Source organism: Pan paniscus, chromosome 10 (genome assembly GCF_029289425.2).
Source record: "Pan paniscus chromosome 10, NHGRI_mPanPan1-v2.0_pri, whole genome shotgun sequence".
In the NCBI taxonomy this organism is placed as follows: domain Eukaryota; kingdom Metazoa; phylum Chordata; class Mammalia; order Primates; family Hominidae; genus Pan; species Pan paniscus.
Window position 1 is genome coordinate 49,669,272 of NC_073259.2, and position 1,153,433 is coordinate 50,822,704.

General features: G+C 37.1%; 5 protein-coding genes and 4 pseudogenes across 22 annotated transcripts; 6 read left to right on the forward strand and 3 right to left on the reverse strand.

Moving 5' to 3' along the window:
- Positions 1-114,407: 114,407 nt before the first annotated feature.
- Positions 114,408-668,694, reverse strand: TMEM117 (transmembrane protein 117). Of its 4 annotated transcripts, XM_063593086.1 has the most exons (9): positions 668,247-668,690; positions 659,524-659,828; positions 576,014-576,076; positions 560,084-560,216; positions 366,433-366,532; positions 295,197-295,294; positions 204,361-204,520; positions 127,399-127,528; positions 114,408-116,141 (listed from the first exon to the last, which is right to left on the reverse strand). In XM_063593086.1, exons 2-9 carry the CDS (start codon positions 659,798-659,800, stop codon positions 115,495-115,497), a joined length of 1,608 nt encoding a protein of 535 aa, XP_063449156.1. In that variant the 5' UTR covers positions 659,801-659,828; positions 668,247-668,690; the 3' UTR covers positions 114,408-115,494. The 4 variants fall into 4 exon arrangements, with proteins under 4 accessions (XP_063449156.1, XP_003825795.1, XP_003825796.1 ...); XM_003825747.4 differs by lacking the exon at positions 576,014-576,076 and having other exon boundaries at positions 668,247-668,694; XM_003825748.6 differs by lacking the exons at positions 366,433-366,532; positions 576,014-576,076.
- On the forward strand, positions 494,270-495,787 carry LOC103782857 (zinc finger protein 75D-like; annotated as a pseudogene).
- Positions 668,695-695,869: 27,175 nt separating the features above from the next.
- On the forward strand, positions 695,870-711,105 carry TWF1 (twinfilin actin binding protein 1). 2 transcript variants are annotated; one of them, XM_034935996.3, is made up of 10 exons: positions 695,870-698,618; positions 700,258-700,335; positions 702,364-702,542; positions 704,299-704,394; positions 705,327-705,431; positions 706,242-706,262; positions 706,994-707,119; positions 707,375-707,525; positions 707,730-707,851; positions 709,074-711,105. In XM_034935996.3, exons 1-10 carry the CDS (start codon positions 698,492-698,494, stop codon positions 709,242-709,244), a joined length of 1,176 nt encoding a protein of 391 aa, XP_034791887.1. In that variant the 5' UTR covers positions 695,870-698,491; the 3' UTR covers positions 709,245-711,105. The 2 variants fall into 2 exon arrangements, with proteins under 2 accessions (XP_034791887.1, XP_003825793.1); XM_003825745.5 differs by lacking the exon at positions 706,242-706,262 and having other exon boundaries at positions 695,895-698,618.
- A 3,519-nt stretch (positions 711,106-714,624) lies between these two features.
- Positions 714,625-745,300, reverse strand: IRAK4 (interleukin 1 receptor associated kinase 4). Of its 10 annotated transcripts, none has more exons than XM_003825743.4 (13): positions 745,147-745,229; positions 743,176-743,223; positions 735,867-736,036; positions 732,774-732,919; positions 731,781-731,963; positions 731,071-731,231; positions 730,116-730,180; positions 726,414-726,528; positions 725,856-725,965; positions 721,684-721,867; positions 720,448-720,510; positions 717,615-717,773; positions 714,625-717,495 (listed from the first exon to the last, which is right to left on the reverse strand). In XM_003825743.4, the coding sequence occupies exons 3-13, from the start codon at positions 736,025-736,027 to the stop codon at positions 717,460-717,462; spliced, it is 1,383 nt and encodes a 460-aa protein (XP_003825791.1). In that variant the 5' UTR covers positions 736,028-736,036; positions 743,176-743,223; positions 745,147-745,229; the 3' UTR covers positions 714,625-717,459. The 10 variants fall into 10 exon arrangements, with proteins under 10 accessions (XP_003825791.1, XP_034791890.1, XP_003825790.1 ...); XM_034935999.3 differs by lacking the exon at positions 745,147-745,229 and adding an exon at positions 744,178-744,311; XM_003825742.4 differs by lacking the exon at positions 743,176-743,223 and having other exon boundaries at positions 745,147-745,300.
- Positions 745,301-745,334: 34 nt separating this feature from the next.
- On the forward strand, positions 745,335-782,982 carry PUS7L (pseudouridine synthase 7 like). 5 transcript variants are annotated; one of them, XM_003825740.5, is made up of 9 exons: positions 745,335-745,433; positions 748,892-749,817; positions 755,550-755,709; positions 758,432-758,624; positions 762,116-762,214; positions 766,279-766,360; positions 768,009-768,289; positions 772,893-772,946; positions 773,950-782,982. In XM_003825740.5, exons 1-9 carry the CDS (start codon positions 745,414-745,416, stop codon positions 774,274-774,276), a joined length of 2,142 nt encoding a protein of 713 aa, XP_003825788.1. In that variant the 5' UTR covers positions 745,335-745,413; the 3' UTR covers positions 774,277-782,982. The 5 variants fall into 5 exon arrangements, with proteins under 5 accessions (XP_003825788.1, XP_003825789.2, XP_008949322.1 ...); XM_003825741.6 differs by having other exon boundaries at positions 745,368-745,867; XM_008951074.4 differs by having other exon boundaries at positions 745,385-745,462.
- A 60,777-nt stretch (positions 782,983-843,759) lies between these two features.
- Positions 843,760-845,503, reverse strand: LOC100987285 (putative elongation factor 1-alpha-like 3; annotated as a pseudogene).
- Positions 845,504-907,526: 62,023 nt separating this feature from the next.
- LOC100986947 (52 kDa repressor of the inhibitor of the protein kinase-like) lies at positions 907,527-933,910 on the forward strand (annotated as a pseudogene).
- Positions 933,911-941,572: 7,662 nt separating this feature from the next.
- On the forward strand, positions 941,573-942,057 carry LOC112441394 (large ribosomal subunit protein eL21-like; annotated as a pseudogene).
- An 8,766-nt stretch (positions 942,058-950,823) lies between these two features.
- Positions 950,824-1,142,548, forward strand: ADAMTS20 (ADAM metallopeptidase with thrombospondin type 1 motif 20). Its single transcript, XM_055095736.2, has 36 exons — positions 950,824-951,021; positions 951,582-951,943; positions 968,855-969,014; positions 999,567-999,826; positions 1,011,317-1,011,400; positions 1,011,941-1,012,065; positions 1,014,130-1,014,170; positions 1,029,836-1,029,941; positions 1,031,743-1,031,886; positions 1,033,801-1,033,942; positions 1,035,535-1,035,639; positions 1,044,470-1,044,615; positions 1,045,826-1,046,007; positions 1,046,111-1,046,247; positions 1,051,806-1,051,923; positions 1,054,630-1,054,722; positions 1,058,422-1,058,594; positions 1,058,742-1,058,871; positions 1,064,150-1,064,276; positions 1,065,688-1,065,898; positions 1,066,031-1,066,195; positions 1,067,637-1,067,801; positions 1,067,905-1,068,195; positions 1,068,967-1,069,128; positions 1,070,752-1,070,928; positions 1,096,864-1,097,031; positions 1,111,987-1,112,160; positions 1,112,236-1,112,406; positions 1,118,403-1,118,600; positions 1,119,311-1,119,440; positions 1,119,634-1,119,728; positions 1,119,816-1,119,907; positions 1,120,451-1,120,584; positions 1,126,249-1,126,340; positions 1,138,708-1,138,812; positions 1,141,018-1,142,548. The coding sequence occupies exons 1-36, from the start codon at positions 950,931-950,933 to the stop codon at positions 1,141,105-1,141,107; spliced, it is 5,346 nt and encodes a 1,781-aa protein (XP_054951711.1). The 5' UTR covers positions 950,824-950,930; the 3' UTR covers positions 1,141,108-1,142,548.
- Positions 1,142,549-1,153,433: the final 10,885 nt, after the last annotated feature.

Genomic DNA, 1,153,433 nt, shown 5'->3' on the forward strand with positions numbered 1-1,153,433 from the left:
AAGTTACACTGAGCGAGGCTGTGAAATTGATTATGGGAAAGCAAAAACATAGACATTGATCCTTATTTCATAAAAATAAATTCCACATAGGTGAAAGACCAAAATGTGAAAAATAAAATAAATTTATGAAAAAAAATTAGAATTGTTTTTGGCTTTAGAATATTTTTAAATAAACTCAAAAAGCATATATATATGCATATATATATGTATATGTGCATGTGTGTGTATATATATATGTCCTAAAAAGAAGAAAAGTACAATGCATCCAACAGAAAAATGATCAGAAGCAATGCCTAGGTATGCTACAAGAAAGGAAATCCCAGAATGACTAACAAGCATGTAAAATTTGCCTAGGGTCACTAGTAATCAAGTAAATGTATATTAAAACCACAATGACGCAATAGGGAAAAATGACAAAATTAAAAAGTAATATAACACCAGATATTGGTGAGCATATGAAACAACAGGAATACTGTGCTTGTACACTATACACACACCTCCAAACCAGTTTGGAGGGTAACTTTGCAGTGCAGAAAGTTGAAGATGTGCACCCCTCATGAATCAGTATATACTCCTAAGTACATGATCTAGAACTGCACTGTTCAATGCAGTAGCCACTGGCCATTTGTAGCTATTAAATTAAAATGTATTAAAATTAAATTACATTCAGTTCTCCATTTGCATGAGCCACATTTCAAGAGCTCAGTAGCTACTCTGTGACTAGTGACTACTCTATTGGGCAGCACAATGAACTTTTCTATAATTGTAAAATGTTCTATTCAACAGAAGTGATATAGAAGAATTCTCATACACATGGACAAGAAGATGTTTATAACAGCTTTATTTGTAATAACGGAATACTGGAAACCACTCAAATGTTAATACAGTCATTGATAAACAAAATGTGGTATGTTTATTTGGAATACTCAAATGAAAATAAATAAAACTACATATACCAACATGAATGAGTCTCACAAACAATGTTTAGAAAAATTGAGAGGTAACAACGTGCTAGCAGCCCTCGCTTGCTCTCTGCGCCTCTTCAGCCTCAGGGTCCACTCTGGCCATGCTCGAGGAGCCCTTAAGCCGGCCGCTGTGCTGTGGGGGCCCCTCTCTGGGGCTGGCAGAGGCTGGAGCCGACTCCCTCTGCTCGCAGGGAGGTGTGGAGGGAGAGGCACAGGTGGGAGCTGGGACTGCAAGCCGCTCTGGCAGGCTGGCCTGGGTTCTGGGTGGGCGCAGCTTGGTGGGCCCCACACTCCACGTGGCCAGCCTGCGCCTGCTGGGCTTGATCAGAGGCTGGGTCCGGTGCATGAACTGCCAAGTTCCCTCTTCGCAGGGTTGTTGGCCAGGATGGTGGGTCTCTGTCTCTTTCTCGCTTCCCCTCTTTTCCTCTTGGTTGTCTGGGGCAACCTCTCTCTGGGCTGCCGGAGTGCCAGAGCTAGGAGCCACAAAGTCTGGCAGAGAGTGCCAGTGAAAGGTGAAGTTGGCTGGGCTTCTTGGATGGGTGAGGACTTGGGGAACTTTTCCCTCTAGCTGAAGGATTGTAAATGCACCAATCATCACTCTGTCTAGCTAAAGGTTTGTAAACGCACCAATCAGCACTCTGTCAAAATGGACCAATAAGCTCTCTGTAAAACGGACCAATCAGCTCTCTGTAAAGTGGACCAATCAGCAGAATGTAGGTGGGGCCAGATAAGGGAATAAAAGCAGGCCACCCGAGCAAGTAGCAGCAACCTCCTCAGGTCCCCTTCCACGCAATGGAAGCTTTGTTCTTTCTCTCTTCACGATACATGTTGCTGCTGCTCACTCTTTGGGTCTGTGCTGTGTTTTAAGAGCTGTAACACTCACCACGAAGGTCTGCAGCTTCACTCCTGAAGCCAGTGAGACCATGAACCCACCAGGAGGAAGAAACAACTCTGGGTGCACCACCTTTATGAACTGTAACAGTCACCATGAAGGTCTGCAGCTTCACTCCTGAGGCTGGCAAGACCACGAACACACAGGAAGGAATGAACAACTCCAGACGCGCCGCCTTTAAGAGCTGTAACACTCGCCGTGAAGGTCTGCAGCTTCACTCCTGAAGTCAGTGATACCACAAACCCACTGTGTCCATAATTGGTGGGTTCTTGGTCTCACTGACTTCAAGAATGAAGCCGCAGACCCTCACGGTGAGTGTTACAGTTCTTAAAGGCAGCGTGTCCGGAGTTTGTTCCTTCTGATGTTCAGATGTGTTCAGAGTTTCTTCCTTCTGGTGGGTTCGTGGTCTCACTGGCTTCCAGAGTGAAGCTGGTCTCTTCGCTGTGAGCGTTACAGCTCTTAAGGTGGCGCGTCTGGAGTTGTTCGTTCCTTCCATCTGGAGTTGTTCATTCCTCCTGGTGGGTTCGTGGTCTCACTGGCTTCAGGAGTGAGGCTGCACACCTTTGTGGTGAGTGTTACAGCTCATAAAGGCAGTGCGGACCCAAAGAGTGAGCAGCAGCAAGATTTATTGCAAAGAGCAAAAGAACAAAGCTTCCACAGTGTGGAAGGGGACCCAAGCGGGTTGCCACTACTGGCTGGGGCAGCCTTCTTTTATTCCCTTATCTGGTCTCACCCACATCCTGCTGATTGATCCATTTTATAGAGAGCTGATTGGCCCATTTTACAGAGAGCTGATTGGTCCATCTTACAGAAGGCTGATTGGTCCATTTTGACAGGGTGCTGATTGGTGCATTTACAATCCCTGAGGTAGACACAGAGTGCTGATTGGTACATTTGCAATCCTTTAGCTAGACACAAAAGTTCTCCAAGTCCCCACTAGATTAGCTAGACACAGAGCACTGATTGGTGCGTTTACAAACCTTGGGCTAGACACAGAGTGCTGATTGGTGCATTTACAATCCTTTAGCTAGACACAAAAGTTCTCCAAGTCCCCACTAGATTAGCTAGACACAGAGCACTGATTGGTGCATTTACAAACCTTGAGCTAGACACAGGGTGCTGATTGGTGCATTTACAAACATTTAGCTAGGCATAAAATTCTCCAAGTCCTCACTAGAATAGCTAGACACAGAGCACTGATTGGTGCATTTACAAACCTTTAGCTAGACACAGAGTGCTGATTGGTGCATTTACAATCCTCTAGCTAGACATAAAAGTTCTCCAAGTCCCCACTAGAACAGCTAGACACAGAGCACTGATTGGTGCATTTACAAACCTTGAGCTAGATACGGGGGTGCTGATTGGTGTGTTTACAAACCTTGAGCTAGAGTGCTGATTGATGTATTTACAATCCCTTAGCTAGACATAAAGGTTCTCCAAGTCCCCGCTAGACTCAGGAGCCCAGCTGGCTTCACCTAGTGAATCCTGCAGCAGGGCCACAGGTGGAGCTGCCCACCAGTCCCACGCCACACGCCCACACTCGTCAGCCCTTGGGTGGTCGAAGGGCCTGGGCGCCATGGAGCAGGGGGCGGCACTCATCGGGGAGGCTTGGGCCATGCAGGAGCCCACGGCAGTGGGAGGCTCGGCCATGGCAGGCTGCAGGTCCCGAGCCCTGCCCCACAGGGAGGCAGCTAAGGCCCGGTGAGAATTCGAGTGAAGTGCCGGCCCGGCACTGCTGGGGAACCCGGCGCACCCTCCACAGCTACTGGCCCAGGTGCTAAGCCTCTCACTGCCTGGGGTGGCGCCAGCCGGCTGCTCCGAGTGCAGGGCCCATGGAGCCCATCCCAACCCAGAACTCGCAGTGGCCCACAAGCACCACACGCATCCCCAGTTCCCGCCCCCGCCTCTCCCTCCACGCCTCCCCGCAAGCAGAGGGAACCAGCTCCGACCTCAGCCAGCCCAGAGAGGGGCTCCCACAGTGCAGTGGCGGGCTGAAGGGCTCCTCAAGCATGGCCAGAGTGGGTGCCAAGGCTGAGGAGGCGCTGAGAGAGACCGAGGGCTTCAAGGGCTGCCAGCATGCTGTCACCTCTCACCACCAGAAGGAAGAAACTCTGGACCCATCTGAACATCTGACAGAACAAACTCTGGACACACCATCTTTAAGAACTGTAACACCACGAGGGTCTGTGGCTTCATTCTTGAAGTCAGCGAGACCAAGAACCCACCAATTCCAGACACAAAATTACGATGCAGAATATACATGTATAACAAGGAATAAATTTTTAAAATGTTATAATTTTGATAATTTATAAAATTTTAAAATGGGAAAAACAACCTATATGTGGTGTAGACATATATTATGCAAGTGTAAGTACATTAAATTGCGTGGGAATAACAGACATCAAATTAGGATAGTAGTTATCCTAAGAAGTGGACGAGGGGTGCCAGGTACACGGATGCATAACTGTTGCCAATATGTATCATATTAGGCCATATATTCCAGTTATTTCAAAATAATGCTATTTCTAACATTCAAAAAATGAGTTTACAAATTGATTAAACATGTTTATATTTTATGTTTTTATATTTCTACTTTATAAATACATATATTTAATAATATATATATAATTTACCCTAAATATATATACCTATATTTTCCTAACTAAGCCAGTTAGTTTTTCACAGGCATGTAAAAATACCACAAGCTTTATCAAAGCACGACTTTAAAAAGTATACACAGAATTGTCTAAATAATTTTCATTCCTAATTCTTTATTTAAATAAATACAGTACTACTCCTTTAAAGACAAATTGTGAAGGGAAGAAAATCACCACTGTAATTTCACCACCTTTGCTACTGTTTTTATTTATCTTCTCTTGGCTCACATGCCTACACATTTTGCCTTGTTGCAGTCATGGTGTGTATCATTTTATCTCCACCTTTGCATGAAATTTTGGAGAAACAATTGTTCCAATGAAATTATTAGATGTTAGTAAAAGTTTAATGGCTGGTACATATTTCACCGATTTGTTGTAAGTATAGTTTATTTCCTTCTAACTTTTTTACTACTATAAATGCCACTGTAATTTATATCACGTGAGCTGTTTCTTTAGACAATATCATGAAGAATAGATTTAATGAAGCAAGTTATGAATGGTTTATATGATGTGTTTTAACTTGTTTTCTTGCTTGTGCAAAGGCTATACCAATGTACAATGCCACCAGCAATGTATGGAGTTCATTTTAAAACACCCTTTTGCCACCATTGAATATTACCAATTTAGTTTTTGTCCTCCATTTTGTTTATTTTATTTGTATAACATGGTATATTTGTTTTAATTTGAATTTCTTTAAATAACTGTGAAGGTAAACATTTATAGTTGTTTATTCCCCATGTATGAATTATCTACTTATGTCTTATGTTCATATATTTGGTGTTTTGATATTTTATACGTGAGAATTAGATATCCCTTATAATTGTTAGAAATCCTTTAACACATTTCTGCAATTTTTTCAATTATATTGTTATGTTTAGAGCTTATTTTCATTATAATGAATTTTAATATGTATCATTGATGATTTCTTTTATAACCTCTTATATTTTTTCAAAATTCAGAATACTGTCTCTCCAAATAGCTGCTTATGGACATTCCAGAAATAAAGAATGTCACCACCTCCAGAAACCATTCATTCCTTTTCTTGAATTCTGTATTTGAATTCTTCTGAACATGATTCAACTAAAATCTGTTTTCCTTACATTTCAACTGAATTTACATAATGTTGGTCCTGATTTTAGTCACTGGGCCATACTGACAAACTCCTTTTCAAATATCTTTCCAGCACACTCTTCTTCAGTGCTAGATTTCTCCCAAACTGTATCAGTTGTTCCCTTCTAGAAGTTCTGGAGTTGTTTATGTGCCTCTGTATGTGTCATGCCCAGAACCACACACCATGTTCCAGGAGAAATCTCTTCAGCCAAAGACATACTTGGTTTAGAATCTGAGGCTATAAATTGGGACTCTTTTACTGGACTTCTCTGTCTTACAGAGAAGAAAAATATATTTTCCTCCCAATTCGCCAAGTGATCTCTTCTGATATATTTGAAATTCATAAATACTGTAAAATGCTAAATAAGAGTACATTTGTATTCAAATTATATTCTCCCAAGTGTGTTTACAAAATTATCGTTCTAAGAGCATATTCAACATTGTGAAAAATCACATTCTATTCAGTGGTATTGTTACTATTCCATGAAGAATCCAACAGCATGTATTTTCTACTTCGAATTGAATTTTTCTAGTAATTTAGATTTTTGATCTGTAGTAAATACATTTCTCAGCACAGGTCTTCATACATCTTTTCGTCATCTCTAAAAGATATTCCAAAAGAAGATAACTTTGGCTTGTTATGAATAAAACAGCTTGATTTTATTTTAATAATTTGAATCATTTTAACTGCAAAATAAAGCCAATAGACATGGAATTGGTATCACTTTGGTTACATTCTCTCTGTACCTAGGACAGGACACTAGTAAAATAGTGCACCAAGTTATGATTAACAATAAAGCAGAATTATTACATTGACAAATTTGACACGTTTTCTGAATGTTCATTTTTATTATTCTGTATATGACACCTGTTAACATTTCCAGAATTTGATCAGTTTTTTTCTTTAACTGCTAAAACTTCTACTTTGACTTTATCAAACACGAAATATTTTATGTATTACTTTATGCATTTTTATCACATCTTTTGTAGTTACTCTCCATCCTATTACTCTTACTGTCTGATAACCATCACTTTGTCATTAATGTAAGACTACTTAAGCAGCTGTGCTCCAAGCCTTAGAGAAACTCTTTGAACACTTGTTCTGATGAAAGGACAAAAATCATAGTGATGGGTTTGAGTAAGGAAGCCATGAAGGCCAGGAAAGCCTGTTAGCTGGCTTCTAGCTTAGGCCTTAAAGAGGAAAATAGAAGTTCTAGCTCACATTAGGTCCAAGGAGTTTGACCAAAAGTAGGTTTTGCGGCCAAAGCCCCACCTAGGGGCCAAAGAGTAAATATTTTGGGCTCACATTCTCTGTTGCAATTACTCAACTCTGCATTTGTAGGACTAAAGCAGACATTCATAATACATAAATAAATGAACATGACTGTGTCTCAATAAAACCTTGTTTGCAGAACAAGATGGCAGGCCATTTTTGGCCCATGGGCCATAGTTTGTCAACCTCTACTCTAAGTTATAGATACCCTGGGAAGTTGCAATGGCAATATATACAGCCTGCTTGATATTCAGGAATGTGTTGTTCTAAACTTATTTTTCCATTTCTTATATTTAAATATAGAGGAAATTCGTGATTGAAATCCTAAAAGCCTTTTGGGAAATGCAAAGTAAAAAAGACCACATTTTAGAGCCTTTACTCCAAATATAGTCAAGCTGCCCACCCTAGTAAATCTTGCCTCTGTCTTTCCTTAGCCTCCAAACTCTCTGCCTGTTCACTCTGAACTAATTAAAGCTGAGAATGCATGACCACAGAAAGACCTTTGCCTTTCCAGTGACCTACAAATAGATGTATTTTTACTGCATACATTAAGAACTCAAGGCTCCAGAAACAGATTCTTAGAATTTACCAGGCATAAAAGATACAGACAACCAAACCTAGCATCAAGGATTTTATTTGACCTATATAAGCAAGTGAATATACTTTCTTTAATCCATAGGGCTGGGTGGCATTGCCACTTTGGAACCCAGGGAGACAAACCCATATATCTTTTATAAGCCTGGAAGCCTAAGTATGCTCACCTATAAAATGGAATTAACAATATTACCTACTTCATAGGGCTTTTGCGAAGTTTTAATAAGATTATTCATGAGTACCTAGTACAGTGCTTAGCATAAGTACTTTTAAATGTTACCTATTATTATTAATACTTATTCTCAGTGCCAAAGAGGCTGGTAGGAGGACCTCACCCTAATCCCTTTACAAAAAGCCACTAACAGCTAACTAAAAGCCACAAGTTTGCTAATAATTAGCTTGCTGAATTTTCTTCCCAAGATATATTCATTTATTCAGGTCCCCAAAATGAGTCAGTCATATCCCTAATAGCAAAGATATATACTACACATTCTACATTTCTCCTCTTGAGCCCATTATATGGATCATTATTCAAGCACACAACTCTTTCCTTCTGAACCTAGAGGCAGCCAAAAAATCTAGCTCATTAGGGATCTAGGAAATCCAGTCTTGTCCTAGCATCTCTGAATTCACTATAGCCATATCAGAGGGCTGTCTCATGAAAGCTTCTTTAGCTCAAACCCTGCAGAGAAATATGAGGCATCAGTTCAGAAAAGTTTGGGGAAAATTGTAAAAGCAACCTGATTTCTTTTCTAACCACCAAAACTGTAAGACAGGAATAGATTTAGACTTTGTGAGATCTCTAAAAGTAGCATCAGAATTCATCTTCATTTGGAGCAAAAGGATATGTAGAGAGATCGACAGAGAAGCATATAGACAGATATCAATCTATGTTAGTATATAGATATCTTTATGACAAGTGCTAAATAATATTGCCTATTGATATGGTTTGTATCTGTGTCCCTACTCACCCTCATGTTCAGTTGTAATCTAATGGTTGGAGGCAGGCCCTGGTAGGAGGTGATTGTGAAGGGGGACAAGGAAGTGCTGTGTAGAGAAGGGCAGGTCCCTGTCTAGGGCTCCACCAGCGGACCTGTGCACACTGACCTAGGTGAGGACAGTCATTTCTGTTTTTGTGCCCAAATGTTGAATTTTCCAAGACCACCCTGGCCCACCATGCCCCCATCCTGTGCCTATAAAAACCCTGAGACCCTAGTGGGCATTTCCACAAGCAGCTGGACATCAAGAGGAACACACCAGTGGAAGAACACACAAGCAGCTGAACGTCAGGAGGACAATGAGAGGGGCACACCGGCAGAAGAACACACTGGCAGACACCAGCAGATGCTGGCAGGCCAGCTGGTGGAACGACATTGATTTTGGCCGGGGCAGTTGGAGGAGAACCTGGCCACTGGTCAGCCCAACTCCAGGGGAAAACCACCTTCCTACTCCACCCACTTTCTGGCTCCTGCATCTGCTGAGAGCTACCACCACTCAGTAAGAAACCTTGCATCCATCCTCCAAGCCCATGTGTGATCCTATTTTTCAGGCACACCGAGGCAAGAACCTAGGATACAGAAAGCCCTCTGTCCTTATGATAAGGCAGGGGGGCCAATTGAGCTGATAAACACAAGCTGCCTATGGACGGCTGAACTGAAAGAGCACATTGTAACACATGCCGACTGAAGTTTCAGCTGTAAACACTCACCCGTAGACACTGCTGTAGGATCGAAGCCTCACAACCTGACCGTCTGCATGCTCCCAGAGGTTTGAGCAGCGGGGCACCAAAGAAGCAAGCCACACCCCCGTCACGCACCCTGTGAGAGGGATAAGGGAACTTTCCTTCTTTCAATTGGATCATGAGAGCAGTTTCTCATGAATGGTTTAACATCACCCCCTTGGTGCTGTTCTTGTGATAGCGAGTGAGTTCTCGTGAGATCTGGTTGTTTAAAAGTGTGTAGCACCCCCTCACTCTCTCTCTTCCTCCTGCTCCAGCCATGTGAAGTGCTTGTTTCCCCTTTGCCTTCCACCACGATTGTAAGTCTCCTGAGGCCTCCCTAGAAGCCCAGCAGATGCCAGCATCATGCTTCCTGTACAGTATGTGGAACTATGAGCCAATTAAAGCTTTTTTCTTTAGAAATTACCCAGTCTTAGGTATTTTTTCAAAGCAGTGAGAAAGTGGACTAATACACCTACTTAGGGCCACTCCTACTCACTGCCCCCTGAAGTGGTCCATGCTCCATCTGGCTGGTTCAGTATAGGATCCCAAGCCTTTACTTCAACTCAAGAATATGCCAGAGTTTACAGGCATTTTTTTTAGTCTGAGCCACCAAAAATATCTGTGTCTTTGGATTATTGGAGGGATATCAATATTAGTTATCCAAAATTTCCCAAAACATTCTGAAACATTTGAAAGTTTTTAGAAACAAGGAATGTGTTTTTAAACATCTTTACACCCCTGCTCTGTCACTTACTAACTTAGTCTTGGTGAACTTCATTTTCTAAAAAATGTGTATATATCCTAACACATAGTGTATTTTATTAATAATGTCTAACATGTAAAATTATCTAAGAAATTACATTCTTTTATTTAGTTAGTTATATTTATTTAGTCATTGAGACTAGTGGCTTTAACTGGAAAATAAATAAATCCAAAGAAGGTTAATCATAAAATGGAATACATAACAAACCCTGATATAAATAATTTTGTGGGGTCCAAAACAAAACAAAAGAAGTTGAAAAGTTATTCCTGAGCTTTAAATCAATTCCCAAAATTACAATGAAAGTGATGATCAATATAAAGAAATAGTGACAATTCCCACTGTGAAAGTAGGAGCTCTCCCTAGGTCCTAGTTATTTCATATGCCATGCTGGGTGCCCTTAGGAGGAAGGATATAACATCTGCCTGGTGTCCTTTTTCTGCCTTTCTCTGGCTCCTACAGCAGAGGCCAATATATGCCTACCTGCTGATTGGGCTTTCTTGATCAATCCTAGTCATGGGAGAACCCCAGGAAACACTTTAAGAGCTTTAACCCAATTCTCTGGGACTGGGCTTCTAGTGATTCTTGCTCTTCATCTGGTTCTAATATTTGGTTTACTGTTTCCTAAGTTGCTCTAATGGTCTTCTAATACCTAAATTCCTATTTTATTGCCTATAGTATATTCCCAGAATCTTTAGATTTGGAACCTTAAATTACTTTCTAAAGTCCCCTCTCAAAGACTAGATTCTGAATCATTGCATAGCAAGCTTCTCAATGAACATCAAAATGGACTAAGGCACGAATGAGAAGTGAAATGTAATTGTGTTAAGCTACTGAGATTTTAGTGTTGTTTGCTACAGCACTTAGTCTGTACCTAGATTTTCTAATTGATATTGGAGATTCTGGCTTCTAAGTAGGAAGGTGGTCAGCAGGCTGAAAATCAAAAAAAGTGTTCTTCTATGGAAAATACATTTGCAAAAAAAATGTGTTGCCAACAATAATTTGGTAGGCAGGTCATGTGCCTACTGAATTATACCTCTAGGGGAAGAGGTTGGAAAACAATGGTAGTAGTATATGCTAGCTAGTGTTGTCTGCATTTGTCAGGGTGTTCGAAGAAAGAGATGAGCTCAGGAAAGAGTTGTCCATGTTGCAAGCAGAAATGAGACAAACCTGAAAAAGTCTAAAAATTTGGGCCATGAACAGGTTGGAAACGTCTATGACTACAGCTTCCGGATCCCAAACAGTAAGTGATGTGATTGGGAGAGACTTTGGGTAATCAAAAAACATCTGTGGGTTAAAGTGACTAAACCTAGCATCAAATACCACATTAATCACCAGTTTTAGCCACCTTAAAATCATTTCAGGTGTTTTAGCCACCTTAAATTAAGAAAAAGAAAAATAGGGAAATTAAGCAATAAAATCAAGCTGATTAGAGACCAATGTCTGGAAAGCAACTTGGATGTGGTTACAGGCACATGGTATTGATTGCAAGCAAACAAATCTCAAACTTTGTGGAAATTGCATGGCAGATAAAAGCAGGAGGGTAGTCTAAAGGAACGTGTAACTAAAGAACATTTTAAAAACCTTTAGGTGGGCAGTGCACTGGCAAAGCTCCACAGCCCTAAGGAAGTCTTCAATCACTTCAGATATGCCAAGTAAGACATGATAAGGAGGTCCCTCCCAGAGGGTAGAGTCAGGGGGCCATAGAAAATAATGTGTAAAGGAGTTCCTTACAGAGAGCAGATCCAAGGAAGAATCAAGGATCTTCCTCTGCTCTCAGGACTGACAGCCTTCACAGTGTTTGAATTACCCTTAAACAGTAACTGCTGTGTCTCTTTTTTTCATCCTTACCAAATGGGACTGTTTGATATGGTGGATATCAGGGACAGATACTAAGTTTACAAGTCATAGGACTATGCGGAACTATGTGTGATATGATGATGTAGAGGACATATTGAGGCCCAAGACTTTGAGCAAGATTTTGAAAATGAGTGTAATCTATGTGTGGAAAAAAAAAAGAAGAAACTGAAAATTTGGTTACCAGGAGGAGTAGATTATGGTGGAAATGCTAGTGTTCACCAATATCCGTGTTCCCTTTTCTTGGACACACAGAAAAACTATATTTTCCAGCCTTTCTTGCAATTAGATATGGTCAAGTGATTAGATTCCAGTTAAAGGAATGTAGTCAGAAGTGTATCCTAATTCTAGGTATAGCGTGCAAAGCCTTCTGCAATGGAGGACTCTGAGAGTCCTAGAAAGGTTAGAATACTACAGCACATATCTGGCTCACTGACTATCTTTGTGTAGTCCACAAATAAAATGGTTTTGCATTTTTAATAAATTATTGGAATAATATTTTATGACATGTAAAACTACATAAAATTTAAATTTCAATGTCACAAATAAAGTTTTATTAAAAACATTCATGTTCACATTCATTCATATTGTCTATGTCTACTTTTATACTGCAATGGCAGAGTTGAATTGGTGCAATAGACAGCATATGTGACAATCTCATTGCTGTAACATGCTGACTCAATACACTACACACTGCAATGATGTTATTATAATTTGACAGCATTTGAGCCATGTATATTATTGTACCATGGCATTTTACACATAAGTATTTTTTTCTATGAGTGCATGTCCATCAGGTAAAAAAAAAAAAAAAAGACGAAGAGAGGCAGAGAGAATAGGACTTTAAATGGCACACTTGTAAGGTAGAGTAACATGTGGATTATTTTGTTATCAAATTAGGTAGCAAAACATTATGTTTTTTATGAAATGACAGTATACTTGTGGTAGACAAAATAATGGCCTCCCAAAGATATCCAAATCAAGACCTGTGAAATCTGTGAATATGTTACCTTACATCCCAAAAGGGAGTTTTCAGATGTGATTAAGTAAAGGATCTTGAGATAAGATTTTTCTAGTGGTCTCAATGTAATTACAGTGGTCCTTATAAAAGGGAGGCAGGAGAGTTAGAGTCAGAAGAGAAAACTGGAAAATGGAAGCAAAGATTGGAAAGATGTGATTGCTGACTGGAGCCTATAAGTCAAGGAGTTCAGAAACACTATAGAATCTGGGAAAGCAAAACAAACAAACAACAAAACATTATTCCTTAGATCCTCCGGAATGCTTTGGTTTTAACCCAGTAATATCCCCTTTGGGGTATTCTATACTCCAGAATTATAAGAAAATAAATTTGTGTTAAGTCCCTACATTTGTTACAGCAAAAATAGGAAAGTAAGACAACACACATGGGTATTATCAAACTAAGCCTTCATCACAACATTCTCAACTCATAGGTAAGCAATGTCCAGAAAAATTAGAAAATTTAAAACAAAATATCTCATGGTAAAATTTCTTCACAAAAGTAAAAAATGAAAATGAGGCTGCACCCTCAGTAAGCTTCCAAGTGGCTTGTTAGCCAAGCAAAGAAAGCTGTTACCTGATGATGAGTTAATTAAATCATATTTGACTGTAGTAGTAGAAGAAATGTACCCAGAGAAAATGAATCTAAAACTATTAGCCTTTTGATGCAAAGAAGTTGCTCAAAGAGTTAAGGATATGAGAGCGATATCAATAGGCAACAAAAAAATAAGGCAAATGATTTTGAATGGTTTGTCTTAGTTCTTCATGAGTAGATGTTATATGTACTGCTCATTGTTATTGTTTATTCAATGCTGAGTTTGAAGTTACTGAATAATCTGTGTGGAACAACTACAGGTGAGCTTATTTTCAAAGAAGTTGAGAAAACTTTAATTCAGTACACCCTGAAGTGGGATCTGCTAAGATGTGTTTCAACTGATGGTGGTAAAAATATGTGTACAGCAGAAAAAGACTTAGTTGGACAAATTCATAAAGGCAGTGAAAAAATGAGGTATTTAAAGGCTGTGATCATCATCAGGTACTTTGCAGAAAAAATTTTACTCTATCATGTGTTATTGAACCAGAGTCATCAACAGTGAACTTCATTTGCTCTCATGGACTTACTTATCATCAATTCCATGAATTTTGGTCAGGAATAGAAGCTAGATATCTTGACTTGTTTTACCCCACAGGAGATCAAGGGCCTGTCAGTGGTAAAATTTTTTTGTGTTTTTTTGAGCTTCTGGTCAAAATTGAAATTTTTCTGAACAAGGAAAATTTCACTCAGCTGTGATTAGCAAACACTAAATAGCTTTGGAAAACAGCTTTTTCCACAGAATTGATCATGTTTAAGAAATCCAACCTAAAAATTTGAGGTAAAATAGCACTTACAAGTAAAACTTTATAAAGTTATTTTCATAACAACTTGACTCACAAGTCATGTCAAGCTGCTTTACACACTTTCTGTTCTGTAAATTTAAAGGAAGAAAAAAAATCTCCATTTCCACACAAATTTGCAGCAATGTTTTTGGACCTCAAGACAAGTGCAAAAGAATTTCCCATTTATAAAAACCTATACTTACTTCCATATTTCAAAACTGTTCTATTGAGGAGCTTCCTCTTAATCTTCAATTAAAAGTGATTAGCCTGCGATGCAATGACATATAACAAGAGAAGAATCTAATAGAATTCTGCAAATGTTTTCTTTTTTATTTTATTTTATTTATTTATTTATTTATTTATTTATTTATTTTGAGACAGAGTCTCGCTCTGTCACCCAGGCTGGAGTGCAGTGACACAATCTCGGCTCACTGCAAGCTCCGCCTCCCGGGTTCACGCCATTCTCCTTCCTCAGCCTCCTGAGTAGCTGGGACTACAGGCGCATGCCACCACACCTGTCTAATTTTTTGTATTTTTTTAGTAGAGACGGGGTTTCACCGTGTTAGCCAGGGTGATCTCGATCTCCTGACTTCGTGATCCGCCCGCCTCGGCCTCCCAAAGTGCTGGGATTACAGGCGTGAGCCACCGTGCCTGGCCTCCTGCAAATGTTTTCTAAGAGATGAATATGGTCAATTAAATTTGTATGCTCACAGATTGATATCAATATTGAGCAGAATTTATCTATTTAAAAAGACATATACCTGTAATCCCAGCACTTTGGGAGGCCGAGGAGGGCAGATCACGAGGTCGGGAGCTCAAGACCACGGTGAAACCCCGTCTCTACTAAAAATACAAAAAATTAGCCAGGCGCAGTGGTGGGCGCCTGTAGTCCCAGCTACTCGGGAGGCTGAGGAAGAATGGCGTGAACCCGGGAGGCGGAGCTTGCAGTGAGCCAAGATCGTGTTACTGCACTCCAGCCTGGGCGACAGAGGGAGACTCCGTCTCAAAAAAAAAAAAAAAAAAAAAAAGACATACAAAAGATAAAATATATAAAATTGTATTACAGATCAGCATTATCCAGTGAACATTTGCAATCATTTTGATGATAAGGAAACTAATTCTGAATCCCAATTAAGCCAAAGTGTATCCCCCTAAAAGAACTATTCAATTTTTCTCATTAGTACATCTGTATTACAGAGAATTTCATTGTTATTATATTTCTAATTTCATCAAAATAATACTTGCCAAAATTTGTTTTCTCTCTTGTTACATAAGTACCTAGATAATATATTTGATTTTGTCTATTGGCTGGCAGGCCTAAAATATTTACTATCCAGCCTTTACAAAAAAATATTTTCTAATCCCTGCTCTAGCAGATGGTGGAGGGAGCCATTACATACAAGGGGACTGTATTTCTAATCACTATGTGGGAGGCTGATTACCAAACATCCCACTGAATCACAACACAAGTGAGAAATTAACCCTTGTTGCGGTAAGCCGCTAACAAGGTTGTAGGTTGTTTGTTACAGCAGCCAATATTATTTACCATGACTAAAACAACCTCTTAATTACATGACTGAAATTCACATTTCAGGAAATCTCAGAAACCACAAGTATTTCCACGAAAAACTGTCACTTCAGGAAATGGCTACAGATATATTACCTTAGCAAAGTAAATCAGCATAATTTGGTTTTTTTTAATTCAGCCAACATTCTTTTGAGGCGCTGTGATTAAGGCAGTATGCAAGGTTGATTTGATATTTTCCTTTGAAGCTACAAATTTCCACTTATTTTTAAATTGAGCAATTAAATGTATTTATTATTAAGTCAATAAATTGTAGAAGCCCCATGCAATCATTTGTTCAATGAAAGTCTTTACTAAGACAAAGAACATGTATTTTTGCTTTCCTAAAAGAGGAATTTCTCTTCTCTTTAGAATACTATGCTGTTTTCCACTGGCAAATTAGAAAAGAATAAATTTCAAGGTCTGAATTGGACATTACTTCGAAATATCCACAGAGAGAACATTTAAAATACTCCTATAATAAAATGCAGTCATCAAATTGCCAAAATTTGTCCCAATTGCATGAAGAACTACAGAAAGCAAAACACTAAGGAGAGAAATGTTCTCCTATTTGGCATTATAGAGTGAAAAATTACCTGAAGTGAAAAGCATTTCACTTTCTGATTCTGAGTAGAATCAGGTCTATAAAATTAAATGATATAAGTGTGGCCCAATTTTAATTTTTTTAAATTACATTTTAAAAATATTTTCTGGATACCTATATGACAGTGTATCCTAGATCACACTTTGATAATCTTAAGCAATGTTTTCTAAATGTTCCAAAGCATGAGAATTACTTAGGGTGAGGAGGTGATTGTTAACATGCTGGTTCTCCTATCCCAGAATCAGATTCATTAAGTGTAGTGAGGGACCAAGGGTCTGCACTTTCACCAGTTCACCTTGGAGGTTAAAATGTTCACTTTGAAAGTTAGAATGTATGCTAGATATCAGGAACTGGCTAATTTAACCTCTTTTCTGCCTTCTTAGACTCCCTTGCAGCTAGGGTTCTGTCTGCAAATTAATTCTGTTAACTAGATGCACTTGTGGGAAACATGGAAGACAAAACAGGCTGGAAGCCATCTTTTTGCCCTCTTTTTGGCTATGTCTGCTTTAGCATGGTTATGGTCATGGATTTTCTCAAGTAATGTTTTAGTGTGCATGATCCAGTTTTCTGTGTGCTAAACAGTGGCTGTTTTAGAAGTAGCAGTAGTCCTTTTTTTCTGGCATAGTTACAGTTATTACCTATTGTTCTAGAATTGTTCCTGGAGGTTCAGAGAGGAAATAAACTTTTAAAATAACTTCCAACTGTTTTGTAAGCACCTAATTCCCAATATCATGTCAGTTCCTGCTTAAAATAGAGTGGTTTCTGTTTATTGAACTGAACTGTAACTAATAAGGAATGTGACACCAATGATAACGTGATACAGCAGTGGGCTCTAGAGCGGTACCGTCACTTGTACCTCTTGAAACCTATTCTTTCCTCATCATATAGGAATGTGTTTGTGAGAAAAAGTCAGTAACTGTATCAAGATACCCTTGAATTTCCTTGATTGATGCTTGGACAGCAAGTATGCTTGCCCACTGCTATACTACCTCATCCCTTGCCCCCTACCACACACACATCAAAAGACAAGGATCACAGAAAGTGTTTAATCACTGCTTCTCCAGGTGGAGACATCCTCAGGCTAGGACCACAAAGCCCTCCTGGTAGGGCTGGAAGCATGTGTTTGTTGAGAGACGGGATCTACCAGACTGTAAATTTCATGAGCATAGATGCTTTTGCTTGTTTTCATTTTTCTCTTCAGTGCTACTATTACAAAACCCAGGACAATGCCTGACAATCAATTATTATTATATAACACATTTAATAAACATTCAAAATGTTTTGAATGATGAATTAACCTAGGATAATCTAAAGAAGTTATCACTTCTTAGTAAGTTAAGGCTTCCATAGCTATGTGCTGCCTCAGGGGTAGAATGGGATATTAAGACATTTTTTAAAAAGTTTCCAAGGTCTAGAAACAAGGATAGGATCTAAATGGTCTGAAACTTTGCCAACCAACCCCTACATTTATGAATACTATGATTCTCACCTTTATGCTTTGTTGACTGGGTAGGCCACTATGTGACCCCATGTTGTGCTCTCACATGTTGTTCTGAGCTAATACTTGTCTACAACTAGACCCTCAAATTATGCCCTAGAAACAACTCTGCTATTTCCCGTTAGAATGCAGAGCCTGGCCTTGCACTTCCTTGATTTTCTAACCCCTTGCAAAACTGGGTGCTGAGATGAAAGCTATGTCTTAGTAATAGAAGCAAAATCTAAGTTATCAAAATTATCAGCCACATGTAAAGACAAGTAATCATAAGGTGGCTTAAAGTTGAGCCCAAAGGCACTGGGCTGATATTATGTACATGTCCCTTCCTACAGTCAAGATTGGTCCCAGAAATTTTGAAATAGTTGATGACTGGTGGTAGACATCAAGGTGTAAGAGCTATGAGGAGTTATTTATATAAGTTAAGATAAACTCTGCTGAGGGAAATTTTATTTTATTCATTTGTATCACTTGCTGATCTTTGTAATCAAGCAGGAAATTCCTAATGTTTGAAAAGATGGAATCTCTGTGGAGACAATATTCAAACAGTATTTTGTCAAACTCATGGCTGGTACCTTTCTGCAGGATTCTCTCACTTTCATTATTACTGCCACTATTCACTCTTTAAAACTGATCCAATAATGGGAAAAATCTTAACATTATTAAACTTCAGCATAACTGAGCTATGTGAGAATTTTTTTAAATTGCCAGTGGTTCTAAAGTATATAACATTAAACAGTAATATATAAACAGCATGAACATTCTTTTCCTAAGAATAGCTACAATCCTATAAAAACTCCCTTCTAGTATCCAAAAAGACCTTATACATTATCACCTGTTTCTAGCATGGCTTTCAGCCCTTTTTGATTTTTGCCTATTTCCATGAGACAGGTGTCATCTTAACTCTGTCTCAAATTTACTGATAAATTTCCCAACCTTGTCTCTTATATGGAAATATCTTCTATTCTAGTGTATATTGAAATTGCTCTCCCACAACTCAAATACTGTTTCTAAATCACCAAATCTAAATCATTTAGCTCACATTAGAGCAAAAGACAAAACTGTATTTTGATTATTTATTCTTCAATAACTGCTTGAACTTTGTACAGAAACTCATTTATTTAATACAGCAAACATATATGGAAAGCCTCTCATGTACTAAGCACCGTGCAAGGCTCTAGGCATACAAAGAAGAACAGTCACTGCCTTCCCTTTCAAAAACCTGTGTGGTACCATGGATAGGTCCACAAACTATCAACTAGATTGCAAAGCATGATATAACTTGAACTGAACTATAAAACGGAATTATCAAAGTGAACACTTAATTGAGCAAGCATGGAGAAAAATGAAGGTTGGGATTCATCCAATATAGCAAATAGCCACTGGAGTCATTTAAGAGAGTAATCTTAGTTGAACTGTGATATGGTTTAGATTTGTGCTCCCACCCAAATCTCATCCTGAAATTTAGTTCCCATAATTTTGTGTCATGGGAGGGACCCAGTGGGAGGTAAATGAATCATGGGGACAGTTACCTCCATGTTGTTCTCGTGATAGTGAGTGGGTTCTCACAAGATCTGATGGTTTTATAAGGAGCTTCCCCACCTTCACTCTGCACTTCTCCTTGCTGTAGCTGTGTGAAGAAGGATATGTTTGCTTCCCCTTCTGCCATGATTGTAAGTCTCCTGAGGCCTCCCCAGCCATGCTGAACTATGAGTCAATTAAACCTCTTTCTTTTATAAATTACCCAGTCTCAGGTATGTCATTATTAGCAGTGTGAGAATGAACTAATACAGTAAATTGGTACTGGGTAGTGGGGCGCTGCTATAAAGATACCAAAAACGTGAAATTGACTTTGGAATTGGGTAACAGGCAGAGGCTGGAACAGTTTGGAGGGCTCAGAAGAAGACAGAAAAAAATGTGGGAAAATTTAGAACTTCCTACAGACTTGGAGAACTCAAAAGACAGGAAGCTATGGGAATGTTTGGAACTTCCTGGAGACTTGTTGAATGGCTTTAACCAAAATGCTGATAGTGATATGAACAATGAATTCCAGGCTGAGGTGGTCTCAGATGAAGATAAGCAACTTCTTGGAAAGTGAAGTAAAGGTGACTCTTGCTATACTTTAGCAAAGAGATTGGTGGCATTTTGCCTCTGCCCTTGAAATCTGTGGAACTTCTTGAACTTGAGAGAGATGGTTTAGGGTATCTGGTGGAAGAAATTTCTAAGTGGCAAAGCATTCAAGAAGAAGCAGAGCATAAAAGTTTGGAAGATTTCCAAACTGATGATGTGGTACAAAAGAAAAAGTCATTTTCTGGGGAGAAATTCAAGCCAGCTGCAGAAATTTGCATAAGTAATGAGGAATCAAATGTTAATCACCAAGACATTGGGGAAAATGTCTTCTGGGCATGTCACGGACATTCTGGCCAGCCCCTCTCACAGGCCCAGAGGCCTAGGAGGGAAAAATGGTTTTCTGGGCCAGGTCCAGGGCCCCCCTGCTGTGTGCAGCCTCAGAACTGCATCTCAACTGCTCCAGCCATGACTAAAGTGAGCCAAGGTACAGCTCAGACTATTGCTTCAGAGGGTGCAAGCTTCAAGCCTTGGCAGCTTTCATGTGATGTTGGTCCTGTGGATACACAGAAGACAGGAATTGAGGTCAGGGAACCTTTGCCTAGATTTCAGACAATATATGGAAATGCGTGAATGTCCAGGCAGAAGTTTGCTGCAGGGGCAGATCCCTCGTGGAGAACCTCTGCTAGGGCAGTGCAGAAGGGAAATGTGAGGTTGGAACCCCCATACAGAGTCCCTACTGGGACACTGCCTAGTGGAGCTGTGAGAAAAGGACCATTGTCCTCCAGACCCCAGAATGGTAGATCCACAAACACGTTGCACTGTGCACCTGGAAAAGCCATAGACACTCAATGCCAGCCTGTGAAAACAGCCAGGAGGGGGCTGTACCCTGCCAAGCCACAAGGGTGGAGATGCCCAAGGCCATGGGAGCCCATTTCTTATATAAATGTGCCTGGGATGGGCACATTTGGAACTTCAGGGTTGAATTACTGCCCTATTGAATACTGGACTTACATGGGGCCTGAGGCCCCTTTGTTTTGGCCAATTTCTCTCTTTTGGAAAGGTTGTATTTGCCCAAGGCCTGTACCTGCATTGTGTCTAGGAAGTAACTAACTTGCTTTTGATTTTGCAGGTTCATAGGCAGAAGGGAGTTGACTTTTCTCTGATGAGACTTTGAGCTATGGACTTTTGAGTTAATGCTAGAATGAGTTAAGACTTTGGGGAACTGTTGGGAAGGCATGTTGTGTTTGGAAATGTGAGGACATGAGATTTGGGAGGGGCCAGGGGAAGAATGATGTAGTTTGGCTTTGTGTCCAAATCTCATCTTGAATTTTAGTTCCTGTAATCCTCATATGTCATGGGAGGGACCCGGTGGGAGGTAATTGAATCATGGGGACATTTACCTCCTTACTGTTCTGGTGAGATTGAGTGAGTTCTCATGAGATCTGATGGTTTTATAAAGGACTTTCCCCGTCTTCATTCTGCACTTCTTCTTGCTGCCACCATGTGAAGAAGGACGTGTTTGCTTCCCCTTCCATCATGATTGTAAGTTTCCTGAGGCCTCTCCAGCCATGCTGAATTGTGAGTCAATTAAACCTCTTTCTTTTATAAATTAGCTAGTCTCAGGAATGTCCTCATTAGCAGTGTATGAGCAGACTAATACAGATTGGATTGTACTGTCTGTGAGATATACCTTTTTTCTCAACCAGATTACATCAATTCTAAAGGTCCTTCCTTACTTGTCAAAAAAAAAGGGGGGGTTAGATAGGAGGGGCAGAAAAAGATGGCAGAATGGAAGGCTTTGCCAATCATTCCCCCCTGCCCCACAAGACCAATTTAACAAATATGTACACGCACCAAAAGTACCTTCAAAAGAACCAAAAATAAGGTGAGCATTCACATTACCTGGTTTTAACTTCATATTGCTGAAAGAGGCACTAAGACGGAAAAAACATTCTTGAATCACTGAAGCCATTGATCTCCAACCCCTGGTGGCTACAGCATGGTGTAGAGAGAGCTTCTGTGTGCTGAGGAGAGGGAGAGTGCAGAAATTGTAATGCATTGAACTCAGTGCTGCTCTGTTATAGCAGAAAGCAAAATTGGACCAAACTCAGCTAATGCCCATCCACAGAGGGCATTTAAGCCAGCCCTAGCCAGAGGAGAATCATTGATTCCAGCAGTTGGAACTTGAGTTCCTGCAAGCCTCACCACCACAGGCTAAAGTGAGTTGGGGCCCTAAATAAACTTGAAAGACATTCTAGGCCACATGGACTGCATTTTCTCAGCAAGTCCTAGCGCTGAACTGGGCTGACATATGACCTAGTGAGATACAAGCTGGGATAGCTAAAGGAGTGCTGACATCACCCCTCCTCTAACCCCAGGAAAACAGCTCATGGCTCCAAAAGAGACCACTTCTTCCCGCTTGAAGAGAGAAGAGAGAAGAGTGGAGAGGACTTTGTCTTGCACCTTGTATATCAGCTTAGCCACAGCAGGATAGGGCACTGGTCAGAGTTGCAAGAATCTCTTTCTTATTAGATTTCTTGGTCTAATAAGAAATCATCAGTGAGGAAAGGCCATCCATACAGTATCTCAGAAGGGCTTAGACCTAACTTTGAAGGGGTGTTTATTACTCACTGTAAAGCCATGGAAAGAAGGATAACCCAAGGAAGGTGAGTTTCTTGGGACAGTTTTCTGAGGTGTCTTTTGATGATATCATTTGTCTTCTCCTCTTTTCCTGAGGACTGGGGTCTCCAAGCACAATGGAGATGATACCGTATGCCTAGTGCCTTTGAGACCACCTGAAAAATGGCTGCCTTAAATGAGGGGTAGTTGTCAATTTGGAGGTACTTAAGAAGACCAAAACGGGGAATGATTTCATTAACTAACACCTTTACTACCTCAGAGGCCTTTTCTATATGGCATAGAAATGCTTCCACCCAGTTAGTGGAAGTATCTACCCATACCAGGAGGTATTGCATGCCCTTTGTCTTTGGCATGTGAATGAAGTCTATCTGCCAGTCCTTCCCTGGATAGCTTCCCATCCTTTGGGTTTGAGGAGGAAGGAGCCATCTTCTCAGGAGATTATTTTTAAGACAGATTTCACAAGCATAACAACTGTTTTACTGTGCTTAGTAAGTTCTTTCCTGAAAACGATCTCTGGGCACATTGTTAAGTTTTATCCTTTCCCAAGTGAAAAGCTTGGTGAAGGAATTTAAGTACTTTCCACTGGCTAGAGGCTGGCAAGGGGAGCTTGCCATCCTCTGACTACAGCCATCCAGAGGGCTGGAAGGTGTACCCTCGAGAAGAGGCCCATTCTATTTCTGCAGGGGAGTACTGAGGCTTGATTTCTCTTGTGGAGCCTTCCCACATTAGAGGAGATTCAAGTGTGTTGATGTCATGAGGCTTCCTTGTTGCTGACTTGGCTGCCTGACCACCTAACTTGTTTCCTTTGGCTATTTAATCTACTCCCTTCTGATGTCCCTTACAATGCATCACTGCTACTTCTCATGGAAGAAAAACTAAGGATAGTAACCTGTTAATTTCCTGATGGTATTTTATAGGCGATCCATTGGTGGTGGGTAGTAAGAAAATACCTTTCCTTCCAAATGGTAGCATGAGCATGGAGAACTAGGAAAGCACACTTGGAGTCAGTGTAAATGTTAGCCACTTTTCCCTTGCTTAATTCAAGTGCTCTTGTAAGAGCTATCAACTGGGCTAGTTGGGCGCTTGTGCCTGGAAAGAGAGATACACTTTCAATAACATTATTCAGAGTGACTACTGCATATCCTGCCTTACAGACTCCTTAGTCTACAAAGGAGCTTCCATCTGTGAAGAGGGTCCAATCTGGATTTTCCAGGTTAGTTTCCTTGAGATCTTCCCTGGCCACATAGGTCTGTACCACAACTTGTTCATGGTCATGTTCAAGTTCCCCAGCTCCCTCAGGTAGGAAAGTAGCTGGATTTAAGTGAGAGCAAGTTTTTAACTGGATTGTAGAACTCTCTAACAGTAGAACTTGATATTTAAGGAGGCTGCTGTGTGTTAACCAAAGGCTTCCCTTAGAGGACAGTAATCCCACCACATTACATGGGGTATAAACAGTTAAGTCATTTCTCAGGGTTAATTTGGATGTTTCTGGGACCAGTAGGACCACTGTGGCAATAGTTTGGAGACATGCTAGCCATTCTTTAACCACCAAATCAAGTTCCTTACTCAAGTAACCCACTGGCTATTGAACTGGTCCTTGGGCCTGTGTTAAGACTCCAGAGCCATTCCCTTCCTTTCTGATACATAAAGATTGAAGCCCTTCCTACAGGAAGGCAGAGAGCTGGTTCCTTAAGTAGGGCCTGCGTTAGCTGGATAAAGGCCTTTTGAGCTTCAGGTTCCCAGGTTAGGAGATAAGTTTTAGCCACTTGAGTTTCTCTTATGTGATGATACCGGGGATGAGCTATCTCACCATACCCAGGTATCCATAGCCTAAAAATTATTGTCCATGTATTGCAAAACTTTGGCCTGAACATGGGAAAACTCAGAGAGGTCTTTTGACAATGCCTGTCCAAACAAATCAGGGCTATCTCAAAATCCTTGAGTCATCCTTTAAATCTAGGACTATAAACCATTTAGTTCCCTCAAGTATTTGGGTCAGCAAGGTATAGGGATTAAGTACTATTGGGTGGATTGGGACTACAGCTTTATTAATGAGATGGAGGTACTGAACTAGTCTCCATTCCTCATTGGGTTTTTGCAGTCTCCTAATATTGGGGTGTTGCAGGGGCTGTTGCAGGGTTTGCAGAGGCCCTGTATCTTTAGGTTATTAATAATGGCTTCTAGCTGTCTCTTAGCCTCTGGCTCTAGAGGATATTGTTTCTGGTTAGGAAAAAAAGTGGGGTCTTTAAGATGAATTTGGATTGACCTAACAGTTACAGCTGAACCTATTCTTCCTTGAGTTGCCCACACTTCTGGATTGATATTAGCTTCCACCAGGGGGAGACAAAAAGATTGTCCTGGGGCTATAAAGATATTGGCCCCCATGTAAGCTAAAATGTCTCTACCTAATAAAGGTAAAAATAAAAACCTAATAAGGTTTTCTAGCATGATTAAAAAGGCATGTGTAAATAGTAGGTTTCCCCATCAGCAACTAATGGGTTGAAAAAAGTATATCAAATGTAAGTCTTTCCTGAGACTCCCCTCATGGTTGTGCTATAAGAATAGGGAAGACCTGTATTAGAGAGGAGCAGAGAGAGGCTGACTCCAGTGTCCAGAAGGAGATCCACCTTCCTTACTCCAATTTCCAGAATCACAAAGGGCTCCTGTGCTGTAATGGCAGTATGAGCCACTGAAGCTGTGGGTCTGAGCCCCGGGATGCATCAGTCCAGTTGTACTATCTGAAAGACTGATTCTGAACCTGCTGACCTTTGTTTCTGGGGGCAGTCCAATTTCCAGTGGTCCCCTGCCACATGCTGGACAGGGTCATGGTGATTTCTTCTTGCTGCCTGGGCACTCCTTCTTAAAGTACCCTGACATGCCGCACCAGTAGCAACTAGTGGATGCACCTCAGGGATCCTGGATTTTGCAAGTGTGCAAAGCAGCTACTAGATACTCTGTCCTTCTCTTTTGCTTTCTCTCTTTCTCATGGTCCTCCTCCTTGTCCCTATTATAAAAGACTGAAGTGGCCACCTTCAGGAGGTTCTCTAAGGTGCTATCTGGTCCTATAGCCTGCTTCTGTAGTTTCCTTCTAATATCAGGAGCTCCCTGTATAATAAACTTGTCCTTTAGGATGAGCTGTCCCTCCATTGATTCAGGGGATAGGTAAGTGTGCTTTATTAGCCTCTCTAAGTCTTTCCATAAAAGCTGCGGGACTCTCATCCAGCTTTTGGTCTATCATGGACAGTTTAGAGTAATTAAGATGTTTGGCCCTAGTTCTTAGTAGGCCCTCCAATATGCACATTTAAAAATGTTTCTTTTTCCATTCATCTGTAGCATCATTGGGGTTCCAATTAGGGTTTTCAAGAGAAACTGCTTCCCTTCCTATTGGGAATGGTGTTTCCATTATTTCTTGGCCTTCCCTATTTCCCCTTTTCCTTTCAGGCCTACTATAGGAGACATATTACTCATTTTTGAATCTCTCTGCTGCCTGCAGAGCTGCCTGCTTCTCAGCTGCAATTAGAGTTTGGCTTAGGAGCAGTATAACATCTTTCCATGAGAGGTCAAATACCTGAGTTAAATTTTGGAAGTCTTCTATATATCTCTCAGGGTCATCAGAAAACCGACCTAATCTCTTTACTTGCCTACGGTCCTGCAGTAATTAGGGGACTAGAGGAGTTAGGGAACTGAATAAGGGGGATTCACAGATTGTTCCCCTGGAAGTTGATTCTCTAACTTGGGAGAATCATTCTCTATAGGCCTGCCTGACATGACTGCTAAAAGTGCTGGGTTGATTGTGCAACACTTGCGATGGTCTAGTAAGAAGGTCAAGTTCTTGTGCAAAAGCAAATGAGCCCCTTTTTCATTAAAGTCTCAGGGTCAAAGGAGTCCTTGTGCTACAGAATGCACTCCAGAGGTGTGCAAGCTGAAGATAATGTGTTACCCATTTAGAAAGAGATGTGAGAAAAAGGTGTCTATTTAGTCTCCTTCCTTTTGATGTGACACAAAGTGGAGGGGAAGACAGTGGGGGTGTCCCCTCTGCTGTATTCACTCCATGGTTCCTGGGTCCTGGCACCTTGTTGAACGTGCCACCCATGGTTTCAGGCTTGACCCCCAGACGTGGAACCAGAAGAACTAAGCGATTGGAATTAGTCACACTCACCCACATGACTATAGTCCTCTGCCTGTGATTGCCCTTTGACTTCCTAGACTTATGTGACCTGCCTGGCTCCCCAAAAAATGGATCTCAGGAGAGACTATGTGACAGTTGCATTTGGGCAACTTTTCTACTTCCCTCCTTAATGGAGAAAGAGTGCTGGTTTGAGCTCTATATCTTGCTATTATGGCCCATGCTAAAACGTTTACCATTAGAGAATGGGTCCAGTTAACTTCTGAACTTAAAATCCACTCACTAATTAAGTACCATTCTAATTGGAAGCAGAATAGGTGCCCTTAAAGAATGGAGGGACCAAATGGCCATTTTCCTGCTGATAAGACAGTATTGATACTAAAATTTCACTTCTTAGGATATTTTACTCCTAGTTGTTGAAGGTAGAATTTTCCCATTTACAGAAGCAGCATGAAGCCTGGTTTCAAGTACAGAGGCACAAAAAGGGAAGGGAATTGGGGAGCTAGAGTGTTTCGGTAGAGGACCAACAATGAACCACATGGAGAGGATCCCCTGGGTGGTGCTGTTGACCTTGAAATGTCATATGCTCTCCAGACCAAGGGCAGAGAGACCTGGAAATGCCATGTTCTCTCCAAACCAAGGGCAGAGAGTGACCTGGAAGTGCCATGTACTCTCTAGACCAAGGACAGAGAGAGATCTGGAAATGTCATATGCTCTCCAGACCAAGGGCAGAGAGTGACGCTCACTGTGGGCTGGGGACCCTGTGTTCCTAGAAAATCACAAAGACGCCTTCCCTTGAGCTATATTCCTGGTTACTATAACATTTCCTGATCTTGCTAAACAAGATTACTTCACTGAACTGTAAAACTTCCTGTACATTGCATACACAGAGAGGGCAGGAGATATGGTGGTCATGAAAAGAAAAGGAGGAAATTATGATAGAAAATTTGGAGATCTTGTTGCCAACACCCCATTGGGCAGTTGGAGGCTGGAGTCAGTCCAGAAGCCTTCAGATAACATTGGGGGGTATCCCCAGCCAGAAATCCTCAGTTGCTCCAAAACCTCTTCCAGCCGCATGTGACAGCTAAGTCCTCTGTGAAAGGAAGCTTAAAATATGGCCAATATGTCCAACAACCTGTAGGTGCTGTGGGATTCTCCATGTTCTCCCCAGTGAGCCTCTCATCTGAGTCTTCAAAAACTGGAGCCATGCTGTTTTTAACTGGCTGATGAATGCCTGTTACTGATTTTATGTCATTCTAAAGTGGAGGTGAGAGCCCTGAAATGAAAGGACAGAGTTTGAGTCTGCTCCTCTACTCACCATTTCAATGAATGTTGTACCTTGGTATCTTGGATGAGGTCCCCAATATGAAGCAGCTATGTTGTCTGGGGTATATATCCGGGTTTCATCATCTCATGCCAGGAAAAGTTAGGACACAGACCCACATGATGAGTTTAGGAGCATAAGTTTAATAGGCAGAAGAAAAGAGAAAGAAAAATAGCTCTCTCTGTAGAGAGAGAGGTGTCCTCTGAGTGAAAAAGATCAGCTGGTGGTGGATATGCTGGATTTTATAGTTCAGCTTGAGAAGGCAGTGTCTGATTTACATAGGGCTCACAGATTGGTTCAATCAGGTATGACATTTACCTAGTGTGCAGGGAAGGCTAGTTGCCCCTCCTAATCTTATTATGCAAATAAACTTTCTTTGGCCAGTGCCATTTTTATCTGCTCCTTACTGTACATATGGCTGGCAGGGAAGGGAAGATGGAGCCACCATCTTGAACATGTCTAGTCCCTAGTTCCTGCCGGCATTCACCTGTGCAAGCTCCTAGCTTGCTTGTCTATGCCTGCAACTTGACTTTACAGGCTACTTTTGTTAGAAAATGGTTTGGAGCTGCTTTTTATTAAAAAGTAAAGCCTTACCAAGATTACCATGCCCTTACTATCTGCCTAAGTGATTACTTCTTAATTCCTATATCAAAGGGAATGGAAGAGCCCTTGGTCCTTAAGGAAACATCAGTGGTCATCTGACAGTACTCCCTGTAAGCCTGTGGTGGCAGTAGCTATGGAGTGAGGTTCCTCAGCCTTTGGAAAGGGGAGGGAAGAGTAGGAAGGACTGCATATTGTGGGTTGAGTGCCAGCTCAGCTGCAATACAATAGAAAACCAAGTAGACATCTAAGGTTTTTGACTCTAGTCCCTGACTTCTGGATGGCACTTCTGGACCCACTCAAGACCTTGGGGTCCTCACTGCCCTGAAAAGAAGGACACAGACCTGGCTGGCTTTGCCATTTGCTAATTGTAGAGCACCAGGTCCCTGATGGAACATAGATGGTAGTCAGGGAGTTGTTACCGCAGCCCTTGGGTGAGACTCAGTACTGTGCTGGCTTTAGCTCTGATGAATATGGCAAATACAGTCATAGTGCTGGTGGCCACAGGGGTGCCTGCATCACTCCATCCCTAGTTTTAAGTGGCTCAGGACAGAGAGGGAGACTATATATTTTGAAAAAAGGAAGAAAAGAGGACAAGAGTCTCTGTCTGATAATCCAGAGAATTCTGGATAAATTTAACAAAGAGATTTAAATAATTAAAAAGAATCAAGCAGAAATTCTGGAGCTGAAAAATTCAATTGGCATACTGAAGAATGCATCAGAGTCTTTTAATAGCAGAATCAAACAAGGAGAAGAAAGAATTAGTCAGCTTGAAGATAGGCTATTTGAAATACACAGTTGGAGGAGACAAAAGAAAAAAAAGAATAGAAAACAATGATGCCTACAGGATCTATAAAATAGCTTCAAATGGGGAACTCTAAGAGTTACTTACCTTAAAGAAGTAAAGAAACAGACAGGGTAGAAAGTTTATGCAAAGGGATAATAACAATTCAAAGGGAAGAGAACTTTCCAAAGCTAGTCAAAGATATAAATATCCAAGTACAAGAAGGTAATAGAACACCAAGCAGATTTAACCCAAATAAGACTACATCAAGGCATAATAGTCAAACTCCCAAAGGTCAAGGATAAAGAAAGGATGCTAAAAGCAGCAAAAGTAAAGAAATAACATACAGCCAAGTGCAGTGGCTCACACCTGTAATACCAGCACTTTAGGAGGCCGAGGCAGGCAGATCCTGAGGTCAGGAGTTCGAGACCAGACTGGCCAACATGGTGAAACCCCAACTCTACTAAAAATACAAACAGATTAGCCAGGTGTGGTGGCAGGCACCTGTAATCCCAGCTACTCAGGAGGCTGAGGCAGGAGAATTGTTTGAACTGGAGAGGCGGAGATTGCAGTGAGCCAAGAACTCACAGAAAGAAAAAAGAAATAAATAACATACAATGGAGCAAGCTTTTCAGTGGAAACCTTACAGGCCAGGAAAGAATGGCGTGACATACTAAGGTAAAAGAAAAAAAAAACTTTAACCTTAGAATAGTATATCCAGGAAAAATATTCTTCAAGCTTAAAGGAAAAATAAAAACTTTCCCAGACAAACAAAAACTGATAGACTTCAGCAACACCAGACCTGTCCTACAAGAAATGCTGAAGGGAGTACTTCAATCAGAAAGAAAAGGACATTAATGAGCAATGAGAAATCATCTGAAGGTAAAAAAAACTCACTGGTAATAGTAAGTACATAGAGAAACATAGACTATTATAACACTGTAACTGTGGTGTGTAAACTATCCTTACTCTAATTAAAAATAATAAACAACAAAACAATAAAAAATAATATATAATTACAACTTTTCACGACATAGACAGTACAATAAGATATAAATAGAAACAACAAAAGTTAAAAAGACCTGATAGTGCTGAAAAATACACTACATCAATTTCATAATACAATCACAAATATTAATAGCAGAATAGACCAAGCTGAGGAAACATTCTCAAACTTTACACACTGGATTTCTAAAATAAGACAGTCAAAAAAGAGTAGAGAAAAAAAGAATAGAGAGGAGTAAACAAAACCTTCAAGAATTATGGGATTATTATGCACAAAATTATCACATTCTCCAAAGTCAAAATGAAAAAAAAATTAAAGATAGAAAGACAGAGAGGCCAGGTTGCCTACAAAGGGAAGTCCATCGGACTAACAGCAGACCTCTCAGCAGAAACCCCACAAGCCAGAAGAGATTGGGAGCCAATATTCAACATTCTTAAAGAAAAGAAATCCCAACACAGAATTTCGTATCTGGCCAAACTAAGCTACATAAGTGAAAAAGAAATAATATCCTTTCCAGACAAGCAAATGCTGAGGGAGTTCATCATCACCAGACCTGCCTTACAAGAGCTGCTGAAAGAAGCACTAAACATGGAAAGGAAAGATTATTAGCCACTACAAAAACATACTAAACTACACTGACTAGTGACACTATAAAGCAACCACACAAACAAATCTCCATAACAACCAGCTAACATCATGGTGACAGGATGAAATCTACACATATCAATACTATCCTTGGATGTAAATGGGCTAAATGCCCCCAATTAAATGGCACAGAGTGGCAAGCTGGATAAAGAACCAAGACCCTTGGCATGCTGTCTTCAAGAGAACAATCTCCCATGCAATGACATTCATAGCTTCAAAATAAAGGGATGGAGGACAGTCTACCAAGAAAATGGAAAACAGAAAAAGGCAGGGGAGGCAATCCTAATTTTAGGAAAGACAGGCTTTAAATCAACAGAGATTTTTAAAAAGACAAAGAAGAGCATTACATATTGGTAAAGGGTTCAATTCAACAAGAAGACCTAACTATTATAAATATATATTGCACCCAACACAGGAGCACCAAGATTCATAAAGCAAGTTCTTAGAGACCTTCCAAGAGACTTAGACTCCCACACAATAATAATGGGAGAATTCAACACTCCACTGACAGTATTAGACAGATTATTAATACAGAAAAGTAACAAAGATATTAAGGACCTGAACTCAACATTGGATCAAATGGACCTGGCAAATCAGAACTACAATGAGATACCCTCTCACACCAGTCAGGATGGCTATTATTAAAAAGTCAAAAAATAACAGGTGCTGGTGAGGTTGTAGAAAGTAGTGTGGTGATTCCTCAAAGACCTAAAAAAAGAAATGTCATTCAACCCAGCAATCCCATTACTGGAATAATACCCACAAGAATATAAAGTATTCTATCACAAAGACACATGTACAAATATGTTCATTGCAGCACTATTCACAATAGCAAAGACATGGAATCAATGTAAATGCCCATCAGAAGTAGATTGGATAAAGAAAATGTGGTATATATACACCATGGAATGCTATGCCTCCATAAAGAAGAACAAGATCATGTCCTTTGCAGAAACATAGATGGAGCTGGAGACCATTAACCTTAGCAAACTAATACAGGAACAGAAAACCAAATACTGCATGTTCTCACTTATAAGTAGGAGATACATGATGAGAACACATGGACACATAGAGAGGAATGACAGACACTGGGGCCTGCTGGAGGGTGGAGGGTGGCAGAGAGGATAGAATTAAGAAAAATGACTAATTGGTACTAGGCTTAATACTTAGGTGACTAAATAATCTGTAAAACAAACCTCCATGACAAGAGTTTACCTATATAACAAACCTGCACATATGCCCCTGAACTTAAAAGTTACAACAGAAAAGAAACAAAAAAATGTTAGAAAGAGGGAGGATTAAAGTTACGTGTAGCATTTTTATTAGTTTTCTTTTTGCTTGTTTGTTTATGCAAACATTGTTAAGCTGTTATTAGCTTGAAATAATGAGTTATAAGATAATATTTACAAGGCCCATGGTGACCTCAAACCACAAAACACACAATGGATACACACAAAATAAAAAGCAAGAAACTAAGTCACATCACCAGAGTAAATCACCTTCACTAAATGGAAGACAGGAAGGAAAGCAGGAAGAGACCACAAAACAACCAGAAAACACATAATGAAGTGGCAGGAGTAAGTTATTACTTATCAATAATAACATTGAATGTAAATGGACTAAACTCTTTAATCAAAAGACATAGATTAGCTGAATGTGAAATAAAAATTTATGCCAAAAAAGAGCTGAAATAGCCATATCTATACCAAAGTAGATTTCAATACAAAAACTATAAGAAGGGACAAAAAGGTCATTAAAGGTCACTGTGTAATAATAAAGGGGTCAATTCAGCAAGAGAATATAACAGTTTTAAATGTATATGGGCCCAACACTGAAGCACCCAGATATATAAAGCAAATATTATTAGAGCTAAAGAGAGAGATGCCAATAAAATATTCTCTGGAGACTTCAACACCCCACTTTGTGCATTAGACAGATCTTCCAGACAGAAAATCAACAAAAAAAAACACACTTAATTTGCATTATGGACCTAAAAAACAAAGAAAAACACACTTAATTTGCATTATGGACCTAAAAAACAAAGACAGAGTTATAGTTTCATATTATATTATTTTTTATTTCTAGTACAGTTCTAAGTCTTTATTGCATGTAACTAGTACACATATTATGGAACACTTACCCAAAAAAATTCTGCTACATTGAATAATATTAATGGTATATGGGAACAAGTTCTCTCAGGAAAAACAGGAATTTCCTGTTCTTTTCTTTGGTATGCACTAGTAATTTTCTGCTTTGTACAAAAGTAGAACTTTGTACCAGTACAAATTTTAACTTTGTGCTGGTATACACTCTTTTTCAACTATAGCAGTAATCATTTTGAGGAGATCATTGCACATATTGGGAGAAAGATTACAATCTTTTTCATTCATTAATTTGTTTTTGACCTGCTGAAAGGCAAGACTACCTAAAATCATATATATATATATATATATGCCACATATATATGTGCCACATATATATATATGCCACATATATATATGCCACATATATATATATGCCACATATATATATGCCACATATATATATGCCACATATATATATATGCCACATATATATGTGTATGTGTGTGTTTTTGACCTGCTGAAAGGTAAGACTACCTAAAAGTCACATATACATATATATGTATGCATATGTATATATACACGTATATATATACATATATATGTGTGCATATATATACACCTATGCATATATGTGTGTGTGTATATATATGCACACATATATATGTGTGTGTGTGTGTATATATATATTACTTTAAGTTCTGGGATACATGTGCAGAATGCGCAGGTTTGTTACATAGGCATATGTGTGTCATGGTGGTTTGCTGCACCTATCAACCTGTCATCTAGGTTTTAAACCTCACATGCATTAGCTATTTGTCCGGATGCTGTCCTTCCTCTTGCCAACCCCCACCCACAGGCCCTGGTGTGTGTTATTCCTTTCCGTGTGTCCATGTGTTCTCATTGTTCAACTCCCACTTATGAGTGAGAACATGCAGTGTTTGGTTTTCTGTTCTTGTGTTAGTTTGCTGAGGATGATGGCTTCCAGCCTCATCCATTAACTTTTATTTTTCAAACTCTGATTTACTGACTTTTAAAACACACTTGACTATAAGTATACAAAATATTTGAATGTTAAATTTTAATAACATACAGGTTCTATTTACCTTACTATTTCTAAATCACAAGAAATCAGGAATTGCAGGACACAGCCAATTCTATTCATTTTTATTAAATATTCTTATATACTGTTTATCATTTTTCTATATTCTACAATAGACATTTATGCTTTCATTTTTTTAAAAAAATTACTTTAAAATAATTCTCATAAAATTTCTAACTTGGGGACTACATGTGTCCTCTGAATATAACTAATCCTAAAACCTTTTCCCTTGTATTTGACAAGACAGAGAAAAGTAATGGATCTTATTAGAAGTAACTGTGTGAATCCACACAATTGTTCAAATGTTCTTGAAACATTTGCATTTGCTGTCAGTACTTGCGTAGTTTCACCTAAAAAATAATCCCGAGATTTAGTGAATCCAGTTCCCTCATTTCACTAATGAGACTCAGAGAAGAGAACTGAGGTACCCAGGACCATACACTCACTTAGTTTATGGCAAAAATGAGAATAAGAAACAGAATTTTAGGTTTCTATTTTAGGACACTTTCATTATAGCACAGCTGCCTTCTTAATTAGCTATAAAATAATAAAAGGTCACTTTTGAAATAAAAGTTGTAAGTAAAAGATTATTATACCCCTGATATTTAAATATATCTGTAATAAATAGTGCTATGAAATACCAGTTTCATAATTGAGAGCATTTCAGAAATTTTCACTTAAAGTCAGTGTTCAGCTTGAGCTATAAGCAGTGTGGCATGTAGTTTTAAGTCAAGATAGTGCTGTACTATATACAGTCATATGCCACATAATGACCTTTAGGTCAATGGCAGAATACATATACAATGGTAGTAGTCCCGTGACATTATAATATTATATTTTTACCATACCTCTTCTATGTTTAGATATGCAAATACTTACTATTGTGTTATAATTGCCTACAGTATTCAGTACAGTAACATGCTATAATAATCAGTTCTCACATTGCTATAAAGAAATGCCTGAGACCAGGTGATTTATAAAGAAAAGAGGTGTGATTGGCTCACATTTCTGCAAGCTGTACAGGAAGCATGATGTTGGCATCTGCTGGGCTTCTGGGGAGGCCTCAGGAAACTTAAAATTATGGCAGAAGGCTAAGGGGAAGCAGCCACATCTTACATGGCCTGAGCAGCAACAAGAGACGGGGGAAGTGCTATACTTTTAAACAACCAGATCTAATAAGAACTCACTATTGCAACAAAAGCACCAAGGCAGATGGTGTTAAACCACGAGAAACTGCTTCTATGATCCAGTCCGCCTCACAAGCCCCTACCTCCAACATTGGGGATTACAATTTGACATGAAATTTGCATCAGAGCATGTCTCCAAACCATATCATTCTACCCTCTTCTCCTCCCAAATCTCGTGTTCTTCTCACATTTCAAAACACTATCATGCATTCCCAACAGTCGCCCAGAGTCTTATCTCATTTCAGCATTAACTCGAAAGTCCAAATATCAAAGTCTCATCTGAGACAAGGTTAGTCCCTTCCTACTATGAACCTGTAAAATAAGAAACAATTTAGTTACTTCCAAGATACAATGGGGATAAAAGCACTAAGTAAATATTCCTGTTCCAAAAGGGAGAAATTGGCCAAAGCAAAGTGACTATAATCCTCATGCAAGTCCAAAACGCAGTAGGGAAGTCATTGAATCTTAAAGCTCCAAAATAATCTTCTTTGACTCCATTTCCCACATCCAGGGTAGACTGGTGTCAGAGTTGAGTTCCCAAGGCCTTGGGAAGCTCTGCCCTGTGGCTTTGTAGGGTTCAGCCTCTGTGGCTGCTCTCATGGTAGTGTTGAGTGCCTGTGGCTGTTCCAGGTGCAGGGTGGATCTACCATTTTGCTGCTGGTGGATCTACCATTCTGGAGTCTGGAGGACGATGGCCCTCTTCTCACAGTTCTACTAGGCAGTGCAGCAATGGGAACTCTGCCTGGGGGCTCCAACCTCATATTTCCCCTCCACACTGTTCTAGAAGAGGTTCTCCATGAAGGTTCTGCCCCTGAAGCAGGATTATTTCTGGACACCCAGGCTTCTCCATACATCCTCTGAAATCTAGGCAGAGGCTCCCAAGCCTCAACTCTTACACTCTATGTACCTGTAGACTTAACATCATGTGGCAGCCACCAAGGTTTACAGCTTGCACCCTCTAAAGCAGCAGCCTGAGCTGTACTTAGGCCTGTGTGAGCCATGTCTGGAGTGACTGGGATATGAGGAGCAGTGTCCCTAGGCCTGGCCCATAAAACCATTTTTCCCTCCTAGGCATCTGGGACTGTGATGGGAGCAGCTGCTGCAAAGGTCCCAGACATGCCTTCTAGGCCTTTTCCCCATCGTCTTGGCTATTAGCACTTGGCTCCTTTTGACTTAGGCAAATTTCTGCAGTCTGCTTGAATTCTTCCTCCTGAAAATTGGTTTTTATTGTCTACCACATGGCCATGCTGTAAATTTTTTAAACTTTTTACATTCTGCTTCCCTTTTAAATATAACTTCCAATTTCAGATCATTTCTTTGCTCATGCATATGAGCATAGGTTTATAGGTTTATAGAAGCAGCAAGGCTACATCTTGAACCCTTTGCTCCTTAGAAATTTCTTCTGCCAGATACCCTAAAGTATCACTCTCAAGTCCAAAGTCTGCATATCCCTAGAGCAGGGGCACAACGCAGCCAGGCTGTTTGCTAAGGTATAGCAAAAGTGATCATTACTCCAGTTCCCAATAGTTTCCTCATTTCCATCTGAGACCTCATCAGCCTGGTCTTCATTGTCCATATCACTATCACCATTTTGGTCACAACCATTGAACAAGTCTCTAGTAAGTTCCAAATTTTTATCATCTGTCTGTCTTTTTCTGAAACTTCTAAACTCTTTCAATCTCTGTCCATTACCCAATTTCAAAGTCACTTAAACATTTGTAGGTACCTTTATAACAATGACCCACTCCTTGCTACCAATTTTCTGTAATAGTCAGTTCTCACATTGCTATAAAGAAATACCTGAGACTGGGTAATTTATAAAGAAAAGAGGTGTAATTGGCTCATGGTTCTGCGGGCTGTACAGGAAGCATTGTGCTGGCATCTGCTCGACTTCTGGGGAGACCTCAGAAACCATACAATCATGGTAGAAGGTAAAGGGGAAGCAGGCATATCTTACATGGCTGGAGTAGGAGCAAGAGAGAAAGGGTGAGGACCTACACACTTTTAAACAATCAGATCTCACAAGAACTCATTATTGCAACAACAGCACCAAGGAGGATGGTGTTAAACCATGAGAAACGTCCTCCATAATCCAGTCACCTCCCCTGAAGCCTCACCTCCAGCAATGGAGATTACAATTTGACATGAGATTTCGGTAGGAATGCAAATCCAAACCATATCAGTTGCTGTACAAATTTGTAGCATAGCAGCAATAGGCTGTGCCATCTAGCCTAGGTATAGAGTAGGCTATACCACATAGGCTTCTGTAAGTACACTCTGATATTTGTACAACAATGAAATTGCCTAATGACTGATTTCTTAGAAAAGTATCCCTGTTAAGTGACACGTGACTAAATTGTTACACATCTTTTCAATCAACAAACCCCTTTTGTACATTCCTATTTGCAAAGCACTGTCTTTGTTCCCAGGGAAAATTGTTGGAGAAGTTAGAGAGGACTAAAGAGAAGTAAAGGATTTGGTTCTTATATTTCAATAAAATCTTCAATCTAAAAGTGGGGGAAATCCAAGAACAAATAAAGTAGCTTTTTGATTAATTTTTTACATTTTTATTATTTTACATTTTTTATTTGCTAAGCTATAGTGAAAGGGGGAATTATCCTTACCTTCTACCTCTCTTACCCCCCAAATCCCATTCCAGTTATAAATATTATACCTCTTTCTTAAAAAAAGTAGTTCCAGAATCTGATACCTCTTGTTATCTCCACCATTGTATAAAAGCCTGGCTTCATTTGTTCATATTTTGAAGCCTCACCCCTCCCTGTTTGCCTTCTGCTCTACATCAGAGAAGCTGATGAGAAAGTCCTAGATACTCCCTCCTTTGGCAGTAGCAGGAAGTTCAAAGCATGCGTGGGAACTCTCAATCCATCCCCAATTTCTAACTACCATCAAAACTCCAAGTCAGTCTGCTTTCCCTGCTCTCTCTCAAGGGCAGATTTGGCCCTCTTTGGACCAACTTGGGAGGCTTGCCTTGTTTTCCCTCAAGCCTTAATATGTGAGTAATAAATCTTTTTATGCCCTGTTTGTATGAGTGTGTGTCAACATCAGTCTCAATATCTAAATGAAACTTTGGTTGGAAGAACATCCTGTTTGTCTGAAGTGGTCAAAACATGTTATCACACTAGTTTAAGCTACCATCACCACTTGCCTGGATTATTACAATAGCCTTCTACATTTTTGATCTCCCAGCTTTAGCTCTTGTTCCAATTTTGTCTGTTTTCTGTTGGGCAACCAGGTTGATCATTTTAAAATGTACATCATATCATGTCACTTCTCATTCAAAATCCATCAATGGACTCACACAGAATAAGAGCTGACATTTTTACCATGGACTCCAAGGCACCTTGTGATTATTCCTCTGTATCACTCGGAGACATTCTCTTTCCCTCTTGTCTCTCCCTTTATCATTTCACTCTGGCTAGCCCTGGTGGCTTTTTCATTGTTCCTTACACACACTAAACATACTTCACCTCATTTTCACTTACTATGCCCTCTGCTGGACTTCTGGTCCTTTTCTGTGTCTACAGATATCCTAATGGTTGGTTCCTTCATTTTCTTCACAACTCTTCAAATCTCACTTTATCAATGGGGCCTTCTCTGACAATCTCTTTATGTAAAAATAGTAACTACCTCACTGTCTGTCACTCTCAATCTCTATTACTCTGTTTTATTTTTTCTTTATAGCATGGATCACTCCCAACATATTATATATTATCAATTTATCTGCTTACTGTTTTCACCTAGAAATTAAGTTCCCAAAGGTCAGAAATTTTGTTGTGTTCATTGTGACACATCTTCCTCTCCATGTGTGTATGGGTGTGTATGTGTGTGCATACACATACACACACACACAGAGAGAGAGAGAGAGACCAGAATCCCCAGAATCCATAGTTTAAAAACATATCTTGCTTGTGTAACTAAGCTAATTAATTAATCTCTCCTTCTCTCTATAGACACACAGATATACAGTAAACAACATCAAGAATCTTTTCTGATTCTTACTCCAAATCTCTATTTTCCCTGGATAAGCAGACAAGGGCAATATGCAGAATTAAAGAGTAACATTAAAAGAACTTAGTTTTGCCTCTTGGTCCTATTTCGGACATGCTGTTCACTATAAATGAGTTTCAATTGGCCTGTCATTTATGCAAGGAATATAAGGCTAAGTCTTAAACCCAGAGCTGTGGTTCAGCTTATGTCCAAGTGCATGAAAAAAACAGGATGCTGGAATCTGCTGGGCCTGGTCTATGACCACTTTAGCCCAGTTTACATTAGGGATGATGAAAATTAAACAGACAATTCTCTGAACTCCCTTGTTTTATTTTTTTCTTTTTAGAATCCTGCCCTGCAACTTCCAGGTGGAGGGGCTTGCAGGATGCTATTTGGAAGGCTGCAGCTTGTCTCACTTTGTTCTTTTTGTCCTATTGAGTTGACTTAGCATGGCAGCCCTTTGAAGACAGTGAGAGCTCTCTGTTTGTATTCCCTCCAAAGAGATGCACACTTACTGAAGGCTCAGCAGAGAATGTAGAAATCAGACTCCTCGGCCAAGCAAGCCAGTTCCCATGGAAAGCTGTGTGAGGCAAGGTTCTCATAGGTGCCTTCGTGTTTTTACATTTTGATTCTCTACATCTTTTTATGTTAAATCACAATTTTAAAAGTAGATCTAAACTATACTTAAATGCAAATATTGAGAGGATGGGATGCCTGACTAGTAGGACCCATGGAGATCTGATATTCTTATTGTTGCATTTTATCTTTGTGATGATTCTGGCACTAAATGGAAAATAAAATTCTGACTTACTCTCATGTTGCATTTGAGTTAGCAACTTTGAATTCGTTTTTTTGATACTTGAGTTTTGCCTTTATTTCTAACTTTCTTTAGAATATATAACATCTTATGCCTTTTATACATTTTTTTGTTTCTACCATTCTTACCACATTTATCATACCATGCCTTGTATTTTAGTCACTTTTAAAGGTTGGTCTTCCCCAAAGTAAATGTTGCTTGAAAGCAAGGAAGATATTTTCATGTAAGCTCTATAACCATGGGCCATATCCTTTGCCAGAAATCGGATGGTCTGGATACAATTTAAAATCTTGCTACCTAGTGTGAGTCAGCATGCAGGACATCTGTCTAGTGAGAAATAGTCTAAAAACAAAATAAAATAAAAACAACAATAATCTTTAGCTACTTCCCAGACATCAAAGGTCACTCATATTAAAAGGGCAGAGAGGATCAGGGACTACCAATGATAAGACTGCCATACCTGTCCTTGATCCTGGTTCCAACAGCAGTTTCTAGTTAGTGGGGGTTTCCAGCCAAGTTCTCAATCAGAAAAGGCAGTTGCCTGTTCTCATTATATCATTGGATTCATATAGATTTAAAGTTGTACGGTATTCTTAGTAGATTAATATTTTATCCTTGTAGGATGTCTCTTTATCTCAAATAATACTGTTTTCCTTACAGTCTTACATTGCCTCATGGTGATGCCTTAATTTTTCTTAAAGTGTTTGTATTATACGTCTTTTCTCTACCTTTGGTTTTTAATCTTATTTTTAATGCATGATTCTGGTAAGCTGCATATACTTGCTTTTTCCCTTTATGTCCAGTGTAATGATTTATTATGGAATAATAAAAATGATTACTTTTCCCATTTCCCTAGCAATTTAGAACTGCAGAACTTTTATTAGCCCTCCCCTCCCCTTTTTTGTGTTATTCTCTTCTGTGAAAGGTATCATTCCAATATCCTCTGACTTTTGTCATTGCTCTGCTATATTACAATAGTCCTATTTCTTCTGGCTGCCTTAATGCTTTCCTCTCATTTTTGCTTTTAAGCAGTTTCACTATGAAGTACCTGTTTTTACTGTTTATTCTGATTGGTGTTTGTAGCCGTTCTTGAATCAGTAGCTTGATGTCTTTCATCAATTTTGGAAAATTTTTATTCCTTATCTATTAAAATATTGTCTCTATTCTCTTTCTTCTTTCCTATGGAAACTCCCTCCATCGTACAATGCTTTTCTCTAGCCTGTTTAGTACCTTTAACCCTAACTTCCATTTTGACTGATTTTAATATTGATGCTCTTATTTTCTTTTTGTTTGCATTTGCCTAGTGGTTTTTATCTATCAGTCTTCTTTTTAAATAAGAATTTCATTATTAATTATTTTGTGCAGGTTACTTATGAGCAATATAGAAGTCTTTTTGCCGTGTTTTCAGGAAAATATGACAGTTTCTGTCTTTAAATTTTTCATGTGCATGTAGCAGAATAACCTGTATACTTGATTTTATTTCCCCCTTTTAACTTTATTGGTTATTTAACCAATAAATAATATTTATTATTTATTATTGGTTAAATAGCCAATAAATAATATTTATTGGTTAAATAACCAATAAATCACAGCAGCTGCTTGATTCCAGATAGCAAAGCACCTTGGAGTTGTTAAGGAGAGGAAAGAGGCTGCATTCAGGCAGCCATGTTTCCAGAAACCTTTCTAACATGCCTCTCATATACATCTCATTTAATCCTCCTACAAAACATTTTCAATGAATTTATTCATTTCCCCCAGGTCTGCATTTAGGATAGATAACCTGCATAACACTGCATAGTGACTCATGCCTATCTTTGAAGATGAGCTGAAGAACTGATGCCTAGCTGGATCCAATTTGAAGCCTATTTATACCTTCAGAACATGAAATGTGGGCAGCAACAAATATACAAACTATATCAGCTTACTAAGGACCCCTCATTTCCTTCATCTTACTAACCTTGGCCTTGAAATAATAAAATTCATATTCTGGCATTCCTCCATTCCATATAATAGAATAGACAGAGTAAGATTGAGACTAAACATTAAGTGATGTCTGCGTTCCTGCTAATGGCTGTCACTGGCTAGTAATTTATATAATTATGTTTTCATTTAACTATTCATTTATGCTTTATAATTTAAATATATTAAGAACTAAATGAAATATTTCCTGGAGTCCTTTCCTGGTGTGTGAGTATATATGTATGTTTTTAAAGCAGAGTCATGTTTATGCCCCAAAGTTGTCAGAGCTGACATAAAAACGAAATCACTGCTTCAGACTCCAGGCCTAAAAATATCAGGGTGGGTCCTAGTACACACTTACTATCCTTAATCAAACTTTTCTTACTTACTTTCTTTCTTTCTTTCTTCCTTCCTTCCTTTCTCTCTCTTCCTTCCTTCTTTTCTTTCCTTCCTTCCTTTCTCTCTCTCTCTTTCTTTCTTTCTCTTTCTTTCTTTCCTTCTTTGTTTCTTCTTTCTTTCTTCCTGCACTTACCACAAGTGTCTTCTACAACCATTCAAATGTTTTCTGCAGCAAGCCAAGTGCTTCTTCTCCAGGCCTACATTTTTCCTGGGGGAGAAAAGACATCTCTCCTCAGTTTCAGATTACAGCAAAGACACCATGAACTATCTCAGTTTTATGTTACCCAGTCAAATGGAAGACAGTAATATTTGCTACGATTTTTGGTTGCAAGTAACAAAAATTAACTTTCGGTAACTTCAAATGGACTTCGAATCTCCAACATTGACCTTCATGCCTACTGTATATGAATGCTCAATAAATGTTTCTTGAGTGACTACTAATAGGGGATCTTTTTATTTGGTATGTAGCTATGCACCAGGCACTGTGAAGAACAATTTATATGTATTATCTAACTTAAATGTCACAGTTATTATCCGTATTTTACAAATGAGGCAACAGAAATTGTTCAGTGTCATAGAGCTAATAAGTGGTAACATCACCAGAACTGTGGCTTATCTAGAGAAAGCCAGCAAATGGGATAATTCCTTAAACACGTGATCTACTCTGTGCTACAAAGAAAGGGCTGCTGCCACTTTTATTTTAGTTCAATTGTCTTTGAACTACATTTTATCAGCAATCTAAACATATCATAAACTAGAAACAGAACAGAAATGGGAAATTGTTTCTCTACCTATTACATCTATATCTATTTACTTAAACAGTTTATCCACACCTATATTTTTTCTCTTGAGGTCAGGGAAACTTTTGAAGGGAGCAAATACTATCACCTACAAGATGGACTAGGGCTTTGGCACTCAGTCAGAGTCTATGATTTTAGGGAGCAGGAGGAAATAGAATTTTACATCTATATTTTATTTACGAATATAGCATTTCCACATGCATAAGCCAATTCCTAGACAGAAATGTAACATTGAAATACATCCATGAATCCTTTTCTTTAAAAAGAAAGGGAAAAAATTTGACAATTGCTAATTGGTTAATTAGTGCTTAACTAAAGTGACTCCAAATTTGAGCACTCCCAGATGAACAGTAGGAAAAGCAAGCAGGAAACAAATGTAATGCCTTGAAGTGAAATGCACACGGCTGTTAGTCAGACAAGCAGCTGGCCTGTTTTCTTGCCCATCCTTTTTGAGGAGTGATTTCCTAAAATAACATGTGAAAATGCCCTGAACAAAGGAGATACCCAATAAATATTAATTCACTTGCCTCTTCCAACCCGCCTCCATCCCCTGTGTGCAAAGATCTGAGGCTACTCCATTTCTGATCAGAAAGAATGCAAGTTGTGCATTCATTTGTTCAACAGGATTTCCTGGGTGTCTGCTACATATCAGACACCATGCTACACACTGAGAAATAGCAATAAACCAAACAGGCATGGTCCTTGTTCTTGGTGAACTCACAGGAATAGACTTTAAGTAAATGATTACTTAACAACTTTCATGATGTGAAGATGCAACAAAGATGAAGGGGCAACCATGCAGAATCTAATGAGTGGAAAAAATTCCAGATCCAGAAATAGTCTCCCTTTTCTTTCATCTCCCTCCTTCCTCAGACAGGTATGCCACACCTGGCATTATTGGGTGAGATTTGAAGAGTAGGGTGTGGTATTGTCAGCGTTTGCATAAATCAGGTTGTACTTGACTGCAGCTCAGACACAGACCAAAGCCTCTAGAAAAACATGTGATGAGTTCAATCCCGCGTTCCTACTGGGCATGCATGTGTTCAGCCACTTTGAGATTGCCTCATTCCCCAGGGAAGCTCCTGGCAACATACTCTTAGTCAGAATCTCAGGTATCCTAAAATAGGCCAGCAAAGATACCTGTGATGGCAGATGCTCTTGTTTTAATGTCAGTAAAAGATGATGGGGTTGCATAGTTGCCTCACATTCCCAGTGTCCTTAAATTTCCCTGTGGCTTCACAGCTAAGCAATTGTTCTTGTTGAGGCACTGAGCTTTGGAAGGTGTTTCTGTCATAAAAGTCCAAGCATATTAGAGATGTCTAATGTTTGAGAAGAGCTGAAAATTATTTCATAACAATAATAACTAATGTTTATTAAGCACTTACATGCCAAACACATTTCATACATGATCTTTTGGATGAATGATTATCCTACTTCATGAAAACCATTAAACTGCAGCAAACCAGGACTGAGAGTTTTGAAATTTAGTTCATTCCCTAAGAGCTTAAATATTTCATTTCAAAGAGAAGACTTCAAATCAGAATCTCAAACTCATATTTAATTTCAGGGCAATGCTTTTTTACTATGCCACTTAGGTCAAATTATGTAACCCTTTGGGCATTGGTTCTTAAAGGGATGAGGTTAAACTATATCAGCTCTAAGTTCCTTTCCAGTTGTGCCATTTTTCTAATTCAACCTGATGAATCCTGCCTTCTAAATAGCAGACGGTGGTAGTGAGTTTAAAATCATTTGCTTTTACTATATTCAAGGGAATACCTTCAAAAAAGAAAAAGAGAAGCATAATTGAATGTTATCTAGACTGAGGCAGTGTTGTTTCTATTTTTTTTTTCAAAAATGTTTTCTGATTCCCCATGGGTATTCTTTCTAGCTGGTTAGACAGAAACTTCAGAAGTGAAAACCCAGTCCTTTCCAATGAATCTGAAATGAAATCCTAATGAGGCTATGTTCTATTTATATAAGAGTGAGAATGGGGAGGGGAATGATTTTCCCTACCACATTTTCAGCAAGCTTTTGAAAAATGGCAATTTAGATAAGGTTTGTCAGTCTTCCCACAATGGCTAGAATTCAAACCTCCGGGAAGTTGGAAATGACTATTGTCCTCTCAACCAGAGCACAGGACCAAGTTTGATTTTCTGTTTTAGCCTTGATTTTTGGGGCAATCATTAAAAAAGGTACTTAATATGACTCTTGCAAATGTCTCTGCCTCCAAATAAAGAAAAATAAAATATTTCATGCCTCTCCAGAGAGCTGTTAGAACTCATTTTTGTTTGTAAATGTTAATAAAATGATAGGCATGGATACTTGCAAAGTATGGTTTCTCTGTAATGTAAAATTGGCCAGGTTATTGACTGAGGTCTGAGTAATTACTATAACTTGAGTTTGGTGTGTAATTTGGTGCCATTCTTCCCTTTGCATTAATTTGGAGCTAGGTGGGAGCTTTAGGGCTTTTCATGGAGACTGTCTATAATGATTTATTTAAATTCTGACCATGCTTTCTAATTATGAAAATATTTCAATCACCTCTCTTGCTGACTTGACTTTTAAGATGATAGAACATTTTCTATACATAATATTTGGTGAAGTTTCCCGGCTCCTGTACATTAAATGCTATGAGAAAATATGTGTTACTGGGAAAGAAGAATGAAGCTGAGTGCTTTTCAATAATTCATCATTCTTCCAAGGTGAAAAATCCAGCACTTACATTTAGAAGCACTATCCACACACCCAACAATGTTGAAATTGCTTTTGTTCACTGGAAGAGCTGGCTGTGTCATCAGATCTTTCATTTATTCAGGTGTGCTAAAAGCTGTGTGCTAGCATTCAAGGTAGCTGTCCAACTCCTTGGCCTTTCCACAATGGGAAATGTACACCTGGCTCTTGACGGACTTCATAGTGGTCATCTTGAGGTGGCCTCACCTTTTCGTGTGCAATCCCAAGAGAAAAGAACCCAGAGTTAGCAATTCTAATTATTTCTCATTGTCATACCCTGTTATCTCCCACCTCCTGGCAAACTCTTTCATCTCCTCAAACTCTCCCTTCTGCTCACTGCAAGACAGCTGCAATGACTTCCTTCTTGTTCCCTCAAACACCATAAGGCAAACACCACTCCCACCACCCCCACCCCTGGGGCCAGAACTGCTAATCCTGCAAATACTGCAAGGCTTGCTCCTGGATTCCTGCTGATCTCAAATGATACTTAAAAGAGACAACTTTCCTGATCACCCTCCTCAAATAACACATCCCGCTCTGCTCCTTTCCCCTCTGTTGAACTCTCTGTCTCCTCAAACTGCCTGGTTTATTTTTCTTCAGTTGATGTCATTATTTGACATATATTTATTTCTCTATCTTCCCCAGTTATTACCCTCACTCTTTTCCTCCTCAACAATCATTGCAATATAAAATTCATTTGTTTATTTTATGTGTTTATTGTCTCTCACCCCCTACTTTATCCTCAATGCCTAGAACAATGAAGTAGTTACACAGTATTTGTTGATTAAATAAATGATTGAATCATGACTGATAATATTCTCCATAGCTTAACAAGGTGGGAAATGTCCCTATTACTTAGAACAAAAATCCTAGCTTTTCAGCAAGACAGGTGAGAACTGTTTATAATCAGGCTCAAAGCTTTTCATATCATCTTAACTTCTGCCATATATTTGCCCCTAGCCCATGCAGCATCTTTTCCACTCCTGAGGAGCATGGACTGCTCCCAGGGCTCACTCACCATTCTTCCCTTTGTTCAAGCTGTATTGTGCTTCCCAATGTTTTCCTGATGAATTCTTACCCTTCCATATTAGCTTAATAGGCTCCCATACCAAAGTACCACAGACTGGTGGCTTCAATAAGAGAGATTTATTATCTCTCCATTCTGCAGGCTATATGTCTGAAATTAGGTGTCAGTGGGGTTGGTTCTTCCGGAGGGCTGCAAGGAAGAATTTGCTTCGTGCTTCTCCCTCCTAGCTTTGGTGTTTTGCTGGCAATCTTTGACATTCCTTGGCCTTTGCCCTATCTTCATGTGGCATTCTCCAAAATTCCCCCTTTTTTAACAGACACCTGTCTTCTGGATTAGGGTCTCGTTCTACTCAGTATGACGTCATCTTAACTAATTGCATCTGCTATGGCCCTATTTCTAAATAAGGTCGCATTCTGAGGTACTGGGGATTAGAACTTCAATATATGGATTTGGGGGACACAATTCACCTCATAGCACCTTTCTTCAAAGTCTAGAGAAAATATCGCCTTCTCCAAAATGCTTTTCTTGATACGTTTAGTTGGAGTCCCTTTTTCTTCTTTGTTTTCATGGTGCTGGATTTATATCCATATTTTTCCTTTTACAATACTTATTTCACTAACTTATTCATTTACTCTTCAATACCTATGGGTGAGTAGGGCAGAATAACATTTTCTTTCATCAACAATAGGGCCTTAGTTGGAATGGGCCCCTATAATAAAAGACAGATCAGCAAGAGGAAAACAGAAGTCTAATTTCACATATACATGGAGATGACCAGGGAATATGTAGTCCTCCAAGAGGTGGCTTCGAATTCCAGCTTATATAGCATCTTAACAATGAACAACAAATTTTAGAGAAGTGATGAGACTAAGTAAAAGGACTTTGAGTTCCAGGGGTGAGAACATGTGAGTAGAAAAATAAATGGCAGATAAAGGCTCTTTAATACAGCTTGTTCATGTAGATTCCTCTGGTATCTTTCACGGGCATCCATGTGAAGAGACCACCAAACAGGCTTTGTGTGAACAACAAGGCTGTTTATTTCACCTGGGTGCAGGCGGGCTGAGTCCGAAAAGAGAGTCAGAGAAGGGAGATAGGGGTGGGGCCATTTTATAAGATTTGGATAGGTAAAGGAAAATTACAGTCAAAGGGGGGTTGTTCTCTGGCGGGCAGGTGTGGGGGTCACAAGGTGCTCAGTAGGGGAGCTTTTGAGCCAGGATGAGCCAGGAGAAGGAATTTCACAAGGTAATGTCATCAGTTAAGGCAGGAACAGGCCATTTTCACTTCTTTTGTGGTGAAATGTCATCAGTTAAGGCAGGAACTGGCCATCTGGATGTGTACGTGCAGGTCACAGGGGATATGATGGCTTAGCTTGGCCTCAGAGGCCTGACATTCCTGTCTTCTTATATTAATAAGAAAAATAAAATGAAATAGTGGTAAAATGCTGGGACAGTGAAAATTTTGGGGGGTGGTATGGAGAGATAATGGGCGATGTTTCTCAGGGCTGCTTTGAGCGGGATTAGGGGCGGCACGGGAACCAAGAGTGGGAGAGATTAAGCTGAAGGAAGATTTTGTAGTAAGGGGTGATATCGTGGGGTTGTTAGAAGAAACATTTGTCATTTAGAATTATTGGTGATGGCCTGGATACGGTTTTGCATGAATTGAAAAACTAAATGGAATAAGAGAAGGAGAAAAACAGGTATTAAATGTCTAAGAATTGGGAGGACCTAGGACATTTAATTAGAGAGTGCGTAAGGAGATTCAGCATAGTCCTGCCAGCTAAGATTATTTATTTACTTTAAGAGTTAAGAGTGGCAGTTTGGGGATAGCACCAGGAGATATCAGCTGTGATGGCTTGCAGAAACAGTGTAAACTGGCAGTGTAAACAAGAGCGCAGTGTAAACAAGAGCAGGGCATGTATGAGTAGTTGAGAATGGTGAATAGGAGTATGACTAGACAGAAGATAGTAGGGATGACAAGTTTTTTGGGGCACAGTCCAAGTTGGTCTGGTGTCTGGAATGAGACTGGGGCCTAATAAAAAGGAGATCTACATAGGAGCTCAAATGGGCTATACCCTGTAGCATTCCGAGGACAGTCCTGAATTCTGAGAAGGGAAAGTGGTAAAAGTATTGTCTAGTCATTTTTAAGTTGGTGGCCGAGCTTGGTGAGGTGTGTTTTTAAAAGACTATTAGTCTGTTCTACTTTTCCTGAAGATTGAGGACTGTAAGGGGTATAAAGGTTTCACTGAATACTAAGAGCCTGAAAAAATGCTTGGCTGATTTGACTAATAAAGGCCGGTCTCCTATCAGACTGTACAGAGGTGGGAAGGCCAAACTGAGGAATTATGTCTGACAGAAGGGAAAAAATGACCACGGTGGCCTTCTCAGACCCTGTGGGAAAGGCCTCTACCTATCCAGTGAAAGTGTCTACCTAGACTAAGAGGTTTAGTTTTCTGACTAGGGGCATGTGAGTAAAGTCAATTTGCCAGTCTTGGGCAGGGGCAAATCCTCGAGCTTGATGTGTAGGAAAGGGAGGGGGCCTGAACAATCCCTGAGGGGTGGTAGAATAGTAGATGGAACACTGAGAAGTGATTTCTTTGAGGATAGATTTCCAGGATGGAAAGGAAATGAGAGGTTCTAAGAGATGGGCTAGCAGCTTGCAACTTATAAGGAAGAGGTTATGAAATGACGACAGAATAGAATGGGCCATGAGGCTGGAAGGAGATATTTTCCTTGGTCTAAAAACTATTTGTCTTGTGTGGGAAGCGATTGATAGGTGAAGTTTCAGTGGGCTAGTAGGTGGGAGTGACCGATGTGAAGGAGAAAAACTGGCCATGAGGGACGGAAGTTGGAAAGCTAACTGCTTGTCTAGCCACTTTATCAACATAAGTGTTGCCTAGAGCAATGGGATCTGATGCCTTCTGATGGCCTTTGCAGTAAACGGCTCCAGCTTCCTTTGGAAGTAAAGCGGCCTCGAGCAGTTTTTATCAAAGAGGCATTAATGATGGAGGACCTTTGCAGTGAAGGAACCTCTTTCAGCCTATATAACAGCATGGTGCTGCAGAATACAAAAGGCATATTTAGAGTCAGTATAAATATTGATGCGTAGTCCTTTTGCAAGAGTGAGGGCTTGAGTTAAGGCAACTAGTTTGGCTTACTGAGAGGTAGTGGAGGGGGGCAGAGTGGTAGCCTCAATGATAGATGTGGAAGATACTATAGCATAGCCTGCTTTTGCTGGTGAATGGCAATTAGGCCTGGTGGGACTGCCATCAATAAACTAAATGTGATCAGGGTGAGGAACAGGAAATAAAGAAATATGGGGATCAGGTGGATCAGAGAGATACAGTCATGAGGGTCAGGTGTAATATCCAGAATAATGTGGGAGGCCAGACTGAAGTCCATGCCAGGAACAATGGTAATTGTGGGAGACTCAACAAGGAGTGAGTATAGCTGAAGGAGCCAGGAAGCAGAAAGTATATGCATCAGGTATGAGGAGGAAAATAGATTTTGGAAGTTATGAGAACTGTAGAGAGTGAGTTGAGCATAGTTTGTGATTTTTAGGGCCTCTAAAAGTATTAAAGCAGCAGCAGCTGCTGCACGCAGACATGAGGGCTAGGCTAAAACAGTAAGGTCAAGTTGTTTGGACAGAAAGGCTACAGGGTGCGGTCTTGGCTCTCATGTAAGAATTCTTACTGCACTAACCATGCCTAGGAAGGAAAGGAGTTGTTGTTTTGTAGAAGGGATTGAGGTTTGGGAGATTAGTCAAACACGATCAGCAGGGAGAGCACGTGTGTTTTTATGAGAATTATGCCGAGATAGGTAACAGATGAGGATGAAATTTGGGCTTGACTGAAGTAATGGGGGCTGTCTGTGAAGACTTGTGGCAGTACAGCGTAGATAATTTGCTGAGCCTGATGGGTGTCAGGGTCAGTCCAAGTGAAAGCAAAGAGAGGCTGGGATGAAGGGTGCAAAGGAATAGTAAAGAAAGCATGTTTGAGATCCAGAACAGAATAATGGATTGTGGAGGGAGGTATTGAGGATAGGAGAGTATATGGGTTTGGCACTATGGGGTGGATAGGTAAAACAATTTGGTTGATAAGGTGCAGATCCTGAACTAACTTGTAAGGCTTGTCTGGTTTTAGGACAGGTAAAATGGGGGAATTGTAAGGAGAATTTATAGGCTTTAAAAGGCCATGCTGTAGCAGTCGAGTGATAAACAGGCTTTAATCTTTTTAAACATGCTGCGGGATGGGATATTGGCGTTGAGCGGGGTAAGGGTGATTAGGTTTTAATGAGATGGTAAGGGGTGCATGATCAGTCACCAAGGAGGGAGTAGAGGTATCCTATACTTGTGGGTTAAGGTTAGGGGATACAAGAGGAGGATGCAAAGGAGGCTTTGGATTGGGAAGAAGGGTGGCAATGAGATGTGGCTGTAGTCCAGGAATAGTCAGGGAAGCAGATAATTTAAAGTGTCTCAGCCTAATAAGGGAACTGGGCAGGTGGGGATAACTAAAAAGGAGTGCTTAAAAAAGTACTGTCTAAGTTGGCACCAGAGTTGGGGAGTTTTAAGAGGTCTAGAAGCATGGCTGTCAATACCCACAACAGTTATGGAAGCAAGAGAAACAGGCCTTTGAAAAGAAGGTAATGTGGAGTGGGTAGCCTCCATACTGATTAAGAAGGGGACGGACTTACTTTCCACTGTGAGACTTACTCGAAGCTCGGTGTCCATGATGGTCTAGGGGGCTTCCGAGGCGATCAGGCCGTGTCAATCTTCAGCAGCTAAGCTGAGAAGATCTGGGAAGGAGTTAGTCAGAGAGCCTTGGGCCAGAGTTCCAGGGGTTCTGGGAGTGGCTGCCAGGTGAGTTGGACAGTCCGATTTCCAGTAGGGTCCCACACAGATGGGACATGGCTTAGGAGGAATCCCAGGCTGTGGGCATTCCTTGGCCTGGTGGCCAGATTTCTGGCACTTGTAGCAAGCTCCTGGGGGAGGCGGGCCTGAAGGAACACCTGGCCACTGCAGTTTAGGGGTTGGAAGTTCTTGTGTGCTGGAGATGTGGCTGGGGTTTGTCTCACAGTGGAAGCAAGGAATTGCAACTCAGAAATATGTTGCTAATTGGCTGCCTCTACTCTATTATTGTACACTTTGAAGGCAAGGTTAATTAAGTCCTGTTGTGGGGTTTGAGGGCCGGAATTTAATTTTTGGAGTTTTATTTAATGTTGCGAGCAGATTGGGTAATAAAATGTATATTGAGAATAAGATGCCTTTTGACATTTTAGGGTCTAGGGCTGTAAAGCATCTCAGGGTTGCTGCCAAATGAGCCATGAACTGGGCTGGGTTGTTAGATTTGATGAAAAAGAGCCTAAATGCTATCTGATTTGGGATAAAGAAAAAGGAGCATTAACCTTGACTATGCCTTTAGCTCCAGCCACCTTTTTAAGAGGAAATTGCTGGGCAGGTAGGGGAGGGCTAGTCACAGAACGAAACTGTAAGTCGGACCGGGTGTGAGGAGGGGAGGTGATAAAAGGATTATAGGGTGGAGGAGCAGAGGCTGAGGAACAATTGGGACCTAGCTCGGCCTGGAGAGTAGGGGAGAAGTCAGATGGGTCTGTAGAAAAGGAAGATTAGAAAGACTCAGCGATGCTTGGGGTTGTGACTGAGGGGACACGTGGGAAGGAAGGAAGATTTGGGACAAGTTGCATTGAGAACAGAGACTAGGGAGGGACCAATGTGTAAAAGAATGCCTGGATGTCAGGCACCTCAGACCGTTTGCCTATTTTACGACAAGAATTATTTAGATCTTGTAGGATGGAAAAATTGAAAGTGCCATTTTCTGGCTATTTGGAACTACTGTTGAGTTTGTATTGGGGTCAAGCAGCATTGCAGAAGAAAATAAGATGCTTAGATTTTAGGTCAGGTGAGAATTGAAGAGGTTTCAAGTTCTTAAGAACACAGGCTAAGGGAGAAGAAGGAGGAATGGAGGGTGGAAGTTTACCTATAGTGAAGGAGGCAAGTTTAAAGAGGAGGGTAGAGACACGGAGAAGGGGGTGGGGAGAAGCCCTGGGCTCCAACGTGGGTGAGCAGCCAAAGCAGGCATCCCCGCAATTGACTTGCCACCAAGGGAACGTGGGTGAATGATCAAGGCAGGCGTCCCCGCAGAGATCAGACACCAATGGAACATAAGTGAATAATCACAGAGTCATCCCTGCAATGGTTAAACACCAAGGGAAGGCTGCCTTCCTGAGTCCGTGATGGGCGCCAGAGTTTTGGGTCCACAGATAAAATGTGTCTCCTTTGTCTCTACCAGAAAATGAAAGGAATTGAAATTAAGAGAAGGGAGAGATTGAAGTGTGGCGCCAAGATTGAAAGGAGAAAGAGGTTGAGGGATAGTGAGGGAGGTTGGAGAAGAGAGTAAAACGAGGCCACTTACCGGATTTGAAATTTGTGAGATGTTCCTAGGGCTGGTCGGTCTGAGGACCCGAGGTCGTAGGTGGATCTTTCTCACCGAGCAAAGAGCAGGAGGACCGGGGATTGATCTCCCAAGGGAGGTCCCCCAATCCAAGTCATGGCACCAAATTTCATGCACATCCGCGTTAAGAGACCACCAAACAGGCTTTGTGTGAGCAACAAGGCTGTTTATTTCACCCGGGTGCAGGTGGGCTGAGTCCAAAAAGACAGCAAAGAGAGATAGGGGTGGGGCCATTTTATAAGATTTGGGTAGGTAAAGGAAAATTACAGTCAAAGGGGGGTCGTTCTCTGGCGGGCAGGTGTTCTCTGGGGTCACAAGGTGCTCAGTAGGGGAGCTTTTGAGCCAGGATGAGCCAGGAGAAGGAATTTCACAAGATAATGTCATCAGTTAAGGCAGGAATTGGCCATTTTCACTTCTTTTGTGGTAGAATGTCATCAGTTAAGGCAGGAACTGGCCATCTGGATGTGTACGTGCAGGTCACAGGGGCTATGATGGCTTAGCTTGGACTCAGAGGCCTGACAGTATCATCTCTAGATGATAAAGGTCTAAAGTTGTCTTCAGTGATTGACCTATGTTCTCTGCGGTAGGAGAAGGGGGCAGAAAACCTTTTGCCTTTGTAAATATGTGTCCTGCTTTTAGGTAAATAGAGGGAGGGCAGAGAACTTTCCTGTATCTGTTTCTTTTTAATTGCCTTCAACTCAACAACCCTTCATATTTTGGGGTGGCATTGTCTTGTCTCCTACAGATGTTTACATTGGTCTGGGAACATAATGTAAATAAGGCATACCCTCTGGCCTCATGGAGCTCCTAGAATAATGAGAATAATTTTCATCTCTTGGAAGATACTCAATAAATTTTGATTGAATTCAATAATTACCTTTCAATTTAGTATCTTTTGTTATAAACACACACGAAGAAGCAATGGGATAATGAAGGAAAAATGTTTCCACAGAAGAGATGTTTGCTTTTGTTTGGAGAAATGGATGGGTATTTGGAACACCAAGTGGGGAACAACAGAGATTTGAAGGAGTTTAGGAGAGGCATGAAATAACAAGACATGTTTGAGATGTTGCAAGTAGTTGAGAACACTTGGAATGTGTTCCAAGTATGGGGAAAGGCATGAGAGGTAATCAATCAGGAGTCATACCATGAATGTCTTTTGGCATAATTAGGAAATCAAATGTGCCTGGATATTGAACACAATTCTTCTTGTTCTTTATAAGTTTGTCTAAAATCCCAAAGTTAAGGACAATTTCTTTTAAGAGGTACAACACACACCTCATTAAGTCTTATCAAGAACAGTCCAAAACATCTTTTTCCTCTTCTCTTCACCCCTCCTTCTGGCTTATATAAGAATTCAGTTTGTTAAAGAGGAGATTAATAGAGGTGGTGAATCTTATGCTTGGGGAAAAAATACTTGGCATTTCACATTACTTCCCTTCCTCTTTCTAAGTCAAGAGGAGAGGGGAGGACTTAGAATGAAGGGTGAGAGAGAGAGGGAGAAATTGGGAGAGAGGGAGAGAGAGAGAACAAGACATTCAGAGAAACTGAGGGCGCCTGCAAAGAGGCAAGGCCAGCATTTCACCCCTGAGTTCATGCTTGTTCAGCTGTAGAAACTCTTGTGTTCTTCCCAGCAGAGCTGCAAGAATGGAAGGCAGCGAGGGAGTCCCTGGGAAACACACATGGACCTGGGGGTTGTATATATTTCTTGACCAGAGAATCCTGAAGGTGGGAAGCTGAGTCAAGAGCTACACTAGGAGTAGGAGAAGCAAGGCTGAGAAACAGGGCAGCAACAGGGCAGTTTCCTTTCTCGGCCTTATGGTGTCCAAGTGTGTCTCCTAGATGGTCACCAAGGAAGAACTGCCCTCAGGGTAAGAGTGCCTCAGGGACAAGACACAGTGGGTTGTGTTCCTGGGGCAGAAGTGGTTGCATGGGGATGGGAGCTGTGGAAGGGTGCAAAACAGACTCACCAGAGAATACTTCACCCACTGCATGAATTGTACAGTGTGGAAATGCCCCTAAGGAGCTCACAAATATGCACCACAAGGAAGCCAGAACTTGAATGCAGCTGTTGGAAGATCACTTGTGACTAAGAGAGAAGTTGATGCAGCCCCATCTGATTAAATGACTACCTCTTTTTTTCTTAGTCTTTTTTTTTTTCTCTAGCTCAGATCCTAAAAGCTAGGGGGCAAGAGATTGAGAGGGGGAATCAGAGAAAAGAAAACCAGACCATGCTCCCATATCACTTCCTTGCTGCAGGAACCGCTAGCTTTAAATTGTATGGTAAATTAAAGTATTAATTTAGACTTAATTAATTTAATTTAATTCTACATCTAGCTGAAAAATGATTGTACCTTCTGATTCAGTAAATTTAATAAGCCTGTTACACAGACATTATCATATAGTGGATCCAGAGTCACTACAGGTTTGAAGTCAAGGAGTCATGTATTCAAGCTATTATTTAGAAGATAACACCAGTAAAATCCTATGCTTTGTTCTTAGCCCAATCATTACTTTCTCAGATGAGCCACTCCTTCCATCACCTCGGTCAATTTTCCCTATTTCTAATGTTTACCCTTATAGTGATATTTGCCTCTAAATGCCTCTTTCTTATGCTTGCTCGGAAGCTAATGGGGATAGAGATTTCCCTTACCTTTTTCTTTCTTTGCTCTTTTATTCTACCAGTCCTTGCATAAAAACATAACAAATAAAAGAGAAAAACTGCATCCATATTTTCTATGTCTTTAATTTTCCTGAAAGTAGAGAATATAACCTATTTGTATTTATATCCTTGAATTTATCTAGACTAGTACTAGATAAATTCTAGTTGAAATAAAATTAATTTTAAATTATTTTTAGTGACTTTGAAATCTAATAATTCCTACTTGATATCTGCAGCTTCTGAATGTTTCCTGTCGTCTGTATTTTTCTGCTGGTTCTCATTCATGTTGTCTTATCTCCTCATGGGCTTGGTTATATCATTGACTGTGTGCAGGACTTTGGTTTGAAAAAAACATTCCTAGATATAATTTGAGGCATAAAATAATATTATATTCCTCTAGGAGAATTTTTATTTGCTTCTATAGGTACCTGGGGGGCATTAAAAAACAAGGATTTTTTTTTTTAACAGGGGTTACTATGTCACTCAGACTGGAGTACAGTGGCATGATTTTGGCTCACTACAACCTCAGCCTCCCAGGCTCAAGCGATCCTCCTAAACCTCCTGAGTAGATGAGACCACAGGTGCGCACCACCATGCCTGGCAATTTTTTTTTTTTAATTTCTTGGTAAAGACTGGGATTTGCCATGTTGTCCAAGCTGGTCTCAAACTCCTGAGCTAAGGTGACCCTCATGCCTCAGCCTCCCAAAGTGCTGGGATTACAGGCATGAGCCACAGCACCAGGCCAACAAGGATTATTTTAATCCAATTTCAGGGTGAGATTGTTCTGGGTGATCTGGGCCAGGCTAGAGCTAGGGAGAAGGCTAGTTTACTTCTGGGTTACCCTTACTCCTGAAGCATAGCCTTTTGAGTCCCAATCCAAGATAAAGGTGGTTTACCAAACTCAGTGTTCAGCCCTGTACCCTTTTTAAGGTTGTGAAAACTCTAGTTAGTCTTAGCAGCCTCATCTGGATCAGCAAATATTCCCGGGGCAAAACCAGCCCCAATTGCTGGGTTAACATCATTAGGGTAGGAGTCCCTTTCTTCTTCCAATCTTGGCCCGATATTCCTCATTGTTCTGTTATCTCTCTGATGTCCTCAAATGGATGATTTTTTATCTCTTGTCCATATTTTCTAGTTGTCCTCAGTGACAGGGTTACTCCAAATTACGCAGTCCATCGTTACTGGATGCTGAAGTCTTGAAAACCACAATGTTGAACTGACTTATTGATTTTTTTTTCTAACTTTAGAAGAATGACCATTGACTTTGGCGGATTTTAAATTAGCCATAGCAGGAATCCTGGATTGTTGCCTGAGCACTGGATAACATTTTGAAAGCTACCAGGAAATGTTAATGAAATACTACATTCTATACCTCTGGAGTTCAGCCAAGTGCGTCCTCAGTTTTAGACTGATACAGAATACATTTAAACTTTCATGCAAGTCAGTCTTAATTTCCTATGAATCTGCATCATTTTGACTACAATACAATGTAAGAATTAACCTTGTGGTAATTTAAATTGTTTTTATAGCACCCACTTATCAAAACAACAGGACTTGTGAAAAAGCAAAAAGAGAGAAATAGAACAATGAAGCCTGGCAAATCAGACCCGAAGGACAAGACTTGTTTCTGCAGTGACTTTAAGATTATTTGTCCATTGCTACTTATCCAAACATTTATTAGAACCCTGTGGTATGCCAGGTATGATAATGGATGCTACAGGCAGGAAGCAAAAATTTAAAAAGAAAGCCATGGTTCCTGTCCTCCCATTATATTGTCCGTGCCTGGCAACTGCTTAATATACTATTACTCTAAAAACTTTCCAAACACAATCAGAAAGGTGTTTTATTTGTTCTACTGCCCAAACACATTTGCAGTGGGTCAAAAAATAATGGAAGCTTCATGGTAACAAGAGGTGATCATTTGCTCAATGTGTAATGAAGCGGGAAAGAGAGTGAGAAAGAGTTGGCATGTTGGGAGGATAGTTTTTGGCTGTGCTGGTTGGGAATGGGGTGGGCAAGGAAACTGACAGGTACAGTGACCCTGAGTCTCAGCTTCTCTTTTAATATTTTCCCTTTGTGTTGCATGTCCACTCCCAGGATGAGACTCCTACCTCACCTCTCTTCTGACTATGACCAAGCAAAGTACAGTGAGAGTTCTGCTCAGATGAATCAGCAGCTGTCTGTAACAGGGCCAAAGTCAAGACACAGCACTGCCCTCACCAATTTTCTAGATCAGAGGCTTTATTTAAAGGCTGAGGGAGAACTGAAAAACTTCCAACTCAGTAACCTTACTTACTCCCTAGACCCTTTCCAGGAATTGCTAACAATCCTAAAGAAAGGAACTACTAGGCCAAGCACATTTTCTAAGTACGAAAGAGAATTCGAAAATTAAGCAGACTAACAAAATGCTGTGAAAATTAATCAAGCTTCTCACATTAGTTTTTCATAAGTCTTTTTGTTTGTTTGTTTGTTTTTGTTTTGTTTTTGTTTTTTGAGACGGAGTCTCTCTCTGTCACCAGGCTGGAATGCAGTGGCACGATGTCGGCTCACTGCAACCTCCAACTCCCTGGTTCAAGCGATTCTCCTGCCTCAGTTTCCTGAGTAGCTGGGATTTTCCTAAGTCTTAAAACCAGAGCTGTGACTATGAGTCATAATGTCACACCACCTTCTCTGTCTCTGTTGTAAATCATTCAACCAAAACTACACACTTTGGTGAAGTTCAAATATTTATGAATAAGCTGGCTGAACAAACCCACCTTGGAGCTTGGATGTGAAAGCTAAAGACAAACATGTCAAGACTGCACTTGACAGAGTTAGGAGATAGGAAGTTCAAAGGTTACAAATGTGAAACATTTGAGAATTAAAGGGTTAAAAAATGAAAGTAAATGCAACTGCATGAAGACTGCAGTAATTCATATGTCCTGGGGAAGCTAATCTGATACTAGCAGTCATAATTGTAAAATTGCACTGTATTTACTGTTCATTTTCTATTATGTTATTTAGTTAATTAATTAATTAAGCTTGGTTGTTCAATTAAATTTTAATTAATACAGTAATTGGAACTAGGCAAACAAAGCCCTGCTTACCAGCCGTCCTTTGGAACCTGCTTTGATGAACAGATCAAAATGATTTATAATTAGGTGTCAATTATTTATATGCAAATTATATTGTTAAAGGGCCTGAGGGCATCTTGAAAAGTTTATTTTCAAGAGCTTTAAACTTTCTTTCTACCTATAATCTTATTTACATATGTGAATTTTCTTAGCTTGATAGATATTCACGGAGAGTAAAACATGACTATACAACAGTATTTCTTTGCTTTTACAAATTCTAAGCCCATGGCAAGTGAATTAGTAGTGTTTTCTTACGTTTTGTTTGGTTTAGTACTTCTAATAGGAGCTCATCAGTGGAGAGCATGATGTCTATTCACAAGAGTCAATAGGACTAAATTCAGGGTTTTTTTTTTTTTTTTTAGAGAAAATGTGTCTTAAACAGATTGGCTGATTTATTCCTTCCCTTCCCTTCCCTTTCCTCTTCCCTCCCTCCCTCTATCCCTTCCTTTTTTACTGCTACTTTGCAAGAAGTTTCTGGATCTTTATGTTTATTTGTACATGGAGACACACTGATCACGTGTTTGTTAAATGTAATGTTCATCAAAGATACTTTACATTTATATAGAACTTGCATGAATATTTTCTCTTTTAATCCTCACAATTCTAAGATGTTTACAAAAAACCTATTTTTTCCCTTTTACAGATGGGAAACTAAGTCTAAGAAAAGCAAAGTATTAGACTTAAGATCAACAATTAGTAAGTAATGGAATTGCTATTATTATAACACACTCACGATATTGACCAATTTTATGTGCCATAAAATTAGAGTAAAATATTAATATCTATGAAATGTTTTATGGTTTTGATACACAGGCATAGGGCAGAACCTGAACTATGTGCAAATATTCTGTTTGTCTGTCTTCTAAAGCTAAGAGAATACCAGCCTCTCTCCACATCAAGTAAACTTAGATCCCCCCACCAGTTTTGCTCTCCAAACACGGAGTCCTCTGAAATACAATCTGCAGTACTCGGAATATTTTAAGTGGTCTTCTCACTCACTAATTTTGCCTGCAAATGTCCTTTTTGGCCCTAGGTCAAGACTACTTTTTATATTTCCTATAAGACCTGGGTCCTTATCTAATTTTTTTCCATGAAACTAGACAAAAGGGTCACGCAATCTGGATGTAACTGTGACTTGTGATTTTGGTTAATGTACCTATGTTGAACCAGAGTCACCTTGCCCATTATAATTTTACATTTGTAGTTGTGTAAATGCCCAGAAATAGCATTTTTCATTTTTAAAATGTCTAAAGCAATTTTCTTTAATAAGCACATGATCTCTACATCTCTTCCTGTAACCTTTCTGAAAACATTAAAATTTTCTAACTGGATAGATTTATGAATTTTAAAAAATGACCAGTAGGACAACACATCCTCCATTAACCTTGGACAAAAGTGGCTCATCCATTTAAGAAGAAAAATCAACAATATTCCATGGAAATATTTATGAAAAATCAAATACAGTCACTACTGAAGAGCTGATAAAGAAAATAAGGCATATGAAGCAAAAATACCTACTAATATATATATGTATGTATGTACATATAAGTAAAATATATGTAAACATGTACCTATACAATAAAATATAAAATGTTGAATATATGTATACATGTAGTTTTTACACAAATAACATATATACGTACACCAGAAATACTCTACCTCATTATTCCTTAGGTAGAGAAAAAATATATATATATATGTGTATATATATAGAAAGAGAGAGAGAGACTGATTTTCTTTGTCACAGATTAGCTGAAGATGAAATGTTTTGAGTGAGGCTCCTACCTGCTTTACTGTTACATTTACATTTTGTCCTCTCTCTGCAATTGACTAAAGTCCTAGTAGAAATGGGCACAGGAACTGGAATACATGACAGAATGCTGAAATTGCATTGACAATTACTGGATGTAGGCTGCTGCATATATTATACTGACATCAATTACAATTACATTACAATTAAATAACCTTACTATATTGGAGCATGGGAATATGTTGCCAACTTATTCCTGCCTCATCCCTATCCCACCCTCTGTAGTCCTACACATTCAATTGACAGAAGCTGAAGAAGGGTAAAATCCAATCTGAGTTTCTGATGTAAGGCTTTGCAATGTTCACCACCAAATATTTCCACAAAACCCAAAAGGGTTCCTAATGTGTTCTCATAAACAGTTATGCCCTTTTGGGACTCTGCTATTGCTCCATTAGCTTTCAACGATTACCTTGGGCACCATAACCTTCTAGTAGGCTCTCCCACTGCTCCCCCAGGCATCAATGAATATGTGCTCAAGTCTCACAGTGGTTAAATGGGGAAAGGTAGCATGCCTTTCTTCCCTTTGTGTTATAATTTGTCCGAGAGATCACCAAGCAGCACTGCCTCTACACCAACACTTTCAGAGCTTTTGTGTAAAACTGCTCTTTCTATTTTAGTTAAATTTTTCTCATTCTAGACATGCATCTGGGTGAGACATGTATTTGAGTGACGGCCACTATGTTATGCTGAAATTTCTTATTCCCTTTCAATGACAAAGACTTTGTTATAAATATGCATTCCTCGTTCCTTCTTCCCTTTAGGTGAACTCTTTTTCCAGGAGGCTTCTCAGTCCCTGTGAAAAGAGACTTGAGTTGGGGCCATACCAAAGTTTTCTAGATGAATCAGAATGTCAGCAGAAGACATAGATTGTACTAAAGATGAAATCCCTGCTGCAGAAATAAGAACACGTTTATAGACTAGCAGAACTTAAAGATCAGTTGATACTCTGAAGTTTCATTCAAAAAATGTAAAAACTAATGATAAATTCAGAGGAAAGCAACTTAATGCACAAAATTCATTTGAGTAAAGGAGCCTGAGCCAATGCTATGTATCAAGAGTCCTCTTGAAGTTTCAAAATTGACAAAAAAAAAAAAAAAAAAAATGAGGAAGACAATTCTGGAGATGGAGGTTTGGTTTTACTACCTATTTGTCATTAAATCTCTTAGATCTTTAATTTTCTTATCTGTGAAATGGAAAGTCCTAACAGAAAATGGAGAAAATTGTGGATTTAGGTGTTATACTCCTCCTCCTTGGATACAAAACCATGTAATATTTTTCACCTTCTTTTTAATTAGTGAATATATATATATTATTTTTTTAATGTGAGGTTTTAAAAATCTTTTGTAGAACACTCTTTGTAATGCATGAATATCACGAGCAGGTTATTTTAATATTTTACAATTAGGATAAGACAGCCTGGACAGAGGTTCCTTTTGATGTGAGTCCTCCTAACCTAGTTGCAGTTTTCTCAAGGTTGTTCAGGGGCCAGGCCTGGATAGAAAGGGAGAAGAAAGGGTCCCATCAGTGCTGGCTGTATCATATTGAATTTTTCTTTCCTTTCTCTTGGGGCTTTAATGGTACCCTACCACAGTAGGGGAAAGGTAAGAGCGAAATTATTTGTACATGCTAAGCACCGTGAGAAGCTTTGCCCTTAAGCACTGAATTTCTCAGTCTGACTAAGAAGAATGAAGAATTAAAGTGAAAGTACATGACTTCCCTCAGAGTTCACTGAGCTCCTTCCCTAGGACCCAAACTTTACTCTCATTATTGAATTGCTGAGATGGTTTGGTTGTGTACACTGTAAAGAACTGTATGAATATTGTTAGAGTAGTCATCATATGAGGCAAAATTCAGAGCTGATTCATTAAGCAGCATTTATTGCTAATACTAAGGACAAAAGTCCCAAAGAACACTGAAGTTATATATTAAGGATGCAATGCCTATGACCTAGTACACCAGCCTGGAACTAAAAATTAAAATTTCAACAATAGAATCCATTCCTTTCTTAGCAGATCACGTTAATTAAACCCATATAATTTCAGGAGTCTTTGGGGGGATATTTCTTGGCTGACATGTCCTTTTCTCCACTGACATAATGACTTGCTACCATAGAAGCCAGAGGTGAATAAAGTCACAAAGATAAGATGTCCCCCCCTGTGGTATCTCCATTCCAGACGTCTGTTCTGGTTTGCTGCTGGGACTCTGGGTCCACACTGTGCTCCAACAGGAATGGCAAATTGGAAACCCTCGTTTGCTGTCCTGTGGTCTTCACTCCTCCCAGACTACAGAGAAGAGTTGCTTCTACCCCAGCTGTCTCCACAGATCACAGTAAAATAGCTCTTTAGGGTGCCTTTGGATTTTTTGATGTAGTCCCTTCTTCTTTCAGGGACAGGGGTAAGAAACTTTGTGTTCCATCATAAATTGCTCTTCCCTTTTGTAATTAGTTTGCCCCCTAAAATGGTCCATTTCCCTTTGTTCAAACTTATGAACCTCAGTCCTTCATTCTTTAGATTAACTTCACCCACCCCAGGTCCACACTCTCAGTCCCTAAAGCAAATAAGCTGGTGGCATACCCATTTCCACTAGTCTTCTAGAAGTATTTAGTCAAGTCTGAATTCAAGTGAAATAAAAGAGACATATGTTGCCAAATGGAGTTCTCCTGCTTTAAGAATAATATCCTAGCCATAAAGTATTGGCAGTGACACATAGATTCTATACTTCATGGTATTTTTTACAGAAAAATATGCAACTAGTTGTCTGAGAAGGTATATTTTTTTTTTGCTTAGAAATGAGATGGAGTGGAATCTGTGATTCAATCAGTGGACTATAAACTGAATTTCTACTAAAACTTTAGCGTTTCATCCCTCAGGTAATGTTCTTTAAAGAAAACATCACATCTGGAAAAAGTATCTCATCTGTGCATCATTGCTCATTTATTCAGAAATTGCTAGTGAGTATCTACTATACATTGTCAGTCAGTGTTCCAGTTTCTGGGTTATGGCAATGAACAAGATGACAACATCCTGGCCCTTAAGAATTAAAACAAGATGGTGAAGTCCTGGCTCTTACAGAGCTAAATAAAGAAATAAGAGCAATCCAGATTGCACTACATGCTATACAGGAAATTGTGTTGGCTTGGGCTGCCATAACAAAATACCACAGACTGGGTGGCTTAAACAAGATAAATTTATTTCTCATAGTTCTGGAGACTGGAAAATCCAAGATAAATTTCTGCTAGAGTTCAGTTCTGGTGAGGTCTGTCTTCCTGGCTTGCAGATGAGTATCTCCCTCTGTGTCCTCACATAGTAGAGAGAGAACAATCTCTATAGTCTCTGACTATAAGGACACTGATTCCAACATGAAGTTGCTACCCTCGTTCCCTCATCTCAATATAATTACCTACCAAATACCCCATCTCCAAATACTATCACATTAGAGGTTAGAGCTTTAACATATGCATTTTGAGAGGACATAATTCAGTCCATAGCAGAAATAAATAGGGTGATGTAATAGAGAGTACTGGGGTAGATGAGAAACTTTAGGATAACAGAACTCTCTGAGGAAGAGCTAGCTGAGCTAAGAGATGAGAGCCGAGAAAGTAGCAATCTTGTGTGATGCTTAGGTTGAAATCATTTCAGACACAGGAACAGCAAATGCAAAAGCCCCAAATATCTAAAGAGCATAGAAGGCAGATTTGGCTTAAGATAAAGGAGAAAGAGATAATGTCAGCTTGGACTAGGATAGTGGCTCTGGAGGTACAGGAATGTGGATGAATCAGAAACATAGAACTATAAGAACTTACAGATTTGATGTGGAAGATGAGAAGAGGATGGAATCAAGCTCATTTCTGGGCAATTGGATGTACCGTTTACCATTTCCTATAATCGAGGAAAGTAAAAGCAACTCCTTATAAATTCAAAAAATTGATAAACCATTGACACAAATGACCTCATAAAGATAGCAGTATTGATCATTCTGGAATATAATAAAATTATCTTCAAAATAAGTTCTTATCCAGAATCAGTCTCAGAGACTTCAAAACTGGTAATATGGAAACCAAAAGATGGAACTGACTAAAATCAAGTAACAGATCATGAATTAACATATTACATTTGGATTTGCCTTCCCATTGTTTATTTCACTTTTATGATTATCTGTGCCTGTGAGAAACAAATTATTTTCTGTGTTAAAATAATAATGAATAATAAAATAATATTTATGTAGTGCTTACTATATTCTACTTTCTAGATGCTTCACGTGTGTTAACCAAGTTAATTAACAAGTTAAATTTACTAATTTATTTCTTATAGCAGTGCTATCATTAGGCCCATGGTACAGATAGTAAAACTGAAGCACAACCAACTAAAATGATCTTCATGATATCATAGCTATTAAGTGGGCAAAGCCAACGTTCAAGCCCAGCAATCTGAAAACATAGTTCATGCTTTTATCCACCTCAGTATAATACTCCTCATTCATGATTAAGAGGGCCAAGGAGGATGGGACAATGCTAAATTAATGGGTTAAATACACTTGCCTGTAGGACTAATGATTTTGTAAGAAAGCATTTGTAAAGATACCCTTATGTACCAGATAGACCCGAAGAAAACATAACTTTCAAGGGTTTTAAGGTCTTTATAACACAATAAGGATTTTTTTCAGAACAATCCAATGAGCTAGCCATGAGAGAAATCTAGTCTATACTGTGGTTTCTCTTCTGGAATTTGAAAATCGTCACCCTCGTCCTCTAGAAGAGATTGTATCCATTGCACTATAAGCTTTTAAATTCATGCCAATTAATAAAAGTTGCCTATTTGTGAACTGTAAACAGATGTATTGCAATAAATATTGTGATCTGACAAATCAAAAACAACAAAAAAACAATTTATTTCTTCACTGCAGAATAATTTATTGACTTTCCACCATGTACCAGCCACTCTCCTCAGCACTGGGGCCTTTCACAGTTTTACTTGCTCCTTAGTGAACAAAAGGCTTAGTTTTCCGATTTAGAAACATAGAAAGATAAATCTTTTATTGTGACATTTTAGACCCAAAAGTTGCTTCCTATTCACTTTTTTTTTTTTTTTTTTTTTTTTTTGCATCATGGTACTGCTTCTTTTCTAATGAGTAATACATCAGTGCCTCTGAAATGATCTGTCTTTAGCGATTTTCTGGAAGAATATATTTTCAAAGACATCATTTATTTGCAGAGAAGGAGGCACTATTAATAGTTAGCATGCCAGTCCAGCATTGCAATTAATGACGGAACAACCTGAGATAAGTTTTGGGCCACCAACCTTTAAATGTTTTATATAATGGTAACTTGCTTTGTTTTTTGAGTGGTGCTTTCTAATTAGTTCTATGTGTTGTCAAAACTTTTCCAACATCTCATTTTTATAGCATAGTAACATTGGCCTACTTCTTCCTGAGATTGTACCTTTGCTAGTTTCCTCAACAGATTGTATGGTATGAGGGAAATCAATTGCTCATTTTTAACATCAGGTGAGATGGACAAGCCCAGAAGAGTTTCAGTCAAGTTTTGCATCCTCCTGACAAGGTAATACATGTTTTTCTTGTTCCAAGCTGTACAGTTTACAAGCAGCAACTGACGGTTTGGCAGAACTTCCTGAAGTCAGATCTGTCACGGTAGCTCCTTAAAGTCTTACTGAATGTGCTGTGAGTGTATCTATAACCACCCTTTTCCGCCAAGTTTAATTCCATAAGAGCTTTCTATCTTTGAACGTGCTCAATAAATGTTAAGGCTGGTTAAGTAACTGGAAGAAAGCTGTTAATCACCTCTAAAGCCAGATGGTGGTGTTTGAACCAGTCTGAACAATTTCTATATGCTGAAAGGTACAAGTATAGTGTGATTTTTTTTCATTTTAAATACCTATCAAAGGTAGCAGGGACTGTGTTTTAGTCCATTTGTGTTGCTATCACAGAATACCTGAGACTGGGTAATTTATAAAGAAACGAGTTCATTTGCCTCACGATTCTGGTGGCTGGAAAATCGAAGAGCATGGTGCCAGCATCTGCTGGACCTCCGGTGAGGGCTTTCCTGTTGCATCATAACATGACCAAAGGTCAAAGGGGAAGTGACCTGTATGAAAAAGGACCAAACACAAGGGGGAACGTCACTTTATAACAACCAGTTCTCACCAGAATTAATCAATTCCTGAAAGAGTAATAACCCACTCACTTCTGAGAGATGATGCCAATCTATTCATGAGGGATCGGCCCCCCCAAACCCAAACAACCACACCTCCCAACACTGCCACACTGGGAATAGACTTTCAACATGACTTTTAGTGGGGACGAGCCACATTCAAATCATAGCAAACTGTAACCTACTTTGTTTTGCTGACCTTTAGAGAAAGAAATGGTGGCAAGTTGATTTATTCAGAGCTGGAAGCCACTTTTGTGCCCTTGAACATAATTAATTCATACATATATTCTTATGGGATTATGGCTATTGCTACTTTTTAGAACATACTAGTGGAAAATTACCTGAACAAAAACTCTGTATTTTTTATACTACTTATTATAGTAGGATGCATCTTTATTAAAAATCATGACTCCTACAGAGAAATAGTAAAAATAGTCATGATCTGGAATATCATTCAAATGAACACTGCTGGGAATAAGCAAATCCAAGAAGAACCAGACTTTACTTCTTGGTTTCACTGCCCACTCACACCTTCCCAAGAAGAATGCCATCTACAGTTCCATATTGCCTTTTTTTTTTTAATTTCTAGAGCGTTTTCATTTTAATCATGTACACACCCCTTCCCACTAAACTCTTCTTCTTTAGGGTTGCAGACATTAAAGTGTTTTAATAATCATTTACAGAATGTTTTGCATCTTCTAAAGAATATCTGAGGAATTCAACAATTTTTTTACATTTTTCATTTATCTTTATTTTTAACTTTTATGGGTACATGGTAAGCATATAAATTTGTGGGGTACATGAGATATTTTGATATAAGAATATAATGTGCAATAATCACATTGGGAAAATGGGATAGTCATCACTTCTAGAATCTATCATTTATTTGTGTTACAAATGTTACAATTATACTCTTGTAGTTATTTTTCTTTTTATTATTTTTAAGCTATGGCATTTTATTTTTTTTCAGCTTATATTTTAGATTCAAGGGGTATATGTGCAGATTTGTTACCTGGATATATTGCGTGATGCTGAGATTTAGGGTATAAATGATCCTGTTACCCAGGTACTAGCACAGTATCCAACAGTTAGTTTTCCAACCTTGCCCCCCTTCCTGCCTCCTCAGTCTAGTAGTTCCCAGTGTCTATTGCTATCATCCTTATATCCATGAGTATCCATTGTTTAGCGTCCACTTCTTATAAGTGGGAACATGTGGTATTTGGTTTTCTGATCCTATGCTAATTGGCTTAGGATAATGGCCTCTAGCTACATCCATGTTGCTGCAAAGGACATGAATTTGTTCTTTTTGGTGGCTGCATAGTATTCCATGGTGTATATGTACCATGTTTTCTTTCCCCAATCCACCACTGATGGGCACCTAGGTTGATTCCATGTCTTTGCTATTGTGAATAGTGCTGCAATGAGCATGCAAGTGCATGTGTCTTTTTGGTAGACTGATTGGTTTTCTTTTGGATATATACCCAGTAATGGGATTGCTGGGCAAATGGTAGTTCTGTTTTAAGTTCTTTGAGAAATCTCCAGATTGCTTTCCACAGTGGCTGAACTAATTTACATTCCCACCAGCAGTGTATAAACATTCCATTTTCTACATAGCATCACTAGTAGATGTGACTATAGAGAATGTTGTGTAGGGTCTTTTGACTTTACTTCTATAGACCTATGCACTTCTCTCAGGTACAGGTTTATGGTACAAGCATGGTGCCAGCATCTTGGCTTCTGATGAGGCCTCAGGGAGCTTTCACTCATGGCAGAAGGTGAAGAGGGGAGCAGGCATGTCACATGGTGAGAGAGGAAGCAAGAGAGAGATGAGAGAGGTCTCAGACTCTTTAACAATCAGATCTCATGGCAACTCATTAGCATGGGGAGGGCACCAAGTCATTCATGAAGGATCTGTTTCATGACCCAAACACCCCCTACCATGCCTCACCTCCAATATTAGGGATCACATTTCAATATGAGATTTGGAGGGAACATCAAAACTATATCAACAATTGTCTGATATTGGGGACATACATTATTTTGCTGAATTCTTTATTTTTAGAGAAGCCTAAAGGTAGAAAGGAGGTTCAACCAGCCTGCCTTAACAGGGATTCAAAAGCAAGGAGGCATGAGAGAGCAAGAAGGCATGAGTTTCCACATTCCAGGTGAATGCTAGGGGAGGTAGCTGTACTGGAGCTGTTTTGATGTGACCAGTAGTAAAGGGCGAGGGACAGGAGCTTAGGGAGAATCACAGGAGTCAGTTGAGAGTGCACAATGCACATCAGTCCCTGGGCTCTGCATCGAGATTTCCTGAGGGATCTTCGCCAGTCATCTCTTCTGTGTGAGCTCTCTATGCCCAGCATTGGTATACTGCTTTCTCTTTCTTTCAATGTCCTATCCTTTGTCTCTCCTCCCCAAATGATATCCTTCCTAACCTTCCAAATTCTCCCGAATTGCTTAAGGAGAGCAGGTTAACTCTCTGCCTTTCTTCTTACCTATCCCCGGTAAGTTGTTTCTAGATTCAGAACCCCTTAATACCTGTTAAAAAGTGCAGAACATAGCAACTCATTTTTATTTATTGTCAGTTTATACTATTTATTCAAAATTATTTGTTGATACTTTCAAGAAAAGTTATAAAAAGAAGACAATCCCTTACATTTCAGAAGTAAAGGAATTCAGTGTTATCAGTTACCCAAGATGATTTGATTACCATAATTAGGTCTTAAATTTAGCTGAATTAAATTTCCTGGCAGTAAAGAAAAGAAAGAAGATGTGAGTTATGAAGCATTGACTTTCTGGCAGAAGAAAACATTCAAATTTGTTAGTAGAGAAACTTCTTTCATAAACTAAATCCAAACATGAATTTATTGTATGAGTCATTAAATAAGATGCTATGACTTTCAAAAGATGCTTAAGTGCTGCTAGTTTGCAGCAACATTACTGCAGCTGGAGGCCATTATCCTAAGTGAAATAACACAGAAACAGAAAATGAAATACCACATGTTCTCACTTATAAGTGAGAGCTAAACACTGGGTACACACGTGGATATAAAGATTGAAACACTAGACACTGGGACTCCAAAAGTTGAGAGGGAGGAAAGGATGGGGGCAAGGGTTGAAAAACTACCTATTGGATAATACCTTCACTATTTGGATGAAGGGTTCCCTAAAGGCCAAACCCAGCATTGTACAATATACCCATGTAACAAACCTGCACATACACCCCTGAATCTATAGTTTCAATAGATAAATAATGCTGTGAGCATGGATGGCTCTTGAATTGATACTCTGTAAAGCCTGAGGACATAGTATCACATTGTAAGGGCAATTCTGTGGAATAGTGGAAAGCACATTGGAACTAGAGTTCAAAGGCCTGGATTTGAATCCTGGTCCTACAACTTTTGGGGATTTTGTAAAAGTTTACTGAGTTCTCTGAGCAACATTTTTCTTATCTACAAAGAATAATACTTGCTTTAAGTCTGTTTTATGGAAATTAAATAAATTAATAGACATGAACTTGTATAAATTTGTCTGTCTGAAGCTAGAAGATTAAATGTTTTTAACATTTTAATCTGAGAATAAGAAGAGAAATTACAACTACCAATACTTTTCTCACAGCATTTACTTTTATTTTTGCATTTGGCATACATCATTTTCTTCTATCAGAAATCTTTTTCCCATTTTAGAGGGAGAAAGTGAGGCTTTTGGATCCTGGACTGAGTTTGGCCCATAGATATCCATAGACTCTTTAAAACAACACAGAACAAAGCAACAGTGGTACCATTCTGCTTGACTGTTCTTTGAGGACCTGCTGGCATCCTTGTCTTCTAAGGCATTTCAGGAGAGTTCCGTAGTGGGCTGAGCACGGTCTTTCTCTGAAGTGGGGAGACCAGTTGGCTTTATACCTTGATAGGCAGCAAAGCAGAGTTTTTTCCTGGAGTCCCAGTGGGGAACTGACAATTTTCCAAATTAGCCCACAAGAACAGAAACTGCTATATCTTCACCAGCACCCAAGGGAATGCTGATGTTCCAGGAGTATCAGAAGCACATTTTGAGCCCCAGTGATAAATCTAAGTGTGGGCAAAAAACTAGAATAATCCTCTGAGGGAACCCAAGTGTCTTTAAAAACATTCAATTATAACTCCTCAAAGGACTGATCTTCAACCTAAAACATTTAATAAATTCACTTTTAAAAATAATTACCACTATTAAGGCTCAAATTTGAAGTCCAAATGATTAAATGGAAGAAATATTTGAAAATATAGAGAAAAAAATACAAACAGATAAAACCATCATGGAATATGTAAAAAGCTTAGGATGCAGATCTAATTGGCATAACTTACAAATAATGAGAATTCCAAAAGAAGTAAAAAGAATATATGTAAGAGGGGCTATAATTTTTGTAAAGGGAAGGACATTTATCTAAGTTAAAGGATAACTGGAATCTGAATCTGCAAATTAGAGGGTTTGCTGGAATCCAGAGAGAAATAAATTAAAAAGAAAGACACAAAACTAGGCTTATCTAGATAACATTTCTGAACTCTAAGAATAAGAGGAAGAACACTTACAAATTACCAGGAGGAATGAAAATGACTTACAAAGGAAAAACAGTTTTGTATCAGAGCTTTCAGTAGTGACAATAAAAACTAGACACTCGAAAAAAACCCTACAGACTGATGGAAAAAAAGAACTGCAGCCTAAGAATCTCATATCTTGGGATAATATTCTTTATCAGTTAGGATGAAAGATATTTGAGAACGTGCAAGAATTCACATAATGTCTATGCTACTATCTTGTCTGAGCAAAACTCACTTATGAGAAATTATGTCTGAGAAAAACACTCATATTATGAGAAAGACATACTAAATGAAACGTAACAGAAACTTCACTATCAGCAGTAGGAGGAAGTGAGAGACATTGGTTACATGCCAGTAATTCTGCTCCTTGTATAGTTAAATTTAAATGGATAATATAATGATAGAGTGATTGGGACCATGCAAAAGGAATGCTAAATAATAATTAGAAAGAAGAGATGCACGGCAATCAGGACAATCTCTAAGAGACTGAGTCGCTCGGGGCACCTCAGCCAGGTGTGGTGGGGTGAATAATGCACCCCCCCCCCAAAAGAAGTCCACAGCCTATTTCCAGGAACCTACGAATGTGCTATGTTATGTGACAAAGGGACTTTGCAAATGTGACTAAATCATGAACCTGGAGATGGGGAGATTATGTTCGATTATCTGTGTGGGATTATTCTTATCATATGAGTTCTTACAGGCATAGAAACTTTCCCAAGTATGGTCAGTGGGAAATTTGACTACAGAAGTGTGATAAGAAAGGTGAAATGTTGCTGGCTTTGTAAAAGAAGTACGAAGCATGAGCTAATGAATGCAGGAGGCCTCTAGAAACTGAAAAAAGCAAGGAAACAAATACTCCCCCAGAGCTCCAGAAACATATGTCTACTGACACCCCGATTTTAACCCAGTGACATCCATGTTGAACCCTAGCCAACAGAGCTCTAAAATAATAAGTATGCTTTGCTTTAAGTCACTAAGTTTGTGGTTATTTGTTGCAGCAGTAATAGGAAATTAATACTGTATATATATTTTATATGTATTATATATTATACATATATACATTATGTATACATATATATGTACTTTAAGTTCTGGGATACATGTGCAGAATGTGCAGTTTTGTTACATAGGTATGTGCAGGTTTGTTATGAAGGTATGCACGTGCCATATATGTATAATATATGTACTTTAAGTTCTGGGATACATGTGCAGAATGTGCAGGTTTGTCACGTAGGTATACACGTGCCATGGCACGTGTATAATATATAATACATATAATATCTATATATATACACACACACACACACACACCAGTAAGTTCCCAAACTGGAGACTTTCCTTCCTTTTGTCCTAACTCTGGTGATTTCAATGTCTATATAGATGATCCCTCCAATATTTCGGTCTCTCAGCCCCTTAACCTCCTCTGCAATAATTTCACCGTCATCAATACTGAAAGAATGCCTTCTCTCATAGCAAACCCTAGGACACACTAGTATTGATAACCAGACAACCTCCATGATATGAATTCTAGCCTTTCTTGTCTCTGATTACAACCTCCTATTAATCAGTTTATTATCTAAATTTCAAACTTCTTTGACCATACTCACCGAGACAAATACAATCAAATGATCACCTTGACATTATCTCTCAATTTTTCAAATGTCTTCTCTTTCCTTCTTATCTATTTATTCTCAATATCTTCTCACTTTAATTGTTGTTTTCATATATGTTCATCTTCTATGCCTTTCTCTCCCTGAATCACATTTGTCTGGCAAAACCCAGTTTAACTCAAACTCACAGCCTATTCTCAACCTACACTCACACAGTTTATTTCATGTTTGGAGAAAAAGACAAAAACGATCTTAACTTTTCTCTCTCTAAATCCCAAACTTACCTCTGTGTTGCCTGCCAATCCGATAGCATTTCACTGGTATAGCCTTCCTCCTATCCTCTGGAACAACTATGTCACAATGTATGTCAGACCTCTAGCATCTTTTTCCCTATTCTTAGCTGATGATCCTGTTTCCTCCTTCACTGAAAAAAAAAAAAATTGAACCAATGAGAACTTCCACAAGCTCACATCCCATCTACCACTTTGCTAGACCTAAATCCTACCTTCCCACCTGCACCTATGGCTCTGAGGCCACTCTCTCTACCTGTGTCCTGAATACTTTGCTCTCTCACCTCTTCAAGAACCTCACCCTGCAATTATCCCTTATCTTTCACTCTCCACTAAATCATGGCTATTGACATACACCTTACATTAATAATTCCCATTATAAAAATTATTTCCATGATCTTGCATTTATCTACATCTCAGTCTCTGCTCTTTATTATAGCAAAGCTCCACCAAAGAGCTGTAGGAGCTCACTGTTTCCACTTCCTCCTCTCTTATTCTTTCTAAAACTCATTCTAATCAGTCTTTCACACCCACCATTCTAGCAAAACAGTACTTGTCAAGGTCACCAGTGGTCCCTCCCTACCTTGCCAAATCCATTGAGCATTCTCAGGTCCATCTTCATCAACTTATTGGTAGATTCCACACAATGATCACTCTTTTCTTGAAAAACTATCATGATTTTGCATCTGGGACACCATGTACTTGATTCACACACCTCACTGGCCACTTATCCTCAGTCTCCTTTACTGGTGCCACCTAATCTCCTAAATTTCAGAGTTCACCCAGGGTCAGTGTTAGGACATCTCCTCTCTACACTGAGTTCGTGATCTCACCTCATTCCATGGCAACAAGTACCATCCATACCCTCACTGCTCCTAAATTTATATCCCAACCTTGGAGCTTTTCCCTGAACTATAGACTCATATAATATTTCACTTGCTAGAATCAAATCCTTGGTGTAATTCTTGACCTCTCTCTTACTCTCATGTGGCAAATTTAATTTGTTGGAAAAGCCCACTCAGCTTCATTTTTAAAATATATCAAAATTTTAACATTTTCTTGTTGCCTCCTCCATAGCCATCCTAGTCCAAACCACTATAATCTCTTGAATGTATTTCGATAGCCTCCCGTTTTCCCCTACTCTGCCTTGCTACCCTAGACAGAGCTGGCAGATGATGCTAATCCTTAAGGTATCCTCCAAGGCCTTACAATTTGTCTACATAAAAAGTGTCACAGCAAGCATTACATTGCCTGTGAGCTTGTTAGAAACGCAAAATCTCAGGCCCTACTCCCAGATCTGCTGAGTCAACTTTGCAGATGAATAAGATCCCCAGGTGGTTCATGTTACATGCTAATAAGAAGCACCACCCTATGAGCTCTGCCTTCGCCTACAATCCCCACTACTTTCCAGATGTGTTGCCTTCTCCTTGTTCCTGTTCTGGAGCCACTACATCCTCCCTTGCTCACTGCAGTTCCCCAAATACGCTAGTCATGCTCCCTCTTCAAGGCTTGTGCTTTTCCTTCATCTGAAATGTACTTTCTCCAGATATCTGCAGTGCTTTGTCTTACTTTATTCCTGATTCTGCTCAAATGTCACCCTCTCAGAGAGAACTTTGCTGGCTACCTTATCTAACAGAGCTATCCCACACCCATCCCTGTATGTTCTCTCCCCTTTGCCCAGCTTTATAGTGCACTAGCTGATATTTGATGTTTATTTCACATATGTCTCTCCACATTAGAATATAAGAGCCACGAAAACAGGTACTTCATTTTGTCTCTTAAGGGAGTGCCTACTTCTAGCAGGCTATCAGTAAAATATTTGCTGAATCGACTAAGGAATTTAGGATGCACCCCAGCCATACTTGATTCTTTGTTATCCCCTATACACACTCTATCTGTGCTCTTTCCATCATCTAATATTGAAATGCCATCCAGACCTGAGCCTCTGCTCAAACACCATGTCTCCCATGAGGCTTTTGCAGACTTCCCCAGATGAAAATAATTTCTTCCCTCCATTTCCATGTAAATTTCTATCAGTCATTGAGTAGCTTCTACCACATTCTGCCTCATGCTTTTTGTATTCAAACAATCTATCTGCTTCTTTATCAACTTTATTGAGATGGGTATTATTTGCATATAATACAGCACACACATTCCAAGTTTACATTTTAGGAGCTTGACAAATATATACTTCGTCTAATCACTAACCCAGTCAAGTTATCCATTATTTCCACCACCACAGAGATTTCTGCCATGTTTTTTGCAGTCAGCCCATTCTTGCCCTACTGATTCCTGCATCAGGTAACCAAAATCCCGTTTCCATCACTACAGATTAGTTTTGCTGATTCTAGGACTAGAATGAATTGTATAGCACAAACTCTTTTGCGTTTGGTTTATTTTACTCAGCATAATGTTTTGAAATTTATCCATGTTGATTTAGTATCAGTAGTTCCATTTTTATTGCTGGGTAGTATTCCACCACATAGATACACTACAATTTGTGTATCCTTTTACCTGTTAGTAAACCATTTGGTTGTTTTCAGCTTGGACTATGTTGAATACAGCTGCAGTGAACATTTTTGTGTATGCCTTTTGTAGACACATACTTTTATTTATTTGGGGTGCATACCTAAGAGTAGAAGCAGTGAGCTTTAAAATAATATCTTTATAAAACTTGATAACATGTTTTTGAAAGTGACTGTATAATTTGCAAGCCTACTAGCAGGTATGAGCATTTATTTTGCATTTCCCTGATGACTTTATGACCTTTTCATGTACTTAGTGGCATTCGTATGTCTTCTTTGGTAAAAGTACTATGCAAGACTTTTGCCCATATTTACAATTGGCTTTTTTGTCTTCTTTTTATTGAGTTGTAAGAGTCCTTTATATATTCTTTATATTGACATAAATTCATAATTATATACATGTATCTGTTCTTTATATATTCTGGATATAAGTCCTTTGTTAGAAATTGCAAATATTTTCTCCCATTGTTGCTTGCCTTTTCATTTTCTTAAAATTATATTTTAAAGAGCAGAAATTTAAATCATTTTCTCATTTGTTAGTATTTTTTATGACATGAAAAGTTTTTTTGCCTTTTCCAATCTCACCATTTTAAAGACAAGGATTATCTCTGATCAAGGAATTGCTCACAGGTGTCTCCAGTGATGTTTATGTGATTGTTGAACTTATGGTTATTACAGCAGAAGAAGTATGATTTTAATGCATCTAATTGCCTTTCCAGTTGTTTAGTTGATGTTTAAGCCTATAGGTGGTTAGCTCAAGCCATATGTGACCCCATCAAAATGAGACTGCATCTGTCATAATGTTCCCACTAGCTCTGAGTTTAGCAGTTACTCTCTTCTACTGGCACTGAACAAGCATCAATTCAGCATCAGCCACATAGTTGCAAAAAGAGAAACCAGACTTGTTTAAAGAAATAAATGAACATATACAAAGAGTGTCAGGTAGCTTCCAAGATTTGGGGGAATCTGCAAAAGCAGTTTTGGGAAACAAGCAGGAATCAAGAGGGCTCTGGAGTCTAAAAGACAGGAAGATCCTGGCATGATGCTTCATCTCATAGTACTCAATGGTTCTGCCAGCCTGCATCTCAACTATTATTGTCTGCCAGCTAGAGTGAATTTGAACTCTGTCTTAATTTTTGCATTTTTTGTTCACAACTCAATATTTTGGAGAGCAGTATCAAATTTATTCAACATATATTCTTGATTATCTCTTTTAGTGTCAGGCAGTGTTCTAGATGCTGAAAATATATTAATTAACAAAATAGATTAAAATGCCTGTCTTTATGAAGCTTATAGTATTGGAGAAAAGAAATATAATAAAAATAAATATGATAAATAAGTAAAATATATTATATAATTATATACCTGGTCCTGGTTTCTCTGAAGTAAGTAGAGGGTGTATGTCTTTATTTGGCTTCTATACTCATCAAAATGGACAATTTATTACATATATACAACTCCCCATTGCATATATGTAATAAATTGTCCATTTTGATGAGTGTGAGGGAGAAATTGGATTGGGGGAAATTGGATTTTGGGGAAATTGGATTTTAAAAATGTGATGTGAGGGAGAAATTGGATTTTGAGGGGTCAAAAATATAGAAAAAAATAGTACAATATAGATATATTTAATTTAAAGTATAGATACTTTCTATTAGTTCATATTTACCTAATAATATATATTGAGCCCTTTGTTCCAGGCACTGTACCAGCCAGTTACACATATATTATCCCATTTTATCCTTATAACAATCATATAACCCTAAATTACCATCCATCTTTTTTTTGAGATAAGGTAATTGGAAGTTCAGGGTGATAATTTAACTTTTTTGAGGTTGGATAACAGGATTGATATCCAAGTGCTTTTATTCTATGTGCTGTGTTTCTTTCACAAGGCCATTCTCCAATTAATAGAGAGGTTTATTTACTGGGATTTTAAAAAATGAGAAGTTTATTGTGTTCTCATCAACCAACACATGGCTGCAGTTCCCCACCCCCACATATGATAAATTACACAAATGTCCCCTATCCACAGAATAAGCCTTAAGGATTTTTACCTATGGCCCTTACCAATATTTCAAAATAATGACTGACCCCTACTAAAGTTCAGGGCTGATTATTTCCTCTTCTGGGGATAAGAAATTAGAGGAAGAGGTGCAATTGTTGCATCTTGCTCTAATTGATGAAATGCATCTCATCCATATGAAGTTAGATCATAAAATACATAAAACTGTATGAAAAAGTACCAGCAAATAGAAAAATGTCTTCACTGAACTTTTCAAAAACACTTGGAGTCACTGAGCTTGGGGTCACAAGAAGGATCATTACTGCAGCTTTTTTTCCTTTCATTAAATGTTTACTCTTGGCGTTCTATTTGGCAACAAGCTCAAGGTTATGCTGTCAGTGCAAGATCATTAGCTTTACAATTTTTCAAAAAGTGTTTGCCTTAGGAAATGTTCATCCCAACCTGAGTGAATATGTTTATGTCCAGGTGTAAATCCTGTTGCTGGAGGAACCGCTTGCTAATTAGAGTGGCTGCTGTTCTTTATTTCTCTGTGTGTGAATTAAGCAGCAGAAATTCATCAGAAATTTTTTCTTCCTGAACAACATTAGCTTAAGTTTTTAGCATAAGCTTTGGTTGTTGCACCTTGGTAAGCACTTTTCTCCTCTCATTTATCCAATAAAAGGTCTAAAGAGCTATGTCCCCTTCACTCCAACATCATCAAGGCAACTAGAAAAAAGTGACAAATGTCTAGTTATTTTTGGTTAAAGAGGTGACAGCTTGATGTCAGAAAATATTCTGGCTAATGGATATATATTCTTTTGTTTTCTCTCTCTGAACATTCCTTGAAAAAAGAAGAGTGTCTGGTTTGGTGAGGGTGGGGAAATTGGGAGGCGCACATGAAACTTTATACAGCAACTAGAAGATGGTAGGCACTATGCTCAAGACTTGAGCTACTAGGATAACACTGCCCTTCTTTCAACAAAACAAAACAAATGCAAAACTCTCAGTCTAGGGGAAAGAAGAACATGTAAAGAAATAATTGCAATTGTGTATGATAATTGATATGAGAATGACATTTTTCTACAGAGAAAAGGATGCAGAGTCAAAAGAAATTGCTTCTTTGGGGACCAGATTGCTAAGGCTTCACAAAAGAGGTGAGATTTTTGTTGGTCTCACAGGTAACAGAGTTCAACAGATTTGGTTTTAAAATCCATTATACATTTTACATTTCCAATGTTAAATTTGAATTATGGAGTTACACATACTTCTTTTTCTTACTTGTGCCTTCAGTGACTCTTGAAATATGATTTGTACTTTTATGTATCATTAAATTAAAATTGTATATACTTATATTTTTAATTGATAGCTCCTAGCCATAGGCAACAATGACTAGGAAGCAATTAATTGAGTAGTTGTCCTTCTTCTTGCAGATTTTGGGCAAAATGATAAATGGAGGCAGGACTGAGACAGAGCTGGAGGGGTTGGTTTGGGAGCTCTTGAATCTGATGCCAAGGAAATCTTTAGGCACATTTGAAGAGTACACAACTTTATAAAGCCATCCAACAATCTTGCTACCAGTTGGTATGTTACTCTGAAAGCAAATATTAGACAAAATTCTACTAAATGTCCGAAGTGGTTAGCAAGAGGGCGCTAAAACAGGACTTTCTAGAGTCTTCTGACTTGGGTTCTCTTTCTGGTTTGACCACATTGAAGATATGTGACTTTATATCAAACCATCTATCCCTCCTGTACTTCAAAGTTGTGATGAGAATTAAGCCAAATAAGGGAGGTGTATTATTTAGGGTTCTCCAGAAGAACAGAACCAATAGGGGAAAGAGAAATTAGTTCACACAATAATGGAAGCTGTAAATTCCAAAGCTCTCCAGTCGGCAAGTTGGAGACCCGGAAGAGCTTATGGTGTAGTACTAGTCTGATGGGCTCTAGGCTTAAGATCCAGGAAGAGCCAATATTTCATTTTGAGTCTGAAGGCAAGAAAAGACCAATTTCCCAGCTCAAAACAGCCAATCAGGAGGAGTTCCATCCCTCTTACTCATGGAAATCAACCTTTTTATTTTACTCAAGCCTTTAGCTGATTGGATGAGGTCCATGCACATTAGAGAGAGCTATCCGCTTTACCAAGTCTACTAGTGTCAATGTTAACCTTATCCAAGGACACCCTCACAGAAACACCAGATAATATTGATGTCTGACCAATTATCTGGGTACACTGTGGCCCAGTCAGCTGACACACAAAATTATCCATCATGGTAGGTAAACTTGCTAAGTAAATTAAAGCATCACATGACTCTAAGATATTCATATGTGGAGTTCATATGAGCCTTACCTATTTACTGCCTGCTGAATATAAGGGGATACTCATTCCTTTATCTCCAATCATTCATTATCCATTTGTATTCCAGGCCTTTCACATACCCACCAGTGTGCTTGGCCTGGGGATAAAATGATGAGCAAAACAATTCCCATCCTCACAGACATTATCACCTGCTGGATAAACACATTAATCAAGTACTCACAAACATAAACACTGATAAATTGTACTTAGTGCTAAGGAGAAAAAATAACCAGGGGACTACATAGTCTTGGGCTAGGAGTGGAGTGGGGTTGTCAGAGGTTTCCTTGCAAAAGTGAAGCTAAACTGAAGTTGGAGGATAAGAAGGGGCTAAAATGTATGAAGATAGGTGATGGAAAAGAGCTTTCATTCATTAAACTAGTATTTGTTGAGTGCGTCTCCATGTGAGGCACTGTTTTAGGTGGTTGGGCTAAATCTCTAAATAAACCAGATACGGAGCTTACAGTCCAGCCAGGGGAGACAGACAATCAACACATAATAAATAAATTATATAGTTGCTAGAAGATGACCCCATGACCTGGAAAGATGAGCAAAACAGAGCAAGGTAAGAAGTCTCAGTAGTGCAGGAAAGGAAGGTAGTGTTGCCATTTTAAATACAGTTCTCAGGTTTGGCTTTGCTGAGGAGGCAGTATCCAAGCAAAGATTTACAGATGGCTACAGGGCTGGCCATGTGGGCATCTGGAAGGACAGGAGGGAATATCTTATGCAAATGTCCTAAGGTATGCACAAGCCTGTGAGGTGTGTTGGAGGAAATGCAAGGAGGCCAGGGACTAGAGCAGAGACAGCCAGGGCAGAGGAAGTAGAAGGCAACAATATAATAAGCAGGGCACAGAGTAAAATGCTATGATTCTATAAGGAATCATCTCATGTAGTTCTCATAGAACTTTGTGAGGCAGGCACAATTACCTCCACTTACTGAATGAGAATCAGGTTCAGAGATGTGAAGTGTCTGATTCAAAATTCTGTTAACCATGAATTCCATCTGTCCCAAAGGCTGCAAAAGACTGCAGAGCGTAATGGTTAGAAATACCACCTCTGGGGCCTGACTGCCAGTTTGAATCCTGGTTCTGTTAACTACAACCAGTGTGGCATTGGTATTTAACCTCTCTGTGCTTCAGTTTTCCCATTTGTAAAAATGGAATGGTTACAATACTACCTTATAGTGTTCTGAGAAGTGAACGAATTAATTCATATGGAGTGCTTATGAATAGTGTCTGGCACATAGTAATTACTGTACTCAAAAATTGTTAGCTATTATATTGAATTCTATTCTAAGTAGTTACTCAGAAAACTACTGTGTTTCTCTTTCTTCTAGCAAATTTGAATTGAGCAACCCTCTGGCTGTTGATGATAAAGAGATGAATGAGAGAAAATTACCATGAGGTTCTATAAGTCTAGAACATAGGAGCAAGATCTGACCAGGGACAGAGACTTCCCAGGTGGAAGAAAAAATGATGGATGTAAGCAAAGTGTTCAGACTTCACTATGTTGATAATGCAAATTTTCAAAAGCTTTTAGGCAGAGGAATAGGAATAAGGTTATACTTGTGGATATATTACTGTGACTGCAATATGGAAGGTGTTAGAAGGTATAGCAAGATGAGGGGGAGGGACAGTTAGAAAGCATTTTTAGTATTCCAGGAAGAAGACAGAGGGTCTGAACTAGGGTACAGTTAATAAGGATTTACTCAAAGAGATGCCCTGGAGAGACTGTAAGTATGTCAACTATGGGAATGGGTGAGGTGAAGAAAAGAAAATAATCTAGGGTAAATTCTACAGGTCTGATTTAGGCATCTGGGTGAACCATAGGGCCAACCATCAGACAGGAAATTCACGGAAACTGTTCTAAAGCTAATTTAGCAGATCAGAAGATGCCAGATTATTTGGTAAATACAGTAGCCACTGATGGGGCAGAAGTAGGTGTGGTCTATGCTTCCTTTTCCTTACAATTTGTAACAAGATGGAGTGTTATCCTGAAAGCAAGTCCCAAAAATATTACTAAAAATGCACAAAACCAGTGCCACACTCTGCACTAGGCACCTGACCAACACCTTGCAGTAAAGGCTAGTGAGAACTGATTCCAGGACTTTGTTAATGAAGGGCCAGACAACTTTTTGGTTGAGTTAGGTTGCAAGGTTCTTTGTGGAGTCAGGGGTGGCTTGTGTTGGGGACTGGCGGTCAGGGGTTGGCTGGGGAATGCTGAACCATGGAACCATTGTGTTCCTGCAAGGGTAGTGGAGCCTGTAGAACATTCCTAGCCAGTCACCTTTCTTAAACACATTCATTTACTTAATAATTTTTAAATTATTTTATTATTAAAATATTGCTAATATTTTAAAGATAATTACAAACTCTAGGGTCTCAGATTTTGATAATGGTAATTCAAATGTTTAGTAACCATCTTTGGAGCATTGATTTCTGATAGATTACTTCAAATACTTCCTAATTACCCCCACCTGCCTTCCCCCAGGCATTTTTTAGGATTAATCTGTACAACTGTTTAAAATTTAAACTTACTTCACACCACTTATACAGAAATAAGAAATTTTTTTAAATAAATTACCAATATATCAGGAAAGTCTGTCAGAAAGTTCTACATACACTAAATATAAAATGCCAGTGGAGTCTAAGTATATATGTTTAGTGGGCATTTGCATATTTAAATTTAAAGTTCGAGAGAGGGCTCAAAAACATAGAATTAGTCATTATTAATACAAAAGGCATAGATCAAAAAGAGTGGCAATTTAAGTGGCTTGGGCAGTCAGTATACATATAATTAGAAATTTGTTTGCATAATTACCCTGGGTAGATTGCTTGATTTCTTTTTCTCATGGATAGTATCATAGTAGCCACTCTAGTTGCATGTATTAACTTATTTAATCCTCACAATAACCCTGTGAGGTAGGTATTGTTGTTATTCCATTTATATAGAAGAGGAAACCAAGGCACAATTAGGTTAAGTAACTTGTCCAAGATCATACACACACACACACACAATACAACACCTGGGACTTTCATCACTAAAAGGAAAATAAAATCTTATTATTAGGTTGTTTTACTAGATGAGTGAAATGCAGAGGTTTTCTTTATTTTTTATATTTATTTATTTATTTATTTTGAGACAGAGTCTCGCTCTGTCGCCCAGGCTGGAGTGCAGTGGCACAATCTCAGCTCACTGCAAGCTCTGCCTCCCAGGTTCACGCCATTCTCCTGCCTCAGCCTCCTGAGTAGCTGGGACTACAGGCGCCCGCCACCATGCCTGGCTAATTTTTTGTATTTTTAGTAGAGACAGGGTTTCACCGTGTTAGCCAGGATGGTCTTGATCTCCTGACCTTGTGATCTGCCCACCTCGGCCTCCCAAAGTGCTGGGATTACAGGCGTGAGCCACCGCGCCTGGCCGGTTTTCTTTATTTTTAAAATAGAAAGTCAGGTTACTGCCACTAAATAAAAACTATGGAAATATTTTGTTGCTTCCTGTAAGGCCCACCTCAGTGTTAGAGTTAAAGGAAGCTTCTTAATTAAATAATGTGGTCACTGGGAAGCAGCACTTCCAAGCTGTAGGTTGAAAGGAAGCACAACCAGTGCCAGTAATCAGAGTCAGGGAATTCCAGAAATGGGATGCTCCCTTTTCTCTCCTCCATGAGGGTAATTGGATGTTTCGCTCCTCAGTAGGGTCAGGCAACTGTGAGGAACAATATTTGCATAACTCTCTCCCATGGACTGCAGGGCAAATGTCCTCACTGATTGTACCTCTCTGGAGAGCTATCACAACTTTTTGTGGTACTGTTTTGATCCATCCTTATTTTTTAAATATCTAGAAGCTTCAGGAAATGGAAGTGGTCAGGGTTGTTTACCATTTCTGAAGGCTTTGTTTTCATTGTGATGATCGTCATTAAAGTGGGCTCCATTTTCTATTGCTCATGGAGCATGGGGAGGATATTTATTTTTTATATATAGTCTATATAACAACCAACCTAAAAAAGATGATAGAAGAATAAAATCCTCATATGTCAATATTAACCTTGAATGTAAACAGGCTAAATGCACCACTTAAAAGACAGAGTGGCAAGTTGGATAAAGAAGCAAGACCCAACTGTCTGTTATCTTCAAGATACTCATCTCACATGCAATGACACCCATAGGTCCAAAGTAACGGGATGGAGAAAAATCTACCAAAAACTCAACAATGATCAAAAAGGACACAGAAGGGCATTACATATGAAGAAAGGTTCAAATCAACAAGAAGATTTAATTATCCTACATATGTATGCACCCAGTGTTGGACCACCTAGATTCATAAAACAAGTTCTTAGACCTATGAAGGTATTTAGATAACCACACAATAATATTGGGAGACTTCGACAACCCACAGATGCTATTAGACAGATCATTGAGGCAGAAAACTAATAGATATTTGAGACCTAAACTCGATACTTGACCAGATGGACCTAACAGACATCTACAGAATAGTCCACCCAACAACAGAATACTTATTCTTCTCATCTTCACATGCCACGTACTCCAATATCAGCCACATACTTGATCATAAAGCAATTCTCAACAAATTAAAAAAACTGGAATCAACAACCACACTCTCAGACAACAGCACAATAAAAATATCAATCAATATCAGGATGATCTCTCAATACCATACAATGACATGAAAATTTTAAAAGTTTGCTCTTGAATGACTTTTGGGTAAAGAACAAAAATTAGCAGAAATCACAAAATTATTTGAAACTAATGAAAACAAAGATATATGCCAGAATCTCTAGGAAATAGTTACAGCATGTTTAGAGGAAAGTTTATAGCTAAATGCCTACATCAAAAAGACAAAGATCTCAAATTAACACCCTAACATCACACATAGGACTAGTAAAACAAGAGTAAACCAACTCCCAAAGCTAAAAGAAGAAAGTAAATAACAAAAATCAGAGTTGAACTGAACAAAATTGAGACATGAAAATCTATACAAAAGATCAACGGGTCCAAAAGTTGTTTATTTGAAAGAATAAATAAGATTGACCTAGTGGGCAAAGGGTATGAACAGACACTTTTCAGAAGAAGGCATACAGATGGCCAATGAACCTGTGGAAAAATTCTCTAATCATTAGAGAAATGCAAATCAAAACCGCAGTGAAATACCATCTCACACACGAGAATGGCTATTATTAAGAACTCAAAAAATTAACAAATGTTGGTGAGGTTGTTGAAAAAAGGGAACACTTTTACACTGCTGGTGTAAATGTAAATTAGTTCAGCCATTGGGGAAAACAGTTTGGTGATTTCTCAAATAAATTAAATCAGAATTACCATTTGACCCAACTATCCCATTATTGGGTATATACCCAAAAGAATATAAATTATTCTACCATAAGGACACATGCATACGTAGGTTCATCACAGCACTATTCACAACAGTAGAGATGTGGAGTCAACTTTGATGCCTATCAGCGGTGGACTAGATAAAGAAAATGTGATACATATACACCATGGAATATTATGCAGCCATAAAAAGAACAAGATCATGTCCTTTGCAGCAACATGAATAGAGTTGGAGGCCATTATTCTAAGCAAACTAGCACAGAATATTAAATACCACATGTTCTGTTTTATAAGTGGGAGCTAAATTTTGAGTACATATGGACACAAAGAAGGGAACAACAGACACTGGACCTATTTGAAGGTGGAGGCTGGGAGGAGGGAGAGGATTGAAAAACTACCTATCAAGTGCATAATTATGCCTATACCTGGATGACAAAATAATCTGTATACCAAACCCCTGCAACACACAATTTACCTATATAACAAACCTGCACATGTAGCCCTGAACCTAAAATAAAAGTTAAAAAAAAACACAATTAGAAATGACAAAGCAGATATTACCACCAACCCACATAAATACAAAAGTCCTTCACAGACTATTATGAACACTTCTGTGCACACAAATGAGAAAGACTAGAAGAAATGGATAAATTCCTGGAAACATATCACCTCCCAAGATTGAACTAAGAAGAAAGAAATCCAAACCAATAGCAAGTTCTGAAATTGAATCAGTAATGAGAAACCTACCAACCAGAAAAAAACCCTGAACCAGATGGATTCACAGCTGAATTCTACCAGACATATAAAGAAGAGCTGGTAACAATACTACTGAAATTATTCCAAGGAATCAAGGAGGAGAGACTCCTCCCTAACTCATTCTATGAAGCCAGTATTGCTCTGATACCAAAACCTGGCAAAGACACATGAAAAAAGAAAACTTCAGGTCAGTATCCCAAATAAACATAGGCACAAAAATCATCAACAAAATACTATCAAACCTAACCCAGTAGCGCATCAAAAAGATAATTCACTATGATCAAGTAGACTTTATTCCTGTGACGCAAGGTTGATTCAACATATGCAAATCAATAAATGTGACTGATCACATAAACAACTAATATTTAAAACCCCATGATCATCTCAATAGATGTAGAAAAAACTTTCGATAAAATTCAACATGTCTTCATGTTAAAAACCCTTAGCAAACTGGGCACTGAAGGAACATACCTCAAATAAAAGCCATGTATGACAAACACACAGCCCACATAACACTGAACAGGCAAAAGCTGGAAGAATTTCCCTTGAGAACTGGGATAAACCAAGGATACTCATTCTCACCACTCCTATTCACCATAGTCCTGGAAGTCCTAGCAAGAGCAATCAGATAAGAGAAAGAAATAAAAGACATCCAAATAGGAAGAGAGGAAGTCAAACCATCTCCATTTGCAGACAATATAATTCTGTACCTTGAAAACCCCATAATCTGTACCCGAAGCCTCCTAGAAATGACAAACAACTTCAGTAAACTTTCAGGATATAAAAATCAATGAGTAGCATTTCTTTTTCTTTCTTTTTAATTATATTTTACTTAAAGTTCTGGGATACATGTACTAAACATGCAAGTTTGTTACATCGGTGTATATGTGCCAGGGTGGCTTGCTGCACCTGTCAACCTGTCATCTAGGTTTTGAGCCCCACGTGCATTAGGTATTTGTTCTAATGCTCTCCTTCCCCTTTCCCCCAACCCTCCCGACAGGCCCCAGTGTGTGATGTGCCCTTCCCCGTATCCGTGTGTTCTCATTGTTCAACTCCCACTTATGATTAAGAACATGCAGTGTTTGGTTTTCTGTTTCTGTGTTAGTTTGCTGAGGATGATGGTTTCCAGCTTCACCCATGTCCCTGCAAAGGATATGATCAAAAATGGGTATTTTGGCATTTATATATGCCAATAACATCCAAGCTGAAAGTCAAATCAGGAACAAAATCCCATTTACAATATCCACAAAAAGAACAAAATACTTAGGAATACAGCTTGCCAGGGAGGTGTAAGATGTCTACAAGGAGAATTACAAAACACTGCTGCAATAAATCAGACATTACACAAACAAATGGAAAAACATTCCACTCTCATGGATAGAAAGAATCAATATTGTTAAAATGGCCATATTGCCCATAGCTATTTACGGATTCAGTACTATTTCTATCAAACTGTTAGTGTCATTTTCCACAGAATTAGAAAAATCTTCTAAAATTTATAAAGAACCAAAAAAGAGCCCAAATAGCCAAAGCAATCCTAAGCAAAAAGAACAAAGCCAGAGATATCAAACTACTGACTTCAAACTATACTATAAGGCTACAGTAACCAAAACAGCATGACACTGATACAAAAACAGCCAACAAGTCTATTTTAAAATGTTCAACATCACTAATCAGAGAAATGCAAATAAAAACCACAATGAGACAACAACTCATAATGGCCAGAAAGGCAATTATTAAAATATCAAAATACAGCAGATTTTGGTGAGGCTACGGAGAAAAGAGAACACTTATATACTGCTGGTGGGAATGTAAATGAGTTCAGCCACCAGGAAAAGCAGTTTGAAGATTTCTCAAAAGAACTAAAAACAGAACTACCATTCAACCCAGCAATTCCATTACCTGGTATATACCCAAAGGAATATAAATTATTCATTATAAAGACACATGCATACCTATTTATTGTATTGTAGCAGTATTATTGATTGCTATAGTAGTTTATTGTAGCAATAAATAATAGCAAAAAATAACAATAAACACTAGCAAAAAAGGTGGAATCAACATAGATGACCATCAACGGTGAACTAAATAAAGAAAATGTGGTACATATACAGCATAGAATGCTATGCAGACACAAAAAAAATGAGATCATGTCCTTTGCAGCAACATGGATGGAGCAGGAAGCCATTGTCCTAAGTAAACTTATGGAGAAACAGAAAACCAAATACTACTTGTTCTGACTTGTAGATGGGAGCTAAATGTTGAGTACACCTGCACACAAAGAGGGGAACAATAGACACTGGGGCCTACTTGAGGATGGAAAGTGGAAGGAGGGTGACGATCAAAAAATCACCTATTATGCGCTATACTCACTACCTGAAGGATGAAATCATTTGTATCCCAAACCAAAGTGACATGCAATTTACCCATGTAAAAAATCTTCACGTGTACCCCAAACCTAAAATTAAAGTTGAAAAATCAAGAGTTCTTTATATATTTTCATATCTGTTCTTTATCAGAGATGTTTTGCAAATATTTTCTCTCAGTATGTGGCTCATCTTTTTATTTTCTTAACAGTGTCTTTAGCAAAACAGAAGTTTTTAATTTTAGCAAAGTTTCACTTATCAATTTTTTTTCATAAATCATATTTTTGGTGTTGTGTCTAAAAACTTATCTCTAAACCCAAGGTCTACATTCTTCTGTTTTCTTTAATAAATATTAAATATTTATTTTTAATTGTTCACTTTACATGTAAGTTTATGACTCATTTTTCATTTACTTTTGTGAAGGGTATGTGGTCTGTGTCTAGATTTTTTTTTGCGTAAGTATGTCCAATCTTTCCAGCACCATTTGTTGAAAATGCTATCCTTTCTCCATTTGGTTGCCTTTGTTCCTTTGTCAAAGATTGATTGGCTGTTTTTGTGGGTATATTTCTTGGCTCTCTGTTCTGTTACATTGATCTATGTGTCTGTGTTTTCCACTAATAAGCTTGATTAACTATATAATAACTATAAGTATATAACTACATGATCTGGAAGCTCAGTAATGTCAGCCCTCCAACTTTGTGCTTCCTCTTCAGTATTGTGTTGGCAATTCTAGGTCTTTTGCCTTTCCACACAAACTAGAGTCCAAATTAGTTTGTTGACATCCACAAAACAAAATTTGCTGGACTTTTGATTGGGACTGAGTTGAGTCTGTATATCAAGTTGGGAAGAATAGGCATCTTAACAATATTGAGTCTTCCAATCTTTGAACATGGAATATCTCTCCATTTGCTTATATCTTCTTTGATATCTTTCATCAGAATTTTGTAGCTTCCTACATATAGATCCTATGTGAGTTTTCTTAGATTTATACCTAAGTGTTTAATTTATTTTTGTGCTATTATAAATGGTGGTGTTCTTAATAAAGATAACTATGCTCCTTTGAGAAACAGCTCTTGGCCTGCTGCAGTATACCAAATGTAAACTTTTAAGTCCCTTTTTAATTTTTTTGTCTTATTGCATAGCTGGGCTTCCAGTACAATGTTGAAGAGAGGTGGTAAGAGGGGATATAGTTGCTTTGTTCCTGATCTTAGGGGGACAGCTGTCAGTTTCTTAATATCAAGCATTATGTAGTTTCAGGGTTTTTTGTAAATGTTGTTTATCAGGTTGAGGAAGTCCTCCTCTTATCTTACGTTGCTGAGAGATTTTATTTTTAAGTATATGTTAGATTTTGTCAAATGCTTTTTCTTTATCAATTGCCCATATAATTTATTTTGGCCTATTTATGTGGCGGACTACATTAATTGATTTTCTAATGTTGAGCCAGCATTGCATACCTGTAATAAGTCCCACCTGCTCATGGTGTATAATTATTTTGATACATTGTTGGAGTTGACTGTTAATATTTATATATATATGTTTGTGAGGGATATTGGTCTGTAGTTTTTCTTTCTTGTGATGTCTTTACGTAGTTTTGCTGTTAGGGTAATGCGAGATTTATAGAATAAGTTAGAAAGAATTTCCTCTGTTTCTATTTTCTGGATCATATTATAGAAAATTGGTATTCTCTCTTTGAATGTTTGGTAGAATTTACTAGTAAAACTGTCTGGCCCTGGTACTTTCTGTTTTGGAAGTTTATTATTGATTCAATTTCTTTCAGAGATGTGGATTCTTTTAGATTATCTTTTCCTCCTTGTATGAATTGGGTAGCTTGTGTCTTTAAAAAATTGGTCCACTTCGTCTAAGTTATCAAATCTGTGGAGACAGAGTTGTTCATAATATCTTTTTATTCTCCTTTTGATGACCATGAGATCAGTAATGATGACTCCTCTTTCATTTCTAATACTGGCAATTTTTATCATTTCTTTTCTTTCCTTTGTTGGCCTGGTACTATGATTTGAATCTTTGTCCCTTCCAAAATTTATGTTGAAATTTAATTGCCATTATAACAGTGTTAAGAGGTAGGACCTTTAAGAGGTGATTAGGCCATAAGGGCTCTTCCTTCATTATTAAATTAATGTCAGAGTGAGTTTGCTAAAAAGGGAGAAGTTTGTCTACCCTCCCTGCATCTTGTCCAGTGTTGCCCTTCTACCTTCCATCATCTGGCCCCTCAATTTTAGACTTCCCAGCCTCCTGAACTGTGCGAAATAAATTTCTGTTCATTATAATTTACCCAGTCTCAAGTATTCTGTTGTAGAAGCAAAGTGGATTCAGACACCTGGCTAGCAGTTTATCAATTTTATATTTCTTTTCCAAAAGCCAGAATTTGCTGTTGTTGATTTTTTTCTATTGATTCCCTGTTTTCAATGAAATCAATTCCTTTTCTAGTTTTTATTATTTTATTATTTTGTGCTTGATTTGGGCTTAAATTTATATTTTTTCTATAGTTTCCTAAGGTGTAAGCTTACATTGTTGATTATAAATATTTCTTCTTTTCTAATATGTGCAGCTACTGCTATTGTTTCCTTAAGCTCTGCTTTTGCTACATTCCACAAATTTTGATAAATTGTATTTTAATTTTTATGTATTTCTAAATATTTTTAAATGTCTGAGACTCTTTTTGACCCTTTTTTAGAGTTGTATTTGTGTTTTTGGATTTTTCAGTTATCTTTCTGTCATTGATATTTAATTTCATTGTGATTGAGAACATATTTTGTATAATTTATATTCTTTTAAATATGTTAAGTTGTATTTTACTTAGCTCATATATAGTCTATCTTGCTAAATGTTCTACTTGAGCTTGGGAAGCATAAAAATATTCTACATATGTCAATTAGTTCAAGTTGATTGATGTTATTGTTTATTTTGATTATATCCTTATTGATTCTCTGCCTGCTGAATCATTTTCAATTACTGAAAAAGAGGTATGAGATTCTCCAGCCATAGGAGTGAATTTATCTGTTTCTCCTTTCAGCCCTATCAACTTTTGCCTCATGTATTTTGATGCCCTGTTTGTTCACTGCATACACATTAGGGATTGCTATATCTTCTTGAAGAGTTAGTCCTTTTATTATTATGTAATGTCCTTCTTTATCCCTGATAATTTTCATTATTCTGAAGTCAAGTTTGTCTGAAATTAATATAGGTATTCTAGCATTCACTTGATTAGCATCAGCATTCCATTCCTTTATATATATGTATGTGTGTGTGTGTGTGTGTGCACGCATGTGTGTTTGTATGTGTCAAAGGGTTTCTTGTTGAAAGCATATAATTATAGACTCCTAAACTGTGAGAAAACAAATTTCTGCTGTTTAACCTATCCAGTATATGCTATTTTGTTATAGTAGCCCAAATAAGACCGATACAGTGATTTAACTGGTTTAATAACTACCATGTGTGTAACTGTTTTATATTGGTGGCATTTAAAAATATATTGCTCTCTTTTTCTACCTTCTCTGGCAGGTTTTGATTGAGCATTCAATATAATTCCATTTTCTTAGTATTTTATTTGATTTCCTCTTTATTCCTTCTCTGACACTCTTCCTTTTTTATGTAGATCAAAATTCTGACTTACGTAATTTTTCTTTTCTCTGAAGAAATTCTAATATTTCTTACAGAGAAGGCCTATTTACAATAAACCACTTCAGTTTTTATTTATCTGAGAAAACCTTTATTTTTCCTTTTCTGAAAATAATTTTGTTGGGTATAACATTCTAGGCTGGTGGTATTGTTTTTCTTTTAATACTTTAAATATTTCACTTCACTCTCTTCTGATTTACATGGTTTCTGAGGAGAAGTCCAATATAATTTTCATCTTTATTTTTCTATAGGTGAGGTGAGTATTTTTTTTCCCTCTGGCTTTAAAAAAACCTCTCTCTCTCTCTCTGCAGTTTTAATGTGATATGCCAAGGTGTTGATTATTTCATATTTATCCTGCTTGGTGTTTTTCTAAGCTTCCTTTATTTTGATTTGGTGTCTGTCACTAACTTTTGAAAATCCCAGACATGATTACTTTTAATATTTCTTCTGTTCTCCTCTCCTTCTTCTTTTTCTTTTGTCATTCCAAGTTCGTGAATATTGTACCTTTTGAAATTGCCCCACAGTTCCTGGATGCTCTATTTTTAAAATTGTTATTATCTTTTGTATTTTCTCTTTGTATCTCTGTTTGGAAGTTTCTGTTACCACATTTTCAAGTCCACTGATTCTTTTTTTGCCCATGCCCAGTCTCTTGATCAGTCTCCTGATCAGTCTGTTGATGAGCCCATCAAAGTCATTCTTCGTTTCTATTACAGTGTTTTTGACTAGCATTTCCTGTTCACTCTTTATTAGAGTTTCTGTCTCTCTGCTTACAAACCCATCTGTTCTTACATGTCTACATTTATACTAGAGACTTTGACATAATAATCATAATGTTTAAAATTCCTGTCTAATAATCCCCAAACCTATGTCATATCTGAATTTTGTTATTATATTGCTTTATCTCATTAGGTTCTATTTTTTTTTCTTGCGTTTTAGCATGACTCATAGTATTTTGTCGAAATCTGGACATGTATTGAACAACAGGAACTGAGGGAAATAGGGCTTTAATATAAGGTTTTATGCTTATCCAGCTGGGGATTGGGCCATTTTTATGTTTATGGCAGATGTAGTTGCCAAAGCCTTCACTTTCCTCATTTACGTCTCCCCTCTTGTATTTGGCTTCCCAAGGAGCTACTCCTTAAATAGAATCTGTGTCTTGCAGCACTCCACTCTTATTATACTGAAGCCCTGTTGGTGATAAGGTACAAGAGAAGAAATATTCTGTAATTTTATGATGGTATCTCAGTGTTTTAGTGGGTCTGTGTGTCTGCACTGTGACTTTTACAGTGTTTCTAAACTTGTTTATTCCTCCTTAGGTGAAATAGAAAGGCTGGAGGAAACTGGGATTGGATAAACACATTTCTCACTGGTGTTATAAGCATTTGGTAAAATTGTTTCTCCTAGAGATTAGGCTTTTGTCATAGAGCATGTTCTGGGTTTCTCTCAAAATGATTTATTTTCCCCTCCTCCTACCAAAAATAAGAATTTTTTTGTTTTTAATTTCCATGGCTTGTTCACCATGAGAACCTGAGGATTCCTGGAGATAAAACTCAGAAAAGTGTGAGAACCCCTCTAGGACTGGGTGCCCAAGAAGTCTTACTCTAAGCCAGTTTACACTCGGCCTCTAGCAATTCATCAAAATAATCATTAAAGTGTTTCTACCAGTTTATAGCTCTTGTGGCTTCTGCAGCAGATAAGCTAATCTCAGCTGTGATTCTCTGTATTTGGCTATGATTCTCTGAGTTCGGCCATAACTCTATGTGTTCATCTATTTTTCTAAATTTGAGGGGCACAGTTTTTCCCCTGAACTCAATTATCTGATGAATTGAAGGAAAGTCATTGATTTTCAATATGTTGGGCTTTTTCTTATAAGGATGGAAGTAATGACTTCCAAACTTTTGACATGTTGTAGCTGAAACTGAAGGTGTTTTATACATTTTGATGATCAACTTAACATTTCTTTAGTATAATGCAATTGCTTTATTTACTTATTTACTTATTTATTTGTTTATTGAGATGGAGTCTTGCTCTGTTGCCCAGGCTGGAGTGCAGTGGCATGATCTCAGCTTACTGTACCCTCCATCTCCCGGGTTCAAGCGATTCTCCTGCTTCAGCCTTCTAAGTAGCTGGGACTATGCCTGGTTAATTTTTTTTTTTTTTTTTTTTTTTTTTTTGTATTTTTAGTAGAGGCAGGGTTTAGCCATGTTGGCCAGGCTGGTCTCGAATTCCTGACATTAGAAGATCCACCCGCCTCAGCCTCCCAAAGTGCTGGGATTATAGGCGTGAGCCACCATGCCCAGCCTGCAATTGCATTTAATCAGTTGAATTAGTGATAACAGAAGGACTATCACTGATTGTTGCAAATTGTTTTAGCCTTCAGAGACAGGATTCTATTAGGCTTTCTTTCTACCGTTCCACCCCATCTCCCACTTCCCAGCTCAAATATTACATTCTGTTTGACATCTTCAAGTATGTTATGTTCAAAGTAAGGAAACAATCACCATTGATGAATTCCTGCAGGTGCTCTTTAAGTGTAGTTCAAAAGTATGAATGCTTTTGTAGATCAGTTTGAAAAACAGTGAAACCCTAGGACACTAATTTGGGTTGATTGGCATGATTCCAGGACACAGAACCCAGAGAGCTACCTGCTCTGCCTACTAGCTTCCTTTCCCAGTGCCAGCAAGTCCTCCCAACTCACGTTAGTATTTCCCTGTTCATGCTCTGCCATCGACTCATAGACCAGCATGTGGTCTTGGGACCATCTGTTTCAGGATTACCTGGGATGTGTGTTTAAAAGTTCACGTCCTAGAACTGAGTCAAGATCTTAGGATGTTGGGTGTCAGAATCTGAATATAAATCCCTTTTGCTCCTGCTCCACCACCACAACCACCACGGTTCTCGTATTCACTTAAATTTGAATCCTACTGCTCTTGGAGTAGACATTTAAGAAACCACTAAGTTAGACTGAGTATGTATGCATACTGTACAATTCAAAAGTATTAACTGAATACTATTGTGCTGTAAAGAACATAAAAGGAAGGATATATACGATCAATGCCTTCAAAACACAATTTACTAGGGGAGATAGGATAAAACATCTAATTATAATACGCATCAAATTTAGAGACATGTAGTAATAGAAGCAGCAAGGATTACTTCTACTTAGGGGATCAGGAAAGATTAGTGAAGAAGGTGACATTTACATTAAGCTCTGAGGCATGCAGAAGGAAAGGTGTGCATTCTAGGCAGAGGAAGCCCCAGGAGCAACAGCAAAGACCTTGGCAATGACTGGCATGTGTGTGGCAAATGTCGGAGAACTAAGAGGAAGAGATGAAGCCAAAAAGTAAACTGCGGCTATGACAGTCCTTGAATTCCAACTGCAGGAATTCTGCTTTATTCTGTTATTAAAGGAGGGAATGGTTATTGAAGGTTTCTGAACAGTGGATGACATGGTTACCCTTGAGAAATATTATGGCAGCAATGCGAAAGGAAAGACTAAGGTGAAAGACAGTTGGGGGCTGTGGCAACAGTCCATGTAATAGATAACAAAAAGCTAATCTGTGGAGCAGCAGTGGAGGCAGAGAAGAGGGAATCTGAAGTATACTAGAAAGTTTTAGATTTGCTGCATGGTCCAATTTATTTCCAAAAAAAAAAAAAAAAAAAAAGGTGTACTACAAGCATGGTGGCTCATGCCTATAATCCCAGCACTTTGGGAGGCCAAAGTAGGAGGGTCACTTAAAGCCAGGAGTTTGCGACCGGCCTGGGCAACACAGTGAGACCCTGTCCTTAAAAAAAAAAATCAGCTGGGTGTACTGGCATTTGCCTGTAGACTTATCTACCTAGGAGGCTGAGGCAGGAGGATCACTTGAGCCCAAGAGTTTGAGGCTACAATGAGCTACGATTGTGCACTGCACTCTAACCTGGGTGACAGAGAGAAAGAGAGAGATCCTGCATGTTAAAAAGAAATAGGGTAATGTTGAAGTTGATTCAGTTTTCTAGTTTGTGTAAGTGGATGAGTGGTGACAATAAGCAAGTATAAATAGACTCAAGTCTATTGGAAGGTGTACCCATCTTAGGTGCTTTTGTAGATAAATGTAGCCTCGAAAAATTTGAGGTGATGAAGTTTAGCTATTATGCAATAAGGATAGAATGTATAATGAAAGCAGCTCTCAGACCAAATTGTGCCACACATTTAGACATTTATTAAATATTTTCTAAGTGGGCATAAAATAGTGCATACAACCTGTCTTGTAACCTTGTTGACATCCCATTTGTCTGTCCTTTAAGTAACTGACCCAAGCTTACATTAAATGTTCATTTGAGGCTGACTGAATAATAGAGGCAGGATTCAGGCACCTTTTTATTAACAATCGGGAAACTTGGATCCTCTGATTCAGTGGCTGGACACAGAGGGCCCTCTAGGGATCAAGCCTTGAGTGTCTTTTCATTTTTTTTTTTGAGACAGAGTCTCACTCTGTCGCCCAGGCTGGAGTGCAGTGGCATGATCTTGGCTCACTGCAAGCTCCTCCTCCTGGGTTCATGCCATTCTCCTGCCTCAGCCTCCCGAGTAGCTGGGACTACAGGTGCCCACCACCATGCCTGGCTAATTTTTTTGTATTTTTAGTAGAGACGGGGTTTCACCGTGTTAGCCAGGATGGTCTCGATCTCCTGACCTCGTGATCCGCCCGTCTCGGCCTCCCAAAGTGCTGGGATTACAGGCATAAGCCACCGCACCCGGTCTTTGGGTGTCTTTTCTAAAGTGGGACCAAAGGGCTTGTTAGAACACTTATTCCAGGCTTATGCAAGAATTAGAAGTATCATTAAAGTATCCTCAAATCTTAACTATCATTAATTTCACCAAGGAGGTCTTGTTTCTGAAATTCATTATACTACATAACAATATCATATCCAAGGCCAACATAGCTGGAACAGTATAGAAGGTACTTTATAGAGTGTCACCTTTCTGATATGATGGTAGCTTTCTAATTGACCATCCAAGAAATGAGAGTTCCTATTAGGACAGCTGACTTCCCTAGAGTGTACTTTAAACAAACATGCACATATTTACATCACTCTGTCTAGGGTGAAGTATTTTAAAGTAAGTTGCATACACGGTAACCCCAAGATCTGGGATTCAAGAAGAGAAATGATTTCAAGGAAAGAAGAAAAATTTGCTTATGTAAATCCTGACATTCTACAAAAATATACAACTACCCATAATAGGAGATTTTTTGACCATTAAAAAAATCTCTTTTCAAATCTACTTGTTCTTTGCTTATCTTTGGCACCATGTAAAATCCTCTGCCAATAGAACACAGCAAAAGCCAAAAGTGGCCATTCCACCAGCAATTTTTTTCCTAGGTTCTGTATTTGAGAAAATTGGTTTTTCTAAACAAGCAATAAGGCAAGAGCATATCAGAACAAAGACTGGCCAGAGAAACGACATATTCCAACATGTATGGATTTTAAATGTGTTGATTCTTATAGAATGTTGCAGAAAATGAGAGTATGCAATATATCTGTAATCCAATTTGATTCAGTGAGACTGAGACTTCTTCACCTTAAATTCATTGAAGAGCTTCAGAGGGTACATGAAAAATAATTCTGTCTGTAGAGCCATAGTGAGGGATCATGATGGCAAAAAAGACAGAATGACCCTACCTGCACCAGTAGCCTATCTTTGATCTCTCCCTTCCATGCCTCCTGCTGCCTGCCCACTCTGCTGCTTGCAAAAAGCATGGATGGATAACACAGGACAGGGCTGTCACACAAGCTAGATGCTCTTTATTTGAATCTGGTTTCACCCTTAACTGGTTCTGCAAGTCCAAGGTCCAGAAATTACTTGACCACAGTTTTCCATTCTGTAAAAAGGAGGTAAGAATTGTGCCTATCATGGAAATTGTGTGGGGATTACAGGAGTTAATGCATGTGAGGTGCTTAACAAAGGGCTGGGACACCATACTTAATATATGTTAATGAGACCATTGCGGGATAGTATTGGGTGAGTGAGAACTCTAAATTGTTTTTGCAAAAGAACTAGCTTTTGTATTTTCTTCGTTGGGTAGACTCACATTTTACCTTGCCTCAGGTTTTCTGCATTCAGGCAGGAATCAGTTGAGCAGTATAGTACTTGCTAGTTAGGTAAAAGTAAGGCTGATTTCCTTTGAGGAAGAAAGAGCAGAACATTTGGTAGCCTGACAAGGGAGGTCCCTGTCAACATCCCCTGCTATATAAAGGTGAGTAAATTGGCATACGGGGGCCAAAAAGCCTCCTTAGAGTAAGAGAGACCTTTGTCACCTATTTTGAGGTTCAATATTATCAGAAACTCTATGGTGAACTCCCATAATTTGAGATTAGTCAGCAGTGTCAAACAACCCATGTGACTACAAGGGACCAATTTCCAACAGTAACCATGTATGGCAATGAAGGAATCAATAACAATGATGGACTTACAATTGCTCTTAAATGCCCATGGGATTGAGTGATCCACAGGGTTAATAGTTGAAATGAGAGCACCTCAGGGAGGTATTATTGGATTCTGGGTAATATGGGAAAGCAAATTTTAAGAGATTAGTTAAGAAAATACAAGTGATAAGGCCATGTATTATGAAAAGCTATCATACTACTTACGTTGTATTCATGCATCCATCTATCCATTCATTCATTCCTTTACTCCTTCCTTTATTCACCCATCAACATGCATTTTTACAGGGGCTGTTTAAAACAGAGAGAGAGCTTTATAAGGCATGGTTTTGGTTGCCAAGTGGCCAATAATCATATCAAGGAGACATGTTTAATGGGATAATGCAGGAAGGACTATCATTACATTTGATTTGTTACTATTTTGCTAATAAAACATTGTATACTCAGAAAAGCCTAGCCATCACCTTACTATATGTGCTAAATGTTTCACTCTGTGTATGTGTGTATGTGTGTGTGGGGTGTGTGTGTGTATACAAGCATTTGTGTTTACAGATTCTCAGAATGACAAAGTATGCCAGTCTTTGCTCAGTTTTAGTGTGGTGACTGCTATTTGGTGTGAAAGTTTGTTTTGCAAAACAATATAAAATTTCCAAAATCTACCAGTACTTGGAGAAGAAAACCTCAGAAAGCATGCTCTGGTGGGCTCTCCCTCATCTGTCAATGGAGACATGCATTTTTGCAATTCGGTGTCAGATCTGGCTCCCATGAAACCCCTATTGTCTTTTCTTCTGATGACAAACATAAACTGACCACATCAGAAGAGATACTGATGAAGACAGCTTTTCTTGTCACCAAGTAATGAACACCCACTTCAGCCCTTATGAGTCGAGAATAGATGAATTCCCATCTGTCATGGATTATCAGATATTTCTGCATCTGTTCAACAAAGGTAATTATTAACAATACAATTAAAGTAGGACTGCATCTGTGGATTTGCTATCTTTTTCCTTTGCTAATCTTCTATATTTTGCTTTTTGGTCCCAAGATGATAGAATAAACATGCTTTTTGGATGCAAGAGGGCATCTGATCCAATATTCCTTAATTAATGTAAGCTTTTAAAAATCATTCCAATATCCTTAGATGGTCTTTGAATACCTAGGCAGAATGAGAAAAAAACCTCACCGCACTTATTTAAAAATTCCTATTCATGGCAGCATCTTGTGGAAGTATTCTAACCAGCTGTCAAGCAGGCAGTTCTCCCCATAGCTTCCGGACAGCCCCAAGGCTCCCAGAAAGATAGTGGAGAGGGTCAGGTTGACAGATTGTTTTTGCTGTCTTAATGAGCACAAATTAACCTATTTTGCGGAAAAATCTCTCTGGATTATAACAAACAAACCATCTTTCACAACATGATACGTCTTTAGTGGGCTGCTCTGGTTTCTTCATGTAGGGGCTGACAGTCTAGCTTGCTGATTGTAGTTTGTTCCTAGTTAATTTTTTGCTATTATGACTCAGCCTTAGCATTTTCTGATGACAGATATTGATATCCACTGCTGAGTCATTTTGTCTGTTGGTTGTTTAATTCCTCTTTATAGTGAATGCTTTCTTGCAGGCATTAACATGTGTTGTAAAGATCTTCATATTTTGTGATCACTCGCTTATGTCCATCCATATTCTTCCACAACCCCTGACCAGCCAACTAGGCCACATGTCACAGTCCATAAATTCATATATATTCCAACTTTGGGTTACTTTTCTCTCCACACAAAGGATATGACCAGGTAAACAAACCAAAGCATTGATCATTGGGAAGAATATCCCTTTTCAATGCTTTTCAATGTCATCCCTGAATATGCTATGGTTGCTGTCCATTTTCTGTTGATGTCTGCCTACCAAGCCAAAACATCCATAAACCAAGGTTAATTTTTTTCCTTTCTAGTAGTTGGTCAGTTGGTGACCAGCATATGTTCAGAGGTGTGAGTTGAAAAAGGAATGCTATTATAATAAAGGGGGAAGCTCTGGGTGCCTGGACTTGGACTACCTGCTTATGCAGCTTACTTGTCTTCTCTGGTCCTGCTTGTGATTGATGCTGGATATACCACTTCCATCTTATGATGAACTATTGCTGGTCCTGCCCAACCTTATGACTAGGACTGATAGGACCCAGCCCATGATGAGCAATTGAATTGTATGGTCATGTGTTGTGCCATGGTAAGGTACCCCATCTCTAGCAGGGGCCAGTACTATGTCAGAAGTTGTTTTTCAAAAAACATGTAATTACCTGCTGTAGATTGTATGGCCTTGCTTCAGAAACCCAGACACTTCTGTTGTGATCTCCCACTGCGGCATGACACAGGATCCACCTGGCCTCTTTTCTCAGCACTGACACCTCCAACACCATTGGGTTTACCTGTCTATGGCCCAAGTGGTGGCAGAGTTGCTTGCTGTGCTTCTTGGACTTGCTGTAGAGTCCTCTTCTGTTCTAGATTTAACAATCCCACTAAAACCTGGAAGCCTTTCCCATTGCCCAGTGTATCAACTGGAGAAGTATTTTTTGTGTGTAATGTAGGTGATATGGTTTGGCTGTGTCCCCACCCAAATCTCATCTTGAATTCCCATGTGCTGTGGGAGGGACCTGGTGGGAGGTAATTGAATCATGGAGGCAGGTCTTTCCAGTGCTGTTCTCATGATAGTGAACAAGTCTTATGAGATCTGATGGTTTTAAAAAGGGGAGTTTCCCTGCACAAGTTCTCTTCTCTTATCTGCCACCATGTGAGATGTGCCTTTCACCTTCTGCCATGATTGTGAGGCCTCCCCAGCCACGTGGAACTGTGAGTCCATTAAACCTCTTTTTTTTTGTAAATTGCCCAGTCTTTGGTATGTCTTTATCAGCAGCATGAAAATGAACTAATACAGTAGCTCATTAGGCATTATGTTTCTTTTTATTTTATTTTACTTTTTGGTGGTGGGAAGTGCAAGGTACACTAATTTGGAAGGGATGTCAGCATGTTACTGACCACAGGGGCCCCTGAAATTTTATAAATGTTTCAGGCCTCACAATTTTCTCAGGGTCCATATCCTACCCTGTTGGGCACATATCTACTACCAAGACTTTCTGTATGCTAGCTATCTCTTGCTTATTTGCCCCTATAACTATAGTATCATTGATGATATTGATCAATGTGAAGTTCCCTAGGATGTCTACATGGTCCAGATTTCTTTGGACTATGTTGTGACTGCAGTAGGAAAGTTATCCTTGGGTAAAACTATACATGTATATTTTTGCCTGATTCATGTAAATGCCAGTGGTTTCCAATACTCTTTTTTGATTAAGATAGAAAATAATTTATCTGATAAGTTAATCACTGCATATGCTGTACTTGAGGACATATTATTCTGCTCTAGCAAAAATATTGAAATTGGCACAGCTGCTGTGGTTGGAACTATAATTTGGTTGAATTTGTGGTAATATCCTACCTTCAGGACCCACCTGCTTTTTCCAGAGGTCAGACTGGTAAAATAAGCAGATATATGATAAGGATGACTACCCTGGGATCTAGAGTGGCATTAATTTCCACTCTTCTGCACTCTGGTGCAGTATTTTTTAATTTTCTATCTTGGTTGGGCATAGATGATTGGTTTTAGAGACTTCTGCTTGGCCTTCTTCACTTTGATAGCGTTCAGTCTATAGGCCAAGGACAAAATGTGGAGCTTACTTCAAGTATTAAGTGTGTCAATCTCAACTATACATTCAGGGATGGGAGAAATGACTACAGGGCAGGTCCATGGATCCAGTGAACTTATTGCAAGCCGGATTTTGGCCAGGACTCCATTTATAACTTGGTTTCTGAGTGCTCCTCAATAAAACAACAGACTATTATGACACTGTTGTAGTTTGAACACATCCCCAAATTTAATATGTTGAAACTTAATCCTGAAATTCATATGTTGATTGGAGGTGTGGCCTTTGGAGGTTATTAGGACTAGACAAGGTCATCAAGGTAGAGCCCTATGATGGAACCCTGATGGCTTTATAGGAAGAGGAAGAAAGACCTGAGCTGACACATTCTTGCCCTCTCACGATGTAATGCCCTCTGCCATGTTATGGCACAGACAGAAGTCTCTCATCAGATGCAGGCACCATGTCCTTATACTTCCCAAACTTTCCTCCAAATGGATCTATAGCCATTTATTCAGGTAAGTGTGTAAAATGTGGAAGTTTGGTAGAATCATTGCCATAGTACATGCTATGGTGTTTTAGGATCTTTCTTCCTGAGGACCCAGTTCTCTCTTTGATCAACGGGCTTCAGGTCTTAAATTGGCTCAGGTCTAGAAACTGAACAAGGGTAATGATTTATTCGGGTGATTATGCTTAGTCTGCTGAACCTCTGTACTTAATTTCTTTTGCTGCAGCAGGCTGAGTATTACCCTAGTCCACTGCCCATTTACTTTGCCTGTAAAGACAGGTCTCCTATATTTTCTATAGATCTGACCCACTGGAAGCCACTCTAACCTTGCCAGGAATCACAATTAATCATTACAGCCTGGATTTCATTATTCAAGCACCACCACATGGCCTCAATTGTTTTGGGGTGTTATCAACTCCATTGCTATAAGTCAAGTAAATAGCAACCTTTCTCACCATCAGCTGTGGCCCTCTCTAGCTCTGGTGGTTGCTAGAGCTACCACTGTTCTAACAAAAATACTGCATCTGGCACAGCAGCTGTGATTGGACCTACTATTCGGTTGAGTATGTGGTTGTCTACGTTTAGATTATGCCATTGCCTTTCTTACCAATACATTTATTTGTTCTTGGTCAATGTTCATCTCCTGGGCCTTCCTGTGGAGCTTAATCATCCAGTGGCTCTTCTGGCCTTATGTCATAGTTCCATGACAGGATTTGTGTTGCTCCAGGGAGACTGTGTCCCTGGGCAAGGTGGCTCTCTACAGCTGAGGCAGACCCTAAAGGAGCTGACACCTGGAAGCTGTTCACTGAGTATATCACCTGCTGCTGAATGGAAAGTGCTTTGTAAGGGATCTGGGGCAGCACATCTCCATGTCTACCACAAGTGATTAAGAGGGTTTGTATTGGTATTCTTGCTGTTTTGTGAGAACTCTTTGCAGAACTGAAGTTTTTCTTTTGTTTTGTTTTGATTTAAGGAGCTAGAACTGGGACACTATGAGTACATTTCTACTTTTGTATATTATTTGTACATATAAACCCAGATATATCTGCCTATTGCTTCCCTATGTCTAGGCTTAGGTTAACTTTTTGAAGAACAGAATATATTTCACTTTATTATATGAAATGAAATATTTGCAGGTAATCCTTTTTGTCCTTATAAAGACTTGAGTTACAAGAGCCTTTTCTGAGGTCCTTCAGCTGGGTAGCCCAAGCATCATCTGTCACCATGACCCTGCTGCCTAGAGCAAGTACATGGAAAAAGAATCCCCGGAGCCAGTTTGGTGTGCCATCCTCCCCACAAGCAGGTGGTGAGTAATTTCATCCAGTTGTGGAGAGGGAATCTTGAGACACCAAAGTCAAGCCAAAATTGATTTAATTATTTTATTGTATTGATGGGGCCTTGAAATCTTTTCTTGGTCAGAGTATTTTTTTAAGTATGCTATACCTAATAATGTCATTTTCTGCTTAAAATTCTTTAGTGGTTTCCTGCTATCTTCAGAAGAAAGTACAAAGTTCTCAGCATGGTCAATGAGGCCCAAGCATGAGCTGAACCCTGCTCACCTCTCCCATCTCAGCATATCCTTGTTATAAAAAAAGTTTATTGTAAATAGACAAGTTATAGTTGTATGTATTTATAGAGTACAAAATGATGCTATGATTTTGTAATACAAATGTGGAATAATTAAATCAAGCTAATTAACATATCCATCCTCACAAACATTTATCATATATCCTGAGAGAGGCACTAGATATACAGGATTGAGCCATACAAATAACTAGAGGGAAAGATACACTTAAAACTCATAATGACACAAATAATGATTTAATTATAGCTATAGAAAGGACTACCTTTTTTTGAAGGTAGACTGTTATAAAAACAAATGCAATCCTCCCTGCCTTAGCAAAGCATTATTCTTTGGCGTTATTTCAGTTGGTTTTTGTGCAGGAGCATCCTTAGGTCTGTGGATTCGGCTTTGTTCAATCACTGAGTGACTCCTACCAAAATCCAGCGGTGTCCCAGTAGCCTGCCCCCAGCAGTTAGGTCTGTTCTCAGGAGCCAGCTCCTCCTGTGTGGGGGTGGGGTGGGCACTGAGGTGTTACTTTCCCCCATATGGTGTGTCTGGTGGTTGGGACTAGAATACAGCCTGGTCTCTTGTCTGCAGTCCATTTTCTACCGGTACCCTGCCCAAAACCCAAGACCATTTGATTGGAGGCCAAGTGACTGGTCAATCACAAAATGCAAACTGGTTGACGTCCCAGCTTGGGCTGTCTGTATGGCTTTCCTTTGGCTTCTCCCAGGAATGCTTCCTGCTTCAAACTGGACAGATTTCTCTGGAACAATGACAACATCCTGCCAGCTCCAGCAGTGTCTGCTGCTACACTTCCCTCCATATTGGATCCCTTGCATCATGGGCTCTTCTGCCTTCTTTGGCAGCTACTCCTCAACCCTTTCAAACAGAGGAACCTGCAGCGGAACTGGGCCCCCGGCTCTTGCTCCTGTTTTCTTCAATGTCCAGATTTATTTGTTTTCAGGCTTGGATGATGATACATATTTAAGTCCTTAGGTTTAAAAAAAAACCAAACCAAAACAAACAAAAAAAAACCAACCACCCACAAAAATCCCTCTACTCTGTCCTTCAGAAAGGACAACAGGGTATGGGGCTGGAGTAGGGTGGAGTAGAAAAACAGCTTACACTCACTGCCTTTAGATAAGAGGTAACTGATGGTAAAATGCCAAGCAGGCAGAAAGAGGGGCCGTAAGACACTTCTTGTCTAACGTTTTGCCCTCCCCCCACTGTTATCACTCTGTGTAGAATCCTGGCTGGCAAGGCTGGCTTGGATGGATACTGACGCTTAGACCTCACACTATTGATTTGCTTAGGGCTAGGTGCCAGGCTTCTCTTCCAGCCCATAAACAACTAATCAAATTAATGGATGCTGCTGCTGGTTCTCATCAAATGCCATTAAAATATAACTCTTTCATGAATAATTCTAAACATTGACTCAAAGCAATTGATTACAAGAACTATGTATTTCAAATGGGAGGAATAATTGATGTTTTCAACATGTAAATAAGCTTCTAGGGAGTTCTGAGATACCAGTTATAAAAGTACAGCTATAATCACAGTTCGTCTGAGTTTTAGAGCTTCCGACTTGTGTTTATTTTCCAGTTGTGGCTTTCAGAGAGCAACATGTAAAATGCAAACCTGTTTCATCATCTCAATTTCATTCTGTCTGGTCCTGCCTGTAAACTTACTAAGTGCTATGGGTCTGCACTTAGAGATATGAACTGTAGAAAAACATAAAGAATGGGGACATTATATTTCCTTTCTTTTAAAAGACTGGCATCTCAAGATACAGAGTCAGTCATCACATAACTGCCTTCCCATCAATCACAGTCAATTCACTCATGAAAAGCTCTAGTAGAAGAAGAAACTGAAGAGTCAGGTGAGGATATTGCACTCTTGTTTCAGAAATTAGTGCGGGGGACTTCTAGCTGCCCCCTCTGACTGGCTGCTCTTTGTTTTAACTCTCTCATGCTTTGTCCTGGTTTGCTCTCACTCCCTACCGTGGGCCTCCCTTACTTGATAGTTTTGTTCAAGTTTTTCTGGCTCAACTGGGATACTTGCTTTAAATTGGATTTTTTAAATTTTCTATTCTTACCCCTCATTTCCCATATTGAATGTAAGAAATAATCCTGCCTCCCTCTTAACTGAAAGGATTTGACTGGCAGAGTCATGGAGTCCTCTATCATGGAGAGGATCAGATAATTTGAGAATATTATGCTACACAAATGAGTCAATTCTTTTTCTTTTCTTTCTTTCTTTTTTTTTTTTTTTTTTTTGGAGTCTCACTCTGTTGCCCAGGCTGGAGTGCAAAGGCACAATCTTGGCTCACTGCAACCTCCGCCTCCCTGGTTCAAGTGATTCTCCTGCCTCAGCCTCCTGAGTATCTGGGATTACAGGTGCCCGCCACCACACCAGGCTAATTTTTATATTTTTAGTAGAGACAGAGTTTCACCATGTTGGCTAGGCTGGTCTCGAACTCCTGACCTTAAGTGATCTGCCTGCCTCGGCATCCCAAATTGCTGGGATTACAGGCTTGAGCCACCGCACCCGGCCTAAATAAATCAATTCTAAGTACATTATTTCACTTAATATGTAGTTATTCAGTCAAATTTTATTGAGTCAGAAACTATAAAGCTAATTAATGTATAATTAATTCCTCCCCCCCACACCAAGTCATCATTATAGGCAGGATCAAAATGTTTATAATCTAATAGGAGACACAGATATATAAACATATAGTGGAAGAAATGCTAAAGATACTATAATAGATAAAAGGTAGGTCATATAGGAACACAATAGAGGGGCAGTACATTTTATTTTGGAAGATGAAGAAAGACTTAATAAAAGAGATGATATTTGAATTGGTCTTGCTGGTTATGGTGGAAAAGCAGATTCCAAACAGAAGACACTGAGCAAAAGCAGAGTTGAGTGGTACAAGTGATGCAATGGAGAGCTGTCAGTAGTTCAACATGGCTGCAGGGTTAGAAGTCACTGGACAGGGGAGAGAAAACCAGAGAAGCTGGCATACAGTCTTGAGTGCCAGGCAGTAATATGCATTTTATTAGTGGTTCTCAAATTGATGTTTGTAAGAGAATCACCTATGGAACTTTAAAAACTCAGCTCAGCTCTAGCTCCATCCCAAACCCACTGAATGTACTTCCAAGTGTGAGACATGGCTGGGCATATTTTGCAAATGCTCTTCTGACCAGAAACTCCCGAAACTTGTTCCATGTCCTTTTTGGGCATAGAGCTGAACAGCATTTCCTAGCATTCCTTGCAGCTAGGCAGAGGCTGTAACTGAGTTCTGGCCAATGGAATGCAAGAAGTGATACATGCCACTTCCAAGTCTATTCCTGAAAATTCTTACAGCATCTTCCTCACCTGCTCTCCTTCATCACCAGCCTGCTGAATATGCTGAAGACTGTAAGACCCTAGAAAGTCAAAGAACCTCTTGCTGAAACATGTCTGAGTCCCTGAGTCATTGTATGTAAGGCTACCCAGTGAACACCCAGTTCAGTGGCCATATGAGCAAGGAATTGATTTTTATTGTGTTAAGCCAGTGGGATTTTGGACTTGTACACAATACTTTTGAAAACCACCGCTGGGCAATAACTGGCCACTGAAAGTGTGAAGTGTTACAATCGGATTTACACTTCAGAAATATTATTCTGGTACAAGTGTGGAGAATAGATAGCACTGGAAAAGGTGAGAGCCAGGAAGACCAATTAAGATTAATTGCAGTCATCTTCGGAATAGAATATGAGATTGCAGCATGGCAGTAGTGATAATGATGGGGAATAGGATAGTGGACCAATTATAGGAGACAGAAGTAAATAAAATCTATTCATTTTGGAGACCATTTGGATATGTAAATGACAGAGCCTCTGAGTTTTCTAGTGTATTTGAAGTTCAACATGTTGTGCTTCAAATGCAAAAACATTATAATTTGTTCAAAGATAATTTTATAGTAATTTCATGGTTATCAAGCTTGAAGAGTAATTGTTAGAGTTATCTTTCCTGATATGGCCATTGCTCTTCGTCTCATCTTACACATTTTGTTTCAGTCAAGAGTAACTGTTTTTAAATGCAGATATTTTCTAGTGTGGTTTGGTTGAAGTCAACTGCTATCCAGATAAAATGATGTATTCAAAGCAAATAAGTCTATATGGTGAATGGAAAACCCTGACACTGTTTTAAAATTTTATTCTACAAAGCACTGTGGCTTGGCTGAAGTGTTGCCCTGATTCCACAGGCTGCCAAGGTGAGCTTTCTAAAAGGCAAGGCTAGAGTGACATCCCAATTCAGAAGTGGCTACCTCAACTGCATCCAAATACAGCTGGAAGATCCTAAAGTGCAGGGGCTCAGGTGCATGTGTCAGCTTTCTTTAAATGCTGAAGACACAAGCACTTTCACTTCAGGATTTATGAAAGGTGGTGGATTACTGGCAAGATGAGAGTGTCCTGATAAGAGAAGCTAGTAAAGAAATCATAAAAAGAAGGAAATAATTTAGAACTCTAGAGCCTAGGAAACCTTGAGGAATAAGTTTGGCCCAGCAGCTCCAAGGGATTATGACCATTGATTTCAGACAATATAGCTGCTTGCTTTAAACTAAGGGATCTGAACTTCTGTTACAAGTGAAAAGGGATTACATTGCAGCTTGTAGAGTTCAAAGCAACCAACAGGGACAGAAAATTGGGAGCAAATGGCCTAACCATGTTTAATGGCAGCATCAACTTGGAAGAAGCTGAGGGGGTTCTGTCGAAAGCTGGGCACTAGAGGGGACTGGAGCCCATGCCTGTCATATTCACCTCACATCTGCATGACTTGTTGCAGCTACCTGCATGCTTTCACATATATACAGTCTTCTTTGGTCCTCTTCAAAACCCTGTGAAGAATTTCCATTCCAGGGATGAGAATAGGGCTCATCACGTCAAGGGAAACATCTTCATGGCCAGTCTTGATACCTGGATAAGGATTCTTAAAAATAATAAATTTGGAGTCATCATTTCAAAATATGGTTTTCAAAATATGGTTGTCTCTAGAGCCCATATTCAAATTATGCTTCCTAGAACTGGCCATTAGCTAATCTTTTTTTCCCTTGTTTTAATATTCATAACTACCAGTTCTTCCTCTAACATTCTCCTGGGGATGTGTTCAAAACATGCAGAGCTCCAGTCTCCCTTCCCCAAAGAAAGTGAAATGACAAAAGAAACAAATTCCAGTGCTAGGAATTGCATTGAGACAAATCTTGTGTTGTGGTTTTAAAAATGTAGCTTAAATCAAAACACGGGGCAATGAACTGACTGCTTTTGCCATTTAATTTGACCTTATCTGTTTCAATCATATGCTTTAAATTGTAAATTATATCCAGGCAGCTATTAAAAATTAATATTTAACTTAGATTCTTGAGCGGTAAGAATTGCTAGAAGTTAAGCATATTTATGGCTTTACAACCATTTCCCAGGTTATCCTTACCAAAGATCCCATTTGATACAGATACTCTGGTTTTGATGGGTGTTTATAGATGTTTGTGATGGAAAACTGGAGTCAGACAAGCCTGAATTCCAATCTTGACTTTGCATTTGGCTAGCTTTCAGTCCTTGGGCAAGTCAAAAAAACCTCTCTAAGCCTGAGGTTCACCATCTGTATGGTGAAATTAACCCTACTTAGCTTCAATTGTTAAGGTTAATGTGAGTATTGAATGGAATATTTATTTTCACATAGAAAACATTCAAAATGGTGGTATCATTAATATGAGAATTAAGCAAAGATCTGGATAGGGTGAAAAAGTTTATTAGAGCAAGGAGTATCTATAAATTTGTTTTGTTACTGTGATTCTCAATTATAAATTATCGTGGTCTTTCTCAGTTATGTAAGTCCTTAAAAAGCCCAATAGTACAGTTGGTATTAAGGAATTTAGACCTTAGGAGAGCTTATGTTGGAAGTAGATATATAAACCTGTGAAATATATGTTTTATATTCACTAAAATAATTGATACCTCGCACTAAATTAAAATATTATCAGTAGTAGTTTATACATATTAAATTAGTAATACTTTCCAATTTTGTTTCTCATTAAATTTTTTCAGAATCTCTCTCTAGGAGAAAGTACCTGGAAGATATTTTCATTTACAGGATATCAGCTTTTATATGCTGATAATATGCTTACAAGCCAAATTTGCCCTGATGTTTGTTCTTCCATCAAGGATGTTCCAGTCTCTCTAAATTGATGTGATTTTTCTTTCTCTTCTCATGTTGCCTACTGTAGTTTCTTTCACAGTAACATTTCTCCCCTCCCAGGTCTCATCATGCTCCCTGGGGCAGACTTAGAGTAAGTTCAATGCTAGAATGTTTAAGAAGCCGCATGTTCTCACTCATAGGTGGGAATTGAACAATGAGAACACATGGACACAGGAAGGGGAACATCACACCCCGGGGCCTGTCGTGGGGTGGGGGGAGGGGGGAGGGATAGCATTAGGAGATATGCCTAATGTTAAATGATGAGTTAATGGGTGCAGCACACCAACATGGCACATGTATACATATGTAACTAACCTGCACATTGTGCACATGTACCCTAAAACTTAAAGTATAATAATAATAAAAAAAAGCCAGCTAACCAGCGAAACAACCAACCAACCAACCAGCCTTTTATGTAATACCCTCAGTCAGCTATGTTGAACATAACTTTTGAGTCCTCTACACAACACATAAGAGTACTAGCCTAATGAGAATTTTATGGTAAAGTTCCTTTCATAGAGGCTTCTATTCTCTCCCTGCAGTTTTAAAGCCTGTTTAAAGTAAAATTGCTGTTTTTATTTCTAAGATTTCATTGCTGAAACCTCCACTTGTTCTCCACCATCTGCCTAACCTTCTCTTTTCATTATAAATCCACCTCTTTTTCTAGTTTCTTCAACAAGAGTGACTTGTGAGTTATAAATACTACATCTAAACTTCCCTAGTTGCTCAAGTAAGACAGTTCTAGGCCAGTCTAAATGGAAGCAACCCAAACGTTTCTGAGCTTGACTCTGTTACCTATATTTATACTCACTAATTACAACTCTATGCACACAAACATGTTTAAACGTCTAAATGGGGATAAATGAGGAAAGTGCCAGTTTATCTGCTGCAGAATTAATTGAGTTGCTCTTGCTGTCTTAAAGGTACAGGCTGGCTAATAGGTCAGAGTTGGGTTCTGAGGGACAAAGCTCGAAGAAATCAGGCCAGATAGAGTAGTGAGCCAAGTCAGTCTCAGAGGGAAAAACCAATATAAGCATAATACCCTACTTGTAGCTGCCTAAGAATGAGTTGAAATTTAAAATAAGGGTTAGTTCAGAGTGAAGGCAGATGAGAAACAATGGCAGGGTACTGAGGTCTTAGCTGAATGTCAGATAATCCAGTTGGCCTCCTGAATTATCAGTTATAGAGACAATTAGGATTTATTAGCATTGTCTTTCTCATATTTCATATTGGGCTGTGTTGGTGACCCATGGGGAAGCCAAATAATGTGATAAAATTGCTTACGGAGCCCAGTGGTGAGCTGCCATGTATTGACTCCCTCCTTCAAATCTGAATGCCTGTGTTGGACTTCTTTCCACTGTACTGTCAGCCAGTGGTGCAGTGTTTTTGGACATTACTTGTGTGAAATCTGATACTACAAAAATAAAAAAAAAAATTGTACCTGGTTGACTCTTAGGGCAGATGGAGAAGAAATAATTCTTAACATTTTAAATAGAATTTGCTGGTGATCTCAGCTATGCTAAAAGATAAGGTAACATAAGTAGCTACCATGGGGAGAAAATGGGGTAACTAATTATGATTATACAATACAAATAGACATGTGGTGATGAGATTTATGTCTAAGTGTATATTATCAGGCACAAATTCATAGTGTTTATTTAATTTTCCATTTAAACTACTAATGAAGTACTTTATAAATGTAGGATACTAAAATTATGTCAAATTAGTTCAAATTCTGCACTATGTGGAAGAAAGTACTGTAATTACTGAACAGTAGAAATATAATTGTTTATAGTACTTAAGCATCACTGCAATTAAGACATCACATTTGTTAAGCTTTCTTTAGAATCTGTGCTTAGTAATTTTTTAAATCCTTTTTTTTAACCTCAATTTCTGAGATTGCTACACATCTCTTTTTAAAATGTCCTTAATAGTTTAAAAGTTTTGGTATTCAAAAAGCTCTGTAGAGTCTCAGTCTATTGGTATGACTCAGGATTCAAGACTGAATGTGAATGGATTTAATTTTTACTTTATTTCATTTTAGTATCTTTACTTGGTATAAATGCAATACCCAAAAGAGGCAGCAAAAGAAGAAACTAGATCCATATGTAGGTAAGAAAAGGTCACTATCAGTATATACAGTTCAACAGTGGAAGCCTTAGAAGGCTGAAGTCTTGTTTGACTATTAAAATGTCCTTGGAAATTATTCCATTTGTTACTAAATTTATGAAAATTTAAATATCTTTTTTCATTTTTTTAATAGTTTTTCTAGCTAATCCCTAGAAACACATAAACATGTTGTTCTAGGTTTGTTATTTTTTTTCTGTCTTACTTCTGCTAATTAGATTTTCTCATTAAAACATTTTCCATTAATACCCATGTAAAAATTCTCAAATAATATTTTTATAAGACATGCATATTGATAATAAACATCTACTTTCTAAATCAACTTCTTTCATCATTCTATAAGACAATGACTTTCAGAATAAATAAAAATGTGGTACTAGGTGTTATTATTTACATGTCCCAGAGCTAAAAGTTGAATGTTCTAGGCTGCCAAAATTTAGTAATAGCTAGTGTTGCCACCTTACATAACATGGTAAGTTCCTTTAGATAGTATGGGCAATGGGTTACTATAGTGAGCTTGATCTCTGCATTTGTGTGTGTGTGTGTGTGTGTGTGTGTGTGAGATATGTTTATGATTCTAAGTAGCACCATGCATGGCTATTAAAGGTAAAAGTAACAGCAGGGGCATGGTTCCAAATGCTTAGTAAAGATGTTTATTAAAGCTGGCTCTCAAGTGACAGATAAATGCATAGTTCTATTATGCATGCTAAATTCAGTATGCTGCAAGCTTAAAAGTAGATAGGTCAAAACAAGAGAGACTTAAAAAATCATAAAGAAAAAATGCAGCTATGTCAGTGTGTGACAGGAAAATAATTTTTCCTTAAAAGTGATCTCCCTCACCCCCTCAAGAAACGTAACCACAATTTATGGAACAAAATTGAAAGCAAGTTGGCAGTGTGCCTTTTCTTAACTTGCCTGGCATCAAGCTTTAAAAACCCCATGTAAATGGACTTTTCTTAAGCCAAGATACAATTAAACAAAAAACTACATCACATAATCACTGCTGTATAATTCTTATTTATTAATGTGCAATATTTAGTTCTTAAAAAACAAAAACAAAAAACACACACGCAAAACAAGACATTAAACAAATTCTTTCATGCACGGCTTCTCTACCTGACAAGGTTCCGCTGCATGATTTTTTGAGGAGTTCCCTTGCTCAGGGTTGGCATATGTTTTTCAATTTTCACTATCCAGAGCCATATTTGCAGAAAAATATACGAATATTGTAAATGGTGGGATGTGCTGCTCTCATATGATGAAAACTTCAGTTCCTTGGTTGTCTGGGGCTTTGTGTAAATGCCAATAAATTTGAGAGTTCGCCCAACTGTGTGTCTTAACCTTTGTTCCCAAAGGTGAAGGGCAGGATTTTTAATCAAGTAGCAATTTATCTTTAATTAGGAAAACATAATTAGGTATTATCACCTAATTTCAATTACTGGTGGGAGAAAGTCACATTTCACGAGTAGTGACCCATGTTGGGTTATAGATCTCCTATTACTGAATTTTGCATCTGTATTTATATTTGGCAGACAGCCAATAAAAATTAAAAGGTGATCACCATGTTTCTCTGCAGTCCAGTTGTCAAAGTCACCAACTCTGCTGCTGAATAAGAAACCAAGAGATACTTCCTGAGTCACATTTAGCTATTTCTGTTTTCTGCTCAGACATCAAGTGTAGATCAAAATAGTTGTATACAAAACGCCCATGTGAAATAGGTTAGGTAACTGTTCCACACTTCATTTCTGGTACAGTTAAAAACAGTTTTAATGTCTCAAGGCACCACTATGGTTGAACATCAGATACATGGGTCATCAGCTAATCTTCTACTATGCTGTAAAGTCAGTAATAGCTTGTGCAATTGTGAAAAGCAATCTCTAGAGGACTGTTAAGTATACAGTAGGCACGTGTATTATAATACAAATAGAAAACAATGAATCCTAGAAAAAGCATGTTGAGCACCGTTGTGGCATTGTTCATATTTTTACCTAACACTACGTAAACCTTACATATACAAAAGGAAAGACTAAATTTTTAAAGTTACACTCAAGGTTGCTTTTTGTGCTATCTCCAAGTCTATCTCTGAGTCTAGTTCGTAGGTGTACTTTTAGAAGTCGTTGGGTCTTGATCAGCTTCTGTTGCACTAGTAGATTCGTTCAACTGTGAGCTCAAGTTTTCCGAGGTTAGGTGGGAAGACTTGTAGACGATCTCATTGAAGTCAGACCTGATGCAAACCAAAGAAGGGTCATTCAAGGGGTCTTCTACTGAAGCCTGGGTGTTTTCTCGAGTGATTCCCATGTCTTTGCTATGTTCTGATGGAGATTTTCTTTTCATGCGAGTGTAAGTTTTGTCTTGATTCTCCATGCGTGGTTCATTTTTCAAAAATCGTCCAAAGAACCAAATAAAGAATCCAAACCACACAAAGGCTATCAGGCTTGGAACAAAGGCCAGACACTTGACATCAAGACTGGCTCCTATGAACCTGCTGTGTAAGAACATGTCTCCCTCAACATATGTTTTATTAGTCCGAGGGTTAGTGTGATTGGACCTCCATTCCCAGGATAGCTTGGTTCTGTTCAAATCTTTTAAACTTTCTGAGTCTTTCACTGTATATATCTTCTGCCCTGGACCGATATATTGCCCATATTCATGAGGTTTATAAAATATTTGGTTCTTCCACATATTAAGATCCAAAATCAAGACGAGGAAGATAATTCCATAGTTAAACCATTTGCCTGCATTAAAAAAGAAATACTGCATTAATCAAAGGGCCATAAAATTGCAATAAGGTTTTCTACAATAAAATGAGGATAATGGTATAATAACATCAATTGTTAATGTTTCAGACTGGTTAACAATTAATTTTTTGAGAGTGCTGTGCTGCCATTAAGTGAATTGGCAAAGGGAATTTACTAAATGGATTCTGGGCATATGAAAACACAACTGTAGGTCCCTGAGCCAGTAATTTATGGCATTTATACTAACAAGATTAAGTCTCCTTGTTTTACAGGCACCACAGCTATACTCAAATTTGGTTCCATGTAGGTTATCCTCTAGAACATTTCAATTAATGTGAAAAAACAAAGTCTAATGAAATTCTTAGAAAAGTTCAATGTATGATTGAACATCTCTTACAGTTTTATAATTATGTCTGGGCAAGAAATAAATCATTTTGCAATGCAAGCACAGCAGTATATCAAATTAATTCATATTGCTGTTTGTAGGTGACCTGTTGATTAAACCATTAGTTGATGTGATTCAGATCAATAATCCTTGAGCATTCATTTCAAGACTTTAAAAATAATTACATCAAATTCTCATTGAACAAAATGCATTTATCAGACATAAATGTAACCATACCTTATGAACTGCTTGAAAAGATATATTTGAAGAGATTGCAACTATTATTTCTTTTTTCAATATTTAAAATCTTATATAAATACAATATTTAATGATCTGTTATCAAATGATATTTTTACATTTGCAAATGGAAAGAATGTGGGAAAACTTTTCAGGTATACTAGAAAACTTTTCAGGTATACTAGAGTCCATTATAATTTTTATTATGATTTCTACAAATGGACAAAAGGTGAAAAAACTTTCGAGTGATACTAGATTCCATTATAATTTTTTATTATAAATTATTGCAAGTATCATGTATATTATAATAATACAGTAATACCTGCCTCATAGGTTCCAGAAGCTTTAGTTATAAAAATTTTATGTATTATGCCAAAACTTTTTTCTTTTGTATTTGAAGTAACATTATTTAACGTTATTGTTACTGCTTCATATGATTATGTATTTGGCAATATACAGTCTAACAAAATATCTAGCTACATAAAAATACAAAAGACATAACTGCGAGGGGTTTAGGAAAGTATTTTATCATCATAATTACATATTTTATTAAAGCTCCTATTATATGTAAGGCTAAATACTTTTAATACTGGCTCCAAAATTACTAGCTGTGTGATCTTGAGCCAGTTGTTAAACACTCCAAAGCCCAGTTTCTTTACATGCAGAAAATAATAGTATTTATTAAAGTTGTCAGAATTTCATGCGATTACTAGATGCTAAGGACAGTGCCTGGTACATAATAGGGGCCCAGTAATTGCTATAATTATCATCACGAAAGCCTTGCCTAAACCATGATAATTTTTTTATTTGCATGAGAAGGTGCAACTTGCTCCTCTATGAAGAGAGCTTACCTAAACTATATGAAGGGAAATAGTAACTGCTTGTCCTGACATTGTTCAGCTATATAGAGTTTATAATATTTGAAACGAAAACTCTTGCCTGAATGATTTTTTTGGGCATACCCAACTGGAAAGTAATTTTGAACATTGGGAATGTTGTCTCAGATATGATAAAATATCTATAGTGTCTGGTGCTGTTAAGTTCAAACCACTCATGAGATCTTCAAAACTAAACCAGGTTCATATTAAAGATCAACCATAACAGACTCCGTGTAGAACACACTGGTAGATGCTGAAGACATATGTCTCTGCCTTTCAGAAAGGATTTCATCATCTTGTTAGGGGAACAGGACAGAGATCAACAGATAAATAGTGAGAGGCTACATCTGGAGGTGCCAAATGAGTGATACAAACCATAAATGCTGTAAATATTGAGGAAATGGAAAAAAAACTGAAGGATACTTTCTGCAGCAAAGATTTTGAGGACGGAACAATTCATGTGGTCCTTGAAGAACAAGCAGGACAGAAAACAGTTTGGAAAATTTTGTGTTTTTATTTTCGTTTATACTTTCAGTATGTTGTAGATAGAACAGCATATATAAAAAGATGAGATAACATGGAAGAAAGAGGCTGAGGGGAGAGAAAAGGAAAAGAATGGAGATTATTGTAGAAAAAGGCAGGAAAGGGATGAGAAACAGGAGAAATGAAAAAGTTCAGAGATTCTTATCCAGTATTAAGGAGACACTAATCTGTAGATTCCATGACAGAAAGCAAGTTGAAGGAGGGGCTTTGGGTTCTCCTCTGTTGTCGGAGCTTTATATTTATTCTCTTGCTGTAAACTGTACATGTTACAAAGCCAGACCAGATGGTGGGGGAAGAGGTCCTTGTGCTTGTATGACTGATCACCATCTCCTTATAAAATTTTTATTTTCCTTTTGAGACAGTGTCTCACTCTGTCGCAAGGCTGGAGCACAGTGGTGCAATTATAGCTCACTGCAGCTTTGAACTCCTAGACAAAACAATCCTCCTGCCTCAGCCTCCCAAGTAGCTAGAACTACAAGCTCAAGTCACCATACCTGGCTCCCACTACTTTCTTGACTCCCAAAGGTTTCTTTCTCCCAAAGAACTTTTCCAGCACTATTCAATTATTTTTCTACCAAGTGAATAGTGCTGGGTCAGTTTGACCACTAAACTTGCACACCCAAGGATCACTTTTTATTATTTCTCATGTGTCCTGATGTCTGAACATTTAGATGGGGTGGAGAAGGAGCAAATTAAAACCGTATGGCCTAACATCAGTTAACGGATATCATCACCTACTCCAACACATCTTTACTGGTTTGTAAAAGGGAGCACCATGGCAACAAAGCTGCAGGCTGGAAATCGGCAGATGGGCATCTCATCCCAACACTGAACTTAAAGCATATGACCTTGGGTAACCTGTTTAACCTCTCTAGACCATGGTTATTCTATTTTCAAATTGAGAAAACTGAACTAGATGCCTTCCAGTTCCATAATTCTGCCCTTCTACCCCAAATCTGTCTACTTATTGGTCGTGTATAGAATCCAATTTTTTATTCTGTGAAATGGAGAATAATACCAGTGTAACTACCTCAAAGGATTATTTGTGAGGATAAAATGAGATGTTGTGTTGGAACATTCTGTGAAATATATTGTTTGCCAAAAATGTAGGGTGGTATTATTTCTCCAATTTATTTCTCTACTCCTTCAATCTAGACAATATAGGATCTTGGTGATGGAATAGAGGGAGAGAAGGACACATAAGGATTGTAACAAAGATATATCCTAAAAGTGATCACATTATCTAATTTTTCTGTTGGAATAAAACAGTATGCATTACTAAATACCAACAATAATAGGAAGATGACATGGGACCAGTTATCCAAGAGGACTCAGTGTGTGGCTCTACGTAAATATGCTTTGTAAATCAGCATATTTAACATGCTAAAAATCCTTGGCAATTAGTAGTTTGTCTACTGCTTGCAGTAGTATTGGCCCTGAGGAAAGACCTTTTATATCTATGAATTTTGAGGCTAAAAAACAGGGGATCGTGTCCCTACCTCTCCCCCACAGAAGAGAGGCCATGTGGGGGTGGGGAAGTGCAGAGGGGAAGGGATGCAGTGAGCCAGGCTGCCTATTCATATCACATTTCCCTTCTTCTCCCTCCTGCGGATGCAGCAGTGTCCTTCTCTCACTCAGCTGAAACTTGAAGCTGCTAAAATGGTAGAAAAAATGGCCCTTTTTATTATTTTTGTTTGTTTGTTTCTGCCCATCTGACATGACCTCTAGTTCATTTATCTGTTTACAGAGGAAGGATGTTCATCTTTCTCTGTCATCCATCCTTCCATTTTTCCCACACACTGTGTCGTTACCTTGGTAATGCTTTCTCCTCCTTAAAAAATTCCTTTTGCCCTATCAGATGTGGCAAAGCAGAAGGTGAAGTCAGGCAGGGCAACCCAACCCCTGTGTTCTTGTCTATAAAGTGAGGGAGTTGAGCTAGATAATCCTTAAGATTTCTTCCCAGCCCTAAAAGTTTCTTTGATGAGTCTGTGAAATAAACATTGCCTAAATCTTAGTGTTTTATGCTAGGCCAGGAAATCTCAACATTAGAGCAAAGAAGATGGAATATACAATTTTAGAAGGAGAAAGGTTTTCTGAAAAAAAATTGTATCTTCTGAGAAACAGTGTTTACCATAAAAAATAAATTTTGAGTCCCTGAAATGACGCAGATAGAAAGGATTTAAGACAAAAAAGAACAGAATAGAAAGTGCTTCTATAGCCATTTTCCCAAGTGTGTTGTTGTGAATATACAATCGACAGTAACTAGAGGGTTGGTATTTCAGCATTAATCATATGAGAGCTTTTGCATTTTCCCCTGTTGTTTCAACTACATAGCATAATGTAAATCAGCAAGGAGGTAGGGTAAGAATCCATACATTCTTTCTATTAATCTCCTTGTTGAAATACTTCACTATCTCCTCTAATGAGAAATCACTGCGTGGTGTTGGTGGGATTACCTCTTTTTTGGTTTTTGGGCTTTTAATGAATCTTACCGGTTGTCAGAGATGATATTATAATGAAAATTTTATCTTTTTACTTTGTGGGAGTTTACAGAATCTGAGGATTGATCATTTTAAAAGGATTCTTCATTAAATATCACCCTCACTTAAAAAGCAAATGACAACAATTTGAGGGAAAGTGTTATTTTTTTCAACTAAGGAAAAAGACTATAAGGTACTGATAATTCCACCATATAATGAACTTTTCATGACTGAAATATGCAAATATAATATTTTTAATCTTTTACTCTTCAGAGGTGCCAGTTAGCATTGTGGTTGAGCTGTGCTGTGGGCCCCTCTCTACCACATGGGTGTGCTTACTTGGCCAGACTTTGACATCTAGTGCAGGTGTATGGATGTGCAGTTACGCTCCCCAAAGTCATTCAGCAACCATCATGGGACAGCACAAAACCATGGCCTTGAAGAAGATGAATTTTGGATAAGTAAAAGAAATATGCAATTTGCTGTATCAGTCTTCTTGGCCATCCATCCTAATCTTCCCTCATTCCAGATGTGAGCAGTAAAAACAGGGCTCACGAGTTAGCATCTCTTCATGTCTCTCCCTAGGCAATTTAGGGATATCTAGAAACCACATTAAGTGCTTGGGTCATGAGGAGGCCATTTTGTAAACTGAAAATATTTACTTATTAATTTATGAAGTAGTCATAATTATTTGAGTTATCAAAGTACCTTCTTAAGACTTAAAAACAAACTGATACAACTTCTCAAAGTGCCTCTCTTGTCATTGTTACTTCCTAAGTGGGAGACTATTTCTTAGGAAGCAATCCAATGTGATGAGTACAGGTAGGAACATGTGATCATAAGCATAGAAAGAAGAAGACAAGTGGTTATACTGAATTAGATGACCATTAAACTATGACTTTCTTGAGATTGGGAACTGTGTCGTGTTCATTTCTGTGTTCTCCAGATACCAACTAGTTTTTGACACATATTAACTCAGAAAAATATCTGTTAACCAAGTTGTAAACTCTGAGACAATGTGCCCAGAAAAATACGAAAAGAGAAGTTTTAGCATTTCAAATAAAATGCATGTATCATAATTATCTGATGAATTCCACGATATAGCTAAAATTGCACATAATCTGAAAAACTGTGAAAAGCAAAATGTTCATGTTTCAAGAATTATGAATAATTATATATTTCGAGTCCTTCCTCTGGCTCTGAAGACAATTCCTAAAGGGCATGTAAGTTTTATTACAAAGGTGTTCATGTATGTACAAATGAAGACAGGATACCTCAGGGTGGGCAGGGCAGAAACTCAGGACCAGCAAGAACTGACAGGCCATGGGCAAAATGATGGCCCTGAAGAAGATGAGTTTTGGACAAATAAAAGGAATTGCTGCTTTATATAGAAGTACTTAAGAGCTGAAAATGAAAATTGCTTGAGGAAAGGTTTGGAAAAATTCACAACAACTGAGAGCGGAGCAAGAGGTCTTTGTGTACTTTGGATAAATTCATGATCTTTGGGGACTTTCTTTGTATACAGGATGCAACACATTTCCTTATAACAAGTCCCTTGCTAATTTTGCCAGACAGAACATTCTGCTGGAGGAACCACTGGACGTCCCCTCCCCAGCCTTCTCGTGGCCTGATTCATACAGGAGAGCTCTATAAAAAAAACAGTCTCTGGGAACTCATTTGCTAGAAATCATGCACCTATGAAAATAAAATCCTTCATTTTTACTCATTATTTTCCACATTCTCACCATTGTAAAACACCTGTACCCTCACACAACACAGGAAACTGAAATAGAACAGACACTACACAGGCTTGTTTACTTCTACATGTTCCAGTTTTGCCGAAAGGGTTCCCGTGGGCATCATCGTGCCAACAGTGTGAATTCTTTCCTCAAGGCTGCACAGGCCTTCCTTCTGGCCTTTTGCCCAACCCCCTCCTAATTTACTCAGATGATGGCCACCAATGGGACACTTCCTTTGTCTGGCTGCGATGACAGATGGCAGAGCTTCTACCGGGATTGGCATTAATAGGACTCAGAGGAGCTTCCGAGACTGAATTGAGAGGCCATTCCTCTCTCACCTCCAGAGATTTAGTACGTCGCATTTTCAATCCATCTATGCACTTACCTTACAGGTAAAGGGGAAGAGGGCAGAGAAGATCATTATACAGTTGCTTTTAGGGTTTACTTTTAGGAGGAGAACAATGAACTTGGGCTAAAAGTACCAGTGTGACTTAATCACTAACCATTTATTCCCTTTGTTACTGAAGTCCATAGTCTAAGACAAAATATATTTTAAAACACTCTTGGATAGAAATGATTTATTTTTATAAGCTGTAGCCCAGCTTATAAAATGAAAGCTCATACATACTGCAGCAAGCCATCTGTCAAGGGGGATCCAGATGAGCTAAACAGATGCAACAATTCAAGTTATTTCTGACATGCATAAATAAAACTAGCTTGGAATCAGGATTAAAAAAAATACTCAAATCCTATATGCTTTTAAAATGTCAATGGGAACTCATCAGTGTCATAACCCTCTACATACAGAGTATTTCGTTGGGAGAGAGAATTTTGCATTCTTAGCTTTCTCCTTTTTAAGGACTCAGGACAGCAGATAACAGTAGAAAACTCAGAACAGTGGGTAAGTGGCAAGAGGGCACCCTCTCAAGCTACCCAACATTTCTGAATTAAATAGGAAAGACAATCTCTGGCCAGATGAAAGGAAAAGTTTTAAGTAAAAAACAGTGAAAGCTTACTGAATGCTTACTACATGGCAGGCAGCGTCATAAGTGCCTTACATATATTAATTCTCACAACAACCCTATGGGATAAGTATTATTACTGTGCCCATTAAATAGACGAGAAACTGAGTCTCTGAAAGGCTAAGGAACTCGATGAGGACCACACCACCAGTAAGTAGCAAAGCTAGAGCCCATGTATCCAACCTCTTTGCTCCATTGCTTCACTGTGTGCTGGATGTCTTTTCTAAATCACAGGGACATGGTAGATTGGGGCCAAGTGGAGTCAACTTTTGACTCAGGAGACCCTTCATGGTCCTTGTCCAGGCTCTTCTAGTGCAGAACAAACAAAGCAGATAAAGCAAAAGAGGGAGCCATCTGGGGTTCTACAGTTTCCCTTCCCATCCCTGGCTCCAGCTTCCTCTGTGGTCACTCAGACCAGCACCTTTCCCCAATCATAGTCTCCTCTGCTGGCCCCAGCTCTAAAATTTCAGCTCCTAGGAGGATTCTACCATGTGCCTTTCTCCCTGGTCATCCCACTGCTATTGAATTTGCATTCTACCCCTTGGCTTTTGATTTTAACAGTTGCATATGAAAACAAATTAAAGCTGAGATAAGAGGAATTCTAACTATAGAAAATGTCTCTCAGCAGCAGCATGTCTCAAAGAGCAGTCCTCTGCCAGCCAGCAGACGTATCACTTGCCATGCTTGACAGAAGGGTGGATTCCAAGTCTGCTGCATACCTCAGGCATCAGATTCTGGAGGTGTGGCTAATGCAGCTGTCTTTTAAATAAGTTCTCCAGGTGATTCCAATACACATTAACGTTTGTCATCCCCTGACGGATCTAGAGGGTTTTATGCTTAATAACTCCAGTGGTGACACTGTATTTAGTTATCAAGGAAAGCACTGAAGTCTCCATAAAAAAAGTACCAGGGCTCAGAGGAGCTGATCAGCAAGCTAGAATTTGTAGTTCACATGGAAATTTGTAGGCTGCTAACTATTGAGAATATTGAAATGGAGCATGTAGCACAGTATTTTGGAAATTTTACCTAGTTTTCCACAGAAACAATTGTCTTACAAATGTAGTCAGGTAAAGTAAAAAGCCCTTCACAGATGACTAGATGCTACTCTGGGGTGGCCTCAGCAATCTCTTCAGCCACTTAACAAAACAGAGAGAGTAAAAGAAACAGAACAAAAGCAAGAGAGAAAAGCTCAGACTGCTTCAACCTCCAAACCTGTGCCATTTTCCCAGGTATTTTTATCATGGCTATGTGGATGCATGTGAACAAACTGGGTTTATCACAAATTGGATTTAATTTGTTTATGGTGGAACCCTTCACTCCAAAGTCCTCACCTACCCTATTTTAGCTTATTTTTTGAGACAGGATCTGGCTCTGTTGCCCAGGCTGGAGTGCAGTGGTGCCATCATGGCTCACTGCAGCCTTGACCTCCTGGGCTCAAGAAATCCTCCCACCTCAGCCTCCCAAGTGGCTAGGACCACAGGTGTGTGCCATCATGCCAAACTAACTTCCTTCCTTCCTTCCTTTCTTCCTTCCTTCCCTCCCTCCTCTTTCTTCCTTTCTTTCTATTTTTTGTTAGAGATGAGTTTCCCTATGTTGCCCAGGGTGTCTCAAACCCCTGAGTTCAAGTGATCCTCCTGCCTTGGCCTCCCAAAGTGCCAGGACTATAGGTGTGAGCCACCACGTTCAGCCCCTTATTTTATTAATATTTTGAATTTAAGCTCCAGAATCCTCAAAAGCCTTTTTGGCAAGTCCAGACACCCAATTGTTTGCATGACACATTTCAGGGAGACGCTCTGATCTCATCTGTCATCTCTCAATCAGAAAAGAGACATCCCCAATTATCAACATCACTTGGGGGAGCTTTCCCGAAGTTCGATTCTCTGGCCCTCACCCAGACCTACTGGATCAAAACATTAGTAATGAAACCCAACAATCTGTGTATTTATAAAGTTCCCTGATGACTTGGCCATCACCATCATATGGCAAACACTGCACCAAAGCCTTAATTACAATACATTACCACCTTCGGGCAAACCAGATTAACATGTAGTCTCTGCTATAAAAGTTGAACTAGTCTTTCATCCTTTTAGGTTTTCAGAAAATAATTCTTGGTGGGAAAAGGGTTTTAGTTCAAATGGAAGTCATGTATCTGCTTCTATCTAAATGCACAGTAGGCTTTACCTCAAAGTTAATAACACTGAAGCTTTAGGGACTCTGCATGCATAGCCCCCTTCCAAGGCACTGAATATAATTTTGAGATGTAATTTTATATTCATCTTCTTAAACAGAGTATTCCACATTGTGTAAACTCTGGACACCACAAATCTGAAATCTGTACCATCTATAAATGACAATGTAAATGATAAAGTTATACAAAATAATCCTAAATTAAATATTTTTAGCAGCTCATTTTTTTTCTTACCAATAGGCTCTCCATTTTTTTTTCCTTTTTTAACCTGAAGTTCTGTACTCAAGCAGGATATTTTTGACAAGGCATTCTGATAGTCAGAGACAATATTAGTGTAATGATGGCCTGGGACAAGAGCTGGTAGCAAGAACAGATGGTCTACGCAAAAGCCCCCCCCAAAGGGATATGATGATGCCATGTGTGTGATAGCTGTTTTAGAAGTCCAAGAGGGTAGCATGCTGCAGAGATTAAGTGGGGACTCTGAAACCAGACTATGTGACCTGAACTCAAATTGATTGATTTACCCAGTGAATTTAATAGATGGGCCTCATTCATTTTGAATAGGAAAAGAAACCTGCTGCATCTTCCCTATTCATGAGCTCATTCTCCAATTTAGGAAGGTCGCCTCATGCTTAAAGCAAAAAACAGCCTCCTAGCTGGGAAGCAAAGGTTTTTTGCAGTACTCAGATGTTAATGTTTTCTGGGCTCAGACTATTTTTATTTGGCAGCACAGACGGTAGTGTAAGCACAGATTTCTTCAGCAGATTTTATTATAGCAGGTGTGGGATCCTAGGCCATTGTCCTTAAAACAGACACACACTCATTACCTGCATTTGAACAGCTTTGGAACTAATGCCATCCTTTATCTGTGATCATTCAGCTGTCTGCTTCTTGTCATAAACAAAGAGAGATATAAAACGTAGCTCCGGGAAGCCCTTTTTAGATGAGAATGACTGATATGTCATGAAAGGATATTACAATAAATCATATTTTAGCCATTTCAAAAGCAGAAAATATCTGAAAATAAAATAATCTGAAGATCCACAAGAGAATCACTTAAGACGAACCTGAGCTTTGCCACAGAAGTAGGTTTTCAGAAAATCAAATGAGAAGTGGCCTAACTCCCTAAAGGCATATGTTCTGATTGGGGCTCTAGGATACCATTGTTTTAATTTCAGCAACAAACGAAGAACAAGAGCATAAAGAATATAACACTGAAAATAGATACTGAGTTCTATGTGGTGGAAAATAAACCCATCCAATGAACAAGATCAAGGTAGAGTGGCATATGGAGTATGGCAGAAATGACTCTCCACAGCAAAGATTTGTCTTCCCTCTTTGATAATCCTATACTAGAATACCAGATCTGACACCAGAAGTGGCTGCTCAGCTAAGGACTACATTTCCTTGCTCTCCCTGACTCTAAGTAGGGCTATGTACCAGTTATCATCAATGGAACATGAGGAAAGGTGACATATTTCTTTTCCAAGCCCAAGAGATTAAGGAACAGACAAGCCTTCTTAATCACTTTCCCCATTCTCTGTATTTCCAACTGCCTGCTGGATGCTAACACTGAAATTGTCAAAGCCACCAGTAACTTAGGTCCCAGAATGATAGTACAGAGCCCCTTGTTGATCTGAAAACCACCTTGCACTGTTAAGTGAATGAGAAATAACATTGTATTTATGCCTCTCAAATATTATGGCTTGCTTTTTACAGCAACTAGCATTACCCTAACTAATGTACGAAGATAATCAAATTGTGTTCAAAGATATAACACACCTGTTATGTGAATACGATATTCCTCCTTGAAGATTTTCTGGAAGAAAGGAATCTTGAACTGCATGTGAGGGGTGTGCAAACCAGGGAGATTTACATCAACATCTCCCATGAAATGTGGGAATTCCCAGTCCTGTCAGAGAAAATAAAATAAAAACATTTGTGATTCGTTTCATTCCTAAGCAGCAAAACACCAAAAATTGACTTTTTATAAGCACTTATTTTAAAATCATTTAAATGCAGCCAGCTGTTGGATACATCAGTTTCATTCTGTGATGGTTATTTTATGTACATTAGGTAGCAGTATGCATTCAAAATCAAAATTAAGTAATAACTTATATCTTCAGATTTTCTTTTTAATGTGGTAATAAGAAACCAATACAGAATTGATTTGCATCTACACATGTTTATCTCTTTCATTCTGGAGAACTGCACTTAAATGTTTTCAGGAAGGAAGTGATCCGTATTTAATAAATATGGGGTAAATTTGTTATATTTTGTTTCATGACTTTTAAAAAGTATGAACCTTATAGCATGTTTTCTGTAAGAAGACAAAGTAAAGAGGATCTGATTCACTTAATCAAGTTCTTTGATTTGTATCAAGTGACTTTTATTAATCATGTCTGCTGGCAACCATCCGGAATGTAAAAATGACAGGCTCCTGTCCTGCTCTCTTGCAATTCAGCATCAGTTTGAGCCAAATAATGGAAGACCTGACATGGTAGCATGAGAGATCAACAGTGAATTAATTTCCAAATTGTCATTAGTTATTTCCTGGTTGTCAAGGCAAAACTGGGTGGGCCAACCCTCCTTCTCTGAAGGAAGGGAAACAGATGCAAATGAGGATATTTTTAGGTGTCTCACCTCCTCTTGGTTTTCAGATAGAGGCACCAAAGTAAAGTTCAAAACTAGCATGTGAAGAAAGAATACACAAAAGTTGAAGAAACATTTGAGATAGATCCATAGACATTAGTATACACATTTTCACTTGTAACACCTAAATAATCACCAAATAATCAGTCCTATATTTAGTTAATATTCTTTAAAGAATTTGAATATGAAAAAGTCAGAAACAAAATATTAATTTGAGATTTTGATCTATTACATCAATATAAAGAAATTAAGTCTATTTGAGATTTTTATATATGCAGCTGAGAGGGATGTGCTAGTAACATAGTGCCTAAACTTTTTAGAGGTTTCCATGTCCATTCCACTGTCCTCTCTGTTGGGAGTTCTGGTTAAGAGAGAATGGGCCTTGAAGAAGATAATATGTGAGTGGCAGTAACGAGGAAAGCCTGCAATGTCTACCAGTTTCCGGATCTATGGATCATTTCAAGCTGCTAAAAAGAAATAAATATACAAGAAGTAAAACAGAACGATGCAACATTATCCCTTTCTATCAGTGTACATGTAAATCTCTTGTTGGTCTCACCTCCACTTGTCTTTCAGACATCAGCAGCAAATAGACATGTAATTTGGGAAGTTCATAAAACCCAACGCACTACAGCTGAATTAATTTGGCACATTTTGATCTAAAATATTATGACTTAAGATGCATTAAAGGAGGTAGAAGATGCATCGGTGATAACACATGTGAACTATTGCTGAGGTTAATGTGCATTTGCCTTTTATTTTCCACTAATGCCACCTTTGTTCTTTCTATGTTGCTTGGAAGACGTTTGCAATAATAATAATAATAATAATGATAATAATAATAGACATTGAATTTAGTATTTTGCTAAAACGTAACTCATGAAAAATTATGCTTGACAAAGAAAATGACTGATAACCAGAATATCTTTCACTTGCCCTGGATAAATGACACGAAGCATTATCAATAGAGCACTTCTCTTTTTATTTCTGGGTTTAAGGAGGAGAAGATTTCTTGGTAGTAATTGGGCAAGTGTATTCAGAACTGGCTTCTTTTTAGAAAGACACTTTTGAATGCTCCCATTTAGCTTTTCCTTCAATGAAACTAAAGTTTTCTATTGGGTATGAAATTGGTTTTAGTTTGAAAGCAATCTCTAGAGATTTCTTGTAGACTATGATCAAAATCTCATACACACACACACACAAACACACACACACACACACACACACAAATAGTTCCTTGATTATTTCCCACCTGTACTTTCACAGAGAAAGGTAAGTTACGGAAATGGAGGGTAGAGGAAAGAGGGGGAAGAACAAGTCTTAGTTTTTATCTGGAAGATTACTTTACTTTTTTGTCTTTTTTTAAAGAAAGGGCTCAGAGAAGGTAGTTTGGGCCTGGGGGTGTGAAGTGTGACAGAAGCAGCTGGTGCCATGTAAGAATTTTTTAAAAGAAGATAAATAAAATAGATGATGACTCATTCATAAAGTCTTTCATATCCATCCTTTCTATTTTACTTTTTATAATCAAGATTTTGTTTTTCCAAACCTCTTTTACTTAATCTCTTAAAGCCTTGCCTCCATTCTCTCTCTCTACTACTCTGATTTTTACATTTCAATTCCTACTCTAGATACCTCTTCAGACTCATCATTCTCGAGTGAGTGTAAACTCTGGCCTAATTTGACTTGGAGCAGAAAAGTAATAATGATAATTGCTAATGTTTTGCAGAACATGTGGTGCTCATTTAATAGAAAATGGACATCCTGGCCAGGCGTGTTGGCTCACCCCGGTAATCCCAGCACTTTGGGAGACAGAGGCGGGCAGATTACCTGAGATCAGGAGTTTGAGACCAGCCTGGCTAACATGGTGAAACCCCATCTCTACCAAAAATACAAAAATTAGCCAGGTGTGGAGGCATGTGCCTAAAATCCCAGCTACTCTGGAGGCTGAGGCAGGAGAATTGCTTGAACCCGGGAGACGGAGGTTGTAGTGAGCCGAGATCGCACCACTGTACTCCAGCCTGGGTGACAGAGCGAGACTCCATCTCAAAAAAAAAAAAAAAAAAAAAAAAGGAAATGGACATCCTAGGCTGGTGAAACCTCAGGTATTTAAAGGAGGTAGAAAGCAGAGAGATTTGGGACGGTATTCTGAATCTATCTAGGTTCCAGTCTCTTCATCTATAAATTGGTGTTAAATATGTCAGCCTCACAAGCTCCCTGGGAGGATGAGATAACATTAGCACATTACTGGAGACAGAGGTAAAAGACAGGTGAATGTCCAACAAAAATGGTTTATTTCCTGGCATAATTTCAAGGTCAAGTTTATCCTGACAGTGAAGCAAAGGAAGTGGATAGGTATGTTTCCAGGAGGGTCACACATTGGCTGTTTCAAGGTCCAGGGGAAAAAGGAAGAAAGTCGTGTTCTCCTTTCTGCCCTTATCCATTGCAGAGCACTGGCCCCCTGGGGCCTTTGCCCAGGACTTGGGCCAGAGCACAGTCCTCCCAGAGGGCGCGTGGAACAGGGCTGTTGAGAAGGGCGCCTCCCTCAGAGACATGTAACCATTAGTTTCATGAAGACAGAAGAACAGGAGCTTACTGGTTTCTTGTGCAATGTGGGTCACACTGTGTGTGAAAGACTTTAACAGTGTGAGGGAGACACTGCTGCTATGCAGGTGGGAGGGAGAGCCAGCAACACGTGTAACTGATGGCAGAGGAAATCTGTGGACATTTGGGTTATAAATTATGGAGCACCTGCAACGTTCTATTATAATCCTAGGCTGTATATTCCTGTATATACTTATATACAAAACCATCCTACTTGCTATTATTAGCCCATTTTTTATTGAAGTATAATTGACAAATAAAAATTACATATATTTAAGATCACAATGTGATGTCTTGATATATGCATACATTATAAAATGATAACCACAATCAAGCTAATTAACACGTCCACCTGCAGATGTGAACATCTGCCTCAGGAAAGTTGTCACTTGTCCAAAGTGACATAGGTGCCATGCAGCAGAGCTGAGGTTTTATCTGGCTCCAAAGAATACATACTTTCTGCTAGGTCATGCTGCCTTTAACTATGGAAAGTGACATCATTTCCTGCTTTTAATTCAGAACTGGAATTATTTTTACCTGCTCTATGTTTTCTAATTGAGAATCACTGAAGGCAGTCATCACCAAAAGCCAGTTCCATGAGAGGCTTTAAACTATTTTCTTTCTTTCTTTTGTTTTTTTTTTCATCACAGGGATGTCATTTGATTCATACTATCCGGATGTAAACAAGAAGACCAACTTTAACATTTTCTTCAAGAAACAACTGCCCCAGGGATAGTTGGCTTCTAATCAGACTCTGATGAGTGGAGAGATTTGACTAATGGGTGATTCATAGCAAACACTGAGATTCTCCTGGCATCATAACTATGGATGTATAGCCAGTTTTATATACAGATTGTATAGAAGTGTTATGAGAGTCATGGCTTTCTTTCCTTCTACATAAATGTAAAATATATATTTTGAACACAAGATAAAAATGTTGAATTAAGGGAATGACGAGGCAAGAGGTGTTCAGCTACAAAGCCCATGGTAGAGAGGCTAATCCTGGGATTGTATATTATGAAATATTCATTTATTTTGTTCTTTAAGAAGTGTTATCAGTGTTTAGTAATTCAAAGCTTTCTTATCGTTCTCTGCTATTAAATCTTACAATAACTGCAGAGGTCTATCAGATTTGTGGTTCAGTGATGTGAGAATTACTTAGGCACAAGGTATTACGCTACTCCAATTCTCATCAGTTCAAGGTAATGTACACAGTGTGAACAGACTTCCAACTTTGCATCTTGCTTCATATATGACAGTTAATTTTTATTCATATGGGTGTATTTCCCATATAAAAATAAAAGGACAGTGTCATGACATATATCTAATCTTATTTTTTACATATATGGATGGTTTACTTTTGCCTATGCAATGAAAATCAGTTACTGATCCCTATTATTCATGAGCCACAATAGACACAAAATTTCAGTTCACTGTTAAATATGTAGGCAAGATCGTCTCAGGATATCTTGGATTCATAATTTCCCTATGTTTTCTCATTGAGACCCATGCCTCAGGGTCAAGGAAAATAATTTGGTACTATTCAGGGGAACTCAAACTTGAAACCAACACTGTTTTGAATTCCCTGACTGGCATTCAATTTCCCAAATTAAATGAAGAGACCTCACTTCTATTTAGAGAAGCGTTAGAGGATAAAAATGTAATGATACTGATTACCCTACCCTGCAAAACTAAAGCCATAGTATCAGAACAAAAGTTGTATTTTCTAGGCTAAAAATTAGCCACCTGATTTATGAGGAAATTAAGAGATAGATTAGATTAGATTTTAGTGAAAAGCTATAAATTCTTAAATGTTACTATAAAATACCAACAGTTTTTCAATGTAATAATTTGTATATCTTCTTTTTATAGGCATTAGATTATTAAGCTTGAATGATATCAAAAGTCAACTTTACAGATATATTTATTTCTTTCTAGGTTAATCTCTATGCCCCGTATTTCATAACTGAATTTAGATCTATGAATATCATAACATCATTCTACCAAAAACTTCCCCAGCTTGTAAAGTGTCCTTAGCTTTGCTATGCTTAGCAGTGTCCTAGCAACCGAATTTCAGATGACAGTGAGCAGTGGTGGCCTGAAGAATTGTACTCAGGCTTTGGGTGATATTTTTGTTTCTTATTAAGAAACCTGAGTGCCTGATTTCTTTCAGCAACACTGTACTTCTTCTAATTGGCAAAGTTGTCCTAGTAACACTTGGCCGAATAAATCCTTGGAAACCTTGACATACAGTAGATTTTGCTTATTTATTTGTTTATTAATGTAAGCTCCAGGGAGCTTAGAGGAATTTCTTTCTGTTTTGTTCACTGCTGTATTTTCTATGGCTGAAATAATGCTCAGTATATAGTAAGAACTCAAATATTTGTTGAATTGATGAATGGAGCTCTCTGAAGGTTAAAGATATATAACAATCCCCACCTGTAATCCCAGCACTTTGGGAGGCCAAGGCGGGAGGATCACTTGAGTTCAGGAGTTCGAGACCACCCTGGCCAATGTGACAGAAATCCGTCTCTACTAAAAATACAAAAATTAGCCAGGCATGGTGGCTCATGCCTGTAGTCCCAGCAACTTGGGAGGCGGAGGTAGAAGAATCGCTTGAACCCAGGAGGCGGAGGTTGCAGTCAGCCGAGATTGCACTACTGCATTCCAGCCTGTCCAGCCTGGGCGACACAGTGAGACTCCGTCTCAAAAAAAAAAAAAAAAAAAAAAAAAGAATCTCTGTGGTTTCACATAAATGGAAACACAGGATGGATATAAGTAAACAGAAACAACACAATAAATACTGGTTTTTGTAAATAAACGTTATACATCATCTTACATTAATTATTATTAAAAATTGGTTGTCTTATTTTTTTCCCTATAAACTAGGTGTACTGGAATTATACAGAGAGTGAAACAAAGATTGAGCCATTTGTCATTGATCACAGAGGAAAGGAGTGGACAATTAGAGAGAGTGGAAGTCATTGTAAATATTGTGAGAAGAGGCAGTAAATGTTTGGAGAGTTGGTTAAAAATGTTTGCTGGGTTGAACCAAGTCACCCTTTTAGTCATCATGTAAATACAAAGAAGTTCATGAGACATGTCTAACCAAGTGAGAGAACAAGGAAAGAGAATGTAAACCAACATGTGATTTTAAAGGTCGGGGGATCATTTCACATAGCGGATGACAGCAGGAGGAGCATTAAGGCAAGGTTGAATGTTAAGAGATGCCCTGCCGTAAATTTGAAGGATGAACAATAGAGACATTGCAGGAGGTTACTTTCTAGATGTCCTTTGACAACTCCCCTTTTCTCTTATGTTGTATTCTCACTTTCTCTTAATATTCACTGTTGTTTTTCCCTTCAAGGGCAAATTAATTCTATAACTCTTTGGAGTTTTCTCTCAGGAGGAACTTATGCTATTTAAAGAATTTAAAATCTGTGGAGAAAAACCTAGACTTTCTGGTTCAAGTAGGCTTTTTTCAACAAGTAGTAAAGATGGCAGACCTCATTCATCACTAAAACAGATCCAAGTCAAACTGTAAACCCTTACTTGAAATGTTGTTAAAAACTTCACTTTTTTATGTGCTTTTGTGTATTCTAAAATAGCAATGAACTCTCAAAATTGTTGTTGCTCAAGCAATTTAATTATCCTAAGGATCTATTTTATAGGATTGTTTAATATCTTTTATTCATCAATCATTTTTCTTACTTGCAAAGGCCAATATGAATTTTCCTGGGAAATTCTGAAGTCAACATATATAAATGAAATATAAGTAATAGTTTAGTGCCTATAGAAAAAGCAAATAAGTCAAGCCCAGAAGAGGCCTGAAAAGTAAGTATATAGTCTGTTACTTTTCAGAGGCCTTGCCTTGAGGCTCTGGCAAGATAGCAGCGGGTTTTTAAAACAAACTTCATTACACCTAGACACCTTGAAAACATCGTTCCTTTAAGTGTCAAGGTAGAAATGTGTCTGATGAAACGCACTGGGCCTCATTTAAAGACATCTTGCCCTGGCAGACTGATGTGATGAAAGACAAAATATAAGTCAGTCTTATAAGTGTTTACAACGAATAGAAATGCATCATGTGGCATCTAGGAATAATGGAAAATCAGTACTCCTTCACTAGGCAAATATAGTTAACCAGTACACAGGAAAGAGTGCTTAACATCTTAAAGACACCAATAAAAGGGGAAAGGGGGTACAAATAACTAGCTCTAAAGAGTTGCTGATAACTAAAGTTAGTGCAAAGTCTAAAGAAACACACTCAATGATAAGTCATCTTGGATCATCTTCATCAGTTATCAAACAACTTGATCTAGTGGGCAGTTCTTAAGAAGAATGAAAGTTAACTATATAAATTGGCATATTTCTTACTCAAATGCGTGTTCCTCCAATAAGGAATGAATGAAATCTAGTGGAACAAAGTTATTAGACAACATATTTGTGTTCTTGTTCAGGCTCTGGCTACAGTTCAATAGCACATAGCTCCTACTTATTTGGTGCTTTATTATATTTGCATATTTGGTACAAAATGTCACTGCTCCAGTATCTGTTCTGGCTCCGCACATGCTGCCAGGAATGGTCACATTCAATTGTCTGAATGACTAATTTCTTCTATGGGCTATATAGGAAAATTAATTGCATACTGTCAAGAGTAGGTATTATTGTCCTTGGTAACATTTTTATTTAATATTGAGGTCATTTTTCTCCATGAAAAAATAATGATGATGGAGATCAGTGGGAAAATGTGATTCAGTATAAAAATATTCACTTTACAAATAATGGAGAGAGTACAAGGTTGATCTAAATATTAGATGGTGGGTAGAGGTGAATGACCTCCAGAGTTCTTCACAATGGTTTTAGTTCTATGATTATATGTTTTTTCTGGAATGTCTTATGGAGGATATATTCTATTTGGGGAGACAGACCAAACAGAAAATAGCAAGATAATGTGAAGTCAAATAGTGGTAAGTGCTCTGAAGCAAATAAAGCAGAGAAGGGGGATGGAGAATAGTGAGCTGGGTGTGGCTTCTATTTTAATTATTAAAAAGAAAACTTCTCTGAAGATGACCTTTGTGTGGAGTACTGATTGATATGAAAGAGGAAGCCCTGAGAAGCTCTGGAGGAGGATCATATCAGCTAGAGGAAAGAGCAAGTACAAAGGCCCTGAGGAGGAAATGAGATGATTGTATTGAAGAAACAGCAAGGTAACAATGGTCACGGGAGCGTGAGAGATGTGGACAGTTATAAACTGACTGTAGGAGGGGTAAAAATCTATTAGGAGACTGTTGCAGTAGTTTAGGTGTGAAATGACAGCGATTTAAATAAGGGTGGCCAGGTGGTCAGATCAAGGTGTATTTTGAAGGCATCACCAACTGAATTTCTGAATGGCTGGAGCAACTGGTAAATGGTAATAGCATTTGCTGAGAAGGGAGACATTGGGGAACCAATACACTTGCAGAAAATAGAGAAGTGGGTAAGAAATCCAGAGAGCTCAGTATATGCTAATATGGCAGGGCTTATTAGATATCCAAGTGGAGGTATATTATGTAGGCAGTTGGGAATCTTTGGGGAGAGCACAAGGCTGGAGATACAGATGTGGACTCACCAGTCTATTGATCTAAGGCCACAGAATCGGATAAAATCATTTAGAAAGGGAGCATAGAAAGCCAAGAAAAGAGGCCAGGGACTGACTGAGGCACTCCCTCATTTATAAGCTGGAAGAGAATCCCATAAAGAAGACTGAAAAGAAACGGCATGCAATAGAAGAAGAACAAGAGAAAGTGGTGTCCTAGAAGCCAGGTAAAAAAGTGTTTCACAAGGGAAGGCATGATCAACTTGTGTCTAATGCCCCTGAAGGTTTAAGTAATAAAAAGACTGAATATTAACCATCAGATTTGGCAATATGGGGGTTGTTGATATTGATAAGACCTTTGAGCTCCTGAGGAAGCCGACATTGGGGACAAAGGCCTGACTGGAGTTGGTTCAAGAGAAAATGGGAGGTGAGAAGTAGAGGAAATAAATACAGAACTCTAATGAGGAGCTTTGCTGTTAGTTGAAGTAGGGTGAAGAGGCAGTAACTGGAGAGAGACTATGATTAGATTAGTTTCAAATAATTTTGTTAGCATAAAATAAGTTGAATTTTGGTAGAACAGAGGACTCTGACATGTGAGATTCCCTTTTAATATTTTCAGTAGTTTTTGCAAGGGCAAATGTTAAAAGCCAGTGTGCACCAATATGGATACACTGGTTGTTTACAGCTGGTGTCCATTCTGATTGGGCAGTATCTATTCTCTTTGGTCAGTACCACTGCTGTACCAGTAGTTAAATATTCTGACCATCACTCTTTGTGAAGTCAAGATGGCTGTTCTTCTAAAAAACAAAACAAAACTGGGTTAAGTTCACTGTGTCTTGAATGTAGCAGGCTTTTGGAAACAATAGGCTGGATCCTCACTGCTCTGTACCCAGTGTGGTTTCTTTCTGGTTTCATCTTTTTTAGTAAAGACTTCAGGTTCTGAAACAACCTCCATCTCTGACCCCTTTGGACCACCCAATGATAATATGTAACAGAAAGTAAAACCTTTAGAGCAATGGATTTGAACTGGCAGGCTTTCCATGCCTTTCTTCAATGAGGGTTAGGTCAAGAGCATTCATCCTCTGAGCTCTAGAGAAAAATTATCCATCCTCATGTAAGAGAGGAAAGACTAGGAAAACAAGATACACTGGAGCAGGTTAGAGGGAAGGAAAGAATAAAATACATTTTGTTGTTGGAGAATTATTTCCTCAGTGAATTGAAAAATTTTCTGAAACTATTGTCAGTCCAGAGGTCAATGGCCAAGAAAAGTCTAAAATACATTACTTTCCTTGTTGGACACCTATGGGAGAGAGATTCTATCATCCTCAGGGTCTTTTTGGAAAACAAGTCCACATGCTGGGGTAAAGAACCTTACATGCTTGTTAGCAGTTGCCTATCTTTATACCGACACAATCCATTCAAAGCCTGAGGTGGCTACAGCAAATATGTTTTATAGATTCCACATAGCATGAATAGAGTGAATGTGACGTCTACATTTCTCACAGAAGTTCCCAACGATATACTCAAGTTCCCCATAGGAGGGCATCACACTATTATTGAACTAATTCAACAGTTACTCAATGCTCACTAGATGAAAAACATCTATTCTCAAAGAATATAAAATAACATTGATAAATAAAGAATCAAATTAAACTCTTCCTTTTATAGTTACAGACAATGACAGTCAATGAGGTTACAGGAATCCTCCCATATCATCCAAAAGGTTACTGGTAGAGACCAGATGAAATTCAATCAGTAGCCCCTGAACTATATTCCAATACATTTCCCTCCACATTACTGAGGACTCTTCACAGCACACCAACATGGCACATGTATACATATGTAACAAACCTGCACGTTGTGCACATGTACCCTAGAACTTAAAGTATAATAATAATAATAATAAAAGAAAATCCTATATAGGAGATTGACTGTATTTTCATATTCAATTCAGACTAAGCAAACAAACATTTGTCATGAATTTGCTCTGTGCCAGGCATTTGATATATTTAGTCTATTGTAAACCACACGCAAATATATATGGTAGGTAGGATTTTTCTTAATTTACATGGAAGTAAACTGAGGCTCACAGAGCAGTTAAATAGCTTGTCCAATGCTGCACAATTGATGCCAAAAGGATTTGTACCCAGGACAGTCTGATTGAAAAGACTTCTTTTGTTTACCATAGTAAGATTTTTCATGACATTTTCCCCCATCAGGCCTAATATTGCAATTATCTACCCACTTTAAGCCCAACTATCATGCCGATATGTCCTTCTGTTTGATGCTAAATTATATCTGTAATGAAAGGTTGACTTTCAGTGGTATGTTGCAGCTGATCTTGAAATAATATTTTCTTAGGATTTTTTGCTACCTGGAGCACCTGGGGAGGGAATCCTGTCTAACACACATTGCAAAGTGAAGGAATGGAAGTGGTCCTATGTTTATCCTGCAAGTCATTGACAAAGCCTACAAAATATGCAGGCTGAGATATGCATTTAACTGTAGATGGTTTATGGCCATCTTAGAATTTTTACTGCCAATGCATAGATTTGGCTCTAAACTTATCATATTTCTAGTAATGAATACTATCTCCCTAACTTCTTTGCACTTCGCTTTTCTCACCTGAGGATATTTTTCATCATGTGTAGGTACTCTGATATCAGATTCCTATATCACTGCATGGAAAAACAGAATGGCTTTTGAGATGATTTAGAGCCCACTAGTGATGGCTATCACTTCACAGCTTGCTAAAAAGACACAGCTTTTATGTTTCTTCGGAACTTATGTGATGGTTAAGATTTGTACTCCCAACATACTGCGGCTGTGCATATCATTAAATGGTAAAACTTTTATGTTACGTATATGACTTAAGGCAGTGCAAAAACACAAGAAGATCTATATGGGTAACAATAACATTTTTTGGCATAGAAACCTAACAAACTATTTTATCTTAAGTCTTCCTTGTTTGTATATCAATGGAGTGTTTAAGTTACTGTGTTACAAGAAGCCCTTCACTTAAAGGATTAATTCTTTTTGCTCATAATTATGATCAGAAGATGACACATTGCCTATAAATATAAAAATCATTAATCATTTTATTAAATATCCTTCTTTATATTTGATTTTAAATAGAATTGTCAATGTAACCAACATTAAAAACTAATCTGTAATGTTATTGTGAGGTTGAAGCTTCATATAATATCTCTGCAATATATCATATTTCTAATGAAATGTGTCATATTTAAAAGTATTACAAATTATATCCTTAGGCATATGTGGAAACAAAGTAACAGTGGAGTTCTGAAGGTGGTAAAAATTATCAGAAAATAATTTTATGCTACCTCAGTATAATATCTCATAAAATTTTTACTCATAAAAATTGGTAAACCCATGGTTCTGAAAATGGACTTTTAATGCACAGAGAGAATATATGGAAGCAATCATAAAAACTAAACATAAAACATACAGTTTTGCCTTCAAGCAATGGATTGTACTTGGTGAACCATAGGTAAATGTGAAATTATTACATTTGCCAGTTGCCAAAGGCTTTGCTTTATGGATATCTGCAATGTTATATGCATAAATCAATTAATATGTTTTTCCCCATATAAACCCAGGTACACTTGATTTATTGCCTCTTGCTGGAGGAGAAGTTGGCAAATCGGCATCATGATGAAATTGTTTAGGTGACAGACTATTCAGAAATCAGTTCTCTGAAGAAGGTTCCAAATTATTTTACAAATATATGATTTGTTGACTGCTCTCTGCCCCTAATTCCCAACTCAAAGATTCCTGGACTTTTAATACTATATATATCTTCAAATGAAAAATTCACTCTAACAACTACACACTCAAAACAAATACCTCAACTAATCATTTATCATCTGCCTTTCAATTAGCCTTAGCCCGAAATGGAGAGCTCTTCAAATCTCTTCTTTTAGAACAAAACATAGGAAGAACATTTGGGTGTTTTAATGTAAATACCTGCAAGGTATGCTAATTAACTCAGAATCAGTGAAAGATTTTTTTCAATTTTACTTCCTAAGCCTCAATTATATACAATGAGAAAGAATAATAATTATCATAATTAATGATTTTTCTTTTTCAAGTCAGTAGTTTATGATTAATCATGCCCTGACAATTATATATTATGATCAATTGGTTGCTCATGCAATAATCTAAAATAAAGAGATGTCCTTTAAAGTTACTTAAATGAAAGGAAATACATCTTCCTTTACTAATATGATTAAATATTTTGCTTGCCACCCTTCTAGCTGGGTACTGTAATTGATGCACTGTTCTAACAATGACCACTATTCAATGATCTCCCACATGTAGTAGATTCTGTACTAGGTGCAGCCTTTTACATATATTTCTTTGTTCTATTTTTAAAATGATACTACATGGCAGGTTTTATTTTTCTCATTTTGCAATTGGAGACACTGTGGCTCACAGAAGGCACCTGCCTTACCCACTGTAATACAGCTATAAATAGAAGAGTAAAAGCCAAACCTAGGTCTGTCCAGTCCCATGAGTGTTTTTGCATGATGGCAAGTAATTCAGCTTGTCCTGGCTCTAAATGACCTTACATTACTGTCTTGGTCTAACCATTGGTTCGTTTGTGTCTCTCATTAAACCACAGCTGGGTGTGGTGGCATGCACCTGTAGTTCCAGCTACTCGGGAGGCTGAGGATGGAGAATCACTTGAACCTGGGAGGCAGAGGTTGCAGTGAGCCGAGATCGCACCGCTGCACTCCAGCCTGGGTAACAGAGGGAGACTCCATCTCAAAACAAAGAACCAACCAAAAAAATAAAAAAAAAAAGAAAAGGAAAGAAAAAAAGAAAAAGAAGCTGCCAAATTGTGTAGAGATGTTTGCCCACAGTTGTGTAGAGATAAAGTCTTCAGATTGCTCTTCTGGTTTAGTCCTTGTCACTTCTCTTTACTCTAACTATCTTTGATTTCCAACCATTATTTTTCATTGAAAATAGATCTTGCCTTTACCATCACAATTCTAAGCTAACACTTGTTTTGCTATCCTAGTTAACAACTAATCTCTTTCCTTTGCTTTTTTTTAAAAAATTATTTTGTCTTTTATTTGTGCCATCACCTTTTATTTGCTAAATATTTGCACATTCAAGAACTGTTTGTGTCAGTCCCCCTACTAAGCCTTGATACAGCAATGAATCAGGTAGAAATGGCTCTAGGCTCTGTCCTCATGGGGTTTATAGTTTGAATATGGCATAACTACATACACAGAATAATTTCAGAAAATATTAGTGCTAGAGAGAAAATAAACCACGATAAGGATTGGGAGAAGCTACGTTAGATAGGGTAAGAAAAGACCTCTATGAGGTAAGAGCCTCTGCAGGGAAAGGGTACCAGGTGCTGTGATATGTGCTATGGTTGCAACCAGGACCAAAACAGATGGACAGAGGTTTACCATCAGGTCTGGTGGGAGTGACAGGTAAAAGAATGAGTAAAGAGCCAAATACGTGGTGATATGTTTTGCAAAGGAAATAAACTAGGGATTGAGAAAAGAAATAACAGAGGGCACCCTGCGAGGCATCTTGGAAGAAAGGACACCTAAGCTGGGAGATGAGGATGAGAATGATCTAGCCCTTGAAAAAGTAGAGAATATTGAGCAAAGCAAGTGCTCAATTACCTACTTCATGCCAGTGCTCTGCTAGATCTTAGAAATACAATGGTGAATGAAAACCCATGTGCACTCTGACTTTTTAGAGCACAGTCTAGAAAGGGAGTTGAACACTAATCAAACAATGATGGAAATAGACCTTAGTACTTCTCAGTTAACCTGTATGCCCATGCCTATCTATCACTCACCTATCACAATGGCACAATTTTTTTTTTTGTATATGTAACTCTTCTTGACTATTTTCCTAGTACCAGCACCAAAGAATCTTCTATTACAGCGTCACAACAGACTACCGTGTGGTGTTCATTAACTTCGCATTTATGTATTAATTATACACTCCTTGAAGGTACACTTCTTTATGTCTCTCTCAGTCCTTAGCACAATAGTAGATGCGCGGTGGGAAGTAAAAACCATTTGGTTGTTTGATTATTCACCAATATTTAATAAGTGTTTACCATGTGCCAGAAACTGTGCAACGCCTTGGAATACCAAAGACATCAATCAAAATTCTTGCCTCCAAGAAAGCTCATCCTCTAGTAGAAGAGGCAAACAAGTTAAACAATACTTACAGGATAATATGGAAGCATTGTATTAATAATAGAGTCTTGAAAGAAGTTCCCTATGGACCCATTGGGGAATACATTCCTCATTCAAGCTCTGAGAGAATGAGTAAATTAACCAATCATTCTCTATCTTCCATTTTCTTGGTGACCACAGGTTGTTGAGAGTATGTAGCTCATCACTGTATTACAGGAGTAGGATGTAGCTGTATAAATTGCTCATCTTTGCTATAATTTGAAAACAAATTATAGCGTGGAGTTTTTAGTTTTAAACAGAGACCAAATGAACTTTTCTCAGTGGGTAGCTTTAATTTACCTAACTTTAGATTAATTGTCTTCTAGAGTCTGTGAAAAAATGTCTTTCTTATAATACTTTAAGTCCATTTTTCCCAAGACAGACCCTGCTTGTTAGACTGTGTGGTGAAATAGAAAATGCAATCTCTAGCACTGCTTCAATGCTCAGTTCATATCTTTGAACACTATTGCTAAAGCCATAAAAATGAGAATGGTTTGCAAAATTTCTGTCAGCTAGTAGAAATGTTTTGGTGTCCCATGTTAACTTCAGTCAATTTGCAACATTACTTAAAACCATACAATAGATAAACAGGGGTATGTGACTTCAGATCAGCAAGAATATTATTGAGAACAGTGATTAAAACAAGATCAAGTCCATGGTTAAGGCTGTATGCCTCATTCATATCTAAGCTAGTTTTGACTTCATATTCTTGACATCATTTAGATTGATTGCCATTTGGAAAAACACTGGCCTGACAGTTTCCTTGGTCAGTATTTACCTTACACATCAATATGTTTTTAATGTGTTTTAAATGTTTTTAAAAGCCAGTATTTTTAATCTTTGACTTTTTTTTTTGAGACAGAGTCTCACTTTGTCACCCAGGCTGGAGTGCAGTGGTGTGATCTTGACTCACTGCAACCTTCACCCCTGGAGTTCAGGCAATTCTCCTGCCTCAGCCTCCCGAGTAGCTGGGACTACACCACCACACCCGGCTAATTTTTCTATTTCTAGCAGAGATGGGGCTTCACTATGTTGGCTGGTCTAAAATGCCTGACTTCAGGTGATCCTTCCACCTCGGCCTCCCAAAGTTCTGGGATTACAGGCATGAGCCACTGCGCCCGACCTAATCTTTGACTCTTGAGGTAATCACTTTGGTACATGATACCATGTAACAACCTGTCACCAAAAACAGTAATACACACATGTCATTTTCTCCAGTGCTTCCATAATTAATAAGAAAAATTTACAATTATATTTACTTTCTTAAAATGGGGCTTTAGGTATTAGTATACACACATACACACTTTCCTAATTATTTTCATAGAACATTTGACCATGTAAATTAAAATTAAGAAGAATACAGAGAAATTACATGTTCCAGTCAAGTAAATCTACTTTTAAAAATCAGGTACAAATTTATGTTTTCTTTGAGATTCAACTTTTTATTTTTAATCTGGTTTCATACTACCAAAGAAATTGAATTGAATGACGATGTGATAAAAATAAAATCAAACTACTTGTTTGTGCACAGACAAAAATAATTGCTAACATTTTTACTTTTAAAATAGCTGCCTTGGAAACTTGTAAACATAGTTTGTAACGTGTAAATATAGTTGGTTTTTAGATAATTTTCTTATTCCTTTTTTTCACTTACATGTTAATTTGAGAGTATGTTTATGCAGTCATGTTTAAATGTACTTACATATCCATATTAATCTGGTAATTCTATTCCCGGAAATTTTCTCTGCTAAGGAAATAATTAAAAACATAAAAAATCCATATGCATAAAGATAGACTTTCAATCTATTGTTATTTATTATGGTGAAAATGTGGAAACTGCCTTTTGGTAGAAAAGAGTAAAACAAATTATGGTTTATAATTCCATGGAAAATTATACGGCTACTCAGAATTATAAGTATGCAAACTTTATGATATATAATTAAGTGAAAAATACATAATACGAAATTGAATATATGGTATAATTTTATGTGGAAAATCACAGATGCACAGTAAAAGCAAAACAAAAAGACATAAGGTAATATATCAAATTAGTTTTATTACTGTAGTAAAATTATAGATGGTTTTAAAATCTTGCTTTTCAAATTTTGAAAGTATTTGTATATTATTTTAATTTTGTGCACACATATATATATATACACACTCTAGACACTTTGTTATTTTCTCACAGCAATTCTTTTACTTTTTTTTTTTTGCCTTAAATCTCTCTTTAATTCCAACATAGTCAATATCTTCCTTTAAACTCTAACCTTATATCCTCTTATAAATCTTGCTTTCATTCCATCTTGCTTTTATTTACTTTTGGTTGGAGAAATTCCTTTTCAGCTCCGGGTTCAAAGGGGATATAATATCACCTGCCTTCTTTCAATGTCTCCAGAGTGCTGTGAGATTTAATGGGATAATGTCCACACAGCACTTTATGCTCCTTAGAGAAAGGTGCTATATAAAAACAATGCATCATAATTATATATGTTATTACGAAACCCACAGAGATATTAGAGCTACAATTTAGCACAAGTAGATGGGTTGGACTAACTCCAAGTTAGTTGCAGGCTGGGCCATGTCCCTTTACACCAAACTCCCAGGAGTGGGAGGAGGTTGCTGCTTCTCCCTGCTGGCACTTGAAGTACCAAAAACGCAAAGCCTCAGCTCTTCTCAATGTTACAAACAGAACATTTCAGTTTTCATGTACCATCTTTAAAAAAATCATAGTATGTCATTTATGTTTACTTGATATTCTCATTTTCATTCTCTCCCCCTTCCCTGGCTTAGTTCCAACTGAATACATTTCCAATCTATTTATGGAAGATAAACTTACAGAGCCAGGGTTAAAGGCAGATATCACTGACTACTGGAAATTATCAGGTGACATGAGGGATTGTGTATTAATGAAGAATAACACAATCTCTGAGTAGAATTAGAGGTCATTTAGCATAGCCAACAACTACCTGATGTACATCACCTATCCATTTGTTCACAAGTGGCCAACCATCCTCTGAGAATTTCTAATTAAAGAACACTTGCTACTTCTTTATTTCATTTTTTTCAATTTTATTTTATTTCATTTTAAAATTAATTTCAACTTTTATATTCATGGGTTATATATACAGGTTCATTACCTGGATATATTGTGTGATGCTAGGTTTGTGGTATGATTGATCCTGTCACCATAGTACTGAGCATAGTAGCCCAATAGTTAGTTTTTCAACCTTTGACTGCCTCCCTCCCTCCCTGCCTCTAGGAATCCAGTGTCTTTTGTTGCTTTATGTTCTTGTTTATCCACTGTTTAGCTCCCACTTATAAGTGACAACATGTGGTATTTGGTTTCCTGTTCCTGTGTTAATTCACTTAGGATAATGGCCTCCAGTGGCATCCATTTGCTGAAAAGGACATGGTTTTGTTCTTTGTTATGGCTGCATAGTATTCCATGGTGTAAATGTACCACATTTTCTTTATCCTATCCACCACTGATGGGCACCTAGGTTGATTCCATGTCTTTGCTATTGTGAATAGTGCTGTGATGAACATATGGATGCATGTGTCTTTCTGGAAGAACAATTTACTTTATTTTGAATATACACACCCAGTAATGGAATTTCTGGGTCAAATGGTAGTTCTATTTTTAGTTCCTTGAGAAATCTCCAAACTACTTTCCACAGGGGCTGGATTCATTTGCATTCCTACCAACAGTGTATAAGCATTCTCTTTCCTCTGCAGTCTTGCCAGTATCTGTTAATTTTTTACTTTTTAGTAATAGCCATTCTGACTGGTGTGATGGTATCTTGTTGTGGTTTTGATTTCCATGTCTCTGATGATTAGTAACATGGAAACGCTACCATTTTTAAAAGCTCTGACACTTAGAATGTTCTACTCTACGTATAGCCACACTCTATCCACTTGTAGTTCCACTTTCTGAAGCTGATCTAAGTGTCCCTCCTCTGACTTAGTCACTTCGCTGTGCTTCTTTATTCATTCACTCTGTCAACACTTATTCTATACCCATGGTGTAGTCCCATGTGAGGCTCTGGGGACACAAAGAGAATTGCTAATACCTTTCTGTTCTAGAGGATCACACAGTTTAGTGGGGACACAGACATCTAGATAGAGAAATGATCATAATTGTGGCAGGTGCCATGCTATGGTTAGGAAGGAAAGTGCCAAGGAACAGAAAAGAGGGAGAAACTATTTCTGCCCCTGAGAGCATTCAGGAAAGCTCAAAATCCAAGAGAAGGTGATTTTGTTCTCTGTTGAAAAGATGACTAAGATTTTGCCAACTGAAGACATTTTATGAAAGAATTCTGCATACGAACAAATGTGAATGGGCCAGTTTTATGCAAATGACAGTGAGAAGTCCAATATGGCTGAATCTGGGTGATAGGGATGAAGCTGAAGGAGCCAGTGTGTGAAGGGTTTTATTTTCAGTGCTTACAAATTTGGCTTTATGCCCCATGCAATGAAGGTAACAGGGATTATGAAGAGCAAATTAAATGATCAGATTTGTCCTTAGGAAGATGACTATAACAACGAAGGTAGAGTATTGACTACAGTGGGGAGAGTCTTGTGTTAAGAAGCTATTGCAAAAGTCCAGACAAGACATGGTGAAGACCTATACTCCAGTGGTAGAAAGATAGGAGTGAGACTTCAGAAGTTACTAATGGCACCGACGTTAACATATTGGATAAGAGAACCAAAGGAGTGGGAGAAGGAAAAAGTAAATCTGTTTTCCTTACTTGAGAGACTAAAGGGATGGTGACATCATTAACAACAACATCAACAACAAAATACAGAGGGCAGAAGATTTGGGGAATAATTATAAGGTAATAACATCTTCAGGTGGGAATATACAGAAGACAGCTGGAAACGTGGATCTGCAGCTTGTCAAAGTTGGAAATAAACTGAAAGAAAAACCCCAGACAAAATAAGCAGAACAAAATAGTTCAAAGGAACTCAGTTGAATACCTAGTGAGGTATTACTCTGACCTCTCTTATTCTGTTAATTCCATTATTTTTGCCAAAGATGCTGTTGACACTAGGAACTCATTCAGAAGACAGTAATATAAACAAAATGGATGAAAAGAGCTTAACGGTTTGCTCCTTTACAATTCTGAATTTGGCTTAGTTTTGTAGTTTGCAACAAATGCAGTTCATTTATCTGTTTTACATGTCATATTGTAATTTGTCATTCTTATCATATCAGATTTTTCTATCTTCCCCAAGACATCTTCCTGAGGAAAAGTACTTTAAGGCATTTCAGGACCTTGTATTCTTAAAATAAGGTCCTTCACACACACAAGTTCTGAGAAGTGACCAATGGGTCTCACAATTGCACATAAATCCAGTTCTCTCTTTTACCATGTGGCATCTGCCTTTTTTTCTTTTTTTTCCCTGACTCTAAACAGATATCTACTGCAGAAGACAATGTCCATTAACCTGCTTGGAAGATGCTGGAAAGCCACTGAGTTAGCCACCAATCTTTATGAAACAGTCTCCCTCCAGTGCTAGCATGACTGGTTTTGCCTCCAGCTAACCACTGCCAAAGATGTCTCCTGTCCTGCTTCTTCACTGGGTCAGGTAGTAGGCTGCTCCGGCCTCTTGCTGCCATCACTGTTTTAGTTCTATGTACCCCTGCTTATTCTGGTGCTATATATAGAATACAAAGCAGGAGTCTTCAGTGTTTCCAAAATTGTTCAAAAATTTGGTAAAGGATGCTTTAGGATTTGATCATCAACACACTCAAGCCTACATTTCGGAGGGTGGCAGAATGAACCATGCAACTTCCATGGTTTGGTTCCTTCTACTCTCAAAGCATTGAATTTCTATCAAGCTTCTCCATGTCAACTCTCTATTGCCATAGGATGGACTACTTCCTAAAAGACTCTTCAGTCCATCATGCAAATGGGCTCCTGGCAGGCCCATCCTCTAAGACTCTCCAGATGTATCTAATCATACCTGACTCAAGGTAAATACTGATTGGGTGATCATGTGTTATGCTGTGTATCTCAAGTAGAATAACCAGGATAAAGACTATGTAACCTCCAAATAGGCAATGGAAAGGAAGTGTCAAATCAAAAGGAACTAATGCTATCTCTCAGACATTTATTTTGAGAAACTCAAAACACTATCCCATTATTATATTCAAACACAAATTTGATCAGTCTAAAGCAATATCAGCCAGAAGACAGATATATTTCTAAATAAATATATAGAGCTGAAAAGGCCAACTTGTACAAGGAAAATCCATTTTTCAAATGATTGTGCATCGTTTAATTTTTACAACATCATGCATGAAAGTTTAGCTACCGTAGCCTCTGGAAATAATAATAAAAACAGAATATCATATATCCACTTACTTTGGGTCTGCTAACTTTATTAGTTTTAATATTAATAAAAAGGTATTTATTATGAGTATGCTGGACGGATTAATTCTAACTGTAAGCTTTCCCCAGTGATTATGGTTCTGCATAGAATTTTCAAAAGAATTTAGAAGATATAAAATTTCTTCCTGTGACTAATTTCTTTATAGTTTAACACTACTAAAAATTGTTTTCCGAATTAAAAGCACTTTGTTTTCAGTGATTTTTTTTAATTTTTAAAATTATTTTTTGTTGAATAGGAGTGGTGAGAGAGGACATCCCTGTCTTGTGCCAGTTTTCAAAGGGAATGCTTCCAGTTTTTGTCCATTCAGTATGATATTGGCTGTGGGTTTGTCATAGATAGCTCTTATTATTTTGAGATACGTCCCATCAATACCTAATTTATTGAGAGTTTTTAGCATGAAGGGTTGTTGAATTTTGTCAAAGGCCTTTTCTGCATCTATTGAGATAATCATGTGGTTTTTGACTTTGGTTCTGTTTATATGCTGGATTATGTTTATTGATTTTTGTATGTTGAACCAGCCTTGCATCCCAGGGATGAAGCTCACTTGATCATGATGGATAAGCTTTTTGATGTGCTGCTGGATTCGGTTTGCCAGTATTTTACTGAGGATTTTTGCATCAATGTTCATCAAGAATATTGGTCTAAAATTCTCTTTTTTTGTTGTGTCTCTGCCAGGCTTTGGTATCAGGATGATGCTGGCTGGAAGTTCTGGCCAGGGCAATCAGGCAGAAGAAGGAAATAAAGGGCATTCAATTAGGAAAAGAGGAAGTCAAATTGTCCCTGTTTGCAGATGACATGATTGTATATCTAGAAAACCCATCGCCTCAGCCCAAAATCTCCTTCAGCTGATAAGCAACTTCAGCAAAGTCTCAGGATACAAAATCAATGTGCAAAAATCACAAGCATCCTTCTACATCAATAACAGACAGAGAGCCAAATAATGAGTGAACTCCCATTCACAATTGCTTCAAAGAGAATAAAATACCTAGGAAGCCAACTTACAAGGGATGTGAAGGACCTCTTCAAGGAGAACTACAAACCACTGCTCAATGAAATAAAAGAGGATACAAACAAATGGAAGAACATTCCATGCTCATGGGTAGGAAGAACCAATATCGTGAAAATGGCCATACTGCCCAAGGTAATTTACAGATTCAATGCCATCCCCATCAAGCTACCAATGACATTCTCCACAGAATTGGAAAAAACTACTTTGAAGTTCATATGGAACCAAAAAAGAGCCCACATCGCCAAGTCAATCCTAAGCCAAAAGAACAAAGCTGGAGGCATCATGCTACCTGACTTCAAACTATACTACAAGGCTACAGTAACCAAAACAGCATGGTACTGGTACCAAAACAGACATATAGACCAATGGAACAGAACAGAGCCCTCAGAAATAACGCCACATATCTACAACTATCTGATCTTTGACAAACCTGACAAAAACAAGAAATGGGGAAAGGATTCCCTATTTAATAAATGGTGCTGGGAAAACTGGCTAGCCATATGTAGAAAGCTGAAACTGGATCCCTTCCTTACACCTTATACAAAAATTAATTCAAGATGGATTAAAGACTTAAATGTTAGACCTAAAACCATAAAAACCCTAGAAGAAAACCTAGGCAATACCATTCAGGACATAGGCATGGGCAAGGACTTCATGTCTAAAACACCAAAAGCAATGGCAACAAAAGCCAAAATTGACAAATGGGATCTAATTAAACTAAAGAGCTTCTGCACAGCAAAAGAAACTACCATCAGAGTGAACAGGCAACCTACAGAATGGGAGAAAATTTTCACAACCTACTCATCTGACAAAGGGCTAATATCCAGAATCTACAATGAACTCAAACAAATTTACAAGAAAAAAACAGACAACCCCATCAAAAAGTGGGCGAAGGATATGAACAGACACCACTCAAAAGAAGACATTTATGCAGCCAAAAAACACATGAAAAAATGCTCATCGTCACTGGCCATCAGAGAAATGCAAATCAAAACCACAATGAGATACCATCTCACACCAGTTAGAATGGCGAACATTAAAAAGTCAGGAAACAACAGGTGCTGGAGAGGATGTGGAGAAATAGGAACACTTTTACACTGTTGGTGGGACTGTAAACTAGTTCAACTATTGTGGAAGACAGTGTGGCGATTCCTCATGGATCTAGAACTAGAAATACCATTTGACCCAGCCATCCCATTACTAGGTATATACCCAAAGGATTATAAATCATGCTGCTATAAAGACACATGAACACGTATGTTTATTGCAGCACTATTCATAATAGCAAAGACTTGGAACCAACCCAAATGTCCAACAATGATAGACTGAATTAAGAAAATGTGGCACATATACACCATGGAATACTATGCAGCCATAAAAAATGATGAGTTCATGTCCTTTGTAGGGACATGGATGAAGCTGGAAACCATCACTCACAGCAAACTATCACAGGGACAAAAAACCAAACACTGCATGTTCTCACTCATAGGTGGGAATTGAACAATGAGAACACATGGACACAGGAAGGGGAACGTCACACTCCGGGGACTGTTGTGGGGTGGGGAAAGGGGGGAGGGATAGCATTAGGAGATATACCTAATGCTAAATGATGAGTTAATAGGTGCAGCACACCAACATGGCACAGGTATACGTATGTAACAAACCTGCACGTTGTGCACATGTACCCTAAAACTTAAAGTATAATAATAAAATTTAAAAAAACAAAAAAACAAAACAAAACAAAACAAAATTATTTTTAAAAATGTTTGTGGGTACATAGCAGGTGTATATATTTATGGGGTACATGAGATGTTTTGATACAGGCATGCAATGCCTAATAATCACATAATGAATAATGGGGTGTCCATCCCCTCAAGTATTTATCTTTTTACAGCTTTTACTTACCATGCATATATGTCTGTCTTAAAGAAGAAACAAAAGAGAAAAAGGCAAGAAAAGTGAATAAAAATAAAGGAAGATAAATTTAGTCACCAGCCTTATATCTGACCCTAATGCATAAAGGCTGTACTGAGGGCGATTGCTGGGAAATGCAATTTCAGCTTTTTTTTAAGGTACGTCATGGTGATATATCTACTAATGCCAATGCTGTGTAGAGAATGGGAACCTCATCCCGGAAGCATTTCAGTTTTCAAAAATCACTCAGGAAGAGTTGTCAAAAATATTCTGAACTTTATTATAATTGTTGTAAATCACTTGGATTTTGACAAACACAATAGGTTTGGCTTTTTAAATCATTTTTTAGTCAAACATCCACAAGCAAAATGTAATGAAATTTTCTCTGTGCAACTCAAATCGGATTTCTATATGAATCAGAATATATACGTAGGCCTTGAATGAATAAAAGAGTATGTGCCAAGAACATACACTGGGGAAAAGATAGTCTATTCAATAAATGGTGCTGGGACAACTGGATGTCCATATGCAGAAGAATGAAACTAGAACCCTATCTCTCACTACATACAAAAATCAAATCAAAATGAATTAAAGGTTTAAATCTAAGACCTCAAACTATGAAACTAGTACAAGAAAACATTGGGGAAAATCACCAAGACATTGGTCTGAGAAAAATTTTCTTGAGCAATACCCTGCAAACACAGGAAACCAAAGCAAAAATAGAAAGACGGGATCACATCAATTTAAAAAGCTTCTGCACAGCAAAGGGAATAATCAACAAAGTGAAGAGACAACTCACAGAATGTGAGAAAATATTTGCAAAATGCCGGTCTGACAAGGCATTAATAACCAAAATATATAAAGAGCTCAAATAACTCTATAGGAAAAAATTTAATAATCCAATAAAAAATAGACAAAAGATTTGTATAGACATTTCTCAAAAGAAGACATATGAGTGACAAACAGGCATATGAAAACATCACTGATCATCAGAGAAATGCAAATCAAAATTACAATGAGATATTATCTCACTCCAGTTAAAAATGGTTTTTATTCAAAAGACAGGTGATAGCAAATGCTGGAGAAGATGTGGAGACTAGGGGAACCCTTGTACACGGTTGGTGGGAATGTAAAGTAGTACAACCACTATGGAGAACAGTTTGGAGGTTCCTCAAAATCTAAGAATAGAGCTACCATATGATCCAGGAATCCCACTGCTGGTTATATACCCAAAAGAAAGGAAATCAGTATATCAAAGAGATATCTGCACTCTCATGTTTGTTGCAGCACTGTTCACAGTAGCCAAGATTTGGAAGCAACTTATGTGTCCATTAGCAGATGAATGGATGAAGAAAATGTGGCACATATACACAATAGAGTACTATTCAGCCATAAAACAATGAGATCCTGCCATCTGCAACAACATAGATGGAACTGGGGGTCATTATGTTAAGTGAAATAAGCCAGGCACAGTAAGACAAACATTGCATGTTCTCAATTATTTGTGGGATCTAAAAATCAAAACAGCTGAACTCATGGAGATAGAGAGTAGAAGAATGGTTGCCAGAGAATGGGAAGGATAATGGATACAACAAAAAATAGTTAGAAAGAATGAATAAGAACTAGTTTGACAGCAAAACAGGGTAATTATAGTCAATAATAATTTAATTGTACATTTTGAAATAACTAAAAAATATAGTTGGATTGTGTTTAAAACAAAGGATAAATGCTTGGGGGCACAGATAATCCAATTTCCATGATATGATTATTATGCATTTCATGCCTGTATCAAAAAATCTCATGTACCCCATGATATATATACTTTGCATATGGCAAGTTGGGTGATTTTTGTCTTTCTGCTCTGCTAGATTGTGATAAAGATATATACCTAGTATGTACTCACAAAAATTAAAAATTAAAGAGTATGTAAGACAAGCTTTTCCTAGTGAAGACAGGCTGTTCCCAGAAATTAATTACTTCTGAAAGAGAGAAAATAATTGGAAGATAATTTAAGAAAATATCAATGATATGGGCATATGCTTTGGATAAGAACAGAATCCATTGAAAACATAGTCCATTAACTGGCCACTTCTCTGACGACCCATTCTGTATTTCACTTCCTCGAACTGACATTTGCAAATGAGCCACCTTTGCCTTTCCTGGCTACATCAGGTATACTTTGCATGTGGCAAATTGGCTGATACTTGTCTTTCTCTTCTGCTAGATTGGAGTAACTTGAAGGCAAGGACTAGGTCTCAGTCATCTTTTATGTTTCTAGTACATGGTACAGTGTTTGGAACATAGCAAATGCGTAAAAAATTGTCAAAGGAATGAGTAAGTGAGTGAATGATGAATGAATGACTTTCTATTCCATAAGGCAGCTGCACTTTCCTAAACTGGGAAAAGTTGACAGATTAAGCCCTCAGGGAAAGAAGGATGCTACTTCCAACAGAATGCTCAGCACTTCTCTGGGAACATAAAATGCAGGTTCCAGAATGTATTCTCACATGGAGTGACACAGACCAGCAATCAGCACTCTGAAGTGGATCTGATAGGAATGTCAATGGCCATGTTGTGATTAATAATGGAGGGACAGTACAGGCACTCAGAAAAGAGCAGCTTGCACTGCCTAATTTCCTCCATTATCAATTCAGCTGAAGTACCCAGACAACTTGATTCAAGTTTTCATAGCTGTTAAAATAACTACCTCATTCATATTTTACTGAATGGGTGGCTTTCTTTCAACATGTGGTTATTATAAAGAAACTGACGTATTGTTTGTTTAAACAATAGAAATTCATTGTATGACAGAAGCCCTGGAGAATGAGTTAAATGGGTCTATTAGCTGTTACCTTTCACAGAAAAGAATTAAACATACATCTCTGAAAGTTTGAAGAGGCACACTCCATCAAACTTTACAATCTATGCCTTTGAAAATGTTATCATTGATAACAGTCTATAGTATTTTAAGAGGGGCAAAAATGCAATTTGTTTGAATTCCTGTATCAGTGGATCTTTGTTAGAAATTTATGCTTGATTAATACAAATATAGTTTCAGTACTCACTGTGGTTGGGAAAGGCTTTCAACCAAAGCATGTTGTTTTAATTATCTCACTGGTGTAGAACTTCAAGCCTGGAGATACAGGCTAAGCTATAAAGGAATCATCTCTCTGACAATCACCTCTCTGATTGACATTCAATCAATACTCTTTCAGAATGAAAAAAGAATAAGATCTGTTAAGAAAAACAAACTCTTTTGGGAAAAGGGGCCCGTTCTAAGGGTCCCAACTCTTCACCCTCACACTTCTATGTCTTGAGGTTTTATTAGTTTGATCCTACTTGCCATCACTACCCATTACCCAAAGGTACCAATATCCCCTTTTCTTAGTCTAAAGACAAAACCCACAAATGAAACAAAATGCCCTTCCCATTATTCTTTTTAATATAACTAGGTCTAGCATTAACTTTCTAAAGAAAATTTAAGAAAAAATTCAAGAGCTATAAACACAAAATGTTTTAAAAATTGTTAAAATGTACAGTTCTGAGATAGCAAGTTATGCCATCACCTGCTAGGCACTAAGAACGTATTATCAGAATGTGTTTTGGGCATATTGCTTCATTTGTGGCTCTTGTCTTTGGACTAGGGGGTATTGGTACCTAAGAAAAGGGGGTATTGGTACCTTGGGGTAAAGGGTGATGATGACAGGAAGGGTCAAAGTAATAAAACCCCAAGACATAGTTAGAAGTTTGAGGGTGAAGAGTTGGGATCATTAGAATGAGTCCCTTTTCCCACCAGAGTATATTTCTCTATAGCTCTCTCTTTTTTTTTTCATTCTTAAAGAGTATTGCCCTTGTCAAAGATATTATTCCTTTATATCTTAAACCAGAATGTGTTCTGTTTTAAAGTCAACCTTGGTTAATTTCTGAGATGTTCTTTATGTTACGTGATGTTCCTACTTTATGTTGAGCTCTGTGATAAAACTTTCACATCCTCTTGAAGAGAAACACAACTACCCTTAAAGGTCCCTCAGCTTCTTTTTAAGATGATGTCCAGGTAGGACTCTAACTAGCAGTAGTTTCTATTACTCCATTGGTCACTATTTGTGATTAACCCTCTTCAGCACATACTTCAGCCTATAAGGTCATGGTGCTCAATCCTGACTCACTGGGTTCCACTTTCAGAGTCGCTTCAATTGCTCGACAGCAAGGCCAGGATGTAGAAGTTTTTTAAAAGTCCCAAAATGATAACATGCAGCCAGATTTGAAACTTAAGAGCTGAGTAAAGAAGAGAGGAAAAATTCTGATGACAGGGTACAGTTAGCGGTGTTTGACTATTTCTCTGAGTTTTTAAAAATATGCTGTCCTCTCATTTTGACCCCTTGATTACTAACTCTTGTAAGAAAATCACCTCTGTTAGTAAGCAGAACACAAAGCTTCCCAAGAGAGAAGGGACAGCTGCACTGAAGATTGTTACCATCTTAAATTATTGGGGGAACAGTGTCAGATATAAGAAAATTCATAAATGATCTTGATGATTGTCTCTCCAGAGAGCTCCTATGCTCATGTATGAAAGATTTGGGGTTTATAATGTGAGGAAGTTTCCTACATAACAAAACACATATATACCATTGAAACTGTGAGGTTATGTTGAAAGATAGGAATCATTCGGAGAAACTAATACCTTTGTCCTCTGTGAATTCTTAAAACTTAAGTACCCTTCAACCCTAGAGCATTCTTGGGAACATACTTGAGATTTGTATGATTCTATCACAGGTTGTGAATTTTCTGGCACTCATATTTATTTCTACATCTATGTACCCTAAGTAGAGGTTAAAAATGCATGGCATTTGAGGTCCTTCCAGAATCTGTTACCTGTGGGAAAAACTCCAAACTTTTAATCTAGAAAACTATTCACCATGGAATAAAAGGTTACAATATAGGTAGGATTGATTTAAGTGGAAGATTAGACAATGGGAAAAAGAAGGCTTTTAACTAATTTGCTCTACGTGTGTGTGTGTGTGTGTGTAAAGGCAGATTGGAATAGAAATTACAGGGGAGAAGATTTACAAATGAATTATATTCAGTTGTCTAAACAATAAAAAATAAATGTCCTTATCAGGAAAAAAAGTGGTTAAAACTAATTCATTGGCCTAGAAAAATTAGCTTTTCTCATAGCGCATCCCTCAGAAGAGCATTATTTTCAATAATATGCTTACCTAATACAACCACTTGCAAAGAGACAACCATTATGCCACTTCAGTGAGCTGAAGATTTTAATGATATTTTGGCCTATGGCATCTTTTCCCTTGTGCTGGAAAATTCATCAGTTAAAATCCACATTCAGAGGAAGCACTCAACTCTGAAATCACTCTGCTGACTCAAATTGTGTTCTGAAGGGAATTGGTCAAGCCGCATTTGACACAACGAGGTACAACTTGGCAACATATGCTGAAGTGACACAGTCTGGGGAACAAGGAACAAAGCATGTCCTGCTGCCTATACCATGGGATCGCACAGTATGTGCAAGAGTCTGAAAGACAAATAGACCCACTGAGTACTTTTCCTATTGGGAAAAGGAAAAAGAGGGTGAGAATGAGTGCAAGAACAAGAGTGAGAGAGAGAAAGACTCTTCATTGAGTACTGTGTGTGCTGCATGTTTCCTGTGCATTTTTGAGGAGGAGATTATGAGTAACCACATTGTATATTTTGAAGCAGGATGAAAAACCACATTTATCTGATTTATGAACAACTCACACAGAAAAAGCATCATTATGCAGGAACAGAAAGTTGTATAGGTGAAATAATTCAATCCAACTTTGTAGAACACTGCAGTGGAAAGCAACACACCATTTATAAATTTAGTACCAAGCATTTTGTTCAAAATAATCATTTCAAGAGCTTAATTAAAGGAAAGCAGTGGATACAATAATAGAAGTCTTGTTTCCCAGCTAAGACTTAGACTGAAATGATTTAAGTTAACTTACTTAAAGGTAACCAAATTAAACAAATAAAATGATTTTATTTGTATCGAACTGATAAAACTTCAGGGGAAAATAATTCAATACTTTAAAAGATATAGTTTAACAGATCACAATTTCTTCATCTTTTAAAAGAGGGAATTTTAGTAGATGATCTGTAAGATTTCTTGCAGGTCCAGAAGATTCTGTTTCTATAGAAGTAAAATAAGCAGCCTTTGTGGAGGATAAGAGATTACACTGTGCCTAATTATAATCCTATTTACAGAACCCTGAAAGATAATCTAATAGCTCCAGGGCTCACTATTCAGATATATATTTTCAATTTTAAAAATTAGAATTAATTACATCTGTACATACAAAATAACAATAACAACCAGGAAATAAGTAAATAAATAACAATGATACGTTGACTATGTAAATGAATAGCAATTAGCGTTCTTTTTAACTTAATCTCCACGGATTTTTGTATTAGTCTGTTTGGTATATCTTTAGCTCTTCCCTGTTTGAATAACACTTATAATGCTGATTATAGTAATAACAGATCCAAATCATTTGGGATCTATTTTGTGCTCCACATTTTACATATTTTCTTATTTAATCATCACTATGTATTTAATCAATACTATGAATATGTGTTTTATCTGTTTTACAAAATGAGAAAATATGCACTCATCTCAGAGAGGTAAAGTAACCTACCTAAGGTCTCCCCCATCTATACAGTGACAATTCTAGAAATTGAATCTGTGTCAGACTGAAATCAAGGTGCTGCTATTCCACAAGATAAAGGAACTGAGGGGAATATGCCCTGAAGAAATAGGAGCTGGTGAAATAACCAGAAATTCAGAGCCAACACAATACCCTCAATATTCCCGCCAGAAAACTCAGCTCTGGTGACTTTGCCTGGACAACAGTCCTTCTGACAGTGAGTCCCACTGGCATGGATGGAACCCCCTTTCCACCATGTTATCCCACCAAAGGAGCCCTACTCCTTCTATTCTGGGCCAATCTCTGCTCCTCCACACCAGCCCCCAAGTCCAACCCAGCCTGTAGCTTGGAAATCTCATTCTTCTTCCCAGTCCCCAGTTAGTTGAAATCCCTGTTGTGATTCTTGATGACTGGTTTAATGCACCTTCTCTCGGTAGGCCCACTCTGTTGAGGGGATAAAGATGAAAGATGATAGCAAGGGCAGGAGAAGCAATGCAAACAATCAGATGTCCCAATAGAAGGCATAAGAGACCCTGCAATCCTACTCACTGGGCACAACAGGAGACAGAACCTTGACCTTTTCCTATCCAGGATCTCCTCTATGTAGCAATGACAGCATGAGTAGAAAAGGAGAGGAGCACTGCAGACATGTAACTATGTGACTGGACAATGGTACTGACTGGACACAGGACTCTGTCCCCAACAGTTTACTGACAGGTGAGCTTAGAGTCACAAATTTATGCAATACTACATATTTCTCCATCTGTGTTTTTTCTTCGACTCCACCAAGATTCCCAAATAGTATCTCCACCCAGATTCCCAAATAATATCTAGACCAACCCCAGGTCCTTTCTTTAACACTCCATATCTGCCCAAATTAGGCTTGTGCATCACCTCCTTGCGTGACCACCTGGACAGTAGTTTGATATTCTTATTGGTGCCAACTGGACCAGGTACATGATTTGAGAGGCCTAGCAGAAATGAAAACATGGAGCCCCTTGTTCTAAAGGTATTACAAATATGAAGAATGCAACAACTGTCATTAAACCAAGTACAAAGTTCTTCAGAGCATGGGAAGCAGTGTAACTGCACAAGTGGCATACTTATAAAGCTAGCCCTGGGTGTCTGTTCAGTCTTTACTTGGTGAAAACCATACTCCTAGTTGCTTCTCCTCTAGGGATATAAAAACATATGATGACTCTATTAACAAAACTATGTAAAGCAGCAGATGTTTGCTTTTCATCATACCTTACAGTTCTCAGGTGATGTTAATAGGTTACCTATATTTCCCTGACATAGTAGTTGTGATTTTAAATGCAAGCCTGCTCTCCCTACTTATTTCTCAACAATTTAAGACCAGCTTTGATATTTACCACCCATTACCTTTGTGCTCAGCACTGAACAAGCCAGGCAACCAACCACTATGAGCTGCCCCCACCTGTCTGATCTACCCCAGCTTCCGGCTTCTGGCTCCTTGCCATGAGCAAGACCATAAACTCAACATCATGGTCCACTTCAGTGCCAGCCAAACATAGTCAAAGATGATCAGCTCATTACCAAGCTCCCCAGGCTTGAAATAGTCCAGTGGAGACTCTGACACTGAGGATGTAAAACTGGATTTTTAAAGTTCAGTCACTGTAATATTCCTTCGTCTATGAATATAATTGATTTTAACATTTTATTTTAAACAGTGATAAAATACACACAACATAGAATTTACCATCTTAATCATTTTTAAGTGTATAATTTAATAGTGTTGAGGACATTTAAATTTTGGTCAACCTGATTACCATCTATCTCTACAACTTTTTTAATTGTCTCAAACTTAAACTTCATACCTATTAAACAAGTCCCCATGTCCCCTGTCCCCCAGGCCCCTGGCAACTACCATTTCACTTTTTGTCTCTATAAATTTGACTACTCTAGGTATCTCATAAAAGTGGAATCATACAGTATTTCTCTTTTTGTGACTGCATTATTTAACTTTTGATGTAAATTTTTCAGGTGAGTGTGGAGAACTGGAAGCAAGTCCCTTTAGGGGCATCAATAGACAATCAGTAAGTTTTAGGGAATTTGCTTATTCCCATAGGAAATAACAACTGAAAGGGAGAGTTGGATCTGTTCCCTGGGTTGGAAATATTCTCATCACCACTTCCCCTAGGCAAAGTCTCTTTTCCGGCCGGGTGTGGTGGCTCATGCCTATAATCTCAGCACTTTGGGAGGCCAAGGTGGGCAGATCACTTGAGGTCAGGAGTTTGAAACCAGCCTGGCCAACATGGCGAAACCCCATCTGTACTAAAAATACAAAAAATAAAAAATAAAAAAAAATAGCTGGGCATGGTGGTGGGCACCTGTACTAAAAATACAAAAAAAAATTAGCTGGGTATGGTGGTGGGCACCTGTAAACCCAGCTACTCGGGAGGCTGAGATACCCGAGTCACGAGAATCACTTGAAGAAGGGGAAGGAGGTGGGGGGCAGAGGTTGCAGTGAGCAGAGATTGTGCCACTTCATTCCAGTCTGGGCAACAGAGTGAGACTGTCTCAGAAACAAAAACAAAAACAAAAACAAACCATTCTCTTTTTCCTTTTATTCTTATTTATCAAGAAGAATGTTAAAAACCTTTGAGGTCAAATGTCTCAATCTACATTTGCCAGATGGTCTTTTTAAAAGTTATTACTAAAGAAGAAAAATATGCCTTTTTGTCTCATGATAATAAGACAATAATTTAGGTAACCAAACCTGCAAACTTGCCCACTGTTAGATATTTAATGAGTCTTTTTTTTTTTTTTTTGACTAATCAGCAACTCATTTCTGTTTTACCTCTCCTCAGTTCACCCTTTGTACTGGGAACACTCTGCCTACATATGCAAATTGTTGCAGGCTGACCTTGATAAATGGTCTGTGTTTGTATAATTTAGATTAGTTCAGTAATTGTTTGGAACAGAGGCCAGCAATCTTGCCAGGGGTATTAAACATTCACTTTCAGGACTTGGTGGTCTGTGAGGAAGGAAAGGTCAGACCAAAGCTGCTTTACCACCTTCTCCCAAGGTCATGTCTACTTTTGCTGTCTCTAAGCAGTTGCCCAGAATCCATCAGCTGGAAGCTGGCTGAAAAGAGGGAGGGCAGATTCCCTAGATTTTCCTGGAAGCAGAGATGTAGTAAAGCTGGCCAACTTCAGAAAAAAGTAGAGAGCAAAGCTAAATCGAAAAGGTAATAAAAGTGATCCTATGGCCTTTAGACATGACAAACGACCTTCTGTAGCTCTGCTTTCAAAAGCCAGTACACTGGAATTGTTCCTGAGAAGCTAGATAGCTGACTTGTAGTTTTACAATATACTTTAAGTTTGTTTTATTATATGGAACTATTTTTTTTTGTCTTTTAAAATATCTGGGAACTCCTATGAAGTACAAGTAAGAATATGTACAAGTAAGTACAAGTAAGAGGCTACCGCCTCTAAGAATTCCAGGGTTTGATCTCTGTCCCTTATTCGATCTGACAATACGCTTAGTTCTGAACAGTTTTCATGATGAGAGAACTCACTTGCCACGTCAGCCTCTGCTGGAGTGCCTCACTGCTTAGCGTTCTGTTTCATTAATCCAAAACTGTTTCCTTTAACATATTCTCTGAGCCCATGGCTAATATGTTTACTGACTCTTCTAGATTCAATATCCATGAACACTGCTATAGTTTCTATCCGTTATTCCTTTCCCAGCTATATAACCCAATCAAATGCTTGGATCCTTTGTCATCTGATGTGACTGCAAATTCTCTCATGCCATGGTTGTCTCTCCTAACATGTTCTAGTTGATTTAGAGACCCAAACACAGTCACAGGCCAGGATGAACACCTCAGAGCAGAGCAAGACTAACACCAACCCTACATTCCCATGTTTATTGCAGCACTATTCACAATAACAAAGATACAGAATCAACTGAACAGTCCATCAATGGATGATTAAAGAGAATGCAGCATATATACACAGTGGAATACTATTCAGCCATAGAAAAGAATGAAATCATGTCTTTTACAGCAACATGAATGGAACTGGAGGTCATTATCTTAAGTGAACTAAGTTAGACGCAGGGAAATACCACAGGTCCTTACCCATAAGTGGGAGCTAAACAATGTGTACACTTGGGCTGGGCACTGCACACTTGGGCTGGGCATGGTGGCTCATGTCTGTAATCTCAGCAATTTGGGAGGCTGAGGTGGGAGCATTGCTTGAGCCCAGGAGTTCATGACCAACCTAGGCAACATGGTGAGACTCTGACTTAAAAATTTTTTTTTTCTAATTAGCTGGGCATGGTGGTGTGTATCTGTAGTCCCAGTTACTTGGGAGGCTGAGGTAAGAGGATTGCTTGAGCCCAATAGGTCCAGAGTGCAAAGAACTGTGATCATGCCACTGCACTCCAGCCTGAGTAACAGAGTAAAATCCTGTCTAAAAAAATGTGTACACTTGGACACAGAGAATGGAATGATAGACAATGAAGACTTGGAAGGGTGAGAGATGGGAGGTGGGTGGATGGTGAGAAATTACTTAATAGATGCAAAGTACATTATTCAGGTGATGGGTACCCTAGAAGCCCTGACTTGGCCGTTGCACTATGCATGTAGCAGGACTGCACTTGTATGCTATAAATTGATGCAAATTAAAAATATGTGTACAATGTAAAAAATGTTCACATGATCAGAAATTCAAACATGCCCTGTAAGCATATAGATGCTTATAACACAAAATCAATGATCTATCCTCCTCCACAACCTCCAGCTCCATCTCCTTCTTGTAAAGGCAACTACTAGATATTCTTTCAGTAAATAAATTCTTGACGTGCATAGCTAAGTAGTTAGATGGTTTGGCATGGGAGACTCAGCTGTTTCTTCCCCAAGCCTCATATATTTTTAAGAGGAAAGGGCCTCTGTAGCTGGTGACTGGCTGAAAAGAGCAGGCAGGCACCACAGATGTTACTGAGAACTGAACTGTGGTAATGCTGGCAAACTTTCTCAGGAAAGTAGAAAGCATAGCCAAATCACAGTGTTTATAAACGCAATCCTGTGGCCTTTAGATTTGATAGGTAAGAAGTAAGTACTTCCCTGTTTTGATTGGTTTTCCTTTAATTATAAATGAGGTTGAGCCTTTCTTGGGAAATGTATTAGCCATTTATATTAATCAACTTTCTCTTTATAGTCTTTACTCACTTTTTACCTTCATGCATTTACTTCATTTACGTCATCTTTATTCCTTTGGTGTAAGGAGTCAGGTTGTGATCCAACATTTGTTTTTCACAGACGCCTAGCCAGTGTCTCAAAGGTTACTGAATAATTTACCTTTCCCTGACTGATGTAAAATACCACCTTCATTTTATATTAAATTATTTCTATATGTAGTTATGTTCCAAATCTCTATCCTAATCCAGTTAACTTCTCTATTTCTTTTTAATGCAAAAACTATTTTAGCTGTGGCTTCATTACAATATTTTAATATCTGGCAGTGCATTGCAGACTTTCCATAGCTAACTTTGCATATATATTTCTTCACTTTAAATGTAGAATTGTCAGGTTCGGAAAACACTTCTTGATTTGGATATATTAATATATGTATATTGGATATATTATATATAAAAATCATATATGCGTAATTTAGGGAAAATTAAAAGTATTGATAATATTGAATCCTCCAATTCAAAGCAAAGTACTTTTTATACATTTTTTCTTATATACCTCAGCAGAAATTTTTAAGGGCTTCTTCACAATAAAATCTACATATTTTTAAACTTTATGCCAGCTATTGTATCTTTTTTGATTGCTTATAAATGAGATAACATCTTTCATTGTATTTTCTAATTAGTTACTGATTATAGAAAAGCTATTTGATTTCTGTATAGTATATTAATGTTATAACCATTACCTTTCTGAAACCTAATTTTTCTAATAATATTTGTGCTGATTCTCTTGGTTTTCTGAGTATAGGATCATGTTAACAGCAAGCATGATGATCTTGCTTCCTGCTTTATATCTCTTATTTAATTCCATTGGCTACTACTTCTGATAAATGTCAGGTGTAGGGAATATAATATGGTGGATGTTGTAGATCATTGCAATCAGGGCCATGTCATTTCTCTTTTAGTATGACTTTAGTCTGCTAGAAGCTGGAAAATGAAAAACCACGTTTCCCAGGATTTCTTTGAGCTTGGATTCTACCTGCAATCTAGCAAGCAGATGTTTACCCATGAAATTTGGAGGGTAGAAATGAAGCAGATTGGGCTGTGCTTCTGTTCTATTGATTAGGCAAACCAAGAACATGGTCAGAGAGTTTCTGGAGTTTTCTTAACCACAGCATAGATACCAGTGTTTAATGCCTAGTTTTGTAGGTGTTGAGAAGCAGTGGGTAGGGTAGTCATTTTGCTACTGTAGGTCTTCCCTGAGATGGTGTGGTCATAGAGCCAATAGTTGGGCAGTGGCTGCAAGATTCCGTAGCTTCATAATCACAGCTGATGCAGCAGCTCTCTTGGCAGCTGTTCTACAAGACATACCTGGAAGCTATGCCCAGAGCTTGCTCCACCAACTTTTCCAACAATTTCAAAATGAATTTTGCCACATGGCCCTTTCTACTTAAACTAGCTAGATTGGTTTCTGTTGTCTGCCAAAAACTCTAATGATAAAACATTATTATCTTGCTCCTAACCTTAAAGAAAATATATTGATAATTCTAATATTTCACCACTAAGTATGATGCTGGTTTTTGAATATGTGTGTGTATAAATATATCTCCATGAAATTTAAAAAATACTTTTGAAATTATTCCTTTAATTTCCTTTATACTCATGGATGTTTACGCTTCTCATTTATATATTTTTTTAATCCTTGGATTCCTTAATTTCCCATTGTAATAGCACATTTATATGGACATGCACTATTTTTAAAATGTTTTACACATGTTACTCTTAGGCCTATTTTCCACCATCTTTTTTGTGTGTGTGTGTATGTGCGTATGTGTGTGTAAAGGATTTGGCCTAGAATTTCATAATGCAGTGTATTACCTATACCTTCCAGCTTTGTTTTATTTGTAAATCTGACCGGAATACAAATTTATATAATTTATTTAAAACAAAAAGTTAAACAGGATAGGTCTAAAGATAAAAACTCCTGCAAACCTTTAGAAATCACTTTATAGACTGACATAGATTTATTTATTAACATTTTAAGGTATAATCTTTAATCAGTTTCAAATCCACCAAATTATACTTATTTTTTCTTCATCTTTACCCACATTATCTTAATTTAAAGCAGGACATTGTGTTAAACTTCTCAAATAATTCATCAGTTGTGGAGAGGGTCAAGGTCTGTTTTTAAAAATATTCTGCTTTAATGAACCTTTAAAAATACTTCTTATAAAATATTTTAAAACAAGATTCTGAAAGCTTTAGCTCTAATGTAAAGCCTGTAAGATCCTTAAAATCAGAAATCAATAGTGCTTTTCCTTCTACTTTAAACATTCAGTCAGCATTTCCCCATGTAGGTCAGTGGTTCTTAATCATTCATGGCTGCTCCCTCTGTTCTACAGTTTGCAATGGAAAGAAACACTGTTAGGCTACATTTTTCTTCATCAGCACTTGATTTATACATTTTCCCCCAAATATTCTACATTCCCTAATTCAATTAATGCCAAGATACTTTGAACTACTGACTATGATATGCATTTTAATGTGAAAATATGTGTTTGAGAATGGATTGCATGCCGTCACACTAACCCCCAAGGAGCTCTTTCAAGGTTGGTTATCCTCATCTCTATCAGAAGGTACATCATTTGTTTATTTTCCTCTCACAGCTGTATGACTTAGTCCTTTGCAAATATGGAGTCAGATTGTCAGTCTATTGGAAAGATGTCCCTGAAGGATGAAGGGCGTGGGTCACTGGAAGCAGGATCACCTGTTCATCTCCTGAAATCTCTTTCTCTCCACAAAGCAGCTCTGTGACATTCTTACCTGACCAATGTCACCAGGTACTGCTAGAACCTGAATGTGTCTCCCAAATTAATTTGTTGAAACTTAGTCAACAATGTCATACTATTAATCACCTCACTTTTAGGAGGTGATTAAGTCATGAAGCTATAGTCCTCATGAATGGATTATAAAATCCATCCCTTATAAGAGGGTCAGTTCTTCTGCTCCTTCTACTACATGAGGATACAGCCTTCTTGCTCTCTGGAAGATACAGCAACAACATGCCATCTTGGAAGCAGAGAGCAGCCCTCACTGGATACCAAGACTGTGAGTGCATTGATCTTTAACGTCCCAGCCTCCCTGACTGTAAGGAAATATTTTTGTTCTTATTAATTGCCTAGCCTCAGGTATTTTGTTATGGCAGCACAAATGGACTAAGACAGCTTCTTCTATAAGCTTCCCCAACTGCAAAGGAATATTACACACAAAAGAGGATAAAAGATACCGAAGACACTGAGTTTCAAACACTGTTTTAAAAGATCAGTCTTATTTCTTACACGTTTAACTTCATAATACTGCTCCCGTCAGCAGCATCAATTATTATTATTACTTTTTAGGAATTGCTCTAGCTGACAGTAGGTCTGATTGATGTTTACTCACATCAGTTTGAATGAATAATTGTAAAAGATGTAGATTGTAGCTTGAGTGGAGAAAAGGGAAAGGAAGAACAATCTAGACTTAATCATTTATAAAGTGCTTGCTCTATGACTGATACCATGTTTTACATATATAGCTTTCCAGAAAAACCCCTATGGTTTTTTTTAAAACAGGCTTTAAATGCCAACTTCAGGCACTTTTCCAATGCCTAATGGATTTCTCTAAAACATAAAACCAGGAATCCAGGAATTATTTGTTTCTGGCTTCCCATAAAGCTTCATTAATCACCATGGATCACTAAAAATCAGTAAAATGTCATAAAAGCTTGCTTTCCATTTTCCTGCAAATCTAATGCTGACACTTCTATAGTAAAGGGTTGGAAAACTGAATGGGTTAGACATGTTCTAGAATACAAATTAGTAGCTCATGGCAAATAGAAAATATATATATGTATGTGTCTATGTATGAAATACATGCATAATAGTGGTTTTGCTGGCATGAGAACCTTTTTACTCATTACCATCAATTCACTTCTTTTTTATTTTCCTATTTTAAAAACAATCATAGATAAAATTTACTGAATTATTATTCTCTTCATTTTACAGATAAAGACAATAAGGCTTACAAACTTGCATAAGATCACAGGGTGAGTAAATGCTGGGACTAGGATTTGTACCTCAGCAAAGCTGACTTTAGAATCTGTCCTTTTAAACACAATACTATACAGCTTTCCCTCAAAACATTCTGCAACAAATTATCAAATGTATTTTTATGTGGCTCAAAGTATGAATCAAATAGCCGCACTCATGAAATTAAAAGTTAAACATGGTACTTGCCACATCCTAAATTGATTCTGTTTATGGAAGGTATATCATGTCTCTTCTACAGAAAAACCCATCTTTGCAACAAATCCATATTTCTGGTTTTATTTCTTACAGTTCAAACATTTCCCCCTTTAGATTGTAGTGTATGTAGTTTTAGTGGCAAGAATTGTCACTGATTGCTCATACATAAGACAATTAATGTATTCGACTGTTTAAGCATTATGGTACTTGAGTATTATAAATTTGGGTTAATCCAGCAAAATCTGTTTGATTCTCTTCAATGCTGTTGTGCAGATTTACAAACAGGTATATATTTTTAACAAAAAAGTGAAAAGCTTCACCAACAAAAATCTCTACATGTTTTTACCAAGATTATGTTTTTAGACAATATACATGAAAATCAGGACTACATAGTTATTACCATTAGATACATTTTAACTTTAATGATAGAAAGTTGAAATTCAGGATGTTTTTCTGATAATTCTGGCTCTGCCATTAATTAACTAGATGACCCTGAATATACAACTTAACCTCTCTGAGCATGTACTTCTTCCTTTGTAAAACAGATACAAGTATCATCTTACCTGATTGAACTGCTATGATGATCAATGAGAAAAAAGCAATGAGTGAATTAAAAATACTATTTTCATATAAAGTATTACTTTAAAATGATTTTACTCAGAGACTTATTCTGTTTAGACTTAGTTCATCTGTTGTAATCTAACCTAAATATTTTATTCTAAGCATGTTAGTTTCATGCCAAAAGCTACTAATGTCTCCATATTTCTGACCCCACCTTTCTACACTCCTCTGAATTTTCAAGTGTTTCCATAATCTGACTTCAGGCCACGTATCCAGTGTTAGTTTCCACTGACAATCATCATGGACTCTGTTGCTCTTCTCAAGCCTATCACCATAATGTTCCATATCTCACCTACAGTGCTCCCAATATACCATGTCTGCTTTTCTACTTAGTGAATTCTCTTCCAGTCTCCAAAGTCCCAAATTTTTCATGACAATTTCTGGAGGCTATGAACATACAGAGTATACCTCATGTTATAATGCCCCCCTTACATTCTCTGATTTTTTTGTTTGTGTTTTGGCTTGCTCTCCTTGTGAAATTATAATCTCACAGTGAAAGGCCATTCTATATACTTTTTCAGAAGATTTTTATAGTGTTGAGCATATAACTGAATTTTTTTTCTTAGATCATGAATCAGATACTCATGAAACAGTACTTTTTAAATGTCACTGTGCCAAGAGTTGAGGAGTGTGGTGGCCACTATTCCACTCCTCGTGGAGAGCATCATGTGGTGGAGGATTCCGTCCTACATCCAGGCGTTAAGTAAAGAGTTGCAAGGTTCTCTTAATGGAACCTCCTTTCTGAAGCCCAGTGCCACATAAGCCAAACCTTAAGTAACCATGCCACGTGTCTCAGAAGAGGTGACTCTTAAGCTAAAAATCTCAGAAAGAATAAGAATCATGCAGGTGAAATGTGCACCAACCACATTCTTCAGCTTTCCAAGGTGATTAAAAAAGACTTAGGGTTCACCTGAGGCCCAGAGCTGCACCATGCCTTTTCAAGAGCCTCAATGACAATCATGTACTCCTAATTCTTGGTAAGGTAGCTTTTCCATTAAGTCACATAGCTTTGCTTAGCCAATCTAATGATATCCAGGATGAATGCTATTTTCCTAAAGTCAATGAATCCATTCCCTTAATTATATTACCAAATACTTGACCTGAAATAAAAAGCCCTACATTGAATATAAGTATTTCCACAGCAGATACAATTTTATGTCATAATTACTTGTCTTGACAGTCTTTGTCATGAATAGGATTTGAAATCATACTTAAGAAGAAGAATACAATCTTATTAGGCATGAAGCAAAAGTTTGTCATCAAAAGAGAAGTCCAAGAAAGAACATTATTGTTTACTAAATGCACATTATGTGTCAGCCACCAGGAAATCTATTTTAAAGTCTCTAAAAATTCTATCGAGGTAAATACAATAATTCGTTTTATAAATGAGAAAACAGAGGTTTCAGAGAGGTTTAGCATCGTCCCTCAGGATAACAGCAGACAGATTTGAAACCCAAGCTCATATCCATTTAAAGCCCAGTTCTTTCCTTTCATCAACCTCTTCATGGGGTTGATCAGTCAGATAGGTAAACTCTAACCAGGCTCCCCAGACCATGCCATGTCTCTCCCCTTTTCAGTGTTTTCCTATCTCTCTTTACTTCTCCATAATACAAATCACCACAACTTGTACCTATGTGTATTAGTTTGTTCTCATGCTGCTATCAAAAACTGTCCAAGACTGGGTAATTTATAAAAGAAACAGGTTTAATTGACTCACAGTTCCACAGGGCTGGGGAGGCCTCAGGAAACTTACAATCATGGAGGAAGGGGAAGCAAGCATGTCCTTCTTCACATGGTGGCAGGAAGGAGAAGTGCCAAGCAAAGGGGGAAAGCTGCTTATAAAACTATCAGATCTTGTGAGAACTCACTATCATGATTACAGCATGGGGGTAACTGCCTCCATGATCCAATTTCCGCCCACCATGTCCCTCCCACAACAAGTCAGGCTTATGGGAACTACAATTCAAGATGAGATTTGGGTGGGGACACAGCCAAACCATATCAATATGTATTTATTTCTATAATTCATTAGTTAATATCTACTTCTATCACAAGATTCCAGGCTCCAAAAGGGAAGTTCCAGTTTTATCCACCATATTTTATGCCCAGGGCCTGGCACATTGTTTGGGTTTAAAAAGCTCTTATCAAATAAATGACACTACTCCATGCAGTACACTTACTCCATGCATTCTGAAGCAAGAAACCTGGAGCTGTTGATCAAAGGCACTTCCAGTAAGAACAATGCAGCCTCAAATTGGTGAGAGATCTATAAATTGTCTGGGTGGTTTTGACAACACAATTGCCATCAGTTTTGAAATATTAAGGAACACTCTTCAGTAATCATTTACATCTTATCAAACTGTAATAAAAATATGTAATGTGTTAAGAAACTGTCAATGTACAAAGACATTTAAAATCTCTTAATGTCAGTTGCAACACAATCGGTATAGCTTTATATAAATTATTTTAAAGTAAAAGAGATCTTAAAGATATGGATATTTTCAATCCTTTATATTAATTAAAACTGTGTACACACGCAGAGAGAATTATACTTACTATGAAAATGCTGGGAAATGCTGATATTCAATTTAGGACAGTTTATTTCTAGTCAAGAATTTTTCTAAGTGTAGGGGTGTGTGTGTGTGTGTGTGTGTGTGTAGTAACAGTAGTTTGTTTAATTTGTTTTTATAAGCCCCTAGCTGGAAGCTGGCTCTGAAAAAAAAGTTCATAGACTTATGAAAATTCTATAATAAATTCCATACTTCTCCTAATTCTATGAAATTCTAGAATTGATAGAACTCTCACAGTGCTTGAGAATTTAGACATTAATTATGCCAGGATTATAACTTTTAACTTAGATTACAACAGGGATCTAGAACAATTTTATCAGTGGTCATATTATTATAAAATATTCAAAGGTAGGCTTAAATAAGCCCACTTGGTTTTCTTTTCCTTTGGTCCAGTTGTTTGTCTGATACAGAGCAATTTGGCATAACCCAAAGACTGGCTTTGTTATTCAAAGTAAGAAGATATTTTTTCCACCTTCTAGTAAGAAGTGAAATGCTCTGCACAAACTTATTCCATTCTTACAAAGTGAAGAAGGAAAGCTATTAAAATAAAACTATGCAATTTATTTCTTATAGCAACACTTAGTTTTATTACCCCCATTTTATAGATATGGGAAACTGGAACCCAGAGAGGTTAAATATAGCCAGTGTGCCAGAGCTGGTAACAGATGCAGTCAAGATGTGTCTTCTCTGGGACTTGGTTTACATACATGTAACAGAAAAAGTGGCTGTTCCATCTACATGTGCCTCAGATATGTGATAAATTGATAAATAAGTGTGATGCCTCTAGCACAGAGTTGATGATAGGTAGGCATTCACACATTATTAATAAATCTTAATTAATTAAATTTATTTTTGGCAGCACAGATAAAACCTATGTGCTCAAGGTGACAAGAATAAAGTTTTCTTCATCAGTCAATGAATTAGCAAGTGTCACAAAGTACTGCTGTGAAGTTGGGTGCTTGGGGTACTGAAGGCTAGTAGCAGGCATGGATTCGGTCTCCAGGTATCCACTCCCTAGAGGAAGGGAAAAATTTCCAGTGGACAAGAAAGGGTATTCAAAACTTTGAGCAGTAAAAAATTGTTGAATTCTATAGGAAGCTTGGAAAGATAGTTAATATTGTCCATTAAATGTAAATGAACTTTACTGCATCATTAATTCATGAACAATCACCCTGCTATCTAAACAGTCAACATTTAAGCTTAAATTGATAAACAGTTCCTTCTTATCTTATCTTATCATTTGAAGTTCCTTATCTAACAGATCCTTATCTTATCATTTGAAAGCTCTTTAACTCTTGAGTGTGGAGGCTGTGCACAGAGGAAATAAATATGCCAGCCCAAGAAACACCATCATGGGCTTTTCAGTGACAGTTGGGCCCTGAAGACAACTCTCAGCTTATGAAACACCATGGTTATTAAAGCTGACAAAGCTCTCAGAGGATCTTACCTCTCTTGTGACAATGTCTGATTTGACACCCAGGTTGCTTTATTTACTTTGTAGTGTAGTGCCTTAACTTAAAGAGTCACTTAGATGATCAAAGAGTTTAAATAGTACTACTAAGCTGGCTCACCTGCTGCCAACAAAAAAAAAGAGAAAAAAAGATTTATTTTTTTTTTAAAAAAAGGTCCCACTAGAAGAAATATTAGAGCGGAATTAAAATCCCTTATTGGAGATCTAAATCAAATATTCAGTGGTCACCTCCACACAGAAATTGACCAAATCATAAATGTTGTGATTCTACACTTTGTTTACATATTGATTCCTGGGAAATCAAATAATTTGGGGTTAGGTTCCCAGACTTGCTAAACAATGTTTTTAAACTTATAGTTTAGCTGAAATACTCTCAGTTTTAAATTAAAATGTAAAATAGTATAAAACAATGCCATTACCTTATAGTAATATAACAAAATAGTGAGACCCTGTTGCTACTTCTATCCAGAAGGAGGTTTCCTTCCATGTGTGAGTGTGCATACACATGGTCAATGTGTGGATGTTGGTGAGGTGGAAACGTTACCTCCATGCACAAGCTGCCTATGGACATAGGATTTCTGCAAATCACATATGATCATTGGTTGTTTTTGCCTTCTAATTTGTCACAGGATTAGTGAGTATTCAATTAGAATCAAGATCTTGGACTTGTCCAATACGGTAGTCACTAGCTACATGTGGCTATTAAACACTTGAAATGTGGACAGGTAGAAATGAGATGTGCTATAAGTATAAAATGCACACTAACAACTTAGTATGAAAAAAATGTAAAATATCTCATCAATAATTTTATATTGATTACAGGTAGAATTATAATATTTTAAATATATTGGGTTAAATAAAGATGTTATTAAAATTAATGTTACATGTTCCTTTTTTAATGTGGCTGCTAGAAAACTTACCATTACACATGTAGTTCACAATGTATTTCCATTGGACAGAGCTGCCTTAGAGCATAGTCAGGAGGCTTCTAGGGTTATTAGGAGGAACAGCCCCAAATAACTTAGAAATAAAGGTTTTATTTTAACTTACATAAAAAAGTTAACTTTTTTTAAAAGGTTCCTCATTAAAAAATGCAATCAAAACCACAATGAGATACTACTTCACATTCAGTAAGATGGCTACAATCCAGAAAAATCCAGAAAATAACAGTGTTGGAGAGGATGTGGAGAAATTGGAACCCTTGTGCATTGACAGTGGGAATGTAAATGGTATGGCACTTCCTCAAAAAATTAAAAATAGAATTACCAGATGATCCAGGAATTCTACTTTTGAGTATATTTCCAAAAAAACCCCTGAAAGTAGGAACTTGAACAGACATCTCTATGCCCATCATACAAATGTTCATAGCAGCATTATTCACAAAAGATGGAAGCAACCCAAGTGTCCATGGATAGATCAATGGATAAACAAAATACGGTATATACATACAAAGACATAGTAATTAGCCCTAAAAAGAAAGGAAATTCTGACACCTGCTATGACAGAGATAAACCTTAAAGACATATGCTAAGTGAAATAAGCCAGACACAATAGGATAAATGCTATATGATTGTTCTTGTACGAGGTACATAGAGTAGTCAAATTTATAAAGACAGAAAGTGGAAGAGTGGTTGCTCAGGCACAAGGGGAGAAAGGAATGGGGAGTTACTGTTTAGTGGACACAGAGTTTCAGAGTCACAAGATAAAAAATTTCTGGAGATGCATCGTGAGGTGGTAGTTGTGTTGAAGAAAACAATATTCTGACACTTTTTAAAATGGTAAGGAAGACTTTATTCAGACCATTGTGATAGATGTCAACACTATCACAACAGGAAGAAAGATTGGGTTAAACACCAAATACGGTACAGACAGCTGGGAATTACAGTTTTATGTACATCTTTCTGAAGACTATTCTGGCTAAGTGAAGTTGACCAGTTCAGACTAGTGCTCACCTCCACTGCTTTAAATTCCTTATTTCTTTTAATACAGCTCCAGTTCTTATTAGTTTTGGTGTGTGTGTTTAGTGGGGCAGCCACATCATGGTATTGGTTGATACTGTGCAACAGGATATTTTCACACCTATTGCTGCTGAGCCTCTATTCTGTATGTTTGCACTGTGATTACTCAGAACCCTTACATTCTTCCTATGTAATTTCATATTACATTTGGGCCACTGTTATAGAGCTGTAGCAGTCAAAATATTTTACACAGTGAAACCCTGAGAGATGTTTTATAGGAATCTGCAATAAGATGGAAGGTGTTCTGGTTGTGGTGGGATAGTCCATCTCCCATCCACTACTCACTTCATGGCTTCTGCTTGTCCCTTCTGTGACCCATGTGGCATCTCTGTGGAAGTTAGGGTTCTGAGAAGTATAATTTGTCTTGAGCTATCCAAGACTTATCTTATTTCTGGTATTACATCAGGTCCCTAAACGTTTAAAGCACCTCATCCTGATTCCAGGAATCATTGATGTAACAAGAGACTTGTTTATTGATAAAATCTATATTTAAGAACTATTTATGACACTTTCTTTTCTGCATTACATTGGTTTTTTTGAATGGTATCTGACTTTCCTGGTAATGAAAAGATCTTTCTGCTACAAGAAGATTCTAGAATTCTGTAGAAACAAGCAAATTGAAATGGTAGAAAAAGATAAAGATTTGAAAAATTTTAAATTTGGGGAAAACATCTAAATTCCAACCAAAGATATCTTTTAGTTATAAATTATATCAGTGATTGTAACACGTGCTTTGTCTGGCTAGAATTTGCTGCTGTGGCTGATCCGTGACACTAATTTTCTAAAAGTAGCTGAACGAAGGAACTATAAAAGCTAGCAGTTTTCTTGTAGAGTTATTTACTTACTGGCAGAATAAAATGCACTGTTTCTGTAAATCTTCAACCCCTACACAGAACTGAGAATGTTAACAGTGCTGAAATTCTTAATAGTTTTTATCTTCCATGGCAAATGAAGTTAATTCAATTTGAGTCAGCGCACAATTATGAAAACTCTTACTGCAATACACTGGCCAAATGGTGGCAATACTAAGATATGTACGATGGCTGTGCCTTCAAGGAGTTCATATTCTAGAGGGTTATGCACTGTTTTAGAACTTCCAAAGGAAATCAGCCATAACTAATACAATTAGTATCAACTCTTAGAATGTTCTATAGTGAAAGAATAAAAGGGTCATTAATCAACTGGAGAAAAAGCTAGGGTTTTTGATCAACTAGAGATAACATCAAGCCACATTTGGTTGACAAGTTCACTATTTACAAATTACTTAACTGGCTCACTGCTCCATAGAGAAAAACACATTCGTAATCTGTCACAGAAGTTCAGGCCTGGGTCTGGATGTTTAAGTCACAGTATGTAATGTGGCGGGATGCATTTTCCTTAATGGGCATTCCATGACAGCTCACTAGCCAGCTCAGGAAGTGTGGAGATATGGAATTAAAATATTAGGGGCTTCTGATCTTGGCAATTGTGGAGTTCTTACTGACTCGGAACTTTTCCTGCACAGCACACTTATATCTGAAAGGACTGACTCTAAATGCAATACGCAATACACCTGAGTAACTGATTGCTAGAAAAACTAGAACTCCTGCTTCATATTTCTATGTAACAATAAGAAAAAAAAAGTCATGGAAGTTAAAACTATCCGTTAATGGCCAGAATGAAACATAAATATAACAGATGTTAAAATATATAAAATGTTTATTATCCCAAGATGTTCGGTGGTTAACTATGCACATTCTCTTTTGTTATGCAAAAACATGCAGGCACTTTAATGAACATTATAAGGATTCCTGAGCAAGTAAAAATGAGTGTGTCTTTTAGTTAACATACTGTATAACACCAATCAAATTTTCAATGGAATCATAAACATCTTCTACTTAATCATCTTGGCAAAAATTATGCATTTCGATTCCAAACACAATCCTGTTATTCCTCTACACAACTCAAACAAGTTTAATTCTTTTCCTTTTATTTATCCTCCTAAACACTGTATTACCAAAGATAGTTTTATACCTGAATGTACTATAAATTCATTCAAATTTCAACAATGGCTGAAACATGAATTACAGAGTTGTAATCACCTCTTCAATTTTTAAATATTCACTAATCTTTCCTATTGAATTTTCATTGTTTTTTTGAGATGTTAAGGTTCTTAGAAGAGAGGATATGTATTTAATTACCTTTGTAGCCCCAGTACCTACAGTATAGCTAATAAATAGTAAATACATAAAAATATAGGTAAATATATACAAATATAAGTACTTTATCAAGTTTTTTAATGACTTATCTTTTGTATTAGGTCAAATTGGTGACATTCTGCAGAGAGGCTGTTGAGAAACTGACTTCCAAGGCCTCCGCCTTGACTAGAGCTTAACATACGGCTCAGGCTAGAAAGAAGGAGGCTTCAGTATATAGGTAGCCTGTGAAACTCTACAGTTTGAAAAGGAGGACAGTGTGAACCTACTGAATTTTAAGAAACATCGAAACATTCATTTGGGCGACACATTTGGTGAATAGTGTGGTGAAGTTCCCCAATGAGGCCTGGATTGCAAAGGGCCTCATAGGACATTGAATGTTTTAAAGACAACAAAAGCCACAGAAGTTTTCCAAATAGGGGAGTGATATGATCAGAGCTGTTTTATAAAGGAAAACTCCCAGCGGAAGATGGATTTGATGCCCTGAATTTCAGCACACTGCTCTTCATATGACCTGATGCAACATAGAATAGCTACATTCTCTTTTCCATATGACAGTCTTTCAAATACATGAGGGTAGAGAGCATGTTCCTACTGAAAGTCTATGCTTCAAGCTAAACACCTCCCTTTCCTCCATCAGTCCTCTAATATCATTCTCTAGGTCTCTCAAGATCCTGGATGTTGGTCTCTGGACACACTTTCCAGTTCTTCACTGTCTCATTTGAAACACAGAACATTCAGCTTAACATAAAAAGCAGGTATCACAAAGAAAAAGATTGATACATTTAAAACAACTGTATGTTGAACACACCCTCTCATAAATTAAAATATGGATTTCTGCATTAATAACATATTTGGGCTTTCTAACATTCAGAAGCCAGGGTTCTTTTTTTTAAATAAAAAACAAAAAACAAAAAACAAAAACAAAACCAGGGTCTCACTCTGTTGCCCAGGCTGCTGGAGTGCAGTGTGGCAGGATTTTGGCTCACTGCAACCTCTGCCTCCCAGGTTCAAGCAATTCTCCCACCTCAGCCTCTGGAGGAGCTGGGATGCCAGGCGCACGCCACCACACTCGGCTAATTTTTGTATTTTTTGGTAGAGATGGGGTTTCACCATGTTGGCCAGGCTGGTCTTGAATCCCTGACCTCAAGTGGATCTGCCCCCCTTGGACACCCAGAGTGCTGGAATTATAGGCGTGAGCCACTGCACCCAGCCTTCACATGCCAGAGTTCTATCCTGACCTTTTTTATACGCTTTATATAAAATTTTCTATGAGCAGTGTTCAAGAATTTGTATACACGCATGGACACACCCACTCCACACCACATACAGACATAAACACACACTTATCAGGTGATTCTTGGGTAGATTCAATCTTGAAAACAACTGCTGTAAACAATCTCAACAAATAAAACTCAGAACAAATATGTGTAACATATATAACAGGAAAAGGGGTAATTTCTTTAATGTGCAAGGAGCTATTACAAGACAATGAGAAAAATATTAACCATCCTAAGATAAAATTATGTAAAGGATGTGAACAACCAATTCACAAAAAGAATAAATATAAATAGCTATAAATAATATAAATAGCTATAAATAATATAATATAAATAATATAAATATAAATAGTTGAGAAAAAATATCTCCACTGCACATCTTTCATCCCTTGTCCTCAATTTTGAAATAGAAAAGCTCTGAAAATAAAGATTTTTCATCATTCATTCAGCAGCAAAACTGAACTGGACCTGATGGCAAAACCTGATAATAAGGGAGAATATGAATGGCCAATGTCTGCCCCTACTTAGTGTGGATATTCATAGTTTTCACTGTAGAAAGATGAAGGGGCTTGTTTGTTTGAAGCTTTTAAATCTCAGGTCCCCTGAGGTGGTTGTACAATATGCAGTTCTATATTACCTTGCTAAAAATCTAAACAAAATCCAAATTTTAAAAGAATCATTGAACTAGAGATCATGGACATGTGTAATTAAAGAAATGCATGTCAAAATGAAATATTCTTTTTTGTCAATCAAATTGGAAACTACTAATATAAATACAGTCCTCTTTGTTGGTTTAAGGAATGGTTGCCTTTTTACTCTTACTATGGAATGAGAGATGAAATAACCACTAGAGAAAAATTTGGCTTAGCTTATTATAAGTCATAATGTTCAACCAACAATTCCACTTCCAGGAATTTATCTCAAGAAAATAATCACCATATCTTGTTCATTGCTGCACCATAAATAGTAATAAAATGGAAACAAATATTTAACAATAGAGAATCTGTTAATACAGTTACAGATAAAATTACAATGCATTCATTAAAATGATCTTGGGAAAGAATAGTTAATGACATGAGAAATGTTAGCAACATATTGTGACCTGAAAAAGCAGGTTTGCAAAACAGTAACATAGAAGATAATTCTGTTTTTGTAAAAATATATATGAATTATGTGCACAGATTGAAGCCTAGAATGATGGATTTATCCATAAGGTTGTATCAGGGTCATTTTTGTTTTTTTACTATTTAGTCTTTCAATTTTTTTTCCCAAAGAACCTGTAATGTTTTTGTTACTTAAAATGTCAACACATTTTTAATGTAGTACCCTGAACTCAACATAATTCTGCTGAAATATTCGACCATGAAAAAGTAACATGAAGTTATCATTTCCCTTACCCTGGACACTTCTGTTAATACAGCCCAAGTTTACAGTATAAAGGATTAACTATAATTTAGTGCAGTGTAAACAGGCTCTAATATGTTATAGAGCATAGTAATGATATTGATGATGGTGAAAATAGTACTACTAATAATAGCATCATCATAGGAAAAGAAGGGGAAAGAAAAGAAATTAATGAAATTACAGGCAAGCAGAAGTCACCTTGCCAACAACTCTCCAAAGCAATCCTTTCATATGTCTCACCTCCTTTTCCTTCCATAATTATATGAGAATGGCTCAAGAATGCAAAAGCTTTCTGATTTTAAAAGATGGGGCAGGTTCTACCTCAAAATAACAGTTTGAGATACTATATTTACTTCTCTTTTCTCTCTAAATACCATTAAAATTATTGAAATGATGTCAAAATGAGGTGAAGAAAGAGGATCAGTAATGAGGCAGGAAAAAAATAGAGTATACCACAAATAGCTCCTATATATGTAAATGGTTCTAGAGCACAGCAAAAGACAGAAGGGCTTCAGCTTATTTATAAGACTAACATAACCATGATTTTAAAAATTGCAGGAAAAAAAGAATACACACACCTCATTTATAAATATAGATGCAAAACTGGATTCAGAAGTATCTTAAAAGAATAATGCAGTACCACAAAGTGGGACATACCCTAGTAATGTAAGTTTGGGATAAGGTAAGAAATCTATTCTTAAAGTTTGTTACACTAATAGTTCAAAGTAGAAAACATACTTAAAGAAAGCACATGAAATTACCTAGAATGTAAAAAGGTGCTCTATAAAATTCATCATAAATTCCTGATAAAACAATAAGTTATTTTCTTAATGTTTTAGCAGGTACCAACAGCAAAAGTGATACTACATGGTCAAATGGGTAAGAAAAAACCCTAAAACCTCAATAAAGAAATAGGATGAGCCCATGAGCTGGATGTTCATAAAACAATATGAATATTCATCAAGCATCTAATAGAGGAAATAAGATCCATCTAACTAATAATAATAAAAAAAGAGCAATAGGGTATGTTTGACTATTGGCTAGCAAAAGATTTAAAAAATCAGTTAACACTCAGTGTTGGGAAAGATGTGGAGAAAATCAAGTGTATTAGTTTCCTATTCCTGCTGTAACAAAGTACCACAAACTTAGTGCCTGAAAACAACAGAACTTTATTATTTTAAAGATCTAGAGGACAAAAGTTCAAAATGGGTCTCACTAGTCTAAAATCAAGTTGTTGACAGGGCTGTGTTCCTTCTGGAGGCTCTAAGGAAGAATGTGTTTCTTTGCCTTTTATTGATTGTAGAGGTCACCTACAGTCTCTGGCTTATGGCCTTCACTCCTACCTTTAAAGCCAGCAATGTAGGGCCAAGTCCTTCTCACACTGCTATCTCTCTGGTTGTCTTCTGCTTCCCTCTTCCTCTTTTAAAGACTCCTGTGATTATATTGGGCCCTCCTGGATAAGGAAATTTAAGGAAATCTCCCATTTTACAGTCAGCTGATTAGCAAACCTAATTCTAGTATAACCTTAATTTCCCTTTGCCATGCAACTTAACATATTTGCAGGATCCTGGGAGTAGGGTATGAGTATCTTTTTTGGTGGGGGGCCGGCCAGCGGGGAGCACATTATTCTGCCTACTATACCAGGTATTTCCAGTCACTATTGGTGTGAGTGTACAGTATATTCTTACAACCTATCTGGCAGTTTGGCATTAAAATGTCCATGTAGGTTACTTTGCATCGTGAGACTAAAATTAAATATTAATTAGATTTGCAAGTTCCTTTTTATAGCATAGTTTTAAACCATATCTCAAAGACGTTCAAAAATAGTTACATTGGCTCTCTTTCCTGAAATGTAGTGGTGATGACCTACTATTCATGGTGTCCTCAAGCAAATTCCAGGCCATGCAGAGATGAAAGTAATTTTCTAAAGACATGTTTTAGAATTGGGCTTACTCTTACTGATAGACAAGGGAACCAGGAAACCTTTTAGTAGCGAAATGAAGCTTTCTGCAACTCTGAGAAGAAAACAGAGAGGGTGTATAAACACTCTAGATCTCTGGGAATCAATTTTAAAAAGATGTGCTATCATTCATTTACATTTTGGCCTCGTTAGGTCAGAAAATACACACTTTATGACCTAAGGAATCCTAGAGGTCAAAAGAATATGTCTCAGAGCTACTCACCACGCAGATGCAGAGAGAACTAATACCCGAGCCATGCTACGAAGTAACAACATCTGGGTAAATACCCATGGACAGAGCTGGTTGGCCGTTAGATATCTCTAACATAGCTTCTCTGACATAAGTCGCCAATTCCTTTTATTCAAATGAAATTACGCCCTTGTTACACTTCATTCTCTTTCTCCCATCCCTACCCAGGTCATTATGGCTAGAGAATTTTCCAGTTTAGAAAAAAATCTCATTTTATGAGGATCCCTGTTTCAAGTTCTCTCATTTTATTGTGAAAGCCTACAAACTATCATTCTCTTTCCATCAAATAAACCATGATTTTCATTTTATTACAGAGAGCATAGTAAATACATATTTAAAGATACATTTGCCACGAAGCTTGAAACCTTTAGTGATTCTCTATCTGGATATACAATACACGCTAATGTTATTAATATTGAGTAGTTTGCAGTTGAGAATACATAGTTGTTATTTTTCTAAATTAATAATCTATGACTGAGCTTAAGATTTATGAGCTCTTAAAAGTTGTACTTCGTTAGGCATAGTTTTTTCACCCATCATAATATAAGTTTTTACTCCTAATGTGAAAGTCTGTGATTGCAATTTTCCATCTCTCCATTCTCAAGGAAGCACCTCTGGGTGGGAGTCACCAGATTCATCCCTGTCGGCAGTAGCAAAATGAATCCAGATTTTATCATAATATTTTTACCTCTTTTCCTTCTTCTAGGGATTAGGAAAGACAACATGGGGTCTGCCATGTTCAGAATCTCTTCCTGGTGACTTTGCATTCAGAATTTTCCTAGCTTGCTTCATAATACACGGAAGAACAATCATACTCCCTGATTTTGCTACTCTTTGCAGCTGTCTCTAGGAGATATGCCAATGGCACGCATAGAGGATACCCATTTCAACTAAAAGAGTTACCAGAAGAAAAGCTGGGCTCAGAGATGTATAAAGGAGTCAGCACAAACAATCTACTCTGGGTCTATGATGATTGTGCTTTGTAAAATACTATGAAAAGTGAATTACATCATAAACACTCCTACAGCCTACAGTAAATTTAATGCAGGAATTGTCTAATGTCAACAGGCTTTAAATAATCCCTGTAAAACAAATCTTTCAGTTTCTGATCAATTCAAATACAATTATCACACAGAAAATTTATCTTAAAAATAGCTCATACAAGTACATTGATCCGAAATTCTAAAGAAATGAAAAAATAAAATTGCTCCCAATTGACAATACTCTAAAATCTTCTCTTTAAAATGTGAATATTGAGTCCCAATGACCTGAAAGGAACTAGTTTAGGTGCTGGTCTAAATTCAGCCAACATCTGTTGAATATTATCTGTGTCTGACATGAACTATTCTAGGCAATTCTTACAACTCTTTAGTAAAACAATTAAATACATCCAAACAAATTTAAATGGAACAGTAAAATAACTCTAATCGAAATATTTAAAAATTGCCATGAACAAATAATAAAAGAAGCACTAAAGTTTATTTGAGAGAGGCAGATGAGACTTCACAGAGAGGACAGCATATAAGCTGAGGGTTGGATGGCTGAGGGCAGTGAAGCATGCACACTGGGGAGATGCCCTGGTATTGCACATGCAAAGGTCTGCACTATTTTAAAAAGGCAGAATTCGGTAACCAACAAGTATTTCAAAATTTAATAGAGTGTAAAATGCAAGAGGTGGGGGTAGGAGAGGGAAGGTGGTGATAATGACCAGGAAGAGAAGGTCAGAAGCTAGGCATGAGCTAGATGATAAAAGGCCTTGTATAGATGACATGCAAATGAATTATTATTTAAAGAATTTTGAAGATAAGATTTTGGTGTTAAAAAGATTACTTTGGAATAATGGAGTAAGACCAAAAGAAGAGAAAGGGCTTTGTACTAATATAGGCAAAAGTTGATGGTAACATGAACTGTAAGGTATAGGTGATAACAGTCTAAAGGAGGGGCAGATTCAAAAGATATTTGGCAAGAAGAATATATAGGCATGATGGCTGACTGGAAGATAAGTAGGAAAGAGAAATCTTGGATTTTTAAAAGGTTTTTTGGTGTGAGTGACTGGATAGATAACTGTTTGAAGGGTTGATGATAGCTTGGTTTTAGACATGATGAACCAGAGATGCCCATGTAAACATCCAGGTGGATAGAGCTGGTTGCCAGTTAGATATCCAGGTCTGAAATTCAGCAGAAGTCTTAGGGCTTGAGGAAGATTTGAGAAAGACTAGCCTATTGGGAGGCTGTTAGGCCATGGCAGTGAACAGAACTGCCTTAAAAAATAACTTGGATGAGAAGATAAGGAAACACAGGGCAGAATCACAGAGTATGTATAATGGACAGCTAGAGGAAGGAAATTTGACAAACTGGACTGGAAAGAAAGAGACATATAGTTAGGTTTTGAGCCAAGAAAAAAAAATAGGTAATTTTATGAAAAGCAAAGAAGAATGAATTTTAAATATTGAATTAACTGGTAGTCAGAAGACAAAGTGAATGCAGCCACTAGATCTTATTTCTACACTCATTTAATAAATGTAAGAACTTAGCACTTTTGTATTTACGTCATCAGAAAATGCATTATTTTTCTTCCAAGACAGCAGATTAGAAGCTTGCAGTGTGTCTTAGCCACTTGGAAACAGCAAAATCATACATTTTAATTCAAATGCATGAATTTTAATTCAAAAGGGAAAACGGGAACCCATTAAGACAGTGAAGGATGTCCCAGACCCCAGGGAGGAGAAGGTGGGCAAGCAGCCCCTGGGAAGGCATTTGGTAAATAAAAGTGAGTGAAGACCCAGAACAGGGGGTGGGCAGAGAGCCTCCCTCTGTGAGTCACTTTTCCAATGGGGATCCATGCAACCCAGGACAAGCAAGAGCATTTTGTTTCTCCCAAGCCTTGGGACTAGCTTGGGGTGAGGCTTGGGGACATTGAGAGGAAAAGATACCAGGAATTCCTGCAGGCATTTTCCCAGACTCAGGATGGAGAGCAGGATGCCATTTTTAATCCAGGTGCATACAAAGTCAGTAATTCTTTGACAACCCAGCAGCATGGCCATGCAGGCATTATAGTCTTGGATCAGAGATTGCAGAGCTTGCTCTGGTGCTGAGTAGAGGCCTCCATAGCCAGAATTGAATGGTGCGTGTGGACAGTGCCCCAGTTGTAGGTGCTGGAATTGTGCTCCCCCTGTGTAGTTCTAGGGTGAGAGGGAAGCTGCTACAGCGACAGTTTCTCTTGAGCAATGAGACTTGTAGCCAGGCCTAGCTTGGTGACCTGGAACTGGCCTGTGTGTGACCTTGCTGGGAGCTCCATCCTGCTCACCTGAGATCATGGTGCAGGGGACACTCTCTGCTCCATGCCTAGGCAGATTTCCAGGCATTTGGAGCACCCACTTACATGAATTTGCATCCTGAGTCATCCCACCCTCTCTGTGCCTAGATTGTGGTGCAGCAGGGACCTCTCTGCTCCATGCTTAGGCAGTCAGAGCACCCACTCTCCTGGATCAGTAGGCTGAGCTGCCCCACCCTTCCTGTGCATAGACTGGGATGCAGTGGGGTCCTCTCTGCTCCATACCCTGGCAGATTTCTGGCCATTGAGAACACCTGCTCTTCTGGATTACCAGCCTGAGCCACCCCACCTTTCCTGTGCATAAATTGGCTTGTAGCAGGATTCTCTCCACTTCATGCCCAGGCAAATCTCCATGCAGATGGAGCACCCTGTTGCCTGGATCAGCAACCTTAGCCACCCTACCTTTCCTGTGGATAGATTAGGGTGTAGCAGGGCCCTCTCTGCTACACATCCAGGCAGAACTCCAGGTATTCAGAGCACCTACTCTCCTGGACTAGTAGCCTGAGCCATCTCACCTTCACGTACATAGATTAGAGTGTAGCAGGGCCTCTTCTGTTCCACGCATGCAGGCAGATCTCCAGACAATCAGAGCACTTCTTATCATGGACCAGCAGCCTGAGTCTCCCACCCCTCCTGTGCATAGATTGTGGTGTAACAGGACCCTCTCCACTCCATGCTTAGGCATATCTCCAGGCATCTGAAGTACCCCCTTGCCTGGGTCAGTGGCCTGAGTTGCCCCACACTTTCTGTGGAGAGACTGTGGTGCAGTACGGCCCCCTATGCTACATGCCCAGGAAGATCTCCAGGTGCATCCACTCTACTGGATTAGGAGTTCGGGCAGTCACCCCTCCCCATGCAGAGAACTTAGGGCCAAGCAGGTTACCAAGCTCCATGCCTAGACATACCTCTGGGCGCTAGGTGGCCACGCATTAGGTGCTGGTGCTAGTACCTGCCATTGAGTGGCTGTAGGTGAGCCTGCCCAGTCCAGGCCCTACTCTCTTGGTTCCCTCATGTGGTGGTGAGTAGGGAGCTAAGACCACTGTGCACTAAACAGTTCAGCCCATTGCCTGCAGCATCAGAGACCTCCCAGCAAACAAGGTTGAAATATACACCCATTCACATTGGCCAGAGCTGACTTTTACCCATAAGTGCCATCTACTGGCCTGTATGTAGAACCACACAGTCCAACATAAAACCAGCTGACAGAAGTGCATAGGGCTATAGAAGCAAAGCCAAGGCCAGGCTGGTGGATCACCTGAGGTCAGGAGTTCGAGACCAGCCTGGCCAACATGGTGAAATCCTGTCTCTACTAAAAATACAAAAAATTAGTCAGGTGTAGTGGCAGGCACCTGTAATCCCACCTACTTGGGAGGCTGAGGCAGGAGGATTGCTTGAACCCTGGAGGCAGAGGTTTCAGTAAGCTGAGATTGCGCCATTTGCACTCCAGCCTGGGCAACAAGTGTGAAACTTTGTCTCAAAAACAAAAACAAAAACAAAAAAATGAAGCAAAGCCAAAAGACCCTAGCCAACATTCTTTACAGTTACACCCACTAGGGAGAAAAACAAAGAAAAATAAAAAAAAAATACATATATATATATAATAGGGAAAGAAAGGGGAAAATCCTATTCACATGAAAATATTAATAATTACAAAAATTAGAAGTGCCAGTGTCTCCAGATGAGAAAGAACCAGTGCAACTTTTCTCATACCATGAAAAATCTGAATATTGTGACTCCACCAAAGGATCACACTAGATCTCCAGCAATGGTCCCTGACTAAAACAGACACTCAGAAATGACGGATTAAGAATGCAAAGCTTGGATGGCAAGGAGGCTCAACAAGATTCAAGACAAGCATGAAAGCCAAAAAAAAGAAAAAGAAAAAGAAAAAGAAATTTCTAAAGAAATCCAGGAAATGAAGAAGGAGATAAACATCTTTAAAGAAAATCAGTCAGAGCTTCCAGGATTGAAAAATTCAATTAAAGAATTTCAAAATACAATTGAAGGTTTTATCAATATACTACACCAAACAGAAAAAGAATTACAGAGCTAGAAGACTAGTCTTTTGAATTAATGAAGTCAGACTAAAATAAAGAAAAAAAATTTTAATGAACAAAGTCTGAAAAATATGGGATTATGCAAAGCAAACAAATTTATAAATTACTGGCATTTCTGAGAGAGGAGAAGAAAAAGTAAACAATCTGGAAAACATATTTGAAGCAATAGTACAAAGAGTGTCCCTAGTATTTTTAAAGAGGTAGACACCCAGGAACAAGAAATCCAGAGAACACCTGTGAGATACCATACAAAAAGAACATCATCAAGGCATATAGTCATCAAACTGCCCAAGGACAATGCTAAAGAAAAAATCTTAAAGGCAGCTAGAGAAAAAGTTCAGACCATGCACAAATGGAATCCCATCAATTTAAAAGCATATGTCTCAGCTGAAATATTACAAGCCAGAAGAGATTGGGGGCCTATTTTCAGCATCCTTAAGGGAAAGAAATTTCAACCAAGAATTCCATATCCCATCAAACTAAGCTTTATAAGCAAAGTAGAAATACAATGTTTTCCAGACACCCCCCACAATAAAAAAACGCTAAGAGAATGTATCTCCATTAGACCAGGCTTAAAAGAGGTCCTTAAGGGAATTTTTAAAATGGAAACAAAATAACAATACCTGCTACCACAAAAATACATGTAAGTCTATAGTTCACAGACCCTATAGAGCAATTATATAACAGGAACTACAAAGCAACCAGTTAATAATTTCACCATAGGATTAAAACCACACATGACAATATTAACCTTGAGTGAAAATAGTCTAAATGCTTCACTAAGAAGACACAGAGAGTGGTAAACTGGATTAAAAAGTCTGTCTCCTGTCTTCCAGAGACCCCTCTCACAGGAAATGACACTTACAGGCTCAAAGTAAAGAACTGGAGAAAGAAAGATCTATCATGAAAATGGAAAACAAAAAAGAATAGGGGTTGCTATTTTTATATCATTGCTATTTTTATATCAGATAAAACAGACTTTAAGCCAGCAATAATAAAATAGGGAAAAGAAGGACATTATATAATGATGAAAGGTTCAATTCAACAAGAAGATTTAATAATCCTAAGTATATGTGCACCCAACATTGGAGCACCCACATTAATAATACAAGTACTCCTATATCTATGAAAAGCCTTAGCCCACCACACAATAGTGCTCAGCCATAAAGCAAGTCTCAACAGATTAGAAAAAATAGAAATCATACCCAGCATATGCTCTGACCACAGTGGAATACAAATAAAATCAAAACCAAGAAGGTATCTGAAAACCACACAATTACTTGGAAATTAAACTACTTTTCTCTGAACAATTTTTGGGTAAACAATGAATTTAAGGCAGAAAGTAAAAAATTCTTTGAAAGAAACGAACAGTCAACACAACATAGCAAAATCTCTTGGATGAAGCAAAAACAGTGTTGACAGGAAAATTTATAGCTCTAAACATCTACTTCAAGAAGTTAGGAAGATCTCAAATTTACAATTTGGTATCACAACTAGAGGAACTAGAAAAATAAGAATAAACTAACTCCAAAGCTAGCAGAAGAAAAGAAATTATTAAAATAAGAGCAGAATTGAATGAAATTCAGACCCCAAAATCCATACAAAGCATCAATGAACCCAAAAGTTGGCTCTCTGAAAGACGAAACAAGACAGATAGACTGCTAGCTAGATTAACAAAAAAAAGAGAAGATCCAAAAACGTGCAATTTGAAACAACAAAGGTGATATTACAACCAATTCCACAGAAACACAAAAGATTCTCAGAGAATATTATGAACACCTCTATGCACACAAACTAGAAACTCTAGAAGAAATGGATAAATTCCTGGAAACACACAAGCCCCAACAGTGAATCAGGAAGAAATTGAAACATTGAACATACCAATACCCAGTTACAAAATTGAATTAGTCAAAAAAACCTACATACAAAAAAGCTCTGGATCAGATGGATTCACAGCTGAATTTTACTACATGTACAGAGAAGAGCTCGTACTAATTCTATTGAAACTATTTCAAAAAATGGAGGAGGATGGGCTCCTGCCTAACTCATACTATGAAGCTAGTATCACCCTGATACCATAAACTGATAAAGGCGCAATGTAAAAAGAAAACTAGCCTGTAGTCCCAGCTACTCAGGAGGCTGAGGCAGGAGAATCCCTTGAACCCAGGAGGCAGAGGTTGCAGTGAGCTGAGATTGCGCCACTGCACTCCAACCTTGGCGACAGAGTGAGACTTTGTCTTAAAAAAAAAAAAAAAAAGAAGAAGAAGAAACTACAGGCCAATATCCCTGATAAACATAGACACAAAAATCCTCAAAAAAAGAAAAAAACTGCCAAATGAAATCCAGCAGCATATCAAAAAGTTAAGTCACCACAATCAAGTAGGCTTTATTCCTGAGATGCCAGTTGGTTCAACACACAAAACTAAATAAATGTGATTCACCACAAAACCAGAATTAAAAACCAAAACTGTACGATCATCTTAATAGAAGTATAAAAGGCTTTTGATAAAATCCAACCTCCCTTCATTATAAAACCTCAACAAACAAGCCCTTGAAGGAACATACATCAAAAAAATAAGAGTCATCTATAAAAAATCTACAGTCAACATCATTCTGACTGGGCAAAAGCTGGAAGTATTCCCCATGAGAACAGGAACAAGATAAGGATGCTGTTACCAACCCTATTCAACATAGTGTTGGAAGTCCTAGCCAGAGCAATCAGGCAAGAGAAAGAATAAAACGCATCAATAGGAAAAGAGCAAGTCAAACTATCTCAGTTTTGCAGACAATATGATTCTATGCCTAGAAAACCCTAAAGCCTCTGCCAAAGGCTCCTAGACCAGATAAACAACTTTAGTAAAGTTTCAGGACACAAAATGAGCATATAAAAATCAGTACCATTTCTATACACCAAAGAGGTTCAAGCTGAGAGCCAAATCAAGAACATAATCTCACTTACAATACCCACCCACACAAAAAAGTAACTAGGAATACAACCAACTAAGGATATAAAATATCTCTACAAGGAGAACTACAAAACACTGCTGAAAAAAATCAGAGATGACACAAATGGAAAAACATTCCATGCTCACAGACTGAAAGAATTAATGTCATTAAAACGTCCATACTGCTCAAAGTAATCTGTAGATTCAACACTATTCCTTCAAACTATCAATGTCTTTTTTCACAGAATTATAAAAAATTATTCTAAAACTCATATTGAACCAAAAGAGAGCCTGAATAGCCAAAGCAATGCTAAGCAAAAAGAACAAAGCCAGAGGCATCACACTACCTGACTTCAAACTACACTACATGGCTACAGTAATCAAAATAGCATGATATTGGTACAAAAACAGACAGACAGAATAATAGATCTGAAAAGTGAACCCAGAAACAAGCTGCACACCTACAGCCATCTGACCTTTGACAAAGTCAACAAAAATAAGCAATAAGGAAAGAACTCCATATGTAATAAATGGTGCTGAGATAACTGGATAGTCATATGCAGAAGAATGAAACTGTCCCCCTACTTTTCACCATATAGAAAAACTAACTCAAGATGGGATTAAAGATTTAAATGTAAAATCTCAAGCTATAAAAATCATAAAAGAAAACCTAGAAAATAACATTGTAGATAACAGGATTGGCAAAGAACTTATGACTAAGTCCTCAAAAGCAACTGCAACAAGGCCAAAAATTGACAAGTGAGACCTAATTAAATAAAGAGCTTTCGTACAGCAAAATGAAAAGCAGAGTAAACAGACAGCTCACAGTATTGGAGAAAATATCTGCAAACTATGCATCCAACAGAGGTTTAATATCCAGAATCTGTAATATACTTAAACAACTTAACAAGCAAAACACATATAATCTCATCTAAAAGTGGGCAAAAGAACATGAACAGACACTTCTCAAAAACAAAAGACATACAAGGAGCTAACAAGCATATGAAAAAATGCTCATCATCACTAATCATCAGAGAAATGCAAATCAAAACCACAATGACATACCATCTCACATCTGTCAGAATGGCTGTTATAAAAATAAATAACAGATGCTGATGAGGCTGCAGAGAAAAGGGAATGTTTATGTACTGACGGTAGGAATGTAAATTAGTTCAGCCCCTTTGGAAAGCAGTTTGGAGATTTCTCAAGGAACTTAAACAGAACTGCCATTCAACTCAGCAATCGTATCACTGGGTATATACTCAATAAAAAATAAATCATTCGATCACCAAAAAGACATGTGCACTCACATATGTATCACAGAGCTATTCACAATAGCAAAAGACATGGAATCAATCTAAGGGCCCAACAGCGGTGGATTGGATAAAGAAAATGTGATGCATGTACACCCTGGAATATTACACAGCCATGAAAAAGAACAAAATCATGTCCTTTGCAGCAACATAGATTCATCTGAAGGCCGTCATCCTAAGTAAATTAACATAGGAACAGAAAACCAAATCCTGCATGTTCTCACTTATAAGTGGGAGCTAAACATTGGGTACATATGAACATAAAGATGGCAACAAGAGATATTGGGGATTACTAGAGAGGGAAGGGAAGGGACAAGGGCTGAAAAACTGAAAAACTACTTATTGGGTACTATGCTCACTACCTAGGTGATAGGATGATGCACACCACAGATGATAGGATCATCATCCTATGATCATTCATAGGATCATTCATCAACATCAGCATCACACAATATACTCATGTAACAAACCTGCACAAGTACCTCCTGAATCTAAAATAAAAGTTGAAATTATTAAGAAAAATAATGTACCTTGGCCTCCATGACCTTTTCCTTCCCCTGGCTCTTGCCCAGAAACCCATCTGGCATGTAAAGAGGAGGATTGACCTGGCCATCAAATGCCAAAAGAATGAGAGGAAAAATATAAATATATATACACATATATATATACATATATATACACATATATACATATATACACATATACACATATATACATATATACACATATATACATATATACACATATATACATATATACACATATATACATATATATACATATATACATATATACATATATACATATATACATATATACACATATATACATATATATTTAATATTAACTGAAAATTTATTGGGAAGCTGAAGCTGGATGTAAGATGTAACATTATGTACAATACAGCAAAATTGTTTTGAAAATCCTCTCTGTTACAATTTCTGTTGGCTGTGGCAGCTGTCATCTCTACGTCCTCCCTCTTTCTTTCCCCATAACAAGTCTTCTCAACCTTCTGCATAGGCAGGAATACTCAACTAGGTTCCTGAGCTTCTCCAGTTTGCATCTACACCCACCACCCTATTCATTAAAACAAAAGATCTTTCTTGGCATTCACCCTCTTTAGAAGGCCCAGGAAGGGATTATAAACAACTACTTATCTTTTTTCTAGACACATTTTTGTGTGTAAATTTATTTTGTTATAAAACTGAGATATATGTACCTCCTTGATTTCCTGCTGTTTCTCTGCTTTAGACCTTATTCGACTTGCCAAATGAATGTACTCAGCTACTGAAATCAAAGGTTGAACAAACGGTAATCTCTCAGATACAAATATCGTTTTCAGCATACATATATGTATATACATATATATATACACACATAAAAATTAGAGAAATATGTATCCAGAATATATTTAGTTTTATTTTTCAGCTTTCCACAAATACACAACAGTAGTGATATAGTTTTATAGGAGAAATTCAAAATTCTGAACAATTCCCCAAACATCTTCAAATGCAATAAACTGAGACTATCATCTAGCAGTTTAGAATTTTCTTGCAGTTCTGTCATGTACAGCTATCTGATCAAAGCAATAGCAAACATTCACTTATTACCAGAGTTACATGAGAGCTGAGAAATCATAGTCTAATTTTAAACTCGTATTTCCAGGCAGAATCCCCTAGTGATTCTCATACTACTAGATGTAAGAGGAAGACCCAAGAATCTGCATTTTTAAGCAGAATCCAGGTGCTTCTAATGCAGGTAACTATGATTGCAAGAATCATCTGTAATGATTTAAAGGAACATATATCCCAGGCACCATTACCCACTTACTAAACAAGAAACTCCTGGAGCTCTTCTGATCCAGAGAACTCACATCTCTGTAAAGGTTCCGGTGATTATTTTGTGTGCTTGTGAGAGACGGAGTTTCGCTCTTGTTGCTCAGGCTGCAGTGCAATGGCGCAATCTCAGCTCACCCCAACCTCCGCCTCCAGGGTTCAAACTATTCTCCTGCCTCAGCCTCCAGAGTAGCTGGAATTATAGGCATATGCCACCACACCTGGCTAATTTTGTATTTTTAGTAGAGATGGGGTTTCTCCATGTTGATCAGGCTGGTCTTGAACTCCCGACCTCAGGTGATCCACCCGCCTCGGCCTCCCAAAGTGCTGGGATTAGAGGCATGAGCCACTGTGCCCTGCCCCCAGTGATTCTTATCATCAGATAACAGTGAGAATCACTGCCTTAGAGTATGCCTCTATTTGTAGGTTATGGCTACATTGTTTCTCCTACTCCAAATTCTTTATATACTGTCATATTACTATAGTTTTTCTTAGTTAAAACCAAAGGTCTGAATGATCAATTGTAATTCAAAGAAAAACTGAAACATTTTTCAACTAAATTAATTTTCTTCTATCCACATTATGTACTTTTGACATGCAAAAACATCATACTTCAAGCACTTAAAAAAAATTGACCATCACAAAAAAATCTTGTAACAAGAGGAAGGAAAAAACTGTCATGCTATCAACAAGAAAAGTGGATTCCTAGAAACAAGCTGACTTAACTAAGGTCACACTGCCACTAAGAACTATGCAGCCCTGACTTTAGTCTATTGCAAGAGTGTTCCCGTCATTCACTAAACTTCCTATCACCTGCAATGTGCTTTGTTTTCAACTTTGTATACAGCATATTATTCCATTTTATATGCACAACAGTAAAACAAGTTATGAAAAAAAGTATGGTCTTTGAAGTCAGACAGATCTGTTTTTTTTTTTTTTTTAAATTCTCATTCTGCTGAATCCAGACTGTATCAGTGTGCCTTAGGAAATTCCCATTTTCTTCTCATTTGTAAAATTATAAATAATATTAATAATATTATCCTTATTGGAAAGTTTTGTAAGATTAAATGAAATAAAGTACATCTGAGCATCCAGGACAGTGCCCAGTACATATTAAGTGCTCAATGAATGTTGGCCTTTTAGTTTTTCTGCCTTCTTCTCTCCCTCAACTCCTGTCTTTTTAGTCCAGTAGTGTTTTCATTGCACCATTCTGCCCATCTTAGTAGCTTGTTCCTCATTTCACTGTGCAGTGTTCTCATTATGGTCTCCTGTTACTGGATTCCATATTTAATCTAACTAGACTTGACACTGAGCCTCTTGGACAACATTCTCCAACGTGCCTCTTCACGTCCAACTCCAGAGTTAATAAACCTTGACTTAGAAACTGCCCGTTGGGGTAGTGGGTAGAGGGTCAGAAGACCCAGCTTCTACATCAGGTCCTGCCACTGACTGACTTTATGACCTTAGGCAAATTAAAGAACCTCCCTGGGCTTCAGCTGTAAAACTCAAGATATGAAAAAGTGATCCTAAATTTTCCTCCTGCTCTAAAATTTCATGACTTCATGATATTAATGAACTTGTCGCTCTAACAATAGCTCTTTTTCATTTCTTATTTTAGGCATGAGTTTAAAATGAATGCTCTGAATTATAGAGGATTGTTATACTGGCTTCCATGATTCCATTGCCTACAAAGTTCTTTTGTAATTTGTTCCTTAGCTTTATCATTGTAACTTAAAAAGCTCATAGAGGAGCCCATAGAAATACTTCATATCCCCGACAGCATCCATTAAAAATAGTTACAGGCCGGGCGCAGTGGCTGACGTCTATAATCCCAGCACTTTGGGAGGCCGAGGTGGGCGGATCACAACGTCAGGAGCTCGAGACCATCCTGACTAACACGGTGAAACCCCGTCTCTACTAAAAATACAAAAAATTAGCCCGGCGCGGTGGCGGGCGCCTGTAGTCCCAGCTACTGGGAAGCCTGAAGCAGGAGAATGGCGTGAACCCGGGAGGCGGAGCTTGCAGCGAGCCGAGATGGCGCCACTGCACTCCAGCCTGGGCGACAGAGCAAGAGTCTGTCTCAAAAAAAAAAAAAAAAAAAAAAGTTACAAAGAATCAGTCCATCAGATCTGGGAAAAGCTTGCACCATAGCTTGCATTTAGCATCACCTATACAATTCTGACCTGAAGTACAGCCGTGCTCTGAGTTTGGGTGCCAATAGCATGGCTGAATGTGTCAGTCTTCAATGCTGCACTTTTTTTTACTGGGTACAAGTGAGACAATGACAAGTAGCAACTACTACACAGGACTTCCAGGGCCAACCTTGACACACATGCAAAGATGAGAGTGAGGGATAGGGCTGAAATATTCTTTTCAGAGCGATGGTCAAGCTCTAATTATAAGAAAAAGCACATTCATTGGAAAAATACAAATGCAAATGAGTTATATCTTGCTGCTTCAGGATGGCTTTGAAAAAATTCCTGCCCATCTGCAGTAGTATAGAATTTATATCTTTCCAGTTTTTTAAATCATGTTCTAGCTCTCTTTTAAACGAATACCTCAGGGACCGAAGCATTTTACTTTAAATTGGGATAAAACTTGAATGTCTCTATTTTCCACTTACTTAACCAAATCTTATAATTCCTTCAAACTACATTCTTTCCATGTTATACATAAAAAGCTGAGTGATCTCTCCCGCTCACGATAATCCCTCACAGAATTTACTATCAGTTTCAACTGTCATCTATATCATATGCTAACCAGACTATTAGTTTCATTTTCAAGTGAATGCGTTTGTCACTCCAGTACCCATGATTGAATCCTAAAAGTTTTTGCCTGATAAACCCAATGCTTCCAGCTCACTATTACCTTCTGCCAAATTCCTCTGATACCATGGGCCACCTGTTAGGACATCCTCCTTGGCACTTCATGCAGACTACCCACTTGGCTGGACTCCTTCCTTCTGTATGGACAAACTCACCGTGTTAAGTCTGTCTACTATTTGGAGATCTGTTGCCAGGACTGCTAATAAACATAATGCAGTCCTCCTCCGTGATTCTCCCTGAACAGTCTGTCTCCCCACTGTACTAGCAGTAATGAGGGAAGTGAGAGTAAATAAAGTTGAGATTTAATCCCTTAAGCACATACCATGAGGAGAGTAGGCATTTATGGTTAATCCAGGTATTACCTAAGTGATAAGCCCTTTATTCCACGTCACCACTTGGGACCCTATAACAGAAGCCAGCACTATTGTGTTTTCAAATAGTATTTTTCCTTTAGTAAGGAAAAATGAAGATGTTAAACACATGTAAAGAGGAACTTAAAATAGTTTGAAGAAGTTATAGAAAATACTCCCAAAGCTCAAGGAGATGTTAAATCTAGTGGACAAACATTTAAACAAATCTTTCTTTCTAAGTAGCCTGTAAATGTAATCAGTTGGAATAACTTATCTTGAAAATATATTCCAACTTGTTAAAACACCATGACTATTTAATTAACATAGGTTTATGCTTGTTGCTCTGCCATATGCTCTGAAATGACTGAATCCACTTTCCACAACTGTGACCTCAAAAGAAATGCTGTACTAACGTCAGGTCAATGGGGTTTTAAAATAAAGTCTATCAAGAGTCACAATGTCTATTTTTAAAGTAGTCAACCTACTTCTTAGAGCCAGGCACAAAACAGAATACAAACACACTTTAAATCTGTTACATGGTGAAATGTTTGTGGAATGCAATTTTCATGATTATTTTTTCAGTGCATTAACAATTGCTTTTCAGGAAATATCACTTCTCTCCAAGTGCCTTTTGACTATACCACAGAGTGCTTTTTAACACCTAACTGCAATTTATTCAGATTTATATTTAGATAGTTAATTACTGTAAGATCATACTTCAGTGAAAATGACCAAATGTAATATTATTGATAGTTCATTCTCCTGCTGCTGGTATTTCACCTCTTGAAAAATCACATTATTTGGTGCATGTGAAATAATGTTACATTAATTCCTTTACTCTTTCACAAAGCAAAATATTTATGGTAAAACTGTAATGCACTAACCATGCTGTGGGAATGAAAAAATTGATAAAACATTTCCTCTCCTCAAGGAGCTTACACATTATAGGAGGTATGTATGTACACAGGTGACAAGCAGGTACTTAGATAAATTACAGGAGAGAGAAGTATTGAAAGATATCAATAGTATAAGGATCCAAAACTTGATCTTTGAAACGTTCTTTTTTTAATAGTCTCTCCTCTATTCAGCTTCTGTTATGAACTTGATGCACATAAATCTAAGATATTACACACACACCTGCACACACATATCTATGTATATAGGCACACATATATTTGTATTTATTGATATAGAAATACGAGTAGATTTCTGCTAGGTTTATCATCTACTTTCCATTTTTTTCTTTTTCTTTTTAAAATAATTTCCAATTTTATTATAGACTCAGGGGGTCCAAGTGCAGGTTTGTTACATGGGTATATTATGTGATGCTAAGAATTGGGGTATGGATGGCCCTGTTGCCCAGGAGAGAGCATAGTACCTGATGGGTAGTTTTTCAGTCCATTCCCCTCTCCCCTTCTACCCTCTCCAGTAGTCCCCAGTGTCTGTAGTACCTGTTTTTATGTTCACCTGTACTCAATGTTTAGCTCTCATTTATAAATGAGAACATGTGGTATTTGGTTTTCTGTTCCTCTGTTAATTCACTTAGGATGATGGTCTCCAGATGAATCCATGTTGCTGTAAAGGACATCATTTCATTCTTTTTCATGGCTGTATAGTATGCCATGGTGTTCAGGTACCACATTTTCTTTATCTGATCCACTGTTGATGGGCACCTAGGCTGGATGAACATATGTGTGCATGTGTCTTTTTGGTAGAACAACTTCTTTTCCTTTGGGTATATACTCAGTAATGGGATTGCTGGGTTGAATGCTAGTTCTGTTTAAGCTGTTTGAGAGATCTCCAAACTGCTTTCCACAGTGGTTGAACAATTTACATTCCCACCATTAGTGCATAAGCATTCCCTTTTCTCTGCAGCCTTGCCAGCATCTGTTATTCTTTTTAATCTTTTTTATAATAGGTCAGACTGACAGCTGTGAGATGGTATGTCATTCAGTTTTGATTTGCATTTATCTGATGATTAGTGATGATGAGCATTTTTTCATATGCTTGTTGGCTGCTTGTCTTTTTTTTTTTGAGAAGTGTCTGTTCATGTTCTTTTGCCCAATTTTAGATGGGATTATCTGTTTTTTGCTTGTTGAGTTGTTTAAGTATCTTTTAAATTCTAGATATTAGACCTCTGTTGGATGTATAGTTTGCAGATATTTTCTCCAATACTGTGGGTTGTCTTTTTACTCTCCTATTTCTTTTTCTGTACAAAAGCTCTTTTGTTTAATTAGGTCTCACTTGTCAATTTTTGTTTTTGTTGCAATTGCTTTTGGGGACTTAGTCATAAATTCTTTGCCAAAGCCAATGTCAAGAAGGAAGAGTCTTTCCTCATGGTTACCACTGCCCCAGGCCCATGGCAAATACTGCCTGGCTACTGCTGATGTTCACACAAGATCCAATGGCTGTTTAGTCAGCTTATGGTATATACTGCCAGGCCTGGCTCTCTCCTTTCAAGAATGGGCTCCCCTCTGGCCCAGGATGAGTCCAGATGTGTCATCTAGGAGCCAAGGCCTGGAGTCAGGAACCTCAGGAGCCAACTCTGTGCTCTACCCCACTGCGGCTGAGCTGGTACCCAAGCTGCAAGACAAAGTTCCCTTTACTCTTCACTCTGCTTTCCTCAAGTAGAAGGAATATCTCGCCATGGCCACCACAGGTGGGGATGTTTGGGTTTCACCTGAAACCAACATGGCTCTGGATGTCACTCAAGGCTGCAGTGAGTACTGCCTAGCTACTCCTTATGTTCATTTAAGGCCCAAGGGCCCTTTAGACAATGGGTGATTAATCTTGCCAGAACTGAGTCCTTCCCTTCAAGTCAGTGGGTTCCCTTCTGGCCCAGAAATGTTGTCCAGAGGTAGAACCTGAAATAGGGGCCTCAGGACTCTGTCTGGTGCCCTATTCTACTGTGGTAAGCTAGTATCCAAGTTGCAAGACAAAGTCCTCTTTACTGTCTGCTCTCCTCTCCTGAAGCAGAGGAAAGGAGTCTGTCCTGGAGCTGTGAGCTGCACTACTAGGGATTGAAGAAGGAGTGGTTCAAGCACTCCCTTGGCTACCCTGGCTGGTGTCTCACTAGGTCGCATGACACAAAGTCTACTGCCTCCAAGCTCAGCACAGCACAAGGACTAGCCAAGAAATTCCAAGTCCTTGTGGCCTAGACTGCCTTTCAAATTTATTTGGGATCCCAAAGCACTTTAGCCTGCAGTTGGGAGGCTACCAGAAATTCCCCTCTGGCTAGGGCTGGTCTAGATGCTCTCTATGTGTGCCAGCTGAATTTTGCCCTGTGTTGCATTCTGCTATGACAGGCAGCACTAAGTTCCAATGCAAAGTCCCATAGTCACTGTGCTCTCCTCCCTCCCCTAAGCACATAGATTCTGTGCCACGTGGCCACTGCTGGGGGATGGGGGAAGAGAGGTATCAGCAATTCAAGACTGTCTCTCTTACACTCTTCAGTGCCTCTTTCCTAATATAATGTTAAAACCAAGCACTGTGATCATTCATCTGATTTTTGGTTCTTATGGAGGTGCTTTCTTATATGAATTGTTAAATTTCATGCTCCTATAGGGGGATGATCACTGGAAGGTTCTATCTGGATATTTTGCTCCATTTGTCCCACTTTTTTCCTTTGTTTACAAACATATTTTAACTCTTTTTTTAAAAATTGTGTAAATTTATGGGGTACAAGTGTAATTTTCATACATGGATAGATTGTGTAGTGGTGAAGTCAGCACTTTTAGGATATCCATTACCTGAATCTTTTCCTTAACCTAGCAAAGAAGAAAGGTGGGTGGGATATGCTACAAGTCAAATACTTATGCAAAGAAATAGAGGGATATATATAAATCAAATGACATAATTACAAATACTTAACAGAAACTGAGATAAAGTTTTCCTTAGAAGAATGTTTTCTCTACAATTTATTTCTTGTGTCCTGTACGTAGCATGTGTGAGTCACGTTACACTTTGCTGGTATCTGTTTATGCCCTAGTTCTAGTGAGTTTACTAAAACCACAGAAAAATGTGATACAACAATAAAGGTAGAAAAATCCTATTTAGTAAATATCTATAAAAATTAATGATTTACTTTCTCTAAAAGTATTCAGAACTGGCCTGCTAATTTTATTAAAAATAATAAAAAGAACTTTACAAAAGTAGCACCAAATTCTAATGGTTTCTTTTTAAAAAAAATTACAATACCAGCTGGGCATGGTGGCTCATGCCTGTAATCCCAGCACTTTGGGAGGCTGAGGTGGGCGGATCACCTGAGGTTGGGAGTTCGGGACCAGCCTGACCAACATAGAGAAACCCCATCTCTACTAAAAAAAAAAATACAAAATTAGCCAGGTATGGTGGTGCATGCCTGTAATCCCAGCTACCTGGGAGGCTGAGGCAGGAGAATCGCTTGAACCCAGGAGTCGGAGGTTGCAGTGAGCCGAGATCACGCCATTGCACTCCAGCCTGGGCAACAAGAGTGAAACTCCATCTCAGAAAAAAAAAAAAATTACAATACCTTTCTATAGTATAAGTGGAATTTTCCTACCAATAGAAAACCTAGGATCAACTGCTTTCAAATCATTTAAATAATTCTAATAAGGACAGGTGTTTTAGTGACACTAATTTTACTTCTTTATTTTTCTTTCATCTGGAATATGTAAATATGGGATGAATTAGAACACAGTTTAGTTGGTTGTGAACTTGTTAGGATATTTGTCTTATATATTTTCAAATGTCTTGAGTACATATGCTTTCTGGGGCTCTGTTTCCTTAAATTAACTCTCTTACCACATGTACTAGTTCCTACAACTTCTACATGATGCTCACAAAGAGGGATACAGTTTACACATGACTCAGTGCTTAGCTGTCACTTCTTTATCCTCATCAAGCAGTTATTACTGTGGGCCTACTCCTGCCATGTAAGGCACTTTGCTTGGGAAGCTCCAGGGATATGAAGAGTTATGAGGAAAAAGTGACATATTGATTTGCAGTTCAGGTAAAAAGTGCTACAGGAGTTCTGAAGAGGAAGTGATCACATGACTTTAATGAAGAGAAAGTTGAAATGGTCTCCAATGGTAGGATCTAAATGAGCAGAACAGAAAAGGCACAATCTGTAGAGGAACAAGAGACTCCTGACACTGGGGAATAAGTATGCTGTGGGCAAATGCCCAGCAGCAAATATGTTGATCTGGGTGGAACTAGAGCATAGAAGACGTGGGAGAATACAGAGTCAGGGCCAGACCATGGAGGGCACTCAGAGAGCTCCCAGAGGCTGGACTCTCCTCTCGGACAATGAGGAGTCATGGACAATATCTAGGGCTGAGAAGTGTAAAACATGACATTTCCAACTGGAAGGTTATGAAGAAGAGCTGCATAGGGCATATGGTACGTGGATGTGTGGTGGCAGAAGATCCATAGGAGATTAAATAGTATAGAGGGGAGTCAAGACTGGAATGGTGGCAAGGAAATGAGAAAGAAGAATGATATTAAAGGCATAAAGATAAATCAGTAGGCCTGGCGAGCTGACTTAGTGTTAGGGGAGACAGAAAAGAAGAAGTTAAGAGACCTAAATTTTGGGGCTAATTTTTTACTCATCTTTATATTAGAAACCTACTAATTTGGAGTTATAGCCCAACCTCTCTCCCCTTTTCTTTCAGATGACCTCACCACCATAGCCTCCCATGCTGAGCCCATGAGTTTCTCCAATTCCTTCCTAGGAAATCTGGAATCAGGCCTGACAGCTAGAGGGTGATTGCCCTCTGAGGTGTCGGCAGTAGCCATTTTCTTCTATTTGAACGAGAAACCTGGAAAGGCCATTTTACAATAAGAGAAAAAAAAAGAGAAGGCAAAAACAAAAAAGATAAGAGATGGAAAATAAATGCTAGGTCTGGATTCCCTGTTACACCCTGGTCTCTGCTTTCATGTGTCCCTAGAGGCAACTACATCCCTCCTCTTGAATTGGGTAGGATATCCCTAAAATGCAGCAATACATTCCTCCTTTGATTAAATTAGCTTGGCAGGGTTATTGCTACTTGTAGCCAAAATGGTCCAAACTTAAATATTCCTCAGCATAAACTCTTCATCGTCGGTCATTTGGTGCTCTGACTACTCTCTGAACACTTCAGCATGTTATTAACATTTTACATTGTTATGATATTTTTTCATCTAGAATGTCTTTCCCTTCCCCTTTGCTGACTCTGCCTATGTAAATCCTGACTATCCTTTCTTTCTTCCATCTGTCTTTATTAAGCAGTTTTTGAGTGAATCTATAATATCTGTAAATTACAATGTTATATTTTCCCACTTGAAGTCCTTGATTTTAGTGAACTTATTGGAAGAATACTTAAAACTTACACAAATAAGAGTAGAAGCATGAGGATGGTAATGGACAATCAAAGAATTTATGCTCTCAAATATATGAATGTAAGCAAATTCAATTAGACAACAGTCTACTGGGCTACTAATACCATTGACTTTAAGATGGGTTCAGAGAGGTATCAGTAGGCCATTTGGCCAATGTGGACATTTTACAAGAGAAATTATATTAGTTAGGAAATAGAGGAAGATAAAAATAGCCTTTATATAAGTAATGCATGATACATTATTGCATAAGTGCTAAAAATTCAATTCTGTAGATACCCATGGGACGTCCTACAGCTTAGTGACAGGCAGATCTAGAACCTGCCAGTGCTGTCTAACTCAAAGTCAGATTGGAAAGTTTTTTCCATTGCTATTTCAGGAAATAAGAAATTTATCAATTTTCAAATGCAACAAAAATATTCCATTTTACCTCTTTAAATAATTTTTTTAAATGATAGTGTATTTTAAAATATTATCCATTAAAGTAGTAATATACTCAAAGAACCATCTTGAACCTAATGCCCAAGATATATTATTTAACAAATTAAAAAAAATCAATAAATAAACTGTTATTCTCTTTTGAGACAACACTGAATATCTCTCAAAAAGGCCTCTTTTTGCCTCTAGAAATGAGAAAACCAATCTGCTATCCTGTGAAATCTCACATAAATTCAGAATACAATGGAGTATTCCTTCAGTAATTGTAGTCTTTGGTCTGGTGACTTACAATGCCTCAGGAGGGAAAAAAATTGCCTTATGAAAGCAATAAGAAAATGTCTAACAAATGGATGGATATTTAATGAGCAAGAAATAGCTAGTGTCTCTTTCTGCCCCATTCAAAAGAATAGTCCTAAAACGCCAAACAGTCACACCAGATTACATGAGTAACACTGGTTAGTGTGATGCTATTGTATGAAAAATCTGTTGCTAAGCAGGGCAGAAATATGGTTTACATGAAAATGGAATGATCTCTGGTGAATACTGAAAGAAAGTAACAATTTCCATAACCAGAAAAAGAATTTTTACATCACTCCATTTCAACTGCTATAAAACCCTGAGTTGCTTTGACAATTGCTTTTCCCTGCTTTGCTGCTTTTATATAATCCTCATGTCTGCAGCTTTCCATTTACTAAATGACAAGGATTTTTGGTTTTTGTTTCTGAGTGTGTTTTTTTTCCCCCTAAAGCCTAGGCAGAAAATACCAATGTGCTATATGGTTTCTAGGGGCCCACCTTGCAATGTTCATAAAATACATTTTTGGTGCCCCTCTTATAAAAGTCCAATTGGCTTTCCCTCCCAGTATAATAGCTGAAAATATAAACAGAGAAGGCCCCATCAAAAGTAACTGTAAACGCTGTACTTATTTAGATTTATGGAGCCTGTTGCCATATTGTTTGTTATACTGGGAACAGAGCATGCAGCAGCTTCACTGAGGGGAGGGAAATACACTTACCTGCATCACAATAAGAAGGTCAAAGACCAAGATAAAAGAAGCAAGGAATGCTCTGGAAACTTCATCACTGGGCAAAAATCCCCGATTCAGCTTGTCCCAGCTGATCCAGTCCGTTGTAATCACAAGTACAACCACAGACGTCAGAGTAAAAAGAACTGTCCTGTAAGGAACAAGACACTCATTAAAGAACATAAGGCATAAAATATAGATACTAGAGAGTGCATGTTATCTGTGCTGTATTAAATGTCTGCCCCTTGGCAAGTACCTACCCTAAGGCATATTAGCCAAAAGGAAGATGAAAAAAGTTGGCCGGGCATGGTGGCTCATGCCTGTAGTCCCAGAACTTTGGGAGCCCAAGGCAGGTGGATCACCTGAGGTCAGGAGTTCAAGACAAGCCTGTCCAACATGGTGAATCCCTGTCTCTACTAAAAATACAAAAAAATTAGCCAAACACAGTGGTGTGTGCCTGTAGTCCCAGCTACTTGGGAGGCTGAGGCTGGAGAATCACTTGAACCTGGGAGGTGGAGTTTGCAGTGAGCCGAGATTGCGCCACTGCACTCCAGCCTGGGTGACAGAGCGAGACTCCATCTCAAAAAAAAAAAAAAAAAATTAAATGCCTTCTATCAAAAGCAATTTTCCCCAAAGAACATTAAGATAATAATTATGGAACAAATAATTAACAACAACAATATTAAAAATGACTTTGGTTAGTGCAGTAAGTGTCCCAAGAAAACATTGGTGTGTAGCTCTTAGTAAACCTGTACATTGTTTACCAAGGGTAGTGGACATTCAGTGTAAGAAGATAAGGCAGATGGTGAATGGGTGAGGAAATCTTTGGATTCCATTATCCTTCTACAAAAGAGAGGGATAGTTAGACCAGACTCATCACCACCTCTAAGACTTGATAAGCTCCATACAGGGACCACCTCTAAAAGCCAGTAATGTAGCCTGTTCTCATAGGACATATATCATCCATGGCTTGTGGTCTAGTGACCTCTCTCCATGTCAGAGCAACTGCTCCCTGCTAGATAAGATACTAGGAGCCTGACATTTTCTCTTATCTATCTTTGTAGCCCCCATAAAATCTTGCATAAGTATACACAGATGGAATTCAATGAGGGTTAGTTGAAACTAAAGCATTTTTAAAAATAAGAAAAATACTCAAATTAGTCTTTAATGCTGACTTTTAAAGTAGATCTGAAATGTGGGTGATGAAAATTTGATCTGCCAGAGAATTGTCCATAATGTAGTTAAGCCTGTGCTTTTCAGGGCTATATTGATGGCTAGATATTGTTTAGAATTATAAGAAGAAAAAAAAACAATTATTTGAAATAAATTTAATCAGATAAAAATGCAAGAAAGAAAAGGGAAATAAAGGAAAACAGAAGAAAAAACATAGAGGTGAAATAACATTGTAGAACACATATTCATTTTGGCAATTAACAAAACCGTTTTTGCCCTCTAATGTCTTATAATAATTGAAACTCATAAAAAATAATATGAATCTTCATAGAATTCTCTTTTCAATTGTACATAGTGTAAACCTCTAAGCCAAAAATTTGGTTTTCCTTTTCTCTTTTTTTTTTTTTTTTATAAAACAATTTGAGTTTATTGACATAGATCTAACAATTATATAACACACATCTTTGTCAGGTGTGCACACTTAAGATATATCATACAGTAGGCAACAAAATACATTTTTATACAGTTCAAATTACAGACATTATTAACTATATTATCTGAATACACAGAACTAAATAAGAAGTTAGTAATAATCTAGAAAATCTCCAGATAAATGAAAATTTTATAATAAACTGAAATAATCCATGTGTCAAGAAATCACTAAGAAAATATGAAAATATGTCGAAGTAAATATCAATAAAAATATAGCACATATCAAAGTTTTCAGAATATGGCTAATTCAAAACAGAGAGAGAAAGCTATATTACTACATTTCATATTTTAAAATATTTTAAATTATTTAAATTTCAACTGTTTGAACGCTAAAACACAAAGCAAATTAAAACAAGTGGAAGGAAGAAAAAAATCCATTAGCTAGAATAAGAAGTTGAAATAAAATTAACAAAGAAGAAAGTTTTATTTGAAAAGATGAACAAAATTGATTAACTCCTGTCAAGACTGTTTATATTAGGAAAATATTAGAAAAATACCTTTTATACACACCATCTAAAATAGTATCAAAAACTATAAAATTTTGAGTGACATACTTTTAGAAAGATGTGAAGAAAACCCTTTATATTGAAATGCATAAACAAGATTGAGATAAAATAAAGCACACCTCAGTAAATTAATATGGAATTTTTATGGATTTTATAATCAGTGTTGTAAAGATATCACTTTTTCTAAACTAACCTATAAATTAAAAGCCATACCAATAAACATGCTTAGTGTCTCTTTTTGCAAAAATTGATGTTTTTTCCCTAAAATATATCTATGCAAACCCCCAAAAAACTAGAAAAAAATTTGGAAAGCACAAACCATATTACTTCTATCCTTCCTATAAAGCTCTAATGAAGTATTTACTTGAGGATAAATAAACAAATAAATCAATGGAGCTGAAAGGAAGCCTAGAAAAACAGACATGCACACATAACAGATGCATGCACACGCATACACATAATTGTTTTGACAATGGTGTCAAAAAAATGAAAGTCTTCAAAAAGTAATGGTGGATTCAGTGCAATAGATTGCTAAAGCTTATTCCTCCTGTCTAGCTGCAACTGTGTACCCTCTGATGCACATCTTCTTTATCCATCCTCACCACCCAGCCTCAGCCTCTGATAACCATCATTCTTACCACTCTCAGGAGTTCAATTTATTTACATTCCACATATAGTAAGATCACAAAGTATTTGTTTTTCTATGCCTGGGTTGTTTCACTTAGCATAATGTCCTCAAGTTTATAGTGCATTGTATATTTTTAAATTGCTGAAAGACTAGATTTTGAATGTTATTTTATATATGGCTTCTTTTTCTCCTTAACGTCTTTTTGTTGACTGCATAAATGTTCTTTCTTCCTTTGCTTAGTTTCAACTTGTATGAGTATTTCACAATTTGTTTATACATTATCCTATTAATTGACTTTTGGGTTCCTTCAAGTTGTGGGTGTTATGTTTTAAATTGCCAGGAATATTATTGTAGAAGTGTTGCTGTGGACATATATTATTGGTCTTGAGCAAACGTCTAGGTGTAGAAATTTGGAGTCAGAGGATAGATATACATGAACCTTTACGAAGAAACTGTTAAACATTTTTCCAAAGTGGTTTTTATCACTGTAGGTACTCACCAGCAATGTAGTTCCAACTGCTCTACAACTTAGTTCACATTTGCTGCAGTCTTTTAAATTGTAATCATTCTAGTGAGTGTGATGCGGAAGAAATCTCATCGTTGCTTTAATTTGCAACTTCTTGTGAGTAATGATGTTGACTATATATACGTCTTTCTTTTTTTTCTTTTCTTTTTTCCTAAAATGGCTGTTTCAACATTTTGCCCATTTTTTTTTTGACTAGGTAGTTTGTATTTTTATTGTTAACTGGCAGTTTTTGATATGCACTGGGTAAGATCCATTTTAACAGATTTATATTATGAATATATTCTTCTAGTTTGTGCCTGGCCTTTTAATATTCATAACAGTATCTTTTGAAAAGCAGAAATTTTAAATTTTTGAAATAGTCTAATTTATTAAATGTTCTCTTAATGGGTTTTTGTTGTTGTTCTTCCAGTAAATTCATTGTACAATTCAAAGTTAAAATACATAAACTGATGTTTTCCTTTTTTATAAAAAGATTTGTAGCAGTATTTTTTTTTACATTTAGATCTGCTATTCACATTGAATTAATTTTTGCATGTTATATGAAGTTTTTTATTATTTATTTAAGTTTATACAATTGTTTCAGCATCACTTTAAAAATATTTTATTTTATTTTTAATTGACAATCAATAATTATACATATTTATAGGATATTATGTGATGTTTCCATACATGTTTACCTTTTGGAATAATTCAATCAAGGTAATTAAAATATCCATTACCTCACATACTTAAAATTTTTGTGCTGAGAACATTCAAAATCTAGTCTTTCAGCGGTTTTCCTTTTCACAATTTCTTATTTGAGGCAAGTTATACTTTAATACAATGGATATAAAGAAACACTTCTTATGTTTTTTTTTCTCCTCATGAATGGAAAGATACATTATTTTTTAAAATTTTAGAAAATAAACATTCCTATTAAACCTCATTATTTTATTAAAATTGCAAACTTTCAAAAGAATTTGACTCACGACCTCTAAAATATACAATACAGATTGTCTCCTGCTGTGGTGTAGAGTAACTTTGATCACAAAAATTCAAATGAATTAAATAAGCATGGGAGAAGTTCTAACTAATTATTATAACTCAATAGATAGAAATTGCAAGTATTATGTAATAAGAATAGTGGGATTTAAGCAAAATTTTCTCCAGGTTAAGTCTATGTGTTTTTGATTTTGTTTTCTTGAGCTTGAGAAACCTCAAACAACTCTGAATGAAATCACCACAATTTCTTTTTTCAAGAAGGAATATAGCAACCTTGATGAAGAATAAATATTGATTATTATTCAAAGTTTTTTGGTAGTAAGGGTATTTTCTTATCATTCTTGGCTTTTCAAATGCATTTCCCACAAGGATGCTATAAATATATACACTTTACAGGAATGCACTCATATGGCTGTATAGGTTGGTAAATAGTTGGGGCTCCAATTTCCTTATGTCCCACTTTCTTTTTCTCCCCAGCCTCCTTCACAGAGCCTCTCACCTCCCTGTTATCCAGCACTGCCTGGTTAACCTCTGGTGAAACAAGGGTACTCTAGTACCTCACTCTAATTCTATAGCCAGTGTCTATTCTATTGGTCAGAGCCTGTGCTCTGTGGTATTTTTAATATCATTACTGTATTTTCACCTGGAACCCCCATTAGTAAAGACAGTTGATTAAGAAGAATTAATACTCTAATATTACTTCATAGGTCTAAAAATGTAAACTGATACTGTAAAATTAAATATTTATTCAGAGGCACATTTTTAGGTGTGAAAGTCTAGGAGTTTGGAATAAGTGTCTGCTGAGAAATTAGAAACCTCATCTATTACAATATTTATGAAGGAACTATTCTAGGAGTCAGCAAGATAGCAGAATAGGAGATCCTCTACTCATATCCTCCCACAGAACAATAATTTGGCAGCTATCTATGGAAAAAAGTGCCTTTTTCGAGCTTTGGATTCAGATACGAAGTCCAAGACTGATCAGGGCTGTCTGAGAGGGCAGGCTTGTACCCAGTTGCCAGGCTTATGAACAGTGGTCCTGGATACAGACCCAGAAATAGCCTCAGCCCCCTATGAACTTGGCTACAACTCCATTTGGCCTTTGTCCTGCCACCAGAATCATCCACCAAGGAATGAGGGAGGAGTCATGCCCACATACACTTTGTACAACAGACCGGCTGATCTCAGCCCTAGCTGTCGACCGTAAAGAGGCCCTGTAATTCAGCTCTAGCCATTCTCACCTGTAGTCTGACAGCATTTCTTCCCACACAGGGACCTGCCAGGAGATATGCCCATTCATGCCCTGGTGGCAGTCCCACCAACTTTGGTCCCACTGTAGATGCTGAAAGAGCCCTTTAACTTGGTTCCAGCTCCTCTCAGCTGTGATCTGAGAGCAGTTCGGCCCACCAAGGGACTTTATAGGAAACATGCTTATCCATGCTCCCAGAAATAGGCCTCAGGCTGAATGTAGATCCTGAAGTAGACCTGTGACCCAGCTCCAGCCCTGCTCGGCTGCAGTCAGGGGCAGTCTTGCCCAGTCAAGAACCTGGCAGGAGGTACATTTGTCTGTGACCCTGGAGAGAGACCTAAAAACACTGAACTCAGCTGTGGACCCTGAAGCACACTCTGTAACTCAGTTCTAGCCCCTCTCAGCCATAGTCCAGGACCAGTTCTGCCTGACCAAGGATCCACCTAGTGACCCAGTGGGAGCCCTCTTAAGAACCTGGAGAGAAAGACACCGAATAGTATACCTGGTAATAGGCCTACCATCTGTGGAGCCAACTGTGGAATCTAAAGCACACCCTTGCCCTAGTGTCTGTTCTACTGCCCAAAGTCCAATCTGTCTTGAGACCAGACAGGATCCATATACACTCTGCTCCTCGTAAGAACCAGCAAAAGTCTCGTGACCCAGTTAAAATTCCAGTCGACTGTGGTCCCAAAACCAATCCTAGCAGGCTGGGAACCCTACAGGAGAAGGTCAATATCTGCCAAAGCCAATCTGTAAAGACTTGAACAGGTATTTGTTCCTTCAAATGCAGACACAAATGCAAAGCTACACAGACAATAAAGAATTAGATAAACATGACACCACAGAAGGAAACTAATAAGCACCAGTAACAACCCCAAAGAAATTGAGATCTATGAACTGTCTGACAAAGAATTCAAAACAATCATATTAAAGAAGATCAATGGGATGGAAGAGGAAACAGACAACTAAATGAAATCAGAAAAACAATGCATGAACAAAATTAGAAGCTCATAAAAAATAGAAACCATAAAAAAAACAGAAATCCTGGATTGAAGAATACAATAATAGAACTGAAAAATTCAAAAGAGAGCTACAATATCATATTTAATCATGGAGAAGAAAAAAATATCAAACTTAAAGACAGGTCACGTGAAATTAGCCAGTTAGAGGAATGACAATTAAAAAAGAGTAAAGACAGCATACTAGGCCAAGCGTAGTGGCTTATGCCCGTAATCCCAGCACTTTGGGAGGCCAAGGCAGGTGGATTGCTTGAGGTCAGGAGTTCGAGACCAGCCTGGGCAACACAGTGAAACCCTGTCTCTTAAAAAAAGAAAAAAGAAAATTCAGCCAGGCATAGTGGCCTGCGCCTGCAGTCCCAGCTACTCGGGAGGCTGAGGCAGGAGAATCACTTGAGCCCAGGAGGCAAAGGTTGCAGTAAGCCAAGATCACACCACTGAACTCCAGTCTGGGTGACAGAGCAAGACCCTGTCTCAAATAAATAAATAAATAAATACAATATATATAGAAAGAGAGCATACTAACCTATGGGTACCATCAAGATAATAAATACGCGATTTATGAAAGTCACAGGAGAAGAGAGAAAGAAAGAAACAGAAGGCTTAAAGAAATAACGTCTGAAAACTTCCCAGAGGGATACAGACAGCCAGATTTATGAAGCTCAAAGAATCTAAAGAAGGACCCACCCAGAGAATATTTTTCTGAGACACATTACAGTAATTCCCCTTTATCTGTGGTTTCACTTTCAATGCTTTCATTTACCTACAGTCAGTCAACCACAGTTTGAAAATACTATACGGAAAATTCCAGAAATAAACAATTCACAAGTTTTAAATTGCATTCTGTTCTGAGCAGAGTGATGAAATCTAACTCTGTCCTGCTCTTTCTTGTCCAGGATGTGGATTATCCCTTTTTCCAGGATATGACACTGAGTATGCTAACAGTCATTTAGTCACTTAGTAGCCATCTGTTATCAGATTGACTGTGGTGGTATTGCAGTTTGTGTTCAAGTAATACTTCTTTTACTTAATAATGGCTCCAAAGCACAAGAGTAGTGATGCTGGCAATTTGGATATGCCAAAGAGAAGCCATCAAGTGGAAAGGTGAAAGCTCTTGACTTAGTAAAGAAAGAAAAAAAATGGTATGCTGAGTTTCCCAAGATCCATGGTAAGAACAAATCTTCTACCCATGAAATTAAGAAGAAAAAATGGAAATTCATACTAGTTTCCATTTGCTGTTGCACTTCAGACTGCAGAAGTTATGGTCACAATGTGTGATAAGCAAAGATGGAAAAGGCATTAAATTTGTTTGTAGAAGACATGAACAGAAACAGGTTCCAACTGATGGCAATTGGATTCAGTACTATCCACAGTTTCAGGCATCCACTGGGAATCTTAGAATTTATTCCTCACAGATAGAGAGGGAATACTTTATGATCAAATTGACAAAAGTCTTCAATAAAGAGGGAAACTTTAAAGCAGCAAGAGAAAAGAGACTCATCACAAAGAAGGGTACCCTGATAAAACTATTGGTGAACATCTCCATAAAAAACCTTGAAAACCAGGAGAGAGTGGAATGATATATTCAAAGTGTTCAGGAAACGAAGAGTTAAAAAAGAATGCTATATCCAACAAGGCTGTCTTTCAGAAATGTAGGAGAGAGAAGGACTTTTCCACAGAAGCTAAGGCTAAGGGAATTCATTGCCACTAGATCTGACTTTTAAAAGAATGCTGAAGGTAGAACTTAATGCTAAATTGAACTGAAAAGATGCTAATTAACAAAATAAAAATATCTGAATGTATAAGATTCACTAGTAAAGTTAAAAATATAGTCAAGTTCAGAATATTGTAATAGTTGTATATAAACCACTTGTAACTTTAGAGTAAAAGTTAAAAAACAAAAGTATTAAAAATAACTATAGATACACTAGTTTGTTAAAGATATACAATATAAAGAGATGCACGGTGTGACATCAATAGCATAAAACGTTGACTGGGGAGTAAAAGTGTAGAGTGTTTGTATGCAACTGAAGTCAAGTTCTTATCAACTTAAAATGGAATGTTATAAGATCTTTTACGCAAGCCTCATTGTAACCACAAAGAAAAAACCTCTAGTAGACACACAAAAGACAAAAAGGAATTAAAAATATAAGATTATAGGAAATTATCAAAATACAAAGAAAGACAGCAGGAGAAAAAGAAAGGAACAGAAGCATAGCAAAACATTTTAAAAAGTGGAAGTCATAAGTCTTTACCTATCAATAATTAGTTTAAATGTAAACGGATTACATTCTTCAATCTAAAAATGCAGAGTGGCTGAATAGATTCAAAAAGCAAAAACAAGAGCCCATTATAAGCTGCCTATAAGAGAATCATTTTAGTCTTAAGGACACACATATGCTGAAATGTAGGAATGGGAAAAGATATTCTAATCAAATGGTAACCAAAAGACAGCAGGGGTGGATATATTCAAATTAGACAGAATGGACTTTCAGTCAAAATCTGTTACAAGAAACAAAGATGGTCATTATATAATAACAAATGGTCAATATATAAAGAGAATGTAACAATTTTGAATATATATATATCCAGTACCAGAGCATCTAAACATACAAGGCAACTACTAACAGAACTGAAAAAAAAGAGACAGCAATACAATAATAATAGGGGACTTCAATTTCTATTTGCAATAATGAATAGATCATACAGATCAAAATAAACAACTAAACAATGGACTTGAATAACACCATACACCAAATGACTAACAAATATATTCAAAACATTCCATCTGAAGCAGCAAAATGAACCTTCTTCTCCAGCATACATGGAACATTCTTCAGGATAAGATCATATATTAAGCCACAAAACAGCACTTTATCTTTTCTGACCACAATAGTATGAAACTAGAAATCAGTAACAGGAAGATTTTGTAAAATTCACAAGCATATGAAAATTAAACAACATGCTACCTGAACAACCAATGGGTCAAAGAAGAAATCAAAAGGGAAATCAGAAAGTATCTTGAGACCACAAAAAATAAAAACAGAACGTACCCAAACTGATAGGATGCAGCAAATACAGTTCTAAGAGGGAAGTTTATAATCATAACTGCCTATAATAAGCATAAAGAAAGATCCCAAATAAAACGCTAAATTTTATACCTCAAGGAACTAGGAAAAGAAGAACAAACTAAACTAATGCCAAAGTTAGTAGAAGATAGGATGTAACAAAGATCAGAGCAAAAATAAATCAAATAGAGACTAATAAAACAATGAAATACCAACAAAGCTAAAACTTGGTTTTTTGAAAATGTAAACAAAATTGATAAACATTTAGCCATACCAACCAAGAAAAAAAGAAGGGACTCAAATAAAATTATAAATAAAAGGGAAGACATTACAACTGATACCACAGAAATACAAAGGGTCATAAGAGACTACTCCGAATAATAATATTCCAACAAATTGGATAACCTGGAATAAGGATAAATTCCTAGAAACATACAAGTTACCAAGACTGAATAATGAAGAAGTAGAAAACCTGAACAGACCGATCATGAGTAAAAACCTCTAAAGAAAAGCCTAAAACCTGATAGCTTCACAAGTGAATTATATCAGATATTTAAAGAGGAATTAGTATCAATCCTTCTCAAATTCTTCTAAAAATTCAGAAGGAGAGGATACCTCCAATCTCATTTTAAGAAGCTAGCATTATTCTGATACTAAAGCCAGATATGGATACTATAAAAAAAGAAAATCATAGGTCAATATTCCTAATGAATATAAATACAAACATTTTTAAGAAAATGTAATCAAACCAAATTAACAACACTTTAAAAGAATACCATGATCAAATGACATTTATCCTTGGCAAGCAAGGATATGTTAGCTTACACAAATCAATAAATGTGATGCATCACATTAAGAGAATAAAGGATACAAATCATATGATCATCTCAAATGCAGAGAAAGCATTTGATAAAATTCAACATTATTCCATGATAAAAACTCTCAACTAATAAGGTACAGAAGAAATGTACCTCAAAAGAACTAAGGCTATATATAACAACCTCTCAACCAACATCGTACTTAACAATGAAAAGATGAAAGCTTTTACTTTAAGATCAGGAACAAGAAAAGATGCCCACCCTCATCATTTCTATTTAACATGGTACTGAAAGTCTAGCCAGAGCAATTAGGCAAGAAAATGAAATAAAAGATATCCAAATCAGAAAGGAAGAAAAACTGTTTCTGATTGCAGATAACATGATCTTACATATAGGAAACCCTAAAGACTCCACCAAAAAAAAAAAAAAAAAAAAAACTGTTAGAACTAATAAACAAATTGAGTAAAGTTGCAGGACAAAAAAATCAACATACAAAAGTTAGCTGTGTTTCTACATACTAATAATAAACCATCTAAAAAAGAATCAAAACAATCCACTTTACAAAAGAATAATAAAGAATAAAATTCTTGCAAATAAATTTAACAGACACTGAAAATTGTAAGATGTTGATGAAAGAAACTGAAGAGACAAATAAATGGAATACTTCCTATCTTCAGAGATGGGAATAATTAATACTGCTAAAATATCCATATTACCCAAATAAATCTACAGATTCAATGTAATCCCTATAAAAATTCCAATGGCATTTTTCAAAGAAATCAGAAAAACATTTCTAAAATTAATATAAAACTATAGAAGATGGTGAATAGCCAAACGAATCTTGGGAAAGTACAGCAGGGCCAGGCACAGTAGCTCATGCCTAAAATATCAGTGCTTTGGGAGACCAAGGTAGGAGGATCTTGAGATTGGAAGTTCCAGACCACCCTGGGTAACATAGTGAGACCTCGTTTTTATATATAAAAAATTAATAACCAGCTGGGGCTGATGGTGCATGCTTATAGCCCCAGCAACTCCAGAAGCTGAGGTGGGAGGATTGCTTGAGTCCAGGAGTTTGAGTTTGCAGTGAGCTATGACTAAGCCATTGCACTGCAGCCCAGGTGACAGAGAGAGACACTTGTCCTTAAAAAATAAGAACAAAACTGGAGGTGTCACACCTTCTGATTTCAAATTATGTTACAAAGCTATAGTAATCAAAACAGTATGCTGCTGGCATAAAAATGAGATACATAGACCAATAGAACAGAGAGCCAGAAATAAACCCATACACAGACAGTCAACTAATCTTTGACAAAAGCACTAAGAATACAAAGAGAATGGCATTGTGATAAATGAATATCCACATACAAAAGAAAGAAATTAGACACCTACATCATACACAAATATTAACTCAAAATGGATTAAAGACTTAAATGTAAGGCCTGAAATCATAAAACTCTTATAAGAAAACAGGGAAAAAGCTCCTTGACACTCGTATTGGCAATGATTTTTTGTATATGACACAAAAAGCAGAGGCAAAAAAATAAAAAATAAGCAAATGGGATAACATCAAAGTAAGAAACTTACGTACTGCAAAAGAAACAATCACACTTATGTACTGCAAAAGAAATAAAAAGGCAAGCTATGAAATGGGAGATGGTTTTACAAACCTTGTATCTGACAAGGAGTTAATATTAAAAATATATAAGGAACTCATACAAGTTAATAGCAAAAAATGAAATAACCTGGTTAGAAAATGGGCAAGGGGTGTGAATAAACATTCTTCCAAAGAAAACATACAAATGCCCAACAGGTGTATTAAAAGATGCTTTATCTCACTAATCATGGGAAATGCAAATTAAAACTACAATGACATATTGCTGTTAGAATGGTTATTATCAAAAAGACAAGGGATAACAAGTGTTGGTGATGGTGTTAAGAAAAGGGATCCCTAGACTCAGTGCAGTGGCTGTAATCCCAGCACTTTGGGAAGCTGAGGCGGGCGGATCAGGAAGGAGTTTGAGACCATCCTGGCCAACATAGTGAAACCCTGTCTCTACTAAAAATACAAAAAATTAGCCAGGCATGGTGGCAGGCGCCTGCAATCCCAGTTACTCGGGAGGCTGAGGCGGGAGAATCGCTTGAACCTGAGAGGCGGAGGTTGCAGTGAGCTGAGATTGTGCCACTGCACTCCAGCCTAGGTAACAGAGGGAGACTCTGTCTCAAAAAAAAAAAAAAAAAAAAAAAAAAGAGAAAAGAAAAGAAAACAGATCCCTTTTACATTGTTAGTGGGAATGGTAATGTAAATTGATTCAGCAAGTATGGCAAACAGTAAGGAGGTTCTTCAAAAAATTAAAAATAAAACTACTATACAATCCAGCAAATCCACTTCTGAATATATATCTAAAGGCAATTAAGTCAGTATCTTGATGAGATATCTGCACTCTCTTGTTCATATCATCATTATTCACAACAGCCAAGATGTAGAACCAACCTAAGTACCTATTAATGGATGAATGAAGAAAGAAAATGTTACACACACACACACACACACACACACACACACACACACACACACACACAATGGGATAGTATTCAGCCTTAAAAGAGATGAAATCCTTCCATTTGCAACAACATGGATGCACCTAAAGAACATTATGCTAAATAAAATAAGCCAGATATAGAAATACCCATACTGTATGGTATCACTTACATGTGATATCTGAAAAAGTAGAACTCATAGAAGCAAAGAGTAGAAGAACAGTTATCAGGGATTACGAGTGGGGAAAATTGGGAGATGTTGTTTGAAGTGTACAAACTTTCAGTTATAAGTGAATAGGTTCTGAGGATCTAATGTACAGCATGGTGACTATAATTAATAATACTGAAGTTTTACTTGAAATTCACTAGGAAGGTAGGTATTGAGTGTCTTCACCACATGCATACATACATGCACACACAATGGTTAACTATGTATGATGAATATGTTCATTAATTTGATTGTGTTGATATATGCATATGTATATTAAATCATGTTGTGCACTTTAAACATATACAATTTTGTTAATTATACCTCAATAAAGCTGAAAAAGGGAGTAATTCTTATTCATGCTAATTATTTCATTGTGAATAAAGTAATTAAAATTAGTAATTAAAACTTTTTTATAATTTGATAAGTACTTCGGTAATTAGAATTTATTGTAACATTTTATGTGAGAGATTCCTGAGGCCAAATCAGCACCAATTCACCTCTTGGATGTTTTCATTATTTGACATATTTATATAATATAAAACACTCTTTCTAAGAGCTCTTGATACGTGGTTTTCTGGCTTTATAATGTACTTCCATTTTGACAAAGGGTATTGCTACAGATCTCAGGAAACAGTTACTGGTACCATCTTATTACTCCAAAGGGAAATTAAAGGAGGTATTCTGCCTGATATTTAATATTTAATTCTCCAAAAGGAATAAAAATGGCAATCATTAAATATCAATGCATACAGCTCAGAGGAAAAGACCTAAAAATAAAATCTCAAGAGAATGGAAAACAGAAAAGAGGGAGCAAAATACTTTAATTGGTCATATCACCTCCAAAATTATGCTCAGCGTCTTATGTAGATATAACTGCAGATGCAAATGTATTGCATGCCATTTGTTTTTCTGAGCCACTTCTTGTAAAATTGATAGACTTCACCATGCTATGATAATTCAGCCAAAACCATTACTTTTAAAGAGCCAGGGCTCAGTTAGGTCATATAAAAAGAGTCACTTTTCTGTAAAACTGCCATGCAGGAAATAGTAATAATAGCAAATTACTGTTTCAGACATATGGCACTTAAGCCAAGCACTGGCATAAAGTCTTTATACAAATTAACCACCAATTAACTTATGTAATGTTTACTACTACCCCAATACCATCCCACCCAGTTTAAAAGTGCTGAAACTGAATCACAGAAAGTTTCAATAACTAAACCAAACTTATAACACATATTTTATAAATTATATAACATATAAGATAGAAATGATGTAAGATGGTTCAAGTCCAGGCTGACTCATGACAGTTTTTTGTCATAAGCACTGCACTGCAATGCCTTTCATAGGAAGCACTTGAATATTACCCTCCTGTTATTATGTTTGTAGCTAGGATTTCATTCATTTTCATTTTTCGTTATGAGCATACTATTGTAAAATCATCATCCAGAAGTACTTAACATTGAAAAGTAAAGCTGACAGAGACTGTCAAGGACAGCAGGGAACAGTTAAAAGGAAATTTCACGGCAGTGAAAATGGAACCTCATGGATGTTGGCCATCAGTGCACCATCCTTGGGTTTTTATTTAACCAATATGGTGGAAAAGACGTTTAATCTGACCATACTTCTTGGGGGGTTTCAACTTCTCTTTTTAAGTAGTATCCAATTAAATAATTATCTGGATTACTTTCCTTTCAGGCTGCAGCCACTGCCAGCAAGACACACTGGCTCATCAATTCCACCCTCTCTGGTTTCTGGCCTCTAGTCAAATGGAAAGAACTCATACATAATTATCAGCTTGAGTGGTTGGAATCTTCATTATAATGATTCCATATTTCCAGTTAGTCTATTTCCTTTTCCTCAATTGTTGCTAATACCTCTTAGGTTAATAGAAATTAGAATGTGAGACTAAGAAGGGTTAACAGAGCTTTTATAATCCAATGGTTCCTAACCTCTGGGGTGGGCTCCTGAGAATCACAGAGTTGTTGTTAAAAAAGTGTGAATGCATATGTGCACTAAGATCTCGGTAAAGTGAACAAATAAACTGCTTCCATAGAGGTTAGGCCACCTGCTTGTGTCACAGAGGCTGCCAGTGACAGAACTGATGAGAATTTATATCTATTGACAGTAAGGATTTGCTTTGTAGTAGAGTTCAAGTTTTGTAGTAGACCACCTTTTTTCTGTTCAGCTAAAAAGCTGCACAAATTCTCAAAAATATAATATCATCTTGATATCATTTGTTGGAAACATGCATTTTAGAGCCTACTCAATTGTTTATTATATATGGGATTAGAGACATAGTAGCACATGTAAATAAATCCAGATAATCTCCCAAAACAAGATTTAATTCATAGTCTTAACTGCTCCTTTATTCTAACTCCTGGGTTTTATAAAATACGGAACTTTTACTTTAGATATCTAAATTTATGGATATTGTTTTCTTTCATTCATTACCACTTAAGATAGACTTCTTGAGTAGTCAGCCTGAAAGCAGTCATTAAATCAAAAGAGAGAGGAAGTGGTATTAGGTTTAGACAATCCACAAAGGGCTGACTCATTTATGGTGGTTAACTATCATGCAATTTAATTTTCATTAAACTGGTAGCAAAAATGTGCAGAATTACCTAATATAAGCTGATTGCCAAAATTTGACGATTTTTTTCTATCAAAAATAGAAACTTCATGTGATTCAACACAATAAAACATATTTATTATGTTTATATATATTATATATATAAAACTATGTTTTAATACATTAACCATTATTCATGTTCTAAATGTTTATAATCTTTGATTCCAGTCATGAATATCATATTCCTTATGTTCATGCTGCACAGTTATTATAAAATCTTAAAGGAAATAAAAATAACTTTGATTTCTTTTTATAATACTAATGTTAAAATGTTGGAATGCAACCAAAAAAGTCAAATAATGTATCAGTTTCTTACAGAAAAATAAAAATCTGTGAATCTTATTAAATAGAAAGGTTTAAAGTGAAGTGGGATAGCAAACTTAAATTTACAATTAAATTATGATATAGTGTCACATATGAAAATGCTAAATACATGAAACAAAATACGGCATGACAATGGAATTTAAAACAATTAAATGTCATAATTTCTAACCATGTTGTTCATGAGAAAAAAATAAACAGGCAAAAGCAGAAGAATGCTTTCCTTCATTTTTCACTGCAAAACCAAGAACCAGTTCAAACATTCAGTTGCCTGTGAACACTAAGTACCAGCACACTGAAGTCACAGATGGCCATGAAAGAATGCCAACACTTTTCATTTTCCTTGTTTTAATGATCAATATTGTCACCTCAACTCTGTAACAAAAGCAATCACCACTCATGTACTCAAGCCAGTTTATCCTGAAATATGTGGGTTTACTGAACCCTGAAGCCCAGCTGATGAGGTCAACGTTGCTCTTTAGGAAGTAGGGAAGGAAGTGATTTGGTTCTCTTCTGGTTTCCTACTCTTGAGATCAGGAAACGTCGAGGGAGCACAAAGGTAATGTTTGCCAAGTGACCTAGTGAAAGAGTACAGCTTTTCCATATGGCTTTCAGTCAGTAAATGCTGCTGCTGTTTTTTGGCCAATCTGAACACATTTGTTAAGATAGCATCCTTGAGAACGGAGATGCAGTTATGAACTTATCTTGTTTGTGGCTCCATTGAGATCTGGAGTCTGTAAAGGAAATTACTAGACTCTAATGTTGTCCATTAAAGTACACATTTACGTGTTATTTATCTTTGTATATCTCTTTACTTCAACAAGAAAAGAACCCTGAGCACAGCAGCACCTCAAAAGTGTAAACAAAATAAAATGAAGCAACAACTTGGTAATGCTTGTTCTTGACAGGCCATGAAAGAGGTGGCTGAAAAAGATACCTCTGGGTTGGAGCATTTGGTCACTCAGATTGTAATGTATGTGAACAGTGTGCCAGCATCCTAATCTACGTAAAGTCCCCTGGAGTTCTGCAGTGCCCAGCCACTGCAACTATGTTGGACCCTGCACATTGGCAATCTCCATATAAAAAGTGATGATTGAAATAATTGTATTTATTGTAGTGGCTTGAATTCCTCTACCTATATCTGAAGGATGCTGGTTTACTGAGAGGCACTTAAAAGTAGCTTATTGGTATAGAACATAGTTAATCTTGGTTAGGAAGAACCATTTTAGTTTCTCTGTGTTTCACAGTTTTAGGGTGTAGAATAAAAAATAGAAAAAAAAATACCTAGTAGAATGCAAAGCCATTAGGAGATGGCCTATGCCATTTATTATTGATTACCAATGACTGCTACATTGCTGCTGCTTAATAACTAGTAGAATGAATAAATTCATCTATTTGACCTGAGGTGGAAAATGTTCATCCTTTATCATCCACCAAGCTGAGATGCTACTGCAAATAATGGTACATTCCTCTTTACAAAGCAAAGAGGCCTGTGCATTGCAAAATTAGGTTGGATGCACCTAATGGGCATGTTAATCCTGTGTGTCTCTTAGTAAACTCACCAGCCCCATTTTTCTTACTACTGAATTACCTTGTACATGCTAAATTATTCACCAGTTCAACAGAGGGAAATTGTATTAGTCTGTTTTCACACTGCTACTAAAGACATACCCGAGACTGGGAAGAAAAAGAGATTTAATTGGATTTACAGTTCCACGTGGCTGGGGAGGCTTCAGAATCATGGTGGGAGGTGAAAGTCACTTTTTTTGTTGTTTTTTTTTTTGAGACGGAGTCTCGCTGTGTCACCAGGCTGGAGTGCAGTGGCATGATCTCGGCTCACTGAAACCTCCACCTCTCGGGTTCAAGCAAGTCTCCTGCCTCAGCCTCCTGAGTAGCTGGGACTACAGGCTGCGCCACCATGCCCAGCTAATTTTTGTATTTTCAGTAGAGATGGGGTTTCACCATGTTGGCCAGGATGGTCTCCATCTCTTGACCTCATGGTCTGCCCGCGTCAGCCTCCCAAAGTGCTGGGATTACAGATGTGAGCCACCGCACCCGGCCAAAAGGCACTTCTTACATGGCCCCAGCAAGAGAAAAATGAGAAAGACACAGAAGTGGAAACCCTGATAAACACATCAGATTTCGTGAGACATATTCACCCTATCCTAAGAGTAGCACAGGAAAGACCAGCCCCCATGATTCAATTACCTAGCCCTGAGTCTCTCCCACAACACGTGGGAATTCTAGGAGCTACAATTCAAGTTGAGATTTGGGTAGAGACACAGCCAAACCATATCATTCCGCCCCTGGCTCCTCTAAATCTCATGTCCTCACATTTCAAAACCAATCACGCCTTCCCAACAGTCTCCCAAAGTCTTAACTCACTTCAGCATTAACCCAAAAGTCCACAGTCTAAAGTCTCATCTGAGACAAGGCAAGTCCCTTCCGTCTATGAGCCTGTAAAATCAAAAGCAAGCTAGTTACTTCCTAGATACAATGGGGGTACAGGTATTGGGTAAATACAGCTGTTTGAAATGGGAGAAATTGGCCAAAACAGAGGGGTTGCAGAGCCCATGTAAGTCTGAAATCCAGTGGGGCAGTCAAATTTTAAAGCTCCAGAATGATCTCCTTTGATTCCAAGTCTCAAAATCAGGTCACGCTGATGCAAGAGGTGGGTTCCCATGGTCTTGGGCAGCTCCGCCCCTGTGACTTTGCAGTGGACAGACTCCCTCTTGGCTGCTTTCATGGGCTGGCGTTCAGTGTTTGTGGCTTTTCCAGGTGCATGGTGCAAGCTCTCGGTGGGTCTACCATTCTGGGTTCTGAAGGACGGTGGCCCTCTTCTCACAGCTCTACAAGGCAGTGCCCCAATAGGGACTCTGTGTGCAGGCTCTGACCCCACATTTCCCTTCTGCACTGCCCTAGCAAAGGTTCTCCATGAGGGCCTCGCCCCTGCAGCAAACTTTTGCCTGGGAATCCAGGCATTTCCATACATCTTCTGAAATCTAGGCGGAGTTTCCCAAACCTCAATTCTTGACTTCTGTGTACCCACAGGCTCCACACCACGTGGGAGCTGCCAAAGTTTGGGGCTTCCGCCCTCTGAAGCCACAGCCTGAGCTGGACATTGGCCTCTTTCAGCCATGGCTGGAGTGGCTGGGTCACAGGGCACCAAGTCCCTAGGCTGCACACAGCACGAGGACCCTGGGCCCAGCCCACAAAACCACTTTCCTCCTGGGCTTCCGGACCTGTGATGCGGATGCTGCTGTGAAGGTCTCTGACACAGCCTGGAGATATTTTACACGTGGTCTTGGGGATTCACATTAGGCTCCATGCTACTTATGTAAATTTCTGCAGCTGGCTTGAATTTCTCCCCAGAAAATGGACTTTTCTTTTCTGTCACATAGTCAGGCTGCAAATATTCCAAACTTTTATGCTCTGCTTCCCTTATAAAACTGAATGACAAGTCACCTCTTGAATGCTTTGCTGCTTAGAAATTTCTTCTGCAGATACCCTAAATAATCTTTCTCAAGTTTAAAGTTCCACAGATCTCTAGGGCAGGGGCAAAATGACGCTAGTCTCTTTGCTAAAACATAACAAGAGTCACCTTTACTCCAGTTCCCAACAAGTTCCTCACCTCCCCCTGGACCTTATTGTCCATATCGCTATCAGCATTTTGGGCAAAGCCATTCAGTAAGTCGCTAAGAAGTTCCAAACTTTCCCATATTTTCCTGTCTTCTCCTGAGCCCTCCAAACTGTTCCAACCTCTGCCTGTTACCCAGTTCCAAAGTCACTTCCACATTTTTGGGTGTCTTTTCAGCAACGTCCCACTCTAATGGTACCAATTTACTGTATTAGTCTGACACTGACATACCTGAGACGGGGAAGAAAAAGATGTTTAATTGGACTTACAGTTCCACGTGGCTAGGGAGGCCTCAGAATCATGGTGGGAGGCGAAAGGCACTTCTTACATGGTGGCAACAAGAGAAAAATGAGAAAGAAGCAAAAGTGGAAACCCCGGATAAACCCATCAGTTCTTGTGAGACTTATTCACTGTGATGAGAATAGCAAGGGAAAGACCAGCCCCCGTGATTCAATTACCTCCCCTTGGATCCCTCCTACAACACGTGGGAATTCTAGGAGCTACAATTCAAGTTGACATTTAGGTGGGGACACAGCCAAATCATAACAGAAATACACAAAATATTATCTATTAATCATTACCCCAGGCATAAAATATTACTGCAAGATTGGTAAAGAAAGTCATAATAAAGATATGGCAATAGATTAATGCCCATTAATACAGACAATGCCAGGAAGAACTATATCCATTATTATTCATGCAGTGAAAATAAAATGATACCTACAGTACTCCAAACATTGTCTCAGCTTTTAAAAATACAAAGTAGAATTTTCTTAACTAACTGTATCAAGTTGCATCTTTTACCTGTTGTTAAAAGTACTTTTAAAAAAGAAAAGAAAAAGTAGGATGCTGTCAAATGGCAGTGAACAGGACAAAAGCATGTTTTATTTGATTTCTAAATAGGATGAATTTATATACTGGGTTAAAAATAAGGTTCTGATAAAATTTTGTGACTTTGATGAAGACAAAGTGTTTACATAAATCAAGGCTAAGAACAAGAGTATGTCTGAGTTGCATCTCAAACATCTCTTGAAGAGGATATATCATCATGAGACTTTCCACCAAGAAACATATTTTGATAACGCCCCAAAAGTACCCCTAAAAGAGATAATGTTTTCCATGATAAGGGCCGCATGACATAATGGCTAGGAAGGCAGATATTATAAACATAAAATAATTTTCTGTTGTGAAAGAAAACTATAAAATAAAAGTAACACAAAAATTACCTGAAATTATACGTAAATATTTAAAGGATGTAATGTCATGTCACAATGAAAGATCAAAAAATTAATATTAGGATTCATGTAAGATATTTCACTCTTAAATTCTAAGGGGAAAGATTTTTTAAAGCATCTAATGCTTTATTACTGTAGCAATATACTTAATTTCTCTTGGGAACTTGTGAAGATGCTGACTTATTTAAGACTAATTCAGGAAAAACTGGGAAAACAACCATACTTCACTCAAAAATAAGGAAAATGCATGATAGCACTTGTGATCGGGGCACCCACTCATCAGTTTGACTGAATTAAGAATTGATTGTCGGCATTTTAAAGGCAAATCATCAACCTTGTTTGGTAAACCCAGTGGGGAATTTTAAAGCTATATAAAAAGTATAATTTCATCAGAATTTAGAAATTCTCTTAACCGAAAATGTTACTTCAGGTAATGTAAAAGATTGGAAAATAGGATTGCTTTTTGAATTTGAAAGTTATATTGTCATGTAGGCAAGGGCACAGAGAATTCAGGAAACATGTTTTGAGCAACCACCATGATAAAGACACAGAGCTAAAATATAGAGACATGGGAATGACCTCTGCCCTTAAGTAACTTGCTGCCAATTGAAGGATGCCAATATGTACACAAATAATCATACCTCAGGAAAAAAAAAAGATGCTATAGAAGTTTCTAAGAATATCTGATTGATTTTTATCCATGTATGAGGGGTGGCTGAGAGTTCTGATTAAATTGGACCTAAAAGATCAGTAAATTTCCACAGTAGAAAGGATACTGCAGGCAGGAATACAAATTTGAAAGGAAATGCTGAAATTGTAGCGGGTGGGTAGTAAAACATGGGAGAAGAATGGCAGATATTTCCACAGTTTCTAGACTATGTGAATAAAAGAACTGTGAAACCATTAACTCAACTGAGAAATAGGAAAGAAAATAGAAATGAAATATGAATTTGGTTTTGCGCTGATTGTTAAATTTATGAACTGGCAGGACATCTATACAGGGATTAACAACAGTCAGCTGGAGATAGGAATCTAGACCAAGAAAAGGTCAGGGCCTGAATTTTGAATCTTTCAAATAAAAGTTAAAGTCACAGCGATGAATGAATTTTTTCAGGTAAAAAAAATAAAAATAAAAAGTATATATAGGGAAAAACAAAAATAGAATCTTGAATATTACTGCTTTTTATGGTGTATTCAGAGACAGATTGAGACTAGTAAGGTGTAGCCAGAGATAGCTTAAGAAATCCAGAGAAAACCAGTAAAAATCTAGGGAAGGAGAGAATTTCAGGAACAAACTAGTGGCCCAAAACTCCAAAAACCACATAAAGGTTTCATAGGATAAAAACTGAAGATGGACCACTGTTGAAGACATTTCCTTCTTCAACACGAGATTGCTTTGAAAATTGTAGGCCGGGTGCGCTGGCTCACGCCTGTAATCCCAGCACTTTGGGAGGCCAGGGTGGGCGGATCACCTGAGCCCAGGAGTTCAAGACCAGCCTGGGCAACACAGTGAAACCCCGTTTCTACTAAAATACAAAAAATTAGGCGGGCGTGGTGGCATGCGCCTGTAATCTCAGCTTCTCAGGAGGCTGAGGCAGGAGAATGGCTTGAACCTGGGATGCGGAGGTTGCAGTGAGCCGAGATTATGCCACTGTACTACAGCCTGTGCAACAGAGCAAGACTCCATCTCAAAAAAAAAAAAAGAAGAAAAGAAAAGAAAATTGCAAACTTGGATGTAAATATAGTTTCAGATATTTTCCTTGTAAATTCAGATATGGGCTTAATTTGTGTTCTGCTCCCAGGGTCTCTCTTGGTAAGGGTGAAGAGAAAAAAACATTATTTGGATAATTTATTTAAAACAATTTGGCTGCAACTGGCCAAGTAATTGACAACTTTATTAGCGTTTACCCAAACATCGGAAGCAAAGGTATTTAGTACTTTAATTTTCCATTATGTTCATGAATGGAGAAGGGCATTCAAAGCTCATCCAGGCATATTAAAATGCTACCTAATATCAAGTCATTCCACTTTGTAGAAACATATTTCTCAGTCATAGCTTTTGACTTTGACTTTATCATTTCCTTATTAAGAGAAAGTAGTTGGCATTAATATTTTGAGGAACAATTATATATAGGCACAAAATTATAAGATACAAATATATCTACTCTCAAGCACTTTATAACATAATTTGGAAAATGGGCTATAATTTAATTAGGTAGAGAAGACTATCATGTACTTCTAACTGTAATGAAGAATAAAGGAAAGTCTCAAGAAGGCACTAAAATTATCCATTGCCTTGAAGAAAGAGCAAATAAAATCAAGAGAAAGGATCATGTGATATCTAGGGATAAAATTAGCAGGAATTAACACCATTGTGTTGTGAGGAAGTGGATACATCTGCCTAGACAAGAAAAAGGATAGGGGATATGGACTGGTTTAGATCCATGCTTATCCAAGCAAAATAAGATTAGATATTTATGGGCAAAACCATATTTCTGATGGACTTAAAATTCTTAAATTCTTAAAATTGTTCAATGAAGACTTATTTTAATGTTACAGAAAAGAGATCCCATTGATTGATTTTTAAGTAGTATAATATTCTTTAACATCATTGTTTTTCAGGATGGATTCTGTCACGGAGGGAAGAGAGAGCTCACATTGAGGAACAGCAGAAAGTAGACTGCTGCAGTAATATATGAATGGCATGCTTACAGCTAAATAGCAATGATATAAAGAACAAATATAAAATATGTTTGAAAGGAAAGTTAATGAAACTTATTACTAAACTTGGATGACACTTACAGAAACAGGGAATTTGGAAAGAAAGCTTGTTTGAGAATAAAAGACTATAAGACAGATATTCAGATAGCCTCAAAAACCTATGTTGCTTGCCCCAGATACTAGTACTTTTTAGTAGGCAAAACTCTTAAGATGATCTCCAATGATGCTTGCTCTCGTGTAATCTCTTTTTAATCCTGAGTAGAACCTATGAATACGATGAGGCATCACTCTCATGATTGTGTTACCTTACATGGCAAAGGGATTTTTGCAGCATTAATTAAGATTTCTAATCAGATAACCTTGGGTTCATCAAAAGGGAGATTATCTGTATGGGCCTAACCCAATCACATGAGCCCCTTAAAAGCTCAGAGTTTTGGCCAGGTGCAGTGGCTCACGCCTGTAATCCTAGCACTTTAGGAGGCCGAGGCAGGCAGATCACAAGGTCAGGAGTTCGAGACCAGCCTGACCAACATGGTGAAACCCCATCTCTACTAAAAATACAAAAATTAGCTGGGCATGGTGGCATGCACCTGTAATCCCAGCTACTCAGGAGGCTGAGGCAGGAGAATCGCTTGAACCCGGAAGGTGGAGGTTGCAGTGAGCCGAGATCCCACCACTGCACTCTAGCCTTGGTGACAGAGTGGGACTCTGTCAAAAAAAAAAAAAAAAAGCTCAGAGTTTTGTCTGGCTAGTGGCAGTAGATGCAGCATGGGAGGGAAGTTCTCTGTTGCTGAAATGGCGGGAAATCATGTGGCTTAAATTTGAGAGTGACTCTGGGAGCTGACAGCAGCCCTACGAGACAGACAATAAGAAAATGGGGACTTCAGTTCTATAAGTGCAAGGAACTGAGTTCAGCCAACAATAGAAAAGAGTTTGCAAAGAGCCCCAAGCTCAAGATAAAAATGTATTAAAATAGTCAGCAGACAATTTTACTTAAGCCAAAGCAGAAGACCCAGCCACATCTAAACAAACTTTTGACCTACAGAACTGTGAAATAATAAATGGGTCTTTTTTTTTAAGATATCAAAATTCTTGTAATTTGTTATGCAGTAATAGAAAACTAATACAGCTTTAGAAATTTAGGATACTTGGGATCCTAAAATGATTGTTCATTGGAAACATTTCCTAGTCCAGATGTAGAAAAGAAATCTTTAGCTCTTGACAGCTATAATTAAGATCAACTAAGAAGGATTACCTATACAAACTGGAAAATAAACCTCGGCTTAAGCAAAAACATGTATTCACAGGAAAATGATCATTGAATTAGAAAATAAAAATTAGCATTGAAAGAAAATCTTGTCCAGCTACTTGTCTTCAAATTTATAAATAATTGTTCAAGGAAGGCTGTATCTACCTCTTTTCCCAAAATTTCACGAGAAAGAATAATGCCTTCAAAACCCATCCAGGCATATTAAAATGCTAATATCTAAATGCAATTTCTCTTAGCTAAATTTAACCACCACAGCCTTAGAAGATTGCTAGTCAGGATCTATTACACACACACACACACACACACACACACACACACACACACACACAAACTTTTCATGTATTTAAAAAGAACTTCTCAAAGGAAAAAAAACAGGTCTAGCTAATAGACATAGCTCACACTAATTAATTTTTAAATTGAATTTATTTATTTTATTTATTAGCTTTTAGATTGATAAGTAAAAATTATATATCTTTATGGTATATAACATAATGCTTTGATATATGTATACAATACAATGTAGAATGGCTTAATCAAGCTATTTGACATATGCATTATCTCTCAGACTTATTTTTTGGGGCGACATCATTTAACCTACTCTCTTAGAAATTTTTAAGTATACAACATATTGTTATTAACTATAGGTACCATGGTATACAATAGATCTATTAAACTTCTTCCTCCTGCCTAACTGAAACTTTTTGTCCTTTGACCAACATCTCCCCAGTCCCCTCACCCCCAGCTGCTGATACCCATTTTATTCTCTTTTTCTATGAGTTCAAGTTTTTAGATTTCACTTATAAGTGAGATCATGCTGTATTTGTATTACTGTGCCTAGCTTATTTCACTTAACACATTGTCCTCCAACTTTATCCATATTGTTGCAAATGATAGGATTTCCTTCTTTTTAAAACTTGAATACTATTCCATTCTATATACATGCCACATTTTCTTATCCATTCATCCACTGATGGACACTTAAGTTGATTCCATATCTTGGCTAGTGTGAGTAATGAACACTACTGCAATGAACATGGCAGTGCAGGTATCTTTTTGACATACTCATTTCATATCCTTTGGATATATACCCAGTAGAGGGATTGCTTGATCACATGACAGTTCTATTTTTAATTTTTGTGGGTACATAGTAGGTGTATATATTTATGGGATACATAAGATGTTTTGATACAGGCATGCAATGCATAATAATCACATCATAAAAATTGAACTATCCATCCCCTCAAGCATTTATGCCTTGTCTTACGAACAATGCAATTATACTATTTTAGTTATTTTTAAATATACACTTATTGTTGACTATAGTTACCCTTTTGTGCTATAAAATAGTAGGTCTTATTCATTCTTCCTCACTATCTCTATTGTACCCATTAACCATTCCCACCTCCCCGCCCCTACAAGCCTTTCCAGACTCTGGTAACCATCCTTCTACTCTCTATGTCCATGAGTTCAATTGTTTTGATTTTTGGATCCCAAAAATAAGTGAAAACATGTGATGTTCTTATTTGTGTGCTTGGCTTATTTCACTTAATATAATGATCTCTAGTTCCATCCATGTCATTGCAAATGACAGGATCTCATTCTTTTTAATGGCTGAATAGTACTCCATTATATATATGTACCACATTTTCTTTATCTGTTCATCTGTTGATGAACACTTACATTGCTTCCAAATCGTGGCTATTGTGAACAGTGCTGCAACAAATATGGGACTGCAGATATATCTTTGATATACTGATTTCCTTTCTTTTGGATATATACCTAGTAGTGGGATTGCTTGATCATATGGTAGCTCTATTTTTAGTTTTCTGAAGAACCTCCAAACTGTTCTCCATAATGGTTGCACTAATTTACATTGCCACCAACAGTGTATGAGGGTTCCCTTTGATCCACATCTTCATTATTTGTTATTGTCTGTCGTTTGGATAGAAACCATTTTAACTGGGGTGAGATGACATCTCACTGCAGTTCTGATTTGCATTTCTCTGATGATCAATGATGTTTAGCACCTTTTCATCTGCCTGTTTGCCATTTGCATGTCTTCTTTTGAGAAATGTCTACTCAAAACTTTTGCCCATTTTTTGATCGGGTTATTCAACTTTTTTTCTATAGAGTGGTTTGAACTCCTTATATATTCTAGCCATTCATCGTCAGATGGGTAGTTTGTAAACATTTCCTCCCATTCTGTGGGTTTTTTACTTTGTTGATTGTTTCCACTGCTGTGCAGAAGCTTTTTAACTTCATGTGATCCCATTTGCCAACTTTTCCTTTGGTTGCCTTTGCTTCTGGGGTATTACTCCAGAAAACTTTTTCCCAGACCAATGTTCTGGAGAGTTTCCCCAATGTTTTCTTATTAGTAGTATCATAGGCTGAAGTCTTGGATTTAAATCTTTAATCCATTTTGATATGATTTTAATGTGGTGAGAGATAGGGGTCTAATTTCATTCTTCCGAGTATTTATATCCAGTTTTCCTAGCACCATGTATTGAAGAGACTATCTTTTCCAACGTGTATGTTCCTGGCACGTCTGTTAAAAATGAGTACACTGTAGCTGTATGAATTTGTTTCTGGGTTCTCTATTCTGTTCCATTGGTCTATGTGTCTGTGTTTATGCCAGTAGTATGCTGTTTTGGTTACTATAGCTCTATAGCCTAATTTGAAGACAGGTAATGCAACTACTCCAGTTTAGTTCTTTTTGCTTAATATAGCTTTGGCTGTTCTGGGTCTCTTGTTGTTACATATATTTTTAGAATTGCTTTTCCTATTTTTGTGAAGAATGTCATTAGTATTTTGATAGAGATTGCATTGAATATGTAGATTGCTTTGTGTACTATGGACATTTAAACAATATTGATCCTTCTAATCCATAAACATGGACTCTCTTTCCATTTTTTGGTGTCCTCTTCAATTTCTTTCATTAGTGTTTTATAGTTTTCATTATTAAGATCTTTCACTTCTTTGGTAAAGTTAATTGCTAGGTATTTATTCTTGTGTGTGGCCACTGGGATTACTTTTTAAAATTTCTATTTCACATGGTTCACTGTTGGCACATAGAAATGCTACTGATTTTTGTATGTTGATTTCATATCCTGCAACTTTACTGAATTTATCATTTCTAATAGTTTTTTTGCGGAGTCTTTAGGTTTTTCAAAATATAAGATAATATCATCTGCAAACAAAGATAATTTGACTTATTCCATTCCAATTTGGACACGCTTTCTTTCTTTCTTGTCTGATTTCTCGGACTTCCAGTACTATGTTGACCAACAGTGTTGAAAGTGGGCATTCTTGTCATGTTCCAGATCTTAGAGGAGAGGCTTTCAGTTTTTTCCCATTCAGTATGATACTAGTTTTGGGTCTGTTTGGATGGCTTTTATTACGCTGAGGTGTGTTCCTTCTATACCCAGTTTTTTGAGGATTCCATTTTTTATCATAAAGGAATGTTGAATTTTATCAAATGCATTTTCAGCATCAATTGAAATGATCATATGATTTTGTCCTTCATTCTGTTGACATGATATATCACACTGATTGATTTGCGTATGTTGAACCATCCTGGCATCCCAGGGCTAAATCCCACTTGGTCATGATGAATGATCTTTTTAATTTATTGTTGAATTTGGTTTGCTAGTATTATGTTGAGAATTTTTGCATCAATATTCATCAGATATACTGGCCTGTAGTTTTCTTTTTACAAAGTGTTCTTGTCTGATTTTTGGTGTCAGGGTAATACTGTCCTTGTAGAATGAGTTTGGAAGTATTCCTTCCTCCTCTATTTATCAGAATAATTTGAGTACTATTGGTATTAGTTCTTTTTAAATATATATATATATGTATATTTATTATACTTTAAGTTCTAGGGTACATGTGCACAACATGCAGGTTTGTTCCATATGTATACATGTGCCATGTTGGTGTGCTGCACCCATTAACTCATCATTTACATTAGGTACATCTCCTAATGCTATCCCCCCTCCCCCCACCCCACAACAGGTCCTGGTGTGTGATGTTCCCCTTCCTGTGTCCAAGTGTTCTCATTGTTCAATTCTCACCTGTGAGTGAGAACATGCGGTGTTTGGTTTTCTGTCCTTGTGATAGTTTGCTGAGAATGATGGTTTCCAGCTTCATCCATGTCCCTACAAAGGACATGAACTCATCATTTTTTATGGCTGCATAGTATTCCATGGTGTATATGTGCCACATTTTCTTAATCCAATCTATCATTGTTGGACATTTGGGTTGGTTGCAGGTCTTTGCTATTGTGAATAGCGCCACAATAAACATACGTGTGCATGTGTCTTTATAGCAGCATGATTTATAATCCTTTGGGTATATACCCAGTAATGGGATGGCTGGGTCAAATGGTATTTCTAGTTCTAGATCCCTGAGGAATTGCCACATTGTCTTCCACAGTGGTTGAACTAGTTTACAGTCCCACTAACAGTGTGAAAGTGTTCCTATTTCTGCACATCCTCTTCAGCACCTGTTATTTCCTGACTTTTTAATGATCGCCATTCTAACTGGTGTGAGATGGTATCTCATTGTGGTTTTGATTTGCATTTCTCTGATGGCCAGTGATGATGAGCATTTTTTCATGTGTCTGTTGGCTGCATAAATGTCTTCTTTTGAGAAGTGTCTTGTTCATATCCTTCGCCCACTTGTTGATGGGGTTGTTTTTTTCTTGTAAATTTGTTTGAGTTCTTTGTAGATTCTGGATATTAGCCCTTTGTCAGATAAGTAGATTGCAAAAGTTTTCTCCCATTCTGTAGGTGGGCTGTTCACTCTGATGGTAGCTTCTTTTGCTGTGCAGAAGCTCTTTAGTTGAATTAGATCCCATTTGTCAATTTTGGCTTTTGTTGCCATTGCTTTTGGTGTTTTGGTATTAGTTCTTTAAATGTCTGATAGAATTCAGTGGTGAAGTGATTAGGTCCTGGGCTTTTCTTTATGGGGAGACTTTTATTATGGCTTTGATCTTGTTACTTGTTATTGAGTCTGTTTAGCTTTTGGATTTCTTATTTTTAATTTTTTGAGGAACCTCCATAATGTGTTCCAAAATGGTTGTACCAATATACATACCACCAACAGTGAATAAGGTTCCACTTTTTTCTACATTCTTACCAATACTTATCTTTCATCTTTTTGATTGCAGCCACTCTAACGAGTATGAGGTGATAGCTCAAGGTTTTTATTTGCATTTCCCTGATGATTAGAGATGTTGGGCATTTTTTCACATATGTGTTGGATTTCTGTATGTCTTCTTTTGAGAAATGTCTATTTAGGTCCTTTGTCCATTTCTTTATCAGTCTATTTGTTTTTGTGCTATTGAGCTGTGTGAGTTTCTTATATATTTCATATATTAACCCCTTATCATATATACCGTTTGGAAATATATTCCCTCATTCTATAAGTTATTTATTCTCTATTGATTATTTGCTGTGCAGAAGATTTTTTAGCTCGATGTAATCTCATTTGTCTATTTTTGCTTTTGTTGCCTGTGTTTTGATCATCTTGAGTATTATCCCAGAATATAATGGAACATTTCCCTATGTTTTCTTCTAGTAGTTTTATAGTTTCAGATCTTATCTTTAAGACCTTAAACAATTTTAAGTGGATTTTTAAATATGATATGAGTGGAGGATCAAAAACCATTCTTCAGCATGTGGACTGTCAGTTTTTCTAGCATCACGTATTGAAAAGATGCTTGTTTCCCTATTGTATTTTCTTGGCATCTTTGTCAAAAATTGATTGACCGTAAATGGATGGATTTCTTTCTGGGCTCCCTATTCTGTTCCAGTGGCCTATATGTATATTTTTTGTACTGTTTATGTGTACTTGGAAAAGACAGTTATGCTCTCAGGCCTAATTTCTTAATCTATGAAATGAAGAAGGAGAAGAAGGAAAAGCAGAATGGGCAGAAGGAGACAATGATTATAAAAGCTAAAATTTATTAGGTAGTTAAAATTATATTACTATACCCATATACTCACTTTTCAAACACATCCTATGAGGTAAATACTATCATTTTATGAAGCCAGTATCATCTTAATACCAAAACCAGGAAAGGACATAACAAAAAAACAAAACTACAGACCAATATCCCTGATGAACATAGATGCACAAATCCTCAACAAAATACTAGCTAACCAAATCCAACAGCATATCAAAAAGATAATCCACCATGGTCAGGTGGGTTTCACACCCGGGAAACAGGGATGGTTTAACAAACACAAGTGATCTTTTTAATGTATTGTTTAATGTGAATTAAAACAGAATTAACATAAACAGAATTAAAAACAAAAATTAGATAAACATAATTATAAATAAAAATCACATGATCATCTCAATAGATGCAGAAAAAGCATCCGACAAAATCCAGCAACTCTTTATGATTAAAAACCCTCAGTACAATTGGGATAGAAGGGACATACTTTAATGTAATAAAAGTTGTTTATGACAAACCCACAGCAAACATAATACTGAATGGAGAAAAGTTGAAAGCATTCCCTTTGAGAACTGGAACATGACAAGGATGCCCACTCTCACCACTTCTATTCAAAATAGTACTGGAAGTCCCAGCCAGAGCAATCAGACATGAGAAAGAAATGAAGGGCATCCAAGTCAGTAAAGAGGAAGTAAAACTGTCACTCTTTACCGATGATATGATCGTATACCTGGAAAATCCTAAAGATTCTTCCAAAAAGCTACAGAACTGATAAATGAATTCAGCAAAGTTTCAGGATACAAAATTAATGCACACAAATCAGTAGCTCTGCTGTACACCAACAGCGACCAAGCTGAAAATCAAATCAAGAACACAACCCCTTTTTACAATAGCTGCAAATAAATAAATAAATAAATAAATATATAATACTTAGGAATGTATCTAACCAAGGAGGTGAAAATCCTCTATAGGGAAAACTACAAAACATGGCTGAAAGAAACTATTAACAACCTCTTTCTGTGTAAGGAGCATTATACTTTGAGAGATTAAGTAGCCTGTTTAACATTACAAAGTTATTAAATATGGAGTTTAAATTTAAACCCTAATCTCTATGACTCCAACGCCAAAGCTCTTAGCCACTGTGCTATTTGGGTGTGCCTAATTATGGTTTTGTTGTGAAGGTTAAATGAAATAATAAATGTGAAATAACACTGAAAAATATATTTGTTATTATTGCACTTAAATGACAACAATTTAGTCATTCTTTAGTCTTCTTTTTCCAGGTCGTTTCACAGGTATTCCAAGATAAAGCTACTATAAATTATCCCACTAACAAGTAGTTGGGGAAATTTTCTTTCAAATTATAAGACTGTTAAGATTTCTTTTTATCCAGAGATGATATCTGTAATCCACAAAACCAGATTTCTTATTGACAATAATTTTCTCTGCTTTGTTTGGTAGTATTAAGTGATAAGAAACATATGCTGATATAGAAACATAAGTATCTGTTTTGACCCAATGAGGACTTGGAAAGTATCATTCATCAAATTGAAAAATATAACATAATATAAATATAATTAGTGGATTTACAAATGTTGGGCTGAATCAATAAACAAAATCGAAGGTAATCATAATTCCAATGAGAGAATGTTTAATTTTAACAATGTGAAAACAACATAGCTCATAAAAATGTAGACGATGAGGAAGGGAGACGAGGTAGAGAGAAACATGGAGCTATTATTTAAAGATAAGAATAGAAAAAACAAAACTAAAAAAAAATAATTGCAAAAAGTAGTCTGGGAGGGGCAGTAGAGGGTAGTAATATAAGACAGTAAATTTCCTATCACTGATTGTGTGTTGTTAATAATTACTGTGTGAAACGGATACATTTTTAAAATTAGCATAATAGAATAATTTAGGATTTTAAAACAAAAGGAGTCAATTACAGGAAGGGTTGTGTAGTCATTAAGGAGTGTGGATTGGGGTGGTAATGTTTTCCTTCTAAATTTATGCCTTTTGGTGTTACTTGAATTTTTATTTTTGTTTTTATCATTTGCATGTGTTACTTTTAGAGTAATAAAATTATCACATAGCTAACCCAAAAGCAATCCAGTTTGAATGTCAGACAATAGAGAAAGGAGAAAACTTGCCTTAGATACCAGATACAGGTATAAAAATAACAGAGATGAATCTCTTAAATGTAACGTTGAGTGAAAAAAAGCAAGAGATAAAAGTATGTATTTATTCAGATAAAATTCAGAAATGGATAATCGACTATATTATTTAGGGATCCATGTAAGGTTGGTAAAACTAAAGGAAACCAAGTAACTGATTATTACAAAGCACAAATTATGGCTATCTTAAGGGAGGAGGGAACTGTGATCTGGGAGGGAAACAATAGAGGTTTTTGGGGTCCCTATACTTGTCTATTTCTTGACCTGAGTGGTGGGTACTTGACACTTATTAGAAAAGGAAGACTATGGGCCAATTTCAATATAAAATAGTGCTCATACTTATTAGATTTCAAGGAAATTAAAATTTAAACCACAAAGATATATTTGCATACACCTACTAGTTTGCCAACAATGTGAGAGCTGTTAGTATACCTATATTAAACATAGAAACATATACTGTATAGTATACATATATGTAACAAATATATTTATAATAGTCTTCTATAAATAATAAACTCATACATATGTAATATGTAACAAATATATTTATAATATACTCTTCTATATATGATAAACTCATACATATGTAGTATTTCTCATAATTTTTAAAAATGACTTCATTTCTCCCCTGAACAAAAGACACCATGGGGCCAGGTGCTGTGGCTCATGTCTGTAATCCCAAGACCTGGAGAGGCCGAGGTGGGTGGATCACCTGAGGTCGGGAGTTCGAGACCAGCCTGGGCAACATGGTGAAACCCCATCTCTACTAAAAGTATAAAAAAAAAAATTAGCCAGGCATGGCGGTGCATGTCTGTAGTCCTAGCTACTTGGGAGCCTGAGGCAGAAGAATTGCTTGAACCTGGGAGGCAGAGGTTGCAGTGAGCCGAGATTGCGTCATTGCACTCCAAGCTGGGCAACAGAGCAAGACTCTGTCTCAAAAAAAAAAAAAAGATGTCATGATCAAGTAGAATTTTTTCCAAAGACACTACAACAAAGGAAAATTACAGACCCATAACCTTTATAAAAATCATTAAAAATTAAACATAGAACTACCATATGGTCAAGGAATCCCACTACTGGGTATATATCCAAAGGACATGAAATCAGTATGTTAAAGAGCTATCTGCACTCCCATATTCAATGCAGCATTGTTCACAGTAGCTGAGACACAGAAACAACCTAAATGTCCACTGATGAATAACGGACAAGGAAAACATGGCATACATAATGTCCTCCAGCTTCATCCATGTTATCAAAAATCACAGCATTTCCTTCTTTTTTAAGGTATTCAGGCTTATGTTGAATAAAGTAAGACAGACACAAAAGGACAAATACTACATGATACCAATTATAAGATGAATCCAAAATTGTCAAACTCATAGAGGCAGTGAATGGAATGGTTGCTAGGGACTTGGAGGGAGAAAGGAGGGTCAAAGGTATAAATTTTGGTTATACAAGGTGTGTAAGTCCTAGAGATCTACTGGACAGCATAGTGCCTATAATTAACAATATTGTGTTGTAAACTTACAATTTTGCTAACAAAGTAAATCTTAACATTAATTATTCTTATACAAATAATAATAAAGAAATTGGGAGCAAACTTTTAGAGGGGATGAACAAGTTCATGGCATAGATTGTGGTTGATGGTTTCACAGTGTATTCTTATTTCCAAATTCATTAAGTGGTATATATTAAATATGTACAACTTTTTGTATGTCAATCATACCTTAACTATTTTTAAATAATCAATTTTATTTCTTATACACTAGTAATGAACAATCTAAAAATGCAATTAAGAAAAAGATTTCATTTATGATAACATCAAAAAGAACTAAATATTTAAAAATAAATGTAACATAATAAGTCAAGGCCCATACACGGAAAATTACAAAATATAGTTGAAAAAATTAAAGAAGACAAAAATAAATAGAAATATATTTTATGTTTATGTGTTGAAAGATTTAACACCGTTAAGATGGACATACTCTTCAGATTGATATACATATTCAATATAATCCCTACCAAAATCCCAGCTGCTTTATTGGCAGAAATTGACAAGCTAATCCTAAAATTCATATGGAAATGCAAGGGACCCTTGGCATAAAGAAAGATATATATATAGGCAAAACAGAATTGAGAATCCAAAAAGCAACCCATATATATACATCCATGGTCAATTGATTTCTGACAAGGCTGCCAACACTATACAATGGGGAAAAGAATAATCTTTCCAACAAATGGTGTTGGGACAACTGGAAAATCACATGCAAAATAATGAAGTTGGATAGTATCCTATACCATATATAATAACTCAAAATGGATCAACAACCTAAATATAAGAGCTAAAGCTATAAAACTCATGAAGAAATTATAGGAATAAATCTTTGTCAACTTCAGCTAGACAACTGTTTCTTAAATGTGATACCTGAAGTCTGACCAAAGAAAATACAGATAAATTGAACTTCATCAAAATTAAAAACATATGTGCTTCAAAGGACAGCAAAATAAATTGAAAATGCAAGCCACAAACTAGGAGAAAATACATGCAAATCACTTATCAGATATGTGCCTTATATGCAGAATATATAAAGAACTCTTACAACTCAACCATAAAAAGACAAATAACCCAATTTAAAAATGGGTAAATATTTTAAATAGACATTTCTCCAGGAAAGATATAAACATGGCCAGTAAGCACATAAAAAGATGCTCAGTATAGTCATTAGGAAAATGCAAATCAAAATGAGATAGCAGTTCACATCCACTAGGATGGTTACAATAAAAGTGACAGACGATAATAAATGTTTAAGAGGATAGAGAACAATTAGAACCATCATTCATTGCTGGTAGGATTACAAACTGCTATAGCCAGTTTGGTAAGCAGTTTGGTAGTTCTTCAAAATGTTAAATGTTACTATATTACCCAGGAGTTTTTTCAAAATGTTATAGGTTTACCATACTATTCAGCAATTTCACTTCTAGCTATACACCCAAGAGAAATAAAAACATATATCCATAGATAAAGTATGTGAATGTTCATAGCAGCATTATTGCTAATAGCCCCAAAGTAGAAACAACCCAAATATCTATCAAGTCATGAATGGGTAAATAAAATTTGCTTTATCCATACAATGGAATATTACTTGTGAATAAAAAGTAATGAATGATTAATAAATGCTCCATAATGGACAAACCTTGAAAGCATTATGCTAAGTGAAAGACTAGCTAAAAATACCACATAGTGTATTATTCTATTAATTGAAATATCCAGAATAGGTAAATAAATAAAGAGAGAACACAGACTGGTGTTTTCCAGGGCCTGGGGAAGGGGAGAATGGGAAGCAACTGCATAATGGGTAGGGGGTTTCTTTTGGAGTGATGAAAATGTTTCAGAATCAGATAGAGAGAGTGGTTGTACAGTATTATGAAAGCCCTAAATGCTACTAAATTGTATAGTTTAAAATGGTTAATTTTATGTTATGTCAATTTCACCTCAATAAAAAAATAAAGGTTGGAAAAAAGAAACTATTTCCCAAACAGGTTCACTTGTCTCCATCTTCACTATTCACCTTCTAGTCAAAGCTCTGCCCTCTCTCACCCAAACCACTGACATAGCCTTCTAACTGGAATTACTGCTTTTAGTTTTGCCTCTCTATGATACATGCTCCACAGAGCAGCCAAAAATGACCTTTTAAACTTAAACCAGATCCTATCACTCACTTCTTCCAGTAGTGTGTCATTGCACTTAGAATGAAATCCGAATACCCTACCTTAGCCCCACTACATGATCTACACCTTGTTCCCTTCTCCAAAGTCATGTGGTACCATTTTCACTCTGGCCCTTCCTTTGTTTCTGGATCATAACAGCCTCCTTTCTGCTGTGCAGCCTTTGGATTAGTTGGTCTCTTTCCTTTACTGGCTTCTTGTTATATAGTGTTCCGCTTAAACCTCAGAGAGTTCTCTAAACTCCCAGGCAAAAGTAGCCACCTAAACACTCGTTTCTTTTTGTCATAGTATTTTACTTCTTGACAAGCATCTTCAAAGCTGGTATTTTCTTTGGCTTGTTTCTCATTTGTTTCTTTATCATCTACTATCCCCAGAGCACATATTTTGGAATTATACTGCTAGGTTTCTAATCCCAGCTCTGTCACTTTTGGGACAAATTATAATATCTGTACATAATTCATAAGGTTGTTGTGAAGCTTAGATGTAATTTTTATAGAATGCTTAAAACTTTAGTAAACGCTAAAAAGCTGTAGTATATGCTAGTTATTATTATTATTATTTATTTTCAATTCTTTTAGTGATCATCCATATAAATGATGACATTTGGTATGATTTTCATATATTCAAACCACATCTTTATATTTTTTTCTTTTTCTGTTGGTTTTATGTTACCTAGAAAAAGCATCTGTTTTTTCAGATTTCTATGGTTCTGTGAGCAGTTTCATCCTTCTGACATACATACACTATCAAAATAATAAAAGTTGCTCAGTCCTTTACTTCCCTTGCAGCAATTAGGTGGGACATCTCTGCTGTCCTTATCCCTTCCCTAAGAGCTTCCCATCAACATCCTTCTTATCTGAGGGATCTGTGAGTAGCCTTCTCCAGTCTACATATTCCTTCACAAATACCCACCTCACAGAAACACTGGCTCCAGTGTCCTGAGAGCCACAGAGTTAAGGTAACAAATATGGAGGGGACTAGCATAGCTGATAGGGGATTCTGAAGGTACAATACCACATTCACATTTGTGCTTGGTGAGGGAAAAGTAACTGTCTTAGGGTGAAGCTTCAGTAATAGTTATAAAATCAAGGAAGTGAGAGGGCGCACTGAGAGATGGATTTTGAATTTCCAGCTAGTGGGAGATCATCCAGGTAGACAACAAAGATGAAAAACAATGATCAAATAAATAGACAGAAAAACAAACTTGTCAGAAAAAAATAGGTTATCTCCTAAACACTCATCAACTTATAGTTTTACCATATTCACTGAATCTTTTGTATATGTAGACAGTCATTGCTATTTGTAGGTATACTGAGAACTCTAAAGTCTTTAGAAAACCATGAAACTGACATAGCAACATTTTAAAGCATAAAACAGGGATTCTAATTGAGTAGAACTGTTGTAAAACATTACACAATTCTATTGCTCTGAAAATATTAATATGATCCTCCAGGATACAAATGCACCTTCACTGAAATAAATTATGAACTAAAAGTATTCTTGATTATTTTATCTTACAAAGTGAAGAGACTGTATATTTTATATTTATATTTTCCATGCACAGTGGTCTGTTCTTCCATTATCTTTTCTTATGAGAGGCATAATGACAAATAAGTCCAAAGAATGTGTAGCATTATTATGGCAGATCAATCAAATGGCTAATTACCCCTCTTATCTAAGTGGCATTATCTTGCTTTAAAGGTGATGAAAATAACAAATGAAGAAGTTATTTCGTTTTTTAAAAACAATTCTGTAAGGAACCAGTCTATCACTGATGGGCATTTGGGTTGGTTCCAAGTCTTTGCTATTGTGAATAGTGCTGCAATAAATATATATGTGCTTGTGTCTTTATGGTAGAATGATTTATAATCCTTGGGGTATATACCCAGTAATGGGATTGCTGGGTCAAATGGTATTTCTGATTCTAGATCCTTGATGAATCACCACACTGTCTTCCACAATGGTTGAACTAATTTATACTCCCACCAACACTGTAAAAGCATTCCTATTTCTCCACATCCTCTCCCCAGAATCTGTAGTTTCCTGACTTTTTAATGATCACCATTCTAACTGGCGTGAGACGGTATCTCATTGTGGTTTTGATTTGCATTTCTCTAATGACCAGTGATGATGAGCTTTTTTTCATATGTTTGTTGACCACATTAAAGAAACACCACAGAGAAGCAGATTTCTGAGAAAACTTTGTTATAGATAAAAGCAACAGAATTTATTTCACCATATTATTAACTTTTCAAAGTGAAAATGCTATTTCAAACACCAGCCTATTTAAAGTGTTAACTTATAAATGTCATTGCCTGTCTGTGACATAGCAAAAGAAAAGTCACGGCCTTATAAAAAGCACAATTTCAATAAAGAATTATTGCATAAAAAATAGAGCACAGACTAAAACAAAGTCTGGTTGTGAGAATTTTTCTTACTTAGTTTCCATTCTTAAAGTAACTGCTTCATTTTAGTAAGACAGCAATATTAAAAATGAACCTCGGCGGGGCGCAATGGCTCACGCCTATAATCCCAGCACTTTGGGAGGCCGAGACGGGTGGATCACGAAGTCAGGAGATCGAGACCATCTTGGCTAACATGGTGAAACCCCATCTCTACTAAAAATACAAAAATATTAGCTGGGCGTGGTGGCACGCACCTGTAATCCCAGCTACTCAGGAGGCTGAGGCAGGAGAATCGCTTGAATCCAGGATGCAGAGCGAGATTCCATCTCAAAAATAAATAAATAAGTAAATGAACCTCATGCAATGAAAATCATGGTAGATCACATTAATTTAACTGCTATAGAATTATATGACAGCAAATCACATGAAACTTTTTTACTCTGGTGGCTATCTTAGTATGAAGGTCTTTTATACTTTTATAGTTTGAACAAGATAACCTCTTTCATTTCCATCAAACACGTGGGTTTGTGGAAGCAACACGAATGAACAGACTTCTCTGTTTTACTGGTTCTACCAGAATAACCACAGGATCCTTGGTCATGTTTTAACTCTCTCTTCAGTTTTCTACTTTCTGCCAAGGGAAAATAAAGTTTTCTTGCTATATTTATATTACATAGCTTCCTAAAACTAAACAATGTATGAGTATAGTATATACTAGACACTGGAATTCACACATGTACATACACACTGCATAGTGTGTGTGTACAAATGGAAAAATTTGTGGTACTATCAAAATTTTAGCCTGTTGACTATAGTCAGCATAACCTTTTACACTTTTTTCTCCTTATTTTAAAGGCAGGACTTACTTTTTGCATAAAATATTCAGGAAAGTCTCTGGAGAAGCTGGTTCACACCTACATTAATCCTTACAGGTATTTCTTTTATAAAAACTCCACATGGATTTCCTTTTAATAGCAAAAACATTGGCTGTTTACATTCCATTTCATTAAACAAGGTAATTCTCCACCTTTGAACAAAAGTCACTAACTTGTAATTCATACCCAAATCAATAGAGAATTACAATAAGATGAATCTTGCAGGGTGTAAAGGAAAAGCTAGTTCAGAACTTCATTCAGAAGGGCTTCCTGACTTGCTTTAATTGAATTTCACTCCAGTGCTTTGTTCCAAACACCATTCAAAATGCTGCACATGTGAAGGTTTCTCAGAGATTCCTACTTCTCAATTTACCACTAAACTGGGAAAATTACTGTGGTTTTCTTTATAAGCGAAATGTCATAATAGCAACAGCAGGATTATTCAACACCATCGTACCTTCCATCTATGTTCCTATTATTCAAATTGGACTGTTTCCTTAAGCTTTATTTTTTTAATATGACTTCTCCCCATAGCGATACTATTGATAAGAATCTGTAGCATCAAGTTTTTTAAAAATATAAACCTTGAAGCCAAAGCAGTACCAAGACAGCCCAAATCCTCAGTAATATCAAAAAGCTTTTTATCCATTGTGCAAAAAAATCCAGACTACTGATTTCATAAATACCAAAATTTCAGAATTGTTTTGCATTTTCCACATTATAGTTTGATATTTTAAATCAGATAGCATGTGAGAACATTAGTTTTCCAGTTAGGTAGAGTCGTGTTTGAATCTTTACTATTTACTGATTAAGCAATAATAAAAGCAAGCTATTTACCTTTTCTGAGCCTTAGCTTCTTCATCTGAGATAGCGATAAGCCACCCTTCAGTTGTTTACTGAGTTAATCATGCGAAGTGCCTATAAGATTGCTCCATAAATAATTTCTGTTTTATAGACATTATTGATTTTTTAATTGATTTTTAAAAAAAATGTTTTAAGATGGACCAAAGATCCAATACGCATTAATGTAACTTGTATATACTCACAATTTTAAAATCTATTTTAAAAATCCAAGACATAATTGGATAATGTCCTGTAAAGGACATAGTTATCAGTTAATAGAGATTATTATACAAGAAACATGCTATATAAAGTTCAATGTGCCACTCACAATTACAAAATAGAATATTTTAAAAGCAGCTTGCTAAAAAAATTTGTCTCTCTTTTTACTTGTGGAGTCTGATTAAGATACTTAAATCTCAAGATTTATGCCCATCTGCCTCTCCTCTCACTGCCAGGATCTATGATTTGCACATGGTTTTCCACTGTGAAACTAGCTGGGGTGGGAAGGGGTGGAGGATGGTTTTAAACAAGACAAAACAAAACTAATCTCTATCCGTAAACAGATATTTGTTTTTCCCTTCTAAACTCATGTAGTCTGAAGTACATGCTGGGGCAAATGATAACCAAAGTAACCAACTTTAAAATAATTTTATGACTAGAGCAATTTTCCCTTATATTACCAAATAATAAATACTGTATGTTTCTATTTGTTTTTGTATTTACCATAGAGGTTAATAATAGATATTACCAATGGATTAAAAATAGAGGATATTAGAAAATGGAAAGTTATTTACTAGTAAGTACTTTTTCTTTGTAAGTATGAATTACAGCATCCTTTAGGTACAATTTCATTTGAAATCACACAGCTTCTCATCATGAAAGGAGTCTTTGTACTTGTGCACCTGATGGCTGAGGCAGCATATGAGGAAAGGTTTAGACTCCACTTAGCCAGAGGGCAAGTCAAAAAATCACAAGTGAGTCTGTAAGACACAATCTCATTACCATAAAAATTACCAGTGTAAATACGGTGGTAACTCAAATTGCTGAAGAACATGCTTTCTCACCTTTCACTAACCTGCAGATATCTGTGGCAATAATGGCCTTAGTGGCCAAGGCAGGTCTTCTGGACAGAAGAGCTAAGTGTCATGGAAAGACGCTTCTTGTACCATCGGTCCCTACGTTGGCCTGGGAGCAGTAGGGAAAATGTCCACAGCCAATTCTGACCAGTGAAACCAATTAGCAGAACCTAGTCAAGGGAGGTTTCACATGGTGTTCTAAATGTTCTCAGATATCATATAAATCTCCAAAATTTTTCATGGTGGTTTTCAAAATAAGAAACGATTGGTTCTTAACTAAAAATCATTACATAAACTGATGTCCTTCATTCTTCAACTCATCAAATAGCAGTAGTGCTAAATGTGGGCCAGGTTACAAATAATTTTATAACGAGTTCTTGTTGCTTTTTAAAAATACATGTTTCAAATGCTTTTTTTCTAATTCAAATACATAATTTTAATTCAAAAAGGGTAATTCTATTTTTAATATGGCCACTGTTATTATTTACTCATTATAACAATAAGGATGCATGGAAACATTTAGATAAAGTTCCTATTTCAGTGAATGCCATCACTTACTATTCCTTGTGGAACATACTTAATTACCTACTAAGGTTGGAGAAGTCTTGTGTAACTTTTACCGACAATTACCGTAATGACCATCATCATTCCCAAAGATCAATTTAACATAACTCCTTGAAAGAAGTCCGTATCTTCGTGAATTTCCTGGAAAGTCTTAAAATAGAAAGAAAAGTATTTGCGCAGTGAGACCATAAAGACTGACAAACTTTGCTTTGAATCCTGACTCAGTCCCTTTAGTAAGCTTTGTAATAATCATATTAAACATGTTTTTGAATCATCTGAGATTCAGTTTCCTCATCTTAAAACTGCAGTTATAATAACCACATCATAGAGTATGGTGAAGACTATGTGAGATAATTTATATAATTCACACAGCACATTGTAGGGACTCATATTGTAGGTTGCTATATAGCTGGAACATTTAGTATAATGCTGGCCACCTCAATACCAAGAGAGCTCACTCCATTAGCGGAGCTGCTGTACCTCCTATGCAGTTTAGTAAGAAACAATGACTTGGGAAATGCTAAAGGGATAACAGAACACTAATATGAAAAGTGAAGTACATTTTTATATTTTACTCAAATGTTTTGTATACAAAGGCAGAAATACAACACAAGCCACAAATCAATAAAATCAATTTAAAATTATGAATTTGATATTTTATATTTTTTCTTAATGAATTCTTGACATCCATGGTGACTTTATGCTTACAGCACATCTCAATTCAGAAAAATTTCAAGTGCTCAGTAGCTATATGTAGCTAATGGCTCCTGTATTAGAAAATGAACATTAATGAACATCTGGCTGAATTCATCAATATTCATCTCAATGTTCCAGCAGTCTCTGGACACAGCCACAACTACACATTTGCTAATTCTGTAAAGTTTATATGTGATTCTCAAGGATAGCTATATTCTCCACTGAGATGACTTAAAAGAAACCCTGACTATTGAATTGTGAAAAGCTTTCCAAAATAAAATGTAATTACAAATGTTTTGAACCAATCTTTAATTATTTTTCAAAAGAGTTTGAATAAATATAGATTCTTTCATTTAACAAGGTTGATTTTTCTTCTGTTAAGAATTTAAATAACAGAAATGTCAAAACACTCTAATCTTTTTTTTCCTGGTGATGCTTTAATGTTAAAAATATTTCTCTAGAATACACACCATATGTCATGAGGGAAGAAGAAAAAATGTTTTCCATAAGTGAATGAAACTTCATAATCAGCCATATGAGCTACAAGTCTTTTAAACTCTTGAAAGAAATAGAACAGCCATTACTCAGTGAGGCCACGGCTGCTCATTATACATAGACAGTAATTACCTGAGGTAAGAGGAACTAATGTCAAAAATATATAAAAACATTTTTTAAATGTAATAGAATGAACAGGGAGGTCATTTATGCTTTGGAGGGGTTTGTACTATCTAGCATCAAAAATTACATAAAAAATGCATTTTGTTGATAAATGCCCACCTAATGCTTTGGTAGCTACAGAGTTGAATTCAAAGCTAAGCCAAGATAAAGAAATTCCTTGGGAAAAAATAATTAAATCTCTATTATGAAAAAGGTAATTTTCAAATTATGTTGTCTTCTCATAAAGGTAATAAATATTAATAATCTCCAGGTTTCCTAATCTATTTATTTTAAATATACTGGATTATTAACATTATTCTAAAGAATACTACTGAAATTAACATAGTTATGACTTAATAGCAATGAGTTCAGAAAGATTATGTCAAAAATAATTCTGGCAAAATCCAAAAACATATGTGCATAATATATACTTTATTTAAAAATAGAAACACCATATTTTCTCATAAATTTCCTCCTTATTGCATATGATATATTTTTGTTCCGAGAGGAAAATGTAAAATAAGCTGTGTCTCCTGTATAATGTGTTTTATTCAGGGTGTAGCACCAGAGACATGGGTGTCAAGTGGGATCTATGTTGGAGTAGTTGATTTGGCTTTAGGATGCCAAAGGTAGTGATTTACAATGAAATCTATATGGCAATTTGCCCCAATACCAGTGAAAATTCTGGTCAGGAGAAAAGGTTTTATGTAGAGGAGAAACTCGAAATCATATTAGTAGCAACTATTGTTTCAAGCTACCAGTCCTTTGAAGACACAACCCTAGCAAGTAGTTGAGGATATGACAGGCAAGGTCCTTCCTCTACTGGAGATGGCTAAAAGGACTAGACATTGTGTCAAGATCTGGATTTGAGACAGAGCTCCAATCCCAAAACAGAATGGTAAAGACAAACAACAAATGGAGTGGACACCTATATATATAGCGAGAGTCAACATGTCAAAAGGGTGAGAAGAATCAGCAAATGGATAGGAGTGCAGATGCCTACGGCTCCGCTCAAGCACATAATATTGAGCCCAGGGCAGCAGGACTACTTCTAAACCACCATAAGAGGAAAACTCTTCCCATGGGTGTACAACTTCTCCTTCTCTCTGCCTCTTTCTTCTTTGCTTGAGTGATGTGTGCTCCAGTGACCTAGCATATAGGCTATTTGAGGATTCAACCAAGTCACATACAAATAAACATCTAGTATGCAATAGATATTTCATAAATCCTTTCTTCCTTTATGTGAAGAAGGGTTAACTAGGAGGAATAAAAAAGTCATTTGTCAGGGTCAGCAGGGGCCCAGTCACAGACCAGGAAAAGAGAAGGCAGTAACCATAGAACATATATGTGTAAATAATGGCCAAGTTACAAACCCTTTTAGAAAAGACTTAAAACCAAACAATCATTATATACTGAGACAGGTAAAATCAATAACCTGTAGAAACAATTGCACATATTTAAAAATAATGATGATGCTTCAAGGGTATTGATTTTTTAAAACAAACGTTTCTTTGATTATCCTAAATAATGCTATCCTGAGAAACAGAAATCAAGTAAGATGAAAGCCCATGTTATTTTATACATTTTAATTGCATCTGCAAACACTTTTTGGGGTTTCTGACATCATATCAATTCCTATTGCATTATATTACTACCGGCTATATCTTTCATCATAAAACTCAAGAATGCATAGTAATCTATAGCAGCAAAATTCCACATTGTATAAATCTACATCAAAATTCACATGAAATATCCATGTATTATTTATAAGAGTAATTTCATCTTGTGAATCTGATCAAATTATAAATAATGAGATGAAACCTGAAATGGAATTTAACTTTATTGAAATATGTGATTGCATATTTCTTCCTTCCTTCATATTTAAAAGGTTAAAACATGACATTTTGGGTCCACATTCAATAGTAAGTAGTTTAAATATAATAATGAGATTCCATATATCTGACCAATGCAATAAAAAAGCAGGCAAAAGTCTTGTTCCTTTCAACATACATACATTGTTTTATATGCACATATGTGTAAATATCAAATTTTTATATAAATTTAGGTATACATAAATTTATATATATCCTTATTCTGTGGGTATGCATGTGTATATGTATGCACATAGTGTGTACATATGTGTTTATGTTTATTTTTAATTTAAAGTTTTACAAAAATGCTGACCACAAATGATGTTCCTAACTAGTGTTTTTAGTAATATAACGAGTTATAAATGACTTATATAAATAATTTAGTATAAAATCTGCTTGAGGATATGAGGAATGGTCTGGATTGGCTTTCTGAGTCAGGTTATTAATAATTTGCTTCACTGAACAACAATACTATAGTTATCATCAGTGTCCAGTAATGACATTCTCTTTCTGAAATATGAGGATTGTTTTCCAAAACATATTTTCCATGTTAAAAAATATTTTTTAAATGCTAATAGAAAAACACAGAAAAGGGTATAGCGGAAAATGAAATTATCCCTCCAATAATGCAGTGGTTGATTTTTTGCCAGTATTTTGTTATTCTTTGGCTGTATTTTATTCCTGTATTTTCTCTATACCTATGTATGTATATGTGTATGCATGTGTCTGTGTTACCAAATTGTGATCCTACCATGTCCAAGTTTATATCCTGCTTTTACAATTAACTGCTTACATTGTGGATATTTTTAAGAAAAATCAAACACACTATCATTCAAACATGCTATCTTACACAGCTGTGTAATATTCCATGATATAAATTTATCTAACTTACTTGGACTCGTTATTAGACATTTAGTTACTATATGTCATATATGTCAGTGTTATATGTCAGTATTATAAATCCTAGTTAATATCTGGTACTTTCTATTTGCATTTCTCTGATGGCCAGTGATGATGAGCATTTTTTCATGTGTTTTTTGGCTGCATAAATGTCTTCTTTTGAGAAGTGTCTGTTCATATCCTTTGCCCACTTTTTGATGGGGTTGTTTGTTTTTTTCTTGTAAATTTGTTTGAGACTGTAAACTAGTTCAACCATTGTGGAAGTCAGTGTGGCGATTCCTCAGGGATCTAGAACTAGAAATACCATTTGACCCAGCCATCCAATTACTGGGTATATATCCAAAGGATTATAAATCATGCTGCTATAAAGACACATGCACACGTATGTTTATTGTGGCACTATTCACAATAGCAAAGACTTGGAACCAACCCAAATGTCCAACAACGATAGACTGGATTAAGAAAATGTGGCATATATACACCACGGAATACTATGCAGCCATAAAATATGAACAGTTCATGTCCTTTGTAGGGACATGGATGAAACTGGAAACCATCATTCTCAGCAAACTATCGCAAGGACAAAAAACCAAACACCGCATGTTCTCACTCATAGGTGGGAATTGAACAATGAGAACACATGGACACAGGAAGGGGAACATCACACTCCCGGGACTGTTGTGGGGTGGGGGGAGGGGGGAGGGGGGAGGGATAGCTTTAGGAGATATACCTAATGCTAAATGACGAGTTAATGGGTGCAGCACACCAACATGGCACATGTATACATATGTAACAAACCTGCGCATTGTGCACATGTACCCTAAAACTTAAGTATAATAAAAAATATATATATATATCTGGTACTTTCTTAAGACACACCCCTAGAAGCAGAATAATTACTGAATCAAGGGTATGACTATTTTATGGATATTTTCCATATTATAAAATTTATTTTTTGAAAGGTTGATTCAAATTACACTCTAGCAGTAGAGTATGAGAATGTTTACTTTTATCTTTTCTAGTAAAAACTTTTAAAAAATCTGGGCTAATTTGATAGATGAAAATGGTACTTTGAGTTTTCATTTCATTTTGTGTTATCAATAATGAGGTTTTTATTTTGTATATTTAGAAGTCATTTCTATGCATTTTTCTGTAAACTGTCTACTTCATAGTGTTCTTCTAATTGATTTGATTCTCATCTACTGAGACTATTAATCCTCTTCATACTAATTAAAAACAACTTTCTAGCATGTAAGTCATTTTCAATTTTGTTGATAACTATTTTCTGTCAAGAATATATATATTTTATGTAGTTCAATATATAAATCTTTTTACTTGTGGTGATTTTTCCTTTTAGGCTTAGAAATCTTTTACAGTTCTCAACTCCTCACACATATGCCATTGTAATCTATATTTATTTTTTATTTTTTGCTTCACAGTGGTTATTGTTGTCATTGAGTTGGTTAGCCTGCTTCTATTTTTTTTTTTTTTTTTTTGGTCAAATGAGGTGAAGGGAAAAAAAATGATGATCAAACTTGACTTTTTTCCAAATAGATGATTTTCCAAGTTTCTCTACTGAGGATAGAAATGTTCTCTGCAGTTCTGTAATGTTTCTTTGAGAGAGAGAAGGTGTGTGTGTGTGTGTGTGTGTGTGTGTGTAGGAATTATCAATATAGCACAGTAGCTTTTATGCAAGTTAAGTCACATTGGATTTATAACTGGCTTTACCACTTACTAGTGCATCACCTTGAACAAATGATCTCTGTATGCCCACATTTTCTAAGTGTAAAGCATGGATAACAATAATGTCAGCTTCACTATGATGTGAAAATGGCATAAACTAAGCACACAAGGAACCTAGAGAGCACTAGCTCACCTGCTGAGTTAATGGACCCAATCAAGCAATCCTGGATTCTAATCTCTAGATTTGGCTGTGGGAAAAGGGAGCTCCTTATAACCCACAACTGAAATTCAGCATCTCTGCCCTGTGGCTTTCAATTTGGGGAGGCTCATATCGGGTCTTTTCTTACCCTCTGTCGACCTCAGCTTTAGGATTTTGAGTGGATTACTGATCTCCTTTTAAGGTGTTCCCTTAGGATAGACTGAACTTTGCATAAATCATAAAAGACCACATTTTAAGTTCATCATCCTGAACATCCCTTCAAATATGGTGAAAATTTTAGCAGTATTTATCCTGTCTCTTGATTCTTGGACCAGTAACATAATGTTTTAATTTTTGATCATATAATTTAAAAAATAAATCTAACAGGTTAAATATGTGCTCCCTCCCACACACACTCCCCCTATTCATTAATGTTTAATTAGTTATTCTTTTCCTGTGTTTTGACAGGTGATTACACATAAAGTAGAAAGATAATGTTAGAAACATATCATTTTAAACCACAGTCCAAAAATTCACTTGGCTTATAGACATTTGTGTTTCACACAGCAGTAATATTTCTTAGTTAGAGGGTTGCTTTTTTCCTTTTTTTCTCCTCTTTCTCCTTTCTGTTCCTCCTCTTTTTCCGACCTCTTCTTCTTTTCTTTGCTAAATAATTAATAACCACAACCATAAAATTTTACTTCAGAAGCTTTATTATCCTCATTTTTTCTGTAGTGAAATTTTTCCTGGACAGGGGTGGGACTGACATGTCCATACTGCCCCTTTCACGCCTCCTCTGTGTCAAAAATATCCTGCTAGATACTTTTCACAGTCCTGTGGGGAAAACAACTGAAGCTTGGAGGGTTCAATAAGGTGCTCCAGGTTATGTAACTGATAAAGGGATTCCATCCCAGTATAAATCAAACCTGTGTAAACATCAAAGCCAAATCCTAGACAACTATTCTATAAGACTTAACCAAGGGATGTGCAAATGAAGAGGATAGAGCCCTGATTACATAATAGGGATTGGGAGCAGACTTCACAAAAAATGGCATTCAAGCTGAATCTTTGCTTTTTGTTTTTTGTTTGTTTGTTTGTTTGTTTTTGAGACAGAGTCTCACTCTGTGACCCATGTTGGAGTGCAGCGATGTGATCTCAGCTCACTGCAACCTCCACCTCCCAAGTTCAAGCGATTCTCCTGCCTCAGCCTCCTAAGCAGCAGGGATAACAAGTGTGTGCTGCCACACCTGGCTAATTTTTGTATTTTTAATAGGACGGGGTTTTGCTATGTTGCCCAGGATGGTCTCGAACTCTGGACTTAAGTGATCCGCCTACCTCGGCCTCCCAAAGTGCTGGGATTACAGGTATGAGCCACTGGGCCTGGCCACAGGCTGAATCTTTGGATATGGATAAAGTTTAATAGGTGGAAAAAAAGGAGAAAGGCCTTGTAGGCAAGGGTAGAGCATGATCAGAGTCACCAGAGACGAAGCATGCAGCAAGCTTGTGAAACTGAGAGAAGACTGTAGATAAATTGAAGCATTGATATGTCAAGAGACGAAAAAAGGCTAGCAATGAAGGATGAGCTAGATGCTGTAAAGCCTTGAACATTATGCTAAGAAGTACGCAATTTTCTTCTTTTTTCACCTGTAAGTAAGGAATCTGCAGTAAGGGAGTAGTGAAGGAGGGGTGGGGTGATCTCTGGGTAGGAAGTTACCACTAAGATAGTAACAGTTTCTAAGAGTGATCTGATCCAATCCACATTTTAAGAAGCTAATGCTGAATGTTTTTGTTTGTTGCTTATTTCTTTGTGGCCTCTGAAATTTTTGTTTGACATATGTAGAGGTAAATAAATGACTTTAAATATTTTCTTTGACCACCCAGGGTATAGAGTTACTAACTCAAAGACTAGTTAGGACTGTTGGTAGATTCAGTGTCAGCTAATAAGATTATTTGATATTTCCAATTATTCTGTGGTTTGGGTTATAAATTAATCCAATATATACTTTTTAAAAATCCATCTTACATATAAAGTAATGAGCTGTAAAATGTGTCCTTAGTGACGTAGGACAGTGGTCAAACTACACTTGGCCTCATGTTACTATCACAGATGATTAAATGCCGGTTCTCAGTGAAGCTAAATCTATCATCTTATAAGCTACCCTTAAGATTTCATCAATATAAAAAAAGCATCCAACCGATGGCCTTAGAGGCCTTAAATACCAGTGTCCTGAAAGAGGCTTTGAAAGCAACAAGCTTTCACAGCTCATAAATTGGCATGACAGATCTGTCAGTAACCACATTTTAAATGCCTCCCTGGGATTTCAAGTTTCCATTTTAGAAGACCTGTTTTCATTTTATATCCCATTAAATTATGATGATACTTCAGCTTTTTCCTTTAATAATGTTGTAAATCTAATTCAAAGGTGAATCCCTGGGCTTTGTAGTGCATCCATCAGAGGTGTCATTCACTCTGGAGTATCAGCCCTCAACCCAATGACACAACTGCATCTTGGACAAGACAATATGTAATGCTGAGTCAAGACGTGCACCAGAGCAATCATGTGACCAAGAACCCTCTCAAAATCTTTATTTTTATTTTTATTTTATTTTACTTTAAGATCCGGGATACAAGTGCAGAACGTGTAGGTTTGTTACATAGGTATACATGTGCCATGGTGGTTTGCTGCACCTATCAACCTGTCATCCAGGTTTTAAGCCCCGCATGCATTAACTATTTGTCCTAATGCTATCCCTCCCCTCGCCCCACACTGCCCACACTGGCCTCAGTGTGTGTTGTTCCCCTCTGTGTCCATGTGTTCCCATTGTTCAACTCCCACTTAGGAGCAAGAACATGCAGTGTTTGGTTTTCTGTTCCTGCGTTAGTTTGCTGAGAATGATGGCTTCCAGCTTCATCCATATCCCTGCAAAGGACATGATCTCATTCCTTTTCATGGCTGCATAGTATTCCATGGTGTATATGTACCACATTTTCTTTATCCAGTCTATCATTGATGGGCATTTGGGTTGGTTCCAAGTCTTTGCTATTGTAAATACTGCTGCAATAAACATATGTGTGCATGTGTCTTTATAGTAGAATGATTTATATTCCTCTGGGTATATACCCAGTAATGGGATTGCTGGGTCAAATGGTATTTCTGGTTCTAGATCCTTGAGGAATTGCCACATTGTATTCCACAATGGTTGAACTAATTTACATTCCCATCAGCAGTGTAAAAGCGTTCCTATTTCTCCACAGCCTCGCCAGTATCTACTGTTTCCTGACTTTTTTATAATAGCCATTGTGACTGGTGCGAGCTGGTATTTCATTGTGGTTTTGATTCGCATTTCTCTAATGATTAGTGATGCTGAGCTTTTTTTCATATGTTTGTTGGCCACATAAATGTCTTCTTTTGAGAAGTGTCTGTTCATATCCTTTGCCCACTTTTTGATGGGGTTATTTTTTTTCTGTAAATTTGTTTAAGTTCCTTGTAGTTTCTGAATATTGAACCTTTGTCAGATGGGTAGACTGCAAAAATTTTCTCCCATTCTGTAGGTTGTCTGTTCACTCTGATGATAGTTTCATTTGCTGTGCAGAAGTTCTTTAGTTTAATTAGATCCCATTTGTGAATTTTGGATTTTATTGCAATTGCTTTTGGTATTTTAGTCATGAAGTCTTTGCCCATGCCCATGTCCTGAATCGTATTGCCTAGGTTTTCTTCTAGGGTTTTTATGGTTTTAAGTCCTACAATTAAGTTTTTAATCCATCTTGAGTTAATTTTTGTATAAGGTGTAAGGAAGGGGTCCAGTTTTTGTTTTCTGCATATGGCTAGCCAGTTTACCCAGCACCATTTATTAAATAGAGAATCCTTTCCCCATTGCTTGTTTTTACATGGTTTGTTGAAGATCAGATGGTTGTAGATGTGTAGTGTTACTTCTGAGGTCTCTGTTCAGTTCCATTGATCTATATGTTTCTTTTGGTACCAGTACCACGGTGTTTTAGTTACTATAGCCTTGTAGTATAGTTTGAAGCCGGGTAGTGTGATGCCTCCAGCTTTGTTCTTTTTGCTTAGGATTGTGTTGGCTACACGGGCTCTTTTTTGGTTCCATATGAAATTTAACGTAGTTTTTTCTAATTCTGTGAAGAATTTCAATGGTAGTTTGGATGGCAATAGCATTGAATCTATAAATTACTTTGGAGAGTATATCCATTTTCATGATATTGATTCTTCCTATCCATGGAACCCTCTCAAAATCTTGACCATATTTGGAATTTTACCCATTGTATGGATTCTAGTTGTTTGCTAATTCTATCTCCTGCAGACCTCAGCCTAGAATAATAAACATGTAACTTTGATAAGATATTAGTAGTTGTATACCACATACATTTGAATACAAACCCCTGGAAACACACACACACACACACAAACCCTCCCAACCTTTCCCTACATTAAATATCTTTATTTCCTCTCTTGCTCCTGCTCTGCTATGTGAGATGCCTGCTCCGCTTCACCTTCTGCCATGAGTAAAGGGTCCTTGAGGCCTCTTCAGAAACTGTGCAGATGTCAGCACCATGCTTCCTGTACAACTTGCAGAACAGAATAAGAAGCAGCCTAAAAAAGTGAATAAACCCACACACACAAAAGATGAGCCTCAGCAGAAGGACACGATGGCCCATTTTTCTTCGGGACCATTAACCTCAAAGTTGAAGGCAGAGGCCAAAACTCTGGCTCTGGTTAAGACACAAACAGTGGCTAATGCCAATGAGAAATTTGGAAAACCCCCAGAAAACCAAAAGAAGCTCTCTGACAAAGATATGGCAGTCATCAAGATCCAAGCCTGGTGCTGGGGCACCCTGGTACATCAGGCACTGTGGCACACAGCCCTCAGCACCTGGATCATTCAGTGCTGATGGTGGCTGATACTGTCCAGGATTCTGGAGATGAGGCAGTGGGCAGGCAGCATTGGAGGACTTCTCACGGGAGGAGTGGGCAGCAGTCACACTGCAGTCCCTAGCCCACATGTGCCACATCTGCCAGCGCTAATGTCACATCCTCAATGCTGTCTGCATCATCCAGGGCTACTGGAGGTGCCTCTGTGTTTCCTGGGGGCTCATCAAGGTTCATTATAGAGTGATGGCCAACCGCTGCCTCTTGAGCTGGAGATCTTGAGGAATTGGCAGGGCTTGTCTGCAGCCCCATGTGGAGAAGGACTCTAGTCCTTATCTAAACTGAACATAAACTGTGTTTGATGAGCAATGTCTGCCATAGGAAGGAAAGTTCAGGGTACAGATCGGTCAATTAGCCAACTCCAGGAAGCATCATTCATGTTTGGTCTATGTAAATGGTGCACCCTCCCCAAGACTGGGTATAATGGAAGCCTGGGGGCTGATAGTGATGGCAATAGCATCAAATTCTCCAGAAATTCACCCATCTGGGTCTAGTTGCTCAGGGTTTGTTCCCTGATCCACACGATTGAGAGGAGTCCACCCATCCCAAACCCTGTGATCCTGTCTCCCCGCCCAACTGGGGGCTATATCCTCATACTTGGCTTCTGAGTCAGAATCTGAGACCCAAACTGGAAGCTGTTAGCATAACCCAAGTCCTCATTCTCATCTCAAACCCTATCTTTCCCTTGCCCTCAAGCCCCACATGGAAGCTAGAACTCATTTCCTCCAGACAAGCCTGGCATAAGAGGTTCCACAGGCAAGGGGGTGGGAAAGAGAGCATTCTGCTGCCAGCCCAACCCTCTGGTGAGTGTCAGACCCCAGGCTATCACAGCACCCTCTCCCCAGGACTAACCTCTTCAACGACTGGTCCAGGCAGAGTTGGCTCCTCTGAAAGTTCCTTCCTGTGAAATACTGCCCCCTGGCATGGGGTTGGGGCATAGGTGATGATAAAGGGCCGATTAAGAGGTCAAGGTTTGCGCTGCTCTGGTGATTAGTGATGCTGAACATGGTTTCATACATCTGTTTGCCATTTAGCAAAAAACAGTGTAATGTATATTTCAGGATACTTAGAAGATTTTGAATGTTGTCACCACAAAGAAAGGATAAATGTTTAAAGTGATGGATATGGTAAATACTCCAATTGATCATAATATGATGTATAAATGCACTGAAATATAACATTGCACACCATAAATATGTACAATTGTTGTATCAATTATAAATTTAAAAATAAAACAAGAAAAAATATATCCTTGTTTCTCTGGCATTTAAAAACAAAGCTTGAGCATAAAAGAAAATGTTGCCGTCTCATCCTGTTGCTATTTCCCCGTGAAATTTTTCCATAATTTAATCAGTGGTATTATAACACAGTAGCACCATTATTTCCTAATAGTATAAAGTTCAGCTAGTTAGTACCATACAGACTTCGCTTTTGAGAGAGAAAAGTAATGATCTGAAGATACAGATTGCAGCAATCATACAAGTGAACTGTAATTTGAAGGCCTAAATACCACTGCTGTGAGCAGAAATAGGAGTTTTGCCTATGCCAATACTTTCTATTAAATGGGCTGAAGATTGCCTGACATACTCTTAAGAGTGCCAAATTTATTAATGAGGCAGTGTTGGGTATCTAAATGCAAATCAAAAACTCCCATTCTCCCCTCTCTGCCTGTACTTCTTGAGATGATTAAAAATAACCACTGCTTCTGAGTGACTGTCACTCAAAACTCTGTGCAGGATGCAATAGATGCAGGGCCCAGCAATGTTTTTAGACCATCAAGCATCGGCTCACTGGAAGGTGCTGAATAAATTAAACCACAAATATAAACCCCAGGTTGATGTGTTCGAACTTCTCAGCAAACATTCTTCATACATATTTAATTGCTCCATTGAGACTGTTACTGTTTGGAGAGGTTCCAGGCATTATTTCCATTCCATTAGTAAGCTTGCAGGGTGTCTACTTCTTAACCCAAAATGATTGATTCTATAAATGCCTTTCCACTGACTGACCTGGACGCTAATTGAGTTTGTGTATATATTAAAAGAAAAAGTGTGTTTTCAGAAAATGTTCAACATATATTGCTGTCACTTAAATTCCTTGTAGCAGGAGAAAGTGGCATGTCTAAATGATGACACTAAACATCTTATCTGAATTGGCTTTTTAAAATACAGTGTGCAGCAAATTAAGTTACAATGCTGGAAAAAAGCAGCGAAAAATACATTTTTCAAGGCAAAAGCAAACAGTCTTCTTTAAGAAGAGCATAAACATTTGTGGACATGTTAATACCTTATTCTGGCAGCTTCCAATTCTCCTTGTGGTTAATGTATTTATTGTAAGAAAACATATAAATTTATTTTATTCTATTACATAAAAATAAAACCCAGAATATCTTATTATTTAGTTCTACTAGGGAGGGAAAACTAAATGTTTCTTAAGATCTTTTACAAACATATATCAAAATAGTAAAGTGTCCATTACTGTACTTGCAAAAATAAGACTCCTACCTTTATGCATGGTTCATAAAAATTAGATATACCTAAGCAATGTTAATGTAATATGACTCAGCTTGAGAAACTGAGCTTATAATTCTCATATTTATTTATCTCTTTGTTAGTCTGTAGATGCTGATCAAATTAAAATTCTTAATGCTCTAACCTAATTTAGAACAAGTAAAAGTAGTTTTTAAAAAATGGTTCATATAATAATTGTTTTGGATAATTCCCATACGGAGTTATTTTGATGCTATGTACATTATATATAAAATGTATTTCTTTTAAATGGTCATTTCCAACCAATAACTGTAGGCTAATTTGGGATTATAGAAAGTTCTGTTTTCCTGACTGATTTTTTCCTAACAATCATTCTAATGTCCACCACAAGCACTCTCTTTAGTCATCTTACTATACTATCCAGAGTTCTCAGCAGCATTTTGTTAGTTGCTCCCTAAGCTTTTTCCTTAAATAAGTACATTGAAAGAAATAAAAGGTATCCAAATAGGAAAGGAAGAGGAGAAATTCTTTCTGTTGATGACTTGATCTTATATATAGAAAATACTAAAGACTCCAACAAAAAAAAAACGTTAGAACTGATGAATTCAGTTAAGTTGCAGGACATAAAATCAATATAAACATTAGTAACATTTCTGCATGCTAAAAACAAATTATTTGAAAAATATTTTAAAAAACAATCCCATTTACAATAGCATCAAAAATTAAAATGCTTAGAAGTACATTTAACCAGGAAGGTGAAAAATCTGTATGTTGAAAACTATAAAATATTGATGAAAGAAACTGAAGAAAAGACAAATAAATGGAAAGATATCCAGTGTTCATGGATTGGAATAATTAACATAGTTATAATTTCCATACCACCCAAAACAATCTACAGAGTCAAGGCAATTGCTACTATAATTCCAATGGCATTCTTCACAGAAAGAGAAAAAAAAACTCTAAAATGTGTATGGAATCACAAAAGACTCTGAATAGTCAAAGCAGTCTTGATCCAAAAGAACAAAGCTAGAGGTATCACACTACCTGATTTCAAAATATATTACAAAGTTATAATAATCAAAATAGCATGATACTAACATAAAAATAGACACACCAACCAATGGAACAGAACAGACAGCCTAGGAATAAGCCAACCAATTTATAGTCAATTGATTTTTGACAAAGAAGACAAGAACACACAATAAGGAAATGCATTATCTTCATAAGTGGTGCTGAGGAAACTGATACCAAAATACAGAAGAATAAAATTGGACTCTTATCTCACCTCATATACAAAAGTCAACACAGAGTGAGTTAAAGACTTAAACCTAAGACCTGAAACTATAAAATAATTAGAAGAAAACACTGAGGAAAAGATCCATGACATTGGTCTGGGCAATGATTTTTTGTATACGATCACCAGTTGCCTAAAGACAAAATAGACAAATGAGATGACATCAAATGAAAAGCCTACTGCATAGCCAAGGAAATAATCAACAGAATTAAAAGACAATCTGTGTAATGGAAGAATATACTTGAAATCAATATATTTGATAAGGGGTTAATGTCTAAAGTATATAAAGAACTCAAACTATTCAATATTAAGAAAAAAAAATCTGATTAAAAATGGGCAAAGGACCTGAACAGACATTTATCCAAAAAAGACAAACACATTAGTTTGCCTAATGTTGAATTGTTTTGTGTTGCTAGAATAAAAATTATTGGATTATGGGGGGAGAAAATACATACAAATGGCCAACAGATAGACAAAAAAAAATGCTCAAAATCACTAACCATCAGGGAAATGCAAATTAAAACCGCAGTGAGACATCACCTCACACCTGTTAGAATAGCTATTATCAAGAAGACAAAAGATAAGTGTTGGTGAAGATGTAGAGAAAAGGGAGCCCTTGGACACTGTTGGTGGGAATGCAAATTAGTGCAGCCATTTTGAAAAACCATGTGAAAGTTCCTCAAAACACTAAAAATATAATTACCACATGATCCAGCAATTCCAAGTCTGGATATATATACAAGAGTATTGAAATTAGTATGTCAAAGGTATATGTCACTCCCATGTTTACTGTAGCATTATTCACAATAGCTAAGATATGAAATCAACCTAAGTGCCCATCGATGGATGAATGGATAAAGGAAATGTATATACATACAGCAGAATACTATTCAGCCTTAAAAATGAAAGAAATTCTGTCACTTGACAACATGGATGAATCTGGAGAACATTATGCTAAGTGAAATAAGTCAGGCGCAGAAAGACAAGTACTGCATGGTCTCTCTCACTTATGTGTGGAATCTTAAAAAGTTGAATGTATAGAAGTAGAGAGTAGAAGATTGTTGCCAGAGGTGGGAGGGTGGGGGGTGGATGGGGAAAGAGAAGATGTTAGTCAAAAGGTTCAAAGTTTCAGTTAGGAGGAATAAGTTTTAGCGATCAGAATGGCACAGCACAGTGACTATAGTTAATAATAACATACTTTATATTTCAGAATTTGCTGAAGGAGTTTTAAGTGTATCATCACAAAGAAATAAGTGTGTGAAATAATAGATATGTTAATTTGCCTGATTTAATGATTCTATGATATATGTGTGTATCATAGCACCACATTGTACCTCATAAATATATATAATTATTACTTGTCAATTAAACAAAATTTTAAAAAAGGATAACTGGTTTGAATGCATTTATACTTTAGTTATTATTTATTTAAAATTAGTATTTAATCTAATTTTTAAATTTTCAGGAGTGTGTAAACTCTCAGGTATAGCTTTCTAATTGAGTCTGTTGTTAAAGTATACAAGATAATGACCTATTGACCCATTTCTAGATATTCTATAAAGACATTAGTTCTATTCTGACCTAAATCTGATAATGCTATCATTGAAAAGGTAACATACAAATAAATACAAGAGAGATTCAAAAATCAAAGATCAGTAAACAGGCAACCTACAGAACAGGAGAAAATATCTGTGAACTAGGCATTTGACAAAGGTATAATATCTAGCATCTATAAGGAACTTAAACAAATTTACAAGAGAAAAACAAACAACCCCATTAAAAAGTGGGCAAAGGACATGAACAGACATTTTTCAAAAGAAGACATACATGTGGCCAACAAGGATATGAAAAAATGCTCAATATCAGTGATCATTAGAGAAATGCACATCAAAACCACAGTGAGATACCACACAAGTCAGAATGGCTGTTAATAAAAAGTAAACAACACATGCTCACGAGGTTGCACAAAAAAGGGAACACTTATACACTGTTGGTGGGAGTGTAAATTAGTTCAACCATTATGGAAAGCAGTATGGTGATTCCTCAAAGAGCTAAAAATGAAACTACCATTTGACCCAGCAATCCCATATATATAATACAGAATATAGAATATAATATATAGATAGAATATAATATATAGATAGAATATATCTATATGTATAGATATCTATATACATATATAATATGTATGGATGTCTATATATAGATATAATATAATATATATAGATAGAATATAATTCATTCTATCATAAAGACACATACACACAAATGTTAACTGCAGCACTATTCACAATGGCAAAGGCATGGAATCAACCTAAATGCCCATCAATGACAGATTGAATAAAGAAAATGTGGTACATATACACCATGGAATACTATGTAGCCATAAAAAAAGAATGAGATCATGTCCTTTGCAAGGATGACGATGGAGCTGGAATCCATTATCCTTAGCAAACTAACTCAGGAACAGAAAACCCAATACCACATGTTCTCACTTACAAGTGAGAGCTAAATGATAAGAACTCATGAACACAAAGAAGGGAACAAGACACTGGGGTCTACTTGAGGGTGGAGGGTAGGAGGAGGATGTGGAGTAGAAAAAAAATAACTATTGGGTACTAGGCTTAATACCTGGGTGATGAAAAAATCTGTACAACAAACCCCCATGACACGAGTTTACCTATATAACAAACCTGCACATGTACCCTTGAATCTAAAATAAAAGTTAAAAAAAAAGACAAATTATCTGGGAGTTGACTGGAAAACATGATGAGACTTGAGGAGAATGTTAAATATTCACAAAGAGATTTCTGAACTCCATGCAGAGCAAGAAGGAAGAAACAGAGCCACGTCAACCTTATTTTGTAAGTAACATAAACTTATTCTCAAATTTAAACAGGAAAGAGAAGAATAGCCAAGCAAATTCCGAAAAAGAAAAAATAAATGGGGACCATTCCTCCACATGTTAAAATATTTTATAAAGTTCCACTGATTAAAACAATTTAGTATGCATAGAAAGATTTTTAAAAATGGATCTATAGAGAAGACTAGGAAGTCCAGAGATCAGTATCTAATGCCAATGATATATCAAAACTGTGGGGGAAGATGAATCATTCAACAAATTGTTGTGGGACTACTGTTTTGCCAGCTTTAAAATATCATGGCATGTTTCTTATCTCATAACATATGACAAATTCCAAATGGATCAGAGGCCTCAACACACAAAAATAAAGGCACAAAACTACCAAAAGAAACCAAAGAGAAAATGTTTTTCATAATCTTGGAGTCGGAGAGCGCTCTAATAATAACAAATTCTCGAAGTCATCAACAGAAAGGTTGATAGATTTGATCACGTAAAAATAAAATATTTCTGCATGGCAAAAAATTGTCCACTATCACCAAATAATAAGAAAATTATCAATCTCATTTAAAGTAAGAAAAATACAAATTAAAACAACAAGGAATCACTATGTCTTTTTAATCTATCAAAGACAAGGATTAAAAATTTTGATATTATACTGTTTTGGTAAAAGTGTCTGACAAAGCACAAATTATCAGATATGGTCAGCCCTTCTTATGTGCAGGCTCCACATCTGTGGATACAATTAACATCAGATCAAAAATATTTGGAAAAAAAGCATAAAAAACAACACAATAAAAAATAGTACATCTAAAAAACCAATAAAGTATAACAACTGCTTATATTGTGTTTTACATTGTATTAGATGTTATATATAATCTAGAGATGATTCAGAGTGTAAGGGAGGATGTGCATGGGTTATATGCAAATACTAGGGCATTTTATACAAGGGACTTGATCATTCATGGATTTTGGTATCCACAAGGGCTCTGAAACCAATTCACACGGATAACAAGGGAAGACTCTAATCCAATGCATGATTCAATAGTGGGGAGATTTGGTACAACTTAGAAAAGCAATTTGTCAACACCTATCAAAATTAAAATTGCATATCCCTTTGGCCCAAGAGCTAAATTTCTAGGAACATACCTATAGCTTCATTCAACTGTGAAATAATATATGTAAATTGATATTCACTGCAAACATCTGAAAACAACTTAAATTGGTATTAATAGGGAAGTGGCTTAATAAATTATGTTTTTTTCTATAAAATGTGGAAAGGTCTCCAAAATATATCATTAAATGAAAAGAGTTGTGCAAAACAGTCTCTATGATATACTCCCATATTTATATACAAGAAATAAAAAAGCATTAACATAAACATATGTCTATAAATACATACACATACAAACATATACATACCGATTTCTTAAGTGATACAAAAGAAATTAGCCACAGTTTCTGGGAAGAAGTCGTGGGTAACTGGGAGATAAGGAGAGGATAGCAAAGACCACCAATTGTTGCAATATCTGTTCCCTCTTCTTCCTTAGAACAGAACACTTGATTATTCAATAAGTGTGTGGCAGTCACACCAAGGGCAGGCATGTGACTAGATTTGAGCCAACAGGGTATAAATGAAAGTCATATGTGCAACTTTTGGGAAATGGCCTTAAAAGGAGAAAGAGACATGTTTCATAATCACCTTCCTTCTTCCTACAACCTGGAATGTGAATATTCAAACTGGATTTCAAGCATCTACTGTGACCCATAAATTAGAATGGCAAAGATAGCAGTGCAGCAAAATATAAGGAGGTTGGGAATCTATAAATCATGCAGCAGAATACATGGCTCAATTCTGAACTTTTTAAAGGTCACTGTTGCTGATAGGTTTCTGTCACTCTCAGTTAAATGGAATGCTAATATAGCAGGGCAGTCACTTTTGCCCAAATACCTTTTAATTTCATCTGATCTTTTTTCATCTGCATGCATTTTCTATTCAAAAGTCATTTCTGTAAGTTATTAAATAATAGAATATGTTACTTTATCAAATGGAAAGCAGAAATTACCAGTATTTATTTGGTATATATCAAAAATGATCTTTACAACTGAAATTTTAAAAAAAGTCATATGAGGTAGTATCTCAGCCACTTATAAAGATAAAGAGGAAAATAGAAACTATCTTTTTTTTATAACACTCTTTAGTGTATGAGAGCATGTGTATGTGTGCATGTGGGCATATGACTATATTCTGTGATATTAAATATCTGGCATATAAATTGTCATACTGGTACCATTGATAACTGTTGATAAGACATTATGGACAATAGAAAAGATGCTACAGGCGTGAAAAGCATCAAATGTCCTAATTTCCATTGTATACTTCTGAAAACAATATTCTGGTAAATTTGATACCTCTCATTAGAAAGTTTCTATAACTGAATACTGAACAAATTTGGACTATTTTGAATGAATATTGAGATCGCTAAGAACCAACATGGGTTTAAGAAGAGAAAGGCATACAAAAATAACAATTTCTGTGCTGCTAAAAGGTTTAATCTTGATAAATAAGAGGAATATTGTGACAGGAACATCTTAATTTCAGTGTATTTGATAAAATTTTCTGATAGAACAATCCTTAATGCCACAGGTACAGTTGTAGCTTGTTGAATTACCATTCCCAAAAAGTAACAAATAGTAAGAGTTATGCTGTATACTTGCTGGGAGAACTAATAAGTTGCCAGATCTGTGTTCAATCTTGTTCTGTTCAACATTTTCACCCATTATTTGAATACACACTGAGAAGATACGCTTATGAAATTTGTGACTAATAAAAAGTTGAGAAACATAATACCGTGAAAGACAAAATCACAAAGCGGATTGTGACAAGCTAGAAATTATACTCTGAACCTAGAATAAATAAGGAAATATATTTAACAAAGGCAAATTTAAAACCCTACACTGGGATTGAAAAATGGAGAAACCTATATTAATGCAGATATTTCTGACAATAAGCTCAATTTAAATGCACAATGTGCCATGATTATCACAATAATCTAAAGCAACTTCAGGCAGAATTCAAAGAAATACAGTATCAAGCACAAAAGATAATGAAGAAAAGAAGAAAAGATCACATGTGGTATACCATGATCAATTGAGTGCATTTGTCTTAAAAGATAAGTTGATAAACATTTTTAATCAACTAGTTGAAACCATTTGAGTTTGTTAGTTGAATTCAGGATTGAACTGGTTCTTTGAACTCCACAGATGGTTAAAAGAAAAATACCTTTGTCTTTACATGCTATAAGAATTCCCGTTAAGAAGGGAGTTGCAACTGGGTTGAGTTTTGTTGTTGTTGTTGTTGTTGTTGTTTAGAGACAGGGTCTTGTTATGTTCCCTAGGCTGGAGTGTAGTGGCTATTCACAAGCACGATAATTGCACATAACAGTCTTGAACTCCTGGTTTCAAGCCATCCTCCTGCCTCACGCCTCACCCTCCCAAGTAGCTGGGACTACAGGCACACATCACTGTGCCCAGGTAGGTTGAGTTTTTTCACAGCGATATATGTATAAAATCCCTCGATTTAGTAAAAATGAAACACATTAGTAGCCTGGTTCTCCCCTCCCTCCTTCCTTCTATTTTTCCTTCCATAAAGTTTTACTGAGAGTTTACTATTATGTACAACTAAACCAACATTTAACATACAAAAATCAGTTTGAAAGCTCTTCTCCTTATGTACTTACAATATTTGTAAAGATACTTCACACGAAACTGGTTTATTAAGTAATGCTTCACCCTCTTTCCTATGCTCAACTCTTTTAACTTTTCTAATAAATGTTTTGTTGTTTTGTTGCAAAACACACAGACACACACAGACATTTCTTATCTGTAATTTCCTCACAGTTTTTAAGAGATGTGAGAATTTAATCGTTTCAATGGTGAAGTCAAAGCCATGATGATATGTAAGAAAGAATTACTTTCATGGCTCTTTTTTCTCATGATTCTATTAATGAGTTTTAGTGTCCTAAAACTCTTCACACAGCAGTGCTGAATAAATATCTGCAGATATAACTGTTTTATTGAGTATATTCTCAATGTATACAAAAATAATATTTCTCTACATGCATAATGCAAATGCATTAACTTATTTTCAACTGATACTATTTCATCTGTGCCCTGATGTAATAGGGCATTCATTCATTTATTCAACAGATATGTAACTAATACCTATTATATGCCATGAATTATATCAGATAATGATGATTAAACAATCAAAAATAGCTATAGTGCCAGTTTTTTTTTTTTTAATTGAGACAGGGTCTCACTCTGTCTCCCAGGCGGGAGTGCGGTGGTGGGATCTCAGCTCACATCAACCTCCACCTTCTGGGTTCAACCAATTCTCCTGACTCAGCCTCCCAAGTAGCTGGGATTACAGGTGCATGCCACCATGCCCAGCAAATTTTTGTATTTTTATTAGAGATGGTGTTTCACCATGTTGGCCAAGCTGGTCTTGAACTGAGCTCAAGTGATCTGCCTGCCTTGGCTTCTCAGAGTGCTAGGATTACAGGCGTGAGCCACCACGCCTGGCCTATAGTCCCTGTTTTAAAGGAGCTTGCAGACTAATGGGGGGTATATAAACAAGTGTAAATTACAATGTAGAATATGTGCTGTAATGGAAAGAATTATATTCTATGAAGGTAAAAAAAAAAACCTATTCGAACAACGTCCGGGGGCTTCAGAAGCCTTTACTGAAGAAATGACGTCTGTCACGTCTCGAAGAATAAGAAAAACTAAGCAGATGAAACGTGACTGTTTTAATCAGATGTATCTTGAAACTTCTGCTTCAAGTAACGGGGAACTAGGAAACAGATCAAACCCCTTGCTGAAAAACTAAAAAGCCTGCAAAACATATAGAAAGAATATTCTTTAAAAGCATCAAAGAGCTAACAAGGTAGTGAGGTATTACTGGCCTTGCAAGGAAGCCTAGTTCTGCTTGGAAGGGACCTGCTAACTCTGATTTTAGCAACCTTGAAGCGCTCATGATTCAAAATGAAAGCTGAATTATCCACAAGGGTAGGGGCTCTGATAATTCCTTCCTGACTTTAAGTTGGGAGCATGAAAGACTACATCCTTATGACAGGTGAACTTTGAATAAAGTGGCCCTTGCGTGAACTCCCATCCCAGCTTTATTACTTCATTCTGGGTTGTTCATGATACCTCAAGCCTTGAACTTGTATTGACGAAAATCTGTAGCATCTAGCAAAAGAAACAAAAACCTACTCTGAAAAAGAAGCTATCCTCTTATGCCTGAAATCACCCCTATAAAGTGTTTTTAAAATATAAACCGCCTATTATAGGGCCAGTGATAACTGGGTATGCAAGAAAACAAAATATCAACACTGAGAACCAATAGAAACATTCACTCAAAATGTTCAAATATTAGAATTTGCAGACAAACTATTTAAACAACCACGCTTATTATATTCTAAGAAAGAAAGTCAAGAAATAAAAATTCAGTTTTAAAATTTCAAGAAGGAGATAAAACTTTTTAAAGGATATGGCAGCTTTGACAAAAACACAAATAGAAATTCTAGAAGTAAAAAACAATGGCTGAAATTAAGAACAGGTTTAAGAGAAGAAAAGAAAACTAACTAGAAATAGGCTAGGAGAACCTATTGAAAGCATAGCATGGAGAGACAAAATGTTAAGAGGGGAGAAATCAAAGGAGAGTGTCAGAGAATAGGGTATACACAAAGAAGGCTTAATATGTATTTAACTGGCACCTCAGATAGAAAAGTGGAAGAGAATGGCACAATGGCGCTCTCTCTCTCTCTCTCTCTCTCTATATATATATATATGCTAGAAACTAAAACATTTCTAAAACTGAGGAATGAAAACCAATCTACTATTTCAATAATCCCAAGAAATCACAAGAATGATAAATAAAATTTTCAGAAAATTCACATCTACGCATGCCATTATAAAAGAGAAAGACCAAAAACAGAGAGTAAATGTCAAAAGTAGCTACGGAGAAAGGACAGACTAAGCGGCCATCTCCTTAACAGAAACAATGGAAACCAGAAGAGAGTGAAATGATGTCTTTGAAATGTATATTCAATATGTTTAATGTAAAAAAGAATTTCAAGTTAGAATACTGTAGTCAGCAAAATATTCTTCAAGATTAGAATTCCCAGATACAGACTACCTTGGAATGACTATAGACTATAAGATTAAAGTAAGACATTTTCAAGGAAACAATACCTGGGAATTTGTAACTAACAGACCTGTACTTTAAGGAATAATAAAGAACTTACTTCAAGCAGAAGGAATGATGGAAAATGATCCCAGAGACAAGTTAATGGATGAAGAAAAGAATTAAAATAAAAGAAAGCAAACTGGAAGAAGGGAAAATAAGTGAATGTAAGACTTTAATAAGTTAAGGATACATTTTTAAAAATTCTTATATTAAAGCAGAGTTTATAACTTTTATACTGATAGGGGAGTATAAATGCAAGTGTGGAAAAACACTGATCCAATCAAAAACATCAAAAAAGGTAAAAATTAAAATACAAATTTAGATGATAGATTTAAATCCAAGTATATCAGTGTTTACATTAAATGCACATGGGCCAAATGTCCCAGTCCAAAAAAAAAAAAAAAGATTTTCAGATTGTTTCTAAAAATCTAACTGTGCATTTAACAGGAAACATTTAAAACATAAATATCCTAAATGATTGAAAGTAAAAGAGTAGGCAAAATGATACCCATGACAACAAAAGAAAAAGGGTGTTTCTATATTAATATCAGACAAAACAGACTTTAAAGTCAAAAAAATATATCTAGAGAGAGTACGAAGAGAATCACTTCAAAATGACAAAAAATGATGGCTTACAAATTCTATGCACCACTTAAGATGTCCTCAAAATACTAAGAAAAATTATTAGCATAATAAGAAAAAATGGACTCCATTACTATTTGAGGGTTTTAATACACTTACATGTAGCTCTCAGTAACTAAAAGAAGTAGACACATAAAAATGGTAAAAATATAGATGAATTGAACACAGTTAATAAACATAACCTAATGGATACATAGAAAACATGTACTCCCAAAATACAGAATACACATTTTTAAACATATCAGGAGATTTTCAAAAGGTGGTGATATATAAAGAGGTATAAAGTATGTCTTGACAAATTTCAAAATGTTGAAATTACACACAGTATATAATCTAACACAATTTAATTATGCCAGAAATAAATAATAGATAAGTAAACAATGCTGATATGTAACTAAAGTAATACTTAGATCCTGAAATGCATATATGAAAAAGAAAGTATGCCTGTGAAGTAATTATTTCAGTATTCACTTCAAGGTATAATGAAAAGAAACAGCAAAAAAAATGTAGGAAATAAGGAGAATTAAAAAAGAGCAGAAATTAAGAAAATAAAGAAACATGCAATAAAATGAATCAACAAAGACCAAGATTAGTTTATTTAAATGAATAATTAATTTGAAAAACTATAGAAAATAATAATGAAGAAAAGAAGCACACATAACCAATATTAGGAATGAATGATAAAAAAGCCATCACTAAAAATCCTGCAGACTCTAAAGACACTAAGAGAAAATTAAGAACAACTTCATGCAATAAATTTGAAAATGTAGAAAAAACTGGACAAATGCTGAAAAAGGTATAATTCATCAAAACAAACTGAAGACAGAAATAGAATATGACTATATATCATCCTCTAACAACTAAAGAAAATGAATAATTAATAAAGAAAATTTCTCATAGAAAAAGCTCTTGTCCCAAATGCCTTCATTGAGTTATACCAAATATTCAAGAAATCAATAACTATTTTTATACAAACCCTTCCTGAGAAGGAAAAGAGTATACAATCCCCAACTGATTTTATGATGCCAGCATAATCAGGATAGAGACACAAGGATAGTGCAAGAAAAGAAAAATAGAGGCCAATATCATATATGAACCTAGAGGCAAAAACTCTTAAGAAATATTGGCAATTGAATCTAGCAATATATGGAGAGTAAGATACAAGATTACTAAATTCTGTTTATACCAGATTATGTAGGTTATTTTAATATTAGGAAATTAACATACAAGAATGTTCATAAATGCACTGTTAATAATCACAAAAACTTGAAAGCATACTACATGCTCTTCAAAATGAGAATGAATAACTTGCATATATTCACCTAATAGAATTTTATTCAGCAGTCAAAATCAATGAATTATAGACAAAGACACTAATGTGATAAAATTTGGCAATATAATATCACGTGGAAAAGAAAATGCCACTATGATGCCTTTTCATAAAGATAAATAAAAATGAAAGATACAATAAAATATTTTTAAAGGAAAATAAATGTTTCGGATGATTTTTGCTTTGGTAGGCAGGGAATGAAGGTAAATGTCAATTATTGTCAGTGATGTAGCTATTGTTTTGCATGTTAGTGCCATACATATTTAACATATTATTGGAAATAGTTAACCAAATAATTAAATGTGACCATGAATGAACTAGAGAAGAAACAGCTTCCTGAATCAAGAATTATGATTAATCTAATTCTGTCTACTTGAGTTTCAAAAAAAAATTAAGAAAAAGTAAACAAGAAAATAAATAAATGTGATTTACTATATTAACTGAAATATATATGATCATATGATTATTTCCACAGATGCAGAAAATCATTGTATGAAGTTCAACATCCATACATAATAAAATTCTAAGCAAACTAGAAATGGAGACAACATTAAGCTGATAAAGGTAAACTATGAACTCTCTGCAAACATCATACTTAATAAGGACTTTATTGAAATAAGTAACAACTCAACTCTTCTCATTTCAAGTGTTGTTTGGGTGGTTTTAACCACCACAATAAGGCAAGACAGAGAGAGAAAAGATAAAAGAACTGAAAACAGTGAAAACAAAGCTGTCATTCACAAGAGATATGATATTAATAAGATCAAAAATAAACTGCATATAAATCATTAAAATTAGTATAATAATTTAATAAGCTTGCTGGCTACAAAATCAATATATGAAATTTGAGTGGATTCTTATGTACAAAAGTAAGAAAGAAAACTATTAAAAAAGACTATAACTCACAATAGTATTTAAAAATACCAAGTGCTAGTAATATTTCAAACACGTCTATTGAGAACATATCATTTACTGAGAAACAGTAAAGAAGACACAAATAAAGGAATATGTAATTGAGAACATGATATTGTTTACTGAGAAACATTAAAGACACAAATAAAGGAATATGTATCAATATTCAGAGATTGGAAGGTTCATAATTCTTAAAATGTGAATTCTTCACAAATTGATCTATAGTCTCAATAAAATTGTAGTCGAAATTCCAATTTTATTGTGGAAATTGACATGCTGATTCATAAAGTTAAATGGAAAAATTCTTAAAGTTAAAAATAAAGAACCAAAGAATTATGAAGATACTCTTGAAGAAGCAGAGCAAAGTGGCAGGAACTACTTCAACATATATCAATAATAAATGTGCAGTAATTAAGAGAATGTGATATTGGTACTGAGTAACTAGGCCAATTAAAAAATGGACCCACAAATAAATGTACATTATATGGCAAAGGTAGCACTGCAGACCAGTGGAAAAAAAATAAACTTTTCCATAAATGGTTGTGGGACAATGGTTTATCTATATAAGAAAAAATAAAAGTTTACTTCTGCTGCAACCACTTAACACCAGTTGGATTGTAGACTTAAAAAGCAAAGCAGTAAGCTTGGAAAATAATACAAAGAATATCTTAATAACTTTAGAACCTTTTTGTTCTTAATAAAACACTAAAAGTTACTAAAGTTTAAAAAGTTGACTATATTATAATTAAGAAATCATGATCAAAAAATAAAAATAAAGAATAGCAAATGTTTATTTACATAATACTTCCTAGGTTTCAGGCACTCTTTTTACTGCTTTATATAGGTTAATCAACAACCATGTGAGGTAGGACTACTATTATTCTCATTTTTACAGAAGAGGCATGGAGAAGTTTAATGACTTACCAAAGTTCAAATTGTTAAGGGAGATACAGCCATTATTTGAATCAGACAATTTTGCATCAAAGTTTATGCTTTAACCCATAAGAAGAGTAAAAAGACCAGGTACCAAATGAGCAACATATACAACTGACAAGGAATTAGCATGCAGAAAATATTTAAAAACTCTTCTATTATGAAAATACATATAAACCAACGGAAACATGGGCAAGAAACTTGAACAGGCACTTCAGAAACAAAGATTTTTAATGGTCAATACAATAATCAGGGGAATACAAATTGAAGCCATAATGAGATGTTACTGAACAACCACCGGATTGGCTAAAATGTAAGTCTATAAACATTAGGTGAAGGAAACGGGTAGAACAAAGATAACTTTCATACACTAATTGTGGGGGTGTAAAGTGATATTCCAGAAAGCTGTAGAGATTATCTAGTGAAGGTGAAAATATGTATCTCTCCTTTACTCCTGAATATACATATTCTAGAGTTATGGGGATACCCATCATCCAAGAGACATGTATGCAAGAATGATCCTGAAGACATTATTTCTAATAGCTAAAAATGGGAAATAGCTAAAATGCCCATCGAGAGGAGAATGGATTTTTTTAAAGGCTATGTTCATACAATGTAATACAATGCAATAATGAAAACGAAACTAGAGATACATTCTAAAACATGTATACACATTACAAACATTATGAGTGAAAGAAGGAAAACATAGAGTGTGGTTATTTCAAAAAGAGGAAGAATTGAACTGTATTGCTTGGGAATGCATGTGCAATTGGTGAAATGATAAAGAAAAGCAAGGAAATGATCACCACAAAGCCTGGATAAGTCCTTGGAGTGGAAGAAAGGGGATAAGAAGAATGTAATATAAAAGAGAATTGGAGGAATCTGGAATGTTGATGACATTTTATTTCTTGGCAGTAGAGGATACACAGGGGTTCACTTTGTAATTACTCATTATATAGTACATTGTGTTTAAATCTTTTTCTGTATGTGTGTTTTATTTCACAATTTTTAAAAAAATGCATTGTAAGTGCTTCAGGGAGGAGGGATAAAATATTCAAAGAACCAAAGGCAAATGACAATGTTCAGCCATCTAGGAATTAAAGAAATGTATTATCTCTAGAGCAAAGAATGTCAAAGAGAATTGTAGGTGGAAAGTGACAAGGAATGAAGCTAAAGGCCCAAGAAAAAAGACGCATAATATCAGCTTTGAGATTCTATTAAAATGTTTGGAAGTTATAAGAGCACAGGGGAGCCAATCGATGATTGTAAATAGGGAAGTACCAAAATAAAATTTGTGTTTAAGACATTTTGATCTGTCTTTTAGTGAAGAACAGAAGAGCCTTTACTAAGAGGAAGAAAGGATGTAGGCAGGATGATAAGTAAGTTGGCTGTTGATGTTCTTCAGGAGAAAGAGGGTGAGAATCTGAACAAGGAAATGGCAGGGAGGATAGCAAATAGCTGATTCCACAGTAATGAAAAGAAAGAAAGGAAGAATTTTAAGGACCTGATTGGATGTAGAGGTGAAGAATGGAAAACAAAGTTAAATGAATGACATTGCCATTTCAGAGAGAGAGAGGTGGAGGGGAAGAGGGAAAAGCAGAATTGAGAGGAAAATAGAGTTCCCTTTTGGGTACTCATTTTCAAACCAAGCTAATTTGATCACCATTCAAAAGCAGGAAATAGAAAATATCGAGGGGTCAGCCCCTCTACTGACTGACCACATAATATTCAGCAAGTCACGAACCACTCTAAGCCTGTTTCCTTATGTATAAAACTGGGAAAACAGTATTATTTCACAAAGTTCATGCTCTGATTAAACGAGTCAGTAAAAAAAATACCATACTGAGGTCATAATAGGGGCTTGACTCAGGAATCTGAATCTGAAATGAAGATAATAGGTTGCTTTTACATAACGTGTGAGAAAACACACCATTAGCATATACATCAGAAATGTGACTGCAGAGCTCTCAAAACTGAACAAGAGGATTTTTAAAATGCAAAGTTAGTTTGGTTTATGTTATTTTTATAAGCAAATGTTCCCACTGATTTGTGTGCTTAATGAAGTTCTGTATTAAAATTATTGGAATAAAGAGAAACATTTTTCCCCAAAGCCCATGCATGTAATCTATAACAAATTTTCTTCCAATGTAGTTAAAGCTAACACTTGTTAAATGCTACAGATTAATTATGGCTCCCAAAGGATATCTTAAACAGGGGAATTGGCGGAAATACAAGCATATCTATTGTCTCTATCAGCTTTACAAAGCAAGGAGGCAAATGAGAGGGAAAGTCTTCCAGGGATTAGAAGAAGTCAAAAGATGGTTTCTAGAAAGGTGAGAAATGGGGCAAAGAGAATCTAGAAGTGAATTGTTCCAAAATCCCTGGGCAATGCACATAAGCCGTGCTGTGTGTCTTTTCCTGTAGCATGGTACATTTACCTGGACCCCATGAGCACATGTTCCCCTCTGGCAGCTACTGTGGAACTGTGATCACATCTCAACCAATGGGAGGTCATAGTGGGGTGACTCTAAGGTAAAAATGGTCTTAACTAAGCTAGGACACTTCATTAATATCTCTAACATGATGTTTAATAGGCATCTCAATCTAACATGTAACATTTCATTGCTGGGACCAGAAACCTTGAAGCTCAAACATTTCTCCCCATTTCATTCTCTGATAATCAACTAATTTGGCATCATAACTTGGGTGGCTAGCAGGCATCTGTCCAAAGAGAAATCTTGATCCTCTTCTCCCAACCTGCTCCTCCACCAGTTTTTCCATCTCTAAATGGCACTATTACTAGATGCTCAAGGCCACAAGTTAAGTCATCTTTGGAAATAGCCTCTTTCCATTTCTCCTCATGTCTATTTTCCCTGTAAGACATGTTCCAAATCTATGTACATCTCTCCACCTGTACCACTGCCACTTTCGTCCAAGCCAACATCCCTGTCTTGCCCAGATCCCTGTTTATTGTACTGCCTTCCTATAATCCATTCTCCATACAGCAACTAGAGCAATCATTTTATAAAGTTGCCTAAAATTTCACAATGGCTTTCTGCTACACCCTGTGTGTGGCCCACAGGCTCTACACCACATCTTGCCCACTACTTCTTGGACTGACCATATCTCAAATGACCCTCCACCTTTTTCACTTCCTATAGGATATGCTGGCCTTTCTTTCTATTCTTGGAACATGCCAAGCATATCCCCACCCAGAGCCTTTGCATTAACTATATACTGCACTTGGGATGCTTTGTCCTAGACCTTCACATGGCTCATTCCTTCCAGTCATTCAGTTCTCTGATCAGGTATCCATGGGAATTTTCCTGGCTCATAATTTGAAGTGGTCTCTTCAGATCACCACATTGCTTTATCTTCTTTATGACATATGCCATTATGGGATTTATTGATTGACTGGTGATCTTTTATTTATTTAGGTTTGTATAACTCCACCAGAATGTAAACTGCAGGTCCTGACAGAAGGTACTTTATCTGTTTTTTCCACATATGTTCGATACCTAAAATAGTCACTGACACCTAACAGGTAAAAACTATTTGTCAAATTTATAATTAGGCCCCTCACATACAAAATGTCAGCAAAGTTTTCTTTCCAAAACATTTCTAGAATCTATCTACTTTTTTTCATGTCCTCTGTTTCCTTTATAGTTCAAGTCACCATGATCTCTCTCGGGGTGACTGCAATGCCCTCTTTCCTAATTGGTCTTCTTGCTTCCCTCAGCAGCCAGAACAATCTTTAAAAATGTAATTGAAATCATATTGTGCTTCTATTTAAAACTGTCCATCACTTCCTATCTCTCTTAGAACAAAATTTTTTCACCTGAGATGATCTAACCTCTGACTGCTGCCAACTCTCCCCTATCACTCCCTCCCTCCCAAACCCACCCTACCCTTAACCTCCAGGTTTTGTGTCTCTCTCTAAGTCATCTTGTCAATTAAACTTTCTGGATCTCACGTTCTTCAGCTATAAAAATAGTAGTTCTGGAAAGGCATAAGAGGCTCCACAAACATTTAGTAGACACATGCTGTGTGGCAGAATCTATCCTGGGCCTTGGGAACAGAAATCTAAACAGGCTTAGTCACTGCCCTTGAGGAGATCAACATGTGAAATAAACAACTACAGTGCCATGAATGCTGTACGACAGGGACTTGAAATCACATGGTGCTGAGTCTATTGGAGGAGCCTGGGAAGGCTTCACAGAAGCAGAGACAATGCTCAAAAAGGACCTTTCTACATTGTAAAGCACTATGAAAATGCGACATATATAAAATAAAATTATTGTTCAAATATAGAAGTATGAGATTTCTTTTCAGTAAAGTTTGTTCTGCCTTACCACACGATTAGGCAGAAAGAGCTGTCTAGCCAACCCCAAAACCCATTTTGTTCCAACTTGCAAGTAAAATCAAATAATCCATTTTCTTGCTTTTGTAAGTGTAATAGACTACATATGACAGAATCTTTTTTGAGACAGGGTCTCTCTGTCACCTAGGCTGGAGTGCAGTGGCATGATTTCAGCCTCAACCTCCAAGGCTCAAGTGATCCCCTCACCTCAGCCTCCCAAGTAGTTGGGACTACAGGTACATGCCACCATGCCCGGCTAATTTCTGTAGAGATGGGGTTTTGCCATGTTGTCCAGGCTGGTCTCAAACTCCTGAGCGCAAGCAATCTGCCTGCCTTGGACTCCCAAAGCAGGGTGAATCTTTTCTTTCGTGACTGCAAATAATAAAGTTCCCAGGATCATGTTTTTGCAAATCAAGTTACTGCTATGACCCTGTAATGCAAATAGTGAATATGTGGGAATTAAAGCATAACAAGTCCAATCCTAAGCCATGTCTTGAGCCAAAGGCATGCAGGTCCTAGAAATTGACTTTGTGAAAATCCATGAAATGAAGTTGTGCTTGTATTTCTTGACTCCTTATTTTAAAAAAAAATTTGTTGCTTTGGTGATTGGGATTAATTGGGCCAATTTTTATTGTATTTATATTACACATGTATATGAGCCTGCTAGGGCTGCTCTAACAAAGTACCACAGACTAGATGCCTAAACAACAGATCTTTATTTTCTCTCCATTCCAGGGGCTAGAAGCCTCAAATCAAGGTGTTGGCAGGGTTGGCTTCTTCTGAGGCCTCTCTCCCTGGCTTATAGATGGCTGTCTTTGCCCTGTGTCTTCACATAATCTACACTCTGTGTGTGTCTGTATCCTAATTTCACCTTCTTATACAGACACCAGTCATATCAGACTAGGGCCCACTCTAATGGCTTCATTTTACCTTATCACCTCTTTGAAGTCCCAACCTCCAAATACAGTTACATTCTGAGGCATTAGGACTTCAACATGTGAATTTGGGGGATATAAATTCAGCCCATAACAACATGTATATTATATGTGTACACACACACACACACACACACATATTTATATTTATATTTATAGTTTATTGGGATATAAATGAGGTAAACTCTCCCTACTTCAGGATAGATGAGAAGCTATGATACTGAACCCAGAGGTCTAATGGTTATTATACCTTATTTAAAAGAAATAATTAATTCTATCACCATGCTATTTCAAGGGCATTTCTGGTGACCTTTATCTCTGCCCCAGTGATCCCATTCTTATCCAGAGAGATGACTTCTCAGTCAATAACCACTTACATGGAAAAGATGGCCATGAGACCTGAACAGATTGTGAAACAGGTGCAAGAAGAAAAATTTCTAAATAAATAGTGGTAGCAATTCTGCCTGGTTCTCTAAGAAATCATGGTGGTTCCCCCAAAGGGGGAAAATGCTTTCCTCAGGAGCTGTATTAATTTTTGCTATTTATTTTATTAAACAGTTAGAGCGCCATGTAAATGTAGAGTCTATAAGCTGCATGATGGGGCGAAATGAACATGTGTATGGGTGTTTAAAACTGTTTTTGCGATGTTAGTCAGATAAATTGAGTTTCTTCCTCATACAACAGTGATTGTAACATCTATCTCACAGGGCTGTTACAAGTTAAGTGTGAGTATATATTTAAGGCACCAGTCTTAGTAGAGAGTCTCAGAGATGTTAGTACCCTTCCTTCTCCAAACCCAGTCCAGTAACTTTAATCCACTGTGGACACAAATTTGTTAAATAATACTTCTATAGTGCAGAAAATCATGGACAGCTTAACTGGAATCTGCTACAGCGAGGACGGATTTATAAGAAGCAATGATGCTAAGTGTCCAATTCATTAACCTCAGAGACCTGCAGTTGGCATTACCATATTTTACATTAAAAAATATACTGTGGTAAAGTCACTGATTAAGATGTTTATATACTAAAATTGTTTAATGGGAAAAATGATAAAAGTATCTTCATATAATTTAGGTGTGAAATTAGAATTCAGATTATATGATTCTATATGTAATCATCTTATGCTAAAAGGAAAAAAATCCGTTCATTTATTCATAGAGAAAAAAACATACTAAATTGCCTTTGATAGTTTCAACCTTGGCAACATGCTGTTCTTTTAATTCCAGAAACTGTATCACTGCACTATTTTTGCAATGCAACTGGGGTAATTCAGAAGTATGCCAAGTACATTTTAATGTAGTTTCATGGCAGTTTCTTGGCTCATCATTTCCTCTCTGTGATACTCAAATTTCATTTCATTAAGCACTATGTTACTTCATGGTATATTACAAGAGAATCCCAGCCAACTATATTTTAGAAGTGTGAGGGGAAACCTAAAAGTTGTATGTTCTTTCTCAACTGAATAAAGTATACTAAGTATTTTTCTTTGACATATAGTCTTTGTTCCTTTCTTTACCCCAAATTGCCACTCTAACATGAAGACACATAAAAATACTGTATCAAGAAAATGCAGCATTCAGTGATTCTCATCAAGACTGCAAGTATGAATAAATCATGCCTATCTGCAGGCACTGAGCTCAGCATTCTCATTCCTTATGGAAGGGGAAAAGGGCAGATGCTGCATAGAAGCCTGGAGTTACTGTGGTCTCTCTACCCCAGGCTTTCCAGACGGCTTCGGGGAGGTTGGGAAGAGAGCTGAGGAAGACTGAAATGAATGGGCTTGGGGAGAGCAAAATTATGGTGATTTTTTAAAATTACCAGTTTACCATACAATGACACCTGCACTCACTGATATATTATAGCAAAATCTCATTGCCTCTGGGGTAGTTTATTTACTAAAAGGGTATTCAAAAGCAAAACCTGCTTTACAGATCAAGCGATTGGGGGACCACACTTACATGGCGATAGAGCTTCAGAGACAAAAAATAAGCTCCCAGTGACTTTCACATCCTGCTTCACATGCTTTCTAATACTTGGCATTTTGCCAAAGGTAATTTCCTTTTATATTAACATGAAGGAGGAGGAGGAGGAGGAAGAGAAGGAGGAGAAGGAGGAGAAGGAGAAGAAGAAGACAAAGAAAGCAAAGAAAAACTAAAAAAAAAAAAAAAATCATTACTCATCCCTGGTTCCCCTTTGTGCTAGAGTTGGCACAGATGAAGGATGTAGAGAAGAGTCATCAATGAATCTGCAGATTAAGTATAGATGGGACAAAAAGGTCTAATTTAAAGAACTTGTATATTTTGGGTTCTTGGGCAGATTAACAAATAAAATCTCTAACGCCTAATATTGATACAAAGATGTATAGATAAAAGATGGTCTTGCATGGGCTAATACTAAAACTGTAGTGAATCAAGGCTTATAATCAATCCAATATATGTTTGTATGTGCATGCTTGGGTGTGTGCATATATGAGATTGTGCATGTGTGTGTGTGTGTGTGTGTGTAAGAGAATCAAGGCAGAGACAGGTAAACATGGAATGAGAATGAAGTTAAAGGTCTTTTCTTCATATTAGAAGGGAAGCTATAAGGGCTAGGACATGGTGGGGAAGAATGTTTACCAAAAAAGGAGAGTACAGTAAAAGCCCACACAGAGTTAATAAAATATGGAAGCACAGTAGATTGACAGCCAGGATGATGGATCACATCCCAGAAATTCTTTATCTTCTGGAAGGGCCAAGCCAATTGGCAGAACGAGGCAAACGATTATACTTTTCAGAAGCTTCTCTTGGCAGCTTTGGTATTTTTGCTTATCATTGACCTGAATTTCTGTTTTTTGCATTGGTTTGCTTTAGGACCTCACAAGTCAGCCTGTATAAGCTCTGGTTGGCTGAGTTAGTTAACTGAGGTGAAACTCCAATCTGAATAGCAGGAAACAGGACCCTAAAACTTGGAAAAACTCATAGTTTATATAGAAGAGGGTGCTTTGGTTTAAAATGTGAGCAGCCTATTCTTAGGAGCAAAGGAAGTGCCAATTTGGAGAAAAGCAGAATACTCTTAATAGCCTTTGTTTTGAAACCATGTGTACAAAATAAGTAAATTTCTACTTTGGGGGTAAGAAAGAGACTCCATCAAATAGTCATACAAACTGAGGGATCTAGTTCCAAATGATGATCTAGGTAGAAGCCACCATGAAGGGAGAAGGTCTGGTATGGGGGTTGAGTAAGGTCTGGGGGGTTGAGTAAGGTCTGGTATGGGGGAAAGGCTCAAGTCATCTACAGAAACACTGGGATGATAATGCTGAAAAAGGAGAACTTCATGTAAAGAAATTCATATGGAATGGCCCAAGAACTGAGGACTGAAAAGAAAGTTTAAAAAAAAAAATCTTTCCCTTCTATGCATCTATGTGTTCACACACTGGGGCATTTTGCAGGGTGGAGGGTAGGAAGAGGGAGAGATCAGAAAAAATAACTAATGGATACTAGGCTTAATACCTAGGTGACTGAAATAATCTGTACAACAAACCCCCATGACACAAATTTACCTATGTAACAAACCTGCACTTGTACCCCTGAACTTAAAATAAAAGTTAAAAGAAGAAGACTAGCACTAAAAAAAAAAAAAGGAAAAGTTTTTGAATTCTTGGTTTATGACTTTTTATCAAGGTTCACACTTACTATTAAATAGTTTCAACACCTTCCTGGATCTATAACCACCAAAACATGTGATTTAGAGAATGTAGCATTCTGGAAAGATTATATTGCTAGAAAGCCTAGTTTGTGGCATTATAGCACTACTTGCTATAGAGATGTAATGGGGATTCTGTTTTGGAACTATTAAGCCAATACATTATTCCTTGGTAGTTCCTAATTTCTAACATCTCAGAGCTACTATATCAAGAGGCCTGACTGACCTGACCACAGAGGTGGAGAGAATAGGCAGGATGGACACAATGTAAAAGAAACTCCTGCCCATGAAAATGGAGGAAATCTTCCCTTCCACCTAGAGGCAGCAAAAGAGGGATAGAAGAGTGAGAAAGCCAGACAGCAAGGATCTTATTCCCCTATACCACCAGCATCTACTTTAAGGAGGGAGTGGTGATATGTAGAAGTGACAAGATTCACATGAAGGCACTCAAGGTGCATCAGGGCTTCTCTGACTGTAGCCCAAGGGAGATGGCAGGTCTTTCCTATAAAAGAATGATTATCACAGTCTAGGGCATTTGTAAATGGATATAGGTAGGCACAGGAGACTGAGAAAGCTCCGGATGCCCTCCTTTTCTCTCTGCCAATGCCACAAAGTCCTGCAGATGACCCAGAAGTTCCTGCATTCACTAAGAGGATGCAAAGGTGATGAGAAGACTGTAAAGGCCTGGACTCAAAGACCCTTTAGGTCCCAGCAGTCCAAGACTAAGTCCCTGGACTGTGGGAACCTGAAGGGAGGGGTAGGTGAGTGGAATTCATGACCAGAGACACAAGGCTAGGAATTAAAAGATCAAACAGGAAGCTGGACTTCAACCATCACTGTCCATGAGTAAGGCTAAATGAACAGTTGAGACCATCAAAGATACACAGACTTCCCCTCCTCCATCATTATAAAGTAAGGTAAAGAAGTCAAGAAGATGGAGTGAAAGAGGGAGATCGGCCAGGCACGGTGGCTCACACCTGTAATCCCAACACTTTGGGAGGCTAAGGCGGGCGGATTACCTGAGGTCAGGAGTTCAAGACCAGCCTGGCCAACATGGTGAAATCCCGTCTCTACTAAAAATACAAAAATTAGCTGGGCGTGGTGGCACATGCCTGTAATCGCAGCTACTCGGGAGGCTGAGGTAGGAGAATTGCTTGAGCCTGGGAGATGGAGGTTGCAGTGAGCCGAGATCATGCCACTGTACTCCAGCCTGGTTGACAGAGTGAGACTCTGTCTCAAAAAAAAAAGAAAGAGGGAGATCTAAAAAACTAAACATTTATTCAAAATAGACTTAACCAAATAAGACTGAGTTCTCTGAAAGATACCATTTAGACAAAAGTTTCACAGATATCATTAATTACTAATTTAAAATTTTGTGATGAACCCCTATATCCCACATTATAGAAGCTAGGTGGATGCTCATGAGGAAGACATGATCAACTATAGATCACAAATTTATTCTAACTTTTTGCACATTTGATTTATCCCTATACTGAATGATATCAGTAAAGAAATAGTCCATAGTTAGAAGCTTATGCTAGGGCAAACACACTGGCTATAAGAGAGTGGTTGCTACAGCCTTGAGGTTTATGCATAAGTAGGCAACAACAAAATCTGCTATAAACAACTGAACATTAATGAATAATTTGGGAGAAGGCCCCTTAGATGGCCTTCTCTTTTATCTTTCTATTCTAACTAGGATACAGTATTTTAAAAATTGGGCCCAAATAGATATAAAATATTTATAATGGTACAGCATTTTTATGGTACAGATGTATAACCTACATTCTATCAACATGACTTATCACTGATAACTTTAAGTTTCATCACAAGGTCAAGGTAATGTTTGTCAGATTTCTCTACTGTAAAGCTACTTTCCGCCACTTTCCACAGTCTATTCTTTGGAAGCAAGTCACAAAGTTCAGTTCATACTCAAGGGGTGGGGAGTTAAGCTTCACCATCTTGAGGACAGGAATATCTACATAAATTATGTAAATTCTTCTGTACAGGAGATTTGTCTCTTCTTTCCAATTTACTTATTTATTTAATCATTTTTATCTAAGTATGAACTCATGAGTACTTGATAGTTTGGGTTATAATCTAATACTATGTAATTCATTTTGTTGACCAAATTTCTCTAGCTTTGGCCATTGAGACTTCTTTTGGGTTGACTCTTGCATCCCTTTGAAATGCTCCATCATTCTGTTTTTTGAACACTTCCTTACTTTCTGGCATGACACGATGCTGCAGGATCATCTATATTCTCTACCCCAGATTTAGAATCAGTCATTTCTCCAAAGAGCCCTGGTTCCTTTTATTGGAGAATGATGTCAGAAACCAAGATCTTGGTAGTGGGTGTGCTTATTACCACTGAGGTATTATTCTATCTAAGCTCTCTCAGCAGATAGAGTGAGCTATATACAAACATAGCTAAAATTATCCCTGTAACTATCCATCTTTCTATGTTAGAATGAGCTATATACAAACATAGCTAAAATTATCCTTGTAACTATCCATCTTTCTATGTATTAAGCTAAACATGAATTCATACTGATGTCTCTGTCTCTAATCCAGTACCACATTATTGATTATAGTTTGTCCCCAACCCCTTGCTTCTCTGTTAACTTCAGTCTTTGACAGTGAGAAATCTGGATTCTGTCATCTACCATTCATTTACTCATCAATCAATTCTAGCAAACATGTAAAGCAAGCTCAGAGTTGTTAACTGGTAACCCCATGAGAAATAACTCTACCAACTAGAATACAGTTGTGCATGTCTAGTTGCCTTCATATTAATTCTTAAAATTCCCAGTCAACACACTGTTTTCTAAAGATACCTACATTAGTATCTTTTTTTCTCCACCTCCCATGTCATTAAATATCTTTCCAAAGATAGTGGAAAGATAGTGACTAGATTGTGTTCTATGGAATGAGCATGCTAAAACTAATTTAACATTTTCTTAGGATGTTGAGTTGTTTTAATCATTATACTGAAGACTTCATGTTTGTCTGAACACATAGATGACCTTAGACAAGGAAATAGACTACCCAGAATTATATTATTTTAGAATGCAAAGAACTTTAGATACCAACTGTTCTTGCAACCAATGCTGGAATGTTATCTCCCTAGTAGATGCTTTTGGCAGGAACAATGAACTCATTATTTTCCAAGGAGTACAGTTATTATTTGAGTAGCTATAATGTGTAGTATCTTATTACTTCTAGTGTCCCCAATAAAATGCTGGGCTTTTGTTGTGCTTAATATAGCCAACATTTAGGACATCAACTATAATATTTAATTTCAACCTTGCAAATATGTTTTAAAGAGATTAAGCCCTTGAAAACCCTGAAGATAAACAAAATAAAAATAACTGCAATTGCCTTTTTATATGTGAAATTAAGTGAAGTTTCTGGTAATACATCATGTTTTACTGGCAAATTAAACTATATACTGTACATCTTTTTCTTGCTTAACCTCCATAATTGAGAGAAAATGATATACAATTATATCAAGTTAAACTACACAGAATGTTCTGATTGTTACTACTGACTTAAAAGAGTTGTTATCTCAATATATCTAATCGTCAGCAAATTCTTTTAGTTTCAATTTTATTGACTCTTTCATACAAACAACAACAACAACAAAGAATATAGGGAGGTAATGTGAAATAGTCAAAAGTCTGCTAGACCAGGAATCAGTAGTCCTGGGTGCTCACTGCCACAGAAACATTAATTTTGTGCTTAGACAAGTAACTTATTTTTGTTTCAATTTCTTTGTCAATAATAAAAGGGTAATAGAACATAAGCAGATAAACTCCAAGGGTTTCCTGGATATTTTGTCTTCCTTTACATAACCCAAATTCATTTGCAAGGAGAAAGAAAGGGTTATAGTAAATACATTTGTTGAAAATATGATTAATCATTTTTAAATATGTTAAATATCTTAAAATCTTAGAATAACTGTAGCCATACAGTGCAGAACTGTGCAAGCTCTGCCCACACTAGATTCCCAGGTTCACTAGCTATGCAACTTAAACAGCAGATTTTTGTCTTTAAAATACAGCTAATAATGATAATTACCATGAAGACTGGCAGTGCGGATTAAAGGAAACAACGAATGTGAAAAGCCCAGTACCAGGAATACAGGAAGCACTGAATGATAGTTGCTCTAGAATAGAATTATAAGGAGATTATAAGGAGACTTCACTACAGAGGTAATGACTGATAGGTAATATGTCTCATATGTCTGATAGGTTAAATGTCTTTCTATGTCTGGGTGCAACAATTTGGACTTGTTTCCCTTTTCTTGCCTAATTGCTCTAAGACTTCTAGTACTATGTTGAAAAGAAGTGGGGGAGAGTGAGCAACCTTGGCATGTTCAGAGGAGAAGCTTTCAGGTTTTACCACTGAGTATGATGTTAGCTGTGGGCTTTTCATGTATGACCTTTATCGTGTTGAGGGTACATTCCTTCTATACCAAGTTTGTAGAGTTTTTATCATGAAAAGATGTTGACTTTTGTCAAATGCTTTTTCTGTACTATTGGGATAACTGTGGTTTTTATTCATTCTGTTACTCTAATGTGGTATAATTACATTGATTGATTTACATATGTTGAATCACCCTTATATCACAGAGATAAATCCCACTTGGTCATGGTGCATGATCTTTTTAATGTGCTGTTGAATTTGGTTTGCTAGTATTTTTTTTTTTTTTTTTTTTGACGGAGCCTTACTCTGTCGCCCAGGCTGGAGTGAAGTGGTGCAATCTCGGCTCACTGCAACCTCTGCCTCCCAGGTTCAAGCAATTCTCCTGCCTCAGCCTCCTGAGTAGATGGGATTACAGGCATGTGCCACCACGTCCAGCCAATTTTTGTATTTTTAGTAGAGATGGGGTTTCACCATGTTGGTCAGTCTAGTCTCGAACTCCTGAACTCAAGAGATCTGCCCACCTCGTCCTCCCAAAGTGCTGGGATTACAGGCATGAGCCACTGCACCCCAGCCTGGTTTGCTAGTATTTTTAAACAATTGTTGCATCTCTGTTCATCAGGGTGTATGTTTCTTGTTCCATATTACATTCCCAGAAGGACTAACACAATTGAAAGATATCAATATGAACAAACATATAAATAAGGTAAGCACGTATTTTTCTCTGACTTAATAGCAAAGCTTTGTCCAGCTTACACATAGAGATATTGGTTCCTCTTTGGTTTCTGGAATACGAGTCACTCATATGCCCAGGCATTATAATCAGGTTTTATTTAACTTTTGTGAGAACTAATTCAGAGATTGACTCATCTGACCTGTGACACCTGCCTATAGATTCTACCTCTAGTTTGTCAGAAAACTTCCTTGGTGCAAAAACAAACATCAAAGCATTTCAACCGTCAATATATTTAATGCATTTATCCCTTATTCTAAAGAAAGAAGGCACACACAAAGGGAGCTCTGGACAGCAGGGGAAATGAAGAAAAAAGATATTTTGAAAACAAGAGCTGGCACTATGTAACCAGCACTGCTGAGGGGAATTCACGCTGGATCTGGGCAATGGTAGCAGCCTAATCCCAGAAAGAGACTGCTCATCAATGGGGACTGTCACAGGTCTCAACTTGTCTCAGATGAACCCTCCCCTGCACTCTCCACATCCCTTAGTTTTGAACCATGGCTCATAAAACAAATAATAATTCACTTTCACTTAATAATGGTAAATGAGTTGCTCTGTAGAGGACATCAAACTACTAGTTACTAATACTATTACCAAAACTCTTCTGCCTGACATTTCCCCTGATTCTTAGGTCTTTTTATTACCTTATTGTATTTTTATGATTATTATGTTACTCTCCATACCATATTTAATGTATATTAAGATAATAATCATTTGTTGATTAACTCTTCTCTGGTCAGAGGTAAACAACTAAGTTCCTTTTGTTAAACTTTAATAACTATGATATTCAAAGCAGGAAAAATATCAGCTGCTACATTTGCTTCCCAGTTAAGAATTAAGATAATTACGATTAAGAGATACCCCATCCACACCATTACACTGGTAGAGAAAGTACTTTAAAAAATATACAACATTGCACATCCAAAAGAGAAAACATAAAATTTAATCCTATGGATTTCCATAGGATTTTATGTTCCAGGATGGAACAGAGTACACAACTGCTGTACACAGATACACACAGCAACACACTATGAACATTTTGCTTTCCAACTTCTCCTGGAGCTTCCAAGTCATCACAGACCACAGTTTTTACCAACTGCTTTGCCACTATAATACTCAAATACTATAACACTTGCCACTATAATACTCAGTAATACTCAGATTACCATCTTTCCAGTTTCCAGCATCAATTTCCTTGCCATTTGCTGCCCATCCCTTAATACACAAATTTCAGCTTTCCGTTATGGCAGCACCCCATTTCTAGGGATGACTTTTTGTAAACATCAGAATGGGTTATTTTATGCTACAGTATCAAACAGTCCTTAAATCTCAGTGGATTATTTCTCACTCAAACTACAAGTCTGCAGTGTTATCAAGGATGCTTGTTTTATCCTGGTCATTCAGGGAATCCAAATGACAAGGGCTCCAGCTAGACACAGGCTTCCACAATTGCAACTGAAAAGAGAGCTCCTTTTGGCTGAGAGTGGTGGCTCATGCCTGTAATCCCAGAACTTTGTGAGGCCAAGGCAGGCAGATCGCGAGGTCAGGGGTTCAAGACCAGCCTGACCAACATGGTGAAACTCCCTCTCTTCTAAAAATACAAAAATTAGCCGGGTGTGGTGGTGCATGCCTGTAATTCCAGCTACTCAGGAGGCTGAGGCAGGAGAATCTCTTGCACCCAGGAGGCACAAGTTGCAGTGAGCCAAGATTGTGCCACTGTACTCCAGCCTGGGTGACAGAGCAAGACTCCGTCTCAAAAAAAAAAAAAAAAGAAAGAAAGAAAGAAAGGAGCTCCTTTCAGTGCATCTCATTGAATATTAAATATTTCCACCTAGATATGGCACATGCCAATTTTATTTACATTTGCCTTGATCAAGGCAAGTCATGTAATCAGAGAGGGGAGAAAGGTGAAATCCTCTTACGTGTCTGGAAGGTGAAGACCTGGAGTATTTGTGAAGCCCTAATGACCACTAGATCTCCCAATCCCTTCTTCCACCAATTCCTCTACTAATCATAGAAGTCTATTTTGTCTTTTTTTTTTTTTTTAAAGCTAAGCCTTTGGGAAATATCATCCTAAAATTCTTCCCTTCAAAAGCATACAAATTGTTTCTCTAGAGAGTACACAAATCAGGGGGATAGAAGCTAACATGAATATCATATTACTTGTTCTTTATGTAGCTGTTCTTTTACTTCAGACACAAGTCAGTGAAAATGGTTGTTGGTAGCGCCTCTGAAAAATAGAAGAGCATAAGGCATTCATATAGCATTTAGATTCTTAGATCTTTACTCTTTTTCATTATCAAAAGGACTAGGAAAAGGGCTTTGGAAGAGATCTATACATATTCCTCCCTTTCCGCCTTTCAAATATTGCCACTATTTAGGCTCCCTTGCAATATGAAAGCCCAGGTGCTACAGCAGCCTCATCTTTGCACAACTGCAGAAAGAAATAGGAACCATTTTCTTCAACGTAGAGACACCTATCACTGAAAATTAAGGAAGAACTCAGTTTCTGACAGGTGTTTGTGAGTTAAAGCAGCTACAAGTAGGTAAGAGATATGTTTACTAGAACAAAATTACATGTTGTGCTGCTCAAATTGCTGTGCATAGTCACATTGCAAGTTAAGAAAGATTTCCTTTGCAAAATTTTTTCTCCACCATACATTTTTTTTTCACACTAATCTCTCTTTCCTTAACTAAAGCAAAATCAAAAGAAAATACCCATTTTTGAGTGGGTGACATAAAGTATGTAAATACTGTCTTTTATTTAATCTAAAACCTTGCCAATGAGTTTTGTATTTTATCTCCTAGGGCTAAAAGAACAAAACAAAACCAAACCCCAAATGCCCTTTTTACTTGCTAAATCCCTTTTATGCGAAAAGTATGAATAAAAAGGAAGATTTCTTTACTTCCCACATAATTTCTATATTCAACTTTTTCCATCAGCTTTTCCTTTTTTACAACCATGAATACCATTGTCAAGATAATCTAAATGTATAGAAATGGATAAAATGGAAAAAAATTTTAAAGTGGCATTTAAATTGTTCTTCAGTTACTTTATGCAATGATTTGAAATACTACTTTTGAAATATAACAGTGAAAACAATCTCTCTAATATATTGCCTAATTATTAATAATTTTACAGAAAGAATAACTACAAAAAAAGTGTGAATTTTAGTTGCTCTCTATTTAAGAATATTATCTACTTGCCAGTGACTAATTAAATTATCATTTTTACAACATTTAAACTACGTTTTAGAATACCCACTGGGCTATGTTATCACATATGTTAAAAATAAACCCATTTGAGGCCGGGTGTGGTGGCTCACACCTGTAATCCCAGCGCTTTGGGAGCCCAAGGTGGGTGGATCATCTGTGGTCAGGAGTTTGAGACCAGCCTGGCCAACATGGCAAAACCCTGTCTCTACTAAAAATACAAAAACAAAAAACAACAACAAAAAAAACTAGCTGGGCGTGGTGGTGCGTGCCTGTAATCCCAGCTACTCTGGAGGCTGAGGCAGGAGAATCACTAGAACCTGGGAGGCAGAGGCTGCAGTGAGCTGAGACTGTGCCACTGCACTCCAGCCTGGGCTACAGAGTGAGATTCTGTCTAAAAAAAAAAAAATATATTAAAAAAAAATTTGTAAGACATTGGTGATATATAGACCTGAGTGATAATGTTCAAAGAAAAAATCATATTAATGGATTTCTCTCCTCTGAAACAGCAATCATGATTAAGAACAGCTAATGACAACAATCATAGGGGCCTATAGAATACATGGCTTACCCTTGCAAATAGTATACATGTGACCTTGATAACTAGCAGAGAACAGTCATCAATCAGCTACCTTTGAAGATACATGTATTACTCCATTCTCATGCTGCTGTGAAGAAATACCCAAGAACGGGTAATTTATAAAGAAAAGAGGTTTAAATGACCCACCATTCCGCATGGCTGGGAAGGCGTCAGAAAACTTACAATCACAGCTGAAGGGGAAGCAAACACGTCCTTCTTCACATGGCAGCAGGAGAGAGAAGTGCCAAACAAACGTGGAAAAGCCCCTTATAAAACCATCAGATCTCTTGAGAACTCACTATCACGTGAACAGCAAGGGGGTGACCGCCCCCATGATTCAATTACCTCCCACTGGGTCCCTCCCACGACAAGTGGGGATTATGGGAACTACAATTCAAGATGAGATTTGGGTGGGGACATAGAGTGAGACCGTATCAGTACACTAATAAGAAACATGTGTAAACATAGTAAATAAATATTGTTTTAAGAGAGACCATCTATAAACACATTTGATATTAGTTTACCTCCTTTCAAATTCTGACTTTTAAAACCCATGTAGGGAATTTTGTAGGGAAGAGGGCTCCCAACAACTGTATGTTCTTCTTTAGCACCCTACCTAAACAAGAATGAACATTAATCATTTGGAAATTTGCACACTGATGTATCTTTTGTTCTCCTAGAGGCAGTCCTAGTGTAATAATTACAAACTAGGGCTCTGGAGTCAGAGAACTATGCCTATAACAATAGCACCTATCTTATGGGATTGTCATGATTAAATAAATAAAGATATAGGATGTAAAGTCTTTGGCCTGCTGCCTCAAGCAAAACATACTATCAATAAATATTTCTTATAATCATTAAATTAAATATTATTCAGAAAAGCTATATGGGAAGTTTACAAATAGGAAAAAAGATGGAGGTTAAATAGTACCATAGGCCACATGTGACCCATGAAGATGAGGTGTGAATACACATCTAAAAAATCATATTCATTTTCATAACAGTATTGAAAATCCACTTTTGTTTACCTGCTAAGAATTGAGTTCAAAATGTCCTATATCTCCAGCAACATTTAATGATAGTACTAAAGCACAAAAGATAACATAGAGTGTATATTTTCCTCAAGTACTTAGTTACTATGATTTTTGAAGCTTTTGCATTAAAAAAAAAATCAACCGCCAGAATTAAATCCAAGAATAAACAGATTCTTTTCTCTTTTGTTTCAAAAGGCAGGTATACAGGAAAATATACACCAGAGCCAGCTATAATCAATTACAGTAGTCCCCCTTATCTGGTGGGCATACATTCCAAGACCCCCAGTGGATACTTGAAGTCCTGGATAGTATTAAACCCTATATATCCTATGCACAAACATTTTTCCTTCTTTACAATTGCAGGGACAGAAGATCCATTCTTACCATATTTCTCAGCATACGATATGTTAACCTCAGTGTATGATCTTTTTTCTTTCCTTATTAAGTAGAGAACTTTCACCTTTTCACTTAAAGGAAGCCATATCACTTCTCTTTGGCTTAACCCAAATTGCCAGCATCAATACTCTTGTGCTTTGGGGCCATCATTAACTAAAATAAGGATCACTTGGACACAGCACTGCAATACCTTAACAATAGATCTGATAAGTGAGATAGCTACTAAGTAACTAAAGGGCAGGTAGCATCGACAGCATGGATAGACGCTAGACAAAGAGACGATTGATCTCCCGGGAGGGTATGAGGCTTCATCACACTACTCAGAACAGCACACAATTTAAAATGTATGTATGGTTTATTTCTGGAACATTCCATTTAATATTTTCAGACTGCAGTCGACCAAGGGTAACTGAAACCAGGGAAAGCAAAACCATAGATAAGGGGGAAATACTGTAGAACATTTATAAGTGTTAGTTTACATAACTTTTCTTGGGATTATATAATTATTCAACTGTATATTATATCACACAGAATCATTGTGCTTGGGGAGTGTCCCACAGCCACGTGAAAGTGCCCTTCTTGCTGCCTCTCCATTCCTATCTTTTCTGTTTGAACTTGTTCACATACACATAAATAATGGTGACTTCACAAAAAACAAAGTTCCATAAGACATGGATTGTTTTTTAATTGCAAAGATTGGGCTGGAGAGCTAAATGAAACTACATAAAGAAGAAATGCCAATGTAGAAGATGTGATTTGTAAAGAGGTTCCTTTTCTTTATCACTTCTCAGAGCAAAATCATATCCTGTCAAATATACTAGGCAATTTAGTATTTATAGGAGACATTTTCATCTATCAGATTTTACTGATGAAAATTACAGCTTGTTTTTGCTGAGTCAAGAACTTACCTCTGGTCAAATCTTAGTTCTATCACTATATTAGCAAAACTTCTGTTTTATAAATGTGAATATACACAATATGTAAGAAGAAATTAATTCATAAAATAATTAGGATAATGGTTTTAATGGAGCATAGTAGCTACCAAAAATGTCCCTCTAGATAGAATTCTATAATTGTAAGGAAAATTACATCCAACTAAAGTCCTTCAGTGAATGAGGCAAGGCAGAAATAAATAAGTGAAACAATTTCCTACCAGAATAAAGTGATCCTAACATTTCCTTTCTTCCAGAAAGCTCTTGCTGATTTTCCCCAGTCAGGATAGGGTTTGTCCTGAAGCATCATATCAGTGACCTGAAGCAATGAAAGGAACTTATTCAGCACTTTCAGAAATCTTAAAATCAGATTTAACTATAAGCCTATAATTTACATTCTATTGAGAACAGAATAAGTACACGTTTTAACATTATAACATATGCAGAAACAAAAATTAGGATATACTTCATTCAATTAAAAACTTTAATAGTTTCGTCGACTGTACATACAGAATAAGTACATTTAAAGTCATTCAACATGTCAGATATTAAGAATTTTTTAAATATTAAGATTACCGGATATAAGACGGTACCATAGAAACAAAGCATATGTAACAAATAAAATACTATATTCTTTTAAAGTTTGTCTAAATCCAAAACTCAAGCATTCCCTGATGTCTAGATTTTTAGCGATATCATTAATCAAAATATTATCTTCTCTTTTCCTCTTCCTTACTTCTTCCAGCTATATGTGTGGTAAAGTACTCGTACCCAGTTCTACAGCATATTTATTCTAATTAGCTAGCATTCTCTCACCCACAATTCTGTGCCTTCATCTAAAAATGTTCTTCCTCTTTTCCTCACCTGCACAGATTCTGCCCATCTTCCGAGGCGTAAGTCATATTACTATTGTGATGTCTTCACTGTTCTCTCCCACTTATAGAAAACTTGTGGTTCTTGACCCATCCTTCTCATGTCATGTATCACCTTCTACCTTCTCTTTTACTTACTTACATGCTTTTTTCTCTCTTCACTAGGCTTTGAAATCCTTGCCGGTGAAGATCTTTCTACCCCTTCTAAGAATGTCAAAGGGATTTTTATATACTAGACCAAAATATTTGTTCAAGAAGAAATGATAAAATAAATTAAGATATAAATGCCTGTTTTTAAAGATCCATTAACAAAGTACATTTCTCATCTACCACATCACATATTAATGGTTTCAGCAGAAGCCCAAAGTATTATAAATAGTTAATCTATTAGAAAGGTATTTTAAAAATCCAATGAGGATGGAGAATAAATTTCCTTTAAAAAAGTGTTACATAAATGTGTGTGTATGTTATACACATGCACATTTTTCCCATTCCCAGAAAATCTGCCTTCCCTTCAAGAGAAGAGAACACCATTCCATTACTTATGATTTTAATTAATAATGTTCAAATCCAGACAAGACAGATTCAAAATTATGAAAACAGAAACGAAATGAGGTTTACTGCATTGAGTAAGAGAGAATTTTTGTCATCCACTAAAATAAATTTTTCTCTTGTGCTTAAAGCTTTATCATTGCATTTAAGTATAGCTTTCAACAGTGGCCTTGAAATGGGTGAAATTTAATCATTTATGATGAAAGATTGTGATTCAGTGGGGAGTCCTTTTAGATCAGTGACCGCTTCAATAATACCGGACTTCCTGTGGAAGGCACATCAATTCTCAAGCAGGGTCATCCAAAATGGTCTCTGGAAACATTCACCAGCATGTCAATGCTTCACATCCTCACTTAGGTGACACAATCAGAATGGTGGATAAGGATTCCAGTTTTCAGGAAAAATCTGATTTTAATTCTTCATATTATTTCTCAATGTCATTTCTAGGAATAGAGTTCCCAAGATTCTCTTGGTTGATGAAAACCAAAGTTAGTCCATTCCCCTTCACTGAGTAACACTACAGATTTATGTAGGCTCTATCTAACATAGGGCCTACAATAATTTGTGGCTTCATTGTTGAATCAAAAAAGATTCAACAATCATGCATGGTTTTAATATAAACTTTCAGTTCATTTCTCTTTAAACTGTCAATCACTATATAAATGTGAATGCAACTAATATTAAGAATTCAAAAAGGAAAATACTTTTTGCTTATTTTTAAAGAGAAACTAGTTCATCGATGATTTTTTCAACTGTTTATTTTCTTCTTGATCCTTTTAAATTACAGGATTATATTTTCTCACTCAAACTAATGCCCATGGATTGTATTTTCCATCAAAATGATTCATGATACTTATCAAAAGGAGTAAGGGGAAGATGATAGAATAAAAATTAACCATGAATCAAGTGAATTACATTGTTACTGGAAAAAAAGAATAAAGTTGAAAATAGAGAAATTTAAATCTCACATACTCTTAGGTATAAAAAGAGCTTTATATCATAACTTCTCTAGAGGAAGAAATTGCTGTTTTTTCCAAATACAACAATTTCAGCCACTGTTCCTTTATAACCTTCTTTAATAACAGGTCTAGTGTCAAATATTTTAACAAAACCTAAAGGTTACATGAATAAATAGGTAAATAAATATTTCTTGTTGCATCAGACTTTTAAAAGACTTAATTAATTCTCTTAGGCAATATTTATCCTGTTCCAGAAAGAATCAACATGGTAATAAATATTTCCAAGGAACAGAATGATTGCTGGGTGGGTTTTATTCAATTTTCAATGTTTTCTCCAGGGCACTTTCTGGGAAATACTTATTATATTTTCTAGAAGGAGACAATCTGCTGCTGTATGACCAATTACTACAGCTGCATGTTTTGTAAAAATGACATTCAAGGATAAAGCATTTTCTCAGGAAAATGGTTAGATGAAGAAAAAAAAAAAAAAAAACCATTCTTTCTGATGCCAGGCAGCTGATCTTTGCCACCTCCAGCTCGAACTCTTTATTTTAAGTCATATCATCAGATCAATGTCAGGTCACTTGTAGCTAAATTGGCAGAAGCAGACACAGTCATTAAAGGGATGCATTCCATAAAGAAAAATCCAATTATCTCCTGCATTAGAGAAATCAAATTCATTTCTGGTGTTGGTCAAGGACAGTCTTTGTGGGAAAAGACGCCAGAAAGGGAGACTAAAGACAATGCCATGAGGTTTCTGTGTAGCATAAATACACAAAACCTGTGAATACCTCTCTCACAGGCAGGTATTAGAATTTGAAATTGCAAATCTTTCTATGCTGGGAGAAATGTGCTTAACTCTTTGAGTCTCAGAATCCTTCCCTTCCCCTTTCCTCTCTACTAGGTCTCTGTACAGAACTCAGAACCTCATTATGGCACTCACCGCATCATGGCTTGTCAGATAATCTTTTTCAATAGAATATAACTTTAGAACACATATTGTGCAATCTGAGCAAAAACATGCATTTTGAGGTTTAAAAGTCAGTAAATGATTGTAAAAAACAATTATCTCTACAGAAATCTAAGTGAAATCTTTGCTTTCCTTTGAGGTGAGCCTATATGATGCCAGGCAACAACAGCATGAAAATAGCAATGATGAGAGTTATACTTCACATTTGCTATACAGCTTCATGGATTACAAAGCTCTTAATGGATTTTTCTTATTAAGAGTCACAGCAACTTTGTAAAGTAAGTCATTATTTTCCACCTTTCAGCAATGGAGGAAGAGAAGTCAATGAGGTTAAATAACAGAGCAAGGTCACACATCTATTATACCATTATGTGCACTATTTCCAGAGCCAGCCTGCCTGGGTTCTAACCGTAAATATATTTCTTAGTAGGTTTTTTTTTTTTAATTTAGGGCAAGGTAATTAACCTCTCTGCACCTTGTTTTCTTATTAATCACCTATGAGCACAAAATATGTATATTAGCAGGTGGTATAATAATTATTGGTGTGTTATTGTTCGTATCTGAGATTTCTATCCCATCACTTTGCTTCACATCAGTAATACAACACACAAATGAATTTAGAGTCAAAGGATTTGACAATCAATCTTTTCTATAAAGACAAGACTATCATATACTGAACTATTAGAAAATGATAAAGACATAATTTAATGTTAAACTATGATACAGTCTATAATTGCTATTAAAAATCAGAGGAAGGAGGTCACTGAAGGCTGCAGTCGTCTAAGAGGGCTTCGTAAAATATTTGTGTGACAAAACTGAGTATTAATTGACATTCTGTATGATTCTCTACTTTTGCCATTCTTATCTTCTTAGCCTGATTACAAGCTAATTCCCATGCAGGTACTACCTATACTGTATCTAAAGTCATATTTGATATAGTTGTATGCTAAGCATGTGATATTCATGTAAAATATTGATTTATTAGGGATACAAGGCCAAAATAGAAAAATAACTATGGCTATGTAGTGTCACTCTTGAGGTAGCCACTAATTGGTGGAGTATCATTTAAGATAAACAAATGTTATTCTATCAATAAACAAGCATATACATAAAGGATATTAATGAACATAATAGATAAAATTTTATTTGATAGTATGTCATTTTATTTATTTCTACTTAACAATATACTGACTTCATTCAATATTAGCACATATAAAGCTGTTTAGATAGTTTCTTCTTGCTTTAATCGTCCATCATACCTTTTTAAAATTTTTTTTGACTTTTATTTTCAGTTCAGGGAGTACATGTGCAGGTTTGTTGCATGGGTAGATTGTGTGTCACTGGGGTTTGCTGTACAAGTGATTTCATCACTCAGGTAGTGAGCATAGTATCTGATAGGTGGAAGTTTTTGGTCCTCACCCTCCTCTCACCCTCCCCACTCAAGTAGGCCCTTGTGTCTGTTGTTCCCATCATTGTGCCTCCATATATTCAATGTTTAGATCCCACTTATAAGTGAGAATATGCAGTATTTGGTTTTCTGTTCCTTTATTAATTTGCTTAGGATAATAGTCTCTAGCTGCATCCATGTTGCTGCAAAGGACATGATTTCATTATTTTTTATGGCTGCATAGTACTTGATGGTATTTATGTATTACATTTTCTTTATCCAGTCCACCACTGATAGGCATTTAGGTTGATTCCACATCTTGCTATTGTGAACAGTGCTGCAATAAACATCCATGTGCATTTGTCTTTATGGTACAACAATTTATATCCTTTAGGCATATGCCTGCTGGGAACAGGCCCCCAAATCTGGCCATAAACAGGCCATGAGAAACTGGCCATAAACAAGATCTCTGCAGCACTGTGACATGCTCATGATGGTTATGATGCCCAAGCTGGAGGTTGTTGGTTTACCGGAATGACGGCAAGGAAAACCTGGCCCACCCAGGGCAGAAAACTGCTCAAGGCATTCCTAAACCACAAACAATAGCATGAGTGAGCTGTGTCTTAAGGACATGTTCCTGCTGCAGATAACAAGGCAGAGCCTGTCCCTTTGTTTCCCATAAGGAATGCTTTTAGCTAATCTAATGTTGTGCACATGTACCCTAGAACTTAAAGTATAATAAAAAAATAACAAAATAAAATAAAATTAAAAGAAATAATGCTTACCATTGGCTTGCTGTCAATAAATATGTGGGTCAAACTTTGTTCATGGCTCTCAGCTCTGAAGGCTGTCAGCCCCCTGATTCCCACTTTACACTCCGTTTCTGTGTCTTTGTCTTAATTCCTTTAGCTTCTCTGGGTTAGGGTCTCCACGACAGAGCTGGTCTCAGCATATGCCCAGTAATGGGATTGGAAGGTCAAATATTAGTTCTATTTTAAGTTCTTTGTGAAATCTCCAAACTGCTTCTCACAGTGGCTGAACTCATTTACATTCCCACCATTAGCATATAGGCATTCATTTTTCTCTGCAGCCTAGCTGGCATCTGTCATTTTTTTTCTTTTTAATAGCCATTCTAACTAGTGTGAGATGGTATCTTATTGTGGTTTGATTTGCATTTCTCTAATGATTAGTGATGTTGAGCTTTTTTTTCATATGCTTGTTGGCCATGTGTATGTCTTCCTTTGATAAGTGTCTGTTCATGTCCTTTGCCCATTTTTTAATGAGATTATATATTTGTTTTCTTGCTTGTTGATTTATTTAAGTTCCCTATAAATTCTGGCTATCAGACCTTTGTCAGATGGATATTTTGCAAGTATTTTATCCTATTCTGTAGTGTATTCATCTGTTCTCACACTGCTAATAAAGACATACCCAAGACTGGGTAATTTATAAAGGAAGAGGTTTAATGGACTCACAGTTCCACATGGCTGGGGAGGTCTCACAATCATGGCAGAAGGCAAAGGAGAAGCAAAAGTATGACTTACATAGCAACAAACAAGAGAGCTTGTACAGGGGAACTCCCATTTATAAAACCATCAGGTCTCGTGAGTCTTATTCACTACCACAAGAACAGTATGGGGGAAACTGCCCCCATGATTAATTATCTCCACTGGCACCTCCCTTGACATGTGAGGGTTATTACAATTCAAGGTGAAATTTGGGTGGGCACACAGCAAAACCATATCATGTAGGTTGTTCATTTACTCCACTGATAATTTATTTTGCTGGGCAGAAGCTCTTTAGTTTATGTCCCACATGTCCATTTTTGTTTTGGTTGCAATTGCTTATGGGAACTTCATCATAAAATTTTTGTCAATGCCTATGTTCAGAATGGTGTTTCCAATATTTTCTTCTAGAGTTTTTATAGTTTTAGATCTTATATTTAAGTCTTTAATCCATCTTGAGTTGATTTTTGCATATGGTGAAAGGAAGGGGCGGGTTCCATTCTTCTGCATATGGTTAGCCAGTTATCCCAGCACGATTTATTGAATAGGGAGTCCCTTCCTCATTGCTTATTATTATCAACTTTGTTGAAGATCAGATGGTAGTAGGTGTATGGTTTTATTTCTGGGTTCTCTAACCTGTTCCATTGGTCTCTGTATTTGTTTTTGTACCAATATGCTGTTTTGGTTACAGTAGATTTGTAGTGTAGTTTGAAGTCAGGTAGTGTGATGCCTCTGATTTTGTGCTGTTTGCTTAGGATTGCTTTGGCTATTTGGGCTCCTTTACTGTTCCATATGAATTTTAGAATAGACTATGGGTAATTCTGTGAAAAATGGTAGAAATAGCACTGAATCTGTAAATTGCTGCAGAAAATACGGCAATTTTAATAATATTGATTCTTCCTATTCATGAACATAGAATGTTTATCTATTCATTTGTGTCATCTCTGATTTCTTTCAAAAGTGTTTTCTAATTCTCATTGTAGATACATCTTCCACCTGCCTGGTTAGCTGTATTCCTATGTATTTTTTTCTTTTTGAGGCTATTGTGAATGAGATTGTGTTCTCAATTTGGCTCTCAGCTTGGACATTATTGATATACAGAAATGCTGCTGATTTTTGTACACTGATTTTGTATCCTGAAACTTTACAGAAGTTGTTTATCAGTTTAGGAGCCTTTTAGGGTTTTCTAAGTATAGAATCATATTGTCTGAGAAGAGAGAGAATTTGACTTCCTCTCTTCCTATTTGGGTGTCTTTTATTTCTTTCTCTTCCCTGATTGCTTTGGCTAGGAATTCCAGTACTATTTTGAATAGTAGTCGTGAGAGTGGGTATCTTTGTCTTGTTCCGGTTCTCAGGGGGAATGCATCCACATTTTGCCCCTTAAGCATGAAGTTAGCTGTGGGTTTGCCATAGATGGCTCTTATTACAGAATATACATTATTCTCAGCTGCACATGACACATACTCTAATATCAACCATATGCTTGGCCATAAAGCTATTCTCAACAAATTCAAAAAAAGAAAAATCATACCAACTACACTCTCAAACCACAACATTATACAAATAGAAATCAATATCAAGAAGATGTATCAAAACCATACAATTAAATGAAACTTAAACAATCTGCTCCTGAATGACATTTGGGTACAGAGTGAAATTAAGGCACAAATAAAAAGTTCTATGAAACAAATGAAGACAAAGAAAGAGCATACCGGAATCTCTAGGACAAAGCTAAAGCAGTGTTAACTGGAAATTTCATAGTGCTAATCACCTACATCAAGTTAAAAGGATCTCAGATTAACAACCTAACATCATACCTAGAGGACTAGAAAAACAAGAGCAAACCAACCCCAAAGCTAGCAGGAGAAATGAGTAACCAAAACCAGAGGTGAAATGAACAAATTTGAGACATGAAAATCCATACAGAAGATGAACGAAACAAAAAGTTGGTTCTTCAAGAGAGTAAACAAGATTGATAGAGTGCTACCCAGATTAAGTTAAAAAGAGAGATTTAAATCAACACAATTAGAAATGGCAAAAGGGACATTATCACTGACCCCACAGAAATACAGAAGAACCTCACAGACTGCTGTAAGCATTTCTATGTATAAAAATTAGAAACACTTGAAGAAATGGATAAATTCCTGGAAACATATAACTTCCCAAGATTGAACCGGGAAGAAACTGAAATCCTGAAAAGACCAAAACAAATTTCAACATTGAATCAGTAACAACAACAACAACAACAACAACAACAAAGGCCATGTGTGGTGGCTTACCCCTGTAATCCCAGCACTTTGGGAGGCCAAGATGGTCAGATCACCCGAGGTCAAAAGTTTGAGACAAGCGTGGCCAACATACCAAAACCCTGTCTCTACTAAAAATATGAAAAAGAAAAAAATCCAGGCATGGTGGTACACACCTGCAATCCCAGTTACTCGGGAGGCTGAGGCAGGAGAATTGCTTGAACCCTGGAGGCAGAGGCTGCAGTAGCGGAGATGGTGACACTGCACTCTAGCCTGGGTGACACAGTAAGACTCCATCTAAAAAAAAAAAAAAAATGCTACCACTTCCAAAAGAGTCCTGGACCAGATGGATTCACAGCCAAATTCTATCAGACATACAAGAAGAGCTAGTACCAATCCTACTGAAATTATTCCAAAAATCAAGGAAGAGGAATATCTCCGTAACTCATTCTATGAGGCCGGCATCATTGTGATACCAAAACCTTGAAGAGTCACAATGAAAAAAGAAACTGTAGGCCAGTATCCCTGATGAACATACACACAAACATCTTCAACAAAATACTAGCAAACAAATCCAGCAGAATATCAAAAAGCTAATCCGCCACAATCAAGTAGGCTTTATTCCTAGGATGCAAGTTTGGTTCATTATATGCTAATCAATAAATACGATCCATTTACTAGATCACATGAACAGAATTAAAAACAGTTACCACATGATCATCTTAATAGATGCAGAAATGGCTTTTGATAAAATTCAACATGGCTTCACGTTAAAAATAAACAAACTAGGCATCAAAGAACCATCATACCTTTTTATGTGCATTCTTCTAAAATATGAAAGGTTTCTATTTTGTTCTAATTATTATCTTTATAATTAGACTTCATTTAGGCATGTATTAATATTTTCTATTTATTTAGATTTTACTTACTCCCTACTATGAGCATAGACAAGAAAATTTTATTTCTGCTTCCTCCCCTTTTGTCTTCTTCCCCTTCACTACCCTATTTTATTATTTTTCCTATTAACATATTTAACTCTTTGAATATCTTATATTCCTATTTTATTTATCATCTTTGATATATAAAAGATATCATCTTGATATATAAAGATGATATATATAAAGATATCACATGATATCTTATGATATATCACATGATATAAAGATATCACGATATCTTCTCCCCTCATCTATAAAAAATGAGAAAATAAAAATATTTTACTTTCTTACACTATATTTAATTTTTATGTTCTTAGGGTTTGGGAATATTTCTACATTCTGCTTTATAATTGGGTGTTATGTATTTCTTTTAAACTTGACCCTAAAACTAAATTGGCAAGACAACGATATAGCCTACAACCAAATTGCTTATTTTTAAAACACTTGGCCAATAATTAGGCTGAGTTTAAAATTATTGGGTCACATTTTTTCCCTAAGAAACTGGAGGCATTCCTTTATTGCCTTAACATTGTTGATGCTAAGAAGTGAGAAAACTGAACCTGAAATTATTTTTTTCCATCTTTCCAGGTAGATTAGTTTTATAAAGTATTCTTTTTATAGTTTGAGTAGAATAATTTTGCTAAGTTTACTGACTTGTGTCAATTTTCTAGGCATGATTTGCCCTTTCAATCTAAGAATTCAAGTTTTCCTTTGTTCTGTTCAGTCTTTTTGGAATCTTATCCTAATCCATGACTTTTATTTTCCATTACTTTAGTTATATTTTTTAGGGACAACAATTATGTATATGCTGGTTTTCTCTGTCCTCTGTGTCTACATTCCTTATTAGCTTTCAATTCTGCTCACTGAGTTAGGATCTATACTGAGGATTTTGGAGTGTGTCAAGTAATATTTGTAGAGATTTCAATTTGACCTTTATTTATCTAATTTTCTTTCTTCCATGTTTCTTTCCTGAGTCCACCATCTCTTGTTTCATCTTCTATTGTCTCACATCATCCTCTCTGAATTCTTATGCCATTGCTTTGAAACCTCATTGCTTTGAAACCTCATTTTAAAAGGCAATTACTTCCCTAATTTTAAAAAATTCAATATAATATGTTTGGTCATCATTTTCCTCTCGTCCTTGGTAGCATTTTCTGGTGGAGGACTCTTCCAACTTCTGCTGGATTTTCCTATTATTTTCTTCCTTTTTTCTTCTTGGTAACAAAATTCTCATGCTAGTTCCTTTGGGACTGATTGACATCTGAATGATGTGAGTTTTTTCCAGACTTTTTGTATCCAAGAGGCTCATGTCGAGGGGTGGCAGGACCCACTCAGCCAGCACACTCTACCCGCATTGTGCCAGGGCTTTTAGAGTCTGGCACCTACGTTGAAGAACTGTCCTTTACCAACTTTGCCTTTGATCAGTAACCATCATGTTTCCTCTTTTCATTGTCTTGAAACATAGTTGATCGTCACTGCATTTGGGAACCCTCCATTACAGACTGATTCAGAGTTAGATATGTCACTTAGTCTTGATTCCTGTTCTCTGTGTTCTTTTGGTTGATTGCCAAAACTTCTCTATTTTTAAAAAAAATTTGTGAATTGTTATTTAAAGTGATTTCTAAGAGGCCCATTTACAATAACACAGATTTTTGGCAAATTTGAGCATATATCACCCAAAATAATTAGTATTTCCATGAGAGGCTTGTTTCCTTTTTTAACAGTATCCATCAGATGACCTAAATAACATTTAAGGCCAGTTTTTAATTAACAATGTTTTCTATTAATGTCTTCCCCAAATACAACTTTGTTCAAAATAAAATAAATGTAATAGGAGATTCTGTAGGAGTTTGAACATAAAACCGTTTCAGCTCTTTTGAGAGATAATTTTGAAGAAACATTTTGTTTAATATTCAGTATATGTGGTAAACTAAACATTGGGTTTATCTGACTACCTATCTTTATGACATAAATGAAACATGAAAAGTGTTTCATAAATGGAATGCTAAGGGGTTTGTTTCTTTTGTTTGTTTGTTTGTTTGTGTGTTTTTTGAGATGGAGTCTCGCTCTAATGCCCAGGCCAGAGTGCAGTGGCACGATCTTGGCTCACTGCAACCTCCATCTCTAGGGTTCAAGCCGATTCTCCTCTCTCAGCCTCCTGTGTAGCTGGGATTACAGGTGTGTGCCACCATACTCCACTGATTTTTGTATTTTTAGTAGAGATGGGATTTCACCATGTTGACCAGGCTAGTCTCGAACTCCTGACCTCAGGTGATCCACCTGTCTCGGCCTCCCAATGTGCTGGTATTACAGGCGTGAGCCACCAAGCCCGGCTGCTAAGTATTCTTTAACAGCATTTAGTAGGTAGATTTTTCATCTCTTCTCTTGAAGATAATAGTAATACCATAGTCCCACATTGGTAGTGTCTCCCATCTCATGAAAATTACAGCAAAATATGCCACCAGAAATAGGATTTTCATAGATTTCCTTAATTATCTTTTAAATACTTCAATAAAGGTCCTGGTATAATTGTCATCATGGCCAACATTCTTTTAGTTCCTTGTGCAACTAAGAAAGTCAATTGAGACAATTAGGGAAGAATTTCCCTATCACTGAAATATTATTTTCCTGACTTGGTTGATATTTTATTCAATTTCATTGAGGAAAATGTGGTCATATATTGGTCAGTATATTGTGGTCATATACTGGTTCACATCAGGAACAATATTTTAGGTGAAATTATAAGCAAGTATTTGGCACTTTCTCAGTATGTATAGCCAATTAATGCCAAGCTTTCAATATTAAGAAAACCCATAATTTAACGTATGCTTTGAAATTTCCTATGGTGGTTCATTCAGTGACAGGATGGAAAGATATTGAATTTCTTTTAATTTGTAAAAGCAGATCTAATGTTTGAGAACTTTTACTGCCCATGGAATATGGTTCAGGATATACTGATTTACCAATAGCCAAAGCCAACATCAAAATGAGAACATCTTCACATACACAGGCCAAGAGGAAAGACTCTTTATCATGATGAAGGACATGAGCACTGACTAGGAGTGATGAGACACTGGTTACCAACCAGAAAATGTCAGAATTTAAATTGGAGAGGAGGTGAGGTGAACAACAGGGCTCCAGTATTTCTTCAAGTTGTTCATTTTACTTCTCTGCTTCTAAGCATATTGATATAAAGTCCCAAATACACTACAGTCATATTTCCCAAAGTTTCTCCCAACATCATCATAACTGTAGTATGAAAAATGACTCCATTTTTTTTGATGTTTGATTGCTTACAACGTTTAAGCCTCACCCCTCCTTCTTCCCTTTCTGCCTGACACTTGAGAAAACTGATAAGAAAACTATGGTGCCCCTTCCTTTGGTACCAGCAGGAAGTTGAAACCATGTATGGAAACCCTCACCCTGGTTTCACTCCAAGTACACCATAAAAATTCCAAACCAGTTTCCTTTCTTGGCCCTGGCTCAAGTTATTTTCAGATTTGCCTGGGAGCCTCCATGCTCTCCCCAGAAAGCCTCACTACTTATGAAATAAATCTTTTTATACCCTCTTGGGGTAAGTCAGACAACACTGGTCCCAACATCTGAATGAATTTTGGGTGTGTGTCCATCCTATGTATACAGAATGTTAACAACAGTAATAAACCCAACATCATCATGACAGGTAAAGAGTTTCTGGTTAATTTTTCTCATTTATTATTTGAGGTCCTAACTTTTCTTATGGAACAGGCAATACAAGCATCCTCTGTGGTGGCCCTGCTTTGTTGGTAATTTTGCATCCACTGTAGCATAGCATTATTTTCTTATGCACGCACTTAAATTACTCTGAGATGGAAACAAAATCTAAATTTCATGTCTTTGACACTATGTAAATACTGTACTATATAGGATGTATGTATGTAGTTTTACCCCCCTTTTGCTGCCCTTCCTATTCTAACCTTACACAGCACATCACATACACAGACATATATATATGATCTGTCTTACACAATATCACTTCCAACTGAGATAAAGAACAACCCAAAGGCTAACCAGAAAGGATTATGCATACTCACTGAGGAACATTACCTGAGTATACAGTTAAGTGAATGGAAACTGCAGATGAAAGTTTCCTAAATCACCTAGTGATGCCTTGAATAAATTGCCACAAGAAGTATCTTAAAATCACTGGCAAACACCTACTGGTGAACATTAAACCTGGAATGTATTCTACAGCTTTTTAGAGGCACAACCAGGGTTTCATAATGCATGAATATTAATGCATCTGCTTATTATCTCAATGATAGCCTGCCCTGCTTTTGTGATGTATTGCACCTTATTGCTGGATCCCTACTGATTTACAATGAGTGATGGACTGCTTTATTATTAAGTAAGGAAATTGGGCATGTCTCAGAATAAAGAAGCATTTAGAGAAAGACATCTGAATCATCCAAATACAGAAAAATACACAATCAAAAAGTACCTTTCCAGGCAAGTTCTGCAGAGTTTCAAAAAGTGTGTTAACAAATACAAAATAAATATGACGTGCCCCAGTACAATTTGCTTTCCACCACATTGAATTGTAATTTAGAATAAATGGAAAAAAATGAGAATGATCACTGGTTTTGCTGAGCAAGAAGCCAGCAGAAAAAAAAAAAATTTACACCATCTTCTAGCATGCCATTCCTTATGGGTGGCTAAATTATCAAAGAATATTAGCCCAATATTATATGATTGAGCATTTATTTTTGCCTGAAAGAATGAGTAGCTTTCAGGATGCATACCTTCTCTGCTTTGTTAACATGGATAACTGATCATTACTAGAGAAAGTAATTATGTACAATATACCATAATATAACGGCTCTGAAAATGTATACAGGGATGGAGAGCTAATAGAAAGAAAAATAAAGGATGTGTTCAGAAATGTGATCATAAAAAATATTATCCACAAAGGAGCCCTTGGAACACACAAAAAAGCAAATATTTTCTCAAAGGGAAAATAAATCTCATCTTAAAGATCCTCAGCATTCCAGTTTTCTAAATGAAATGCCTACTACATGCTATCCCTAATGATGGAGCCAAAAGAGTTAGCTCAGTCTCCCAGGTCCTGCACCACTAGGTAGCCTGCTATATTGTTTGCATAATACCACTTATCAAAATGGTTCAGCCAGCTCTATTGGGTGGCAAACCCAAATCTGTAGGCTAATGTGCGGAAGATAACTATAGGCTTGATGTCTGTTTCTAACATTAGGAAATGGCAAGTCCAAGAAAAGACTGGTAACTCAACCATCTGACATAACCATAACCATTTTCAGAATTTGAAAGATTAAGAAGTAAGGGAACTATCCAGTAACATGGTTTGTAAGTTTGAGTAAGCATTGCTTCTATATTTTATTGTTGCTTGAAAGCAGATATAATTATAATGTTATGGAATGAGTGTTTCAGTGATATTCATAATAGAAAACTTAGAAATTTAAAAGCAATGACCTAAATGTGTACCTTTGTAAAAAGAAATCCTACTTAGCATTCAGTGTCTAAAAATAAAGCCAAATACTTTTATTTAAGATATAAGTGAAATATCAGCTTTAGGACATATTTTTAAGATTACATCAAGTAAAAGTGTTTTAGTCAAACCGTTTCATTTTCTGCTGTTTTGTTAATATATCCGATGTAATTACATATCCAAGATATTTTCATTTTACTTTTCTGATATTTTTCTGTATTGAAGCATATGGTTACATCTTTGATCTCTGCTGCATCTGTTGATAGTTTATTTTTTTCACATGGTTTATTTGTACTCTTTTAATCTTGATTAATCTTACATTTGTTAGTTTTATTAGCCTTTCAGATAACAAATTTTGTATATTTCGATCCTCTATATAGTACCTTTATTTTTATTAATTCTGCTCATATCTTTATTTGCTTCCTAATATATTTTTGACTGATTCACCTGTTCTTTTGTTTTTCTAAATTCTTAATGCTTAATGCTTACATCTTCAGTGCTTTTTCTTTTCCACCATAAGCACTATGATGGTGGATTTAACAATTAGCATATTCTGTCAACTTATTCTTTCTTTTATTTTATTTTTTAAAGAGGCATAGTTTTGCTCTGTTGCCCAGGCTGGAGTGCAGTGACACAAATCATAGCTCACTGCAGCCTCGAATTCCTGGGCTCAAGCAATCCTTCTGCCTAAGCCTTCCAAGTAGCTTGGACTACAAAGTATGTGTCACCATGCCCATTTATTTATTTATTTATTTATTTATTTATTTATTTATTTTAGAGACAGGGTCTTGCTATGTTGCACATGCTGGTCTCAAACTCCTGGCCTCAAGTGATCCTTCTGCCTTGGCCTCCCTGGTAGTTGAGATTACAGGCATGAGCTCCCACATCCAGCCTAATTTATTCTTTATAAATTTTGAAAGTATGTTATATGGTACATACAAGTTTAAAATTGTTACATGTTCATTATGTAGTATCTTTCTTTAATCCTAAAAATGCTTCGTTTCCTGTCAAAAGTCTATTTTGCTAGATAGCAATATAACTATATCAACTTTGTTTTAGGTCGTATTTTCCTGGCATATGTTTTCCAGGCATTATTACTTTACGTTTTAAACATGACTCTGAGAACAGTATATGTGAGATGGAATTCCGAGAATGACCTCCTATGGCCCTTGCTCTTGTGTAATCCTCTTTCCTTTAGTTCTGGGTGGAACCTGTGACTATGATGAGCAGCAAAAGAAAGATTATTGGGTGGTACTAATTTACTCATATGAGTCCTTTAAAAAGCAGTAGAAGTCAGCGATATTGGAAGCTAGAGAGGGATTCAATGCAGGGATGCTCTCCTTTGCTGACATGGAAGAGACAATTTGAAAAGATCTAAGGTGGCCAGGGCCATTTCCAGAAAGGAAACAGGGACCTCAGCCCTACAAGCAAAAGGAACTGAATTCTGCCAACAAGCTGAATGAGCTGGGAATCAGGTTCTTCCTGGCTCCTCCAGGAAAGAGCCAAGTCTGGCCAGTAATTGATTTCAGATTTATGAGAACCTAAGTAGAGAACCCAGTGGAACCCACATAGACTTGACCTACAGAAGACTGAGCTATCAAATGTGTCTTGTTTAATGCTGTTAAGTTTATGGTAACTTGTTATGCAGCAGTAGAAAACTAATGCACAGCATATAGATGGAAATGTTTTAAGCTAGCCTGCTAATCTTTGCTCTTTAACAGAAAAATTACATTAATTGTGCTTACTAACATAATTTTTTCTACCACTTCATTTTATATGCTCCTGTGCTCAAACTTTTCTTTGTGCTTTCTTTCAGATTAATTGAGATTTTATTTTTGACAGGGTCTTCCTCTGTCACCCAGGCTGGAGTGCAGTGGCTCAATCCCGGCTCACTGCAACCTCTGCCTCCTGGGCTCAAGTGACCCTCCTGCCTTAGCCTCCCAAGTAGCTGGGACTACAGGTGTGTGCCATGCCACCATGCCCGAATAATATTTGTATCTTTTGTAGACAGGGTTTCCCCATGTTGCCCAGGCTGTTCTCGAACTCCTGAGCTCAAGCAATCTGCCTGCCTCAGCCTCCCAAAATGCTGGGATTACAGGCTGGGATAAAGTGGATTAAGTGCTGGGATTATACCACACCCAGCCCAGAGTTTATTTTCATTTCATTTCTTCCTTTCTTCTATATTGGTTTGGATTTCTATTCACTAGGAAGTTGCCCTAAAAAGTTCACTCTGCATACTTAAATTAGCAAAACGGAACTAATCACTATCACCACTCTACTCCCACCAATTTGAAAAATTTGTGATTATTTAACCCTCCTTCCCAAATGTTATGGAAATTTTTCCAGAATTTCAGTTCCATTTGACTTTTATTAACACTTGCTTAAGCTTTTTCAGAAAGAAATCACTATGGTAGCTGTTTAATATGATAAATGTTTGCTTACATTTAAAAACATATTAAACATATTCTCTATCTTTTTCTGACATGCTCTTTAACCCACAACTGAACTTTTCATTTCAATCATTTAAAATTTTTATTCCTAAAAGTGCTGTTTGGGTCATTTTCAAATGGTTCAGTCTTTCATTCCTCACCCATATTTTCAATTTCCTCTTTATTTATTTGCATATATTACTTTATGTTCTATATAGATAATTCTAATAATTAAAATCTTTGTGGGTCTGATTCTGCTAGTTGTATTTACTGCTGTTTCTCATGACACTTGTTTCTGTGTTTTGTAATTTTTGATTATGCAGTCATATTTATCAGTAATTTATTTGTGGAGATATTTTAAGGACTGATTTGTTAGTGTGTTCCCTCAGAGAGAATTTTTGCTTCGTTCTGTGAAGGGACTAAGGAAACTTCCAACCTGGGATCTCTCCAAAATAAATTTTTATGTGGAGTTTTTTAAGCCTACAGGTAGTGAGACTTTGGGCCATCAGCTCACTTGAGGAACAGAATATTATGAATTCTCAGGGGATACTTCATGTTTTCCTCTCTCTAGGATCTCTGACAAGACAACCAAGTTTCCAAAGCACCTTTTTTATTTAAGGTAGTTTTTTGATTTTTCAGTGAGAGTGTAGCTATTCAAGGTTCCTGGCCTTATATCAGTTGCTTCTGATTTGACAACAGGCTTCGTCTGAGCCCTTGGGTTTTGTTTCACATGAGTGAAAAAACAAGTGCTCTAAGTCACTAGCATTGGCAGATGCCCTCAAGCCAGTCACAGTCCCACTCATTACCTGTCTGGGTTTGAGTCACACTTTATTTTTGGTCTCTAAAGATATCCTTTACTTTTGTACAAAAGACCATGGTTTTGAAAAGATTGCTGTTTTTCTTATCTGTCTGTTTTATTTTAAAAAATTATATAGCCAAAGTGTTTTGTATTGGGAAATTGTTGCTGTTGCTTTTTCCTGGTTATCTTGTCCACTGTATTCTTAGGAACAGTTCAATTTGTCCATACTCTTTCTCTCACCCTCATTTTAGCACTGTAGAACACAAGATGTTTTAACAAAGAATTCAAGTTTTCATCATTAGTCCTAGAAAGATATTCTTAAAGTCCAGAAATAATTAATTATAGAAAGAATACAGATATTTAATGATTTTCAAAGGTGCACAGCCAAATAAACCCTAGAGATTCTAAGTCTGGTTATACTTGAGAAGTGTCTCCCCTCCCAACACATACCTCAATTCTACCTTTATTTCTCTGAAGAAGGGAAAGGCTAATCAAGTTTTCACTTTGTACCTTTTAGGACCTACAATATATTTATTGACAACTAATTAACATATTTTTCCATGATCCAGGCCTTACTATGTTCCCAATTTTATAGAACAGGAAAATATAACCAGACAGCTTGGAGAGGCTTGATAGCTGGTTCAGTGTCACAGTACAGCAGAGCCAGGATGCAGATTAAATACAATCATGCCTGATCCCAAAGTCCAAGCTCTTAGCAAATGGATTATGTGTGTATTTCACTAATGTTAACAATATTTAATGAAGTAATATTTTTTCAAACTAATTATTTTATATTTTCAGATTTTTTGTAAAAACATTTTATTTATTCAGTACATTCAACCAATACTTCACCTATATTAAATATACAATAACTTTCAAAGGACTCTTGGAAACTTCAGTTCATTTGTACTCATTACCATTCAGTGTCACCCCAGTTTTACAATCTTTATTTCACAAATGGTGAAGCAGGCACAGAGAAGTTTCATGATTTGCACAGAACAATTTAGCACTGCAGCCAAATTAGCCCATTTTATTTGGTCTTCTCCCTTTGCTTATACTAGCATTTGGAAAATGGTAATCTCCTTATGCAAACACTGAAAACAGTAAGCATCCAGTAGGTCCTGAAAGGCAGTGCAATCAGAGCAGGAATCACATGTCTAAGCCTCACGTGCAGAGGACCTCGGGTTCTGGGAGTGGACCACTGGCTCAGCTGCTGAAGACCTCACTGATGGAGAAGGAGTGAGGGTGACATTTGACCACCCTGCACCCTTTATCCCAAACCCACTTCCCACATTACTGGTATACTCCTCTAAGATTGAGTATATATCATTAGAGGGAAGTTTATAAAAATAAGTGTTTATCAAAATAAGTGTGATTAGTATCAATCCTACCCTTATACATTAAATTTAATGCTTAAAGCTGACTCTGGTCATACATACATCAATAAAATTTGTGTCCCTTGACCTTTTACATTTGCTCATAGGATTTACAAAATGTCTATATATTTTATAAAAGTATTTATTAAATATTTTCCCATTTAAGGTTTTTTTGACCAGCACACATTGATTATAGAAAAAAATGTAGTAGTTCAATTCAATTTAAAACAATATTCAGTTTACTAAATACTCATGGATTATTAATTCTGTGCCCCTCCACTAAGCATTGTGATAGCTCATTGACTCGCATCCTTGGAACAGTGAGCCCTGCATTCGTGACGTGATTGTTGTGAGACCTGGATGAGGTACTATTTTAAATGACCCAATATGTATGGTCATTATTATATAAGGTGAGCATACAGAGTTTCTGCCCTCAAAAAATTTAGAATCAGTAAAATATATTCAAATCGTCTGAGTAGGACAGAACAAAATGTCAACTGAAGCCATTACTACAACTCTACCATGTCTTATTCAAAACTTATTGAGACCAGATACCCTTTAAGATCTAAAATTCTTTAGATTCTAGAAGAGAAAATGGTATATATACAGCTATATGTATATAGTTTATAGATAAAGGATTGATACATAGATAGATAGATAGATAGATAGATAGATAGATAGATAGACAGACAGACATGGTTTGGCTGTGACCCTACCCAAATTTTATCTTGAATTGTAGTTCCTATAATCCCTACATGCCATGGGAGGGACCAGTTAGAGATAATTGAATCATAGGAGTGGTTTCTCCCATCCTGCTCTCGTGATAGTGAGTTAATTCTCAAGAGATCTGATGGATTTTATAAGAGGCTTCCCCCTCTGCTGGGCACTCATTCTTCTTCTTCCTGCCATCACGTGAAGAAGGATGTGTTTTCTTCCCCTTCCACCATGATTGTAAGTTTCCTGAGGCCTCCCTAGTCACGCTGAGTTGTGAGTTAATTAAACCTCTTTCTTTATAAATTACCCAGTCTCAGGTATGTCTTTATTAGCAGTGTGAGAATAGACTTATATATATATACATATATATATATAATATATTAGCATAGACTACTATATATAGTATATATATTACTAGTATATATATTACATATATACTTTTTATATATATGTATGTATGTATCTCTCTCTATAGAGAGTGCACATATACAGTTTATCAAGTAAAACTTCCATAAGAAATACATTCATGCTTCTGTAACAAAACACGTATCTCTTCACACTTGTTGGGATAAATACAGATCATGAAAAGCCTCATGTCAGTTCAGATATGGTTGTGCCAGAAACTGGATGAGGGCTGGGCAGGTTTCATGAAGCCTTATTTTTTTCTTTTTTGGCTTTCAATGCTTTCAAGATTTCAGAATTGTGAATAAGGAGTTGTAAATCTCAGAAGTGTGTTTAACTGACACAGTTACTTATCCTCTATTTTCTTCTCCACATTTTCTATTTGTCTAGACCTGAAGTTAAGTGGGTTCTCTTTCTGTAGCAACTACAAGTCAGCAACAGGCATCAGAATCACCTGAGCAATGCTCCTGGCACACAGTTGCCGAGCCTCACCCCAGGGCATTTGGGTTCTATGAAGTAGAACCCAGAACTCTGTATTTTTTCTAAATTCCTACAGATGATTTGCTATATACCCTTCATTGAGAAGCATAGCTTGAAGAGACAATATACTAAAATTTATTTTTGCTTTATAGCTATGTGGCTTAATAGCATAAGAAATTCAACAAACAAGATTATTTCATGTAAAATTAACCACTCTCCAAATCCAAAGTTGCCTTTCCCAAAACCTTAGCATTTTGAGTGCTACTAAAAAATATTAGGCTATTACAAAAGTGGCAGAACAAAAATGGCCATTCTTTCAGTGACCATTTTCATTATTACTTTCCCTAGATGGACACTTCCATACTCTGAATCCATACTGTGCGCACAGCTCATGTGGACCAATCCTTGGCCTACAGCTGTTCTTGTTTGTCATCTCTTCTTACTTAATTGAGCAATTTAATCAGATTTTGGCATAGGCCTGTGAACCTTCTGTCAAAAAATCATGCTTGGTTACTACTCATGTAAAAACAGGTAACTCCACAATTTCATATAATTTTCAGCCATCTCATCTAGCATATAATTTCCAAGACTTTAGAAGAAATGACTTAAACTATGTATTTGTATTTATAAAACTATTTTTTTCTATAATCACTACTATATCTCCTTGGAGTGATGCAGAGAAGTTGATTTTACAGGACTTCTAAGTTCTCTCCTTAAGTACTGAGGAATGGCAATATATTGCTGCTTCACTTTGCCTGTTTAAGGCTTCTGAACCTTTTTTCTTTCCCTTTTACGTAAATGATCTTTAAGTTCTGCAGGTTACTGAGGTTTTTGTTTTGTTCTGGAGGAGACACAAGGCAAAAGTTTATTTTTTCTTTCAGATGTAGCATGCTGTCATCTCCTTTTGTACATAATAAGTAAGTTAATAAAATTCATACTCATGATAACATGAGCCTAAGGTAAATACTTTTATTGCCTGGAGGGTACTATTGTATAGAAGCAAATCTAACATTCTTTTAGCATCTCTAGCTTCTCAAAGCCATTCTCACATATCTTTATATTCTTTTTCACTGTGATAGCTAATCCTTTCATACTGAACAGAGAAATATCATTTTCTGCAGTAACACTGGATTAAAAGAAAGATTCTTAGCAAACATATATAGTTGAAATAAGAATTAAGAATGCAAAATAAGTCTATTCTGAATGATGGCAATGATGTGGATATTGGAGTTATTCATTCATATATTTAATAAGTATTAAAAATTAAACATATAGTTAAAAGAAATAAGACATATTGTTTGACAGATCAATAGGGTGACTATAGTTAATAATAATCTAGTGTACATTTCAAAATAGCTAGAAGAGAATAATTCAAATATTCCTAGCATAAAGAAAAGATAAATATTTAAGGTGGTATATATCCCAATTACCCTGATTTGATCTTTACACATTATATGAATGTATCCAATTATGTGTACCCTGAAAATACGTACATCTATTATGTACCAATAAAAAATTAATTTGTTACATGCTAAAGCACTTTTCTAGACTCGGGCTACATCAATAAAAACAAACGAAAATTACAGAGTTTACATTCTAGTGGGAAGAAAATACTTAAACAGTAAACACAATAAATAAGTTCCATAATATGTTACAAGGCAACAAATGACATGAAAAAAAAAGAAAAAGAATTAAGCCTGCTAAGACAAATGGGAGTGCTGTGGGAGGTGGGAGCAGAAGAGGGGGATGGTTGCAATTGTACTTGGGGTGATAAGGCTAAATTTATTGAGAAGATGACATTTGAGCAAAATGGACTGCAGGTGGGAGATATTATATACAAAAAACAGAGCAGTAGGAGCAAGGAAGCTTGTTACTAAAGTGCGTTGATTATCTCTGTCTATCCACTGACCTCTGAAGACAAGAGATAAGATATAACTGGTGCCTGACAAGAACCTCCTTTGCTCTCTGGCCCCCAGGAATGGCATAGTTAGGGCTGACTTACTCTAGAAACCACAATAATCTTCCAATACTCTCAGATCCTGTCTCATTATCAAGTTATGGGCCCCTTGAAACAGTTAAGCAATAAGATGTAGCAAGACTAAAATTGGTACCAGAAAAACAATAAGGAAAAATGGATCAGGATTAGCTGCAAAAGATAAGCAGAAAGGCAAAGCTGAAATCACTTATTGGATGTTCAGATAGAAGATGATCAAAGTCATTGAAAGAGAAAACAGATTTGCAGGCCTAAAAGAGAACCCCAAATCAGCAATAGATAATAGATATGGACATGTAAGTAGCTCACACTGGCCAGCTTATTTAATGTGATCTTTAAGGCTTGTGTTTATGCCTTTCTGCCTCATTAAGGTTATCTACAACTATTTTATTGTATTTTATATCCCCCTTTCAAATGTGTCCTAGAAGAGGCTCTAGGTACATCTTCTTACAAATACCAGGTTGGATTCTCTTAATCCATTCTCAGAGCCACCTGAAAAAAGCTTTTATTTCATCAAATGCTCTTGAAATAGAAAGTCTGCTGTATCCATTCTTCCTTAGAGGTAGTGAATAGATAGATCAATGGTAAGTAAATCATTGGTGGCAGCTTCATATGAGCTACTTAGGATATTACAGAGGGTCTCTAATATCCTAAGAGATATTACAGAGTGTGTACTGTACCCCTTACCTGAAGCAGCCATCTAAAAAAACAAATACTGGTGGCCAAAAGGGTTATTTCAGGAGATGACTGAAACATTAGGACATGGTGCTTTGCCTGAGAAGTGGCTGCTTCCTTGATTTAATCCTGTTTATAACTCAAGACCCAGCACAAATGCAACATATCCATTGTCTCCATTAGACTATGAAATTCCTCCAGGTTAGAGATCCCATCTTATTCAATCTGAATTTCCTTAGCACATAGTATTAATGCAAAAACATTACTGAGTGCTAAGCATTAAAAATATATAGCTGTTGTCCCAGGGACTTTCAAATATTTGATAAGTGATTAAATTAACAAGTGAATATCAGGCTAACAGCACAAGTTCTAAAAGGCATAATATGAAGAACTATACAGTCAGAGCTATGCTTACAGGGAATAATATAAAATAGTATACTTTTTAAAAACAGAGAAATAAGAATTTTGTTTTGATAAGCATATAGATCAAAAAACAGATGAAAATATTAAAGATCATGATGACCTTGATTTTTTTCCCATTTACATTTGTCCATCAGGATTAGACTGATATGGAGGAAATAAATAAGCAAATATAAGTCTGGATATAATGAAAAAGCACATATATATTAAATAGTTATAAGAAGTCTCCCTAGTGAGAGTCCATCTGTGCAAGAAACTAATACGTAGTAGAAAACTTGTCTGCCTTGAGAATTAAGTAAGGATGGCTAAATATAAAATTACGCTGGTTTAGCATAAGATTATTTTATACAAAGTCCCAGGTTCTCCCACTGTTGAAATGACTCCCAAGGAATAGGGTAGGCCTGCTTAAAGGTAGGGTAACTGCTTCAGGGAATCACTACCGTGTAAACTCTCAAGAATTTAAATGTTAATGTGCTTCCAAAGCACCAAGAACACATGCACAGGACAACGATGCTTTGGGACAATGGAGACAAAATCCATTTTGCTTTTTTAGTGCCATTATGGTCTAAATTTTTATGTATAAATTATTAACTTTTATTCCTTTTTTTCTTTCACAGGATCATTATAAAGTGAAGAGTGCTAAGGTAGTCCTAATATTAGACACAGTAAAATTAGTCTTCCAGGATATACCATGTGGTAACTCAAAGTTACATGAAACTGAGCAGAGTTATGACTATTACTAGATTTTTAAACATATGCTCCTTGCAAAAATAGGCTATTGTGAGAGTAAATCGTTCTCATTTTCACCTATCCCTTTCCATAGGAAAACTGGTTACGTGTGACACAACATATGGAGATGTTTGGCAGTAATTCACACATGTATGCTGCCCTCTCTGCATCTTTCCATGTGCATTTAACAGCTCAGAGAGAATTTGCAAAGTTGGCTATCAATTAAACAAACAAGTTGTAGAATGAAGGATATCAGCCTCCCTAGACCAGTCTTGCTCGGTTTGCCAACCCTGGCTTTCTGGAGGAAACAAATCTTCTGATTACTTTCTTTGAGGCATAAGATTCCTTGGAAAGGCAAGTCAAAAGGAGTTCCTGAGCTGTCAGTATTGGTCCTGGAAGGGCTTCCAGTAATATCTTTAAGAGCAGATTTCAAAATCCTAACCACATCTCATTATCAGGACTCCCAATGGCCCTTTTCACAAAAGTGGAGGTTTTGGCAGAGGTTCTAGCCAAATCATTTGCTGATCATTCTGCATTCCACCTGCTGAAATACCTTTAGGAATTTCTATTGGATATGTTATTATTTTCTGTCACAAATTGCTACAGAACATTCTGATTACATGTTTTAAAAGTGCTGCTTTGGGTTAGAATGGGTGGTAGAATGCATGTGAGAAAAGGCACTAATAACACTATAAGAAAGTAGGAGTACGTGTGTGTGTGTGTGTGTGTGTGTGTGTGTGTGTGTGTGTGTGTATGTCTTTTAGGTCTGAAAATGAGCAGAACTATATAAACTGTTTCATCTTAAGCATTAACCAGACCATATTTTCTTGAGCATCATGTTAAAAAGAAGTAAAAAGACCCCAAATCCATGATAGAGCAAAGACCATCTACTTGATTCAGAGAATAGAGCACCACTAAGTCAGTGCTATTCATTGCACATGGTGAACTACTGGAATATTTGTATCATGAAAACTAGGAATAATTTTACCAACTAGTAAAACATGGCTAAATAATATGTATACAATATAAATTCACAACCATAAATAGGAGTTCATGAGAAAAACAAAGGCTTTTTTTAAGCACCAATGTCTTTTCCTAACAATTTTTGCTTTGTTTTGTTATTTTTAATAACTCGCTTTTCTGTTCTGCTTTTTATAGACTAGCTCTTCTTAGAAGATATGCAACAACAGGTGGCAAAATCTGAAATATAACTTAGAGGACAAAGGTTTGAAATTGGGAATTTTTATCACTGTATTTTTTCTATAAATAGGAAAAAATCTTTATCTAATTTTCGTGATGGAACATTTTGATTCAGCTCATGACCTCAGCTTAGAAACCATTGTTCCTTCAACCATTGTTTCAGCAATCATGCTTTGTATTACTACCAGGACTAGATACTAGAAAAGTCACTGATAATGCAAAGTAAGAAAAGATGTCAGCTCTTATCAAAAGGCATTTAAGCCTGAAGGGGAATACAGACAAATAAATCAATGATTACCTGTACATAAATTCAAAGATTGAGCTGTAAACAGGTTTCTATTGCAGTGCAGAGTAAGAGCACCTAAATTACACTCAACCCTATTGAGGGAAGCTTCCTGAAAGAGGTGACATGGTTATTTCAAAGACTGAGTAGGGTTTACCTTAAGGAATAAGAAAAGCACCATCTAGGCAGAGGGAGGCGTACAAGCAAAAAGGTACGAGTACTTGGCATAGGAAGTTATGCTTACATATGTTTGAGATTGCATTAGTTTTCTATTGTTCCTGGAACAAATTACCACAAATTAAATGGCTTAAAACAACATGCATTTTCTAGCTCACAGTTGTGTAGTCAGAAAATGAGGTAAATTATAAAACCAGGAACAGAAAACCAGGAAAGCCACAAAGTGAAACAGGGTATAAGCAGAGCTGAGTTCCTTTCTGGAGGCTCTAGGAAAGGATCGCTTTTAAGACATTCTGGTTGTTGACAGAATTCAGTCCCATGCAGCTGTAGGACTGAGGTCCCCATTTCCTGGTAAGCTGTAAGCTGGGGTTTTTCTCTGCTTCTAGAGGCTGCCTGCTTGGTCCCCTTCTACCATCTTCAAGGCACGTCATGATGAGCCAACTCCCTTTCATGCTTTGAATCTCCCTGGGCTCCCCTCCCCATCTGCCCCATATCTCCTGCTGCATCTCCCTAACTCTTCTGCCTTTTTCTGCTGCATTTCAGGGCTTATGTGATCACAGTGGGCTCATCCAAACAATCCAGGCTAATTTCTCTACTTTTTATTTTACTTTATTTTTGAAATGGAGTCCCATTCTGTCACCCAGTCTGGAGTGCAATGGCATGATCTTTGCTCTTGCAGCCTCCATCTCCCAGGTTCAAGTCATTCTCCTGCCTCAGCTTCCCAGGTAGCTGGGATTACAGGCACCTGCCACCACACTGGGCTAATTTTTGTATTTTTAGTAGAGACGGGATTTCGCCATGTTAGCCAGGCTGTTCTCAAACTCCTGACCTCAAGTGATCCGCCCGCCTCAGCCTCCCAAAGTGCTGGGATTACAGGTGGAAGCCACTGCACCCAGGCCAGTTTCTCTGCTTTAAGGTCAGCTGATTAGTAACCTGAATTCCATCTGCAAAGTCCCTTCCCAGCAGTATCTAGATTGGTGTTTGGTTGAAGAACCAGGGGACAGGAATGCTGGGGGACATGTTTAGAATTCTACCTACTGCAGGAATGTGGATTTTAGGCCTTGGCTTGGGAAGGTCTTGCTGCGTGTGAAATGTGAGGGAAGTAGTCAATCAATGAATATGTAGAAAAGAGGGATTCTATCAAATGGGCTATTAGCTATCAACTCCCTCACTGTTTTATGTGATACACCCAGGCCAAACATGCAGTCCCGCCCCCTTTCCCACCTCTTCTTTCAGCACACTAGGCTACTCAGTTGCATATTAATCCTTTGAGACCTTATTCCTTATGCAGCTTGCCTTTGATCCTATTTTTAAAACCCACTTTCACTTGCACAAAATCATTCTGTGTGATCTCTAGGCTTGCTACTGGTCTCTAAAATAAGTTTTCCCAGCCCCCTTAATGAAGGCCACAGCACAGCACTCTCTAAGATTGTCCAGTTAATGTTTACATCAAACAATATAGTGATAATTGTGCAGGAACCAGGCAAAAACATGTTAAGCACATACCTTTAGTATAGCTAAGGTACTTTATAAAGCACTTTATAATTAATCACACCCAGCTTCATGTCACCTAAAAATGTAAGTATTCTCAATTAACAGCTACGCAAAGTAAGTATCCAAAATTAAGAGAGCAATGCATTTACTAAGATCACACCACAGTGTACTCTCACACATGCAACAACTATATTGACATACATACAATAATAGGGAATGTCCAAATAAACAATGGCATTTTTATATCCTTACTAAATATAGTCATTAGATAATAATTATCCTATATGAATGGAAAATATTAGAAATACACCAAAATTTTTACTGTAATTATCTCTAGCTGAGGATTATTGGCAATTTTTTATTTCTTTATAAATTTCTAAATTTTCTAAATCCAAAATGATTTTACATATATGCCTCTGTATGCATGTGTGAAAGAAAAACAAAACAATTGCTGCTTATAAATGATTATAATGATGTTCATTGGATTATTTTATTATCCTTAAATATGAAAAAATCAAGTAAAGGTACATACTAAGATAGAGAAGGCAACTAATAGATGTAGAAAGTTATTTTAAAGTAACAGTTTGGATTAAAAGGGTTTTTTGTTTAACTACACATCAAATGAAGTTATTTCTGCATACAAGATGGAGGTGCTACTGACCGACTCATCACACTTTTGCCAATCAGTACAACTAAGCTATGAGGTACCTGCATCCACTTGCTGAAATTCAGGTTAACTCTAGATATTGCAGGGGATATATGTCTGAATTATCCACTAGGCGTTTTTTCCTGAGCTTTCATAACAATTCTACAATGGCTGAAAACCTTTAAGTATGTAGAGAGACATGATAAGATGTCAGGTAGTTCTTTCAGTATGATATTGGCTGTGGGTTTGTCATAGATAGCTCTTATTATTTTGAAATACGTCCCATCAATACCTAATTTATTGAGAGTTTTTAGCACGAAGCGTTGTTGAATTTTGTCAAAGGCTTTTTCTGCATCTATTGAGATAATCATGTGGTTTTTGTCTTTGGCTTTGTGCACAAGACAGGGATGCCCTCTCTCACCACTCCTATTCAATATAGTGTTGGAAGTTCTGGCCAGGGCAATTAGGCAGGAGAAGGAAATAAAGGGTATTCAATTAGGAAAAGAGGAAGTCAAATTGTCCCTGTTTGCAGATGACATGATTGTATATCTAGAAAACCCCATTGTCTCAGCCCAAAATCTCCTTAAGCTGATAAGCAACTTCAGCAAAGTCTCAGGATACAAAATCAATGTACAAAAATCACAAGCATTCTTATACACCAACAACAGACAAACAGAGAGCCAAATCATGAGTGAACTCCCATTCACAATTGCTTCAAAGAGAATAAAATACCTAGGAATCCAACTTACAAGGGATGCGAAGGACCTCTTCAAGGAGAACTACAAACCACTGCTCAAGGAAGTAAAAGAGGATACAAACAAATGGAAGAACATTCCATGCTCATGGGTAGGAAGAATCAATATTGTGAAAATGGCCATACTTCCCAAGGTAATTTACAGATTCAATGCCATCCCCATCAAGCTACCAATGCCTTTCTTCACAGAATTGGAAAAAACTACTTTAAAGTTCATATGGAACCAAAAAAGAGCCCGCATCGCCAAGTCAATCCTAAGCCAAAAGAACAAAGCTGGAGGCATCACGCTACCTGACTTCAAACTATACTACAAGGCTACAGTAACCAAAACAGCATGGTACTGGTACCAAAACAGAGATATAGATCAATGGAACAGAACAGAGCCCTCAGAAATAATGCCACATATCTACAACTATCTGATCTTTGACAAACCTGAGAAAAACAAGCAATGGGGAAAGGATTCCCTATTTAATAAATGGTGCTGGGAAAACTGACTAGCCATATGTAGAAAGCTGAAACTGGATCCCTTTCTTACACCTTATACAAAAATCAATTCAAGATGGATTAAAGACTTAAACGTTAGACCTAAAACCATAAAAACCCTAGAAGAAAACCTAGGCATTACCATTCAGGACATAGGCATGGGCAAGGACTTCATGTCTAAAACACCAAAAGCAATGGCAACAAAAGACAAAATTGACAAATGGGATCTAATTAAACTAAAGAGCTTCTGCATAGCAAAAGAAACTACCATCAGAGTGAACAGGCAACCTACAGAATGGGAGAAAATTTTGGCAACCTACTCATCTGACAAAGGGCTAATATCCAGAATCTACAATGAACTCAAACAAATTTACAAGAAAAAAAAACAAACAACCCCATTGAAAAGTGGGCAAAGGACATGAACAGACACTTCTCAAAAGAAGACATTTATGCAGCCAAAAAACACATGAAAAAATGTTCATCATCACTGGCCATCAGAGAAATGCAAATCAAAACCACAATGAGATACCATCTCACACCAGTTAGAATGGCAATCATTAAAAAGTCAGGAAACAACAGGTGCTGGAGAGGATGTGGAGAAATAGGAACACTTTTACACTGTTGGTGGGACTCTAAACTAGTTCAACCCTTGTGGAAGTCAGTGTGGCGATTCCTCAGGGATCTAGAACTGGAAATACGATTTGACCCAGCCATCCCATTACTAGGTATATACCCAAAGGACTATAAATCATGCTGCTATAAAGACACATGCATACATATGTTTATTGCGGCATTATTCACAATATCAAAGACTTGGAACCAACCCAAATGTCCAACGATAGACTGGATTAAGAAAATGTGGCACATATACACCATGGAATACTATGCAGCCATAAAAAATGATGAGTTCATGTCCTTTGTAGGGACATGGGTGAAATTGGAAATCATCATTCTCAGTAAACTATCACAAGAACAAAAAAGCAGACACCGCATATTCTCACTCATAGGTGGGAATTGAACAATGAGATCACATGGACACAGGAAGGGGAATATCACACTCTGTGGACTGTTGTGGGGTGGGGGGAGCGGGGAGGGATAGGATTGGGAGATATACCTAATGCTAGATGATGAGTTAGTGTGTGCAGCGCACCAGCATGGCACATGTATACATATGTAACTAACCTGCACAATGTGCACATGTACCCTAAAACTTAAAGTATAATAAAAAAAAAAAAGATGTCAGGTAGTTCTTTTACATCGTTGTTTACAAAATCTTACTGGACAAGATAGAGGAACATGAGCTGCATGTGGCTTAATGAGGGAATATTAATGATGATGATGATGATCATGATGATGACGATGATGATGATGATGATGGTGATGGTGATCACAGCAGAGATACACTGTCTACCATAAATGTGTGCTCTCACCAACTGTTAACACTGGGAACTGGCTGCCCAGTCAGGGGCCACATTTTTTGGTGCCTTTTTTGAAGCTAGGTGAGGCCATGTGATTAGTGCTCCTCATTGGAATGTGAGTTGAAGTGATTTATTTCACTTCTGATGGTGTTAGTTATAAACCTTCTTTTTTATTTTCTTCTGCCTAGATAAAGAAGACACTGAGGCCCTAAGGGGTGGCAGAGCTACCAAATAAAAAGAGCCTCACCACTGAATCACAACATGGAAGAAAGCCATCTGCCAACCAGGACAGCCCACAATGAATTGTTATATAGCACTGAAATATTTGGGTTATTTGTTATTACAGCTAGTATTTCCCAAACTAACACAATGATAAAGATAGTCAGTAATAATAGACCACTCTGATGGTTAATATTAGGTGTCAACTTGACTGGATTGAGGGATGCCCAGGTGGCTGAAGAAGCGTTGTTCCTGGGTGTGTCTGCGAGGGTACTGCCAGGTGAGATTGGCTTTTGAGTCAGTGGACTAGGAAGAAAGACCCACCAATTGGTGGGCACCATCCAACTGGCTGCCAGCAAGGCTGGAACAAAGCAGGTAGAAGAAGGGAGATAAGCAGCTTGCTGCTGAGTCTTCCCACTCTCCCTCTTCCCTTGCCATGCTGGACACTTGGCTTCCTCTCTTCCTGGTCTTCGACATCAGACTCCAGGTTCCTTGGCCTTTTGAACTGTAGGATTTGCACCAGCAGACTCCCAGAAGCTCTCGGGCCTTCAGCCTCAGACTGATGCTTGCATTGTCAGCTTCCCTGGTTTTGAGGCTTTTGGACTTGGACTGAGCCACACTACTGGCTTCTCTATTTCTCCGGCTTGCAGATGACTTATGATGGGACTTTGCCTTGTAATTGTCTGAGCCAATTGTGTAAGCCAATTCTCCCTAATAAACTCCCTTTATGTATATATATATATATATAAAGCAGTTTTGTTTTGTTTTTTTGAGACAGAGTCTTGCTCTTGTTGCCCAGGCTGGAGGGCAGTGGCGTGATCTCGGCTCACTGCAACTCCACCTCCCAGGTTCAAGTGATTTTTCTGCCTCAGCCTCCTGAGTAGTTGGGATTACAGGCACCCACCACCACACCAGGCTAATTTTTGTACTTTTAGTAAAGATGGGGTTTTCCCATTTTGGCCAGGCTGGTCTCAAACTCCTGACCTCAGGTGATCCGCCCGCCTTGGCCTTCCAAAGTGCTGGGATTACAGGTGTGAGCCATTGCACCCAGCCATATAAAGCAGTTTTTACATATATCCTCTTGGTTCTGTCTCTCTGGAGAACCCTGACTAATACAACTACTTACTATGTGTCAGGTATTATGCTAAGCAATTTATATACATTATCCCATTTAAAGTGTATCCCGGACTCTCAGAAGTAGATATGTTATCTCCTTTTAAAGGGGGAAAAAAACCCATAATGTAGACAATTGCATAATTTATCAAGGGTAATTAAAATATTGTATCTTTTACATAATAGATTTTAGAACCATGTCTAGGATCTCTTTTCAACCCAAACTCTTAACTACAATGTGGTATTTATAGGTTTGAAATTGATAGAATGACCTTATCCAAAGAGCCTGATTAATGAAATGATGCCCACCTAGCGGGAATGCTGAGGTTTAACATATCAATCAATGAACTGGATGAAGATATACAGTTCTGCATATCAAACCTGCAGGTGACAGGGAGCTGACAGAGATAAGTAGACTATATGAGAGAAAAGGATGAAAACGTCTATTAAAAGAATGCAGAAACGACTGGGGTCTTACAAATTAAAAGTAAATAAGGTTAAATATAAGTTTCTGTTATCATAGCCAGTAAACAAATTAGATAGGTACACAATGGGAGTGGCATGGCTTAGTAGTGACAAGAGTTATATGACAAAGTTTAGTTGTCAGTGCATTCAATATGGGTCAATAAATTGATGTGATTATCAGAGACAAATGTAATATTGGGCTAAATTAACAGTGTATCTAAAACATGAGAGGTAACAGCAGAACTCCACATTTTAAGAAAAAGATTGGTAAGTGTCCAAGATACGGAAGCATCTTGAACTCAAGTCAATTAAGAAATAACAAGATGTTGTAGATGCTTGTCCTGAAAAAAAATACTTAGGTGAATTATATTATGTGTCTTTAATTATATAACAGTTTGTCATACGGAAGAGTAAGTTTTGGTATAACTTCAACAGTTGGAACAATAATCACAGAATGTAAGCTCAGGAAAAGTGATTTGGGTGTCACTGTAAGGAGAAACTTTCAAATACTGAGACTTGTCAAGAGCTGGAAGGGGCTTTCCTGTGAGGTAATGAGATTTCCATTATTGGAGGCATCGAAGCGTAGTCTATTTTGCAAGATTAATCCAATGCTGAAATTAACAAAATAATCATGAAATTCTCCTCCCAAACTGAGAAACTACAATTAAATGGATGATTTATAGCTAAATTTTAATCAGTTCATACCCAAATCAGTAACCACTTTATAAGTTGTGAAGATTGAGTTATTAATAACTTTCCTGAAGCATGGTGAATAGAATGAGACAAAAATCTAATAAAAAAAGAAATATGCAGCGTTTCAGCCTTTGTATACCCAGCTCACCACCATTAACTGAATTTTGAACAATCCACTTCACTCTACCTGCAGAGGCACAGCCACAAATAAACACAGAACACAAATAAGCTATAAATAAATAAATATCCCAATTATAGTCTGTGCTTATGATTATGTGTGTGGAAAGAGCTCATTGTTTATAAGACTTGGGTGACAGGATTGCAAAGAGCTTGTTCATTTCGCATTGAGCCTTCAATGAGCTATAACAGTAAATTTTTTGTGTAAAGAAGAAAAGGAAAATGGATGCTCAATAATATTTTGCCCAGCATATACAATTTTTTTATCTAGTGAAATTTACAGACTTAGAGACTTGACCATTTAGTCCAAAAATGTTAGAAATATCTTTCTTTTCTAAAGCAATGTTTCTTTCCTGAAGTGATAGGTACTGCACCGTAAATTGAATGCCCCTACATGAAACCAGTAAGAAATGTCTCTTATATTTCTTTAATGGTTTGTAGCTTGATTTTTGTTAATCTGAAAAATGCAGCTGGGACAGTAGTTTATCAATATGAGTAACATGACTGGCTTGGGTATTTTACAGTCATGCAGAACTTTACCCCTTTCCTTCCTGAGCTAGTCCTCCATGATATAATACTGTACCAAACTTCATTTTTTATATTCTTAACACTGTTACTCTCTTCTTGTGTTGTTTTATAAAATTCTGTGAGGATAGCATTTTAAGGACATTTATATAGAGAGAGAGCATTCTTTCCATCACCAGTAGCAATTCCATAGTACTAGAAACACCTCACAATGCAGAGAATGAAATGGTTATAGTCAAGTGAGAGCCACCAGATTTGATTCTCCATATAGAATTATTTTTAAAGGGAAAAATATTTCCTTTTGGTTTAACTAAACCAGAGCTTAATTGAGAGCTGAAAGCAAGCTCTATGGCCAATTTCCCTTGGACTCTAGGTTAAGTTATTTGAACTCTCATCCTTCTCTCCATATGTAAGGCAAAAAAATAGTTATCTGGCACAACTATGTTTGACAGCCTAAGTGCTAAACTCTATACAACTTTATGGGGATCCATGGATAAACAAATCATAGCTCTTGCCACTGAGGAATTCAGTTTGATAGGGATCTCTATACATGAGATTACTAGTTAACAAAGACTTGCACGCTAAAGCAATACTGAGATAGCACTTCTATACTTCATATTAACAGAGATGTATTATTCACTCGTTCATTCCACAGGTATTTATTGGGCATGTACTATGTGCCAAGCACCATTCTAGGCGCTGGGTATAAAACAAAGAATTAAAGAGAAAAAAAGATCCTTGCCCTAGCAGAGCTTAAATTCTACTAAAAATGATAATGTTCCAGTCTAGTCAACCCTAAGTGAGGCAAGCACTTTCATATGTAGATGGTGTTATTCTTCATAATATTAGTAATAATGTTTGAGAAGAAATTTTGAAATATGTAGAAGATTAAACTTCTTTCTTAAAAATCAGACAAACAAATAATACACCTTCCTTATTCCCATCTCCCCCTTGAGCTTCTATTTTATTTTTCTTCCATTACAAACTTCTTGAATAAATCATCTATACTTGCTGTTCTTTATCTTCACCTCCCACTTAACATGTCTCCAGATTATTTCTACATCATAACATCTACTGAACTGACTTCCTACATATCAACAAAAACCATTTATTCATTTCAATTAAACCAATAAACATCTGTCCAGGATTTTGTATACCTGACTTTCCCACAGCATTTGTTACAGTTGACCACTGCTCCCTTTTACAGTTCTCATGCCTTTGATTTGTGATACTGTTCTTATCTGCTGCCCCTCCTCCATCTCTGTCAATCTACCTTTTCCAGCTCTACCTTCTTCATTTGACAAAAAAAAAAATAAATAACTAAATGGTGGTAATCATTGGGCCTTTACCTTGGCCATAATGTCACCTAACTCCATACTCTCTGCTCAGGTAACTCCCATAACCTCTATAATCATCTGTGGGCAAAAGACGTTTGAATATGTATATCCAACTGTATTCTCCCCTGAGTTATGTGCCCTCAGGCTTGAGCTGATCTAGTTCACCCCTTATTTGACATTTCCACTTATACTTCTTTCAGCCATCTCAAACTCAACATCATTATTCCCATCCCACTCTAAACAAACTGCTCTTCTTCTAGTGCTCCCTCACTCAGTGAATGACACTAACCCAGTTTCATAAGCCTGGGGTCATCCTTGCTTCCTCCCTATTTTCAACTCCCACCACCAGTATCACAAAATCTCGCCAGCTCAACCTCCGAAATATCTGTCAAATATGTCCTCTTCTCTCTTCTCCACCATCAACACCTTAAGCTCCATCTTCTCTGGCCTAAACTCCTAACTGAAATCTCTGCAGCAACTCTTTGTCCTCAAAAAAATTCCCTATTTCCTAGCCAAAGTAGTGATAAAATCTGCTTCAATAGTTTCTTATATCATTAGAATTCAAAATATTTACCATACTTTAAAATCTGTAAAGCCTGGTCCTTCAACCTCTCCAGCTCTTTTCCTCACTCATGCAACTTCAGCCAGAATTGTACAATTTCAAGGTCTTGGTATTTCTAGGAATCTCTTTCTCTTTGGATCTTCAAATACTCTGATCCTTCTCCAGGAGACTCCGTGCCTGTTGCCACTGCCTCTCTTCAACCTGCTGGCCGAGTTTCATTCTTCAGGCATCACCACTTTTTTCGAGAGGTTTTACTTGACCTCCTTCTTTTAAGTCAGGATTTTCTGTTGTGTGATAATCTCACTAGATAAACTCTGTACGAAATGTTCATCAAATGCTCAACACATTTAAATATATTTGTTTTCCCTGCCAAATTGTAAACTCCCTAAAAGAACTCTGTGTATCTTATTTACAAGCGTATTTTAGAAACAAACACAGTGCTAGTTATGAGATAGCTATTCAGTATGTTTTTGTTGAATAAAAGAAGAAATAAATAAATGAATGACTTTATTAAAGGTACTCAAAGTTCTGGCCTAAGAAAACTCAAGATAAGTAACAAATATAATTGATAAAATTTGATCATCATGTTATATATTAAAACAAAAAAATTAAACTACCCAAAGCACAAAACTCAAAAAAATAGTTAAGTATAGCGAGCAGGGATTGGCAACCTTTTTCTGTAAATAACTGGATAGTAAATATTTTTGGCTTTTGGGGCCACAGTGTCTCTCTGTCATAACTTCTAAACTGGCTATTTTATCCCAAAATGAACTATGCACAATATGTTAACAAATGATTGTGGCTGTGTTCCAGTAAACTTTATTTACAAAAAACAATGGTAGGCTGGATATGGCCCAAGGGTCATAGTTCTCTGATCTCTTCATTAAATGTCCACATGATAGTACATTTGGTTTAAAAAAATGATATTCACAAAGTATGTTCTATAATATGCTTAGATTACAGTGTCAAGAAAAGAAATCTGGGGTTCTCCAAATATTACACAGAGAGTTAAACTAATATGGTTAAAATATTTGCATGGAAAAAGCTTAAAAACTTTAAAAAAAAGTTAAAAGCAATTACCAGTGGGTCATGAATGTATGGAGAATTGATTTCTCTTTGAGCTTTTCTGAACTTTCTTAGACATTAACCATTTGTTTTATATTTAGAAATAATTCATCATTTTAATAATTAGGGGAAAATAAGCATTAAAGGTATTTAAGTGTAAAGAAAATTTACCCATAAATAACTAGAAGAAAATATGTGGGAAACATTTATTTGACTTACTGATAAACTTCTATTATTAAAATTTATGAAATATATTTCAAAGAAAAAAACTAAAATACATAATATCGCAATCAAATATTTTATGAAAATAAGTATTTCAAGTACCCAAAACAACCTGGGATGTTTTATGCAGAAAATCTGATAGAGAAACATTAATATATTATCTATATTAAGAACCTATTGGTAATAAGAAAGATTCTAGTGTTTTCAGCAACTAAAGAATAAAAAAATGTCAAACAGGCAATTCATGAAACTACACACATCTCACAAACATATGAAAACCATCCACATCCAAACTCAAAAGAAGGCAATCAAGTTAAACACCAAGGCAAATGGCCCTCAACTGTAAAAATCCATTGAAAACACAATTTTACTTTATATCCTCAGTAAAATGAAGAAAGTTATTAAATTAATAAAATAAGAACAGGTTGCCAGGCATGGTGGCTCATGTCTATAATTCCAGCACTTTGGGAGGACGAGGTGGATGGATTGCCTGAGCTCAGGAGTTTGAGACCAGCCTGGGAAACATGATAAAACCTTGTCTCTACTAAAAATACAAAAAATTAGCCAGGCATGCTGGCACACACCTGTGGTCCCCGCTACTTGGGAGGGTGAGGTGGGAGGATCACTTGACCCTGGGAGGCAGAGGTTGCAGTGAATCAAGATTTCACCACTGCACTCCAACCTGGGTGACAGAGTAAGACCTCATCCCAAAAACAAGAAACAAAACAAAAACAAGCTACTTTAAAAGGTTATAACTTGAAAAAAAGAAAGATTTTGCGGCCGGGCTTGGTGGCCCACGCCTGTAATCCCGGCACTTCTGGAGGCCAAGGTGGGTGGATCACATGAGGTCAGGAGTTCGAGACCAGCCTGGCCAACATGGTGAAACCCCATCTCTACTAAAAATACAAAAATTAGCTGGGCGTGGTGGCATGCACCTGTAATCCTAGCTACTCGGGAGGCTGAGGCAGGAGAAACACTTGAACCCAGGAGACAGAGGTTGCAGTGAGCTGAGATTGCACCACTGCACTCCAGCCTGGGTGACACAGCGAAACTCAGTCTCAAAAAAAAGAGAAAGATTTTGCAAAGAAAACTACCACATGAGTAGGTGTGCTGAAATTAAAAACACATGCACACAATAGAGGCAGTGTTACGGGTTTAACTGTGTTCCTGAAAAGTATATATTGAAATCCTAGCCCCCACAGAATTTGACCTTATTTGGAAATAGGGTCATTTTAGATTTGATTAGTTAAGATGTCATACTGGAATAGGTGAGCCCTTAATCCAATATGACTGGTGTCCTAATAGGAAGAGGAGAGCGATTCAGAAAGAATAACTGCTATGTAAAGACACAGAGACACACAGCGAGAAGAAAGCCATGTGAATGAAGATGGAGGCAGAGGAGTGAATTACGATACCACAAGCCAAAGAATGTCTCAAGCCATCAGAAGCTAAAGAGGCAAGAAAGGATCCTCCTCTAGTGGCTTAGAGGAAGCATGGCCCTGCCAACACCTTGGTTTCAGACTGCTAGCCTCAGAACTGGGAGAGAATACATTTCTGTTGTTTTAAGCCTCTTATTTAATGGTACTTGGTTATGGCAGCCATAGGAATCTAATATAGACAGTAAATAACAGAATGTGCAATCCTAAAAGAACCCATGAAAAATCCTCTCCAGTGGCTTTCCACTGTCCCCAGCGTAAAATCCATTCATCTTAACAAAGTCTTCAAGACTTTTACCTGATGTGGCCACTGCTTACAACCAAACTTCATCTCCCAAGCACTGCTGCCTCACCTACTATGTTTTATTCTGGCCATCTTTGAGTACCTCAGGGATGTTAGCTCCCTTGAGCTAAGGCAAATGCCTTCGCTGTCTTGGGGCTTTGCACATCCTGTTCCCTATGCCTGGAACACTCTTCCCTCCACTTTCTCTCTGCTTGGCTCCTTCTCATACTTCTCTCCTTCTCAGCAAAAATGTTACTTTCTCAAGAGGCATTCCTTAATCATCTCTAAAGTTACCATCCCCTCTCCCAGTCTTGATATTTCCTATTATGGTAATCAGTTTCTGCCATAGAAAACAGCATAGTTAAGAGGAGTCTAACTTAACTTAGATGGGGTACTTAGGGACAGCCTCTTGACGTGTTGGACCACTGAATGGGTAAAACCATTTTACTATGATATTAAATACTATTTCTGAGAAGCATAACTTGGGAGAAATCTTTCAGGAATACATTTGGCTCAATGTATTCAGAGGCTTCAAAAATATGTTCTAAGAAAAAAATGGGGGAAAAGGGACAGTTTTTCATTTCAAAAGAATTCCAGTCAATGAATGTCAAAGGAAAGAGGGAAATACAGTATCACCATTAGGCAAACACCACAGTAATAATTATTGCTGATAAGATCCACTAATGGATGCTAAGATTAATGGGCAAAAGTTGAGGAGAAATAGGATATTTGTGTAAGTCTCAAAGTTATCTCCCTCAAGATATTTATTAATAAAAAGAGAAAATACAGAATACTGGATCAGATCTCAGGACAGAAAAACATGTTGCTGGAAAAATTGGCAAAATTTGAATAAGATCTCTAGTTTTGTCTTTGCACAAATGTCAATTTCCTGATTGCATAATTGAATTGTGATTATGTAAAGCATTAATATTAAGGGAAACTTGTTGAAGGGTACAAGGTACTCCACATCATTTTTGCAACTGTTTTGTCAGACTAAAATTATTTCAAAATAAAGTTAAAAATTTAAAAATTAATTTTAAAAAGTCACAGGGAAAAGAGAACATTGATCTATCAAGATGTAAAATTCACTGGTTCTGCCTCCAGGAGGTAGAAAGAAACTTGCTTGGTTATTTAGACCTTGCTTGGCCTACACTGAATGCATGCATGTCTGTATTGAAAATGCAGGCTTTAAAAAAGTTCATCCAGAAAAGAAAAACAAAGTTGGAGGTCTCACATTTTCTAATTTCAAAACTTACTACAAAGCAGGGAAAAGCTTCATGACATTGAAATTGGTAATGATTTCTTTTATTTAAAAAATTATAAATTTTTTTATTTTACTTTAAGTTCTAGGGTACACATGCACAACGTGCAGGTTTGTTACATATGTATACATGTGCTATGTTGGTGTGCTGCACCCGTTAACTCGTCATTTACATTAGGTATACCTCCTAATGCTATCCCTCCCCCCTCCCCCCAACCCCCAGCAGGCCCCAGTGTGTGATGTTCCCCACCCTGTGTCCATGTGTTCTCATTGTTCAATTCCCACCTATGAGTGAGAACATGTGGTGTTTGGTTTTTTGTCCTTGCGATAGTTTGCTGAGAATGATGGTTTCCAGCTTCATCCATGTCCCTATAAAGGACATGAACGCATCCTTTTTTATGGCTGCATAGTATTCTATGGTGTATATGTGCCACATTTTCTTAATCCATTCTATCATTGATGGGCATTTGGGTTGGTTCCAAGTCTTTGCTATTGTGAATAGTGCTGCAATAAACATACGTGTGCATGTGTCTTTATAGCAGCATGATTTATAATCCTTTGGGTATATGCCCAGTAATGGGATGGCTGGGTCAAATGGTATCTCTAGTTCTAGATCCTTGAGGAATGGCCACACTGACTTCCACAATGGTTGAACTAGTTTAGAGTCCCACCAACAGTGTAAAAGTGTTCCTATTTCTCCACATCCTCTCCAGCACCTGTTGTTTCCTGACTTTTTAATGATTGCCATTCTAATTGGTGTGATTTCTTGATATACTACCAAAAGTACATGCAATAAAATAAAAAATAAATTGAATTTCAAAGTTAGAAACTTTTGTGTATCAAAGAACACCATCCACAGGATGGAAAGGCAACCATGGAATGGAAGAAAATTTTTGTAAATCTTATATTTGATGGGGATTAATGTCCAGAATATATAAATAACTCCTAAAACTTAACAAAAGAAAACAAGTCCGTTAAAAAATGGGAAAAGATCTTTAACAGTCAAAGAATATACCCCAAAGATAAACAGATGGACAATAAGTACATGAGAAGATACTTAACCATCACTAATCTTTAGAGAAATGCAAATCAAAACCATGAAGAGACACGACTTCACACCTGACAGAATAACCATTATTTTTAAAAAGAAAGAAAGAAAATAACTGTTGGTGAGAACATAGAGAAACTGGAATCCTTGTGCATTGCTGGTAGCAATTGTGGAAGCAGTGGAAAACAAAATGGCAGTTCCTCAAAAAATTAAACATAGAATTACCATATGATCCAGCAATTCCACTTCAGGGTATGTACTCAAAGGAAGTGAAAACAGAGACTTGAAGAGATAATGTACACCAATGTTCACAGCAGACTTATTTACAATAGCCAAAAGGTAAAGTAATCCAAATATCCTTCAATGGAGGAATGAATAAACAAAATTTAGTATACATACAAAATAGAATACGAGCCTTAAAAAGGAAGGAAATTCTGACATATGCTACAACATGGATGAAACCTGAAGACATTTATTTAGTAACATGAGTCAACACAAAAGGACAAATATTGTATGATTTCAACTACATAAGGTGCCTAGTGTAGTCAAATTCCTAGAGATGGAAAGTAGAATGCTAGCTGCCAGTGGCTTAGGGGAGGATAAAAAGAGGAATTATCGTTATGAAACAGAGTTTCAGCTTGAAAAGGGGGAAAAGCTCTGGAGATGAATGGTGGTTCCGGTTCCACACAATGTGAATGACCAGCGTCACCAGACTCTACACTTAAAAATGTTTAAAATGGTAAATTTTATGTTACGTACGTTTTATCACAATAAAAAAATATATTTTAGCTCAAAAGTTCTAATTTTGGGAACTTTTATCAAGAAAATAACATGAAAAAATCAAAAAAGCTTCCTGTACAAGATGTATCATTATTTAGAATAGCCCAACACAAGAAAGAGCCTAAATGTCCAACAATAAAAGAATGGTTAATTAAAGTATGTTATGACCACACAGAGTTACGATACAGCCATTAAGAAGATTTTAATAAAAAGGAGTAAATGCTTATGTTATTATGCTTTCATAAAATAATGTACAAATGCATAAGAAGTTATAAAGAAAATAAATCACAAGTTAACCATGGGTTTTCACACTGTGCTAGCAATATTTTCTATTGCTTCAATAAAACAATATTTGGGGGAGGGAAACAGCAGTAGGTTCTCCAAGGTAGCCATCAATCCTACAGATCCAGGATTTCTCTCTTTTTTTTTTTTTGAGATGGGGTCTCACTCTGTTGCTCAGGCTGGAGTCCAGTAGCGCCATCTCAGCTCCCTGCAAACTCCGCCTCCCGGGTTCAAGGATTCTTCTGCCTCAGCCTCCCGAGTAGCTGGGACTACAGGCACTCACCACCACACCCAGGTAATTTTTGTATTTTTAGTAGAGACGGGGTTTCACCATATTGGCCAGGCTGGTCTCGAACTCCTGACCTCGTGATCCGCCCACCTCAGCCTCCCAAAGTGCTGGGATTACAGGCGTGAGCCACCACGCCTGGCCAAATTCCAGGATTTTTCTACTTGGCCTATCTGAATATGGGCACTTAGGAAGTAACAGGACTATATGGAATTTTCAAGAGGAGAGTAAATAACTTCTTGTAGTTCTGACTGTGCTGGGCACTGAATTACACACTAGAGCTGCACTATGTAATGCAGACCTCAGAACTGTGAACCTATAGACATTATTTCCTCTACTCTTCTAGGGAAGAAACTAAGACTCAACAAAGCTAAGCAACTTACTTATCTATTGAAATGGCAGAGCTGAAACCAGAACCCCTCTGATTCTACAGCTTATGTTCTTTTTTTTTGAGACAGACTCTCGCTCTGTCGCCCAAGCTGGAGTGCAGTGGTGCAATCTCAGCTCACTGCAAATTCTGCCTCCCGGGTTCAAGCGATTCTCCTGCCTCAGCCTCCCGAGTAGCTGGACTACAGGCGCGTGCCACCATGCCCAGCTAATTTTTTGTATTTTTAGTAGAGACGGGGTTTCACCGTGTTAGCCAGGATGGTCTCGATCTCCTGGCCTCTTGATCTGCCCGCCTCAGCCTCCCAAAGTGCTGGGATTACAGGCGTGAGCCACCGCGCCCAGCCTACAGCTTATGTTCTTTCTACACTGTAAGTCTCCAGTGTATTCAACTTGGGGCAAAAGGAGTGCAGTGGGCACTGGAATAATTATATTGATCCCTGGGAGGCATTTAATGCAAGGCAACCTCTCTATGTCCAACAGGACTACAATACATTCAGAATCATTTAAACTCAAGGATTTGACAGCAAAACCATCTGTGGAGACGTTCAATATGGTATATAACAAATTATGCTCACGTAGAATGGAGGACGTTTTATTGCATATAATTTCAGGAAAAAATACATATTCTAGGGGCCATCTTAGTGCATGTATACTACACTTCTGTGAAACTCAAGTGGAAAAAAGATGTAATAATCCCACAAGAGACTGGAAATCCTTTAAGAAAGAGCACATTTGACAAATTATTGCAAAATTAGTTTGTTCATTCAACAAATATTTATTAAGGAATAACACTGAGCTACATACAATACTAGTGTGGAACCAAAAATTATAGGTTTTAAATTTTGAGAGACTGGTATATTTTCATATTTGATAACAAGCCTTGTAAATTTGGGTAGAGAGGCTAATTTCAGAGACAGGAATACTTGGAGAATTTAAAATTCTGTGCTGAAATTGCTCTTATCCATTCACAGAGGAAGAAGATTTTGCAGGATGCTTAAATTCATGTGAACATAGATAGGAGTTTGACTAGAGGACTAATAAATATAATCATTTTCCTGCAAGGCTTGTAGCAGCATGATCATTTAAGTAGTAAAACATGTTTATTTTAGAAAATTTTATTTGTCCACTTAGAAACAGAGCAATCTTGTGTAATTCACCCCATAAAGACTGAACTTGATATGAAATTTCAAACGTTTTTAATTTTTATACTGACTCTCCCTCTAAAATGTTTGTATGAAGGAAATCAACTTGTTTTTTAGCATATTTGGTCCAAACACAATGTGAAACTTCATTTCTTTCACAAAACCTATTTTTAATACCCTCCAACAAAATTCATTGTTATAGATTCACCTTTTTAATTAACTCAACTAAAGATGTTAGCACTACTAAACATGTGTGGCTAAGCTATACCATCCAGTTCCTTGAGAGGAGGTCACTGGCCTGTTTATTTGAAATCTTTATACTTTTTTGACGTAGGTATTTATTGCTACAAACTTCCATCTTAGCACTGCTTTTGCTGTATCTCATGGGTTTTGGTATGTTGTGTTTCCATTTTCATTTGTTTCAAGAACTATTTTTATTTCCTTCTTAATTTCTTCTTCAACTCAATGGTCATTCAGGAGCACGCTTTTATTTTCCTTGTATTTGTACAGTTTGTAAAGTTCACGTTATTGATTTCCAGTTTTATTCCATTGCGAGCCAAGAAGATAGTTGATATGATTTCAAATTTTAAAAATTTGTTGAGACTTGTTTTGTGGCCTAATATATGGTCTATCATAGAGAATGTTTCATGTGCTGATGAGAAGAATGTATATTCTGCAGCTGTTGAATAAAATGTTCCATAAAAGTCTGTTAGGTCCATTTGGTCTAAAGTGCAGTTTAAATCCAATGTTTCTTTGTTGATTTTCTGTCTAGATGATCTGTCCAATGCTGAGAGTGGGGTGTTAAAGTCCCCAACTGTTATTGTATTGAAGCCTGTCTCTCCCTTTATATCTAATAATAATTGCTTTATGTATCTGGATGCTCCAGTGTTAGGTGCATATGTAATTAGAATTGTTAAGTCCTCTTGGTCAATTGACCCCTTTATCATTATGTAATGACCTTCTATGTCTCTTTTGACTGTTTTTGACTTAAAGTCTGTTTTATCTAAGTATAGCTACTCCTGTCAGTGTTTAGTTTTCATTTGTGTGGAGTATCTTTTTCCATCATTTCACTTTCAGTGTATACGAGTCTTTACAGGTGAAATAAATTTCTTTAGGCTGCATATAGTTTGGTCATGTTATTATTTTTTCATCCATTCAGCCAATCTATATCGTTTAAGTGGGGAAATTAATCTGTTTTGTAAACAGATTGAAGTTTACTGATAGGTGAGGTCTTATTTCTATCATTTTGTTAATTGTTTTCTGGTTGTTTTATGTATCATCTATTCCTTTCCTTCTCTCATTGTTTATTGTGATTCGGTGGTTTTCTGTAGTGGTAACATTTGATTCCTGTCTCTTTGATATTTGTGTGTCCGCTCAATCAGTGAGTTTTTAAACTTTTGTGTGTTCACACCATATTGTCACTCATATGTGGAGCTAAAAAAGTTGATCTCATGAAGGTAGAGAGTAGAATGATGCTTACCAGAGGCTGAGAAGAGTGTGGGGTGAAGGTGGTGGCAGGGGGGTAGTGACAGAGAGAGGTTGATTAATGGGTACAAACGTACAGATAGAAGAAATAAGTTCTAGTGTTTCACAGAACAGTAAGGTGACTATAGTGAACAATATATTGTATATTTCAAAATAGCTAGAACAGAAGATTTGAGCTGTTCACAACACAAAGAAATGATAAATGTTAGAGGTGCTGGATATCCTAAATACCCTGATTTAATCATTACACATTGCATGCATGTATCAAAATATCACATGTATCCATAAGTATGTACAAATATTGTATAACAATACAAAATATACCATCCAGATCATGGTTTAAGTGATTCTCAGAGTACTGACAGGCTCACACCTTCTGCCTCAATTGCCCCCTCTATCAAGACAAAGGTTGTAGCCCCATAATTCAGAAATCCTCTTATTATATCCCAGGGTTTACAGAATCTTCATAGCCTATTCTTTTCATTTCAAAATTCATGTTCCTGTATTTCCATACTGTTGCCTTTTGCAAGGGTTTTTTTTCCAGCCTCTCATGAAAGTATAGTTTCTGCAATGGCCTTTGTAACAACTTGAATGGAGCTGGAGGCCACTAAACTAAGTGAAGTAACTCAGGAATGGAAAACCAAATATCATATGTTACCACTTATAAGTTGGGGCTAAGTTATGAGGATGAAAAGGCATAAGAATGATAAAATGAACTTTGGGGACTCAGGGGAAGGGGTGGGATGGTGGTGATGGATAAAAGACTACATATTGGGTACAGTGTACACTGCTTGGGTGATGGGTGCACCAAAATCCAGAAATCACCACTAAAGAACTTATCCATGTAACCAAAAACCACTTTACCCCAAAAACTATTTAAATAAATTTAAAATAAGATATTAATAAATTCATTGAAGAAAAAAAGAAGTATGTTTTTCTGACTTTGGCTTATGTCTCAACCCCTTTATGCTGTCTCTCGGGTTTCTCTTATTCCACGGTATAGTCTTCTCATTCCAAGACCACTGCGGATGGAGAAAGCTTTGTCCAATCCCAATCCCACCCTAGCTCCTGCACCAGGCCCCCAGGATCCACTTGGATCCAATCCATTTATTTTAGGATCCCTTTCATCTGGGAAGGGAAAAAAAAGAGGTTTTGCCAATATAGGGCTCAATGCTAGATGAAAATAGAAAATACTTTGGGAAAATCCAGTTGACCTGACATATTATGATGAGTGGCTTCAATATTCTCTAAATGCCATTAGCAGGTTCAATGTTTGTCTTAAAATATAAAAAGTAACCAGGGTGCTACCTAGGATGTTATATTTTAGAAGTCACATTTGTGACACTGGCTAGGCAATGGCAATCCAACAACGCTCTTAAAATTAGTACATTTTGGTGATGTTCACATTTTTATCCTAGGAAGACTCAATGAAATAATTTTTCTAATCATCATTCTGGCTGTAGTGAAACAAGGCCAAATTCTCTTTTGTCCCATAAATAAAACTGATGATGATTAAAAGAAATCTTTATTACAGTGCTTTCCAAAGTGTCACACACTTACCTATTGCTTCTAAGGCAAAGTATGCTTAGGTAAGTTTGGTTAACATTAGGTAAGTCTGCCACCTGATTCTTTTCATACCTTCAGTAAAAGATCATTTCAGAAATGCAGACTTAGCTAAAGATAGAAAATTTATATTATTACTAAATAAATGTTGAACTCGTTCTGGAAAAATAAAATAAAATAAAACAGGTTTTACAGCATTTTAAAGTTCTCCATGTCCCTAAATGTTATGTCATGAGATCATCTTGTAGACAAAAGGTATTAAGAAGGTCTGAAAAGCCTCAGTGAGCAATTTAAAAATAATGCAGTCATTACTGAAGAATTTTAATCTTACTTCTTAAATGTGGCTCGTGCCTAGAAATACCTGTTAAAATGCTAATCTTATGGATTTGCTAAACCATTCTTTCTTCCACCGAAGAATGTGCAAGCTTTGCAGCAAGTCATCTCTAAAGTTTTCTAGCTCAATTTCTTCAAATGGCAAATCCCTTATTTAAGACTCTTCAACAGACATTTAAGTGAGGCAGAAGAACCGAGGCTGACCAGAAGGCCTGATCTTCCTGTTAGTGTTGTAGGAATTTTGCATATGCATTTTTCCAATGTTGGTGACCAGTCAAAATACACTGATCACATCTCTTACGATTTTTCCTAGGGAGCAAAAATCACTTGAAAAGGCTATTTTTAAAAAATCTTTGATTTAATAATAAATTTTGAGAAAGGTCATCATGCAATACCTACTCCAAAGGTCACACAACTACATGTGTTATTAGTCTACTTTTATGAAATGGAGGCAAGACAACATCAGAGACATTTTCAACGGAACAAGTGCAAAGGCCACTGCATCATCAGTATTCATTCAGTCTCATAACTATTACAATCTTATTTATGTATTCATTCATTCAGTCTTAATGCTACAGTAAACAGATACATCTGGAAGGAAGAGGGAGAAAAAGGACAAGATATAATGACTCTTTGTAAAAGCGTTAGGTTTTGACTATGTAAGCTTCTAAACCAAGAAAACCCAAGCAGCCAGTTAATGGATATGCATTAGGTCAGAGCATGAAGGGCTAAGAGACAGGTTAAGTGACAGATGAGGGAGTAGTTTTACTGGAAAAGATCAGAGATGAGTTACTTTGTCCAACACCATTCAGCTCTGTCTGGGGAGGGAGAGAAAATGCACCCTGAGGGCATGGTTTCATGCAGAAGAATATTGAGGAAGCTGAGACAGTGGGGCCAAGAAGTGGCACCCACCCCAAACTTTGCATGAGGGCCTAAAGAAGGGACACTATGTCAACTGTTGTAGAAGTGAATAGGCATTTAAAGACTGGGGTGGACCACAGATTCTCTGTCCACATACAGTGCCCAAAGTTGCTGTGGTTCTCTTCTATGTCTCCAAATATATATCATCATCTTTATTTTTGGGGAGTTCTCTAGAATGTTCACGTTCTCTGGAGCTCCATATGGCATCTCATTCTTTAAACTCACTTTAGTAGTTTCAAATAACAGGCATATTCTGATGATTCCCAAATGACTGCATAAAGTCCAATTTATTTTCTGTATCTGATTGCTGACCATACTCCTCTACCTTGATGTTCCATAGATGCCTCAAGTAACATATATATCTGACCTCACTACCTCTCTCATCACATAATTCTCACCTTCCTGAATTATGGATTTTTGTGATCAGTGTCAACTTGTCACTTGGTACACCTATCCATGTAATAAAAATTAATTAATTAATTAATTTGCCACTACCATAAACCAAGAATAGGGAATAAGTACAATGGGAAAACCAACTGAAATACCAAAACAAAATGATCATATGGTAATAATAATAGATAACATGTGATAAGTCCTTCCTAAATGCCAGGCATATTCTAAGTGCTCTGCCTGCATTAATTCATGTAATCTATATGCTTACTGAATGATAATTACTAAGAACTGTGCTAGGGTATGTCACACACATATGCATTTACAAATGGCATATATAAATTCCATTCGTTTAATTAGCAAAACTCCTATAAGGTGAGCATTAGTCCCTCACTTTCCTTTTAAGGAAATAGGAGCAATAAAATTAATAGCAATAGCTAGCATTTATGAGAACCTATCATGACATAAGTTCCATGCTAAGTGACTTACAAGGATGTAGGGATCAGTTCACTTTACCAATAAGGAAATTAAGACCCAGGTCATACAATTACTAAGTATCAGAATTGAGATTTAAACCCAACTGTATGCAAATTCAACATTCTTTCCATTATTAATATAATAGGTTATCTTTATAATTTTCTGTTTATTAAGATAGGAACAGACGCAAAAATTTTCAGAAAAATTTCATCAAAACACAATTATAGTCACAAACTTCCAGGGTTTAATTTGTGTTTATGTTAACTATTGAGTAAAGAGAAATATGTATTTTGATGTCAAATAAATGAGATGTTACTCAATATCCCTGAAAACCCTATTGCCCAGTGCTCACTGCACTTCGTGATTATAGCCAATTAGTGGCTGTGTAACCTTGACTCAAAATGCCTCTACTTCCTCAGCTATAAAATAGAAATAATCATAATATACCTAATACCATTTGGCTCTAAATAAATCAATAGGTTTAAAACATTTAGAACAGGCTTTAGCACATGGATTCAAATTTTGTATATTACTATTGTAATTACTATGGCAGCTACAATAATTCATTTCAAATCATCAACACGGATCAAGGCATTGATAGGGTAATTTCTTTTTTTAGAAACAGGATCTCACTATGTTGCCCAGGCTGGCATGCAGTGGACCAACCATAGCTCACTGCAGCCTCAAACTCCTAGGCACAAGCGATCCTCTCACCTCAGCCTCCCTAGTAGCTAGGACTACAGGTATGCACCACAGAGCCCAGCTAATTTTAAATTTTTTGTGGAGCCAGTGTCTTGCTATGTTGTGAGGCTGGTTTCAAACTCCTGGCTTCAAGCAATCCTCCCACCTCAGCCTCCCAAAGTGATGAAATCACAGGTGTGAGTTACCACACCCAGTTAATTTTTTAAACTGTATAAGGAAATCCAACATTATTCAATAGTTACATTCCTGAAAAATTATATACAAATCAAATTTTTAATAAAGTAAATAGCATTCTTGCTGAAAATAAGCTTCATTGGTGGATCGTACTGCACTGTAACTAGTAATTTCCTTTTGTCACTTATCTTTTAAAATGGTAAAGTAGAGAAATATGGATATATATTAACTTTTCTGTGAGTTATATGTGTGTGTATATATATACATATATGTATGTGTATGTAATTTACTTAATGCATGAACAAAATAATTTAGATGCTCAATATAACACCACTGAACTGACTTGGTGATCTAAAAGGGCTAATGCAGCTTACAAATACATGAGCCTTTCTCTGTGGATTGGACATCTACACATTCTCAGTACTTATTTTTATCCTTGGAATACCTTCAGGGAATGTCATGTTGCTTTCCAGGCTAGTAGCAGGGTCCTGCTAATTTACAATCTGCCACTTCTCTCTGAGCCCTCCTTTGGCCAGGGTCTTTGTGCTTTCATCCTCTCTCTGATTTGAAACTAGGAACCTGGGTGGAGATGAGCATTATCCTAAATTGCCTACATTTGTTCCTGTGCCTTCTCTGCCATTTCCACACCAGCACTTTGTTTCTCACCAGGCATCTGGTAGCTTAGATTCTTTATTAAAATTATTTTTTGTATTATCAAGAACCATCTGAATTAAGTTCATTCTGCTGATGTTTTCAACAAAGTTACAAAGTAATTAATAATTTTATCAGCATTTTAACTTTTAATGGCATGTTTACGGAGAACCATAAATATACTTATGTTTAGGGTATCAGTGCTAATTCACAGGCACGCAGAAATTATATGCCCCACAGTTTGACACCAAATCTTGTGATTATCTGGCTGCACATTATTATCATGAATTTCAAGCATGAATGGGTAAAGCCTTCATTAGAAATTATGGACACACTGTTTAGGAAAAAAAATGCTAACATCAAAAGTGAGGCTGGCATTTGGTAAGCTTTCAAAAGCACAGCTCTGCAATTGTTTCAGCTTGATTAACCATTCACACCTTTGCATTTGTTTTAGAAAACTAAACCATCTGCAGTTTTTGGTTAAAAAAAAAAAAGTCTTTAAAGAGTAAATAATGCTGTTGGACACTGCAGTCTGTTTTCCCTGTAGGTAAACAGAACAAGAGCTAGAGTCCAACAAGCTGGCAAATAATGTTTTTTCAAAGGAAAGGAAATGCTAAGAAGACAGAGATTTTAAGGCAGTAACAGATATTCCATCTGAAGAAGACTTAACACTTTCAAACTCAGCCTTCCACTTCCCATGGCTGCAACATTTGGTGATTAAGGATTGCCATTCACCATTTCTGCTGCTGAAATATTATCTCAGAACCAATATAATTACCTACCCATAAAATATTTTCCATTTGCCGCCCCCATCTCCAATCAGCCCAGTACCACAGAAATTCTCTGCAGATTTCTTCCTCCCAGCACTAAACATCAAACATGCATCACCCCAGTCTCTGAGGCTGCTGGCGTCTTGTATTCTGCAACCCTTGCTCCTCCTCACCTTTTTTCTCTACTTGCACATTAGCTACAATCTGCCAGCCAGCTGTACCACAGCAAGGATGCCAAAGACCAGGGCAGACACTGATGGCCACTGACAACATGGTCAATAATCACTTTCCTATTGTGTAGAATTCCTATTGTGTAAAATCTTTGTAATTGACTTTTTCAGGGCTGCTATTTTTTTTTAAAGTTCCCAAATGCAATTTAATTTTTGCAATAATGTTTCTAGAGTTTGTTATTTTCCAACTGTACTAAAACACCCTAGACCCAACATTTAAACCCCAACAATATATGATTAAATTTTTTAAGATGCCATGGCAACCAAAGATTAAATTTGAATTTGAATAATAGAACTCAGACTGCCTTAAAAATTGTCTCTCAGCTGAAAAGAATACTAATATAATTTTGTGTGGAGGCTTGTCAAGTGCTTTCAAGAAATGTCAAACTATATTTTTAGCCATGGAGTTTGCTTAATCCCATAAGACACTATCTCGCCTTTATGTTGACAAATGAACAGGACTGAAATATCAGGGATCTGAGCTTCTGTCAGGATCCACTTCACATCAAAAGTTGTTGTCCTTGAGCAGCTGTTTTGTCAAAACTTTCGAATTAAAATCTGCACTTGCCTTTATGATTCCCCTGGGTTTACTATTGAATTCTTTTGTTGTCACACCTGAATTGACTCCAAGCTTTACTTTTATAGACAAGTCAATGAAATGTTGTGGAAACATAACGCAGAGGAGAGGTCCTGATAATTGTCACTGACTAGGAAAATACCATCTTTACTCAGCTGCTTCCCAAATTTGCTTCCTGAATTACATATCTGGCCCAAACTCCCTTTCCTTCATGTTTTTCTGCATATAATCCATTTTAGAGAATATAGCATTCATACTTCAATAAAATCTGCTACTTGGACTCTACTAAAATAAGCAGGACTAAAAGTATACACAAGAAAACTATTTGGATGAGTATCTAATTTTTGCCTCAAATACTCATAGACTTTAGAACTCAGAACTCATCAGGATGGAAAATTATGAGACAAAGTTTTATGGCAAAACTCAAATTATCTACTTTGAGTCAAGATTATATTTTAAAGTTTTGCATTCCTCAATACTTCTTTTTCATCACTTATTTTAATAAATGGGACTATGATTTGCCTGCTCAAGACTGTCTTACCATCTTTTGAAAAGTATACCTAACATATAAGCATTCCTTACAGAACACAAACTTTTTATTGTGTTTTCATCACATAATTCATATAATTCATATTTTAATTTCTATAAGCAGAGAAAATTGTAAAATGACATAACACTAACATCACGTATATTTATAATTCAGAGTGACCTACTTACAGCCGACCTCATTATTTTTTTAAAAAGGCTGTTATGTAAAATAGTGATTATACAGTCTTGGTATCAGTTCCTGTTTGGCTAAGCTTTGGAAATGACACTACAGCAACAATAAAAAGATGTTAAAATTAGTAAAAAGTCTTCATTCAGAAAATCCAAATTGAGAACGATATTTTAAGATGTTCTAATGTATGAAACACTGTAATTTTTTAAATTAAGTAACACTAACAATATTAGCAGTCATAATTCCACATGCTTTATCTTTTATCTCACAGCAGTTCACAGCCATATCCTCTAAGTAATAATTACTAAAAATAAGCCACCCCCTGAGCAAATGGCAACAATACCTATTAATGTTTAATAAGAAGTAAAGAATCAAATTAAAGCACATGAAGAATTGGCGGAGCAGGTCATTTGCTGGTGGGCAGGTATCAGAAGAAAGTTGATGTAGATGACACTTTATTGCAATAGGCAAAATTATAAAAGGATTGTTCTTCATATTATGAACTGAAAGCGGTGGGCTGGCGTGCTTGTCCTGATAACTAGAGAGAGGAAAACTTAAATATTATCTGAGCCAAAGCCTGGGCATAGTAACATCTGTCAGGTTTTCCATGAAGGATGGTAGAATATAGCCTTGGGAAAAGGGGAATACACTGTGAGCATCAAAAGGAACCCAGAGTCAAAGTTGCTCTGTAAGAATCCCACAGCAAGTTCTAGACTTAACTCTGGAGGCTAGGTAACATTTACTGAGCACTTATATTGCCTTGTGGCAATGTACAGGCCCTTGGGGTGCTGCAACCCAAAAAGAAAGCCAACCCTCTTCATATCCATCTTACCCTCATGCCTGCTTGTTGTATAGTCTTCCAGCACCAAAAGATTCTTTCTCCTGGTTTCTCTTCAACCTTAATATCTGATAAGTATGACCCCATAATATCTGATTTTGACATAGAATATGTCCAAATGTTCCCATGCCAAACTTCCTGGAACCACCTTAGAGAAACAGTCCCTACATTTTTCTGCATTTTAGAATCTCTAGGAATCTCTTAAACATTCCAACACCCAGACTACATGCAGACAAGTTAAACCACTATCCCAGAGTGAGACACAGGCATCAGTAGTCTTTGAAACTTCCCAGGTGATTCCAGTATGCAGACAAGTTTGGGAATCACAGTCTTATGAAATTCAGGTAAAAACTGATTAGAGCACCCAACTAAACAATAAGCTCTGTTCCCTAAATCTATATATAAACTGCTTAAGAGATTTACAAATATTGACAGCTTAATGATATTTGTATTCATTTAAGATTTCCACAATGCATATTAAGTACGCATCTGCACACACTTTCCTGATGAGAAACTAAAGCTAGTAAGTTAGTCAACAAATACAGCATGAACTTGAGGTCTCTCTGAATCCATGCTGGTAAGGGCTAACCTGACTACTATAACAAGCATTTAATTAACACTTCAGTAAGTGTTATTATGAAAATGCTTTTTGCCTGCTTGAGCCTTAAATGTTTGGGTGGAATTAGTGCTAAGCAGTACAAAGATTCTGGTTGTTCTTATCAGCTATGATTAACATGCAGACAGTCCTTGTCTCCCCTGAATTTTAGTCGACAGAACAGGGAGAACCAACCTTTTACAGGATGGATAAGTTTAAGGGTGTGATAGAGACATTACAACATGGCACCTGTCCCAAACTCATGCCCTGTGCTGTGCTGTTCTTGCAACATTCATACCATAATCAGTTTCCAGATTAATGTGCCCTGTTTAAAAAGCACAAAGCAGTTTCGATGTGTCGGCTGGGCTGGTCTCCAGCTCCTAACCGCGAGTGATCCGCCAGCCTCGGCCTCCCGAGGTGCCGGGATTGCAGACGGAGTCTCGTTAACTCAGTGCTCAATGGCGCCCAGGCTGGAGTGCAGTGGCGTGATCTCGGCTCGCTACAACCACCTCCCAGCCGCCTGCCTTGGCCTCCCTAAGTGCCGAGATTGCAGCCTCTGCCTGGCAGCCACCCCGTCTGGGAAGTGAGGAGCGTCTCCGCCTGACTGCCCATCGTCTGGGATGTGAGGAGCCCCTCTGCCTGGCTGCCCAGTCTGGAAAGTGAGGAGCATCTCTGCCCGGCCGCCATCCCATCTAGGAAGTGAGGAGCGCCTCTTCCCGGCCGCCATCACATCTGGGAAGTGAGGAGCGTCTCTGCCCGGCCGCCCATCGTCTGAGATGTGGGGAGCACCTCTGCCCTGCCGCCCCGTCCGGGATGTGAGGAGTGTCTCTGCCCGGCCGCCCTGTCTGAGAAGTGAGGAGACCCTCTGCCTGGCAACCGCCCCGTCTGAGAAGTGAGGAGCCCCTCCGCCCGGCAGCCACCCCGTCTGAGAAGTGAGGAGCGTCCTCCCTCCTCGTCTGGGAGGGAGGTGGGGGGGTCAGCCCCCCGCCCGGCCAGCCGCCCCGTCCGGGAGGTGAGGGGCACCTCTGCCCGGCCGCCCCTACCGGGAAGTGAGGAGCCCCTCTGCCCGGCCAGCCGCCCCGTCCGGGGAGGTGGGGGGGTCAGCCCCCCGCCTGGCCAGCCGCCCCGTCCGGGAGGGAGGTGGGGGGATCAGCCCCCTGCCCGGCCAGCCGCCCTGTCCAGGAGGTGGGGGGGGCGCCTCTGCCCGGCCGCCCCTACTGGGAAGTGAGGAGCCCCTCTGCCCGGCCAGCCGCTCTGTCTGGGAGGGAGGTGGGGGGATCAGCCCCCGGCCCGGCCAGCCGCCCCGTCCGGGAGGGAGGTGGGGGGGTTAGCCCCCCGCCTGGCCAGCCGCCCCATCCGGGAGATGAGGGGCGCCTCTGCCCGGCCGCCCCTTCTGGGAAGTGAGGAGCCCCTCTGCCCGGCCAGCCGCCCCGTCCGGGAGGGAGGTGGGGGGGTCAGCCCCCCGCCTGGCCAGCCGCCCCGTCCGGGAGGGAGGTGGGGGGATCAGCCCCCCGCCTGGCCAGCCGCCCGGTCCGGGAGGGAGGTGGGGGGATCAGCCCCCTGCCCGGCCAGCCGCCCTGTCCAGGAGGTGGGGGGGGCGCCTCTGCCCGGCCGCCCCTTCTGGGAAGTGAGGAGCCCCTCTGCCCGGCCAGCCGCCCCGTCCGGGAGGGAGGTGGGGGGGTCAGCCCCCCGCCCGGCCAGCCGCCCCGTCCGGGAGGGAGGTGGGGGGATCAGCCCCCCGCCTGGCCAGCCGCCCCGTCCGGGAGGGAGGTGGGGGGATCAGCCCCCTGCCCGGCCAGCCGCCCTGTCCAGGAGGTGGGGGGGGCGCCTCTGCCCGGCCGCCCCTACTGGGAAGTGAGGAGCCCCTCTGCCCGGCCAGCCGCTCTGTCTGGGAGGGAGGTGGGGGGGTCAGCCCCCGGCCCGGCCAGCCGCCCCGTCCGGGAGGGAGGTGGGGGGGTTAGCCCCCCGCCCGGCCAGCCGCCCCGTCCGGGAGGGAGGTGGGGGGGTCAGCCCCCCACCCGGCCAGCCGCCCCGTCCGGGAGGGAGGTGGGGGGGTCAGCCCCCCGCCCGGCCAGCCGCCCCGTCCGGGAGGGAGGTGGGGGGATCAGCCCCCTGCCTGGCCAGCCACCCTGTCCGGGAGGTGAGGGGCGCCTCTGCCCGGCCGCCCCTTCTGGGAAGTGAGGAGCCCCTCTGCCCGGCCAGCCGCCCCGTCCGGGAGGGAGGTGGGGGGGTCAGCCCCCCGCCTGGCCAGCCGCCCCGTCCGGGAGGGAGGTGGGAGGATCAGCCCCCTGCCCGGCCAGCCGCCCTGTCCAGGAGGTGGGGGGGGCGCCTCTGCCCGGCCGCCCCTACTGGGAAGTGAGGAGCCCCTCTGCCCGGCCAGCCGCTCTGTCTGGGAGGGAGGTGGGGGGGTCAGCCCCCGGCCCGGCCAGCCGCCCCGTCCGGGAGGGAGGTGGGGGGGTTAGCCCCCCGCCCGGCCAGCCGCCCCGTCCGGGAGGGAGGTGGGGGGGTCAGCCCCCCACCCGGCCAGCCGCCCCGTCCGGGAGGGAGGTGGGGGGGTCAGCCCCCCGCCCGGCCAGCCGCCCCGTCCGGGAGGGAGGTGGGGGGATCAGCCCCCTGCCTGGCCAGCCACCCTGTCCGGGAGGTGAGGGGCGCCTCTGCCCGGCCGCCCCTACCGGGAAGTGAGGAGCCCCTCTGCCCGGCCAGCCGCCCCCTCCGGGAGGGAGGTGGGGGGGTCAGCCCCCCGCCGGGCCAGCCGCCCCGTCGGGGAAGTGAGGGGCGCCTCTGCCCGGCCGCCCCTACCGGGAAGTGAGGAGCCCCTCTGCCCGGCCAGCCGCCCTGTCCGGGAGGGAGGTGGGGGGGGTCAGCCCCCCCCCCCGGCCAGCCGCCCCGTCCGGGAGGTGAGGGGCGCTTCTGCCCGGCCGCCCCTACTGGGAAGTGAGGAGCTCCTCTGCCCGGCCACCACCCCATCTGGGAGGTGTACTCAACAGCTCATTGAGAACGGGCCATGAAGACAATGGCGGTTTTGTGGAATAGAAAGGGGGGAAAGGTGGGGAAAAGATTGAGAAATCGGATGGTTGCTGTGTCTGTGTAGAAAGAGGTAGACATGGGAGACTTTTCATTTTGTTCTGTACTAAGAAAAATTCTTCTGCCTTGGGATCCTGTTGATCTGTGACCTTACCCCCAACCCTGTGCTCTCTGAAACATGTGCTGTATCCACTCAGGGTTGAATGGATTAAGGGCGGTGCAAGATGTGCTTTGTTAAACAGATGCTTGAAGGCAGCATGTTCGTTAAGAGTCATCACCACTCCTTAATCTCAAGTACCCAGGGACACAAACACTGCGGAAGGCCGCAGGGTCCTCTGCCTAGGAAAACCAGAGAACTTTGTTCACTTGTTTATCTGCTGACCTTCCCTCCACTATTGTCCTGTGACCCTGCCAAATCCCCCTCTGCGAGAAACACCCAAGAATGATCAATAAAAAAGAAAAAAATAAAAAAATAAAAAAAAATAAATAAATAAAAAATAAAAAGCACAAAGCAGGACTCCCTGTCAGGTGACCAAAGGGCAGAATTTCTGCTGAAGTTATATCCTACTTTGCATTAGTGATATTTTTGTTGTAAACTGATTTTTAATGCTTCTTTACAAGAAACACGATCTCTGGTTCAACGCAGCTCCCCTCAACTCCTCACAGACCCTTTTATCTCATACCAGATGTTTCACACTTTTACTAGATGAGCCTGGCCTTGAGGGCATTTGAATTTGCAATGCTGGTATTTATTATTTATGCAAGTTTAACAGAGAAAGCCACTGTCACTCATTAAGACCTCACCACAAACTGATGACTTAAGCTACTGAAACATGGTTGGTAAGATTTGAACAGACCAAAAGGTATTGCAGAACAAATTATACACAGCATGACCACTTGCCAAACCAGCAAGTCTAGGGAGGGGCTGGCTGGAACAAGACCATTGAGAGATTAATAAGAGAAAGTTAACTTCAAATGCAATGGTATTTTGACTCAATTTTTACCATATTTAATACAGTCCAATGTTTACTCCTTACTAATTTGTTATGACTTTACATGTGTTTTGTATATATTTGTTAAGTGAATAGATTCATGAAGAAGTAAGAGAGACCCTCAGTGGGGTTTTGGAATACCAAAGGTCTGTAATTTTGCAACATCAAAATTTGATAAAATATTTAAAAACTATGTATACAAATACCTTATTTCATGAGTTTTGTTATCTCAAAATGTTTGTTGCAAAAAGGTGGCTGAATGGAGGAAAGAGATGATTATCTTAAGAAATATTTGGACAAAAATAGTAGCAAAAATAAATTTGGACTATTCCTCATTTATTTGTATAAGCTCTGCACTTCACAAATCCCTTGACACCAGAAAAAACATGTTCTCAAAGATATTATGGTCCACAGAGATAGTCAATTGAAGGTGTCACCAATTTTAGAAAGATAGCAATGGCATTACGATAGAGACTTGTAGGGCTAAGAAAGTAAAGTATGCAGAAGTACCAGGAATAAATATTCTGCTTATTTTTTTAAAAAAAACATATAATCAAAACAAGGGGTTTTTTTTTTTTAGATATATAGCATATTGTTTGGGGGAAAACTGGTTCACTTTGCTAAATTTTATTTAAGTAAAATAAAATGCCTTCTTTTTTTTTCAAACTGCAACTTAGATTTGCCAAAAATCTTCCTTGATTCTATGATTTTTCGTTCAAACTGAAAATGTCAAAGAGAAATTAGGATAATTACAACATAAGAAAAAAAGCACTTGGGTTTTGAAAATTATTAGGTTTCATTTTTCTTCAATAGCTACAGGTTCATAGTATTTTTATGATGTATTTTAAAATCTTTACGAGAGGTGCTGTTCTTTCAATGAAAACAGATGGCTTCTCTCTAGGTTTTCTGTTTCATCTCACTCTCACTCACTTGACTCATAGACATTACTTCTCATATATCCTCTGGTCAGTAGTCAAGAACAATTTGGAATTCTTAACATGGCCCACGTGGTGTCCTACTTTCTTTTTGTGAGTCCTTGTCTATAGCATTTAAGAAACTGTTGATGTGGACTTTATCTTCTGTTTTAACTGATATCTTTGGAAATGGCAGAGATATTTATTTGATCTTACACTTGACCAGTAATTTCTATTGCTGTTGCATGCTTAATTGACTCCTTATGCAATATCATGTTCCAAAAGCTACTTAAGATGTTTCACTGAGCAATTTGGTAGACTAGTGAAGGATCGTGGAGGCATGTCCAGGTCTGAGATAAAGCTTAACATATTTTGTCAGCCAGGAAAAAAAGAAGTTATTTATTTCCTAATCAGCTTTCAGATATATAAGAGAAGAATATATCCCAAACTTAGTTTTAGGAAAACTCTTACTTAATCATTTCTTATCAAATATTGTATTCCCTGTGTTCACTCAAATTACTTTAATCTCTTGAAACATAATGAAGCTTTTATGAAGCAACAACAATAAAGCATAAATACAAGATACTTCATTGCTATAAATCTCTTTCTGATGTTTAACTAAATATGGTTAAAACACGTTTAACTAAAAATGTGGCATACTCTATGAATATAAAAAACTTTACTGCTCTAAAAATCCGTGGAGCAAACAACTGCTAAAGAATAGCAATTTCATAAAAACACTTAGCACTTAAGTAACCAGGAACTGCAATATCTATCTTAAACAATAATAAGATAAAACTTATTCTTTTACTTTTTTCCCATTCCAGAAATAAGATGCTTTCCACCATCTTTATCAAAAGGGAATAGGAATATAGGAATTTAGGAATTTTCTAAAGTTGAAAATCAACAGTTTGGCTGAGACGTGATGGTTATATCATTTCGTGCCTAAAAATATACTCACTTCCCCCATCTGATGACAAAATTCAACAAATTCAGTTGACATGTAAGCAGAAAAAAAAATTGAACCAAAATCTATGTCTATATGCCATATTGGATTAAGATCTACTATTAAATATTTGCAAGAAAATTATTCAGTTTATCAGAATAGTATGTGAAAACAATAAAAACTTTGGAACCAGATTGCCTGGGTTATATTCCAAGTTCTGCCATTCATACTGCCGTATCTGTGTGACCTTGGGCAAGGGCAAGACACTTAACCTCCTAAGCTTCAGTGTCTCCACCTATTTCAGGGATTTTATGGATGGAAAATCAGTATGTATCTGATATAAAGTTAATGATACAATAAAATGAGTACTCATTAATATTAGCTGAGATTAGAACTTGAAATATGAAGCTATGTGCTTCTTTTGTAGTACTTCTGGAATTAGTCGAATGACTCCCCTGAACATTTCTTTTACCTTTTAGTTAGCACCTCCTGCAGGCCCAGGATGATTCTAAAATATGTGTGTGTGTGTGTGTGTGTGTGTGTGTATGCACTATTCTTAAGTATATATAAATATATACTTAAGAATATAATTAACGAATCAGGGGTAGGTTGAGGTCAAAATGGTTCCATAAATATAATGTATATATTGTATTTATATAAATATAATATATACATTATATTCATATAAACATAATGTATATATATTTACGTGACACCATATTTATATTTATATTATATACATTATACATATAATTATAAATATAAATATATTTATATTATATATAGTATATATATTTATATAAATATAAATCTTATATATAATATTTATATAAATATAAATCTTATATATAAGATTTATATAAATATAAATCTTATATATAATATTTATATAAATATAAATCTTATATATAATATTTATATGAATACAAATCTTATATATAATATTTATATAAATCTTATATATAACTTTATATATAATATATTATATATAAAATTTATATAAATATAACTATTATATATATAAATTTATATAAATATAAATTTATATATATAAATTTATATAAATATAAATATTAGATATATAAAAATTTATATATAATATAAATATTAGATATATAAAAATTTATATATAATATGAATATTAGATATATAAAAATTTATATATAATATGAATATTAGATATAAAAATTTATATATAATATGAATATTAGATATAAAAATTTATATATAATATAAATATTAGATATAAAAATTTATGTATAATATAAATATTAGATATAAAAATTTATATATAATATAAATATACATAAATATAAAAATTTATATATAATATAAATATAATATATATATAAATTTATATATATAAATATTATATATAAATATATAATATTTATATATAATATAAATATTATATATAAATATATAAATTTATATATAATATAAATATTATATATAAATATATAAATTTATATATAATATAAATATTATAAATATAATTATATATAATATAAATATGATTATACATTTTATATTTATAATTATATATGATAAATATAATTCTATTTATAATATATATTATAAATCTAATTATGTATTCTAAATATAATTATATTTATAATTATATATTCTAAATATAATTATATATTCTAAATATAATTATATTTATAATTATATATTCTAAATATAATTATATTTATAATTATATATTCTAAATATAATTATATTTATTATATATTCTAAATATAATTATATTCATATTTATATACATAAATATAATTATATTCATATTTATATATTATAAATATAATTATATTTATATAATATATTTATATTTTATATAATTATATTTATATATTATATATATATATTATATATATTATATATATATTATATAAATATATTATATATATTATATAAATTTATTTTTATATATATTATGTGAATATAAATATATAAATAATATAAATATATAATATACATTTACATTATATATTATATATTTATGTTTATAATATAAATATATATCTATAATATAAATATATGATTAATATAATATATATTACATATTTAAACATATAATATATATTATATTTATAATAATGTTTATATATAAATATATACTTATATTTATATAATATATAAGGTAATATATTATAATATATAATGTTTATAATATATATTATATATTAAATAATATTAAATATATATTATAATATATAATATATTAAATATAATACAATATATATTATATATAAACATTATTCTAAATATGTGTATTTAGAATAGTTCTCGGCCCACAAGAGGCACTAAATAAAAGGTGAAAGAAATGTTAAGGGAGCCATCCAACTCCTAAACATACTACTAAAAAGCACATAGCTTCTTTTTTCAAGTTCTAATATGAGCCTATATTAACAGCCAGCTCTCATTTCATTATATCATTGACTTTCAAAGAGGAAAAAATCAAGTATCAATGCCTCCTGGGCTTTATTCAAAGTTCTTCAGGTAAATGGTGGATAAATACTGCTTTAAACATGGACACAGGAAGGGGAACATCACACCCGGGGACTGTTGTGGGGTGGGGGGAGGGTGGAGGGATAGCATTAGGAGATATGCCTAATGCTAAATGATGAGTTAATGAGTGCAGCACACCAACATGGCACATATATACATATGTAACAAACCTGCACGTTGTGCACATGTATCCTAAAACTTAAAGTGTAATAATAATGAAAAAAAAAAGAAAATTCCATCAAAAAAAAAGGTGCAGAACTCTACGTTAGAAAAATCATAAAGAATATGTGGACAAAGGAGGTACCCAACTAGAGGAAGTATAAACTAAGTAATAGAAATAAAGTATAATGGAATTGGAAGAAGCTGAAACTAAGTTGGGGATGAAAAAGATGAAAAATGAGCATCCCCTGTCTCTGGTGGGAATGTCTTTCTATAAGAGATGTCCTCAGTTTCTTTCATATCTTAATGTAGTTCATTCAATACCTAGGTGAATTTTCCTAGGTGCCTTTCATATTCTTGGTGAATATGAATATAAAATTTATATTCCATAAATTTTTAATAAATGAATATAAATTGCATACATATACCTATCACATACTATGGAATTATTTGATATTTTGATGGGCATTGGCATTAGGAGACTTACAGTGAAAGCCAGAATTTGTGCCTCTGTTCTTAAGTGTCTATACATTATAGTACAACCTTTTTTACCCGGAAATCCTTTTTTATTCCAGGTCATACTCTATTTTTTTAATTCCAAAAGTCATGAAAATTAAAAGACTCTTGATCATCATTTAGGATGCTATCTGAACACAGGAAGTTAGACTCTCCTGCCTTATTAATTTTTTAGCTGGAACTTATTATTTTGAAGGAACATGAAACACAAAGCTAAAATATTTATAGAGACATTAAAATATTTATACATGCAAAAGCAAAATGACCACATTTACTTCCCTCGAAACTTCCTAATGAGCAAAAAGGAAATGCAAAAAATAATTTCCCTTTTATGCTCTTTGCTTCAATCAAATGATCAAACAAACTGATTATTATTAATTTTTTTTGGCAAGTATGGGTGCCACTAAATCTGCCGTCCTTGGGTTTTGTCTGTGCGATGGTCCATGTTGGTGTCCCACTCACAACCTCTTGACCTACTGGAGCACTCCATTGCCCAAGAGCACAGGCCCAGGAGATCAGGCTGAGGGCAGACTTTATGTGACACCATAGAACTATATCTTTGCTTGCCTCCTTCTCTTTCTCTCTCCTGTTTCTCTCATCTCTTACAGATTCCCCAAGAGTACTTCCTCTTTAAATCTTGTGCCCCTAAATCCCTGATGCATGCTTTTTTTCTTAGAGAACCTCACATAACACGAAATCTTTATAGAAAGATAGTGTAGTAATTAAATGCTTGATCCAGTTTGTATTTTCACTGTATAAGTAATGAAATGGAACATACGAATGTACCAAACATGAGGTTAACTAATCAGGGGTAGGTTGAGGTCAAAATGGTTCCAATGAACAGGCAGAGAAAGACAGCAAAAGAGAAAGACCCAGAGTAATGTTCAGCTCTTAGGTCCAGCTCCCATGGCTAAATATCTGGTTTGCACCCTTCCATTTCTCATATACATGTGTTCAATGAGTTTGCTCATCCTGGCCTTCTATTCCAAGTTTCATGGTTTAAATTTTTTTTCTATTATGAAGTTCAATAAAACTGTTATTGCTACTTTATTTCAAGTGCTAAATCAAATTCAATTATGCTTCTTATTCTGTCATTTTGAAACATCAGTAGAAGAGAAATAATTAGAAAATTGGCACTGATTATAATATGCATTGTCAAAATCAATTCCAGACAGAATAACAAGCTAGATGTTGGTTATATTCCAGGTTACTGTTCATTCACACACTTAGTGTTTGTGAAATAGTCCACAAAATAGTGACATGTATAAACTAGAAAATTTTGAACTAAACTATTTTTAACTTGATAAAATGAAAATAACACAAACAGTTAACTCCTTTCCTAAATAAGTGTGCAATAAGCATAAAATGACAATTAAAAACATCACCACATTTTAGGTTGTATGTTTATATAATTATAAATTTTATTTCATATTATCTATATTTAAGCTAGAAGGAATACTTTATGCTCAAACACTGCAGAAATATTTCCTCCCTCTATTCTGTTCTAGAGTTGTAAATGAATATTAACCCTTGATGTAATGGTATTTACTCTCAAGTATATGCCATTCTTTAATTCTCTCTGTCCACTGAAATTTAACCAATTTTCTATCTTATGTAGTAATCTCTTCTTGCTCACATGACTCAAGGGACATATCTCAACCCAGCTTCCTTCTGCCCCAGAGCTGGGATCAACACAGTGCCACTGAGAGCAGTAATGACCATTCGAAGAATGCACTGGCAGGATCTGCAGAGCTCAATCTTTTCTTTATACTCTTTGCCATTTACACTCAAGAATGACATCACCATTTTGGGAGACTTACACTGGCAATTCATCACTTCCATTCAAGAGTGTTCACAAGCATGTGTCCCTGTGGTTCTGGGAACAAATTTAGTGTGAAGAAGTGCATAGCCTGGTTGAGGTGGGGTAGGGAGAGGAGCAAAGCAGGGTTAATATATATGATACCCTGAACAATATAGCTGACCTCCTTCCACCTTTATAGGATTCTAGAATGCTCATTTTACAATAATAAGTCACAAAACTGAACCAGAAAAAAGAAATGAAACAGTGCTTATGTGCTGTTATGATCTATTTATTCTTTAAATAAATATTTCTTGAGCACCTATTTTATACCTGGTTCTGTGTTGGGTGTTAGGAATATAATTATAAATATTATTGACATTGTAACTCCCCTCAAGAAGCTTCTAGTCAAGTCAGGAAGAGTTTTTAACTTTTTCTCTTAACTAGTATGAACAGTCTTTTGAAGCAAAGATAATAGCAGTATAAATATTAATGATAAAATCTCTCTGAAAAAATACAAAGTGTATGAAAAATAAGACAGCAAAAATTGTCACTCAAATATTTAGACAGATATTGCAGTACTTATACATAAAATAGACACAGTTAAAATAGAAAGGTAAAATATATTTCTAAAAAATACCTTTTTTCTAAAATCAACACATTTTTTCTAAAATCATATTCTTGCTAGATCCTCAATACAGAGAAATAATTCAGCAAAAATTACAACTTATTTCTTACTATATTCCAACTACAAAGGCTATGTTTTATTAATCCAAAAGCATTTTTAGTGGTTAAGCTTGTCTGGCTCTAATGAAACTCCAACTTTCAAGGGGAAAAAAAGTCCATTAAAAATCACACATAATTTTATAAACAGACGGTCACTATAAATGCCTTAAATAAAAGTAAAGCCAACTGGCAAACAACTAAACTGACTTTTTCCTGTTTTATGTGTCTACAACATCACTTTATGGTAAAGCCTTTGCTAGTAGTGGCACATATACATAAATTCCGACAGATAATCCTAGGGCTACTATGTTAAAGCCATGCAATGTCCTGTGACTGTTAGAAGTTGATACACACAGTATATGGTTTTCAGGATGAAGGATGCTTTATGATGACTTCAGTGTTGGCTAACAGAATTGTCTTTTTCTTTTTCTTTTTCTTTTTTTTTGAGACAGAGTCTCGCTCTATCACCCAGGCTGGAGTGCAGTGGCACAATCTCAGCTTACTGCAACCTCCGCCTCCCAGGTTCAAGCCATTCTGCTGCCTCAGCCTCCTGAGCAGCTGGGATTGCAGGCATGTGCCACTATATCCAGCTAATTTTTGTATTTTTAGTAGAGATGGGGTTTCACCATGTTGGCCAGGCTGGTGAGCTCCTGACCTCAAGTGATCCACCCGTCTCAGCCTCCCAAGTGCTGGGGTTACAGGTGTGAGCCACCGCGCCCGGCCTAGAGTTGTCTTCTTAGGTCATGGCTCAGTTTTACCTTATCTATACCCCTCACCCCGACAAGAACCTCAAACCTGGAGTCTGATGCCCTGATTCTATTGTGAGTCATACCATTTACTTCTGTAAGATGGAAGCAACTAGAACAGGATGTACCAGGGGCTAGAACAGGGGATTATTAGGCATAGATCAGCAGAAGTGCTTCTTCTCTCTGGCATTAAATTAAGGGCAGAAGCAAGTGCCATCATGATGTCCTTGGAATCCCCTGCCACCTTAGACCTCATCAGAAGCTGAAGCAGCAATGGCAAAACTGGGGTAATGTGATATGGAACTGGCCAACTCTCCTCCAGCTTCTGACTTAATGGCACAGTGCACGGGCACATAGGTGGATACCTGGAAATGGTGTCTCGTGAGACACCCCATGTTGTTTTATTTACAGCTTCATGACAGAGCTTTTCTCTGATCCTGCCCATAGCAAAGACCCAGCTCAATGTGGATTACATCGCTCAGCACTTTACGTATTTCTTACATATTAACCTATTTTAAAAACCTATTTGACAAAAGAATTAGTACCCTTAACCCTGAGTTATGTATCTCTTGTCCTCTGCATGGGGAGTACCACAGAGCCAGGAAAAGTCAGAGCTGCCTAAGAAATTGGACCCAGTAGAGCTTGAAGCTCTGTAATGTGAGGGCCAAAGATACTTCTCATATTGGTTGACACCATCCTTATCTTTGGGTCACATTAATACTGATATGCCTTTTAAAACTATGAAAAAGTTTTGAATTATTTCCATAAAAGAAAAATCCTCCATTTCAGAAATATATAAAAGACACACTTTGATTGTTAATGTAAATAGTTGCTTTTCCATGACAGTCACCCTCATCATTGATATTCATTTCACGATGAGAATCCTATAGACAGATGAAGGTCAAGGCTACGTTAGACTTCTCTCATGAGGGAAAATATTATTTTTTTAAATGTTATCAATATACACATATGTAGACATATAAATATTTATACAGAAACTCACTGCCCAATCAGTGAATAGAAATGGGAATAGAAATGATGTGCTCTGGGAATCCTCCCTGTGTGACTATATTTTAAAATCAGGAGCACTTGGTATTTCCTTTGCTATTTCTATCCCTGTGACTAATGTGGAAAGGTCAATGTTTCATATAACATAGCATAAAGAGACTTTGGATTCTCTTCCAGCTTACAGAAAGGCCCCAGGGGGTTAGGTGACTTAAGATCACATTGTGAGGTTCAAACTAGAACACGGTTTTCTTGACTCTCAATCCAGTCTTAGTTCTGTGATGTAGCAGTAATCTTTCATATAGAAAAAAGTGAAGTTATCAGGTTAGCTAGTAGAAATATAAGACATTAAAGCAGTAAAATTAGAAGAAACTATGAAGGTCAGCCAGACCTTGAAAGGAGACAAAGATCACAGGCTGAACTGTGGAATTATTTGTACTCCCCTTAGCCAGATGAAAGCGGCAGACAAGTGCAGAATAGAAATCCAACCAGGAAGGGTTAAAGGTCTTTGGTCAAAACTCTACCATGCATTTTCCTCCTAAGGGTGCTGCAGCAATTGGACCCCTCCCTATGGTTAAAAAAGAAAAAATGCTAATTTAAAAAATAATAATGATGAACCAATAAAGAGAGGCAGAGCTGTATATGGTACAGAAAGCAACATCTTGAAGAAATGGCTGGGGAAGAATTGGATAGAATTGGGTTAGAAACAAACAATGTTGCCATAGTGGAAAAGAAAATGATTTATGTAATAAATGGCTGGCATGAGCCTGCAAACTTCAGCTCCTAGGTCCTGCTGGTTCATTGTTTCTCCTCTAACTCTTGTCAGGTTCAGTATAAGAAAAAAGTCAGGAAGCAATGTACCATATCATCTTAGCCTCCTGCAGCATTGGCGATTGAAATAAACTCCAGACACTCTGGACCCCAGGCCTGGGATAAGGTGGGCTGCTCACACTTATGGGGCTCAGGAAGTCTAGGCATCCTGAGGTTTGGATCAATGACTTGGCCTTTGCCATCCCCTCAAAGGACTGAGCCAAGCTAAAGTGATGAGAAGCCCCACAATGTGCACAATGAAGCACTTATGTCTACCTTATACGTTAGCATTTTAAGTCACATCACAGGGCCACACATTTAAGCTTTACAGAAAATATGTAACACAGGAAGGAACTATTAATCCTATTTGATAAATCTGCAAACTGAGCCTCCGAGAACTGTTCATTATTTGTGGAAGGTCGAACCATAGGTGGTCAGGTCAGATAATTCAAATTCCTGGACTCTTAATCTAGTTATCTTTTCCATCTTATTAAGCAGATTTGCCACAAAGTGATGTCAAAATCACGATGCATAATTAATGTCAAAAATTTTTTTAAACATCCCCTCAAATTTCAAGGAAGTTACGTTTTTCAAAGTTTATGTATCTCCTCCTAAAAAGCTTTTTCCAATGGAAAAAAGAAATTTTTCTTTTTTTTTTTCTTTTTGAGATGGAGTCTCGCTCTGTCGCCCAGGCTGGAGTTCAGTGGCGCGATCTCGGCTCACTGCAAGCTCGGCCTCCCGGGTTCACGCCATTCTCCTGCCTCAGCCTCCCGAGTAGCTGGGACTACAGGCGCCCGCCACCACGCCTGGCTAATTTTTTGTATTTTTAGTAGAGACGGAGTTTCACCGTGTTAGCCAGGATGGTCTCAATCTCCTGACCTCGTGATCCGCCCGCCTCGGCCTCCCAAAGTGCTGGGATTACAGGCGTGAGCCACCACGCCCGGCCCGGAAAAAAGAAATTTTTCACGTGAGGCAGCCTGTTCTCAATGTCTAGCTTATTCTAATTGCTATTTCTAGAGATTACAAATAAATCATTTTTCAAGTTTACATTTTAAAGTTAATGGAATAGAATCCATACAGTAATCTGTTCTGTTAACATTCTAAAAATCAACAGAGGTAGGTGGAGGCTCAAAAACAGGCCATACAAACCCTTTGGTAGTTACTTGATACTCTTCCTGGATGTTCTCAGTAGGAGCAGTTAAGCTACAACTGCTTCCTGATCCTGGAAAGCACCTGTTCCAGGTAAGAAGCAATCAATAGAAATGGCAGGAACTCTTTTGTTCCTACCTACAATATCTACCTACAATATCTGGGACATATCTGCAGGGACATGTCCATGCCAAGTCTTGTTTGAGTCAGGCATTATCTGCCTTCTGGTATAACTCCTCATTTTCAAGTGAATAGACTAACAAAGGTAATTAGAATCAACTGCATTTATGAACGGTATTAATGAAGTGCTCCATTTTTATGGGAGTTATGCTCTTTGCATTTTGTGAGTCTCTCATAAATTTATAGAACCCAGAGCCTTCTAGCAACATGCTGTCTTTAAATTTTAACCCAATGATTAAAAACAGAAGATACTTTATTGACAGATGAGCTCAGCAGGAGACATGTTTGTCTGTTTGTTCCAGGCTTATAGTAACAAGGAGTAAGAAAATACAAAAGAGATTAAAAGAGATAATACTCAGAACTCAGTTACCATTATATTAGTAGTTCCAATGAGGAAAATAAATGTAGAAAACGATTTCTTAAATTGCTAAAAAAAATATTTCATATGGTCTTCTGAGACAGGCCAGACCACATTCCTTACCTGAAAATTGTACATGCCTTAAGAAAAAGCCAAAATTATTTAGACAAACAAAATTATTTATAACTTCACAGGGAGAATTTCTATTAATGTTATGACTGTATATGTTTATATGCTCAAACATACATGTGTGTTTAGATAGGTAGATGATAGATAGATAGATAGATCGACAGATTCTGGTGGAGTGCCATTACTTGTATTCTAATTGCATTGATTTTTTTTCTGAGGTCCACAGATATTGGATATAATCTCTGGAATTATCTTTACTCATAAATTTGTTTCACTCAAAGAGAGGTAATTATTTTACTCTACATCATCAAAAGCAGTGTCTGTCCAACACTGTGAACATGTCTTCCGTTTGATGTTTGAAATGGGTGAAGTTAAAATTTTCTTACCATCCAAGCTGTGACAAAGTCCCCCATCCAGGTCCCTACTGCAGCTAATTTCATGAAACTTTCATTTCGGATGCCCATATAGTCTGTAATGATATATGCTCTGTGGAAACAAACACACAAGACATTGTCCGGACTCAGAGAGTCATACAGTTAAGGCTTTCTGGTTCAGCAACAGGCAAAGGGACTTCTCCCATTCTCAACAAGCTGTCTGGCTCTTGTCCCATCACATATGCTTACAAATCTGGAAGTCTAAGAAGAGCTCTCAGGGTGTCTGGGTCATTTTCAATTATACTTGAAGACTGAATGTGGCTCCACCAATTACCATGTGCACTTCATATTTGAGCTGTACGACTAATGACAGCTTTTGAAAAATCAAACAGAAATACTTAGCCAAGGTATTATTGCATGCTCACTCAAGTATGAGCAGAGCAGAAACACTTCCTAAATTGGAGTAACTTCAAAGAGGAGAGAAGAGCTAACTTTCCTTCAGTTCCATCAAATCAAAACAATTGGAAAAATGCTGGGATTAGGCTTTAGATATAACATCATACCTGAATAACGTTCAGAATAATATCGAGATTTAAGAAAAATTTCCATGCATAATAAAGCAGTACGAAATTTGATCCAAATATGTGTGATTTAAATTATTACTGAAATATAAATAAGAAAATGTAATTATACCATTTACTTTTTGTATAGCTAATTCCTATTTCCACTGATCATTAAATATTAGTATTAAGACCATGCTTACTGTTCATCAGGCATTTTCATTTCTACTTTTTCATTTAATATTCAAGAAAACACTAATTATTATTTTTCTAATTTTGCAATTTCTCTGAAAAAACTGGGACTCAGATCACATAACTTGCCCTATTCATATCATATAACTAACGAATGGTAGCTAGGTGACAAATTTCTCTCTCCCTCTTTTAGTTTTTATTTTACTCTTCAGTTTTTGTTCACTTAACTACTTTTATCTTAAATTTTGCTCCTTTTCTTATACATAATAATACCTGTACAATTAGAGTATTGGTAAAACTTAATTCTTCTTAATTTTAAAATACATCTAATAGATAACGATTGTTCATTATTTATCTACTGAAATTATGAAGAAACATGTTTTTGAAGTCACTGAGAGGTAAACTATCTCCAATTCAGTTTTTTCTTTTCTGGAGTTATTTCAGATGGTTCTGTTATCCATAAAATAAACAGATATTTAACTAGTTTTATTTAACAACAAAAGCAAACTTAAAAATTCTTAACATAACTCTTTTTCAACAGACTTCATTCACCTACCTTGGAGGCTCTCTGTAAGTGTTTTAAGGACAACCCCAAAATTCTGGATCTCCAATTCCATGGACTTTGATAGTAGCCCAAAATTTATAGCTACCATAAATTGCATGCTTATAAGGTGCCAAAGATAGTTATTACCACTTTAAATACAGTGTATACATCAACTCTCACACTGGTACAATGAAATGTATTATTATTCCTAATTCACAATATGAAATTGAGATTTACAGAGTTTTTGCAACTTGCTTAAGGTCAAGCATCTGGTAAATGGACAGGATTTAAATTTAAACTTGATTGACTCACAAACGCAGAAATTTAACCACTAAGCAACATCTTCTTCTTATAAGTGTTAGTGAAGATATAAAACACAACAAATATCTACTCTGTCCACAAGTAGCTTAGTAGATGATAAAAATTAAGACTTATTTCCCTTTAAGATAAATCCTAATAAGAAGTCAAGAATAGTATGCAGAACCTTTAGCTCTCCAGAGCAACCATCAAGTCTTGAGTTTCAATTCATGTTGAATTCACCAATCAAAGTGGCGTCCACTTGAAAGCCCCCAAGTTATTCACTTGGACAACTTGGTGTAGCACCATTCAGTACCATGATCACTGAACAGCTCTTGGTCAGTGAACTCAACATTACTATAAAGGATTAGCTCTGGTAATTGCCCAGTTCTTTCAATGATACCTAATTTGAAGAACTTGTTCAATGCCCCACCTGTCCACTTTTCCAATTAGTTCTAGAATATCTTGGGGTAGAGTGGAAATTTTAGGGTATATTCCCTGTAATTGCATACATTTGTATAAGAGAAGGTATCATTCTTTTATTTTACTATCTAAAAATAGAGTCAGGCGGCTGGATACACTTGCAACAGATCAATCATCCAGCTAAGAACTAAAAAAATAAAAACCAAAACCACCACCATACTCTGGGGCTTTTCAGAGGGAAAAGGGTGGGAGAAGAGAGAGGATCAGGAAAAATAATTAATGGGTACTAGGCTTAATACCTGAGTGATGAAACAATCTGCAAAACAAACCCCCATGACACGAGATCATCTATATAGCAAAACTGCACGTGTACTCCTGAACTTAAAAGTTTTTTAAAAATGCAAAAAATGTCACAAATTTGGTATCGTGGAGGTTACTGACAAAAGGAGTTTTAATGAAGTGGTGCTACTGTACATGTGTATACAATTTGAATATATGTTAATCAAAAGTGTTAACACTGTTTAAATAATCAAAAAATTAAAATTGTTGAGGCAATGAAGACTAGAAAAATCAAGATGCCAGATTAGAGAGAACTGTGGAAAGTTAGAACTGTGAAGAACAGACAACATTGGAAATTTAAGGAGCCAAGATCCTAGTGAGGAAGGAGAAACCCAGAAGACAGCATGACACACAGCTGGTTGCCTTTCAAGACACTTGCCAAACCTTTCTGAACTTGTACAGGAAGGAGACTAAAAGACTAAGTAAAATCTCTAAAGAGCATTAGGGAGGTTTGGCAACTTCCTCATATTGAGGACTCTATTAGAGTTCAGAACCAGCTAGAGAATGTGGTCCAAGAGAATACAGCCCTCTGGAGGGCTACAGAAAACCAGAGATGGATGAATCCTTGATGAAAGTATAAACCAGCCCTTACCCAGGCCATTTGATGACCGGATTGTGGTGATCAGCTTCTACTGTCTCCACTTAACAAAGGAAAAAGTAAACGTTTTGTGGAAAAATAAAATTTTGTTTTATCCTCTACACACTTTTATACATAATATCTGTCCATCATTCAAAAATTACTAGGATGTCAAGAAACAAGCTCCTATCACTGAAAACCAAGAGAAAAACTGTCCAGAAGAATAGGAAGCTATTTTGGCTATCTTGTCTACTGTTGATTCTCCAGCGGAGAATTAATAAATATTTGTTTAAATTATGATTTAATAAAGTGACCCAAATCATTCATATTTATTTATATACGGCATGGGTAGATCTCCATACATTAAATCCTAGAAACAGCAATAAAATGAGATTGAATCATGAAAAACTTTTCCATGGAGGAAGATATTAAAAACTTCTAAAAATTGTTTTGTGTGTTCACTTTATCTCTCCAGCTACATTTATAGCTTCTTGACTGACTGGAAGATAACTGTCCTGTATTCACCCAGAGTAATATATCAGCACAAAATAAAGTATCCTTGCCTGTGGCTGTGGACATATGATAAGTGCTAGATGCTATAACAATGCAGATGAGATAGTACTGACAACTTATGAAATAACTAATATACTTAAAAATGAAGAATAATATATAAAGACTAGTCATTATTCAGTAATTATTCTTATTTTTGCTGCTTTGGATAAATATGAAGAAGAATTACAAATATGCAGACCTGTCATAAAAATTTTCAGCTACTATTTCACTCATTTGCATATCCATTAACATTTAACAAGATTTCCTGGTTGGATTGTAAACAACAAGACAGGCATATATTTATATTAGCAATTTTAGCCAGTTTGAATATCACATTGGACTCTAGAAAAGTGAAATTGTGAGGTTTCATATACCTAATGATTTGGGCAAGTAATTCAGAATTAAACTTTATTTGCTAAGAGGCACAATTAAAGTTATTTTGTTTGGTGCATTAGCTGATTATTTTAACAACTCATACATCCTTTGTTTTCTTTTATGCTTTATTTGTTTTCTTTTTTCCACTATCTAGAAAATCTTGCAGTTCTACCAGCCTTCTAAGTAACTATTGATCATTGATATAGGCTTTTAAGATCCTAAATAAATTTTTTCTCAGCCTCTAACTCCAATTATTTTTTCCTCGAGATTTAAACCTTAACCATCAAATCCATAACAAACATGTGGAGATTTCAATATACAAGATCTGGAAAAGGCTAATTATCATAACATCTTGACAATATGAGATACCAAGCCTATTAAAACCTGTTGCAAAATGACTAAACTAAACAGACTCTAACATGAGCAAAATAGTCAATAAAACTATAATATGGTGAATTGGTCTTACAGTAAGGGTCTTGATCACTAGCAACAAAAGTTCCAGTTCACTTCAGTCTATTAGTCATATATAAGTGGTTGCAGTCAATGCCAGGTGATTTAGTGGTTGAGTCTGAATTTTAACAGGAGGCAGTACACACAGATCACCAAACCAATATGGATCCATGCTTCACTGAAAACCCATCTGTGGCCAGCTGGATTCATAATGTCACAGCTGTCTCTCTCAGCCATGTTTGGACAACATAAATAAGATTGGGGGCTTCACACACAAGTAAATCATGGGCGAGGAGTTGACTTGCATGAGTACAGGTCTGCATTAAACACACTAAAACTAAAGCAAAAGCTCTAAGGATTCTTAAGGCATTAAAGTGAAAATTTGTCACTACAAAATGCCAGGAACTAAACCTAGATTTTTAAAATTAACCTTTCCTCAATCATTTTGTGTTTGTAATGAAATGATTAACTAGATTAATGACTCCAGTCACTTACTCGACTATTATCCAAATAACCACATTATAGTATATTTGCTCAAAATCTCCAGTTCTTGATTTAAAATACTTTGATGGAGCTCAATACATGTGTAAGGACCTTCCAGGCCAGACCTATGGTTTGAAGCTATGGGGCAAGATCCCCTGGAATGTCACAAAAAAGCTGCAGACAATTGTTAGCTGTAGCCTGTAATGATTAAAATTGCATCTGAACCTAACAATGGTCACTGATAAAATCCCAACTCAAATTTCATAACTTTAGCCATTAATTCCCTCTAAGTTCTATAAGGAAGACATATCTAAGAAGACTGGAGACAGAGTATCATTAACCAAGCCCACCCTCACTGTGAATACATCCAGCATACATCAATTCTTTCTTCCATTTCTTGCCTTACTTCAGCCCATTCAGTGAAATTCATTTGTGCTGTATACAGAAACATTAGTATTACATCAATTTCTCCCTTTCCTTTACTCTCAACATTAGTGATTAATCACTAATGTTACTTCTGAAAGGCTCTCAAATCTATGCTGTTTTTCTGTCATCACCACTATCAATGTCTAAATTCTGTCCATAATCATCTCTAATCTGAAACTAAAGTAATAATTTCCTATTCTTTTGTAACTATTTCCACCCACAGTAAATTCTTTATTGACACTATGGGGATTTCTAGCAAAGAAACAGGGCATACTGGAGAAGCAGAAGTCCTGGAACCAGAAAAGATTAAGCTTGCAACCCACCCCATACCCCCATGACTTGGGACAAATGATCAACTTTGATAATCATCCATTTCCTTATCTATATAGTGGGAATAAAAATACCTTTCCTTCCCAGGGGTTTATTGGGGAACACATGATATAAAGTATGCAAAGCTTCTAGTACAACTATTTCATAATATGCATGTAAAAAAAGGTAAACTTCTGGCCTACTGGCTTCCATTTTTCAAAATAATATTGTGGTCCCCAATGTCACAGGGTAAAGCATATGATTTGGTTTGGCTGTGTCCCTACCCAAATCTCATCTTGGATTGTAACTTCCACAATTCCCACGTGTTGTGGGAGGGACCCAGTGGTAGGTAGTTGAATAAGTGGGACTGGTCTTTCTTGTGCTCTTCTCGCAATGGTGAGTGGGTCTCATGAGATCTGATGGTTTTAAATAGAGGAGTTCCCCTGCACAAACTCTCTCTTTGCTGGCTGCCATCCATGTAAGATGTGACTTGCTCCTCCTTGCTTTCTGCCATGATTGTGATGCCTCCCAGCCATGTGGAACTGTAAGTCCATTAAACCTCTGTTTCTTCCCAGTATCAGGTATGTCTTGATCAGCAGCGTGAAAATGGACTAAGACAACATGGGTAAGAAGAACCTCCACTCTGCAAGGCATCTTCATTTTTAGACTCATCTCCTTACATTTCAGAATCTCCTTCTTTCAGGCCCTCCTCCTACTAGGAAATCAATCTCACCAATATACCACCATTTCATAATACACTTATAATGGCTGCCCAGAATGCTCTCTTTATTGTCCCATGCCAATCCCTGTCTTCTGGCTTGAGATTACTAACTCAGTCTGTCCACTGAGAAACCTACCGCCATTACTTTTGAAAGTTATCGCTTCCTTAGTGTTGTCATAATACTTTGACTATACCTCTATGTTAAATCATTTTCCCAGAGTATTTTAATGATTTTCTTACATTGCCCCTCTCTCCCATAAGATTTACTTCAAGGGTAAAAAACATGTATCTTTTTTTTTTTTTTTTTTTGGCAAATGGAATTCTTGGCCCAGGGTATAGTATGTTTTAGGAATGCAATAAATAAGTAAATGAATTAAGTAGTAAATTACTTAAATCATTTGACATCAGGGCCAAAGTAGGATGAGTATAAAAGCATAAAAGGTAAAAGCAAGGATTTGCAATACAAGATAAAATAAAAGCAAACATCAAAGACAAATTGTGTGCCATGTAATTATGATGCTCTAACAAAGTTAGAATAGAGCGTTATTGTATCATTTTTATTACCTCTTCTGGAATAAAAAGCTAGAGGCTAGAATATAAATAAATCAAAATAAAGAACATATCTTTGACTTTCTGCAACATATGCTGTAAATTTACTTACTTCGAACGTCAGTTGAATAATTTAAAAAGTAAAATATTGAAAATCTACTTAATCATATTAAAGTATTTTTTTAATGAGATTACTTATCAATACATGATTTAGTGCACCAATTTGCTGGCACAAACAATACCAGAGCTACACAGTAAAACACATTTATTTTATCCATATGTAAAAAAGGAAACAAAATGTATTCCACTGCCCTTCAAATGGATACTGTAAAACTACATTTGTTGTGTGTCTTTTAAAGTCAAAATATAAAGGTCTATAAGGTTAAAAAACAATATAGCCTCAAAACTAATTCTAAAGTCCCAGATTTTGTGTGGTTATATCCCAAGTTTCTTTCATAGTTTAATTCTTTTCTTTTATCAACTTCCCAAACACTCCAGGAATATGCAATCTAATTTGATGCTCTGAATAGTTCTGTCTTCTACCTCTAATGAAGTAAACAAATACAACAAAGAGACTTCATTTATCTTCACTAAAGTTATTAGAAAAATGATACAGATAACCAAGCTTTAAAATCCTGAGCTTGTTGCTAAGAGAACCCCAATAAATCCCCAAAGGAATCCAGAGAGTCACAAATTACCTGAAAGTAATTTCATAATTAATTTAGTCACATTTTAATGTTAAATAAAATTAAGTGTTTAGAACTATTCAAGTAAAATATATACAATGCATTGCCATAAGTTTTTATTATTGTAAAAGGGAATTGTAAGCTAAGCCAGAATGGCATTCATTAATTTACCCTATATAATTATTCTTCTATCTAAACTAATTAGAAGAGCATAAAATAACTTACAAGTTTTGCAAAGATTTTGATGCTGTTCAAAGTAGAACAAAAACCAAGTTCAATTTTAATGGGTATGTGTCAGTGGAGGCAAGTGTTCATGGTTGCAAATGATCAAAATAATGGAATAAAAACAATGGGACATAAATACAATAATTAACATTTACCAGGAACTATAATTTGTCCACTGTATATAATAAAATGAAGAAACCTGAAAAATGAGACTGTTCTTGTATTTCCTACAAAATTTTCAAATTCAAAGCAGTTGTGACAATTTCTTTTCTTTCTCTTCTCTCTCCTCCTCCTTCTTCTTCCCTTTCTTCTTTTCGTCCATCTTCCTCTGGATATGAATTCAACCACCTCTTTTTCTCTTCCCTGTAGCTACTCAACACTATTTCCCAATGATTTACTCCATATTCCTGTTGAAACAATTTTAGGCTCCAGTAATATGGGGAAGGGAGAAGGGAACTGTCTTTACCCAGGAACCTTATTGCAGCATGTAAATTTATATTGGATAAGCACCTATCTTAATTTATATTCATTTATTCATTAAACAAATAATTACTGATGTCTCACTGCATGCTAGACCATGACCCTGATACTTGTAAACTCATAAATTCTCAAGGGAAAGAAAATAGCACCCCAGAGCTAGTGGTCCCATCTTGGATTATCACTCAGTGCCTGTTTTCTAGTAATTTCTTCCTGCCATTGGGGTAATCTTATGGAGACATATATAATGATGCCCAACTCTGCTATTGTTTCCTTTTCTGGTAATTTAGAACCAATACAAAAAGAGAGAAAGAAGGAAATATCTTTCCTGGAGGTTATATGAGAAAATAACCCAGTGATTGTTGGAGACCACAATTTTATCCCCTGTAATCTGCAGACAAAGCAAGAGAAGGAAAGAGAGTGAGAGTGGCAGAGAGTGAGAGGGAAGGCAGAGGATGAAAGCTGGCTGACATATGCAAAGGAGAGAAGACAGGAAAAAACATGGGTGGTGTGGCAGTCTAATTCCAATGCCTTCCTGGGACATGTATACCAGCACTTTGGATTCCATGGGACATCCATGTTGCTTCCTAAGAATCACTGTTCCCTATCTTATCTTTGTTCTTGAGCTAACGTCACTGAGATTATATTCGTTGCAATGAAAAGCATTGTAAATATTCACCCAGGAAAGAGGGTAGAGTCTCAAAATTGTGGTTCTGAGTATTTTGTTCAATTTTAACTGTGCAACCATTCTTCTAGCCTTTTAGAAATAAATGACACTAAATTGGCTATACGAAAAAAGCCATCAGTGTAGTTGGTAGACTGAGGTTGGTTCTCAAATTATTCCTAATTAGAACGAAGATAAACAGATGTGCCCACACTTTGTGGCACTGCTCTAGGAAATGGGGGAAACTTTTGTTTAAATCTAATGTACTGTTTCCGCATATAAATTTCACAGGTGTCCTGAAATTTAGAATAGCACTCCCCTCTCTCTCCAGTTAAAAAATGTGATATATGGTCCAGTTAAGACCAATCTGTTAAGCCTGGGCAACATAGTGCACCACATCTCTACAAAACCAAAAAATTAGCCAGGCTTGGTGGCACATACCTGTAGATCAAGCTACTTAGAGACTGAGCTAGGAGGATTGCTTGAGCCCAGGAGGTCAAGGCTACAGCAAGCAAGCCTTGATCGCACCACTGCACTCAAGCCTGGGCAACAGAGTGATAACCTGTCTCAAAAACACAAAAACAAAAACCCCAAAAGACCAATGTGTCTCCGTTTTGAGAGATGTGGGACAAACGGTGAGTGTGTCAACTGAGTCACAATAAGTGAGGGAATATCTGTGGACTGAATAGATGAAAAGCTAGATTTGACATCACTTAACTAGCTAATATAAAGGGAGCCTGATTTTGAAATATAAAGTGTTGACAAAAGATAAAATAAAGGCAGATAATGTGTAACCTGGAGAGAGTGGAGGCTGCATTTCTGAAGACCAAAGGTATTTTATAGGTCTCTTACAAAGTGTCAGAAAAAGGTAACAAGAAGATAATATTAAGCAGACATCATTTAGTAGTATAGAATAGAGCTGGAGAGAGCAACACAGGAGTTTGGGAGAGGGGCCCTGGAATTGAGTTTGCCAATAATATAGAAGTGGCATATCAGATAAAGGATTATGAAGCACTTTCCCCATTTGTGCTTGGCCATACCTGAACTTGGACCTTCCACGAAGAGCTCTAAAGCCCAAGGGACATCTCTTTAGCCTCACAAAGCCTCATTATCATCAAATGCCCTTCAAATTAGAAGTGAATTAGTTCTCATTGCCCCATAAATTTGTTTCATAATTTTACTAATTATATAGTTTCTCTTGACTTAACCACCAAGAATTTCATGCTCTGCTTTTGAAATGTGTGTTTCAAAAGCTGCACCACACCAGCTATCAGACCATGGTCAAAAAAGAAAAAAGAAAAAGGAAAAGAGAGGAGAGAAGAAAAGCCACAATTCTACCCATCTTGTGAACATTTCAGACCCATCGAGTTCCTCCAAATAACTCAGTAAGTTTTCTGAGAGTTTCCTTTGCGCTGTTGGAACCAGTACTGTTAGCTATTACAGTGCTATTTTCCTCTTGTTCCACTCACTGTCATGAAGGCTAGTTGATTCCAATGTCAAAAGTCGTTCCAGAGATACCCTCTCCTCAACTGATGCCCACCAAAGAGCCTGCTACTGCCACTCATGTTGTCAACATGTGCACCAAGACCAAGGTACTCATGTCTGTGCCAAGGACAATGCAGACATCTTTGCAAATTCTGTTATTACAACAGATGCCTCCCTTATAATGTCTGTAATCAGTCAACGAATACACCCACATCATTGTACCATGCCTGTGCTACCATAAGCCAATAGCAACAGGGACACTGATGCCCTGCAGTCTCAAATTCCCAAAGATATTATGGAAAACTCACTTTTCACTTTTACTTGTTCTTGTACTTGCTCTTACCATCTGATTCGGGTGTAAGTAGTTGGGACCACGAGTAAAATACACTGTGCTTTATTGACAATAATCCTTTCTTTTTCAACACCTGCCCAGTGTCTTTGAACTAGATACCCCTGCTTCAACTGTCTCTTAGATGTTATTTTTTAGGCCTTTTGGTGCCACATGTAAACAGCACCCTAGAAGTAAGATTACACATAAACTTGGTGGAGTGAGAAATTATGTTTCCCTCTTCCAAAATTTACTACAATGACAATGTAGGAATTTAAAAAAAACTGCAGAGTAGGAGAAGAAATGACAGAACATGAGAAATTTTTAATGCAATTTTAGAAAGCAGGTTGAGGAACGGGGATGGTCATAGTTTCAGCTTTCTTTGTTGTATTGACTTTTTCTGGAGCACGTAATAAGAAGGAAGCTAAACTCTACCTCTGGATCCCAATAATGCTCAGGGATGAGAAGCTCAGGATTTCTGAAGGCAAGGGAGAAGAGGAATGAAAGAGAAAAATGATCCTCCAATGGAGGATCAGTAGAAATCTTTCACAATGAGTTGTTAGGCCACCAGGTATCTTCCCTGATGCAATGAAACCTGGAAATGACTTTCACCCCACCTAACTTAGATTTGCTACATGAAGAAGTTCAAGCCTGGAATGAGGTACCTTAATGAGAAGGAGCTTTAAAATACAAAGGGTGTGTGTGTGTGCGTACATACACATATGAGTCCCATCATCCACAATGTTATTTGTCTAGGTTAAAGACAGAAGTTTCATCTAAAAAAAAAAAAAAAAAAAAAAAAACCTGAGCAGCCCCTCCCGCTTAAAAAAGGCTTATTAACAATTGAGGGTCTCCCAGTGAAACGGCCAAATTCCTACACTGCCTCCGTCTCCCTAATTCTTATCCATCAATGAGCCTATCCATGCACAGAGACTTCCCAGTCATCTTTTTATCGCTCAGCCTTAAATATGGATAGACTTCAGGTATTATCATATATTTGAAGAAAATCTCTAACAAGGAAAATAAAAAGCTCAAAATGAAATAAAAACAAGGAACAAAACAGACAATGCAGAAAACAGAAAAAGTGAGAAGAGAATAAAGATATTTTTCAGACCTGCAAAGTAAAAATTCAATTATATGCTGCTATAAAAATACCTAAAACTAAGGCTACATAAAGGTTGAAAATAGTGGGAAAAGATAACATGCAAAAAATTAATATCAATTTTAAAGGTGAATAGTGTTATTATAAATTAAGACAGATTCTTACTAATGATAACAGGGTCAACTTATCAGGAAGATACAGTGTGCTATCAAAATATATAAATTAAAATAAATTGGCAAAACATTAAGGAAAAATAAATTCCCATAGAAAATGTGAAATAACATATTTTACTCAATAATCAATGGAACAAGCAGACAAAAACTAGTAAGGATATAAAGGATTTAAATAAGAGGATGAGCAAACTCTGCCTAATGGATATATAGAGAAAAACTCACCCCACAACTACAGAATGCACATTCTTTTAATGCAACAGAGAACACTTAGAAATATTGATCATCAGCAGGGCCATAAACAAGTCTCAAAAAAATTAAAATGTCTAAATTATACATAGGATATTCTTTGTCCATAATATAACTAAACTATACATCAGTAACATATAATTTGAGAACTCCCAGATCATTGGAAACTAAGAGAGACACTTCCAAATAACAGGAGTCAAAATAGAAACCTCAATGAGGCAGAGTAAATATTTTGAACAGGATAATAATGAAAGCACTGTGAGAAAGAGCTAACACCATGCTTAAACTTTTAATTTTGAATAAATATATTGGAAAATAAGAAATGCTAAAACTGAATGATTAAAAATCCTTGTCAAGGAATTAGAGAAGAAACAGCAAAATTAACCACAAAGAGAGAAATATATAAGTTTTTCAAAGACTTCAATTAAATAAGTAGTAAAGAAAAAAGGAATTATACAATAGACCAACACAGCTAGTCCTATGAAAAGATGTAAAATTAATCAGTCCCTGGCAAGACTGATAAAAATATACAGAAAAAGCACAATGTCAGAAATCAATGTCAGAAATGAAATAGGGGCATTGCTATAGACTCTTCAGAGATTAAACAAATAATCAGCTCTTTTTTGAAATGATATGCAAACTAAAAATGAAAATTTAGGTGAAATCAATGTTTCTAGAAAAAAAAATATTTACAAATTACCAAAATGTACATAGGAATAAAAAGTAGATTTGTAACTACTCACAAAATTCTATCTATATTTAGAAACTTTCCCACAAGAAAAATCCAGGCCCAGATGTGCACATCGGCACCAAGAGAAAGGTACAGGAATGTTTATAGCATCATTATTTACAATAATCTGGAATGGGAAACTACCCAAATGCCTATCAACGGAAGAATGGATGAGCATATTATAGTACAGTCCTACAATGGAGACTGTTCAACAATGAAAACTAGTACTAATTGAAGCCTGGATAGTTCTCAGAAACTGTCACAGAAAAGAAGTCAAAACCCCCTCACCAAAAACATTATATAATTACAAATATATAAAACTCAGAAATAGCCAAAACTAAGCTATGGTGTTAGAGAAGTTGTATAAGTGGTAAAACTATTTAGCAAAGTAAGAAAGCAAAGGGCCTAAAACATGAGATAGTTATTACTTTGGAGGGAAGGGAGAGGTTTATCACTAGGACAGCCAGAGGGCAGCTTCTGGGATCCTGACAATACTCCTTTGATTGACATCAGTGATGATAACATGAGCAACATGAGTGTTCACTTAATAATATTTTATAACAATTTACTCCACAATAATTAAGATATACCTGTGTGCAATCGGCCTTCACATTTATGCAGATAGATTATTTCCACATTTTAAAAATTACCAAAAATATAAAGAACCAATTAGTATAGTAAAGTTTCAACGAATGGTAACTATTAATTTTTTTTATGGGAGAAACACTGGGATAGTAAAAGGTCAACATAGCTTTGGGAGAAAATTATTTTTATGTTGGATCGGATGGTGCCACAAAAGGAAGTAGAAGAACGAAGATTCCTGAAATATGATCGAGGCTGTGCAATTAGTGAAATATCCTGGCTAGAACAAGGGCAAGGTAAAAAAATAATAATCGATGAAGCTAAAAATTAATGATGTAGTGAAGGGTATTGTAATGAGTGCCTACAATGTAATTTAGCCTATATTTTAAAGTATGTGAACAATTCACATTTGGAAACTAGATTGTTTCAGTTTCTTCCATAAGTTGCTACAGTTTAAATATCTTTCTGCATTCTAACTGACTAAGCTTCTTGGTACCTCTTAAGGGGAAAGTGATGGTATAGCTGAATGAAAGGGCTACCATTTTTACATACATAATGCATGACAAGGTAGAGCTTAAATCTAGTGCCATTTGAAAGACCCATAAAAATTTATATTTGCTTCATTTATTTCAAGACAGGGAGGCAGGAAGTCACCTCAAAGCAAATGTTCCCTGGGTTCCATGAGGAATCACTTTGGTAATTTCCCGGTAGTTCTCTGGGTTAAGATAAGAAAGTTACTGAGGAAGGGGAATGGGAAAGAGTGTAATAAACTTCTGTGACTCTAGTAAAGCTCTGCAAGACACTGACATGCAGAGCTGATCACCAGGGAGGAAAAGAGGAGATCTGCTCCCCAAGATGGGAAGCACACAGGCTTCTTGTGAAAGACCTGACAGGCCCAGCGCTACAGAAGAATGATGAGACGTCTCCAAACAAAAACTGTGGGGAAAGTGGATGGCCACACCGCTGACTTGGGCTGCTCACTAAAGGGTATGTGTAGGAGAGCTGTTTTCAGCCCCCGGTATGACTAATGGAAGCTCTTCTGAACTCACCATTCTGGGGTTAGAAACAGCGCTGTGGCCCATGCAGGGTCTGGGCCAGGGACAACACTCATGCTGAGTAGACAGAAGTCTGTGGAACTATGCAGGAGCAAGCTTCAACAATGACACCATGTAGCACACTAACAGTAAGACACACATGAAGTAGAAGAATAATCAGAATGGCACAGCTTTTTCTATAGCTGGTATTTGAAAAACACAGACCCTAGTGACCCTACATAGGACTGGGCAAAGCATCAAGTTTAAAGTTGACTGGGCGGGTATAACTTCAAAAGGGATATTGGATTCCTTGCTAATGAATGCAGGTAAGACTTCAAGACATTAATTAAAAGGTTAAAATATATCAGCCCAAATTTATACTCATTTTGCAAAGCATTCATGCCACCAATATATGATGCCAGATATTTCTACACAATCAGCTTAAATCTGCTGGGCATACATATAATCCCTCACAAATACTGAAAGCATAGGCCTTTGGTGGTAATTAAAGGTCTGTTTGCCTGGGAATTTCTCTTCAAGCAACTCAGGAACAAGAAGCTTAGGAGCATACCCAGCCCTGAAAGAAAAGCCACTTAGGATGCCTCCCAGCCATCTGCAATGGAACTTAAAGGCAGCTGCTTATCCCTGAAGGAGAGGGTCAGCTATTTATTCATTCTTTCAACAATATTGATTGAACACCTCCTGGATGCCAGGAACTGTGCTAGGTGCTGGGAATACCAAGATGAATAAGACACACTCATTACCATTTAGCAAATGAAAAAAGACTTGCAAACAATTCAACAGAGCCCTCTGTGTAAAATGTTGTGCATGAGAGAGGAAGCGGGGATGAGAGAAGCCTAATTCTTCTGGTGTGAAGAGAAGGGGGCAGAGAGAAGAGAAGGCTTTACAGAGAAGGGCAGAGGAGGGCAAAAGTGTTTGAAGTAGAAGAAAACAGACAGACAAAGGAAGAGAAGGCTGGAAGCAGCAGGGCATGAGAGGAGCGGAGAGGGCAGCTCAGGGCTGCTGCTGGAATGCCCAGTGCAGCAGGCAGGCAGGCTGGAGAGGCAGAGGATATGTCCCAGCAGGCTTTGCACAGCCTTAACAAGGCTTGAAATGAGAACTGAAATGGGAACATTAGAAGCACAAACCTGTATCCCAACATCTACCTAATATTATTTATTTCATATCTTTAAAAGGCTTTCCATTTAGGAAATGGTATCAGTCAGAGTTCTCCAGAGAAACAGAACCAGCAGATGATGAAATAGACAGACAGACAGACAGACAGACAGACATTGGCATACACATAAATAGAGATTTATTTCAGGGAACTGGCTTATGCAACTGTGGATCTGGCAACCAGGCTGGAATTTCTTAGGAAGACGCTGATACTGAAAAAATTCAGGAAGAATTTCTTCTTTCTCTGGGAAACATCAATTTTTGCTTCTGCAGCCTTTCAACGGATTGGGTAAGGCCCACCCACATTATCAAGAAGAAACTATTTTACTTAGTCTTTTTTTTTTTGAGACAGAGTTTTGCTCTTGTTGCCCAGGCTGGAGTGCAATGGCACGATCTCAGCTCATCACAACCTCAGCCTCCCATGTTTAAGCAATTCTCCTGCCTCAGCCTCCCGAGTAGCTGGGATTATAGGCATGCACCAACAAACCCAGCTAATTTTGTATTTTTAGTAGAGACGGGGTTTCTCCATGTTGGTCAGGCTGGTCTCAAACTCTTGACCTCAGGTGATTTGCTCCCCTCGGCCTCCCAAAGTTCTGGTGTAACAGGCACGCGCCACCGTGACCAGCCTTACTTAGTCATTTTATTGGAGATGTCGACTATATCTACAAAATACCTTCAAAACAACGCCTAGATTTGTATTTGATTAAATAACTGGGTACTACAGCCTAGCCAAATTGATACATAAAACTATCATAGAAATCATATTAATAATTTACATTTAAAGATACAGTTGTTTTTACATCCAAAAATACAATGCCTATCAACATATGACACAATATTTTAAAATCTCTATGATCCTAATTTTAGAATTCAACACAGAAATCCTGTAAAATTGCCTCCACTTTCCCTAGCTACCTCATCAAGTAGAAATGGTGCTTCTCATCAATATTATCATTGAGAAGTCAACAGACTTACTCATACCTGAATATTTTATCATTTAAACTGTGGGATTTCACAATATTTCTGAAATTTTAACTCAGTTTCCATGAGTTCATACCTGTGCCTTAATCCACGAATTTTGTTGCAACACAGAACTACATGGCTCTCTTTTTCTTCTGGCTCCTTTTTGAAGTTCCTGCACTAGAATTATTTATGCTGTCAAGCATCAACTTTCTGCTTGCATGTTAACAGCTGCAGATAACAGGTAAATTACATGCATGTCCAACCTAAAAAGTGTTCCTCTGAAACCACAAGGTATTCATTTTAAAATCCTCTTGAGAATAGAGGTCATGTTTATGTTGGGTGTTTTTACCAAATGACCTATTTTTTCCCATTAAAAATAGACTATTCCTTGAACAGAGCCAAATACTGCAACTAGCGCACTGTGTACTAAACAGTCATCAGCCTATGAGAAACACTGTACAATGTTAATATCATATGAAATCACCAACTGCTGGAACTTTGAAGGTCAGAAACCATTTCTGAAATCCTGATAGTTTCAAGGCATTATATGAATACAGGTAGAAGAACACAGGTAGAATCTGACATATTGCCTAATGCTGTAGATGTCTAGAGAATATTTGTTAAATCTAAAAAGGAGGGAGAGAAATTCCACCTTATAGAGTTAAATGAGTGAAGAAGAATTGGAAGTTGATATCAAACTAAACCAAGCATTGTATACATTTATACTCAGTTATCTGATATAAAAGCACATACAGTTGACCTTTGAACAAGGGAGGGGTTAGAGAAACTGCAAAAATCTAACAGTTTCAAAAATCTGTGTACATGCATTCATATGTTAATCGCAGCACTATTCACAATAGCAAAGACATGAAATCAACCTAAATGCCCATTAATGGTGGATTGGATAAATATGTGATACATAATTAGAACTAAAACATTCCTCAGCAAATGCAAAGAAAAAAAAAACCTGAAGTCATAACAGTCTCTCAGACTACAGTGCAATCAAATTAGAAGTCAAGATTAAGCAATTCACTCAAACCATATACTACATGGAAACTGAACAACCTTCTCCTAACTGGTTTTTGGGTAAATAATGAAATTAAGCTACAAATCAAGAAGTTCTTTGAAGCTAATGAGAACAAAGCTACAATTAGGAGAATCTCTGTGATACAGCTAAAGCACTATTAAGAGACAAATTTATAGCACTAAATGCCCACATGAAAAAAACTAGAAAGATCTCAAGTTAACAATCTAACATCACAACTAAAAGAATTAGAGAACCAAGAGCAAACAACCGCAAAGCAACCAGAAGACAAGAAATAACCAAGATCAGAGCTGAACTGAAGGAGACAGAGACAGAAAAAGAACTTCAAAAAATAAATGAATCCAGGAGCTGGTTTTCTGAAAACTTAATAAAACAGATAGACCACTAGCTAGACTAATAAAAAAGAAAAGAGAGAAGATTCAAATAAATACAATCAGAAATGATAAGGGGGAATGTCACCACTGACCCCACAAAAATACAAACAACCATCAGAGAATACTATAAATAAATACTTCTAACACATAAACTAGAAAATCTAGAAAAAAAAATGGATAAATTCCTGGACTACACATCTTCCCAAGACTGAACCAGGAGGAAATTGAATCCCAGGCCGGGCGCAGTGGCTCACTCCTGTAATCTCAGCACTTTGGGAGGCCGAGGCGGGCAGATCACAAGGTCAGGAGATCGAGACCATCCTGGCTAACACGGTGAAACCCTGTCTCTACTAAAAATACAAAAAAGAATTAGCCGGGCTTGGTGGCGGACGCCTGTAGTCCCAGGTACTCCGGAGGCTGAGGCAGGAGAATGGCATGAACCCGGCAGGCAGAGGTTGCAGTGAGCCGAGATCACGCCACTGCACTCCAGCCTGGGCGAAAGAGCAAGACTCCGTCTCAAAAAAAAAAAAAAAAAAAAAAAAAAAATTAATCCCATAGTAGACCAATAATGACTTCTGAAATTTAGGCAGTAATAAATAGGCTACCAAACAAAAAAGCCCAGGACAGACAGATTCACAGCTGAATTCTACCAGAGGTACAAAAAAGAGCTGGTACCATTCCTACTAAAACTGTTCCCAAAAATTTGAAAAGGAGGGGCTCCTCCCTAACTCATCCTGAGGCCAGCATCATTCTGGCCTCAAGATATCAAAACCTGGCAGAGATACAACAAAAAAAGAAAACCTCAGGCCAATATCCTTGGTGAACATTGATGCAAAAATCCTCAACAAAATATTGACAAACCGAATCTAGCAGCACATAAAAAACTTATCCACCATGATCAAGCAGGCTTCATCCCTGGGATGCAAGGCTGGTTCAACATATGCAAATCAATAAATGTGATTCATCACATAAACACAACTAAAGACAACAACCACATGATTATCTCAATAGATGCAGAAAAGGCCTTTAATAAAATTCAACATTTCTTCAAGTTAAAAACTCTCAATAAACTAGGTATTGAAGGAACATACCTCAAAATAATAAGAGCCATTTATGACAAACCCACAGCCAATATCATACTGAATGGGCAAAAACTGGAAGCATTCCCCTTGAAAACTGGCACAAGACAAGGTTGCCCTCTCTCATCACTCCTATTCAACATAGTATTGAATGTTCTGGCCAGGGCAGTCAAGCAAGAGAAATAAATAAAGCGTATTCAGATAGAAAGAGAGGAAGTCAAATTGTCTTTGCTTGCAGATGACATGATCCTATATCTAGAAAACCCCATGATCTCAGCCCAAAATCTTTTTAAGCTGATAAGCAACTTCAGCAAAGTCTCAGGATACAAAATCAATGTGAAAAATTGCTAGCACTCTTATACACCACCAACATGGAAGTGGAAAGCTGAATCACAAATGAACTCCCATTCACAATTGTCACAAAAAGAATAAAATACTTAGGAATACAGCTAACAAGGGAAGTGAAGAACATCTTCACAGAGAACCACAAACCACTGCTCAAAGAAATCAGAGATGACTAAAACAAATGGAAAAAAAAATTCCATGCTCATGGATAGAAAGAATCTATATTGTTAAAATGGCCATACTGCCCAAAACAATTTATAGATTAAATTCTATTCCCATTAAATTACCACTGATATTATTCACAGAATTAGAAAAAAACAATTTTAAAGTTCATATAAAACCAAAAAAGATCATGACTAGCCAAGACAATCCTAAGCAAAAAGAACAAAGCTGGAGGCATTACGCTACCTGACTTCAAACTATAATACAGGGCTACAGTAACCAAAACAGCATGGTACCAGTACAAAAACAGACACATATACCAATGTAACAGAATAGAAAACCCAGAAATAAGACCACACACCTACAACCATCTGATCTTTGACAAACCTGACGAAAACAAGCAATGGAGAAAGGATTCCCTATTTAGTAAATGATGTTGGGAGAACTGGCTAGCCATATGCAGAAAATTGAAACTGGACCCCTTCCTTACACCATATACAAAAATCAACTCAAGATGGATTAAAGACTTAAATGTAAAACCCAAAGCTATAAAAACCCTGGAAGGAAATCTAGGCAATACCATTCAGGACATAGGCATGGGCAAAGATTTCATGACAAAAATGCAAAAAGCAATTGCAATGAAAGCAAAAATTGACAAATGGGATCTAATTAAACTAATAAAGAGCTTCTGCACAGCAAAGGAAATGATCATCAGAGTAAACAGACAACCCACAGAATGGGAGAAAATTTTTGCAATCTATCCGTCTGACAAACATCTAATATTCAGCAAACAATACGTAACTTAAACAAATTTACGAGAAAAAAAAACCATTAAAAAGTAGGCAAAGGGCAGACACTTCTCAAAAGAAGAAATACGTACAGCCAACAAACATGAAAAAAAGCTCAACAACGATTATTAGAGAAATGCAAATCAAAACCACAATGAGATACTATCTCATGCCAGTTAGAATGGCTATTACTAAAAAGTCAAAAAACAACAGAGGCTGGTGAGGTTGTGGAGAAAAAGGAACACTTTTATACTGTTGGTGGGAGTATAAATTAGTTCAACCATTGTGGAAGACAATGTGGCAATTCCTCAAAGACCTAGAGGCAGAAATAGCATTTGACCAGCAATCTCATTACTAGGTACATACCAAAAGGGATACCAATTGTTCTATTTTAAGGATACATTGCACATATGTTCACTGCAGCATTATTCACAAAAGCAGACAGGGAATCAACCTAAATGCCCATCAACTATAGGCTGGATAAAGAAAGTATGGTACATATACACCATGGAATACTATGCCACCATAAAAAGGAATGAGATCATGTCCTTTGCAGGGACATGGATGGAGCTGGAGGCCATTATCCTCAGCAAACTAATGCAGGAAGAGAAAATCAAATACTGCGTGTTCTCACTTATTAAGTGGGAGCTGAATGATGAGAATGCATGGACACATGGCAGGGAACAATATGCACTGGGGCCTCTCAGAGGGTGGGAGGTGGGAGAAGAAAAAGCATCAAGAAGAATAGCTAATGGATGCTGGGCTTAATATCTGAGTGATGGGATGATCTGTGCAGCAAACCACCATGGCACATGTTTGCCTATGTAATAAACCTTCACATCCTGCACCTGTACCCCGAACTTAAAAGTTGCAATAAAAAAAGAATATGTGCTACATATAGAACCATGAAATACTACACAGCCACAAAAAAGAAAAAGAGGCTGGGCGTGGTGGCTCATGCCTGTAATCCCAACACTTTGGGAGGCTGAGGCAGGCAGATCACGAGGTCAGGAGATTGAGACCATCCTGGCTAACACAGTGAAACCCCGTCTCTACTAAAAATACAAAAAATTAGCTAGGCATGGTGGTGGGCGCCTGTAATCCCAGCTACTCGGGAGGCTGAGGTAGGAGAATTGTTTGAACCTGGGAGGCAGAGGTTGCAGTGAGTGGAGATTGCGCCACTGCACTCAGCCTGGGCAACAGAGTGAGACTCTGTCTCAAAAAAAAAGAAAAAAAGAAAAGAAAAGAAAAGAATGAAATCATGCCCTTTGCTGCAACATGGATGGAGTTGGAGGCTATTACCCTAAGTGAATTAACACAGGAACAGAAAACCAAATACTGCATGCTCTCACTTACAAGTGGGAGTTAAATATTGAGTACACATGGACACAAAGAAGAGAACAAGAGGCACCAGGGCATACTTGAGGTAAGGGTAGGAGGAGCATGAAGATAAAAAAATTACTATCGGGTACTATGCTTATTACCTGGGTGATAAAATAACCTGTACACCAAACTGCCACAACACCCAACTTACCCATACAACAAACCTGCACATGTATCCCCTGAACCTAAAATAAAAATTGGAAAGAGAAAAATAATCTGTATATAATTTTGACTCCCCTAAAACTTACCTACTAATAGTCTACTGTTGCCTGGAAGCCAAACCAATAACATAAATAATTAATATGTAATTAACCTGTTATACGTATTACATACTACATTTGTACAATATGTTAAGCTAGAGAAAAGAAAATGTTATTAAGAAAATCATAAGGAAAATATATTTACTATTCATTAAGTGGAAATGGATAATTCTAAAGGTCTTCATCCCCGTCATCTTTACACTGACTTGGCTGAGGAGGAGGAATAAGAGGAGGGGTTGGCATTGCAGTATCAGGGGTGGCACAGGTGGGATAAAGTTTGCATAAGAGGATTGATACAGTTCAAACCCATGTTGTTCAATGGTTAACCATATTTATTACAGATTTTAGGTTTACTCATACTCCAAAGATACTTTTAGACATTGATACGGTTTGGCTCTGTGACTCCTCCCCCAAAAATCTCATCTTGTACTCCCATAATTCCCATGTGTTGTGGGAGGGACCCAGTGGGAGAAAATGGAATCATGGAGGCAGGTCTTTCCCATGATGTTATCATGATAGTGAATAAGTCTCACAAGATCTGATGGTTTTAAAAATAGGAGTTTCCCTGCACAAGCTCTCTTCTCTTGCCTGCCACCATGTAACACGTGCCTCTCACCTTCCACCATGATTGTGGGGCCTCTCCAGCCACGTGGAACTGTAAGTCCAATAAACCTCTTTCTTTTGTAAATTGCCCAGTCTTGGGTATGTCTTTATCAGCAGCATGAAAATGGACTAATAAAGACATCTTCATAAAATCTTTAATAGAAATGACTCATTACTTGTGAACAGGTGGCCTCCACAGATGAAGGGGATGGGGAACACACAGTAGGACCTCTTAACTATGGTTGCTATTAAATGTCTGTATTCCAACACCCAGAAACCAGGACGAGGTCCTAAGCAATCAGAGTCTGAACTGTGATCCTGCATCTAATGGTCAGCAGATAAACGAGGCCAAGCTAGAGCTGCTCAGCCAACAGAAAAAGTCAAATCACCAAATCTAGGGAGGAAATTTACTAGAAATGTGGACATCAGGGTATAAAATCAGACAATGTCTACAGGCAGGCACAGGGGAAGCTAGTAGCAACTCCTGAACTGAAAAGCAGGCCCTCTGGTTACATACATGGCTAGCTTTTTACCCAGCTCCTGGAGCTGTGAGCAAGGCCATGCTAGAAGAGCTTAAAATGGGCAGAAGAATAAGCCTACAGGAGGCCTCTAGATAAATACCCAAGTCTGTACCTGGTGAAGCTTATACTATTATTATAGTCAAGCTATGAGTATATAATGCAGGAAAAAATAGGTAGACAGCACCTTTTTAATTAACATTGCTTTGATAAATTTTCAGTGGCCTTAGTTGGCCTAACAATACACATGCAAATCAGCAGCACCCAAAATTAAGAATAGAAGACAGCCATCGGGAAAATGATAATTCCTACTAATTTGAAGTATTTTTTTGTCAACTTAGCTAAATCATCCCCTTTCTTCTGTCATTTCCTCTTCACAATATGATTTTACCTTCTCTGGGCACACACCTTCATGGGCACCAGACAATTGCCCAGGTGCTACCTCCAGGCCCCATCTCTAACCTCTCCTTTGAGTTCTCTCTCTCTTCAAGGCCTAAAGTTCCCATTCTACTGACTTTCAGTGACTTCTTTTAAAAGCCTATCTGGATTTTTCTTTGCCACTTCTCCAAGATACTACTTCCTAGACTCCTGAGCATCCTTCACCACTGCCCATGGTGAGCATGTCCCACAGACCTCTCAGTCCTGATCCATGTTCTACTCATTCTCAACCCTGGTTACACATTAGATTCACCTTAGGGCACTTTAAAGAGGCACTATTGCCTAGCCCACTTCCTAAGAGGTTCTGACTTAATTAAGCTGATGAAAAGCAAATGCATCAGTATTTTTTTTAACCTCCTGGTGATGCTAACACATGGTCAGACTGGGGAGTCACTGACATGGCTAAAGCTCCTACACACAGCCCCAGGTAGTCAGGTAGTCAGGAAGACGATCTGGGGTGTGAGTCACCACACTAAGCCACAAAGGGTCTCAGAAGTCACTACAAAGGACAACTGCAATAAGAATCATGAGCACTGTAAGAATCCTAAGCGCTTAAATGACACAAGCAAGTACCTTTGGATAGATAGGAATGATCAAGGCTGGGGCTCATGAAAACAAAACGTTTACACTCTCCTGACTTCCAACAAATGGCATCATTTATTCATTCAGTTAAGTGTTCACTAGATTAATAATCTCATTCAGAAGAACCAGAACCATGAGCTTCCTGCCATCAAGAGGCATCTAGATTGTGCTGAGGTGGTCAGCTTTTCACTACATAAACTTCCTCTGCAAGCTCATGAAAAAATGATGAAACTATCAAAGAACAGTCTGTTTCAGAATCATTTATTTAAAAAGCACACAGCATATGATGACATAATTATATCTTTGGTGATTAGCACAACCAGAATTTATTTAAATTAGAGACCTTCTGGCTGCAACAAGCTGTCATCATAAGGTGATGTGCTTGGCACACATTGCATTCAAAGTGGAGCATAAGTAAAAGTAATTCCACACAAGCTACTTTTGTTCACTTTGGAGTCAGCCTTCTGAAAAAAAATTAACAGTAAAACTTGAATTATGAGTACAGATGAGCTAAAATACAGTTTCATATTACTTTAGGTTATTTAGGAATTGGGGGAAAGTCTGTTAGCTAATGGCTGCATCATATTCCCAAATGACACCTGAGAACTGGAAAGTAAAATGCAAGAAATGTGTTTTAAACCAGAGATGCAAATAAACCTACTCGTGACAAAGGGTAACAGGATTTCATTGATTAAATGGTGTTATAAAAAATAAACTGCATTAAGTTTAAAGAAGTGAAAAAATACCTCTGCCTGAAAAGTAGAGGCTAAAGAAAAATTGCAATGTGTATTGATTTTAATAAAATAAGATATCATGTAATACTTGAAGAGCTCATCAAAAACACGCACACAAAAATCCTTACTTTCACCAATTTCTACTAAAGTTTTAGGGATAAGCCAATAACATGATATACAATCTCTCTACTTCTCGTCATCTAATAAACATAGTAATATCCAGCCATTCTGAGCTGCCCTTGCTTTGCTATATCTCTGAGGTTATTATACAATTGCTGTTCCCTATGTTTGGAATACCTTCCTTTATCATTTTCAGCAGTTGACCCTTGCTTCTCTTTTAAAATAAAGCTCCAATATCACTTCCTCTTCTTTCCATCCTTCCCCTGCTTTCTAAAGCTGAAATGGATTTCTACCTCTTCTAAACCACAGTTAACGTAGGTACCTAATAGAATTCTTTTGGTTAAATACATGTCATTCTCTTCAAATCAAATCTGGATCATTACTCAATGAGAAAGGGGTTGACCTCAACATAAAATTATTTCCCATGAAAATATTGTCCTTTTATTTATTTGTCTTTCTTCATTTAAAAAGCTTTTTAACCATGAAAGTTTAAAAATGTCATTAATCTATAAAAAGCATTAAAGATTGGAAGGAAAACGTCACCTGATATTCCATCACTCAGAACAACTGCCCCAATTTCCTTCCAATATATTCTCTGTACATGTTTTTTTTTAATAAAGAAGTCAAGGTGTGTATCAGGATAAAATGAGGCAGAAGATTTAGAGAGATGATATTAATAGATAATTAGGTAGCTAGATCACAATTTACAAAAATAAAATTATTTACAAAAAAAACAATTGATAGTCCATATATCTCAATAAATTGGTAACACAAAGATACAGAAAGGAGTTTTGCTGGTAGGATCTCCTTACTCAAAGAAGCAGGAGGTACTTAAAGGAGAGTCAAATAATATCATTCCGACATATATCATGGCAAAACAAACAATAATGGCTGACCACAAAGACAAAAACACAGATGGTTTCCAGGCCAAATATAGATGATATAAAAGTGAAGCTCTAAAGTAAGTGGTAGGTTGTTCTAGAATTACTTTCTTTCTTTCCCCTTCACTGGTCAAAAACAAGATATGGCCTAGTTTCATTCTCAAAACCCCTGATGACTTCAGGATCAAGCTATTGCATATTGCTCACCATAAGCCAATGCAGTGACAAACCCAAGCAGAGGAACTGTGCCAAGGGCATGTCCAGAGCCCCAGGACAGAATGGGAAGACTCTGGGGACAAGACCAATCATGATGCAACTGATTCGATCAACACATCCTGCAAATAGTGAAAGGCATTGCAATAGCTAAAGATCAAAGAGGACAACTGCAACACCTTGAAGAAAATGCTACAATTAAAGAAAAAAAAAACAGTATGCTATGGATTAGATAAAGCTTCCATGTGCAAATGGCATCAGAATTGACATTTAAAAGATGAGTCAGTATAGCTAAGAAAAGAGAGGTGGAAACATTTCAGGTAGAAGAAACAATATATGCAAAAGTAAGGAGGCAAGAGAGATGATGATGAACTCAAGGCACTTAAAATATGCTGAAACTGAAGTCAAAACTAAGGGGTTAGTTGATGGAAAACTAGGGAGTTAGAGTGATGAGCAACAAAAAGTGGAAATGTAGGCGGGAACTGATCCTCAAGAGCCAAGTACAAGGGAGAGAGTTTACTCCAGAATCTAAAGAGAGTTTTCAATGATTCTAAGCTTGGATGCCAGATGATACAGTTTGTGTTTTATTAACATTCAGCTGACAACAACATGGAGATTCATAAGGTTACGATGAGATAAAATTAGATCAGTTAGGAGGCTACTGCAGAGAGTCAAGGAAAGACAAGAGCCTAACTAAGGAACTAGCAGCAGTTATGAGGAGGAGGTGGGGACACAGTTAAAGTCTTTTAAGGGATGAGAACCAATAGAATTTGTAGGATGAGGATGGTAAGAAAAAAGATGGGGTTAAAAGAAATTCAGTATCTCTGCTTCAGCAACTGGTGAACCAGTGGTGCTGCCATGCACCAAATTAGCAAATACAGGAAGTGAGGAAGGTTTGAAGAGAGGAGATACATTCAATTTTGGAAAAGTTGAGTTTTACATGCCTGTGGAACACAAGGACATGCCCAGTAAGTAGTTGAAATACTAGTCTGCACTGGGATCAAGAGAAAGATACAAGAATATTCAGGCTAGAAGTGCAGTTTGCAGTTTGTAGTTTTAAAAGTAGGTGAAATTCCACAGAGAGAAGAAAAGGAAATTGAGGCCATAATCTGAGATTGAGAGAAAGATACAAAAATATTCAGGCTAGAAGTGCAGTTTGCAGTTTGTAGTTTTAATAGTAGGTGAAATTCCACAGAAAGAAGAAAAGGAAATTGAGGTCATAATCCCAGGGAAACCAACCTCAAAGGAATTGGAAGAAGAAAAAGAACCCACACTGTTTAAAGAGAAGGCAGCTTCAGAGAAATGAGAACACATTCGAAGAGTATTGTAAAGCGATATAACAAAGAATACAAGAAAACAGAATATAATAAGAAATTCAAGAAATGAAATGATTGACAGCATGAAATGCTTAAATAAAGAGAGAAAATTAAGAATTGAAATATATCTGTTAAATTTAACATGTAGATGATTATTGACTTCAGCAAGAATATTTTCAGTGATTGAGAAGAGAAAAATACTAACGTGCAGTCAGTTGGGTCATATAAAGAAAGGAGATAGAGACCATAACTGTAGCCATTTATTTTAATGTGAAGCTTGGCTGGAAAGGGACAGAAAGATACACCAATAACTAGGCAACATAGGCTTAAGCAATGAGAAAGACACGATCGTGTTTCTAGTAGATGAAACTGATCCAGAAGGCACTTTATCATGTATGAGGGCTAGCTTTGTAAAGACCTGATTTCTCTATTTAACTCTAAGTTTCTTGAGTGCAGAGACACCAGCCCAGGCATAGTACACATAGTAGCTGTTCCATAAATGCTACTTAATCAAAGAGTAAATGAATGAGTTGATCAATCAGAAAGAATACGAAAATTATAATGACTATAATGAATGCAGACAGGCTTGAAAATTGTAGAAACAGCCTGATGTCACAGAATAAAACTACGGTGGGAACATGCGCATCTGGCTTTTCATTCAAATAATGGCAAAAATAACAAGTTATATGACTTCAGTAAAAAAAAAAATCCCATACTATTTGAGTCTTAGATTCTTTATCTGTAAATAAGAAAGTCAGAGTTGATCAGGAATGGCATAGAGGGTTTTTTTTATTGTACTTTAAGTTCTAGGGTACATGTGTATAACGTGCAGTTTTGGTACATATGTATACATGTGCCATGTTTGTGTGCTGCACCTATTAAGTCAACATTTGCATTAGGTATATCTCCTAATGCTATCCCTCCCCCTTCTCCCCACCCCACAACAGGCCCCGGTGTGTGATGTTCCCCTTCCTGTGTCCAAGTGTTCTCATTGTTCAATTCCCACCTATGAGGGTTTTAACTCATCCTCAACTCTGATGGGTTGGTCATAGCTTCCTGAAACACAGTGCAGAGAATTCTGCAGCTCTGTCTTTATTCAATAGAGTAGAGGATTTTAAAGGATTGGCAATGTCTGCCATGTATGCAGAAGGAGGAACAGATGACGCATATGCTACATATTTGCCAATCCTGAAATAGTTCATGTATACAGCTCTTAAAGATAAAAAATTATATATGATTTACGGTCTTTTTCTGAAAATTCATTCATAATTAAGTTTTTAAAGATATTCTACAGTAAATTGGATTTAAGATTAAAGAGATATTTTATTCATAGCCTGTATCTGATTTTCTTTAAAAACACCAAACTAGAATGTCTAGAATAGAGTCCACATACAGGAAATGTGGAAGTAGTAGCATTTTTATAGGAAACAGTAGTGTTTGTTCTATTAGCTAAACGCACAGAAGAATAATGTGTTCTCCCACCCTCACCCCTTATACTTCTACTAATACTTATGTGGTGACTTTTGAGCATCCCTGATGCTCAGTGAGATTCTTTTCTCTCAGAAGTTTGTCTTGATGGAGGTTGGTGGTAAGTATGATTGGCCTCACTGACTAGATGGAGAAAACAAAGCACAGAGAGAATAAATTACTTTTTCAGAGGCTACTGAACAAACTAGAAATGGATGTGGAAATCTTTCTTTGGCCAAGCAGATGGAAGGCTTGATTTAGGCATTTCCTCAGCCATCCCAGAGCTGTACAGAAAAAGGTTCTCTTGAGATCTGGGTTCAGTACCCCTGAGTTTTACCATTTGTCCAATACTAAGCTAAAATACAGTCCTAAATGCAGAGGTGAGCACCTTAATTTTACTGTATATCTAGTTATAAAATCGTTTTATTTCCATAGCCATTCACTCATTTTTGGTTGCCATTATGAACAGGCACAAGATGGATATAAAGGAGTAAAAAGTTGTCATTTTTCTTTAAAATAAAAATTTAAACTTATTTAAATTTGGTACAAGTGATTAGTGGAACAGGTAAAGAAAGAGATGAAGTAAACTATCCCTTTTAAATTCACTTTAGCAGATGTGCTCATCAAATGTCAACAGATCTGTGGAAGTATAGTCTAAACTGTTGAGAAGATCTTACTCATTTTGCTAAAAAGTGTCAGAATGAAAAATAAGCAAACAAAGTTACAGATGAAAATAAACAAACATACAAAGGGTTTATTTGGTCTGTAGAAGCCAGGTCAGATACTGGTGGCTCTTTTGCTGTGTTATTCAATTGGTTCAGTGCAGGGCATGAGCAACTTTTAAAAGCCCTGTTCCACAATGACTGCATACTACTTTTCCAGAATATGAAAACAAAAAGTTTTGTGGATATAATTTTTGCCATCTGTCCACAAAGAAAACAAAGTTGCTTTCTGAAAAGTTGATTTGAAAATTGTACATTTTAAAATGATCATGAAAGAAGTAAAATAATGTTTCTTGTGGAGTAAATATTATGTAAATTCATAATTGGAGGCTGATTAAATACCATTGAAATATTTTAAATATTCTTCATTAGAAATAGTCGAAAAATTAAAAATTCAGTCTGTGCTGTTTACCCTTCACTACTATATGTTAATTTTTAACATTAAAATTATATGTTTCCTATCTCCATGTCAACTCACATTAAAATACAGTGACACAGTGAATGAGTCTTCAATTAAATGTGACAATGCTCTCAAACCACTGTGCAATAAAGCACGAAGAGTCTAGGTTCTGAGTGAATTTTTATTTCTCTTCTAAAAAAGTAGATAATGTAAACCTGAGACTAATTTTTCCTCTCTTTTGATGCTGGTCACAAATAAATGTTTCTTAAAAGAGAATGTGTTAATTGGACAAATATACATGGAGTTATTTTTAACACTGTGAGCCCTGGAGCCAAGGAGGCTAGGTTCAAATCCTTGCCCCATATCTTACTAACCCTTGGAAATAAGAGAAAGTTAATTTTTAACTTCAATTTTCTTAGTTTTACAGTAGAAATTGATGATAGTTTATATATAAGGTTATTTTGAGAACTAAGTGAGATAATTTATTGTAAAGCACTTAAACTTTGTGCCTGACCTCTACTAAGTACTCAATAAATTGAGTATTGTTGTTCGTTTTTAAAATTATACCATCATCAACTTTATTGACGGACAGCCAAATAATCATTCATCCTCACTGCCGTCTGAAGGATGACCTCTTATGAATGCAATGTTAGTAGTATAATAGCAATAAAACAGAAAAGAGATTAAAAAATAAAAAAGTACTTTATAAACTCTGTTTTACATAGGAAATATATGTATACATTTCCATGAAAGAAACTAAGCTCAAAAATAAGAAAGAAATATTCAATGTACTATTCACTGTAATTGGAATTCATCTTTTATTCCACATGTGAAATACTCAATATCTGTAACTCTGTGGTATCAATTATTAATTTAGATTATGTAATCTATAGAAGAATTTTTCTGTGATTCAGATGTATTTTCCCAGATACATAATTTTGTTTAATTTTTTATTAAAAATTGACAAATTATATTTGTATATATTTATGGAGTACAAAGTGATGTTATATGTATACAATATATTATTGTTAAATACAGTTACTATGCTGTGCAATAGATCTCAAAAATTTATTACTCCTGTTTAACTGAAACTTAATACTCTTTGTACCAATAAGCACCCAGATATATAATTGTTATTCAAAGTAATAACAATATATAATTGTCACTCAGAGCAAAAGACCAATTGTAACAGCTAAAATACATTTTTTAATTGGAGTTCAATTTTTTTAAATTTTAGATTCCATCCCTTATGTTTGTGTTTGACCTCAAGCAAGTTACTCAGCCTTGTTGAAAACTGCCTGCTTTCATATATTTAAATATAAATAATAGACAAGGTTTTCAGTTCACCAGGCTCCTCTTTCAGACTGGAGCTGGGAAGTCATTACACCATCCTAACAGCAAGTTAAAAAAGGTGAACAAGCCAAGAAATCAACAACTCTTCTTGGATTTGTCAGAGAAGTGCAAGCTGCTGCCCCCAAAACTGGAAAGATAGACAGGTGAATACAGAAAATTGCAACTTAGAAGAAACCCTTAAGTAGAAACCTCTGAGGGAACCAGTGCCAGGACAGAAAAACCTGAACTGTAATTGATAAATTGCTAGAGGCTCGGTATGGACACATCTGAGAGTTAAAATCTCCACAGGGAGCAAGTCATAGAAAGGTACCGAAATTTAGAAGTTTTACTTCCTGGAACTCTACCAGGTTCTCAGAGTGAAAATTGCTTTAAAACACCCTTATACTTTCAGCAGGGGAAAACACTCCTTTTGGAATATGACAGAGCGCTCTGCTCTTCACGAGACCTGCCCTCAAGAGAAACTGTTTTATGATGCCTAACCTTATTGGGATTTGATCAGAGCCTATCTGACCTGGGGAAGGGAAATACCCAACTCTAGACCCCTCCACCCATCCTGTCCCACCCAGGGGCCAGGAGGTTGGTGAAGGAGACTAAAAAGCACTTTTCAAGTTCACAGTCCAAAGGCTAAAACACTGAGACCTAACCATAGGGCTATAGAACATTTCCCCTCTTCCCACACCTTACTACCACATTAGTAAAGGCCGATTTACTGCAGTTTCTCTTATCCAATGCATGATTACCAGGTATACTAAAAAGCAAAAAAAAACACACTTTGAAGAAATGGACAAGCATCAGAATCAGAGTCAAATATGGCAGGAACGCTGGAATTATCAAGCCAGAAATTTTCTTTAAGAACTTTGATTAATATTCTAAAGATTCTAATAGAGAAAGTAGACAACATGCAAGAATAAATGTGTAATGTAAGCAGAGAGATAGAAATAATTTAAAAATTCTAGAGATCAAAACCAGTGTAACAGAAATGAAAACTGCCTGTGATGAGCTCCTTAGTAAACTAGGAACACTTGAGGAAAGACTCTCTGTGCTTGAGGCTATGTCAATAGAAACTTACCATATTGAAAATCAAAGGGAAAAAAGACTGAAAAAAAATCAAACAGAACATCCAAAAATTATGGAACAACTATAAAAGGTGTAATGTAAGCTTAGTGGGACTAACAGAAAGAGAAAGAGAGAAAGGAACAGAAGAAATATATGAAGCAATAATGATGGAGAATTTTCCCAAATTAATGTCAGACACCAAACCACAGATCCAGGAAGCTCAGAAAACACCAAGCAGGATCAATGTCAAAAGTCTACATCTAGGCATATCATATTCAAACTATAGAAAATATATTTTTTAAAAATCTTGAAAGAACCCAGGGGAAAAAAATACCTTACCTACAGAGGTGTAAAGATAAGAATTACATCTAACTTCTCCTCAGAAGCCATACAGCAAGAAGATAGTGGAGTGAAATGTTAAAAGCATTGAGAGAGAAAAAATAACACCAGTCTAGAATTCTGTACCCTGCAAAGTTATTCTTCAAAAGTGAATGAGAATAAAGACATTCACAGATGAACAAAAATGGAGGGAATTTGTTGCCAGTAGACCTGCCTTGCAAGAAATGTTAAAAGTTGTTCTTCAGAGAGAAGAAAAAGTATATAGGTCAGAAACTCAGAGCCACATAAAGGAAAAGTGTTGGAGAAAGAAAATAAGTTAAGGAAAATTGGAGATAATAATACCAGTCACAGGACCTTTGTGGGACTTAAATAAGTTTACATAAATAAGGTAATTTACTAACTCACCAGGCGAGCAAATGGTAGGTGCTCAATAAATATTTATGACAGGAAAAAAAACCCTAATTACCAGTTGACTGAAACATTTAAGCTTGATATAATTTTGATTGATGAGATTGTGTATGCTCAAAATATTTGTTAAAAAAATAAAGGGAAGGAGGAGTGGAGAGAGAAAAAACAAGAATGGAGAGATGAAGGGAGGGAGGAAACCCAAAGCTATAATTTAAATGACCTTATATTCCTGTTATAGTTAATATACTAATTAATCATTCTACTTTATAGCAACAATATTTACATTCAATTCCAAATAAGTTTTCCAGGATAGCTTCCATTTAACAGCATCTGTTGAAATAGTAGTAATGAGTGATCATTTACAAACTGTTAACTCCATATCTTGCTTATAATGACCACTGCTCCTCTCTCTTGCTTTCCAGAAGTGCCAATTTCACTCTTCTTATTACAGTTTATACTGTAAAGTTTTAATTCAGGGGTTTGTTGATTCACAATGAAACTGCGATAATGAACATTACATGGTTCTCTTCAACTATGACATGAAAGTTAGTGAGAAAAAAAACAGGAACAAAATTCAATTATCTATATGTTTTAAAAGTGCTTGAGGGGGAAATCTAGTGAAGACTAGATAAAAAGTCAAAGATGAGATATTGTAGCTTCTCAAGAGAAAAGAAAAAGAAAAATGACGGTATCGACTCAGCCATGTGACTTTCCCACAAATAATACAAGTTTAACATTTGTCACCTCATAGTTGTGTGGATTCCAGTAGCAAGTGCTGGGATCCATCAGCATGCCAAGTTTCAGGACTGCATCCTTGAGGAGCCAATCTCAGTAAATGATGAAATCTGCCCCCAAAAGGCTAAACATTAAAAAGGAATGAGAAGAACTGAAAAAAAGTAATAGAGGAGAAATAGGAAGCAAAGTTAATGAGAGACAGATTGCCACCAACATCATCAAAAGAAAGGCAGGAAGTACACACATAGGTAGAAAGATAATATAAGAAACAAGTACAACCTACTAAATGCAATGGTTAGAAATTGAACCTACAAATATATAACTCAAAGTTCAGCAGGGCATTCTGTGGTGCTTCTTGCTCCCCAGAGTAATGGTACTGATTAATGTCCTCTTCCCTCAGACTTCATTACAATACCATGTAATGAAGGAACTTTATAGTTAACTGGCAAAATATGTTGTCCATAAGTTACAGGAAAAATTCCTCTCAAAAAAAAAGATATGGAGTTATGCTGAGAAAAGTGCAGAAGAAAGAAGACCTTATAAAATAATGTAAAGTAAGTGATCATAAAAATGCCTCTCTCCTTAACTCTACAGAAATAAAAATTTTCCTTTGTATTAGTCTATTCTCACACTGCTAATAAAGACATTCCAGGACTGGGTAATTTATAAAGGAAAGAGGTTTAATTGACTCCCAGTTCGGCATGGCTGGGGAGGCCTCAGGAAACTCACAATCATGGTGGAAGGGGAAGCAAACATGTCCTTCTTCACATGGCAGTGGCAAGGAAAAGTGCAGAGCAAAGGAGGGAAAATCTCCGTATAAAACCATCAGATCTCGTGAGAAGTCACTCACTATCACAAGAACAGCATGGAGGTAACCACTCCCAGGATTCAATTACCTCCCACTGGGTCCCTCCCACAACAAGTGGGGATTATGGAAACTACAGTTTAAGATGAGATTTGGGTGGGGACACAGCCAAACCATATCATCCTCTTATCCAAAATATTTACAATGCCAACCAAAAAATATGAGGAACTTAAGACCAAAAAAATGGGTAGAATAGTGGTGTTTGGACTATTTCTGAAACCTTTTGTTTGTACTGCATTTTAGGGCTCGGAGGATAGGAGCTCAAATGAAAAAGTATTCAGGAATGGTGAGAGAAAGGTAAGAGAACAAATGGAAGAAAAAGGAGAGGGAGAAATAGTATTACAGAGATGAAGAGAAAGAAAGCCAGAGAGAGGCATTTAGAGAGATGGATAGAGGAAGAGAGAGACAGAGAATGAAAGAATGACTTACTGAGGGGAAAAAAAAGAACTGCAAGAAATCACCTAACTCACTTCTCCACATTCAGGCCTCTTCATACCTACATGGGTTAGACAGAAGAAAATATATCTTTTTAGATCTACAGATGAACAGATTTGGGGAGTTTAATGAATAAACTATTCTAGATAGCCGATTCCCTTAATGTGGGAAATGTTCCTTACAGCAAGTGTAAATCCTATATGCTTTGCTGTGCTTTCTTCTCAATATTAATGGAGGATGGTCTAAGTCTGTCCTCTAGGAAATAATTTTTCTTTCTTATATCTCCCTTCAGGCTTTTCTTCTCTTGGCTGAATAATTGTTCCTTTTCCTGTTCTTCATTATTCTAATTTTTAAACTTTTAATTATCTTTATTGGTTTCCTGAGTATCCTCCACAAATTCCCCCAAGCCCACCTCAAAGTGATCTAAAAACAAGAACTACATAAATGTGTATAGATCAGTTTATGATGCTTGTAGAAAATAAAGCAGTTACATAGGCCCTATTTCCTTTGACCATCACAATCTTCCCTTAATACAGACATTACAGTTACCCTTGCTGTATCAAAAAGAAAAAGGCATGCAGGGATTAAACACCTTAGATATTGCTAGACAGAGAAAGGAGGACAGCCACATGCTCAGGAACACAAGTGCAGAGGCAACCATTCCAGCTGGTGTAGGGAGGAGAGTGGAAGGACATAAGACAGAAACAGAAAATGACAGCCGGTCTCTGAGGGGGTTTGCATGCCATGCAATAATTTTTTCATTTGATCCATTGTGCAATGGATGTTTTAAGTAATCTAGTGAAAGACCAGGCTTGTTTTAATGGACAGCTGCTCTTCCCACAGTATGTAGTATGATGTGGAACAGGTGGGAGAGGCTTATGCCCAACAAGCTATGAGGATATTGGGAGTCTTCGGAAGTAAACCAGGTGAGAAGTGATGAGTCCCAAACTAAGGCAAAAACTATAAAGACTGAAGATTTGGACCCACATTCAGGGAATGTTAATGGACAGTCCATGAAAGAGACTGAAAGGAAATAGTCAAAGAAGGAGAAAGCAGGTCGGGAGAGTGATACTTAAGGCAAATAGCACTGCCATGGTCTCAATGTTTGTGTCACTCGAAGGCACCATCACCAACCTAAGATGTTGATTAGGTTTCAACATATGATTATGTTGAACATATGTATTAAGCGTATGTTCAACATATGTTCAACATATTCATAAGTTGAAACCTAATCTCTAATTTGGTGGTATTAGGAGGTGGGGCCTTTGGAATCTGATTCAGAATTCTCCTGAATGGGATTAGTGCTCTTCTAAAAGAGTCCCCAGAGAGCTGCCTTTTCCTTTTACTATGTAAGGATGCAGCAAGAAGACACCTTCTAGGAACCAGAAGATGGTCCTCAACAGGCACCAAATCTGCAGGTACCTTAATCTTGAACTTCACACCTCCAGAACTGTGAGAAATAAATTTCTATTGTTTATAATCCACCCAGTGTGTCATGTTTTATTACAGCAAAATACTGCAATGGACCAAGACAAGCACCAAACTGACGGTTGGACAAGCAGTAGCACAGAGGCTGCAAAGACACTCCAGAGCTGGTGTTTAGCAGGTCACCAGTAACGGCTCTGAAGTGAGTACTTTTATTAAGCACTGGAAATGGAGAAGAAAACCTGCAGTGCATTGAGAAGTAAATACTGAGTGATAGAAACTATTATTTCTAGAAATTTTATGGTGATGATGAGAAACAAGATAAAGCAATAACTTGAGGAAAATTTAAGAGGCAGAGAGGAGTTTTGCTTTGGGGGATGTTACAGACAAAAGAGAATAAGCACAATATGAGCAAAGTATCATCAAGCATTATATTTTATGGGTGAAAACACACCATCACTTGGCAATGAGTAAGCTTTAGCTAAAAATAGAATGAACCTGGCATTAAATATTCCCATGATCTGAAGCATTAGGCATTAACATGTGCAGTAAACCTAAGAGACAATTAGGATGTTTAATAGAATTTATTGGTCTCCGCATGCATAGATATCTATATATATTCCAAACTCTCTGCTAGTACTGCCCATAAAAAAATGACCAGTATTCCAAATGAAAAGAATAAATCTCAATTCTTTTATATATATAATGTCACTTTGCAACCTTATCCCACATATTAGTAGATAATAGAATGCTAGTGATTCCCATCTGGCACGTTTATGGGGCATAAAATAACCCGTGTTTTCAGTTTTTAGCTTCAGCATTATTTTCATTACACTACATAATATAAACATACCTAGCACCATGTCCATCCCATTAAAGAGGATAAATGAACTGAATTAAACTTTGTCATTATTTTTGGAGTCCTGATATGCCTGTTTTCTTTGCCCTAAAAGAATCATTCTAATTTTAATACAATTTGAAACACCCCCTAAGGCTTTTTTTAGTCGGATATTACTGTTCCTCTGCAATCTGTAACTAGCATTCCCATTAAAGCAATATCAGGTCATCATTCTTAATGTCCTCACCACTACATGGCTTGCTCAGCTACCAATCTGCTATAGCTTCTAGGCTCATTTTAGCCTTTTTACTAATATCCCACTTGTTTTGGTGGACTTCTCAAAGTGCTCCTCCATATACATATGGCAAAATAATATTCTGCTTCTTATTCTGTTTCTTTCTCATGCTCCTCCTCATTGGTAACATTTGATATTGAAATTCTAAACTCTAGACTTTGAAGTCATGTTTTATGCAGTTCTAAGCCAGGACTCCACCCAATTCGCCAATGCATTCAGGCTTCATCTAGACTATCTCTAGTTTTATCACTTTATTATATCAGGTTCTTTATATTTTATCTGAAAACAAGGTTGTACTGCTAAACCAAAAGTTTGAAAAACAAAACAAAAAGTTTTAAAGTTTTAGACACCCTACTATATCACTATTTTTAAAAAATGTAAATAATTAAACTTCCACATATACCCAAGTATTTTTACCATCTTATGGAAAAGTGTTAAAAGTATAGTGTTACTATTAATTTCTTCAACCAAGTCCATTGTGGCATACCATTTAGGGCATGAAAATCAAAACATCACAGAGATCTGCAAAGGGCAATGGTCACCCGCCAGAAATCTATTTAAGTATTTTGTATGGAATAATTATTTTTTTAAAAAAATTAAAAAACAAAAATGCTGATACCAAGAAAAGGCTGAGGTTGCAAAGCACAGAGGTTGCTATTTTGTTAAAGCATAATTAGCTGTTGATACTTAAGATCTCTTTAGAAAAGTGGAAATAACTTCAGGTTGACTTTAAAAAAAAAATAAAGATAGCCTGAGGTTGGCTTTGCCAGTAATCAAATAATAACAGCAGATTTCTAAGCAGATGGATAAGAACCAGATGTCAAAAGCAAATTAACACATCATGAGACTGCTCCATCCCCTGAACAGTTGAAAGACATCCCATAAGATTATGGGCTGGCCCTTTGCCAGCCATACCTGAGGCAAGAGACGTCTGCCATGAGATCAAGAAATGACACAAGGGAACCACTATAAGGAAACAAGAAAAGATAAACGTATCTATTCCATCACTTGACTGAAAGCAGTATCTCTCAGATATATGTTCAATATTATTTGGAGAGACTAAGACCTATTCCTTTTAGAAATGTTAAGGCAAAACAAGAACAGTTAACACAGATTTTGAGTGTCACCAATGAGCCCAGCTGGTTATTTCTCAAGAAAGTTATGATAGTATAGGATCTGGCTCCCAGCCTTCAAGACTCAAAAATCTGACTTTGGCAGAAGTCTAAGAAGGGGTTTAGCCGTTAGGGATATACCCTTAGTAGACTGATGTAACACACAGAATACTAATGGCCATATTTTAAAAGAGAAATGTAAACATCACCAGGACCAAAGCCCTCATATTTGCTTGACTCTGGTATTCATTCTCATAGGCAGACACATCTAAGAATCCAAATTATGATCAGAAACTTAGAGAGTTAGCATGGTCTCAGAAAAAAAAAGGGCATTTGTGAGATGACTTAAGTCTGTAATGATAGGCAAAAATGCCTGCTGTCTCTGTCTTCAAAGGAGAGATGTCCTGGAAAGTGGAGAACAGTATCACTGGCAGCCTCTCTCCCGGACAATGCTCAGCCACATCACGCCATCACTGACCTCTATGACTGTAAGACCTCTGAGGGGTCAGGGACATTGCCTGTCTTGTTCATCACTATAGCCTCTGTCTGGCACCCAGAAGGCATTCAATATATATTTGTTTGGCTGAATGAATTCAACTCACCTTTTTCTATGTTTGCAATGCTGACCAATGCATATTCTATTTTCAAATATGTTAATGTTCAATCCAGTTACTATAGACCCTACTGACCCTGGGGCCATTTTATACAAAAGCTGACCTTATCCATCTCTGCTCTAACTTATTAAATTGGAATCTTAGAGGAGTCATCCTATATTCCTATTTCAAAATTCATTATAGATACCTATCTGAACTGTCTCCAAGCACCAGCAACACTCATTTTGACCTATTCCAGATTACTGTATTTTTATTTTATTTTATTTTATTATTATTATACTTTAAGTTTTAGGGTACATGTGCACAATGTGCAGGTTTGTTACATATGTATACATGTGCCATGTTGGTGTATTGCACCCATTAACTCGTCATTTAGCATTAGGTATATCTCCTAATGCTATCCCTCCCCCCTCCCCCCACCCCACAACAGTCCACAGAGTGTGATGTTCCCCTTCCTATGTCCATGTGTTCTCGTTGTTCAATTCCCACCTATGAGTGAGAACATGCGGTGTTTGGTTTTTTGTTCTTGCGATAGTTTACTGAGAATGATGATTTCCAATTTCATCCATATCCCTACAAAGAACATGAACTCATCATTTTTTATGGCTGCATAGTATTCCATGGTGTATATGTGCCACATTTTCTTAATCCAATCTATTGTTGTTGGACATTTGGGTTGGTTCCAAGTCTTTGCTATTGTGAATAGTGCTGCAATAAACATACGTGTGCGTGTCTCTTTATTGCAGCATGATTTATAGTCCTTTGGGTATATACCCAGTAATGGGATGGCTGGGTCAAATGGTATTTCTAGTTCTAGATCCCTGAGGAATCGCCACACTGACTTCCACAATGGTTGAACTAGTTTACAGTCCCACCAACAGTGTAAAAGTGTTCCTATTTCTCCACATCCTCTCCAGCACCTGTTGTTTCCTGACTTTTTAATGATTGCCATTCTAACTGGTGTGAGATGGTATCTCATTGTGGTTTTGATTTGCATTTCTCTGATGGCCAGTGATGATGAGCATTTTTTCATGTGTTTTTTGGCTGCATAAATGTCTTCCTTTGAGAAGTGTCTGTTCATATCCTTCACCCACTTTTTGATGAGGTTGTTTGTTTTTTTCTTGTAAATTTGTTTGAGTTCATTGTAGATTCTGGATATTAGCCCTTTGTCAGATGAGTAGGTTGCCAAAATTTTCTCCCATTCTGTAGGTTGCCTGTTCACTCTGATGGTAGTTTCTTTTGCTGTGCAGAAGCTCTTTAGTTTAATTAGATCCCATTTGTCAATTTTGGCTTTTGTTGCCATTGCTTTTGGTGTTTTAGACATGAAGTCCTTGCCCATGCCTATGTCCTGAATGGTAATGCCTAGCTTTTCTTCTAGGGTTTTTACGGTTTTAGGTCTAACATGTAAGTCTTTAATCCATCTTGAATTAATTTTTGTATAAAGTGTAAGGAAGGGATCCAGTTTCAGCTTTCTACATATGGCTAGTCAGTTTTCCCAGCACCATTTATTAAATAGGGAATCCTTTCCCCATTGCTTGTTTTTCTCAGGTTTGTCAAAGATCAGATAGTTGTAGATATGCGGCATTATTTCTGAGGGCTCTGTTCTGTTCCATTGATCTATATCTCTGTTTTGGTACCAGTACCATGCTGTTTTGGTTACTGTAGCCCTGTAGTATAGTTTGAAGTCAGGTAGCGTGATGCCTCCAGCTTTGTTCTTTTGGCTTAGGATTGACTTGGCGATGCGGGCTCTTTTTTGGTTCCATATGAACTTTAAAGTAGTTTTTTCCAATTCTGTGAAGAAAGGCATTGGTAGCTTGATGGGGATGGCATTGAATCTATAAATTACCTTGGGCAGTATGGCCATTTTCACGATATTGATTCTTCCTATCCACAAGCATGCAATGTTCTTCCATTTGTTTATATCCTCTTTTATTTCATTGAGTAATGGTTTGTAGTTCTCCTTGAAGAGGTCCTTCATGTCCCTTGTAAGTTGGATTCCTAGGTATTTTATTCTCTTTGAAGCAATTGTGAATGGGAGTTCACTCGTGATTTGGCTGTTTGTCTGTTATTGGTATATAAGAATGCTTGCGATTTTTGTACATTGATTTTGTATCCTGAGACTTTGCTGAAGTTGCTTATCAGCTTAAGGAGATTTTGGGCTGAGACAATGGGGTTTTCTAGATATACAATCATGTCGTCTACAAACAGGGACAATTTGACTTCCTCTTTTCCTAATTGAATACCCTTTATTTCCTTCTCCTGCCTAATTGCCCTGGCCAGAACTTCCAACACTATGTTGAATAGGAGTGGTGAGGGAGGGCATCCCTGTCTTGTGCCATTTTTCAAAGGGAATGCTTCCAGTTTTTGCCCATTCAGTATTTCTAACTGGTATAATTCCAACTTGGCCACTGGTGAAGATTTGGAAGCTATTATATCTTTGAGTCATGAAAATGAATACCTAACCTGAAAATAAGTGACAACTTTGAACCGAGCCTTTTCTTCTCTCTCTCCTATTCATCTTCCAGGCTTTTTCTCTGCAACTTTCTCTTGAATCCAAAGGCCTACTTTCATTTTTTCTTCTCACTTCTGTACTGATACACACTCACTATCCAGCCTCTATTCAACTAAACTAACACATATCTTCCATTTCTTTCCCCACTTTGCTACTTACTTCCCAGTGGTCCCATCAAATTTCTATTTGCAGAAATTTAGATTTCTATTCAAATCCACTCTCAACATAAGATTCATACAAAATGGCTTCCCAATCCTACTCGTTGAATGAATTTACTTATTTCTCAAAGTTTTTGCCAAAAAATGGTCTGTTTTGAGGATTCCACATACAAAAAGCCAAAAAGAATTAAGAATATTAAACTTAATAAAGCAACTAAAAATGTTAACAAGTGTTAACGCTTCAGGATCAGACTTTCACTAAACTGCTAGTACATGCTTGTGCAATATGCATTGTACATGGGTCATGTGCATGTACAGCACCGACAAGTGTCCTTTCCCTTACAGTGCTTTTCACTACAGAAGCAGCAAGAACAAGTTGTAGTGGTATCATGCATCTTTTTAATGCTCAGACGATTTTTTTTGCCCCGACCCCACCCCTGACAAAAAATGTTGACCAACATGGTAATATTTTAACTAATTAGTCTGGTAGGATCACATTACCAGTGTAAAAATATGACGGTACATACGTATGAAACAATGCCAAATACTTTCAGACAAATAATATTTACTAGTTGTTTATAAATTAGAAAAAGTGTCTAACAAAGTCCTTGGCACACAGTAAGAACTTACATTTTAATTTCTCTCTCCCCTTTTTAGTTGAGTATTCCCCCTACACACACACTAACGCATATGCAAGTTATTTCCCTAATTTGCTCTATTCATTAATTAATAGTGAGTGAATTTTTAGAAATATCGACTTGGATGCCCAGAGTGGATTTTCTTAGTGATAATGGAATTCCTATCTTAATACTAGGAATGGGAAGAATTAAATACTGGACATGAAAGACAAGGTTTAAGGGGATATTTGTGTCGATTGATTTATGCTCTTTTATCAACCATCTGGAATTGCTCCGTGTGCTAGAGATGTCAAAGGTAATTTTTTAATACTTTTCACTAATGCATTTCTTTCATCACTCCTTCTGGGTCTTTCAATATAATCAGAAAGCCAGCCAAAATAAAAATTTAGGAACCATTACTATTAATAAATGCAAGCTCCTGGGTAAAGTGTCAAAACATTTCCAAGGGGCTAGACTTTAACCTCCAATTCATTCCACTCACTTCTGTCCAATTACCAAATGCATGCTGCTCTAACCAAAGTGCACATTTTTTAAGTTTGACATTGACATGCACCACACAGAGATCAGAACTGGGCAGAAGCCCATGACTTACTATGATTTATATTCTGTCATTGGAGCTAATGCATAGTGAATGGTTCAAAATTCTCTTCCCTTTCTTCAGCCCTTTAAATTGAATCAAGCATAGGCACAATATTAATTTTAAAGTTAACTTACTCTAATTGAATGGCAATGCTTTATTATAGTCATGTATCAAACAAGGGTCGTAATACATCATAAGGGACACAGCTAAAGTAGATTCTTCCATGTTTTGCTTTTCATTCTGCTTGATTTTTCATACTCTAGCCCTTTAAATAGTATTAGTTGATTAATATACTCTGTGAGTAAATTAACAATATTAAATTATCCCTGTATAAACCACAGCACTACTAAATCATGCACAATGATATGCAAACCAGTTCATATTTCTTTAAACAGAAGAATTCTTAAGCCACTGAAACACACAGCTAAAGAAATCTTTAGTGGTCATCCAGTCTATCTGCCTTCCTCCAAGAAAGATCAATTTTCTCACATTCCACCTCTGTCCCTTAGATGATTGTCTCTTAGTAGCATCTAAGAAAAAGTAATGAGTAAATATTTCTTAAAAGATCTAAGTAATGCTATTCAATGAAAAAAAGATGATTTCATTGGGATGATTGGTTTATAACTTCCTAGAAATAAGAAAAAGAAACTTCCCACGGTTGGATTGAGAAATCAAACATGGTTTTTTGTTAACATCCATCATCTGATTTTCATTGTAAACATTAGAATTGGTCTAATACAAAACTGTGAGGTTTGTGCCAATGTCCTCCATCCCCCAGAGAGGGATCCTGGACACTGTGATTCTTGTTCATATTAATTGTGAGAACTGAATGAAATTATATATGCAAAACAGGTTAAAAACATTTCAGAAACTTAAAAAATCATACAATTATATTAATAATTATCAAACTGGGATTGATGAAAACAGTATCAATTAGAAATAACAAAGTTAGAGAGACAAAGTCTTTAGCTTTATACTCTGGGGAGCTGTGAATATATAATTTAATTTGAATAATGTTAGTAATTCTGGCATGGTATTCTTTCTTCAGAAAAAAAATCTCCCTTGACCAGACACTGAAAAAAAATAGGATTTAGCCTAATATAACTCCAAGCCCAATTAGCGTTCTTATGGATTCGGAGTATTACCATGCTCATCTCAAACTTTCACAGTCTTATTCCCTATCTCTGAAACACTTGCTCCTTCCTCCCACCCCCATTTCAGTCTAATTTCTATCCTTATGTTTGCAACTTAAATGTCACTGCTTCAAGGGAATTTTTCTGCTCCAAACCCCACTCCAAACTAGGTCAAGTCAATTTCCTGTACTGCAGAAGTGCAGAACACTTTGTACTCTTCCTCCTTTATTGAATTTAAGAAAACTGTATTCACAAGATTATGTGGTCATAATATATGCTCTGTGTTCACAGGAGTTACGTCTGTCTTGTATGGTCCACCCCCTGGCAGAGAGTTGGAGCTCAAAAACTACTAGTGAAAGAATGAATAGTTATTAGCCTCTTAGGATCTACATGGAGACTGCTGATGCTTTTCCATGCCACTTGAGTTCTCTGGGTAGATGTCTGGTTTTCTATAGTGTGTGGCTGCTTTTGAAGGAGTTCAGTATTTTTATTCCCATGAGTTAGCTTCAACAACAGCTATTCCATTGGCAAAGTCACTCCTATGTGTGGGCGAGAGGTGATGTTATTTCAATATGCCTCTGGATGGTCCCTAGATGGTAATAAAAGTAATGTCTTCTACACAAGCTAGCATTAAAGCATTTCATCTCCTACCTCCTAGGCAAGATGATCTCACTGCACTGCACTTAGGAAAGCCCCTAGTTCTAAATGTCAAGCTCTGATTGGTACCCATCAGTACCTGGCCCACTGTACTGAGCTCAGCCAAACACTGCTTTGCTTTTTGAAAGGAACACTCTACTCTGTCAGAGGATGTGACTGGAAATATGCTTTCAGAAATTCTATGATTTTAGCAACATGTGAAGAATCTAGAAGGTAATAAATGCCTACACAAAGTTGAGCATTTAATCCCACACAGTGGCAAGAGAATGACTTATTTCTATACTTAGCTCTGTGTTATTTTATTATAAAGAGATGCAGCTGATACATATCGGATTCTTCACTATGATCAGCATAACCATTCTTTGTTACCAATGAACCATGCTAATTCATATTCCAAGATGAGGCATCTGAGCTGAGTATCTTCTTGTGTCACGTGGGATGGCTATACTTTTCCCCCCCCATCAGTTCTACAAATCATATGGCTTATCATTAATCTACTGACCCCATCTATGTCACCAGAAAATGTGGGTGTAGTATTTGAAATGAACAGCTAACATATCCAAATATATGGTTACAATACAGCATGAATAAAAACCTATGACTGGACTACATTTATCAGAATTTTTCTCGAGGCTAACAGAAAAAAGAAACAACTAGAAACATGCAGTTTTAAATTGTTTCTGTTTTTACACTCCAGTTTCCCTTGGGTAAATATAACATCTAGAATACTGTCCTTTCCAAAGCCTTGAATTTTGAAAAGAATGCAAAGTTGATTGTATTCTGCCCTCTGTTGTGCCAACTGACAATAAAATGCTGAGAATAGAAATATTCCCCCCTTCTGACCTTAATATCAATCAGTAGACACTGTCAAACTTGACATTTTATTGTCCCTTCCTTAGTGGCACGCTGTAAATAGAAACATTATTGTTATAAATTGTTCTTTGAAGTTTGACATTGTACAAATTACACTGTGCACTCTATTTTATTAAATGGCAAAACTCAACAGGCTTTCTATCAGGAGCCCAACCTATGGTACTTTGTTCTCCTAAGAAATGAGTGCTATGTTGGCAGGCTAAGCATGAGGCCTCATCCTAATCATTCTGCCAACAAGTAAGTTGATATGGTTTGGCTGTATCCCCACCCAAATCTCAACTTGAATTGTAGCTCCCAGAATTCCCACGCGTTGTGGGAGGGACCCAGGGGAGGTAATTGAATCATGGGGGCTGGTCTTTCCTGTGTTATTCTCATGATAGCGAATAAGTCTCCTGAGGTCGGATGGGTTTATCAGGGGTTTCCACTTTTGCATCATTCTCTTTTTCTCTTGCCGCCACCATGTAAGAAGTGCCTTTCATCTCCCACCATGAGGTTCTGAGGCCTCCCCAGCCATGTGGAACTGTAAATCCAATTAAATCTCTTTTCGTTATCAGCAGCATGAAAACGGACTAATATGTAAGTCGCAAAATATTTTTCTGAGGATATAACTTAAAGTATTTATCTTGATATGTTTTAATATGTATCTTTGTATACCTTAACATAGAGAGGTAATACACTCTATCAGAGGTAATACGCTCTATCAGCAAGAGGTGATGCCTGCACTCAGCAAAAAAAAAAAAAAAAAAAAAACCAACATATAAATACAGGATTAAGAATTAGTACACAAACAAAAAGGCACAAGAATGGAAGTAAAGAGGAATTAAGTGTTTTTCTTGTCTTTAAAAGGTGTTCTGGGCTGAGGGTGTTGGCTCATGCCTGTAGTCCCAGCACTTTGGGAGGCTGAGGCAAGTGGATCACCTTAGGACGTCAGGGGTTTGAGACCAGCCTGAGCAACATGGTGAAACTGCATCTCTACTAAAAATACAAAAATTAGCTGGGTATGGTGGCACATGCCTGTAATCCCAGCTACTCGAGAGGCCGAGGCAGTAGAACTGCCTGAGCCCGGGAGGCAGAGGTTGCAGTGAGCCGAGATTGTGCCACTGCATTCCACCCTGGGTGACAGAGTGAGACTCAGTCTCAAAATAAATAAATAAATAAATAAATAAAAAGTAAAATAAAAATAAAAGGGGCCCTGCACTCAAAGACAGGAACAATAAACCCTGGAGAATCCAAAAGTGGGAAGGGAGCAAGGGTTGAAAAACCACCTATCAGAGGCTATGTTTACTACTTGAGTGACAAGATAAGTAGAAGCCCAAACCTCAGCATCACACACGTAACAATCCTGCACATGTACCCCCTGAATCTAAAATAAAATTTAAATTAAAAACATTGTTTAAAGGTGGTTAAATCAATCACAAATATCTCTATGTCTGAATATATACCATGTTTAATGTATCAGAATTGATGTGTGGAATAGAAAAAATGCTATGGTTGTCTTCATGAAATTTATAGTCTAGTTGATCAAGTATGGGATAAACACATAAGACAATAAGAAAAGAAGACATTATGTGGTAAGTATTGCTAATCACAATAGATGCTCTAGAAGATGGGTTGGCAAAATATAGCTCCTTTGTTAATAATTATTACAAATTATTTGTAGATAATTTGTTGGAACACAGCCACACCTATTTGTTTAAGAATTGTCTATGGCTGTTTTTATTTACAAGAAGAAGACTCAATATTGCAACTGAAACCTATGGCCCACCAAGGCTAAAATACTTACTGTCTTTAAGAAAAAGTTTGCTATCCCCTACTGTAAAAGGTTAGAGGAAGAAGAAATTGCTATTCACTAGACTGGGAAAGAATGGCTTGAAGAATGGGTAGAAATCAGTGAGGAAAGGTGTTACAGGAGAATTATAGATTCATGATAAGTGTATTCTCATGTGACTGTCTTACGCTGAGAGAGTCACATGAGCAAAAGTGCAGAGATGAAAATCTGTGGGGTGGGACAATACAGAAGCCAACCTGGGTTAAGGTGGTAGGGGCCATTGTTTGGGAAGAGGAGACCAAGTGGAAAAGGTGGTTTTGAGTATGGCACAAGACTGACAAAAAGCACCTAAATGTCAAGTGAAGAAACAGAGACTTTCTCCTCCCAGTCAACAGAGGGGAGCTTTGTGGTTGTCGGGGTGGTGGCTTTATTTATTTTGCTTTATTTTAGCAGCTAAGTAAAACATCAAAGATACAGTTTAGAAGATATTACCATTTTTGTATTTCAATAAAGCATTTATTATATTTCTTCTAACTAGTTCAGTTTGCGGCAGAGCAAAGATTGTCAAGGAGTTTTTTATACCACTTCTATAAATTCATCCTTCCTTTTCATTCATTTCAAAGAACATTTAACATTGTTATTTATAGCTTCTTACCCAGCACATATTTGTGTCCTTTATACCCGTGATCCATATTGTCTTCATGTTTAATACTTGAAGTATCAAAGCCCTGAGCAGCAACAGAGAAAAAGAATGACATTTGACCAGGTCCCTTTTGATGTACAGGGTGTACAGGTGCTGTCATTTTGATTTGCCCAAAGGTTAAAACTTAAAAACAGTATAGAAAGTGCAGTCCTCCAAAGAAATAAATACACTAGGGCCAGCTCCCAGGCATATAGTATTTGATACTTTTGCTCCTGGCTGTTGGCCATTTTACTCTAGTGCTGGAGGCAACAGTTCAGCCCAGGAAAGATTTGGCAAGTCTGTTCAAGTATCCAGTGACCCTGAGTGGTATAGCTCAGTTGTCAACCATTTGTGCCTAAGAGTCCAGGTAAATTCTGCAGCAGAATTATAGGTTCATGATAGGTGTATTCCCAGAACTACCTAAGATCCATCTAAGGAAGTCTCCCGACATCTTCAGGTTAACCTTGAATGAAATTAAACTTTCAGGTGTCACCCAGGACCACATTAGATTTCACAAGATCACTCATAATCTAAATGGAGACATCAGTTCTAATTCAAATCAGCCTCATGCTCCAGAGGCTGTGATAGAACTAGATTTAACTCAACTAACCTTGTTTTATGGAAATTTTTTAAGAGGAAATACAATATAATGGAAAAATCACAAGCTCTAAAATTAGAAGATCTGAGTTAATTTTATTAGTTGAGTACCGCTGAGACAATCACTTAATTTCCCTGAATATAATTTTTTCTTACCTGTAAACTTATATAATATTGTCATGACTATACTAATTAATCTCACAGTGTTATGGGGGAAATCAAAGAGAAAACACTGGTGAAACTACATTGTAAACTTTAAGCTGTTCTGAAAATATTTATTATTACCACTTCATATTTATACAGAAATTCCTAAAGTGTTGCTGGGAAGCCCTGGAGACACCAAGACCCTTTGAGTTCTGCCACAACAAAACTGTTTTTATAACAGAACTAAGCTGTTATTTGACTTTTTCACTCTTAACTATCTAAAGCTACAGTGAAGTGTTCCAGAGGCTAAGGGACATATGATATCATCACACTATCAGCTGACAGAATGCTGTGCTTGTGTATTTTCCAGAATTTTCTAAAGTAAATGTTTGGGGTGCTCAATAAATTTTAAGAATGTAAAAGACTTCTGACATCAAAAAGTTTGAGAACAACTATTTTATATCAGTTTAGAGCTCCTTTTGTACTTTATAAACAAACAATGCACAGATTATATGTTCCTTTGGTAAATACATGTCAAGATTAGAGAGGCAGAGAAAAACATTTTTGAATGCTATACATTTGTGAACTTATCAATTTAAAAATAATAAGGCCAGGTGTGGTGGTTCATGCCTGTAATCCTAGCACTTTGGAAAGCCGAGGAGGGTGGATCACTTGAGCCCAGGAGTTTGAGACCAGTCTGGGCAACATAGCAACACCCCATCCCTACATAAAATAGGGAAATTGGTTGGGCGTGGGGGCACACACGTATAGTCCCAGCTGCTCTCGGCAGGCTGAGGTGGGGGCATCACCAGAGCCTGCAGAGATTGAGGCTACAGTAAGCCATGATCATGCCACTGCACTCCAACCTGATTAAGAAGAGTGAGACTCTGTCTCAATATACATACATACATACATACATACATACATACATACATACACACATAGAAAGAATGGTAAGAAAAAACACTGCAAATTCAGTTATATCAACTAAGGTGCTTATTGAATACTTTTTGTATGTTTAGCACATTGTTCTAAGGCACACACAAGAAAAATCCAACACACTTCCGACTCAAAATACCTTGAAGTAATTAGTGAATAAAAGAGTATTTTTAGGGCAATACGAATATTGATTAAAATTCTGACTGAGCTATTTTATTTTGTGAAATTAATAATATAATTGTACATAATTTGGAACTAAAGTGTACTAATTTTGTGGCACAGATCAAAAGTAAAAACAACTAGGATAGGAATAGATCTATGACAGTGTGTGTAAGAGGCATAAGAAAAAAGGCATCATACTCTTTGGCTTGGTTCTGCAAATTATAATTTATAATTATATAATTTATAATTATTAATTATATAGTATATAATTTATAATTATTAATTATATAGTATATAATTTATAATTATTAATTATATAGTATATAATTTATAATTATTAAGTATATACTATATAATTATTAATTATATAGTATATAGTTTATAATTATTAATTATATAATTTATAATTAATAATTATAAAGTCATGATAATGTAAATAATGACAATGAATTTAATTAAAATGACATCACATTTGCTGTCCGATGGAAACAAGACCAAGGGAAGTCACCCTGGTTGTTGTAATATAAGCCATAAGTATTGTTGGACCTCATGTACTATGCTCATGCATTTCATGGCTAAAAGTAAAAACTGTTTCTAAAAACTAGGCTTTCATACTTTGTTTGATAGCGAAAGAGCCTACCAAAACCTCAAATGCAGCAGCACAGCTGCTTGCAAATGGCCCTTGACCATTTGAATCTCTGATCTATCCAGATAGAATTTTGCTTGGGACTTGAGCCAGAAACTGAGAAAGCAAAGCAGGTCTGGATTTGAATAGAAACAAAGTTGAAGGCCAGCATGCAGAACAAACCTAGATCTGGAATGAAAAACAGGACCAAAGTACAACGGAGGCAGGAATCGAGAGTTGTGGCCGGACGCAGTAGCTCACGCCTGTAATCCCAGCACTTTGGGCGGCTGAGAGGGGCGGATCACGAGGTCAGGAGATCGAGACCATCCTGGCCAACATGGTGAAACCCCATCTCTACTAAAATACAAAAAAAATTAGCTGGGAGTGGTGGCACGCACCTGTAGTCACACTTACTCAGGAAGCTGAGGCGGGGGAATCGCTGGAACCTGCGAGGCACAGGTTGCAGTGAGCTGAGATCATGCCACTGCACTCCAGCCTGACAACAAAGCAAGACTCCATCTCAAAAAAAAAAAAAAAAAAGACTTGGAAGCAACATCCAAGATACTCCAAGCCAAAGCATTTTAATACTCAATATCCTGTTGAAATAAAAGCTCTGGCAAAGTCTAGCATCATTTTCCATTGTTGTTAGCTTTCTTGTTCACTTTTCTTTGTTAAAACTGATGTTGGGAGTAAATTGACCTTAGATGACTTATAGCAAGAAACCTTGGTAAAGGAGAATACTTAAATTTATTTAAAACCCTGTGCTATTCTCTGTATCCTTCCCTCTCTCTCTCCTTTCTCATACTCTTCATCCTCTTCTCTTTTTTCTGAAACCGTGATTCCAGAAGAAATTGTAATTTTAAAAGAAGCTCTGCTTTATTTATTCTTATTCTTCTCTAGAAAAAAAAATAGCTAAAGAAGGAGCCCAAAGAGACAGTGTTTTTATACATTTTGTAATTGTTATGTTCAGTAATGATCAGGCATGGGGATAAAGAAGATAATTTCTGTCTTCCAGGAAGAAAACATGTTCTATAATTTCAAAGTAGTACAGATTTAGTGAGATGGCATATAAGAGTTAAAATGCATTATTAGCAACTACCTTTCACAGGTGAGAAAACATCATTTTGCTTTCCCCTAAACATATGTTTCTCAATGTATTTTCTGCATTGCTGAAAATGGACTCTTGAACCCCTGTAGAGGGGAGCTGAAGGTGATCTGCTTTTGCATGTGTTCTCAGATCAAGCTCCCTATTGATAATTTGGTGATAGCAAACCAGACAGAATGATTATACCAGAGTCCCAGAACCACTAGCCACCTTGATACCAGCTTTATTATTTGGATTCGTACTTTGAAGTTCAAATGAATACATGTTCTGTATCTACATTTCTTAATCTGTGGTTATAATATGCAGATGCCCTGGTAACACTGTTTTAATTTAATCAAACATTTATTGAGCACTATGTAAAGCACATTTCTAGACACTGTAGTAGAAAAAAAAATGAGACAAAGTACCTGTCAAATTAGCTTTAGGTAATTATGGAAATAAAACACATGTAAAAGTAGGCCTCCAAAGACTACAAATGAGAAATGTTTGTACATTCAAAATAAAGGTTTAATGAGGTAGTCTTACGGATTAATAGCAAAACATGGATGATGCCAAATGTGTCAAGATTTCTAACAATACAAAATCACATCATTTTCCTCACTGGTAACATTTAATGAAAACTTCCTATATATCAGGTGCTGTTATTGAATCTTCACAGCAACCCTAGCTGAATGTAGTTTTCAGAAATTCTGCTTATATTAGATGGTACCGAGAAGCAAGCATTTCAGGGAAGTCCTCCCATATAAAGTTTACTTATTCTTCAGAAACTGGATTTCAGATAAACTTTCACACCACCTGGGGAGCACTGGTCTGATGGTACCAGTAGGATTGAGTGCTTTTTTATATAGGAAGCAACAACGTAAGAGTATATTTAGCAGAGAATCCATATGGTCATTGTTATGCCACTATAAATATATGAAGTCAATAAGTAAATTAGGCTTAGCATGGGGGCCTGAGATCCCAGTATGAAGCCCTGAAAAGGACAGATCTTGGGAATTCAAGCCATCTCACCAGGTAGAAAAGGTGAAGTGCATAATTATCCCCAGATCGTGACCTTTTCTGATACAGATGAGGGAAAGAATGAAAGACACAACAGGGAAAGCTCATGCTTCATATAATACATTTGCCTCTTACTGTGAAATATCACTTTAGGACACAATTGGATTTTAAAGTTGTATTTTAAATAATTAAAATAATTAGTATAATGATATTTAAGTACCTTTTTATCGATAGTATGTTATATTGATAATGGCATAATGATAGACTACTGACAAAGGCTTAAAAAAATCTACAGATACGGTAGTAATGGCTTAGGTAGTTATCATTCTGAACTTTTTTGTTCCATGGATATTGGAAGACTTTTCAAAGTACAAGTATAATATAAATGATGTTTAAATAACATAAAAATGTCAACCCAAATTTAGTATTCCCCTTGTTCCAATAATAAATATGTTAGAATCTAAAGGCTTTAGGATAAAGGATCACTCTTAGTTTGGGCTGAAAAAACACAAACATATTTCTACCTATGTATATATATGATTTAGTCTGTCATCTACCTTTAAACCAATATTTAACCAGTTAGACATTTTCTTATTGGAGACCATTTCAATAAATAAAACGTACTGCTTTAGAGAATTCACATAACATTTTGAAACAGTTGTGCTCAAAATATTTTGCTTGTGTTTTTTGTTGTATTTTTAGGAAACTGAATTTAATTTAGGAAAATTAATTTAATACAAATAAATAGGAAAAAAGACAAACAACCTAACTGGGAGGAAAAACTGAACAAAACATGTAACAAGCAAACAATATTTCACACACAAAAAAAGTAATAGTAATAAAAATATAAAAAGATGATCACTCTCATTAGTAATCAAGCAAATGAAAATTAAGACCACAATGAGATCATTTTACACCCAAGAGATTAGCATGAATTATGAAATCTGGCCAGGTGCAGTGGTTTATACCTGTAATCCCAGGGCTTTAGGAGGACAAGGCAGGTGAATCGCTTGAGCCCAGGAGTTCAAGAGCAACCTGAGTAACATGGCGAAAACTCATATCTACAAAAAAATACAAAAAATTAGCCCGGCGTGGTGGTGCATGCCTGTACTCCCAGCTACTCAAGAGACTGAGACAGGAGTGATACCTTGAGCCCAGGAAGTGGAGGTTGCAGTGAGCCAAGATCCCACTACTGCACTCCAGCCTGGGCAACAGAGTGAAACCATGTCTAAAAAAAAAACAAAAACAAAAAAACTAACAATACCCAATACAAATTTAAGTGAGGATATGGATCAAGGGTAATATTGCCAGGAATAGTGTAAACTGGCACAAACATTTTTGAAAACAATTTGTCATTATATGATAATTTAGTATGTTATTTATGTTACTGAACATAAATGTTCAATATCCAAGTTGAACATTTGGATAAACCATGGTCTTGCAACTCTGCTCTTCATTATATGCCTAGAAAAACTTTTGCATATGTTTAAAGGAAGATGTTTACACTAATATTCATAGCAGCACATATAAAATTGGGAAGAAAACTGGAAATGGTCCAAATATCCACCAATAGAAAAATGGATAAATAACTTGTGGTATACTCACACAATGGAATGTTTTACTATGAGAAAATTAATAAAGTATAGTCACAACATCAAAGATGAAAAAAATTACAAAAAGAAGTTCAAAGATAAGCAACATCAGGCAACCTACTTTTGGCTATATATACACATACACACACATACACCCACACATATACATATATACATATGATATAAAACTATTTTAAAATAAAGGCATGGGAGAAATAAGGCCAAAATGCAAAATAATCACTATTTGTGAAGGGATCCAGGGTAAGGCTACTAGTATTGTTCTGACTCCTGATTTGAGTGGTAGAGTTCATTATATTGTTGTGTTGCATAACATACTTTCATGTTGCATGAATTATATTTATAAATTGGTATATTTTAATGTCTTTAAAGGCTTATATGTAAAACTGTTACATAATTATTATTTGATAGTTGTAATTATTTCCAATTTTTCTCCCTTACTTTCTAGAAAGTACTTTTATGTAACATATTTCTCTCAATTCTATTTTATCGATCAATCATTTATATGTGTTTTAAAAACCATAAGAAGAAAAAGTAAGGATATTTACTGTTTTGTTTATGAGAAAAATATTTAGTTATATCTATGCCTATATCCCTATAGATACACTGACTTAGAACAGAAACCTATAGAAAACAGTAGCTATAGAACCCATAGATAATACATCCTTCAAACACAATTAGAAGTCAGTTAAAATACTCAGTAGTATCAATTAAGTTTCATACATTCGTAGAGAAAAAATGTTGAATTTGGACTAAGAAATCCATAAAATTTTTAATTGTTACTTTCTAACTCATACTGAAAATTTCTACACGTCCATAGATGTCATGCTTATAAATAACATGGGTACAATTTTGATTTTATATCAAATTGTGTAAATAAAAATTAATATGGTATCAATGTCATTCTAATAGAATTATTCTATTTTACAGATGAGCAATAGTTGCTGTCCTTTTTGTTGAAACGATCTTATAAATCACAATTATTTGGCTGATAATTTCATAAATATAAATTAAATAATATTTTAATATTATTTACCTAGGGGAGTTTTTCTGTTATACCTGTCTGTCCTAAACTGTTTTGAAAGTTTATCCCATTAACATTTATACAGTTAACTCTCTCTCATAGTAATTGTGGTTCTGGCTCTAAAACCTAATACTGTATATGTGACATTAAATTATGCTGATGAGATTTTATTAATGGAATTGTGGGGCACCATGCTTCTAATTTACAAGGCTTCCAGTAAATAACTTGCTTGATGAGATTGGAGATTTATTTGTTTACTAACTTAGAAGTTTTGCATGTTGGACTTACTTCAGTCTCAAATAAATCCCCAAAGAAGTCATTAACTTTAAAAATAATTATAATCAATAATCATGGAAGCTTCAAACTCAGAACTTAAGACTCTACCAGAAGGAAATCACTGTACAGCAGAAATGTCAAATTTATATTCCAAGGCCATCTAATTATTGATTCTCTACAAATAAGGTTTTTAAATGTATAAACGGATGATCACAGAACACAGACGCTTCTGTCTCTCAGTGTGAATAATTGTAGAGATTTGCATATATGTTTTTTACTGCCTGCACAAAGAAACCACAAAAAATGAACTGAGGAACACAAAAAGCTGGAACACCATGCATCTAATTAGGATCACATTTAGCTGAATTAAATCGGACACAAATATAGTTTGTGATTCCACAACTGTATCATTTTCAAATTTATGGCAACTGATTACTTCAGAGACATGACAAATATTACTAAATTAAACAAGTTTTCAAAAACAGAACTTAAATCAGAAGAAAAAGTGGCTAAAATGGATTATTCTTTTAGTACCAATATTTTTCTGCTTCATGTGTGAATTTATTTATCTATTTCTTCAAAAAATACTTATTGGGGACCTATTTCATGTCATGCAAATGCCAATGGAAAATAATACTATAGTTTAATTAAATCTGTTATAATTATTTGTTCATAATATTAGTACAAAAGTAATTATAACATAAATTCCCATTTAACTACAAAAACACTTACTTTTCATTATGCAATCTTGTATCAAAATCAGAAGATAAGTAATTTAGAACAGAAGTTGGCAAACTTTTTCTGCAAAGGGATAGATAGTGAATATTTTAGGCTTTGTAGGTGAGATAGTCTCTGTTACAACTCTATTCTGCCATGGAAGCACAAAAGTAGCCATATGTAACAGACAATACATCAGACAATACATAAATGAACGAACATGACTGTGTTCCAATAAAACTTTACTTAAGGAAACTGAAATTTACATTTTATATCATCTTCATTGGGTCATAAAATATTCTTCTTCTTTTGATTTTTTTCAACCATTTAAAAACGTGAAAATCATCCTTAGTTCACAGACCATGCCAAAACAGGTAGGAGGCAAGATGTGACCTGTGAGCCACAGTTTGCTGACCCTGATTTAGAACATAAAACTATCCTCTTTAAGAAAAGTTCCTTTCTTAAAAACATCATCTTTATGCATAACATGTGATATGGTTTGGCTGTTTCCCCACCCAAATCTCATCTTGAATTTTAGTTCCCATAATCTCCACGTGTCATGGGAGGGACCTGGTGGGAGGTAATTTAATTATGGGGGCAGTTACCCTCATGCTGTTCTCATGATAGTGAGTTCTCATGAGATCTGATGATTTTATAAGGTTCTTTTCCCCCACTTGCTTGGCACTTCTCCTTGCTGTCGCCATGTGAAGAGGGACGTGTTTGCTTCCCCTTCCACCATGATTGTAAGTTTCCTGAGGCCTCCTCAGCCATGCTGAACTGTGAGTCAATTAAATCTCTTTCCTCTATAAATTACCCAGTCTTAGGTATGTCTTTATTAGCAGTGTGAGAACAGACTAATAAAACATGAGAAAAGAATTTTGTGTTTCTCATATGGTTTTAAAGGTTCTACAATGGTACTTTGGACAGAACTGTCAAACCTCAGTATACGTAGAGAAAGACTCCCATATGCACTCTTTTTTTTTTTTTTTTTTTTTTTTGAGATGGAGTTACTCTGTCGCCCAGGCTGGAATGCAATGGCATCATCTCGGTGCACTACAACCAGTGCCCTCCGGGTTCAAGTGATCCTCTCACCTCAGCCTCTTGAGTGGCTTGGATTACAGGTACCTGCCACCACGCCTAGCTAATTTTTTTGTATTTTTAGTAGAGATGAGGTTTCACCATGTTGGCCAGGCTGGTCTTGAACTCCTGACCTCGGGTGATCCACCTGCCTTGGCCTCCCAAAGTGCTGGACATCAGGCACGAGCCACTGCACCTGGCCCTCATTTTTAATTCCTTTAAAATAGTACCTCTCTGGAGATAAACAATTTTTTGGTTTGCTTCTCCTTAGTCTCATAAAATCTTATGTTGAGATAATCATATCTGCCTTATCTAAAATATCTTGAGATATCTTTACATATTGAAATGTAACTTAAACAAATTTACAAGAAAAAAACAATCCCATCAAAAAGTGGGCAAATGATACGAACAGACACTTCTCAAAAGAAGACATTTATGCAGTCAACAAACATATGAAAAAAAGCTCATCATCACTGGTCATTAGAGAAATGAAAATCAAAACCACAATGAGATACCATCTCATGCCAGTTAGAATGGCGATCATTAAAAAGTCAGAAAACAACAGATGCTGGAGAGGATGTGGAGAAATAGGAATGCTTTTATACTGTTGGTGGGAGTGTAAATTAGTTCAACCATTGTGGAAGACAGTGTGGCAATTCCTCAAGGATCTAGAACTAGAAATACCATTTGACCCAGCAATCCCATTACCGGGTATATACCCAAAGGATTATAAATCATTCTACTATAAAGACCATGCACATATATGTTTATTGCAGCACTATTCACAATAGCAAAGACTTGAAACCAACCCAAATGTCCATCAATGATAGGCTGGATAAGGAAAATGTGGCACATATACACCATGGGATACTATGCAGCCATAAAAAAAGGATGAGTTCATGTCCTTTGCAGGGACATAGATGAAGCTGGAAACCATCATTCTCAACAAACTAACACAAGAACAGAAAACCAAACTCCACATGTTCTCACTTATAAGTGGGAGTTGAACAATGAGAATACATGGACACAGGGAGGGTAACATCACATACTGGGGCCTGTTGGGCGGTGGGGGGGTGCTAGGGGAGGGATAGCATTAGAAGAAATACCTAATGTAGGTGATGGGTTGATGGCTGCAGCAAACCACCATGGCATGTGTATACCTATATAACAAACCTGCACATTCTTCACATGTATCCCAGAACTTAAAGTATAATAAAAATAAATAAATAAAAACAAAACAAAAACAAACAAACAAAATAATAATAATACCTAAGAATTTTACACAATTGTAAGGCACCTCAAATAGAAGATATTAAACTGAGTATCCTCAGGAAAAAAAAAATTGAAATGTAAACATGTAAAAACAGAATATATTGAAAGTTGAGCACCAAAGTGCCTCCTCTGTGGTTCATCCAATCGTGCACTGGTTCTTGTGTCGCCTGCAGAGTATACTCGTGGCTGCAAATGACTCACCAAGGATGAACCAGCTATGTTTGCACACATGCTGTCGAAATGCTGTATCCAGCTGGGGACAGCCACTTTCCTAGAACGTTAAAGAGCTATGTCATGTATGTTGCTTGACATCTATCCTCAACCAACTGATCCAGTTCAAATTACTTGATATGGTTTTATTGTTAACTCCAACAACAAATCAACTAAAATTCTGTGGAATCTTAAATATTTCTGTCGTTGGCATATCTCTCTGCTCTGAAGGTGTGATCCTTCAAAATACTAGTTGAGGGGAACAAAAGTGCACATAATATGAAGATGTCTTTTACATAAATAGTGTTCTATTTCTCAAAATTAAACATTTTGGATAATTACGTCATTTACTTTTTCTGGGTTTTTATCAACACAGAAGTTATGATTACTTAATTCCTGTAATTTGCCTTTCTGAATTCTGTCTCTTTGGTTTTTTGCATTTCTTTTGAGTTACTTGCTTGTAGGAAATGTCAAAAAAATACTGGTATTTTTCCGCCTTCTTTTGAGTTTGTAAAATATAAGTACAACAACATATTTTGGTATCGGAATTTCTAAAGCTATGTCTTTGAGAGGAAAATATTTTCTATAAATAAGAAAATACAAAGTATGAATGAAGAACCTGAACTGTCAGCAAAAGGAATAATAAAATTATGCTGTTGGAATCCTTTGTTTGGTTTGAAGGACTATGCCAAAAGAATGAAGCAGTAACATTTTGCATCTTTTTCAAGGTCACAATTGCAGGTGAAATTATCTTAACATTTCTAAGTTGTTCTTAAGAAGGAACCCCTTCATATAAAAAAAAAGTGATTAGAATATAATTTAGCAATTTAGCAGATGGTATTTCAAAATGAAAGCAAAATCTTCTAGGATTCATGCCCTTCCAATCAACAGAAAGGTGCAATAAATTAACCAAGCTCAGGGCTGACATGTTACATGACGTTTGGCCACGTTAAAGGGCTGGAAAATGTAGTAGTTCAAGCCATTGTTTATGTTTCTAAGTAATAAATTCAGCTCAACGTTTCTAAGTAATAAATTTAGATCAGACCAAAGTAACAAAAAAAAGAGTTCCTTTTGGCAAATATTCTCACACAGGCTATAAACTGAAATGAATCTAACATTAAATGAAAATAAAGATTTTCAAATTCCGCACAACTTTAGAGCAGAATTCTTGACCTGTTTGCAGCAAGTTGTACCTGTGGCAATGCCAGCTGCAAAGTAGCATCTAGTAAAGAAACACAGGCTTGGAAGGCGATAGAAATGTGACTCATTTGAGCAACTGTTCTAATGAGAGCTTTTCACTGCCTTCAGCAGGTTAAGAATATTAAAGCTTTGTTCCTGCTAAGCCTGCGTGGGTATTTTCTATTTGTTAACTCCCCAGGAACTTGTTGTAATGTCTCCTGGTGAGTATGAGACTGTACCACATTCTGTAGTTGCCAGCTGGTAGAAGCAAAAACACCTGGGCAAGGTACTTGTTAAATGGCATATTTCTTCTCCCTGGCAGGCTCTGCAGACTGGGAAATCTGCTTCTTAGTTGGGCCTTCATTCTAACGGCCCAAACTGTCAAATCAATAGTTTAAGGCCTGTCTACTACTGCTCCTGGAAATGGTTGGTGTTTTGATTTTTTCATATCTTCCATTGGGCTATTTTACAGCCTGCTACAATAAATTCCCCATTAGTTCATTATCTACTACCATTCTCAAAGGGCTATATTTATTATAGTAAAGTTCAACGACTAAGGGGACAACTATGTTTATCCATGCATAATCAGAAATTACCATATTGCTGTGGACACTGATTACTCAAATATATATCAGCACTGGTTAATTGGAGATATGTGCTGATTTGCTATCCATATTTAAATCTATGGTATAAATGTAGAATCATGAACAGAATATCTTGCTTACATGCTAAATAGCTTTTAACTTCATAAGCTGGGAGGTGTGAGCAAGATATGAAAACCTTTCTAACACCACAATAATGATCCATTATTAGTTTTTATAAAGAAGAGATGAATTGGTAACCTTTTCATTACAGATTGTTTCTTCCTTGCCTTTGGTGTTCAAGTATGATTTGCTTGAATGTTATGTTGCTATATATGTCATTGAAATCCAATTCTTCCTGTCATTAATTAATAGAAGAAAAAGAGGCTCATATATCAAGGTAACTTTTGTGTCACAGGCCACAGACACTCACAATACAATATAGTTCTTAATGTTATCAATAACCCAAATTTCTCTGATGTCATTTCCTCACTAATTTTTAAAGTACTTCTAGCGCTTTACAAAATCCATTCCAATTATTTCTTAGAGAATGAAGGCAATTTCTCACGTATGTTTTTAATGCAATGCCTGAGGTACTACCTGGCATCTGCCATTTTCCTCTTATGAAAAAGTCAGTTCATTTAGGTGGTGGTAACGGCAGTGATTGCATCAGCTGATTGGCTCTCCGAAGTCCTCAAAAACCTAATAGGGAACTTTGGCCCCACTGTTGTCAGCACTGCTGGGACTCAGACAATGCTAGTCTACCAAGTTATGGCACTGATGCTATCCCAAAACTGTGGTACCAAAGCCCAGTTTTACTGAAGAAAAGAGACCCTCCCCACCATCTTCATATGATACCACCTGGCCACAGTTTCAAAACAAGGCTGCTTTGGCTCCTAATGTCTCCTAGATATTCTCATGTAAAAGAGTACTATAACTTCCCCCCTATACCCCAAGGCACAAGTCTACAGCAAGATAAGCTAAAAAACAACATGAGAGGTGGACACCATATAATAGCCAAGTTCAACCTTCCTTTTTAAATAAATTAGCTTAGATTAAACTCACTGCCTGACCCGACCTTACCACTGGCATATCCTTTCCTAGGAGGATCCTATGTACACAAAGATGAAGAAAATATTACTATCCCTGTTTTACAAGTAAAAAATCTAAGGCTAAGAAACAGAATCAGCTACTTAATTTTTGAGACCCAGTGAAAAAGGAAAATATGGATCTCCTTGTTCAAAAAATATTACACATTTCAAGATAGCAACTACAGAACATTAAACCAAGTGCAGGGCCCTCCTCACCAGGGTGCTGTGCAACTATGCAGATCACATGCCCATGAAGCCAACTCTGCACAAAGAAATGAAGTAACTTACCCAAGGCCACACAGCTACTGCATGCCTGAATCAGGATTTGAACACAGAGGGCTGATTCCAGCTCCTAGATTTGAAGCCACCATGTGCTCTGTTCCTAATACAACATCCCCACCATCCTTCAGATGTACCCAGTCTTGGCCAAAACCTAAGAGGAGAGCATAGCTCAGGTTTAAGGTGGGAATCACAAAATAACCCTGGTCTAGTCTCTTACATGTAGACAAAGTTATGACTAAGCCAGTCTAAAAAAATCAGCATTTACCACTATGGAGAAAGCACAGGGCTTCTTCATATGTTGAAAAAACTCAACTTCTGAGAAAACTGAATAAGCCTCAAACACGAAGGAGAAAATGACAAGAAAAAATAATGCATTCATGTACATTGGGTTACACTAATGCATTAGTGTATAAAGAGTGGGGTTTATATCCTTTCTCAATTTTGTCTAAATTACCACGAAGCAAGAGATGCTAGCATGTTCTTAAGGATTCTAGGAAACAAGATCCCACCTCTCATGAAAAGGGTGAATTTGCCTCCTCCTCTGAAATTCTCTGTTTCTGAGGCATCAATAATTTTTTGTAAGAATTGCAGTTTTTACTTAAACACAGCTATTAAACATCTTTCTGCTTTAGACCAGAACTGCCAAATGTATATGATACATATACATTTGTATCATGATAAAGTCCCAAGTCAGACAAATCTAGAATTAAAGCCTCATTCATCTCTATTACTTACTAGCAACAGAACCTTACAGAAGTTATGTATCTCTCTGAGCTTTATATCTATAATTGAGAGATATAATTGCTTAGCAAATAAGCATTCAACAAATATTAACTTTTATTTATTCATTTTATTTTAATCCCTTAACTTTTCTTAAAGCATTTGCAAGACTGAGACTTCGTAAATTTAATTTCCATAGGAGCTATTAATTTGTTTCTGGTATTAACTAATAAAAGACTAACGAGAAGGGATTTAATAAATAAAAACTATAATCAGGATGCCCAAATGTTCCCATGTACCCAGGACAATTCAAGTTGATACTTAATGTCTTAGTCTAATTATTAATAAAATTCCCCTTTGATTATCAGAAGTGTCCCATTTTGGATGACAAATTGTATGATTACCTTGACTATAATGCAACTGGTATAACTTCAAAGGCTACCAGTTTCTCCATTCCAGGTAAGTTGGTTTTTTTTCAAAAGTTACTTTTATTTGTGGCTTTGTAAAATCAAACAGAAAACAGGGAAGGTACATTGATTCATTAACAAAGGTTGATTAAAAACTTCTTGTGTTAACCCCTCTGTTAGGCATGTGAGGCCAACAAAAATAAAGAACACAATCACTATCACTAGTTTTGTTGTCTTGTATCTTTTTCTTTTTCCTTTCCAAAATGGCTCATGTACTAAAATCATTAAGAACCACATTCCCAGATTAAAATAATCACAATAACTTTAACTTTTCCTTACAGAAATAATTTTCTGTCCTTTTTTTCTGCCACTTACATTTTTCACATTTCTCAATTTGTGTAGCCACAAATAGAACACCGAACACTGGACATCAACTTGCAAATGTAGTAAGAGTGCAGCTTCAGGCTTTGTCTACACCATATCCTCGAGACTGGCTCTTCTAAGAAGTTCCTTCCTGTTAACAACTGCTCTCCTTGCTCCAACCTCCAACAGTACTTCCTCCAACAGCACTCCAACGACCTCCAGTCTCCAGCTTCGACTGACCTGAAACTTGCCACGTTGACTTTCAATACACTTTTAAATAAGGACATATCTGTGTTCCCAGCTGTACTAAAGTCTCCTTGAGAGCAGTTGGAAAACCTCAATAATAGTATGAATTGAAATTCATTAAACACTAAATGTATGCCAAATGCTTTACATTCTTTAGTTATTTAATCTTTAGAAACATACTTGAAGGTATTATATCACCGTTTAAAAAAAAAAAATGTTTGATGGGGTATTGGGGGTGGGGGCAAAGTAACTTGCCCGAGTTCACCCAGCCAATAGGAAGGAAAGCAGAAGCAAAGTGTGACCCACAGTTGGTTGCCTCTTAAATCCTTGCTCTGATATTCTTCTTTACATGGCCTGAAAATAGAGTTATCTGGGCATTAGGCACAATAAGTGGTCAAAAATGATCTACTTATTAATGTTTTAAAAGCTTGTAATATAGAATAGGGAAGCAAATGCTAAAGGTTTTCAACAGAAAACAAAAGACAATGTAGGTTGGTTTTTTTTTGTTTTTTTTTGGGGGGGGCAGAGGACAGTCTCGCTCTGTCGCCAGGCTGGAGTGCAGTAGTACGACCTCAGCTCACTGCAACCTCTGCCTTCTGGGTTCAAACGATTCTCCTGCCTCAGCCTTCTGAGTAACTGGGACTACAGGCACACACCACCACGCCCAGCTAATTTTTGCATTTTTAATACAGACGGGGTTTCACCATGTTGGCCAGGATGGTCTCGATCTCTTGACTTCGTGATCCGCCCACCTCGGCCTCCCAAAGTGCTGGGATTACAGGCGTGAGCCACAGTGCCCGGCCGACAATGTGGTTTTCTAAATCGCTTCTTTTAATCATAAATTATTTACCTGATTGGTCCTTGACACATATCTAACAAACAGTAGCCACTCAATAAACATTTGTGGAATGGAGAAACAAACTTATATTCAGGTTATTTGTTATAGTCAAGCTGTATTCAGGAGGTTTTTTGTTTGTTTTATTTTCTTCTTTTCATTACCAGACTGAGCTCCCTATTTGAAACAAAAGCCCTGCCCAACCTGAGCCCCATATAGGGTCCTATGACTTCCTGAGACCTAAACGCTTGACCTCAATGTGGACTTGGTGTGTCTGGCCAGACAGGCAAGAACTTATCACAAAAGTAACTCAGAACCCAGGGACCTAATTCTTGTCAGAAAGAGACAAAAGACAAAAGCCATCTTTTCTACTGAGGATTCAGGCAGAGAGAGAGCAATGGGAATGTGAAGCCTGTAGTGACAAGAGCAATATTTTTAGCATCCTCTGAGAATCTCTTCTGGTGTGTCTGGCTAGGTAAAAGAAATAAAAAAATTCCAGATCCAAAGTAAAGGGAAAGAGTAAATAAAGCATGCTGTATGTTGCCACTTAATTTTTTTGTTTGTTTGTTTCTCTATTATTACCAAGAAAAGAGCTACTGTGGTTTTTCAATATCTCCTCAAAGTTCTCAATGCCAAACTGGAATAAATGGGAAAAAGTCTCCATTGGAGATAACTTGTTTATCTTTATTAGTGAGAAGTGCATCAATCTACCAACTCCTGGATGTGAAGCTGGAAGCCTCCTGAATGCCTAGTGCCATTCTGGCTATTAAATTTCAATTTAAAGCAATATTTCTTGAAATGTCATTTGCAGAAAATCTACACCAAAGAAGCCTGGATGCTTACTAAACTACAGATTCCCAGGCTTTTCACCACCCCTGCTTAACCAGAACCTCCGGATCGGAGCCTAGAAACCTGCATTTCATAACACTCCTTAGACGAATTTTAAGCACACAGGAATTTGAGAACCAATCACTGGACTTGAACCAGGCCACAACACATGCCATTTATAGGATACGTGTGATATTACCTATCTGTGAAATTAAGGTCCTGAGATGCCCCAGAATTTCATCACCGCTCCTCATTTTTCCCTCGAGTTTTGCTAGGGTGCCCAGGACACTACAGAAAGCTGTTAGCAGCTACATAAGCAGAACACAACTAGATCCAAATCTGTTTTTGGTTGAATACTGATTGTAAGTAGTTTAATTATAGCTCTAAATTTCAGTTTCTTTATCTGTAAAATAGACATTGTAATAAAATAGTCACATCTTTCACACGTTGTTATAAAGATTAAATGTAGTTTACATTTTCAGCATCATAGGTTAAAATTCCCATTCCCTTTAATTTTATTATTTATGCCTAAACCTAGGGGCTTTCTATATTCTTTCATAGCCATTTTGGAGCCTTGGGTCATTCATTATTTCAATCCCAAGGTCTGTTGGATAAAACAGCATCAGTCATGTGCAAGGGAAGGGTGAACGCACACCTGGACATAAGATGGATCTGAAGAGCAGTGTCTCCCAGCTGCATCCACTCAGGCAGGAGGAAAAACACTCGTCTGGCACGAGCGCAGCTGTTCTGCTCCCAGAGCTATTTGGAAACCCAGCTTTAAGCAAATCTTATGAAGAAACCACAGGGTTAGTTAAAAAACAAAGGGCCATTGTTATCTTGATAAAATAATTATGCAATTTATAAAACTAATGAAATATACTTTCTTTACAGACAGAGCTCTTCTGGTGCATTTAAAATGTTTTTCTATAAGAAACATACTCTACCCCTGAATTCTCAGGAACTTTTCCACTGTGTCACAGGCCAGAAGGATGAATCTGCCTCTTCCCTCCAGAGAGTAATGATTTTCCTTACTCCTTGGCTTTCTTCATTGCCTGCGGAAGCTCAGCTCTGGGACAACTAGAGAAAAGCCACAAAGTAATCATAGTCTCTAAACCCTTGCAGAGACCAGGTGACTTCTCTCATTTACTGGAGGAGGCTGAATGCAATTGGTAATGCCTCATACAAGGTATTCATATAATGCTAAAGTTAGGTCCCAGGATATAATAAATGAGAGTTAGTGACATCTATGTTAGTCTCTGCCCTGTCATCAAAAGACCTGTGAGGCAGTCACTTTCCCTCTGGGCCTTGGCTTTCTCATCTCTAAAATGAAGCTTGCCATCTCTTCCTTGCTCTCCCCCAGAGGATCACTGCAGGACCCAAATGAGAAAATGCACATGAAGAGCCTGGTAACATGATAAACCACAACAGGTATCATGAATCATGACTGTCAGACACTGCAGGTTGACTGACCCAATATCCACCCCCAACTTCTTCATTTCTTAACTGCCATTTCTATAGGAGCTAAGAATGAAAATATTTTAACTGTTTCATCTTTCCTTACAGATCCAGATAGCCTGTAACACAGAGGTAAAGCTTTCCAAGTAGATGTGGCTAGTGCTGTCTTTCCCTCCTTTCTGCCTTCAACAAGGATGTGATGTCTGGAGCTGCAGCAGCCATCCTATAACCATGAAACGAAAAGTACAATGTGGACAGCCAACATGTGGAGGATGGTGGAGAAAAAAGATAAAAGGAGTCTGGGGACCAGGTGTGGTGGCTCACGCCTGTAATCCCAGCGTTTTGGGAGGCCAAGGTAGGTGGATCACTTGAGTCCAGGAGTTTAAAACCAGCCTGAACAACATGGCAAGACCCTATCTCTACAAAAAATACAAATAATTAGCCAAGCACGGTGGCATGTACCTGTAGTCCCAGCTACTCAGGAAGGTGAGGTGGGAGGATCACTTGAGCCTGGGAGGCAGAGGTTGCAGTGAGCCAAGCCCGTGCCACTGCACACCAGCCTCAGCAACAGAGCCAGACTCTGTCCCCTGTCTCAAACAGAAAACAACAACAACAACAACAAAAGAGCCTGTATCCCTGATTTCATCATGGAAAGGCTGAATCAATTTCAGAAACCTGCATCAAAGAAAACAATAAGAAAAGCAATTCTCTGTTTGTTTAAATTACTATTAGTCAGATATTTTGTTGCTTACAGCCAAATATATTCCTGAAATAGGGATAGAAGCCAGAATAATCATTTTAAAGCCTAAATCAGATCATGTTCCTCCTCTGCTTTAAAACATTACAGTGGTTTCCCACCTCACACAGGGTACTGTCAGCCTTTCCAAGACCCTAAAGCCCTACTCAATCAGGCCCCCTTATGAACTTTCTGACCTCATCTCCTGCTATCTTCCGAGACGTGGTCCATTCCAGCCAAAATAAGCTTCTTGGTCTTGAATCAACACACCGGGCACACTCCTGCCTTGAGTCTTTTCATTTTTACTGTTTCTTCAATTTGGAACACTCCTCCCTTAAATATTTACCACCCTCTCCCTCTCTACTGCCAGGACTTTGCTGAAATGTCACCTCTCAGTGAGGTCTTTATTTCACCCTCTATCAGACTACCTCCCCAGCCCTCAGCACTGTTTTACTAGTCTATAACCTTTTTAATTAATATAAATCCCATATATATCCTGCAAAGTGTAGGTTTTACATAAAAAGTTGATTTAAGACTTGAGGGTTTATTTTTTCCAGAACCATAAAAATGTAACATTTTAAAAAACATTTTATTATTTATGTCAGGGAAACTACCAAGAGAGATTTGAAGTACCTTATAAAACAAGCAATATGCATAGTCAGTCATTACCTAAATAAACATAACTAAAAACCATAAAGAATAAAGATTTTAATGGTGATTCTCCTTTGTATTTACTCTAAGCTCTTTGAGTGGGCTCAAACTCCTTGGTAAGACCCAGGAAAAAATAATTAACTATGACAACTGGCTGCCATCATTGCTAGAGATGGCAATTTACAGAAGTACCTATACTAAGTAAATACAGGCATGTCTCATTTTATTGTGCTTTACTTCATTGTGCTACACAGATACTGTGTTTTTCACAAATTGAAGGTTTGTGGCAACCCTGAATCAAGCAATCTGTCAGCGCTGTTTTCCCAACAGCATGGGCTCACTTTGTGTCTCTGTATCACATTTTGGTAACTGTCACAATATTTTAAACTTTATCATTATTATTATATCTGTTATAGTAATCTGTGATCAGTGATCTTTGATATTACTCTTGCAATTATTTTGGAGCACCACGAACCACACCTATTTAAGAAAGTGAACTTAATTGATGAATGTTGTGTCTTCTGACTGCCCTACCAACCAGCTGTTCCCCTTTTCTCTCTCTCCTCAGGTCTCCCAATTCCCTGAGACACAACAATAGTGAAATTAGGCCAACTAATAATACTATAATACTAATAACTAATACAATGGCCTCCAAATGTTCAAGTGAAGGGAAGAGTTTCACATCTCTTACTTTAAATCAAAAGCTAGAAATGATTAAGCTTAGTGAAGAAGGCATGTCAAAAGCCAGGATAGGCCAAAAGCTAGGCCCTTAGCACCAGTTAGCCAAGTTGTGAATGCAAAGAAAATGTTCTTGAAGGAAATTAAAAGTGTTACTACAGTGAACACACTAATGATAAGATAGAAAAATAGCCTCTTGCTGATTTGGAGAAAGTTTTAGTGGTCTGGATAGAACATCAAACCAGGCACAACACTCCCCTAAATCAAAGCCTAATCGAGAGCAAGGCCCTAACTCTCTTCAATTCTGTGAAGGCTGAAAAAAGTGACGAAGCTGCAGAAGAAATGTCTGAAGTTAGCAGAGGTTGGATCATGCAGTTTAAGGAAAGAAGTCACCTCTACAACATAAAAGTGCCAGGTGAAGAAGCAAGTGCTAATGGAGAAGCTGCAGTAAGCTATCCAGAAGATCCAGCTCAGATCACTGATGAAAATGGCTACAGTAAACAACAGATTTTCAATGGAAATAAAATGGCCTTCTATTGGAAGAAGATGCCTTCTAAGACTTTCACAGCTCAAGAAGAGAAATAAATGCCTGGCTTCAAAGGACAGGTTGACTCTCTTGTTAGGGGCTAAGGTAGTTGGTGACTTTGGGTTGAAACCAATGCTCATTTACCATTTCAAAAATCCTTGAGCCCTTAAGAATTATGCTATACCTACTCTGCCTGTGCTCTATAAATGAAACAACAAAGCCTGGATGACAGCACATTTGTTTACAGCATGGTTTGCTGAATATTTTAAGCCCACCGTTGAGACATACTGTTCAGAAAAAAATATTCCTTTCAAAATATTACCGCTATAATATTATGAAATATCATTGACAATGACAATCTTGGTCACCCAAGAGCTCTGATGGAGATGTACAAGGAGATTTTCATGCCTATCAACATAGCATCCATTCTGCAACCCATGGATCAAGGAGTAACTTCAACTGTCAAGTCTTATTATTTACGACAGACATTTCATAAGGCTATAGCAGCCATAGATAGTGATTCCTCTGATGTATCTGGGCAAAGTAAATTGAAAATAGTCTGGAAAGGATTCACCATTCTAGATGACATTAAGAACATTTGTGATTCATGGGAGGAGGTAAAAATACCAACATTAACAGGAGTTTGGAAGAAGTTGACTCCAACCCTTGTGGATGGCTTTGAGGGGCTCAAGATTTCAGTTAAAAAAGCAACTGCAGATGTTATAGAAACAGCAAGAGAACTAGAATTAGAAGTAGAGCCTGAAGAGGTGACTAAATTGCTGCAGGTCTCATGATAAAACTAACAGATGATGAGTTGCTTCTTATAAATGAGCAAAGAAAGTATTTTCTTGAGATGGAACCTACTCCTGGTGAAGATGCTGAGAACATTATTAAAATTACAACAAAGGATTTAGAATTTTACGTAAACTTAGTTGACAAAGAAGCAGCAGAATTTGAGAGAACTGACTCCAGTTTTGAAAGAAGCTCTACTGTGGGTATAAGGCTACCAAACAGCATCACATGCTACAGAGAAGTCTTTCATGAAAAGAAGCGTCAATTGATGCAGCAAACTTCATTTTTATTTCAAGAAATTGCCATAGCTCCCTCAACCTTCAGAAACCACCTTCATGATCAGTCAGCAGCCATTATCATCAAGGCAAGACTCTCCACCAGCAAAGATTATAATTCGCTGACAGCTCAAATGATCATTAGCATTTTTTAGCAATTAAGTTTTTTTAACTGAGTTATGCACATCTTTTAGACATAATCCTACTGCACACTTACTAGACTACTGCACACTAACTAGACTACAGCATAGTGTACATATAGCTTTTATACGCATTGGGAAACCAAGAAATTCATGTGACTCACTTTATTGAAATATTTGCTTTATTTTGGCAGTCTAGAACTGAATCTGCATATCTCCCAAGGAAGGGGTTCCTCCAATCAAGCAATAGCTTCAGAATTCAACAGGTGACACAGGTAACCCAAAACATTTAGCTCGTTTACTATGGCTCACAAAGTCAACAGCAAATTCAACAACTCTACAAACAGTTCCAGAGAATGCTTAGTATACTGTCTTTTGCTTCTACAGCCAAAGCCACTCCCATCATCTCACCTATAGTTATCCCTTGTTAAATTAAGTTTGGCCTAAAGTTGCCTCCTTACCTATTTTAAGTTCAGCCCAAAGGTTTCTCTGTACACATTAAACTGTAACTGACTGGATGTGTAAACAGACTGTAACCTACTCTGGTGCCAATCACCAAGTAATCAAGGGCCCAACTGTTCAAATTGTATCAAATAAGGCACTGTTTCTGTACCTCATTTCTATCTTCTGTATGCCACTTTCCTTTTTCTGTCCATAAATTTTCTTGCACCACTGCTGCACTAGTCTCTGAGACTACTCTGGTTCAGGAGTCTGCCTGATTCACAAATCATTCTTTGCTCAATTAAACTCTGCTAAATTTAAACTAAGGTTTTTCTCTTAACACCATCAAACCTATTTACTTCATCTGCAAATGATATTCTCCTTATGCATCATTAACGTAGAGAGAGGAACCACATTATAAGGGTAACTTTAATGTAGCCCTCTACCCCACTTTGCTGAATGTTAGCTAGGTATGTTTTTCTGTACACGAGTGGGATTCTTCATCTCATCTCTGCTGCTCACCATATGAACTCATTCTCCCTTTCTTGTCTATCAGGACAATTTAAGTTCAGCACTTTTTAGAAAGCCCTCAAGCACAACTGCTTTACATGGATTTTTACCAAATAAAATTTGTGATTTGGTGGAGTTTTGATTTTGCCAAATAAAAAATATAATCCTATAATCATACTCACAATTCCCTATGAACTACTGATTGTTTTTAAGAAATATGTAATGAGCTCTAAATATGTCCCAGAAACTGTACTAGGTACTAAGGATATGTAATGTACTAGGCAGTAAGGTATAACCAAAGCCTCCATTTCAGGGAGTTTACAGTTTACTATTATTCCTTTTTTTTTTCTTTTTATTTGAGACAGAGTCTCTGTAGCCCAGGCTGGAGTGCAGTGGTGTGATCTCGGCTCACTGCAACCTCCGCCTCTTGGGTTCAAGCAATTCTCCTGCCTCAGCCTCCCAATTCTCCTCCTCAGCTGGGATTACAGGTGCCCACCACAACTCCTGGAAAATTTTTGTATTTTTAGTAGAAACAGGGTTTCACCATGCTGGCTAGCTGGTCTTGAATGCCTCAAGTGATCTGCCCGCCTCAGCCTCCCAAAGTGCTGGGATTACAGGCGTGAGCCACCATGCCCAGCCAGTTTACTATTATTCTTACATATTAATTTTATCTTTATTTTATCAGATCGTATTACTAAAATTAAACTAAAAGGGCTATTGTATTTTTATTTTATGTATGCAAGGCATACCACATAATATTTTGATATGCAGTGAAATGGTTACTATAGTCAAGCAAATAAAACCTATCATCACACATAGTTACCCCCCCTTTTTTGTATGTGGTAAGAGCACCTAAAATCTACTCTTAGCAATTATCACAAACACAATACAATATTATTAATTATAGTCTGCTGTACATCATAGCTTTAGACTTATTCATCCTATACATATACAACTTTATATAACCTTTGACCTACATCTCTCCATTATAGGGCTATGTTATTGAACGCTAAATTATGCATACAATTCCTAGTGTTCAAAACCAAGGATAGAAACAAAAATTTATCATATCACATTGGTAATCATACCATTCAGGAGAGAAAGCTTTTTTCTTTAAAAAAAAACAGATTTTTAAAAAATTAATCATGAGTCATTATACTAATGACACTGCAAAACATTTCATAGAAGTCTTGACTAACAAAGCTAACAGACGGACAAAGCACACACACACACTCCTTCAAAGAGCCACCTGATAAAATATCCTTTCAATCTGAATAACTTTAGCACCAGTTAGTGGCAGAATCAAAGATTCGATTTTGGTCTAAATTGCAATCCCTAAACTTTATTGAAGTAATAAATTAGTATGAGCTTCCAAACCCTTTTCCAATTAAAAACAAAATACATATATACATATTGCGAATAGCTGAAGTTTAAATGAACTTAAACAGCAATATTTAAGCGGAAACTTTTAAACTTTTTAAAAAACAAAATAGAAATAATGTCAACTGATTCACACTGTCCTTAAGGCTTTTAAGGAGAAAGCATCTCCTCCCTGACTTGCTTAATTTGGGTTTGATTCCTGAAGTCTGTCATCATCTCTCTTTTTAGGGAATCATCTCTTTCTCTGTGGTTGTCTTTTCTGATCCTGCCAGATGTAGGTCTCTCTCCAGAATTGGTTCTCAGTAATCCCTTCAAGGAGACCCCCCAGGAGGCCCATAAATTCACCTAGCATAAAAACATGTTTAGAATCTCCCTAATACTGGAAGAGGTTTTTGCTCTAAGAAATTATTTTAAATTTCCCTCCTGGCTTCTGATTAATGCCATATCTGAAAGGAACAAGCCTATTAATTTACAGCTCCTTCATTGGTTGCCCCTGGCAACCACCTTTAGCCACTTCTCTCCCTCAGAGCCATGCATTCTTTTATATCATCAGAGAACTGCGTATAATTTTAATTGGCTTTATAACATCTTCTAAGTATGAAATGAAATAAGAACAACGTACAGAGGGAAGGACAAAATACCAAATGTCGCATGTTCTCACTCATAGGTGGGAATTGAACAATTAGAACACTTGGACACAGGAAGGGGGACATCACACACCGGGGCCTGTTGTGGGGTGGGGGGAGGGGGTAGGGATAGCATGAGGAGATATACCTAACGTAAATGACGAGTTAATGGGTGCAGCACACCAACATGGCACATGTATACATATGTAACAAACCTGCACGTTGTGCACATGTACCCTAGAACTTAAAGTATAATAATAAAAAAAAAAGAAACAAACCTAGGATTGACAAATTTGGATTCTATTTAACCACATAGGAACTTTCTTTTTTCAACTGGCAAGTGTGTTGGAGGTTACTTTGAGCAGTGAGATTGCATTTCAAAAAGCAAACTGACATTGCTAATAAGATATTCAAGGTTATGCAGAGAATACAAACTGTCAATGAGGGATTTAATGGCTCCACTGCATTCCTTTATACTCTTTAAAAACATCTTCAAGCTTCAAAACAGAAATAATTCTACATTGAAGAAATACACATATACAGTCTTCATGTTTTAGGAAAGAAGATGATAAAAGATTCTTGGGAGAAAGGATTTTCAGTCTTGGTGTCTCTACGTCTCTGAGCAGTCACATTCTGCAGGAGGAGGGAGGGTGTTGTTTCTAAACATTCAGACTGTTCAACTGAGAAGACATTGTGTGTCTCCGTACAGCAGGTGCACGACATCATTTCACCCATGAGGCCGAGAGTTAATGCTCTTCAAAAACAAACTTTTAACATTACATTTTTAGGTTTACATCTTAAAGTCATTTTAGAAACTGGACCTGGACTCATAACTAACCCACCATTATGGCCACAATTAGACTTCAGGACATCCTTTCCATTTCAGTGATCACTTGCAGTTTCTTGTCTTAGCACTTATCAAATCAGATTCCCTAAAGGGAGAATTGTATTGGCCTACCTCGCCTTTTCTTGCCAGGCAATGGTTCATAAGTCACTAACTACTGCTTAGCTCTTTTGTCAGGAGACTCCTGTATTCCAATCCACTGTGGTCTAGGGAAAATTAGGATCATTTGGTTAAGACCATGGCTCCCAGGTGTATCTCCTCAGTGGTAACTTTAATCAAAAAAGTCCTTCTCACAAGGAACAAAGGGTAGAGAAATGCCATGAAACATATCTGATTTAGCCCATCATCAGCAACATTCTGAACCAGTTAATGGGAAAATTAATCATATTTGGACTATTCCACCAAGGTTACAGTCTTGGAGGCAAAATACTGAGCTATTTCATAGATGGTATGGACATCTATATAGATACTTTAATTAGATACCCTGAGACATATAAATTTAGTTAGGCGGACTGTCTCTTTTAAGAAAACTGGTGCATACCTAACCGCCTCTTACAAAGAAAGTGGGGAACAACCCTTCTGATATAATTTGAAGCATAGCTAGTTCTTCCTACCTAAATATATCCTTCAACTTTATTTACTTCTAATGCAAGTGGCAATATTCCTGGAAAAATTTATAAAATGAATCTGATAGCATTCAAACCCTTTCTTGCTCTAGGCAATCATTTTATTCATTGTTCAGTCAGATGGTCCAAAACATTTGCCTTCTTTAAATCTTATGTTTAATGCTGCTTCCTCATCCCTCAAAATGATACTGCTCCCTGCTTGATAGAGAGATTGATATGATGAAGCTGATCTTGGCATAATTCCTCATCTTGAGTGTCTCTCCCAAAATTATCATAGGCTTCACCACCAATTCACTTTAAAAATGCCCTTCTATTTTCCCCAACCTTCTCTTTTTTCCTCTGCCTCTGAGGAAAAGATAACCACCTCTTATTCATGGCCTATAAACCTATTTTTGAGTCCATCTAATCTCACTTTTGAACCTTTAGTCTCTCACTCCCTACTGTTTTCTTCTCCCACCCCATAAATTTATTACCTCAACTATCCTAATCTTAAACCAATATAAAACAACAATGACAAATTAAATCCCCATGAATATGGGTCCTCCTCCATATGGAATGACTGTTTTAGTACTTCACTAACATTGATATAAATCTCATCTCCCTTACAGGCAATCACGAAAAAAAATGCAATCATACCAAGTACATCCTGGATTTTGTAGTGTTACGGAAATGTGTGGGGATAACAGGAGGTGTCATGTACCATGAAGCATAGAGTTTCACTCAGAAAAACCCCCATTAAACACATCTCCTTTCCAGTCTCTCTCCTTGATCCCTAGTCACCATATCTCACCTCACAATCCTCCCACTGCAGAGTGCTGAGACCAGTCTTTTCTCTTTCTCACTTATTTTTCTTGGAGAGCAAAATTTTTGGCTTCCATATAAAACATAGCTCAGCTAAGCTCCAACAGCTCCCTCTTACTGTCTTCTCAGAAATGTTCTTCCCATCCTACAAAGAAATTCTCATGAGTTGCAAAGAAGATAAAATCTTCTTCACATCACAGTCTGAAAATCTCCTCTGACCCCAGATACCAGAGATCTACCATTGTAACATTTTTTCACACCACAAAATTTCTCCAGAAAATATATGTCCTCTGCTGTTTTCTAATCACCAACTCCCTAATCCCCTGCAATAAATATTTTCAACTCAATTGCCACTTAAAATTTGCATGGCCCTATTTAATGACAAAAGCCCACTTTTCTGTTCCATAATTTGGTGAAAATACTGTCTACTTAATTGGGTTGTTATAAAAATAAAATGAGTTAAAACACATAAAGCCACCAAACAGTGCCTAAATCTGAGAGGCAATAAAGAAAAGTAACTCTCCCCCACCAAACATGACTATCTTCACTGTTAACGTCTCCTTTTCTCTCAGTGACCATTCCTTTAACTCTGTTTCTTGCTTGTTTTGTCTCTCCCATCTACAAAATATAAGCATATGTCAAAGTTAGTTAAGAGTTCATACTTCCTCCTGTTCCTCCTCCTCATTGTCTCTCTCTCAGAAAACTCACCAATTTTGTGGCTTCAACATATACAGCTCTAACCTTCCTCCCGTGCTTTTGTGACTTTCTCATCTCTTAAAATTTCTATATGTCTAAAAATAAATCTTGTGTCTGAAACCTGCTCCTCTCCAGACATACTTTTCTCTATAAATGTTGTCATTGTTCTAGCAAGTAAAATTACTCAACAACTTCGCCCAAAGCTTAGAAGATGAAGTCCACAGGCTCCTGAGCTCTCATGTTGAAGCCCTCCACAATCAGCCTCCAATCTTAGCTGTTTCCTGCACTGTTCCCTAGAAACACCAGGTTAAACTCTGCTGCTGAGCCTCTGTTCTTGAGGGCCCTCTTGCCAAGAATACTCTCCCAGTTTCCCGCAACTGTAACTTAAATTCTAAGTTCCTTCAAAGACTAGACAAATTCCACCTCTTCCTGAATCCTTCTACAGTTGCCCCAAACTTTCCCCAGAAAATTTGCAATGATTATTGTTGCTATAACACCTGCTCTTTTCCCATTTATTTCCTTAGATGGTTTGGTAAAAGAAAAGAAAGACAATGCCAGAAGACAAGAAGAAAAAATTAAACATCTATGAAGCTTCCCACGTATCCTAGTCACTGGGCTAGCAGCTTTCACTAATCTTCCCAATAGTCCTGAGAGGTAGATACTACTGTTGCATGTTAAATTCTTCCAGGGATAGAGCCTTCATATTTCTCATATTTGGAAATCATTCGATGATACTTGCTTTCTCATTTTTTGTTCCAAATTCCCAAGGTACTTGGGATAGTTTGTACCTAAACTTCGTTATAGCAGAATCATACAGCTATTCATAAGCTATTTTCACTATATTCTTCTTATTTAGGCTGTCATCCTTTAGCCAAGTGAGAGGCTGGGTCCCTAACTTTAGTCCATAAAGCTGTCACAACAATCCTCATGGACAATTTACAGTGACATGCCCATAGGCATGTCAAAAAGAAATACATATAAATGTCATAGTTAAATACTTGGTGGCAATTTATTCTGCTTTTTCTGCTGCTGTAATTTTAATGAGCACATTGCACATTCTCATATGGGACCTGCAATCCATTAGAGAATGTTGCTGTATACATTATGTAAGCCCTTGCCTGTCAGAGAGATTTGCTGACAAAATGAAAATTATGCCTTATTTCTTCAATGTCACAAGAGGTAGAATGGTGCAAACTTTTGTAAATGACTTACAAAATGGATGCCATAATCCATTTACACTTATTTTTAAAGTAAAGACCACCCCAAAATGAAAGAGTGAGATTATCACACATTCTTAAACAACTAAAATACATCTGCTACAGCAAATGTTGGCAGAATTCTCTCAAAAACTAAGCTTCTCTCCTTGTAACAATGGAGATTCTGGGGAAAAAAGTGATATATAATTTTTCACAATTATTTACACATTTTCTTTTTAATCTTAAAGGGATTTTAATAAAGTGACAAGAAAGCGGGTACCTCTAAGCCACTTTTTATAAATCTATACATTATCCTAATTTATTTCTAAACCATACATCAGGGGTCCCCAATCCCTGAGCTGCAGACCGATACTGCTGCCTGTTAGGAACCAGGCCACAAAGCAGGAGGTGAGCTGCATGCCAACGAGCATTACCACCCAAGCTCCACTTCCTGTCAGATCAGCAGTGGCATTACATTCTCATAGGAGCATGAACCCCGTTGTGAACTGTGCATGTGAGCAATCTAGGTTGCATGCTCCTATGAGAATCTAACTAATGCCTGATGATCTAAGGTGAAAATTTCTTCCCTAAACCATATGCCCACCTCCACCCATCCCCCAATCCATGGAAAAATTGTCTTCCATAAAACCGGTCCCTGGCACCAAAAAGGTTGCGGACCGCTGCTATAGATCCTTTGAATAAACTAAAACATATCATTTCCTTCTTTCAGTTGATTTCTCTGATCTGCAAAGTTCACAGAGAAGAATGTACAAAGTACTTTGACAACAGAGTGAACAAAAAAAGAAACTGAAGACAAAACGTAATAGCAAAATCCATGAGTCTATAGGGCTCAGATTTCATCTTCTTCATATTCACAATACAATTTACTGTAGTAATTACATGTTATGTTGTAGAAACCACTTCCTTCGCACAGAAGAAACCCTTCTAAGAATGAGTATGTCTGTATGGGTATTTTCTTAAGTCACCAAGATAACTTTTACTCCTTCAGTATATGAAATTTGTTAACTGCTTGAAACAGTGCCATGGAAGAACTACAGTAGAACAAGAAGCAGTATTTGGTTCTTTTTTAAATGGATATTGAAGAAAAATACAAAAACCTGAGAAAATGATTACATTGGTATTCACAGCATAGAAAAATTGATCCAGGTAATATCACCTACCAATCCCTTCCTGGGTAACACCTGGTGAAATAGCTTTCTATTGTGATTACAGAAGATCATGTTCAGCCAGAAAATACAGGTTTCAGACTTTTTCATACTGATTTGACTATCCCTTGTGATATACGTAAGCTTTCATTTTTGACTTGAGGCTGCTGAGATTCTTAGCGAATATATTATTTTTGAGAAGGTTAAATTGCCCACTCTCTGATGTCAATAACATGTATGATGATTGTCCCAGAAAAAAAATCTACTTTCTACATCTATTATTTTTTCCAAATTAAATATTGAATAAAAATAAATAATGAAGCACAGCTGCTCTCAAATGGCTTCTTATTAACATAGCTGGAATTTAAAAATGCTTCAGCAATAATTCACTTTTACAGAGAATACTCTTGGTTAAATAAAATTGGGAAAACTGGTGAAATCCTGACTTTGTGAATTGAAGCCTGTACAGGTATTAGGCAACTGGATATAATCACCAGTGCTTTACACATAAACACCATTTCATACAGAAGAAATCAGCTTTACACAGGGTTTGTTATTAAGTTATATTCTGACATACATATTTTTTCTATTTCTAGATAAATAAATCAAGCAACAGAAGTATATGGTTCCCCCAGAGCCACACAGCTTATCAATGTGGCAGAACAGAGCCAGAATCTAGACAGAAACTTTGAATGGTGTTCTTTGGGTTGTCCCTCAACAATTTAAATAACAAGTGACATATTCTTTTTTTTGAGAAATATTGTTTTCTTATCAATTAGCTGGCCACATATTTCCTATTTTTTTTTTTCAAAAAAATCATAGCACAGACTTTCTATGGCAAATTTTCTCTCAGGATCTCTGTAAAATGCTCTGCCACTATATGCTAACTCAGAGAGACAAACCTTTCACTCCCTTTCAGAGACAGAAATGGTATGTGCTTGCGGTTTTTGGGTATTCACAGAACAGTTACTCTATCATATCATGCTGCTATCTCCTCATAGCATTTATACCCAGTCTGTCATTATTTTACGTGTTTGTATATTATTTGTCTCCCACTACAAGTTCCTTAAGGGCAGGGCTGCTATCTTAATCATGTAACCCCAGAAATTCACGGGACCATGACTGACACATAGTAGGTGATCAAGACATTTTTCCTGAATAAATTGACTTATTCATAAGACCCGCTTACCAACTGGGCAATTTAGATACACTGCTTCCTTTTCTAAAGGGAGCTGAAGTTCACAAAACATAGCCACCTCTCAGATTCAACACCTCAAAGTAAAATATAACTTTTAAAGTTACACAAATGGAAGACAGCCATCATTTAAGGCAGTTTCTTTCCGAAGGTCATTAAGCACAAATAAGGTGGAGATCTCTGGCTTTCTCTGAGAGAGTCAGTGACAACTCAAAGGCATGAGACTTGCTGTGATCAGAGCTCAGGTAACCATTTCTTTACCCTACATATAGGTGGGTGCCTGCTCACATCTGTTCTGAATAAAAGGCCTCTCTGTGCCTCAGTTTCTTCATCTGTAAAACTGGGTAATAATATAGCCTGTCCCATAAGGTTAATATATCAATACGAAGATTTGAAAATACATAAAATATATGTTATACACAGAGAAAGACAGAGAGACAGAGAGAGAGAGAGAGATACACACACTATCACAGTGCCTAGCACAGAGGGTTCATAGTAGTAATTGTTATCAGGTGTAATGGGCAGCCTATTACTGGTTTCTCCTCCAAAGTCACCCACTTTCCCACAAATGTATAATTTATGTTAAAATACAAAAGAGAGAGTCAAGTTCTTGCTAGCTTCCAAAGCTGACACATTTTTTTCAAAGCTATATTCTAACACCCATAATTACTATTAATTTTACAAAACTCCTTTCAAAACTCTGTTCAAGTACATATAATTAAAACTTTAAAACACTCTCTAGAAAAGAGATTAAAATAAAAGTTAAAATGTTAATTTGACAAATGAGAAAGTTTTTATTGGGAGCACCTTTCCGAACATAATATAAACAAGTAGTTTGAGAAAAGAGGTTTGGAAAAGTGTGTCAATGTCCCTCATCCTCTGATGGTGGGAAGAACATCAGTGGCACATTACAAAAAGCAATTTGTTAATATATTTTAAAAATGCTTTCAAATGTGTATACAATGGAGTGCAGTGGTGTGTGCCTATGGTCTAAGCTACTCAGGAAGAACCCAGGAGTTCAAGGCTGCAGTAAGCTATGATTATGCCACTGAACTCCAGGCTGGGTGACAGAGCAAGAACGTATCTCTAAATTAAAAAGAAAAAAAGGAAAAGAAGAGAAAACTGTTAAATATAGATGTAAAATTTTAATTAAAAAATACATATGCATCTATATACTTGTAATTCCACTTCTTGTAATTTATTCTAAAATTATAACTGCTACAAACTTAGATATAACAATTATGCTGAGTGTTTAAAAGAATAAAAAGCTGAAAACAAGCTGAAAGTGTAACAGTTTATATAATTGTTGGTAGAAATATACAATAAAATGCTTTAAGCTTTTAATAATAAAATGTTAAAGATGTGGAAAATAATTATAATATACAAAGTTAAAAAAGTAGGTGCGAGACGTATAGGGTAAAATTTTTACTTAAAGAGCCTGTGTATATCTTATTCACAATACATCTGTATAGTATTCAATATGTTTAAGATACTGTTCTAAGCACTTTACAAATATTAACTAATTTAATCTTGATTTTAACCCTATAAGAAAATGATATTATTACCACTTTACAAATGAGGAAAATGGAGACACAAAAAGAGCGGCACACCTACCTGATGCCACACAGCTAGTAAATGGACATATCAGGACTTGAACTCAAGTATTCTGGCTCCACAGTCCATGCTTTTATTCACTGATTATTTTTCCTAAGGTTGATTTTTGCCTATCCATATGTTTAATATGCTACAGTGAATTTGTATTATTTTCATTATAATCAAAGTGATTTTAAGTGTATTGTAAGAGATATATATTTTAAAAGAACATTTCCTGGGTAACTGTTTCCAACAGCTACACGTTTTTTTCTTGCCATAGCATGGTTTTATTTTCATGAAAAATGTCCTAAACATAAATAATCAGTACAGATGTACAAAATTTTTATTTGATACAATTTTATCTAATCTGCATTCTCCTATCTCTTCTTAACTTTAACAGAAAAAGGAGCTTCCTGCTAATTATACAGTTTTTACAGAGTTTTTTTAAAATAAAATAGAGTTTGCATCACAGAACTTTTATACTTTTCTTATCTAAAATGTTTTCTAGGTTAACTGTTTAATTGTGATCATCCATTGCCTACCTATTATAAAGGAAGAAAGTAATAAACATGTAATAAATCTAAAAAATTCTGAGTAGGATTAACACTGAGGTGAGTTTATGGCCGTGGCTAGTCTGATACTATTCCAGTATTTGGGGACATGGACATTCTTTTAGAATAAGACCAGTCTATACACCGGGGCCTGTCGTGGGGTGGGGAAGGTGGGGAGGGATAGCATTAGGAGACATACCTAATGTAAATGATGAGTTAATGGGTGCAACATACCAACATGGCACATGTATACATATGTAACAAACCTGCATGTTGTGCACACGTACCCTAGAACTTAAAGTATAATTAAAAAAAAAAAAGAAAATGAAGATGAGGAAGAAAAAAAATTGAAAAAAAAATAATAATCCTATTGGTATCCATAAGGAAAGTATCACTGACACACACAACCTAACAAATAAGGCAAAAACCTAAAGGAAAGTTGTGCTCCAAATGAGAACAATGTACTTCTGATATTTAAAACACAGTTTGCAAAAAATCCAAAGTTTTCACATTTTATTTATGAGACATCTGTTTTGAAATGTGCCATGTGGGTTTTAAGATAACCTCTCCGTGCAGCTTTCACAATGATCATAACTAACACTGTGACACAGTTCAGTTGAATTTCAAAACCGATTGTTCATATATTCAGGGGGATTTGCAATATAATCTATTTCAGGATTATAAAAAAGAGCAGCCTTTCAAGAAGTCTCAATACGACCCCAAGGTGTTCTTCAAATTCAAAGCATTTTAGTTCCCTCAAACATTTCTGAAAATTTAGAAATTACTAGATAAGTTATTCCTTTCCAATCCTCGATAAAGATTTATAAGCACATAGATTGTAAGTACAAACCTTCCAAAATAGGAAAATATCCTTCTCAATATACGCCATTGCTCTTATGACTTTGATACCCAGGGGATCTCCAACTAAATTGGTTCACTAACGGCAGTACCTCCAGGGTGTATATAACTAACATTAAAAATATGTCACTAGTTATCAGGGATGCAATTTTTCAACAAGTTCTTTGATCTGCGTCACTTCTTTTCACTTACAATTACCTAACCTGGTGCAAAACACTTCCAAGAACATTTAAAACTAATCACACCCAAATTTAAAACTTGTATTTGCCCCATCTGAACTAACATTCATGTTGCAATAGTTCTGTTGCATTTTCATTCTGTAATAAGATGTTAAAATAATATTCTTCCTCTCACTTTTGACTAAGGCCCTTGGATAGGTACCAACCACTCCCAAATTCCATGTTTGTGGTATAATTTTTAAAAGTACATTTGGCCTTTGTCCCGAGTTCTTGGCACAGTGTTTCATAAACCCTTGGAATTTCCTTAATGATAAGAGTGTCTTTTATTATTCATACAAACCCCTTTGGACCATACCTGAATTTATGCCAGCAAAGTGGTTCATGGATGTGGGGTGGGGAGGCTGGCTGCCAGAAAAACCAATTATGTAATTAGGGGGTTGGAACTTTCACCTTCCCAATTTCTGGGCAGAGGAAGGGGACTAGAGATTGAGATCAATCACATGGCCAATGATTTAACCAATTATATCCATAAAATGAAACCTAGATAAAAACTCTCAGCAATAAGGCTTGGAGAGCTTACTGGTTGGTGAACATATTGATATGCTAGAAAGACCAGTTGGAGAGGGCACAGAAGATCTGTACCCAGGACCCCTCCAGACCTTGCTGCGCTGAGTATCTCTTCATCTGGCTGGTCATTTGTAACCTTTATAATAAAATATCATTGTAACTATAGTAACTACAGCGCTTTCCTAAGTCTTGAATCAATTCTAACAAATTTTTGAACCTGATGGGAACTTCCATATTTATAGTCAAATTGAGCAGAAGAGCAGGTAGCATGGGGACCCAGGATGTCCAGCTCGCATCTGAAGGGAAGGCAAGTGTATGAGACTGAGCTTCTTAACCTGTGGTGTCTGCACAAACTCACAGTAGTGTCAGAAGTGAATTGAATTGTAGGACACCCAGTTGGTGTCAGGGACCACCAAAAAAGACCTTAAAGGAGGTGATCAAGAACTTTTGCACCCTGACCTGGACACCACCTCTAAGGTTGGAAAGACTGGGAGGAGAGGTGTGAAGTTATAACAGTTCGTGGTATTCCTTGGGGGCAGGGAGTAATTTTCTGCACCTCATGCCCAAGGAAAGGGATATCAGAGAGATTCATATGTGTCCCCTAGAATGAAAGTGAGCCTACACCTGAGAAATCTAAAGCGGAAGAGACTGTCTGGCAACCTGCTCTGACAACATTGCCAAGAGTGGTCCCTGCACTGGGGGAAGAAAGCAATTACACAATGTGTGGGGCAAAGGGCATGGGACTATTTCCCCTGGGTCAGACGTGGGCCACACTTGACAGGGCCAGCAGTTGTTGCCTTAAATGCTGCCCGAGGGTCCTTGAGACAGGGTAGAGACACCAGCAGTGTCTGGGAAATGAGGGTAGAAACATAAGTGACCAGCCAAAGAGGTTTATTCACCCACATCACGGAACTCAGGGGAGAGATTCCCAGCAACACTACAGAAGGTCTCCAAAGAACCCACAAAAACACCCACAACTGCCTGGAGTGTCCCTGAGGGGCTGTCTGTGACTGCCACACTCAATTATGACTTCTCCTGTTCCTTACCTCCTTGTTCTTTCTTTTCTGCAGGAGCCAGTGCATTGGGAGGCTGGATTATTGCCCTGGACTGGATTGAGACTGCTCTGGGGGCACTAAAAGTAACCAGATAAATAAATGTATTTATACCTAAAAGATGCCAGAAAAGTCATGAGATATGGCCTCTTTTTGGTCAAAGAAGGTGGGAAAGGGCGAACAAGCCCAATAGTACTGAAGCTAAAAATAGAATACTTTGAAGAAATCTAGTTATTCAATGAGATAAAGATCTTCCTCAAATTTGTCAGCATTGCTAATATGTATTGTTTTATTATGTGCCGCACATATTTAATCTACATGATAACCCTATCAACTATAGGTACTATTATCATCTTTGTATTTGATAAGAAAACTAAAACTTAAAGAAATGAAATAGCTTACCAATATTGCACATGACTGAGGAGTAGAGCTGGTATATGAACCCAGACCTTATTGACCCAGAGATAGTGCCCTTATTTAATGCATCATGTTGACTTGCCCACTGCATATAGGTTTTTAAAATCGTATTGACAAATTGCATAACGATGGTTAAGCCCATATGATTCCTTTTGAAGTTGTTATTATATACTTAAGTTCATTAGCTTGTACTTTGAATAATGAGTGGGGTAACTTTCAATAATGAATAGGGTGCATGTGAGACATGGCCATTGAGAAGACAAATTCCCACCTCTCTCTTAGCACTGCCCCTATTCACACAGTCTTGTTACCATTTTATGCATCTCAATTTCTTTATCAAGATGGTGTGATTTCCACTGTCATATAACTTGATCATGGCTAATTTAAATAGATGCCTTTAAATGGTTGCCTGATTTACCATTTGACAGGAGAGGAAATATTTAGTGAAAGAATATATAATGTACAATTTCCCTTACAACATTAGTCTTGTCAGAACCTAGTTTCACAATAATTTTTAATTATATACTTCTGGGCTTCAAGTATATTTTATTATTCATTTATTATTGAGAAATGAAAGGAAGTCTGACATTTCTTGCATACACACATAGTATAGTTTTTGCTACTGTTGTTCAGTAGAACAGATGTGGATATCGTCTATTATTATTACTGTCATTATCATTATTAGTATCCTCCCTCTCACATCAAATTACCATGGCTACTATGAGTTGGAGGAGGGTTTACAACATGTCAAACATTCTACAGGATTTATCATATTTTGAGGCCACAAGGTCCTCTCAGGACTTCAAGGGCATCCATGTGTATGTCTATACACATTTCCTTCACCATTCCTGAGCTTCCCACTCTGAATTTTATATGCAGTTGGCAACACACTTGGGAATGTTTCAAAATGAATGACTCCATACTATGTAACACAAAAAGAGATTATTATTGTTGTCTTCAATTATCTCAAATCCCAAGGATCGTAATAAATGAAGTCTTAGGAATAATGAAATAATAAATTTTCATTTAGAAGGAGCTGCAATCTGAATATCCTTAATACCTGCCATCAGTCTTACTCCTAAACTTCCTAGGACATGGGCGATATTGCCCTTGCATGTCCTCAGGGCTGTCAGTAAGATTAAATCTTCAGTCTTTACTGATGTAAATTCCTAACTCAAGGGAATATAAGACATTCTTTGTGAAACAAAAGGTGACAGACAAAAATGGTTTAAGAAATCACTCTTTAGAACTATATTAGCGATAGATCTCCTAAGGGTTCTTCTACCAGATTGAAAGTTCCTTAAGATCATGTACCTAACAAGCACAATGCCACAACATATGTTTGTTTCATCAATGTTAGATTTTATTTTTAAAGGCAAGGCAGAGAAAGAGACTGAGGCAGAGTTGAGAGAGCTGATGAGGAAAGAGATTCATCTCCATATCAACTTCTCAGTGCCTAGAAGTTGCTCATCACCCTTAAAGTTCTGACCTGCTTAAGAATCTCTGCTATTCTAGCCAGGTACAGTGTCTCATGTCTGTAATCCCAGCACTTTGGGAGGCTGAGGCAGGCGGATCACGTGAGGTCAGGCATTCGAGACCAGCCTGGCCAGCATGGTGAAACCCCGTCACTTCTAAAAATGCAAAAATTAGCCAGGCGTGGTGGTACACGCTTGTAATCCCAGCTACTTGGGAGGCTGGGGCAGGAGGATCACTTAAGCCCAGGAGGCAGAGGTTGCAGTGAGCCAAGATTGTGCCACTGCACTCCAGCCTGGGTGACAGAATGAGACTCCGTCTCAAAAACAAAGAAGCTCTGCTATTTTGAACATCCAATCCAGCAAACAAAGACTGTAGTCTGGATTCCCCACTACCCAAGAGCTTTGCTCACGTGTTGAGCTCCTACCCTTCCAGAGGCCCCACCTCATTTCCCTTCATTCTGCTATAGAATTGTGAATTATTGATTGTTTTGCCTTATCTGTCCCTTGATCCCCCAGGCTAATCAGAATCAAACACTAACTGCAGCTAGCTTTTCTGTAAAATTTGTCAAATAAAACAAAACTTTATTACTCACTAAGTATCAATCATTATTTGCTCTGGGAAAGCTGTTATTTGCAAAGTGGTAGAATCTAAAGTTAATTCCTCGGGCCATTCTCTCCAATTGAAAAACTATTACTAACCCAGCCCTTTATTTTATGGGCACAAATTATTATGCTTCATGTCACTTTTTAAAATGATTGAACCCATTTGTCTTGTGGATAAAAATAGTTTATAGACTATTATAATTTTAGATAAAAGATTTTGTAATTAATGAAAAATCATTATCTTAACACATAAATATAGCATAAACTTGTCTTTTGGTGCTCTCACATAATGTCCCACATGCAAGGAAATAAATGCATAGATAGGGACTAACCCAGGCATTTCTTTTTTTTTTTTTTTTAATGTTTTTTATTTTACTTGAAGTTCTGGGATACACGTGCAGAATGTGCAGGTTTGTTACATAGGTATACCTGTGCCATGGTGGTCTGCAGTACCTATTGACCCATCCTCTAAGTTCCTTCCCCTCACCCCCCACCACCCAACAGGCCCTGGGTGTGTGATGTTCCCCTCCCTGTGTCCATGTGTTCTCATCGTTCAACTTCCACTTATGAGTGAGAACATGTGGTGTTTGGTTTTCTGTTCCTGTGTTAGTTTGCTGAGGATGATGGCTTCCAGCTTCATCCATGTCCCTGCAAAAGACATGATCTCAATACCTTTTTATGGCTGCATAGTATTCCATGGTGTATATGTACCATATTTGCTTTATCCAGTCTATCATTGATGGGCATTTGGGTTGGTTCTGTGACTTTGCTAATGTAAATAGTGCTGCAGTAAACATACGTGTGCATGTGTCTTTGCAGTAGAATGATTTATATTCCTTTGGGTATATACCCAGTAATGGAATTGCTGTAACCCAGGCATTTCTTGACCACCTTTTACACTAGGATAGAATTATCCAACATTTCAGACATATTTCCTAATACCTGCTATATAAATATAAAAAAGTAGTGAGAATTATAGTTATATAATGACAAAAATGATTATAGCATTAAATGCCACTCCCTTGAAGTACCGATTTGTTATAATACTATATTTCCAAAAGCTTTCTTTTATCTTAAAGAAATACTCTGTCCAGTACATGTTTGTATTTCTCATGTTCTGAATACTCACATATATTCACAGTCAATGACACCTAGTGTGACAAATACACCCACGCTGTCTTGGCCAACGGTATTACTCTATCACGCTAAAAATACTCTCACGCAATGGATATGCTAACTTACTAGGAGTTGAACATACTCTGAAACATATACTATTTATTTAATTGTAGCCTCAGTTCTGCCCTTTATTTTGTGCACTGCAAACCATTTTGATCCATAGTAGCCAAAAAAAATTTGCATATGATAGTACACAGAAAAATTTACCAGATTCAGCTAAAGCTTTTATTGAAGTGTATAGGAAAATGTTTAACATTTAATATAATGGAATGGAAGAAAAACTTGAAAATTAATGGCTAAATCCATCTCAAAAATTTACAAAAATAACAGTAAAACAAATGCAAATAAAGTGAAAAAAGAGAGGTGGCAAAGATAAGAACAGAAATTAAAGAAATAGAAAACAAACAAAACTTAGAAAGGATCAATGAAGCTAAAAATTGGATCTTGAAAATGATTGTAAAATTGATAATCCCTTGGCAAGATGAATGAAGAATAAAAGGGAAAAAGAAAAGTAATAATGTTAGAAATGAAAGAGGGACATCACTACAAAATCTCTAACTATAAGAGTGTACTGTAACGTGTGATAAGGAATTTGAAAATGTAAAGAAAATGGATAAATTTCTAAAATACAACAAAATTGATACAATAAACAAAAAATTTCAATAATTTCAATAGTTTTAATAATTTTATAAAGTAAATCTGTGATTTAAAAATTTTTCCCAAAATATTTCAGGCCCAGGTAGCTTCACTGGAAAATACTACCAAATATTTAACAGGAAAACAAAGCCAACTTTGTACACTCTTCCAGTGAACAGATAAAGAGGGAACTTTTCTCAACTTATTTTAGGTCAGCATAACCTTGGTATTACATTCTAACAATAAATTGGTGCAAAAGGAAAATTTCAACTCAGTTTCACTTATGAACATAAATGCAAAAATCCTAAACAAAATATCAGCCAACTATATCCAGTAATATATAAAACAAATGATATATCTTGACTAATTGGGGATTTTTCTCTAAGGGCCTACCATTTTGGGTTTTATGGTCTACAATCATATAAAGGATTAGATGCAAAGTCTATGGACTATTCAATTTAGCTGGTAAAATTATTGACTCCTTACAAAGCAAGAATTTTTTAAAAAGCAATACCTTCTACGAAATAGTGAACTAGAAAATAAAATACACCCTACAGAACAAACTAAGAGAAAAACAATCTCTTTGTCTTGAATATGGATGAAGGTAGGTGATTTGGGGGCTAAATTCACAGGATCTGTGTGGTCAAAAAAATCCAAGCCAAAATATTAATATCTAGTAATCCAAGGTTGCCACAGCCTACAGTTTTAGACAAAGCAAACTCAAATTCTCTCTGCAGTAAAGCACTTTAAATGTGAAGTTCAAAGAATTCCTACAGATAAAATCCCATGGATTATGAGCTCAAATGTAAATACGATCAAACACATGAGGAAATAAGCAACCTGAATGCAGAGAGCAGAAAATAACAGAATCAAAGACTGCTGACACTGCATTTAGCAGATATCTAATATAACTATATTAGTCGGGGCAATCTAGAAGGACAGAACTAATAGAACTATATATATATATATACACACACACACATATATACACTAAAATATTAATCTATTTTGGCAACACCCATACAGACACATCCAGGATTAATACTTTGTATCCCTCAATCCAATCAAGTTGATACTCAGTATTAACCATCACAAGTTCACCCCCGTGTCAACTTGGATCCACACACATCTCTTAAGATCATACATAATCTTCAAATAAAGACAATAATGAGGTCATAATTATGCCTAACATAATACAATTATCCTTCATACAACTGGAAACACACCAATCCCCAACCCAAAAATACTATTACATAAAGGTAGTGATACTTAAATGCTGATATGAAGTCAATAAATCTTATGTCATATGATAAAGGAAAAGGAAATAAAATGAAGATATTTTCTTAGTGCAAGTCTATACATGCACAAACACGTTTTTAACAAAAAAAGGAGGAAATAAACTCATGACAGTTACAGTCCTCATTTCCGTAGCTGGTCACATGGTCATAGCTGGTATTGATGACTACCTTCTTCTACTACCCAGTCTGTATTCCCTTTGCCTTCAGCAAGCACCTTGGCAGGTCGTGGTTTTTTTCCCTGGTGGAGTGACCCAAACCTCCATTCCTGAAGTGTCTAGGTCATTTGTAGTCCTGCCTGATTTGGGCTGTTTTAGTTTCCCATTGACCTTAATCACAGGGCATGGTAATACTAAGAGATGCCCTAATGGATCACCTATATTCCATGCATGCTCTTCCTAACCTCCAATATGGAGTGGTAGACTGATTTCATCTTGATAGTCCAGGTCAATCACCCCAGCCAACACTGAAACTCCCTTGTTAGTCTGTTGACTTAAAGGCAGGAGGAGCCCAAAGTGTCCAGGTGGCAATCTTAACCTGCAGTTTAATGGAATTGTTGTTGTGTCTCCTGGTGGCAGTGTTCCTCCCTCTGGAACTAAGACCTCTAGCCCAGCAGAATGTAACTTGAACAGGGAGCAAAAATTTTGCGAGTGGATCACTGGGGTGACAGTGAGTGGTGCCACTTCCACTTCCACCCCTTGATTCCTGGACCTGTTATTCAGGGATATGGGAGAAATAGTACCATATATTGAACGCTGATTCAGAACATACTTGGCCTTCTGGAGAACTTTGCTCCACCCCTGCAAATTATCGTCACCTAGTTCATGTTGTAATTCTGACCTCAAAGGCCATTCCACCGTTCTATCAATCAAAAGCCATTCCACTGTTCTATCAATCCAGCTGCTTTAGGATGATGGGGAACATGGTAAGACCAGTGAAATCTATTAGCATGAGTTCACTGCTGCACTTTTTGAGTCTTGCATGGTCGCCCAGGCTGGAGTGCAGAGGCACGATCTCGGCTCACTGCAATTTCCGCCTCTCAGGTTCAAGGGATTCTCCTGCCTCAGCCTCCCTAGTGGCTGGGATTACAGATGCCCGCCACCATGCTTGGCTAATTTTTCTATTTTTAGTAGAGACAGGGTTTCACCATGTTGGCCAGGCTGGTCTTGAACTCCTGACCTCGTGATCCAACCGCCTCAAGCCTCCCAAAGTCCTGAGATTACAGGCGTGAATCACTGTGCCCGGCCACTGCTGCACTTCTTTAGCCGTAAAGTGAGTACCTTGGTCAGAGGCAATGCTGTGTGGAATACCATGATGGTGGATAAGGCATTCCGTGAGTCCACGGATGGTAGTCTTGGAGCATTGCATGCAGGATAGGTAAACCCATATCCAGAGTAAGTGTCTATTCTAGCAAGGACAAACCTTTCCATGATGAAAGAGGTCCAATATAGTCAACCTACTACCAGGTAACTAGCTGGCTGATCACCCCGAGGAATGGTGCCATATCAAGGGCTCAGTGTTGGTCTCTACTGCTGGCAAATTGGGCACTCAGCAGTGGCTGTAGCCAGGTCAGCCTTGGTGAGTGGAAGTCGTTGTTGCTGAGCCCATGTGTAACCTCCATCCCTGCCATCATGGCCACTTTGTTCATGGACCCATTGGGCAATGACAGGGGTGACTGGGGAAAGAGGTTGAGTGGTGTCCACAGAATGGGTCATCCTAGCCACTTCATTATTAAAATCCTCCTCTGCTGAGGTCACCTGTTGGTGAGTACTCACATGGGATGCAAATATCTTCACAGTTTCTAACCACTCAGAGAGTTCCATCCACATATCTCTTCCCCAAATTTCTTTGTCACCAATTTTTCCAATCATGCTTCTTCCCAGTCCCTGACCATGCTTCTTCCAAGTTCTAAACCATTGGCTACAGCCCATGAATCAGTATATAACTGCACATCTGGCCATTTCTCCTTTCATGCAAAGTGCACAACCAGGTGCACTGCTCAAAGTTCTGCTCACTGGGAAGATTTCCCTTCACTGTTGACCTTCAGGGACATCCTAGAAAGGGGCTGTAGTGCTGCTGCTGTCCACTTTCAGTTGGTGCCTGTGTATCGTGCAAAGCCATCTGTGAGTCAGCCCCTAGTCTTCTCTTCCTCTGTCAACTGATCATAGAGAACTCCCCATGAAGCCATCTGTGCAGGCTGAGGGAAAGAAGGCAGGGTGGCAGGAGTGGAGACCATGGGCATTTGAGCCACTTCCTCACGTAACTTACTTGTGCCTTCAGGACCTACTTGAGCCCTATTACGTATATACCACTTCCATTTGATGGTGGAATGCTGCTGCGCATTCTCCACATTATGGCGGGATGGGTCAGAAAGCACCCAGTTCATTCAGGTTGCATGGTGACTTGATGATCCATGGTCAAACGTTCAGTTTCCACCAAAGCCCAGAAACAGGCCAAGAGCTGTCTCTCAAAAGGAGAGTAGTTATCTGCAGAAGAATGGCAGGGCCTTGCTCCAAAATCCTAGATGACACTGGTGTGATTCACCTGTGGGGGCCTGCCAAAGGCTCCAAACAGCATCCCTATCTGCCACTGACACCTCAAGAAGAGCAATTACAGGGCTCTTCAAAGACACAGGTGCTGCTCTCACAAATCTGTTTCACAAGGCATTGGTCAACAGTATATCTTCTGGACCTTCCCAGCTGGGATGAGTACGTTTAAAGTGATTAATCCACTCCACCATCCCAATCTCCCTAAGCCTTTGGATTCCTTCCTCTACATTAAAACAAGGGAGGTCAGGCATTTCCAGCTCACTCACAGCAGGCCATCTTTTCAGCTAACAAAGTAAACTATTAGAACCTTTTTTAACTCCCTGAGCTGCAACACTAAATGCAGAGTCCCTACTTAGCGGGCCCAAATCAATAAATTCGGCCCGATCCAACTCTATGTTCCTTCCACCATTATTCCATACCCTTAATATCCATTCCCATGCCTGTTCTCCAGATTTCTGTTTATATAAACTAGAGAACTCAAACAGTTATTTTCAAGTGTAGTGCTCCTCCTCATGGGTCACACTATCAACCTCACTTCCAGGGGCCCGCTGGGACTTTAGTCTAGTTATAGGTCCAGAAGCAAATAGGGGTGTTGGGGGTGACTTCTCAGGAGAATCAACATTATTTTGCCTGGAAACAGGCTCGGGGAGGCCATCACTGTTGTCTCAGGCAGTGCAAGGTTTATCTCCTCAAAAGTGGAAAGGCTGATGGCAGCATGGGTCGGGGAGGGGATGTTGCCACTACGGAGGATGGGGCAGCTGTTCCTTATGGCAAAAAAAGTTTCATCAGCGTTTACAAACTCAGTGCCCCCAGCTTCATCAGGGTCCTCCCACATGTCCCCATTCCAAGTTTCAGGGTCCCGTTCTTTTCCAATCAATGACCTCACTTTAACAGCAGACACCTGGTGAGGCTGTGCATCCATCTTTCATTGCAGATCAGCCACTCACATGATAAGAACTTGTATCTGTTTTTCCACAATTTCAGCTCTTTCTCTACAGAAGATAAAACTCACTGGGGGCAATCTTAGCAGATTTGAGGCTTAGTATCTGCTTCTGAAGCCAGGAAACAAAATCCCTGAGTTCATCATTTTCTTTCATCACTTTGTCCACTAAACTTAGGAGCAACCACCAGCTTCATTACGCTCCTTGGTTCTCCACATACGGTCAAGGAGTCACTAAACTCCTTGCCTCTCACAAGTGGTGAAAGAAGAGTGTCAAATGCATTTATTTTGCATAACTCTCTAAACAATTCACGCTGAGGACTAATCAGTGTTCTCCACACCATTAGAAGTAGAGTCCTTAGCATTTTGGGGTCTAATCATATTAAGAAGCCAATTCCAGAAACCCAAAACCAATGAAAGAACTCCATCCTTAATATTCTGTTCCTCTACAACTACTCCTGGTACCAAAATCAATATTACTCAGGATTCCCTAGAGGGGCAGAATAAGTGTGTGTGTGTGTGTGTGTGTGTGTGTGTGTGTGTGTGTGTGTGTGTGTGTGTGTGTGTGTGTAGTTTATTAAGGATTAACTTACACAATCACAAGGTCCCACAATAGGCTGTCTACAAGTTGAAGAGCAAGGAGAGCCAGTCCGAGTCCCAAAACTGAAGAACCTGGAGTCTGATGTTGGAGGGCAGGAAGCATCCAGCATGGGAGAAAGAGGTAAGCTGGGAGGCTAGGCCAGTCTCTCCTTTTCACATTTTTCTGCCTCTTTTATATCCACTGGATGCTGATTAGATGGTGCCCACCAGATTAAGGGTGGGTCTGCCTTCCCCAGCCCACTGACTCAAATGTTAATCTCTTTTGGCAACAGCCACACAGACACACCCAGGATCAATACTTTGTATCCTTCAATCCAGTCAAGTTGACACTCAGTGTTAACCATCACAATAACTATGCTTAATAATATTTGAAAAAAAATTAAGATTTTAAGTTTTTTTAAATAAATAAGTAAATCCCAGCAGATTAAAAAAAAAACCAAAAACATAATACAACTTCAGACACTGAAAACTGTAATTATCAAACATGAAAAAAATGAATAGGATAAAAGGCAGATTACACATAGCTGAAAAGGGAATTTATGAAATGAAATATGAATATTAAAACACTGATCTTGTATCTTGAAACTTTGCTGAAGTTGTACATCAGATCTATGAGCCTTTGGGCAGAGATTATGGGGTTTTCTAGGTATAGAATCATATCACCTGTAAGAGAGAAGTTTGACTTAATCCCTTTCAATGTGGATGACTTTTTTATTTCTCTCTCTTGCCTGACTGCTCTGGCTAGGACTACCAGAACTGCTGAATTGGAGTAATGAGAGTGAGTATCCTTGTCTTGCTCTGGTTCTCAAGGAAAATGCTTCCAGCTTTTGCCCTTTCAGTATGATGTTGACTGCGGGTTTGTCATAGATGGCTCTTACTATTTTGAGTTATGTTCCTTGAATGCCTAGTTTGTTGAGGGTTTTCAACATGAAGGGATGTTGAATTTTATTGAAAGCCTTTTCTGTGACTACTGAGATGATCATGTGGTTTTTTGTTTTTAGTTCTGTTTATGGGACAGATCACATTTATTGATTTGTATTAACCAACCTTACATCCCAGGAATAAACCCTACTTGATCATGGTGGATTGGCTTTTTGCTGTGCTCCTGGACTCGATTTGCTAATATTTTTTGAGGAATTTTGTATCTATGTTCATCAGGGATATTGGTCTGAAGTTTTCTTTTTTCACTGTGTCTCTGTCAGGTTTTGGTATCAGAATGATGCTGGCACAGGAGGCTGAGGATCGGAAGACTACTGGGTACTATGCTGACAATCTGGGTAATGAAATAATGTGTACACCAAACCCCAGATGCAATTTATCCATGTAACAAACCTGCATATGTACCTCCTAAGCCTAAAATAAAAGTTGGAAGGAAAGGAAAAACATATACGAAAACATTACTGAGAGGTAGTGCAAGCAGCTTAATTGTGGTCAGAGAACATTGCATGCATGATACAGATTCTTTGAAATTTGATGAAAATTGCTTTATAGCTGATCTGCTAAATGGTTAATTTTTGTAAATAATTAATGTAGCTCAAGAATACTGAGAACACATGGACACAGGAAGGGGAACATCACACACTGGGGCCTGTTGTGGGGTGGGGGGAGGGGGGAGGGATAGCATTAGGAGATATACCTAATGCTAAATGACGAGTTAATGGGTGCAGCACACCAACATGGCACATGTATACATATGTAACAAACCTGCATGTTGTGCACATGTACCCTAAAACTTAAAGTATAATTTAAAAAAAGAATACTATGTATTTTTGCATTCACTGGAGTGTTCTGTACTTTTGCAGTAGATCAAGTAGCTAGTCATGCTGTTCACATGTATTTCTTTTTTCCATGTGCTTATTTTTTCATTTGCCATTTACTTCTGTCAATCATTGCTTTTTGCATTTTGGCACTATGTTATTAAGCAAGCCACAAACTATTCTTGGTATGTTGAACATCTTCGTTATATAGTATATGACCATCTCAATGAATACAGAATAATCATGCCATGAAATCCGACACCCACTCATGAATAATAAAAACAAATTTTTATCTAACTATAAATAAAAGAAAACTTATTTTGTCCAACAAGGACAATATCAAAAAGAAACATAAAATCTTAAAGCACTCATTTAAAATCAGAAGCAATACAAGGATGCTTTTCATTACCACTAACATTCATCATTATACTGGAAGTTCATGTCAATGCAATAATACAGGAATAAGATATAAAATATATAAGGATTGGAAGTGAAGAAACAAAACTGTCATTTTTCAGATGATAGAACAGTCCACAAAGAAACCTGGAAAGATGTACATATAAATTATTCAAATTATGAAGAAATTTTAGCCTGTTTGCCAGATGTAAGGACAAATATAAAAGTTAGCTGCATTCCTATAAATCAAGAAGAAACTGTTAGAAAGCTTATATAAGGAAATATATTTATAACAGTCGCACAAAAACATAAAGAAACTAAACAGTGGAATTCTGGATCCAGTTTGTACAGCTCGCAAGAAGTTGCTGTTAAATTTTTAAGAATTTTGTGAGCCAGTTGTTAAATATGATCATAATTAAAAATTAAATTATATAAACTTATAATTACTAATAATTATTATTACATTTTGCAATTATTTACATTGTTGAGGTTACTGGCATCTATTGTTTCTGTTTAGTGGGAATACTATATAACGGCACACTACTCCACATCTCTTCTCAACTCCCCCATTCCGTGATGTCATGTCAATAACTTGATATTGGCCATGGTAGGAGAATTTACAGCATGGAAATCAGCAAATCTACAAGTTGTTCTGCTTCTCCCACTCCCCAGGTAATCTATTGTTAAACATTTACTGGCACATCACCAAACAAAAGAACAAATCTATCACAAGATTTAAAAGACCTTTATGGAAAAAAATTATTTAAAATTAATTTATTGAGCACCTACTATATACCAGAGAGTATTCCAGGAAATAATCAGGCAGATAAAACTCTTTGTTATCATTTATATCAAGGAGAAGCAACATGTAATATGAGGTTAAGAACTATGGTAGTAAAATACAAATATTCTAGAAGAGGGTGGGGTTTCTTTTTAAATAGTCTGGATGGTAAAGATTTCATTGAGAAGGAAAAAGCCAATTAAAAACCTAAATAAACAGAGGAATAAAGCTAAATAAATTGAAAAGTATAATGCATTCACAGATTAAAACCCCAAAATATTTCAAATTTGGGGAATTTTAATCTGTGAATGTGTTATACTTTTGCATTTCATAAAATCTGTAACTTTATCACAAATTTATCTATACATGGATTGCCAGTCAAAATCTCAAAAGTTTTTGGTAGAACTTCATCATCTAATTCTAAAATTTACATGAAAGAACAAAAGCCCAAGAATTGTCAAAGTTTCTGAAGAGCAAAGTTGGGAACTCCTGCCCTAATAATTATTAATATAGTTATATATACAATAATATATAAGAATACTATAGATACAATAATATATGGTATTAATTTATTATAAGGGTATAGTGATTAATAAAATATGGTATTAGCATGAGTACAGAGCCCAGAAACAGATCTCACAGATTTGTAAAATTGATATGCCAGAGATAGCATAAGAAATCTGTGAAAGAATGGGGAAAGGCTATTATAACTAGTGTCTAGGTAAAGCTTTAAAACAGTTAGACAAAAACTTAGGAAATATCTCCACAATCTTTTGCAGAAGAATTTCTTAAATAAGAAACACACAATCCATAGAGGAAAGAAACTTAGGAATTCAACTGCATTAAAATTACAAACTTTTGTTTATCAAAAGAAATACTGAAGAAATGAAAAACAAGCCACAGTAAAATTATATGACGTCTGGCATTTGCTTGGCGGGGAGGTGGTGAATTGTGAGTACCTGCTTGATGAAATAAGAGTAACCATGAATTGATGAAATGGATACTGTTGTAGCTGAGCAGTGGGTACCACTATTCTATCTACTTTTACATGTGTTTGAAATGGCCACAATTTGCAGAAAACATTCACAACACATACTGAAAAAAAGATTAATATTCAAAGCATTTAAACAACTCCTAAAATGTTAACAAGAAAAAAAGGATTCAGTAGAAAAGAAAATGGCCACCAGATATAAATATGTTTTCTACACAGGAGGAATATTGTCACAGGATCCATCAGGTGTTGATTTGCCAGCTGGAAACCTCTGTGGCCAGGGGCACCTTTGCCCAAGTTTTTACTTGAGCCTGCTGGGCTCATTCCACCCACTCAGACTGGCAGACTGTGCTCAGCTCACACTACTGGTCTGACTCTCATGCCTGTCAAGGGCAAGCCAGGCGCGAGTGGTGAGGGGTGTGTGAGCAATTGAGTATGGGGTGCAGTCACTGTGCACAGCCATGCACACTGGCTGTGGTGGGGTGCTTAGCTCCGGGTTCTGAGAAGGGTGCTGGCTCCCTGTGAGGCTGTGACTGGACCAGGTGTACCACAAGCAGCTTCCATGGCTGGCACTGGGGAACATAATGGCACCCAGAAGCTTGAAGATGCCAGGAACTGCAGAGCCCCAGAGAGGGTGTCACAGCCCTGGCTTGGTGAGCTCCTAGGTACAGGCTTCCCAAGGGGCCACAGCTTTTCTCTCCTTCTCTCTTCTCTCCTTCTTGTCACCTGCAACAAGGCAAGCAAGGGGTATGCTTCAGCCCTGTTTGTGTTATTGCTCTTTTAGCCCCACCATTTGGCAGGTCCTGAGTTCTTGTCCTGTGTCCAGGAAAAATGAGGTATGCAGACAAGTGGAAGGTGAGCAAGATAAAGAAGGGCTTTAGTGAGTGACAGAACAGCTAAGAGGAGACCCTCAGTGGGTAGCTCCCATCTGCAGGCAGGGCATCCCGACAAGTATTGAGCTCTCAGTGGAGAGGAGACCCCCAGGGGGTAGCTCCTCTCTGCAGCTGGTACTCCCAATATCTGCCCAACTCTCAGCAGAGGAGACCCTGGAGTGCTCCTCTCTCAGCAGAGAGGAGACCCTGTAGCGGGTAGCTCCTCTCTGCAGCTGGTAGTCCTGACGTCTGCCCAAATCTCAGCAGAGAAGAGACCCTGGAGTGGGTCACTCCTCTCCACAGGCAGGTCTTCCAGTCATCTACTTGAGTCTGGCTGAGTTCAGAGTTTTCATGGGCTTCAAAGAAGAGGAAGTGCGTACTAATTGGTTCATGGGTGGCCATGGGTGGGCCCAGAAAAAGCATCATATGTTCCCATTCTTGTCCGTCAGCCAGGCCCCCAGGCTTCAGGCCCTCCCTGGTTTGAAGATGGGGCTTCACAGGGGACCCACCCCTTTCTGCCTAGGAGCCTATCTGCCTCCTGTCATTGCCCAGGCTCTTTGTGACGAGGAGTGCCTGCAGGCCCCGGCAGCCACCCTTAGCCTCCCTCCCATGGTTGTCAGTGCCTAGCGTCTGGAGGGGCCGAGGCGGCAGGAGCCTAGCATGTTAGCATTATCCCAAATGGCTGGGTTGTGACAGCACCCAGGCTCAGCCTCAACTTTGCTTGAAATGGGAGTGAGCATCAGGAGCGGGGAGAGGCCAGGCAGCAGGAGCAGGCACTTCCAAGCTGCAGGGAACGGGGGGCTTCCCAGGCCGTCAAGAACACAAAGATGCCTCGCCTGCAGCTGTGGCTGGATGGCTATAGCTGTGCCCCAGGACAGCACGGCTCCCGCCTGCTTCCAGCCCCCAAGAGCACAGGGATTTCTGAGTCTGCAGCCACGGCTTGGGTGGCTGCAGCTTCACCTGGGAAGTGCAAGGCTCCTAACCTGCCCACTTGGAAGGGAGCGGGGCTTCCACCTGCTTCCAGCTCCCACCAGCTCCATGGAGCTGCAGCCCTGGCCACACCTCCCCCACTGTAGCCAGTGTGTTTGCAGCGGTCACTCCAGGTGGGCCGCTGCTGCCATCAATATGAAAGATCAATAAATATGAAAAGATATTTCAACCTCATTTGTAATCAGGGAAATTAAAATTAAAACCATGAAGAGATAACATATTACACAGATGGGTAAAAATTGTAGTCTGTTACATAATAAGAACAGACCTGCAGCTGATAAGAGTATAAATTGGTACAACCAACCTGGATAATCATTTGGCATTACGTAACAAAGTTGAAGATACACATAACATATAACCTTAGAATTTGACTCCTAGGTATATTTGTTATCTGTAAATTTGGACATGCTACAAGAATGTTCTTAGCAACAATATTTGAAATGGCAAGAAAACTACAAACAACAAGAATTTCCACTAAGAACAATAAAAGACTTTTTATGTTATTTTCCTTCAACAGAATACGGTAATAAAAGCAAATACCTTAGTCATAAACAGCAACATTGCTATATCTCAGAAAAATAAAGTTGAGTGAAAAAAGCAAGTCTTGGCAGTGTATGAGTATGATATCAAGTTCCACAAATGAAAAATAACATATTAATTGAATGCATTTATACCTGATAAGAAAGGTAAATAATTACAAACACATAATTAATTATACAAGTTTCCACTGGAAGGAGGCAGTAGGGGAGTGGGAGAAGATCAGAGAGATGTCCATAGAAGGCTTCAGGACATTAGTTGCTTAAGCTGAGTGGTAGGTAGAAGACTGTTCCTTTCACTATTATTCTTTAAACTTACAAATATTTTATATACTTCTTTCTATATTTACTTTACATATTTCAAAATGCATATATCATTGTTAAAAAGGATAACATATATAGCAACTTCAGTGGAAGAGATTTATTTTTAATGCAATGTGAGATGACAACCACTGAGATCTGTAATGATCTCTGTGATCTAGAAACTTTCTACTTTTCTACTTTATATTATTAGTGCCCCAAAACTGTGTAGAAAAGCACAGAGCTAAATATCAGAGAACAAAGAGCTAGAAAACACTTAGTGGGAAAGAATGAGATATGTCCTTCTATCATGTCATAAAACATCTGCCATATCTTTCATTTGATAAAAGATACTAAGAAAACTCAGGGGCCCTCAGCAGTCCTGCAGTTGCCTTCCTTTCTCTTCAGGTGTGATTCCCATCATTTTCATCTTGAATCAAATGACAGAAAATTCATGGTCCCATTCTCTCCCTGGTGTAACCTCACATCAATTTGTTATCAAGCATAACCTATTTAGCTAATTGCAAGACCTCAACACTTCAGCACTGTCAGCAGGTAAAAGTCATCTAAAATCCAAGCCAGATTCAATACATTAATAAAGATTATAGACTTTAAGAAAAGAGTACACTCAAGTTAACAACCTAGATTAAGGTAAACAGCAATGAATAGAAAGTATCAACGTTCAATGTTAACCCTAGGCTAATGTAGTCATCTCCTGGCTGGTCTCCTGCTTCAAGTTTATTCAGTCAGTCAATTCTACATATACATCCAGTTAAATAACGTATTGGGTTAATTACTTGCTTACTATTGTTTCTCTCACTAGAACATACGTTTTTTGAGCACAGGAAATGTATTTTATTCATCTTCAAATGTCCAGCATTGGGCATAATAACACTCAATAAATATTAAATAAATGAATGAATAAAGATATAATCACAGAATACATAAGCAGTCATCTACTCAATTCCTTTGTTTCACAGGTGAGAAAAATGAGACCATCCAGATTTCTCAAAATGTCTACAGGGTTGTTTCATTTGCATCCTTACTGTACTAATCAGAGAACTCAATAGAAACAGAGCCAGTAGAAGATACACACACGGAGATTTATTATAGTGGAATTGGCTCACACAATTATGAAGCCTGAGAAGTCCCACAATCTGCCATCTGCAAGCGCAAGACTCAGAAAGCCAGCACTGTAATTCAGTCCAGGTCTGAAAGCCTGACAACCATGGGAGCTGATGGTGGAAATTCCAGTTTGAGGACCAGAGAAGATGAGATGAGATGAGATGTTCCAGCTTAAGGCGAGAAGCAACAGGGGCAAATTCCTCCTTTCTCTCCGTTTTGTTCTATGCAGGACCTCGAAAGACTGACTGGTGCCTGCTCACATTGGAGAGGGCAATCTACTTTACTGAGTCCACTGATTCAAGTGCTAATCTCATCTAAAAACATCCTTACAGACACACCCAGAACTGATAAGTAATCTGGGCATCCTGTGGCCATTCAAGCTGACTCATAAAACTGTCACAATGTTAAAAGGTACTTCATAATAGCATTACCTTCCTACAGAGTACAGGGTTTTCAAAATGTAAAAGAATCATTCATTTTGAATTTTCATTTTCTCAAATTTTAATTTCATTTGAGTTTGATTTATTGAGTGGACAGCTTGTGAGCCCACTCTGAATTCAAGACTGCAATCTAAAAATAGCTAACAAAAATTGTAAATTCTGCATTTGCAGAATTCTAACATGACTTTAGGAGTAATCACCATGGACTTAATTGCATTAAACATCACACATATATTTTAATCTATTTGGACGAATTTAACAACTATTATTTATACTGTTAATATCAATTATTTATATCTAATACCAATGCTATACCATGCAAAGATAAATGTTACTGATTTCCCTATGAGGCCATAAGAACCCGAGGATAGAGCCCCTCACTGCCCTGTTTACATTTCTCTTTTTTCATAGTTTAGTCTCTGTGAATTTCCTTTACTTTCTTGGCTACTAATATAAAAGGATGTTTGTTGTAGCTAACCTAGCATTTCTCTATGTTTGTAGCAGGAGGGTTTTTTCAGATGTAAAATCTATCACAGTGTAATTAAAGGAATTTTAACCTGTTGCCTAAGAAAGAAATTGTTTTCCATCTCCATGTTTTTCTCATCCTGCTTTTGTTGAGGGACTTAGAAATGTATAAAATGCTCTGTGAAAGTAACAGTATCAAGAGTAAATGGATACCACAAGAATGATATACATGATCTTTGCCATTGACTAGGTAGACAAGAATCACAAGAAACAGTCACTACAACTCCACCTCCACTGAACTGAAGAAAACATCAAACTTCATTAATGGTCTTTGATTCTGCTCTGAAAAGATCACCAGCATCTTTAAGCTGAAGGCAGGATGAGTAACATCCAGTGGCAGAATACTGTCTAGTCCACTATCCATCTCCAATCAAGGCACATTATATTAAAAGCATTTTTATTAGATTCTACTCAGTCCTCCTTCAAGAGAAAAAACTTTGAAGATGATGTCAAAATGTGCTTCTACACTTAGAAAATTTTTTCTACTGAAGGGATTAAGATGATTATCCAAAAGCCTGATGACCATCATTAAGGAAATGTTTAGATCCAAATCACATCATGTGTGTGACCTTTGGCAAATCACTCCATAATCCTGGGCCTCTTATTTCATCTGTTAGCTGAGCTTGTTGGCTTTCCAGCTAGGACATATTATGACTCTATCAAGGACATATTATGGAAATAAAGGATCGGTTTTCAAAACTGGCGCATTATTATAAAATCGTTATAGGAAAGGGGTCCCACCTGATCCAGGCTCCCAGAGAGGGTTCTTGGATCTCATGCAAGAAAGAATTCAGAGTGAGTCCATAAAGTGAAAGAAAGTTTATTAAGAGAGTAAAGGAATAAAAGAATGGCTACTCGATAGACAGAGCAGCCCAGAGGGCTGCTAGTTGCTCATTTTTATGGTTATTTCTTGATGATATTCTAATCAAGGGGTGGATTATTCATGTTTCTCCTTTTCAGACCATACAGGGTAATTTCCTGATGTTGCCAAGGCCAAGGCATCTGTAAACTGTCTTGGCACTGGTGAGTGTGTAGCAGTGAGGACAACCAGAGGGTCACTCTGGTCACCATCTTGGTTTTGGTGGGTTTGGGCTGGTTTCTTTACTGCAACTCATTTTATCAGCAAGGTCTTTATGGCCTGTATTTTGTGCCAACCTTCTATCTCATCCTGTGACTTAGAATGCCATAACCATTTGAGAATGCAGCCCGGTAGGTCCCAGCCTCATTTTAACCTGCCCTTATTCAAGACGGAGTTGTTCTGGTTCACACGCCTCTGACATTCCTCCCCTCCCTTTTATAAGAGAACCCTTAATCCTACGGGTTGCAGAGGGATGAAGATCCATCTTCTGTAACTTCTTCAGGCTGAACAGGGGCAGTGATAATCCTACCTCACTATTAGGGTCTCTTGTATTCAAGGTAGAGAGGAGCTCAGTCAGAAAGCATCAGTATGGTGAGGGTCATTCATAACTCTGAGTTTTGACAAAAGGTGCTGTATGAAAGATTAGTAAGTGTTTACGAAAACATTTAATAAGCTTGTCCTTCATTCCTACACCAAGAATACAACAGCAAAATATTCCACAACGGTAAAGTGAAATAAGTAAAATTATCTCAAATAAACTAAATTAGAAGGCTTTCCATGAATTGGACAACTGTTGGAACCAAGCTGATATGGGGTTGCTACATGATTCCAATATGTGGCCACGATTAGAATACTGATCCAGATTTTTACATTACCCATCTCTCTTGTTTCTTTTGAGCTGCTGTCAGAGATTACTGGATGGTTCACAGGAATAAGTAACATTAGCCTAAATTGAAGAAACAAACTTAAAATCAACTGATGAGACTAGAATTTAATAATGTGTACCATAGTTCTTAAAACATAATATTTCTATCTCCAGTTTTCCATCTTTACTAAAGACAAATCACAGTAAGATTGATTTGCTTTATTACACTTGGCCATTTTATTTGTATGAAGTGTAGCAAGAATAATTATTTCTCACATAAGCTCTTTTTAAATTGGCTTTGATGGAACTCTGTTCCATAGAAGCAATCTCAATTAAGACTTTTTTAAAGCTGAGCACAGCCATGGGTTTGTACCATCAAATACCTATGAGTTGAGTAAATTCCTCTCCTTATGAGGTCCCAGGATAACTTTGGGCTCCTGGACTTGTTAGAAAGTGGCATTCTTTGCTTACCACAGGTCAGAAACCCTGTACAGGAACTGTGGAGACAAGGTATGAGACATTTCCCCAAAGGGCTTTTATTGGCTCTACAAGTCAAATTTGATTCCTTAAAGGAAAGCATGCCATTCCAGCCAAAGCCTTGGTAAAATAACCAGTTTTTCCTATTGTGTCCTGTTATAAAAGGAATCAGATTCTTATTGCACTTACGCAAATAACTACATTGCCATAAATTAAGGATACTCACAAATAGTTTCTAAATTATGGACAAATCAGGTAGAGAGAAACAAATATGCTCCAAGTTTTGTTCTTGAGTATACTTTACTCAATTGCTACAAGCTGTAAATAGCTCAAAAGAAAAGTTTTCTCAACTCTGAAAAACAGAACAAAGTATCAGCAGCATTTTAAGCAAAAAGGTAAAAAGATTACTTCAGATTTCTTTAGTTTAGTTTATGTATTTAACTCGTGTTTGATATTCATGAACATTTCAGCTATCAATGAGAGTCCTGAAAGTCGTTTCCTTTATTCTAATGTCACAATTTCCAAAGTTATCAGAAACCTGCATTTAAATGCACCTGTCGAAGTCCTATACCTGACTATAAACCATCTTGTAAAGAGGACCAAAACAAGACAACACGGTTGTCTGTGGATGGCAAAATGTTCTAGGACAGCCCCAGTCAAAAACACAATTGACAAATTTTGGTTACCTCTGTGGCACACAATGATTTTATGTAACAATTATTGTTATTAATATACACTAAGTTATATCAGAATTATAGAAGTTTCCTATAATTTTCAACACATATCAATAGTACATTTATACAAATACAGCCCAAAGAAAGCAAACACTATTTTACATTTGACAATGCTACCTGCATGATTTTTATACCAAATAAGCCAAATGTCACTGTTGCATTAGTGCATTATTGATGTCAAACCCAATTCTTAATAAAACCTTATAGACAAATTTAATCTTAATTAGTTTGACCCTAAGGTAAGATTCTCATAAACCTTTTATAACCCTTTATAAGTTTTGTTAAAGAGCAGATTACAAGCAGGTTTTTGCTTTAAGAAAAACCTGTTGTGCTTTTATTGCAAAATTCAATAAACAGAAAAACTGAGTAATGGCACTTTAACTTTAGCCAATATATTCACACACAGAATTTCTTTTATAATTAACTTCTCACAAACCTTCTATAACTTGCTTAAACCTTCAGCTTTATCCTATTTAACTTAACCCATTTATGCTGGAGGTTACAAATTCTGGGGGGAAAATCAGACCTTGGTGTTGACCTTGAGCAGTAGGATATAAATAACTGCCACAAGCTCCGCGTTCCAATAATGGAACACTAGGCATATGTAGGTTAAAACAATCCTTTAACCCTTTAATTTAGGCAAGAAAAATCCACATTCCCATGCCTTTCTATAATCGTTTCCAAAAACACATTTCACTTTTCTTACACACTTTGCATGTAAAACTGTTTCTTTAAGAGTCTCAAATACACGTTACACTGTTAACTCTTAGTGACTTTTACTTTTGGTGAAAATCCTGGTTAGTAAGCGATTTTAATTATGTACTAGGTGTGGAGCCTATCCTAGGACACACCAGGCAGAAGTGCAGATAAGGGCTGAATCCAGCATAGCTAGACAGCGTGGCTAACTCCACATGTCCCCAGGCTTTATCTAGAATTTAATGCTCCAAGGTAGGTAAATTGAACAATTTTCAAAAGTCAAAGAAGCAGTTTACGACCTTAAAGCATTTAGCAAACCTAATATCGAAACTGCATAACTTAGACCAAATGTTTACATTTTTGAAGATATTTTTATTTTACCAATAATCTTTAAAACTGTCTCTATTTCCTAAAGATTACTTAAGTCACATGAACTAAAAAGCATTACACTTTTTACTTTTCTAATAAAATATTTGATTTAAGCTCTTATTTTTAAGCCAATTAATCAAAGCTCTTTTATATCACACACACAACATATATACATATACATACTGACAGAAGATAAAGGACTCATCTCTAAACCAGGAATTGAACCCTAAATGCAGGCCGCCATTGTGAAAAGAGAAAGCATGGCCACATGGTTACAAGGTCAAGCTCCCAAGGACATACAAGACAAGAAGGAAACCTCATCCAGTTTTTTCAGGGAACTGCAGCAAAGTTTTTAACTGACCAGTTTGCTGGGCTATCTTGAAAAGCGGGCTTACAGGTGTCCTAAGCCTGTGTTCTATCCTAAGGTACCCCTCTCCACTATAGAACACAGAAAGACACACACACCAAATTCACAACAGCTTAAGATTAGCCTCGCAAATCCTTTTTCCCATTAATCAAAACTTTAATAAACAATGATTTTTACCATTCTTTCAACCAGTTTGCAGAAAGAGAGAGAGAGAGAGAGGAGCATTGCCTGTGGCAGAGTGGGGAAAGCGAGGCACTCAGGGAGGCCAGAGAAAGACCCCCCATTGCAGCCGACACTGAAAAGTTCGGGCAGCCGCTTGTCAGTAGTGAAGGACTCTTTTCCAGCAGTCCTAATAGCTCTCAAGTTTCCCCATTTAGGGAGGAAAAAGTTCCCCATGTCCCATGATCCTGAACATGCCTAATCCTGTACATGCCTGTACATGCCTAAGGATTAGGCTTACCATAGTCATAAGCAAAGAGTGCAAAGCAGATTATTCCAAAGAGAATAGCAGTTAACATCCCGTAGTGCCAAACCTATTCTTAGCCGAGAAGGACTTAAACGAGAAGGACTCTACCAAGAGGGACTTTACTAAGAGGGGTCTCTAACCCCCTAAATCTTAGAAGGAACTCCAACCCTCCTAAGTCAGGCCTCTAACACAAGGTCAGTCAAGCATCCTTGCCTTTTATTGAGAGAAGCCTTTAACCCTCTCTGTCTTAGGAGACACTCTAACTCCCCTGAGTTAAGCCTCTAACCTAATTCCATTCTTTTCCTGGGTATGCATATACCCAAAGTCATCCAATCAGTGCTGTCTATTTCCTTTGGGTGAGAGGTCTCTCAGTATCATCCCTTCAGGGTTCTCCAGAAAGAAGTTACTGGACCCCACCACTTACCCAAAGTTAGCATTTGGGTCAGGGGTTTCCGCACTATAGTACCTTCCATGGTCACCAGAAAGATGTTACAAGAAAGGAGTTCCAATCCAGACTCCATTCTTGGATCTTGTGCAATAAAGAATTCAGGGTGAGTCCACAGTGCGAAGTGAAGGCAAGTTTATGAAGAAGGCAGAGGAATAAAAGAATGACTACTCCATAGGCAAAGCAGTCCCAAGGGCTGCTGGTTGCCCATTTTTATGGTTATTTCTTGATGATATGCTAATCAAGGTGTGGATCATTCATGCTTCCCCTTTTTAGACAATATGGGGTAACTTCCTGACGCTGCCATGGCATTTGTAAACTGTCATGGCACTGGTGAGAGTGTAGCAGTGAGGACGACTGAGGCCACCCATCTTGGTTTTGGTGGGTTTTGGCCAGCTTCTTTACTGCAAACTGTTTTATTAGCAAAGTCTTTATGACCTGTATTTTGTGCTGACCTTTGATCTCATCGTGTGACTTAGAATGCCTTAACCATCTGGGAATGCAGCCCAGTAGGTGTCAGTCTTATTTTACCCAGCTCCTATTCAAGATGGAATTGCTCTGGTTCACATGCCTCTGACAAAATAACATTAAGCTTAAACACTGATTTGCTCATTCATTCATTCATTCATTCACCCCATGCCTTTGTTCCAGATACTGGAATGATGGAAGTGTTTTAATACCTTTAAAAAAAAATCTACACTCAGTCAAACAGCTTTTTGTTTTTGAGACGGAGTCTCGCTCTGTCACCCAGGCTGGAGTGCAGTGGTGCGATCTCAGCTCACTGCACGCTCCACCTCCCAGATTCACACCATTCTTCTGCCTCAGCCTCCCGAGTAGCTGGGACTACAGGTGCCCATCACCATGCCCAGCTAATTTTTTGTATTTTTAGTAGAGACGGGGTTTCACCATGGTCTCTATCTCCTGACCTCGTGATCCGCTCACCCGGCCTCCCTAAGTGCTGGGATTACAGGTGTGAGCCACCGCACCCGGCCTCAAACAGCTTTTTGACAGTAAATAATAAGCATATGTTTCAAATACAGAAAACTTAAGAGTGTGTAACAGCTAACTCTAGACTAACACGAGGGGTCCAAAGGCCTGAACTCACACTCATGTCTCCTCTCTATAGTTAAACAATTTATTTAATACTACTTGTAAGGTATCCTAACAATCAAACGATAGGTCTAAAGTCCTAGAATATAACCCTCTACCATCCATTTAGTCACTGTTAAGAAATATGATTTAAACATGACCATCTGACATCATGTGCCTCTTCATGTAATGCAGTAAGAAGGAAACACCTCTCATGTAGTATTCCTCATAAAAATGCAGCATGGAATCCAATCATGTAGCAACATCAGATAACTGCAAATGGAGGAACATTCTACTATATTACTGACCTATTCTATCCTCTTTTAAAATGTCTAGGTTATAAAGGCTAAGAAGGCCAGATGCGATGGCTCATGCCTGTAATCCCAGCATTTTGGGAGGCCAACACGGGCAGATAACTTGAGGTCAGGAGTTCAAGACCAGCCTGGCCAACATGGTGAAACCCCATCTCTACTAAAAATACAAACATTAGCTGGGTATGGTGGTGAATGCTTGTAATCCCAGCTACTTGGGAGGTATCACTTGAGCCCAGGAGGTGGAGGTTGCAATGAGCCAAGATTGTGCCACTGCACTCCAGCCTGGGCAGCGGAGAGAGACTCCATCTCTAATTAAAATAAAATAAAATAAAATAAAATAAAATAAAATAAAATAAAATATAAAATAAAATAATAAGATAAAATAAAATAAAATAAAATAGGCTAAGAAATGGTTTGAGGTTTAAAGAGACCAAAGAAATGAGCTAACTACTAAATGCAACTCATATTGCATCTTGGGCTGGTAAAACAGTTGATAGAACAATCATTAATGAAAGAGTTATCGAAATGTCTATCAAAATCTACATAATAATATAGATTATTAATACCACATCCGTGTTAAATGTCTTGATAATTGTCTTGTGTTTACAAACAAGAATGTTCTTGATCTTAGAAAACACAACTATTTAAGGATATATACAAACAGAAAATAATAGTGCAAATATGATTTTAAAACATGGTGATAATTGCTAAATATGAATATTTGAAAGTTTTTGTACTATCATTTACAACTTTTCTGTAAGTTCTAAATGAGTTCAAATTAAAGATTAACAAAATGATTAAACACATACTTGCCAATTAAGAGATCTGGGAAAATAAAAGTGTTCCAGTCCTACTCTCATAAGTATAACAGAAAGATAAAGAAACAAGTAAATATGTAATAAATAATTATAAATCATAATAAATGCTACAAAAAAACCTACAGTGTTTAATTAAGAAATAATGGGACTGGGAAGGTTTTAACGGGAACCACTGATGAGAAGGTCAGGGACTGTCTCAGTGAGAAGGTGACATGTGAAAACCCGTCTCTTCGGAGGCACGTGGAAACCCAGGGAAAAGCAACAGAGGCATCTGGGCCAGCATGTGCAAAGGTCTTGAAGTGGGTCCCCAGGTTTTTAATCACAGTCTAAATTTACAAGGAAAGACAGAAAAAAATGTGGCAGCAGGGTACCAGAGCAGCAGGGGTATAAAATCAGAACAGCCTATGGAATTATTTTGGACATATGAACATGGTTCCAACAAGATAATACCACTGCAGATGGTTAAAAAACAACCACAGCAAGGAGCAAGCCAAGTCTTTGAAATGAAATTTCTCATTTGAGTGAAAGAATGAGAATAATCACAAGACCAAGATGTGATAATTCATATAACAGGGTCACCTGCTATAGCCACAAACCAGTCAGTATGGTTTCCAGTGCAGAGGGTAGAAAAGATTATTGGTCCACAGCACAAAGATTATTTGTGCTGACAACTACAGTCATCTTTGAATGAGAAGAACGGTGACCTGGCCCACCTAAAATTTCCTCCAAAAGGATATACACATACCTCTATGGGTGGGGGGGGAGCAGATAGGTAATTCTTTGATTATACCAGAAATTCATAAATTCTTCGTCAAGAATTGTAGCTGTGTAATGAATCTAAATTTGGAGTTCTATCACATATGTAATTGACAGAAGATTTGAAATACCATCTGTTATCATATTTAAACTTCAGAAATTTTCTCTAGAAATGTTCCTTTTCTTAAGGAAAGAAGACTCTTTAATACTCATTTAGTAGAATAAAAAATGAGATGTTCCAACAGGCTGCCAGCAACATTTTTTTCCGAAAATACAACAGCTGAATTCACAAATTGTCCCAGCATTTCATTACTACATGTTCCTAAACTTATAAAAAATCCTTTCAACACCAATCAATACAATCGTGAAAAAAGAGGAATAGATCTCTACATTCTTGTTTTTCTATCTTTAAATAGGGTTAATTTAACACTTACCTATTCCTCCATATCTTTCATTAACCTATACAGTTTATTTTCCTAAAATTCCACAAAAGTTTAAACTCTATTTCCACATTAGCAGAAGGAGAAGCCTATTATGAATAATTATTAATTTAAGCAAATCTGGAGTTTATCTAATTCCTTCTTAAATAAAAGTCAGGATGAATCCAATCAGCTGCACACCCACTGCGTATGGTGATTAGGTGCCCCTGAACCGTATCTGTTCAACTTGACATCTGCTTCATTGTGTTACAATTATTATTATTATACAAGATGGAGTCTTTAATTCACATCAACATTTTACAGGCATTGCTTCATTGACTCCTCAAAACAACCATTTGAGCATTATAATCTCCATTCTATACAGGAGCAGACTAAAGCCTAGCAAAGTCAAGTTACTTGCCTAAGGTCAATCACTCAGTTACTATACAGTGAGTCCTATTATGTATGTGGTGGAGCAACTTAGTCACCTTTTGGTTGTAACATGAAATCTAGTTCCTGATTCAAGCACTCCAACCTTCCTACACTTAGGAATAGATGAAGGCGCTCTCTCTCTCTGTATGTATATGTACTTATATGTATGTACATATATGTGTGTGCACACACATATATACATACACAAATATATATGTAGATATACATATATACACATATATGTGTGTATATATACATTCAAAGGCATAATATTTTTATACCTACACTGACTAATTGTTAAAATAATTTTTCCTTATGTTAAGAAAATCTAATATGAAACGTTTGGGTAAATTTGACTTTCAATCACCACAATCCTTCCACTTTGTTTTCATTTGCTGTTTTCCTACTCTCTCTCCCTCCCTCCCTCCCTTCCTGCCTTCTCTCTTCCTCCCACCCCACCTTCCTTGCTACCTTCCTTTCTCCCTTCCTGCCTTCCTTCCATTCTTCCTTTCTTTTGTTTCATTTAGTTATATACCCTGCTTTCTTCCCCAAAAGTTTATGAGATACTAAATAATCCCCCTGCTCTTGTTTCTTAACTTGTTCTCATCAGTACATGCACTCAATCCATGCTCTCTGTACCACTCATCACAGAAATAAGTACTGTAACGGTGAGGACTGCTCCCTTTCATATCTGCCCATACAGCACTCATATTTTTATCCTACACATTGTTGAGGTCACCTTACTTTTATGACTTCATTATCCATCAAAGGCATTTCTGCTGCTCAGCATATAATCTAAGTAGATATATCAACTGACTTGTCTTCATTTTAGCTACATTTTCTTTGCCGTCACACCCTAATGCAGTGCACAAGACAAACTATACACATCTCCTTAGTGCTGCACTTAGCAATATTACGCTTAGGCTCACAAGGAGCAAATGTCTACAGTTCATTGTTTTTTCTGATCTCACGTTACCATGTTAGTCTTCTGAAAAGGGCTTCCTGTCTTCATGTGGAACGAGCAGATGTCAGTTAATCAGTGACATGGAAAAGAATAATAGTTAAATCCATGGGTTTTCCTACTGGATTTTTTTTTTATACTTTAAGTTTTAGGGAACATGTGCACAATGTGCAGATTTGTTACATATGTATACATGTGCCATGTTGGTGTGCTGCACCCATTAACTCGTCATTTAGCATTAGGTATATCTCCTAATGCTATCCCTCGCCCCTCCCGCCACCCCACAACAGTCCCCGGAGTGTGATGTTCCCCTTCCTGTGTCCATGTGTTCTCATTGTAAAATTTTTGCGACCTACTCATCTGACAAAGGGCTAATATCCAGAATCTACAATGAACTCAAACAAATTTACAAGAAAAAAACAAACAACCCCATCAAAAAGTGGGCAAAGGATATGAACAGACACTTCTCAAAAGAAGACATTTATGCAGCCAACAGACACATGAAAAAATGCTCATCATCGCTGGCCATCAGAGAAATGCGAATCAAAACCACAATGAGATACCATCTCACACCAGTTAGAATGGTGATCATTAAAAAGTCAGGAAACAACAGGTGCTGGAGAGGATGTGGAGAAATAGGAACACTTTTACACTGTTGGTGGGACTGTAAACTAGTTCAACCATTGTGGAAGTCAGTGTGGGGATTCCTCAGGGATCTAGAACTAGAAATACCATTTGACCCAGCCATCCCATTACTGGGTATATACCCAGAGGATTATAAATCATGCTGCAATAAAGACAGATGCACACGTATGTTTATTGCGGCACTATTCACAATAGCAAAGACTTGGAACCAACCCAAATGTCCAACAACGATAGACTGGATTAAGAAAATGTGGCACATATACACCATGGAATACTATGCAGCCATAAAAAATGAAGAGTTCATGTCTTCTGTAGGGACATGGATGAAACTGGAAATCATCATTCCTACTGGATTTTAGGGAACTAAGTCACCTTGTTTTCATGCAAGGGCAGTCTTTGCTTTTTTCTGTTAAGAGGGCTGGGTTCATCTGTGTAACATGAATAAAAGCACTCGGCATCATGTTGAAGCCACTGAACTGGAGTCTGATAATTGATCTGCTTCCTTTATTTGCAGTTTTTGATTAGATGCCAGACCTCATTGATGTAATCCACTGTCTGGAAATTAAATTAAAATGAAAACTCCTTGTTTTCCTTTTAAATTCATCTCTGCACTTGGGTAGTATTTTTGTGGTTTGAGTATAATATGTGTGAAGTCTATATCTATGTGAATCATGAGAAAGGAACATACAACAATTATTTTGATGATTTGGGGAAACTTTTATTGCTGAGTGTTATCCCTTCCTAATATTTCACACTTTTCACATCAATACAAAATTACTGCCTAAAGACTTCATGGCTTTTTAAAACTGAGTATCACCCCCTCCTCAACATCATCCTTCTTTATTATGCTCACATTCCTCATGACACCTGTAAATGCTTTAGATGACACTTGTACTTCATTTTACTATTGAAGCACACACATAATATGCATGTCTATGCATTAGAAACATTTAAAGGAGACATCTTTTCATTCTTAGAGTAACCACATGAATGAGGTAGTATTGTTATCCTCATTTGACGGTTAAAAAAACAAGTTCAAAAAGGTTCCCCTTTGGACGCCCAAGTCATGAGGCCAGAATTTCAAAGGAGAGTTCACTCTCTTAATTACACTGTTTTAATTACATTGTTTTACAGCCTTTCTGTCACCTTTGTATTGTAGTTTGGTCAATAAAAATAATTATAGGTAGTATCATCATTATTTTACAGCTCAGAGAGGCTAAATGGCTTGTCTAAGTTCACACAGCTAATGAGTAATCAAGGCTCAAACTCAAGCCTTCTGACTTTAAGTCCTTTAGTGTTTCACTAAATAATGTTGTCTTTAATGTTCACATAAAAACAGGAACCAAATTACAATTTCATACTATGAAGGAACAATTTTTAATGCATCCTTTATGTAGATTTATTTTCTTCATGCCAAGGCAGAAACAAACCTACCTGGCTTATTATTTTTAAATAACATACTCATAGATATATATTACACATATGTGGTAAGTTCAAGGATTTGGGGGTTGACCACAGAAAAGGCAAGACCCCAAGAGGCACTACCACAGAGCATGCTTTATTGCAACTTATGGTTGCATGAGAGAGGAAGTTCCTCCCAGCAAGAGTACTTCCAGAGACAGTGGCAGGTGGTCACTACTCAGAAGGAGAATAGGGCAAGGGATCTCCAGGGGAGGAGAACTTGGAGAGGTGGCTTACATGCCTATGTTAGGGCATTCAGCAGCAAACTATTTGGGTTAGAGGGATCAAAGGGCAGCAGGGTTTCATGTCTTTATTGCTGGAGTTTGTCTTATCTGTGGTTAGCAGATGCTGGGTGCAGATTCACAAACTATGTAAAACAGGCAAGCTCTAAGTGTCTAAAAATATGCTTATTTGGGCTATATTTAAAGCAACTGGATGTGTAAGAATTTGAGTTTGGTTCTAGCTAACCACCCTAGCCTGCTATGAAGAAGTAAACAACGCAGAGGCCAAATCAAGCTAATACACCAGGGCCTTCTTTAGCCCGTTCTATAACACTATACGCAGGAACATGGATGAGGCTGGAGGCTATTATCCTTAGAAAACTAATGCAGAAACAGAAAGCCAAATCGCACGTTCTCACTTATAAGTGGGAACTAAATAATAAGAACTTATGAACAGAAAGAAGGAAACAGCAGACACTAACTAGGTTCTATTTGAGGGTGGAGGATGGGAGGAGAAAGAGGAGCAGAAAAGATAACTATTTGGTACTGGGCTTAATACCTGGGTGATGAAATAATCTGTACAACAAACCCCCGTGACATGAGTTTACCTATGTAACAACCCATCACATGTACCCCCGATCCTAAAATAAGTTTATTTATGTATATACACACACAAATCTCTCATCTACTGACTGAATTTCAGGTAATCTGTGAGACAGTGAAAAACAATAGTTAAATCCATGGGTTTTCCTCCTCTTTATATTTTTAACAAACTACTTCATTACCCTGATTTCACACTACAAGCAGAAAGAAATAAATGCCTGGGTTTTGCAAGCCCTATAGTTATTATCATCAAACTCAGCTAGCATCACAAATCATGGTATATGTTATTTGCTTAACCAACTGATGTATAAACTGGATCTTGGATTTTGCCATTTCTATGTATTGTAGCCTCTATTCTGTCTTTAGCATGTTCTCCAAATGACGTGTAGATTGTGGGCTGAGTTCTGGCTGCTAGCTATTTCTGGCAAACTGTTGACTCCTTAAAATATTTATAAAATACCCTATCAAGAACTACAGAATGTTTATGGAATCACAGAAATTTACATTAAAAATCCCTAGCCCTAGGTTTAAATCAGCATTCATAGCCTTAGTGCATGCCCAAAGTTTTCAACATATTTGCTTAAATACTCACATAAAACTTTAGGGTTAAAAGGCACAAATGATAATGTTAGGGAAGTCCTTTAAATTTGTAGATCAGAATAAATGATGTCCCAGGGACACAAAAGTAGATGACAGTAACAATACACGAGAAGTCAGGAATCCTGGCTCAAACTGAGTTCTTGAACTATGCCATGCTACCACTTTATAAATCCTTCACAGTTGGTCTTTGACCAAGAGAATACATCGAAGGTGGATAGTAAGAGGCATAACCACTGCCCCATGTATACTTTTAGAATGCTGACCCTTGTCAGATAGGGCTCCATATAGTAAAAAAGACATAAAATAACTGTGAGGGAATAATGATCCACTGATAACAATATCTGGATACTGCTAACACAGACTGTATTATTTTCATTGAAAGAGTTATTTCTTTTATTAAAGATATCATAGACCTGATCATTGAATTTGACCAAAAAACCTGGAATTTTTTAATCCTGGTTTGTTCTGAATTTAAAATTTATTTTTAATATGCACAATTGTTAGAAATTTCTAAGAAAACACCATTACTGACTAAACCATTCCCTATGCTACACAGAGGTAGTGGGAGGAAGAATGTCTATTTGCTGAGTATTTTTAACAACCAGATTCTATTACAAAATATGAACAATCAGACCTTTCATTCTGTTTAAAAGAGCTTTTTTCTCAAATTGGGGATTGTCATATGTGGAATGAGGAAAAATCAAAGAAGTTTGGGAGGATTCATTACTCACGTTCATAGAGCCTTTATTAGAATGCTTCCAAAACTTTCTAGAGACAGAATTCCATCTTTTGATAATTAAGAATAAAAGGAAGGACTTCCACATATCTATGTAATATTAAAGGCACCACCTGCATAGTTTATAATCTACACATATTTACACTGATTAATGAACCTGCCAACTAGAATAAATGAAAATTAATCAGAAATTATATTTATGAAATAACATTACATAAAACTTGAAATAATGAGCACATTAAACTTATTTGCCTAAATGTCTTTATCCAGAAGAATAAAAAAGAGGAAGAGGAGAGAAATGTATAGAGAAGAGAGCCCCAGATCAGGAAGCTAAAGATCTGAAACCTGGTCCTACTTCCAGTGCTTATTAATGGTGCAGATTTGAATGAGCCAATACCCTCCTGAAGCCTCTGTTTCTCCCTCTGCCACTCTGTCAGGGCTGCTGTAAGTGAGTGTTTCTGTGAAACTACAATGGGTCTCCTGGGGAGTGAGAATTGACTGTGACTAGTCTTTTCAGGGAAGTGCGCAACCTGCTCTACAGGATTTGCCTGAGATGGTCTTTGTCTCAGGGTTTTGTGTGCATCATATCCTGGGAAAATGATGGTCTGGTCACACTAGATGGCTGCCATTCATCATAAAGCCCCACCCCAGACAACATTCTTTCATACAAACACACAATTAAACAAGCAAAAAACTCTATAGGCAATTTGAATACATAAATCTCCTCCTTCCCTGGCCTCTGCCCAGAGCTGAGAACCACTGACTTAGGTGAAGTCCACTTAGGGTTGAGTGCAGCTACAAGAGTAGAGTTAATCAGCTGGGCACAGTGGCTCATGCCTGTAATCCCAACACTTTGAGAGGCTGAGGCAGGCGGATCAAGACCATCCTGGCCAACACGGTGAAACCCCGTCTCTACTAAAAATACAAACATTAGCTAGGTGTGGTGGTGTGTGCCTGTAATTCCAGCTACTCGGGAGGCTGAGGCAGAAGAATTGCTTTAACCTGGGAAGCGGAGGTTGCAGTGAGCCAAGATTGCGCCACTGCACTCCAGACTGGCGACAGAGCAAGACTTCTTCTAAAAAAAAAAAAAAGAAAAAGAAAAAAAGAAAAAGAAAAACAGTAGAGTTAATTATCAAGAGTACTTTCTGGATAAAATATTGATAAGGTCCTAGGAGTTGCTTAAGACATACTATGTGGTTTAAGGAATTCATAATAGCAGAAGTCTCCATTTATGTAACAACCAATGGAATAAACAGTGCAAAAAGTTAGTTTCATAATCTAAGAAATGTACCATTTTTATTAAAACAATTGTCTCTAAATTACTTTGGCCATTTCTAATTAAAATTACTTCAAATATGTTTCATCTAATATAGTGTAGAGATTTTACATGTTTTTATTGCATGCTTAGAACACTTGCAAATTCAGTAGGTCTAAAATATAATTTTGACCTTTCCTTAAAGCATACATATCATTATCAAATCATCTGAAAGAAAATCTGAAGCATAAAAAAGGAGAAAAAAATGAATTTTTGAATGAAAGAGTCCTTTTTTCATTCAATCAGCAAAAATTCACTTTTGCCTTTTGTAACCATTTTGGAAATCTAGTTGACTAACTAGAGTTAGTTCAATTCTCTACATTTTTATGTTTCTTATCTAATTTCAAGACAAAGGCAGAAAAAGGTTGTGTCTGGGCACAGCTGCAACACACAGCATGAAATGAACCCCAGCAGAGTGGCCTAGTCACCAAGAGCAGCCAGCACATACCAAATTGGGAGTGATTAATGCAAGATGTACCAACTAGATAGTCTAATTAAATAACAGTGGTTAATTACTAATTAGTATGTGACTTATGTAGACAGAAGTACTTAGACTTGTCAGATGTTAAAAAGAACATTGAAAAAAATCAAAACTCTGTCATTTCAATGATCTATTTAAAAATGATGCATTAGAGGTTTTTTCTGCTATCATTTGCCTAGCCAAAACACACATTGAAGAACCTGTTTTCTCTTTCTAAAACAGATGTCCTTATTCTATTTAAATAATAACATTACCTTTGATGTCATGAAAGACTATAAAGCCTAAAATGGTATAATATTTTGAAGTGGTGGAGAGGGTAACATAGTGTCTAATATCCATTTAAACACCAGTATATTTGAAATATATCATTATTAATCAGCTGGATATATTTCGTTCTTACTTCTTACATGCTTATCAAGTGCATACTTAGAAAGCCCTGGTTTCAACTAAAAACCCCTCTAAGTTAGCCAACCCAGTGACAAGCACTCAGAATACACAAATCTATTTTCCAAGTGATTCATGGTCCCTAGTCTTTGGGGTAAGAGGACGGCCAGCAGATCCTTGCTTTTAGAAATCATATAAGATTTCTTTCCACAGCTGTGAGACTTGGTGGGTTTGGGTTTTTTCCTTTTTTGGCATCTATAGAAAAAAATACCATCTGTCTCATCACCAAAAAAAAAAAAAAAAAAAAGGAAAGAAAGAAAAGGAAAAGCTTGATATGGCATAGTGATGCCAACCTTTACTTTCAATTATTTATCACCTAAAACACACACACACACACACACACACACACACACAGAAGGCTTCATAAATAATGCTTTCTCCTTTTGTGAAAAGTGTATGTGGAAATACTACATGTATCCTGCTAAATGAGCAGATCAGATTGATGCTCATCTTTACTAAACATTATTTTTTCACAACCTCACCAAAAATCAAAGTAATCATACCTTTCCCATCTCCTTGGTGATAGTGACACATTTGCCACCTTAAAACAAAAACCCATAAACAAAAGATAACACTCTAAAATCCATGACACATTAGCCTGAAAGGAGGCTTAAGGTTGGAGGGACTATTATATAATTTTATCAATTTATATCTGTGGCCAGAATAACACTCATCAGAATCATCAAGGATACTTAATTAAAATGCACTTTTCTGAGTCCCACCTAACACCTCACAGAATCTGTATTTTTGGCAGGCACCCAGGTGATACTGATGCAACCTAAATTATAAAGGTGGTTTGTGGGGCTCAGGGTACTCCCCCAATACTTTGCATCATCCACAAACCTTCAGGCACTCTGTTCACCATTGACCTCTGACTACATTCCCATTAGCTCGTAAAAGATGAAAGAAAACTGTGACTTTGTATTTCCACTAAAGAATAAAGGGAAGTGTGGCAAGAAATCAGGGCAAATTAACTGTCAAGTCATGTATTGTTTCCCATCTAGTTTAAAACACTCATTGATTGAAATGTAGACTTACGTAGTGAAAGCCCTAGAGAAAAAAAATTAAATAATCCCAAAACAGTAATTAAGTTAGACGGAAGAAAGCTGAAGAAAGAAAGAGGAAAGGGGAACCATTCCTAGGGCAGGTGGGACACAGGGAGAAAGGGAGACTCTGCTGTGGCCATAGGGATGGTCCCGTTTCCACCTGGGAGGTGAACTGAGTGAATTCCCAAAGTTAGGTCTGCAAGCAAACAGTGCTAAATTACCCTTGCTAGCTTGGAACTAGGAGGAATGGCTTCACCCAGAAGCTGGGACTGGCTGTATATCTGGATGCCTTTAAAGAAAAGGGAAAGAAGCCAAACATGCCACTGAACAGCACCAGGAGGAGAAGCAGCAGTAGTGAGAGGTAGTGGACATAAGAACAAAGCAGCCAGGTGGGGTTCAGGGGAGGCAGAACCGTATGAACCCCACTCCACTAAAAACTGAAGGGAGTTGGGAGGAGGGGGTAGTGCTATCAATCCATTCAACGGGGGCGACCCACAGATTAACAGTTTATTCCTGGGTATTTTGTTTTATTCTTGTTTTTGAGACACAGAGATTGCAACTCTGTAATATTTCCAAGCTAGTGGGTTTTTGTAATTAAGCCAGTTCACACCAAAATAAAACTCTCTACATCAAAATTTTCTTAAATCCCATTATATCTAAATGAGTTGTATAGTCTTATTTGTTGTTTGGTAAATCCCATTATATCTCAATGAGGTGTATAATATTTGTTTTTGTTATTGTTGCTTCCCTTCACATAACAAACAAATCTGTGTCATATATATATTTAACAGACTATTAGAGGTCAACTTGGGAAATTATTATACTACTACTTATTTTATTGTTTCTATTAGGAAAATACACTCTGAATCCTGAATTCCGAAGAGTTAATTTATAAGCACATTTTTGGACCAGTACATGTCGGTAATTGAGGACTTCCTGTACAACTAAATTCTGGCAAGTTCTAGCTCCTATAGGTATCTTTGCTACAAATACTTATCCACAGTGCCCTCTAGCGGTTTTAATTCTCATTTCAACATGGACAAAAAAAAATTTGAGCAAAAGCTTTTCCATCTTATGAGATGAACATATGCATGTAAGTCTCAGAATCATACAATCCAAAAATTTTAAGTCCAAAAAATACCAAGAAATCTTATTTGAGTATATTATGGATATATATATTCAAAAATCACTGATCACCATGACACAAAAGAAATATGTTCTTCATGGAATCGATAAATAAAAGCCTTCCTGGGTTTTGTTCTTTTTCAGTTAAGAATATCAATATGGATACAATGACTGACTTAAGACTTCTAATTTACATTTTCTTTTTCACTTATTTTTTTAAGTCCAGCATCCCCTCTTTTAGATGATACACTGTTCTTGGACAGATCTTATAGACAGTACGAGTAATAACAGCCAAAGAGGAAAAAAATTTCCTATGGTAACTACATCATCTGTGTCTCAAATCTCTGATTTATATATTATTACTGTAGCCACCATTTTTTTTTTCTGAACCAAGTTTGCTAAGGTTTTTCAGGTGCCTCTCAACAAATAAAATCCCCTAAGTGAGGCCAATCATAGAAATTACAGCAGGCTTGTGCTGTTCTCAGGCTAGATGCAAGGTAGTGTGCCTTAAAGCTTAATTAAATGATATTATTTTCACATACCGATCACAGTATTTCACAGAACATAGAAAAAAACGGTACAACAAATAGAGGCTATAAGGAAAGATCAGAGTAAGGAGAACAAAGAAAATGAAGGAAGAAAGAAAGAAAAGTGTCAACATAAAAGCACAATACCAAGGGGAAAAAATAGCAGTAACCAACAGATGGGAGATACCAGTGTTCATTTTCCTTGCTACATCTAGGTGATTAACCATATAGTACAAGAAAGTACACCACCTGTGGAATTGGGTAGTGTAACGTATCTTTTGATTATGCATAGATCTACTTATACTTAACAAATAATAGGAGGTTAGGAAGTTTGGAATAAAACAATGCAGTGGTTTTCAAAGTGTTATCCCAGATTTAGGAGCATCAGCATCACCTGGGAACATGTTAGAAATTCTCAGGACATACCCCAGCTATTTCTACCTCGGGCTCATATCCTCTCTGGAAGCAGACACTTCATGTTAGGTTATGAGAAACTCAGCTCCTCAGGCACCTGGCCTACAGTCATCGGCCTCATCTTTCAATCTCATCTTATCCCCCTCATCCTAACCCCAAGGCCTCATCAGGTCTGCTGAGGGAGCATGTCCATACCACCCTCAGTGACAAAGATAAAATGATTCTGTTATTCTCTGCACCACAGTGGGGTGACTGGAACTCTGCAAGGTTGCCATGGCCCCTCTACCTGCAATGGCCTATCTACCTAGAGCCAGTTCAGCTCTATTGCTTTTGTGCTGTGGGAGACAGGGGGACTTCTGAATACGGCTTCCCACTGCCCAGGCTTCACCGTGAAAAGGACACAAGTCTTTCCTTCTCTAGTCCACAGTTGTATCTGAGGTGTCTATTGTTCTCCCTATGCCCCTCCCCTGAAAGTTTGTTAGGTTTCAAACCCTTTTTCAACTTCCAGTATCCACTCCAACATGTCAGGAGTTTAGAAGTTGCCACTCCATCCTAACAGCAAGCAAACAGCTGAGTGATCTGAAAAATCAACAACTCTTCTTAGATCTGTCGGTGAAGTGAAGTCTTAGGGCAAACCCTACACCACAAATTGGAGAGACAGACAGGCAAATACAGAGAATCACAACTTACCAAAGGAGGAATTCATGAGCAGAAACCTCTTCAGGAACCAATGCTGAGGTACAGAAATCTGAGCTGCAATTGATAAACTGATGGAGGCTCAGTGTGGACAAGTCTGAGAGCTAAAACCTCCAGGGAACCCAGCCACGGAGGACCCTCACCCTTCTGTGAGTCTTATCTCCAGGCCCTCACAGCGACTATCAGAGAAAAATTCCCCTGTACTTTCAGCAGTGGGGAAGGAAGAGGAACCATTTGAAATATGAAAGAAAGGATATTCTGTTCTTTGCAAGGCCTGCCCTCCAGACCCTAACTTCTTGGAATTTTATCAGAGCCTAACCTACCTGGGGGAAGGGAAATACCTAACTCCAGACCACTCTAGCCATCATATCCAGCCTAAGTTGGGGAAAAACTGTGAAGCACTGGTGAAGTTCAGAGCCCAGGGCCACAGGCTCATTAAAAGTCTGAGACCTAGACTGTGCGCGGTGACTTACACCTGTAATCCCAGCGCTTTGGGAGGCTGCAGGCTGATCACTTGACCTCAGGAGTTCGAGACCAACCTGGGCAACATGGCGAAACCCCATCTCTACAAAAAATACAAACATTAGCTAGGGTGTGGTGGTGTGAGCCTGTAGACCCAGCTACTTTGGAGGCTGAGGCGGAAGGATCGCTTAAGGCTGGGAGGTTAAGGCAGCGGCAGCAAGCCCTGTTCACGCCATTACTGGACATGAGCTTGGGTGACAAAGTGAGACCCTGTCTAAAAAAAAAAAAAAAGCAAGAAAGAAAGAGAAAAAAGAAAAAAAGTGTGATACCTAATCAGAGGAGTACAAAAGACTTCCCCTCCCCCCACACCCTACCACTGCATCACTGAAGGCCTATTTACTGCACTTCTTTCTACCCAGTACATCATGTCCTCCTTTCAACAAGAAATTACAAGGAAAACAATTATAAAGCAAAAACCCCAGTTTGAAAAAACTGAACTGGTATCAGAACCAGAGTCCCATATGCCAGGAATGTTGGAATTGTCAGACCAGGAATGTTTAAAAACTATCGTTAATATGCTAAGGGCTTTTATCGAAAAAAATAACTTGCAAGAACAGATGGATAACATAAGCAGAAAGATGAAATTCTAAGAAAGGATTTTTTTTAAATGCTACAGATCAAAACAAGTGGATCAGAAATGAAGAATGCTTTTGATGGGCTCATTAATAGATTGGACATGACTGAGGAAAAAAATATCGGAACTTTTATTTTTGAGAATATGTCAATAGAAATCTCCAAAACTAAAAAGCAAAGAGGAAAAAAAAAGAAAATAAAAAAGTAATATATAAGAACCGTGGGTTAACCATGAAAGGTATAACTGTGTAATGGGAATATCAGAAAAAGAAGCAACAGAAAAAAAAAACAAAAACAGAAACAATATTTGAAGCAACAATGACTGAGAATTTTTCCAAATTAATGTTAGACAACAAACCACAGCTTCACGATGCTCACAGAACACCAGGCAGAACAAGTACCAAAAAAAGCACATAACACCTGGGCAAATTGTATTCAAACTGCAGAAAATCAAAGATAAGGAAAAAAATCTTAAAAGAAAACCAGAGGGAAAAAAACACCTTACATATAAAGGAAAAAAGATAAGAAATATATCCAACTTCCCCTCAGAAACCACGCAATAAAAAGAGACTGGGGTGAAATACAGTGTCCCCCTTATCCATGGTTTTGCTTTCCACGATTTCAGTTGCCCTCTGTCAACAGTGGTCTGAAAATATTAAATGAAAAATTCTACAAATAAATAATTCATAAGTTTTAAACTATGCACCATTCTAAGTAGTGTGAAGAAATCTCACACCATCCCATTCCATCCCTCCTGGGAAGTGAATCATCTCTTTGTCCAGTGTATATATGTTTATATGCTATAAATGCATATAGTCACTTAATAGTCTTCTCACTTATCAGAGAACAGACAACAAAACGAAGTTTGGTATAACACCATAAGATATTCTGAGAGAGAAACTATGTTTACATAACTTTTATAACATTATATTGTTGTAATTATTCTATTTCATTAATATTGTTAATATCTTACTATGCCTAACTTATAAAATAAACTTGGTCATACGTATGTATGTATGTATGTATGTATGTATGTATGTATGTATGTATAGTAAGGAATATAGTTATATTACTCTATTTTCATGCTGCTGATAAAGGCATACTCAAGACTGGGATGAAAAAGAGGTTTAATTAAGTTACAGTTCCACATGGCTGGGGAGGCCTCACAATCATGACGGAAGGCAAGGAGAAACAAGTCACGTCTTACATGGATGGGAGCAGGCAAACAGAGAGAGCCTGTGCAGGAGACCTCCTCTTTATCAAACCATCAGATCTCATGACATTTATTCACTATCACAGGAGCAGCAACAGAAAGACCTCCATGTATGATTCAATTACTTCCACTTGGAATGAGAATTGTGGGAGTTACAATTCAAGATGAGATTTGGGTGGGACACAGCCAAACCATAACAATAGTATATACAGGGCTTGGTACTATCCTCAGTTTCAAGCATCCGCTAGAAGTCTTAGAATGTATCCCCTACAGATAGGAGGGACTATTGTAATAAAGGGTTGAGAGAAAGGAACTCTTTTTTCTAGAAAAAAACCTAGAATTCTGTACCCTCTGAAATTATTCTTCAAAAGTGAAAGAAAAATAAAGACTTTCTTAAGCAAGAAAAAAATGACAAAATTTGTTGCTAGTAGACCTATCTTGCAGGAAATGTTAGAAAAAAGTTCTTCAGAGACAAGGGAAATGATATAGGTCAAAACTTCCAATCTTCATGAAGGAGAGCATTGTGAAGGAACAAATGAAGGTAAAATAAAGACTTTTGTTTCTGTTATTCTTAATTGCTCTGACAATTTGTTCAAAATAACAAGAGCAAAAATGTATCTGATTATGTATGCTCATGTGTATATGTTTAGATACAGTTTTGTATAAGTAAAATGAATGATAGCAATTATACAAGGGATGAGAGGGAGGAATTAGGAGTATCTTATTATAAGGTACATGCACTACCCATCAAGTGGTACAGTGTTATTGGAAAAGGGACTTGGATTACTTATAAATGTATATTGTAAACTCTAGGATAAACACCTAAAAAGGTAAGAAAACAAGTATGGTAATATTCTAAGGAGAGAATATAAAATCATATAAAATAATTTAAACCACAAAAGGCAGCAAAAGTGTGGAACACAAAAACAGAAGCAAAGAACGAGCGCAATAAAGAGAAAATAGACAGACGTCGACCGAGGAATAGTGAATCTGGGTAAGGTCTCTGGGAGGTGGAGGGATAGAATGGGAAAACTGGTCTTCCAGGGCCCCTTCCAAGGCTCCGAAAATCTTGGAGCTTCACTTGCCAGGCATAGTGCGCTTTCCTGACACCGCTTCCCCATGTGGCACAGGAACAGAGCTTCAATACCCAGAGCAGCAGGGAGACATGGCAACAGAGGGTAGTCAAGCTGAGAAAGAGGAAAGTGGCCTCCAGGGAAGCCAGAGCCTACTGAAGTGCTCTTAGGAAGATCTACTCATTGATATTGTACCAAACCTGATGCACCCTCATTTGTCAGAGGTGGCCCCAGGTGGGTGTCAGTGTCACACACAGGGTTAAAACTGTTCCTAGAGCAAACAATGATGAGAGAGCTGAAGGCAGATGCATACTTGAACCCCCAGATGGGGGCTATGTGGGAGACTAATGGGTCTGTGAGAGAGAACTCCAGTCCCAGTAAGAAATACACCACATAAATAGAGTATCTCGGCCTGAGGGCACTCACAGGCACTTCCAGACCTTCTGATACGATGAAGCAACTGGAACACCAGAGGCTATCAGCCTACTTTAGAAATTATGCTATCAGTGATTGAGGCCAGAGATCCACCCAAAAGAGTAGATCTTGGAAATATTGATGTTAGAGCAGTTCCTGACCATTTTGCACAAGGATACCCAGAACTGGGTGCAGAAGCAGCATCCACAGAATGTCAAAACAGGCTCTGGTCCTGGTGAAACGCTTGCAGAGAGAACCTGGTCAAACAAAGAATAAGGTCACAGCCCATGAGCTGGGAGAGAAGGCAGTGCTCCTGGGAGGAACAGCAGTGACCCCAGACTTCAAGTATAAACCAGCGGAGCCCCAACCAAAGCGTGTGTTCCAGAAGGAATGTTGGAATATATACTGGGTACTACAAGAACAGCTAGGCTGGAATACTCACAAAGAAACCCAGCCTGTATATGAAAGAGTTTTGTATGCTCAACAGGTTTTAGCCTGTGCTGAGCAGAAAAGCACCAAAGACTGGAAGATGGCATCTCAGCTCATCCTGCCTGAGTCCCAGAGTTTGCTGACATTTGAAGAAGTGGCTGTGTATTTTTCTGAGGAAGAATGTCAATTATTGCATCCTCCTGAGAAGACTTTATGATGTTGTAATGCAGAGTATCTGTGAAGCTGTCATCTCTCTAGGGTTAAAGCTAAAATATGACACTGGAAATGATCATCCTGTATCGGTTTCTGCATCAGAAATACAAATGCTAGGATGCAAAATATCAAAACAGACCAGAATGAAATTGCCCAGAAAACAACAGGCAGGGAAAATCATGGTGATATACACAAGGTACAGAAACAGCACTGAGCTTTTCCAAGGAAGTAAAGAAACTTGCCACTTGTAAACAAGAGCTTCCAAAACTTATGTGTCTTCATGGGAAACACCACACAGGAGAGAAACCTTTTAAATGTCAGGAATGTGGGAAAAGCTTCAGTTAGCTCTGATCTTATTAAGTACCAGAGAATTCACACTCAACAGAAGACCTATAAGCGTCACCAATGTGACACAAGGTTTAGATGGAGTTCAGATCTTAATACGCGCTACATGACACATCAAAGAGTAAAACCATATAGATGCTCATGGTGCGGGAAATGCTTTAGTCATGACACAAATCTGCACACATACCAAATAATTCATATGGGAGAGAAGTCCTTTAAATGTCATGAATGTGGAAAAAGATTCATTCAGAACTTCCACCTTATTAAACACCAGAGAACCCACACAGGTGAACTGCCTTATACTTGTATCATATGCAGAAGAAACTTTAGTAGGCGGTTGAACCGTCTTAGACACCAGAAAAGCCACAGAAGAAGGAAGGCATGTCCAATGTCGCTAAACTGAGGAGTTGCCACATAGAGCTTCACCTTAGAAGTGATGAAAGAATACAAAATTATGAGGCACTCGATGATAGCAATCTGTCATCAACAGAACATTTGGGAGGGACAGATCTTACGCTTCAGAAAAAGGAATCTAAGCTGTCTTATTCAGCATTTCATCTTCAGTGCCTAGCACAAGACTTATATATAATGAGTATCTTATAAACAAAAAAAATGAAAGTATAGCTATGAGATATCTTTACCTATCTATCTATATGTATGTATCTGGTTATTAGAAGCTTCCCCAGCCTCAGTCATCTAAATTCTTCCAGTATCAGGTGTTTGACAGATATATAACAGTCAAGACTCATTCTTTATTCTTTGTCAGGAGAGAGGGAAAGTAAGAGTATTTGGGCCCTCTCAAGGGAGCTCACAGAGAATTACTAAGTTAGAAACAGTATTAACAGCTATCATTCAATCTGGGAGGCAGTCTTGGTCCTCATCCAGGTATCTGTTTCTTTGTAGGAAGCACAGATAAGTGGTGAATGGTCTTTTTCTGACTTTCATTATGTGGACTGGATGGAGGCTTTCAAACTGGTGCCATACTGCTGCAGGGCCTAAGGGGAGGCCTGTATTTATGGCTGATCAGCTACAACTCTATTAGTCCATTTTCATGCTGGTGATAAAGACATAACCGAGACTGGGTAATTTATATGGGAAAAAGGGTTTAGTGGACTTACAGTTCCACGTAGCTGGGGAGGCCTCACAATCATGGCAGAAGACAAGGTGGAGCAAGTCATGACTTACATGGATGGCAGTAGACAAAAAGAGAGAGCTTATGCAGGGGAACTCCTCTTTACAAAACCATCAGATCTCATGAGACTTATTCACTATCACGAGAACAGCACCAGAAATACTAGCCCCCATGATTCAATTACCTCCCACTGGGTCCCTCCCACTACACATGAGAATTGTAGGAGTTACAATTCAAGATGAGATTTGGGTGGGGACACAGCCAAACCATATCAATACTATTTAGAGGGCTTAGTACTATCCTCAGTTTCAGGCATCCACTAGAAGTCTTAGAATGTATCCCCTATGGATAGGAGGGACCATTGTAATGAAGGGTTGAGAGAAAGAAACTCACTTTTTTTCTTGAAAAAAGCTAGAATTCTGTGTCTTGTGAAATTATTTTTCAAAAGTGAAAGAGAAATAAAGACTTTCTTAGGCAAGAAAAAAAAAGAGGAAATTTATTGCCAGTAGACCTATATTGCAAGAAATGTTAGAAAAAAGTTTTTCAGAGACAAGGGAAATGATACAGGTCAGAAACTCTGATCTTCATAAAGAAAAAAGGAGCATCATCAAGAAATAAATGAACATAAAATGAAAACTTCTTTTTCTTATTCTTAATCTGACAATCTGTTCAAAATAAGAGCAAAAACATATTTGATTATCTATGCTCATGTGTATATGCTTAGGTATAGTTTTGTATAAGTAAAACAAATGATAGCCATTATACAAGCGGTGAGAGGGAGGAATTAGGAATATCTTGTTATTATAAGGTACATGCACTACCCATCAAGTGGTATAGTGTTATTTGAAAGGGGACTTGTATTACTTGTAAATGTATACTGCAAACTCTAGGACAAATATCTAAAAAGTAAGAAAACAAGTATGTCTCTAAACTGAGGAAGGTTACCATGTAAAACTTGACCTTAGAAGTGATGAAAGAATACAAAATTATGAGGCTTCTAATGATAGAAGTCTGTCATCAATAGAATATTTGGGAGAGATACATCTTATGCTTCACAAAAAGGAATCCACGCTGTCTTATTCAGCATTGCATCTTCAGTGCTTAGCACAAGACTTACACATAGTGAGTATTTTATAAACAAAAAAAAATGAAAGTGGAGCTATGAGATATCTTTACCTATCTATCTATATGTATGTATCTGGTTATTCAAAGCTTCCCCGCCCCCAGCCATCTAAATTCTTCAGGTATCATATGCTTGACAGATATAATGGTCAATACTTAGTTTCATTATTGATTCTTTGTGAGAGATGGAAAATAAGAGTACCTGGGCCCTCTTCTCAAGGGAGCTCACAGAGAATTACTAAATTAGAGACAGTATTAAAAGCTATCATTCAATCTGCATGAAAAACCAAGCCCAGGCCTCAGGGAATTTTACTCTGTAACAGCAAGAGAGGATTCAATGTTTGCCTTGGGAAAAATGCCCCATTCTAGTTGCTTCTCTCCTAAGTACCCACTACCACAATGTCTTCTGTCAAGGAATTACAAGTAGCAAGGGAATGTCTGAATGCAAGGACAGATCTAGGTACCTTGCAAGCACTTCATATCTCCCTTCTTGCCGACTCTGTCTACACAGACATACAAAATGACATGAAGAAGAAGGCAGTCTTGGTCCTCACCCCGGTATCTGTTTCTTTGCAGAAAGCACAGATGTGGTGAATGTTCTTTTTCTGATTTTCATTATGTGGACTGGATGGAGGCTTTCAAACTGGTGCCATACTGCTGCAGGGCCTAAAGGGAGGCCCATCTTTATAGCTGATCCGCTACAACCCTATGTATTAGTCCGTTTTCATGCTGCTGATAAAGACATACTCGAGACTGGGTAATTTATATAGGAAAAAAAGGTTTATTGACTTACAGTTGCACGTAATTGGGGATGCCTCACAATCATGGCAGAAGGTAAGGAGGAGAAAGCCATGTCTTACACAGATGGCAGCAGGCAAAAAGAGAGATCTTGTACAGGGCAAACTCCCCCTTATATAATCATCAAATCTTGTGAGATTTATTCACTATCACGAGAATAGCATGGTAAAGACCCGCCCCCATTATTCAATGACCTTCCACTGGGTCTCTCCTGTAACATGTGGGCATTGTGGGAGTTACAATTCAAAATGAGATTTGGGTGGGGACACAGCAAAACTATATCACCTATATCACCTTCACCTTCTATGTCTGAATCCTCTGCAAGAAGGCCTGGAGATTTTGCAAAACTGATTTATTGAGAATGGCAAGGACAGCGCTGTGACCTCTTAGCCTTGATGCACAGCTAATACCAGCAGGAAACATCCTGAAGTGTCAGAGCAAAATAAGGCATGTGGCCTAGAGTGATGACCCCAGTCAGAGCAAGGCTGGATGGAATTGTTTTCTGATGTTATTGGTTTTCTTCTTTACCCTATTGGCCAATGTGACTATCTCTTATGAAAAGATAATGTGATGTCAAAGGAAGTTGGAAGGTATGGATTTATGTCAGATTCTGGTTTATAATGTTGGCCAAGGCTTCTAAATATTTAGTATTTCATAAAATTGTACTTTTTAATGAAAATGACGTTTCACGTTAAATTTAGACATTAAACAAAACTTTGTTACCAAATCACCCAGAAATGGCCAATGTTCACTTATTTGAAACAGAGGTCTTCAGGTATTTTTTCTACCAAGAATCCGTTCTAATCTTGTTTACAAATTTGTAAAATGAGCATAATAATTCCTACTTCCTAGGGCTACTGTGAGGATTAAATGCACACATGTGAGCATGCCTGACAATGACTGGCCACAGTAGATGTTTCCTAAACATTTGGAACTTTCTTCATTCTTCTTTCAGCTAGTTATTAGAAAATAAGCTTTGTCTACTTGTCCGGCTTTTAAGCATCCTTCATTAATGAGTTTTCCCACATTTCTAGCTGGTATTTAGGCCCACTAATAATGGTCAGAATGGTAGCCTTCTGCATGATATTTCTTTCTGGAGGTGCTCCTCTCTAGTCAGCCTGAAACAATACACTGATGTCCCAACTCAGCTAGGTATACTGCTCATGAGTAACAAAACAAAAATATACTAGAAACCCCCAACTTGACATTCCTGAAAATGGAGGGGAGGTGATGGCTGGGGGTGGAATTTTTGTAGACAATATTTATGCTCTTAGGTGCATCCTCAAGCCAATAAAGTAGAAATGAAAGAGGAAAGAGGTGATCATATAAACTGGCCACTAAAAAGAATGAAAATGCTAAGCCAAGAGGAGGAAGCGATCTGGGAGGAAAAGATCTCATTATATTCCCAAAGGCTGAAGATTATGACTGTGCCACCATCCTCCCTACAATGATCTGAGATTATGCCCTTGAAATTAAAAGGGGAAATTCAACTTCCTGCAGAGGGCTCCATTCTCTTTGTGTGAATCCATGTTTGCTGGCATCCCGGATAGATGATAGCATACCATCATTCCAAAGAATTTATTCATGTAGCTTTTAGAAAGAAAGGAAGTTAACTCAAAAATTCAAGGATGTACTAGATCAATGGACCCAGCAGTTATTGCTCCTCATGAGGATCAGCAAAGTCCCCAGAAACAAGTCAGCAAAAGAGCACTCCATTTTCCCAAAGCTGCTTACCCCTGTTATAATCCCTGTTAGCTTCAAAGCTTATCGTGCAGGTCCATCTACACTGGCATCATTACCAGCAGGGTTCGAGAGCAGGAAACATGGTTCTATTTGACAGATCAATTATTTATGGCAGGTGGCAGGAAATGATTACCTTTAGATGTGTCTGAGCAGAAACAGAGAATTGAGATTTGTTAGTCCAAGTTCAGATACTCCACCATTATTTGAGTACAAGGGCTCCAGGAAAAAGCATATTCTCATCCCTGAGGTTGTAGAACAGGACCAGAATGTCAGGGCTTCTGACTGACTCATTAGTGCCGAGTCTGCCCTTTCAGCCCTCTGACACAGTCCCCCAGGGCCACATTCCCTATGCATCCTGACTACTCATGTTATTTCCTTGCCATCACAGAAAAAGAGAAAAAACATATGTCCATGGAGACATGGGCAGTAAGGAAAGAAATGGCAAAATGAGATAAAGGAGAAAGATGTCATTCTACTGCATATCTGCCCACCACCTCCTCAGCACATGGCTAAGAGACATAAACTCCATTGCCTTTCTGAGGACACAAGAGAAAGACAGCATACAAAAGCTCAGGAACTAGAGAAATGGACAGATTATTCATGCATGGGACAGAGTGAAGAGGCGGAATGCTCCAACTCCAGATCCCACAGGCAGAGATGGAACTGAAGACCTGAACCAAGTGTGAGGGGGTGTGGGTTCATATTTCAGTCTCCCAGAGAAGATGGGCTGAGCGGAGAAAGACAAGAAAGGGTCTGTGAGAGCAGAGGACTGCAGGCTTTTTCCACCTGTGTGCATTTGTGAGGCCTGAGGTTGGAAGTCAGGAATTCAGGGACAGAATGCCATTGTTTGCGGTGGCTGAGGCACAAGAGCATGTGCGTGTGTCAAGCCTACCCTGTGCTAGATTCAGGTCTCCATCTTTCCCTCCCAGCAGACAATGACATGGCTTCTACCCATGGGCCTTTTAAAGTTTCTTCTAGGTTTTTCTCCACTCCCAAGAAACCTCTTCCTCCTTCATTACCTTGTTCCCTCTGCCACAAGCCAATCTTGCTCCTGCCACTTTGCCACTTCCATTTTCCCAGGGCAGTAGAGGAGGAGGGGGCCAGAGGCAGGGCCTAGTGAGTGTTACTGTGTTCCACTGTTCCCAGAAGAATGGGCACAATAACTGAGAATGGCAGGCAGGGTTGGGGAGAAAAGAATAAACAAACAAGAATGATGGCCTAGTCTTTGTCAAGTAAGTTAAAGGCCCTCCTTGCTACCTCCTCTTTATTCCTTGAAAAATAGTAAATGGCAGGTAGGTGGGCATGGCGATGACCATGTTGGGGAGGAACCTAAAGGAGGGAGCCACCTACAAAGTCCTGTCCCTGGCTCAACAGCAAAGCCCTCCCATTCTCATTCTTGTCTTCTTTAACTTCCTCTTCTCCGTCCATGCTGCCCACTCCTTCCTACCACTGTGGGTTCAGACAAGGGACACTGGTATAGAAGGAAGAAGGGACAGGGAGCCAGGGAAACTCTCAAGGATCGATAATCATGAGATATGAGGGGAGAGGTCAGAAGCCATATTTGAGAGCAGTAGAAGGACAATGTCACCCTTAGATCTGGACAACCCAGGGAAAGGAGGGAGGGAAGGAGGCCAGGTCAGCTTTGGGAAGCAAACTCCCAGCTCCAGGGCTGGGAGTTAGGGATGAAGTAGGGAGGAAGAGCTAGGCAATGCCTAGAAAGATTTCCCTTGTCCCTCCTCAGGCTCTGGGTATCTCAGGGTGAGACTTTGGATGACAAAAAGGAACTGACCCCAACCCGAGAGCTGCAGCAGACACTTCAGAGGGACTCTGAGTTTGGTAGCAAAAGATCTCATCCCTAAAGGGGGTTGTCTCTTCAGATTGTACCCATGCATCTGCCCATCTCCAGGCCTCCATTAGGGAGGCCCTCAGCTTCCATAAAAGGGGTTATTCTAATTTTATTTCTTCACCTTGGGCCCATTCTGCTGTAAGTGACAAGAGTGTAAAGACCTTATTTTGGTGGCATTCTCTATGTTGAAGCCTCGTGCAGGTGTTCTCTTGGCTGTCTCCTATAAGTCCAGGAATCCCTTCTTAGGATGGTCTGGGCTTTTTGTTGTTGTTCCTCTTGGAGGGTTCCAAACCTATTCTCTCAGGATATCCCCTCAGCAGAGGTTTCACTCCTGAATTCTTTAAGAAAGAGCTGGCCTGTTAACAGGTGGTGCCATGTCCTCCAGGAGCACTTCTTGTCCCTGTATACAGTCTGATTGCCCCTCCTCTACCCATTCTGAAGCAGGAGAGTCACAGGAAAGGATGGACACAGGGAAATTCCCCTGGAAAGGCAGAATCCTCAAAACATCCCAGCTTGAGATTTCTGTGCCAAATATTCAGTAATTTTTCTCAAATACAATGGTCACAATGTCACTCTTCCACTCGTAAAGCTGCAACAGCTCCCAGTTCCCATACCCTTGAAGTCCCACTCCCTCCTTCAGCCTCAAGGCCTTACTTCGCCTTGCCCTGGATGATAGCCACTCTCTCTCCTCTGTTCCAGCTCACATATACTAGATGCTGAACCAGGCTGTGAATCTGTCTTCGATTATGCTTTGTTTTTAGCCCCTAATATCGCCTCCTGACCTGTCCAAATCCTTTCTTCGGCATCACACCCTGTTTCCTCCATGTAGCCCCCCCAAACTCACTTCATAGTGTCCTCTTAGAACAGCTTCTGGAATCCAGAATTTGATTAAACACCTATCAGTGGGTCCCTATACCACAGTTTCTACTTCAATTGGTCTGGAGTAGGGCCAGAAAACTGGCATTTCTAACAAGTTCTCAGGTATGCTGATGTTCCAGCAACCCCACTTTGAGAACTACTATCTTAGAGCACCTCTCCTGTACTTTCTCCAGAGGGGAGGGGTTGCCTTAGAAGCCTAGTAATTCTACCAAAGGCTGGCCCAGAGCTAGGTATCTATATACACTCTCTGAATAGATGGGCCTGACCATTTTAGGGTTAAATGTGAACTTAATATGTACCTTATTTTCATCCAATTGGCAAATCTGCACCAATAATTAAGAGTGGTACAAAATCTCCATATGTTCCCTCAATGTAGAAGCTTCCAATGCCTGTCTTCCTAATTTTCCTGATGTCTCCGGGACTGCCAGAAGCCTTCGAGGAGTCGAAGACCTCTGGGTCTCCATGAGCAGGAACTCATGAACTAGCACTTCTTCCATCTGCTTTTCTGGGCCCTTGCACATCAGTCACCACAACTTCAAAGCTGGATACATAGTGAGGACCTCTGGGATCTGGTGACCTCTAAGGGTGGAACTGACCTAAACACCCAGGAATCATCTCTGCAAACTGGTTTTTCTTTATTCTAGTGCTGTATCTCCTCCACTTTGCTACCTGTTGGCCCTCTGCAACTCAGCCCACCTTGCACGCTGTCCCCACTGAAAACCGACCCGGGAAGAGGTCACAGAGAAGCCTGAAATGATGTAGCAGGGAAGCGCAGGGACCTACTTCTCTCCAGGGAGATTCAATTTTCTCTGAACACTCTTAGCCCTTGCTTCATTCTGGAGGTGGGCAGGGGCTAGATCCATCCAGTGTCCCGGAGGTACAGTTGACAGTGTGCTGAGTAAGACTCAGCCCAGTTGCCCAGGCCTGTCCAAAGTCCTCTGAGAAAGTTGGGGCTCCCTCTAGTGGTTTCAGAGAGTCCTCACCTCTGGGGCCTGCAGCTCCTCAGCCCCTACAAGTCAGCAGCTGCACAGGTGTTTAAGACCCAGAGAGGCCTCTGGAGATGCAGTCTGAGGAGCAAGTCCTGAGAAGTCCTTAGTCAGCTGTCTTCAACCAAGGGTCACTTGCCTCTGGGAGTACACAAAGACTGCCCCGGGAATAGTGGGCATGAAGAATTCTAAAGGAATCTATTTTCAAATCCTCAGTTCCATACATACTTCTTCCCCAGACCTATCCAAGAGAAACCTCGAGGGAGGTTCTCTCCTGCCTTCCTTTCACTAACCTCTTCCACCACTTTCTCCTTCCCTGAACTTACCCGGGTACATTGCCCCAGAGTTTACCGCCTCCCAGGAGCCAAAGGGGCTTTCAAAATATCCTAGCCCAGGAAAGGAGGAAAGGCTGGGAAGGAAATCCTGCATAGCAAATGATTTCCTGTGTTTTCCTTTCAACAGAACTGAAGAAGGACTTCATCAATTAGTCAGCTGATCATTGGGCAAAATTGATGATAGTTCAGGATTTAATTTGTGCCATATAACTCTAAAGGAAATTTAAAATTTTGAATGACCTTATTATAAGAAAATTCCTTACATTCCCATTAACATACCATCTCTGAAAATAAGAAATAGAGATTTAATTGGTGGTGAGCCAAGCTTTATTCTGGAAATAACTAATATTAATTCATGGTATGAACTAATTTCAAAAATCCATCTATATCCAGCCGGGCACGGTGGCTCACATCTGTAATCCCAGCACTTTGGGAGGCTGAGGCGAGTGGACTGCTTGAGCTCAGGAGTTTGACACAAGGTTGGGCAACATGGTGAAACCCCGTCTCTACAAAAAAAGAAAAACAAATAACAAAAATACTAGCTGGCTGTGGTGGCGTGTGCCTGTAGTCCCACCTACTTGGGAGGCTGAGGTGGTAGGAAACACTTCCGCCCAGGAGGCAGAGTGAGTGAGCTAAGACTGTAACACTGCACTCCAGCCTGGGCAACACAGCCAGACTCTGTCTCAAACAAACAAAAACCATCTGCATCATTAGAAGTGGGATTTTTAATACATTTTAATTTTTCCCATAATTATTTAAATGTATAACATTTTTCTGGTTTGATCAAAAGCATTTAATAACTGTAATAGCTCAGTCAGAAGAAACATAGCACTTAGCCTCATGGTCACAAGAAAGTTTTTCTATTTATATGCATTTTAAAAGAAACCTTTTTGGAAGCATGACACACAAACAGGAGTATTTAGTGTAAAGCTCAGTGAATTCTTACTAAGTGAACATCCTTGTAATTATCATCCAGATCAAGAAAAATAACATACAGCAGCATTCTAGCATTCCAGGAGCGGAATGACTGGAATATTGATATATGTTCACCTTCTTTATAAACTGCCAAAGTGTTTTTCAAAATGTACCAATTTACATTCCGAATAGCAGTGTATGAGGGTTTCCTTATCCTTGTCAACATTTGAAATTGTCTTTTTCATTTTAGCCTTCCTAGTGAGTGAATTGTAGTACCGTGTTGTGGTTATAATCTGTATTTCCTTGATGATCAATTAAGATGTGTTTTCATGTATTTGGGTATTTGAATATTCTCTTGTGAAGTGCCTGCTAAGTCTCTTGACCATATTTCTATGTCTATCTTTTTTCTTACTGATTTGTTTGATTCTAAATTTGAGTTGTTAGATACATATACTGCAAATATCTTCTCTTACTTCCTGGCTTGCTGTTTCACTCAGTTAATGATGTCCCTTGATGAAGGGAAGTTTCAAGTCATAATGTAGTCCGATTTATCAAATATTTTCTTTCATTATTAGTGCTGTTGGAGTTCTGGTGAAGAAATAACTGTCTACTCAAAATCATGAAAATAATTTCCTATGTTTTAATTTTCCAGTTGTATTATTTTACAAGTTTAGACTTACACTTCATCTGGAATTGATTTCTTAAATAAAATGTGATATGTCCAAAATGAATAAATAGAAAACAGTAACAAATATGGTAGACATTAACCTAACTATAACAATAGTCACTTTAATATCAATGGTCTAGAAACACCAATTAAAAGAAAGATTATCAGGGTGTATCCAAAACCAAGACTCAAATATATGTTGTCTACAAGAAACCCACTTTAAATATAAAGACATATAGATTAAAAGTAAATGGATAGATAAAGATATACTATGCTAACACTAATTAAAAGAAAGTTATATTCTTGGCTGGAGCCCTGACAACATTTCCAGTCCTTGCCTTTCCCTCTACCAATGTCTGGATGATTTTGTTTCTGGAATTCCCAAGCAGTAATTTAAGTCCTGTGCTTGTAGGCAGAACCACTATCCTATCTACAAAATAATCTAGGTATTGCACCAGTTGTGAGGGATTTTTGCTATAGATCTTACCTTCCCTAGTTGATTCCATAGCGCTTTAAACACTGATTTGGACTTATAGCCTAGCAGCCAGACACTCTACTAGACTAGTAAGAACACTATCTGTTTATCTCCCTCTCCCTATGCAGTTGTGAGAACCAGCTCTATCACAGAATCTGGCATAAGTGGTAATATTAGCATGAGTGCATGCATGAACTTTAAACGGAGATTGAACTGGATTCAAATCTGGGCACCAACACTTACTAGGTATGTGATCTTGGGAAAGGTCAGAAAAGCTCTCTGAGGCTCAGTTTCCTCATATACAAAATGGAGAGAACCATAACAACAATGGCATATCAATAATAAGAATGGTAGTAGGAGGCAAAGAGGAGGTGGGCCTACAGGGCTTTATAGTAAAACTTAGATGAGATAATATTGATTTGCCTAATTCATGCCAGGCCCATGCAAGCACTCAGTAAATACAATGCCAGTGACAATGGTAATGATGATAATGAAAATAAGAAATTACAGATTCTATATATGGTGTTCTACATAAGGTGTTCTTATTTTTAGAACTTAAGGGGAATAGAATTGGAGGATGCAAAGGAAGAAGCAGAAAGAAACCAGTCATCTTTAGCAAAGAAACTGATAACTAGTCCCAGTTAAATATGTGTCTGAACTTGATGGACAGGGTATATATTGAAAATAGAAGTGGAGATATTCAAGTAGAAAAAAAGGAAGATCTCCTTACTGTTTCTTATTAAGACCCCTGTCCTTATACCAAAAAAAGAAGAAAAATGGAAACAAAACTAAAACAAGCAGGTACCTATGCATCATTTCACCTGTTCTTGCTGCTATTTCTGTTTGAGAGAACCACATGGAGAGAGAAGTTCCAGAAATACTCTGCTTCAAGACTATGAATCTTAATGGTTGCATATGCAGGTTTTGGAGTCAAATATATCTGGGTTCTATGTTAGTTCTACCACTTTCCAGCTGACCCAATCTCTCAGGGCCTCAGATTTTTAATCTTTACCCTTCTAAAGCAAATGTATTAGAACATTTTGTAAAATGCCACAGAAATCCAACTCAAACTAGCGTCAACAAGAAGAATCTACTGGCTTAAGACTGAGTCGCCAGAACAACTGGAATCACAGGCACTGTCTGGATATTTTTTCTGACTCTTGTATCTGCTCTCTATATTGTCAACTTAATTTCCTCTTACTGACACCAACAAATAGGCCCAGTGAAAGTTCCCACTGCTTCAGCTACCAGGGAGGTTCCAAGTTAAAATTTTTTCCTAAGGTAGTGCTCCACTAAGCTCATTTTGAGTCAAGTGCCCATCTCTGATCCAACTAAAGATTGCCACTGGGATATGGTTATATAAGATGATGGCTGCTCCTATAGTAACCATAGTAGACAACAGAAGAAAGGATCATGCTGGGAGAAAATCCCACAGACATTCCCTAAATTTATTTATTTATTTATTTATTTATTGAGATGGAGTCTTGCTCTGTGGCCCAGGCTGGAGTGCAGTGGCGTGATCTCAGCTCACTGCAAGCTCCTCCTCCCAGGTTCACGCCATTCTCCTGCCTCAGCCTCCCAAGTAGCTGGGACTACAGGCGCCCGCCACCACGCCCGGCTAATTTTTTGTATTTTTAGTAGAGATAGGGTTTCACTGTGTTATCCAGGGTGGTCTTGATCTCCTGACCTTGTGATCTGCCCACCTCGGCCTCCCAAAGGGCTGGGATTACAGGTGTGAGCCACTGGCCCCAGCCAATAATGTTTCTTTAAAATTTTAATGATACGTTTCAGTGAAAATGGATTCATTAACTTTTAAGTGAAAATGAAATAAAACTGTATCTAGGAAACAATCTCAACTTTAGAAAGCATAGTATATACCAAAATCACTGTAAGAAAATGCGCTAAAACATTAATAGTGTTTACTTGGATAATAGAATCATGAATAACTTTCATTTTTTCTAAATGTTTTACTTGTTCTATATTTTTTCTTCAATAAGCTTGTATTACTTTTACAATCAGCATGAAACAGTAAAAGATTTCTGTTGTCATTTTTTTTTAATATTACCTATATTTGTTTCAGGTTAAATTCTGCAGCACATTAAGACAGGCTCATACATAACCCTAGTTAAAATCCAGGGGAATGAGACAAAGTTCTACAAGCTTTCTTGTGACTTCTACAGTAATTGTGAAAGTTGTCCAGAGAATATATTTGGAGTTTATTTGGAGACAAAACTCCAGAACAAGGAGTTTTCAGAGATGATTCATTAAAATCACATCGGTTGTTAATTTTATAATCTGGAAATTTATCATATTACTGTTATTGTTTTGGTAATGTGGGGATTATTAGTCTGTTTTCTTGTAGCCTGTGATATCTGAGCATTCAGTATTCCACAGATCATACAAAGTCCAGATCACTAGCTAGCAATTTCTAATGGGAGGGAGGTGAGAGATGAAAGACTACATATTGGGTACAGTGTATATTGCTCAGGTGATGAGTACACTAAAATCTCAGAAATCACCACTAAGAACTTTTCCATGCAACCAAACACCACCTGTTCCCCAAAAACTATTGACTTAAAAATTTTAAAAAACAAGAAGACAAGTAATCACTAGCGATGGCTTCTTTACAGTGCTTCAAAGAGTATGGAGAGAGAGTTCCAATCTATCTGGTAACAACAATGTCAATCCCTGTGTAAACCCTAAGGCATCTAAAATCAATCACCTTTAGGAGATACCAGGTTTTACAAAAGGTATCTAGTCAGAGGGAAAAAAACCACAGGCTTCAGAGTCAAAGTTTAAAGGCCAGTTTTGCAAGCTCTGCGGGCTTCAGCAAATTCCTTAATTTCCTTTTTTTTTTTTTTTTAAGACAGAGCCTTGCTGGAGTGCAGTGGTGCAATCTCGGCTCACTGCAACCTCCGCCTCCCGGGTCCAAGCGATTCCCCTCCCTGAGCCTCCTGAGTAACTGGGACTACAGGCATGCACCACCACACCCAACTAATTGTATTTCAGTAGAGATGGGGTTTCACCATATTTGCCAGCATGATCTTGATCTCCTGACTTCGTGATCCACCCGCCTCAGCCTCCCAAAGTGCTGGGATTACAAGCATGAGCCACCACACCCTACCGAATTCCTTAATTTCTGAAGCTTCAATTTTCTCACCTATAATAAAGATAATGCTTCTAACATATAAGATTGCTGTTGGATTGGATGAGATAACACATGATATTCTCATTATCACAGGTAGTGCTTCTGGCACACAATAGGCACTCATCAAAAGTTCACTTCTTCCTTCATCTCCCATCCCAATTCCTCTTCCCAGTCCAATGAAGACCATTTTCCATCAAACATAATATGTTAAATAAATAAATGCAAAACATGATTTCTCTTGAGCATATATATTCACTATGAGAAAAGGATAATTATAAACCTTTCTTTCAATTAATTGAAAAGGAATAGTAGCTATAAAATACACTACTAGATAAAAAAGAAAAAACTATATGAAATGTTTGGACCATGTAACTATTGCTAATAAACAAAATCCTGGATTTTACTACTGTTTTGTTGATGTTGTTTATTTGTATGTTTGTTTTGCTTTCCAATCTCTGATCCTCCAAAATAACAAAGCTTAAAGATTGCACAAAAGTTATTCCATGGGAAAAAAATTTTGGCCATCATCAAATGCTAGGCTTAAAATCACTTAGGAAACTCTTTTTTATTATAATGAGAAATAGGAATATAAGATAAAGACTTTTCTTGTTGAATCATGATATTCTATAGTCACCAAATATTTTAAGGGGTCTATTATTAATAAACATGCCTCCATTCCTCAGAGATGTAGCTCACTGCCTTAGTTCTGACTGGAGAAAGCACAAAAATAACAATGTTTCTTTACCTCCGGAAAGAGCATGGAAACTTTTAATATGATGGTCCCTTTCCTCAAAAACAGACAAGTTGCAAGTATGAAATTTGGCATTGCTGACCTGAACCAGAAGACATTTATAGGACTTCCATGGACTCAGGTTGGTCCCTGACTTAGCAGGATTAAGAACATCAAAATATTCTACATTAACATCTCCGTTCTCATGAAAACATTCTCATGAGCTTTGAAAGAAAATAAAAATCTTGTCCAGACACAGTTGCTCACACCCATAATCCCAGCACTATGGCAGGCTGAGGTGGGTGGAACACTTGAGCCCAGGAGTTCAAGACCAGCCTGTACGACATGGCAAAACCTTGTCTCTACAAAAAATACAAAAATTAGGTGAGTATGGTGGCACATGCCTGTAGTCCCATCTACTCAACAGGCTGAGTTGGGAGAATCACTTGAGCCCTGGAGGTTGAGGCTGCAGTGAGCCAAGATTGTACCACTGCACTCCAGCCTGGGCAAAAGAGTGAGACCCTGTCTCAAAACAAATAGAAAAAAGAGAAAAAAAGTCTGAATTATAGGTGGTTTTTAATTTAATATAAACAATTCTATATCTGCTGCCTGCCTGAGATAGATACATAGTGATGTTTTTTTCACCTCCCTCCCATTTTCTCCTCATATCTTCCACCCCCCTCCATCTTCTCCAAGTCTCTCCTCTCAATCCCAAACCCTAACACAAGAGTCTAGTGCACCAGGGATATATGTGTGCTCAATCATTAGGCTTAGGAAATGCTTACATCTATGTAATCTGTCCCTTGAAAGAGTTAAGGATCCCTTGAATTGAGCTGAGGCATATAGTACAAGTGATAATGATAAGTGTAACAAACACCCGTTGTTGAGCATCCATTATGTGCCAGGCACTGTGCCAGGTGTTTCACATTTCATACTATAAAATTCTCTCAACACATCTGTAAAGTAGGTGTTACTATAACATCCATTTTACAGATGTACAATATTTTATAGCCAGGAAGTAGCTCAGTTGGGATTGCATTCTGGCACAAAGACTACAGTTTGTCTAACTGATGCCCTAGAGGTTTACTTGAATGTCTTTATTCCAGAAAGACCAAGCAAAAGACTTTAGCTAAAGTATCACATTTATGTGACCTTTTCTCTGCCTACATAATCAAGGCAGTGTCTACTTTCTGTAGCTTTTCTTGCACTTTTTGTCTGAACTACTGAACATTTGTTCCACACTGCTGTGTATTGTTATTCATTCAATATATATTTAGTGAGTATCTTCCTTGTGCCAAGATTTGGACTCTGGGGAAATACCAGTGAACCAGATGTAGTCTTTAACCTCAAGCCTCTTGGGTTTAAAGATGAACAAGGACATAAAGGTTATTACACCTAAGGGATCAGGGAAGACTTCTTGGAGTTGGCATATAAACCGAACCTTGAATGATGAGTCGAACATAGCCTGAGGAAAGGAAGCAAAATGGGGTCCGATAATGCAACTTGTGCCACAGCTCAAGCAGGAAGTGAAGCTGGGGGCCTGGGCCAGACCTGGACACATGCATACCTGAGAGAGCATGAAGAGCTGGAACACTGTCTATTTCAGAATTTGGACACAAAGTCAGAGGACATATGTGGTATAAACAAGCCTGAAGAAGCAGTCAGGTTGGGCATGGTGGCTTATGCCTATAATCCCAACACTTTGAGAGGCTGAGATGGAAGGATTGCTTGAACCCAGGAGTTCGAAACCAGCCTGGGCAACATGGTGAGACCCCGTGTCTACAAAAAGTTTAAAAAACAAAAAAGAAATTAGCCAGGCAGGATGGCATGCACCTGTAGTCCCAGCTACTTGGGAGGCTGAGGTGGGAGATCACTTGAGCCTGGGAAATGGAGGCTGCAGTTAGAAACACACCACTGCATTCTAACGTGGGCAATACAGTGAGACCTCATCTCTAAATTAAACAAATTAATTAAATTAAGTTAAAATTAAAATAAACTAATTCAGAAGTACATGGAGAGCAATGAATTTTAAGACAGTGGTTATTATGCTCAGACTTGCCTTTTTTTTTTTTGGAGACAGGATCTTACTCATTCACCCAGACTGGAGTGTACTGGAGTGCAGTGGTGCGATCTCACCTCACTGCAACCTCCACCTCCCAGGCTCAAGTGATCCTCCCACCTCAGCCTCCTGAGTAGCTGGGACTACAGGCATGTGCCACCACTCCCAGCTAATTTTTGTATATTTTTTGGTAGAGATGGGGTTTCACCATGTTGCCCAGGCTGGTCTCAAACTCCTGGGCTCAAGCAACCCGTCCGCCTAGGCCTCCCAAACTTGCATTAAGTTCAGTTTGGCTTCAGTGTGGAAAATGGGTCACAAAGGCTGAGACTGGAAACGGAGAGAGCAGTTTGGAGGCTGCTGCCGTCATTCAAATGAGAATGGATGACGGTCTCATTTAAGATGATAGTATGGAAAACAAAATAAGATGTAATAAGCAATCTCTCTCTTGCTCTCACTCTTGCTCTCTCTCTCTCTCTCATTTTGTCCGTAGATAATAATTAGAACTAATATTTACTGAGCATATATTATGTAGCAGTCTCTTTCCTAAGTGCTTTATATTTGATTCCTTTAATCCTCAAAACAAGCCAGTTCCTCATTATATACATTAGGAAACAGATTGAAATCAAGTTACTTGGCCGAGGTCCTTGAGGAGGTCAGGGACAATATCTTATATTTCTTTCATTTTGGACAGATAGATAGACAGAGATAGATAGATAGATAGATAACAATAAATATTTGTGGATTGGTTATTACAATTATTATCCAGTGGAACAAAATTTCTTGGACAATTTCTTATCTCCCAAGGTGCTCAAATGGAGACTATGTGACGATTTGTCAAGGATGTTTTGAAACAAAATCCTATATTGTGTGGAAGTTTTTCTCAGAAAATCCTAAGGCCTCTAATAATACTAACATTCCGACGACTTTATAATTGGAGGAATTTAAAGGATGCATGACTTGATCATTAAAAGAGAAACCTCTGAGCTTGCAAGGTTCTCCACCAGTAAGAAAATCATCGCTAGTGTCACCCACACTTGCAGTCACCATATTCTCTGGCTACTATTTCTGAGGCCCTCTTTCAGTGCTCCCCATATGACAGGGCAAACGGAAATACCTAGCTTTGTGTGACAGGACACTGATCACACATATTTCCCTGAAAACCTAATCAAAGTATAGTAGAGACACAGTGATATTTTATTAAATTCTTAAGTCCACTTTAATTTCCTAAAGCACCAGCATATAATAATATGCTAATTTCCATGGACAATGTAGCATTTTAGAATGGAATTAGGGATATATTCCAAGGAAAGGTTGAAAATCTCTCAAATCAGAGGACTGTGCCTTTATTGCTTTTCTAATATTAACATGCTCGAGGACTTTGGGCAGGTCTCTTATGCCTCTCTCAGCTTCATCTGTACCTCATTTGTAAAATAAGGAATAATACTTAACAGCTACCTCACAGGGACATACTGAAAAAATAATGAGCTAATATAGACAGGCAAGATGCTTTGAGATCTTTGGATGAAAGATCCAGCACACTAAATCCTAATTAATGTTAAAGAATTAAAGAGGCACACAAATCCTATTAAATGTATATATTTCAGAGGAATGGACCATGATATCATAAGTTATATAAAAAATCTTTTACGGTGTGAGGTATGAAAACATTAAAATACAAGATCACTTTATAAATGCCCTCTCCTTTTAGATTAAAAGCCAGTAGTGCTCAATTCCATCTTTTTTCTAAAACTTCAAAGGATAGTGAAATGTCCCATGATAGTATCTTAAAAGGAAATCTGGAGTTACCTTAAAGTCATTTTTGGATAATAAAATAGTGTAAAGTCTAAGTTTTTAAACTGCAAGAAAAAAGACCTCAGATTCATTTGACCCTCAATTCCTGTGCTCATCTACATTTTTCACGTGGGTTGAAAGCAGGCAGATGGTTAACAGCTGCCAGGAATGACAGAGTTCTAGACTAAAGGATGATGATCCGTTGCTCTAATATCCTCTACTTCAAGAACTATCTTTAAGAGTTTTTTAAATCAATTTTCTTATAATTAATATTTCCTAAGGCAGATCAGCTTCCATATTAGGAAATGCTGGCCTTGATTTATGTACTAGTTTAAATCTTACCAAAGGGCATGTTTCCCATTTTAGAAATATAGTCTAAAATGCCATCTGAGAGCTAGTAGATAATACAGTCACTGTCTTATTCAAAGGCATTGTATGGAAGGTATGCAGAAATAACACAGAAATAAACATTTGTTTCAGAGTCAGAAAATGCCACTGATCCACAAGATAAGACAGATTTTAAGATCTAAGTTCTTAAATGAAGATCAATTACTCCAGATTATTGTTTGAGGCTAAAATTTTAGGCATAAATTAAAATAATAACAATAATTAATAATAATTATCTGGAGGAACAGAGGAACAGATTTTATGGATCTAGGATTCCTAACAAGAGCTATGACATTCTCATAAGGCTTAAACAGCTAAGTACAGCATCCCCTAACAGAGAAAACAATTGTCCAGAAAAATAAATACATTTGAATTAAAAGAGGTCATCGATCTCTGATTGGAATCTTGCAATTGAAATTTCTAATATCCAAATGTTACTCTGCTTTCACAGATATCAACCATTCTTTGAAAAAAGAGAGAAACCAGCCACGGGTAGAACAAATTATAGAATGTAGAATAAGATTGCAGTTTTAAAAAAAAATGTAGCAGTAGAGAGATTCTAGGTCTTATATTTATGAAACCAAAACTAAATTTCAAATACAAATGAGTCATCAGGAAAGCATAACTGCAAAACTACCTGTCAGCCTACTTCCCATTCCAGGGAGGTCTGAATCAAGCACAGTGACTAGAAAGCAATGAATAATATAAACATACGCCCAAGAGGAACAGATTCTGAAAACCTGTCCCAGAAATATAAAGTTGGAAGGCATAAAGTTTTATCTATTTGTACACCTACTTTTTAAATATTTCATCAGGACCAATAAAAAATTGAACATGACATGTGCTATCTTATTAGCACTTGGAGAAGAGTCAGTAAATGCCTCATACTGGTACCACCGCTCCCTTTTCCCTTGCCCACAGTAAACATAACTTATTGAAAAATGATAGTTTCTCACTGAGTATAGGGAGGGTTTTTGAATCCTTTTGAAAACATTGCCCCACTTAGTCACTACCTATCAACTGGAGTTGTGTTCTGAGGTGACAGCTATTTCCTATCTACAACTTAGAAACTCATAAGGAAAAGGTGCTTATAATTAAAAAGCAGTGGTTTCTTATTTACGTATTATGTTTAGCAAACACTTAAATACATACTTGTAAAGGTTTTGCAAAATACCAACGATCATTCAGAGCAGCCTCATATTTATTTCATTTTGTTTTTTAATATTTGTATAAATTTATGGGGTAAACATTAATTTTGTTCCATGGATACAGTGCAGCGTGGTGAAATCAGAGGCTTTTAGGGTATCCATCACCCAAATAACATACATTGTACCCACAAAACTCTTACTGACACACCCCAACCTATCACCATGCAATTCCCATTGCTAACCATTGAAATACTTGATGCTGTTCTTTGTAGAATTTTCCAATGCATTACAGTCCATATGTTCTCAAGACTACATACTTTCATTCTAATTTGCTGCAATTTAATAACAGCTTCCCTGAAGGAGAAGAAATAAAGCACTACCATATGAATGTAATTTAATTGTAACACTGCCAAATTTTTGGTCATTAAAATATGAAAAATGTGTGTGATATATATGGACATAAGCAAAACCTTAACACTCACACTTCCACTTCTGTGAGTGGTACTTTTAAGCCAAGGGTTAAATAACACAAATTCACACATGTAGATCTCATTTTACTAGATGCTGCCAGGCATCTAATACATACACACATTTTTTAATATATAGGTGAATCCAACGTGCCCAATTCTGTGAAGGCTTATTACCACACAGTATCTTATTTTACTCTATTATAAAAAGATATTTAAATGAAACCTTTCTATTACAATATTTCAAATTTTCATGTTTTCCATAGGCAGTAATGTCTTTCCTAAGGCTTGTTCTAAGATTCTAAAGGCATTTCAACCAAAAAGAAATATATTATTTTAGTTGATACAAAATTAGAATATGATAACAATACCCTGACAAATTGAAACTGGTGGTTTGCCATGATTAACTGCAGATATTATATAGAGTTAAAAACAAGATCCCACCCCATCTTCAAACATTCATGTGTTTTCCTGACAAATATAGAAATAAATATTAATTTTCAACTTCCTGAAGGAAGCCAAGAAAGACTTATAACTTGCAGATATTACAGAGCTCAGAAATCGATAACACTGAATCATCAGAACAAAATGTAGTCCATGATTAATGTACATGTTTTTATTTTATAGGGATAAATATGAACACTGCTCCTAACTTTACGAAAGAAGAAATGCATATGCTAACAAGCACATGAAAAAGTTCTAACTCATTAGTACCTAAAATAACACAAATTAAAATAATACTCAATTTTTTGTCCATTAGATTAATATGTTTTAAACTGACTCAGGGCACATAAGACTCCCAAGGGGGGAAAAAAACTAACTAAAAGCTTCATTGAGAGGTTAATTCACAGTAAAATGTACATTCTAAACAAGACAATGTGAGTATCATAGGGACAAGATAACAGAAATAAAAAGCTAGAAAATAGATTAAAATATGTTAAACAGAATTAAAGACATCAAAAAATGATAAAAGTCACATTAAAAAATCACTCTAGCATGTGCATGACTTGGTGAGTGTGCCATAAGAAATATCCCATGTACTGGGTAACTAAACCAACAGAAATTTATTTTCTCACAGTTCTGGAGACTAGAAGTCTGAGATCAAGGTGTTGGCAGGTGTGGTTTCTTCTGAGGCTCTCTCCTTGACTGGCAGATGGCCACCTTCTTGGTGTGTGTTCACACTGTCTTCTCTCTATGTGTGCTTGTGTCTGGTGCCTTAACTCTTCTTATAAAGACACAAGTCATATTGGATTGGGGCCTATCCATATGACCTCATTTTACCTTAATCATCTCTTTAAAGACCCTGTAGCCAAATATAATCACATTCTGAGATACTGGGGGCTGGGGCTTCAACAAAAGAATTTGGGAGATGGGGACATGATTTAGCCCTTTAGCCCATAACTGTATAGAAGGGAGAAAATATGACTTAAAAAAGAATAAAATAAAACTTATGGAAATAAAAAAATATAGCCTTAAATTTAAAATCTAATTGGTAGGTTAAACAGCAGAAGTTCAGTTTGGAGTTCTGAAAAGAGAATTAGTGAACTGGAAAACACCTGTGGATAACATCAATATGCACAGAGAAATAGAAAGGTGAAGGATAAGACAGAATGATTAAGAGAAACTGAGAATAGGATGAGATGGTTCAATTTATGTCTCATTGAAATTCCAGAAAGGATGTTACAGAAGTGAGTGAGAGGTAATAGTTAAAGAGATAATGGTTGAGAATTTTCCAATAGTCTGAAAGATATTGATTCTAAAATTTAGGAATACCACGAAGTTCTAAGGAAGACAAATGAAAAGAAATCCACATTTAGATGTACTGTAGTGAAGTGCAGAACTTCAAATACAAGGAGATCTTAAAAGCAGTAATGGAAGGAAAAAAATCATAAAGACATCAGCAATAATAGATGCCATAGGACAACAAAGTAATGTCTTCAAAGTGCTGATGGAAAATAATAGTCAAATTCTAATCCTATATCCAGTTATACTATCATTCAAAAGAGAATGCAAAAGGAAAAGAAAAATACTTTATATCAAAAACTTAATCATGAGTACTTCTAAGTACATTAACTGTAGATGATTTTTATTTCTTCTTTATATTTTTCTGTATTTTCAAAAATTTCTGTAATCAGTTGATTTTTTTAACCTCTATCATTTTAACATTAACAATTTACATTTACACAAAAAAATTAATTAAAACACATTCATCTTTGTTAAGACAACTGAATAGAATAACTTCATAGTCATTTTCTTCACTTTAATCAGTAATTTTTCTTTCCTGGTGTATTACATCTCAGAGCCCACTAGAATAAATATCATTCATTCAGACTTTGATTCTTTCCCAATAAAATGTGTGACCAAAAAAATAATAATAGCAATTTAAGACAAGACGTGGGACTGCAATTTAGAATTCAAGTATAGCAGAATTATAAAATGTAATTAACTCAGCATTGTTGAACCAACAAACATAGAACTTTCAACTTGAAGTATGTCCTCTGGACCCCTCACTGAAGGTTTGTTCTTTCAGCATGACATATTATGTCAGCAGTGACGGGCAAGGCCAATGAACAAAAGCAGAAATCCTGTTGGGATTCCATCCTCAGTTAATCCTAGCTTGTTTCAGAAATTACTTTCTTTTAATCACCTTCATTTTCAGTTTCTAGCATTTGCTTACCAACATCTTGATTAGTTTTTATTAACATATCTGACACTAATTATAAGCTCAGTGATGCTGCTAAATCTTTCCTTCTAAAACAATGTTCCATACACAAACATTTGAAAATAAAATCAGTAAGAAATAATCATCCACAATTATTTTTTGCAAGCACTTTTTAAATGAATAACTATCATAATTAATATGTAAAAAGTTATGCTCTTCATTAATAATTTCTTAAATTTGGGGTAACAATCAAAATATACAATGATGAATAACCCAACTATTTTGTTTTTCAGTGTTTCTTTGGAACAGGCCAAATTTTTTAAAAAGTATATCACCTTTTTTGGTTCAAATATTACTTTCATACAAATATAAAGCTTTGACCTTGTAATTTTCAATGTTTCATTGCAATTTTACTGGCTTTTGGGCTTTGGCAGGATCCTGCTGTTTTTCTTGCAATAAAATGACTTTAAAATAACTTTCTAGCCCACACTTTACTTGGTGAGCACAGAAGATAACGGCTTTAAAAAAATCTCTATTCAATCTATAAAACATTCTTGAGAATTTCAAGCAACCGTTTGACCTCTTTGCATGTAGAGATATGTAGGAACTTATGGACATTTCCCTCCCATTGTTTTCTATCAAATGATTCCCAGTTTATTAATATGCAATCTTTTTGCATGTTAGGTAAGTACAAAAAAAAATCTCAAAGAGAGAAGTTGCAAATAAAGCCATCACACAGGAACTTATTTCAGCTCAAATTTCTATTGGAAATGCTCCCATTTCATTGATATTTCTTTAAAAGAATCTTTCTCCTTCAACATTTAATGGCATGGTTTCATTTTGCAAATAAAAGACATTTCGGTATGTGGGCTGATTTTAAAACAAACGTTCCATTTTGCATGACTGAAGACAAATGAGATTAACAAAAAAAAAAAAATAGATTACAAAATAATACTTTTCCTTTACCTCTTTGGACTAAATATTTGAGTAATAAATGCTTTGGTTCAAACACAAGGCATTACATCCAAATTGTTTAAGTGTCTCTTGTACTAGTTATTGGTTCCTACAAGGGTCTATCAATAGGGGAAATTGATGTTCTAATTTATTCCACCCAGAATTCAAATCTCTCCCTATGATAATGATTTTCTGTAAGTCACAAAGAAATGTTAGCAGATATTGATAAAAGGAGATTAACTGCAGTGGAAAGAGTCAGGTGTTCATCTGATGAAAACACTATCTCAATGTAATATAGTAGTCATGGTACACCTTTCAGCTAAATCAGGATTGGGAAACTAATGATATGCTTTTGTTGTTGTTGTTGTTGTTGTGGTGGTGGTGGTGGTGGTTGTTGTTACGGAGTCTCACTCTGTCGCCCAGGCTGGAGTGCAGTGACGTCATCTCAGCTCACGTCACTCCACATCCCGGGTTTAAGCGATTCTCATGCCTCAGCCTCCCGAATAGCTGGGACTACAGACGTGTACCACTGCACCCGACTAATTTTTGTACTTTTAGTAGAGACGGGGTTTCACCATGTTGGCCAGGCTGGCCTCAAACTCCTGACCTCAAGTGACCCACCCGCCTAGGCCTCCCAAAGTGCTGGGATTACAGGTGTGAGCCACCCCACTCAGCCACGATATACTTTTAATCCCCTCTGGTTCTGACCATTCTGGTTTCACATGCTTATGGGAGTCTATATGGGGTAACAGTGGCTTTCCAGTTTAAAAACAAAAACAAACAATTCATGGCAAGAATTCTATTATGCATTGTGAGCCAACACAAAAAAGCAAATACAGTTTATGAAAAAGTACCTATTATTAATATATGCTTTACTGATATTTTTTATTCTGTTCTTTTTTGATTTTTTTAATGCTTGTTGAGTCCCATAGACTGGAGTGTAAAGTGCTAACTGTGACCTTGGACAAGTTATTTACCTTCCTTGTATCTCAGTTTTTTTCACTCTGAGTTTACAAAATTAAATGAGATAACATATGTAAAGTTCTTGGCATATCATAAGTTCTCAATGTAGATTAATTCCCTCCTGTTCACACTACTCTTTGTTACTTATATATAAAGTAAATCCTCATATTATGTTGATCAAAGCCAAATATTAAATGCCAACCATATATATATATATATACACACACACACACACATACACACACACACACACGGTTGGTCCAAAAGTAACTGCAGTTTTTGCCACTGGAAGTAATGACAAAAACCACAATTACTTTTGCACCAACCTATAAATTCATATGCAAACTGTGATACAGGCTACAGCAGTGACTCCTAGTGTATTACACCTCGCTGTATCCATGACCCTACATGGCCCTCTTCCTCACAGACTGTGAACTTGGCCATGGGACTTACTTTGGCCAAAGAGGTATTAGCCAACATGACACAAACAGAAGTTTAAGAATTGCTCGTGCACTGGATCTTGCCCTCTTGGTGCTGGGAACTCTTTCTTGCTACTTTTAGGAGGCTGCCACCATGTAAACAAACCTGCAAAGCCTACCAGAGACTTGTAGTCCTGCAAACAGCCAGAACCACCAAACATGTGAGTAAGGTCATCTTAAAGCATGTCAGAAAACAGCTGCTTGAGATGGGCAAAAGAATATCCAGCTAAGCCCAGCCTGAATTGCTGGCCCACAGATCAGCAATCAAATAAAATGGCTGCTGTTTCAAGCTTCTAAACATTGAGGTGGTTTATGATGCAACTCCTTTAACTGCATAGTATTTATTCAACTTTATAATAAGAATTTAAAAATGAGATCTGTTAATCTGCTTTAGAATAATAGATTAAGGATATCATTGGCCAGGGAAAATGAGGTAGCATATGGAAGGGGTCAAAATACCTTCTCCGGGAAATTTGTATAGCTCAAGTCTTTGATAGCTGAGCTTCTAAACAAAATACATAATATGTGAATACGCTCTGTGTTCTATTTGGCAATATGACAGAACAAGTAAAAGAAGAGTCATTCTATTCACAGTTTATCTCCCAGGAGAGATTGTGACTGAGGAATTTGTTCTGTGATTTTTCCTGAAAGGGATAAGCACACAAGATAATTTTTAAGAGGAAAAGGTCTTCTCCCAGAATGAGCTAAGCAGAAAATATTAAGATGCCATCTCAATAATTTGTCAAGTATATGTAGGGAAGTAGATTAAATAATTACATAATGTAGAAAAGGTAGAAGGTATTCTTTTTTAATGCATTTAATTTGAAAAAAAAAAAAGGTTAGAAAACAAGAGTATGGGGGTTTCTTAGCAGTAACCATATTTTCCTGTACCTAACGTGAAGCCAGTGTGTAGACTCAGTTTGCCTACCAGACATCTCCCTTTTGTGAACATGGATACATTAGAACCTGATGTCATTAGCCACTCAGTAGTGCACCCATTTCCCTTATTCAGATTCACACTCAACCTGGACCCTTCTGATCATTTTGTATTCCTTGGGGAAACTATTTTAGCTGACCCACACATCTGGTTTCTCTGACATTTGTAGTCTCACCTTAAAAGAATGAACTCACATTCCTATTTATACATTAAAATGAAATTTTTAAATTTTTCATTGGCATATTGTAATTCTACATATTTACAGGGTACAATTTAGTGTTTTGATACATATATATATTGCATAATGATCAAGTCAGGGTATTTGGTGTATCCATCAACTCATGCATTTATCCTTTCTTTGTGATGAGAACATTCAAAGGCTCTCTTCTAGCTATTGTGTAATATACAATACCTTACTGTTAACCATCATCACCCTACTGTGCAATAGAACACCACAACTTACTCCTCCTATCTAATTGTAACTCTCTGATCTTTGACCAACCTCTCCCCATTCTTTCCTCCCCCTATCTCTGGTAATCACTGTTCTACTCTCTGCTTCTATGATACCTACATTTTTTTTCTTTGCAATTCCATATATGAGTGAACATCTCTTGAAAAGGTAATTTTTGTAGTAGAACCCATTTTCTCTTCATTTAGATTTCATTTTGAGGCAATACTTTGCTCTATTGCAAACACTTGTATCTTTTTTGTAATACTAAAGAATTTTGGACTAGGTAGAGGTATTAGAAGTCAGAAGGTTTAACCAATCACTCAAAGCAGAAATCTTATCTATATTCTCCCCGATAGGCAGTCTATCTCACAGTTTCTCAAACACTTCTACCAGTAAGGAACTCATTGCTTTACCAACAAAGCAGGCACTTTAGTTTTACGTGGCTCTAACAGTTAAAAAGTTATTGCTTATATTAAGCCCCAACTGAAGCTCTATAACTATGATCCATTCATCCTTCCTCTTTCTGTGCTCCAGCACTATACAGATTAAGTCTACTCCCAATTATACATGACAGCTCTTCAAGTATTTGAAGATAGTGATAATATTCCCCAAGCTAAAACCCAGATTGAACAATTCCTGAAATAAAATGGTCAGAAAAGCCTTTATTCAAGTGGTCTGGCCTCCAAATATAATCAAATGGCCAATGAACCTTCAAGAATATAGACTTGAGATGTGGTGAAAATGTGCTAGACATGGTGTAGGAGATCGGTCAGGGTTGTGGGAAAAGTTATAAAAATTATAGGGAAAGACACTAACTTTCTTGGAAGGCCGGGAAGCTTTGCAAAGCTTTGGGGAAGAATGAGCTGAAGGCAGCTGTTCTTACCCTGGGGCAAAGGGCGAGGGCAGATAATAAGGGAATGTAAAGAAACCTATCTAGATAAATTTGTTTACTCCTGTCTCCAGAAACCAACCTTTGATCACTCACACTCAGGACTGCTCTCTACTCAGGGAGTCAACAATGTTTGTTACCCACAAATTGTGTTTGCTCCAAGCCTTTGTCATTAAATCTGTACTAAATAAATGTGAGCATCGCCGGCTTGGGGGGCTGCTAACTCTCTTCAGCCCCTAATGCCAGCAGTCCCCTAGCCTGCTCTTTCACTGGATACCTGTGTCTGAGTACTTCTTTCATCTGTTGCTTGGCCAGAGTCTGCAGGACAGACTTGGCAGGTGGTACCCCATGTGAGGAATACTGCAACAGATCACAATGGAACCCTCTAAAATGGAAGTGAAGAGACTGCACAGTCAGTAAGTCAGTAAGTCATTGGTGCCCACTCGGGATTTCCAAGTTTAAGGGAATTATTCAGGCTAGGGTTTCATCATGGGACAACAGTTATCAGCTCAAGAGCAACAGTATATAAAAGTATTGAAGCAGCTGCTTAAAGCTACCACAGCCTCAGTTTCATAGGCTCAATTAAGGGACCTAATGCAAACGGTTGTATCCCATATCCCATGGTTCCTAGAAGAAGGTACGCTAGATGTAGAACTCTGGGAACAAGTGGGAAGAAATCTTAAACAATATCATGCACAAAGGCAAAGGGTCCCAGTAACAACTCTAACATTATGGGCTTTAGTTAGGGCTGCTTTGATCCCACTCCACACAGAAGAGCCTACATGGGAAAGGGAGGAAGAACTATCACCTACCTTACTACCTCCTCCTTCTCCCTCAGCCAAGCCATTACTGGGCAAAAATAACAAAGAGGAAATAGAGGTTTTGCCTAAGCCCCCTCCTCCAATAAATTGGAAAAAAGACAAGGGATACACTACAGCTGTGGGACCCTATCTTAGGCAAGTGTCATTAGAAGGGGAGCTCTTAGCCTGCCCAGTAATACAAGATCAACAAGGCAATCAGTTCTATGAACCCATTTCTTTTGATGCTTATCAAGAGATAAGAAAAAGCATTAGAGAAAATGGAGCCACTAGCCCATTTACAAGAGGGTTAATTGAGGTCACTCTGCAGACCCCTTTCTAATAATGGCCACTGTTATTCCTCCCCTACCCCTGACATAGCTCTCTCAAAATCCTATTTGGATAGAACAGTAGCCTTTAAAGGGAGAGAAATTATGAGCCTATGAATTAGTTGAGGAGCAATTTAAAGCCAGCCATATAGAATATCAAACAGCCTTTGGAATTCGCCCATTTTTGTCATTCCCAAAAGATCTTGCAAATGGAGACTTTTGCATGACTTATGGGCTATCAACGCTAATTTGCAACCTATGGGGCCCCTTCAACAGGCCCTCCCTTCCCCCACAGCGATTCTTCAAGATTGGCCTATAGTTATTGTTGACTTAAAAGACTGCTTTTATACTATTCCCCTTGCAAAACAGGACAGAGAAAAATTTGCATTTACAATACCAACTATCAATAATGAAAGGCCAGCTCGCCAATTTCATTGGAAAGTACTTCCTCAAGGAATGCTAAACAGTCCTACCATGTGTCAGTATCATGTAAATCAGGCTTTGCTCCCCAGTAGAAAAAAAATTTCCTAATTGCAAGATTATTCATTTTATGGATGATATTTTACTAGCAGCCCCAGTGGAGCCAGTACTTTTAAGTTTATATGCCTCTGTCATAAAGAACACACAGTTAGGAAGTTTAATCATAGTACCTGAGAAAGTAAAATTGTCTTCTCCTTGGAAGTATCTTGGACACATATTAACTTCCTGGTCAATAAGACCTCAAAAGGTTAAATACTAGCAACTTACACACCTTAAATGATTATCAAAAATTACTGGGTGATATTAATTGGCTTCGCCCCTCCTTGAACATAACTACTGATAAGTTACAAAACCTGTTTTCTATCCCAAAAGGCAATACAGCCCTAGACTCTCTCAGGCATTTAACTCCTGCAGCAAAAAGGGAAATTAAGGAAATAGAGCATACTATTTCTCAGAGGCAATTAGATTGCACAGACCCAAAATATTCAGTCCAATTGTTTGTTTTTCCTACTAAACATTCCCCAACAAGATTAATAGGACAGATGGCCCCAAGGCTGTACTTCCTAGAATGAGATTTTTGCTCACATACCGGGACTAAAACACTATCTCCCTATATCCAGCTAGGTAGTAAACTCATCTATACAGGCCACAGATGATGCAATCAGTTGCTAGGTTATGACCCTGATGTCATAAGAATTACTTTAAGTAAAAAGCAATTTGAAGCAATAATGCCCCTATCTCTAGATCTTCAGATAACACTCTCTGATTATACAGGCCATATAGAGCATGCCCTTTCTGCTGACAAACTAATTCAGTTCTTATCTCGTACTCCTGTAGTTGTGCCTACAAAAGTAGTTCACTCCCCCATACCTAAAGCTTTAACACCTTTTACTGACAGCTCTGGTAAAAATGGAAAAGTGGCCGTTTGGTGGAGACCACATAATTCCCTCACTCGTTCTGGACTTACTAACACTCAGAGAGCTGAAGTTAGAGCCTTAATATTGGCCCTGGAGACCTTTTCCGTTCAGCCTATCAATATTATTAGTGACTCTGCTTACTCTATTTATTGCAGAACCTTGAAACAGCTCTCATTAAGTCCACTCTTGAGCCCACCCTGTGTGCACTTTTTCTTCAACTTCAGCAATTGCTGGATCAACGTACACGTCCTATTTTTATCACACATATTCAAGCCCACAGCTCACTGCCTGGCCCACTGGCTTACAGTAATAATCAAGCAGACCTGCAAGTTATGACCTCACTGCTTGACCAAGCCACCCAATCACATCAATTTTTCCACCAAAACTGGAGGAACTTAACTGAACAATTTCAACTTACCCAAAGACTAGCTAAGCAAATTATCCTGCAATGCCCAGATTGCCAGCTCACAGGCATGTCCCCTCCTTCAACAAGTGTTAACCCTAGAGGACTAGAACCTAATCAGTTTTGGCAAACAGATGTTACACATGTCCCTGAATTCAGAAAACTAAAACTACATATGTACATGTATCCATTGACACCTATTCTCACCTAATTAGCACACATGCTCTTCCTGGAAAGTCCAACCAATATGTTATTAAACATCTTCTGTCAACTTTTGCATTTATGGGGTGGCCCACAAAAATTAAAACTGGTAATGGTCCGACTTATGCCAGCTCACAATTTCAACAATTTTGCCACATGTGGAACATCCAACATTCCACAGGCATCCCATATAACTCTCAAGGACAGGCCAAAGTAGAATGTGTCCATTCCACTCTTAAAAATATGCTCAGAAAACAAAAAAGGGGGAATATGAGTAAGGACCCTGCAACACTACTAGCACAAGCCTTATTTACCCTTAATTTCTTAAATTTAAATAATAAATTCCAATTAGCTATAGAAAAGCACTTTGCTAAAACCTCTCTAGATATAAAACCCGCAGTTTTATGGAAAGACGTAAACAGTAATGTATGTAGTGGTCCAAACAAATTGCTAACATGGGGAAGAGAATATGCTTGTGTTCATACCCCCTCAGGTCCTCTGTGGATTCCAGCATGACACATCAAACCCATACCATGGTGTGGCTAGGACCCAACCTGGTATCAGAAACGAAGGAAATGTCCCTGCAGAACCTGCAGCCCTGGACGATGCAGCTTCCTTGGATGACACAAGCCCCGGACATTACCTAGGAAATGCTGAAGAAGACAACTCAGGAGGCTGAGTGAATCCTGCTCCAGAAACAGACACCATTCACTTCACATAATCTGTTCCTTGCTATACTCTCTGTTGTACATCACAACTCACATAGGGTATTTATCCTTTTTATGCTCTCGCTTTGCCTGCAACCTGCATCTGCTACACTCTATTAGGCTCATCTCTTAGATCTGCCTTTCTTCCACCCTGTTACTTGGGCAGTCTCTAATAACATAACTGCTTAGCTGAAAGGGGTTAACATACCCTTAGTGGGGGGTTCCTTAGTAACGGCACACATTGAACTGAGGTGCCAAGTAATACTACATGTCACTCCTTGATTAGAAAAGAATGTTACTGATTATACTCATGTTGGTCTTATGTTATTTACTAATTCTAGGATGCAAAGCCAGAACATGAGTTATAACCGTGGCACCTGACAAACCTGTTGCTGCACACATCTATACTCTTCAATCAACAAAACCTGATGCAAAAATCAGAAAAGGGGGAGATGTAGGAGATCAGTCAGGCTGGTAGGAAAAGTTATAAAAATTATAGGGAAAAAGGCAAACCTTCTTGGAAGGCCAGGAGGTTTTGCAAAGCTTCAGGGAAGAATGAGCTGAAGGCGGCTGTTCTTACCCTGGCAAAGGGTGAGGGCAGATAATAAGGGAATGTAAAGAAATCTATCTAGATAAATTTGTTTACTCCTGTCTCCAGAAACCAACCTTTGATGATTCGTGCTCAGGATGCTCTCTACTCAGGGGGTCGACAATGTTTATTACCCACAAATTGTGTTTGCTCCAAGCCTTTGTCATTAAATCTGTACTAAATAAATGTGAGCGTTACCAGCTTAGGGGGGCTGCTAACTCTTGGGCCCCTAGTGCCAGCAGTCCCCTAGCCCACTCTTTTACTGGATACCTGTGTCTGAGAAATCCTTTCATCTGTTGCTCTGCCACAGTCTGCAGGACAGACTCGGCAACATGGTCTGATACTGCAGTGTACTATTAATTTCCTTATTTTAGAAAACAATGCTACCTATGACTCATTAGCTCCTTTAACAGTCATGTCACACTGGTGATTCCCATTTAGCCTCCAGTCGACTAGAAGTGTAAGAGCTTTACTAAAAACAAACTTCTCTATTTTTCGGGGAGATACTTAATACAAGTGTAGAATTTAAAGTTGTCTCTCATTTTAGTCCTGGTACTTTCAAGCCATCACACCATCCTATGGATACTTTTTGTAATTCTGATTCCTTTAGCTACTTCTCTCACCATCATCCCAAAGACTGATAGGCTGAGGAATCTGGCAGATCCAGAGCCCAGTGGCATGCTGCTAGATACTGTGGAGGGTCATCCGGCTATCAGTCTTTTCAGTGTATGTTTTTCCATGTCATCCTAAAGCCATAATGCTTTCTGCTTTTTAGTCCAGCATAATGAATTGTATCACAAAGCCACTGGGTTTCCAGCAAAGATCACCTTTGTTTAATGGATAAAAGCAATGTTCCCTGAGAGTCTGCTAATGCTTGGTGAATAAAAGTTTATTTTAAACAGAAGAGAATGTATTTTTCAGATATTCTATGACTTAATCACCACACTAATCCTATAAAGTAGATACGATAATATCATTTTTACTTTATACCTAGGAAAACTCCATGTAGCCAGTTCTCTGGAGCGAGAAAGCCTGCATTTGAATTCTGACTCTGCCTGACATGATATCAGCTACATGACGGTCAGCAAACTACTTAACCTCTGTTAGTGGTCTGTCTCTCCTCCTAAACTGTCATGAGCATTAAATAAAATGATATACATCAATCATGTAACACAGCACCTGGCAAAGAGTTAGGTCTTGATAACTATTATCTATAATTATTATACCTGGGACAAGAGAGTTTGAGAAGTGGCAGAAGCAGGATTTGAAGCAGAGTTTGTCTGACCCCAAAACCACTACAAATATATAGAGTCAAGGGCACACAGAACTAATTTTATTTTTCCTCTAGCAAATACAATTTGTCTTCCTGACCATACCCTTTGATATAATAATAAATATGAGGTGTTGAAACTAATAAGAGGAACAATGCAACCAAAGATATCTCCCAGTTAGAGATTTTATAGTGACAACTTAAAGACAAAAACCAGATTAAGAACTAGGTCATGGAAAAGATGAGTTACAAGGCAGACAAGTGGTAGCTCAAGGCAGGATATTTGTGAGAAAATGACAAATTCATTTGCTGTCAAATATTGAGGGCAAAGGCTGAATGGCATTTTGATTGTGATAGGTTAAATACATTGTCCTGGTTCTTAACACCTTCCTGACCTTCCTGGGCTTCAGACAGCTCCCTACATTTTCATAGGTAGGGATGTTAGTTATAACATCATGGAAACTATCACTAAGGAAACTAAATTATTCATTAGCATTACATATTATTAACAGATATGTCAATATTATTAAGAATATAAACATAGAAGACATAATTACTTTATAATTTTTAGTAAAAAAGCCTATTTCCATGTTGTAGCAAATGAGGAAATTATATTAAATACATGATAACTGGAATAACAGACATCAAAAATGTACATCTGGAACAAGGTAAGTTGAGATAGAGAGACAGATCATAAATTTTGCCTATCATAGTTATTAGACAAGAGGATAAAGAGAAATTAAAACAGAAATTCCAAGGAGCAGTCTTCTCACTATCAGGTGTTAACCAATCTAAAGTTTATTTAATCAATCATTCAGCACTTTCTTAAAACATGTGAAAGAAACAAGAACTCAGAAATAGAACAAGTCCTTTACAAAACATACTTTCTAAAGGATAATTCCCAGCTATATATCCCTTCATTTTAAATAAATAATATTAATATTCTCCTTTAAAAGGAAAAGTTTTCTGAATAAAGTCAGATTTTAAAATGCTAAAGCCTTTATAATACTTAAAAGCCTTTATAAAATACTTAAAAGACTTTAATATTGGGATTCAACTAGAGAAGTACAATTAGAGTTTCTCTAGACACTGCAGTCCCCAAGAAAAAACAATAACGTGCCACTACTCTGTGTCAAGTGAAGAAATAGGTAGTGAAACAAATAAATCTTTCCAGAACCTGACAAAGGCAGGAAACTGTTCTCTTCCAACTGTGGCTTAAAGTCAAATCACTGAAGGGTATAGAAAAAGTTACTTGATTCAATTTAATCAAGCCCTCTTTCTATGGTCTGATGACTAGAGAAGTTTTGTAGAAAGAGCCAAGTAAATTCTGGTATAATCCAAAAGACTTCTTGTTTAACATAATCTAAACTGACAAAAAAGATACAAAATAGTATTTTTGCTTCTAAAAAGTCTCACTACCCAAGCAAACGTTTCTACTTAAAAGATTTTAAAGTCACTATAATGTGGCATATGAAAATGGGTTATGATCCTGATTTAGGAATAGTCAAAGAAGTTCACATGTGGCTTCCTTGATGGTAGACTTCTAAATAAGTGTCCCAGAAAGAATTATAACATCTGGGAAACCAGTCCAAAGCCAAGAACCCCAAATTGCTGTAGCAGCTTTGAATACCAGGCTCTTGCAACAGTAAGTATATGATAATCTGAAATTACATGCCATTGCAAAGAGCTGCTGGTCTTGTCTCACACTTTCAACCAAATGCAATGACAGTTTCAAAAGCTGCTTATCACCCCTTTGAAAATTCCTTGTACACTCGCAGTTAAGTCATAACCTAATAAAGACTTCTTGGTTTCACCTGTGAGGTTACTCTTTGTAAAGTTCAAAAGCCGAAAATCTTAACTGCTTGGCGTGGCTAAAGTCAAATAACAAGGGATTTAGAAGGATTTTCTTAAAGAGTGCTCAGCTTAATTAAAAGTGGATATCCAAGTTACAAGTATATTTAAAAGGCCTTTACATTTTTCTCTTCTTGAATCTTATTTTTCTGGAAATTTTTTTCTCCTTCTCAGTCGACTGAATTATTTTTCTCCATTTTTTGTCTTGCCACTCTTAAAGCACACATGAGAGGCCTTAAGATAAATTCTGGTAGCCTGGGACTCCTTGGGAAAAACAAAGGAGGTGTCACAGACCCTATTTTGGGAAAAAACCTGTTTTCAGAAAAAAACCTTTTTTCTTCATGAAACCCTAGGAATTAAAAGCAGAGAGTTCCCTCTCAAAATCATAGGCTCTGTTCTGTTTTACACTGTGTTATCTAAGTTTTTAGTTTTGGGGGTATCAAATTACTTCATATTATGAGAGCTTTGATATGTAACAACTAGGTAGGAAATATACTTTAAAAGATAACTAATAGTTAAGGAGGGATACTTAACTCTTTGCATATTTGAATCACAGAAGCATGCTCTTGGTCACCTGAAAGATATGCAAATGAGAGGTGAAGCCAGTTGGACTTCCTGGGTCAAGTGGGGACTTGGAGAACTTTTCTGTCTTACAAGAGGTTTGTAAAACGTACCAATCAGTGCTCTGTAGCTAGCTAGAGGTTTGTAAAATGTACCGATCTGTGCTCTGTAAAAACACAGCCATCAGCGCTCTGTAGCTAGCTAGAGGTTTGTAAAATCCACCAATCTGTGCTCTGTAAAAACGCACCAATCAGCACTCTGTGGCTACCTAGAGGTTTGTAAAATGGACCAATCAGCACACTGTAAAATGGACCAATCAGCGCTCTGTAAAATGGACCAATCAGCACTCTGTAAAACAGACCAATCAGCAGGACGTGAGCAGGGACAAATAAGGAAATAAAAGCTGGCCACCCCAGCCACCAGCGGCAACCCACTTGCATCCCCTTCCATGCTGTGGAAACTTTGTTCTTTCACTCTTCACAATAAATCCTGCTGCTGCTCACTGTTTGGGTCCATGCCACCTTTAAGAGCTGTAACACTCACCGCAAAGGTCCACGGCTTCATTCTTGAAGTCAGTGAGATGAAGAACCCACCGGAAGGAACCAACTCTGGACACAGAAACATCCCCACCCCCCACACTAAGAGATGAGACTCCCATGGGGGATGGGCTGATTACAAAATAAGTTGATTGGCTTTGGGTTGCCTTATTATGAAATGCATGGTATGTGCTGTCTTCTCCCATAGTATCTCCTTCCTGTTGGGGATCTAAGATCCAGTATAAAATGGGACCCTTAATTTTGGGGATTTGTCTTTGCCTTCAGCTGTGCCTATTAGGCCCTAACAATGCATGTTATCCTGGCCCTGTTCCTCCAAGGGCTCCACCCTGAAGCCAATAATCCAATTAACAACTGGCAAATAAAAAAACTTGATTCCACTTATATGAGGTATCTAAAATATTCAAACACATAAAAGCAGGGAGTGCAGTAGTGATTGCCAGGGGCTGGAGGGATGGGGAACTGAGAAGTTACTAATCAATGAGTATAAGGTTTTTGTTATTCAAGATGATTAGGTTCTAGACATCTGCTATACAACATTGTGCCTACAGTTAACAATAATGCATTGTATATTTTAAAATTTGTTAAGAGGACAGATCTCATGTTAAGTGTTCTTGCCACATAAAAAATAATTTTCATCTAGAGTACTGGAGGTGGGAGGGACATGGTGTGCTAAATGTTATGATGTGAGTGACACATGGTTCCATGTGAACACACAGAAGAAACATTTTACCTGACCTTAAGGCGTTAGGAAAGTTTTCCCAGAGGAAGTGATGTCTAAGCAGAGACCTGAATAAGTATGAGCTTGCCAGGGTATAGGCAGTGAAGGCGTGGAGGGTAGGGGCTGAAGGGGTTTATATCAAGACCTAGAGGTTTGAAAAAGAAAGTCCTCTTCATAGAACTAAAAGAAGTTCACTTTGGATGGAACTTAGCCTTTGGGCAAAAATTACAAAAGAGCAGAATAATGAGATAAGCTGGGGTCGTTACTTAGAGTAGTAAAAGTCACGGGAAGGACTTGGACTTAATTTTGAAGACAATGATAAGTTGTTCAGTGAACAGTTAGAAGCCAGGACATAAATGTTTTAGAGGAATTACCACCACATGAACATATTGAACTAGGAAGGGCAATTGTTGCAGTAATCCAAGAAAGAAATAATAAGGAGAGCATCAGTAAGGTAGGACTAATTAAATGGATTTGAGAGATACTTAGCAGGTAGAATCAATAAGCCTTTGTGATTTACTATATGCATGAGGTAAGGGAGAAGAAAAAAAAGAATGAACAACACACGTAAGTCTGCCCTTAGCTACTGGGTACATAACTGTGCTATTTGTTGATATGGAACAGAGAGGGTGGCAACGGTAGGGTGAGAGAAGTGAAGAGTTCAATTTTAGACTATCAGGTTGAATACTGTTGACATATTCAAATGGCTGTTTCTAGTAGCTAGTATGATATTCAGCTGAAAAAAAAATCAAGGGTAGACATACATATTTTAGAATCTCCTGCATAAAGACAGTCAATCAAGCTAGAAAGGTAGGTCCATACAAGTAGCCTAACTACAGTAAGAAAACAAGATTAAACCCTGAGTGATGACAGCCCAAAGAAAACTGAAAAGCAGTACAGCAGTCCCCTCTTGTCCACCAATGGATGCCCGAAACCACAGATAATACTGAACCCTATATATACTGTTTTTTCCTATATATATATACCTATGATAAAGTTTAGTTTGTAAATTAGGCAGAGGAAGAACTTAACAACAATACTTTATAATAAAGTAGAGCAGGCCAGGTGCAGTGGCTCATGTCTGTAATCCCAGCACTTTGAGAGGCCGAGCCAGGCGGATCACAAGGTCAGGAGATTGAGACCATCCTGGTTAACATGGCGAAACCCTGTCTCTACTAAAAATATAAAATATTAGCCAGGTGTGGTGGCAGACGCCTGTAGTCCCAGCTACTCGGGAGGCTGAGGCAGGAGAATGGCATGAACCCAGGAGGCGGAGCTTGCAGTGAGCCGAGATGGAGCCACTGCACTCCAGCCTGGGCAACAGAGCAAGACTCCATCTCAAAAAAAAAATTAATAATAAAAATAAATAAATAAAGGAGAGCAATTATAACAACAGGCCACCATCATTACTCTTGCACACTGAGGTCATTATGAAGTAAAATAAGGGTTACTTGAACACAAGCACTGTTGTACATTGACAGTCAATCTGATAACCAAGATGGTGATAACCGAGACCTGCCTCCTGCATATCCAATGTGGATATGCTGAACAAAGGGATGATTCACATCCCAGGCAGGATGGCACAAGAGTTCATCAAGCTACTAAGAATGACTCACAACTTATAACTTATGAATTCTTCATTTATGGAACTTTCCATTTAATATTCTCAGATCATGGTTGGCCACAGGTAACTGAAACTGCAAAGAAAAACTGGGGATAAGGAGATACTGCTATACCTAGAGGAGAGATTAAAGAGAGGAGGAGAGTGAATGGTGTTAGGAACCAAGGAAATACAGTATTTCCAGGAGGCAGGAATGGTGATAAGTGTCAAGGGATGGAGAGAGAAAGAGGTTAAGGAGAATAATGACTGGGAAGCATCCACTGGATGATTTGACAGAGTCCCTAGGTGACCGTATGGATTTTAGAAACAGCCAAGATGATGGCAAGACTTGAAGCAAAGATCAAGACTGTGAGACAGGCACAGAAACCTTTTAGTGAGAGAGAAGGAATATTCAGCAAGTTGCCAGATGACAGAATGGAAGAAGTACAAGTTGAATGCCAGAAGCCTCCAAGGGTTTTCATACGAGGATGAAAATATAATTTTAAATTATTATTATTTTTTTTTTGATACAGAGTCTCACTCTGTTGCCCAGGCTGGAGTGCAGTGGTGCGATCTTGGCTCACTGCAACCTCCGCCTCCCAGGTTCAAGCAATTCTCTGCCTTAGCTTTCTGAGTAGCTGGGATTACAGGCACCCGCCCCCATGCCTGGCTAATTTTTTTTTTTTTTTTTTTTTTTTTTTTTCAGTAGAGATGGGGTTTCACCATCTTGGCCAGGCTGGTCTTGAACTCCTGACCTCTTGATCCACCCACCTCAGTCTCCCGAAGTGCTGGGATTACAGGCATGAGCCACCGCGCCCGGCCAATTTTAAATTAAGTTTTAAAGGGTCGATAAATCTGTACTGTACACTAACAGATATCTATCACAAACAATATTTTGCTTCTATCTTTTCTTGACAGCAATTAAAGTGCATTTTCTACTTCATTCTGTAAAGTAAAAAGATATTTCTATGGCTCTGTTGTGCTTTCTTTGATTAGTGATACTGTGACATTACCAGCCAAAACAGTTTTATTATATCTTTTTATATTTCCGCTTACAATATAAATCTTACTTCCCAAAGTAAAATTCAAACTCATTTCCTACTAAAAGGACATGCACATAAATCCGCGTGTCACACAAAGCTCATAAGGAAGTGTTAAGTGATTTTAGTAAGAATTATTTCCCCATGTGCAGGCTGCAGTAAAAACTGCCAATTCTGGAAACAGTTTTAAATACGGGTACTTTCTCATAAATAACTGAAACAGCATTACACCACTATTCCTAGATTAATGTGGTATATGGCGTCTATAATCTGATGACTCTAATAATTTGTATTGTGCTAAAGAGATTTTTTTTTTTTTAATTCTGCAAAGGGTTTTAGCTACCCCTATAGCAGAATAGGATGAGATGTAGCCTGGACTTAATCTTCCTTCAGCAGCTTTTCAAGCTGAATATTTACCTTTTTGGAAGAAATAACTTAAAAGTTAAGTTATAGACAACAAATCACAGAACTATATAGCCAGAAAAATGGTGTTACCTGCCAATTATTTTTTCTCCTTTGTCACAAGTAGAACTTAAACCATTCCCAAAAGACAACCATCCGTCTGCAGAAGAAATTTGATGAACTCCTTTGTCATGACACTTGATATTGTTGAAAAAGTCAAATATGCAAGATATTCTCCTTGGAGGCTAGTAAGTTCCACTTGGGTGCCATGTGCTACAATTAGGCTAGTCCTTAAAACTGCAAATAAAGACCATACTGACAGACTTGAAAAGAAAGCCAGCTAAAATTCATTGTTCTGTTTACGGTAAGGATGTTGTTAGGAATGTCACCGAAGGTGTTCTCTACATTTTAGAGAATCCTCTTTATGAAAACTCACAGGAAAAATTTGCATTCAATAAGAAAGATCAATAGTGTTTCTCCCAAATATATGCTGTATAATAAATATCATATGTGGTCTCTATGCCTGAGCCTAAGTCTTCTGTTTATTATTTGCTAATATTCTGTGGAACCATTTTAAAGTCCCCCTACCATAAACATAGAAGAAAATATCCAGAAAAACACATGGCAAAAAATAAAATCAGCGCAGAGAATGCAGGAGAGCATAGGAAAAACTCTTATCCTTCACACATAAGGATTTTGTAGCCATTCTGTGTATGTGTGTGTGTCCACACGCACACGCATGTTTCTGTGTATTTTCATCATTCAGAACACACTATTTTATTTTATATGCAGTGCATTAGTTATCCACTGCTAGGGAATAAATTATCACCAAATGTATCAGTTTAAAACAGAAAGCATTCATTATCTCAGTTTCTGTGGGTCAGGAATCAGAGCACAATTTAGCTGGATCCTCTGGCTGAGGATCTCTCACAAGGCTATAATCACCACATCGGCTGAGGCTATAATCATCTCATGGCTTGATCTGGGAAGGAACTGCTTCCACTCCCTCATGAGGTTGTTGGCAGGCCTCAGGTCCTTCCTGGCTATTATCTGGAGATAGTTGCTTGCCACATAAGCCTCTCCATAGGACGACATACTGACAATGTGGCAGCTTGCTTCCCCCAGAGTAAGGGCTCCCAGAGAGAGGGCAAGAAAGAGCATGCAAGACAGAAGCCACCCTAACCTCAGAAGTAACATGTGGCTGGGTGCAGTGGCTCATGCCTGTAATCCCAGCACTTTAGGAATCCAAGTGGGAGGATCGCTCGAGTCCAGGAGTTCAAGACCAGCCTGGGAAACATGTGAAACCCATTTCTACAAAAAATACAAAAAATTAGCTGGGCATGGTGGCACATGCCTGTAATCCCAGTTACCCAGGAGGCTGAGGTGAGAAGATCATTTGAGCAGGAGGTCAAGGCTGTAGTGAGCTGTGACTGCGCCACCGCACTCCAACCTGGGTGACAGAATGACGCCTCACTCAAAAAAAAAAAAAAAAAGAAGAAGAAGAAGAAGTAACATGGCATTGCTTTTATCAAATTCTATTCATTAGAAGCAGGATCCACTGAGTTCGACCTATACTTAAGGGGAAAAGAATAAAGGATTGGGCTTAATACCAGGAAGTAGGATCACTGAGACCATCTCAGAGGCTGCCCACTACACAGTTATAGTCATTTCTCACATTCTAGGGACTCTTCTTTAGTCCTATTGAAATCTGAGGCAGGGCATGACAGGTTTGCCTTAAGAAAAGTGGAGTTCATTTTAATTTTCTTAAATTATTGTCATGGGCACAGAAAATGCAATCAAATTAGTGAGTTAGTCCTTAATCTGACAATTCTTTTGTCAATCACTAAGACCGTTTCTGAGGCTTCACTATGAATATGGATTTCTATGACTTTATTCTTTGCCTAGTAAGTAACTCATTCTTAAATAGTCAGCCTGATACAAGTTATTCCTGGAAAAGAGCTTTTATCTTAAAATAATTTCATGTTCTCTATTATTAATAGTACTGAACTTGGCTGCAAATTAGTTACAAGTGAGTATGAAAACTCAGTGTGCATCAAGGTGAAGATTTCCCTGTAGAGTATCCCAAGGTAATTCTCCTTCCCTCCTTATCTCTCTGTTCTCTCCTACTGGCTTTAGGTATGGTGACTATATTTTTAAGTTAGGCATGGACATCATAATCTATGTGTTTTCTTCTGTGTTATTATTAACAGTACTTTCTTTCACTTTCAAAGGTGTCCTCATTTGAATAACAAATTAAAAACCATCCTATTTTTAGGTAATGTTGTGTATTATTTTAATTTATTTATGTTATAGTTTTTTTGGGTTCTGTTTCAGGAATTTTAAAGAGTGGAACAGAGGAAGCACCTCTTATACCCTTCTTTTTCTAGTGGGAAAGGTTTAGATAAAGAGAAAACAGATTGAAAGAGTGAAGTACTCAGCTATTCACAATAGCAAAGACATGCAATCAACCTAGGTGCCTATCAATGGTGGATTAGATAAAGAAAATGTGGTACACATATACCATGGAATACTACGCAGCCATAAAAAAGAATGAGATCATGTCCTTTGCAGCAACATGGGTGCAGCTAGAGGCCATTCTCCTAAATGAGTTAACAAAGGAACAGAAACCCAAATACCACTTGTCCTCACTTTTAAGTGGGAGCTAAACATTGAGTATACATGGACATAAAGATGGCAACAGTAGACATTAGGGACTACTAGCGGGTGGAGAGATGGAGTGGGGCTAGGGTTAAAAAACTAACTATTGGTTACTACGCTCACTACCTGGGTGACAAGATCAATTGTACCCGAAACCTCAGTGTCACGCAATACCACGTAACAAACCTGCACATGTACCCCCTGAATCTAAAATAAAAGTCAAAATTATAAAAAGAAAAAACAGTGAAGTGCTCATTGCTTACTCTTCCTAATCTCTGTCCAAGCAGTGGTGTACATTTGACATATATTTAATGAAAGCAAAAAAAGGCTCAGACCATTAAGCAGAATTCGAACAGATACATTTGGCAAGGATACAATATGCCTAAGGACAATATCAAATAGAAAGTAAACAACATTTACAGAAAAATATGAGCAAGCCTGTTTTGACTCCCTCTTGAACCTTTTGGGCAGATGAGAACTTTCTGGGTAACTCTAAGAGAGACAGAGTAATCCACACACAGGTGGCTCTAATCCAAGCCAATTTGCACAGGTTACAATTTTCCAGTCTAGTGCGTCCTCTGGGCTGTGATGGAAGACCTCATAGAGATATACAATCACAGGACTTACTGTCTACCCTGACTTCAACCAAGATCAGGAGAAATGCATGTGATGTGTGGGGCTCTGCTCAGAAAATTTCAAGATAAGGCTCAACTTAATTCTTTTCCTTATTTCCTTTTTAACTCAAATTCGTCCCTTTATGACCTCATCCTTTGCCTTCAGCAAACTCCTAACTTACCCAGAAGTAGGAACTGACTTGAACGCGTATGTCTCTACTGCCAATTATTACCTCACTCACACTGTAACATTACTAGCATAGAAAGGGAGCCCTGTTACTAGGGCAACCAGGACGAGTGCAAAAGTTCAGCCACAGTTGGAGCCTCTATTTTAAATGATCAAATTCCAACTGTGTTCTTGACTTATTTTAAATTTGTAGACATAAGAAGGTATAACATTTTATAATTCCTCTGACTTATTATACATGTTTTATCCATATCTCCATAAAGTTCTGTTGACCTGTTCCTTTTCTTCGAAATTCAATAACTTAACTAATTTATTTCTATTAACTAAGGATGACATTCGAAGTATTTAGAACCAAAATGGCATAAGAAGTACCAATCAGAATGAATGTAGTGACTGTATCAGAATGTATACAGTACTAATTATAGATAAGAACCCAACCAGAGCATAGTAGCCACCAGTCAGTCCAATGTCTAACTAATCCTGACATCTTACCTTCCTCATGAAATAGATTTCTCCTCTGTTCAATTATTGCACACTTATCCTGACTGGCCAACTGGTATCACTATGACGTACAGTTGGAAAAAGAACTAGATTTTGATGTGAAATGCATCCACACCTTTTATGTCAAGCCATAGATGGGATGATTTTTTTAAATATTCTATATATTTCCTTCATAGGAAGAAAGACATTGTGTGTTAGAAGGTGGAGAAGAATTTTAGGAAAGAGAAGTAGGAAAGAAGTAGGAAAGAGAAATTTTAGGAAAGAGATCAGGAAGTATATAATCCCTTTCTAGTTGAGAGGTAGGAGTGGTCTCATGTGGTAGTCTGTAGAGTTGTTCCTGAAAATGCTTCTGGTTCTCCCCCTCCCAGGCCCATGCACTTACCATGCCCTTGTGCTTGGGTGGAGCCAAATAATTAGTTCTTATCAGAGTGTGAGCAGAAGTGATTTATGTCACTTCCAGGCAGAATGTTCAATTACTGACTGCTCTGAGACCTCCCTGAGAGCTACTAGCAACCTTCCACATTACAACTGCTATTTCAGCCTTGATCCCAGAGAGACAGCGACAAGCAGTAGAGCCCTCCAGCTGACTCACAATGAAAATGTAGTGAGAGCAAGAAATAAACTTTGTTGTTTCAGACCACTGAGATGTTGGATTTGTTTGTTACTGAGGCATAATCTAACCTATCCTGATTGATACATATTTCTTTTAAGTGCTTATCATTGAGGTCTCCTGTTTACTCTCCTAATTCAGAGATACTTAGTTCAATGGCTGGGAGTCTGTAAACTCTCTCACATTGTACACAAAATTTGGGAGGCTGGAGGAAGTGGGTCCATGGAGTTCATTAAATTCTCCAAAACTCCTGACTTTAGCTCCATCTTATTGCTAATTCCTAAGTAATCTATGAGTTTAGACTATTACCACAAATGACAATCTTAATGACTTGGATCTCCAATCATGCCAACCTTGACTTGCATCTTCTAGTCGTAAATTCTTACCTTGCCTTTGTAAGCCATCATCACTCATTGTATGGCTATGACAAAATGTGTCAATGACCTACTTCTTGAACCAACTCTGTTTGATGTCAGGGAAATCTGTCTTTAAACTACAGCTAGAGCTGAAATTTCCTAGCTCATCTCTTTTCTGCTGAGCCCTGTATTAACTTGACAGCATCCCAACAGAAATAACACATCTGTTGCTCCTTTAAGATCTATTCTATGAAATGTTGTTGATGTCTCAGTTTTATGAACTATATCTCCACACACTTAAGATGCCTCTGTAGGGTTCAAAATGTATCTCTTTGTTACTCATAACTTGTTATCATCAGTGATTTATTTTGGATACTCAGCTGTAAGTTTGTACATCAAATTCTCTAATAAAAGTAAAATGCTTTAATGACTAGATTTTATTACCTAATAATGGATATTACACATACACATAGAGATATATATATAGTGTATACTAGAATACATTAAGTAATATATTTAAATATAATTTATAATATATTTAAAATAACAGAATATACATATGTAGCTGTATTAACCATATTTAAGCAATCAAATATTGACGCAACATTGAAATCTGAGGCAATACTGAAGCAATAAAAACCAATTGTTTTTTGCTAAAAGAATATAAGCATCTTATATGTTATATATATATAATTTCCTATTACTATATAGGATGCTGAATAATGTATGCTTTGCAATATGCCTAGGAACTATACTCCTAATTTTTTTTTTTTTTAAACGGAGTCTCAGAGTCTCGCTCTCTCACCCAGGCTGGAGTGCAGTGGTGCAATCTCGGCTCACTGCAAGCTCTGCCTCCTGGGTTCACACCATTCTCCTGCCTCAGCCTCCCAACTAGCTGGGACTACAGGTGCCCGCCGCCGTGCCTGGCTAATTTTTTTTTGTTTTCGTATTTTTAGTAGAGACAGGGTTTCTTCACGTTAGCCAGGATGGTCTCTATCTCCTGACCTCGTGATCCGCCCACCTCGGCCTCCCAAAGTGCTGGGTTTACAGGTGTGAGCCACGTGCCCGGCCCCTCCTAATCTTTTAAAATATGTATTTTAGGGAGAGAGAATTAAACTATGTAGGCTACAAAATATATATCAAAATCCAATACTTCCCTTTCTTTCTTCATATTTTGTTTTTATTTTATTGATCTTCTATTGTAAATGACATAAAGTGGTGGTTCTTAAAATTAAATAAGGATATTAATTTAGTATGTTACTTAAATCAGTATCAGTCTTTGAGTGTCCCAATTCTAAAGAACTTTACTATTGTAAATATTTTGCTCTTTCAAGTCCCATAATCCCACGTCTTCTGACACTAACTTAATTATGTTATGCATATTTGCTTCTCCAGAAAAAAAGAAAAAGTAGAGTGTCAGAGTACCCTGGTGGTAGCCTAAAGGCAAATGAAATAGAGAAAAGTTAACCAATTCCAATGTGATGCTCTTCTTAAGAAAGCACAGGCAGCTTACTTAAGTCCACTGTGAAAAAAAGTATTACCTTCCTGACCTGGTACCAGAACGGTAGAAGAGTTTGTAGACATTCCTAACTCAGGAGCAAGGATAATGTATAACAGTTGTACTGTCACTGATGCTACCTTAGGAGGGAAATATTTAAATATTAAAATATTTTCTTAATAGGACTCTGTTAACTGTTTTCATCAATTCCTCAAGAATAACTATGGAGTTAATAACAAATAGGATAACCTGCCACAGAAATATCACTTTCTCAGATGGTGCTGGGCGATCTCTTATTAATTTATTAAATCAGACTATATAACTTTTGGTAAGCCTTGAAACCTCAGGCTATCAATATACATCAATTTTCCATGACTAGAAAGTAATTATTTCCTACATACTCACCACTGGGAAGAAGGAACTCAGATAGATCTAAAGATATTCATTACCGTATGGGCTCTAGATAACGAATACACACACAACATGTGCATACACACAGGCCACTGAGTTATTAATTCCCATGCTATCATCCATAATTGTATCAAATTTTCCCTCTTTTTAAAAAGAATTATCAAATAATCATTTAGTTACTTAATATAACTTGTGAACCCTAATGAAATATTATAGATTTTAATATTTACTTTTCATTTATGGAAAATCAAATAAGGAACTGCTTTACATTCATAAAGATGCATTCCAATACCATTCAAGCCAGGTGCCATATATTCCACGGGCTAATTTCACTCTATAAGTATCTTTAAGATTACACATTAAGTACTATGGCATAAGACATTCCTATTTATTAAAGACCTACTGGAGCCAGGTATTCATTTGGGCATTTTGTATGAAATTAATAATAATTATTACAATTGCATGATAACGTAATAATATTATTGCCATAAATTAGGTCATTTCATTATATTGGCCAAATTACTTATTGTTTTTAATTACAGCAATTAATATTTATTGAGAGCTAAAGTACTTCAACTAAAATATATATTTTCTGTTTTTATAATAGCTACTAATATTTATCAAGAGTTCATTATATGGTGGGCATCATACCAATTGTTTTGCATTTATTATCTTCCTTGATTGTCACAACAACCCTGAAATGGGTACTAACATCCTCATTTTACACTTGAGGAAAATGAGGCTCAGAAAGTATAGTTTACTCAGAGTCACATGGCTAAAGAATGCTGGGACAAAAGTCCATGCTGTTTCTATTATATCACACTGCCTCCCACATAAAATAAAGCCAAAGACAACCAAGATTTTTTGCAACCTTAAAAATTTAGTTTGCCTCTTCACTTTGGAAGCATGCATTTCCCCCAGATTAATGATGATGATGATGTCAGGAATAGTAATATTAATATCACTATTAATATCATTAATTATAAATGATATAACAACTCATTTCTAGAAAATGAGAAAACTGTCTAACGTTTCCGCATTATTTTTGCCTCTATGTAGTTAAGATGGGGCTAACATTCAAGTATTTTATTTGCCAAATCAGAATTTTCCCCCTCTAACAAGCTGATAAAATATTTAATAAGAGAGCTGGAGTAAACAACCATGAATAACGATCACAGAACACCTCTTAAGTGTGTCAAATCAGTGTTCATTCTGAATAGGTAATAAAGCACTCCCACAGAGTAACAAGGATCCAACATTGACTATGTTTTTCACTAATGTTTTAAAACTTCACCAATTCAAACAACACTAACTAAACTCGTGATAATTTGGATATGCTGTGCTATTTTACCTTTGTACTATTAAAACCAAGTAATGCAAAACCAATAGTATTAACAGCAGCAAACTGTGCCCTATTGCTGTTTCCTCTAGCTAAATAAGTCTAGTCTCATTCTCTTTCTTCTTCCTCCCTCTTACCCCCTTCCCTCTCCTTCTCTCTCTCCCCTTACTCAACCCCCCTCTTCAGGGCCTCCCTGGGTCAACCCCCTTGACCAGAATCAGCCATTCATTTCCAGCCTTTCTTGCCACCAGCCCATTCTCGGCAACTGGCTCTGCCCCTTACTCCCAGCCTTAGTAATTAATTGTGCTATTATTGTGAATTAATCGTACAAGCAAGTCAATGTTTAGCCTAATTAAGAGTGAACCCAACAAATTATCTAAAGCACCACTCCAGCAGAATTTGCATCCAGCCTTGTATGAGCAGCCAATCAAGCTTTTCAGCTATTGAATCAAGGAGTTCTGGGCTTCATTAAAACATACAACTCGGCTCTCTTCCCACACCAGCTCCTGAACCCTTTCCCAGTCGTCCATTCTTTACCCACCCCTAAATGCTGTGTTTAGCTACATACCTTTGGAAATCATATTGTATCTCTTTTTTTTAATTTGCTACAGTTGGTAGCTTTGTACTTCAATAGTTTCATCAGTTTAGGTCACTTATATTTTATTAAATTTAAATTTTTTCTTACCACCTCCCAAAATAAATTAAACAAATACCACCTCCCAAAACAAACAAATATCACCTCCCAAAATAAATAAAACAAAGAAGCAAACACACAAACACTCCTTCCTTGGAAGGAAGCTACCGGTGTAAACAATGGAAGCAGGCTGACCACCTTATTACTTGAAGAGCAATAAGAAGTGAAAATCACTGTTCTTATCAGTAAAAATGTGCACCTGGGCTTCTACTACTCAATCAATATTGACTAGAAAAGGAAAAAAGTTTGTGTAAGGGATCAGAAAGCATTACTGAAGGTGTTGAAAATGGTGAACTTAACAAAAATTTTTTAATTAAAAATAAACTACTGCTTAAAGTAAAAGTTCACCCTGATTTTTTTCCACTAAATGATAATTCAGCCTTGAGAAAAATTATGTGCTGAAGCCTACAACTGTGACGACAGAAACTGAAGCTACAAATCAGAGAGTCTTTTCATACTTATGAACCACTGTATTAGTGATTCTTTTAAAAATCAGGATAAATGTAAGAGCTCCAGAGGCTAAGACCTAAGTCAGCTTGGTGCATGGACTTTAATTAGATCTTGAACAATTTCTTTCAGCCTTCGAAGTCTATGCCAGTCTCTCCCTCATTTATTTTTCCTATTTATCCTTGCTTGCTTTTGCTGCCCCCTCAGCACATAGAAACCACGCATTTTGGCCGGGCGCGGTGGCTCACGCCTGTAATGCCAGCACTTTGGGAGGCCAAGGCGGGCGGATCACGAGGTCAGGAGATCGAGACCATCCTGGCGAACATGGTGAAACCCCGTCTCTATTAAAAATACAAAAAAATTAGCCGGGTGTGGTGGTGGGCGCCTGCAGTCCCAGCTACTCGGGAGGCTGAGGCAGGAGAATGGCGTGAACCCGGGAGGCGGAGCTTGCAGTGAGCCGAGATCCCGCCACTGCACTCCAGCCAGGGCGACAGAGTGAGACTCTGTCTCAAAAACAAACAAACAAACAAACAAACAAAGAAACCATGCATTTTACACTTTAGGAAAGTCTCCATTTCAGATATTCTCTCCTGCCACCTCCTTTGGTGCAGTCGTCCTGGTCAGATCACACTTACTCAGGGTACTCACCACACCCAGCCAGATGAGTTCTCCACGTGACTTCTTACTAAAGCTTATCAAAAAGGAAACAGAACAGAGAGACAGAGTCTATTCCATTCTCATTACAGTCACCACCTAACTTTCACCTTCACGTTGTTCAGGTCCTGAATACGTAACATTTATTTTCAAATAAATAGTAACATTTATTTTCAAAATTGCCTGCATCACTTTGTCTTATTTCTCAATTTCTCTCTCTGAAATACTTAACACATAGTGATGTATTAATATTGGTAATTGATTCTCTGGAAAAGGCTTTGTATCAAGAAAAATGGAACTTTTCCTTTTGATTAACACTAAAAAAAATCAGCTTCTTCATATTCTGCCCCAAATAGTATGCGCTCTTTGGAAACATTCCAGTTCACAGAAGGATTTTTACCAGTGAGTCAAATGTCTAATTCCTTCAGTGCTAGACACAGTATTTATCATTATAATATGAAAATAAGTCTATAAACATATAGATGCATATGCAAGCATATAAGTATCTATGCATACTGTTATTTAAACCTGTTTTGGAACATAAAGTAAAAGGGGCCAAGCACATCACAAAATAACAAGTGCTTATTAAAGAGTTCAGTATGTATTTCCTCAAAAAGCCCATTAACAACACAGCAGGAGAATATTTCAACACCAAGTTTCAGAAATTCAGAAGGGGGAAGATACCCTTCTTTTCCTGTGATTCATTAATGAGACAATCAGTGCTGAAAACATGCCTTTTGCTGCCATCAAGTGGCTCTTTTCAGAATATTCTGATCAACGTCATGGTGTGCTAGCACTGCTTCCCCCACCACTTCCTTCCTTGTACATTATACATTATCATCCTTTGGGGAACAGGAATATTTGAAAAGACCAAGCAAGCCTTTCCTAAATTAGGGCTTTATACTATGGATGCTATAAAAATTACATTACTAAGAAATTATTCAGAAAGACAACTTCAAAAAGTGTTTGAAGTACCCAAAACTGAAAAATCCTTCCCAGCCCTGGGTGACCTTTTCAGTTTCTAGTCAGTAAAGATTTTGACCTGAACTTGGGAGCATGCCTCTCTTTATTAATACCAAATAAATAATTTCTAAATAGACTGGTTCAGGGTACATAGTTGAAAAGAGAGGAAATTAGAAAATGTATTTGGAATAATTTTTAATCAAGTCAAATCCCATTACTATGGAAGAAAATAGTTTTGTATTGATGTCTCATTTTCTCAAGGCTTCATTCCTATATATAAATAATGCAGCATATTGTATAGTCACTGCAAAAGTTCAACTGTGATTACTATATAATTCTCATTTTAACATAGTTGATTGCCTAGCCCCTTTTTCTTTGAATATCTTGCCTTTTTTATAGCTTTTTCTTTTTTTAAGTTCTGGGGTACATGTGCAGGATGAGTAGGTTTGTTTCATAGGTAAATGTATGCCATGGTGGTTTGCTGCACCTATCAACCCATCAGCTAGGTATTAAGCCCAGCGTGCATCAGCTCTTTTCTCTAATGCTCTCCCACTCCCACTCTTCCCCAACAGGCCCCAGTGTCTGTTGTTCCCCTCCCTGTGTCCATGTGTTCTCATTGTTCAACTCCCACTTATAAGTGAGAATATGCAATGTTTGGTTTTCTGTTCCTGCATTAGTTTGCTGAGGATGATGGCTTCCATCTTCATCCATCTCCCTACAAAGGACATGATCTCGTTCTTTTTTATGTCTGCATACTATTCCATGGTGTGTATGTACCGCATTTTCTTTATCCATTCTATCACTGATGGGTATTTGGGTTGATTCCATGTCTTTGCTATGGTAAATAGTGCTGCAATGAACATAGGTGTGCATGTGCCTTTATAATAGAATGATTTATAAATCCTTTGGGTGTATACTCAGTAATGGGATTGCTGGGTCGAATGGTATTTCTGGTTCTAAATCTTTGAGGAATCACCACACTGTCTTCCACAATGGTTGAACTAATTTACATTACCAACAGTGTAAAAGTGTTTCTATTTCTCTACAACCTCACCAGCATCTGTTGTTTCCTGACTTTTTAATAACTGCCATTCTGACTGGCATGAGATGGTATCTCATTGTGGTTTTGATTTGCGTTTCTCTAATGATCAGTAACATTGAGCTCTTTTTCATGTGTTTGTTGGTTGCATGTACGTCTTTTTTTTTTTTTTTTGAGAAGTGTCTGTTTATATCCTTTGCCCACTTTTTAACAGGGTTGTGTTTTTACCTTGTAAATTTGCTTAAGTTCCTTATAGATTCTGGATATTAGACCTTAGTCAGATGGATAGATTGCAAAGATTTTCTCCCATTCCATAAGTTGTCTGTTCACTCTGATGATAGTTTCATTCACTGTGCAGAAGCTCTTTAGTTTAATTAGATGCCATTTGTCAATTTTTGCTTTTGTTGCAATTGCTTTCGGCAATTTCATCATAAAGTCTTTGCCCATGCCTATGTCCTGAATAGTATTGCCTAGATTGTCTTCTAGGGTTTTTATAGTTTTGGGTTTTACATTTAAGGCTTTAATCCATCTTGAGATAATTTTTGTATAAGGTTTAAGGAAGAGATCCAGTTTCAATTTTCTGCATATAGCTACCAAGTTCTCCCAGCACCATTTATTAAATAGGAAATCCTTTCCCCATTGCTTGTTTTTGTCATGTTTGTTGAAGATCAGATGGTTGTAGATGTGCGAGTTTATTTCTGAGTTCTCTATTCTGTTCCAATGGTCTACGTGCCTATTTTTGTACCAGTACCATGCTGTTTTGATTACTGTGGTGTTGTAGTAAGTTTAAAGGCATCATAGCGTGATACCTCCAGCTTTGTTCTTCTTGCTTACAACTGTCACTTTAGCTATGCGAGCTCTTTTTTGGTTCCATATGAGTTTTAAAATAGATTTTTCTAATTCTGTGAAGAATGTCAACGGTAGTTTAATGGGAATAGCATTAAATCTATAAATTGCTTTGGGCAGTATGGCCATTTTCATGACATTGATTCTTCCTATCCATGACCATGGAATGTTTTTCCATCTGCCTGTGTCCTTTCTGATTTCCTTGACCGGTCTGTAGTTTTCCTTAAAGAGGTCCTTCACTTCCCTTGTTAGCTGTATTCCAAGATATTTTATTCATTTGTGGCAATTGTGAATGCGACTTCATTCATGATTTGGGTTTCTGCTTGTCTGCAGTAGATGTATGGGAATGCTTGTGATTTCTGCAAATTAACTTTGTATCCTGATACTTCACTAAAGTTGTTTATCAGCTTAAGAAGCTTTTGGGCTGAGATGATAGGGTTTCTACATATAGGATAATGTCATCTGCAAACAAAGACAAATTGACTTCTGCTCTTCTTACCTGAATACCCTTTCTTTCTTTCTCTTGCTTGATTGCCCTGGCCAGAACTTCCAACACCAGGTTGAATAGGAGTAGTGAGACAGGGCATTCTTGTTTTGTGCCAGTTTTCAAGTGCAATGCCTCCAGTTTTTGCCCATTCGGTATGTTATTGATATGTTATTGACTGTTTTTTGTCATAAATGGCTCCTATTATTTTGAGGCATGTTCCTTCAACACCTAGTTTATTGAGTTTTTAACATGAAGTGGTGTTGAATTTTATCAAAAGCCTTTTCTGTGTCTATTGAGATAATTATGTGGTTTTTGTCTTTAGTTCTGCTTATGTGGTGAATTGCATTATTGATTTACGTATGTTGAACCAGCCTTGCATCCTGGGGATGAAGCCAACTTGATCGTGGTGGATAAGCTTTTTGATGTGCTGCTGGATTCAGTCTGCTGCCAATATTTTATTGCGAATTTTTGCATGAATGTTCATCAGGGATATTGGCCTGAAGTTTTCTTTTTTTGTTGTATCTCTGCCAGGTTTTTGTATCAGGATGATGCTGGCCTCATAAAGTGAGTTATGGAGGATTCCCTCCTTTTCAATTGTTTGGAATAGTTTCAGAAGAAATGGTACCAGCTCCTCTTTGTACCTCTGGTAGAACTCTGGACCTGGGCTTTTTTTGGTTGGTAGGCTATTTATTACTCCCTCAATTTCAGAACTTATTATTGCTCTATTCAGGGATTCAACTTCTTCTGGGTTCAGTCTTAGGAGGGTTTATGGGTCCAGGAATTTATCCATTTCTTCTAGATTTTCCAGTTTATGTGCATAGAGTTGCTTATAGTATTCTCTGATGGTTGTCTGTATTTCTGTGGGGTCAGTGGTGGTATCCGCCTTATCATTTCTGATTGTGTTTATTTGAGTCTTCTCTTCTTCTTTATTAGTCTCACTAGCAATCTACTTTATTGATTTTTTTTTCAAAAAACCAGCTCCTGGATTCATTGATTTTTTTGAAGGGTTTTTCATGTCTCTATCTCCTTCAGTTCCACTCTGAGCTTGTTTATTTCCTGTCTTCTGCTAACTATGAGATTTGTTTCCTCTTGGTTCTCTAGTTCTTTTAGTTGTGATGTTAGGGTGTCAATTTGAGATCTTTCTAGCTTTTTCATGTGGGCATTTAGTGCTATACATTTCTCTTAATACTGCTTTAGCTGCATCCCAGAAATTCTGATACATTGTTTCTTTGCTCTTTTTGGTTTCAAACAACTTCTTGATTTCTGCCTTAGTTTCATTATTTACCCAGAAGTCATTCAGGAGCAGGTTGTTCAATTTCCATGTAGTTGTGTGGTTTTGAGTAGGCTTTTAAATCTTGAGTTCCAATTTGATTTCACTGTGGTCTGAGAGACTTTTGTTATGATTTCAGTTCTTTTGCATTTGCTGAGGAGTGTTTTACTTCCAGTTATTTGATCAATTTTAGAGTAAGTGCCATGTGGTGCTAAAACAAAAATGTATATTCTGTTGTTTTGTGGGGGAGAGTTCTGTAGATATCTATCAGGTCCACCTGGTCTAGAGCTGAGTTCAAGTCCTGAATATATTTTTTAATTTTCTGTCTCAATGATCTGTCTAATACTGACAGTGGGGTATTAAAGTCTTCCACTATTATTGTGTGTGGGGGTCTAAGTCTCTTTGTAGGTCTCTAAGAACTTGTTTTATTAATCTGGGTGCTCCTGTATTGGGTGCATATATATTTAGGATAGTTAGCTCTTCTTGTTGAATTGAACCTTTTAACATTATGTAATGCCCTTTTTTGTCTTTTTTGACCTTTGTTGCTTTAAAGTCTATTTTGTCAGAAGCTAGGATTGCAACTCCTGCTATTTTCTGCTTTCCATTTGCTTGGTAAATTTTCCTCCATCCCCTTATTTTGAGTCTCTGTGTGTCTTCGCACATGAGCTATGTCTCTTGAAGACAGCACACCGATGGGTCTTGTCTTTGTATCCAGCTTGCCATTCTGTGTCTTTTAATGGGGCATTTAGCCTATTTACATTTCAGGTTAATATTATTACGTATGAATTTGATCCTGTCATCATGATGGTGGCTGGTTAATTTTGCAGACTTGCTAATGTAGTTGTTTCATAGTGTCATTGGTCTGTGTACTTCAGTGTGTTTTTGTAGTAGCTGGTAATGGTTTTTCCTATCCGTATTTAGTGCTTCCTGAAGGAAGCGCTAAATATGCAAGACAGGCCTGGTGATGACAAAATCCCTCAGCATTTGTTTGTCTGAAAAAGATTTTATTTCTCCTTTGCTTTTGAAGCTCAGTTTGGCTGGATATGAAATTCTGGGTTGGAATTTCTTTTCTTTAAGAATGTTGAATATTGGCCCCCAGTCTCTTCTGGCTTGCAGGGTTTCTGCTTAGGGGTCTGCTGTTAGTCTGATGGGCTTCCCTTTGTAGGTGACCTGGCTTTTTTCTCTTGCTGCCCTTAGCATTTTTTTCTTCATTTCAACTCTGGAGAATCTGGTGATTACGTGTCTTGGAGTAGATCTTTTCATGGAGTATCTTATTGGGGTTCTCTGGATTTCCAGAATTTGAATACTGGTCTGTCTTACTAGGCTGGTGAAGTTCTCCTGGATGATATCCTGAAGTGTGTTTTTCCACTTAGTTCCATTTTCCCCATCTCTTTCAGGTACTTCAATCAGTTGTAAGTTCCATCTTTTTACATAGTCCCATAATTCTTGGAGGTTTTGTTCATTCCTTTTCACATTCTTTATTCTCTAATCTTGTCTGCCTGCCTTATTTCAGCAAGACGGTCTTCAAGCTCTGATATTCTCTCTTCTGCTTGGTCAGTTCAGCTATTGATACTTGTGTCTGCATCACAAAGTTGTCTTGCTGTGTTTTTCAGCCCCATCAGGTCATTTATGTTCCTCTACAGACTGTTTATTCTAGTTAACAGCTCCTGTAATCTTTTATCATGGATCTTAGCTTCTTTGAATTGGGTTAGAACATAATCTTTTGGCACAGTGAAATCAGTTATAACCCACTCTCTAAAGCCTACTTCTGTCAGTTCGTCCATCTCAGCTTCAGCCCTGTTCTGTGCTGTTGCTGGAGAGATATTGTGATCATTTGGAGGAAGAGAGGCATTCTGGCTTCTGGGATTTTCAGGATTTTTGCATTGGTTTTTCCTCATTTTTGTGGATTTATCTACCTTTGATCTTTGTGGCTGATGACCTTTGGATGGGGTTTTTGTGGGGTCTTTTTTGTTGTTGTTGCTGTTGTTATTGTTGCTTTCTGTTTGTTTGTCTTCTAACAGTCAGGCCCCTCTTCTGCAGGTCTGCTGCAGTTTGCTGGGGGTCCACTCCAGACCCTGTTCGCCTGGGTTATCACCAGTGGAGGCTGCAGAACAGCAAAGATTGCGGCCTGCTCCTTCCTCTGAAAGGTTCTTCCCAGAGGGGTACCAACCTGATGTCAGCCAGAGCTCTCCTGCATCAGGTGTCTGCTGACCCCTGTTTGGAGGTCTCACCCAGACAGGAGGCATGGGGTCAGGGACCCTCTTGAGGAGGCAGTCTGTCCTTAACAGAGCTGGTGTGCTGTGCTCAAGGAATCGCCCTCATCAGGATCAGAGCCCTCATCAATCTCTTCAGAGCTGGCAGGCAAGAAAGATTAAGCCTGCTGAACCTGAGACCATGGCCACCCCTCCCCACAGGTGCTCTGTCCCAGGGAGATGAGAGTTCAGTCTGTAAGCCCCTAACTGGAGCTGGTGGACTTTCTACAGGGAGGCCCTGCCTGCTGAGGAAGGATCTAGAGAAGCAGTCTGGTCACAGCTGTTTTGCTGCACTGCGGGGAATTCTGCCCAGTCCAAACCTCCCAAACTGCCTACTGAAGCCACAGTAATGGCGCTTCCCCTCCCCCTGGCAACTTGATCATCCCAGGCAGATTCAAGACTGCTGTGCTGGTAATGGGGATTTCAAGCCAGTGGTTCTTAGCTTACTGGGCTCTATAGGAGTGGGAGCCACTGAGCAAGACCACTTGGCTCCCTGGCTTAAGCCCCTTTTCCAAAGGAGTGGACACTTGCGTCTCACTGGAGTTCCAAGTGTCACTGGAGTATGTAAAAAACTCCTGCAGCTCAGTGCCTGCCTGAACAGCCACCCAGTTTTGTGCTTGAGACCCAGGGCCCTGGTGGTGTAGGCTCACAAGGTAATCTCTTGATTCATGGATTGCAAAAATCCATGGGAAAAGCATAGTAACCCTGGTGGGTAGCACAGTCCCCCGCCACTTCCCTTGGCTGGGGGAGGGAGGTCTCCCCACTCCTCTGGGCTCCATGCACTTCCTGGGTGAAGCAATGCCCCATCCTGCTTCTGCTCACTCTCCATGGGGCGCACCCACTGCCTAGCCAGTCCCAGTAGGATGAACTAGGTACCTCAGCTGGAAATGCAGAAACCACCTGCCTTCTGTGTTGGTCTCCCTGGCAGCTGCAGACCCGAGCTGTTTCTATTCGGCCATCTTGGCCCCTCCCACCATCTTCCCTTTGTTCCACAAGAGATCATTAAACTGATAGTAGAATTTACAAAAATAAGGACAATTGTTACTTCTAAAACAAAGCCAAAATACTGAGGAAAATATTTCTTTTGAGAAAAAAAATTTTGTCTGTTAGTGCACATGCTTGAGCCCACTAGCCCAACTTCTGAGATCTTATCAGGAAGCTGCTGATCACCAGGAATTTGCTATCTAATGGGAGACTGCCTTTCCCTGGCACCGGCTGCGACCAATTATTATTTTGGAGAGACTGTTTAACAAAAGTACACTTTTTTTTTTTGAGAAAAAAAAAATAGTTCAGAGCAGTCTGAGCTATGTGAGGTACTCAGGCCCAGAAAGACATGAGTATGAAACTTCAGTCATTGCCCCCAACCCCACAAGACCCCACCCCCAGCCTCCACCACACCCATCACCCATGCCTGGGGGCAATTGTTTAAAGTCATTTTGTTCCTGACCAGCCGTATAGCCAATCAACAGCTTGTGTTATTTTAATGTAAATTCTTGGTAAACAGCTCAAAATCTGCCTCTTCTTTTCCTTTAACAAAACACTTAATAACTGCTGTTAATTGGAGCATATATTCAGGGCCGTTTGAATCTATGATCCTGGGTTGCAGTCCTCAAGATTGGCCTAAACAAACTCTACTTATATTAATTTTGCCTCAGTTTCTTCCTTTTAGGTCAACACTTTCATATGCTGAGAAAGCAGCAAATCAGAGTATTGGTTCCTTTGATTGGAAAATGCATTAATATGATTTTTTTCACTAAAAGAAAAGCCCTTGATAAATCAAAGTGGATAGAAGTTGAGGCAAAAGGAAAATAAATTGCTCTACATAATAAAACAGGAATTCAAGTTATTTGGGGAGGGGTGTCCAGAGAAAAGTAAGAACCTGAAACTGGGAGAAGAGAATAGCTAGGGATGTTTTGAGGTTCTAAAATCCAAAGGAAACTGTATATTAAAATCACAAAACTGCACCTATGGTAGCAGTTCCCCGGGAGATATTTTTCCCCCAGAGCCCAGTTTAAGTACAAGCTTCCTTGATGCTTGCCTGTGCTAAGTGGTTTTGTTGGAGTAGGTAGCTAGGCAGACATGAGCAGGGCAGGAAAGGGCCCTCCTCAGGAATGTCAGGCTACCATCAGGTGATAGGCAGTCATTAAACAGTCTCTCCAAAATAATAATTAGTCACAGCCAGTGCCAGGGAAAGGCAGTCTCCCAACAGATAGCAAACTCTTGGTGATCAGCAGCTTCCCGATAAGATCTCAGAAGTTGGGCTAGTGGGCTCAAGCATGTGCAGTAACTGACAAAATGGTGGAGTTTAACTAGTATATGACCTTCCTCTGGGAACACTTGACTGCTAAGGGGAAAATGCCTTGAATGAGTATGCACACAACTTCAGTAAACACACTGCACATGCAGCACCTCCCAAGTGCTGACAGGCCACTGAGCATGCAAACAGTCCACTCCAAGGGAAGAATCAGGGGAGAAGAAATGCAAACCTCAGAACCATTCCAACATATAAAAACCCAAGTCAAAGGTTAGATGGGGCACTTGGATCTCTCAAGTTGTCCGCTTGGCCCTCTTCCAAGTGTACTGTACTTCCTTTCATTCTTGCTCTAGAATTTTTAATAAACTCTCACTCTTGCTCTGAAACTTGTCTCAGTCTCTCACTCTGCCTTATGTCCCTTGGCTGAATTCTTTCCTCTAACAAGGCAAAAATCCAGTTTGCTGCAGATCCGATGGATTCAGCGCTGCTAACAGTTACATGTTTTCCATTTCACCTCCCCCTCCCACTATAGCCCATTGCGGGATCATCTGTGTGGAAATTTCTATTTTCAATTTTTCAATTAATATGAGCCAAATCCTTGTTTCTGGTCCCTACATAAAGGTTAAAATTCAAGTGCCTAAGTCACCTCCACTGAGCATCTCAGTATCAATCAGTTGTTAGTCTTACCGCCTGAGTTTTCAGATCCTTCTGCATTTTTGTCCTCTGGGATTTTTCCTGACCTTTGGGTAAACTCAGCTATGCATTTTAAAGGAGTATACCAAGCTGCATTATCTCCTCCAGCTGTTCTAAAGATTTTGTAGTAGGCAAGGCTTCAGGTTACCTAGTCTGCCACCTTGTAAAAAAAAGAAGTTACTCATAAAATGGCTAGATGCAAAACTATGCCCAGGATCAGCACCTTCTCCTCAGCAGAACCCTCAATATTTATAAAATGATGAGTTTAGTTACATCTTGGTGACTTAAAGAATAAAGGAGGTTCTCTTTGGAAGGCTGAGGCGGGCGGATCACGAGGTCAGGAGATCGAGACCATCCTGGCTAATACGGTGAAACCCCGTCTCTATTAAAAATACAAAAAATTAGCTGGGTGTGGTGGCAGGCGCCTGTAGTCCCAGCTACTTAGGAGGCTGAGGCAGGAGAATGGCATGAACCCAGGAGGCAGAGCTTGCAGTGAGCCGAGATCATGCCACTGCACTCCAGCCTGGGCGACAGAGTGAGACTCAGTCTCAAAAAAAAAAGAATAAAGGAGGTTACAATAAGCAGCATTTTAGTGGTATAAGGAACAGAGGTGCAGAAAGAGAGTCAAATTTGAGACAAGGTTTTTCCTCGTGGTGCTACAAATATGGATTGTCTGAGCCTTGATCCTTTTTAGCTCAACCAACTAACTTACCTCTTTCCCTCTCCATCTGACTGCCTTTCAGCTTGGCTCCCCAAAGATGTCTAAAGCCATAAGAGTTAGTGCATACTTCAGGGAATCCACTGTAATGAGAAGAACAGGAGCCAGGCAACTCTGGGCTAAAAACTCTTGAGGTTCCAGTCTAGATAAACCTAGGGATTCTTTTCTCTATAGTAAGAGATCATGAGACCCCAGTTTAGATTAAATTTATACCATTCCTAAAATTGGCATACATGCACACAAAATGCAGACCAGTCTAAGAAAACTCCTTCTTCCCCTTGGAAACCCTACAGCCACTCACCATTCATTCTAGTCCTGAACTCCTCCAGTTTGGAAAGGAATCCTAAAATACATTAACACAGATCTAGCCATCATAGGATATTCTTGAAACCGTTTTGGAAATAATTCTAGGCCAGTATTCCTAGAGAGACCTATAAACAAAGACACATTGGACTCCCCACAAATTCAGTGTAATGCAAATGAGATTCAGTGTAAAGAATCCTGAATTCCTCTTTACTACCAAGAATCTTCTGACATAAAACCAGTTACTTGTGATGTCTGTGTGCTCACTGTCCTTTGTGCACTCCCTGGCTCCATCATTCCCTGTGCTACATGGGATGAAGCAATACCTCAGAAAACATGGTGTCTTCTAGGACAACCCCAATAGCACAGTTGTATCCACTTGCTCTAAGAACTGATTTTCCTCCAAGTTTACACTCCTATTTCAATGTGCTCACTTGATCAAATGATGTGTCATAAAAGTTAATTATACATCTTTTATAAATGGTGATTTAATTTTTATTTTTTATTTTTCTTTTTAGAGGCAGAGTCTTGTTGTTTCACCCAGGCTGGAGTGCAGTAACACAATCATAACTCACTGTAACCTTGAACTCCCAAGCTCAAGCAATCCTCCTGCCTCAGCTTTCCAAGTAGCTAGGACTACAAGGCGTGCCATCACCCCCAGCTAAGTTTTTTTATTTTTTGTAAGAGACAAAGTCTCACTCTGTTGCCCAGACTGGTCTCAAACTTCTGGCCTTAAGTGATCCTGCTGCCTCAGCCTCCCAAAGCACTGGGATTATAGGTATAAGTCACCATGCTCAGCCTTGATTTATTTTTTCTGCAGAACTAAACCATTTGTCCCTTGCTTTGAATTTTTCTAAAATGTGGCATCTTTAATATATCCTCTCAGTAAACGATGCTTTTCCTATGAAGATGAGGCATAATGGTGAAGAGTTCAACAGTTATCTAAAAATCTGCAAGATTGTATTTAGTCTGAGAATAAAAAAGACCACTTTCAATTTTAGTTAGGCTACACATAAATTCTAGGCTAACTATTCTCTTATTTCCTAAGCATATCTCCTGCTTCTTTCATTGTCAAATTCAGCTTGAATAATAAAATACAGAGAAAGGCTAGTAGGATATGGTGAATGAGTAACAGGGTCAACCATCAATCGGACCTGTGTTCTCCTTTAAACAACAAAGTGGCAAAATGTCTCTAGTCCTCAGTTTCTTGATCTGCAAAATGGAGGTAATAACTCCTATTCCATGGAGTCACTGTGAGATTTAATTGAGATAATTCATGCCTGGTGTAAATGTTCAACAACTATTAACTCTCATTTTATTTCCAGCTATTGAGTGCTTCACAGAGTACAAGGAATTATTTATTGCATTTAATTTATTGCTTTCAAATCTGCTCCCTTCCTCAGAATAAGCATTTCCAGTTAGCACAGACCTCATTAGCTCTAGATAAAAAAAAAAACAACAACAAAAACAAAAAAAACAGAATTATCAAAAGTCAGCTTCTGAGCAGAAGATATATTTTATATATTATATCATGTATTATTTCCAGCAATTGCTTTTAAAATGTAGTTTTCACAGAGGTTCCTTCTCCTTCTGCTCTCAGTGCTTTGAGTTCAAAAACAACTCACAGAGAAACCTTTGGCTGTGTTAGCTAACTCCAATCATTACCCATTCTAGTATTACAGGCACTGCTCCAAGGCTGAGACATATTCTGACTAGCCATAGGTTACAGCCTTCAAAACAGACCTGGTATTAAAACTATCATTCTAAGTCCAAGAAATAATTACAAAGTATTTTAATAACTTTCTAAAGCCTGAACATTTTATCTAAAATCACATTCTTGAATTTATCACTTGTTAGTATAAACTAAAATATAAAACATGTGAAATGTATTTTTCCCTTTGCTATTCATCTCCTTTAGTGGTGAGGGAAAAACAATGAAATTCTAAATGAGCTTCCCTCTCAGTACTGAACAATGGTAGCCAAAATCTATACGTAACATCAAAACAGTTCCATGTTTCCCATGGAACTGGACAATAATCCTGCCTAGCCTACATTTAGAAGAAAAGGATATTACCTAGCTTTCTGATCTATTGGGGAAAATGGATCAAAATCTTTCTCAGTAACTATTTCAACACACAACAAATACCTGAAGTGGTTTATTATTGTCACAAATCTAATTTTAATACTAAGCCAATCTCCTTACATTCCGGCCTTAAAACTTACTGAGAGCAGGCCAGACGCAGTGGCTCAAGCCTGTAATCCCAGCACTTTGGGAGGCCAAAGCGGGTGGATCACCTGAGGTCAGGAATTCGAGACCAGCTGAACCAACATGGTGAAATCCCACCTCTACTAAAAAATAACAAAAATTAGCCGGGTGTGGTGGCAGGCGCCTATAATCTCAGCTACTAGGGAGGCTGAGGAAGGAGAATTGCTGGAACCCGGGAGGCAGAGGTTGCAGTGAGTGAGCCGAGATCGCGTCACTGCACTCCAGCCCTGGCCGACAACAGCGAGATTCCTTCTCAAAAAAAACTTACTGAGAACAAACCAAGAGGAAATTATACTGAAAGACCAATCCTTGTGTTTCATTATATAATGAAAGAAAGAAGTGAAGAAAGTTAGAAAAATTATACAACTACTTGTTAGCATATATTCATGTCTTAGTGATTTGATAAGTATATATCACAAGCTAGGAGTTAATACAGGGTGGCCCACTTTATTTTTTATTTATTTATTTATTTATTTATTTATTTATTTTGAGACGGAGTCTTGCTTTGTTGCCAGGCTAGAGTGCAGTGGCACGATCTCGGCTCACTGCAACCTCTGCTTCCTGGGTTCAAGCAATTCTTCTGCCTCAGCCTCCCGAGTAGCTGGGAACACAGGCCTGCACCACCACGCCTACCTAATTTTTATATTTTTAGTAAAGATGGAGTTTCACCATGTTGGCCAGGATGGTCTCCATCTCCTGACCTTGTGATCCGCCGCCTCAGCCTCCCAAAGTACTGGGATTACAACATGAGCCACCATGCCCAGCTGTGGCCCACTTTTAAAACAACCTATTTATAACAAAGGTCTCTCTCTCTCAGGACTGTCAAGAGAGTTAAAGAAAATGCCTCCTGTACCACTTTTATTTAGCCAGGCATTGCAGACCAATGAAATTGCAAACCTGGAAACCTTCACCTTAGCCCCACTCTATGAATCATTTGAATATATGCAAATCAATAAGATTTCCTGATTCTCATACCCCCTTGTCAGTATAATGAAATTAGTACCTGCCCTCCCACCACCCTATATAAAAGTCCTAAAGGATAAAGAACAAAATCTAAATATTGTAATGTACTATATGCTTCCTGGAAAAAAAAATGTTAATGTCTTAGGTAAGAAAAATACACAAAATACTCCTTCTTCTTAGGGTAGAATATTTGTAAAGCAGACTTAGACTACTACAAGTTAAAAAACTCTTAAATTCTTACGAGTTTCAAACATAACACTCACCACAGTAGAAAGGGGAAAGATAACCTACCCCATGTTCCCATCCATTAGAAGAATCGTGTTGTATATGTGAGAAAATATGAAAAGAAAGAGAATTGTGCTGAAGAACATTGTCATCCACGACCCATGATCTTCTCGAAACATTTTTAATCGGAGCAACTGACCTGAAATACAAATATTATTAAAAATTAATGTACATTGTAACTCAAAATTCATGGATCTTTGCTTTATTTTAATGAATCTTTTAATGTCTCACTATATTCTGAAGTCTTTGCCATAAGACTGCCTTATGAGTGAAGCCACAATATAAAGTTCTTTTTGCTTTTTTGTAAATAAATGATCATAAATAAAGTCGAAGACGATCCTCATATCACATTTCATCCTAGAGTAAATAGTACTAATCCAAGAATCTAGTGTTCAGAGATAGTTCATCATGCTAGCATGAAAACAAGATGAATTACAGCCCTACTTACCTGCTATTTTTTATTTTACAAATATGTTTTTGGTTCATAGCAAACGGTAAAGAAGTTGCATGAATCCTATATCGTTTCCCTTTGCTTCTATAGATCCATTCCCAATACTGGCCAGATGATAAAACCAAGGCCAACCTTACTTACAAGGTCTAATTGTTTAAGGTACATGAAAACTTGAAAGAAAAAATTAAGTCTCTGTTATAAAACACGCAGCTTAGCCTCACTCTTAACACACATGCCCCTGTACAAGTACAAACACAAGTGCATATGAGAGGTGACAATGTATGTGTTAATGAAGCTTGGTGTGGCTCCTGGCAAAACATAATTTTCACCCTGATGATAAAATTCCATTTATGAAGACAAATGCTAAAGTTAGAGAGAATGTTAAGAAGCAAACATATATTAAGATGAACACTAAAGTAAAAATTACTAATATCAGAATTCGATCAGAGAAATGTTTTGATTTATGGTAAAGAGAAATGATGGCACCAGTACCCTGAAAGATGAGGAAGGTAAAAAACCTTGGGAGTAAGAAAGAAGTGAGCATAGGTCACCCTGGCTTCTCCCAAGATAAACCGTGTCTATTATACTTACCTCCTTTCCTAAGAATAATAATGGAGATGATGTGCATATAGGAACTACAATTAAAATAGAGTAGAGTAGACCTGAATCTTACAATAATTTTTTTTTTTTTTTTTTTTTTGAGACGGAGTCTTGCTCTGTTGCTGGGCTGGAGTGCAGTGGCGTGATCTCAGCTCACCACAACTTCTGCCTCTCGGGTTCAAGTGATTCCCCTGCCTCAGCCTCCCAGGTAACTGGGATTACAGGCACGCGCCACCATGCCTGGCTAATTTTTTGTATTTTTAGTAGAGGCGGGGTTTCACCGTGTTGGCCAAGATGGTCTCGATCTCCTGACCTCGTGATCTGCCCTCCTCGGCCTCCCAAAGTGCTGGGATTACAGGCCTGAGCCACCATGCCCATCCTAAAATTTCTTACGTTAGAAAATATTCCCTTTTTTAATGATATGTCAGTTATGAAATATATGTATGTATTTCTATCTGGAAATTATCTCTCTAGCGACAAACAGTATCTCTCATATATCTCACTGAGCATAGGAAGAAATAATCTTTTAAGATTTAACTATTGAACTTTTCCTTATATCTCACCTTTATGAAAACAGTACTTTAGATTTCATTTGGAAACTAGGCTAACAGAAACATTATCCTAGCTAAAACTTGAGTAAAAAAAAAAGAGCGGGGAGGAGATTTGGTTACATCATGCCATGGATTCTTGGCCTATACAAGAGAAGCAAAGGTTAAAACTGAAAGTCAGGGAGAATGTGACTGTATAACTAAAAGAAGAATGTGGAAAACGTTCTACTAAAACAAATGATACTAGCCCCCACAAATTATAAGATCACAGAAACTGCTGATTAATTTAATCAATAATTATGAAAAACCAGGGATTTTCAAGCCTCCACACAACATACTGACAAGAATATTAAAAAAAAATTAACCACAGAATGCTTGAGAGTAAAACCACATGCTACAAATATTTTACACTATAAAGAATATTTATTCATTCATTGAACAAATATTTAATGTGTGCCTATTACATGCCAGACACAGTTCTAGGTGCTGGAGATTCAACTGTAAGCAATGCAGGACAGTGCTTGAAGTCAATTATCATCTGAGTATTTAATGGAATTGTGACCTCACTTTGGACTCATGGGCTCTCTTTGTTCAGGGGTCCCTTTGCTGCAAGTCCTTTCAGCTTTAGACCGAGACCTATTTATTTAATTCAGCAGTTGATAATGAAGCACTTCAAAGACCGGCAATTAGAGTTCCTTTAAGATTTAAATGTAAATTTCTTTCTTAACATAAGCATATGTCAAACACATTCACTAGCAAATGTATGTTGAGAGTCAAATAATAATGCTGGTGATTTAACAGTGCTTTGCAAATAAAACATTGTGGACTAACTGTACACAGGTGGAAATAATACAAAGTTAGCAAAAAGAGAGATGTGGCAGTACCATTTATGCTGTCACTGCCAAGCTCATCGTCTGCCACTAATTTCAGCCATTAGTGTCATTAGAACAAAATGGCAGGTTAACATGACTTGAAATTCATTTGAAGAGAACAATAAAAGTGCTGCAAAATATTAAGTCCAGAACTAGTATGACCCAAGTGTTCAGTCAAATTGTACTATAAAAATTTCCCATAAGCTACTTAAAGGTTAACTCTGTAAGTAACCCTCAAATGTTAGAAACATATACACATAGACTGCCCTCAGCTTACTGTTCTCATGAAGGACTTCTCCCATGCAATGTAACCAGACCAAGAACCTTGGAACTGCCTGAAGATGTCAGATGGAAATACACTGTCTCTGCCCTTTAGGGTGACTATATATGTGGTTTCCCTGGGACAGTAGTGGTTTATAATTGTTGTCCTGGCATAATTATTAATAGTAACCCCTTCCTTTCTTAGGTATGCTGGTTTGGAAAATAAATTATGTGCCACTTTTCCTACAGGTCTATAGGTCCCAGAATTCAGAATTTTATGACTTTCTTTTAGAGGAGTTTCAGGAGACAACCAAATGACAACAATCCTTACAGGCCAACAGAAGTGAAAACATCACTAAGAGGGATACATTTCTGACATGGTCAAAAACATGACTATTTTAATCACAGATATATGAATATTTGTAAATCTGAGTGTGTATTTATGTTATTAATAAGATCCATCTTGGAGTATATAGACTGTTACCTTCAATACAGTCAAAGAAATTAGAAAATACAGCTTAGAACAATCAAAAGCATTAAAGTGGGACACAAACCTGTATATGTGAAGAAGGAGAGGGTGGGAGGGCACAGGGATTGATGATTATGAATGTTGGCTAAAGTCAGGTGAAATGGCCTAGAACTTCAGAATTTTTTCTGGAAATACAGTAGGTTTAGGATCACTAAGATGTCATAAAATTCTAACAAGATTAATGATATAAAAGCATATTTAAAAGTATATATTATGGGCCAGGTGCAGTGGCTCATGCCTGTAATCCCAGCACTTTGGGAGGCCGAGGCAGGAGGATCACCTGAGGTCAGGAGTTCGAGACCAGCCTGGCTAACATGGTGAAACCCGGTTTCTACTAAAAATACAAAAATATTAGCCAGGCGTGGTGGTGCACGCCTGTAATCCTAGCTACTTGGGAGGCTGAGGCAGGAGAATCACTTGAACCCAGGAGTTGGAGGTTGCAGTGAGCCAAGATCGCACCATTGCACTCCAGCTTGCACAACAAGAGCAAAACTCCATCTCAAAAAAAAAAGTGTATATAAAATGAGCAAACATATGTTGTGGAAAATAGAGGTAGACAACTGTGACAGGGAGAATTATGGAGAAACTACTTGGTTTCTTGGCCTTTTTGCTGCTGTGTTCTCTTCACCAAAAGAATGGAAAGAAGAATTTCCTTTCTACCTCACTGCTAGACTTTTTAAATTGAGAGTTCTAGGTCCCTTTTCTTTAGGAGTGATTTTCACATGGAGCCTGTGCAAAGAAATACACTAAAGAGTCTCAGAGGAGAAGGAGAAGTGTTTGTGTTTCCAGGTAGGAGATGTGGGGAGCCCTACCTCTGGAAGGTTGTTAAAGCAGGGATCAGATAGACCGAGGGCTTCTGGGTTCATAAAGAATAGAAGGATTTAGGTCTCCAAGGTGGCAGAGACTCATTTGGGGATGACTACATGAATGTTGGTCAAGGCCAAGGTATCAAGGGTCATGTTGATACAGTTTGGCTCTGTGTCCCCACCCAAATCTCACCTTGAATTGTAATAATTCCCAAGTGTTGAAGGAGGGTCCTGGTGAGAGGTAACTGAATCATGGAGGCGAATCTTTCCTGTGCTGTTCTTGTGGTAGTGAATAAGTCTCATGAGAGCTGACGGTTTTATTAATGGGAGTTCCTCTACACAAGCTCTCTCTTGCCTGCTGCCATGCAAGATGTGATTTTGCTCCTCCTTTGCCTTCTGCCATGATTGTGAGGCCTTCCCAGCCATGTGGAATTATGAGTCGATTAAATCTCTTTCCTTTATAAATTACCCAGTCTTAGGTATGTCTTTATTAGCAGAATGAGAACAGACTAATACACATGGCTTTGGAAGTCTGAGTTATCAAACTAAGCTAGTCCCAGGGGAATGGTGCCAGTTAGGGCAGCCACCCACCTCTATTAGGTGCACAATGACGTGAGTAGATCCCAGGCACCTTAGTCTGAGTCATTGTGCCAAAGTGGTAGAAGACCATTACTGAAGTGGCAGTAGGAGAAGGGATGGAGAAGTAAAAACAAGCTAAAGGAGTCTTTTCAGTAACTGTAGCCCTGGAACTCCTATAAAACCTTAGTGATAGAAAAGGTGATGTGAAATATTATTAATATTGTACTCTCTGCTTACCTTGGTAAGCAAAAACTCAGACTAAGATTTAATTTAGAGGAAAAAGTATGGCATTACACATAAGACCCTGACTAGGAAATATAAAAGGACAAATGAAGGGATTCATTCCTCAAGAGGACTCCAAACTGAAATTAACACTACTGTCCATTAAGTCTTCTGCTCTAAAACCTATATATGATTTGGCCAACCTATATATGATTTGGCCCACCCATATATACAAGAAACAAATAGAATCTGCAGCTACTTAAAGGAGTATATTTGGTTTGTTGGAGTCAAAAGATATAATAGTCAAAAAATCAGCATAGCAGGCATTCCACATACCAGTAATATTCCTGTTGCAAGTAACAAAAGCGAAAACAAAAACTAAACTTAAACTAGATTAAATTATAAGGATTCTTTATTGGCTTCCTTCTCACATTTTCTTTTCTTTTATTTTTATTTTTATTTTTATTTTTTTATTTTGAGATGGAGTCTCACTCTGTCACCCTGACTGGAGTGCAATGGAGCAATCTCGGCTCACTGCAACCTCCACCTCCTGGGCTCAAGTGATTCTCCTGCCTCAGCCTCCCGAGTAGCTGGGATTACAGGCACACGCCACCGTGCCTGGCTAATTTTTGTATTTTTTAGTAGAAATGGGGTTTCACCACGTTGGCCAGGCTGGTCTGGAACTCCTGACCTCAGCTATCCATCCACCTTGGCCTTCCAAAGTGCTGGGATTACAGGCGTGAGCCACCATGCCCGGCCCTTCTCACATTTTCCATCTTTTTTTCTCATGTCTGTTCTCTAAACAAAATTTTTGTAGATCTAGTTTAACTAAAGGCATAGAATGACTTCAAGCAAAGCCTGATCCAGCACTCAGATAATACTATCAAGGCTTTATTAATCTCTATTTCCCAGCTCCATTTCCTCAGTGTGGCGTCTTATCCTAGTAGGCTCCCACTACTTTCTCCCCCAAGACACATGCACACACCCTTTGTTGTCCCAAGATGACCATAACAACCTGAGGGCTGCTTCTTCATTGTTGTCCATGGATGAAAAGATAACGCTTTTGCCCTAGCACTTCTAGAGAAAATTATGAGATTCATTCTATTCGGGCTCATTTGGGTCCTGAAGCAATTACCCTAGCCAGAGTTATGAAAAGCAATTTAACTAAGCCTTAGGATTAGCTAATATATATATATATATTATATAATAAATATATAATATAATATATAATAATATATAATATAGCCTTGTTGCCCCCAGCCAGACCACTAGGTGGCCCATTACCTCAAACCATCACAACTAGATATGCTGTCCTGCATACCCCAGCCCTCACATGCTCTACCCAGCCCAGCCTGCACACCCTCCCGCTGATGTCAGTTCCTGCACATTGCCTAATAAAAAATCCCTACGGGCTCTTTTCAGGGAGCCAGACAGAGAATTCTTTTACCTCCACTGTCTCCCTTGAGCTTGAGCACAAGCCGCAAAATAAAGCCTTGTCTGGCTAATCCACTTGGCCTTATGTAAATTTCTATTACACGGGAGCCTAAAAGCCTGTGGTCTATAACACTGAGACCCAAAGATATGTATACTTTTTGTCTACTATATGTGTGCTACACCTGTCTATAAACTGTAGCACAGTAGAGACCAGATTGATCTTCTTTACCACTATGTCCTCATGGCATAGTACCTGGCACACAGTATGTCTTAAGTTATTTGTCCAGTGGATTTTAAAAAAAAAGGCTATACAAATAAATGAACAAATAATATTCCACCGTATGGAATCCTATCTTTCTACATCTAGGTCCTATTATACTTGCCCTCTGAGCCCTTCAGTTCTTTAAGCTGCTCTCCTCCCCAACTTTCTCCCCATCTATAAGCCACCTCCTAAATTCTGTTCCCTCCTATTTGGCGAGAAGCTCCTGCTTCCTTATCAGCCTTTTCATCAACACCACATACATTTCTGTATACCCTATATTTGTCTTACACATCCCCGGCAAACACCCAACTCTGATGTACAGCTACAGTTCGTTTTCTCCAATTTTGACTACTGTGGAAAAAAGTTGCACAACACAGTTGAGAAGCCACTACACAATCATGATCCAGAGTTTAGTTGCTATCACAGCACTGCACATTAATGCATCAATGCTTTCCCCTATCCTTGTCAATTCTCTTTCCTGTTCTCCTTCATATCTATTTCAAATTTCATCTCAAAGCTCCCACTAAGCCCTTTTCACTCTTAGAATATGACTTTGGTCTCAACCTCAAGAAGACATCCTTGTCATCAAACATTATTTTCCCTCAACTTCCTACCTGCTCACATTCATCTACATATCTACCTTCATGACTATCCTAACTTCCTTCCCTTATTCCTCAAAGGATGGAGCACTCCTCCCAAAGAAGACCCTACCTGTGCCTTTTTAAAACCACACCCCCTCCTCTCTTGGGGGACTTGGTCCAGCCATCCTTTCACTCCTTTGTATATCTGATCTCTCCCTCTCTCCTCATTCTTTTTTCTCCACCTCTGAGGCCTCTTAAGTTGATCCTAAAAACAATGTCCTTGAACTTCCACCCATTCTCCTTGTTTTCTCATCTAGACTTCAAGAAAGAGTAATCTTTATCACACCCACTCACCGAGATCTTACTTGCCATGCAAACATTCCACTGAAGTTGTTCTGGCAAATGCATTGACCTCCACCACTCCCAAATCCTCCGGAATAAATATATTGGTCTTTAACTGGCAAGACATCCTGGCTGCATCTGACCTAACAGTTGTTCTCCGTCTCTTTTGACACTACTTCCTTGGGTTCCCTAACACCAAATATGCCATTCTTTTTCTATTTTCCTGATTTTTCTCAGTCACCATTTTAGGCATCCCTTCTTCCAATAAATAATGATGTGCCATGGTCTGTCCTCAGTCCTTGTCTTCATCATATCACTATATGATCTCATCCTCTCCCATGGTTTCAACATCCCATATCTCCAGTAGAAATTTTTCCTCCTGAGCTTCACACTGGAAGTCAGCTGCCCACTATAGTCTTAGATATCCTACCAGCAAATCAAACTCAGTAGACAAAAACAAAGCCAAAATCCCTACCCTCTGCCCCAACATACAATATGCTGCTATTTGCAACTTGACCCATCCCATCCCTAAATCTACTCCTACACACCTTCCATTTCAATCAATTGCCCTATCATTTTATGTCCTTACATCCAAACTCTTCTCTCATAATTTAGGTTCTCACTGTCTTTTGATAAGACCTATTGCGATGCCCTCTTAACTGGCCTGTCTTACTCCAACCTTTTCCATCTCAAATCCATCCACCACAGAGCCAACAGATCTGACTAAAATCCTATGTGGTCAAATCAAGTCACCCCTTCACTTAAAAAAACTTTCAATAATCACAATTCTCCTGTAATATAAAATCCAAGCTCCCTAACATGGTATACAAGGCATGAATTAATTTGACTCATACTTCCCTCTCCTCCCTCACCACTCCCATCCTTTCACTCTGTTTCCATCAACACTAAGCAGTTGCATTTTCTATGCTCATGCTGAACCCTCTGCCTGGGATAACCTTCCTTCCTTCTCCATAACTCAACTAACTGCTCTACTTCCTATAAAGCCTAGAATGCAGGTCAGAAATGATCTCCTCTGGGAAGTTGTCTTCTTTGTTAATATTTTATATCTGGGATTATAGAAAGAGCTTATGGGATGGACTCTTTCAGGAGGTAGTAAGTTCCTTTCAGTGCAGACAAGGAGAAATGGCCATTGCCAAGCATAGTTTAAAGGGCTGGATTACATGACTTTTAAGATCCAGACCAATTCCGAGATTTATGATTTGCTTTGTCAGTGAGAGATTAGCTCAAAATCTGCTATATATATTATCCTTACCCACTAAAAGAAAAAATATTCCTCCTTATATTCTATCTCTCAATGTATGCTTCTCTAATATATAAAATGAACCCGAAGTAACAAACTGATAACATTCTTTAAAGGCCAACTTAATATTTAACATTTTAAATATTAGAATACTTGACAAGAAATGTAATCCCTATTTCTTATGGCTGGAAGAAGAGAATAAAAGATAAAATGAAATTTGATTACAGCAGTTGAAAATTAATTGAAATTCACTTCCGGTCAGACTAAAATAAGTATATTAAGAATTCATCACAAGCTTGTGTAAATTTATAGTTTATAAAAACATGATATGACTATTTTTGTTTAAATTCACTAACTAAAAACTGGTAACAGAAGCCTGGGAAACATGGCAAAACTCTGTCTCTAATACAAAAAAATTAGCCAGGCATGGTGGAGCACCTGTAGTCCCAGCTGCTCCAGAGATTGAGGTGGGAGAATCGACTGAGCCCAAGGAGGTTGAGGCTGCAGTGAGCCATGATCATGCCACTGCATTCCAGCCCGGGTGACAGAGTGAGACCTTGCCTCAAACAAAAAAATAAAAAATAAAAAACGGTAACAGAATAAAAATAACTAAAATATGAGAATTATTCCATGAATGGGACATCAACAAAGTTATCTAACAAACTACACCAGAGTATCATTATGGCAGTTAGGATGGTCTAGTTAGACAAACACGGCTTTATATAATAAATGTAAGATCATAAAACTTTTGTACTCTAAGAGTACCATTACATTAATATTCAGATCAAATCTTATTTCAGGGTACAAAGAGAATTTAAAAACATTGAGCAGATGGTTATCATCTCTTATTAGAAATAGGAGCATACTCAAGAAATGTCGGCTATTCACTGAATTTGACAGAATATCAAACACTGAATATTGAGATACAATCTCATATAATACTAACAAAGATTACAATGTGAAATTCAAAAGAGGTTCTATAAAAAAGAGGAAAATAAAAGCATGGTTAGAAACAGCATGAATAATAGTGTGTTCAGATCTAAAGTTTAATGTCAATTTAACTAAAGTTAATGTCAATTTCAAAAGTGTGCATATTAAAATAAATGTTTAGTAAAATTACTAAATAAACACATGTTGACATAAATTAGTCTCAGTAACACAGTAATAAACCTTCCATTTGAGAGAGTCTGAATATTATATTTTACTATTACTATTTGGCTCTTTCCATTAAACTATCCTCAAGTTTAACTAAATCTAATTGCTTATTGCTCAACATGAAAAAACATGACTCCAAGAGGAAATAAAGGTATTCATTTATTAGAATCTATTAGTTTTCCTTTTAAGGAAAAGTTAACCATCAAATAAAAAGAATGCTATATTAATACTACATATTACCTTGTAGCCCAAGGTAAAATTTATCAGCACACTTAATTTATGCATACATATATTATGTTCTCTAATTTTGACGGAATCAATTTTGCCTATATTTTACTACTAAGTGAAATTATATCAAATAGCATTTTTAAGGTCAAAACCCACCAAATATCAGCAATTTGATATCACTTAACTTAATACGACATAACTAGCTATAATTGGTTTAAAATAATTATATTAGAAACATTATTTCAACATTTAATAATCAAAATTCTTTGAATCTATTTTTATAATTCAAGTAAAAGTAAACAAAATATTTTCTGAACCATTAGAGATTGTCACTATTGAAATTCTGGGCCGGGAGTGGTGGCTCACGCCTGCAATCCCAGCACTTTGTGAGGCTGAAGCCAGCGGATCACAAGGTCAAGAGTTTGAGACCATCCTGGCCAACACGGTGAAACCCCGTCTCTACTAAAAATACAAAAATTAGCTGGGTGGGGTGGCACGTGCCTGTACTCCCAGCTACTCGGGAGGCTGAGGCAGAAGAATAGCTTGAACCCAGGAGGCAGAGGTTGCAGTGAGCCGAGATCACATCACTGAACCCCAGCCTGGCGACAGACTGAGACTCCATCTCAATAAAAAAAGGAAATTCTGTATTTTGAAATGGGCAATGAGATAGAAAGTATAGTTCCCAATTGTTAAAAATTAGTATTACTGGCCTGGCGCAGTGGCTCACGCCTGTAATCCCAGCACTTTGGAAGGCCGAGGCGGGCGGATCACGAGGTCAGGAGATCAAGACCATCTGGCTAACACGGTGAAACCCTGTCTCTACTAAAAATACAAAAAAATTAGCCGGGCGAGGTGGCTGGCGCCTGTAGTCCCAGCTACTCGGGAGGTTGAGGCAGGAGAATGGTGTGAACCCTGGGGGGCGGAGCCTGCAGTGAGCCGAGATCGCGCCACTGCACTCCAACCTGGGCGACAGTGAGACTCCGTCTCAAAAAAAAAAAAAAAAGTTAATATTACTACCATTATTAAATTCTTACATCTTCATCATTATACTGATACCAATATTAAAAAACAAGAATACTTAACAATTTTAAAATAGGTTTTCCTTTAACTTCAGGCATTATATTAATGCAATTAAGAAGGAAAAGTTCAATTGTCAAGAATAGTCCCCTGAAGGCCGATTTCCATGGTCTTAAGCAATCTTGATCAATCACAAGGGGTGGATGCCAAGGCCAAGATTCTGCCATGTCATCCACATTTACAGTATTCCTATTATTTGTACCTATGCATTCAGATCTCTCTGACTCTCCCTTTTCTCCTGAATTTGATTTTCATTCACGACTTTCCACAAGTCCTCTAAGTCTTTCAGACTGGTGTCTTGTACCTGCAAATGTGCTATTGTCTCTACCCATTCCATTTATAGATTTACTAAAATATATTAATAATTCATAAGATACAAGTTTAAATGACAGATTAGGAGTATCATAGACAGGTGTTAATTTTAAGTTGTTATGCTTTTTAATCCCTTAGTAATATCCAAGAATAATGTATTTCAACTCCTTTGATTAATAAATGAGAAAGCTGAGGTGTAAGTAGTTCAAATAACCCACCAATAGTCACAAAACAGTTTGAAGGCAGAGTCCAGGACTCTTTTGATGTACTTTAAGGTGAGTTAGGACAAATCTATCAATCATTATTTCTTTTAAGCCAAGCATAAAGATCTTTCAGACAATTCTCCAATAACTATCCAAGCCCAAGTTAAAGTAGAATCAAAAGAACAGGATGCAGGAATCACTTTGGTGATCACCATCAAAAAGGGTATTTGAAAGGTATTCAAATAAAAGTATCCAGTTCTGAAAAAAAAAAAAAAAACTTATTTAATGAAATCAAAGCAAAGTAAATCTGACTACCAAAGAATTTTTATTAAAAATCTGTTATTTTATATAAATTATTATATGAGGTAGTCATTTTCTCTATTTTATCTAGACTCCTAAGATTTAAAAAATCTAGAAATAAACAATATAATTTTAAACACCATAGGCTTTTGTATTAATGATAGTAACTCATATGGCAAATTCTTAATTCTAACTATGAGCCTGGCCAGTGCTGTGTACTGTAAATATGATGGTAAATAGGGGAAACACAACAAACATAGATTTTCATGCACATCAAAAGGGCTAGAGGCAAGAAGAGTCAGCTAAAATTTAAAGAGTACCAGTAAGCAAACTTAAAATCTAGACTTACTTTCAGACCAAACGCCCATAAAAACACTGAGAAAATAAAAGTGTAAGCTCAAGGACACTGCAAGGTGGAGATGCCAAGCCTGGGTCTCCCAGAATAAATCAGGACCCTTCAAAGAATGTAAAGTTGTCCTTAAACTATTGTATCTCTTGGATTCCAAATTTGGCAAATGTGAATACTCTCTAGAGAAAAACAAGCTTTATTTAAATCCTCAGAATTCAGATAGATTATATTATTAAAATATGAGTTCAAAGTAAAAATTCACTAAACTCAAAAAGAAGTGCTACCATGAGTGAGAGTTGATAGAAATAGCAAATAAAACTTTAGACAATACAAGAACTTTAAATATTGAAATTACCAAATGTAAAATATTTGAAATCTGTTGTATCTCAATTTAACACATGGGCATTTCTCTACCCTCTGAAACATATGGAACATAGTTATAATTTTTGATATCATTGTTACTAACTATATCAACAGTATCATTCCTGGGCTTTTCTTTTGACTTATTTTTCTTCTGGATTATGGGTCATATTTTACTGCATCTTTGTGTGTCTAGTAATTTTTGATTGGATACCAGACATTGTGAATTTTCACTTTATTGGGTGCAGGATATTTCTGTATGCCTATAAGTACTCTTGAGTTTTGTTCTTGGATGCATTTAAATTACTTGGAAATAGTTTGATGCTACTGAATATTTCTATTAAACTTTATTAGGCAGCAGGAGCCCTCAGGTTAATTTTGCCCCACTTCCACCATTCTGACTACTCTACCTGATGGCAAATAAATGACAAGGTTTTGTGTTTTTGCCTTGTAGGGACACACACTATTCTTAGTCCTGTGTGAGCTCTAAGAATTTTTCCTGTGTTCCTTTTGAGTGATACTTTCCCCAGCTTGGGGTGGGTTCTCACATCCCTGTGGTGATCATTACTCAGTGAAGAGTCAAGAGGCATCTTCAGATCTCTAGAGTTATTCCTCTGTGCTCTCTTTTTCACTCTGGTACTCTGACATATGAAATAGCTGTTTTGACCTCCCCACACACCCAGCTCTATCTCCTCCATTCAGGAAGACCCTGGCCTCTGCCTGATTTCCTCCTTCCTGCAATGAGGCCAAAAAACTCTCCAGGAAGTAAGCTGTAGTAACTGCAGGGCTTATTTATCTTAAAAGACAAAAAAGATCTTAAAATCAGACAATAATAAAGGCAGATTATTTGAAAGGAACAATAATTATACTGATTTCTTCCCAACAGCAACAACAGATGTCATAAGACAGTGCCTCAAACTGCTAAGAGGAAATAACTATCAATCTATAGCTGTGTACCTAGCAAGTGTATTTATCATAATGAAGGCCACTGTTTGAAGGCATCAAAAAGCAAGCAAGGCAGGCAAGACTTGAAAGGCCAAGATCACTAAGGAAAGAAAATGCACTTAGATGAGCCAAATTTATTGCATCTTTTTCCCCTTGGGAGATTTGCTGATTTTCAGTGTCATAGGGACCATATGGAAAACTGTGGCTTAGAGCTTGAGGCAGTGTCACTGGGCCAGAGATAAAAATTGAAATTCATGTCTACAAATGCAATCAGGACATGAGGGAACAAAATACCAGAAAAAAAAAGGAAACTCAGGAAATGACCCAAAATTCTAACACAATTTCCCATAGATCATTTGCTGACACCTACTAAACTATGTAGGTGAGAGGTAAGATCAAGCATAGAACTGCTGATAAGCAAAAAAAACTAAGCATAAATTTTAGTCTCATGATGCTGAGTAAACAAAAATTAGAATCCAGGGAACATCAAAGTAGAATAATTATGGGCAGAGTTCAGGCTTTAGGATGTGATATATGAAAGGCAATATTATAGGAGTAAGGACAAATCAGAAACAGATCAAACCAAAGAAAGCCTGAACCCAGTATCTACAGACCAGAAGAAAATAAAATTTTCTCTAGGGAAGATTGTATCATCATGAACCTCTACAATTCTTTAGATATTATCTCTAATATTCAATTTTTAAAATTAGGCACATAAAGAAACAAGACATAAAAAAATTACTGAAAAGCAGGTGAAAAAATTGATAACATAAGCAGACTCAGTGATGATGCAAAGATTGGCATTATAACGTAGAAGTCAGAAAACTGCAATTAGCATGTTCAAAGAAATATATAAAAAGATTATGAATTTTACCAAAGAAATAACCAATGGATAGATTTAATAGCTGTTAAATATGCACATAATATATTATTCCATTTATATAAATTTCTAGAAAATGCAAATAAACAGTGATTGTGTGAATGTATGGAAGGATAAGAGAAGCAGGTTACAAAAGCTCACACAGACATGGTTATCCTGACTGTCATGGTGGTTTTACAGTTATATATATATATTAAAAACTTACAAAACTGTATACTTAAGTATATGAAGTTTGTTATATGTCAATTATACCTCAATAATGCTGTTAAAGACTAAAACAACAGTAATAATATCATTTAGAATTTAAAATGTGGAATTTCAGTTTATGACAAAAATAAGCTACAAGGCAGAAGGGGTCAATAAAGTTAAGTGCTATAAGGTTCTTGGAAATTGTTGGCAATATTAATTAAAGGTAGGCTTTAATGTCAATTATGTGTGTTTTACTCTTTAGGGTAATCACTAAATGAATAAAAGTATGTGTAATTAACAAAGTAGTATAGTAGTAATAATAAAATATTAAAAATATTTTATTTATCCAAAGCAAAGCAAAAAGGAGTAAAGAACTAAAGAAAGAAGGTAAATAAAAAACTAGCATGGTTTACACTGTTGGTGGGACTGTAAACTAGTTCAACCATTGTGGAAATCAGTGTGGCCATTCCTCAGGGATCTAGAACTAGAAATACCATTTGACCCAGCCATCCCATTACTGGGTATATACCCAAAGGACTATAAATCATGCTGCTATAAAGACACATGCACACATATGTTTATTGTGGCACTATTCACAATAGCAAAGACTTGGAACCAACCCAAATGTCCAATAATGATAGACTGGATTAAGAAAATGTGGCACATATACACCATGGAATACTATGCAGCCATAAAAAATGATGAGTTCATGTCCTTTGTAGGGACATGGATGAAATTGGAAATCATCATTCTCAGTAAACTATCGCAAGAACAAAAAACCAAACACCGCATATTCTCACTCATAGGTGGGAATTGAACAATGAGATCACATGGACACAGGAAGGGGAACATCACACTCTGGGGACTGTTGTGGGGTGGGGGAAGTGGGGAGGGATAGCATTGGGAGATATACCTAATGCTAGATGACGAGTTAGTGGGTGCAGCGCACCAGCATGGCACATGTATACATATGTAACTAACCTGCGCATTGTGCACATGTACCCTAAAACTTAAAGTATAATAATAAAAAATAAATAAAACTAGCATGGTAAAGTGATATATTTAAATGCAAATATTTGATAGTTATGTAAGTACAAATGGACTAAATACTCCACTAAAAGACATTTGTCACAGGATTTTAAAAATGAAAAAAACAAAAAGCAAAAACAGAGAGTATACCTCCTATATACCTTCATTTAAAAGTACTTCAAGGAGAATGAACCTGATTCCAGAGGTGATCTCAGAAGACATATCTGAGGCAAAAAGAAATGGTGATAAAATAAACTAGTAAGTAATGTATCAAATCTAGACAAACATTATTTATATAAAATAATAAAAATATTAACATCTACTTTGTGGAGTTGAAACAAAAAAAGAACTAGAACCCTGAACAGCAATCCCATGGAAGTAAGAAGAGGTTGATTACAGTTAAAACGTTCTAGAGAACTTTTATTATTTAGCAGGTGATTAAGATATTGATCAGCTTTAGAATAGCTAGCTTTTTAAATATACATAGTAAAGTATCAAGGGTAGCCACTAAAATAGTAGATATTTAATACATAATTTCTAAACCTAGTAGAGGAGTGAAGGAGGGATAGAAAAAGAATAAACAAAATTCAATCTGTTCAAAAAAAAGGGAAAAAAGAAAGAAGGAAAAGCTGTGCTAACAGAAAACACAAAAAAACTTGGCAGAATCAAGTCCTAATATAAATTCAATATATTGATCTTGCCAGTTAAAAGACAATAATTGTTAGATAGAAGATAGAAAACTGAGAGCAAAACAAATCCAAAGATGTGTGTTTGCAAGAGATATGACTAAGAATGCGGAAGTGTTGGAAGTAATAGGCTGTAAAATTATATACCAGATAAAACTAACAAAAAGAAAGCTAGAATATGTATTAGTTTCAGACAACATGGATTTTAAGTTAAAAAACAATGTTAGGAATAAAGAGAATCATTACATAATAACAAATAATAAATTCTCCAGGTAAATAGAATGATTTTAAAATTGATCAATGAGATAGATTATATAAATAAGATAGATTCAAAATACTGTATGTAAAACAAAATCAGATAAACTACAGGAAGGAATTTAAAAATCTATAATCAGTGTGAGATGTTAGCATTCCTCTCTCATTTAATAAGTCATGCAAACCAAAAAAAAAACCAAAAACAAAAAAAATTAACAAAGATATAGTATATTTAAATACTACAATTAAAACTTGATTTAATGGACTTCATACTGAACCCTGCATGCAACAATTAGAGAACACATATTCTCTTCCAACATGCATTGGAAGCTTTAAAATTGACAAAACAAACCTCAGTGAAGCTCAAAGATTAGATATCACACAGACCACATTTCCAAACAAATGTAATCAATTAGAAATTAGTAACAAAATGTTAAATAATTTTTATACCTCATACTTCAGAATTTAAAAACACATTTCAAAATAATTCATGAATAAAACAAAAATCCCAATGGAGATTAAGAAACATTATCAAGAGACTACATTTCAAACTTTTGGAATGCAACAAAAATAGTTGAAAATAGGAAACTTAGTCTTCAATTGTTTAGATTATAAAAGGCTGAATATCTATAAGCTATATATCCAACTTAAGAAGAAAAAGAACACAAAGTAATAAACTCATAGAAAGCAAAAGAAAGTTGATATTAAAAGATACGAAAAAATAATTAAGTCAAAGGCAAAAATAAAATATAGAGGATCAATGAAGCCAAAAACATTAAAGTTTTATAAAACCAACAAATCTCTTACTAGACTGATGAAGAAAAAAGAGATAAGGTAATACAAGTATTAGAAATGAAAAACTACAAACATAGCAGAGATAAAAAGTGGATAAATACCTTGATAAAGATATTATTTGCCAAAATGATTAAAGAAGTATGAAACCTGAGTTATTCTATTACTAAAAAATATTCTATTCAGTAGTTCAAGCACCTTTCGGTAAAGAGAACACCATGTCAAAATGGTTTGAGAGAGGAGTTCTTTCACAAACATTCAAGTAACAATTAATTCCAATATTTCATAAACTCTTCTTCCCTAAGATTTTATAATTCACTTAAAAAATCAAATTTAAAAGGGTAGATATTTATAAGAATGACTAATGTGAATTTAAATCTGAAATTCTGATGTAAACATTTATTTTTTTCTCAGACTATATTCCCTAGCTTATGAAAATGTTTATCAGAAGACTTTAAGCAATGTAACTCCCGGATTTTACAAAGAGGAGCAGTAAGCTGATTGGAAGAGAGGAGAAGAGTGTTGAATCTACAGTTGCATAGCACTTCACTTTATATAAGGGAGAACAAATCAATTATCCATTAATGGAAAGGATATGCCAGCCAATGTTTTAGGACTAAAGCACCCTGGTGCTTCTGATTTCAGGTAAGAATTTCACTGCCAATTTTGAATTGAATTATTCTATTAAAGTACAAAAGTTCCTTGACAGATGTATGCAACGAATAACTTCAAGATATATAAGACCAAAATTTAGATATATACTCAATTTTTCTAAACATATATTTAATTAGCATACAGATTAACCTCAAACATTATTTATGCAGCTACTAATGGCACTGGTGATATGTATGTTTAATATGTTCTGTGTTGAACATACATGGCAAGTGGCTAGTTTGAGCTTAAAGCTGGGACCCAGACTGGCTTGCTAAACTGAAAGCAAAGAATTCCAATCGTTTCAATAGTCTACTTTCCGACTAAATGTCAAATGAAATAGGCAACACAACATTGCATCTGAAGCACATGATGGTACACGAGGGTCAAGCTCAGCCCATGGATCCTGGTCTAAGCCCCACCAGATATAGAAGCACACTATCTTGTACTAGAGGATAAATATATATAATTCATAGGTAGAAAAGGGAACATTTTTTTCCACTTCTGGGTGGAAATAAGCACAGGTTTTTAAATAGGAAGGATTTCACGTAATTCACCTTCATTTTAGCAGCCTGGGGGCTTATAAATGTGGAAACCCTGGGAAACCATACCATTGGCATGGATGACTGACGAGGTGGAGTCCTAAAGCCCGCAGCTGTGGCGGAGCACTAGCCTCCACCAGCCTCCGGCAAGTCAACATCAATAGAGGGCACAGAACAGAATATGACAGACGACTTTATAAGCCCATATGATACACTCAGAGATAAGAAATAAATGTTTGAGATTTTAAATAAAATTAGAAATTGGAGGTTACAAAGAGTCAGTGAAATTGGGTTGCACATATAATAAATGTGACCATTTAACCCAATTCAATACTTTTAACAAAAAGAAAAAATTTTTTTTTTTGGCAAGTGTGGTAGCCAGCCTACAAGATGGCCCTCAATGAGTCTCACCTCTGGCTAGACACCCCCACACACACTGAATTATGCCTTCCCTGTGTGACCAACAGAATATGGTTGAAATGACATGAGGAACTTCCAAGGGTAGGTTGTGAAAGTTATCGTAGTTTCCACCGTGGTCCCTCTCTCGAGTTGCTGTCTCTGGAGGAAATCAACTATTACGGCACGAGGACAATCAAGTTGCCCTATGAAAAATTCCACTTGAGGAACTGAGGGATCCAGCAAACAGCTAGCACCAACCTGCCATCCATTTGAGAGAACATCTTCCATCCATCTTGGAAGGTAACTTCCCAGTCAAGCCTTCAGATGACTATAGCTCTAGCTGATATAGTCACAACAACCTCATGAGAGATCCCAAGCCAGAACCAGCCAACCTGCTCCCAAACTCCTCAGGCACAGAAACTATGAGATCACAAATGTTTATTCTTGTTTTAAGCCACTGAGTTTTGGATGTGTTTGTTACACAGCAATAAATAACTTTGTGCTTTATAATTATTCTGAAAATGAATAAGAGCCACTTGAGAACTTGAAGCATGGAAATAACATGATAAAAATGTAATATGATAATGCAATTTTTATGAGGAGAGATGTGAGATCACAAACTAGAAATAAAGTACAATATTCATAGGGTAAATATGTATTTTACATTATTAAAATGTTTGACATTTTATTAAGACAGAGCAAAAGAACATTTGTGAAAATAACCTTCACAGCACGAAATACTTGAAATAATTAAATAATTTCAAAGGGCAACTTTTATGTAGTAAATGTCAGTAATGGCATTTTTTATCTCTACTGTAATTCACATAATGTATCATATTTTCTTACCATATTTTATATCCTTTTAGTCAGAATGTTGATGTCTATATTGACAATAAAATAATAGACATAGGAGTTATTTTATATGACCAGTGTCTACGCAAACAATGAATAATAAAGCACTATAATTTAAATGCTTAGGGTTCTTTCATCTTTAAGAATTCAGGCAATATTCCTCCCAAGTTTTAATCTACTGAGATTTGTAACTTGTCTCAGTTATAGAAAGAATAGACAAGGAGCCACACCACACTCTGGAGAGCCAAGAAATTGTATTTACAGAAAAGAGATTAGTATATAAAACCCATTAAGATTCACAGTGCCATTTTTTGTTTGAAATACCACTCCTACAGAATTCATTGTTTTATTTGGTTCCTATTTAACAGGCATTTATATAGTGCTGTGCTCTAGGCTCTGTGTTTTATTAGAGAGTAATTTACTTAGCCACTATTCTAACACTTGATGGTCATAACAATATTTAATATCTATATAGTATAAATTGTGTTTCCTTCCTGAACTTTATAAATAAATCTATGAATTAAACACTGCTGACTATTACTGACATTTATTTTTCTACATATAAGGACATGAAAAATCTGTGGTTAGAATATTAGTATATTACTCAATACTTTCCATTTCCAGCATCGTCTGTACTCAATGGTTTTACATGACTATGTAAAAAGAAATTGATAATTTTTATTGTACACTAACTTGAAATTATGACAGAAAATTATCTTATATATTTTTACTTAACCAAATATGCAAACCTCCAACTTCAGAGAGATTAGTAGGAAAGTCTTTCCAAATATAATATCATTTGAATTAGCCTCTTGTACAGTCTTAGAAATAGTTATCCATTAGTGCCTGGAAGAAGTAATAACGTGATGAGTTTGTGATGAAAAATACTGACTCATTGTAACACACTATATTCTACTGTGGTTCATCATTAACACATAAGATAAAACAGTGATGCCTGTTATAGGAGTATTGTCACATTTGTGAAACTGAAAAATGTGTGACCAGATGCCACCCTGGTCTGTACATCTAACAAATGAAAAATCATTTTTAGGTAGCTATTAAATGCAAAGCATTACTTGAAATCTTGACTGTTCCTTTTAACAAATATGTTGGGATAAATCCATTATAATGGGCCACCTCATTTGTTCTACCAACTAGATTACACAAGAGGATTGGCCCTATTATGCGGAATGTCTATTCCCTAGTCCTAGGTGTTTCCTTCCAGATAAAGAACGGCCCACTCTCCACTTCCAGGGAAGAAGCAACATATCTGATAGACCATTTTGAAAGAATAAATTTGGCATATATAAGTCAACATCTTTTCTCTAGAGACCAAATCTCTCCTGGCAGCGCTCCAAATTCTGCTCTGCTCCTCCAGGAGAGGTGTGTCCAACCTAGTATTGTCAAGGACTAGGGAAATCTATTTAATTTTGGAGTTTAGTATTGGGAAGTCCCATGCCTGCAGATTCTCCAGTATACAGTCTTTTAGGAATAAAGGTGATATTTTGGTAACCACAGGCTTTATTTCTGTCTTATTTCTTTCTATATTTAAAACATAGGCTGAGAAAAGGGGTACTTCTTCTTGGGCCTCCTAAGGGACTTAAAAACATCAGTGGTGAGAAGAACCAAATAGTCCACAAAATGATCAAAGACAACCACCCCAGACACTAACCAGCATTTTCATGAGTTCCAACTTTCATTCTCTTGCAAACTACCTGTGTTGTTTGAAGTTACAATGAAGAGATTCAAATAACTTAATCAAGTGTAAAGTTAGCAAACTATAACATGTTTAACCAAACCTCAAAGCAAAGGTGATTTTAGCCATCAACAGACCTGAGAAGCCAAACGGAACGCCCTAATGAGGCTAAGTCATGCTAACATAAAATCCAAATTTACCAAATATGTCACTCTATTGTAATGCTTTTGCCTTACAAAAGCACATAAATATTTACATTATTCCATATAATTAAACCAAAAGCACAAATAAGGGCTACATTTACCTATATGTTAATTTCATATAACATTCTCCTTTCTTTCACTAAGTCACCAGGGATGGTTTATTTCTTAATGTATCCTTAAATTCAATTTTTAAAAACCTAGAAATAATTACAATTCAATTACTGCTCCAATTTCTAATGTTATATCCCTTTCTATTTAGAGAACCCACTGCACGCGTATTGCCTTCTAATACCAAGAAAGAGAGAGAGAGAGAGAGACAGAGACAGAGAGAAGCAGAGACAGAAAGAGAGACCACACAAGTGTTAAGAGAAACCATAGTTTGTAAGACATATCTGACTCACTGGTTAAATCCAAGGAGTCCTTACTGTGCTTTTTTGCTGGTTCTACTGACAAGAAGGCACCCTAAGGTGGGCAATTTACATGGAGGTTTAATTTGGAGAAAGAAGCTTTAGGACTTTTATGGTAGAGTTCAGGAAGAAAGTCCATTTTTAGAGTTTGACAGTGGACATTTGGGACACCTGGTAATAATTAGAAAGCTGCCAAACAGAGGTAGCAATGGAGAAGTCACCAACATGGAGTCAGTGGAATGGAAAGAATGTCAGCTGAGCAAATGGGGGAATGCATTTATTCAATGAATATTCATTGAGTGACTCTCTATGCAGAACCTAACCTTAACTGCAGCTGTGAACATAAAAACTTTTCCTTCCCTCAGGAAACTTGATATTTAGTTGAGAAGATGAGATACATAGAAACGAAAAGGTAAATAGCATTAAAACAAAATGTGATTAACAGTGGAGTTGTATAACAAATTTAATATATGAGAATAGAGAAAATCAGAAGGAAGAAAGAGAAGGTAGAACAATAAAACTTACTGAGCTCTTCTTTGCAAAGGTCTTTCACATAATACTTCAAATCTCAAAATAAGCAACTAAGTATAATTGCTCCCATTTTGTAGATGAGAGAGTAGAAGCTCAGAGAGATTACTTGATTTCTCTAAGGTCATACAGCTAGCAAGTGGGATATCTAGGATTTAAATCTAGATCTATCAGACTCCAAATCTTATTCTCTCTCTACCAGATACTAATAAAAAAAAATGTAAAGGAAACTGAACACTGGAAAACAAGCAAAACACTTTCCTTCATCCACCAAATATTAATTGACTCTCTGTTTGAGTATATGCATGTTCTGGGGAAAAATAATCAGAAAGAAAAATATTTTTCTACATTTTTGAAGCTTCTAGGCTAGAGATGGGTGGGTAGATAGATAAGACAGATAGAGACAAACCAACAAATAATGCAAAGCTTAGTAAGAAAAGTACCAAAGAAAAATGAGAAAATGCCATGGGCTCAGATAAGAAAAGATCACATTATTTTAAGAGCATCAATAGGGCCACATTAGGAAACACAGAAGGGTAGACAAGTTTATAAGAACGGGAACAAGCTACTCCAGATATAAATGATAAGTAAAAGCGTAGAAGTGGAAAGCACAATGCAGATCAAGGACTAACAAAAAGCAGGAGTGTGACTGAAGTGTAAGATACAGGGAGGGAACCACAGGAGGGTGACGGATTTCAAATATCTGGCTAAGATATTATACTTAATTTTGAGCATAACAAATAACTAGATTGTCAAGCAGAGAAGAGATACTCTGAATTATCCTTTACAGGAAGTAATCCACATTTTAAAGGATGGATTTTAAAATGCTACTGAAATAGTACAGTAAAAAGCAATTTAGAGCCAGGTGTGGTGGTGCACCTATGGTGCCAGCTACTCAGGAGGCTGAGGCAGAGGGATCACTCCTTGAGCCCCAGGAGTTTGAGGCTGCAGTGAGTTGTGATCATGCCACTCCACTCCAGCCTGGGCAAAAGAGTGAGATCCTGTCAAAAAAAAAAAAAAAAAAGGCCCTCTAGGTTTGAACTGCTATGACAAAAAGTCATTTTTTTGAGTCTCAGTCTGTCACCCAGGCTGGAGTGTAGTGGTGTGATCTCGGCTCACTGCAACCTCTGCGTCCCGGGTTCAAGTGATTCTCCTGCCTCAGCCTCCAGAGTAGCTTGGACTACAGGTGCCTGCCACCATGCCCGGCTAATTTTTTGTATTTTTAGTAGAGACGGGGTTTCACCGTGGTCTTGATCTTCTGACCTCGTGATCCGCCCGCCTCGGCATCCCAAAGTGCTGGGATTATAGGCGTGAGCCACCATGCCTGACCAACAAAAAGTAATTTTTAAAGAGAGGAGTGCAAAGATGTTTTAGAGATAAAATCTATAAAATTTGGTAGCTGTTATCCTGTTGAGTGTAAGGAGAGAGAGGTCAGAGAGCAACTTCAGTGTTTCAAACTCAGGAAACTGGGGAAATGGTAAAGCCAGTAAAAAAGGAGAGGCTGCAGAGATTAACTATTGACATGGGTTGTGCCACAGGGAGAAGATTGAATCTGGATTTCCATTAAAGTAACAGAATGAAGAGGTCCTAAAGAGAGATGAAAATATCATGAGTGATGCTGGACCTAGAGATATAAATACGAATTGCATCAATTTAGAGCTGATCAGTCAATTCTTGAGAATAAAGTCACCAAAAGAAAGAACATGCAAATCAAAACCACAATGAGATATCACCTCACACCTGTCAGAATGGCAATTAACAACAACAACAAAAAGTGTTGGAAAGGATGTGGAGAAACTGGAATCCTTACACACTACTGATGAGAATAAAAAATGGTGCTGCCACTGTGTCAGTGTGGAGGTTTCTCAAAAAATTAAAAATAGATACCATATGACCTAGCTATTGAATTTCTGGATATTTATCCAAAAGAACTGAAATCAGGATCTCAAAGTGATATCTGCATCCCCATGTTCACTGCAGTTTCAACAGCCAAGCTATATAAACAAGCTAAATGTCCACAGACAGAGAAATTGATACAATAAATTGATAAAGAAAATGTGGAATATATACACACAATGATATAGTATTCAGCCTTAATAAAGAAGGAAGTCCTGCCATATGAGACAGCATGGATGAACCTTCAGGACATTATGCCAGGTGAAACAAGCCAGTCACAGGACAAAGACAGCATGATTCCACTTATATGAAGTATCTACAACAGTCAAATGCACAGAACAGAGAGTACAATGGTGGTTGTCTGGTTCTGGACGGGGAAATAGAGAAATACTAATCAACGGGCATAAAGTTCCAGTTAAACAACTATGAATCAGCCCTAGACATCTGCTGTACAACGCTATACCTAGAGTCAACAATAACGTATTGTACACTTACAAATTTGTTAAAGAGGGTATACTTCATGTCCAGTGTTATTACCATAATAAAATAAAATTTTTAAAAAGAGAGTGGATGCATGCAATGAGGAGAAAAGGAGAAGAAAGAATGCAGGGCTGGAGATACAACACCGAAGTTTTTGAACTAGGGAAGCAGCTCTCTTATGTGGCTCACTTAATACTTGCAGGAAACTGGAAATTAAAGAAGAGCCAATAAAGGAGACCAAAAAAGCAGAGTATATAGTAGATAATTTTCGTTATGGAAATCAAATGAGAAAACTTCAAGTGCGGTTACAGTATCAAATTGTACAGAGATTAGAGAATTAAGACAGAAAAGCGGATTTGGTATGTGATGGTCAATTGAGACTGAAGAAAGTATTTTCAGAGGCATGGTGAGAATATTAAAATGCTTTTGAGTGTTGGTAAGGCAGACAGCTGTGGAACTCAGTAGAATGCAGGATAATTCCCAGTGTTCAAGAGGCAGGCATAGAGCTAAGGGCTAACAAGACCCACTGGAAGCGTCTGTACGAAGGAAGCATCAAATTAATGTTTTTTAAAAAAGGAAAATAAATTCAAAGAAAAGGCCTACAGACAAGCAAGCATGTATCTTGAAAAATAATATCAGAAGTAGCTTCTAATTGGTTAATTAACTAAGCAGCTAGACAAAGCCATCCAAAAGAATTAGCATGGTGAAATAACCTTTTGCTTAGGCGGTGATTCTCAGGTGAGACTGGTTGTTAACCTTTGTAAACTTTGCTGTTAACCTTGGCAAGAACTGGGTGACAAGTTAAAAAAGACAAGTCAAAAAAAGTATTCAAAACCCCTGCAAGAGATGTTCTAAAAATGAAACAAAAAATTATGATTGCTGATGACATAAAAATAGCCATCAACTTTAATCAGACTAGACCAGATGAAGCCTGCATATACAAAAAGTGTACTGTCAGTAATTATATTAAGAAAAGAAAAAAAGAACTGTTCCAGGCAATGACAGAATGACGTCCCCCTTGTAACAGTTATAATCACAGCACTCTGCAGGCAGTCTGCAGCACCCTGTAGGCTATATTTTTGTCAAATAATGTGTGTGTCTGACAGTTATGTTCCATCTCAGGCTATGTCCTTGATGATAAGAGTGTTCTCGTGGAGCAGAAATAGAAACTGAAGGATTTCCCTATCTACCAGATAATAGCCCTAGGAAATCAATCTAACAAACTAGTAAAGATGACTCAATGCCATAGACCAAGTGACTGGAATAGAGATCAAGTCCTTCTATAGAAACCTAAATCAACCTCAACTGGCCAATGTCTAAAAAAGTATAACCCAAGTCTGTGCAAGAGGGTGACAGGACAAGGGGATTGTAAGGTCACTCACTCCAGCTCCCACCTTCTATGAGTTTATAAATCCTCATAAAAATGTTTGCCTTTTGCTTGATAAAAATCTTTAAAAGAATCCTAAAATTAGACACATATAAAAGAATTGGTTTGAAAATTCAGGTAAGAATTATGAACCCCAATATTGCAGCCCAAGATCTTTTAAAAATAAATGTTACTAAAAGCTAAAAATGTTTATGTTTATGATATGCATAATGGGTAAAGGTGAGGACTTGGGAGACAGATGGCTGAGGCTTAACTCCTGGTTTTGCTACTGCCCACTGGGGTGACAGTTACATAACTTCTCCCTGCTTCTGGTTATATGTAAAATGAGGGTAATAATAGTAACCACTTCATAAGATTGCTGTGAAGATTACACTGTGAATTACATAAACCACTTACTAAAGTGCCCTGACACAGGGCATGCACTCAAGGTGAGTTAGCATTCTTTCTTTGTTTTTAGAGACAAGATCTTGCAGCCTCAAACTACTGAGCTCAAGCGATCCTCCTGCTTTGGCCTCTTGAATAGCTAGGACTACAGGCTCGTGCCACCACAGCACGCCTTTTTTTTTTTTTTTTTTTTTTTTTTTTGTAGAGATGAGGCTCTCACTATCTTGCCCAGGCTGGTCTCAAACTCCTGGCCTCAAGCAATCTTCCCACCATGGCCTCCAAAAGTGTTGGAATTATAGGCATGAGCCACTCTGCCCAGCCATAGTACTATTATTGTATCACTATATCAATAAATCAGATTTGATCTCTGCATGTAACTCATCACATCTAAAACTGGGCATAGGGAGGCCGTAAATAAATGGTTAAGGTAACTAATGGCTTCAGGTAATCTGATTATGCTCTAGGAGGCTGCAACCTTAACATGGATCTGACTGTAGCAGGGGAGAAGGATGGACCACTGGGAGGAGTAGAGAGGGGAGTCTAGGCTCTAACAGTGAGATTGTTAACATCAGAAAAGAAGCCTAGATCTACTTCACGCCAACAAGAAATCAGATATGTCTACCTGGCTTATGTTTAGCCCTTTCAATTCCTAGGATGAAGTAGGAAAACTTTGAGATGCCATTTAATTTTTTAGTCCCAGTAACTGAAGAGAGAACACCATCAGGACTCATCAGTTTCATACTCCAGCAACAGTAATGTAACAACTCTCCATTGTGTTTCTCCTTCTGACAATGTTCAAAGATCTATGGACTAAGACGTTCACATCAGAGTGATATAAGTAGTAAAATAAAGGCAGCATCCTGTGAACATCCTAAATGTTCAACTAAATACGGTGGTACAATAAAGTAATAAAATCATGCAACCATTAAGATGTGTTTATACATGATATTTAATAATCTAGATGGGGTAGAATCATTATAAATATTGAATACACAGAATAAATTCATGTTTTATAAACATATATCCATAAGAAAACTGCCAAAATGTTAATGGTGGTGTTCTCTAGATGACAGATTACTAGAGAATTTTTTCTTCTTTGAACTTTGCTACATTTTCTAAATTCTACACAACGTTCTTGTTTTAGTTTAATAATTTAAACAACATTTTGAAGAAAATAAAGAGGTTACCATGGCTGGCATTAAGTCACTGAAAAATATTAGGCAATGAAGAACAAAGAGGTGGAACAGGGAATCCCTCCCCTCTCTCCATTCCATTTCCCCTTCTAACATTCTCCCTCCATGCCTCCCCTCTTCTGTTGGATTTGAAGGTGGCTCAAAATGTGGCTGGAAAAAGAAGAATAAGTTAGTAGTGACTATGAATTTATCCCCCACTTTTTTCTTGCCCAACCATCACCCTCTCCCTGCCACTATTTACCATAATGGCCACAGCAGTCCTTTTGCTAGATCAGACAAGAGAGTTGTTAGAGTGGGGTTGGGAGGTGAGGTTGAGGGGGGTGCTGAAGCTGTAATATCTGCAACAGTGGCAGTGAAATGTGGTCATAGCCTCCTATATTAAAAATAAAAATAAAAAAAGTGTTCCCTTACCCTTGCCTCCTCTAGTTTGAAAACACTATACTCAGTAAACACCACTGGATTTTTTTTTCCTCTTTCTTTCTTTCTTTTTCCTTCTTCACTCCTTCTTTCCTTCTTCCCCTCCTTTCTTTTTCTTCCTCTTTCTTTTTAATAATAGAAACAAGCCTTCTCTATTCTCCTAGGCCTCGCCTGAGCAGGCCTTTAAATTAGACAATTCTAGAGCCAGCAGACAGTCACTGGCCTGGGACTAAGTGCAATAAACCCTTCTGTGACCAAGCAAGAGTACTTAGCTATGCAAAGTTGGTCACTGAAGGGGATGAAGATCAGTTTGTATAAGAAGCACTGATATTTGAAATTAAGGAAAGTTTCTTACCACTTGACAAGGTCAGGTGGTAAGAAAGGGTAATGAAGCTCTAGAAACAAATAACCTTGAGGCAAGAAGAACTATGACTGATGAACCAGACTCAAGACAGGAAGCCCAAGATCCACAGAGGAGGGTTAACTTCAGTCTGCCCCTCTGTTTCCAGCCACCTGGCACAATGCTTGGATCCTAAGAGGTAATGACTCATCATGGGAATATTAACTGAAGGAGAAGTCTAAAGTGTGGAGCCCCTTTGGTAAATGTCACTGAGGGGTGGCCAAGCCTCTCTCCAAGGGGTATAGGTAAGACCCAGACTTTGAGAACCTGGATGTTTGTATGCCTGGAAAGAACTAACACTCAATACTGATACCATGTGGAAGCAAAGAAGAAACGGCAGTAACACTGTTTAAACATCAGTGCTTTCCCATGGGGAAAGAAAGCAGCCAGATTTTCCTCTCACAGTATAAGCTTCAGGGGTTCTTGGGTAAATCAAGATGAGAAGAAAATCCCAAGAAGATACTAGGCTTTCTGATATGCAGATGTACAGTGAGTTTTAATATAAATTTGCTGAAGGAGGGGGTACCAGAACTTATACCACCAAATATTACAGAACTATTAATAAATACTACACTATGAACAAAATCAAATACCATCAATCTCTACCCTCTGAAGGTTTCAGCTTCCTCTCCCTTTGATCTCAAAGTTTCCACATACCCAAATGCTTTTTGGTCAGCTCCTCAATCCAAAATTTGATTTATTTCATGAATGAAAGAAAGACAGGAAAATAAAGAGCAGGCACGGCTACCATGAAATCTCACCAATCTGACTGTTCTTTTATACGCAGACATATCAGTCAGGGACAGTAAAAGTAACCCATTGTTCCCCACTGTCTTTCTCTCCCATCCTCTCTATCATGCATTTAACTGGAGGCTGAAAGCTCCATTGGCAGGGCCTGTGTCTGTCTTGTTCTCCACTGAATTCCCGGCACAGTGTTTGGCACATAGAAGGGGCACCACGAATATTTGTGAAATGAATTAGTTCATTCAATTGCCAGATCAGACTTAGTGCAGGGATAAAGAAGAATAAAATGTGATCACAATCTAGGGGAAGACTGAGGAGCGGGTTCGTTAGAGCTAAGTTTCTTAGCAGACCTGCAGGTCTGAGAAAATAAGAAAGCAGTAATAGAGGGAAGAGAAGCAAAACCAAAGCAGTATCAGAGAAGTTTAGTAACTCAAGGTTTTCCCCATAGATGAATATTCCTAGTACCAAGCCTTCAAGCACATCCCCTCCCGAACCTGCTGCATGTCCCCCGACTCTCCCATGCATTGGTATACATGGGGTTGTAGGATCACGGTTTCCATTTAATTGATTGAATTTAGCCAAAGACTTCTCCTGTGATACTTTGTCTACCCTCAGATGCACCAGAGGAAATACGGAAAGGATAAAGCATTTCTATCTTTCACATCTGGGCATTTATACCTGATATCCCAAAAACATTAACCGAACTAAGTCAATTAAAATACATCAATATAAATGGAAAAGCCCATGAGAACTTTTGTCCTACTTGACATGATATAGTTAATATTTGGTCACGTGTAATACTTCTATTCTCTGTAAACATAAATTTAAAAATAAAACATATCTTATATTCTGCCATGATGAAAGTGAACAAAATGAATAATTAAAATATGCCAAAATTTTCCTTTATTCTTTTATTAAAGCATGTTGTGTGATTCTGTGCCTTGCATAAATCCAGTTTGTATTGATTTTCTAGAGACAATATAATGCGTACTGTAAAAGCAACTGTCACACAGTGTCAAAAACAGGAATGACTCATAAACTCAGAGAACACCTGGATGTTAGATTTAAATAGAATGCCAGTTGGACATGGTCTGCTTCTCCTCTCTCTGTCCCCAGTTTCTCTGGGATGTCACTCAGATAGCCCCAGCCCTCTATCAGGCAAAAATAGTCCCTCTCTGTTAGTTCCCTTTCCTTCAGGTAAATGGGATCTTTTATCCCATAACATGATGGGACAGATACTTAATACAAACTTTATTAATCTATATGAATATATATACAGTAAGAAGTTCAAAATATGATTATAAAACAATATGACTGTTTTGTTACTAGACATTGTTTCAAGCAATGTTTATTAAATATGAGGCACTTTCCTGTGGTGAAGAATGAAGCAGATGCAGCAGCTATATTCAAGGATTTAGAGCTTGATAGGTATGCCTTTAAAGCCAGACTTCCTACCTGGAGTCCAAGGACCCATAGACAGTCCATGAATGAGCTTCCAGAAGCCTACAAATCCCTTAAATAAATGTAGTGTGTTTACATGTTGGTATGTGCATTTGGCAGGGCCATATGTTCAACAGAGATCAAATTCTCAAAAGGATTGGTAGCCCATGAAGTTAAGAATGACTGCCTTGAGGCTTATAAAGTATTCCACTTCTCAAAACAGTTCCAGATGCTCAAAATATTTTTTTGAACTTTTCCTTTGGAATGTTTCAAAGCCTAGGATAGCTTTTATGAATAATCTCAATAATGACAAGCCTTTCTTGGAGGACTCCAATTTTTAAAGTCATGCAAAAACATGGCAGACAGATACAATAGGAAGATGCCTAAACTGTGTAGTTTATTTTTGGATAAAATGAATATAACTATAAATTAGACTAATTTTCTTGGGGTACATGCATTAAAGGCTACACATATATTAATTGAAAATCACATGGAAAAGCACCAATAAAAACATCAGTACTTTAAGGATAATATTAACCAAGGTGAAAAAAAAGACATATTTCCATTATTTTCATTCATTAAACACATATTTACTGAGTGTGTAATATGTACCAGGCACTCTTAAAAGTGCCAAGGATATAGGAGTTAACAAAACAGATAAAAATCCCTGCCCACATGGAGCTTTCATTCTGCCATATATATATAAATTATTATTATTATCCTTTAAGTTTTAGGGTACATGTGCACAATGCACAGGTTAGTTACATATGTATACATGTGACATGCTGGTGCACTGCACCCACTAACTCGTCATCTATCATTAGGTATATCTCCCAATGCTATCCCTCCCCCCTTCCCCCACCCCACAACAGTCCCCAGAGTGTGATGTTCCCCTTCCTGTGTCCATGTCTTCTCATTGTTCAATTCCCACCTATGAGTGAGAATATGCGGTGTTTGGTTTTTTGTTTTTGCGATAGTTTACTGAGAATGATGATTTCCAATTTCATCCATGTCCCTACAAAGGACATGAACTCATCATTTTTTATGGCTGCATAGTATTCCATGGTGTATATGTGCCACATTTTCTTAATCCAGTCTATCGTTGTTGGATATTTGGGTTGGTTCCAAGTCTTTGCTATTGTGAATAATGCCACAATAAACATACGTGTGCATGTGTCTTTATAGCAGCATGATTTATAGTCCTTTGGGTATATACCCAGTAATGGGATGGCTGGGTCAAATGCTATTTCTAGTTCTAGATCCCTGAGGAATCGCCACACTGACTTCCACAATGGTTGAACTAGTTTACAGTCCCACCAACAGTGTAAAAGTGTTCCTATTTCTCCACAGCCTCTCCAGCACCTGTTCTTTCCTGACTTTTTAATGATTGCCATTCTAACTGGTGTGAAATGGTATCTCATTGTGGTTTTGATTTGAATTTCTCTGATGGCCAGTGATGGTGAGCATTTTTTCATGTGTTTTTTGGCTGCATAAATGTCTTCTTTTGAGAAGTGTCTGTTCATGTCCTTTGCCCACTTTTTGATGGGGTTGTTTGTTTTTTTCTTGTAAATTTGTTTGAGTTCATTGTAGATTCTGGATATTAGCCCTTTGTCAGATGAGTAGCTTGCAAAAATTTTCTCCCATTCTGTAGGTTGCCTGTTCACTCTGATGGTAGTTTCTTTTGCTGTGCAGAAGCTCTTTAGTTTAATTAGATCCCATTTATCAATTTTGGCTTTTGTTGCCATTGCTTTTGGTGTTTTAGACATGAAGTCCTTGCCCATGCCTATGTCCTGAATGGTAATGCCTAGGTTTTCTTCTAGGGTTTTTATGGTTTTGGGTCTAACGTTTAAGTCTTTAATCCATCTTGAATTGATTTTTGTATAAGGTGTAAGAAAGGGATCCAGTTTCAGCTTTCTACATATGGCTAGCCAGTTTTCCCAGCACCATTTATTAAATAGGGAATCCTTTCCCCATTGCTTGTTTTTCTCAGGTTTGTCAAAGATCAGATAGTTGTAGGTAAGCGGCGTTATTTCTGAGGGCTCTGTTCTGTTCCATTGATCTATATTTCTGTTTTGGTACCAGTACCATGCTGTTTTGGTTACTGTAGCCTTGTAGTATAGTTTGAAGTCAGGTAGTGTGATGCCTCCAGCTTTGTTTTTTTGGCTTAGGATTGACTTGGTGATGCGGGCTCCTTTTTGGTTCCCTATGAACTTTAAAGTAGTTTTTTCAATTCTGTGAAGAAAGGCATTGGTAGCTTGATGGGGATGGCATTGAATCTGTAAATTACCTTGGGCAGTATGGCCATTTTCACAATATTGATTCTTCCTACCCATGAGCATGGAATGTTCTTCCATTTGTTTGTATCCTCTTTTATTTCCTTGAGCAGTGGTTTGTAGTTCTCCTTGAAGAGGTCCTTCACGTCCCTTGTAAGTTGGATTCCTAGGTATTTTATTCTCTTTGAAGCAATTGTGAATGGGAGTTCACTCATGATTTGGCTCTCTGTTTGTCTGTTGTTGGTGTATAAGAATGCTTGTGATTTTTGTACATTGATTTTGTATCCTGAGACTTTGCTGAAGTTGCTTATCAGCTGAAGGAGATTTTGGGCTGAGACAACGGGGTTTTCTAGATACACAATCATGTCGTCTGCAAACAGGGACAATTTGACTTCCTCTTTTCCTAATTGAATACCCTTTATTTCCTTCTCCTGCCTAATTGCCCTGGCCAGAACTTCCAACACTATGTTGAATAGGAGTGGTGAGAGAGGGCATCCCTGTCTTGTGCCAGTTTTCAAAGGGAATGCTTCCAGTTTTTGCCCATTCAGTATGATATTGGCTGTGGGTTTGTCATAGATAGCTCTTATTATTTTGAGATATGTCCCATCAATACCTAATTTATTGAGAGTTTTTAGCATGAAGGGTTGTTGAATTTTGTCAAAGGCCTTTTCTGCATCTATTGAGATAATCATGTGGTTTTTGGCTTTGGTTCTGCTTATATGCTGGATTACATTTATTGATTTGCATATATTGAACCAGCCTTGCATCCCAGGGATGAAGCCCACTTGATCATGGTGGATAAGCTTTTTGATGTGCTGCTGGATTCCGTTTGCCAGTATTTTATTAAGGATTTTTGCATCAATGTTCATCAAGAATATTGGTCTAAAATTCTCTTTTTTGGTTGTGTCTCTGCCTGGCTTTGGTATCAGGATGATGCTGGCCTCATAAAATGAGTTAGGGAGGATTCCCTCTTTTTCTATTGATTGGAATAGTTTCAGAAGGAATGGTACCAGTTCCTCCTTGTACCTCTGGTAGAATTCGGCTGTGAATCCATCTGGTCCTGGACTCTTTTTCGTTGGTAAGCTATTGATTATTGCCACAATTTCAGCTCCTGTTATTGGTCTATTCAGAGATTCAACTTCTTCCTGGTTTAGTCTTGGGAGAGTGTATATGTCGAGGAATTTATCCATTTCTTCTAGATTTTCTAGTTTATTTGCGTAGAGGTGTTTGTAGTATTCTCCGATGGTAGTTTGTATTTCTGTGGGAGCAGTGGTGATATCTCCTTTATCATTTTTTATTGCATCTATTTGATTCTTCTTTTTTTCTTTATTAGTCTTGCTAGCGGTCTATCAATTTTGTTGATCCTTTCAAAAAACCAGCTCCTGGATTCATTAATTTTTTGAAGGGTTTTTTGTGTCTCTATTTCCTTCAGTTCTGCTCTGATTTTAGCTATTTCTTGCCTTCTGCTAGCTTTTGAATGTGTTTGGCTTTGCTTTTCTAGTTCTTTTAATTGTGATGTTAGGGTGTCAATTTTGGATCTTTCCTGCTTTCTCTTGTGGGCATTTAGTGCTATAAATTTCCCTCTACACACTGCTTTGAATGCGTCCCAGAGATTCTGGTATGTTGTGTCTTTGTTCTCGTTGGTTTCAAAGAACATCTTTATTTCTGCCTTCATTTCATTATGTACCCAGTAGTCATTCAGGAGCAGGTTGTTCAGTTTCCATGTAGTTGAGCGGTTTTGAGTGAGATTCTTAATTCTGAGTTCTACTTTGATTGCACTGTGGTCTGAGAGATAGTTTGTTATAATTTCTGTTCTTTTACATTTGCTGAGGAGAGCTTTACTTCCAAGTATGTGGTCAATTTTGGAATAGGTGTGGTGTGGTGCTGAAAAAAATGTATATTCTGTTTATTTGGGGTGGAGAGTTCTGTAGATGTCTATTATGTCTGCTTGGTGCAGAGCTGAGTTCAATTCCTGGGTATCCTTGTTGACTTTCTGTCTCGTTGATCTGTCTAATGTTGACAGTGGGGTGTTAAAGTCCCCCATTATTAATGTGTGGGAGTCTAAGTCTCTTTGTAGGTCACTCAGGACTTGCTTTATGAATCTGGGTGCTCCTGTATTGGGTGCATATATATTTAGGATAGTTAGCTCTTCTTGTTGAATTGATCCCTTTACCATTAAGTAATGGCCTTCTTTGTCTGTTTTGATCTTTTTTGGCTTAAAGCCTGTTTTATCAGAGACTAGTATTGTAACCCCTGCCTTTTTTTGTTTTCCATTTGCTTGGTAGATCTTCCTCCATCCTTGTATTTTGAGCCTATGTGTGTCTCTGCCCGTGAGATGGGTTTCCTGAATACAGCACACTGATGGGTCTTGACTCTTTATCCAATTTGCCAGTCTGTGTCTTTTAATTGGAGCATTTAGTCTATTTACATTTTAAAGTTAATATTGTTATGTGTGAATCTGATCCTGTCATTATGATGTTAGCTGGTTATTTTGCTCATTAGTTGATGCAGTTTCTTCCTAGTCTCGATGGTCTTTACATTTTGGCATGATTTTGCAGTGGCTGGTATCGGTTGTTCCTTTCCATGTTTAGTGCTTCCTTCAGGAGCTCTTTTAGGGCAGGCCTGGTGGTGACAAAATCTCTCAGCATTTGCTTGTCTGTAAAGTATTTTATTTCTCCTTCACTTATGAAGCTCAGTTTGGCTGGATATGAAATTCTGGGTTGAAAATTCTTTTCTTTAAGAATGTTGAATATTGGCCCCCACTCTCTTCTGGCTTGTAGAGTTTCTGCTGAGAGATCTGCTGTTAGTCTGATGGGCTTCCCTTTGAGGGTAACCCGACCTTTCTCTCTGGCTGCCCTTAACATTTTTTCCTTCATTTCAACTTTGGTGAATCTGACAATTATGTGTCTTGGTGTTGCTCTTCTCGAGAAGTATCTTTGTGGCGTTGTCTGTATTTCCTGAATCTGAATGTTAGCCTGCCTTGCTAGATTGGGGAAGTTCTCCTGGATAATATCCTGCGGAGTGTTTTCCAACTTGGTTCCATTCTCCCCGTCACTTTCGGGTACACCAATCAGACGTAGATTTGGTCTTTTCACATAGTCCCATATTTCTTGGAGGCTTTGCTCGTTTCTTTTTATTCTTTTTTCTCTAAACTTCCCTTCTCGCTTCATTTCATTCATTTCATCTTCCATCACTGATACTCTTTCTTCCAGTTGATCGCATCAGCTCCAGAGGCTTCTGCATTCTTCATGTAGTTCCTGAGCCTTGGTTTTCAGCTCCATCAGCTCCTTTAAGCACTTCTCTGTATTGGTTATTCTAGTTATACATTCTTCTAAATTTTTTTCAAAGTTTTCAACTTCTTTGCCTTTGGTTTGAATGTCCTCCCGTAGCTCAGAGTAATTTGATCGTCTGAAGCCTTCTTCTCTCAGCTCGTCAAAGTCATTCTCCGTCCAGCTTTGTTCTGTTGCTGGTGAGGAACTGCGTTCCTTTGGAGGAGGAGAGGCGCTCTGCTTTTTAGAGTTTCCAGTTTTTCTGCTCTGTTTTTTCCCCATCTTTGTGGTTTTATCTACTTTTGGTCTTTAATGATGGTGATGTACAGATGGGTTTTTGGTGTGGATGTCCTTTCTGTTTGTTAGTTTTCCTTCTAACAGACAGGACCCTCGGCTGCAGGTCTGTTGGAGTACCCGGCCGTGTGAGGTGTCAGTCTGCTCCTGCTGGGGGGTGCCTCCCAGTTAGGCTGCTCAGGGGTGAGGGGTCAGGGACCCACTTGAGGGGGCAGTCTGCCCGTTCTCAGATCTCCAGCTGCGTGCTGGGAGAACCACTGCTCTCTTCAAAGCTGTCAGACAGGGACATTTAAGTCTGCAGAGGTTACTGCTGTCTTTTTGTTTGTCTGTGTCCTGCCCCCAGAGGTGGAGCCTACAGAGGCAGGCAGGCCTCCTTGAGCTGTGGTGGCCTCCACCCAGTTCAAGCTTCCCAGCTGCTTTGTTTACCTAAGCAAGCCTGGGCAATGGCGGGCGCCCCTCCCCCAGCCTCGCTGCCGCCTTGCAGTTTGATCTCAGACTGCTGTGCTAGCAATCAGCGAGACTCCGTGGGGGTAGGACCCTCCGAGCCATGTGCGGGATATAATCTCCTGGTGCGCCGTTTTTTAAGCCTGTCGGAAAAGTGCAGTATTCCAGTGGGAGTGACCTGATTTTCCAGGTGCTGTCTGTCACCACTTTCTTTGACTAGGAAAGGGAACTCCCTGACCCCTTGCACTTCCTAAGTGAGGCAATGGCTCGCCCTGCTTCGGCTCGTGCATGGTGCGTGCACCCACTGACCTGCGCCCACTGTCTGGCACTCCCTAGTGAGATGAACCCGGTACCTCAGATGGAAATGCAGAAATCACCGGTCTTCTACGTCGCTCACGCTGGGAGCTGTAGACCGGAGCTGTTCCTATTCGGCCATCTTGGCTCCTCCCCCGCTTTCTTTTTTTTTTTTTTGAGACAGCATCTCACTCCCTCACCCAGGCTGAAGAGCAGTAGTGCAATCTCGGCTCACTGCAACCTCTGTCATCCAGGTTCAAGTGATCCTCCTGCCTCAGCCTCCCGAGTAGCTGGGATTACAGGCATGCACCACCATGCCCAGCTAATTTTTGTATTTTTAGTAGAGATGCGGTTTCACCATGTTGGCCAGGCTGGTCTCGAACTCCAGACCTCGAGAGATCCACCCTCCTCAGCCTCCCAAAGTGCTGGAATTTCAGGCATGAGCCATAGCACTAGGTCTCATTCTGCCATCTTTGTTTAACAATTGAACTTATCTAAAATGTATTGCACAAGTATGAATGTGTTAATAGAAATAAAATAGAAAAAATAAAGTAGGAGTTTAAAAAGTATTTTATAGAGAAAATAATGGTTGGGTAGAAAATTATTGACGGCAAAATACAATGTATGTTTAGCATGCTGGTATAAATATTTGGTTAAAATGAACAGAATTATTATAACCAAAACATACAAATAAACAGTAATGATATTAAGTGCTTGACAATTCTTAGAGAATATACAGTACACTTTTAAACTATATTTATTCATGTGATCTAAGCAAAAGCTACAGAAAGATTTGGGGGATTTGGGAGCGCAGGATCACAACATGGAGGAAACAGAAAATAAGGATGTCATCAGACTCAGGACTGAGTTTTCTCCCTTCTCTAAAAATATAAAGATATGCCACATCCAGAAATTCATAGAAAAGGAAGTTCTTGCTCCAAGCCTAAATCATTTTCCTAAGTTAAATGAGCAAATAAGTCTCCATCCTTCTCTAATCTGAACACTTTAGGTTATTTCTAACACTCTCAAGCTGCAGATCAAAGAGCCCAGAAATACAACTTTCTGCTATTACCCATTATGGTTTTAAGAGTCTATGTGAAAATGCAAATAAATAAATAAATATTTAAAAATAAATAAAGTCTAAGTTAATTGACTAACAGTTAATATAATCTAATGGGAGAATGTCTTCAGCCACGGTGTCTGCCAGGAGAAGAAGGGTGATCATCTTCTGGTCCCCACTCCCCATCAAGATTGTCCATCACCCCTCCCACTGAGTGCCTAGAAAATGCAGATGAGTGCATACAGGGAATAAGAGAATGAATAGAAAGAATACTCAAGTATTCTAGATTGAGTACTAAGAAACTCATCTGATGCCTTGCAACTGCAGCTGCCCTTTCTAAGCTTTCTCTGAATAACTTAAGGAGAACTAGAAATCTTCAGGATAGGGGAGACATACACAGGCACAGACATGCTCAAAAACAATTTTTTTTTTTTTTTTTTGAGACCAAGTTTTGCTCTTGTTGCCCAGGGTGGAGTGCAATGGCACCATCTTGGCTCACCGCAACCTCCGCCTCCTGGGTTCAAGCAATCCTCCTGCCTCAGCCTCCCAAGTAGCTGGAATTACAGGCATGCACCACCACGCCCAGCTAATTTTGTATTTTTAGTAGAGACAGGGTTTCTCCTTGTTGGTTAGGCTGGTCTGGAACTCCCAACCTCAGGTGATCTGCCTGCCTTGTCCTCCCAAAGTGCTGGGATTACAGGCGTGAGCCACCACGCCCAGCCAAAAACAGACCGTTTGATAAGCAAATGTTGATGCAAATGTTATTTTGGAGTGAAGAAACTGGAACAACAAGGGACTAAACTGCTTGGTATAACAATGTAAAAAAGTTTTCTTGCGTACAGAGAATATTAGTTCTATAACTGATTTTTCTTCTTCAGATGTAAATGTTTAGGACCAGGGAAATGGAAGCCAGGCACCAACCCGGGAGTGATAAATGATCAACAGATCAATGTAGTGCTATTGAGTACATAAAGGAGTCACTGAGGCAGGGTTAAGCACTTGCTCAAGCACTCTTGGTGGTAGAAAAATTAGAAAGGACAGAATTCTTGTTCCAAAAGAGCTGGCTGGGGCCTCAGGAGAAAGACTGCTTTGTGAAAGGGCCTGATGGAAGGTCTAGGATTGGGGACATTAAAATTTAAATAGATATTAAAAGTTAAATAGAATTTAAAACACTAATATCATTAGGAATCATTTTGTCTGTTTGTTTTAAAAGACAGGATCTTGCTCTGTCCCCTAGGCTGGAGTGCAGTGGTACCATCATAGCTCACTGTAGCCTTAAACTCCTGGGCTCAAGCTATCCTCCCCCATCAGCCTACAAAGTTCTGGGATTACAGGCATGAGCCACCGTGTCTGGCCTAAAAGGTTGTTTTTAAGGAAATAAACTTTCTTCTTGTGAACTATTTAATGAATCTGTTTTATTGTACGATTTTGAGGAAATTAAGAAATCATTCTTTTTAATTTGTGAACATGTCAAGTTGTTCATGCAAACTGATCTTAGAAAAATCAAAATACTTCTTTTCTTAAATGATACCATCTGGCAAAATGACCAGGCATTCACTTATAACACAATACTCTGTGAATGCATGATCATTAAATATGATAGTGATGAAAGTTAAAGAATTGGGCTTTGTTTCTTTTTGCGGAAGAAAAAGTTAAGCCATCAGAATGATGGCATTTGAGTACATAAAGGAGTCATTGAGGCAGGGTTAAACACTTGCTCAGCCATTCTTGGTGGTAGGAAAATTAGAAAGGACAGGATTCTTGTTCCAAGAGGTCAGATAACCAGATAACCATGGGTAGGCATATAAATGGCCCAGGCTGAGCTGCACTGCAAGATCAAGTGTTCCTTGGGTTGAATAATCTCCAAGAGAAAGAGCTCACTAGCAGAAACTCTTTTGTAAAGTGCAGACATATCAAACATTTTAACATTTTCTTTAATGTCAGAGTTCCCCTAAACCCACATCTTAGGCTATAAATGCTCCTTTATCACCTGCCTCTTCATTTTATCTTTATCTAAAAAGAAAGCTGCCAACTTCAGTAGATATTTTTCAAATATTCTAATCAGTTTTAAATGAAATTGAATGTAAATTATTAATGCAACACATAAAAATCATTCTAACAAAATTTTCTGCTGTACTGATATCCCATTTTTTATGTGAGATGACTCATTCTAATGTCCCTTAATCTCTATTTTTCTTTATTCTATATTCAATAAGTCCCTCTTGGACTCAATTGATTTTATATCCTCAACACTCGATTTCTTAGAAAAGTTTTTATTAAAACACCAGCAGAAGCAGTGAATAGTAGTGCTTAGTGACCTTTTCCCATCCAGCACTAGAAAAATCAGATTATACTTTTCATAATTTCATGGTATCCACTTTTCTTGACTTGTACCCAAAAAATATATACAATACTTCTTCTGAAAAGTATATATCAAGTAGCACCAAGAGAGGTCTGATAATATTTTATTCTTTTTCTAAGCATAACTGGACTCTAGAAAATCAAGTAAATTTCAGAAAACTTTAAAACTGGGAAGAGTAAAGTTACTAATGTCACAGTTTAAAAATTCCATCAATACCTCATGAGTTTTCCAGAAAAGGTCAACCAGAAAATAAAGGTCTTCCATTTTTTGGTCTATAATTTTAGGAAAAATAATTTACTTGTAGCATTTTTTTTTCTATTTAAAGGTACTGTTGTGCTTTTGTCCTTGTTAAGCTACTCTTGGGTTTTAATCAGTTGTCCAGTTTTTTAAGATTATGCTGAAATCTTATTTACTAATATGCAAGTAACTATTTTTACTTGATGCCATTTGAGTAACTAATGGCTTGTTCTCTAATCTATCCATTAAATGGAAGTGTTAAATAGCACTGAATCTAGGACTGGCTCCTCTGGGTCATCATGTATCCCTCTTACTTCTAAAACATTAATAGTCACCTTTGGGTGATACTACCATGGTCTGTCTGGTTCCAATACCCTCCTACCCCTATCCCTTCTCTCCCCGCAGTGGAAGCCACTTAAGCTTTCCTGGATGTTCAATCTTATCTCAGGCTTTGGACCAACAGCATCCTCATGAGAAGGGAACTTTAGCTCAATGTAGAGCACTAGATATCAAGTCAACCTTGCTATTAGTTCAATTCTGAAAACTGACTCTTTGGCAAAGTTCTAACAACAGGCTTCTGTCTTGTTTTCCTGAAATCAAGTCCCAGCTGATCCTCTAGATGTGGTAACTGGGTCCCTTGCTCATTTCCTTCTGTGCCTGGGCCTTTGTTCTGATAAAACCATTATGTCAGCTCTCTGGATACCATAAAGTATCTTCCTGAAATAATATTTCCCCCAGTGTCTATAGTTATGCCTTGGTCCCAACCCATCTCCAGCCTCCCTCACTCAAGGACATGTCTAGTTCCAACTTCCAGGTTCCCTAGATCACTTCTGTTCCAGTTAACACCGTCAGGTGTGACTCTGCCTTGCAATATAAGACAACCAGTTGTAAATTCACCAACAGAATGCACAATTGATCAAACAGCGCATTTTCATAGATTTATAAACCTATAAAATTTATGTAGGTTGAGTAAGCAAATGTCTTCCCAAATCCATAAAATGTTAACATTATCATTTTCTCTATGTAATATGCCACCATTATCACCACAGAATAGACCACAAAATGTAAATTTTGTATATTGTTATAAGAAATGGTACAATATTTACTGAATACTAAATCCCATTCTCTCCTAGGCTCTTGAAAAAAACATTAGGCAAACAGATTCATAATTTCATGGAATACATATATTTTACTTCTTTTCTTTTTGAAATAGAGACTTAAAAATGCCTTCAGGTGCTTCATCTATTCTTCGTAATCCTAAAAAGTTGGTTAGTAGCGCTGTGATGCTCTGCTCTATTTTGTACACTAGCAGTTTCACTTTATAATTTTCTTGTTGAGGAAAATGACACATGTAAATAAGTTAAACAGCACCAGCCAGGTGTGATGGCTCACGCCTGTAATCCCAGCAATTTGGGAGGCTGAGATGGTGGATCACTTGAGGTCAGGAGTTCAAGACCAGCCTGGACAACATAGCGAAACCCCCTCTCTTACTAAAAACACAAAAATTACCTGGGCGTGGTGGCACATGCCTATAATCCCAGCTACTCAGGAGGCTGAGGCAGAAGAATGGCTTGAACCCAGGAGGCGGAGGTTGCAGTGAGCCGAGATTACGCTACTGCACTCCAGCCTGGGCAACAGAGCAAGACTCCGTCTCAAAAACAAAAACAAAAACAAAAACAAACAAACAAAAAACGGGGCAAATGAATGATCTATTGTTGAAAAAGAAAGCATCTGGAGAAAAATAACTCTCATATGCTACTAGCAGAAACATAACTTGTTTCATTCTTTTCAGAAAGCCTTTGCACAATTTGTTTCCAGAGCTTTCTTAAAAGTCAACTCATTTTGACCCAATAATTCTCTTTCTAGGAGTCTTTCCAAAAAAATTAGACATTTATTCAAAGATTTATATACAAAAATGTTTCATTTATATCAAAAGAAAAATAGAAACAACCTAAGTAAGCAATGAAGGTTGATTCAATAAATCACAGTACATCTATCTATATGATGGGCTATAATACTTAATGAAATCAGGGAAATCCAGAAAAAAAATTGTGCTCTGGTTAGTCAAGAGTCTTCGAATAGTAGGTGATTTTAATTTTCTTTTCCTTTTTCATTGTTCTTCCTCTTCTTCTTCCTTTCTTTTCTTCCTTCCTCTCTCTCTGTCTCTCTCTCTCTCTGTTCTGTAGTTTCCAAATGTTCTATACTTAACATGCATTGCTCTTTAAATAACCCCTCCCCCAAAAAGAAAGAATTGCAGAGAATGTAAAATAATTTTTTTTTTTTTGAGACAAAGTCTCACTCTGTCGCCCAGGCTGGAGTACAGTGGCGCGATCTCAGCTCACTGCAAACTCCATCTCCTTGGTTCAAGCGATTCTCCTTCCTCAGCCTCCCAAGTAGCTGGGATTACAGGCACGTGCAACCACACCTGGCCAATTTTTGTATTTTTAGTAGAGACAGAGTTTCACCATATTGGCCAGGCTGATCTCGAACTCCTGACCTTGTGATCCACCCGCCTCGGCCTCCCAAAATGCTGGGATTACAGGCGTGAGCCACCGTGCCCAGCCGAGAATGTAAGATAATTTAAGGGCATGAGAGTTTCTTTAGGTATAATAAAGAAAAATCTAATTGATTTATCTTTTTAATTCCTTAATAAATTAATGGGTAATTTTCCAAAAAGCAGTGGTCGCTGCTGTAACTTCCTAAACTACCTCTGGGTAATGACTGCCCCCATCCTCAGAACACTGTCCCAGCAGATCTCTAAAGCAGATGTTAAGGGAAAAGTTAGCAAGCAAATAAACTAAAAAACCCTATATGCAAGTACCCTATTTAAATACAATATGCTGCAGCAAACTCCAGCGGTCTAATCCCACCAGTAGATTTTTACTGTAGTTTGGAGAATCAGATTTGAGAATAAGCTGAGAAAAGAGTTGTGAGTGGGCTCCAAACTTTAAAACTTACCTTCGATTATAAACCACCTTCAATTATAAACCATTAGCAGGAAATGATCATGGATGGTGTGAACACTCACTGAGAGCTTACCAATTTTGTCCCACTTCATAGTAATACACATGAGAATAAAATGAATATATATTAATCTTTATTATAAACCTCTTCAGAGAGAAGAAAAGCAGTTTGCACAAGGTCACATATCTAGGTAGTGGCAAATCCAGCTCTGTCTGCTTCCAAAGCTCATTTTCTTTCTAATACACTACTTAGGACTAAAGATCCTGCCAATTCAAAAGAGGACAATTAAAGAGAATGTATGTAAAGTACTTTGCACTGTGGTGGGTATTGGGCAGGTGCTCAATAAATAGTAGTCATTTTTGTAATTGCTAAAAGTTAGTAACTTGTGTACATTCTCATTTGAAAAAAAAAAAAAATTTAGGGAAACACACCCGAAATGAATCTCAAAGATCTTCTGTTAATTGAAGTGGCTTACTGAGGAAACAAAGCACAACTCCCCAGGACTCCAATATGCAGAATTCACAATATGGCAAACTACTGTTTCTTCAGAATGATCATGATAGGAGGCTGGTTATTATTGCCACTTAAAAATGAATATATGAACTACCAATGTTTTACATTGTACATACAATAAAACCCCCAACCACATACTAAAAATAAGTTTATATTTTTAACGATGAAGAAAGTTCAGAATCTTTTACAAATTATCAACATAAATTGTCACTGTGGTTTATAAACAGTACTCATCAGTAAAGATTTTCAGTAAAAGGAGCCCTAGATAATCCAACTTTCACTACCTTACGAAATTCATTGCTAATAGGCAGCTTTCAATTGCAGCTAAGAAAAATATTTTGGGTTTTGTAATTAAACATATTTAGGATCAGACTTCAAGCAATATGAATCTACAGAAAACAGCTACTTTCATGTGGTTAGATTAGGACTTATATTGAATTCTCAGCAGTAGGAAAGGTTCTTGTGCAAGGGCAGGGGCTGCATTCTCAAGATCTTTCTGATCTTGCCGTAACACTTGGTTATCTGCCTATAACATATATTCGACAGAAATCCACTGACAGACAGCTGCTCCATCCCAACTAGAAAATGACCGCTGTCTTTCTTGGCCGAAGTAAGAATCTGGAAGTTCTCAAGTCTGTCAGATCGGTTACTTTTTCAACAACTTATGGGGCCACTTTTGTCTCAGAGCCAATCCTACTTTCGGTAGATCTTCTTAGACTCTCCGGTTCTGTTGCAAATGCTAATGAATCAGTTCAGGAGTTGAATTTCAAGAAAGTATCATGTAAGAGAAGCACCCTATTACAGTACAACTAACTACTGTGTTGGACATTGTGAAGTAAGTTATTTAACACCGACATCACATGCTGCTCTCAGCCATGGAAAACTGTGCAGGGGACACTATAATAGGTCAATGAGATTAACTCACTCCTGGAACACTGAAGGCACTTTTTTCCTGTATCCTAGATATCTAAAGTGGATTACAGATGAGATGAAAACAGCCTCCCATCCCACAGCCAGATCTAGAATAGATCTAGAAATGTGAGGTTCAAGTAGGGTCTATTATTAATCTATTCTTAATAGAAAGGGTCTATTATTAATCATTACAATATGTCCTGAAGTGTATTATTAATTATTAATATATTATTAATATATATTATTAATAATATATATTAATCACAATATATCCTGAAAGTCCAGCTTGACACTAAAATACCTAAAAGGGCATTCATATGTCTAGCTAGATTACTAAGAGAAAAATTACACCATTAACAGGAAATAAAGTCACAAGAACTCAGATTCATAGGATTAAGAGTGAAGAAGTACTTCAAACATCATCCCAAATCTACAAACTCATCTGGAGGGAAAGATGAGGAATTCTGTTTTGAGCTGTTAAGTTTCAGATGCCAATAAGTAAAGAGCAGAAATTAGGAGAGAAGCTAAAACTGAAGGAAATCGGTGTGTGTGTGTGCGCGCGCGCGCGTGTGTGTGTGTATGCATGTGCATGTGTGTGCAGTATATTAGTCACATTCATAGCCTTGACAGCCGACGCCATGGGAATTAGACAAGGGTCATGAGAGAAAAAGCATGGACAAAGAAAATGAAGGCAAAGGCCAGGCACAATGGCTCATGCCTGTAATCCCAGCATTTTGGGAGGCCAAAGCTGGAGTGGATCACTTGAGGTCAGGAGTTTGAGACCAGCCTGGCCAACATGGTGACACCTCACCTCTGCAAAAAAAATACAAAAATTAGCTGGGCATGGTGGCACGCGCCTGTGGTCAGCTACCCAGGAGGCTGAGGCAGGAGAATGGCTTGAACCCAGGAGGCAGAGGCAACAGTGAGCCAATAACATGCCACTGCACTCCAGCCTGGGAAAGAGAGCAAGACTCTGTCTCTAAAAAAAGAAAAGTCCAGGCGCGGTGGCTCACGCCTATAATTCCAACACTTTGGGAGGCTGAGGCGGGCGGATCACGAGTTCAAGAGATGGAGACACCATCCTGGCCAACATGGTGAAACCCCATCTCTACTAAAAATACAAAAATTAGCTGGGCCATGGTGGTGCATGCCTGTAGTCCCAGCTACTCGGGACACTGAGGCAGGAGAATCACTTGAACCCAGGAGGCGGAAGTTGCAGTGAGCCAAGATCATGCCATTGTACCCCAGCCCAGGCGACAATGTGAGATTCTGTCCCAAAAAAAAAAAAAAGAACGGTTACAAAAGGAAAGTATAGATGGAACTGATAGGTGAGAAAAGAATTGAAATAATTCAGTACCACAAAAGTCCAAGGAAACATTTCAAGAAAGCAGCTCTCGGCAGAAGTTTAAGAATATGGTGAGAGACTGAGGAAAATGTAGACTGAGAAGACTGAATGTGGCAATGTTTTATTCAAAGCATTTTGGGTTGCAAAAGAACACTCAATATAGTTCAAGTGAGGGAGAATTTACTTAATAATCAGAGAGGCAATCTCACAGAGAAAGAAAAAGTTGTCTTATAGGCACTTGACTCAGGCAACTAGGTCTAGTCATTCTCTCGAAGTTTATATGATGAATCTCATCTTCTCTATTTGTTCTCTTGAGCAGCTTCCTCTTCTTGCACACAGACCAATACAGTTGCCTGACACAAAAATATATTAAATTATAGGGCAAACACCCACCATAAACTGAAACCTCCTCATATTAATGCAAACTGATTAGAAAATATGATAAAATGATAAGCTGTGGGTCAGCAATTGAGTTCACCAGCCTCGGATTATGTGCACATTCCTATCCAGTCAACTGTAGTGAGGGAGGAGTCACATGCTTTAACCATGGCCAACAAAGCCTCCAGCAAAGGCCATGGACTGAGAAAAAATTTTAAAAGCATGTATAGGAAGTGTGGACCACAAAAAAAAATGTGTTTATTTCAGGCAACCTAGAAGTGACTGTTACAATGAATCCAATGTTCAAAAACATGGGGTTGCCTACCCTGTACAAGGTGCTATAGACTGAACTCAAATGTTGCGTCTTCCCAAATGTCAGCAGAGGAGGAGACAAAGCAAGTTGAGGACAACCATATAACAACAAACTATGAACAATGTAACTGCCATATAAAAGTGATCAGATGACTAGAGGAAACACAAATGACTTAATAGAAGAGGTGACATTTTTGCTGAGCTCTGAAAAATGACTAAGATTTTAATAAGAGATGGAAACAGGGAGATTGGGAAGGAGAAGGTACAATCTAGAAGACACTGTCTCCACTGCTAGTCTGAGAACCTCCTGAGGGTAAGGAATATTTCCCACGAACCTTTATATCTCCAGTGCCTCATACACTATTGCTGCAAGGTAGGAGCTCAATTAATATTAGTATTTTATTATTAAATATTGTGATGGTCAATACTATGTGTCAACTTGGTTGGATTGAAGGATGCAAAGTATTGTTCTTGGGTGTGTCTTTAAGGGTGCTGCCAAAGGAGACTGACATTTGAGTCAGAGGACTGGGAAAGGCAGACCCACCCTCAATCTGAATGGGCACCATCCCATCTAACCAGCTGCCAGTGTGGCTGGAATAAAGCAGGCAGGAGAAAATGAAATCGCAGATTTGCTGAGTCTTACAGCCTTCATCAGCAAAATTATGAGAATGTTTTGAGCCTATTTAGAAAAAACAATATTCAGTACTTGAAGACTATTGAGACATAAAAGGAAGGGTAAGTTTAAGGACATATTATGAAGGGCCTTGAACATAAACTAAGCATTAGCATTAGCATTAGAATGGACCTTTAGCATGGTGTACTGAATATCACTGCCCTGGAAACAAAGAGACTAAATTATAGCAGCAGATCTGATAAAAGTTTCCTTGACCATTTCTCATGTATAACATGAGACTGGCAAATTTTCTCCACCACTTCAGACAGTTGTTTTGATATGTGAATTAAATAATGTTGTATTGAAGATGGTGTCATTCACCTTTGTATTCCCCACAGCACCCATCACAGAACTTTGCCTAGTAAATGTATAATGGCTTTAATTCATTTATAAACTGTAAAACTATTCAAATATAACAAGACACATGCACGCATATGTTCATTGCAGCACTATTCACAATAGCAAAGCCACAGAATCAACCTAAATGCGTGTCAGTGATAGACTGGATAAAGAAAATGTGGTACATATACACCACAGAACACTATGCAGCCATAAAAAAGAACAAGATCATGTCCTTTGCAAAGACATGGATAGAGATGGAGGCCATTATCCTTAGCAAACTTACACAGGAACACAAAACCAAACACCTCATGTTGTTATTGACAAGCAGGAGCTAAAGGATGAGAACACATCGACACATAAAAAGGAACAGCCCACCACACTAAGGTCTTTTGGAGAGTGGAGAGTGGGAGGAGGAAGAGAATCAGGAAAAATAACTAATGGATACTAGGCTTAATACTGGGTGATGAAATAATCTGCACAACAAACCCCCATGACACAAGTTTACTTACGTAACAAATCTGCACTTATAGCCCTGAACTTAAAATAAAAGTTAAAAAAAGCAAAATGTTCAATCCTCACAATTAATAAACCCATTGAACTTAGTACATATGCAATAATTATGTGTTCAACTGAGTTAGTTTTTATTTCTGTATATATTTTCTAAGAATATTGCCACATAAATTCTATTAAAAAAAAAGGGCATTGAAAATCTGTGATGTCAACAGCAAAGATGTGGAATCAACCAGAATGTCCATCAATGACAGACGGGATAAAGAAAATGTACATACACACCATGGAATACTATGCAGCCACAAAAAGAATGAGATCAAGTCCTTTGCAGGGACATGAATAGAGCTGGGGGCCATTATCCTTAGCAAACTAATGCAGGAACAGAAAACCAAATACCACGAATTCTAGGTGGGAGCTAAATGATGAGAACACACGGACTTACACAGAGGGTAGCAGTATACACTGGGGTCTATTGGAGGGTGGAAGGTGGGAGGGAGAGAAGGAGGAAATATAACTAGTACGTTCCAGGCTTAATACCTGGGTGATGAAATAATCTGTACAACCAACCCCCATGACACATGTTTACCTATGTAACAAACATATGTACCCCCAAACTTAAAAGTTAAATTTTAAAAAAAAGAAAGAAAAAGAAAATCTGTAATGTGACACTAGGGATGCAAAAATGAAGCAGCCACCATTCTCTCCCTCAAATAATTTACAATTTAATAAGGAAGATGAGACATCTGTGAAAATACATTTAATACCAACCAACACCTTGAAAATGGAAATGTGAGTAAGGGAGTATGCTTTGGTAGCTGTCCCCAAGGTGGCTGCCATTAATTTCTTCTCTCCCTGTATGTCCATGCCATGCTCTTGGCAATGAGCAGAGACTTTCTTTCCACTCTTGAATCTGAGCTGGCCTGTGATTTCAGTGACCAATACAGTACCATGGAAGTATTGGTATGTCAGTTCCAGACCTAGCCTTTAAGAGGAATGGCAGCTTCCATCTTGGTCTCCTGATGGCTTTAAGAAGTTGTCATGCTGAGAAAAGCCAAAGCTCAGAAGGATGAGGTGCCATGCAGAGGTGGAGAAAGGCCAAGAAGCACTGAGGTGCCAAACTTGTGAGTGAATAAGCCATCTTGAAAATTGATCCTCTAGTCCCAGCTACTTCAGCTGATGAGTCACGCACCCGAGTCCTTCATGTATTTCTAACCCACAAAATCACAAGCAAGGTAAAATTGATATTCTAAACCAGTAAGTCTGGGTTAGGGTTTTAGGCAGTAATAGATAAGTGAAATATATGGGATAACAGAAGAAAAATTAATTTCAAAGTAGAGAATAGGGAAAGGTTCATGAAAAGGTGGTTTTGAAGAACAGGTAACATTTGGATGGAAAAAATGGCTAAAGGAGATTGTGATTTTTCACAAAGAGAATTGAGTATATAATGAATCATGGAGGTAAAAAAGTCTAGAATGTCTAAGTAATGGACAGAGATTTAGGTTGATTTAAATATGCACTGAAAAAGGCAGAATTTTGAGAAATTTTTAGTGGGAATAAGTGCAAGACTGAAACTTGGTTTCAAAAAATGCCTTGAAGGTATCTGAACTACATACTGTAGCCAACTGAGTGATTTAAGTTTTTAAGCACTAAAGTGTCATAATATCCTCGCCTCTTCACTGCTCTCACCCTAGTCCAAGCCTCCATGATGTCTTAAGACTTCTAGAAAAGCATTTCATTTGTCTCTGTGCTTCCATTCTTGTTCTCTTACAGTTCGTTTTTGACACAGCAACTAATATAATCAATTAAAAATATAAATTAGGTCATCTCCCTTCCTGTTCAAAATGCTTTGAGAATTTTACATTATACTTAGAATAAAATCCAAACTCTTTATCGTGGCCTCCTAAAAGAGCCACCATAATCTGTTTTTTGCCTATTTTACCAAATTCATCTCCTTCCACGCTCTACCTTCCACATTGCACTCCAGCTACGCTGTCCTTCTTGCTGTTTCTGGAACATCATATCCAGCTCATTTCACCTCTGGGCTTTTCACTTGCTATTCCTTCTGCCTAGACATTCCCTTAAGTCTATGATAAAATCTCACCTTTTCAGACAAGCCTCCCTGATGACCTTATCTAAAATAGTGCCTACCCCATCCCTTGTTCTTTTCCCCTTAAACTGCTTTATTTCATAATCTTGACTACCATCTGACATTTACTATTCATTTTTCATTTATCTCTTTATAGTCTATCTTCTCTTATAGATCAAAACATGACAGGATTTTATCTATTTTGTTTATCACTGTAGCCCCAGTATCTAAAATAGTGGCTGATGCATTGCAGATTTCCAATAAATATCTCTGGAATTTCCGGAAGGAAAGAAGGAAGTTAGATTAGAGCTACACTTTAGGAAGACTGTACAGAAAATAGTTAACATAGCAGGCCTAAATTGCTGTCCTTAGAAAAGCCTGCTTGCAAAGTTGGCCCTTGGCTGGCATCTGGGAACTTGGATTTGGGGAAGGTTCCTATCATTCCATAATTTAAAAGCCTGGTTCATTATGCCTAAAATGTTTATATAAACGATATGGCTTACCCTGAACACCTGCTTTCCTTCTGGGAGCCTGGAATTTGGTAACATGCCAGGCAGAGGGTGCCCACAAGACCAGCACCCAATAAGAACCCTGGCCAATGAGTCTCTAACAAGTTTTCCTGGTTGGCAACATTTCCTATGTGTTGTCACAATCCCTTGCTGAGGGAATTAAGTGTGTCTTGTGTGCCTTCACTGGGAAACAATTCTGGAAGTTTGTGCCTAATTTCCCCAGGATTTTGCCCCACACACCTTTTCCCTTAGTTGACTTTCTTTTGGATTCTTTCTCCATAATAAATCCCAGCCATGAGTCCTAATATATGCTGAGGCCTGTGAATTCTCCTCATGAGTCATTAAAACTAGGGGTAGTCTTGACCTCCTGACACCAGGAGTATTTTGACAGCAGCTTATAAGGTAGATTTGATGACTAATTATTGACAAAGAGGCCAGTTTGGAAAAAGGCTATTGCAATGGTCCAAGAGAGAGATATTGACAGTGTAGCAGTGGAGGCAAAAAAAAATGGATTTTTTTAAAGTACATTTTCCACGGGACAGTTTTGCAAACTTCTAATGAAAGACATTGGATCACAAGAGGTTAAGGAATAATAGAGAACTAAGGAAGCTGAGAGTAAGTGCAGACTACTTTAAAACAATAGAGGAAAAAAATATGAGTATGGTAGTTTTAGGGTAGCCTGATAAGGAGAAAATTATATAAAATAAGAGGATATGAGTGTTTTCTAGAAAGCAGTTAGAAAGCTTAAAAATTCAAGAGGTATTTCTGGCTGGGCGCGGTGGCTCATGCCTGTAATCCCAGCACTTTGGGAGGCCAAGGCGGGTGGATCATGAGGTCAGGGGATCGAGACCATCCTGACTGACATGGTGAAACCCTGTCTCTACTAAAAAAAATTAGCCGGGCATGGTGGTGGGTGCCTGTAGTCCCAGCTACTGGGGAGGCTGAGGCAGGAGAATGGCATGAACCTGGGAGGCGGAGCTTGCAGTGAGCTGAGATCACGCCACTGCACTCCAGCCTGGGTGACAGGGCGAGACTCCATCTCAAAAAAAAAAAAAAAAAAAAAAATTCAAGAGGTATTTCCCAAAAGAAATGTTAGAAGATGCCTTAAGAACAGAAACAGAATCTAGAAAAGTTAAGACTGTAAGCTCAATGAGGACAGGTACTTCTGTGTGTTTTGTTCACTGGCATATTCCATGCACCTTGAAGAATACCTAACACATGGTATGCACTCAACAAATACTCGTCAAATGGTAAGGGAAAAGGAAGGGCCATTATTTTAAAAGTAGATAAATCCTGAAATGTGGAGGAATAGAATTGAGACACGTCAAAGATGATTGTATCATATCTGTCAGTAAAGTAAGAAGCTAGTGGGTGGGGAGGAGGATGGCCCTCCACATGCATGACCACCTCTGGGGAAATCATTAGGAATCAATAAGAAAGTAACAAAAATAAGTACTGTTTTTCTGCCGAGATTTCCTCTTTAGAAAAAAAAAAGTCAGATGAATTTTTAAAATACTTTTAGAATATATATAACATGACATCTAAGTGAACTGAGACAAATCAATGTCTTCTTTAAAAGTATTCATAAGAAAATATCCCTTGGGGCTGGGCGCAGTGGCTCACACCTGTAATCCCAGCACTTTGGGAGGCTGAGGCTGGTGGATCACGAGGTCAGGAGTTCAAGACCAGCCTGGCCAAGATGGTGAAACCCCATCTCTACTGAAAATACAAAAACTAGCCGGGTGTGGTGGCGGAGGCCTGTAATCCCAGTTACTCGGGAGGCTGAGGCAGGAGAATCCCTTGAACCCAGGAGGCGGAGGTTGCAGTGAGCCGAGATTGCACCACTACACTCCAGCCTAGGTGATGAGCAAAACTCCGTCTCAAAAACAAAAACAAAAAAAAACAAAAAAGAGGAGAAAATATCCCTTGGATAAATTCTTTCTCTAGCCCTAAAATCTGATGAAAAAGAAAGATGCTACTTTTGTCTTCAAAACCCATCTAGAATGACAGGACATCTAAATGATTCTCATTTGAATGAAGAGAGAAAAGGTACTTTTACACTGCATGGGGTGAGATTTATTGACAGATTTTCACTAACGGTCTTACAGTCCAGACCAAAGTACGATGTCAACCTAACCCAGAAGTTGCAAAAAGAATTGTTAACATTTGAAAGGAAAATACCAAAAATTAAATTTCTATTTATTTTATAACTGCTTCAAAAAGAGAACACTAAAAATAAATCTATATTCCTACATTAAATGTCACTTCTCTCCTTTTTATGAGTTACATATTATAGAACATGTCATGAATACTGGGTGGCACTTCCCAAATACCCCTTTTAAGACCAAATGACTGATTTTCCAAGCTGCTGGGAAGATTGTCAGCTGACTGATCTCAACTCTCAGCCCTCAGCCCTCTCCAAGAACTGCCCTTGCCTGAAGAGAGCTGTCTCTCCCAAGGTCATGCTCCCTTCCCAAACCAGCCCTGATCCAATGGCTGATCTGTGTGACTGTATAAAAGCCCAAGCTCTCATCCCACTCAGGCCTACTCTGAAGGACTATTCTAGTTTCAGAGCTCCCTGTGTGGTGCTCATAGGGACCCTGTTGTGACTATATTGCAACTGAACTGGTGCCTCTGTCTTATCCTGCTCTGCCTTCTTCCCTTCCCAAGACCACTCCCCATTGAACTTCCTGCACCTCCTTCTCAGTCTGCTACCCAATGAACCTGCAAGAAAGATGCAAGAATCACCCATTGTTTTAAGAATTAAATATAAACAAAATCTATGTCTTGCTTTTTTCATAGTTTCAGCAAAGTGGTTATAGTCTGTCCCTCAACAGTTCTCTTATTTATAAGTAAATGCAACATTAGAAAGTAAAAAAAAAGATAAATCCTACTTTCAAACAAAACTATTTCAACCACACCATTTATTATCTACATCGGGGTCCCCAATCTCTGGGTCACAGACTGGTACAGGTCCATGGCCTGTTAGGAACTGGACTGCGCAGCAGATGAGTGGCTGGAGAGCAAGCATTACTGCCTGGGCTCCACCTCCTGTCAGATCAGTGGCAGCATTAGATTCTCATAAGAGTGTGAACCCTATTGTGAACTGCACATGCGAGGGATCTAGGTTGTGTGCTCCTTTTAAGAATCCAGGCCAGGCTCGGTGGCTCATGCCTAATCCCAGCACTTTGGGAGGCCAAAGCAGGTGGATAACTTGAGGTCAGGAGTTCAAGACCTGCCTGGCCAACATGGTGAAACCCCATCTTTACTAAGAATACAAAAATTAGCCAGGCATGGTGGCAGACGCCTGTAATCCCAGCTACTCATGAGGCTGAGGCAGGAGAATTGCTTGAATCCGGGAGGCGGAAGTTGCAGTGAGCCAAGATCATGCCATTGCACTCCAGCTTGGGTGACAAGAGCAAAACTCCATCTCAAAAAAAAAAAAGAATCCAATGTCTGAGGATCTAAAGTGCAAGTTTCATCCCACAACCATCTCCTGCTCCCCTAACCCTGGTCACTGAAAAAACTGTCTTCCACAAAACCCACCCCGGTGCCAAAAAGGTTGGGGACCGCTGATCAACATTACCTTGGGCAACTTAATCTCTGATACTCAGTTTCTTCATGATTTAAAAAAATTGTAATAGTATCTATCTCATTAAGTTGTTGTAATGATTAACTAATGTGGCCAGGTGCGGTGGCTCACGCCTGTAATCCCAGCACTTTGGGAGGCCGAGGTGGGCGGATCATGAGGTCAGGAGATCGAGGCCATCCTGGCTAACGTGGTGAAACCCCATCTCTACTAAAAATACAAAAAAATTAGCCAGGTGTGGTGGCAGGCGCCTGTAGTCCCAGCTACTCGGGAGGCTGAGGCAGGAGAATGGCGTGAACCTGAAAGGCGGAGCTTGCAGTGAGCCGAGATCATGCCACTGCACTCCAGCCTGGGTGACAGAGCAAGACTCCATCTCAAAAAAAAAAGAAAACTAATGTGCACAAAAATACACAATAAGGGCTCAATAAATATCCCCTAACCTCTCTCCATTCATTATCCATGGGGCATGAGTTCACAATTGCTTTTCCATAAGCAATTCATTCGCACTGATGATGCAAACCCCTACTAACAAAGAGCACATAATTATAAAATAGTGTATGGCTAACGGATGGCATATCTGATCAATAAGATATGGGAAAGGATTATTCATACTACATAGAATCACATACAGAATAGTAAATTAGTCTTTACTGCGCCTTTAGAATATATGAAGTACAATGTGGAGTGTTTTGCATTTTATATTTTCTTTAATCCTTGAAACAATACTGTGAGGTAGGTATGCCTATCTCACAGATATGAAACTGGTGATGTTCGGAGAAAGTAAATTATTTAAGGTTACACATCTAGTAAGTGGCACAACCAACATCTGAACTTAGTTTTTCTGCACCTAGACTTTTGTATTATACTATAGAATCTCTTTTGCTTTACTTCTCTTCTACAGATTTGCCCCAAATAGAGGCTAACTTTGGCACACCAGCTATACAAAAACACATAGAGCCATCTTAGCTTCCACAGCATAGCACAGAAAGAAGGGATCTGTAACTGCTATTTTGATCCTCACTATGAAACAAACAAATGGTCTCACCTGCAGCCACATAATTTACTCTTACAGCCACAGCCCCTTTCCTTCCACACCCAGTCCATAAAATCTGTCTTCTCATCACTGTTGTTCTTGAGTAGATTGGTCCTTGTCTGGCTATTGACGCTACCCCAGCCCTCTATCTGATCCTAAATAAGTATAACTTCTGCTGAACTTTCTGCTGTCATAAGTGTAACTTCTGCTGAATTTTTTTCCATCCAGGCCTTGGCAGTGAGATGCATCAGAGCTGTTGGAGTCAGAGTGCTGGCGGTCTTCTGCAGTAGGGGCACCTGTCCTGAGATCAAATGTCTGCACTGGCTGAAGGGCATGGTCACAAACCAGACTAAACCCTAAGTAGACTCCAGTTCCACATTTTAAAGAACATCCTTAGTTTAGTTTCTTGTAAAAGCTGCTATATGTGCCACAATGGTTGTCTTCCAACTGTTTAATTTTTCATGATGCTATTTCAACAACCTACAATAATTTGTTTTACTCAGTTTTGTGTACATTGCACAAAACAGCAGGAAGAGAAGTACCTTCTTCACTTTTAACTGGCATTAATCATTACTCTCCCCAGGGAATAGCTATTTATAAGATTCTCAATAACATTTTATCCTAGGAAACTTCCTGAGCACTGGATTCTAGCTTTGTCCCAAGCAGTACTTCTTCTTCTTGCTTTAGGTAAAAATGACAGCAGGTGCAGCCACCCAACCCCTCACTGAAAATAAGTGAGGCCCAGGCCAGGCACGGTGGCACACACCTGTAATCCCAGCAGTTTGGGAGGCCTAGGCGGGCGGGTCACTTGAGGTCAGGAGCTCGAGACCAGCCTCACCAACATGGTAAAACCCCATCTCTACAGAAACATATAAAAATTAGCTGGGTGTCGTGGCGTGTGCCTGTAGTCCCAGCTACTCCAGAGGCTGAGGCATGAGAATTGCTTGAACCCAGGAGGCAGAAGTTGCAGTGAACCAAGATCACGCCACAGCACACCAGCCTAGACAAGAGAAAGAGACTCTGCCTCCAAAAAAAGAGAAAATAGGTGAGGCGACGGACACATAGAGCGGAACAATTCACACTGGGGCCTTTCTGGGGATGGAGGGTGGGAGGACAGAAAGGATCACGAAAAATAATTAATGGGTACTAGGCTTAATACCTGACTAATGAAATAACATGTACAATAAACCCCCTTGACACACATTTACCTATGTAGCAAACCTGCGCATCCTGCACGTGTACCCCTGAACTTAAAAGTTAAAAAAAAGAAATGGCTACCTCGCCAGAAAAAAAACATTTCTCAAACCTATGTCCCCCTCAGATTATTGCTGTCTCTTTCCTCACCTTCAAAGCCCAATTTTTTAAGCTATGCAAGCTGTTTGAATTTGCCTAAGTACTATTTACTACTGAACCAACTGCAATCTGACTTCTATCCCCACTCCACTGAAATATCTTTTATAAAATCTTAAGTGATCTACATACAAATCTAAGTGAAACATCCCAGTCCTTCCCTACTTGACCATTTTGTTGTTGTTGTTTTTGAAATACTCTCTTGTCTTGATGCCTATGACACCATACTCTCTTAGATATTTCCTCCATCTCTAGCAATTCTTCTTCCTCTTCTTTGCAGGTATACCGCCCTCTATATGTCCCTTATATTCCTTAGTCCCTGTTCTCCTCTCTCTTTACCTCCTTAGATGTTTTCTTGTAATCTTGTCTCCAGGATTTTCCACCATTAATCCTTCTTTCTGCTGCCAAAGTGATCTATACCATCTATCTAAATTATTACTCTACTGCTTAAGATCTTTTAATGCCTCTCTATAGCATATGGGATAGACAATATGATACACAAGGTTCCCCCATGTCATGGTGACTGCCTTTATCTCTATCCCAACTTATGCTCAATATTCTAGAAATACCTCATTAGTTGTAATTATCTGTGCTCAACACACTGTTTCATAGTAAAATGTCTCATACCTGGAACGCTTATTCTCTTGTCCGTACTTAGCTAACTTCTACCTATTCTTTCAATTTAATCTCTTGTGTAACCATCTCCAGGAAGCCTTCACTGGTTACCTCTGGTTGAACTAAATGTCTGTCTTCTGTATTCTGAGAGCTTCCTGTGCATATCTGTATTACTGCTTCTACCATATTATGGTGAAATTTATTGTATACATATTTGTCTCACACGCTAAGGTTAAAGCTTTTTTATTTACACTTGGTCTTAGCCAAAAAGCCAAAAAGTAATAAATCTTCTTTATTTAAAAAAAAATAAAGTATATATTTATGCCTAAAAAGAAAACTCCCAAAAGTATTAACAGTAGTCATCTCAAAATGGTAAATTATAGATACTGTTCTTTTTTTTCCCTCTTGGCTGCGTTTCCCTAATGTTTTACAATGAATTCACATTTGTTTTTTTAAAAAAAGTTCTTTCTCATGAAAATAAACTGTATCTGGATATCAAAAAAAAGAAAAAAGAAAAGAAAAAGAAAATAGGGGAGGCCCTTAAATCTCTATGAAAGCAAGAGAACAAGTCAGGAGGGAAGCTGTACTCTATTCTCTTTGAAGCACTCACATGTTGACAACAAGCCTACACAGGCACAGGGCATGCTGATCTCAAAACAGTGTCCTTACACAGCCCGCCCTGACTAGGACCAATACACACAAAGCTGAATTGTTCACACCAAAAGAGGTCAGGTGGACATCCTGCTCTCAAGAGACGGTGATTGCTACGAATCCATGAAGTGTTTATTGGCTTGCTGCCTCACTTTCATAAATGGGATGGGATAGGTGTCTCGGGTAGCGACTATCTGGGGCCTGTATTGCGCAGGCAGTTAGAATAATTTACCAAGACATTAGTAAGTAAAGAAAAGCAGATTTATTAGAGAAAGCAGAAAGTATGAAAATACATTGTGAGCGTGCCATGGGCAAGTCAGCAAGAGTGGAGCTGACTGCAAGGAGACAAAGGCTTGCTGGGGATTTTATAGGATGGTGCTTGTGCTGTGTGCTGAAGAGGGCTTTGTGCAGTACTGATAATGCCAAGAATGCAGTGTGCTAACTTGTAGGGTCTGGTGGTAAGTTGAATGCAGGAAGATTGTGAGTTATTTGTGCAGGAGGGCTACATGTCCTGGACCAGGAAGAAAGGCAGACTTAGCTTATCTGCTTTTTCTTTTGGCTTTCCCCTGTTCCCACCAGCCTGAGACTTTTTCCCTAATTAGGACTCCACGACAGGCAAACAAAACAGTAAGAGTGGAGCAAGAATATGGAAGATGGTAGAGACAGTTGCTTGGAAGATTCCACTTAAATGAATCCTTCCCTACCAAGAAAAGCCAATTGTCTTTTTTGGACAGACATGGGATCAAAACCCCCTCATCAACAGAAGCCTTTACTGGAGGCCATGAAACAAGCATAGATTTCTGGAAATGCTAGAGAGAACTGAACAGAAGTTATCACTAAAACAAATACTATAAATCTAAAAATAGCCTTTTTGGGAAAATGAGTTTGAATGAATTTTTTTATTCCATTGAGATTTACCTAATAAATAATACAATATAATAATATATACTATTTCATACACTGATCTAAAAGTATATTACCACATATCAACTCATGAAAGCATTTTAATTAATAAGCAAAGACAATATTTTCATACAAGTAAAATAGTCATTTCAGCTCTCTGCTATCAATATGGGTAAATTTTGGCTCCTTTCACTAATAGAGTAATAGAGTAATACAATCTTTCTTTCTTTTTTTTTTTTTTTTTTTTTGAGATGGTATCACTCTGTTGCCCAGGCTGGAGTGCAGTGGTGTGATCATGGCTCACTGCAGCCTTGACCTTCTGTGCCCAAGAGAGCCTCTCACCTCAGCTTCCTGAGTAGCTGGACTACAGGCGTGAGCCATCACGCCCAGCTAATTTTTGTATTTCTTGTAGAGTCAGGGTTTTGCCATGTTGCCAAGGCTGGTCTCATACTCTTGGGCTCAAGCAATCCTCCGACCTCAGCCTCCCAAAGTGTTGAGATTATAGGCATGAGGCACTATGCCTGGCTACAGGCCACTCTTACTATATTTCCTCCCTTAGAATAGAGTTGCTTGGCTAGATCCTTGTTTGGGTTTTTTTTTTTGTTTTTTGGGTTTTTTTTTGTCTTTCATACAAAGAAAGAATGGTATTTGTGTTATGTTTTCATCATCTGAACGTTTTTCACATTTTTACTAGGTTCCAAAGAAGGTAATATGCATAACTAAAGCACAATTTTAGAAATGGGCTGCCAGGGTCTCTACATTAAAAGGAAATCCAACTGATTCATTCCCTTATAACCACTCATAACTATTCTTACATCAGCCTGAAAGGCAATAAGTGGTTTTGGAAATCTTTATTTAGCTGATAGCTGGATGTTGGCTCATATTTTAACTGTCTTACTGTTTCTGGTTAATGTAATTCCAAATTATGAGAAATCTATTTTGTTCTCAGTATTTAAGATCTCAGCTATTTCATAGTTATTTTTGGCAGGTTTTGTATATGAAATGCGGTGATGAAGAGATATGACTTGAATAATCATATGTACTATAATACATCAAGAAGAAACAGAAAAAGACAAGAAATACATGATCCTGAGCCTTTCAACAATGTTTCTCTTTTTAAATGCATTTCTCCAAAATAACTAAAATTACTTCTTGAGAAAATGTAATAGGGCTTATTTATTATACCTCTTATTCCTCATTTATCTAATGAAGCTTACTTGTATATACTAAATAACCTAAACATCCTCAAGTTTTACATTATAAAGAACAAAAATATAGAACTCTTCTCCTTTTTATAATGGATACAAAAACCACCATTGGAAACTTTTGGGAAAAATAACCCAAAAATTCAAATAAGAACTTTGCAATTTTAAAAAGCACTCCAAATCAGAATGCTCTTATTATATTGTCTCAACCTTAGCCTTGTGTAACTAAGAAAAATAAGTCCCAGAACTGAGATGAGCTTCAATTATAAAAGATGCTGCAGAGAAATGAACATCTTTATTGTTAATCTTAGTTTTTTTCCTCCAAACACCTGAAATGAATTTTTTTTGCCAATTCCAGAATCTTAAAGTCTACATCTGATCATCGAATAAGCTGCTATGTTCAGTATATTCCACCAGAAGGTGCCCTCGCCCAAGGAAGAAAGCCTCCTTTCCATACATGCACAGCTAAACTCCACAACATTTATGCTCATTGACCTAAAGTGAATTTAAAATCAACTTTTTATAGATGAAACCTCTTAGAGAAGAGCAAACTCTTCAGGTACTTCTAATGAAATTTTTGATGTGAGACAACAGAAATTAGTGCTTGCAGAATGTGCAGACCTCTTTAAACTGTCTTCAAAATATGGGGTAAAGTGAGGTAATTTGGTAAAGAAGGATAAAGGATATAAACATAATATTTCTTTTTTTTTTTTTTTTTTTTTTTTGAGATGAAGTTTCACTCTTGTCCCCAAAGCTGGAGTGCAATGGTGTGATCTTGGCTCACTGCAACTTCCACCTCCCGGGTTCAAGCGATTTTCCTGCCTCAGCCTCCTGAGTAGCTGGGATTACAGGTGCCTGCCACCAAGCCTGGCTAATGTTTGTATTTTTAGTAGAGACGTGGTTTCACCATGTCGGCCAGGATGATCTTGAACTCCTGACCTCAGGTGATCCGCCCACCTTGGCCTTCCATAATATTTCTATGCCAAGACTGCTTAGAGAAGTACTGTGCAAGAGGAATATAATGCAAGCTTCACACATAATTTTAAATTTTTTAGTAAGTACATTTTTAAAGTCTTTGTTGTTGTTGTTGTTGTTGTTTAGTTTGTTTGTTTTTTTTGAGACGGAGTCTTGCTCTGTCTCCCAGGCTGGAGTGCAGTGGCTCGATCTCGGCTCACTGCAAGCTCCACCTCCTGGGTTCACGCCATTCTCCTGCCTCAGCCTCCTGAGTAGCTGGGACTACAGGCGCTTGCCACCACGCCCAGCTAATTTTTTGTATTTTTAGTAGAGATGGGGTTTCACTGTGTTAGCCAGGATGGTCTGCCCACCTCGCCCTCCCAAAGTGCTGGGATTACAGGCATGAGCCACTGTGCCTGGCCATTTTTTTTTTTTTTTTTTTTTGAGACAAGAGTTTCACTCTTGTTGCCCAGACTGGAGTGCAATGGGGCCATCTCAGCTCACCGCAACCTCCACCTCCTGGGTTCAAGCGATTCTCCTGCCTTAGCCTCCTGAGTAGCTGGGATTACAGGCATGCACCACCACGCCTGGATAATTTTGTAGATTTAGTAGAGATGGGGTTTCTCCATTTTGGTCAGGCTGGTCTCGAACTCCCAACCTTAGGTGATCCGCTGGCCTTGGCCTCCCAAAGTGTTGGGATTACAGGCATGAGCTTCCACGCCCGGACTTAAAGTCTTTCAAGAGTGAAATTGATTTTAATTTCCTATTTTACCTAATCAAATATATCTAAAATATTATCATGTCAACACATAATCAATATAAAAAGTATTAGTAAAATATCTTACATTTTCTTTGTATTCACTGCACTCCAGCCTGGGTGACAGAGAGTTCTTATGCTTACTGACACAAAGGAATGCACAAATGCTTTTCTCTATATATCATATGAAAATAATTGGTCTAATTTCCCTTCATCTCTGTAATCTTTGGACTGCATAATAACCTACAAATATAAAGTAAAATAAATCCTAGCCTTGTTTAATAATATCTATGTTCCTGATAGCACCAAACATAAAATATATAGGCATGTATAATAGACCAAAAATTGCAAGTTCCCATATACATAAGATGAACAGTGAATAGTACATGTCATGTGTATAATAAAATAAACAAGCATTAAAAAGTAGATTTAACAAGCATCTCCTTGTTGTCGGTTTTAGAATTCTCTATTTAACCAGCTCTGTGAGTTAGAATTTTCTGAATCACAGGTAACAAGAACATAAAAGTCCTATTTATCATCCAGATTCTCTTCTTTCATAATAAATTATACTTTTACATGAAGAATGGCAAGTTGATACAAAAGTATTCTTAACAAAAATGAAAAGGGTTGACTTCTTATTAGGCCATAAGGTCCTGAAAGTAGACTGGGTTTTATTTTTCCTGTCAAGCAAGAGCACAGTTTAAAAGACAACCTTGTTTCTTTTACAAGATGTGTTTATGAGAGCAGTGAAATACAATCACTTTGAAATACTGCAGCAGCAAGAGGTCACACCACTCTGGCTCTGTGGAAAATGGCTCAAGGGAGACTGTCTCAGCCTGCAGGAGATCTTTAGGGACCCCTGCACCCAGTTCCAAGGCACCATTAATTGATGCTGGGCAAAACCGGACTTTTACATTAAGAACAACAGTATGCCCAGGAGGAGCTGGCATTCATCTGCAATTCCTTATACTCCCCAAATTTCTACAAAGTCTTAACTGCTTAATTCTGCAAGATAATTTTGAAATTAGACATGAGTAGCTGACAGGCTGATTTTTCTTTCTGCACAGGAAAAATAAAAGGAATAAAAATTGAAGTTAGAAAATTTTTTTTAAAAAGTTATGTAACCATGTAACATGGTTGGTTTTATGTTATTGTATTCAAATAACAGTATATAGTGCAAGTAGTTATGAAAAGTAATAAAAAAGCAAAAGCCACCCTGATAAAGAAAACAATGCCTTACGATAGTGGGTAAATTTATAATTTATAGGAGCCTTTACATCCTCCTATTTGATCTTCATAAATTCGTAGAATTGAGGACAGGCATTATTACTTTATTTTATAAATGAGAAAACTAAAGCTTGGAAAATTTTGCACTAAAAGTTGATGAAGTAGGGAAGTATGAAAAATGCTACCTGAAAAATATTAGAGACACTCCAATGACTTGAAGAAAGCTTTAATTTATATTCCTTACAAATGAATTATTCTTCTGTCTTGGTAGAAACAGATTTCCTTCCTAAAGGTCTATTACAGCCTTCGTGTAATTTTTTCTAGCCAGCTGGAATCACTTTCAATCTTGCTCAAGTGAAGGGAACCTCTTGGAGGCTTAGCAGCATCTTCTGCAGCAATGTGGCTCTTTCTACGAGTACACTCTCAATTATTCAAGATAACACAGGAAGGCCTGGAGATAGATTACTCCAAAGGCAGCAGAAACAAATGAACAGTTAGTTGAATTAGATAAACTTGAATAAATTAGTGTTTCAAACTATGCATGCTGATACAATGTACATTGATGAAATACGTAGAAAGGAGTTGGGGCTCTCCAAAAATACAGCAGGCAGGCACAGTAGGATGGTTTAGAATCAAACTATGGAGATGACATAGCCCTCATTAGACCCAGAATTAGGAGGAGGCACAACTTGTACCTCTACTGGTTAGCTATACGCATTGATACACTTAATCTCATCCAATAGCAAAATATATTTGCATACTACTTTGAGGCCTGCACTGAGAAGACATAAAAGTTTGCTTCAGAGTGATATGGCACTCACACTGACCTCACCAACAGGGAGCAATGGAGTTGCATATGCAATTATACACTGAAATATACAGTAGTCACCAATGACCCCCATGGAAACTTTTGTTTCTATTTTAGTATTTAATTTCATTGACATTGAATACAATGCTTTAAACTGTTTTGATGATAAAGTTTTAGCAAACATAAAATAAAATCTGCCTTATTCATTAACTTATTATCACTTATTTATGATCTATGTCAAAATTATGGTTTGATTTTGAATTCTGAGGCTCGCACAGGAACAGAAAAATTTCAGTATATCCTTTGATAAAACTGTTCATATGTGTATCCAATATCTACCTATATTAAAAATAATATTAACATACAGGGTTTTCAGATCCCTGATCTGATCATGCTTGACAAACTTATTCATTCATCAGCATTTATGACTAGCATTTATCATTTAACGCAAGTATTACTGGCTAATCAAGTATAAATACAGTATTCCAGGAACTTCTTTCACTAGATATTTTCAATATATCATTGGTACACATTTATGAATGGTCACCTGCCATATTTAATTCACTGTGTCAACATCTCTGTTCACAGACATTGAATGATCAAGATTTTTTCCATGAGCAATAACCAATTCTACTTTTCCAAATAAAGTTTTTATTTCACTTTTGTTCTCCAAGTTTCTAAACTTTCTCATTTTAAAATGATTTTACATAGTGCTACTAGGCTTAAAATTTTCTAAGACATACCAAGGTTTTTCCTTTTTAATATTTACTTCTCTCCTTCAGAAAGACAAAATTTTAATCAAAATCACAGCATACATCTAGTGAGTTAATAAAAGCATGCATTTAGCTATACAACCTATTGTTGTCACCTTATTTTATTCTATATTTTTAGCTGTAACAAAAATTGTTCCTTCCTCTTATCAATAGAAAAGTATAGATTATTTCTGAAAACAATTTCTTAAATTGAAACATTTTTGCTATTTCATCCTCTATTTCCTCTTCTAAAAAAATTGGTTGTTTGACATGAACCAGACCAGGATGTAAGCTGACCATATTTTCAGCAGCCTTTCTGAGGATGATTACCTCTGAGAACATCAATGACTTGAGAAATCGCAACAGTTTAGCTGTTATCTTGTGTAAAATAATATACCAATTAAGCTAACTATAAAAGTGATCCTGACTTCAGGACACACTCTTTAAAGCCCTGAAATTCCTCCGAGAACTACAGGAAGCTGTCTAGTTTGAAAGCACAGTTTGCAGAAAAGTCAGAGTGGTTTGTTAAGGCCCTGATTTTTTCTTTGTCTTCCTTATTTACTTTTTTTTACAAAAGCAAAACTTTTTCATTGTAAAACGTGAAACAATCCTAAGATATACATGCACACACTAAGATACAGTTTTAAGAACTTGAGTGTATCCTTTCACAGCTTCCTGTACATTCAAACAAATCATTAACATATATAAAGTATTATTGTGTGTGTGTGTGTGTGTGTGTGTGTGTGTGTGTGTTTTGTTTTTACAAAAAAAGAACCATACTATCCATATTACTTTGCAACTGGTATTTCTCACTTAGTATCATGGGCATTACCATGAGTTAACAGCTCTAAACCAAGGGCTACATAATATTATGTAACATGAATGATCCACATTTTATTCAAACTTTTTCTTATATGAGGTCATTCACACTGATTTCAGCTATTAGCTGCTACAAGCCCTCAAAATATTACATATATGTTTATACAAAAACACTTTTTTTTTTTTTTGAGACCGAGTCGCACTATGTCACCCGGGCTGGAGTGCAGTGACACGATCTCTGCTCACTGCAACCTCCACCTCACGGGTTCAAGTGATTCTCCTGCCTCAGCCTCCCAAGTAGCTAGGATGACAGGCGCCCACCACTATGTCCAGCTAATTTTTTTGTATTTGTAGTAGAGACAGGATTTCACAATGTTGGCCAGGCTGGTCTCGAACTCCTGACCTCAGGTGTTCCACCTGCCTCGGTGTCCCAAAGTGCTGGGATTACAGGCGTGAGCCACCGCACCCAGTCAAAACTACTTATATTTCTATGAGATAGATTCTCTCAATTAGTGGGCCAAAGATTATAGCTTCTTTTCAAAAATTCGTATTTCTCCAAATTGAAGATCAAAGTTCATAGGACAACCTGGAAATATATACCAAGAGAAAAATGTGCACATTCTTTGACTCAAAAATTCTAATTCTAGGCATTTTTCTTAAATATATTGTGCAAATGAGCATAATTTTTAATGTATGTATGTACATGGACATTCTTTGATGCTCTGTTTATAAAAGAGGAAAATAGAAAACACCCCAAATTCAAGAAAACTATGAAATAAATTATGTTAGACACACTCAATGGAACAATAAGCAGACATTAAAATTGGGTTTATACTATACATTACACATTATGAAAATATATGCTTATTGACACAGTAAGATGTTTAAAAATAAGAAAAATTAATTACATGTCACTGTCATAAAATAATTTAAAAGAGAGGGGTATTGAGGGAAAGGATATGACAAAATACTAGTAATACTTATTTCTATATAGTATTTTAAACTAAGTATAATTATTTATTTCATAGGTCTTGTTTATCCAACATTTATTCAACAAATATTTACTGAGTATCTATATATCAGAAACTATGCTAAGCACAGCATTGGAAAACGCAATACCTTAATGAAAATTATCCTGTGTGTCTATGAGGCAGGAAGAAAGTGGAAGCTCAGAAAAGGTGAGGGGAGGGGAGCTTCAGAAGGTAGACAGGACAGGTTAAAGGCTCAAAAAATATTTGAAATTGTATAATCATTCTAACAAAGCTGTGAGATATTACCATATTCAGTGCACTGCAAAATTTCTATAAATTGTCTAAGATTACTGAGCAAATAAGAATGTCTTCTCCATCCTCTTATCCTCCATCTGGCAGCTAGATATGAGCTGAGTTTCCTAGAAAACGACATCTTGAAGATCAACCTAAGCTCTTGAATGACCCTAGAAATGACAAGACAATACCAGAGGAAACCAAGTTGAAAGCCCACAGTCTGGTTGGGCCCCGCATGGCAAGAAGGTGTGTCTCAACTCTAGGAAACAACAGAGACTCAGAGAGCAAAATCAGCCAGAGAATGCCACCACACCTGAACAATCCTAGATAAATCAAATCATGAGTTACACTAGCTGTTGTTCTTCATCATAAATGCAAGGTGAACAATAACCGGAAAGGAAAGGACAAAGTCATGAGAACAGGATGAGCCACTGGATACCATGCAGATCATGAAGGGCACACTTTTCTCTTGTACCTTCAGATGACATCTTGGAGGAGAGGAAGAAGAATTCTGAGATACTAAGTATTTTACTCAAAAGAACTAAGCCAATCAAAACTATCCCAACAAGGTTTTCAATTTTGAAGACTAAAAGTTTAAGCCATCAGAATTATTCCATATGAATAAGTGGACCAAGTGGGACTAAATGCAGGTTTTCCAGATGAAGCTTGTGGACTCATATCATCCCGGGGGAAAAAAAAACGTAATATATAATGGGGAAGAGAGAAGAGTGAGTAGGACATGAGTGCAAGGTAAAGTAGCCTCTGATTTCTTTCCCTTATTCACTGTTAGCCCGGCCCAATAATGGAGTGATAATTTGTCATTCTTCCTATCAATAGTAAATAAAGTAGCCCAACAGGTTTTTGTTCTAGGCCCTGTCCCAAATTTAATTCTTTGAATTTTAGGCAGCTAGATAATCAATCCAACCAAAGTCACAGTCAGAGGAAAAGGCAAAGAAAATAATCAAGACATAGAGAAATGAATTTATGAGAGAAACTTTATTGGACACAGTCCTGCATGACTTTTAGATTACAAATGAGAAACATATAAGCCAAGTTGAATTGCTTAAGCTACTGAAAGCAAAAAGCAACAGCATATCCCAAAAGCTCAGATGTGGATTTCCAGGTATCTCAAAAAAATAAAATAAAAATATATCATGTAAACCTGCTTCAGCGTTCTGAGCCCTCACTACTGTTGATAGTGACATTCAGCTACTGGATCTCCAGTACAAGTCAGATGGCTCCTGGCACACCTTTAGCACAACCCTTTCTACTTATCCTGTTGCCCTACCCAATTCTGACTCTTTTCTCACACACACACACACACACACACACTTCTCCACCATTCTTTTCAACCCCCTGTCCTGAGTTTAACCAAATCTTACTGCTGTAAAGAAGCTGTTTGTATTTAACTTCTTACAAATACATCATTTACAAAATAATTTTGGGCGACTTGTATCTATTACTTGCAGCTCAAAATTATAGAGGCTAACCTGTTTTTTATGGAAGATAATTAACACAGTTTGTATGAACAAGTTCAGCTCCCCTGAACTTAAGAATACTTATCAAATGTCAAATGTTATTTATTAGTGAGAAAATGTAATTCCCACCTGCATCCCCAGAGGGATTTCAGTGACCCTGGCCTCACTTCATCCCAGCGGATCTAATTTGATATCCCCATTACTCTTCCAGAAATGAAGGATTTCAGTGCATATTTAAATGGTAATGAAGTCAGTACATTAGATAGTAGCTCAAATTAATTCAACTGATACAAACGGAGTACTCATTCTGTGCTATATTGACAAAGGACTTAAACTGAAAAACATGTCAAATTAAAAAGAATGCTAAAAGTGCAGGATCAACTATCCTAGAACCTGTGTAGACTAACAAAATGGTTGGGGGAAATAGACTATATGAGGCTATCTCCCAGGATTTAATATGGCTTTTTGTTTGCTTGCTTTTTTGAGATGGAGTCTTGTTCTTGTCGCCCAGGCTGGAGTGCAGTGGCGCAATCTCGGCTCATTGCAACCTCTGCCTCCTGGGTTCAAGCGATTCTCCTGCCTCAGCCTCCTAAGTAACTGGGATTACAGGTGCCTGCCACCAGGCCTGGCTAAATTTTTTTTTTTTTTTTTTTTTTTGTACTTTTAGTAGGGACGAGGTTTCACCATGTTGACCAGGCTGGTCTCAAACTCCTGACCTCAAGTGATCCACCCACCTTGGCCTCCAAAAGTGCTGGGCTAACAGGCATGAGACACCATGCCCAGCCTTAATATGTTTTTTAATAAAACTTTCTGACCTCTTACCCATGAAATGAGGAGACAAATTAAAGTTCCATAATTCCTTCCTATTTATTGTAATGCAAAAGTTAAATGTCCTGTTGTCTTCACTATTTTCATTCCTTCCTACAATGTTATTGAAGTAAGAAATTTATCTAGTCCAAAGAGAAAAAAAGCAATAATTACCAATGTGGGAAAAACTAAGATAGGAAAACAGAACAGAATAAAGAAATGAAAAGAAGGGAGTTAAAATGTAAGACTAGAATATAACAAATGAAAAAAAAACATGGATTTTTCAGCTCAGATTAAAAGCAAGCTACAACAAAAAATAATTATAACTCACTGGCTTTAATAATAAATGATCAAAAGGCGGTTGGAAGAATAAAAGAAATGAAAGAGAAAACAAGTATATGCAGATAGCTTTAAGGTAGAGAAAAAGGAATGCAAAAGACACAAATAAAATAGCAAAGCTTTAAGAGAACTTATCAAAGTATTCTTCTGAGAGCCTTGTTGGTAAAAGGCTCTCAAAATGAAATTTTGAGAAATATAAAAGGAAAAAATGAAATAAAATAAAACGAAAAAATTAAAACTAACTGGAAAGATACAGTAAAAATAGGTAGAAACTGTACAGAAAGAAAGACAAAATGTAAGATTAGAACAAAAGTAAGTACAGTTTTCTTTTTTTAATGACATAAAATTAACAAATGTTTTCCTGCCTCAGCATAAGCCTCAGATTTTTATTAATATTCAGGACAAGCAAGAAGATAGCTAAATGTGTTTTACTGCATTTTGGTATTAAAATTAATTGTTAAATAAGAACGTCATTAGGGTACTAAACCTCTGAATGTTGGATGAATTTGATACCTTTCCATCATATAGTAAAGAGAATTTCAAATATATTTGTAAAATGTAATTATATTCTCACATACTAAAAGGTTTTGATTAAAGTGGATTCTCAAATACTTAACTTTTAAAATAATCTCTGTGCTGCACAACACTTGTTAAGTTTGCCTAATTATACTCTACTAACCCTATTAGAAGAAAAATCAGACTTTCATATTTAAACTGTAAGTCAGTACTTTGAGAACTCAAATTCACTAACTATTATCCTTCCATTAAAAGGAGTTTTAATTAGAAGCAGTTTTAATTAGAAACTATTATTTCTATCACCTTTAATCAGTTTGCAAAATCCTCTGTCTCTCCTCAAGCATCCATCACTATTGAGCATCCTCTTCCTAAGATTTTATTTCTCATGGCACCTTTGATGAAATTCTCTACTGATCTTCCTACATCCTCATATTGCCCCTACATTTTAGAGTCTGACTTCTCTTTTATTTCAAGATATTTTCCAGTGCTATAAAACATCGCATTTGCATCATCATTTTTTATCCTTCTCTCTTTGCCACAAAATAAGAATCAAGAGGGGAAAAAGAAAGCTATAATCTGTGGATTTTACAGAAATTTCATATTGCTATTAAGGTATTAAGAATTCAAAGACTGGTTGAATTTTATTTCATGACAATTTCTTTGTACCATAAGGCACGACACACTACTTGATGGTAGAGTGGTAAAGCACACTATTATCTTAACTGTCATAACTGGAAGATGGAAAGATTCAAAAATACCTTTGTGAGTGGGCATTATCAACAAATTATGCTCAATGTCTTCCTGTACAATATGTCATGTAATGATTTATGATCTTCCATTCTTGAATAAGCTAATTCTCTGGTAACATTAAAATACATACAAAAGCTCTGAAAAAATAAGTATTTGAAATTCTCAGCTAAAAATGAGCAAATTAGATGCCCAAAAGAAAGTATCTTACAGAAAAGTTCCCTATTTCTTAATACCTGCTATGTCACTGAGTTCCACTGGCCGAACAGTCAAAATGCCTTTATCATAGCTTTTCTGTAGTTAGAGGTACAGACACCTTTTTCATTTATTTTTAGAATAGTATTCATGCTCATAATGATGGTCTGTGCCAATATTGTTTTCAAGCCAATCTTTGATTACTACAGGATATAAGCCAAAAATAGAAAATAATGAACCTGCAATTGAGATAGGTAGCAGGTAGTTCTGAAGATAGAGTGCTTTGAAATGCCTTAGTCACATCTCACTCCGCTAAAAAGGCAGGAATAGACCAATGCAGGAATATTACTTGAAGCCAGGAATTCAAGACAGGCCTGAGTAACAAGGCAAGACCCCATCTCTACAAATTAAAAAGTAAAAAAGGAATTAGCTGAGCATGGTGGCTCACTCCTGTAGTCCAAGCTACTGAGGAGGCTGAGGCGGGAGGATCACCTGAACCCAGGGGGTCAAAGCTGCAGTGAGCTATGATTACTCACATCCATAATCTTTGAGCATCTACCATTTAAGGTAAGAGAGCACCCAGAAAACTGATCAACTGATATGTATATTTTTTTGCTATCAGAACAATACTTAGAAAAATTGCTGGACTAAATAGGGCCTAGTACTGTGCTGTGAACAAAGTGAAAAACGTTCCTCAATAATGTTTGAAAAATACTTCCAAATACTCTTTTATGAAACATTATTAGCTTCTTATTAGCATACATCAATTAACAAAAATTATCAAATCAGATCAATAAGTCAATCCAATTCTCAAATATTGCAAAACTGCTCTGTAATGGCTTACCTAGTTGTAATTAAATACTAGTCATTGTTGTGGAGACTGCTAAAGATAGATATTTTATTCAGAGTTGATTTCCAGACACAAAACCATGAACAGACACTTCTCAAAAGAAGACATACATGTGGACAGCAAACAGGAAAAAAGCTCAAGATCACTGATCATTACAGAAATGCAAATCAAAACCACAATGAGATACTATCTCATACCAGTCAGAATGGCTAGTATTAAAAAGTCAAAAAGCCCAGGCACAGTGGCTCATGCCTGCAATCCTAGTACTTTGGGAGGCAGAGGCAGGCAGATCACCTGAGGTCAGGAGTTTAAGACCAGCCTGACCAACATGGCAAAACCCCATCTCTACTAAAAAATACAAAAATTAGCTGGGAGTGGTGGTGCACGCCTGTAATCCCAGCTACTCAGGAGGCTGAGGCAGGAGAATCACTTGAACCCAGGAGGCAGAGGTTGCAGAGAGCTGAGATCGTGCCACTGCACTCCAGCCTAGGCGACAGAGCAAGACTCCATCTCAAAAACAAATAAACAAACAAAAAAAACAAAAAGAAGGCTGGGTGCAGTGGCTCATGCCTGTAATCCCAGCACTTTGACAGGCCAAGGCGGGTGGATCGCCTGAGGTCAGGATTTCGAGACCAGCCTGGCCAACATGGTGAAACCCTGTCTCTACTAGAAATACAAAAACTAGCCAGGCGTGATGGCAGGTGCCTGTAATCTCAGCTACTGGGGAGGCTGAGGCAGGAGAATCGCTTGAACCCAGGAGGCAAAGGTTGCAGTGAGCGGGGATAGCACCATTGCACTCCAGCCCTGGCAACAACAGCGATACTCCGTCTCAAAAAGAAAACAAAAGCAAACAGATGCTGGTGAGGTTGTGGAGAAAAAGGAACACTTTTACACTGTTGGTGGGAGTACAAGTCAGTTCAACCATTGTGGAAGAGAGTGTGGCAATTCCTCAAAGACCTAGAGGCAGAAATACCACTCAACCCAGCAATCCCATTACTGGGTATATAACTGGGTATATACCCAAAAGAATATACATTGTTCTATTATAAAGACACATGCACAAGGCCGGGCACAGTGGCTCACGCCTGTAAACCCAGCACTTTGGGAGGCCGAGGTGGGTGGATCTCCTGAGGTCAGGAGATTGAGACCATCCTGGCCAACATGGTGAAATCTCGTCTCTACTAAAAATACAAAATTAGCTGGGTGTGGCGGTGCATGCCTATAATCCCAGCTACTCGGGAGGCTGAAGCAGGAGAATCACTTGAATCCAGGAGGCGGAGGTTGCAGTTAGCCGAGATCACACCACTGCACTCCAGCCTGGCGACAGGCCTAGACTCCATCTCAAAAAAGAAAAAAAAAAACAAAGACACATGCACACTGCAGCACTATTCACATGTTCACTGCAGCACTATTCACAAAAGCAAAGGCATGGAATCAACCTAAATGTCCACCCATGACTGACTGGATAAAGAAAATACGGTACATACACACCATGGAATACTATGCAACATAAAAAGGAATGAGATCACGTCCTTTGCAGGGACATGGATAGAGCTGGAGCCATTATCCTCAGCAAACTAATGCAGGAACAGAAAACCAAATACCACATGTTCTCACTTATAACTGGGAGCTAAATGATGAAAACACATGGACACATGGAGGGGAACAACACACACTGGGGCCTGTAGGAGGGTATGGGGGGTGGTGGGAGAAGGGAGAGGATCAGGAATAAAAGTTAATGGATGCTGGGCTTAATACCTGGGTGATGGGATAATCTGTGTAACAAACCACCATGGCACACGTTTACCAATGTAACAACCTGCACATCCTGCAGATGTACACCTGAACTCAAAATAAAAAGTTGGAAATAACAAATTTAAAAAAAAATGTAGAGATCCAAGGAAATAGCATGAGCCTGAAAGGCAGAAAATCATGCAGCAAGAACAGGAAAAAGAAAGCATTACAGTTTAGCCTCATATTCCAGGTTTTAACAATTGTTTTCTATTCGGCATACAGAGAGAAAATGAGAGTAAGCCACTGACTGATTGCTCCTGCCATCAGAGTACACATTTAAAGGCATATTCCCATTTGCCCACAAGTTTCTGTCACCAGTGGGTAGAAAACAATTCTGTTAAGTATACATTACTTGCATATATTGTAGAAAATAAACATTCCTGAAATTTTCCTTCATCTCTTCATGTCCTTACTATGAATCACATCTCTGACAGGTAAGTTATTATTTATAAAGTGCTCAGAACAGTAGCTGGCACATCATAAATGCTACAATAGAATTAAATAAAGTAAATAAATAAGTGAAGCCTTGACTCTCCCTTTTGCTTAAGAGAAGGATGGCAGCTACAAGTCCCCAAGAGCACAAAAAAAGGGAACCATTTATGCCAAGGAATCTCTTTCTAAAGAGGTTTTTGATAACGAACTCAATTTCTTATATAAATATATAGCTATGTGGTTTATTTCTTATGTCAGTTTTGTTAAGTTATGACTATCAAGAATTTTTTTCTATTTCGTTAGTGGATTTTTTAGAATTTATTGGCATAAACTGGCATTCCCTGTACTTTTTATCTCTTTAGATCTGTAATGAAATTCCATCTTTAATTCTTGATATTGGTAATTTGTGTTTTCTCTCTTTGCTTCTTAACCAATATTTCTAGAGATTTCTAGTCTTATTAATTTCTCAAATAATCAACATGTGGATTTATTAATTTTCTCTATTGTTTTTCTTTTTCCTTTTCCTTTTTTATTTCTGCTCTTATTTGCTTTATTATTTCCTCCTTCCTACTTACTTTTGATTCGATTTGTTCTTTTCCCAACCCCTCACAATAAAAACAGAGCAATGATTTGCAACTTTTTTCTTTTCTAATATAAGCATTTAAAATATAAATTTACCCTAAGCACTGTTTTGTCACATCCCATACATTTTTATATAACTTAATCATTCAGTTAGAAATATTTTATAATTTATCTTCTAAATTCTTCTTTGATCCATAGGCATTTTGAAGTGTGTGGGGTTTTTTTGGAGAGTGGGGTGGGGTTGTTTATTTTGACACGGTGTCTCGCTCTGTCGCCAGGCTGGAGTGCAGTGGCACCATCTCAGCTCGCTGCAACCTCCGCCTCCAGGTTCAAGCAATTCTCCTGCCTCAGCCTCCAGAGTAGCTGGGACTACAGGCACGGGCCGCCATGCCTGGCTTTTTTTTTTTTTTTTTTTTTTAGTAGAGACAGGGTTTTACCACGTTGCCCAGGCTGGTCTCAAACTCCTGAGCTCAGGCAATCCAACCGCCTTGGCCTCCCAAAGTGCTAGGATAACAGGCATGAGCCACCATGCATGGCCTGAAGTGTGTTTTTTAATTTCTAAATATTTGGAGAGAGAAAGAGAATTGGTGGGGGGCGGGGGTTGGGTGGAGGGAGAGACAGAGAGGGGGGAGAGACAGAAAGAGAGAGAGAGAGGGAGAGAGACAGCAGACAGAGTGTGTGTCTGTGTGTGTGTGTGTCTGTGTGTGTGTATATTTGATTTTTATTTCTAATTTAATTCCTTTGTGGTCAGAGAACATACTTTGTATTATTTTATCTTTTGAAAATTTTTATTATGGATCAATATATGCTCTATCTTGATTAATATTCCATTGCACTTGAAAAAAATGTGTATTCTTTTTCTGGAGTAATGTTCTGTGAACATCAGATCAAGGTGTTTGTGCTAGAATTGTCTATATTCTTACTGATTTTTCTGTATAGCTAATTCTGTCAATTAGTAAGAGAAGGACAATAAATTATCTACCTACGATTATGCCTTTTGCTCTGTTAGTTTTAGTATCAGATATTTTGATTCTCTAGATAGGTATATGACTGTTTTATTGTGCAGATGAATTGACCCTTTTCATTATTTTAAAACATCTTTTTGGTTACTTTGTCTGATATTAACATATTCACACTAGTTTTCTTTTGTTAACTGTTTACAGGATATATTCATTTTCCATCCTGTTGCTTTCAACTGCTCTGTTGTTATATTTAAAATACATCATTTATAAACACTATATACTTGGATCAAACTTTTTAAATTCAGTCTGACAATCTCTGCCTTGTAATTGGAATGTTTAGTTTTTCTGCGTAAAAAATTATACAGTTGGATTTAGGTCTACCACTTTGCTGTTTATCCTTGTCCCATCTATATACTCTTCCTCTGCTCCTCTTTTCCTGCCTTCTTTTGGCATAATATTATTTTATTAGTATAATAATTTACATCCTATTTAGGTTTCTTATGTATCCTCTTTATATTTTTCACTGATTGTTCTAAAGATTGAAACATGCCTTTTTAACTTATCACAGTTTAATTAGGGTTAACATTGTGCCACTTCATACAAAATACAAGAATCTTGCTAAAGTGTAATTCCATTTGCCTCCAATCTGTCATTATTGTCATATATTTTATAGTATCATGTTACAAAATCATGACATACAATATTACAATTTTCCTTTTAAACACTGTTGTCTTTTCTTTTTTTTTTTTTTTTCTCTTGAGATGGAGTTTTTGCTCTTGTTGCCCAGGCTGGAGTGCAATGGCGCAATCTGGCTCACCACAACCTCTGCCTCCTGGGTTCAAGCGATTCTCCTGCTTCAACCTCCCAAGTAGCTGGGATCACAGGCATGCGCCACTACACCCAGCTAATTTTATATTTTTAGTAGAGATGGTGTTTCTCCATGTTGGTCAGGCTGGTCTCGACCTCCCGACCTCAGGTGATCCACCCGCCTCAGCCTCCCAAAGCGTTGGGATTACAGGCGTAAGCCACCGCGCCAACCTAAACATTTTTGTCTTTTAAAAAAATTAAGGAAAAAACAGTCTTTCTAATTGAGCCCTATATTTATGATTTCTAATGCTCTGCATTCTTTCCTGTATATTTGATATTTCTATATGGTTTCACTGATCAGCAGCCTGAAGAACTTTCCTTAGCATTTCTTGTAGAGCAGGTCTGCTATAGATAACTGTCTTGTTGATTTGTTCGAAAAGTGTCTTTTATTTATTTTTGTTTTTTAAGAGACAGGATCTTGCTCTGTCACCCAGGCTGGAGTGCAGTGATGCAATCACAACTCACTGCAGCCTCGACCTCCGAGGCTCTGGTAATCTTCCTGCCTCAGTCTCCCAAGTAGCTGGAACTATAGGTATGCACCGCTTCAAACAACTTTTTTTTTTTTTTTTTTGGTAGAGATGAGGTCTCACTTTGTGTCCCAGGATGGTCTCCAACTCCTTGGCTCAAGCAATCCTCCTGCCTGGAAGTGTCTTTATTTTACCTTCATTTTGTAAGTATATGTTGGCTGGATATAGAATTTTAGGTTGAAATTTTTATTTCTTACAGTACTTTAAAGATATCTTCTGGCCTCCCTTGTTCGTGATAAGAAATTAACCATCATTCATATCATTATTCCCCTATGTGAAATGTGACCTTAGTTCTGACTGCTTTCAAAATTTTCTCTTTATCTTTTATTTCAGCAGTTTGACTATGAAACTGTTGGTGGTTTTCTATGTCCTTGCCCATGAACAAAGTATGAACACTGTTATAAAGTCTTTGCTAATGCCAGCTTCTGGATCATCTAAGTGCTTGTTTCTATTAACTACTTTTTCTCTGGACTATGGGTCACACTGTCCTGGTTTTTTGTATGTACAATAAACTTTAATTTTAAACTGGACTTTATAGATGATACATTGTTTTATTATCTTCCTCTAAGAGTATTAATTTTACTAATTATTATTATTAATTATTGGCTAATCATTTCAAACTGGTGAAGGCCTGATTTGGCTAATCACTAAATTAAATTTAAAATTACTGGCTAATCACTTTGAACTTGTGAAGGCTTTATTTGATACTTGGTATGTATGAGTCTATATTAGTTGTGTTTTTTTTTTTTTTTTTTTTTTGGGACGGAGTCTCATTCTGTCACCCAGGCTGGAGTGCAGTGGTGCGATCTCAGCTCACTGCAACATCCACCTCCCAGGTTCAAGCATCTCTCCTGCCTCAGCCCCTCTAGTAGCTGGAATTACAGACATGCACCACCACGCCCGGCTAATTTTTGTATTTTTAGCAGATATGGAGTTTCATCATGCTGGCCAGGCTGGTCTCAAACTCCTGACCTCAAGTGATCCACCCACCTTGGCCTCCCAAAGTGCTGGGATTACAGGTCTGAGCCACTATACCTGGCCAAATCTACATTAGTTTTTGCCCACAATCCTGAGGCAACTCCTATAGCCCAAGGATGAATTGTTTATTTCTAAGGGGCACCCTTCTGGGGTTTCAATGCCCGTGACTTTACCAATCCTTCTAACTTGGTATGACTCAAACCCCAAACTCTGTCTTTACTGCAGTAGACAGCACTAAAATCTCCGTTCAACCCTTCCCACTGTGTCCGGAATTGGTGGGTTCTTGGTCTCACTGACTTCAAGAATGAAGCCGCGGACCCTCGCAGTGAGTGTTACAGTTCTTAAAGGCAGCGTGTCTGGAGTTTTTTCCTTCTGATGTTCGGATGTGTGCCGAGCTTTTTCCTTCTGGTGGGTTCGTAGTCTCGCTGCCTCAGGAGTGAAGCTGCAGACCTTCACGGTGAGTGTTACAGCTCTTAAGGTAGCGGGTCTGGAATTGTTCGTTCCTCCCGGTGGGTTTGCAGTCTTGTTGGCTTCAGGAGTGAAGCTGCAGACCTTTGCGGTGAGTGTTACAGCTCATAAAGGCAGTGTGGACCCAAACAGTGAGCAGCAGCAAGATTTATTGCAAACAGCAAAATAACAAAGTTCCCACAGTGTGGACCCCCTGCTGGCTCCAGCAGCCTGCTTTTATTCTCTTATCTGGCCCCACCCACATCCTGCTGATTGGTCCATTTTACAGAGAGTCGATTGGTCTGTTTTACAGAGAGCTGATTGGTCTGTTTTGACAGGGTGCTGATTGGTGCTTTTACAATCCCTGAGCTAGACACAAAAGTTCTCCACGTCCCCACTAGATTAGCTAGATACAGTGTCAATTGGTGTATTTACGAACCCTGAGCTAGACACAGAGTGCTGATTGGTGTATTTACAAACCTTGAGCTACATACAGAGTGCCGATTGGTGCATTCACAAACCCTGAGCTAGACACAGGGTGCTGATTGGTGTGTTTACAAACCTTGAGCTAGATACAGAGTGCTGATTGGTGTATTTACAATCCCTTAGCTAGACATAAAGGTTCTCCAAGTCCCCACTAGACTCAGGAGCCCAGCTGGCTTCACCCAGTGGATCTCGCACTGGGGCTGCAGATAGAGCTGCCTGCCAGTCCCGCGCAGTGTGCCTGCACTCCTCAGCCCTTGGGCGGTGGGTGGGACTGGGTGCCATGGAGCAGGGGGCGGTGCTGGTCAGGGAGGCTCAGGCCGCGCAGGAACCCACTGCGGGGGGAGTGGGGGAGACTCAGGCATGGCGGGCTGCAGGTCCTGAGCCCTGCCCCCCAGGGAGGCAACTAAAGCCCCGTGAGAAATCCAGTGCAGCGCTGGTGGGCCAGCACTGCTGGGGGACCCAGCGCACCCTCCACAGCTGCTGGCCCGGGTGCTAAGCCCCTCACTGTCCAGGGCTGGCCGGCTGGCAGCTCCGAGTGTGGGGCCACCAAGCCCATGCCCACCCAGAACTCTAGCTGGCCCGCAAGCGCCGGGTGCAGCCCCGGTTCCCACCTGTGCCTCTCCCTCCACACCTCCCTGCAAGCCGAGGGAGCCGGCTCCAGCCTCGGCCAGCCCAGAGAAGGGCTCCCATGGTGCAGTGGCAGGCTGAAGGGCTCCTCAAGTGCGGCCAGAATGGGCGCTGAGGCCAAGGAGGCACCGAGAGCAAGTGAGGGCTGCGAGGGCTGCCAGCACGCTGTCACCTCTCACCACCTCTCAGCCATTGCTTTTGCTGGGCTTCTTAAAAACTCCCTCAAGTATGAACAGTTCAGGGCCAGTTAAGAATTAAAGGAGAGTTTATACATAAAATTTGGGGCTTCCCTCTGTGGGTCTGCCCTTTCTAAGATTTGCTCTATTACTTTCCAACTGTTTTGTCAGCCCTGAACTCCATGCTCTGAGTCCCCAAATCAAGAGAATTGTGGCTTTCTTCTAGAGTCAGAGATGCCCCATGCGTAATAGTCTGATCTTTTCAAAGAGTCACTCTAAAAATCTAATTCAGATCATATCCATGTTCTGCTGAAAACTATGATGGCTTATTCTTAAAATGAAATACCATGATCTATCAAGTCTAACATCACTAAACTCCTAGCTACCTCCTCCTTCCTTACTCTTTAGGCTCCACTAACTTCCTTGAAGTTTTTTTGTTTGTTTGTTGTTGTTGCTGTTTTTGAGACAGAGTTTCGCTTTGTTGCCCAGGCTGGAGTGCAGTGGCACAATCTTGGCTCACTGCAACCTCTGCTTCCCAGGTTCAAGCAATTCTTGTGCCTCAGGCTCCTGAGTAGCTGGGATTACAGGCACCCACCACCATGCCCAGCTGATTTTCTGTATTTCAGTAGAGACAGGGTTTCACCACAGGCCTCCCGAAATGCTAGAATTACAGGTGTGAGCCACTGTGCCTGGCCAATGTTTTTGTTTTTCTTGGTTTTTTTGTTTGTTTGTTTTTCAGTTTGAGACAGAGTCTCGCAGTGTCACCCGGGCTGGAGTGCAGTGCGTAATCTCAGCTCACTGCAACCTCTGCCTCCCGGGTTCAAGCGATTCTCCTGTCTTGGCCTCCCAGATGTTTTATAAATGTACCAAATGTTTTCACCACTCATATTCTGCATGTGCTATTCCTTCAATTTGAATGCACTTCTTCCAGATTTTCACTTGGCTAGCTCCTTCTCATCATTCAGGTCTTAGTTTCAATATAACCTCCTCTGAGGGAGCTAACCTAACCACTCTAGTTAGAGTATCCTCTGCACTCCACCCCAGGCATTTTCTGTCACAGCTCCCTGTTATGTTTTGTTTATAGACTATATCACTAGCTAGAAGTACTTCTTTTTCTAAAATGTTACTTTTTAAATTTCTATATCAGTCAGGACTTTTTAATTTCTCCCAGTCAGGCATTAAGGACGTTAGGTTATGCCATGCTTGGAGTTATGCCAACTCTAAAATCTCAGTGGCTTCAAAAAATAAACATTTATTTTCCGGGTGCAGCGGCTCACACCTGTAATCCCAGCACTTTGGGAGGCCGAGGCGGGTGGATCATGAGGTCAGAAGATCGAGACCATCCTGGCTAACATGGTGAAACCCTGTCTCTACTAAAAATGCAAAAAATTAGCTAGGCATGGTGGCGGGCGCCTGTAGTCCCAGCTACTCCCGTGGCTGAGGCAGGAGAACGGTGTGAATCCTGGAGGCAGAGCTTGCAGTGAGCTGAGATCACGCCACTGCACTCCAGCCTGGGCAAAGGAACAAGACTCCATCTCAAAAAAAGACAAAAGTTTATTTCCTTCTCATACTATATGTCCATTGAGGATCAGTTAAGGGGCCTACTCCACATTGCCTTCACTCTGGCAGACTCAAGCAGACAGCGAAGCAACTGTCTGGAAAACTGCTGATAGCCAAGGAAGAGAAAAAGAAGCTGGAGGGTCTGGCATGTGCAATCAAATGCTCTAGTTCAGAAATGCCACACATCACCCCTGCTCTGACCTAACCAGCCATAACTAATCACAAGTACAACCTCACCACGTGTCAGACATGATGAGACAAAAATATCTGATGAATTGCAGGAATGACCGACCACAATTGTATATTTTCCCCCATCAGAATACATAACTTATAAGAACAAAAATCTTGAGTATTTTGTTATTATTATTATTCACCACTGTATCCCTAGTGCATAGAATCAATCGTCCCACATAATAGGCACACTAGAAATATATCTCGAATGAATGTATAACATCTCTTTTATTACCCTTTCTTGCATACCTAAAGCTAAAATATGTCTAGACTTGCTCAAAGTATTGTATCTAAAGATCTTCCTCCACCCACTGTGACAGTGTTCCGAAGAAGAGTAAAAATATTCTTCTTTCATATTCAATTTGATCTGTCATCTAGAATTCAGCTGTTAAGCAAATTCTCTGTCCTCTTTTAAACATAGATTGTTAAGCACTTGTGTTTACAAAATTCATTGGATAGCATAGAGTTCAGTAATCTGTTTAAGCTCTAAATAGAAGCAGGGGAGCAACCCAGAAAAAAACAGATAAGAGTCATTTTCATGCGCCTGATCTAGCAGACTCATGGCTGGGGTTATAACAGGGAAAGAATCTGAGAGGTCTGTGAACCTCCATCTCTACAACCCCCTCCCCCACATGGACAGAAAATCTATTCATCCCTAGAGAAAGAAAGATGCTTTTCTTACTCTATGGGGGGATCTGAGAGTTAGAACTTTAAAGACAATCAACTGTGACTTCCCCACATGGCTGCCTCCAGGACCACGCTCCCCACCTCCACTGCTGAAAATACTATTACAAAGTTAGCATTGCCTCCACTACGGACAGGGATGGGGAACAGGCGCAGAGAAGAATCTCTCTTAAAAATTATTAAATAAATCAGCCTTCCTAAAAAGCATCTTCCTTCACTTCTATGTCCCACTGGAGGGAGGGAGGTGAGGTGGACAGCCCCATAAAGGAGCCATAATGGGGAGCTGAGAAGAGTAAAGGAACTGCCAGAATAAAAATCATGGATCCTGCATTCTCTCAGAATAAACTAAGACAATGAGCTCAAGGGCGTCACTAAAACACCAACTTTAAATATACCATATTTAATTTAGAAACTAAATAAAGCTATACAGATTTATGTGTTTATTGGTGTCTCCCTTTTACTTAAGGAGAGAAGGCTTGTTATAAAGCCTTGTTATAAAACCTATGACCGGCTGTCCCGCCTCCCTCCACTTCTCCTCCTACTCTCTTTTCTGTTCCCTCTGCTCCAGCCACTGACCTCCTTGCCACCTTGTTCACTAAACACTCTCAATACACCACTGCTTTGGGGCTTTCAGGGCTGCCCTGCCCTCTTCTTGGGATGTCTTCCCCCAGAAAGCTACATAGGTTGTTCCTTCATCTTCTTCAGATCATCTCATTAGGGAGGGAATTCCGGGAACTCTCTGGACCCCTCCCTAGACTCTCCCTGCTTTATTATTCACCACAGCATTTATCACCCTCTGATATAATATATAATGATTTGTTTGTTTATTATCCATCTTTTCCTACTAGACTGTAAGCTCAGTCACAGCAGGGACCTTGTTGGGTTCAATGCTGGATCCCCAGGGCCTAGAAAATTCTAAGTGTTTATTGAATGAACAAAATCAAGTCCTATATCATTAAGGCTCCTGTACTTTGCAAATGAGACAAATTAATGAGCATGATTCACAAATTCAACAAATGCTAAGCTTCAAAAAAGAAATTCTTCACAAACTGGGCCCTGTCACGGGGTGGGGGGACTAGGGGAGGGATAGCATTAGGAGAAATACCTAATGTAGGTGATGGGTTGATGGGTGCAGCAAACCACCATGGCACGTGTATACCTATGTAACAAAACTGCACATTCTGCACATGTACCCCAGAACTTAAAGTATAATAATAATAAGAAGAAACTCAATGACATTAACACCTTCATAGCTTAGTATCAGTGAGCATAAATCTGTTTTTTCTTAAAGTCTCTTCTAGTGTCACAAATAACCACCAGAACCACACATTTGTTTCTTTCAGCAAACTTGGAGAATAAAGTAAGATGATCTAATGATAATTTAAGTTGCCAATTTTAGAAATAGATTGTTATGCCTTATGTTCAGTATATGATGGGAATGGACTCAGGGAATAGGAGTCCTTAAAATGATGTTATTTAGAATAGAAGAAAACAGTATTTGAACTATCAGTCTTCCTCACATATTCTCTTCCTTCCTTCCCCTCCATTTCATTCTCATTGCCACCACTTCTAAATCAAGCCTTGATCACTTGAGGTCAGGTATACCCCAGCAACTGTGGCACACCTCCCTGCCTCAAGGCCAACTAAGCCTGCATGCATTTTCCTACGATACTGTTTTGATCTTGTCATCTTTTTGATCAAAAAATTTTTCTTCTTTGACTTCATATATTCTGGTTTTTTTCCCACAATAGGTTTATATAACTTTTTACATTTACAAATCAAGAAGGGAGGGATATGCTCCATGGCTTCCTATCATTTTCAGAATGAATTTTAAGCTCCCAAATCTGGAATTCCAGACCCTTCACAATTTGCACTGAAGTTTCTCTTTCCTGCTGCCAGTCTACCCAAAACTACTGATCCAGAAACACTGGCCTGTTCACGCTCTACACTGCAACCATTTTGCCCGTTCCTTCCCCACAACTTTGCGCTTGCCACTTCTCCAGCTTGGAAGGCCCTCCTCCCTCCAACAGAATTCCGCTGGAGTTGTAATGGCAAAGCTCAGGTTCACACACAGGAAATGCAGAAACAGTAATCGAACACAGAGACTTCTTTGGGGATAGTCGCCTTTGTTGGAGGTGCTCAGAGATTGGCTGAAAATGTAACAAGAAAGCTCTCACCAATTCCATTCACTCTGAGATTCTATGATTCCCACAAACTCCTATTTCTCTAGGAAGCTTTATTTGATGATTTCTCTTCGCTTTGACTTCTTGCCCCCTTCAAAAGAGACTGTCCCTTCCACTCCCACTGCAGTGCTGGCAATTATCATATTTGATAATTTTCCCTCCTAAAAGGCAGAGGCTCATGGCACCTGGTGCTTTCCCTTGCAAATAACAGGTATTCAACACATTTGTCAATTATGATGTTGAAAAACAGCACAGTTCAAACAGGAATAAAGTGGAAAGGACATAAAAAACACTCTTCCCTGAGATACTGAAGAGCAAGTTCCAACTCACTCTCTCAGGTTTGTGTGTATTTGCTGGTTACTCTTAGCTAGTCTGTCCATTTCAATGGCTACATGCTCAGCGACACACAAAGTATCATAACAAGCATGGAGTAGCCTAAGAATATCTAGATTTCACTCCTCTGAAATTAAGGGGAAAAAGTATAGTCCAGCCAAGAACATGAGGTTACTGATGGCCACAAGGACAGGAAGCATTGTACTGAGTTTCTCTGGGCTCCACAGCAATGACAGACTTTGCCCTGAAACTATAGAACTTCTTGTGGGGGCGACTAAATGACTTTCTTTAACCAAAAGTGAGAGCTGGTCAGGCAGGAGGTGGTGCCAGAAAAAGATGCCAGAACACAGGCAATGCAGAGCAAAACTGTAGGGAGTGGCCTAGCACAATCCGGTCCTAAGGCAGACAAGGCACACCGGCTGCCAGTTCGCCATCTGGGATGCCTGAAAAGGCGCCTGTCTGGGAATCAGGAGGCTTCGGTTTATGTTCCAATTTTACTGCTGGCTACTGTTATGACCTTGGAGGCAGGCAGATCAACCCTGTACATTTCTATTTACCCATCAACAATAACTCTGGGTCACAGCCACGATAGGAATCCAAATTAAAAACAATAGGACTGCTTGGACCACCTGTGATACTCAAAATCAGATATAGTGTCAAGGCCACCACAGTAAAACAACTAAAGCCTGCCTTGGAGAAGCCCCTTATTCCAGTCTGACCCTCTGCATATCCCTAAATCTTCTAACAGCGTTTCTTTGACCCGTGCTTCTATCCAGAACCGTGCAGGGCAACATAGTTACCGTATCAGCACATTCGCCTACTTCCTCCCACCTACCACCACTTATTTATCCTTTGGGCACAGATCTCTCTATGATGGGATTGTTAACATCCTTGTTAGTTCATCACACCTCTCAAGTAGCATAATATTTTAAACCCAGTGAAAATATCTTCAAGAAATGATTCTAGTTGTAGGAATTAATAAAAGATAAAAGGAAATAAATCAGGGGAAAATTCTGGCAGCATCCTCTCAAATCACAGTACTCTACTCAGCCAGGACTGATTACCCCTTTATTTGAAGAATAAGCAAACTAAGACCTCTATCAATATGGTTTTAAATGAATCAAGTAATCAAGCACTTTTCATTTTCAATTTTACCATATGTTATTTAACCAGCTGTCAAATTCCACCCTGGCTGGTTACATCTCACTAATAGTGAAGTGGTTTCCCTCTGCACCATGTATATGAGTCTGCCTTCTGTAATTCCATGTGATAGCCCCCTTTGTGAAAAAATTCTAGCATTACCTCCCATAGGTAGGAAATGAGAAAAGGACGTGGAGGCAATGATTGGACCTGGTAAGAAAAGAGTCCCTTGGTCCCTGAATGACTCATTTGTATCAAGTACAATAAAAAAAAAAAAAAGTACCTAGAAAGGCACCCTGGTTCATAATTGCTTAATTATAATGCTCTAACCTAAGTTAGTTTATTAAGTCCTTGAGGTATCCTTTTACAGTGTTTGTATCCTCTGTCCTAGGGGAACTAGAGCAGCCAGACGATTCTATCACACTGAAAGCTGCATGCAGCTCATTGCCCTTTAGCGCTAATGGATGTGCAACTGACTGCACTGCAAACTAATGAAGGCACCTAATAAGCAGGTGTGGGAGGAAATGGCCATGTACTTGGGATTTCCAGCCTTACCTTGCTTTCCTGCTCTAGGAGAGAGAACATAACAGGAACATAAAGTAACAAGATCAGCTTTTTGAAAAGGGCTACAAAGTTCAGTAGCTCCAACACACCAAATCTCCCTCTGAAGAAGGGTGTTCCTGGGAATTTTTTAAAACATCAAATATCAATAATTTTCCAGGTTACCTTTCCTAATCTATCTCATGTCTTTTTAAGGAACTGCTTTTTTATGTTTTTTCATGAGTGTTCATAGATTTGTGATATATAAAAACTGAAAAAAATAGAAATGTCTATCAACAGATACCATGGGTAAACAAATTTTGACATAGTCACACAATACCAGTCAGAAATAAAAAGGAATGAAGTATTGATACATAAAACATGAATGAATTTCAAAATTATGCTGAATGAAAGAAGCCTGACAAAAAAGAGTATATACTGTATGTTTTCATTTATATAAAATTCTAGACAATGCAAACTAATTTATAGTTGACAGGAGTGGTTTGGAGAGGGAGGAGGAGGATTGTGATGGGGTATGAGGGACTGTTTCATAGTGATAGACATGAGGAACTGCTTTTTTAAATTCCTTATGCCAGAAGGTCCCTCCAAACTTTGAAATAACATTTTTCTCTAACTTAAATTCTGTTGGTCACTTTGGGCTCTAAAATTACTAACTCTGTGAAAAAGGACTGGGTCTTGACAATTCAAGCACCTAGAAGAAGTATGATTCCAGAACTCCATACAGACTGGTTGAGAATGAAGATGGTGACGCAACATTAAATATTTGTCATGAGTATCAAATATAACATTTTGAGGGGGCAAAGCTTAAAACTATAGATATTCTACATGGCATTTGGCTATATAGACAGCGTCTGTTCAAATAATTTCCCCAAAAAAGTCCTTAGCACTCTGATAATACAATTATTAAAATAATCAGTTGTTGACATTTGCCCTGAGTAGTCATAAATACAGTTTTAATATACTCTCAACGACCATGATAACTTGTTGGTGATTTATACTATTCAGCTATTCAGATCTCAAATTAACACAAAGGAAGTCAAACCATACCCATATCGTTGTATTAAAATAATAGTTTTTTATTCCTAAATGTCGAATTCTTCATGTTTTGATATTCCTGTATTACCATGACTACCTTGACCATGCTTTTCAGAATCTTTTAACCTCTTCTATTTTGAAATGATAAAATCATATGTGCAGTTCAACATATCAAAAAAATTCAAACTAAGCTTAAAGCTAAGAAAATAGAAGACAAACAGGCATTTCACTTTATTAAATTCATTAAATGACAAAATATTGTTGAGTTACTTGGTATTGTATGGGAGATATCCTTTTTGTTACAGTAAAATGAAATATACAAACTAGAATTTGTCTTCCCAAATCTCTGGATATATTGAGAATGCTTTTGTCCCCAAACTTCCTGTTTCAAACTAAAACAGACATAGGTACATAGAAAATAGCAAACCCCTTAATGATTTGCATAATATAAACACAAGAAAAGTACATCTTTAGCATGTATTCATCTATGGCAGATATTTAGTTATCAAATTATTCTATTTTTTTAACTACAGCATTTTTTAAAAATCATGATTTTTATGCAGCTGGCTATCTTGGGGTAAGCAAAGATGTATATGAAATGCTTATCAGGGAGGCTGAGGTAGGAGAATCCCTTGAACCCGGCAGGCGGAGGTTGCAGTGAGCCAAGATCACGCCACTGCACTCCAGCCTGGGCAACAAGAGTGAAACTCCATCTCAAAAAAAAAAAAAGAAAAAAAGAAATGCTTATCATAGTCAAGTACAGGTCCACAATCCAGTTTCCACAGTTCTGAGATCCAAAAGACTCTGATTTTTGTAACTAATTTATTCGCAAAACCTGACCAAACCTGAATCCATTCAGTAGCAACACCTAACCTGAACTTACTTGAGTCTGTCTGTGGTCTTTACTTATCCAACTTCATGTAAATATGTATACATATATACAGAAATATTAACATGTCTGATGATGGGGTATTTAGCAGGGTGACCTTAAATAAAGGCAAATGCTCTAAATTCTGAAATACATCTGGCCTCAAGGTTTTGGATAAGAAGTGGTGGGCCTGGGCCAGGAGCGGTGGCTCACGCCTGTAATCCCAGCACTTTGGGAGGCCAAGGCAGGCAGATCACCTGAAGTCAGGAGTTCGAGACCAACCTGGCCAACATGGTGAAACCCTGTCTCTACCAAAAATACAAAAATTAGCCAGGTGTGGTGGTGGACGCCTGTAATACCAGCTACTCAGGAGGCTGAGGCAGGAGAATCGCTTGAACCTGAGAGGCAGAGGTTGCAGTGAGCCGAGATCACGCCACCGCACTCCAGCCTGGTGACAGAGTGAGGTTCAGAAAAAAAATAATAAATAAATAAATAAATAAAAATAAAATTTTTTAAAAAGTGTGCCTGGACTAAGCTTAGTAACACACACCTTTACTGTTCTGTGAACTGTTCAAGGTAAATGAGCCATCACTTATGTGCTCATGACCTGCTGCCATCACTTCCTTAACTCATTATCTTCTTCTCTAACCAGATTCCACTATGGACTCTTTTTTTTTTTTCAGTAGGATAATCACTCCTCCAGTCTCCCAGCCTAATCTTCCTAGTTACCTTTCATTTCACTCTCACTCTTGCCTACTCATATCCTATCAGTTGTGGAGGTTTCACATCGCCTCACATACCCCAATCTGCTTGCCTTTGCTCCACCCCTTATTTTAGACTGGTCTGAACAAACATAAGCCAGAATTATTGCAGGCAGCCCCCAAAATACCTTCTTACTTCTGTTTTACTCCCCAAATCTCTCCCTTTCCAATTCCCCTTAAATTCTGCTTCAAGATTAATCTTGTCATCATCTCACACATTGTTCAAATATTTTCGTTGACTTAAAGACTGTAATGGAAGAGATAAAGTCTAAAGATAGAAGACTGGCATTTAAAGACCAAAGAATTTTGGCCCAACCTACCTTTTCACTGCAACGCCTCTTTCCTAACATAAATTGTTCTCAGTCAAAATGAGCATGAATTCTTCAGCTTTTACCCCAACTCCAAAAAAAAGCTGAGTTGTCTCCATCTTTGCTCACACTTTCTACCCCATGACCTGAAATCTATAAGGAATACCTTTCATCATATCTGACTATTTTAATCCCACGCACACTTGAGACTCAATTTAGGTCCCACATGGGCAACAAAGCTTTCTTCCCCTGTCCTGGCCCACTATGATCCTCTCTCCTAAATTCTCACAGCACTCACAGTCCATACTATTCATTTGATACTCGATACACATTTTCTTGTATCATCAAGAGTGTTTAATTTTTCATGCATATATATCTTGTCTTTTTAACCAGATTTTAAATTCCTTGAGATCAGAGATCATGTCTTATTTTTTATAAATGAACAAATAAATACCTTTCTATATCTTACAATAAAAAGGCAATACTGGGCCAGCCACCGTGGCTCACGCCTGTAATCCCAGCACTTTAGGAGACCGAGGCAAGGTGGATCACGAGGTCAGGAGATCGAGACCATCCTGGCCAATGTGGTGATACCCTGTCTCTACTATAAATACAAAAATTAGCTGGGTATGGTGGCAGGTGACTGTAATTCCAGCTACTTGGGAGGCTGAGGCAGGAGAAGAGCTTGAACCTGGGAAGCGGAGGTTGTAGTGAGCCAAGATTGCACCACTGCACTCCAGCCTGGCAACAGAGTGAGACTCTGTCTCAAAAAATAAAAAAGGTAACACTGGCAAAGACAACATGTAAAGGATGAAGAAACAAATTTATTTATTCAATCAAATGTATGGAATGCTACTGTGCCAGGCATTGTTTTAGGCACTGAAAATTAAAAGGTAAGCAAGATCAACATAATCTCTCACTCATAGAGTTTCGGGTATAGCTGGGAAATCAGACATTAATGAAACATTATACAAATAACTATATAAGCAAACACATGTTTGGAAAAGGAAGTATGCAGTATTAACAGGTTTAGAATCATTTTCAGATGCAACACCTACCAACTCATTCTGAGGTGGCCTGCCTTCCAACCACTCCAGTTTCAGCTAAGTAATACCTTCAATGAATACAAAGAACATCACTCTTGTTGAGAGACTGACAGTTCCTTATGGTGGAGGTCATCTGACAATGTGTTAAAAGGGCAGTGTTAAAAAGAAAATGGCAACTAATAGAGGATCTCTGCACATGTTGGAAAACAAAAGTAAAAGAGAGAAGGTAAATAATAGGAAAGGAGTTTGTCTGAGAAATACATTATTACAGTCTTCATGTTCTAAAATCCATTCTCAGATAAAGCTATTCAGTCAAAGTAACTTGAACCCTTATCACTTTGCCCTTCATAGAAATGTTTTCATGAAATAAAGCATCACAGGCTTGCTTTCGTGATTAATTGTTTTTGTTTGTTTTTGAGACAGAGTCTCGCTCCGTGCCAGGCTGGAGTGCAGTGGTACAATCTCAGCTCACTGCAACCTCTGCCTCCTGGGTTCAAGTGATTTTGCTGCCTCAGCCTCCCAAGTAGCTGGGACTACAAGCGTGTGCCACCACACCCAGCTAATTTTTGTATTTTGTTTTTTTTGAGATGGAGTCTTGCACTGTCGCCCAGGTTGGAGTGCAGTGGCGTGATCTCGGCTCACTGCAAGCTCCGCCTCCCGGGTTCACGCCAATCTCCTGCCTCAGCCTCCCCACTAGCTGGGACTACAGGCGCCCACCAACACGCCTGGCTAATTTTTTGTACTTTTAGTAGAGACGGAGTTTCACTGTGTTAGCCAGGATGGTCTCAATCTCCTGACCTCGTGATCCGCCCGACTCGGCCTCCCAAAGTGCTGGGATTACAGGCATGAGCCACCGTGCCCAGCCAGTTTTTGTATTCTTAGTACAGACAGGGTTTCACCATGTTGGCCAGGATGGTCTTGATCTCTTGACCTCGTGATCAGCCCATCTCGGCCTCCCAAAGTGCTGGGATTACAGACGTGAGCCACCGCGCCCAGCTGGTTAAATGTTATACTCTACACTTTGATGAAAGTTTGCTTTAAGACACAAGAATATGAAATCCATTTCTGCATTTGCCACTTCACCATTCAGCATCTCTTGTACCAAGCACAAGAAAAAAGAAATGCTTTACCAAAATTTATAGCAAGGAAGTTCTACAATTTGGTGCAAAGAAAAAGACCTCTGTTGAACTTACAATTTTCATCACTGCTGATAACGACAGTGATGTAGTTTCCCCTTGTGCTCAGCTCTGAGGAAGCTCAAAACCAAGCAAGGTTTTGAAACCCATGAAATCAAAACAAATTTGATTCTGCCTTTTCCGTGGTCCTGATTTTCTACTTCTACTGTATTATGCATGTATGTTGCAAATAATTTCAATTCATTTTTGGAATAAAAATTATTTCTTGAATAAGCTCAAGAAATTAAATTCTCCTTGAATATAAGTCCTAATTGTCAGCATAAGAATTTTGGATGTCTCTATTCATGGATATGTCTAAAGTATAATCCCCCCAAAAGCTAGGATGCATTATTAAAACACATTTTTTAAAAAAACTAGAATCATCCAAGCAAATGAGAGAGAGAGGTACTGGAAGAGTATAAACTGACATTCCAATGGAATTTAACTTTTATAAATCCTAATACCCAAAGATTCCATTTTAAACTAAAAAAAATTCTAAACATATCAATTCTGATTTCAGAATTGCTCCTGAATTATGTTACTACCTAAAGAGTCACAAAATCATAACATTTATGTCTCACAGAAAAATTAAATTTATAACCAATGAAGTATATTAAATCATGTGCTCACAGAATCATTCACTCTTTCTCACACATCCCTTAAATTGGCAATACTGTATTGTCCTTCTGGAATCTACTAAGAAGAGACTTCCCATAACAAAATAAATGAAGGAAGACTTACAAGTTGATTAAATGAAAGGGATAGTGGCATTCTATATATTTGTATTTGGTATCTTATTAGAGAATTATATAAAAAAAAGAACCTGTTTAGTTGATCTCAAGAAATGATTGTGATCATTTTTGTAAGGCATTCCAATATTTCTGTAACAAAAATTTCTGTGCTCGTCATTAGCAATCCCACTCCTCCCAACATACACACAACATCATCATCATCATCATCACCATCATCATCACCTATCAGAAGTTTGCATGTACAAATTGTTAAATATGTCCTTTTAAAAATGAATAATGAATAAATGCTAATTATTTGGGAACCAGGGCAGAAACATTTATCATATACCAAGCCAATAAGAACATTAATGTTTGCATTAAATTTTTAATTATTTTCCATATCATTGCATGGCTGTGACTCTTTGGTACAAGTAGTCACAAGCAGGAGCTGAAGAGAAGACAACTGAAGTCTTACGGGAGGGAGTCAGAGAAAGTGTCACAGAGGAGATAATGCTTGAACTGAGATTTGAAGGAAAATGGAAAACTAGCCAAGGTGACAAAGCAGAGAGGAGCATAACGGGCATGGGAGAGCACATACGCAAAAAAACACTGGGACATGAGATAACATGGCAAGTTTGAGAACCAGCAAATATTTCCCTGCAGTATGTGGAATGTGAAAGATCAGGTTTGGAGTGAGGAAGGAGTAGATCATAAATAGCTTCGGATATCAATCAAAGGAGTTTAGCTTTTATTCTGTTGGTGGTTCTGCAGGTCAAAGTAACTCCATCTTAAATGCTAATCCATCATGTTGACTTCTGATCAACCCTAGTTCTGAGAAGGCCTCTAAGATTTTTACTTACCATGAATCCTTCCCTTAGGCAAATTCCCCATGGTGTATAAACCCTGCGTCTGGAGGATAACAGGGCAAGGATCCATCATCTCACAGGTACCGAGACATGGCTTCTGTTAGTAAGGCCCTATTAAATGTTGTTTCCTGTGAAAACGGATGTGTCAGCCTCTTTCTTCAGCCTCTCAGCTCCTCAGTCTTTGGGGATAGGTTTGCACAGACCTGCTCACCACAGAACAGTGGTAGAAGCCATTTAGCAATATGAAAAAAATAATTCCACTAGCAAAATCCATAATGAATTTATGGATATAGCAGATAACTATTAGGAGGAAATGATTAATAGTTCATGAAGTAATGAAGAATCAACTGCCATGAGCAGAGACAGACGAAGAAGACAAGTTCAAAGTTTATTAGGAAATTGGATCAGAGAATGAGAGGTGACAAGTTCGGAGTTCATCAGGAAATTAAATCAAGAGTCCTCACCAAGATTTACAGAAGGTTATGATTCCTTCTCTAATATTCCATATAATTTCATAGGTTTTTAGTAAGAAAAAAAGGAGAAACTGCCAAATAGAAGAAATAAAGCTGACTACATCATATAATCTTTTCTACTGTAAGTAAAAAAAAAAAGAGAGAGAGAGAGAATTCACTTGCATTATTTTAAAATAATTTGTACTCAATAAATCACTTGAAATCGAAAGTGCTTTTTCAGGGCTGATTACTTATACCACCAGGAGAATTAAAATCTAAGCCATAACTGAAATGTGATTTTAGTATAAGAGATAAAAGTTTGCAACAGAATAATTTAACAAAATGTTGCAATTACAAAACCAAATGTCCTGTTTATAATTAATACCATTAGCTTAATGGTGTGATTCTCAATCAATCTTCAATATAGACAGATGACTTTTCTCCAAACTGGATATTTTGGTCTAAATTTGCCTTAGCTTCCTATGCTGAGAAAATTTCTTGAATGGGATCCAAATACATCCAGCCATTGCTTGTAACAGGTATCTACTGTTTTGTCTCCCCAGCACTCTCCATCCATTTTTGGAAAATGACCCACTCCCATTCGCTATCCACCCTTATCCTCTTCTATCCATATAATTACTAGGTAGGACATGATGCTTGTTTAATGTTTGGTGGATGATCCAACTGAGTTCCTAAATATTCTCTGTGTCAATGAGCCATCTCTCCACTCCACTTTAGGACTCACTCTCTAAAGACCACACCCTACTTGGGAATCACTACTAAAGAATGGTTTACTTCTGTTACAACATGTCATGTGACCACACCCACAAATCCTTTCCCCTTTCTTACTCCCATCTCAGCTGTTGAGTTTCATCCAAATCTTTAGGCCCCTGCCCACTCCTCCCAGACTGTTACAGGAAGTCAGGGACTCCGAACAGAGGGACGGGCTAAAGCTGTGGCAGAGGAACATAAATTGTAAAGATTTCATCTTAATATGGACATTTATCAGTTCTCAAATAATACTTTTATAATTCTTATGCCCGTCTTTAATCTCTTAATCCTGTTATCTTCGTAAGCTGAGGATGTATGTCACCTCAGGACCACTGTGATCATTGCGTTAACTGTACAAATTGATTGTGAAACGTGTGTTTGAACAATATGAAATTAGTGCACCTTGAAAAAGAACAGAATAATAGTGATTTTTATGGAACAAGGGAAGACAACCATAAGGTCTGACTGCCTGCGGGGTTGGGCAAAAAGAGCCATATTTTCTTCTTGCAGAGAGCCTATAAACGGACATGCAAGTAGGAAACATATCGTTAAATGCTTTTCCTAGCAAGGAATATTAATATTAATACCCTGGGAAAAGAATGCATTTCTGGGAGGAGGTCTATAAACGGCAGCTCTGGGAATGTCTGTCTTGTGCAGTTGAGATAAGGACTGAGATAAGCCCTGGTCTCCTGAAGAACCCTCAGGCTTACTAGGGTTGAGAAAACTCAACCCTGGTAAATTTGTGGTCAGACCGGTTCTCTACTCTCAAATGCTGTTTTCTGTTGTTTAAGATGTTTATCAAGACAATACGTGCACTGCTGAACATAGACCCTTATCAGTGGTTCTGCTTTTGCCCTTTGCCCTGTGATCTTTGTTGGACCCTTATCAGTGGTTCTGCTTTTGCCCTTTGCCATGTGATCTTTGTTAGACCCTTATCAGTGCTTCTGCTTTTTGCTCTTTGAAGCATGTGATCTTTGTACCTACTCTCTGTTCTTACACCCCCGCCCCTTTTGAAACCCTTAATAAAAACTTGCTGGTCTGAGACTCAGGTAGGCATCACAGTCCTACTGATATGTGATGTCACCCCTGGCGGCCCAGCTGTAAAATTCCTCTCTTTATACTGTCTCTCTTTATTTCTCAGCCGGCCAACACTTATGGAAAATAGAACCTACATTGAAATATTGGGGGCAGGTTCCCCCAATACCAGACCATCATCTCCCTCACCTGTTTTCCATGTCCAACCACAACCCCCTGTCAATCAAATGAATAATGCTTTTACTAGAACTCTCCATTTATTTTCCATCCTTTGTTTCCAATACAGCAAGCCTGAGCAGTCCCCACCCAGATGAATCATGCTGAAATTCTCTTCTGGATGACTGAGCTCTCAAAAAGAACACTGCTCAACAATCCAGATTGGTATCATTCAAATTTATAGTGGCTAACAATCTTCATGATAATCAGCAACCCTTTCATTTGTTCTGAGTCAGTTCACTTCCCAACTCCCTAGGGCCACTGTTCCAAACCTTGACCACTTCCTTAAACCCCTTGCATCATCAAGCCCCTCCATCTTTATCATCGGATCTTCTTTTTCACAGTAAAACAGAGGTTATCAGGTTAAACAGATATCAGGTTATCAGGTTCAACAGAGAGAAGAATATTCACCTTCCTGTTTCTATACCTCAAAAATACCTAATATAGTACCAATCTTTATCTCACCCATGCCTATATTTGAGAAACCAGGGTCTCTCCTCTTGTCCTCTCTAAGCCACCATTTCTACCTGTGTCTTAAGTCCCAGACCACAGAAACCTTCAGAGATGCTATCTTTCATCTATATCTTTTTATCTCCACTTTAATCTAGCTCCTTCTCCCACAAATATCAACAGGTCGATTAATCTTATCCCCCAAATAAAACTATCTGCCCCACCACCAACAACAAAATTTTCCCTTGGCCCTTCTTCCATTTTTAGCACTTCTCCATTTCTTTCTTCTAGTTTCTCACCAAATGTCTAGAAACTATGTGCATCTACACATATGTGTGCATTTTATACATATATGCACAAGACGATATAAAATATGTACATTTTATGTATTTATATAATAGAAACAGATGGCAATAATTTGAGGAACAGAGAAAAATACATACATAATACTACGTGTATGTGTGTGTGTATGGATAGTTATTTATTTATTTATTCCTTAAAACATTGCCATGGTTTCTAACCCAACCTCTAGACCAAAAATACCTTCAGTAAGTCACCTATTTATCTTATCACTGCTAAGTCCAAAGCTCTATTATTACATTCTCTTCCTAATTGACCCAGCTACAGCACTCAAAACTACTTTCTTTTCCCCCATTGCATACAGAGTATACATTTATTTGTTTAGTCTTTCTCTCTCCTGTAGGAAGTAAGTTTTTATGAAGGCAAAGACCTTGCCTGCTTGATTCACTGTCTAGAATTGTGTCTGGCATGTAATAAGCGATGAACATCTATTGAATAAATACCACCTACCTCTAGGCAAAAATCGGTTAGTTCAGAGGTGGGAACCAAACCCTGAGACAACTTCACACTCTTCCCTGAGAGTTTAAACTTGAGACCAGGAAAGTCAACCCAGTCTCTCTAGGTAATAAAAATTCATTTTCAGTGTAAAAGGAGAATAAAGCAGATATTATAGAGAAAGTGAGACAAACAGCATCATAACAGATGTCAAGCCCTTGGTTTCATTTATCCCAATGTCCCAATGTCCCTGTCACTTCATTCTACCCTCAGTCTCTGAAATATCCTAACATCCTTATAGTAAGTTACCTTTTTAACTTAAACTAATTTAGTCTCTTCTTCTGTCATTATCAAGAGATCCCTTACTACTATTCTTTGGTTGGATAGGCTCAAAATAAACATCCTAAAGCCAATGTTCAAAAAAAAAAGAGAGAGAGAGTAAAAGTTTATAGTTCCAACTCCCTGAATGAACAATATGTGTAAAATATATTTAATGAAAATGTGCTGTGATATGGAGGCATTTTTTTATGATTTATAAACTCTCTACAACACTTTGGTACTATTTATGGGGGGAAAAGCTATTTTCATGTTCATATCTTCTCTAAATAAGATTACGTATATATCACCATGGAATACTATGTAGCCATAAGAAAAGATGAGTTCATGTCCTTTGCAGGGACATGGATGCAGCTGGAAACCATCATTCTGAGCAAACTATCACAAGGAAAGAAAACCAAACACCACATGTTCTTGCTCATAGGTGGGAGCTGAACAATGACAACACTTGGACACAGGGTGGGGAACATCATACCCCAGGCCCTGTCATGGGGTTGGGGGAGGGGGGAGGGATAGCATTAGGAGAAATACCTAATGTAAATGTTGAGTTAACGGGTGCAGCAAACCAACATGGCACATGTATACCTATGTAACAAACCTGCACATTGTGCACCTGTACCCTAGAACTTAAAGTATAATAAAAAAATTTTTTTAAATAAAAAAAAGTTTTTAAAAAATGACTAGGTATATATTCATTTTATCTCTAATGCTCTTTTTTTTTTTTTTTTTTTTTTTCAGATGGAGTCGCGCTGTGTCACCCAGGCTGTAGTGCAGCGGTGCAATCTTGGCTCACTGCAACCTCCGCCTCCCAGGTTCAAGCGATTCTCCCACCTCAGCCTCTCGAGTAGCTGGGATTACAAACATGTGCCACCACGCCTGGCTATTTTTTGTATTTTTAGTAGAGATGAGGTTTCACCATGTTCGCCAGGCTGATCTCAAACTTCTGACCTCAAGTGATCTGCCCACCTTGGCCTCCCAAATTGGTGGGATTACTGGCGTGAGCCACCACACCTGGCCTAATGCTATTTTTTTTTAATGAAGTTTGGTACTAATTTTACCTCGTGCTAATTTTCCTTAGACAGTAGGAAAAGTAAACCATTAACAGAGAGTAGTTGAAGAACCCAATTACAACCATGCATAACAACTTAAGGCAGGAGGACAAACTAAAATGCCTCCTACATTGGCACTTAGAAATAGCAAAGTTGTATCTTGGAGAATAGAAATTAAATAATTAGTGATATTACATTTCATGGGTCATGGTACTTACCAAACAAACGCTGATGGAACAGAAATTTGCCAGCTATTAGTCCTGTGAGAATGGCAAGCAGCCATAGAAGCACCTTCAAAATCCTCCAGCCAACTCCTCTAGGGTATTTATTTGTAACAAATGAAAAACAGTTTCCAACAACAATAACATTGGCTTCTGTTTGGCTATGAGAAACTGGGTCCTCCGCAAATATTAAGAAGTTAAAGAAGATCACCAAGTAAGCCACAATCATGCGAGACCAGGGATGCTGGAAATAGTAACGAAAGTCTTTACCCATTCTTCAGAACTCCCAGTTCGTAGTTTACCTGTATAAGAAAAGATAGATAGGGTTAGAGGAGGAAAACAAGTAGTGGCTTTCTTCTTTTTATCAGTTCAGGTTTATAACAGTTCCATAAAAATGTATTTGGAAAAGATGATACCTGTTCCTACTCATGGCTCCAAGACAAGTCTGAGAATGAGGAAAGCGAATACTGTCCCTTCCCTAACATCTAATCATACCTCTGATCATCTGGGGACTTAGGAAAGAAAAACAATGAAAGAGTATGGGGAGACAATGGGATGTGAGAGGGCAGAACACTGTCCAAAATTGGGATGGTGACCAAGATGACATGTAGAGGCCCTCCCAGGCGGAAATGCAGAGGTGGCACAACCATGGCTCATTGCAGCCTCCACCTCCTGGGTTCAAGTGATCCTCCCACCTCAGCCTCCCCAGTAGCTGTGGCCACAGGCATGTGCCACCACGCCTGGTTAACTTTTGTATTTTCTGTAGAGACAGGGTTTCTCCATGTTGGTCTTGAGCTTCTGGGCTCAAATGATCTGCCCACCTAAAGTTGCCAAAGTGCTGGAATTACAGGTGTGAGCCACCATACTCGGCCTCCTCTTTTTGATTATTACAAAATCAAAACAATATAGAGGTAAAATGAGCATATATTAACAAAAGTTAAACAATATTCTCTCCTCTGCCCAAATCCCTCTCCTCAGAGTTATGATTGCTTATGAATTTGGTGTAATTACGTCTTCTAAACATTGACAAATGTATACAGGTGAATAAACTTTTATTAAAATGTTCACAGCCTAATTATCAAATAATTTCAATAGAGAGTAAGTTCTATGAAATAGCTAAGTCTACAGTAGAGTAGTAGCCCACAGAAAGGACTGGGCAACTTTGCATTGGGTGAATGAGAATAAAGAGGAAGATTTCACAAAGGATATCCCCAAGTTTAAGGTTGGAGGATTAGTAGAATTTTTTTACTAGTGAAGAAGGGAAAGATAGAAGGCAAGCCACTCTAGGCAGTGGCTACGGCACATCCAAAGGCACAGAGCACTGCAAAATATGTAATATGCCCACAGTAGTAGGTCCTAACCTGAATATGTGCACTGGAAGTACATAGCTGTCTTAAAATGAAAATGTTCAGGCCCACCTCCAAAGTCTTGCTTAGCTCCTCCTTCTTCCCTCTTTGGGAACCAGCCTGCCCATAAAGAACACAAGCTGTAACTTCCACATGAAGAGATCTGTCTGGGTCCACCAGGGCTTGTAAGTGGATGATTATGTCTATCTAATTCTGGGGTTTGGACTTTGTGAGCCCATTTGGCTCTCAGACTAAACTATGTCTGTTTTTCAGCAATAACACTGATTAAATCTTAGATATCAAAAATAATACAGACAAAAATTTGACTGCCATCTGCCAATTCATTTTTCTTCTCTCCCAGTTTAGTTAGAATTCAGAAAGGGAAGAGGGGGAAGAGGGGGAAGAGGGTCCTTTACAAAGCCTACAGCAGTTTGCATGCCAGGCTCTGTGCTGGATGTCTGCGTGTATCATTGTATCATTTTTGTCATAACAACCCCCTGAAATACTGTTATTATCATTCCTGTCACTTCATTTTACAGGGTGGAAATTGGGGCTGACACAGATTTTGTAACTTGCCCAAAGTCACCTAGCAGGAGAGCTCTGATCTGAGCCTCTGAGGCTGACTCCAGGTGCTGATCACCATTCTCTGCAGACAGCCAGATCAACTCCTTGCACCTTCCTTGCCTAGAGAGCAGGCCCAGGTCCCAGTCCCAGGGATGCCATCCCTTAAATGTCTTCTGGAGACATGTTCTTCTCCAGACACAATTATAATAACTCTGTAATATATCTACTTCTAATGCATAAAAAAAAATTGTGTGTGTGCGTGCACGTGTGTGTGTGTGTGTGTGTTGAGAAAGAATCCTTTATAAACCCTGAACACTTGGTGGGGGGAGTATCCATTAATAAATATTCTCACTTTATACATGACTGAAATCACAAAGACCATGCCACAAGCCTGAAGTAAGTCAATGGAAGATCTGAGATAGCCTCCAAGGCTCCTGAGTCCCAATCCAATATTCTGGGCTGACGAATGCCAATTCAACCCACAATCTTAGTTAATGAGGACTTGTCATGACTATTTTACAAAAGCAATATAAACATTGGCAATATAAACATTGGCAATAGAATTCAGCCAAGCAAATAGTGACTGTGCCTTGGATTCATAAGCCTTCTAAGCAATTTTAAGTCCCTTGTTATCTTTGTGAACACTCTGAAATCTGTCCCCAGGGGCTATAGCTTGGACCACCTAGGAATGGTGACTACCTCAAGAGTCTTGTTTTTGTTTTCATATTTTTCAGTATGAGGCTCATTACCTGCTATAGCAGCAGAAACTTACATGTGTGACTCTCACACCAAAGAGAGCAGAGCAAGTAGTGAAGAACAAAAAAATGAACTTTTATGTGTTTTCATGATATTCAATGTGTAAGAATGCCAGAATAGGTTGGTTTTGAACTCGATTTCACACAACAGTTTTGGAAGTGTCCAAAGACCACCACTACAAAAAAAATTCATCACTGGTCACCAGTGAGTCATGAAAAAGAAATAGTTCCCATATGCCCATCAGAACTAGAAAGGAGTATTATTTAAGAAGCTGTTATTACAGGCTGCTGTTGCTTCTTTCGCCAGTGAAGAATTCTGATATGGTTGCTATCACCACCTCCCCTCCCACCATGAACACACAGAATTAAGGCAGTAGGATTTAGAAATACTACTGAAATACCATTATTATCATTCCTATCACTTCATTTTACAGAGAGGAAACTGAGGCTCACATGGACTTTGTAACTGGCCCAAAGTCACCTCTCAGAAGAGCTGTGATCTGAGCCTCTGAGGCTGACTCCAGGGCCTGATCACCATTTCCTGCAGACGGCCAGATCAATTCCAATACATATAATCTTGACTCTTTTTTTAAATACACGCATTTTGGAGGCTAGCACATACTTATTTTCTTGTTGTTTTTAACTTCGGAAACTTGCTTCGTGGGCTATGTAATGTCCACATGCTCAAGTTAAATTAGAACATTCAAAAAATTTCTGAGACAGCTGTTTCTCTCCAGCATTTATATTATTTAGGGAAGAGAACTATAGCATTGAGCAATAATCCTGCACTAGTACATGATCTTATTTAATTACCACAGTAATGCCATGAATGCTACTATCACTGCCACATTACAGGGAAGAAAACAAAGGCTCAGAGCAGTTGCTGCCTGTTTAATTTACATAACAAGTGGAAACATCAGGATTTGAATCCAGACTTACACCTAGCCCTTAATCTTTCTAATATACCACAAAGCTGGAAGTGTTTCTTCCAGTAAGATATTTCCCATCATGCTTACAGCTCATTCTTTATTTCCACTAACAATTTCAACTAGCAGAACAAAACAGGGCCCCATTATTGATCATTTAAGCTGGCTGGAATTTATTCTTGCCTCATAATTCTGAAGTTGAAGTGATATCTTCTAGAGGGTCCCAAATTTCAAACCCTTACATAATAATTTGAATTAAACCTCTGCTTATCCTCACTTCATGACTTCGTACACAGGCTGCAAATGTTTGCCTAGTCCTCTCAGCCCTACTTTCTAGTTCCTTAGGTGCCCCAATATTATCCAGAGAACCAAAACTGTTTTCACCTCTGTAGTGCACATAAAACATCTTTACAATCAGTGTGATCATTTGGTGTATCTACTGTTAATTTAAATGCAGGCTTGAGGCTGTTCAAATGGACTATGTTACACAGGGCACATAGTCTGCAAAACCTTTCCATTTTTAAAAATTCATTTCTATAACCACAGATGAGAATGAGCTTTTATCTTAGCTCCTGGCTCACTATAGTGAAATTATCTATGTATGTGTTTGTCTCCCTCACTTGATCATAAGCTCCTCAGAGAAGTGGCTGTTTACTGCCAGGGCACAGCACAATACTGGGCTCATATTGGGTGATCAGTAGGCATCTACTGGATGAGCTGAGTGGTACACTCACAAAGAGAAGCTCCCTCATTGTTTAGGTGAGATGAGAAGGTGGAGCAACCTGCCATTCAACTTCCGCTAAGGCAAACAAAGCGAAGAGAAGCAGTGGAGTCCAAGGACTGCATTGATGACGTGGCCAGTAACAATACTAATGCACCCCCCTCAACTCCCTCTCATTTCAGCACGAGGTGTTAAATTAATATTTCTAAGGCTAACATTTATTAAGCACATACTATATACCAGATACTATGCTGATAAGCTTTACAAGCATCTCTTAAATTTCATAGCAACCCAATGAAGAAAATATTATTTTCCTCATTTTACAAATATTGCAACAGAGACTTAGAGTTCCGTACCTTGTAAAGAATAACAAAATTAATTTATATCAGAGCCACAATTTAAATCCAAGCCACTTGGCTTCAACACTCCATGCAATGCCTTCCACACACAGGGACATAAATTCTAAAATCTTACCCTTTACGTTAGTTAGAAAAATAAAGCCATCTGATATTAAAAAAAAAAATCATAGTACTTCTATTTTGTGCAAAGGCACAAAGGAAACCGCCTGGGGCTGATGTAGAGATGTATCACTAGTTCTGTGTAGCTGGAACACTGGGTGCTTGGAGTTATCCTGTGAGAGTTAAGGATAATTTGGAGCCAGTCCAGCAAAGATTATCCAAAAGTGTTGGTCTGTATTTTACTGAAAATAGAGAATTATCAAAAGTTTCAGAGCAAAAGAGTGCTGATCATCATATAAAAGTGATGATGTACAGATTTGTTAATTCCATAATAACATTCATTCATTCATTTGTTCAATATTTACCAGTTGCCTATTTTTTGCCAGGCACTGGCCTATGTGCTAGGGTAACTACCAGACAAAGTCCTGTTGCCATGCATCTGATAGTTTCTTTGAGGGAAACAGATATTAAACAGATAAAAAATAAACACAGTATTTAAGAAAGTTCATAGAGAAAATTAAAGCAAGGAAAAGTTAACAGGGAGTGTCAGGTGTGAGGGAAGTTGAAGACCTCATTATAAGGTGACATTAGAAGACAGGCATGAAAGAAGGGAGAGAAGCCAGCAGCTATCTAGGGAAAGTGTGATCCAGATAGAGGGAACAAAACTGGGAAAGGCCATTGTTGGGTGCACATTTAGAGCAAATTAAGGATCGTTAAGGAGGGCAGTATGACTGGATGGGGAGCAGGTGCAGGGGAGTATGAAAGAGATTAGGTACAGGAGGTAGCATCTGATCATGAGCAGGCCTTGAAGCCCTCGTATGTGGGCTTTCACCCTGAGTGGGATAGGAAGTAGAGGAGGGACACAATCTGACTTATATGACAGAAAGGCCTGTCTGTTTCCTGGTTGAAAATATTTTGTAAGAAAGGAGGGCAAGGAACAGAAGCAGGGAAGCTACTGAGGAAGCCGTTGCCAAAGATGCAGCAACTTGGACCAAGCAGAGAGAAATTAAGGCAGTTTAAACAACTCTGGTTCTGGACACATTCAAAAATAACTAATAAGATTTACTAATACATTGGATGTAGATGTGACCTAGGCAAAATCCAGAATGGAACTGCCATTTCCTGAGATACAAAATGCATTTCCTGAGATGGAAAATGCATTTCCTGAGATGAAGAGGGATGCAGTAGATATAGACAGCAAACTTGTAATTAACACTTTTTAGTGCTTTTAGGGGTTGGGCTCTTGGAAAGCACTATCCATGTATTCTCTCAATTATTCCTGATACCTGCCATTTGGATTTACCAGTGAAGAAACAGAAATTCAGAGAGGTTATCATCTGTCCAGGGTCATAAAGCTACCAGCTGACAGAAACAGGCACGACTACCTCTATATAACCCCGAAGTTATTACTCTTAGTTACCATTGTGTGAAGTATAAAACACAGAATAAAATTCCAATGGGAAGGAAGTAAGAGTAAGTACTAAGTGATGACTTGAATCTAGTAGGCCCTCAATAGATATTTGCTGATGGATGAATAAATGAATAAACAGATGTATGGATAACACATAACAGACCAGCCTGGGCGAGGGAAAAAAAAACAAAAAACAAAACTGGAAGACTCCATTCCAGAGAGAGTAGAGTCTGGATAATACATATCCAAATCTGCAAAAGGATAAATGGAAGAAAGGTGAAAAACCAAATATATGGAATGTCCTCAAAGAGCTACAAACTTTCAAAAGCAATCTCAGGTGGCAAAACATCATTTCTGTTTTTGTCTATTAGTGGTATGGGGATGTGGGGGTGGGGAGAGGCAGAGCCCACAAGGGGTATGAAAAGTCTTATACTTACTTTCCAACCTACCTGGTCTCACACACACACATATGTACACATACACACAGACCAGTCCTGAGGTAATGACAGGTCTGAGTACAATATCTTAAATTGTTAGATAAAAAGGCAGGAAAAGATTATACATAGCATTTTACATAATGCAAGTGCCTAATACAGGTTAAAAAAAAACACAAATAGCAATAATAACAGAAATGAAGTTAGAACTTCTTACTTTTAGTCTAATACAAAAGACCACAGGGGCTTTTAAATAAAAGGCAACCTTTTAAGTCAATCAATAAAACCACCATAAGTGGTTCTGATAGATTCCAGGATAATATTTGTGGTACCTTAGCTAATTTAGAGGTTTACATCTATAAATCACTTCCTAGATTTTCTCTTCACATTGTCTCAACCTTTAAGTGATTTTTCTTCCCTTGTTCCTATCCTGCAGTCCTTGGGTAAACAAACTGCTTAATCAATGCAAGTTTTTAAAACAGCAACTCCAAAAGCAAAGTAGGTCTAGGGGTCCTCTGAACAGAGAAAACTCTCCATTGAAATGGCAAAATATTTACGAGCCCGAGCACATTATAAAGTTAAAATATAATCACTACTATATCCTTTAAAAATCTTTAGACCTCCTTTTCAGTGATTTGTTTGCAATAAGGAATTGCCAGCCCAGAGCAGTGGCTCACACCTGTAATGTCCGCATTTCCGGAGGCCAAGGCGGGTGGATCACGAAGTCAAGAGTTCGAGACCATCCTGACCAACATGGTGAAACCCCATCTCTACTAAAAATACAAAAATTAGCCAGGCATGGTGGCGCGTGCCTGTAATCCCAGCTACTCAGGAGGCTGAGGCAGGAGAATCCCTTGAACCCGGGAGGCGGAGGTTGCAGTGAGCTGGAAATCATGGCACTGCACTCCAGCCTGAGCAACAGAGCCCGACTCCATGAAAGAAAGAAAGTCAGAAATTAAAGAAAAGAAAAGAAATTGCCATGATCATATTCCAAACACAATGCCAAAGAAAAACACATTTAATGAATTAAATAGAATTCATGTGAAAAGTTAATTTTTTAATGACAGCTTAAAGAAACATAGATAAAACTGACAAGAGCCAGTTTCTCATCACACTGATCAGATGCAGGGTGGAATAGGAGGGATAAATGCCTGAGACAAAATGTCAAAATCCATAATTACTTTTAAACTATAAAGACTTGGGGGATAAAAGAAAGTATATCCATGGTCAAATGTCAATACTTTACAAAAAAAAATGGGGTTTACAGGGATTCAACTACTTTTATATTCAATAAATTGGAAGACCTTGTTTCTGAAGCCAAAACAAAACCCTGTAGCTTCCTAGAAGTCCTTCCTTGGATTTCAGACAATACATCATTTATAATTGGGGGCAATACATACCCTTATATTCAACACACTTTTACTCATTTTTTTTTCCTTTTTGGTTCCTGATAAGCACGTGATGTTTACTCCTGTGTGTCTCTCTCTCTCTCTCTCACACGCACACCCACACACACATACACACACTTCATTGTTCCACAGAGGGTAGAACACACTTGTGGGCCTGTGGCATTTTCAAAAATAGGAATGAAAAAAATAGTTTTATTTAGTCACGATGAAGTTAGCAAACACCCAAACACCCAAGTCTTTGTTTTTTTCCCAAGAACAACACCTACGAACTGCAACCTGTTAATTTAATTAAGAAAAATAGGGCTTTTACTCAGTTCCTAGGCTAGGAATCGCTGAAGCAAGGAAAGTTCAAGGTCTGCTCTCCCGCCGTATCTCTGCACCCTGGAGCCGGGAGTTTGAGGACTCCCACCAAGAGCCTTTCGCCCGGGAGTCTCTTCTGCCCTTAGCCAGAGGGCTGGCGCGTCCCCCCTCCCTCCTTGACACTTCACCCTGCCTCTTTGGCTGCCATCCCCAGGAAGGCAGGAGCAGAGGCGCCGGAGAATTCGGGGGCCGGGCCGGGGTTCCGCGGCTGCTTCCGCACTCGCGGGCAGTGACGAGGTGGCAGCCGGGACACGGGCGGCAGGGCCGGGAGGGCTCCGCTGCGGCTGGACCGAACGGCTGGGGAGGCTCGCCCAACGCCCGGGCCCACGTACTCACCCGAAGGGTCGCGCGGGGCGCGGGGCGACTGCACACGGGATTCGCGGTCGAGCACAGCCCTCGGCGCGCCGGCGGCCTCGCTGGGAAGCGCGGCGAGACGGGCCGGCGGCGTCGCTGCCGCTGCTGCTGTCACGGAGCTATAAATACCGGCTCGGCCCACACCCGCCGCCGCCTACGCCGGGCGCCCTCCGCGCCGGTGCTTCACCGCGCCGCGCTCCCGCCGCAAAGTCCGCGGCCGCGGGCCGGGCAACGCGAGCGCAAGGGCACCGGCGCCGCGCAGGTGACCGCGATCATGCCAGCTGTGTGCAACCTCTGCAGCTGGAGGCATGGCTTCTCCCCGCCCCCGCCCTCTCTCCCGCACCACAGGCTGACTCCAGCCCGCGGGCCGCGTGCGCCACGGGCCGAGCCTGCCCGGGCCGGCCCGCCTCTGCAGAGCAGCAGCTGCAGGCGAGGGACGGACTCAGGAACCTGGTGGGGGTTGGGGGGCGGCTGACAGAAAATCCACCGTCCTGCAGGGAACCAATGAGGGTCCCACTGGAATGTCCTCGAAGAGCTACAAACTTTCGAAAGCAATCTCAGGTCGCAAAACATGATTTCTGTTTTTGTCTGTTGGTGGTGTGGGGATGTGGGGGTGGGGAGAGGCAGAGCCCATGAGGAGTATGAGAAGTCTTCCACTTACTTTCCAACCTGCCTGGTATCACACACACACACATATGCACACATACACACATTCATACACACATAGAGATGCACAAATACACTCATGCATACATATGTATACACACATAAGCACACGTATACACATGCATACACACATATGTACATCAGCACACATACTCATGTACAATTTTTAAAGTTTTTGCAGTCTGAGGCTCTCCGGAGCCTGTCATTCTATGATACCTAAATGATACCTCTGCAGCATAGGGCAGGAAGACCCTTTGACTACATCTGACCAATTCCTCTCTTCCTGAATGTAACCTCCTTTCCATCATGTATGTGTGGCCTCTGTTTCCTTCCACACCTAATAGCAACTGCTACCTCAGTTTACCGGTTGCTGAAAATGTGTTAACAGCTGCTATCCAGCATGCTAATATTTTGTGGTAATGGAAGTTATCACTAGTGTGTATAATCAAATGGAAAATAGGATTTCTATATGCCCTATATTAGCAAACTTATGAAGGCAGAGCAAGACCCTCCCCTGTACTGGTAGCCTGATTCAGGAATGGGTGGATGGCAAGAGGGAGAACTGAGGTGTCCGCGGATTTTAAGATGGGATGGAGAGAGCCATGCCCAAGTGCCATAGGGTAGTTTATCTGCATAGGCATAATTGGGAATTCACTGCCATACTTCCCACTAATTTGACATTTTTCTAGCTTCCAAAAATGACCATGTATATATGGATATATATATATATATATATATATATGCGCCTCATATATATGAGAGTGAACTCAATCCACTGCGTAATCAATTGAACTACATGGGTGTCTACTAAAATGAACTTCAGTTCATCAGAACCGAAATGTCATTCAGCAGCTTGTCTTCTGTCTTCTTAATAGAACCCCCACATCCCCACACCACTGGATATATAGTAGTCAATCATTTGTGATCATTTTACAGAACTCTTAACTAGTAAGGTTCTCTTTTGTAATGCTTTAACAAGTTTTGCCAGAAAGAGTTGTTGCCTATGCTAGCACTTGGTACATTTTACTATTACACTTTTGTTGTTCTTTTTTGCAACTTCTTTTTTCTCCCACTACGCTATGAACTCTTCAAGGGCAGAGATTAAATCTTACTCATGATTGTATCCTTAGTACCTAACATAGTAAGTTATAGTAATGGCTCATAGATAGTGGATTAATTCCACATATTAGTCATTATATTCCACTGTGCTTTTATAACTGTAATTAATATTATTCTCTAAAGAATTTTTAAACTGTTACATGTGGGTAACTGTTTAACAAAGATTCCATATGCTATATTTTCCTTGGATCTCCATTTAAAGCAAGGACTCTTCAGTCAGTTAAAACTGAAAAATAGTAAAGCTTCACAAATTATACAGAATACTGAGGTCTGTAATTTATTTCTTTTATTACTACTATTTTCTTTGAGACAGAGTCTCACTCTGTCCCCCAGGCTGGAGTGCAGTGGCACAATTATAGCCTACTGCAGCCTTGACCTGCTGGGCTCAAGTGATCCTCCCACCTCAGCCTCCAGAGTAGATGGGATAACAGGCACACACCACCACACCTGGCTAATTTTTGTATTTTTTGTAGAGACAGGGTTTTGCCACATTGTCCAGGCTGGTCTCAAACTCCTGAGCTCAAGTGATCTGCCCACCTCATCCTCTCAAAGTGCTGAGGTTACAGGTGTGAGCCACCATGCCCAGCCTATTTTTTTTTTCTTTTTTAAAGAGACAGAGTCTTGCTCTGTCACCCAGGCTGGCGTGCAGTGGTGCAATCACAGCTCATTGCAACTTCAAACTCCTGGGCTCAAGCAATCCTGCTGACTCACCCTCCCAAGTAGCTGGGGCCACAGGTGCACACCACCACACCTAGCTAATTTTTTTTAATTCTGTAGAGACAGGGTCTACGTTGCCCACCTGATTGTGAACTCCTGGCCTCAAACCATCCTTCAGCCTCGGCCTCCCAAAGTGCTGGGATTTCAGGGTGAGCCACAGCACTCAGTTGAGGTCTGTAATTTATAACCCCCTGTCACCTCCAGACAAAATAAAATAAGAGAAAATAAAGGAAAAGAGGAGGCACTTTCCTTTTCATTGAGAAAGAGGCTGAAAAATATATTGTATTTCAGGGGATAGTGGGATAAAAATCATTCAGCAGCTTGTCTTCTGTCTCCTTAAGAAATAGAACTCAATCCACTCCATAATCAATTGAACTACATGAGTGTCTACTAAAATGAACTTCAGTTCATCAGAACCGAAATGTCTGGCATCACTTACATGGAACTTGTTAGCCTACCTTTAGACCTTTAGATCTCTCTTCATATAATAATAATTTTAAGAATAAGCTCTACCAATGCTTACTATTTATTGTTGAGAAACCTCAGGACTTAGAGAGTGTAGTTCTCTAGGACCACTTCAAGGCAAAATACTGAAATGGGCAAGGCTTGTTTTCAGCATCAATGTTCCCTTTTTAACCACTGACCAAGAAGCCTGTGCCCTTTGCCTTGGTAGCCAGCCATGATCTCCAGCTCAGCCCTGTTTCAGAACTGGACAGAGGAATAGCCTCTCAGTTTGATCACAATAACAATTAGTGACAAAAGCTCAACTTATTGAAGGCTTATTGTATACCAAGCTCATTACATGTATTAAAGACCTGTGAGATAGCTGCTAAACACGGAGTATCCCTCTCTACATTTACCTTTGAGGAGACAGGCATACTGAGATTGAGTAGTTCATTCAAGATCTCACAAGTAGCCATAGTGGTAGAGTAAGGATCAGAAACCAGGCAATGTGGCTTGTCAGCCCACGTTTTAACCTCTCATCTTACATAATACTTCCTCCCCATATAAGAGGAAAGAGATGTGGCTTTTATGGTTAGGAGACCTGATATAATGAATATTGGTATAAATTCTGGCTCCACTGCTTACTCGCTATAAAGTTATACAAATTGCTACTGAAAAATTACAATAGGAATCCCCAGATCTTCCTTCTTCACCACTGAAGTGGTGAGATGTTAGATCCGGATGTGGACTTAGGAGCTCAAAGTAGGTCACTGAAATCTGTTCACAGAGAGATCTCACTCAGGATTTCAGCTACTGTTCTTCCTATTCTTCAGTCTCCTTCCATCCCAATCACTACCACACAGACCTATTAGGGGTTTTAAATGACCAACATCTATAAAACACCTGTAGTGTCTGCCATGTAATAGGTACTCAGTAAAGGCCATTCTTCCTTCCTATCAAACATTACCGTTCTATGAAAACTTTCCTCTAGGTCAAAATCAATTGGCCCAGTAGCCAGGTGGTGATTGCTTACTCACGCAGAGTTAACCACTTCTTCAGTGTTGGCCAGCAATGATTTTCAAAGGGTACAGATAGAAGTTCCAAAAAGAAACCAAGATAGTAGGGCATAAATCTCCCACTCTTTCATCCATATTTTAGCCCAAACAACTCCATTTCTTTTATATGCAGGAGTTTAGCCAATTGGCCACAGTTTCAGAGTGTCAGGGTAACAATAGAAATAGTTTTTCAAAACTCTCAGATCACACTAGTCAATCATCTGCCTACTCCACCTCCACATCTGAAGTCAACCCTGCAAATAGGCTTAAAATGTGTGTTGTTTACATATCATTCCTTTGTAAAATCTGATCCAAGAGTTAAAAAAACAGAAAGAAGTAAGGCCAGGCACAGTGGCTCACTCCTGTAATGCCAGAACTTTGAAAAAGCTGAGGTGGGCAGATCACAAGGTCAGGAGTTCAAGACCAGCCTGGCCAATATGGTGAAACCCCATCTCTACCAAAAATACAAAAATTAGCCAGGAGTGGTGGTGCGCACCTATAGTCCCAGCTACTTGAAAGGCTGAGGCAGAAGAATCACTTGAACCTGGGAGGTGGAGGTTGCAGTGAGCCAAGATTGTGCCACTGCACTCCAGCCTGGGTGACAGAGTGAGACTTGGTCTAAAAAAAAAAAAAAAAAAAAAATCAGAAGTAACCACATGAGACATGATGTTTTTCCATTCACCTCTCATGTCCCAGTACCTCAATAATACATTTCAGTCTTTATTAAAAAAATAAAAATAAAAAGACAAGATCAATGCTCAATGTACATTTCAAAAATTGGTGAGAGCTTTCATTATGAACCAATTTATCCTCTCTAAATGGCATTTTGAAAGCCAGGGGAAAGTATAGGTGTAATCATCAGTAACCTCTACCAAGTCAATCGGGAAATGCTTTTGTCAGTGATTAGATGGACTCTGAGCAAAACTATTTTTAACTTCCAATAGGTCAGTCGGGATGATGCTAATTACATGCTCTGAATATAAACAGCATAATTTCCTTATTGCCAAAGAGGCAAGAATAGAAATTTGCCAACCAAACACAGACAAATTATGATCCATAATTTTCTTTGGTATTTAAGGGCAATGACTCTACTGCTAGGATTTTCCTCAACAATCCTAATTTCAAGTGTTCATTCTCATTGAGCCCAATGCATGCTGATATATTTTAAGCCCCATATCCTGAATTTTGCTTGTGAAAAGATCCCATCACATGTATGCTGCTTGGAATACTAGAACCCGTGCTCTGAAATCCCCATGATGCCAACTAGTAGCAATATGATATCAAGCAAATTAATTAACCTCTTTGTACTTTAGAAGTAGCTGCTTTGCTGTCTTAGAGGGATTAAAAAATGAATGTTACACTTTTAGCATTTGGTCTGGTACGTATTAAATTTTCTATAAATGTTGGCTCTTTTTATCATCATTATTATTCATTTCACCCCTGCCCTGCTTATATTCTTCATGTCCCACAGAGTTTCTTTTACTAAAAGAACTGGTTCACCTAGCCTTGGCTTAACCCTATAAATGGCTGGGCAAAGGTACTTTTCTAAACAGTTTTCTTTTTTTTTTTTTTTTTTTGAGACAAGTGTCTTGCTCTGTTGCCCAGGCTGGAGTGCAGTGGCATGATCTCGGCTCACTGCAACCTCTGCCTCCTGGGTTCAAGCGATTCTCCTACCTCAGCCTCCTGAGTAGCTGCGATTACAGGCGTGCACCACCACGCCTGGCTAATTTTTTTTGTATTTTTAGTAGAGACAGGGTTTCACCATGTTAGTCAGGCTGGTCTTGAACTCCTGACCTCGTGATCCACCTGCCTCGGCCTCCCAAAGTGCTGGGATTACAGGCATGATCCACCACGCCTGGCTCTAAACAGTTTTCAAAGCAAAGGAGTCATGCAAACAGAGGGTGGGCTAGCAGTCACACCAGAAATACAGCTGTTACTTGCCTGGTGGGGTGGTCAGCATCACTCCTGATTCATACACAGGGCTGTCCTGCAGAATCTATATAAATGCAGCAGTTTCTTCACAGGGCCATTCCTATTACCTTGACAGAGAGGGGCAATTGTGCTGCTGCCCTGTCCCCCTACAGTTCCTTTTTTTTTTTTTTTTTTTTTTGAGACAGAGTCTCGCTCTGTCACCCAGGCTGGAGTGCAGTGGCGCAATCTCGCCTCACTGCAACGTTCGCCTCCCAGGTTCAAGCACATCTCCTGCCTCAGCCTCCAGAGTAGCTGGGACTATCGGCACGCACCACCATGCCCAGCTAATTTTTGTATTTTTGGTAGAGACGGGGTTTCACCATGTTGGTCAGGCTGGTCTCAAACTCCTGACCTCGTGATCCACCCGCCTCAGTCTCCCAAAGTGCTGGGATTACAGGCGTGAGCCACTGCTCCCAGCCTACAGTTCCTTTTACTGCCTCTTGCTTTCTCCTCTGCCCCATGCTCTCTCTCACATGCACTGAGGCTCCCACTTCCAGTGTGCAGTGCTTAGATGACCTCATAAACAGGAATGTGACTGCTGGTTTTAAATGGAAAATTTGCCTTTGGGGAGTTTTGAGCTGACGTTCCCTTTCTTCGTGGTTCAAAAACAAATGATCTTTTTCTTTCTTCAAAACTTTTTTTCTTCAAAACAGACCTCAGACAAGTTTGATAGACCTAACCCAAGGTAGAAGGGAGGCTTAATCTGGGGGAACAGAATAATGTACTGGCTTCGAGAGCTCTTGACTTCATGTAAAGTACCAAATACACCACCCAATCAATGAACATCTCCAAGCAACTAGTCTATCAAGCACTTGAAAATGTTGAGGTTTCTAATATAAATACATTGTGTCTATTTCCTTAGGGTACTCATCATCTAAATGAGCAGACAATAGATGGCTTATAATCACCATAAATAGTAATGCAAGGTTACAGATGATCGGGGCTAAATGCATTGTACTGACCATAAAGGCTACAGAAATCTGAAATGGGAAAATAAAACTATCCCTAAGAATTGCTGTAGAAAGCCAGACAGAAGAAGTTTGAAGCAAACATTGAAGGATAAGGAGAATTCAGATACACAGTAATGGGGGAAGAAAGAAATTCCAGGCAATGAGGAGCAGCACAGAAACAGTAATGATAGCTGGGTACAGTAGCATGCCCTTATAGTCCCAGCTACTTAGGAGGCTGAGGCAGGAGGAAGGCTTGAGCTCAGAAGTTCGAGACCAACCTGGGCAACAAAATAACAAGGTCCTGTCTCTTTAAAAAAACAAAAATAAAAAATCCCAATGCCCAAGGCTCTAATTACCAAAAGGCTCTCAATTAACAAGTGCTGAAGCAGGGGAGAAAGACAGCAAAAAGGGTAGGAAAGAAAGGAGGGAAAGACGAAGAAAAAAAGCCAGAAGGAGCCAGAATGTTGTGGTCCATTCACAAGAGCAGGGACTCATGGGGGATAGTGAAATATATCATTTGTAGTAGTAGGAAAAAACAGATCGTTGAGAATGGACTTCTCAGGTCCAGCCATTTTATCAGTAAGGGGATGGGGGCAGGGACTCAGGATAGAGGAGGATAAAATAGAAGTCAAGGGAAATAATTGGCACCAGGAATTTTAAATAATAAGAAACGAAAATTATTTCTTTGTTTCATGACAAGGGTTATAAGTACCAGTTGCCATGAAATGAAAAACAGTAAGAGCCATCCTCTCCCCATGGACTGGAAGGGCTGGTCTCTCTGCCTCTCAAGGGTTAAGGGGAGCAACCCCCTACCCCTAGTATTTCATATGAAGGAATAAGGTAGGGGGGCTGGAATGCCTTCTTCCAATGAGCTACCTGAGACATGTCTGAGGCCCTTCCTGCATCATAGCTGCTGAGCCCTGAGGCCTGGCTGGCCCATTCTTCTGAGTTTTAGGATGCCATTAAAGAGCTGAATCTCACAGAGTACATTATCTGCTCATAGTGAGCACTCATATGCTTTAGGTATTATAATAATACTCAAAATATTGTAGACTAAGGTACAATTCCCATATCCTCTTTTTCTCAAGTTAGCATATATCTCCTATCCTCACTGTATTCATTTTCCAGGCTGCCCTAACAAATTACCACAAACTTGGTGGTTTAAGAAAACAGAAATGTATTTTCTCACAGTTCTAGGGACTAGAAGTGTAAAATTATCTGTGCCAGTAGGATCACATTCCCTCTGAAGGTTCTAGAAGAGAATATTCCTTGTCTCTTGCAGCTTCTGGTGGTTCCTGGTATTCCTTGACTTGCAGACGCATCACTCCAATTTGTACCTCCATCTTCACGTGTCCTCTCTTCTGTGTCTGTGTGTTCAAATCTCTATCTTCTCTTAGAAAGGCACATTGTTGGGTTTAGGGCTCACTCCAAATCCAGGAAGATTTCTTCTTGAGATTTAACTAATTACATCCGCAAAGACTCTATTTCCAAATAAGATCACATTCTGAGGTTCCAAGTGGACATGAATTTTGGGTGGGGGGCAGGACACTATTCAGCCCACTACATCACATTTTTAAATAAGCAACTGTCCCTCATCTATATGTCATAATTTTACTTATACCAGTCATTTCTTCAATATGGGGTAAAAATACATGAAAGAAGTCTAAAAATACATAAAAGAAGTCATTTACTTAATGATAAAGATAATGTGTTTTTGTAAATATCCCCCCCCAAATAATGTTATTTACATCTCTCACATTTACTCCAGCATTGTACAGCACTGGGTTTTTATTTTGCTTCTATCTGCTGAGGTATGTTAGGCCTCTGAATGCCAAAGTATTGCATGTTAATTATGCTACCATTCCAAAATGTAAAACCATCATTTTCAGGAAGCTCTTCTGTGTCAGGCATTTCAATGTTCTGCCAATTTGGTGGTGAGAAAGATAAAGCTCAAGGCTCAAACAGCTTATTGTAATGAGTGAACAGACAGCAAATACAAAATGCATAATGATGTAATGTTAGACTGTGAGACGTGCTATTAAGAAAAATAGGTAGAATCAGAGCATCAAGAAGGATGTGGGTGACAATTTTAGAAAGGGTGGTCAGGGCAGATTTCCTTTGAGGTGACATTTATGCAGAATAATTAAGTGACCTCCTTGCTACTTAAGTCTATTTTACATCTGTTTCTTCCATTGCATTCTTACTAGAGACAATAAGTAGTCCACATACTAGATTAAATGTATTTTTTTCTATATTTGAATATAACTCAAATAACCATGTTTAGTAATATAAACACATTCTATGTCAAAAGGGTATTTTGGTCATTGCATCGTCAACCAACCATAGACTAATGCATCTGTGATGTATTCCTTCACAGTCACTGCATTCCAGGCACTATTCTAGGTGCAGGCAGATACAGAAATGATCAACACAGACAAACATCCCCAGTATCACGCAACTCTATTAGAACGAGGCTTGCATTCCAGCATGAGATGTGAAGAGAGAAAACCGAGCTTTCCTCCTCAGCTCTCTTACTCCTCTCTTACACTTAGTAAATCACTTTTTAGTTGTAGGCCTCAGTTTCCAAGTCTATAAAGTAAGGAAATTGGACTACACAATCTCTGAATTTTCTTCTTACCCCTGCACTCTATTGTTTTAAGGTAGGCAGCAACCCAATTTACAATAGCTAGCCAGATATGTTAAATAGCTTCCAATTTAGGCAGCCACCAATATCCCTGGAATTATGAGCAGAAAACAGTAGCAGGAATCCCCAACTCTAGAAGTCTATAGTTAGGTGGGTGGTCTCATTGTGGGAAAAAGATGACATTATCTGTTTGAAGCAGCAGTCCCAGCTGGCAATTGGAAATATGGGGAGTAGATCTAGCCTCAGGGGGTACTGAGCTGCCAAAAACTTGGACAGAGAATTCAGTGGCTTCAAGAAAAGATTAAGTTAATACATGTGAAACACTTAAAAGAGTGCCTGGCACAGAGTAAACCTCAATAAATAAAGCTCTTCCTATTATTGGCTTGTCCCAGAAGAATTGGATTACCCTTAGAAAGCCAAGGTAGACTAACTGAGCAGTCATGGCAAAGCCTCAGTGGGCACACTGGTGCCTGCCACATACTGCATGCACCCTGATTGCTGGCATCCACCCACCAAAGGTGCAAATGTAGATTTCTGGCTTGGGCAAGAGAAATATACCTTTGATGGTACATTTCAATGGAGTTTTTTTAAAAGTCTGTGTTCAGGCTTTGGAGGAAAATAATACATTTGGATTCAGACAATGAGAAGTTATCCAGGTAGAGATGGTGGAGATTTCTATTAGGCAGTTGTTTATACAACTCAGGCAAGAAACTAGGGCTGAAATAAGAGATGTGCCAGCCATAAGCATCCATTATGAGTCAGTGTTTCTCAAAGTGTGGTCTCCAGACCATCTGTGTTACAGTAAACTCAGGTGGGTGTTAACAAACAAATTCCAGAACCCTACCTACTAAACCAGAATCTCTTGAGGTGGAGTTTCGTAATCTTCATTGTAATAACTTCCTAAATAACTCTTATGCACATTTAATTCAGAGAAACACATAGGGAATTATTCATGTTACTGCTCTTCCTATATTTGAATAGTATAATATTTAATAATAATATAATCACATAATATTTAATAATAAATACAATCATGTTCTTTATGTCAAAGGGAGTATTCTGGTCATTGGATTTGCCAACCAAACACAGACAGATGCATCTGTGATTTATTCATTCACATGAAGATAAAATCACCTGAGGAGAATAGAGAGAATGAGGAGAGAAGGTAGCCAGGAAAGGCTTATGGATAGGGCCCTGTGGTGCCTAGAATCCAGTCACTTCATACCACCTTTTAAGTGAGTAGGGATCAACCCCTGCTGCATATTGGGATAATCCAGTGCTTGGGGTCCACCCAGTCAGACTAATGAAATCAATATTCCTTAAAAGCAGGTAGGCCAGGCCCCTTCCCTCCATAGTTCCAAATAGCTGCTTCTACGCCAACCCTTGTAAACTAGTGGCAATTTTTCCTGTGGATTATTTTCTTTGATCCTCATACTACTTTAAAACTTCAGCTGAGTTGCAAATATTTAAAAACCAGTAGATTTCACTTTAAACAAAAACAGAATGTTTAGCTTCTCATGAAAACCAAAAGAACTGACCTTACAGGGTCTACACTCTTGAATGGCATACAGTTGCCTAACAAGGTCTTCAGTCATTTAAGTTCCCCACCTGGTTGCCTGGCCTCTGAAGGCATTTGGGGACTATAGTGCACCCTACCACAGGGTTTTCTTTTTGTTTTGTTTTGTTTTGTTTTGAGACGGAGTCTCGCTCTGTCGCCCAGGCTGGGGTGCTGGAGTGTAGTGGCACAATCTTGGCTTACTGCAAGCTTCGCCTCCCGGGTTCACACCATTCTGCCTCAGCCTCCCCAGTAGCTGGGACTACAGGCACCCGCCACCATGCCCGGCTAATTTTTTGTATTTTTAGTAGAGACAGAGTTTCACTGTGTTAGCCAAGGTGGTCTCCTGACCTCATGATCCGCCTGCCTCGGCCTCCCAAAGTGCTAGGATTACAGTCGTGAGCCACTGCGCCCGGCCCTACAGGGCTTTCTTAGCTCAGCAGCTGCCTTCCTGCATCCAAGGCCCCACGCTAGCCTCTCCTTTCACAGATCTCAAGGTTTCCCTGAGCAAGCATGACAATGGTTTGGGAAAATCACATGAAACAGGCTCCACCTTATCTGCTGGTTTTATCCTCTCCTAGAGCCCATTTCCTGGAGCCATAGTTGCCAAAGTCTCATGTCCTCTTGAGAGAACTAGAGCTGCTACCCTGGAAGCGGCACTCACCTCAGGCCAAGTGAAGTCTGACACCAAAACTGATACTTCTGCATTCTACCAACAGGGATAGATTCCCTCCTAATCACAAATTAGCTGGACACCTGGGTCTCCCAGAATGAATCCTGGCAAGTCCCTCAAGCCTTAGTGAAATCACTCTTCTTCAGGAGAAAGCAATGCCACCTCGTTTGACCAGAGAGCCTCCCTAGGACTGTGGAAGGCTGGATTCTGTATTAGAATTCGATAGACATGCTTGGTGAGAGAAATTCAAGAAAATTGCCCCTCCTTCAAGTAATGAACTTTCTCAAGTCTCTTTTGTTTAATTACATCACAATATTAGCTAATGGATTAGCTAACTAATTAGCTAATTAATTATTTTTTAAAATATCAATGCTAGACAGCTGAAATTTTTATTGTTTTCCTGCTGTGAGAATGTATATGTATACTAATGTAAGTAATTTGTCAAACTATTGTTAAAACTATTAAGCTGGCACAAATGTTTCTTATCTACAGTAAAAAGGAAAACAATAGGAAATTAGCATTTGAACTGATATGGAAAGTACTTCAATTTAATCACTATCAGCACACAAAGCTTTTTTTTTTTAAATTACACTCATGGCCAGTGCAGTGGCTCATGCCTAGCACTTTGGGAGGCTGAGGTGGGTGGATCACGAGGTCAACAGATCGAGACCATCCTGGCCAACATGGTGAAACCCCATCTCTACTAAAAATACAAAAATTAGCTGGGTGTGGTGGCGCGTGCCTGTAGTCCCAGCTACTTGGGAGCCTGAGGCAGAAGAGCCTGAGGCTTGAACCTGGGAGGCGGAAGTTGCAGTGAGCCAAGATCACGCCACTGTGCTCCATCCTGGAGACAGAGTGGGACTCTGTCTCAAAAAAATAAATAAATAAATAAATAAAAATGAAGTTACACTCACACAAATTTGTTCTCTCTACTGTGAGATTGTTTTCAGCCTCACCAAAAAATGTAGTTATCCTTTTCTTGATCATCTCATCGTTTAGCCTCAATAAATGTATAGTATAATGGAAAGGAGGTAGATTTTTGGAGTTAGGCCTGGGTTCAAATTCTACTTTGCTACCTTTTCTATCTGTGAACTTGGCCAAGTTGTTTAACCTCTCTGAGACACATACCCATATCTAACATTTTTGGCTAATAACATAAAATGTATGGACTGCAGTGAGGATTAAATGAAATAGTATAAGTAAACACATCCTGGCACATCTCCTATTACCTTCTTAATACATCAAGTTTCATTCCAGTGGATAGTAGGCCTAATAAATGTCCTCAAATTTTTATAATAAAATTTCTGTATAAATGCTTTGCCATAAATTCAATGGAAAAGTATCATCATACCCTCTGGGTCCGTGACTTTGACTTGATATCCCTTAAACGTGTATTGTGGGTTCCATTTGTACAATAGGTCTAATAGTTATAATTATCTCTATTAAAGAGAGAAAAAGGTTTTCAAATTTCAGTAGATTACCCTTTTTTTTTTTTTTTCGAGACAGGGTCTTACTCTGTTGCCCAGGCTGTAGTGCAGTGGCATAATCTCTTCTCATTGCAATGCAACCTCTGCCTCCTGGGCTCTAGTGATCCTCCTACCTCAGCCTCCCAAGTAGCTGGGAATACAGGCAGCTACCACCATGCCTGGCTATTGCCACTTATTTCAATCAATATTTCATTCATCCTCTCAGCAAAAATTTACTGTCTACTATAGGAGCAGCTAAAAGAACATCATCCCTGCTCATCTGATAGAAAAATAATACAGACAGGTAAACATATCATTTATTATACTACCATATAGAAACTGAGGAATAAGTGTCTCATGAGAACACAGAGTACTGGATCACCAGTTTCACCTAGACATATGAAAGGATTCACAGAGTGACAAAGTGAGACTCTATCTAAAAAAAAAAAAAAAAAGATATTTAAAGATTTGATAAATACTAGGCTATGGCCATCTATAAAATTACACAAATTAATTTTGTCACCAAACTGAACTGTGTTAAATCATTACTGGAAAATCATTAATGTAGTGTAATAAATGATACGAATTTACTTAAGTCTGCAAAACCAAAGTTTGTAATGTGTTCTGAGAGTTTCTCTGTCCAATTTAACAACAAGAAAATAAAAATCTTGTTTTAATGTGGATGTTGGGTAATTATCTGGGCTCACGCAAGAGTTAAGTAACTGTCTTCCCAAAGCCAATCTCACATTGAAGTCAACTCACATTTGTGCCTTAGTAAAAATACACATAAAAAATGCACTGGAATACATCTTCAGTACCCTAGAGAAGTCCTGAAATCTTGAATATCGGTTCCATGTCCATAAATGTCTGGACCTCTTAAAGTTATAAAAACTCTTTGAGACTCATCATCTTTTGCTTCCTCGTGAAAGAGACAGGCAAAATTATACATTCACAACAACATGGTCACACCCACAGCTACGTCACCCAACATAGTGTTCTAGGCTATCATGGCTGACACCTTAGAAATGCACAAAATAATACTTTTTTAAAAATGCTTTAAAAACTTACCTTTCTTGAGAGGAACCAAATCCCTGCCCTTCTCCGCTAAAAACAAAACAATGATTTAATATTTGGTATCCTTGCAGATAGTCACATTTGAAGTATAACACAAACAGAATACAAATGGAAATCATGAAAGACGGGCTTATTCAGCTCTGCCACTGCTGATTTGTATCATCCTGGATAAGTTACTTAACTCTGTGCTTTCAGGGCCTCAATGCATTTTCATAAACTTTAGTAGATTCAGGCATTTTGGGGAATATGAAATTAATATACAAAATCTTAAGACTTCTTGGCTGGGCACAGTGGCTCACAATTGTAATCCCAGCACTTTGGGAGGCTAAGGTGGGAGGATTGCTTCAGCCCAGGAGTTTGAGACCAGCCTGGGCAACATGGTGAAAATCTGTTTCTATAAAAAATACAAAAATTAGCCAGGTCTGGTGGTGTGTGCCTGTAGTCCCAGCTACTTGTGAAGCTGAGGTAGGAGAACTGCATAAGCCCAAGAGGTTGAGGCTGCAGCCAGCTATGATCACACCACTGCACTCCAGCCTGTTAAGACCTCTGTGGGCACCCAAGGTTCATCCCATGTGCTTATGTGTATTTTTGCTAAGGCAGAAGATTTCTTCATGATTTCAGTCACACAATAAGGGTATTGGATTAAAAAATATTTGCTTAGTCCCTAAAATTCTATAGTCCTAAATAATTTGTATCAAGTGGTAATGCAAATTTTATTCATTTTGTGTCTTTATGCTTTTTTTTTCTTTTTTTTTTTTTAATTTGAGAGGGAGTCTTGCTTTGTTGCCCAGGCTGGAGTGCAGTGGCGCGATCTCGACTCACTGCAAGCTCCGCCTCCCGGGTTCATGCCATTCTCCTGCCTCAGCCTCCCAAGTAGCTGGGACTGGAGGCGTCCGCCAACACACCTGGCTAATTTTTTGTATTTTTAGAAGAGACGGGGTTTCACCGTGTTAGCCAGGATGGTCTCCTGACCTCGTGATCCGCCTGCCTCGGCCTCCCAAAGTGCTGGGATTACATGCGTGAGCCAACGCGCCCGGCCACTTTATGCTTCTTATAGAAAGACAAAAGGGTTTGGCAAACATTTAACTTATTACTTGTCTATGTGTGTTTGAGACTAATTTCTATTTGTGAGTAAGCAGTGCCCTTCCTGCTGTCTTTTGATTATGAGGACAATAAAGTGGGCAAAATGCATAAAATTGCACACCTGCAGAATAACAATGCTTGCTACATATTTTTCTACAGCAATGTATTGATTCTATAAAAAAAACAAAAATTCGCCTGTGGCCAGGCGTGGTGGCTCATGCCTGTAATCCCAGCACTTTAGGAGGCTGAGGTGGGCGGATCACGAGATCAGGAGATCGAGACCATCCTGGCTAACACGGTGAAACCTCGTCTCTACTAAAAATACAAAAAATTAGCCGGGCGTGGTGGCCGGCGTCTGTAGTCCCAGCTACTCGGGAGGCTGAGGCAGGAGAATGGCGTGAACCCGGGAGGCGGAGCTTGCAGTGAGTGGCGACTGTGCCACTGCACTCCAGCGTGGGCGACAGAGCGAGACTCCATCTCAAATAATAATAAACAAAAATACAAAAATTAGTTGGGCGTGGTGGCGCACGCCTGTAGTCCCAGCTACTTGGGAGCCTGAGGCAGGAGAATCGCTTGAACCGGAGAGGCGGAGGTTGCAGTGAGCCGAGGTTGCGCCACAGCACTCCACCTGGCAAAAACAAAAACAAAAACAAAAACAAAAACAAAAACAAAAAAAATACACCTGTAATTACATCCTGTTAAGAGCTAGAGAGGTAGAATATCTGAAAGCACATGCAATGGATAATAATGTTTTCTTTTCTCTTTTTTTTACAAGTTTAATTTTACCATATTTATTCAACTGCCTTTATGTGGGAAATATAAGCTTAGATCTTTCCATATAGAAGAGAACCACAAAATAATTAGGATGCCAAATACAACTCTTTTGTAGAATTCAGCATCAGCCTACAGAGTTTCATACTGTAATGATGCCCCTTCCTTCCTTCCTTCCTTCCTTCCTTCCTTCCTTCCTTCCTTCCTTCCTCTCTCTCTCCCTCTCTCTCTCTCTCTCTTTTTTTGACAGAGTCTCGCTCTATCACCAGGCTGGAGTGCAGTGGCGCAATCTCGGCTCACTGCAACCTCCGCCTCCTGGGTTCATGCGATTCTCCTGCCTCAGGCTCCAGAGTAGCTGGGACTACAGGCGCGCGCCACCACACCCAGCTAATTTTTGTATTTTTAGTAGAGACGAGGTTTCACCATGTTGGTCAGGATGGCCTCGACCTCTTGACCTTGTGATCCGCCTGCCTCAACCTCCCAAAGTGCTGGGATTACAGGTGTTAGCCATCCCGCCCAGCCGCCTGTTTCAATTTAACCACCCAGTCATGGGTACTATAATAGAGAAAATCAATGCTGTTGGGTCAGACATCTTTTCTGAAATACCATAAGGGGAAATGCAATACTTTTCTGAGAAACAAGATAGGAAAGTTCAGCTTACAGTGGAATCTGCCACCAATCAAACTTTAGAATAAAAAATCAGAAAGATCTACAATAAATAGAAAGACTTGAAGACCGGTGGAGGCCTTCACTCTTTTTTTCCTTTACCAAAACTAAGAAGCAAGAAAGAAAGTAAGAATTTGGCATACACTGTGTCTACAGAACATCATAGAAAGTGGATTTTTAGGTCTACAATCAAACAACTGGTTCAACAAATCCCTCCTTCCCCTCCTCCCCTCCGCCATGTATTTGGTGACTTAATCCCTAGCTGTGGGGTAATGTTGCCTCTCCCTGTACAATTCTGTATCTTTAGTTTCTTATTAACCCTGTGTTCTCAATCTATGCATCACATCATGGAGAATTATGGGAACCCTATTGGTTTTGTTAGAGTGATGTGGCACTGAGATGTATTTAAAATTGAAAGAACAAATGACAAGGAAGGAAAAAGAAAGTTATAGGAAGAAATAAAAAGTGGAAAGAGGTTCCTTTAAAATATTATGGATGTACATACCCCTCTAATTTCTATTTCTGACTCCATTAAAATGTGTATCAAAATCTGAACTGAGACCATAAGGGTAATATTAAAATGTTAAGATTAAAAGAACAGATACAGGCCGGGTGCAGTGGCTCACGCCTGTAATCCCAGCACTTTGAGAAGCCAAGGCAGTCAGATCACGAGGTCAAGAGATCGAGACCATCCTGGCCAACCAACATGGTGAAACCCCGTCTCTACTAAAAATACAAAAATTAGCTGGGCATAATGGCACGCGCCTGTAGTCCCAGCTACTCGGGAGGCTGAGGCAGGAGAATTGCTTGAACCCAGGAGGCAGAGATTGCAGTGAGCCAAGACTGCACCACTACACTCCAGTCCAGGCGACAGAGCGCGATTCCATCTCAAAACAAACAAACAAACAAAAAACAACAACAAAAAAACAGATACAAATTTCAAAGTAAGAAAACTAGGTTAAGGTGGGTGGGGTGTGGGAGTGGGCGGAGCAGATTGTTTATAAATTAGAAAAAAAGGTGTTTAAAAGTTCATTTTATTTTCCAGTAAATAGAAGGGAAAAATGTCAGTACTTACTTATATGTACTTTCTATTCTCACAGGAAATTTGATGCACTCAAACATTTAAAGCTTATCACATATAAATGGGTAGAAGTGAGAATGTATTTGTATAACTTTGTTTGCAAGTTTTAACGTGTATGGAGAGGGGAAAAATCAAAGTCCTTTATTTCAATAACAGTATGAAGGTGGACTTAAATTAACATTCTACAAACTCATCAGAGAGGCATCCTTGAAAAGTTAAACCTCTCCCATATTTTAGAGCTGCTAAATAAGTGCAAGTATATACCTGTGCTATAACTAAGTACATATTTTCAAGCAGTAGAAGTCAAAAGTGGACATGGAGTCTCCTTGTTTCTGTATATTTTTTAAAAATAGCTTCTTCACTCATGAGATAAACTGAGATATGGCTCTAAATTTAGTTCGCAAAACTAAACTCTCTGAAGAATAAAGCTTTTATGCTTGATTAATGTAGCTGATATGAGTAAATTTTATGCAAGTGGAGAATTATGAAATAATTCATAGTCCAATCCTGAGCTTAGAAAAGAAGTGTATTTTTATTTTTTCTGCATTGATGCTAAGTGGAATCAACTAATCTAATAAAGTGTACCTTCAGAAATACTCTAGGATGACTGTGTTCATATACTAACATAATTTATTGCCTGAAAAATAAAAGGTGATTTTTTTCTTAACTCAAAGGAACGATGTAGTTCCTTGTAAGTCCGCTCTGAAATATTTAAATAGTTTCCACTGCCTTCAGTAGTGGAAGAGTTTCTTAGGTGCTGCCTAAATATATAAAAATCCTAAGCTCATTCCAGTCATTTAAGGTCATAAATTCAAGTTTTGCTTTTGTCACTTCAGGACTCCAAATGGAAATAAACAAATGTATATATTCTTTTCAATCATATAATCAAGGGAATATCTCCTAAATCATCCTCATTATTCTCCCAAGAGGAGTTTTTATTCAATCACTATGTTTTCAAAACATAACTCTTATAGCAGAAATATATTTCCCTAACTAGCTCATTATCCCTTCAGGTAAGGCCAACACATTTGACAGAGATCCACAAAGGTTATTTTTCTGAGTGTAGGTTAACAGGCACAGTTTGTACCCAAATTGCTTTTCCTGAAAATTGAAAACCCTATGAATTTTTACTCAATTCTGTGTTACTTATTTCTATTTTAAGAAGAGCATATTAAAACCAGTATTTAGATTCATTTAAATGTGGGCCTTTCAAAGGCCCTACATCTGCTCAGAATGCTGAAGAATCCAGTGTGCTCTTTGATGGCTGAAAGAGCTAGGCAGCCAGGATATTTCTGCATTCTTTCACAGTTCCCAGTTTCCAAATAACTTCAATTTATTCTAAATTCCTAATGCATTCAGGTTGTGTGAAATGTTAATTATACCATCTTGTATAAAATTAATATACATCAGATGTCAGATAAATTAATGCTGGCATCATATTATAGTTTGGGTCTCAGGTAGTTTATTTTCAATAACTTCAACAATATTGATGTTTCATTTTAGAGAATGTTTAGTTCATAGTGCAGTTAATTTTAAAAGCCTGAGAAATTTGGAGGATTCTGCTTGAATCAAATCACCGAGGTGAAACACTGGCATATGATGGCTAAGTATCTTCCTTCTTTGCAGCTAGTTTCCAAATGCAGGGCCTATCAAAATCCCTGTTCTGCCAGCTACTCGACCATCTCTCCAGAGTTTTAGACTGGGTAGTGGACAGGAGGTGAGTAAAGTCATAGGTAGCGGACAGGAGGTGAGTAAAGTCATGAGTAGTGGATAGGAGGTGAGTAATCTTGTGGGTAGTGGACAGGAGGTGAGTAAAGTCATAGGTAGCGGACAGGAGGTGAGTAAAGTCATGAGTAGTGGATAGGAGTGAGTAATCTTGTGGGTAGTGGACAGGAGGTGAGTAAATTTGTGGGTAGTGGACAGGAGGTGAGTTAAGTTGTGGGTAGTGGACAGGAGGTGAGTAACATCGTGCGTAGTGGACAGGAGGTGAGTAAAGTCATAGGTAACGGACAGGAGGTGAGTAAAGTCATGAGTAGTGGATAGGAGGTGAGTAATCTTGTGGGTAGTGGACAGGAGGTGAGTAAATTTGTGGGTAGTGGACAGGAGGTGAGTAAAGTCATGAGTGGATGGGAGGTGAGTAATCTTGTGGGTAGTGGACAGGAGGTGAGTAAAGTCATAGGTAGCGGACAGGAGGTGAGTAAAGTCATGAGTAGTGGATAGGAGGTGAGTAATCTTGTGGGTAGTGGACAGGAGGTGAGTAAATTTGTGGGTAGTGGACAGGAGGTGAGTTAAGTTGTGGGTAGTGGACAGGAGGTGAGTAACATCATGCGTAGTGGACAGGAGGTGAGTAAAGTCAGAAGTGAGCTAACTGTGGTGTGGAAAGAAATGAAGTGGTTTGGAGTATAATGAAGCAGAACAGAACACCTTGCCCACAATTACCCCCAACAAGCCAAATGGCATTTTGTCTACCTCGTCCCTTTCCCCAAACTGACAACCCCAGATAACTGCTCAAATGCCATTTGAAGTGATAGCCAAAGACTTTGAGCTTAGAACCCTTACAATTTGTGCACAAAATAAGTATTTAAAAAAATCTTCACAACACAAAAACTACCTAAGATAATAGAAAGCCTACTCAATATACACGAATATGCAAACAAATGGATGTTTTATTTAGACGTTCCAAAATTTAACGCAAAAAATTTGAAGCCCTAAACATTTGAAAAGTACAACACATTTGAGTGGCAAACAAAAGGAATGGAGTTTTGTCCTCCTTTCTCTTGCACTGCCTTCCTGCCCTTGTGCAGAGCCAGCTATTGGGTCTCAATTTATCATTGTCATCGGTGTTCAAAATGATGCCACTGATGGCTGACGGTGTTGTTTTGCATGTGTGCAAGTGTGGCAAAAAGACAGCTGCATGACCAGCAGTTCTCTCCATCCAGCATATGTGAAAAGGCAGCCCTTTGGTTTATGGCTGCAGTAGCAATTTTTACAGCCTGTTACTGTTTACAGCTTTGGGTTCTTCACCTTGTATGCTACCTGACACCTTGACTCCAAACAAATGACCTACTTTTCACTTCATGATCTGCTGTTGCTGTTTCCTGGTATTTTATCGCCAGGCTGCCTCATTTGAAAATGTACCTCTGTGTATCCTTATAACACCTCTCCTGTGTCTTCAGCAATTCACTCTGCATCAGTTCCTCAGACAGCTGATACTGGGGTATTCTATTGACAGAACTAAGACAACTGGTGTTGGTGAGAGGCAAACAGAAACTTCCCTGACTTCCTAAATAGCTCTTGCCAACTCGTCACAAGACTTAAAATTCTTAACTGTTAAGGCACTGACAATTTGTATCCAAAGTTAAAGCATTAAAGGTCTCCATAAATGATAAATGAGAAAGATAACCAATAATATAATAACAAGAACTATTTACTTAACATCGACTAGGAGCTAGCCACTGAATATACTTGTCCTTAAAACCCAACGTCACCTGCAAGATGTTATTATTGTCCCCAGTTTACAGATGAGGAAAGTGAGATGTCTGGAAAGATTAAGGAATTTTTCCTAGACGACACATCTAGCAAGTGACATGGTAAGATTCAAACCCAGGGCTGGGTGTGGTGGCTCATGCCTGTAATCCCAGCACTTTGGGAGGCCGAGGCGGGCGGACCACCTGAGGTCAGGAGTTCGAGACCAGCCTGGCCAACATGGTGAAACCCCGTCTCTACTAAAAATACAAAAATTAGCTGGGCATGGTGGCGGGTGCCTGTAATCCCAGCTACTCGGGAAGCTGAGGCAGGAGAATCGCTTGAACCTGGGAGGCAGAGGTTGCAGTGAGCCAAGATAGCGCCATTCCACTCCAGCCTGAGGGACAACAGGGAGACTTTGTCTCAAAAAAAAAAAAAAAAAAAGATTCAAACCCAGGACTGTCTGACCCCAAAACCCAAGGTTGCTGCATTGTACACTGGTAATGCAGCAGAACAGCCTTGGTCAGCCATTCACACCTCCACAGGAGCTGCAGTGCTCAATAAATGTTTGATGAATCAGTGAATGAGCTCCTCCTGGTGAATTAGTTTACCAGATTGGCTTCCAGTTACCTGGCAAGTATTCTGAACAAGCGAGAGTCTGGACAAGTTAGCTGTGCTAGGAGAAAGGAAAGATGCAGCCCAGAACAGAGGGTCAGGACGAGCAGGGTTAGGTGAGATAACATCTAGAGAAGCCAGTGGGGAGAAAGTCACAAATATGCTATGATGTTAGAAGGATGGTAGGGAAGAGAATAGAAAGAAAGAGCCCAGCAAAGATGAAACACCAAAACCAATTCTGGGATAATACTGTTGTTCAAAGATGACCCTGCTGCTGTGGTCCCTTCTTTCTCCCTTTGACCATCTCCCATTCAACATCACACAAGTAGGCAGTCGTGGAAGTGAGCTTTTTCCATAGGGGAAACACTGCTTCTCTGATGTGTACTCAAACTTTAAATTCCTCAAAGTGCAATTCAGCTTACTTAGAGTTGTATTTTTTTAATGAAAATTACATATAATTTCAAACATATTCCTGTTCCGGACCAGAGCTGTAGAACAGAAAGGTCTGTGTCCTTTTCAACACGTTAGTCCATCTCCATTATAAACACCTAAGCTGTGCTGTCACAGTATGAATATACCTGAAAATCTACTAGGGATCTTTGCCCTCTATCCCACTTCACTGTTAATGAGCTAGAATAAATAGGAAATATCAGGGCACTGACAATGGTTGTAAAAGAAAGGAAGGGAGGGAGGGAAAAAAAGGAAGGGAGGAGGGAAAAATAGAGTTTAAAATGAAACAAAATTGAGGCTAAAGTGAATTGCAGATTACCTACTAGAGCCAGGGAAAGTGAACTGTGATTTAGCTGGACCTGTGCTATTGTTTGTGAAAGAACAGTTCACGAGGAAACAACAGTCACTGAGTAAGGAAGGGCCTTGAAATGAGCTTCTTTGAGAGTGTAGAAAACACTGCCTAGGGAAATGAACTGATGAGACTCATGTAGGCTGGCACACTGTGTGAAGAAATAAACTGTAATGTTATCTCAGAGAAAGGGAGGGAAAAAGAGTTCAGGATTTGAAAGGTAAGAAAGAAAACCAGTTCAGGGCCGGGTGTGGTGGCTCACACCTGTAATCTCAGCACTTTGGGAGGCCGAGGCCAGGAGTTCGAGACCAGCCTAACCAACATGGTGAAACCCTGTCTCTACTAAAAAATACAAAAATTAGTCAGGCATGGTGGCAGGCGCCTGTAATCCCAGCTACTCTGGAGGCTGAGGCAGGAGAATCGCTTGAACTGGGGAGGCAGAGGTTACAGTGAGCCGAGATTGCGCCATTGTACTCCAGCCTGGGCGACAGAGCAAGACGCTGTCTCAGAAAAAAAAAAAAAAAAAAAACAACAACAGAAAACCAGTTCAGAAAACCTGAATGAAATAGCACCTAGGATCATGAATAAGGCTGGTAGGAGTATGACTATGAAGGCAAGTGGGATGGACCTACGGAGTCAGTGAGTCAGAGGAATCCAAACAGAAAAGTGCTCTTGGGAGCCTGAAGGGAAAATCTAATCTGGAAACTTGAGTGGCAGACTCAGCTGCTGCTGGTGCTGCTGCTGCTTTTTTTTTTTTGGAGACAGGGTCTCACTCTGTTGCCCAGGCTGGAGTATAGTGCACATGATCATAGCTCACTGCAGCCTTGAACTCCTGGGCTCAAGCAATCCTCCCACCTCAGCCTCCCAAGTATCTGGGACTACAGGCTACTTTTTTTTTTTCTTTTTGTACTTTTTGTAGAGATGGGGAGTGGGAGGCCTCACTTTGTTGCCCAGGCTGGTCTCGAACTCCTTCCCTCAAGTAATCCTCCCTCCTCAGCCTCAAAAGTCCTGCGATTACAGGCATGAGCCACCGCACCCGACCTCGGCTTCTCTTAAAAAGAGCCCAGCCTAGTATAGGATCAAAGTCAACTGGCTTAATAAGATTGATCAAAATTGCCAAGTGCAAGGGCTAGTGTGGACCCGGGAGCAGAAACAAGAACCTGGAAGTGTACGGTTAACTTGTGAAACCTTTGCTAACCTGATAATTAAACACCACAAAAACAAGAATTTGACATTTCTCTCACTAGTATGTAAATATATCCTTCACTTTCCTTTCTCTCCAAGGTGCACATTAATTGTAGTAAAATGTGCTGCATTGCAGTGAGTAAAGAGAAAGAACAGAAAGAAAAGGTGGGTCAAGCTCCATGCTTCTGTGGATTCCTTGATCCCAGCCCACCCAATCCTCTAACAAGCTTGATTCTCCATTGACAACAGGTCAAACATAACTGAAATGAAAGGCCAGAGAGAAATTGTTCCCGAGGGTTTTCTCTTTTAGGCGCTGTCTCTGAGAACTCATTTAAGAGAGGATAGTGTCAAGTCTAAGCCTGTAGGTAACAAAGAATGAAGTAGAAACCAGAATTGTAGGATTACATCATAAATTCAGAGACTATTGATGTCTGTTCGCAGTACTATTCAGATGTTTAGCAAAGCTACTCAACAAATAGAATCTTAAACTTTTTTTTTTTTTTTGCAGATGGTGAATACTTTTTGGATTTTTATATAACCTTGGGATGAGTCAATATTTAATAAAAATGCTGAAATTCAGAAGATATATGTATCTCTTACAATGTTTTCATTTACCGTAGTAGTGAATCTCATTAAAGTTTTAAGAATAAAGAAATACATGCTGAAAGATGTACAGTATTTCTAAATCTGATAACCAAGGCATATTTAGCTGCTTTTATGCAAAGGAATATTTTCAGGTCTCAGCTGATTTGCTTCTCTATTTAGCAAACTTATAGGAAACTTTTGCCACTATCTAGTTACATGCAAAGAATGTAGATTAATTTGCTGTAATTTCAACTTTAAAACTATATGTGTCCTTTGCTGCTCAAATTCTCACTAATTGCAATCTAAAATTTAGGAATCAAATGAATTTAGTAACACAGCATCCCTGTTGTACTAACCTGCTATGAAAGATTTCACTCTATGAACCAATGAACTGTATGATGAAGGATATTTTTACTTAACACTCTTGGTAAAACAAGGTGCCTCACTTACAAAATATATTTGGCTGCTGGTAACACAGACTATAATAAACTGTGGCTTAAATAGAATGGAAGTTATTTTTCTTGAATGTAAGACAATTCTAGAAGGAGGCATGCCAGGTCCAGTAGGGGAGAGTGACAATCAACAAGGAGGCAGAAGATTCCTTTCTGTCTTTCTTTTCCACTATCCTAATTTGTGGTTTTCATCATTTAGATAGCCTCAGGTCCAAGACAGCAGCTGGAACTCCAGCCATCCCATCTTCATTCCAACAGAAAACAGGAGGAGGTGGGGAAGGGAAATACAAAAGGATCATCCACTATCTAGCCCCACTTAAGTTCAAGAAGACTCACCCAACAATTTTTCATATCATTGGTTGAAATTTAATCACATGGCCACATCAAGCTGCAAAGGAAGCAGAAATGTGAACTTTTAGCTAAGCACCTTGCCACATCAAATATTAGTTGTTTTGTTAAGGAATAAAAATTATTGTGTAGCAACTGTCTATCTCACCAAAAACTATCATTAAAGCATTACAAACACATATGCGCCAATATAATTATCTTAATAAATTACTTTTGGACAGTTATTTTTCTGGGATCCATTATATTACTGTTCCCATTATTAACATAAAATGTAAGAGTTAACTCCTTCATTGGCACACCCCTAAATAAAGGTCACCATACTGACCTAGCCTATTCTGAAAAAACATAACAGATACATTGATGCTTTATGATAAAGTATTTGTTATGGAGCAGCGCTTAGTGAAAGGGTTAATCTGTTTTGGATCCCAACCATGAGGCTATGATTTTCAGGCAGCTCCAAAGAGTAGTTTAGGCTGGAAGTGAAGGGGCTTTAACTCTCCCATAATCTCACTGAGCATCCCTGCCCTCTCGTCCTGCTTGTCAATTTGCTATGAATGCCTTTCTTGAATTTATTTTAAAAAATACAGCAGATCTGAACAAAACAAACAAACCCTGCTATGCAAGCTCAGCTCACAGTTCCCCTTGCACCATCTTCCCACCAGATTGCAGATTCCAGCCCTAAATTTATCTAATATGGAAAGTCTGGAGTGGCCTGTGTTGCGATTACAGAAATACATAAAGGACAAGGAAGGTTGTCCCCGTTTGTGGACTCAGTATGAGATAATATCTCCTGTACATGCTATTTAAACGTTAGGGAAGGTTTTTGGGTGTTAATTAGCATCACTAGCAAAGACAGAGAAACAGAGAAAGAGAGCAAGCAGTATGTTCAAAGTGATTTGCAAATATTCCTATTAGGCATTTAAACCATCCTACCCCACATGACATGTTAGAGATAATGAGAAAGAGATTCAAGATGCTGTTGCTAAGGCACTTTTCCAACCCAGGGTGAAAATCTCACTATAAATAATACATCAAAAAGCTGGTTGCTTTGTGCTTTCCTGCACTTTGATTCCAATATGCATCCTTATCATTATCAACAATTCTTTTGAACCAAAGTGTTCCCTGTTTCTTTCATTGGAAAGTACGTATCATTTATTAATATTACTTCAGTCTATATTTTACTTGGGAAAATAATAAAGAAATATCATTTGCTTGAACTATTCCTTAACCCAGACTCTCTGTTCTGTTTTCTCAAGCACCACTGAGTCCAATAGGAATGAAAGAATTTTATCTTATATATTCCATTTCGTGAGAAGTTTTAGCAATCTTGTCAGGTGTTTATTGTGAATTGTTGAGGGTTATAATTACATGCATATAATAAAAGGTAATTTCAGTCAAGGTATGTTGCTTAATTCTTGATCCTCATTTTTTATAACCCAAAGGGTTACTTTTCTTATTTAATGCTTTATAAATCTAAGGACGTGTTAACACAAAACACAGCAGTTCACAGGGCCCAGCGATATTGTGGTTTTATGAACCTATATAAGAAATCAACTTTGGATTGTTGCTTTTGAGGTTTGGAAATTCAATCTAACTCCATTTGCTCTGTTTTAAATGACCTTTTATTTTGAATCATACTGTATTGTAAAGTATTGTGTTAGACTTAATTCTAACAAAATATGAAGCCTAACATACATTGAGCATTCATACATGTTAGAGCTTCATAAAGTCATATTTCACTTGATTTTCATGACAACCATGAGACATGGGTATGACATATAACAAGAGAGAAAATGGAGACTTAGGTTAAATAATGTTGTTCATGGTCACACAACTTCTATGTGTTTTTAAAAATTTTACATCAGGGTTTCTTCTCTAGGAAAATCTAACGCAAATAGTGCAGCTCTTTATAATTACCTCACCAAGTAAAGAAGAAATGAATCTATCAAAAAGGTTTCAATTCAGAGAAGAAACAAGATGGATGGATGATTTTTTTAGTTTCCTGTGTATATGCACTATACACAAACATGTATACTGCTCACATTAATGTGGCACACATCATAGTCTCTTCTATGGTAAAAAGACTTTATGGAGGGTGTGATTTTAAAATGTCATTATTTGGCAATTGACCACACAGATGATCTAGGTCAGAAGTCCTAAACTACCATTTCATAGGTCAAACCTGACTTGCAGTTATAGTTCTCTTTTTGTTTTGTTTTCCTACATAATTGAAATAGAGATTATAAATAAAATCCCAGTTTCCGACATCACTTGCAAAACATAAGATTGGTCACCTTGCGCTTGAATTCCCACAGAGCATCAGTCAGTCAGTCAGAATTGAATTGAGTAGTAGTAGCTCCTTTTTTTTTTTTTTTTTTTCCCTTTGAGACAGGGTCTGTTGCCCAGGCTGGAGTGTAGTGGGGTGATCATGGCTCATTGCAGCCTCTACCTCCTGGGCTCAAGTGATCCTCCCACATCAGCCTCCTGAGAGCTGGGACTACAGGTGTCAGCCATCCCACTTGGCCTAGTAGTAGCTCATTTTAGATGGATCCTGTGCTCCCTCTCATTGCCACAGTCTCCATTTATTAGCTTCATTCATTTATGTTATTTAACTGACCCCATAAGCATTTGTGTTTTTTGACCACCATCTTAGGTTCTAAACATTACCTCTACCAAACTGTAAAAAGTAGGAATTCTACACCTGTTTCCCACACCCAAGATCCATCTCCCCTCCTGTGATAATTGCCTTTCACTCATGGGCAGTGTATATTGGGTAAACCAGCCACCTTGGCCAAGAATGATTTGACACAAGCCAAGCAGGGTCATTCACGTGCTTTCTCTTAGGAACTTTAAACTTGGACTTAGAAGAGCTATGTAATCTCTGCATGCAGCTACAACCCTGTCAATTTGGAAAGTGTAGGGTAGCCATATTCAGCCATTTTGACTGCACAAGCAGAGAGATCTTATTTGGAGAAAAAGAAGAGAAAAGCAGAGGTGACAACCAAGTTGTCAAGATCTATAAGAACCTCCAATATCCTTATAATAAACCCTCTTATCTGCATACATTGTTTTCAAATGGTTTGTTTCTTACAGACACTTGTCTTAGCCTTGAAACCTGCTGACTTCCCAACTCTGTGGTTCAATTTCCAAACCTCTTAAAGTTAAAAAACAAAACCTGCTATTTTTTTCAGCTCGTCACACAGGATTATGTTGGTACTCAAAATAAGTCTATTATATATTATTTGTAAACTCTAAACTACCATACAAATCTAAGGTATTATTCTCATGACAGCTCTGGCAAATGTTCACTAAATGGAGACACAATAGATGAAGAAAAGTGGGAAAATATTTGTGGCTAGAGCAGAGCAAGGCACCCAAGACGCTTGCAGCTTTTAAGTCAAACTATTGTACTGGCAGTAAATAAGCACTTTCTGGTGGCTGTCAGGGTGGTCCCAACCTAACTAGACATTCCTCTTCTTCAGGACTGAGAATACAGTGGCCTTTCCCAAGCACGAATATGGAAGGATTATATTTTGCTCAACTGTACTTTTGAGCAACGCCAACTTCCTTAAGCAATTTCCCCGAAGCACTAGGACATGAATCAGTCAAAATACTGCAAGTCAACTCTGCAATTTTCTCTCTGCTCAGCAATGTAGTCAAAAACTGGTAAATCAGGGTGAAGCATTGTGTCAGGAAGAATTTGATTAGAATGAAACTCCTCCCTACATTTCTTAAATCCATACAAGTCATAAAACTCAGATTTAGTTTATTCCTGAATATGAGAATATGTCTGAAAAACAGAGCTCAGATAACAGGCAATAGAACATAACCTTGTTTGCTGTGATTCTTGTAAAGAAAAACAATTGCAGGCCTGTTCATCACTCATGAAAAATACATCGTATAGTATTGGAACAGTGATTAACTTGCACTTATATTATTGACCTGAATAAATTATTTCTTCATTAGCAGATTATAATTTTGTGTATGTGTCACTTCAAGGCCCTAAAAATAAGAACTAGCTTCCCACCTAGTAGCAGTAGAGAAGCAGTACCAAAAAAAACCAAACCCCCCACAAAACTAACATTACCTTTCAGGAAGGAACTACATGTTTGTAAAAGCAGGAAAGGAAAAGATTTTTAAGTAATATCTGCTGCTACCTTACAAATCTGTCCAAGTGAATTTTGAATAATTACTGGATTAAATAATAAACTGCCAACCTAAAGCAGAGCAGGATTTGCAATGGTATAATCGACCACAGAGGGATACTCAAATCAGCTAATCTCTTAGTGGCTGTCTCTTTCCGGAGTGAAGAGAAAGATACACTGCGTCTCTAAATGTGTCCAGCTGAAAAGAAAAGTTAACAGTCTGAGATTAACTTAATTTAAAATCGTGGAAAAATTTGATGAGAGGCAGTCTATATTAATTCTTTCAAAACAATGGAGCAAGGAGAAGGCTTTTCTACACTAAACGGTATCGATTATAGGAAGAGTAAACCAAGAAAAATAATGTGCACATCTTTTTTAAGCTGGAAAATGCCTATTTGGTAAAATGATCACTTCCGTTTTTGAGCACCCCTTTGCTGAGGCAGCGAATGGCGGCGTCGGCGGGGTCGTCAGAGAGCAGACGTCGGAGCACTGAGCTGTCTAGATTCTGCGGCATGTCCCCCCCGGAAGAAGCGGGAGAGGCGGCGGCAAGAGCAGAAGCACGACCCCAAGCAGAGAACTAGGATAGCGAGGCCGGGGGCTGGACCGCAGCCCGGCGGCCAGGAAGGGCGGCGGGGCGGCGGGGACGCTCGGGCACTCAGTCAACCTCACGGGGCGGGGCGGCCGCGGGTCGCGGGCGGATGACGCGCCGGGGCCGGCGGAGGAGCAGCCACTTCCTGGAGCCGCCGGCCGGGGCCGCTGGCTGCACTCAGCGCCGGAGCCGGGAGCTAGCGGCCGCCGCCATGTCCCACCAGACCGGCATCCAAGGTAACAGCGCCCGGCGCGACTCGCAGGGAAGGGGCTTCCGGGAGAGCCGGGAGGGCTGCAGGACGGGCAGGGCTGGAGTCGGGCCGGGAGCTCCGGAAGTCGGTCTCGCGGGGCGAGCCGGGCCTCGGCGCCTCTCCGCGCTCCTGCTTCCCGGGCGCTGCCGGCCTGCGTCCTCCTCCAGCCCGGTCCCTGCTGCCGTCACGTTGCAGATTGATCCGAAATTCGGGGGAGCGAAGGAAATTGGCTTTCGAGGCGGCCTGGTTGAAGGGGGCGTGCCTTCCACCGTCCCCGACAGTCTCCCAACTTTCCCCCTTTTGGTCACGTAGGGAAGAGCTGGGACAGTGGAGGCGACTGGGGCTTCGCTACGCTGTCGAGAGCCAGGCGAGTTTTCTTTTTCATGGTCCAAAGGAGAATATTACAGGACTTTGATTACAAAAAGAACCATGCCAGAATCTTTCTCACATCAGTAGGGGTGCTTCCCAAAACTCTCCCGCATTTTCTCTCCAAATAGGAAAGTGAGAGTTATGTTCTGAGAAATCTCGAGTGTAAGCGTGTGTTTTGATCTTTTTCCTAGATACTCCCCAAGGGAAACTGATCTGTATGGTTGCGTGTAATGCGTGCAGACAGTTCAATATGCAGTTTTATCTGACCTCCATTATTTCCTGGTTTGAAATTGGGCAGCCTGCAGGTACTCGCCTCATCAAGAGTCAAATAATATATCCCCGGGTTACTCGCGATCACTTAACGAGTTCTAGTGTAAACTCAAGCTCTTACTGTTAATAGCGAGTCTTTCTCCCAGATGAACACTTAATTGTATGTTTTATTCGTAAAGATTTTTGACACCACGGCACACATCCTCCTGCACGCACGCAGAAGCAAAATAGTCTCAAATCTGAAAACGTTGTTTTATTTATCCGCATTAATTTCGATATATAAATATGTAGTTATTGACTCTCATGCTTGAGCCTTATAGCAAGCACTACCTACTTACATAGTGGTTCTTGCTGCTAATAGACAACACAGGAACGAAATTAGAACGAAATTGAAGCTTTAATAGGAACACAAGGGTTAGTTATTAAATACATATTTATTCAATGAGTTTAATCTAGCTTTTGAGAAATGCAAGTTAGAAAAATATAACCAGAGTTAAGATTGAATGCATTTTATTGTCTTTTTCTTTAAACAAGTTAGGATATTTGATATATACTGTTGTTTTTAACGGGAAAATACAGAAAGTGAATTGATGAAGGAGTGTCTGTCATAAGCTTGAAACTGAATTAGAGAATGAAAGCAGGTTTTCAATATTTTTCAAAAGAGCAAGAAAAGTTTTTCAAAATTGTAATTTGCTCATTATTGGGTTTGAGTAACTTCAGTATATTCACCCCAGTGTTACTTCTGCACAGAATTATGTAGCTAAAACAGATTAGAATTATTAACATACTTTTAAAATGCTAATATTTATATTTCTTAATTGTATACAGTCTTCGTTATTTTATGCGGTAAAGTTTTATAAGACTGATAATAAGGATGCTACATGCTCCAGATTTTTTCTTTGTATTCTAATTAACTTTTCCAATATAGATAGGAAAGTATTTATATGTAAGTATAAAAAGTTTACTTTCTTTATCTTTTTCCACAGCAAGTGAAGATGTTAAAGAGATCTTTGCCAGAGCCAGAAATGGAAAGTACAGACTTCTGAAAATATCTATTGAAAATGGTTAGTTAAATATTTTAAAATATTTTCTGTTCCTGGATTAGTGGCTGTTGTATTTTTAAACTTACTGTGTGTTGTCAGTGATTTGAACTATTAATTAATGTGAAGCAAGTTCAAATCTTACGGTAACTTGGATTCCTCATATTTTGTGCAGGTCCCTATGGGCCCCTAATTTCATTCTGAATTATGTGACTATCAGGGAAACAAAGATGTTTTTTGATGTGACTTCTTCCTCTTTTACTTTTTGTGTCTCAGTTTCTGCACCACAGTCCATTTCTAATGTCAGTGCTTCCATCTCTGGAATGGAAATCACTAAACAGGTGATTATCAAAAAAAAAAAATAGTTACTTGTGAATTATTCAATAAAGTTTGTTTTTAAATATAAACAAAGGATTTCAAACTCCCATTTTCTCCATTTGATTGCAACCTTTGCCACAGAAATGATCATTTCCCTTTCTTGTTTTGGGAAAGTTCTGAGAATATAACAAACTACAAATTGATTCTTTAAAAATAATTGTGTAAACAGGGAATCTGGTTGAGTGGGAGAATCTTTTAAATCAGGCAGATTTGAATTTGAACAATTACTGTTATAGGTACTCAGTCACAAATGAATATATTAAAATATTCCAGCGGCCTAATTTCTTAAATATCTGAAAATATTTTGCTTTGGAAAAGTAACTTGTTCTTTCACAAACTGGAAGTAAATCTAATTTGTTTTCTATTTTCTGCTTATATAAAAAATACCAGAATAGTTTGTAAAATATGCATTTGTTTACATACAACATTCAATAGGAATATATGTATATTGTAAAACAGCATATTTTAAAAATACTGAGCTAAAATTTTTAATGCCATCACTTCCTAAGTGACTAGTTAAGGAACTAAAATGGAAAAGTTAATCTAACTAGCATCTCTACGGAAGGAAAATGGCACTACTTCCTAAGTTATTATTTTCTGGTTTTACTTTTTTGTTCTGTGAAAATTTTTAAATAAGGAAAATTCCAAAGACTAAAATTGTATCATAAATACCTATATCTCCCCTTTATTAATAACTGCTAACATTTTATCTTATTTACTTCAAGCATTTTAGAAAATTCAGTGTTTTTCTGTTATAAGAGCATCCCCTTTAAACAATTTTGCTTCTGACCTCCTTACCCTGGGGCAGCTACAATTGGGAGTTCTGATACTTGTGCAGTCTGTTTTTACATGTATCCCTAAATAGCATATAGTGCTCTTTGAGTTTACATAAACTGCATGATACCATCTTACTCTGTATCTTTCCTTTTTCTGAAAATGTTACATTTGCAATTAGTTTTGATAGCTCAATAATTCATTTTAAATCTGAACAGAATGTTATATGACTATGCCACACATTATTTTTCCATTGTCTTATTGATGAACATTGAGGCTATAACTTCACTGTTACTGTATAGTGCTGCAATGAACACCTTTGTATTTATGTATAAGAGATTCTGTATGCATAGTAGATTAACAGTTTTACTTGATTCTGCCGAATACCATTTCAAAGTGGCTATACCAGTGTATACATCTAGGCAAATGTTTAAATCTGTAGCATTATGGCCAAATAAAAAGGAGTTAAACATGGTTTTATTTAATATTTCTTACTGTACAATTCATTGTTAATGTCAGAAATTATACTTTTGAATGGTAGTTTAAATATATTTTGTTGATAACTTAAGCACAGACATTTTGGAAAATAGAAATGTAATGACTGTTATAGGTCATTACATTATTTGACCATTCAGTTCAACTGTTATGATCATTTTTATATGTTTCTTTCTTAGGCTGTGTATATTTTAAAAATTTTAACCATGTTCATAAAAAGTTAACAGTTTTTATAATACTCTATGTCATAATTACTTTCTATGTTGCCACATTTTTCTTTTCAACTTTTTGATGTGAATAATAGTAACTGGGAAATGACTATATATTTATTTTTCTAGTCTTCATCACACTACCACTTGATATTTCAAACCATTTACCTATCTTTCTAAAAATAATTTTTCATAGAGCAACTTGTGATTGGATCATATAGTCAGCCTTCAGATTCCTGGGATAAGGATTATGATTCCTTTGTTTTACCCCTGTTGGAGGACAAACAACCATGCTATATATTATTCAGGTTAGATTCTCAGAATGCCCAGGGATATGAATGGATATTCATTGCATGGTCTCCAGATCATTCTCATGTAAGTAACTTTTTTATAGTTTGTTTAACATTAAATGCTAGAAAGATGTTTTTGAAATTTCTAGGTCAAATAAAGGTTAAAAAGCAATAATTATTTCCCATAGAAGGGAATGATCATGAGGAAAATCCTTGGATTGATAACGGAGAATCAGGAATAATGTGCTTAGATTCGGGAGTTTTGCCCTTGAAATCAAAATAATTATTAATGATTTAAGATTTAAAAATTTGTGGCAATGGCAATTTTTTCTTTCTTTTTTAAGGCAGAATCTCACTCTGTCACCCAGACCAGCTTGCAGTAGTGCAGTCTCGGCTCACTGCAACCTCTGCCTCCCAGGCTCAAGTGATTTTCCCACCTCAGCCTCTCGAGTAGCTGGGATTACAGGCATGTGCCACCACGCCCAGCTAATTTTTATATTTTTAGTAGAGACGGGGTTTCACTGTGTTGCCCAGGCTGGTCTCAAACTCGTGGCCTTAAGTGATCCACCCACCTCCGCCTCCCAAAGTGCTGAGATTACAGGTATGAGCCACTGTGTCCAACCTAATTTGTGGTAATTTTAAAATGACTCCATGGGCCTCTGAAAAATGAAGGAAACTGCCTGGCCCTGAGAGTAATAATTGTAATAAATCTGAGAACTAATTGAACATAATATTAAATTTTGTTAGTATTATCATACATTTATTAATCGCTACCATTCAAGTGATGGGCCTGCATACAAACAAGTATTTTAGGAAAGCTGGTAGTAGATTGACTGTATAGAACAATAGACAGAATTAATATATGAATATGGCCCAATATTTAAAAAATTAATTTGAATTTTTCTTATTAAAAAATAATTATTTTTAAAGTTATCTAGATATTGTTCTCAAAAGATCATCCCATTCCTCTTTAATTCCCCATGTTCTATCTGAAAGAAATACTGGGTTTGACCATGCAGGATTATGAAATTATTTGTTAATTGGTAGTTATCTTTAGTAGCTTTCCATAGACACTAGTTGACTCTTGAATTTTTTTTTCCATCTTTGTGTCCCTCCTAGAATGGTATGTGCCATCGGTAAGCCGTGAATTTTGATTCTTAACAACTTAATTCGTAATCTTTGATACAGCTTTGAGAAGAATGTCACTATCAAAGTTACTTCATTTCAGTTTTCCTCATATTTTAATTTTTTATTCTTGAACTTATGAGTTTGAAAAATGAAGAATTTAAACAATTTATATTTTTTTCAGCTTTAAAATGTGGCCAGGCACGGTGGCTCATGCCTGTAATCCCTAAACTTTGGGAAGCCGAGGCGAGTGGATCACCAGAGGTCAGGAGTTTGAGACCAGCTTGACCAACGTGGTGAAAGCCCGTCTGTACTAAAAATAGAAAAAATTAGCTGGGTGTGGTGGCACACACCTATAATCCCAGCTACTCGGGAGGCTGAGGCGGGAGAACCACTTGAACCTGGGAGGCAGAGGTTGCAGTGAGCTGAGATCATGCCATTCCACTCCAGCCTGGGCAACAAGAGCAAATCTGCGTCTCAAAAAACAAAAAAAGTGACATTGTAAATTGAAGTCCATCTTACTAACCATTGATAGTTTAGATGCCCATGTTAATGACGGTTATTTGTACACACGTATTTTAGCATATTATAGTGGGTGGACTTCAGCTCAGTTTTGTTTTTAATGTGATTCAGGATATTAATACATTCAGAATGTGCTTGCTTTTGTAATGTTATGTTTTCATCTATAAACTAAGTAAACTTTCACAACTGAATAGGTTCGTCAAAAAATGTTGTATGCAGCAACAAGAGCAACTCTGAAGAAGGAATTTGGAGGTGGCCACATTAAAGATGAAGTATTTGGAACAGTAAAGGTATTATGTTTGTATGTGGATTCTATATGTTGCAATTAAAATGATTAAAGAGGAACTCCTAGGTAATGGGTAATTGATACGAATTCAGATGGATAATCTGAAAACATGAGAATAAGAGAAATACTGTATTTCATATAATATTAAAGTTAGCTGTAATGAATATGTAACTTTGAGTTTATTCATTTGTATCTATTTGACATTGACAAGTGATATTGAAACATACTGATTCTTCTAAAGTATATGGTAAATATATGTATTTACACATATATATACAAATTGAAACACTGAAATATATTTTTGAACTTTTTTGTTTGTTTAGAGCTTTTCTGATTCAGAAAGTCATATAATCTAGTGGATAGAGCACAAGACTAGATGGGAATATATTGCTTCTTCACCATTAATTGTGAAGTGGGCTGGTTTCTTAATTTCATGAGTCTCAGTCTTCTAAACCACAAAATTTTGATGATAGGTAGACCTCTTTGTAGTATTTTTTTCTTTTGACATGAAAACTATAATAATTTTCCATGAATAATTACAAAGAAATTATATTAAGCATTATAACATAGTATTCAGAATCTGAATATGTTGATTATTGGATAATCATTGGGCAGTTTTCTCCAGAAGGTTAATTACAGTTGTCCTATAGACTTACAGGATGACCAGGTTCAGTATTTCACTTTGCCAGTATGAAACTCATACAAAATATTTAGTAATTATAAAGCTTCATATAAAATGAACAGTGGGTACTCCCCTTAAAAAGTTTTGAAACTTAAAATTGAGGATTAAAGAAAAGTAAAAAGATATTAAAATTCATAATGCTATTTATTTTCATTTAAAATCTTTTCTGTTAATGATTTTGTTTTTCCTAAAGTAACTTCACTGTCGTTTTACTTCTAGAGAATTACTGATTATAGTCTATTCTGTACTTACAGGAAGATGTATCATTACATGGATATAAAAAATACTTGCTGTCACAATCTTCCCCTGCCCCACTGACTGCAGCTGAGGAAGAATTACGACAGATTAAAATCAATGAGGTAAGTTACAACTACAAAGTCTTTGCAAGATTTTAAGTGTTTGAAAATACTGTATTTTTAATTAATAGATGTGGGAGGATAACTAGAGATTAAAGAAGTTAGGTAGCTTAGGTTTATTCCGTTTAGTTTAGAGATAAGGCTATGTGCTTAATGTCTTTTCAGAAAAAAAAAGTTAAAATGAATATTAAACTTTATATGCATTTTATAAATAGCTTTTCCTATAATCTTCCTGTCAGAATAGTAAATCTTCCTTTTGAAGTACAACTGTTGTGAACTTTGTACTTTGAATATTATATAGAGAAAAAGTGTGTGTTACCCATTTAGTGCAAAGAATGTATCTAATAAGGTTGCCTGAAGCAGATTATTGTTTTGTTGGCTTTCTAGAGAGTCTACAAATTAACTTCTATGAACTCTACTTGAATAGAGATATATATGGAAGATTATTATTTGAGTACCTGTTGAGCATATTAGAGTCAATAAATTTCAGCCATATTATTTTGTAGTTTATCATTATTTTTAATGTGTTTTCTACAGCCATTCTAACATACTGGAATAACTACTGTATTTCTACTGGGACTTTACAGAAAAGAACAAGTGGCTGAAACCACTATTCATTAGCTGAAACCACTGTTCATTAGCCTGAGTCACAGACAGTAGGAATCAGTCTGGAGAATGGTTGAATATCATTTAATATTAAACTGGTAGCAAGGATCTATCATATTATTTTAATTCATATTATTTGAGTAGGGCTTTTTATGTGATTTTTTTTTTTTTACGAGTTTGATAGTTTGTTTTATTTCTTGCAATCAGAGCCCAGAGGATCATATTGGGGTATGCATTCGCATATGTTCTATGATGTTTTCATTAACCAATATCATTTATGCTGTAGAATCTCCATTCATTTTTTTAAAAGTAAAATTTCTATTGGACTTTCTGTTGCAACACTGCAAATGAGACTCTCTACTAGCTATCATTTATCAAGTATAAAAATCTTAAACATGTGCATTGAATGCTTTCTTATCTTTCTCCTCTTCCAGTACATGCACACCATGTTCTTAGTAAAGAAATCTCTTAAGTCTGGAACTTCTGCAGTAGTATAACTTGTTGAGCTGTGTTGTCTTTGTACACTGTTTGTACTCCTTTCAATTCAGTGCATGATGTTTGTGTTGCATTTTCTGTCCAACAGAACAAAGTAAAGTTCTATACATATTGTATGTAGATTGTTGTTTATAAATTCTATCAAGTAAAATTTTATAATCAGTGGTGTAATCTGATGACACTCTAAAGAAATTGTGCCAAACCAAACATAAAAACAAACCCACCCAAACCCCACTAACTGTACACTCATTCAAATGTTCACTTCCAACATTGTCGTAAAGATGTGTCATGCACTCTGCATGTTGACAAAATGCTAGCAGGACCGTAAACAAATGTGAAAAATAATTTTAATTATAGGTTGGGCTAGGGTTGAATGATACTATTTTATAGAGGTTGGGTTTTCTTATGTTTGCCATAGGATACTGCTAACTGCTAAACTTGTAAATTAAATCTGTCATACTTAGGTACAGACTGACGTGGGTGTGGACACTAAGCATCAAACACTACAAGGAGTAGCATTTCCCATTTCTCGAGAAGCCTTTCAGGCTTTGGAAAAATTGAATAACAGACAGCTCAACTATGTGCAGTTGGTAAGAGATGTTTAATGATTATTAAGTGGCTGCTCTTTTTGGTAGTTTATGACTCATATAGGGTTTATTATTAATGGATTTTACATTTTAAATAGCTTTCTGATTTCTAAAATTCATTATGTAAATGTTCATTGTGAAAAAGTCAAACCATCCAGAACTAAGTTCCTCCTTTATCTCTTAGTCTTTTTATTATATGTTTTAACTTAATTTCCTTATATCTGGTTTTAATGAACATATTTTGTTTCTTATTGGCAGGAAATAGATATAAAAAATGAAATTATAATTTTGGCCAACACAACAAATACAGAACTGAAAGATTTGCCAAAGAGGATTCCCAAGGATTCAGCTCGTTACCATTTCTTTCTGTATAAACATTCCCATGAAGGAGACTATTTAGAGTCCATAGGTATATGATACATTGTTTTTAACACATTACTTTCAGTTTGTTTATTGGTGTATCAGCCCTATATTCTTACTTATTTCTTGCCCAGAGGGCTTAGCTGTAGTTTTATGAAGTTTCTGTACTTGTTTTTATGAAGTTTATATATGTAGTTTTATGAAGTTTATGTATTGATATGCTAATTATATTTGTTATTATTTGAACTTACAGTTTTTATTTATTCAATGCCTGGATACACATGCAGTATAAGAGAGCGGATGCTGTATTCTAGCTGCAAGAGCCCTCTGCTAGAAATTGTAGAAAGACAACTACAAATGGATGTAATTAGAAAGGTAGCCCACCTATTTTAAAATCTTCAGTTTTTGCTAAATTTTTCTTTTCATTTCTATGTAGTTTATGATGTACTGTGATTTATAAATGAAAATATTTATTTTTCTTGTTATCATCCTAAATCCTTAGGATCTCCTCTAAGTGCCTGGGGACTACCTGTCATGATCCCCATCTCTATATATATCTGTACTTCCTAGTAAGCCACATGTGGCTATTTAACTTTAAATAAGATTTAAAGTTCTGTTTCTTAATTCCACTAGCCTTATGTCAAATTCTCATTAGCTAAATGTGGCTACTGGCTACCGTATTGGTTAGTGCAGAATTTATAGGACATTTCCATCAGTGCAAAAAGTCCTATTGGACAGCGCTGCCAGAGCTGCATACTTGTGATTATTTCTACTGCATATTAATAAGGAATTACAGTCTCCATTATGACTGAATTATGGGATGGTTGGGAGTCTTTCCAGTTTGGGGGAAGGAAGGAATAAGCATAAACATTTGAATTTTGGGAACTAAGCTACCAATTTTCTTAAATTTTCTTAAGTACAGATAAGGCATGGGGAAAGATATATATTCTTGAGCCCTTAAACTCATAAAAATACAGGTCCTTAAAAACTACCAGTGTTTTTAGGGTCTGAACCCTTCATGCTTTTTAAGTTCCTAAGAATCAATCACTTTATCATGGGTAGCACCTTCTATAGCAGGGATCAGCTGACTTTTTCTACAGAGGACCAAATAGTAAGTAAAGGCTTTGCCAAGCCACATATAATCTCTGTCATATATTCTTATTGTTGTTTAACAACCCTTAAAAAATGTAAAACAATCTTGCCTTGGGCAAGATTTGGCCTTCGGGCCATGGTTTGTTTACCTCTCTTGTAGAGGGCTTTCAAGTGACCCAAGTGATGAAAGGGTCATGAGTAAATGTTCCTTGAATAAATAGTGTATCATAGCAACTTGAGAATGTAGTGGTGGCTTCTACTTTTAAACATTATTTAAACTGGAGCACTAAGAAAGAACCAAGAAGGAAGTGAATGTAGCTGATTATATATTCAAGTAACTCATTTAGCCCCTTCCCCCAAAAGAAGAAAGTGAAACTGTTTACATATGGTCCTTGATTCTGCCTTACTGGAAAGGGTATTATTTGTGAGCATTCATATACCTGAAAACCAGCTTGTTGCTTGTATTAGGTTTTGAATGTTGTGCTTCTAATTTTATCTTTTACAGATCGAGATAGACAATGGGGATGAGTTGACTGCAGACTTCCTTTATGAAGAAGTACATCCCAAGCAGCATGCACACAAGCAAAGTTTTGCAAAACCAAAAGGTCCTGCAGGAAAAAGAGGAATTCGAAGACTAATCAGGGGCCCAGCGGAAACTGAAGCTACTACTGATTAAAGTCATCACATTAAACATTGTAATACTAGTTTTTTAAAAGTCCAGCTTTTAGTACAGGAGAACTGAAATCATTCCATGTTGATATAAAGTAGGGAAAAAAATTGTACTTTTTGGAAAATAGCACTTTTCACTTCTGTGTGTTTTTAAAATTAATGTTATAGAAGACTCATGATTTCTATTTTTGAGTTAAAGCTAGAAAAGGGTTCAACATAATGTTTAATTTTGTCACACTGTTTTCATAGTGTTGATTCCACACTTCAAATACTTCTTAAAATTTTATACAGTTGGGCCAGTTCTAGAAAGTCTGATGTCTCAAAGGGTAAACTTACTACTTTCTTGTGGGACAGAAAGACCTTAAAATATTCATATTACTTAATGAATATGTTAAGGACCAGGCTAGAGTATTTTCTAAGCTGGAAACTTAGTGTGCCTTGGAAAAGGCCACAAGTTGCTTACTCCGAGTAGCTGTGCTAGCTCTGTCAGACTGTAGGATCATGTCTGCAACTTTTAGAAATAGTGCTTTATATTGCAGCAGTCTTTTATATTTGACTTTTTTTTAATAGCATTAAAATTGCAGATCAGCTCACTCTGAAACTTTAAGGGTACCAGATATTTTCTATACTGCAGGATTTCTGATGACATTGAAAGACTTTAAACAGCCTTAGTAAATTATCTTTCTAATGCTCTGTGAGGCCAAACATTTATGTTCAGATTGAAATTTAAATTAATATCATTCAAAAGGAAACAAAAAATGTTGAGTTTTAAAAATCAGGATTGACTTTTTTCTCCAAAACCATACATTTATAGGCAAATTGTGTTCTTTATCACTTCCGAGCAAATACTCAGATTTAAAATTACTTTAAAGTCCTGGTACTTAACAGGCTAACGTAGATAAACACCTTAATAATCTCAGTTAATACTGTATTTCAAAACACATTTAACTGTTTTCTAATGCTTTGCATTATCAGTTACAACCTAGAGAGATTTTGAGCCTCATATTTCTTTGATACTTGAAATAGAGGGAGCTAGAACACTTAATGTTTAATCTGTTAAACCTGCTGCAAGAGCCATAACTTTGAGGCATTTTCTAAATGAACTGTGGGGATCCAGGATTTGTAATTTCTTGATCTAAACTTTATGCTGCATAAATCACTTATCGGAAATGCACATTTCATAGTGTGAAGCACTCATTTCTAAACCTTATTATCTAAGGTAATATATGCACCTTTCAGAAATTTGTGTTCGAGTAAGTAAAGCATATTAGAATAATTATGGGTTGACAGATTTTTAAAATAGAATTTAGAGTATTTGTGTGGGGTTTTGTTTGTTTACAAATAATCAGACTATAATATTTAAACATGCAAAATAACTGACAATAATGTTGCACTTGTTTACTAAAGATATAAGTTGTTCCATGGGTGTACACGTAGACAGACACACATACACCCAAATTATTGCATTAAGAATCCTGGAGCAGACCATAGCTGAAGCTGTTATTTTCAGTCAGGAAGACTACCTGTCATGAAGGTATAAAATAATTTAGAAGTGAATGTTTTTCTGTACCATCTATGTGCAATTATACTCTAAATTCCACTACACTAAAGTAAATGGACATTCCAGAATATAGATGTGATTATAGTCTTAAACTAATTATTATTAAACCAATGATTGCTGAAAATCAGTGATGCATTTGTTATAGAGTATAACTCATCGTTTACAGTATGTTTTAGTTGGCAGTATCATACCTAGATGGTGAATAACATATTCCCAGTAAATTTATATAGCAGTGAAGAATTACATGCCTTCTGGTGGACATTTTATAAGTGCATTTTATATCACAATAAAAATTTTTTCTCTTTAAGTCGTGTATGTTCTGTTGGTTTTTCTACTATAGTTTTTTTAATTGTTTGTGTAATGTTTCATAATTCAGTACCTGGTGTTAGGTTAGGAATCCCATTCATTTATTTGTTAATTAGTCTGCCTAAGTCCAAAAAGGATTTTAAGTAGCTTTAAACCTAGGCAAGAATAATTGTGACTATAGAGTGCTTAGATTAAAAATTTGCCACTGTTGTAGCAATAATAAAAATGCCATGAGTTATTCATTTTCTGTAACAGAAGCACCCCAGTACTGATTTACTTGACACTAAACTCAGACTTGCCACTGTATTCATTCATGTGAAAAATGTTGAATGCACTCCTGTTTGCGATTTGGTTTCAAATCCTTTTTATTAGAGATGTGACAAGATGGATGTCTTTGGTAGCAGTTTTACAAAAGATGCTGAAATAGCTTTAGAAAGGCTCATCGTTGGGCCGGGCACGGTGGCTCACGCCTGTAATCCCAGCACTTTGGGAGGCCGAGGCGGAGGTCAGGAGATCGAGACCATCCTGGTTAACACAGTGAAACCCCGTCTCTACTAAAAATACAAGAAATTAGCCGGCTGTGGTGGCGGGCCCCTGTAGTCCCAGCTACAGGCTGGGCAGGAGAATGGCGCGAACCTGGGAGGCAGAGCTTGCAGTGAATCGAGATTGCGCCACTGCACTCCAGCCTGGGCGACAGCGCGAGACTGTCTCAAAAAACAAAAGGCTCATTGTTAAAACTTTTAAACATTTAAGCTAAGGCATTTCTACTCAGAGCTAAAATAATGTACTAATGTGCCTGAGGTACGTACTGTAAACAGTTTGGTGTATATCCTTTCACATTTTCTTTGCAAATAGAGCCATACGTTTCAGGATGGAATTTTTGTTGTTGTTTAGATGGCGTCTTGCTCTGTCACCAGGCTGGAATGCAGTGGCGCAATCTTGGCTCACTGCAACCTCCACCTCCCAGGTTCAAGTGATTCTCCTGCTTCAGCCTCGCCAGTAGCTAGGACTACAGGTGTGCGCCACCACGCCCAGCTAATTTTTGTATTTTTAGTAGAGATGGGGTTTCACCATGTTGGCCAGGATGGTCTTGATCTCTTGACCTCGTGATCCACCCACCTCGGCCTCCCAAAGTGTGGGGATTACAGGTGTGAGCCACTGCACCCGGCCTGGAATGTTCTTTTTTAAATAAAATACTAATTCTGGGCTTCATACTAGATTTTGACCCAGTAGGTGGGTCCAGGAATCAAATAGTTCTACAAATGATTCATGGCTAGCCATGACTGGGAACAGTTTACCTTAAATCATATAAATTGTAGCTCTCCCCCACCCCAATTCAGCCAACAAACTGAAGTTTTACACTGTACTAGTTATGATAGTGGCACTATCTCATAGAAGTTTAGGTCTCACTGTTGCCCAGTAGCTTCTACATGATTTGCCCGTGGCTCTCTACCTTCCTTGGTCAGTGTGCTTCAGTTCATTGACAGCTCTCTGTTCCTCTAGTAGACCAAGCACAGCCTCAAGAGCACTGAATGCGTTCCCCACACTGGATCACTCTAACCCGGTATCTACATGCCTTCCTCACTTACAGGTCTCTGCTCAAGTGTCAGTGTCATCTCCTTAGAGAAGTCTCCCCTAATTTCCCAATCTGATTGTACTCCTTGTTCCTCTCACCTTAATCCTGCTTTATTCCTCCTCATGGCACTTAGGTATTCTATATCTGTGCATATATTGTCTCTTCCACTAAAATACAAGTTCAATGGGGACAAGAAGCTTAGTTTCATTCACTGCTACATCCTTAGCACCTAGAAGTTTTTATGATATAGTGGGCATTTTTCAATTTATTGAATGAATAAATGAATTTGCCTTTCCTTGAAGAACAGCTGTGAAAGGAGCACATGCCAGCAGTGGTAGGTCACCAGAGGATCTAGCCTCCATCATTTTATTTCTGGCCACAGGAAAACTCACTAGCACTGGCAAAATCTCTTGCCCTGCGAAAGCCATGGGTTCTACCACACAAAATGGCAGTACTGACCCATTCCTGAGCATCAAATGCCTTCCAGTAGGGATCTTCATTCAGCTGATTCTGTGCTCCAAAAAGATTGATACCAGCCTACTCAACTGTCAGTGCTGCTGCACTACCACCCTCATTTGCTAGGATTCAGCCAGGCTGTAGTTTCTTAGTGAACTCTGGATGGTTAATGGGAAAGAGGCAAGCCATGAACAGGGGTTAGATTGCATTTCTTAGTTTTCTATTACCAAGCTGTATTTATAATAAGACAAACTGGGCCACATCCTTGTGTGTGTGTGTGTGTTTCTGACTGCCACTTACTGGCTACATGACTAAATCATGATTTAGTCATACTAATGCATAACAAACTAGGTGATTTTCCATGTGATTTTCATGGTAGCTTATACCTGTAATCTTCATACTAACGAATAACAAACCATACCATACTAATGCATAACAAACTAACCCCCAGATGTGATTTTCATGGTAGCTTATACCTGTAATCTCACACTTTGGGAAGCTGAGGCAGGAGAATTGCTTGAATCCAGAAGTTCAAGACCAGCCTCAGCAACAGAGTGAGATCCTGTCTCTACAGAAAATTAAAAAAAAAAAATTAGCTGGGCACAGTAGCACACACCTGTACTCCAACTACTCAAGGTGCTGAGGCAGGAGGATCACTTGAGCCTGAGAGATCAAGGCGGCAGTAAGCCATGATCACACTGCTGCACTCCAGCATGAGTGACCAAGTGAGACTCTACAAAAAAAAAAAAAAAGTAGCAGTTTAAAACAACAGCTACCCTCCCTCACAAATCTACAGTTGGCTGACCTCTCATGTCTCATGTATGTTTGTGATCAGCTGGCAGGTGGGCTGATTAAGGATGACCTCATCTGAGATGCCTTGTCTCTGTTTTGCATGGTCTGTCATCAGCAGCATGTTGCCCTTGGCTTGTTCTCATGTCAGTGGCAGGGTTCCAAATGAGAGAAGTAGTGCATTAGTGCTTTTGAGACCTGGGCTTGGAACTGACCATCACTTTTTCTGTAAGCAAGTTACAAGGCCAGCCCAGATTTAATGGTTGAGGAAATAGACTTTACTTCCTGATGGGAAAAATTACAAAGCCATATTACAAAAGGCATCAAATATAATAAGTGGAGAATTGCAGTCTAATACAATGAACAAGGGAAAGAAGTTATTTAATCATTGGGGGTCTCAAAATTTCCTCAAGAAGTAAAAGAATAGAACCTACATTGTAGATTTATCAAATCAGATCATGCTTCTAAAACTCTTAGCACAATGTTTGGCACAATAACTTTCAACATATGACAGAGAAAATGATTAGGATTAATATGATGCACAGACATCGTGTTAGTGGTAAAGATTGCAAACTGATACCAGATGCTAATTTCTGCCATGCAACTTATTAGCTATATAATCTTGGGTAATTTCCTCATCTGTAAAATGTGATTATTACCAAATTCATAGGATTGTTATAAAAATTAAAGCACTTCAAACAGTATTCATAAGTGTTTAATAAAAACAATCTATAACTTAAAAATTACAAATTTATATAGTTAGCCCGTTTTGCATCACTATAAAGGAATAACTGAAGCTGGGTAATTTATAAAGAAAAAAGGTTTGTTTTGGCTTATGGTTCTGCAGGCCATACTAGCATGGAACCAATATTTGCCTGGCCTTTGATGAAGGCCCCAGGAAGGTTACAATCACAATGGAAGGCAAAGGGGGAGCAGACTCTTTTAAGCCACCAGATCTCACACGAACTGAGTGAGAACTCACTCATCACCAGTGGCTTTAAGCCATTCATGAGGGATCCGCCACCATGACCCAAACACTTCCCATCACGCCCCACCTCCACCCCCAACACTGGGGATTACATTTAAACATGAGATTTGAAGGAGACAAACATCCAAACAATGTCATTCTACCCCCAGCCCCCCAAATCTAATGTCTTTCTCACATTGCAAAATATAATCATCCCTTCCCAAAGTCTTAACTCATTCTAGCATCACTCAAAAGTCCAAAGTCTCATTTGAGACTCAAGGTAAGTTCCTGCCACCTATGAGCCTCTGAAATAAAATATAAGTTATTTATTTCCAAGATACAGTTGGTGGTACAGGCAATGAGTAAAACATTCTTGTCCCAAAAGGGATAAATTGGCTAAAGAAAGGGGCAACAGGATCCTGGCAAGTCTGAAACCCAGCGGGGAAGACATTAAACTTTAAATCCTGGCACTTTGGGAGGCCGAGGCGGGTGGATCACGAGGTCAGGAGATCAAGACCATCCTGGCTAACACAGTGAAACCCCGTCTCTACTAAAAATACAAAAAAATTAGCTGGGCGTGGTGGCGGGCGCCTGTAGTCCCAGCTACTGGGGAGGCTGAGGCAGGGGAATGGCATGAACCTGGGAGGCGGAGCTTGCAGTGAGCCGAGATCGTGCCACTACACTCCAGCCTGGGCAACAGAGCAAGACTCCGTCTCAAAAAAAAAAAAAAGCCCCAACATATTCCTTGATTCCATGTCCCGCATCCTGGCACACTGGTGCAAGGGGTGGGCCTTCGAGGCCGTGGGTAGCTCCACTCCTGTGGCTTTGCAGGGTGCGTGGCTTCCCTCATGGTTGAAGTTGAGTGTTTGTGGCTTTTCCAAGCTCAGAGTGCAAGCTGCTGGTGGCTGTACGATTCTCAAGTCTGGAGGGTGGCAGCACCCTTCCCATAGCTCTACTAGGCAGTGCCCTGCTGGGGTCTCTGTGTTGGGGCTCCAACCCCACATTTCAGTACGTACACTATAAGCCTCCCACTGTACATGCTCTGTATAATTTCCACATACCCCTCAAATGTGGGCAAAACCTGTAAATATCATGGGAAATCATCATGGGAAAAACATCATGGGAGAGTATCTGTATTTGTTTTCTATTACTGCATAATAAATTACCACAAACTTAAAGGCTTAATGTGACCCATTTATTTATTTATTTATTTATTTATTTATTTATGATGGAGTCTCACTCTGTCACCCAGGCTGGAGTGCAGTGGCACGATCTCAGCTCACTGCAACCTCTACCTCCCTGGTTCCAGCAAGTCTCCTGCCTCAGCCTCCCAAGTAGCTGGGACTACAGGCGCCCACCACCACGCTCATCTAATTTTTGTATTTTTAGTAGAGACGGGGTTTCACCATGTTGGCCAGGCTGGTCTTGAACTCTTGACCTCGGGTGATCTGCCCGCCTCGGCCTCCCAAAGTGCTGGGATTTACAGGTATGAGCCACCACATCCAGCCAATGTGACCCATTATCTCACAGTTCTATATATTAGAAATCCAGCACAGAACAGATAGATTCTCATACTGAGGATCACGCAAAGCTGAAATATAGGTGTCAGCCCAGGCTGTGGTTATCATCTGAAGCTTGGAGTACTCTTCTAAGCTGACTCAGATTTTTGGCAGAATTCAGTTCCTTGTGGTTGCAACTGAGGTCCCAATTTTTTTTTCCTGCTTGCTGACAACTGGAAGGTAGGTCTCATCTCCTAGAGGCCACCTTTATGTTTTAGCCAATGTGGCCCTCTCACATACTTCTTCAAGGCTTACAAGGAGAATTCTTCTTGCAAGGGTTCACTTGATTAGGTCAGGCCCTTTCAACAGTCTCAGAGTGAGTTGTTTAGTAACCTTAACTGCATCTGCCAAATTCCTTCAACTTTGTCATGTAACATAATCTAATAATGGACATATCATTATGGCAGTATCATCAAGGGATATTTTATTTGTGGTTAAATGATTGCTGTGAACACAATCTATAAATATATGACTAATAGGATTTTGTAACTGGCTCTATAAACTTTAAATTTTGTATCATTTTACAACTTACAAAGTGCTTGTATATATTCTGCATCATTTGATTTTCATGACTACCTGTCAGAGAAGCACAGCAGATATTAGCCCAATGTTATTAGTGGCTTACAGCAGCTAAGTGTTATGTCCAAAGCTTTACAGCAAATTAGTAGTGGAGTCAGTTGGGCTTCAGATCAGAGTGTTTCCACCCTACATACAGCCCAGGCTCTTTTTGCTAACCCTGTAATTTTCAAACTGTGTTTAGTGATGCTTGAAGGAGATTTCTCAGGGATTACTGTAAGAACTGGGGGTGATACTAATGGGTAGGGCTAAGTGTTGATATGGTGGCTCTATTTCTATATTTTGGAAGTTCAACCCATGCTTTAATAACCACTGTCCTGCAACAGCCTGTGCCTTGTTAAAGGTAAAGAAGAATATTTAGGAAAAAAATCAGTTAAAAAAATGGTTGAGATAGGTGTATATAAAAAGTCAAGAGTCTTTTCCAATAAAGTTTTAAGAAGCTGTCATCTCTTGCAGCAGTTGTTGAACCTTTTAAAAAGAAAGAAAAAAACAAAAGAACATTATACAGTTGCTTTAAAATGTACACTCTGGAAAATATGATGAACCCCACCCCTTTCACTTTTTAAATAAGTATAAAAAATGCATACCTTCTTAATGTCTGGTCTCTTATTTTTCTTTTCATGCAGACATTCACTAGCAACAGAGTACATAGTTTCAACTGAAGTGGAATCAGCATCATTCATCTTTTTATCAATATAATCTTCAATTGTCTTTTCTTCATCTTCAATTTCTTCTTTAATATCTAGCTTTAAAATGAGTGTTAAAACTTTAAGAGCTTCAAATCATAGTGAAAGAAAATAGAATATATATTTTAATTATTTAAATTAATCTACTTTGTAATAACATGTGCTCTCATTTTACTATCTCATCTTAAAACCTTATTAAGAATTGAAGACCCAGCCTGGGCAACATGGTGAAACCCTGTTTCTACTAAAAATACAAAAAATTAGCCAGGCATGGTTGTGCATGCCTGTAATCTTAGCTACTTGGAAGGCTGGCAGGAGAATCGTTTGAACCCAGGAGGCAGAGGTTGCACTGAGCCGAGATCACGCCACTCCAGCCTAGGTGACACAGTGAGACTCTGTCTCAAAAAAAAAAAAAAAAAAAAAATTGAAGACATACAGGACAAATCCTATGTAAATAAGTACAGCCATCTACCACAAAATGACATTTTGGTCAATTGGTCAATGACAGACCACATATAGATGGTGGTCCCATAAAATTATAATACCATATTTTTACTGTACCTCTTTTATGTTTACATACACAAACACTTACCAGTGTGTTACAATTGCTTACAGTATTCAGGAGAGTATTATGCTGTACAGCATATGTTTGTAGCCTAGGAGCAATACCATATAGCCCAGGTATGTAGTAGGTCATATCATCTAGGTTTGTGTAAGTACACTCTATGAGGTTCACATAATGAAACTGCCTAACAACACATTTCTCGGAACGTATTCCTGTCATTAGGCAACACATGACTGGGTATGTGTATATGTATATAAATATATATACATACACACACATATATATATGAATGTATATTTAATTATTTATACCTCCTAGATACTTCCACCCATTTGCCTTCCAATTTTTATATCTATGTTATGAGCTAATTGCTTATATGTTCCCATTAGCAGCATTTACTAGGTGGGCAGCACAGGGTGGTCTGCTTCTTGATGTGCTTCTAATAGCGCAATTCCAACTTTTGGACCCTGACTCCTCCTCCCTGTACCCAACAAATTTCTCTATGGGTACTAAGATTGTTGAATCAAAGAGAAAAAAGGAGGGGAAAAAATAGGGAGCAGGCCATGATAAAAAAAAATTAACAGGGAGAGAAGTGTAGGAATAAGATAGTGGAGTTGGGTGAATCATGGTCCCCCAAAACATGTCTATGTCATAATTCCTGGAACCTGTGAATGTGATCTTATTAGGAAAAGAAGGGCCCTTTTAGGTGTAATTAAGTATCCTGAGATGAGATCATTCCAGATTATGGATAATCCTGGAGGTAAGCCCTACATCCAATGAGCAAGGCAAGATTCTCTCTGGAGCCTCCAGAGAGAGCATAGTCTTGCCCATACCTTGATTTCAGACTCTGGCCTCTGGAACTATGAGCAAATAAATTTCTGTTGCTTTAAGTCACACAGTTTTTGGTATATTTTTATAACAGTCCTAGGAAACTAATACAGATGAAAAAAACTATTCATGAGAGGTAGGATGTAAACTCTTCAAAACCACTTTCAAAGATAAATTCTGAAAATGTTTGACAATGGCAGAATCTAGTGACATAACGGTTCTTCAGATGATCACTTTTTTAAAAACTGTGCTTGTATGAAAATCTTATTACTTTAGAGTCACATCGCAGTCAAACCTTAAGAATGGGTGAAAGAGTAAAACCTTCTCCAAAGATTTATGATTTTCACTATTATATGATGAAATGCAAAACTTGTGACTGAGATACAGCTTATGTTTTTCTGCATTTCATTCTTACTCAAGCCAAAGTTTTGAGGCTTTTATATATTTTGAAGGAAAAAGTCTTAGGCAAAACGATGGAAAACTTAGGTAAAGTATATGCTGCAACTTAGTGAATCAATCTGGGTTCAATCTTGAGCCCTCCATACTCACAGAGGAGGTCATAGGAACTCCATCTTGAAGGCAGTTGGTCAGAAGTTCTGGAGGCCTAAACTTACAACTGGTGTCTGGTGGGATGGCAGTCTCGGGGACTGAGCCCTTAACCTGTGGGATCTGACTCTGATGCTATGTCCAGGAACGTAGTGTCAGAATTAAATTGGAGGAGATCCAGCTGACTTCCGCTGCAAAGTAGATTGCCTGCTTGTTGGTGGGGAGAAACTCTCCCCACTCACATTTGGTCACAGAAATCTTCTGTGTTGATTGTTGTTGTGGTGTGAGAGCAAAGGAAAAACATGATATGAAATTTTCCTAACAATAGCAAATTTGGTATGTTTTTGATTGTAACTCTGTAAATAAAATACCCCATGATAGAAATAAGTGATAACTTTTGCTAGAAATTTTATTCTGAAAGAAATTTGAATGGAAGCCTTTTTTTTTCCCCTTCTGAAAATGCTGGAAACACTGATATTAACAGTAGCCACCCCAAAAGTGACAAAATAAACATAAGCTAAAGAGGACCCCAGAAATCATTTAGTTCTATTCTCATTTTACCCACAAAGAAATCAGAACAAAGAATATATAAGTGACTTTTCTAGGCTTCACAAATACTTCATGGGAGAGCTGAGAATGAAAAATATTTAATGCTTTTTCCATATGCTATCGTGTAATAGCCAATGGAAAGATTGCCAATAGAAAATGTTATTTTTAGATGTCAAATTTATCCATATAAATTTAGACTACAAAAGCAGAGAAAAAAGGATGGAGGAAAATGAATATTTCATTTACCAATAACTGAGGTTCACGGTGTTCATCCACAGCTGGAAGTCCAGTTATTATTTCTAGTAAAACCTATGAAGACAAAAAAAATCATTAATATAATACACAAGATAGGCTTGACACAGTGGCTAATGCCTGTAATCCCAGCACTTTGGGAGACAGAGTTGGAGGATAACTTGAGCCCCGGACTTCACGACCAGCCTGGGCAACAGGGAGACCCTGTCTCTACAAAAAATTTTAAAAAAACATTGGCTGGGTGTGGTGGCACACACCTGTAGTCCCAGCTACTTGGGAGGCTGAAGTGAGAGGATCACTAGAACCTGGGAGGTTGAGGCTACAGTGAGCCATAATTCCACCACTGCACTTCAGTCTGGGTGACTGAGTGAGACCTTGTCTCTCTAAAAAATATATATATTATACGTGATACTAATAAATTATATATATAATACTCAAGACAAAAATAAACTAGAATGAATATGAATCTTGCTTACAAAATTTGATTAATCATTCTATACAAAGCTATGTCTTTTAGATATTAAAGTGGAAAGAACATGAGCTTTGGGCATTTCTCACCATCCCTCCTTCAGGGACATCTTGGACCCCATCATGACCATAAGCAGCTCTTTTCTATTGGCAACTTACTAAAGAGTCAGCCCCACTAAACATATGTTCTAAGAACTCCCAGTCCTTTTCCTGCCTCTTGGGGATTCTTCACAAGAATAATTTTCTCTGGCTCTTAGGAGAATATTATTTTCTAAACATTAGGCATATTCTATAGCCCTATGCCTTATTTTCAGTGCTATGAAGTTAAATTTCCGTATATGAAACACATATGACAAAATAAAATGAAGAAAAAGCCCCCGGCTTCTTCAACCACCCACACCTATCTCTTGCTCTATCTTAAAAGTTATTGGGAATAGAGAGGTAGATTAGTAAATGTCAAAAATGTGAGACTAAAGTATATACTGTATGACATGATTCATTTAATGCATTAGGTGTCATGCTAATTCATAAAGACAGATGGCAAGAAAATCATTTCTTGTAGTCATTTCAAAAATCAACTCAAAAGTTTTACACATTGGAAGAAGTTTTTATAAACTTTCTGGTATAAGTAGAGGTTAATGTGAAAAACTTATATTGTTACATAAGAGAGATAAACAAGATGGGTGTATTAAATAATATTCTCTTCATTTTCACAATTATAGCAGAATGATTATTTTTAATAATTATGTATATGGAACTTACCACACCAAAGCTGTAAATATCAGATTTGGGTGTTATTTCTCCACGCAAAGCTTCTGGTGCCATATAAGCTGTTGTTCCCACAATTCTGCTAGTCATGACTGTCTGGGCAAACTTCTCAGAAGCCCGTGCAAGGCCAAAGTCAGATATTTTAGCAGTAAAAGCTTGATCTAGTAAGATATTTGCACTGAAAAAAATGTAAAGTTTGAAGAAAAAAATGTTTTTCCCACCCCAAAAAAGTCAAACAGTTCCTTAGCTAGATGTACGTATGTATGCATGTATATATGTATATGCATACATGTATATGTACATACATATTTACAGAGTGTAACATTTTATAGTATGCATCATAAAAGCCTAAAATTTATAGAAATAAACCTAGAATTCAGATTATAGCTAAAGAGAAGCAACTGTCCTCTTTTTTTATGTTTCTTGAGGAAACATTTAGGAGAATAAAAATGAAATAAAACTGTCTACATTAGTAAGAGATATTTTCATTATTCCACAAATTATTTATTATAGGGTAAATTACTACAAAGTCTTCCAAGGCACCTTTATTAATTCCTTTCTTAGTATGTATCAATTCATTTCAAAACAAATTTCCAACCAAAGTATCTCAATTATGAATTTCTTTATTCTTTTGTTCTGTACTATCTGGCTTTTGAAGAGAAAAAAATATGGCCAAAATATCTCAATTAATTCATTATGTGCTTTCATACTTTAATTCAACACAATCTTATTGAGAACTCCCTATGTTGTGTAGTATTTAAGCTCACTGCTGGGCATGGGGGAGTCTTAAAATCTTGTCTGTGACAAAGGCATAAATAATTTTTTAAAACAATGGTAATATTAGGTACAAAATGCTGAGAGAATAACCATGTGCCTGGAAAAAGTAGGAAAAATTTCAAACAGAGGGTGAAAAGTGTGCTTAGTATTGAAGGATTATTAGAAGTTAATAGTTATATGAGGGAAAGAAAGGCACTCCAGGCAAATGGAATAACAGGTACAAAGTGACAAAAACATGATATGGTATACATGGTTAACTTCAAGGAACGAGTGTCCAAGAAACATGGAGATAATTTGCATTTTATCCCGTGAGCAACAAGATACCAGCTAAAGTTTTCACAGTAGGAAACTGATGTTATTAGACTTAACTTTTAGGACCATGACCTGGTAGTGTGGTAGTGAATAGATGAGAACTGATAGGCTGGATTTAGGTTGACTATGAAGGTTTGTAACAAAGCAAATGGGAGATAATGAGGGTTTAAATGGTCATAACATGGGATAAATGGAAAGTGAAAATTTTGAGGCTCACACAACAGAATTTTGTAATTGGCATGATATAGAGAATGAGAACGTCTTCAGCTTGAGAGACAGAATGAATAGTGACTTCACTGGATCAGAAAGGAAATGTGGGAAGACTTTAGGTTGGGAAGAGCTGATGAGTTTGATTTCTGATGTTCTGACTTAAAGGCTACTGTGGGATACCCAGATGAAGTGTTTTTGGTACGGGGACACAAAAAATCCAGGATTGGAAGCTAATAATACAGATTCAAAAGACACTCACATATAAGTAGCAGTTAAAATCAACATAATATCACTCAGCAAAAACATACAGAGAGAGGCCAGGCGGGTGGCTAATGCCTGTAATCCCAGCACTTTGGGAGGCCAAGGCGGGTGGATCACCTGAGGTCGGGAGTTCAAGACCAACCTGATCAACATGGAGAAACCCCATCTCTACTAAAAATACAAAATTAGCAGAGCGTGGTGGTGGATGCCTGTAATCCAAGCTACTCAGGAGGTTGAGGCTTGAGAATCTCTTGAACCCGGGAGGCGACGGTTGCAGTGAGCCAGGACCGTGCCATCGCACTCCAGCCTGGGCAACAAGAGTGAAACTCGTCTCAAAAAACAAAAGAACATACAGGGAGAAAAGAGACAATGATATAAGAACACAAGAAAGTACCAGTCCATGAAGGATAGGAGATGGTGTTTCTTTTCTCATCTAGGGTCAGTTCCTCTGCTTGAGCTGCTTTCTACATTCTCAGGAACCCTACTGAACACATCATCTCATTTCTCTCTTCCATAGTATCCTCTCCCTCTTAATCTGGATCCTTCCTATAGGCACATAAGCACAGTTTAATCTCTGCCAGCTTAAAAAAAGTTTCCTGAATGACTTATCTATTTCTAGCTGTCCCCTTCACTAGTAAAATGTCTTAAAAGACTTGTCTATACTGCTATCTCAGTTCTCTAGCTCTCACTCTCTCAACTACAATGTGATTTCTAAACCAACTACTACCTGGAAATGGGTTTCCATAAAGTCACCAAAGACCATGGTGATGCTAATCCAATGATTAAAGCCCTTGACTCTTTTTGACTACTCCCTCTTGGGAAACACTTTCTTTCCTCGTTTTCAGGGACTCCACACTCTCCAGGTTTTCATCTTACCCTTCTCTGTATGTGTACTTCCTTAGATTCCTTTTTGTGATCATCTCTTCTATTTGGCCATTAAGTCTTGGGGTTCCCCAAGACTTAATCTTGTGACCTTTTCTTAATCTACATCTCCCCTCAAGTGAATACAGTCACTTCAATTATCACCTGTATGCAAGTAATACACATTTATATCTTCAGCTCAGACCTTCAGCTCCAAATCTGTATATCACACTGTCTAACATCTCTACTACTACATCGTAAAAGCACCCCAAACACAACATGTACAAAGGAGAATTCACATTTTCTAACCATCTCTCTAACCCCAACCTAACCAGGTATTTTTTCAGTCCTTTCCACATAAGTGAATCATGCCATAATCATTCCAGAATGCAAGTCTGGATGCCATTATTCCAGGAGTCATTCCTGATACTTCCCTCTTCCTGAACCCCTGCGTAGCCAAGGTATCAACAAGTTTTGCCATTTTAATCTTTCTAATCTGCTCCCCTCTCTTCTTATGAACTGCCACCTATGATAGCCTACTAACTGCCTCTTCTTACAAACTGTTCTCTACACTAGAGTTAAAATCATCTTTGCAAAACTTAAATATGATGCCATATTCCTACTTAAAATTTTCAACGTCATCTCATTACACTTGTGATAAAACTAAAAGCCTTACCTTGATCTATTAAGTCCTATAGGACTTAGCTTCCTATACTTCTCTGTAGTTTTATCTCCAATCCACCACCCTATAACTTTCTGCATCTTAGTCATACTGCATTTACTTCATTTTTTTTTAGACAGAGTCTTACTTTATTACCCAGGCTGGAGAGCACTGGCACGATCATAGCTCACTTCAACCTTGAACTCCTGGGCTCAAGCCTCCTCCCTCCTCAGCTGCCCTGGTGTCTGGAACTGTAGGCATGCACTACCATGTTTGACTAGTTTTTTTGTAGAGATGAGGTCTTGCTATGTTGTTCAGGGAACATAGTCAGGTCTGCTACTCCTGGCCTCAAATGATCCTCGTATCTTGGCTCCCAAAGCATATTTCATTTCTTGTAACTCATCATGCTCCCATATTCTGTCTCACCACTGGTCTTACAAATGCAGTTCCTTCTGCCTAGAATGTTCTTCTCCCCATCATCCATTCTACAGTTACCCTCAAATTGTGTCTACTTATTTCCTGCCCATTCTTTGAATCTCTGCTTAAATGTCACTTTCTTGGAAACCCTTCTTTATATTAATCCTATGTACTATACTATATAATAATAATACATATATATGTGAACTGTACATATTAACATTCTATAATTATTTTGTGATTGATTGATGTTGAGCTCTATATATTAATATGTTACTTATAGTAGGTAAATATTTAACTAGATAAATACACAAGAAAGAAAGAGAACTGAAAAGTACTCATGGAGGATGAAGGTGATTCAGAAAAGAATAGTGATCCATAAACTAAGAAAACAACTAATTTCCATAAGGCAAAAGTGTCAAGAAGAACAGAATAAACTACTATTAAAACAAACAAAAAAGGTCAAGTAGGATGAGTACTGGAAGTAGGTCACTGGGCTTGGAATAAAGGAGATTATAGATGTCCTTATTGAGAAGAGCTTTCATGGAGTGATGGGAAAGAAGTCCAGATGCTCCAGGTTAAGACATGCATGTGAATAGTGAATAGAGTGACAGCAAATTATTCTTTAAAGACAGCTTTCCAAAAGCTTTTAAACAGTGGCATTTACCTTTTAATATCTCTATGAATATGATGATTTTCATGTAGAAAATTGATGCCATTAGCTGCACCCTGAGCAATCTTGCATCTCATGTGCCAAGAAAGTGGTGGAGTACCATCCTTATAGAGAAATAAACCAAATTAAAAACAAGAAAGAATAATAAAAAATCTACAGAGAATATATAACACAGAATATTTTTCTAGGCAACAACTGAAGATGATGTTATAGCACTAATAATTTAGGACTACATTTTTAAGTTATTAAAAATAATATCTAAATAAGCTCAAATGGGTGTTTACATTTGTTATTTGAAGATAAAAATATATAAAAGCATCTTCCCAGTATAGTCTTAACTGAAGTTTACATTTAAGATTACCACCTAATAAAATGGCAACCCAGTTGTTGACATATCAACTGTATAATTTGTTGACATATCAACTGTATAATTTTCATAGAGCAGGAAAAATATGAAAGTGAATTTGGTTTAAATAATCCAGTAACAAAATGAATATTAATATTCCAGCATATAAACAAAAAGCCAAACAATCTGATGAACAAATAGCTTACCAAGCAAGAGAGTCTGTCTAGCAATGAACCATTAGGCATGTAAACATATACTAAGCAGAGGTCATCTCCATCACTTGAGAAACCAAGTAGTTCTACTAAGTTTTCATGTTGACACCTGTGACAAATAATTTTTCATGCAAAATTATTATAATAAATATATATTCAGCTATAGGTTGGAAGTTATTCAAAGTTTTAATAGAAAAAAAGAGCAAAAAAATAGTATGTTATATATTATTTCTAACTTGATGTTTATGTTTATATATGTTTATTGTAACTGTTTATAATTTTCTGCAAATACTTCTCTTTTCAGCCAGTATTAATCAACATTAGAAGTAAAACCTCTTTTTCTTTTTTTTGAGACAGGGTCTAACTCTGTTGCCCAGGCTGGAGTGCAGTGGTGTAATCATAGCTCACTGTGGCCTCGACCATCTGGACTCAAGTGATCCTCCTGCCTCATCCTCCCAAGTAGCTTGGACTACTGGTGTACACCACACTCAGCTACTTTTTAAATTTTTTTGTAAAGATGAGGTCTCACTGTGTTTCCCAGACTGGTCTCAAACTGCTGGCCTCAAGTGCTCCTACCACTTTGGCCTCCCAAAGTATTGGGATTACAGGCGTGAGCCACTACAGCTGGCCAAACCTCTTTCTGTTTTACGGTAAAAGCTAAATAATTCAGATTTTTGGAACTTGTGATAAGTTTGGTTAAGGACTAGGCTGATGCTCACTTTCTTTAGCCCAATTTTCAATGATGGCACAAATAAGATTTCAAGAAGTCCATTGAATTTTTATGCTAATACTGTCAAGAATTTTCTAACACACTCAAAGCACTGATTTACAGACATGATCTTGAATCACATCTAATTTACATGTTTTTGATCTTTAATCACACTGGATTATTTATAACCTAATTTGAGTGTCTTTATATACTTGAGAGTAATAAAACTAAAGAGACCTACAATCTAATAAAGTGGCAGCATCTGTGGTAAGACGAAAGAAAACAGGGCTCAGAGTTATACATCCTAAATTTAAAGTCTAGTTCTGCCCCCTCCTGGATATGTGACCTACCGCAAGTTAACAGCCTTACTGAGCCTCAGCTCCTTTATCTGCTAAATGCAGAAAACAGTATGTAATATGGATGCTGAGACAATTAAATGAGCAAATGTAAACATGACAGCCTAGAAACGTATCTGGCACATGATAAGTGTTTTATTATTTAAGTGCTTATTCATTTTGTTCATTCAAAATGATCCACAATTCTAGCAGCTCATTATATCAATTTCTTCTAGTCTCATATTTGAAGAAGTGCAAATTAAAACAGTAAGTGTCCCATTTTCCACCAAACAGGCACATTTTAAACATGACTAGTTAACGTTTGCTGAATTTATACTATATACGAGGCAGTGTGGCAAGTGATTTACCTGTTTTATTTAATCCTCACAATAACTTAATAAGTACTATTGTCCCATTTTATAGATGAGAAAATTAGCGAATAGAAAGTTAAGAAACTTGGCCAAGTTCATTCTGCTAGTAAGATCCAGAGACCGGCACTTATTAAAAAATTGTAATAACAGGCCGGGCGCAGTGACTCACGCCTGTAATCCCAGCCGAGGCAGGCAGATCACGAGGTCAGGAGATCTAAACCATCCTGGCTAACGTGGTGAAACCCCGTCTCTACTAAAAATACAAAAACAAAATTAGCCGGGCATGGTGGCGGTCGCCTGTAGTCCCAGCTACTCTGGAGGCTGAGGCGGGAGAATGGCGTGAACCTGGGAGGTGGAGCTTGCAGTGAGCCAAGATCGCACCACTGCATTCCAGCCTGGGCAACAGAGCGAGATTCCGTCTCAAAAAAAAAACAAAGTAATGATATTAAATGAAGGTAAGGAACCAGTAAAGTTTGAAATTGTAATACATTGCTGGTAGTAACTTATCTCAAAAGCCATTTGAATGTGTATTTAGAAAGTCTTTAAAAAGTTCATGCATTCCTACCTAGTAATTCTTTTTCTAGGACTTTACCCTAGATGATAAAGTAAGTATAACTGCATTTAAAGATTTATGTGCAAAGAACTTTAAAGAAGCTTTATTTTTAATACTGAAAATTAGAAACAAACCTAGCTATGGTTAAATAAAATATGATTTTCACATATGCTAGACTGTTGTACAATAATTTAAAATGTTTTCAAATTATTTTTAGTGACATGGGAAAATGCTACACACACATCATGAAGCAAGTATATAAAAATATTAGCAGTGGTTATCTCTGAGTGATATATTTGAGAGATGGTTTGTATTATTAAGTTCCGGGATACATGTACAGAATGTGCAGGTTTGTCACACAGGTAAACGTGTACCATAGTGGTTTGCTGCACCTATCAACCCATCACCTACGTATTAAGTCCTGCATGCATATAGGCTTGTATATTTTAAAAATGTTTTCCTGTATTTTCCAGATGACCTACTGTGAACAAGTTACTTTTAGAATTGGAGAGTAGGGGTAGGAGTGAAGAAGACAAATCCTGAAAAAAAAAGTTTGATCTTTTTTCAGCATGTATCATTTTTACCGTGCATAAATCAATTCTAGTCTATTCTTCTTACTTGAGGTTAGGTAACTATGATTGGTGATTTATAGCAGTGGGTTTAATGGCTATAATTTGGTAAATCCCATTACGATTCAGATCTAAAGTTCAGGCTCCGCAATCAAACAGATCTGGATTTCAATCCCATCTCTAACACTTACTGGCTATGTGATCTTGGACAAGCTATTTAATGTTTCTAAATCTCAGTTAACAAACAAAATGGGCAGTTGTAACAGTTGTAAGGGTTAGACAGACAATGCACATAAAGTACATAGCACAATGTCTGGCATGTTGCACACACTCAAATATCAATCACTATTAATCACTATAATAATTAGAATACATTTCCTACTTTGTCCCTCCTACTTTTCCTGATGATGTCCAACAATTTTCCACCACACAGGATCAATGCCTTCTAAGCATCCTTACAGATAACATGACTCTAGTTGCTCTATAGATGCTACTTTATATATAAGGGCCTATTACTCTATAGATAGTTTTTTTTAAGTATCTCTACAATTGATCTCTCATGAATTCTGGAAGTGGAAAACATGATAATGAAGGACATGATAGTGAAATTCCACGTAACTTTGTTGTGACTTAAAATAATGACTGCGGCCAGGCGCAGTCACACCTGTAATCCCAGCTCTTTGGGAGGCTGAGGCAGGTGGATCACAAGTTCAGGAGATCGAGACTATCCTGGCTAACACGGTGAAACCCCGTCTCTACTAAAAATACAGAAAAAAATTAGCCAGGCATGGTGGCACACGCCTGTAGGTCCAGCTACTCGGGAGGCTGAGGCAGGAGAATCGCTTGAACCTGGGAGGCAGAGGTTGCAATGAGCCGAGATCATGCCACTGCACTCCAGCTTGGGCAAAAGAGCAAGACTCTGTCTCAAAAAAAATAAATAAATAAAAATGACTGCTATTTAATCTCCAGGCATATGAGTATATGTAATCATAGAATTATGGAGCCAAAAGTACTTTCAATTTCTCTAATCTAAACACTTTATTTTAATTTCATATATGTGCAAACATCACTAGTTCATGGCATACTCTAGAGTGAACCAGGTTCTTTACTCCTTGTCTTTTTTCTTTCCACTACACCGCACTGCCAGATTAAGACTTACTTTGCCATTACTTTTATTTCTTGATCAAACTGCTGTTTCAGTTCTTCAGTAGTAATGTCAACCATCTGAAAAAATAAAATATACAATGTAATACTACACAATTCTAAGGTTCCTAATGCTCAGAGGGATCAAGAGATCAGCTGGCTCATCTCCCTTTCTTTAAAACAATAATGTATTATTCTCCCAATTCTACAGAATAACTGAGATCTAGAAATACTAGTGATTTTCTCAAGGCCCATGGCTGGTTAGTGGAATGAAAAATATATATAAATTTCACTGAGTTGTGGAAACAAAATGAAATAACACGAAATTTCACTACACAAAAAAATTTGAAAAAAATTCTAGGAAACAGAAAACATAAGCAATTTAAGTGCAAAATGGAAAAAAAACCCTACAAAAGCCCTGCAACGTATATGACAAACAGTGACTATCTTTATCAATACATATGCATTCTATTGATATTTTTAGGCTCTAACAAAAGATTTAGAATATAACAAGTAAGTAAAAGTTAAACACCTCAGTAGAAATGGCAACAAAGGACACAGATAAAAAAAATTTTAATGTTTTTTCTTAATGTATACTTCCTAAATTTTATTTTTAAATGGGAAAAGTAATGCAAACAAGGTTTTTTAAAAATAGTTTTCCTGGTATCTTACCATTTTAATCTTGATTACACATGAAGCACTATGTGGAGCAGGGCTTCTCAACTTTAGTTTGTGAATCTCCCAAAATTGTATGTATGATCGTGTGTACATGTACATAACCACATTTTTCTAGGGGTAGGATCCATAGTGTTCAACAGATTTTAAAATTTTAAGAACTACTATTTAGAATGATGTTTATTTAAAGAAAATACATACTGAAATAATGTATTTCCTAAAGATTAACTTTAAAACCTATTATAGAGCACATTATGAAGCAACTCTTTCTTTTTATTCCTGAAAATATAACTTACTGCTGCAAGCTTCTTCACTGCCACAGTTGTGTTATTTACGTAGCCTTTATATACAACTCCAAATCCTCCCTCTCCCATTTTATTACCACCAACAGAAATGGGTCGTTCATCAAAGTTATTTGTGACATTCTTCAATTCATAAAATGAAAAACTGTGAAAACCTATGTCAAAATAAGAAAAACACACTTAAATTTTAAAAATTCATTTTAATAATTATAATATTTTCTCATTTGAAGATTTCACATATATGCAAATATTTATGATTTTGAATTAGACAAGATGAGAGAAGATAAAACCATTTCTAAAATACAAATTATAAGTTTTTCTTCAGTACTCTGTTTGGTGATCCTACCCTCTGAACACTGTAGTCACCCACCCAAAATTCTAGTCACACATTTGAGTGGGTCTAGTCTACCTACCCAAAACTCTAGTCACATATTTTATTTTAAAAAGTGACCTTTCCAAGTTATGTAAATATTTACTTATTTTTTTTCATAGCTTCTCTGGTTGTTTGCATGTCCTATTACCTCTAATCACTGATTAATACAATGAAGATGGTTCTTAATATATCAGGAGGAAACAACTCACAAAAGAGCTATTGCCAGTGTGCCTGTGATTGCTGCACAAACAAAAGAGCAAGAGCTTTCTTTTAAAGCACTGGTAGTCTTAATGACAAATCCCTAGTGGAAAGCGCTGAAAATGTTACTTACGTGTATCACTAACTTCTAAACTTTTATTTTCTGGACTTGAGGAGTCAGGTGGCATATAGCTTTGTTCAAGATTCTGCACAGGTGTCATCAATGTCCTGTCTTTGTCATAGAAAGGCATCTGTTTTTGCTGAACTGTTACAGCTTCTTTAGAAGGTAGTGTATTAGCAGTTTTGGGAACAGCATCTAACAAATGAAGTAAGATACAAGTGGTTTTTCAGTAAGAAAAAGTGGTTGTGAAAAAGTTAAACTAGAAACTTGGTTCATTTAATATCATTCCAGTTTCTACAGGTTGGTCTCATATTCTCACAGCACACACAAGAAGCTGCCTAGTAAGAATCTGTAAGTTATAATGAAGATGGGTAAGGAGAGTAAGGCAGTGTTTTCAAACAGTGATCCATGAGCCACCTATATCAGAGGCACTGAAGCACCTGTTTAAGAATATAGACCTTAAACCCAATTCCAGAATTCTGATTACATAGATTTGGAACAGACCCTAGGAACATGTTTAACCAGAACCTAAGTGATTCTTATGCATGATAAAGGTTGAGAACCACTGGTGTGAAAGGCATCAAAGGAAAAAAAGAAAGTTTATAAGGAAGGCAACTAGACACTACCACATCAGAATACAATTTTTTAAAATTATGATTATAGAGTCCCATCAGGGTAGAAGTTGAAGATGAAAAAAAGGAAGAACTCAAAATTATAATTACTTTCTTACAGCCTAAGCCAGATGTATGAAGTGTTTCCTTCTAAACTTCCTGTTGGCACAAAACTATCTAACTCTTACGAAGCTTCTATCACCTTAGCAGCAGAGTCCACAGTGTCCTTTGTCTGTGCTGCTTTTTAAAGAGTTGAGGAGTGCTGAAAGAAAGGGACTCTCAAATGTAAGCTTCATCTACTATGAGAAAAAAGGAAGAGTAAGAAGAAACATTTATATTTCTGCCATTTGTCTTTCCACCCTAATTGTGGACACCCTGGTCACAATCAGTTTACCTGGGAGCAAAAGACTCGCAGGAGCAAAAAATTCATTTTGGATCAAAAGATCCACAAGATCACCAACTGTGCAATTTGTGGTGCCCCAGTCAAACAGTAATTCAGAAGTGGGACTTTTTCCAGTTTGAAGTAATGCTTCAAATCTCCTTAAAAGTAAGTAACAAAGAAACAAAATTAGTCTATTGTCTTAGTCCATTTTGTGCTGCAATAATAGAATACCACAGACAGGGTAATTTATAAACAATAGTTAATTTGGCTCACGGTTCTGGAGGCTGGGAAGTCCAAGATCGAGAGGCTGCATCTGGTTAGGGCCTTCTTGCTACATCATCTCATGGCGGAAGGGCAGAAGGGCAAAAGAGCATGCACACGTGCATGTGAAAGAGAAAAAAAAAGAGAGAGAGAGAAAAAGAAAAATAGGGCCTAACTTATCCTTTTATCAGAAACCCACTCCCTAGATAACTAACCCACTCCTGCCATGATGACATTAATCCACTCATAAGGGCAAAGCCCTCATGGCCTAACTACCCTTTAAAGGTCCCACCTCTCAACCCTGTTGCAATGGGTATTAAGTTTCTAACACATGAACTTTTGGGGACACATTCAAACAATAGCATTTATAAATTGAGGTCATATGAAAATAGGTGTTGATCTCCCCTGCCCATTTTGCCCACAGCATCTCCTACAACATTAAAGAAAAGGGACAACAAGAGAACCAGCAAGAATTACAAAGAGACAGGAAAGATAGGAGGAAAAAAGATGCCAAAGATGATGATAATAATTTACTGCGTACTTACTGGATATTTACTTAGTGGGTTATAGGATGCACACACATGAGCATGTTCAAAGATATTATGATTATCATATGAATTTACTAGTGAAAAAGCCAGGCTTGGAGAGGTAGAGTAACCAGCCCATAGCCACACAGCCAATATGATGTATCCAAGTTGAGGTACAAATTCAGATCTCATTTGACAAAAGAGTGTATTCTTAATCTACTAGAAATATTACTTCCCACATGACTTAAGACTCTGATAGCTATATAATTTTTAATAAATGCACCTGCTTAATTAAAGAAACAGAACACACAAAAACTTAGGAAATTATTCCTTTGATCTTAACTGTAATTCAATTAAATTGAAAAAAATCACAAAGTCGGCTTTCAACCCATTTCTTTCCATTTCTTTAAAATCAAAAATTAGTTTTGAAAAGTAACATTTAAAAATTTAACCAATATTGTTTCTTTCTGTTTTTCCTCTAAAGATTTTATTTTAAAAAATTTCAAACTTACAGAAAAGTTGAAAAAATGATAGAATGAACAACCATTCACCTAGATTCACCAATTGAATAATTGATAAAATTGTGCCATATCTGGGCTCTTGTGCATTCTCTCTTTCAATCTGTGTCTGTAGGTGTGTGTGTTTTAGAATACGGGCCAGATGTCTTATAGAATGGGTCTAACAGCCTAGATTTATCTGACTACTTTCTCATGATTAAATTCAGATTAAGCATTTTGGTAGAAATACTACATAGGTATAATGTGCCCTTCCCATTGTATCACATCCAGGGGTACATATTAGCATTTTGTACCATTATTATTGGTGCTAAAGTTTGATCACTTGGTGAAGGAAGTGTACTTCAGATTTCCTCATTAAAAATGTACCCTTCCCTTTCATACTTCACAAGTAATTTGTGTACAATACTTTTTCTCTATCTATTGAGGGGGTCTTGCTCTGTCACTCAGGCTGGAGTGCAGTGGCATGATCATGGCTCACTGCAGCCTTGACTTCCCGGGCTCAGGTGATCCTCCCACCTCAACCTCCCAAGTAGCTGGGACTACAGGCGTGCACTACCACACCCAGCTAATTTTTTGTAGAGATGGGGTTTTACCATGTTGTCCAGGCTGGTCTTGAACTCCTGGGCTCAAGCAATCTGCCCACCTCGGTCTCCACTAGTGTTAGGATTACAGGCATGAGCCACTGTGCTCAGCCTATAATACTTTAAAATCTTGTGCATATCCTGCTCACATGCACGAGAACAACCACCTTTCACCTTATGCTTTTAGGTTCAGTGATGAGCCTTGCATGAATCAGTTACTCATTGGTGGTTGCAAATAGGTATTTTTCTCATTCTACCGTTCTTTTCACAATTATTTGCAGGTATTATTCTGTAAAGAAAAGCTTTTTCTGTCACAGGAATGAGTCTTGGAAAAAAGAAAAAAAAAAGAGAAGAGCTTTATCTTCCTGCCACCACTGCCCCAATTATCTTCCATAAGTTTTTAACAGTAATATCAAAAAATTATCTTTAAACACTGGCTTAACACAGTTTAAACTTAAGCTTCTTTCAAGTAATTTAACATGTTCGCTCTTCTTATGAGTAAATATTTCCTGCAAGGGAGCCAAGGCTTTTAGGTTCTTTCCCAGATTAATGCTGAAAATAACAAATAGTCTTCTTTTCCTTTTGCTACCAAAGAAACATTTTGACATAGGTTTTAACTGCAATGACTGACAAAAATAAAATATGCATGCATATTTTACACTAAATCGAGCAGAGATGAGTAAAAAGGAAAAATTGAAATTATCTGAAGATAGCACTGAGAAATCCTGGCTAAGATTTAAGAATTCTGTGCACAGAAGTGTACACTTGTAAGCAACAACTTTAAAACGTCAAATTGAAAAAGTCCCAAAATACATTGTTAGAGTGCGTTAGAGATTCACACACTTTGAAATTTAAGCTCTAGATTTTTACCAGACATTCTTGTAACATTCTTATTTTCCTTCAATCTGGAAATGAGAAGTGTGAGGCAGAGTGAACTTCACTTGGCTTGCCAAAGAGGGAACCACAGCAAAGGTGGGAATCTTGATTCTAACCCAAAAAACGTATTTGAGAGATCACAGTATTAGCCCTATTGACATATGGGACAAAGAAGACAAAACTGCAAAAGGAACAATCAAAAAGAGGTTACCTACTACCAATGTCTCCTCCATAGTGGAGAGGTTTACTTTCTAAACTGCCACATTAGACAGTACTTATACCAATTAATCATTCCATATTGTGATGTAAGAATTTAAAAATACAAAGAATTTTATCTGTTACCTTATGTGAAACTGATTGTATCTATCATCACCAGATGGTTTTTTAATAGCTACAGCTAACTTCTTCCATCCTTCTTGAGGATCAATAAAATCTGACAGCTTCCTAATTAGTCCAACATTGAGGCAGCGCACATATGTTGATGGTGTTATGGGTTTGTTCATCTTCTATTCCTAAAATATGGAAAAATCTCATTAAAATTTTACAGTACTTTTAGAGATGACATCTGTAAGCTTATATATCACACTTTGCTATATCATATGAAATGTCAGCAACTGATTATACCATAATAAAGAAACATTCCAAAGTCAAGTCATTGATATCCTAAGATGAAATTAAAATTGTAATTCATTTGTCCAATTATCCTCTGGGTTTGCTTCCTTTTTCCACCTATTAATAGCAATAAAAATCGGAGGACTTTTTTCTGACACTGATATTTTCCAAGTAAAATTTATAGAAAGGGGCAAAAAACTTACCAGAAAAATTCTTAAGAGTAATATCAACAAACTCTTGTTGATATCAGAATTAGCATATTCAGATATCAATATTAAATTTCAATTTAATATATGTTTCTCAATTAGTACTTATTTACAATTAAAATTTATGCAACATTCTTTGGTAGAAGTAAAAAAAAAAAAAACGTACTGAAATGATTTGTGTAGCGTTAACAGATATGGTCCACCCACCCACTTTTCACATAGTTTGCTCTTCCTTGACCTCTGCACATTTTTTGAGTTCATGAGATCTGCCTGACCACAATTCATTTGCTACTACGCCAAAACCTGTGCTTCACCACTTCAACTACTCTCTAGACAGAATCTTTATTTCTGCAATCCCCCTTTTCTTCTGCTACTCCATCCTGGAGAGCTGCAGCCAGGGATAAATCTAACAACTTTACTTGTACACCAGAGTTGCTGATGTGAATACAAATTTATGGTAACCCCCTTTCCACAGGGCCTTCAACACTGCCGTTAATCCTTCCACTTGTCTTCTCTCATAGTCCTTAGTGACTATTTCATACCTTTACTTCTTTCTATGTGGATTTTATTTGTTCTGCGTGTCCCTCATTCTCAATAGGAAATGATCTTTCCTTCCAATGAAGACAAATAGACTCAGATATTCTTCTGTCAATTATTTTTGCTTCCCTATATATATTTTAAAAATACAATTTTAGAGTAAATAATGTGTTCATATGGAACAACATTCTAAAACTATCAAAAAGAGTAAAAAGCGAAAAGCTTCTCTGTATCATAGGCTTCTATGTTAGTATTCACTTCTTCTCTTTGGACGTCTTTGACCACATCTAAATAGGTCTAGCTGCCCTTCACCTAATTATCTTTCATCACTGCACAATGTATTTGTAATCATATACTTATTTGTTTACCTGTTTACTGTCTCCCATATTCGATTTTAAGATCCATGAGTTCAGGACCATGCTAATTTTATTCATGAATATACACCTAGTGACTTGCATACTGTAGATAATGGTGTTGTTCAGTTTTTACTTTAGGAACAACTAAATTATTTCCCAGTACAGTTTTATCATCTCTATTTTACAAAGGTGGTAAGTGAGAGATCCAGGACCTACAATTATGTCTGACTCCAAAAGTCATGCCATACAACTCTGCTTTTATAACAGAATGCATTGTTCATGCCATTCTCTATTTCAGAAAGACCATTCCTTTCCTTTCATTCATGAATACATTCAGAAAATATTTATGTCAGTCTTTGTACTAACAAATGGGAGCACAGAGAAGAGAAAATCTTTGTTTCCAAGCTGTTCAGTATACCAGGGGATACAAACAGTGACAGGGAGTGATAAATGCTGCAAGAGTGTTATGGGGCCCAGAAAAGGGGCATCAAGCAGAGGCAGTCTGGAATAGGGATATCGAGACAGATTTGGTTGGAGTAGGAGGTTGGAAGGATGAATGAAAGGGAATGAGGATAAGCCCAAAAGAAAATTCCAGGCAGAGGGAATAGCATGGGCAAAGGTAAGAGCACGTGTGTCTCAGGCAAAGAGCTTGCTATGGCTGGACCACAGGATGCCTGTGATTAAGTGAGAAGAGATGAGGGTGGAAAGGTAGCAGGGCCAGATCATCATGTACCTCATGTGCTAAGACAAAGAGTTTGAACTTATAAACTAAAAGTTACAGGAGAGCCACTTTAGGATTTTTAGGAGGGATGTTAAATAATCTTATATGGTTAAGTGGATTCCTCTGGATAAAAATCAAAGGGATGTATATTGAGGCAAGAAAATTAGTTTGAAAACTTCTGCAATAATCCAGGTGAGCAGAAATGAGAGCTTGGAAAAAGTATAGGGTAGGGGAATGGAGAGGTAAAACGTCAAAACATTTAGGAGGCCAAATCAAAACAATTTCACTAGAGATGAGCAATTAGAAGAAAGGGAGATAGAATAAAGTTTTTTTTTTTTTTGGCTCATGTTAAATGTGAAATATCTACCTTTGGCACTATCTAGGAGCCTTCATACCAAGTACTTATATATGTGGTCTGGAGCTTAGGAGAGAGGTTTCAGCAAAGAATGCTCATTATGTAAATATTCTCATATATAAGGGGTTTTCAAAGAGTTCATGGAAAATGCATATCGTGCAAAAACCATGCATGGATTTCAATTTTTTTTTTTTTGCAAAACGTATTTCCAAAATAAACTCATACTAACTTATCATTCATGTCTAAAGAGGATCTAGTTGAGACACTAAGAAGAATAAGACAGTTTGAAAAGAACCTCTACCACAGCAACATGAATTCTGCTAAAACTAAAGCAAGAACAAACACCACATTTATGGTGGAGGTTGGTTGGAAGAATGGTGAAATCACTGATGCTTTATTTATGGGGACAATGCCCCCCAGAAAATCAGCAGTGTACAAATCAGTAACTCATTTTAAAGGATGAGATGATGTTGAAGATGAAGCCTGCTGCGGCAGACCATCCACATCGATTTTCGAGGAAAACATTCATCTCATTTGTGCCCTAAATGAAGAGTACCTATAATTAACAGCAGAACCAACAGTGAACACCATAGACAACTAGTTCAGCCTATACAATTCTGACTGAAAATTAAAGTTGAGCAAACTTTCCACTTGATGGCTGCCCAAACTGTTGTACCCAGATCAGCTGCAGATGAGAGCAGAGCTTTCAATGGAAACTTTAAACAAGTGGGATGAAGATCCTAAAGCATTTCCTCAAAAAATTGTAACAGGAGATGAAACATGACTTTATGAGTATGATCCTGAAGCACAATCAAAGCAATGGCTCCCCCAAAGTGGCAGTCGTCCAATCAAAGCAAAAGCAGACAGTCAAAAGCAAGGGCATGGCTGCAGTTTTTTGGGATGCTCAAGGTATTTTGCTTGCTGACTTTCTGGAGGGAAAAAGAATGGTAACATCTGCTTATTAGAGAGGGTTTTGAGAAACAGTAGCTTTTCTAAGTGTTTCTAAACTAAAGCTTTTCTGTTATGGCTTTAGTCAAATGTTTAGCAGAAAAACACCTGGGAAAGCTTCACCACAGAGTCCTTCTCCATTACAACAATGCCCCTGCTCTTTTCTCGCATCAAACAAGGGCAATTCTGTGAGTTTCAACTGGAAATCATTAGGCATCCACCTTACAGTCCTGATTTGTCTCCTTCTGACTTCTTTTTGTTTCCCAATCTTGAAAAATCTTCATAGGGCACCCATTTTTCTTCAGTTAATAATGTAAAAAAGACTTTATTGACATGGTTAAATTCCCAGGACTCTCAGTTCTTTAGGGATGGCCCAAATGGCTGGTGTTACCGCTTACAAAAGTGTCTTGAACTTCATGGAGCTTATGTTCAGAAATAAAGTTTACAGTTTTGTTTTTGTTTTTGTTTTTGGAGTCTCGCTCTATCATCCAGGCTGTAGTGCAGTGGTGCAATTTTGGCTTACTGCAACCTCTGCCTCCCAGGTTTAAGCGATTCTCCTGCCTCAGCCTCCCAAGTAGCTGGGATTACAGGTGTGCACCACCACACCCAGCTAATTCTTGTATTTTTGGTAGAGATGGGGTTTCGCCATGTTGACCAGGCTGGTCTTGAACTCCTGACCTCAGGTGATCTGCCCACCTCGGCCTCCCAAAGTGCTGGGGTTACAGGTATGAGCCATAGTGCTGAGCCAAAGTTTACATTTTTTATCTTTTAATTCAATTTTTCCACAAACTTTTTGAAATGCCCTCATACAAATTAAGAGCATATACACATATACGGTTGAAGCAACAATAAAATGAGGTTGCCTATTAGGAATGCTTAGAATGGAAAGGAATGATGTGAAAGAAGAATTTTAAAAAATACTGCTTAGTCATGAAGGCAAGAAAAAAACCAGGATGGTAGCATACCAGAGACTTCTAGAAAAGGTGGCAGGTTGGTATAAAAGACTCAGAGAGGTCAAATAGACACTGATGGATATGTTAGACTCTGAAATCAGAAGGCCATTGGTGACTTGGGAACAGCTATAGTGAAAAAGCGAGTGAATGGCAAAAACAGATTTTCCAAGAAGTCTGGTTATGAAGGGAAGGAGAAAGAGAGAGAGAGGAGTATGAGGGGAGGGAAAATGAGGGTGGAGGGGTAGGGAAAGAGAGGGAAGAGAGCATGCAAGAGAGTAGCAGTTTTCAAATTTGGTCTCAGGAACTTTTACCCTCTTAAAAACTACTGTAGACCCCAGAGGGCTTTTGTTTATATTGGTTATATCTACCAATATTTACCATAATAAATTGATGCTGAAAAACTTAAAAATTACTTATTAATTCATTTAAAATAATCATAAATATAGATGTTAGCATATATATTTTAATAAAAATAATTACCTTTTCCTCAAAAACAGAAGAGCAACATTGTTTTAAAGTTTTGCTAATCTCTTCAATATTTAACTTAATAGAAGAGAGCTGAATTCTTGTATCTGCTTCTGCACTCAACCCACTGCAGCATGTTGTTTTGGTTGATGTATATGAAGAAAATCCAGCTTCACACAGACATATAGTTATAAAGAAAGGTGTATTTTAATAGCCTTTTCACAAAGTAGTAGATATTTCTCTGTGATACTACACTAAAATTTGACAAGAAATAACTTCCTAAAGGTAAGCTGCAATGTGGAATCTGAAGCTGTATAAATTAACTTGGAACATTAAAATCCATTGCACTCTGAATGAATCTTTTAACTAAACATGATTTTGACCTTACAAATCTCCTGAAAGAGCATTAGGGACTCCAACCAGACTTTTGAGAACTGTTGGTGTTAAGGGTTTAAGACTTAAGCTGTTTGGCAATACAAATGGGATAATGAATAGCATATAGGGTGAAGAAATCAGCCTTGAATAGAGAGAAACCTCTTTTGAAACTAGAAAGAAGGAAGCAGAGGTTTAAATACAGATATATTTGAAGGGAGAAGAGTTCCCACATACTGTTATTTTTTCTGTGAAACAGGAAGTGAAGTCATCTAGGGCCAGGTAAAAGAATAGCCCACGTACCTTAAAGGCCACCGGGTAAATGCCTATTATTCCTTCAAGCCCAATTCAAAAGGCACTGTTAGCTTCCCCTGATTGTCATCTCTTTTGCTCCAAAATGTCACCTAGTCATTCTTCTGTTATAATAATTATTATGTTTTACTGTTTATGTGTTTGCTTTCTCTGTTAGATGGGTGCTCTCCTGAGCTAGGACCCAACCAAATTCACCTCAGCAACGACTCACAACATTTGTGTTGAATGAAAGGCTGATGATTTTTTAACTTTAATTAAGAAATTGTATCTAGGTTACCTATAGACTCTGCAGTTGCTCTCTTCAAGTTATTTTTCCTTACTAAGATTTCTCTCTACTATAAGGTACAACATGATTGACAAAGCTAGACAAGATAGAACTGCTTAGTAGTCTTACAAATTAGAGCTAAATACAAGGAATTGAGGAAAAAACCCAGACTATCTAAAGGCCAGGGATAAATTTGGTAGCTCTCCTGCACCCAGGCTTCCAGCAGAGGTGATAAGTGTAGGGATACTAGGAAAAAGAAGGCCTTCTGCAACTCCTCCACACATGTGCCCAGAAGTTCAAAATCCCAGAAATCAAAATTTTACTTTAAATGTATATTCATATACCACTCCCAACCACATACTTACAAGAACATAAGCCAGAATATTAACGTGGTTATCCCTTGGTGATGACTTTTATGATAGTTTTGTTTTCATTTTGCTTTTCTGAATTTTCAATAATGAAAACAGACTGGGCAAAAAAAACTTAGAAAGTGTCATCTCTTTCAAACTCTTCAAGATTTACTTTAGTACACTTAGGATTAACACAGGTGGAACAGGATATGTTGCTTACAAATAAGTAAATACCTTCATGACTGTTTCCTCATACCACTAACTCTCATAGTAAAGAAAACCCATTCATATTTTCAAATAAGACAACTCAGACAAGTATAAAAGGTGGGGTGGTGATTGAGAAATATATTAAAATCAGCACCTGCTTATGGAATCCAATGCCTTCCCAAAGTACTGTGCCCAAAACAGGAGGGCAAAAGATTCTTGTCAAATGTGTTAATAAAGTTTTAAGACTGCTTCATTAGCACTTTGATCAGAGGAAAAGATTGTGCAGGGGTGGAGGGAAGATGAACTTTGAGGTTGCACAGGCCTAAGTTCTAACCAAAGCCAACTGTGACCAGAGCTAGTAAATACATTTCTCTGGACCTTGCTTTTCTTTATCTGAAAAACAGAGATAGTAATACCTAAGAATTGCTGTAAGAATTAAAATCAACACATGCAAAGGGCCAAATCTTGTCACATAATAATAGGTGGTCAAAAAAAAAAAGGAGCAATTATTATTTTCTGGCAGAAATTATTCTTATACCACATTATTTTTAAAGATATGTGCAGACTGTATTTAGGTTCAATTTCCAGAACAGTAGTGAGGATCTCCTGAAAGCGTACAAATAACAAGTCTGAGAAAATAGCTAAGCTTTTGAGATGGTGGCAGTCTTATTTGATCAACCATGGTAATTTTAATGTATTTATATCCTTTCTAAAATACACTATTTACTTCCATACATTCTTAGCAAAATATGCTGTATAACCATTAATCTTTATTTTTAGATACTTTAACATCATCATTATGAACAAAAGCTGGTGAGGGCTTCCAGAGCTATTAAATTAGATAGGGCTGCCTATTACAAACTGGGATATGTGCTGGTGTACCATAAATTAAACTTAACATATCTTTCTTGAACATTGATCCAACACAACAGTAAGTAATTGAAAATGCTTTGCATATATTTAAAAAACAAAATATAATACCATTGACTCACCAAATATTTACTGAGTGTCTACTTTGTGCTAGATACTGCTCCAGGCCCCTGGAGATGAAGCATTAGGAAAATTAGAGAGAAAAAAAAAAAACAAAACCAAAACCTGAATTCATGGAGTTTATATTCTAATGGAGGAAGGAAGGCAATAAGCAAATAAATAAACTCTACAGTATGTTAGATGGTGCCAAGTGAAATGAAAGAACAAAACGAAATAGAGAAAAGGTTGTAATTATAAATATGGTAGTCACAGGAAGCCTCAATAAGAAGGTGTCATTTGATTAAAGGTCAAAAAGAAGGAGAAAGCCAGCCACTGGACTATCTGTGGGAAAAGTTTGTGGACAAAACGAAATGTAAATGCAAAGGTTGGACGTGGGCCCACTGGGCAACAGCAAGGACATGGTGAGACTGCAGAGGAGGGAACAGGCAAGTAGCAGATGAGGTCAGAAACGTAAAGGGGCCAGGTCTTCAAGGGCCTTAGAGTTTTTGTATTGACTTTGTTTATCCTCTGGGTGAGATGTAGATGCTGGAAGTTTTGAGAAAAGAGACATGCTCTGTACTCATGTCTTAGAAGGATACTGGGGCTGCTGGGAATAAAGGATGTTGGAGTAAGGACAGAGAAGTAAGAAAGAAGCATTTAGGAGAGCCTACCAATAAGCCAGGTGGGACGTGCTGCAGGCTGGGACCAGGGTCGTAGCAGAGCAAGTGCACAAGTCCTAGGATTCTGAGGTGGAGCCAATAGAAAGCTATGGGCTGATGTGGAGAGTGAGAAGACAGCACCAAGGTTTTTGGCATAACCAAGTTTACCGATATTTACTGAGATAGAGAAGGCTGAGGAAGGAGCAAGTTTGGCCTGGAATATCAGAAGCTCAGTTTGGAGAGGTAGAAAGCAAACTTCAAATGAACGCTCTGCACGAAAACAGAAGAAATTTGAACTTCCCGATAGCCCTCTTCAAGGACCACTCCAAGAAAGGGAAAAGGCAGATTTTAGTATCCTCTGCTTACCAGGGGCCTTGGGCAGTTACGTTTTTGAAGCACTAATAGCGCCGTTTGTTCCCATTCTAAATGCTCAAAGTGCTTTCTCGCTTTCTCAGGGTTTGCTTTTTTTTTTTTTTTTTCTTTTGAGACGGAGTCTCCCTCTGTTGCCCAGGCTGGAGTGTAGTGGCACGATCTCGGCTCACTGCAACCTCTGCCTCCTGGGTTCAAGCGATTCTCCTGCCTCAGCCCCCGGAGTAGCTGGCATTACGGGCGCCCGCCACTATGCCAGCTAAATTTTGTATCTTAGTAGAGACGGGGGTTTCACCATGTTGGCCAGGCTGGTCTCGAACTCCTGACCTCAAGCGATCCGCCCGCCTGGGCCTCCCAAAGTGCTGGGATTACAGGCATGAGCCACCGCACCTGGACAGGGTTTGCTTTTATCCCTTTGTCTCCCTCTGGCTTCTAAGCTGACAGGTACACTTTTTTCCCCCATCTGCGAATGTACTCATCTGATCCCATAAGCCGCCTCCACTTTCTAATTCCCTGGAAGCTTGGAGGCCGGAGAAACAAGCGAATTACAATCGTGTGGAGGCTCAGCGAGCTGCTGGCGCCACAGGCATCTGTCAGGTGCTGGCCTGACTTCCTGGTTCTGGGGAAAAGAGACTTCATTTCGCAGTCGGGTTCACGGAATCCAGGGCCTGAGAGGTGAGAAACTTGAGGTCCGACTGCGCCCCAGAACAGCTGGGTGACGTCCCTCCAAGCCTCAGGCTCTTCCTCAGGGCCGACGAACTTCTTGATTCCCGGGGACCTATCCAAGTCTTTCTTCTGGAGTAAGCTCTGTCCAAGGAACCCACTTCCTCTCTAACTTTTCTCACGGATGATAAAGAGATTTCCGTTCCGCAACCTACCCCAGCAACCCTGGGGCAGAGGTGCCGAGGCCTGGAAGCGGACCTCGGACGACGTTTGACCGAGGCATTAAGGCGGGGAATGCCTTACCTGCCCGGGCGCGGGCTGCTGAAGCCGGCGACAGAAGAACCAGCCGAACTAGGAAGCGCCGCGAAGGGGCGGGGCCTGCCGGGTTGGCCCCGCCCCACTTCCCCGATGGGCTTCATCTTGGCGCCTCCAGGCGGCTCCACAAAGTGAGAAACTCCACGTATTGCGTAGGGCGCGTCTTTACGTGGGCGCCTGCCCCTTTAATTACGCCCCTGTCGGAGGCTGAAACACTTAAGGCTTCCGGGCATGCGCACAGCGTTGTGCAAATGAATGCCTTCCACTGAACTGAGGTAGACCGGGTCGAGTTTCTTGCGCGATGGTGGGCTTGTATGTGTGTGTGTGTGTGTGTGGGGGGTGTGACGAGGTTGGCATTGAGGATCCATACCCTTTGCCCCCAAAGAAAGGTGACGTGGACTAGTGTCGTGCCTTTGGACAGGCAGAGTAACAGGAGGGAGAAGAAACAGGTAGAGCTGCTGGCCTTGTCGGGGACACCTTTGGACGTGCTGGAGGGCAACGACGCCCTAGTTTTCTGCGAAGTTAGTAGCTTCTGCAGGACTGGGTTCAGTATTTCTAATACCTTCTCAGGATCCCTCCTCCGCCAAGGAATTCCTCAACCACGGCCAAGCAAACTACTCCCCCGCCCACTGTCATCAGCAGTCTCTGTTGAATGGGAATACTGCACCTTCAGGCTTAACGCCACGTGGGCTCCTTTGCTGTCCTCCAGGTCAGTTCCACTCTTCTACCAGGATGCTGGAATTACATTCTCCCCAAGTTTCCCTACCTGTTTCACTTGCTTAGAATGTCTGTCTTCCTCCTTTTTTCTGGGAGAAAGAAAAGATCATTATTCTTTCAGGGCCAATCCCTACAGCTATGTTCTTGACCATGTTGTTTTGTTTTTGAACTCCTCTAACTGTTACTCCATCGGATACATCTTGCTCATTTCCATCAGAATCATCTTACAATTCCAAAAGCATGTTTTGGAATTGTGTCACTTTTCTACTCAAACACTAACAGTAGCCATCCATTGACCACCCAATAGATTCTAAGTCCTTGTCAGGGCATTCAACATCTTCCATAATCTGGTACTAACTCAGCTACATTTTCCAGCACTGTAGTCTCCCTGCATTCCCATCCCCACTGCTCTGTATCTGGACTGCTTGTTTTTCTTGCACACATTGCATGTTTTGTTTGTACATTACTTGTGAGGTCTCTGCCTCATTTCTATCTCTTGAACTATGGAGGACTTAGATGGCCACTTCTTGCATTATGCCTCTTCTAATTATCTTCCACTTCATTCCTACAGCTCTTATTTTGTACTAGTTATTTCATTTATTTAACAATAGTATTTATTGCAGACCTACCATGTGCTTGACACTGTTCAAAATGTGTGATCATCAGTAGTAAATAAGGCAGACAAGGTTACTCCTCACGTGGAACTAACATTCTCTTTGGAGGAGATATACAATAAATAATAAAGAAAAACTTTACCTAGAACTGCTATGCAGAAAATTAAATAGGGTTTTGTGAAAGAGAATCACTTGCTGGGCACGGTGGCTCACGCCTGTAACCCCAGCACTTTGGGAGGCCGAGGCGGGTGGATCACGAGGTCAGGAGTTCAAGACCACCCTGGCCAATATGGTGAAACCCCATCTCTACTAAAAAAATACAAGAATTAGCCGGGCGTGGTGGCGCGCCCCTGTGGTCCCAGCTACTCGGGAGGTTGAAGTAGGAGAATCGCTCTAACTCGGGAGGCGGAGGTTGCAGTGAGCCGAGATCATGCCACTGCACTCCAGCCTGGGCGACAGAGTGAGACTTCGTCTCAAAAAAAAAGAGAATCACTTGCAGGTTCCTGTAGATTATTGGTCAGGAAAAACTTCTCTGAGGAAATGAATCCTAAAAGATGCAGCTATATGATTGGGGAGGGAACAATTTAAACAACAGGAACAGTTAGCACAAAACTATTGAAGAAGGCCAGAGTAGCTGGAGTATAGTGGGTAATGGGGTAAAGGTACAAATGAGTTTGGAGAATAAGCAGGGTCCCTAATCTTAGATGTCCTTGGAAGCCAGGGTGAGTAATTTGGATTTTATTGCAAATGTGACTAGAGGGTTTTAAACTGGATTGTGATATGATTTAATTTACCTTTTAAGACCATTCTGGCTGGTTTGTGGGCTAGTTATAGAAGCAGGAGTTAGGGACCTTCACAATATCTAAAAGTTTTTGGAATGGAAGTATTAAAGTTGGTGTGATAAAGGACATTGGGAGTCATAAGAATCAGATGCTTAAGGTTAATGCAGTTTTTGGAGATGAGAAAGTCAAAGTTATGACCATGACAGTGGATGACCAAGATGAAGTAGAGGTGTGAGGTTGAGGTTGAGATTGAGGACTTGAGGGTCTAAGACATTGAATGGATGATCCATATAGATGATCATGAAAATCATGTTGGATAAGAAAGTAGTGAGCCAGAGATCAGTGAATGAAGCAGAGTTGTCTGGGGATCTGAGAGAGGATGACAGCAGATGGTAAAGCCCAATGGCAGGCTCTTCAAAAGAATTGGGGTTTTTGGAGGTAGTAGAGGAAGAAATGGCTTGCAAGGAACAGTCACAAACATAGACCAATATTTACAGCCTCCAGGTCCTAAGGTAGATGGGTGGGAAAGAAAAAATAGCCTTTACTTGAGAGGACTGAAGAAGAAGCAGCCTGAAGAAATAGCCAGATTTGAATTAGGGCAAGAAAGTGAGGGAACTGTACAGGAAATTAAGTAATTAAGGAAAGTAAGTATATCTTATATATTCCTTAGGAAATTAGGATATGGAGAATTTGTAGTGATTTCTATATGGCATGATGGAAAGGATTGAGAAGGTGTGATTTGCTAAATTGGTTCAGATTAGTAGAATACATTATAGGTATGAGATGATGGTCCAGATGATGATAAGTTACTCGGAGAATGTGGGGGAAACACAGAACTCACTAGTATGGGGCCCCTGGGCAATTTATCTTTCCTGCAGCTCCATATGGTATGGTAGCCATGGGTTTGTGTGAAAAGTGAGAGATCAGAGTACTATTCTCTTGCATAGTGTTTCCAGGAAGCTCTGTAAGGGTTTCTTCTGTCTGATGCCAATGATATAGTTAGAACTTTCCTCTGGGTCAACCTTGAAAGCTTCTATTTGTCCTAATGGGGGCATTAGAGAAGGCCCAGGACTGACTTAATCCTACCTTGAAATATAATCAAATCACAAATTTGTATTTAGAACTTCATTTACCCATCAGTTTTCCTATTGTCTTTTTGTCACCTCTCCTGTCACTAACCACTAATAATATAAGAAAACTTAGCCACATGTTCTCTGGAATTAGCTGGAAATTTTAGGCTCCAGGAATGGAATTTGGACAAATCTTTGTTTTATAGTCCTGTGTTCTCACCTCTTCTTGTGGGCCTACAAATGATATTTTTAAGATAAAATTGACTCATTTTAATCCTGGATAATAGGTACAAATCTGGAGTGAGTGAAGATACAAGTTAACAAATCTTTAGCTATACCAGAAATAGTTTGCCTATTAATTCAGCTTGGTATAGGAGAGTCAAAGTACACAGGAAGTACATATAGTTATAAATTAAGTTAATGATACCATTTAAGAAGACTCAGAATTAAAAGAGAGACAGAATTAACTAAATCCTGCAAACCTATTCCTATTTGGTCATCCATAACTTCTCTTTCTGTTAACTAACCACCTCTTTGTTTTGTTTTCTAGGCACTGTTATAGAAGAATGGAAGAAGATACAGATTATAGAATCAGGTTTAGTTCTTTGTGTTTCTTTAATGATCATGTTGGATTTCATGGCACTATAAAAAGCTCACCAAGTGACTTTATTGTTATTGAAATTGATGAACAGGGACAGTTAGTTAATAAGACCATCGATGAGCCTATTTTCAAGATTAGTGAAATACAACTTGAGCCAAATAATTTTCCCAAAAAACCAAAACTAGATCTTCAAAATCTGTCCTTAGAAGATGGAAGAAACCAAGAAGTTCATACTTTGATTAAGTACACTGATGGTGACCAAAATCATCAGTCTGGTTCAGAAAAGGAAGATACTATCGTTGATGGAACTTCCAAATGTGAAGAAAAAGCTGATGTTTTAAGCTCCTTTTTGGATGAAAAAACTCATGAGTTACTGAATAATTTTGCCTGTGATGTAAGAGAGAAGTGGCTTTCTAAAACAGAGCTAATTGGACTACCTCCTGAATTCTCAATAGGCAGAATCCTTGACAAAAACCAGAGGGCTAGTTTACACAGTGCCATTAGGCAGAAATTTCCATTTTTAATAACTGTAGGAAAAAACAGTGAAATTGTTGTAAAACCAAATCTTGAGTATAAAGAACTTTGTCATTTGGTATCTGAAGAGGAAGCATTTGACTTTTTTAAATATTTGGATGCAAAGAAAGAAAATTCCAAATTTACCTTTAAACCTGATACAAACAAAGACCACAGAAAAGCTGTCCACCATTTTGTCAACAAAAAGTTTGGAAACCTTGTGGAAACCAAATCTTTTTCTGAAATGAATTGCAGTGCTGGTAATCCGAATGTGGTGGTAACAGTAAGATTTCGGGAAAAAGCACACAAACGTGGGAAAAGGCCTCTTTCTGAATGCCAAGAAGGAAAAGTTATATATACAGGTAATTTAATAAATCATCATCCATTTTCTTGGATAAGCTTAGCTAAATTTAAAATTGTGAAAATGAATTGAACAGACTTGGCTAGAGAGATTGGAAAGAATATATGATTTACCTTTAGGGAGAGGAATTGCTGATAAGCAATTTAAGCAACTCTAGGAATTCTTATTTATTCTGTTACTTACTAGAAGATGATAAAACCTTTTAAATTACACTGAATTTAAAAATTAGCCTTACTGATAACCTAGGCATTTATATTAGCCTATTCACAAATGTATAAAGTTGAAGCAGTTGGTTTGTGTTTAATAAGTTTTATTGAAGTTAAATCTTGATTTCATATTTTGGAAGTCATCTCAATTAAAATTAAGTTTTTAGAGACTAGAAGAATATATTTACTGTGCTTGGGAAAGTGAAGAGATACTCTGTAATCCAAAACAAATTATATTTCCCTACCCAAGGTAGGGAACCTGAAAACTTGGTCCTGCTGGTCTTTAGACAAGATGTTCTGAAACTTTAGCATGCATATAATCATCAAAAGTTCTTGTTAAAACAGATTTCAGAGCCCCATTCTCAGTTTCTGATTCTGGGGCTTTCACAGATTTCCAGGCAGTGTTTTTTCCTGGTCTGCTACGTTTTGAGAATCACTGTTTTAGGGTCTGTGTTTAATTCCCATGGTGGCTGGAACTGATGAACTCTCACTGTAAAAGTCCAGCTGACTAGGTTTAATTGGCCTCAATTCTACTTGAAGGATGGGAACTGTTTCAGATGATCATATTTAATAAATTTATTTAGCAAGATATTTTAAGATAAAACCAGGAACCTAAATTTGCACAGTGACACAGAAATAGGATGGTGCCATGTAGGGACTACAGGAGCAAATGAAAAGAGTTTGGACCTTGGAACTATGTGGGTTTGATTTGATATTATGACTTTTAGTTCACAAAAAGACTTATGAAATTTTTAACATCTTTAAGATTTGATTTCACAAATGTAAAAATGGGAAGAATAATACCTTGGGCAAGTTACTTAATAATTCATAACTTTTGGTTGTACTTGAAAAATAGGGTAATAGGAAAGCCTGACTCACAATGATATTCGAAGGATTAAATGAAATAATGAAATTGTTTACTATGTAATAGTTACTTAATATTAGGCATATAGTAAGTGTTAACAGATATATCCATTTTGAAGGAAAAACAATACTAGCTTTACTTGTAGAAAGAGGAATTGCTGGTGAGTGATTTAAGCAGCTCTAGGAATTCTTATTTATCTTATACTACTTGAAATTCTAACAATATTAATTTGGGTTAATGAGTAAAAAAATTATAGAACTTTATATATTAGTTTAAATTCACTTTTCTGAAGTTGTGAATAGTTGGAGGCATATGTTAAAAGGAGGAATGATGGTTCGAAAAACCTTTTATTTTTAATTTTAAATTACATTAAAATATACATAACATAAAATGTACCATCTTAACCATTTTTAAGTATCAGTGGCATTGAGGACAGTCACATGGTTGTACATCCCTCACCACCATTCATCTCCAGAATTTTTTCACCATCCCAAACTAAAACTCCATATTTATTAAACAATTCTTCCTCCTCTCCAGTTCTGAAAAATGGGAACCACCATTTTTCATTCTGTCTCTATGGATTAGACAACTCTAGGTGTCTCATATAAGTGGAATCATACAGTATTTGTCTTTTTGTAATGGGCTTATTTCACTTAGTATGTCGAGATTCATCCATGTTGTAGCATGTGTTAGAATTTCCTTCCCTTTTAAGGCTGAATAATACCCCATGGTAGGTGTATGCCACATTTTGCTTACCCATTTGTCTGCCAGTGGATGGGATATAATGGTCAGTAAAGCACACATGATATTTACTTTGGAAGCATTCAGCCTTGGAACTTGGAAAGAATTTGAGGGAGAATGTGGATGTGAGGTGACTTCTGAGGCTAGGTCATAAAAGTATTACACTTCTTGTCATGTTCTTGGATTGCTCACTCTGGGGAAAGCCAGCTGCTGTGCTGCGAGGATACTCAAACAGCCCTTTGGACAGGAACTAGAGCTTCATGCCAACAGCCAGTACCAACCTTCCAGCCACGTAAATGAGCCCCTTTGGAAATGGATCCTCCAGTTTCTTTCAGGCTTTTAAATAACTGCAGCCCATCAGAGTGAACAGGCAACCTACAGAATGGAAGAAAATTTTTGCAATCTACTCATCTGACAAAGGGCTAATATCCAGAATCTACAAAGAACTCAAACAAATTTACAAGAAAAAAACAACCCCATCAAAAAGTGGGCAAAGGATATGAACAGACACTTCTCAAAAGCAGACATTTATGCAGCCAACAGATACATGAAAAAATGCTCATCATCACTGGCCATCAGAGAAATGCAAATCAAAACCACAATGAGATATCATCTCACACCAGTTAGAATGGCGATCATTAAAAAGTCAGGAAACAGGTGACAGGTGCTGGAGAGGATGTGGAGAAATAGGAACACTTTTACACTGTTGGTGGGACTGTAAACTAGTTCAACCATTGTGGAAGACAGTGTGGCGATTCCTCAGGGATCTAGAACTAGAAATACCATTTGACCCAGCCATACCATTACTGGGTATATACCCAAAGGATTATAAATCATGCTGCTATAAAGACACATGCACACGTATGTTTATTGCAGCACTACTCACAATAGCAAAGACTTGGAACCAACCCAAATGTCCAACAATGATAGACTGGATTAAGAAAATGTGGCACATACACACCATGGAATACTATGCAGCCATAAAAAATGATGAGTTCATGTCCTTTGTAGGGACGTGGATGAAGCTGGAAACCATCATTCTCAGCAAACTATCGCAAGGACAAAAAACCAAACACTGCATGTTCTCACTCATAGGTGGGAATTGAACAATGAGAACACCTGGACACCGGAAGGGGAACATCACACACTGGGGCCTGTTGTGGAGTGGGGGGAGTGGGGAGGGATAGCATTAGGAGATATACTTAATGTAAATGACAAGTTAATGGTTGCAGCACACCAACATGGCACATGTATACATATGTAACAAACCTGCCTGTTGTGCACATGTACCCTAGAACTTAAAGTATAATAATATATATATATATATATAAATTAAAAATAAATAAATAAATAACTGCAGCCCTAGCCACATCTAACTGCATGCAACCTCAGGAGAGCCTGAACTGGAACCACCAAACCAAAGAGTTCTTGAAGTCCTGATCCACAGAAACTACAGGAGATAAATGAATATTGTAAGCCACTAAGATTTGAAGTGACTTGTTACACAACAATAAATAATACATAGCATTTAACCGTAGACATGCATAAATTACTGATCAGCAACAAACTCAAGGAACGATTTATGTAGATTTCTGGAACTTCTTCTCTACAAAGCTTTGTCTTATCAGGTACTCTCCCTGTGAATTCCAGCCCACTCAGCCTTCCTGAATTCCAATATCTACCCTCTTAACTCAGCAAAACTCCTGTGCTCTACCTGGATTCTGTCTGTGCTATGTTCCAGAATGTACTTCTAGGCAGAAAATTAGAGTATTTTAGGACTCCCCTCATTTGTTTTTCTTTTCTTTTAGATTACAGTTTTGTGGTACCTATTTGCCAGTCTCTAAAGATGTCTGTTTCATATGTTTTGTTCAGTGTTCTATTTGTTTACAGTGGGAGGTCATCTGGTATCAGTTATTCCAACAGGGCTCAAAGTGGAAGTCTCTAAAATTGAATTTTAAAATTCAGTGTAATTGACTTTGTTTTTAAATATGTAATTGTTCTAAGTAATTAAGAAAATGTTATAAATCTTATACATTAAACTTATAAATTTAGTGACCCTTAAGATTTTGTAAATGTTCCCATATTGCTTACTAACTTAAATAAGATTCAATGTAAAAAGACAAATTAAATCAATTAAATATTTTAAATTGGAACTACAAGTTTCATTCTCTTAAACATTCAAGTGCATAAACTTTTATGTAGATACAGATTAATATTAATACAATATCATGGATTTGATTTTCTTAAATATATTTCTATACTAAATTCTAAATCTTTATGGGCAAAAAAATGCTTATCCACCTAGGCTAGTATCAGCAACAAACTGATATCTCAAACAAGCTGGGGATTTCTTTTAAATTGCTGAGCTTTTTGAATGACATGTCCAAAATTGTTAGGGCGAATGGCTGCTGCTGTTGGACCTTCAAGAATGCATAGAAGTAAGACAAATAATAAATGGAAGGAACACATTTTATTTTTTAATTTTTATGTTAGTTTCAGGGGGTACATGTGCAGGTTTGTTACAAGGGTATATTGTGTGGTGCTGAGATTTGGGGTACGATGGAACCCATCACCCAGGTAGTGAGCATAGTACCCAATAGGTAGTTTTTCAGCCTTTTTGCCCTTCCTCCCTCCTACCTCTTATAGACCCCAGTGTCTATTGTTTCCATTTTTATGTCTATGTGTACCCAGTGTTTAGCTCCTACTTATAAGTGAGAACATGAGGTGTTTGGTTTTCTGTTCCTTTGTTAATTCACTTAGGATAACGGCCTCTAGCTGCATCCATGTTGCTGCAAAGGGCATGATTGTCTTTTTAATGGCTGTGTAGTATTTCATGGTGTATATGTACCACTTTTTTTTCTTTGAGACAGGGTCTCGCTCTTTCACCCAGGCTGGAGTGCAGTGGCACCATCGTGGCTTGCTACAGCCTCGACCTCCTAGGATCAAGCAGTCGTCCCACCTCAGCCTCCTGGGTAGCTGTGACCACAGGTGTTTGCTAACTTTTTAATTTTTTGTAGAGATGGGGTCTCCATATGTTGCCCAGCCTGGTCTTAGATTGTTTGCTCTTGAAATCCATCTGCCTCAGCCTCCCAGAGTGCTGAGATTACAGGCATGATCCACAGTACCCAGCTACATTTTCTTTATCAAATCCACTGTTGTTGGGCACGTAGGTTGATTCCATGTCTTTGGTATTCTGAATAGCGCTGCAATGAACATACAAGGGGAACACATGTTTTAGACAGAGGACTTAAATGTACGAAAGTACAAAACTGTTGAAGGCTGTAGTTAATCCAGGGATTACAAGAAGTTCTCTGTGGCAGGGTTACAGGATATGTGAAGGGAAGTGGTGCACTTGGAGACAGGAAAAGTGGATTTGGGCCAGATATGAATACCAAATTAAGGAATTTGGAATTTTTTGCCTGTAAGCCTTCAATGAGCCAACCAGCAGTTTAAAAATAACAGCTGAAATCTATCATGCTGATTTTATATTTTCATTAAAAAGTACTCCTTACGGCTGGGCACGGTGGCTCACGCCTGTAATCCCAGCACTTTGGGAGGCCGAGGCAGGTGGATCACGAGGCCAAGAGATCGAGACCATCCTGGCCAACGTGGTGAAACCCCATCCCTGCTAAAAATACAAAAATTAGCTGGGCGTGGTGGTGTGTACCTGTAGTCCCAGGTACTCAGGAGGCTGAGGCAGGAGAATCACTGGAACCCGGGAGGCAGAGGTTGCAGTGAGCCTAGATTGCGCCACTGCACTGCAGCCTGGTGACAGAGTGACACTCCATCTCAAAACAACAACAACAACAACAAAACTCCTTAGATTAATAGTTTGATTTATTATACTAATCTGTTAGCTAAGAATGTAATTGATGTATGGTAGCTGCTTTTTTTGTGATCTAAGTTTTTTTTTTGTTTCAGCTTTTACCCTACGAAAGGAAAACCTGGAAATGTTTGAAGCGATTGGTTTTTTAGCTATCAAACTTGGTGTTATTCCTTCGGATTTTAGTTATGCAGGCCTTAAAGACAAGAAAGCCATCACCTATCAAGCAATGGTTGTTAGAAAAGTGACTCCAGAGAGGTAATAAGATATTACTTTATAAGACTGAACTTTGGCCGGGCGCGGTGGCTCACACCTGTAATCCCAGCACTTTGGGAGGCCGAGGCAGGTAGATCACGAAGTCAGGAGATCCAGACCATCCTGGCTAACACAGTGAAACCCCATCTCTACTAAAAATACAAAAACAAAATTAGCCGGGCGTGGTGGCAGACACCTGTAATCCCAGCTACTCGGGAGGCTGAGGCGGGAGAATGGCGTGAACCCGGGAGGTGGAGCTTGTAGTGAGCAGAGATAGCGCCACTGCATTCCAGCCTGGGCGACAGAGCGAGACTCCGTCTCAAAAAAAAAAAAAAAAGAAAAAGACTGAACTTTACTTTCATACTTCATCCAACAAATACGTATGAGATCGAAAGCTCAGAATAATACTGGGAGCATATTAACCTCACTATCAATATTCACTGATTACATGCTTATTGAACAGCACATTCTATATTCATAATTATCTTCTAAATAGAGCTATGTCTTAAGTTTACATTGAAAATATAAGAAATTTTAGGATAGAAACTTTGAGAAGTGGAAGATTTAAATTGTCTAAGTTGTTTCTAAACATCCTGTACTGCATTCAAATATGCATTTATATTCAGAAAAGTGTCTCGTAAATCATGTTTTCCTAATTAATTATATTATGCCTTTATTATCGTGGATCCTTACATTTAAAATAAATCCTCATGAAATAGAATGTAAAGTACTCAAATTTAGTCTCCGTCAGCTTAATCAAATTTTACAAATATTTTTTGTTACTGTAAAAGACATATATTTATTATAGAAAATAGAAAAACGTTTTTTAAAAATGAAGTTACTGGTAAGCCTACTACTCAGAAATAACTGCAATAGGCTGGGCACGGTGGCTTACGCCTATAATCCCAGTACTTTGAGAGACTGAGGCAGGCGGATCACTTGAGGTTAGGAGTTCGAGACCAGCCTGGCCAACATGGTGAAACCCCATCTCTACCAAAAATATAAAAAATTAGCTGGATGTGATGGCGTGCGCCTGTAATCCCAGCTACTTGGGAGGCTGAGGCAGGAGAATTGCTTGAACAGGGAGGTGGGAGTTGCAGTGAGCAGGGATCATGCAAGTGCACTCCAGCCTGGGCGACAGAGCGAGACTCTGTCTCAAAAAAATAAACAAAAATAAATAACTGCAATAACATTTTTCTCTGTGTCTCTCTAGACCTTTTTCAGAGACTACATCACACAGAAACTTTTTTTTATTATTTATTATTTTTTTGAGATGGATTTTTGCCCTTGTTGCCCAGGCTGGAGTGCTACGTGCAATCTTGGCTCACTGCAATCTCTACCTCCCAAGTTCAAGCGATTCTCCTGCCTCAGTCTCCCGAGTAGCTGGGATTACAGGCGCCCACCGCCATGCCTGGCTAATTTTTGAATTTTTAGTAGAGATGGGGTTTCACCATGTTGGCCAGGCTGGTCTCGAACTCCTGACTTCAGATGATCCACCCGCCTCAGCCTCCCAAAGTGCTGGGATTACAGGCATGAGCCACTTCACCCAGCCAACATTTATTATATATATGAAAATCATACTGCATATACAGTTTATATTTTACTTTATAAAATAAAATAATATTGTTAGATGAAAATTTATGTCATGAAATAAATTATGTCTATCATATAGACTAATTTGTTTAACATTCCCTGTTTTTGAAAATTGAAATTCTTTCCAGCTTTTCACTGTAAATAATACCATGAGTAATATTCTTATACTTAAATCTGTAACTTATAATTTCCTTAAGATAAACTTCAAAATGTGAATAATTGGGTCAAAATTCAGCCTAATTAATGTAATATCGATATATTAATTCTTAGTTAACGCATGTTTAAGTATCCACTATGTGCAAGTAGACTCTTCTGAGTGCTTCTAAGCTCTTATGTGGGGGACAAAAAAAGTGTTTGATTTTGCTTTTGTGGTCAAGAAGTGCAGGATAGGGCAGAAAGAAGAACTTTAGATGTTAAAGTGTATTTAAGATGAAAGCTCCCCTCTTAGGAAGAGAGATTACTTTAATTTAGCTTATAAGTCTGGAATTTTAATTACACTTTAAGTAATAGTAAGATTTTAGCAGACGCAAAAAACTAGAGATATATTTGCGGGCAGTAAACTCAATGGTCTGTCATGTATATAATTCCTATAAGGACTGTGGAAAATATAGCTATAAAGGAAATTTTAAATCAGCCCTTATAGGGTCATACAAGTTACTCTAAAAATATTGAAGATATTAATTCTTTAGGTGTTGGGAAGAATTGAAAGTTTGAGTAAGGAAGTGGTCAGAGCAGAATTTCAGGAAAATCCTCTGGTGCTAGTGATTTTTCTTGGTAATGTTGGGTAAAGAGACTGAGAAGGAAAGGAGCAGAGTTGGGGACAGGAAGATCAGGAGAACTGCTAGGAGCTTCTGTCACTCGAGCTAAGGAGAAGTCAGAAGGCCTACATAGGAAGAGTGATAACATTAGTAATATATGTTCAAGTTTTTAAAATAGTTCTGTTAATGCAATCCTATAATAATGGGTATTAAGCACACATTTGGTGAAATAACATTAACTTTAGAATATTCTTAAAAAATTGTATTAGTATTCTCATATAAGGGGTTGCTTGGCAACTGCCACTTAAAACCTTATTTTAAAATAATTTTTAAATGTAAAATTTAACTGAGTTTATATGATTTATTACTTACAGGTTGAAAAATATTGAAAAAGAAATTGAAAAGAAAAGAATGAATGTCTTTAATATTCGGTCTGTAGATGATTCCCTGAGACTTGGTCAGCTCAAAGGAAATCACTTTGATATTGTCATTAGAAATTTAAAAAAACAAATAAATGATTCTGCAAACCTGAGGGAGAGAATTATGGAAGCAATAGAAAATGTTAAGGTAAGAAAACTTAATTTTAAAAGGCATCCAGGGAAACCTTCATAGTCTCTTTCTCTACACTGAGGCAAGAGGGGAAACTTCTTTTTCTTTTGTACCTTTTTATGGGATTTTTAAAAGTGATTAATTATTTTCTAAAGTGATAATTAGGGCCATTTGGCTTATATTTTATTTTCAGCTTAATACATTTTTGTATTTAAACAAAACAAAATATGTAAACACAATTTTAAAAATGCAGGATATGGTGTCCTCTAGAGAAGAGGGGACAATCTACATTCATAAGAGAGATTTTTTTTAAGCATCTGCTATATAGAGTAGTATTTAGTCAGGGGAATTTATTTTTTGGAAATTTTGATGTATACACATTATAAATCACACACACTGTATTAGTCCATTCTCACGCTGCTAGTAAGGACATACCTGAGACTGGTTGATTTATGAAGGAAAGAGGTTTAGTTGACTCACAGTTCAGCATGGCTGGGGATGCCTCAGGAAATTCATAATCATGGTGGAAAGGGAAACAAACATATCCTTCTTCCCATGGTGGCAGGAAGGAGAAGTGCCAAGCAAAGGAGGAAAAGCCCCTTATAAAACCATCAAATATTGTGAGAACTCACTCGCTATCATGAGAATAGCATGGGAGTAACAACCTCTATGATTCAATCCCACTGGGTCTCTCCCATGACAAGTGGGGATTATGGAAACTACAATTCAAGATGAGATTTGGGTGGGGACACAGCCAAACATATCATAAACTTTATGTTTTACAGTAAAAAATTACTTAGCATAAGTTTCTAAATGACATTTTCCTGACATTTAAATGTGCACATACAACTATAGCTTTCAAGACTAGACCATCTTAGATCATCTAGACATCAGCAAACTTTATACTGTAAAGGGCCAGATAATAAATATTTTTGACCTTTTAGACATATGGTTCCTCTTGCAACTAATCTACTGCCATTGTATGGAAGCAGCCACGGACAATATATAAGTGAATGAACATGGCTGTGTTCCAATAAAACTTTATTTACAAAAACAGGTGTTGGACCAGGTTTCATTTGTGGGCTATAGTAGTTTGCTAACCCCTGATCTAAATGAGTAGTTCTCAACCTGAGGAGCTTTCAAAAAATTTCACCCATTGATATCTACTCCTGAACCAATTAAAAAAGAACATTTGGGGATGCAGGTTAGGCATTAGTACTTATTTTTGAAAAACTTCTTAGGTGACTGTACTTTAGAGCCAGTACCGAGAAACACTGATTCAAGTTTCTGACCACAAAGACCTTTTTACACAATTTTATACCTGTCCAACAGGAAAACAAACAAAAACTGGTTATTAATCTGCCTTGTAGTTAGGAAAATATCTTCCAACTAAAGATCTTTTAAATCCAGCACTTTCATCTGTATATGGAAGTTATCTGATTATATACTCTTTATATGTTTTGTTAGTCCATTCTCATGCTGCTATGAAGAAATGCCTGAGACTGGGCAATTTATGAAGAAAAGTGCTTTAATTGACTCACAGTTCCGTATAGGTGGGGAGGCCTCAGGAAACTTACAATCATGGCAGAAGGCACCTCTTCACAGGGTGACAGGAGAGAGAATGAATGCCAGCAGGGGAAATGCCAGACACTTATAAAACCATCAGATCTCGTGAGAAATCACTATCGTGAGAACTCACTCTCATGAGAACAGCATGGGGTAAAACCGACCCCATAATTCAATTACTTCCCACCGGGTCCTTCCCATGACGTGGGAATTGTGGGGATTACAATTCAAGATGAGATTTGGTGAGGACACAGCCAAACCATATCATATGTTGTTTTACCTTCGTTTTCCTTGACCCACCTAAAATTCTACTTTTTTTTCCTCAAAAACTGTTACTAAAATGATATATCTTAAAAAAGGTAGAAGTTTCTTTGAACTCTGGTAGCATTTATTTCCTGTCTTTCATTTGTTATTTATGAACATACAGCTGCCTATTACAAAATTCCCATTAGAAACAATCTTTGTTGTAGCCAACTTCCATTAGTTCTTATGATGTGAGAAAGGAATTGAGAAACCCTGAAAATAAGGAGTCTTTGAAGTTTTGTTTCAAGGGGTTATATCTCTGTTATAAACCTTTTGTTATATCTAAGTACTTTGAAGGGTTAATTTAAAACTCTTCTGGTTACTCTAGGACGTCATCTTATGTTATTTTTTCAAATTTGAAATAACTAAAAATATTTATGAGATTTAATTCAGGGAGTACTTATTCTATCTGTAATTAATTTTTTTTTTTTTTGAGACGGAGTCTCGCTCTGTCACCCAGGCTGGAGTGCAGTGGCACGATCTCGGCGCACTGCAAGCTCCCCCTCCCGGGTTCACGCCATTCTCCTGCCCCAGCCTCCTGAGTAGCTGGGACTACAGGTGCCCGCCACCACGCCCAGCTAATTTTTTGTATTTTTAGTAGAGACAGGGTTTCACCGTGTTAGCCAGGATGGTCTCCATCTCCTGAGCTCGTGATCTGCCCGCCTTGGCCTCCCAAAGTGCTGGGATTACAGGTGTGAGCCACTGCGCCTGACCTGCAATTAATTTTTTAAATGACATGAGATAAAGATGCAATTGCTTTTGTACCATGCTGATAACAAATTGGCTCAGCATCTTTTATTAAAAAGTTCTTGAGTTGGTATTCAATAATAATTGTTGACTGAATAAATGCATACTCTCCTCATAAAGTAAGTGTGGAGGACTCTTGTCTTTCAAGAAACTGTCTGGGCCTGGTGTTTTCTTTATGAGCACATGTTTAATGACTGACCAATTTCTTTAATGGTTGCGGTAGTATGTTACAGTTTTCTATTTCTTCTGAGTAATGTGACAGTTTTAAAACATGGCCCGTATGGTTCACCTCCAGCAGGAAGTGAAGTCTGTATTCTTCCCCTGGAATACAGACTGTTCCAGGTGCTGGAATAGCTGGACCGGTAGAGTACTGCTGAAGTGACTCCATTGTCTCAGGTCAGCCTTTAAGAAACTGAGATGAACTAAAGAACGAACGTTATGTAGAAAAGAGCCAGGATATGTGGGGTTTGAAAGTGAGCCTGTTCTTGACTCCCGACATCTCCAGACAGCTGAAGAGTCTCAAAATAAGAAACAGCATCAGAGTAGGGATCAGATCTTGGTACTAGGTGATCAACTCATTTTGGAAGCCCAGAACTTTTCTGGCTTTAACACTGAAAATCTCACATCCCAGGAAATCCCTCAGTAACATGAATGGAAAGCTGACATATTTTTAAAGTTCTCTTCATTGGTTTTATGTTCTAACTTCTAATTCTGTGTTTTCTTTCCTTTTCGTTAATTTACAGCATTTTTCAGACCATTTGGTCCCTATGTGTATACTGCTGATTACAGAGTTATTCTGTTAAAATAATTATGAAGAGAAAAATTCAATTGTGTATTTTGACACATAATTGTATTTATGGACTCTTAATTTGTTGATTATTTTGTATACATAGAAAAAAGGCTTTGTGAATTACTACGGACCACAGAGATTTGGGAAGGGAAGGAAAGTTCACACAGACCAAATTGGACTAGCTTTGCTGAAGAATGAAATGGTATGGATTTTGAAAAATGTAATCTTATCTGTTTCTGTCAATTATACTTACTACATAATCCAGCTCCTTACTGTCTTAACTCTAGCATATAAATCCGTGTAAACACACCCATACCAAATATATTACATCACTGAACATTTAGTAAGCTGCTGCTCTGTCCTTGATATCACATTACAAGAAAGCCAACTGTGTGAGTGTCCTTGTGGTTAGTACATGTTTGAGATTTGACACAGAAATGACCATCACTTTCCAATTTTAGTGAACTGAATAGAAGATTTAGAGGAAATTTTGACCCTACAATCCCAGAAATCAGATATCAGATCATATAAAAGATAGGAATCCACGAGTCCAGAGACTAAAAGGGGAGCAGTAAATTTGAAAACAAAATCTGACTAGTTCAAAATGAAGCTAAAAATGCATGTTACAACTAAGAAGCTGCATTTGCTGAAATATTAAAAGTGTATGTGTGTATATCTACTTTTAATTTATATTTTTTATATATAATTACATATTTTTACACTAAAATGGAGTGCACATAATGGAGGAAAACTATAAAACTATAAAAATTATATATTTGAACAAATGCAAGATTATTCTTATGATAGTATCTTGTTCACTCACCTGTGTTCTAATATGATTTCTTGAGTGGAAGAGAAAGAAACAGTAAAAGATTTTGTGAGAAGCGTAGTGCATTGAACATCATCTTACATATCAAATAATGTTCAGAGCTGATGATTTAGACCACATCTGCAAATCTATAATTAGTTCTGGGTTTCACATTTCAAAGGAGATTTTAGCAACTGGAATATAACTGATATAATAAAGAGTCTAGAAATGTTTACCTCAGCAGTGGTTCTTCAGTCTAGAATAAACTCTGAAAATTAACTTGTAAAATGTTTAAAATTTTGTCATACAGAAGAACTTAATAGTTTGGGGCCTGTTGGATGCAGCAGATATTCTACTTGAGTTCTGCCATTTGTCACATGTGTTACTGTAGGTACTTAACTTTTCCAAGTTGCTTAACTTTTCCAAGCCTCGGTTTCCTTATCTGTAAAATGGTGATAGCATGTATGTCACAAGATTTTTCTGAGAATCAAATGAAAGAACTTTTGTGAAGGCAGCTAGTACAGTGCCAGACAAGCGTCCATAGATGGGATGGGCTAGATATTTAAGGGACTTGTAGTCCAGCATAAGAAAGACTTTTTCTTAACAATTGTTCAAATAACTGGAATGTCCTGTTTCTCATAACATTTAAGCAAAAGCTGGATGGCTACCCCTCTACCTCTTTCAAACCTCATATTACATGCTCTTGAATTTTTAAAAAATTTTGCTTTAGTAGTAATAATCAATTATTGCTGTGTAACAAATTACCCCAAAACGTGGTGGTTGAAGACAACAAGCATTTATTATCTCAGTTTCTGAGAGTCAGGAATTTGGGAGCAGCTTAGCTGAGTGGCTCTGGATCAGGGTTTCTTGTGAGGCTGCAGTCACACAATTGGCCCGGATGTGTAGTCTCTGAAGACTTGACCAGGATGGAGGATCTGCTTCCAAGGTCATGCTCGTGGTTGTTGGCAGGAGACTTTATTTTCTTGCTTAAAACTATTTGTGGCATGGCTTCTCCTAGAGAGATAAGTCCAAGGATGCAAAGGAGAGAGAGAGAGAAAACAGATACCACAGTGTCTTTTATAACCTAGTCTCAGAAGTGGCATACTTTCACTTCTTCTGTCTTCTGGCCACAGAGACCAACCCTGATAAGTGTGGGAGAGGACTACTCCATGTGTGAAGACCAAGTGATGGAGAGCATTGGGGGCCATCTTAGAGGCTGGTTCCTGCAGCTAAAAAGCTATATCTTCTTTCCTTTGCCTGAAGCACCCCCTCCCCAACCTGTATATTCTTTAGGTCTCAGTTTAAATATTCTCATTCTACTCCCCAAGAAAAAGTGAATTCCTCTTATTTTGTGATCCTGAATCATCTTGGGCTTCCCATCTTAAGTTTTATTATATTTTATTGTTATTGCTTATTTAATTTTGTCAGTAGGCAGAAAGTTTTAGTTGAACAGAGACCATGACTCTTTTACTCAATGCTCTGTCCCTAATACCCTATGCAGTACCTAGCATGTGGCAGATACCTAATAATATTTGTTTGAATAAATGAATGCTGTAAAGGAAAATTGAGTGGGAAATTGGGTCAAATGACCTATTTAAGATCCTTTCCTACTCTAAGACACGGCTTTAGAAATAAATCCCAGTGCTAAAGACAGTGATAAAATACATAAACTAGTAGATACTATTTTTTAAAAAAGGAACATCTTTTAATCATTTAGGATTTAAAATATTAAATTTGGCAACTTTTTCATTAAGATTTTGGCAATTATTTTTAAGTCCAAAGAATTTAGGAAATTGAGAGCACAAATGAAATTAAGGGCTTGCCATTCCCCTCTGCTTGCTACTTTCCTATTTTTGTCATGTGTGTTGGTCCAGTCTGAAATTTATGCCATTATTTTACCCTTGTGTTCTTGGCTCAATAATAGAGATAAAGGATGACAGAACTCTAGGTTGTCTGTCAATTGCCAATGACAATAGAATTTATACTGTGTACTTACTTTGATAGTACTCTCAATATAACCTCTTCTCCAATTTTATGTCTCTCTTTATCTTTTGTCTTATGAATCCTTTTTAGTTTTAAGGGAGAACCATCTTTTATATTTCCAGCATCCTTTTGTTCTTCAAGGACTTCTAAGTCTTGAGAAATAAAAAAGCCAGTTATTTGTGCTGAGGCAGGAGGATCATAAGGTCAGGAGTTCGAGACCAGCCTGGCCAATATGGTAAAGCCTGTCTCTACTAAAAATACAAAAATCAGCCGGGCGTGGTGGTGGGCGCCTGTAGTCCCAGCTACTCAGGAGGCTGAGGCAAGAGAATAGGTTGAACCCGGGAGGCAGAGGTTGCGGTGAGCCAAGATCGCGCCACTGCACTCCAGCTTGGGTGACAGAGCGAGACTCCGTCTCAAAAAAACAAACAAAAAAGATATTTGTGGCTGTGAAATGGGTGAAACATAACTTTAATTCATTTAATCCTAACCTGAAAGTTATAGCTGTGTTTTCTTTGGAAACTTCTGAGGCTTCTTTTTTTAATGTTGTCTTTCTGAGCGATTTTCTTTACTTTTGCTCTGGGAGCGAGGCATTCTACATCTTCAGAGCTACTTCTTTTCTTCTTCCCTTTTTTGACTCAGGTAAGTTGGATACTTAAAATCTTTCTTGTTTTTTTGTTTTTCTTTGAGGGTTGCTTTTGGAGTTCACTAGTTTCTACTTCTGAGCCCTCAGAGTGGTTCTTGATCTTTCACTTTACAGCTGCTTGCATTTCTTGTGTCCATATTTAACTCTTTGATCTGGACATTGTCTTCCTTTTTCATTTGCCCTTTTTTTTTTTCTTTTTTCTTCTGTAACAATACAAACATTAGTTTAATTTTACTTCTACTCCAGCCATTTAAATATTAAATATTTTCAAACACATCTATTTAAATATTAAAGAACTATTTAATATTTATTTTTAGGCCAGAAGGGGCTCGGTTTTCACTGTCTTAGGAAATATGCTGGGTTTTCTTGGTGCTTCTTCTGGTGGGTTGTTAAGAACCTGAAATGACTGCAAAAAAGTTTTACTATTTATAATACTTGCTAATTTTTTTGCTTTTGGAAACAGTTTAAAAATAAGGGTTTAATACATTTAGCCTAAGCTTTTCAGAATTCTTACACCTTACTAAGAATGTCAATACATTTTAACTTTAATATTTTAAAAAAATGACAAAAGTAGAATTATGGAAGTGATAGGGAAATACTTTTTTCAGTCCATAATATTTTAAACCTATATATAAAATTATTTCATGCAGAAGGCTTATTTCTACATTTAACATTGTCTGTTTAATTTTTGCAAGCCTAAAGAGAAAATTGCAGCATCAAGTATAATTATTAAATCCCTATTCTTTTAGGATGCTAGAGAATTTGCATCTTTTTTTTAAGAAAGTAATTTGACATTTTCATTAACGCATGTTCACTTGCTTGATTTTTTAAGATGAAAGCCATAAAATTGTTTCTTACACCAGAAGACTTGGATGATCCTGTAAATAGAGCAAAGAAGTATTTTCTTCAAACTGGTATTTACGTTTCTTTATCCTGTACATAACCATGCAGATACAGATACACACTATAAATGTTTTATCAGCAGGAGAGCATTTATTGTAACATAAATGTGATAAGAAATAAATTATAGTATATTACATACTGAACACTTTTATTACATGACTTAGGCACTCACTTCGTTTTTGGTCAGATTTGGAAGTTTTTTTGTCTATGCTAAGTCTTGTCTAGGGGTAGGGGCAATGGGAGAAATAGTTTCTTAGTTTTTCTTGGCTGAAATCCTCTGAAGAGAGAGTTCCAAATTCGAATCTGGCACTGATGGCAATATAATTAATTGCAGCTGGGAGAGATACAAACACAAATAAATAAAAGTTCATTTATGATATTCCAAACTTTACACATTATTTTCATTCTAGCTGCCAATTAGCCCTGTCAGTTTTTAAAACGTTAGGTCAATATGATGGAATACATATAGAATGCTTGATGAAAACCACTAAGGAAAAGTGGTTATGAGTATGGCTTGAGTCAGACTGCATGGGGTTAACTCTCAACTTTAATACTTCCCAACTGTATGATTTTGTGCAAGTGATTTGACATCATTGTGTTAGTTTCCTTATCTGTAAATTGAAGCAAATCACAGTACCTAAAAGAGTATTATGAGATTTAGATATGCCCTTGGAATAATGCCTCGCGTGTACTACATACAGATAAATATTACCTTTATTTAAATAATATTATTTATAATATTTTAAATATTACCTTTATTTAAATAATAAAAACAGCAAGCACACCACTTCAGATTCATTCAGATATCTGACCGACATACTGAATTTCACTTATATTGAAATAAAGGATGTCAGTTTTCAAATATTTATTATTTTTAATTATGTACATATTACATATGTGCAGCTATTCACAGGAAAGTAGTATTTTTGTGCCATACCACAATGTGTAAACAGTGTGGACACTTCTAACTCTTATGAGTAATTTAAGTAATAATAAGGAAAATTCAAAGTGACTTGTTTGTGTCTGTTGTAGAGTCCCGAGATGATAATTTCCTTATGGCAATGATTCTTAAACATTCATATGCATAAGAAACACCTGGTACATCTATTTCAATGCCAATTCCAAGGCCATACGTGAATAAGCATCTTTGTGGTAGATTCCAGTCATCTACATTTCAAAGTGCATTTGTGAGGCATAATAGTGTGCCTGAAGGCTCCAGATCTCAACCCTTTCTTAGTAAAAAAATTCTGTGTTTATGTCCAGAATAGCTCTTTAAAAAACCCAAGCCTCTGCTAGCTCAGCAATTAAATTATTTAATCCTTTAGGTTTTTTGTTTGTTTGTTTGATTTTGTTTTAACAGTCCTGTGAATAACTTCATTAGATTATCTCTATTCTGAAGTAAGGGACTTTAGTAAGCTGTTACTAATGTTGGATTCTTGGCTTTTTTTTTTTTTAATAGCAGGGAAAGTGAAAGTAGGGCCATATTATGCTTATTATTTTTTTTTAAAGCTCTTCAAGTGTAGCTAGGTTTAACTGAAAGTGTTGAATATCATCTTAATACCCATGTTCATTGCCTCAGTTTGAGATTAGAACAAAAGCCTTTATAACTGGCCTTTAAATAAAAGTGGCTAACTATACCTGATTTACCTTTTGTTTCAGAGGATGCTAAAGGCACACTTTCATTGATGCCTGAATTCAAAGTGCGTGAGAGAGCATTGTTGGAGGCATTGCACCGCTTTGGCATGACCAAGGAAGGTTGTATCCAGGCATGGTTCTCTTTACCCCATTCCATGCGCATATTCTATGTTCACGCATATACCAGCAAAATTTGGAATGAGGCAGTATCTTACAGACTTGAAACCTATGGAGCAAGAGTAGTGCAGGGTGATTTGGTCTGTTTGGATGAAGACATTGATGACGAGAATTTCCCAAATAGTAAAGTAAGTATCATTCCATCAGAGTTTTCCAAGAATAGTTACTATACCAGAACATGAATTTTCAAAAGCCCTGATTATAGAAACACTTTAAACATACATGTAATTTATTTATCTATTTGTACTTATATTTACTTATCTCCTGCTTCAAGTCTGCTGTCAGTTTAGGCTTAACACATGTTGGTAAATGGAAAGATAAAAATAGTGGTATGGAGTGAAAGATATATAGGTAGTAAAGCTTCCTTTAAAAAACCCATTTTAAAAAAGATTACACAAATAATGCACAAAACAGCCCATAAAAATAAAAATCAAGGCCAGGCATGGTGGCTCACACCTGTAATCCCAGCACTTTGGGAGGCCGAGGCGGGCAGATCACGAGGTCAGGAGTTTGAGACCAGCCTGACCAACATGGTGAAGCCCCATCTCTACTAAAATACAAAAATTAGCCAGGTGTGATAGCGCACGCCTGTAATCCCAGCTACTCAGGAGGCTGAGGCAGGAGACTCTCTTGAACCTGGGAGGCGGAGGTCACAGTGAGCCGAGATCGCGCCACTGCGCTCCAGGCAGGGTAACAGAACGAGACTGTGCCTAAAAATAAAAATAAAAACATTACAGATGAGGCTGCCATCCCTGCTAGCGTCCTAATGTGATTCCCTGTGCTTCCTCCAGAGACTCAACCTCTGTTGTTTGTTATGTGTCTTTCTAGACCTTTCTGTATGTTTTCACATAAATATCCATTGAAAATCTATTTTTATTCTATTAGTTAACACCGAGAAAAGAAAAGGTAGGACTTAGAGACTCAAAACTTAAAATACGGAGAGGAGAAGGAATATGATTTTTAAAATGGTATATGGAACAATGTAATGTGTGTATTTCTTTTATAGAAATGTGATTTTATCTAAATATGATTCATAATTTCCTCTTAACAATGTCTTAGAGACATTTATATTAGTGAAGTTATAATATAGTTTATATTATAAAGCTTGGTCCTTCCATTTCCTCCTTGTCCAGTTTTACTTTTTATTTATTTATTTATTATTATTATTATTGTTTTTTTATGTTTTTGAGACAGTCTCGCTCTGTCGCCCAGGCTGGAGTGCAGTGGCGCGATCTCGGCTCACTGCAAGCTCTGCCTCCCGGGTTCACGCCATTCTCCTGCCTCAGCCTCCCAAGTAGCTGGGACTACAGATGCCTGCCACCACTCCTGGCTAATTTTTTTGTATTTTTAGTAGAGACTGGGTTTCACCGTGTTAGCCAGGATGGTCTCGATCTCCTGATCTCGTGATCCGCCCGCCTCGGCCTCCCAAAGTGCTGGGATTACAGGCGTGAGCCTCCGCACCCGGCCATCCAGTTGTTTTTATCTCTGTGAGTTTGAACTAATGAAACTGGGTTCCATAAATCATGCAAGGAAATTCATTTGATAGTGCTGTAATACAAAAAGAACAAATTATTATTCTCCAACTTTATCATGTCAGTCTCGTAAATTTTAAAAATTAGCGAAAATTTGAGTAACACTTTCGTATGTAACAGTAAAATCATTGAATTTTAGAGAACAAAAGGATTTTACAGACACTCTTTTTTAATTCCCATTTTATAGAAATGAAAATTGGGTCCCAGATTGGAGAGTAGACAGATTCAGAGTCACACAAGTAGTGGAATTAAAAAGACCCGGCTGCTTAACTCCTAGCCCTGTTTGGTCTCTACTAGAAAAATCATGGAGTATAGAGAAGTAGTCTGTAGTGAGAACTAGAACATGGTCCAGTTTTTCAAAAATAGAGGTAAAACAGACTCTGAACTCTACATAAAGCAAACTTTATCTAAATTAATGTCAGAATTCTTGATGTATTAATTAAGGTTTTTTGGTTTTAAGTAATAGAAACCCACCTCAAACCCACAGTAATTTAAAGAAACATGGGAATTTATTGGTCCTCATAACTGAAAGCCCATGATTGATTCAGGCACAGCTGTATTTGGGACTTAAGTGTCCTAAACGATCTCCTTTTTTTCATCATTCAGCTCTGCTTTTCTCTGTTAGATCCATTCCCAGTCTAGCTTACACCTTTGGTGGCAAGATTATTATTAACGACTCTAGGCTTATTTCTCACCACTCTAGACTTGCTTCTCTGCAGAAAAATGATTTTTCTTTCTCAACAGTGTCAACAAAAGCTGTGTAATTGAGTCTCAGTGGCTAGGAATGGCCTGGCCTGGATCATATGTACAGAACCAAACCAGAAAGTGTGAACTGCAGTATGTGATTGACTAAACCTGCATTCCTGGGGCTCCTTCCTGGGACCCTAATCCACATCTGACACCTGGGAGAGGTCCCCTGGAAAATGAGAGTGCCGCTACTTGAAAAGAGGGAGTAAAGATTGCATAAGCCAGAACATCAGATGTTGGCTTCACTTTTTCATTAAATGGATGAATATGCAAAAACTGCAATTACTTGTGCTCCAACCTAATAGGAAAGAAATGATAAGAAAATGGTCACTAGGAGGCAGCATATGTTACTAAGAATGGTAATTTAATTGAGATACAGACTCAAACTGTGTGAAAAGAAATCTAGTAGCATTATAAGTTTTATTTTACCTCATGTGGGGGAGAAGAGATATGTCAATGATCCCCTTTTGATAAATAATAAAAAATCGTTATCATTTCTTAACACCTCCCAGAAAACATGTCCAATTAAATATTGGAAAGCACACTAATTAGTAAGTCATCCATTTCTAATTCAGATTTTTGGAAGTTAAAGATTACTTTCATAAGATACAACAATTTTTGAAATGCATGAGTTTTATAAGACTTCTTCATTCAGAATAACATTTACAAGGATAGTTTTGTGATTGGAATTTTAGCTGCTTTCTTTTTGGAGCTATAGGAGAAGAGAAAACATTTTCTCCTACATATTTTGCAGAATTTCCTTTTATGAGCAGCAAAATCAATGTTTCTATATATTTTAAGATTGATCACTTATTTTATTAGTTAGCACTGAGGAAAGAAAAGGCAGGACTTAGAGGCCCAAAATATAAAATGTGAAAAGGAAAAAGAATAAAATTCTTAATAAATGGTATATGGGGCATGTAATATGCATCTACAATTAAAAATTATAGAAAACTAATCTGATTCCTTCTTTTGATAGAGTTACTAGACTAACAGGTGTATCTACATTTCAAATCACTTGGTAACTTTTCTTTGTGTGTGTGTGTGTGTGGGCAAGATGGAGAAATGTGTGTTAGACAATTAAAAACTTAGGTGAATTTATAGTTGGGGAGCAGCCATACAAGGAAAGCATGTTTGTTCATGAATTGCTGGATATCAACCTGGAGGGAATTCTTTAAAGACAAAGCATGGTGTTTTATACCTGACCATGTTTATTCGATGTTTTCATAAATTACTTAAATCACAGTATGTAGGTATACTTATGACTCTGTGAAAGAAAAAAGGCTAGAAGTGGTGATGCAAGAGAGATCATAATTCCATGTAGTCTGTCTCTTGTATTTTGATCAGATCACATCTGGAGCTTTGTTTCTGTTTCTGAGTGCAGTAATTGAAAGAGGTTAGTTACCAATAAACAAAAAAACCCTAAATTAAAAACAAAAAGGAGCAACATTATTGATAAGACTAGGGAGAGTTGAGGGGAAATCAGGTAGATTTAGAGGGGCTCTGGACACTACCGTGTGATGAATGCTTTAGGAATATGAGAATGCGCTGAAGCCTTGTGAAGAGAGAATAGCTGACTTTCTGTTTGAGCTTTCATGTATAAGAGAAAGCAGAACTGCTTATTCTGTGATATCCTAGAGCCACATTTCATAGAGTTAATCTGTCATGCACCTTTTTTTCATCTTGTATGTGACACCTGTTACCATTCTATGAAACAAATGCTGAGAAATACCACCTCTTTAAATTTTTTTTTTCAATTTTATTTTAAAGACAGAGTCTTGCTCTGTCACCCAGGCTGGAGTGCAGTGGCACCATCATGTTTCACTGCAATCTTTAGCTCCTGGGCTCAAGCGATCCTCTTGCCTGGGTCTCCTATGTAGCTAGCACTACAGGCATGTGCCACCACACCTGGCTAATTAAAAAAAATTTTTTATAGAGACACGGTCTCCCTATGTTGTCCATGCTGGTCTCAAACTCCTGGCCTCAAGCGATCCTCCCAAAGCACTGAATTACAGATGTGAGCTACCACATCCAGCCAGAGAAAAATCAGTTCTGTATAGAGTATTATATTTTCGGGGGACAGAGATTAGTGGGGGTGGGGAGTGGATTGATATTATAGAAGCAGATTTTCAATTCAGCCTAATAAAGAAAAACTTTGTGGTTTAGAAAAAGATTGCTGGTGATTGAGGTGAAAGTATTGCCTCAGGGTTTTCAGCAGCCCACCTTTCTCCATGTTATCCAAATTCAGTGATTAGTGGTTAAAGCAGGAAGAATCATTCTAATTTTTATGTAGTCTACTCCTCCAGAAACAAATTATGATAAGATCTTGTTTGGGTTTATGTATATTCAGCATAGGAACTGATTTATATATAATAGAGTTAGGGAAAATTGAAAGTGGCAGAAATTTGGAACATTTGGGAATCATTCATATTTTCATGTTTTTTAAAACTAGATTCACCTGGTAACTGAAGAGGAGGGATCAGCTAATATGTATGCAATACATCAGGTAAATTTGCTTAAAAATTACTATCACTTAGATCTAAGTGTAGACATTGTCCCCAAAAAGCAAAAAGTTGACTAGTTCCCCTCCTCTTTTTTTATTAAACAACTTTTAAATTAAGGTATAATTTATATACAATTAAATTCACTTAGTTTACAATTGTATAGGCTTTGATAAACATATTTTTGATAAATGTAGGACTGTGTGGCCACCACAAATATCAATCATAAAGAACAGTTTCCTCCCCTCTCCAAATTTTCCTGCGCCCATTCCCATCCCTCACCCCTGGCAACCCCTGATCGGTTTTCTGTCACTATGGTTTTGCCTTTGAAATAATGTCATATAAATGGAATACTACAGTATATGGCCTTTTGTGTCTGGCATCTTTCACTTAGCATAGTGAATTTCAGATTCTTTCATATTGTGTATATTTGAATTTTTTACCTTCTTCCTTTTCTTGACTACCTTTTGGTACTGTTCAAGAAAACTGTCTAGAAGACACCAGCAAAGGAAGAACACCCCACAAAATGCAGTGTTTACTCACAAGCAGCTAAGAAAATAAACATGGAATGTGTTGCTATGTGTTTGTTTTCTTGTTCTGGAAGAAATAAGAAAATTTAAAATTGTCCACCAAAATACCGGTAATGTGACTGAGCAGTAGAGGTTACTCTTTGTGTTATAGAAAGTACATGCTTTATTTTATAGAGATTAAGTCTTTATCAGCTAATTAAGTGTACCTAAACTTCTTAAATAGTGGATTGTTTAATAATATCTGATTTGAGTTGGTTACCTTAGTTATTGTGAGTCCTTGATTTTAGTTAGCTATTTTCTTTGGCAGCATAAAAATATCATAGCATATTATTTAAAGCATGTTTTAGGCTGATTGTGGTGTTTATATTCTGAGACTATTTTTACAAATCCAGGTCGCAGTCATAAAAGTACATTAAAAATATGATCATGTATCTTTTTGAAGACTATTTTCATATTTTTTCCCTCTTTTCTTTCACAGGTGGTTCTTCCAATACTTGGATACAATATTCAGTACCCGAAGAACAAAGTAGGGCAGTGGTACCATGACATACTTAGCAGAGATGGACTACAGACATGTAGGTTTAAAGTACCTACTCTGAAACTGAATGTACCAGGTTGCTATAGACAGATTTTGAAACATCCCCGTAATCTCTCATACCAACTAATGGAAGATCATGACATTGATGTCAAAACGAAAGGTTCCCACATTGGTGAAACAGCTTTGTCTCTTTTGATCTCTTTTGATCTTGATGCTTCATGCTATGCTACCGTTTGTCTGAAGGAAATAATGAAGCATGACGTTTAAAACTGATACCCTTGGTATAACCATATATATGTCACTCTTTGAAGGAAAGGGGGCTAAAATGTCTTAAGCACCTTCCATGTGTTAGGAACTTCATAATTGTTATCTCTTTTAATTTTCACAGCATCCTGAGAAGTTAGGATTTGATACTGTAATTTTATAGAGGATATGTAAGTGTCAGGGTCCAAATTTAAGGTCCATGTGACCCCAAAGCCTGTGTTTTTTTCCTATTATATGTTTCAGTGACCTTTATTCTGTGTCATAAAGTTACAATCTTTTAAAACCGTTAGGAATATATATAATACTGCAAGATAACATTTAAGAAAAAAAGTTGTGAATATTCATATCCTCCAGCTCCTTGCTTAGAACACTAGTAAAATTAGGTCGCAGTGAAGCAAATGTTGGAGAGAAAGATAGATGAAGCATTTTGCTAATTATTATTGTCCTCCTTTCCTGTTTTTGAAATTATTGATCAGAACAATATACAAGGGAAATGCCATACCTCTGTTTGTGATAGGTACCCCAGAGTAGTTATTACCTCTTTGTGAGATAAGTAATCTTTGATGAAGATTGAAATACAATTTCTCATCCAATTTTTATATCTTGGCATACGCTGACCCTCTTGACCATTTGTAATTTTTTCATATTATCTAAAACAGGTGTTAGAGTCAGACAGATTCATTCTTAGATTCTAGCTCTGACACTTACTAGTGATTTTGAGTATGTTGTTGATTTTTTTGTGTGTGGTTACTGATAGAATCAAGACAATTACAGCTTCATAAATGACAAATAATAGGATTATCTCCACATTTTCTGTTGCTGGAGGAACAAAACATTGTGCCCATTTGAAAATTTTAATTTTTGTTGGTTTAACTATCCCACATTATAAATCATCCTTCACCATTTTATATCAGTTAAATATGAGGGTGTGTGGGGGAGGAATGACTGGCATGTAGACATGTATTGATTTAGGAAGATCTGAGCATTTCTTTCATTGTTGGTAAGATATAATGATGAAATTTAAAAAGCAGTATGGAGCATTATATATCAGTAATGTGATATATATACTTAAGCCAGTTTAACCATTTTGGGAAATGTTAGCATTAGGAAATAAAATCCAAAAGAAGGAAGAGAAGCTATATGCAATGCAAAATTTGCTTATTGCAATATTTTCATATACAATTAAAGACACTAAAAACAGTTTTCAAAGTCCAGCATTACGTAACTAAAGTAAGTAAAATGATGTGTATCAACTTGATGGTAAAATATGTAGTTATTTAAAAAAGCAATGAACAATTTAGTTTCATGAGAAAATGTTGCCCCCTAAAAGTAGAACACATATGTTACAACTGCAATAATACTCTGAATTCATCTTTCACAAATAAGAGACATGTTAGCATAGTGATTAAAAGCACAGATATTGGAGACAAACTAACCCAGTTTGAACCCTGGCACTGCCATGTATAGCACTGCAGCCTTGGGAAAGTTATTTAAACTCATGGGCTTCGGTTTCAACATCTGTAAAATGGGCATGTTAACATTGCCTACCTCATAGGATTACTGTGAGAATTTTCTAAGTTAATATATGTAAAGCAACTTTAAAAAGTGCCTGGCACTTAGTTATTGTTAAGTAAGTGTCTGCAGATGCAAGTTTGGAAGAGAAAAGCAAATAAATGAAAATGCCTTCCTGTTAAGATGATGGGGTATTTGGATTTTTTTTAATACTAAAAAGTTTTTTTTGTTATATGTTTTGGCAATAAATAATTCTCAATACACAAAATTGGATATTGTAGTACCATTGATTTTCTTTGGATTACTGCCATCATTTTAATGTTATATTGAGAATGAAGTGATCCTCTATTAGGTAGTAAAAAAAATTTAGAAAAAATGTTTTATTTTATATGATAAATCATATCCTATAAATGTAATCATAAAATGAGTTATATACATTATTAAATCCTAGTTTTTAAAAGTTTTGAATAGCAATCAGAAAATACGAAAGCATGAAAATATATCATTGATTTTACTTTCTTTGCCTGCAGAAGGCACTATAATTTTAGACATTTATTGATTTATTTAGTAAATACTTCAGCAGTGTATAAAGGAACACTAAGTTTATTTCATCACCATAAAATGTATTGAGATATCATTCATGTGGAATATTATTTTATATGCCAATAAGATGCCATGTTAAACTTTTTTTGTTTAAGGACTTTTATTTATTAATAGTATGCTTTGGACCAACTGATGACTAGTCACTTAGGTTTTTGCAGTTTTGCTGGGGCATTTCAGACCTTCATAAGCATGATCTTTGGATTAGTTTTTTTTTTTCTTCACCTCATTATTAGGAGTTAATTTATTTTTAAAGTGTCATCTTAAACTGCAAGGATGTCCTTTAAACATCACATGCCAATTAAACATGCTGAAGGAGAAGCTGTGTCATCAAAATGCCCACTTAACCTACCCAAACATCTCAAACCTACCCTTTGCTGACCTTCTATAGCCCCATTTCCAAAGTTTTGCTTTATTTTTATTTTTTCTTCCAACTTTTATTTTAGGTTTGGGGGTACATGTGCAGGTTTGTTACATGGGTAAATTGCATTTTGTGGGAGTTCTGCATACAAATTATTTAATCACCCAGATAATGAGCATAGTACCTGATAGGTTGTTTTTCTATCCTCATCCTTCTCCCACCCTCCACCCTCAAGTAGGCCGTGGTGCCTATTGTTCCCTTCTTAGAGTCCAAGTGTACTCAAAGTTCAGCTCCCACTTATGAGTAAGAACATTTGGTATTTGGTTTTCTGTTCCTGCATTAATTTGCTTACAATAATGGCCTCCAGCTACATCCATGTTGCTGGAAAGACATTATTTTGTTCTTTTTTATGACTGTGTAGTATTATCTGGTATACATGTACTATATTTTCTTTATCCAGTCCACTGTAATGGGCATCTAGGTTGGTTCCATGTCTTTGCTATTGTCAATAGTGCTGTAATGAACATATGCATGCATGGTCTTTATGGTAGAACAATTTATATTCCTTTGGGTATATAACCAATAATGGGATTGCTGGGTCAAATGGTATGTCTGCTTTAAGTTCTTTGAGAAATCTTCAAACTGCTTTCCACAGAGGCTGAACTAATTTATATTCCCATCAGCAGTGTATAGCATTCCCTTTTCTCTGCAGCCTCCCCAACATCTGTTATTTTTTGACTTTTTAATAACAGCCATTCTGACTGGTGTGAGATGGTATCTCGTTGTGGTTTTGATTTGCATTTCCCTAATGATTAGTGATGTTCAGCATTTTTTCATATGCTTTTGGCCCATGGATGTCTTCTTTTGAGAAGACATCTGTTCATGTCCTTTCTTCCGTTTTTAATGGGATAATTTTTTGCTTGTTAAGTTCTTCATAGATTCTGGATATCAGACCTTTGTTCATGCATACTTTGAAAATATTCTCTCCCATTCTGTAGATTGTCAGTTTACTCTGTTGATAGTTTCTTTGGCTGTGCAGAAGGTATTTAGTTTAATTGGGTCCCACTTGTCAATTTTTTTTTTTTTTAGATGGAGTTTCCTTCTGTCACCCAGGCTGGAGTGCAGTGGTGCAATCTCGGCTCACTGCAACCTCCTCCTCCTGGGTTCAAGCCATTCTCCTGCCCCAGCCTCTCAAGTAGCTGGGATTACAAGTGGCCACCACCACAGCTGGCTAATTTTTGTATTTTTATTAGAGACGGGGTTTCACCATGTTGGCCAGGCTGGTCTCAAACTCTTGACCTCAAGTGATCTACCCACCTCGGCCTCAGAAAGTGCTAGGATTACAGGCGTGAGCCACACCATGCCCAGCCTTCACTTGTCAATTATTGGCTTTGTTCCAATTATTGCTTTTGGAGTCTTTGTCATGATATCTTTGTTAGGTCTTTTGTCCAGAATGATATTTCCTAGGTTTTCTTCTAGGGTTTTTATAGTTTTAGGTTTTACATTTACATTGTTAACCCATCTTGAGTTGATTTTTGTATATGGTAAAAAGAAGGGGTCCAGTTTCAATCCTCAGGATGTGGCTAACCAGTTATCCCAGCACCATTTATTAAATAGGGAGTCCTTTCCCTATTGCTTGTTATTGTTGACTTTAACAAAAATCAAGTAGCTGTAGGTGTGTGGCCTTTATTTCTGGGTTCTCTAACCTGTTCCATTGGTCTATGTGTCTGTTTTTGTACCAGTACCATGCTGTTTTGGTTACTATAGGCTTGTAGTTTAGTTTGATGTCAGGTTGTGTGATGCCTCCCTCATTGCTATATTTGAATTAGTTTTAATTGCCAAGGTTGTTTGACGCTGAGCTAGCAGTAGTGCCTGGGAGTCGGTTAGGTGAAACAAATTGAGGTCTTTTACTAATATTAAGATTAAAACACCTTGATTTTTTTTTGTGAGTTGTAAAAAACTGAAAGTCATGTAACTTTTGATTTAACTAACATTTTCTGAGTATCTATTATGTCAGTATCTCACACTTTAATCCATATTCCCACCCTGTGTGGAGGTATTATCTTCCCTTATTTTGCAGATTGGAAACATACCTGAGTAGTTTACTAACCTAATCAAGGTCAAACAAAATAGCGTGTGGTTGAGCTTGATTATGCTTCTTAAATCAGTACTCTTTTCATCTACCTAACATTTGCCTTCTGAGAACAAGTTTTTGGATATTAACTTCCATTTAGGCCAGGCATGGTGGCTCACGCCTGTAATCCCAACACTTTGGGAGGCCAAGACGAGTGGATCACGAGGTCAGGAGTTCAAGACCAGCCTGGCCAAGATGCTGAAACCCTGTCTCTACTAAAAATAAAAAAATTAGCTGGGCTACTTGGGAGGCTGAGGCTGGAGAATCGCTTGAACCCGGGAGGTGGAGGTTGCAGTGAGCCGAGATTGCCCAGCCTAGGTGACAGAGCGAGGCTCTGCCTCAAAAAAAAAAACTAAACTAAAAATTAAAATATAACTTCCATTTCTACCAACTTGATATAACTTGCCATTGATTTAATAGGCATATTGGGGCATGTCTTGAGAGAGACAAGATACCTTTTGATTCTGAGACCAAAATATAAAGTAAAGGGGATCCCTTCAGGAAATCCCCAAATCATTTTGGAGTTTTCCCAAAGTATTTTGGGATTTGTATCATAATAATATGTAAAATCATTATAGATCATAGGAGGTGTTTTAGATGGTACCTGGCACAAATATCATTGAAAAAGCATAGTGAGAAACTTGTTCTTTTTCAATATACTTTCAGTCCTCACATCAATCATTCTGTTTAAGGAAGGAGAAAGCTGATTGATACTATTTACATATATCAACATTGGCTGATTTACCTTTTTAGCCAACTATGCAGGCCTCAGGCTCAGAAACATCAGCAGTCAACAATATAATATGTAGCTAGAATGTAATAGGATTGCATTGTTTTATTGAATTTATCTTCCCTTTTATTTATGGTAATCAATTCTGGCTTCCTGTTTATGTGATGGTATTATGTTTCCTTTAAAACTAAATTTAATTTTAAAGAGGTAGAATCAATTTAAAGGTATTAAATAAGTAATAGTATAGACATAGCAGTAATTATGATACCAATACATGAATGATTAGAGTATGGGAAATATACTGGTACAGTTGAGAATCCCTGAAATCAGAGATGGGCTCTACCACTGCTTTAATATGCGACTTCAGTAACCCACTGATTCTGTTGTAGAATTCTTGGACTTGAAGTACTGTTAGTTATCATTTTTCAGTCCAGGATAGTATTGCATCAAACAAAATTATGAAATATATACAAATTTGAGACATTATGAGCAGAGGCATTGATGATCACATGCTATATCTTAAAATTTTACTGATAGTTGATTTTAGCAAGTCTTATGAAACACTAAGAACAATGTCTGGTGCCTAGCAAATTCTCAGTAAATTTCAGCTAGTATTATTACAGTTAGTATTACTTTACTATGCTCCCTGATAAAATTTTTATAATAAAATGGTTAATGACTTTCCATTGAGGTCTGATCTGACTTAGTCTTAGCATAAAGTAATTACAATTCATATTTTTAGAGGTTTTTTTTTTTGTAGTAGTAGAAACAACTATTTCTAAATCTGGGGATTCAGTAGTTCATTCAAATTAGGATCTTTAAGAGCTGTCTAGGTCAATGTTCCTTAACGTTTTCTACCTGGGAGTAATCTTTAAGAGAACAAAAAGAAAATGAAACTATATAATTTAATGCGAAGTCTTTTACATTAATGTAAGGGTAGGAAAAGAGGTTGGAGGAAGATATGGGGAGGTAGGAAAATGGGACTTTTTTCCTCCATTTACTTTTGATGTTTGAATTTCAAACATGAGTATATTTGTGTATTATTTTGCAGTTAAAAACATTGACGATTACATAAAGATCAAAGAGGGAAATTTAAGGGAATTAATGGGTTATGATTGCATTTGTTCAGAATGGTTTTGGTGGCTCATGACAACATTCTGAGAGAGAGAGATTTTTATGCATTGTACATTTTAATGACACCAGTGGCAGCTAGGATAACTAGTTTAAAGTTTAGGGCCTGTGTTAATAGATTTTGCTTTCTAGTTTCAGAAAGATTCTGTCTTATAGTACTGTTTTAATCTATTTTTCTAAGCCCTCTGATTTATGTATATTTAATGGGCCACAAAGTAATGTCAAATATATGGCATAATAACCAACAAATATTTGAATAAGTGTAAGGTACTTTACAAAATGCTATGGGAAAGACAAAAATAAATAATATCCCTTTCTTTGAGGGATTAACAGTGTTAATATCCCTTGTTTTCATTTGATTTGAAATGCCACTTGCAAGTGGAATATGCAGACTAAATGGTAAAGAGAAAAACAAGCAGCATCTTTTCATTTCACTTACAGCTCACTGTATGACCAATAATATGTTACTTGACCTCTCAGCACTCCATTCTAAATCCTTAAATGATATTTATTTAGCATTTCTAAGCATCTTGAGATCTCCTCTTAAAATATGCTTTGAACTATTCAGTCTAAATGCTGCTTTCTATAAAGCTACTAGTTTAAAGAATGGGAAATGGTGTTAATGGAGTTAATCTTGTGTAATTTCAGTGTGGGTTGTCAAGAATACCTCTAAGTAAAGAAAATGACTCTAATCTTCTTAAGCAATTCATTTTCTCAGCAACTTTGAGGCAGGAGTTAATTTACTCTGCCTGTGTACATAGGCCGTCTCTTACAAAAGAAAAATTTTACTATGGAAAGAAGTCAGAATAGCCATGAAATTATTTAAATTTAGTCTTTAGAACATATTACAAAATATATTAAATTGTCTTTTTTGTTAGAAACTCAACTACCAATGTAGAAATAAAACTCCTGTTGCAAGGATGGAGTTTAGCCATGGAGTCAAAACAAGAGCTATTTGGTTATTTTAAAAGAGAAGAGATCAAAGAGCTGGTCACTCCTTAACTAAGGGTGTTTGGGCAGCAGGATAGGGTGAAGAGTGGAGGGGGTTGAACTCAATTCTTTATGCTTTTATACCAAGCCTCCCTTTTCTAATAAGCCTTACTGGCATTTCCTTAGACTAGTTAAGTCAGGATTCTGAGTTTTTCAGTACAATAGGGTTTTAATCTGAGCTGATCATTGTTTCCAATGCCTCCCCTGTGGCAGGGGAACATAAAGGACTAGTGTTCTTTTCTAAAAAGGGAAGATGGATATTTTTTCTATAACCTTTATAATTCCATTATAATAAAATGAATGATAGGTTATAATAAAATGAATTTTTTGCATATGATTTTCAAAAGGAAACTAATTTATTTTTCTATAAAATATCGCAAAGGAATTGAATACATTTTTATTCTATGTAAATAATAATGTAATTTTCACATTTAGGAGGCAATAGCAAATCTGGGAAGCAGTTATTCTAAGTTGGAAGAGCATTATCCCAATGCATTGAAAACATTTGATGACTATTTTTTATGTCTTCTTTATTTTGATGATTATAATAATGTTCTAACTGGGTGGCCTTCGTTTTTCACTCTAGTCAGTCCATCTTGTTTACTATGTCAGTTATTCTCCAAGAAGTAGAAATGTCATTGTTTTGGGGCCATAGAACATTTCAGAAGCTTCCCAGTATCTATGCAGTAACAGTCCAAACCCCTCAACATAACACGTTTACACCTGCAAGTATGGCCCCAAATCTTCAAGTGGCGTCTGTCACTACTCCATAGTACATACCCTTTGTTACAGCTGTTTCACAAATACAGGTTGAATATCCCTTATCTAAAATGTTTGGGACTAAAAGTTTCAGATTTCAGATATGTTTGGATTTTGGAATATTTGTACATGTATAATGAGATACTCTTAGAGTTGGGACCCAAGTCTAAACAAAATTCATTTATGTTTCATATATACCTTATACACATAACCTGAAGGTAATTTATTTTTCCCTTGGGAACACTGAATAGACTATGTGTTGTGCACCTACATTTTGACTGTGACCTATCACATGAAGTCAGGTGTGGAATTTTCCATTTGTGGCATCATGTCAGTACTCAAAAAGTTTTGGATTTTGGAGGATTTTGGATTTTGAATTTTCAGATTAGAGATGCTCAGCCTAATAGCAAATGTTCCCATGTTATACACCTCAACCTCCCATTCCCATTGGCTGGAACATCTCTGCTTATATTAAATGTCTTTTATGTGAAATCTGTGTTCTCATAGCCTTTTGTATAGTTCTCTACCATCTCATGGCTCACATTGTATTGTACTTATTTGATGAAATATCCGGATCATCTACTGTGAATTATTCAAGAGCATTGATCTTTATACCTCTGGCACCTATCAGTGCCTGACATATAACAGGGTTAAAAATGCTGAGTGAATACTGCAAATATACCTTAGCAAATTTATTTGCTGAATACACATCTCAAGAAAGTTCTGAAATAGTTATTTCCCCTCATAGAAAGTTCAGAGTATTAAAATTGGGTATCATTATAATGCTTTTTCTTTTGTAATAGTTTCATCTTTGCCTTTTATTGAAATATTAAATGCATTGTAGAATTTCATTTAAAATTTAGAACAAGCTGTCAGGTATGATAACTAGTCTCATTTAACAAATGAGGATTCCAGGGCTTGAAGAAGTTAAGTAGCTTCCTCTAGATTGTAAAGAGAGTTTAACCTGGCCCTTTTTGGTTTTAAGGGCATGATGATAACCACTTGCTCTACTGATTTCTAATGGAAAGTGCTTCAGTTTTCCACTTTGCCTAGCTAGTGATTATTTAATTTCTGCTTATCTCTGAATTTATCTGCATATTTCTAAAACTTTATGACATTAAGGAAAGTTGGGGAAAATTCACTTTAAGTGTTGTAATGACAATAGCTATCAATCATTGGGTACTGTGTATTAAGCATTTTATATTTGATCAACAAGTACTTACATGTGGGATAAGTACTGTTATTATTTTCATTTTATAGATGAGGACACATATAGAATGCAGTTAGGAAACTAGAGAAAGAGAAAACATGGAGAATTATCTGGAACTAATAAGACAGTAAAGTACAGATTTAAGAAGTTCAGTGAATCCCAAGCAGTGTAAATTAAAAAACTACATTGAGATACATCATAGTGAATATGCAAAACATCAATAATAAAAAGAAAAACCTTAAAGGCAGCTTTAACAGTATACTGAATGACCAATATACTCAGCAGCCACAGAACCTCTATTCTTTTAAAGCATCCATGGGACATTTATAGAAATTGACTATGCACTGGACTATAAGCATATGCAATAAAATTTCAAATGACTGAAACCATATGAGTATATTCTTTTGCCACAACACAATTAGGCTAGAAATGAACAACAAAAAGATAACAGGAAAATCTCTATATATCAGAAATTAAGAGATGCACTTACTTATTTATTTTTTGTTTTTTTGTAATGGAGTCTCACTCTATCACCCGTGCAGTGGCACGATCTTGGCTCACTGCAACCTCTGCCTCTTGGGTTCAAGTGAGTCTCCTGTATCAGCCTCCCAAGGAGCTAGGATTACAGGCATGTGCCACCATACCCAGCTAATTTTTGTATTTTTATTAGAGACGGGATTTCACCATGTTGGCCATGCTGGTCTCAAACTCCTGACCTCAAGTGATCTGCCAGCCTCAGCCTCCCAAAGTGCTGGGATTACAGATGAAGAGATACACTTCTAAGTAATCTATATGTCAAGTAAGACAAAATGAAATTAGAAAATATTTTTAAGTCAATGATATTAAACCATACTACACATCAAAACTTGTGGGATGCACTTAAAGCAGCATGTAGAGGGAGATTATATTCATAAATGCTTATGGTAGAAAAGAAGGAAGTCTGTACATTATGTAGCTATGCACCCATCTAAAGAAGTTAGGAAAATGACATCAAATAGAACATCAAAAGAAAGAAGGAAAGGATAACTTAAAACAGAAATGAATGAAATAAAACCAGAATAGAAGAGACGATCTACAAATCCAAAAGTTGGTTTGTTGAAAATACTAGTAGAGCTGACATACCTGTGGTGAGACTGATGGAAATAATGCAGTTACAACTAACCGATATCATAATTGGAAAGGAAATCACTATAGGTGCTGTAAAAATTAAAAAGATAATAGAATATTATGAACAATTTTCTGCCAATATTATTGAAAGTTTAGATAAAATGGAAAATTCATTTAAAAATATAATTTGACAGTATTATGTTATGTGAATACTATAATGATAATCCTGTAATCATTAAATGAACCAGTAGTTTAAAATTTTTCCATATAGGGAAGGTCAGGGCCAGATGGGTTCAATGGTTGGTTCTACTAGACATTCAAAAAAATAATAATTCAAGTCTACACAAACTTTCCTGAGATTAGAAAAAATAAAGAAGAGTCCCCCCACCTGTTTCTTACTTTATGAGACCACACCTAAAAGATAGAAGACTGCTTTGCATCCAAGAAATCCTTCATGAACACCTCTTTAATCACAAGTCCTCAACTCCAAGGTTAGCTTTATTTCAACTTTTATAATACTTTTCTTACTTTTCTTGATAGCTTTACCACCCATGTATTCATTCCTAAAAAATACACAGTTTTGTCTGATTTTGAATTTTATGTGAATGGAATTGTACATATCTGTGTTTGTGTCTTCCTTCTTTTACTCAATACTGTTTCTGAGATCAATCATATTATTTGTTAATATTTTGTTTAGGATTTTTGCATCTCTATTTCAGTGTGTGTTTGGAATGTAAATTTCCATTCTCAGACTATCTTTTGGCCTGAATTTGGTTACATGAGTATATGTTCTAAAAATATTACTTACACTTTCAATAAATTTTAAGGACTTTTATATTGTTATGTATCAAATTTTTTAGAATGCAAGAATAAATATTATAAAACATCCTTTGGTTTGAGGAAACTGCTAAATCTGTTAATAATCCTTTCAGCTCTATTGAAACAGATTCGTTTTTAAAAGCTGCCCTGTTTTTGCTTTGGGGTTTGGGGAACACACACACATGCAGATGCACACAAACGAACACATATATTGAACTTGCATATATATATATATATTTTTTTTCTTGAGACGGAGTCTCACTCTGTTGCCAGGCTGGAGTGCAGTGGCACAGTCTCGGCTCACTGCAACCTCCGCCTCCCGGGTTCAAGCAATTCTCCTGCCTCAGCCTCCCGAGTAGCTGGGACTACAGGTGTGTGCCACCACGCCCAGCTAATTTTTGTATCTTTAGTAGAGACGAGGTTTTACCATGTTGGCCAGGATGGTCTTGATCTCTTGACTTCTTGATCCGCCCCCCTCAGCCTCCCAAAGTGCTGGGATTGCAGGTGTGAGCTACTGTGCCCAGCTGGTGAACTTGCATTTTAAATGTAATAGGGAAGTAGTCTACCCTCAGCCTCCCAAAGTGCTGGGATTACAGGGGTGAGCTACCGTGCCCGGCTGGTGAACTTGCATTTTAAACGTAATAGCGGAGTAGTCTATGAGAAAACCCATGGTGATTACCATGACAACAAAGGAAACCATCCATAGAATGAAGACACAACCTACGGAATGGGAGAAAACATTTGCAAACCATACATATCATAAGGGGTTAATATCCAAAAGTAATTAATAGCAAGAAAAAAACTTGATTAAAATATGGACAAAGGACCTGAGTAGACATTTCTCAAAGAAAGACATATAAATAACCAATAGGTATATGAAAAAATGCTCAACATCACTAATCATTAGGGAAATGCAAATCAAAACCACAGTGACTATCACCTCACATCTCTTAGAATGGCTATTATTTAAAAAGATGAAAGATAACAAATCTTGGCAAGGATGTGGAGAAAAGGAAATCCTTGTACATTGTTGGTGGGAATTAAATTAGTACAGTCATTATAGAAAATAGTATAGAGACTACTCAAAAAATTAAAAATAGAACTACCATATGATTCAACAATCTTACTACTGGGCATATATTCGAAGGAAATGAAGTAAGTATGTTGAAGAGATCTTTGCACTCCCACGTTTATTGCAGCAGCATTCACAGTAGCCACAATACAAACCAACCATTCAGCAGATGAATAGATATAGAAAATGTGGTGCATATACACAATGGAATACTATTAAGCCTTTAAAAAGAAGGAAATTCTGTCATTTGCTATAACATGGATGAACCTGGAGGACTTTTCAATAGCTGTAAACTTTGGATGACTCTAAAAGAAGACTAAAATTTTCCAAAAAATTTTATATGCAGTTAAATAGCATTTACTATTTGGTAGGCACTGTCACAAACACTTTGCCTGTTATTCTTTTAATCCTAAGTTTAGCCAAGAAGTGTATATACCCATTGCACACACAAAACCCACTATTAAAATATTATGGTCAGAAAAGCAAGCGCGAATGTCTCATTAAAATTGCAAAAATACTTTATGTTGAAATTTTATACAAATTGTATACTTAATATCTTCCCTAGTAGTTGTATTTTGTTTTTCTTTCTTTTTTTTTTTTTTTTATTATACTTTAAGTTTTAGGGTACATGTGCACATTGTGCAGGTTAGTTACATATGTATACATGTGCCATGCTGGTGCGCTGCACCCACTAACTCGTCATCTAGCATTAGGTATATCTCCCAATGCTATCCCTCCCCCCTCCCCCCTCCCCACCACAGTCCCCAGAGTATGGTATTCCCCTTCCTGTGTCCATGTGATCTCATTGTTCAATTCCCACCTATGAGTGAGAATATGCGGTGTTTGGTTTTTTGTTCTTGCGATAGTTTACTGAGAATGATGGTTTCCAATTTCATCCATGTCCCTACAAAGGATATGAACTCATCATTTTTTATGGCTGCATAGTATTCCATGGTGTATATGTGCCACATTTTCTTAATCCAGTCTATCATTGTTGGACATTTGGGTTGGTTCCAAGTCTTTGCTATTGTGAATAATGCCGCAATAAACATACGTGTGCATGTGTCTTTATAGCAGCATGATTTATAGTCATTTGGGTATATACCCAGTAATGGGATGGCTGGGTCAAATGGTATTTCTAGTTCTAGATCCCTGAGGAATCGCCACACTGACTTCCACAATGGTTGAACTAGTTTACAGTCCCACCAACAGTGTAAAAGTGTTCCTATTTCTCCACATCCTCTCCAGCACCTGTTGTTTCCTGACTTTTGAATGATTGCCATTCTAACTGGTGTGAGATGATATCTCATAGTGGTTTTGATTTGCATTTCTCTGATGGCCAGTGATGATGAGCATTTTTTCATGTGTTTTTTGGCTGCATAAATGTCTTCTTTTGAGAAGTGCCTGTTCATGTCCTTTGCCCACTTTTTGATGGGGTTGTTTGTTTTTTTCTTGTAAATTTGTTTGAGTTCACTGTAGATTCTGGATATTAGCCCTTTGTCAGATGAGTAGGTTGCGAAAATTTTCTCCCATGTTGTAGGTTGCCTATTCACCCTGATGGTAGTTTCTTTTGCTGTGCAGAAGCTCTTTAGTTTAATTAGATCCCATTTGTCAATTTTGGCTTTTGTTGCCATTGCTTTTGGTGTTTTGGACATGAAGTCCTTGCCCACGCCTATGTCCTGAATGGTAATGCCTAGGTTTTCTTCTAGGGTTTTTATGGTTTTAGGTCTAACGTTTAAATCTTTAATCCATCTTGAATTGATTTTTGTATAAGGTGTAAGGAAGGGATCCAGTTTCAGCTTTCTACATATGGCTAGCCAGTTTTCCCAGCACCATTTATTAAATAGGGAATCCTTTCCCCATTGCTTGTTTTTCTCAGGTTTGTCAAAGATCAGATAGTTGTAGGTAAGCGGCGTTATTTCTGAGGGCTCTGTTCTGTTCCATTGATCTATATTTCTGTTTTGGTACCAGTACCATGCTGTTTTGGTTACTGTAGCCTTGTAGTATAGTTTGAAGTCAGGTATTGTGATGCCTCCAGCTTTGTTCTTTTGGCTTAGGATTGACTTGGCGATGCGGGCTCTCTTTTGGTTCCATATGAACTTTAAAGTAGTTTTTTCCAATTCTGTGAAGAAAGTCATTGGTAGCTTGATGGGGATGGCATTGAATCTGTAAATTACCTTGGGCAGTATGGCCATTTTCACGATATTGATTCTTCCTACCCATGAGCAAGGAATGTTCTTCCATTTGTTTGTATCCTCTTTTATTTCCTTGAGCAGTGGTTTGTAGTTCTCCTTGAAGAGGTGCTTCACATCCCTTGTAAGTTGGATTCCTAGGTATTTTATTCTCTTTGAAGCAATTGTGAATGGGAGTTCACTCATGATTTGGTTCTCTGTTTGTCTGTTGTTGGTGTATAAGAATGCTTGTGATTTTTGTACATTGATTTTGTATCCTGAGACTTTGCTGAAGTTGCTTATCAGCTTAAGGAGATTTTGGGCTGAGACAATGGGGTTTTCTAGATAAACAATCATGTCGTCTGCAAACAGGGACAATTTGACTTCCTCTTTTCCTAATTGAATACCCTTTATTTCCTTCTCCTGCCTGATTGCCCTGGCCAGAACTTCCAACACTATGTTGAATAGGAGTGGTGAGAGAGGGCATCCCTGTCTTGTGCCAGTTTTCAAAGGGAATGCTTCCAGTTTTTGCCCATTCAGTATGATATTGGCTGTGGGTTTGTCATAGATAGCTCTTATTATTTTGAAATATGTCCCATCAATACCTAATTTATTGAGAGTTTTTAGCATGAAGGGTTGTTGAATTTTGTCAAAGGCTTTTTCTGCATCTATTGAGATAATCATGTGGTTTTTGTCTTTGGCTCTGTTTATGTTTTTCTTATAATTATTTAAAGAAAGGTAATCATTTTTTTCCCCAACTGATACCCCTAATTCTCTCCAGTCTACTTTAGAGAGACACAATTATCATTTTCTTCATGTGAGGGGAAAAAGTTGGGGAGCAATACACTATATGGAGTCAGATAAAATAGAGGAAGAAGCTGAAGGCAAAATTCCTCATTATTCTTAACCATTCTGCATTTTCAAGGTATATTAAAAATAAATAATGTTATAAAATATGATGTCCATATAAAAATGACATTTATTGCCCTGTGTGTTTCTTCTTTGTTTTTCTCTCTCTTTTTGGTCCATGCCCCCATGCTCTCAGTCTTCACTGGACTTGATCAGTTCCACAGCCACAGAAAGCCATAGGTGGTTGGTTGGCTTCATAAGATACTTCTGTGACCTTTGTACTGATGATTACTTAGTGTTCCCAAAAGAAAACTCACTAGGAGCCATCCTTCAACTTCAATGCCTGCTCTAATTTCACAGTGAAACATATCCTTGCACTTATAACCCCCTCATAGCTTATGTAACTCTACTGGGTATACTTGCATGGCTTAGTGCACTTAAGAAAAGCTGGGGGCTACTCTACAGTTCACTCTGGCTATTTCTGGAGTTTTAGGATGTTTATTTTTATTATGCAATCAGTTTTTAGATGAGGAATTAAAGTATTTTGATAATCAGCTGAATAGCTCTAACAATTGCAGTTGAATAGAATTTCTTTTAGTAGGAGCTACTGGGAAATATTCTGTATATGTTCTTTGATAAGAAAAATTAGCAAACTTAGCATTTTCAGTCCTTGACTACTGCATTTACAATTGTATTTCATGTTATCCAAGAGACTAGATAAAACACTGTCTTATGAGACATGAGTTAGAATTTAGATTTCTGCCAAAACACCTTTAGGTGACTTTTGATATGAACATAGCTGTATAAGTGGGGATTTTTTCCCCCTTCTGGAAGTCATACAAAAGTAATGAGAAAAATGACGTTAAAAAAAAACCCCTACAAACAATATAATAAGCAAATTTAACGACATCTATGAGCTACCAAGAGCAGATGAGACCTGAAAATTTGCATAATAGAGAATGAAAAAAGTGGCAAGACTGTTCAATAATAGCGGATCTCAAAAGCAGCAAAACTGCTTTTTCTAAAGAAAAAGAGTTAATTTGCTTATTGTCAAGGGTGTACAAAATTAAGTAAGCAAAATTGGCAGCAGAAACCCTGCTGAACCTGACTTGGGGCTAAACAAAGCATCACAAACAATGGTGTGCTATAGTTGTAGAAGTAGAAGAGGGAATCTTTGAGTTATAAAGCTTGGAAGATTTTCTTGGCCTCTCCCTCCTAATCAAGATCTTCCTGCAAATAGCTGCTCTGGGAAATTTAACTCATTGAATTACTAGTAATAAAAGATACTGGCATGGCCTCAATACATAGATACTGTAAGATAAACATGTGGAAGAGAGCAGCAAAATTTACCAACAGACTACACACAGGTGGCCATAAAGAAGATAAAAAATGTGATAAACACATAATTTTTTTGTAAAATAATAATTTCTATAAAGGATGACTATAAAAAAGAAATGGATCAAGTATAAAAACACAGGAAAGATATGACAAGACAAAAGGAGGAGGAGATGAAACCTGAGATAGTGGATCTTAGGAAAGATGCAGAAGACAAAAGCAAAATCATCAGAAAAATGGAAATAAATTGAAAGAAGCACAGGTAACAATAGACAATGAGGAAAACAAATTAAGAGAAAACAAAGACTACCACTAGAACCAAGTTGAGCTCTCCCAAGTATGAAGATTTAAACACACAACAGATACCCACAAATGCAAGAAAAACAATAAAATGAAATGTTAATGGGTTAGGATATAAAAGACTACAAAAGACCTTTGTGTTAACAAGAATCTCTGAGACAAAACAAAAATTATACTTTCCCATGGAATTAACAGAGGGTATTGAATTTAAGGAAAGCTTGATGGACTGACTATAAGGGTGACATAATTTTTTTTCTTTTTTAAGCAACACGGTCTTGCTAAGTTGTTCAGGCTGGAGTGCACTGCCTATTCACAGGTGTGATTATCATAAGGCACTGCAGCCTCAAACTACTGGGCTCAAGCAATCCCCCTGCCACAGTCTCCAAGTAGCTGGGACTACAGGCACATGGCACTGCCCCAGGCTGACATGAATTCTTTATGGCTAAGCAGAGAGCCATATTAGCTCCCATTCTGAGGGTAGGTAAACTCAACCTAACAAAATCTGTGTACCAGCCTAAGCTCAACTCAAACTCTAGAAAGAGTCAGAATAAACAGCCTTTCTTCCAACAGCCAAATAAGGAAAGAGCTTGTACTGTTTGGGAAATAAATAAAACAAAACACCACTGATATCTTATACTCAATGTTGGGAATTGAATTTTTAAAATAAGGCATTTAATGAAGCAAGAAAGTGTGATCCATAATGAAGAAAACACTTAACGTTAAAATATTGAAGAGCTTCTCCTAAAAGATCAGAAAGAAGGCAAAAATGTCTGCTGTCACCACTTCCGTGATAGTAGAGGTCCTAGCCAGGGAGATAAAGTAAGGAAAAGAAATAACATGTAAATACATAAAGTTTGGAAAGGAATAAATTTTTATCTTTGGAAGACAACATGTTGGTGGACATACAAAATGCAAAGGAATCTACAAACAGCCAGAACTAATCGATGCTTTTAGGAAGTTCACAGACTAAAAGGTCAATGTGCAAAAGTTAACTCTATCTCTATGTAATAGCAACGAATAATTGAACAATGAAAATTTAAAAACAATAATATTTACAATAGCATAAAAGTATAAAACAAATAGGAGTGTATTTAACAAGTGGTTACATGTTCTCTACACTGTTAACAAAACATTTCTGAGAGAAAAATTAAAAAGACCTAAATAAGTGGACAGATGTATGATGTTCATGACAGTAAGACTCAATGTTGTTAAAATGGTTTACCCCAAATTGGTATACAGATTAGATTAAATGCCAACCAAAACACAACCTCTGTTTGACAGCCTGTTGTTTGTGTGAAAATGGTACAAATCAGCCGTCTCCAACCTTTTTGGCACCAGGAACTGGTTTCGTGGATGACAATTTTTCCATGGACGGGGCAGGGGAATGTGGGGAGATGGTTTTGGGATGAAACTGTTCCACCTCAGATCATCAGGCATTAGGAGCCCAAGACCTAGATCCCTCGCATGCACAGTTCACAATAGGATTTGCATCCCTATGAGAATCTAATGCTGCCGCTGATCTGACAGGAGGAAGAGCTCAGGCGGTAATGGTGGCTTGCCTGCCACTCACCTCCGGCTATGTGGCCGGGTTCCTAACAGTCCAGTGCCAGTACCAGTGGGTACCAGTCTGTGGCCCGGGAGCTGGGAACCCCTGGAACAATGATTTGGAAAATTGTTTGTCATTTTCTCATAAATTTCACATACACTTACAATATGATTCAGTAATTCCAAACTAGGTATTTACCAAAGATTAATGAAAATACATGTCTACACAAAAGAAGGATAAAAATTGTTCATGGTAACTGGGCTCTGCCGAGGTGGCTCACACCTGTAATCCCAGCACTTTGGGAGGCCGAGGCGGGCGGATCATGAGGTCAAGAGATTGAGACCATCCTGGCCAACATGGTGAAACCCTGTCTCTACTAAAAATACAAAAAATTAGCTGGGTGTGGTGGCGCGTGCCTGTAGTCCCAGCTACTCAGGAGGCTGAGGCAGGAAAATCGCTTGAACCTGGGAGATGAAGGTTGCAGTGAGCTGAGATGGTGCCACTGCACTCCAGCCTGGTGACAGAGTGAGACTCCATCTCAAAAAATAAATAAATAAATAAATAATAAATAAATAAATGTTCATGGTAACTTTATAATAGTCAACAACTGGAAGCAACCCAAATGTCCACAAAAGGAACATGGATAAACAAGTGATGGTATAGTTACATAATGGAATAAAAAACAATTTTAAGCTACTGATCACGCTGCATGCATGCATATTAAAAACATTATGTTACATAAGAGAAGCCAGAAGCAAAACAGAACATGTACTATGATTCCATTTATATGAAGTTCAAAGCAGGCAAAATAAACTATGGTAATAAAAATCAGATCAATGGTTGCCTCAGTTTGTAGGGGGGAGAAGAAGCCAGTGTGCAGAGGGAAGGAGGTTTGATTTGATCCAAGGGCCACAGGGAATTTTTCGTGTGAAAGAAATGTTTGGTACCTTGAGATGGGATAAATGGATTTATTAATTTGTCAAAATTTGTTATGCTGTACACAGTTAAGATCTGTGCATTTCTGCATGTAAATTATACTTGAATAAAAATATTATAAAATGTGTGTGGTAGCCATGGCAATTTTTCACTCAAATACTCCTCCAAGAGTGAGATTGGCAGGCAGCATGCAGTTAGCTACAGGCCTGCGTTTAGTTACCTACATACTTCCAGGATGTGCTGCAGCGTTGACGACAAGGACATGTTCTCTCCTGCAACTCCACCAGTGCTTAGCAGGGCAGGGATATTAAGGCCACATCTGTGCCCAATGTGAGGCTTCTCTAATGCACAGTCTTTGTTCTGGAGCTCCCTGTAAGGTTGGCCATGACTTTTTCAGAGCTGCACTGCAGTCAGAGGATCTTCCTACCCAACCCAACTATCCTTTCCTTCCCCTCCCTCTTCTCAAGTTTCAGACCCATACCATGGTCTGAAGGTTTTTCCTGCCTACTCTTGCTCCTTCTCTTCATTATCTGTCAGTCATTAATCCCCAAAACCTTTTGCATGTCTAATTCCATCTTGGCTTCTGACACAAACTATCAATTTAAAATAAAACTGTGAGGAAAATGAGGCCATATATATGTCATATCATAGCAGAAAGCAACTCTCACTCTATCCTGTATGATACAGGCTCACCTAAAACAAATACATTCAAAGTGCTCATATATAAAGTCGTGAACAAAGGCAAATATGAACAGAAAGCAAAGGTCATAATGTTAATATCAGTTTAGAATGAATTCAAGTCAAAATACATTAAATAAGACAAAGAAGGATGCTTTATAGTGCTAAAACTTCCAGATTACAAAATTATAATAAGCTGGAATAGTTATGCATTGAATAAAAGGAGTTTCATCAGTCCAAAAGCAGGTATTATATAAATAGAAGGAAAGATAGAAATATACTACTTTTAGGACTCTTCACTTCCCTCCATCCATGACAGGGTCAGTGGGAAAAAATATGTTTAGATATGAAAGAATTATGTTAATTCATAAGGTAGATATTTTATATATATAAAATGAGCTATATACATGGAGAATACAGAATAAAACTTGTTTTCATTGCCAATGTAGCAGTCTATGGAAACCGGCCATATATTTACAAACATAAAAAATTAAATCCCATAACACTGAAAGAGTGGAAGCATCTTTCAATCACAATTTTATACAAGTAGAAATGATTAAGGAGTATAGCAAAAACACAGGTACTATGAGGTCCCATGAGAGAAGGGACATTGTTGGTTTGTGGGTTTTTATCATTGTATCCTCAGCACCTGGCACAGTGCCTGGCACATAGTAGGTACTCAATAATTCTTATGACTGAGTAAATGAAGAATAGAAGACAATTCTATTGATGTAATTCTTTGTGAAGGACTACAACTAAACTTATTCCACGTAGATGAAAGTCTCTCTGGAGGCAGAGAGATGATATGCTCATTGATTGACTTATTTGCTCATTCTACAAATATTTACTTACATGGCAGACACTAGGCTAAGCATGAAGTAAACAGTGATAAGGGGAATAGACATAGTTCCTGACCTCAAAGAACTCACAGCCCGGGAGGTAACTGTTGAAGAACTTAGCAATCCTCTATTTCTAATATTTTATGTATGACTGTAATTATACATTTGTAATGGTGCTGTAATAGAAGGTTCTCATGACTGTTTTCTTGATTCTCATACAGATGTTGTATCCAATATATAGATAAAGAAACAGATACTTAAAAAGTTATGCTTTGTATTTCATTTAATTTAAGAAATATTTATTGAGTGCCCACTCTATGTCAAATATTTCTCTAGGAGTTGGAGACACAGAAATGAACAAGACAGAGAATGATCCTTCTAGTGAAGATGGTGGGAGGGAGCTGGTAAACAATAAACAAGTAAGTTTAAAAAATCTGGTAAGTATTACAGAATAAACAAACAGATTGATGCAAGTAGAAAGTGACTATAGAGAGGGAATTCAAGGAAGGACTTTCTTAAGGTTGTGACATAGAAACTGAAAAATAAAGAGTTAGGGGAGGGGAGTGGAGCAAGACGGCAGAATAGAAGCTCCACTGATTGTCTCCCCCCAACAAGGACACCAATTTAACAACTATCTACACACAAAAAAGCACCTTCATAAGAACAAAAAATCAGGTGAGCACTCACAGTATCTGGCTTTAACTTCACATAACTGAAAGAGGTACTGAAGAGGTAGGAAAAACAGTCTTGAATCACCAACACCACTCTTTCCCCATTCTCTGATAGTGGTGGCATGGTGCGGAGAGCATTTCTGTGCACTTGAGAAAGGGATTGATTCAGTGCTGCCCTATTATAGCAGAAAACAAAACTGGACCAAATTCAGCTGATGCCCACCCACAGAGAGAGCATTCCAATCAGCCCTAGCCAGAGGGGAATGGCAGATCCCAGCGGTCTGAACTTGAGTGCCCACAAGCCTTGCCACTGTGAGCTAAAGTGCTCTTGGGACCTAAATAATCATGAAAGGCAATTTGAAAAGATTGAAAGGACTCACCTGAACTCCTAGCTGAGTCCTAATGTGGAACTGGGCCCAGAGCCAGTGGAACGGGGGGACATGTGACCTATTGAGACACTGGCGGGGGCAACCAAGAGAGTGCTGGCATCACCCCTCCCCTAACCTCAGGCTGCACAGCTCATGGCTTCAAGACTCCTTCCCTCTCCTTAAGGAGAAGAGAGGGAAGAGTGGGGAAGACTATGTCTTGCATGTTGGATACCAGCTCAGCTACAGCAGGATAGGGCACCAGCCAGAGTCGTGAGGCCCCCCCTTCCAGGCCCCAGCTTCTGGATGACATTTCTAGATACATGCTGCACCAGAAGGGAACCTGCTGCTTTGAAGGGAAAGATCTAGTCCTTCAAAAGATTCATCAACTGCTAAGTGAAGAGCCCTTGGGCCCTGAATAACCAGCAGCAATACCCAGGTACTACCTCAGGGGGGTGAGACTCTGAGACTCGCTGGCCTCAGGTGAGACTCAGCACATTCCCAGATGTAGTGGTTACATGATGAAATTCCTCCCCTGGTTACAGCTTGAGAAAAATGGAGGCAAAAGTAAAGGAGACTTTGTCTTGCACCTTATGTACTAGCTTGGCCACAGAAGGTTAGGGCACCAGGTGGGCTCTTGGGTTCCATGATTCCAAGACTTGGCTCTTGGATGACATTTCTGGACCTGCCCTGGGTCAGAAGGGAGCCCACTGTCTTGAAGGGTGAGTCCCAGGCCAGGCAGCGTTCACCATAAGCTGACTTATGAGCCCTTGGGCCTTAAGGGAACATCAGTGGTAGTCTGGTAGTACTTCTTGTGGGCCTGTGGTGGTAGTGGCCATGGTGTGAGGCTCCTCTGACTTTGGAAAGGGAGAGAAGAGTGGGAAGGACTGCATCTTGTGATTTGAGTGCCAGCTTAGCCTCAGTACAATAGAATACCTGGCAGACTTCTAAGGTTTTTGACTCTAGTTCCTGGCTCCAAGATAGCAGCTCTGGACTCACCCAGGTCCTGAAAAAGATTGCCATCATGAAAGGATGGACACAGATCTAGATGGCTTTGCCACTTGCTGATTGTAGAGCTTGCAAGCGATAGCCAGGGAGTGGTTACAGCAGGCCTTGGGTGAGACCCAGTGCTGTGCTGGCTTCAGATCTGACCCAGCACAGTTCCTGTATTGGTGCCCACAGGAGAGCTTGTATCACTCCACCCCCAGCTCCAGTTGGCTCAGAACAGAGGAGAGAGAGAGAGAGAGAGAGAGAAAGAGAGAATCTGTTTGGGAGAAAGTAAGGGAAGAGAATGAGAGTCTCTGCCTGGTAATCCAGGGAAATCTTCTGGACCTTTCCAAGACCATCAAGGCAGTACCTCTGTGAGTCTGCAAAGAAGCACAATATTAAATGGCATGTGGTGCCCCTTAACACAGATTCAGCTTAGATCACAATACCCACATCATTTCAAACATCTGGAAAGACTTCCCAAGAAGGATGAATATAAACAAGCCCAGAATGAGACTACAATAAATCCTTGACACTTTAATGCTCAGACACAGACAAATATCTACAAGTTTTAAGACCATCCAGGAAAACATGACCTCACCAAATAAACTAAATAAAGAACCAGGGACCAATTCTGGAGAAACAGAGATATTTTACCTTTCAGATAGAGAATTCAAAATAGCTGTGTTGTGGAAACTAAAAGAAATTAAAGATAACACAAAAGGGATTCAGAATTCTACCAGAAAAATTTTATCAGACAAATATGATAGATAAATTTTATTAGAACCCGGGACCAATTCTGGAGAAATAGGATATCCGATGTTTCAGCAGAGAATTCAAAATAGCTGTGTTGAGGAAACTCAAAGAAATTCAAGATAACACAGAGAAGGAATTCAGAATTCTATCAGACAAATTTAACAAAGAGATTGAAATAATTAAAAAGAATCAAGCAGAATTCTGGAGCATAAAAATGTAATTGGTGTATTGAAGAATGGATCAGATTCTTTTTAATAGCAGAATTGATCAAGCAGGAGAAAGAATCCATGAGCTCGAAGACAGGATATTTTAAAATACACAGTCAAAGGAGACAAAAGAAAAAAACAATAGGAAGAATGAAGTATGCCTTCAGAATCTGGAAAGTAGACTCAAAAGAGCAAATCTAAGAGTAATTGGTTGTAAAAAGGGGTAGAAAAAGAGATAAGGGCTGAAAGTTTATTCAAAGACATAATAACAGAGATCTTCCCAAACCCAGAGAAAGACATCAATTTCCAAGTACAAGAAGGTTATCAAACACCAGGCAGATTTAACCCAGAGGATACTACCTCAAGGCACTTAATAATCAAACTCCCAAAAGTCAAGAATAAGGAAATAATCCTAAAAGCAGCAAGAGAAAAGAAACAAATAATATACAATGGAGCTCCACTATATCTGGCAGCAGACTCTTCATTGGAAACCTTATAGGCCAGGAGAGAGTGGCATGACACTTTTAAAGTACTGGAAGAAAAAAAATTTTAACCCAGAATAGTATATCTGGCAAAAATATCCTTCAAACATGAAGGAGAAATAAAGACTTTCCAAGACAAACAAAAGCTGAGGGATTTCATCAACACCAGACCTGTCCTACAAGAAATGCTGAAGGGAGTACTTCAATGACAAATAAAAGGATGTTAATGAGCATTAAGAAATCCTCTGAAGGTAGAAAACTCACTGGTAATACAAAAGCACGCAGTAAAACACAGAATATAATAACACTGTAACTGTGGTTTGAAAACTACTTTTATCTCAAGTAGAAAGACTAAACAATGAACAAATAAAAAATAATAACTACAACAACTTTTCAAGACATAGGTAGTATGGTAAGCTATAAATAGAAACAATAGTTAAAAAGTTGGGGGACAAACTTAAAGAGTAGAGCCTTTAGTAGTTTTCTTTTTCTTGTTTGTTTGCTTATACCAACAGGGTTAAGTTGTTATCAGTTTAAAATCATGTGTTACAAAATAGTATTTGCAAGCCTTGTGGTAACCTTAAACAAAGAAATATACAATGAATACACAAAAAATAAAAAGAAAGAAATTAAGTCACATCACCAGACAAAAATCACCATCACTAAAAGGAAGAAAGGACAAAAGGCAGAAAGGCAGAAAGAAAGAAAGAAAGAAAGAAAGAAAGAAAGAGAAGTACAAAAAACAACCAGAAAACAAATAATCAAAGGCAGGAGTAAGTCCTTACTTATCAATAATAACATTGAATGTGAATGGACTAAACTCTCCAATCAAAAGACATAGACTGGCTGAATGGATGAAAAAACAATGCCCAATGATGTGTTGCCTACAAGAAACACACTTCACCTATAAAGACACACATAGACTGAAAATAAAAGGATAGAAAAAGATATTCCATGCCAATGGAAATCAAACAAAAGAAGGAGTAGCTATACTCATATCAGACAAAATAGATTCAAGACCAAAACTATTGACAAAAAAGGCTACTATATAATGATAAAGCGGTCAGTTCAGCAAGAGGATATAATTGTAAATATATATTTACCCAACAATGGAGCACCCAGATATGTAAAGCCAATATTATTACAGCTGAAGAGAGAGATAGACCTGAATATAATAATAGCTGGAGACATCAATACTTCACTTTCAGCATTGAACAGATCTTCGAGACAGAAAATCAAAAAAGAAACATCAAACTTAACAGATATTTACAGAACATTTCCTTCAACAGCTGCAGAATAAACATTATTTTCCTCAGCGCATGAATCATTCTCAAGGATAGATCATATGTTAGGTCACAAAACACGTCTTAAAGCATTAAAAAAGTTGAATTATCTAGCATCTTCTCTGATTACAATGGAATAAAACTAAAGATCAATAACAAGAGGAATGTTGGAAACTATACAAATACATGGAAATTAAACAGTATGCTCTTGAATTACCAGTGCGTCAATGGAGAAATTAAATAGGAAATTGAAAATTTTCTTGAAATAGCAATTGTAAGGCATTGAACTCAGTGCTGTCCTGTTAGACCAAACTCACTTGATGTCTACCCACAGACAGAGCATTTAAACCAGCTCTAGACAGAGGGACATTACAGATCCCTCTGGACTTGAGTTCCCACAAACCTTGCCACTGAGGGCCAAAGTGCCCCCACTCTCTAAGTAAACCTGAAAGGCAGTCTAGGCCATAAGGACTGCAGCTCTTAGGCAAGTCCTAGAGCACTTGGCCCAGAGACAGTGGACTGGGGTTACATGTGACATACTGAGACACTAGCTGGGGCAGCCAAAGGAGTGCTGGCATTACTCCTCCCCTAAGTCCAGTCTGCACAGCTCAGGGCTCCAAGAGACATTCTCCTGTTTGAGAAGAGGAGAGAGAAAAGTGGGGAGGACTTTATTTTGCATCTTTGATACCAGCTCAGCCACAGCAGGGTAGGGCACTGGTCAGAATCATCAAGCCCCTTTTCCAGGTCCTAGCTCCCAGATGACATTTCTAGACACACTCTGGGCCAGAAGGGAACCTGCTACCTTGAAGGAAAGGACCCTGTCCTACCAGATGAGATTGGGCCACTGTACTCCAGCCTGGGTGACACTAGTGAGACCCTATCTCAAAAAAAAAAAAGGACTCCATGAAGAACTGGTAAACACATTCAGTAAAGTTGCAGGATATGAAATCAACATACAAAAATCAGTAGCATAGCATTTCTTTCTTTCTTTTCTTTTTTAGTTTTAAGGAGCAGGGAGTTTAATAGGCAAGAAAGAAAGAAAGAAGGGGGAAGAAAAAATAAGAAGCTCCCCTGTACAGAGACAGAGGGTTGGGGGCTCCAAAGCCGACAGACAGAACCCCACCTACCATTGCCCATATGCAGAGGCTGGAGGAGGTGGTGTCTGTTTTTCATACGGCTCAGGGGATTGGTTTGACTAGGCATGTCATTCACATAGCAGGTGAAAAAGCTGGCCCTTTCACCCTAGCCTTTTAATATTGCAAATAGAGGGCGCCATGATGTTCTCCACACGTGGGGATACGTGAGGGAAGCCATGTTGTCAGGAACATGTGGGGCAAGGGCAAGAAGGCCGTGGGAATCTCCATGTTGGGTGGACCCAGTTTCTAACAGCTGGCATTTGCATATTAAAGGTTGCTGGCCTGGCTCTAAGAGCCGGGGCTTTACAAGAAACCTTTCCGGAGATGCTTTAAAAAATGAAAACTTCCCAAGACCGCTTTTTCTATCTGCCTAAAATAATTTCTTAATAATTTCTTATTAACTCTTACAACATTCCTCCCTGTGGAGATGCCACACTGACTGCTGTTAGGGGGTTTTGGGCGATGACTCTTTCTGGCTACTTCCTGCTGAAAAGGGGTGTCAAATGGGGAACAGCAGCTAGGGCTCCTCCTGGGGTTGATTTAAGGGTCCTTGGAAGAATGGCATGTCCATGTGTGGTTCAGTTTGCAGCACCATTTGGAGTTTGATTGCTTCTAGGCAAGAAGAAACAATTCAAGTTACAGTATTGAGTATACAAGGTCTAAATATTAATACAAGACATATAAGCAAGAGAGGGCTTAATAAAGTGACTAACCAATCCCATAAAGAAGACTGGAATTCATTAAAGAGGGATTGTAGCCACCCAGGGCTGGAGTCGGCATTTTCCCTGAGCCTGTTAATAATTTTGATTTGATTTTTAAGTACTTGTAGATTTTCCTTTACTTTACTGGAGGTGTTAATCCAAAAGCAGCATGTTTCATTTAAAAGTGCATCAGTAAATTCAATAAAAAGTCCTGGCAGACTTGATGATAGTAAAACTTTTATGCTTCATTTTTGTTAGTAACTATTATCCCGGTTATAAGGTTAATAATTAAGCAAAATATGACAGCAATGGAAACTCTCTGTCCAATATTTTAGTTAGAAGGTGCTACTGTGTAGAACCCTATTGCAAATAGTAGAGTGAGTATAGCAATTCCCACAAGTGTGGTGTAGTAAATAATTTCCATTAAAAAATTTACTTGCCAAGATATAGAATTTTCCTTTGGGGGGATCTATGAAGTTCCTTGGTTTTATTTTCCTAAAAAAATAAATCTTTGGGTTATGGGCACCCTATTCACTTTCATTACCTGGCAGAGTTTGCAAGATAATTGCCAGAACTAGTATATTGATCCAAATATTTACGTTACCCATTCCTTCTTGTTTCTTCCAAGCTTCAGGAGATCACCACTTGATTCACAGGAATAAGCAGGGTTAGTCTAAAATGCAGGCAAGCATCTTAAAAACAATTAATGACTAGGATTTAATGACAAACGTATGATAAGCTTTGAAGCAAATTTTTTCTCTCCGGTCCCATTTTTGGTAAAAACTAATTATGAATAAACTTCAGTTTTATACTTGGCCTGATTATTTGCATAAAGTGCAGCAAGAATGGTTATTTTTACATAGGCCTTTTGGATTGGCTTTGATGAAACTCTGTTTCACAAGGAATCTCAGATAAGACCTTTAAAGCTGAGCCCAACCATGGGTTTGTATCCTCTAGCACCTGCGAGCTGAGTAATCCTCTCCTCTTGAGGTCCCAAGATAAACTCAGAGCTCCCAGACCTGTTAGAAAGTGACACTCTTTACTGACCACAGGTTAGGAATCCTGTGTGGGGACTGTGTAGACAAGGTATGAGGCCGGTTTTCCCCAAGGGGCTTTTATTGGCTTTGCATGTCAAGCTTGATTCCTTAAAGGGAAACACACCGTTTCAGTTAAAGCCTTGGTAAAATAACCAGTTTTTCCAATTGTGTCCTGTTGACAAAGAAAAATGGATTCTTATTGCACTGTTGCGATCAAGTATATTGCCGTAGGTTAAGAGTACTTACAGGTAGTCTCCAAATTTTAGAGGAACCAGGCAGAGAAAAATTGAACATGCCCCAAATTTTATTCACAGTAGTATACCTTACTCAATTATTAAAGGCCATAAATAGTTTAAAATAAGTTTCCTTGACTCTGAAAAACAAAATAAGGATCAGCAATATTCCAAGGAAAAGTTGAAAAGGTTGCTTAAACTTTTTGAGTGGAGTCCACTTAGTTAACTCTTGTTTTGCTTGATATTTGTGAACATGTCAGTTCTTTAGGAGTCCTGTACATTCTTTCTCTATTCCAGTGTTACAATCTTCAAAGCTATTAAAAACCTGCATTTGAGAACACCTGTTAAAGTCCTTAATATGGCTTGATTATAAACCATCTTTTGAGAAGGTACAAAGCAAGACAACAATTGTCTGTGAATGGCAACATTTCCAGGATAGTTAACAGTTAAAAACGTGACTGACAAAGAAGTTTGTTTATCTCTGTGGTTTACAATAACTTTACCCTTAATTATGATTGATAGCATATACTTAGACATTAGAATTTTAGAAATTCCATACAATATTTGAACATATATTAGTATTATTCACCAAAATATAACTTAAAGAAGACTGAACATCATTTTGGCAATCTCATGTGACTAAATATGTCAAATAATCCTGTTTATTTCTTTTTTAAATGTTTCAGGGACACTCTGATCCATCTAAAAAGCCAGGCATCAGGAAGGACAATTTCCAGATTGCCATAAATTATTTTGCCAAAATGATTACTCAAAAGGCAAAAACCTTTCATTAGCCTTTACTATGACATGAAAATCCTGTTCAAAGCCAAATTTTACCCTCGCATTAGTTTATTAATGTTAACCCCAGTTTGTTTAAATGAAACCTTATAGATCATTTCTTCTTATTTTAATCAATTTGACAATGAGGTGAAATCTTTACAAACCTTTTATAACCCTTTTACTGAAGGGCAGATTAATGGCTTAAAGCCCTCCTTGCTATGCTTTTATTTCAATGCTCAATTTATGAAAAGACCATATAGATACTATGGGAGAGGACAGTATAGTGCTTTTACCATGGATTTCATTGCAAGGCAACCCAAAGTTAATTGGCTTATTTTGTAATCAGCCCATCCCTGATGGGACTCTCATCTCCCAGTCAGGGGTGGGGATGTTTCCCTATTTTCCAGATGGCCAAGAACATGCTTCTCTGATTTATAACTACTATTAGCCATCCCTTACAGTGTATTTTCTACCTAGTTATTACACACCAAAGCTCTCTCATAATGCAAAGTAATTTCTGATACCCCCAAAACTCAAAACTGTCAGATAACACAATGCAAAACAGAACAGAGCCTTTGATTTTGAGAGGGATCTATCTCCTTTTAATTCCTGGGTTTTCGTGAGGAAAACAGACGTTTTTTTCCCAAATCAAGGTCTGGAGTCTGTTGCATCTCCTCTGTTTTTCTCCAGGAGTCCCATACTACCAGAAGTTACTTTAGGGCCTCTTATGCATGCATTAAGAGTGATAAGACAAAAAATGGAGAAAAATAATTCAGTCAACTGAGAAGAAAAGAGCCTTTTTCCAGAAAAACAAGATCCAAGTAGAGAAAAACATAAAGGCCTTTTAAATATGCCTATAACATGAATATCCACTCTTAATTAAGCTAAGCATTCTTTAAGAAAATCCTTTTAAATCACTTGTTACTTGACTTTAGCCATGCCAAGCAGTTAAGATTTTTGCCTTTTGAATTTTACAAAAAGTAACCTCACAGGTGAAACCAACAAGCCTTAATTAAGTTATGACTTAACCACAATTGTACAAGGTATTTTTAAAGGTGTGATAGGCAGGTTCTGAAACTGTCATTGCAAATTTGTGACAGTGGAAGAGATTGGACCTAAACAATTCCATTTTGTTTCCAACCCCTAAGCTCTATTTGCCCATCCTGGGCATAGGCTGAAGCAACTTTGGGAGGAGCTTGGTTTACAGTTTATAGTCTAAAACAAAGATGATAACAGGCACTTCCCAAGATACACTTCCTTTTTTCCTGGGGACCAGACCAATGAACTAGGCACAAGATTAGAAACCATGGCCCAGAAACCATGCAGCTGGAGGCTACAAGATGTTTGACCCTCCCTAAACTGCTCTCAAGATCAGTGCTTAAGATATTTTGTAAACCCTGCCCTTGATGGATCAGCTGGCACCACCCAGATTGACAAACTGGCTTATCTAATTTAGCACAAGAAGAGGCTACTTCCTGTTGAAAAATGGCTGAGACTAAAACAAAGTATTGCCACATGGTTACAGATTATGTTCCCAAGGACATGAAATAAGATGGAGGCCTGTGGCCAAGTTCGTTACTGATCATTTTGCTGGGTTGGCTTGAACAGCAGGCCCATGGGATCCTGGGCCTGGTTTCTAATCTTATCCCTTTTACCAGTTTGCACAGGTAAAGGGAAGCCAAAAGCCCTAATGGTAAGAAATTTTTACCCTTTTGCCAGCATGTCAGGCTTCTGGGTTCCCTTCCCCCAGCTCAACTCTAAGCCAAGCATTTTTAAGGTTTGGAAACTTAACTTCTTCCAGGTTGGAAGAGCATTATAAAAGAGATAAAAACCATTTTAACCCATGAAAGAAGGAAAAACACCACAAAAAGGAGTTCCAATTAGGGTTTTTAAGAGTTATTGCCTCTCTTCCTATTGGGAATGGTGTTTCTCCTATTTCTTTGCCTTCCCTATTTTCTCTTTTCCCTTTTGGCCTACTACAGGAGGCATATTGCTCATGACCAAAATTTTCTCCTGCTGTCAGAGCTGTCTGTTTTAACCGTGGTTAGGGTTTGGCTTAGGAGCAGCATAACATTCCTGCATGAAAGGTCAAATACCTGAGTTAAATTTTGGAAAGCTTCTATACACCTATCAGGGTCATCAGAAAAATGACCCAAGTCTCCCTCTACTTGCCTAATGTCCTGCAATGAGAAGAGAACATGAAGGGGCCCCAAATAAGGGGGACCCTCAGATGATTTCCCTGAAAGTTCCCTTTTTTAATTTTGAGGAACTATTTTCCCTGGGCCTGCCCGATATGGCCACTAAAGAAAATAAGGCACTTTTTCTTCAAAGTTTCAAGGTTGAAGGAGTCCCAGTGCTTCAAAATACACTCCAGGGGAGTATATGTTGAAGACGATCTGCTACCCATCTAGAAAAAGAAGTGAGAAGAAAAGCGTCCTTTTAGTCTCTTTCCTTTCAGTATGTGATCCAGGATGGAGGAGAAAGTAGTAGGAGGCGTCCGTCCCCCCAACTATTTTCTCTCCTTCTTTCCTGGATTCCCAGCACCCATTTAAATGTGCCGCCCATGACTGCAGGTGTGATCCTCCAAGCCATGGCACCAGAGGAACTGAGTTTGGACCTTAGTCGTGCTGTCCCCAAGCAATCAGTTCTCTGCCTTTTATTTCCCTTTGACCTTCTAGAGTTGTGTTGCCTTGTGCCTTTCAAAACAATGAATTTCAAGAAAAACCACGTAATTGGGCAAGGCCCCTTTAAGGGAGAGGGCGTGCTAGATTGAATTCTATATCCTGCTATTATAGCCCATGCTAAAGCATTTACCCATTAAAAAATGGTTCCGGTTAACTTCCGGACTTAAAATCCCTTACTAATTAAGTACTCTCTTAATAGGAGACAAAATTGATTCCTTAAAGGAACTTAGGAACCAAATAGACGTTTCCCTGCCAGTGGGACAATATTGAGACTAAAATTTGGCTATGGAAGACATTTTACTCCTAACTGCTAAAGGCAGAAACCTCCTGTTCCCAGAAGAGCCTAGATTCTGATTTACTTCCATGAGGTGATGTTGTTGGCTTAGAAATGCTATGTGCTTGCCAGAGAAGTGGTAGCAAGTAAACTTACTGTAGGGGAAAACGGGAAAACTGTATTCCCAGACTGTAAAAATCCTTGCACATTTCACACAGAGAAACAGTAAGAGGCTGCGGATAGAGAAGGAAGAAGAGTTATGGGACAGGACAGTTGAGGTTCTCTGCCAACACCCGGGATGGGCTGTCAGAGGCTGTGTCTGGTCCAGAGGTCTTTGAATCACACCAGGGTGTGCCCTGGCCAGAAATTCTCGGTTGCCTTTGAACTTTTCCCAGCCTCGTGCAATGGCAAGGTTCCCCATGAAAAGAAACTAGTTCAAACATGGCCAACATTCCCAATACCCATGGGTAATGGGGGTTCTCCACATTCTCCCCAGCCAGCCTCACATCCATGACTTGAGTACAGCAGCCAACGCTACGCATGTGTACTAGGCTGACCAATGCCCACTGATTTATTGGATTTATTTAAATATAGAGGCAAAGAGCACTTCGGAATGATAGAACAGATTTTAAGCTTGCTCCCATACTCACCACTCCGATGAAGGCTGTACCTCAGATTCCGAGCCAATGCACCAAAAGATATGGCTCTGATGAGTGGAGGAATGCCAGGATCTTCATCTCGAGTTGAATTAGAAAAAACGACACAGGCACAGGAGGAGCAGTTTTAAGGAGCAGGGAGTATAATAGGCAAGAAAGAAGGGGGAAGAAAAAAAGAAGAAGCTCCCCTGTACAGAGACAGAGGGAGGGGGGCTCCAAAGCTGAGAGACAGAACCCCCTCAGTAGCATTTCTATACGCCAATAGTGAACAATCAGAGAAGAAAATATAAAGTAATGCCATTTACAGTAGCCACAAATAAAATTAAATACCTTGGAATTAACCAAAGAAGTGAAAGATCTGTTACAAAACTATAAAAGACTGATGAAAGAAATTGAAGAGGGCACCAAAAAATGGAAAAAATATTCCATGTTCATGGATCGGAAGAATCAATATTGTTAAAATGTTCCTACTACCCAAAGCACTCCACAGATTCAATGTAATCCTTATCAAAATACCAATGACATTCTTTACAGAAACAGAAAAAAATTCCAAAAATTTATATAGAACCGCAACAGACCCAGAATAGCCAAAGCTATCCTAAGCAAAAAGAACAAAACTGGAGGAATCATATTACCTGACTTGAAATTTTACTACAGAGCTATAGTAACCAAAACAGCATGGTACTGGCATAAAAATAGATACATAATCCAATGAAACAGAATAGAGAACCCAGAAACATATCCACATATCTACAGTGAACTCATTTTTGACAAAAGTACCAAGAATATACACTGGGGAAAAGACAGTCTCTTTAATAAATGGTGCTGGAAGAACTGGATATTTACATGCAGAAGAATGAAACTAAACCCCTATCTTTCACCATATACAAAAATCAAATCTAATGGATTAGACTTAAATCTCAGACCTCAAACTATGAAACTACTATAAGAAAACATCGGATAAACTCTCCAGGACATTGGTCTGGGCAAAAATTCCAGCATAGGCAACTAAAGCAAAAATGGATAAATGGGATCACACCAAGTTAAAAAGCTTCTGCACAGCAGAGGAAACAATCAACAAAGTGAAGAGACAACCCACAGAACGAGGGAAAATATTTGTGAACCACCCATATGACAAGGGATTAATAAACAGAATATATAAGGAGCTCAAACAACTTACAGGAAAAATCTAATAATCTGATTTAAAAATGAGCAAAATATCTGAATAGACATTTCTTAAAAGAAGACATACAAATGTCAAACAGGCATATAAAAGGGTGCTCAACATCACTGATCATCAGAAAAATGCAAATCAAACTACAGTGAGATATCATCTCACCCCAGTTAAAATGGCTTTTATTCAAAAGGCAAGCAATAACAAATGCTGATGAGGATATGGAGAAAAGGGAACCCTCATACACTGTTGGTGTAAATGTAAATTAGTACAAACACCATGGAGAACAGTTTGGAGGTTCCTCAAAAAACTAAAAATAGAGTTATCATATGATCCATCTATCCCACTGCTGGGTATGTATCCAAAAGAAAGGGGAATCCGTATATGAAAGAGATATGTGCACTCCCATGTTTGTTGCAGCAGTGTTCACACTAGCCAAGATTTGGAGGCAACTTAAGTGTCCATCAACAGATAAATGGATAAAGAAAATGTGGTACATGTACACAATGGAGTACTATTTAGCCATTGGAAAAAAAGACATCCTATCATTTGCAACAACATGGATAGAACTGCAGGTAATTATGAAATAAGCCAGGCACAGAAAGACAAACATAACATGTTCTTATGCATTGTAGGATCTAAAAATCAAAGCAATTGAAGTCATGGAGATAGAGTATAAGGATGTTTATCAGAGGCTGGGAAGGGTAGTTGGGGTTGAGAGGGAAGCCGGGATGGTTAGTGGGTACAAAAAATATCTAGAAAGGATGAATAAGACCTAGTATTTGTTAGCACAACAGGTGACTCTAGTCAATAATAATTTAATTGCACACTTAAAATGATTAAAAGAGTATAGTTGTATTATTTATAACACAAAGGATAAATGCTTGAGGAGATGGATACCCCATTTTGCATGATGTAATTGCTACACACTGCATGCCTGTATCAAAACATCTCATGTACCCCATATGTATATATGCCTAGTATGTACTGACAAAAATTTAAAGTTAAAAAAAAGAAGAGGGAAGTGAAGAGTTAGAACCAGCCATGGGAAAGTCTTCAGAGGGAACATCAAGTTCAAGGCAATTAGCAGGATGTGAGCTTGGCACATTCAAGGAAGAAAAAGGCTAATGTTAGTGGGGCAAGGGGTTACACAGTATGAGATAAGATTCAGAAAGCCAAATCACGTTGGGTTTTATAACCCATGGATTCTTTTCTGCATGCAACAAGAAGTGACTGAAAAGTTCACACAACTTAATTAGCATGGGTACTCACGGATGAGGATTGTGTGGCATTACATATAAAACAAACTAATTGTGCCTATACTGATTTCAAAGACAATATGGACTCAATAGAGAAATTGTAAGTTATTATCTTCATTATCTGGGGAATTTCTTTGGGCCAATGAATCACCTTGAAGACACTGAATGCTGTCCTTCAGAAGTGTGTGCGAAAGGAGGGTGGGAGGGGATAATGCCCAGGAGACACTGAGGGTATTGCTCCTTAGGAAAATATTTAAGAAGCCCCCTTATCAGAGGGAAAAGGATGTAATCAGAACATTTGGATCTGGGGGATTTCAAAGAAAAACACTCCCAGATCTTTAGGGAGGGAAGAAAGAGTGATTCTGTGTCTTTAAGTACTTAATGTGGTAGAGAATGGAAACAGTCCTGTGAGACCCTGGGAACCAAGTATCGGGCAAATTCAGCGGAGTTTAACCCCTGATGAATCAGCTCATCCTTCCTCATGACTTGCACAGCCTAAGCAGGGGTGTGTGTTACCGCTAGATATTCACTATCTGCCAGGCTATAGGACCAGCTGTCAACAGCAACACCATGTAGCAGAAAGAAGCAATTGCGGAACCAGCTGCCTTTCTGCTTGAGTGCAAAAGGCAGAATGAACCTCTCTTCTACTGGGTAAAGCCAGGGATTTTGGAAAATTCCGGGGAAAGGTGGAGCTCAAAGAAAAATGTTGAACTTACTACTAAAATGGCAGGCACATGCTTAAGCAATCAATTGGGAAAATAAAAAAGAAGTGACCCCAAGTTTGGGGTGTACCCCAAGTTTGTAGAGCAATTTTTAAGTGTTACATATACCACTCATCTCAGGAATATTGCCTTGTCTGGCGGGATGAAAACAAGATTTTTGGTACAAAAAGTTACATAAATCATTTGAGATTCAGTAGCTCTTTCAGGGTTGCAAAATCAAGCTGGCACCAGAGTCTGTGCTCTTATCCAATAGTATTTTTTTTTTGGTCTATCCATTAATTTTAAAAAATACTGTTGTAATTTTTAAAAATACTATTGTCTTTATTTAGCATACAGTTTTTATTAAATTTTGGTTTCTGGTTAGTATATTTTATATTCAGTCATTTTCACCATTGCTCAAATAGTAACTAAGGAGTTAGCCAGGTCTGCTGCCTTTGAGAACCTTCCATAAAGACTCTGTATTGTGGCTGTTTATTATTATTATTTGCTACTCAAACCTTGTTCTTTTTTTCTTCTTCTAATGGTACCTTGCTTTTGCTCTTTTTATGTTAACTCTGCTTCATTATCTGTATTCTTGACGTGATGAAAATTCAGGTTCATATCTGAGCAGTGGTGGTCATGTGGAATTAGAAAGACCTTTGGGGGTTATCTGGTTTCACTTTTCCCATCCCTTTTCTTCAGCTCTCTCTTAGGTCCTATGAGCTGCTCATATCATGTTTTCTTTTACTTAAGTTAGCCAGGTTTGGTTTCTGTTGCTTGTTACTTAAGTATCCGAACTAATACATAAGTCATGACAAGGTCTTCTCTAACTTCCATTCCCATAAATAAGTCCTCTAGGGAAGTAAGTCCTGCCAGGAAAATACATAGCTAAGCTGATCATGAATGTTAATCATGGTTTTAATAGTGATATGTATTATTCCTGCCCTATATTGCATGCATTTTCATAAGAAATGTTTTAGTGGAAAAAATATGTTGGTCATAATATAGTGAGGTCTAAATCAAAAGATGCCCAGAGACCATCTTGAACAATATTTCTCACTCTTGTAGTACACAGAGATAATATTCACAGCTCACACTTTGGACAGGAGCCAAAAGAGCAAAGAAGAAGGGTGCAGAGAGATAAAGTGAGCAGGAATTTATTCCAGACGTTTGCTGCCTAAAAGCACCTTAAAGTTTTGGTAAACTTAATTTTAACATAGAGACAGATTCCTATATTTTTTTAATGGTATTTTATATTTGTATTTCCAGTTTGACTTTTTTTTTTTTTTTTTTTTTTTTGAGGCTAGAGTCACACTCTGTCCCCCAGCCTGCAGTGCAGTGGTGCAATCTCGGTTCACTGCAACCTCTGCCTTCCAGGTTCAGGTGATTCTCCTGCCTTAGTCTCCTGAGTACTGGGATTACAGGCACCCACCACTATGTCCGGCTGACTTTTGTGTTTTTGGTAAAGATGGGGTTTCACCATGTGGGCCAGGCTGGTCTCGAACTCCTGACCTCAGGTGATCTGCCCACCTCGGCCTCCCTAAGTGCTGGGATTACGGGGGTGGGTCACCGCACCTGGCCCAGTTTGACTTTTGACTTTTCAAAATTCCCACAAAATAAATACAGATTATACAATGCAGTTTTTATACTTTGTAAGACTATTTTGTAGTAAGGCTTAACAGTTTTTTTAATAGTATAAAAAAGTCTTAAGATTAAATTTTTCTTTTTATAATTTCTTTCAAGGCCAAGAAACACAAGTCTTTTTGAAACTGAATATAATTTTGTTAAACTTTAAATCTGAAATAGCATTAAAAGCAGGAAGTAATATTCTAAAATAAGATTATTTACTAATAGTGTTATTTTTGTCTAAATATAAAACACTTTATTAAAAATTATGGTTTATTTATTGTGGTTTACATTTTCTTTTATTGATTTTTTGGTTTCTGGTTGGTGTATCCCAGAATCATTTATTTCAAAATATCCTTCAAATAGTAAATAACGACAATTTTAGGACCTAAGGTCTAATGTTGGAATTGAATAATTATTTACTATATTCAATAGAAATAAATACTAATAATTATTATATAGCTTAATGAAAGCAGTATTTATAATTTTATTAAAGTTTATTTTTGAGCTTTTTCTTTAACATAAATGGGACTAAGTAATCTTAATATCTATGCTTTTTTTTGCCTCATTATTTTCCTGTTCTTCTATTTTTATTCATCATTCTTATTAGCCAATTCCAACCATTCTTTTTTTTTTTGAGACGGATTCTCGCTCAGTCGCCCAGGCTGGAGTGCAGTGGCACGATCTCGGCTCACTGCAAGCTCCGCCTCCCGGGTTCACGCCATTCTCCTGCCTCAGCCTCCCGAGTAGCTGGGGCTACAGGCGCCCGCCACAACTACCGGCTAATTTTTTGTATTTTTAGTAGAGACAGGGTTTCACCGTGTTAGCCAGGATGGTCTCGGTCTCCTGACCTTGTGATCCACGCATCTCGGCCTCCCAAAGTGCTGGGATTACAGGCGTGAGCCACCGCGCCCGGCCAATTTCAATCATTACTATAAATGTTTTTTCTCTTCTAAGAGGTCTTCTAACACTATCCCACGATAAAGTTCCCTGTCTCTAACAGTCATCTAATATGGGATCACAGGCTCCTTTGTGATAAGTTTTTTGTCTTATTATTCAGTATTCCATATATTTTACCTCAAACTAGATTGTAAATTCCCTGAAATCAGGGACTGAGGCAGTATACACAAATCGTTTAGAATCATAGCCTCTATAGCTGTATGCCTTGGGTGAATGTCAGCTCTGTCACTATTTTCTTATGGGCATAGGACTCAATTTCTCTAAGTAGTTTCCTCTTTTGCTTAAAAATACTCTAAAAGAAATACCTGCTTTTAGTTTTCTTTTTGTTTTTTTTTTGAGACGGAGTCTCGCTCTGTCGCCCAGGCTGGAGTCCATCTCTGCTCACTGCAAGCTCCGCCTCCCGGGTTCACGCCATTCTCCTGCCTCAGCCTCCCGAGCAGCTGGGACTGCCACCACGCCCAGCTAATTTTTTTGTATTTTTAGTAGAGATGGGTTTTCACCGTGGTAGCCAGCATGGTCTTGATCTCCTGACCTCGTGATCGCCCGCCTTGGCCTCCCAAAGTGCTTGAGCCACAGTGTCCGGCCACCTGCTTTTATTTTTCAATAACAGTAAGCATCAGTTTATCCACAACATTAGCACGATTTATTGGATTTATTTCTGATGATAGTCTATTAAATATATGTTACCCTCACTTCATAGATGAAGATTATTTTGCTCAAATAAGCCAAGAACTTCATGAGATGATATTGTAGGAGGTGAAACCAAGGCTTGAACCTAAGGCTATGACCCATGCCAAAGTACTTTGCATACTGAAAATGCTGAATTAGGTGATTAGCTAGCGTGGTAACTCTCACTTGTAGTGTCAGCTCCTCAGGACTGAGACAGGAGAATTACTTGAGCCCAGGAGTTCGAGGCTGTCATGAGCTATGATTACACCACTGCATTCCAGCCTGGTGACACAGTGAGACCCTATCTCTAATAATAATAGTAATAAACAATAAATTTAAAATAAATAAATTAGGTGATTGATGAGTTGTCCCTTCTTCAAATCTTTGCCTACTTAGGCTTTCTTACGTGTAGACAGTTGTTAATTTCTTTGAGTCTCTCCCTAGTTTATTGCCAACTCCCCTCTTCCAACCTTAAGAATTTTAAGAATAAGGTAGGGCTAATTATCTATCAGCTACCATTTTATTTCTAATCAAATTCTGAAACTAATTTGAAATTTCCTGCTTGACTTGCAAAGTCAGTCTCTGTTCCTTCATTTTGTGCTTTCCAACCTCATCTTTTCTTAGATCACCTCTCTGTGACTGCATAGCTGAGTCACTCTTTCCTGTTCACTGCTCCATTGCTTACTTCCTTTCTCCCCCCAAGCCATTACATCTGTCCTTCCTCACAAAATGTATTTCTTGTCGGTTGAATCTGTTTTTAATTCAAGTCTTCAATCATCCTTCATTGCCTGGAACACTTCTGCTTGTCTGAAATCCCATTTGTGATTTTACCCCTTTACTTTAGATTTCTTCTTGTTTTTCTTTTTTTCTTTTAGGAATCTTTTTCTATTTATTTTCTTATAGAATTATCTCTTCATCTATACTGCTTGTTCAAATGACTATTTTTTTTATGCTGGCCATAGCAGAACAAGTTAATCTGTTAATCACATATGTATTAATTAGAGTTCACTCTATAATTTTAACTATGCATGGATGGAAAAAATCTATTTCTACCTCTTTTTATAAATCTAAATTTAAAAACTAGCATTTTATATATTTTTTAATGATAATGAAATTTCAGGAGTAAGTAAAATTTGGGTAAGATAGAAATTTCTATGGAAACTCCGGTAGACTTCAATCCTACATTGAGGTACATAAGCAGATTTGGGTGTAAATGAGTTCAGTGTCTGTTAAAAAGCTTGAGTATCTCTGTGTGTTGATGTAGAGAACTAATTATACTGCCTATTCCTGCATACTGATTGCTTTTTTCTCATAGCAGCAATCACAGTGGCTGTTATGACCCAAGGTAGCTCAACCTCTTGGGTTGAAGGGTTTGTCCCCTTAGATCTAGTGCCTAAGAGCAAAACTCCATATTCTCACATGTGAAACCAAATGTCTTATTTCAGGTTTTCAGCAATAATTTAGATTGTGCATTATCCTTTTGAAGACACAAGACTAGTCAGCAACATTTAATCCTACCAAAGTAAAAATGTCATATCAGAGTCTCCATGAAATTGACCCAACTATTGATTTTAAGAGATGCTAATTTGACAATTTTATAATCCTGTATTTGCTAAAACTCTATCATGCTCATAAATTAGCTCAAGAAAGTCTAATATACCTAGAGTTTGGATCCCTACATCAAGAATTGCCTTATTCTTCATTCTCTTAATTCTTCATCCAAGTGAAAAGTATCTGAAATTTCATGCCAGTCTCTTGCTATGAGACAAATTCCAGCCCTGGGCTAAACACATAGAAAGCCCTAGGCTCACTGAATCTTTAGCTCAATAATAAACCTCATTTATATTGTTGATTTCCCATGCCTGTTACTAAAGCCACCTACTTGGAATCTGAGCATTGCTTTTTGGCTTGATTTTCTGATCTTGTGTTGCCCAGAAACTCTAATTTTCAGCCTCTGTCTTCCAGCATGGCTTTAAGTCCTCCCAGATAACTGACCTACCTGATTTGTAATTAGATTCCAAGGAACTTGCCAACTCCAACCTGTCTTTGTTAATATTCTTGATTTGGATCTTTGCCTGCTTAGATATTCTTTAATCATAGCCTTAACATTTACTCTCTCATAGCCAAATTCTTAATTCTGTCCCTGAAACTTCCAGCCTTTTTTGTTTCAATCTAAATTCTGGTGAAATATCCTGGTCAGTCATTCAGCAACTTGAACATTATGTATAAGGGAAGAAATATTGTCTTTCTCAACTCTTAGCCTTTATAATTTATAATTTAATCACAAGGGTGTCACAAGGATTTGGTATACAGATTATTTTGTCACTGAAGTAATAAGCATAGTACCTGATACGTAGTTTTTTGATCCTCACCCTCCACCCTCAAGTAGGTCCCGGTGTCTGTTGTTCCCTTCTTTGTGTCCACGTGTACTCAATGTTTAGCTCCCACTTATAAGTGAAAATATGCAGTATTTGTTTTTCTGTTCCTGTATTAGTTCACTTAGGATAATGGCCTCCAGCTTCATCCATGTTGTTGAAAAGGACATCATTTAGTTCTTTTTTATGGCTGTGTAGTATTTCATGGTGTATGTGTACCATATTTTCCTTATCCAGTCTACCATTGATGGGCATCTAGGTTGATTCCATGTCTTTGCTACGTGAATAGAGCTGTGACAAACATATGCATACATATGTCTTTATGGTAGAACAATTTATATTCCTTTGGGTATATACCCAGTGATGGGATTGCTGGGTCAACTGGTAATTTTACGTTAAGTTATTGAAGAAATCACCAAAACGCTTTCCACAATGACTGAACTAATTTACATCCCCATGAGCAGCATATAAGCTTTCTCCTTTCTCTGTGACCTCTTCAGCATCTGTCATTTTTTGATATTTTAATAACAGCCATTCTGACTGGTATGAGATGAAACCACATCTCACTGTGGTTTTGATTTGCATTTCTCCATAATTAGTGGTGTTGAGCATATTTTCATATATTTATTGGCCTCATTTATGGCTTATTTTGAAAAGTGTCTGTTCAAGTCCTTTGCCTGCCTTTTCATGCACCTGTTTGTTTTTTCCTTGTTAGCTTGTTTTAAGTTCCTTATAAATTCTGGATATTAGGCCTTTATTGGATGCATAGTTTGCAAATAGAGTGTCCCTTTCTGTAGGTTGCCTGTTACTCTGTTGACACTTTCTTTTGCTGTGCAGAAGCTCTTTAGCTTAATTAGGCCCCATTTGTCAATTTTTGTTTTTGTTGTGATTGCTTTTAGTGTCATCGTCATGAAATCTTTGCCAGGGTCTATGTCCAGAATCATATTTCCTAGTCTATCATCCAGGGTTCTTATGGTTTTAGGTTTTACATTTAAATCTTTAATCCATCTTGAGTTGATTTTTGTATATGGTGAAAAGAAGGGGTCCAGATTCAATCTTCTGCATATGGCTAGCCAGTTATCCCAGCATTATTTATTGACCAGGGATTTCAGACCCCATTGTTTGTCTTCATCGACTTTGTCAAAAACAGATGGTTGTAAGTATGTAGCATTGTTTCTGGGCTCCCTATTCTGTTCTATTGGTTTATGTGTCTGTTTTTGACATCAGGTAATGTGATACCTCCAGCTTTGTTCTTTTTGCTTAGAATTGCCTTGGTTATTTGGATTGTTTTTTTTTTTTTGGTTCTATATGAATGTTAGCTTTCAAGATCAGACAGGAGTAAACACATTCAGGGTGGTATGGCTGTAGACAGGTTCCATATGAATTTTAAAACAGTTTTTTTCTAATTCTGTGAAGAATGTCATTGGTAGTTAGATAGGAATAGCATTGAATCTGTAAATTGCTTTGAGCAGTATGGCTATTTTAACAATGTTGATTCTTCCTATCCATGAGCATAGAATATTTTCCATTTGTTTATATCATCTCTGATTTCTTTGAGCAGTGTATTGAAATTCTTGTTTTAGAGATGTTACACCTCCCTTGTTAAATGGATTTCTAGGTATTTTATTCTTTTTATGGTTATTGTAAATGGGATCGCATTCTTGATTTGGCTCTCAGCTTGGATGTTGTTGGTGTATGGAAATGCTACTGATTTTTGTACATTAATTTTTTATCCTGAAACTTTGCAAAAGTTGTTTATCAGTTTAATGTGCTTTTAGGCAGAGAGTATTGGGTTTTATAGGTATAAAATCATGTCATCTGCAAACAGAGATATTTGACTTCCTCTCTTCCTATTTGGATGCCCTTTATTTCTTTCTCTTGCCTGATTTCTCTGGCTAGGACTTGCAGAACTATGTTAAAATAGGGATGGTGAGACTGGGCATCCTTGTCTTGTTCTGGATGTCAAGGGGAATGCTTCTAGCTTTTGTCCATTCAGTATGATGTTGGCTGTGGGTTTTTTATAGCTGGCTCTTATTATTTGGAAGTATGTTCCTTTGATGCCTAGTTTGTTGAGGGTTTTTAACATGAAGGATGTTGAATTTTATCAAAAGCTTTTCTGTACCTATTGAGATGATCATATGGTTTTGTTTGTAGTTCTGTTTATGTGATGAATCACATTTATTGATTTGCGTATGTTGAACCAACCTTGCATCCCAGGGAAAAGCCTACTTGATCATGGTGGATTAGCTTTTTGATGTGCTGCTGGATTTGGTTTGCTAGTGTTTTGTTGATGATTTTTGCATCTATGTTCATCAAGAATATTGGCTTAAAGTTTTCTTGTGTGTGTGTGTGTGTGTGTGTGTGTGTGTCTTTCTGTCTGTCTGTCAGGTTTTAGTATCAGGGTGACGCTGGTCTCAAAGAATGAGTTACAGAGCAGTCCATTTTAAATTTTTTGGAATAGTTCCGGTAGGAATAATACCAGCTCTTCTTTATATCTCTGATAGAACTTGGCTATGACTCCATCTGGTCCTGGGCTTTTTCTGGTTGGTAGGGTTTTTATTACTTATTCAATTTTGGAACTCATTTTTGGTCTGCTCAGGGATTCAATTTCTTCCTGGTTCAATCATGAGAGGTTGTATGTTTCTAGGAATTTATTCATTTCTTCTAGGGTTCTAGTTTGTGTGCATGGAGATGTTAGTTGTCCCTGAGATTTTTTTGTATTTCTGTGGTGTCAGTGATAATGTCCCCTTTGTCATTTCTCATTGTGTTTATTTGGATCTTCTCTCTCTTTTTTTCTATTAGTCTAGTACGAGCAGTCTATGTGTTTTACTTATTCTTTTAAATAATGAACAAACCAAACTTGTTAATCTTTTATATGGTTTTTCATAGCTCAATTCCTTTCAGTTCAGCTCTGGTTTTGGTTATTTCTTGTTTTCTGTTAGCTTTGGAGTTGGTTTGCTCTTGTTTCTTTAGTTTCTCTAGATGTGATGTTAGGTTGCTAATATAAGATCTTTCTAACTCTTTGATGTGGGCATTTAACACTATAAACTTCCCTCTTAACACTGCATCAGCTGTGTTCCAGAAATTCTGGTATGTTGTATCTTTGTTCTTATTAGTTTCAAACCATTTCTTGATTTCTGCCTTAATTTCATTGCTTACCCAAAAGTAATTCAGGAGCAAGTTGTTTAGTTTCCATGTGATTGTATGATTTTGAGCAATTTTCTTAATATTGATTTCAATTTTTATTGTACTGTGGTCCAAGAGTGTGATTGGTATGATTTCGGTTTTTTTGAATTTGATAAGGATTGCTTTATGGTTGGGCATGTGGTCAATTTTAGATCATCTGCCATGTGCAGATGAGAAGAATGTATATTCTGTTGTTTTTGAATAGAGAGTTCTGTAGATGTCTATTAGGTCCATTTGGTCAAGTGTCAAGTTCAGGTCCTAAATAGCTTTGTTAGTTTTCTGCCTTGATGATCTTTCTAATACAGTCAGTGGGCTGTTGAAGCCTCCCTCTGTTATTGTGTGGTTATCTAAATCTCTTTCTAGGTCTCCAAGAATTTGCTTTATGAATCTGGGTGCTCCTGTGTTGAATGCATATATATTTAGGGGAGTTAGGTCTTCTTGTTGAATTGAACCCTTTACTATTTTGCAATGCCTTTCTTTGTTTATCTTTTAAAATTTTTGTTGGTTTAAAGTCTGTTTTGCTTGAAATTAGAATAGCAATGCCTGCTTTTTTTTTTCTGTTTTTCATTTGCTTAATGGATTTTTCTCCATCCATTTATTTTCATCCTGTGGGTATCATTGCATGTGAGATGGGTCTCTTAAAGACAGCATACAGTTGGGTTTTGCTTCATTATTCAACTCACCACTCTATGCCTTTTAATTGGAGTATTTAGTCTATTTACATATAAGGTTAATATTGACATATGTGAATTTGATCCTGTTATGTTGTTAGCTGGTTATTATGCAAACTTGTTTGTATGGTTGCTTTATAGTGTCAGTGGTCTATGTATTTAAGTGAATTTTTTTGGCGGTCCGTGTTGGTCTTTCCTTTCCATATTACTCCCTTCAGAACCTCTTGTAAGGCAGGTCTGGTAGTCAAATTCTCTTATCATTTGCTTGCCTGAAAAGTATCTTATTTATCCTTTGCTTATGAATTCTGTTTCTCTTTAAATATAAAAATGCAATACCCTAGGAGGGACATGTTTTATTTATATGTGTAAGAATAAATTGGCACAAGAAATAGTACAAAGAATTTTAACATATGCCCATTAAATAAATGAATGAATGGTTCAACTAGCCACATTATTTGCTTTTCTTTATTATTTTTGGACCTGATTATTTTATTTATACATATCTATGTAGTTTATTTCCTCAAAGGTTATGATGGAATTAAATTATTGGCCAATTGATAACAAAGTAATTTAAAGACTCATACCTGATTGGAATGTCATGTGCAGAGTTTAACTTTTGAGTATAGTTCCAAGGTAGTTTTCTCCTTGAAGGTTTGCTGCTTTTTCTGTAGCTAGTAGTAGTAACTTCAGCTTTGCAGTATTTGATATCAGACATAAATATAAATTCATTGCCAGAATAAAGCTTGTAAATATTGTGCAAGAATGTTTTTCTATACATAAACTTTTAATAGGACCTACATGCTAGAGAGGGATCTTTGTATTTGGCGCTTATGTCCAAGGAAATTAGCTGGTACAATACCACATATCGGATATGGCAATGTTCAGTTATCAGTACCAGAAACCCAAAATACCAGTGAGTTAAACGAGAGTAATTTATTTACATCTTAAGTAAAATTCCAAAATAGGCAGTACAATGCTGGTAAGAAATATCTGTTCCACAAAGTTCTTGGGAAACATTCCTCCTCCCTTTTTGTTTGGCAATGTGTAGATTTCCATTCCTAGCGTCTACTCATGGTCCTAGTTCACTGCTCCATTCACATTTTCTAAGGCCGGGAGGTGGTGGCGGGGGGTTGGGGGAAATTGACCAAAAAAGAAGGAAAATATGTGGGCCAACTACTTTTACAGAAAGGTTTTGCTTATATGTTCTTGCTAGAATCCAGTCACGTGCTGCTTGAAGATGCAATGGAAGCTAGGAAATGTAGTTCTTATTCTGGGTGTCCATGGGTCTAACTAAAAAGTCAAGAGTTCTTTATTATGGAAAAGGAGAAGAACTACTGGGGGAAATGAGGAGTCTGTACCACCATATGAGAGTTACTTTAGGTTAAAGATGCTCTGAAAATAAAAATGGAAATACTAAGTCATTGGAGAATACCTTAAGGTAGTCACTGGAATTTTTTAATATAAAAATCACAATGTGCTCATATCTTATAACTTGCCATGTGCCCTGTCAACTTAGTAAATTAAATATACTTGGAATAAGGGACAGAAAAATAAGTAAATAGAAAAATAACACATTATCCATATGTCCTAATAATCTATTTATCAAAGCAGGTCAGGTATAAAGAATATGAATTGTTCAAAAATATCTGAAATTGAAATAAAACTCCTTAATAAAATAGAACTTCAGTAGTTTTATATCCCTATATCATTGCTTTGAGTGTGGAAAAAAGAACAGTACACTTCACTGAAACAAAGGAGATGAACTAGAAATCCTGACAAGCATCATTTAACAGAAGGTGGGGGCTGGTTGGGCTAGCATCAAAAAGAATTAGGAAGACATGCAAATGTTGCAGAACAAAAACTTTGTGATAAATACTGAATATAACTATGTTACCTTTTGAAAGTCTTGGTTATTTTCATATTGAATATGAATAAATTTTAAAAATGAGGAAGAAATATCTAGAAACATATTTCACGCCAGTTTAAAGAAAACATTAATTCAACAATGTTCCAACTTCAGTGGTCTCTTAAATCATTATTTGTATCACTTGTTTTTCACAACTTTCTCCTTTTTTGCACCTGCACTTGCAAGATATGAAAGATGTGCTACTCTTCCCCCCACAAAAAAACCCGCTTTATTCAATTTATACCTTACTTTGTGAAGGAAAGCTTAGTGTTCCTAGAACTTCTGCTCTTGAAAGGATTGAATTCTCTAATGCTACATTCAAACAAATGTCATTTATTAAATAGTTATATTTCCTCATTAATGTTAGCATTTTTCTCATCTACCTGCTGTGAAATTGTAACCAAAATAAAACTTTAGAGACAGTGTGAGGCATCTACTGCCCACTCTTTTCCTTTCTTTGCGTCTGAGAGCAGCTGTGTTTTAGAATAAGGGGGATGATAACACAAAAGAGGTCTTTCTTGGTCTCCTCCTCAAATATAGCTAGGAATTTAAAATAATGTTGACATATATTTTGTAGCACACAAATATTATCTTTTGGTCGTTAACATTCTGTGCAATAAAATTAGGTCCCTCCCCCGGTCCCCACCCTCACTCAAACTATCCTTTTCTCTTTCTAATTAAGTTTAAATGAGTTGGAAGTTATTCATCCTTCTTCTTTCCTTTGGGTTACCAGGGCGATGGGATGCAGATATCCAACAGTCATGGAGATTCTGACAATGCCAAGAGAATGTATTCCCTTTATATTTATTTAGTGAGAGGTCTCAAAAAATTAAGGGCAGGAAGTGATTGTTAGAAGAGTGAAGAGCAGGAGTAGATTCAGGTTTTGTGATGCCTGAGATTTATTTAATATGGGAGAGAGGAGGTTCCTGTTTAAGAATAAAAATACAAAATATCTTTACAAGCTTACAAAAATGATCATGCAACCATGGTGGCCTATGCAAAGGAGAGGTCCCGAAATGTTTAGCGTCACAGAAAGTCCGCATCTGGTTCAGTGTTCAGATGTATTTTGTGCAGATTTTTGCCACTGATTTATCTCATACTTCACCTAGTCCTCCTTTTGACTCACTAGACTTTCTTGGGCAAAACACTGGGTTTGTTAAATGACAGAATAGAAGTTGGGCAGTGCAGCCCAACTCTTCATGATTCCTGTACAGCCTATTTCAGCCTATGTGCCGGAACCCAGAGGCTGCCCTTTTGTTTTTTTCTAGCAAGAGATAATATGAACTTAACCTGGAAGGGGAATGATTAATGAATAAATTTTCCCTTGTAAAGAATCATGTTAGATGGTACCCATTTATCCTATGAATATTTATTATCCATTATAAACAAAGTATTTCAAGTAGAATTCCAAATGCCATGATATCTAAGACAATAATCCTATAACTTCTATGAATTTTTCATAAGCTAAGTTAGGAAATAGAAAGTTGGGTGTTTTTGTGTATGTGAATATAAATGATAATTTCATCAGTAAAGCGGGCAAGTATTATTACTTTAAAAAATTCCTGACACTTTATATTTACAGGCTACTAATAAATAGTTTAACTATAAAGTAACGAGCTTCATCTTTAGCTAAACACACTCATATTTTGAAATAAATATGTTTCTTCTTTAAAATGGAGTCGTTTTTGAAAGTGATATGCTTATGCATTTATTCCAATATTATTGAATTTTTTTGGAATTCCCCACATAATTTGTTTTATACATACATATATGTATGCATGTATGTATAAATAAAATGTAAATATGTGTTTTATCTCTTGTGTGGCCTATATGAATATACATGCACACACATACACATACATTCATGCACAAAGTTTTATCCTCTGCATGACCTATATATGTAAAACTACAAAATATACTGCTGTGGTTGTATTTATTTTTGTGTGCAGATATAAGAGTAAAATAAATAAAGGGAAATAACATAAACATGGATATGGGACATCCTCAATATTGTTACAATGTTGTAATTTGTAATTGTAAGGTGTAATTTCTCCGTATTAATCTATAATTAAATGTAATTCCAAGTCTTGTTTTTGGAATATTTTACTTTAGAATTTGAAAACTTAAAAAGGCATCTTATAGTGCATTTAGAAAAAATGTATAAGAAATATTAAGAAAATGTTTCAAAAAATAATAACCAAGAAATTTATCCTATCATTGAAATATATTTTAATATGTAAGACTTCAGCAATGAACATGTTCCATATTAACATATATTATGTAATCAATTCAGTATTGTACCAGTGTCAGATTGTACAATTAAAAATAAGCCAAAATATCTATAATGATTTAGTGTGTGGATACGGTGGCATGGAAAGCCATTGAGCAAGGTCGCATAATAATAACAGCATTTACTGGTTACTCACTGTGTTCCAGGTGCTGCTGTGATCACTTGACATATATTATTTCATCTCCACAGTAAACTTAGAAGGTTGCATTAGTCTTATTTTGTAGATGTGGAAACTAAGGCATAGAGAGATTATGCAAATTGCCAAAGATCATATCGGTGGTAAGTGAAACAGGCAGATTTTTAAAAACGTTTAATTTTTAATTTTTCTTTCCTTGTCTTATGGTGTTAGTAACAGGCAGGTTTTGAATCTAGGCAGTCTGGCTCTCAATTCAAGCTCTTAGCCACCATGTATTATTGTTCACAATGACCCTTATCCATTTTGGATGCTGATTATTTCAAAACATTGTTAGTATCATAGGCAAAAATTTTAAAAATGTTTTTCATTTTTAATTGAATTTTTTTAGTAATGGGATTGAACTTTTAAAATTATTATATATTTATATTTCTTTTTTGGTGAATTGTCTGTTCCCACTGATATACTCAAATTTTTCTTATGATTTGTAAGAGTTCTTCATATAGTAAGGATATTAACTTTTTATCTGTCATACAGATGGCTTTAGCCAAACTGGGCTTTACTTATTTTCCCCAAATGGCATATTCTGTCTTATCCCTGGTTCATCTATTATACTGTCTTCTCTCTTTCTGAAACACGTTTTTCCTTTGTAACCTGTACTCTGCAGGATCTCAGTTTAAACATCTCTTAGTAAAGCATTGCCTGAACTGAACAGAGAGGCACTTCTTCTAGGCAAGTAAAATGCCTTGTGTTTCCCCTCTCTGAAACACAAATCATACCTATATTTATTAATCCAAAATTTATCCATCCTAATAGAAGGCAAATTACCTGAGAATCACCATCTTGTTAATCTTGTCCACCTCTACAACTGGGGCAGAGCTTGGTACTCAAAACTGGGGAATAATATGAATGGCCATTTAGAAATATGTATGAAAAGCCTAACCTTTAACTCAGCAATTTCAGATCCACAAATATTTTTAAAATAAATAATTGGACAAGTATACAAAGATGTATATATGAAGTGTCTTGTTTCTTCACAGTTACAATACTAGAAGATATGAACCATGATAATTTCTAACAACAAGGAATTGATAAATAAGTTGTGGTTCTACCTGGTTCAACCTTGGGAGATTGTATGTTTCCAGGGATTTATTCATTGTGTCTAGGATTTCTAGTTTGTGCACATAGAGATGTTCATAGTTATCTCTGATGATCTCTTTATATTTCTGTGGTATCAGTTGTAATGCACCCTTATCATTTTGGATTGTGCTTATTTGAATTTTCTCTCTTTTTTTCTTAGTTAAACTAGCTACTGGTCTATTGATTTTATTTATCTTTTCAAAGAACCATCTTTTAATTTGTTGATCCTTTGTATCTTTTTTTTGGTCTCAATTTCATTTAGTTCTGTTTTGATCTTTGTTATTTATTTTCTTCTTCTAGCTTTGGGTTTGGTTTGTTCTTGCATTTCTAGTTCCTTGAGTTATAATGTTAGGTTGTCAATTTGAGATTTCTATATTTTTAATATAGGGGTTTAATTCTATAAAAATTTCTCTTAGCACTGCTTTTGTTAAATCCAAGAGGTTTTCGTATGTTGCATCTCTGTTTTCATTCATTTTAAAAACATATTTGATTTCTGACTTAATTTCATTATTTACTCAAAAATCATTCAGGATCAAGTTGTTTAATTTCCATGTACTTGTGTATTTTTGAGAGTTCCTCTTGGTATTGATTTCTAATTTTATTCCACTGTGGTCCAAGATGGTTCTTGATAGGATTTTGATTTTTAAATATTTATTGAGATTTGCTTTGTGGCCAAGCATATGGTCAGTTTTGGAGACTGTTCCATGCTCAGATGAGAGAAATGTATATTCTGTGGTTGTTAGGTAGAATGTTCTGCAAATGTCTATTAGCTCTATTTTGTCCAGAGTCCAACTTAAGTCCAGAGTTTCTTTGTTGACTTTCTGACTTGATTACCTGTTTTGTGTTGCTAGTAGGGTGTTGAAATCCCCACTATTTTTGTATTTCTGTCAGCCTCTTTTCTTAGGTCTAGTAGTATTTATTTTATGTATCTGGGTGCTCCAGTGTTGGGTGCTATTTATTTATGATAGTTAAATCTTCTTGCTTTATTTAATCCTTTATCATTATATAATACCCATTTTCTCTTATTTTCCTGTTGTTGGTTAAAAGTCTGTTTTATCCAGTATAAAAATGGCTACTCTGCTTGCTTTTTTTTTTTTTTTCCATTTGTATGATATATCTTTTTCCACTCCCTTGAGTCTGTCTTTAGTTATTTGAGAGATCCCTTGTAGGCAGCAGATAGTTGGGTCTTTTTTTTTTTTAATCAAATTTGCCACTCTCTATATTTTAAGTGGAGTATATAGGCCATTTATGCTCAAGGTTAATATTGATATGTGAGGTTTTTTTTCTCCTGGTCATAGTTTTGTTAGCTAGTTGCTTTGGGGTCTAAACTGTGTAATTACTTTATGGGATCTGTGGACTTTCTACTTATGTGTGCCTTTATTATGGCAAGTATCACCTTTTCATTTCCATGTTTAGGACTCCTTTGATCATTTCTTGTAGGACCTGTCTAGTGGTGACAAATCCCTTAGCGTTTGCTCATTTGGGAAATACTTCATTTCTTCTTCATTTATGAATCTTAGTTTGGCAGGATATAAAATTCTTGACTAGCAATTTTTTCTCTTTTAAGAGCTTAAAGATAGGCCACCAATCTTTTCTGATTTGTAAGGTTTCTGCTGAAAAGCCTGCTGTTAGTCTGATGGGATTTCCTTTGTAAGTGATTTGATGCTTCTGTCTAGCTGCCTTTAAGATTTGCTTTTTCATGTTGACCTTGGATAGTCTAATGACTACATGGCTTTATGATATTCATCATGTAGAGTATCTTGCAGATATTCTTTGCATTTCTTAAATCTGGATGTCTACATCTGTAGCCAGATCAGGGAAATTTTCCTGAATTATTCCCTCAAACATGTTTTCCAAACCTCTTTTTCTTCTTTTCCCTCAGGAATGCCTAAAAGTTGTAAGTTTGATCACTTTACAAAATCCCATATTTCTCAAAGTCTTTGTTCACTTTTAAATATTGTGTTTTCTTTATTTTTGTCTAACTGTGTTAATTTGAAAGACAGATGTTGAAACTCTGATATTCTTTCTTCTGCTTGGCGTAGTCTTGTTAAAACTTTCAATTGTATTATGAAATTGCTTCAGTGTATTTTATATTTCCAGAAGTTCTGTTTTTCAGTAAAACATAACTGTTTGTTTTCAATAAAACGGAACTCCTGATCTGTTTTTCTGCCTTTTTGTGTTATTTTTCAACTTTCACTTAGATCTCACTGAACTTGCTTACAACCCATACCTTAAATTATTTATCTGTCATTTCAAAGTTTTCATTTTGGTTAGGACCAATTGCTAGAGAGCTGGTGTGGTCTTTTGGGGGTATCACAGCATTTTGTTTCTCCATGGTGCTGGAGTTCTTGTGCTGGTTGCTTCTTATCTGTAGAAACTGTCACTTTTTATTTTTGCATTTACTTTCATTTGGGTGAGTTTTTTTCTTCTCTCCTTGAGAGTGTGACTGTTGCATATGCTGGCTTTTTTTTTATGTGGTTTCATGTGGCCAAATCTCTGTTTGAATTAGTTGGTTATAGATAGTGTAGTGGTTTTCTCTAATGCTAGTTGTTTGTAGGTTGTAGTAGCAGTGTGCTGTATGTGTGATCAGGTTCACTGTTTCCAATCAAGACAGAGCCATATTTTGTTCTCCAGCACCTCTGTCAGCAGGAATTACATTGGGTTGGGCAGTTCTCCACGCATGCCAGTAGGTGGTGCTTGTGAGTGACAACTGGCTGTCGTACACTAATGTCAGAAGTTGTGATGGACAGTACGGTTTGACCTCCCAGCCAATAGATGGTGCTTGTAGGCAAGATGAAGTTACAGTGATGGTAATGGCTTCTTTTTTTTTTTTTTTTTTTTGAGGCAGAGTCTTGCTCTGTCACCCAGGCTGGAGTGCAGTGGTGCGATCTCGGCTCACTGCAACCTCAACCTCTGCCTCCTGGGTTCAAGCAATTCTCCTGCCTCAGCCTCCAGAGTAGCTGGGATTACAGGTGCCTACCAACATGCCTGGCTAATTTTTGTATTTTTAGTAGAGATAGGGTTTCACCATATTGGTCAGGCTGGTCTTGAACTTCTGACCTCAGGTGATCCACTCACCTTGGCCTCCCAAAGTGCTGGGATTACAGGCTTGAGCCACTGTGCCCAACTGGTAGTGGAATTTGTATTTGGCCTTTGTTGATAGGGGAAGTACTGGGGTGTCCCTGGCGATGGGTGGGGTGTGTGGCTCTCAGGGGTCACTCCCCACACTCTGCTGCCAAGGCAGCTAGAGGCAGCAAAGCTGGACACTGCTGGGTCAGGCTGGTTCAGGCTCTCTAGGGCAGGTACAGGTGCTGACCTTGGTGAAGTTCTGGGGCAGCTCTCAGGCCACTGGGACAACCCTCCAGGGAAGGGCAGAGGCATCTGTCCTGTGCCACAGAGCCAGCTCAGAGGAAGAGGGGTGGCCTGGGGTTTTCAGCGCAGTAGGGAGCTGTGGGGCCTGCTCAGCTCCCACACCCTGATCTGGTGGGTCTTCCTCCTCTCAGTGTCTGGCTCTGGCCACAGGCCCAACCAGTTAGGCTACTTCCAAGTCATCTATGCCCAGATCACTGAGCCATTCCAGGCATTCCAGAGTATAAAATTCCCTGTGGCAGAAAGTAAGGCTATCAGGCCAGACACATTCCAGGTCTTGTGAAAGGAGGGGTGCCCAACTCCTGCGTCATGACATGGACCTGCACTAAACTCTTCTCTGTGTTCTGACAGTGGGGGCTCCTCTCCTGCTAAAGATCAGGCCACTAGTCTCATCTTCATACCCCTAGGCAGTGTGGTCAAGTCCTGGGGAACTGGGACCAGACCAGCAGATTGTCCCCTGGCCACTCAGGGTCATGCACTGGCTGTGATGGAGGTGTTGAACTGCTCCTAGGCCACCAACAAACCACTCCAGGCAGGGCAGTAGAGACTGTGCTGTGGGTGCCCACTTGCCCCACTGTGGGAATGACAAGCAGGTAGTCTTGAGAGGGACCAGCAGGCATGAGGGGCACATGATATGATGCATCTCAGTCCTGTGACAGTGATGGTGGGTTCTGTCTTGGGCCCATGAGCACACCCAGCCTCAAATCTCTCCTGGCCTCCACAGATGGCAGGAGCTGCAGCCACTTAGGGCATGACCCAGAGCCTCAGGGGATGGGTGCCTAGAGTTATGTTTTGCTATAGCTGCCCAGCACGCTGAAATCTTGAGGGCTCCATGCAGGTTTAAGCGGTGCCTCTGCTTGTTCTCCAGACAGCTCTCCTTGCTACTCCAAATATCTGCAGGAGTCATGGGAACTCCCGTAGCTAGGATCTCAGAGGTCCACGGTGGGAATGTGGTGCCCTGGGTTTCCTTCATTCATCCTTTCCCGGAGTTCAGTCTGGGTCTAGGGGTTGGTTCTGGCACCTAGCAACACCCAGCAGGATACTCCACTTCCTTCCTCTTCAATCACAGTGCCTTCCATCACATCTCTGTTACATTTCAGTGTTTTCTCTCTAAAGATCCATTTGAAGTGTGAAGGTTTACTGGATATTTTGCTTCCTCTCTGTGGAGGAGCCACATCTTAGCTGCATCTAGTCAGCTGTCTTGAATCTAATCTCCTGGACTCATTTCTATTCAATTGATCTCTATGTCTATCCTTATGCCAGTACCACACTGTCTTGATTACAGTAGATTTGCAGTAAGTTTAAAAATGAAGAAGTGAGAGTTGTCTAGCATTGGTTTTCTTTTCCAAGATTGTTTTGGCTAACCTGGGTCCCTTGCATTTCTATAAAAATTTCAGAATCAGCTTGTCCATTTCTTCAAAAGAACCAGTTGAGATTTTACTAAGGATTGCATCACATCTGTAGATCCATTTGGGCAGTATTGCATCCGAACAACATTAAGTTTTCCAATCCATGTACAAAGAATGTCTACCATCTATTTAGGTCTTTAATCTGTCTCAACGGTGTGTTCAGTATACAAGTCTTGTACTTAAAAATAATTTTATTCTTGGCCAGGTGCGGTGGCTCAAGCCTGTAATCCCAACACTTTGGGAGACTGAGGCGGGTGGATCATGAGATCAGGAGATCAAGACCATCCTGGCTAACACGGTGAAACCCTGTCTCTACTAAAAATACAAAAAATTAGCTGGGTGTGGTGGCACACACCCATAGACCCAGCTACTTGGGAGGCTGAGGCAGGAAAATTGCTTAAACCTGGGAGGTGGAGGTTGCAGTGAGCCAAGATCACACCACTGCACTCCAGCCTGGGTGACAGAGAGAGATTCCATCTCAAAAAAAAAAAAAACATAGTAATAATAATAATTTTATTCCTAAGTTTTTTTATACCATTGTATTTTTAGACTACTTAATTGAAATGGTTTTTTGTTTTTTAGTGTATACAGCTCGAATTATTTAACAAGCGGTTTTGGTAGGTTTTGTTGATTTATTTAGTCTCTTACCTAATATTTCAACTGTTGTAATTCCATGCAAAAAGATGTCATTACCATGTCAAACAAGACAATTTTATGTGAAAAGCCAGCTAGTTCATTTTGGCACTACTCTGTTACTACTTACATGCCAAGTTCATATTCTAACCAAATGTTTTCTAAACTTTATTATTTTCCTTTTGCCTTTATGACTCTTGTCATATCTACATGCCATTTAATATATTTTTTAAAAATCTAATCACTTTTTAAACATAAATAAATGTATCTAAAAGGAAATGTTATATCACAGATTTAAGAAGGTAGTAAATTAATGTCTTCTCCTATGCATTATAATAAATATATTACTATTAAAGTAAAAAATGTCATGCATGTGACACCTAAAATTATTTTTAGGTAATTGTAAGTTTACTACCCTTTGGGAAACTCTATTATAACCAGTTTAATTAATCGTATAAATAAAAATTTCCCTAAAATTTAATATTTCATGATGACCGGATGATTAGTGACAGAAAGCAAATAATTAGGGTCACTATCAGATCACCTACGCGAAAGACAGGAATAATTCTTCCAGTTCTTAATTGTGTTTTCTAGAGAATATCTAAGGAATATGTATGAGTTTATAATACTCCTATGAGTAAAATCTGCTCTTATTCAATGCTACATTGTATAGCATGGATTACATCATGCTGTTATCTGACAAATAGGATTAATTCCCTCTTAGAAGGTAGGGACTGTGTCTATTTAACTTGCCTCATACAGCATGCAGCATAACTTTATGTTCATTTGGGAACTTAATAAATGCAAGTGGATGATATAATTTATCTGTTAATCACCAATCATTCTGAAAAATAATGATGTACCCAGAGCTGATGGTTCCACCCCACAACAGTTGTTGTTTTTTTTAATTGAAGGTTGAACATTATTGAAAGGCCTCTACTTAAAAGGAAACACAATAGAAAATTGTTCAGCTTTTCAACAAAAAGAGGGAGCTTTTGTCTTTGATAATTAAATTCCTTTCAAAGATAAGAATTAACTGAACATTTATTTTACTTGGAGAGTAACAGTATTTATTTAAACAACAATTTAAAGCATTTTATCTAAAAAAGAAAACACTTCTTGTCTGGATTTTTAAACAATCCTTCAGTAAAAATCAGGCCACAGAATTTTTCACAGAAATAATTAGCTAAGGGTTGCGTGGTAGGGAAACAGAGACTCTTGGCTTATCTCCTTTTTTTTTTGAGACAGTCTCACTCTTGTCACCCAGGTTGGAGTGCAGTGGCGTGATCACGGCTCACTGCAACCTCCGCCTCCTGGGTTCAAGCTTCTCCTGCCTCAGTCTCCTGAGTAGCTGGGATTACAGGCACTCACCACCACACCCAGCTAATTTTTGTACTTTTAGTAGAGACAGGGTTTCACCATGTTAGCCAGGCTGGTCTCAAACTCCTGACCTCGTGACCCACCCGCCTCAGCCTCTGCAAAGTGCTGGGATTACAGGCACGAGCCACCACACCCGGTGGCTTATCTCTTGACACTACAGTTTTGAAACATTTAGAGAAATACCAAAACTAGCTTCATTCTATCCCTTTCCATCCCCTGACACTCCTTCCTCAAATCTGGGTCCAGCTTCTGTGAAGCTAGAGACAACTTCCAAGTGTAGAAAAGGGTCTTTCTTATAGTTACTCCCACGGTCTAGGAATACAAAAGCTAAAAGAATAATTGTAATCTAACCAGGAAGTAGAGACACAACTCACATAATTTGATTTTGAACATAAAATTTCCTAGATGTGGCACTTCAGAAAAAAGAATCAGTGAAGCCAAAGAGGGTGGGGAGTGTATTGTTCAATAAATACAGAGAGTATTTGAGAAGGTTTATAATCTAATAGACGCTGTGACTTATAGCTTGGCACCATATTGTTATAGGCAAAATATACCTGAAATTAATTTTAGTGAGGTTTTTAAATTTTGTTAAAAATAATCAGGGAAGGTCCTTTTAACTAAGAGCAAACAGCTAATTGTACTGTTTTATAATCTGCATCTTCGCCACCTATAAAGTGTATGTTCCTATATTTCTTTTGGTTGCACTGTAACTGTGGCAGTAGAGTTGTTTATCTTGATTAAAAAGATGATAGAGCATCTATCTGACTGGCAATCTAAATAGAAATTCCTGTTCCAAGGTGACAGGAAGCTCTTTGATCAAATGTCCAAACTAAAGGTAATGTAATCATCTGTCTTCCTGTTGAAAATGCCCTTCATCATTCAAGATGTTTATACACTTGAATGGAGTGATTAGGGTTAATGAAACTGTTGGTTCCAAAATCCTTAAACTAAACATCTATAAGGCCATAAATTTTATTTTTCTGCTCTTTTAAAGACAGTAGGTAGGAACACTTTTACACTGTTGGGGGGACTGTAAACTAGTTCAACCATTGTGGAAGTCAGTGTGGTGATTCCTCAGGGATCTAGAACTAGAAATACCATTTGACCCAGCCATCCCATTACTGGGTATATACCCAAATGACTATAAATCATGCTGCTATAAAGACACATGCACACGTATGTTTATTGCGGCATTATTCACAATAGCAAAGACTTGGAACCAACCCAAATGTCCAACAATGATAGACTGGATTAAGAAAATGTGGCACATATACACCATGGAATACTATGCAGCCATAAAAAATGATGAGTTCATATCCTTTGTAGGGACATGGATGAAATTGGAAACCATCATTCTCAGTAAACTATCGCAAGAACAAAAAACCAAACACCGCATATTCTCACTCATAGGTGGGAATTGAACAATGAGATCACATGGACACAGGAAGGGGAATATCATACTCTGGGGACTGTGGTGGGGAGGGGGGAGGGGGGAGGGATAGCATTGGGAGATATACCTAATGCTAGATGACGAGTTAGTGGGTGCAGCGCACCAGCATGGCACATGTATACATATGTAACTAACCTGCACAATGTGCACATGTACCCTAAAACTTAAAGTATAATTAAAAAAAAAAAAGACAGTAGGAGGATAAACGGTTTTGCAACAGTAAAATTAAATCTGGATCTATATTTCCTCTCATATAATTTTTTTTAGAATAGCAAACACATCAAACAGGACAGATAAAGCAGAGGGTTTGCTCTTTTAAGTAATAGAAAATTGAGGTGAATGTCTAAAATCTCAGGCCTAATGACTCTTGGTAATGGAAAAATTCAGCCCCTTTGCCAGTACACATATATTTTTCTTTGATATAGTCAAGATTGTTGAAATAATTTCGCTTCCCAGTTTGTGCCTCCTTGGTATTGGACACAAATCTTGCCCTCCTTTGTATTAATATTAGCTTGCCCTTCTTCCCTGCCTCTTTTTTCCTTCTCCCTTTTTCCTGATGCCCTGAGTTTACGTCCCTCACTAAGGTGATAGCTTTAGATGATCACTTTAGGCTAGGCTAAGATAAGCATTCTTTCATATTTATTTGTCATAAAAATATGTATACAAATTAAGATTGAACTTTTTATATCCTGTGACCATAAAATTATAAGTACAAAAAGTGTCTGAATTAAATTATTATAATTATCAAGAAAATACAAATAACAAAAACATGAATATGTTATGCATTTGATAAATGGGTGATAACTATAAAAATTAACTTTTATTGGTAACCTGGATCTTAATGAGCTGGATATGGAACTATTTTCTCTAATTAGTTTGTATGCACAGATGTTTATTAGTTAACACTAGGGTATGTCCTAAGGGAATATATCATGGTAAGGTTCAGGATGGGTGAGAATGACGTCTTTCCTTGTAAGGGGGAAGATGACTATCATGAAAGGGGATATAGGAAAGTAAAACCTACCTCTTTAGCAAAGATACTTTCTCAGTCAGCATCTTGGGACATTTCAGGGTTCTTACGAAAATTATTACTTGAAAAATATCCTTGTTTTGTGCCACTTAGGTGTATATCTGGGAATAAGTATAAGCCAATTCGAAGACTGCTAATATGGACAGTTACAGGTCACTTCTTTGTGGCATTACCCTAGCCCAAGCCTTGTGTTCTCCATTAGAGACTAAGGATCTTCTTTGATATAAAAGTCAAAACTGAGCTATGGTCTGTGGAATGCTAATTGCAAGGTACCTGGAAACAACCAAGAGATGCCAAGAGTATTCCAGAGAACAGATTTTCCTCAAGGTATACCAGAGGCATTGGATTGAATATCAATCAAATTTATTTAAACAATGGCCATTTGCTTTACAGACATTAATCCATCTTAGAGAGTACATAATATTTAAATCAATTTTCTATATTTAATACCTTATCTGAGAAACTTAGCCTTAAAGTAAAACTGTTTGTGTAAATGTTGATTTTCTGACAGTTTCTCAGAGTGAATCTCCTTAGCATCCTCCTTGTTCTGTTTGTTGTTGTCATTTTCCTTTTTTTTTTAATTTGAAAAATTCAGAAAGGGAAGAGATGAATAATGACCCATATCCTGTGACCCAGAACTAACAGTTGTTAACATTTTGGTTTTTGTGCTTTTGTCTTTTCTCTATGTGTATTTTTTTAAAAAAGATTTCATAAATGACAAATTGTATTAGTTTCTTGTGGCTGTTGTAGCAAGTTACCACAAATTGGGTGACTTAAAACTACAGAAATGTATTTCCAGTTCTGGAGGCTCTAGCTCTGAAATGAGTTCCACTGGGCAGAAATCAAGGTGTAGTCAGGGCTATGCTGCCTCCAGAAGTTCTAGGGAAGATTCTGTTGCCTGCCTCTTCCAGCCTCTGATGGCTCTTGCCATTCCTTGGCTTGTGACTGCATCGCTCCAACCAGCAACTTCCAACTTTTTTCTCTCTTCTTTCTATCTTTGCATTGCCTTTTCCTTTGTGTGTCTGTGTCAAGTCTCCCTTTACCTCAGTGTTATAAGTACAGTTATGATTACATTTAGGACCCAGTCTGATAATTTAGAATAATCTAAATTAATCACATCTGCAAAGTTTTTGACGTATTAGTAACATTTTTAGGTTCTAGGATTAGAACCTGTATCTTTGGGGGTTGGGGCACTTTCAGCCTACCACACATATGAATATATAGTCTATTTAAATTACAATTTGGGATTTTAGAGATAAAGCTAAAATCCCACTTGCTCCCAATTTTGGATCTCTCCAGATTCTCCAGAGATCACCACCATCTTTATAGTTTGCCATCCTTCAAGTTCTTAATTGTGTTTTCTAGAAAATATCTAAGGAATGTGTATGAGTTTATAATACTCCTATGAGTATTTTATATATATAAATATATATATGCAGACATATACATATACACATATACACACACAGATATCTATATCTATAGATATAGATACACACAGATACTTATATTAGAGATAGATACACACAGATGTGCATCTATCTCATCTATCTATCTATCTATCATCTATCTATCTATCATCTATCTTTATATACAGCAGGTTTCTTTACTGTCCAATATAATGAATATGTTTCTCTTTGGTGCAAGATTGGGCAGGTTTAGTGCCTGCTATGAACAGATTCGAGTTCCCTAAACTCTGAATTCCACTCCCATAATGCAACCTCCTACACATGCACGATTCACTGGGTCTCTCTTTGTCACGTTACAGGAATTGGGGCTCAGGGATAGAGCGCAAATTTGCTGTATTGCTGTGACTAATAGTTTGCTTCTATTGCTGTGACTAATGAACTATCCTGTGTCTCTGATTCAGGAGACTCATGTCTTTCACAAGCATCCAGTAAACTATGGCTGGCTAATTTGCTGGCTTCTAAGTAGAATAAAATCTCTGACATTTCACAGTACTTTCATTTCCAAATTTAAAACTAGCATAGCTGATAACTGCAGAAAAATGCTATGTGAGCCCTCAAATTTAGATTTCAAAAAAGTTTAGAGAGAAAACTGATTTTTTCAGGGATCTAGAACTAGAAATACCATTTGACCCAGCCATCCCATTATTGGGTATATACCCAAAGGATTATAAATCATGCTGCTATAAAGACACATGCACATGTATGTTTATAGTGGCACTATTCACAATAGCAAAGACTTGGAACCAACCTAAATGTCCAACAACGAAAGACTGGATTAAGAAAATGTGGCACATATACACCATGGAATACTATGCAGCCATAACAAATGATGAGTTCATGTCCTTTGTAGGGACATGGATGAAACTGGAAACCATCATTCTCAGCAAACTATCACAAGGACAAAAAACCAAACACCACATGTTCTAACTCATAGGTGGGTATTGAACAATGAGAACACATGGACACAGGAAGGGGAACATCACACACCGGGGACTGTTGTGGGGTGGGGGGAGGGGGGAGGAATAGCCTTAGGAGATATACCTAATGCTAAATGACGAGTTAATGGGTGCAGCACACCAACATGGCACATGTATACATATGTAACAAACCTGCACGTTGTGCACATGTACCCTAAAACTTAAAGTATAATAATAATAAAATTAAAACAAAACAAAATAAAAAGTTAATCATATACGAACAGGCAAATCTATACTTTTAGACTTATACATACATGCATACATACATAACACACATATATATATACACACATACACATTGTGAAAAAAACACATAAAAACTTTAGAGAACACTTGTAAAAATAGGAAGAGAAACAAGTTACTTATGCTGTCATCATTGTGAAATAACAACTACTGTTAAAATGTCTTAGACTTAAAAATTGGCTTTGAAATTCCTGCATCTGACCAATCCTGCTGCATTTTCTTTACAGTGAAACTATGGTCTTTGTTGGGGACTAGCGGTAATTGTGTTTTATATCAATATCATAAAGGTAAGACATATCTCAAATATGCTATATTTTCTTTAACAATGCATACTATACCTGTAATCTGCAATTTTTGTTTTTTTAACCTTAGATATCTATTTTAATCTTTACCTTATAAAAGAACAAACGTCTAATAACAAACTTTTTATCTGGCCACACTTGTATTGTTCTAAAATTCCGAGAATTCTTAAATAACACATATTCATTCTATTGATATAATTATTGATTGTCTTCATTCTTAATCCTGTTCTTTTTTAAAAAAAACCGTCAACTGTCATTCTCACAGATGTTCTACTTTTTCCTATCCCCTGGGTCAGCTCCATTCTTTTCCTAAAACATCTTTAAATTCATTTTCAAGATTTGAAGAAAGGCACTTTTTACTTATTGGGAGAAAATCACTATTTTAAATAAATTATTAGTTTTTTAGTGGAATCCTGGACCATTAATCTGAAATTCTGCAGTGAAGGAACATGACTATTTTCTGTGATAAGTATAACACTATTTACAGCTCAAAGAGAAGAAATAAATGCTGAAGAGATCCTTGGACCTTAGTTGAACGAAGTTCCACCCAAAGTCTAAAATAAAAAGAAAATGAAACCAATAATTTTTAATATTAAAGTATTGAATAAATTATGTCATAAAAATACCATTTACATTATTTAAACAAGTTCATATTTATACAAAGTCTATAAGAACTCCCCCACACGTATACATTTTTAATTAATACAAACCCATACTTTATATTCTTTTAAAAATAGCTTAAATGATCCCTCATAGTCAAAGCAATGTTGCCAGTGTTATTACTCTATTTGCAGCATGTTTTCGGAAAGATAATATGTCAGAGACAATGACATGAGTCATTATGAGTGATTTTATAAAAAGAGTTCATGTAAATGAGAGGATTTTAAGTGTTTTCACTTCAAAGAAATGATAAATATTTGAGGTGATGGATATGCTGACTGGCCTGGTTTGATCATTCTACAATGTATACATGTGTTGAAATATCATATTGCATCCCATAAATATATATGATTATTGTTTGCCAATTAAAAATAATAAAATAAGAACTAATCACAGATGATGAGGCCTGCTATGATCTGAATGTTTGTGTCTCCCAAATTCACACGTTGAAACTAACCTCCAGGGTAACGATATTAAGAGGTGGGGCCTTTAGGAGGTGATAGGGCATGAGGGCTCCACTCTCATGAATTAGTACTGTTGTAACAAAGGTCTGAGGGAGCTTGTTTGCCCCTTCTGCCATAAGAGAACCCATAGACGGCATTATCTATGAGGAACAGACCCTCACCATACACTGAATCTTCTGGAACCTTGATCTTAGACTTCCCAGCCTCCAGGAACTATAAGCAATACATTTCTATTGTTTATACATTTTTTCTTAAAAAAGAGTTCATGACCCTTCAAGGTGAGTGATTTTATCATGAAAATAAGGAAGGATGAAGGAGACTTTGTTTCAGAAATAAATTTTAATCTATATTTACATTTGAATGAAATAATATTTTTCTAACAATAGACTTTTTAAAAAGATGGAAACCAACATACAGCATGATTTCTATGTTTAAATTAATGTGAAGATTGTGTTCCAAAGAAGTGAGCCATTTCAAAGAGATAAAATTCTCTTTGTCTTTTTTAGCAACAAGAACAATGGTTGTGAGAAATCTATTTTAGGTTTTTCTAGGACCGTGTGATTTTGAGGTACTCAGCCATTTTACTTTCTTATTGTCAAATAAGTTATCATTCAGATAAAAAGATTCTTGGAGGCTTTAAAATAAAACGTGTGATTATACTTTGTCATTAAATCTTGCTGTTTAGGTCAACTTACCACCATCAGTCTTTCCATAGTAGCTCAAGTCAACATTAACCATGGACCACTATGACTACTTGGAAATTTTGTCACTCCTAGTGATTCTGTTTTTCTACTTCATGACTTTCTGACCCTTTCTTTAATGTTAACCTCCTTTTTTTTTGTGATGGCATTTCTGGGAATTGGTGGATTTATTTCACTTCTTCCTTGTTTCCCACAGCTACGCCAAAAGGTTACAGTTATATCACTACATGTTTATTTCTTTGCTGCCTGCTTGGCATATGAAAAATATATTTCTGCTCTTGGACCATCTGAGATTCAACAGTCTTCTCTTCACACAAGCCAAACCCAGCTTTGATGATGACAGCTTGGCCACATGCCAGGGTCTTGCTTTTAGTTATTCTTGCTTGGTAATTTATAATAAAGAAAGTATAACATGTGGTTCATTAGGAAAAAGTTATCAACTGTATATAGTTAAAGCTGTGATAAATTTTAAAATGTGGCAGTAAAGAGTCTGCTCACTGATTAAAACTAGAAAAAAGTATCATCATGACTAGTAAGTTAAGGTCAGGTAATAGAAGTGGTGGGATTTGTGGTAAGACTAAATAAAAAATGGAGAATTTTTAATTTTTTGTTGCTTTTCATATTCATGAAAAGTCAGTGTGATTCATGTAATGACTCTATGAGTTAGATATTTTATGAAGTCTATTTACAGTTGGTGGGCATAAAACTTAGGAAGATTAATGACTTGTCCTAGGAAATACACCTAGTAAGTTTCAGAGAGGGTCGCAAACTCTGATACCTGACTTTTTTTTATGGCGGCATGCCTATCTGAGGAGTCAACAAAAAAGATATAAGTTATATCACAAGTGGAAAAAAGGAGGGAAGGATATTCAGGTTTCATCTAATCTCTAAATGTCTTCTTTTTGAGGCCAGAAATATTATCTTTCACTATTTCAGGTTATTGTTAAAATGTATTAATTTTCTTGGGCAATAGGGAGTGGTTTTAGGGTTCTCCACCCATCTTCATTAGAATGGATTAATTCATTACAGTTGTTACTTCAATTCAGACATTTTGGAAGAAGCAGAGGTGTTGGAGGTTGAGAACTGAGAAAGTAGATTTTAATAGGAAACAGGGATTTGCCTTGAAGGCAGTTGTGGTGCTATGACTGAAGAGTTTGATCAAGAGGAAAGTGTGAGAGTTGACAGGGTATAAAAGGCAACCCTAGACAAATTTAGACCACTCTCTGCTGTGGTAAGGGCCAGACAAGAAACCTGGGATGGAAGTAAATCAAGGCTAGGGTTAGCAAAAATCATACTCTGATTCAATTTTTGTTCTTGCCTCATTCACCTTTTTCTGGTTCTGCTAGATTTTCAAAAAGTCATTCCCAAAAGCTAGGGTTATATGATATGGCAGACCACTTCTGTTCATGTCAGCTAAGGGAAAAATCTGCTGCAGTTAAGATTGACAGGGGCAAACTGAGGTGGGTGGGGGACATAGGCAGTAGCTGCTTTGTTCTGTCATTAATGGGAAACAGACATCAAAACACCTCTTGCAAATGCTTGAATTTATATCAAATATGTTAGGCACCATTATGGTATCCTTTATTCAGTCTTTGTACCATGAGTATGAAGACCCTTCCAGCATTTTTACAATATGCTTCACTTTATGAAGACATGCTCCACCTTATGAAGACTCATCTAAAATGAAATTAATGAGTTCCTTCTTAGGATTGGGTTACATGCCGATGCACATATTTGCTTTACACACACCCTTTTCCCACAGTGACCCAAAGGGCAGCTGGGCATTTTATGTAGGAAAAGGGAATTCTTTGTGAATTCACCTCATGTTTGGTGAAGAAATTTTACCCAAAACTGAAATACAATGAAGGAGTTGCAGATTCTGTTTCAACTTAAAAATTTCATGTTCTTTAAAGCATGAAAATGTATTAAAAAACTTAGCTATACCTTTCCAAGTAGAATAATCTACTACACAAGGTCCTTTTCATTGATTTTTTCCTGCTTAGAAAATTTCCATTTTTTAACGATTTATATTTACTCACTGAAAGAATGTATGAGAATTAAAGTCAAACTAAAGAATAAGGACTTTTTTTTGTTAGACAATATTTTAAAACTGTTTTAAGAAAGATTTAAAAATTGAAAATAAACATCCTAAATTTTGGTCTATGGTTTTCTCTGATTTTGTGGACTAGATCATTAATCAGAAGGCTATAATTTATTAGATGAGTGAGCAACTGCCAATGTGAGATTGTAATTTGTAGACAAATAGCTGAAATTATTTGTTTGGGTGAATTCAACATATATTTTACCATTTTGTAAATTTGCCCAGCTTGAGATACTGCTTTCAGAGAATTTATCAGAATCATATATATTAAGTTCACAGATGACTATTTGCATGTGTTCCTTATTTTGAGGACACATTTAGACTTTAAACCGTACTTGCAGTTACAGCGAGGTGAATAGCACTTGCTTTTCTGATTCAAAAAAGTGTTTGATAAAACTACTTCTCAACTACTTTTTTTTTTCTCTTGCAAAAGGGCAAGTTAATATAAATACTTTCTGGTACTTAGACAAGTCATAATTTTCTAGCATCTCAGTCAGGACTCTCTTGGCCCATATTTTGCAATCTCCCTTTAATTGTTGACTTGTATATTCATGTGTAGTTTAATTCAGTTTAAACTGACTACCAGGGAAAGGCTTCAGGCTATTAGGTAGAGATTACAATTATGTTCTTATTTCACTTGTAGAAAGGGCCAATTGTGAAGTACTTCTAGGAAGACTTTGTCTCAGTCTCTGTGTTGTGTATGGAGCTGTGCTGGTGAGTAACTGGTTTGCCTTTTAAAGGTTTCGTAGAAAGTAATATATGTCTTGTCTTATCAACCTTGTCACTTATATTCTGAATGCTGAAAATTCTGATTTGTCTTGAAAGCAAGGAAGGGTCATCCCTGAAGTTTCCAAAGATGAGCAAGATAGAAGTTTAAATGTGTAGCTATTTTTTCTTCTGAATATGGTTACTTATTTTAAGGATAGTAATACAACTTATCATGATGCATTTAAAATGTTTTAATCAGTGAAATGTAGAGTTGGTTGCAATTCTGATCAACTTAGATTCAGACAAATTAATTAAATCAGAATTTCAGATAGCAATAAATATTATTTCCAGACTATTTACATTTTTCATAATAAATTCACAGAAAATGAGAGGCAATATTTAATCAACTTAATAAAATGTTTCTTCAAAGCTTTAGCAGAGCAATTATAAATATATAAATTAATTTGCTGAATAAAAATATTGCATATATTAAAACGTTGAATAGAGCACCTATTTAGAAATATATTCATGCAATTCTACTTCATGTATATAACCAGTAAATTTGCATTTAAATTTTTCTGAAAGGCTGTTTACTTTTTGAAACTGTACTCATATAGTCTTCATACCTCTTGGGCCCCTGAAGGAAAGATACAAAGTAATCAAAGGAGGAAGGACCCAAAGAGGCAGAAACATAATGATTAGAAAGCCAGAGATATTATTATTAAAGTTGTCAATGGAGAAAAGTTTCAAGAAGCAGTTCCTCATTTACAGTCTTAAGTGCAGTAGAAAGGTCCAGCAAAACAAAGACTAAAAAGCTCACGTTGCATTTGGCAATTTGGGGTTCATTTGTGACTTTTCTGAAAGCATTTTGAGTAGAATTACCAAAATCAGATTGCTGAAGCTAAAAGAAAAAATGGGAAGTGAAAAATTAGAGACAAAAATCTAGTTAATTTTTCAAGTCTGGATGGCTAAGGTAGGGAGTAGATGGCAGAGGAAATGACAGGGCTAAGGGAGAGTTTTGAGGAAGGAAGGCAATTGCACATGTTAATACATGAGGGACAGCCACTGTCAGGGGAGAAGTTAAAAAGAAGGGAGAAGAGAGGTATTCAACAAATACTGTATACATGAATTTCTTTATTCTATTAGTAAAAATTTAGTTACACCAAGAAGCAAATTTTTTGAGCTTTAATTAGAGTTGAAAATCAGAACAGTTATAAAATTATATTTGTTTCTAAAGTTTATGGTGTGTACTCCCCTAAACTACTTTAAAAATCTACTCACATCATTCTTTCTCATCAGATTTCACCCAGGTGGGAAGAGTTTCCTATTTCCTATTCTTGGGGAGAGCTTAGGTGAGATTACTATTATTTCTTAAAAAAAATACATATATATATATTATATATATTTCTTAGTAAACTTCATTTTAATGGGTCTCAAAATTCTGTGACAGATTTTTGGTCAAGTTGTTTCCATTAAAAAGTACTGATTTTAAAAACTAATGACTTAAAATGGCCACACACATTAAAAAAAAAAAGAAAGAAAAAGAAAAAAGAAAACAACAACAAAAACCAAAGTGGTCCACAAAACATTCTCCTTTCCTTCTGAAGGTTTTATGATGCATTGTTATCATTAACCAGTCATTTACTATTAAACTTAAATGGCCAATTGAAACAAACAGTTCTGAGACTGTTCTTCCACCACTGATTAAGACTTGGGTGACAGGTATTAGGGATAATGTTCATTTAGCCTTCTGAGCTTTCTGGGTAGACTTGGTGACCTTGCCAGCTCCAGCAGCCTTCTTGTCCATTGCTTTGATGACACCCACAGCAACTGTCTGTCTCATATCACAAACAGCAAAGCGACTCAGAGGTGGGTAGACTGAGAAGCTCTCAACACACATGGGCTTGCCAGGAACCATATCAACGATGGCAGCATCACCAGACTTCAAGAAAGTAGGGCCATCTTCCAGCTTTTTACCAGAAGTGCTACCAGTCTTTTCCTTCAGCTTAGCAAACTTGCATGCAATGTGAGCCATGTGGCAATCCAGTACGGGAGCACAGCCAGCACTGATTTGGCCTGGATGGTTCAGGATAATCACCTGAGCAGTGAAGCCAGCTGCTTCCATTGGTGGGTCGTTTTTGCTGTCACCAGCAACGTTGCCATGATGAACCTCCTTGACAGACACATTCTTGACATCGAAGTCCACATTGTCCCCAGGAAGAGCTTCACTCAAAACTTCATGGTGCATTTCAACAGACTTTACTTCAGTTGTGACATTGACCGGAGCAAAGGTGACTGCCATACCGTTTTTGAGAACACCAGTCTCCACTCAGCCAACAGGAACAGTACCAATACTATCAATTTTGTAGATATCCTGGAGAGGCAGGTGGAAGGGCTTGTCAGTTGGATGAGTTGGTGGTAGGATGCATTCCAGAGCCTCAAGCAGCGTGGCTCCACAGGCACTGCCATCCTCATGGGTGATTTTCCATCCCTTGAACCAAGGCATGTTAGCACTTGGCTCCATCATGTTGTCACCATTCCCACCAGAAATTGGCACAAATGTTACTGTGTCAGGTTGTGGACAATTTTCTTAATGTAAGTGCTGACATCCTTAACGATTTCTTCATATCTCTTCTGGCTGTAGGATGGCTCAGTGGAATCCATTTTGTTAACACCAACAATTAGTTGTTTCACACCCAGTATACAAGCCAGAAGGGCATGCTTTCAGGTTTGCCCATTCTTGGATATACCAGCTTCAAATTCACCAACACCAGCAGCAAAAATCAGGACAGCACAGTCAGCCTGAGATGTCCCCGTAATCATGTTTTTGATGAAGTCTCTGTGTCCTGGGGCATCAATGACAGTCGCGTAGTACTCGCTGGTCTCAAATTTCCACGGGGAGATATCAATGGTGATACAATATTCAAGCTCATCTTTCAGTTTATCCAAGACCCAGGCATACTTGAAGGAAGGTAATTTTAATCGCTTTTTCTTGTTCCTGTATTTTTAATAGGTATTGTAAAATTGAAGCAGTCCAATTTGCTCAGAATTTCTAGGAAGTTATTTTGGACAGTTTGCCACAGCATTTTCTAGTATCTTCAAGCGAAATTAGTGAAGGTTGTTATTTGGATACATTTGAACAAGATAATTTCAAAATAGAGAGAAAGTCATGATGGAAATAAAATATGCAGATTTAACTTTTGATACCTCTTGTAGGTGAGAGGTGATTATGATTAAGTTTGATTGTTGCCAATGATTTATTAAGATCCTGTTTCCTTTTACAGAAAAGGTCTGCCTCACATCAATGGGGTAGAAGGAAAGAAAAAGGAAGTTAAATAGCTACTCTGTTATTTCCAAAGTAAATAATTATGGAGTAAAATGTATGTAACTACCTCAGCCTGTGAAAGGTCAATTACTCCTTTAAACACTTCAGAGGTGGGTACATAATTGTTATATTCGTTGATTCTTATTTTCGTTATTGAGTTAGTATAAGGACAATGCAGCAAATATAGAAATCTTTCTTTTGTTCCAATACTTTTTCCTGTTAGACTCTGGGCAAATTTCTAAAAATATTTGTACCTATCTAAGTAGGATAACTAAATGTCACCACATCTTAGAAGTTTGATTCATTCTCTCAGTCTGCTTGGACTGCAAAAGACAATTATGAGGTAAACCAAAACTTTGAATTTGTTTTGTTTGGGAGCCCCTGAAATTTCCAGTTTTTTTTCTGAAGTCATTCATTTTAGTTGAGGGCAAATTTGTATTGTAATTCGAGCCTTTTTCATGGAGACTTTAAGCTTGGCTTTAATTTCCTCACCTGTTGGTTAAGAGTTCATAAAATGTTTGTGTATGTTTGTTTCTGTGATACGAAATAATTCCAGTGTGTTTAACAGTTTTCCCAGAACCAGCAACTGTGCATCCTGAGTAGATTTTCAATCTACTGATGGCAAGGAAAAGCAATGATATTAATATGGATTATTTCCCCTCCTCTTTTTCTTTCATCTTATTCTTAAATGTGACCAAACAACATAAACTAACTAAAGTCTTCTAAATGTGTAAGACATGTTAGAAATGATAAATCAGTGAGAATGAAAAAAAAGATTTAAAGTTCTCTCCAAGCACAATACTTACTTAATATATACTTATGCAGCATTTACCATGTGCTTGAACTTGTGCTAAACATTTGCAAACATTAGTTCATTTTGAGCTCCTAATACCCAGAGTAGATACTGTTGTTATCATTCACATTTTACATACGAAGAAATGTAGGCATTGAGAGGTTGAGTAACATGGCCAAATTCACAAAACTTCTGGCAATGAAGTTGGGATTCAAGCTCTCCAATCTGTGTTCTTAATTGCCTAGTTATTCTGCCTCTCATTAAGTGGTGATGAGTTGACTGCATTGTTATAAGAAAAAAAATGATGGCCTGGTGAATTTCAGTCTTTATAGTGAGTTCTTCAAATTATAATTTGTGAGTGAACCACTGGCTTCTCTCCCTAATTAAATATTAAGAAATATAAGTGCAGAAACAGTTATCTGATCTATCCTTGTATACTGAATTTCTTAGCAAACTACAAACATAAGTATTTAATCATTGTACTTCAAAGGGAATCTTTTTTGCAGGTAGATGAATAGTCCCAATTATAAACCTTGTATGCCCCCTGAATTAAGCTTTTTACTTCTCAGATTGCCTAATTGTTCAGCAATTAGGCTTAGTGTTAGGCCACTGCATTGAATACCTCTAGGAGGTGTCACTCATAGAGCACACATGGCAAATGGCACAACATACCTATACGGCTAAGTGCATTGGCTCTGCTATGTAAGTCAGTATTCTTTGGTCTAAGTCATTAATGATGAATGGCTGCTTCATTGTAGACAATGTGTGCGAGTAATCCCAAGAAAGTGAACAGAAGGTTTGATAGGGTTAATAGCAGTGATTAATTCATTCATTCCTTAATTCATTGAGACACTAGAACACAGAGGTTAGGAGCTGGGGTCTAGAGTCAGAATATCTGGACTTAAATCCCAACTCCATATCTTAACTAGCTGATGACCTCTGACAAGTATCTTACTCAAGCCTTCGGAGTTCTCACTTATAAATAAAGATTTTAGTTCCAACCTCTGGGATTTTTGTGATGACTAAGTAATTATATTACAGAATGTTAAATATTATATTATACTGAAAATTACTTAATCTCCCTGGGCCTATGTTTCCTCATTTATAAATGGAGAAAAGGAGGCAGGAGATAGGGATGTGGGTGAGGCAGGGTAGAGTTGGGGTATGCTGGAGGTGGAAATGAGGGAGGATGAACTGAGCTCAGTGGTTATCAAGGTTTTGAGTTTCACAACCAGTGAATCACATATACCCATATATGTTGTACTGGGGGTCCCCAAGACCATCCTTAGATTTGATGCTTCACTGGAAGGTTTCACAGAACTCAGAAAGCTGTTATACCCATGGTTGCAGATTATTACAGCAGAAAAGATACAGATTAAAATCAGCAAAGGAAAAACACACAGAAATCTAGAGGTAAGCACATGGTTTCAGGTATCTTCTTCAAGTGAAGTTGTAGAAACAGCAGACAGTGCTTAATTCTCTCAGTAACAAGGTGTGACAGCATGTGTGGCCAACCAGGAAAACTCACTCCAGCATTTTTGGGGTCAATCTTGGGGGTCAGTCACGTAGGCATGAGGTGCTGTCGTGACTGACCTTAGCTACTCAGTCTCCAGTCCCTCCCAGAGGTCAAACTGATAGAGAATGGCCCTCGGTCCCAGGTGAACAAAAACAGACATTCACCATACATCACATTGTTAGCAGAAACACTTCTGGCATGGCCCAAAGCTCAGGTATAAAATGACATGTTTATTAGGTAGGATATTCCAAGACCTTATGGGTTATCTCTTAGGAGTCAGTCAAGGCCAGCCTTGAAGACAGTTGGAATGCACAGTATTTGAATAGCCCAAGTCCAAGTTAACCCTTTACTGAACAGACATATATACCTATACATATTGCTTTGGTCTAATTCTTCCAAAATTTACGTTGAAACCTAATTCCCATTGTGGTGGCACTAAGAGGTGGGGCCTGTTTGGAAGTAATTAATTAATGAGGTCTTCACATTCATGAATGGGATTAGTGCCCTGATGAAAGAAATTTAAAAGCAGTTTCCTGGCCCCTCCTGCCATGTGAGATCATAGCATTCTCTGCTGCTGCCATGTGACAATGCAATAATAGGTGCCATCTTTGAACTGCAGAGCAAGCCCTCACCAAACACTGAGTCTGCTAGTGCCTTGATATTGGACTTCCCAGCCTCTAGAACTGTAAACAATGAATTTATATTTTTATAAATTACTCAGTCTGTGGTAATTTTGTTATAGCAGCCAAATGAACTAAGGCAAATATACATATATGTATGCATACACATAAACAGATACATAAATATATATATATATAAGATGTATATAAGATATATGTATATATACATATTTAAGGTTTTGATGAGGCTGGAGTAGAATAAAAAACATTGAATTGCCAACTTTTTAGTTTTGCAAATAAAGCTATTAAATGAACTGTATTCAACTATCACCATTACTTAATAAGACGAAGGTCATTTTTACCAGCAAAAAAGGTAGAGGGACTCAATTGCAGAATACAGATGTCCTTATCGCGATAAGACATTCATGCATACGTATGCACATATGTATTCACGGAGCAAAAATATTATTAAAATGCATACATTTATAATATAAAGGCTTATTTTATACCATTTCCGTAAATAATTATTTCCTTGAACAATTATCAATTTGGAAATCTATATTTGATTATATATCACAAAGTAGAGTTTATTCATCCAACTGTTTCCTATACTATATTATTTTTTCACAGTTTAACATAGAAAATACTATTTGCAATACATAGAAGTGTTGGCAAAAAATAGAAAATAAAACCTATTTTATTTCATTTGGAATATTCTGGGAAAACTATACTGAAAGTCCAAGCAATGATTGTGCCATACCTTTGGCTGCAGTTTGGATGACTCGCTAGAGCAGCTTGTGGTTAGGAAGCTCAAAGGTTCTCCTTATACTGAACACTGTGAGCTTGAGGGTTGGAGGTGTGTGGGCATTAAGTGCCTCAAAAACAACAGTCCAGAATTTATGTGAGAAGAATGTTTTGGATCAGACCATGAAAAAGTGTTTGGGAACAACTGGGCCAGATGGACTTCTTCAGTCTTAATTTATATTACCTGACTTGTGGAAATACAAATAAGAAAAAAAAAGTGGACGCTGCTTTTAAGAAGTTCGTGATATAGCTACAGAAATAAAACTAATGGGAATGAAACAATACAAAGTAATGAAATGCTAAATAAATGGACTAACTATATAGAGATGAGAAGGTCTTAGAATGATGGAATTTTCAGGGAAGATGTGAAATCTGATCTGGACTCTAAAGAACTAGCAGGATTTGCACAAGTAGAAGGAGAGAGCTTTCCAGGTGGGAGAAAGAGAAGGACCTGAGGCCTAGAGGAGGGATTAGTCATAGACCATGCCAGCACCAGTGGTGGCCCCAGCAGCTTAAGTGGAATTCAGTCTTATTTTTAATTTTTTTAAAGAGAGTCTTGCTCTGTCACCCAGGCTGGAGTGCAGTGGTGCCATCAATATGGTTTAATGCTAATTGTGCACTTTTTAATGAAAATAGTTTTATTAAAATATGTTATGAACAGATATGATCTTATACTTTGGTTTTAGAGCAGCAAAGCCATGGTTTTATTAAAATATGATGAGCACATTGAACTCACTTGCACTATTTGCATACTTGTAATATTTGTGGATTATTAATTTCAAAATAAATCAAATAGTTGGTTATGCAACTTAAAAGATAGATAATAACAAAGAAATAACACAATGGAATCCACAATGGAGTTAAGTTTACCAAGTGATTTTACTTATTTTGGATACACCATCCCTTAAAAGAGAAAAGAACTAATGTGTCAAGTAGAAAACATGCATTTCACTACATAGTAGCTCTCTGAACATGGGCAACTTACCTAAATTCTAAACTTCAGCTTCTTTAAATAGGGGTTCATTGCAACCTCTGCCTCCTGGGTTCAAGCGATTCTTGTGCCTCAGACTCCCAAGTAGCTGGATTACAGGCATGTGCTACCGCACCTGAGAGACAGGGTCTCGTCACGTTGGCCAGGGCGGTCTTGAACTCCTGGCCTCAAGTGATCCGCCTGCCTCGGCCTCCCAAAATGCTGGGATTACAGGTGTGAACCACCATGCCCAGCCCAGAACTCAGTCTTATAAAAGAATAAAAACATTGACTTCCTAGTGGGGGACCAAATGAGGCAAGTCTAGAAAGCTAGGCAGTAGAGTTGGACTATGAATTGTGCAGACAAGGCATACAGATTTATGAGGGGGCGAACATCTGTAATTTATTGAGCAAATGTATATTGAGTACTACTGTGCGTCAGATGCTGTGTATAGTACCTGTAAGTAGTGACTATGTCAGATGTAATCAGTGCTGCTAAATGTTTAACAATAAGCCCCTGGGGGAAAATATGCCCTGATTCATAGTGTTTGCTGATGTCTATGGTATAAATGCACCCACAATGGACAATTTAAAGTTATCAACATGACTTCCCTGAAGGCAGTGTTTGAGAAGATATGTGCACAATCCACTTTCTCCAGCTGGTGAGAGCCAGGTCCAGCACACCAGTGGTTAATCCCAGGCATCGTAAATCTGAAAAGTGATATCTCTGGGAGAGCCATCTAGCAGTATTGTTGAGGGTAATTGGTAGAGGGAGGAGATAACAGCCTAAGGTTATTTGCTGTACCAGGCACACAGCAATAAAGGCTGCGCTGGAGTGTTAGCAGTGAAAATGGGGAGAAAATTGTGGATAATGGAAATATTTTAAGGGAAGAAAGAGTGAGACTTGCAAAAGTAGCTGTGGGTGATGAAGGAAAAGTCAAAGATTGACTTCAGCAATACTACTGAATTCAGTAGTCAGGGAGGCCTATTATTAGAAATAGTATGGTTGGTGTTATAGTTCTCCACTCCCATGACCTTTCACCCTAGCAGCTGAGGTTCTTTTGCTTCTTTTAAAAACTTAATCCTATCCCATGCCCTGGGACTAATCCTGGACTATGCAAAGGAAGTTCTTAAAAACTTTACTAGAGGCAGCTGCGTGATAAGATGAAATGAGTCGTGGGTTCAGGAATTGAAGGTTTGGTTTTTAAACCCTCGCTCAGCTACTTGCTAGTAACCTGACCTTGAATAGTTTGCTTTCAGCTATTAGCCTTTAGTTTCCTCATCTGAAAAGTTAGGACTATAATGATGGACATTTCACCTTCACATATACTATCTCATTTAATCCTCAAAACAGCTTGTACAGAAGACCATTCAAGTCCTATTAATGCCCTATATTACTCACAAGGAAAATGTAAGTCAGAGGATCTTGATGACTTGCCCAGGACTCATAGCTAGTGATAGAAACAGAAATGCAGATGCGTTGATAGCAAATATTAATGGTCGTTATGATTTTTTGAATCCTTCCTATATGCGAGGGACTTTATATGTGCTATAAGCACTTTACTTATGTTACCTCAATTATTCTTACAATCACATTGTGAATTATCACCTCTATTTAAAGAAGCTGAAGTTTAGAATTTAGATAAGTTGCCCATGTTCAGAGAGCTACTATGTAGTGAAATGCATGTTTTCTACTTGACACGTTAGTTCTTTTCTCTTTTAAGGGATGGTGTATCCAAAATAAGTAAAATCACTTGGTAAATTTAACTCCATTGTGGATTCCATTGTGTTATTTCTTTGTTATTATCTATCTTTTAAGTTGCATAACCAACTATTTGATTTATTTTGAAATTAATAATCCACAAATATTACAAGTATGCAAATAGTGCAAGTGAGTTCAATATACTCACCATATTTTAATAAAACCATGGCTTTACTGCTCTAAAACCAAAGTATAAGATCATATATGTTCATAACATATTTTAATAAGACTATTTTCGTTAAAAAGTGCACAATTATCATTAAAATTAAAATTAATATTAAATTGATAAAATCAAAATCTTAAGGATAAGACTATTTTGCATTTTAACATGTGTATTACAACCAAAATTTCACATTACATGAAGTTATTTATGTGTTTGTGGGAGCTGTGAATTTTTTAAAATGTGGAAAACTGATTCCAAAAATAAATAAATTAATTTAAACACAATTAGTAGACAGTTGGGTTCAATTCCCTTCAGAGAAAGTATTTCTAGGCAGTGCCTGAAGAAAATGCCATGATCAAGGCCATGTAAACCTCCAGGATCCAAGAACATACTTGAGATATTTCAGAAAATTATATTTCAGTCGCTTAATTAAAAGTTTTTCCTATAACTCTTATTAAAAATAAATTCAAAAGTATGGACAATTGTAAGTCTATTTTAAACATTACAAATGATTGGAAATAAATAGGTAAGCTCGGCAAATTCCTTCCTTTTCTTGGGATATTGGGCAAAATTGCTCTATGGTATAAGGCCAGATTTATAATGTAGTCTCTGAAGGTTCAACCTATGTATTGTTATTCCAATGCCTTTAATTAGAATTACTCTTTCATCATGCCACTGAAATAGCTTTATTTGATCTATTTGGTCAGAATTAATGAAAACTTCTGATGGATAGAGAAGTGTTAATACAGCATGTTTTACTCCCTAGATAACTTCTGCAAAATGCTGCTAGAAAAAGAAGTTATTCCAATATATCTGTAAGGTTTTCCAACTGTGTGTTTGATAAAATTAGAGAAAAATATTTAAACGGAACTAAGTAGAGTTCATCTACTTGAAAATCAGTTATATTCAAAATGCTCATTACGGCATGGTGTATTGAGTTGTCCACTTTGCAGCAAAATAGAGGTTGAATTTCATGACTCTGCACTGGAACAGAAGGAAAGTAGAACCCATCACTGGAGAAGAAAGGTTGTAAAGTAGAGAACTTTTGAAGGAACATAGAATTTGTTTAGTGCCAGACTCCTCTTCTGTATAAAGCCTGCCATCTACCAAAGAGCTGGACTGGAAAAACATTCATAAAAGAGACATTGAGTAGATAGATCGTGATGTTCCTAGGGTTTTGTATATGGATCTTGGCCTTAGTATAACGCTGCAACTCTCTTTACCATATCGGTTCTCTCTTCTGAGCCAGCATTAGATGCTCTTCTGGTTTTCATGCCAGTAAATAATCCCCTAATTTATTTGATTGAATACATCTATGTAGTATCTTCTTTTTAAAAATTGCACAAATATTTTCATAAAAACAATAAATTATAGAAATCATACAGAATACTATCATTATTCCACTTTCCATAATTCTCTTTGAGACTGTTTAAATCTAAACCAAATATTCTTCAGACTCTAAAATTAACTTCTAGAATTGTAATCTTATCTTACACAATGAAATATTTCCTTAAATAACATTTTCTCCATAATTTAAATGAAAAAAAAAAGAAACTGGTGAAATGCTGTGATTCTGACCTCTGCCTATATCTCAGGTACCCCAGGAACCCACGTGGAATGTTTATTAGGAAGTATTCTTGGAAGGGACGTGATGGAAGCAAGATTGGGCATAGGGAGAAGTGGAGCTGTGATGTGATCCCAGTGAAGGTCTCAGCCAACACATGGGGAGCTCTGGATCTAAGAGGGTCATTCCAATTATTCTGAGTTGTGGCTGGGGCTGGCTGTTATACCCCATGTAAATTAATTATTGGATATAATCTGATCTTGGAAGGAGATGAAACTTTGGGGGAGGCAATTTTCTGGAGCCATGACATTCCAGCTAAAGAAGGCTGATAATTGAGGGCTGTTTTCAGGCCATATTTCCAGCAGATGGGAAATAAGCCCTTCCTCCTTGAAGAGGGACCTAAATGTCCATAACAATCCATCTTTGGTTTCATTTATTCTCCCTGATGTTCAGTGAGAGTGAAGATAATCCAAGCAAGTGGCCAATTACTTAAACTCACAGAATTAGAGATATTCCATGGCAGTAATAGATTTGGTTCAACTTTTCTCCAGTAACACATGTCTATCATCATAGTTGGATTGATACTTGGGAAATAAAGTGAAAAAACAGATGGGAATAAAATACTGACTGTACAGTTTACTTTATCACCATAAAATTCCAGACGCCTATGGATTGATGAAGAATGGGATAAGATGAAGAGGTATTTTGTTTTACAAGATAAACTCTTGTAACAGAAAGCCAAGTGATGTTTTTCCTGTTTTCCTCAAATTTCTGCTAAGGTAAAAAAACTGAAATAAAAGTTTCTAAGATATGAAACAAAAGTTTCTAAGATATGAAACAAAAGTTTCTAAGCTCTGTATATTCTACATTGAAGGAGCTTCCAGAAATTAATTTAGCTATCTTTCTGCAGATCTTAATTAATTACATAGCTAACCCTGTCACCAACAACCACTTTCACCCCCTCTTCCTCAAACTCAAGTGAAAGAAGGGTCATCATCAGTCTTTTGGAGATAGTAGTGTCCATGCAGAGAGGCAAGAGGGAGGGAGCTGTTTGCAATCCTCAGTATCAAGGAGGGTTGTTTTAAGATAATCACTTACACAAGGTTAAGGATGCAGCAAAGGGAGGTGGGAACCTTGTTCCCCAGTAGGAAATCAGCTTATCAGCAGTTTTGCTGATTTGGGTCTGCACTACCTGAACAGGGGAGGGAAGAATTGGGAGAGATGTGAGGCTCACAGCAGCATGATGCCCTCACTCTCACTTTTTGGCTTGGCAAGAATATGTGAGTTTCTCACAGAGGAGAGCTGGTCTTGGCCTGTGTTGCTGATACCTAAGCTGGATGAAGAACCTCAGCAGCAAAAGGCTGCAAACAATCTTCCTTTGGTGGGGAGCTGATTTTCTACTTCAGAGAACTGTTTAGGGGTAAGGACCCTGGAGGAGCCAGCTTTTGGATACCTGCCACACTGAGGTCATTGAGAACCAATGTTGGGCAGTGAAAGGGTGACGTCTCCAAAGAGGGCCCACTATGGGAAGCCATGTGAGGTTTCCATAAGCCAGACACTTTTCAAGCTCATCCACCCTTCTCAGTTCTGAAAGTTGAGCTTCAATGGGTCACTGTCCAGTAATGGAAGCATGGCCAGGAGATTCTACTGTTCCACGATAGTCTCCTAGTTTGTCGGTTTTTACTTTGCCTGGCAGAGCTTACTGTACAAGTGGAAAGTTCTCCCTGATTGCAGCTGGAGGAAGAATGCCTGGATTTATATAAACTCTACATTGCTAATTGTACAGTCCTTTGGTAGTTTAGTGAATGATTCTGTGCCTCAGTTTTCTTATCTGTTATTTGGGGATAATAAAAATGTTATGGGGTTGTTGTGAAGTTTAAGTGCACATAGTTTATATAAATCATTCAGTCTAGAGCCTGTACTATTGTATAACCTCAGTAGATATTCACTGTTAATGAGTGCAGTCACAGCTTGTCATTTTTTTTTAAGTGAAAGCAAGTTTATTAAGAAAGTAAAGGAATAAAAGAATGGCTACTCCATAGACAAAGCAGCCCCAAGGGCTGCTGGTTGCCCATTTTTATGGTTATTTCTTGGTGATAAGGTAAAAAAAAAACGGTGGATTATTCATGCCTCCCTTTTTAGACCATATAGGGTAACTTCATGACGTTGCCATGGCATTTGTAAACTGTCATGCGCTGGTGGGAATGTGGCAGTGAGGACAACCAGAGGTCACTCTCATGGCCATCTTGGTCTTGGTGGGTTTCAGCTGGCTTCTTTACTGCAGCCTGTTTTATCAGCAAGATTTTTTATGACCTATATCTTGTGTTGACCTCCTGTCTTATCCTGTGACTTAGAATGCCTTAACCGTGTGGGAATACAGCCCAGTAGGTCTCACACTCATTTTATCCCGCCCCTATTCAACATGGAGTTACTCTGGTTCAAATGCCTCTGACACTACTGGCCATTTGATCTCATTTTAACCTACTCTTCTATCTTCTCTGGCCTTTAAAGAGTGACTAACGTCATCGGACTCTAGAATATCCGGTCTCGGAGAATAGGTATCAAGTTATCTTTCTGAGGGCCACAAGGTCATTTAGGACATCACTAACCATTACCATGTTTCTGGAAGTAATTTGTAATTGTGTAATAATATTTATCAAATGGTTAGCATTCTAGGAGGCAAAACTTTTAGATTTCCATAAGGAAAACAGCTCTATTGAATAAGCATTGCAGAGTGGCAGAGAGCACAGCCTCATAAATGAAGTTACTCTGCTTCTTTATTTGTCTATGAAGTTAGGGACCATTTCTATGGTTCGTCACAGCTTGTCATTTCACTGTTTTATGTTGGACTCTGCCATGAATCTGCAGCACACATAGTTGGGACTCTGGTGATATCCTTCTCAACCTTTGTGAGGTAACTGAACCTGTTTTCTATCTGGATTTCCTGCTATTGGCTAAGTTCATGATTCAAATCAAATGCCTGACATTGCCATTGTCTTGGCTTAGACAAATGACTCTCAAATATCAGGGTAATTAAACACCATTTGGAGGAGCTTCTAAAAATACATGTCTTCATATTTCACTGACAGAAATTCTAATTCAGTAGATCTGGGGTTGAGCTCAGAAGGTGGTCTATAGATCACACTTTTTTTTTTTTTTTGAGTCTTGCTCTGTCACCCAGGCTAGAGTGCAATGGTGTGATCTCCGCTCACTGCAATCTCTTCCTCCCGGGTTCAAGAGATTCTCCTGCCTGAGCCTCCCAGGTAGCTAGGATTACAGGCATGTGCCACCCCAGCCAGCTAATTTTTGTATTTTTTAGTAGAGACAGGGTATCTCCATGTTGGCCAGGCTGGTCTTGAACTCCTGGCCTCAAGTGATCCACCTGCCTCAGCCTCCAAAAGTGCTGGGATTACAGGCATGAGCCACCGCGCCTGGCCAGATCACACTTCTTTGAACAGTGTCCTAGAGCAGAATTGTAGAATTCTGTTGGGACTCACTCATTATCAAGCACCCATTTGGATATTGATGTTAGCCTGGAGTTAATATCAATATGCTCAATATTTATTGAGCATCTACAACATGCTCGGAATTTGCCTGTATTTACTTATTTTTATATCCCAAGCACCTAGCACTCAATTATTGACTGATTAAATAAACACATGATGGGATAAATTCTCTGACAGGAGCAAATAAAGGGCAAAATGCAACTCGTCTTAGAAGGTCAGAGAAGTTTCCTTCAGAGAAAGTGCTAATAAACTGTATTCTGAAGAATGAACAAAGGTGAGCCATGTGAACAGGTGGTGCATGAAGAGTGATCTGGTAAGTGTTTGGTCTATGGCATGGAGGCTGAAATATTTGGTTGTCATGAGTGTACAGATAACGATTGAAGCCAAAATAATGAAGAATATGACTTAGGGGGAGTGCATAGTGTAATAGGTTAAAAAAAAAGGCTGGGCTGGGCGTGGTGGCTCAAGCCTGTAATCCCAGCACTTTGGGAGGCTGAGGCAGGTGGATCACGAGGTCAAGAGATCGAGACCATCTGGCTAACATGGTGAAACCCCGTCTCTACTAAAAATACAAAAATTAGTTGGGCATGGTGGCATGCGCCTGTAGCCCCAAGCTACTCAGGAGGCTGAGACAGAAGAATTGCTTGAACCCGGGAGTCAGAGGTTGCAGTGAGCTGAGATCGCCCCACTGCACTCCAGCCTGATGACAGAGCAAGACTCCATCTCAAAAAAAAAAAAAAAAAAGGCCAAGAACAGACTTCTGAGATGATAAGAGACATAACCATACCTTGAGTTAATGGATTTCTCCTTTTCATTTTATTACATCCTGTTCTAACAGGAAATTCTCAATGCAGCTAAATTTTTAAATGAGCAGTGATCTTTACAGTCATTTTTACTTCTTATTTAATGGGAAATGTATTTGAGAATTTTATCAATAGTCATATATTAAAGGTGAAGTCCACTTCCAGCGAGCCAGAAAACAAAATTCTTAATTATGGTTCGTGCAAGCTTAGCCTCCTTTGGACAGGATATAGCAGTATATGAGTGGAATGTTCACAGATCCCATGTAAGATGTTGGCCAGTTATTTCCCTGCTCACTTTTTTCTGCTGCTCACTTTTTCCACTTTTTCTAGATGGTCAAGTAACACTTGATGTTCAGACTTATAAGCATGGACTACTTAGCTGGAATAGCATTTGAGAAATATTTTTTAACTGTAATTTAGAATCCGATGAAAGCTAAGGAAGGGGTTCACCAAATGCATGTGACTTCCTCCTCTCCAGGCTCCCTAATTTGTCATCCAAAAACCCTATAATCCATCACCTCCCACAACTGTGGGGAGAGTATGAATGAAGTTGATAAGGTAAGAACAGAGATGGGGTAAGAAGGAAACTCTGGCTGAGGGAGGGAACTTGAACCTGAATCCAAGATCCCAAGTAAGTAAACAAAATGTAGGCTCCTGTGGGCTCTGAAAATTGAAACCAGAGGCTTTCTTCTGCCAAGCACTCTTCTGCAAGTCTCCTACCAGTGAACAGCTTAGAGGTGTCAATATGTCATACATAAAAATACTTACATGTGAATTGATACTCCATATTAAACACCTGCTATGGTATCAGATATTAGCAGGGGTATTGAAGGCAAGGTCCTTCCCTCCAGGAGCTTACATTCTAGTTGTGAGTCCTTTATACTGGAGATTGCATGCAAACCACTCTGAGCTGAATCCACCCTACTAGATTTGTTTTGTATAATCCTCACAGTGTTTTAATAAAATCTTAAATTCATTGGCTACACTTAAAAAGTTTTTGCATGAAAATTTGGATTTCTCGGTTGTCTTGAAAAATTAGAAAGTCTGGCAATTATAGACAAAACATTTATTCATGGCAAAAATCCATGTCATGAATGGGAGCCATGAAGCAACTGCCCCTTTAAGGTGAGGCAAGCCCTCCAGTGCCCATTCCTCAGGTAATACATCTGTCTAGCATCTGTAGACTTACGAGTTTGTAACTCTTACTCTGCCTCTCAGGCACTGTAAAAACCCTTCTTCAGCAGTCCCCAGGTTGCAGTGTTCAAACCTTTTCAATGCAGGAAGTCCAAATGTACAGCCTATCCCACTCCAAGACTCCAGTTCCTCCAAAATATTGTCCAGGAATGCTCTAGTTGTAAAGGTGTCCTCAGGACCTCCTTGCAGGCCAGATCTTCTCAGATGACCAAATTTTTCTACACTTGAGTGAGACAGTTTTTCAAAAAATTTGTCAAAACAAAAATGGCATTCCTAGCTGAACATCTATATACCTAAGAGAGGTGATGTGAGTCTTTACAGAACAAGAAAGATCTATCTCTTTAAAGTTACTTATCTTCTACTTGGAATAATGGAACCCATAGACCCGACACTTTCATCACTATAGAAGATCACTTAAATGAGTCTTCACCAAACAAAGTTATAAATCTATTCTCTCCTGTGTGACCCTATTAATTACTTGCTACACATATGGGAAGACAATTAGAACACAATGAGGAAAGTATTATGAAGATATGAGCCTGATATTTGAAATTTAGTCAATAACCTTTAATAAACTCATTGGCCCAATTAATAAAATAGTGTATATTTTCTCCCAAAATTATCAACTTTAAACATTAAAACTCATGGAATCTTGCCTGAAAATGATACAGCATTGAAAATTCTCATTCAACTTAAAATACTTATACCTCAGCCATTTGCCGTAGCCCAGTTTTTCATTGCTAAGTGAGGTACTTTTTTTTTCCACATTAGAAAGTACCAACTCGAAGATACACAGGTCCTTTTAGTTCATATTTTATAGTATAATATTATACAACAATAGAACTACGAAAGTCTTTAAAGATCATCCAGTACAGCCAAAGTATTTCATTTGTGCACATTAAACCCTTGACAGCTGTTTTTAGACCTAGTTGCATTTTGCTAGTATCCATTGTGTTGCCAGGCTTTGATCTAGAGGATTCCTTATCTGTGGTCTACAGAAAATGAATTAAAAATCATGGCCTTTCATCTACTGTGAGCTTAGCCTTGTGAATCATTTGCTTAGCCCTGCTCCTTTTTAGAAGATGTGTTGTTTCTCTCACTGGTTCCTGGTAAGAATCCTTTTTTTTCTTGATGAACCAATTCCTTTATCCCTTTCTACAAAAGAGCCCAGCAGATGTCACTTCACATTTGTCAAGCCTAAACCACATAATCTTTTTAGCATGGGATATTTTATAATATCTTCCTGTAGCTTTTTCTTTACTATCTTTAATTAATCCCCCAAATTGCTAAATAGTTGAACTACATGATCAAAAAAAACACTGGGAAACCTTGGGAAGAGGGCCCAAACTCCATTTATATCTCATTTCCATATATGGAAATGAAGATTTGGGGCAGCTTACTCAATTGTCTAATTAACTCTATAATTTGAGAACTTATAGTGGCCTTACTTTAAACATAACTACAAAATTTCACTACATATCATACTTGGATATCAAAAAAATTAATTTTGAAATCCATAAGACTTGGATATTTAAGTTGCTCTCTTAATAATACTGTAAGACAGTGAAATATTATCATAAGACAGTTAATATTTTTATAAGGCAGTACTTGATAATACTATAAGATTCTCTATCATGGTGCCATTAAAGAAGAGAAGTTGAAAAATAATTTTCCTTGTCTTGGGCATAGTTCTATTCTGCTGTTATTCAATATTTGATCTAAATTCTTATTAAAACAAGTTTAAAACCTGTAGTTAATACTCTAATTGTTCCCTAGGAGAATATTTAATTTGTTCATATATTCACAAGAATTAAAAATATATATTTCCTAGAAAGCCACAAATTTAAAATAATTCTGTAATTCAAAGTTTAAAATTGGTCTGCTTTAAAAATAATAGTAATCTGTTCCAAATATCAATTGACTTCTTAAAATGTTAGTGTTATTTTTTTAAACAAAAGCTTCAGAGCCAATTTGTTCGTCAAATATACAGCTCATCAGTTTGACTTTGAAATAACAAATTAATATGTCTCTTTCTAAAATCACTGTATAGGTAATACATTTTTCCTCTGTAACTCATGAGTTCTATGCACAAACTACTAAAGGAAATATACAAATTTTATTTCTGAAATTATATTGAACTTGATTTTATAGGAATGACACATGAAAACAGCCTATATCAGGTAACTAACAACCTAAAATTAACCAATGCAAATCTGAAATAGACACCTTTGAAAAAGCTATAAAAACTTAATTCCTGCATAATTATATTTGGCTCTCTGTGTCTTAGTTGAGGTTGTTATTGCTAGTTTCATAATTAACTTATATCCATTCCATATTTTAGCCTTAGCTGAAAGTAAAATTGTCTCATCAAATTATTAATTACTAAATGTAGGGAGTTAAAAGGAAATGTTGACAACTTATAATTTAATCATCCCAGAACTAATAGTTCTGATATAATTGAAGGCTAGTTTAATCCAACCATTCTATAAAATTTCTTAGTTTAATTTAAAAAGTATGTTTATTTTGTGGTTCGTTTCATTAGAAAGGCTCTCTTTGTTTTGCTCTAGTGCAATTAAATATTTCTCCAGGAATATATATTATTACCAATGTGCTGATGTCAGAACACAAGGCAAAGTTTGTTAAAACCCTCAGAAAATCAGAACATTTAAGATGTCTACAAGTATTTTGACTACTGACATTTACTGAGTTGAAGAATTCCATATGATTTATTCTTTTCTGAAGTGTAGATGTTAGAATAAGGCTTTTCTGAAGTTTATGAAATTTTCTATAAACAGATTGACCTGTGTCTTTTTGTAAGGACTTATTGTATAATAGTCAACTGCTATTAGTTTAGAAAAATTATTTGTTTATTACTGTTATTATCCAAATAGTTTTAATGAATTAATGTTTGAGAGAGGACAAATATCCTTATGCGCAATACAAAATTATTTGAGATTCTCTTTGTATGGATTAAGCTGATTATTCCCTGTGCTTTGCCAGTCTTTCAGGACTTTCTATAGTCTGATTCATGGGCTAGATCAGCATTTCCACATACTTCTGCATAGTTTAGCTCTTACCTTCCTTTTAAGCATTCAGCATTAAGGTTCAATATGTACCAGAAATTTCTGCTGAGTCCAGGGAGTCTAGTCTACTAGGAGAGTGAGTGTTAGGACTGATGGAGTTCTAAGTGGAAGTTGTTTTCTAGGGTCCATCTGAAGTCTGGGTTAATACTAGTCCTAAAAGTCCTCAGCTTCTGATGGCATCATGCAACCTGACTTCAAACTACACTATAAGGCTACAGTAAACAAAACAGTATGGTACTGGTACCAAAACAGATATACAGACCAATGGAACAGAACAGAGGCCTCAGAAATAACACCACACATCTACAACCATCTGATCTTTGACAAACCTGGCAAAAACAAGCAATAGGGAAAGGATACCCTATTTAATGAATGGTGTTGGGAAAACTGGCTAGCCATAGGCAGAAAACTGAAACTGGACCCCTTCCTTACACCTTATACAAAAATTAACTCAAGATGGACTAAAGACTTAATTATAGGACTTAAAACCATAAAAACCCTAGAAGAAAACCTAGGCAATACCATTCAGGATATAGGCATGGGCAAATACTTCATGACTAAAACATCAAAAGCAATGGCAACAAAAGCCGAAATTGACAAATGGGATCTAATTAATCTAAAGAGCTTCTGTGCAGCAAAAAAAAAATCTATCATCAGAGTGAATGGGAAACCTACACAGTGGGAGAAAATTTTTGCAATCTACCCATCTGATAAAGGGCTAATATCCAGAATCTACAAGGAACTTAAACAAATTTACAAGAAAAAAACAACCCCATCAAAAAGTGGCCAAGGATATGAACAGACACTTCTTAAAAGAAGACATTTTTGTGGCCAAAAAACATACAAAAAAAAAGCTTATCATCACTGGTCATTAGAGAAATGCAAATCAAGACCACAATGAGATACATACCATCTCATGCCAGTTAGAATGATGATCATTAAAAAGTCAGGAAACAACAGATGCTGGAGAGGATGTGGAGAAATAGGAATGCTTTTACACTGTTGATGGGATTGTAAATTAGTTCAACCATTGTGGAAGACAGTGTGGCAATTCCTCAAGGATCTAGAATCAGAAATACCATTTGACCCAGCAATCTCATTACTGGGTATATACCCAAAGGATTATAAATCATGCTGTTATGAAGACACATGCACACGTATGTTTATTGCAGCACTATTCACAACAGCAAAGACTTGGAACCAACCCAAATGTCCACCAATGATAGACTGGATAAAGAAAATGTGGCACATGTACACCATAAAAAAGAATGAGCTCATGTGCTTTGCGGGGACATGGATGAAGCTGGAAACCATCATTCTCAGAAAACTAACACAGGAACAGAAAACAAAACACTGCATGTTCTCACTCATAAGTGGGAGTTCAACAATGAGAACATATGGACACAGGGACGGGAACATCACACACCGGGGCCTGTCAGTGGCTGGGGGGCTAGGGGAGGGATAGCATTAGGAGAAATACCTAATGTAGATGATGGGTTGACGGGTGCAGCAAACCACCATGGCACATGTATACCTATGTAACAAACCTGCACATTCTGTACATGTATCCCAAAACTTAAAGTATAATTAAAAAAAAAAAAAAGGAAAAAGGAAAAAAAAAAGTCCTCAGCTTCCCTGAAATCAGTCTTGAAAGTCCCACAGAGCCTTCAAGGACTCTGGGTTCAGGATCACCACAGATGAACTTCTTCTAGGGAGGTAAGAATTGATCTCATTCTTCTGTGAGGACTGAGGAAGTGTTAAGGAGTGATCAGTGTCCATTAGCATGAAGTCCCTAGACTTGACCTAACTGCTGCTTTGACCTTAGAGCCTGGAGGCAAGGAGAGTTCTGATGAGCCTTAGGAATGCTACCAAAATAAGTAACATATTGGAACTCTCTCTCTCTGAGCACTCTCTGATACTTTCCAAGTTGAAGAGTGGTACCAACCCACATTTGGCATTAACCATTTTATATTATCAACTCATTAAAACCTCAGCATATATGTACAATGATAACACACACATGTTCATGCCATATATTTTTATATTTATTAGATTATATATGCAAATATACTCTAAGAATATTCACTTAGAGACAAAATGCCTGTGTATAAAAAGTCAGTCTAACCTGAGGATTAAGTAATTTTTTATTGTTAAAAATGTATACATTTTTATTATACATGTATGAGAGAGAAAAAGAGAGAGAGATAGAGAACATGGAGGAGGGAAGAAAGGAGAGGAAAAGAGAGAGAGAGCTTATGTGCTGACTACATTTATGCAAATACAATCAAAACGTGTTATAACTTGAAAGGACATTCATGGCCTTCTTATCCAACTCCTTTATTTTCTAGTATAGGCGAAAAGCTCCAGAATGGTTTGTGATCTGGTAATATCTTTATTCTCTTTGATCTATTAATTTGGGAAAATTTCAATGACTATAACAATAGGAACACTAAAAAAAAAAGAAATGATCAAAGCAAATTAGGGATATAACTTTACCACTGAACGATTTAAAATTCAGTAAGAAAGTCTTGTGCATTTATATTAACATTGCCTACGTATAATATACTTGTCTCATCTTCCTGTTTGGCCAGCAAGCTTATTTAGAGCAGAGATAATGCCTTCTCTACAGCCTGTGAACCTACTCTGTGACTCTGTGCAGTGCTGCATCATTCATAGCCAATCACTCTAGAGTGAAGGATAAATAATGACTTTTTAGGAAACAAAGACCAAGGGTCTACTTTTTCTGACTTGTTCTGAAAATACACTTCTACTTTCAAGCTTCTGTGAATTTTGTTCCTGCTTTTTCTTCACTTACACTCTTCCCCTCTTTTCCTTCTATATTTTTGTCAAAACACTGCTGATTTTTCAATGTACAATGCAAATGCCAATTCTTCTGTGATGTCTGTCTAAATACCCTAATAGAACTTAATATTTCCTTTGTCTATATTCTTGATTTCTGCTTTGTATTGTATTACTAACATGTCTTTCTCATCTATTAGTCACAGAGTTGCCTCTGGAACTAATGGGTGATTTAAAGGAAGGTCTCTGGGGAGGTGAAGTGGGTAGGATTCAGGCTTTTTAGGGCTATTTTAAACAGAGATGCTCAGCTTTTGTGTTATAAACTTGGGAAAGCCAATACAATTTATTTGATAAAATCTTTTAACTGCTAAAAGCCAAAATTTAAAAATGACTACCAAATTTTTAATTACTTGAAGGATTATTTTATTAATTTCTATATTTTGGCAAACATGGAACAGAGAGTTTTCCAATAAATGGCTATACCTGCCCAATGAGATAATTTAAAAGAGCTGTATTGCATTTTAGCTTAAAGCACAATGAATAAATCAGTATTACTGCTTTAACATCAGACTTTTTCAAATATTAAACTAGGAGAGTGTCAGAACCTCAAGTACCGGTGGAGTGGCAGGGAAGGAAAAAAAGAATCAGGGCCCCTGGAAATGATTTATGAAGAAGAGTGGTGAGACTTTATGGAGCGGACACTAACAGATGGTTCATACTTTTTTTCATTCCCACAATTACCCCTCCTCGACCCTGCTCCTGGAATATACATTCTGCACTAACACAAAGGTGAAAAGCTCTTTGGAAGATCTATTGGAGCCATGTGTAAATAGCACTTGGGCTCCTAACACAATGACGACTCTCAGCATCCCCAGGCTCCAGATTCATATTTGTGGGTATTGTGGGTGATGAGTTTTTTATTCTTTATACTCTTGTTTTAACAGACATGATTTATCAGAGGCTTGGAGAGTCACAGGTATGCTTTTTAAGCTTCTAGTCTAGACAGAAGGTATGAAAACATTAGTCAACCTCCTCCAAATTGATTTAAATGAATCATGAGTGGATTTCCTCCAAATCCGTTGAACAAACCTCAGTCATTAATATATTTCATTCTTTAAGGAATCAGAAATGATTTTTTTTAAATACGAAACATTCTTTTTAGAAACCAGATAACTTTAAAAAAACTAATTTATACTTCATTTTGCTTAAGTATGTCACTAAAATTAAATGGAACTTATAAAATATGTATTTTACTTCCAGAAGTCTTTGACTTATTTTGTTAATTATGGCTTAAATGTAAAACATATTTCTAAAAATATAATACTATTAAACCTGAACCTAGAACTTCAGATTGGAAAGATTTTAGCAGTTTCTAATCTAACCATCTTTCAATGCAAGATCATATCTAATAATATAATCTTTACATTTTGGCATGTTTTGTTAGAAAACTCTCTTTTCAGAAAGCCAGGCACCTCATCAGACAGCCAATTTCTTATCCAGTGCTACTTGTCATATCTTGACATTGCATTATGTTAAGCCACAGTCTGCCTACAGAAATGATGTTCCCACAGATCAATTGTTGTTAAGCCTTCTGGGAACCTGTAGAAGTCTAATCTCTCTCCCAGAAAAGTTATTTAAGTATGTAAGGATACATACAGGCATACTTCAGGGACATTGTAAGTTTGGTTCCAGACCACCGCAATAAAGTGAATATCGCAATAAAGCCAGTCATACAAATTTTTTGGTTTCCCAGTACATATAATAGTTATGTTTACACTATACTGTATTCTATGAAGTGTGCAAAAACATTATGTCAAAACATTTATATACCTTAGTTAAAAATATTTTATTGCTAAAAAATGTTAACCATCTTCGGAGTCTTCAGCAGGTTGTAATCTTTTGGTGGGTGAAGGGTCTTGCCTTGATGTTGATGGCTGCTGGCTGATCAGGTGGTGGTTGCTGAAGGCTGGCATGAGTGGGGCAATTTCTTAAAATAAGACAATGATGAAGTTTGCTACAGAAGATTTCTCTGTAGCATGTTTTCCTGTTTGATAGCATTTTACCCACAGTAGAACGTTCAGAATTTGAGTCAATCCTCCCAGACCTTGCCACAGCTTTATCAGTTTTATGTAATATTCTAAATCCTTTGCTGTCATTTAAATAGTGTTTGCAGTATCTTCACCAGGAGTAGATTCCATCTCCAGAAACCACTTTCTTTGCTCATGTATAAGAAGCAACTCTTCATCTGTTAAAGTTTTATCATGAGATTGCAGCAATTTGGTTACATCCTCAGGCTCCACTTCTAATTCTAGTTCTCTTACTATTTCTACCACATAAGCAGTTACTTTTTCCACTGATGTCTTGAATCCCTCAAAGTCATTCACGAAGGTTGGAATAAACTTCTTTCAAATTCCTGTTATTTATATTGATATTTTGACCTTCCCCTATGAATCACAAATGTTTTAAATGACATCTAGAATGGTGAATCCTTTCCAGCAGGTTCAATTGACTTTGCTAGATCCTTCAGAGGAATCACTATCTATGGCACCTATAGCCTTTTAAAATGTACTTCTCAAATAGTAAGACTTGAAAGTCAAAATGACTCATTGATCCATGGGCTGCAGAATGGGTGTTGTGTTAGCAGGCATGAAAACAACATTCATCTTCTTGTGTGTCTGCATCAGAGCTCTTAAGTAACTGGGTGCATTTGTTAATGAGCAGTACTATTTTGAAAGGAATTTTTTCTGAGCACTTCTCAACGGTGGGCTTAAAATATTCAGTAAATCATGCTATAAACAGATATGCTGTCATTTAGGCTTTGTTGTTCTATTTAGAGAGCACAGATTATTAATTTCTTTTTTACCCAGTGTGTTCTAATTCAAGCACATATGATTTGCCCTTTCTCTGAAACCTGCTTAAATGGTATCCATCTGTACAGGATAAGCCCTGTCATCTGAGGATTTTGAAGCAGACTTAAAAGCCCATGGTATGTAATATTTTGCTGAGGTATTGTTTTGAATTATGAGTATTGCAAGGCTGGTGTGTGAACATGAATCATAGAGTAGGGAAGAAAGGCTAAACAAACACACAGAGCCTACACCCCCCAGGCCTCAGTGCTACTCTCTGTGATACATTATTTCATTTAGTTGTCAAAATATCCCATGATGCTTGTATTATTCCACCCATTTTAGCTGTGAGGTCACTGATAAATTACATGCAGGTATTTGGTGACAAACATCTTTGGACATGTGTGTCATAATTTCAAGACCTATACTCATTTTATCCTTTATTCTAGATTACATGCCTTTTGTGATCAGAGACTATTTGATGGCCCCATCCTTTACCACCCTCAGTACTTAGGACAATTTGTCAAACTCTATAGGTTCTCAATCAATGTCTGAGAAATGAATGAATGATAAGGTTTAAAAATTCAGACAGAAAAAGTTTATAGGGGTCATTAATTGGCTAACTTAAGTAGAGAGGAAATATTTAAGAGGAAAGTAATATGTGGTAAAAAAATACAAATTAGTGGAGCCAGAGAAAATGCAAAATAAACCCCAAGTAGCATAATTGTAATTTTTAATTTAATGAGATATTTTCAAGGTCCACTGAAAGTATTAATGGAATATGACAAGAGTACATTGGCAGTTGTATTTTGACTCACTAAACTGGAAAGATACTAGGAGAAAGAAATTTAATGGTAAAATATTGCCAACACTAGACCTATTGCAAGTTGCCCAGAGTCCAGGTGAGTGATTTAACTAAAGATTTAATAAAAATGACAAATTTATTTTAATGTAAAAAATTATTGCTAAGTTGCAATGTATATTTTTTTGCTAGGTCTGCCATACAAAGTATCACAAAGTATTTCTGTGTGGCTTAAACAACAGAAATGTGTTGTCTTACAGTTCTAGAGACTAGAAGTCTAAAATCAAGATGTTGGCCGGTTTGGTTCCTTATGAGAGCTGTCAGGGAAGGATTTATTCCAAACCTCTCTCTTTGGCTTGTAGATGACTGTCTTATTTCTGTATTTCTTCACATCATCTTCCCTCTATGCATGCTTCTCTGTGCCCAAATTTCCTCTTTTTATGAGGACACCAGTCATATTGGATTAGGTCATACCCCAATGACCCCATTTTAACTTGATTATTTTTGTAAAGACTCAATTTCCAAATAATTCACATTTGAGGTGCTGGAAAATCAAACTTCAGTCTATAAATTTGGGGTAGGAGTACACAATTTAATCCTGAATAACAATAACAAGAATTAAAAGATAAACTCATCTAATAATTATTTATTGAATTCCACTATACACCAGACATGGTGCTAGGCATTAAAGGTACCAAACTAAGTAAACATAAGATATATATATCCTCAAGGGTTTTACAGTCTCTTGGATGAGGCAGATAAGTAGGTAACTAATTACAATGCAATTCATTTAGAAGTATAATTTAAATATTTACAAAGTACCATCTAAGAATAGAATGGCGGGAAAGTTAAAAAATAAGAAAAGGCAACAGTGAGGAGATCACTTTTAGGTTAAGTCTTGGATGATGTAAAGAAGCTTGAAAAGTTAAGTTGGAAAGCAAATTCTAACAGAGGAAATAGTAAGGTTTATTCTCAGTAATGTCAGATTTTTAGTATGAAGTACATGTTGCAAGTAAAAGATGAAAAGCTTGAAAGTTAGGTAGGGAGCCTATCAAGAACGTCATGCAAATGAGATCCACTAAATTATTTTAAGTAGAGAAGTGGTTTATAAAGATCACCCCGAAGACTATTTGAAGAGTACCTTAGGAAGGAATAAAGCAAGAGCCACAGAGCCCAGGTAAGAAGACATTGCACTAGTCAGATGAGAGACCAAGAGGGCCTTAATGACAAGAGTAGCAAATGGAGAGCAAGGTATGGACAACAGAGAAATGCACATGATAGACTTGGGAAGATTTAGTGAGCAATGTGTGGAATTAGGTGGTTGTTTAGTATGACTCCTAGATTTCTGAAGTGTTTACTGGGTGGATAGAGTTGGTATTAAATAATATAGGACTACAAGAATCAAGATTTGGGGACAAAGATAATTCATCCAGTTTTGAACACATTGTGTTTGAGATGCTTGTGAGGCATCCAAGTAGAGCTGTTTAGTGGAAAGTAAGAAATACATATAGGCAGATCAGGGAAGACATGTGGTAGAGATTAAGCTTTGGTAGTCATCAGCATACATATTCACCCACTTGTATAGCAAACATTTGTTGAGTACCTACTAGATCCCAAGAATTATGCTTTTGGCGAACATTAAAGCTAGGGGACTAAATTGAGATACCCTAATGAAAACACGAAGAAAATATGACCCAGGCTCTGGGAAACACCAATGTAAAAAAAAGTGACAGAGAAAGAACTGATAAAGTAGATGAGAATGGTCAATCAAAAAGTGAAGAATCAGAGAAACTGAAGAATAGCAAGAAGGAGATGTTTAACAGTATCAAATGTTATTGAAAGACAAGATAAGGACTGGAACTGATTCCTGGCAGGGTTCTGCCAGGAAATAGCTGGCTCCCTCAAGTGGGGTGATTAAGGAGAGAATGAGAGAGAGAGAGAGAGAGAGAGAAAGAGAGAGAGAGAGAGAGAGCTGTAGAAGAGCCAAGAACCTCCTGACATAGGTGGTTGTGGTCATGAATAGAAAAATATAGTTGCAGCCAAACCACGGGATGTCAGGAAGGGAGCTGGGTGAATACCTTCCATACTCTGGCCTCTTATGGTGCCTCCCATTGACAAAACCCAACTGGATGTCAGAGGAAAAAGTTATTGATGTAGTTCATATAGGTCAGCTTATCTGATAAAGAAGCAGAGTGGAGGGCTGGGGGCGGTGGCTCATGCCTGTAATCCCAGCACTTTGGGAGGCCAAGGCGAGTGCATCACGAGGTCAGGAGATTGAGACCATCCTGGCTAACACGGTGAAATCCCGTCTCTACTAAAAATACAAAAAAAAAAAAAAAAAAAAAAAAAAAAAAAATTGCCGGCCTTGGTGGTGGGCGACTGTAGTCCCAGCTACTCGGGAGGCTGAGGCAGGAGAATGGCGTGAACCTGGGAGGCGGAGCTTGCAGTGAGCCGAGATCGCGCCACTGCACTCCAGCCTGGGCGACAAAGCGAGACTCCGTGTCAAAAAAAAAAAAAAAAAAAAAAAAAAAAAAAAAAAGCAGAGTGGAAAAGAGTAGAGAGTAGACTTGGTAGGGTAAGTGGAGAATATTCCGTTTAGGTTTTAAAAGATACTGTACTTGGCAATTTGATGATCAAGGGTTCCTTTCTTTCATGGGTACCCTTGAAAGGAACATGATGGAATGAGGTTAGAAGCCACATTGCAGTAGGCAGAGGGACAACTGAGGTGTGAAACTATAGATACACCTGTAGGCTTTCAAAATGCTTAACTGAGAAGGGAAAGAAAAAAAACAGGTCTTGTTTTTTTAGTTGCAAGAAGATGAAGTGTTGAGGGAGTTAAGACGGGAGATATTTAGGCTGAATGAAAATATTGAGTGGGGAGATGCATATCTGCATATCTGATGAAGCAATGTGTTAGGGGACACAGGTGATTAGAATCAAGAACAGGAGAAAAGAGTAACTTTTGACATATGTCCCTCCTTCTGACCAGCTACCTTGTCTATCTTCTTGTAGCACTTGACACCTAGTCTGATGTGCCCATTCTAGTCCCCAATGACAACAAATGCCTTGAACCTGGTCCACTGGCAAGCAGAGGTCTGCTTTTGCACAGACATAATTTTTGAAACTTTATCCTTGAGGAGTGTCCCCAGGAAAAATTCAATGACTTCAGATTCCCTGATGTACAGAGAGATAGGACTACTCTTTCTATTTTAGATACTCCTCAGTCATCTCTGCTTTTCTCTATGCTTCTGTTCTTTCTCTCATTCTCTCTCTCTTAAAAATTTCCCATGATTACTTACCTTACTCATGGTTCAAAATGAACCCCTTTAGCCATCTATGGCCTAGAGAGGTAGAAACATAGGGTCCATTATTCACTCAGCAGAAGTTGTGACCTGCAGAAGATCCCTTCAAGAAGTGTGAGCAGTGTAGACATTCCAGAATACCACCATTTCTCTTTTAATCAGAATTTTAATTTCTGCTTTTATCCATCCATTTTACCCCATAAGTGATATTATTTTATTTAAGAGCTTTCAGTAACACTCATATTTGAACAAACTTTGATTGAATATGAAACTGCATTTATCAGGCTTGGGCTTGTGGTGTAAAATTCTAATTTACTTTAATTTTTATATAATGGGCAGATTGAATTTAAATGATCATACTCAGAAAAATCTCGGTGTAGTCAAAACCATAAATAAATGTGTAAGATTCTGTTACTGCAAAATAGCAATGTTGTACTGTGGTCAGCAATTTAAACAGCCTCGCACATATTTATAGTAGGCATCACATACAGGGTCTGTTTCTGCCTCACTTAACTTTGGGATTAAGATTTGAACCCGACCTCCTTGCCCTTGAGTTTATCTACCTCTTTCAAAGAAAACAAATCATTTCTATCCAAAGTTAATTATAATTTACATGCAGTAGATTTCCTAAATTGCTTCCAGATCTGCATTTTAAAAATAAGCACACTAGAAAGAAATATTTGCTCTTTAAAAATAATATTTGTTTTTGTCCAAATGTACCTTTTCTTTAGTTACATATGTTCAGTTAATTTTCTCTGTAGTTTAAAATGGTGCCTAGAACACCTTTAAAGAGTTAGAATGGACATTGCTATAGAAGAGTGCCTTGATGTTCTATTGCTTTATTACTCAGCTATTATCATTTGGCAATGCAAATTTATTTGTAAAAATTGGCAAAAACATAGCTTTCTGGGAAAGTTTTATCTATTAACCAAAAGTAGAGAGGACGCACAGAATTCCTTTCCTGTATCAATACTGATTTTGGCTATCTTAGGCCTGGGTTGGGAAAGATTTTGAAGATGGGGGTAGAGTGTCGCAGAGAACTGTTTAGTTGTTGATCTCAGCCAGATGCATGGAATGGGAAGCTGTGCTGTAGCTCCCATCTCAGTATTAATGGCATATCAGAACAGTGTCAGGAAAACTGACACTGTCTTGTAGAAATAAACAGGATTGTGAGGATAGGGAGTAGCAGAAAAGAGAAGGGAGAGCGGGAAAAGATACGCCAGATGCTATTTCAGGAGCCTGCATCCTAAAAATAAATGTGCTCAGTAGAGAATTCCTGACTGTGGGGTAGTAGAATTTTTAACAATAGTGATTCTAACTTTCCATTCTATGCTGTGACAAAAACCTTCTCCATCTTCATTTTCACAAACAGTGTAAAACCATCAGCCTTCAGCACATTTTGGGGGAAAAGAGGCTTGTTTAAAAAAAAAGAGGTTTCTTTATGGAAACTCTGGAGACAACCCTCACTGTAGCTATTTTTCTGTTTGCTCTTGTTCTAATTTGGCCTACCATTTACACTGCTGCCAATCACTGCCTAGAAAACTTAGATTTCTGTTTACTTTTGTATAGTACAACTATCCCCATGTGGATGTCAGTAGAGTGAAGAATTTTGGGAGGTAACACTTTTCTTTACTGTTGCATCCCAATATTCCCCACAGAATCCCTCCTCATGAGATTAGACAGGTTTGGAGTACTTTTTTTCTCTTATTTTTCCAACACACTATATGTTGTACATTTTTTATCTTCCAACTCATTTTTTAAAAAGTGTGCATGTTCTTATATTATTTTCACTGCTATATTTCCCACAACCTAACAGTCTTTAACAGAGTAGGTATTCAACAAATAGTTGTTAAACAAAATACAAGTAAACAAGTATTTTATATTTTATAAAATAATTTACATTTCTTACAACATGATGCAATAAGATATAATCTAGACTAGTCTCTAATGTACTGAATTCTAAAAATGTGAATCAACAATTCACAGAACTAATTTCATGACCCACAAATGATCATGATCCATAGTTTGAGAAACAGTGACTTAAACATTAAGGAAGAATTTTCTGTGTCCAGCATAATGGCAAGAGCCCACTAGAAACCAGATTTCCAACTAATTACAACAAAAGGATCTTGACAAAAACAAAAAGAAACTACCTGAGGACTGTAAAAAAATAAACAAAAGTAGGAGACGAAGAGTCAAAAGTAAATGTACAAGGTATCTTTTGCATTTTTTTTTTCCCTTATGCTTTGCCCCAGGGGTGAGCCCCAGTCACAGAGCAGCGCATCAGCAGTGGATGCATAATTAAAACTTCGATAGGAAGCTCGTCTTCCAACCAGAGAAACCAGCAAAGAAGATTCTGGGGGCTGGAGAGAGGAGAGAATCTCAGAGAAGAGAGAACCAGAAAAGAGAATCCCCTGATTCTGTGTAAAACCTGCAGATGTTTCAGCCTCACTTATTATTCATGGATGCGAGAGACAAGCTCAAACAAGTGGACTAAGTGTTTTTGGAACTGAACTGAGATTTTAACCACCACACAAAGAAAGTGAGACAGACTTTGTGATCTGAACCTAGCCATGTTGATTGCCTGCTAAAGAAAAATCAACATTCTCCAGAGTATTATAACAGAACTTAGAGTCTACACAACATGACATTTGCAATGTCCAGGATACAATTCAAAATTATTCAGCATAAAACCAGGAAAATGTGGACAGTTATCAACAGAAAAAAATAAACAGATTTCCTAGATAACCCAGATGTTGGAATAATCAAATATTTTAATGCAGTTATTACAAGTAGGTTTTATGAAGAAAGAAGAACATACTTGAAATGAATTAAGATAATTTGCCATCACAGAAAAGAATCTTTAAAATTAACTAAATGGAAAGGTTAGAATTTAAAAAGTAGTTTCCCTAAGAATAAAAAATTCACTGAATGTGCTCAATGGCAGAACGTAGATGACAAAATAACTTGAAGACAGGTAATTTGATCAAATCTGAAGAACAGACAGAAAAAAAAAATGTGACAGTATAAAAAGGTCTAATGTACATGCAATAGGAGTTCCAGAAGGAGAGGAGAAAGAGAATGGGATGATAAAAAAATATATTTGAAAAATAATGGCTTGGAGTTTTCCAAATTTGTGAAAGATAAAAATGTACATATTTAAGAAGTTCAGCAGATCCACAAACCAGATAAATTTTAAAAAATCAAATTTAAACAAATAATACTAAAAATGCAGGAAACCAAAGATTTTCTTTTAATCTTATAAGTACTTTTTTTTTCCTTAAAGGTTACATTTCATACATACAAAGGAGCAAGGATTTGAACAATGGCATGTTGCTCATTTAAAACCTGGGAGATAGAAGACAGTGCGATAACATCTTTAAAGTACTGAAAGAAAAGAACAGCCAACCTAGACTTTTACAGCCAGTGAAAATATCCTTTAAAGATACAGGTAAAATAGGAAACTTCTGGTCTCTATTCCAGCTTCATTCTGACAAGTAAAAGCTAAACAAACGGAAAAATCAACAACCATTTCTTAGATCTATCAGGGAAGTGAGGCCACAGAAAAATGCCACTTTCCAAATTGGAGAGACAGACAGGTAAACACCTATCATCACAATTTACTGGAGTAGAAGAAACCCATGAGGCAGAAATCTCTGAGGGAACCAGTGCCAGAGTATGAAAACTTGAATTGTATTTCATGAATTACTGGAGGCTGAGTGTGAACAAGTCTGAGTTAAGAACTCCAGAAGACCCAGTCATAAGGAGGCCTCCATGATTTTGTGAATTTTACTTGCAGGAACTCTGCCATGTCCTTACAGTATATATTGGAGAAAAATCCTCTCACACATCTAATAGAAGGAGGGGAAAAAGAACCATTTTGAAATACACTTGAGCATTCTGTTTTTAGCAAAGCTTGTCCTCAAGAGAAACTATTTTACCACAGCCTACTCTGCTGGGGTTTTTTTTTCAGAGCCTAAACCTCCCTTTGGGAAGGGAAATACCCAGCTCCAGCCAGCTGTAGCCTTCCACATAGGGAAAGGAAATACTCAACTTCAACTCCCTTTAGCTTTACACATGGGAGAAGGGAAATATCCAAGTCGGGCTTCCTCTAGCCATCATATCCCATCTAGCAGGGTAAAAACTGTGAAGTACTGATGAAGTTCACAGTCCAGGGGCACAGCCTTACCAAAAGACTGACACCTTATCATAGGACTATAGAATGCTTCCTAATATGGTTTGGCTGTGTCCCCACCCAAATCTCACCTTGAATTATAATAATCCCCACGTGTCAAGGGCTGGGTGAGGTGGAGATAATTGAATCATGAAGACAGTTTCTCTCATACTATTCTCATGGTAGTGAATGATCTCTCAAGATCTGATGGTTTTATAAATGGGAGTTCCCCTGCACAAGCTCCCTTGCCTGCCGCCATGTAAGACGTGACTTTGTCTTTCCTTTGCCTTCTGTCATGATTGTAAGGCCTCCTCAGCCATGTGGAACTGTGAGCCCATTAAACCTCTTTCCTTTAAAAATTACCCTGTCTTGGGTATGTCTTTATTAGCAGTGTGAGAACAGATGAATACACTTCCCCTCCCAACACATGTTATCAACATATTACTAAAGGCTTATTTACCAGAGTTCCTTTCACCTAGTATGTCATGTCCACCTTTCAACAAAAGGTTACAATGCACACTAAAAGCCAACCCCCACCCAACGCAGTTTAAAGAGATGGAGGAAGCATCAGAATCAGAGTTAGATATAGCAGGAATGTTGAAATTATCTAATAAAAAAGTTTTAAAATCTGTAATTAATGTGCTAAGAACTTTAATGACAATATGCAATAATAGATAAATAACATAAGGAGCGAGAATGGGCATGGTGGCTCACACCTGTAATCTCAACACTTTGAGAGGCTGAGGTGGGTGGATCGTTTGAGGCCCGTTCAAAACCAGCCTGGCTAACATGGCAAAACTCCGTCTCTACTAAAATACAAAAATTAGCCAGGTGTGGTGGCATGTGCCTGTAATCCCAGCTATTCAGGAAGCTGAGGCATGAGAATCGCTTGAAACTGGGAGGCAGAGGTTGCAGTGAGCTGTGATATCATACCACTGCACTTTAGCCTGGGCAACAGAGAAATGGAAATTCTAAGAAAGAATCAAAAAGAAATGCTAGAGATAAAACACAGTAGCAGAAATAAAAATATCCCTTTGATGAACTGATTAGTAGGTTGAACATGGCTGAGCAAAGAATTGCTGAGCTTGAGAATATGATAATAGAAACTTCCCAAACTGAAAAGCAAAGAGAAAGAGCCAGAAAAACCCTAAAATATCCAAAAACTGTGGGGCAACAAAAAAGGTTTAATATATGCATAATGAATATACTAGAAAGAGAAGAAAGAGAGAAAAGAACAGAAGCAATATTTAAAATAATAATGACTGAGAATTTTTCCAAATTAATGCCAGAGACAAAACCATAGATCTAGGAAGCTCAGAAAATATCAAGCAGGATAAGCACCCATACCCCACTCTCCAGCAGTAACTACACCTGGGCATGTAATATTCAAATTACAGAAAAATCAAAGGTAAATAAAAAATATTCCAAAAATCCAGAGGAGAAACACTTTGTCTTTGGCAGAGCAAAGCTAAGAATTATACCCAACTTCCCCTCAGAAACTATGCAAGCAAGAAGAGATTAGAGTAGAATATTTAAAATGTTTAGAGAAAAAAACCATCAGTCTAGAATTATGTACCCTGTGGAACTATCCTTTAAGTTGAGGGACAAATAAAAATTCAAGGACTTTGTTGGAAATTATATAGGCGCGCGCGCACACACACACACACATACATACATATATAAGTGAACACGTGAATGTTTATGCATAAGTAAAATGAATGACAACAATTATACAAGGAATGGGGGAGAGAAATTAGGAATATTTTGCTATATAAGGTACTTGTACTACCTGTGAAGTGGTATAATGTTATTTGAAAGTGGACTTCAATTAGTTGTAAATATGTATTGCAAACTCTAAGGAAACCACGAAAGAAAGTTTAAAAATAAGTATACTTGATATATTAAGAAAGGAGAGAAAATGGAATCATATAAAATTCTCAATTAAGACCATAAAAGGAAGAAAAAGTACAGAAAAAAAAATAGGAACAAAGATAACAATAAAAGACATGGATTGCCAGAGCAGATAAAAAAAGGAATTTCCAACTATATGTTGTTTATGAGAAACTCCCTTCAAATATGAAGACATATGCACATTAAAAATAAAAGGATGGAGAAATATTTACCATACTATTACTAATAAAAATAAAGTGGGAGTAGCTATGTTAATTTAGAGCAGAAAAATTACCAAAAAAAAAAAAAAAGAGAGGCATTAGATAATGACAAAGGAGTTAATACTCTGAGAAGACATAACAATCCTTAATGGGTATGTGCCCAACAACAGAGCATCAAAATACATGAGGCAAAACTGATAGAACTGTAAGGAGAAATTGATAAAACTACCATTATATTTGTAGACTTTTACACTCCTCTAATAGAAATGGACAGATCTAGCAGAAAGAAAATCAGTAAAAACATGATTCAGCTCAATAGCACCATCAATCAACTGGATAAGAATGGAACACATGGGCCAAAGAATAAATCTGGAGAGAAATTTCAAAATATTTTGAATTAAATGAAAATGAAAATACAAATTATCACAATTTGTGGGATGCAGTGCTGAGAGAGAAATTTATAGCATTAAATACAGAAGAAGAAACTTCTTTTCTAATATATGCATTCAATGCTACATATTGGTAGTGGAGGGGGAGTTGTGTGTGTGTGGGGACAGGAAGTATATAAGAACTCTATATTCTTTCCACTCAATTTTAATATGAACCTGAAACTGCTCTAAAAACTAAATTTTATTAATGCAAACAAACCAGATAACACTTCATACCCAATGGAATAAGCTGAATCTAGGGTGACAATATCAAGTGCTACTGAGATTATGTTACGGAGAATTTGGGTTGCTACATATTCTTAACAATCCAAGTGTTGTTAAGAATATGAAGTAATCCAAATTCTTCTACATTGCTGGTGGGAATGTAAATTAGTACAAACACTTTAGATAATAATTAGATATTACATACTAGTGTTCAAAATATGCATACCTTATGATCCAGAAATTCCACTCATAGGTATATACCCAACAGAAATACATATATATGAGCACCAATAAATATGTACAAAAATGCTCAAAGCAGAATTACTCATAATAGCCTCAAACTGGAAAGAACTCTAACATCTGTCAATAGTAGAATGAATTAATAAATGCTATACATTCATTGATGGAATGCTAGATGATAAAATTAACAACTGGATAAATATAAGCAACATAATATTGAGTGAAAGATGCTCAAAATTTAAAATGTATTATCTTATTTATTTAAGTTAGTTTAAAATAAATTGAAACTACAATATTTAGAGATAATGTTTGTGTTACAAAATTACAAATTAAAGAAATAGTTATAAATTTTAAAACTGATAAAATAAAAATATACTCAAATAAAGGTAAAATAAGATAATATGTTGTTAGCATAGTCTACAAGAAATTTTTAAATAATTTATTCAGGGAGAAGAGGCATGATATCAGAGGGAAATGTTTGTCATCAGGCATGAAGAAAGAACAGAAGTGGTAAATATATCTGACTAAATAGAAAATATTATTTTTTACTCTTAAATTCTTTAAGATATGTATAATAACTCTTTAAAGCAAAAATGACAACACTGTCTGCTGTGTTTTTGAGCAACTGTAGATTATATTGTGTCAAACAAAGTATATAGACAGAATATCAATAAATAAGTTAAATTGGAACATTAAAAATATTCAAAAATCTCAAAGAATGCAGGAAAAGGAGAACAAAGGAATGAAGTCAGTGGGAACATATAAGAAAGAAATAATAAAATGGTAGACCTAAACCAAACCATATCAATAATTATATTAAATGGTCATGTTCTAAATACACCAATTAAAGATAGAGATTGATAGAGCATATAACAAAGCAAAACTCAACTATACTTTGAAATAAACCTCAAATATACAGGCACCTATAGACAGAAAAAGATATACACATGGATGGAAAAGATCTACCATACACACAGTATACATACAAAAGCTGAAGTGAAAACTTTAGTATCAGATAAAATAGACTTTAGGACAAATGGTATTGCCAGAGACAAATATTTTATAATGATCAAAGTGCCAATTCACAGTTCTCTGCTTCTTTCTATGGCTGATCCTTCTACCTGGCTTCTAGATTCCTTCTCCTCCCTGCTTCTCCAATAATCCTCTCTCTCAATCTCTATCTCAAAACTTCACTTCTGGTGTTTCAGACATGAAGTCCTTGCCCATGCCTATGTCGTGAATGGCATTGCCTAGGTTTTCTTCTAGGGTTTTTATGGTTTTAGGTCTAACGTTTAAGTCTTTAATCCATCTTGAATTGATTTTTGTATAAGGTGTAAGGAAGGGATCCAGTTTCAGCTTTCTACATATGGCTAGCCAGTTTTCCCAGCACCATTTATTAAATAGGGAATCCTTTCCCCATTGCTTGTTTTTCTCAGGTTTGTCAAAGATCAGACAGTTGTAGATATGCGGCGTTATTTCTGAGGGCTCTGTTCTGTTCCATTGATCTATGTCTCTGTTTTGGTACCAGTACCATGCTGTTTTGGTTACTGTAGCCTTGTAGTATAGTTTGAAGTCAGGTAGTGTGATGCTTCCAGCTTTGTTCTTTTGGCTTAGGACTGACGTGGCGATGCGGGCTCTTTTTTTGGTTCCATATGAACTTTAAAGTAGTTTTTTCCAGTTCTGTGAAGAAAGGCATTGGTAGCTTGATGGGGATGGCATTGAATCTGTAAATTACCTTGGGCAGTATGGCCATTTTCACAATATTGATTCTTCCTACCCAGGAGCATGGAATGTTCTTCCATTTGTTTGTATCCTCTTTTATTTCCTTGAGCAGTGGTTTGTAGTTCTCCTTGAAGAGGTCCTTCATACCCCTTGTAAGTTGGACTTCATGTCTAAAACACCAAAAGCAATGGCAACAAAAGACAAAATTGACAAATGGGATCTAATTAAACTAAAGAGCTTCTGCACAGCAAAAGAAACTGCCATCAGAGTGAACAGGCAACCTACAAAATGGGAGAAAATTTTTGCAACCTACTCATCTGACAAAGGGCTAATATCCAGAATCTACAATGAACTCAAACAAATTTACAAGAAAAAAAAAAACAACCCCATCAAAAAGTGGGCGAAGGACATGAATAGACACTTCTCAAAAGAAGACATTTATGCAGCCAAAAAACACATGAAAAAATGCTCATCGTCACTGGCCATCAGAGAAATGCAAATCAAAACCACAATGAGATACCATCTCACACCAGTTAGAATGGCAATGATTAAAAAGTCAGGAAACAACAGGTGCTGGAGAGGATGTGGAGAAATAGGAACACTTTTACACTGTTGGTGGGACTGTAAACTAGTTCAACCATTGTGGCAGTCAGTGTGGCGATTCCTCAGGGATCTAGAACTAGAAATACCATTTGACCCAGCCATCCCATTACTGGGTATATACCCAAAGGACTATAAATCATGCTGCTATAAAGACACATGCACACGTATGTTTATTGCGGCATTATTCACAATAGCAAAGACTTGGAACCAACCCAAATGTCCAACAACGATAGACTGGATTAAGAAAATGTGGCACATATACACCATGGAATACTATGCAGCCATAAAAAATGATGAGTTCATGTCCTTTGTAGGGACATGGATGAAATTGGAAATCATCATTCTCAGTAAACTATGGCAAGAACAAAAAACCAAACATTGCATATTCTCACTCATAGGTGGGAATTGAACAATGAGAACACATGGACACAGGAAGGGGAACATCACACTCTGGGGACTGTTGTGGGGTGGGGAGAGGGGGGAGGGATAGCATTGGGAGATATACCTAATGCTAGATGATGAGTTAGTGGGTGCAGCGCACCAGCATGGCACATGTATACATATGTAACTAACCTGCACAATATGCACATGTACCCTAAAACTTAAAGTATAATAATAAAAGAAAAAAGAACTTCACTTCTTCCCCTTTTAAATTCCTTTATGTTACTCTGCAAGTATATTCAAGCATTTCCTATCTTAAAAAACAAAACAAAAGCTGGATGCTGTTTCAAAATTTCTGACTAGATGCAGCTAGTGTGAACCTCCTCCAGAGAGGAACCAAAATGGCAAGTGGATATTCGCATTTCAAATAGATCATCTAGAAGATAACACTGGGATTCAGCAGAGAAGTGATGAGAAGCACCAAAAGCAGGTAAGGGGAGAGTGAGTCCTTGCTTGGTTGGAATTGGCTGGGATCCAGAAGAAGCTTCTGGGTGCAGGGAAAGCGTAAGAGAGAGACCCCCAGGGCTCCATACTTGCACCATGGTCCTTTATAATGTTAGCTATGGGAGAATGTCTCAACCCATACAAATTTTGAAACTAACATAGGGAATGGCCTAGAGATTGCACAGACACATTGCTAGAAAGAAGGAACTCATGTAACGTCTCACAGGTATCCAAGCCCTGAGCAGCTGCAGCTTGGCACCATCCTCAGAGCCAAATCCCCAGAGAATTGTGTCTTGCCCTGGAAACAATGCCACAGCTTTTGCCACTAGACTAAAGAGGGAGAAGGGAGGCTGGGTGCTCCTATGCACCCCAAGAACAAGTCCCATTGTGCTGTTATGGGCTGCTGTGGGACCAAGGTGCAAGCAAATTCCACTCCCCATAGCTACCTGCCTTTTGGTCCAGCCAAGGAGGGTCCTCCCTTCCCTGGTGGTAATCCCACAGCCAGAACTATTCTGAGAGCCTAGCCTTCAAAGGTTTACATTCTGCAATGGTGTCTGGACTGCCACTGCCATTGCCACTGCTGGGCCAAGGAGGAAGAAGGAAGGCTGGGCACACTTACATACACCTAGTGCAAACCCCACTGCTGCTGCTGTAGGCTGCTATGTGACAAATGCATGAGTAAACTGCTCTCCCCACAGCTACCTGCTTATACTTCTCCAGCTAAGAGGGGAACCACCTTCCCCGGTGGCAGGTATGCAGCATAGACACTGCTGCCCACACCACAGCATTCTGCCATGGCCTGGGGACCACCATCCTTTGCTTATCACAGCCAATATCTGAATGTACCACCACGGAGCCTGAGGACAAGTCTTCCAGACTGGGCCCCTCTACCCAGTACTTGAGCATGCCATCCAGAACTATGGAAACCTTCCAGCCAAGCCTACTACTGCTAACACCTGAGCACTCCTCCCAGACTCTGAGGTTGGGCTGATTCAACTTTCCAATACCACCGCAGCCAGCACACACCCACACATGATCCCAATACTGGAATAATCAGCCCTCCTGGAACCAATAATACTGTAAGCTGCCCTGGGTTGCCCAAAAGGCATTCTCAGTCCATTGCTGCCACCACTAGGGCCCAAAGACTGGCCAAGCTGGTATCCTAATCGCCAGCAAAACACAGCACAGCCTCCACTATTAACTGCACCCTATTAACTGCCACCATTTGTTGAACACTGTCTTCAATAAATGATGCTTGGAGACATGGATAGCCACATACGTAAGAATGAGATTGGACTCTTATCACTCACCATATACAAAATCAACTTAAAATGGATTAAAGACTTAAATGTAAGACCTGAAGCTAAGAAAATACTAGAGGAAAATCTAGGAAAAAATTTTGTGGACATTGGCCTAGACAGTGAATTCATGACTAGGACTCCAAAAGCAAATGCAACAAAACCAAAAATGGACAAATGAGACTTCATTAAACTAAAAAGCTTCTGCACAGAAAAAAAAATCAAGAGAGTCAAGAGTCAATTTGCAGAACGAGAGAAAATATCTGCAAATTATTCATTAGACATGGGATTAATATTCAGAATATACAAGGAACTCAAACAACTTACCAAGAAAAAACAAATAATTCCTTTAAAAAGTGGGCAAAGGAAATGACTAGACATTTCTCAAAAGAAGACACATAAATTGCCAACAAGTATATGAAAAATTGCTCAGCATCACTAATCATCAGAGAAATGCAAATTAAAATCACAATGAGATGTCATCTTATCCCAGGAAGAATGGTTATTACAGACACTGGTGAGGATGTGGTGAAAAGAGAACCCTTATCCACTGCTGTTGGATAATGTAAACCAGTATAGTCACTATGTAAAACATTATGAAGATTTCTCAAAAAATTTCTCATGCAATTCAGCAATCCCTTTGCTGGGTATCTACCTAAAGGAAAAGACATCAATATATGACAGGGATATCTGCACTCACATGTTTATTGCAGCACTATTCTCAATAGCAAAGATATAGAATCAAGGTATGTGCCCATCAACAGATGAATGGATAAAGAAAATGTGGTGTATATACACAATGGAATACTATTAGGCCATGAAAAGGAAATAAATCATGTCATTTGCAGCAACCTAGATGGAACTGGAGGTCATTATCTTAAGTGAAAAATAAGCCAGGCACAAAAAAGACAAATATTACATGTTCTCACATACATGTGGAAGCTAAAAAACTTGATCACATTGAGGTAGAGAGTCAAAATATAGATAACAGAGACTGGAAAAAGTGAGTTTGGGGGAAATGAGGAGGATAAAGAGAAGTAGGCTAATGGATACAAACATACAGTTAAAATGAATAAATCCAATGTTTGATAGCAGAACAGGGTGATTGAGTTTACAAAAATGTATTGTACTCAAGTGATGGATACTGTAAATACCCTGTGATAATAGTGACTCGATTTCAGTGCATTATATATATGTAACAAAATTTCACGTGTACCCCATAAATTTGTACATCATAATAATAATGATAAAATGATCTTGCTTGAAAACAGATAATTCATCAGGAAGATACAGAATTATAAGTATGTATTCCCCTAATAACAAATCCATAAATATATGAAGCAAAATGGACAGAATTAAAAGGCAAGTAGTAGTATACTCCTACACAAATATAGTAGGGGATTTAAAAACAAGTATTTCAGCAATTGACAGAGCAAGGAGACAAAATAAAAAGTAGTAAAGACATAGAAAATCTCAATAATATTACCAATTGCCTTGATCTAATTGACCCTTATAAAATACCACATCTAATAATTGCAGACTTCACATTATTTTCAAGTGTGTATAGTGGATTTACCAAAATAGAGTATAAATTAGAGAACAAAACAAGCCTTAGTAATTTAAAGGGATCAATAATTATACAAAGTATATTCTTTTGCCAAAACATAATTAACTTAGAAATTAATAAAAAGTATTTAGGGCCAGGTGTGGTGGCTCACACCTGTAATCCCAGCATTTTGGGAGGCTGAGGTGGGTGGATTACCCAAGATCGGGAGTTCGAGACCAGCATGACCAACATGGAGAGACCCTGTCTCTACTAAAAATACAAAATTAACTGGCTGTGGTGGCGCATGCCTGTAATCCCAACTATTCGGAAGGTTGAGACAGGAGAATCCCTTGAACCCGGGAGGCAGAGGTTGCGGTGAGCCAAGATTGCACCATTGCACTCCAGCATGGGCAACAAGAGCAAATCTCCATCTCAAAAAAAAAAGTACTTAGAAAATCTTCAAATATCTAAAAATTAATCAATTTATGAATTATTTACAGGTCAAAGACAAAATCACAAGGCAAATGTAAAAAATATTCTGAACAAAATGACAATGAAAATATTATGTCAAAGTAAAACATAGCTAAAGAAGTAATTTGGGAGAAAATTTTAGCTTCTAATGCTTGTATTAGACAAGAAGAAAGATCTAGAATTAATGACCTAAGTTTCCACCTTAAAAATCTAGAATACGAAGAGCAAAGTAAGCCCAAATTAAACAGCAAAAAGGAAATATGAAGAGCAGAAATCAAAGAAATAGAAAACAGGCCAATAATAGAGACAAGAAGGAAGGCAAATGCAGATTATATGAAAAGATCAATAAAATTGACAAATGTCTAGTTAGACTAATCAAGGGGAAAAGAATCACAGATGAAAAAGGGATTGCTATCACAGATCACATAGACAGCCAAAGGATAATAAGAGAATACTATAATCAAATGTATGCCTAACAAATTTGAAAACTCAGATAAAATAGACATTTATTCAAAAATACCAAAATTTGCTGTAAAATTTTAACATGGAATTTTAACTACCATGTCAATGAAAGAAATTTATTTATTTTATCTAAAATCTTCCTAAAAAGAAAATTCGAAACCCATAGATTATCACCAGAAAATTTTATTAAAAATAAAGAGGAGGCCGGGCGCGGTGGCTCACGCCTGTAATCCCAGCACTTTGGGCGGCGGATCACGAGGTCAGGAGATCGAGACCACGGTGAAACCCTATTTCTATTAAAAATACAAAAAATTAGCCGGGCGCGGTGGCGGGCGCCTGTAGTCCCAGCTACTGGGAAGGCTGGGCAGGAGAATGGCGTGAACCCGACAGGCGGAGCTTGCAGTGAGCCGAGATCGCGCCACTGCACTCCAGCCTGGGCGACAGAGCGAGACTCCGTCTCAAAAAAAAAATAAATAAAAAATAAAGGAGGAAACAAGACCAATATTACACACACATTTTAAGAAAATAGAGAAGGGATCACTGACTAATGGCCAGCATTACCTTAATATGACAAACTGACACAAATGTTACACACACACAGGAGAAATTTATAAGCCTAGAGAAATGTATAGGCCAGTATCCTTCATGAATCAGAATGCAAATATCCTTAACAAAATGTTTGTAAATTAATTTTAAAAACATTTAAAAAGGATGAGACATTATAATAAAATGGAACTTATCCCCTGAATGCAAAGTTGATTAACTTTCAAAAAACAATCAGTAATATTCATATAAACAACAGCCATATTCATATAATTAAAAACCCCACATATTTTCAATAAATGCAGAAGAAGCTTTTAACAAAACTCAGCTTATATTTGTGAGAGTATCAGCAAAGTAGAAACGGTAGGGAATTTTCTGAAAGAAATAAAAGGTACCAGAAAGCAGCTATCATATTTAATGATGAAAAGCTGAATTGTTTCCCCATTTGCCTGGGAGCAAACCAATACTGCCTGATTTAGTACTTCTACTCAACAGTGGTCTAAGGTCTTAGACATTGAAAAAAGGCAATTAAACTGTTTCTATCTGCAGATTCTGTAATTGTTTATGCAGAAAAACCTCTGGTAATTGACAAAATAATTACTAAATTAACTAATGGATTTAGCATTGTAGCAGGATACAAGGTTCATATACAAAAGTTATAGTCTTATATACTTACAAGAAACAACTGAAAAAAATAAAAAAAAATCTTCCTGAATAACACAAACAAGTCAAAACATAAAATACTGACGAATGACACTAGCAAAGGGTGTCCAAGACATCTGCACTGAAAACTGCAAACATAGCTGATAGAAATTAAAGAAATGCTACATATATGAAAAGAAATTAAGACTCAATATTCTTAAGCCAACTAATATTCTTAAAGTCCACAAATTTATCTACAGAATCAATGCAATCCCAAATAAAATTCCAGCATGTTTTTAAATAGAAATTGACAAAGTTTTCCTAAAACTTTCATGAAAATGCAAAGGATCTAGAGCAAACAAAACTTTTTTTTTTTTAAAGAAGAAAGTTGGAGGGCTTACCCTATAGTTTGCTATTCATGATAATAGAGACATATAGATTAGTAGAACTAAACAGAGACCAGAAATAGAACTATACATATATAACCAGTTGATTTATAACAAAAGTGCCAAGGCAATTCAACAGGACACATCTTTTCAACAAAAGGCACTAGATTTGACTGAATGGAAATAAATAATTAATCCTTGCTGAACATCATGGATAAAAATTAGCTCAAAAACAATCATAAATATAGGCAAGATGGTGGAAGCCCCACCAATCGTTCCCCCTGCAAGGAGACCAAATTAACAGCTATTTACACAGAAAAAATGCCTTCGTAAGAACCAGGAATCAGGCAAGTGTTCATAGCACTGGTTGGATTTAACTTTTTATCTCTGAAAGAGGCACCGAAGAGATTAAAAAAAAAAAAAATCCTGAGCAGTCAACATCACCTTGCCGGCACCCTGGGCAGCAGCTGCCTTATGTGGAGAGCTTCCTTGTACACTGGCGGAGGGAGAACACAGCAATTGTGAGGCATTGAACTCAGTGCTGTCCTGTTAAGGCAGAAAGAAATACTGGACCTAACTCAGCTGGCACCCACACACAGACAGAGCATTTAAACCAGCCCTAGTCAGAGGACAATTGCAGATCCCAACAGTCAGAACTCGAGTGCCCACAGACCTCACCACTGAGGGCCAATATCTCTGATGAATATTGATTCAAAAATCCTCAACAAAATACCACCAAACCAAATCAACAATACATTAGAAAGATCATTCATCATGACCAAGTGGGATTAATCCCTGGGGTGCAAAGATGGTTCCACATATGCAAATCAATCAATATGATACATCATATCAACAGACTGAAGGACAAAAACCATATGATCCTTTCAAATGACGCTGAAAAAACATTTGATAAAATTCAACATCTCTTCATGATAAAAACTCTCAAAAAACTGGATATTGAAGGAAAATATATCAGCATAATAAAAACCATCTACGACAGACCCACAGCTAGTATCATACTAAATGAGAAAAGACAGAAAGGTTTTCCTCTAAGATTTAGAACACGACAAGGATGTGCACTGTCACAACTGTTATTCAACATAGTACTGGAAATCCTAGCTAGAGCAATCAGACAAGAGAAGGATATAAAGGGCATCCACACTGCAAAGGAAGAAGTCAAATTATCACTGTTTGCTGATGATACAGTCTTATATTTGGAAAAACTAAAAGACTCTAAAGGCAAACTATTAGAACCGATAAACAAAGTCAGTAAAGTTGCAGGATACAAAATCAACATACAAAAACCACTAGCATTTCTGTATGCTAACAGTGAACAATCTGAAAAAAAAAATTTCATGTACGGTAGCCACACATAGAATTAAACACCTAGAAATTAACCAAAAAAGTGAAGGATCTCTATAATGAAGACTGTAAAATATTGGTGAAGAAAATGGAAGAGAACACTCCCAAAAATGAAAAGAACAAAAACATACCATGTTCAGAGATTGGAAGGATTAATATTGTTAAAATATCCAAACTACCCAAAGAAATTTACACATTCAATGCAATCCCTATCAAAATATCAATGACATTTTTCACAGAAATACAAAAAAAAAAAACCAACCAAACCCTAAAACTTACATGGAACCACAACAAACCCAGAATAGCCAAAGCTATCCTAAGCAAAAAGAACAAAATTGGAGGAATTACATAACCTGACTTCAAATTATACTACAGAGCTATAATAACCAAAATAGCATGATACTGTCATAAAAACAGTCACAAGACCAATGGAAAGAATAGAGAACACAGAGACAAATCCATATACCTACAGTGAACTCATTTTCAACAAAGATGCCAAGAACACATTGGGGAAAAGACATCTCTTTAATAAATGGTGCTGGGAAAAACTGGATATACATATGCAGAAGGCTGAAACTAGACCCCTGTCTTTCACCATATACAAAAATCATATAAAAATGAATTAAAGAATTAAATCTCAGACCTCAAGCTAGGAAAGTACTATAAGAAAACATCTAGGAAACTCTGCAGGACATTGGTATGGGCAATGTCTTTTGGCCCCGGCATATGGGTTATTTCTTGAGTAATACCCCACAAGCACAGGCAACCAAAAAAAAATGGACAACTGGGATCACATTAAGTTAAAACTTCGGCACAGCAAAGGATACAATCAACAAAGTGAAGAGACAACCCACAGAATGGGAGAAAATGTGTGCAAACTACCTATTTGACAAAGGATTAATAACCAGAATATATAAGGAGTTCAAACAACTCTATAGGAAAAAATCTAATAATCCAATGAAAATGAGCAAAATATTTGAAAAGACATTTCTCAAAAGAAGACATACAAATGGCAAATGGGCATATGAAAAGATGCTCAACATCACTGATCATCAGAGAAATGCAAATCAAAACTAAAAGGAGATATCATTTCACTCCAGTTAAAATGGCTTATATCCAAAAGACAGGCAATAACAAATGTTGGCAAGAATGTGTAAAAAAGGTGTACACTGTTGATGAGAATATAAATTAGTACAACCACTATGGAGAACAGTTTGGAAATTCCTCAAAAAACTGAAAGTAGAGCTACCATATGATCCAGCAATCCCACTGCTGGGTATATACACAAAAGAAAGGAAATCAGTATATGGAAGAGATCTGCATTCCTATGTTTGTTGCAGCACTGTTCACAATAGCTAAGATTTGAAAGCAACCTAAGTGTCCATCAACAGATGAATGGATAAAGAAAATGTGGTACATATACACAATGGAGTACTATTCAGCCATAAAAAAGAATGAAATTCAGTCATTTGCAGCAACATGGATGGAACTGGAGATCATTATGTTAGGTGAAATTAGCCAGGCACAGAAAGTCAAACATCACACATTCTTACTTATTTGTGGGATCTAAAAACCAAACCACTGAACTCATGGACATAGAGAGTAGAAAGATGGTTACCAGAGTCTGAGTAGAGTAGTGGGGGGCTGGAGGGGAGAAGGGGATGGTTAACGGGTATAAAAAATAGAAAAGATAAATAAGACCTACTATTTGCTAGTAAAACAGGGTGACTATAGTTAATAATAAATATACATTTTAAAATAAAGAGTAACTGGATTGTTTACAACTCAAGGGATAAATGCTTGAGGAGATGGATATCTCATTCTTCACAATGTGCTTATTTCGGAGGTGGGTGGATCATTTGAGGCCAAGAGTTCAAGGCCAGCCTGGCCAATATGGCAAAACCCTGTCTCTACCAAAAATAAAAAAAAATTAGCTGGTCGTGGTGGTGCATGCCTGTAATCTCAGCTACTTGGGAGGCTAAGACACAAGAATTACTTGAACCCGGAGGTGGAGGTTGCAATGAGCTGATATGGCACCACTACACTCCAGCCTGGGTTACAGAGTGAGACTTTATCTCAAAAAAAAAAAAAAATAGCCAGGCATTGTGGTATGCACCTGTAGGCTCAGCTACTCAAGGAGGCTCATGTGGGAGGATTGCTTGAGCCCAGGAGGTCGAGGTTGCAGTGAACCAAGACTGCGCCACTTTACTCCAGTCTGGGCTATAGAGTGAGACCCTGTCTCAAAAAAAAATTTGTTTTAATCAAAATTAAAAAGTTTGCTCTTCAAAACACACAATTAAGCAAATCAAAAGGCAAGCTGCAAACTGGTAAAAATTATTTCCAACACACATATCAAACAAAAGACTTATATACTAAGTATATAAAGAACTCTTACAAGTAAATGATCGACAAGCAACCTAATGGAAGATGGGAAAATGTTCAAAGTTACTAGTTATCAAGGAAATGCAAATTAAAATCACAAGGAGCTACCACAACTCAGATACTAAAATGTCTAAGTTTTTTTTTTAATTATACTTTAAGTTCTACAGTACTGTGCACAACATGCAGGTTTGTTACATAGGTATACATATGCCATGTTGGTTTGCTGCACCCATCAACTCGTTATTTACATTAGGTATTTCTCCTAATACTATCTCTCCCCCAGCCCCCACACCCTGACAGGCCCTGTTGTGTGATGTTCCCCACCCTGTGTCCATACGTTCTCATTGTTCAACTCCCACTTATGAGTGAGAACATGCGGTGTTTGGTTTTCTGTCCTTGTGATAGTTTGCTGAGAATGATGATTTCCAGCTTCATCCATGTCCCTGCAAAGGACACGAACTTATCCTTTTTTATGGCTGCATAGTATTCCATGGTGTATATTTGCCACATTTTCTTAATCCAGTCTATCATTGATGGACATTTGGATTGGTTCCAAGTCTTTGCTGTTGTGAATAGTGCTGCAATAAATGTAAGTGTGCATGGGTCTTTGTAGTAGCATGATTTATAATCCTTTGGGTATATACCCAGTAATGGGGTCGCTGGGTCAAATGGTATTTCTGATTTTAGATCCTTGAGGAATCGCCACACTGTCTTCCATAATGGTTGAACTAATTTACACTCCCATCAACAGTGTAAAAGCATCCCTGTTTCTCCACATCGTCTCCAGCATCTGTTGTTTCCTGACTTTTTAATGATCGCCATTCTAACTGGCATGAGATAGTATCTCATTGTGGTTTTGATTTGCATTTCTCTGATGACCGGTGATGATGAACATTTTTTCATATGTCTATTGGCTGCATACATGTCTTCTTTTGAGAAGTGTCTGTTCATATCCTTTGCCCACTTTTTGATGGGGTTGTTTGTTTTATTCTTGTAAATTTATTTAAGTTCTTTGTAGATTCTGGATATTAGCCGTTTGTCAGATGGGTAGATTGCAGAAATTTTCTTCCATGCTGTAGGTTCCCCATTCACTCTGATGATAGTTTCTTTTGCTGTGCAGAAGCTCTTTAGTTTAATTAGATCCCATTTGTCAATTTTGGCTTTTGTTGCCATTGCTTTTGGTGTTTTAGTCATGAAGTCTTTGCCCATGCCTATGTCCTGAATGGGATTGCCTAGGTTTTCTTCTAGGGTTTTTGTGGTTTTAGGTCTTACGTTTAAATCTTTAATCCATCTTGAGTTAATTTTTGTATAAGGTATAAGGAAGGGATCCAGTTTCAGCTTTCTACATATGGCTAGCCAGTTTTCCCAGCACCATTTATTAAATAGGGAATCCTTTCCCCATTGCTTGTTTTTGCCAGGTTTGTCAAAGATCAGATGGTTGTAGATGTGTGGTGTTATTTCTGAGGGCTCTGTTCTGTTCCATTTGTCTATATATCTGTTTTGGTACCAGTACCATGTTGTTTTGGTTACTGTAGCCTTGTAGTATAGTTTAAAGTCAGGTATTGTGATGCCTCCAGCTTTGTTCTTTTTGCTTAGGATTATCTTGGCTATGTGGGCTCTTTTTCGGTTCCACATGAAATTTAAAGTAGTTTTTTATAATTCTGTGATGAAAGTAATTGGTAGCTTGATGGGGATGGCATTGAATCTATAAATTACTTTGGGCAGTAAGGCCATTTTCGAGATACTGATTCTTCCTATCCATGAGCATGGAATATTCTTCCATTTGTTTGTGTCTTATTTCAAGAGCAGTGGTTTGTTATTCTCCTTGAAGAAGTCCTTCACATCCCTTGTAAATTGGATTCCTAGGTATTTTATTCTCTTTGCAGTAATTGTGAATGGGAGTTCACTCATGATTTGGCTCTCTGTTTGTCTGTTATTTGTGTATAGGAATGCTTGTGATTTTTGCACATTGATTTTGTATCCTGAGACTTTGCTGAAGTTGCTTATCAGCTTAAGGAGATTTTGGGCTGAAACGATGAGGTTTTCTAAATATACCATCATGTAATCTGCAAACAGGGACAATTTGACTTCCTCTTTTCCTAATTGAATACCCTTTATTTCTTTCTCTTGCCTGACTGCCTTGGCCAGAACTTCAACACTATGTTGAATAGGGGTGGTGAGAGAGGGTATCCTTGACTTGTGCCAGCTTTCAAAGGGAATGCTTCCAGTTTTTGCCCATTCAGTATGATATTGTCTGTGGGTTTGTCATGAATAGCTCTTATTATTTTGAGATGCGTTCCATCAATGTCTAGTTTATTGAGAGTTTTTAGCATGAAGCACTGTTGAATTTTGTTGAAAACCTTTTCTGGATCTATTGAGATAATCATGTGGTTTTTGTCGTTGGTTCTGTTTATGTGATGGATTACATTTATTGATTTGTGTATGTTGAGCCAGCCTTGCATCCCAGGGATGAAGTTGACTTGAGCATGGTGGATAAGCTTCTTGATGTGCTGCTGGATTCAGTTTGCCAGTATTTTATTGAGGATTTTTCACATTGATGTTCATCAGGGATATTGGCCTAAAATTTTCTTTTTTTGTTGTGTCTCTGTCAGGCTTTGCTATCAAGATGATGCTGGTCTCATAAAATGAGTTAGGGAGGATTCCCTCTTTTTCTATTGGTTGGAATAGTTTCAGAAGAAACAGTACCAGCTCCTCTTTGTACTTCTGGTAGAATTCAGCTGTGAATCTGTCTGGTCCTGGACTTTATTTGGTTGGTAGGCTATTAATTATTGCCTCAATTTCAGAACCTATTATTGGCCTATTCAGAGATTCAACTTCTTCCTCATTTAGTCTTGGGAGGGTGTATGTGTCCAGAAATTTTCCATTTCTTCTAGATTTTCTAGTTTATTTGCATAGAGCTGTTTATAGTATTCTCTGGTGGTAGTTTGTATTTCTGTGGGACCAGTGGTGATATCCCATCTATCATTTTTTATTGCGTCTATTTGATTCTTCTCTCGGTTTCTTCTTTATTAGTCTTACTAGCAGTCTATCAATTTTGTTGATTTTTTCAATAAACCAGCTCCTGGATTCATTGATTTTTTGAAGGATTTTTTTGTGTCTCTATCTCCTTCAGTTCTGCTCTGATCTTAGTTATTTCTTGCCTTCCGCTAGCTTTTGAATTTGTTTGCTCTTGCTTCTCTAGTTCTTTTAATTGTCATGTTAGGGTGTCAATTTTAGACCTTTCTTGCTTCCTCTTGTGGGCATTTAATGCTATAAATTTCCCTCTACATACTGCTTTAAAAGTGTCCCAGAGATTCTGGTACAATGTGTCTCTTTTCTCATTGGTTTGAAAGAACATCTTTATTTCTGCCTTCATTTCGTTATTTACCCAGTAGTCATTCAGGAGCAGGTTGTTCAGTTTCTATGTAGTTGTGCAGTTTTGAGTGAGTTTCTTAATCCTGAGTTCTAATTTGATTGCACTGTGGTCTGACAGACAATTTGTAGTGATTTCTGTTCTTTTGCATTTGCTGAGGAGTCTTTTACTTCCAATTATGTGGTCAATTTTAGAATAAGTGTAAAGTGGTGCTCAGAAGAATGTATATTCTGTTGATTTGGGGTGGAGATTTTTTAAAGTAACCATATTAAATGTTGGTAAGGATGTGTATCAACTGAAATTCTCATTACTGCTGAAGGGGATATAAAATGATAGAACTACTTTGGAAGAGTCTGGTACTTTCTTAAATGAACATACATATACTATATAACTTGACCTTTTAATTCCCAGGAAGATAGTCAATAAAAAGTCTAAGATTTGTACATGATACTTTGTAGCAGCTTTATTTGTAGAGGCCTCAAACTGGTAAATACCCAAAGCCAATCAAAAGAAGAATAGGTCAACAAATTGTTGTATAGACATAAAATGGATATTAGTCTTCATTTAAGAAAAGGCAAATGAATACAAACAATCACATGGGTGAATCACAAAATCATTATGCTGAATGAAAAAAGCTGGATAAACTAGGGTAGGTAGTCTATGATTCCATTTATATAAAATTCTAGAAAATGTAAACTAATCTATAGGAACAAAAAACAGATCATTGATTGGGGAGGGGGGTGGAGAAAGGGTTGGATTATGAAGGGGCATATGAGTTGATGGAAATGTTTTTCTTGATTGTAGTGAGGATCTCACATGTGCATACTTATGTCAAATATGATTAAATTATAAAATTTAAATATGGGTATTTTATTGACCTCACTTATACCTTAATATAGTTACAAAATAAAGCAATATAGATGGACGTTTCTGATGGTTCTTCGCTAAGTAATAGCAAAACATATTTTTGCCCTTGAAACATAATATATAACTTGATCATAAAATATTAATTTGTAAATCACGAAGAAATAAAAAATCTGAAGAGACCAATAATGAGTGATGAGACTGAATCAACAGTAGAATGATTCCCATCAAAGAAAAGCCCAGGACCTGATGACTTCAATGCTGAATTCTACTAAACATTTAAAGAAGAACAAATACAAATCCTTCTCAAACTTCTCCCCAAAAATTGAAGAGTAAGGAATACTTTCAAACTCATTTCAATAGATGCAGAAAAAGCCTTTGATAAAATTAAACATCCATTCACGAGGAAAACCCACAAATTTGGTATAGAAGGAATGTACTGCAACCCAATATAGGCCATATATGACAAACCCACAGCTAATATCATATTCAATGGTGAAAAGTTGAAGGCTTTTCCTGCAAGACCAGGAACAAGACAAGAATACTTTCTCATCACTTATATTCAACATAGTAGTGGAATTACCACACACAGCAATTAGGTAAGGGAAAAAAATAAAGGCATCCAACTAGAAGGGGAGGAAGCTAAATTGTCCCTGTTTGCAGATGATATGAATTCATATGTAGAAAACCCTAAAAATTCCACCCAAACCAGTTAGAACTAATAAACAAAATCAGTAAGGTTGCAGGATATAAAATCAACACACAAATATCAGTAGCATGTCTATACACTAGCAATGAACTATCAGAAAAAGAAATCAAGAAAACAATCCAATTTAAAATAGCTACAAAAAATACTTAGGAATAAATTTAATTGAGGAGATGAAAGACCTGTATACTGAAAACTATAAAATATTGATAAAACTAAAGGCACAAAAAATGAAAAGATATCCCATGTTGATAGAATGAAAGAGTTAATGGTGTTAACAGGTACATACTATCTACAGTAATTTACAGATTTAATGCAATCCTTATCAAAATTGCAAGGACATTTTTCACAGAAGTACATAAAACAATTTTAAAATTTGTATGGAGTGCACAAGAGACCTCGAATAGCACAGCAATCTTGTGCAAAAGGAACAAAGCTGGAGACATCATACTCCTGATGTCAAAATATACTGTAAAGCTACAGTAATCAAAACACTGTGATATTTCCATGAAAACAAACACATATAGACCAATAGAACAGAAAAGAGACACAGAAATAAATTCATGCACTTATGGTCAATTGATCTTTGGCAAAGATGTCAAGAACACAGAATGAGGAAAGAACAGCCTCTTCAATAAATGGTGCTGGGAAAAGTAGATATCCATATGTAGAAGAATGAAATTCGACTGTCATCACATACCACACATGGAAATCAATTAAAAATGGATTAAAGACTTAAATTAAGACCTGAAATTGAAAAACTGCTAGAAGAAAACAAGCTCCATTACATTGGGCTGGGCAATGACTTTTTTATGTTTTTGTTTTTGTTTTTATCATTTTAAAAAATATTTTATTAACCATTCCAGAGTTCTCATTAAAGAGAGATCATCCTGTCATTTCCTATTTTTGCAGCCTGTGCCTGATGGGTTACAGGTTGATAAAGCAGTAATCCGTGAGTAAATTGACCTTACATCCTGTATTCTTTCCTGATTTTATACTAAATTTTTAATGATTTAAATAATGACAAACTAAGCAGTCATGTTTTTGAAAATATCAGGCCACTAAACTATGTTTGATCAGAAATGCAGATAAGGTCTGTAGTGCAGATAAACGAGGTGTAGGTGTGTAAGGTAGCTTGTCTCTCCTTCATTCCAAACAAGAGAAACAGCATAGTACTTTCTTACTTAGGAAGGAGGTTTAATTGAGCATATATGTTCCATAAAAATGACAAACCAACTTCATAGTCAAATTCTTCCTTTGTTACACAGATGAGGGGAAAGAATTTGAGCAGATTGAACAGCTGTGAGTATTAATTTTTGCAGATTAATTTTCACTTGAGTAAAATACAGGGAAATATAAAATTGAATGAAATGTTTGCAGTTGGGGCAAAAAAGGCAGAGGAGTATTTTCTGTATATGTCCACATGGTGGTGGAAAGTGGCATTCCAAGTCTGCCTGCCTGCGTCAGAGTTCTTCTTCATCACTTACTACCTGCACTTCTCTGTACTTCGGCTTTCTTCTCTACAAAATGGATTGATTGATTGATTGATTGATTGATTTTTTATTTTATTTTATTATTATTATACTTTAAGTTTTAGGGTATATGTGCACAATGTGCAGGTTAGTTACATATGTATACATGTGCCATGCTGGTGTGCTGCACCCATTAACTCGTCATTTAGCAATAGGTATATCTCCTAATGCTATCCCTCCCCCCACTCCCCACCCCACAACAGTCCCCAGAGTATGATGTTCCCCTTCCTGTGTCCATGTGTTCTCATTTTTCAATTCCCACCTATGAGTGAGACCATGCAGTGTTTGATTTTTTGTCCTTGCGATAGTTTACTGAGAATGACGATTTCCAATTTCATGCATGTCCCTACAAAGGACATGAACTCATCATTTTTTATGGCTGCATAGTATTCCATGGTGTATATGTGCCACATTTTCTTAATCCAGTCTATCGTTGTTGGACATTTGGGTTGGTTCCAAGTCTTTGCTGTTGTGAATAGTGCCGCAATAAACATACGTGTGCATGTGTCTTTATAGCAGCATGATTTATAGTCCTTTGGGTGTATACCCAGTAATGATATGGCTGGGTCAAATGGTATTTCTAGTTCTAGATCCCTGAGGAATCGCCACACTGACTTCCACAATGGTTGAACTAGTTTACAGTCCCACCAACAGTGTAAAAGTGTTCCTATTTCTCCACATCCTCTCCAGCACCTGTTGTTTCCTGACTTTTTAATGATCGCCATTCTAACTGGTGTGAGATGGTATCTCATTGTGGTTTTGATTTGCATTTCTCTGATGGCCAGTGATGGTGAGCATTTTTTCATGTGTTTTTTGGCTGCATAAATGTCTTCTTTTGAGAAGTGTCTGTTCATATCCTTACAATGACTTTTTTGAATATGACTTTAATAGCACAGACAACAAAAGCAAACATAGAAAAATGAAATTACATCAAACTAAAAAGTTTCTGCACAGCCAAGGAAACAATCAACAGAGTGAAGAGACAACCTACAGAATGGGAGAAAATATTTGCAGATTGTATATCTGTTAAGGGATTGTGTTCCAAAACATAAGGAACTCAACTCAGTTGTGAGAAAACAAGTCAGTTAAAAAAGAGCAAAGGATCTGAATAGACATTTCTCAAAAGAAAACATACAAATGGCCAAAAGATATAAGAAAAAATGCTCAATATTACTAATTATGATGGAAATTTGTAAACTCACACCACAAGGATATATCACCTCACACCTATTAGGAAGGCTATTATCAAAAAGACAAAAGATACATGTTGGAGAGGATGTGAATAAAAGGTAATCCACCTGTTGGTGGGAATGTAAATTAATACAGTCATTATGAAAAACAGAATGGATGTTCCTCAATTAAATAAAGAACTACCATATGATCTAGGAATTCCATTACTGGGTATATATCCAAAGGAAATGCAATTAGTATTTTGAAGTGATATTTGTATTCTCATGTTCAATGCAGCATTATTCACAATAGCGAAGACATGGAACCAATCTAAGTGTCCATCAATGGATGAATGGATTTAAAAATTGTAGTATGTATCCCATACCACATATATATAAATGTGTATACACATACCACATACCACATTTATATATATGTGGTATGTGTATATACACACACACACACACAATAGAATTCTATTCAGCCTGAAGAAAGAAGGAAATCTTGTCATTTTTTTACAATATGGATGAACCTAGGGGACGTTATGTTAGGTGAAATAAACCAGGCATGGAAATGTCAATACCTCATGATCTCACTTATGTGTGGAATCTAAAAAAGTTGAACTCATAGAGGTAGAAAATAGAATAGTGGTTATGGGAAAATGTTGGTTAAAGGATACAGAATTTCTGGTAGATTGGAGTAATAAGTTCAAGTGATGTACCATAATCTATTGTACAATGTGGTGACCATAGTTAATAAGAACATGTTGCATTCTTGAAAATGGTTAACAGAGTAGATTTTAAGCATTCTTGCCATAGAAAAATGATAAGTATGTGAGGTAATGCATATGTTAATTAGCTCTATTTAGTCATTCCACAACGTATACATACTGTATTTCAAAACAACATATTATACATGATAAATATATACAATTTTTATTGACAACTTAAAAACATAAAAATTTAAGAAGTATTGAAGAATAAACTATAAATTTAACTTCCCTCATATATGTCATTATATAATGTGGAAGTCAAATATAATGTGTGTTTGTATATTTATACATAAAATATATACATAAGATTTATCTCGTACATTAATTTATAAGCCTCCTGAAAGTTAAGGACCAGAGCTTTTGCATCTATATCTCCCACTGGCTGTGTACAGTGACATTAATAAACTTTTAATGCTTATTTTATGAAAAATATCTTTTATTAGTAAAATAGTGGAACCTTTTCTGATCAAAGGTATCACATTTTCTGATCAAACTCTATTGAGAATTGTTTAGAAGAATGAAAAGCATAAAACATATATTAAAATGAAAAAAGAATAAAGGGTTACCCAGAAACATATCAATAGAACAAAAATATATCTCTGCTAAGAAGACCATTCATATACTCTAGGAAATAAACGTATTAAAGTCTTTCAACTGAAACACACTCACATACATATACATGCACACACAGTACTTTTATCTTTGCCATAAAGAAAAGGAGAATCATAAATTGGAGACCCTCACACTGTATTTAAGAGCAACCTACAATTAGCTTTAAAATGAGTTACTTTATCCAGACTAAATGAAGGGTAAAAGCTTTGAAAAAAACCCAGCTGTTTCAGTGAGTACTTTCATGCATTTAAGTAATGGGATGTGCTTAGAAATGCTCCATTTCCTGCTTTACACCAAGAAAGCATGCGTTATACAGCTACCTGACACCCCATCCCTAGCACACTTGCTAAGTATAAATTCCACCTGAGGATTATTTTCTTCACCACTTAAAAATTTTCTCTATTTGTTTTTGTTTTGCTTTGGCTGATGGTTTCCATACACAAATTTCTGAAGAAACCCTTTAGCAGAATACCTCCTAATGTTGATTTATAGTAGCTGACTGTAGAGAAGCTTTTTTCCTTTGATTTGTTGATTTTTACCCCCTCTGGGTGGCAGTGGAAAGACTAAAACTTCTAGATTTGTCTCAAAATAGAGGGTATTTTTATATAGTTTCATAGTACACAGTACATCAGACACCTGACATTCCAAACTGTTGTTATAATTTAAAAATAATACATCAGTGAAATTTAGCCTTAGTGTAGAACATTCCAGTCCTCCACAAACATTTATGAATTCAATTTTTTTCTGCTTATTAAACAGCAGTCTTCCTGGCATGTATATACTACTGTGCATCCTAACCAAATAAACCACTGTCAGATGAAGTTAGTTACATTTAATGTAAATTTCATGTGATGTAACAAATTTAATATGTACCTTCTACAGATAAGATCATTTGATGTCAGCATGTGAAACTTTGGTTATCTTAATTTTTTGAGTCTTAATAATTTAATTAAATGTAGATTTGTTAAGTTATTGTGCATTTTTATTGTCATTAGATCTAATGATATGATACCCAGAGGTTATTTTGTAGCTGGGGAAAGGATTACCAACAGTTTTGCCCTGCCAACAGTTAACACTCTGAACGAGCATGAAATACTACAGTTCATTTCTCTGCGTGAACACAAGCATGTTATACTGAGCGGACTTGTAAAGAACTGTGATCTTTGAACTTTGAGAGTTACTCAGGCTCTGCAGAAATCATAGAGTAGTTAAGTGGGAAAGTTTTAAAGTCAGCATTTCAATATAATTTTCCCAAAATAAATACATTGAAAGAATAAGAGGGGCCAGTCACGGTGGCTCATGCCTGTCATTCCAGTATTTTGGGAGATGGGTGGATCACCTGAGGCTAGGAGTTCGAGACCAGCCTGCCCAACAAGGTGAAACCCTGTCTCTGCTAAAAATACAAAAAAAAAAAAAATTAGTTGGACATGGTGGTGCATGCCTGTAATCCCAGCTACTCGGGAGGCTGAGGCAGAGAAGAGCTAGAACCTGGGAGGCAGAGGCTGCAGTGAGCTGAGATTGCGCCACTGCTCTCCAGTCTGGGTGACAGAGTGAGACTCCATCTCAGAAAAAAAAAAAAGGCAGAAATAAAGAGGGAGGAGAGTCTTAGTCTTCTGAGACTCAAAGAATGAAATTATGAAATTAAAAACTTAATTTTCTATCAAACTGTCATAATCTATTTTGGAGTTATTAAGAGAACTCTTACTGATACTTTCTGCTTTCTTGACCCCTTTCATTCACATAGAAAGCATAGGAAAAAACAAGTAATATACTCAGTGCTTGAGTGTTTGCTGTCAAACAGCATCTGTGAAACAGAACAGAGAACACTTCCCTCTGTAGTAATGGTCCCTAGGAGTCTATATCATCTCCTGAAAACACACCCTTCATGTTCTGTGGGATCTCAAGCTCACTGCTGAAATTTAGCCTAGTGACCAGACAAGGTTCTGACCTGCCAGTGAGCAGACTGTATCACATTTAGAACACCCATAGACCACAAGCATAGCAAGAATTTGTCTGTTAAATTGATCTCATTTGTTCATAAATAAATAGCTGTATATTTATTCATTCATACGGCTATATATAGCTGTATATTTATCCATAGCAGTAGGGAACTATTTCATTCCATACTTTAACCCACTCTCTTTCATATTCCTTATTTTTCTCTTCACTTATTTCATTTAAACCTCACTACTATTTTTCGAGTTCATTTTTATGACGAATCATTGAAAAAAGGATATTGAAATTGGAAGGGACTGGACGGATCCGATTTCTCGTTTTACAGTTGGATACATGAGGGTCCAAGACTTGAAGTAACTCATCAGCGATTGCCAGAGAATTGCAGAACCCAGGACTAGCTCTCTGAGTGGTCAGCTTACAGTTTAATGCTGTTTTTGTCATACCCACTTGCTCTCAACACACATGACTTTTCTTTTAAAAAATTTGAACTAGTTATTTACCTAGGCAGCCTTACCTGGTATGATTTAAAGGCATCTATAATCCTGCTTGAAGCAACATTTCTTCACTGCTTGCCAGGATGCAGGGAGTTTCCACCATTAGATTATCAAAAGAGAAGGTCTACTGTTTCTTATGAATGGACATTGGGCCTGACACAAAGATTTGCCCTATTTAAAACAATGATTTTGGCAAATAGATATTTTATTCCTTGATCCTAATCCTTTGGCATTCCTTATTCCTTAATCTCATCTGATACAGAAAATTGCAGTCATATTTTCTGGGGATATTGGTTACCAATCTGGAAGAAGGTACAAGGGAAATTCTTGTATCTCCTAAGTATGTAGATTGCACAATGGTTTAAACAAAGAGATATTTACTGTATTAATGGTTTAGAAGTAATAGGAAAGAAGTAGGGAAGAAAGCAAGGAATAAAGGGAGGAAGGGAAGTAGAGGGATGGGGAAGAAAGGAAAGAGAGAAGAAAGGAAAGAAAGAAGGATGAAAAGAATGAAAGAAAAGAATAAAGACTATATAAAAAGGAAAGAGTGAGAAACCAAGGCACTGAACATCTAATCGTCATAAATTGTTATAGGCTTGAGTATTTCTAAACTTAGATATGAACACAGTGACAAATTTTATGGGCAAAAAGAGCCACACAAGATTTGTTCAAACTGATGAAGAGTTCAGAATTGGAACAGTTTCATTAGATATAAAATAAGGCTCTTTGCTGAATCCATAAGAAGGATAAAAAATTATGATAAGGATTTTTGTTATAATAAGAATAACAATATAGAGTAAATAAGGAGCACATGAGCTTTAACTATTGCTTTAAGGTGCCCTTATCTAATCCAGGAGTGTCTTTGGTCATAAATGGGTTTATGATTCCCCATTCCTCCACCTCTTAAGGACAGATATAAATGATAGGCATATATTACTTGTGGAGAAATGCTTATAGAGGATGAGCTCACAGTAGGAGTGACTCTGCCAATGCAAATACTTTAAGACTGACTTTTTTTCCCCTAAACTCTACTGGAATAGACTGATCATTTTCTTCTGGGACAAGCATTTTAAAAATAGTGTTCATAATTGATCAATATTCCTTCGGTTTGACACATTATTGTCTGAGATAATTTAATAAAGCTCTTCTCAAACTTTAATATGCATTAGAATCACCTAGGGATCTTCTAAAAAAGATTATAATACAGTATATCTGAAATGGAGCCCTAGATACTGTATTCCTAACAAGCTAGCAGTTATATCAGTATAGCTGGTTCGTAAACCACACTTTGAGTATCAATAAGTTAATACATTAAATGAAATTATCTTCACCTCTTGTAGGCCTAGGAGCTGGTCTCTTTAGGGAATATATAAATCTGACTTTCTTTTGAGATTAAATATAAAGAATGTGAAGCTAATTTACCTTTCCCCAAGTAATTCTCCCCAGTCACTCATCATTACCAAAGGTGAGGGTCAAAGATAGTCCAAAGAAAAAGGTCATCAGTTGTGATTGGGGGTAGGCTCAATATCTCAGGTAGATTTGGACATGTTTATCATGGAAAACAAAGGTTTGGACAAAATGTAGAATTAACAATTCCGGGATCATATCAATGCTAACACAAGGAGCATACCTCTTACATTTAGAGTGTTGAAGAAACATATGGCACAAAAAAGGACCATTCCAACAAAGTAAAGTTCAGTCAAGACAGAACCAAATTTGCTGACGCAGTCTTTCTTCTTTTCTGGTTTGTCAAGATCACATACCAATTGGTAGATCTAAAACTATACTGAATGTAGATAAATCTGACTTTAGAAGGCAGGAAAAATAAGGTTAAATAACCCCAGATCCTCTCCTCTGTCCAACTTCTTTTATTCCCTTGCACTCTCTAGTAATTTTTGCTCAGCCTGAGTACTCAAAAGATGATGAAATCATCGGCCAATGGAACTCTGATATAATACATCTCCAGCTTATAGTAAATAGAGTAGAAATATTTTATATGGATTTGATCAGCATTGTTTTATGATGCAGTGTCTTATAAAAAATCTGGACTCATGGGTATGCAAGAAATTTGCTAAGCAAATTGATATATAAAATGGTTAAAATCTATATTAGATCTATTAAGTGTATTGTATTTGGTGAATTGGGTGATCAAGCAGTTAACAAATATTTATTGAAAGCATAACTGAGAGTCTATATCTAGTAGTCTTCTGGGATCTTGGAATATCCTATTATATATATAAAGGAATTGTCTAAGGGAATGGGCAGCTTTGAGATCTAGATAAGAAAAGAATTTAGAAGACCAGAATTGTTGGCGTTGTGGTGACGAAGAAGAAAGAAGCCAAGCCCTCTAGTGTTGCTTTTGATAATTAGGTGAATGGTGGTGGCATTCACTGACAGCGTACAAAGATAAGGAATACTAGGGGTAGTGGAGGTGGAATTCATTCAGATTTGGAAATGTAAAGTAGGAAAGATGCAGGATATTTAGCAGGCAGTCACATGTATGGGCCTGGAGCTCAAATGAGTAGACCAGTTGAAGATATAGATTTGGGGATTATAAATCTATTGATGTAACTGGAGTCATGAGAACAGAAGCTGCCCCCATGGAGATTGTGAGGTTGAGGATTAATGAGGATTGAAGGCTGAAATCTGGTGAATACCCAGATTAACAGGATACTTAGAGAAAAATGTACATTTGTGGTGTATGGAGATAATATTTTTACCTTTAATTTATAAAATGTTAACATCTGTACATTCATACAGCCTGTTCCCTGTTACTTTGATTCTTTTAAAATTAATATACTATTAAATTATCATGAAATGACTCAATTCCTATAAGTATGTGCAACAATATAACTAGGAACAACAAAATCAAAGCTGTAAGGTCTAGGCAGGGTGGGCCTGGTTTGTCTCTGGCTCCAGTTTGGTGCCTTGTATGGGCTTCTGTCTCATCAGCCTTTACAACACCTCCTCAGCAGGGGTCAAAGTAGCAATCGGACAAGCCAAGTATAAACCTCCACATGCCTGACATTCTCCACCAAGCACATGGATTTATTCTCTCTTCTTACATTCCCCATTGGTGCTTCTGTGTCTTCCACAAAATGAAACCAAAATATTTCAAGAACACATAGCATTTATAATGTTACCAGCCCATATTTTTGAACAATGATAGCAATCGAAGTTATGAAGGTACCTATGAGTTAAAAACAATTAGACTGTTTTTAGGGACTGTTAATGACTGACACAAACTGAGCCAGTATTAGATCCATGTAAGCAGTTTGTTTAGAATAATTCGAAAGAAGAAAATAATGGAGAATGGGAGAGAAGTAGCAGCAAATTAAAAGAAAAAGGACTAAATAAAGGTGAATTATGTTAATCATAAACTATTATTTGGCTAACCTAAGGGTTAAGAAAATTTTCACATATCTTTGAAATATTTTATGTGTATTGTTCGCTCTGCAGATTTAATGCGATATTAGAGGGCAGGTCTCTGCTATTGTCATGCAAGCATGCCAGAAAAACAAGGTATTATTTTAAGATTAGAAGACATATTATTAACTTGTTTTACTTCCACAATTTGGGAAAGAAAACACTGTAGCCTTTTACTTACCTCCACATATTGAAAATCATTGTCATGTACAAAATTATAGCCATATCAATTAGTGGGAGATCTGAGGACGAGAGCAAGATGCACTCTCTTAAATTGGAAGAAAAAGTGAAAAGTATCCACTGAATAACTCCAAGCTCTATATTTGTAGACAAAATGAGGTACAAATTATTTTTGAATTCAAGGTGGAAAGGGATAGTCAATTCAAAAATTCTGTGAGTGGATAGCTCTTTACAATCTTTGGTAGTAGCATAGCTGGTTTGAAAGTTATTTAGGCCATTTGACCCTGTCTTCAGTTTTGCCCATGCTATGACAGTTCACTGTGCCTGTGTATCTTGAGCAAAGAGCAAAGAACTGAAAGAAAAGATAAATGCTTGCTCCTAAATGTCCCATTTCAGCCTCCATTATTCATGATAGCAAAGTCATGGAATCAGCCTCAATGTCCATCAACAGTAGATTGGATAAAGAAAATGTGGTACACATACACCATGGAATACTACCAGCCATAAAAAAGAACGAAATCATGTCCTTTGGAGCAACATGGATGCTGCTGAAGGCCATTGTCCTAAGTGAAATAACACAGAAACAGAAAATCAAATGCCCCATCCTCTCACTTATGAGTAAGGAACTAAACAATGGGTACACATGAACATGAAGATGGAAGTAATAGTCACTGGGGGCTCCAAAAGAGGGGAGGGGGGCAAGAATTGAAAAACTATCTGTGGCTACTATGTTCACTATTTGAGTGATGGGCTCATTGGAAACCCAAACCACAGTATGACCCAATACACCCATGTGACAAACCTGCACGTGTGTTCCCTGAAGCTAAAACTTAAAAAAAAAAAAAAAATGAAGGGCAACAACATACACAATTGTACCAAAACCTGTCATGGGGCCCATGTGGACAATGGCATGCAGGATGATACTCTGTGTTCTTTATAACATAGCCAGAATGACACTTCTGACTATCATATTTTTTAAGGAGCTGGGATACTTTTTCATTTTATATCTGTGTACCTAGTTGAATAGAGGCTTTTATCTTAAAACAAATCATCTTTTACTTTCAGAATATCTATCACTACCAAAAAGTTGTTTTAAAAATTATTTCGTAGTTTCCTCAATGCAAAATGTGTCATTATTTATGGTTGCAAATAGATTGATAAATGAATACAATAGTGTCTTGAACTCATAATTTTCCAGACAATGTTATCTAAAATGATTTAAGTATGTATATTTTGTTTCCATACTGTGGAAGAGAAATTTTAGATCTAAAAATCTAGTGGTATTATCTTTAGCTCTGACTTTGAGGTACTTTCTCAGAGTAATTTTGTTACTTTGAAAATTGCATGGATTATATTATCTACAGTTACATTGTCACAGGCACTTCGGCTGAGGTAAATTTATTCCTCTCTGTCCTGTTGTATTGACCAAAACTCTTTGATTAAGCAGCAGCTGTTCTGCTATAAGCTGGTGTGATTAGCATTCTAGGGGCCAAGCCATCCATGTTTTATTTTATTTATTTTTGAGGCAGGGTCTTGCTCTTTCACCCAGGTAGGAGTGCAGTGCCATGATCATGGCTCATTGCAGCCTTGGCCTCTTGAGCCCAAGTGATCCTCCGGCCTCATTTTTTAATTTTTTGCAGAGACGAGGTCTCACTGTGTTGCCCAGGCTGGTCTTGAACTCCTGGGCTCAAATGATCCTCCTGCCTTGGCTTCCAAAAGTGCTGTGATTACAGACATGAACCACCACACTGGCCACATGTTTTAAAGGAAGTGTAATTTGGCCTGTTAAAGAAGGTTTATTTTTTATTTTTATTTTTTACATTTGATGTGATATCCACATAAAGGGAAGATGCTCTCCTTGCTAAAATTCTAGGAGAATGGGGCATATTTAATATTATTTTCCAAAACTCTTATGTGAATAAATGTATCAACAAAGTAGACATCCTCCATCACCTAGAGGTTGAACTGTTTTTTCATTTTTTAATAATTCTAGTTCACTTTGCATAGTACTACTTGAAACATACACGTTGAGAAGATGCAGAACTTGTTTACCAAATCAGCTATGACAAAAACGGCCTTAGGCAGAGGTTGCAGTGAGCCAAGATCACGCCACTGCACTCCAGCCTGGACGACAGAGTGAGACTCTATTTCAGAAAAAAAAAAAAAAAATGGCCTTAGGGATTTCTTGAGTTTGTGATCTAAAACATACACCCGCTTTTTATTTTTTAAAATTATAATCACTTTTTAGTGACATTATGCAGTGGCGTTTTTCCATTATAGAGATGAATATAGATTCTGTAAAACAATGTGCACATAGTAGCAAAACATCATCTCATATTTAGGGAGATTATACATTTGTCTTTAAATAAAAAGGGACAAATAGTTTTGTCATTTAATAAAAGAAAAACATTGAAACATAGATATTTGTAGTCTAAGGGAAATTATAAAAGAAAACCTGGGATTCATAGTCTTCTTGACTCAGCCTTGCCTTTCTGAACATGGCAAATATTACCCCCCTTCTGATCCATCACGGTGCCCCAAGAAGGAGCAAGTGAATGGCCCTTTTCTCATCTTTCTCACTTAAATATATTTCATTTCCATGTTAATATTCTGTCTATATGATCTGGGTTATAATGATATTTTTAAAGGGAATTTGCCAGTGTTGGGCAGTTGATCTATAAAGAACAACATCAAATGCCTGTAAGCATCTTGTTTTTACTAACTGTACCATGGGTAATTTAATTGCAAGACACACTTCCCAAAGATGAAGCACTGTAAGACAAAGTATATTCTGCATTGTACTTCAGTTTGTACACAGGTACCCAAACCAAATCCTTGCTTCTTCTTGGATTTTCTTTATTACATTCCCGGCATTTATAACTATCTAACATTACCCAATTTACTTATTGGCTTATTGTTTACTTCCCATCATGAATGTATAACTTTCAGAGAGCAGGGATTTCTGATGGTCTTTTCCACTGCTGTATCCCCAGGAACTGTATCCCAGAACCTGCGCAGTTGTGATACCCGGTAAATGTTAGTTGAATGGATAAATAAATGAGTACATGAATTAATGAATGAATGTACTTCTCAGGATCTCAGCATCTGGGACCCAGAAGACTTAAATCTTCCTTTCAGACATTCTACTGTAAATTGGGAAAAGGAAGTCTGAAGAAGGTAATATAGTTTGCAGTAAAGTGACTTGGGATATTAACAATACATACAGCTGGGACTAAAGGATGGCCTCTTAATTCCTGGCCTACTTTTCTTTCACATGCAAGTCAATTATGAATGGTAGTGATTTTTTTTTTTTGAGACGGAGTCTTGCTCTGTTGCCCAGGCTGGAGTGCAGTGGATCGATCTCGGCTCACTGCAACCTCCACCTCCCGGATTCACACCATTCTCCTGCCTCAGCCTCCCGAGTAGCTGGGACTACAGGCACCCGCCACCACACCCAGCTAATTTTTTGTACTTTTAGTAGAGACGGGGTTTCACCATGTTAGCCAGGATGGTCTCGATCTCCTGACCTCATGATCCACTCGCCTCGGCCTCCCAAAGTGCTGGGATTACAGGCGTGAGCCACCACGCCCGGCTGAATGGTAGTGATTGTTTATCTGGAGATGGTAGAAATTCCTTCTTACCTACATTGTTGAGCCAACTAGAAATCCTAATTAGAATATATTGCAGTAATTAGAAATTACTGTGCATAGATATATGTATTTGGAGAAATAGTGAATAAAAAATATGTACAGTCTAATAACAGCTGTGTAAAAATACCTATATCAATTTATATGAGTCAATGGATATAAATGGCTGCAATTTGAAATGTATTTAACTTTTTTCTATAGAATTAAAGGTAATGAAAGATGACTCTTATTTTAACTCTTGGAAATTCTGAAATTGAAGTTTTAAAAATTTATTATATCTTCGGCCTGCTCTTCTTCCCTGGTTTGGTGACACTCTGAAAATCAGTCTATTTCAGTTTTGCATTCTTTCTATCAATGTTTTAGCTTCTTTTCAGAGGGAGAGTGTCAGCTTCTGGGATTGTTTTAATATTGCTTGGAATTACTTGTTATTTTTTCAAAGACATTGCATCACAGCTGATAAATCAGTCTCAGGCATCTTTAAAATCCCTAGTTTGTTATTCCACCCTTCTTATACATATTCCTTCCTCCCCACCAAGGAATATGTTGTTGTTATATGTTAATGGATTACTAAAAACATTGTCTTACAAATAATTTGCAGTCACTACTGACAGGTAAGTTAGAAGAGAAAGACTCCTCAATATTTTAGGTCCTCCACCAAATCTTCTCACAATGTAATGATAGAGAGCCTTAAAACAAAAACTGAAAGCTGCATTCTATTCTGAATTTATTCCCAGACTTGCATTATTTAAAATTTCTTCACTCTGTGGTTTTGTTTTACAGTCCATCGGCAGGCCTTTTAAATATATGGAAACCTAGTAAAATATTATAGTGCCCAGGTTAAAATTGAGGAAGAAATACACAGAAAAATAACAATTCCATACCATTTTATTTGATTTTCATTTTTTGAATATTTGAGCTAAGTCAATATTTTGAAAATAAATCTATGAAGGGTTCTGTGCTGATAGGACAAAGTCCAGATTCTTCCACTTGCATCCTAGATTGCCTTTCTAAATTTCTCTGCTGTGTTTGTTTGTTTCCCTCTGATTTGAAAAACTCCCTTCTTGAAGCATCACTTCCCTTAACCCAGGAAGCTTCATGGTCTTTCATTTCTCCCCACCACGGCTTAGGCTATTTCCTCTACTTAAAACCCTTTTCTATCATTTCTGTCTAAGCCGCTCCTGTTTATCTACCAATAACCAGTTAAAATATTACCTCAGTGGTAAAGTATTTTTTAACTTTCCCTTTGTCCCCTACAGAATATTTATTCCCTTCTTTCTCATCACGTAGTATTTTGTATTTATCTTTGGTCACACTGTATGGTTATTGAATATCCTGGTAGTAAACTTAATAATCTATTAGAGTCAGAAACTGATACCTCTTCCTGCCTCTCCAGGGTCTTAGAAAAATGCCTGGTACACAGAAGAATCTCAATAACTATTCAGAGAGTATTGGGCACATGGGAGAATTCGTTAGCAATATGAGTCAAATTATTTATTATTTGCTAAGTGAGAAAAGCATGATAAATGGAGAGATTCCTCCCCCCATATAATTTAAATAGCTTTATTTTGGAAGATAATGAAAAATATTTGAGGAATAAGAAATGACAGAAAAAAGTAACATTGTTCCAACTTTGCACATTTAACTATAAAAAACACATGCTATGATTTAGCATAAGTGAAAAATGAGGTGAAAAATTAGACAGTACACCACCGGTTCTTATGAGAAATGCTGGAAATTTGTCATAACTCACTGTCCTCAAAAGTTTTAGTATTATTTCTATGGCGAGTAAGAATAAAAATCAAGGGCAGTTGATTTCAGTAGACTTGACATCAAATAAACTCTTCAAGCAAATCTGGTGGTTTGTCTAAGCTGGAACATAAGTGAGATTTCACTACAGTTAATTGAGAGAGAGTTTCTGTTTTATTTCACTAAACTTTTCCTCACCCAGTACTGCTCTCTTTCACTCCATGTCCTTCTCCTTATACAGATGGGTTTCTTTCTCTTTCACACATGTGCGCAATATGGAAATAAGAATTATTTTTCTCTGGTATATGTAGTAGATAATATATAAGGAAATGTATTAATACACACATACATCCATATGTTTGTACACATACATGTCTGAAATGAATATTATAGGTAATATAGAATAATAATAGCTTCTATCTATTGATTCAAACCACTGCTGTGGTTTGAATGTTTGTGTCTTGCCCAAATTCCTACAGGGAAATCCTAACCTCATGGTTATGGTATTATGACCTGTGATCTTTTAGGAAGTGATTAGACCATGAGAGCAGAGCCTTCATGAATGGGATTAGTGCCCTTGTAAAAGAAGCCAGGGACCTGTCTTCTCCCTTCCACCATGTGAGGACACAAGTAGAAGGAGCTATCTCTGAACCAGAAAGTGGACCCTCACCAGACATCGAACTGCCAGTACTTTGATCGAGGACTTCCCAGCCTCCAGAACTGTGAGAAATAAATTTCTATTGTTTATAAACTACTCACTTTATGGCATTTTCTGATAGCTGCCTAAATAGACTAAGATGAGTACTTAATATGTTGTTCGTGCCATAAAAATATTATACCAAATCTCATTTATTTCTTATAATATCTCTTCAAGGAAGGTATTGTCCCCATTTCACAAACTGAGGCTCAGAGATGTGAAAGAATCTCTGTGGGAAGGTGCATTAGATAGGCAATAGCATGGCTCATTGAGTCTCTAAATTTTTTTAATTAGAGAAGAATCTTTAAGAGTTGCCAACAGTTTTCTGTTTCTAGAGGTAAAGAGATGTCAGTTTACCTTGGAACAGACTTTGATTTGGTGGTGGAGGTTGCGGGAATCACTAGATTCCTTTAGTTATACAAATACATATTTGCAGTCCTTTAGTTATAAGACAAATATCGACCCATTATTCTTGGAGAAAACAATAAAGCAATCATGAACTCTATAGGCAGTGTTTCATATGAGATGTTAAAACTTCTATTTAATAAAAATATTTTGTACATTTTTAGGAGGACCATTCCACGCTGGAGACAGAATTCTCTCCTCTCTTTTATCGAGTCTGGTCTTAAGCTGCCAAATGCCCAAGAGCATTAGTATTCTCGAAAAGTATGTGTTTGCGTACATGAGGAAGGGTTTTCTTTGCTCAAACTTTGTTATTAGCTAGTCACAAGACTAGATCACAGCAGAAAAGAAATGCAGACATGATTTCTTCATCTTATATCAGGAAAAGCTAAAAAAGGAGCCAGGTCACATTTCACATACTAACTTAACATCACTTTGGCATCCCACAAAGGGTGTTATTTAAGATTAATTTAGGAAATTTACTGGATTAGCATTGTTTTTCCTTTTCTGGGCCATGCGGGCCAAACCACACTTGATAGGTGCAGGAGAGCATTTTCTCCCTGAAGGAAAGAAAGTACGTTCTTTAAGTTGTCATGCCCCATGGAGGAAAGGCTTGGAAGGAAACCAGGCAGAGGCAGATATGGAAACTGGGGTGTGGTGCTCGGAATTTGAAATCTGCCTCTTTTCTCTAGTCCTATGGGTGGATGATATGGGAGCTCAAGGGTCGCTGATGTCTAGAGTTTCCTTCTGGTGGGTGGAAGTAAAAGGAGGTCCATTGGACTTAGCCAGTTCTAGAGCTATGTCATACTTCCATTACTCCAGGCTATCAAACATTTCAGCAGAGACTTAGCTGTGCCCACACTCGAGTAGAAATAGGATGATGTGTGTTAACAACCTGACAAAATACTTGGGAGAAAAAGGGAAGTGGTCTGTAAAGCACCTGGAGTGAGATTGGTCCTGATTGAGGGGCCAACACAAATTTGCAGAGCACATAGACATGACTTAGTATGCTGGTTTTATTTTGTGTCTACTCAGCCAAATTGAAACAACATTTCCCAGAATCCCTTTACTGTATGGTTCCAGATTAGAATTGACCTCAGCAGAAATTTGTGTGATATTTGGGAGGCAGAAGAAAAGCAGTAGCAACTATGCTTTGAAAGTCCATCAAAGGTGCTAGGCATGGTTGAAGGTTGTGCACTTCATTGCTGATCTACTGGCCCAATTTCTTGGTGCTGGGCTGTAGTTGGCCTGCAGTTTCTCCTGTTCCCCTCACATCTTCCTTCAGCTTCTTGGGGTCCTGAGCCATGCACATGTGCAGCTCCATGAAGAAGTGAATGAATCCCTTCTGCGTGTCACCTGCATCTCAAGATTAGAAACAGTGAGAGACTGTTTCTTATTGTTGTGGGTTCTAGTTTGTCCTTAGACAACGTCAGTTCACATCCAGACTGTCAGTCCTATTGTCTTGCAGTGACTTCAGGCCCATCACCAGAGGCAGAGACAATGTGTTTCCTTAGACTTCTTTATCAGTTCCCACAATTTCCTAAGGCCTAATCTCCATAATAAATCCCTCATCCCATAGCAATTACAGTGTTTCTACTTCACTGATCAAATCCTAACTGGTAAACTTGGCAAAGCCTGAAGACCAGATAGATGCACCTGGGTTGGTTATATATTTGGTAAAAATGTTTTGGAACACTGCAGCTGTCTGCAATTAGAAAGAAGGATTAATAAATTTATGAATCATGGTTCTATTTATTGCTCCCTTTGAAAGGTAATTATTTATCACCTTAAGTAGGATTATAGATTACATGTGTCAACAACATCCAATGATAAGCCAGGGATGTTCTGTAAGATGCAAATTCAAGTGACATTGTAGCTTAAATTTGCATTATCAAGTTCAGATCATCAAGTTCAAATTCAGATATCTTATAACTCAAAATAGTTATTAATCACTCCCCCAAAACATTTAACTCAAACCCATAGATGATTAGTCCATTCTATTCAGTCTTTTTTATTTTTTTAACACATTCTCTATGCCAGGCACTGTGTCAGATACTAGGGACATAATCACAGGTTTAAAAAAAAAAAAAGACATAGCCCATTCCCCCAGGATGTTTGCTACCTGGAGGTATCTGGCCCCTTGCAACCTTTTAAAGTAGCCAGTTTGGCTATTCATCACCGAGACTGACAGATAAAAATAAAACTCAGAAGGTGACATCTGTTAAGATCATTTTTTTCCAGCCCTCTCCTGGCTCTTGACTCCCAGGATTTCAAATTCTGGTCTTCAGACTCTTGAATTCCAAACCTGCTTCTGCTCCTTCCATCTATTTGGGGATCTTTGATTTTCAGCTCATTGGATTTCACGTTTTCATTGAGCTTTGTTTTCTCCTTGCTTCTGACATTTCCTGGTCTTTTCCAGTTCTGGCCTAAGGAACCAGGCCAGATAGGTTAGCCCCAACCAATCTCATAGCTGAGGGAGTGGGATTCAGATAAATAAGGAGACAGAGGTGAAACACAGAATTGTAACATAATAAAAAGTGCTATACTGTTCGTGCATAACATGGTACACATTCATCGATGGTGATGTAATCAGCACTATAAATTGTGACCTCTATTGACTTCTGGCCCTATAGCTACATATCTTTATCTATACTCTGGTATTCTTCCATTCATCCTACAAATATTTATTATGCAACCACCATGTGCCACCCACATTCATTAATTTTCCTTCATCTCACAGATGTCTCTTCTGCTGTTTCAGGCTGCCACCCAGGCTTTGGAGAAGCAATGTAAAGCAATGAATAACCATGTGGAGTTAAGCTGCTTAGGTTCAAATCTTGACTCACAGTCCTTTATGTCTTAGTTCTTTGTCCATAAAATAGGAATAATCACACACCTACCTCCCTGGAGTGTTAAGGTTAATGTCATTTATGCATTAAAGCCCTACCACAGGACCTGAAACAGTTAGATAGATATTCAGTGGGCGTAACTATTATTATCATTAATGATTCCACATTTTCATCTGCTCTAAGACCAGTTTTTCATTTTGCCATATTTTCAATCTTTCTTTATTCGCTCCTGTCTCTTATATCATTAAAAGTCCTCAATTCTATATATCTCTAGCTATGACCCTCATCATTCTCCTTTCCTTTATAATTTGAATGCTTAGAAATATTAATGCACACTATTTCTATTTCCTTACATCGAATTCACTTCCCAGCCCTTCCCAATAATGCTCACTAATAATCATATTAATTTCCAAGTCCAAAGGTTGCTTGGCCCTCATTTGTTTGAATTACTACAGCATTCCTGAGACTTTCTTTTCCTTCGGCTCTGGCACACTGCTCTTTCTGGTTCTTCTTTCACATTTTCAACCATTTCTTCTCAGTCACTTTTACAGATTTCCCCATTCATATATCTACAACCAATACAATTGGTTGTAGAATTCCGTGATTTCTACGTTCTTAACATATATTTTATCTACCTCATCCATTCTTTTTACACCACCGTTGCCTCAGCCCGGATCCTCTTTATGTCTGAATTGTTGCAATAGTTTTCAAGTTGGTCTTATTGCTTAGTTTCTTGGCCCTTCATATTTTTGCTACAATCGTGATCCTTTCAAAATACAAATGAAATACACTATATTTCTCAGGTCAAAGCAGTGTGGAGGTAATAAGGGGACACAACATCAATATCAAAATAGTACTTCCCCTCCCAAAACTTATAACCCCAAACCCATCATGGGGAAAACATCAGGTAAATTTAAAGAGAGGAGGGTTCTGCAATATATCTTGCCAGTACTCCTCACAACTATCAAAGTCATCAAAAACAAAGAAAGTCCGAGAAAACATTACCACTAAGAGGGACCTAAGGAGATATGACAACCAGTTGTCATGTCGTATCCTGGATGGAATCTTAAGAAAATGGGATCGTAAGAAAACTAAGAAAATATGACTAAACTATGAACATCAGTTAATACTCATGTATCAATATTGGTTTATTAGTTGTAATAAATATAGCATATGAATATAAGATGTTAATAACAGGGGAAACCACAGGGGGTGGGCATGTGGAAACTCTTTACTATCTGTTCGATTTTTCTGTAAATCTAAACTGTACTACAAAATAGCCTATTAATAAAAAATAGTTTCTGTCTCTCTCTCTGTTTCCCAAATCTCCCTCCCTCTGTGGGAAGCTCTAGATCCCTCAAATTTTTATCCAAATACAGAAGCCTGGGTGGCTGGTGACATTTAATGTGTGCTCTGAAATAGTCTTGTTGTCCACTGTTTCTTCTGTCTTGTCCTTTCAAAGAAAAGAGAGAATAATGCCTTCTGCTGGAGTTCTTACCATAGCACTGATGTCAATGTTGGTGTCCAATGTTTAATGCTGATTTGATGATATTGTCTTGGGATCTGAGGTTCTCATGGGCATCTTGTGGAACAGGTGTTTCTTTGCTTGTCATTGCAACATTGCAATTCCTTCTCCTTGGGGCTGAGGCATCAGTCCCTGGGGACTAGGAAGGAGAACAATCAGGAACAGACATTGCATTCCTAAGCTTAGACTCACTGGTCTTTTGTCACTTACTCCAAGAGTTCTTGGAACTCTTACTTCTTATGGATGGACTATTTCCCAAGAAGTTTCTTGACTACTCAGGCAAACAGATTACTGAGGGCCTGGGCCACCTGCCCTCAATACCTGTCTGGACACGTCCGAATCTGAGGCAAAAAACAGCTCAGGCTCAGGTTACACAGATATAATCATGTCGTTGTGTTGTTTGGAATTCTTTAATAACTGCTTACTTCGCATGGTCTTACAAGGCGCTCTCATATCCTGCTTCAGTATGTATCTCCAGACTCAGCACTCCACACTCTCCTCCTTTTTCCTAGTCCAGCCATATTGAATTATTGTAAGTACCTACATTTCATTGATTCACCAGGTTTCTTGGTCTCCATATTTTACCCATGCTGTCCAAACTGGGTTAGCCATCCTTCCTTCCCTAACCATCACCCCAAAGTGTCAATATCTTTGTATATTTTCACCACTACTGCACTACTCCATTGTATTAATTATCTATTGATGTTTAACGAACTCCCCGAAAACCTAGTGACTTAAAATAACAAACACTTATTGTAACACAGTTTCTGTGGGTCAGAAATCCAGGCATGGCTTAACTGGGTCCTCTATCCAGGGTCTCTTGAAAGGCTACGATTGAAGGTGTTGGTTGGAACAACGGTCTCATATACAGGCTCAACTGGAGAAAGATCCACTTCAAAGCTCACTGACATTGTCATTGGCAGAATTCAGCTGTACATGGGCTGATGGACTGAGGGCTTCTGTTCCTCCCTGGCTATTGACCACAGGCCTCCCTCAGTTACTGATGATGTGGACCTGTTCATAGGTAACTGGTTTCCATCAGAGAAAGCAAGAGAGCAATAGAAGTTGAGCAAGAGAGAAACCAAGAGTCTTTTTGACATTTAATTTGGAAAAGACATCCCATTACTTTTGCTGTATTCTATTTGTTTGAAGCTAGTTACTAGGCTCAGCCCACATTCAAGCGGAGAGAATTATACAAGGGCATGAATACCAGGAGGCGGGGGTATGTTTTGTGGTTGCTTTGTGGAGGGCAATAAACACTCATCCATAATTGGTTAGGATGATGAGACTGTGAGACTGAAGATGCTTCCATCCCTCTATCCAAGCGGTAGGAAAAGATTTATTGCTCACATAATGAGACTTTCTAAAAAAAAGCTGGGCAAGCATAAAAGCTGGTCTGGAATGTCTTGAGTGAAAAGGGAAGCCAGTGGCTTTGGTTTCTATTGTGCTGAGAGGGTGGGGCTGTAGTGAGTGTTCCCAGAGGAACTGGCTTTGAATGGTGTGCACTTCTCCACCAGCACCAACGAATGGAGCCCCAAGGCTTTCTTTTTATCTTCCCATTATGTGGGACAAAAGGGAAAGGGGTAGGGTAGGGCATGAAAGCTGTCAATAGTCAAACATCAAAAATGAAATTGGTGTTAGATTCCTTATTACTGGGAGCTGTCTAACGTATCCATTGTAATATAATTATATAATTGTTTGTCTTTTTTTGGACAAAGAATATAATTTATTTATGTTTGTGTTTTCAGCACCTGGTGCAGTGCCTGGAATATCATGGTCACTCAATAAATGTTGGATGAATGAATAATTGAACGACTGAATAGACTTTCCCTCTTTATTTTATTTTATTTTATTTTGATTATTATAGTTTAAGTTCTGGGATACATGTGCAGAACGTGCAGGTTTGTTACATAGGTATACACATGCCATGGTGGTTTGCTGCACCCATCAAGCCGTCATTTACATTAGGTATTTCTCCTAATGCTATCCCTCCCCTAACTCCCCACCCCCCAACAGGCCCCGGCGTGTGATGATCCCCTCCCTGTGTCCATATGTTCTCATTGTTTGACTCCCACTTATGGGTGAGAACATGTGGTGTTTAGTTTTCTGTTCCTATGTTAGTTTGCTGAGAATGATGGTTTCCAGCTTCTTCCATGTCCCTGCAAAGGACATGAACTCATCATTTTTACGGTTGCATAATATTCCATGGTGTATATGTGCCACATTTTCTTTATCCAGTCTATCATTGATGGGCATTTGGGTTGGTTCCAAGTCTTTGCTATTGTGAACAGTGCCACAATAAACATACGTGTGCATGTGTCTTTATAGTAGAATGATTTATAATCCTTTGGGTATACACTCAGTAATGGGATTACTGGATCAAATGGTATTTCTGGTTCTACTTTCCCCCTTCTTTTGATGATTATTTATTTACTGATTGTATATCTGTTGATCTTTCAAGATTAGCTCAATTATTATTTCCTCTTTGATGCCTTTCTTTTTCCCTTCCCTCTTTTTCTGGTAGAACAGACCACCTCCTTCTTTGTGGTCAATTGTACTGGGTTCTGTCATAAAGCTAACATAACTCAATTGCCTTTATTTTTATACAGGACTGTCTCCTTTATTAGTCTGAAAGTTCTTGGATGGTAAGAACTAGTCTTGTTATATTTGTACCCCCAGTATCTAATGTGCTATTAGACACAGCAGATGTTCAGTTAGTGTTACATGTGAGATTCAATTAATTCTGCTTTGGAGAAGGGAGTAAGAGAAAGCTAAATATAGGAAGAAAATATCTGGATCTTGAAGACTAAATAAAAGGGATACAGGAGTGGTGAGGCTTTGGGGAGAAAATAATCTAGACATAGTAAGTAGCAGAAGGAAAGAAAAAGACTTGCAAAAAAAAACATGGTGTATTCAAATAATACACTAAGACTAAGTTGGCTGGAGGTGAGGCTAAAGAATTAGGTGCACAACTAGGTTGTGAAATTTTGTAGGCTATGTTAAGTAGGATGTACCTTCTCTTTAAGCTAATGGGGAGTAGTTGAAGATTTAAACAAAATCTGAGTGCAGCTGTTAATAGAAGTAAACTGTTAATAGAAGTAAACTGTTCTAGAAAAATAACTCTGATGGTAGGATAGGATGAATTTGAGTAGGGAGTGACCTAGTATCAGTCACAGATGGGGACGAGGACTGGGTTTTTCTACTGGGACAACATGAACTCGAACTAGAAGAAATCAGCGTGGATGGAAGGTGAGCATCAGCATTCTCTAAGCTGATGAGAGGAATCTGGGAGCTCTTGAGATTTGCGGGTGGTGGGACACTGAGAAAACTCCATTGAAGGGATTGTGAGGATGTATAGACAGTGGAAGTATCATGCAAAGAAAGAAAAATTTGTTATAATTGTCTTGATAATTGATCAATTGGTGTCCCCAGTAAGGACTTTATTCTACTTCTGATTTTAGAAAGATACTTTTTAACATAAGACAATAGAAAAAAAGAGAATTAAAAAGAAAACCTATCATGCCTAAAGAATCAAAATGGATACAGAAGATAGTTTTTCTTGTCTCCCTGGTTAAAATTCTACAGAATTGTATTATCTCCTCAATTTTAGCTTTTATTCTAGAAGAATTACCACAAACTTCTTATATCAAGTCTCAGAACTATTTTCTAACATTGAATATTGTAGCTTAAACTTTCTGTTCAAAGAAAAATGTTGCAATGGTTATAGGCATGACTATTTTCATAGGTAACTCTGAGAAAGAGAAATAAACATGTTTGAAGATATCCGGTGTTCCTAGCTTAAGTTGGAGTCTGAAGCATTCTTGGTTTCGGTTAGAATCCATAACTCCAATACTCCATAAAGGCCTTCACTGGCTAGTTGGGTGGAAAACAGCCTACAGGACAAAAAGATACCCATTTGCTGCTCTATTTCAAAGTTTCTATAGCTGTTCTATAGAACAGCTATAGAAATGTAGAACCCCCCTATGCGGGTTCTCTTTAATGCCATTTTTTCAGATCTCTTATGTAATTTTAGTATTGAATGGTTAATGGAAATGAAAGTAACAAAATGCTGTTCTGAATTCAGTAAGACTTTTAAGTGAACTTATATTTTACTAATAGCGATAGCATGTGCACACATTTGATGACACTAGTATTCTACATACCTGTGTGATAGTAGCATTTATTCAGTTGTGCATTTGATGTACCTTATCCCTTTCAGTAACCCCATGACTCTGAAAGGGTTTTTGACTCATGGGTTAGAAATGGATTTCGCTCAACTTCCTTACTGTATAGATAAGGAAACACGTTGAGTAACTTGCAACTTACAAGCAAGTTACATGGGGGTTACTCAAGATTACACAGAGTTTTGAGGGCAGAGTGCGATCTGGAACTCGTGAACTTTAAAACAATTAATACAATTCCAAAATACCCCAAAGCATTAATACCTGTTAACGCAAAGGCAAAACTAAACTGTAGTTCCTATGCTAAATGGTATGATGCATCAATTCCACTCTTCAGAAGGTAGTCTCAGACTTTAAACTTTCTGGCATGTTTGACGTATCGTAATGGTCCCAATATTGCTAGTGAATGTAACAAATCATTTTCTTGATTTTCATTATTCAAAAAAACACATAGGGTTTAGAATCTATATTTGATAAATTCTATCTGTTTTTCTACATGCCCAAGGACTTGGTACCATGGTTCAGTCTCTTTCGCATTAGTTTTTCCTCCTTGAGAACAGGAAAGATGTAATGAAGAAAATAAAAGCCAGCATAGCTTGGCATCGAGGAAGAGGAAATGAGAAGGGTCAGAAGGGTATATGTTTGAGATGCTGAACCTATGTATAGATGGCTGTGTTCCACCCATCAGCTGAAGGAGTGTATTTGAAGTGGCATAATAATTAGGTTCAAAAATTTACCCTCAGTGTGCCCTTCAAAGTAAAACCTTGAGTTGAACTTTGGGGCAATTCATTTCAATGGTTTTTCAATCTCTGTAGAATTCAGCTGCAGATGGGAAATCTCAAGAGAACTGGTTTTCTCCCCTTTGAGAGCTATAATGCGTATTTTCTGGGTAGAGTGTTGGCGAAAGCAACTTCCCTTTTAATTTCATATCAGTTATTTATTCTTTATGATTAAACTGATACTCAAGATTATTATCAGACCTCATTTTCTCTGAACTTACATTATTATAATAATAATGCAATGTAGGTTTTCTGAACTTACATCTTATGTTTACAAGATAAAGTATCTGGAGACAGAAATTTTAAGTTCTATATACATTCTAAACTCTGTGTATTGTTTTTTTCAAATGACAAAATACAGGAAAATAAACACATTGCAGAATTAAAATGCACATAGCTGTCACTTTATTATGCATATCAAATATTTTTCTTTTCTTGGTTTGCAGATGAGTTTTGCAATTAATATAAGTTTGATTCAGTTGAAATAAAGGTTTGGATACTATTGCCTTTAGAACAGAGTTGATACATAATCGCATATATATCAGACACTCCATATTGTCAATTAAAAAGATGTTAAATATTTTTAAGAGACATGGATTTAAACAAACAGCCACTTTCTGACACTTCAGCACTTTAGAAGCATGTGAGGGAATGTAATGTTATGCTCTGGCACAAAGCCAGAATGTTTTGTTTTCTTACCAACATTTTATTTCCTTGAACTCGAAAAGAAGTGACAGGTTATTTTGTCTGTAATGGTGGTTATTTTCAACTTCAAAAACTTTTCTGTGATCTTAAAACCTTATAATTTGTTCACAGTTACAAGTTAATACAAGCACTGAGCAGCATCTGTATGTAATTTTAGCTGAGAGATATAGCGGGAACTTTTAGTCTTTCCAAACTTATTTCATTAGACATGTATCGTCTAGAACAAGTCTGCTGCAAGCATAGTGCCGAGTTAGCTTACATCCAAATTAGTGTTGGAAATGTGGACATGTGTGTGTTTTGGGGGGTCTTCAGTGGCATCCTACATCAGTCTCGTTCTCTGTTATGTGGAGAACCGGGAAGGAGGGAGGAAAGACAGAAACATTTGTAGTAGAGCTTGTCATGCCAAGCTTTGTGGTACTGCATTCCCATGGGCTGCATCACTGAAATCTGAAGAAAACTCTCAACTCATTTTTGACACTAAAGCTTTTCAGTGTTTCCTTTGCTTGTTGCTTGTCTCTTTTTGGGCTTTCCCTTCCCAGGGAAGTGACTGGCCCTCTCCAACTTCTCTTCTTCCTCCCAGGTATTTGTTTCCCTGAAGTATAACTGAAGCTTTCTAGAGATGTGGGATTTAATACAAAGTAGTCTTGGGAGAGGAAAAAAAATATTGTGGGCAAGGCATCTCTTCAGGGCTTCTCAAATTACAGACAGACTAGACCTGCCTTCATGTAAGAAAAAAAAAATCCCATGGATCATCCTGATGAAATGAAGGGTGGAAAATTTCAAAGAGAAAAAAATTGTTTGTTTGAAAAAGGGTAAAGAAAAATCAAACTGAATTCAGTGTTTTGTTGCAGTCCCAATTATTTTAAAACTATGAAGTTAGGAGGCATGAAATTTTATAATGAAATTAGAGAGAGTCTATCATTTACATGATTTTAGGGTAATTGTGGACAATGTCAATGTAAATGTTACAAATTGGAGAGAAATTATGGGAATTGCATGAATTTTCCAAAAACGTTTCGCTTTCTTACATCCAATCTTTATGTTTGCAGCTGTGTCTTAACTGTGAAAAAAATGATGAAAGCAAATCTTACCTGATAACATTATTAGACAAATTAATTAGGGAAAGTTTGGATGGAGAAGTTTCTTTGTAGAAGTCTAAAGGTGTGTCCTTATCACTTAAAAACAGAACCAGGGATTCTGCTTGTTATTTTCTATGCAAGGTTCTTGCCCACTAGCAATAAGGACAGAAGCTGGGGTGCTTTGTGGTGGCAGCAAAAGGCTGGCAGTGAAAAATATATAACAATGCCACTCTTTCTGTTTCCAATTCTTGCAGCATAGAGCTGGAAAACAGAAAACGTGCTGCCTTGAAAAATTCAACTTTTAAACCTGTTGGTGGTTCCAGACAATTTTGATTTACTTTTCTTCCTTGCCTAGTTTTCATCCCAAGGTTTTTGGCTTTTTTTCCTCCTCTGCTTTAAGTTTCATTGATTTTTAAGAATCATTGTGATGATCTAATGCTTTAGAAATATTAAGCAGGACTATCTAGTCAGAAATAAGAAACACAAAGAATGATATAAAAAAATGCCAAATCTAAAATAAAAAAAGTCAGCATGAATTTTACAAGGCTTTATGGTTTTATAACGACTCTGTTATCCCACTCTAATGTTTTAAGAGAGTTTTAAAGCTCTATTCTTGCCCATAATCTCTTTTGTAGATAATGAGCTTGACATGCTTTAAATATTTATAGTGGGACTCCAGCATGTTAGAGAAAACAAGGCAGCTTCTAGCATATGCGCTATGAAGCTAGAATCTTCATTAGTGTCACACATGGTGATAGACTGGAAATAAACAGTCTAAAACAGGCAAGCCTGGTGAGGCTGGATCAGCTAAATGATGATAAACTTTCACATGTGTCTTACCGATATGTGCTTTATTATATATGTTTGTGTTTTCTTTTTATTCAAAAAAATTTTTGTTTAAACAGCATAAAATGTTAATAAAGAGAATGCAAACAGAAAAATATTCAAGTTACTACTTTCCTAATAAAACTTTTATTTTCTTTCTTTCTCTCTCTCTTCCTCCCTCCCTTTTCCCTTTTGTGCTCTCTCTCTCTCTCTCTCTCTCACACACACACACACACCCACACACCCCTAAGATTGTCATTGCTGTCCTTCATTCTCCCCTCCTTCAAACAGGCTTTCCCCACATGATAGAGAACACGATGGGTAGCAGCTGCTCCGAGGTTGTAAACATGACAATTTCATGACTCTGAGCAAAGACAGGGCTTCTCTCTACCTTATTCCATATATAATACTCCTATTAAATAATTCTGATTAATCACATCTCAGTCTTATATCTATCCTTGACACCAATCTCTGTTGCTAACACAACAGGATACTGTTGAGATTGTGAGGCTTGTTCGTGTGTCTACAACTGGCAGCCTCACCAGTGTCAAATAGTTGGAGCAGGGAAGAACCAGTTTCCCAAAAGAAGGGAGTTGCATTTACTAGAGGAAGGAGAAAGAGGCATGTTCAGCATGCAAAAATGTAGATGGCCACTATATGGAAAATTAAGGAAATAGTGAGAAAATGAGAATTGCTGGATATGCTGTTTTCCAAGAACTGGTCGTAGAATTTCCAGCAGAAAATGACAATATCTTTATTATTTATTCAATTCATATTTATTAATTGTCTACTATTGTAAACTTTTATGTACAGTTTCTTCTGTGTTGTGATATAGGAGTGAGCGGTAGCTAAAACTCAAATTCAAACCCCTTGCCTTGGTGGAGTGGTTTATGAATGCTTCTTGTGACTTTTGGAATGTCCTCACTGTAGCCACATGTGGTTGTTTCTGTAATTCTGAAATCTCTAATTCATCTGAGGGCCCTGCTGCTGACACCACAACATCACGGTCACAGCTGCCCTGTTGGTCCCACTTCTTCTGCCTGTACACACACTGACCCCACGCACTTTATTGTTCGGTCCCTAACCACACTCATACAAGCTGACTGCTATGACTTGGATTTGTCATCTTCTCTTTGGTCTCATGCCCATATTATCACACTTGTCGATACTTTCTCTTTTCCATCACTTTCATCTTCAGCTTAGGTAAGAAATAGCCTTCTTCTCTCCAGTGAAGTAACTCCTAACCAGCTCCCAAATAGTATCCCTTGCAATTTTCTAGAGATAAAAACACTTTATTAGGCTCAGTTTTTAAAAATTCTTCACCTGAGGCTTCCAAACCCATTGTTGGGTGCTGGTAATTTTAACTATTGTTTGATTCCTTGAGTTCATCCCTGACATACTTCTGCTAGTGCCCCAGTACAGTTCTAGTTCTTCCACACTGCGCACTCAGGTCCATCTCAAGACCTCACTCCCTACAGAGTGGGAGGTTTGTTTGACCCTGCTATTTGTTCAAGGGTCTCAGAAACTTCTTTCAAGTGGGCTGTTTAGTTTGCATGCAGCTAGAATCTTCCAAGTTCTTTTCTTTTATTCCTTGATATGTTGGAAGTTTACAGTGGATGTACATTTTGGGCTTTGCCTGATGCCCATGCTGCATAACTATAATATAAAACAGAATGAAATAAGATCAAAACCAAAAGAATACAGAAAAGGTCAGGGGAATGCAGGCTAAGGACTAACTGATTCCAACTGTGGGAATCAGATAACAATTTTAAGAAGAGGTGATATTTGAGCTGAGCTTTGAAGGGTGGGTTGGATTTTGATTGGGGGTATGGAAACACTTCAGATTGACAGACTGACATAGACAGAGAGTTGTGACACCCATGGCCAGTTTGGGGAAATAAAATTGCATGGTCACAGAACTTTGGGGGAACAAAATGTATTCCTAAAGATCCTTTAAAATGTTCCCCTTCAAAGTGGCTCCTAATACTATTCAAAATGCTTTTTTGTTGGAAAGTGAATAAAAGGAAAAGATTATTGAATCCCATATATGAATACTGAAGAGTTAAGTCTTAATTGGGAGGGGCCAGGTATCTGAGCAAGTAAGCAATATTTTCTTTTCTGGGTTTCTGTTTGTTTATTTGTTTTTGTTTCTGAGATGGAGTCTCACTTTCGTCCCCCAGGCTGAAGTGCAGTGGTGTGATCATGGCTCACTGCAGCCTCGACTTCCTGGGCTCAGGAATTCTCCCACCTCAGCCTCCTGAGTAGCTGAGACTGCAGACCTGACTAATTTTCTTTGTCTTTTTGTACAGATGCATTTTTACCATGTTGCCCAGGCTGGTCTTGAACTCCTGGGTTCAACTCCTGCCCACCTTGGCCTCTCAAAATGCTGGGATTACAGACGTGAGTCACAGTGTCTGACCTGGAGGCAATATTTTCTAAAAAAATATTGACAGCATTGAAAATGTTGCATAAAGAGCTGCTAGACGCCGGGTGCAGTGGCTTATGCCTGTAATCCCAGCACTTTGGGAGGCTGAGGCGGACGGATTACAAGGTCAGGATATCGAGACCATTCTGGCTGACAAAGTGAAACCCCATCTCTACTAAAAATACAAAAAAAATTAGCCGGACGTGGTGGCGGGCGCCTGTAGTCCCAGCTACTGGGGACGCTGAGGCAGGAGAATGGTGTGAACCCGGGAGGCGGAGCTTGCAGTGAGCCGAGATCACATCACTGCACTCCAGCCTGGGTGACAGAGCGAGACTCGGTCTCAAAAAAAAAAAAAAAAAGAGTTGCTAGATTGAGATAAGGAGACCAGTCAAGAAACTACTGCAAATTAAGAGGAAAGCAGTTGGTTAAACAGGCTGAATTCAAAGAGAACTGATCAGAAAATAATTTTGGAGGTCAATAGGAGGAAAACGACTGCTGTTTGACGGAAGCTCCTGTTGTTATCTGGCTGCTGGGGCCTTCTGTAGGGCAGATGCCCAAATATTGCTTTTTCTTTGACACAGGCTCTTTTTGGACTACCTCTGAGATACGCATCTAAAGGCTTCGGGGACTTCTACATTATCATTCTCTGTCATAGGTGATACTCTCTCTAGCTTACTTTGCAGGGAAGCCTTCAGGTTTTCAGGCCTCTGTCTTGGAGGTAGACCCTACACAACCTTTCTCTCCTGGTCCCCCGTTTCCCATGAGACAACTCTCTTAGGCAGGTGTTAGGCAGACAACTCTCTCCAACTGGAGTCAGGCTTATTTCAATGACATTCATTTGGTCCCCCAGAACTCATGCAGACTAGTCCTGTGAAACTCTGGAAATGCAAGCTGGCCATTCCCACTCCTTCCCTTTCCTCTCTATTCACTTAGCAACCAAAGGCGACTGCAATCATATGCCACCCTCAGACTGCTCCACGTGAGAGCCACACACCTAGACCCTCTGCTCTCCAAACTCCATGGATTTATTAGGCAAAGACTATCATGCTTCATTCTTGAAATAGCCTTGGATGATCCAAATAGTTTATGCAGCTTAGAAAGCATCCAGCTAGAGAATAAGATGCCATCTGAATGTTCCAACCAATCTATCCAAAGATTCCCCTTTGTTGTCTATCACTGGAGATGCATCCTGCAAATTCCCTTAGAAGGAACTTCTCTCCAAAGAATCTTAGGTGATTGCTTGTCACGTAGTAATATTTAGCAACCATTACTTTTTCTGTGTGTAGTATTCTTTGAAGTTCTACGTGTGTGGTGGTGTTTGCTCTTTATTCCTTTCATATTATAATATTGGGGAATAATGAAGAGTATTAAGAATTAAGAATTTCTTCCAAATATCTGTGTTAAAAATATATCCTCTACTTAAGTGATAACTGCACTCTTATGTATATTGCATTGCTGTTCACAATGGCCAAGATTTGGAAGCAACTTGCGTCCATCAACAGATGAATGGTTAAAGAAAATATTGCACTTATACGCAATGGAGTACTATTCAGCCATAAAAAAGAATGAGATTCAGTCATTTGCAACAACATGGACAGAACTGGAGGTCATTATGTTACATGAAATAAACCGTCCTTTTACTGACTGGATGTCTCTCTTTTTGCCCAAGACCAATCCATCTACCACTTTACAGAATACTATCTTTACTCCTGTTTCATTCCTGAAACTTCAACTGCTCCTTCTCTATTCCATTGGCTTTTAAATATTCTCAAGACACTTTTATCTTTAAAAAGTTCTTCAACCATATGTCTCCCAGAGCTCATGCTCTCTCCATAACTCAGTTTCTGAAATACGTGTCTGTGCTCATTGTATCAACCTGCCTTGCTTCCTGGTGTACGATCTACTCGTTTCACAGTAATGGGTCCTCTAACATCATGGATGATTCTCTTTTTGTGAAATCCAGTAGATATTATCACTCTTCATTTTATTTTACCTCTTCCCCATTCTTAGTTGACTAATGGTCCTTCCAGAAATATTCTGGCTCTTAAGTAATCCAATTTTAACTCATATTTTAACCTTTTCCCCAATTCTTTAAAGATAGCCTCTTATAATGAACCATCCTAGCAGCTTTAATGAAACAACAAGTTGGAAGAATTTTTTTTCTATATTCCAGTGTGATAAACCAATCCCACAGAGGTGGGTATATCCTTATAGGTGTTCCCGTATTTAAAACAAAGAGAGAGAGAAAAACAGGGAGAAAGAGGGGAAGGGGAGATCGCAAATAGGTATCCTCAATATGCTTCATTTAGGAGCTATTCTGGAAAAAACAAAACCCTGACAACTGTATGAAATCAAAATAGAGACACAGTAAGAGAGAGAGGATTTAAGTAAATTCACATGTGGTACTTTGTAACAAAAATTGCAGAATCATGGCTGATCTTACTGACAGATGTGGTTTGGGCTCTCCTCCTACATTCACTATAGCTTACATTAGATGAGAAAAAGCACAAATAAGAATAATCAATAAATATTTTGATGCGGTGAGGTCTGATCCACAATCATGGTGAACCACTCTAAAATAGATGACTGAGCCTGCCGCTCCTTATCTTGTATTTATTCAAGGAAATGGGAATCTAGGTACTTTCAATGTTTACAAGTTTATATGGCACAAGCTCAGTGTGTCTGTGAAAACTTCTGTTTTCTTCTGGAAGAATCAAGAAAAGATGATGTTGAGAGATGACAATATCTGGTCTGCGTTGAAGCAACATTTCTATTTTGTATACAAACAATCTTCATGTATTATTCTTAGCATCATCTCAAAGGACTGGGAAAGTTACAATAGCACTTATTTATACAAAACCATGAAAGTAGGCTTCTCGCTTGCCCGCCCCTCCCCCGCGCGTCGGCCCTGATGAGCCGGCAGGCAGGCCAGCCTGGCTCCCCTCTCCGGCACCGAAGCGCGGGCGTACTCCCCTGAGGAGGCGGGCATGGCAGGGCTGGGCCGGCCGGCGGGCGGGCTACGGTGCCGAACTTCTGCGCTGCCCTCAACCGCATGCGGAAGAGCACACAGTCCGACGTGGCCTTCTTCAGGTTCCCGCGGTACCCGGCCAGATGCCAGAAGTGGGTAGAGAATTGCAGGAGAGCAGATTTAGAAGGTAAAACACATGATCAGCTAAATAAACGTTATCGATTATGTGCCAAACATTTTGCGACCTCTATGATTTGTAGAACTAGTCCTTATAGGACAGTTCTTCGAGATAATGCAATATCAACAATATTTGATCTTACCAGTCATTTGAACAACCCACGTAGTAGACACAGAAAACAAATAAAAAACTGAGTGAAGACGAAATCAGGACACTGAAACAGAAAAAAAAAATTGATGAAACTTCTGAGCAGGAACAAAAACAGAAAGAAACCAACAATAGCAATGCTCAGAATCCCAGTGAAGAAGAGGGTGAAGGGCAAGATGAGGACATTTTGCCTCTAACCCTTGAAGAGAAGGAAAGCAAGGAATACCTAAAATCTCTATTTGAAATCTTGATTCTGATGGGAAGGCAAAACATACCTCTGGATGGACATGAGGCTGATGAAATCCCAGAAGGTCTCTACTCCAGATAACTTTCAAGCACTGCTGGAGTGCGGAATAAATTCTGGTGAAGAGGTTCTGAGAAAGCGGTTTGAGACAACAGCAGTTAAAATGTTGTTTTGTTCAAAAACACAGCAGAGGCAGTTCTAGAGATCTGTGAGAGCTGTATTGGAGAAGAAACTCTCAGGGAAGTGAGAGACTCACACTTCTTTTCCATTGTCATTGACGACATAGTGGACATCAGGGGAAGAGCACCTACCTGTGTTGGTGAGGTTTGTTGATGAATCTCATAACCTATGAGAGGAATTTGTAGGCTTCCTGCCTTATGAAGCTGAAGCAGAAATTATGGCTGTGAAATTTCACACTATGATAACTGAGAAGTGGGGATTAAATATGGAGTATTGTCGTGACCAGGCTTACATTGTGTCTAGTGGATTTTCTTCCAAAATGAAAATTGTTGCTTCCAGACTTTTAAAGAAATATCCCCAAGCTATCCACACAATCTACTCTTCCTGTGCCTTAAATATGTGGTTGGCAAAATCAGTACCTGTTATGGGAGTATCTGTTGCATTAGGAACAATTGAGGAAGTGTGTTCTTTTTTCCATGGATCACCACAACTGCTTTTAGAACTTGACAATGTAATTTCTGGTTGTTGTTTTTTTTCAGAATAGTAAAGAAAGGGGTAAAGAACTGAAGGAAATCTGCCATTCTCAGTGGACAGGCAGGCCTAATGCTTTTGAAATTTTAGTGGAACTCCTGTAAGCATTTGTTTTACGTTTAGATGGTAGAAATAGTGACACAAATATTAATGGAATAACTGTATAGCTGGCCAAGCATTTGTACTCTGCAGTGCAGTAACAGATTTTGATTTCATTGTTGCTATTGTTGTTCTTAAAAGTGTCCTATCTTTTATAGGAGCCTTTGGGAAAAACCTCCAGGCGCAAACCTCTGATGTCTTCTTTGCAGCCGGTGGCTTGACTGCAGTACTGCATTCACTCAACGAAGTGATGGAAAATATTGAAGTTTATCATGAATTTTGGTTTGAGGAAGCCACAAATTTGGCAACCAAACCTGATATTCAAATGAAACTCCCTGGGAAATTCCGCAGAGCTCACCTGGGTAACTTGGAATCTCAGCTAACCTCTGAGAGTTACTATAAAGAAATCCTAAGTGTCCCAACAGTGGAGCACATTATTCAGGAACTTAAAGACATATTCTCAGAACAGCACCTCAAAGCTCTTAAATGCTTATCTCTGGTACCCTCAGTCATGGGACAACTCAAAGTCAATACGTTGGAGGAACACCATGCTGACCTGTATAGTAGTGACTTACCCAATCCCAACATGGTCTCAGCCGAGCTTCATTGTTGGAGAATCAAATGGAAACACAGGAGGAAAAATATACAGCTTCCATCCACCATCTATGAAGCCCTCCACATGCCTGACATTAAGTTTTTTCCTAATGTGTATGCATTGCTGAAGGTCCTGTGATGAAGGTTGAGAATAAGCAGTATGAAAACGGATGAAAGCATCTTAAGGCCTATTTGGGGAACACTTTGACAGACCAAAGGTCGAGTAACTTGGCTTTGCTTAATATAAATTTTGATATAAAAAATGACCTGGATTTAATGGTGGACACATACGTTAAATTCTATACAAGTAAGTCAGAGCTTCCCACAGATAATTCAGAAACTGGAAAATACGTAAGAGACTTTTAAAAATAGGCTTTCCTGGCTGGATGCGGTGACTCACGCCTGTAATCCCAGCACTTTGGGAGGCCGAGGCGGGCAGATCACGAGGTCAGGAGATCGAGATCATCCTTGCTGACATGGTGAAACCCCGTCTCTACTAAAAATACCAAAAAAATTAGCTGGGCGTGGTGGCGGCATGCGCCTGTAATCCTGGCTACTCAGGAGGCTGAGGCAGGAGAATGGCCTGAACCCGGGAGGCGGAGCTTGCAGTGAGCCAAGATCGCGCCACTGCACTCCAGCCTGGGTGACAGAGCAAGACTGTCTAAAAAAAAAAAAAATGGCTTTCTCATATTTGATATTTGGAAGAAAAGCCATAAGGTGTATGTAGGCCACTTAATCACTAAGTATCTTTGCCTATAGGACTCCACTGAATACATTAGCCATTGATAATCTACCTGTTTAAATGAGCCCTGTTTGAACTCTCATGCTTTGAAGACCTATCTGTTCTTCCAGAAGAGAACACTGAAAGTGCCATGTTTCCTTCTGTGTGATCTCTGCTAGCGGCACTCTGGAATTGTTTTAGTTAAGTCATTTTAGACATAGCATTTATTATCACTGTGGATCTCTACTCGTTGGGTGTTATGAATTCTTTGAAGAAATATATTTTGAAGAGGTATGGGAGGAAGGAATACATTTTATAAAATGTTACAGTGAAGCCCACAACTGACCTTTGACTAATAGGAGTTTTAAGTATGTTAAAAATCTATACTGAACAGTTACAAGAAATTACCAGAGAAAAAACAAGGACTTCAGTGTAGATTTTGCCTTTCTCAAATGAACTTAAAGGAACAAACAAAAGTTAAAGTTTGAATGGAAGAGCCTGTTTTTTTCCCACATCTCGTTGTTGCTGTTTACATTCCTTTGTGGAGCCTACATCTTCCTAAGCTTTTTAGCAGGTATATCTTGAACACTTCTGTTTCATGGTGAAGGCAGAATCGGAGGCCATGGATACTGACAACTGATTCGTCTTTTTTCTGTCTTTTTCCATGACTCTTATCTACTGCCTCATGTTGATTTATAAGAAAAACCTGGAAAACCTACAAAAATAAGTGTTGAGGTTTATCTAGAAAAATATGGAAAATATTGCTGTTATTTTTGGTGAAGAAAATCAATTTTGTGTAGTTTATTTCAATCTAAATAAAATGTGAATTTTGTTTAAAAAAACAAACAAAAACCATGAAAGTAAAGAAATACTATGTAAGGCATCCCTTTGGCTGGTGTATTTTCAAAGTAATTCCTGTGAATTTGAATTTATTTATCTTAATTTATTTATTGGGATTTATCTTATTTTAATTTTCTATAAAAAGTACATTCCTTTACATAAAATATAATTTTGATCTCGATTTGTGAGGGTGAGAATATTCAGTAATAGAAACCATGCACTTTGATAAGTTCATTTCAGTTTTTAAAATGACCCTAATACTTAAGTCTCTATATATGTGTGCAGTGTAAAATGTTGGAACAAAAGAAGTCAGTGTGCATAATCTACAAAATTTCTCAAAAGAAACCATGTAATGCACCCTTTTCTCTCTAAGCTGTTTGTAAAGCTTTATTGACTACATGTAATTCATTTGAGCTTAGTAGGCCACTTTTGGATACCAAAATATTGATTTCAGCTTTTTATTTCCACCTTACTTTGTTTCATCAAGGAACAAGGTATTTCTTGAAGCTCCTATATAATATCCCAAAGTGCAACATCTATTTTTTGCTACCCTCCCTTCATAATGAAGATTCAATATTCATATTGTCCTTCTTTAGCCTGAAACCTCTTCCCTTCCCAGATGGTCTAGTATATTTTATATTTTATTCTAAATCATAAAATTATAGAAAAATAAAATGTTGTGTGTGTAAATGGTCACAGAAGTTATCCAGTCCAATCTTCTGATTTTACAAGTAAGAGAACAGAGACCTTAAAAGAAGAAGAGGTTTGACATACATGTTCTTTGGTGTGACAATGTCTTGAGTATCACTCTTACTAGGCTATATTGGTTATAAACAGTTATTATTTTTGAAAAAATGTGGTGAAGTATACTGGAATGAAAAAGCCTGTATGAATTTTTGCTCAGAGTCAGCAAATCCCTGCTCCTTAGTGCAGGCATTTACTTTGCTCTTTGCAAACATATTAGAGAGTCTTATATTTAAACCATTCAATCATTATCATGTTAGCCTGATGGATTTCCAGGCACCTTCTGAGCCAGAACAGAGTTGTAATTTTAGCTCCTCCCATTGCTTCCAGAGTTTTGTAACTTAAGCTGGATAGGGAGAGAGTATCTCCTTTCTTCTTCTATCCTTGGAACCATGTCTTCCCTTCCTTCATTGGCTTGCTAAAGTCTCCTTGCCTTTTTTTCTCCCTGTGTTGGTGGTGTTCCACCTTATTTGTCATTCAGTCAGGTCACTGGGGCAAACTCCATGACTGGCTCCTGTGTTCTCTAATCTTCTGCCATTTTTTTTTCCCTAGCAAAACCCTCTAGTAGTTAAATGCCACATAATGTCTATTTTTTGTTTAACACTTCCTTAAAATACAATTATTTTTACTTTTTCTCAGTACAATATATCTTTGCCTTAGTGTAGAATTAAAAAAAAATCTCAGTGGTAATAATTCTTTTAACCTTTTCTACCCCTAACAGACTGCTAAAATTTTGTCTCATTAGCAAATTGAAATGCAGAATATACTACTTGAATACTTTGTAAAGAAGGAAACACTTTACTTATATGGCCCTTAAACCACAGATATCAAGAACTTATTTTCCAGAACATTTTGCCAAAAGACAAATTTCAGGAGCAAGACGCATCAGTTCATTACGCTTTGTACAATTCCAATATAAGGACCATTTAAACAGAAACAATGGTATAATTGTTTAGAAAAATGTATTTCCTTTAAAGCAGTTGACTGTTCCACTTATATTTCATTTTTCCTGGACTAGAAACATCACTCTGTATAGAAGTCAATTGATGTATTTTGTGTGAATCCATTGTGTCAGAAAAAATACTTCTACTAAATAATCCTATAATACTGTAAAACAGGATATAGACCTTAATATGCAAAATGGTGTAAAAAGTCAAGAAGTTTCAAATAAAATAGAAAATGATGATTAGACCCATCAGGAGTCTACATTCTCTTGAGTAAACTTAGCAGCACTACATATTTTAAAAGAAAACGAATGAATAATAAATGAATCCCTCAAAATCAAGGGAAAGTTATTAATTTCCTTTTTTCTTTATTTTTTAACTCATGAGTTAAGCGCCATGTAGTTGACAATGTATTCCAATTAAATGCAAACATGTTCTTTGGAGGAAATATAAAGAAAAATTGAATACATTGTTAAGTGACTCATAAATAGCAATAGATGATATTTTTGTCAGAATTTTCCTGATGTTTTTGGATTGTGAGAATCTAGTTATAGGCTCCAATTATTGTATTAAATTGTGTCCGGAAATAAATATTTACCCTCAAAGATTATTTTAATGTTTAATTACCTGAGGTTCTTTTAAGCTTTTCCCATATAGTACAAAAAAGTGTTTTCAATATTAACATATTAAATAAAAATACAGTATTACATACCCACACATAGAAAAATGAACGTAAGAGTGTAGATGTATAAACTTTCACAAAACAACCCACCTGTAAAACTAAAATCCAGATCAAGAAACAGAACGCTTCTACCATCTTAGAAAATCCCTTAACTTCACTCTAATCTCTATTCTTCGCATCCCAAGGGTTAGCAAGTACCTGGACTTCTAATGACATAGAGTATTTTTCTCTGTTCTTGCATATTGTATAGATATGGAATCATGCAATATTTATCCTTTTTTGTGGGGTCTGGGTCTCTCTCTAAACAGTTTCTTTGTGACATTCATTTATATTGTTGCATGTAACTGCAGATTTTACATTTTCATTCTGTCTAGTATTCCATTGTGCACATATACCACAATTTCTTGATCTTTTCTACTGATGATTGGCTTTTGGGTAGTTTTTAGGTTTAGCTCAAACTGGTTGTAGCAATTTGCATCCCCACTCAGCAGTGTCTGAGAGCTCCAGTTGCATGGTGTCGTTGCCACCATTTGATATTATCCGTCTTTTAAACTTATTCAGCCTGTGGGTATGTGCTTTTTTTGTTTGCATTATCTTGATTAATGGTTTTGAGTAAATTTTCCAATGTTTATTTGCTATTTTTATATCCTGTTTGTGAAATGTCTTTTAAAGTCTTTTGACTATTGTTTGGTTGTCTTTTATTTAATGTAGAGGAGCCTTTACTAATATGTTCTGGATACAAATCTTTGTTAGATAAATAGGTCTCCTACACTTTTCACTCTCTTGACAGTGACTTAAAATAGTTCTTAATTTTCCTATAATCCCATGTGTTATTTTTCCTTTAGAAATCCCATGTCTTATTTTTTCCTTTGTTTCTCTATTTAGAAAGAAGTTCTTTGTTATTTTATATAATTACAAATAATTTCTCCAACATACTTCTCTCTCTCCAAATGGTATCTGATGCACAGAGGTTCTCAATTTTACTGTAATCCAGTTTATCATTTTTGGTTGACAGTTTTGAATCTTTCTAAATAAATTTTTACCTATTCCCAAGGCCCATATGTTATCTTACATTTTCCTTAAAAGGTCTATTCTTTTTCTTTAACATATAAATCTGTAATTCATCTGGAATTGATTTCTGGGTATGCTGTGAAGTAGGGAATCGTATTTTAATTTTTATTACATAAAGAATACATATTCATTGTACAGAAAGCAGAATGTTCTACCACCCAAGACTGTCACTCTGACACTGTGATTTGTATATTTCTACACACTGCTATTGTTATTACCTTTTAGTTTTGTTACATAATGGTATTGATGAAAAAGATATTCTTTATTTTTTTTTTCTCTCAGTTATATAAACTAAGACTAAGAAGCCTAGTTCTTTTTCTGAAAAAGTCACCCTCCTGGTCCATGATAAAAAACAAAATGAAACAAAACAAAATGTCTCTAAGTTAATGTGAATGCCTTATTATTTTGTTTCACATTTTTTGTTTGTTTGTTTGTTTTTTTGAGACAGAGTCTCACTCTGTTGCCCAGGCTGGAGTACAGTGGTGTGATCTTGGCTCACTGCAATCTCCACCTCCCAGGTTCAAATGATTCTCCTGCCTCAGCCTCCCCAAGTAGCTGGGATTACAGGCACCTGCCACCATGCCCAGCTAATTTTTGTATTTCTACTAGAGATGGGGTTTTGCCATGTTGGCCAGGCTCGTCTCGAACTCCTGAACTCAGGTGATCCACCCGCCTTGGCCTCCCAAAGTGCTGGGACTACATGCATGAGCCACTGCACCGGGCCTGTTTCACATATTACAGGCTAACTTCTCAAGCAGACTTTTGAGTTTTCCTTCTCCTATGGCAAACTTTCCCATCAAAGTCAGTTAAATACATTATCTTTAGAATCATGAAGGCCTGCAGTTTATTTTCTAACTCTTTCATTTTTGCTTGTATTTTTATTAATTCCTGCATTTTGTTTTCCATGATTTTTTAACCAATATTTTGGTTATTGGCTGAATTAATTTTTCATTCCTTTTAAAAAATTATCTAAAAATTTAAGGTAATAAATTTTCTTCAGAGTCCTGTTGTATCTCTATCCCATTTGTTCTGATGTGTAGCTTTTCATTATTGCTGATTTTTTTTTCTTTTCTTATTTTATTATTATTTATTTTTATGACGGAGTTTTGCTCTTGTCGCCCAGGCTGGAGTACAATGGGCCGATCTAGGCTCACTGCAACTTCCGCCTCCCCGGTTGAAGCGATTCTCCTGCGTCAGCCTCCTGAGTAGCTGGGATTACAGGCGTCTGCCACCATGCCCAGCTAATTTTTGTATTTTTAGTAGAGACGAGGTTTCACCATGTTGGCCAGGGTGGTCTCGAACTCTTGACCTCAAGCAATCCGTGTGCCTTGGCCTCCTAAAGTGCTGGAATTACAGGCGTGAGCCACCGCGCCTGGCCTATTGATGATTTTCTAAAACAATGTTCAAAATATGCATATAAACATGCACATGGATACAATGCAAATATAAATGTTTGCATTTTCTACTTGACTCGAGTTGTTTTAAAACTCCCTCTGAGGCCCGGGCGCGGTGGCTCACGCCTGTAATCCCAGCACTTTGGGAGGCCGAGGCGGGTGGATCATGAGGTCCACAGATCGAGACCATCCTGGCTAACATGGTGAAACCCCTGTTTCTACTAAAAATACAATCAGCCGGGCGCTGTAGCGGGCGCCTGCAGTCCCAGCTACTAGGGAGGCTGAGGCAGGAGAATGGCGTGAACCCAGGAGGCGGAGCTTGCAGTGAGCCGAGATTGTGCCACTGCAGTCCGCAGTCCGGCCTGGGCGACAGAGCGAGACACCGTCTCAAAAAAAAACAAAAACAAAAACAAAAAACAACAACAACAACAACAACAACAACAACAAAACTCCTTCTGAGGCCAGGCGCGGTGGCTCATGCCTGTAATCCCAGAACTTTGGGAGGCCGAGGTGGGCGGATCATGAGGTCAGGAGTTTGAGACCAGCCTGACCAACATGGTGAAACCCTGTCTCTACTAAAAATACAAAAATTAGTCGGGGGTGGTGGTATGCACCTGTAATCCCAGATACTCAGGAGGCTGAGGCAGGAGAATCACTTGAACCCGGGAAGCGGAGGTTGCAGTGAGCCGAGATGAGGCCACTGCACTGTAGCCTGGGTGACAGAGCGAGACTCCATTTCAAAAAACAAACAAACGAACAACAACAGCAAAAACTCCCTCTGAAGAAAACTTTTAGTTTTCCTGCTTTTTTTAGTTTATTACATTGTAATCAGAGAATGTTAGCTAAACTAGTTCTACTTTTTGGAATTTACGAATGTTAAACAAACAGTCTAGACACAACTATTTTTTTAGTTATACTATAAAGGTTATTTACATTCTCATTCATATTCTTGCCCTTTTACCCTGTCATGAAATGGTAGGTATGAATTAAAAACTCCTACTACTAGTCTATTCTTTCCTATATTTCCTACTACTTTCCTACTACTACTAGTCTATCCTTTCCTATATTTCCTTATAATGCTTGTAATTTTTGCTACGTGGCGGTGGTTGCTATGCTGTGCACTTACATACATACTCATAACTGCCATATATTTATTAATTTTTCATTTCACTCTGTAACATTTGGATTGGTTCAGTACCCAACACTGATTTCAGTCTTAGCTGTCAGTTAAAATTTTTCAAAACTGTTTATCATTCCTTTTGCTCTAATTTACCCATTCTTTGGTTGGTTTCCTTTTGGCCTTCAGGAAAATAATCTTTGAATTCTTGCAGATTCAGAACTGTTTGTCTACAGGCTGTATTTGAAAGATAGTTTTGCTGGATAGAATCCTCAACTCATATTTCTTTCCTTGATACACATTAAAGGTTGTATCCTTGATACACAGTAAGAATCTTGTTTGGATGTTGAATGCCTTCTGATGTCTTCTGCTGTTAAATGTTCCTGTGAAGAAATATGACCTATGACTTTTTCCTCATAAATAATATTTATCTTGCCTGGCTAGGAAGAAAATTAATCTTTATTTTAAAGCCCAGTAGTTTTACTAGGAAATGTCTTTATGTTAACCATTCTTGGTCAATTTCTTTCTACTCAATGTGTTTGTCAAATATGAAAATTTAAGTCTTTCATTTTAACAAAAGCACTGTTGAATTATACCTTAAAATTTGTTCTGTTCACTTTTTTTGTTCTTCAGCGACTTCTCCCAACATGTATATGTGGATCTCCAATGTATATCTTTTATTTATATTTATCTCCCTATCTCCCTAGTCTGTCCCTCTCTCTCCCTCTCTTCTTCCCTCCCCTCCCCTCCCCTCCCCTCCTCTCCCCTCCCCTCCCCTTCCTTTCCATTCCTTTCTTCCCTCCTCTATTTTCATTTCAATGTGGTCAGTTTCTCATTTTCTCCATATTCCTTATTGTGTTTTTCATATTGCCTATTTTCCCTTGTGCAAGTTTCAATTTATTTTGTTAGGATAATTTCCCCTCTCTACTTCTTTTCTGAGTTCTTCCAGATCATATTTTATTTCTTTCTGTTGTCCTTCTATATCTTCCCAGAGTTCCTATGTTTCTATTTTGAGGTCTTACTTCAAAAGTAGTCCCTTCATTAATTTTTAAAAAAATCCATGACAAAATGTTTGGTGACGACTTTTGTTTGCTCCATGGCAACCTGTTTGCAGTGTTCTTTCATCTGTAGGTAAGTTTTGATGTTCCTTCCCATGTTTGTTTCTTATAACACATTTTTATTTATTAAATGCAATCCTTAAAAAATAAAACATCCTTCTTTCAGCCAGAACTGCCATCTTCCAGTAATTTACCAAAATGACAAACACAAAGGGAAAGAGGAGAGGCATCTGATACACGTTTTCTAGGCCTTTTAGAAAACATGGAGTTGTTCCTTTGGCCACATATATGCGAATCTATAAGAAAGGTGATATTGTCGACATCAAGGGAATAGATACTGTTCAAAAAGGAGTACCCCACAAGGGTTACCATGGCAAAACTGGAAGAGTCTACAATGTCACCCAACATGCTGTTGGCATTGTTGTAAACAAGTCAAGGGCAAGATTCTTGCCAAGAGAATGAATGTGCGTATTGAACACATTAAGCACTCTAAGAGTTGAGATAGCTTCCCGAAATGCGTGAAGGAAAATGATCAGAAAAAGAAGGAAGCCAAGGAGAAAGGTACCTGGGTTCAACTGAAGTGCCAGCCTGCTCCATTCAGAGAAGCACGCTTTGTGAGAACCAATGGAAAGGAGCCTGAGCTGTTGGGACCTATTCCCTTGATTAATGGTTCCTTATGAATTATTCATATTTCCTATGAATTCATGGCATAATAGTTGTTAAAAAAAATACCTCCGGACTGTAAAAATGTTTCTCTCCATTGAGTAGAAGTGTGGTGTCCTCCTCCCGCAAAGAAACATTTAAAGTAAATTTTAATTGTGTCCTAATTCATTATGTAATGTCTTTACTATTCAAATTTAAAGTACTTCTTGCTGAAAGATGTGAGGTAGCTTATTGTGCAACACATTACTCAATTGGTTAGAAAACGGTCAGATATTATTTATGAAACATTTGTACCGGTTTGAAGATAGTCCCTTTAAATCATCATGGAACAAATAAAATAATTTATAAAATAAAATAGAACATCCTTGAATTAGCTGGATTTTCTTGGACTAGCTATTTATTGAGGCTGAGAGGTGTAGACTAGCCTTCTAGCCTCTGTAGTTCTCTGCTGTTACAGAGACAGATTGTTTCTTCCAGCTCTGGCTCCTCTTTGTTATTATTTGCATGGCTCACTTCCTCTGCTTTTCTGGTCAAAATTTGCTCCAAGAGTACTTCTGCTGGCAACATGCTCATGTGCTCAATCTCTGATATTCCACAGATGGAATATAGCTTTCACAAAACAAGGTTAACACTCACCTTCAGCAAACACATTTTTTTTTTCTGGTGTAACTTGACATCTGCCTCTGCTAAGCCTCCTTGCTCCTCTCTGGATAGTTTACTTCTCCATATGGCTTCTACCTCATTTGTTTATGGTAGCCGTTATGTGATCTGGGAGTTATCCCTCTTCTTTAAAAAAACAAAATTTCCAGGAAGTGAGAGTGAACTATTCTGGTATATACAGTAATATTCATCTTTTAAATTAATTTCTTTATATTTCATCTATATGAAGCATTACCATCTTAAAAAATAGTGCACATGCACGTGAAGCAACTGTGGAACAACAGGGAAAGAATCACCCAGAAACATTAGAGGTAACAGTGCCTCTGGCTATTACAAAGCCAGGAACAGTCTGTTTTTGCTAACTACATTGGGAAGCCTTTTGATTCATGGGCATTGGATAGAGTACACAGAGGGTCTTGCCTTAGTAGTAGAAGATAATTCGCCCTAGACTGAGCCCTGCTTTACTCTTGCTTAACAAATCTTAAAAGCAAGAAAAGAGACGACTTGTTTCCAAGCAACTTAACTTCATTCAGAATAAAGTTCAAGAATAATTATAAGAATTCAAAAATATCCAGTACCCCAAAATGTAAAATTAACAGTGTATGACATCCAATAAAAAAAATCATCAGGCATTCAAGAAGCAGGAAAATATGACAAATATTAAGGGAAAAATCATTTCACCTAAATTCACTGAGCACTGACCCTTATGTTAGAATCGACATCAAATGAATTATAACTGCATTTCATATGTTCAAAAAGTTAAGTAGAGGTATGTAAGATACAAAATAAGATTCAAGTTAAAGTTCTAGAGATAGAAATGACAATATGTGAAATGAAAGGTACATTGAATAGGATTAATGGCAGAATAGACAAGGCAGAAGAAAAGATTAGTAAACTTGAAGACATGGCAATAAAATTATCAAAAATGAAACACAAAAAGAAAGATAATTTAAAAAAGGAAACAGAGCTTCAGAGAGTTGTGGGACTTCATGCAAGCTGATATATGTTTAACTGGAGTCCTTGAAAGAAAACAGAGAGAGGAAACAGAAAAAGTTTTGACCCTAAAGATTCTTCCAGAAAGCTCCTAGAATTGATAAAAGAATTCAGTGAAGTTTTTAGATACAAAATTAATGTACACGAATTAGTACCTCTTCTATACACCAACAGTGATCAAGCTGAGAACCAAATCAAGAACACAACCCCATTTACAATAGCTGCAAAAAAAAATACTTAAATACAAAACTACAAAACACTGCTGGAAGAAATCATAGATGACACAAACAAATAGAAACACATCCCATACTCATGGATGGGTAGAAGCAATATTGTGAAAATGACCATACTGCTAAAAGTAATCTACAAATTCAACACAATTCCCATCAAAATACCACCATCATTCTTCACAGAATTAGAAAAAAAATTCTAAAATTCATATGGAACCAAAAACGAGCCTGCATAGCCAAAGTGAGACTAAGCAAAAAGAACAAATCTGGAGGCATCACATTACCTGATTTCAAACTAAACTATAAGGCCATAGTCACCAAAACAGCATGGTACTAGTATAAAAATAGGCACATAGACCAATGGAACAGAATAGATAATTCAGAAATAAACCCAAATACTTACAGCCAACTGATATTCAACAAAGCAAACAAAAATAAAGTTGGGGAAAGGACACCATTTTCAACAAATGGTGCTGGGATAATTGGCTAGCCACATTTTGGAGAATGAAACTGGATCTTCATCTCTCACCTTATACAAAAATCAACTCAAGCTGGATTAAGGACTTAAATCTAAGACCTGCAACTATAAAAATTCTAGAAAATAACATTGGAAAAACCCTTCTAGACATTGGCTTAGGCAAGGATATCATGACCAAGAACCCCAAAGCAAATGCAATAAAAACAAAAATAAATAGCTGGGACTGAATTAAACTAAAGAGCTTTTGCATGGCAAAAGGAACAGTCAGCAGAGTAAATAGACAACCCACAGAGTGGGAGAAAGTATTCACAGTCTATACATTTGACAAAGGACTAATATCCAGGATCTACAATGAACTTGAACAAATCAGCAATAAACAACAAACAATCCCACCAAAAAGTGGGTGAAGGACATGAATAGACAATTCTCAAAAGAAGATATACAAATGGCCAATAAACATATAAAAAATGCTCAATATCACTAACAATCAGGGAAATGCAAATGAAAACCACAATGTGATACCACCTTATTCCTGCAAGAATGGCCATAATCAAAAAATTAAAAAATGATAGATGTTGGCATGGATGTGGTAAACAGGGAACACTTCTACACTGCTGGTGGGAATGTGAACTAGTACAACCACTATGGAAAACAGTGTGGAGATTCCTTAAAGATCTAAAGGTAGAACTACCATTTGATCCAGCAATTCCACTATTGTGTATCTACCCAGAGGAAAAGAAGTCATTACACGAAAAAGATACTTGCACACATATGTGTATAGCAGCACAATTCATAATTGCAAAAATGTGAAACCAACCTAAAAGCCCATCAATCAATGAGTGGATAAAGAAACTGTAATATATATATATATATATATATATATATATATATATAAAATGAATACTACTCAGCCATAAAAGATGAATTAATGGCATTTACAGCAACCTGGATGAAATTGGAGACTGTTATACTAAGTGAAGTAACTCAGGAATGGAAAACCAAACATCGTATGTTCTCACTCATAAGTGGGAGCTAAGCTATGAGGATGCAAAGGCATAAGAATGAGAAAATGGACAATGGACTTTGGGGACTCAGGGGGAAAGGGGGGGAAATGGTTGAGAGATAAAAGACTACAATAGGGTGCAGTGTATACTGCTTGGGTGATGGATGCACCAAAATCTCACAAATCACCACTAAAGAACTTATTCATGTAGCAAAACACCACCTGTTCCACAATGAACTATGGAAATAAAAAAAATCAAAATAATAATAGTTGTACTATAGTTATATATGTAATATGTGAACATTAGAGAACACAGGATTAAAGGTATGCAGAAATTCTCTTAAAAAAGAAAAAGTTTTGAAAAAATAATGACTTCAAATTATGCAAATTTGATGAAAATAAATTTGGGAACCCACAGTTCCCAAAACACTCAATGAACTCCAAGCACAAGAAACATTAAGAAAATCACGTCAAGTCTTATTATAATCAATTTGCACAAAACTAGTGACAGAAAAATCTTAAAAGTGTTCACAATAAAAAGATACCCTATTGCAGAAGATGAGTATAACAGATTTTTCATTCGTGACTTTTTTGTTAGAAAAAAATCTAGAAAGAAGCAAGAAGACAATTAATCAATGTCTTCAAACTACTAAAAGAAAATCTACAGCTTTCAGCATAGAATTCCATACTCAGAAAAAATAGGCTTAAAAATAAAGATGAAATCAATACTTTTTAAGACATACAAAAGTTGACAGAATTCATTATCAGCATACTTACACTGTAAGAAAGGCTAAAGGAAGCTTTTCAGGGAAAAGAAAATTGATGTTAGATGAAAGCAACTGTTTAAATAAAATTGCAACAATGCAATATGGGATTTATAACATATGAAAAAGTAAAAAGTAAAAAGATTGGAAGAAAGAAATTGCATTGGCATACTGTTACTTGAAGATAGAGATAAGCTAAATATGTATACTATAAATCCTGAAATAACCAGTTATATAACAAAACAAGGAATGGAGTAGTAAAGGAGATTAAATAGAATAAAAAACATATTAATTTAACCCAAAAGAAGACAGATGATGAAGAAAAAAGGAATGAATAATGATAGGACAGATAGAAAACAAATAGCAAGATGATAGACTTGAATGTAACTATATAAATTATTACATTAAATGTAAATGGTATAAATATCCCAACTAAAAGACAGAGATGGTAAGATTGGCTGATAGTATGCCCAATTATCCCTAGGTTATATACATTTTAGTATTTGTATTTATTCATTTAATGAATATTTAATGTATTTCTATTTCATAGGGGGAACAGAACTTGGTTCTGGTGATATAATTTAGTATTAAATGCAGGTAAGTAAATATACAATTAATACAGAGTGTAATAAGTGGCTGGGTAGGAGTTTGATTTTTCTCTGCATTCCTGGAAACAATGACAATGTTTTAAAATTATTAACAAAATGACCACAGGTTGCACTGCTTTAATTACACTGCTGGATAATTTTCATACCAATTAGAATATATGAAGAGTTTCTACTAAGCAGTCAGCTATTTATAATTACAAATGAAGCAGTATCTGTGGAGTCTTCTAAAAAATCCACTTTGCACTTATTATTTATCTGTTTTCTTCCTGTACTAGAGCAGAGGTTTTCAACTGGGGCCAATTTTGCCCTCAAGGGAGATTTGGCAATATCTGGAAATATTTTTGGTTGTACAACAGGGGTGGGGTACTACTGGCATCGAGTGGGTGGAGGCCAGGGATACTGCTAAACATAGTACAAAGCACAGCATAGCCTCCAATAACAAATAATTATCCAACCCCAAAAGTCAATAGTGCCTTGGTTGAGAAACCTTGAATTTCAGTGGCCAACTAATCCTAGTTTTCAAAAGACTTCCCAGGTTTCAGCAATGAAAATCTTGCACCTTAGGAAATTCCCCAGTCTCAGGTAAATCATGAAGTTGACCTTCCTAATTCCTACCTATTAATATTAGAAAAGCAGTATATATTCAAAGAGTTGTTCCTTTTAGTATGAACATTCAGTATTCCATAATCAGCATAAATATGCATTGAGAACATAGTTTGTTCAGTATTATGTCAAGAATGTTACCTGTATTGTCTCTTTTAATCATCTTAACGATTGCACGAGATTACTATTATTAACTTTATTTTACAACTGAGAAAAAGTAGGCTTACATTAGGCAAATTGTTCAACGTTATACAGCTGCTTACAGTAGAATTAGGATTATAAAACAAGGTCTATTAACCCCTAAGTATAGTAAGAATATTTCTTCTTTGCAGGATTGAATATATTTTCTCCACACTGTGCCAAAAACTGATCACATGGCTTGTGTTTATAATGATTAATGTCTCAATTACAAATCAAACAATATTTTATTAATTATTATGTTATATTATTATTATTATTTTTAGAGACAGGATCTCACTCTGTTGCCCAGACTGGAGTGGTAGCGTGATCATAGCTCACTGTAACCTTGAGCTCCTGGGCTCAGGAATGATCCTTCTGCCTCAGTCTCCCCAGTAGCTAGTTCAACAGGCAAGTGCCGCTATGCCTAATTTTTTTTTTTTTTTAGAAAAGGAGGTCTCACTGTGTTGCCCAAGCTGGTCTCAAACTCCTGGCCTACATGATTTTCCTACCTCTGCCTCTCAGAGCACTGGGATCAGGTACCACTTATGAAATTCCTCTGACATACCATTTAACTTACCTATTACCTCCATGAAGCTCAGAGAGATTATATAATTCATTCTGGATTAGCATCAAGTTAGACCCAAATCTCTTTGGTTTCAAATTTCATACATTTCAAAGAATTCCATAAGTGATAGCTCTAATTATCCATGTGAGGAAATAGTTTGAATTAAATGGCATAGATTAGCTTATTCATGACATTTTCATTAGCAGAGTAGGAAGAAAGAAGAGAGATAATGTGAATATCAATAACATTTATAGCTCAGTATAATGAAAAAGCATTTGGAGTCAGAAAGGATTAGTAGAAATCCAGCTTAGATACTGTACGACAATGTAGCATCTATCTTCTATGAAATGAGGAAAACAATACATTTTACCGAACATTGTAAAGATAATAATGATATAGTATACACACCCCACATACCTTGTCATTTATTTGAAAAATGATGCCGGGCACTGTGGCTCTAGTCTGTAATCCCAGCACTTTGGGAGGCTGAGGAGGGTGGATCATCTGCAGTCAGGAGTTTGAGACCACCCTGACCAACATGGTGAAACCTTGTCTCTACTAAAAATACAAAAATTAGCCAGGCGTGGTGGTGAGTGCCTGTAGTCCCAGCTACTTGGGAGGCTGAGACAGGAAAATTGCTTAAACCCAGGAGGTGGAGGTTGCAGTGAGCCGAAATCGTGCCACTGCCCTCCACCCTGGGTGACAGAGCGAGACTCCATCTCAAAAAAAAAAAAAAAAAAAAAAAAAGGAAAAAGGAAAAAGAAAAAAAAACCCCCTCGCCCCATTCCTAGAGCAAGCTGAAAATCAAATGCTTGATTGTAAATACTGCCCTGAGTTACAAACATTCAGTGATGGAAATGAAATATCAAATTTTCCCTGTAGTCAGCAATGAGATCGCCAATTAAACAGGTGCAGTTCTATTTTCCGGTATTTGTAGGAGAGAAGGTATGGCTCCTAATGTGAAGACACATTCAGAGCTGCAATGTAATTAAAATGACTCAATTATAATGTACTGAAGGTAACCACTAAATAGACAGGTGTGAGTAAAGTCCATTTTTGTTTTGTTGAGAATAATACTATGTTTAGCTTAGGAAAAAAATCCTAATACTATGTTTAGCTTAGGGAAAAAATCCCACCAGAAGTCTATAATTCTTTGGTGAATGAAATGTCACCATTTCATTCATTGTGAGAAAAGAGTACAAAAGAATGGGAATGATTATGGAAGAATTACTATCACCAAGCTGGGTGATTTCCTTGGGAGATGTAAGATTAAACCCTCTTTCATTGAACAAGATTGTTCCACATTTGTGGTGAACAACAGATGACCAAGTGTATGATATAAAAGTGAAGAGGCATGCCATCAGAGGTCAATTCAAAGAGTGCAGCATTTCCATTGTTGAGAGCTCAGAGGAGGTAGAGCAGTCAGGAACTAAATTAAAAGTGTTTTCCATTGTGTGTGTGAAGATTTACTCATATACTCCTTTCCTTTTTTTCTTATATTCTTTCTCTCCCCTGGTTGGATTTCAAGACAATCTGACTACTCCCACCCCCTTTGCTTTCATACTGGATATAGAGAAAAGTAATTATGTAACCTGCAAATCAAACAGGTGGATTTGAGAAATGAGAAATCGTACTAAAATAATTGCTTTCGGCTACCACTGGGGTGTATTCAATTTAACAGACACCTGGAGACAACTGGATTCAGAGCCACAGTAATTGTAGAGGAGGATAATTGTGAATATACGGGATTATTTGTATATTATAAACAAAGTGTATATGAATACTGTGGAACTAACGGCAAAAACTCTCGCAGGCAGGGCAGATCCAAGTTTTGTGGGTCTTGACGTTTATATAATTTTGGAGGGCTCTTGATACAAAATTAAGTACAAATATGAATATTAAAAGTAGAAAAATAAACCACAGTAAGTTACTAAAACTTTGGAGACTCAGATCCTTTTCTGAATTTATTTCGGCAATTGTCAGAAGTGCTTGTGTGCAAACTCGGCTTCCTCGCCCCACCTATGGCACTCAACTCCCGGCAACTCCCAGCACACACAGGGGCCCATGCAAGTGAGGCCCGGTCACTGAGCTTCATTGGTAGCATCCTCTGCCTACAAGAACTTCCGTTGTAGCTTATTTTATTTTGTTTGAGAAGCCTAAAAGTACCGTAAAACATAAAAAACAGAAACGTTCTATCTGATGCTTGTCATTTCATCTAAGAGCTCAAAACCCTAGGCACCTTTCACGTACGCGGGTGCTTGCATCTCGCTGGGTTTCATAGGTCCGGAATTGGTGCCCAGCCGGGCCTTGGGGCTACTCAGCAAGTTGCGCGCCCACTGGGGCAGCAGAAGGGTACCGCAGTCCCCTTGCGGCTGAGTGGAGAAGGGAGGGGGCTGCGCGGGGAAAAGCGAGCAGGGGCCGCGCCTCCCGCTGATTGGCCGGGAACAGCCCATAGGGGCGGGCTCTCCGCGGCGCTCGCCGGTCCGGGGTGGCTATATTGGCACCATTCCTGCTAGGTCGAGTTGCTTCCCCGCGCCGAGCTGAACCTGAGCAGAGAGTTTCTGAGGGCAGTGCGGGCGCAGGAAGGGGAGTGAGGCTGCAGTGCGATGAAGCAGCGGCTCAGCGAGCGGAGACAGGCGGTGTGGCTGGACCAGCCGGCCCAGGGCCCGCGCTGCTGTTCCCTAGGCTGCTGAGGCGCGGAGAGCGGCGGGCGAGAGGGAGGAGAGGGATCGGAGCGCGAGGGAAGCCGGCTTGGCTGCCGGCGGCTCTGGTGGGCCTCCCCGATCGGGGTCCCCAGGGTGGAACCATGTGGGTGGCCAAGTGGCTGACTGGGCTGCTCTACCATCTCTCGCTCTTCATCACCAGGTCTTGGGAAGTTCACTTCCACCCCAGGCAAGGTAAAGTCACCGCGAGACGCCTTCAGCGGCGAAGTGGGGGCGCGGGGCCCGAGTGGGACATGCAGGTCGAGGGGACGAGCGGCTCAGCCCGTTGGGGAACGCTGGCCCTGCTGGAGCTCCCGGGACTCCCGGACCAGTCAGCCCGAGAGGTCGCGACTGCGCCGGGTTTCGAGGAATCGCGCGCGCCTAAGACGCATCGCACTCCCAGGACCACACGGCGGGGGCGCAAGGGGCAGGGGGTCGCTTGCACCCGGAGGGAACGAGTTGGCGGCTGCGGGGAGGTTAGGAGGTACTGGGGAAAGAAGTGGGTTGCTTAGGGCCATTAGTGGTAGGGTCTTTGCTTGGGGAGGGTAGGGCAAGTTGGGGGTGTGGGAAAGCAGAGCACTAACCGTCCCAGTGCACGTGTGTGTGTGTGCGTGCGCATCAGCATGTGTGCATTTGTCATGCCCCTGGCTGTACTGGGACCTGGGACCTTTAGCGGGGACGTTTGGTGGAAGAAGTTTAGAGTTGGACAATGAGGAACGCGTGGGAGCTCACTGGTCCTGTCGCTGTGGTTGCAGAAGCCCTGGTGAGGACACTGACCTCCTACGAAGTAGTGATCCCCGAGCGGGTCAATGAGTTTGGAGAAGTGTTCCCTCAGAGCCACCACTTCAGCCGGCAGAAACGCAGCTCCGAGGCGCTGGAACCCATGCCGTTCCGAACACACTATCGCTTCACTGCCTACGGGCAGCTCTTCCAGCTGAACCTGACCGCCGATGCATCCTTTCTGGCCGCCGGCTACACCGAGGTGCACTTGGGAACCCCGGAGCGCGGGGCCTGGGAGAGCGACGCAGGGCCCTCGGACCTGCGCCACTGCTTCTACCGCGGCCAGGTCAACTCACAGGAGGATTACAAGGCCGTCGTCAGCTTATGCGGAGGCCTGGTGAGTGTCCTCGGGTCCCTTGGCATTTTCTTGGGATCCAGGCAAGGGCTACATTCAGCGAACGGGGCCTTGGGTTTTCGAGTTGGTGGCTGATGACCCTGGAGTTCAGGTTGGGCTACAAGAAGGGTTAACACCAAGCCAGAGGCAACTCCTTCGGAAGGCTCTCGTGGCAGGATGAGCAGGTCTCTGCCTGCTGGGCAAAACCGACCCTCTGTGCAACGCTGATGAAAGATGCTCTTTCATCATCCCTGGAGTGGTGATCAGGGAGTGGCATGTGGGACCACTGTTACAATGGAGTGTGTTTTCCGAATGGAGGGCAGGCTGTTTGACTCAGATGTACCCTTTCGTGGTCCTATTGAGGCAGAATCCCCTGGATTTACTTAGATAAGTTTGTTTCTGGAATTTGATAGAAGGAAAGGAGAATGAATATACATAAAATGAAATGGCTCCCACTGGCAAGGTCTGAATAGGAAAAGTTCATTTTGTTGATGGTATGGGGATGGCCTGTGAAGTAGAGTAGGGAAGAGGTTGAATCTGTTTAAAATGCATCATACTTGAAAACAGTCTACCTACAGAGATCTATTGGTTATGTCTATTATATTTTTGTGGTGGTAATCAGTTGACACATATATCACATATATCACACCAACCATAATGTGATATAAAAGTATCATTTTATTGGTGATAAAGCCACAATGTCTGTGGTTTCACCTACCTTCATACTTGAAGGAAATGCTCAGTATCAGAGGTTAGTGAAAATAAAGATGTAACTTTTTTCCATCCAAGTTCATGGAACCCCAGGGTAAGGACAGTTGTTTTAAAACATATATAGGGTCACTCCATCAGTAACTCCTCTGACAAATACATATTCAAGAAAAAACAAGAACTAGGAATTTGGTTACAGGATTCTACAGTTCCTAAGTATCTAGCTTTTGTTTAGCAGATACATACTTTTACAAAAGTTACTTCTGGAAGGTGTTCAAAGATATTTTTAGAACATCAACACTGTTTATTCTTTGATTAAATAAAAAATCGATAACATTTCTCTGCAGTTCAAATGTAATACTCCTTTAGCTTAACTGATTTAAGATGTCTTCCTGGATGTGAGCTCTTTTTCAAGTGATTATCTTGAGTTGTTTTTTACATGAAATGGCTAGAACCATTTCCTTTCTTTCTTCCATGTAAAATACTTGCAGCATCACAATGGCAGAATCACACTCTAATATTTACATAGCCACCTATACTTCAAAGGATAAAAAATTCTCCTTCTAAAACCTTTCTAAAATAATGTTTAGTTTGTCTGGAAAATCCTAGACTTGCTACCACAAATTTGTCATGGTCATTATGTTTTCTCATGGAAAAGCATTCCAGATGGGAAGGCATTATAGGGAATGCTGTTTCTGCTCATTTTGATTCATAATGTTGATGTAGTTAAATTATTATTCAGTATCCTTTTTTAAAATTTTTAATTTTTGTGGGTACATAGTAGGTATATATATTTATGATCAATATCCTCTTTTTGAATTCAGAAAGCAGTTAAAGATTTTTGAGTCATAACTTTCTAGTCACTGTGTCATTTTGGATACAGTTGCCCAAGTCATCATCATACTTTTTTTGTTTTATAACCTAGTTCATTTTATTAACATATCTAAAAATTAATATTAATATTTTTATAATGTTACGTGTGAAGATTTATTATTTCCTCATTTATGTGGATAATTTAATGTATTATACAATATATTATGTGTAAGCTAATCAGCAATGTTTATCTTCTTTAGCAATGTACTCATTAATCAAAAATGAAATCAATCATTTGTGTTATATAAATTTTATAATAAAACATTCAGAACAAAATTATTTAATTTAGTTGAGGGATTACTAGAAATTACAAACAAATAAAATGATTTGTTCTGAATGTTCTTTTACTAAATTTTTGAAGAGGAAAAATCACCTATAGGAGTCATACTTTCAATGGCAAGTAAATAATCCCATTTATGTACTTTGCTTTTGATAATTTATTGATATTATCAGAAGTAGTTGGTAAAACATTTAAACGTTTCTTTTCATACCTCCATAACTTAGCTTTATTTTACATAATTTCTCTGTATTTGCATAAGGCTTAGTTGCATACTTCAATCATTGTAGAGACAGAAATTTTCCAGTAACATTGGAAATAACTAGAGGTATCAAGATCTACATTTTTTTCAGTAGTGTGATCATAATCAATTGTAAGTCTAAATTACTGATGAGATTAGTGACTTTTTAAAAATTTTGCTTTTTTTATATTAGCACTAAAACGGATATTAGCTACCTATTTATGATTATATATATTTATTTCTACACTGACTCTACGATTAAATTTCTTTGGATTAATAGTTTCATCAAATAATAGAACCTGGTAGATTTTAGAATCCATTTGTAATTATACCAGATTCCCCTTTTTAGTCTCAGATCAGCCTTTAGTCTTTGTATCTAGGTAAATTGTAGTATCCGAAACGTGGACCAGATGAATTGTTTGCAGATCAATGTTGATACAAAACTTGGGAATTCAATAATGCTAACCTGATGGCCCTGCTCCTACTTGCTTCCTAGTTTATCTTTGTCACCTTGTGTACTTGACATCTGACTTTGGCCTCTCAGTCCATTAAACATTAAGGTTGAAGTTTGCTGAAAGATTCTCAGAGCTAGTCTTATTAATTTAGAGATGTTCTCTTCTTTTTCTAGTCGCTTTTTGCTTTACTTTAGTTTTGCTTTTAATCATGAATGGATGTTGTAGTTTATTAAATGTTTTTCCTGAGTATATTGAAATGAGCATCCAATTTCATTTCTTTTTCTGCTAATGAGTGTTGTTTCATATATTGGTGGATTCAAGAATTCATTGACCATTGATAGAAACTGACTATATACAGGGTTATAACATGTTATGAGGTCTTTGTATTGTTTGGGAGAGGGGTGAGGAAATTGTACCGTCCTTCAGTTCCTCAAGTTTCTGGTGATGTTCTTTGTGCCATAGTTTCATTGTACTTTTCTGTTAACAGCAGCTGATTTCTGGGCCTGAGAACTTATGGCCTTTTTTCTCCTTGTTCAATGAGAGCTCACTGGTCTTGACTCATCCTCCTCTGGGCTCTCACTAGTGCTGTATATCCCTCTGAATTCTGGCTATAATATCCATTTGATTTCTTGTCTCAGTGATTCATTGTGCAGCCTTCAAATACAAAGTCCTGCTGCATCACCTTCTCCAGGTAAACTGGTTTGGTGATGCTATTGCTCTTCTTGCAGACTCCTCTAAAGGCCTCAAGCCCTCTATGGCATTTGAGAGTCAAGAGGGATTCAGTTCCTCTCTTTGTCGAACTCTTCTACACCTCTAAATTTGATGTGTGTAGGGAACCCTTTCAGAGGGTTCCTTCCTTGAGTCCCACATAGTCAGCACCCTGGAACACCTCTTTGGGCAGTCCCTTTGAACAATGCAATATGCCTTCTGTTTCTGGGATTTTAACCCCCCAGTGGAGAAGTTAATGTACATACATCTTAGCATCTGTTTTCTTTGCCTCCATTGCCTTTCCCCTTCCCCCCCCCCCCCAGTATCTACTGAGTTCCATTTTCACATCTCATTTAATTGACCTTTTGCCTTTCCATCTTCCCAACTGAGGTAGACTCTCTCATTCCCTTCGCTGGTGGCAGCGAATGTGGCTTTTAGAGAAAAAGAATGAAAAACAAATCAAATTAATATTTTCAAAATATCTCTGTATAACCATTTGTTAAAGTTGACACCCCAATGTATTTATTGATTCCATTTAGTTGTTAGTTTTGAATTAACCCCAAACATGTGAACTAATACTTTCTTTTAATTTCTATATGGTTAAATTTCCCCCACTTTTAGAAGTTTTGGTATTTATGTTTTTCTCTGAACCATAACTAGTATTGTTTAGTTTTTTTCCTAAGTATTTTGAGCCCAAGAACCAGAAGAGTCTAAGAGTCTGGCAGAAATTTTCTTTGTTTAACATGTATATAATTCTTGCTTTTCTAATCTTTTCTTCTCTATAATTTTTATTTTCCATAAGTGTAAGTATTTATTCATCCCATAATTCAAACATTTCTGAATAGAGATTTATTTATACATTTCCAAGATCTATAAAAAGTATAAAAATGGAACTGAATCATAAAATTATCTATAAGTAATGTAATGGCTAATCAAACTCTATGTTTTTAATCCATTGATAGGCTATCTCATAACACATATAGTTACCAGGACTTAATATCCCTATATCCAACTCTAAACTTCTTTTTTATGGTTGTATTATTTATCATCTCATAATGTTGTTAAATACTCTTGCCAAAGTATTTAGAGATCAGTATTTAATAAGTTGGCATATACTTGTCAGGATGGAATTGACAAACTTTACACAGGCTGTTTCTGACAATCCCTCATGCTTCTGGTAGCCCTTTTCTCATATTACCTAGGGTGTTCAAGTCTTCCCAAGGTCTTCAGGGATTAACTCAACTGCCTAGACAGTTAACTTCTCTATTTCTTGGTGGGATTTGAGGCAATGCAGTCTTTCTGGTTGAAGGAAACAGTTTCCAGATGTCATGAAACCAGACATTGCATCTGACTTATACATGGAGTAGAGCTTGTCATGGCTGTGTGTACTTTTGAAGTTTCTCACATGAACCATTCTGCAACATGTCAAGCATTACCTCTCTGATGACTGATTATTGAGTTGCTCTAGTAACTTCTTGTTCAGACAGGAAATAAGAATATAGAAACTATCAATAGTGTTTTTACTGTTTTTTGTGTATTCTGGCAAAATTTTAGTTTTATTATTTTCCAAACTTTCTATTTTCCAGGACTAATATAGCCTTGGATTATTACACATGCCATTCTGTATTCATATTTTTTCTTATTGGGAAAACTAATAAGAACCTCTTTTGGCTATTCATGTACTTGCTGCAATACTAGTCAAACAGCAGTATGGAAAATTTCTTATGCTGTTCTTTTAACATTCTAGTGTGTGTTAGTCCAGGTCTTTCAAGAGACAGATGCAAAGATAAGATTTTAGTTAGGGGAAGTGTCTGTGTTAGAGAAACTAAGGAGAGAGCTTGGAGAGCTGTGTAAGAGCTTATGTAAGAAAAAAAGGCTTACATAGGGGAAAAAAAGGATGAGAATGTTGGGTAGTAGCATCCTAGGCTGCTGGGCAGTCCAAGCAAGGTTGAGCAAAGCTGTCCTTGAGACAGACTTGGCCAGAACAAGAGTCTATGGCTCTCGAGAACAGGTCTGCCATGATATCCCTACCATACTCAGTTACTGACAGGGAGAAGTCCTTGGGAGCTATGGCCAGGGTGCAAACACTGTGATGGATTTCAAAGTGCCCTTGCTAAAGTAGACAACATAAAAAGTGCTATGTAAACTTTGAGGAATGAAATAATTAAGGAAGGAGTGATTAAGAGAGTTGTGAGACCTCTGCTGGGCAAGACTTCTCAACTGGACTTTGAGGAATGAATAAACATGGATATGAACATTCAAGGACTTCTCGTGGACTGTGCAGCTGAAAAACAGGGTAGATTTGGTAGTGAGAGTTTAAGACCAAGGAATCAGATTGTTAAGGTCCTGAAATGCATTGTAAAGGAGTGAGAATTTGAACAGTATGTGGTAGGTTTGTTCAATGTATTAGGAGGCACATCTCCTCTTATGCACCATTGTGCAGGGTACAGGGGAGGCAGTGAGTCACTGAGAAGACCAGTGTTGTAGTCTATTACCCTACTGCGGGTAAGGAAGAGAGGCTATTTAAAGTAATGTTGCAGTGGGGAAGGAGAAGAGTGGGTACCTATGGACCGTATGCTACTGCAGATCAGTGCTTCCTTACTGGGAGCAGTTTTGTCCCCCAGAAGACATTTGGCAATGTCTGGAGACAATTTTTGTTGTTGCAACTGTAGGTGCATTGAGGCGAGCATGCTACTGGCAGAGCATGGGTACAGGCCAGCAATATCCCACAATGCACAGCACAGCCCCCTACACAAAGAATTATCAAGCTGTCCGTAGTGCTGAAGTGGAGCAGCCTTGCAGGAGACCCCTTAGAATTCTGGAGCATTGGTGAAGGAGACCAAAAAGGTTTTAATGACTCTGGTTTAAATGACTGAATGATCTTGTGGCTGTTAACCAAAAAAGGCAATGACAGAAGTGGCAAGAAAGGTAATTATTCTGGAGACACTTGTTTGATTCTATCACAGATTTACTCTAATCTTCATAATTGCTTGAATTTATATTTGCTCTTCTCTCTGTATAGAATGTCCTTTCCCTCAACCTCCTAACTGTCCTTCCTGATCCATTTTGAGCTGCCTTCCTTTTCCCCTGATCTTCTCTTGGCAAAATTGACCAGGGCGTCCTTGTTGTACCAGTTGACGTTTTATGCACATGTACTCTCATTACATATTAAATTAAAGCTAGGTGTCTGCATTTCTATTTCATTTATAGAATTAGAAGGTAGAAATGATAGTCATATTTCTTTTAGCACCTAATATAACATATAAAATTGCTCAACACATGTATTATGAGTAAGATAAGCAGCTAACTTTTATTTATATATGCCAAATATTTAGCTAGCTCATCTTTACCTCAGTCATTCGATGCAGGAAAATTACTTTACCAATTTTAGTTAAAGTGCTTGGGCACATTTAAGAAATTCTGTATTTACTAAATCTTTTCCGATGATACCTAAGTTAATTGTGTTCTATTTATTAGTTCATTCATTTGAGCTTACATCACATCCTTGTTTTTTGTGGCTTTATTTCTGTTGCAATTATTGTAATTACTGTTTTCTATGAAATATATTTAAGCTGTCCAACTCTTACTAATATGCAAAGGAAGAAACACATTGTTCATTTTTTTTCAGCAAATATTTATCAGTCATTTATTACCTAACAGCCACTATTAGGTTTTGGTGGTACAGTTATGTGTTTTCTATTGGAAAAATATTGTTTATTAATTACAAATATGTTTATGAGCTATATAATTTATAACTATAGTAAGAGCATGGAGAAGGTATACTGGATCTTGACTTTCTCAGCCCAAAGGTGACGCAAACCAATTTTATGTATATTCTATTGAGGAGAACTAGTTGCCTGGTTCTACCTAGATATAAAAAAGACTGGAAAATGAGGGGCGTTGATTTTTCCTAGGAGAAAGAAAGAACACCCATATTGGTGATCACCAATAGTCTTTATTACAGGCTGCTCTTCTGTTCACCAAACAGATCACACATCAAACATACTCATCTTGTCTATAAGGAGAAAACTCAAAGTTCCCACAGGGGCACTGACTCTGGCTCAATGTCCAGGATCTCTGGATAACGCAGTCTTCTCCATAAAGTCAAGATGTGGCTCTTTGTAGCTTGGAAAAATATGAATTAAAAAGATAAATTATCTTCAGCTACCAGCCAAGTATACAGCATGACCAGCATGACTGCAACCCTAACCCCAACTTGCTACAGAAAGAAGAATAGGAGACACCTAGTAGTCACTGATATTTAGCAGTTTTTGACTCCTGAAGAGGAATTGTGGAGACTCACTACTGTGGAAGGAGGGGAGCTCCTTGATTACTTTTCTTTCTTTTTTTTCTTTGAGACAAGACCTTGCTCTGTTGCCTAGGATGGAGTGCAATGGCATGATAATAATTCACTGCAGCCTTGAACTCTTGGGCTCAAATACTTCTGATTCAGCCTTCCAAGTGGCTGGGAACTACAGGCACACCCCCCCACACCTGACCAGTTTTTTTTTCTTTTTTAAAATTTTTAGTAGAGATGGTGTTCCCCTATGTTGACCAGACTGGTCTTGAACTCCTGGCCTCAAGCAGCATTCCTGCCTCAGCCTCCCAAAGTGTTGGGATTACAGGCATGAGCCAAGTGCCCAGCCCTTGGTTTTTGCTGGGATCCTTGGACCTCAATTGCCCAGATCCTTGGTTCTACCTTCTGGAACGGTCTTGTCCATCTTCCTCCATGGCCACATCTAAAATGGGGTCTCAGGAGGATGTTGTCTTGGGGGAGCTTCAAGAATGCTGGGGTAATTCTGAAAGCCTGTAGGTTATTTTACAATGAACTCCGTCAAAGGCTTTTTCAGTCCAGGCTAGTGTTTTCTTTGACAGTATAATCCCTCTAAAACTTAGTTGGCTTCTGACAGCAGATCAAGTTTTGATAATTGCTTCAAGTTAGTTTTCTGTGACAGTTGCCAAAGCCTAAAAGGCATTTATTTTAAATCTTTTAATGCCAAGAACTTATTATAGGGAAAAACTAAATTTTGAATTCTCACTTTACTGGTAAACCAAATAAAATTCCAACTGTACTAAAGTAAAAGAAAATGACAGTATATTGTAATTTTTAGATAGGGAAAAATACAAGAAATAACACATGAAAAAAAACAATAGATTGGCCCAAATGATAATTGAAGAATTCCATGTCAAAATAATTGTAAAAAAATTTAAAAATAAACTAGGAAAATATATGCTACAAATATTACAGGTGGTCTGGCATATGTATGGCATATGTCCCTCTAGATATTATATGTATTTTTGTGTTTGTTTTAAAGTAATATTGCTTCAGAATATTTTGACAATATATCATGAGTATGTTTCCATTATAGACCTACAAAATAGTTTTTAATGATTTCTTATTATTTTAAATTTCTCATTGTTATGATTTTTGATTTCATATTTTCACGGATATTTTGGAGACAGTTTGGGAGAGGCCATCTGAGGACCACTACGCAGACCCCACAAGAACGTGGCCATTTCTTTGACAGTTCTTTCCACTTTTTAATTAGTTCATATGACTTCATAACACCTCAGTGCCCACAAGGATGAGAAATATTACAGAATTTGCTCCATGTTATCAAGGCTGCTGGGGCACACTATTTGAACTTGTGTCTTTTGGATACATAAATCTTGGGTAGATGAGTCTAGTCTTTGTTTTATTTTCTTGATTTGAATAGACCAGGACTTGGCAGGAGACCAGTCCCTTTTAAAAAGGTAAGGTACCAGCAACGTATTTATTTCCCTTTTATTGTTTCATTTTTATACTAGAGATCTGGAATTGTCTCAGAATGGGGAAGGTAAATAATGCTGCTAGAGAAGAGAAGAGAAGAACAACTAATCTTAAAAAACAAAACAAAACAAAACCCTTACTATGAATTTTCTGTTTTATGCATCTGGAGTTAATTCTTGTGTTTTCTTTATATCATTGATTCATTCATTTATTCAATGTGTGTTTCTGTATAATACACTATTTCCTAGGCATGATTAATGGTGTTATAAGGAGAAACTGTCAGAGAGAGAAAACTTTTTACATTTTTACTTATCCCCAAATAAAAATTAATCTCAGAGTTCATATTTGTGGTCTTCGATTATATAACATTTATACTCTGCCAGTGGTAAAAAGAGTGGCTGTCACATTTGTGTTGTTAGTGGAGAATTTTTCATCTTGCTTCAAAATACATTCAATTTCAAAACAATTATTGAAGCTCCTATTATTAATATCACTTAAACACACATTAACCTTCCTAGGAAATTGGGTAGATACAATTATTTCAATTTTGTTTTACAGACAATGGAACTGAAGGTCAAAGATATAAAGTAATTTACATAAGATTCTCTGAGTACAAACCCAGAACTCATACCTAGGCTTTCTTCTTATATATCATCATACTGATTCTTATGATATGATTTATGATTGAAGATGGAAAAACTAAGTATTTTAGTCAACACTTCAGCAGTACCTTATTTCCGAATGTTCTCCAGTTGACAGTGTTTAATGTGATAACTATAAATGATTTGGGAAAAGAGTTCAAAGGGTTTGTATTTTGTACTTGTTATCATCCTTTAATGAAATCTGAGAGTACCTTATTGGTTGTAGCAAAAGTACATGTATTTGCTATGTATTTTGAAAAAAATATATGGATGAATGCCATGATACTGAAATAAGAACATTTTGGAAAAACAATTTTATAGAATCTTCTAAACATATAAAAATTTTGGCCTATGATAATAAATTGGAGCCAGTTTTATAGTCACTTAACTGCCTTTCAAAACAGCTTGGCAAATAGAAGATCATTAAGTAATCAAGAAACTCCTACCCAAGTGAAAACTAGTTTTGCTGTTTTTAATAGTCATTGAAAGAAAGTGTTAGGGATTTGATTGGCATTTATCATGAATCAAATTGCAGGGCCCATCTGCAGATAGTCATGTTGCTAAAAATATGGCATGATCTAAGTACAATTCTATGAACCACCTGTTTTTTTTAAGTCTGCTAATTCCTTGCTGGGTTCTTTCCAAGTTAAAAAAAAATTTAAAGTGCTTCCTTAGGAGCCTTTAGGCAAAGCTCTAATATTTTAATTATTTGAACAAAAAGTCCACTGCAATGGGATAGGTTATAGAAAAATCAGTGGGGGCAAAATACTTCTAAGTCTTTCATTAATAAATAAAAAGGACAAGTATTTATCCTCAGTTTGAGGACAAATATTTGCCATTATTTTTTAACTTAGTGTTTCCAAACATACAAGCTTTCATTTAAGTTATAAAGGCAACATTTTTTAAAGGCTGGAGTGTTCTAGCACAACTTAAAAGGAGGTACCGATGGTTTCTGGATAGAACTGTATTTTCTTCTTACATGGGAACACAGATTGGACCCATGTGCAGTTTTATTGGCATATTAAAATAGTACCTCCTAATCAGAGTTTGAGCCAAAAGGAGCTTAAAAGAATTCTGTGGTTGGCCGGGCATGGTGGCTAACGCCTGTAATCCCAGCACTTTGGGAGGCCGAGGCAGATCAGGAGATCGAGACTAGCCTGGCCAACATGGTGAAACCCCGTCTCTACTAAAAATACAAAAAATTAGCTGGGCATGGTGGCAAGCACCTGTAGTCCCAGCTACTTGGGAGGCTAAGGCAGGAGAATCACTTGAACCCGGGAGGTGGAGGTTGCAGTGAGCTGAGATCGTGCCACTGCACTCCAGCCTGGCGATAGAGTGAGACTCTGTCTCAAAAAAAAAAAAAAATCTATGGTTAATATAAGTACTTTTAATTTTGCTTGAAGATAGTGTGATGCTATTTAAAGTAGCTTTGTAGGTACAGTTAGTTGAGTAAACAAGCTGCCTTATGTCTATTAGTATATTTTGTCAAGATAGTATCACATTTCCCCTCTTCAGCATGCTTTTTAAAAAAGTCAGAAAAGGATTTTCCATGGATCCATGTACTCAGGTTTCAAAACAATGTCTTTTTTACTTCTTATAAGTATGGGTAAAATTAGTTTTCTAGGAAGGCAGAGAATGCTAGAGTATTGGTGTTTGTTGAAAGTAAGTGATTTGTAGTTATCTTTAGAAAATAGACACTGGTAGATTTAGTGAAATATGGTAGGGTATCGGCCCTAGAAAAGTATCCAAGAAATAGATAAGAATTCTTAATATTTGTAGCTTTGCCTTTTATTTTATAGACTATAATTTCAGTGCTTTATAGTCAGTAGTCTGATGGAATTTCATTAATTTTTGAACTATTTAAAAACGTGTAATCCTAACACATTAGCACACTATATAAGGGTGTCTAAACATTTTACTTTTCAGCATTGAAAGAAAACCGTCATATAACTATATCCTAGACATGTCTCAAGAGTACCATAACTTAAGAATGTTCATTAAAGCCTGGGCGTGGTGGCTCACACCTGTAATCCCAGCACTTTGGGAGGCCAAGGCGGGTGGATCACGAGGTCAGGAGTTCAAGACCAGCCTGGCCAAGATGATGAAACCCCATCTCTACTAAAAATACAAAAATTACCTGGGCGCGGTGGCAGGTGCCTGTAATCCCAGCTACTTGGGAGGCTGAGGCAGGAGAATTGCTTGAACCTGGGTGGTGGAGGTTGCAGTGAGCTAAGATCACGCCACTGCACTCCAGTCTGTGCGATAGAGTGAGACTCCATCTCAAAAAAAAAAAAAAAAAAGCATGTTCATAAAAAAAATTAAAGAATTATTTACCCAAGGGTATAGGATGAGAAAAAACCAGGTACTTCACCAGGTTTGTTACAAAAATGTTCATTTCTGCAGCTGTCTACGGAGTGCCTGCTGTGTTTCAGGCAATGTTTTAGATGTTGGAACTCTGAAAATAGTAAATATGTTCTTACCTTTAAGGAGATTTCAATGTAATAATAAATATCAGTGGAAAGAGAACTTTATGGCTACAATTGCCATGATCATTTAAATGGCTTTAAATGTTCGGTTAAAATAGTGATTTAAAATATATGTTACTTCAAACTATTAAACTACTACAAGAAAACACTAGGGAAAATGTTCAGGACATTGGGCTGGGCAAAAAATTTTTGAGCAATACCCCACAAGCACAGGCAACCAAAGCAAAAATGGACAAATGAGATCACATCAAGTTAAAAAGCTTCTGCACAGCAAAGGATACAATCAACAAAGTGAAGAGACAACCCACAGAGTGGGAGAAAATATTTGCAACTACCCATTTGAGAAAGGATTAATAACCAGAATATATAAGGAGTTCAAACAACTTTATAGGGAAAATATTGAATAATTTGATCAAAAAATGGGCAAAACATTTGAATAGACTTTCTTAAAAGAAGAGACACAAATGGCAAACAGGCATGTGAAAAGATGCTCAACATCATTGATCATCAGAGAAATGCAAGTCAAAACTACAGTGAGATATCATCTCACCCCAGTGAAAATGGCTTATATCCAAAAAACAGGCAATAACAAATGCTGGTCAGAATGTGTCAAAAAGGGAACACTTGTACATTGTGGTGGGAATGTAAATTAGTGCAACCATTATGGAGAAGAGTTTGGAGGGTCCTCAGAAAACTAAAAGTAGAGCTACCATATGATCCAGCAATCCCACTGCTGGGTATACACCCAAATGAAAGGAAATCAGGATATTGAAGAGATATCTGTACTCCCACTGTTTGTTGCAGCAGTGTTCACAATAGCCAAGATTTGGAAGCAACCTAAGTGTCCATCAACAGATGAATAGATAAAGAGAATGTGGTACATATACTCAATGGAGTACTATTCAGCCATAAAAAAGAATGAGATCTAGTCATTTCTAACAATGGGGATGGAATTGGAGATCATTATGTTAAATGAAATAAGCCAGGCACATAAAGATGTACACTGCATGTTATTTGTAGGATCTAAAACCCAAAACAGTTGAACTCATGGACATAGAGAGTAGAAGGGATGGTTCAGAGGCTGGGAAGGATAGTGAGAGGGTGCGTGGGGTGGGGAGAGGTGGGGATGGTTAATGAGTATAAAAAATTAGAATGAGTAAGACCTATTTGCTAGTACAACAGGTGACTATAGTCAATAATAATTTAATTGTATATTTTAAAATAACTTAAAGAATGTAATTGGATTTTTTGTAACTCAAAAAGCATTTATCAAAAGATAAATGCTTCAGGAGGTGGATATCCCACTCCCCATGATGTGCTTATTTCACATTGTATGCCTGTATCACCATATCTCATGTACTCCATAAATATATACACCTACTATGTACCCACAAACATTAAAAATAAAAGTAAGGGCCGGGTGTGGTGGCTCATGCCTGTAATCCCAGCACTTTGGGAGGCTGAGGTGGGTGGACCACTTGAACTCAGGAGTTCGGGACCAGCCTGGGCAACATGGTGAAACTCCATCTCTACCAAAAATACAAAAAAAACCCTCAAAATTCCGCCAGTTATGGGAGGCTGAGGTGGGGGGATTGCTTGAGCCTGGGAGGTGGAGGTTGCAGTGAGCTGAGATCATGCCACTGCACTCCAGCCTTGGTAACAATAAATAAATACATACATAAATAATAAATGAATGAATGAAAAATAAAATAAAATATGCTTTTTATTTGCAGTGGAATTTAAAACAATGATTTCAAAGTATCTCTATATTAAGATATTTGTGATTAAGAAATGGAAATGAAGTCTCATTCACTAAAACTATGTTTATCATACTACCTGCAATTCAGTAATTTGTTTCTGAATTGGGTCTTCACAGAAACATGCCTTTCCATGTGGAAAAGTGCAAAGTTTTAAATGTAGGTAAATATATTTGTGTGATTCTGAGGTGTGAGGAGTGCTTTTTTTTGTCAAGCATAATTAGTGCAACCAGGCTTCTGCCTGTCTGATGTCATCTGCTACTCTGTATCTCCTAGCTGGCACAGCTGCAGCCTCACTGTTCTCTCTGTCACTTTACCTGCCAAGACTTTTTCATCTCTAGGCCTTTCAGTCACCGTTTGGAATATTCCCTTCTATGTGGAATGTCCTCCCAGAATTTTCCACGGCTACCTCCTGATTACTCTAGCCTCAGCTTTGCTGTCCCCTCCAGAGTGCCTCCCCACTCTCACCCTCTTTTATTCTCTCTCTCCTTATTTTATTTTTTATTGCACTTATTGCATATTCTATTTTTATTTATTGGTTGCCTTTTTTCCATAGGAGTATAAATTCTTTGAAGGCAGGGATTTTGTCACATTTATCTCTGTATCGTTAGCCCCTAGAACGGTTCTTGGCACATAGTAGGTGCCCATTAAATATTTGTTGACTAGTTCATAGAGTTTATCAAAATTGGTATGTGATAATGAGCACAGTGTAATGAGTTAAGGCATGAATTGTGAAGCCAAAGTATTTGGGTTCACATCTTGATACTGCCACTTACTAGGTATGAGCCTTGGACAAGTGACTTTACCTCTCTGTTCCTCATTTGTCTCACCTGTAAAGTGGGGATAATGATATAATTTACTTTAAATAATTATTATTAGGTGGAAAAGAATTATATATTTATATAAAATATGTATATGAATGAATATATATAAATGAATAATGTCTGATCTCTATATTGGTATTAGCTATTAATATTATAAATGCCTCCCTTGGATGACTTAGCCTCACCTGACTCGAGAGAGGGATCTATCTACATAAATTGACCATTTAAGGGCTTCTTTCCAACAGAGTGCAAGTCCTTGTTGTTTCATACCTTGATGGCTAAACATTTCCCTTCACTAGTCTTTCTTTAGTTGTACAATTGTTCAGTCTTTCAAAGTTATTGCTTTGACTCTGCTCTCCACTCCCACTTTTATTTGAATTCTTTAATGATTAAATGAACCCTTCTCAGAATCTCAATGCACCTAAAATATTAATAAAAATACAAAATAAACCATTTATACTGAAATATAGTTATCAAGATATTAAAAAAGTTATGTATCTTTTATTAGCACCTTAAATAATATGATCTAATGGCAGACTAATAACTACCTTAATTTTGAAGTGTTGATAAGCATAAACAATATTTTTAGATATTTCAAACATCATCATGTGATGAAAATATCTGTGCTTTCTATTGACAACCTTACTGGAATTTGTAGCCTACTTTCAAATTTAGCATTTCTTTCATGAAGGAGTTTATAGGTTAATTATAATTAGGTTAATGATAATAAGGATGTAATTTTTTTTCTCACCCAAGTTTATGGACTCCTCTGACAAAAATCCCTGCAAGCAAGAGTCTTTATATTCTAGGTCTAGCCTAAGTTTTCAAATTTATGCCCTACTTTTGCTTAACATAAACTGAGCTTGCAAAGGTAGGAAATAATAGCTTTCACGGTTTAACAAATACCTACTGCTTACCACATGTGCCTAGATCTCAGATAGTCTCTTCAGCAGTAGAAATTCAGGGATCGGTCACTGCTTATTTGAAGACTTCTGTCTAGTGGGGAAGAATAGTTTTAAATAGCAAACAAACATATAAATGCAACATATGATAAATGTGCTAAAGAAATCAAGCAGATGTAATGTGTTTTTAGGAGTAGGGATGGGTATGTAGTTACCTAGAAAACTGGTCAAGGAAAAACTTTCTGGGTGGTTGTTATTTGAGCTGAGACTTGAAGGATGAGATGAAGCCAGCCAGACTGAGTGTGATGATGCAGAGGTAGAGGTGAAGGGTGGGAACCAGGGAAACATTTTAGGTAGAGGGACAGCATGTTGGAAGCACGATGCCATACCTAGTCCATCCTACATGCACCCAGTTTCTCCCACTTCTATCGGCACTGTTCCTAATAATCCTTCTAGAGTTTTTTCAGTAGTAACCAGGCAAATAGAAATATTTAGTTTTAGGGTTTCTTCCTTTATTATGCAATAGTAGTGAAGTATACATTCTGTTTAGTAGTTTTTTTTGTTTTGGTGTAATGATATGCATTGGAGTTCTTTCTATATCACTACACAGAATGTTTTCTCTTTTTGTTTGTTTGTTTATAACCTCAAGGGATGCCATCACATAGTTGTGCCAAAGTTTATGTAAACAGACTCTATCAATGGACTTTTGAAGTAGTTCCAATATTTTGCTATTAAAAACAATGTTATGGTTAATAACCTTGTAAGTATATTATTTCACACATGCAAATGTATGGTATATGTAGGATAAATTCTCAGAAGGGGAATTGCTGTGTTAAAGGGCAAATACATTGTTAATGTGTTAAATATTGCCAAATTGCTTTGCATACTGATTGTACTGATTTATATTTTCAACACTAATGTATTAAAGCATCTATTTTCCCACAGATCAAAAGCACAGGCTTTATTATTTATAGACTATTCTAAACACTTTTTCCATTTTGATGCTTTTATCTATGCTGTTCTTTGCACCTGGAATGCCTGTCATTTAGCTTGGCCTGTTGGAATACTATCCAGTCTTCATGACTTTATATATAGGAGTGGAGAGAGAAAAGTGACCCATGGAAGGGAAACTTTTTATGCTCAGTTGATGGCTCTTAGTGAACAGACTCCTTGCTGTTTTGCTTCTGTCTGCTCATTTAACCTGTGGTACTATGTGTTTTTTCTTCTTGGCGACTGTCAGGAAAAAATCATTTTTGTTTCCTTTATTTTCAGACGGGAACATTTAAAGGACAGAACGGTGAATATTTCTTAGAACCTATAATGAAGGCAGATGGGAATGAATATGAAGATGGTCACAACAAGCCACATCTTATATACAGACAAGAATTAAATAACTCTTTTCTGCAGACTCTGAAGTATTGCAATGTGTCAGGTAAACTGTGAAATAGAACTCTTTTCAGCTAAATAGTGATACTATTTAAATCTTTTTTTATAGGTTATAATTTATATATTTCCCTTCAATATTTTATTTATTTTTAATTAATTTTTTAAATTCAGAAATAAAAATTGTGTATGTTTAGCATGTATGACATGTTGCTTTGAAGTATGCATACATTGTGGAATGGCTTAATCAAACTAATTAACAAATGCATTAACTCATGTACTTATTTTTCTTTTTTTTGTGGTGAGAACACTTAAAATCTACTCTTAGCAGTTTTCAAGAATACACTGCATTGTTATTAACTATAGTCACCATGTACAGTACAGTAGCCTATTCCTTGTATCTAACTGAAATTTTATGCCCTTTGAACAACATCTTTCCTTCCCCCCTGCAACTGCAGCCTCTGGTAACCACCATTCCACTCTTTACATCTATGAGTTCAACTCTTTTAGATTCCACATATAAATAAGGTCATATGATATTTCTTAAATATTGAAGGACATGATCTTTTAAAAAATCTTTTCACCTGTATGGATGCATGAGAGATTTTTCTGTCTGTAGATAACTTTTTTTGTAATAAACTAAATTTGAATCCCAAAAGTTTTTCAGTATATGAGATTGGTAGCAAATAATCATAGAAAAATTTTACTTTAATCTGTTAGTCACATTAGTATTATTTAATTTTTTTCAGCAGGATTTTAGATGAAAAAAAAATTCCTGAACCTAAGTAACAGTAAAAACACATTGCTCAATTTTGCATGGTTTTAACTTTATATAAATTGGAAACATATTTTATATAGTTTTCTGTGATTTATCTTTTTTGCTTAGTATTGTTTCTGGGGTTCATCTATTTTGGTGCATGTGGGAACAGTTCATTTATTTTCATTGTTGTACAACATTTCATTGTTTGAGGGTAACACAGTTCATATATCAATTTTCCTGTTGATCTTTTGGGCTGTTTGCAGTTTTTTGGTGTTAGAGGCAATGCTGCTGTGAATATTCTTGTCCCCATCTCCTGTTTTTGAGAGTTTCTCCAGGATATATACCTAGATACTAGATAATTCCACATTGTTTTACAAAGTGATTTTTAAATCAATATTATAGTTTCACCAATCTATGAGAGAGGTATATTTTCATCATTTTTTTCTATAAAATTTAGACTACTGAAGATTTATAATAGATTAGAATCTAAGAAGCATAGATTTCTACAAAGAGTATATCTGTGGCTGGTAAAATACTTACATATTGTATAAAAGTTGTATTTATTAAGAGTTGTGTCCATATAGGTACATGTATCTTCATGATTCATAGAATGGCATGCAATGATATGATGGAGAAAAGGCACCTGCAGTTACCATCAAAGTACAAAATCTAGACAAAAGGGTGGGATTAGCAAGGATTTATTTGAGATCGTAGGTGTCCGTAAACTATAGTTCCAAACACTGTGATGCCATCTGTTTTGATAATGATATGTAGGCCTTTGATGGTTTTCCTTGGGAATGAACTTCTTAACCTTTAGAGTGGTTCTCACTGTGTCTAAGGCCGTGTTTTAAATCTATTGACATAATAGATGCCTTTCTTATGCTTTTAATATGAGCATAAGGGTTTCATTTTTATGGCTTCAAAGAAAACACAAATGGGTACAGCTTCACAATAGAATTCTACAGAAGGCAGCTTAGGCTTGTTCTGATCTATTCAAGAGCAGCTTGTTTAATGAATTGTTTAGCTTCTTAGGAAGAAAACCACAAAGTAATATTCTGAATACATAAATGTTTCAAATAATTTGGAAGGTTTTGCATTCACAAGCAAGAATATAATTCAAGGAAAGCTAGGCTTTTTTTTTTGTTAAACAGTTTTATACTAAAGATTTACTAGAAAGCTACAAATAAAAAGCAAATAGAAAGCTACGTAATTTCATTTTCTTTTAATCATAAAATACATTTTTTCTACAATATTTATCTAATAAAATGTAAAAGGTAGTATCCTTTTCAAGTCTTAAATTGCCTCCAATTTTAGGTACAATCAGCATACACATTTTTAATCACTAATAAAGGCAATTAATTAATGACCTAAAAATTAGCTAACAAATACTCATATTTTAGTAAAAGTGGAGCATTGCAAATGCAATTAAAATTATCTAAGGTATTTTTTTCCTCCCTCAGTTCACATGTTGTTTAGAAATACTTGAAGGTTTTATATATTCTTCTTAAAAGTTTTAATAGCTTTTGGGGTACTAGTGGTTTTTGGTTACATGGATGAATTATGTAGTGGTGAATTCTGATATTTTAGTGCACTTGTCACCCAAGTAGTGTACCTTGCACCTAATATGTAGATTTTTTATTCCGCAACCCCCTCCTACCCTCCCGCTTCTGAGTCTCCAAAGTCCATTATATCATTCGGTATGCCTTTGCATACTCATAGCGTAGCTCCCACTTATAAGTGAGAACGTATGGTATTTGGTTTTTCATTCCTGAATTACTTCCCTTAGAATGATGGCCCCCAGCTCCATCCAACTTGCTGCAAAGGACATTATTTCATGCCTTTTTGTGGCTGAGTAGTATTCCATGGTGTATATGTACCACATTTTCTTTATCCACTTGTTGGTTAGCAGGCACGTAGGTTGGTTTCATATCTTTGCAACTGTGAATTTGATGCAATAAACATATGTGTGCATGTGTCTCTTTCATATAATGATTTCTTTTCCATTGGGTAGATGCCCAGTCATCATATTAGCTGGATCAATCGGTGGATCTACTTTTAGTTCTTTAAGGAATCTCCATACAGGTTTCCATAGAGGTTGTACTAATTTATATTCCCATCAGAAGTGTATCAGCATTCCCCTTTCACTACATCCATGCCAATATCTATTGCTTTTTGACTTTTTAATAATGGCCATTCTTACAGGAGCAAGGTAGTATCCCACTGTGGTTTTAATTTTCATTTTCCTGATGATTAGTGATGTTGAGCACTTTTTCATATGTTTGGCCATTTGTATATCTTCTTTTGAGAACTGTCTATTCATGGACTTTGCCCACTTTTTAATGGAATTATTTGCTTTTTTTCTTGCTAGTTTATTTTAGTTTCTTGTAGATTTTGGATACCAGTCTTTTGTCAGACGCATAGTTTGCAAATATTTTCTCCAATTCTCTGGGCTGTCTGTTTACTCTGATGATTATTTCTTTTGCTGTGCAGAAGCTTTTGGATTATTCAAGTTCCATTTATTTTTGTTTTTGTCGTGTTTGCTTTTTGGGTCTTAGTCATAAATTCTTTGCCTAGGCCAATGTCCAGAAGAGTTTTCCCTAGGGTTTCTTCTAGGATTTTTATGGTTTCAGGTCTTAGATTTAAGACTTTAATCCATCTTGAGTTGATTTTTGTACAAGGGGAGAGATAGGGATCCATTTTCATTCTTCTACAGGTGGCTATCTAACTCTCCCACTATTTGTTAAACAGGGCACCCATTTTCCAATTTATGTAGTATGCTTTGCCAAAGATCAGTTAGTTGTAAGTATTTGGCTTTATTTGTAGGTTCTCTATTCTGTTCCATTGGTCTATGCGCCTACTTTTATGCCAGTACCATACTGTTTTGGTTACTATAGCCTTGTAGTATAATTGGAAGTTGGGTATATATTGCCTCCAGATTTGGTTTTTTTTTTTTTTTTTTGCTTAGGATTGCCTTGGCTGTTGGTCTCCTTTTTAGTTCCATATGAATTTTAGGATTTTTTTCCTAATTCTTTGAAAATGAATTTTTGGCAATATGGTCATTTTTCAGGATATTTTCCAATCCATGAGCATGGGATGTATTTCTGTTTGTTTGTTATTCATTTATGCTTTCTTTCAGCAGTGTTTTGTAGTTCTTGTTGAGATCTTTTACCTCCTTGGTTAAGTGTATTTCTAAGTATTTTATTTTATTTTTTGCAGCTATTGTAAAAGGGATTGAGTTCTTGATTTGGCTCTCAGCTTGATTGTTTTTGGTGTATAGCAGTGCTACTAGTTTGTTTATGTTGATTTTATAACCTGAGACTTTACTGAATTTGTTTATTAAATCTAGGAGTCTTTTGGAGTACTGTTTAGTCTTTTCTAGGTATACAATCATATCATTGGTAAACAGAGATAGTTGGACTTCCTCTTTTCCAATTTGGATGCCCTTTATTTCTTTCTCTTGCCTGATTGTTCTGCCTAGGATTTCCAGTATTATATTGAGTAGAAGTGGTAAAAGTGGGCATCCTTGCCTTGTTCCAGTTCTCAGGGGGAATGCTTTCAACTTTTCCCCATTCAGTGTGATGTTTGCTGTAAGTGTGTTAAATATGGCTTTTATTATTTTGAGGTATGTTCCTTCTATGCCTAGTTTGTTGAGGGATTTTAGCATAAAGAGATGCTGGATTTTTTTCAAGTGCTTTTTCTACATCTGTTGAGATCATATGGTTTTTGTTTCTAATTCTGTTTATGTGATATATTACCTTTATTGACTTGTGTATGTTAAACCATCCCTGGATCCTTGGATGAAACACACTTGATTATGGTGTATTATCTTTTTGATGTCTTTTTGGATTTGTTTAGCTAGTACTTTGTTGAGGATTTTTGTTTCATTTTTATCAGGGATATTGGTCTGTGTTTTCTTTTTTTGTTACGTCGTTTCCTGGTTTTGGTATCAGAGTGATGCTGACTTCATAGGATATTTATGGAGGATTCCCTGTTTCTCAATTTTTTGAAATTGTTTTATTAGGGTTGGTACCAATTCTTCTGTGAATAGACGTCTGGTAGAATTCAACTGTGAATCTATCTGGCCCTGGGCTTGTTGTTGTTTGCAATTGTTAAAATTACTGATTCAGTCTTACTGCATGTTATTGGTCTGTGTAGGCTTTCTATTTCTTCCTGATTTACTGTACAATGGTTGTATGGTTCCAGGAATTTATCTGTTTTCTCTGGGCTTTCTAGTTTGTGTGCATACAGGTATTCATAGTAATAGTGAATGATCTTTGTATTTCTGTGGCATCAGTTGTAATGTCCCTAGTTTCATTTCTAATTGAGCTTATTTGAATCTTCTCTCTTCTTTTCTTGGATAATCTCACTAATGGTCTATTAATTTTGTTTATCTTTTCAAAGAACCAGGTTTTTGTTTCATTGATTTTTTTTTGTATTGTTTTTGTGGTTTCAATTTCATTCGGTTTTGCTCTGAACTTTGTTATTTATTTTCTTCTGCTAGCTTTGGATTTAGTTTGTTCTTATTTCTCTAGTTCCTTGAGGTGTATATTAGATTGTTAACTTGTGATCTCTCAGACTTTTTGATGTACAAATTTAGTGCAATAAACATTCCTCTTAGCACTACTTTTGCCCTGTCCCAAAGATTTTGATAACTTGTGTCACTATTATCATTCATTTTAAATAGTTTATGAATTTCCATCTTGATTTCACTGTTAACCTAAAAATCATTCAGGAGCAGATTGTTTAATTTCCATGTATTTGTATAGTTTAGGGGTTCCTTTTGGAGTTGATTTCTTGTTTTACTTCACTGTGGTCTGAGAAGATATTTGATATGATTCCTATTTTTTTTTTTTTTTTTGAGACGGAGTCTTGCTCTGTCACTCAGGCTGGAGTGCAGTGGCACGATCTCGGCTCACTGCAAGCTCCGCCTCCCGGGTTCACACCATTCTCCTGCCTCAGCCTCCCGAGTAGCTGGGACTACAGGCACCCGCCAGTACGCCCGGCTAATTTCTTTTTGTATTTTTAGTACAGACGGGGTTTCACTGTGTTAGCCAGGATGGTCTCCATCTCCTGACCTCGTGATCCGCCCACCTCGGCCTCCCATAGTGCTGGATTACAGGAGTGAGCCACTGCGCACCTGGCCGATATGATTCCTATTTTAAAAAATTTATTGAGATTTGTTTTGTGGCCTACCATATGGTCTATCTTAGAAAATGTTCCATGTGCTGATGAGAAGAATGTGTATTCTGCAGTTTTGGGGTAGAATATTCTGTACATATATCTTACGTTCCTTTGTTCTAGAGTGTACGTTAAGCCTAGTGTTTCTATGTTGCCTTGCTGTCTCGATGATTTGTCTAGTGCTGTCAGTGGAGTATTGAATTCCCCCATTATTATTATGTTGCTGTCTATCTCATTTCTCAGGTCTAGTAGTAATTGTTTTATGAGTCTGGGAGCTCCAGTGTTAGGTGCATATAATTTACAGTTGTAATTTCTTCTTGTTAGATTGATCCTTTTATCATTATATAATTACCTTCTTTGACTTTTTTTCTTTTTATACTGTTGCTGCTTTAAAGTCTGTTTTATCTGATATAAGACTGACTACTGCTCACTTTTGGTTTCCATTTGCATTCAATGTATTTTTCCACCTCTTTACCTTGAGTTTATATGAATCCTTGTGTTAGGTGAGTCTCTTGAAGACAGTAGATACTTGGTTTGTGATTTTTAAAAATCCATTCTGCCCATCTGTATCTTTTAAGTGGAGAATTTAAGCCATTTACTTTCAGTCATAATATTGAGATGTGAGATACTGTTCCATTCATCATGTTAATTGTTACCTAGATACTTTTTTCGTTGTGTAATTGTTTCATAGGCCCTGTGAGTATTATGCTTTCAAGAGATTCTATTTTGGTGCATATTAAGCTTTTGTTTCAAGATTTAGAACTCCTTTCAGCATTTCTTATAGGGATGGTCTGGTAGTAACAAATTCCTTCAGCATTTGTTTGTCTGAAAATGATTTTATTTCCTCTTCATTTATGAAATTTAGTTTTGTTGGATACAAAATTGTTAACTGACAGTTGTCCTGTTTAAGGAGGCTAAAGCTAAAACCCAAAATCCCTTCTTGCTTGCAAGGTTTCTGCTGAGAAGTCTACTGTTAGTCTGATAGGATTTCCTTTATAGGTTCCCAGATGCTTTTGTCTCATAGCTCTTAGAATTCTTTCTTTCATGTTTACTTTAGACAGCCTGATGACTATATGCACTGATGATGACCTTTTTGCAATAAGTCTCCCAGGAGTGCTTTGAGCTTCTTGTATTTTGACATCTACATCTCTAGTAAGGCCTGGGAAGTTTTCCTCAATTATTTTCTCAAACAAAATTTCAAAAGTTTTTGCTTTCTCTTCTCACTCATAAACACCATTTATTCTTAGGTTTGGCTATTTTACCTAATCCCAGACTTGGATTGTTTTACATAATCTTAGAAGCTGTATTCATTTCTCTTAATTATTTTTTGCTTCATTTTTGTCTGATTAGATTAATTTGAAAGCCTTGTCTTTGAGCTCTGAAATACTTCGTTGTAATTGTTCTAGTCTGTTGTTGAAAGTTTCCACTGCATTTTGTATTTCCCTAAGTATATCTTTCATTTCTAGAAGTTCTGATTGATTTTTCTTTGATATCTATCTCTTTAGAATTTTTTCCATTCATACCCTGAATTGTTTTTTAAATTTCTTTATGTTAGTTTTTACCTTTCACCTTTCTTCTTGAGTAACTAAATAGTTAACATTTTGAATTCTTTATCTGGCATTTCAAAGATTTCATCTTGATCTGGATCCATTGCTGGACCGCTAGTGTGTTCTTTTGCATGTTTTATAGAGCCTTGTTTTGTCATATTACCAGAATTATTTTTCTGGTTCCTTCTCATTTGGGTAGAATATTTCTTCTAATTATTCTTGAATTTATTTTTGATTTGTGTTTTTAATTTCTTTTTTTCCATCTTAAGGGTGTGACTTTAATGTTTACAGTTTACTGTAGTGTAATTAGGCTCTCGTTGCTTTCAGGGGTGAAGACTGTATGAGTTCCTTGATTATAGAGAGTGATAGCTTTCTCAGATGCTGGTTGTAGCAATGTGCTCAGTGTTTGAGCAAGTTCACTGTGTCCTATAGGGTTGGAATGGCAGCGGTCTCTTGAAGCTTATCTCATTCCCCCATGGTGTGTACTTTATTTTTTCCTATAATTTTATTTACTAGGTTGAATATTCAGGCCAGTAGGGGAAGGGCCCATAGGGAAAAACTGGCTGTGGCTAAAGTAGGTGAGTAAATGCAATATCCATTGGTGGGCAGAGGGCCCATCCTTGACAGATGTGGCTGGGGAAGCTCTCAGTGAAATGCACTGAAGTTTTATCAGGCAGAAAGGCCAGAGCCACTTCAGCTCCCCTGCCAGGTCAGCAGGAAAGCTATCCACTTCCCAGACACAATCCTGACCCAGTGTTTCAGTTGTTCAGATTAGGTAGGCAGCTGTTTTAATCTGCAGGGATACCGATGTTCCAAGTAGAGAGGAATCTGGACTCTACCTCCCTTGCAAACCTGCACCTGGGGAGTATTCTTCTTGTGGGGATGCAGTCACCCTGAAGAGTCCCAGAAAGGCTGGTTGTAGGTGTACTCATGCCAAACTCCTATGGGAAAAGCCTCAGTTGTGTCTGCAGTGGTGGATGAGGGAGAAAAAAAATCTCTGTCTTCAAGACCTTTCACAAGCACTAGGGCTACCTGAGTTGGGGTAGAACTGCAGACTTTCCCTGCTGAGCCCAATACTGCAACTGTGCCTCTGCTGATATAAACTTGCCACCAGCAGAAAGGTCTGGAACTCAAGACCTGCCATCTGGGTTCTTTTGTCCCATAGGGTGTTCCCTTGATGTGGTGCATTCCCTCTTCCCCTAGGAGTAGGAATCCCTGAGAATCAGATTACTGGGAATGCCGTTGCACCTTTGAGTCTAGCTGCCAGTGGGGCTGCCACACTCTAGGCTAGTGCTGGGGAACATCTGCAGTGAATCCAATTATGTGACCTGTCCTCAAGTCTCCCTGCAGTGGGTACCAGCGCCAGCTCTGATGGGAGTGGCGAGGGAATGACATAGATTGTGAGATTCCTTGGTTGTCGATAGCCTCAATGTGTTGATTTGCTCAAAAGCCAGTTGTGGTAGTAATGAACTGATCCCATTAATTACTGGACTGTTTGGACAGGCTCAGGACCTCCTGATTAGCCAAGGTAATGCAGAATATTGTGATTGCTGCAGTCATGTGCAAGTTAACTCCTTCCTGGGCACAATGTTTACTTGGAGATGCTGTAACGGACTGTGTCAGTTGGCCTCTAGCCAGGAGGTGGTGCTTGCAGGAGAGCACCAGCTACAGTAGCAGTGGTGGGGTTTGTGCTTGCCTTATGTTACCCAGGGGAGGTACTCTGGTTTCTTTGGTGATGTATGGGTCCATAAAGCTCCCGCAAAGTGTCTGTCCTTTGTGTTAAGCTACCAGGGTGGTTGGGGGGAGGGGGGTGCTGGGGCATGGGCAAAGCCAGCTGGGGGCTGGGTCAGGCAAGTCCTTGCTCTGACTCTCTGAGTGTGGGGCAAGGAACAACCCCTCTGGGGGTCAAGGGGTAGGTCTCTGGTCACTGGGGAGATGGTGTCATGTTCTAGAGGACAGCATAGCTTCCTGTACTGCACAGAAGTATTCACCCAGGGAGTAGGGAGTAACAGGCAGCAGTAAGCCCCACCCAGCTCCTGTGCACTTGGCAAGGTAGATCTCAAAGTCACAATTTTTCTGCTAGCAGCAGCAAGCTAAATTTTAGGCCATCTAAGCTCAGAACCCAACAGCAGCTTTCAAGCCACATCCCTTCCAGGTTGCCTGCACAGCTGGGGTACCCAACTCCTGCACTCTTTCCACTTGCCCCCCACCCCCACCTGGTTCTGGCCAAGGGAGTTCTTCCCCACTTGAGGTTATATCACAAAATTCCTCTGGGAGCTTTTTTCAACTTATGACCACTGCCTGAGTTAATTGGCAGAACTTCCATGAGGTCCCCTGTGAGACAAAATAAGGAATGGCTTCCGCCGTTCTGCACGGAGACTGGGAATGCATGCAAGACTCTTTCCACTGCCTCTCCTACTTTTATATTTCTTTCCTTAAATCAGTTCCAGCTCTGGGTATGGTTAAGGCCTTGCCCTGTGACCTGGATTCCCAGGTTTCCTGGTGGGGGTGTATTTCCTGGAGGCAGTCTCCCCCCCTTGCACATTTTGGGGACCAAAGGTCTTACATATTCTAATGGATGAACCTTCAGGAGGTTCCCCAGAGAATCCTTTAAATAGGTGGGCCTACAGATTTAGCACATGAGACGAAGTGATTAAATGGAAAAGGAAAAGTGATATCTTTTTCTGATACAGTATTTCTGTTGATAGTTTTAATTCATTATGACCCTAAAATATTACAATTCATGGTGGTTTCAGCCTTGAATTAAATTGTTTCCAAGGTCAAAGTTCACTGTGTGCCTCAAGGTCATCCAACTTACGTTTGGTAAACCTAGCCACTGTGGATGTCAGGCTCTCAAATGGATATCAGATATATTCTAAATAAAATCCTGTGGAAATGGTAAAGCAAGCAAATTAAAAACCCATGAGATGAACAAACACCAACAAAAACCCCCACAAACACCCATCAAACAAAACTATACAAAATAAAGAAACCCAAGTGAGGAAGGACCCTAAAAAGATTCACAGGAATGAAACAAAGCCTCTGAATTCTGTGAAGTGTAGTTCTGCTATGGCTTGTCTCTAAGGGCAGATCACAACCAGTCTGTGTTCCTCAGGAGACCTCATTAGTTTCACTCCACTTCCTCTGTCACCCACTCTGTCCCTCTCATCTCAGTGTCATGGGTTAGGATGCAAAGGATTTGTAGAGCAATAAAACAGATGACTGGATGGAAGTGAAAATGAAATGTCTTTAGATGGTGATATGCTTTCGCTCTGTGTCCCCACCCAAATCTCACCTTGGACTGTAATCCCCATAATCCCTATGTGTCAAGGGTGGGACCAGGTGGGGGTAATTGGATCATGGAAGTGGCTTCCCTTATGCTGTTCTCATGATAATGAGTGGGTCTCATGAGAACTGATGGTTTTCTAAGTGTCTGGCATTTCCCGTTTGCACTTCTCCTTCCTGCCACCTTGTGATTAACGTGCCTTGCTTCCTCACTTCACCTTCTGCCATGATTGTAAGTTTCCTGAGGCCTCCCCAGCCATGATGCACTGAGTCAATTAAACCTCTTTCCTTTATAAATTACCCAGCCTCAGGTATTTCTTCATAGCGGCGTGAGAATGAACTAATACAGCTGGGTATTAAGATGATGTCAGCCAGCTTTAAATTTCTCTGTTTTTCCTAGAAGTTTTCTAAATTTATTTATTCTTATAGTCTTTGAGTACCTAATGTTACAGAATGTATAAAGATTGGTTAGAACAGGGCTCTCCAGCCAAGAGGGAATGTGACATTTGTATCTTCTAAGTCCTGATGTGTGTGGAAAAGAGTAACCCATTTACTATATCAGGAGAGTAAGGTGCAGGTGTGTGTGTAGTCTGGGGAGGCAGGCAAGGCGCACAGAGACCAGTTATGAAAGAACTTTAAGGATTTTGTTGCTTACCCCATAGGCGTTGGGGAAACAAAAAAGAATTTAAAGCAGAGATATTATCAAAAATGTTTTAAAACAGATATTATTATATAATTTGCTTTAAAAAATAGTTGTATTAGTTGCTGTGGCAGCTTCTAAAAAAATATGTAATTTTGGCTTGAATGATAAGAGGCCGAAGGTGGGGAGACTGAATTAAAGAAAAAAGCCATCTTATCAACAAAGGATTTAAGTGTCAAACAAGGAAAAGTGCACATAAAGAAGTAAATTGAAGAGAATTTCCTGAAAACATTTTTCTCAACTTTGAAGAGACGTTTATATTTTTTTGTGAGTAATCTATTTGGAAAATATTTTTGTGAATACATGAGAACTGCCTTTTAAATAAAATTATGTACAGATTATTTCCCATTCCTTTAAATGTAATAATTTAATCAGCATTGGTCTGGAGGAAGTCCAAGGTTTTTAGTTTCAGCAGAGGCCAGAGTTTGCTCAGTAAGCGAGTTCTGGCTACGCTGCTAACTGGCTTTGAGACCTAAACTTCTCTAGGTCTTACCAAAAGTAGATAATGAATAGCTAATGAATTTAATCAGTTTCCTATTCAACTAATTGGCAAGCTTACGAGTTTTTAACTTATTAACTTTTTAACCTTACAGCTAAAGGGATCAGGCATTTACCAGAAAGGAGTAAGGTGAGGTATCATGAAGGAACTGAGCTGTCCATTGGGCACTGGAATATACATGCTTCTTGAAAAAGATGCTTTGGGAATGTGAGACCAGTATTACCAGATCTTTTGTACTTTACGAAGAAGATGAAAATCTAGATTCTTTTTTTAAAGTGGAAAAAAACAAAAACATGAGAGCTGAATTTCATTTGCAATCTCTTACTTGATTTCTGAAGCCCCTACTATTTATAACATTTTATAAATGTGTGAGCAGAGAAGAAGGTGCCATTAATTAATGTAGGGACAGAGGATTATAAATATGGCCACGACCATGCCCATTATTGTGTACTATAACTTGTTAATGGTGTTTTAAAGAGTCAGCTTAAGCTTCTAAATCTATGTAGAGATGACTATAGAGATATTCTCCTTTCCAACATGTTTACTGGAACTACTCTTTCAAAGATCACTTATGACCTTCTACTTGCTAAAAGCATTAATCTTTCTTGGTCTTACTGTTACAGTTTTGAGGAACATGTCACACTATCCATCAGCTTATCCTAACTGAATTTTCTTATGTCTTTGGCTTAACTGGCACACTTTGCTTTTATCTTTGCTTCCTTTCTTTCTTTCTTTCCTCCCACTTCCCTTCTTGGTTGTTACTGGTTTCCCATCTCCTAAGTTAAGCATTTTTTAAAGTGCTCTTCCTGGACCACCATTTTAGACTATGTTTTAATTTAGATTATGTATTTTTTTCTACTTTCTTAATTTTAACTACAAATTTAAATGATACATGATGTTAAAACTTTAACTTAAGCGCTTGTTTTTAGATTAAAACTCAGGTCTATAAACTGCCTGACGTGCATGTTTTCTTGGATGTACCAGTGACATCTTAGATTCAATACAGTTAAGCCTGAAGCCATTCTCTCTCTTTTACCTCTCTCTTCACTTACACCCTCCAAAAGAAGCCTTTTTTGGTGCCTAATTTATTTTTTTACATTTAAAAAAATTTTAACTGAGGTATTAGCAAATATAATACAGGCTGTGGTAAAAGGACAAGAACTAGAAATAGTGCAAAACTGCCCAGTTTTTTGTTAAATCATTTCTTTTTTGCCATGGCATTTAATAATTTTGTGTATATTCTAGCAAATTGGGATTATTTGATGACCACTCTTCAGATTTTTTATTTGGGAGGTGGAGAGGCTGCAGGTAGAAAGACCAAGGTGATATTAAGGTTGTAACTTTCAAAATCTGATTGTACAACAGCAAATAAGATAAATTTCTGAATTTGTTATCTCTCTCTTTTGTATATTGAGTACTAACTCTGGAGGAATCAATGCGTAGCATTCAGCTGAAAAGAGAAAATATAGCATAGAGTGAATAAATGAAAAGTTTCTTACCATGGGGTAGGTTTGCTGGGAGAAGAAATGAGAAGGAAAGCCAGAAGAGTGCAGTGGTAAGATGCATACAAGTTTTTCGTGCTCCACGTTAGAATATGAGAGTGGAGTTGGACATTGAATAAGTGAAGAAAAAAGTTGATTGCTAAGAGGAGACTCCTGTTCTTGTTCCACATAAGAACTCTGTAAGATGAGGTGTCAACCTTGCCCCAGCATGGGTTTTTTTTTATTTGTTCATTTATTCAAAAAATATTTACTGAATACCTTCCTCACTGTTGCAGGACTATCCTGTACAAGTGCAGTGAGGGAGGAAAGAGGGTTGTAAGAAATCAGCAAGAAATTAATAGAAATAATGGTAGTGGGAGGCCAGATCATGTAGTTATGGGTGGCTCCAGGTTGTGGAATCCTGAAGATTAAACAGTTGCAGTGCTCTTTAATAGAAAATTATGAATACATAATTTTTAGAGACCGAAAGTTTAAGCTTTTTTTAGGTTCATGGTGAATCCACCTCTACATTTAGGACATTTTAAGTCACAGTACTGAATCTGGCTAAACTCTAACATTGGAAGCTACTGTCAGATATGGAGCATAGTAATGATATAATCAGTCCACATTTTAAAGAGATCACTCAGATTATGTGGGAAAAAAACTAGGGGAACAAGCAAAAGCAAGAAAATCAATTAGGAGGTACTGCAGTATACTGCAATAATTGTGTTAAGAAGTGGTGAGGTGCTGAATCAGGGTGGTAACTATGAAGAAAGTGAGAGGTGTCCAGGTATTGCATTTATTTTGATGGTCAAGCTGACAGGTAAGTTGTAGGTGAGGGCTGAGAGTAAGAGAGTTGTCAGATTATTCTTTTTTTTTTTTTTTTTTTCCTGAGCCAGTGGAAGGATGGAGTTCTCGTTTACTAAGATGGGGAAGTCTGTGGGAAATACAAGTTCAGGAGGGAATATTAACAACTAGGTTTCAGGCATTTTGAGTTTGAGGTGCCTGTTAGAAATCCAAAGGGAGAGAAGTAGGCAATAGAGTAAGTGAACTGGAACATCAGTAGAGGGGTTTAGGCTTGAGATAAGAATTTAGGAATCAGAATACCAATGATTTTTAAAGATATAAGGCTGAATGAGATTGTCTGGGGAATAGACTAGATAGACAGAAAAAATAAAAATCCAAAGACTGAACTATGGGGCATGCCAATAGTTGGCAGTTGGGGAGATGAGGAGAAATCAACTAGGAAGATTGAAAGGTAGAGGTCAAGGACATTCTAAGAAGACTGAGGAATGTTTGCCCAAAAACCACTTGAGGAAAGATTTACAAGAAGGTAGGACTGATTAGTTGGCTAAATGGTATCAAGAATTCAAAGCACATGAAGATTTAGAATTGATTACTGGATTTTGCAAAGTAGGTGATTGGTGACCTTAACAAGCTAATTGGAATGTGTTTGAGAATATTTGCATAAGTAAAACTTATAAAACTTAGGTATCATAAAGGAGAGTTAAGAGTTAGATGAATTGTCTTTAGTTCTTCCTTGTTGGAGACTAATCCTATTGTGGTGAAAACCTTCATTGAAAAAAAAGGTAATATATTGAACTTTGGGATATAGCATTAGGTAAAATGAAATTAAATGCCTTTTTGAAAATAAGAACTCGATTTATCAATAATTTCAAACTTTGACTTATTCCTTTATGAAAACCCAAAAACAGTGGAAAATAAAATTATCAATAGCAATGTTAGTAAAACCTTATCTTGTAAAAGATAATTGAGATATTTCAAAGGAATTTTAAAAACTTAGCATATATAACATTTATTCAAAAAGTATCTATATTGTAGGTCTGTTTTGGACATTGATTTCTTTTCCATTGGTCTATTTGTGCCAATGCCATACTGTTTTAGAGATATTATACTCTGTTATAAGTCTTGATATGTTGGAGGAAGCCTTTGACTTCATTCTTCTTCAAGATTTTCTTAGCCATTCTTGACCCTTTAAATTTTACATACAGAGTTTAGAATCATCTTGTTTCCCAAAAGAAAAAAAGAGATATCTATTGTACTTCATTGAGTCAACAGATCAGTGTGGTGGTGAAATCACATCTTTCTAATATTGTGTTTTCTAACCCATGAATACGTTATATCGTCAATTTATTCTTTAATTTACCAAATAATATTTAATAGATTTCTTTGTGGAGGTCTTCACATCTTTCTTTAGTTTTCTTCTTGGGCATTTGGTGGGTTTTCTTTTGACAGTATTGTAAATGATATCATTTAAAAATTTTATTTTCTAATTGTTTTGTTTATTCTATATAAAAATGCAAGTATTTAAAAATATTGGCCCTATATTCAGCAACCTTGCTAAATTTATGTCCTCTAGTGGTTTATTTGTTGATTCTTTTGGATTCTGTACCTTGGTAATCATGTAGACAGTTTATTTCTTCCTTTCCAATCTTTCAATATTTTATTTATTTTTCTTGTTTTGTTACGTTGGCTAGATTTTCTAGAACTGTCCTTAGAAATAGCAATAACAAAAATCCTTGCCTCATTTCAAGTTTTAGAATGAAAGCTTTCAACCTTTTCTAATACATATAATGTTTGTTGTCGGTTTTTCTTAGGTACCCTTTATCTGATTAAGGAAATTCTCCTAAATTTCTAGTTTACTAAGAATCTTTATTATGAATGGATGTTGAATTTTATCCAGCTTTTTCCCTGCATGTACCAAGATGATTATATAGATATATAAATATACATATTTCCTTTTATTAAGTTAATGTGATGAATGTGATTGATTCTCAAATGTCATGTCTACCTTATATTTTTGCCAGTCTTGGTTTGATAATGTTATCTTTAGAATTTTTGCATCTATGTTCAAGAGTAAATTTAGTTTGTAATTTTCTTTTTTTTTTATTATACTTTAAATTTTAGGGTACATGTGCACAACGTGCAAAGTTTGTAATTTTCTTGTGTTGGATAGAAGAAGAGCAAGGACGATGAGGGCCTATTGAAGGGAATGATTAAAATAATGGACCATACGATATAAGCTCTGTAAGGACATCATTTTTGTTTTATACAGTTGATACTCATTTAGATTTACTCACCAGGTAAAGAAGATAAGTGAAAATAAATGGATTTGTAGAGAGCAAGATATACAACTTTTTCTATCTAAAATAGTGGATCACTAATCAGCCATGTAGCTCCTTTTATAGTTTTCCTTTGGTCTACCAACCACTTAATTGTAAATGCTTAGTGAAGTCAATTTGAATCTTTGGCTCTAGTAGAGAGCTGCTTAGCCACATGATGCTTTGCTTATGAAAAGGAAGCAGTAATTCTAATTATTTGCAATTAGAATCTTATTCAGAATTGCACCATTCAGAAGCAGCCCTATTTTTAAAGACATTGACACGTCTGACTGGGCTGCATTCACAGAGTACAAATGCAAGGGAAAACTGCAAAAGGAGGATGGTTCATGGTTTTGGCTGGCCCTAGCATGTGTTCAGTACTTTGTAAAGATCATATGTTGGAGTGAGTTGGAGCCATCACCAGGACAGGAAACAAATATAGTGTTTCATGTGGCGAGCATCTCAGACTACTGGACCTCAGGACTAATGTTTTCTCCCTTGAAAGAGAGCCAGAAAACTGAAGGCGGTGGGGCGGTGGGGTGGGGGAGATCCTCCCTCCCCAATCTGACCTGTCAGTCTGCAATTTCTTTTGCATGTATTCAGTTGTATCCAGATACTAGATTTTTCTTGGTGTTAAATAAGATCGACAAAACATTCATTTGAAAAATGGTGAATTATTAAATTCTGGGATGTAGCATAAAATAAAATCCCTGTTTGAAAATAAGTGTTCTATCTATAAACAATTTTAAAGTTTGATTTTTTCCTACTTTTGTCAACATCTAAATATAGTGAACTTAGTAACAGCTGACAAAAGCCATGTGAATAAAACTGATTCCATAATCAACATATTAAGTACTATTAATATATCACATAGAATTTTTGTTTCTAACATTTAATATTCATTTAGTGACAATCTTTTAATTACATCTCTAAGTTTTTTAACACTAGATTTACTTTGGAAAATATCTTTAATATTTCTTATTTTACAAAATCTTTTAAGGAAATATAAAAGGTTAGATGAATATTTCATATGAGAATTCTGTTGTTTTCAGTCAAAAGCTCTTTCAGAAATTACAGAGCCAGGAGGAGTAAATGTAGATTAATAAAAAAATTGGCAATAGTAGCATTAGAATTAAGAATGAGTTAAAGTGTAAACTTAGCTTACATCTTAGATATCTGAATTATGACTTTTTAAACAAATATTCATCATAAATTACAGAGTTAATAACAAAAGGAAAAGCTCATACTAATATTTCATCAAATCATTTGAAAACGGTGTTGAAAATAGTATTATATCAATACTTGAACTGATGGAGTAAATAGAGAAGTTAAAAATTATAAATGGTTACTTTGAATTACCTTTGTATTTTGGAAAGTATTTTAGAATTCTTAGTACTTAAAATTATCTCAATGGTATTTCTAGAATGATTTTATGCACATGGAGCAGATAGTTCGAGATTGTGGTTGATCTAGCTCAGAAACAACCTGTATAAAAATTTGAAAAACAAAAGGGAGTTATTTGTTGTCTGCTGTTAAATCATAGTCAGTGGACATGGCTTGGAAATGGAGTGCCATGAAGGCTCATCTGAAAATAGGAAGATAAGATTAATGTAGTAGAATCATGTATTACTGTCAATTTTAATAGCGTTATGCCATGTTCTAATTTCAGCAGCCTCACACATTTGCAAGAGTCGCTCAGTAGATATCGATATTCAGCATGAATTCTGAACACATGGTTTTTCTTTAAAGAACAAAATGATACATTTCATTTACATGTTCAAATGCTAGAGTATATATTTAATTCACTGATATAAGATTTTCAAAAGCAGATCTTTTCAAGAAATAATAGAGGAAGAGTTTGGAATATCACAATGCTATACGTATAATAATCCATCTAAATCTGACATTAGGATCCATTGGTTCATCTTAGTCCGACTTCTTCACTTAGAATTTCTGGCAAATTGCATTTGAAGACGTGGAACGCTTTTTTTTTTTTTTTTTTTTTTTTGAGATAGAGTCTCACTCTGTCACCGGCCTAGAGTGCAGTAGCGAGAGATCTTGGCTCACTGCAACCTCTGCCTCCCTGGTTCAAGCTGTTCTCCTGCCTCAGCCTCCCGAGTAACTGGGATTACAGGCACGCGGCACCATACCCAGCTGATTTTTGAAATTTTAGTATAGATGGGGTTCCCCATGTTGGCCAGGATGGTCTCGATCTTCTGACCTCATGATCAGCCTGCCTCAGCCTCCCAAAGTGATGGGATTACAGGTGTGACCCACCCTGCCTGGCCGGAAAAGCATTTTTTAAAATGCAAAAGGTAAGGCCAGGCATGGGGGCTCATGCCTTTAATCCCAGAGCTTTGGGAGGCAGAGGTGGGAAGATTGCTTGAGCCCAGGATTTCAAGACCAGCCTGGTCAATATAGTGAAAGAAAATGCAGAGGGCTACACAAATGATCCCTCACTTTTTTTTTTTTTTTTTTTAGAGTTTATTCTCTCTTTTTTTTTTTTAATTATACTTTAAGTTTTAGGGTACATGTGCACAACGTGCAGGTTCGTTACATATGTATACATGTGCCATGTTGGTGTGCTGCACCCATTAACTCGTCATTTAACATTAGGTATATCTCCTAATGCTATCCCTCCCCCCTCCCCCCACCCGCAACAGGCCTGGGTGTGTGATGTTCCCCTTCCTGTGTCCATGTGTTCTCATTGTTCAATTCCCACCTATGAGTGAGAACATGCAGTGTTTGGTTTTTTGTCCTTGCAATAGTTTGCTGAGAATGATGGCTTCCAGCTTCATTCATGTTCCTACAAAGGACATGAACTCATCATTTTTTATGGCTGCATAGTATTCCATGGTGTATATGTGCCATATTTTCTTAATCCAGTCTATCATTGTTGGACATTTGGGTTGGTTCCAAGTCTTTGCTACTGTGAATAGTGCCGCAATAAACATACGTGTACATGTGTCTTTATAGCAGCATGTTTTATAATCCTTTGGGTATATACCCAGTAATAGAATGGCTGGGTCAAAATGGTATTTCTAGTTCTGGATCCCTTTGTTTTAATGCTCTTCAAGTGTAGACGTTAAGATGCCAAAAGCTGTAAAGAGACAGCAGGTGTGCATGTTCCTTTCCATTAAAAAAATCTTAAAAGGCTTTGAGTTTGTGAATGAACATGTGCCTGTTTTCAGTTCCCGATGTATGCAGGAATCTTCGATGCAGCTTTTAAGGGAAGTGTGTCTTATACTTCTTTAGAACAAGTCCTGTGGGTTGGTTTCTTGAGAATGTGGAAGAATAAAAAATATTTACTCTGTAACACTTGACCAGTGTGCTCCATTGTCTTGTTAGTACACATAGTGGGAGGAGGTAGAATTTTTTGATATCTGTAGGATTAATGGGGGTAATTTGGGGGTTTCTAGTGCCTTCTTTTTTCCTTCAAGGCCACTAGATGAAAGGACAGTATCAGATCTGTCTCAGGTTTTTATTCTAAGTAAAGCCAAAAGCCTTTATATCCAAATCTTGGCTCAGTTCTATGCTTCTACAATGCAAGGAGGACCTCTGTAATGCATATTTTTGTGAACATGAGTAGCTAGTCTTTTAGTCTTCTAGGAATCAACATTTACCAACATGACCCTGGTTACTACATTCTCAACAGTCTTCATGTATTACCACATTCAACCTTTAGAAGAGTCATGTGATGTGGAGTTCAGCTGTAATAATTGATACTGAGAAATCTGAATTCATATCTTTGCTATGCCATTTATTCAGTTGGTGGCTGTTGAAATTTCACCTAATCTGTGTCACATGTCTCTCTGTTTTAAAATGTACACAATAATAGTAAGTGATTCAGGGGATGCAAGGAAGACTGATGGTGTAATGATTTGTTTCAAGTTTCAGCTGGCCACTGGCAAGTTCATAACCTTCTGCAAATTTATTATTAGTAGTTGGGGCCCCAATTATTAACTCGTGAAACTCTTTGAAAAAAGTACTATAAAATATTTGATAAGCTGCAAGCCATAATTCTAAAGTACTGGTTGAAATTTCTAATTATATTGAGAAATCACAGAGGACTGTAGATTTTCATACACTTTCATGTTATGAAATACTACTAATTTTTAAAATAAATATATTTCAGGTTTATATTTTATTAGTTATATTACAATAGGCAGTTTAACCTTCCTGTTCCTCACTTTCCTTATATATAATAAAATATTATCTTCATATATAAAATTATGATTATTATTATCATCATATAAAAATTATCCTCATACATAAAATGAGGATAATAATAGTACTTACCTCATAGGGTTTTTGTTAATGCTAAATGAGATAACATATGTGAAGTGTACTAGTACCTGATATGTAATAAGCACTCAGTATTATATCTTTATTTTTATTGATAGTAGTATTAATAAGAAAACTCAATAGTGTGGCAACATAGGGCATATAATAGATCCAGAAAACAATTTAAATCATAAGAAAATGTGAGATTTCACAATACATCTGATATGGTCACACTTTATCTCAAGGGTCACCCAGGTATTTGATCTGTTGCACATTCAGCAAGTTGTTTGAGATGTTAAGTCTAGAACAAGTATTATTTCACTTTTATGTCCTCATTTAAAAAATGGATTGTTGCATGTTAGTGAAGAAGTGTAAAATGTGTTTCCTTATCTGGTCAAATATAGAGCATTATATCAATTCTAGCCTGTGTACAGACATCAGAATTAACATTGTACTTAATATTAGGCAAATCAAAGAGCACATATCTGTCTTTGAATAGTTCCTATTGTACATCACAATTATTGTTCCTACCCTGAAGATCTGGCCTGATAAACTCTTTTGTCTTGCTCTTCAATATATTCTTTTCTTTCATTTCCCTCTCTCACTACCTTTCTTCTTTCTATCTCTCTCCTCCATTATCCTGCCTTTCTTCAACCTAATCCTTTTTCTTTCTTTCCACAAACATTTACTGAGCACTTATAAAAGGCAGAACATATTGCCTAACAGTGTTCTCAGTCTTTAGGGAATTTATAGCTTGGTGGTGGTGACTGTGTTTAGGGGTGGGCTAGTAGGGAGAGGCTTAGATTTTATCTTATGGGCAGTGAGGATCCATTATATCTCATCCTAAATAGGGATGAGATAAAAGGAATGTTTCTAAAAATGAATCTTTTTGGACATAAATGAAGGATGAATGGGAGGGACAAGAGATTGAAGACAGCAGGAACATTTGGGAGACTCTGTGTCTAATTTTGTATTCATTATTCTAATAATGTTCTGAGGTGAGAAGGACCTGAATGAGTTTGGAGGCAAGGACTCTGCAGGAGAAGCAATACAAGGAGCATTTTGAAGGAGAAATGGCCAAACTTGGTGACTAGATACAAAGGGTGAAGGACGGATAGGAGGAGCCCAATGGTAATGTTCAGTTTTGAATATCAGTTATAGGTATCGGAAGACTATTTCTCACATTAATAGAAAGAGAAACTGTGTATGGGAGAAGAAAATGATGAATTCAGCTTTGTATGTTTAAATATGAGGTGCCAGTAGGACATCCAAGTAGAATTATGGGATTCTAATTATATTATTATTTAACAGTAATTTTCTAGTAGTTTATATTCTTATTATTATTTTAACATCCTCCTTGCATTCTAGAATACACCATGCTGTTATAAGAGATATTCAATGTTTGTAATTTTCAAGTGTTTTATGCTCTAGTGGGCAGATTATCATTGTTGCATGGTGTGCGTGATTTTGTATTTTGGTTTGGTCTAAATTAGTTTTGGGTCGTAATACACTTGTTATTAATAAAAGACAACACAGTATTTTAACATTTGACTCAATGGGACCTAAATAGAAAGGGATGTATTACATAGAAATGATGTAATTGAACTGGCCAATGTGCTTTGAATAGTGGCCATTTATGTAGGGTATTTGGAAAGGTAAGGAATTGTATCAACATTTGTAACACCACTTAGGTATAAATACAAAAAAAAAAGTAATGAGATTAGATATTTAGCCAAGAAAATAGTAATATATGCTGTTTTTAAAAATAATAATTTAAATTTAAAATTACAGTAATAAAATAAGCTCATTGTAATAATTTAAAGGGCACCGAGATGTTAAAGAAAGCATGTAATAGTTTTACTGTCTCCGTCTTCTGTCTCACTTACTGTTAAATGTTTGGGGTGTATACCTTTTAGGCTCATTATATAAATTTTATGAGTACTTGTATATTTGGAAGAGTTTGTTTTTACAAAACTGGGATTAAACTACACACACCATTTATATTTTTACTTAAAAATGCATTCTGGACATCCTTCCATATCAAAATTTATAGACCTAATTCATTCATTTAACAACTGCCTAACATTACATTATTCAACTACTTCTCTATTGAGGATTATTGTCTTAATTGGTTTCTTATTTAGTCTCCTGGGTTTTTCAGTTATGCAAGCCTTTCATCTACAAAATAAAATCAGAACAATGAAAAAATTTTCTTCCTAATATTCATACTGTTTATTTCATTTTATTTTCTTATTGCTTTAGCTAGTATTACCAAAACAATTTTATATGATAGTGATGAGAGCCAGCATATTGCTTTTATAGCAGTCAGTTTGGTATATTACTATTTACTAAGAACTTATTAATAATATAACACATATTGATGAATATATGACCCAATACAATATATAGGACCTGGATAACAACCCAAATGCAACCACATAATTTCACTTCCGTCACCCATTTTGTTCACTTGCCTCCCCTTACCTGAAGCAACCAGCATTCTTAATTCCATGTTTGTCATCTCCTTGCTTTCTTCTTCTTACGTGATGTTATTATACCCATATATGACATATATTTTTATTTTAGTTTTTAACTATATTTTAAAAACTATGTTGGATTTAATTTTCTCACTTTCCTTACTTATAGTGACAAGATTTATTAACACTGTTGTGTGTTCAAGTAAGAAATTATAGATCTCTTCTAAATTGTTCAATTACTTTGCCAAAGAGTTGTATAGAATGTTCTCTTATGGTTGATTCCATTGCTGAAGAAATTAAACCCCTGAGATCTGTATTGATAACATTATCAATATTTATATTGATAACAATATCAATAACAACAACCAAAATTTGTTGTTAAATTTTGGTTCTCTTTCCTTTTGTCTTTAAACGTCATTGTCAAGCAGAGTCCCTGTGTCATTCTATTATAAAGATAAATGCACACATATATTCATTGCAGCACTATTTCCAATAGCAAAGACATGGAATCAACAAATGCCAATCAATGATAGACTGGAAAGAGAAAATGTGGTACATATACACCATGGACTACTATACAGCCATAAACAGGAACGAGATCATGTCCTTTGCAGGAACATAGGTACAGTTGGAAGCCATTATCCTCAGCAAACTAACTCAGGAAGAGAAAACCGAACAGCTTATATTCTCAATATTTATAAGTGGGAGTTGAACAATGAGAACACATGGACACAGGGAGGGGAAAAACACACACTGGGGCCTGTCAGGGTTGGGGGAGGGAGAACTTCAGGAAAACTAGCTAATGCATGCTGGGCTTAATACCTAGTTAGATAGAATGAATAAAGTCTAGTACAACAAGGTGACTACAGTCAGCAATAATTTATTGTACATTTCAAAATAACTAAAAGAGTATAATTGGGTTATTTGCAACACAAGGAAAGGAGAAATGCTTGAGGTGATTTATACCCCATTTACCCTGATGTTATTATGTACTATATGCCTCTATCAAAATATCTCATGTACCCCATAAATATATATACCTGCTATGTACCTACAAAATATTTTTTAATAATAAAAAAATTTTAATTAAGAAAACACTCTGAACCAGGTCCCCAGGATTTGAATCCCAGCCATGCTACTGATTAGTTAACATATGGCTAGATTTTGTTCATTAACTCATTTCTATAAAGTTTCTGTTTTTTGGTGGACAAATTCAACCCATTCAGTTTTATCATGATAAATGATCTGTTTAGTTTTGTTCCTTTTATTTGTTTTTATTTCTACCTCCATTACTTAGCAACTGTGTGAGTTTCTTAAGCTCTGTATGTTGTAGATTCCTCATCTGTAAAATGAGATTAACAATAGCACCTATCTTATTTGGTGTTATTAAATGTTTCAATGATAATAATAATGTTCTTTAAAAATTTATCCTTTTTTATTGCGGACTTTTTTTCTGTGATCTAATTATCATCTCCTTCAGTGTTCTCATTCCAGGCAGAAACTGTTTCTTTCATCATTTTATTTTATATTTTTAGCTTTTATTTTAGGTTTGGGGTACATGTGCCAGTTTGTTATGTAGGTAAACCTGTGTCACAGGGGTTTGTCGAACAGATTATTTCATCACCCAGGTACTAAGCCCAGTACCCAATAGTTATTTTTTTTCTGCTCCTCTCCCTCCTCCCACCCTCCACTCTCAAGTAGGCCCTAGTGTCTGTTGTTCCACTCTTTGTGAACTTGAGTTCTCATCATTTAGCTTCCACTTGTAAGTGAGAACATGCAGTATTTGGTTTTCCATTCCTGCATTAGATTGTTAAGGACAATGGCCTCCAGCTTCATCCATGTCCTCCAAAAGATACCTCGTTCCTTTTTATGACTGCATAGAATTCCATGGTGTATATATACCACGTTTTCTTTATCCATTTTGTCATCGATGGGCATTTAGGATTATGAATAATGTGGCAGTCTTTCATTATTTTAGTTTGCACAGAAACCATCTATTCTAGTTTAATCTCTGTCAGCCTGATTTCTTCAAACCATAGTGCTTTCTTAATTGAATTGTGTTGTTTTTTACTTATTATTGTTAGCCATTGAGATATATAATTTCTTAGCACTTAGGCCAGACAGACTTTGGGAGATTCTGCAGGGAGTGCGATATTAACAGGCAGTAGAAGATAAGATGGGATTTGTTCTTCTGCTAGAGACAAGTGGTAAATTACTTGATAAGAGGGATGCTTTCTTTTGAGGAGTGTGGAGAAGGCTTTTCTCTTCTTAGATGAGTGCTGCTTGTAGTCCCACATTGCAAATCATATCCAGTGCTGCTACATCAGCTAGCATAGTCAGCCTGTCCCAGAATAGGATGCCACGTATGGACAAGGAAAGCATCTCTTGCTGAAGCTTTGTTCATTATCACTTCCCCCACCCCAGCTTTATTGATGTATAATTCATTGATAAAAACTGTATATATTCAAGGTATACATCATGATGATTGATATATGTATACATGCAAAATGATTACCACAATCAAATTAATTAACACATCATCACCTCAGAGTTACCAATTTGTATGTGTGTGGTGAAAACACATAAAAGCTATTCTCTTAGCAAATTTCTATTAAATAAGACAGGATTATTAATTATAGTCACTATGCTGTACATTCAATTCCCAGACATTATTCACCTTATAACTAGAAGTTTGTATGTATGACCAGCCTCTCCTCGTTTCCCTCACTCCCCAGCTCCTGACAACCACTGTTCTACCCTTTGTGAAACTTAGTTCTTGTCCTTTCTAGTTTTCTCCTGTGGACAGACATTTGGGTTGTTTTTAGGTTTCACTATTATGAATAAAAGTGCTATAAACATTCTTTGAAACATTTTTTAATTGTGGTAAAAAAAAAAAAAAAAAAAAGGCCAGGCACGGTGGCTCACGCCTGTAATCCCAACACTTTGGGAGGCCGAGGTGGGCGGATCACAAGGTCACGATATCGAGACCAGCCTGACCAACATGGTGAAACCCTATCTCTACTAAAAATACAAAAATTAGCTGGGCATGGTGGCGCACGCCTGTTATCCCAGCTACTCAGGAGGCCGAGGCAGGAGAATTGCTTGAACCCGAGAAGCAGAGGTTGCAGTGAGCCGAGATCGCGCCACTGCACTCCATCCAGCCTGAGGCGAGACTCCGCCTCAAAAAGAAAAAAAAAAAAGTAACATGAGATTTGCCATTTTAACCCTTTTTACGTGTGCACTTCAGTAGTGTTAAGTATATTCACATTGTTATGCAACAGATCTCCAGGACTTTTTCATCTTGCAAACTGAGACTATATCCATTCACAACTCCCCATTTTCCCTTTCTCTATCCCCTGGTAACCACCAGTATACTTTTTGTTTCAGTGAATTTTACTATTTTAAGTATCTCATTTAAGTAATATCATACAGGATTTAAAAAAAAACTGGCTTATTTGACTTAGCATGATAACTTCAAGGTTCATTCATGTTGTCATATGTCACAGCATGTCCTTCCTTTTTTTTTTTGTTGTTGTTGTTTTTGTTTGTTTGTTTTAGAGGTGGAATCTCATTCTTACCCAAGCTAGAGTGCAATGGTATATCATAGCTCACTGTAGCTTCAAACTTGGAGGCTCAAGTGATCCTCCCACCTCAGCCTCCAGAGTGGCTGGAACTACAGGTGCATGCCACCACACATGCCTTCCTTCCTTTTATATACTGAATAATATTTCATTGTATGTGTATACTACATTTTGTTTATTCATTCCTTTGTCAATGGACATTTGGGTTGCTTCTCCTTCTTAGCTATTGTAAATAATACTGCAATGAACCTGGGTGTACAAATAGCTCTTCAAGACCCTGCTGTCATTGTTTTTGGATATTTACCCCAGTAGGATTGCTGGATCATATGGTAGTTCTATTTTTATTTCTTAAGGAACATCCATATTGTTTTCCGTAGTGGTTATACCATTTTACAACACTACCAACAGTGCATAAGGTTTCCAATTTCTCCACATACTTGTCAACTTTTGTTATTCTCTCTTTCTCTCTGTTTTGTGTGTGTTTAATAGTAGCCATTCTTATGAGTGTGAAGTGATATTGTGGTTTTGATTTGCATTTCTTTAATGATTAATTGTGCTGAGCATCTTTTCATATGTGTGTTGATAATTTTATAATATATTTGGGAAAGTGTTTATGCAAGTCTTTACTCATTTTTAATCAGGTTGTTTGTTTTCCTGTTGTTGAGTTGTAGGAATTTTTTTTATATTCTAGATATTAATTCCTTATCAGATATATAGTTTGTAAATATTTTCTCCTAATCCACAGGCTGCTTTTATGCTTTGCCAATTGTGTCCTTTGAGCAATAATTTTTTAAGTTTGATGTAGTCCCATTTGTCTATTTTTGCTTTTGTTGCCTGTGCTTTTGATGCCATATCCAATAAATCACTGCCAAATCCAATGTTATGAAACACTTTCTCTATGTTTTCTTCTAGGGGTTTTAATATTTTGGGTCTTTTAGATTTGTAACTCATTTTGAGTTAGTCTTTCTATATTGAGTGGTCTTGGCACTCTTGTCAAAAATCATTTGATCATATACACAAGGGTTTATATCTGGGGTCTCTATTGCAGTTCATCAGTCTATATATTTGTTTTGCTATGAACTTATACCAATTTTCTTGTGAATGTATATTTTCCTTCTCTCAGATAAATACCTAGGGGTGGAACTGCAATGTCATAGGGTAGATGCATGTCTAATTTAAAATTTGCCAGATTGGTTTTCAAAGTGATTGTACCAGTAGTTATTATTGCTCTTTGTAATTTTAGTCATTCTGGTAGGTAGAATCATATTTTTTTTTGTCTCTTTGTTGAATTAGTATTGAAGCACCTAAAGATACCTGAAATTTTATCTTTACTATGTTGTTAATTTATTTTTTGCCTCTTTCAACTAGAGTGTAAGCTTTATGAGGTGCTATTTGCTCCTCAATACCTAAATGTTTCCTGATATGGATTAGACATGCAATATTTCCTTTAAATTAACAAATAAATCAAAGCATAAATATGTATCTTTTCCTTGATTGAGATTTGTATATATCAGGTATATCTGGGATCTCCTCTAGGGTCCAGTAATTGGTCATGGATATTTTAGTGGCCAAGTCACTTCAGGAGAAAATGGCAAGAAAAAGTTTTAGGACTGCACAATTGGTCAAATTTCCAGAATTTCCCACTGAGATAAAATTTAAAACCTAGGAACATAACAATATTAAAAGCTAGATGTTTATAGGAATTAGAAAAAGAAGTTCATATACACTTTTCAAAAGAAGACATACAGGTAGCCAACGAACACATGAAGAAATGCCCAACATCACTAATCATTAGAGAAATGCACATCAGAACCATGATGAGATACCATCTCACATCAGTCAGAATGGCTATTACTAAAAAATAAAAAAATAATAGATGCTGATGAGGTTGTGGAGAAAGGGGAATGTTTACACACTGCTGGTGGGAGTGTAAATTAGCTCAGCCACTGTGGAAAGCAGTGTGGCAATTCCTCAAAGAACTAAAAACAGAATTACCATTCATCCCAGCAACCCCATTATTGGGCATATACCCAAAGGAATATAAATTGTTCTATAAAGACACATGCATGCGTATGTTCACTGCAGCACTATTTAAAGTAACAAAGACATGGAACCAACCTAAATGCCCATCAGTGATAGACTAGATAAAGAAAATGGTGGTACATATATACTATGGAATATTATGTAGTCATAAAAAGAATAAGATCATATTCTTTTCAACAACATGAATGGAGCTAGAGACCATTATCCTTAGCAAACTAATGCAGGAACAGAAGACCAAATACTGCATGTTCTCACTTGTATGTGGGAGCTAGATAACAAGAATACACAGACACACTAAGTAAAAGATACCTGGGCCTACTTGAGGGTGGATGGTGGGAGGAGGGAGAGGATCAGAAAAAAACAAATATGGGGTAACATGCTTAGTACCTGGGTAACCAAATAATCTGTGCACCAAACTCCCATGACACGAGTTTACCTGCAGAACAAACCTGCACATGTACGCCTGAACCTAAAATAAAAATTAAATAGAAAAAAAAAGAATAAGACGAATAAAATTTTTTATATTAATTAAAAAAATTCATCTGTGGAAACTTAATGTCTAAAGTGTTCTTTCTTTCTCACAGCCATAGGATTACATTCGTACTTAAAATGAATTATTTTAATAATAATGAAATATGTTTTTATATTTATATCTAATTCTTATAATACAGCCATGTCTTGGTTATTGATTATTTTGGTATTGATTATTTAGTTTATAAACTATCCAGGACCTTATTTCTTCTCACTTGACTCCTTTGGTCCGCTTTTCTATTGAAAATACCACCACCAAACAATTGGCAGAAAAATTAGCCAAGAAAAAAGGAAGAAGTAAAGAGGAAAGGAGAGGAACAAAATGAAGGGGAGAGAAATAGGACAAGCACCTGTGCAGCCCATGAATTTTTTTTCCATTAGGGCAATTAATTAAGATTTAAATGCACAGGCATAAATGTGTAAGTTTCTGTAAGTGCGTAGGACTTAAATGCATATTACTTCACTGTAATAATCTTTAATGTTCAATTATTTTTCATGCAGTATTTATATATAAGCAAACATAATAAATCAGGTATTTTATATAATCAAGTATTAAAAAATTTATAGGAACATTTGCCTTTCTGGATTCAATAGATTCACCCACATATTGTTATTTTGCTTAATTTTCTGTTGTTCTTGATGCTTTTCGCATGTAGTATAAAGAAAGTTTGTTTTGTTCTATATTTTATGAAGTTTCACCCTGCAAAATGGTACTACTCTGTAATGAGATTAAATGTCATTGTTGACTTGAAAACCTAATTCACATGCTGAGAAAAACATAAGAAGTCCTGGATATTTTTATTTTCTACTTGGTAGTTAATAAATGCTTTTGAATCGTCATACCTTCCTTTTCAAATATGACTTAGATAAAATTTCTTGTTGGTAAAGTCTAAGAAAATGTGAACTTTTGCAAACTTTTTATTACTATAAAAAGCAATCTTCATGATAATGCTGTACAATACTATTTTAAATAATAATTTCTCTTTGTTCTTTTATTTTCACGTTGGGAACAGATATGTAAGTATTAAATATTTTTGGCTGTTCTATTTTTTGCGATATTTTTCGTCACATCCAATTTAATGGCTCTGCATTATATTCTTTTTTTCTCCCTAGAAAGTCAAATAAAGGAAACCAGTTTACCCTTTCATACCTACAGCAACATGAATGAAGATCTTAACGTAATGAAAGAAAGAGTTTTAGGACACACATCAAAAAATGTGCCATTGAAAGATGAAAGAAGGCAATTACATTCCAGGAAAAAACGTCTTATATCATATCCAAGATACATTGAAATTATGGTTACAGCTGATGCTAAAGTGGTTTCTGCTCATGGATCGAATTTGCAAAACTATATACTGACTCTAATGTCAATTGTAAGTAAACTTAATATGACTTTTATATTTCCTAAAATGTTTAGCTTAATGAATTTTTTTCATGTCGAATTAAATTTTTTTTCTAAACTCTTTAGATGTAATTTTGTATCTAGGTTTAAGCCAAAAATAAGATTTCATTGAAGTTTAGTTTAGATAGAGTTATAGCAAGTATCCTATTCTGTTACTTGGACACCTTTCTTTCTAAAACATTTACAGATCCCCAAAACCGCTTATAGAAAATGCTTGAATTATTCTTTACTTTCTCACATGAATGGCTTCTGCCCTCTAGTGACAGGACTATCCTAGTTGCATTGATCTTTTTGCTCTTTGAAACTGAATTTTAAAACCTTACCCTATTTCTGCACAGAGGGGAGAAGATACTATTTTTATTATGGCTATATTCTCCAAATCAGAAATTTGGACGCTTAATATTTTAAGTTATACATGTATTTATGGCGATAAAGGGATAGGTTATTACTAATGCAACAGTCCTAACAAATTTGGAATATAAGGTCACGATAACTCTAAGGGTCCTTGATCTGATGTTACTATCTTTGTCAAGCAGTGGTAGTGCTAGTACCCACAGAATTGAATTCTAGAGCTAGTGAAGGGTGTCAATCCTGTGTAAGTGGCATCACCCTTCATCCTTATGTGTGTGAGCGTGTGTGTGGGGGTGTGTGTGTGGGCGCGCGCGTATCCCCCTCCACCACCCTGGGACATTCCTGAATTAGGCCTGTTATTTTAGAGTAATCACTAAGGGTAGCCCTTTTCACGCTAGTTTAGTTGATGAATTACTGGCCAGGTGTGGTAGCTCACACTTGTAATCCCAGCACTTTGGGAGGCTGAGGCGGGAGGATCACCTGAGGTCAGAAGTTCAAGACCAGCCTAGCCAACATAGTGAAACATCATCTCTACTAAAAATACAAAAAATTAGCCAGGCGTGATGGTGAGTGCCTATAATCCCAGCTACTCGGGAGGCTGTGGCAGGAGAATCGCTTGAACCCGGGAGGCAGAGGTTGCAGTGAGCCGAGATTGTGCCATTGCACTCCAGCCTGCACAACAAGAGTGAAACTATGACTCAAAAACAAACAAAAAAAAGAATTACATAGCCACCTATTTATAGATTCAGGGTATTTGGAACATATCTCATTGCTGGAAGTACTTCTATTCACATATAGGGAATTCAGGCCCACTTGGTTGAAAAGACTCAGCAAGGGCATATCTATAGGATATTGTAAATTTCCCTTAGCTAGATCCCAGTTCATTGTGACATGAAGATCATAAGAGACAATCATTTTTCTAAAATATGACATTTTACCTTAAATTCTTATTGTTATACCATAGTCTACATTGCCTAAACACAGTATATGAAACAGCGTGGGTACTCAATAAATAGTTACTGAAAGAATGAATGGAGACATGGTTAAAGTATTAATAAAAGTAATATTTTTTCAGAATTCAGTGCATTGTGATAAATAAAAACAAATATATAAAATGATTTTTCGAAATTGTGTAAAATTTACCCTTATTTTTACTTCAATTGAATTTTTTTAAATGACAACAGAAGTATAGATAGAACTTTATCCTAATTACTTTTTTTAAATTCTGAATTTGAAGTAAAATTACCTACATATATTACCTAGATGTATAATTATCTAAATGTTGGTATGGCAAACTCTAAATTATGAAGGGATTCTAATGAAAACTATGGTGTGGAGGATGTCAATTGATATGTACAAGATTGTATCAATTATATGGAACAATGGGATATACTTTGCAATAGAAAATGGTTAAAGGAGATGACATTCATTAAGAAAGTTGGGGCTCGGCGTAGTGGCTCACGCCTGTAATCGCACCACTTTGAGAGGCCGAGGCATGCAGATTACCTGAGGTCAGGAGTTCGAGACCAGTCTGGCCAACATAGTGAAACCATGTCTCTACTAAAAATACAAAAATTAGCCAGGCATGGTGGCACATGCCTGTAATCCCAGCTACTTGGGAGGCTGAGGCTGGAGAGTCTCTTGAGACCAAGAGATGGAGGTTTCAGTAAGCCGAGATCATGCCACCGCCCTCCAGTCTGGCCAACAGACTGAGACTCTCTCTCAAAAAAAAAAAAAAGCAATAAGGAAAGAAAGTTGGGTGGGAGAGATACTGAAGGAAAATACTAGATTTGATAGATTTTAAAACATGGTAAATGACAGATAACTATTGTCAGTGCTTTGGGCATACTGACTAGAAGGAATAAAGGAATAAACACAGGACTAATTTTGGAATAGTTTCATGCATTCTTGGTGACATCACCACCCTCAGAAAGGTTGTGTTATCTATATTTTACATAAAAATCAGTATTGGCCAGGCGCCATGGCTCACGCCTGTAATCCCAGCACTTTGGGAGGCCAAGGTGGGTGGATCATGAGGTCAAGAGATAGAGAGCATCCTGGCCAACATGGTGAAACCCTGTCTCTACTGAAAACACAAAAATTAACTGGGCGTAATTGCCCTGGCCAGAACTTCCAACACTATGTTGAATAGGAGTGGTGAGAGAGGGCATCCCTGTCTTGTGCCAGTTTTCAAAGGGAATGCTTCCAGTTTTTGCCCATTCAGTATGATATTGGCTGTGGGTTTGTCATAGATAGCTCTTATTATTTTGAAATATGTCCCATCAATACCTAATTTATTGAGAGTTTTTAGCATGAAGGGTTGTTGAATTTTGTCAAAGGCCTTTTCTGCATCTATTGAGATAATCATGTGGTTTTTGTCTTTGGCTCTGTTTATATGCTGGATTACATTTATTGATTTGCATGTATTGAACCAGCCTTGCATCCCAGGGATGAAGCCCACTTGATCATGGTGGATAAGCCTTTTGATGTGCTGCTGGATTTGGTTTGCCAGTATTTTATTGAGGATTTTTGCATCAATGTTCATCAAGGATATTGGTCTAAAATTCTCTTTTTTGGTTGTGTCTCTGCCCGGCTTTGGTATCAGAATGATGCTGGCCTCATAAAATGAGTTAGGGAGGATTCCCTCTTTTTCTATTGATTGGAATAGTTTCAGAAGGAAGGGCAATTAGGCAGGAGAAGCAAATAAAGGGTATTCAATTAGGAAAAGAGGAAGTCAAATTGTCCCTGTTTGCAGATGACATGATTGTATATCTAGAAAACCCCATTGTCTCAGCCCAAAATCTCCTTCAGCTGATAAGCAAATTCAGCAAAGTCTCAGGATACAAAATCAATGTGCAAAAATCAGAAGCATTCCTATACACCAACAACAGACAAACAGAGAGCCAAATCATGAGTGAACTCCCATTCACAATTGCTTCAAAGAGAATAAAATACCTAGGAATCCAACTTACAAGGGATGTGAAGGACCTCTTCAAGGAGAACTACAAACCGCTGCTCAAGGAAATAAAAGAGGATACAAACAAGTGGAAGAACATTCCATGCTCATAGGTAGGAAGAATCAATATTGTGAAAATGGCCATACTGCCCAAGGTAATTTACAGATTCAATGCCATCCCCATCAAGCTACCAATGCCTTTCTTCACAGAATTGGAAAAAACTACTTTAAAGTTCATATGGAACCAAAAAAGAACCTGCATTGCCAAGTCAATCCTAAGTCAAAAGAATAAAGCTGGAAGCATCACACTACCTGACTTCAAACTATACTGCGAGGCTACAGTAACCAAAACAGCATGGTACTGGTACCAAAACAGAGATATAGATCAATGGAACAGAACAGAGCCCTCAGAAATAACGCCGCATATCTACAACTATCTGATCTTTGACAAACCTGAGAAAAACAAGCAATGGGGAAAGGATTCCCTATTTAATAAATGGTGCTGGGAAAACTGGCTAGCCATATGTAGAAAGCTGAAACTGGATCCCTTCCTTATACCTTATACAAAAATTAATTCAAGATGGATTAAAGACTTAAACGTTAGACCTAAAACCATAAAAACCCTAGAAGAAAACCTAGGCATTACCATTCAGGACATAGGCATGGGCAAGGACTTCATGTCTAAAACACTAAAAGCAATGGCAACAAAAGACAAAATTGACAAATGGGATCTAATTAAACTAAAGAGCTTCTGCACAGCAAAAGAAACTACCATCAGAGTGAACAGGCAACCTACAAAATGGGAGAAAATTTTCGCAACCTACTCATCTGACAAAGGGCTAATATCCAGAATCTACAATGAACTCAAACAAATTTACAAGAAAAAAAAAAACAACCCCATCAAAAAGTGGGCGAAGGACATGAACAGACAATTCTCAAAAGAAGACATTTATGCAGCCAAAAAACACATGAAAAAATGCTCATCATCACTGGCCATCAGAGAAATGCAAATCAAAACCACAATGAGATACCATCTCACACCAGTTAGAATGGCAATCATTAAAAAGTCAGGAAACAACAGGTGCTGGAGAGGATGTGGAGAAATAGGAACACTTTAACACTGCTGGTGGGACTGTAAACTAGTTCAACCATTGTGGAAGTCAGTGTGGCGATTCCTCAGGGATCTAGAACTAGAAATACCATTTGACCCAGCCATACCATTACTGGGTACCTACCCAAATGACTATAAATCATGCTGCTATAAAGACATATGCACACGTATGTTTATTGCAGCACTATTCACAACAGCAAAGACTTGGAACCAACCCAAATGTCCAACAATGATAGACTGGATTAAGAAAATGTGGCACATATAAACCGTGGAATATTATGCAGCCATAAAAAATGATGAGTTCATGTCCTTTGTAGGGACATGGATGAAATTGGAAATCATCATTCTCAGTAAACTATTGCAAGAACAAAAAACCAAACACCGCATATTCTCACTCATAGGTGGGAGTTGAACAATGAGATCACATGGACACAGGAAGGGGAACATCACACTCTGGGGACTGTTGTGGGGTGGGGGGAGGGGGGAGGGATAGGATTGGGAGATATACCTAATGCTAGATGACGAGTTAGTGGATGCAGCACACCAGCATGGCACGTGTATACGTATGTAACTAACCTGCACAATGTGCACATGTACCCTAAAACTTAAAGTATAATAATAAAAAAAAATTAGCTGGGTGTGGTGGCGTGTGCCTATAATCCCAGCTACTCGGGAGGCTGAGGCAGGAGAATTGCTTGAACCTGGGAATCAGAGGTTGCCACTGGGAATCTCGGTTCCCAGCCGAGATCGTGCCACTGCACTGCAGTCTGGTGACAGAGCAAGACTCCATCTAAAAAAAAAAAAAAATCAGTATCATCACTGTTAGAAGATATTGTGACATACTTTGAGATAACTAAAGTTCTCCATGGAAGGTTTAAAGCCAGAGTTAATTGAAGGGAATGGAGACAGACCTTTTGACTTCATGGAAAGTAAATCTGCATCTGAGATTGCTTGAAACAACAGACCAATGCATGTACTTATCATTTTCTGGATTTTTAGGCCTAGTAGAAAGAGAGCAGGTTTCTGTTGAAGACAGAATTTTTATAGATACAGTCATCTGGTTTGTGTTAAGCTTTTGTTCTTAGGGAGATAGATGTAGCAGAGTTGAGGAAAAGGTGTGCATTCCAAATATAAGTGGGGTAGGAGGAAAAATTAAGGAGGGTAAGTCTCCCTTTTGAGATACTTTGAGTTTTTGTATATGCTTTCTTTCTTCCTAAGAAGCCCAATTTCAGATGACTTCTAAGCTACCTGGGTTTAGTGCTTTTCTTCTCTCTCACTGAAAGAATGTTCAAATGAGGACATAGGAAAATTAGCAGACCCTATGGTTCTGTACATAAATTGTTGTTTTATTGGTTAAAAAACAGTGATCACAACTATATTTATGGTTGCAAAAATATTAAAAGTGAAAGGGAACTTAAGAGAAAGGGTGACAAACTCTCCCTGTTTTACCTGGAACTTGATCAGTTTTGGTATTGAGTCTCATGTCCTTGGAAACCCTTCAGTCCTGAGCAAACTGGGACTGTTGATCACACTATGTAGCGATCAAATCCAGTCCAACTTGTCTTATTGCTACTTGTTAAGGCCATTTCAAAAACCGCTTTAAAGAGGTAAGAGAAATGCTATTTGCACATAAGTGTCCACAGATATTTCCAGTTTAGGAAGGAGCTGTTCAGGTTTTGCATACTTTTTCCAGTTTTTAGAAGGCACTCACTGCATTTATTCAAACATACACATGGATTATTGGTGATATTCTGTCACGGTAATTTAGGAAAAGGTCAAGACAATGTGACATAGGCTTGGTATATGATAAAGACAAGTTCAAAGTGATGAAAAAATAATTTTTGTCTGTTGAGCTCCAGATATAAAGGGGGAAATAGGGGAATGCTTTCAGGATTGAGCAAATGGATTATATACACAACTTGGATTATCTATCCTTACTCATCCTGCACAAAGTAAACAATTGTGCTGTCTTCTTAAACTTTTTCTTTGCTTTCAACAATTTAAGGAAATACCTGAGTGCAGTGATATTGAAATAAAGAATGTGACTTAATTCAGTTTTTAGTTGCACTTAATGTTGTTAGAATAGCCTAGAGACCCTTCTTACTTAAAGGTTTCTGGAATTAACATTAAAATTAGTGGGAAAGAACAGACTTGTGATGTATAATATATCTAGTGAAATAGTGTTTGTGTTACATGAGCAGAGATACTCAGCTGTTATTCTAAAACCTTTATTCATAGGGAATTTGGTTGACAACATCAGGTTAAAATGGCATATATATATGCATTATTAAGCTACTAAAATGTATGTAAACTAGAGCAGTTTTTCCTTCAGTATATTTATTTTGATACTCAATTTGTTATTTAATAGACCTTAAATATTTACTAAGTATTAAAGACTTCCACACTTCATTTTGTTTGTAAGGGTTTGACTCTATAATATTCATCCTGTTGAAGATTTAATAATGTAAATTTAAGGAGCATCATGTAATCCTCAAGAATTAACCCTTTCATTAAAATATGGTTACTATTATTAGAGGAATATATCAACTAAAAACCCTCATTTGCATTACATTGATTTTATACCATTACTTTCAATCTTGTTAGTTGCTTTTACTGATGTTATTAGGATGGGGAAGATTTTTAACTATATTAAAATAAAAACTAATGATATGCTTTCATACTTCAGGTATAACCATTTATATTACTTTTCCCTTCAATTTAGTGCTCTGCATATTCTTAATTATTTGCACATATTCGCTTTGTATGTATGTAGAATTTCATCATTTTCAATTTAAAAATGAAAAGATCTTTCCAAAGAAGTAAAGAGTAATGATCTTTGTAAACAAAATTTGTTTGTCAAAATCAGTTTTTTATAGATGACTTTGTACTTCTTAATGAAGGTGGCCTATGAACATACCATATGTGAATGTTTGCTAAAGCTCTATCTAGAAATTATTTTCAAAATGGTTGGTAAGTTAATGGTGATAGCAATTTGTTTCATGCTTTGTATGAAGTATATTTTGCCTAGAATTTTCTTAAAGATTTCAACAATACAATTCATACCATTTCTTCTTCACCTTTCATTCAATATCCATGAAAGAATAGTATTTACTATTTTATGAAACCTATAAACAAGTCAGAACTACTTAAGTGAAGGAAACTAACATTTAAGGAATAAAAGATTAAATACATTTTAAGTAGATCAATAAAAATTCGAATACATAGCACTCTAAAATGTAGTGATTAAGGTAATATATTGAAAATATTACAAGGCTTTTAGAATAGGATGATATGTTAGAAATCTGGTCTGGTGTTTCCTAAAGTGTAGTCTATGGAATGGAATATTAGTCCTGTGATACGCTCCATGGTGGGGGAGCTAAGGACTGTGGTCATATAGTTGCATGAAATACTGTATATAATATCTCTGTCTCATAGATTTAATATATGTATGTGTGTGTGTATGTGTGTTAGCCTATTCAAGATTCCATGAAGATATCTAATTATTTTAGCTCATTTCTCAAACTGTGGAATGATTTTGTTCTTTAAAACAAATGTCTTTCACAACTCTTCCCAACAGCACCTGGTTAATATTAATCCAATATGCAAGGACATTGTGACCCAAGGGTACCCAGTGCCTCAACATGGATATTAAAGACATTAAGACAAAAAAAATCAACTTATTTTCCAGGGTTGACCAACTAGCTTGTAGCTACTAACAGAGCTGGAACTAAAGACCAGGTCTGCTGACTGCCTAGGACTTCTCTGAGGCCACGGGCAAGTGACCATAACAGGACAATACCAGTGGCCGGGGGATGTGTTGCAGCAGGGTTTTGAAATGTCTTCAAATGTTTTGTACCAAGAACTAATTGGTTCAGAATGCTGAATAAAGATCAGATAAAGTAGTCAGTGCTCTAAAGCCAGACTGTACAGAATGAAAATTGGGTTCTGTTTGCTACCAGCTGCCTAACTTTCAGTGTCTTAGTTAACTTCTCTGTATCTTACTGTTCTTATCTGTAAAATGGACACTATAATAGTTCCTATCTCATAAGATTTGTCATGATAATTAAATGAATTAATACATTTAAACTTGAACACATCTGGCACACAATAAACATTGAATAAATATTTTATGTATCATTTAATATTTACTCATTTATTATTTATAGCAAACATAGTATCCTATCATCAAGGCAATCTAATTTGGGGTGGTAGTTTTAGGAAGGAGAGAAGTGCATTGTACATACTGCTTCAAAAATTCTCTGAGTACCAAATGGGCCTTGTGGCTATTCATTGCTTGAATCACAATTTAGCTTTATTGAATAGAGTTGTTCAATAACATCACCTTTAAACATCTAAATATAGTTAAAGGTATACGTATATCCTATATGAGCACTTAAATTATAAAGGTCAGTAAAACAATAAGAGATACAATTAGAAAAAATGAGCATGATGACATCCTTAATTATTTAATGAAATATACTATTTTAGTGTAAAAGCAAAATATCACTTTCTTTGGGGGAAGTAAAAATTATTTAAATCAAACCATCTGTTTTTGTATCTTTTACCCCCAGAGGACTGTGAGTTAAGGGCAGAGATTATGCCTTGTTTGGCTCTGTATATTTAGTAAGCAACACAGGGTTTGATGGGCAATAGATATTCAGTAAGTACTAAAAGAGATAATAAAGCAATCATGCTTTTGGATACTTTGCTTCCAATTTAGACATACTGTGATAATTAACTTGAAACACATGTACTAGAACTAGCATTATGTATATCTATATCTGTATTATGCCTTTTCTTCTGAAAAAGCTTTATAAGTAGCAATAAGAACAATAGCCACTATGATTGATCCCTTTGATCCTGGCCCTAATCTAAGTACTATTTGCAGACCATCTCATTTAATCCTTATAGTAGCCTAGAAGTAGGTTTTACCAAATGGCTGTTAGAATTGGAACCTGTGTCTGTTTCCCTTAAATAACTATGTTTTATAGCCACTATCCACCTTGCATAACAATTGTTTGCGTTATCTTTTCATTAGTGTTACATTCAAGGATATTTTGCTGTAGTAATATATTTTAAATTATATTATCAGAATATTGGGATTTTTTTTCCAAATTCTAGCTTGCAGATTTGTCACTTTTAAATAAATGTGCAGCATCTGTTTCCTCCCGAAACTGGAAATATTTTTGTGATTATATATTTTATAGCTGATATTATAACATCCAGATTTTCATTCATAGTCAAAATACTTGGGACAATGGATATAGTAGTTAGCCATGTAGATACCTCATAGTGCATATGCTCTTTTTTCTGTGGACCACTGGATATGCATATTATTCTGAGACACAGAAGTCTTCACAGCTGTTTTTCATTTATAGGGGAAAAAGAGCTTTTATAAATACCTTTGAGGTTTATCTTTTACCTTGTAATTTGACTTAGAAAAACATCCACTTTTAAACTCACAGGATCAAAGTAACTCCAAAATCATAATTACAGGTGTGCTTTTTTTTCTCCATGGTAAATGTATTTTAAAACATTGCCTGTAAAATGAATATATAAATTCAACTGTAAATTCACAGCTCCTATTTTAAAGTGAGAAGTACTGCATTGCTAACAGACCTGCTTGAAATCACCAATCAGCTGACCATCCCAGTCTTAACTTACTGTCAACCCCACTGGGGCTACCTCCACTCTTGCCAAAAGATGCTACCACCAGAGCCAAAGTCATCACTATAGGTACAGATGACAAACCTGTAAATATTTGAGGCTGCACAGCTATAACAGTAGTAACGATGCTGGATTATGTATTTATGCTCATGCTGACCCTACAGTGTCAGCAGCTCTAAAGATGCTTTTGGCTGTAGTTCTGGTAGTAGTCCTTTTGGCACAAGAGACATTGGTAGCAGTCATGTTATATGTTGTGGTGAAGCAGCTTTGATAGAGTGAGGGCTCCGGTAGTGATACTTCTAACAAACTGTAAGCTCCATAAGGTCAGGGCCTTTGTCCTCTTATCTATATCTGCTTCTCTAGCCAACAAAGCAATGAGTAGATACTGAACATTTCTTTATTAAACAACTAAGGGAAGTAGCACACCCTGGAGCAATTGCTGCCTTGACTTAGGCAGTGGCCAACAAGAAGGTGATCTAGGGTTTAGAAGCAGTTTTCATTGCACAGGTAGCCCAGATCCAGAGTGGGATATGCCTCTAATTAAGTACCAGGCAGAGGCATTGGCCATGGAAGACACCCCTACTGCAGTGGCAACCTCTATAATGGCTACAAGAAGAGAATATGAATTAGCGAATGGGATGGCACTTTGATCATGAATCATAAATGAGCCCATGCAGAGCCCATTCAGAGTGCCTAACATTCTCCAATCCTGGAAAATTGAGGACCAGGTTGTGACTCATGACCTCTTCTAGGGCTGTTTATATGATTCTAGATGGATCTGCCTCTATGGATTCTGGTGATGCTAACTTTAAAAATAATAACCATATTTGGAGTTGGAAATATGCAACTGTGGCCGAAAGATTAGGTGAACTATCAGAAAAGAATAGGTAAAACTTACATATTTTTATGGAATATTGTAGTCATGTAAATTGTGGATTATGCCACAGAATGAAGTGAATTTCTTGCTGAATCATCCATAACAGCAGTTCCAAACTCTAACATGTGTTCAGATCACTTGACATCTTGTTAAAGTGCAGACTCTGAATCATTAATCCGGGGTGGGGCCTGAGATTCTGTGTTTCATATCAGCTCTAGGTTATGTGGATGCTGCTGATCCATGGATCAGTCTCAGTAGCAAGGTTTAAGATACTCAAATTTTGAGAATCTTTAAGATGCCTGAGTCTCAATCCTGCAGATTCTGATTTATTTGGTAAGGGATGTGGTCTGAACATGAGGATTTGTTAAAGCACTCTAAGAGATTCCAAGATTCCTACGTGCAGTGCAATTAGAGAATTGATACTCTGTGACTATTTCAACTTACTTTTGAGAAGAAATATTCATTTTAAACAACTAATCCTACTTTTTTTTACATGCAGGTTGCAACAATCTACAAAGATCCAAGTATTGGAAATTTGATACACATAGTAGTGGTAAAATTAGTTATGATTCACCGTGAGGAGGTAAGAAACAGGTCTAAAATTAGTAACCTTAGTTGTAGTAAGTTTTTAGTGACAATACATAGAGATTATGGAACTCTTATTAGAAATGAGATATTTTTAAAATTTTAAAAGACTTGATTTGACAAGGAATGAGATTACCCTTATTTGTTGTGATGGAAATAAAATAGAATGACAACAGTGTTTAACTGAGTAAAGGAAGTAACAAAAGTGAATAAACAATTCAAAAATAAAATATTGAAAACCTTAGTATTCATTTTTATAATCCTAATGTCAGAGGATTTAGAATATAGTCGTTTTTAAAAGTTTTTTTCCTAAATATTGGATGGCTGTATTAAGAAGATCTAATTAGATTCAGTTTTGATCATAATGTTTTAGATATTGCTAAAATACATTATAGTTAATATATGAAGAAGAGATGCTGTCACTCCTTCATTCGCCTGTGAGAATGCTATTTGATAAATTGTGCAGATGCTGATAAACTTGGAAGGAAAAGAGGACGTTAATATTTTGACATAGTATTGCATTGCTTATTTTGCATAGGAAGGACCAGTCATTAATTTTGATGGTGCTACCACATTAAAGAACTTTTGTTCATGGCAACAAACTCAGAATGACCTTGATGATGTTCACCCTTCCCACCATGACACTGCTGTTCTTATCACTAGGTATGATTATAGAAATAACCCTTCCCATACAATCCTTTACTCTTCCCTCCTGCATGACTGATACTTCTTCTTAATTCTTTGTTTTTGTTTTTGTTTTGTTTTTGTTTTTCTTTTTTTTTTGAGACAGAGTCTCGCTCTGTCGCCCAGGGTGGAGTGCAGTGGCGCGATCTCGGCTCACTGCAAGCTCCACCTCCTGGCTTCACGCCATTCTCCTGCTTCAGCCTCCCAAGTAGCTGGGACTACAGGCGCCCGCCACCACGCCCGGCTAATTTTTTGTATTTTTAGTAGAGACGGGGTTTCACCATGTTAGCCAGGATGGTCTCGATCTCCTGACCTCGTGATCCACCCACCTCGGCCTCCCAAAGTGCTGGGATTACAGGCGTGAGCCACCGCGCCCGGCCACTTCTTCTTAATTCTTTGTTAATAATACACAGAAGTGTTCTATAAGAATTTGTATTACAAAAGAAACTATCGAATAAAAGCATTCTTCTATTCTTTCAAACCAGAATACTAGTTAGTTCTCTAGGAAATTAGCAATGTCAGGTTGCTGAGTAATGGTTTGATCTAAACAAGACAATTTCCTTACGATATTAGTGACAGAATGAGAGAATTAAGAAATTAACATAGTTATGGAACTGAGAGCAGGTTTTGTTCATTCCCTTCTTGGTATTTCAGTTGCTTGGAAAGAAGAGCAACTTTTTTCTTCTTTCGTTTGTCCACTTTTTGGACTCCCTTTCCTTTTAAAAATCTGTTTATCTGTTCCTCGTTTTGATGCTTAATGCCTGCCTTAATTACCAGGCTACCTTTGCTAGGGTTGTTCTCAAACCTACTTATTTATATGAAAAACAGCTTCTGCTGTTATAAAATTATTATTCATTTTACAAGCAATGCTATACATTGTTAATTTACACCTTTCTTTCAGCAACAGTGATACTACCAGAATATATAAATCCTAGGTTTGATATTTGGTTGACTAACCAAAGAAATCCTTTATTTAGGCATCAAACTCAAAAGAAATCTCAGCTTTCTAGAATCCTGAAATGAAAAACTTCAGCCAATGTAATATAGCTAACATGTAGTTCATGTACAATTATGTGTTGCTTAATGACGGGGACACATTCCAAGAAATGCATCATTAGGCGATTTAGTCTTTATGCAAACATAAAAGAGTGTACTTATGCAAACCTGGATGGTGTAGTCTACTACACACCAAGGCAATATGGTGTAGCCTACTGGCCCTAGGCTACAAACCTGTACAGTATGTTACTGTACTGAATGCTACAGACATTTGTAACACAATGGTAAACATTTGTGTATCTAAACCTATCTAAACATAGAAAAGGTGTAGTATAAATATGGTATTATAATCTTATAGGACCGATGTCATATATGCAGTCCATTGTTGACTGAAACATGTTATGCAGTGCATGACTGTACTTTAATCTCTTTTCAAAACTAAAGTAGAATTGATTTAATTTTATACATAGTATTATGTTATATATAGTCCATGGTTCTTCCTTGGATTGTAGTTAAAAGCCAAGCAGGAGAGATTGGAGATAGCAGATTAAATATGGGAGGAAGAAAGGGCTATGAGAAAGAGGTGATAAGAAAGGAGACACGAGAACTGTCAAATTGAATGGCCATGGACTAAGTAATGCAGAAGCAAAAAAAATTTATCAACTTCGTAACATCTGAGAACACCATTATTTTGCATGAGAGAATGATAACTGAAGCTGATGATGACATTGAATCACCATGAGGGTAAACTATATTACATATACTGTGTAAGTAAAAGCAGAGACATTAAAAATAGAAAGTTTTTCATTGAACTTGGTTAATGATTCAACTATTTACAACACTGATTTTATAGTACGTATTGCTTATTGATGTGGACAAATGGTGCGTTACTCTAGGTTTAGACTTTTTGAGAGGTTAATGTGAACTAGATTTTAGAAGTTAGTTTGTGGTAGTAGTCATGTCATAGTTAAAGCTTCTTTATTTTTATTTTGGCTTGTTGCAAAAATATTTTCCAAAAATGCTTCAAAATAAATCTTTTATTTTAAGGGAAGACATTTGTTCATCTAAAGAGAAATGTAACATGTTAGGTAAGTTATTTTGTCAATTAAGTTTAGCTTATGTAATTGTTTATTGAATTATTTACAATAATGTTTAGGCTATTTTCCATTTATTTTACATTTTAGTAATTTTGATTAATTATCTTGATAAATTATTACACTTGTCACTTATTCATTCTGCTGCTGTAAATTTTACAAAATGATAAGAACTAACATTTATTTGCAAATTACTAAATATCAAATGCTGTGCATGAGAAATAATACGTAATCACCTATATGCCAATTTAAAGGGAAATAATAAAATGAATAGCCATGAATTCACCATTAGATTTAAGTTAGAACTTTGCCACTACTATTGCTTGGTCTATGCTCAGTCATTTTCCATCACTCTACTTTTCCCCATGAGGTAGCCAATAGCACGAATTTTGTATTTACCAATTCCTTCTGTCTCTTGAAAAATAGTTTTATTACATATGTATGTTCCTAAACAAAAACTATTTGCTTTTATTACATATATATGTGTTCCTAAACAAAAATCACTTTTGCTTATTTTTGAATTCTGTAGTCAAAGTTCATGCATTTTCACTGTTATATATTTCATCTACAGTTTATATATCTATATCATATTAGTGTGTGTTTGGGCTGATTCTACTTTTTTGTGTCATGAACTTCACTGGAAGAGCTAGGGTATATCCCTAGGATTAAGATGCCTGTGCCATTAAGTGAGCTAATATTCACATTTATAAGATATAACAAATTATTTTCTAAAGGGGTTATACCAATTTTTACATTTATCAATAAACATTCCTTTTGATTATATCTTTATAAATACTGGGTATCTTCAGATTTCTTTTTTTTAGTCTAAATGTAATATATTTTATTACCATTAGAATTTTCTTTTCACTGATTGCTAATGAATTCAAGCACCTTTTCATATATTTGTATTTCTTTTTCTGTAAGGAATGAAATCAATGAAAGAAACATTGCCCATATTTGTGGTGTGGTATTTGTTGCTTTCTTACTGCTTCTCAGGTATTCTTGATAACTTCCTGACACCAAATCCTTTGTGGTTTATACATATTACAAACATCTTTTAGCAGTTTGTTGGTTTGTTTTCATTCTTTTATGTGTGAAAATATAAAATGTAGCTGAATTTATAAACCTATTCTTTTAGAGTTAGCTTTTTTGTTTCTTCTTTAAGAAACCATTGTGTAACTCAAGGTCTAAACATATTATCCTGTTTTCTTGTAAATATTTTAAAATTTGTCCTTTAACATTTAAATCTCTAATCCATTGGGGTAATTTTTTTTGACATCATATTAGGTAGACATTTAGTTTTATTCCTTTAAAAATTCAAATAAATATCCTTTATTAAAGAAAAAAGGAAGATTATTAAGCACCAAAACTGTAAGCTGTTACATTGCATGTACAATAACTGAAAGGTAATTGCAGTACTTGGTGTACTGGTACTTAACTCTGAAGTTATGTATAACAAACAGGAAACACAAAGCAATACAATATAGTAATTACAATGTAGAAAAGTTGCACTAAAGAGCCAAAGGCAACAGTCAAAACAATTATTGGAGATTTCATAGTATTGCTATAAATGTCTGTTTAGTTTTTTCTTTATACTTTTAATACATTAGAATGTTAAGTATATTTAAGTATTGTAAATTTGCAAGAGTAGGCACTTACAATACACTATGCACATTGTTTATTTAACGTAACGGTGCTAAAGCAATCCTTATAAGCCAAGCACAATGTGCTGCTGTTTTGCTTCTACCTTTATAATATTGTACAAAGCTAGTAAATGGTGAATGCCAATAAAATTTTCATTTACCCGGAAATGCTACAAAACATGTCAGTCTCCTTAGCTCGAATGGGTATTATTCATGCAAAATGATGTGTAGTCTTGAAGTTTTCATAAACTCATTATTTCACACTTGGCAAGACATGCGATACAGTGAGAAATTCAACAAGGCAGTGGAAATTCTATCAAAGAAGTTCGAAGTCACTGTGTGGGTTGCATCATCTACTCCCATAGATAAAGGGAAAATGCCACCTGTGATTATGGAGACTTCTTAAAACCAATATAATTAATATTTGGAAAAGCTGGAATAACTTGTCATACCCCTCGATGGTTAACCATATAACACGTAAGTTAAAAAAAAGCCAAAAATTTTCCCTGTTAAACCTGAACTCTATAACCACATCCATACCTTTTGTTTTCATCTAAACATTACTTTTTAACATCTTTTCTTCCCTCGCTCAACTCCCCAAATTGAACCACTCTGAAAAATCAGTTGTACCTGATTTAAAAACAACAACACAAAAACAAAAAAACTCTTCTTCTAACCCTCAAAATAAACAATTGCTTTGAAGTTCACTGTGAAATTACATTCATAATCCTTTTTTATTTGAATAATCAATTCCCCAAACTATACATTGAATAATTCCTCTCTTTTTCTTAGAATCTGAAATGTCATATATAAAATTTCGGTATGCACTTGAGTCTGCAACATCATGCCACCATTTTATGGGACCATACTTGCTATTTATCCATGCATCAGTTCCATAATATTTTCATTTTTATAGTTCTATAATAAATATTAATCAGTGGGGTATATACCTCCAGCTTCTTTTCTTCAAGAATATTTTGGCTATTTTTGGACTTTTGTTCATCTATGGAAGTTTTAGAATCAGCATGTCAAGTTCTCAAAACATTTACCTGTCTGTTTAGGTAAGACTTTTAAAATGTCATTCAATAATAAATTATTTTCTTTCAATGTGTCATGTACAACTGTTGCTAGACTTTAATTTTTTAATTTATTAATTTCTTTATTTCAATAGTTTCATGGATGCAAGTGGTTTTTGGTTACATGGATTAATTATATAGTGGTGAAGTCTTAAGATTTTAGTGCACCCATCACTTGAGTAGTGTACATTGTACCTAATAGGTAGTTTTTCACTCCTCACCCCCCTCCCACCCTCCCACTCTTCCCTCTTCCGAGCTTCCAGTGTCCATTGTGCCACTCTGTATGCCTTTGCATACCCATAGCTTAGTTTTCACTTATAAATGAGAACATGCAGTATTTGGTTTTTGATTCTTGAGTAACTTCACTTAGAGTAATGCCTCCAGTTCCATCCAAATTGCTACAAAAGACATTATTTCATTGTTTTTGTGTGTGTGTCTGAGTAGTAATCCATGGTGTATACATACCACATTTTCTTTGCCCACTCATCAGTTGATGGATACTTAGGTATTTTTGCAGTTGTGAATTGTGCTGAGATAGCATATGTGTGCAGGTGTCTTTTTGATATAGTGACTTCTGTTCCTTTGGGTAAATACCCAGTAGTGGGATTACTGGATCAAATGGTAGATCTATTTTTAGTTCTTTGAGAAATCTGCGTACTATTTTCCACAGAGGTTATACTAACTTACATTCTTATCAGCAGTGTACGTGCATTTCTTTTTTACCACATCTATGCCAATATCTGTTGTTGTTTGACTTTATAATAATGGCCTTTCTGGTTGTGGTAAGATGGTATCTCATTGTAGTTTTAATTTGCATTTTCCTGATGATTAGTAATGCTGAGCATTTTTTCATATGTTTGTTGGCCAATTGTACATCTCCTTTGAGAAATGTCTGTTCATGTCCTTTGCTCACTTTTTAATGGGATTATTTGTTTTCTTGCCAATTTGTTTGAGTTTCTTGTAGATTCTGGATATTAGTCCTTTGTCACATGCATCGTTTGCAAATATTTTCTCCCACTCTGCATTGTCTTTTTACTCTAATGATTATTTCTTTTGCTGTGCAGAAGCTTTTGAATTTAATCAGATTCCATTTATTTATTTTTGTTTTTGTTGCATTTGCTTTTGGGGTCTTAGTCATAAATTCTTTGCCTAGGCCAATGTCCAGAAGAGTTTTTCCTAGGTTTTCTTCTAGAATTTTTATGATTTCAAGTCTTAGATTTAAGTATTTAATCCATCTTGAGTTGATTTTTGTGTAAGGTGAAACATAGGGATACAGTTTCGTTCTTCTACATGTGGCTATCCAACTTTCCCACCACCATTTATTAAATAGGATATTCTTTCTCCAATTTATATTTTTGTATGCTTTGTCAAAAATCAGTTAGTTGTAAGTATTTGGCTTTATTTGTGGGTTTTCTATTCTGTTCCATTGATCTATGTGTCTGCTTTTATACCAGTACCATACCGTTTTGGTTACTATAGCCTTGTAGTATAGTTTGAAGTTGGGTATGTGTTGCTTCCAGGTTTATTCTTTTTGCTTAGGATTGCCTTAGCTACTGGGTTCCTGTTTGGTTCTATATGAATTTTATAATTGTTGTTTTATAATTCTTTGAAAAATGATATTGATATTTTGAATAGAAATGCATTGAATGTGTAGATTTTTTGGCAATATGGTCATTTTCAATGATATTGATTTTTCCAGTCCACAAGCATGGGATGTATTTCTGTTTGTTTCATTTATTACTCATCTATGTTTTCTTTCAGCAGTGTTTTATAGTTCTCCTTGTTGCAATTTTCCACCTCCTTGGTTAAGTGTATTCCTAGGTATTTTGTTTTATTTTTTGCAGCTGTTGTAAAAGGGATTGAGTTCTTGATTTGATTCTCTGCTTGATTGTTTTTGGTGTATAGCAGTGATACTGATTTGTGTATGTTGATTTGGGAACCTAAGACTTTACTGAATTCATTTATCAGATCTAGGAGTCTTTTGGAGGAGTCTGTAGGATGGTCTAGGTATACGATCATATAATCAGTGAACAGAGATAGTTTGACTTCCACTTTTCCAATTTGGATGCCGTTTATTTCTTTCTCTTGCCTGATTGCTCTGGCTAAGACTTCTAGTAATATGTTGAATAGAAGTAGTGAAAGTGGGCATCTTTGTCTTGTTCCACTTCTCAGGGAGAATGCTTTCAGCTTTTCCCTGTTCAATATGATTGTGGCTGTGGGTTTGTCATATATGGCTTTTATTATTTTGAGATATGTTCTTTCTATGCCTAGTTTGAGGATTTTTATCATAAAGGGATGTTGGATTTTATCAAGTTCTTTTTCTGAATCTATTGATATGATCATATAGTTCTTGTTTTTAATTCTGTTTATGTGATGAATCACATTTATTGACTTGTTTATGTTGAACCATCCCTGCATTCTTAGAATTAAACTTCTTTGATCATGGTGAATTATGTTTTCGATGCACTCTTCAGTTTGCTAGTATTTTGTTGAGGATTTTTCTACCTATATTCATCAGGGATATTGTTCAGTAGTGGTTTTGTTGTTGTTGTTGCTTTTTTTTTTTTTTTTTGGCTATGTCCTTTCTTGACTGGTATCAGGGAAATACTGGCTTTATAAAATTAGTTAAGGAGGATTCCCTCCTCCATCTTTTGGAATAGTTTTAGTAGAATTGATACTAATTCTTGTTTGAATGTCTGATCAAATTCAGTAGTGAATCCGTCTGGCCCTGAGGTTCTTTCCTACATGTTGACTTTAGATAGCCTGATGACTGTAAGCCTTGGTGATATCCTTTTTGCAATGATTTTCTCAGGAGTTCTTTGAGCTTCTGAATGTCTGAATGTATCTGAATGTCTAATCTCTAGCAAGGCCAGAGAAGTTTTCCTCAGTTATTCCCTCAAATAGATTTTACAAACTTTTTGATTTTTCTTCTCTCTTAGGAACACCTATAATTCCTAGGTTTGGCCATTTTACATAATCTCATATTTCTTGGAGACTTTGTTCATTTCTTTTCATTCTTTTTTAAAAAAATTGTCTGATTGGGTTAATTTGAAAGTCTTGTCTTTGAGCTCTGAAATTCTCTCTTCTAGTCTGTTGTTAGACTCCTTCTAGTCTATTGTTAAAATTTGCACTGCATTTTCTAGTTTCGTAAATGTGTCTTTCATTTCCAGAAGTTCTGACTTTTTTTATTTGAAATATCTCTTTAGAATATTTTTAATTTATATCCTGAATTCTTTAAAAATCCTATTTGTTTTTCACCTCTCTATTGTATCTCCTTGAGTTACTTAATAATCAACCTTTTGGATTCTTTATCTGGTGTTTCAAAGATTTCATTTTGGCTTACACCCACTTCTGGAGAGTTAGTATAATCTTTTGGGGATGTCACAGAACCCTGTTTTTGATATTGCCAGAATTATTTTTCTGGTTCCTTCTCATTTGGGTAGACTATGTCTTCTAATTATTTTTGTATTTATTTTTGATTCAACTGGGTTTTTTAAAGAATTTCATTTTCCCCCTTGAGGATGTGCTTTTAATGTTTATAGTTTATTGTCACCTAGCTTTGGTTCTGGCTGCTTTCAGTGGTGGACTCAGTATGAGTTCCTTGATTATAGAAAATCTTCATGCAATGGGTTTCTCAGATGCTGGTAGTCGTAGTGATGTGGTGGGTCTATGGGTTCACTGTCTCCTGTGTGGCTGGAATGGAAGAGGTCTCATGACACTTATCTTGTTGCCCCATGGTGTGCACTTTAAAAAGTGTTTTATCCCAATTACTTTATTCACTGGATTGAATAGTTCATGCTTCAGGCCAGTAAGCGGTACCCATGGGTAAAAACTGGCTGCGGCTAAAGCAGGTGAGTAAGTGCAATACCCCAGTGTTGGGCAGACATCTCAGCCTTGACAGAGCAGGCTGGGGAAGCTGCACTGAGGACTTTTCAAGGGGAAGAGAAGGAGCCACCGTTACTCTCCTTCCAGGCCAGCAGGAAAGCGATCCACCACCCAGTCACATTCCCCACCCAATGTTCTGGTTATTCAGATCAGACAAACACCTCATTTCATTTTTAGGAATGCTAATGTTCCATTTAGAGAGGGGTTGTGACTCTACCTCTTGTGCAAGCCTGGACCTGGAGGGTGCTCCTCCTGTGGGGATGTTGTCACCCTGAAGTACTCCAGTAAGGCTGTCTACAGATGGTGAGGGGGAGAAGTCCCCTTCTCTAAGACCCTTCATGAGCACCAGGGCTGCCTGACTCTTGAGCTCAGTACTGTACCTATGCCTCTGCTGAAACTCCCCACAGGTGGAAAATTCAGGGACTCATGGCCTCCAGTCTAGTTTCTTTTGTCCCACAGGGTGCTTCCTTAATATGGTACACTCCCCTTCCCCCTAGAATTAGCAGTCCCTGAGAGCCAGGCTACCGTGAATCTTGCTGCTTCTTTGGGTCTAGCTGCCCAGTGAGGCTGCCACACCCCAGGCTGGTGCTGGGGAATGTCTGCAAGGAATCCAGAGATGTGACCTGTCCTCTAGTTTTCCAGTAGCAGGTACCAGTACCAGCTCTGATGGAGGTGGAAGAGGAGTGACGTAGACTCTGAGATTTCTTTCATTATAAGTAGCCTTAGTGTGTTGGCTTTCTCAAATGTCAGCTGTAGTAGTGATATACTGGCTCATGGACAGACTCAAGATCTCCTGGTTAGCCAGGCTGATGCAGGCAGTGGTGACAGCTGAGGTTGTGCAAAGGTTTTCTCCTTCCTGAGCCAGGAAGGAGATACAATCTGTTATCTGACCTACAGATGCTGTAACTGGCTGTTCAGTTGCACACCAGCCAGGAGATGGTGCTTTCAAAAGTACAGCAGTTATGGTGGTAGCAGTGGAATTTGTGCTTGCCTCGTGTTACCCAGGGGAGGTACTCTGATGTCTCAGGCAATGGGTGGAGCCATGGAACTCCCAAGTGTCCTTGTCTTTTGTGTTAGGCTACCAGGGCAGGTGGAGGGGTAAAGCTAGGTGGGATGGGTCAGGCAAGTCTGTGCTCTGGCTCCCCACATGTAGGCACAAGCAGCAGCCCCAGTGGGAAGCAGAAGGCAGCTCCCTGGCTGCTGGAGTAATGTTCCGGGGAGGAGCACAGCTGCCTCTGCTACACAGAAGAATCTACACTGGGAGGTGGCAGTAAGCCCCACTCAGCTCCCACACTCTTGCAAGGCAGGTCTTACACCCACAGTGATCTGCTAACAGCAGCTAACTGGGTTTCAGGCAGCTTGTTTCAGAACTCGAAACTTCCCCGGACTATAAGCCTTCCCTATGGAGATGGAGTGACTTTCAGGCCACACCCTTTCCTGTCTGCCCATGAAGCAAAGGTGTCCAGCTCCTGCCCCCGTGGTGACAACACACTTCAGGCTTGCTCCTCGGGTCTGGCCAACGAGGTTCATTCCCACTTGAGATTGTATTGCACACCTCACTTGGGAGCTTCTCTCAACCTGTGACCACTGCCTGAATTAGCTGGCCAACTTTTGCGAGGTTCGTTGTGAGAAAGGATCAGAAATGGCTTTCTTCCATCCCTGCTGGAGACTGGGAGTACACACTGATGCCGTTCCTTCTCATATATTCCCCGCTGCTCACTAAATCAGCTGTAGCACTGGGTAGGGTTAATGCCTTCTCCCCATGGCCTGGATTTCCTGGTTTCCCAGTGGGAGTGTGTGTCATGGTGGCAGGCTCTCCCCAATTCACCCTTGGGAGGCTCCATTTTCCGTCTGGTTCATGATGTAGGCTGTTGCCCATTGCTTCCTTCAAAGGGTCTGTGGTTTCTTTCCATTTTTCGGTTAAGTTCCTGTGTTGCTCCTTGGAAAAAAGTTCACAGTGTGAGTTCCACACGCTATTTTGTCTTTCCAGGTGGGAGAGGCATGCCAAAAATACCTCCAGTTAGCCATCTTGGAGAAAAAAAAATAAAACAAGAAAACGACTTTTATTTTCTATTGTTAAAGTAAATGTTTTATGATGCCGGTCCATAGAAATGCAACAGATTATTTGGCTTGTTGATTTTTAAATGCAGCCACCTGATTCATCACTTTAATTAATTCTCATAGTTTCACTTGTAGATTCTTTTTGATTGTTATGTGAATAATTACATTTGTGAATTATGGCAATATATTTCCTCTTCTTTAATCCTTATAACTCTTTTCTTGTCTTACTGCAAGATAAAAATCTCTTATAGAATGATGAAGAGATGTTTCTGAATTTTAAAAGGAATACTTTAAGGTTGCACCATTAAGAAAAATATTTGCTGTAGGTTCTTAGCAGATAAATTTATTATCCTTGTTTTCTGAGTCTTTTAAAAAATGATACATGTTTTATTTTCTTAAGTGTTTTTTCTGCAGATAGTGAAATGATCATATGATTATTTCATCTTAACCCGTTTAGGCCTAGTGTTCCATTATTGGAACGCTAAGCTTGTGGAAGTTATTTATATCCTACTGCTCAAGGTCATCACCAAGGTCTGATTTTTCACACACAAAAAATGTGCAACCTCCTGTATAAATGGGTTAATCTGGTGAATTCCATAGATTTTTAAAATTAATATTATTTTTAGTTGACAAATCATAATTATATACATTTTTGGGGGTAAAATGTAGTGTTTTGATATACGTAGGCAATGTGGAATGATTAAATCAAGCTAATTAACAAACCTATTATCTTATTCTTTTTTTTTGGTGAGACATCTGAAACATACTTTCTTAGTTATTATAATACATTATGATAACTATAGTCACCCTCCTGTGCAATAGATCTCAAAAACGTATTTCTCCTGTCTAACTGAAACTACGTACCCTTTGACTAAGAACTTCCCCATTCCCTATCTCTAATATCTGCCCACACTCCCTCAGCATGTGGAAACCACCATTCTTCTCTCTGTTTATCAGAGTTCGACTTTTTTAGATTCCATGTAAATGAGATCATGTGATATTTGTCTTTCTGTGCCTGGCTTATTTCACTGAGCGTAATGTCCTACAGATTCATCCATGCTGTTGCAAATGACAGAATGTTCTTCTTTTTTAAAGGCTGAATTGTGTTCCATTATGTATATATACCACATTTTCTTTATCTACTTATGCATTGATGTATACTTATGTTGTATACTGTAAAGTAAATTACTACAGCCATTATGGAAAATAGTATGAAGATTTCTCAAAAAGCTGAAAATAGAACTACCATATGATATAGCAATCCCACTCCTGGGTATATATCGAAAGGAACTGAAATCAGTATGATGAAGAAACAGTTGCACTTCCATGTTTATTGCAGCATAGATTTTTCTAACAGTAAACCAACCTTGAACAAGACTCTTCCTTCTTTACCCCCCACACACTGCTAGATTCTACTTGCTAATTTCATGCATACATTTTCAGGAGTGAAGATGGCCTGTAATTTTCCTCTCTTTTAGTGTAGTTTTCTAATTTTGATTATAAGGTTTCATTCACCTTATAAAATGAGTTAAGGTGTATTATTTTTTCCCCAAGTCTAGAAGATTTTATGTGCTATTGGAATGATATATCCTTTCAACATTTGAACAGTTGGTAGGCCTCACGTGGAAAACCATTTGCTTTTACTTGCCATCATATTTACTTTGCGGAAGGTTAACCATTTATGGAGTTTCTCCAGTGGAAATCAGATTTTATTTATGTCTTCTTAAATATATTTGAAAAGTTATTCTTTCTAGATATTTGACTATTTCTTTTACTAGTAACATTTATTAGCTTAAATGATTTTCATAGCATTTTCTTATTGTTTTAAGCTTTCTCACTCTAATTGTGTCTCAATTTATTTCTGATATTGTTTGTGCCTCTCTTTTTTAATAGGTCAATTCACTGAAATATTGTTTATTTCATTTGTCTTTTTAATGAACCAACTATTTGCTTTTTGTGTCTTATTTTTATTTCATGAATGTCTGCTCTTTGTTATCTTTCTTGTAGCTTTGTTTTTCAATTTACTCCTGCTGTTCTATTTGTAAGTTGATTGCTTAACTGATTAATGTCCAGGATTTCTTCTTTTCTAATTTTATTATCTAAGACTATCAATTTACTTTAAGGTATCACTTTTTTGTGTCCCATAAGTTTTTATTGGTATTTTCCATGTCATTAAAAATTCTAAATGTATGTAAATCATATTTAAATTCCATCATGATTTATTTGCTGCTTCATGAATTACATAAAAATGCATTTAAATATTTATGAATGTGTGGAGACTTATTTTTATTTATTGACTTACAACTTAATTTTATTGTAGTTAGAGAATGTGATCTATTGATATTCTTTGAAATCTTGATATTTCCTTTATGATCTATTATGTAGCCAATTTAAGAAAATACTCCATGTATATTTTAAAAGAATGTATATTCTTTGAGTTCTGTATTTGTCTATTAAATCAAATTTGCTAATTGTGTAGTTCAAATCGACTATTTTTTTACTAATTACATTACTAATTGAAACATGAAGTATATCTCTATCACTTTCTTCATATAATTTTACAATTAGTTACCTCGTCTAGCTTAAGGCTAACTTATTAGATACATAGTTTAGTGAATAGAACCTTTTACAACTGTGTAGTGACTCTCTTTATCTCTGATAATACTTTTTAAAGAAAAAATAGAGTTGGTGTGTCTGAGCTGTTGTCACTCATAATAAATGTATGGGTTCTTTCCACATCAACAACCAGTTCTTCAACTCTCCAGACACTAAATACTCTACAATTCAATTCATTTCTGATACTTAACTACCCTGAGTTTGTGCCAGACTCCGCAAGTTTAAGCGCTCAGTCCTATAAAACCGTCCTTACTTCAGGCACCAGTTGCAAGTATTAGGTGCCCAGGGTACCTGCACATCTGTCTGAGTTAGCTGCAAAGTCAGGGATTCTCACAACCCACTCTTTCTGATTCAGTAATTTACTAAAATAACTCATAGGTTTCAGTTTTTTCCTGATTTAACAGGCAAATACTCTTATTTTCAAAATATATTTTTTCTAGTTACCAATTCTAGGTTGACAGTTATTTTCTCTCAATATCTTGAATATATGATTGTGTTGTGCCTGCCTTTTGCTGTTGAGAAATCTGTAGTGGGTTTAGTTGTAGATTTTTTGGTGATCTGTCTTTTATAAGATCCTCTCTTTGTCTTGAATATAAAGCAGTTTCATTAAAACTTCATCCTAATATAGATATGTTTCTTTTTATTTATCCTGCTTGGGCTATGTCATGAGTCCTATATCTACTGTTTATCTTCCAGCAATTTTGGAAAATTTTCATTTTTTTCTTTCAAATTTTATCCTATTATTTTATCTGTTTTCACTGTGGGATTCTACTACATCTGTATTAGATCTTCTCATTCTGTTGTCTGTGCTTTCATTTTTTTTCTCTTCATGCCTCATTCAAGCAGCTCTAATTTCCATTTTACTAATATAAATTAGTATATTTGGCTCTCTCTTTAGCTATGTCTAATCTGGTATTTCACCCATCCTTCACATTTTACATTTTAAAATATATATATTTTTCAATGTAAAAGATACTACTTAGTTCTTATTAAAAATCTACCTGTTCGTTTTGTTTACATTTAAAAAATATTTGTGCATGTTTTTAATTGAATTTCATTTTCTTAAACATCTTATGTGGAATAATTTTATATTACATATCTGAAAATTCACATATCTGAAATACATGCTAGCCATACATCTTATTTCTGCTTTTACGTATGTTCTCTTATTTGTTTGTTTGATGGTCTTTGATTTTGAGCTTATATTTATTTAATATTAAGCCATGGGGTTGAAAAATTGCTAGCTCAAAAAGTGTGTGCTTTCTTCTAGAGATTTTTATTTCTTGTTGGAATCCAAAGGGTGTTCATAACTTGAGTCCCTGGTTTAATGAAGAAAACTCAACATCCACATGCATCTTGAAGCTTCCTCTAGCAAGCTCTTACTCTTTGGACCATATTACTTTTATCAGTATTTGCCCTCAGAATAGCGTCTATCCTTATTATTCATTGCTTACCACCTAGAATTTGAAAAGTATGAATGTGTGTGTATGTGTGTACATATGCCTGCATGCTTGTGTATTGAGAGAGAGAGAGAGAAAGAAAGAGACAAAGAAGAGAGACAGAGTGCATATGTGTGCTAAATCACTGAGGCTTGGACTTGATAGTCCTCACTAGTCATGTGAGCTAGGCTTTCATTAAAACCTAGTTTTTATTAAATATCTAGTTCTTTATGTTAAGGGGTTCTTTGGAAATGCCAGTCTTCCACACTTGTAGAAATAGGCACTTGTTGCTCTAATTTTTACAACAGACTGAATTTCTTCCTCCCTACAAACTATTCTCTGGGTTTGTTAAGAGTGTTTTATGAGATCACTTAATAAGAATCTACTGAATATATTTCTTGCATTATCTATACCCTGTTGTCCCATCTTTAAACTTAAGTAGTATGAACTTTTACTGAGTATCTGTCATTTCTTACTATTTTTTTAGTGCTTGAATGCTAGACATTCTGGACTATTCCTATAGAAATTGTTGGTCTTCTAGTCCCCAATTATGGTTTTATAGCTTTCTGCCACTCCTGTGTACATAAATTATAATGACATTTAGAAACGTATAATATGATGATGAAAGCATTATTATCCCTTAAGTCAAGAGTAATGATTATAATGATAGTTAAGGTATTTGAATGCTTCCTATGAGATACTATATTTGAACAACTGTTATTCTAATTTTATAGATGACGATGAATAATTTGCACAAGACCACACAGCTTATATTAATGCAAATATTAGTATTTTATTTTCTCATCTGAAATATGTGAAAATAACAAACTAAGGAGAGTTCTTAATAATAAACACAAAATGTTGGTAGTAATTACTAGATTTTCTGTTGTATCTCCATTTACGTTTATTGTTGCCTCAGTCCCTGACCATGTTTTGCAAAATACGTTGCAGAATGATTTTCATTCTTCAGGATGGCTAGATTGGGTGGCTGTATGCAGCTTCTTGTATTTCCAAACACAGGGAACCTGTATCAAGCTTGGGCCCATGCTGCCTTATTCTATCTTTAGACTTTTAGAGAACCCAGAATTAGCTTGAATGAGTCTAGACACAAACCATCAACCAGCGGCATGTTTCCATAATATTAACCATTTACTTTGAGTTTTGTAGGTGTTGCCTGCTTACGGGAATATTTGAGCTTGGTCTCTAATCATATTTGATACATAGTTTTACAAATCTCTTATGTGACTAAAATGTTCAGTTTAAAATGTATATACCTTTAGGCATGAAACATAAAGTTTGGTTGGTAATGGACTCAATAATGTGTTCCAAATATCTGCATAGTGCTAAAAATGAAAATATTGGAATTGTGTAATTTGGCAAATTGAAAATACTAATAAATCCTACTGTAGGATGTCCATGAAAGAAATGCGTTTCCCTTAAACTTATCCTGACAGAAGAGAAACATATAATAAGATGATGATCCACTAAAAAACTGAACATGCAAGCATGAATTGTAGAATCTTAAGGAAACCAGTAATTCCCTCACACTCTACAGAGGAAATAATTTCTCTCCAGAGAAATAATTTTTTTGTTCTTTTTAATTTTTTTCCTTGCTTGATTTTAGTCTTCATTGTAAGGAAAAAGCTCGTTTTCTGGAGGGACCTTGCCGAAGCAAGACCTTTTGATGGTGTGGTCAGAAAGAGAGCAAATCTTTCCTTTTTATTAAAAAGTATTGGCTAATGAACTTCTTCATCTTTTGACTTTTCCCCAGCTTATTTGGATTCCTCAGTTTAACTTCCATTTCTCTTAAAGCACAACAAAAACATTCTAGTTGTTAGGACATCTACCTTAAATGCTAAGAAGATGTTCAAGTTTTTAACTCCTAAGAATAAAAGATGACATAGCAGGGAAGAGCTAAACTAGGAGCTAATGAAGTCTGTTTATTCTATATTAAGACATTTCTAAATGCAAAAGCTTTACAGTAAGAAACTGATTATCTATGAAAAAATCTTTTTTTTGTGAAAGGAAGAGTTCTAGGAAAGCAGATAAATTTACAACCAAATTGAAGGATAATAATAGCAAAATCATGGGATTATGTTAAGCTAAAAAATAAGTAAATGAAAAACTAACATGATTGGTGGTGAAATATGGATTGTTGTAATGAATATTTATTTTGAGTTTCTTATCCTATATTATTTTTAGAGGACTGCATATACGATAATTATTGCTGTCTTTGGTGTCCAGCCAGTTCATACCTTCATCTTTCAACAGCACATTTGAGTTGCATGTTATTCTTTACATAGAACTAAATATATCCTGATTTGCAATACATTTCCTATTGCGGAAATGTTACAAAATTATTCAGTGACGGCAGTAATTCTTATATTATAAACTCATTTTATTTTATTTAACATATACTAAATGCCAGACATTATTCTGACCACTTAACATATTTTTTACTCATGTCATGTGATAATTGAATATTTGTATACTGCTTTAAACCTTAAAAAAGTAAAGAAACTTCATAGATTTGTAGAGTTCTGTGCCATTTTTTTCTCTTACTAGCTTTTCTATTACCAATCAACACATTTAATCTCTTTCCTGCTACCCATGCTAATGTGTTAAAACACTTCATACTTCCTGCAAATATTCTTTTCTTTTTAAAAATTTTTAAAAAATATTTTAAAAAGTTGTTTGCTCACTCTGCATTTTGGATTATTTACTTCAGTAGATTCCCAAAATTTGCAAAGATGATTTCAACTGCAAATAAATCATTCCATTCTCTTTTTCACCTTTTAAAACGTTTATTCAATATTAACAGCCAATTCTGCATTCTTTTCTAAGTAATAACATCAATGGTTAAATGCTTCAAAATTAAGTTCTTTATGATTTTGGTAGTGTTTTCCATTTTGATGAAATACAAATGTGAAATTTTTCAGGTTTATCATATTTAGGTACCATATGTGATCCTTTACAAAGCTGCTTTATTAATGAAGAAAAAGGACTCATTTCTGCTTTTACTATAGCCCATGAGCTTGGGCACACGTAAGTACCTTCTGTCACCTCCTTAATGTGCATTCTATTTATCTTTGCACAGAATGCCTGAAATTCTATCTTCAGTTGAGTAATTAGTACCTTTGTTTCTTCATAAAATGTTATTAGTGTAATTTTCTTCCCTGAAATGCTAACTCTGGCTCTTTTGTGATCTATGTTAGGTCAGACAGGCTGCACAGATCAACAGACTAAGCAAAGAACTAGAACTTGGGAGTTCTTTTATTTCCTTTACTGTATTGGATACATGACAAGCACTTCTGGCCTCTGTCTCTTGTTATCCTATATATGACCAGGTACTGTCCTCTACCATTTTATGGGAGGGCCTGCATGGGCTCCTGGTTCTGGGGGACTCCCCCAAATATTTGTAATACCAACTCATTTCTTGCTCTCAGTAATGTGCCCCAACAGAGGATATTGCCCATGGGAATTTCTTAGTTACTAAAAGATTTTTTTTAAAGTATTCACTTTTTCCATAGTTGCTCATAAAAATTTGGGATTCTCTTACCTTTTCCTGCATTACTGAAAAATATGCTGGGGTTCTGTGTTGTAAGAATAGAGGCCGTGATTTCTCATGATACCCTTGGAGCTCCCATGGAAAATCAGAAACCCCTACAAATGTATCCTCTGAGAAAAGATTCTAAATGTACCCCTCAGAACTCCTGGTGTTTCTTTGTTATCTGCTAATAAGGACCTGAGTCTAGAGTTGCCTCTGTTAGTTTGACCACATTTAATTTCCTAGTCATGCCTTGAGAAATCATTAGAACATTCAAGGGGAATAATAATTTCAAATGGAGATAATTTTTAGTAAACGATCATCTCTTCAGTTCCCTTTTTGCATGGTTATATCTCATAATCATCAACAAGCTACACACTTTATTTTGTAAGTTGTTTATGAAGTGGGGGGATAGGATGAACAGAATATCTGAGGACAGTAGAAGTATTGCGGCAACATCTGGGTGGCACTATGTGCTGGTTTTCAAGGCTACTAACCAGTAGAAGACGATTTTTGCAGAGTACCATCTTAGATATTTGTTTTCTTCCTGAGAAACTCTTTAGGTGTCTCTAGTATATGGGTAAGTTGTTTAATTTAAAAAATTGTTTAAATACAAATTTTAGCAGGCAAGGATCTGAATTAAGTGGTTTCAGTGTTCCTTCTAAACTTGAGCTTATACTTGAGTTCCCCCTAAATTGTATAGGATCTGCTGCCAACCTGCTAATTACTTAATAATTAAGTCATGAAGATGTGACTGCCCTTTAGGAATGTTTTTATTATTCTAGTTCTGTTGGGCATCACTTAGGAAGTATGGACCTAAAATAGTATTTAGGGTCTTTCATATAAAATAGATGGATACTGTAGAATGATGAGAATTGGGGATTCATGAAGTTCTTGTGATATTGTAGCCATAGTCAATGGTCTAGAATTTAGTGTGGTATTACCTTTACCTAATCTCTATCCACACACGTCTCTATCCACAACATGGGATATCCATGTTGAACCTGCAGGCACTTTTATGTCAATGCTGTGGTCCATATTGTGATGAGGTGCAACAGAGTCCAAATATTTTGATTGTGTAGATTCAGATGTCAGATCACCAGCCTATAATATTTCTCAGTCATCAGGTACTTCTAAACATGAACATTGTAAGGCCTTATGGATAGATGGAGTTCAAATTATGATATAACCAGATTTATCTATATTTTATATTGTATTATAATGTGACTCTAAAGGATCTATTACTAATATCGTAAGCATCTTTTGATATTCCTTTTAAGTGTTTATTTTTATTTTTAGACTTGGTGTTCAACATGATGATAGTCCTAGATGTAAAGAAATGAAAGTTACACAGTATCATGTAATGGCCCCTGCTTTAAGTTTTCACATGAGTCCTTGGAGCTGGTCAAACTGTAGTCGGAAATATGTTACTGAATTCCTAGAGTAAGTAAATTTATGTTAAATAATTGAACATGTATTCGATTATAAGATTTGAAATTGATATTTTTAAAGGTGGTTCAGTTTCTGTTTAGCTTTTTCTTGTTTAAATTTATGTTTACTTTCACTGTACAAATGGATGTTTAAGAACAAGAAGAGTTGTGTGCATGTGTACATATATATATACATGTATATAATTTCACTCTTTAAAATAAATATTTTTATTGTAGTTTAGACCTAGCTATTATTTTTTTATTCTGGATTCTTTCTTGTGATGAAAACTATGTTTGATGGGAGACTTAATGGGAATTCCAGTTTCCTTATGTGTTTTTGAATTTTTTCGAAGTGACTAGGTAATATTTTGAGAGAAATTTGAGTGGCTCAAGTTTGAGGTGCCCTTGAAGGACAGAGAATAGCTAAAGTCAAACTACGAATTATTCTGTTAGTTCTCTAAAGCCACAGAGATGCCAAGTCTCTAACTTTACATATTCTTTCAGGAGCTCTTTCTAGCTCTGCAGAGAGGTAGTAGATCCAGGTTTTTCTTGCCTCATTTCTCCACCTTCCTTCAGGTTTCTCTGCTTCTCAATTTCTTTTATCCAAATGGTGTTTCTTTCTCAGTCACTGAAACTTTTCCAAAAGGCAAGCCTGAGTTCCTTCCCAGTAATCTTTTTGTATAAATGTAACACTACGTCACTTCTTCTATGGATGTATTCCAAATCATCAATTATCATCAGTTATTTTCTAATTCCCTCTTTATGAAACCTATGGGGAAAAATAAAATCATGCTTTGGAATATATATTTATAAATATATCCTCAAATTATAACCAACAGTGATAATACATACTTCTATAGGAGCTTGACTTAAAAGCACAACTTATACTTGCTGATCTGTACAGAATTGTATATAGCTTTGTTCAATGGTTAAAAATACTGATGTGACATGTAAAAATACCAATGGTGCACTTTTCTTTTTAGAAGGGGGTAATATTTTGATTTTCTTCAAAGGAAATTTTTAAGCTTACATGTTCATTTAATTGGAAAATTTATATTTTTCCTTTTAGCCAGTAAAATTTTTCAAAAAAGATTTATTTTAATTATTGCAGTGGGACAAATTGTTGCTCTTAGCCCAATTGGAATAGCTGTATATTTCCACAGAGTTTTCTGCATACTGGACATTGCATGGTAAATTAGGAGTAATACGTATATTTCTCATGTTTTTCCTAAGTCATTCAAACATATCATGTATTCTGATAGCATGTTAAAAGATATTACCACTCTCAATTTACAGATGAGGAGACTGTGGTTCAGGGAGAGAGGGAGATTAAAAAATTCTTCCATGGCCATGCATCTTAGGAATTGATGGGAACCAAAATGTAAGCTCCCAAAGCCAGTGATCTTGACTCTGCTATACTCCCACCTTGAAAGACCTCTTGAGGTGGAGACAGCATAAAACTTTTTGAAGCTTCTTTGTTGTTGTTGTTGTTGTTTAGGACTAGAAATATACTTTCTCAAGTGATTTTAAAACTTATTTTTCCAACATTTTAACAGTTAGTCATTACACTTGAGGCATTACTGTTGGATAGCAAAGTAGACCAAAAGTGTGATATGGATGTATGTTTCATAAATAATGTTCTGATGAATTTGTGTTTATTGCTTATCATTTTTTAAAATTGCTACCTTCAAGATGGTTGTGGGGATTAAGTGCAAACATGCATATTAAAGATCCTTTGTAAACTGTGAGGTCATCCTTATGTGTACGAACATTGCTATACTGATATTGATGTGAGTTGGTTTTTAAAGTTATGAATAAATACTGATATTCTCTTTGAAAGTAAAGAACTACAAAAAATGTGATAAAGAATCATACTGGAATGCATCCATGTGTATTCACAATATTTTATTTTCTGTCACTGTTACAGTACTGGTTACGGGGAATGTCTTCTTGACAAACCAGATGAAGAAATATATAATCTGCCTTCAGAACTTCCTGGATCACGATATGATGGAAACAAGCAGTGTGAGCTTGCGTTTGGTCCTGGGTCACAAATGTGTCCCCATATAGTAAGAAAAGAAAATTCCTTTATTTAGTTCAAAAACTGCCATAAAGTTACACTTAGAATATATTTCAAAATGTGTTTATTCTCTTGAACTAAATATAGCTTTTAAGTCTGATAATTTAGTATTTATCAAAAAGAGGTTAAGAAAAGGAAAATTAAAACTTATTGACTACTTATTATGTGTCAGGTACTGTTTTGGGTACTTAAAAATTATCTTTGTTAACTCTCAAATTCCTATGAAGTATTCTCATTTAGAAAATAGGGAAGTTATATAATTTGAAAATAAAATCATTGAAATATTTATTTTCAAATGATATTATTTTGAGGTTAAGGAGAAAATATAGGTGTTTTGAATCTGAATTGTTTTAAAGGCACCAGGAATCTAACTAATAGAGTACATTTTCCTTTACATATATTTGAATTCAAAAGAATTAAATTTGGGGCATATTGTTTAGTTTTTCATTGAGCTATTATTTTATAATATTTTGAGGATTTTTCATAGATGAGATACCTTTGTCATTGAAATAGTTGATCCTAACACTTTTATTAGATCTATAATTATGATTTTCTTTTATATGGGGGTAAATTTAGGATTTAGTTTAGAATAAATGTCACTGCTTTGGTGAATCCATGCTTTACTTTTCCATGTAGAGTACTCATTCAGTTTTCCTTATTCCCTATATATTTTTGCCTAATTGCTTCCCTCCCTACTAGGTTGTGAGGATCATTGGACCAATTCCGGAATGTAGACTTACTCAGTCATTAAAATAAATATCTATATCTATTCCTAGGGTCCAGTTTAGGATTTGTCGCACAGTACATGCCACAAAATAAATGCTTATTGAATGTTGAAAGAATTAATTAATTAGAGAATGTAGGACAGGCAAAACTTATTTCATATAGCGACTATTCTTCCTAAAACCTTAAATTTCAATAAGCCTTTAAACATTCACTGTGAAATGGGGAAGATTTACCTTAAAATATCATTGTAAAAGATATATTTCTTTCCAATCTGATTTAGACACTAAATAAACTTTGAATTTAAATTCAGAAAAAGAAAGGAATTATATTGGGTATAGCTCATATGACTCTCTGTGGACTTTTGTTTCTTTCGAAACCTTCAGAGCCCTTTGTTCAAAAGTTGAAAGTATGCATTATATTCACAAAATAGGAAACTTCAGTGTACATTATACATTATTTCAATGCAGATTATTCATACATTCCACCATTGTATCAAAAGCGGCTTTTGGCAAATTCTTATGAATAACATTTAACAATAAAAAGTTCTTTAGAAAGATATCTTGTAAAGAGGGAAAACTATCTCAAATAATTTTGAAAATTTCCACTCCAATTCATAACTCCTATTCAATGTATGAATAAAGTTTTTTTAAAAAGTTTTAAAGAAAATGTCACAATTTTATGTATTTAGAAGAAAATTAATGACTAGAACTTAGTAAAAAAATTTGCTGATTAGTTTCAGCTTATACCATAGAACTAGGAAACAGATCAATTTATAAATCAATGTGTAATACTGAATTGAACCAGTGTTGTGGTGTTATCTTTACACTGGCTTGCCTGCCTTTTGTTACTCAGGAGAATATATGCATGCATCTGTGGTGCACAAGCACAGAAAAGCTTCACAAAGGCTGTTTCACTCAACACGTGCCACCAGCAGATGGAACAGACTGCGGTCCTGGAATGGTAGGTTTTCTTGAAGGGTGAGTCTTGTATGAAGATATTATCCAAGGATGTGATTGCTCTGCATTTTAGCACTCTGTTTGTTATTTGCTGTCAACTTTTCTTCAGCTAGTCGAATTAATGTTATTGCCATGTTTGTTTGATATAGTACATTGTCAATGAATTAAATCTTTAATTTTACCCTATTTCTAAGCTATGGCAGATGAATATTAAAGTTTTGTATAGTTAGCATATAAATAATTACATGGATATATAGTTATCTATGTATATTATAACATTATTATTAAAATTGAGGACAGATATAACAGTCCTAATATTTTGGCAAATTCTCCAAATTCAGGGATGTTTTCATTTCATACATTTTATCCCTTAAAATTCCGTTAATACAATTGAAAGTTTTAAGTGGCTTCTTTAGACCTTTATTGTTTCTAAGTGTATCAAGATACATTATACCGCTAAAATCAACCACCTACCATGCTAGGTCTTTATTATTCCAACAGTCATGAACTTATCTAAAGCTGTCAACATGATGTTGAATAACACTCACCATGATAATGAAAAGTGTCTTGTGAGAGGATGAAGTCAGAGTGTACTTTGTGCTCCAGGATGGCCTCAGTGGCCAGTGTTGACTACATTAAGTGTTTAGTCTGTCAGCATCTCTGAGCTCCCTCAGTGTAAAAGGAACACTTCCTTGGCAATGGATTGGCTAATTGTGCCTCTTTGTTACCTTCACATTAGCCAAAAAAGATAAACTGCTTAAAAATAAGGTCAGTTCAGTAGCTGAACTTTGCCTTTACCACTTCTTGCTTCCTTGAAATATTTATAATAGCTAATACTTTTCTCTTGAATCACTTGCATCAAAAGGTGTGTGTTTCCTGTGAATATTGCTCACATTACAAATTAATTGGTTACTAATATATTATTTGGAACTTCAAGTTTTGTAGCAGCTGAAGTACTCATTGAATTCATCTAACACACTAATAACCTTTTTGTAATTTTAGGACGAAAGTTCTAGTGGGCTTTTTCAGTTCAGCTGGCTTTGAATTTTAAAATTCAATCTTTATATAATGTTTCTGTTTGGTGGATAAGAGTTATTTAAAGGACTTTACTTTTTTCTCGGTTCCTGTGACTAGTATTAGTAGATAGCTTTTTGAGTAAGAGGTGGTATTTGTGAGAGTGACTACCTGAGGCTCAGCAGAGGAAAAAAAATCTTTTTGAAGTATGAATGCTGGGCTGCTGATATTGGCACATTTGAAGATGTGCTCCAAGATGTTCACCTGATTAAAATCCAGGACTGGCACCCTCCTCTGTTCCTTAGCAACTTTTCAAGTTACTGTATGCCATGAACCTTCAGGATTGATTGCTTGTGGCAAAAATGTCATTGATATATTTACAAATATTAAGAGATATACTATTTATAGCTAATTTATTAATATTCTAAATCCAGTTAGGGCATAAACATGATTTTTTGAAATTAAGGTATATATGAGTATAATGCATAGATCTTAGGATTTTAACAAATGTGGATGCACATACAGCCAACATCCCAATAAAAATGAGAACATTTCTATCACTTTAAAAAGTTCAGTTGTGGCTGGGCACGGTGACTCATGCCTGTAATCCCAGCACTTTGGGAGACTGAGGCAGGCGGATCACCTGAGATCAAGAGTTCAAGACCAGCCGGGCCAACAAGGCAAAACCCCATCTCTACTAAAAATACAAAAATTAGCCAGGCGTGGTGACAGGCGCCTGTAATCCCAGCTACTCAGGAGACTGATTCAGTATAATCGCTTGAACCTGGGAGGCGGAGGTTGCAGTGAGCCGAGATCACGCCTTTGCACTACGAGGGGACAAGAGTGAGACTTCGTCTCAAAAAAAAATAAAAAAATAAAAAAATAAATATATATATATAAAATTTAGTTGTGCCTCTATCTAGACAACTCTCCTTCCTTCCAGAGAAAACTCCTATTCTGATTTTTATTTCCAGAGATTCGTTTTTTTCTTGTTCTTGTTGTAAGTAGAACTATACAGCGTCATCTTTTTTGAAGGAGTGGAATGGGACAGGCGTCTTTTGTTCAACATAATATTTTTAAGCTTCATCCATATTATTGTGTGCATTAGCAGTTCATTCCTTTATACCACAGTATAATTCAGCTATACAGATGTACTATAATTTATCAATTCTCCTGTCAATAGATATTTGAATCATTTCTTGTGTTTGGTTATTATGAATAAGGCTGCCATGAACATCCCTGTACAAGTCTTCTTGTAGACATACGTTTGTGTTTCTCTTGGTGTAGAATTGCTGGATTATAGGGTGAGTGTATGTTTAACATCATAAGACAGTGCCAAACAGTTTTCTGAAGTATGTGCACCATTTTAGACTCCCCCTAGCAATGGAGTAAAGTTCCAATTACTCTGTATTTCTTGCCGACTTTTGATACTGTTAGTCTTTAAAAAAATTTTGGCCATTCTACTAGGTATAAAATGGAATCTCATTGTGGTTTTAACTTGTATTTCCATGATTATTATCAATCTTATGCATTTTTTCATGTGCTTATTAGCCATTTGAAAATTTTCCCAATGAGATGGTAGGATAGGCATGGATTTATTGAGATTCAAGGTAAATGTGATGAGATGCTAAGATTTACTTTAGAGCCAATGCAGATTGAAAGCAAAGGTGGTATTTGGGGTAGCATCATGTGGATTATAATAGGTATAAATTATCTTTTTAAAATTAATAAAACACAGTGAACCCCTATATATTTAGCTGTATTCAGTATTAAATAAACCTTTTATTGAAGGGACATTTGAAACAAATATTCTATAATTTTGCCTTAACATTCTTCTTTATTCTGTTTATCTTGTGACTATCTAATGAGTGTGTGTGCTGAACACTTTTGGTAGTAAATCAATTTGTGTGAAGCCATGGTGAACCCTTCTGATAATGAGTTAATTTTACTACATGGTGAATAGTATAACGTTATAACTTTTTCATGCTCTAGTCTATGAAATTATTTTTTAAAAAGAGTAAGGATTACTTAAATTTTTTGTGCAAGATGCTAACAAAATGCACATGCACATAGTACATTACGATTTTTTTTTTCACTTCTAATATGGCTTTCTTATATTGAATGACTTTTTCTAATGGAGAGCACAAAGCATTTTTACTGCTATAAGCTTGGCTGTAGGTTTCATTCAATCAGCAAAGATTTATCAAGGGCCTATTATGTCAGGCACTATTTTAGGTACACTATTTCTCATTTTCTTCTGTTGCTGTAGGATACATGAGTTAACAAAACAGACAATATTACCAGGGGGTCCTTGCTCCCAGAGCTCCCAAGATGGTGGCAGTCCACTTCCAAAATGGCGGCAGGCCACTTCCAAGATGGCGGCAAGCCTCGTTTTCTCTGACCTGGGGTTCTTGGCCTCACAGATTCCAAGGAATGGAATCTTGGGCCATGCTGTGAGTGTTATAGCTCTGTTAGAAGCCATGGGTCATGGAAGAGAACCATGGAACCCAGTGACTAGTGTTCAGCCTGATTAGGATGAACCCAGGCACTTAGCCATGCAGGAACAATGGCAAGCCTTTAGCCCTGTGGGGAGCGGCAATGGGCATCTCGCTGGATCAGGAGCACAGCAGACACCCTGTTGGATCCGGAGGGATGGAAGTCAGCAGCAGGCCTGCGATGGCAGCAAACAGCAGTGGTAGACGGCAAGTGAAAGCTCAGCTCCAGCCGTAACAAACATGGACCAGAAGAGTGCAGCTGCAAGATTTAATGGAGTGAAAACAGAGCTCCCATACAAAGGGAGGGGACCCAAAGAGGGTAGCCATTGCAGGCTTGAATGTCTGGGTTTATATCCGGATCATTGTCCCTCCTGCTGTGCTCTCAGGTGATAGATGATTGACTATTTCTTTACCTCCTGTTTTTGCCTAATTAGCATTTTAGTGAGCTCTCTTTACTACCTGATTGGTTGGGTGTGAGCTAAGTTGCAAGCCCTGTATTTAAAGGTGGATGCAGTTACCTTCCCAGCTAGGCTTGGGGATTCTTAGTCAGCCTAGGTAATCCAGCTAGTCCTGTCTCTCAACAAGATCTCTGCCCTTATGTAGCTCAAGTTCTAGAGGGAGACTAGAATATTACAAATAATTAATATAATAGTACCATCAAACTGATTGGTGCCACACACCAGAAAAATAGAGCAGGAAGCTGATTAGAAGTTTTATAGTAGGAGAGGGCAGATTGCAATTTAAAATATGATGGTCAGGACAGACATTATATGAAGTTACCAAATTAGCTGTCTTAAAGGAGATGAGAGGGTTAGCTATGAGGATATCTGGGGTAAATGAGTTTCCAACAAAGGGAACAGCTGAGCTCCTAAGTCTGGAGTATGCCTGGAGTATTCAAAGAAGAGCAAGGAGGACATTTTAGCTGGAGTGAAGTGAAGAGAGAAAGAGACTTATAAGAAGTAACTGAAGGAAGATTTCGTAGGGCATTGCAGGTGTGAAAGAAAAATATCTTGGGACCCTTCAAGCTGGGAACGACTCAGGACAAACCTGCTTCCTAGTCTATTCAAGTCATCACTTTGCTCACAGAGATAGATGGATATTCTGATTGCCTCCTTTGGAAATACTTATCAGAAACTCAAAAGAATGCAACCATCTGTCTGTCACCTACCTGTGACCTAGAAGTCCCCATTGAGGGGTGGGGAGGGGCTTGCTTTGAGCTGTCTCCACCTTTCTGGAGAGAACTAATGTACTTCTTATGTATTGACTGATGTCTCATGTCTCCCTAAAATGTATAAAAATAAGCTGTGCCCCGACCACCTTTGGCACATGTCATCAGGACTTCCTGAGGCTATGTCATGGGCATGCCCTCAACCTTGGCAAAATAAACTTTCTAAATTAACTGAGACCTGTCATAAATTTTTGGGGTTCACACAGGCCATTGTGAGAACTGCATATTTACTCAAAGTAAAATAATGAAAGATTTGAATGGATTCATACCTGATTTGACTTAGTTTAAAAAGAGATCATTCTGGCAACTGTGTTAAGGCTAAACTGTCAGGGACAAGAGTGGAAACAGACATCTACTTAGCTATTTCAGTGATAGAAGTAAGGGATGCTAGTGCTCAAACCAGAGTAGTAGTAGTGAGATAATGAAAGGTCAATTTTTGATATATTTTAAAAGGAACTAGAACATTTATTCTAGCTGATGTATCAGATGTGGAATGTTCAAAGAGGAAGAAGAGAAATGATGACTAGGCTTTTGGCTGAACAACTTAGATCAACTTGGTAAAAGTAGGTTTTGAGTTGGGAAGGCAGGAATTCAGTTTTGGATATGCTATGCTTGAAATGTTTATTAGACATTCCAGTAAATAGTCATAAGTAAGTAGGCATATATATGAATCCGGAGTTTAGGAGAGAGATCTGGACTAGACGTAACTCTTAGTAGTACAGAATTAAAAAACCAAGATATGAGCCTGGAGAGACATTCCAACATTAAGTTGTCACAGAGAAGAAGAGAATTTAAGAGAGAGATCTGGACTAGAAGTGACTGTTAACAGAAAAGAATAAAAAAACTAGATGTGAGCCTGGAGAAACATTCCAACACTAAGTTGTCACAAAGAAAAAGAAAAAACAACAGAAGAAAATGAGAACAATTAGTTTTGAAGAAAGGAAGCAAACCAAGTGTGTAGAGCCCTGGAAATGAAGAGAAAAAAATTATGTCAAAGAAGAAGCATGATTAATTGTGCACACATTGCTGATAAGTCAAGGAAGACAGAGAATAAGAACTGGCTATTGGTGTCCTACACATTGTTAAATATAGTGAACCCCAGGTTTCTCTTCAAAGAATCAGTATGTCAGTATGTTCGGCTTTCTTATTCTTTGATTCTCCATTTTAAAGTTTAACTTCCTGGTTCTTTTTGCCTCCTTGTCTCTAGTTTCAGTAAACAACTTTCCTGCCATTCCTAATCAGTAATTCATATTTGTTCCCCTGGTTACCTGCTCTGACCTAAGTCATCTTTAGTTACCTGTTCCTAACCATCCTTCCCACCAAACTACTCACCCCGCCACTCTGGCTTGTACTCCTGCTCTTTTTAAAAGAGCCAATCGTAATTAGCTTAGACTATGCGGTCCAACCCTAGCCAGTAGGGAATGACACAGCAGTAGGGGCTATCTGTGTCAGGAGTAAGAACTCCTGCCCCTGCCCTGTCCAGGTGTGCTCTTGCCATTGTTCCATCTGTGAGGAGCACCGTTTTTGCAGAAAGGAAAAATTGCCTTGCTGAGAAACTTAAATTTATGTTCGAGTGCTATTTCTTTGCAGCACCAAGGAACAAGCATTTTGCATTTCTAACAATTTGAGCAGATTCACGGAGGAATAGGATATATTCCTCATGGGGCGGGGTTATGAGGGAATAGACAGGGAGTTAAAGAATGTACATGGCCGACTCTTTCAAGGAGAAGCAGGGCAGTAGCTGGTAAGGGCAGTGAGATCTAAGAAAGGTTTTGTTGTTGCTATTGTTTTCTTAAAGTGAGAGAAATAACAGCTGTGTTTGTATGTTAATGAGAATAATCTAGGCAACTACTTGTGAATTATCTGTAGTGATAATCTAGGAAACCACTTTGCAAATTATCTGTAGTAAAATATTGTCTTTGTTCTTTTTTAAAATTTCTGATTATTTATAAACTGATACTTTTGTACAAAGTAATAAAAATTATTGACTAGGAAAATGAAATGCAAAAAAGACATCCAAAATATAAGCCATATTTTTCTGTGGGAAACAGTGTGGCCATTCCTCACAAAATTATTAATCGAATTATCATATTCTCCAGCTATTCTACTTCTGGACATATACCCAAAGAATTGAAAGCAAGATTTCAAAGAGATATTTGTACACTCATACTCATAGCAGCATTTTTCACAATATCTAAAGGTGAAAGCAGGAGTTTGAGACCATCCTGGCCAACATGGTGAAACCCTGTCTCTACTAAAAATACAAAAATTAGCTGGGTGTGGTGGCGTGCGCCTGTAGTCCCAGCTACTCAGGAGGCTGAGGTAGGATAATCACATGAGTGTGGGAGGCGGAGGTTGCAGTAAGCTGTGATCACGCCACTGCACTCTAGCCTGGGTGACGGAGCGAGACTCCATCTCAAAAAAAAAAAAAAAAAAAAAGATGAAAGCAACCCAGTGTCCATTGACGGATGAAAGGATAAATAAAGTGTGGTAAATGCATATGTTATAACGGTTTGAATGTTTGCCCCCTCCCAAACTCATATTGAAATTTAATTGCCAGTGTAACAGTATTGGGAGATGGGGCCTGTTTGATAAGACTAGGGCATAATGGCTCTTCCCTCACCGGTGGGTTTAATGCCTTATAAAAGGGCCTTCAGGATTGAGCTGTCTCGGTCCTTCTGCATTGTGCTCTGTGAGGATCCAGCATTCTCTCCCTACAGAGGATGCAGTGTGCAAGGTGCTATCTTGGAAGAAGAGAAAGGCCTCATCAGACACCAAACCTGCCGGTACCTTGACCTTAGATTTCCCAGATCTCAGACCTGTGGGAAATGAATTTCTGTTATTTATAAATTATCCAATCTTGGGTTTTCTTATATAGCAGCACAAAATGGACTAAGACGACATACAGTGGAATATTATTCATTTTTAATAAGAAAATTCTGACACATGGATGAAGCTTGGGCATATTATGCTAAGTGAAATAAGCCAGTCACATGAAGACTAGTACTATATGATTCCAATTGTATGAACTATCTGGAGTAGTCAAATTCATAGAAACAGAAAGTAGAATGGTGGTTACCAGGAGGTAGCAGGGAGGACAAAATGGGAGTTGTCATTTAATGGGTATAGGGCTTCAGTTTTGCAAGATGGAAAAGTTCTGGAGATTGGTTGCACAACAATGAGTATACCTAACACTATTGAACTATATGCTTAAATATGGCTAAGATGGTAAATTTTATGTTATGCATGTTTTGCCACAATTAGAAATAAACATAAGCCAATTTTTAAATTATTTACTTAGACATAAAATTTCTCTGTAAAAATCTTACAAAAATTTCTTAATGCTTACTCTCAAGTTGTGTTATTGTCTCTCAGTCTGGTAACTAATTCATAGACTGGCATGAGTGCATGGTCATACTTTGATTAGATATCACTGAAATGATGATATAGAAGAGATGAGAGAATTGCTGGAGTGATGTTTGGTGTAGTGAGAAGGGATGGATTAAGTGCACAAGCAGGGGGATTGACTTTGTCTGGGATAGTGAATTTTCCATGTGTGCTAACAGGTAGCAAGGCTGAATGTGAGTGCAGATGCTGTTGAATGGGTAGAACAGGTGGTGAGAGACTGTGGGTAGATTCTTCTGTAAGTTTCCATTTTCCTGATGAAAGTAAAGGAACAAGGTTGTCATTTGAGACTTCCGATAGAATAAAGTAGAAAGCTTTTTATAAGAGTGGAAGAGTGTATAGATACTTTGAGTAAAAAAATGGAAGGATACCATATTAACCTGGTATTTGGTTTCTTCTATTCAAAAAATACCCGCCATATTCCATTTTACTATTTAATTTTTCCTTCCTCCCCAATGACACTCTAAATCTTAAAGCCAGGAGAAATATTACACTCCTTTTCTATTCCACAGATCTTACTCAGTAGGTAGGAAATATTCATAAAATCATTTCAAATGTAATCTGAATTAATAACAGCTAGCTTCAAATTGTTTAGTTTGTTCTTCTATTGATCTTTATGCTGCTATTATAATTTTTGTGATGTTCTAATTAGAGACACGCATCATTTCTTTTTGTGCTTATTATTTTTATAGCATTGCCGTCATGGGCTATGTGTAAACAAAGAAACGGAAACACGTCCTGTAAATGGTGAATGGGGACCATGGGAACCTTACAGTTCTTGTTCAAGAACATGTGGAGGCGGAATCGAAAGTGCAACCAGGCGCTGTAATCGTCCTGAGTATGTCTTTTTTATGTCACTATAAATTAAGATTATCTCAAGGCACCAGAAAGTAAACATCAGTTTCACTCACTTCTAAAACTGGAGGTCAGTCCGTAAGTTTCTGAGATTCAGAAAATTTCTGGAGCACTTTAAGCCACATTGATTTATATTTTGGTAGATTCAGACATTTAAAAAAAAAACCTAAATAGATTAAATTTTATAATCTGAACTGAGATCCATTTTCTTCATTTTTTTTGTTTTTTAATTTAGTATAAATTTTGAGATATAAATATGAATGATGGTTATATAATGGCATTTTCACATTTACTGTATGCCTAATGAAACATCCTGGCTACTTTCACTTATGTTTCGGATCTTCTGGATAACATATATAGTTTGGTTACCAATTTTTTACCATTTTGTGCATTGTGACATGTGATACTTTATTTTCTCTGCTTCTTGTGTTATAGACGCATCATTGTCTTTAGCTGAATAAGTACTAAAGCATATCTCCCCCTCATCAAACTATTTAAAAGGGCTTAGATATTGCATTAAGATTTTAAATTAATGTTTTTGTTGTATATATGATATATAAGTTGGTAAGCAATATGATACTCTTTACTTAAAGTATTATTAATAAGCATTTTTAATGCAGAAATGTGACTTACTCTGAATAAAATCTTGGTTCATTTAAATTTTAGGATAAATTATACTAGAAGTCTTTATATTCCAAAAATTCTGCAAAAAGTTTTATTTTCCAGCATAAGCCAAAATAACATGGATATAGATTGATACCATAAAACTCCTTGAATTGAGTGATAAATAAGATATACATGACAGATGTATATACATTTCCTTTTTATTTAACATGGCATCTGCCTTTGTTATTGTCTTTGGCTCACCACATGTCTTTTCTTCTTTCCAGAAAGTGAGCAAACCCTTTTTTGGAAGTTTAAGAAAAACTTCCATTGTTGGTTTCTTGCTAGTTAACCTAGTCAAGAATAAGGTATCGTTTCTGCCCTCTAGGCTCACTGTCCACGTTAAGGTGGATATTTTTGTGGTTCATTATCCATAGAATTGCTTAAAACTCATGTTACATACTTCTGTTAAAAAGTGTTAGTGGGACTTCACTGGTTTTCTAGATCCTGGAAAAGAATGGAACTTTTAGAAGTAAGTGGCACAAATAATGTTGTACTGATGTGCTTTAAAATGTAATGAATTTGACTAGGCCAAGAAACGGAGGAAATTACTGTGTGGGCCGCAGGATGAAATTTCGATCATGTAATACTGATTCATGTCCAAAAGGCACACAAGACTTTCGAGAGAAGCAGTGCTCTGATTTTAATGGTAAACATTTGGACATCAGTGGCATTCCCTCTAATGTGAGGTGGCTTCCAAGATACAGTGGCAGTAAGTAAATTATGCTGTTTCTTTGATGTAAATTTTTCTGAGACATAAGAACACATAGCTTTATTATTATACATGAAAAATTTGACCTTTTTCTTTTTTACAGTTGGCACAAAGGATCGTTGTAAACTCTATTGTCAGGTTGCTGGAACCAATTATTTCTACCTATTGAAGGATATGGTTGAAGATGGTACTCCTTGTGGAACTGAAACTCATGACATCTGTGTTCAAGGCCAGTGTATGGTAAGTAAACTATAAGTTTCTATTAGATTTAAAGTGACTTTAAGAATAATGTTTTTTTCGATTTATATAACCAAATATTACTTTTACTATTTCAGCATATGTTCTTATGCATTCCAACAAAGCAACCTTTGTTATCATGCTATCTATAGAAGTATGGTTAGCCTGGTTACTGGGAATTCTCTGTCATCAAGAATGCCTCAACAAAGCATTAAGATAAATTTGATGACTTTCTGTGGTCTATTGTACTCATAATCAAAATAGGAATGAGGTCAGCTTCCTAAAAAGATAGAAAATAATAAGATACAAGGATTGTAAGGAGATTTTGCTACTTTAAATATAAGCTTCTACAGTAACGTTTTCCTTGTCCGTTGAAACCATTGATATTCTCCTTTCCCCTTTCCAGCTCTCTGTCACTTATTTTTTATGTACATTCAACAAACATTGATTGAGTAGCTACTAGATGTCAGATACTGTTCAAGTCACCAGGATAAAAGATTGGAGCAGAGAACCCCACTTCCAAGATGGTCACAGATTTGTGGGGGAAATAGGCATGTAAACAATTAGAATGTAGTGCTATGGGTCATCTGCAAGGTAGCATGGAGATATTGAAAGGAGTTTCTTATTTTATGGGGAGGTGGGTAAAGGATTCAGAGAACCTTTTATGGAGCGCATAAGACTTGTGCTAAGTATTGAAATGAGTAGGTTTTAGGAAGATGAGGAAGTATGGGAGCAGAGTTGGAGTTAGGGACTAGCAGATGGTTGTCAAATGTACTTTTTTTTTTTCTTAACTCCTTGGAAACACATAGAAGCATTTGAAGTCAAGGGAGAGATGTGATTCGATTTGCATATTGTAATCTTCAAAATACTGGGTTTAGAAGATTGGAGGCAGGTGGTCCATTTAACAGGGTTGTAGGTCAGAGCAGATGAGATGCTGAGTTAAAGCACAAACATTGCAATGGCAGTCTTGAGAATGGATGGCGAGTTTGAGAACTAAGATAGTGAATGTGGTCTAAAGAATATAGTAAGTGTACTTCTATGAGATCAACTTTTTTAGATTCCACATATGAATGGGATCATATAGTATTTGATTTTTGGTGTCTGGCTTATTTCATTTAACCCAATGTCCTCCAGGTTCATCCATGTTGTCACAAATGGCGAGGTTTCCTCTTCTTTATGGCTGAATAATATACCATTTTGTATATAAACCAGATTGTTTAAATCCATGCATCCACCGATGGACACTTAGTTTGATTTCATATTTTGCCTATTGTGAATAGAGCTGTGATAAACATGGGAGTGTAGATATCTCTTTGATATACTAAATTCATTTCCTTTGGAAGTAGTGAGGTTGCTGGATCATATGGTAGTTCTATTTTTAGTGGATGTTATGTGCTGTCACCACAAAAATGATAACTATGTGAGGTTATGCATTTGTTAATTAGCTAGATTTAACCATTCCTTAATGTATTGATATTCTTCGAAACATTATGTTGTACATGATAAAAACATACAATGTTATCTGTCAATTTGAAAATAAAAGATAAAAATAATTAAAAATATAAGTACAAGTTATGAACTTATTCCTTCAGTTGAAGTGGAGCTCTATAGGGCCAACTTCATCTCCCCATAAACAAATACCTTTTACCTTATCTCAGTGATAAAGGCTCTTCACCCAAAGAGCTAATGAGATGTTCAAAGAGAATTAAAATAATTTAAGTCGGAAACAGTTTAAATACTGAAAAGGTTATTCAGTGGCCTGAAAAAAGTTGTGCTTTAAATTAGCGGCATAAAGTCATATGACAATGCAAAAGTTATGATGAAGATTATCTGAACATATAGAGGCATACTATTTTCAGAAAATATATGCTTAACATATTGATTTTGAAAATATCTGCCTTGTATATAAAAAAATTCGCTAGGCTTAAGAAATTTTCTTTGCTGATCACTAAATTTAGAAGGCCATTCCAAACAATGGAAAGAGTTATTGCAATGTATGCCGAGGACAGCTTCTTCATGGAGAGGAGCTGCATTTGTTTTTTTGAAATTTCTGGAACAAGCCATCTACTTGTATATTCATTCATTTATTCATTCATTTTTAAAAATAAGCACTGTTATGCTGGGTATTAGTTTTAGAGAAAACGTTACTTTTAAATACTTATTTGAAGCTAAGACTATTTGCAGAGTTCTAAGGTCATGAGTTAAAATAATAACCATGGAAGTCATCTTTTTGGAGTATTCTAATGTGTTACTTACATACTCATACTTTAGTCTCTTTGAATTACATTTCTTTTAAGAGTGGTTTTCAAATGACAGTGGGTATTGGAATCAATGTCAGTGTTACAATGCAGATTCCTAGGTTTTATTTCCAAGTATTATAATTCAGAAGATCTGGGATACTGTCTTTTTAAATACCACCCCATGTGATGTTGATGCAGGAGGTCTGTGGATGACCCTTTAATAAACTTGGCTTTTTAAATGAATATGTGAAAATGTTGATGTACAACTAGATGAGTACATATTTTGAAACAATTCTGTTGTACTGAATCTCCTGTTAATTGAAAGGATATTTGTGAAAAGAACTTTGTAAACTTTAAAGCGCCATGCTTATAGTTGGTCATTCTTTTTTTTTTAACTTTTATTTTAGGTTCAGGGGTATATATGCAAGTTTTTTATACAGGTAAACTCGCGTAACAGGGTTTTGTTGTACAGATTATTTCATCATCCAGATACTAAGCCTAGTATCCAATAGTTACTTTTTCTGATCCTCTCGCTCCTCCCACCCTCCGCCCTCAGCAGGCCCCAGTGTGTGTTGTTCCCCTCTTTGTGCCCATATGTTCTCATCATTTAGCTCACATTTACAAGTGAGAACGTGTAATATTTGGCTTTCTGTTCATGTGTTGGTTTGCTAAGGATGATGACCTCCAGCTCCATCCATGTTCCTGTAAAAGACGTCATTTTATTCTTTTCTATGGCTGCATAGTATTCCTTTGTGTATATGTATCACATTTTCTTTATCCAGTCTACCATTAATGGACACTTAGGTTCATTTCATGTCTTTGCTATTGTAAATAGTGCTGCAATGAACACACACCTGCATGTGTCTTTATGGTAGAACAACTTATATTCCTTTGGGTATATATCCAGTAATGGGATTGCTGAGTTGAACAGTAGTTCAGTTTTTAGCTCTTTAGGGAATCACCACACTGCTTTCCACAGTGGTTGAACCAATTTACACTCCCACCAACGGTGTATAACCGTTCTCTTTTCTGCAATCTTTCCAGCATCTTTTATTTTTTGACTTTTTAATAATAGTCATTCTGACTGGTGTGAGATGCTATCTTATTTTGGTTTTGATTTGCATTTCTTTAATGATCAGTGATATTGCGCTTTTTTCATAGGCTTGTTGGCTGCATGTATGTCTTCTCTTAAAAGGTGTTTGTTCATGTTCTTTGCTCACTTTTTAATGGGATTGTTTTTTTTTTTCTCGTAAATTTATTTAAGTTCCTTATAGATGCTGGATAGTAGACCTTTGTCAGATGTATAGTTTGCAGATATTTTCCCCCATTCTGTAGATTGTCTATTTACTCTGTTGATAATTTCTTTTGCTGTTCAGAAGCTCTTAAATTTAGCTAGATCTCATTTTCCAGTTTTTGCTGTTGCAATTGCTTGTGGCGTCTTCATCATGAAATCTTTGCCAGTTCTTGTGTCCAGAATGGTATGGCCTAGGTTGTCTTCCAGGGTTTTTATAGTTTGAGGTTTTACATTGAAGTCTTTCATCCATCATGAGTTGATTTTTTTATATGATTTAAGGAAGGGTTCTGGTTTCAATCTTCTGCATATGGCTAGCCATTTATCCCAGCACCATTTATTGAATAGGGAGTCCTTTTTCCATTGCTTGTTTTGATCAGCTTTGTTGAAGATCAGATGGTTGTAGCTGTATGGACTTATTTCTGGTCTTTCTATTCTGTTCCATTGGTCTATGTGTCTGTTTTTGTACCAGTTCCATGCTGTTTTGGTTACTGTAGCCCTGTAGTATAGTTTGAAGTTGGTTAGCATGACACCTTCAGCTTTGTTCTTTTTGGTTAGGATTGCTTTGGCTATTCAGGCTCTTTTTTTTGGTTCCATGTGAATTTTAAAATAGTTTTTTCTAGTTCTATAAAGAATATTAATGGTAGTTTTATAGAAATGGCATTGGATATGTACATTGCTTTGGGAAGTATGGCCATTTTAATGATATTGATTCTTCCTATCCATAAGCATAGAGTATTTTTCATTTGTTTGTGTCATCTCTATTTCTTTGAGCAGTGTTTTATAATTCTCATTGTAGAGATCTTTCACCTCCCTAGTTAGCTTTATTCCTAGGTATCTTATTCTTTTGGTGGCCATTGTGAAGGGGATTGTGTTCCTTATTTGGGTCTCAAGTTTGTTAATATTGGTGTGTAGGAATGGTAGTAAGTTTTGTACATTGATTTTGTATCTTGCAAATTTGCTGAAGTTGTTTGTCAGGTTAAGGAGCTTTTGGGCCGAGACTATGGAGTTTTCTAGATATATAATCATGTCATCAGCCAGCAGGGATTGTTTGACTTCCTCTTTTTCTATTTGGATGCCCTTTCTTTTTTTCTTTTTCCTGATTGTTCTGGCCAGGACTTTCAGTACTATGTTAAATAGGAGTGGTGAGAGAGGGCATCCTTGTCTTCTGCCAGTTTTCAAGGGAAATTCTTCCTGCTTTTCCCCATTCAGTATAATAGCTGTTGTGGGTTTGTCATAGATTGCTCTGATTATTTTGAGGTATGTTCCTTCAATGCCTAGTTTATGAAGAGCTCTTAACATGAAGGAGTGTTGAATTTTATTGAAAGCATTTTCTGCATCTATTGAGATAATCATGTGATTTTTGTATTTTGTTCTGTTTATGTGATGAATTGCATTTGTTGATTTGCATATGTTGAACCAACTTTGCACCCCGGGGATGAAGTCTACTTGATTGTGGTGGATAAGCTTTTTGATTTGCTGCTGGATTTGGTTTGCAAGTATTTTGTTGAGGATTTTTGTATCAGTATTCATCAAGGATATTGGCCTAAAGTTTTCTTTTTTTGTCATGTCTCTGCCAGGTTTTGGTATCAGGATGATGCTGACCTCATAGAATGAGTTAGGGAGGAGTCCCTCCTCCTCAATTTTTTAAATAGTTTCAGTAGGAATGGTACCAGCTCTTATTTGTACATCTAGTAGAATTCAGCTGGGAATCGTGTGATCCTGGGCTTTTTTTGGATGGTAGGCTACTTATTACTGATTCCATTTCAGAGCTCATTATTGGTCTGTCCAGAGATTCTCTTTCTTCCAAGTCTTGGGAGGGTGTTTGTGTCCAGGAGTTTATCCATTTCTTCTAGGTTTTCTAGTTCATGTGCATAGAGGTGTTCATAGTAGCCTCTGAGAGTTATCTGTATTTCTGTGGGGTCAGTGGTAAATCCCCTTTGTCATATCTGATTGTATGTATTTGGATCTTCTCTCTTTTCTTCATAATTAGTCATTCTTATAATATTGATTGTAATTGTGTCTTGAAGGCAGCTGGTTGTGATCACGTGTTAAACTCCAGTGCCAAGATAGACAAATGTGGAGTGTGTGGTGGGGACAACTCTTCATGCAAGACAATAACAGGTGTCTTCAACAGTTCTCATTATGGTAAGTTGTGTATTTGTTTCTAGATTTCGCTTTTATTTAGTATAATAATGGAGTCTGTAAAGAAGGTGTAACAGTAATTCTTTGTTACTGTTTTGTCTACTCTATACCCTTAGTCCAAAATGATTGTTAAGGAAAAATTTCCTAAATATAAAAAAATTAAATACTGTATTAGACCAGATGTATCCTTGATTAATGAATTCACCTGCCCCAGGCAAATCTGATTCTTAAAAATGTATTAGGTGCATTTCTTAGAGTAAATTCAGTGCTATTTGACTGTGATGTGTGATATGTGAATAATCCTCCCATTAATGAAATGGATTTTTCCCTATAAACTAAAATGTATATATTTGTGATTTTTCCCAGGAAACTTGCTTTCAAATATTTTCATTACTTGAATCACTTTCTTTTTTTGGTATGACTTGACCTATCTGTTACATTTCTTATTAATAGTACATAGAAAATGTTGATTGAAGGTGAAGGATGAAACCATTAACTTAAATATTTTCTGAATTAAATGTTTCAGAATTATTGTCACATTTGATTTTCCAGGCAGTATCTGGATCACATATTGGCCATAATTTAATTTTTCTCCAAAATTATCATGAGACTATGTAAAGTATTTTCCATTGTAATGTTTTCTGGGCAAACTTTTTTTGTTTTTATGATAATTAAAGCAGATCTTTAAAACTTTCTTTGCAAATTAAATTTATTTCTTACAACCTTATTTATTCATTTATTTATTTAGAGACAGGTTGCTACTCTGTTGCCCAGGCTGGAGTACAGTGGCACAATCATAGCTCATTGCAGCTCTGAACTCTTGAGCTCCAGCAATCTTTCCACCTCCTCATCCCCAGTACCTAGAACTACAGGTGTTCACCACCATGCCCATCTAATTTGTGTGTGTGTGTGTGTGTGTAGAGATGGGTCTCAATGTGTTGCTAGGTTGGTCTCAAACTCCTAGCCTCAAGGGATCCTTCCATCTCGGCCTCCCAAAGTCCTGAAATTACAAGCATGAACCACCACACCTAGCCTATTTTTTTACAGTCTGACTGTTCAGCTTTAAATTATGTTCATGTGTGTTCAAATTGTTACTTCCATTAAAACAGTATAATTTAAAACTTAATATTTGTGTTTTTATGTATGTGAAAAACACAGTACATTTTAAACTCTGATATTTACAAATCTCGGTTACTAGATGATTTGATATATGATTTTTCTAGTTATTTCTTGGGAGCTACACACATTTGATTCCCTTCTATAATGCATGGCACATACTTATTACAGTCTGTATTTACTGAAAAATATTTTTTCCAGGATAAAGCCACATGAACCAAATTAAGATCAAATATGTAATATTGTGAAAATTGTACTGTGCATTAATCAGTTTGCAAATAGAACAATGCGTTAAACTCATTTGCAAGGTCTGATTAGCATTTGTCACATTTCTGCCCCCTGGTGGTAGCCTTCATCTTGTCACCTTTGCAATGCCTTAGGCTTTCTTTCTTGAAAAAAATATAATAAATAGTAAAGATATAAATAGTAAAAGTAGTGGGTGAGAATATTTTATAGTGAAAAGGAGGTTAATTAAAATTATCCTTGTAGGTCAATAACCTACAACCAGTAGGCATATAGTGTATACCGAATCATGAAACTATTTCTTATCGTCTTACACTAAAAATGTGATGCCTTAGATATAAATAAGTCTGCTCTAAAACACGTGCAAGATAGTCTGACATTAGGGTTGTAAATTTAAGCTCTTTTTGAACTGTCTTCTTAAGTTAATTCCATATTTATCAAAGGTAGTGTATGAGAAAAATTACTTTTTACTCATGGTGCAGTTAACTAGGAGGAAATCCTAATAAATAAGGAAAAGGAAAAACTTAGAATAATATCCTTAGAGTATAACTAACTGTATATTTAAAAACCTGTGTATTTGGACAACTATGTAATGTGAGTGTTTTTAGTTTTCATGAAAATGTTTTTTCTTAATGTATGTTAGATAAAATGTTTCCTCTTTTGAGCAGTGCCAATGTCGCTGAATTTGGCCTCATAAAATGGAAATATTACATTCATTTCACTTGAGTAAACTTTTTACTTTTCTCATAACAAGTTTATTAGTATTCTTGTAAAAATAATGTAAAATTTGGGGAATAGATGAAGGGATTCCTGCTTATACTACAAACTAAAACTTGAGCTTTAAACTTTTTCTTTTTTATGATTTTTCAATAATGAAATTGAAAAATTTCATTATTTTGCTGTTTACTGAGTCTGTGTGAATATATCATAGCAATGACCAATTATTTTAATATCTCCTGGACTTGTGAATTGTATTTGAAATCTTCTATTTTTTTCCCAGTATAAAATATAAAAGCATTAACAAAGCTTAAAAATGGGTATGTGTACTAAGGGTCTCAGGAGCTAAAATACTAGCTTCATTCCATTCTATATTAAGAATATTAGAAGTAGGAAAAGATTAGGAAAAGTTAAGAATCTTAAACTCTGTTTCTTGACAACAACCACTTTTTCTCAATCCTCAGTAATTTGTGTAAGGTACTGACTCAAAAGGAATAACCACTGTGTAATTTTGTAAAGACACAACAAAATGAAGTCTGACTATGCTATTCGAATTTTTCATTCATTCAGCAGTAATAACCTCTGGGCCATCTGCTTTTTGTGAAATTTAACATATGTAAAATTATATTGCAGGTTATAATGTTGTTGTAAAGATTCCCGCAGGAGCAACAAACGTTGACATTCGTCAGTACAGCTATTCTGGACAACCAGATGACAGTTACCTTGGTAAACATTTCTCGTAAACAACAGCCAGTATGTGGCTCATGTGCAATTTCATGGAAGTCTGTAGTTGATGTGAATTCTTGGAAGACAACAGGAGTCCCTTTAGCAAACATGCAATTTCATTTCATACTGAGCTTAGGGCTCCCTATACATATGTTCTTAAGCACTCAAAAATGTATTACTTAAAAAAAAAAAAACTTAATGAAATTCTGAACAATAATTTGTTTTCAGTTTTTTTCTCGTGTGAGTATTTTAGATAACCAGAAGTTATATTCAATTAGTTGCATGTGTATTTAGAATAAAATTCTCTTCTATCATTTTGTCTAATATTAATTATAGAATTCTTTGGGGTTAAATGTTTTAAATAATTTTCTTAATTTTTTTTTTACTATGTAGCTAAAGTATTTAAATACAGTTTTTTAAAAGCTCTTGTATTTAAAAAAGTCAGAAAAAGAACTGTGGTTTCACATTTTTATATGTTAATGAATGTAGTCACAGTATATTGTCTGTTAGCTATTTCTAAAGTATAAACTTAATTTATGTTATTTATTTTTAGAAATTAGCTTTCAGGCTTAAAGAATTTCACTTTAGACACAAACATGAAAATGATGCTTTAAAAACCTTTTCCTTCTGCCTGTGAAATATCTTAATAGTGAGTTATCTATAATTCACCAAGCTGGAGTAGGTAGGCAACGGTGCAGAGCTGATATTGAGAAAGCATCTGCTGTACATTAATAAGATGTGAAATATTGACTCAAATAATTAACTTATGTAACTGGCAATCTGAATCTATAATGAACAGCCTATCTCAGGAATTGCATTTGGAACTATAAAGCCAAATGTAAGGGGAACAACTGCTTAATGAGCACAAGGTTTCCTTCTGGGGTGAACAGGTTTTGGAACTAGATAGAGGTGATGGTTGTACGTCATCGTGAATATACTAAATGCCATTGAACTGTTTGTTTAATGATGGTTAATTTTATATCAGTTTCACCTCAATACAAAATGCAAAATATTTATTAAAATCAAACATAAATAGTTTGATTTATTAGCCTTTTACATTTAGTTGAAATTCTTTTCCTTGTGCTAAAAATATTGCTTCAGTACATTTACATAGATATATGCTACCATATTGGAGATAAATAATTTAATAGGTATCTCTTAGATTCCAAATGTAGACAAACATATCTTTCTGGGACTGGATCACAGGTTATTCTCAACTTTAAAAATTAGAAATGTTGGCCGTGCATAGTGGCTCATGCCTGTAATCCCAGAACTTTGGGAGGCCGAGGCGGGTGGATCATCTGAGGTCAGGAGTTCGAGACCAGCCTGACCAACATGGCAAAACCCCGTCTCTACTAAAAATACAAAATTAGCCTGGCATGGTGGCGCATGCCTGTAATCCCAGCTACTCGGGAGGCTGAGGCAGGAGAATCGCTGGAATCTGGGGGGCGGAGGTTGCAGTGAGCTGAAATTGTGTCACTGCACTCCAGCCTGGGCAACAAGAGCAAAACTGTCTCAAAAAAAAAAAAAAAGAAATGTTCACCAATAAAGTATCAATATACTTTGTGAGAAAATTATGAACGGAAATATCAAAGTCTAAATTGAAGTGAGTAAAATAGACATGTGATGTCAATAGAAGGAATTTTTAAAACATTTATGTTTATGACGTTTGGTAACTAAAAGTAGTGATGTGTGTAGACTTTTTTTCTAAGCCAGAAAGGTTTTGTTTATTTCCCTTAAATTTAACATAACCAATAATCCCTTAAATAGACCTAGCCACATTTGATAAAGCGCAGATTCTTAAATAGAGGAATGTCTATGTCATAGACTAAATATAGAACTTTATTTGTTCCTCATTGAATTCAGCGTAATACATAAAGACAGTTATACTAGTCCACATATACACAGAAACACCAAATTTATTTTACAATAATCCCTTCAATATTGCTTTTTCAGAGGGGTATTGTATTTACATTAGGAAGTTAGCCATAGATAATTGTGCGCTTTCGGTGAGGTTTCCTGGAATGCCAAACAAATGTTTTCTGGAAAGGTTATTATTCCATTGAAAAGTATAACTTAAGCAAGCAAAAAAGTATTTGATTAATATGGGGGTTTTCTTAGTGTAAAATTTTAGGTATTACACATCCTCTTGAAAATTAAAAATAAATAGCACAGTACTTTACAATTCACACACTTACAAACATTTTTCAAACTTGATCCTGATTAAAAGACTGAAATAGAAATTTTTATTATTTCTATTATGCAGTTTAGGAAACTGAGCATGAGGTTTGTCCAAGATTACATAGACATTAATCACAACAACTTAAACTTAAATCCACTGTTTTTATCCCACATTGATTTCTTTTTACTACGCATGATTGTGGGTGACATGTAATTTTATATTTAAAAAGTAATGTTACTAATTACATACTATATAATTGTCTTCTCTATTTGTATATATATAGTATATAAATAAATATACACACATATACATATTCTATAGGTATATATTAATGTCTGTCACTGGGAAAAAGAGAGAACAAGAAGGGGACATGAACAGAGAAGGAAATAGGAGTATTATTCTGAAAAGCAGATACCCACGTATGTGTTAACAGGGATAGAGGGCTTTTCTATAGAAGATCTAGACGTTTGTATAGAGAATGGCATAGTCATTGCATGGCCTTCTAGAATGTTGACCCTAGAGTTTTTTTTGTTTTTTTTTTGAGACGGAGTCTCCCTCAGTCTCCCAGGCTGGAGTGCAGTGGCGCGATCTCAGCTCACTGCAAGCTCCGCCTCCCGGGTTCACGCCATTCTCCTGCCTCAGCCTCCGGAGTAGCTGGGACTACAGGCACCCGCCAGTACGCCCGGCTAATTTTTTTTGTATTTTTAGTAGAGACGGGGTTTCACTGTGCTAGCCAGGATGATCTCGATCTCCTGACCTCGTGATCCGCCCGTCTCGGCCTCCCGACCCTAGAGTTTTAAAGCTTTGTACCTTTTTTCTAAGATAAGCATAAATGGAATGCTGCAGCAGTCTGGCTGCTCCTTCTTTCCCTACCATTGATGACCAGGATGATTGAACTAATCTGTCTGCTGGGGTCATGACTTCTTTCTGCTTTCGCACTGCTTGTTCTGAAGCTACATACCTCATGAAAGAAGATGACCATCTGAGATAGAAAAGTATAAAGTGAATTTATTTTAATATCTTTGGCTGATGTGCTGAAGTTACCTAACATTGTTAAAATCCCACATTACAGTAAAATAAAGTTTATTTCCTCAACATTAATTTACGTTTGCATTAATTTCAAAAAAGGATTTGAACTTTAAAAGTTAAACAAGGCCAGGTGCGGTTGCTCACGCCTGTAATCCTAGCACTTGAGAGGCCGAAGCGGGCAGATTGCCTGAGGTCAGGAGTTCGAGACCAGCCTGGCCAACATGGCAAAACCCCGTCTCTACTAAAAATACAAAAATTAGCCAGGCGTGGTGGCGCATGCCTGTAATCTCAGCTACTCGGGAGGCTGAGGCAGGAGAATTGTTTGAACCCAAGAGGCGAGGCGAAGGTTACAGTGAGCCAATATCGTGCAACTGTACTCCAGCCTGGGAGATAGAGCAAGACTCCGTCTCAAAAAAAAGTTAAACAAGTGTTTTCTGTATTGTTGATTGGTGTTACTATTTCATGAGTTATGCTTTATTCTTTTACAGCATTATCTGACGCTGAAGGGAATTTTCTTTTCAATGGAAATTTTCTTCTAAGTACATCAAAAAAAGAAATCAATGTGCAAGGAACAAGAACTGTGATTGAATACAGTGGATCAAATAACGCAGTTGAAAGAATTAATAGTACTAATCGACAAGAGAAAGAACTTATTTTGCAGGTAAATTCTCAGTCATCAGTAATAACACTTAGATTTAATTATATTAGTAAACTACTGGTTAAGTGCTTAACATTATCAAATATAAAATGATGTCTTAAGAATATATTTTTATGTATTAATTGTATGTTCTTTTATATTCTTATTGAGGTGTTGTGTGTGGGTAATTTATACAACCCTGATGTACATTATTCCTTCAATATCCCTTTGGAAGAGAGGAGTGACATGTTCACATGGGACCCCTATGGACCATGGGAAGGCTGTACCAAAATGTGTCAAGGTACGCTGGCATTCAATAAGGGAAAAAGACTGACTGTGCATTCTGGCATCATTTTGGGTACTTTTGAGTCTTGGTTGCCTATGGAATCCTCCCCACTGTCCACACACATATCCCACAGACATACAAAGGTTTTCAATCTTTTTTTCCTTTCTACTTTTTTCACTAATTCTTTCTGTTTCTTATACTTAACAGCAATATTTAATGCTACTCTTTTCAACCTTCTCTATCTATTACTGTTCTTTTACTTTCCCGTTCTCATTCTCTTTTTCACGGCCACAGAAAGTTTCTCTAACTTATATATATCCTGCTTCCTGGTGAAATATCTGCCTTTTTTTCCACTCATCTCCACACAGTCTTTCTCAACAACCTGGCTTCCTCTTTTATTGTTGAGATATCAAACATTCTTTTGTCTTTTATTTTCCTTCACTGACCATGAGAAAGTATAATTGTATAGATGGCATGAAAAATGGAAAGAAATAGAGTGGGAAAAGGAGCAGAGTGGGAACAGCAGGGCAATTTATAGTAGGGAAAAAAGTGGAAAGACTAGAGTCTGCAGTCTGTAATTATGAATATTTAATTGTGTAATATTATGTTGAATGCAGTAAATATTTATTGAGGGAATATGCTCAGATTATTAATAAGATCCCAATTCTGAATTCATGTTTTATTTTAGTGCTTGAAACAGATGCATGAATATATATGTTAATTTATTAATAAAATGGTAAATGCAGTACTATAGATACCCACAGTGTGGATCTCAGAAAAGGTGGAGGGAGAAGTTTTTGAGGAGACTGAAGCTGAAGATAGAGAATTTTGTATAGAATGGAAGAGAAGTTTTCATGAAGAATAGAGAAACAGCTTGGGAATTAGGGCAGGAGTGGGTCAGGGCAAAGGAAGCTCAGAACCATGTGGAGATGAGCTTATCATAGAAAGTGGGCAGCCAGAGGCAGTGACCAAAGATGGTGAGAATGTGAAGAACAGTCTACCATCTGACCTGACGAGGTGCCAAAGGAACTGTGGTGCCCTATTCAGGAAAAGGCACAGTCTTGGTCCTGTGGCATCTGGACAGTGCTTCCCAGAATGATTTCATGGGAACAAATGTTCCTATTTTAGCAGTGTCTCTGTGGAGGGATACAAGGAAATGATGCAAGATAGACAGGGATAAATGCTAGAGGTAGAAAACACAGAGCTTTGGTTAACATAGAAGAAGGAAAAATTTATTTTGACAGAAAGGTCCTGAATATCCTTTTAGAAGATAATTGGAATTTGGGGAGCTGGGATCAGCATTCCAACTTGAGTGGGTAAGCTCATCTGTGACCGTGGATATAAGGAGCTAGAAGGAGAAATTTCAGAAACAGGAGAATGAAGGAACATTTTAAAATGCAGTGAACACACAGAGAATAACAAGATTCAAAGTGGAAGTTTGGAAAAACATGGTGGGAGACGATTTGGGAGTCCAAAGCATGAGAGTTCTCTTAAACAATCGCGTGCAGGGGAAAAGCAACTATTATTTCTTTTACCATATAGTGAACTCTGATTATATTCCCTTTTTTGTGTAATTTTTTTTAGTTTCTCTAAAGTTAAAGTTAAATTCCCTCTGTTTTGCTTGTTTCTGTGTACTGAAAGTTATCAGTCCTCAAGCTTTTTGTCAGAACTCTACATTTTGTCTTAATATTGTCAAGCATATTATAGAATTTTTCAATTTGATTTTTCTTTCACTTTTTCTTTACCTTTGGCTACTGTGGCCCTCTTTTCTCTAATTTGTTCATGTTGTTTTTTAGGCTTGTTTAATGACTGTCATTTTGAGATTTCCCTTCATTATTGTCTTGGGAATTCTCTTCAGTATTCTGTGTTAGATTCCCTGTTTTCTAAATCCTATCAGTCCCTCTTTTTGATTTACTTCTTTCATTGGGTGGAACATATCCCTCAGTATTTTCTTGAGAAGAAAAGAATATTTTTGAGACCTTTCATATCTGAAAATGACATAACTATATTCTCACGCTCGATCAATAGTTTAGCTGGTATAAATAGAGAATGTTTTTCTTTAGAATTTTGAAGGTCTTGTTTTCTGGCTTGTTTTCCAATTTCATGCTGTCATGCTTGTACATGACATGTTGTTTTCTGGAAGTTTTGTGGATCCTCTCTTTAATTCTAGTGGTATGAAATTTCAGGACAATATGCCTTGATTTGTTTGTTTTTTCATCTATTTTTCTGGGTAATTAAGATGCCATTCCAATTTGGAAACATAAATCTTTGTCTTGAGAAATTTTATCATGTTCTTAGATGACTTTCTCACATTAACTTTTCTCTTTTATCTTTGGGAAACTAGTATTATTTGGATGTTCACATTCCTAAACTGATATTTCTTTTCTAATTTATTCTCTCAATTTCATTGTTTTCTTAATGTTTCTTCTCATAACATCTTGCTTTTGTTTTATGAATATAATACCTTCTATCATATCTCTGAGTGTATTAATCATAGTCTTTAAGTTTTCTTCTGCTCCCTCACTTATATGTGTTTCATCCTAGGTCTATTTTTTGTTTGTTTATTTTACCTTTTTTGTGTGTGTTAGAGGCTTTCCTAGAATGTCTACTGACCTTGCGCTGTTTGTTCATATTTTAAAAGTACTAAAAGTCTTATTGAAAGTCCTCTGTGGGTCAGACAAGTTAACTAGAAGTTTCATTATAGAGTAATTTGGTCATTAAGTAGCCCTCTCATATGTCATTGGAGAGAAGTCTCAAATGTTATTGTCAGTTGATCTTTTTTCTTGAGTTAAATGGTCCTGCAAGAGAGGAATTCTCTCGTCTTCTGATTGTCATGAGGGTGCTGCGGGATAACAGAAGTTGGCATGGTGCCAGCAGGAGATTGAGCGCTGAATGGGCTGGGATCACATCATTCAGTGTGGGGAATTTTATTTAGCCACCTTGTTTCAGTAGAGTGTGTTCCCAGCTTTTCTCAGCTGTGTCTTATGCCCTCAAGTTCACTTTTTCTAGAGCTATGCTGTGCAATATGGTAGCCGCTAGCCATGTGTGGCTAATCTATTGAAATGTGCTGTAAGTGTTAAATGCATGCTAAATCTGGAAGACTTAGAATGAAAAAAGAACGTAAAATATATTATTAATAATTTTATATTGATATGTTCAAATGATCATATTTTAAATATTTGGGGCTAAACATAAAGGTTATTAAAATTAATTTAACTTTTTTTTTTAACGTGACTACTAGAAAATATAAAGTTCCAGATGTGGTTCACATTCTGTTTTCATTGGATAGTGCTTTTCTCAACTAGGAAGCTAGTGGTCTAACCATTCTTTTAAAATACTTTTCAATTAATTCTTTATTATTTTAGGCCTACCCCTCACACATTCGCCCTGTCAGAGGAACCTGGTGTTTTCCATTCCTGGGCCTCTCTTGGGTTCTATGTCATGAATGATTTGTTGCTTATTTACTTTCCCACTTTGCAGGCTTAGGTTCCAACTTCCTTGGCTCTGTTAAATAGTTATTTCCATCTACTTTTCATATTCAAAATTTCATTTCCTTGCTGTTTTTTTTTTCTTTTCCTTTTTTTGTTCTTTTACGTTTATGTGCTTTCAGAATTTCTCATAGTCATTTCAAAAGATACTGAGAAAGGAGCAGAGATAACATATATAATCATGTTTAGTTAACTGGAAGCACAAAGTTGAACTTTGATAAAACAGAAATTTGTTCATGTCACTGACTGCTTAAACTCTTTACTGTCTCCTCATTGCAGAAAGCATAAAGTTCAAATGACTCTGGTCAGTTATGACCACTTCTCTTAGTTTGCTTTTGCTGTAGTTATCCTGCATGCAAACCACCAAATCTTAATGGCTTGGAACAATAAAGGTTTATTTATTGCTCATGTCATGTTTTGGCTGCTAATTGGCTATGGGTCTACTCCAACTTGGTATCTGTATCCATGTTTTTTTTTTTATAGACTTTATTTTTTAATTTTATTTTTATTTTTTTGTTTTTTTTTTTTTTTTAGAAATGAAGTCTCACTCTGTCGCCCAGGCTGGAGTGCAGTGGTGCGATCTCGGCTCACTGCAAGCTCTGCCTCCTGGGTTCACCCACCATTCTCCTGTCTCAGCCTCCCGAGTAGCTGGGACTACAGGCACCCACCACCACGCCTGGCTAATTTCTGTATTTTTAATAGAGACGGGGTTTCACCTTGTTAGCCAGGATGGTCTTGATCTCCTGACCTCGTGATCCGCCCGCCTCAGCTTCCCAAAGTGCTGAGATTACAGGTGTGAGCCAACACGCCCGGCCTAGACTTTATTTTTTTAGAGAAGTTTTAGGTTTACTGAAAAATTGAGTAGAAAGTACAGAAAGTTTGCATATTCATCTTTCTTCCCTCTGCCATTCTCCTCCACACTCCTCTATTATTAACATCTTGCATTAATGTGGCACATTTGTGCAATTGATGAGCCAATTTTGATGCATTATTATTAACTAAAGTCCATAGTTTACATTAGAGTTTACTATTTGTGTTGTAAATTCTATGGTTTGACAAACGTATAGTGGCATGTATTCACCAATATAATATCATACATAGTAGTTTCACTGCTCTACAAATCTCTTGTGCTTCATCTATTTATTCTTCCTTCCTTCCCCCACAACTGGTGACAGACACTGATCTTTTTATTGCCTGTCTATGCCTTTTTTTCCCCATGATTCCAGGCTGAAAGATCAGCTGTATCTGGGAAATGATGTTCTGGAGGCAGAGGGAAAAAGGAAAGAGAGCTGGGTGGGACTGGAATAGGTCACATTCCTTTTCAGTCGGTTGATAAAAAGCCTGATGCCAATCAACAGGAAAGAGTTCTTCCCCTACAGGAAGTTACTATAACATTGCAGCAATAGAGAGTGCAATCCTCTTATGGGAAAATGGGAGGTAGCTGAGGTAGCTGATGGATGACAGTAATATAGTGTACTGTATAGCAACAGTGCTGTCCTTAGCTACTCAATTATTCACCAACAACCACTCTATCCCACTATAGTGAATTTCATTTTACTCCAATGCCTGTCCCATCTTCTGTACATCTCTTCATTAAGCAAACTTTCAGTCATTCAGGATTCAGCTTACTTATTATAAAAAGTCATTCCTCACTAGATTAATATACTAGTATATCCTGTATGTTGCATTGGAAATTTTTACTTGCTTAGCTGGCTCCTTTAAGCTATTAGCAGAATTACATAATTATGGAACATCTAACTGTGAATTTTTCTTTCATTTTTTATTTTCATTTGACTTTGGCCAAGGTCTTCAGCGAAGAAACATAACTTGCATACATAAGAGTGATCATAGTGTTGTGTCTGATAAAGAATGTGACCACTTGCCACTTCCATCATTTGTTACTCAAAGTTGCAATACAGACTGTGAACTAAGGTAAAAGAGAAATAATATGTAATATAATCAGATTAATAAGTGAGCTAAGATTAAAATGTCTAACACAGTGACTGACACAGCGTGGACATGCAATTATTACTCATCATCTGCCATGCCATGAAAAAATTTCAGGCTCACTATTTTATGGTAAAACTCAGTACATAATTGATTTGAATTTTCATTCATAGTATTTTCTGAATACCAGTATATAGGCCTCAATATTTTGTGTAGAAAAAGATTGTAATTTTGTCTGTAAAATAAATACAAGTAAACTGTTATCTGAAAATGGATGGTTTAAAGATCTGAAACAATAAATTTTTTAGCATGATTCTTTACTTTCCACTGAATTAATGAACCAGTAAACTTCTGAAGTTTGGAGAAATCAAATTGATTGATTTCCTTGACATTCTATCAGTATTTTGTCCATTAAACTTTAGGGAAATTGATCCTAGATCATGACAGCAAGTTTATACTTCTAATTTAAATTTCTTGTTATTTGGTTTGTGTGTGTGTGTGTGTGTTTGTGTGTGCATGTGTGTGTGTGTGATTGGTCTTGTAGTGACATGGTATACAATGAGTCCATCTATCATATTTATACCTTTATTTTTAGCATTGTAGCAGGTGCCATTTAACATTCAGGTATGGCCAGAACCTCTTTCACTTGATGAGAATTTCTATATATTTATGATGTTGGTTGAAGACATAGCAGAAGCACAGTAGTAGAACTGCCTATATAAGTTGCATCCACTACATAGTAGTAAAAGGAAGCACAGTGAAATTCTTGAGATGCTATTAGGGACGGAAATGAATTCCGTGAATTCTGTGTTTTGTTATACTGGTGCCCTCACATTGATGAATGCTAGACTACAATTGGGATAATTTGGCTATAACTAACATTTTTACTTGTGGAAAACATGTTTTACCTGGAAACATGTCTAAATATAGATTACAGGAATGAATGAGAAAGTGTAGTGTACTTTACAAAAACTAGTTAACTTTTTAAATGCTTTATTTTTATTGATGTAGTCAAATTCCTAGATGTTCCCTGGTCATAAAATCGAAATACTTATAGAGGATTGCATGGGGAGAAACTATCTGATTGGCAGTCAGATATGTTCAGTTATTATCTTAAATCTGCCACTAAGTAATTGGGTAATCATAATCTAAACCAGTTGTTTTCAGAGGTTTTTGAGGAAGCTTGGGGTTCCTTGGACACACCTCCAAAGCTACCACCAAGTGCTGGCATGAGGTCGGTAGTATAATGCTGGCTTCCTGGCTGCAGACTGGTTTTGTTTTTTGGTGGTTTGTTTATCAACTTTTAGGATTTTAAAAACTGAATGCATGAGTGTCTCTGAATCTGTTTTTAAATTATGTAATATACCTCCTAAGTATAGTAACATCTTTTTTCAAGGTGGCATGTTATTGGCAAAAGTGAATGTTCATCCCAATGTGGTCAAGGATATAGAACCTTGGACATCCATTGCATGAAGTATTCCATTCATGAAGGACAGACTGTTCAAGTTGATGACCACTACTGTGGTGACCAGCTTAAACCTCCTACCCGAGAACTATGCCATGGTAACTGTGTCTTCACAAGATGGCATTATTCAGAATGGTCTCAGGTACAATAAAAATGATTGCTTAAAAAAAGTTTCCCCTTTCTTTCTAATTACGTATTTATGTTACTCTGAAGTATAATTTTGTTGAAAATCTGATTTTTTTCCATTAGTTACCACTTTTTTTTTTTTAATCAGTGTTCCAGGAGTTGTGGAGGAGGGGAAAGGTCTCGAGAATCTTATTGTATGAATAACTTTGGCCATCGTCTTGCTGACAATGAATGCCAAGAACTGTCCCGAGTGACGAGAGAGAATTGCAATGAATTTTCCTGTCCCAGTTGGGCTGCTAGTGAATGGAGTGAGGTACATTAAACACATGAGGCTTGGAACTATTAAAATATTGTGTTAGTAAAGCTTTGTAATCTAAGACTTTACAAAATTTAAAAGTGCTTAAATTTATTTCATCATTTTGTAAATAACTATTATCAAAGCTGTCAGAAATTTATAAGACAGGCCAGGCACACAGTGTCTCATGCCTGTAATACCAGCACTCTGGGCAACTGAGGTGGGCGGATTGCTTGAGCTCAGATGTTCAAGACCAGCCTGAGCAACATAGTGAAATTTAGCTGGATGTGGTGACACACACCTGTGGTCCCAGCTACTCGGGAGGCTGAGGTGGGAGGATTGCTTGAGTCTGGGACGTGGAGGTATCAATGAGCAGAGATTGCGGTAAGCTGAGATTGGCCACTGCACTCCAGCATGGGTGACAGAGTGAGAATCTGTCTCAAAAAAAAAAAAAAAGAAATATACAAGATAGTTTGTCTTTATACTATTTACAGTATCTGACTAGTAATAACACTAACTGAACAGAGCTGTGTACTTACACCTTGCTCATTTATTTCTAAACTTGAGACCGCTTTATTACCAACTGTTCTCATAAAAAAGATGGCACAATGGCGACATGGTTCTTGGACCCCAGTAAGTGAATTTCTTTAATAGATACAGTGTTTCTATTATGGCAGCTTTTAGACATCAACAAAATGGTTGCTAGAGATTTCACAAATTAATGTATACATTTATTCTCAGGTATTTTGATGGCATCAAAGAAGTATAGGGTTTAGAATTAGGAATTAATGGCTAAGTCCTTTGCCTTTCAAGAGCTCTGTGTCTCTGGACAAGAAATGGAAGTTTTCTGAGTATATTTTCTAATCTTCAAAATGGGAATACTAATAATACTTATGTCACAGGTTGTTATGAGAAGCAGATTTAGTATTAGGCTGTATCGGCTTTTATTTGAACTACAAACATTTTCATGTTGTTTTTCTACACTGAAAGCTTTAACGTATGTGGAGTATACGTTGCTAAAATCTTGTAGAATATGTATTTTTAAGCTTCATATATTCTCTGAATATTTTAATTATGGAATTATATCTATCTGTTACTTAGATAGTAGTAGATATTATATATCAAAATTATTTTTATTGATATCATAAGATTCTCTTACCTAAAATATTTTCAGTATCTTTAATTTTAGCAAATAACTAAGCATTATTTTAAATCATTATATTTATGTATTATTGAAATTACTATACATTATTTGTGAAATTTATGATCTAAACTGATTGGAATATTCACTACCCCATCTTTATTTGACTCAGAAGTGATGTCAGGTAATATTATCTATAATAATTTAAAATTTCTCAAGAAACTGGATGTCTTAGAAATGTGAGTAACAGCTATGTAAAAGGGACATGGGTGAGGTACTACTGTATAATGCCTGGATACAATTTGATTTCTTAAAAAGTGCTCCGTATCTTGTGGAAGAGGTACTCAAGCCCGCTATGTAAGCTGTCGTGATGCTCTTGATAGAATAGCAGATGAATCATATTGTGCCCACTTACCCCGACCTGCTGAAATATGGGACTGTTTTACCCCTTGTGGAGAGTGGCAAGCAGGGGATTGGTCACCCGTAAGTATTCTTATGAGAAAAAAAGAAAATGAAAAATTTAAATATATTTGATATTAAATATAAATTAATGTTGTATATTACCATTGGCTAAATTTTTGATCAGTGTTCAGCTTCTTGTGGCCATGGAAAAACAACTCGACAAGTTTTATGCATGAACTACCATCAGCCAATTGATGAGAATTACTGTGATCCTGAAGTTCGCCCTTTGATGGAACAGGAATGTAGCCTGGCAGCCTGCCCTACTGCACACAGCCACTTTCCTAGTTCCCCTGTGCAGCCAAGCTATTATCTAAGCACGAATTTGCCATTAACTCACAAACTTGAAGATAATGAAAATCAGGTGGTCCATCCATCAGTCAGAGGAAACCAGTGGAGAACCGGACCATGGGGATCAGTAAGCCATCTTTATTGAGTTATATTAATTCTGTAATTTTGTTATATTACATCCTTTTAACAGGTATGTATATGATGCCATCAGTACTTTAAATGCTAAATTTATTTCAAGATCAATAGTTTAAATATTAAAAAGATTAAGCGTCTTTGATGCTCATTACAAATGCTAGAGTTCTTATTGAATTATGCACTAATGTGTTATTATGATTACAGAGGAGTGTACTATAAAACAATCTGATTAGAATTCATTGTAATAAAAACAAAAGAAAATGCTTTAAGGGGTAAGGCTATAAATGTTTATGAATAAACCTAAATCCCAAAATTATTATGATAGCAATACAATAAGCTGGTATAAAATCATGACAAACTACAAATGGTATAGTTTTAGTTCCTATTTTACATAACATTCATAATACAAAATAAATAAAAACACCAGTGTAAAGTTAAGTAATTTAATACTGTCTTTTATTCGTTTCTAGTGAGACCTCAAAACTTTAATTTCTTTTTACTTAACACTTATGATAGAAGTGAAAATTGTTTCCTAATGCAAACTTGAAAGTCCCACCTTTTCATCAACAAATTCTAATGAAGCTCCCAGTATAACTCAAGTGTTTTGACAGATTTTCTCAGTTCAAATTGTGATTCCAATGAAGGAGATTCTAATGTAGGGTTTGATTTTGATTGAGTCAATGCTGATTTTTTTTTTTTTACCATGTAAATTCATGATGTGGAATCCGCAGTTTGTGCATATTTTGTGTTTTATTCTTGTCAGTGCTCCAGCAGTTGTTCTGGAGGTCTTCAGCGTAGGGCTGTGGTCTGCCAGGATGAAAATGGACAAAGTGCTAGTTACTGCGATGCAGCCTCCAAGCCTCCAGAGTTACAGCACTGTGGTCCAGGGCCTTGTCCACAGTGGAACTACGGAAATTGGGGAGAAGTAAGTCATAATATTTTCCAAACTTGTGAGATTATTACATCTCTGAAGACTGAAAGTAAAAAGCATCTTATACTGTTCAATAATCTGATTTCACTATACTATGTAGAAAAAGAATTTTTGTTTTTTTTGTTTTTGGAGACAGGGTCTCACTCTGTTGCCCAGGCTGGAATGCAGTGTCGTGATCTCGACTCACTGCAACCTCCACCTCCCGGGCTCAAGCGATCTTCCCACCTCAGCCTCCCGAGTAGCTGAGACTACAGGTGTGTGCCACCATGCCTGGCTATTTTTTTTATTTTTAATAAAGATGGGAATTTCACCATGTTGACCAGGCTGGTCTCAAACTCCTGGCCTCAAGTGATTCTCCCGACTAATTTTTTTTTTAATTGAGTGATTAAACCATGTTCTTTTAATAGATGTTCTGTCATGGTTTAGGTCACTCATTCATGATTTAAAAAATGCATATTCTAGATTTTTCAGCAGACTCTAATATGCTAGGCAATATGTCTTTGAATTACTAGTATCTTTCTAAAATTGGTTTATTCTCTTAATTTCTTAGAAAATTAGGTTGATATAAAAATAGAAAACTAGAATAAAATATAAAGCATGTTTAATCCTATTACTAAGTTATGCATTTGGCAAATCTTTTTCTTTAAGCCAGATAGTTGTCAGTTATTGAGCACTTGCTTCATGCACTGGCACTCTCTAGGCACTGGAAATAAAAAGATAATTTTTTAAAGTCACTTTTAATACTAACCTCCTTCGTAATGTGGAATGGTAATAAATAAGAAGCAAAGATTTCTATTAGCTTTGGATAAATAAAATGAATGACTTAATTAGTCAAATGTTTTTGCTTAATGATTTTTAGCACATAATTTCTGTTCATTGGGAGTTTGAAACCATGTTTTTAAAGTACACCCAGACCAGGTGTTAATACATATCAAGCACATTTTTAAGATACAGTTTTACTGTTTTCCAAAATGAAAGTGCTTCTATTTCTGAGTTTACATGCACTTATTTTGAAAATTCAAATTATATGTCCAAATAGAGATACAAACTTTTAGCAAGATTTGGTATATTTCCTGCCAGGCTTTTGTTCTGCATGAGTTTTAGAAATTGGTTCACATTATACAGCTGTTTTGTTATTTGCTGTTTTTATATTATATATACTGAACATTTCATGTTTATAAAATTAGATGTACCTTATTATTAATAGCTTTCATGGTTACTTAGTAACCTGTTGATTGGATATTGTACATTATGTAATTAATGCTCATGACTTAGATAAATAAATTTTGATTCTGGCTTAACCTGCCAACATTATCTTATAGGTCCTGGATATCTTACTGAAATATATTATGATACTAATCCTCAAAATCTGGTCAATTTTTAAAGTCGTGGAATTGAAACTTTGATTTATTTTTTTGTCTAGGGGGAAATGTTGATAATTATGAAGTAATTATAAACTTAAACGCTACCATTACTAGAGTAACATTACTAGAGTAAACTAATTATGTTAAAATTACTAGAGTAAACATAATTACTAATTATGTTTAAACATTGAATGAAGCAATACATTATTCTCTTTAAAACCACAGTTTTGAATTTTCCTATTCTTGTTTTTAGTGTTCACAAACATGTGGAGGAGGAATAAAATCAAGACTTGTAATATGTCAATTTCCCAATGGCCAAATATTAGAAGATCACAACTGTGAAATCGTAAACAAGCCACCTAGTGTAATACAGTGTCATATGCATGCTTGCCCTGCTGATGTGTCATGGCATCAGGAACCATGGACATCGGTATGATAGCACTCTTGTTTGTTAACATGTCATACTTTAAAGTTTGAGTCTGAGTGAGGGAGAGTTCATTGTTTTTCTTTTCTTCGACTTTTATTTTACATTCAGGGGTACATGTGCAAGATGTGCAGGTTTGCTGCATAGGTAAATGTGTGCCATGGTGGTTCACTGCACAGATTATCCCATCACCTAGCTATTAAGCACGGCATCCATTAGCTAGCTATTCTTTCTGATGCTCTCCCTGCCCCCCACACTCCTCCCCCAACAGGCCCCAGTGTGTTGTTCCCCACCATGTGGCCATGTGTTCTCATCATTCAGCTTCCACTTATAAGTGAGAACATGGAGTGTTTGGCTTTCTGTTCCTGTATTAGTTTGCTGAGGATAATGGCATCCAATTCTATCCATGTCCCCGCAAAGGACGTGATATCATTCCTTATTACGGCTGCATAGTATTCCGTGCTATGTATGGTATGATAATATTCTTATTCTTTTTTGTTTTGTTTTGTTTTTTCTCTTTTGCTTTAATTTATTCTCTTTATAAATTGTGGAATGCATACACTTTGTCTTCTCCAGTTTCTTTTTAAAGTATATCATTGGCCCTCTTGGTTTGTGTTTTGAAATTTGATAGTTTGGAAGAGGAATCTATTTAATTTCAAGTAATGTAACATATATAATAGTTTTTTTATATATTTATTTTTTAATATGTGAACTTTGAACCATACTACTGTTCTAATGGAAATATTTTTCTCCGTTTTATGTTTGGCTTGCTGTCAATTAATCAGGACTATTATATTATTTACGTTTATATATAATGTTGATGTTGTGCTTGTAAAAATGGCAAATTAAGGCTGTGTCTTGTTTAGGCATATAATTATGTGTGGCTTTCATCTGTTGGTATCCATAACTGCTCCAAAGACCAAATAGTATTCTTTAAAACTTGTTTTTTGTCATTATCCAACTTATTATTTTGTTTGGAAATGTGAAAATATTATGTTTAAAAAAGTAGAGAAATTTACTTCCATAACATAACTTGTTTACAGTTTTTTACATATGTCATGCAAACGTTTAATTTATGTAATAATTTATATGATTACGCATTTCTCCCACTTTGTGGAGTTAGTGGTTTGGGAATATTTTAATTTTCTGGGTTTTTATTGGAGCCATAGACAAAACTCATAAACTTTGTTCATGAATGATTATTTAGTAGCCTTCAAATATCTTTTTTTGAGGAGTAATTAATATATAACTATATTGAAATAGGCATTTTCATTACCATTGATATTTTAAATCAAGAATGACCAAGTACATTTCCATTAAGTGAAAAACTGATTTGAGTTTATAATCTATTTGTAATTAAATTCATAAAGCTATGTGGTTCTTTATTTGAAAATTAGTTATAACTCCAGTTTTATAACCAACCCTTGATGCCTGCTCTTGTTTGGTTTTGCCCTACCCAAACATCTTTATAATAAGATGTAAACCCAAGTTTCAAGTCATGTTACTTGAAGAGTAGGTCAAGCTCTGGTTCAGGCTGAAATTCATCTTTATAGTCAAAGTGTGACTGATGATATTAAACAACAGAACATTTTAACTTTATAGGAGGATCTTAAAGTGAAATTGCTGCCTCAAAGGACCATCATCTTGTGGGAACTAATGAAAAACATATTTTGCCATGGAAAGCACTCACATATGTATTTAATAAATGTCATTACTGACCATCTACTATATCCTAGGCACTGTGATCCAGAGACAATTGAAACATATTTCTTATCCCTATGGAGTTTACAGTTTACTTGGGGAGATTTGAAATACTATAAGAACTCACTATAAAAAGATATTTTTTATTAGCTATCTTAGATTGGAAATCTACTTTCTGCTTACTATGTCTCTGTTGCATCTTCTTTCATTTTATTGGTTTTAGTTTGCAAGCCTAGTTCTTAAGAAGACTATGGATTACTTTCTTGGAATTTTTTCCCAATTAGGAAAGCAGAATCCTAACTGCTAATGAGATTGAATTGTAATGGCATTTGTTTCTGAGCATAGACGTTTTATTTTCCCTACCCATTCATGACTTCAATTCATCAAGCATTAAACATTTACTTAGGTCTCATGCTTTATACTAGATACTGAAGCAATTAAAATTAAGTGTTTGTGAGTCAGATTCTCTGTTTTAGAGGTCAGCAAACTATGGTCCAGGTACCAAATCTGGCCTGTTGCCTATTTTTTAAATAAGTTCTATTGGAACACAGTCATGCTCATTTGTTTATGTGTTACCTATGGCTGGTTTTGCACTACAGCAGTAGCATTGATTAGTTGCAGTAGAAACTCTGTAACTCACAAAGCCTGAAATATTTACTATCTGGCTTTTTCTGGGAAAAGTTTGCTGACCCCTGTTCTATTTAATAAACATTATAATGCTTTTAAGTTTAGCATAAAAAGGTACTTAGATTTATAGAATATTAAAATTACAAATAATTCATTCCAGGTCAGTTTTAGATGTTTTTGATCCTTTGATATTTTACATTTTAAGGTTTATCAACCTTCTCTACATGTCCACTGTGATATTCATGCAATGTTTATGTAAATGTATCTACTACTATATTCCAATATATTTTTGTTATGCTATTTTTTGTATGTAAATTATATCACAAGTGAAAAATCTGAATGCTCATTAAAGTCCTCTGTATAGATGACTTTTCAACCTCACAAAAACAAATGACCAAGAAAACAATAATCACAGATTGCCAAATAGTAAGACAGATGTGCAGAATTCTTTAGTGTTATTACATGTATATCCCAAAAGGAGTTCATTGAATAATTCATTCTTTGCACTATGAAGAAACGTAGTATTTTTATTTTTTTGATAAGTTGTTGAAGATATTGAAGTTTTAAAAATCACAATAAAGGTTTGTATAGAATGTTTACAATCATATTTACTTTTTTATATGTATGAAGTACTTACATATCATTAGAGTGACTGGATTTCTTTTATTATATGAAGCATATTTATTTGTTAAATTAGCCTTTTATATTAAATGGGTTTAGGGGATCTGAAGTTCTGTTGTCAATACCAAATATAACATTTTACCTCTTTCAGTGTTGGTGCATATTAGACAAACTTCAGAATAGCTTATTAGTGTATCAGATTAATATTCTTTCATGGGTAACTTTAACTTCAACAGATCCTGTTAACTAAGTAGAAAATTAAGAGTGTGTATGCATGCGTGTGTGTGTGTATGAGTGAGTGACATGAAATCTCAGAAACATTTTTCATTTTAAAGCAAATGAAATGTGAAATGTAAAATTATTTAAAATATTATTAGAAAGCTTTAAGATACATTTAAATTTTCTTCATGTTGTAGAAAGTCTTGTGCTGTAATAAAAAAAGGAATAAATAAATCTTAACCTATGTTAATTTAATGGCTACATTTTTGGTGATTAGTCAGCGTGAAATGATTGTATTTTAACCCGTTTATTAGTGGGTATTGTGGCTTTGTGCTTTATGTCATTCATATGTATGTTGTATTTTTACTCCTTGCACTTAAAATGTTCTGAGTCACTGAACAGATCTTATATTATTAATATAAGGAATGCCTCCTTTCTTTTGGTGGTGTTTTTCTTAAATAACAAACTGTTAATTTCTCTTATTAAACATTTAATTGTTGAATAGTATATGTTTTCATAATTGTATTTAGTTTATGTATAAGCTACTGTATTGTTTACATAATATTCTTGTTAGAAACTAACACGGGGATTTAAAAGTATAAGACTTATTTGTTAGCAGTCAATTTTTAAATACTGTGAATTTTTATAATTTTCTTTTTATATGTTATAAACAATGAATACAAATTAATGATGTAAGCAAATTTATTTAGTAAGTTAAAAATAGATATGCTTATGACCAAGGTAGTCTTTAAAAGGTGAGTAAAAGTTTTACTTTTCTCATTCATATATAGTAAGGGACATTACGTGTAACACAATTCAACTAGCAAATGCTCTTTAAGTAAATTCATATTACTTAACTTATATTTTCTCACTAAGTTTCATTTTAGAAGTTATTTATTTTCTTGGAATGTTTTTATTCCTGACATAGAATGAAATCATATTTGGTAAACAAATAGTGGGTATTCAGTGTGCTTTGGGAATGATGACTATCCAACAGTAGTGAAGAGAATATATATTTTTTTATTTTTTGCCTTAAAGATTGTTTTTCCTCACACAAAAAAAGAGAAAGTTTTTTTTTTTTTTTTTTTGGAAATGAAAGCTTGCTACTTGAACCCTAAATTCTGGCGCATTCACTTTGTGTTTCTTCTTTAAAAAAATGTCCTTCTGAAACATTGTGCAGAAAAAAATATATACTGTACTAAATCTATTATATGATATAATGGAATGCAACAAATAGAAGCACTGTCAGAAATGATCATGTAAGCCGGGCATAGTGGCTCATGCCTGTAATCCCAGCACTTTGGGAGGCTGAGGCGGCTGGATCACTTGAGGCCAGGAGTTTGAGACCAGCCTGGCCAACAGGGTGAAACCCCCGTCTCTACTAAAAATACAAAAATTACCTGGGCGTGGTGGCATGTGCCTGTAATCCCAGCTACTCTGGAGGCTGAAGCAGAAGAATCGCTTGAACCTGGGAGGTGGAAGTTGCAATGAGCCGAGATGGTGCCACTGCATTCCAGCCTGCATGACAGACCGAGACCCCATCTCAAAAAAAAAAAAAAAAAAAAAAAAAAGGAGGAGGAGGAGAAGAAGAAGAGGAAGAAGAAGAAATGAGCATGTAGTAGCAGCAAACACCGGTAAATCTGACATTTGTCCATTTGAAAAGAGCACTAAGGGTCTGAGCAAAGGGTGTTGGGCTCTGCCTCCCCCTGTAGCTCCCATTTAAGAGAAATGCACTCAGGAAGAAACTGCCTCTGTTGCTCCTAAGGCCAGCAGGAGCCAGGCAATGTGTAGGCAAATAGTTTCAAGAAACTGCCACTTCTTTATGTTGACTTTGTAAAGTGGAGTGTTCCGTGAAAACATAGTAATTGTTTTCTTAAATTTGAAAAAGACGCAAGTATAGTAAACAGGTTAGAAATATATTTTAAAAATAAATTTTATAATATACTTCTCATAACAATTAAGTATTTAACTAGTATTTCTCCATTTATTATGTTTCCTACTGTATCTTTCTAAAGTACATTCATTGATTCTCCCCAAAAGTATGAGTATCTACTACATATTAGACATCGTAATGGTCACTAAAAATAAACCAGGCACTGTGGAGAAGGTGTTTGCAGTTTAGTAATGAATGTAATTAATAAACAGGTGGCCAGAATGCAGGGTGAGATTCCTAACACATTTCAGTAACAACCATGTGATTTATCGTACTGAAGACCCATAATATTTGGGGCTTACTAGGTTGAGATAATCCAAGAATTAGTAATGAAGATTGTATTTAACAGTAAAATAATTCGGCAATTGTTCCTTCTACAAAGCCTAAACTAGTAGGCTATTCTGTCATAACCTGGCAAGAGATAAGCAGTGTCCTAATTCCCTACCATAAAAGAATAATATTTTGCATAATTGCAGCATCTACCTTTTCTGCACATGTGGATTTCATATGTCACCAAAGAAGAGAATGTAGATGGATGTATAGTTTGTCCTAGATATGATGTTCTGAAAATAATTTTGAAGACAAAATTGGGCCCTGCAGATTTGAAATGTATGACCTGGGAAAAATTTAAGTGGATACTCTAATTATTGGTGAGATCATAAAAGAGGAGACTGTGTGTGTGTGTGTGTGTGTTTGTGTGTGTGTGTTATAATGTTGAGTGAAGTTGGAATGTACAGTATAAAATAACCCTAAAAACTCTCAATATGAAATGGTTATAGGCCATGTTTTTTTCTATATGTTTCCATGTTAAAGAAAGTGAAATTGTCCATGTTTCCATGGCAGTTCTCCTATTTTTCAGGCATAATGCTTCAGGAATGTTTAAGCATCTCAAGAAATTGTTGTCAGTGTTCTACAATATCTATGTGCTGTATATTGAGGCTGTTTATAGAAGATATATAAGCATTCTTAATATTAGTACATTTAGATATCCCAAATTTTTGTTATAGAAACTTTGTGTGTTACCTTCCAATAGTTTGAGAAAATCATACTTTAATTTCTACATTATCACATCACTCAGACATTAACGTTTTTATGTTTATTCCTTGTTAGGAATAAACATTTTTAAGTCATTTGATTTTTAATTTTTTGATCATGTATCATTCTCAGTAGAACATTTTGAGAATGTGCCCATATATATGTATTATATAGTCATACATTGCACACATAAACTAACATATGATTATGTGATTTATAGAAGATATACAATTGTAAATTTAAAAGGGTAAGTTGAATAATTAATGTTAAATATAATTTTTATTTTGTGAATGGTAGCTTTTCTCTCACAACTGTTCTAACCATTTAATTTTTTTAAAAGTAGTAGACTGTTTCGTTAGTTTTGAAAATTTTCTTTCAACACTGTGCTATAGCAGTTTTAAAATATGGTTTATTTCAATATGTGGTTTCAATAACTTCTTTAGCTGAAAAATATACCTCACAAAATACCTCCAAATAACAAAGTTTGTCACTGAATGCTCCTGATATATACCAGTAATTGACTTCAAATCCAGTATAAATAATTATTGGAAAAAGATTGAAATTTGCTTCGCAAATTTCTATTTTCCAGGTTATTCAGTTCTTGAAGTACTACTAAAAGAAGCTGTAGTTCAATATTTTAACAAGAAGCTTTAAAACTCAATGAAACTTTGAAATATTCGGAAGCCATTTAAACAGATTAGAAATTTTTGTTTCAACATTTTAGAAATATACAATTGGCATATTGTTTCTGAAATGTTTGCTTCAAAGTTTTAAAAATATGCACTTGGCGAGGCTGGGTGCAGTGGCTCATGCCTGTAATCCCAGCACTTTGGGAGGCCGAGGCAGGCAGATCACGAGGTCAGTAAGATCGAGACCATCCTGGCCAACATGGTGAAACCCTGCCTCTACTAAAAATACAAAAATTAGCTGGGCGTGGTGGCGCGTGCCTGTAATCCCAGCTACTCAGGAGGCTGAGGCAGGAGAATCGCTTGAACCTGGGAGGCGGAGGTTGCAGTGAGCCAAGATAGCGCCATTGCACTCCAGCCTGGCGACATAATGAGACTCCATCTCAAAAAAACAAATGCCCTGGGCAAAATCACCTAGCAGGAGAAACGTTTCCAAACATTTCAAAATGTTCTCTCCTGAGTAGGAGTTTCTAAAAGTAGTTGCTTTCTCAACTACTGCTAAATGTTTTCTTCACCTTAAAGACTAGATATTAGGTATCACATTTTTCTCATAGAAAAAAATTCAGCAAATTTGGAACAAACCTCTTTTTGGTAATATAAAAATTGGTAATTCATCTTTATGAGCCCATTCATCATTATGACTTTAAACTTAACCAGCAAAAGTCTGTGTGCTTAAAACTAAAACATAAACCAACCACCAGCAGCAGCAGCAGCAGTTGTAGTTGCAGTTCCTCCTGGCACTCCTCATCTCACTACAGATGATTTTGAGTTATACATATGACAGAGTTCATATATCTTCCTCAGTGTGCATGTATGAGCTGCAGTGAGTACACTGAAAGTGGATGACAGAGTGATGGTCTCCTTCTGTCAGGAAATCTAATGAGTTACAAATGTTGTATGTCAGACTGACATATAGCCCCATGTAGTAAATCTTGCTTATTTTCCTAGAGTGTTAGATAAAACAAATATGAGTATATGTCCTAAAAAATAATGTTTTGGTCACTCCAGTGAATCACCCTTGCCACCTCTGAGCAATATATCCGTTTGAAAGACTGACTTAGAAACTCTGATACTTATGAGGAATATATGTTCAATAAGATCTCTCAAACCTTATAAATTGGAGTCAGTATTGGAATTACGTAATTTGTTTTTATAGCCACCATTGACCGCTTCCTGGTTGTAATCCTCACCCCCTAGATTGTACTTAAGCTCATACACTAATTTACCCAATTCCTAACCAGTGGTAGGACATATCCAGGAAGGTACTTTGTTATCACATTATGTTGTAACATGGCCTTTTATGTATTAAAACTCTTATACATTATTGTATGTTATACACCTACTTGTAAGAATTAAATGAAATATTGCAAAGTTTTTGATAGTTCAGTTATTAGGTCACATAGTAAATCCTTCTGTGTCAGTTAACTGAACTGAAAAGTGATCCTATTAGACAGCTTTTGATATTTTGCAGCTGTGACTCAGGGAAACCCAGAGGTCTTAGAAGTAGTTATGAAGGGAATCATGGCCATTGCACTGCCAGAATTGCATGTTACCATTCCACTCAAGATTATTGAGATCCCATATCTACCAGGCACTGGGTTAAGAATTGTGGGAAACAAGATAAATAAGAATGGCATACTCTCCTCAAAGGACTCACAGTCTAGGAAAAATTAAATATACATGCAAATAACTATAACAAGCCAGAAAAGGATGTCATAGGAAGTCAGAAAATATGCATCTAATTGGAGAAACGTGAAAGGATTTATGGGGGAGAAGGTATATGTCTAAGGATTGATGGGTAGATAGGATTTTGATTGGGAAAAGAGGTACCAGGTAGGAGACCACCTATAGCAAAACCATAGAGACCAGAAAAAAGTAGTTCAGTTTGGCCAGGCGTGGTGGCTCACGCCTGTAATCCCAGCACTTTGGGAGGCCAAGGCGGTCGGATCACGAGGTCAGGAGATCGAGACCATCCTGGCTAACACGGTGAAACCCCGTCTCTACTAAAAATACCAAAAAAATTAGCCGGGCGTGGTGGCGGGCGCCTGTAGTCCCAGCTACTCGGGAGGCTGAGGGAGAATGGTGTGAACCTGGGAGGCGGAGCTTGCAGTGAGCCGAGGTTGCTCCACTGCACTCCAGCCTGGGCGACAGAGTGAGACTCCGTCTCAAAAAAAAAAAAAAAAAGGTCAGTTTGACTTGTTTGTAATGACAAGCCAGTTTGTGAAACTAGTTTGTGAGAACAAGGGGTGGGCATAAAGTTAGAAATATGAATTAAGGCCATGTCAAGAAGACCAATGAGGATCATGCCTAAGAAATTTTAAAAATTCTATAGGTATAGAAAAACTTGATTTTTTTTTTTGGACTGGGTGTCAGAACTGTGTCTGGAGAAGATTAGTGGACAACTCTCATCATAAAATATCAGTAAACTGAAAAGTGACAGACTAGAGACGAAAAGTCAAGAAGGGAATGTTCCAAAAGCCGAGGATGATTCAGGGGCCATTCGTGCAGCTAGTCATCAGATGTTTGTGGATTACTCACCCAGAGCACTCAAGTGTCTGTAGGTAGAGTAGAAGAAGCCAGTGGAGGAGTGATTGATGGGGCTGTTTTTGACCCAAGGGTGGGGTGGCATCTGAAGGTGGGAGTAAAAGAGGTATAAGACAACATCTGAACAGAATAAAGTTGAGAAAAGCTGTGATGGGTAATTTTGAGATCAGGGAAGTTTGGACTTGAGGAGAGTAAAAGTTTGGGCAGTGAGCGAAAAAGTCAATCTGAGAGCACTAGGATTACACATTGCAGTGTGAAGGGCCCATCTGATGATGCATAACAAGATTTTGTATTAGATAGTCTCATGTAAGAGAATATAATCTTGACTTTACCAAAAGAAATGTGAACTTTCATTTACCAAGAGTTTGAAGACATATTATTCCTAAGCCTTGAAATATTAAATATTAAGTCTGTCCTAGATCTTGTAGGTAAGAATAAGAGCTGTGGTATTAGAATGCCTCAGTTTGACTCCTGTTTTATTCAGTGACCTTTGCCAAGTTACTTAGCATTTCTAACATTTCATTTTCTTAGAATGAAAATAGTAGCTCACTAAGGAGGGTATTTTTTAAGGATAAAATGGAATAGGAAAAGTGGTTGAAATAGGGCCTGTGACATAAAGGCTCAATATATTTTGCTTATTGTTATCACTTATCCAGTAAGTATATATTATTTTTCCTCGAGTTAGAAATCCAAATATAGTAGAAAAGGCTAATAATATTTCAAACAATCTGAAACAAGTCTACTTGAGAAAGTTGTACTCTAGTATAAGAGAGAAATCAATTTGGACTGGAGTTGTTTTTTTTTAAGCAAACTTTTATGGAAATAAGACATCCAGCAAAACTTCAAATCATAATGGTCCAGTTCAATGAATTTTCCAAAGTGAACACACCTATGTAGACAATGCTCAAACCAAGAACATCAGCACCACAGAAATTCCCCCACATCCCGCCTTGCAGTTACTATCTTCCCAAAAGGTAACCCTTTTCTGACATCAAACATAATAGATTCATTGGCCTGCCTTTGAACTTTTTTGAATGGAACTTAGAAAATTTGTGAGAGTTAGGATACTGTACTTGAGACTCATTTACGTTGCGTGTAATTGTAGTTTCCCATTGCAATCCTAGTACTGTATTGTATAAACATATAACTTCTATGACTTGTATATAACTTGTATGACTTCTATGAATAGATGAATTAATATGATTTGTATTAATATTTATCCTTCAGTTGACAAACATTTGGGATTGTTTTTAATGTGGGACCTACAAACAATGCTGTGATGAGCATTTCTCAGACATGTCTTTCGGTGAACATGTATATCCATATCTGTTGGTTAGGTAGCCAGGAGTTGAATTGCAGGATCTTAGTGTATCTAGTATAAACTAGTGTAAACTAGTTTAGTTTTAGTACATACTATATGACAGTTTTCTAAAGTGGCTGTACGAGAATTCCAGTTGCCCCAAATCCTTGTCAACACTTGATATTATCAGACTCTTAAATTTTAGCAATTCTAGTGAGTGTGTCGTGGTATTTCTTTGTGGTTGTAGTTTGCATTTCTCTGATGGCTAAATTGTTTATTCCCAGGGGATATCATATTTTTCTGAAGCACCTATGGAAGTCTTTTGTCCACTTTTCTGCTGGATTTTCTGCATTATCTTATTGATATAGGGGAGCTATTTTTTTGTTCTGGATATAAGTACCCTGTTAAATATATGTATTGAAGGATGTATCACCTCTTCATTTCAGTCTTTTATGGTCATCCAATCCCAGGAATAGCTACTGAGAAGTAGCAACAGTAAACGAGTTTCTATTTCTTTGCATTAAGTAGATAGATGGGAGATTCTGAGAGGATTAAAGTGAACAAATATGGAGAGAACAGCAAACTGTTCTGTTTAGAGAATGGATGGCTTGTGTGTGTAGCAAAGATTTATTTTAAAATTATTTGAAAGGCAAACTTTTTAGGAGAGAAAACTTGCTACTTTACTCTGCTGGTTTACTTAAGAGAAGAAAGATTAGTCTCCCTGCACTATTTCTCCTTTTAAAAAATGTTAAATCCCTAATTTATAATCTTTATGAATTTCTATTAAGTTTATTTATTCAGTAGATATTTACCTAGAAGTTACTGTGTGTTAGATACCAATAGATATGGAGGATAAAAATACAATTAGATCAGGACATAAGAGAGTTTTTATTACAGGAGGTTAAAAAATGTTAAAACGAAAGAATATACATGTGGTTAGTTCTGCACACACAATCTTGTGAGTGCAGAGGAAAGTGTTTAGGAGTGTGGTGGGATATGGGATGGGAAAGATTCCTGAAGGACTGAAAAGGGAAGAAATGAATTTTCTTCTCAATCAATCAAGTTTCATTATTGTTAGCTTATTCAGGTGTTTTAAATATCAGTTTGATGTTTGGTAAAGAATTCTACCTCTGGAAGTTAGAATCCATTCAAAATCAGTAGAAACTTGCAATGAAATTAAATTTGCAGGAAAAAATAGTTTTATAAAATCAATTTGATATGTTTAATCATTAAGTATAGATTATTGAAATACTTAAACATGATTGTCACATTATTTTGAGACAAATATTTCTTTTAAGGTGATATTTATTAATAGTAAGAATTACTCTAAATTAAAATATCTCTGAAATATGAGTAACAACATACCTAAAATACCAAAGCAAGATCTACTTTCTTATAATCATTAAAATTGTCAGAAAAAGATTTGCCCACAGTAGAACCATTTCTATTTCTTTCCTTTTCAAGGTGTAAACATTGAAAAATTTAGGAAAGTTCATGTCTTCTATTATAGCAGATTTTGCCCATCATACACAAACCCTATAACAGTTGATAGAAAAAATCAGAAGACATTTTGTATCATTAATGATTAATCATTCTGTTTGGGATGTCATTAAATATAGTGTGATAATTAAAATGTGTGAATGATAATGTGTAAATGATAATGTGTAAACGATGTGACTGTTCTTTTTAGGAGAAGGTAAGAATAAAAGAAAATTTATACTGATACACTAATAAAAAAATTATTACCGGCCAGGCACGGTGGCTCATGCCTGTAATCCCAGCACTTTGGGAGGCCGAGGCGGGCAGATCACGAGGTCAGAAGATCGAGACCTTCTTGGCCAAAATGGTGAAAACCCATCTCTACTAAAATACAAAAAATTAGCTGGGGGTAGTTGTGCATGCCTGTAGTCCCAGCTGTTTGGGAGGCTGCGGCAGGAGAATGGCTTGAACCTGGGAGGTGGAGCTTGCAGTGAGTGAGGTGGCACCACTGAACTCCAGCCTGGGCGACAGAGCCAGACTCTGTCTCCAAAAAAAAAAAAAAAATTATTTCCTATTCTGCTAACTAGAGAATCTATCTAAGGGCAACCTCTTTATTGTTTATTCGTGGGCCTTAGGAGAATTTTCACATCTAGAAATAGGGAAGATAATCAGACATGATGCCTCCCTCACTCATGGACATTTCTTCTGTGACAGGGAGCTGGCTCACGGATAGTGGCTCAAATGGGATCCTGTCTCCTTGTCAGCATTTCTCGTCTAAAATTGGCAAGGTGTCAATCTTAGGTGAAATCAGGAGAACTTTCTTGTCTCTGCTGATCTACAGGATACCCGTTAGAGTCAGAACAAAACAACAGAAATCTTGAAAAAGAGATCTATTACATGTAGCTTTCCTTTCAAGGTTATTTTTGTGGGACTAAAGATCATTCAACTCTGCGCCATTCAGATAAAGTAGATTGCATATTTAAAAGGTCTTTGTTGTGCATATACATTGCAACTTTGTAAAACTTCACCCTTTAAATAAAAATGCTCAAGCAACTGAATTTTCTCTCTACTGAAGAGTAAGTGTAGAATAGTATATCAGATCTTAGGTTTCTGGAGCAAAAATGTTAGACAATTTGAAGCTTTGTAATGTAAAAAAAGTATAAAAATAATTTGAGAAGAAATACAGAAAGCATATGTAAGCCTGATTAACTCTATATATACAAGTTTGCTCCTATGGTTTTTTCCTACATAGCATCGGTTCCTTTCTTTATTCAGTAAACATTTATGGAACTGGTTTCTGCCGTTATTGAGTTTAGCATTCTCATTTATAATTTCATCATTTTATTCAAATTTCTAGTGTGTTAATAAGGTATTCCATTTTTTCATATATGGTAAAGTAGGTGATTTAATATTATGGTATACATTGAGGAGGTACCTTAAGAGATTTCTTTGTATTTTATTAAATGTTCTCTCTAAAGTTTTCTGTGTCACTCTGAGGATCTGAAAATTTTACATAGTTATTTTTAAAGTCAAAATGTGGAGAAAACTATGATGGATAAAACTCAGTTTCTTACAGATTGAGGAAATTTTTCTTTATATTTTTATTTATTTTTGATGCTTAGAAAAATTCTAGAAAAGTTTTTAAAAGAGACATTACTTGGAAAGATATTTAGCTTATGGTATTAAAAAGCAGATGCTGAGCCAGGCGTGGTGACTCATGCCTGTAATCCCAGCACTTTGGGAGGCTGAGGTGGGTGGATCACCTGAGGTCAGAAGTTCAAGACCAGCCTGGTCAGCATAGTGAAACCCTATCTCTACTAAATATACAAAAATTATCTGGGCGTGGTGGTGGGCGCCTGTAATCCCAGCTACTTGGGAGGCTGAGGCAGGAGAATCGCTTGAACTCGGGAGGCACAGGTTGCAGTGAGCCGAGATCGTGCCATTGAACTCCAGCCTGGGCAACGAGAGCGAAACTTTGTCTGAAAAAACAAACAAACTAACTAACAAACAAACAACAGATGCTTTTTGAAAACCAATTTTATCAAAAGCTAAAATTTAAAAGTCTGGGGAAAACTTAAAGGTTTCATTTAGACACCTGATGTCATAGTAAAAGAGGCAATATAAAACTTTGACACTTATTTGATAATTTTGAAGACTAAAGGATAGCAGAATCCCTTTCTGTCAAAGGATGCCCCATAATTCAGGTAGAATTTGCATTTTTCTCATCTGAGTAAACAACAATAATGCAATATGTTTTCATTAGTTCATAAATACTGTATATATCTAAAGAGTTAAATTATTGTGATTCTTGAAATATTTTTAAGATATGTTTTTCCCTCTCTTTTTATCATATCTTTAAAATTGCAGTTTTCTCTTTCTTATCCCTTCTTATCTACACAAAACATAAATTCTTTGAAGACAATTTTCAATTGAAGTGCATAAAGCTTCAATTGTGTCCTAGTGAAACTTCCTAAAGTTGGGGGCCATACATAATACAATATAGCCCATTTCTTTGTAGGAAAACTAAATAAACATTTGCTTCCAATTCTCATTCTGCACTCTGAAGTAAGAATCAATCAAATTCCTCCTCTATAGGGCAAATATTTGAAGACAGTTGTTTCTGTCTGCCTTCTGCTTTCCAGAAATCCAAGTCTTTCCTCCCCTAGAAGTAATCTCTAATCCTTTCATCTATATCTTTTGATATTTACCCTCCATATTGCCAAATAATAGGCTTATTCAGCTGTTTTTGGATATATCCAAACAAATTTACCTATTGACTCCCTTTTATAGAGGTTGAGAATTCCAAATTAATTCCAAATCAATTTTGATTAAGTCAGCAGTGCTGCAATGTCAGTGTGGAACCAAGTAGTGTACTGTACTTTGAAACGTTGCTCCTTTCTTACACAACTCTTCATTTTTCCTGGGGAGGATTGCCTTGTTTTAAAATTTGCTTAGTTTCGTTATGTTTTAATCACTGTTTTTTTCCTTAAGGGCTTGAACAGCTATGTAAAATCTCTATGAATGGTTTGTCTAAATGCTCAGATATTTCCTCTGTTTTGGACTCCTTCCAGAGACCCCTCCACCCCCAGTCTGCCTCCTCTGATCTGGCACAGATGACCTTAACCCTGCTGTAACAGTCTCTCATCCTGTGTTTTGGTTTTGATAACTTTTTCTTACATCACATATGTTTCTCTTTTTTTGGTTTACCCTCTCATACTAAAACACTTCTTCCTGCCTGTACCTTCCTTAAAAATGAAAAAAAACCAGAGGTGCAATTTTCCTTCTGTGCAAACCTGGAACTGACTTTAGTCAATCCTTATATTGGAATAATTGACTAGCTATAAAATTCTAGCTTGAAGATAATTTCCCTCAAAATTTTTAAGGCATTGCCTATTTTACTTTAGCATTCTGAGCTATTATTGAGAAGTCCAAATGCATTCTGATTCCTTCCCTATTGAATGTGCCCTTGTTTCCATGCCTGTTCCACTGAAGCTTTTGGTATTTTCTTTCTGTTTATCCCTGTCATTCTTACAGTTTCTGGTGAAGTGACTTAGTGTTAACGAATGTGCTTAAAATTTACTTTGCTATACATTCTGTAAGCTCTTTCATTAAAAAGATTTGTGTTGGGAAAATTTGTTGTATTACACTTTGATAATTGCTATGCAACCATTTTTTAAAAAACTCTTTCTGGTTAAATATTGGGATTCTTGGATTGGTCTTCCAATTTTCTTGTTTTTATCTTCCTATTTCTACTTCTGTCTTTTGATTTTACTTGATGGGAAACTTTATCAATATTTAAACTATATATTGAATTCTTTATTTTAGTTATATTTTTTAATTATCAAAAGGTTTGTCTTGCATTCTTATTGTTTTAGTGACATAGTATTCTATTTTTGTTTTGTCCATATAGGATCTACATTTCTCTCATAACTACAGTATTTTTATTTTCAGGGGATAGTTTCTCTTTATTTTCTCTTGATAAAAACACACTCAGGATTTGAGAAAGGAAGTAAAAAAAAAAGGAATACAGGTTAGTATGCTTTTAGGTTATTGTGTCAAGCACTATTTCAGGTTTCTTCATACATTATATAATTTAATCTCACAACCACCTTGAGATGTAAGTGTTATTATTATCATAGCTTCTGACAGCTGAGATTCAATTGTAGGCCTCTGACACCAAATCCCATGTACTGCTAGATTAGTATTCCATCTACTACTCTCCACTAGTGAAAATGATGAAACCCCAACTTAAATATTGATACAAATAGTTAATTTTGTGTGATTAAAGGCAAAATCTTAGAAATTAACTTAAATTCATTGAAATATGAAATTAATCTCTAAAACATTCTCCCCTCAGCTTTTTTTACATATGGAAAACAGACATTAATATGTGCAGTGGGTATGGTCTTTTAATCTCAACTCTGACATTTCTCTTTTCAAAGCATCCTTAGAACTCATTTATTTCTCATCTCAGAGTACTCTGTGCATATTCCTTTTTAGGCCTTTATAACCCTACTTAAAAGCATAGTTCTTGGCTTTATGGCTGTTAACTCCCACAGCTAGCACATAAAACATTTGTGGGAACTTGAAATGGTAAATCCTGCTATTTTGTTGGCACTTGATTTTAAGAATTTTGTAAATGTTACCATAGTAATGCCTTAAAAGACAATATTTTTGTAAAAAGGTATGCTTTAGATATTTTTCTAATCTCTTTAGCTTTTTATGGTCTACTCACACTGAATAGTTTTCTGCATTTGTCAGTCCAGGAAGGCAGACGGTCATGCTTCTGGATGTAGGCTCTCAGGGGTAAGATGGGAGTGGAGTTTTTATAATGGAATGTGGCACACATACTTTCAAAAGCAGTGTTTCATTTGATTTGTGTAAAAACATTAAGAAAAAGTAAATTCACAATAATGGCCCCAAAGAAATTGTTAAAAATAGACAAGATTTGCATTGTTCTCATATTAACCATACCATTTTTCTCCATGTCACCCTATACTTGTAAAGGTTCATGTTACTGGATGAGTCAATAAAAACTCCAAACAGGAACTCTTTAGATGAGTTCCACTTGCTAAACAGATTTTATAGAGGAGTCTGAAATGTTCATTTCCCCTTTGTAGTACATACAAAGAATATTATTAGAAAGTTAAAAGTATAAATTACAAGCTTTAAATGAATGGCAGTTTTTCTTGAGTATTTTTTGCTACAAATAGTGCTCACATCTTGAGTTAGACTTACATTTACTATTGCTTCTACCAAAATAAACTCAAGTTCAATAACTAATGTTTGCAGGTTTGAAATGATTCTTTATCAAAACTTATTATTGAAGAAAATTAATCCAATAATTGAGTCCTTTAATTCTCACTCACTAGGATGATTTCTTGTTCCAATTTTCTAATAGTTATTTGTGGAAAATAATATTATAAAATGAGATAAGTGAATATTTCTGTACAAGATACTTGCATAAGTTACTGCAGCTTTCCCTCAGGTTTTATATTTGAAAGTGAAAATAATCACAAAACTTTTCCAAAGTTATAATATAGAAAATATTAATAATTATAGTAAATTATCTTTAAATATTACTTCCAATTGAGTTAGATGAATTACATCTAAGTTCTCTCATATTGCATGAATTAGCCAAGAACTGTAAATCCATTATGAGTGTACATACATGTACATATATGCTCAAAATAATATAAAATTATATATTATTATTACAATGATATTAATTTAATCGAAGTCTGCTGGATATATTTGTTGTTAATCATTTGGTTTTTTCCTTTAAGTTGAGAGTCAAATATATTTGCAAATTAATCTGATTTTTAAATTTTTAAATGTCTGGAGCTACAAATTTTAAATATGATTAGATGCAATGCAATTGAATGAAATATTTCAGTGGTAAATATTTTTAAAACCAAATGCTTTCTTGGCTTATTAGAGCTGAATAGTCAAAGAACGCCTGTAACAAGTTAAAAAGGACATTTTCAAACTCCATTAAACTTTAAAACTGTAAGTATTATCTTTCAGGAAGCACTATGAATGGGGTCCCTGTTGATGGATTTAGTGTCTTACTCCTTAGAGCACATGTGTATTGAATTAAAGGAACAGTAGCAGTACTATTTTAGAGTTGACACTCTAGTCTTAATATGCATATTTTGTCATTTTTTTTGTTTTAAGCAGAAATATATCCTACTACTCTATTATAGCTACTTTAATGTTTTACTTTGCTAATAATTGAGACGCTCAATTTAAAAAAGGTTTCTTCATTCTAGGTAATTCCCTCAATTACAAAGTAGTTGTATAAACTCATATCTAAGATTTTACTGTAGTGGGCTTTTCTCTTAGATCTCCAAGTATCATTGGCTTCTGGAAGATTTCAGAACTATTGGGGTTTAGATATAGCCTCTTTGTTTTATTTAGAGAATGTTATTATAGGCTTCTAAAAAAATGAAAGACATATACAGGGATGCATACACATGATAGTGTTTTGTTTCTCAGAATATCTAATTTCTGGTCTGTTTTGACTTGAAATTCTGTCATTTCCTGATTTAATATGTTGTTTCATACACTAATCTTTTATTTCATAATAGTGTTCTAAAGACATTTAATATAATCACTCAAACATCATTTAAAGAATTATTTAGCAAAATAGCTATAATATGTTTTTTATTAAAAAATTTTAATTTAACTTTGCTGCAGATGCATAAAATAGTTTAATTTTGAAAAGAGATAAAAACAGGATAAATAATACATACTCTAATGTTGAAAAGTTCACTGATACATTTGGAATTGCCAAAGACTAAAGAAAACACAACTAATCCTCTCAAATTGTTCCAAGAGAGACACTCCAACATCTGATTATCTTTAGCTATTATAATATGTGGATGTTTAAAGAAAAACCACTCTATTTTATGTATTGCATGATACATGTTATGAAGTTGCACTTATCTTGACGGAAATGATTTCTGGTTTGTAATGAGAAGCTGGATTTGAATTTGTAATGTATAATATGTGTGTTTCCTTAAGTTTACCTTTACTTAAACGAAAAGGTTGCATGAACCCTCAGCATGTTTTCTTTGGTTGTCTGCAGAAATTAGCTAATACCTGGCATACAATGAGCAATAGGATAGACATAATACCCAGCCATATGGTTATAAGTGCTTACATTTTCAACGATGACTTATGCACCTTGCTGTCAGAAAGCAGACAAAGAGAAGTGACATATCTAGTAATAAAGTAAAAATTTGTTTTTGTCTGATCATTTGATGACTTCTTAATTATTATGTTTTGAAAAACAATCAGAAAACTTCAAAAGCCAAAGTGAAATTGAATAATATCACCTCATTTATTTTTACTCAGTTTTGTATTTTCTTGTCGTCATTTTTTGTTTAATAACAACAATAGAGGACTAAAATAAAATGGTTGAGGGAGAAAAATGATAATTATGAAGTTTATGTCTAGTTAGGTTATTTATGGTAGCTGAAAAATTAAGTTTCATAATTTTTAACCATCCCCAAAATGGTTTTTGAAAAAGCATATGAAATGTTTACAATTATATTATCAAATTTTGAAATATTTAATTTATTTATTGATTATTATTATTATTATTATTATTAGAGAAGATGTCTTCTTCTGTTGCCCAGGCTGCAGTGCAGTGGGGTGATCATGGCTCACTGCAACCTCCGTCCCCTGGGCTCCAAGAGTCATCACACCTCAGTCTCCCAAGTAGCTGGGACCACAGATGTGCATCACCATCACCATGCCTGGCTAATTTTTTTTTTTTTTTTTTTTTTGTAGAGATGAGGTCTCATTTTGTTACCAGGCTGATCTCAAACTCCTGGGTTCAAGCAATCCTCTGGCCTCAGCCTCCCAAAGTGCTGGGGCTACAGGCATGAGCCACCCCACCTGGCCTCTATTTAATTTTAAATATTTTCCTTATCAGCAAATGTGGAGGCATGTTTAAGGAGTAGTAGTTTAACTGTTGTAAGATACTTCTAGTTCTTACTGATTGACCTGGAATAACTAAACAATCTGTGCTTCAGCAAAAGAGTCATTGCCAAATTCACTCATTGAAAGTTTGTTCAGCTGGCAATAATTTAGGCTGTGTATGGATTTAGAAAATTTTAAATTATAACACAATAATTTATATGAAGGAAACATGTATGAAGGTAAACTAGGTTTTCTTTAAACTCCCTCTCAATAATCAACTTTATCTTAGTAGTCACTAAAAATATTTAACATAAAACTTACAGTTGATGTCAAAGTCTTTTTCTAATATTGTGTTTCAAAGACTAATTTTTAGTGTATTAAATATTAGTTTTGATACTCTTAGAGAAGTTTAACTAAAGTTTAGATGATTAACATAAAAACAAATATATATATCTTCATCCATAGATGAAATGATGTAGTAGCACATGAAATGGATATTTACTACTTTTGTAGCCAAGCTTAATTAAAAGATCCAATGGATAAATAATGCTTACTCTTAATTTTAATTTCATTTGATTTTTTATACACCAAACTTCAGATATTTTTTCAAATAGCCAGCTGAGCGATTTTTATAGCTAAAATTGAGGATGATCATTACTATGTAAAATATCTATTACGTTGGAAATGTACCATCTAAATCAGTTCATGTGGTGCCAGCAGAATATCTACCACTTCAGACAAACATTGGTCAGTAAGTTGATGCAAGATCCTGTGGTTCATGGTGCGTTGGTATTATTCCCTCCTTGTAAAAGAAAGGTAGAATGAGTCATGACACACTAAATTAAAAACGAGTGATTCTGGGTGCTTTCTATGTGTGTGTGTGTGTGTATGTGTGTGTGTGTGTGTGTGTGTCCCCACAATATGTCTGTTCTCAGCAGATTTTATAGTCTGGAAAAGAAAAGAGACATAGAACAGACACTTTCAGGTGTACTGAGTATAGCAAAGGATGCTAAAAAAATTCTGTAAGAACCCTACCTAATCTGGTCTAAATTGGACATCAGACATCCTCCATCAGAGAAGGGAGTTTCGAGAAGGAAATGAGATTTAAACTCAGCACTGAAAAATACGTGGGGATGAAATGGGTGAACATGTTGGGGTGGGAGGAAATGATATGATGACATGTGCAATGATATGATGACTTGAGCTGGGAATGAACAGAGTATTTTCCGGGAAACAACATTCATACGTCGACTCTCCATCTCTTCTCTATCTGTCTCATCTTCACTATTCCATTTGCTTTATGGGAGACATTTTCAGTCTTGTCCTGAATCTAATCAATGTGATATTCTGCAGTACTCTTTTTAGTTCTTTATTGATTTTATTTTACTTTGCATTTTGCTATAGCATTACAGATGTCTTTAGAGTTTTCTTAGTTTGGCTATTTCTCTCTTTAAAAAAAAATGCCTTTCATCTTACCTTTACCCAGAGATGTATATGAAATAGGTATTTTATAGTTACCCAGCTTGTAAAATCTATAAAGGGCACAGTTTATGCATGACTAGAGTAATAGTTACTTTTCAGGGATATACAATTACTAGTTAGGGTACATATTAATTCTAACCAGTACCTGTATGTTTCCCCCTACTGTCAGAAAGGATACAGTGCCAGATCAGTATAATAGTTTAGGGAAGCCTAAAAAAAAACAAGGCTTCCATTTCCTACAACTGAAACTAAATGAATTTTATTTCCTTATTTTATTTTGTTTAATAATTTAAGTTTCCAGAATTAATCAAGAAGACTCCCACAAATTAAGTCAATACATTCATTCTTCTGCAGTATCCTTACATATAAACAAAAAAATCTGCACCTCAAATATGAGAAGTAATCTTATTCTATAATTATGTACAGCTTTTCTCTAAAAATAAAAATATACTTATTCCAAAGTTATCATGTTAGAGGGGACTAATTAACTTCAGATCTCCATTCTGGAAGGCAAAGTACCAGCCAACTAGAACAACTCTAAAGATCTACTACATTTTCAGGCCTTGCAAATTTTGCATTTGTTTCAAATGCCCTGTTTTATCTTAGACATTTGTCTGCACATAATTTATAAGAATTATCAGTTCAGGGCACTTGTATGTTTATTTAGTATCACTACTTCTGAAATGGGTTGTGTGCTGTATCTACTGCTCCATAGTAGTCATGGAAAAAAAAAATCTCAGTAACAGTTTAAGACTATGTCAATTAAGGGAACTAGGGCTGATTTTTGAGAAAAAGTCTTTTGATGAGAATGCTAGAAATGAATTATACAGCACTAAATAAAACTTCAAGACTATGATGTTGTCAGAGTTATAAAATGGAGGGGAAAAAACAGCAGATTGCTGGGATACCAGAAGAAAAAACTGCATGTTTGAATATTCCTACCAAATGGGCTATTTTGTGGAATCCTTACAACTCAGAATGTATTATGGTTTGAAAGGAAGGTATCATTTCACTAGTTGTTTACTCTATGGATGCCTTATTCCAACTAAAACATAACTGTTTGCATAACATGTCCTGTTTTACTTTAAAGAAATTCCCAGATGGAATTCCATCAGATATGATAAAATACTGGATGTATTCCTTTTTAAATCTTGAGGATAGAATCTGTACTTACCCTCTTCAGATCTTGGAGAAAAAGAACTTTACTTTAAAAGTATATCTAAAGCACAATTTATTTTATAATTCTTTGATTTTGTATTTTTTTCTAACATTCCTAGAGGACTTTTGGTTTTTTAACCAATAAATATATTTCATGGAATTTAAAATTTTTGAGTAAATTATTTTAGAGTTTAATAAAAGCAAATTAAAAATTGCTTATACCATTAATCAACATCCATCAGCTGATAGTTATTACACATGCCACTTTGTAGGTGATATGGGTGATCTAAAAGGACTTGACCTTCAGGAAGCTGGGTAGATGAAGCATGTGACAAAAGTTGAAAATGCAGAAAATGATGAAGTGCTAAAAACAGGGTAGGACTCAGAAGAGTTCAGGGAAGTGAAAGATTGATGTGTATTTACCCTAGACATGGGATTGAATTAGGGCTTTAAGGATAATTATTAGAGGAAGTGATTAGTCTAGGTAAAGAAAATAATGAGTTAGGCCCTGTTTTTGAGCGAATGTGTCACATTAAAGAGAAAGCAATTATGCTTAAAGAGAGCAAAGGTTTGCATGGTGAAAAGCAGCAAAATATGAAGTTGGAAAGGCATGTTGACTAAAATTTGGTGGATCAAGAAAGCAAGGAGTATAAGTTTGGTTTGCTATTAAGACAATAAGAGAGCCATTGTTAGCACTTGAGCAAAAAAAAAAAAAGCATAAAAATATACTTATAAATTATAAAATATAAAGATTGATAAAAATAGATTTATGTTTAAATTATGTTCAATGGCAATAACAGTCTGGATTAGACTAGTAATAAGTTATATTAGTTTAATAGATTAAAGTAACAAAGAAGAGAGAGAAGCAAAGATGACCTAAAGTTATAGAGTAGAAGACTATTCAGTTTCTTGAAAAATAATTATTAACTTTGGCAGTGTACTACATGTGTGAGTTTATATTCCACTCATAGATAATGCTTATAGAGGAAATGTATTGCTGAATTCTTAATTAGAATTTGGAATTTAACCTGTCTCCTCTTACGTTACCTAGCTTTGTAAATGAATTGGCCATTCTTATCAGAAATGCCAACAACTTACTGTATATTTACTGGCTGATTCTTGGATTCTTGGCATTGTTAAAAGAACTCTGGGAATTTTACAAAACAGACACAGCTGGACAATGTCTAGATAAGTCATATCAAACATACACATAAGACCATTCATCTTTGTCCATCAACAAACCTACCTCTCCTTCAAGAATGAATTTAAATATTATCTTCTCTTTGAACACTTACAAATGTCCTAGAAAGAAATGGCTACATTTCATGAATTTTTAAATTCTATCATACTTTTTATTGTATCCTTTTAATGGTATTTAGTATTGTATAGTGTTTTTGTTTTTCTGATCTTTATTGAGTGCAATATTAAGACCTACACTGGTATAATTCACTTCATAGATGATGTGTATCATTTAGATTATAAGCACTTGGAGGATACATCAAGGGCAAAAGCAAGAGATGCTGTTTAATGAATCTTTGCATGACTATTCACAGTAATTATTACCTTTTAATAAAGTGGCTAGCAGAGGGAGTAATAAATGCTTCCTTTGTTCAAAAAGTAACAATTTAAAAGTATTATTTAGGGGAAAATTATTCTTCCATGTGTGAACATGTACATACTCAAAGTAGTCAGCACACTCCATGGTATATACTTGATACTCAATAATATTTGAATTTTTTTTTTTAGTATAGAATAGGTTATACTCTGAAAAATAAACAATGAAGAAAAGAAAGAGGCAGGGTAAGTGCCCAAGATAACATGGTCAGGAACGGTAAAGCATATAGGTAGGTCTAGATCAATAGAAGGAAAGAATGTATCTTAATACAACATATGAAGATCCATTAGAGATTTTCACAGAACCAAGTGTGCTCTAAGCAGCATGGAATGGCTGTATTAATGAGGTGGAGGAGAGATCGAGAACATCTAAGATATGATAATAGTTCTTAATAATCAATGCATTATTGCAACATATTGCTAGTAATATAAAAAGGTAAATTATCTCCAGACTGTTCATTTTTTAAAAGTTTAAAGTATTTGAGTATCAAATAGGCCATATAGTCTAATATTCTATGAGTTCACAATATGCATAAAATGCATAATGTGTTTCTAAATGAAACCATATGCCAACAACTGTCTCTCTCAGAGGAATGAGAAAGGTTGTCTGAACTCCATGACTTCTTTGCTTAGCTTTCCCCTGGTACATATATCATGCTGAAATTGTCAATATCCTCTCTGAGACTATATGAAGGAAAATGGTAGAAGAGCAAGCTAATGTTTACTGAGGATCTACCAAGTGTAGTAGGACTGGGTTAGACATTTCATATTCTTTATCTTATGTTAATCTTCATAACAAGTTTGTAAGATTGATGCTACTACTCATGTTTTATAAATGAAAAAAAATCAAGACTTGGACAGGTTATGAAATGTGCCTAAAGTCACCCAGCTATAAGTGGCAGAAGTGATACTCAATGCCAGAGCCCAAGTGCTTTCTACCATATTGCACTGTCCTCACTCATAAAATGAAAACTGGCTGACAAATGAAGTCAAATCGTTATTTTACCTATATTTTTAAAAAGACTTCAGTTATTTTTTGTTTACTAAATAAATCAGAAGGCCGATGGTGGAGAAAGACATCTTCCAGACTGATGCCAAAACCAACCTGAACTGAAATGCTGTTAAAAAAATAAACTTTCTGCTTTCTCAATCAGTTTTCTGCACTGAGAGATTACTAAAATTTTTTAACATAGAAAACATACTTTACAGTATAGAAAAGCATGTGGAGATAAAAATAGAATGGGTATTGATGCTACAAGATTGAATACAAGTTTTATTGGATGATAAAAGGAGTTAGTTGAGGATAGTCTAACCTTAAAAGATTTAAAGCATTGTTGTGTCAGAAGAGTACCTGGTATATTGTAGACAATCAATACATTTTTGTAGAATAAATTATAAAAATGTAATCATATTACCTTATGATATTCACATTAATTGATGGTCCAGAGCAGATTGGTAACTTTTAACTTTTCACTAATTAGAAATACTAGAGCATATCTTCATAAAAATATCAAAGGAATTATGTGTGGATTGTTACATTTTGTACTTCTTTAAGATAAGCTTAAATTAATCAAGAAGAAAATGAATCAAGTGCATTCATATTTCTTTTCTAGTGCTCAGCTTCTTGTGGTAAAGGTAGAAAGTACCGTGAAGTGTTTTGCATTGACCAATTCCAAAGGAAATTAGAAGACACAAATTGCAGTCAAGTACAGAAACCTCCAACTCACAAAGCCTGTAGATCTGTCAGATGCCCTTCATGGAAAGCCAATAGCTGGAATGAGGTATATGATGTATATTTTATAATTATATATGTATTTTTTTGTATTTAAAAAGAAAATTCATTCTTATTTTTCATAACCTTGAATGTTTTGCTTCTCTAAAATTTATCGTTATATACTTTTTTGCACTATGCTGTAAGTTAGTATTAATACTAAACAGTGTTAACACATTTCCTAAGTTTATAGTTAAATAATAAATTAGTCATTTGATTTTTTAAAAAATTAAGACCAGTTCTTGCTATGTTGCCCAAGCTGTTCTTAAACTCCTGGGCTCAAGCAATCCTCCCATCTTGTCCTCCCAAAGTGCTGGGATTACAGACGTGAGCCACTGTGCCCAGCCTAGTCATTTGATTTTTGTGACTATAAACTTAACAAGAAATTTTGTTACTGAATACTAGCAGAGGCTACTGATAATCATAATACTATTCTATGCAGGCTAACAGAAAAATATATATGATGATACATTTAGTAACTGCCTTGTTTCTACCCCTAAATCTTGGATTTTAGCTAAGATTGAATCCTGGAGAAGGGACTGGTAAATTCCAGATGGGATTGTAATCCGAGATTGAAAGTTAGGAAGTTGTCAGAGATAGATAGCCTAGGCTGCGCTAGAATGAAAAGACTCACCAAAAATGAAAAGACTTAGCAAAAATGAAGCTGATAAATAAATGAGACCCTGGCTGACAATTTAGCCTGTAAAAGAAGGGTAATTGATACCACTTGGCATACTCAGAGGAAAGAGATCAAAATTTAAATTCGGGTAGGCATGCATTTGAAAATGACTGTCAAACACCACCAGCTTGGGAAATATTGACAGGACAAAAGCCATGAATGAAGTCAGAAAAGATAACTGGAATAATTTCCTGAGGACTAATTTCAATGGGTCTAGACTTTCAATGTAGCCATCTGGCTGCTCTCAGTAGTACCTCAGAGAGCTTATCTATTTCTTAAAGGGCCTAGTCCTGCAAAAGGAAAAAGACATCCATCTTCTGATGTTGGAACTTCCTTATCTCTGTCAGATGTTTGAGTTATGTCTATTGGAGAGCTAGAAGGAAATGGAGTTTCCCCTGGGGTCAAAAGTCATCATCATTCTCTCTTTGCGCTCAGCATGTCAATGCAGGACACACAGCTTTGGAGTGGAATTATGTCAGTGCCTCACTGATACTGAATAAAAGCCTCCCAAATTGAGTAAAAATCTCAAATTTCTTTGTAGAAGAGGCAGCCTCTGTCAAGTGTTAATGTGCTGGGGCTTGTGGTCAATGTTTAATTGAAAACTAGATGCTAATGCATCTCTGTTTTTTATCCCACAAAAAAAGATGTATTATTGGGCATTTGCTTCTATATTGAATGTTCATCAAATAAATCAATTATTTTTCATGCTTTACCAGAGGTCATGATTTAAAAGATTTCTCTATTAACTTGTTTTATTTTGTAAATGTCACTACTCCCTACTAAGTTGTTCAAGAAAGAAATACTGGATCCATCCTTATCCTTTTTCCTTGCCTCCATAGTTAGTCACTCAACAGGTTCTCTCATCTCTTTCAAGTAGCTCTTGAATCTCCATTGCACACACCCCGGTCTAGTTTAATAGTTCATCATCATCTGTTCCTGAGTCTGTAATGGCCTCTCTACATATATTTTGGCCATTATTTACATTCACATAGTGTGAGCTCAGAAGAACTCAGATATGCTTGTGTCACTTAATATCATCTTGTGTCACTTAATATCATCTGTGACTAAGCATTATCCTTAGGGAGTAAGACTAAAACCTAACCCATGCTCACTTGTTCAGAATTATCTCAGACCAGTATCTCTTTTCCTCTTGGAGACAATGGATATTTTGTTTCCACACCTAGCTTTGTATCTAAGCTAAATACTTTTTACTTTGAATACTGTGATCTAATTGCAAAAATACTCACCATCTCTTAAATTATTATGTTTCCAATATTGTGGTTTTGCTTAAAGTGGAGGTTTGCCTTACTTGATCTGGATAGAGGTGTGTCAGGATAATGGCAAAGTAGCTTTCACCTAAGGGTGTGAAACATTGCAAAGGCACTGAATATGAACAGCCACAGACCTGTCCAGCAGTTAACTCCCAGTTCCTACATCAGGAAGGAGCCACGGGGGCATGGGAGTGGAAGTGGGAGAGACTTTTTGTGTCTTGGCCACCAATATTCCTGTTGGTCCCAAAGATTCTTTTGCTGCTGTGCAGCTGCTGCAGCTGTTGTGGTTGGTATTCATGAGAGACACTTTCTGTCTCTGAACCTCCAGCTCCACAATAGTGAATCCATCATCCGTGGTAACAAATTGGCCTTGGCTTACCACCAAATATGAAATTATATAAAATCTGCTAAAGGAACATATTTCTGGGGCTTCAAAAATACAGATATGAATATTTAAGGACTATAAAAAATAGATGCTTTTTATATAATTTGCTTGCTTCTCTTTGAATTAGTTTTCCTTGTCATAGAAATTAGTTGCATTCACCCACACAGTCCCCAAATCTCTGCCAGAAACAAATGACCACTTATGAAGTCATTGCCTTTTGATTTATTCTATAAAAAGCACCCACACGAAGTTAACAATTGCAAGCTGTCATTGCACTACATATAATACTGTATTAAACAGAAGCGTAATTTCAGAGGTAGTTACAAGATAATCACTGGTTGTTGCTTTATTCCGATTGTATAAATTGTAACATTACCTTAATATAATCACTCATTCTTAAAATAATTTCATTTTATTACTATTTTACATGATGCCTCAAATGGAAAGACTCATTTGGTAAATTTTGACCACGGAGGTGCTTAAATGAGTTTTGAAGGAACACTCTTCATTTGATATTTGTATCTTTTTTTTTAACGAAAGGATTTAGTAACGCATTTTAATGACTGTTGCTAAACAGGAACAAACATTGCTATACAGGGCCATTTGTCCTCTATGTTCAAATATATATCCTTAGATGCAAATTAAATAATTGAATCATTTAAAAGAAAAAATAATCCCACCCCACCCCCACTTCCTGGAAGCGAGGGGATTTTTTTTTTCGTTTAATTTTATCTATTTGGGAATAGCAGCTTCACTTGTAAATTCAAGTTTTTAAAGCTAGTATGGTTCTAGATTCTTCATTGTCTCAGGTCCCATCTACTTACTTTAGTGCCATCCAAATGCACAATCTCTAGGAAAAAAATATCCTGAATTCTCACCTCCCCTTAATCATGGCAAACCTGCTGGACAATTTAGATACCTAAAGAATCTCACACAACAGTATTCAATGTAGAACCAGGTCAAATCAGCCTCTTGGCTGCTTACACCTTCTTTGAGACCCATCATTTTCTTACTTGCATTTTAAGACCAGAGCTGGGACCAAAGGTGATATAAATTCCAAAATCCCACAAATCTGCTGCCCAGTGCTCCCCACCCAAAGCCCCTAATTTGGAAAAAAAAGAAAAGAAAGAAACTGTATGCTAAATGCTAGATGTTTAAGATATTTTGTATTTCTGTAATTCCATATTGTCTATATTTCAAAAATACGTAAGTATAAATCTTTATTTCTATATTTTCAGAATTTCTGACATATACATATATGTTTTATAATTTGAAAAATAGTAAATGTTAATTTTTTTAAGTCCCTAAAGCTCCTAAGAATCTGTGATCCCTTCATTTGAAATGTCAGGGTATTCAGTGACATTTCTACTGGTGAAGGTAGACTAGGGTTCAGGGACAGGGAGGATGCCCTCCTGCTTCCAGCGCTGGTTAAACTTTGCTTCCTAATTTTTTCTAGATAGTGAAATTCTATTTTTAATTTCAGTGCTATCTGTTAATGCTCCTCCTTTATCATCTTTCTTGATATTTAAAATGGCCTTTCTTGGGGTAGGCTGAGGTGACTAGCACTCTAACTTAGGGCATTTATCAAACTTTTCAAGGCATAAATGGTTGAATCTCCATAAGAAAAGTAAAAAAATGAGAAGAAGGGAGCAGCAAGGGACAGTCACTTCCTGACACTATATTAAGAGTTTTTATTCCCCACAAATGCAGGTTTTATTACGTTCATTAGGCAGATGAAGAAACAGCAGCTTATAGAAAGGTTAAGAAGCTTGTATAGGTCATAGTGCAGGAAATGTTGGGGGCAGGGATTTGAACAGAGGTCTAGTTGAGCTTTCTCCATTATACTAGTTATCGTTATCCCATTAATATCATTATACATTAGCTCATCCTTATATTTCCTTAGCAAATTATTGCCCCTTTGGCCAAGAAGGGGCCTGAAGTTCACAATTTCAGGCCGTCACTGCACTACATGTAATAATGTAGTCAATAGAAATGTAATTTCTAAGTTGTGCTGAATTCATGGCAAGTTTTTAATGTAAAACTGTCTGTTGCATAAATATGAAATATTATATATATAGATTTTACAGGTTAAACGGTAAATAACTGAGGATATAGTTGATCACATATTAAATATGATGGAGTTGCTTAAATCACTAACATACTAGGTTACATTAACAGAAGGATGATGTTCAAAGTGTTGGGCACTAATATATCCTGATCAGATATTTGGAGTGGTGCCTATTCTGGAATACAGATTATAAGTAAAATCTTGACAATTTTCCATATCCCTAGAGAAAAACAATTAAATGGTAGCAACTATGCTATGTCAGTTGTCTAGTGTTCTGCTGCCAGTAGCAAGAGCCCTGATTTTATTAGTGGTTTAAACTACAAAGACTTTTATCTTTCATATAACAAAATCAGAGTGTTGCTGATTTTAATTTTAATTCAGCAGCTCTACAACATTAGGGTGCTGGATTGGCATTTCTGTGATTCTGTTGTTCAACTTGTAATGGTCATAAAATGGCTGCCACAGTTCCAGTCCTCACATCTTCATACTTTCTCACATGAAATTAGGTATATATTTGTTCTACATTTAAAAGACAGACAGATTCTGGACAATGCATTAAAGTTTAAAAAATATTCTAGTTCAATATAAGAGAATATTTGCTAATGTTGCAGATTAAAAAATGCCATGGCTGCTTTCACAATACGGTGAACATAGCCACAATGAAGTTAAGTATGGGTAGGTTTTATGGTCACTCATTCATTATTGTTATAGAAGGATTTCATAATGAAAGAGAAATTAGGATTACTTATTCCTAGAGTCTCTTTAACCTCAAAATACTATACTACTGCTAATGGTACTACTATATTATTGATTCCCTTGAAATAAACCATAGTTGCAAATAAGTGACTATAATGAAATCAAAACCTTATCCATAATAAAAAAAATTATAAACAAGGCTTCAAAAGAGAAGACTTCCCTATTTTCATTTTAAATAATTATTTATTAAATAGCAGAGTGAGTCAGCCTTGATGAACCCATTTTTTCAATGCAGAATCTAATATTTCCTTATCTCTGCTCCACAATAGCTATAATGGCTACAGTACCTGTGGATTTGCTAAAATTTACCTAATCCATTTCCACTCTCAAGTCTTTAAAGCACTAATGTATGCAGTGTTATATTTGTTCATAAATAGGATATTTATGAACTGTCTGGATTGAGTTATGTAATATAGATGAAGAAGTAGTGCATCCCAGTCAATTAGGTGGTGGTATAATTGCCCTTACAGCTTCACAATGCCTTTACATTCATTACCTGGATTTTTTTAAAAAACAAAATTTGACATGCTTATATTAGTTCTATAAAACTGTTAAAATAATGGATACATATTAAGGTGTTATAATGTACCTTGAGAAGCCATTCTAGTAAGCCACTTAAGAGTGGATGATAGTGTTTTCCCTGTATCTACAACCATAGAAGAAAATGGCTTTGGGAAAAGGGAAAGAGTTCTGCTATGGAAATGTTACATTTTAGGTGCCTTTGACATATCTAAGTAGAAAACATATAAAAATCTTGTAAATACATGAAACGGTTCTTATAAATACATGAAAATGTAAATGCAGAACTCAGAACTGTGACCAAAGCTGGAGATAACATTTAGAAATTACTCATGTATAGAAGAAATTGCTCAGAAAGAGCTTTTTAAGAGAAGCCAGTTATAAATGGAGCCCTGGGATATGCTGACATTTAAAGAATATGCAGAGAAAATAGTAAAAGACCCTGAGAAGGAGCAATTCAAGAGGTAAGAGGAGACCCCCTAGAACTAAAGGAGTTTCAATCACAGAACCAGAATGATTCAACAGAAAGTGATCAGTGGTGCCAAATGTGTTCGGGAAATTAACTAAGAAAAGATTTGAAAACTTTCTATTGGACTTGGCAATTGGGGTTATTGATGACAACAGGCTAAGGAATATTCAATTTAAGCAATGAATTCGTCTATGTTAAAATCTAAAACCATACTGATTTATGCTTTTGTACTTTTATTCCTAAAAACTGAAAAACAAGTTATTTTTTTCTTCCAAGTAGTAGTCCCTTCTTTTTCTTTTTAGAGAAGAGGTTCATATCGAAAATATAGTAGCTAGCTGCTCTCTTAGTGGATTTTTAAAAACTCATGCTAGGATCAAAGGACCAATAATTAAGTGTGGTTTATTGAATTGTAGGAAATTATATTTATCTAATAGAACTTCTTGCTAAACTGTGTTTTATAAACTATTTTTTTCCAGGAATTCTTTTTCAGGCTTAGAAGCAGGATGTTTTCCAAATATAGTTTATATTTCTGAAATTAGCTGTGAAAAATGTTTTCAGGAGCTTTATTTTATAGGCTAGACATTTTCATAAGAGATTCATTTACGTTAAACTACATCCAGACATTTTAGTCTATTTAATATTGTGCCACACACAAAGTGCACATGAAATTATTATTCTCTACACAAAAAACTGTATATTTTTTTCTGAAAATATTTAATGAGTTGGCAAAATTCAACTTCTTAAGCATAACATGAAGGTCAGTGTAAGTTATGTAGATGTGCATAAGATTTTATACATTTAAATATGCCTTATATTTTACTTCATAAGTAAAACAACAAAAATTCTCTTTGAAGTTGGTGGTTGCTGCTTATACTCACAAGAGAGAAAACTAAATTTTAAAGTGCTTTTCCAGTAAAAATGTTGACACAGTTTATGAGAGGAATTTTAGTCTACTGGGTAAACGAAATTCTTCGCTTTTGTGGGCTTTAAATTTTTTTCTTTCAGGGTAAAACTGTATTTTGCAGATATATATTTACTGTTGTGAAAAGGAAATTAGTTACTCTGGAATCCTGCAGAAATAATGAACTTGGTGAATAACCTGATTTTTCCCCCTTATAATATTACAGTTGGGAATACTAATGGATCCCCAAACAATATTACTCATTATGACCTCCAATTCCTACTGGAATGACAAGGAATATAAACAATGAAACTCACAAATTAAATATCTTTAGACTTACTCTACACTTTGTTAACGTTGGCATCACAGCTCTTGTAGTTAAGCTCTGTTATTATATGGCTTTACTACTTAATTTTGGAAGATGTGACATCCTAGAGTTGAAAGATTGCCAAGTCCTTCTTCATCCCCAGGAGGCAACACAGTAAGAGCTCAGTCTGGAGTAAAAAAGAACGGAACTTCAACTATTTTTCACTGCTGCTATGATCTGAATATTTGCCAACCCTACACCTGAAAAAAAATATGCATGTGTTGAAATCCTAATCCTTGAGGTGATGGTATTAGGAGGTAGGGACTTTAGGAGCTGACTAAATAATGAGGGTAGAACACTCATTGTTGGAATTAGTTCTCTTATAAAAGACACTCCAGAGATCTAGCTTGTTCCTTCACCCATGTGACGACACAGTGAGAAGGCACCCTTCTACAGATCAGAAAGTAGGCCCTCACCAGACACTGACACCGCCAGCACCTTGATCTTGAAATTCCCAGCCTCCAGAACTGTGAGAAATAAATTACTGTTGTTTATAAGCCATGAGTTTATGGTATTTTGTTATAGCAGCCCTAATAGACTAAGATAAAAAAATTGGTACTGATAATGAGGTGCTGCTATAACAAATATCTAAAATACAGAAGTGGTTTTGGAACTGGGTAATGACTAGCAGCTGGAAGAGCTTTGAAATGCATGCTAGAAAAAGCCTATAGTGCCACGAATGGATCATTAAGGGCTATTCTTGTAAATGCCCATAAAGAAAAGAGGAGAGCTTTAGAGAGAGCCTCAATCTTTGAGAATACCTAAGTAGTTGCAAACAGAATGTTCTTAGAAATATGGACAGTAAAGGCCATGAAGTCTCAGATAGAAATTGTTATTGGACAGTGTAGGAAAGTCCATGCTTGCTTGAAAGTGGCAAAAAACAAACAAAAAAACAAAACCTGACAGAACTGTACTCATGTTCCAGTGTTTTGTGGAAGATAGAACTGATAAGTGATGAAATTGGCTGTTAGGCCGAGGATATTTCTAAGCAAAGTATTGAAGGTGCAACTTGGCTTCTCTTGACTGCTAATAGAAAAATTTAAAAAGAGAAATGATACAAAGATGGAGTTGTTAATAAAAAAGAAAGCAGAACTTAACATTTTGGAAAATTCTCAGCCTATTTATATTTGAAAAAATGAGAAAGTTTGTTCAGGAGAGAATACAAAAGGTGTGGCTGAATTTGATAAGGAGATTGGTTTGATTAGTTTGAATCAGCAATTTCAATCTAAGCTATGAGCTGTTTATCAGTACAACAGGGAGATTAGACAGCTATCTAAACAGATGCCATAATATATTGTCTAAGACAATGGAAGGATGGCCTCCCAACAGCATTCTGAAGCTCCTCAGGGATTGCATAGGCCCAGAGTGCAATGGCCTAAGGACAGAACAGGGCTGCAATGGTTTGGTGCCACCCCACATTATTGGCTCTGCTTCCCACATTCTGGCACAGCAGTCCTCAACTACCCCAGGTGTGTCTCCAGTGGTCCCAAGTACAGCAATGGCTATGACGGCCATCCCTCCAGAGTTCACAGGTGATAAACTTTAGCAGTGTCCAAGTGGGACTATCTCCACTGACACACAGAGTAAATGAGTCATGCTTGTGTGGCAACTTCCGCCTAAATTTCAAAGGATAGAGCTGCCTACGGACTTGGGCACATGAGCAAGGAAGAGGGCCATTGCAAGGGCAGAGATATGTTCATGGAAATATGGACAGTAAAGGCCATGAGGTCTCAGATGGAAATCATAACATGTTATCATGTTATTGGACAGTGGAGGAAAGTCCATCCTTGTTCTAAAGCAGCAAAAAAACAAAAACAAAAACAAAAACAAAAAAAAACCTGGCTGAATTGTCCCCACTAAGGTGATGCCATGGCATCAGAGCTGCCCCCATGACCCCAGACCACTATAGCCACTGGCATGCAACTTCAGTCTGGAAGGGCCATAGGCACCAAACTACAATCCATGAGAACTGTGGCATGGGCTGAATCCAACAAAGCCATGGGGCAATGCCACCTAGAGCCCTGAGGACCCAATCCCTGCCCCAGTGTGTCCAGAAGGTGGAACATTGCATCAAAGATTATTCTCAAGACTTAAGATTTACTGTTTTTGGCTCTGCTGGGTTTTTTACTTACTCAAGTCCTATTACCCTTTTCTTCTTTTCTACTTTTCTTTTTTGGAATGAGAATGTCTACCCTATGGCTTGCCTGTACCACCATTGTGTTGTGTAAGCACATAACTTTCTTGATTTCACAGGTTCACAGCTGAAGAGATATTTGCCTCAGGATGAATCAATTATACCTTGAATCTCACTCATATCTGATTGAGATGATACTGAGATGAGAGTCTGGACTTTATAGACTTTTGAATTGATGCTAGAATGAGCTAAGACTTTGGTATTATTGAGATGGAATGAATATATTTTTCATGGGAGAAGGACACGAATTTGAGGAGTGGGGCAGGGAAAGAATGGGATGATCTGAATGGTTGTGTTCTTTCAAAATTTATATGATGAAGTTCTGTCCCCCAAGGTGATGGTATTAGGAGGTGGGGCCTTTTCTAGTCCCTTATAAAGGACACCCCAGAAAGCTAGCTCATCCCTTCCTCCATGTGAGAACACAGTGAGAGGGTGCCCTGTAGGAACCAGAAAGTGGACTCTCACTGGATGTAGAATCTGCCAGCACCTTGATCTTGAAATTCCAGCCTCCAAAATTGTGGGAAGTAAATTTCTGGTGTGTGAGACATTCCGTTTATGGTATTTTGTTATAGCAGCCTGAACAGACTATGACAATCACTAACTATAGGCAGCACCTCAGGCAAGGGACTTTAACCTCTCTGAGTCCCAGTGTCCTCAGCCATAGTACCGCTTTTATAGAGCTGTTGACAGGAATAAATGTATGGAAAGTGTTCTGTGACATTTCACAAGTAACACAAAATTGTACACATAAGAAAAACAAGACTTGGACAAGGTTGTCTAAGTTTACAGTTTATACAGCCAGTTTTCCAAAACTCCTATCCATTGAAATATAATCATGAATCAACAAATCAGCCGAGATGGCCAAATAGGAACAGTTCCTGTCTGCAGCTTCTAGTGAGACCAATGCAGAAGGCAGGTGATTTCTGCATTTCCAACTGAGGTACCCAGTTCATCTCACTGGTTAGACACTGGGTACAGCCCATGGAGGGTGAACAGAAGCAGGCAGGACGGGATGTTGCCTCACCTGGGAAGCACAAGGGGTCGGGAAACTCCCTCCACTGGCCAAGGGAAGCCGTGAGGGACTGTGCCTTGAGGGACGGTCCTATCTGGCCCGGATACTATGCTTGTCCCCTGGTCTTTGCAACCCACCGACCAGGAGACTCCTTCAGGTGCCTACACCACCAGGGCCCTGGGTTTTAAGCACAAAACTGGGTGGCTGTTTGGGTAGACACCAAGCTATCTGCGGGAGGTTTTTTTTTGTACGTGGCACCCGGAATGCCAGCAAGACAGAATTGTTCACTCCCATGGAAAGGGGGCTGAAGCCAGACAGCCACATGGTCTAGCTCAGCAGATCCCACCCCATGGAGTCCGGCAAGCTAAGATCCACTGGCTTGAAATTCTTGCTGCCAGCACGGCAGTCTGATGTCAACCTGGGATGCTGGAGCTTGGTGGGGGGAGGGGCATCAGCCATTACTGAGACTTGACAGACAGTTTTCCTCTCACAGTGTAAACAAAGCCACAGGGAAGTTCAAATAGGATGGAGCCCACCACAATTCATTTTTTCAAATTGGGTGGAGCCCTCCACAACTCTAGCTTGCAGCTTTGCCGCTCTAGCCAAGCTGCCTCTCTAGATTCCTCTGCTCTGGGTAGGGTATCTCTGAAAGAAAGACAGCAGCCCCATTCAGGAGCTTATAGATAAAACTCCCATCTCCCTGAGACAGAGCAATTGGGAAGGGGCAACTGTGGGCGCAGCTTCAGCAGACTTAAATGTTCCTGCCTGCTGGCTCTGAAGAGAGCAGTGGATCTCCCAGCATAGCATTTGAGCTCTGCTAAGGGACAGAATGCCTCCTCATGTGGATCCCTGAGCTCTGTGCCTCCTGACTGGGAGACACCTCCCAGCAGGGGTCAACAGACACCTCATACAGGAGAGCTCCAGCTGGCATCTGATGGGTGCCCCTCTGGGACAAAACTTCCAGAGGATGGAAAAGGCAGCAATCTTTGCTGTTCTGCAGCCTCTGCTGGTGATACCCAGGCAAGCAGGGTCTGGCATGGACCTCCAGCAAACTCCAGGAGACCTGCAACAGAGGGGCCTGACTGTTGGAAGGAAAATTAACAAACAGAAAGCAATGGCATGAACATCAACAAAAGGACGTCCATGCCAAAACCCCATCCAATGGTCACCAACATCAAAGGCCAAAGGTAGATAAATCCACAAAGATAAGGAAAAACCAGCACAAAAAGCCTGAAAATTCCAAAAACCAGAATGCCTCTTCTCCTGCAGAGGATCACAACTCCTCGCCAGCAAAGGAACAAAACTGGACAGAGAATGAGTTTGGCGATTTGACAGAAGTAGGCTTCAGAAGGTGGGTAATAACAAACTCCTCCGAGCTAAAGGAGCATGTTCTAACACAGTGCAAGGAAGCCAAGAACCTTGAGAAAAGGTTAGGAGAGTTGCTAACTAGAATAACCAGTGTAGAGAAGAACATAAATGACCTGATGGAGCTGAAAAACACAGCACGAGAACTTCGTGAAGCATACACAAGTATCAATAGCTGAATCAATGAAGCAGAAGAAAGGATATCAGAGATTGAAGATCAACTTAATGAAATAAAGTGTGAAGACAAGATTAGAGATAAAAGAATGAAAAGGAGTGAACAAAGCCTCCGAGAAATGTGGGACAACGTGAAAAGACCAAACCTATGTTTGACTGGTGTACCTGAAAGTGACAGGGAGAATGGAACCAAGTTGGAAAGCACTCTTTAGTATATTATTCAGGAGAACGTCCCCAACCTAGTAAGACAGGCCAACATTCAAATTCAGGAAATATAGAGAACACTACAAAGGTAGTCCTGGAGAAAAGCAACCCCAAGACACATAATTGACAGATTCACCAAGGTTGAAATGAAGGAAAAAATGTTAAGGACAGCCAGAGAGAATGGTCTGGTTACCCACAAAGGGAAGCCCATTAGACTAACAGCGGATCTCTCTGCAGAAACCCTACAAGCCAGAAGAGAGTGGGGGCCGATATTCAACATTTTTAAAGAAAAGAATTTTCAACCCAGAATTTCATATCCAGCCAAACTAAGCTTCGTAAGCAAAGGAGAACTAGAGAAGCAAGAGCAAACAAATACAAAAGCTAGCAGAAGACAAGAAATAACTAAGATCAGAGCAGAACCAAAGGAGATAGAGACCTGAAAAACCCTTCAAAAAATCAATGAATCCAGGACCTGTTTTTTTGAAAAGATTAACAAAATAGGTAGACCGCTAGCCAGACTAATAGAGAAGAAAAGAGAGAAGAATCAAATAGACACAATAAAAATGATAAAGGAGATATCACCACTGATCCCACAGAAATACAAACTACCATCAAAGAATACTATAAACACCTCTATGCAAATAAATTAGAAAATCTTGAAGAAATGAATAAATTCCTGGACGCATACATCCTCCCAAGACTAAACCAGGAAGAAGTCAAATCCCTGAATAGACCCATAACAAATTCCGAAATTGAGGCAGTAATTAATAGCCAATGAAACAGAACAGAGGCCTCAGAAATAACACCACAGAACTACAACCATCTGATCTTGGACAAAAAATCTTTAACAAAAACAAGCAATGGGGAAAGGATTCCATATTTAATAAATGGTGTTGGGAAAACTGGCTAGCCATATGCAGAAAACTGAAACTGGACCCCCTCCTTACACCTTATACAAAAATTAACTCAAGATGGATTAAAGACTTAAACATAAGATCTAAAACCATAACATCTCTAAAAGAAAACCTAGGAAATACCATTCAGGACATAGGCATGGGCAAAGACTTCATGACTAAAACACCAAAAGCAATGTCAACAAAAGCCAAAATTGACAAATCGGATCTAATTAAGCTAAAGAGCTTCTGGACAGCAAAATAAACTATCATCAGCGTGAACAGTCAATTTACAGAATGGGAGAAAATTTTTGCAATCTATCCATGTGACAAAGCGCTAATATCCAGAATCTACAAAGAACTTAAATTTACAAGAAAAAAGCAACCCCATTAAAAAGTGGTGAAGGATATGAACAGACTCTTTTCAAAAGAAGACATTTATGGGGCCAACAAACATATGATAAAAAGCTCATCATCACTGGTCATTAGAGAAATGCAAATCAAAACCACAATGAGATACCATCTCATGCCAGTTAGAATGGTGATCATTAAAAAGTCAGGGAACAACAGATGCTGGAGAGGATGTGGAGAAATAGGAATGCTTTTACACTGTTGGTGGGAGAGTAAATTAGTTCAACCATTGTGGAAGACAGTATGGCGATTCCTCAAGGATGTAGAACCAGAAATACCATTTGACCCAGCAATCCCATTTTTGGTATATGCGCATAGGATTATAAAACATTCTACTATAAAAAACGCATGCACACATATGTTTATAGCAGCACTGTTCACAATAACAAATAATTTGAACCAACCCAAATGCCCATCAAGAATAGACTGGATAAAGAAAATGCAGCACATATATAACATGGAATACTATGCAGCTATAAAAAAAGGATGAGTTCATGTCCTTTGCAGGGACACGGATGAAGCTGGAAACCATCATTCTCAGCAAACTAACACAGGAACAGAAAACCAAACACCGCATGTTCTCACTCATAAGTGGGAGTTGAACAATGAGAACACATGGACACATGGAGGGGAATATCACACACTGGGGCCTGTCGAGGGGGTTTGGGGACAAGGTGAGGCATTGCATTAGGAGAAATACCTAATGCAGATGACGGGTTGATGGTTGCAGCAAACCACCATGGCACATGTATACCTACGTAACAAAGCGGCATGTTCTGCACATGTATCCCAGAACTTAAAGTATTAAAAAAAATTAGCAAGTATTTAGATTCCATAACAGGTACAAACTATAGTAGGTACTGTAGATAAAAAGATGAATATAACACAATCTTGGAAATTATTGTTTCTTTGAGGGAGATAATGAGTATAGTCTAAGAATTTAATTGACATTTAAAAGCAATGTTGTGGAATAATTCATGATTAATTGTGTGGTAATTTTTATAGACATTATACTTATTTAAGTAGAAGACAGAGTCATTGATTGAGATGCTGTCTACTATAACTTGATTCGCTTGTCAGAGTTTCTGTAAAGCTTGAAGTGCCTTATGCCGAACAGGGAAAATATACATTTACAGAGATAATGGTAAAAATACTTATTGTATGTATTTTTTATCTAATTCATGTTTTAATACCAGGCTGTATTTAAAATAAATAATATGTAATGGCTCCATTGGCTACTTTTATATAATTTGGTATTTCTTAGCTAATTGTTCAAATCAACTGGACTCCTTTGTAGTGCTCTGTGACCTGTGGCTCTGGAGTTCAGCAGAGGGATGTATACTGCAGACTGAAAGGTGTTGGTCAGGTGGTTGAAGAAATGTGTGATCAGTCCACCCGACCTTGTTCTCAGAGGCGATGTTGGAGTCAGGACTGTGTGCAGCACAAGGGGATGGAAAGAGGGAGGCTGAATGTGAGTATCGACATGTAAATTTTCAAAGACACTGCATATAAGAATGTGTTATTCATTTGGTTATTGCATTTCTAGTGTTCAACATCATGTGAGAGAAAAGATTCACATCAACGAATGGAGTGCACAGATAACCAAATCAGACAAGTGAATGAAATAGTCTATAATTCTTCAACCATATCTCTTACATCCAAGAATTGCAGGAACCCTCCTTGCAATTACATTGTGGTAACAGCAGACTCATCACAGGTAAGGTAAAGAAAGGAAGTTGAGAATTTTTGCTCCTTGATAAAACAGCTGGATCTACAATTTGACACAGGTGAAACTGGGTATAAAATTTGAATATGAGGGCAGATGATGGTATGCATATCAATCTAAGGAATGAGACCACTGACAGTTGGATGGTGCAAATAGAGTAATAGTGACATATGTGTTAAACTCTAGTGCAAATCTCAAGTGTCAGTAGGTGCCAACTGTGAAACCAACCACCAGGAACAATTTGGCAAACTGGCACTGTACAGTTGTCCACTTTTTAGAAATGGCTTTATCGAGGTGTAATTGATGAACCATAAACTAAATATATTCAAAATATATAGCTTAATAAGTTTTAACACATGTACACAGCCATAAAACCAGTACCATTTTGATTTCCGTCACTCCCAAAAGTTTCCTTGTGCTGCTTTATAATCTCTTTCCCTCCTCTCTTTTCCCTCCTCACCCAATAAGTGACCTTACCTGTTTTCTATATTAGTGATCTATCACTATACTTGTTTGCATTTTCTAGAGTTTTATATAAGTGGATCATACAGTACATACTTTTTTTGTCTGCTGTAATGTAAGTATTTTGAGATTCGATCAGGTTGTAGTATGTATCAATAGTTTTTTCTTTTATTGTTGAATAATATTCCATTATATGGATGTCTTTACATTTGCTTTTCTTTTCTTTCTGATGTCTGATCCCCATCCAGTCTGTTTTTTATCTAAGCCATTATCATCTTCATCTTTAGAGGTTTAATTTCAGCTTTTTTATATCTTCCATATCTCTACTTAACATTTTGAACATATGAAACATAGTTACTTTTATTTTTGTAGGTAAAATTTTCCAATTTTTATTTTATTTTTTTCTTGAATTTTTTAAAAAATTATCTTTTTAACATCTTCTTCTGGACATCTAATTCTAACATCTATGCACATGTTTATAATTTAGTGAATTTTAGTATAATCACCTGTATGTGCAAGCATCACCATGATCTAATCCCAGGCCTTTTTATCACTCCCAAAAAAAATCTGCACCCATAAGTAGTAATTCCTTATTCTCACATTTTCTCCTAGTCTCAGACAACCACTAATCTGCTTTCCGTATCTGTGGATTTGCCTGTTCTGCACATTTGGTATAAATGGAATCATACCATATGTGGTCTTTTGTGTCTAGCTTCTTTCACTTAGCATGATATTTTAAAACTTTATACAAGTTTTATCATACATCAATGCTTCATTCCTTTTTATGATAAATAATATTCCATTGTAGGAATATACTATATTTTGTCTATTTATTTGTCAGTTGATGGACATTTGGATTGATTCCAATTTTGATGTTTCAATAATGCTGTTAGGAACATTTGCATACAAGTTTTTGTGTGGATGTATGTTTTCAATTTTCTTGGGCATATACCTAGGGATACAATAGCTGGGTATCATAACTCTATTTAATATTTTGAGGAACTGCCAAACTGTTTTCCACAGTGGCCACACCATTTTTCTTTCCTATCAGCAATGTATAAAGGTTCCTATTTCTCTCTCCATATCATCATCAGTCATCAACAGCACTTGTTATAATCCATCTTTTTTTAACATAACCTTCCTAGTATGTATGAAATGGTATCTATTTTGTGTTTAAGTTGCATTTCTCTAATGACTAATGATGTTGAGTATCTTTTTGTGTGTGTTTTAGGTATTTGTATATCTTTAGATAAATGTCTATTCAAATCTTCTGCCCATCTTTTTTTTTTTTTTTTTTTTTTTGAGATGCAGTCTTGTTCTGTTGCCCAAGCTGGAGTGCGGTGGTATAATTACAGCTCACTGAAGTCTTGACCTCCTAGGCTCAAGCAATCCTCCCACCTAAACTTGCTGAGTAGCTGCGACTACAGCCATGTGCCACCATTTCTAGCTTTTTTTTTTTTTTTTGTAGAGATGGGGTCTCCCTGTGTTGCCCAAGCTGGTTTCTTACTCCTGGGCTCAAGGGATCATCCCTCCTGGGCCTCCAAAAGTGCTGGGACTATAGCATAAGCTACCATGCCTGGCTGCTCATTTTTTCACTGGGTGAGTTGTAAATTATTTATATATTCTGGGTACCAACTTTTATCAGTTAGATGATTTGCAAATATTTTCTCCAATTCTGTGGGTTATCTTTTCTCTTAATAGTATGCTTTGATGAAGTGAAATTTATTTTGTTTTTTGTTTTAGTTCTTTGGCTTTAAGTATCATATCTAAGAAACTATTGCCTACTTCATGCTCACAAAGATATATATCTATGTTTTCTTTGTAGACTTTTATAATTGTAGCTCAGATAATTAGGAGTTTGATACATTTTGAGTTAATTTTTGTATGTGATGTGAGGTAGGGGTCTAATTTCATCCTTCTGCATGAAAAGATTATTCTTTCCCCCATTGAATTAGCTTGGCATCCTTGTCAAAAATCAATTGACAATTGACCATAAATGTATTGGTTTATTTCTGAACTCTCAATTCTATTTTCTTGATCTATATGCCTATGAATATATTATTACCATGTAGTCTTGATGACTGTAATTTTATAGTAAGTTTTGAAGTCAGGAAGTATGAGTGAACCAACTTTTTTCCTTCCTCTTTAAGATTACTGGGCTATTCTGAGTCTCTTACATTTCCATGTGAATTTTAGGACCAGTTTGTCAAGTTCTGTGTAAGAGCCAGCTGAGATTTTGTTAGAGGTTGCAATGACTCTTGTTCAACTTGGTAGATATTATTATCTTAATAATATTGTCTTCTTATCTACAAATGTGGAATGAATTTCCATTAATTTAGGTTTTAACTTATTTCAAGTGTGTCTTATAGTGTGCAAATCTTGCACTTCTTTTAATTTATTCCTGAGCATTTTTTATATTCTGTAAATGGAATTGTTCTATTAGTTTCATTTTTCTTATTATTCGTTGCTAGTGTATAGAAATAGAATTGTTTTTTGTGTATTGAAAATTTTTGGGGGGATTTAATTATTTAGTGTGTGGATTAAATGGGATTTTCTACTTACAATATCATCTCATCTACAAATAGAGATAGTTTTACTTCTTCCTTTAAAGATGGATGCCTTTTGTACCTTTCCTTGTCCAATTTCCCTATCTAGAAATTCCAGAATAATGTTAAATAGAAGTGGTAAAAACAGACATTTCAGTCTTGTTCCTGCTTTCTGTAGGAAAACTTTTAGTTTTCCTAATTCAGTATGCTAACTATGGATTTTCTGTAGATTCCCTTTATCAGATTGAAGAAGTACCCTTCTAGTCCTAGTTTGCTTCATGTTTATATTATGAAAGTGTGTTAGATTTTGTCAAATGTTTAGTCTACATCTACTGAAATTATCATATTTTTTGTCCATTCTTCTATTAGTATGGTGTATTACATAGATTGACTTTCATATGTTACAATAATCTTGCATTCCTGGGATAAATCTTACTTCGTCATGGTGTATAATCCTTTTTATGTGTTGCTGGAATTGTTTTGCTAGTGTTTTGTTGTAGAACTTTACATCTGTATTCTTAAGAACTACTGGTCTATAGTTTTTTTTTTATGATGTCTGTCTGGATTTGGGAAATACTGGCTTCATAGGATGAGTTAGGCAGTGCTCCTTTTTATTCTATCTGTGGAATAGTTTTGGCAGACTTGGTGCTAATTCTTCTTTAAGCATTTGGTCCTGGGCTTTTCTTGTGTGAAGTGTTTTGGTTACAAATTTAATCTCTTTACTTGTGATAAGTCTATTCAGATTCTTCCTCCTCCCCAGGGTTTGTTGTTGCTACTGTTTGTTGTTGTTTGTTTTTTAGTGACTTTTCTGAACTAACTGTTAAGTCTGTATTCTTTGTCATACATGGCCACTGAAGTCTCTGCTCACTTAGTTTAGTTGTCAGCTGTGACTAGACAGTAATTTCCTTAATATCTGGAACCAATAATTTTGGTTCCCTAGCCTTTGCCAAGGTACTGTGTGTTGGGGGGTTGGGAGTAGGGTGTGGCCTTCAACACTCATCAGGTTGTTGACAACTCTTCCTTAATCTTAACTTTCTGCTTGTGTAGAGCCTTGAGGTCAGCTGGAAGAGAGGCTGCAGGCCCTCCTCAGATGCTTCCTGAGCTTGCAGACAGACCTGGACATGTGTACAATCTGATGCATGTTCACGGCCATCTAGATCCCATTAATACACTGGAGCTTTTCAAAGCTCTGATGGACATCTTATTCCCTAGCTTTTCCTTTTAAGCCTTTTTAGCTAGCCTGTTGTTGCTCCAACTGTTATTCAGCATCCTGGAAACTGCAAAGTTAAACAATGGTTTTTAATTGAGCGCAACAAGTGTCCCTAGATTTTTAGCACTGAGCAAGTCAGGTCAAATAAAGATATTCTTGCAAGTGGGGTCTTCCAGAAAACCACTAAACAGTTCAAATAATGACAATTCTCTGGGAATGAGGCTTTGAATGATATCCAAGCCTGTTCTGCTCCCCTCCAGTGGCTGCCGGAATTCTGGTTTCACCATAATCACAGGGCTGTTGATTTTGAAGGTTACCATGGAGCTAGAAAGAAGAGAATGGAAATAGGAGAAGTTAAACCATCACAAAACTTGCTCTTCTTACCAAGAGTTAGCCATGTTTATTGAATAAATGCCTTCTGGATTGCTGCAAGTCTTTGGTCAGTTTCTAGAGTTCTGAAAAAACTGATCGGGCAAATTTTGCCCATTTTGTCACTGCTATTATAGAAGAGAGAATTTTTAGATGTCCTTACTCTTCCATTTTCACAGATGTCACCCCTCTAGGGATGTTTTGATGGACAGGTTTTTTCTTCATTATGAGTCTTATTTTCCAGGTTCTTTGCATTCCAATTAATTTTCTGTTGCATGTCAGCCATGAATTTTACCTTTTTGGTGACTAGATATTTTTTATTCCTATACATGTATTTTGAGTTTTGTTATGGGTTGCATTAATTTTGTTGGAGAACAGTTTGACTCTCTCTTGCCTTGCACTTAAGATTTTGTAGGCAGATCAGTATATTGTTTAATCTAGGGTTAACTGTTCCTCTCTACTGTGGCAAGACCCTTTTGAGTACTTTACCTATTTCCTCATGTATTTAAATTTTCCAGTCTAGCTGGAGGGAATAGGCACTATATTTGGTTCTGTGTGATCATTAGAGAAAGTAACTTCTAAGCCTTTTGTTTGGTTAATTGCCTCACTTTGGTTGGTGTCCTCACAGGTATGTACACACTGCTGGTCAGAGCTCTGCTGTCTTCCTTTCATTGTGCCAAGACCTGGAAAGTTTTTCAAAGCAGTAGGCTGGAATGATTTTATAGTGTCACTTTGTTTCTCATCTGTCATGGATTACTATTCTTTACTGTCTAATGTTGAGTGTCTTAAAAGCCATTGCTTTATATATTTTGTTCAGATGTTTTAGTTGTTTAAAGTTAGAAGGTAAATCTATTCCTTGTTACTCCTCTTTTGCTAAAAGCAGAAATCTATTTGCCCATTTTTGGATTGGGGCTTTAATTTACACCTAAATCACTTACCTATTTTAGTCAAGTGTTATTAGACTTTACAGTATATCTATGAAGATACATGTGTGCTAACTTATACATAGTTACCAGTGATCTAAGGCTAATAGATACCCTTTATTTCCAGTAAGGACCCTCAAAATGTTTTATTCCTCCAATGCTGTGCCTATTGGGAGATATAGTTTCATACAATTAAGATGGTAATGTAATGAAAACACACACACACACACACACACACGCACACACAGGCACTACAGCTAGAAAATCTAGCCTGAATCTGAGATTCTTTCCTTTATTGGTACAACTCTGGGAAACTTGTCTAATGTCTGAACCTATGTTTGCTCATCTGTAAATGAAGCTAATTAAATAGGATTGTTGTGGAAATGACACAGCATAATATATATTAAGCATCTGACAAATATTAGGCCCTGGCTAAAGTTAATGACATTTTCTTTCTTGTAATTATGTATTTTTCAGTGTGCAAACAACTGTGGATTTAGTTACAGACAAAGGATTACATATTGCACCGAGATCCCATCTACTAAGAAACATAAGCTCCATCGACTTCGGCCTATAGTTTATCAAGAATGCCCTGTGGTGCCTTCCTCTCAGGTTTACAAATGCATTAACAGCTGTTTGCATTTGGCCACTTGGAAAGTTGGAAAATGGAGCAAGGTCGGTGTACAATTATGAATTTTAAAACTTCTGAATAAGACTTTCTAGGTGTGGGAAATCTGGTAATCTGTTTGTATGTCTAACTAGATCCTCAGAGTTGCCTCAAACCACTATTTTCTAAAATCCACATTACCAGTTATTTATATAAATATTTTATCTCTTGTTCGATGCTTGCTATAACTCGCTTAAAGCAGAGACCATAACTCATACTTATTTCTGTTCTTAGATAACTTAGCACAGTGGCTTGCACTTTGAGTAAGTGCTTAAGAAATATTTATTGGTTAAGTGAAGAAGTAAATAAATCTAATATATGAGTAATAAAAGTTATTTATATCATATTCTATTTCCAATTTAATTGATAGAAAGCAAGTAAATATCACTTTGCAAACTTAGCATATAACTTAATGAGATAGTTTTAATTACCATCACTGACTAATGTTTATTAAGTATTTACAATGTATTGTTGCTAACTGCACAAAATGAATTAAAAGAAGCCAGTAACTGAGAAATAATAGATTCAGGCTCATGCCTAAGGATTTTTCCCACCGGTGACTATCCAGCCCCCAGCATAGTTTTGTGTCTTCTGTGTATCTAGCCACTACTGACCCTCAGTGTGCTCCAGAAATATCTGGTCTAAGAAAAGGAGACTTGGATTTTATGGCCTTAAGATTCATAATATAGTTTGCCTTTAAATTTTACTCTTTTCACAGTGCTCAGTGACTTGTGGAATTGGGATAATGAAGAGACAAGTGAAATGCATTACCAAACATGGTTTGTCCAGTGACTTATGTTTAAACCATTTAAAACCAGGTGCTCAAAAGAAATGTTATGCCAATGACTGTAAGTAGTAGACTTCAAAAATCTAATACCTAAGGGTTTCTAATAAGTTTCGGTTAAAATGAATATCTGTAGTAGTTTCACACTCCACAAAACAAAGTGTCAGATATTCAGAGTGTAGCAATATTTCTATGATTAAGTTCTTGCTGTGTTTGTAATTTGCTCTGTGTTAAGTTGTGTTAATTTGTCTTTGAAGGTAAATCATTTACCACCTGCAAAGAAATTCAAGTGAAAAACCACATTAGAAAGGATGGTGACTATTACCTTAACATTAAGGGAAGAATAATAAAGGTATTATGAAAACAGTTCCTTTTTTATTTTAACATTGACCATTGACTTTGGAAAAAGTTTTTCTAGATGTTTACATTTTTTCTTTAGATTTATTGTGCAGACATGTACTTGGAGAACCCTAAGGAATATTTAACACTGGTCCAAGGTGAAGAAAACTTTTCTGAAGTGTATGGCTTTAGGTACGAGATGTGTTTTGGTCTATCTGAGCATTTTCATGGTCCTCCAAGAGAATTGGAACTTCTAGCCTTCAGAGTGATACTTGAATAGCTTACATGTGAGACAAATAATGTAGGAGCAGGTAGACATGTTAGGACCTAAACCAGATGTTGTTAATGCCTGTTCAGAAATAAAGCCTTGAATACTAACATGTATTGTTAATATTGACTATTAACAGAGAGATTGACTAAGAATACTGTGGGTGAGAAGTCGGACATAGAGAAGGGAAGAATTTAAGAACTATGTGCATTTTCATAAAATCAAACTAATTCCAGTAATCAAAGCTAGAAGAATTGCAGTTGAATTATTTTTCTACAAGCTCTTCTTAGATGTTTCATTGAAAATGTTGTATGTTCACCTTAAGTGATTTTTCCTTCTTTCTTGTTTAACTTGTTGACACTATAATATTGAAGAGCAGGAGTGTTTTATTTTTCTACTCCCAAAGTTTGTCTACATTATGGCCTCGTAACTGCGTCTAATACTAAAATATTCCAATGTTGTTACAGACTAAAAAATCCATATCAATGTCCTTTTAATGGGAGTAGGAGGGAAGACTGTGAATGTGACAATGGACACTTAGCTGCTGGATACACTGTTTTCAGCAAAATAAGAATTGATCTCACTTCCATGCAAATTAAAAGTAAGTGCTCAATCTATATTTTAAAATCAAAAAGCCTCCATTTGCTTATGAACGTCAAACAATATGTTGGTATATGTTGTAGCCAGGGTACAGAGAAGGACATGACATTGTGCAAAAATTACTTACTTTTTTTAAAAACAGTTAGCTACATACTTGCTCTGCAATGACATGCACCATGGGGCTTTTTTTTTTTTTTTTTTTTGAGACGCAGTTGCACTCTTACTGCCCAGGCTGGAGTGCAATGGCGTGATCTTGGCTTACTGCAACCTCCACTTCCTGGGTTCAAGCGATTCTCCTGCCTCAGCCTCCCCAGTAGCTGGGATTACAGGCACACGCCACCATGCCCAGCTAACTTTTTGTATTTTTAGTAGAGATGGGGTTTCACCATATTGGTCAGGCTGGTCTTGAACTCCTGATCTCAGGTGATCCACCTGCCTTGGCCTCCCAAAGTGCTGGGATTACAGGCGTGAGCCACCACTCCCAGCTGGGGACTCTTAATAAAAATGTAATGACAGTAACAAGTAAGATACTGCCCTTCCAAGATAAAACCCTCTACCTTAAAATCCTCAGGTACATTAAGGATAAGAAAGTTAATATCCTCGGTCTACTTGTGGAAGCTTTTTGCAGAGTTTAAAGTAATCATTTACATTAGTTTCTAATGATAATTTATCAGGTATTTTCCCATACATTATCTCATTTGACCTTTTTAACACTTTTATATTAAGGCAGATACTATATCACAATGTTGTAAGTAATATGGAAGTTAAGCAATTTGTTCCATTCATACAGTTAGTACTGGCATTAGGGAAAAAAGTCCTACTCATAGACCTTAGATTATAGATCATACTGCTTATCTAGAAAGTAATTTATAATACAATCAAGTCAAAACATATTTATAGAACTTCATATGCACCTGGCAAATGCAGGCTGCTGTCCAGAAAGTTACATATCTACATGAAGAGGCAAAAAAGTGCATTTCACTAGCAGAGACTCCATCTCAATTGCCATTGAATCATCAGTGCCTAGCATGGTGCATAAGTCATAGAAAGCAATAAAAAAATTAAGACAGTATATGCATGAATATATAATATATAAATTATAGTCATAAAATTATGAACCATTATTATTAATAATGATGGCTATCATTTACTGAACATCCACCATCTACTACAGTGTGGAAGCATTATATTACTATGGTTACAATAATAAACTCTAGACTGCCTGGGTGTAATTCTTTATTTATCAGCTCTGTGACTTTCGGCATATGTCTTTAAGCCTCGGTTCCCTCATGTGTAAAATGAGAAACTACTACTAAGGTTTTTTCTTCATTTCCTTTTTCTTTCCTTCTTTTTTTATTCTTGTTTGGTGAGGATTAAGAGATGATATTTCTAACATATCTAGTCATTGTTTTACATATAATACAAGCTTGTCAAACCCACAGCCTGCAGCCCTCATGTGGCCCAGGGCAGCTTTGAATGTGGCCCAACACAAATTTGTAAACTTTCTTAAAACATTTTGAGATTTTTTTTGTGACTTTTTTAGCTCATAAGCTATTCTTAGTGTTAGTGTATTTTATGTGTGGCCCAAGACAATTCTTCTTCCAGTGTGGCCCAGGGAAGCCAAAAGATTAGACATCCCTGATAGAGTACATGCTCTATAAATATTGGTTATTATTTAATGATGTATATGGTTATAAGTATGTTATTAGCGTTCTAAGTTTCTAATAGACACTCAATAGCTTATTTGCTGTTAACTAGACTGCTTTTTAACAAAGCTGCCATTTTGCCAGGCATTGGTCTGGGCCCAGAGCATGCAAGCATGCAATGTCAAATATATACAGTTTCTCCTCTCCTTTTCTTCCTTAAACGTGCATGGTAAAAAATCCAGCCTTGATTAAATTAAATCTCCACCCATTCTGTGCTTGCAGCATAAAACTGAATGTGGCAAATAATACACAGCCCTTCTGACTGATACCATTTTAAACACATGAGTACTAAGCTTACACGGATCCATGGCACTGCCAAATAATCCTATTGCACTTCCCTAGTCCATTCTCTCTCCTACTTTTCTAAATGTCTAACTTATACCTTCTCCTGTAGCTTCAAATTTCAAAATTTTTAATACCTCCACTCTACTAACTCACTGCTGGTGATCTTGCTCGCTATTTCACTGAGAAAATAAGAACCAGAAGGGAATTGCTCAAGTTCCCACTGCCACATCTACCAGCCTACCTGAATCTTTACCTATCTCCTTGCTTTCTCCTGTTTACTCTGGATGAACTCTTCATGCTCCCATCCAAGGCAAATCCTGCTCCTTGTCCTCTAGGCTCAGTGCCTTGTACTTACTCAAGAACGTTATTTCAGCATATTTCCTAATCTCTCTCACATCCTCAATTCTGCTGCTGAATCATTTAAATTCTTCATAGAGAAACATTTTATTTCTTTTGTCATAATCACAAGCAAATCATCTTGACCTCTACCCTTCCAGCCAGCCACTGACCAGTTTCTTTGTGTTCATTTATAGTAAAATTTCTTAAATGAGTTATAATTTGCACTCTCCAATTCTCTTTCCCCATGCTATACTCTAATCAATCTCTTATTCATATCACTTCCAGGAAACAGTCCTTATCAAAGTCATCAATAACCTGTTTCCTTAAATTCAATGATAAAGTCTTGTTTTCCATCTTACATGATGCATCAGCAGCATTTGGATCCCAGGACACCATCCTCTAATGGTTTTGTGTCTTTCTTGACCACTCTTTCTCCTGTCTTTCTCACTGTTTCTTGACTTGGCAAGTTATTCTTCATCTTCTACAACTCTGAATGTTGAGGAGCTATAGGATTCAGTTGTTATTTGGGAATCTCATTAAATTTATAGATTTCAAGTACCATCTATTAAATGACAGTCCCAAATGCACATTTCCAGCTCGGATTGCTACCCTAACCTCCAAAATCCAACTGTCTACTCAGCATATTCATATGAATGTCTAATAGGCATGTCAAACTCAATGTATCCAAAACTGAACTTCTAACATTTCCTGCCAAACCTGCTGTCAAACCCAAATGTTTACCACTGCAGTAAATGCCACCAATAATATCCTACTTAGTCTAGCTAAAACCTAGCAACATCTTCAACTTCTACCTTTCTTCCACACCCACATGTAATTCATCATCAACTTCTGTCAGGTGAATTTTCAATGTGCATGCTGTTATGGACAAAATTGTGCATTTCCCTGGTCAACAAGAGTCACCATGACCTTTCCACCTCTATTCCCTCTCAGTTTTCTGCTGCCCTGAGCCCCATGATCACTCCTACTACAGACACAGTGGCCTGTTTGCTGTTCCTTGAACACACCAGGCATGCCCCCATCTTAAGGCCTTCGCACTTACTGTTCCATCTGCCGGGAACATTCATCTGTAGCTGTCTGTGTGGTTTACCCCTTCATTTCTTTTGGGTCTCTGCTGAAATTTATCTTCTAAATAAGACCATCCAGAACCACTCTCCACCACTAAATTCTCTTCCTCCCCATTCTATTATCTGCTTTATTTTCTTTCCATAGCAAGTATCACCCCTAACATACTGTAATATTTGTTTTATAACTTGTCTCTTCCTGGTAAGACTCAGGTTCCATTGGCCTCTGTTTCACCCACTGTTGTGTTCGCAATATCTATAATACTGCCCAATGCAAAATATATTGTAAATAAGTATCTGTTGAATTAAAAGTCCTCGCTTTTCTCAAGAGGTTTATAGGAACAGATAGTTTGAACAATCTCAAGACAACTTTGAGTTAACAAAAGAGGCAAAAAAATGAGTTTTAGGAGGAGGGAGAAGCATGAACAAAAGCATGGAAGGGAGAAGCATTTTGGTGATATCAGAGAATAAAAAGCAGTCTAGTTTTGTCTAACATAAATCAAATGTAGGTTGGGGGATGGTAGCTTATTAGAAAAGTTCGCAGGGAGCAGATCATGAAGAACAGTGCATACTAAACTATACAATTGAATTTTATCTTGCAAGTTATAGGAGCCATTGGAATAAAGGCATAAAGGCATAAGCAGAGGAAGGAATAGAGTTGGTTGGAGGCAGAACAGATTGTATCCATGAAAAATGATTAGGAAGCGAATGTAACAATTCAGATAAAAAGTGATGAGTACTGGGAACATGGGTTAAGATACCTATTTGAGAAATATTAAAGAGGTAGACACTACAGGATTTTCTGATAGAAGGGGTGTGAGAATTAGTGACATGGAATATTTAGAAAGGTTTCTAAAATAACAAGATAGATGGTAGTACAGTTTAGTGAAATGGGAAATAGAGCAGGGCAAATAAATTTGGAGAAAAAGATAATGCATTTAGCTTTGAACATGTTAAATTACAGATATCTGTAGGTCATCCAAGTAATGATGCCCAATAGAAATTTGATATATGTTCTGTAACTCATCAGAGTCAGGTGGACTGGAATATATACTTATGAGTCATCATTGTGTAATTGGCTGATGAAACTGGCTGTTGACTGACATGCTTTTGGAGTTAGTAACAATAGATGCTTTGAAAGTTGTGTCTCTGCTCTGCCCCAGCCTAATCCACAAATGCCACAAATAAATAGTGGTGTGCAGATGAATGACGACCAGTTATCCAGGGAAGAAAAAGTCTGATTTGTGGTGTCAGGCACTAATATATACATGGTGTATATATTCCCACCCTGACCAATCATGAGCTACCAACATGACCTCATTGTACCTGGGCTTGGGAAGAAATGCACAGAGTTGGCTCTTACTATTTGGTACAAGCTGGCTCTGGTAAACCATGGAGAGCTTCCTGGTTTTTGAAACTGCCCTTTGGAGATATGACAAATATTTCCAGAAATGCTACCTTTGGGAATTGCCTCTGAAGGACTGATGTCATCCTGGGACATGCAGTGATTTTGCAGTCTTGAAAGTGAAGAGATTTGGAATACATAGTGGAGGTGACAGCCACTGGCTAGATGATTTGGTTGGGATAATATTTGATTCAAACATGAATAGGTGATTGAAGCAGCTGACTTTTAGTGTTCCTTCCAGCCTGTTTTAATCCAATGGCTCTATTTTTGATACTTTATATAGACTCTTCAGCATTATTACCAGTCAGGAAATTTTGCTAACACTGTTAGCAAAAGTAAGTTTGAAAAAAATAAAAAGAATAACATAATGCAATAAGACACGAAAAAAAGAAAATGGCATACTTTTTTGTGGAGAGATTTTGAATTACCTAAATGAATTTTTGTATGTGCTGTCTATAAGCATTCAATTTTATTGTTTTGTCATTTATGTTTACATAACCTTTTTTTCTCCAGTGATTTTGCTCCTGACCCCACTTTACCTATTTCAGATATTCTATGACTTCAAATGTAATAATGCATTTATTTAGTTTTAACTCTTCTGTTTAATTACAAATGTGCTTGCCATTTGTTAGGGCAATTTATGATATGAACATTTTTATATTAAACAAAATTTGTTCAATGAGAGCTTATTCTATGATATATACCAGAATTGTGGCATTTGTGCTTAAAATTTTAAAATTAATATATAAATATGTATATTTACTAAGTAAGTAATAAGAAAACTCTGTTTGACAACAAAGATTGCATTATTGTCTCCATGCTAAAGAGCTTTATTTATTATTTTCTAGCTACGGACCTTCTTTTTTCCAAAACAATATTTGGAAATGCAGTTCCATTTGCCACAGCTGGAGATTGCTACAGTGCTTTCAGATGCCCACAGGTATTTCATATTTGTTTGATTAATTTTCTTTCTTTGTGAAAAAAATTATAGCTTCTCTTCATTCATTTTTTTAACCAGAATATTGCAAGAAACATAAGTAAATAGAAATGCAAAACTTCACATATGCGCTTTGTTTCAAAGGTTATAGATAACCTTTGCCAATTTTGGGTTTGTTTAAAAGGCGTAACAATAATTTTAAACAGATTCTATTTCTTCTTCCATAATGTGTTATCAGTTTCTTCATCTTTCCGTTTAGTCCATGGAAATGAATAGATATTTGTCAAAAGGCAAAGGAACGGATCACAAGCATGTGACTTTCATACACTTCTGCTGACATCAGTTCTATTAGCTTCCTGGGTCTGTAATGTCCTCCAAATGACAGTCTGTTATCAATAAAATGTATATTGGATACATTTTCATATTTTTATTCTCGCTTTTATCCTTTATTTCTAGAGTTCTCTTCACATGCTCTTATGTCATTTCCATGATTTCCAATACAGAGCATGTTTCCTAGAAGAAAATTTTATCTCACATTATTAACTAGAGATTTTACATAGATAATGAAAAGAACATTTTTATGATAGATGAAGAATTGTAAGCTAGATGAATATAGCACTTTTGGTGACTCATTGCTAATTGAATATATGAATCAAATCTACTACCTAAGACAAGTGGTAATTACTATATTGATATCATTTTGAAGAGAAGTAGTTAATAGTTTGTCATAGTCTCTTCTTAGACTATTCCATTTATAATTTTCATTATATGACATCTAAGTTACGCTTATATTAGGAAGAGAGGACATTTTCTGTTAGAGAACTTAAAGGAGATCAAGAGACACTAGAACTACAGGCTAAAATGAGTAAGAACCTGAATAAATCTATACATCTTAACTTAGGTCCAGAAACTCAAACGGAAAGTGGTGATGTTACATGAAAAAGACATAGGTGTTTCTTCGCCCAGCATGAGTTCAGTATGACTCCTTTAGATCAGGGAGTGATTTATAAACAACCTAATATAATCGTAAGGTTCCAAAACAAAATAGCAAGACTGAAGGATTTATTTTTATTTGACACTGGAACATTACAGTTATTTTAAAATTTCTGTCTGTAAAACATCATTTTCAATCTATTTAGGAGTAGGAGGAGATCACAGGAAAGAAAGAAGGGTTTGAATCATGTCAACTAAGGAAAATGGAGAAGGTAGCCAGGAAAAGAGTGAGAGACAATGGTAACGATCTTTACATATTTAAAGAACTACCATGAAAGAGGAGTGAGGTTGCTTGTGTTCCTCCAGAGGCATTAATAGGGCAGTAGGTTCCAGCTCAACATTAAGAAGGCTTTGACAGGTAGAGTGGTTGGTAAGGAGAACCCAAATCTGGGGCCCAAATAAATAATCAATTTTTGCCTATATTTGTATGGATTGATCTTGAATTCTGCAACTTTGCTGAACTCATTTATTAGTTGTAACAGTAGATTACTTAGGATTTTCTTTATACACAGTGATGTCATCTGTGAATAAAGATAATTTTACTTCCTCCTCAATCTAGATATCTTTAATTTCTTTATCTTGTTTTATTGTGCTGACTACATCTTCTATTACAATACTGAATAAAAGTGGCAAGAGTGAACATCCTTGTTTTCCAATATTAGGCAAAAGGCATTCAGTCCTTCAGCAGTAAGTATGTTAGTTTCATGTGTATGTTAAGTATGTCAGCTAGGAGTATTTTCTAGATGTCCTTGATCAGGTTGAGGACACAGCCTTTTGTTTCTAGCTTAAGTGTTATTATGAAAGGATGCTGGATTTTCTGTGGAGAAGATCCTGTGGTTTTTGTCCATTACTGGATTGATAGAGTGTTACCACACTGATTTATTTTTATATGTTGAAACACAACCTTGCGTTCCTGTGATAAATCCCACTTAGTCATGGGATGTAATTATTTTCATATATTGCTAAATTTGGTTTGCTACTATTTTTTGAGAATATTTCATTCATATTTGTAGTAGAAATTGTTGTATCATTTTTTTTCTTGTGATATCTGTCTCATTTTGGTATCACAGAAATAGTGGCCTTATAGAATGTAGCGGGATGTGTTTTTTCCTCTTGTACTGTTTGGGAAGAGTTTGCGAAAAAATTATTCTTTATATGTTTGGTAGACTTTACCAGCAAAGCCATCTGAGCCTGGGCTTTTCTTCGTGGAAGTTGTTTTAATTACCAATTTACTCTCTTTATTTATTATAGATGTATTCAAATTTTTGTTGTTCTTGAATTTGTTTTGGTAGTTATGTCTCCCTAGGAATTTGTTTGTTTATCTAAGTTGACTAATTGGTTGTCACACATTGTTCATAGTATTCCCTTACAATCCTCTGCTCTTCTTTTTCCAGTGTTTTAAGGTAGAAGGGTAGATTATTGATTTGAGATTATTTTTCCTTTTTAATATAGGCATTTGTAGTCATAAATTTTCCTTTAATCGATTCTTTTGTTGCATCCCAAAATATTTGGTATGTTGTGTTTCCTTTCATTTATTTTATTTTCTATTATCTATAGTTATGTCTTTGATATATTGGTTATTTAAGAGTGTGGAGTTTAATTTCCACATATTTGTAAATTTCCCAAATTTTCTTTTTTTGGATTTCAACCTTTATTGTGACTGGAAAACAGGCTCTGTGTTATTTTATCCACTAAATTTATTGAGGCTTATTTTATGTCATAACATATAGTTTGTCCTGGAAAACATTCAATACATTCTTGGGAAGAATGTGCATTCTGTTGTTGTTGGGTGAAGTGTTCTATAGACTACAGACCTTATTGGTTTATATTGTTGTTCAACTCCTTCTTTCTTGTTGATCTTCTGCTTAGTTCTATCTGCTGAAACTCTGCAACTATTATTTTTAAATTGTCTGTTTCTCAATTCAATCTTTTATGTATTTTGTTTTGTTTCATTTATTTTGAGATTTTGTTGTACACGAATATACAACTGTCATAACTTCCTAACATATTGACCTTTTTATTATTATAAAATATTCTTCTTTATCTACAGTAATGTTTTTGTTTTAAAGGCTAATTTATCTGATACTAGTGTGGCCACTCCAGTTCTGTTAGAATTGCTATATATATTTTCATCCCTTTACTTTCAACTTATTTATATCTTTGGCTCTTAAGAATGTCTCTTATAGAGTATTTTGTTGGATTACTGCCTTTGATTGGGTTTTTTTAACATCACTATCGCTATGTCTGGATTTACATCTGCCATTTTACTTTTTGTTTTCTATATGTTTCATGTTGTCTTTGTTCAACTGTTCCTCCTTACTGCTTTCTTTTTATTCAGTGAATGTTTTCTGGTGTAACATTTTAATTTCCTCTGTTTTTTCATTATTTTTGAATTGCTTTCTTAGTGGTTATTCAAAGGCTTACAATATATATCTTATCAGAATGTACTTTACATTTTACTATTGAACATTCCTCTCTTTCCAGTGAAATATAAAGACAGTACTACTATAAATGACCTATTTCTTCTCTTTTTCTGCTATATTTGTTATACATATACCATTTATAAAGGCAACAAACTTGCAACATATTGGTATTATATTAACTTAAATAATTTTATGTCTTTTAGATAATATGAGAGAAGATAGAGCAATTGTATATTCATAGAGTTTGTTACGTAAACCTTCTCATTTAGTATTTCTGGTTCTCTTTATTTCTTCCTGTGGATTTGACTTATCGTCTTGTGTCATTTCCTAACTCTAAAACAGCTTTGCTTCCATCTGTCTTATTTGTGCCATTATTGTCAAATATATTACATGTCTATATATTACAGGTCAATAATATACTTCTATACACCTTGGTTTATACGATTGCTTTTAAATCAGTTAAAATAAGAAAAGTGAAGACATATGCAATTATAGCATATTTTATAATTATCTACATAATTAACTTTATCAGCACTCTTGATTTTTTTAAGTTGATTTGTATTAATGTCTGATGTTACCTGATTTCAGCCTGAAGAACTTCCTTTAGTATGTCTTGTAAAGTAGATGTGCTAGCAAGAAGTCCTCTCAGTTTTGTTTATCTAGGAGTGTCTTTATTTTGCCTTCCTTTCTGAATGATAGATTTGCTTATTAAAAATTATTGATGTACAGTTTTTTATTTTCAGCACTTTGAATATGTCATCACACTGCTGTCTGACTTCTAAGTAGATAATAGATGTCAGCTGTTTATCTTATTGGGTTCCATGGATGTGGTCCTTTTTCTCTTGGTGTTTTTGGGGATTTTCTCTTTGCATTCGTCTTTCAATGTCTTTACTGTGTCATATTTGATGTGCATCTCTTTGTGTCTACTTGGCTTGGAGTCCACTAAGCTTCTTGGATGGGTAAATTAATATGTTTCACTGATTTTGGAAAGTTTTCAGTCATTATTTTAATATATACCACTGATTTTGGAAAATTTTCAGTCATTATTTCTTCAAATATATTCTCTGCTCTTTTTAATTCTTCTGTCCTTTTGATGCTTCTTTTATGCATATGTTGGTGCACCTAATGGTGTATGTTCATTCCTCTGAGGCCCTATTCATTTTTCTTCTTCTTTTTTCCTCTCTGTTCTTCAGATTGCATCATTAACATCCCTTTAAGTTTGCAAATTCTACTAGCTCCAGTAGACAATTTCAGCCCCTTTGTGAATTTTTTAATCTTGATTATTGTACTTTTCATCTTCAGAGTTTTCCTTTGACTCTTTGTAAAATATGATATCGTCATCTTTATTGTTATTCTCTATTTGATGAGACACAGTTATCATACCTCCTTTTACTTTTTTAAACATGGTTTCTTTAGTCCTTTGAACATATTTATATTAGCTGCTTTGAAGTTTTTGTCAGCTTAGTCTGACATCTGATATCTCTCAAAGGAAGTTTTTCTTGACTTTTTTCCTGTGTATGCATCATGCTTTGTATGCCTCATAAATTTTGTTGAAAACTGGACATTTCAGGTACTGTATTTTAGCAACTGTGATTACTGATTTCACCCTCCCTTCTGAGGCTTCTTGTTATGGTTATTGTTTACTTCTTTGTTTGTGTATTTTTTTTAATTACCTGGCTGAACTGTTTCAGTGAATTCTATTTCCCTTGTAGTGTGCAGCCTTTGATGTTACTCCTCAGTGGGCACAGTCTTGGGCATGCACAGTGACCGTGATGCTCCTCTCCTTCAGGGATAACAATAGTCTTAGGTGGTCTTTCTTCAGTTCTCTTTCCCTGAAATTGTGTTGAGTTTATGCGTGGTCTGTCTCTACTGATATCATGCTTAGCTCTTAGTCTCCACTAATTGCTAGATGATTTCCCTATTCTTTCAACAATATTTTGGGGGCATAAATAACTCCATAATCTGATCCAATTAAATAGAGGCCCCATGGCCTCAATTAGTCTTATAGTCTGTTTTTGAGATCAGGAAAGTCCCCAAGAAGAGCCTTTCTTAGCTGCCTCATTCCCTGATTCTCTCTGTTAAACTTCAATCTTATCTACCATTTGCCTTCATTGAGCTACTACCCTCCTCTTAACAACACACCACTAAAATCTTCTTTTCCATAAAGTACCTAAACTTGAACTTCTCCAGGTTTTATTCCAAATAAGCTAGTCACAATAGGAAAAGCTAGTGAATTTCCTATTTTTACAACTTGATTCTCTCCCTGGGAAGAAGCTCTGCAATACCGTGGATCTGGGGACAGGGACAGTGGCCCATTCCTCAGAGTAACACCCCTGCTCAATAAATAGAGTGCTGAGTCATGGCAGTAATCCCTGGTCCTCTTGGCTTTTGACCTTGTCAGCATGGAGTGTCTGCCTTACCAGTGATTTTTTGTGGGGACATTTCAGGCCTAGTGTGCTTGATCTACCATGCCTGGGATAGATTGACTGCTCTGTGAGTAGGGACTGGGTGGAAGAAGGGAGCTTCAGACTCTCAGCTACTCTTGCCTATAATACAACTTCTGCAGTACAGAGTTGGGTGGGATGAGAAATGCTGGTGGCCTGCCTGTCTCAAAGAGAAACCATAGCCTTAACAGGGAGCTAGGGGGAAATGGAGTCCTGTATCCTTAACTGCATTCACCATGATTAGAATGAACATCTTGCTGAGGTGGGAGGAAAAGAGGGTGAGTCATGGGAGGTAGGAGGAAAAGAGGGTGAGTCATGGTTCAGATGCCACAGGTTCTCACTGTTCTTACCTAGATTTAATAGATATTCTTTTTTTTTTCTTGGTAGCACAAATTTATTATTTAACAGTTATGGAAGTCAGAAATCCGAAATGGGTCTTACTGGGCTAAAATCAAGCAGTCAGCAGGGCTGCATTCCTTTCTGGAGGCTTTAGGAGATAATCTGTTTTCTTGCCTTTTCCAGCTTCTAGAAGTTGCCTGCATTCCCTGGCTCTTGGCCCCTTTTCACCTTTTTTTTTTTTAATTATACTTTAAGCTTTAAGGTACATGTGCACAATGTGCAGGTTTGTTACATATGTATGCATGTGCCATGTTGGTGTGGTGAAATCAAGAAGAAAATCTTCTTGATTTTCTTCTTGAATAAATGTCTTCTTGAAGATTTTCTTGAATAAATGTTTCTCCCTTTTCCGTATAACCATAGAACAAATTTCAGAGACTTTAAGTGGTGGTTATAGTTATCATTTTCACAGTCATGTTTGTTTCACTGGAGAGAGTGTCCATGGGCTCCTCACATCACCATTCTAGAAGTGTTTCCTCACATGATTGTATTTTTAAAGGCAGGCAACTTTGCAGAGGAATCCTATGTTCTCATTCAATCTTTGAGGCTGGTTAGCCCTATTTATTTCCATTCTTCTTCCCAATTCCCTATTTCACCCATATTGGTGATGAGTACCTACCTCCAACATGGTGACTCTGACCTACTACTTTCCATTCAGTTGCCTTCCCAGGACTGTCCTTTCTCTGCTGAGTCCCTCCTCTCCTGAAGTTCTGCACTGTCTCTTTTTATACCTGTTCTTAAGTCAAGGATGTGTAATCTAAAACTTTTAACATTCTGAACAGTTTTTCCTTGATATGTGGATGTCTTTTGTTGGTGACACATCCATTTCAACTCTCTTAAATGGAGATTATACATTCTACAATGGTTAACCTATCTCAAGACTGCTCAACTTTGTCCAACAACCCATCCTCCTTTTAAGCTGTGCCTTCTGGTCATATATTTGATGTAATTAGAGATAAGTAAATTGACAATGCAACCTAGTCTGCTAATACAAGGCCTAACAAATGTTGTTACTTTGGAAAGGTCACCCAGTTCTGGAAATCTGGTCCTTGTCATTACATGTTGTATTGGGAAAGGTCTGGTCAGTGAGACATCAAGAAAATCACAGGAGACGCATATACAAGTAAATCATATAACTGTCAAATGGAATTAAAATTTTATTTTATTTTATTAATGAATTTTCTTATAGGAAATACCTTAACATAAGTCCAATTATTACAAATAAAATATTTCTTCATGTACATGGAATTTGAATGAGATATTTGCACAACCAGGTTTTTAAATCATAAGATAGCTATTTCCATTTCTTTCTAACTCCCTTTCTCCAATGTCTCTGTAATCCTCTTTTTTCCCTATAAGATCTTGAAAAAGTTATATAGCTATAAACTGCGATTGCCCAGTTTATAGCTGAAGAAACAGACATTCTGTGTTAACAGTCTGTCCAAGATCCTGAAGAAAGTCATAGGCAGAACCGGCAATAAAATGCTCTTCCTGCCTACTGGGGCGAGATGTCTCTCTTGCATGGTTTTCTAGGCATTTCTGAAATGCAAAGCTCCATTTCCAAAATTGGTTGTTATTGGGCATAGACACATGCTGTCAAAAGGAGCTGTGCCCATCTATATTCAGCCTGTATTTATCTCCTTGAGGCTACTGTTACCAAAAATACAAACTGCCCAATATTTTTGGAGATGTTCTGTAATATATAAACCAGATTCTGTGTTATGTTACACAGCATTTGCATGAATACTCTCCAGATGCTTGATGTCACAGAAAGAACTTATTCTGTTGTTTGGGATTCATCAAACCCAAATCCTCTGTGTTCGCATGTGACAGGATAGTCTGGGATAGGAATGCTAAAAAGAGTATGGACACATATGGCACTCTTTAGGGAAAATAAACTTCGCCACATTGCAATATGAGATGAAGTTAAGGAGTGTGGTGTGACTTTAGAATGCATATGTCGAAAGTAAAGTAAAGTAAATGTTTTGTACTTTTTGCAAAGCCACAAAAACTTTTAAAAAACAAAAGTAATGTGGATCTATTTAACTGGTTGGTAATTACATAAAAGTAAGAGAAATAATCGTATTCGGCTAATGTCAGTGGGTCTTGGCCAGCATCCAGTTTGAATGTTAAGAGTCAGTTGTTAGATATTTGGAATGTGTATTCATTATTATCAGGGTGTAGAGTTTAATATATATCCATAAGATCTACCCTTTCGATTACATTGTTTAGATCATGTCCTTACTTTTGTTCACTTGATCTCTCTTGTTACTGGAAGTGGTATATTGATTTTTCCTATTATTAGGGTGTGTCCGTGTCTCCATGCATATCTCATAGTTTTTGCTTCATAAAAGTTGTTCTCTATGATTTGATACATAATATTTATTATGTGTTATGTCTTCTTTAAGGATTATTACTTTTAGCACTTCCTTGTCATGGTTTAATGATTGGGGACTCAAATTCTCCTTTATCTTTTATCAACATTGCTACCCCTACTCTCTTTTTATGTCCTTTGTCTTTTTATGCTTATTTTTAAATTTATTTTTATTTATTTTTTTGAGACAGAGTCATGCTCTGTCGCCCAGGCTGGTATGCAGTAGCACAATCTCAGCTCACTGCAACCTCTGCCTCCCAGGTTCAAGAAATTCTCCTGCCTCAGCCTCCTGAGTGGCTAGGATTACAGGTGACTGCCACCACGCCCAGCTAATTTTTGTATTTTTAGTGGAGACAGGGTTTCACCCTGTTGGCCAGGCTGGTCTTGAACTCCTGACCTCAGGTGATACATCCACCTCAGCCTCCCAAAGTGCAGGGATTACAGGCGTGAGCCACCGTGCCCGGCCGGTGATATGTGTTTTCAAGTCTTACTCATTTTAAAAATTGAGTTGTTTGTTTCCTTATGGTTGAGTTTTGAGTTTTTTTATATGTTCTGGTCTTCTGTTGGATACAGCATTTTAGTCCGAACCTTGTCTTTTCTTTCTTTTAAATATCTCTCACAAAGCAGTTTTCAATTTTAATAAAGTCAAATTTTTCTTTTATGGACTGTACATTTAGAGTCATTTCTGAGAAATCATTAAACTCAAATTACTAAGATTTTTCTCCTTTTGGAAATTTTCTTCAAAAACTTTTTATAGTTTTATGCTTTATACCTAGACCTACAAATTATTTTGAATTAAATTTTGTATTAAGTCTGAGGGATTTATAGACTTGATTTTTTGTCTGAGTCAAAAACATATAGACAGACAGCTGTTCTAACACCATGTGTTGAAAAGACAATGTTTTCTCCACTTATTTGCCTTTCTAACTTTGTCAAAAGTATTGGCCATATTTATGTGGGTCTTTTTTTTCCTTTGATCTACATGTCTCTGTCTTCACCAACACCATACGTCTTGATTAGGATAGCTTTACAATAAGTGTTAAAGTAGCATGGGTCCTCCAGCTTCATTCTTCTTTTGTAAGCTTATTACGACTATTTAAATCCATAGCCTTTCTATATAAATTTTAGAATCAACTCTCTGTATGTACAAAGATTCTGGGTGGAAAATTTGTATTGGTATTATATTAGATCTATAGATTACATACATAATAAAATGTATACAGTACATTTAAAAACTGTAAAACATAATTATTTAATGAGCACACATGAACCAACCAGTCAATCCAATAAGTGAAACATTAAAACTTGCATCTATCTATATGCTTCTCCTCTATCTTATACCCGTACTTACCTTTTTCTTTGATGCAGCCAGTTACTCAAGAATAAACATTCCAATTTATTGAATTCCTAGGTCTTTTGAATCATTTTACCTTCCATTTGTGATTTGGCTACTGGAATTTTACTTTGTTTAGTGGCTGCTTCTTCAAAATGTCAGGAGAGTAGAAGAGGAGATAAGTTTCATACTACGTATCTACTCTCCTGACATTTCATACTACATATGCATGTATGGAGAGAGAGACAGTGAGAGAGAGAGAGGACCTCGTGTGTTGAACTAATTTTTAAGTTAAAGATTAGGTTTGAGGTTTAAATTTTAATCTTAAATGAAGTATTGGAATTAACACACTTATTCACACTCACTTATTTATTACTTCTAAAATCCTATAGGAATGTGTAAGTACCTTTTTATGGCACTTATAGTTCTCTTGTTGAATTACTTTTTTTAGGTACATATGCTATTTCACTTAACAGATTTAGAGTGAGATCTGTCTGAACTTTCATGGTACTTGACACCATGTCTGCCAGTCAGTTAATTTTGAACAAATGAGTGAGATGTATTTTTACCTCCGTCAACATCATACCAAATTTTAGATAATTGTTTTACCATTTTTTTTGAGACCATATTTAGCTTTCTAAGTGAGGACTAAGAACAGAAGTAAAGATCATGAAAATTAGTCCAGAGAAATGGAACAATCGATAGTTCTAGACTCAACTAATTGTGTTAATGACCACCTAAGGCTCTCAGTAGTCAGTCAGATTTATTCCTTTTACTTCCAATGTGTATACATTTGAATATTTTTAAGGCACATTGATCAGGGAGGTAGAGAGCAAATGGAAGAATGGAACAACAGTATTAGGTTGCATGGCCCAATTGAGCACTCAAGGAGCATCTGGTTACAAGAAATTTACATGGTAGAATATATTTTCATTTTTTAATAACTTTATTTGGTGAAAAACCTATCTGAGAAGGAATGTGAGATTGGAGGTATACAGTGCAAAACCTGTATCAGGTTGATTAAGTATCAAATAGAATAATATATCCTAAGAATCAATTCTTTTTATTCAAATATTTGTGAACATAAAATACGACTTTGTCTGGTTTTAGTGTCATTCATTATCACAGAGTCTGAAGAGTTTTATATATGTATTTGTGTATTTACTTTTATAATACTACTATTTAATGTTTTTAATGCTGCACTTAATTCATCCATTCAAAAACACTTATTGAGAACTTAGGCCCTGTTCTGGGCTCTGGGAATATAGCAATGAAGCTGACATAGAGTTCATATTCTAAATTTCATAACCAAGTGATGTTGTATGTGATACATTTTCTTTGAAATTTATCTAAAACTAATTATTTCTGCAATGGAAAATTCTCCATTTATTGTCATTGTTTTATGCAAATATTTGATCTTTATTTGTTTTTAAATGAGAAATATACAATATAAGATTGCTAAGAAATCCAAGTTAATGACTAAATTGATATCTATTTGTTTTAGCAATATTAATAATTCATATTATATATACAGAGAGTTTATTTAGCTTTTGCTTTTATGACAAGATAATATTTTCATTCATATAATATAAAATCCAGTGTTTCATCACAATCTTGCTCAAGATTCATGAGTCTTAAGCCATTGAGATATTGTGAGGTAATTAAAGAATGTCGTAATATTGTTCTGAATCTATATGCCTACTGAACATTGTCAGTAGACTGAACTTGTTTGCAGTTCTACTTTTCAATGTTTAAATCTGTACTGTAAAATTATATAAATATGACACAAATGTTACCCATTTTTATAACACATTTTCTCAGTTAATATTTACAATGTAACTGTTAACAAAGATAGTCTGAAGTATTTTGACATAAAAATGGTCCTGCACTTGGAAAGAATTAGATCATGAAGCTCATAGGGGACCCACACACCATAATGTGTGTAAATCATGTGGCATCACACATCTGCACGCTGTTTCTGGTGTTTAAAATGGATGTAATTGCCAGGAAAATAATATTATATTAGATAGTTTTGTGTGGTGAGTTAAGAAGTAATATTCTTACCACAAAAGGAATGGGGCAATAACAGAGATTCTGGAAAATATGTCAAACAGGTGAAACAGCATAGAAGTTAGCAATGAAGGGTCAAAAATGGAACGTGTAGAAATGTTAAAGTGCAACAAATGTTGGTCCCCGTGAACACTATTTCTGTCAGAACTTGCTAATTTCTACAGGACCATTAGTTCTAATTGTCGAATCATAGAGTCCTAGAGTTGGGCAGAGTTACTTCTCCACAAATAACATTATATAGTATTAATTCAGTTGCCCCTTGCAATTGAGAAGACTTATTTGTAATCAAATATTTTGTAAATTCCATCTATTTTTCTTTGTTTTATTTGCAATTCAGGGACAGTTTAGCATTAATTTGTCAGGAACTGGGATGAAGATATCCAGCACAGCAAAGTGGCTCACTCAGGGGAGTTATACCTCTGTCAGCATACGAAGATCAGAGGTAAGTCCTGCGGGACCAAAAAGCCTGTTTGAAATACTTCTGAGCTATGAACTAGCATTAAAGGTTCTCTACCTAAAATGTAAACTTATATGAAATTGATGACTAAAGAGATATTGCATATAATGGGTATATTACATATAATGGAGCACAACATTAATTTATGAAATGAAATGGGATTCATTTGTATTAATGTGCATGTGGAGGTTTTGTATATTTATGAATCCATATATAGGCTATAGATATTTGAACATAAATTGCCAAATGCCAGGACATATAGATTTTGTCTATCTCAAGTTTGGAGCTAATGACTTGAAATACAGATGTTCAAGAAAGGTATGCTTTTTACTATACTTTAATTACTGAAGGTTTACAGGTTTTAATATTTCAAAATGAGGGTTAAATTTTTTGTTTTCTTCCCTCACTGTTTTAGTGATGGGGGTGGTGTTGGAGACACTTGTCATTTAACAAATATTCTTCACAGTTTTTTCAAGAATTAGGATTATGTATTTATGTTGTACTCATGTTTTCCTATCTTTATCTAGATAACATTGTTATTTTATGTATAAAAATGTAGACTGTTATGTAGTATTTATATATATAGTTATAACTATTTTTATAGTTTATTCTTATAATTATTGTAACTATAGCACATGTTGTATTATCCAAAGTAGAATCCACTTAATTTTCTGCAGGTATGGTGTTCTAACATGTACACTTCATGAAATGCTTTCTATTACTTATGGTTATTGTGTCTTAGATAACATAGCCCTGCTCATAGTAAATCTGGATCTAGGTTATAGGTGTTCTCACCTATATTACACATAAATTAGCACCAGCAACAGCCCCGGTATACTCTAATGTTTTATGACTTTTATTTCTTATGATAAAAGTAAATTTTGTTATACTCCTATTTATATAAATATTTCTCATAAATGAAATTTAGTATTCTGATAGTCATAGCCTTTAAAACATTCTATTTCTGAAGATGATAAAATTGTGCTTAATGAAGGATTTGTGTTTTTATTAACTTCTCAAGATTAATTCATTATTCATTTCGTTGAGAAGTTCTATCTCAATCAAAAATGTTGCACATAACTAGTTCTTGAAATCTGATGCCTGGTGTGAAACTGACTGGTAAAATCCAGATATACTTACAGAAATGCAAACATATTTTCCTTTGCCAAGAAGTTTAATGAAGATAGAGTTTTTACTTCAACAGAGGGAATAGGGAATTATACAACTCGGAGATTTTACTGCCATTCCCTTCTCTGTGTACTCAGATTCTCCAGAGTTAAATTGCTTTAGAAAGAGAAGGTAACTTCAAAAGCTTCCGGTCTCAAAACATTCTTCCATCTCAAAATGTCCCAAGAACCTACAGTTTTCTTCTCTATCTTTACTCCCTTAGATTTAAAAAAAATTACCTTTTCCAGATATGATAGGCGTTCAACCTATTTTTGTCTCATGTTCTGGAAATGTCTTCAGTCTTGACTTGTAGACCTAAAGACGTGAGGCGTCTATCACGTCCTGACCAACCCACTTCAGCCTACCTCTGCCACCTGTTCCTCGGTGAACTGCTCTGCTTATGGAACAATCTCCCATTTTAGTTCTTTTCTAATTCTAATGATTGCTTTCAGCCCAGTTTTTATTTATTTATTTTCTCCATTTTGCCACCTTCTATACTTTTCTCCAGAGTGTGTTTCTAATGCCTCCACGAGATGCTTGAAATAAATGGGATATAAAATGAATTATATGCCTTTAAAGTCAAGTTTGTACAATATCTTTCTTTTATTTAAAGAGATTATTATATAAAATTATGTAAATACTGGATTGCAAATTGGGAGAGGTTTTAATACACTCACTGAAGCAAATAGATACCTAGATGAAATATATGTGGATTGAGATTGAAATATGTGGATTGGATTTAAATCTTAATTGAGATTTAAATTGTCTAAATTATAGTATGGTATATAATATTCAACTAGCTAATATGAATCTCAGGTTATCTAATATCCTTTAACTTTCCCATGTCCACCAATTTGAACTAATATCAAAAGGGGTATGATCTTTGACCTCAAATGCAATTGTTATAGGAAACCTCTGCTAATGATTTTAGCCATATGATTCAAAGCATTTACTTTTTCTGCTATTTGCATACAGATACCAGCTTGTATAAGATTCTTTTGTATTTCTTCTTCCGATTTTCAGGATGGAACTAGATTTTTCGGCAAATGTGGAGGGTACTGTGGAAAGTGTCTTCCTCACATGGCTACTGGTCTCCCAATTCAAGTCATATGAACATTTAGAAGGGGGAAGTATGCCCTGAAGAGGGGATATTCTCTGGAATATTCAAATAACTGGTGCTCATTTCTTTATATCTCCCTTCCCAAGATTTCCATGTCCAATATGTCTCTGCCTTTTTTTCAGGGTGCTCATCAGGGATTCAAATCACTGCTTAATAAGGTCTATAAAAGAAATTTAAGAGCTATCTTAATTTATTTTATATCTAATCAGGATATTTTTTAAAGAACATAATAATTTATAATAGAGAATACCAGGATTGAATGAATTATACCAAGACAGTGTTGCTCTTAACATCTTGGCCTGGACCACACTTATTTTATACCTATAAACACACATGTAAATCTCTGCTCAGTTTTGTACTGTACAATGAAATGTTTATTCTACTTGCTAAAATGAAGCAAGTAAATATTAGGATAATAAACATTCAAAATTACTATAAACATTATTGAATCTTTCCGACAAATAGCAAATCAATAGTTACATAAAAAAGCACAGAGCCATTATACTTTGTACTCATACAGTTTAGATACCTTCTTTTATTTTTTCTTTAATTTTTGCTTGTGGATTATGGGGCTTCAATTAAAAAATAGTCCTCAAAATGAGGTACAAATTGTGTATTAAAAATGTATGTTTGGGTTAAATAGTAAATAAAAAATTTTGTGGGTATAATAAAGATATGATATAATTTAATTTTTAAAATCTACCTCAAATTTGATTGTACTTATAAGAACAATACATTGTTTTTATAATGTTTATATTCTGTTTTGCCTTTATAATTCTTGTATGTGTATATATATTCTTTAAAAATCTATTTTCTCAAAGTTATGTACTGTATTCTATTAATTAAATATGTGAGAATTCTTTTAATTTTGAAGATCTTATTTTGGTAAACATAAAAATATATTGACATATGTAAAAGTTTTATTAGAGATGTTTAAGTTATTTTATATCAGAGGTTTCTCAAAGCCAGAACATAAGGGAGTATAAAAATTAACTATTAATTGGCAAATTCTCAGGTATTGAGTTTTTTTCATGCAGATAATTTAACTATGTATTATATAATATACTTTTGAAAGACATGTAGACAAATATATTTTTCTATGGAAATCTACTCGGAAAACCAAAAAAAACCAAATGGAATCTACTAATAGATTTTTGCCAGTGAATACTAGTGTACTTTTTTTACCCACAAAGTGTTTTTCTCCCAAACATTTATTACAGATGTATTGTACCATATAAAGCTCTAATGCAATTTTGTTTCAATGTGGTTAAACGTTTGAAGATGTCTGTATCAGAAGAAGTATTTTGTATTATGTGCCTTAAGCCAGTTACAAACATTAAGACAAAATGTGTGACATTTTCCAGGAATCTTTTCATGTATATTTAGAATCTGACAATTGATAAACATTTAAATAAACATATTTTTATGATTCATTAGCACTTTGTTTTTATTGTCTTTACATGTTAAAAAAAGAACTTTCACTGCAGAGAGCTATAACTCTAAAACTTCAAAAATTCTAATTTTTTATTTTTATTTTTTGAGACGGAGTTTCACTCTTGTTGCCTAGGCTGGAATGCAATGGCACGATCTCAGTTCACTGCAACCTCTGCCTCCCGAGTTCAAGCGATTCTCTTGCCTCAGCCTCCTTAGTAGAGGGGATTACAGGGGCCTGCCACCACACCTAGCTAATTTTTTGTATTTTTAGTAGAGATGTGGTTTCACTGTGTTGGCCAGGCTGATCTTAAACTCCCGATCTCAGGCAGTCCACCCACCTCGGCCTCCCAAAGTGCTGGGATTACAGGTGTAAGCCACCGTGCCTGGACAATTCTAAGAAATTTTAAATCAAATTTGTGCAGTTAGGATGAAGCGCAGCTCCTATCTATGCCCTTCTCATGGCAGAGGAAACCTGGCAGGAAACCTGGCAACAGCTTGCAATGCCTCTGAAAGCTTGTATATACAAGGACTCCTGGTGTCTACTCAGATTCAAGTGACCAAACCGGATCACATGACCAAGTCCTACGCAGTGGGGCAGGGAAATGTACTCCTGCAGGGCAGGATGGCCAGATCTATGGAAATGGGTGGGGACTTAACAATCTCTCCCAAGGCAAGAAGCAGGTCCTTGTGATATATCATCTTCAACTCCCTAGAATTTGCCCAAGTACCTCCAAAGTGGTTAAATAAATTAAATTACCACTGGAAGAGAATAAAAATTTTAGTTGATCCACATTCTCAATGACACCTGAATTTCTGTTTTGTTTTGTTTTCTAATCTGGTGGGACATAGCATGGTATTTCATTGTCTGAATTTATATTTATCTGAATACCAGATTAGATGGGGATCTCTCATACTTTTTTACATTTGGTTTCTTTTTCTGAGAATAACTTTTTTATTATCTTTGTCAGTTTTGGTTTGGGATTTTTTTTAAGTTAAAGGGCTTTTTAATAGTTACCATCAGAGTGGGAACAAAAAAATATAAGTTTACAGTTTGGGGCTGTTATTTTAAATTCACTTTCTTTGTCACTTTTCTGTGTCTATGTCAAAGTGTTGCTGTTTTGCTCAAATATTTTGTCTCCTTTCTAACCCCAAATTCTCAGTACATAGCATTACTTTCTATTTCACAAGAAAGAAAACCATTGAAAATAAATTCTTTCAACTTCCTGCCACTTATACGTCTCCTCTCCATGTCCCTTGCCCCAAAAAAGAGAAAGAAAAAAAAAATCATATTTCTGAATAAAAGCCAAGCAGCTTTATGTGGATGCAATTTAAAACATTTGAGAATCTCTTGCCAAAAAGCATGCTTTTGTATTGTACCTTAAATTAGTTGCAAATATTAATACACAACTTACAACGATTTACTTGTTTAACATTTAAGATGACATGCTCCCTGCATCTATTTTATCTTTTTTTGTTCATGCCCTGATGGAGAAACAATTACCCTGCTCATGTCTAAGGACAATCACTCAACCTCTGCCTTTGATTTCTCCCACTCTGAATTCTCTAGGACTTCTTTCCATTGATTATTCTGTCTCCCTTTCCTTTCTCTCACCACTGGTTCCTTTTCTTCATTCAAAAACCATGTTTGCCTGTCTTCTATATTAAAACAAAAATATCTCATTGTCCCGTCCAATCAATAATTATGTCAAGTTAGTTTATCATATTGTTTAAATCTTTTCTATGTATTTATTGATTTTTCTAATTGTAGTATTGATTACTGAGAGATTGTAATCAATATAGTCAGTACTGCAATTTAAAAAAATTGTAAAACAGGTAATTCTCTCTATTTTTAGTGTTTCCTCCAGGAATTCCAATATAGATCCCTAACCTATCATAATCTACCTTCAATGTTATAAACTTCAAATACAATTTTATATAAATTCTTGCTTTAAACGTGTGTTTTAAAATAAATAAGATACTATAAATTATCCTTTATATATTAGCTGGGTATGGTGGTGTGCATCTGTAATCCCACCTACTCTGAAAACTGAGGTGGGAGGATTGCTTGAGCCCAGGAGGTCAAGGTTGCAGTGAGTTATGATAGTGCCACTGCACTGCAGCCTGGGCAACAGAACCAGACCGTCTCTTAAACAAACAAACAAACAGACAAACAAAACCCTAACATCATGTACAAACATTGATGGAAATAGAAGATAGTAATATAATAAATTTTGCAATAACAACTTGTTCACAACTGAGTACAGATTTGAAAAATATAAAACTGTTTTATGATGCTATAATAACAAAAAGGAACAGAATTAATTTATTTTATTCTCCCTCAATGTCACTCATCAGGATAAAATATATCTTGGCTACTAAATGTAGCTATCAGCCAACATTGACCATCGTATGGACTTCTAATTTTTAAAAATGAGTAGGATTTTCAAACATAGAGAACTCATTCTTTCCCCTGTTAATTTTTTTCTTATAATTTTAGAGTGTCTTTATTTGCTAAGTGTTTACTTAAATATTTTGCTAAAAGGTAAATAATAGGATTCAATTATACAGTACTTGCACTACTCAATCTGTAAAAGATAACAGGATTACTTTTGCTACTTTTCACTTACCCCTTTCTCTAGTAATTTTCCATATTTGAAACTTGAAAGAATATTTACAACTGACAACAGTGGCATCTGCTGGCCATAATGATTCCTCAGAAGAATCAAGAAAAATTGCCAACCTAATTTCTTCAGTAGTTTCTTGGAAATCTTGAGGCACAACTATTGCAATGCATTAGGTGAACTATCTTTGAGTCATCTTTAACCCAATTTAACATTAATATCGACATCTATATTAATATCCTACATTCATACATACATGCATTCTTTTTGCAACTTCAATCTGAGAACATTCTTAATACAAAATCTTCCTTGACCTCCAGGAGAAAATAAAGAAGTTTTTCATGTAATAATTTTGTTCAGGAATTTTTATTCTGTAAAGGGGGGAAATGTGGAATGTGAACAGAGGCTTTCTGGACCAGGGTGTAGCAGTAATGAATAAGGTAACATTGAATAAGTTCACCACTTGGGTTTTTTTTTTTTTTCTCAGCTATAAAATCAGAAATTCAAAACAAACAGCTTCTAAGGTACTTTTCAGCTGTGAAAGTTTATATGTATAAATTGTGTCTGGTGCACTAGTAAGCAGTTACTATTTGTTAAATGTGTAAAGCTACTTGGTATTTAATATGAATAAAAAACTGTTCAGGGGTAGCTTATCAATCTACTCTTCACTTTTGTGATACAGAAAACTGTTCAATTTACATATGTCAAAGCAAAGATTTACTCCCTTCACAGTTTTATACCCAGTGTTTTATAATTAAGAAAACCCGAGTTTTTGATGTGCTCTGCCACTTTTTGGATGTGTGGTCTCATAGCAAAACACTGATACAATCTGAACTTCAGTATTCTCAATTGCAAAACGAATAGAAGAAAAAATGTCTTGCTTACCTTCCTAGCATAAAAATTGTGAAGTTAAATGAGCTATTCTTCTAAAAATATTTTCAGTAGTACAAATGACCCAATTAGCAAAATCCCTTTATTTTAAATATAGAAAGCAGCTTTGAAAGCATTATAGTTAGTAGAAGACTGGTTCTGAGGTTAAAACTCCAGCTCTACTGCTTATGTATGCCCTGTGATCTTGGGAAAATCACTTAATTTCTTTGAGTTTCATGGGAATGTTAATAGTACCTGTCTCATTTTGTTGCAGATATTAATATGTAAAATATTGTACTAGGTCAGGCACATAATAAGTTTTCATAAACGTTAGCTATCATTACTATTGTCATGATGACCTGTAGGGTCAATACTTTTATAAACTAATCCTAAAGCATACAAATATTTTGTGTATGTAGTGGGGAGTAGAGGAGTGTTGCCTCTTGGAAACACAAGTCCCAAGGAAAGTGAGGAGGTTTTCTGCTTTTCCATACATTATTCACAGTATAGATCATCTTGGACCATCTGACTTAAATCTGATGCTCTCACCATCCATCTCTACTGAACACCACTGCTGTGCTCCTGACCTGCTCTGAATTAGCAATCACCCCTCACCTTGGAAAGAATTAGCCACAGTCCAAGGTGTGGATTAGATCTCTCAATATTGGTTTCATTTAGACCTTGTCATTTCTGCCCCTTCTGACTCCTTTTTCCTCTGATCTTCCTCCTAATTCTCTGCTCTTTTCCCTTGCCCAATTTCTCTTCTGTTTCAACATATCACATAATGAATGCCTTGGCATGACCTATCATAAAACCATCTTGGAAGGTAACGTCGAGTGCTTTCTAAGCAGCTTCATCAAATGCGTAACCCAGATGGTTGAAAAAGATGATCTCAGTATGAGGTATCTGTGAAGGTGCCAACCAAGCCAGAGTGTAGCCAACTTCAGTTACATTAGCACAAGGACTCTCTTTACAGGGCAACACTTATCTATTCCATCAGTTAGTATTCTGACTTTTGGTTCTGTCTTTCCATCATTTCATAAAAGTAGTGGTTTTTTTTTTTTTTGAAAAAAAACCTCTTTTGCTTTTTTTTAAAACCAAAATTTTAAAATGTAATAATGATGTATCTGTATTTACACCAGCGATGGTAGATACCAGGAAACATGCCAGTACTCTCCTATTTGGCACCTAGAGTAGGCATTAATCATTCCAGACATTTCCTACTACTAATCAATCTGGATATATCCTCAAAACTCTTAGTATAGTTTCCTGGGTAACCACCACCAATATATCAAATTTGACACATGAAGGGATAGCTCTCTGCTTTCTCTGAACAAGGTCTGGATAGCCAAGAGGAATCAACTTTCCCAGAGCCTTGCCTAATGGCATAATTCGATAGAGTTGAATTTCCCAAAGCCATTCAGCATGTGTTTATTGAAAACAACTCTAGCCAAGACACTAGACTAAGAATAATTGAGCAAGTCAACACAGTCCCTGTCATCACAGAGTATATAATTAGTTTGGTATGTAATTTTTAGTATCTTCTCAAGCAGCAAGTGTTGGAGTTTTGCTTTTGTTTTGTTTTTAATTAGGACTAGCCAGAAAAAAAAAAAGAGGTATTGTGTCATTGAGGTATAGGTGGGGCAAATCCCAGACTTGGGATTTAGGGAGGGGTGCGAGAAAAAGTAACTGAAAAGGAAAGTTGCATGGAATCTCGGGCAAAGATAGTTTAAAATCTTGCTGGAGACATTCCCTGGAGAAAAGTCATCATTTATTTTGTGTTCACTATCTACATCATTTTTCTTATGTTTTATGCATGCCCCACTTTATCAGGTGGATCATGTTTCCCGGTGTAGAGGCTGAAAATATCAGACAACTTGCTTTCCTGACCTCCCTTGCAACTAAGACCCAGCCATATGACCTCAGCTCCAACAGTCGGATGCACCATCACTGATTTTCATCAGAAGTTAGTGACTCTGAGAAGTAGAAGCAGTGCAGTACACACCAGTGACAGATGGCACATTGGTGATGCCTAGATTCAGGGCCCAGGGGCAGCAGCGGGAGCTCTTGTGGCAGCATCATGCATCAGTAGAGCAAGCTGACGAGTCCAATGCACAGCTGCTATGTCAGCAAATCTTCAATGCACCAACCAGGGGAGTGATTTTGGCCTTTCTTCCTGCTATTTGCTTTATATTTATGCTATATATTATTTATAATGTAGATATATATATTATTTATAATTCAGATATATAGAATATATAGCTTATATTTATGCTATATAAAGCAACTGGATATGCTTTAATAATTTATTTTGTGTTGAATTAACCAGAATCAGTTTCTGAAGCAAAGAACAGGGAAGAAAAGAAAAAAGATCACTATGCAAACTCTACTTAATATCAGTCTGTGTTTATTGTTGCCAGAGGCATTTCTCTCAAAAATGTAGAGATAGAGGTCACTTTCTAATTCTAACCATATGCCAAATCATAACCCACATAAAATTATTAACTTTCTTTTCTAGGCTAACATGGCTTCTTTGAATCTTTTAGTCTATGTTTGTAAATAAAATTTGGGGATTAAGACATGAATTTTACAACCATGCAAAATAAAAGCCCTGCTTCTCTAAGGTCTAATAGGTTTTAGCAAATGTGAAAACATATGAAGTCTTGTTTGAAAGTAAAAACATGTCTGATTGTACATTTCTGGTGAGACATACCTACCTCTAGTCTTGTCTGTTCCAAGGATAGCTGTTCTGCAAATGCCTTTCAGAATGCACATCAAATTCAAATATAAGTGCTCCTCATAAAGTGGTACAATGTTTTTATTATTATTATGAAGAAGCTTATGAGTGACTTTACTGAAATAAAGATGTACTCGTTAATGGCAAAGCCCCAGCTTATTGAGATTCTACATGACTCACCTAGTTGAGATTATAGACAACTTGCCTTAGTAAGGAAGTCTGGGAAATATCTGAACCACCACTAATATGGTTTGGCTGTGTCCCCACCCAAATCTCATCTTGAATTGTAGTTCCCATAATCCCCATGTGTCATGAAAGGAACCTGTTGGGAGGTAATTGAATCATGAGGGAGGTTACACCCATGCTGCTGTTCACATGATAGTGAGTGAGTCCTCATAAATCCAATGATTTTATAAGGGGCTTTTTCCCCTTTGCTTGGCACTTCTCCTTCCTGCCATCATGTGAAGAAGAATGTGTTTTCTTCCCCTTGATTGTAAGTTTCTTGAGGCCTCCCCAGTCATGTGGTCAATTGAACCTCTTTCCTTTATAAATTAGCCAATCTCAGGCAGTTCTTTATAGCAGCATGAGAATGGACTAAGACAGTAAATTGGTACTGAGTGGGGCACTGCTGTAAAGATACCCAAAAATGTGGGAGTGACTTTAGCACTGGGTAACAGGCAGAAGTTGGAACAGTTTGGAGGGCTCAGAAGAATATAGAAAGAAGTGGAAAAGTTAGGAACTTCCTAGAATCTTGTTGAATGCTTTGACCTAAATGCTGAAACTGATATGGACAGTGAAGTCCAGGCTGAGGTGGTCTCAGATGGAGATGATGAACTTGTTGGGAACTGGAATGAAGGTCACTCTTGCTATGTTTTAGCAAAGAGCCTGGTGGCATTTTGCCCCTGCCCTAGATATCTGTGGAGCTTTGAACTTGGAAGAGATGATTTAGGGTATCTGTCAGAAGGAATTTCTAAGCAGTAAAGTTTTTAAGATGTGACGTGGGTGCTGTTAAAAGAATTCAGTTACATGTATTTGCAAAGATATGCTTTGGAATTGAAACTTAAGTTTAAAAAGGAAGCAGAGCATAAAAGTTTGGAAAATTTGCAGGCTGAAAATGTGATAGAAAAGAAAAACCCATTTTCTGAGGAGAAATTAAAACCTGCTGTAGAAATTTGCCTAAGTAACAAGGAATCAAATATTAATTGCCAAGACAATGGGGAAATTGTCTCCAGGGCATGTCAGAGGTCTCCATGGCAGCCCCTCCCATCACAAGCCCAGAGGCCTAGGAGGAAAAAATGGTTTCATTAGCTGGGAGCAGGGCCTTGCTGCTTTGTGTAGTCTTGGGACTTGGTGCCCTGCTTCCCAGCCATAGCTAAAAGGGGTCAACATACAGCTCAGGCCATGTCTTCAGAGGGTGCAAGCCCAAAGCCTTGGCAGCTTTCATGTGGTGTTGAGCCTGGGGGTACACAGAAGTCAAGAATTAAGGTTTGGGAACCTCAGCCTAGATTTCAAAGGATGTATAGAAACTCCTGGATGTCCAGGTAGAAGTTTATTGCAGGGGTGAAGCCCTCATGGAGAACATTTGCTAGGGAAGTGTGGAAAGAAAATGGGGGGTTGAAGCCCCCACATAGAGTCCCCAGTGGGGCACTGCCCAGTGGAGCTGTGAGAAGAGAGCCACCATCCTCTGGACCACAGAATGGTAAATCCACTGACAGCTTGCACTATGTACCTGGAAAAGCCACAGACACTCAATGCCAGCCCATGAAGGCAGCTTTGAGGGGGGTTGTACCCTGCAAAGCCATGGGGGTGGAGCTGCTCAAGGCCTTGGCAACCTACCTCTTGCATCAGTATGATCTAGATGTGAGACACGGAATCAAAAGAGGTCATTTTGGAGCTTTAAGATTTACTGATTGTTCCGTTGGATTTCAGACTTGCATGAGTTCCTGTAGTCCCTTTGTTCTGGTCAATTTCTCCCATTTGGAACAGGTGTATTTATCCAGTGCCTGTACCCTTATTGTATCTAGGAAGTAACTAACTTGCTTTTGATTTTACAGGTTCATAGGCAGAAGGGACTTGCCTTGTCTCAGATTAGACTTTGGATTTGGACTTTTGGGTTAATGCTAGAATGAATTAAGATGTTGGAGGACTGTTGGGAAGGCATGATTGTTTTTTAAAATGTGAGGACATGAGGTTTGGGAGGGGCCGGGATGAAATGATATGGTTTGGCTGTGTCCCTACCCAAATCTCATCTTGAATTGTAGTTCCCATAATCTCCACATGTTGTAGGAGGGATCCAGTTGGAGGTAATTGAATCATTGGGGCAGTTACCCCCATCCTGCTATTCCTGTGATAGTGAGTGAGTTCTCACAAGACCTGAAGGTTTTATAAGGAATTTTTCCCTCTTTGCTTGGTACTTCTCCTTCCTGCCATCATGTGAAGAAGGGTGTGTTTGCTTTTCTTTCCACCATGATTGTAAGTTTACTGAGGCCTCCCCAGCTATGCAGAACTGTGAGTCAATTAAATGTCTTTCCTTTGTAAATTACCCAGTCTCAGGCAACTCTTTATAGCAGCATGAGAGTGGACTAGTACAGCCACTGAAATTCAGAAGTAGGTCTAAGATTTCCCACTGTTGAAAACATCACTGGCTAGGCACGGTGGCTCACACCTATAATCCCAACACTTTGGGAGGCCAAAGCAGGAGGCTCACATGAGTTCAGGGGTTCAGGACCAGCCTAGGCAACGTAGTGAGACCCCATCTCTACTAAAATTTTTTAAAAATTATCAGAGCATGATGGAGTATGCCAGTAGTCTCAGCTACTTGGGAGGCTGAGGCAGGAGGATTGCTTGAGCCTGGGAGTTTGAGGCTGTAGTGAGCCATGATTGTGCCACTGCACTCCAGCATAGAAGACAGATTGAGACCCTAACTATGAAAAAAAAAGAAAAGAAAGAAAACATAACTTGTTTATCCATTGCCTCATTTAAGAAACACTGTTTATATACGTACCCTATGAAGAGCTAGGGATACAATTCTAAGTACGTAACTTTTCAACCCTCATCATGCTTACATTCTAGTGTGGGAGCTAGGCATATGCAAAGTAAGTGAATTTGGTTGCGACACTGCTATAATTCAAGTTGGTGCAGGGTACAATGGGACAAAGAGGAAGAATTAATCTGGTTCATTTAGACTTGGGCTGTGTAGTGGGAAAATATTTTATAAACCCTGCTCATATCTTCAACACATGAGTAGAAAAAGCCAGCTTTAAAAATTAGAATGTTTTTTTGTTTGAAAAGAAAGGAAATCCCAACTTGAAGAGGCTCTAATCAAAGTCTTTTCTTAGAGAAACCTTCTGGTTACGGCCACTCTGTGAGCTGGGGTAACATAGGCCTCCCCCTCACTGCAGAGATGCTGGATAAGATAGAGCAGCAGCAACCACAATATGCATAGCCAAGCTCAAAGTGCAGAGGGAAATGAACAGTCATTCTAATGTTGTATACTCAGAAAAATAGCAATAAATGTGGAATAAAGTTATTTTCATACAAAGACTGTGTTTCCTACTGATGGACCCTTGCTCAATGACCTACTCATGGACCCTTTACTGACCATTAAAATTTTTACATCAGTAGTAAAGGCATGGATCTCAGAATGTAAATGCAAAGATTTAGTTAACATTTGTGTAAATCTGAATAAGCCCTGACTGCAAAAACTAACAATAAAAATGTCCTTTTTAAAAAAATTAAAATGCTGACCTACAACGAGTTTGAAAGAGGTAGGAGGGTGATTTGTAATTAAAGCTTTCTGAAGATCTCATTTTGTTTGGGAATAAAGTAGAGAGATAAAATTCAGACTTTAGTTAAATAAGCATGTTTAAAATTATAAGGGTGACTATTGAAAGTTCTAACTTCTAAACAAGGATAGGAGAAAGAGAATATAAACAAAACTTCATCAAGGGAGGAGATATGGAGGAAAATAAAATAAGCAAAGAGAAAGCATGGTAAAAAATAGCACAAAATAGGCAGTAAAACTGAATCAAGATATATCTGTAATTTTGGTTTTGTTTTCGTTTTTCAAGTCCAGCTTATGTGCTTTAAAGAAATGCATATAAAATGTAGTGATTGCAAAAGTTAAAAATAAGGGGTTGAGAAAGAGATATTTTAGGTAAGTATGAACCTTGTAGAATTACTAAAATTTGCAAAATGTTCTTTAAGCCTAAAGCATTGGAAAAGGTAAAGACAGTTATTACAAACAACTATTACTGAAAAAGTGTCCTGATCCAGACCCCAAGAGAGGGTTCTTGGACCTTGCCCAAGAAACAATTTGGGGTGAGTCCATAGAGTAAAGTGAAAGCAAGTTTATTAGGAAAGTAAAGGAATAAAAAATGGCTACTCCATAGGCAGAGCAGCAGCATGGGCTGCTTGTGTAAGAATACTTTATTTTTTCATTATATGCTTAACAAAGGGTAGATTATTCATGAGTTTTCTAGGAAAGGGGTGGGCAATTCCTGGAACTGAGGGTCCTCCCCTTTTTAGACCATGTAGGGTAACTTCCTGATGTTGCCATGGCATTTGTAAACTGTCATGGTGTTGATGGGAGTGTCTTTCAGTATGCTAATGCATTATAATTAGCATATAATGAAGAGTGAGGATGACCAGAGGTTAC

Bases quoted from the DNA above. Each gene is read 5' to 3' on its own strand.
- PUS7L (XM_003825741.6), top strand. From the start codon at position 745,473: ATGTGTGTGTGTGTGTGTGTGGGGGGTGTGACGAGGTTGGCATTGAGG. The intron at 745,868-748,891 runs GTCAGTTCCACT...TTTGTTTTCTAG, and splicing joins GCTCCTTTGCTGTCCTCCAG to GCACTGTTATAGAAGAATGG. The intron at 758,625-762,115 runs GTAAGAAAACTT...TTGTATACATAG, and splicing joins AAGCAATAGAAAATGTTAAG to AAAAAAGGCTTTGTGAATTA.
- IRAK4 (XM_003825742.4), bottom strand. From the start codon at position 736,027: ATGAACAAACCCATAACACCATCAACATATGTGCGCTGCCTCAATGTT. The intron at 732,920-735,866 runs GTAACAGATAAA...CTTACTTTTAAG, and splicing joins TACAATCAGTTTCACATAAG to GAGATTTGAAGCATTACTTC. The intron at 717,496-717,614 runs GTATGCATTTTT...TCTTTTTAAAAG, and splicing joins AGAGACCAGACATTAAGAAG to GTTCAACAACTGCTGCAAGA.
- TMEM117 (XM_063593086.1), bottom strand. From the start codon at position 659,800: ATGGGTAAAGACTTTCGTTACTATTTCCAGCATCCCTGGTCTCGCATG. The intron at 295,295-366,432 runs GTAAGAAAATTT...TCATTGCTTCAG, and splicing joins ACTTTGTCACAGCTTGGATG to GTCACTGATATGATGCTTCA. The intron at 127,529-204,360 runs GTAAGTGTATTT...TTTCTCTGACAG, and splicing joins ACCTTCTTATTGTGATGCAG to GACTGGGAATTCCCACATTT.
- ADAMTS20 (XM_055095736.2), top strand. From the start codon at position 950,931: ATGTGGGTGGCCAAGTGGCTGACTGGGCTGCTCTACCATCTCTCGCTC. The intron at 1,011,401-1,011,940 runs GTAAGAAACAGG...TATTTTGCATAG, and splicing joins TTATGATTCACCGTGAGGAG to GAAGGACCAGTCATTAATTT. The intron at 1,119,908-1,120,450 runs GTACGAGATGTG...ATGTTGTTACAG, and splicing joins TCTGAAGTGTATGGCTTTAG to ACTAAAAAATCCATATCAAT.
- TWF1 (XM_034935996.3), top strand. From the start codon at position 698,492: ATGACGCGCCGGGGCCGGCGGAGGAGCAGCCACTTCCTGGAGCCGCCG. The intron at 707,120-707,374 runs GTAAGAGATGTT...TCTTATTGGCAG, and splicing joins AGCTCAACTATGTGCAGTTG to GAAATAGATATAAAAAATGA. The intron at 707,526-707,729 runs GTATATGATACA...TTGAACTTACAG, and splicing joins AGACTATTTAGAGTCCATAG to TTTTTATTTATTCAATGCCT.